The sequence below is a fragment of the Chrysemys picta genome, chromosome 15, assembly GCF_011386835.1.
Source record: "Chrysemys picta bellii isolate R12L10 chromosome 15, ASM1138683v2, whole genome shotgun sequence".
In the NCBI taxonomy this organism is placed as follows: Eukaryota; Metazoa; Chordata; order Testudines; family Emydidae; genus Chrysemys; species Chrysemys picta.
In genome coordinates, this window is record NC_088805.1 from 17,421,247 (window position 1) to 18,331,671 (window position 910,425).

The window sequence follows — 910,425 nt, forward strand, 5'->3', positions numbered from 1 at the left end:
AGCAATTAAGTGACTTGCTGGGGTCATACAGGAAATATGTGGCAGAGGAGGGATTTGAACCTGGGTCTCAAGTGCTAGATTAGCATCTAAACTGCAGGATTGACTGTCCTCTGATCTAATACAGTATCCTTTCTCTGCCAGTGGCCAGTTACATGCTTCAGAGGAAGGTGCAAGACACCCCATCATGACCACTGTGAAAATCTGCTGCTAGGGGAAGTTTTTTCTCACCTCCATTAGTGAGGGGTTAGGTAATGCCCTGTAGTACAAGGGCTTATGTCTATCCCTGATAATGCATTACCTCTTATCTAATGCAACTGTGAATGGCCACTAGCCATATAAGGGTCTTACCATTTTTTGAGTGCCAATGATCAAACAACAGTAATAAGTGGCAGAGGGGTAGCCGTATTAGTCTGAATCTGTAAAAAGCAACAGAGGGTCCTGTGGCACCTTTAAGACTAACAGTCTCTTTCATCAACAGCATTTGATCCAATACAAGATAGTACCTCCCCCACCTTGTCTCACTCATAAACATTGGGGTCATTTGTGAAATTCAGATTTGGGTCTGGAGTTCAAACACTCACATAGTTAGGGCTACCCAGATCTAAGGTAACTCACCAAAACACTGGTTGTGAGGAGCTGGAAGCAAACATACTAAAATTCAGCCTCCCGCAGGGGCCTAGAGAAACTTTTCTTTAGCATTTTCTCTCTCTGACTTTTCCTCCCTGGATGAATGAATGTGTAGGAGAGCCTCACCTTGGTGCTAGCTGACTTATCTGCAGAATGGGTGTGGCTAAGCATGAGTAAGCAATGGGGGGGGGGGACAGCAGAGCATTCTGGGATAGCTGGGTCAGCTATAAAAGGTCACAGCAGCAGCTGCTGCTGCTCTGTAAGTTAGTAGGAGCTAGAGCAGAGAGGCTGTGGTGTAATGAGTGTGTATGCTCCTGTTAGTGTATTTAGTAGGGAAACTTTTAAAAGTGTGCTTTGGATGTCCGCAAAGCCCTTATTTGAATACATACATTTAGATTAGGACTAGCTTTTCTTTAAAGTAGCTGTGATACATACAGCTGGGGGGACTGGACTCAATGACCTTTCAAGGTCCCTTCCAGTTCTATGAGATAGATATATCTCCATATTAGAAAACAGTTCAGCTGTGCAGTGTGTGTGTGTTGGTATCTCCTGACTGGTGAATTCTGCCCATTTGGCATTTCTGTAGGAAAAAAACAAAGGCAAAAGTATTTTCAGTATCTCAAAGGCTGGTGAAATGAACGGCAGTTTCTGTGAGACACGCGAATAGTCACAAGACTACCTGTAGCTAAGTGAAGCTTTATACAGCAGGCTTTTTCACAAGCATCCTCTGGTTTGGTTTCACCATGAGAATTTCACAGAGTGAAACCAGTATTACTTTGGGTGACACTTCCAGATGTTTAACCAATAATTTTGTTCTTGCCCTTTTATTCCTCTTCAAAACATGTTTGCCTCCTTTTCTAACTGCAGCCTGACAGGCACTTAAAAGAAAATGAAAAGTACACTTTCAGTACAAAAGAGTTTTTATTGTAGATTAAATGCAAGAACTAAAGTCTCCCAGGGAGATCAGTGGGTGTATCTCTTCTCATACAGGCTACCATGACCCAAGAAGATGGCTAATAAACTCTGCACATGCAAAAGTTCTTAAATATTTAAAGGTGTGGTACACAAAAGACATGACAGTTTCATAGCTACCGATACCACAAAAATGTTACAAGATACGAACAATTGTTGGCGGCTGTAGAAGGATCACAGCATGGATGCTTCTGTTTAAAAATGTTACCAAGTGTGTTTGTGGACAGAGGCAGAATAGCCATGCTCAGAAGAGCTGGCACAGTCTTCACACTGAGACGGCAGATTCTTATCCATTGGTCTGGACAATGGCGTTTTCAAGTGTTTGTGGGAATGTGATTCGAGTCAGGACCAAAGTCTTCTCTTTATGATTAGGATATCTGAAAATGTCTTGAATAGCGGAGGGGGCTTTCAGTTTTGCTCATGTTTTCATATGAATAACCCCATCCCTATGCTGAGACTGTAATGTGAGGGCAAGCAGTATTATTTCATAGGCAAAGAATATATATCTCATGTAGAAAGAGGGAAAGGGTGGTGCTCATTCTCATGTGCTGTCCTACAAGAGGTATATTAAATGATGGTAAGGTAGAATCTTTAGCTAGTCTCATTGTGCTCCAGGGCCTGATGACAATCAAATATGGGACTATATGGGAAAGCATGGCCCTGTATAGTGTCTTAAGCCTCTCTCTACGATGAGAGGCTTGCATCTGAAGAAATGAGGTTCTTACCCACGAAAGCTTATGCTCCCAATACTTCTGTTAGTCTCAAAGATGCCACAGGACCCTCTGTTGCTTTTTACAGATTCAGACTAACACGGCTACCCCTCTGATACTCTCTACGATGAGAGATCTAGTAATGTTGCATCATCACCTCTGACCAAACTGGACCCAACTTTAGGATGGCAAATGGTTCGTGAAGTAGCAGAAAGAGCAGCTATAGAAAGAGAAGAATAAATTATTCACTGTAAACCACGGGGGGAACTATAGTTACTTTAGGTTTGACTGTAACAACCAGAGTTGGCATTTCACCAGGCGGTCAGGTGCTTTAGTATCTTTAACGAGCAGAAATGGTCAGGACTCTCAGGGTCACAACTCATTTGAAAAACAGTGCCTTTAGCGACCCAGTGGCCCCAGCCCATGCTGGGGCATTAGCTCAGGAACGATTCAAAAGGAAGACTTTCAGATGGTGAGTCACCGCCATGGGTTTTCTGTGGTTATTTCCTATCTGAGTACAGATCAGAACTTGCTTATCTGACGAGATCACAGCCCAGTGTGGCATGACTGCAGGCAATGTGAAAAATAAACAGGGGATTCTAGCAGGATTATTTCACTCCGACTAGACAACATGCTATAGAATAGTTGCCAAGTTAGGTCACCTTAGGCAATTACTCTGAATGGGTTTAAGAGACAGCTGGACATTTTTATGAGGAGAGAGTTGATTTGCAGATGCAAAGACAAAGCAAGGAGTTGGGTTTGAGATAAACTTAAGGGGCTACACTCATTGGGCCAAGTGGCTGTTTCCTGTTCTGTAATTCTTTGTTTCCTTAGAGCTATTTACAAAATTGACCAGGCCGTGGACTGAGTGCGTATACACCGTGTGTCAATTGATCAGTGACATCCAATGCAGAGCACACAGGATCATAATCAGACCCGCACCTCTCCCTGACAAAGTGGGTGAAAATGAAGGAGTGAAATTCTAAATTAGATCAGTGTCCTTCCATGATGGTGAGGTTTGAACATTCCCCTCCCACACTGATCTCATCCCTGGCATCTGGGGCATGACGCACGGGCTACAGACACAAACAAGGCACCCCACCACTGTATAACAGCAAGAGCTGCTCTTTATGGATGGTACACTGCTGACACTATGGATGCAGCATTGCTAGGAAGGGTAACACAAGTTCTGATGTAATTAGACGCCGTCCTGCTGGGCCAGCATGAAATACACAGTACAGGATTGCTGTAAGCCAATCATAGCACCACTGTATGGACTGCAGGAGAAGGGCCTGAATAATGAAGTCACTTTTGCCAAGGCTGATGGCTGAGATTCCATTAGTTTTCCCCGTCAGGTTGGCCTCGGAAAGTGATAGAAAACGAGACCTTATAGTCAGTGACCCCAAGTTCACAGCAGGAAAGTCTTTTACCTCCCTTTCAGATGCTAGGAGAGGAATATTTCCCCCACCCTTTTCAGACTCCTAGCAGGAGAGGAACTAATCCAGATACAATGAGAACAGCCGAGACTTCACCCGGAACTGAAATTGTGGGGACCTCTGAGAGTGTGAGACCCCTCCCCACCCCGCTTTGTTTTCCCATTCCTTTGCCCTTCCTGGCTCCACCCCAGAAGCTCTAACCAGCACTGAGCCTGTGAACTCCCACACATGGGACGATTTTCTCATGGGATTCCTAGCCCAAATTTCTAGGCCCATGTCGTTCAGCTGCTCTCTGGAGAAACAGCTCGTGGGGGCTGTCCCAGACTTAATTCAGAACCTTTGCAGCTCTCCCAGCGATAAAAACAATTGTAACATGCTACACTTACAGCAGCTCTCCTCAAAAGTTCAACTCCCTTTGTAAGCATCAGTCACACCTCACACAACACTAGTGCCAGGATTGGTCACATGGTTACCCCAGGGTCATTTTTAAAGCTGCTGACAATAGAAACAAGGACTAATATAGGGCTGGCCCCATTTGTCTCTTCATACCACTCTCTCCTCGTATGTCTATAGCAGCCTTCCTGACCGTGCCCACGTGAAGCCTCACACTCCATCTGTTCAGAGGAGGAATCTGAAGAACTTACCACTCTCCATCAGCCGCCATCCGCAGCTCCTCTGTGCGGGGCCAGCTCCAACTCTTCTCCCGCAGTGGGGAGAAAACAACATCCCATGAGGCCGTACAACTTAACAAACAAATGACAGGCTCCTTATTTATTGTAACCCTCATCTGTGCCTTCCTCCACACCCACTTCATTGTGTATTGTCTTCCCTCACCGTGCTGTGTCTGTCAGTTTGGGGCAAGAAGCTGTCATCTTAGGTCTTAGCAAATCACTATGCACACCTAGGACACTGTTTAAAACAATCATTATTGTCTTCCAGTAAAATCAGAATATTTTCCTATCACTTGATCTACTGTATCCGCAAACAGGCACCAGTTACTATGGTTTACACTGCTTTGTAGTCTCCTCCCAGCAACAGCACTTCTAATCATTCCAGAACTTTGCTTTAGCAATACTGAACTGGATCAGCCCAATAACAATGGCTGAGCCAGTCTGTATAAGCCTTGCTCCCTTGCCCCGAACCGGAATGGCACCAGAACCAAATCTATTTTGGAGTCTGAAAAAATTCAGTTCGCTTCCCTTCTTCCTCTAGTTATTTTTCATTTTGGTGGAACTGGAAACAGGAGTTCCAAAGAGCTGTTCCCATGGTCATTCTGTCCTGAGCAGGCAGGAGTTCAAAAGTATTGGGGATCTCGGGATAGACTCTGTTCCCAAAGGAATTTCCAGCCCAGATTTGCAGACACAAAACGATTTGTCACAAAGCATCTAAAGTTGTAAGTAAGCAAACAGCTAAAGCTCTGGAGGCTTGCCTCATTGCTAGTTAGTTATGGGGGAATAATTCAAAGGCCCGGCTTTCCTTAGTCAGCTGAACCGGCTAGGTGGTCTGGGCATGTTGACATCATTACAGGTTCTGTTGTCCATTTTCAAGAAAAATTGTTTCTTTTTCCCTTTGAAAACAATGAAAAATCTAGTCTCAGGTCAAAGTGAAGGGCACATCTTGGAGCAGTTCATCCAGTTCCAACAGAAAAGGACACACACACGCACACTTCAGACCAAAACAATTAATTATTCGGTTTCCTTGAACTGCCAAACTTTAAGCTACTCTGTCTTCTGAGCGTGTGTATCCATGGCAACCCCCCAGTCACCACAAGTTTTAAAACGTGCTGCATTTTGCACCTTTTTTCAACTATTATTTTCTAAGTTTGGGTTTAGAACCTTGTCTAATCATCCTGTAACTTCTACATCGAAGTTCAGATACACTTCTTCAACCAAGTGACACATTTAGTTATGGGACAATACTAAGTTGTTACTCTTCTTTATCTTAACTGTCTATCATAGATGGGTGAGCAGCAAAAGGCTTGAAGTTCTTGGATAAGCACCATCCTATTCTACTATGTTCTTATGTACTATACCTCTTGGGACTTCAAAACTGGGCAGTGAATCTCACAAGTTCAGTGTTTTCCTGTAAGATTTCTGTTACCTCTTGCTTCTGGTTGGACCATAAATACCAGAAAACCTTCTTGCTTTGTTCAACACTTGTGCTTCTAGTGTCAGCCAGAAGCTAGAAACAGGCCTGGAAATTAAAAAAATAGAAGGAAATTTAGGTAAACTTATTTGAATCTCTGAAGGGGTTTGGTTCAAGTTGATTGGCGTGTGAGGGAAAGGTCTGGGTAGGTTTTGACTTTATAAAGCAAGTTCGGCCAGCTCTAGCATAGACACCTCCACAAACTGGAAAGTATAAATTTTCCCTATCAGGTAGCGGGTTCACCCAGTTCAGCTGTACCAGGTTTATCACCACCTGTGCCCATCCATTCTTCCTAAATAGTCTACGGGGCTGTAGATAAGCATCACATTACTTACCGTTTCAGCAACGGGTCACGCTGAACTCTTGATAAACAAAGTATGGAGGAAGAATTAGAGCGAGCTTGATATGCTGGAGGATTCTGAAAAGTTGAAAGAACTTCCTGAGTTGGTGGAGGACACAATGGGTGATTCCAAGCCAGAAGGCAAAGCTCAGACCAGAGTATTGTTTGCAGGGCTGGTGCTACCATTTAGGCAAGCGAGGCGGTTGCCTAAGGCGCCAAGATTTGGGGGTGCCCCCAATTTTTTTTTACAGCGTTCCTATGCTCCTTCCCCGAGCGCATGGTCGCCGCTCCACTTCTCCCGCCTCCCAGGCTTGCAGCGCCAATCAGCTGTTTGGTGCTGCAAGCCTGGGAGGGGAGGAGAATTAGAGCAGGGGCGGCGTGCTCGGGGAGGAGGAGGAGCAGAGGTGAGCTGGGGTGGGGAGCTGCCGCATGGCTCCCCGGGGGGGGGGAGGCACCTCAGGGCGGGGGGGGGGGGGGAAGCTGCCACGGGGGGGGGCGAGGGGGGGCGGGGAGCTGCCGCAAGGCTGGGGGGGGGGGCACAAGGTGGAAGTTTCGCCTAGGGCACGAAACTTCCTTGCACCGGCCCTGATTGTTTGTCAGCGTTGCTTCTGTTCAAAATACGTTGTCATAGTATATCCAGGTCTCATGTGTTCCAAAGCCAGCTGCACCTGAATTTCAGTGCTGTCTACAGCACTGGTGCTGCCAGCTGTAAATTGTGGCATCTTAATTTGAACGTTAAAAGATGAAGGTTTTGAAGATCATAAATATGAAAACGAATAGCATAATCAGAAGAGTAACCTCTTATGTTATCACCTTGGACATTCAATTATCTTAGTGTTCACATTTTCACTTCCCAATGTCTTGCCGTTTTTTATGTTAATGATGAATAATTACATAATGAGAGGAGAGGTTGGGAGGGGCAGTGGGGCCTTTTGACACCTGGGGAACATACAAGAGGCAGGTTGAGATCAAACAGTACTTCAGTTGTTCGATTCCAGAGCTTAACTCCCCTTAAAGAAGGGCAGTTCACACCTTTCCAGAGGCTGGTTTCAGGCTGTCTGGAACAGCAGGCTCACCCTGTTAAAAATAAAATGTGCAAAAATATTCATGGAATGATTTTCAAACAGTAAGTTAATTCAAGAAAATTGTGGATCTGCTCATGCATATTCCAGGAGCAAAAAATTGGAAACAAAATTTGCCAGACAAATAATTTGGCAGCAATTATTCCCTCAGCTCTACTAGTGGCTAATTTTTTTTAATTTATTGACAAGAATATATTTTTAAGCATCACAGAAATTAAATGGCAGAAAAGAACAGTCACAGGGCATTCAGAGCTGCAACTCTTGTGACTAGATCTTATGCAGCTAGTTATGTGAGTGCGTATTCTGTTGGAAAGAACTGGGTAAAGGACAAAGTTTCCTTTTTAACATGAAATCTCCTTGCTTTGGTGCAGCGAGGCCCCTGCCCTGAACTTACCAGAATGTGTAGTTCGTTTTTTGGTGTGTGGGGGGTTGAATTTAAACTTTATGTTCTGTAACTAAGTGTTTAACCTCTACAGCCCCCAACTACCAGGAGACTCATTTCACATTGTATGCATGAAATGAAGGACTTAGGCAACTGGTTTGCTGAGCTTCTCCATACAGACACATATATCCACAGAGAGCTCATAGACACACACATACCTTCACTAGACTCACCAAAGGCAGAAATGGCTTTTCAGAGGCAGAGAGGTACAAATCTCATAAACTTGCATGTTATAGGGAGCTGTCACTTTTGCAATTGTTGGATGGAACAATACAGAATCACCATTCGGTATTCAAAGTGCTTGGACTCTTGTTTTAGCCCAACCTCCCAAAGTGTACAAATGGATGAGTCCAAAGTAATTTCATGGTAGAGAAGTAAGAGCATAATTCTGAGGCATCACCCCTTCCCTTTCCCCTGTGTGTCTTTACCCCAACCCATCCTAGCTCCTCCAGTTCTCTTGAGTGTTTTGTTCTTTTGAGCCTATCATGGGTAGCAGCTGCTAGCGGAAATCCATAGCTGTTAATGATACAGGCAGTTTGTTGTCCCCTGAAAATCTGTGAAACGGAGTGAATTATCTGCAGCTCCTGTTGGTGTTTCAGTGGAGAGTGAAGGGGGAAAGCCCTGGAACGAAGCCCCCACCTTCACCTGGTCCTTCAGCCGATTTTGAGCTATTGACGGTGATTAGAGGAGATGGTGCATTGATATGCGCAAGAACGGGAGCAGTAACTGGCACCATTGGGAATGACCTGAAAGGGAACCTACTGCTCTTTACAAACTATGGGCCAAATTCAGGGTGTATGGGAAGGCTTCTGCCTCTCTGCACCCAGGTGCAGGAAGTCCACCAAGACAGCACAAAGCTACTGAAACCTTCACCTCTGCTAGGAGTTTCATAGGAGTCCAACACTGCCCACAAAGTGGGTGGTTCTCTCTGGGGAGAGACTGAGGTCAAAGAGGCCAAGGAATGTGCATCTCTTCAGCAGCCTCTGACAATTGCAACGTAGAGTCCTTTTCCCACAGCACAGCCTGAGGGAGGGCAATGGCGGGAACCTCCTGAGCCCGCCCCTAAGCAGAATCCCCCTGGGATGCAGGAGGTAAACTGCTCCAGGAACATGTAATCTACAGTCTCCCTGTGCCAAGTTCATCGCCTATATAAATAGGCACCATGTCACCCAATCACCTCCGTATCAGAGAGTGGCGTATAAGCTCTTACAAGCACGACACACATGTTTTGGGACAGGAAGTGAAGTAGAATATTGTATCCAATCAAACTCGCAGAGGGAATTCCCCCAAAGTGAAGTTTTGCTGAGACCCTGGATAGAGCCCCTCTACTCTTGGGGAAAATGCCATGGGATCTCAAATAGCCAGAAGAGGCATTGACTTCAGTTTTACAACTCCTCCAAACACCAGCACCTCCAGCAGCACATGCTTCATGCCAGGCATTGGTTTAGTATTGTCTCCGGATAGAGAGTGGCACCTGCTGTCAACACCCCCTCCCACAGCACTCTAAGGGGTTTTTTTTGGAGGTCTCTTGTGTAAACTTGAGATCTAGGTTGCTGCTCCCGCAGTCAGTGGTGGAAACTTATTCTAGGTGCAGATGACTCTCCATGTCTCAAGAACTAGAACAGCAAGGACATGGCAGGCTGGAACCGAGGGACAGTACGTGGAGTTTGTTTGGCCCCTGCCGGTGGCATCCTCATTCCCACTTTCATGAGCATTAAGTCTCACTAGTTGGGGAAGCAGGGGATGATATTCATGGTGTCGGGTGTGGACGTTGTGTTGTTTCTATAGCATAGTGCCTATTGTGCTACAGAAACTCAGCTCATCAGAATACAGGGAACCTTAATTCTCTCCAGATGCTAGCATTAGCAAGCACCTCTCTCATGGCGTGCATGCTTAATTAAGTAACAAAGCTGCTGGATATGTTCCTGACTGGAGAGCCCTGGTTGTCATCATCAGCTTTCACAGCAGCGAATGTGCCCCAGCACCGGGCACAAAAGAGCCACTCCGCAGACATTAGCCAGCTGAGTCTGAAGAACATTTAAACCAGATTCCTTTACAAATGGCAAAAGTCATAAAATCCAGTATGAAACCTTAGTCCCCGCTTCAGCTGTTAGTGACTCTAACTGGAACAGAGCACTGTCTTAATTATAGCAGAACTAAGGCCCCATTCCATTGTCTAACTCTCCCAAGGAATGAGAACAGACCGATCCCACAGTAGCGCTCAGACTAGTAGCGAAGCAATTAAAAAAAAAAACTAACCAACATGTGTGAAACAGCAGCAGCTCTGCTTCTGGCTTTCAACGCATGCAGGTGCTTTACGATTCCCTTTATGGGAGCCCAATAATGCTTCTCTGGGTCTCTCTGGGAAACTCAGCCAAAGGGAGACCTGCCTCTACCTGTACAGAGGAAACTGATTCCTACTTCTCAGTGCTAAGCCAAAATTCTGCAGCAACATGCAGCAGAAACTAAGGGCCTGGCCCTATTAACATCACTAGATCTGCAGCAGGGATGAGACGAGCTCAATAGCTAGAGTAAATTGACACCTTTTGGAGCTGTAGCCTGATGCCAAAGTTAAAAACCAAACCAGGTAACAATAAAATAAAATGAACTCAAATGGGTTTCAGATTGAAGGTCAAATTCTAGCTGGGAAATGGTCACATGAAGATCTCCAAAGTTTCATCAAGCTAAAATATTGTGTATCGTATATTCTGAGTTGAACAGTTGCGCTCTTTGGTCCAACAGCTACATCCTGAGAGAGAGGGAGGGAATCTGGGAGAAGAAATGAAAGAGGTTGGCAGACCGGAGTAGATAAAACTTGGTGTGTACAGCACAAAGACAGGCAGAGCTGGCCCAAGGCCCACTCAGAAGGAACTGCATGGAGCTGCAAGGCAGAAAGGGCCTTTCAGAGGTGCCAATACTCATCCTTCCATCTCTTATTGTAATCTAAGCTGCTTTGAGATGCTGGAAGCTCTAGGCCAGGGCTGTCAGCCATACGCCTGCAGGCCAGATCCATCCCATGTGGCGTATTTTAGTGGCCCATGTGGTAGGCTATGAGTCTGGTATGTAAATATGTAGTCGATTTCATGGCAGAGGGTAGGAAGAAAACAATAAGGAGGGGGGAGGTTGGAGAGCGAGCCCACCCTGCACTCAGCCCTCAGTGGCAACTCCTGGCCCACAGGGCTGGGCCTGGCTTCCTGCTCTGGGCACTGCAACCTGGCACACAGGGTCACAGCGCCACTCAGGTTTGGTCCGTTCAGTCCTCCATGGATGGGCAAACCTAACTGGCTCTGTGACCCTGTGTGCGAGGTCGCAACACTACTTAGTTGGGTGACCTAATCCAATGTGTTTTTAGCCACTTCCAAGATTCCACAGACTTCATTCAAATTCACAATTTCTGTGACCTCCGTGACCCAATCAGAGCCTTTCCCATGTGACATATTCAAATTCTCCAGAATCTCAGCTTTCATCTTAAAAAGTAGGTTTCTAACCATTGTGGTTGCAAAGAAAAGTTTCCCACTATGAGCCAAGTGTAAATCAAGGGGACTACCTGAGTCTGCATAGAGCCTGGTACAGTAGCTCTGAGAGGTGTGAACTGCCCGGCTCCCCATTTATTTCTGTAGAACATCTACTCTAAATTCCAGCGATGACATTTCTATGCCAACATTCTACAGCTGGTCTTCCTAGTATATGGAGTGAGAACAGGTGGGAGGGAAGCCCTCGGGGAAGTGGCAGTTGCTGCAGGGATGGCAATTCCAAGGGAAGGACGGAATAGACTCACAAAGTTAGGGGAACAGGGATGAGAGCCTCAGAGAAAGGAGAATGGGGACAGGGGAGAGAGGGCAGAAGTAGCAGTGACCTAAAGGGGAGCAGATTTGCTCACAGTGGGGCTGACTGTGACCATTAAAATTTCATTACTCCCGAAAGGCTGTATTTCCCCCTTGCCCTCTGCAAATCTCCAACCGATGCCAGTGGTGGCTCCACCGTGGGCTGCATGAGCCGTAAGCAAATACAGAATCTGACCCTCTCCACCACCCTGCCCCAGGGAGAGGCCTCTCAGGAACCACGTTTATCTCTGATTGCAGGAAAATAACCATTTCTTCAAATGTAGTTGCACTCAAGGAGATCAAGAAAGAGAGAGCGAGAGAGCGAGAGAGAGCACGTGCGAAGGACAGGCAGGCCTAGGGCATACGGGGAGATAGCGGATTCACTGCTACCTACCGATGATGAGGGTTGCCAAGGCTTACACCCTAGCATCAGTAACTCCCATCCTTTCCTGGTGTTCCCCGTGTCTCTTTGCTGTATGCACCTGCTGGCGCTCATCTTATTCTCAGACTGTGAGCTCTTCAAGGCAGGGCCCCACTCTCCGTTTGTACAGCGCCGAGCACCATGGGGCCGAGGGTCTCTAGGCTCCAGCATAATGTACACGACAGTCATTACAGCACCTCTGCCTGACTGTGGTGCTTCTGCCAGTGATGGGACAGCAGTGCCACTCAGCAGTGCTGACAGGCTGACGCTGGCACGTTCCGAACGGCTTGGCATGCCTGGGGGTATGATGGGCACAGCAGCCAGAAAACATACAAAGCTCAGCTATTAGCGGGGTGGGCCCCTGCACGTGCTTTCGCCAGCTCCCAGTCCCAGCAGAGCCGGCGTCACTGCAGCGCATGTGCCTAGTGTTACTCTCCTGTGTAGAGAAGGAGCCAGATAAGTATTTTGCCGGGAGCAGTTTTGCAGCGGAGCGGGTGTGAGAATGTGCAGCACAAGCGAAGGTGTCAGGGTGCTGAAGGCTGGGAGCGACTGACCGACCTGTTGACAGGGGCTTTGAGGAGACTGATGGGGCCTGCGGTCAGCAGCCTGCTGGGAACTGGCAGGCGGAGGAGGAGAGGGAAGTCTTGCAAGTTCTCGCTCTAGCAGGGTTTAGGTGAGAGGAGCTCCTAGCGCCGCAGCAGGCCCCACCTCGTGCGACAGGGCCTGTCTTTTATTAGCGAGAGAGAGGCTGATCCTAAATGCTGGTCTGCCCTTTCTGCTTGCTCCAGGTGTGCCCTTTCATTCCCTTGGGTAGCCCCACAGCATTGCACGGGCTGCAACCAAGGGCAGAATTTAGCCCTTTGTTGGCAGAAGTGTCCAGTACAACTTTAGGAGACGCCTCCCTCCCACATGGCTCAATGATTGAGGGCTGGATCCCGAGGCTTGCTAAGGTCACTTCGTGTCACTGGAGCGGTGCAAAGTGACCTCCAAGCTGTTTGAAAGAGGCAACCGAGGATTCCCCAGGGCAGGCCATTCTGGGGTGCGGACGGGGCATGATAGAGGCTGATGGGGGTAGGGCTGGAGTCCATTGCACTGTATCAACCCTCAGGTAGTGGAGCAGGGCCTAGGAAGCCCCTGACTTGCACCAGGGGCCGATTCAGCCCCTGTCTGCCTCTCCCAGGATCCAGGGAGGCTTAAAGGGGGCTTGGAGCTGAAATCTAGAGGTGACCCTCCTCCTCATCCTGACTGCTTGCGTTCCAGAGGCGACCCACACCTTAGCGTTTGCCTCCTGGAGGTGACACCCCCAACTCTGCTGCCCTTCCCCCTTGAATGACAATGTAACTCTAAGCAGTAGTGTGCAAAGCAGCTTGGGGTCATTGCTTTTCTTGGGCTGGGGGGCTGCCTCTGTGTGCTCTCCCAGCAGGTCCCACCCCACACGTGTTCTGAAGGAGAGGACAAGCTGCATGGCTCACTTGAGCCCAACCTTGGCAGGGAACTGCCCCCCCCCCTTTGCAAACACTCTTCTAAGTTTGCTGTCAATCAGCGCCTGCAGGTCGTAAATCGCTCCCTGCCCTGTGACTCCAATCGCACGCTCAGACCTCCGGGATCACGTTAACGGACTGGAGGGCTGGGTGGCTTGTTACTTTTTAAATCCAGGGCCAGGTGGAGTATTTTATTGTCCCACTTCCCCACCCTCCGTCCTTGCTGGATTCCTTGGCACGCATGCTCTCCCCTTTGCGCGGAGCCGAGAGGAGTGTGAGCCCTTCCCGGGCAGAGAAAATCCTTTCATGGCTCATGAAAAAGCAGAATTTTAATGAGAGAAAAGTGTTACATGATTTTTTTTTCTGCCTAAGCTCTATGAAAGTCCCATGGACGGGGGCCAGCAGCTCCTGAGGGATCGAGATGCCTCCTCTATTTCTCTGCTCGTCCATGGGCTTGCCTTTAAAATTTGTTCTCAACAAGCTCCAGAATCAACTGAATCAGCTTTCATGTGCAAAGCATTGCATTGTGGATTATAACTGAGACCTTAACAAGATTAATCTGCTGCCTGGGTAGGGGAAGAGGAATGGGCCCGTTCCAAAGGGAGGTATTTGCATAGCTCCAGCCTTACACAGTTCAAAATGAATGTAAACAGAGACAGGCCGAACAGGTTTGGGGAAACCTCTGATAGTGCGGGCCTGGGAGGATGTTTAATGATCACAGCAGCCTCTCTCCATTCCGGGCACCAGCCCCAAAAGGGTCACCCGGAGCTGTGCTCAGAAGACAAATGGCACGTCCTGGAATGGCACCGCCTTTCTGTACACGGGGTGTAAACTCATTGAAGTTAATGGAGCTCCACCTGTGTAAACACAGTTGAAGGGAGAGGAGGATTGGGACCTCATATGTTCCCGTGTCACTGTGCTGAGTTCAGGGGAGCCGCTCTGCATTTACCTCCCATAAGAAGGAGAGGAGACTCTTTGGGGCCAGCCTTCAGCTTCGTGTCAATTGGAGTCAATGGGGCTTGCGCCGGCGGGGGAGGAGCTGACTTTTTGGGTCTGGCTCTCGGGGCTGAAATGGTCATGAAGTTTGGTGGCATTTCAAGTTGCAGGGAAAATCTGACACCCCTCCACCCCGGTCTCTCTGCTTGGGAGGCACTGGAGCAACGTTAGCCATGGCCAGGGTGTAAATTACACAGAGGGTGTAAGTTAGTCAGGAAACAGGTGCCGAGAAGGAAAGTGGAATAACTCGGCGTTCGGTGGGTGTGCAAAGCCAGGCTGACACACGTGCCCCGGGAGCAGAAGCGGCGTGTTTCAGGGAGAACAATAAATAAGAGGTGTAATACACGGCAGCACCCTTCTGTCCCCACAGCCACCTTTAATTGCACCATCCGCAATGCTCCCACAGAATACCCAAGCAGGGTAAGTGACATGTGTTTTGCACATCCACTGAATGCCAGATCCAAGCATGTTGCCCTGCTTGGCCACTTACACCTGTTTCTGACCAGCTTACACCCAGTGTGTAATTCACACCGTGATTTACGTCACCTCTGAATTTGGCCTATGGTGTCAAATGTGCAGACCCTCGTAGCTTTCAATTTATCACACTCTGTCTCATAGAAGTGGGGTGGGGGGGAGGGAAATCCACAACCTGCAGGCCAGACAGGAAAGGGGCCTGCCAGTGACTGAGGAATCTGTCACCGAGAAGCTAGAAGGGCGAGACATATGGGCCTGCTTCTCCGCCTCCATACTCCACTGGAGTCAATGGAGTTACACTGGTGTAAGTGAGCGGCGCCTCAGAGCTCAGTCAGGCAAAGGAAGTGAGGGCTGGGTTGGCACAGATTGCCCCTGGGTTTTGAATGAGCCCTGAAAAATCCATTTCCCTTAGAAAATACTGAGTCATGATATGAGTGGGTTCAAAATTCTCCAGCATGCACATGGAAACGCAGCCCCTCCCACCAGCGATGGGCAACCCGCATCTCCATTCCCCTGCCAGAGTGTGTGGGGATGAGATATCACCTCTTGGGCTAGCTGCTGAAACTGGATTATGGCTTCCTTGGGCATACGTGGAACTGGGCTGCCAGCTGGCATAGCAAAAATGTCTGATTTAGTGACAGCCTCCTTCTTTATACATCACGATCCCATCTGTATTACATCCCATCTACGAATGCTGCCACAGAATTGTCCAGTTAACGTCTGACAAAGTGACCATGTCCGGTAGGAGCAAACTGGGGAGAGCGGGGGGTGGGGTGGAATGGTATTTTGGGGAACAGAAGTGCTGACTTTGCCTTGAAATGATCCATGGGGTTGCATTATTAATTCTTTGGGATAGTCAACCCAATTTATCCCAGAAAGTACGTGATTCGTTATTTGCCATTCGTCAGTTTCCCCATGTTTAAAATATGTCAGTTGTCTGGTCAGGGGGCACAAATATTACCATGTGACAGAGCTGACCAACCACACAAGAATTGCAATAGCAAACTGTTGATGTGAACAGCTTACAAAACCACCACGGTCTGAAAATTCTCCATCCAGGTCACTTGGAGCCAGATGCTCATATCCTTATCCAGGCAAGTCCTGGTGGGCTACTCCCATTGGCGTCAGTGGCCAAGCCGGGTGCTGTTTACTATGAATCAGGATGTTAGGGTCTGATGTTGGGTGAAGATTTAGGAATAATGAAGACCCTGCAGAAAATCAGGCTCAGTTTGCAAACAAATCACTCGTCAAAGAAAGGGGCTGCAGCTCCTCGCTGGGCAGCCCCTTGTGACCATGGAACCTTCTCTTGCTGTCCCTGGGGTTCTTTTGTAGCTGCCGGGAACTGTCCACACAGAGTCATCTGCAAGTCAGGGCCCTCAATGTGTAACCTTTATTCTTCTGGGTCGAGGACTGAGTCCGGCAGAAAAGAGAGCAGCAGATTGAACCCATGTCAAAAGAAGGACAAATGTTTAAGTGGCCATCAGCCGGGAAACACATTTTCAGCAGGGATAGTGGCCATGTTATAAACCACCTAACGCACTCACTTACTGGGCCCTTCCCTTCTTGCGTTGCCACTTCTACCTGTGCAAGGCAAGTGTGAGCTGTCAGCAGATCAGAGCAGCAGCGTTTCACGCTCCTTTTCACGCCCCAAGGTGCAGGAGACTGCAGAGTCAGGCCCCACAACCAGATCTATATGAATTCAGTGCTGGTGAAGGCACCCTGGAGGCCGGAATCCTTTATTTATTCATAGACTCCATAGAGCAGAGCCATCAGCCGTCACACTCCGCAGCATAACACTCTGCCAGGGTACCTCAGTCATACCTAGGAGGGGGCCCCTCTGGGATGATGGGGATGGGTCAGCTCGCTGGCCCATTTGATCCAAGGCTTCTTTGGTGAGGGAGGGTTTTGTTTTAAGTCTTGTGATGAAAACAGCAGCATTGCTTAAGAACAGCTAACTCGGTGGGGTGACATGATGACAGCCGGCAGACTCCATCCTCCTGCACTGCTGCGTGGGACCTTAATCTTCAATGCTTTGTGTGACTTCCTCCTCCTCCTCGCTTGTTTGCTTCCCTGGCGTGCCTTTACCTTCTGTCTGAACAAATAGCAGAGAGGAGTCTCTTGCAAACAGGGCGACCTTATGTTTTTACAAGCTGAGGTTTCAGAATACATGTTTAGCTGTTTGCTTTGGAGGCCATACAATGCTAGACAAACACTTATTTCAGGAACCTTTCCTCTACTGGGGGCCAAGTTCCTTCCATCCTGGAGCCTGTTGCTTGGGAAGATGTAGGGTCACTGGAGATGTGACGCTGGCGCAGACCCTTCTGCTTTCCAGTAGGCAAAGGATGGAGTAAATCACTCTGTGAACGCATCAGGTTTTGTTCTGGGAAGTCTCCATGGCCATGTCGTGTGTCAAATGCAGACAAACTAATCAGCACACGCACCTTTCACTCACCTCGACATTTTTCTGTCCAGACAAATTCCTTACTCCTGAGCTCTGGTTGAAAGTCAAATTGTGGAGCTGGATCGATGACACCATGCAGCGCTAAATGGGCACCTGTTTAAACTGGTTGGGGAGGGAAGCAATGTAGCAATGAAAAAATGCGACTGGCAGCCATTCCCTGTGCTATCACAGACTTGTAGTGGCTTTTGGAAAGTCACTTGACTTCTCTTTCCTTTAGTTTAGCCATTATGAAATGAGCAATACTTCTCTGGGAAGGGTTCATAATTACACTGGTAATGAGTGATCGTAAAGCACTTTGATATCTTTGGACACGCGGCTATATTTAAACACAGAGTAGCATTAAGTAAAATGAAAGCATTTTATCCCCACTCTTTGATCTTACAGTTTCCAAATCATCTCATGTTTGCAAATAGCAGAATATACTATTGACTAACTGAGATAGAAACCCTGCCACAAGGTCAGCACGAAAGCGGTCTACCATGAAAAAAGAAGAACAGGAGTACTTGTGGCACCTTAGAGACTAACAAATTTATTAGAGCATAAGCTACCATGAGTCATTCAAAACTCCCGCCATGCTGCGATCCGAAAGCCATGAATATTGCTTGCAGAAGGGGACACTTTCAAGGCTAATGTTACTCTGAAGATGAGTGTGCCTTGGAGGAACTGTAGCAAGCCAAAGGGCCTGTTTCACATCACCGTGTAGCAGGAGCTAGAAGAGGCAATGAAACCTCTGGAGCAGCTGCTGAGCACGTCTGAAACTGTGGTTTGACACGGATCTCACTGAGCAGCCCCCACCCCCACTTCCCGTCGGAGCACTTCAGTCACTTGGCCCGGGCCAAAGCTCAGCTTCGCAAACTCCTTGGGCACACTGCTCCCACGTAAGCTCCAAGGTGGGCACCTGAGGGGCTATTTCCACCTGCCCTGAGAAGGAGATTGGTCATGGCATCCCCTATCTTTACAATGGGGACAATAATCTTCCACCATTGTGGGGGGCTGTGGGGTACAACCCATTAATGGCTGTAAAGTCCTGGAAGAGCCTTTGAAACCTGGCGCTTTTATAGGGGAAAATCATTAGCATGCTTGAGGCGAGGACAGCATGGGCCAGGAACTGGAATACTGCTCAGGCAACGTGGGTTCTTGTCCTAGCTCTGCTGTGTGATTTGAGGACAGTCTGTCTTTGCCTGTTCAGGTTGTGTGGGGGCAGAGACTGTCTCTTACTATGTGTTGCATGGTACCTAGCACAACAGGACCCTGAACTTGGCTGGGGCTTCTAGAGGTTACCATCATCATCATCATCATCATACATTTTGATTGTTATTTATTGTCTATTACATAAAACAAGCAGGGCAGAGTTGGCCACTTCTACAATGTGTTCAGAATAAGTAAATACTCACAGCTGTGCTGCTGCCAGCCCAACCCCGGTCATGCACTAGTTACCTCAGTGAGTCCCTTCAGCAGGATTTGTCGGGGAACCCACTCCTTTGTCACCAGTGTCATAACTCAGCAGAGTTGATTTATTGCTTCCTGATTCCCTTTCTCCAGCTCCTCAGAGTTATCTGGAGCCAGTTCTACAGTGTGCTCCCCAGCGGGGGTGACTTAAACCAGGAATGGTTCCTGTCGTCTATGTCAAAAGGAGCGAGATCAGGTTTTATTAGAAACAGCATGTGGACAGTCTGAGCGCAGCCAGTGTTATCAGTGTGCCTAACGCAATGGAGACAATCCCCAGCGCCAGGCACTCACTCCGACGCGTTAGCTGGGTGGCACAGGCCAGGCCAGTGTAGGGAGTTTGTGGGCTCCTTGAGCCTCACGAATTGCAAAGGTGTAAGGGGGGGGAGACAGAGCGACTCCAAACTAGAGCAAGGCTCAGATTTTGTACTGAAAAGTAGGGTAGGGGTGTGTGTGTGGGGGGGGAGGGCGTTGGTTTTTTGTTTTAATGGAAAATGGCTTTTTCCCTCTGAGTGGAAATTTCCACCGGAAATGTCCATTTTAAATGACATTTGGGGGGAGTTGTCAACTCTCCCCCCCCCCCCCAAAAAAAAAACACAGCTGAAAAGCCTGTAAAATTGACAAAAGAAAATTTTGATAAACACATTTTTCATGGGGGAAAAAAATCATTTCCCAAGTAGTTCTCAACCAAATGGTTGTAACTCGCCAAATGTCCACCCTGAATCACTACTAATAAACATCTCTATTGTGGTAGTGGCCAAAGTCCCCAGTAAGAATCAGGGCCTCCTGGTGCTGGGATGCTGGTCATTGTACAAACCCAGACAGAGACCAGCCCTGCCCTGGAACGCTGGCAGCTTAGGCAATATTATTGACTGATCACTCCTAAGAGTTTGGCTTTGCCTCCCATCCCATTAGATCATAAGAACTCCCATACTGGGTCAGACCATGGTCCGTCTTGCACAGTATCCTGTCTCCAGCTGTGCCTGTACCAGAGCTTCAGGGGGAGTGCACATGACAGGGCAATTATGGGGTGATCCATCCCTGTATTCCACTCTTGGCTTCTGGTGCTTAGAGGTTTGGGATTGCCCCGAGTGTGGGGTTGCCTGGCTAATTAGTCACTGATGGACCTATCCTCCATGAACGTATCCAGTTCCTTTTTGAACCCAGTTATACTTTTGGCCATCACGACGTCCCCTGGCAATGTGTTCCACAAGATAGTCGTCCATAGTGTGAAAAAGTACTTCCTCTTGTTTGCATTAAACCTGCTGCCTATTCATTTCATCAGGTGAGCCCTGGTCTTCATGTTGTGTGAAAGGATAAACAACACGTCTCTATTCACTTGTTCCATGCCGTTCATGATTTTAGAGATCTCTATCATACCCCCGCTCCGTCAACTCTTGTCTAAGCTGAACAGCCCTCATCAACAGTCTCTCCTTGTATGGAAGCCGTTCCGTACCCTGGGTCATCTTTTTTGCCCTTCTTTGAACCTTTTTGAGATGAGGCGACCAGAACTGGGCACAGTATGCAAGATGTGGGCACACCAAGGATTTATATAGTGGCATTATGATATTGTCTTGTCTTGTCTGGTGATATTGTCTTATGGCTGTCTTATCTTTTATCCCTTTCCTACTAGTTGCTAACATACTGTTAGCTCTGACTGCTGCTGTGCATTGAGAGGAAGTTTTCAGACTATCCACAGTGATTCCAAGATCTTTCTTGAGTGGCAGCAGCGAATTTAGAACCCATTATTATATGTCTAGTTAGGATAATTTTTTCCAATGTGCATTACTTTGCACTGATCAACATTGAATTTCATCTGCCGTTTTGGTGCCCAAACACCCAGTTTTGTGAGATTCCCCCTGAACTCCTGGAAATCTGCTTTGGACTTGACTATCTTGAATAATTTTGTATCGTCTGCAAACTTTGTCACTTTTACTGTTCACCCCCTTTTCTGTTTTGTACAGGAGATGGAATGGTTTTGCTCTGGTTCCACTGGAACCTCTGCCCTTGTCAGGGAAAGAACCCAGGTTTGCCCCTTAGGCCTGGCCCACACAGAAAGTTGCAGTGGTTTCACATAAATTGGTTTTTAAACCAGTTTAGTCAAAGCAGTGTAGATCCTGTCATTTCCATTTAAGAGCAGCTTTATCTTAAACCTGTTCCCAAGCTAAATGGAAAGGCAATTTAACTCACCTTAGGTTAAACCAGTGCAACTTTCCCATCTAGACAAGCCCTAAGGAAATGATACCATTTCCCATTCAGATGTTCATAAATCGCTCCCATTCAAGCTAAGCAACTTAAGGGTGAGTGACTGTAGTGGACAGACCCATGTCATCCTGGTTTGACATCTCTAGCCTTGCTGGGCTTACTCTTTCTCTGGATGGTTATTTTTAGGGCAGATATTGCAAATTTCATAGTCTCGTCTCTCTGCTCCTTGTTATCTTCCTAAATCATACACTGCAGCAGCTGGTTGGCTCCCCCTGTGACTTCTCTTTGCAAAGGGAAAGAAAAACTGGTTTGAAAAGTGAACCCTTTCCCCCCGCTGTGTCTGGGAAAGGTCTGCAGTCCTGGCCTGCAGGGGGAATTCCATTGAATAACACAGAGTTCCTGTTAAATCGAGACCCCGTAGGATTGCAGACGAGTCAGGGGAACTGTTGCCCAAAGGTGGGCAACAGTTCACTCTCCCCTGTTCAGTGCCTGTTAGTGGACATCTCCAGTGCTCTCAGATGACTCCCATGCCAGGGCCTAAATCTGGATGTGAATGCCAGTAGCCAGTATAGTAGTTATCTGGCTAGCATGGAAAGGGTCTATTGTTCTGTTACTTGTTAAGATTCAGCGTGTATGTCAGAGCAAAGCCCTTCTGGTAAAGACACTACAGCTGGATCATTCAGCCACTCGGGATTAGTATCCAGGATGCTCAGGTGTTTGGAACACCTTGGCTAGTTACTTTCACTGTGATATTATTTATGATTAATATGTTGCCACGATATTATTTCCTGTTTGAAAGCTGCAATCGCAGCCCAGCTTGTCCTTGGCAAAAGCAATTGGCCAAGCGCCCAGCTGGCTTTCTCCCTTCCGCCAAAAAATTACCTACCTAACCTCTGAATCAGGTTCTCTACACAGACTTTACCCAGCCACCGATCTCTTCTGCACCACCCTCGCACAGCTGTCTGCTGGGGGCCACTGGAAGGCCTGACTCCATCGGGGAGAGGAGAAGAGACACAGATCCTGAGTATTTATGTGTGCTGTTTGGTAGGGTGCCCGTGCACATGTACATGCGTGCATATGCACTAGCTTTGTGCTTAGGGTGTGTGTGTGTGTGTGTGAGCGCATTGCTGCCGCTGCTGCGGCTGCTGTTTGTTCAGCTAACAAAGTTGCTCTCACTTCGAAGCAAAGTGGCAAATGAGTAATTTGCAAGTAGCAACTGTATGTTAAATACTAATTTGTATGTACATGTTTGGGTTGCCTTCCAAAGCCCATTTATCATTTTGCTTCCCCTGCATCTGCTTCTAGAGGGCGTTTTGCCAATGCAGCAGAACAGGAGCTCCCCCCACTAATCCTGTCCACACTTGTCTCGTTTGCAGCGCCTCTGGATGGGAAGCCATGATGGCTGAGACTGCCTTGTGGTTTCTCCTTCAGTGAGATGTGCCAAGGCTTGGAGCAGGTTAGCGTTTCAGTACGATAACAAATGCTAAACATTGAAAGTAATAAGCACTGGTGTCTTATGTTTCCACCCATCTCCAGTTGTAGCTATTTATACAACTTGGAAAAACACTCAAGAAAACTCCTAGAAATGTAAACTGCCCCAGGCCTCATCTCTACTTGGGATTCAGCCATCGATGATCAGCAACCAGTTTAGATGCATTGGCGCAAACCCCAAATGCGGACAAGGAAAGCAATGCTTTGCACCAGTGCAGTTTACTCCTGCTTGAAACGGGGCACATCATAGAGCTTGACCCAGTGCAGTGATGCTGGCCACCAACTGCTTCATCAAGTCTCAGCCCAGGTATATATAGACCCTCATCTGTGTCCATTTCCAGCTCTCAGTCCTCCCTGCCCAGTTAACTCGATGACAAGACAAGTTGTGGATCTGGAGTTTTGGTTCATTACCATTACTTAGTGGCTAGGAGTCTCAGTCACGGACCAGGCCCCATTGTGCTAGGTGCTGTACAAACACAGGCCCTGCCCCCAAGAGTTTACAATCTCAGCGAGATTTGGGCCTATCTTTAATTTGGACGGGCCACCTGAAACCTGACTGTGAGAAATCAAATCCCAACGAGAAAACAGAGGGAGGGGAGTTTACTACCCAGGGAATCAGAACAGAATCCCCACAGCCTAAGGTAGCGCGAGTGATGAAATCGCAACCACCGCAGCTTGTGCAAAGGAGATCAATGCCGTTCACTCTGGAGCCCAGCTTCTGGAGTGACTGGCATTGTATGTGAACTGGAATTTCCTGTAAACCAAGTGCCCTTGCCATAAAAAAGAAATGGCCAGGAAACAGCTGCGCACATGCAAAGCACTTTTACTACTTGCCTGGTGTTTTCCTCAGTGTCGCATTTTTAATTTCTTTTTTCCCAAAATGCTTAAATCCTGTGCAAACAACTTTATTTTCCCCAGCTTCCTGCATGACAGTAGCCAAAAGAAACAGCTCCATTTTGGGTGATCAGCTTAGCACACACCCCATATTGTCTGGGAGTAAGAGGATGGGGATTATTAACGGGAGGTTGAAAAATGTTAATATTTTATCAGCCACAGAGTAAACAGATAAAGCGGAAACCACTCTATATTTTTCTGAAACCTTAATAATGGGTTGATAATCTCATAAGCCTACATACTTCCTGTGATTCAAAAGGGACTGCGTTTACTGAACATTCACAGCGCAACCGTGGTACAAGTTACTCACTCTTCCGAAGTCTAGATACCACCAGTCTATATGGAGACGCAGCACCGGAGATGCAAGTCACTTTCCACAGTCTTCTCATTTGTAACAAAGAGCCAAATGGAGCAACAGAATTTGGTCCAGGACCTAGACAGGCAAATAACTGCTTTGGCCTCTGAAGATATGTCTACACCACAGCTAGACCCCCGCGGCTAGCCCATGCCAGCCGACTCAGGCTCATGGGCTTGGGCTGAGGGGTGGTTTCATTGCTATGTAGACTTCTAGGCTCGGGCTGGAGACTGGGTTCTAAGACCCTGTGGGATGGGAGGGTCCCAGAGCTCAGGCTCCAGCCCAAGCCCAGAAGACTACACAGCAATGAAACAGCCTGCAGCCCAACTCATGGGCCAACCATAGGTTTTTCTTTGCTGTGTAGACCTACCCCGAGAGTAGAGGTGCTTCAGGTCCTAAGCTAGTGTCTATACGAGATCAGGACGAGACCTATGTGAGGGCCCACAGCTGCTGACTGCAGGGTTCTTACACCTTCCTCTTAAGCATCTGGTACTAGCGACTGTCAGAGCCAGGATACTGGACTAGATGGACCTTAGGTCTGATCCAGTCTGGCTATTCCCATGTTCCTATTGGCCTGAACTAAACATGCTACCCTTAGTGATGGTGGAGCTTGCATCCAGAGCTGAGTCCAAACTTTGTGACCTGCCCCATTCACTATAAAGAGTCAAATCATATTCAAATCCTGTGATGATTGGGACCAGATAAGTACATAGACAGAAAGACAGAACCACACCCCAGGTCTAGACTGCCCTATACTTTGGAGAAGTTTGGATTCCTGTCTGAACTTTGTGGCTTCAATCCACTTCTGTTTGAGAGCAAAGAAAAGAGTTTTTCCAAAGGGCAGTACTTCTAGGGGAGTGCAATTTTCAAACATGGGCTCCTTAATAGGAGAGCCTATGCTCATGTTGGCATTTTATGTAGCTGACTGTCCATTTGAGCCTCAAAAGCAGGATTTGGCTCTATATATGGACAATGAATTTCATTATATTTCATTTTACTTTATATTGCTTCTGTGTGGGCTGATTCAGATCTTACATCAGGAGAGACTACCCCAAAATCAACAGTCACAATGGTATGTCTATACTACCCGCCGGATCAGCGGGCAGCAATCGATCCAGCAGGGGTCGATTTATTGTGTCTAGTCGAGACGTGATAAATCGACCCCTGAGCACTCTCCCATCGACTCCTGTACTCCACCAGTGCGAGAGGTGCAGGCGGAATCGACGGAGGAGTGTCAGCAGTCAATTCACCGCAGTGAAGACACCGTATTCACTTAGCTGAAGTTGCGTAACTTACATTGATTCCCCCCCGCCTCTCCCCAGTGTAGACCAGGAAACCAGAGTCGCATTTTTAGTCTAAACATACCATTGGGCTGGCTTAGTCTCTGGTAGCCCTGGTGCCTCTCTGGCAGAAATTCAAACTTTCTGCCCTCTGCAGCCCTGTGAAGAGATCGGAAGTTACAAAACTCCAAAGCTTCCTTGCTGCCAACATGGCATCTTTTTCGTTTTGCAATCAGGAAGCCAAGTGGTGCATAAACACCACTGCCAAAGCCTGGGCTAGGGCCACAGGCTCATCTTCCTTCAGACTTTCATCAGGAATCTGTCCTTCTGGCCGGGGGCTAATCTCCTACTAATAAATTAGAGCGCTACGTACTATGGGGCTAACCCTGCAATCCTTACTCACAATGTAAATTCTCCCATTTGCTTCAGTGGGCCGATTCAGAATTGGACTCTACAAGACCTAGGCAGGCACATCATTATTCAGTAAACATTGGCTCTTTCTGCTTGTTTAGTGCAACTGCTAATAATTAACCTTCACTGTGGTTATTAATGGACTTTCTCTAAATCAGAACCAGATACACCCCTCATCTGCTTAAAAATATGAACAAAGACAAAGTGGACTTTCCCTAGCTCACTGGTATAGAGGTAGTAATAGTCCTTGGAAGGAATACGCAGTGAATTTTGATTTTTGAACTGCATATAACTCATTAAATGAAAAATCCGAGAGGATTGTCTCATGTCCTTTTTTTTTTTTTAAGGCGTTTTCCTCCACATTACTCTGCTTCCAACGTACAGCAAATGGTTGGCAACACTTTTAATGAAGGTCCTGCTCATAAATTTTAGACATTCTTTTAATATGCATTTGATAGCTGTCAATGCAACATAGTTCATAGTTCGTTCTTTAACAATGTTTCATAAGACATGTTAGAAAACGTATTATGATGAATAAACCTTAAAATATTATTTACTGCATTTCCATGGCACGTTTTTTGTGAACGTGAAGAGTTGGATCCTCTAGGCCATCTTTGCTTATTCTCTGACCCAGGGCAAATCAGCCCCTACTTCAAGTTAGAGGAGCCACAGACTTGCTCTAACTTATGCTGGCTGAAATGGTCCCTTAGGATCCATTCTGACAGCCCAGGATCACTGGGGCACATTGCACTCTAGCTCCTCCCCCTCCTTGCTCCCTTCATTGGATGATGGGGGCGGAGGGACTCACTTATTAAGATGGAGTTAAGTCTTCTTGGCTTCTCTGTAGTGAGGGGAGAATCCAGGTCCTATGTGTTTCAAGCCTGGCCTAGTGCATAGTATTATACTACACGGGAGACTCCGGTCCTAGATGCTTACACTACCCCTCTCCAGACTGGCAAGAGCACTGGCTGGAGGAAAGGAGTCCTTTATCACCCCAATAATGACTCTTCCAGTTGATTAACATGCAACACTGAGGAGCTTCAAACGCTCATGCCGTTCTTTTCAACTAAGAAGAGGAGGACTCTCTGACCCAGGACCTTTGGGGCACGATGGTATAGGACAGCGGAGAATGGGGGAGTCTCACAGCTCCAACATGGAGTTGTTTGGCCACCTCAAAAACCCTGATAAGAAAGAATTGAAAAAACAGTAGCCCTGTAGACGTAGTGGGTCTGAGCAGCTCTTCTCAAGGGCTGCTGATGGGATTCCCAGAAGGTCTGGCTCCCATTCTTCTCCAGGATTTCATGGCAACATTTAGGTGCCACTTCCCTTTTTGAATTCCTGTTTTCCTTCCGTGCGAAAGAGCCCGGCACACATAAGCAAAATGGAAATGAAATAAATGAATGAGAGGCACCAGCCTTGAAATAGTGTTTTCTCCTATTCTTTCCCTCTTTCTTTTTTTGCTGTTCCCACAGTAATGACTAAATATTGACATGTGCTGTTCACCAAACCAGAAAAACGAGCACATGAATAAACAAGGCTTTCCGACTACAGTGCTGCGTGTGCTCTGTGGGCCAAATCATGGATGGACTTAGCCTGCTTCTATCTGCCATGGCACTGACTTCCATTCAGCGTCCACAGGACTGCACAAGCTGTAAACCAGCAAAGGGTCTGACCCTTTGCAGAAGCTCCGGAAAAGCCTGAGCCACACTAAAATTACTGGCTGGCGAGAGCATTGGGGCTTCACCACTGGAGATCCTGTTCTGGTCACCCTCAGGATAGATCAAACATGAGGGGAAAGAGACCCCCCCCACACCTTAGGGATCTGCATGGAGAGAGTGTGAATTTATAGGATACACAAATGTCTCCATCCACCACAAGCCTGGATTCCCCAGCAGGTGTTTCATCGAGTTGGGTTTGGGAAATGTATATTTACCCAGCAAAGCTCAGCTCAGATGTAACATCTGTTTTTCAGCAAGGTCCTTCTTTTTACACAGTTTTACAGCTGGGCTGAATGAGGCACAAGGGGGTCAAGTGACTTGCTCAGGTTCAAAATGTTAGGCAGTGGCTTAACTGGGATTAGAACCCAAGATGCTCCTGGTTTAGTCCTTTGCTTTCTTGCACCACTGCTAGTCCACATGGCCTCTTTAGGGGTTCAAGGAGAAACGATTCATGACATCAGTGCTGGGTGAGTAGTTCCTTCTCTCCAAAAACAACCAGTAATTTGCCTACAAAGAAAGGGAGTCAGTCACCAGTTACATTTCAGCTGCCTGCCACTCTGGGTTTAGGATTCATAGATTTTAAAGCCAGAAGAGACCAATATGTTTAGAGCTGTGTTGGAAAATGGAAGTTCCATTTCTCAGAGGCGTTTTGAGATTCCAAAAATCTGAAATTGAAATTTATTCTGAATAGGGATGAAAACTGAAATTTTTAATACGCTCCACCAAGGGGGAAAAAAATTCAGGTCATTTGAAACTTTGTTTTGATAAAATTTGTGTTTTGATTTTGACTTTTTTTTTATTTTGTACTTGTATTGTAATATAAAATGTAAAAGAAAATAAAAACATTTTGAAGTGAAAAGTCAGTTCAAAAAGAAAAAAATCAACGTTTCATTCCAAAAATGTCAAAATAGGGCGTTTTGACATTGCCAGAATTTTGTTTTGTTTTGTTTTCTCAAACAAAATTCTGGGGAAGCTGATCTGATTTTGTAACTCTTTTGCACGTTTGCAAACAGATCCTGTGTTCATTATTCATGAGTCTGGCCAAGTAGTTTATCCAAAGAAATTTCAACCTATGGATTGTTTACAAACTGTTTGCTTGGACTGTTTGTCATTTAGGGTGTGCCAATTGGTCACCTAAATCACATGACATTATTTTTGTTCCCTGATTGGTGATATTTCAAAGATGAATATGAATTACTGATACAAATTTACAGATGATAAACTAGTGGCTGTCCAAATACTAGCAAACAACAAACTACATGACCTTCCTTCTCCCCTCCCTCCCTCCCACCTCCCCCACAGCAATGAAAAAAACTCGTCACATTTAGTAACATAAATATTCACAAATTGTCTTTTGTATTATTCAACCTGCTGTTATCAGAATCCATTCCGGTGGATACAAGAATCCAGTTAATGACTTAGCTAGGACCTTACTAGCTCAGGTGAAACAAGTTTGCTCTCAGATCTACCAGACTGTCCAATAGGGTCAGAGTTTCCTCAAGCTTTTTTTGAGTAGGAGGTGTGAATGGAATAAGAAGCAGCAGGAAAACCTGAACTGGATTTGTTCACACACCTAAAGTAGCCCACGCCTCTGCTTGCAAGCTGGTGTGACCACCCAACACCATTGTTAGGCAATTCATCTCTGCCTCAAACGCCCAAAGTCCTCTGTGCAACTGTACATTCAAACAAAGCAAACTGTTTCTCCCCACGAAACAGATTGTCACAATAAAACCTTAGCAAGAATATTAATATCATTGGCTAATAGAAAAATTCTGTGTAAATGATTATTTTCCTTGAGCGTTTTAACAGCAGTTTTAGTTGAGTATAGAGGGCAGCTTTGCCTATTTCTACAGGAATTGGCACGGAGAGGCAGTGTTTTAGCTGATGTGTAATCTTTCATGACTCTATTGCTTTTTTATTGTTTGTCAGAAAGGGCCTAGGGGTAAACATTATTTCTTTGTCTGTTTGGGTGTTGGCCTGGTACCAAGAACAAATTTCTCACACCAAGCATGTTGCTGCATACTGATGGGATAGACTGGGGGAGGCCAAATTACAGATTCTCTTCATAGGCCTTTGAGGTGCCATTTACACTTCTGCAGAGAGGTCTTTGAGAAACATCAGGGCATCCCTACAGGATGTCAGCCACAGGATCCATACAGGTGGGCATGGGAAGCCAGTCAGTGCCTTAGCTGTGATGTGCTGGCGCAGGTGTCACCAGTCCAACAAAGAGAGAGTTGGCTTCCATTCTCAGGACAGATATTGAGCTTTGCAGGCTGGGAACTTGTTAGAGCTGCAGTTGTTCCTGGAAGCCCACCAAGCAGCAGCTGTCAAAAGCATTTTTTATCTTCAGCACTTGAAAAGAAGATTGCTACCTTCCCCCTCCAATATAGCTCTTGCTGCAGGCATCTGTGTTTCTGTCAGCTCCCCCTGGAATTACTGTGAAGCTATTTAATGCTCAAACCATTGAGCTATCTTGTGAAACGTGGATTCTGAGCTGAGTTTTCCTAATTTAGGTGTCTTCAGGGATTTGGACAGGGCAGTCACCCAGTTCAGATCTGAACACCAATCTCCTCAAAGTGCAGGAGGTTTCAGATCCGGGGTTTTGATTCCAGCTCAGCTCTGCTATTAAGATCCAGTCCAATTCTCTTCTCTCTTTACTCCTGGCAGAGAGAGAGAGAGAGTGTGTGTGTGTGTGTATTTGTATTCCTTGGTTTCATTCCACAAATGACATGGGCAGTTTCTTACTGGCACTCCAGTGGGGAATGATTATGCAGCATTGTAGATGTGCACCTTTCTCAAAGCTTTCATAGAATATCAGGGTTGGAAGGGACCTCAGGAAGTCATCTAGTCCAACCTCCTGCTCAAAGCAGGACCAACCACCAACTAAATCATTCTGGTGCTTCTAATGAGTCCCCGGGAGTCCCTTCCCAGACCTGCAGAAGATCTCTGTGTGGCTCAAAAGCTCATCTCTCTCACCAACAGAAGCTGGTCCGATAAAAGATAGTACCTCATCCACTTTTTCTCGCTAGTGCTTCTCATGTAAGGCTAGTATATGCCACATGCGGGAATGGGCAAACAAACCAGTTCTGAAACAATAAGAATAGACACAAGACTTTGCCCCAAATTCTAACTGAACCTTTTCTGAGGTTCACAAATCTGAGAACCGTCTCCATCAATATTTTTTTTCTACATCTGGCCAGGACATGTTCACCTGAAGACCTGAGGGTCAAATCTGGGCCTCACTGAAGTCAATGGTGGTTTTTCCGTAGACTTAATTGGATCAGAGATTATACCCCTGGCTTCTAGATTTCAAGGAAGTTAAACATTAGGGAAACCTGAAGAGAATGGGCCCAATGAAGGTGCAACTCCATTGATTTCAGCAGAGTCCCAGCCCCTTCCACCAGCTCAGAATTGGCCCCATGTCTCAGCAGCCTCTCTGAGTTTCATCTCCAGGCAATGAGCGTCTGTGTTCAATGAGCTCAACACAATTTGAAGTAGAGCCAGACTTGCTGTAGGAAAACCTGGCTGGCGACACACTCTTGTTTTAAAAATGAAAATAAGGGCTCTTGTTAAGACTTGTGAGACAAATATGAAGTGTCAGTGGGGAAGAAGAAACGGAAACACTTCCAGGTGCCAAAGCACTTGCCAAGCAGGGATCTGTCAGAATCTGAAGGGCTGTTTCAGTGGGGATGGCTGGTGTGGTTTGTTCACCTCACTCTATTCCCATCAACCAGTCAGCCCTGCTCCTTTCTGACACCATGGTAAGGACCAGAGCATTTGGAAGTGGCTCAGGACTTTCTCTCTGGGACTTGGTGTCTTTCCTCTCTCCAAATAAGCCATTTGGGTGGCTCCGATCCACTAGCCTCCTACCTGTCATGCTAGGTTTATCTGGCACCTTTTGAGAAGACAAAGGGTTTTAAAGTGCTGCTTTTAAAGTCTGGTCTTATAAGGCATTGTATTGGAATAGCAAGCAGGCCCTGTATTGGACCCTTGGATCAAACACAGGCTCTACTCCTCCTTTACCCGCTTTCTATCACGCTGGTTGTGTTGGATGGATTCACGCCAGCCAAATTAAAATTTGTGTCAAGGTGAGAGTGAGCTCGCAGCCACATGATACATTTTAAGATACATTGCATTGCCATGCTGTCTTTGCCAGTGTTTGTTTCCCTATGCACTTTCCACAAAAATACCCTGTGAATCTTCCTCTGAGCGTTAACTGCCCCACAATGCCAGGAGCTGCCCCCTTCCATATCAGCAGCACTACTGGCAGGCTTTCAAGGCACCACTTGGCTCCTATCCTGTCCGTTGTTTATATATAAGGGGGGAGGAGCTGGGGAGTGCAACAGTGTGCTAATTCTGAGAGGAAGGAGCGTGTAGGGATCCTGCAATTGAGAAGCAGCATTTATCACACTGCCTTCTAGTAGTAGTAAGCAAGCTCCAGTGGGGTAAGAAAGGAGGCCAAGACTGGGTCTAGGCTTTAGCACCAACCTGCCCAACTCTGCTCCATTTGGGATCATGAGTGTCTCAAGACACGTTGGCCCTTTCATGCAGGGAATGTAATCAGCAGCATTCTGGGTGTCCCCTGATGCAGGTGGACAAGAGGAGAAGGCCTGGTCCACACTAACCCCCCACTTCGGACTAAGGTACGCAAATTCAGCTACGTTAATAACGTAGCTGAATTCGAAGTACCTTAGTCCGAACTTACCGCAGGTCCAGACGCGGCAGGCAGGCTCCCCCGTCGATGCCGCGTACTCCTCTCGCTGAGCTGGAGTACCGGCGTTGACGGCAAGCACTTCCGGGATCGATTTATCGCGTCTAGACAAGACGCAATAAATCGATCCCAGAAGATCGATCGCTTACATCCGGACCAAGAAGTAAGTATAGACGTATTTCCCCTTTCCTCTGTCCTCCCTCCAACCCATACAAGAGCAGTCACAATGGCTGTGTGTGGAAATGACAGCTCGGCCACCATTTTATTCCCCAGTCTGAAGCGAATGGATATAAAGTGAGAGAACTTTCTTTTCCATTTTTTTTGCTGTTTTTCTTTCCCTTTAAATATTAGCTTCTCTATCTCCTATGGCTATATCGACACACACACCCTGAGATCAGCCTGATGGGCCATCGCCTGGGCTTTGCCATTCTTTTTATTAAAGGCTCTTTCACAAGTTGAATTTGCAGAATAAGGACATACAAGTCCCTTGGCTGCAGAAAATGAGCCCCGTTCACCAGCTTGGAGGGACTTGGTCACAGTGACTCTTATTTTAATGCCCAGGTCCATGAATTACATGGGGTTTTATATCCTCATGGGGCTTGGAGTTTGCACAAGATGTTGTTTCAGCAAAAATATTGAGAGGCTGAGTTGCCAAAGACTAAAGCAAAAATGTAAGACAACAGACCCCTTATGTGATAACATTTTATTGCAAGCTATTTCCCAGGTCTCAAAAGGTGTGTGGGGGAGGGGGAGGTAGAGGCAGAGCAGAGGAGAACGGGCCTTAAATTAAAGGGACCGTCTTTTCATTCTGGGCTAGGCGTTTCTCTTTAGACACATGCAGCCACATCTGCAAAAGGGGCGGCTGATTTTGGGTTGTTTCAGTTATTGGGTGCCCAGTTTCAGACATACCACCTCGAGGCAATGTGTATCTAGTAACACAATGGTGGCCTCTCACATTGGGCACCCAAAATCAGCAGCCACTTTTGAAACTGTTGGCTCTGGAGCCTGGCTGTCCACCATCTCTCTTGGCAGTGCTGTAAAAGGAGAGTGCGACTGGTCTTGTCAGAAAAATTGCTAATCAGGATTGTTGATCAGGAAATTCTGAGCTAGACAGTAAAGAGTTGGCTTGGGTTATTTTTCCTCAAGTTAAAATTCCACCTATATAATGTATATGTATAGTGCATCCGTAGATATTAATACAATGAAAAAAGGGCCATTCCATTTGAAAGATGAAGATTGGAAGCGGATCAGAGCTGGTAAGGGTCATTTTTTTTTTTTTTAGTTTAAACAAAATATCCTCCCTTGAAAACCCTACATAGCATTAATAACAACATGATCCCATTTAAATATCCATAAATTACTACCAGTATCCTTTCCTGTGAGTTTCCATCTATTTATTTAGCATCAAGCATCCAACACAGTTAATAAAGGAGTAAAGAAAGCTTTCTATTTCTCAGTTGTATTATAAACCTTTTGCCCTAGCAATGAACGTTCACTATTTCTGTTTGCTTAATATGTATCTTCTCATAAGATTATTACAGGTAAAGACTGATGGGGAAATCCAAGATAGAGTCCAACTTTCTAAACTTATGCCATCTAGGTCGGCAACAGAGATGGCAATTTCTGCCAATATCCTGGATAAACCTTATTGAATTAAGTTGAAGTATCTTAGGCATTCATGGTCTACACTAGGAGTTTATCTCGAATTTAGCAGCATTAAACCGAATTAACCCTGCACCCGTCCACACAACGAAGCCTTTTACTTCGATATAAAGGGCTCTTAATATCGATATCTGTACTCCTCCCTGATGAGGGGAGTAGCACTGAAATCGGTATTGCCGTTTCGGATTACGGTTAGTGTGGCCGCAATTTGACAGTATTGGCCTCCGGGAGCTGTCCCACAGTGCACCATTGTGACCTCTCTGGACAGCAATCTGAACTCGGATGCACTGGCCAGGTAGACAGGAAAAGCCCTGCGAACTTTTGAATTACATTTCCTGTTTGCCCAGCGTGCAGAGCACAGGTGACCATGCAGAGCTCATCAGCACAGGTAACCATGCAGTCCGAGAATCGAAAAAGAGCACCAGCATGGACCGTATGGGAGGTACTGGATCTGATCGCTATATGGGGAGAGGATTCAGTGCTAGCAGAACTACGTTCCAAAAGATGAAATGCCAAAGCATTTGAAAAAATCTCCAAGGGCATGATGGAGAGAGGCCACAATAGGGACTCACTACAGTGCTGCGTGAAATTTAAGGAGCTCAGACAAGCCTATCAAAAAACAAAAGAAGCAAACGGTTGCTCCGAGTCAGAGCCGCAGACATGCTGCTTCTACGCTGAGCTGCATGCAATTCTAGGGGGGGCCGCCACCACTACCTCACCTCTGACCGTGGATTCTGAGGTGGGGGTAATCTCAGCCATGCCTGAGGATTCTGAGGATGGGGAAGAGGAGGAGGAGGAGGATGACGACGAGGTTGCGGAGAGCACACAGCACTCCATTCTCCCCAACAGCCAGGATCTTTTTCTCAGCCTGATTGAAGCACCCTCCCAACCCTCAGACAATGAGGCCATGGAAGGGACCTCCGGTGAGTGTACCTTTGTAAATATAAAACATGGTTTAAAAGCAAGCGTTTTTTAATGATTAATTTGCCCTGAGGACTTGGGATGCATTCGCGGCCAGTACAGCTACTGGAAAAGTCTGTTAACATGTCTGGGGATGGAGCAGAAATCCTCCAGGGACATTTCCATGAAGCTCTCCTGGAGGTACTCCAAAAGCCTTTCCACAAGGTTTCTTGGCAGTTCAGCCTTATTCCGTCCACCATGGTAGGACACTTGACCATGCCATGCTAGTAGCAAGTAATCTGGTATTATTGCATGACAAAGTCTGGCAGCATATGGTCCCAGTGTTTGCTGGCATTCAAGCAACATCCGTTCTTTATCTCGCTGTGTTATCCTCAGGAGAGTGATATCGTTCATGGTAACCTGGTTGAAATATGGGAATTTAATTAAGGGGACGGAGGTGGCCGTTCCTACTGGGCTGTTTGCCTGTGGCTGAAAAGAAATCCTTCCCTGCAGTTAGCCAAGCGGGGGGAGGGAGGGATCTTCCCTGATACCAGCCACGCGGTGGAGGGAGGGATAAAGTGATCATCCCAGAGAATTGGATGGTGGGGAGGTTAGTTTGGTTTCTGCTGCTGCACATTAACAGGAAAACCGCAGCACTCAACGGGTTTTGCTTGGTATGTGGGAAAGGAGGGTGCTGCTTGTGGGAAAGCCGCAGAAGCTGAAAGACAATGGCTTACCATGGCTGCATGCAAGCTGAATTCTGTTGCCCAGACCTGCATCTGTGCTCTCTAACACCAAAGCCGCAGGCACTCAATATTAAGATGCAAAATGCAATCTTGTACCGAAACCACATGTGCTATGTAATATGAATAGTGTTGTTCACAGTGAAAGAGTATAAGCATTGTTCTGTAAAATGTATCTTTTTAAATACTTCTCTCCCTTTTTTCCCTCCCTCCTGCAGCTGCAAATTTTTCAAGCCTCCCTCCTCCATCCCGAAGGCTATCTCAGATAAGGCGTCGAAAAAAGAGGACGCGAGACTAAATGTTCTCGGAAATCATGGAATCCACCCGCAATGAAAGAGCTCATCTGAATGAGTGGAAGGACATGGTATCAAAGTACAGGAAAGATGCCAGTGAACATGAGGCCATGAGGGACGCTCGAGATGAGAGGTGGCAGGCTGCAACGCTGGGGCTGCTGCGTGATCAAACAGACATGCTCCGGCGTCTGGTGGAGCTTCAGGAATGGCAGCAGGATCACAGAGTGCCGCTGCAGCTGCTGTATAACCTCCCTCCCCCCTCACCATGTTCCATAGCCTCCTCACCCAGATGTGTAAGAACGCGGTGGGTGCGGGAGAGGGAGGCTCTGTGCACCCTCCCACTCCACCCCAGTGGACAGCCCAACCAAAAGGCTATCATTACTTTGAACTGTTTTAGTGGCCTTTTCCTTCCCTCCTATCCTCCTCCCAAACCCCACCCAGGCTACCTTGTCAGTTCTCTCCCTCTTTTTATAATCAATTAATAAAGAATGCATGATTTTTAAACGATAGTGACTTTATTTCCTTTGAAAGCAAGCTGGGATCGAAGGGGGAGGGTGGGTTGCTTACAGAGAATGAGTCAATCAAGGGGGTGGCTTTTCATCAAGGAGAAACAAACAGAACGTTCACACTGTAGCCTGGCCAGTCATGAAACTGGTTTTCAAAGCTTCTCTGAGGTGCAGCGCTTCCTGCTGTGCTCTTCTAATCGCCCTGGTGTCTGGCTACGCATAATCAGCGGCCAGGCGATTTGCCTCAGCCTCCCACCCTGCCATAAAGGTCTCCCCCTTACTTTCACATAGATTGTGGAGCACACAGCAAGCAGCAATAACAATGGGAATATTGGTTTGGCTGAGGTCTGAGCGAGTCAGTAAAGTGCGCCAGCGACCTTTTAAACATCCAAATGCACATTCTACCACCATTCTGCACTTGCTCAGCCTGTAGTTGAACAGGTCCTGACTACTGTCTAGGCTGCCTGTGTATGGTTTCATGAGCCATGGCATTAAGGGGTAGGCTGGGTCCCCAAGGATAACTATAGGCATTTCAACATCCCCAACTGTTATTTTCTGGTCTGGGAAGTAAGTCCCTTGCTGCAGCCATTTAAACAGAGTAGTGTTCCTGAAGACGCGAGCATCATGAACCCTTCCCGGCCAGCCCACGTTGATGTTGGTGAAACATCCCTTGTGATCCACCAGTGCTTGCAGCACCATTGAAAAGTACCCCTTGCGGTTTACGTACTGGCTGCCCTGGTGCTCCGGTGCCAAGATAGGGATATGGGTTCCATCTATCGCCCCACCACAGTTAGGGAATCCCATTGCAGCAAAGCCATCCACTATGACCTGCACGTTTCCCAGAGTCACTACCTTTGGTAGCAGCAGCTCAGTGATTGCTTTGGCTACTTGCATGACAGCAGCCCCCACAGTATATTTGCCCACTCCAAATTGATTCCTGACTGACCGATAGCTGTCTGGCATTGCAAGCTTCCACAGGGCTATCGCCACTCGCTTCTCAATTGTGAGGGCTGCTCTCATCTTGGTATTCTGGCGCTTCAGGGCAGGGGAAAGCAAGTCACAAAGTTCCATGAAAGTGCTCTTACGCATGCGAAAGTTTCGCAGCCACTGGGAATCGTCCCACACCTGCAACACTATGCGGTCCCACCAGTCTGTGCTTGTTTCCCGGGCCCAGAATTGGCGTTCCACGGCATGAACCTGCCCCATTAACAGCATGATCTCCAAAGCGCCAGGGCCCACGGTTTGATAGAATTCCATGTCCATGTCCTCATCACTTTCGTCGCCGCGCTGCCATAGCCTACTCCTCGTCGCCTGGTTTTGCAGGTTCTGGTTCAGTATAAACTGCACGATAATACGCGAGGTGTTTACAATGTTCATGACTGCTGTCTTGAGCTGAGCGGGCTCCATGCTTGCCGCGGTATGGCATCTGCACTGTTCACTCAGGAAAAAGGCGCAAAACGGTTGTCTGCCATTGCTTTCCCGGAGGGAGGGGGAGGATGTACCCAGAACCACCCGCGACAATGTTTTTGGCCCCATCAGGCATTGGGATCTCAACCCAGAATTCCAATGGGCAGAGGAGACTGCGGGAACTATGGGATAGCTACCCACAGTGCGACACTCCGGAAATCGACACTAGTCCCGGTACATGGACGCACACCGCCGAATTAATGTGCTTAGTGTGGCCGCATACATTCGACTTTATACAATCTGTTGCCAAAAACCGGTTTCTGTAAAATTGGAATAATCCCGTAGTGTAGACATACCCTTAAAATGCAACGTTCATGGATTACTGTGGGATTGTGTGTAACATCTCCAGGGGGGTGACATGACTAATATAAACTTGGGGAAGTGTTGTGAGCTTCAAAGGACTATTGGAAACAATGGGCAAAGACAAGAATGAACTTTTAAAGTTAAGGGGGTTTTCCAGGAAATCTCTAGGGGGTAGTGTAGGCAAATGTACCCCTCCAGTTATGCAAGAACTCAGCCTTTTGAAGCTTCGCCCTGAGGAACGGGCCTTTGTCTGCTGATCACCTGTTACATGAGGACAAGATCGGAGGCTCAAACTGTATGAAGGAGGGGCTGTCCAATTCCTGGGTGTTCTTGCTCTGAGCAAAAGATGTTATGAACATGTAAGCCCATAAAAACCCCTGTGTGGGGTTTGAAAGACTGACTCTACCCAGAGCCCTCGTTGGAGTTGCGGTGATCTCTGGTAAGCATGTGTGTAGTTTCTTTTGTTGTTTTCATATGTTTTATCTGTAATGCTTTTACCTTAAGAATAAATGTGCTTGCTTAGGAAAAGCTGTGTGAGACCTCAAAACTGTGGACAATGACGCTGTTTAGAGCCTCTGAGGAGAAAAGCAAAGCAGGCCTGTTCTGACTTGCTGGGGAACTCAGAGTAGGCAGGGAACTGTGCAGCCTGGAAAAAACCCAGACAGGAGGTGGGAGAGAGATGAATCTCTACCAAAGAGAGGTGACTGCTCAGGAGACAGGAGCTTAGAGTGGGTGCCCTGGCTGGACCCCCAAGGGGGAATACAGGTGCCGTTGCCCTGAGCTGTGACAAAGTCTATCAATGTTCACACAGTGACTAATCCTGCTTCCATTCAGATGTGGGTTTGGCTCCTGTCTCTGCCAGAGAGTTTCCCATGCCACCTTGGGTAGATCACTTAATCTCCCTGTGCCTCAGTAGGCAATCTTCTACTTGTACATTGCACGCCATTCTCTCACCCTTTCTGTCCTGTCTATTTAGGCTGTAAGCTCTGTGGGGCATGGGATGTCTTTCCATGTATATGTAGAGTGCTGAGCTCAACAGGTCCCTGATCGCAGTTGTTACTGCACTACAGTTAATAACAACAATTTTCTTTGAAGCTGTTTTATTTTAAAAGAGGTTCCTCTTTGTCATGCGATGTGTCACTTCCCCCCACAGAGATTTTAGTCTCTGTTCCAGTAGCAATCTACCAGAGGAGACATGGCCATTTAGTTGAAAGAACTGGAGGCATGAGGTGGGGAGAGTTCATAGGAAATGGACTTTGGATTTAATTTTATTAATATTTCTTTTAATTTATCAATAATGCAACCGTTTCCCCCCATATATGACACACAGGAGCTTGCTAGTCCTTAAAACCATATCAGAAGTAATTTTAAAAAATGAAATTGTTTTCAAAATTCCTCCCATGTGTAGTAGTAAAAGCAAGGGGGATCAAAGTTGTGCTGGTTCTAGAATATTTGTGCTTTCTGGGATGGGGTGGGAGTGCAGGACTGTTGTTTTGGTTGAAAGCTCTCAGGGGGAGGGAGGGGAAGAGGGTTTTGTCAATGTTTTACAAGTCTCTGGATGACGGTTTGAAACTGCAGCAAGAAATGTGATTCCTGGCTTAGCAGACAGGTTCTGCGAGTCAAGCATTCTGTTTATTTTAATATTTCAGGGATCCTTCAGAATATGTCACATGGACCCAAAAAAACCCCATGCTTGAATACAACCACAGAAGGTTCTTAAAGGAGCTGCGTTTTTGAGCGCCTTATGCTAATACACACAGTTTACTCCCTCATGTGACTTTTCCAGCAGGGCTTTCTAGTTGTTCTAACCCAGCTCCATTTATAAACCTGATCCTAAACTTAAACTTGTAGCCTTTATTTTAAATTGAACGGATTGATAGTTCTTTTATCTCACTGTGAGTTCGGCTCCTGTGTGGCCAGAGATTTTTAGATTAATAGGGTGAAAGGAGCACTCAAAGAATGAATACAGTGACCACAACTAGAGTGACCAGATGTCCCGATTTTATAGGGACAGTCCCAATTTTGGGGTCTTTTTATTATATAGGCTTCTATTGCCCTCTCCCCCCGTCCCAATTTTTCACATTTGCTGTCTGGTCACCCTACCACAAACACAGTTACAGGTAAACAGTCTTGCTTGTATTATAACTTATACGTTACACTCACATACAGATCTACACAGCCTGAGAGAGCGCAAGCAATAGCCAATGACATATTCATACTCCTATCCTCAAAGATATTCTAGAGTCTGGTGGTTTTCTCAACAGGCGGTCATCGATAGAGCAGTGGTTCCTGCTGGGGTCTTCCCACTTTTACCCAAGTAGGGAACCTCTTTAAATTGGTTTTCTGACCATGCATAACATCTTATCCATAAACACGAGGGTTCCAACCTTCCTTAGCTGTACTTCCATGCCCCATACATTTTGGGTTGCCTCATTTTCTATAGCTTGTTTCCTGGGTAACCTGAGGACAGAACTTTCTGTGATGTTATAATCAGGTGTCTTGCAGTTTATTGAGCTCTATTTTTTCTTAACATCACCTATTGGCACATCTTTTACAGTAACCTGATGGTCTTATTGGCACAAGATCAGTCTGAGGCCACCCACTCATGTCAAGACTCCTTAAGCCTGCGGCCTAGTGTGACTAAGATAAAATCTTACAGGCCTCAGCCTGTAGGCCTTGCATTACTGCCTTACCTTATTTATATCCTTAATACACACTTGTCACTCCTAAATACTTGTCAATCCTAAATCCTCTAATCCTATCCTACTTAGTTGTTCATCACACATTGATTACATATGAAATAACAGGTGAGTTGACTACAACACTAACACAATTAAATGATAAGATGAACTAATTGGCTACAAACTAGAGCAAGAAATATACTCCGGGTAAATAATAAACAAAACCTAAAGCTGCTAAGGTTGCAAGATTCACTTCCACAGAAAATGGGGGGGAAACCCTTGGCTTGAGACATTGAAAGCCAGATTGAGCAAAGCACTGCAAAATACATACTGGAATATAAGGAGCAATCCCACCCTGTCAGGGCAAATAGGTCTTTTCTATCTCCAACTTTTGTGGTCCTATGAGTCAACTTCAGCGCTATGGCTTCCAAAACCATCTACAGGAATTTTAAAATATCTTATACAATTTCTATCTTGAGGTGTTTCTATCTGTTTTTAACAGTTCTTATTTACAACTTCTGGGACGGGATCACACTGAGGACCCTCTATGGAAAACATCAAGCATTTTGTTTTCCCCTCACTATGGAGTTTATCTAAACCTGAGGGAACAGGCTTTGGTGATATTGATAGCTCCAGCTTGGCCTCGCCAGCACTGATACCCAGCACTGATACACATCGCTCCTGGAAATGTCCGTGGAAGCCCCAGTCACCTTGCCGCTCTTCCTGGACTTATTGACCCAGGATCATGGTCATCTCCAGCACCCAAACCTCGTGTCGCTACACCTCATGGCATGGAAGCTCCATGGCTGAACCCGATGGAACTTTCCTGTTCGGATCCGGTCAGACAAATCCTCCTTGGCAGTAGAAAGCCCTCCACCAGGCCTACCTACCTGGCCAAGTGGAAAAGATTCTCAGTCTCGTCAATGCAACATGGTTTGTCACGCACGCTCACCTCTATTCTGCGTATATTGGACTACCTTCTCCACTTCAAGCAGCAGGGGCTGTCCATGTTGTCAATAAGGGTTCACTTGGCCATTATCTTGGCCTTCCATCAAGGTGCTGAGAGCCGGTCGGTCTTTGCCAACCCTATGGTCAGCCATTTCCTCAAAGGTCCTGACAGGCTATACCCACACGTCTGACAGCCAGTCCCTCATCCATACTTTCACCACGCATTATGCCATTACTCAGCAGGCCAGAGACGATGGCGCCTTCAGTAGAGCAGTGCTCCAATCAGTGGACAGCTCTGACCCCACCTCCTGAACTTGGGCTTGTGAGTCACCTGATTGGAATTGACATGAACAAGCACTCAAAGAAGAAAAAACAGTTACCTTCTCATAACTGTTGTTCTTCGAGATGTGTTGTTTATGTCCATTCCAATACCCACCCACTCCGTCTGTCGGAGTAGCCGGCAAGAAGGAACTGAAGGTGTGGCGGGTCGGCAGGGTCTATACTGAGCGCCATGAAGATGTGACTCCAGGGGGCACCCAGACCGACCCAACAGATGCTGCTATGGGAAAAATCTTCCAGCTGCGCGCACACACCTGATTGGAACAGACATGAACAACACATCTTGAAGAACAACACTTATGAGAAAGTGAGTAACCGGTTTTTCCTTTTCCCCCCAGGCTTTGCATGTTGGACTGGAAATTGGGCCCTGAGTTAAGCAAACAATATGGCAGCAGCCTATATATTCTAACCCCTATTGACCAGAAGAGGGAAGCGTAGGAAAAGCCATACGTCATTCTCAGGGGAAACTAGGCAGCATCTCGGCACGGACCCCTCCATTAGGAAACACGAGTCTGTGAAATTATAATGCGGATCCCTTTGTCTTTCTCTTGGCAATCGTAGCTGTCAGCTCTGAGCATCTCATTGTGTCCTGAGGAGGAGGCGGCTTTGCTCTTGGACTTTGAGTAATGAAAGATGCTACACTGACTCTAAAGGAAAGGAAGGTAGGCTCTGACTCAAAGGAATCATGCTCTGTCTCTCTGTCCCTCAGCCAAGTCCATTCCTCCATGGCAGTGAGTGATTGAGTAACACCACGATAAGGACAAAGGGGAGTAGCTGTGTTTTGAATAGTGAGCGGAAATACCTTTAGCCTTGATTAATCAGGTTAAGTTCCCACTTCGGGAGGGAATTGGAGGGCAGATCTGGGAATTTCAGCCAAAGCTGGGAAACTGGAGTTCTTGTTCCCAATCCCGATGGGTAATTAATTTAACTTTACAGGAATGTTGATCCGTTACACCTATAAGTGCTCCTTAATTGCCCATAAAAACTTCCCTGATGCACATATGGTTTACTCTTAAAAAAAAAAAAAAAAAAAAAAGGGAAAATGTGGCCCGTTTGGCTAGAATAAGCCTCTTGATTGAAGGGAATTGTACGACAATAGAGTAGACATCTGTTAAACACATAATCCATAACCACAAAACATGTATTAAGTTAACAAAGCTCTTCCTCCAACAGCCCCTTTTCCCATTGTCTTTTACATCTCCATGCATGGATGTGTGTCTTATAGGAAGCTGCTGTCTTCATTGGGTGCTGAGTTTGCGGTTGGTCCAATGGTTCTGACATAAGGTTACCAGACATGAAGTGTTGGGATCTGTGCTTCTTAAATGCCCAGGAAACTTGAGTGGCCGGACCCAAGTAAAGCAAGTGGGACACTGTTCAGCCAAGGGTGGTTCTGGGTTCTTCGTAACCAAAGATACAGCATAAACGGTTCTGATTCAAAGCCCGAAAAGACTCCCATTGACTTCAATGGTTCTTGGATCAGACCCTAAATGAACTAACAAACCCGACTCTGACCTTCCGACAACATGGGGCGCTTCGTTTGCACTAGCGTGGAGATCCTAGATTTTAATGACATTGCTAGGGCTGGGAATTGACTTTGACACTCAGCCACTGAAATTGATCCTTGTTGTGAGAGAGCAGCCTTGGCTGGCAGCCCTGTTCGTTGGTTTAAGGAGTGGCAATAACACCGGTCCAGAAGACATGCTGCCCTCCAGGGCATAAATTACATGCCAAAATGGCAGTCAGCAAGGTGTGGGAAAGGATGTGTGCAGGGGGCATGGGGGGAGGTGAACAGCTGATCCTGACCTAGACCAGTGAAAACCACTAAAGGTCTGCACCTCACATAGGCACCATCCTGTCTTACGAGTCCACTTTGAACTACCTTCTTGGGCCCAGCGCCTCACAGGTATTTAGACATCATCTCCCGCTGATTCCAATGGGAATTAGGCACCTAAATGCCTTTGAGGATCTGGGCCTAGGTTTCCAGCATGATCTTGTCTGATCTTGAGTTAAAGAGCAGCTCTACTAGGTGACTGATTTGGGGGTTCTTGGGTGGTCACTTGAGAGAGGCTTCACTGGATACAGTACTTAGTGAAAAACATTCACAAGTTAAACCAGCCAGTGCCCTTTACTGTCCCCATTTTACAGATGAGGAAACTGAGGTACAGGCGGGCAGTGAGTCATTGTCAGATCCAGGGACGGGGTGGGATGGATTAAATGAATGTCTCTTTGACCCCAAAACAAACAAACAAACTCCCCAAATAACAATCCCTTAAGGAAGAAAAAGGATCTGATTCTCCTCAGACTCACCCCAGTTCTATGCTGGTGTGACTCCCTGGACATGGCTGGGGTGTCTCTCGTCTCCCTTTCATACATAAAACCAGAGTCACCCACCCAATGACCAAACTGGACTGCCCTCTCTCCTGCCTGTGACAACACACCTGTCCGGTAACCCACAATCAAGGTAGTCTGTGTGCCTGCTTGTTAAAAGGCCCATTCAAACTGAGGAACCAATCCTCTACAAGTCATTGATGTCAGCCTAGGCTGGCGAAGCCCAGCCAATAAGAACCAGAGCAGCTGCAGGTGGGTTCCAAATTAGGCAACATTTAAAATAGAAACATTACAGCAAGAGAAGAGAAATGTTGGGAGCTGGCTGAAAACAAAAGCTTATAGAGCAGGTTGGGAGCAAGGAGAGGGTGGGAATAAGTCTAAGGATGTATCTGAAGGAGCAGTACCATCCTCCCCTCTTCTCCAGACCTTTCCAGTTGCGTTATCTGGAAGGAAGAGACACCCTCCCTCTTTTAATCCACACGCTGAAAACATAAGGCAACTCCGAGTCAGTACACGTTGGATTGTGGGCCAAGACTCCAATCAAAGCCTCTTAAGGGTATGAGAATCCAGTTCTTTTCACTGATCAAGGGAAATGGGACATAATACAAGGAAATATTTTTTCCACAGTTGACCGGTGTAACGCTTTGCTGCAAAATGTTGTTGAGTCCAAAAGCTTGCCAGCATTCCCAAAAGAATCAGTCATTTATATCAATAATGTGAACCACAGTTGTCAGATGGGGTAAGCATATATATGGGTTAAAAGCCTCATGTTCAGAGATTGTAAGGCTACCACTAAATGTCAGGTGAAAGAAGAAACTTCCCTTTTTATTCCATAATTTCATTTCAATTCTGCTGTGGAGACTCTTGCACCTTCCTTCGATGTCTCTGATATTGTCCTGTGTGGGAGATAGGAGACTGGATTAGATGGACCATTGGTCCGATCCAGTTTAGCAGTTCCTATGTTCCACTGAATAAGAGAAGACTTCATGGTGAGAGTTTGAAATAATCACTTTAGCTAATGCTTTGAGCATCATTTACCCAAATAACAATTTTTCCAGGTTTATCAGCCTTTCAGTTAAGGGAACAGACATGAAAGCAGAACTAGGGTAACCAGATGTCCCGATTTTATAGGGACAGTCCTGATTTTTGGGTCTTTTTCTTATATAGGCTCCTATTACCCCCCACCTCCTGTCCTGATTTTTCACACTTGCTGTCTGGTCACCCTAAGCAGAACACACAGAAGAAAAGAGCTTAACCATGAATGAGCTTCTCCCAAAGGTTACATCTCTTCTCTCATTTTGCCTGGCTAAGCAGGTACAATTATAAGACAAATGCAAAAATAAAGGAGGGGATAACAGGAAGAAAAATCACGGCAAAAACTCTTCAAAAGAAGCAGACTCTGAAGTAACCGCAGACCTATTAGCAGGGGTGTCCGGAGCGTTGGTGTAAGAGGCAAATGGATGAGCCCAGAAATCCGTATTTGTCTGGAACAAGGTTTGAAAAATTCTGCCGGTTCCTTAAAATAAGGGGCAGGTTATTTCACATTTGTAGGCAGCTCCCCTTGCCCTTGGCCCGTGCAATTCCACATGGAATGCACTGAGATACAGAGAATTGTTTGCTGACTTCAAAGAAAGAATCTGTCATGCACCAGCTTGTGGAACAGGCTGCCAAGAATAACACTCTAGCTCCAGGATTTACATAAATATCAGTTTATTATACACACACACACCCCTATGTGGACTCACTATATGTGTGTGTCTAAATATATACCTAAAGATTAGATGGGGATTCAGTGTACATATAGGCTCAAATGCAGGGCCCAATCCATCCGTTTTGTGCCACTCTGATGGCACAAAGGGGATAGGAAGTTGGCTTGGACAGACAGCTGGTGATTCCCCTTGTTCTACGCCTCCTGGTCCTGGCAGGCAGGGGACATTCTGCATTGAGAGATGGCATATGCAGAGTACGCCATACTCCAGGGTCCTGGGTCAGTGAAACAGACCATAGTGAGCTTTCATAGCTAGAATAGGTTACAGCAGCACTGAGGCTGCTCTAAATTGTGTCAGGGGCTCAATGGGCTCCTGGCTTTCTCCAGCATCAGGGAAATGCAAAGATGATGTAGCCTCTTTTTCCCTCCTGCCCCTTTGGTTCTGACCCAAGTGCAACTCAGAGGAACTGGAGGTCCGAGAGCCATGCTGAATATACTGCAAGTGAGGGCTCAAAAGTTTGCATTGTCTTGAAAGTCAGGTGGAAGATTTTCAAAGAGCAATGTTTTTTCTTCATTGCCCAAGTAACAATGACTTGGTATCGGGCTGTCCCTCTGGGGCAGGAGAATTCCTGTTGCAAATGTAGCCTCGTAGCTTCACTGGAATTCTGGCAGCATATGGAAGCTCAGTTTGTTGCACCGCAACATTGTAACCACCGCATGTCATTCAGCACATTACCCCATGTGTAATTACAATGGTTTTCACCACCCTCGCCACTCGTTGTCATGTGTTTATAATCACCATCATTATTCTAGAGTTACAGTGCAAAGCGGCCTATGCAAATCTGGGATGGTGGGGTCAGCTAATGAATTGGTTACACCGATTCCTTCAAAAACGCCTCAGAGCTCTACGCTGAATGTGCCATGGAAAAGAAAATGCAGTGGAACCCTCTGGGAGTGGAGTCGTTTTTTCACAAAGCAACTGCACCCTAAACAGCTGAATTAGAGACGAACAGAATTACAGTTTGCACATTGCGTCGCATTAAGACAATTTGGGAAGCATTGAGCTGCGTTGTGGTTAAGACGCTTGACTGTTACTCATCAGACGTGGGTTCAATTCCTAGCTCTGTCATAAACGTCCAGCGGGCCAGTTACTTGGTGCCTCAGTTTCCCATTTATGGCCTGGGGCTACTAATGCGTCCTTTGCCTCTATTTACATAATTGGTTCTTGGGAGCTGGGACTGTCTGTAAGCACCTATCACAACATGGCCCCAAACTTTGTTGCAGCCTCTAAGTGCTACCATTCTACCAGTAATAATCTGGAAGGACATTTTTCCTTTCAGAGCTATGGGAAAGTAACTGTTTCAGGAAGACAATTAAGAGGGTCGTTTATTCTAATTTTTCTTGTATTTCCATTTTCTATTGCCTTAGGCTCATTATGATTCTGGAGTCCCACTAACTGAATAGCGACTCTGGTTGTACAGTGGGAGATGTACCTATACAGAGCACTGAGAGCGAGGCGCCTAGGGCTCTTCTATGGAAAATGTTGCCTTTATTTAATTTTTCACCCAGTACCCAGATGCAGTGGTGGTAGGTGCATGTAAAATAGATTAAAGAGCGAGCGTGCTTCCATGTGCAGGTAATTACTATGAGGTACCTAGTTCTCCTTCCAGCAGAGTACAGCACAAGATCCATGTACCTTTTGCCGTGCTGCTTCTGGGCTGACCTCTAGCTGGGGAGAACATGGAGCAACTGGATGGGCGGGGCCATGAGGCCGAGGCATGGCTGGGGATCTGCACCAATACAGACAGGGTGTTTCTGGATCTTTCCCTTTGGGTCCCTCCTCACCCACCCTCCTTCCCCCAAGCGGTGGGCTGCACTCTGTGGTCCTTTGTGACAGGGAGCAGGGGCCCCATTTGCTACCCTGCCTCTCCCCTTGCCCACAAGCTCAGGGGAAGGACTTCTGGATAGACACAAGGGTTGATCCTCATCCCGGGGACGTTTTTATCAGTTATCCGGTTCTGACTGGGGCATATAGAGATTCGCTCCCATTGAGCAGACCTCTCTGCAGGATGGGGTGCGCTATGTCTGGCCAGTCCCCCCCGTGCCTCTCAGCCAATTGGCAGACCTGCATGTGCAACCTCTTCTACTAACCCCAGAGAAAGTAGTCTTCCAGCACTTGTTACCCACTGGCCTGGCTATGTAGCAATAACTTGGCCATTCAGTGGCTGGCTAGAGCTAGCCAGCTCAGAAGATCTTTCCTGGAACACTGTCTTTAGTGATGTTCAGCACAGTGCTGTGAAGGCCAGCAGCCTGGAACAGACTGGAAATGCAAGCCACTCTGTGGAGCCTTCTGGTCTGTGCCAGTGAGTGGTTTCCACGTGTCTCGCCAAGGATGGACCAATCAGCGCTGCCCTTCCCTTCCCCTCATCCCTGTCCAGCAGTGCACAGAAGTCTCTGTGCTCTGGACCTGGGCACTAGATACCTAACCAAACATGACATTTCCTAATGAAAAGTCCGGGAGGGGCGAGAAATTCATCCCTCCGGTGACTCCATTGAGATCAAGGGTATCACTGATTTTTTTTCCTATGCAGATTTAGCAAATGGAATCACTTCTGTGAGGACTGTTGTGTTACACTGAAAGGTAAGGGAAGCTACTCAGGACACGTTCAACGCACGCTCTGGTTAATTTATGTGACCTGGCACTCTGAAAACGAATAAAACCAGCTTACGCTTCCACTTGCACATGATTAATGAGAGCGCACCGTGCCCGACCTAGGAAAAAAATATACAGATTAGGGGAGAAATTTGTAATTAACAAAACATCTGTTAACTGAGCTAGAAATACTTGACCACAGCCATGTACCATAAATCAGAAAATAGCCTTTTGACAGTTCTGCTTTCCTCTCCATACCTTGGACCAAGTCACAGAGCTATGGCTAGGTAAGAGAATTCACAGGCTAAAGGCTCCTTAAAGATGGATTGATCTATCGATCTATCTATCGATCTATCTATCGATCTATCTGTTTTGTGGTAGTGACAGCCAAAACTGGGGCGCCACTGTGCTAGGCACTGTATATGCATACACCTAGTGAGAGACCGTCCCCTTCCTGAAGAGTTCACAACCTCAATAGACAGAGCAAGTAAAGAGGCACAGAGAGACTGAGTGGCTGCCCTGAGGTCACACAGGGGCACAGCTGAAAATAGAACCCAGGCCGCCGGAGGCTGATTTAAACTGTCTGGGGTATCCCTCGGTTTGCAGCAGTACCCAAGATGGGCCAGGTATTTTCCAGACCTAAAGAAGAGAAGCTTCGAGGAGCTCACAGACTAAGGCCAGACAGACAGAGGTCAGGGAAGGCAAATGGCAAAAGGGATTTTCTATGCAAACCAGCAAGATTCAGTAGTGGTGGAGGGAGACTGTCCCCCTTCCCTCCCCTCTCCATGGCCTTCAGGTGTATGTGTGGCACCTTTTCAAGCCAATAAGTATAACTGAAGGTGGCGCCACCCATCCCTTCCCCCGCAGCTCTGCTAGGGCTCAAAATCTGGCTCTGCTACTGAGCAGAATGTGTTTTCAAGGAGGGTAGCAGTCATCTGGGATTGCTTTTGAATCAAACCTGCAAGCCACACGGGCCTGGGTATTCTGCTCATGCCTTGTCTTTGGCAACCATTCCTCTTGTTTGTCCAGGGTAAGACAGATTCGTGCCAGCCTTGTTGTTCCCATTCACTGTGGACAGCATGATAAAAACCTGCCTTCCTGCCCCTTTCCAAATAGGCCGATTTCCTGACAGAGGCAACCTCAATGGGGCTACTAGAAAAAACACTGGAGAGCCGGGACATCCTTCTAATGACTCTCAAAGGGAAAGAGGCAGACCTTGTCCAGCAGGATGTGGGGAAGCAGGGCGCTGTCTGATTGATCGCCAGCCACAAGCAAAACAAAGAAAGATGCGCCACAATAGTGCAAAATAAAATAAAGAGTAATGAGGGTACTTATGTCATTTCCTGACGGGCGATCATATAGCATGATAACAGGATGGGGTCCCATTGTCATTTCCTGGATAGTTCAGTCTATTTCCCATAACCCCTGTGACTAAATAATACAGCCATGTGATCCTGAAAACCTCTGATGCATCCTGCTTCCCGGTGCGGATTTCCCCAGATGCTGTGACTGACACCTGGCATTCATACAGGAAGTGAACATACATCGCAGATGTACCATGTATGCACAGTGAGCCTTTGGAAACTCAGGCTTCCAAAAGAAATCCTCTGAAACCACCTAGTGTATTTGCCCGAAGGACTCCTGTACACAGGGCCTGATTGGGTGATGTGCTGGGTGTCGTCAATTCCCAGAGACTTCCGTCACTTTCAAAGGGATCGGGCCCTTGTAAGGTGCACAAGGGCGAGGGAGGCAGCTGTGCTCTTTGTCAGGCTTGCAGTCGGGAGCCCTGCTGAGCTGCACCTAATGAAGCTGTGCGTCTAGCTTGGTTGACAGCAAAGTGTGCAGTACAGAGATGCTGACTAAGGCCCCGATCCAGAAAATATATTTTGGTAGGGAACAATCACATGTTCCGAGCAGCTCTGTTCCAGCTAGAGCTGGAATCACGCTACCTAATACAGATCACGACCCAGAACCAGGGCCGGCTCCAGGCACCAGCTGAGCAAGCTGGGGTGCTTGGGGCAGAAGATTGTTGGAGGTGGCATTCTGCCCAATCCTAGGGCGGCATGGACGCTTTTTTTTTTTCTTGTTCCACACCGGCCGCCCTGTCGGGGGCAGCGGCGCGGAGAACCAGAGCGCCCTGCAGGGCAGTCCTCTTCCTTCCCTCCCCGCAGACCGGAGCGGAGCCCTCGCGGTAGGAGGCGGCGCAGCGGGAGGGGCTGCGTGGCAGCGCCCCTGCTGTAGCCCTGGCCGCCCCCTTCTCTCTCTCTCCCACCTGCTCCCTCCCCCTCCGGTCCACCCCAGCCGGTCCCCCTGCACCCGCGCTCCGGCCGCACCGCAGGTTTTTTGTTTTTTGTTTTGCTTTATCGTTCTGGCCGCCCCGTTTTTTTCTTTTTTTTTTCGCTTGGGGCGGCCAAAAAGCCAGAGCCGGCCCTGCCCAGAACACCTCAGATTTCAGGACTATGTTTTGGCTTGAGTTCATCTCTACGTTTTGTTTCACAGGGACTTGTGATCTCTGATATACCCTCTGTATTAACCAGAGTTAGTTATTTTTCCAGTGGTAGATCCTTTGATTCAGTGATTACAGTGACTAGTGGATCAATTAGTCTGTAACATGTTCTCAGCTTTTATTTCGCCATCAAGAATAATAAAAAGAATTTTGTTTGTAGCGAGAGAGGGCACGAAACAGCTCACTGGGCTGGAGACTAGTCAGGAAAGCCATTGTGCTTGGCTGCTACTGTGTGTTGACAATACAGCAATATTGCCTGACCCCCACATGCACTGGTCTGAATTAGGAGAAACTCCATTAACAGCAGCATGAAACCAGCATAAGTAAGAACCAAGCCTTCTAAGGGCTTGATGCAATCAGGGTCGGTCCTAGAACAAATGGTGCCCCAGGCAAGGAGTGTCTTTGGAGCCCCTCCCCCCATTTGTTAAGCTTTTGAATATCTTATTTTTATGACATTTGTACCCCATTTCAAGACTTTGATTCATGATTTGTCATGTAAGAGGATAAATTTGCATGCTAGGACCTGTATTTGTTCATGCCATGTATAAGCAAATATGGAATACCTGCAACATGTTACTTCAAACATTCTATTTTCTCTAACAACAAAAGCAGCATCCCAAGCCCACCAGCCCCCAGGCTCGGCACCCCTGGTGGTCGCCTGGGTCACCTGCCACTAAATCCAGCCCTGAAGCCATGGGAGTCTTTCCATTGACATAAGAACAGCCATACTGGGTCAAACCAAAGGTCCATCTAGCCCAGTATCCTGTCTTCCAACAGTGGCCAATGCCAGGTGCTTCAGAGGGAATGAACAGGACAGATAAACATCAAGTGGCCTTTGGATGAGGCTCTTTATGTGTTTTCTCTGGCATGGTTTGATCATATGTTTAAATTCACGCTTTCTCTGCCCTCTTTCAGATATTGGGTCTGTTTTAAGTCACTGAGGGGAAGATTCTCAGCGGGTGTAAATCATCAGGCCCATCAAAGGCTCTGCCCTGGAATGTCTTAATTGTCTGCATTGGGGTAGCCTGCTTAAAAATATATATTGAGAAGTGATTCCGATTACCCGTCTACCTTGAAAATGGCACACAAAGGGCACAGCCATCGCTGCGGTGAGAACTACATGGATGTGGGCACTAAGGGAAGAAAACATAAGTGACCAGAAACGTGTCTTTTTCTCCCCAATGCGGATGTTTCCTTCCCTCTCTGCTTCCTCCAGTTTAATACACTGTGCAGCCTGGGAAGTAGTGTCGGTAGCCTGTATCTGTTGAAAAGGTGCAGATAATAGGCCTGATCCTACCGCCATCAAGAGAACAAGCCTGATCCGACTCCTGTTAAAGTCGATGACAAACTCCCACGACAGAGAAGCCTGCTGATGTCCCCTGGACCAGGAACCAGATTCAGTCCTGAGATGCAGACGGGCGCTCGTTGAGGTCCCTGGGAAGTGACAAGCCTGCAGGCAAGGACAGCGGTCCACAGTGCAAATGACAGTAGTGCAAACTCTGCACCCGGGGCTGGTCCCATTGACTTGAAGGCCCAAACTCGCACTGACGTCAATGGCGCAGGATCGGGCCCCACGAGAGTAATGACTTGACAGTGGTTTTACTTGTTCTAGAGAAAAGCTTTTGTTAAAAGTAAAGTGGCAGCTGCCAAACAAATCTTTGCGGTCAGTTCCCAGCAGAGCCGTTTGGAAAATTGTCACTACCGGCAAAGATGGCAAACCCAGATCAGGTTTTCACAGGGGGTTTCGTTATGTCCTTTTAATTATTTATTTACATTTTTTAATTAATTTTTACAAATAAACCAAAATACCAGATCCATCCTAATACACAAAGTCAATAAAGAGGGTTCGGATAAAGGGCGGGGAGGGGAAGCGACATATCTATCTTCAGGGTCTACGCTAATCATAGATCTCTAAAAAGGCAGCCCAAATTCCTTTGAATTTTTCAGGCGTGCCCCTTCTGTGGAATGCCAGTCGTCCGTTAGCCGTGATGTCAGCCATATCATGCAGCCAGGCATCCATATTTGGTGGGGATCAACTTTTCTATTTCTGAAGGATTCATTTTTTAGCGAACAAAGCCACACGGAACCATGCTGCCTTGTTACTAGGCAATCTCCAGGTTTCAGGAATAGATCCAAAAATGAAACTAAAGATGGAGGGTTCCAACTGAGCATCCAATATCAAATTGGTCCTTTGAACCACCTCAGACCAGAAATTCTTGATACAGGGGTAGCACAAAACATATGAGCTAATGTAGCACCAAAGTTATATTTCCAACAGTGGTCAGCATTTATGAGCCCCGTTACCTTTAGCCTATGGGGGGACCAGTATATTTGAAAAAGTGTCTTTTGGTGTCTAGTCTCAGGTCTATAGTTACTTTTTAAACATTAGATACAACTGTATTCCATTGGGTTAGAGATAGGTGTGTATCTTAATCTCTATTCCAAGCAGCTCTCAAATGATCAATCTTTGGCAGACGTTTTTGGGCCAGAAAATCATAAAAGGATACTGCTGGCCAAGAAAATCCAGGAAGTTGCCTCCAAAATAATAAAAGTTCTAGATGTTTGGGAGCTCTCAATACATCTGGTCCAAATCCATTTCTAAGTAAATGCTTTAACTGGAGATATTTCCATGCTCTAGAGCAGGGCAAGCCAAACTGTTGCTGAAGATCTACAAATGGTTTAAAATGATCATTGTCAATTAGTTAGAAGAGTCATAATTCCTCTGTCCATTCAATCCCTCCACATCAAGGTTTTGCTACTGATTTTAAGGATAGGATTGCTCCATCGGACTGCCTCTAGGGGAAGAATGATAGAAGCAGAACTTTCTAGCCATGTTTGACCAAGTTTGCCTCACAGCTGTTATTGTGGGAGCTCTGGATAATGTGATCCTACCATGCCTGAAAGGGGAAGGAGGGTGAACCAATTCTGGTTCACTCTGAACCAAAGGTCGTGTCGTGTGGTCATATCTAACAGCCACAAAGATGCCTGGCTTAACAAAAAGGAGATATGATAATTTTCCAAGTTGGGAAAATGAAATCCTCCCATAGATAGGGGGCTCAGACCCAAGCTAGGTTTCTTACCTGGGCCCCATCGGAACATTCTGAAAATATTTTTGCAATTCTTAAAATAAGTTTGAGGAATACAAATAGGGAGACCCCTCAGGACATACAAAATTCTGGGCAGGACATTCATTTTTTAGTATGTTAATTTTATCCCACTGAGGCTTAAAGAACTGCATCTCCCCAAATCATTAGCCACTTGGGCAATGTATTTATCTTAGGGATGTCCTGAATATTTTGGGGAATCAGTATTCCTAAATATTCATAGAAGAGAATTGCCAGTGAAAGTCCCAGTGCGAGACAAGGCCTTTGTGGGCATATTTGTAAAGGCCTAAAATTTCTGATTTACCCCAATGAATTGTATATCAGGAGAGGAATCCAAATGTATTAATAATGGTTAGAAGGTTAGGAATAGATACAAATACAAGCACATCAGCCACACAGACCATAACTTTGTGCTCTGTTAGGCCCATCCCAATACCATGAACATGCTGGTTTGCTCGGATGGCAACGGCTAAAGGTTCTAGCGCTAAATCAAACAGAAGAAGATAAAAGGGGCAGCCATGCCTTGTACCTCTCTGTAATGGAAATTGGGCAGAAATAATACCATTTGTAACTACCCTGGAAGTCGGGTAAGAGTCTAAAAGCGTAATCCAAGCAATAAATTGGTTATCAAATCCAAATTTTGCTAACCCATGGAAACAGACAGTCCCAGCTAGGGTTTTGTGATGTCTCGATTTCAGACTTGTCTTCAATTTTCACTTTTGGGACAAAGAAAAGGCAGGCTTATGCTAGCCTTAAAGATATGCTATGGGGGAGGGGGGAGTGAGGAGGGGTCTGACTTGGTCACTCATTAGCATTTCATTTCATTATTTTGTGTGACATCTCCATGTGGGGCTAATCTCATGATTTTAGCGGCAGTAGAATTTAGTTGCTATTAGGGCAAAAAAACCTGCCAGTCACTTGCAGAAATGGAGAAATTTCCCTTTAGCTCAAAGTCACATATTTCCTGATACACTCGAAAATTCACAACCCCTGTATAGTCCCTTACCAGTGATACAAGCTCTCCACCAGCAGTTTTGACACTTTAATAGCTGCCAAGGTACCAGTAAAAAAAAAGTTACTCAAATATTATTTTTAAAGTTGAATGAATTATTTTCTTAAAACACCATTTTAAGAGATCTGCAAATGCTTTATGACTAATGTGGTATAATAATTATGCAATTAATATTACTTAGAGTTACAGGAATGATCTTTTTCTTTATTAAGTACCACGTATATGTTGTAGACACACAAAAACAATAACTGCAGGCCAAATTCACAGGGGATGGGGAAGATGTGGTGGAAGTGCCTAAGGGCCTGGCTACATGGGAGAGAAATGTACTGGTGTAGCTACTGGTACAGAAAGCCCAATGCAAGATCCCCCGCCCCCTTGTGTAGATGTGCTTTACCAGCGTAATATGGAGCCTGCACCAGAGTGGCTTACTTTGATTTGAAACCTAATACTGCCAGTATAGACAGGCAGTAAGGGCGTCAAAGGGGCCAACAGAAGGTGTAAATTACAGCTGCTTAGGTTCCCTTACGCTCAGACTCACTTACCAACCTAGATCGTATACCTCTTTTTACACATCATTGCTGAATTTGGCCTCACATCACCTTCTGAGGGCAGCTCCCTCTAAATATGTTGAAAATGTGGACCCGTAGCATGGACAAGCGAGTGCTGAAGAAAGCAGTCAAAATCCTTGTCAGGGGACTTGTGGTTTTCTTGTGTCTCCAGGGTCATCAATCACGTTGCATTCATCTGACACACCAGTTAGGCCGGCACAGGCTATCCTTTAGCTATGACAAATAAGAGAGGTGAGAGGCCTCACTTTTAGTACCTGACCCTTCTTACGCCCCACTCCTTGCTTTTGTAGCATCATTGGAGTCAGATCGGGCTTCAGATTCTTGAAGTCACATATTGTCCAGCTAAGAATGCACCTGAATCCATGCAAGTAATTCATCAAAGAGCGTATTTCATAGCAACATGCACGCAATACTGTACCTGGTTTTGGTTTTGAACCAGAATGAATTTCATCATTAGCAGGTGACATCAGTCATCGTGCGTTACATTATTCTTCCATCAAACTTGCTCTTTGGGGCCCAAAGGAGTGGGGAGCAATCTGGGCTGGTGCTTGGGTGCAGATCTAAGTGGGCACTGATTCAGCGATGTCACCTACACCTGCCCCACAGATCATTCTTCAGCGGTTGCACAGAGCTCTGCTGTTCGACGTAATACCGGCTCAGGTGAAGGCTGCTTTTGCAGTAGGTAAGTGCATCTGTTTTCAAAGTATTTAAAAGCAGGTTGGTCAGGAAAGAACGGTGCCAGTCTGGGTCAGACCCATTGTCCACCTAGTCCAGTATCTTGTCACTGACACTGGCCAGCACCAGTTGCTTAAGCAGAAGTCTCAAGGAGCCCTGTAATGAGCAGATATGGAATAAGCTGCTTCCCTGGAAAATCCCCTCCCAACCCCCATTCAGTCGAGGCTGACTCACGCCGGGAAGCATGAGGGGTTGTATCCCTTCCAAAACTCTTGGGTATTTTTAAAATAATATTTACTATAATAAATCTTCCTAGACTATTGGTATCTGTGAATATTTCTGTTAACCATCCAAATGCCCAGTCCTCTTTTGGATTCCTGCTAAGGCCTTGGCCTCAATGGTAACTTGCGGCAATGACTTCCACAGACTAAATGGGCAATGTGTGTGTGTAAAGCACCTTACTGGGTTTTGCCAGCATCCTTTCACTCTTGTTCTGTCTCTTTTCTTAATTGGAAAACTTTAAAATCGAATCAAAGAAATGAGAAACCAGGATTATTTTCAGTGGCACAGGAAAAAGGATCCTGGATTACTACTGCATCAGTCACCATTTGATTGTCTACCAGAAAAACCCAGAATCAACCGTTTGTTTGTTTATATGCCCCATGCTGGCGTTAAGCCATTGCCCTGAGAAAACACTCTGCTAGATGAGTTTTGCCATGGCTGCTGAACCTGGATCAGTGGGTGTATGCATGACGCTGGCACTGCTTACGGGTCTCAAGTCCTTCGGGAGACAGATATTTTCGACTAGTATATGATGTAAAATCAGTTTCATAATACAGGGAAAATCCATCATAATCTCTTCGTGCTTGGTGGTTATTTAAGAGTCAGCTGCAGCTGTCACGATTTAATACTCGGTGCTCGGAATTCTTGTGTGCACAGCTGGTTGGGGTTGGTGCACCTGCATTCTCGAAAGGCCCTTGTCCCTCAGAAGTGCGCGGAGATCCCCTGTTCAGGCTGAACGCCAGGCCTTCCCCCGTGTTTTTATTTTGAAAGCATTTGCTAAAAATGCACCAAATGGAGTGCGCCCTATTCAGAAGCAGCCTGGCTGGATTATGGGGGCTTTGAGAGCAAAGTGTAAGGGCTGTGTTTAATGAATATAGCCATCAATCATCCTGGCTGCCCATGTAATAATTACCTTGAAGAACACCAGTCAGCAGGTAAAGTGCTTGGCTCAATAGACAGAGCAGACATTATTAGAACGCCTTCTGTCATACTCACTGTTATTATCATTTGCCTCCAATTACTTTCATGCCTGGTGCATTGTGAGAGGTCGTTTATTTACTCCCTCGCTGAGGCTGTTTTGACAGGTCTGTTAAATTCCTGCAGTGCTGCAAGCCATAGGGTGGAAATGCATGGAACAGGAGCAAAACCACAGCGATACCCCCAAGCAACAAATTAATCTCCCAAGGACACAAAGGGCCAAAATTCAGCAACGAGTCCAAATAAGTCTGGAGGGAATTGATGATGTAACGTACACCCTGTTTTGGCCACTTTGGAGTCAATGTTACGGCCACTTAATTCCCTCACATGCACATAAACATCAGTGAGGGGGTGTAACTACATCTACGGGAAATTGAAGGAGGGCAGGAGAGATGAGTCCAGCTAATTATATCAAGATAACAATAGGAGGGTTAAAAGGAATCGGGACAACCTGATCCATGGTGAAAGTGCATTGAAGTTAATGGAGTCACACCACAGAAGAATTTGGCCCACTCTGTCTTCTTCTAGGTGGCCAGTCATTTCTAAGGACATCATTAGGATGAACTGCACAAGCTGTGGGCTTTACAGGACTTTACAAGTTCAGTTTACAAGCACTATAAAATTACAAAATTCTACCCCCCACGGCCAAAAGGCCCTGTAAAACACGCTTTATTTTGCTTCGAGAGGGCTACAGGGCCCAGGCAGCAACAGTGAGGCAGTGTTTGAGAAGCAGCGAGAGACGGCCTGGAGTGAGCCTGCTGTGTGGAGCTCGGAATGAGAGCTGCTGAAGGGTTGGTATGAAAAAGAGTTCCAAGCTGGCCAGACAGGTTTACGTACCTACTAGCATTGTGGGGAATATAACGTCAAAATAAAGAACTTCGCCTTTTGGCTCAGGCCGTGAAGCTCACTTGGCAAGTTCATTCAACTGGGAAAGCTCCAGGTCTGGCTCCTCCTTTTCTTTCTCCCTGCCAGTTCCGATGTTGTTTGGCTGTTTGTTTAAGCAAGGGCGTGGCAAGTTCGGGAAGTATCGCTGAACTGGCTGAATGTCAGAATGATCCTTTATGTGAGAACGTGAGAACCAACTCTGGGCAAGCCCGTCCGCGGGCGTTAATGGATATACCTCCTTTGCTGATTTACATCCACTGAGGATCTGGCCCTCTACCTTTACATGGAGGGGAATGTAAAAGAGACACGTTCATAGGAATAGATGAGTCCCCGCTGCAGAGGTTTGGCCTAGCTTGGCTTGAAGAATATTCACTTTTAAAGACCACTAGCTCCTATTTCTCACTGTTAATTGCATGCTAGAGGTCTGCCGGGATATGATTTATCTTTCTGTGATTTGATCTGGACTGCCATGAACATCATAGGAGCGAATGAAAACAAACTGCACAGGCAGAAGAGGTGTATAAAATCCTTTAACATGTTTCACACATGTACCCCACGAGGAATTTGGCAGCAGGGTAAGCACAGTGAATCATAACTCACCTTCTCGTTGGAGATGGAAAAAGTATTCTGGGTTTGTTGCCAGTGTCAGCACCATCATTGGTATTTTGAATGCCAAGGGAAAGTGTTAGCCCAGGGCAAAAGAAAATAAGGTCCTTCCCGACATTGACTAAACAACCGCCGGCAAAGGATGGAAAGAAAAATGTTGGCCTCTGTTAATGCACTGTGCCAATCAATCAAGTCCTAAAAAACATTCTGTGACATGCAGAAATGGCAGGGCTCTGCCAACATGCTGTGCCAGTCAATCAGAGCGGGCGGGAAGAATCACCAAACGCATTCCACAATCTGTAACGAAAGAAAAAGTCAGATGGCTGGGTCAGTCCCTGGAGGAGAAAGTCAACTCATTGAGTGAGTTCATGCCTTTTGAAAAGCTGCCATTTATTCATGAGTCAAATTTTAAAAAGGGCTCCAGAAGTGACCTCGGCAATTACAGGACAGTAAGCCTGACTTCAGTACAGGGCAAACTGGTTGAAACTATAGTAAAGAACAAAATTGTCAGACACGTAGATGAACATAATTTGTTGGGGAAGAGTCAACATGGTTTTTGCAAAGGGAAATCGTGCCTCACCAATCTACTAGAATTCTTTGAGGGGGTCAACAAGGGACAAGGGGGATTCACTGGATATAGTGTATTTAGATATTCAGAAAGCCTTTGACAAGGCTTTGACAAAGCCTCACCAAAGGCTCTTAAGCAAAGTAAGCAGTCACAGGATAAGAGGGAAGGTCCTCTCATGGATCAGTAACTGGTTAAAAGATAAGAAAAAAAGGGTAGGAATAAATGGTCAGTTTTCAAAATGAAGAGCGGTAAATAGTGGTGTCCCCCAGGGGTCTGTACTGGGCCCAGTCCTATTCAACATATTCATAAATCATCTGGGAAAAGGGGTAAACAGTGAGGTGGCAAAATTTGCAGATGGTACAAAACTACTCAAAATAGTTAAGTCCCAGGCAAACTGTGAAGAGCTACAAAGGATCTCTCAAAACTCGGTGACTGGGCAACAAAATGGCAGATGAAATTCAAAGTTGATAAATGCAAAGTAATGAACATTGGAAAACATAATCCCAACTGTACATATAAAATGATGGGATCTGAATTAGCTGTTACCACTCAATGTGCAGCGGCAGTCAAAAAAGCGAGCAGAATGTTGTGAATCATTAAGAAAAGGATAGATAATAAGGCAGAAAATATCATATTGCCTCTATATAAATTCATGGCATGCTCACATCTTGAATACTGCGTGCAAATGTGGTCGCCCCATCTCAAAAAAGATATATTGGAAGTGGAAAAGGTACAGAAAAGGGCAACAAAAATTATTAGGGGTATGAAATGGTTGCCATATGAAGAGAGATTAATAAGACTGGGACTTTTCAGCTTGGAAAAAAGATGACTAAGGGGAGATATGATAGAGTTCTATAAAATCATGACTGGTGTGGAGAAAGTAAATAAGGAAGTGTTATTTACTCCTTCTCATAACACAAAAACTAGGGATCACCCAATGAAATTAATAGGCAGCAGGTTTAAAACAAACAAAGGGAAGTATTTTTTCACACAACACACAGTCAACCTGTGGAACTCCTTGCCAGAGTATGTTGTGAAGGCCAAGACTATAACTGAGTTCACTCCAGTGACAGTACCTCCTAGAAATGTAAAGGTACAGCACATAGCCAAGATGGGCAGGGATGGTGTCGCTAGCCTCTGTTTGCCAGAAACTGGGAATGGGTGACAGGGGATGGATCACTTGATGATTATCTGTTCTGTTCATTCTCTCTGTGGAACCTGGCATTGGCCACTGTTGGAAGACAGGATACTGGGCTAGATGGACCTTTGGTCTGACCCAGTATGGCTGTTCTTATGTTCTTTATACCAGACTACACAGAAGAAGGCCCATCTCTGGGCACACTTGGCAAACCCTTAGAAACATCTCTCATAAAATACACAAGCTTGCAGCAATTAGCCAGAGATAATGCAACCCCAACAGCACCATACATAGAATAAACCCCATCAGTAAAATCCCCAACAGAGTCCTCTCCTTACCCACTACTCCCTAACCTCAACCATCTCCCAATGCCCTAAGGGTCGTGGAGAAAAGATAGACCTCATGGCCACCAGGCTAAGAGCCTCAAGTCACTCCAGACTAAGGACCCTCCTTAGGGTCACACCCTGCCAGCAGCTCCCTCTCTTTTATGCCATGGGTCTCCCGCTCGGGTGCCTCTGCTGATCACAGCTGCATCAGTATAACCCAGGCAGAGAGGCGGACTCTAACAGGATGTCTACACTGCAGTTAAACACCCACAGCTGGCCTGTCAGCTGACTCGGACTCGTGGGGCTCGGGCTATGGGATGAGGGGCCCAGATCCTCAGTGGGTGAAAATCCAGCCTGAGCCCAAATGTCTACACTGCAGTTTTACAGCCCTGCAGCTCCTGCCCAAGTCAGCTGGCCCATGCCAACCCTGGGTGTTTAATTGCTGTGTAAACATACCCTAAAATAGGTGGCTTCCAGGCCATTCACATCTTAAAATCAACCTGAAAACTAATCAGCAGTAATGGCAGGTGGGTCTTAGTGAAATCAAAAATCCACTCTCTGTTTTCTTTTTTAATGCAGGAGCCGTTTGAGATAACAACTGCACTTTTTTTTTTAGCAAACCAACCTTCCAAGGAAGCCCCCAGTGGGTGGGAGGGGAAATACTTAGTCCCTTTTGTGAGGGATGAACTCTCTCGGAATTTTTCTTTTTCTAAATCAGTATCCACAGGGATTCTGCAAGGTTCAGATCTGAATCTGGACTTCCCCCAAGTTCAGGGATGTTTGAGTCCAGGGCTTTGGTTCAAGCCCATCTTTAATCTCAGTCAGTGCCCTCCAGATGAGCATTCTGCAGATGACTGGCAGATATTCAAAAGTGCTTAGCATACAGCGGTTCTCAGGATTGTTTCATCTTGCTCTGTGCGCCCCCTCCCCGCCTCCACAAACTAGTAATGACCACAACCCAAGGTAATGTTGCCTACCAGCACACTCTCGTCACAATGCCCCATTGCTAGCGAGAGAGAATTTCATTCAGTGGCTTTGAAGGAATGACGATTGTGGGTCAAATCAAAGCCAACAGAATGCTGGGAATCATCAGGAAAGGGATAGATAATAAGACAGAAAATATCATATTGCCTCTATATAAATCTATGGTAGGCCCGCATCTTGAATACTGCATGCAGATGTGGTCACTCCATCTCAAAAAAGATATATTGGAATTGGAAAAGATTCAGAAAAGGGAAACAAAAAATGATTAGGGGTATGGAATGGCTACCATATGAGGAGAGAATAATAAGACTGGGACTTTTCAGCTTGGAAAAGAGACAACTAAGCGGGGATATGATAGAGGTCTATAAAATCATGACTGGTGTGGAGAAAGTAAATAAGGATGTGTTATTTACTCCTTCTCATAACACAAGAACCAGGAGTCAACCAATGAAATTAATAGGCAGCAGGTTTAAAACAAATGAAAGGAAGTATTTCTTCACACAATGCACAGTCAACCTGTGGACCTCTTTGCCGGAAGGTGTTGTGAAGGCCAAGACTATAACAGGTTTTTAAAAAGAACTAGATAAATTCATGGAGGATAGGTGCATCAATGGCTATTAGCCAGGATGGGCAGGGAGGGTGTCCCTAGCCTCTGTTTGCCAGAAGCTGGGAATGGATCACTTGATGATTATCTGTCCTGTTCATTCCCTTGGAAGCACCTGGCATTGGAGACAGGATACTGGGCTAGATGGACCTTTGGTCTGACCCAGTATGGCTGTTCTTATGTTAGATCTGTCACTCAGTAGTGATGTTACTGGGTCACAAAATGTGACACTTGTCATCCAAAGAATTACTAATGTTTGAAATCCAGTGTGTGTGCCACAATGGATGTTGTCCAGCTTCCCCTCAGAATGGTCCTTGAGATTTCTGAGAATTGTCCATTACTCAATATTCAGTCGTCTGTTCACTCTGGTCTTCCTTCTCTGCAGAATGTAAGGAGAGTTAAGGCTTTTGGGCTAACGTTGAAGCACATAGCAGTGCCCAGTCATGCTCCCCAAACTAGCAATACCCCGTGACCAGAGCTGCCACGTATTTCTTCTTCCAACTGCAAGTGATGTGCTCTTAGATGTGATTTGCACTGGTGCTAGTTAAAGGGAATTATTATTACACTCTCCTTCGCCGCACAGTATTTAACGTGGCCAGTCGCTTTCCCATTCTAGCCCTCAGGGCTGATTAGACAACTCTATGGACAGCATGGTCAATTCTGGACTGGAGTCAAGGGATTCCAAATGTATGACCAAGTGTTCCAGTCCCACGACATCAATTACATCTCCTCGTGCTAGCAAAGCCCCTTGTCTCCCATGGGGGATTCAATCATAGAGCACGTGGGGATGGCTGATGCCACCTCCCCTCACAGCTCCCACTGGGGGATCAGCTTCAACTCCTGGCCAAGTTTCACAGAAGATCTACAGACCAGAGTGGCTGTTGGGAGGCAGTGAATTGGCACATACCCTGACAGTCCTCAGGCCCCACTCCTGGCCACTTTCAGCGTAGCACTGACTCCCTATAGCCACCAATTCCTCCTCTGATGCAAGGGAAGATGTAGCCTCTTTCCACTATTACATCCTCTTCCCCTGGGCAAAACTTTCCTCCACCAGTGTCTGGATTAATGGAAGCTGGCATAGGCTCTGGGGTGAATCTAACCTCTACATTTTACCTAAGGAAAAGCTCTTGGTGTACAGCCTACAGTCACCTCTGCTGGGTTGATAGGGAATAGTTTCAGACACTGTGTGGCCGTAAGATACAATAGCTCTGCACAAGGGCTTGTACTTTGTTATGCTTGCCCTACTGAGACGTGTGGCTTAAAGGCTGTTCTTAGGCATGCCCATGTGTCTTTTAACACTGGAGTCTGCCTGCCTGCTAGGGGGCTGCCTGATGGCTGTTGGCTTGGTCCGCTGGATTTTTAAATCCACAGCGAAAGTGCCAATGTATCTGCAACATTTTTAAGATGTGCAAGAGGGTCAAAGTTGATAATTGATTCTTCAGCTCACTCCCCTACTAATTTTAGTGGTGTTTACAAACAGCTGTTGTAACAGCCCTAAGGTCCAAAGAAAAATTCTCCTCTAGAGAAAGAGAGATCTTACCTGGAATATGTCCAGGAATTTAACAAAGAGCGCCAAGACCTTATTCAGATGGTTCCCTTCTAGGGACTGGGTCATAGGATCGGTGGAGATGAGAGTGTGTCAGTTGTAACAGCTGTGACCATCACTGAGGGGATAACTGTTACATCTCCACTATAAATAGCATCAGGTGGGCTTCCAGACCTAGACACCGGGGCTGGGATGGTAGCAACAGCCCTTTTTGTGCCAGCTGGGTACTATTTTGACATGACCCTAAGGGCCATGGGGGCAGCAGCTCTTCCTACAGCAGTTGAGGCAAAGTGCTATGCTTAGACTGCACACTATTTGTTAATAGATTCAGATCCAAACAGCTTCTGGCTTCTTGAAATGACTGCGAGCGCCAAGCAGGCGTCCTTGAATGTTCACGATCACGGCTGCTGCCTAGGGGTTTGCTTGCTTTTCTCTTCCAGGTATTTTGAGTTCTGCAGAGCAGGGGTGGTTGTGGATATGGCAGACCTGCTGGTCACTCGTGAATGCTGTGCACTCCCATCCTTCTCTGGTCACTTTCTCCTTCTTTGCTGTGTGTGTGAATTCTACTGGGTTGAAAGTTCAAGAAGCTGAAATTGGCTGAGTGGGCAGAGATGAAAGCTGCTTCGTTGCTCACCTGGTGCCACAACCCCTGGTCTGATGCTGCTTACTGGAGGGTTGGAGGAAAGCTGTTGCTCTTACCAAAGGGAAGATCACAATGCTAAAGAGAGATTAGTCAGGCAATGAAGCAAGTGTTGGACGTATTTTAAATCGGCACTAGCCTTTTGCCTCGCTGTCTCTACTGCTCTTGCCCTATGGGTAGCATTGGCAACAAAATGAACAGAGCAACGAAGCCGAAAGGTGGCTTTAGAAGGAAAGGAGCATTAAAGCCCGAAGGCTTGATGATCGCCACATGCCTATGCCCCCATTAGGGTGACCAGATGTCCCGATTTTATAGGGACAGTCCCGATTTTAGAGTCTTTTTCTTATATAGGTTCCTATTGCCCCTCCATCCCCTGTCCTGATTTTTCACACTTGCTGTCTGTCACCCTAGCCCCCATCAGTGTGTTCACTGTAACGGCTGTTCACTGTAACGGCTGTAGAGTGAAGGGAAGGTGTTAGAGCAAGACCACATGGCTGAACCACTGAAAACCAGCTCCCCAGCCACATACCAATTGTCACTCCGCTGCCCCGGTGTGATCTCAGCTCTCAATCAAATACACATTGCTGGGGATGAGACGTGCACCATCGGAGACGGCGATCTGGAGACGGCTGAACCCACTGATTTTTCTTCAATAGAATCTGATCCAGATGTGAGCTGTTCTATATTTGTAGCTATGTTCTGGTTCTACACATTGGCCAAAATCAGCGGGAAAAGACAAAGACTACAAAGGGAGGCAGCAGGGCCTAGCAGACAGTGTGATCTGCTGATCTGCTGGGTGACCCTGGGACCTCTCTGTGCCTTTGTCCATTGTGTCTTTTAAGGTTCATCCTCTTTAAGGCAGGGAATGTCCTGACTATGTGTTTGTACTGCACCCAGCACAATGGAGCCCTGATCTTGGTCAGGGCCTCTACACACTACTGAAGTACAAATAGTGATACATCAGTTTGCACTGGCTGGGCAGCGTGATCCAGTGGACTGACAGCCAGGCTCCTAGGTTCTAGTCCTTATTCATTTTGTGACTTTGGGCCAAAATTTCGAACAGTGCTCACGATTTCTGGATGGCCAGTTTGCTACACAGCCTGATTTCCAGAGGTTCAGAAATCCATGGCTCTCGTTGACTTCAGCTGGAGTTGTGGGTGCTCAGCACCTCTGGCAACCAGGTCCCAGGTGTCTCAAATCCTGTTCTCAAAAAATCAAAAGATCCAGAATTAGTGGACACTTTGAAGATTGTAAATTTTCAAAAGCAGCTAAGTTACTTAGGAGCTGAAGTCCAATTTTCAAAAGTGACCTAGGCACTTCGGCGTTTAAGACTCACTGCAAGTCAATGGAACTTAGCCCTGATCAACACTTAATATTTAGATCCACATCTCATGCAGGGATGTGACAAATTCACAGCCCTGTACGCCAGAGTTAAGCTGACCTAGCCCCCGGTGTAGATGTGGTTAGCTCAATGGAAGAATTCTGTGACCTAACGACCGCTGCTCAGGGACATGGATTGACTACATGGATGGAAAACCCCTTCTGTCAGTGGAGGAGCAGCTACGCTACAGCGGCCTAGCTAGCCACGTAGACATGCCTTTAGGCTCCTAAGTCCCAGAGGTGGTTAGGAAATTTTACCGGTAGGCCTTAAGGCCAAACTTTACAAACTTGAGTGCTTAAAGTTAGGCACCTAAATAAAAGAAGCTTGATTGCCATGGTGCTGAACACCTGTGAAAATCATGGCACTTTTATTCAGCTGCCCGAATACAGACTGGGACAAAACCAAGGTCACACAGCAAGTCAGCAATAAAATCAGAAATAAAACCCAGGAATCCTGACGCCCCGGCTCATACCACTAGGCCACACAGCTAAAGGACTCCCGGTAATGCATGCTACTATAGCCACCATATGTTACTAGCCACCATGTCTGTGGGGTTGTGCAAGCCTGCGTCACTTCAATATTTTAATTCCTCCTTTGTTTCGTTAACTAATCCTTTATCTCTTGCAATAATATTATTAATAATAAATAATCCCTTTCCCTTTATTCTGAGGCCCTTGCATGGATTTGCCTGTCTCCAGCTCCTTTCTCAATGCCCTGGCTCCATTGTGTTTGCTTTCAGTTGGCAGAAGCCAAGCGGCGTTGCTTTCTCACCATTGCGGTCAGCTACCCAGGCGGCTAAAAAAACCCCATGGCAAACAGAAGCAACTGAAACTGACAATTTAAAGCAAAGGTTTCCTTTAAAGAGAAGCCCTTTTCTTGAAACAGTTTATTGCTTTGCTAATTGGTATTTTTCTGGGGGGAAAATGAGCTCCCTGTTCCTAAGATATTAAGCCCTTTAAAGATGCTTTAGCTAACAAAGCAAAGATTAGAGAGCCCGTATCAGATGTTTTTCCTATCAAAGCCTTTTCTTTTCTATTTTTTTTTTAAACATGGATGTTTTGAGTCTCCAATGGGCCGGGCTTCATTAAGGCTGTTAACATCCTAGAGCTGATGTCTCTTTGCCCAGCTCACAGTTTGGGTGGCCTGAACTAAAATCTCCCAGAGGGCTCATTACAGGTGGTAGGCAGACAGGCCTGGAGCCTAGGCCATTCCACATATTCCTGAGAGAAATGTGTTTCCCTGGCCAAAAAAGCACAATATTATATTCTTAAAACATTCCAGTCCTGTCTGGGTGTTCTCTGCATGCATTCCTGTACGTGGGATTATTATTGTAGACAATTTATAAAGTCATTCATTTCTCTGGAAGTGTATGACATGGGTTTTGGTTGAATGGGCCTAGTGCAAACTCAGAGCCATGTGGTCCTATAAAAACACAACAGTAAATAAATCAGCAGGGAGAATTTACACTTCATCCTTCTGATTGTTTTTACTCGCGGCAGCTCAGCCCCAGAGCCAGAGTGTAAAATAAATACCTGCAGCACAGAAAATGCAGCATCACAATCTAGCCTGTTGGCAGTCGAAGAGAAAGAAACAAGAGATATGGACGGGTCAAGCAGGCTTGTAAGGAGCTTGGATTTTCCCCTCCCCCTTCAGTTTTCTGTAACACATCTGAGTTTTATTATGGCATTGTCATTTCTAATGTTCCAGACACTGAAGGTTGCTTCAGGACTTCATGTTTTTAAGTACTTGATTTTTTCCCCCCGGGGGATTATTTTTATCAGAGCTCTTGAAAAGAAAAATCTTCTCCAGGCTGAAACTTGCTAAATGAAGTGTCAAGAACGAGTTGTGCTTCTCATCTTTGAAAAACATGTGGGAAAGACAGGGTGGCCTAGTGCAGTGGCTCTCAACCTTTCCACACGACTGGACCCCTTTCAGGAGTCCGATTTGTCTTGCGTATCCCCAAGTTACACCTCACTTAAAAACTACTTGCTTACAAAATCAGACATAAAAATACAGAAGTGTCACCGCCCACTAGTACTGACAAATTGCTCACTGGCTCATTTTTGCCATATAATTATAAAATAAATCGATGGGAATATAAATATTGTACTTACATTTCAGTGTATAGTAGATAGAGCAGGCAGTATAGTATAAACCAGTCATTGTCTGTATGAAATTTTAGTTTGTACTGACTTCGCTAATGCTTTTTATGTAGCCTGTTGTAAAACTAGGCAACTATCTAGATGAGTTGATGGACCCCCTGGAACATCTCTGCGTACCCCTGCTTGAGAACCTCTAGCAGACCAGGCAGTGTGCTGGGAGCCCTTGGGTCTATACCCATCTCTGCCACTGAACTTGGAGAAGTTGCATCACTTACATATCCTTCATCTGTAAATTGGGGATAATGATACTGACCTGACTTTGTAAAGTGAGAGCGGGGGAAAAGAGCTAAGCATTGTTACTGAGTGCTTCAATAAGACCTCTGTTTAAAAACTGAAAACCAGGGAGAAATTCTTCCCTTCCATGCCAGCAGGGTGACCCTGTGACGTAGTTCACAGGAATTGCTCCGGTGTTTGTCACTGCAGTATCCGGGAATGTCACTTGACTGCAGTTTCACTCTTTAAGACTCAAAGGCGAAACTAACCGTTAGTGCCGTTGATTTGTTGACTTGAAGACTGTTTTCAGGTCCTCCCCCAACCCCCCGTTGTCTTTTCCCAAGACTAAACATACCTAGTTTTTTTAACACTTCCTCATTGCTCAGGTTATCGAAAACCTTTGCTCATTTTGGTTGCTCTCTTCTGGACTCTCTCCAGTTTACCCTCTTCTTTCCTAAAGTATGGCACCCAGAATTGGACACAGTACTTCACCTGAAGCTTCGTGAATGCTGAGTACAACAGTTACCTCCCGCATCTTACCTATGACACTCCTGTCAATACACCCCAGAATGATATTACCCGTTTTTGTAACTGCATCATGTTGTTGACTCATATGCAATTTGTGATCCAGTCTAACCCGCCTCCCATCCTTTTCAGCAGTTCGGACACCTAGTCAGTTCTTCCCCATTTTGCAGTTGTGCATTTCATTTTTCCTTCCTAAGTGAAGTACTTTGCCCTTGTCTTTACTGAATTTCATCTTGCTGATTTCAGACCAATTCTCTAGTTTGTCAAGTCCTCTTGAATTCCAATCCCATCCTCCAAAGTGCTTGCAACCCCTCCCAGACTGGCCAGTCACAAATTTTATAAGCATACTCTCCACTCCATTATCCAAATCAGTAATAAAAATATTGAATAGTACTGGATCCAGGACTGACCCCGTGGAATCCCATTAGATACACCCTCCCAGTTGGACAGTGAACCATTGATAACTACTCTTTGAGTACAGTCTTTCAACAATTTGTGCACCGACCTTATAGTAATTTCATCTTGACCATGTTTCCCTAGTTTGTTTATGAGAATGTCATGTGGGACTGTGTCAAAAGCCTACTAAAATCAAGATATAGCACATCTACTGCTTCCCCCCCACCAATCTACTAAGCCAGTAACCCTCTCAAAGAAGGGTCACAGAAGAACAGTTACATGTATAGGCTGTTCTGGGTGAATGCCTGCATCATTATGAGAGTCAAAACTGCATGCAAAGGGAGCAGTGGTAGCCACTCTGAAATTAAGATTGCCACTGATTTTCCATTATAAGCCCAATTTTGGACACCATTAATAACCCTCCAAAAAATCATAGCCTCAGAATTGGATTAGATCTCGGCCCAAGGTAGAATTTTCTTTGAAATATTTTAAGTGACTCAGAATTCGTTCTGATTTATGAGCCCCCTAAAAATAGAAGTGTTCAACTCAGTTCCAAAAACCTAACTTTTATGGCCACTTTGTGTAACAAAACCCTCAGAAAGAGATAAAGCCTCCTTTATCGGACTCCCACAGATGTGCGTCCAAGACACACATTGTACAGCAATAAAACGAGCCTGGGACTACCCTTGCACTTAAGGGGCTTTCACTGTATCTGAGGTTACTCCAAATGGGTTCCGTGGCACCAAACCAAACCTGTATTTTATTGTTTAAAAAAAAAGCATTTGGATTGTTTAGACCACAGGAGCTCAATGCACCTGCCAGACAAGTGTTCAGCCATACCTGCTCAGAAGGAGCTATTAGGATGTCACTGGCCAATGAATCCCTCCCTCGATGCAACTTAGTTTCTCTACTCCGTAAGTGCCTGGCACACTCTGTAGTCTGATAGCATAGCATAAGGGGAGTCTCTGCCAGGGACTGGAAATGGACTGAGTTAATAGGACTGCCCTTTTGATTATTTGTATTGTTTGTATTTTCTTAGCAAAACAAAATCAAGCCTAACCGAAAGATGACACTATTACACTAGGATGGCTCCTTGCCATTGATAAATGACCATCAGCCCCGCCCTCTGCCCGAGCGAATGCTAAGTTCCAAATAGTATCGTGTGTAGGGATCGATTTCCAGACAGACTGTGACCTGGCCTTTGTTTTTGCAGGGGAAATCAGGCAGAGGGGCCGGGGCTCACATCTATGCCAGTGATTTAATTGCCCGGCCACAAATTGCACCCACAAAAGAGAGTGTCCCCACCCCTCTTTTGATAACGTGGCTCTCGCTTTGTAGCTCTCTCCAGCTGTCCAAGCTATGGAGAGCTGAAGCCAAATATTTGGACCCAATCCTGAAGTCCTTACACTGGCCAAACTTCTGTGCTCTTCACTACGAGATCTTCCCTAGTAGGGAACGAGTGCAAAATGCAGGACTTGGCCCACGATCAATCGAATAACGGCACTTCTAAAGCTATAGCCAACCGCTCTGATGTCTTTTCAAGTGGTATATTCCATAGCTCTGGGAACCGCCCCCCCCTCCTGCCCTCCCCCAGCGCCATCCACCCCACCCCCAGTTCCTCCTTCACTGCACACACACTTTTTGTGGCAGCAACAGGATTTTGTGCGGGAAATAGGCCCTCCCTGCTCCCTTGATCTCTATTTGGATTGCCAAAGAGCTGTGTTGGGAAGCAGCACACAGTGACGGTCTCTCGGGAAAGGCATTTCTTGAATTTAAAAAAAAAAAAGGCATATTTTACAGACAGATGTCAATTGACAGTTTAGCTCAGGGGAGGGAAGAGAACGCCGGATCTCCTCCATCGTCACAGCGCTGGGTCCTTGGGTAACGGCTTGTTTATTTAACCTTGCATTTCCATTGGAAGCTAAACCCCTGAGCAGCCACGTGTATGGTTTGATCATGTTTAACGACAGAATTAGTTGAGAATGTTTGCACCTACCAAAGTTTGGGGTGAGGAGAGGAGATTGCCAAAAACTTTTGGGGTGTACAATGCATTGATTCAACCCATTATAAACTCCTGTTTTGTCTCATTTGCAAAATTGGACAGTCTGAGGTTGTAACATGGTTCAAGAACGCATTGGAGGTCCCATCTACTCCAGACAATGACACTATACCATCACCAGGTCCTCACCATGGTTCAGGTTATACTTTGCAGGGGGTCCCCAGATCCAGCCAGTTGAAACTTCCCCGTTAAATTTGGTTGGCTGGTCAGTAAGGGTTTAATCCTTAAGGAGCTGAGCGCTGGCCCCGGAGCAGCAAAATACTCCAGCATCTGCTTAACTGGATGCACTTAGTCCCATGAATCTCATTGATACTACTCAAGCATAAGAGCTTTACTGGACTGGGGCCAGAATGCTCAGCACCTTGCAGTATTGAACCCTAAATAAAAGTCAGAGCCCTACAAATGCAAATGAAGCTGCTCTTTGGTACCTATTGTCCCAATATGTTCACTCCCCAGCGAAAGTAAATAATCATTAATACTTACGTTATAATGCCTTTCCTCTCCAAGGATCCCAAGCACTTTACAAAACAGTTACAGGAATTCTTTCACCCACCACTGAAAGGCAGCTGCCTCTGAACTGGAACACGGCAGCTGTTTGGTAACCCACAGTTTCAGACAGGAAGAGAAAAGCAACTTTCCCAGCTTATCATGTAATATCAGGGTTGGAAGGGACCTCAGGAGGTCATCTAGTCCAACCCCCTGCTCAAAGCAGGACCAATCCAGACAGATTTCTACCCCAGTTCTCTAAATGGCCCCCTCAAGTGTTGAACTCACAACCCTGGGTTTAGCGGGCTAATGCTCAAACCATGAAACTGTCAGGACAATTTAAGCAAGTAAAATGTAATAACTCAGATTTGAATTTGGCCTAGAGACTGGGTCAAGCTCTCCTACTTTTGAAACAAATGCCATTGGATCATTAATAATAACAATAATCAATAATAAACTCGATCTAATTGGATCATAATGATAGTTACTTTATTCAGGGTTGCTGTGAAACTTCATTCATGAATGTAAAGTGCTTTGATACCTTTGGAAGGAATGTGCTATATCACCACTGCAAATGAATATTATTAATCCTAGTAATGTATTATTACTGATATTCATCATCATTTGCAGTGATATAGCACATTCCTTCCAAAGGTATCAAAGCACTTTCCACACATTCATGAATGAAGTTTCACACCACCCCTGATTTCGATAACTATTACCCCCCCTTTTTTTTGTAATGGACAAGGAAACTGAGGCACTGAGCAGACATGCCCAGGAAGTCCCTGGGAGGGAAAGGAATAGAATCCTGACACGGTCCTTGGCCATTGGTTCATTGCAATTGAATCCTGAACCCGTTTAGCTTTTGTGATATGCTGAGGTTTTAGCTCAGGGAAACCCGCCACTGAGTCAGCAGTTTCCTCCCTGCTTTGCAGCAGGCCTTTGAAGCAAAGCCTTTCCCTAACCTGAGAAATGTCGAGAACAAAGCCACTGGGTCATAGGTGTGTTTGCCAGGGCAGTTGAGCATGTGTGCGATTTTTTGCAAGCTACCACCCAGGTAGATGATGGGCTGGGTTGGAATGAGATAGTTTGTCTCCATCCCCTCGCTTTCATACTAGGATGAAAAACGCCGTGCGACTGGCCCATAACATGATATGACTTTAGAGTAGGGGGGTTGTTTTTATAAAGTCCTCCAGAGCGTGCTGTAAACAGAGCATTGATCTAACTTGAGCAGTTCCACCACTAGATAAAAGTCCATCTGTGTCTGTTAAAGACGGAGAGCTCTGGGGAGGGGAAGGGGAGGATTAGAGTGTTATAGAAAAGGATGGAAAATAAGAGACTATTTAATATAAATAGACCTGTGCATTCTTCAGGCAGTCAGAGCACTTAAGATTAAAGATCAATGACACAAATGCGCTGTGGGGACTGCACTGATCATTCAATACAAGGGAGGGACCCCAATAAATATTTGTTTATATGAGGACTTTCAGAAATGGAGTTACACTTCCGCCATATCACCTTTTTGCACCTTTTCTACCAAGACTAGAGAGGAAATCAAAGAGGAGTGAAGGTATGTAGGTGTTAGGGGGGAGGGACTGAGCTGTACTGAAGCATGCCCTGTTCAGGCCAGGGGGAGGTTGTCTTCTGCAGCCATATCTCCATTTTCAGGGGGGCTTGGGATTTAACGCCATAATTTCAGTTCACTAAAACATAATCCCCATGCAGCTCTTGAAGAAATGAGTGTTGACTCAAGGTTACTTCATGAACTCAGGCAATAGTCACTGAGGCTTGAGGCTGCCCCATTGATTTCATTATTTCAGTGGGAGTACCCAAGATCAATGCATGTAAAAGTACCAGAGCAGGAACTCCTTTTACCACTGGCCATGTAAACAAGAGGATATAGAATAGGGCCTTTTTGTTACGCATTGTAATGGTGTTTGAGTTTAGCTTCCCCCAGCTTTTCAGAAAAATATAGACAGATACTGTAAATAAAGGAATTCCTGTCAAAACTGCGAAGCCAAATTCTCCCCGGTACGGCCCCCACTTTCCTTTGCAGGAGGCGATTGTGTAATACAAATAAAAGGACATTAACTCTGCAGATCTAATTTACCAGAATGCCTGCTTAACTCCCATTGACTTTGATTGACTGGGAAACCCAATGGGAGTTGGGCCCCTAGCTACCGTCCGTGCCTTTGATAGATTCCCCCTAAATCGCTGAGCGTCGCTGTTGCTTCGGAGGCATTTTTCAGACTGATGATTCGAGCCCCAGTGCTTTCAAGGGCTGCATTCTATCTGTGGTGCTTTCATCAGCTTGTAAACCACCCTGCCCGCCCCGCCCCGCCCCTTGTGGCTGCCTTCATTGGCTTTTGTGTACCCTGGGGGTCAAATTTTGGCCCATTGAAGTCAATGGTAAAACGCGCACTGACTTCAATGGGGCCAGGATTTCACCCTAGGTCTTTAAATAATAATGCACAAACAGGCCTGGTGTTTCTATTCATGCTCCCAAATCCAAACAGTGCAAGGGAAGCTTTGCAGGCAAACGACTGCCAACTTTCAGATTGTACTGGGAGCATTTGCCAGGCTGGTCTGCACTGTCTGAACTCAGTGCTAGAGCTGAACTGCCAAAAACCACAGGGACTGTGATGTAATGTGTCGAGGCTGGATCAACCATTGGATGACATGCCAGAATAGCAGAGAATGGAGTAGCAGAAGCAGCTTCTTCGGCCAACTTGAGCTGGAAAAGGTTCTTGGGGTAGAATTCATTGCACAGATATCAGCGCTCTGTGCTGCCGCGCTGGAAAGCTCTGTTTGATTTATCTTCTCTGGAATCCCAGGGGCTGGGAGCACTCCAGAGGCAATTTGTTCAACCTCTGGTTGGAGTGCGGAGCTCCTGCACTGCTCTGCACCCAGAACTCTGGCCAAGGGAAGGAGCAGCATTGATGACCTAGTCCTCCCCAGCTCTCCCTGACCAATGGCTATAACTCCACTGCAGGGCTTTGAGGCAGGAAAGGGGGAATTAAAACAATGTTAGAGGAAAGATGCAGCCTCATCTGGGAATGAGGAGGAAAATGTATCATACGAAACTGGACAGGAGATATGAAGTTACTTGACCTTGCAAAGGGGTTTAATGGTTTTATCCCAACGGGGGGAGGGATAGCTCAGTGGTTTGAGCATTGGCCCGCTAAACCCAGGGTTATGAGTTCAATCCTTGATGGGGCCATTTAGGGATCTGAGGTAAAAATCTGTCTGGGGATTGGTTCTGCTTTAAGCAGACAGTTGGACTAGATGACTTCCTGAGGTCCCTTCCAACCCTGGTATTCTATGATAAGTGGCTAGAGCAAGGAGTTGAAAAATATGTTTGTACAGCACCTAGCACAGAGGTTCTCAAACTGAGGGTCAGGACCCCTCAAGGGGTTGCAAGGTTATTACATGGGGGGGGGGTCACAAGCTGTCAGCTCCACCCCAAGCCACACTTTGCCTCCAGCATTTATAATGGTGTTAAATATATAAAAAAGTGTTTTTAATTTATTGGGGGGGGGTCGCACTCAGAGGCGTCTATGTGAAAGGGGTCCCCAGGACAAAAGTTTGAGAGCCACTGGCCTAGCACAATAAGGTCTTGGTCCATGACTGGGGCTCCTAGGTGCTCTAGCATATGAATAAACAATAATATAATAATCCACATTTGTATGTATTCTACAGGGTAAATTTTGCCTTCCGTTACCCCAGTGAAGTCAGCGGGTAACCAAGGGCAGAATGCATCCCTGCATTAGAGCTGGCTGAAAAACTAGATATGATTGTTGAAGAAATGATCATGAAAATTCAAAATGTAGCCCCCAAAATTATTGAAAGTACTTGGCCAGTTATGGAGCTGCTCCAAAGTGAGATAAAATTTCCCCCAAAACTTTTGTCTAACATGCTCAGAATTGTGTTCGTAACATTTGCAATTTGGATTACAAAAATATTGAAGTTGTGAATTTCAATTTCTTTTAAAACATACGGTGACTTTTGTCACTGTGTCCGCCAGCTAACGCTTTTCCTCATTCCAGCCAACTGAAGAGCCGCAGGGATATTTGCTACTCAGCCAAGCAGAGAGGAACGGCTCATTCGCTTCTAGTGCAGCTACAAATGAAACTTTTTAGCAGGGTCCATCCCGTGCTCACCATAATAGAGCCAAACCAGACACTTGCGAAAGTCCCACAAATGCTGGGTGAGAAGAAATGGACGTCTGGAGTCCCCGGGATTACCCCGTCCTCCTAAAGCAGGTTTCCCCTCTGAGATCTCTGCAACCGCTGGCAAATCTAGACCCTAAAAAACACTGCAAAACCTTCCTCTTCCATCGTAAGAATGACACTCACAACACTGCCCTTCTGTCCTTAAACCCAACACTGACACCTCCGGCTACCTCATCACCCAACAAAAAGAGGAAATTAATCAAATAAACGAACAAACCCCCCACCCAAAGGAGAGTTTTTTGACCCCAAGAAGAGAGAAGTGACGGAAACTCCATGAGGTTCCACTAGGGAACTTTGCTACTATTGATTTTACGTGGCAGCTGCTCAGAAACAACAGTGATGGGTTGAAGGCTGGATGGATGGATGGGGACTGAGTAAGTGAATACAGGACCCTGCTCTGCAATAGCTACCTCTTCACGACCCACAAGTAAGGGCTGGTGAAAACTGCGCATTTTTTAAAAATTGACGGCAGCATCACAGATGAAGTATCCAATTTCATGGAATTCGCCTGGCTGCTGAGTCCCCCTCCCTGAACTGCTGTGATTTTTCCAACACCAGGCGATGGAAATGGCCATCCACGCGTGCTGGTCTCGTGCTCAGCATGGCTCACGGCACGTGGCATGTTATGCCACGGCAGCCGTGTGGGGGGAGCGGCTGGTTTTAGCCTGTGCTGCTGCTCCTTGGAATATACACGACGAGCTGCACCCGCACGTGTGGATGTCGGCGTCCGTCTCCCTGCCGAGGACGCAGGTGCTTGTGTTCCAAGAGACGGCAGTGCTGGCTACTGTGCCCCACATAGAACCTGCTGCTGAGTCCACCCCTCTCCAGCCCTCTGCTCTGACGTGACACTGCTGTGCTCCAGGCCGTACCGAGCACAAGAGTGACGTGCATGGAGACCTGCTTCCACCTCCCCACTATTGGGCTCAGTTCACAATTTCCATGCAGTCCGTGAAATCGCAGTTTTCACCGGGCCGGACCCACAAGTTCATCCAATACGGCATTCAGTCATTGTGCTCACCCAGCTCGCTGTCAGGGCACAAACTTGTGATACGTGCCAGCTAGACATCTATACGACGTACAGACTTATATGTCACATCTCTGGGTAGATTTTGGATACACCAATTTAAAGCAAGGGGTCTAGGAATACACTGCAATATTATTTAATCACATGCAAGAGAGAGAATCAGGCTACCTGTTCTGTTCATTCCCTCTGAAGCACCTGGCATTGGCCACTGTCGGAAGACAGGATACTGGATGGACCTTTGGTCTGACGCAGTGTGGCCGTTCTAATGCTTATGTACATATGACAAAGCACCAGAAGTGATGGCCAGCATTAGCTTATTCATGGTCTGGTCCATGTGGTTAACATGCTTAGGAGGTCAATGCAGGGTTTAGAGCATCTTGGCAGGAAAGGCCAGGGGAAACAGGGACTGGCTTCTCTGCTACTGAGCTCTTATAAGAACCCTCCAGACACCCTGTTCTTTCTATGGCTCATCTGTCATGTTCTATCAGAATAACCCTAGTATCTGAGCCTCTCTCCCTCCTGCCATCTACCACCACTCTCTTGAGAGGCAGACATGTTGGGCCAGGGAGTCTTGATTTTCTATTTTAATTCAATAAACTAAAAATTCCACGTGTAATAAATAAATGCTGGTTCTAGTGATCAGTCCAAAGCATGATGGGCTAAAATTTGCCCTCAGTGACCTCTGTGAGCGCTAAGGGCAGAACTTAGCTTTTGGTGGCATCATTAATCGCACCTAGAAAGGATACTTGAGCTTACGTACAGTGGTGACCCGGGTAGAACCTGGGCTGCATGCAAGACACTCAGCAAGGAAGTGGATTTCCCAGTGACAGGAACTGAAGCTGACTTGTAGGAGAGCAAGTTCACGCCGAAGCAAAAAATACATGTATTTGAAGTGCGGTGCCATCTAATGGAAAACGGGGCCGGTGTGTTCTTACAGAACTCTCTCTGGGCCTGTTGGCTTTCTCCTGGTGGATTCACTATTGCTGGGCTGAGAGTTAAACACATATTCATGCCCCAGAAAAGCTTGCCTGTTATGGGGCAATAAGCAGTGTTATACACTGCTACAGGAACCGCTACTCTGTGGCTTTTCAAACCATAGACCAACATGGACATCAATAATACTAACATTGGAGTGCAAGTCTGATCACTGCATAGTGAACCCAATAAAAATGTAGGAAATGCATATTTTCCTTGGAAGAAACTTCTTAATTGTTGAAAATACTGGTTGTTAAAGTTACTTTATATTTTAATCTGCCTCTGTTTAGCCAAGATATGTTTTATGCATGTTTTCAAGAAGACTAAAATGATCATAGTATCCAGCCACTTGGTTTAAAACTTGCTATTCCCAAGGCCCTGATGTAGTGTTGGATATTTTGGACTCCACTCCCAACATAAGTAACAAAAACAGGAATGTGGGACAGAAATGTGATTTTAACTTTAAGCCAACCTAAATTTTAGGCTCATAAACAGCATAATTGTTATTTATATTTGACTAATTCACATTTCAGTGACATTGAAAAGTTTACATTGTGTATTCTCAAAGCTTGTAATTTCAGGTTGGCCACAATATGCCGATGCTAAAGAAAGCAAACAGAAAATGGAAAATGCAGGCTCCAATAACACAGAGTCAGAATACTTCAGCCCCGGCTTCAAAGATTATGTTTGCTCCCTGAAGTCTCAAGTTAATCCTGTTCACTCTATTAGTTGTTACACTGGAAAAGTACCATTGGGTAACACTGTTTATTGGGATAAATTGTTCATCCATTGTTCTGGCTGGCTTGGATTTTCCATTATGCTGCATTAAATCTGTGTTTCTCTTTCATACACTCTCCTTACACGTCTTGTGCTACCTTTTGTCCTCCTTTAACTATTTTCAGTGTAGTCTTGACCTGTTAAATAGCAAATGCTTGAGGCTGCTTGATGGGTTATGCCCTTTGGAAGCTCTTCCCTCCTGTGACAAGGATTTGGGGAGTTGTTCAGAAGGAGGGGAGATTACAAGAGCCCTCTAATAGAACTCCACCCAAGTTGCCTTATGAGAAAGGTGCCTTTTCGTAGCGAGAAGGTAGAAATTTCAAAAGCGTCTGAGTCCCATTTTCAAAGTGACACTTAGGAGCTTAAATCTCATTGACTTAGCAAGAGACTTGGAGCAAAAGTGCCTAAGTGACTTAGTAGCCTAAGGGTACGTCTTCACTGCAGAATTAGCTGAGGTGACTGACTGGGCAGCCCGGTTGGCCTAGCCTGGGTATGAGCATCCCCACTGCAAAGGCCTACCAAGCGCTTGTGTCCTCACTGTTGCTCCACTCGCCTGTGTGTGTCTGGGGGCTGCTCTAAGATCCTGCGTGCTGAGATGGTCTAGGAGTCTTCCTCAGTTGATAGTGTCAGTTGTGGGAGAATGTGTCTGGCCTTTGGGAGTGGAAGGGAATTGTGGGAACACACCGGAGAGTTATCAGCACGCAAGTGATTTAGCTTGTGTCTCACTGCAAAATGGTTGGGTTCCAACCCAGGCTGAAGGGGAGCATGGGCTCTAAACTGTCTCCTAGCTGGGTAATCTAGCTTGGGCCAAACCCAGGTCAAATATTTTGGTGTGTGGATGACGAGAGGGGGTTGGACTAAAATCCCAGGTTCGCTTTGCAGTGAAGTGACTTGGGGTCAGAGTAACAAAGGTATCTGGTGCCTAATGGTGCAGTAGGTGCCTAGAGGAACTGACAAAAGTGCCTAAGCAGGTTAGGTGTCCAAATTCCATTGGCCAACCTACTAATCTGCTTAGGCCTTGTTTGTAAACCTCACTAGGTCCCATCTGTATCTCAAGACACCTACACCCCTTTGTAAATCGGACCCTTAGACATTTAGGAGTGTCACTGAAAGTCAATGGGACTTGGGCTCTAAGTGCCTAAATCCCTTTTGAAAATGGAGCTTAGTCTCCTAAAGGCACTTCTGCAAATGTTACCCAGAGTGTGGAATAGGCCAGGCCCTCAGATGGGGTAAATCAGTGGCTTCAATGGAGCTACATTGATTTACACCAGCTACGGATCTGGCTCAGCCTACAAAATATACCAAGAAGAGAGGTAATGGGCTTGTTATTGTTCGTGCGATAAAACAATCTGTGATTCACGGTCAGCTCAGCTCAAATATGTTCCTTTATCACATTTCCATCTATACACACTACAGGAGCCTGCCAATGTACCAGAGGCCTAGACATGCCCTAAAAACAAATTCTCCTCAAACCGCCTGCAACCAGCCCCCCCCCCCCTTCCCAGCCTGGATGAGGCTTTGAATAACCATCTGTGGCGGCTGAGCTGTTAATGGGGAAATCAGTCAGGCTCAGATTCACTGCAGCCTGACTCACATTTCCATCAACAGATGCGTTCTGCTGCTAAGTCCCTGAGCATCAGGCAGATTTTGTGTGTGCTGCTGCTCGGCTCACACATAGCAGAGCGGTGCCACACAGGGGTGCTAAAACTTCTCGTATAATGCAGCTTTTTGCAAACGCCATTGTTCAGTCGGCGCGTCCTTGTGCATTTCGAGGGCTGATCCAGCGCGAGTCAGAGCTGGCTACACGGGGCCAGTGGGAACTTTCACAGCAATGTCATTCCCACGTATTTCCCTTAAACATCGTTCTGCGCCATCTCCGCAGACTGGCCTCTCTGACGCTCCATAGCACACAAAACACCACGAGCTCATTTTTGCAGTTAAAAAAAAGAAATTCACACAGCTTCCAACTTGGCTTTTCACAAAACAGCCGAACCCTAGCGGGCCAAAGATCAGTACAGGGCAAGAGATGGGACAATAAAAGTCACCAAGGCTGCTTTCGGAATAAAGGTAGATCTTCCACAATCCCTTAAAGGGACTCAATCAAAGCCAAACAGGGCAAGTAAAGGTTTTGTCCAGCTTTAAAGGGTTAATAATCAAACAGAAAATGTCATCTAGATTGTAAATATCACTAAGTATAATATTAGACTACATAAAAAAATGCCATGACTAAGAAATGTTTTAAATTGATCCATTCTATTGCAGATGGATTAATCTATCTCAAGCAATAAGCTCGGGTCAACCTTAACTACAGTGGTGCTACCACTCCACTGTCTGTCTCTCTGTCTAGGAACTTCTATGGCCCTTATCACTATAGTATCTGAGCACCTCACAGTTATTAATGGATTTTATCCTCCCATCACTTTGTGCTCTTCCTGGCCCTTACTTTCTTCTCATTGCTAAGTGCTGTTCACCAAGATGAACCTGTTGCTGCTAATGGACCTTGACAACAGACTATAACTGTAAAAAGAAGCATAAGGCACAAACCCACAGGAACTAAACTCGCTGATTTGCAAAAGGAGACAAAATAGGGAGGGAGCAAATGGTTATTTTTAAGCTGCGTAGACAGCAATGCAAACAATGGAGATTTTTTTAAAATCCTAGACAAGTAGCAATAAATAAACCCCAAAGACAACTACTTGCCCAGGGATCTGAATGTCCCAGGAGATTTGTAGCGAGCTCTAGAGCCTTTCACCTCTTGGGCTCTAGTTCAAATATCAAATCCAGCCCAGCTCAGTAGTGACCAATGCTTGTTACCATGCGATCGATGGCTGTTCAGTAGCCTGAATGAAATGAGTAGATGGTCTCAATTTAGCGCCTGGAAGCACAGACTTTTAAAAAAAGATTCTTATGGTGCAAAAACAGCTGTCCAGCGATCTATCAATCTATTCGTGGTTTTGTATGGTGTCCATTGCCGAAGTGTCTGAATGTACCAATTCTGAGATCTGATATAATTCCATTAGGCCCCAGTTCAGCAAAGCATGTAAGCATATGTTTAAGTGTTCTGCTGAATCAGGGCTTTAGTTACTATTCGTTACTATTAGGACTGTTGATTAATTGCAGTTAACTCACGCGATTAACAAAAAAAATTGTGATTAATTACACTGTTAAACAATAGAATACCAATTGAAATGTATTAAATAATTTTCGGATGTTTTTCTGCTAGGGTTGTCAAGTGATTAAAAAAATTAATCGCGATTAATCGCATTGTTAAAGAATAATAGAATACCATTTATTTAAATATTTTGGGGTGTTTTCTACATTTTCAAATATATTGATTTCAATTACCACACAGAATATAAAGTGTACAGTGCTCATTTTATATTATTATTATTATAATACAAATATTTGCACTGTAAAAAACAAAAGAAATAGTATTTTTCAATTCACCTAATACAAATAATGTAGTGCGATTTCTTTATCATGAAAGTTGAACTTACAAATGTAGAATTATGTACAAAAAAATAACTGCACTCAAAAATAAAACAATGTAAAACTTTAGAGCCTACAGGTCCACTCAGCCCTACTTCTTGTTCAGCCAATTTCTCTGACAAACAAGTTTGTTTAGATTTGCAGGAAATAATGCTGCCCACGTCTCGTTTACAATGTCACCTGAAAGTGACAACAGGTGTTTGCATGGCATTGTTGTAGCCGGCGTTGCAAGACATTTACGTGCCAGATGCATTAAATATTCTTATGTCCCTTCATGCTTCAACCACCCTACCAGAGGACATGCATCCATGCTGATGACGGGTTCTGCTCAATAACGCTCCAAAGCAGTGCGGACCGATGCATGTTTATTTTCATCATCTGAGTCAGATGCCACCAGCAGAAGGTTGATTTTTTTATTTTATTTTTTGGTGGTTCAGTTCTGTCATTTTCGCATCGGAGTGTTGCTCTTTTAAGACTTTGAAAGCATGTTCCACACCTTGTCCCTCTCAGATTTTGGAAGACACTTCAGATTCTTAAACCTCTGGAATGGTGGTTGAAGATGAAGGGACACATGAATCTTTAGCACATCTGGCACGTAAATATCTTGTGACGCTGGCTACAACAGTGCCATGCAAACACCTGTTCTCACTTTCAGGTGACATTGTAAACAAGAAGTGGGCAGCATTATCTCCTGCAAATTATAACCAAGTTTGTTTGTCTGAGCCATTGGCTGAAGTAGGGCTGAGTGGACCTGTAGGCTCTAAAGTTTTACATTGTTTTATTTTTCAGTGCAGTTATTTTTTGTACATAATTCTACATTTGTAAGTTCAACTTTCATGATAAAGAGATTGCACTATGGTACTTGTATGAGGTGAATTGAAAAATACTATTTCTTTTGTTTTTTACAGTGCAAATACTTGTAATCAAAAATAAATATAAAGTGAGCACTGTACACTTTGTATTCTGTGTTGTAATTGAAATCAATGTATTTGAAAATGTAGAAAACATCCAAAAATATTTAAATAAATGGTATTCCATTATTGTTTAACAAAGCGATTAATCACGTGATTAATCACGATTAATTTTAGTCCACGAAAGCTTATGCTCTAATAAATTTGTTAGTCTCTAAGGTGCCACAAGTACTCTTGTTCTTTTTGCGATTAATTTTTTGAATCGCTTAACAGCCCTAGTTACTATATGTAGTGCTTGATCCTGCAAACAGTCACATGTTAACTTTACATTCCCTTTGGGACTATTCACAGTGTGTAAAGTTAAGCATGTGTGTAATTCTTTTCAGGATCAGGGCCCCAGTGTCTGGCAAGGTCTTTGCAGAGTCAGTGCTCTCTATAAGGGCAATGCATTCTTATCTATTATTTTCAAATGCTGGAAAACAAAGTATGCTGGGGCGAGGTCTGGTCCATTTCATTCCAGACCAAACGTTACAGCTGAATACCAGCAGTAGAACAGGATGTGGAGGTACAACGCATCATCTTTCTTACCACACAGATTGTTACATCTTAGGTAGCGATGGGCCTGTACTGGAACCTGGACGAAGTTTGGCTACGGATCGAAACTTCCTGGCTCAGGCTCATCAGTGACCGTTGGGTTTGCCTTTTCTGCCAAGGATTGTGTTGCTCAGCAACAGCTGCTGTGGTCTGAGCCACAAGTAGCTGAATTCAGCGTAGGGAGCGGGTTGCTTCTGGGGATGGATGATTCAGCCCCGGAATCTAGAGAGAGTTCAAGCTTCGGTGGGGCCTTTCAGGCGCGGGCTCTTGTGCAGGGTGCAGATCGGCAATGCCTGAGTGCGAGCTCCGGGCGGCGCTGTGCTTCGGATGCCAAGAAGGGGAATGCACCCACAGCTACGCCCCTTGGAAGAGCAGCAGCGAGCGTGCTCCCCCTCTGTACTGATGAGAGAGTGCCACTTCCCTCCTGCCCCTTTTCAGTCCTTGTGCTTAGGACAGGCCTTGCTCTCAAGGAAGCAACTGTGCCTGGCTGTGCTCTGTGCACCCTGCGTCCCCTTGTGGTGCGGCCAGGCTCAAGCCTTCAGACAGGATGCTTCCCTTCCCTATTCCTTGCCAAGCCCCATCCATCGTTGAGGCTTCCAGTCCGTTTACAGCACAGCCAGCTCAGCTGGATAGAGTATTCATCATCTCTTCCTGTCTTTGAACGATTGCCTAGGCCTGATGTACACACTGGGCACAGGTTTACACTTTTGCAAAGTGCTTTGGGTTCCCTTGGGGCAGAAGGTGCTGTATAAATATCAGATATTGTTACTGGAGGCTCTTACTATTAATAGCCACCTCAGGGAAACAATGGAAGCATGCAAACAGCTCTGTTCACCAAATGCCAACCCGCCTATCCTCCCTGTGATCGCGAGAGATTCCCAGAAAGAGATCTATTTGGGGAAACGTAACATTTGCAAATATGCCTGTTGAGAGAGATGAAGTCCTGTAGGAATATCGGGAGGCCAATTCTGCCCTTGGATACCTTTTGGCTCTGAACCAGTCTCCACTGTCTTGTGTAGTCCTCTATATCTGTGCAAAAGTGGCTGTAAAATCAGAACTCTCCACTCACTCATTCCAATGGTAACATTTGACGCCCACATGGCATCCGCTGTGCACTGCTGCAGATGGCCACACAAGGTGCCAGGCACAGGTCATGTGTTTTCCACTGTCATTGACATCAGAGGGTGTTACACATCTTGAAGGAAAGAGTGCCTACGGCACTGGCCTGGGTCTCAGGAGCTCTGGATTCGATTCTTGCCACAAACTTCCAGGAAGTTGCCAGCTCCTGCACTTGTGGTGTTTCTCTTAAAGCCCCAGCTCCTGGAGTCATGTGACTCTGTAAGACTCTTTTTTTTTTTTAAGTAATTTTTAACCCTCTGTGCTGGGGAGGAAAGGTTGAAACTGTGACCTCAGCGCAGCCTAAAAGCTCAAAAGTCAGAAAGCAAATATAAGGAACCACCACATTTACAATCTTTAACACCTTATTATTTTAAGCTAGTCTCATGATGTTTCAAGGCCCAACTCATGATTTTTGAATGCTTGGGACTGGCAGTGGGCTTGGCCAAGTCATTTAAGCTTCCTGATTGATACCAGGGACCCACAGTGCCAGGCGCTGTACATACATATAGTAACCACAGCCCCTACCCCAAAAAGCTCTTACATTTTAAATAGACAGGACAAAGGGCTGGAGACAGGAAATGTTATTATCCCATTATACAGATGGGGAACTGAGGCACACAGAGTGTAAAGGACTTGTCTGAGGTCCCACAGGAACACAGATCCCCTACGTTTCAATCCAGTGCCGTCACTACCGGTCCATTCTTCCAAGCAGTGATGAGATGACGAAACAGAAAATCATGATTAGGCTTGAAAGAGTCAATGAACTCGTTAACAGTGACTCTTGGGGGAGCTGTAGATGCTCCATGCCTTTGAGGGTCAGGCCACTTCACCTTAGGTGTCTTAGTGTTTATGTAGGAGCCTGTCTGTAGAGACTCATGCCTGAGAGATATATGCATCCGAAGAAGTGGGCTGTAGTCCACGAAAGCTTATGCTCTAATAAATTTGTTAGTCTCTAAGGTGCCACAAGTACTCCTGTTCTTCTTTATGCCTGAGAACGTTGGCCAATGCTTCTATGGCTGGTGACGTTCACCATCAAGGATCCCAGGCTGATACACAAACTACACCCAGGGACCATTTCCTCTGCCATTGAAATACTGGCACCTCTGGGGGGGGAATGCGGCAATTGGTCACCAGCGCATAGCAGCATTAAGCAATAGCTCAGGGGAGCCAGGGAAGAATACAGTATCCACTTGAAACAGGAGAAGGACTTTACATAGGCAGAATGTAATTACCCAAGTTGGAATTTGACCACGGCACTGGGGTTAACCCCACTCGGCATCCCAGAAGTGTCATGGGATCTTTAATGAGCACAAGTGGTCAGAAGTAGAGCTACCCAAGCAGGGCAAATAATGATTTGCTAGCTGGTCATTGTGGGGTTTTAAATTAATACAGGTTTCAGAGTAGCAGCCATGTTAGTCTGTATCCGCAAAAAGAACAGGAGTACTTGTGGCACCTTAGAGACTAACAAATTTATTTGAGCATAAGCTTTCGTGGGCTACAGCCCACTTCATTGGATGCATAGAATGGAACATATAGTGAGGAGATATATATACACACAGAGAACATGAAAAGGTGGGAGTTGCCCAACCAACTCTAAAAGGCTAATTAATTAAGATGAACTTTTATCAGCAGGAGAAAAAAAGCTTTTGTAGTGATAATCAAGATAGCTCATTTAAGACAGGTATCAGAGGGGTAGCCGTGTTAGTCTGAATCTGTAAAAAGCAACAGAGGGTCCTGTGGCGCCTTTAAGACTAACAGAAGTATTGGGAGCATAAGCTTTCGTGGGTAAGAATCTCACTTCTTCAGATGCAAGAAGTGACATTCTTACCCACAAAAGCTTATGTTCCCAATACTTCTGTTAGGCTTAAAGGTGCCACAGGACCCTCTGTTGCTCATTTAAGACAGTTTGACAAGAAGCTGTGAGGATACTTAACATGGGGAAATAGATTCAATGTGTGTAATGGCTCAATTAATACATTTTGTCCCTGTTCATGTTCCATTTTTGTTTGATTTCTGTGACTAGCCTAGTGAGCACGTTTTCAGGAGTGTTTGCTGGAGTAGTAAGCTGAAAACACGTGCAGCAGAATATTCATCGACAGCAGATTTCCAACGCAGAATCACCGCTCCGGCTCAGGACTGATTCAAGGGGAAATGTTCCACCTGCGGAACTAGTCACACATTTCTGCAGTGTGTAGGTGCTCCTGAGGGGTTCTCCAGCCACCTGTCACCTGGACCTCAGCATGTGACTGAGATCAGAGAGGATCAAAGAACAAGGTGGTGTGTCAGCCTAATACACTAGCAAATCACTCTACAGAGTTGCCATTTGCTGCTGTTTAATCATCAAGTAGAAACTAAATAGAAATATATTGGTACCAGGAAGTGTCAGTGGGACAAACCAGTTTGGCTAATCCTATATCTTGCCACTAGCAGTGGTCTATACCTCATGTTTCAGTGGATCCCAAAACAGCCCAGAGTGCACCTAATCAATCAGGCAGTGCTTTATCACAGACGTACAAATAATTCCCTCCTGGCCCTTGCAGGCAATCAACTCGTGAGGTTCGTTATCCCATGGAACTTGGAGTGAACATTTGTAATGTTCATACAGACACCTAGGGTCAGGTCCTTTATGGTTATTTTCATGGAGGCCAGAAAGGCCACGCCGGTGAGGGACTTCACCTGTGCAAAAGCTCCAGCTACCCTTTCTACTCCGGAAAGGAAAGCGTGAAAGACAAGATACAATTGCTGCAATGTGAAAGCTGGTTTCCCGATCGAGTCAGAGGTCTTAAGGCCAGAAGGAATCACTGTGATCATCTGCATGTCTGTTGTTCTGGCTTGAGACCTGAAAAGTGTTCGCGCGCCTCCCCTTTCATTTCCCTTTCTGGAGGAAAACCAAGCGGCCTCACTCCTTAGCAGAAAACTGCTAGCAAATAGCAGCAGCTAGGATCACTAAAATCGACCTGTTCATTCGCAATGAAAATGGGATTTCTAGGAGAAACGGCTTTGGTGACTCGGGCAGTACCAGAGAGCGAAGCGCCAGGATGTAAGAGTGCAGCAAAAGGAAGCTGGCAGTCATTTCCAAATGACAGTGATTCAAATCTGCAGGGCCAGATCCTGGAGCCCTTCCTGAGAGAGGTTTCACTTTGGCCTTCTGCAGGCGAAGCTGCCAGGGCCTTCCCATTGTCTGAGCATGGATTGGAGGCTGTGGTTCGTATGAAAGGGCAGCCCCCGCAGTGAAGAATGAGAGGGAGGATGTGAGGAATATTCCTCTGAGTAGCTGCAGTTGTGGGGCTCCTGAGAAGCAGGGGGAGTCTCTTTACAACCCAGCTCCTTTGTGAAGGGGGGGTGAGGGGAGGCTGTGTAGACCAGGGGTTCTCAAACTTCATTGCCCCGCAACCCCCGTTCTGACAACAAAAATTACTACACAACCCCAGGATCGAAGCCTGAGCCCGCCCAAGCCCAGCTGCCCGGAGTGGGGGAGGGCAATGCCCAAGCCCCACCGCTCGAGTGGGAGGGGGACCCAAAGCCGAAACCCAGGCCTGTAACTCTGGGCCCTGCCACCCAGAGCTGAAGCTCTTGGGCTTCACCTTTGGTCCCGGGCAGTGGGGATTGGGATTGGGCTTCAGGCCCAGGCCCCAGCAAGTCTAACACCAGCTCTGGAGACCCAATTAAAATGGGGTTGTAACCCACTTTGAGGTCCCGACCCACAGTTTGAGAACCACTGGTGTAGACAAATCCAATACTTAACTCTGGTCTGCACTGGGGGAGGGCAGGAGGTTCTGCTGATTACAAGCAGGGGATCAGCCCCCTTTCCCCCCCCATGCAAATCACAGCTGGTCAGGGTGACAGAAGGGGTTTGCACCGCTGCTGGGACCCCAAGGGCTGGAATCCCTGGTGCTGAAAAGGCCTTGGATGCCAATGGGAGCGATTCTCAGCGGTTCCTTTTGGGAAGCCGTCGCTAAGCAGGAGAAACACAGAACGACACATTAGTGCCGCCCAGAGATAAGTGCATTAAAGAAAAGAGACTGAAACTCCCCACGCAGGGCACGTCTGATTCCTGTTCCCTTTGGCGCATTACGAACCCTGCTTGGGATCTAGCCAGGTTCACCAGGGAAAATGAAATGGCGTTTTTTCACATTGTTCCCGATGGCTGGGCATTTCCTGAGCTTTCCCAGCATCGCGTGGAAGGGGAGAGAAAGGAAAACGGAATCTTTTTTCATTTTCCTTCCTTTTGCAATTTCTCTGTGATCACAAAAAGCCATATTGTGGCTAATTTTCCTGCCTCCATTCTCACGTACATTTCGCAAGGGGACAGGAATTCCTCTATGAGGGCCATTGGCTCTTCTGATCCTTCCCACTATTGGTCAGGAGCTTAGCAAATGAACAACTTATCAATTTCCTGCACTCAGGATCTCTCCGTGCAGCAGGCTGCCCGGCTTCGCAGAGGGGAGGAGAGAGAGAAAGGTAGATTAGAAGCAAATGCAGCTCCAGGAGCACTGGGCCCTTCCGAGGGGTGTGAAAGAGCTGCAGCAATGGACAGAGAGATAGACAATGGTGCACCTCCGCCATCAGGAAGGAACTGTTTGTCCGTGAACTTGGACATGTTTGAGCTGGGCTTCGGATTCAGGTGGGCTGTGCACGAGGCCGTCCAAATACCACACTCCTTGTTGCAGGAAAAGAAATATTCACTGAAAGCTCAAATAATAAACCGTGGGCCAGATCCGCAGCTGCTGTAAATCGGCATAACTCCAGAGCCTCAGCTTGACTTCATTGGCACTATGTAACGTTACTTGCAGTGAAGTTCTGGCCTACATCTATCAGACAAACAGCTCCCCCAGCCCTCGTAAACGTCTTCTAATTCATTAATGTTATATGAGAGCAAGCTGGTGTCGTGTTCATAGCAATCGCTGCGGGATCTTCCTCTTTTTGTGTGTAATTAAGGAAATAAAAACGTGAGGACTTGATCAAAAATGAAAAGCCCGGTTTTTAAAAACCCATTTGGAACGAGTCTAAATTTTGCAGGGAACAAGGTTAAGGAGCAGAACCCAGAGGACTGAAATTCCATTCACAGGGCGAAAAGCAACCTTCTACTTTCTGCCTGAGTGATTTGACTCATCATCTATTGGAGCAAATTCTCTGCTGGGGTAAATAGGTAAAACTCCATTGAAGGCAATGGAGCTGCCTCCCTTTGCACCAGCAGCGAGTCTGACCTATTACCTTTACATTTCCACCCTCGATTCCTGACCCAGTCACTATCGATTCATAGTCGCTCTCATTCACAAAACCTAGCGACACAGTAACCAGTCTAGTGGGAAGCACTGGAGAGTTCAGAGAAGACCCAACAGGGCAACAGAGAAAGGTTAAGATTTGAATAGAGAATTCTGAGCCAGCAAGAGAATTCACTACATCAGATTATTTTTCCAACTAGTTTAGTACAATTCCCATGAGCATGAATTCCAAGAATCCATATATTACTAGACTTCATGCCACTTGCATATTGTGTACAAAATGCTTCCATTGGGTTAAACACAAGGAGAGACTCCAAATGCTGCAGGATCTCAACACCAGCCCTCCATCACCAGCTTGCAGACAGACTGATTATTTAATTAATGCAGCTTCAGACTAGAATATGTGTGGTAACAATGACTAGTCTTTCAAGTGTTACCAAGCATTTCTACCCAATAGTAGCGCAAATTGGAATCCACCTTCACTCGTGTATACTGTGAAAGAATTCAACTTGTGGTTGCTGGCTTTAGTTGACATTCTATGAAAAGTCCATATTCAACCCTTTCTTTTAGCCAGTGGAATACGGACTGGGAAGTTTAGAGTCTGAGGCTCTAAGTGAAATGAGTTTGGAGATCTCAGAACAGGACCCCAGGAAAGAGGAATGCACATCATGAAAACACCACTCCCTATTTGCATCGGTTCAGTTTGGCTGCCTGTCTCTGTTCAGTGGAGGCCGAGGACTGGCTGATTATAGAGAGTGGCTGATCTCTCTTCTTTAAAGAGACGCAATCCTTGTAGGTCAGAACTGAGACCATTGGCTGGAGAAGGCATGGAGGAAGGTTGAAATGCAATAGCCTAACTCTATTTGGTCTTTGGTTTAAAAAATAATTGATTTTTATTCCCGCTGCTACCCTTTTCCTATAGCATTCCCACGTACAAACAAACACTTTTTAAAAAACAAAACTGCATTGGATTCCTGGTTTCTCCTCCTCTCTCTCCTGCTGATTAGCTCTGTGGGCAAGACATTTCCTCTCACCGGGCTCCAATGAGGAGTAATAATCTGCATCTAGCTCACACAGGGATGTTGTGTGGGTTTCAAAAGTGGGGATCTAACGTTAAGCTCCTCAGTCCATACCTAGGCACCGCAATAAGGGTTTGGTCACATGCTACGTTGCACCCATGTAACTTATGGTATGTTTTTAAATCAGTTTAATCAAACCAGTACAAAAGGCTGGGCAAACACCCTTCCATCAGTTTAAACCTGGCTTATATTGATTTAGCTTAAATCAATTAGGAACAGCTTTTAGCTAAACCAAAATGAGCCACAATTATTACTTATCACTCTGACGTGAAATCAGTGTGTCTACCCAGGGCTTGTGCTGTTTTAACTTAAATCAGTGTCAAAACTAGTTAAACTAGTGCAACTTCTGTGTGAAGTCAAGTCCAAAGATGCTTGGTTTTCAAACGTGCTGAGGACCCAGCAGGTCCCCTTGCATTCAATGGGAATTTCACCAGTGCCTTAACTGGGAGCGGGAGTGGACCCTAGGTCTCCAGAAATGTCATGAAATGACAAAATGCCCATTTCACATCATCCCAGGCATGATCCCAGTCACCGAGCAAAAAAGGGAATCCAAATAAATGAATCCACCACAGGCTAATTCCTCCAAGTTTCAGTTTTCACCTTCTTTCCCTTAGTAAGGACATTCTTTTTCTCTTTACCAACTGTAAAGCTGAGGAAACCTAATGCCAGTATTAAGAAAAATACTTTTCAAATTATCCTTTAGTTCCAAGAGCTTAATGTCCTTATACATGCTTAGGGTGAAGTTTCAGCCTCATCTGTTTGCAGCAGTCTAGGACTGCACGATTTGGAACAGCAGCCCCCCTTTCATGTTTACGTGACTGATTCTGCCATTAGATCTGTCCCTCCTTTGGCCAGCTGTTGAAAAGAAAGACCGCTTGCAACATTATTCCTTCCAGAAGGAAGCTATCTACAAGATTCAAACTTTCTCTTTCTTTTTTTCCCCCTTAAGGCAATGTCTGTTCGGCTTGTGCTGGGGTCAGAAAAGAGAGGGTCGTTTGAATGGTCCTTTTTCATGCCGAGCAGCCTTTTGGGTTTGCCCCGACACCTGCTTTCATTCTGCCTCATTGGGCTGGCGTGTTGGCGACGGGGGTTGGGTTTTTCCCAGACTGAAATCTAGAACGTGGAGGGAATCGCAGGAACCTGGGATTTCAGCAGATGCAGAACCCCAGAGAGGCAGAGACCAGCTTTTCGTTCTGGGGTTGCACAGTGTGAGCACAATGGGGTCGTGGTCCACGGCTGTGCACTACCGTGACACAAATAATTGTGATGGTAATAATAATGGGGGATCCCACCGAGACAAAGGCAATCGAAATCAATCTCCTCTGTATACACCGTGTAACTTCCTGTAGCGCTAGGGGCCGCAACTTTTACTAATTCCTCTCTCCTGTGGCTTCCATGTTAAAGGAACAGACACTAAACAAGAGTAGTTACTGAAGAAGATCAGCTTCTACATAGAGCCAGCCAGCCTGGTCTGGAACTGTCATGCAAGCAAGTTGTCTCCTTTAAGTAAAACTCATTAATGTCAATGGGTCTGGTGGTGAGTAAGTATTACTCATGTGAGTAAGCATTGGATCAATTGATACAGACACTGTGTTATGGTGATGGGCATCTTATAAATGCATGTCATAATAAGCCTCAATCCTGCTGACTCCAGGCAGACGGACCCCCTGTTCCCATATGGCGTCCCACAGAAGTCAATAGGGCTCTGCACAAGTGCAGGGCTCTGTCCATGTGCAGCAAGTAACAGGATCAGGGCCATAGGTGTCTGTAGAGAGAGTGAGAAGGTGGGTGAGGTAATAGCTTTTATGGGACCAGGTTCAGTTGGTGAAAGAGCCAAGCTTTCAAGGTGACCCGGAACTCTTCTTATACCGCCTTCTTCATTCAGAGACGCAGCTAGGTCAGATAACACTGCAATCGAGCTGATAAATGCCGGGACTCTTTAAAAGGTCTGGAGTGGCACAAGATACAGCTGACATACTTGGCGCTAATGCTTATATATTGTATTCTACCAGTGAGTTTAACTGGTATCAGGACGTGGCCAGTTGTGTGAGTTTAAATATATTTTATAGAATTACATACAGCATCATCTGACAAACCCTTCCTCCCCTGAGCAGTCCTCACTCCTGGGGATGGTGCCCTGGAACTCAGTAGCCCGATAGGCATGGAAGGGTTTGCAGGAGTGGGTCCTTTGATTTCATTGAACAATTCTTTGGCCTGTGTTCTACAGGTGAGACTAGATGATCATAATGGCCCTTCTGGCCTAGGAATCTACATAACAGATATCAGGGGTCGGCAACCTTTCAGAGTGGTGTGCCGAGACTTCAGTCAACCTTCTAATTGAAGGTTTTGCGTGCCAGTAATACTGTGGTATTTATTTACAATGGTGTGTGACACATGATTCAAACAAGCTTTCCATAAATGTGGCCTTTTCTCCCTTCCTAACTCCCTATGAAACCCCCCATTTGCAGCAGGAAGGCCATTATCACTAGGGCCATTCTGTAAAGCTGGAACTGGGTTCATCTGGGTGTGCTCTGTTCTCCTACCAGACGGGGATCTGAGTTTGAATCCAGCCCTAGTCTTTCACTTCCCAGGCTCCGGCAGAGCTGTATGAAATGGGGGGAAGGGTCACTTCGCAGGGGTGTCGGTGAACCTCCTTTCTGATTTTGGTTTGCATAGATCAACCCCCTTGCCTGTGTTTTTGGGTTCGGGGGTGAGAACGCACGGGGATGGGTCCAGCTCAGTGGGCTAGGGAAGGCGCATTTACACGGCCATGCAGGAAATCAGAGGCTCAATTGTGAGCACAGGGGGCTGGTTGTTCAGCCCTGGGGGCAGAGAGCACCTTGCATTGCTCTGGCTGGCTGGTATTGACAGCCCCTGGATGGAGTTACAGCCAGCTCCATCCCCTGCAGCTAGAGGGAGAGTGGCTGAGAACTAGAGATGGTTGGAATAAAGAGGTGGGGGATGGGGGGTTCACAGGACCACCCAGAAGGAAAACGCAGAGGCAGGAGCAGTGACGTGGAGGGCTCTGGATCTTCTTCCAGCAGCAGAGCAGGGCAAAGAATTTCTCGTGGGAAGCCAAAACATCAGCCACGTTTGCCTTGCCCTGCTTTTGAAACCCCCTTTTAGCTGGTGCCCTTTCATTCCCTTTCCCTATAAGCTCCACGCAGGTGGGGCCAGTGAAGCTGCCTTAGGAGAGCGAAACACCCAGCCCGTGTATCAGGGCAGAGACGAGAGGAAATTTCACACTGTGACCCTTCCCTGCTAAATCCCCTCACTCACACCACGGATACCTCAGGGCTGAGGCGGGAAGGGAGCTGACCCAGAGAAAGGCCCAGCAAAGGCAGGACCCTGTAATCATGGCAGAAGCACCCAGGGCAGTGACGTGGGCAGAGACGGATGCAATCAGAAGCAGCAGCGACAGGAGCCCTGAGCAAGGCCCGGGGCAGCAGCAACAGCTGCATCAAACCTTCGGCTCTGCTCACTCCCCAGAGCCCGCAGTAAGGGTTGCCACTAATCCTTCTGAACCGTGATCCGCTCTCCTTCCAGTTATCCCCTGGCCACCTGCTTCTCCTGCTAGTCTGCCGCCTGCCTGTGTTACCAGAAGCACAGCAATCACCTGCTGACCTCAATTAGCCAGCCAGACCCTTCCTTCTGCATAATGGGCAGCTTGCATGGTGAGGCCAAGACGCGCACAACCCCTCGGGCTCTGCATGGCTTCATGCTAAAGGAGAGCAGGGAAGGCGAGCCCCTGGGTGCCAGCGGCTCAGAACGTGGCCATGGGAATTCTGAAAGTGGTGAGCAAAGCTACTTACGGGCTGCTGTTTTCCTTCTGCTTTTCTGGTGAACCAGTGAAGAATCAAGGGGACTGGTCTTAGAGCCAAATTCAGCCCTGACTCAAGCAGATACAACTGCCATGAGAATCGCTAGGCCAATGATAGCAGTGAAGTCAATGGCCGTGTGAGTTACATGCTGGATAGAAGCTGGCCAGAAAACCAGGGTAGATGATAGAGGTGTGCAACTCCCCCCAATCTGGCATTCAGTGGCTGTGTAAACTGAGTGACATCTAATGCAGACTGGATGTGCAAAATGAGTGTGGGAAAATGGAGCACAGGGTGGGAACCCCTATATTTTTATCCCATCTTCACCACTGATTTATTTTGGGCAAATCACTTAACTGCTCCGCAGGCCCGATGCTGAGTTCACGTCTAGCTATTTACACCAGTGTCGTCCTGACTTCAGGGGAGTTACTCCCGATTTACATCAGGGCGAGATCATAGCTGGGCCCTGGGCCCCCATCAGTGAAATGAGGCTCACGATCATTTCCCTCCCTGCCCGCTGAGGGTTCATTGGTGGGTGTTCATAGATCACTTTGGAAATCCCCAGCACAACTGTCAACTCTGTGTCAGTGTCGGGAGAGAGGCCCAGGACTGAACAAATGGGGCCAGGAAGGCAGAGCACCCTCTAGCGCCCTAATGACAGTCCCTTCAGGTCAGGTTTGAAGTCCATTGTCAGGGCAGGACCCTGCAATGCCATTGCCTGTGTTGTGTGGGGAAAGAGAAGGTGGTTATGCAGTTAACAGATAGGCCCGAGAATCAGGACATCTAGGGTCTATTGCCGGCTCTGCCACAGCCTTGCTATATGATGCTGGGCAAGTGACTTCACTGTTCTCTGCCTCAGCTCAGCTCCCCATAGCCAGTGTAGCTAAGAAGCCTAACCTGTCTTTTGGGCTGTTGTGATGCTTAATTCTTTAAACATTTGCAAAATGCTCTGGGATTCTTGGGATGAAACACACCTTCTGGGGACTGATTCGCCGCAGCCTCACCTGGAGATGCTGGGGTGTAAAATGCCCTAGTCTGGGGCTAGAGGTGGCCATCAGTCCCCAGGGCTGTCAGCCAGGCTGGCACCCTTCACGAGCCCTACATACAAACACAAACTGACAGTAGCATGTTTAGGAATTAAAAAGTTGATGCCAAGAACCAGGTCTGCTCTATGTTTTGTACAGTACACGTCGTCATCATGTCATTTCTCTTACTTAATTAGACCCTCAGGCTTAGGCTGAGTTCCCAACGTGAGAGCACTTATCTGTCTGTCTGTCTCTCTGACTCTGCCCATCACTCTGTATACACAAAGGCGCATGAAAGTACTTTGCTCCAGCTCCACGTGTCTTCTCAGAGGGTTCAAGCTCCAGAAAATCTGCTTCTCTGGAAATGTTTGGCGAGGACAAAGCTTCACAGCTGTCCAGGGCTCCCCCCCAAATAACTTCTCGATTTACAGGATACCAAGGGTCACCATCTTTCAAGTCACCCACCCACCCCTGGGGTACTTCTGAAAGAGACGTCACAGCATCATTCCATCCCGTGCTTCATGCCATCGGCAGAAGGAGTGATGACCTTAGCCACAGCAGCAGCCAGCCGTTCACTGGACCATCCAAATTCTCCACCACCAAATAATGTACCATCCAGGGGAGCCTGAGGACTGTCAAATCAGGCAGTGCCATAGTAGGGGTATTGGCCTAGTGGCCTACAATGAAGGGGGAGAGGAGGACAGGGACCTGGTGGTGTAGAAGGAAAGGGAGGGTGAAAGGTCTCACGCGCACACACCTGGACCAGTTAACTCTTTGTTTAATTACTGACTCAGGCAGCGAAGCTCACCCTGGTGTCTGGCCTTGCTGCGGACAGAATACCCACACATTTCTCTGCACGGGCCATGTGCTGCCACCACCAGAAAGGGGAAGAAAATGAGCATTACAGTTAAATTCCAGACGGGCTAGAGTCACAGAAATCACCAGCAGTTCCCAGCTATCACACACCTTTGAAGCTGGGGGTTCTAGGATCTCCTGCTTGACTAGGGCCCAACCCCACTGAAACAGAATCAGAGCTAATTGCAGCATTATCCGGGGGGCTTTTCTTCTCAGTCTTGCCTGTTTGAACATGGGTGGCCTGCTGTTCTTAATAGATGCACGCAAAGGGCCTGCTTAGCCCCGGAGGTGAAGCCAAGTGGGGGGGACGGAACAGGTTGTGGGCTCTGCCTCCTAGAAGAACAATATTTTCCAATGGGTTAGGAAAATACCAAGTAAAGGAGGTTGGCTTCAGTAGGGGGAAAAGCCTTAATTAATTTGGGAGATGGTGAGGCCCCAAGACCATGTCATCGGTTCTTTGAGAGTGGAATGCAAGTTATTTGCGGATAAGCCAATCAGAAGAGGCGATGGCTAAGGTGATGATGTCTGTCCAGGCTCCATGTGGGTGAGAAGAGAGAATCCTTTTAGAAAGCAACAGGAAAGGAAGGAGTGAGGGATACAAGGGGCACCGTTGCATGCAGTCAGCAGCAGTCGTCTTTCACATTTCCTGGATTCAGCCATGACAGGAGATAAAAAGGCCTTAACATACAGGGGATAGTTAGCAAATCTTAAACAGAGCACATGCTTTTTCACTTTTTAAGCCTTCTCTAGTTTGTTTTGTGAGATTCGTTTTCCTGGGAGAAGCTGGACAGAGGACATATAATCTAATTCCTTTAGGCTGGTGCTGGTCTCTTTGGTGTGTGTAGCTCCTTTAAATTTTTTTTCATATAAGAACATAAGAACGGCCATATTAGATCAGACCAAAGGTCCATCTAGCCCAGTATCCTGTCTTCCGACAGTGGCCAATGCCAGAGGGAAGGAACAGAACAGGCAATCACCAAGTGATCCATCTCCTGCCGCCCACTCCCAGCTTCTGACAAATAGGCTAAGGACACCATCCCTGCCCATCTTGGCTATGTGCTGCACCTTTACATTTCTAGGAGGTACTGTCACCGGAGACAGCTGCCAGTTTGGGTCTAGCCTTTTACTAAGAAGGCTCACCTCTTTATGGAGACTTGACTTTTGTTCCTTCTTTTTCCGTTGTTTTCCCTTGATCTAAAACAAAAGCCATTCTTCTTTCCATACACTCTCTGTGCACGGAACACAAATCATCTCAATTCCTGCCCTGGGTTCCTTTCCTTTCTTTCATGGAGCTGGTCCTTCAGCTGTGGTAGCTGGCACAATCCCAGGGACTAAGCAAAGGTCCAAAACACACACCCCTTCCCCTTCCTCGCCCCTCTATTAATGTCAAAGTCAGAGCTGGCTCGTTAGAACTCTTGCTGTCCCAGAGCACATGAATGTGCCCTAATTTGGGGAGTGTGTCACCAGGGTCCCTGTTAGCACAATGATTTCAGTGTAAAGAAAAGCTGCCTATGAAATCATGTCCTCTAGCAAAAACAAAGGGGGAGTTTACATCAGATTAAAAACTAGCTTTTCCCATAATGGAAAAATAGGAACACTTTGGGCAAAAAAATAGTAACAGTTTGAGACTTCTGTGAATATGGCAAAATACAATTATTCCCCCCACACACACACACCGCCAATGATTTGACCAGGAGTCCGATCTTCAGCACGTGGCTTGAACAGTCTAAAGCCACCTTGTCCTCATCACTAGAAATGCATCATATAGACACTAGCAGCCCAGCTTGTGAGCTGAGAACAGACTATAGAAACCATTTTTACGTGCCGAGCAGAGAGATTTGTAGAGGTGACATTTTACCAAAATGTCAGGCTTTGTGGATTTTTTGTACTTTGCAGTCCTGAGGGTTTGTTTTGCGCCTTGTACTGCAAGAATAGGAATGGGAGTCACACCACCTGAACTTTGTTCCTAACTCTGATTCCCTAGCTCTTGGGCAAGTCACTTCAGTGCTCTGTGACTCAGTTTACCCATCTTGTGATGCTTAAATTATATTCATAAAGTGCTTTGAGATCCCGGGATGAAAGGTATTGTGCTAGTCTTATGCTTCCCAGGAACCAAATGAGGCTCATTTCAAGATGTGTTTCTAGTTGCTCGGGAAGGTCAAGGTTGAAAAGATAGCCTTTGATGCATGATCCTCAGTTTGATTTCACTGAAATTACATTGAATTAATGGGCCAAACCTAGCAGTCTTTACTCAAACCTTGCTCAGGTAAAACTCGCGTTAAAATCTGCAGATCTGACGCTGCACCCAGTGGCAGGCTCAGGCCATCTGGGAGTTTTGTCTAATTAAGTACTGCAAGATCTGACTCAGTAACATTCGTAAAAGACTTTGCTGTCCTTGTTCATATATTCTGAGGCTAGAAGGACCTGTTGTGATCAGCTAGTCTGACCGCCTGTATAACACAGGCCAGAGAACTTGCCCAAAATAATTCCTAGAGCAGAGCTTTTAGAAAACCATCCACTCGGGTTTTTAAATGGCCAGCAATGGAGAATTCACCACGACCCTGGGTAAATAGTAAGCAAGGGTGTGATTCTAGGATGGGCGGAGCACCTTCCCATTGACTTTCATGAGAGCCAGGAGACCGCTTAGGGTGGGGCTATTACTGTGCTAAAAGTTTGCTAGAGCCCGCTATTGACTTGAAGGGAGTTACTACAGCTTTGCACAGACATAACTGAGATGAGAATAAGGCCCCAGGAACGTTCCCTAGTTTACCCAGTATTTAATTCCTCTGAAACACTCAATGTTTCCTTACTTGTACACATCCCTCTGTGGTGGATAGAGGACCCGGCCCAGGACACTATAAAACCCACCATGCTCCACCAAATGCCCCAATCATGGCTCAGGGACACTTAATGACACTTGCGTTCTTTATAAGGCGCTTTGAGATGGATGGATGGATGGATGGATGAAAAGTGCCATGTAAGAGCTAAGGGTCATTGTTATCATTATTGTGCTAGGAGCTGTACAAATACATGATAAAAAGATCGCTCTCAAGCTACATACATTGGTTAAGTAAACAAATGAATATGAAACATTTGGTCAAATTAAATTTGATTGAGAAATCTCTGTACATTTACATAAAGGCTTCATGGAATGACATGTTTGTGGCAGCAAGTTTTCAATGAAGAGACTAAAAATCATTCTGGATCCAAAGCCCAAGCAGGGCCGGCGCAATCCATTAGGCGACCTAGGCGGTCGCCTAGGGCGCTACAATTTGGGGGGACGGTGACCGCGGCGGTATTTCGGCGGCGGGACCTTCCGCAGCCTAGGGCGGCAGAAAAGCTGGCGGCGCTCCTGAGCCCAAGGGAGTCAATGGCAAGACTCCAGGGTCTTTGGATCAGGCCTTAAAACAATGACTTTCCTTTGCTTTTCCTGCAAATCTGCATTTCTTATTTAGCACCATCTGTGGCAGCACCAGGCCCTTCCGATCAGGCTGAGGTGAGCATCCAGTGGAAGGCGGTTCTGCTTTCCTAGCAATTGGAGCTGCTAGACCCAGCTTTCCCAGACTTTTCCATCGGATGTGAGGCTCATTCTCTTTATCCCACGAAGTCCTCCTCTGCCTTCCTGGGGGGTTTTGTTGATGAGGAGATGAGTCACCCAAAACTGTGCTCCCTCCCACTGCTCCCCCCAGTTCCTGTTGAACAAATAAACAGTGGCGTGTTGACAGCTGCCAGGTTTGGTGAGAAGAAGCTTGACAGAAAATTGACGTTCCGGCTGTGAAGAAAGAGAGCCAGAGAGCCATGTGTTTGAACAGGCCAAATAGGAAAGGGGATGGGGGGTACAAAAGGGAAAGAAGTATATGCGCCCTCAAGAAATATACAAAGAAAACCCCCATCTCATTGAGTCAAGTAACAACGTGGTCTCAGAGACCTCCATTTCCAACAAGAGCATGAATTCTCCAGGTCCGATAAGGACATCAGGCATGCAGTGGCAGGGTGGGGTATAATGTTCCTTAATGGAGGTACTGGGTCTGATCTTCAGCTTGCGTAAATCAGTGTCACTCCACTGAAGTCACTGGAGCTATGCTGGGTTACATCAGCGGAGGATCTAGCCTACCCTTTACGCCATAGTCTGTGGTTTCATTATTCAAAAGGAGAGATTCTAAAGGCAATAACGCTCAGTCTTCGGACTCGGTGGGTTCTGGAATTCACGCCCTTCCAGACCATTTGGCAGCCTGCTTGGAGCCAGTGATGAGGCAGAGGGAACTTCCCCATGGAAAACAGCGCTTTAAAAAAAATAAAAAGTTCTGTACCTTCCTCACAATAAATAAATAAATAAATAAAACTTTGCAAAAACCCAACAACGTCTTGAAAACGTCTGGAAAAGCCACCACATCCCTGGGTTGTGCCCTGTCTAGTAACTGAAAATGCTGGGGGGATGATTACAAGTGTCTCGAGTGTCCCAAACTTCTGCATGGTAAAAGGCCTGGCCTGCTATTACCGTCATCTTTTTCTTCCTCAGCCTCTCCAAAGTTGTGTCCTCTAGGGATAATTGGCTAATAAGGAGAGTGACTGGGGGAGAGGACGCTATTCGTTCACCCAGCTCTAGAAGGAGCAACTTTTTGGTATGTTGAAATCACAGGTGGAGTCAAAATCTGTGTCTGAAGCTCACCTTAGCTGGCTAGAGCCTTCGAAGTCCTGGCCACTTTGTGATTAGCTGGTATTTAACATCTGGGATTAATCTTTTTGTTTCTCAACTGAAGAGCAGAAACCCTGGAGTGAGTCATGTCCATTTAAATATGGAAGCACGTCATCAGACCTAAGGGAGGGTCCAAAAGGTGAGCGTTAGTGGTTAAAGCTCATATAGGGGTCAAGATGGTTTGGTTTAAACATGGGGGGGGGGCATTTTGAGTACACAGGTGTCCTTCAAAACCATTAAAAGTGGTGTTAGCTCAGTTCAAGCCAGATCTATTGGAAGCTACCCCATAGGTTCACCAGGTACATTACCAAGCTTCTGTGACTATTACCCAGTGCAGCAATTCTCAGACATTACCATAATACGATGTCGTGCTGCAGCAGAAAAAGATTGAGAGGCCTCTGGTCTCCTCTAGCCCTACTGAAAGGGAAGGTGGTTGTGACCCCTTGAGGATCACACCACCAACAATCTCTAGTGGTTAGAACAGGGGACTGGGTTTCAGGAATCTCAGGGTTCTGTTTCTGACTCTGCCACTGATGTGGCCTTGGGCATGTCATGTTGTCGCTCTGTGCCTCAGTTTCCCCATTTGTAAAATTAATTAATAACGGGATAAGGATAGTGTGAAGCTTAATGAATTAATGCTTTTAAAACTCTCCAAGTTCAAAATAATGCCAACTCACTTTCCAGGAGCTCAAATCCTTGTTAAATTCCCTTTTGATGTTATAGTTAAAAATAACAATCAAATCATAATAATATAATTAATAACAAAAAAAATCCCCTTTTCAAACCTTCTGATTCAGCTTGATGTAAAGCTGCTGTTTGCACTCAGAAGCATTTTCCTTGATTTAGATTAGCCTGAGCCGCATCCCCAGATCTGAGGCCTCCTCTGGATCTGAATGTCAGGGCTAGACTGTGGCACAGATTCCGAGCCCACTTACTACACCAGTGATAATCGAAATAACTCAGCTGAAGTCAATGGATTTCCACTCTGTAGACCTGACATCAGAACCCTTCCTTACAGTGAGCCAGAGCCAAACTTTCCCCAGGCTTTAGGGTGGGTGCAATCTGGATCTGCATGTTATGGGTAAGGCCTGTTTCGCATTCACTTTGGGAACAACCTTTTCATATATAGGTAAATAGGTTCATCTTAGAGTTACCTAGGCCAGATTCTGATGATGGCTACTCTGGGCTAAATCCAGATTCACTGTGGTGTGACTCTGGATTAACCATGGTATAGCCACAATCGAACTCTAGCTCAGTTATCTTCCAGCTGAGGGGCAGTGTCCTCTAGGATGGGCTAACCACAGCTTCAGGGAGTAGAGTCAGCCCATCGTAACAATGCAGATACACTCGCTGTAAGCACAGTGGCCAAGCAAGATCTCCAGAGTGAAAAAGACATGAAATGAATGACGGTGCGGGGGCACAATCCCCAGAGGGTTTGAGGCATTAAGCCCATGAGGTCTGTTCTGAGTCTCATCCCTCCTTTCCCCTGGCAGCCTTGTTTCCATCACTATAACAACATCTCTGTTTGCTGATTCCTAGGTTTCGTTACTGCACCTCTAACGCTAGCATGCAGAACGTAGCCTAGGAATACAAAGCTCCTTCCTCAGCTGTCTTTTGAATTTTCCACTATTAAATCTCCAGTGGTTGAGTCTGTTCTGGAGCCAATGATTGTCGCCTCTTGTGCCCAACCGCCAGAGTAACGCAATAAGGGGGACCCAGGAAGCACCATCAACATTCAGCACCTTCTCCCCTTCTTGGCTGGGGCGACCTTCATGTTCAGTATCACAACTGAAATCAGCACAATAACCCTCTAGGGAGAGAACACTCATTGGAACCAAATCAAGCAAGTGCATCAAAAGCCTGAAGATGACACAGAATGAAAACAACAACCCACAAGGAACCCCATTATTGAGTGTCTCCAACCTGTGAGGACTGTTTTTGGCACACAGATCTGGTGGCACCATCCCTTGCTCTTCATAAGCCCATACTGAAAGAGTTTACAGTGGACTTCAGTGGAGATAGGAGCCAAAGTGACACAGGCTTTGAACGTCAGGGAGCCTTGGGAGTAGGAATACTGCACTCTGGGTAATCTTTGACTCCTCTAATTAGGAAGACATTTCCAGGATTGCTGAAGATGTAGTTATATTTAATGTTCTCCATGCTTGTGTTTATGCCTCCCTTTGCCTGAGCCTAGATTCTGCTTCTTCAGCTCTTCTACTGTCTCAGATCATATTCTGCCTAGAAACTGGGGGAGGCAAGGTGGGTGAGGTAGTATCTTTTATTGGACCAACTTCTGTTGGTGAAAGAGGGCAGTGGCCAGTTTGAGGGCAGTGCAGTGACCAGAATTTTAATCTCTTTTAAAACAGGAAAAACAGAAATGTTCGTTCTTCTTATGAGTTTTGTTTCGTTCACGTTTACAGGAGGTGGGTGGGTCTGACTGACCAGTGAAGAACTGGTTTAGAAGGAGCTGAGCACTAGGTGATGGGGCAGCATCAAACACAGCAACACGTGATGTGAGGAATTCCTGACTTTTATTATACAGGCATAATACTAGAGCAAGACACCACAAGATAATAGACAAAACAAGCTCCTTCTTTCCCTGTTGGCTCCCAATGCTGGTCAACTAATTCAGTTTAAAGCAACCAAGCATTTAAATGTAAAGTTGGAAGTTAATTGCCCCCCACCCCCAAAAAAAACATCATGTCACCTTCAGCAGTTAGATTTTTCCACTCTCTGCCAGACTTTCCTTGCCATAACTCATGCATTGTGATTTGGAGATCCATATGCTGCAGTTTTAATAGATGCTAAACCTGATTCTCCGCTCACTTGAATAGGTTTGACAGTGGTGCAACTGCATTCATGACTATCTAGGCTCGTGAAAAGGTCAGTAAATATGGATATAAAAGAGCGGGGCATTGCCTAGTGGTCTGAGCATAGGCCTGGGATTCAGGATTTTCCCCACACCAAATCGGCAAGCCACTAGCCCTGTCAGTCTCAGTTTCCCCATCTGGCAAACAGGCATGAGGATACAGACCTCAAGATCTCAACAAAGATGTTGCAAGGATCCGTTAGTTAATGCTGGTGATTTGCAGGGCTTTGGAGATGAAATTGCTGAGTAACATTCACGTAAATGGAACCTGAACAATTTTTTTAAAGAGGTTAGAAGTCTATAGGAAGCAACCTCTCCAGGCTCCTTCCTGGCTTGCCACTCCGCAGTTAAGAGAAAGGAATAATATTCAGCAAGGGTAGCCAATGCAAACCACGCTGCAGGATGCTTTAACTTTCCTCCTAGGATCAGAGTATTTGAAATCCAGCTAAACAGGAATATTATCAGAACGAGTTTCATTTTACACCTCCAGCCTTCACATCTTGAAACGGGCCAGCCAGGAGCTGGAATCCGGCATGTGCCGCAGAATGAAACACAGCAACAAGCACCAAGAAAAGAAGGAAGGGACTTTGGGAACTGGGCGCTCCCACCACAGCTCACTCTCCTTTGACAGGGAAGACTGAAAGAAATGTCACACCGTCCCCAAAACCCAGGGGCTAACGGCACTAGCAAAGGGGCTCCAAAGGCTGTTTTAGCTGTTCCCTAAATGCCTGCAGCAGGCACAACGTGGGATCCTAAAAGGAGAAAACCTACTGCCACAAACCCTTCCAATTTGCCCCTTTCATCCTGGAATCATTTGGTCGGATTGTACGGAAGAGGAGAGTTCCAAATGCTTCCCGTGCCTAATAATATCCATCAAAGCATTTCCAGGACTGAAATGAGGATACACGCTGCAGTGTGTGCAGCAGGAAATGGGCTTGGGCTTTTCCAAAGCTGCCGCCTCCAGCCAGAGCAAACCACCAGATCATGGGATAGGGCATCAGCTCAGAGCTCGTGGTTGTATTTGCTCCAGAAGGAATTTATTTGATGAGAAAGGAAATATTTTTTTAGCTTGTCCTTGTGCTACTTCTATAGAGGAAGAAGTGAGCTGAGCTATGCTGGCAAAGAAGAGAACCGCCACCAAATAGGCAGTTCTGAAATTAAAATACCCTTTTTGAAGGGGGGTGTCTGAGTCAGTGCCACTTGAAGCATGTTATTTATGGACTCAAGAATACATACTGGTGCCATTGGAACCAATGGGAGTTTTGCTATTGACTTCATTGGGACCAGAATTTGGCCATAGGACTTCAGGGTTCATGGGAATTGGGCAATTGTTTTCTTTCTGATTGTTAGTGAATTCAGTGAGTTTTAATGTGTTTCTTTAAATTATTTCTGAAATCTCTGTCTGTGGGGATTGTGATGCTAGAAGAAAGATGTTCCTTGCCCATCAGTCAGGTACATTAGAATTGGGGAACTGGAGCTGGTCAACATATTTCAGTAAAAACACATTTTTGACAAAAATGACTTTTTTTCATCAAAACCAACATTTCCATAGGAAACATCCACTTTCCATTAAATATGTGGGGTTTTCACTGATCCCCCACCCCACCCTTTTTTCAGTTTTCAGCAATGAAAAAAATGGGTTGGGCTGAAATCGATTGGTTTTCCCCAAAAAATCAGTTTTTGTCAAAACCTGAAAATGTTGGGTGCTGCCATTTTTGAGTGCCCAGCTTGAGACAAAGAATCGTAGCCATGTAGGGCTGGATGGGATCTTGAGAGGTCATCTAGTCCAGCCCCCCATGCACAGCATCACACGCTGAGTGACCAGCAGAGCAGGGCGTCAAACCCAGGTCTCCCAACGCACAGCTCAGTGCTCCAACCATTAGCCCATGTTGCACTGTTGGAAATTATAATGTTCATTATATTAAAATGATAGAGATGAATTAGTTATCGTTGTAAACCCTTGTTTAAAATACCTCAGATCATCTTTGCCCATCCTTATTAAAAAAATCACATGATCAAAAACAGCTTTCTGGCTAGCGATCTACCTCCTGAGTCACTGTGACACTGCATGTGTCTGCCCCCTAATTCCCTGACAGCTCGAGGGAAATAAATTACATTGACACCTTTGTCACACATTGGAGGGGTTACATTCAGCCCCTGTGCCAAGTGAGCAACTTAAAGAGACTCTGTCTGGTTTGTGATATTTCAAGAAGCCCCCTGTCTTGCTGACTGGGCAACTCCATGGGCAGAGACCATCAGAGCCAAGAGGGAAGCGTGCAAATGTTAAGCTTTTCTGTCACTCATTACCAAGCATCTGTTCTGTAATGTCTTTCCAGCGCTAAAGTGCTAAACCCCAGTGATTCCACTCCCAGCAACAAGCACTGGCAGAATGAGAGCTGGGGGGCCTATCATGTATCTCTCAGTCTTCATTAGATGTTTCTAATATGCCCATCACTAGTCCGTAGGCATCCAAGTAGGGAGCGTGGTGCCTGCTCCTATCTTATTTCACATACCTACACCTCCCCTTTGGAACGGGCCTCACCTTTTGGTGAAGTGCTGCCCCCTTGACAAAACTCCCATTATGTTCAATGGGACCAGGAGCTCACGCTGTGTATCTCCCAGTGGGCTACTGACACAGTTGGAGTAGGGCTATGGCGGGTGACTTTCATGATACGTTCTTGGCCCTGGTATGATTCTGATACTGCTTAGATGGGATGGGCTAGAGCACACATTAAACGCCAGCTGAATCAACCTGAAGAGGATGTAGTGGATGTAAGTACCCTGTCTTGTAGCTCCTCTGATGGCTAGAGATGCTGTGACAGAGCCATCACTTCTGCTGTTGTATTTGCCCCGATGGTATCGAATGCAAGAAGTCCTGGCATGTACCCTAACAACAAAACACAGCATTTCTGCTGCTGGGGGGGGAGGCTGGCTGTCCCCAGCTGGGACTCTTTCAGAACAGAAAGGAGAGATTTGGAAGCCTGGCTGGTGTGGCCAGTGAATCTGCCACTCCATGGATTTACAGGCCTACACCACCTCCACGGGGAGCAGGCAGAGGCCTCAGGCCCCTGGACTGTAGTAGTGGCAGCAAAGCAGCCAGGCAACTACACCATGCCAAGTGCCAAAGTGTGGGGGAGCTAGATCCCCGGCATGGCAGGATTTGAGCCTTAGATGGTCTATAGCAAAGTCTAGTGAATGTGTCGGGAAGCAAACTGCAGTAGCCTCATTTAGCAATGATTGAAGTGTATCAATGAGCAAACGTGACCTGTGCCCTCAGCCCCGTGGCTTTCTTTTCTCTGCCACCTTTCACCCTGGCAGCTGCAACCACACCCTTTACTTTTAAATACCATTCGAAAGTCCAAGGCTGAAATCTTGGGCCCACTGAAATCAATGGCAGAACTCCCATTGACTTCACTGGAGCCAGGATGTCACCCCAAATGTTTAACTGCTTAGCCACTCAGCTCTCCGCAAACAGCAGTGACTTTATTATAAACCCCAAGAAGGCCAAAGTCTTTAGTTATACTTTGATTAAACACTTGTGTCCACTAGATACAGGTTTGGGTTCTATAGTTCCAGCCATACAAATAGAGCCCAGAATAGTCCATGTGTTCACTAACATCCCCACTCATTGTATAGCAGTTATACAGCCTGCTTCAGCTAAACAGTCACACATCCACATCCTGCTTTGATCTAATCCCTAAACAGCCATTACGTTCATAAAAGGGGAAAAAAGAATTTGTTTTTAACCCTGAAAATTAGCCTAGTGCCTCTGAGCCCTGGATGTTCCAGTCGGAAGATAAACATTGCTTCCCTGTGGAGGAAATCATGTAATTATTCTGAGCAGTCCTGGTTTGTAGTTCACGAATTCTTCGGGTGTTGTATGCAATCTAGAACCTCTTTACACAGAGCAAAACCAGATCTATGCAATGCCAACAAATCAAAGTGCAAGTCTATTGTTCTTAGCACCCTTTGAAACACTGGCACTTTAACTGCTGCTCTGTGGCTATTGTAGCATGCTCCTACTTGCGCTCTCTCTGTCTCTGTCTCACTTCCCCTCCTCGTCCCCAGGGGGTGCAGCTCCGTGTGTGTTCCACCGCAAAGGAAGTGCCCAGACGGAATATTCAGAGCCTTCAAACCCATGGGGATGCCAGCTGGCTGACGAAAGTAAACAATCTCTGAGCTGTCATTTGCTGGGAGTTTCAAGGGTTTGTATTGTCCTTAGTACATTTTCTGCTTGCGTTTTTAAAAATGAAAAAGTGAATGTTGAAGTCTATTTAGCTGAACACTGTGCTCCTGGCCTTCACAGGCTCTTTGTTACAGGCACCCCAATGGCTTCCAACTTAGTCAATTTCCTTCATAAACTTAGAACAGTCACTTCACTGTATGTACTAATCCTTTACAGCCAAAAGCGAGAAATCAATATATTGTAAAGGACTCCATGGCCTGTTGTGGAGCTGGGTACCTTCCGTAACCTGTTGCATCAATAGATGTGCAACGGGTTATGGAATACACCTTTACACACGTGTATGTATATTGATTCTTTCCTGGCTACACCACATTTTTATTACTGAAGATTCACATATTACTGTGCACATATGTAGCACTGATCAGCCAATGATTTCAAAGTACTTTACAGGCATTAATTAATTACAATAGAATAGAATAGAATAGAATAGAATGTAAATCAATTAATTTCTGTCCTCCTAGTTTTCAAATTCTCCAAGGCCTCTCAGCATCCCTCTGAGCTCACCTCTGCCATCTCTCCTGGTCTTATTAAACCCTGTAAGCTCTTTGGGGTTTGTCTACACTGCAGCTCTGAGTGTGCCTCCCCCTGAGGAGACAGACTCACACTAGCTCTGCTCAAGCTCAGGTCCAAGTCTGGGTGCCTTCACCCCAGCGGCCACGCTGCTATCTGTAGTGTGGTAGGCTGAGCCAAGCTCATTTGAGTCTGTCTGCCAGGGCTGGGAGACATCTCCCCAGCTGCAGTGTAGACATTTGAGGCACGGATCATCTTTTTGTTCCCTGTTTGTACAGCACGTAGCACAACGAGGGCCTTATCCATGCTGGGGCTCTTAGGTGCTACAGCTAATAAATAGTATGCATTGAGTTAATAATATACCCATTTTACAAATGGGCAAAGTGAGGCAAGGTTCTTCGCACACACATAAACACACAACACACCCGCAAATCTCTCCCTCTCTCCCCCCACCACTCCATAAAACTATCACCTAATCATGCTTTGCCAGCCTGCAGGAGAAATAGACGAAAGAGGCTGTTACTTCTATTTTTAAATAAGTGGAAGGTGCTCAGACACTGTGAGAATGGGGGTCATATGAGAGAGAGAGAGAGAGTCAGGTAGATAGAAGAGGAGGTAAAGGTCACGCAGCCTTGGCAGAGCCAAAAATAGAATTCTCAGTGTCAATTTCCTGCCTGCTGCTGTAGCTACTAGACAACAATGACTCCCTCTGAGTAAAAAAGTCCTCTTTACTCCATGTTTCACTCTCCTTAACTCACTTACTTTGCCCCAAAGGCCAGAATTTTCCTTGGAATTTGATACCCTAGGGGCAAGTAGGACATCATCAGAACTTTCCAAACCGACTTTTTCCAGCCATATCTGCTGTTTCTTGCCACTTCTGGGTCATTACTGTAATTCACTCTTGCTGACACCCTGCTCCTTCTGAAATGTTCATTCATGCCTTCCTATTGCAATTTCTTCTTTGCCAGACTCCCCAGATCCCTACTCCCTAATCATCATGGGGTTCAAAGTGCTGTGACTAGACTGCTCCCACATCTCGGACAGTGGCACCAGGTTCTTATTTAGGCCAAATCCTCAGAGATTCTTAGCACCTACAACTCCCATTGATCACAGGTGATCTGCGCCTCTGAAAGGATTGGCTTGTATTTGTTTATTATTTATTCTATACAGATTTAGAGGGTCCATCACCATATTTTCTGGGCTCTCAACCCCCATGTTCCAATATCATCACTGGTTTCCCCCCAAAAAAACCCCAAGCCTACCAAAATGCAACACTCCACAGCACACACTTCTCTCCATGGGAAGAGGATAACAAAAAGAACCAACCACATGTGACAGAAGTTACTCACGTTGCTTAATGCACTATTGAAGCGTTCTTCAAACAGGGGGTCCCGACCCAAAAGGGGGTCACAAGGCTTTTGTAGAGGGTTCATGGTATTGCCACCCTTACTTCTGCACTGCCTTCAGAGCTGGATGGCTGGAGACCAACAGCGGCTGGCCAGGTGCCCAGCTCTAAAGGCAGTGCTGCCGTCAGCAGCAGTGCAGAAGTAAACGTGGCATGGTCTGGTGGGATTGTCACTTTTGGGGTGGGGGGTCATCACAGCCTGAAATATTTTCAAAACGTTTGAGAACCCCTGCACGACTGGAAGGTGCTCGGATACTACAGTGATGAAGGCATATAAGACCAGAACAGACTACATCTAATTCATGTCTATCCTCCTGGTTACAAATTCTTTTGAGGCCTTGCTCACCATTCCTCTGCCCTCACCTCTGCCGTCTCCCCCACCTGCTCACTCTGCTTTTATTGGCTTGACCTCCTCTCCACCCCATCCCCTTGACTTACAGGCTGGAGGATCCCTCGGAGCCGGTGAGCTACTTCATCTCTCCCAAGCTCACCTTGAATCCTCTCCATTTGCTGTAGGTGCAGATTAATCCTTCCTCAATTATTATATTCTTCAAGGAAACCTCCTTTCACTGTAAAAGCCAACTTCAGCCTCTCCACTTACCAGCTGCAGTTTTCTTTGTTCTCCTTTTCCTCCACTCCATCTTCATACATCGCTTCCCCTTTTCCTCCTGTACAACAATAATAATACTTAGCATTTACCGAACACCTCCCAACCGAAGCCCTTTATAACCGTTAAGCCTCACAACACCCGGGTAACGTACATCAGGGTCTTTGTCTCTCTGTAGAGTGTTTAATGGCACTCTGCACAAAGAGCTCTACATGGAAGAATAAATGGGATTATTTATCTCAGCCTCTTTCTATAGCATTGGATTTTACTCTAGGCTCTCCATGCCTTGGCTCTCATCTACATCCGACTGTATTGTGTCCATGAATCTGCTCCCTGCACAAACACATCCACACATGCAAGGACATGTGCAAAGCCAGCATTTCTATTTACTACCTTCAGATCTGCATGTCATCTGAGCCGAATGCCTGCTAGCGTTCTGTTGGTGTCAGTGGAAATGAGCCTTAAGTGCAGTATGGTGGTTAGCACAGGCATCCAGTATTAAAACAGTCTTCCAGAATAACATGATTTGCTTCACCAAATGCAGCAGCCATTAAACAACGTAGATTCCAATAGAGGACCATTTGCTAATAAGGCTTGCAGTTCAGCTCTGGTCTAAACTACCGATGTTTCGACTTTCCCCAGCGTTTTTAACATGCATGCCCTGCCTGTGGTGAGAGTGGAGAGTCTGATTGCCTTGCAGCTGATTAAGCTCCAGATAATCAGCTGCCTGATTCATGCAAGAAGAACATTCTCTGGGATATAGTTGGGTAGTTTTTATGCTGGATTTGGGGCAGAAGAAGCAGTTGATGTTCACTAAGCAATCAGCTCCTTCTGGTACTGGGGTCAAGTTTGGGGTGTTTCAAATGAAATGCCCATGAATCCGCTCGCGGACATTTTATATCAGTGGGATCCATATAAACTGTGCTGCTGCTGCTGTCATTTGTATTGACATGGACCCGCTGAGCTCTGCTGATCATTAATAGCCAGGTTTTGTATTAATTCCATAGATGATGCAATCAGCCGTGCAAAATTCTCCTGAAAATTTACCGGATCAATTGACCATGTCAATTGAGGATAATGGAGGGGGGGCTATGGATAATTTCATTCTCCCATTTAAAATGCATAGCTCACCCAAGTCCATAGAAGGAGTAGGATTTTGCAATGTTACTTACAATAAGAATCGCCAACAAGAAAATAGCTTATTAATGTTTATTTTATTGTATTGATTGTTGGTTGGTTGTAGAGTTACATGCACAGTTACTCTGACACAATGTTGGAACCCACAAACTAATCCTGAGTTTGTTCTTCGTCTGTCACACCAGCGTCAATGACAAGTTTAGTGAGAAAGCTCAGACCTCAGGTTATTTATGACTGATACGTTTCTTGCACAAAGCTTCTCATGCAAGTCTCACTAATGCCACTGTATGCTAGAGATTATCATTTCTTGCTCAATAAGGGCAAACTGAGGTGCAGAGAGAGAAACTGCCTTGCCCATGATCACCCAGGACATCAGTGGCACTGCTAGGAATATAACCCAGGAATCCTGGCTCCTAATTCAGTGCTCTAACAACTAGCCAGCACTTCCTATTCCGATCCCAATGGAAGTTTCCCAGAAGATTTGGAATGCTATGGACACCCAGCAGCTTAAAAAAACTCTTGTGTCCCCACTCTTACCCCTACACACCAGTCTGAATTAACACCTGGCATTACTGAATTTGTCTCTATTTTCTGTGTTTGTCTTTAATCCTCTTGGTCTTTGTGTTCTCAGTTTCACTTGGAGCACTTGACAGAACTTTGGGTGCTGTTTCTCTATCTTCAGTTTCCCCTGCTTAGGTAGATGTTTCACACAGCAACAGGGGAGAGAAAAACATTCTTAAATTAGTCATATGTCATTGCAAAGCCACATAAACTGGCTGGGGGATGGGGCTTCAGGAACAAAGGTAAAACCTGCAACTCCTTCTAACTTAGGACTTATGTAACTGGAAGTTGCATCAATTTAACTCAAATCGGATGTTAAACTAATTTAGTGAAACCAGTGCAAACCCATGTGGACACTTACTTCAGTGTAAGAGTGGCTTATTTTGGTTTAGCTTAAACCTGGTCCTAAGGTCTTCTCAACAATTATAAGATGTATCACTTTAACTATACCAGTTTACAGAGTGGTAGCCGTGTAAGGGTACGTCTATACTTACCTCTGGGTTCGGCGGTAAGCAATCGATCTTCTGGGATCGATTTATCGTGTCTTGTCTAGACGTGATAAATCGATCCCGGAAGTGCTCGCCGTCGACACCGGTACTCCTGCTCCGCGAGAGGAGTATACGGAGTCGACGGGGGAGCCTGCCTGCCGCGTGTGGACCCGCGGTAAGTACCTTGTACTTCGACTTCAGCTACATTATTCACGTAGCTGAAGTTGCATATCTTAGTTCGAACTGGGGGGTTAGTGTGGACCAGCCATTAGTCTGCATCAGCAAAAACAAGGAGGAGTACTTGTAGCCAGGGCCAGCGCAACCCATTAGGTGACCTCAGTGGTCGCCTAGGGCACTACAATTTGGGGGGCAGCGACTACGGTGGTATTTCAGTGGCGGGACCTTCCGCCGCCTCTGTGGGGGTGGCATTTTGGGGCGGGACCTTCCACCACCTAGGGCGACAGAAAAGCTGGCGGTGCTCCTGCTTGTATCATTTTAGAGACTAACACATTTATTTGGGCATAAGCTTTCGTGGGCTAAAACCCACTTCAATCAGATGCGTGGAGTGGAAAATACAGTAGGCAGATTTATATACACAGTACATGAAAAGATGGGAGTTGCCTTACCAAGTGGGGGGTTCTTAGTGGGTTTTAGCTCATGAATGCTTATTCCCAAATAAATTTGTTAGGGTACGTCTTCACTACCCACCGTATCGGCGGGTAGCAATCGATTTATCCGAGATCGATATATCGCATCTCGTTAAGACGCGATATATTGATCCCCGAATGTGCTCACCGTCGACTCCGGAACTCCACCAGAGCAAGCGGCGGTAGTGCAGTCGACGGGGGAGCCACGGCCGTCAATCCCACGCCGTGTGGACCGCAGGTAATTCAATCCAAGATACTTCGACTTCAGCTACGCTAATAAAGTTGCGTATCTTGGATCGACCCCCCCCCCAGTGTAGACCAGCCCTACATTCCTCGTTGTTATACCACTTTATACCAGTTTAGTTAAACTAGTACAAGCTACCTAGTGTGGATACAGTTATACCAGTATAAAGGCGCTTACACCAGGATAGTTTATTCCATTAGGGAGGAAGAAGAAGCTATACTACTGTAAGGTGCCTTTATACCAACATAGCTGTGTCCAAATTACAGGTTGGACCAGTATAACTGTTTTGATTAAAAAATCACACCCTTAACTGAAATGAACTAGTTATACCAATAGAGTAGAACCTCAGAGTTACAAACACCAGAGTTATGAATGCCAGTCAACCACGCGCTTCATCTGGAACAGGAAGTACACAATCAGCAGCAGCAGAGACAAATAAAAAAAGCAAATACGGTACAGTACTGTGTTAAAGGTAAACTACTAAAAAATAAAGGAAAAGTTTACAAAACGATTTGACGAGGTACGGAAATGGTTTCTGGGCTTGTTTCATTTAAATTAAGGTGGTTTCAATTTCATTCTGCATAGCAAAGTTTGAAAGCTGTATTAAGTCAATGTTCAGTTGTAAACTTTAGAAAGAACAACCAGAACGTTTTGTTCAGAGTTACGAACAACCTCCATTCCCGAGGTGTTGGTAACTCTGAGGTTCTCCTGTGTCAAGTGTGTGTAAACCAGGCCTAATCAACTGAAGCTAAATTGATCTAAGCCTGGTATAAACCAAGATAAGAGTGTCTACACTGGGATTTGCACTGTAACTGAATGTGTTTAAATTCACACCTTAGGTTAAAACACAATTTTTTTTTCTCATGTAAAAAAGACCGTTTTCCCCTATTGACTAGACTTCAATCTGCCAATGTCTCGCTGATGTCCTGAAAATGATCTGCCCTGATGACATGCTTTAGCTATAACCAACAGTTTTATTTTACTGTTGTTCTCAGTAACCTAACCTGACAGTGGGATTTATCAGGAACCCGACATCCCACACCCAGGCTGAACTTTGTGGTGTCTGGAGCCTGGTCCATTTCTGATACAGAAATAACTAGGTTTGAATTTGCCCCTTTTGTTGTTTCAGTGGGTAGACACTTATTTCGAAATCAAGGTGTCTCGTTTCATTTAGCTTAAGTCATTTTTTCCATGCAATTGTAAAGAGAATGGAAAGGATGGAAGCTGTGCAAGACAGTTTGGTCGTGGGCCAAATACAGAAACTAGAGGGCACAAAGCTACAGACGGGGTTAGGCCTGAAAGGGATTTGGGTGGAATTTCTTTGCCCTCAGAGCAGTTAATGTCTGACCTAGGCTATAAGGCAACAATAGGAGCAAGTGGTCTAAGTAGCTTTTTTTAAAGACTAGAATGCTCGGATCATAATAAATAATGTGGGGAGAGAAGGCAGCAGTGAGAGGAGACAACAGAAGTTGTGGGATGCCACTACTACCATAGCACGTGGTGGCCCACATCCAAGGTGTGTGTAGCTAGCCCTTTTTAACCCCGGGCAATATTCTCATTTAAAGACTAGAGCAACACGTTGGGACCCAAAATACTTATATTGTTTATTCACTTTTTTGTCAACACCAGACATATACATAGCCAGGTGCTTGGGAAGTCACTGGAGTGAGTGCCTGCTCCAAGGAGAGTCTTCAGAGGGATTTGGATCAGACTGGACATTAGTCAATTGACTCCCCTTCTTCTCCAAATCCTCGGCTGGTCTCTCTTGAGTAGCTCTACGGGAGCCAATGCCCACTGATGTCAGACTGGGATCTGGCCCACTCACTGATTTAGATTTCAGTCTTATCTCAGCTCCACTCTCCTCCAAAGCTATGGAGACCCTGCGCCCCCCTTTAAAAACATGAGAGCAGAGGAGAAACAAAGGACAACTGGCTCAAAGCAGCAGCAGCACTTGGGAAGGAACTTTATCCAAGTCACTTGGCCCCTAAAAACGTTGGCTTTGCCTCCCCCCACCCTAGTTCTCTGTGAGCCAGACAGTACTTCGGGGTGGGACACTCTCCCTGGGTGACAAAGGGGAAGACTCCGCGTGTGATGACCAACAGGTAGTCAGACCTGCCAGGAGATGCAGGCTGGGGGGACTTCCGGGCGGGTTGGACTTTCTCAATAGCCACCTCTTAGCATTAAATAGAAAACATCTAGGGCCCGATCCTGGTCACACTGAAATTAAAGAACGAGATCTGGAGTCTGGCTTCTAGCACTCAATTAGCGACTGGCTCTGGACAGTGTGAACAGACTCGGGGTGTTTGTTTGTTTGTTCTTCCCCAGCAGACTCCTAGATCAGCCCAATTTGCTCTCATCTGCGAGGGGGACTTAGCTCCTGGGGTCCAATAATTACTTCTGCCAATCGTCAGCCCTTGTCAAACCACCAAAGGGAAGTCCAGCGGCCCCGATTTAAACAAAATCGCTCACCCTGGGGGAGAGTTTTAGAGACACAAGATAGAGCCGGGGGGTCCAGGCATTTCTCGCTAGGAGACTCTAATGTCTGCGGTCTGGGTGGGAGGGGTTTCTGGGTGTACACTGCGCTAGGGAACGGGGTAAATGTGGAGTTGTTTAAAATACCTGCCACAGATCCCAGCGAACTGGCTGGACTGTGGCAAAGGGGCTTCGGTTCATTCTCCCGCTGTTGTTGCTTAATAAGGCGGCTCTGGTGCGAAAGCCGCTAGGCAGCACAGCGGGAGAAGAAACCCCAGGCCAGAGCGCTTGGTAACAGCAGGAACTACAAATGCTGCGCCCTGGGGCGCCCGGAGAACGCGCTGTCCCCGCTCCGTCCCTGCTCATTTCCCGCCGTGGGCACCGACAGTAACCTGCTGCCTGGATCCCCCAGGCCGATGGCAGCTTAGCTGCACGCAGGGGGGCTCTCTTCCCCCCACGCCGCCCGCGTTTATGTTATTGGAGCAGGGAGGGAAAACGCCCGGCTCCGGCTGCAGAAGCAGGATCGCACCGCTGTGCTGGGTGTTTAACCGCTGAGACGGCTCGTCTCGTCAGCCCGCTCCCGGGCCATGGTGATGAAGTACGAGCCACTAGCCACCCTGCAGGGCAGTAGCGAAAAGTCCGGCCTCCACCCTAAGTGAAACAGGCCAGGGGAGTGCTCGGCTACTGATTGATCTCAGGGGCAGCCCCCCCTCCGCATCAACCCCCCCTCACCCCGCATCTGACACCCATAGTCTGTAGGGCTGCAGCTTTGCCTCATCCATTGAGAGCTAGGAACCTAGCGCGTACCCGGAGCTGGGCAGACAGTGAATGCAGACCCGAGAGGGACCTCAAGAGAAATCTGCCCGCGCGAGTCTGTTTCTGTTTCAGCCTGGGCCACCATTAGGGACAGTTCCTGCTCCCAGGAGCTCCGTGGACCCGACCCTCCTCCAGCTGAAATCAAAGGGGTTTTATCATCGACGACCATGGAAACAAGGATCAGGGCCTTACTCAGCGGCAAGCTTTTGACAGACTGTCCTGCCTAGGCGCGTGTGCTGATCTTGGCCCGTTTATACCGAAACCCCGCGCTCTCCCGCCAGCTGTGTGTGCCGGGAACTAACCCGGCATCTCAGCCAATCGGCCTTCAGCCCTGGGCCCGATCCTGACCACGTGGAAGGTACTGCCGATTTGCCAATGGGACTGGGAGCGAGAGACGCTGAATTTCATGCTTCGCGGTGCACAGAAAAGCCCCCAGTGGATGTCAGCGGCCCACAGGGCTTGTCCAGACCGGCTTGTTTAAAATGCTTGTCCCCATCACTGGCACCCTTTCGGGTTGGGAACTCGCTGATCTGCTACCAAGCTCGCTGGGAAAAGGAGCCAGACCCTGCCAGGCTTCGGACCTGTGTGTCCGACAGGCAGGGAGACCTGCAGGACACACCTCTTCTTTCACGTTAAATCAACAGGTGTCAATACAGTGGCACAGAGACACCAGCTTCAGTCCAGCGCCAGGCAGCTTCAAGCTATTCGTTACGAGCCTGCGCCCTCCTGCCCCAGCTCCTGGCTGCATTTCAGGTGATGTTAATTAGCCAAGATACCACGAGCTCTTCTGTGTGTGATGCCCGATTCGTCCCAGTCGCCGGGGATTTGAACAGACGTGGACCCCTCAAGGCGCTGGAGAGGTCGAAATACTTGGGGCTGGTTTAAACACACGGGCTGAAAATGGGGGCAGAGTGTGACAGGATGTACGGGCCAGCCTGGACAGAGAACAGGCCCTTCTTCTAACAGCACGTGTGGCGGAGACATGGCGGTGACAGGGCTGCTTTTCCCGGTTGAGTCACACCAGTAGCAACCCTTGCTACTGACCAGGGGGCGGGCGGGTGTGAAGGGGCCACAAAGACGCAGGGGCAGTGGTGGGTGTTAGCAAACTTCGCAGCTTTTGGGGGCAGTTCAGGGGGTTTCTTTGGTAGAGATCAAGAAACTGAGATCTGAGCCAATCGACTCCCCTCCCCCGCAAATGGCCTCCCCTTCCCCCATAGCTAATGGCTGCGCTAGGAAAGTTTCAGACAAACTTTGCCAACGTAACATCTGCTCCGGCCTCAGTTTCACTTGCAAGTCGAGGCCTTGTCCGGACGCCATTCATCTTCCCCGGGGAGGAGGGTGACTTTCCACCTCCTCCGCCGACCAGCCCATTCCCACCCCCTTCTCCTCGGATCTCCTGCCAAGTGTCCCGGCCCCGGGCAGCTCTCACCATGTCACACACCTTGGCCTGCGCGGGTGATAATCTCGGACAAACCCCTGAGCAGCGTTTACACGAACAGGGGCCGTGTGGGCCAAACGGAAAACAACAACTGCGGGTCCACCGGGGCTGAGCTTAGGAGTCCGGGCTCCGCCCCATCAAGCCCGGGGGCGGTGGGGGGTAGCGGGGAGAATTTGGGAGCCTCCGCGCTCTGACAGCCCCACGCTGGAGCCCAGGGCTGGAGCAGGACAAGCGCGGAGCGCAGGCGGCTCGGGAACCATCCGAGGCTTCCGAGCCTTTCACACCAGGCGTCAGCAGTAACTCAAGCCCCGGCGCTGAGCCGCGGCGGGCGGCTGGTGTGAAGGCTGACAGCCCGGCCGCCTCGCACCTTGCAGCCGGGGGTTGGAAGGGGCAGGGGGCGCTTAGGGAATAGGCGTTTCCGACAGGGGCTGGGGTCGATCCCCTTTGGTGCTTTCCCAGGAGATTCTAGCACCGCCCATCACCGGGCTTCAGCGAGCCTGGGTCACCTCCCCTCCTTGCCCCACAGCGTCCCCAGTCACACAAGGGCGCCCGGTCCCAACTCTTCCATTTCCAGCCCAAGCCCAGAGCCGAGCCGGGTTAATAGCAAACGCCAGCCAAACCCCTCCAAAGCAGCCGCGCCAGCCCCTCCGCTGCCCTTCCCTGGCGGAGGTAGTGAAGAGCCACCCCGAGCTCTGTCCCCCAGGAGCAGGGCCCCATAGTCCACGGCCTGCGCCCATTGCAAGTCTCCGTGGCAGTAGGTTTGGGCCCAGATCCACTGAGGATACGGGAGGGGCTTATTCCGCCACCCCACCCCCGGCCTGTCCCGTTTGTCCTGCCGCTGCTCCGCCCTGCATGGAAAGGAGCCAGCTATGGAGATGGAACAGCTGTGGACTGCGGGCGGGGATCCTAGTTCCTCTCTGCCCTCGGTGTCTAGGACAGAAGTAATATCCAGAGAAGACGAAAATTAACCCACTACACACACACACCTCACGGCATTGTCCCAAGAACCCGGCATTGCCCGGCGGGGCGGGGGGGGTGGGGGTGGAAGCAAAGTTTGGACGCGCGCAGGAGATGCGCTCTGCAGGTCCTCGAGCCGCGCAGTCCGAGCTGCGGAGGTTTCATTTTGCATTCGAAGCGAAACCAAACACATTCAATCCAGATCTGCCCCCACCCCCCGTTTGGAAACCCAGGTAACAAGGGCGGCAGCAAAAGATGGCAGCCCTTTGAAAAGCCCCTTTTCGCTTAGAAGAGCAGTGGGAAGGGAGCTGGCCAAGCGGGCTATTTTGAATTAACCCGGCTCCAGAAACAAACTCCTCGACGATCTGTGGTTTTCTTGGGAGGATTGACGGATGGATCGCGGCTGGGGAGTGCGGGGCCAGGCGGCCACTGCCCCATGCTCTGCCACTGCCCCAGGTCACGTCCCCTCGCCCAGCGTCTCGGTTTCTTCTCCTGCCCACTGGCGCTATGAAAGTGCAAAGCCCCAAATTATCTGTCAGCGCAGACCATGTAGGGACGTTTAGATAATAAATACTTCGGCTGCTCTGGACGATTTGGTAAAATGGTCCTTTATGCACGATTTTGCCCACCATTTAGGGGGAGAATTCCTAGAAATCTTTAGGGGAGCAGCAACGTTGTGGCAAACTCCCCAGCGGCCGTTCAGTGGAGGGGAGAAAACGGAGTGTAATTGATAAGCCAGGAGAAGTGAGCTCAACTCCAGACCACAACCCGGATCGAGCAATTCCATATTGTATCGTTTCATTCATTAAATGTAGTATTCATTTGTACACAAAATGTGGAGGAAGCTCTGTTCTTTGAAAAGAAAGCTATCAGGGTGTTGCCCTATTTCTCTCACACACACGAAATTTACAAATAGATAGGTAGGCAGGTAAATATTTTACGGGTGTCGCCTATAGCAAGCCTAGTGACCGCGCCTGACGTACACACATCTTAATGTGTCTGGTTTAATGTGCAGAAAGATCGACTAGACAGATAAACTAGACAGTTTTACAAAGAGTCATTCCGGATCGTGCCGTTATGTCTTATGCCCGTATTGGAGAGCGGGGAAAAGACCGTTTATATCAAGATAGCGGGATTTTCGGGTTTGATTTGATTCAGGAATTTTAGTTGCTAATTAGTACTAATTAGGGAAGCAGCAGCAAACTCTTTAGTGAAAGTTGAGTCCAATCTCTCTGTCTCCGGATAGCGATGACTACAGAAGTGCCGCAGCTCCAGTAACTCGATTTCAAGCACTGGAAAGTTGTATGGCTCATTTTTTCGTTCTTCCGGATCTTGTTATTTCCTGGGCATTGGCTGATTTAGAAAAGCCACTAAAGATAAGGCTATCAGGTGTGCAAACAGCGCACGGAAAGCGCCAGAAAGGCATTCATTGTCTGCTCGATGAAAAATCAGGTTTGCACTTCAATTTCCAAACACCGTACAATATTGTCCTGAGCGGATTTTTCTTTTTCAGTTAATATTTTAATGGCTACAATCATCAAAGGAAATATATATTTCCGCTACATATTCAAAACAATGGGACGGATGAAACCACGACACGTTGTAAGAAATGATCGGACACTATTTTCATTTCTATGAATATAGCTCTGCGTTTGGAGCAGTTATCTTTGTTCCACGGCTCCTCGCTAGATAATCTGAAAATCGAATTAAATCTGTCTGCCATTCCTGACGTGGCTGGACTGATTGGGAATCAATCAATTCGATTTAATCCTCTTTCTTGGTCTGAGATTCCTTCTGATCCTGTTTCTAATATAGTTTCTAATGCAAATCCCAGTCCTTTCCAACGTGGATTGCTGCTGCTATCTTTCTACAGAGTTCTTGTTCTGTCGCGTTGGAAATTATTGCCTTCTCTCTACTCTTCTGTGTGTGTCTCATTTAAATTCGGAAAAAGGTGGCTCGCCAGTTTCTTCCCAACCTGATTTCCAGCCGTTTCTGATGCGGGACCGTGATAAAATAGGTCACTGCGGAAAGGAATAAAAAGGCACTGGTTTTAAACGGTCGGCGTTAAATACCACCCCAGGACCGAACCCAGCCAGTGAAAATAAACCGGAGGTTCATGCCTGACGGGATAGTTTCAGATGTTTTTTGAAGGGGTCGCTCGTGGCGCGTGGAAGGAGATGCGGGGTTTGGATTTTGCTCGCAGTAACTAGTGCGGTAGACTAGGACCGTGTTTAGTACTTAACACAAAACAGTTTGGGCTCCAATTAGCTGCCCAGGTGACACGTCTACTCTAAAGCTTCTTTTTTCGGTCCCGCTCTCACCTGTCACTTATCAAACTGGGTTTCCTGCCTCTCTAATTCTGGGCTAAAATACAAATATTTGCACAGTGTCGAGTTTAATCCTGGGATCACGCCCGGGCCCCGAATACAATACGAGCCGAGCGGCGGGAACTCCGAATGCCGTGAGCCTAGCAGACTGATGATTTATGATGTGCGAACTGATCTCAATTCCCGATTAATATCCGACCTGCTCTGGTTTAATAGCAACTAAATGCTACATTTGTTCGCACTTACGGGGGTGGGGGCTCCCAGCGCTCTCATCTGCCGCCACAAGCCAGACAGGACCCCATTTTGTTGTGATTATTTATAGAGCAAGTTGGCTTTTAACACGCCCTGCGGGTTTTGACACGTGTCCCAAGGCAGCAGAATTGTCGCTGAATCAAATGGTGGAATTCTTCCCTCATCCCGCTGATTTTAGGGAGGGAAAGGTCATATTTGCAGGCAAACTTCACCAAAAACAGAGGCGAAAGCAGAGGTGTTAATAAAGTCCTGTTCGTTTGAAACACCGTCCAGCCTTCTATACACTAGAAAATCAAGGACTATATCGAATTCGGCTTTCAATTAGTGGCAATATTGATGTCTGTCTGTCTGATTTTCACTCTCCGTGGAGGTAGCTGTGTGTGTTTGTATACACACAAACACACACAACGTTCTATCTATTTGTCAGAAGTCTGGCGATGGTTGAACGTTCTGATCGGAATTGTCCCTCGAATGCAGAACAAGAGAAGAGCTACTTGCTAGGGCGAGCAACAAGAAAGCTGAAGCGATGAGCTCTTGTTGCTTTCCATATCCTGGCGTGCTGCGAGGAAAGCAAACGATTTAGAACCAGTTTTTCCTCTCAAAAACCGACTTCGCTCCCAAACACAATTAATATGAATGTCTCTATATTGTCCTATATAATGTCCTATGTATATGGGACCCTGTAAATGTGGGTGTGTGGGGAATGTTTCTGCCGGGCTAAAGGATCCGTCTCCCAACTCCCTGCAGGATCAGTTTTCAATGTATTCTCGTTTCTCTTGGTTCCTTCTCTGTCTGGCCACTGAGACAGGCCTTGCGTGTTTCCCTATGAATTGCCTTGTGTTCCACTGGTAAAAAACAGGCAAATGTTACTCCGGCTTCCACAAACCAACCTTGGCTCGGACAAGCTGGTCTAGTCTCGCGCGGGGACAGGAAGGGTGCTGCCCAGTGATGTAAACGTACCTGCAGGAGCATTCTGGGAGTATACTGCTGATTCTCTGAATGGGCAGAAGACGCTGCCAATGACTGCAGGGGGACCGGGTAGCCTTAACACAAATATTGAATAACACAAGAGTGATACGACCTAACTTTAAAAAATGCCAACACCAGTGTTTTAAAAGGACAGTTTTGGGCACCTGCTTTTTTCCCTAGTGCAATTCGTATTTTTCACCTAGCCGCTTGGTAGGGGTTTCTTTCTGGTCCTATTCCTCATTTCTAAACCCAACTTTCCAGGGCTTTGCAGAAGAGATTTTGCTATCCACCTCCACATTTTTTGTTCGTTTTCCAAACAGCTTGTGCAAATCCAGCGCCGTTTACTTTATCAACTGCCTTGATTCTAAGTTGTAGGTTCGCCGCAGTTTTATAATGACTAGGTAAAAAAATAGACCCCAGCCCTTGCAAAAGCTTTGGCTGTCTCCCCACGTGCAATAATATATTGCTGTGGGTTCAAAAACTTTAGAGCCCAGAAGAGCTAACTCCTACCGGTTCAATCTAGCCACCGTCTTTCGGTATCTCAATGGGAGCTGAGCGTTTTGGAAAATCGGACCACGTACTTAACTGCGAGCTGCTGGGTGCTGTGCTGAGGTTTTGGTTGTTGGCTTTGATTTGGGGGTTGTTGTTTTTTTCCTTAAATCAGGGCTTAAAGGGTTAAAGCTTGCAGTCCTCACTCTCCGGCAAAACTCCCTGGAAAGCCATTTAGCCATAACAGTTACATTTCTTCGCTGCGTTCGGTTGGAGCGGTGTCTGTATCCCACCGTTCAAGTTTCTTGTTTAAAGGGCGGGGGAAGGGATTTGTTAAAAATAAAGTCGGATATGTACACACACACCTCCTCCGTTGTACAAAGCGATCGCGCAGGTGTCCTAAGAAATACATCCCTGGTTGGTGTGCGCCCCTATAATTTAAAAACAAAAATGTTTGGCTTTACAAACATCCGGGCTGCTTATAAAAACACGTCAATAAATACAACCTCCCTGGGGAATGGGATTGGGAAGGGAAAAAGCAATTTCCCTAAAAACACCCCTTCCCCCCACAAGACCGCCGAACAATGGTCATTTATTTTCCAAGGAAGATGATGAAAGACACACAGAATTGCCACAAAGAACCTTCAAGGAGGGGGGGGGGGTTCGTTCCCATACTGAAACCATTCTTAGTTTGCTTTTTAAAAGTAGCCATAAGGATTAAGAGCCTGGACTGCACGGGAGAGACAGAGATCCGGCCGCTGAAGGGGTGGGGGTGTAGAAAGATGGACTTGTCCCAAAGCCGTCTCGCTTGTTTCTTTTTCGGTTGGTCTGTGCTTTTGAAGGTGACTAAATGAGGTCGATACACTCCTGATTTCTTGGGGGGGAGGGAATCTGTATCCGTGAGAAGAGCCCAGCATTCTCTGCAAACCTGACACTAAAACCGGTCTTGTATATTTCAACGATCAACATTGAAATGACAGGCTTCTGGTGGAAAGACGAGCAATCGCCTTAAAACAGTGTGGGCGCAAAAGTCAAGCTTTTACTCCGCGTGTTTTTGCTTTTGTCTTTTCGTGTAACGAGAGAGAGAGAGAAGAAATCGATGTAATTATATGCGCTGGGGCATATGACAGGAGGGGGGGATCAAGGCTGATAGTTTTACGGCTCAGAATTCCTCGGTGTGTGACCTTTCTGGGTTTGTGTCTGTAGAAAATAAGCCTCGTAGCGCAATAAAATAAAACCAAAATCCCCATAGCAAATCAAACAGAGCCGAAATTGACCAAGCGAGTGTCCGTGCGAGGAATAAACACACTACACGGCTAGTGACAAACTGCCACCGAATATTGGAATAGGGAAAATGCACCGACCACGAAGCGAAAAGGCTCCTTATGACAACGCTTTTATTACATTCAGATCTTTGCTGTTGGGAGGCAGAACATCCCAGCCTAGAGAGAGCTGAGGCGTTATCACCTGGAAAGAAGGCTCCGGGGTTAATTCTAAGCCGCTAAACCGGCGAGGAAGGATGTGTAATGGGCTTTAAAGCACAGGGCTGGAAGCCACAGGACAGGGCTTCGATGGCTCGGTCTGCCATCAAACGTGTGAGGTGACGCTAGTACCTTCAGCTGTGTGCCTCGGTTTCTCCCCACGTGGGAATACGGGAGAACACTTCTCTGCCGCGGAGCAGCGTGCAGCTACTGTCATTAATGTGCTCCCAGCCAGGATAATGATTAGTTGTGGTTATTGGTCCCCCCCAGCCCCAGACTGAACGCCGGTTTGTACCTCCACCCAGACCTGGGCTTTCCAACCTCCCGCAGCGGCCGCCGGGTCTAGTTAGAGCCGGTGGAGATGATGAGCTCTGGGCAGGAATAACAGTCGCATGGCTTCTCCCACCAGCGGAGCTCAGATGGGTTTGTGCAGCCCGTGGCTCTTTCCAGGGTTTGTGCCGCACGCAGAGAGAGGGTGGGAGCAGGGCTGGGCCCCAGGGCGAGGCGCCGGGCCCGCAGCCCTGGCGAGGGAAGGACGGGATTGCAGGGCAGCGAGCTGCGAGCCCGCTCCGTTGCGGGGCGCGCTCGCTGGCCAAGCACTCAGGTGTGCCCAGGGAGCTCTCAGGTGAGCATGGCGGGCGGGGGGGTTCCTTCGCTAGGCTCTCACGCGCACGGATCTCTCTGATCCTGTCCGAACTCGGGAAGAAGGGGGGATAAAGGGCTCGCTTAGCTACTCCACGGAGCTGAACTTTCTGCTTCTCACGTTGGTTCCTTTGGAATGTAACCACTTGCTGGGAAGCCTGGCTGGTCCCACCTTCCATCTGCTCTGACAGGCTCAGCACCGATCGCTTCTGCTCATGGTGCCAGCCCCGCACGTCCCCCCCCCCCTTCCCCTCTATTCCTTGTTTGTCCTTTTCATGCTAAAGTTATTCTCAATGGCTCACTTTGTGCCAGGTACCCCGTTATCTGCTCAGACTATCAAGGCTCCGCAGGAAACCCAAGCATCAATGAATCATTCTTGAAGGTAGCCACGTGAAAGGCTGGCTGGGTAGTGTTGATTAACACTATTACAACAGCAGAAGGGATAAACAAACACTTACTAAAAAGGGCACATTAACTGTAGCAAATCGCGTGTGGCCCCACACCTGCTGGACTAGGGAACTCAGCTAAATGAGGCTTTTGATTTGCCCGGTGCCGTTAACAAAGCGGATAAAACTAATGAGGTACATTGCCTGTACAGCGAGACAGAATGTGCGGTGTACTGTCCCAACGGGTGTCATTTAGATTAAAATACCCCTCAGTGGAAACAAAACAAAAACACGCGGAATCTATACGGTGAAAGTCGGGGGACGTATTGGGGGCGATTTAAGAAAATAAACGAAGGCTGATTATTCCAGTTGCAAAGTCTCACCCCGAGAAACAACATTAAAGATCTCCCCGTGCTAATTCCTTGCACTCCCTCGGTTCTTTCAAAGGGATATGCAGCAGTTCAGGCTAGTGGGATTTCTCAGGGACTGTCCTACATTTCTGCAAATATAGCTAGAGCAGGAAAAACGGTCGTGAGACAGATAACGAGTGGAGGCAAATGATTGTTTTAAAAAAAAAATTAAATGATGAACAAGAAGTGCCCGGGATTTTCAATACCCGGGATGGTTAGAAAGGATTCTGTTGAAATCGTATGTTTCCAAACTCTCCCGAGCTCGAAAACCCGACTAATTAGAGAGTAGGCTTCCCGGTGCCTGCTCCAGGACAGCAAGATTGGGTTTAGCAATCCGGAGAAACGACACGAGCACGTTATAAACTACAGATTCTATGAATGTTCTGGACATTCTTGTGAGTGTTCATGAGAAAGATTCGGCTTCCCACGAATTGTTTCTGCTGTTGATTGTGCAGCGAGTCATGAAATCTCTAAAAAGTACTTCCAGTCCTCGGCAAAAACGACAACACGTAGGTAATAGTGATTGGGGGAAAGTCTTTAAAGGACCCCACATATTAAGTTCGATTTTAAAATAACATTCTTGAACAGGAGCGGCGCTTTACTGGAATCAGGCAATTTCAAATACAGCTCGGGCGTTAGAGGAAAATCTTTACAGTCTTTTGCTCCACGAGCTGTCTGTCGATGCCAAAGCTCTTCCTTCACTCACTTGTTGAAAATTCCCTCCAGATCTTTAGCAAAGTGACTCCTACCTGAGGGTCAATTGGAATCAAGTCTAGTTTGAAACCTCTCAGATCCAAACGGTGCTCTTCTAAAAAATACATTCCGCTTGCCACGAATGTCTAAATGCAAACAGTACCGTGTTTGAGCGCAGGCTGCAGAAAAACTGAGGTTTACACGAGCAGATTAGCCGGGAAGATGCAATTCTGCTTCCACGAAAATCAGTGGGAGAATTACGCGACCTACTTAATGAAATCAGGCTAAAGGAGGGTTTTTTTCCCCCATGTCTTCCTAACAACACAACACGAGTGGATGTTTGAGTGAGTGGGACTCAACTATACCGAAGAGGCTCTTTAATAGACGTGAGAAAAGTGTATTTTATCGTGAGGCGGAATATGTCAATATCCTAAGGACCTGTCACTCAGAAGGATTTTGTGATCAGAAGCCCTGACAGAGCTGCAGCTAGATGTTTATCTACCTTTGTAGGAGACGATTATTTAGTAGACAAAACCTCTTAATTTTAATGTGTCACAGGGATCCATTAGGCATAAAGATACAAAGAAAAATTAAACAGGTCGCTGATTAAATGACTCATGCGTGCATTTAAAACTGCTTTGAATTGTGTTTTCTGTTTTTCACCCTCGCGTCACAAAAGATCGCTGAGCATTCAGTAATCTAATAGCATCTCGAATCACAGGACATATATACATCTTCACATGACAGGAAATCCCCTCCTCGTCCCCTCTTAAAATGGTGGACAAATAATTCCAAGGCAACCCTCCCTGTTAGCAGAACGACCTCGCATCTTTTATTGATAGAGAAAACCAAGTCTTGAATAGCTGGGCTCACCATGTCTGGCTGATACTGTTTGTAATAATCCGGGACTAGGACTGCTTAGCATTTTACAGAACCAAAAATACTTGTAGATACGGGGAGCAAAATTATAGGTTTTAATCGTCTGTCTCATTTAATAAAGCATTCAAGAATTACTATTGATTTTAAACACCACTCACCTGTGTGTGAATTGTATTATTAAATATTATATACCCGTGTTCGGTATAAGAATGTTAAATATGATAAGTATATGTGTATGTGGTATATATAATATATACATGTTTCAGAGTAGCAGCCGTGTTAGTCTGTATCCGCAAAAAAGGTGCTACAAGTACTCCTGTTCTTTTTATAATATATACATATAACACACACACTCATATACATAGATCTGTACATGTGTATGGAGAAGGAGATCAATACGGATTGTCCCAGTTGAAGACAAGCTGCGGGAGGCAAGGCTGGCCCTTGCAATGGTCCTGGACGGAAGAGGACTAAGGGGAAGGCCAAAGGTACATGGACAGGATGTCAGCGGACCTTAGAGAGACCAGTTTGCACAACGGACAGCCGCCGGACAACCGTGAGTTTCGGAAGAAGGCTAGGAAAGTCATGGACCCTGAATAGGGAAGTGGCAGGAAAGAAGAAAAAGACACTTGTGTGCAGTGCGCCTGTATACACACATAAACAACTATCTATCTCTAAACCGATGTTAAAGCTGAGGGCACTAACATGCTCGTTTTATTTAGTGAATGTGATTTGACTCCTGCTGCTGGTATGGAGAATATGACTAAAACGAATCCATTTGCCCTGGACGTTTTCAAATCTAGCTAAGCCCCTTTTTCTCCTGCTCTCCCAGAGCCGGGGGGTTACAGAGTCTGGCTCTCCCCACCTCTCCCCCTCCCTTCCCAAGCAGCTAATACAACTCTAAACAGCGAGACAACCCCTGAGCTTGCAAAAGCCTCTCACATGGTCCTGTCTACATTTCCTGAAATGGGAAAGTGGCATTTCAGCGGGCAGGGGATTGAGTTCACGCAGCAACTGTATGTTGTACAAATAAAGTGAGGGCCCGGGGACTGATTGTTTAAAGACACAGAGGACACCTCCTGCTCTTCCGGCGGATGGATGTGATGGGACATTCTCGCCTGTTTTACCTTCTCCTGCTCTGTTTTTGTAAGAACGCATAAAACCTCTTGTTATTATTAATCGTTTCTCAAATCGTAGTTTTCTGTGCTTGCTGCAGACATCTGCCCCCGTGTATTTATTTATTATTCTTCAAAATCCAGCTGCCTCTGTAGAACGAGCTGGTTTCCTGTGCCAGTTCTGCACAGCAGCCAGAATATAATTACTGCTGCAGTTCTGTGTGTCTGAGTCCCCGTTACAAGCCAATAGCTCAGTAACTTGTCCTGCAATGTCCGATCGCAGTTTGTCTGGGCTGTCTCCCGTCCCCCAGCACCTCAGCTCAACTGGGACAGCTCCAAAATGGTTATAAATCTTCCTCATTCGCTGGTCGGGGGTGAATCTTTGCATGCCGCAGGGAGCAGAAGAACCTCGGTGATGTGTAGCTAAGAGCGGCGTGAACGGGACACAAGAAAGGGTTTTAAAGGGCCGAGCACCCAGGCGAGCCTAGTGTGGGTCAATGTTGTGTAGCCCTTTAAACTAAAGGGGTTTGCCTGACCATGGGGTCGGTAGAAGCACAGTAGCACGGGCGGGATTATGTATTTATGAGTGAGAAGCAGGAGAGGGAAGGAACAGGGGGTAAGTGGGATAGAGGCCGAAGGGGGCGGAAAGAGAAGATGGGTCAAAGGAGGGAAGGGAAAGACACAACTGGATCTCAACCATCGGGAGCTGGCTAAAGAAGTGGTAAACAACAGTGGCATTTGCAAGAACTAGGCACTTTTCTCGGATCGACCAGCACCACCTGATCCCCTCGGCAGAGAACAGATTCGCCTCGATCCTTTCCCCTGCACTGGCCAGGCGCACCCCTGAACTGGGGAGCATCCGCCCCTCTCAGCGCTACTTTGGGGATTGACTCCCCAGGAGTTTGCTCCTTCCTTTCCTCAGCCCCCGCTGGTCTGTCAGCCTGGTCCCCAGAGCGGAGTGATTCCTGTAGGCCTCGCTTCCCACCGCCGCTCCATCCACCCCTTTGCAGAAGTGTGTGTGCGGGAGGTGTCTCGTTCACCTTGGTCCCCAGCTCCCATCCAGAGGTGCGGGCGGCCGAGCGATCGCGGGTGCGGGCGACTGGGGGGAGTGCGCGGGGGCCGGGCTGGAGTGACACAGCTGCCGGGGCAGGCAGAGAGCACCTGGCTGCAGAGCGGAGAGACGCCAGAGGCGCAGCCAACAGGAAGTGCAGGGGCTGGGGGGGTGGGGGGTGGGGGAGGACCCCTCCAAGGTTACAGTGCTCAGGACAGCCGGCCGGGGAACTTCACTGACAGCACTCCGGGCAGGGAGCGCCGGCCCCGTGCCACTCACTACGGCTCCACTGTCCCTTCTGCGCCCGGGAGAGGCAGGCGGCCCATTCTCAAGTCCGAGCCCCTCGCAGGCGCAGGGGTATATAGCCCCCCTCCCTTGTGGGACTGCAGGGGCAGGCTTGTGGCAAGCCCCCAGCCTCTGCCGGCGGCGTTTAGCACCGGCTGCCCCTGCGGCGTAGGGCAATGGGGACGCAAAAGTCCCGCGACTCCCTAGCCCAGGGGGAAGCATCCCAATAAACAAGGCAGCCGCCCGGGTCCGGGGCTCAGACCCGAAGCAGCTGCAGCGAATGCTGACCCTCTGTGAGCGGTGTCGTAAGTATCCCTTTCTTTTTACAGCCGTCTCCCTCCTTAGGCGGCATTAACTCTTTCCAGGCTGGGGGAGGATCGCTGCCGCTCTTTGGAATGGCTGAGAGTTGGGGAAACATCAAAGGAGTGTGGGGGGATTGCAAATAAAAAAATCTGGTATTGCTTTTAACTGGTCTCCCGCCTGCCTTTGTGGGCATTTAAGCCGTGACCCCTCGAGAGGAAATATATGTTGCTGAGTTTTTAATATTGTATTTTAATAATATAATAATGTGTTTCCTGCATGGGAATCTTGAGGTTGTACGAAATAAACGTTTCTAGCGCTTTCTGTAAAGGCCGGAGTGGAGAATATGCTTCATTGTGACACTGTCAATTGTTAGCTGATGTCATCAGCAGGAGGAAGGAAATGGTTAACCGCGAGTGGACCTTTCATGTACAATTACCTGGTTCAAGAGCGGCAAACAACTGGGGGGGGGGGGGTTATCACATGTAAACCGGCTGATACGATACAAACCCCTTTGCTGCTCATTAGAAGCAGTGCAATCCTGGGCCAACTATCGATCGATATAGAAAGTAACCGGAGGTGTCTCTGCCTTATGCATGAAGGCCCATATCCCCAAGGGCTCTTTGGCAAAGGGGAAAGCCAGAGACTCGGGTTGTTGTTAGCTAGCTCGAATTGCTGACGAAAGGAGCTAAAGCAGAAGCCGAGCGCACCCCGCGATCCCCCGTTTGGACATGCCAGCCTGCACCACTTCCGGTCCGGGGGTCACCTTTTGAAATTAAATAAATGAAAATATCTTGTCCTGGCCAAGCCGGACTCGAACGGGGTGGTGTGGGGGTTGCACGGCTGTCTTCTCACGGCAATAGGGACAGGGAACTGCACCGACCCGTCAGCTATTATTACCTACGGATAAACTCCGCTGCCCGGCAGTCGCAGCAGAAACCAAACGAAAGTTACATAGGGAGAAAGGTGAGCGGGTAACTCTGAGCCCCGCATTTAGGAGCCACTAATGCTAAATACTAAACAGCTGCATTCAGAATGGTTTCCACGCCAGTACTGGGAGCTCTGGTTGGCCGAGTATTTGGCATTGAAGATTCTCCCTGCTTTAAACGCTCTCTCTAGCCGGGGACGGGCCAAGCTTTCCCCTCGCATGTTTACGACATGTCTCGTTGGTTCCAGATTCAGAACCCCCTCGCCCATTGTACGCATCTGCCGCAGCACGTATTTTTGCAGCGCGTAGTTGCCAATAGTTCGGAGCTGGAAAGCAATTTCGAGAGGAAACGGGAAACGATCCGTTCGGAGGGAAAGCGGAGCTAGGAAATCGCATGAGACGAGGCACGAGGGTGATTTTATTTTTCTGTCCTTCGCGCTCATCCTCTCTGCCCTCTTCTAATGGCGCAGTCCCATTTTCATAACGCTCTAAAGGCAGATCCGCAAAAATCAATAGCGCAGCGAGGAAAACCGCACTTAACTGGCAAACGGCGAAGAGCGGAAAGCTGCGCGCCTCTAAACAAGAATCCAGGGGACTAAGCCAAAGCCCACAGGGCCAGGAGGAAACCACCAAGCCGAGCTTTTAACACGGTCCTCTTGGGAAGAACCAGTGGCTTTTGCCTCACCCACCTGGCAGGGCCTGAAAGGAAAGTCTCTGCCGAGGAATTCACATTGTATCCTTCGGAATAAATCAGGCGGGGATCGTTTTATCCCGGAGTGACATTTCTAACACACACAAAAAAAGCCAACTCTGGCTCATCGATCTTTCCTTCCGTTTGACTCCTATTGGCAGGGTTTTTTCCCTGCCCCCCTCCTCCTCATCCCCTAGGCTTGACTCTTGTCTGTTATCACCTGGATAGTTCCCGGTTTAGGGGCTTTGTAGCAGCAGGTAGGTGACACACATGAAGCAGGAAGGCAGCCCCATGTCGTTGTTATCTCAGGTCTCCAAACCCTGGGCCTGCACCTCAGTCAGGGCGAGCTCACCCCAGCTAGTCCAAGGGCCTGCTCCCCGTAAGCCTTACCGAGGCTGAAGAGTACCAGGGGACTCTCCAGTACCCGTGGAAGAGGATTCCCTCCACCCGGCCGAGTTAAACGATGAGCAAGGAGTATTTCCCACTGAGAGCTCACACCCTAGTCCTGCTGCAGGTTATGCTGGGAGGAACGGAGTCCCTTTGTTTTAAGGCCTGATTCTCCTCTCTTGCGAATTTACGCCAGTTTCACAGTGTTCGGCCTACAGTCCCTTGTGTGTCACCAATCTCACCAGCCATCTCCGCAGACTCGCTGCTTTGGGCGGCTGCTCGGAGAAGGTCGCGTGAAAAGTTCGGGGGCGCGTGACGGTGCCACTGCCCCTTTGTGTCACTAATCTCTGCCCAACAGCGAGGAATGTGTCCCTGGAGCGCTGTCCTTGGATCTGGGCTTTCGGGTTTATTTAGGATTTGGGGACCCGGAGAGGGTCAACTCGGGTAAACCCTTGTAACAAGCCCCGCGCCCCGTGCGGCTGGCAAGTAGCCGGCCGAGTGAAAGTATTCCACTTGTAGATAGGTTTATGACTTACAACCTCCAGGGCATTGCTAAACACAGAGGCTTTCGCTTCCATTTCTTGATGGTGTTTTATGACTTCCTAGTGCAGCCCGGATTTCAGGGCAATCCAGTGCAAACGACTGGCAAGTAATGGAGGACGCTTGCGCCTGTCTCTGGGCGAGGGTACATGGCTGAGTAGCTGCTCATGTCACGCGTGGGTGAGATTTTTGGCTCATCCGTGTTGGGACGTTTTCAGTGGCGTGAAATAGAAAAATAGCTCTGGGGTGTGATGTCAAGAATATCCTAGACGTTGACGTGTTATCGGAAATCTCCTCTATTCCACACCCCCCCCCCCGCCACCCGCCACGGGCTGATTATTTGAAAGCATAGGTGCTCAGCGCTGCCCGAGGTTTTGAAGACGCGGCCGCTTTGTAGACTTAATCTACCGATCGTGATGGATTAGCGGGGCTGGGGGATCGATCCCCCCTTATAGGCAAAGTTTCCATTGAAAAAGTGTTCGACTACGCAGGGTTGGGCCCAGTCCCATTAAAACAGAGCGCTCCTCAATGCGATTTCTACTAACACAAAGTCCGAAAGGAGATCGCCAGAGAATAGGGTGGTGTCAAGACCCTTTCTTTAAAGTGTATAATGGAAAAGGGCGAAATCCTAAGAATCAGCCCTTCAGTGAAGTTAGCAAAAAAAAATTAGAGGGGAATCGGGGAAGGGTTTGATAAGACTGCTCGTGCAGACAAATGAAAGTGAAAAAGATAAAGATAAAGGGAAACACTAAGGCCCAGTGAAATGTTTCCTCTTTAAAAATAGCTTGGGTTTTTGGATTGGGCGGATTTTTTCCCCCTGCACCTGGGAGATATTTACTTTTCACCTAGCGATTTTTCGACTGGGTGATAAAATTGGATGCTTGTAAATTCGGTTCCATGAAAATGGACATTTAAGGGAAATCCGAAGTAGGTTCGGAGCTGAGACGGAATTGTTTTCTAGGTAATAGTCTCCCGCTCCGCGCCATATAGATGAGATTCTTTTAGAATAAATGGTCTAGTAAGAGATTTTAGATGTTTTTCGTTGTCACACCAACGATGTTACGGTTGCCGTTTTGAATCCACTTTTCGTGTACACAAAATCAGTGCGGCTCATCTCCAACAAATAGGAGGATTATCAAATAATCTGCCCCCCCTCCATGTCTCAGTTAATAGACCGGGGAACTGAAAAACTGCTGACTGAACTAACAATATACAATAATTTCTAACATAATATAAAGTAATGCCTTAATCTGAAAACCGCAGGTCAGAGATGTAACCGGATTCTGTAACTTCTCTCTGCACATATTTTACCACATCCAAAGATAATAAGATTTCAATATGAGAATCGACCCCTCAGGCTATGTACAGGGCAATTACATATAAACCTAGTGCACCACCTTTGCATTGATGGGGTTATGCAACCAGAACTGCGTTCCCTACTTGTTCACTGCCTCTTCCAGTGACACTGCTGGTTTGTTTTTGAGAAAGGGCTCAACATTCCCCGACGCTTTGTGACTTTCAGGGGCGCTCGCCTGGGTCTCACGTTGGACACACACCTGGAAGCAACTTGGCAGGACTTCGGTTGTGCTCGTCAATTTGCAGCCAGAGGTGCAGTTTTGACTCTTTCGGGTCCAATACCTCAGCCTTTCTGATGCAGAGGAGGAGAGACTCCTAAACAAGCTGTGTTTGCCTTGGGTTATCCTATGGGTTGATATAGTTGGAGTGAGTATCACATTGCACATATGCTAGGTCTGTTATAGCAATGAAAGGCGATACTGTTTCCCTGCTTGGCCTTACAACGTTGCATTTGATAAAGGTGAAACCCTTTCAAGGATAACTTTGCACGTGACTGCCAATTAAGCAGATTTATATATCTGGCTATCTAGATTAATAATATGAATATAATCTAAAAACAGGATATTATGGAACACCTGTCTGTAAAGTCCTGTTCTAACTACGTTTTTTTTTCCCTGAAAGGCGTTTATTTTATTTTTTAAAAATCAAACTGAATTATACCATGATACACGAAGCAGGTTCATACAGCCATTTTTGCAAACTTTCTAAATATGTCTCCGTCAAATCTTTAAATCAACAGATTGCATGTTAAAGAACAAACCGCAGTCACACTTTTTTTCTGACTCAGCAGGAAGGAAAATGGCTTTAAATGAAAAAAAAAATCACCAACAAAGGCGATGATTCTCTGCTACAATAATAATAATCTGTACCAGACATACAGCTGGATAGGGCACACAGGGTTGGTTGGTTGGTTTTTGCAGCCCGGCCCATGACAATGCTGCTGGTCATTATAAAATGATGATTATTATTTACGAATGCATTATGATATGAGCAAAATGCTGAACGTCCTTGCTGGAGTTTGCCCGAAGAAGCGCGGCGGGTAATAATAATCAATACCCCATGAGCCTTATTTTCCATCCTTGAAGCCCAGGCTGGAGTTTTGCCGAAGGAAGGACTTCAGAATGGTGATTGTCCTGCTTCTTCTGAGCCTGGTGGGAGCTGCGTCCAGCGAGCAGCAGAGTGTCAAAGCTCCCCCTGACTGGAGGAGGGGCGGGGGGGGGGGGCACCACTGAGTATTTAGCCGGACCGGACATCCGCAGTGACGTCCCGCTTTTCTTCTTTCCCCCTTCCCCGGCTCCCTCCAGCCTGGGCGCCAGTGATTGACAGGGGGCCATTTAAATACAACCTGCCCCTACCCCACCCCCGCAGCGTGCGCGCGGCGGTGTTTCCCTGCCTGTGCCCAGGAGGCGCGGAAACCGCCCGAGCCTTTTGACAGACTCTGGGCAGCAGCAGCCGCTTCCCCGCCGCCGCCGCTGCAGGCAGACGCACCAGGCTTCCAATGTGACATCACCCACCCCCGGAGCGGGGCCGCGCGCCTTTAAGGGAGCCACTTTCCCTGCTGCGAGCGGGAGGGGGAGGAAGAGAGGCGAGAAATCAATCAATAAATCACCGAGGGGGAAGCCGCTGCGGGACCAGCCGATTTCGCCCGGGAGCCGCGCCTGCTGGGGCCCGATCCGCCTGCTCTGCAGACGCCGAAGGGATCTTGAGCGCAGACCTCAAGGGAGCGCCCTGAAAACTTCCTCCCGTGGCCCCTTCGAGGCGGTGCAGCGATCTTGGCGGCGCATGGTGCCTGGCTGGATGGTGTGGTAGCGGGGGGAGCGTTTGGCGAGGCCAGGGGGTGGGGGAGGCTGCTGCATCGGTCTCCCCTATGGACGAGAACAGCCCTCTGTCTCCCAAGGCAAATGCTTTCAGTATCGCCTCTCTGATTTCAGTCGCCGCCGAGCACGCAGGGAAGGAAGCGCTGGAGGAGCCCAGCTGTGGCCTTAGCAAGCACTTCAGCCCCGGCTCCCAGCCGCAGAGGATGCATTTCAGCACCGTCACCAGAGACATGGAAGGTAAGTGCAGCCCGGACCTGAGCTTCGTTCACCTTGTGGCTGCTGGGGCAGTTGCAAATCCGAGCCCGGGAGCTAAGAAGTCAAAGCCCCACTAGAGCGCGAGGGGAAATGCATTCAAAACAAAAGGCGGGGTGGAGCAAATCTTGGGGATGCAGGATTTTAGGGGAATAACCTCTGAGCAGTTGTGCCGGGGGTTTGTTTTGAATGTAAGTGGGGAAATGTGTATTTTGCCGCTGATTTCCCTGCCATGGCTGCGTCAAAGCGTCAAAATATTAAAAAAAAAAAAATAATTGCAGCCGGTAAACGGAAATAAAAAACTGGTTATAGCAACTCCGGGCTACTTAAGAGACCAGCCCTGAGCTGTAGTGAGTAAATAATAGTAACAACGTGAGGAAAAAGACAGTATTTCCGAGACAAAAAGAGGTGGAAGTGGCAGAGGCCTAGGAAGGCTTATCAAAGATCGGTGTTGTTTTTAATGACGTTTTGACTGCGAAGAGATTTAATCAGACAGCACAGCTTGGAACCTAAAGAGCGGGTTGTTCACGTCCCAAATCCGCAATTAAAACAATCCTGTGCTTCTGTCAAAGCTCTTTAGAAAGATCTGGTCACCCTCGTCTTTTTAAAGGATTCTATTTCCTCCCCCACTTTATTGTAAACACAAAACTCTCCCTCAGTATCTTATCATTCTGTTATCCCGATCAGTGACAATTCTGTTGGTTTTACCCATATCCCTTGAGAGTAGTGGCTTTCGGCCTGTATTCCGCAGACCCCTGGGGGTCCGCAGACGATATCTAAGATGTAAAAAGGGATCTGCAGCTCCATTCTAAATTGTGTAGGGATCAGCAAATGAAAAAGGGCTAAAAATCACCGATTTGCAGGGTACTGACGCACCCTCTAGGAATTCTCTTGCTTTTTCAAGTGCAGATGCAGAGTTGATTGGGCTTTTAAAAAAAATCCTTCTCAAATATATGGGGGGGGGGGGGCTAGGGGAGGATAATAATCTAAGGGACAAACATCCAGAGAGACAAGAGTGTGTTGCCAGGAATATTTCAGTCCTGCAGCTTGTGCAAAGCGAATCAGATTGTATTCACAATTGTAGAACACAAATTCCAGCGGTTCCCGGGGACTAGGCGGTTGTTGTGCAGGCAGTCTGCTTTATTCCAATGCCTGTTTGCTGGGGGATAGAGCTCTCCCTGCACGGTGCGCGTGTAGATTGTTTATTAGTGGAGGGTCCTGTGGGCGATGCCTATTTTTTTTTTTTTGGCTCGGGAGTGAAAAATGGGTGTCAGGCGGGCTATTAAAAAGGCGCACTCCTCTGTCAATCAACTCGTCAGGGCTCCAGTCCCTAGGCGAGGAAAGGCCCATTACCTGCAGCGCCTTATCTAAATAGAAATAAGAACCGGTTCTGCGGCGAGGGGAGGCCCTCTGCACAGATAAGCCGGGCTCTGCAGCGCCTCGGCTCCTGGCAGCCTCGCCGCGCGAGCTCAGCCTGCCCGGGGGAGCCCAGCAGCTCCCAAAGGGGGGGAGGCGGGGCTGGGGCGAGGGAGGGCACCCCGGGGCGCGCAGTGAAGACGCGGGCGCGGCGGTGGCGGGCGCGCAGAGCAGGGGGAGCCGGGAGCCGGAGCCGAGCCCTGACCGCCTGTTTTTGGAATGATTTCAGCCATCTCCAGCCCCTGGCTCACCCAGCTGTCCCATTTTTGCGATGTTGCAGCTTTCACGGCCAACAGCCTGAGCAGCCTGAACGCCTCCGGCGGCTACCACCTCTCCCCTTCCCCGGGGGACCCCTACGGGCAGCCCGAGCCGCCGCACTACGAGCCCTGCTCGGCCCAGCAGCACCCGCACCAGCACGGCTACCCGTTCGGAGGCGGCCCGGGCTCGGGCCCCAACCCGCCGCCGCCCGGCCCGGAGCCACCCGAGAGCGGCGGCGGCGGCGCGGCTGCTTCGGGCTGCTCCGCCGCGCCGGCGGCCAAAGCGCCCGTCAAGAAGAACCCCAAGGTGGCCAATGTCAGCGTGCAGCTGGAGATGAAGGCGCTGTGGGACGAGTTCAACCAGCTGGGCACCGAGATGATCGTCACCAAGGCCGGCAGGTCAGTGGCGCCTCCCCGCTCGCAGCGGCTGGGGCAGGCCCGGGGAGGGAGTTTTCAACCAGGTTCGTGCTGGGGGTGGAAGCCGTTTCCACCCCCCCTCCGCACGCACACAGCACCCCAGAGCCCGCAATCCCAGAGGGTGGCCCCCAAGGGTCCCTCTCCCGGTGCCCCGCTCAGCCCTGCACCCAGAGTTGTCAGCCCAGCGAACCCTGCCTCCACCCAATTCGCCTACCCTAGGGCTTCCTCGGCTTTTTTTATGATCGGTTTTACGAGCGCAGGAAAATACATTTTTACTGCGCGCTTAAAGCATCGTAACGTTTATAGCCCCGCCAGCGGGAAGTGTCCCGGTGTGATAACGAAATAACCGATAGCGCCCCGTGGGCTGCTCGTCGCTGCGCGGGTGCCTTGCTCGGGCCCTTTCTGCCGAGGGCTGCGGGGTTAGATCCCGACCAAATGAGCCGCTGTAGTTTTTCGGTCTCTGACTCATGCCTCGTACACGGCAGTGCTGAGTTTAATGTGGGGCTCCCGTTAGAGCCACCACCTTATGGGTTCGTGTGAAATGTTAGCGAGCAAATACCTCTCTGGGGAAGAAAACAGACTGTTTTTAAAAATCCCCTCTGTCGGGGTAATCACCTTGCTAGCCCCCAATACAGTCATTTGACGCCCGTGCTTCTTTAAGAGCAGAATCGACCATTTTCTTGTGGAGCGAAGGGTTTGGATGTTCTGCGAAAGTCCCGTACAGATACCTGAGTTAACAGCAGTGCATTAAAATGTACACAACTCCCCAGAAGATTCGAATAGGAAAGTTGTGTTGGGGGGGGGGGGGGAGAGTTATGTAACACGTCGAAGACTGATTACTGTACTACGACAGTCAGTACCATTAACATCGTCTTTGACTCTCAAACGCGAGATTTAAAATCCGATGTATTTGCAGAGGACACTGTTCTTTACGAACAAGATTAGCAGGATCCGTTTAACACCCACCTCTGTTCAAACGCATTTCTGGGGCAGAAATGAATCCCCATTCGGATGTTTTAGAGCACGCGTGAAGAGATTACAGATAAGAAGCCACAGCAGCTCTATTTCACCTTCCAGTACTTTCCACGTTTCCTTCTCTGGAATCCACAAATTACCAGCACTGAGAATATTAATTATGGGGCCCCACACAGCATCCTTTTCTTCGGTAAATCTCCCAGCTATTTCAGTGGGTAGCTTACCAGTTTGAGGAGAGCCGGATCGAACCCATCAATGTAAACCCTAGAAGGCAGCACACCCAGTTAGCATAAAGCTTCGTCGTCGAAATGAACAAAGGACGCGAACGTTTTATCGTGTGTAAAAAGGAAATCTCTATGCTACAGCTAATTCAACAGCTACCTGGGGGATGGGGGAGGCAGGATTATGACCCTGTCTGTTAATTAGACACCATTTAACTGTGATCTCAAGTGAAATAGCTAAACTGACCCTGAGTTGCATTGGTATTGGGCTGCTGTGAGCTCCTCGTTTTCTTATAGCATTTGAGCGTGAATAAAGAGGGTTCACGGACCTGACGTTCACTGCGATGTGTTCTCTTGTAAGACTTCCTAAAACCTTTCCCCGCTGGGGCTGTCTCTGCAAACACCTTTTAGTGTCACTCTTTTTGTGAGGCCTTTTGACGCTCTCTCTGCTGTTCAAGCGGTAACAAACACCCGGGTGGCTCGACTTTCGCCATCGGAGTTTGTACTTGTGGCTTTGATTATGTTGACTGACTCCCCCGGTCGTTAATAATGTTGTAGATCCTATCACTTAGTAATACCTTGATGAGCAGGTTAGCAAATGGCACCCCCTGTAACTTCATCTTGAAAAGGCTGCGGAATCCAGCAAATCATCCCCAGTGTCCTTCGAACTGTTGTCTGTGGTGAACAATACACCAGGAAAAGATTTCAGCATCTCTAACGCGCACAAGCCAGGCTGTTGCTTTCTATCCCAGAGACAGGCCTCTATTGATTTTAAGGGTTATGGAGGAGAGGGACAACATCAGTGTTTTCCAAACCTCGGTGCAGGAGCTTTGTAGAGCTCAGGCTCGCGTCACTGCTTTGGTACGGTGACAGTGCGGGGGTTGGTGGGGAGAATCCAAAAAACCGAACCCCGGGTGCTTGTTCTCATCTAGACAAAGCATTTCTCAGCCCAGCCCTGGGCCTTAAGCGCCAGGCCTTATACGGAGTATAGTCTCCTTCCTAGTCTTCGCGACTGGGCTCTGGATTTGACTAGTCCTTGCGACTGGAGATTTCTTCGCTCCGTGTTGCAGCCTCTACTATGTTGTCCAGGATTGTTCCTTTTATTTCCCTAAATGCTTTAGTGTCACCATTACCCGCCGTCACTGAATACAAATCGCATCTGAGTCTCTCTCGTTATTTTATTTTATTTTTTTAACGGAAAAGGCCATTTTAGCTAACAGCTGAGCCTGTCGGGAAAACAGGATTTTTTTTGTTAGCTCTGAAGTGTCCTTTTGATTTTACAGACGAGCGTGGGGTGGGTGAGACAGAGGGAGAAATCTGAACGGCTGCGTTATAAATAACTCGGCAACGACTCTGCAGGAGACTTTGTGAAATAACTCTGTATAGGTGCAGAGATGATATTAAAACAAAGAGTAGGTTTAAATGACGAAAGGGTTAATTGAACGAGCAAGGGATGTAAAACTGGTGGTAAAATAAAACATGCAAACAGATCGGAAAGGCAGATTGCTGCTTCCAGGTAGCCCCACTGCGCTCTATTAATGGTCTCATTTATTTTCACGGTTGCCTGTGTTGGCCTTAAGTGTTTTTTTAGCTGGGGTTTATCACGCTAAATTGTTTGTTTAAAGCTTCATTTAAAAAAAAGAAACACTGGAGTTAAGGTTAATAAGGGTTTAAATCTTTTAAATAGAGGACAGTTTAAATGTCCGCGTTGATTTGCTAAAACAAATCAGTAACGTATGAAAATATTATGCTTTCCTCGGGAGCTGGTATAACTTTAACAACAAAAAGCATCACCAATGGCTTCTTAACTAGCTTGCCACCTCCCGTTGGTTCCTGGAGCGCCCTGTGTTTTCATGGAGGCTTGTGTCGTTTTAGGTTGAATAAGCAACAGTAATTGTTGTTACAAAAACTCCGGGAACTTATGGGTTTGGAGCCGGGCTAAAATTTACTGGAGATAAACAAATGTGTAATAGAAATAACTTGCCTTTCCACCGCGTTCCAATGAAGTCAAGGGAAGCGGGCTAGGTTCCTTAGACAACCTCCTTGCTAAATGTAGATTGTTTTACTTTTTCCCTGGAGCTTCAGTGTGGATAAATGTAAAGGCCGGTGGGTTAAAATGCCCTTGCACGCGCTTTCTGCAATACCCCACGCGCTGGTTGCTCGCCTTGCAAAACAAGCAAACCTAAAACAGAAGGAAAAGCAGACCAACGCTTTGGGGTAAACAGCCCCCCAGCCCTCAGCATTGGCTCTAAATGGAACAAAGGCAATTGGCGCATTTGTTACGTACTAGGGTGGGGGGGGGGGTTTGATATTCCATTTCACTAGCTCATCTGAGTTCACCTTTAACTCGCAGCCTTTGGAAAATGCTGGCCTCCAAACGCATTGCTGGGTGTGTGCGGGTCAAGGTGCCAAAGCAGAACGAGCCCCTTCCTGGTATAAGTCAAGAGAGGAAAATGCGGAAGAGAGACCCTCTCCACTTTTCTCGGTAGCCTGGCTGGGAGGGGAAATGTCCCATGCTCGCTTGCCTGGCTTGGGGACAGTGCCGCGGAGCGCACGCCTAGCTGGGGATATTTGTTTTCGAAAACGAGACCAAACTTGGTCAGTCGGCTGCAAAATGAACAGAGCGTTGGTGGCCTTGAGCCCCTTCGGCGCTGGAAAGGAGCCTCTGTCCCCCAATCCGTGCGCGCTGGGGGAGTCCGAGGGGAACCAAGTGACTATCGCGTCAGGAAATGTAGGGAGTTGGGGGAACGCTCTGAACCCCCCCCCCCCCAGGAGAGACAGACACACCCCCTGCCCCATTGGCCTGGTGCGTGTGTTTTCGGTACAGCGGGGATGGAATGTCAGAAATGACACTTGGTAACTCACCTACCCCACTAGCCTGGTTTAGAAAGTAAATGAGTTCAAAGGGCTCCCGGGCGTATTTCACGTGTCTTCCTTTGCCATTGTGAGGCGACAGTGCCAGTCAAGCTAGTCCCGGAGAGGAGACCGGGATACAGAGCCCGCAGCGCGCTCACACACATTTCACTCCTGCTTTAACTTCAGGGAGCCGAGCAAAGTGGGTGTGAACAGGGAGAAATTCCTGGAGGGTTCCAGAGAGAAGCAGCAAAACTGGAGCGTGTGCGCATCTCGGACGCGCGTTCAGACCCCACAAACGCAGCAGTTCTTTAGATCGGTGCTATTCGGCTGGGAGTGAATAGAAGAGTTGCGCTAGGATCCGTTGGACTGTGTGTGTGAGGCTGGGGGTCTCCTCTCTTGCTATTTACCCGCACAGATTTCGTCTGTTTTATTTGGGGGGCGGTGTTGGTTTTTGGTTTGCTTGTTTTTCTTTGTTTGTTTTGTTTTGATTTTTTTTTGGAAAGCGAGCATGAGCTGGGGAGCTACGTCTGAAAGACCCCGAAAGGGAATTTAAAATGATCGTCACTCTCTTTCTAGTGACCTTCTGATTTCTAAGGGATTGTTCACAGGGTTTATAGCTGTATGTATAATCACAGAAATCAAACTCGAATGTTCAGCCAACGTTTTATGTGCGAGTTCACGGACAGATTTCTCCTGGGAGCTCCCTTATAAAGCCCCCCACCCCCGGGGAACTATCAGGCATTTGTGCACAACCCTGCAAGAGACTCTTGCAACTAACGAGCTTTCAACCTTGTGCAAACAGCTTGCGGGGTGGGGGGACGTTGCCAAATGGCAGGGAAAGTAACCCCTCACTCACACACTATTGAAATGGGGGGGGGGGGGAGAGAGACACAGACAGCGATACCCTTTCTAGGGAGGCGCTCCGATTGTCCGCCAGCCTGGCGCATCTCTAAGCCTCCCCCGCCTCCCCGGAATAACAGCTCGTTATTAAAACACAGGAGCCTTGTGTGAGATTCATCTAGCCGCGCTAGAACTGAATCTAACTTCTCAGCGGGTCCCAGCTCTTTCATGTCCTTCGGTGACTTCTTATAAGATTTGAAATAGGAAAGTTTTACCGGTTCCTAGAAGGCAATTTGACATCAGTATAAAAATACTCGGCTAACTTAACTTCATGCATGCCCTAGGGGCTGATCTTGGTGGGTCTGTTTGGGGAAGGCGTTCAGGATTGGGCCCTATGTCTCTTCCATGGAACCCCCACTCCAATTATCTGTTGCATTTTCAGCGTCCCCACGGTCTGAGTCTAGTCCACAATATGGTAAATCTTTGATCTGTAAAGTCCCCCAGCTCTCCCGGGTCCAGGGAATGAATATATGGTTTCTAACTCACCCTCGTTCATCACCTATTTATGTGCTCGGTCCATCGATCTACAGCCAGAAAGGAGGAAAAGGTTTTATCTGCAAGAGGGAAACGATCCCCGTGCAGATAGAATGGAGTGAAATGGGACCAGATGCGAGTCCCCGATTACTGCAGGCGAGGAGCTGGTGGCTGTTCTGACCCACGCCTTGTGGTTTTTCTCTCCTGCCCCAGGCGCATGTTCCCCACCTTCCAGGTGAAGATATTTGGAATGGACCCCATGGCTGATTACATGTTGTTAATGGATTTTGTACCCGTGGACGACAAAAGATATCGGCAAGTAGAATAAGCTTTTCCTTGAGTCCTCTAGCCGGGACTGCGATGGGGAACCGAGGGAAAGAGACACATGGAAATATTTCCCCGAGTCAGTGCCCAAAGCAGCAAGTCGGAGCCTTTCCACTGACTTCAGTGGGCTTTGGACCAGGCTCACCCCTGCTTGTGAATGGCAAAGGGAGGGAGAACAGAACCGCGAACACGATTCCCCCTCCCCTCCCTGCCTTCTTAAACCCGGCAGCTCTCCAGTGTGAAACGCACCCAGGTGCCTGTCCACTCCGCGCAAGATGCTGAGTGAGAGAATTTTTTAATTGAAACGTATTTGAACCGGGGGTGTAAAATTACTCCTATGTCAGACAGCTCATAAATTAGGCTTGGTTACAGCTACACGGGTGCGTTGAGTTCATGCACAACAGCCTGAGTAATTCTCACAGAAAAAGGTTAAATATTTATTTTAAAAAATAGATTGGGTCTAGGTTGGCTTCTGCCATTAAATATAGATCTCCTGTTGCAGCAATGGATTCACACTACTCCCCTGCCCGCCAGCTCCCCTTTTGACCGGTCTTTCAAATTTCCAGGTTCTATGACATCACCTAACAAGCCCCAGGACTCGAACGATAGAAGCGTTCTTCTCTATCACGGGGACAATTATTTAGTTTGACTCTCGATGTGCTTTAAGTCTGGGCTGAAGTTAAAAATCTAGTGGACTAGATTTGGAATCTAAACGCTTGATTTATTGTTTTGAATCCGTTGTGGCTTCCTCACTGAAAGGAAAGATTTCTCCAAATACCACACATGGTGTGTGTGTGTGTGGGGGGGGGGGTGTCTGTTTTAAAATACAATATCTGGGCTGTAATAAAAAGGTGCCACCCCTTTTTGTAGTTAGCTCTTGGAGCAGCCAGCCAGATTCGGTGTGATTCGCTGTAAATTCCATATCATTCCATTGAGTTTAGGAGTGATTTCGAATTTACGTCGGTGTAACTGAGAGCAGAATTTGTCCTAACGTATTTTAAAGTAAAATATTCCCTCATCCTAACAGGATATTCTACAGGTACACACACAGTCAAAACATAGATATTAGTGTTTTTTTTTAAATCCCTTTATTCCATGACACTGAGACTCTTACTTATCTCTGGGGGAAAAAACAACTCACCCCAAATTCTCATATTAAAAAAAAATTAAAATTAAGTTCATAAACTGCATCTGCAGGGAGAAATGTCGATCTTCTAAATCAGGCTAAATGCTGCCTGTAAAATGGCTTTCTCAGCACAATAACTATAGACCAGCGATTTTAGGAGGAAAAGTGTTTGTAGAATTCGCTGTTTATCAAAGTTCTTGAAGATTCCACGTCGGAGAGACCTCTTTTTAAGAATCACATTTCATTTTTCACCTCATATAAAAGATCCCCATAGGCTTTTGCTTTGGGGCGTGATTGTGTACAGCAAGGGAATGGGTATTGCTCTGTGCGCGCTAACCTCCGAGACTAGTTTTCTTTATGTTTCACTGAAAAGAGCTTGTATTGTCCTAGCCTGAGGCCACTTTGGAAAATCACCAACAAAGCCAACCGCATATTTCTCCAAATTCTTTCTCTGTTTTCAGTGAGCGCATAGGAAGGAGACCTGGGAAATAGGCGGCTCACAAATCAATGATGCGGTTTGATTTGTAACACCTTTAATTTGAAGACAGTGAAAGGCTCATTATCCATTTCGCTTCAGATCAGGACGCCTAAAAGCCAGTGTGCATATGAATCTCAGCGTCGAATATATAAATATTTAGACAGATATCCAAATTCTCAAGGCGTTACAGAAACGTTTGCTTGTCAGGGGAAATGGGATATATAACATCCAATTGAAAATATCTTTTAAAAAAAGTAATGTTTCTGCTCAACTCCAATGGTGTATAATTCCCCCCTGTGCCTACACTGGCTTTTAAAGTAAACACGTGCATAGAAGATTGGTCTCTGTTTTTAATGTTACTGTTGAATATGGACTTTGAAAGACTGTAGCAAGACTGCTAAACTCTGGATCAGCTATTAAACTGCACATAAATGTCCACTTTTAACTTAAAGCCAGAACATTACTGTGTAAAGGGTTTCCTTTCACTCTTTACATTTTATTTATTCGGTAGCATTTCTGGCTTCCATCCCAAATATGTGCAGGTAGCTATACATTTTCCCTGTCGCGCAGATTTTCCTTTTTGCGAATTCCACCGGAGAATTTAGGAAAACGTTTTGTTTGTCAACAAGTCTGGCGTTTTCCCACTGGCTTTCTGGAAACCAGAGGCCATGTTCATTAGTGGGGAAGCGCTCTCCTGCTCCGCACACTAGCTTTACAGCTAGATTTTAATTGTGTAAAAACTACACTTTCCGTTCCCAGAGCAGCCCAGAGGTTTTTATAAGGAATCCACCGAGAAAAATAATACTTAACTCAAATCTTAGAGTCTAAATACTGATACAGCTACTCAGGCTGAGTAACCAGTGGTTCCGTTGACTCGAATGGGACTGCGCACTGGGTATTATCCAACTTGAGTAGGAGTGTTAGCATCTGGCCTTCGCTAATTAGACCTGATCCTGCACCATTGAAATCAGCGGAATTTTACCAGGACTTGGCTAAGAGCAGGATCAGCCCTCATGTGTTCTCCTCGCCATGGTGTAGATGGGGAAAGCCTTGAGAAAACCCTAGAGTTTTTGTAAGGACTTGGCTCACGTGGCTAGTCCAGAGCAGAACTCCGATTGTTACCAGGCACATGTTTAACCAACTGGAGCACGAGTGCCATTGACAGAGCTTTGCCTCTCCTTTGCAGATATGCCTTCCACAGCTCCTCCTGGCTGGTGGCCGGCAAAGCTGACCCTGCTACCCCAGGGAGAGTTCATTATCACCCCGACTCTCCTGCTAAAGGAGCCCAGTGGATGAAACAAATAGTATCCTTCGATAAACTGAAGCTGACCAACAATCTATTGGATGACAATGGGCACGTAAGTGTTAGGGAGGGGAACCAAGGATCAGGCAATGGTGGATCGGGTCCTTTCAGTAACTGCTCATTCTGATTGGAAACACCCCAAATGTCATATTTGCTGCCAGACCCAGTGCTGACTCCAGGAGTTGGATCGGGCCCATAAGAAGGAGGCACAGGACACTTTAAGTTTAGCTTTGAACTTTTCCCTAAGGGCCCGATTCCCCCATTCCTTGCATCCCCACCACTTCCACTGGCTTCAGAGATGGGCACTGACTGCATGGGGAATAATGAGTGTTTAAGGAAAACAGGCTGGCCCAGAGTTAACTACACGCTGTTCTCTTTTGATAGCCATTTGATCCTCCCATTTCTTTTCCATATATTGGGTATGTCCCAAGATTTCCCGCCTATTTACATTCAGTTCGATGTTCCCCAGTAGCTCAGGTACATGCCCCCCTTCCCTTTTTCTTTATATTTAATAGTGGAGCCTATGGGCTTGTAGCAGCTCTCCCCTCTGTTCCCTGCAGAACGGTCTGGCCCCCCATGAAGTCACCTCTTTAAAGGAGGCAGGCTCGCTGGGGAATCCCGCTCAGACGGGACCCCCCCCCTGCAGTGCTTGTGCCTAGGATTTCAAATAGGACCTCAGAGCAACGTGCGGAGCGTTTCACTGCATAGCCTCCTACAAGAATCAATCCTTCATTAACCCGAATTAATACTATGCACCGACGTAGCCTCAGAGGAGCTGCAACCCTGCTGTTTCTCTGACCCCTTTCCCCCCCAGGAGCCCATTTCCAGGCTGCCAGCCTGACATTGTGCAGGGAGGGGTGCAATACCCGTAGCGCGGTGCTCTCCTCTCAGCGCTCGGCCTGGTGTAGAATGAATCAATTATGATCTCCTTGCTCGTTTTATCATTCAGATCATTTTGAACTCCATGCACAGATACCAGCCTCGTTTTCATGTGGTCTACGTGGACCCCAGGAAAGACAGCGAGAAGTATGCAGAGGAGAACTTTAAAACGTTTGTGTTCGAGGAGACCCGCTTCACCGCCGTGACCGCCTATCAGAATCACAGGGTGAGGATCTGGAGTTCATTACTGAGACACAAACCCTCCGATACTTCATTTATCAAAACCTTCCCCTTGATGGATGGAGATCCGGGAAGGAGGGGGGATATTAATTCAGAGCAGTCAATGCTTAAAAGGTAATACCCAGCCAGTGGAAACTTTGTTAGTATACAAATAAATAGAACGGGTCTTTAGCTTCTTGGAACTGGGTAAATGCAATCACCTTTCAACACTCTCTTTAATTAAAAAAAAAAACCCGTATGATTTTCTAAAGAAGGTTTTCAAGCAACTCAATGCGCAAAAAAAAAAAAATAGTTAAACAAAAATGAATTATGCCAGATCTGAAAAACTCTGATTCTCATTTCTAATCAGAGAGTTGCCAGATGCTCTGGGTTTAAGCACTTTTTTTCAACGCATGGATTAAAACACGCACTTGAAGAGTCATATTGAGTTTGTTTGTCTCGATTAGAATAATTAGAGCTTGTTAAAAAGGAACACACACTCTCTCCCCCTTCCCCCCCCCCCCTCAGTATTTCAAATGTGCATTTCGGATTCTGTAAGAAAATATGTTAATTAAGTCTATAGCAACTGTGAAGCAAGAGCCCTTCGGGGTCACAGGCACTGACTGAAACAGGGATTGCTAGACGGATACCCCTTGTTATGTTCTCCAGAGAATTGTTGTATATCTCATATTACTGTGTATAATAAAGCATAAGGAGAGTTTGAGGGAAAATCTTCTTAGCAAATACACTACTATGGTATAGACTTTAGTTAAGGGGAAGAGGGGAAAATATGTATGTGTGATCCAGTAGAAATGACTAAGCATTCAGTGGGAAACCAAATAAAACATTAATAACAAAGATGTGATTATAACAAACGGAACACAAACATCATTTCATTGCTTTAGATTGATCATTGGATCCAAAACCAATTTAATATTTGAAATGTCAGACTACAACACAAGTTAGTCTGGAATGATAATATATAACCTTTTAAATATACAGTTTTATTATTTAAACAGTCATCTGAGTGATTTATAATTGTAGAGAAGCTAAATTGCTGTTTGTATTAGAAACACTCTTTCCATCTTAAGCATTAATTTTCTCATGTGTACAACAAGCTATGGTACTACATTATTTTATAGTCGCCCCAAAGCCTATGAACTAGAGATCTCCTCCTCCTTTCAGAGAAAATCCGAAATGACCTAAGAGAGAAAGGAGACCAAATAATAAAACAAGTCTTTGAACTGCAAACCATTTAGGGCTTGATCCAACGCCCGCTGAAGTCAATGTCACGGGACTTTGGAACAGGCCTATTAGCTTTTATGGGTAAGCAGAGCCACCGCCTATCAGTTTAACAGCGTTTACTGAGTTCTGACTGTTTTCTCTGAAACAATCTGCTGTCCTTTTTTCTGCCTCGCTGAAGATTCCTCTAGGTCTGGAGCATGAGACGGCTGAGCTGAACTGGGGTTTTTAAGTGTCAGTCTCTGAGTCTCCATTCGAGTTGTGGAAGGTGTCTAGGGAGATGTTCTCCTATCCATCTGCTAAAGCCATTCCTTGACTTTTCATGGAATCTGATAGCTCAGGGAGCCCTGCTCCAAAGCTACATTGTTGCACTCCGAGGAAGCTGCGTGAGCTCCAGATTTGCAATTTTAACTCCATAGAAAACTTCCTCAAACCCAGAGGGACATCATTACCTATGTAAACCCGAGACCCGGGCTAGTTGGGAAACTACAGCCTTCACGCTGCGAAATGTCACTCAAAATTTGTTTGGACAAATATGCTATTTTACTTATCTGCATTTGCCACCCTGGGTCTGTTCGTCAGGAACACACAAATAATAGAACATATTTTGGGTAGCATTAAATCCAGTCGCTTTTTAAAATAACATTCATTTAGTATAAACCGAGGAGCAAATCGTGTCTATAATTAGAGTTTCAAATTAAGGATCTTTCCCAATAGCGCAAGGTAAAATATGATTATCCAACTCTGAGAGCTGATTGAACGCCAGATTCCTTCTTCCCTTTGTAACTCTTGGGTCTCGTAGGAATATTAAAACGCTTATTTTATTATCTATTATTTGATTATTTTTATTAGCACAGTTAGTTGTGCCTATTCCCAGGAAGCCAAAGGTGTAGATCTCACCCTTTGTAATTGTTTCAAGCTTTTAAAATAAACAAATTTACACGGATAAAAAAATTCCACAATTATTATTTGGACAACATCCAAAACCCACAGAGTCAAAGACGTCTGGGCTGAGAGCTGGGTGCTGCGCCTTTAAGGGGCTCCCCCATCCCTCCCAAGTTGGCATTTGCCTGATGGCTCAGGACAGCTGCTCTTTCTCTCCTGCTTTCTATCAGTTTGACCTCTAAGGCTGGAACTGTCACTGAGGGGCTTAAAGTTTGTTTTTCAACCCATTCCGGAAACTCACAATCACATACTTTATCCGTGGATTTGCTTAAATATAGAAAATGTCCTGCCTTCTCCCTGGCGAATTAAATAAATACATAAGTATGATTTATCCAGTGATTTGTCTTAGCTGCTCTGGTGGTGACCCATATAATGTGGCATTTTCTTACAAGTGCATTTACACAGCTTCAGCAGCAGACTCGGGCTGCCTCTCCCTTTGCCTTGAACTCGTATTAGATAGCATACAATTCTGCATTTCCGAGCAGAGGGAAACCACATGTCTGTATTCCAAAGCAAAGAGAGCTCTCAAACCTGCTGGTGCCTATAATTTTCCAAGAGGAACCAGGACTGCACATACTATTTGGGCCCCCTCCATTATACTGGGTGAAACTCGGTTGATTTGTCCCAGAAGTCAGTTTAAAGGAGTAGGCACTCTCTAATCAGAAATATCTGCAAGTGCCACTCAAAGTCCTTTCCCCCCTTCCCTCCTCGTTTCAGATCACACAACTCAAGATTGCCAGCAACCCCTTCGCTAAAGGATTCAGAGACTGTGATCCAGAAGACTGGTAAGTCTGTTGTCCTTTACTAACCATATTAAGGCCCCCATTCTGCAAGGAATTTAAGCATTTGCTCAAGCACCTGAATAGCCCTATTGACTTCTTCAGTGGGGTGGGATCAGGTCCTAGTTGCATACTGGAGTTATTAATAGGGCCATCTTAGTCAGAGCAATATAATTCCCTAATGTGTAGGCAGTGCCCTTTAGACTGAAACAATTACAGTGTTATGCTGCTCTTTTCTTCTGTTCTAGGCCCAGGAATCACAGACCAGGGGCCCTTCCTCTGATGAGTGCTTTTGCCAGGTCCAGGAATCCAGTATCTTCCCCTGCACATCAGAATGGGACTGAGAAAGGTGAGCTTCCTGCATCTTCCTCCATCTTCACAGACTTACACACACTTTTAGTTTACATAAAGGACATATAAATATCCTGTATATCTTCTTACTGGTGTTATTAATAATTAATCAAAATCAAGAGGCTGAATATTTTCATTTACCTTTTACCCTTTATGGTGGGGGGAGGCGTTGGGGGTGTTTGTTGTTGTTTTTACTTCCACCAATAACGGCTGTAAAACTGCACAGGTTAATTTCATTTTTTTTTTTATTTACAGTCAGTTTCAACTTGGGTTTTCATACACTAACACAAGGCAGAAAAGGAATGCTTAAATCCAAATGATTTTGACATATAAAAAATTGAAACATTTCTATTAATAACTGGGATTATATTTTTCCCAAAAAAATCTTAACTTTTTTCTTTTTAAACAAAGCATACATTTTGGGCCTAATCTAATCTAATCTAATCTTTTAAAGTATTTTTAAAACACCCATCACTGTAGTATCTGAGTGTGCTAACTAAACTACTTGACACTGGCCTTTCCCTCCAATTTAAAATAAGATATTTCACCCTCCTTCCTAATATGCTTCTAATTCTGAGTTTCCTTCATTCAGGCATTTTGACAAAATGTTTCGTTTACAAATGGAGACATACCCGCAATCACATATATCCTAAAGATGCTTTGCATGCATTGCCCTTTTGAAAAAGCAAGTTGGTGGTTTTCAATGTAGATCCCATAATATTCAGGAGCTGTATTTAACCTAGTGCATGGTTTAAGCATACACACTGGGAACTTTTCATTGATTTTTTTTTTTCCATTACACAGAGTAAACAACTGCAAAGACAACCAGGGGCCTTTCTCCTAGCACACTCCAGGCCTATTAAAATAAAGAAAAGTCTGTATTTGTTTAGTGTTACACAATTGCAAAAATTTCAAGCGTGTACAAACTTGTCAGTCAATTCAGCTCTATTTATCACAGTCAAAATGTATTGTCCCAGGAGCACAGATTTCTGTTGAACACAATGTTTAAACACTTCATTTAAAAATCATTGCTTTTTTTCCCCTGGATTTTCCCCTCTCTCTCCCCCCCCCCCTTCAGTTTTTTTTTTTTAAACATAGTCTTTGCAGCGAAACGAATTGAAGGCTTTCCTTTTTTAAAGTGGTTGTGTTAAATGGAAAAGTTCACATGGGTAGAGAGGGAGAGAAGGTTTTTCTAAGCTTCCCTGTTTGTGATTGTTGGGGCTGGTGCAGACTAAAAGGTCCAGGACAAAAAATACTCATCCGACCAGATTGTGCTCCCCCACTGATTTCAGTGCAACTACTCACAGACAAATATACTTTAAAGATGAGTTAGGGTGACAGCATTTGACCCCTCTATGGGAAGAAAATGCTATGGAAGTCTTACAATGCTACAGCAATGTTCCTGTAACTGCTGAGGTTTGGACTGTTGCTGCAAAATACTGCAGCTATATATGTTTACTGACGACATGAAATAATATAATTCCCATTCTGTACCCCCATCTTCAGCATAATCTGCATCTACTGAACTCCCTAAAAGTTTGTGACACTCATGGATTCAGATCTGCTCTGCTTCCCACTCATTCCACAGGAGACTCTTTTCATTCTTTTCACTCATTTCATTTAAGGCAGTTTTAAAAGTTTCTCATGCTTACAACGAGTAGTTTTTTGCAATGGGTGTTTTCATGCGGCTTGTACATTCTCACTAGGATTTGTGTGAGAGAATTTAAGAGCAGCCCTCCATCCTCCTGTTTTAAGGGTAACTGAATCCCCAAATACCCATGGTTTTCTGTAAAAAGAACAGGAGTACTTGTGGCACCTTGGAGACTAACAAATTTATTTGAGCATAAGCTTTCGTGGGCTACAACCCACTTCTTTGGATGCTTTTCTGGTTTTCTACGTGCTTGAAATGTATTGGGTAAAGTTGGGTTCAGTGCATGAGAACACCTCTAGGAGAAGTAAGAGCTGATTGTCTAGGGGACTCTTCCCAAGGCTCAGAGAGGGCGACGGGGTCTGTGTTTTGGATGGGGGGGGGAGATTAGTGTCTAGGGGACTCCCTAAGGCTGAGAAGGCGCTGGGGTCTGTGGCTAGGTGTCGTGATACTGACGCCTGCCGGAGGCGCAGGGAGGGTGTTAGGATCTGTAGCTAGATAATGGGGTCAGTGTCTGTGGGATTCCCTTTCCTCCATCTTCCGGAGGCACTGGCAGGGTGATTGGAGGGGGTGTCAGTGGCTGTCAGGGAAGGCGGTGCGTGTGTCAGTAGCTGGGGGCGCATCGCAGGGAGGGCGCGGGGTGGGGGGCTGGCTCGGTGGTGAGGTGTCAGAGGCTGGGAGGGCGCTGGGGCGGGGGCTGGCGGCTCAGTGGCTCTCAGGGAGGGTGGTGGGACAGTGGCTGGGGCGACACATCTCAGGGAGGGCGCTGGGGGCCCTGGCTCGGTGCTGGGGTGTCAGTGGCTGGGGGGGGAGGCTGGAGGCCCTGGCTCGGTGCTGGGGTGTCAGTGGCTGGGGGGGGGGGGCTGGCTCGGTGCTGGGGTGTCAGTGGCCGGGGGAACACGGGGGGGGGGCTGGTTCGGTGCTGGGGTGTCAGTAGCTGGGAGGGGCGGGGGCTGGGAGGGGGGCTGGCTCGGTGCTGGGGTGTCAGTGGCTGGGAGGGCGCTGGGGCGGGGGCTGGGAGGGGGGCTGGCTCGGTGCTGGGGTGTCAGTGGCTGGGAGGGCGCTGGGGCGGGGGCTGGCTCGGTGCTGGGGTGTCAGTGGCTGGGAGGGCGCTGGGGCGGGGGCTGGCTCGGTGCTGGGGTGTCAGTGGCCGGAGGGGGGGCGCTGGGGGCCCTGGCCAGGTTCTAACCGGCTGCCCTGCCCGTTCCGTGTCCCGGGCTGTGTTGCAGACGCTGCGGAGAGCCGACGGGAGTACGAGCGGGAAGCGGCCGGCGGGACCCCTCTCCACGCCGACCCCGCGCACCAGCAGCTCATGTCGCGGGTGTTGAGCCCGGCCCTGCCCGTCCCCGGCGCGGGGGGCCTCGTCCAGCTCAGCAGCACGCCCGGGAGCCGGCCCAGCCCCCCGCACCACGAACTGCGGCTGGAGCCCCCCGCCTCGGAGCCCCTGCACCACCACCCCTACAAGTACCCGGCGGCGGCCTACGACCACTACCTGGGGGCGAAGAGCCGGCCCGCCCCCTACCCCTTACCCAGCATCCGGGGCCACGGCTACCACCACCACCACCACATGGGCCCGCCGCCGGCCAACGTGTACTCCTCGGCGGGCGCGCCGCCCAGCTACGACTACGGGCCGCGGTAACCCGCCCGCCTCCTGCCCTGCCCTGCCCTGCATGGTGTGCGCCCCCCGGCTGCCGAGAGGAGAACTCCCGCTTCCCGCCGCCCCGAGTGCCTCCCCCGGCCCGGCCCGGCGGGGCCGCTGCTCGGCTCTGCCCACCCGCCCCCTGGCCCGCCGGAGAGAGCGGGCGGGCCGGAGGCCGGAGCGAGGCAGGTAGGGGCCGGGCCGGGCCCGGGGCATCCGGCGACTGGCCGCGGCACTTCGCTTTGCTCCAGCGACAAAGCCAGAGGCGGCGCTTCCCGCTCCCGGGTGAGCCACGGGCACCACCCACCGCACTGATGATGTTTCGCGCGCCCGGCCGCGGTCCTCCCCAGGCCCCGGGAAGGAGGCCGGCCGGGGTGACTAGCCCCTGGGAAGGGGCAGTGATTCGCCTGCGGCAGAGCCAGCCGTAGACTCTCGGTTTCCCAGCGCCCAGGCCTGGCCCTCCCGCGCCAGCCCATGTGGGCTCTGGAAGGAAACTTGGCCTGGGGGCGGGGGAATCACGTTAACACCGAATGAGACGATGTCCTGTGCTCAGCAGCTGGCCCTGGGCACCTGCAGTCCCTTGGCCTGATCCTACTCCTCGTGAGATCCACCTGAGTGGCATTGTTGTGACTCACTGACGTGGGAGGACTGGGGGCTCCCTTGGCTTTAAACCTTCTCCCCCTCCCCACTGTATTTTCCAGGGGACTAGCGGTGGAAGTAGGGCTTAAATTAGGAAATGTTTTGATGTTGCCAGATGACCTCCAGCCAGGGCCCATCTCTTCATGACTGATGAGGTTGTAGGGGGCAACTTTATACACAAGCAACTGTTTGGGGCCCGGTGCTTCTCTAATGTAGCCCAAGGCCAAGAACAGTGCTACAGACTTTTATTTTTCCCAACAATCGGTATTAAGGTCATTACAAGCATACAGAAAAAAAGACAAAGTTTGGGCCATATTTTCATATTCTCAGAGGGTTCATGATTGCTGGTGATGAGAACACCACCAAAGCAGCACTACCTTGCCTGGTGATTTCCTGGTGTCTAAATACTCTCTACTGCAGCCTGGCCTTTTAGAGGATTTCCCCCCCCCCCCCCAGCATGCTTTTCAGGGGCTGGCCCTTTATATCTGGCAGAGCTGCAACTGGCTGCTTGCTGTATGCCCCTTCTTACATCTGGAAAATACATTTTATGTCTCCCCTCAGGTTGCTTTTCTTGTGGAGATGGTCCACATCCCAAAATTTAGCTTCTGACATATGTCTCGAGCTACACATTATGAATATCCAGACTACGTTTTTGCTTGGTGTTCCACCAATTGTCAGGCCAGTCCTGTATTTCAGAGAAGGATTTAACGGCTAATTGACCATGCGGGTTTATAAGTGCCTCCGTCCTCCTCCCTCTCCTCCACAGAATTCTGTGGAAAGAGAGAGGTTATATTTTATGTCCTCTAATTCATCCATATTTGTGCCTCTGCATTGCAAATTCCACAGTGTTCTCTTGGTATCTTTTTGAAAGGGGATTCCTTACCTTGTGAAAGTGGCAAATGTTAAGATCACGTAGTAATGTCTATCCAGTCTTCAGCAATAGGCTCTATCCAGAAGAGATACAGGCAGATGTGAATATTTTCTGTAACTTTTTCCATTACAAAAATTTGGATCCATTGTGAAGATTTGTGCAAGAACCATGTGTTTTTATTTGACATTTGCAGTGAATTGTGAAATTTTTAGTGTCCGACTACACAATAATAACTGTTCTCAAAAAGGCTGATGTGAAATAGACTTGTGCATATTATTAGACAGGTGGAAACTGCTCTCTGACATGCCCTGTTGCTTTGTCGCTGTTATTTCAGAGTTTTCACTATGATTTGTTACCTGGACATTGATTAGTGCCAAAGCTTTTGTTTAATGAAGTTGTTATATTTATTTTTTTCTTTCAGAGATTATACAAACGTTTTTGGTTTTGTTTTCATAATAGTTGCAGTGTAGGGAAAAGTCAAGACAACCAAAGAGTCATATCTGCAAACAGTGTAGATACTTGTAGATATTTATAGATATGTGTAGATAATCTTATTACAGTTACATTGAAAAGACATTGGACAGTGACATTTATAAATGGTTTTCCTTCTTTTTTGTGTGGGTGTGGGTGTGTTTGATCAGTTTGTGTGTTCTGAAGTCCCTCCCCATACAAAGTGAGGTCACTTTGGGGGAAAACAAAAAAAGGCAGTGTTGGCTCTGATCTTATAAGTTGTTCTATATAACCAGATAGATCCTTGTGCTGTGTGAGGCTTCATATGGTTGCAGAGATACACCTGTGTGGAACAATTTGCAGGGTTAGACTTTAATTTGCAAGTAACACTAGAACACAAATACATACATACTGGGACCAGTGCTGTTCAACATATTCAGACATGATCTGGAAAAGGGGGTAAATAGGGAGGTGGTAAAAGTTTATAGATAATACAAAATTACTCATGATAGTTAAGTCCAAAGCAGACTGCGAAGTTAGAAAAAGGATCTCACAAAACTAGCTCAAGGGGCAAGAAAATGGCAGACTAACTTCAATGTTGATAAATGTAACGTAATGCCCATTGGAAAACAATCCCAACTATACATCCAAAATGGTGTGGTCTAAATTAGCTCTTACCATTCAGGAGAGAGGTCTTAGAGTCATTGGGGATAGTGCAGCAGCAGTCAAAAAAGATAACAGAATATTAGGAACCATTAAGAAAGGGATAAATAATAAGAAAAGATCTTAATGCCACTATATAAATCCATGGTATGCCTATACTTTGACTACTGTGTGCAGTTCTAGTTGCCCCATCTAAAAAAAGATACATTAAAATTGGAAAAAGTACAGAGAAGGGCAATAAAAATTATATGGGGTATAGAGTAGCTTCCATCTGAGGAGAGATTAAAAAGACTGGGATTGTTTGGCTTGGAAAAGAGATGACTGAAGGTGGATATGATAGAGGTTTATAAAAATCTTGAATGGTGTGGAGAAAGTGAATAGGGAAGTGTTGTTTACCCCGTCACATAATACACAAGCTGGGGTCACCCAATGAAATTAATAGGCATCAGGTTTATAACAAACATAAAGAAGTACCGCTTCACACAACTTACAGTCAACCCGTGGAACTCATTGCCAGGGGATGTTGTGAAGGCCAAAAGTATAACTGGGATAAGTTCATGGAGATTTGGTCCATCTAAATAGCTATTAGCCAAGCTGGTGAGGGGCACAACCCTATGCTCCAGCTGTCCTTAAATCTCTGACTACTAGAAGCTGGGACTGGATGATCATTTGATAAATTGCCCTGTTCTGTTCACTCCCTCTGAAGCATCTGGCATTGGCCGCTGTCGGAAGACAGGATACTTGGCTAGATGGACCATTGGTGTGACACAGTATGGCCCTTCTTATGTTCTTACCGTAGCAGGGAAATCCAGCCAGTTCTGGGGTAGTGACTAGTAACAAACTTGTCCCTAATGCACTTAACAGTATGGGGGAGGGGAGTGAGAGGAAACTGAGTAAGGATACTAGGGTTGATCCCTGCTTTTACAAAATGTGCTTGGTTTCTATAATGGCCATGCAGAACAAACAGTCCATTGGTTTTACTGCATGGAATTCTATTTATCTCCTCTGGAAGGATGAAGCCCTTGTTAGGGTTTGAACTTTTGACTCTAGGAAGTGTATCTGAGCCTGAAATTTAGATCACCAAACTACTATCCCCTCAGCATTTTTAGAACAGGGACCACTAAGGTAATTCTGCATCTGAAAGGGTGGGAGAGACCATGCATATTTAGGAATGGCTAGAATTATAAACCTTAAAGGGTATTTACACAGCTCTCCCACCCCTGGATTTAGGCCTGGAGTCAGCAAGGTCTTTAAGGCCATGCTTTGCTTTAAGCATGGGAGTAATCCAGTTTGACTTCACATGTTTAAAAGTCAATTTAAAAAATCTTGCTGAATTGGGGCCTTTATGACTTGTAGTGCCTCATTAATGGCTAATCCCTCTGTCCATCCTATAATACAGGATTTTGTAGATCTGATAAAAGGAACAGATAAGTTAAGAGGGCAAGAGATTTTTAGGGTATTGCATCCCTAAATCAGCAGGTACTTATAAAGGCTAGTATATCAGTTGCTATCCTTCTACACACTCAGGGCTAGTGCTACCATTAAGGCAAACTAGGTGGTTGCCTAGGGTGCCAAGATTTGGGGGCGCCAAAAAGCAGTGCCCCCAATTTTTTTACAGTGTTCCTCCCAGAGCGTGCGGTCACCGCTCCACTTCTCCTGCCTCCCAGGCTTGCGGCGCCAATCAGCTGTTTGGTGCCACAAGCCTGGGAGGGAAGGAGAATTAGAGCAGGGGTGGCGTGCTCGGGGAGGAGGCGGAGCATAGGTGAGCTGGGATGGGGAGCTGCTGCATGGCTTCCCGGGGGGGGGAGCTGCCGCAGGGGGGCGCCTCAGGGTGGGGGGGGAGCTGCTGCAGGGCTGGGGGGGGGCCCAAGGTTGAAGTTTCGCCTAGGGCACGAAACTTCCTTGCACCGGCCCTGTACACACTGCATGTAGTGAGCACATTGGCTTATCTAGAGCTGTCATAGAGACCCTCTGTGCTACACACATAGAGCGTGGAAGCCTTTCTACATAGGCAATATGGTCTGATAAACTGATTATATGGCTGCACAACTGGTTGAAAAAAACATATGCAAAGAGATAGTTATCAATTTTGTCACTGTCAGACTGTGAAGCCCTATCTTACAGGTCGCCACAGGGGGTGTTTCCTGGGTCTGGTACTATTCAATATTTTTCACTAATGGTATGGGTAATGAGAGCGAGCGCGTGCGTATACAATTTGCAGCTAACCCCACGCTGGGAGGGGTTGCAAGCACTTTGAAGGACAGAATTAGAATTCAAAATCATCTTGTTTTCGGACCAATTCTCCAATTTGTCAAGATCAAGTTTAATAAAGATAAGTACAAAGTACTAGTGTGAGGAAGTAGAAATCAAATATATGAACACAAAAGTGAGAACAACTGTGTAGGTGGTTGTACTGCTAAAAAGGGTTTGGGAGTTATGGTGGACCACAAATTGAATAGGAGCTAACAATGTGGTGCAATTGCAAAAAAGGCTGATACCATTTAAGGGGGATGTTAACAGGAGTGTCATATAAGATGCTGGATATAACAGTCCTGCTCTCCTGGGCACTGGTAAGGCCTCAGCTGAAGCACTGTGTCTAGGTCTAGGTCTAGGCCCCACACTTCAGGAAAGATGTGAACAAATTAGAGAGAGTCCAGCGGAGAGCAACAAAAATGATAAAAAGTTTTAGAAAATCTGACCTATGAGGAAAAGTTAAAAAAACTGGGCATATTTAATCTTGTGAAAAGAGGACGGGGGAGGGGCTTATACCAGACTTCAAATATGTTAAGGACTGTTATAAAGATGTCCAAGATCAATTGTTCTCCATGTCCACTGAAGGTAAGACACTAAATAATCCGTTTAATCTGCACCAAGGGAGAAGGTATTAGGCAAAACTTTCTAACCATAGGGATGGTTAAGTACTGATCTAGTCTTCCATGGGAGGTTGTGGAATCGCTGGCATTGGAGGTTTTTAAGAACAGGTTTGGCAAACACGTGTCAGGGATGGTCTAGGTCTACTTGTTCCTCCAACAGCATTGGGGGAGAGGCTAGATTAGATGACTGCTCAAGGTCCTTTCCAGCCCTATGGTTTTCTATTATGCATTGCCCTAATAAGCCTTTTAAATGTTATAGCAACGCTTTGGTATGGAGAACCAGGGAATAATTTAAGGTCACGCTAGCCATGTGACCTGTCTAGCTGTTCACTATCTGGTTTAACCAGGATGTACACTACAAAGGCACATGCTGTTTTTTCCCATTATTAAATTGTAATATAGAGACACACCCAATTTATATCAAGCTGACCATCCCTCATGGAACTGTATGGTGCTGTCATCGGAGTCAATGGCAAAACTCTCACGGATTTCAAAAGACATAAGAGAACTTGGGGACAGTCCCAAAAGTGGATGCCTAAGGTACATCCGTATTTAAATGCTGATGAGGAAATATGTCTCTGCACGCAAGGCACAGCCACTTCAATGTGCCAGCTAGGGCATGGGAGTGGTGACATGGTCAGAGGTACTAATTGATTTTGGTGGGCGCTCAGCAGCTCTGACAACTAGGTTCCCTGTTTCACTGGCTAAACATGGCATTCGGCGCTTAGCTTTAGCCCCCCACTTCTGAAAAGTTTGGCCCAGGGCCTTTTACGGTGGGGGTGGGGTGGGGTGGGGATGCTGCTGTTTTCCGGCCGGCGAGCCCCGGAGGCTCCACCCTGGTGGCGGAGGGTTCCTGTGATCACTGACAGCCAAAGGTGGAGTGAGGCCTGAGCCGATCCCAAGCGGGGCTCGATTCCCCCCCCCCCCCCGCCGGCGGGGCCTGAGCTAGGTGTTCGCGGCTCCAGCCGGGGCTTCCCTCGCTCTGCCGCGCGCCCCAGCGGCTGGACGGGCTCGGGGAGCTGCGGGCCCGGCTACGGGGCGCAGGCCATGCCGCAGCCTCCCTCCCGGGCTTCCGCGCCACCCGCCTGGCCTGGGGGGCTGCTCCCAGCACTGCTGTGCGGAGCGGGCCTCCGGCAGGAGCCCGTCGGGGCCCCCGGTTGGGCGCTGCTCGCCGCCCTTCCAATCCCTCCCTGCGCCCACGGGAGACCCCCGGCTGGGCGGGGGAGAAGGGGTGTGAGGCAGACGGGGTGACCCGGGGGGTAGGAGAGAGAGAGACACTGAGTGGGTGTGGGAGCGAGCGAGCCAGACGGACACACCCGCGCCCTGACAGGTGTGAGGTTCTGCGAGAGAACCAGACAGGGGGGGGGGGGGGGGGAGAGACCGTCACAGACAGACACGTGACAGGTGTGGGGGGTATGAGAGCGCGACAGGCTGACGGGAGTGTGTGTGTGACAGACACTCTGCCTGACAGACGTGAGGGTCTGAGAGAGCGACTGACAAGTGTGGGTGTGTGTTTGAGGGAGAGAGAGAGAGACGGGGTGTGCATATGAGAGAGAGAGAAATGGTGTGTGTGTGTGTGAGAGAGAGAGAGAGACGGTGTGTATGTGTGTGTGGGGGCAGGCACAGCTTTCTCAGCGGGGCTGTGTGCGAGGGGCGAGGCGGTGACAATTGCCCGACCCCCGGTGCGTGGGGCGGCCAGGCCCTAGGCCCTGCTGCGCGTGTGTGTGCCAGTGTCTCGGGGCTGTGTAAGGGACACAAGGCTGAGGCGCGACGCGCGGGTTCCGGGGACTGAAACCAGCCCAGCTGCAGCGACTCGTCGGCCTCCCCCGTTTCCTCGAGGGAGCGAAGCGCCACCCTGCCCCGCTGCCGTGCGCAGGAGCCGGGGGGCGCCCGTCGGGCCGGGCTGCTGCTAGGCCCATCGAGTCATCCCCATGGCTAGACCAGCGCCCTGGCCCCAGGCCCAGTGCTCGGGCGGCAGGAGAAGCGGTGGCCAGCGAGCGCTGGGGGATGGCCCGACCCCCAGGCAGGCTGCTCCAGACCGGGCGTGTCCCTGCTGGTCCGGGAGCACAGCAAAGACAGAGGCTCCGCACCAGCCACGGAGCTTTACAAACACCGCAGGGGCAGTGGGAAAGATCCCTGTCGGCGTCAATAAAAGGAGGCTCAGTCACATCCTACCATGGGCAAAGCAACCGCTTTGTGGCCTCTGCTCCACTGGTGAAAGGGCGCTAATTGGGGGGTGGGGGGGGAGAATTAGGAAAGCTAATTAATTAATATGTGTAAAGCTTCTTCCACCCAAGGATCTCAAGTTATTTAGTTTTATTCTTCGTCTAGCTCGTCTTCAGCCAGAGAAAAGTCAACCTATGGGTCCCTCCGCATTCCTGCTACTTTTACTTCCTCCTGGTTCAGCTTTACAAGAAATTAAACTGAAAGTTGATTTGTTTGAGAAGCGGTTGAGTGGCTGCTGTGGCTGGCATCACTGTTAGATCTGTAACTGCCTCTGTAGCTAGATCAGTTTTGAACATCAGGTTATTTTCTACCTAGTCAAACTGCTGTGTTCAAGAAAGCGCCTTTTACACACCCACCCACTCACCCATTCTTCGTGCTGTTGGCTGGCTCTGAAATTAAGCCCAGCAAGTGAACTATTCTCGCAGAGCTGTGGCTGAAGAGCAAACGCCGTCTACAGAGCAAGTTGTGCATTGCATCTCGCATGAATTTGCAGACGTACACAACTGATTTGAAAAAACCGTACATTTTAACCAGGTATAATGTGACACACAAAAAGATCTGTGGTGTTTCAAAGATGCCTAAGTAAGGAAATATCTTTCTATTTGTGTAGGATTCCACAATAACTGGTCACACAGCAATATTCAGCGGTGTTTATACATTATTTCATGTTATTACAAAAATCAGAGGGCTGACTATATGATTCAAATAAGAACCCAGCCATTGATAAATTGCGCTATACAGAAGTAACTAACTTTTTTCCATTTTTAATTAACTCTGGTCCAGTTCATCTCTAAATTAGATACATAATTTACCAGAGGGGCTGAAATGATCTGGTAAAAGCAAACACACCTTTACCTTTCAAAAGTGACCATTACTATGAATTTAGTGTGTATTTAAATCCATCATTTGTCAGTAAAGTGACCTTTGAGGATCTGGGGGCTAGTGTGTATTTAAGCTCCTAACGTCCATTGATTTCAGTGGTTAAGAGCTTAAAAACCTTTTGTGTGCCAAAAAACAGAAATCACATTTACTAAAGATACTATAGGTTTGTAAATTGGCACACATATTTGTGTAATATACTTAATATTTCTAATTTCCTTGCTTTTCTGTTTTATGAAATTCAAATAGCCTTGTATAGGTCACCTATGTTTTGCATATATAAGGTGTGTAAAGTATGATAAATATGTTCTTTCCATATGGGAAATCAAATGTTTCCAGATAAAAAAAAAGAAAAGCTTATGAAGAGCAGGCTTAATAAAATAATTACAATAAACACGCTCTTGTACTCATGGTAAATCTATACATTTCACATAGTAAAGTGACAGAGCCCAAAAGCCAGGAAACTCACACTAATTCTGTATGCAGAATTTCCATTAAAGTCAATGAGACCTCTGCCTATGAAGCTTTTGCAGGACTGGATGCTATATTATCATAGCACTTGAACTTATTTAGCAACTGTCATTTGAAGATCTCAACATGATAATGAATTAAGCCGCACATCACCCCTGTGAGGCTGAGGAAACATGCCATTTGCCCATACCTCATTTTGGGGCTATCACTCATTTAAGTTCCATTGCTTCCTGTCTTCTACCTAAGTTTATGGTGTCCTTTCACTTTCATTGTTGAAAATGAAGAAGGGCTCAACTCTGTAAGGCTGAAGACCTCAGTCCCAATGCAGCAAACCACTGGCACATGCTCGAATATATTAAATGTGATGGGCCTTCCACTTGGCTTGAAATAAAGCATGCACATGAGTTCTCTGGTCCCAATTCAAAGTCCAGCACTTCACACCTTTCAGGAGTGAGAAATAAAGAATAATGAAACTGCGCTCAGGGAAAGTCCTTTCTATGAATGGCTCCCACCACATTTTAAGTTTCCTGCATATCTATCTCATTTGGGGTCTTTGTCCCACAGCGCATCCTACATTTGGGCCTTGAAAGGCAGAGAACTATATGCAAATGATTCACACTGAAGCTGGCCATAATAAATGAAGGTGGTTTCCCTAGAAGTTAGAATAGGTGATTTTAATGGTGGAGTCATGAAGTCCTCATGCAGCATGGTACCGCTCTGTAAAATGGGCATGAATATTTATCTGTCTTTGTAAAGTGCTCTGAGTGCCTTGGTCTACAACTGCATGCCTGTCAGTTACCAAACTAAGCTAAATCCCTACGAGCAAGGAGTTAAAACTGCTAGAAAAAAGAACAGGAGTACTTGTGGCACCTTAGAGACTAACACATTTATTTGAGCATAAGCTTTCATGGGCTAAAACCCACTTCATCAGATGCATCAGGAAGTGCATCTTCATCAGGACTTTGCAACATCAATTTGTAGATGGCTTTAGTTAAACTGGTGAACCCTTTATAGTATAGGCAAGACTTCTAAGTTATTTGCGTTTCACTCTGCTGCTCCCTGCCCAGTCACAGTGAATTTCGTTCTCTATTCTGCCCCAGTACCTCAGTGCCTCCCCAAGTTCTTCTTGCGTAGACTGCGAAGCTCAATGATAGTAGCTGTCAGGTCACGATGCTCAAACCAGGTTTTGATGGGATCAAAATGAGGCAGAACAAGCCCACTCCTCCCTAGTCCTCGCCCCCTTTAAAGGGGAGGGGCAGCACTGGGAAAATGGAGTAGGGAAGCTCTGTTTTTTCAGCATCACTTTGCACATTTCAGCAAACATGAAGGGAGTCTTTGAATCAATTCCCTTTCCTGCTTGCTGTTCACTACTTCAAACCAGATGGGCACACGTGCTAACCCTTTAAAGATTCATGCTCTCTGGTGAGTTTGGTGCCAAGTCTGCATGCCATCGAGAACCCAAGGCAAAAAGTAAAAGACAAAGGTTACAATAGGCATTAAGTTAAAAGCAGTGTAGGTGGGGATCCACTTAAGATTTAATACCAGCAATTATAGGCTTTTTAATTACAACCAAGAGGGATGCCATGCCTGCATTTTCTACCAAGTTCAAAATTATCATGTAAAACCAACCATTAATCTTGCCTCCGACACATATGCCTGGATGTCTCTCCAGCAGATATTGCTACACAACTGGGGATTGTATGCATCATGAGAAAAGCCATGGCTAGGGCTGGTAACAAGGGCAGAAGTCTTATTTCCTGATTTTTGTTGGCTGTGCATTTTGGCACAAACTGCATGTGCTCTGATCTGGCTTCAATCCCACATGTCCACAGGTTACTTCTGCTCCTGAGGGGAGCTGGGAGGGATAGGGCCATGGCTGTCCAGAATGCTGGCATGTGATTAATGCTGCTTTTTTGCAGTTCTAATGTACATACAGTCAGGCAGAAACTTAATGGAAGCAGAATGTGTCCCATATTCTCTAGCTTTCATATGTGTTATTAAATTAGAACTTCTAAATAAAACATTCTTAATCATAAATGTGCATGCAAAATTTGCCTCTCTCATCTATTCCATACTGGGCTTTGTAACATGATGTAACAAACTGGCTACCAAATGTGTACCACTCTCTTCTACTGGAAGGTGTCAGAACGGCTCAAGAGTGTGCCATAGGCTCTATACTCTTAAGAGGTAGTGGAGATTTTCTTGTAGTGAAAGTGGCTGGACGTGTGCTGGCTGGGTTAGGAAGTATGAATTCTATGACCGACATTATTGTAACATTTGGATTTGCCACTGTTTGCAGTATAGTGGCAACCACACAGTCCTTCAGGCTGGTAGTTTTGTCTCAACAATTTGTCAGATGTGTGCGCACGGTTTCTAAAAGACCCTTTTCAGGTTGCAATTTGCACCATTTCCTAATACGCTGCAAACATTATAATAAAGAGAGACAATGCGTATGAAGATGGAGTTAGTTTACTGGTACAAAAGGATAGCTAAATTCCAGGACAAATCTCGAGCTAGGCTTCTTCCCCCCTCCCCCCCCCCCCCAATGCTCCTCGTAAGGCTTGTGACCAGAATCTGGTACCTCTGGATACTGTAGAATTAGTTTGCTTTGGGAACCTTTAAGGTTTCCCAGGATCTTTATATCACCTAAGGGACACATTTGTAGCCACAGTATTGAGCTATGCATCAGATTCCTTGGGGCAAAGTCAGAATAAAGCAACACACATCATAACGCTGGTAAAACATGCACAGATATATTTCACACCATTAATCACATGGGCAAAACATTCACAATTCAGGGATTATGTTGCTACAATCCCAGCTATGTGGTTTAATAATACATTAAAGTGCCAAAGGCTGCATGATGGATGGGATTGAGAGGGAATAAACCACTAATAGCTAAAAGTTAGAATGAACCTCCTCAGGCATGTGCATTAAATATAGAGGGGTCATTTCTCTGCTCAGTCTAAGATTTTCCTTTCACTAGGCTGAGTAAATGCAGCTGAATCTAAGAAGCACACACACCAACAAAAGGAGGAAACAGCTGCTTCAACCCAAATAATCCTGGTATCCGATAACATTATGCAAACATTTTTAGGGACCAAATGAAAACAAGCACCATAGCGGTGATGCAGTTGACAACCCTAAAAGACAGACCTAAAGGTGGCAATTTTGCAACAGAAAAGCTTCAAAAACAGACTCCAACGAGAAACTGCTGAACTTGAATTAATATGCAAATTAGACACGATCAATTTAGGCTTGAATAGAGACTGGGAATGGCTGAGCCATTACACACATTGACTTTTTCTACCATGTTAAGTATTCTCACACCTCTTGTCAAACTGTCTGTAATGGGCTATCTTGATTATCACTACAAAAGTTTTTTCTCTTAATTAATTAGCCTCTTAGAGTTGGTAGGACAACTCCCACCTTTTCATGTTCTTTGTATGTGTATATACATCTCCTCACTATATGCTCCATTCTGTGCATCCCATGAAGTGGGCTGTAGCCCACAAAAGCTTATGCTCAAATAAATGTGTTAGTCTCTAAGGTGCCACAAGTACTCCTGTTCTTTTTGTGGATACAGACTTACACAGCTGCTACTCTGAACCCTAAAAGACAGGCTGCCAGGGCTATTCTGGGATGGGTTGCTCACAATCTCTTCTGTTGAATCTCTTCCACTTTGCATGAAATGCACAAACAGGCAGCAGCAGCCCAGAAAGTGAGATCAAGAATGACTTTATAGCCTGGTGGTGAGGGCACTCTGGGGGAGTCATATCCTTGCGCCAATGAATATTTAATTCCCCCCCACCATCTTTTGTGCAGGTGCGGTGTGCTCAGAGTATGCCTCCTAAATCGGGCTCCGCAGGTCAGGCAGGTAAGGAGCCACCTGGTCTGGGAATCCCACTGAGCCTTAGGTATGAGCTTGATGCCAAGCTGCCCAGCAGAGTCAGGACTTAGGCAGCTGTGCATACGCCCTCTGGCAGAAACGGGTGCCCACAGATTTGGTGCAGCTGAGCAGTGGTTTTGTGCATGCCAGTGGTGCCTCAATGTTGACTTAGGCACTTAACCGCTCCTTCAGGGGCCTTAGTCACACTTAATGTCTGTGCTGTAGTTTCTGAAATGCTTTCAGTACCTATAATGCTACAAAAGAGTGCTGGAGTGATAGGCCAACTACGTCACTGATGCAACTGCACTGGCTTCAGTGAAGGTACACCAGCAATGAAATTGGCCTAACAGGTGTGAATAATAGGAGTGAGCTGTTTGGGGAGTGTGTCATCCTCTGTGCCTGTATACAACTATTTAATTGCTCTCAAAGGCCAAATTGATGCTGCCATGTGGCAAAGGAAAGGTACACGCTCAGCTGGAAAAATGCCTCCAGCACTGGGACGCAGACTAGAATTTCCAAACAGTGTGTGAATAACAGAAAGTTCCTGCATTTCGTACCAGCTCATCTCCATAATTCACGTGGGAGCACACTGTAAAGTCATGCTTAATGACTTTGTATACATCACCGCTTGTCTGAAACACATATTGTTGTCTTAACACAGGGGTAGGCAACCTATGGCATGCGTGCCGAAGGTGGCACGCGAGCTGATTTTCAGTGGCACTCACGCTGCCCGGGTCCTGGCCACCAGTCTGGGGGGCTCTGCATTTTAATTTAATTTTAAATGAAGTTTCTTAAACATTTTAAAAACCTTATTTACTTTACATACAACACTAGTTTAGTTACATACTATAGACTTATAGAAAAAGATCTTCTAAAAATGTTAAAATGGCACGTGAAACCTTAAATTAGAGTGAATAAATGAAGACTCGGCACACCACTTCTGAAAGGTTGCCGACCCCTGTCTTAACATATCATGTCCTATTCATCCAGGCAGGACACAGTGATCCACATTTTCACACCACAGTGACAATGCTAGATAAGGAAATGCATTGATCTTCGGCTCAGTAATTCTTGCATTTTGCTCAGATAATTAACCTGGCTGCTGCGCTAATGAGTCACTTCACCTCTTTATCTCGACTGGGGACGCTGAAGAGAAGAAAAAGTTTATGAATCTGTAGTTTTGTCTGCTAGCACTAGACAAAATCAAGTCTTGTAAGATGCATTTTAAACATACTAAAAACCATCACACAGTATTGACTTTAAAGCTATCCATCTTTAAAAAAAAAAGTGCCAGCAGTCCCAGTAGGGCTCCACAGTGTGTAATTTATGCCACTATTACTAATAATTAATTTCAATTTCAGAGTGCAGGAGGGAAGGTTTTACAGTTTGCTCTTTTTACAGGCCCTCACACTGACTATGGCTAGCTATCTTCCTCTTCCCTAGCTCATCTCCACTTCGAAGTAGAACACCCTGCTCACCACATTCAGAACAGAGGAAGAGCTTGGAACTAACGGATTCATTTACAGGAAACATCTGAGGGTCAGAGGTCAGCATTCATCCCATTGGTGATAAATATTCCATGTAATTGCTGTACAAATGCTAGTGTTTGGGATTTATTTCAATTAGCTTATGAATGTTGGTTGCTTCCCACCCCCTCCCCCAGAGTGACAGATACACCACTTCTTGGGAGGAAGCTTTTTTGCAACAATTTAGCTGTCATCACCTTCACTCTTTTAAGCCAAGTACAGGCTAGTCCTATTCCTCTCTGACAGGTGAGATTCAGGGGCTAACTCCATCAGTTTGTGGTGGTTCTTTACTCAAAATCTTCCTGATAGCAAATGAATCAACTGAAATCTTCAGTGGGATAAACATGACCATATTTCATTTTAAAAAGCTATTTTAACTCTTCTGGGAATATTTTACACTGATTTCTTAGATGTGATCAGGTAGCTACATTTTATAGTCCTGTGTTAACAGACAGAGGCCCAAACGAACACTTTGATTTGAACACTTCTTTACTTTGGGAAGTTCAGGTCTGAGACTGAAATTCATGTCTTGATCCTGAAGTAAATAACTTCATAAATTTCAGGAAAGTTGTGATCCAGATCAAAACTGTGCAGTCAGTGTGTGTATCTAAGTCAGATAATGTATTCAAGCAAATCTCTAGCACCAGTAACTTAGATGGAAACTAAAAAATGCACTTAACCCCCCACAATTGATTAGGACGATGAAAGTAAAATATCATTGCTAATGTACTGTGCTGATTAACCCTTTCACCTATAAAGTACTTATTACTATGTGCAGGTTGAAAAGGCAAAATACAAATCCTATTTCTGCAAGCCGATCTGCACTCCCTCCTCTTAAAGTCAATAACACTCCATGCCCTGATGTGTATATCTGTTTGTGGGATTGAAGTTGTGTGTTCATCTCCTTATTTTTAATTTGTTCTTGTGCAGGATTGGGTTGTTTTTTTTAAACTACCTCGTCAAATAAATATAAACATCTATTGCAGCAAAGGGTGATAATTTGATCATGAAGGAACATATAAGAATATATGCAAAGAGCTAGTAAATATCAGGCTACTTTAAGAATCCCTTGAGCATCTCCACAACTCTGATAGACAGTGAACTCTGACTACAAAGGCTGCCTTCAAGGCCAGAGAAAAATAGACTGCTGGTAAGTTGGTCAGTGAACAGAGATTCAACTACAAGCCCAGATCAAACAATACTCTCAATTAGCAAGTGCTTTGCTTATTAATCCTTGCTTGGAGAAGGCTTGAAAGAGCTGTTAATGAATAATGAATGTTCAATAAGATTAAGGTGTCATGTCACCCTACAATTCCATTGGAGGTACTGGATCAGGTTTTGAGATACTCGAGCATGTTTCAGTGACAGCAGAGCAACTCCAATTCTTTAAAAAGCTGGAAGTATTTTTTTTTAAAGATTCCGTTGCAGATGGAATATCTTAGCACAGATGAACAAAGACTCACTTTCTATTCGAAGCAGTACTCACTGACATAGATTGAGTTCATCAACTCAAAAACAAAGTGACAGCAGTTATATAGGAAACATTAACTATAAAGAGGAGAAAAGTACATTGGGCCTGAAAGTTAGGGTATGTCTATACTGCCCACGTTACAGCGTGGCCGAAGCAGCCCTGTGACATGGGCAGTGTAGTCACGCTTTATCCCCAGGGGAGAGCTCTCCCGGTGATAAAAAATAATTACCCCGAATGAGGGGTGGTAGCTTTATCGCCGGGAGCCCGGCACTGTCTATACTGGCACTTTTCAGCGCTAAAACTTTTGTCACTCAGGGGTGTGTTTTTTCACACCCCCAAATTACTAAAGTTTTAGCGCTGAAAGTGGCAGCAGAGACACAGCCTTAGTGTTCACCTTAACACTCCCAACCCCTCTTTATCTGATTTGTAAATAAACAAATCAAGCAGTGACTATGAGTCTGGCCCTGAATCTTTAATCTGGTAAAACTCCAATCAAAACCAAGGACTTTCCTGGAGAAGGGTGATCTCTTAGGGTTTAATCATGTGTAACTGGGGTCAGTAGGAGTTTTGCCATTCATCTCAATAGGTGCAGGGCCTTACTACATGTGAATTCAGCAGGAGGTGTCCTGTTGTAGGATTAGGTGAGTCTCTGAGATCAGAGGGGTACCACTGCAATTTAATACAAAAGAATAAGAAACAGTGGCTTTCTTTCCATCATAAGTCCCCCATCTGTTTTGTGGGGAGAAAAACGGTGTGGGGTTCCTTGTATCATTCAAAGAGGACTCCTCGTTGGTTTTACGGATACAGACTAACACGGCGATCCCTCTGAAACTTGTATCATTCAGTCAGGCTCCTTGTGGATCTCAGGATGATGGTGCTGTGGAGATTGCTGACCTCAGACCCCTCTCTTCTGCATGGGAAGAGGAAGATATGTAGAGATCCTGGCATGATCATTTCACATACACATCTACTGTCTAGATGTAATGAGTGTCTGTAACTCCCAATGACCGGCTCAAAGACGCTCAGGATCAGGCCTCATCTGACTCACCCGTGCAGAATAAACCTCCACAGAGCTGACTATAAAGAGAAAAATAACCAAAGAAATGCAGGAACACATTTCAGTGTGTGACACCACTTTAAACGTTGGGAAGTGCAGAGTTTTATTAGTAAAAGCCTTGTTGCGGTATGGTTTATGTTCTGTCATTGAAAGAACACTGGGGCTTGGCACTTAAGGAAAATTTCTTGTACAGAGTTAGAAAGCACTTGTTCAACAAGATCATCCCTGCATGTACGGTACAGGTGCATAGCAGGCCCCGGTTTTATGTTTAGCTTTCGCATCAGCATTACATGAGTTTGGTTTCTGAAATGTAGTCCTGAAGTCTTTTGATGCTGCTGTCCAATTCATCTCTGACCAGTTCCCCTTTGATGTCTAGCCCCATAAATGGGTAGGGACAAACATTTTCAATAAAACATCAACAGAACAGCACTGGTATCCCCAAAATCCCCCTTTGCAGAACAGACACTTTTTTCCTGATGCTAAATATTTCTGATGCCAAGAACCACCTAGCATTTCGAAATTACTCTGTATTTAAAGTCACACTGGTAATTGCTTTTATGGTGTACATATAAGTGCATCTTACTGGCAAACCTTAATTCAGTGGTGAGATTTCCTGGCCTGCAAACAGACTTACTGCTCAAATATATTTGAAAAGGAGAATGCTAGTACTGTGCCTTGACTCAAGCAAAAACAATCAGCTTTTGGAGTGGATTTCAGCTTCCACGACCATGGAGATGATAAACTAAAGGGTACATTTTCAGGGTAGTGCAGAAGGATTTATCCATGCTATTCCCATTAATGTTAATGGGAGATGTGTAGCCAAATCCCTGGCTCACCATACTGAAAATTTACCCCAAATCTCCAAGGAGAAGGGCGCTAATTGGATTGCTCAGTTTAAATCCTTCTACTAGTCAGTCTATGGAAAGGCTTTAGCACGGGCTCTGGAAAAGGCTTTACATAGCTTTACAATGCAGCGCATGGAAAGATTCCTTTTTCTTTCTATGATTAATTGCGAGGCTTGAGGTGACATGGGACATAATGAAATTCATAAATGCCAAAAGCCATCCCTAGTCACATTCTTGACTGTTGGCTTAAGCTAGAAACTGACAGAAGTGTGAACAAATCAAGGTTGGTCTGATAGCTTTTCAGTTATGGAGAAGAAAAAGTAACTGACATGAGAAACTGCTATGGATGGTTTAATGGGTTCAAGTTCACATAAAACTGATTCTTTGCACTTACGTACATTAAAGGATCTCAATATGATTTGGAAACCAGTGTACTCTAGACCACACCATGCCTGAGTGACAGCACTTATCTCCATTTTACAGATGAGAAAACTGGTACAAAGAATCAAAACAATTTGCCAAAAGAAGCATGTGGCAGAGGATGCAACAGAATTCATCTCTGGTAGGCCTTTGCCTTAACTGCATGATCATCCATTCTTCTCTTCCTAGCATTGGCTTTCCCTTCTACAACAACACATTTTCTATAGTGAATAGGTTCTTCTGGGGACTTGCATTCAAACTGCAGATGGTTTAATACTTCCCCATCCCCAGATTTTAATCACACAACAATTTCTGGTTTATCAGTCCGGCTTTCTAGTTTCCAAAGGACAGTGCAAAGCACCTGAGGTTTGATTATAGATTGACCAGATACTAATGCGGTGATCTTTTGAGCCAGCTGCCAGCAGTCTTTCACTTGGCCTACTGTGATCTGAGAAGGATACACAGTGGACAGTTGCTGTGTGGTAGTCCAGTATTGCCAAGGGCTTCAGTTTCTTCCAGCCAAAGATCCTGATACGATGATCCCACCCTGCTGTTGCCAGGATCTTCTTGTCCTGGCGGATGGCAACATCAGCAATCCCAGCATTGACGAGTTTGTGTGTTTTCTGAACCTGAGCGATAAAGTTGAAGTTATTTAAAGTGAGTGCAAGAAAACAAAATCTTTGTGATTTTAGAGTTAGCAACAAACACACGGGTATCAATTTGCCTGTTAGTGGGTATCCCAACTTCTAAACCACAGATGGGGGGTGATGCAGTAGTTAGGATAACAGTAGATAGAGACAAAAGACCACAAGAGTCTGCCTTCAGCATGGTCTCTTTAAAAAAAAGTGTCCCTTGTACACTTATTGCAATTTAAATGGTTTCTACTCTGCCATCACTGAAAAATTGGTTTAAGCGAGAATAGTCAGACTATACAGCTTTGCTCTCTCACTCTTGTTATTCTTACAGATGGGCCTGAGCTGCAAAGTTTAGAGTCACCGCCTTGTTTCCAGACTTCAGGGGTATTCCTGAAGGGGTGTGAGAGTGCAGAGAAAACAGACTTAAGCTGAGTATCAAACTAATAACTATTGTGGTATCACTTAGTGCCGATACTATCATTATTGAGGCAGTGTCAATATATAAGAAAGCTAGTACATTTCAGCACATACACTGAAAAGAGAAAAGACTCTTACCACAGTGTGCTATAATTGTTATGTATATATATATATACACACACACACACACACACACAACTCCCATTTATACTAGAGGATAACATATAAATTCCTCCATAAACTGAAGTGAGAACACACTCTTTGGGAAGTAACTCTCTTGTAAAAAACAAAATAAAACAAACAGAGAACTCAACATCATTCAATTTAGAGTTCACATAAATTTGTGGGTGGTGGCTGTTTCCCTAAGGGGAAAATTGTACTGAAGTGCTCTTCAATGTGTACACTTTTCCTTTGCAAAATTGGTGCATTATATACAGCATGAGGTCAATTAAAAATCATATTAGTTCCCTAACAAGTCTACTAATGTAGTTAAAATCTAGATCAATCCCTTACTTAAATTATGAAAGACATACACAATCAAGCTGAGGACACCCCAGCACCTTGCAGGATCAGATCCAAAACAAGTTCCAGTATTTTTAAACCTCTAATTATCCAAGAACTAGTTTGTTGTTTATTTTTTTAAGCAGCACTCCAATACCTAAATGATATATATTAATGCAAATTCCTTAAGAGAATGGTTAATTCAAAACCTGACATGTGCTTTCTGCATCCACCATACAAAATAAGACAGGAGATGGAGATGTCCTGAAACAGAAAATGAAGAATAAGGGTAGTAGATCCAAATGGAAGGAATACTGGAGGCAAGAAAGCAAAATTGGAAGTGTTATTGAGGCTTGGTCTATGCTTAAGTTTTGGCAGCATATCTATGTTGAGTAGCAGTTTGAAAAAACCTCACCACTAATTAACATGGTTTTGCCATCAAAAGCCCTAGTGTAGATGCAGTTCTGCTGGCAAAAAGCCCTTTTGCTAGCATAGCTTTTTAGTTCAGGGAATTGATATAAGCTATGCCGCCAGAACTCTTTTGCTGATCCTTTGTCAGTATAGGTATACCGCTATAGCTACAGCTTCAAACCCTTTCTAGTACAGACAAGGCTTAAGGCCAGATCTAGACTAGAACCACTTTTATACTATACCAGCAAAGCACTTCTAGCGTGTCTGCACTTTATAGTCACAAAACTGCACTTCCGCTGGTATAGCTTATTTCAGCTCCCTGAGAGAAATAAATGCTTCCAGGAAAAGTACCATTTTGCTGGTATAACTGTGTCTACACAAGAGGCTTTTGCTGGCACTGCTATGTCAGTCAGGGATCACACCTCCTCACATGCCTACCAACATAGCTATATCAGCAGAAGTCTGTATTGGAGACATGGCTTAAGGAACGGAGGTTGTGAACCTGGGCATAACCAAAGCTTAGTTCTGAGAACTGTAGTAGGAATGTCAATAGAAATGGACAAGATCTGTCCAGAGAAGATAATTGGAATTACATGTCAACAGCAAGTTACGAGTTGACAATGAAGACTGTAATGGTAATGTTCTTTGGTTAAGGAATGGTAAGGAAGTAACAGTATCTGCTAGAGACCCACCAGAAGAAGAAGAGAGCCAGGATAAAACTCCTGGACAAACTCTCAGGGAATTAGTAACCTGATGCTGTGGTCAGGGGATTTGAGCGAGCCACCTTAAAAGCTCCTGGGCAATGAATGTAACCAAAAAACACATCAGCAAAGTTTCCAAAGTAGAAAACCATTTCATGATCCAGAAAGGAAAGAATCGAACCAAAGGAGATCTGGATTCTATGCTTTCAGCCAATCATGGCCAAGGTTAGTCACATATCCTAACAACTATGGCCTGATTCTTTGACCTGACACTCCCTTTTCACTCAGGAGAGACTTTTTTTTTTTTTTTTTTTTTTAAATAATCCACCTGTAAACACGTATTCCCTCAAGCCCTGCCCTTGTTCTGGGCCCTTGTTCTAGCCAAGAAGGCAGCAGCATCACTGAGCTTTTAAAGCCTAAAGAGGCAAGAAAAACAAATTTTCTGATGATTTACATTGTGGTTTGTTGAATCTTCCTTTTCATTATATAACCAGAACAAGGTGGAGTTTATGAGCAGTAAAGAGCTTTTGCAATTATTGAATGCCTCAGCTCTGCTGTGCTGATTAATCACCCGCAAAAGCTGTTTATTGCCTTCTGTATTCCTCTGCCACCAACATTATCCCTTAATTATACTATCTCATCCAAATCAGAAGCCTCATAACCAATCCAGCCATTCACTGATACTGATGACTTCAGCAACTTACTGGTACCAGACAATATGCCAGCTTCCCTCCTGGGGATAAGCCATGTAGTTAGCTTCATCGTCTTTTCACTGACACACTGGAACACTGCCACATAAAACAGCAGAGCAGTGCCATCGTTGCATCATTATTTCTCCAAAGGCAGATAGCTATCCACCAAGTTTAGTTATTAAAACTTTTAAGAGTAAAAATAGTGTGCCACTGAGTGGCTTTCCAAATACTACCATTACCTCAGGTACCTGGAATGTCAGGAAAAATCCCCATCTGGTTTGTGTTATTAATGCAACAGTGGAAAAAAACTTAATCTGTGTCCTTGACTATTTCTAGCAGTCGTGTGGGAGACACATTTTATTTATTTTATTAGTGGATTCACACTATGCATGAAGTGAAAAATGTTATTTATGGCTTAATACTTTGCACTTAAATAGCACTTCATCCAAGGAAAACGACTGTCAGTTAAAGCTGCAGTAACCAACTGTGCATCTACTGGGAATATAGGTTTGGAACTACAGCCCATTAAAAAAACCAAACCTGAAATACCCTCAGGTGAACAACTTCAGAGTTTATTCACCCCTCAAATCACACCTGTAGTCTCCCATTAAGATTAATTCATAACACATAACTGAGAAGATATTGTGAGGGAAACGTCCCTTTCTTTCCTACTTGATTTATCACAGACTAATGTCAATACAGAAAATCCAGTGTAAGATAGCTATATTGAATAAAAACAAATTACTCCTCCTCCTCCTCGGATGAAATTCACTTCTGCCTCTACAGTGTGTGCACACAAAGCTGCAGGAAACCCAGGAGCTTGAATAGCAGCTGCTCCTCCTCCAGAAGGCAGTATAAATGTAGATCCAGTAGCCGCTCCACCAAAGGATCCCTGCAGACTGCTTCACACAGGAGTTGCAAAGGCCCCTCTCTATGACCCTTCCACTCATATGTTGTGAAGAGAGACTCAGGCAATGTAGAATGCCTTGTGGGCCCATTTACACTTTCATAAATTTTATCCACAATCATCATTTGGCTACTTCTGTACTAGAATACCAGATCCTAGAATTTCTACCACTCACCCCTTGGCACTGAAACAAACTTTTACTAATGATGTCCAGATTAAGCCACGGTCAATGCCATTCATCATTAGGCTCAACTGGTTTCTTAGGCCATATCCTACGTAAGTGGAGTGTTCTAGTACCTAAACTGACATTAGTAACTTGTTTTCATATCTTAGGTTGAAATTTTCAAAAGTGCTTAAATCCCATTGATTTTCAGTATTAGTTGGGCAAGTAAATCACTTATTCTAACCTTAATCTTTTATTTGTAACTGTCTTAAAATGTTTCTTTCCTAAGATAAAGGGAAAACTCTAGGCACTCAAGCAAAATCCTTAGGAAAACAACCCTTTATTTTGATTTACAATAATTTCATTTATTAAGTGCTCTGAGTATTGAACAATAATGTAATGATAAAGAAATGTATAAAAATAGTGACTTGCAGAATGGTAGGCCTATGTGCTGGTTGCTTAAACCCAGCTTTGGTAAAACCAGAAACATGTGAAAGATTTAAAAAAAATCCCCACCTTTCTTCAACTATAGCCTAACTGCACGGACAGCCTTCTCCTGCATTCTAACCAGTCTGTGATTAATTAGTTAGAGATCTGCAACAACTCCTCTTCATGACTAAATATTTTTTTAGTCTATCCAACTGTTAGTGCAAAGCGGGATAAATGACACAGAGGGGCCGATGATCCTGACCTTTAAATTCTGCTGCTCATCGAGGCTCCAGACGGTAAGCACCTCCTCAGATGAGCCCGAGACCCCCTTCGTCTTTTCAGAGTCAAAGTCAAGGCTCATCACTGGCTCCTGGTGGCAAGCAAGTCGGCTTAATATTTTTCCCCCTGATAAATTCCACAGAATCACTGATCCGTCCTCGTAGCCAGCCAGAAGAAAAGGACATGAACCAAAGTCAGGCTGTTCAGAAACAACAAAAAGTTTTACAAGAACAGTTATTTTTCACATCCCCCAGATAGGCTTTAGCCAAAGCACCAAGAAAAGTAATGAAAAGAACTTAACATTGAAGTGAACAGTGTTAGAGCAGAGAGCTTCAGAAGGCTGCCACTAAAGGCAACCTCTGGCGCTCCATACATCTTAATTCAGAACAATTACTGTTAAATCATTTCTGAAGTGTCCATCATTGTAGCACATAATTACTTTCCTTCCTGAAAATCTAAACAATTTTCCTCTTTATCACTTGATTCAAACATCATGACCCTCAAAATGTCAGAATCTCATGGTGAGATAGTTCATGGCATAAGCTTGAGTGGGGCTTTTCAGTAAATATTTAGACATAGTAATCAAGTTATAACCAGGCTATCAGAACCAAATTCATTTTGTTCTCAGAAAGTTATTTCCGAATTTTTAAGATAGAATACCAAACTTATATTTTCAGCATTTTACCAAGATGCACGCTCCATTTTCTCACAGAAGTGGGTTTTTATACCACTTTCCAATCTCACATAATCTCTTGGATTACTTTTGTCCATTTATCCCACTAATTAGATTCCACTTTCATCTTGCCACGGTGAAAACACCCATGAGTCCTGCATGCAGATAATTTCTCCAAATGCATTGCACTGTTTAAGACCCAACAGCTAATCTTCTATTTGAAAACCTCTTTGTTAGTTACCAAAGAGTTAACAGAGGTCTGAATCCCACTGTAACCAATTGAGAGATATTTTGATTAATGATGTCACAGGCCAAAGGGCATGGCACCCTGGGCAGACACCTAATTTATTTAAGCCTCTGAAATAACTCAAAGAAGGGAACGTTACTGGATTACATGTCACACTTAAGGAAAATATTCATCATTGCACTAGCCAAAAGGCTAATGACCCTGTAATCAGTAACTGGTCATGTGAGCTAGGATGCAAATCCCTAATGAAAAGCAACTGAAAAACAAGCACGTGTAAATGCCAACTATGTCTTTAATAGGAGAAAAGCCACCAGAATAGGCCCAAGTTTAACACCAGCATGTATAGGGACGTCTTGTCCCAGTAATGCCTATGCTAGCTTATTTTATTATTTTCAAACACCTCTCTGTTGATCCTATGTGCCTACTGTGTTTGATTTTAAAATAAAATTCAAAGAAGTTTCCAGAGAATGAATTATCACCTACCATTCTGTGTCACTATATGGGCTCTCTCTCAAATCACCAGAGACTCACTAGCATGACACAAATCTGTACTGGCCAAATCTTCACCGTCTCTATTCATTTTCCAGACTACTCTCACACTAGTTATTAAAACATTCATTTAGGAGTAGCTAAACAAACAAATAATGGGTGGTCCTGCTAATAAGAGCTCTCCTTGATAAGTGAAGGGAAAGAAAGTGGCCTTTCATGAACGCTTGCAGTTAGAGCCCTGATCCTTTCTTCATAGCCCCAAGATATATGTTCTTTCAATCTAAGGAAGTGCTCAGTGTGGGAAGGAATCCTGAAGTAAATATCAGCGCTGGCAAAACTACAGAACTGGACTGAAAGTGGCCTGTAAAAACAACAAGAAAACAAAGCAAAATCTCCCGCACCTATCTTATGAAGGGGCAGCGCCCAGGCATTTGTGTGTGTGATCTCCTTAGCTGATCTTGGCTCCAAATGAAGGCTGGGAGTCTGTGGATGCCACAGCCTTTACATGACAGAATCCTCTTTCTCCTGCAAAGGCAAGGCTTAGCTTGTTCTCTGGTTGGAACTATGAGATGCTCATACAATGAATGAACATCAGCCCGTGACTCTTCAAGAGCAATGATCTCCAAGATGTGGATAACTTTCGCGAGTCAATACAGCAAGATATCTATGGGCCAGCTTGTCAGGTCCTTTGTCTTTTTCATAATTTAATGGGCAAACTTTTACAGGTTCTTATCACCCTGCAGTTCCCACTGAGAATACTAGGAACTGCTGGGTGCTGAGCATTTTAGAAAAATCTGGCCCCAAGTTTTTGGTTTTCTTAGTGAAAATAAACGACTATGAACTGACTATAGCCAAAACTGGTCTCATTTAAAAATAAACAGTTTTGCATGAAGAGGAGAATGTTTGTACAGGGTAATACAAATTACATGAAGTTTCGTATTTGAACAAGTACACATGCTTGTGTATGTGCAAAGTTATGATATAGTTATTGAAATCAGCTGGATTTCTAGGTTTGATCCCTTACTTACAAAGCATTACATCACAATAACCTATTTGCTTCAGTAATGGGCCCTATTAAAGAAAAATCTTCAGCTCTCATCTTCTGGTTTCAGGGGAAATTATTTTTTTTTTATAAATAAGTCATATTTTTCCTCTTAAGCAGAACATTTTGTTGTTTTGCATTTGGATAATTGTCAAGGAAGGAAGAAAAGGTGATCCGCTGTCAACTCGACAGGAATAATTGCTATAGTTTATATAAAGCAATAACTCTGCATTTCCAGTTTCTACATGTATTATTCTTGTTCAATTTTTTTTGTTTGTCCTATTACGCAAGATGGTGCCTTTCCCAGGGAGTGCAAAAAATAAATGTAAGGGAAGACATCCTCACTCTTGCAAATCCACCACACCCAGTTAATAATGTCTGGAAGGTGTGAAGCGCAACAGACAATCACTGTGTATCATTTGCATTTATGAATATGCTCCTTTGTGAGGGGAAAATACTGGTCTCAATCACGGATCAATATTTATAAATATAGATTTAGTAAAATGAGATCTTAATTTGTTACTCAGCCCTCAACATGACAAAATATGCTGATGCCTGCTCTTTAATTGCTTAGGAGAAGCCAATGTCTCTTATACAACAAGTCTAACCTAAGCCTCAATTTCCTCCCACTCTACAGCTCAGTTTCAAAAGCTGTTCCCAGTAGGGATATTATTTCACTGATTCACAGAGCATTTTTGAATTAGCATGCAGGAGGCTAGGATACATGGAACGTGTTCATTTAGTCTATGGTTTTACTGCAGAGGCTCACAATGAGAAAACCCATCAGGACATTTCTAATGAAAGCACGAAACCGAAGGAGAAGTATTTTCACTATAAAAAACAATAATGATAAGAATTAGAGTACCTTCCATCCCAGGACTTCCAATAGTTTCACAAACATGAATGAATTAAACCTACACTCTATCAAACGCTGAGCTGAGCATTTATTAGACCTTTTAAATCTTATTTGGCTTAATAAAAATGCAGTAGTACTGTTTTAATTTATTTCTGATTGTACATGAATCCTTAAACCGCCATGGGTTAGATCTATGGGCCCATATTCATTTGGCCAAGGTCCATAGCAAAACTCCTTTTTGATTTAAAGGGAAGTAGGATGAGACCTTGGCACACTAAAACCCCATTCCCACATCTGCTTCATAAGGCGTTTTCTTCCATGCAAGTCAATGGGAATTTTGAGTGTGGAGCAATGGTAGGATCCGATTGCAAGCATTTGATAATTTGTAAATAATTTCCAATGATGTAGCACTAACAAACACTGTGAGGGAATATGGTCTAAGAGGTTAGAGTAGGGAACTGTGAATCAGGATTTCTATTCCCACTGCAGCCACACTACACTGTGAGACTTAGGGCAAATCACTTAAACTTTCTTTTCCTCAGCTGGGCTACGATACCTACCTTATAATTAGAAAGACTTTTAAAAATAATTGTTTTATTTCTATTTTTCATCCAACGTAAATACAAGGTGTAAACACTTTGTCCATATGCCATGTCTAGAATAAAAAATGTTCAATAACCTATTTTCTTAGTGGATAAGTGCAACCTATCATTAAAATTGCTATCTATTTCTTAAACACCCCAATCACTTCTCATCACCCTTTTTTATGAGAGACCATATCAAAAGATTGGCTTCTGTACTTGGCTCATTTTCTTCTTGACTGATGCAAGAACATTGCTTCTATTCTAAGGTTGCAAAGCCTCTAGTAAGCATTTGCAAGTCATGTACCTTCCATTAAAGCTTGGATTACTCAGAAAATTACACTAAGGATGTTCACAAGTATCTGCCTCCCCCACCCCGCTCCCTTTATAGTATATTACTTGATTGTTTGACAATAAATCAAAACCTGAGTGAAGAACGATTTATGTGCTCCATATAAAATGAAGCACAGGGAAAACATTTCACAATTAGCAGGCCTGGTTACCTTACCTGCCATAGCTTCAGACACATGGGCATGCCCGGTTTGGCATCCGCCTCTGGCTTCAAGGTACAGACTGATGTCTTGGATGGCAGCTCCAAAACCTGAACCTGACATTAGGTAAGCAAGTTTATTTGGTCAGGCTCCAGGTCACAATTTTGCTGTACAAACATGACTCTTATAACGTGATTAAGGCTGGGTGTAAGCTCTTTGATTTTTTTAAATACACTCTCGAGGGGGGGGATTTGGGAAGGAGTCTTAAATCTAAGCAGGATTTAAGTTGTTTTTGGAACCCTGATAGCTGTAGTATCCTTATCTAGATAGACACATTGTTTTATAAGAGAATGAAACAAAGTTGTTGGGATATAACACAACTTCCTCTTCCACTTTCTGCTATTTCCTCCTTATTTTGCAATCGTCTCCAATACAACTGGATGTTAATGCAGGCGGATTTTATTTTTAAAAATCTTCCTTTTTCTCCCCGCGTTTCCTCTTCCTTTATTTTTGTTAAAAGAACAGGAGTACTTGTGGCACCTTAGAGACTAACAAATTTATTAGAGCATAAGCTTTTGTGGGCTACAGCCCACTTCTTTGGATGCATATAGAATGGCTAAACATGGCTGTTAATACAAGTACCCACTAATGAATGTATCTCATCCTCATCCCTTACATTATGGCTACATGATGGTCATGTATGGGGGTACAGCATCATACTGATTTCACATAGTTAGGCTGAGTCTACACTAGCAAAATTCAGATCCATAATTCTCCACTGGGGCAAGCTGTAGCACTGTCAGGACACAGGCATTTTTATTACCATATAGCCTGACCCTATTTTGAATAGGGTCAAACATCACTGTGTTAAATACTTGTCCCTTGTCTACACAACAGCATCCACCATTGCTCGCAGTGCAGTTCCACTGCAGTGCTGTGGAAAAGGCAGTGCTGTAAAATTTGGGGAGTCCAGCTGAGCAATATGTCTTGGGATGCATGTTGGGGCAATAGAAAAGACAGTTACCTTTTCCATAACTGGTGTTCTTCGAGATGTGTTGCTCATGTCCATTCTATACTAGGTGTGTGTGCTCATCTGCTCATCACATGCACCGATGCTGGAAGTTTTTCCCTTAGTGTATCCGTAGGCCACCGGCTTTGGCGCCCTGTGGAGTGGCGCCCGCATGGCGCGATATAAGGGGTGCTGCCAGCTCCCCAAACCCTCAGTTCCTTCTTGCTGGAAACTCCGACAGTGGGGAAGGAGGGCGGGTCATGGAATGGACAAGAGCAACACATCTCAAAAAACCCCAGTTATGGAAACGGTAACTGTCTTTTCTTCTTTGAGTGCTTGCTCATGTCACTTTCATATTAGGTGATTCCAAAGCAGTACCCCTGGAGGAGGGTAGGAGAAGCCCCAGGTTGGACGTGACCCTTTTCAAAAGTTCCTGGTGCGCTTTGGTGTCATCCTGAGGAACTGGGTGAGGGGGCTCCATAATAGCCTCATCTGGCAATTACGAGGATAATGCACGTGCCACAGGGACCTCTATTTCCCTTGGTGGTCCAGCAGCTTGCTCCCTTGTGTCCTCCTGGACCTGTGGGGTCTTACCCACCGAAGCCTTGAGCACTGGAGGGGGACGAGATACCAAGGCCACTGGCTTCTCTGAGGCTATTGACACCAACCGGGAGGGCTGGGAGGGTTGGGTGAACCCCCAAGGGTTCCCTGGGTACCATGTCGCCGGCCACAGCACCTGGAGCCATAGGACAGGTTTTGGTGCTCATGATGTAGGTGGCACCGCAGGTACCTGGGCTTGTCCCACAGTCAGGGAGCCTCGCTCCATGCCGGAGATATAAACGGAGCAGTCGGTACTGGGTGACCAGGATCAGGTGGAGTGGTGGCTCTTGTCCGACCGGTGCTGGTCACTGCGTCCCGAAGCCGACCTGTCCAAGCGAGACGGGCGTCTTGGTCGGGATCTTGGGGACCGATCTGCATCGGAGATCCAGCGATCCACGCCTCACACTACTCGACCAGTACCGGGACATAGAATGGGAGCGGGAGCTAATACGGCCCAGTTGCCAGGAGGATCTTCCCGAGTAGGGTGACCTACTCCTAGGAGACGGGCGATGACGGCCCAGTGATCTGCGATCTCTGATCCTCAATCAGTCCTCTGATTAGTACCGGGCCCTCGGAGAGAGTTGGGGCTGGCCTGGAAGTTCTTGCTGGGTGGTGCGTGCCTCAGAGGGTCTGCTTCAATCTACCTGCGAGGTACGTCTCGAGTCCCTCGACTGGTGCCCTCTGTGCGGCAAATGAAGAGGGCTCTGCTGAGCCTGCCTCTCTAGTCCTTCGAGCAGGCGAGCAATGGCGGGACGTCCCTCTCGATGGGGAATGGTGCTGCTGAGGCAGGGACACATGCATAGGTCCCAGCGCTGGTTTTCCCCAAGACTGGGGTACTGCTGGAGCCGGTGTGGGTGGCACCAGAAGCGTCAGGATCTCCTGAGCTGCTTGGAGGGCTTTGGGTGTCGACGGCACCTGAAGCTGGCTGTGGCCTGCACCGCTATCTGGAGTTGCAGGCGAAGTGTGGGATGGGCTGCACCGTTTGACCTGAGCTGGAGCCCAACTTCCTGAGGGGGTTGTTGAGCTGCCTGGCATGGGTCGTGGCTCACCCCTGGCCTCTCCTTTCCCTTACGGGAGGTGGGAGATCTTCCCCTGACAGTCTTTTTTGGCTTCTTGACCGGAGCCATGGAGGGGGACCGGTGCTGGCGGAGTACTATGCACGGAGGCCATGGTGCTCGGTGTGGAGTGGGACCGCTGCTCCAGTGCCAGAGTGAATGCCGACTCCATAAGGAGCGCTTTCCGATGGATACCACGCTCCTTCTTCGTCCTAGCTTTAAAGGACTTGCAGATACGGCGCTTGTCACTTATGTGCCCTTCGCCTAAGCACTTAGGCAGCTGGTATGTGGATCGCTGACGGGCATAGGCCGTTTGCAGAGATCGCAGGGCTCAAAGCCTCGGGCCCGGGGCTGTTACTGGCGGCAAGAAGGAACTGAGGGTGGGGGGAGCTGGCGGCGCCCCTTATACCACGCCATGTGGGCGCCACTCCAGAGGGCGACAGAGCCGTTCCCCTACGGATACTGCTGAGGGAAAAACTTCCGGCACCGGTGCACTTGGCAAGCGCACACACCTAATATGGAATGGACATGAGCAAGCACTCGAAGGAGAACTACCACTACATAGAATCACCAGTCATTCCCCTTGTGTAGAGGGGCACGAGTGCTGTGGAGGCGACTGGAGCCCGAAGGCTGGACGGGAAGACAATAGTGTAGAGGATGCTGCTGCTCTGAGTCTTGGGACAAGAGGAAGATTTCTTCCCTCAACACAGCTGCTCAGTCTGGAGACAAGATTCGGGGCTATTTGATTCTCACACACTATTGTTATTTGTATTGTTTGGGTAAATAACACAATGGATTTAACATTTGAATGCACCTTTCATTATTAAAAATAAAAAGGTATAAATCTGCATTAAAAGGGCTATTTCAAGAAAGCCTTATCCAAGCACTCTTTTCAATTTGTTTTACAATCAATATTTCTAAGTTTAAAACATACACAGCAAAGCCTTAAACAGCTGCGAATTTGAGCAGAAGAAAATGAACAATCCTATTTCAGTATATTTGATAATCTACAGAAGTACTGTTCTTCTTCTCAAAAGTTGAAAGCAGCCAAATCACTTATTTGGGTAAAACTAAATTAACAAAAATACAAACACCCAAGAAATGCATAGAACACTAAACAGCAAAACTCCAATTCTTGTTACCTTTGGAGACATTTATGTTAAATGCTCGTGCCATAATATTGATACTCCTGGGGGAATTCTGCGCCACTGCGAATGCACAGAATTCATACCCCCCACAGATTTCTTTGCTTCCACCCCAGGGAAAAATGACTTTCTGACCAGGAAGCTGCGAGAGCAGTCACAAACCACTCCCTAACAGCGCAGATACATCGTTTCAGGCACCCGGAGCAGCCGGCAGAGGTAAATCACCACGGGCTGAGAATACCCGAGCCAGTGGCTCCTACCCTGAGCTGGGATTAGCTGCTAGTTCCGGCTGGGCTGGAGGCAGGAGAGGACGGGACTTCCTCTTCCCCTGCAAGGAGTGGCTGGGGCTGTGTCAGACCAACCCCCTAAAACTTCCCCCAGCTGCAGGAAGCTCAGCATCCTCCCATGCTTCCTGCCCCCATCGCTCCTCAGATGTGGTGGGAGGGGTCACTGTACGGGGAGCTGCTCCCCATCCACCCCACCCCCGTGCATCTGGACCTCTCTTACCCAGACACCCCTGCCAAGCCTCACCCGGTACATCCAGAACCCTCAAGCCCTCCAGACCTGAATCCCACCCACTGAACCTCACCCCTGCATCTGGAGCCCTCCTGCAACCAGACCCCCTGCCTCCGAACCCCCACCCCTGCACCCAGACTGCCCCCCCACTGAGCCCCCGCACTAAAACCCCCACCCTGATGCCCCACCCCGTGCACTACCCTGAGCCCCCACATCCAGACCCCCATGCCACTGACCTTCAATTAGCTGCACCCCAACCCCCACCCCACCAAGCCCCACTCCCCCATCACCCACACTCAGCCCCACCACCTTCACCTGGAAGTCCCTGCAAAGTCCCATTTCCCCTGCACCTAGAACTGCCCCCAGTGAACCTCTGTGCATCCAGATCCTCCCACACCTAAACCCCTGCGCTGAGCTGCCTGCACCCAGATTGTCCCACACAGAATCCTCTCACCCCACACCCGGATCCCTCCACACTGAGCCCCTCTACACATGGATCCTGCTTCATTGAGCCTGCCTGCCCCACACCTGGTGCACCTGGCGCAGAGGGGCAGGGCCCCAGGGTGTTTCTGGGGCAAGCCCAGGCCTTGTGCTGTGCCAGGGTTGGGTGCCACCTCACCGCTGAGTCTGTGTCCTGGGGGGGAGCAGGGTGATCTCCCACCTTTGTGCAGCCAGTGGCCTGTGCTCCCCACTGCCATGCTGGAGCCTCCTCATTTATTTATTGGATTTTAATGGCATAGAATTAATCAACTCTTTATAAGAACTGTTCTAGACCTCAAACTATTTAAATCCTACTTCATAATTCCAATCAGCCCAAGAGGTTTAACACTTAGGGGTGTATCATCAGCAGATCTGAGGGGGCCATGCTCATAATTGGCACAGTGGAGAGGATGATGGTTTTAAAGTAATCTTTCTATCTCCCCTGATCCTGGGTCCAGGAGGTTCTGGAATAAACCCCAGTAACTCTACAGAATCCTTTAGGCTGCTCAAAATTATGCTGGCTGTGGCTGTCATAGGGACTGATGTACTGGCCAAGGGATATGAGCTCTGGCCCTCCTCATAGCTTGCCTCTGTCCACACCCCTCATACAGAGAAAATGAGGAAATGGATGGTGTAAAGCCAACATAGCCGGCTCTATATTGTCTGAGGATTCTCCTACAGCAGGGAGAATCCTTGACTGTCTGTTTAGTGCAGCTTTCCAGCCCCTTTGTGCTGCATGCAAAACAGCTGGATTAGGGGCTGAGGATCAAGCCCTTAGAATTTTCATTTCTGTGCATGTCCCATGGCATGATAAATGGGCAGAATTGTCCATGTCAATTTGTATTGAGGTAATTGAATTTTGACCTAACAAATATTTATTGTCAGAAACATTATTCATATTTCCCCCCTAGCACAAACACATGTTTAATTACTGAGGTTACATTTAATTTTATTTAAATAAACACTTGCCTGGAATCTCTACTTCTGAATGAAAAAGGAATGTAAATGTTTGGTATCTCCAAGGGTTACCAGCCTGGGTCATTCTGGTATATTTTAGGGCCAAATTTTGCTTTCAGATACAAGCATACAACTTCAACTCTAGTCAATGTGAGTTGTGCAAATCCATCTGAGATACTGGCCATATGAGAGTTTTTCTCTCCTTGGGGAGCCATCAATCAAGCCAGAGGCAGCTGTGGTCTCCTTTGATTTCCATATCTTTACTTCAAAGCCTGCCAGGACATCTTCCTCAATTCTACAGGCTGTCAGCTGGTTTGCCAAAAGCCAGCTGCTCTCCAGCATTGGGGAAGCCAGAATGTACTAAAAAAGAACATAGGAAAGCTTTCGAAGCCCAATCAACAATGGAAGAGGAGACTATTTCCAGACTGCAGTGATGAGGAGCCATCCCCAAGAACAAGACAACTGCAGAGAGCACATTCAATTTCGGCCAGCTGGGAGCTTTTGTTAACTAGAGTTGGACTATAACTAAAAATTCTCTTTTCTGGAGACTCCGTTGCCACCACTGGTAACCAATGAGTTAGATGTAGCAATAACTGGAAAAGCAATAGCAGAAAGAATTGCACTTATCTTTTGTCCCTGAATCTGAAAGTGCTTTAACTCATAGAACAAAGGAAGCAGGAGACTGAAATTGCAGTGTTCAGAGAAAGAGATGTCATTGAGTTAAGTGCATTGCTGCATCTTTTTAACATTTCCTTTATTCCCACCATAACATGCTTCAGACGAGAATTAAACTTCTTGCCAAGGACAAAGGGCAGCAAGAAGACTAAAAGAGCTGTCTGGAGAAGGCAATCAGGCACAATCTGCCCTTGCTGGGTTGACTGTTCCAGAGAAGGAGTCTGCATTAATGGCTATGGAGCTTCAGAAATAAATACCGTTTCATGTATTTTGACAACTGTAACTTAAAACTTGAAGTTCTGTGTTTATATTGGTTTTGCTTAATAGAAGAAAGATTTGCCTTTGCCTGAGGTTAATACTGTTCCTGGGTGGCTAAAGACGGCCACAAGGAAACACACCCTTTTTCTTTTTCACATTAATAAAGCTTTTAACATGTTTCTGGCAAATTGGCAAGAGAAGTGCATGTAACTCATGATTTGTGATTTAAATGCAATCATGAACAAATAAATGCCTGTTCAGATCTTATTATTTATGGACTGAACCTGTTTTAAGACAAAATTACTCTTTTTTGGGCCTCAGCCAACCATAAACACTTATTAAGTCTTATTTTAATCATAAGCCACAAAAGTTCTCACTCTGTCTCACACAGTCCTGCCTATCTGGAGGTACTATACATTATAGGAACTTCTGTGAATTTAACAGGTCTAATGTAAAGGCTCATACACAAAGAGTGGAACTTTTTTACATTGGAGGACAGCAAATCATTATCAGTTTGCAGGGCCCATGCACACAAATGCAAATAAGACAAAGATGAATTGTAAGAAAGGGGGTAAAAAACTTTCCTCTTGTGGATTAGTTGATTTTTTCATTCTTCATTGAGAGACAGAGAGAAAATATATGTATATAAGGACCAACGCCCCTCCTCCCCCAAACAGCAGAATATGTTCCTTTCAGATTTAAGATGAAGTTTTTGCTCTGTAGTACTTTGCTCTTATTGAACAAATATGGGACAACCTTACAAGAGCCTTGCTTACAGGCTTAGGGCTTGCTCCTGCAAGGTGCTGAACATTCTGGCCTTAATCCAGCAAAGCACTAAAATATGTGCATTACTTTAAAAGAATAATTAAAAAAAATCCATATTTTCTTGCTATCTGGGCACCATTTATTATTTTTACCTCATATATATGTGCCTTGAAACCCAGAAAATCAATTGTCCTTTGATGCCTATTCGTGATGTTTAGCAACACTTTTTGTTATTATCTATATATGAAATTATATGCCATTTTCTCTGTATTTCATTTTTTTTTGGTATTCTAATGTCATATGTCTGGATGAGGATGTATTTTAATATTTATTTGTTTACTACCCTCAAAAAGAGAGATATAGATATGACTTTTGCATGCCAAACAAAATAAAAACGAATAAAAGATTTCTACAATATAACATTAAAATAGACACTATACAACACAAAAGTTGTATCACCCAACTTAAGGTTACTTTTAAAAAAGGTTTTGACTAATTTAGTGCTCACTAGAGATCAGAGTACAAAAGTCCAGAACAAGTACACCGGGGCAGTGGCAGTGCAAACTACTGCACAATGTCCTCTCAACCCTGTTTTGAAGGGATCCCCTCTATAGAGGAGGGGTTCAACTTCCATGTCCATTCAGACCTTGGCCTCCCTACTGACACTACTAAGAAACCTGTCAAATAATGGCAGTTGTGGTAATTGGTTTGAGACATGGATGTGTGTCCAGTAGAAACTGGATTGAGACCGTCAAATCATGGCACACAGACTTCACTAAACATCCATCAGCTAGTGATAACTTTCAACTATTTCCAACTTGGTCTTAGTAAAACCATTAACATAGGGGTGGAAAGACTATTTATCGCATTACCAATCGCCTCAGCCATCCAAATCGCCCACAATAATACTACTTTAATTTCAGATGAAAGAACAGTATCTCAATATGATGAACTATTTGAACATTAAAGTTAGCCAGCAGATCACTAATTCCTCCTTACTCAGATAGCTGTATTAACAAAAAGTTTTCAAAACTCCTGCATATATAGGATCATCAACTGCAAATATTTAAATGTCAGATAAAACCAGGATAGAAGCTTTGTTATTAGAGCAAGATTTATGGTTCAATCATATCCCTGGCAGGTCCAATTAGTAGCCACAAAGGGCTCCTTGTGTCTCTTCTCTAACAGATTAGTCTGAAAAGGGGAAACCTCATCCATGTCAGATAATTTAAGGAACAAAGCAAAGGAACAAAGCATGCTAAATGTTTTCCCCCTCCAAGCAACAGAAGGGAACAGATTTCCTACCTCATCTAGGTCTTTTCCTGGCATGGCCATTAGCCAATGTCCCTGTGCCACCTTCAGCAGTGAACATTTGCAGAATCCCACGTTCTCAGTGAAAACAGAATCTGTCACTGTGTTCCTTCCTTCTGCCAAATCCCAGAGGCAGATCTTTTGGTTACGACCCTGGCTTTTACAATTAAAAAATATATACGTTGTATATGATCATTTACAAATGAGTGTTTTTGCAATAATAACAACATATAAGTTATAATAATTCAAACATAATTATGAAGGTCAGAATCACAAACATTAAAAAAAAGCTCATATAACACAGTTTCTCCCAGAAATGAAATAAAAACTTCTTACATGTGTCATCAAACGAACTAAGCAAATAGTAATGACTATACGGACCATGTAAAAGAAGGGCAAAACAAAACAAAACAAACCCCCACCATTTACTAGATAAGGCAACCTAGACAAAGATAATACATGCAAAGAAGTAAAAACTATGTCAAAAGATTCTAGGAATATTGTATATCCATGGAGAGTTAATGGGAGAGAAACAAACCAGTAAAATGATGAGTAACAAGGGTTAACAAATTGGAGCCATAAGGTTGAAATATTCCACGATGTGGTGGGCCAAAACCAAAATCATGGATCTGCTGATGGAAAGGATGCACAGAAGTCACACCTTCTGGGTACTACAGACAGGGGCTCTGTGCTGGTCTCACATACTCAGACACAGAAAGTCACAATGGAGGGGAAGGAATTAATAGTTCCATAGTTATGTGAAGCCAGTTGCCCTATTACACTACACTAGTGGTGCACAGAAGGTGTGGTTGTTATTCCAGTCCAAAAGCTAAAACAGCACAGTATCTTGGCCCGGGATAGAGGGGATACATTTCCCCTCCCCTACCTTCTGCACTCCAGAGGTATAAACCATGAATATTCAAAGCTTTATGCAGATAGAATGGATTTAACCCTAGGAAGTGGATCTAGACCATTCTCATCTAACACAGGTCACCAAACCACTGTCAGATGGAAATAACTATCACTCTCTATTGATGTGGAGTAGTTTGAAAATGAAGCTCCATATTCCATTATCAATATCCTGAACACCTCAGTTTCCCACAAATCAAATCTTCACATCGTTTTTAAAGATGGAACATACATAGTCAATAAGTAAGAGCAACCACTTAGTTTATTTCAGGGTCAAGTTACAAGCAATTGCAGGTGTTGACAACAAATATTGGGCATGCAAGCCTGAAACAATGAATTCATTAAATATACTCTATAAGTATCCAAGTAGTTACAGTATCTGCCCTCAAGTTATCTGAGATAAGAAGCTCCCCCACGTCTCTCTTCCATACATTAAATTATACAAATTCAACTATTTCTTACTAACAATAATTCTTACTAACAATTTTCTCACTTGACAGACGCATTAAGCAAAACAGTGTCATGTACAGTAACTCCCTGATTTTATGAACATCACTCATATGAACCATTTTTCTGCTGCTGATGTCATCTTCCTGCCACAAAACGTGACTTCAATCCTTCAGCCAATGTTTAAGTGACGGTACAGATTTGAAAAGACAGATTTGCAGCAAAGAAGAGATGCTATTTTCTCAATAAAAGAAAAATCAGACACACTATATAAATTTTTTAATGTACATTATCACTGAACAATTAATAAATTAAGTTATGCACTGTACCTACTATAATTATTAAATGTTCAATTTTATGAACTTTGATTTTATGAACTCCTCAATCCCAGTTAGTTCATAAAACAGGAATTGTATTGACTAGTACTGTAGATCATGGGACTTTACATTATAAGAATCTATCAGGAGATGGAGAAAATGGTTTGTTCTGGTTAAATTTTAGATGCAGAAAGATAAGGAAAAATACAGGTAACAATAGCCCTGGAATTATATTAGATACTTAAAGCATCATAATGTTATAAATACACAGCAGAGAATAGATGAGAGGGGAAACTGGATAATTAGATAAATAATTTTAGTTCAATACCAAATTTCTTCAGGGTGTTAACTGAATTTAAGCAGACAACAAATATAAATGCTAATGAGCTCTACAGTACTTTACAAGAGATGTCTTTTCCTGATAAACATGTCAGAACTCCTCAAAATCACACAGACGCTCTGGCATCTGCTGCAAAGAAGGTGGATCACCTGTGTATTCCAAGGAACACAGTAACCTCTCAAAAATCCCTCCTTGCAGGAGAACGGAACATATTTTGCAACGGAGTGTGAATATGTAACCCAGCATTCTTGTTCAATTTTGGTGGATATTAATCCGCCATTCCTGCTCTTCCCGCACATCCTTCAATCCTTTACTTTTCCTATCTCTTGAACTCACTTATCGCCTTTGTCTTTATAGTTTCCTAGCTTGTAACTTGGCTATCTCTACACTAGCTCTTTGTTGGTATAATTTACGTCACTGACGGGTGTGAAAAAAACACTCCTCTGAGTGACATAAGTTTCACTGACAGAAGCGCTGGGGTGGACAGAGCTATGTCGGCAGGAGATGCTCTCCCGCTGACATAGCTACCGCTGCTTGTTGGAGGTGATTTAATTATGTCAACAGGAGAGCTCTCTCCCATAAGCATAGAGTGGCTACATGAGCACTCTTACAGCGGCACAGCTCGCTCGTGTAGACATGGCCTTATTCTGTATTTTTCTTTTTTGAAAACTATTGTGGGACATTTGTCAGTTTACATCCAAATTTACCTTCTTCACACAAAGACTTCAGGTTACCTCACTTCCATTAATGTACTAAAGGATACCAGAAATACGGAATTGTGATGCTGTAGTCACAGGAAGTAATATTTACTCTGAAGCAACTGAAAACATTATTTTAGGCATTCTCAATTTTTATTTTGTGGCTTTTAAGTTTGGTCCTTTATTGTAAATTGTCTCTCACTTTGTTTTGTATGTTCAGAGACAAGACTTACAATGACTTCAGAAATAAGTGATGCCTTCTTATCAAGTATGTTACAGCAACAAGATTAATACAAGCACCACAACTTCTTGTCCCTTTTGACTACTCCACTCACCTGAGGAGCCTGTCTCTGCCATAGATTGCTTCCACCCAGTACACAGATTTTCCTCCATGGCCATCTAGAATTGTATCGACCCTGCGTGTCTTCAGGTTCCAGACATGGATCAGCCCATTGGAAGACCTGATAGAGGGAACGGATGGCATTTTCTGTGACAATCATGTAAAATTTGATAAGAAATGTTGCTATTCTTCCGCCTTCTCGGACTCTGAAGTATTATGTATGTACATAGGCTTCATTCAATGCACCAACCACTTACTGGGAATACATTTTGTTGTTTTTCCCAGCTATAATTTACTTAAAGTATATGTACTCTTAAAAAAAAAAAAAAAAAAAGGGTTTGAAGGATGCTCATCTCTGTAACAGTTTCTGGTGGGAAATTTACTGAAAGGCTTCTACTCACCCAGAGAAGAGAATGGGGTAATCGGGTTCTTGGCCTCCACAATAAAAATGTAGAGTATGGACTTCAGCACTAGTACCCCGTAGAACAAACTGTGGGTCTGGAGGTGGAAGAGCCATACCAGCAATAATCTAGAGACACCTTTTCAAGGAGAGAAATCAAAGAAAAGCACAAGATTTTCTGAATCACAGTGTTAAGAAGCACATATTATGAATAACAGAACTGCAACTGTGCTCTGCATCAAACATTTGCTTCGCTTAAGAGTCTATACTTTCCCCTTAGAGCTAGCATTATGTTGAGGTTATTCGCTATCTAATCCAAACTAAAATGTTCCCTCTTACACTAGGGAATCAAACATCTATCAAATCTGCTTCTCATTGCTATCCATCCATGCTAAACTATGAGAAGTGCTGAGTCTGCTACACGAATATGCACCCATCATATATTTGAATATACAAATGTGTTCAGCTATTCTCCATGCTGCAAACTGGACTGACAAGTGACAGCTACAAAATGCAAGGAATTGGACACACAAATTTAGTGGAGCAAGCACATTTATCATTCCAGTTAGGCCCTTGGCAAATTCTTTCCCCTTCCTTCCAAAATAATCCTTTCACTATGCTCTCTGGCAATGGAATATACATCCAATGAAAAAGATTTCAGGTAAGATTAAAGCAATAATCATTTTTACACCAGAGTTTCATTACTCCCAAGTGCTCCAACATTTGGTTCCAGGTATGGTTATATAAATAAAAACCAAAGCAGCATTTTTTTAACGTTATGACCACACTATGTTAAATATTGCATTCAGAGGGGGTTGTGTTCTTCCCAGGATCAGGAAATGGATATAGATCTTTTCGCCTGTAGGCTCTGGTTCAAATATGGCCCAGCATCAGTAGTAATCAAAAATTATCATTTGATGACTGGGCTGGGGGACTATATAAACCAAGTGGTTGATCACAGGCTGAGATTCAACAGCGCTCTTAAGCATGTGCATAAAACTTTAAGTACTTGAGTAATCCTGTTGAATTCAAAAGAGCTACTCATATGACCCCGTTAGGCACATTCTTAAGTGCTTGGATGGATCCAGGCCTTAGGAAAACATGTTCACAGCACAAAAATGCCCATCAAAATGAACACCTATGTAGACAATTTTTGCAAAGACGATAAAGACTGGATGGCAATGAAGACTGAATAATACTTCAACTTGCTAGAGAGGATCCTCCAGAACAATGCTGAGGCATAGCTATTAATTTAGCAGCCTTTATGAGCTCTAAATTCACTTTAAATTTATTTGGAAAATGACACAGTAGTGAGCATTATAAGCAGGTTTTTACCAATAGTCCTTTCTGGGTGAAATGAGTGGCCACGCCCCATATATCTGACATTTCTATCTCTTACTTTATTGCCTGTGTTCACATTAAGAAATGAGTAGATTGAAAAGTAAGGGGGGAGGGGCTGTCATGATGGATGTCAATCATCACAACTCTTTCAAAAAGCCGTTTACTAATGGGTTCCACCAGCCCAAAGAATCATTTTCTAAGTTAAATAAGTGAAGGTCAACTGGCTTCTTTCTCCCAGGTGGGTCACAGAAGAGGAGTCACAGAGAATCGTAACACAGAAGTAAAACTAAGCATTACATGGACAAGTAAAACATTTCCGTTTTTAAGTAGACACTCATGATGCATCCCTGTCAGACTTTGACTCTTCCTTTATTAAATGGATCCATTGAGTACTGCACCTCAGTTGAGATGAGAGAGATTTAATTTTATCTTTGTTATTTATATAACAGTGATCGCCACGGTATCTGTAATTCCTAATTAAACAAATATTTTAGGTCTAGTCATGAAACAGGCATTTACAATCTAACATCTCTCTCTTCCTCAACAGTACTGTACACTAAGCTACAAAAATAATGAGCTCAGCGTATAACTTCCATGTTTTAATGCACTGATTCATCCGTTTTATGATGCTGTCTGATGATCCAGACTCATGACAAGCCTGGAATAAATTTTCAGATGATTACATGCTTGTACAAGGTTGTTCCCCATGGTGAGATTCAACCCTTCAGTGCCTATCTGTAACGTACTTCATCCTTATTATGAGGCTGTCCGTTACAATAAGCACTTTGTCATTGAAGGTCACTTGATTGGAGCTCCATAACTGTATCCAAAACCATTCTAATCACCCTCAAAGTGACAATTTGTCTTTGGAATCCTCTGAACATTTAATGTAGCTAACACAGAGCATGTTATAGGGAGGTGTCCCTTTTTATGAAGGAATGATTCCAAAGTATAGTTCCAAGAGAGGGAGGGAGACAAAATGGAAATGAGTCAGCCCAGAGGCTATCAGGGATTACGAGGCAGGATTTAATAGCATTTTTCTAATTACCAACACAAAAGTTTTGCTGACAGACTGTGTGTGCCTGGATGTGAGGAGGGTTTTAGCTGGCATGAAACAGACGCTCCTAATGCATGTCTTTACAAGGACAATACTGTAAAAAAATCCTCAAACTTGAATATAGAAAAAAATAATAGTAAACATACTTTATTCACTTACGGATTCAAAGTAAATTGTCAATCTTAGGAAATGGGATTTTGCTATTATATACATCAATCTGGAAACCTGGATTTAATAGTATATGGCTTTTAGCAATAGCCCCATGTTGTGTTTTGCTACGGAATGAGGTATTTTCTATTATTAATTGCTACTGCTAAACCATCAGAGACTGCACAGCAAGAAAGACAGTAGTGCTTGATGAGAAGTGACAGCATAACCATTTTAAGTTTTCACTGCTCTCTGCACTAGTTGTGACATAGCAGTTTGAACAACAGTCCGGGAACAGGAACTCCTAAATTCTAATCCCACCTCTGTTGCTAATTCCCTCTGTGAACTTTGGCAAGTCACTTAAGGAGATTTTCAAAGGTATTTAGGTGCCTGAAGATGCAGATAGCTGCCTAGTGAGATTTTTCAAAAGCACCTAAGTGCCTATCTTCAAAATTTTCAAAAGTCCCTAAATGATTTAGGAGCCTAAGTCCCATTTTCAAAAGTGACTAACATTGATGTGAGACCACAATCAGGCCCCAGGGCTCTAAGCAGCAAAGTGAGACCCACGGAAGGAATTTATAATAAATACTTTCAAAAAAGTTCTCTGTCCTAGACTATGTGCTTGACCCAGATGTTGTGAGCACTGGCTTCCAAGACAGGACATTGGAGGACATGAATTAAGTTTTGCTTATGACATTATTTGCTTGTAAAAGGACACCAGCCTTGAGAGATGCAACACCTCCTTGCTGTACTTTGGTCTTGTTATTTTAAATAGACAGCAATCCTATTCTTTTTTCTAGCTTTTCCTGTGCCGGTAACACTCTCCTCCTTCAAGGACCAAACTTTGCTCCAGAAATTATTTTGACAGGGCACAATACAAACCCCAGATATATTATGTTGATTACTCTTGATCCACCACCAATTGCATGCTGATTGGAAAATCCAGGTGTCCAGATCGATATTCCAGTTAGCAAATGACTGTGTACATCACACATTGTAAAGGGCTTTGCCATGCAAAACATGTTTCTACTAAAATTAGGAATTGTTTAATCTTATTCAAAAATGCAAAGTTACATAATTTTAGAGAACAAATTACCAATAACACCACCTATAAAACTCCACTTTGTTTAGCATGTAATTAAGGGAACTTTCCTTAAGTTATTTGAGTTTCTATGCAGTGAAAAATGCACTACTTCAGCATTTGATACAAAAAAAAAAAAAAAAGAAAAGAAAAAAGTAGATCTTTCAATTAATAATAGTCATTTAAAAATGTAAATGTCAGAAAGATTACCTTGGAAAAATCTCACAGAGAATTAAAAACATTAACAGATTCCCACAGGAAAAATTTCAGCTGAATTCAACAACTCTCCTGTTCCCACTCCTGTCATTTGTATTTCCATCACACATCGAAGCAAAAACAAATTGCTAGTAAACTATCACCCAAGCACCCCCTTCCCCCACAACCCCACAATTAAATCTGAGATACAGACAGATTGAGCAAAGACTAAAAAAGGCTTCCTATTCTATAGTCGTTTACAAAGTAGCAAAACGTTGGTGCTAAAGAGAGATTTTTCAGGTATGCCAGAGATAAATCTCTCTCGGCACGTCTGGTAAACTGACTCGGGACTCTAACTAGCAGGTGTGCAGATATAATTATGACTGCAAATTATTTGACACATCCAGGTGTGCTCATCATCAAATATATGAAATCCCTTTTATTTCTGGAAATTCCAAGCCTACCAGGTGCCAGCCTCCCAAAGAAGAGTAAGATTAAAGAATTAGTCAGTAACAATATGAATAACCTTTTTTCTTCCCTGTTCTCATGTATGAAAGCTCCTCTCCAGATTGCACTTCTGTCTTTTCCACTTGGGTCAAAGGGTAACTTTGCTCCTTTCATGATGATTTTTAAGACATGTTTCCCACATCTTGTAGCTAACTAACTAGATATGACTATATAGCATCTGCAGTCAATAAGAATATACAGTATGTAATTGCAAAGAAAACTGGTGGAAAGGGCAATTTTATTAAGTTAATAGTAAAAGGCACATAATCAATTTATATTACCTCAAACTCCATTTTCAATTTTAAAATATGGTAGGTAGCCCTTACAGTATGAGCTTTCTAAAGGGCCCATAAGGCCAATCTTGTCCAGGCTTTCTGCCTATAAATCATAACAGACAGTTGAGCTCTCATGGTGGGGCAGTCTCCCCTTCTGCCCCCAGCAGTACCCATACTGCATGGCTGCATTTAAAGATTGTGGGCCTCCCCCAACTCAGCTGGCTACCACCTTACTGGTTGGCTGTATGATCCATTTGAGCAGCCAGGCTGGATCAACAGAGACCCAACAGTCACCTGGATTGGCCTTCCTTTAAATCTACTCTACTTGAAATGCCAAAACACAGTGGAACTTGCACATACCTCAGACAACAGTAGTTGGGGCAAATGCTATATGGACATGTGGCATTTCTAGCAGGCAAAGGATCAAAGTCCAGGATTACAAGTACCCATTTTATCCAAACGTAACTAAAATACGGATGGTCTGGCAGCTTCCAGATACATCTGCAGAAAGCAACTGAACTGCTTATTTCAGAGTATTTGAACTCAAAGATGGGTATTTGAAGTTTACTGCATACTAAGAAAATGTACTCTAAAAGCAGGTTAAGTATTTGTAACACACATATGCCCGCCAGCCTTTTGTGGTAAATTTTCAGCCCACTGCCTTTGAGTTTGACTCTGCAAATCCTACAAGCTTTACATAAAAAACATAGAAGTAGGGAAGAACATTTAAATGGGAGAAGTATCTGAGCAACAGGATGTTTAGTTTGTACTCCATCATAAGCTAAAAATGTAACAAGACTTTCTCCCCCCCCCCGCTTCCCCAACCAAATGAACCAACTTGGAATTCAATTAGCCTACAAGGAACAGGAGCTTACATTCTCGTCCTGGACCTCATCTGTACACATTACAACTTCACCACATAATTTGATATAATTGTCAATCTTTCCTCAAGTAAAACACAGGAGAGAAACTGCACAGTATGCTGAGGTCAGAACTGAGGCACACTGGTAGAACTGGGTGGAGGAGTGAAGCTTGCCTGCATGTGACACGTGACTTGCTTTTAGACATGTGAGCACTATGTTAACTTTTGAAAAATATGCCAAGAAAACATGAATGTGACAATTAAGCTTTTTCCTTTATAGGTCTGTTTGATATCTTTCTTGCTATACTACTAATACTATAATAATACTAATTCTATATATCGTGCTTTAGTGTTTATGTTTAAAAAGCTAATTAAGTAAATATAATGGGTTTCAAATAGAATGATTTGACACATAAAACATACAAATGAAAGAGTCATTCCTTTTAGCAATGTATATATCCAGTGCTTTACATTAGCATTATTAGCGAATTACTTTGTATATTTATTCTTTATCTACGTTCATCCTCAGACATTAGTGTCAAAGTAGGAATTAAGCAACGACGTTGTACCTTAAAAGATTTGTGTTACAAACAAAGCAAAAATAAAACCCTGGCAATGGACTGGAAGCATGCACTAGTGTGAACTGAAATATGAACAAAAAATAACATAACCAAGAGATTTCCATACTGACATAACATTGTTGCTTTTGAAAATTTAAATTTGGAGACATAACAGCATCAAACAGAACTTGCTGATTTATATGACCAAGCTATACAATACTGTATTAGCAGATACCACTAACCTGTTGCCACACATCCTATATTACAACTGACTAAAGGCCTGGATTTTTACAGGTTGGGAAGTCAGTGCTGCCAGAGCTTTCATTCTCCCTGGCCACAAAATAGTTGTTAATGACCAGTAACGACTGACTGCTCAGAAGAATACTTCAAAACAGTAAGTCTAATCCTGAGAGATGCAAAGTAGCTCCCTCTGCCACTGAAGTAAACAGGAGGTTAGGAGTGAAACCACCTTCAGGATCTGCCCCAAAGTTAACTTCTTTCCTGACCCCATGTAGGGAACAATGGAGGTTTCCACATTTCACTGTATAAACCAATAAATGGTTAGGGAGCAAACTGATTTGTTTATCAGCCACTGGTGCAAATATATGCCAAGAAATCCAATCAAAGCAGGAAAAAAAATGGCTACTAATAGCAATACGTGATTTTTTTCAATAATTTCCAGTCAGAGAATGACTAGTTACACAGTTTCAACACCTTTTCTCCTCTAACTAGTCATCATCTAACTGACAGAGAACAAAACACAATACACTTATGTCTTTAAATAATTAAGTTTGTAAGGAAAATGCATACAAATGTCAACATACGATGTTCAGAAATATTTGGGATTTGAGCTGGTATCTTGAGGATCACTTCCAAATACTTCCATCTGAAATTAAAAAAAAATCACTATAATTATTTTCTATCTGAAAACATAGATTCAGCATGGGAACAAAACTAAGAACACTGAGTTAGCATATGGATCTCATTGCCCCTATACATTTTAGTCACTGAAACAAAAAGCTATTAATCAATATGTAAAAGCCATAAATTAACATAAACATTAATCATTCTAATACTCCTGGCGTGTCAGAATGATAATTTTTTTTCAGTCTTTCATTTTGACATACTCGCCTTTAGCTATCAGCTGGCTGACCTTTCTTAACACAGTTAAACATTTTCGGCATTGAAAATCTCACTGAAATAAACATTTTTGAGAAAGCCAAATATCATGGCTACACTTATCCCATTGCACTTGTTTTTAATATGTCAGGCTAAAATACAGCATGAAAACACAGCTGAAATTGATGAAATTTTAGTGTTTCATAAACAGGTTCATTGCCCAGATTAAGGAAAAAGAACCCCATCTGTTTTGCTTTATGAAGCCATTAATTGCCCAGTAAAGTGCAATGATAAAACTACGGAAAGCCTTGTTTTAGGAGAAAGAAATCTGACACAAAGTACACAGTAGTTTAACTCCAAAACAGACTCCCCATATGGCTAATGCAAAAAGATATAGGACATCTAATGCCAAATCTCCTTGAAAAATTAAAGAATGTGAAAATGCACAAAATAAATGAAAAAAAGGCTTCACACAATTGTCTCTGTATAACACAACATTCAGGCTTAAAGTTGAATTCAAGTTTGCACACTTGATAAATCATTGCAATCTAGCAGAAAATTGATAAGCCAAGGGCCATCAAAAGGCTGTTTTGAGTAGCCTTTCAGTTCAGCCATGCATAGCAATCTGTCAGCAACAGAGATCTGTCTACCCAGCCTCCTAAATTAGGGGTGCTCCCAACTTCAGCATCGGGCATGAATCTCTTGCTTCCAACAGCAATAACTAGTTAATACTGTCCTCAGACTGCAAAGATTTAATTAAACACCTTCCAGACATTTTAGCAGACATTTCCTGAAATACTCTTGTTTAGTAGCAAACTATTAAAAAAACCAACAACTGACAGAAGAAATATATCAAGTTCTTACAGCAACTGAAATTAATCCGGCCAAACTTACATGTCTGCAATTAAGGATTCCGTAATTCTGAGCAATTAAAATATATACTTTATTAGAAAACTAATTAATTCTAGACACATATTTTTCCCATGACAAACTTTTATGATTACTTGATTTATTCCCTTATAATTACTATTTAATTAATCTAGCCTTGTATAATATTATACTATTTTTCTGGCACTCGACCAATAAAGACAGTAAATTGATTGCGGTTCCATTGTGCAACAGCAGACTCTGTAATGCCAGTTTCAACACCATGCTTATTTATTTGTCTGTTCTATTACTTTTCTTTTCCTCCCACAGGGCACATGAACATGAAACACAATACGCACCGGATAACTTTTTGTGTTCTATAGATTTTCTCCCTCTAAATGTGAAATATAACATATAACTTGTTTTAATTCAATATCAATGCATACGTAATATGATACTATATAATAAAAATACAACTCTTAAGAAATGACGTTACAGGTCTAACATATATAACACAAAATAGCCAGTCAATTGACTATTGACATACAGGGCCGGGCCCTCAGCTAGAGTAAATTGGGTTAATTCTATTGATCGCCAGTTCCAGCACAGGAGATTGTCCCATGATATCTGACAATAGGGGAGGACGGGTCAAATAAAATCTTTCATACTAATTTACAAAGTTCGTACATAATACTACATTTATTTTAGTGTCTCTGTCAGTTTTACCCGAATTAAACTTTTACTGTGTAAATTTAGCCTCCATTAAAAAAATTGAGTGACACAAGTTTCAACCAAAATAAAAAACCCTCTCACACCTCACTTTATAAATAATTATTTCTGGAGGAATGGTATCTGTTTGTACTAAACAATGTTACAACACAAACATACTTAAATATTTCCAATAGAAGTAACAGTGGCATTTTTGTTCTCGTCTTTACCACTTTAGAGGTAAAAACTATCCATTAAAAAACCCCACAAGCCACTGCTCACCCTTTACTGTTAGGAGGCCTTAAACTTCCTTCAGCATACCCTTTCCTGAAATCCTAGCACTGGCTGTCACCCCAAAGTTGGCACCCCATCTCTGTGTGTATTTTTTTCAGGAAGAGGAACTGAGAAGGGATTCATTTTAAACATATATGGAAGCAACATGATACTTCATATTCTTTTAAATCTTTTGAATCAGTTATTGGATTTTATGCTATTTTTTCTGCTACAAAAAATATACAACATTGACCACAGATACCACTTATCCAAAATGATCCTAATTCTAGAGCAGTGGTTCCCAAACTTTAACAACCTGTGAACCCCTTTCACTAAAATGTCACGTCTCACGAACCCCCTCCTAAAAATGAATATTTCCAGGGATTTTCTCCTTTACCTGAGTATAAATTATAAAAGCAGTGATCTTGGAAATATAAAATTTGTTTTTATGACATGCTTATTACACACTATTTACTATTAATTATTATTATTTATCATTACAGTATTTTTATTATATTATGAAAACAGCAACATTCTTCCAAGATCTCACTTTCATAGCTTGTATCACTTTGAATAAGCCTGTTATAAGACAAGGCTCCTATGTTTCATCAAGGAGTATCAGATGTGAAACAGCATGAAGGTATTTAAGAAGCCAATTCAAAGAGTTCCTCCTACACAAACATTCAGGTCTTGAGTAGTCCAGGCAAACAACTTGTTCTTCATAATAATTTAAAAAACAATACTAGCTGCCTATTTAATTTTAAAAACAGCAAAAAATATCCACCTCCCTTTCCATTTCTTATAAGGAGTCTTGAAGTTTAAATCTCCTCAGTGTGATAGATATGCTTGCTTTGATATGGTTAGCTCTTGGAAGTCCAAGGGCTCTGGGCTTCTGGCCCCGTGCTGCCCAGGATCCCTAGGGGCAGCTCTGTCCGCCATTAGGGAATTTTTTCCCCGAGAACCCCCTGTAACATTTCGTAAACCCCCAGGGGTTCACAAACCCCAATTTGGGAACCACTGTTCTAGAGGGAACAAGTTATTTCACTGTGCACTGTAAGAAACTGTACCCAAACTATCTCCTGGTTGAGCTCTCCGAAAAGGCTCCCAAAATATTTTCTTTTATCCTTGTTTCCCCATTTTCTAAAACAGCACTGACAAAATACAAAATCATTGGAAAAGGCAGAGAGGAAGGAAAGTATTTTTATGGTTAAATTGAGCAAGAAATCCTATAAGCATTGCCACATTTCAGGATACATTTACAACAGAATATTGTATTTACTTTTTTCACATGGTTTCTGTTTTTAAGATTTATTTTATAGATATGTTTCAGACAACAACTGTTTAAAAAAATCCCCCTATGTCACAAATAGTCAAAGTAAGCAAATAGTAAATCAGCTATTTTAGTTCCTGCTTGTTTTCATAGTCCATATTTTTGACCCAGTCCTGCAAATCCTTACTCACTTGAGCAATCCCTTTGAAGTTAGTGAGGTTTGCAGAATTAGGCCCTTAAATCAAAATATTAATTATTTATGGATATTACTGCACCCATAGAGATTAAATTCATTCCTTCTTTAGAATCTTTATGTTTGTTAACTAAGCCACCCTACTTCTGCGAGGCAAGTATTATTATACATCATTTTACAGACAGAGAAACTGAGGCAGAGAGGCTAAGTGATTTGCCCATGGTAACAGAGAGCCACTGAAAGTGCCAGGATCAGCATAGGATTTATGGTCTCCCAGATCTGTGCTCAAAACCCTCTGTAAGCACAATGAAAGTGAACTCACTAAAAGTTTGCTAAGAAAAGAGAAGTCTTCAAATTGTATAATAAGGTTGTGTGATGTTCTTTTACTCTATATTAATTCATTAGGTCAAAACTTGCAAGCTTTATTAGGCAGAAGTCCCACTGGTGTCAGTGGGAGTTTTGCCTGAATAAGGACTGTAGAATATGGTCCATAATCTTTACTATTTCAAGAATCAATTTTTTATTTTTTTTTTTAAAAAGGCCCAATGTCATGTATATCAACCATTTCAAATTTAGGATTCAGAGAAGCAGATTAAAATGCATTTTTCTGCTGTGTGTCTCACTAAAATTCAACATTAATTGGTATCAGCGCCTCCTTTTTGTCCACTGCGATTCCCATCAGATACAATATATGTAGATGTTATTTGGATAAGTCAAGTTATCAGATGGCAAAGTAGTCCAAGAAATGTGACAAGAATGCACCGTAATTCTGGTGCAAACAGGAATGACATTTACAGGGTAAATATTACCTGATCATCAAATACAACAAATGTTTATTTTAACTGATTAGCCTAATCTTAGATTTTAGATACAAAACCACAATTGTTCTTCCATGTGAATTTGATCACATAATTCTAGATCCATTTTCCATGACCACGTAGGATGCAGTTGTTAAATATACTTATTTTGAGAGAGACAAGTAGGGTGAGGTAATATCTTTAAATATTTAATATCTTTGGTAATATCTGAAGAAGAGCTCTGTGCAGCTCAAAAGCTTGTCTCTTCCACCAACAAAAAGTTGATCCATTAAAAGATATTACCTCACCTATCTGATCTCTCTCATATTCTGGTAGCAACATAGCTATAACAACGCTGCAATATTTATTTTCAACATTCCTGAGATAACAATATCAAACAGGCAAATAGTCAAAATGTGAAGGATATTAATAAAAAGTGAGTGAACAACTGCAACACCAGTTCAATAATTCTTCAATGACCTTCATACTAGAATTTCTACTATTGAACCTTACAGATGCCTGGAACATTCTGATCAGTTAGCTCTTCAATATTTTTAAGGGGTCATATCTTACATTAGCTGTTTATTTCTCTCTACTTGCTAAACCAAAAGTTCCTGAAGACAGTTAACATGTTTACTTATTTAAAGCTTCAGTCCCTTTGTCCAGTATGAACCACAATCGATCAAAAAAACCAAAACAAAAAACAAAACCCAACAGTGAAATCTAAAACTGTTTCACCATCTTAATTCTGAATCTTGAACCAGCCTGCAGTACCTGAACTTGAACTTCCAGCCTCTGAATGGGCTCTGAACAGCCCCCTTTTGTACTGCTCTTTTATGCTGTCAGGAACTGAAGTGTCAGTCTTTCATCAGATAATCAGATTATGTCAAATTCTGACCAAATTCATTAAGAAAACCTTTACGAGCATCATTATCTCAAACCAGAAAATCTAGATCAAAGTATAACAGATTTTACAGCACAATAAAACTGATTATAAATATTTAAACACTAATTAAAGTGCGTCCATTGTTAAAAAGCAAATAAATAATTGAAAGCTACCTCTCTTTATAAAACTATCCAAGTCCACCATATTTTCCACTGCTTCACAGAATATCAAGGTCAAGATTGGGTGGAGGGTGGGAAGAAGTGCATATAAAAGGGAGTCATTTGAGAACATGGAGGATAGCTAGAGTTTTAAATCATTTGTCTGAAGTAAGCCACTCCAAATGTTCATTCCAGTGAAAGATTGTTAACTCTTTAATGTCTTTACTAAACCCCTTCCTACCAGACAAAGATCTGACAGACAATGTCAGCTGCTTAGGCAAAAGACTCCAGGTCGAGGGGATGGAAGTCACATCAGAAAGAATAAGGGAGAGAAGAATGTTTTTTTAAAATATTCGATGGTAAAAAAAATAATTGCCCGACTAACAAAACTATACCAAAGTCTGCCAATTTTTGCTAAAATTTCCGTCGTCTCATCTGTGTGTATAAAGAGCTAGATAACCGAAATTTGGTGCCATTGTAAACACGTTTTGTTTTACTTTTCATACAGAGATATTGTGTCTATGTGCTATAAACTCTCATGTTTCATGTACTAAGAAGAAGAGAAAGTCCTAAGCAATTACCTTTTCCTCCCCATTCCAAGTGGATATCAACCATAGATATCATTCTTTAAGAAGGAAACAGAGCATTCAGGAGAGGAAGGAATTAGGTATTGACTAATCAATGAACAACAGCAAAAAAAAAAAGTCACCAATATTGGTTCAACTCACTTGGAAGTATAATCAGATTCTTCATCTGTAACTCAAATTTTAAAACTCGAATAATTGACGGAAAAGGGATGAATTTAACCATTTTGAGTCAAAGATTTATTTCATAGCGTCATCCCAAATCCTGTATATTGTTAGGATCCCTTTCCCCTTTGAAGACTTAGTGAATGATTGAAGCTTCTGCTTTCTGAGAAACAGATAACACAAGACCAGTAATCTGACTCTAAACCACTGGATAAAGGCAGTTTGTTTCCTCTTAGCCCATCTGTCAACACCTCTTCAGTAATTAGTCCTAATTATTACAAAGGACTAGCCTCCCATTCGCATTATTAAATCAGAAATAGTATCATAGCCAGGTATCTTTCAACACCTACCAGACTAGCGACCTTCGATTTCATTGAATCTTCTATCAGTATCCGCCTTTGCAAGAGCCTAGGCAGTAATTTTAGCATCAGCTTCAAAGATGCAGATCCCACAGTGGAATTCCAGGGATGCATTCATATACACATCCACATCATGTGACAGGAGAGCAAGCAACATAATTGACCTTTGCATTGTTCCCTAAACTACCATGATATCAAACACACATTCAGTTTTATACAACAGAACTTTTTTTGTGCTTATAAAAGTCTTCCTTTGAACTAAATACTAATAGGGAAGCTAATGGCATCCTGGTTGTAAATATAACAATTTAACATTTTTAAGGAATAATAATGAGGTATTGCTATAATTTGGAACAACCAGAGGTATTTTTTTTCTTGTAAGGAGGACTTGCACAAATAAAACAAAGCAGCCCCTTCTACCCCCAACATGGGCTTGTGCCTGTATAAAGAAGGTTTGATGGGTTCTTATTTATTTATATATATATTTCCCCTATATTTGAAATTCTCCTCTGGAAGGCTTTATACGTCTGGAAAACATATATGGCTGCAACATCACAGATACCAAGGAAGTTAAACTTAATTAGTTGAGAAAAGTCTTTGTTTTTGTTAACATATATTTAAGCAAAACTCTTGAAAGAAAAAGGTGTCTGTGTTAAGGATTCAGCACCCTTTCCCTTAAAGGCAAAGAGTGTAGTCACGATACACAGCTGAGACCACTAGTGAGGTCTTGTTTACACTGGGATTTTCAGACACCAGTGCAAACCCCTAGCTTAGACATGGTGCATTGCTATAAAGGCACTGGTGCATGCTATGACTTGCACCAATGCAACACTAAGGGTTTGTCCGGATATAGATACAGCAGTGCAGCTACATACAAAAACTTCAGTGTAAACAAAGCGAGTCCTCCAACAAAAACAGGGTAAACAAGACATGATGTCCCTAATGTTTTGTCTGCTCATATTTTACCTTAGAAACATTTTACGAAGGCACAAGCTCATTTCCTCATCCAGCATCCCCTCTGCAGGTCACTTTTAAAACCAACAAAAAGTTTTATAATGATCAGAAGTTATTATTTTACAGGAAATAGCCATTCAGTTTATTTAGGGTGAAATTCTACCTAACTAGCAAACAGCTTGAATGATTAGGATTTGTGGCAGGGCACTAAGTGAGAATGGAAATGGGTGGGAATCACACACACACGTCTGCAAGGACTTTATAGCCCCTCTATGGCGCTATTGAAGCCCACGGAGTGGTATAGGGGCTGCAACTCCTATGTGAGGGTTTGGGGCCACGGAAGCCATGGAAGTATTAAACCCATGGCCTCTTCTCCAATCCACCTGTTGCAGTTCCCTCTAAACTGGTCTATTTGGAATTTTCATGAAGACATCTCTGCAGCACACAGGGAGTGTGCAGGTACTCTGTGGAAATACTCCATTCCAATTTTCCATATACATCCCTCTATACTACAGGACTTACATGGTGCACAGGGCATCATGCAGCACATCCGCACCTGGATCAGTTTCCCCGTCATAAGTAACTCAACCTCATGCCAGCAACAACAAAAAGCTACTAAAGCTAACATCCCCAGTCTCATATTTTTCCTATCAAATGTCATTATAACCATAATTAGCAATAGATAGGTACTGAAAGACCAATGGATCCAACTTTGAAATGCGTATAAATATTTCAAATACCATATTAATAAGGCATCCATTAAAATCAATATTAACACGCTTAGTACAAAATACTCTTATTACATTTCCCTTTATAAAGCTCTAATGGTCGTACTAATAGCTCCAGCATAAGGTGGAGTTTTCCTCCTTACAATGTCACTTCTATCATTAACATTTTTTTTAATAAAAATCAAAATCAGATGTTCCTTTTAAAGAAAAAAGGTGTTTCTCTATTGAATAAATATTATTCCAGTTAGTCTACCCAGCATAAGACTCTCCTGAGCTCTAAGAATTTTAAGATATCTGTAGTAGGGCTAAGCAGGTGAGAAAAGGGTAAATACTGAAGGTGAGTACTTGGGCAAGCAGGTGGTGACTGTACTGTTCAAATGCTGGAGAAATGGCATAGTAGTTTAAATACATTTTTAAAAACACTTAGATTTCCTGGAACTACCAGTTAAAATCCCAGTGGAATGACTGTCCTTCATCCTTCTACATTAAACAGCCCACTTCCATCTACCACGTGTTTATCTTTCAGTGTAGACCTTTAAAGAGTCTATCTGTTCTACATCAACACTAAAGAACACTCAGCACTTTTTGTAAGAGTTTGCATTGGTGTCCCTGGCCAAAATCCCTGTCCTCCACACTACAGTGCAGCATACCAGTTGGCTACCACTCTCCACCCCAGAGTTGGCTGCCTTTCAATGGAGTATTTTACATATGGACAAATCCTGCCCTACTTTAAGGTCACTTGGTGTCATCTGAAAAGCTGGGGATGGAATGGGTATTTCTTATATGCACCTCTCATCATCTTAGTTTCCATAAAAATGTGCAACTAAATGTTTGATCAAAAAATGAAAAGTAATAATTATACGAACAGGCACATACAATGTAGCCTTGAAAAGAAAAATAGGCACAGCCAGGAAGGATCAAAGAGAAAATTGATCCGAACTCAGGGGACTAAGGAGCAGGTGTCCATATCTCCCAGACTCTGGGGCTATGGGGGCAGTTCAGCCCCCAGCGCAGGCTAGGGCAGCCCTAACTCACATTCCCAGCTCTCATAGCATGTATGGGTCTTGCAGCAACAGGAAACAGCCAGGGTGCAGTAAGGCCATCCATCTTCCTCCCTTTCTCCTATGGACTGCCTCAGAAACACCCCAACCCTGAAATGATTATGGGAGTGATCCTGCAGTCTTTATTCAGGTTAAACTCCCGCTGAATTTTTGCACTCAATTTAATAAAATCACTAGAAATTACATATTATAGGTGTTGTAATGATGCTGACTCTGTTATATGAACACCATGTAAAAAGAAAGATCTAATGACTATATTCTTGTATAATGGTTCTTTGAACAAAAGCTAACTGGTATAGATTTGTTTCTGATATTTACATGGCAAGGATTTATAAACTAGTTAAAAGTCCCTAAATAAAATAAACAAACAAATAGAAAAAAACCCTGGAGTTTAACCTGAATAAAAACTGCAGGATAAGGCCCCATATTTCCAACACAGTTTTTACAAGGAGAAACGAGGCCCTGCTTTGTTCAATTGCTGGCGACCCACCTCTGCACAAGTTGCTAAACTGTGTATTTATTTGCATATGAGAATATTCTAAGGCAACGCCCTTTTGCAGTTTCCTTAGTGGTAAAATGGCCCTATCCTCCAAATGCTGACAATACAAAAGTAACTTGACAGACTATTCACGTGAATAATGTTTGTGCAGGTTTGCTGCACAGCACCATGAAATGTTCACTTGGTTCCTATTTTTAAAGGACCTCAAAACGTAAAAGTTTTCAAAATCATATATTTTGTATAAAACAGTATTATAATTTACCTTGCAAGATCTTCAGTCTCTTGCTCTTGCAAAAACTGCAAGTACTGGGTTCACGGAAGAACTATGTGCCAAGAGTATTATATCCACTATTGCAATAAATTCTTCATGGTTGAGGCTAGGCCCTTTTTTTACATGAGTGACCTTTGTTTATGTTTGCAGAATGTTATTCTAAAGTTTTATTGGATGCTATGAAATGTGTGTGTTCATGAAGTTCTTGTGGATATAAGAGGAGATAGATTTCAAAACCACATGTAAAAGATAACAGAATAGAGGGTTGTATTCTAAACAAGCGCTCAAAATAGCTAAACCCTAGTCAGTATTGTGATAATGTGGACAAGTCATACATCATGTGAAGCATATACCCCACTATAAACATATATACAAATGTGAATTCAGTATAACCAGGATTAAATATGAATCACATGCTTAAGCAGAGAGTTTTTTTAAAATCTGAAAGTCAAAGCTTTTTTCTACACAGCACTGTAAATTTAGATTTCCTAAACTGTTATTCCTTGCTTTAGTTATTGGTACATTTATGGTTTGGCAAAATAACTCCTTTAAGTAAACTGAATACTTTATACATTTTAAGTGCACAGATTATATTTAATAAAAGCCACTACTATAATTTTTATAAAACTTGGCTGGATTTCACTGGCTGGACTTTGGGTATTTTTAAATCCCTGGAGAGCTTGGTATGGAACGTATCTGTTCACTATTATTACCAGTCTCTAATAAATAGTGTTGCTGACCCTCTGGAACCTAAATTGTAGGTATTCTTCATATACCCATTCAGCACTGGGCATTTTGGATTCAGTTTATATTCAGCACTTGGCTCTGAAAGAAAGTCCCAGGCATCCACCAGAGCTGTAATTTCAGGCAATCAACAGGAATGTTAATGGCCTTACACCATCAGGAGCCTGATTCTGAGAGCTGCTGTGCACCCACAACTCCCAATGAAGTCAGTGGTTTTAAAGTTTCAGCACTTCTCAGTAACGGGTCCGATGTCAGATTTTTTCTTCAAGGACCCATTCACAGTCCATTCTATTCCACAGCAGCTTTCCCACTGACTGCTAAAGGTGCACCCTCCACAGTTGCTGGAAGAACTAAGAAGGGAACAAAGCAGACAAAGCAGAAAAATCATCAACAAGATCAGATTAATGCAATGTAATGTTTCTTCTAAGTAGTTACCAGAAATTAGGACTTCTCTAAAATATTCGCAACAGGCTAGATTGCGCCTTGAGACTCAGCCCTGTGTCAGGGCAGCAGGTAGCTACACCACTGAAGGAGGAACACCAGGAAGAAACTGACTTGGAGAGCCACACAATTCCTTCCCTGCTCCCTTCTTGTTCGGGAGGAGAGTAAGTTTGGGTGAAGCTTACTCCTTATTCCTAGACAGCACCTCAGGCCAGCACATAGAGGGGAGCCCATTTCCTGCCCCCTTCCCCCTTCTCAGGGTGGTGGTGGTGGAAATATTAAGCATGCAGGTTTTATGGTCCCTCCTTTCCCTCCAAAGCATTCAAAAACAGCCATGGCATGGGGTCAAGAGGGGAGATGGTGGAATGGGACATAGGAGGGCACACTTACTTCCCACTACTCCCCTGGTAGGACTAGAGACAAACTTGTCCAATGCTGGCATTAGCATGGCACAGAAGAAGAATGCTATTTAAGAAGAAGATACACTTCAAGTACCTAAGTACAATAACTCACATTTCATGGGGGTATGATAGAGATTTTCCTTACCTTTTTTAAATATAGGGTACATTTTAAATATTTAATTACATTTTGGAGCCATCTGGTTACACAGCATTTATGGCGTAAAAGATACCACAATTAAGTGTGTTGGTTTGTTATATAAATAGGGAACAGTAAAATAGAGGTAGGTTTTACCCCCATTATATTGATGGAGAAACAGTCCAAGAGAGATTAAATGTCTTGTTAAGGGCTCAAAAGTAGCTATTTTAGAATAGGAACTCCTGAGTTCTAATCCTAACACCCACTCCTGTGATTAGACCACTAGACTGTGCCTGTCTCTCACAGAAATGTTTTTTTTTTTAAATCGTGGGAAGGCAGTGTTGTCTAGTGGTTAGAGGGGAAAATAGTAGTCTGGAGGATACGAGTTCCTTTCCTAACTTGGCCACAGAGTTACTGTGTCCCCTCGCCTATGACTAGTCACTCAGGGAAACTGAGGTCTAGTGAGGCATGAAAATATCAAAGATCTTGAAGACTGAAGAACGTATTTAATAGTTATGAAGCATTTCAGTTCACCTTTAAATGAAATTTCATCTAATAAATGGGCTCCACATGGACACAGGTGTCTGCCTGCATGCATCTTATTGGAAGGCCAGGGCTCAGTTCATTAATGTTGTAAATCACCTTGACGATTATATTAAAAATCTTGCATTTCTATATTGAAAAAATGAGTCATAATAACCTAACTCTTATTCATGAATACCATCCCAAATGTAGGAAATTATATACAACCCTTCCTTTGGCAAATGATTTAAATAACTGATCTGTCATAGAAAAAAGACAGATGATAAAACAGTTTAATTCTAGTGGCTCAATTGTGGTGCTAAATCACAGTTCAGGATAGAAGGTAGCAAGGATGCACAATGACGAGGAGCACACCATCGCCTACCTAAAGTAAGGGGGAAATCAGATATTGCACCATCCAGGGATAGGGTGCAGCGTGTGCCCTCCTAGAACAGGGTGGTTCTGCTAGTCAGTAAGGTGGAGCATGGCCCTGTCATCTCCCTCCCTATATGATGCAGCTAGCGTTGCTGCGGGAACTAGCTTAGAGCACAGCTTGCAATCTGTAAAACTCAAACGCTGCCACTGAACCAGGCTCCTGTGTGGGTGCACAAAGGTAGGTGGGTGAGGAGGTTCCCTATATCCTCTCACCCCAACTTGTGCACCCCAGCAGGGATGGGCTGAACTATAACTCATTCTGAAAAATTTCTTACATTTGACAATAAACTAAAATATTTTGTAACCCACACACCTCCTGGGTGTGCTGTTCTGTCCCCTCTAGTGGCACCGAGACCACTTAGACATTAATGAGTCTGCTCTACAGCTAAGGGCCAGTTGGCTTTTAGCTCATGCAGCAGAGGCTTATGCACTAAGCTACAGAGGTCCCAGGTTCGATCCCGCGTGCCGACAACGACTGGGGTCTGTCGGTGTTACAATTTCATGCAACAAAAAGAAAAAATAATCCATTTTAATCCACCCCCACTGCTTTGATAAACCATTTGGTCTCTCATTTCACCTAAACAAGCATGGGTGCGTGACGGTTTACGGAGCTGTTTGAGCACCCAGTAAAGTGTACATGGTTGATTAAGCTCTACTACCCACTTTGTTTCTCAACCACTGGGAACTAACAAGCAAAACAAAGTATGTTAAGCAGCACACTTCCAAGCTGGAATGGCGGCCACTTCTATGGTTAACACCAACAATCCCCAATAATAATAATAAAAAAAGGAATTTCATTAGCTTCACTTGTAGGGAGGGAGTGGGAGGAATGATGTGTCAAACTGCAGTCAAGGAAGTACATATGCCAACTGGAAAAACTGACTATAAACAGCTTTCTTACATAAACACAAAAGGAAGTAACCAACACCCTCAATTGTTCAGTAAGGAGTGGGGGGGTCTGTAAATGCAACTAGAAAAAACAAACAAAACTGAAACAATTCCTGAATATTCCTTCTGCGCATAATTATCCCCATATTTGTTGTTCTAATTCAACAAGGTGAAACTGCCAACAGGTGTTAGAATTTGAGGCACAAATGATAAAACTAAAAGACAAACGAAGTGCAAAGTCAAAATGGGCCAATCCTAAAAAAAGAAAAAATTTATGCTGGACTAAATTCTAGTAGGCAAGGCACATAAATGAGCATCAGGAAGACTGAGAAGGGAGCAGTGGGAAAGCATTATGGAAGCTGGCTGATCTGGGGAGACTGCTATGCGGGCCCATTGCAATTTCCCTTGTGGATTATCTAAACGGGGAAAAGCCATGGTTTACAGTGGTTATGTGCACACGCAGCCACCCAGACCAAATAACAGTCCCTGCTCACAGGTCTCTTAGCAGAAATAAAATCTCCAATGGAGCTACATCCAAAGGGGTGGTCAAAAAATAATTAGGTAAGTTCATGGAAGATAGGGCCATCAATGGCTATTAGACAAGATGTCAGGGATTATTCTCATACTCTGGGTGTCCGTAAACCTCTGACTGCCAGGGCATGGATCACTTGATAATTGTCCTGTTCTGTTTATTCCCTCTGAAGCATCTAACACCAGCCACTGTGGGAAGACAGGATACTGGGCTAGATGGACCATTGGTCTGACCCAGTATGGCCGTTCTTAAATTCTTATGGTCTCAAGCAGAGCTAATGGAAGGCAAATGTGATGCTACAAAACTACCTATGTCACTTAGCCTGCATCAGGCATATTTTGGCTCATTATGTTTTTAAAACGTCACAATCTTCTAGTTATGGGGCTGGAACTTATCAGTGTTAATCAAAGAACAGTAGGGCAATATATCAGTATAAGTATATTCTGCCAACCCCTGATAATTAATAGATCGTAAAACTGACAGATAGTCCTGTAGGAGTCAGGATTTCTAATGCATTGGTAGCAGCAAGGTTATGTTACTCTTACGGTTTCTTATCAGGGTTTTAATTTCATTTGCTTTCTGCATCTACCTTCTAAATCCCTGACCAATCAGAAACAGAGCAGATGTTAGTCAGCATAAAGAAAGAAACAGTAGACAAAAATGTGTCAAACTGGTTTTGAATTTTTTTAAATAATAATTAAAAGCACACAGAGCTAAGTGCTCATACCACATCAGGCTTCCTATTTGGGACAAAGCTGCATCACTCTTCATCCCATTTCCCAGTCATGCCAAAAAGTTACCTTTGCTTTCCCAAGGACAACAGTGACTTATTGTGACACAACTTGTCAGTTTGTGCACTCAGATGGCTGTGGTGGCAGTAAAGAGCAGAGACACAGGTATGTCCCTTGACACTATAAGTGTAATATTTGATAGAAAAACTTAGGAGTTTCTTAGGTATATATTCTAAAATATAGAAAATAAAATGTTTAAGAGCTATGTGCAGAGGCAACTTTGTGATAAATCAATCTCTCTTCCATTTTAAATTCAAGCTCATCTCTGTCTATACGGTGCTACACAGTTCTGTCCCAGCTTAAGTCTCACTTCTAGCTATCACCTATTCTCCCACTTATATCCATGCTCAGCCAATTCAGCTCACCTTGTTGCTCCCCTGCTCTCCTTTGGCCATAGGCATGCCCATGCCTTTTTTCATGCTGCAGACTATACCCGGCACACCCTCACTGACCCTGTAAAGTATACAACCACAGTCTCCCACTTCAAATCCCCCCCTCACAATGTAGTTCTTTTGGTCAACCTGGCCTTCACCTTGCTTTCACTCTGGACACTACTACCTCCTCCCCCATTTTAATAAGTTAAAATGCATATATAACAACAAGCATACCTCACAATCTTTCCCTGATCTAATTCATGCATTCCCTTACCCTCTCCCTTTCTTTGTCATCCATCCTTGCTGTGTTGTCTAGTCCAGCACTCTATTCTCCCACCTCTACTCACACTGTATAGTACTTTATTCCACAAATAGCCCCATTGATTTCAGATGGCAGAATCTGGCCCTGTAAAACATCATCCACATCTATGACGCAGAATAAAAAATAATGTTCACAGAACTGATGTGTTTGCATAATTCCTCTTTCCACACCCCTCAAATGATCAAATCTTCTGCTGTTCAAATTCCATTCTTGATGATGGAAACTTGCATTTGAAGGACAGGCAGGTAGAATTTTCTGACTAACTGGACCAGCTGAGCTATGTTTCTGTGCATGCGCTGCAGTATCTTTTCTGGAGCACACCTACGAACCAGAGAGGACACTGAGCAATTGATAGTTTTGACAGCCAGAAGTTAATCTGGTGACAAATTATCAGGTTTAAAGAAATAATAAAGCAGAATCCAGCTGTGAATTTGTTGGATGAGAATCCCGGCATCTCCCATATTATCTCATACACATTTCAATTTATGGGAAGAAAATAGAGTAAAGGGAGTGTCTCCACCCTTTCTCATGCAGACCATAAAATAGATTTATTACCTCTGTTATATTCTGTGTTTTCTCCTGAGGAAAAAGTATGGGAAGTGGTGGAACAAGTTTTTTTTTTTTTTAAACAACTGGGATTTTCTTTATGATGAACACAAAGGCAAATTTTGAACCCTGTTCATATCATAAGGCCCTCCTATTTAATACTGTAGTCCAGGGTTTCTCAACCTTTTTGACCGGTGCCTTCCTAAACTGTATCAAGGAGATCTCAGGGAGATCTCAGAGACCAGCGCTGGTTAGGGTGACCAGACAGCAAGCACATAATCAAAATGCATCGTAACAGCACTTCTCAACAAGGCTTTTTGTGAAGAAAAAAAAATTTTTTCAGGAGGAAAAAAAAAAGGGATTTTATTCATGTTTTGATCTGTTATGTCTGAAGTACTTACATGAGTATAACATATTTGGAAAGTTTTTTGATATTAGAAATATTAGGTTTTGAGATCATTTAGGATGTCCTCATTCATGGCTTTCACACGTGTAAATAATACAGCTATCAGAAACACAAATTAGTAAAACTTTTCTACCATACCATCATGTGCATGTTATTTCAAAGTGTGTGTGTGTGTGTGTATATATACACACACACACACACACAGAGTAAAATTATATATACACATACTCATTCACACCACCACCATTTGAAAATAGGTTTGTTTGTTTTTTTAGCTATTGTAATAATATGATTGATTCGGATTTCAGAAGTGGAACAAAGTATTACATGAGCTATATCACAATCTACAGCAGTTACATGGTACATGACAAAAGCCTCAAGGGTCTACTTTTTGTCACATTCCAGTATGCCAATACTAAACTCAAAGGAAGTTTTTCTTCAGCTCTTAGCTGTGGCAAAAATTGAACAGCTTTTTCATGGATTTATTTTATTCTGATTGTTTTGTGATCACTTTTACTGCTCCATAGAGACCAATAATTTTGAAATTGCTCAGCATTTAAAATGAGGAGTCCTTGTGGCACCTTAGAGACTAATACATTTATTTGGGCATAAGCTTTTGTGGGCTAAAACCCACTTCAGCAGATGCATGGAGTGGGTTTTAGCCCATGAAAGCTTATGCCCAAATAAATTTGTTAGTCTCTAAGGTGCCACAAGGACTCCTTCGTTTTTGCTGATACAGACTAACACGGCTGCCACTCTGAAACCTGTCAGCAATTACAGTGGTTTTCGAGCCATTGCAATTTTAAACTCTTCATTTGTAGTAGCAAATACATTTTAATGGGTCAAACTTTAATATTTAAAAAATGATCCATAAATCCACCTACATACATTTTCTGACCCAGAATGCTATTATTGCCATTTAAGTTAAACTACCTTTTCTCTTTTAATATACACACATTTTACTTAGGTTCAAAGTTGTGCAAATTGCAACATGATAGCATAATAACTCAAAAGCAAAAAGTTCAAGCTTTGATTTGTCAGCATTAAAGTTTCTTTTAACACTGGCAAAATACATGCATCTTGGAAAAAGGGAATTGTGAGTATTGTTTTCATTGGCTTTTGTGGAGAAACTAGTTACAACTGACTGGTTCACAGTTCTTACTATTCCAGGGGAAGCTGGGTTTATGGAGAATTAGTATTCAAGTTAAAATATAAAAGGCATGTGAACACAAGACATGTTATAGCCAGATAATACTGCATGGTACAAAGCAGGAAATTTGTTGACTAGGAATGTAAGAACACATAAAGGACATTGGTGAAGGGTTGGGCTGCAAAATGTAATCTGTAATACTTTAAAATGCAATTATGACCAGGGAAGTAATTATAAGGCAAAAATGACATCGTCTTCTTCAGTGTATTAGCTCCCAATGCATATTAAGACTTCAGTCTGGTGATTTTAATGTCAAAAACCAGTTTTTACTCCTATTAGAACTGCAGAGCCATGAGAGATTGGGAGCTAGCTTCTATTCTGTTGCATGCATTAACACCATTAACAGTTCTGACAGCAGAATCTTTATCACCGACATCCACAAACAAGCCAGAAGGAGCTGAACTTTTGTTTCCAGAATGATTTTGGTTATGAAAAAACATTTCCATGTAAACTGAGCTAATTTCATTAGGAGTCATTAATAGACAATACAAGTACTACGAGACATCATTTTCAATAATTACAATTAAAAATTCTTGCAAAGAGTGCCCTTTTTAGTCTAAATAATTTAGGCCCATATACTTCCCCTAGTGTGCAGTGCAGGAGAGAAAAAACCAGGGTAGACCCATTCAGAGAGGGCAAGCGACTAAGTAAGGTGTGGGATCCACGAAAGTATTCAGACATCTAAACCCCAGACTCAGGCACCCAAGCCCCTGTGTTAGGCACCTAAGTCCCAGTTGTAGCTCCACTGCAAGCCACAAAACTCTCACCAAACCCTCTAGGCACTTCCCAGGTCAGTGCCCTAACGACAGGTCTATAGCATCATTCTCTCTGGACCAATGACTGTTCCACTATGGACAAATACTTAAATAGAGCATCCACCTGGAAGGGAGGAAAACCCTCGTCTAGTCCCCCTGCTCCATCAACTATCATTATTCATCCACAGTGGACCAGCTTCAACAGGAAAGATTCTAGAAATTATGATATGCCCCTCCACCTCCGACTGTCTTGTGTGGATTAAGGTAGGTGCCTAATTCATTCTTGCAAGAAACACCTTAGGCACCTAAGCTGCCTGATTCCAGGCAGTGGGTGGCTGTTTGTGGATCACCAAGCTAGACACCTTCCTGCAACCTGAACTTAAGCTTCTATCTCCAAGAAAGGGGAGGGGCTTAGCACACACCCCTCTCCTTAGCATCTCTTATTGGCTATCTTAGGCGGCTCCCCACCTAGTGGACTTGCTTCTGAGGATCCCATTCTTAGATGCCTTTCTCTCCCCATTCACTGCATTGGGAGCCTAGGTGCCTAACTCGACCTTGGGGATCACAGTGTTGTTCCTGAATTTTCTAGCCGCCTAAAGGTTAGGTGCCATGATGCTCACCATTGCAACACCTAAGTCCCTTTGTGGATCCTTCTTAGTTACATTGCTCCCTCTGACTGGATTCATGGAAGAAGTTAGTAGGGTTGGGATTTGGGGGGGTGGGGCGGAATAGAGGTGAGATAGGAACAAGCTGAGGTAAAAAGCCTGTTCCTCCAACACTGCAAGCCGCTCTTCAAGAAATCTTGCAGAGAGGGAATTCTGACTGAGAATATAGGGCAACAGAGGCTGGGATCTCTTTTGGGCCATACATCCTGCCCATTTTGCACCCTGCTAATCCCATGAATGAGAGCATCGGAAGAAGAATATGTGGAATCACAGACTTTAAACTTTTGTATACAAGGGGATAATACAGGCTATTTTTTAATGAAATAAAAATATCACCTATTCTCATTGAGACAAATAGATACAAAGAAAAGCACCTAAATTTCAGATATGGGTACCTAAATATCAAATCTAAATTCTGCATCTGTGTGCTCAAATTGTAGGCAGGCCCATGAAATGACTTTACATTTCTATGTATCTAAATGCTCATGCATGGTGTAGTCGTTTGTAGACTGGGCCTTACCTACTTTATGCATGCTCTTGTAGTATATTGCTCGGTTTCTGTAGAATCAGGCAGCCAGCAGAGGGAGCAAAAGTAAATAAAGCATTGTCAAAATTGTGACAATATCAATGAGGCTCCTAATGAGGAAGTACAGCAAAGCCACTTGGTTTGCATTACATAAAAGCAGATGAGGGAAAACATTCTTTACCAAATGGAAGATGACAAATCTAGCAAGAAAAGAGTATTTTCCAGCTTCTGAGAGGGATTAGTAACACGTAGTAAAAGTCTCTGGGTTAAATTCAATCCTGGTGTAACTAGGGGCAATTCCACTGACTGGAGTTGTGCCTGGGCTAAATTTGATACTAAAAAGCTATAATGTACAAAATATAATAATACTTTTTATGTTTGTAAATGCTTTTCATTTGAAGATCTCTAAATACTTTATAAATTAGTACTGTATTACTATTGCAATTTTCCACATGGGGAAATTGAGGCTTACAGAAGGTAAATTACATGCCCAAGGTCACAAAGTAAATTAGTAGCAGAGCTGGGTACAGAACCCAAGAGATTACATTCCGTGTCCCACCTTGCTATAGCCAGTAGACCACACTCTTCCTCAAGCTGAAATGTCCCTTTATGGATAGGAAAATCCACCTACGTCATCAAACTTAGTCTTTAAAACCTGACAAAATACTCATTCTTGTTGGTCATAAAATAAATGCACAGAGATTACTATAGAACTGTAAAATTCAATACACTAAAATTATAAGATATTACATTTCTTTTTAGTATTTATGACTCACTGATATTAAAAAACTAATGTGATATATTCTAAACTCAAGGCACAAGGCATTAGCATCACAAATGCCATCTGCTAGAAAAAAAATCATTACACAGGGGCTCTCCAAAGATGCTCTTTCCTCCAAATACCCACAACAACAACTCTGGAATATTTAAAAGCAACAGTTTAACTGTAATTACAAAGACTTGGATGGTAATCAAAATATTATTTTACTCTAGTATTGTCCTAGGGTGACCAGATGTCCCGAATTTATAGGGACAGTCCTGATATTTGGGGCTTTTTCTTATATAGGCTCCTATTACCCCCCACCCCCATCCCAATTTTTCACACTTGCTGTCTGGTCACCCTATATTGTCCTTATATAGGACAAAGATACTAGGCCTCTCACAAACATTTGTCCTGTGAAGTATTTCCCCATCTCCAGTTACTTTTCCTCTAGTTCAAAATTCTGAGCATCTCTGTCAATATTATTAACTAAAAAAAGAATATGAAACAAATTAAATGTGACCATCTGTAGGGATACATTAAGGCAGGATCTAAACCATACAATCAGAGAGGGAACCTAGAGGGAACACAGTCAAAAATGGAGTAGCAGACAACAGCCCAATGTCCATCTCACTGCTGCCAGCTTGTTGTCTCTTATGGAAGGAAGCTCAGAGGCTCCAGATTAGGAAAAAAACTAGAATCCAACCACAGGGAGACAGGAGTGGGAGGGAAAATCCATGATATTATCTGAGGAGGTGGTGTGAGACATGGTTCTTAAATATTGAGTCCTGATTTCATTTAGCTTTTAATTAATCTCTGATGGTACAATTGTGTAACAAGTTACTGTTATTTAATATTTGTATTGCAATAGTGTCTAAAGGCCCCACTCTGCATCAGGGCCTTTGTGCAAAGCATTAGGTGCCGTGCAAAGATCCTGACCCTGCTCCAAAGGGCTTATATATTAAACATATGTACAGTCAATGTGTTGCCTTGAGGCAGGGCTGCTAGACAGGAAGTCCCACAGGTTTCATTCCTGGCTCTTCCACTGACCAGCTGTGTGACTTTCTGTCAGTTGCATCACCTCTCAGTGCCTCAGTCTCCCCATTTGTAAATCGGAGATAACCGTTTCACTGGGGTGGTGTGACAATTAAATAAGTCAAGCCTGAAAAGCAACCTCCATATATTGATTCCCCCAGTAACAGTGACACAGGGCCCTTCAACCCCTCTCCAGGCACAGAGGTCCCCCGAGTGGCAGCACTGCACAGTCCCTCTTCCCCTCAGAGGTGATAGCAACCCAGCACCCCCATATATTGCATAGGGGTCCCCCCACCAGCAACATGGATCCCCTCATCCCTACCACTGACAGCAACACGGACCCCTCACCTGCACTGGGTCCCCCCATAATGAAAGGGATCCCTCGCCCCTTTAGAGCCCCCCATAGCGACACGGACCCCTCGTTCCCACAGAGCCCCCCAAAGCCCCCCCATAGCCACACAGACCCCTTGCCCCCACAGGGCTCTCCCCATAGCGACACGGACCCCTCGGCCCCACAGGGTCCGCCCCCATAGTCACAAGGTAGTAACGTGGCTGCAGGATCCCTCTCGCCCCGTGGCAGCACTGACCCGGCTCCCCAGGTGCTCCCCGAGCCCAGAGATAGCGGACACACTGTGCAGGCTCCTCACCAGGCTGCCCGGCCGCGGGAGGGGGCAGCGGCATCCCTTCGCTGCCTGGGGTGATTAGAGAGGGGGAGGGGGAGGAGAACGAAATGGATCGGTCACTCGGCGCTCTACTAGCTACACCTAAAGATTCAAAGGGAGACCAGACAGAGGCAGCAGAGCGTCGAGCCCCATGATGCGACGGGCGGTCGATACCGGCCGGGATAGACAATCACGTGACGCGCTAGGCCCCTCGTCCCCAGGATTGAGATCGGCTCTCTCTTGGGGAGAGAGGTGGGCATGCGCTGTGTGACGGGCACGGTGGCGCGAGCGGGAGGGTGTGGCGGGGCGGTGGGCCCTGCTCTGAGGGAACCCGGATGATGACACCCAGCAGCCCCCCAGCGCGGGGGAGAGCGCGAGCGTCACCCGGGCCCCGCTCCTGGCCCAGGGCCCGGTGCTGTACAGACGGAACCCGCCCCTGGTTCCTGCCCCAAGGCGCTTCCTGGGGGTGGAGGGCAGGCTCCGCCCCCTGCAGCTGGGGGGTGTGGTATTCTCTGCAGCAGCCTTGGGGTATGGCACGTTAGGGCGCCGTCGTCCTTGTTTTTTGTCAGGGCCAAGTTTCTTGGGCTACATCTACACTACAGGGGGGGGTGTCGATTTAAGATATGCAAATTCAGCTACGTGAATAGCGTAACTGAATTCGACGTATTGCAGCCGACTTACCCCGCTGCGAGGACGGCGGTAAAATCGACCTCTGCGGCTTCCCGTCGACGGCGCTTACTCCCACCTCCGCTGGTGGAGTAAGAGCGTCGATTCGGGGATCGATTGTCGGTCCCGACGGGACGCGATAAATCGATCCCCAAGAGGTCGATTTCTACCCGCCGATTCAGGCGGGTAGTGAAGACCCAGCCTTGGTCAAGGTCCAGACTCCTGAGAAAATAGTAAAAAAAAAAAAAAAAAGTAAATGAAGATTTTGGGGTGTGTTCAAAAGCGTCTGGGTTTGGCCCAGGGTTTCCCTCTTGACTACCCCTGCGTTTGGGAATAGATAAGTTATGCCTGTGTCATTTACAACAAGCAGAAGGGAGTTTTGGGGGGAGGAAGAGATTCCTTGTCTCTCCAACAACCTGCCACCCTAAGTTTTACCTCTTACAGTTTATAGCCTAATGTGTGGATCATCACCTCATACCCCTGGCAATGCTATTTCTTCCACATGGCTGAGAGGGCTGAAGGTAAATAAAACTGCTTAAAATCCAGTGAGGATTATCCATTAGCACGTGGTAAGAGGAAAGCTTGATTTTCCCCACTTTCTGTAGAAATAAAGACATGAGCTCCCGCCAAAGATACCAAAGTAAAACAAACAGTTTTTCAGGCACTCATAGGGATGAATATTAGTAGTTGGCAGTATCATTAGCGGATAGTGTAGTTGGTGGGAAAAGCTTCGTTTTGTGGTCCTCTGCGTTGTTTCCTTTTACAAACCAAATTCACTCCAACATCTAAAGTAAATAAACTAACAGTTTGAGAACAATAAGGTTATCCTAGGCCAAGGTGAGGAAATAAGGGCTGTGTGCAGCTGCTTGTTGCTTCTGCACAAAGCAGCCTGCGCAGGGTTTTTCAAAAGTGTCTAGTGATTTTTGGATGCCCCGTTTGAAAGACTCAGAACAGACCCAATGTTTCAGAAAGAGCTGAGCACCTGCCTTCTGAAAATTAGGCTTCTTTAAGGGGTCTGAAGTTGGATACCCTAAATCACTTTTGAAAATCTTGGCTACAGTCTTTCCAGGTCTGATTTTTCAAACCAGCTTCCCAATTGGGAGTTTGCACATAATTTTGTGGGCAGTCAGCTTTCAAAATCTGTCACTCTGTGACATTACATTTTAATCAGTCACTGATGGATCAAAATACACAAGCAACCACTACACTCAGGGTAGTTTTCTAGAGCTATATAGCTTATGGTCAAGAATTATAAAATAAATAATACCTAGCCCTCATATAGTGCTTTGCTGACAATCATCTCTTACATCATCCCTATAAATAGTAGAATCACAATTTTACAAAGAGGAAAATTGAGGCAAAAGAAGTGAAGTGGCTTGACCTAAACAACTGAAGGAATCACTATCAAAGAGAGAATTAGCACTCTGGATTAGCTGACTCCTTTTCATGGACTCAGGATAATTAGACCACACAGAAGGTCGAGGTCTCAGAAAGCTTGACTGAGAGGTCATTTTAAAAATACTTATATCACAGTGATGGTCACAATAGAAAGCCCTGAAGTAGACGGAATTCAGAGTACTGTACACTCCATTAAAGGGACATTGCCAAAGTTATTAGACCAAGAATTAACCTACCAAGACAGACATCTTCATAAATGTTTTAATAAATCTGCAACTATTCTCTTCTAAAGGTCTGTCTAGTAGTGGGATTGTTAAAGATTCTTTGCTCTGTTAATTCTGCATTGTGCACATGCAGATATTTTATTCTTTAAGTCCTTGCTGATGCCTGGTCACAACACTGACTGGTTGGCCAGTTCACAGCATTTAGTTAATCCTTGATGTCCTTCATGGATGAGGATTAGGATTTCTCCTTTCATTTTGTTTGGAATTATGATGCAATTGCCTGTAATCATGAGTCCATTTGACTCAGTTGTCCACGCACTGCAGAGTAGTCTCTTGTCTCCTCCTTAGTGTCCTTTTGATACGTTGGCCAGCTGCCTTCCTGAAGTTTCATGTCTGTCAAGGTTGTTTTTGTTGCTGGTGTAGTCTCTCATATTTAGCAATTGGGTTAAATGACATTAAACGTAGCAATAGACTTTGGCATCTCGGTGCTTGATCCAGGTCTCTTCTGTTGATGAGGGTTACAAGCAATTTCTGATCTGTTAGTGTAAATGAAGCCAGTCCACACAAAGATCTGAAAAAGTTCTCACATGCCCATAAGCTTGCCTGGCACTCCTTTTCAATCTGTGAATATCATTTTTCTGCTTCTATGGATGTGCTAGAGCAAAATGCGACTGGCTTCCACTGAGAGCCATGTAGTTGCAATAATACCCAACCTAGGCCATAGCGGCTTTATCCTGTCCTGACCATTGTAGGTTTGTTCTTAATTTGGCCCCCAGAGCCAAGATGTGTTGGGCTTTAACAGTTCATTCAGTGTAGAAAGGTCTTGTAGGAGCCAACCAAGGTAATTTACCATCCCCAGTATATGTCTTGGTTCTGGTACATTAGTTGGTGCATTCAGTTCTCTAATTGCTTTTACTTTCTTGCAGTTAAAGATGGAATCAATCCTATTTGCTGTCTGTCCCAAAAATTCAATTTGGGGTAGACAGAAAATGCATTTTTCCTTGTTTACCTTCAGTCCAGACTGACTGACTAGGCTTAGGAATTTTGTCCATGAAAACTACAGCTTCATTTATGTTCATCAACAGTTCTGCCATCTTTCTTTGGAAAATTTCAGGTGCCCTGGTAATCCCAGAAAGTAATATTCAAAAGCAAAATCTCCCAAAGGATGTGATAAATGTAGTTAATTTAGCACTTTCTTTGGATAAAGGAATTTGCCAGAATTTGCTCAAGGCATCCAACTTGGAGAATAATATAGCTCCTTTCACTTTGGGGAGGAAGTCATCCAGTGTTGGGAGGATATATTTTTCTCTCACAACTGCTTCATTAAGTCTTTTAAGAGCCACACATTTTTATTTTTCCATTTTTCTTTATAGCTGGTATCATTGGCACATACCATGCTGTTGGCTCAGAGATTTTCTTGATTATGCCAATCCACTCCATCCTTTTTAACTTAGTTTCCACTATATAAAGTAACGGGCTAGGAACCCTGTGAGTTGTGTCTACAGTAAATGGTTCAGCATTGTCTCTTAAGGTTATTTGTACTGAATCTCCTTTCAAAAATTCAATATCACCTTCTGTTTGCAACTGTTGTTACTTTTTTCCTTCTGTTTCTGTTCTTAGTTTACTCCTGACACCATGTCATGTACTTCTGTACCAGATATGGACTGGTCACAGAGCTTGCTTATACACTCCAGCTGTGTTCATCATAAGATTCTTTAATTCTTTGCCAGGTATGGCGGAGATTCCTTTAAATAAGGAGTTTTACAGTGTCACCTAGTGGTCAAACAGTGTAGTACAGTTTAGCATTCAGTTCTCTTCAATGCTGCTCATATCTACCATACAGGGTTTTAATGAATAAAATTTTACCTTTTATAGCAATTTTCATCTCAAAACACTACAAAACTGCATACCTACAGCACACTGTAATGCAGCCACCTCTAGACTGAACAGCAGCAGCTAGGAGAATAACTTGCAGTGTGGGAAGGGAAATTTTGGCCATGTACACTGGGGCAAACTCGCCTGTTATAAGAAATGTAGTGGACTCTTTAATATCCAAGCATAGCAAAGAGGTCTTTGATTTAAAGTTTACTATAAAAGACCTACATGTAATGACCTGGATGGAACTCATTTGATCTCTCTTGGAAAGATGAAGGGCCAAGGTGATACTGTTGGAATTTAACTTTATCATTCCAAGGAATCTACGTATTTCAGACTGGTCCTCATGTAACAAACTGTGACCACATACACCAAGATACCACCATCCTAACCAAGGATAGAACATGGGACCTTTAGCACCAAAAGCAGGGATTTGGTGCTTGAGCAATAGAATTCCTTTACCTGTGAGTCAGTAGTAAGACTGTTATAGCCAGCAACTAGATGGAGACTTAACTGCATGCATTTAGCAAGTCTTTTACATACAAGTTATTCCTGAAAGTTTTTCTGATACTTTACCAAATTCAGTTAGTGTGGACTGTGAACTAACACTGCCTCTTCACTGTTCTTGCTGCTGTAAGTTACCAGGAACTCTGTTAGCTGATTGATTCACTCAGGGTTTCTTTGTAATTTTTGTTACTTCTAAATAAAAGAGGTAATTTGCCTCTTATGTGAGGCTGCCACCCATCATAATTTTTGTGAAATAATTTCAATTTTATGTAGGCCTTTAATGGCAGGACCATTAAGCTAACTGTCACAAAACAATCCAGTCCAGTACAACTGCTATTAGACATTCATTTACCAACATTGTCTTGCAGAACAAACTACTTAAAGTGACAAGTTGACTGCTGAGGCAGAGAGCAATTAGCATCAGTTTTGTTAAAACAGTAATTAATGAGCAGGTAGGATAGCTCAACATATTGGGCAATAATTAAATGACCAGACTAGTAAATTGAAATTCTGCTGTTATATCAGCAATACTGTATGTGGGACTGTCATTGAACTCAGGGTTTCTAGTGACATTCTGAGCTATATTCCCAAAACAGCTGTACTGGCAGTGAAGACAGTTCAGAACCCAAGCTAAGTCCATTGCTCGGTAGTAGACAGCTGTGGAGAAAGGCATACTGTCCCCCGCCCCCCGGAAAGTGGGAGTGTCTCATGTCACTCTCCAAATGCATTTAGGCTCACTTGAGGAGGGACACTTCCAGCCTTCTTGACCAGGGGGATGGTTGCTATGATGCAAGGCCCAGTGAAGGGCAAAATGGGACAGATCCTCAGGGCTGCAACAGAGAATAAAAAGGGAAGAAACCCTGATTCATTTGTTTATGACACCAGATCACAGAGGTGAAAACAACACCCTTGTTTTATGTAGCATTTAAGGGGTAGATTCTCAGCTAGTGTGACTTGCTATAGTTCCACTGAGGTTCAGATGAGGATCTACCCCATAATCTGTATTCTTATAATTATGCTTTGTATTTCAATGCAGTTTATCTAAGGATCTCAGCTTTGAAAGCTAGCAAGACTGTCCTGGCAGATAAGCACTACTCTATCCTGGTTATAGAGGGGCAAACAAAGGCCTACAGGGTGGGAGCCACAGAGATACTTTGTCATCTAACTCTCAGGTTTAGGCATCTAAGTCCCAGTGTTGACTTCACTGTAATCCACAAAATTCTCACTGAACCCTGTAGGCACCTACATTCACTTGGCCCCTAAGCTTCTGCTTCTGCCTATGCACACTGCTGCTTCACTCTAGCCATCTAGGTGCCTGCTTACCATCTAAACCCCAGAGCAATACATAAAGCAGGGAAAGACAGGTGTTCGGTCACCCAAGTCACATACAGGGCCCAATTTGATAGGCAGCATCTGAGCGTGCCTACTGGATAGGGTCCCATTCAAAATCTGCCAGAGGTCAAGGTGCCCACCTTATAACTTTTATCCCAGTGATTAGAGCACTAGCGTGGGATTTGGGAGACCCAGGTTCAATTGCCCCACCTTTGTGCCAGAGCAGGGGAGAAGGGAGAGCCCTGTTCAAATCCTATCTCTCAGGAACATGTCCTAACCACTGAGCTATGGATATTCTGATGTGGCCTCCCATAATCTCTCCTGTTGAAACTGCTGCACACTGGATAAATAATGGCAAAGTGGCTAGAGCAAGTGGACTGGACCCAAGGTGTCCCACACGAGTGCCCTAATCACTGGTCTACAGAGTCATTCTCTCTCTCCCGCAGCCCAATGGTTGTTCCACTGTGGATAAACACTTAAATAGTCATTGGGCAAGAGGAGGAGGCTGGTAATGTTTTCTATTCTAGTTGGGTGTGATAAGAGCCTATTACCGTGGTATTCTGATCCAGGAATCTTCAGTCCTCAGTCCAACTACTACAGCACCCTCTAAAACATATTTACATGATTAAGCAACCTCACGGACACTAGTGACCTTCTGTATTTCTCATTATGAACAATTTGCTAAATACAGACAATATCCTCAGCATTGTACAATGCACAAATAGGATTAATGTATTATTGTCTTAATTCATATCACTTTAGAAAAAAGTAAGAGACTTAAAACTGCAATTTGTTGCTATAAAATTTATGTATTATAAAACCAAATGGTAACTATATCCTGAAGTTTTTCATTCGTTAAAAAAATAGTGTATTAGAATATGATGCAGTTAATATTCCCTACAATCTCCTTGAAAATTAAGCGTTTCCTTTCACAGCACAAAGTTAATGAGTTGTGTGGCAAGATAGTGTGATTAGTGGGGCTCTTGAATGGAAGAATTCAATTAATTAAGCATGAAATAATGTAAGCAAGAAATGATTGCAGTTGGATAGTTGGATGCAATTTGTAAGTTAAAGTTCCATTATGTTACAAGTTTTTACATGATCATGAATAAGAGACCCCAAAACTAGCTTGATTCAAAATGTTGAAAAACCATACATACATCGTAGACAAAATTGCGCCTGTAATATTAATATTAAATGTTTACTGTGAGCAATGTTCAGAGTCTGAGGCATCAGTCCTGCATTGGGTCCCATTTTATGTATTCCTGATATCAGGCCTTAATTTGGATTTTCCATAAACAGAAACCTGGCTATGCTTTGCACAGAAATATCCCCTCTAGTTTTTTTAGTGATAAGACTTTAGTCAAATAAACCCTCCAATCTATTATCTTCCAAATAAACACTCTATTGTGGATAGTCCCCAGCTTCTTAGGTAAAGCGTTAGGTTTCAAATCCAAAAGACACACTGTGTCCTTTTAATAATTTAATAGTGGAAAACCTTTATTTGCCCATGCCTGTGGTGTTATGGAGGTTTTCAAGGATTCTAGGTTTAGGTTTCGGGATTAGGTGAAACTAGAGTTCCTTAAACCTCTTTAGAGGTTTGGGATTAGGCCTACATAAGGCCTAATACAGCCTTTCTGTGCAAAGCTAAATTAAACAGTAAGAATAGTTGTTGCACACTGAGTCACAGGTGTTTGGCAGAATACCAGAACACATAAAGGAACCACTGGAAGAATCATGAAGGCAAAGCCATAGAAACATGAGCATTAGATAAGTACTGGAGTATCGCTTGCAACTGTGGGGTCTTTCAGAATGTGCTTCAAAGTGATTTTAAGGCTGGATATCGTTTTTATGGGTGGCTCTAGCATGAATCGGAGTAAATTGAAGATCTATTGTGCAAATGGATCGAGGGTTTTTATTTGGGTATCACATTTGGGTAATTGCTGCCTGTTTTATAGCAAATGTATATTAAAGTTTGTCAAGCAGCTGATATCACATAAATTGTACTCTTTCTCTGAAGCATGCACAGCATTGACAGCATGTACTAGTTCATAAGCAGAGGGACACAACAGATTTCTGCTTATGAGAACATCAGCAGGTCTGATTCGGCAGTCAGAGACACTTGATTTATTAACAATTAATTGGAAGAAAAAGTTTAGTAGTATAAGCACTAGGGTTAATAAACCTAGACTCCCTGGCCTTGTCGATACTGGGAATTATCAGCAATTTGCCCACTAACCTTGTCTGCACTGGAAATATTTCTCACCATTGCCACCACCAGTTCAGCTCCACCACTGGCAATGTTAGTGCAGACAGGGCAGTCAGTCAGAGATTGAGACGAGTAGATATCACTGAGGTGACTAAGAGCAGCTCACTCATCTCATAGCTGTAGTTTCAGGCTGTCTCCAAACAGAAAGTACTACAGCAGTTTATACTCTATTCAGATTTCAAAGCAGAGGTTCAGTGAGATTCAGGAGCATGATTCTGTGGATGTCATATACCAGAACTCTAATGACCTTGACACTGGTTCATTATAGGCAGTGAACTGAGACTACAGTGTCATTTCTGTCCTTATATGGTAACCACTTTTAATCACTAACCAACTCAAACCAAAGGTGATAGATTGGTAAAAGGCTACAGAGCCTATGAGTCAGTCAGCTTCCCCCCCCCACACACAAAAAACCAACAACCCTTCATTTTGAATGTATTTCCTCCCCCCCTCAAACAAATTGGTGGTGAAAAATAGTGATTCTCTCTCAACACAATTAGAAGTATGATCTAAAGTAGTACTGCATTTCATAGCAATCAATTGTGAAAGAGAGAGGCAAGTGATATGCGACAGTTTTGTTTTGTCATTCTGTGATTGTACAGGTTCTCAGGAAAGGAGTTAAAGGGGTAAAAAAGAGTTCCAAGAGGATACATGTGCTGTCTTATTTTGACTACACTGGGCCCCAATTCAGCAAAGCATTTAAGCACATGGAATCAATGGTAAGTAAATAAGAGCAAAAAGATAAGCACTTGCTAAGTGCTGAATAGGGACAGGCTGTTGAATTGGGGGCTTAAATTGTTATACCTGTTTAAATAATGAATGTCAAGTTAAAAAAAAGAAAACATGGTGGGTAGGATGTACAAATTTATCTCATTTTTCATTGTAAAAATGTCTGTTATTCAGAAAAATCAACTATCCCTCAAAATTACCCGTAGTTGGCAATTTTTTATCAATGCTTGCACATCTCTTAACTATTATTTGCAAGTTTTTGACAAATAATTCACTCAGATGCATCCCGTATTTTAGGTTTGGCCTCCACACAAATAAATAAGGAGAAACAAAAAATCAAGACTATTTTCCAAATAATACATCCTCTCAAATTGAAAAGATTTAACATAACAATATAAAATATTATTTATGGCATGGGAGCTGCCCTGGGCTTGACTTTTAGATGTAAGTTCTTCAAATAAAAGAATTTCCCCCCCCCCCTTCATGGGTGTGTAAGGAAGGACAGAGGAAAATATTATCAACTATCCGGTCAAGGCCATAATCATAAAATAAAGAATACCAGAATAATGAAAATGAAAGTATTAGGAACCAAGGGAGGCTGAGTGGGAGTCCTGTTTCATACATGACTGCTCTACTCTTGAAAAGAAAAGAAACCCGTATATAAAATCACCTCAACCTTAAATTAGATGGTTATTTGAGCTTGAATAACAATCCTGTGTCAAATATGCAGCTGGTTCCACTGGAGTCTATGTTACAAAACCACAACATTCTGAGTCCTAATCTCAGTCAGATAAAACAATACTGGCGCGTTGCTCTGAGTCAGCACTTCGAAAGCAACCTTTGAAAATAGCAACACAGTTAGGTCTCAGAGCTGCTGTTTATACAGCTTTGGAAAACGGGGCCCCACCTTTCTTTGTTGGAAACATACTGTAACATTTAGAATTGGTTTTTCTGCATGGCGGAAGGTCTCCCTGTCTAGTATTAGCCAAGTCGATTGAAGTTGGTAGGGACTTGGGCTTTCCTCCCCCTCCCCAACCATGCTTCAAAACAACAACAAAAAGTCTAGTCGGAAATCTGAAGTGTCCCCAGCATAAAAATTACATTAGCCCCTGGAGCTTGGCGAGAATTCAAAATAAAGGGGTGGGCAAAAGGGGGGGGGGGGAGAGAGAAATCAGAAAATCCAAAGCAGAAATGAAGACTCCATCAGCTCAAATTTAAGTGATATGCAGGGGAGTCATTTGCGATGAGGTAAGGGGAACATTTGGTCCCCCCCAACTTTTCATACATTTATATACAGTACTCCATTTCTTCCATGCTCCCCGCCCCCCTCCACCCCGGATTTTGCATGATATAATCACATGTAACATTCTATATACTGACAAATCTAACCCCCTCCCCGCCCCGAATTTTTCAGAAATGACACCCCCAGTGATAAGTAACTTCCCTGTGTATGAATTCAAAAGTATTAAAGCCAGCACAGTGACACTGCCTTGCCTTGAGGGTCTGAATCAGCTCTCTCGGACATGGGTGTAAACAGTTTAAAAACCCCATTGAAATCAATAGCATCGCACCATTTTAATCGGTCCTTTGGTTTTGGAATGACCTTGTATTGGTGGTGATCATGTACCTGTTTGCTTTTTGTGGCAGTGGGGAAGATGGCAAGATAAAGATTACAATGTTATGGTAAAAATGTTTTTGTTTAAATGTACTTTTAGGGGCTCCTCCATATTATTGGCAGCTCCCTGACGATCCCCTCACAGCCTTAGCCAAGTACTGAAGTCATGGCTGCCATCTTTCAGATAGAGAAAGAAATGGATAAAATTCCCTTTGGAGGGATCTCTTCAAAATGTTAGGGCACTCACCATCATGGTCCTTCAAGAGCTCCCCATAGTACCTCTGCAGCATTCCCCATCACCGAAGCACAATCAAATCGGGTTCTCCCTCAGAGCAGCGCCTCTGGGCCAGCGACCACAGATGTGATGTTTATTCATAAACATCAGAGATGGATCCAGGCTACAACTCCAGATCCGAAACCCCTGTACTGGGTGAAGAAGACAATTGGAATCCAAACCCCTATCTGGATCCACATTTTGCAATTGGTACCTCTTTTTAGAAAAGGTGGAGCCAAAACACGATAAAAAAATCCTCAAAAACTTTTTAAGGGTCCAAGTGTGGTGGCTTTGTCCCATATTTAAAATATAGCTTTAGAACCTTTGATTCTGTCAGTTTTATTTATTTCTCCCCCCCCCCCCATCCCGGAGCAGGGGTATGTGGGTGGCAATGGATACTTTATTTCTGATTCAAACAGAACAGTCTGAAGGCTTAGTGGACACATACTCTGTACCCAGCAGCGTGTCTTGGGGTTTAGCATTAGGAGGAAATCAAGACCTCAGCCCCATCTCCTGAGTTTAATCTTTTAAAGACTGATCCTATGCTCACAGCTGGAGTTTATGTGAGTCCTGCCTTATTAATTAAGTGTAGCCATTTTTTCCCCTCCCTCCACCCCAAATTCCAACAGCAGCAATTAGAAAGCAGATACTTCACACAACACCTGTTTCATTTATACCCCACCAGCCAATTCATGTCTCCTTTTCCCATCTTTTCATTTGACAGAGACAAGTGGTAAAATCAAGGGAATGAGGTGGCAAAAACAGCTGCAACAAATAATAAAATTAACAACAATAATAAAATCATTTGATCCAACATTAAAAACGGTGGGGTCAATACGGTATGTCTGTAAACCAGGAATTGTAGGTTTCAACTAACATATGGGGAAAACAGCCCTCCTGGTCTACTGCGTCCTCATTAAAAGGGGATCTGTATCAAAATAGCAGCATATTTTCTCCACCACAGGCATTATAGCAAGGTCTCATTTTTATTTAATGTGAGAGTTAATAGTCGCATAAAGTCTGCCCAGGTGAGAGGAGCAGGAATCACGGACCCAACTGAACCAACTCCAGATTCTCTCCCGCCCGTACACACTATGGCCTCAGTCCTGTAACCCGACTGAAGCCAACATCCAGATCCAATTGTAGGAGCAGTGCTTATTGTTTTAAACACGTAGTCATGAGGTATAATGAAGGTTAAAAAAATTACATATAATTGAGGCAATGCTGAACAACAAAAGTAGACTTTCGTCCAAAATAAGGTTTCTAGAAGGGAGTCTTCAGTTGAAGGCAGGTAGGGATTTTGTGAGATTTTATCCCTTCCAGATAAAGGGAGAGTCTGAATGTATTAGTGTCAATTCTCAAATATTAACATTATCAGCATTCATTTATGTGAAACTTACATTCCAGACGCATGCACAACGGGGCCCTGATCCCAACTGAGCACTCTGAATGTTACAGTGACAGAAACAATAAATAATGATAAAGAGGAAAATCAAAGTGCCCTTTTGCTAGGCTAGTCCCCCGTAGCTACAAATCCTTTAGCCCTGTCCCACTACAGCTGGAAACATGCCGTTATTGCTAGCACAGTTTCAATTGTAGTGTGGGGAGGAGTTTTGATGCCTTTATAATCTCCACATTTGTGACTTGGATCATGTAACGTGAAAGCTCCTTTCTTCCCTCATAAAGGCTTTCAGACAGGGTGTAATAGGGGCCATCGACTCATAATGCTTTTCATTTTTATAGCACCTTTTATCCAAAGATCTGAAAGCTCTTTAACAAGTTTTGCAGTATCCCTGTGAGGCAGATATCTTAATACCCACCTTACAGAGGGGGAAACAGAGGCACAGAGATTAAGTTGTTTGCCCAAGATCTCACAAATAGTTAGTAGGAGAGGTGAGCATACAAGCCAGAACTCCTGACTTCCAGTCTTGTTAGTCTCTAAGGTGCCACAAGTACTCCTGTTCTTTTTACGGCTACAGACTAACACGGCTGCTACTCTGAAACCAGTCTTGTTTTGTAATAACTAGACATCTCTTTCCTGGTAAAATCAGTCTCCATAACACTGTCATCTAATAAAAACGGTAAAGAAGAAACTTTTAATCAAACAAAAAGATCAGCACTTGCTAGAATAGCATCAGAGATAGCTAGTTAGTCTGAGTCGTGTGTTATTGTTCCTGGCGTAGTCCAGAGGTTAAAAAAAATCAAAAGAGAAGGGCATGTAAATTGCAACCTGTTAAGGCTTCTACTAATGAATGGAGTCACCATACTATTGTATTTTGGGGATTTTTTCCATTGTTATTGAAATAAATAATATCAACAAATACTATGGGAAAATATTAGTGCTGTCTCAGAGCAAAATATAAACCTATACAGCTCCAATTTTTTTAGAATTACAAAATGATTAACAGCCCAATTAAACACATTTTTGTTTTGGACAGGATAAATTATGCTCGGTATGTCTACACCTATAATGGATTACCCTATCCAGGGCTGTGAGCTGTAATAAAAAAAGGATACTGTACATTTTTGGCCCTACTCTTGTAGAGAAAAGAACAAATGCTGTTGTTAATGACAGACAGCATCATTATGAAAAAATTCCATTTGCCACCAGGCAATACGATCTAGTTCCAGCAATTATTGTGTTAGTCAAGCTGTTGAGAAGTTTCATAAAGAGAGAGTTTTTAAGCCGTACACTTCGTTATTTTGGCAAGTTTTGTGATGTAACAATTAAAAACATGCTTCGGGCCTCAAAATGTGCATGAGATTGCCAAAATCAGATAAAACCCCTGAGGGTCCCAGACTCGCAAAGAAAGAAAAATCAAACTGTTTACATTTCGGATAAGACATTCATCAACATTTGGCTTTTGTTTCAGCCAATGTCAGCTAATAACAGCACCACATTCTGAATCAGTTTCTAGCAGAACAAAATCTAAGGAGTTTGATGCAGGCCTTCTGAGGGTTAACTATGGCATTTGCTTTGGGTGTTACCTGGAGCGAACACTAAAAGCCTCACCACGAGAAGCCGATCTTATGGATAGCGATGACGCTACCAGCTTCTGCGCTGCGAGGATAAAAATCAGACTCAGAGTATTCATGAATGCCCTTCAGGGTGAAATGGGGCCATTTTTTCACCAGAAAACATCAGGAAATCACTGTGGGGGGATTGGAGGGCTTGGTGCAAGTCATTCCTGTCTCGTGCTAGAGGGGCTGAGGCTGGTAATTCCGCAGACTCTCATGGTTCTAAGGAGAAAACAGAAGCCTCCAGTCCACGCGCACCCATTAAGCTGCCAAAAAGGCATTAACAAAGACATTGTCCTTCAAAATATGAGGGGAATATTGCTATTGAACCAATTTATGGGCAAATCTATCATCTATCCACTCCCACAATTGGATGGTATTAGGAAATAATGATTTATAACAGAAATGAAGATAGAATGCCATTATTACAGGCCTCCACAGGGGGGGAGGGAAGAGGTGTCGGATCTAAACATGCGGGCTGTTCTACCTAGCAGGAAGTATGAAGAACTACTTCAAGAACAAGCTTACTGGTAAAAGGGATCCCTGGGTCACCTCTCCCCACAAAACAGGTTGAAGACTACAGAGATTCTCAGTTTTACTTGGCCCATGACAGTAGTTATCAGTGCGGATTCTACCAAACAAGTGAGCTGTGGTCTGAGCACAGGACAGGGAATCAGGATGCCATGATTATTAGACCAGAGAGTTCCATATTAGCAACAATATTCTACCAGTTTCCATTTGGAACATGCAAGACCTACTATGGGCAAGTGAAAGGATGTATTACAGCTTAGTCTGCTATGATATTTCATCAGAATAGCACCTCATCTAATCTGGAGAAAGCATATTTGCTATTTTTAGGACTCGTGGGCCTAATTTTTAAAGCTGGCAAGCACGGACAACTTCCATTGACTTTCAAAGGAACTGTGGTGCACAGCAGCAAATCAGTCCTTTAGTCGATGATGATATCTCTAGAACATTTAATGACCACAGAAATCCAGCAGCTACCTTTTGGGAAAAGCAGATCTGCATTTTGGTTTACTTTCTCTTATTGGCTGACTAGTTCTCTTTTGCAGAGACCAGTGTTCTTGTAACTAGGTAACCTAGAGCTCCAGTTTCAAATGAAGCATTTACAGTCATCACAAGAGTGTAGGTTGGTGATCTCTCAGTCTTGCATCTAAATAATTTCAGATGTCACTGTTACATATTATCTGCATATGAGTTACTTCATTCAAGGTTAGACCATGTCAGACTACCAGATGAGGATTTATGAAGAGGTTTTTAATATGTATTCCTTATTAGTATTGAAATTTGATTGCAGAGAAATGAGATCACATATATGAATAAGACTAACTAAGCTAAAAAAAATTACCTTCCTCATGACCTACATTTTTAATATTCTCCATTAGGATCTTTGACTTACAGGATCTTGGAACAGTGGAGGGAAGAGATGGCAAAGATCCAGAAATCAGCAGTGTAGCATTTCCCTCTGATGGAGGAATAGGAGATGTTAATGTTTTGTAGCAATCCTATATATTACTGCGGACATGCAAGGACCACTTTAAAAAAAGTCTCACTATAAATGTTAACTGTAAGGGGCGGTAAGTCTGGGCCTGTGAAGAGGTACTGGTTTTATGACTCAGCCAATTTCTCAAGAGGCACCACTACAGCAATGTGCTGGGTAGTGGGATTTGGAATATAAACTCTGAGCAGATTCCACCCTGGCACACCCTGCTTGAAAGAATTCTAGTTTGTAGGCAACTGCGCCTCCCCAGGTGGCTAATGTGGCTATTTAAAACAGTGCCAAATGGCAAGTGTACTAGCCAGTCAAGATGCTGGGTGACTGATTTTCATAGATACAAGTTTAATTTAAAATATATAATCTAAAAAACCTCCCGAAACGAGAAACATACACAGTACATAGAACAGTGAACAACTCCTGCTCCACTGTACTATTATCTAGAGCAAAGAAATGACCACATCTGCTAAAGACATCAGTCACTTGGTAATACCAAAATGTATTGGCTAGTATTTATGTGTACCACTGCCCTCTACTGAAATGAGCAAGGACTGCTCAACTGTGTCACAGACCCTATACTGCTACCAGTTTATGAAGGTTCAACCTTTAAATCAAGCTGGGGTTTTGGAGCACAAGAATTCAACTTCTGCACCTGCCACCACTGTGAATTTCTGAATGGTCATGGAGTGCAGCATAGAGAGAACCATGAAGTCCAAGGTGACTACAGACTTGTTATAATATTCTGGGGCATTGTCACATGATCAGTATGCTGCATTCTGGAAGTAAATACGTTTGCACACATACACATGGTGGTCATGAAAGGAGCTGGACTAACAGTCCCTGGAGCCTGAAGACAAACTTGAATTTCCCTGCTTTGCCTTGACCTTTATTTACAGTAAATGCCTCAGTTCCAGCTCAGCATTTTATCTAGGAACAGTCGTCTATTTTCCTGTGACTGTGTTCCATCTCATTGGTGCACTGACATATTTACACCTGGGCCAAGGCCTGGGCAGCCATGAATAAGGGGCAATATATCAAGAGAGAAAAGGGATGCGAAGATGGATTTTATGAAATATTTTCAGTTTTCCTTTGACTCAGTCGTGCATTTCGTTACGGCTCATTGGATGCTCTCTCAGCACTTGGACACTCTGTGCAATGCAGTCTAGCATATACTTGAAATTGTGTCTATTTGCCAAACTCCATGCTTGGCAGCCCTACAGGGGATAGGGCACATTTTTTATTTCCTGCCCTTAGGTGGAGTGGGCCATAGGGAAGGGAGCAACATCTTAAGATTCAGAGGTTTTAAGGCTAAATCATTTAGTTTGGCCCCCCTGCATAACACAGGGCACAGAATTTTACCCAGTAATTCCTGCAGTGGAGAGAATTATTCTTCCCTGCTCCGCCAGGGAACACTAGCTAATTCAAGTTGCAGTTTAACCAAATCATATAATAGATTCCAAGGCCAGAAGAGGTCATTGTGATCATCCAGTCTGACCTCTTGTATAACACAAGTCAGAGAATGTCCCCATAATAATCCCTAGACCAGATCTTTTAGAAAAACATCCAATCATAATTTAAAGATTGCCACTGATGGAGAATCCAGCATGCCCCTTGATAAATTGGTCCAATGGTTAATTACCCTCACTGTTTAAAAGTTACACCTTACTTCCAGGCTGAATTTGTCTAGCTTTGAGTTCCAGCCACAGGATTGTGTTATACTTTTCTCTGCTAGATTGAAGAGCCTATTATAAAATAATTATTCCTCATATAGGTACTTATAGATTGTAACCAAGTTACCCCTTAGCTTAATGAAGAGAAGGTTAAATAGATTGAGCTCCTTGAGTCGATTGCTCTAAGGCAGTGGTTCCCAAACTTGGTTCGCGGCTTGTTCAGGGTAAGCGCCTGGCGGGCCAAAAGACGCTTTGTTTACCTGAGCGTCTGCAGGTACGGCCGCTCGCAGCTCCCAGTGGCCGTGATTCACCGCTCCCAGCCAATGGGAGCTGCGGGAAGCGGTGGCCCAGCCCGCGCTGCTTCCCGCAGCTCCCATTGGCGGGGAACGGTGAACCGCGGCCACTGGGAGCTGCGAACGGCCGTACCTGCGGACGCTCAGGTAAACAAAGCATCTTGCGGCCCGCCAGGGGCTTACCCTGAACAAGCCGCGAACCAAGTTTGGGAACCCCTGCTCTAAGGTATGTTTTCTAATCATTCTCATGGCTGTTCCCTCTCCAATCTATCAACATCCTTCTTGAATTGTGGACACCAGAACTGGACACATTATTCCAGCAGCGATGGCACCAGTGCCATATAAAGAGGGAAAATAACCCCTCTGCTCCGACTTGAGATTCCCCGGGTTATGCATCCAAGGATAGCATTAGGCCTTTTGGCCACAGTGTTGCACTAGGAGCTCATATTCAACTGATTCGCCACCCCATCCCCCAAGTCTTTTTCAGAGTCACTGCTCCCAGGAAAGAGTCCTCTATCTTGAAGTATGGCCTACATTCTTTGTTCTTAGATTATACATTTTCATTTAGCCATAATTATCAGCAGTGCTATGTTCTCTTCCACATCATTGATAAAAATGTTAAATAACAAAGGACCAAGAACCAATTCCTGAAGGACCCCACTAGAAACATGCCAATTAGATGATGATTCCCTGTTTACAATTACATTTTGACACTTATCCGTTAGCCAGCTTTTAATCAATTTAATGTGTGCTTTGTTAATATTATATCAATCCATTTTGTTAATCAAAATGTTGTGTAGTACCAAGTCAAAGCCTTACAGATGTCAAAGTGTATTACATCAACTCCATTACCTTTGTCAACCAAACTTGTAATCTCACCCTAGAAAGAGACAGAGGCGGCTCTATGTATTTTGCCGCCCCAAACACGGCAGTCAGGCAGCCTTTGGCAGCATGCCTGCGGGAGGTCTGCTGGTAACGCGGATTCGGTGGCATGGCTGCGGGAGGTCCGCCAGTCCCGCGCCTTCGGCATACCCGCCGCCGAATTGCCGCCGAAACCGCAGGACAAGCGGACCTCCCGCAGGCATGCCGCCGAAGGCAGCCTGACTGCCACTTTCACGGCGGCCGGCAGGCCGCTCCCCGCGGCTTGCCGCCCCAGGCACGCGCTTGGTGCGCTGGTGCCTGGAGCTGCCCCTGGAAAGAGATCAAGTTGAAAAATACATCCTGTGTATTAACTGGATATCTTTTGTGTGTGAGATTACAAGTTTGGTTGACAACGGTAATGGAGTTGATCTCATTTACCCTTTTAAAATATTGGTGTAACATTAGCTTTTTTCTAATCTTCTGGAATTTCATATTTAGTCTTTTCTGAGAGACAGAAGGGGTTAATCTATTATGGCATTGACTTTATCCCTTAATTCTTTCCTACGGTAGATTGAGCAAGGCACTGGGCACATTGAGCATATTTAAACTGAGAAGCTTTGGACATAATAATTACATGTGATAGAACATTAAAAAAAACAAACACAAAGGCACCTGGGGATTCTGAAGGCATCTTCTGGCCTCTCTAACCTGGCAGCACATAGTGGCCCTCCAACATTTCCACATGGAAAAACATTATCTAGCAAGGGAGAGTTTACTTTGAGTGACCCTATTGCCTTTCAAACAATGAGATGTCAGGGCCATTGTGAAGCTGAAGAGATGTTTAACTTGTCTCATAAGCACAGTTCATTGCTCAAACAGCTGAAGGGGGGGAAAAAATTAAAAAGGAACCCAGAGAAACAATTGGAAAGAAAAACTGGACATTTGAATGGAACAACTTCTGGTGTCTTTCCTCTGCTGCTGACATCCTAACAAAAGCTATGGGAGGTTTTTCCTTTGTTATTTTTCTGAGCGTGAAGAAGAGAGCTCTTGGTGTATTTTGTCTTAGAGCAAGTCTAGTACAAAAGGTCACTTCGTCCAGCTAACGAGGTGCTTAGTTTCACACACTGTGGGTGAAAGTCACCCCTCTTCACAGAGCCCGCCTAAGGTTTGTGAGCCAGAGTTTCACTTAAGCCTTCAAAGGGCCTTGTGTGGTATCTAGGCTTTGTGCAAGTCCTACACACAGGGTCAATTTCACTCTGTAAGAGGCCTGGCCTGCACTGTGCCATAAATGTGAGATGAAATAAACTGAAATAGATCAAGATGCCCTCCTTTTGCCCAACCACAGGGTGCAATGGCAACTTGCTGGGAGCCCAAAGCCCGCACAAATCTGTGTTTAAATAGAGGTGACTGTGGCCAAGCTCACCTTCAACACAGAGCACTGGCCCTCAGAGACGCAGGTCCAGCATGTTGTGCTCCACCTTGCTTCAAGTCGCTTGGCAGCACTGATTCCAGATGGTCACTGTGGAGCATCTTCTTTGGCTGGAATTTGGGGTCTTTCAGTGCAGGGACTTGGCAGAGAAAGGCAAGGAAATAAGTGAATGGAGATCCTCAGATGTGTCCCTCTGACAGGGTGGTGGATTCTGCCAGGGAAGCAAGAAATAGATAAATGTCATAAACAAGTAGTATTTACATACAGCTCTTATCACTGTAGTATCTGAGTGCTTCAGTCATTAATAGATTTCAGCTTGGCAACACCTCAAATGAAGGGGAGGATTATTAACAGACAGGGATCTGAGACAAAAATTAGACTAAGTCAGTGGCTTTCAACCTTTCCAGACTACTGTGCCCCTTTCAGGAGTCTGATTTGTCTTGTGTACCCCCCAAGGTTCACCTCACTTAAAAACTACTTGCTTACCAAATTAGACATAAAAATACAAGAGTGTCACAGCACACTGGTACTGAAAAATTGCTGACTCTCATTTTTACCATATATTTATAAAGTAAATCAATTGAAATATAAATATTGTGCTTACATTTCAGTGTATAGTATATAGAGCAGTATAAACAAGTCATTGTCTGTATGAAATGTTAATTTATACTGACTTCGCTAGTGCTTTTTATGTAGTCTGTTGTAAAACTAGGCAAATATCTAGATGAGTTACTGTACCCCCTGGAAGACCTGTGTGTACCTCAGGTTGAGAACCACTGGGTTAAGTGACTTGCCCAAGATCACACAGAAAGTCTGTGGCTAAGTCGGGAATTGAACCCAGGTCTCCTGAGGTCCAGCCCTGTGCCTTAACCACAAACTCATCCGTCCTAGTCTGAGGGACCCTGGTGGCTACACTGTGCCTGAAATTCCCTTTTCATTTATAAATTGAGCAGTTTTGACTCAGATTTGCCAGTAACCAAATGGTGAATCTGTTAAATCTCTATTCAAAGTGGGCTAACATTTCATGTGAGGCATTACATGCGTCAGGTGGTTGCAATCATCTGCTGCACAAATAATTTAAGCTTGTTTGGTACATTTTATTCTGATTTAAGTTTTTATTGGAAATATAAATACCTGTGTCGGTCACCAAACCAAATAAAACAAACATATTGAGTAGGGTCTATTATAGACAAATATGGAAACCAATCATCCAAAAGTCTGGTTTTATTTATAAGCTTATTTGAGGGTGTTTTTTTTTTTTAACTTTAGGTTCACATGAATTGGATTTGTGGTTTCCACATCTGGGCTGCTGATGCCCAGCTTAGAGGGCAGGCCAAGTTGGACCTGGGCATCCTCCAAGCGCAAAATGGAAAAATCCCACATATTTCAGCTCTAGCTACCTCAGTGCTAGCAGAGCTCTCTCACAACCAATCACACTCCAGTGCAGCACAACTCAGAGGGGATTTCCAGGTGCCGGTTGGAAGGCAATTTGCTTCTTCCTCCTCACTCTGTCTGCTTCCTCCATGACTCCTCTGCACAGCCCCTCTTTTCCTACATTGGAACAAAGGAACTGTGACACTGTATCAAACACGTGGTCCATATAGGCCAATATCCAGTCTCCAGCAGTGACTAGTATCATGTGGCACAGAGAAAGATACAGTTGGTCTCTGTGACCTTCAGAACCCATAGCACTGTATTAATCAGATCAGGAGTGTAGTAAGCCAAATCCAATTTAGAGATATGAATTTGGCTAATGAAGCTCCTTGAGCATCCAAAATGGATTTCCGAGAGCACTGTGGTGTATTTCAATGCACATGAACATGCGAGAGACTGTAAATGCAGCTGGGAGCCATTATGGGTCTTAGCTACACTAGTGCAAGAATCACTAATGTAGCTACACACCAGGGTAAGTTGCCCTGATACAAGCCCTGTTCTACAGTGGTGCAACAGGTCTACCTTAGCTTTTGCACTAGTGTAGCTACTTTGGTGCAAAAATCCCTAACACAGACACACACATAACCTGGGCAGGGTGTTGCTTCCTTTTACAGATCTGGCTCTGTTTTCCAAACCAGATCAACAACACCCTGGCCCTAGGCATCTCTTGCAGCAGACTGCCAATATGTGAAATTGTTCATCTCTATGTACAGAGGATGGTGGTGAGGAAAGGAAGCAGAATTAATGTTGTGAACAATTTCCCACTAGTAACTAGGCTTAGGTAATCACATTCATTTGCACTGTGTCCTAGTCTGGTCACCACAGCGGAAAGCCTAAATGTATTAACCTACTGTGCCATCGCCAACAGTAAACTCCTTCATAGCAATTTGATTTTGAGACATGAGTGACGCATAGTAGTGCCATAAAACATGTTTTTTCGAGTTATTGTAACATAATTGAGATGCATTATTCATTCATCAACACAGTGATTCATTTTCAAAAATCCCAGCATGGAAGAAGGAAAAAAAAAGTGGCAAGATTTAAAATAAAAAAAGGGTTTCACACATCCTCAGTGCCCCAGCTGTGTCGAAGGAAATAATTTCAGTGCCATCCATCATCCTCCTTTTCAAGAGACTACTTTGGCCAAGCATAACTGTTGCTGCTGTATTGGCTCCGATGCAGAGGCAATCGGTATGAAATTGAGATGGCAAAAGAAGCATGGCTGATAGCACAGGAACAGATCTTTCATCGGCATTGAAGGCAATAGTTCATTGTAGCTGGGGCTGGCTCAGGAGACAAGGAGATGAGATTAAAAAATTAGTTTTAGTAAGAGAAGGGGAAAGTCCTTGAAAACACAGTTCCTGCTGCAGAAGATCATTGCTGCAGATTTAGGAGGCCTTGGGTCCAAGTCTTGGGTCCTGCCTTGGTAGATGCAGTATGTATCATGAGATGAATACAAGAGCGCATTTCTCTCATCATCTGTTTTGGCTGGCTAAGGGAGTGGAAGTTAGCCATGGAAAAAGGCCAATCTCTCCCTGTTGCCAGCAAATGAATAAAGCTTTGTAGCAATAACGAGCAAATCCAGCACACCTTGAGTTTTTGCTTTTCATAGGCTCAGGGTACAGAGCTTTTACTTCAAGAAATTAAGTGGAATTTAGTTGGGGATTGTTCCTGCTTTGAGCAGGGGGTTGGACTAGATGACCTCCTGAGGTACCTTCCAACCCTGATATTCTATGATTCTATAGGCAAGAAACATCCTCACGTGCAGGGCTGCAGGGTCCTCCAGCGTATTCCCCTTGTGTTGAGCCCCTAGAGCCCGATACATACACCGCTCCCAGGTAACTTTAGGATACTTTGCTTTCATGTGCCTGAGGGTCAAATTTGACCATTGGGCAGCAGCCTCATTCACCCACTGAGCAGAACCACCACCTGATGAACAGTGCTGGGAAAGACGAAGCAACAGAAACACAAGCATTAGAAAGGATAACTGAGCAACATAGGCGTGCGCACAGGGTGTGCCGGGTGTGCCCAGGCATACCCTCATGCAGGGGTGGGCAAATGGCTCCACTCCCCGGCGTGGCAAGCCGCGGGGTCTGCGCTCCCAGGCCGGAGCGTCCAGCCCACACGCAGCAAGCCGCCAGCCCCTCCCCCGCCTTCCCTGGAGCCATGCCGCCGCTCTGGGGGCCGGAGCTCCACGGGGAGTCAGACACGCTCCCCATGAGACATGCCGCCGCGCGCACAGCACTCTGGGGGCCGGGACTGCGCACTCCTGCAGGGCAGCATTTGGCTCCGCAGGGAGGCTAGGAGCCTCATCTCATGGTAAGGGGTCTGGGGCCAGGGGGGTTGAATAAGGGGTGGGGGCAGTCAGGGGACAGGGTGGGTTGGATAAGGGGTGGGATCCCGGGGAGGTGGTTAGGGGCAGGGGGTCTCTGGAGGGGGCAGTCAGGGAGCAGGGGGGGTTGGATGGGGCATGGGAGTCCCAGGGTCTCTCAGGGGATGGGGGGTGGACAGGGGTCAGGGCAGTCCTGGGACAGGAAGCAAGGAGGGTCCGGGGGGGGGCAGTTAGTGGGGGGGGTCTCTGGAGGGAGTGGTCAGAGGACAAGTAGCTGAGGGGGGTTTGGATGAGTCAGGAGTTCTGCGGGGGCTGTCAGGAGGCAGGGGTGTGGAGAGGTGTTGGGGGAGGCAGGGAGTGGGGGGGTTGTATAGGTTGGGAGTTCTGGGGGTCCTGTCAGGGGGTGGGGAGTGGTTGGATGGGGCGTGGGAGTCCCGGGGGTCTGTCTGGGGGCGGGGCAGTCAGGGGACAGGTAGGAGATAGTGTCCTAGGGGGGCAGTCAGGGGACAAGGAGCAGGGAGGCTTAGGTAGGGGGTGGAGTCATGGGGGACAGTTAGGGGCAGGGGTCCCAGGAGGGGGTAGTCGGGGGACAAGGAGCGGGGGGGGGAGTTCTGAGGGGGGAAGTCAGGAGGCGGGAAGTAGGAGGGAGTGGATGGGGGCGGGACTAGGGCAGGGGCGGGGCTCCCTGGGTGCACACCCTAATGAAATGGGCTGGGCAGCACTGCTTCCTAGACACTGTCTGCTCCACAACCTTAGTCATATCAGGAAACCTAGTGAAACAACACTAGGACAACACAGTTGTCCCCTAAACCTGTTACAGTAGGGTTCCAATTTGTAGCACAGACTGGCCCTTAAGAATGGTTTATAACCAGGGCAATGACTTAGAAATGTCCCTTAGGAACCAATTCTGCTGTCAGTGACACTGGTGTAGATAGGGTATAAATCCACTTAGCCCTGGTCTACACTATGGGGTTAGGTCAATTTTATAATGAATGCGTCTACACAACCAACCCAGTTCCGTCGACCTAAAGGGCTCTTAAAATTGACTTCTGTACTCCTCCCCGGTGAGGGGAGTAGCGCTAAAAATCGACCTTGCTGGGTCGAATTTGGGGTAGTCCAGACGCAATTTGACGTTATTGGCCTCCGGGAGCTATCCCAGAGTGCTCCAAGGTGACCACTCTGGACAGCACTTTCAACTCCGATGCACTAGCCAGGTACACAGGAAAAGCCCCGGGAACTTTTGAATTTCATTTCCTGTTTGGTCAGCGTGGTGAGCTCAGCAGCACAGTGACCATGCAGTCCCCCCAGAATCGCAAACGAGCTCCAGCATGGAGCGAACGGGAGACACTGGATCTGATCGCTGTATGGGGAGAAGAATCTGTGCAGGCAGAACTCCGATCAAAAAGAAGAAATGCAAATATATTTGACAAAATCGGACAGGGCATGATGGACAGAGGCTACAACAGGGACACACAGCAGTGCCGCGTGAAAGTTAAGGAGCTCAGGCAAGCCTACCAAAAGACAAAGGAGGCAAACATTTGCTCCGGGTCAGAGCCCCAAACATGCTGCTTCTATAATTAGTTGCATGGCATTTTAGGGGTGGACCCTACCACTACCCCACCACTGTCTGTGGACACCTGCAAGGGGGGGAAGTCTCACGCAACAGGGAGGAGGATTTTGTGAATGAGGAAGAGGAGGAGGAGGCGGAGAATACGCAGCTGGCAAGCAGTGAATCCGTTCTCCCCGGCAGCCAGGACCTTTTCATCACCCTGGAGCCAATACCCTCCCAAGGTGGGATCCCCGACCCTGAAGGCGGAGAAAGCACCCCTGGTGAGTGCACATTTGTAACTACAGTACAGGGTTTAAAAGCAATAGTGTGTAATGTTTGATTTGCCCCGAAGACTTGGGATGCATTCGCAGCCAATACAGCTACTGGAAAAGTCTGTTAACGTGTCTGGGGATGGAGCGGGAATCCTCCAGGGACATCTCCATGAAGCTCTCCAGGAGGTACTCTGAAAGCCTTTGCAGAAGGTTTCTGGGGAGGGCTGCCTTATTTCGTCCTCCACGGTAGGACACTTTACCACGCCAAGCCAGTAGCAAGTAGTCTGGAATCATTGCAGCACAAAGCATGGCAGCGAATGGTCCTGGGTTTTGGTCGCATTCAAGCAACATTTGGTCTATATCTTTCTGTGTTAGCCTCAGGAGAGTGATATAATTCATGGTCACCTGGTTGAAATAGGGGAACTTTTGTAAGGGAACAGTAAAAGGACCCCGTTCATGCTGGGCTGTTTGCGCTTGGCTAAAAGGGATCATCCCTGAGAATAACCATGTGGCGGGGGGAGGGGTGAAGGGATCATCCCAGAGAATACCCACGTGGTGGGATGGGGGGAGGTGTGTGCTGCACATCCACCCGAAAACCACAACCTCTCCTTTTAAATGGCAAACCCAACCGGCATTGCTTGCTATGGGAAAGGGGGACGCTGCAGTTCGAAACCATTCTCACATGTAATGAAGGCTTTAGAAGCCAACCCCACGTACCCTTTGGCTTACCATGGCTGCTTGGAAACCAAATTCTGTTGCCCAACTATGTGTGATGTGTCACCATACCGGCAGGCGCTCAATATAAAAGGCAAAATGCGACCTTGTACTTAAAGCACATGTGCTGTCTGCTGTGAATTGCTTGATTCACTGTGAAAGAGTCTCCCTTTTGTTCTCAGAAATGTATCATCTTAAATTTTACTCTCCCTTTTTATTCCCCTGCAGGTGCAAATGTTTCTATACTCCCCCATCATCTCCATCCCTGAGGTTATCGCAGATTAGAAGGTGAAAAAAAACGCACTTGCGATTACATGTTTTCCGAGCTCATGCAGTCCTCCTGCACTGATAGGGCACAGCTGAATGCATGGAGGCCTTCAGTGGCAGAGTCCAGGAAAGCATTAAGTGAGTGCGATGAGAAGAGGCAGGATGCGATGCTGAGGCTAATGGGGGAGCAAACGGACATGCTCAGGCAACTGGTGGAGCTGCAGGAAAGCCAACAAGAGCACAGACGCCGCTGCATCCATTCTGTAACCGGCTGCCCTCCTCCCCAAGTTCCATATCCTCCTCACCCAGACGCCCAAGAACGCAGGGGTGGGGAGGGATGATCCGGGCACCCAGCCACTCCACTCCAGAGGATGGCCCAAGCAACAGAAGGCTGTCATTCAAACAGTTTTGATTTGTAGTGTGGCGACAATAAGCAATGTGGCCTTGTCCTTCCCTCCTACCCCACCTCACCCAACCCTGGCTACCTTGTCAGTTATTTCACTTTTTTTTTTAAATTAATAAAGAATGCATGGTTTCAAAACAATAGTGACTTTATTTCCTTTGCCAGCTGTGATCGAAGGGGGGAGAGTGGTTGGCTTACAGGGAATCTGGTGTCTGACTGCTCAAAATTGGCCACCAGATGATTTGCCTCAACCTCTCACCCCGCCATAAACGTCTCCCCCTTACTCTCACAGATATCACGGCGCACATAGCAAGCAGCAATAACAATGGAAATATTGGTTGCGCTGAGGTCTAACCTAGTCAGCAAACAGCACCAGCGAGCTTTCAATGTCCAAAGGCACATTCTACCACCATTCTGCACTTGCTCAGCCTATAGTTGAACTGCTCCTTACTACTGTCCAGGCTGCCTGTGCATGGCTTCATGAGCCATGGGAACAAGGAGTAGGCTGGGTCTCCAAAGATAACTATTGGCATTTTAACATCCCCCACAGTAATTTTCTGGTCTGGGAAGTCAGTCCCTTCTTCCAGCTGTTCAAACAGCCCAGAGTTCCTAAAGATGCGAGCGTCATGCACCTTTCCCGGCCATCCCATGCTGATGTTGGTGAAACATCCCTTGTGGTCCACTAGTGCGTGCAGGATCATTGAAAAGTACCCCTTGCGGTTTACGTACTGGTTGGAAGGTGCTCCGGTGCCAAGATAGGGATATGCGTTCCGTTTATCGCCCCACCCCAGTTAGGGAACCCCATTGCAGCAAAGCCATCCACTATGAGCTGCACATTTCCCAGAGTCACTACCCTTGATAGCAGAACGTCAGTGATTGCATTGGCTACTTGAATCACAGCAGTCCCCACAGTAGATTTGCCCACTCCAAATTGATTCCCGACTGACCGGTAGCAGTCAAGCTTCCACAGGGCTATCGCCACTCGCTTCTCAACTGTCAGGGCAGCTATCATCTTGGTATTCCTCCGCTTCAGGGTGGGGCAAAGCAACTCACAGAATTCCAGGAAAGTGGCCTTACGCATGTGAAAGTTTTGCAGCCACTGGGAATCATCCCATACCTGCAACATTATGCGGTCCCACCAGTCTGTGCTTGTTTGCCGGGCCCAGAATCGGCGTTCCACTGTATCAACCAGCCCCACTGCCGCCATGATGTCCCAATTGCCACATCCCGTGCTTTCAGGAACGTCTGCGTCTATGTCCTCCTCACAATCGTCCTCGTGCTGCTGTCTCTTAGCCAGGTTCTGCACATACTGCAGTATAACACGGAAGGTGTTTACAATGCTCACAACAGCAGCGGTGAGCTGAGCGGGCTCCATGCTTGTCGTGCTATGGCATCTGCATGGGTAACCCAGGAAAAAAGGAGTGAAATGATTGTCTGCAGTAGGGTTACCATACGTCCGGATTTTCCCGGACATGTCCAGCTTTTTGGTCCTCAAATCCCCGTCCGGGGGGAAATCCCAAAAAGCCAAACATGTCCAGGAAAATACTCCCAGCTTTGTTTTGCCGGCATCCCTGCCCCAGTCCCCTGCTTACCTTAGAGCGGCTCCGGCAGGCTGCGAGCTGCAGGCGGATTCCCCCGCGGCGGTGGCTGCTGCTCCCCCCAGACACCTCAGCTCTGTGCAGCTGAAGAGCCGAGCTGCCCGAGTGCTACCAGCTTCATGGTTTGCCGGGCAGCCCCCAGACCTCCAGACCCTGCGCCCCGCGCCGGGCACTTCTCCAGCGCAGCCGGAGCCCGGGAGGGGAAGCGCCCGGCTGGGGGCGCAGGGTCTGGAGGTCTGGGGGCTGCCCAGCAAACCGTGAAGCCGGTAGCGCTCGGGCAGCTTTTTCGCGTGGCTCGGAGGGAGGAGGGGGAATGCGGGGCGCTCAGGGGAGGAGGCGGAGTTGGGGCCGGACCAGGGTCCCATGGAGTGTCCTCTTTTTTTAATGTTTAAGTATGGTAACCCTAGTCTGCAGTTGTTTTCACGGAGGGAGGGAGAGAGGGGAGACTGACGACATGTACCGAAAACCACCCACGACAATGTTTTTGCCCCATCAGGCATTGGGAGCTTAACCCAGAATTCCAATGGGCGGCGGAGACTGCGGGAACTTTGGGATAGTTACCCACAGTGCACCGCTCCGTGAGTCGATGCTAGCCACGGTACTGAGGACACACTCTGCCGACTTAATGCGCTTAGTGGGGACACACACAATCGACTGTATAAAATTGATTTCTAAAGATCGACTTCTATAAAATCGACCTCATTTCGTAGTGTAGACATACCCTTAGACTGGTATAAAATGTCTGTAGTATAATCCAAATCAGGCCCCTCTTAGCAAAGGCCAATCAATGTTTGTATAGTCTGCACCATAACAAAGATGAATTATGTGACTGTTCTCAATGAATTCTATTAATTGCAGATTTTGCCAGAGTAAAATAAAGAAACGTCATATTCCCCCATAATCTCTCCCTTACAGTTGTCAGCATAACCACTGTTACTGTTGCTACACTAGCAGGTGGTAGCTGATCATAAAATGCTACAGAGAGTGTAGGATAGTGAGGCTAATGCCTCAGAAGGACACTGTTTCAGGTGGGAAGGCTTGATTTGCTTACAAAAATATCTCTAAGGGGTACCTAAAAATGAAGGGCCAGCTACTCAGCTCATGTAAATCAGTTGTAGCTCCAATGGATTTACACCATCGGGAGATGTGGTCCTACAGAACTAATATAAATTAGCTCTAAGACCTCTGCAAACATGTTATTTAAAAAAAAAAAAAAAAAAGTTAAAATTTTTGCATTGTAAGTGAAAGAATAATAGAAATATGCCCCTGTAAAGTTCCCTGGCACTAATGCAGACACCAAACATATTTCCAACCATCTGTAACATTAATAAATCCCAGCAAACTGCCTTCCATGTTCAGCTTAGCTGTAACACAGTGTGGAGCAATAAAGCAATGACCATAATGCCATACTCATGAAGAACGATCAGAGTCTAAGAGAAAGGGCCCAAGGTATTAGAATCCCTAACAGCCTATTTCTAGCAGGTCTGTAGCCGGAGTTTTGAAAGTAAAGCAACTGCAAACTCAAGCATCCACTCAGAAATCCACAGTGTTACAGGAAGAAGCCAAATAGCCTGCTCTCCCTAGTGCATCCTCCACAGGGACAAGTCAGATTCTCAGGCAAAATACAATCATTGCATAGTCCTAGGACGACTCTTCACAGTTTGCGGCTGTAGGAGACCAAAGCCAGCACAGGACACAGGGCTGTGGCCTGGAGCTGACTCCAGGGTTGTCATTAGCGCTCAGGAGGGTACTCGTATGTTGTCCATCACCCTCTCTCCCACACATTGGTCTCCCTTGTTGGCCCTGGATGCTTATTCTTCCTGTGCCCTCTTCCCCTCCTCTCCCCTCTTCAGCTGTGTTACATTTAACACAGGGTGGCTGAATCTATTTGTTCTTAGAATAATTTATTTCTTGAGTAAAACCTAATTTGACCCTAATAATGTCGGCTTCAAAGAGGCTAAAAGGGACAATTCCTTGTTGATCCAGACAACTTATCCTCCAGACACAATAAAAGGGAGGGCTTGTTATCAACAGGGAGATGCCCGTTAGTATTTTCACAGGCATACTAATGGAAGGAGCTCCCTTATCAAACAAGGAGACTTGGCATGCACTCCAGGCATGTGGGGGCCGGCAGACAGTGTTTTTGCTGCTTTCAGCCCGCAAGGCCACACAACGTGGGAAGTGGCCATTTGAAAGAGGAGTGGGGCGAATGACAGACGATTTGTGTCTGGGTGTTTTTTGGGAGGACACTGCGTTCCTGCCTTGGGAACAGGGTGGACAAGGAAGGCAGCGACCAGACGTGAAGAGTGACAAAGCAAGTCAGCCACGGACAGCCCGTGGGAGGTCAGAGGAAATGCACCATTAGTCAAAGTTCGAGGAAAAATAAAACATGATGACAAGTGGGCCATTCATGTGCTTCCCCCTTCAAGCAATGGCCAGGCCCTTTGCAGCTCAAAAGACTCAAGTATCAGCTTCTTTTCTCTTCAGCCAGGCTAATGCGGTAACAGCACAGACGGAGAAACTCCCTTGTCATTTATATAAACTCTTCTCACATTGTTCTTGGCAATGCTACGCTGAAGTACTGAGCTAGGAGAGAGCTTGGATCAGTAAAGCAAACTCAAGTGATCTCTTCTTTGCTATCTGGAGTTCAAGCCAATCGCTCGGGGTGAACGTTCAGCTGCTTTTGTAAAACCAGCGATATTAACAATGCTTCCAAAAACCACAAAGAAAGGTGACAAACTATGCCTCCCACACGCCATCTCACTGAAGTCCATGGGAGCTGCAGACTTGTATCTGAGAGTTTACTGCTTATTAGCATGAGACTCTGGGAGCTAAGATGTCATAACCACCAAGGGGGAAGGTGAAGACAAGGACTTGTGCTTCAATGGAACAGAGCAAGATGGGTTTAGCTGGTGTTCTGCTCTGCCACAGATCATTAAAATCTCAAGGCACTTTTGTTAGAACTGGTGAATCAAACACGTATTGGCTTTAGGGGATCCAGCAGTGCCATGCCCAAGGCCTGGCTTTCAGTGCTTGCTCTGGTCCCTTACACTTCAGGCAGGCAAGAGGCTGAGCATACTGTGAGGGAGTCCATGCAGCTCATGGTGGGGAGGAAATGCTCAGTATGGTTTTAAAGCTGCCCCCTCTGCAGTTGTGGCATTGCGGGGTTGTGATGGGTGTCCGATTCAGGGCATAGTTGGAAATATGCAGCCACAGGGGCAAGGGACTTAGAAGAAGGAACAATAAGGGAATCCTTCAGTGCTCAGGGAGGGATAAAGAGGATCTCCCAGGCACTTACTGAACAGGGACAAAGCTAACTGACATCAGACTGAGTGACTATATGTAAATAGGGCACTAGCCATGGACTGGAGAACTAATGTACAAAAGAAGAAAAATACAGAATAATGAAAGGCAGTTTTTCCATTACTTCTAAAGGCTGAGTTACACTAGGAGATGATTCTAAAGAACTAGAATACATGTAAAACTCTAAATAGAATAGGCCCAAAACTACTAAGCTGATACTCCTGATTAACCCAGGCACTCTTACGAATGGACAAGACTAAATCAAAGAGAGCACAGCCCAAAGCCTCAAGAAAATCTTGCTCATTTTCATCCACAGGAACAAGGTATGTGGCATGAACTAGATGGGGAGATTGCGGAGGCAAAAATCAAAAGGTCTTTCAAGATCTAGCTAGATCCAAGCCAAGTGCAAAATAAGGACTTAAAGAGATGGGCTTTGGCAATCTAAATCGCCATTTCTCAGGTCTCCAAAGTGTCTTGTGCTCTTTAAATTGCTTCCTGTTATATGCTTTGTAATTGCTGCTTTATACATTACTGAAACCATTCAGCTGGTCTAGCCAAAGCGAACAGACGAAGAATGGTAAGATTTCCAAACCACGGCATTTAAGAACAATGTCTTCCGGATTATTTAAGTCTCCTGCCAGAGCATTAGTTAGCTACATTTCTCTAAGGGAAAAAACCTGGATTTCCTGATGTTTTCAGCTGTGTTTGCACAACGTGCCTTCGTGTGAAGGTGAAAACTAATGTATTTCCTCTTCAGCCTTTGTAAGAAAGGGACAACGCAGTATGATCAAAGGTGATAAAAAGTGCCGAGTTGCAATTGTTTAGCCCCTATTAAACAAAAATATTTAAATAGATATTCCAGATTCCTGTGTGTTCTGAGTTTCTTTAAAGATTCCAAACCCACATAAGACTATTCAACCATCTGAATAAACCCAAAACAGCTATGGGAACCGGGCACAAGTTATATAAGCTTGAATGGAAGCTTGACTCACTTCATTTAAGTCTGTTTACACTTTAATAAGAAACCACAATAAAGTAACTTACTTTCAATAAACAGCCTGTGCTAGGACAAGGTAGCCACTAGGTTTGGACTTTGTCTCTTATAGGTGGCCTGCAAAGGGGACAAATGTTTGTTCCCTTGTTTTTCTTTGTTTGTTTTTGATGTATTTTAAAGAAGCCTGAAAGTCTGCCCACCCCCGCTTATTTTTCTTACATTAGAAGCCGGGGGTCTTTATTTCCGTGGTTTTGCTGGAGACCTAGTGGGGTTTTTAACACCACATGAGCTAAAGACGAGCAGTTGTGTGGGGCAGAGCTCTGTAGTCTTATTGTTTAAAATCTTGGGGTTTGGTTTGTGTTGCATTTTGTCAACACCTATTTAACTCAAACGCCTAACGAAGCATTGGGAGAAAACCGCTGCCTGCAAAAGATTTAAGAGCACTGCCATGACACCCGAGCATTGGGCAAGCTCCCACACTCCACACAGGGAAAGCCACACTGGATTCTGCTGTTGTTTCTAAGGTAGGAAAACAAGCAGAAAGTGAAACAAAATCTCTCAGGCCTTCATACACAATAAAGGGGGGGGGGGAAAAGAAGAAGAGGGGCACTGACATGTTTCAATCTGTTTTGTAGCTAGTGGATAGAATGTCAAACAGTTGCCTTGAATTGGAGTATTAATACATTGGGTGATCCGGACCCCCCCTCTCCCAACACACACACGGAATTGCAAAGAGACGTTTGCTTGTAACAAAGTTTTCCTTGGAGATGCTGGTTGTGACAGGCTGCAAACTTCCAATACCTCTATCTAGTTAATACAGAGAACCTTGTTCAAACAAGACTGGTCTCCATTTCCACTCTTGCCCCAGGGAATAGCCAGTTTTCTCATCATCCTGTAACTTTGACTGACGCAATCAGGTTCTGGAAACCTGCCTCGTTAGTTTACATCCCAGCCTTCCAGGGATGATGTTAATTTTCCACTTAGGACCAGCAGTTGAATGTGCTAGATCTTGCCTGTAGGAATTAAAATATGATGGCACTATAGTACTTAGATGCCGTGCTTAGAAATGCATGGTCGGAAACAGTGCTGGATTGGAACCGAGGTAGATTAGATAATCTGAAAAGGTCTTCCCAGGATTCCAAGGTAGGGTTACAGGATAATTCTCAAAAGGTGTATTTTTAAGAGGCTTTAACCAGTGCTTTGATCCTGGATCATTATTATTGTAAAAGTTGTGTATCTTTAAATTTATGCTCATCAGGAGCAATAACCTGTCATAGTGGTTGTACTAAGCACCCATAAGAGTGGGTACAGGAGCAGTGTCTAGAGGGGAGCCTTCTTGGCATCCTTTAAATGCTATTAAATCCTTACAGAAATCTAGGGTAGCAAGGAGTGACAAACTACGTCTAGAATATCTGTCCAACTCAGACAGTAACAATGGCATATTCCTATTTGAGTGCCATTTGGTTAAGGGTCTCATGTCACTTTACGGACATTAAGCCTTTACAATCATTATAGAGACAGTTAGAATGAAGCACAGACACATAAATGAGATGCCAACGTCATAAACTAGAGTTTTAACTAGAAATGCAGAGTCCTGACTTGCAGTCTAGTACTCGATCCACTTCACAAAACTGCCTCAGGCTACTCTCTGAGTTCCATGTGTATTGTCTAGAAGGGTCTGAAATTCCTTTAATAAAAAGCCCACTGTAAGACAGTGAAGTGTAATGGCTCTTGTCTTTATTATTACCTAGAATTTAGCATGTCAGGTACATGCTGGACATACATGAAGTGTCACAAAGATGGGGTGTTCACCTCATGCTAGCCTGGAGAGGGTGGATGAGGCTGAGAAGGGCCTAGTTAACCAGACAGGCCACACCTGAAGGGAATTAAATGGCCTAGGCTAACTCCTGATTGAGGATGGAGCCCAGCTGAGGAGGAACAGGCAGGGCTAGCGTAAAGCCAGGAAGCTGGCAGTAGAAAGGGGGCTATACCAAGGAAGCCTGCATTCTCCACCAAATTGTCCCAGGATTCACTTGCTGCAGAGGCACCTCCTCCTGGCTGCTCTGGAGATTAGCTCCTTCCGGCTCCAACGTCCCCTTCCATCGCTTGTGTGTGCGCCCCACAGCCACGCTCTCTCTGCAGTTCAGGCTGCTCCTCCTTTGTGACTTGGGCCTCCGGCCAGGTCACTATGTGTCTTCACCTTCCAGGGGTATCAAGGACCCTCTAATCAGCAACATCCTATCTTGCTATAGTTTCCCTGAGCCTTTTCTTACTCCGCCTTTCTCAAGCTTTCACGCCATCACCCTTCTGGGCAAACCCTTCCCTCGGGGCCTGGCACCCCAGGGTTTCTACTCACCCTCTGGGTTTCCTTCTTTCTCTCTCTAAGTCACTGCAGGCTTCTTCACCACAGCTCTCTTTGTTTTTACTGCCAGCTTCCTGGTTTTATACTAACCCCACCTGTTCCTTCTCAGATGGGCTCAATCGTCAATCAGGGGATACTTGGGCCACCTCATTCCCCTCAGGTGTGGTCTACCAGTTAATTGGCTCCTTCCTCAGCCTCATTAACCCTCTCCAGGCTGGTGTGAGGTGAACACCCCACCACAGTGACACAGTTCCTTCCTCAAAGATCTTAGAATGTAAATAAACAAGAAAAAGGGGGTGGAAATATATTATCCCCATTGTACAGATGGGGATTCTGAGCAAGAGAATGATTAGGTGACTTGCCCAAAGTCGTGGCACAGCCAGGAATTGAATCCAGGTCTGATGCCTCCCAGTCCAGGGCCTTAACTATACCACAGTCCTTCACCTTTATGGCTTAGGAAGAGCTCAAACTGCCTAGTTTTATGCAAAGAGATTTCTTTAAATGGGAAATTTTAGCATGCATATGATAGTTTCATAGATTCCAATGCCAGAAGGGACCATTATGCTCATCTAGTCTGACCTCCTGTAGAGCACAGGCCAGAGAACTTCCCCAAAATAATTCCTAGATTTACAACCGCATGCTGCACAAACAGCTAGGAAATCACATTATTTTACTTGACAGTGTGGGATACAGGGCTGAGCTTTAGCATCGATTTACTATCCTAACTCCTCCCTAGACTGGCAAGTTCACTATCCTGCCTGCATGCTGACATGTCTTAAGGGTTTCATTATACCCATTAACGATTCGATCATTTTCCTTTGTTCCCCCAACAAGTAGGATCCCATCCAGGGCTACAGAGCACCAGTAGACTGAACGATGTTGTCTTAAGGCGTACACAAGATTAAATACTGTTAAATCTGATGCATAATACCACAACATTGCCAGGGCCTTTTTAACGTGCATGTTTCTCAAGGCAAGATGACTGACAAGGGCTACAATAAGGTGCTGAAAGCAATATTTCACCTGGCCCATCAAACTTCAATGTAGAGGATTAGAACTAAGAAGAGCTGACAATATTGACTGAGTGCTGCGATGGAAATATAATTAGCCAGCTGACATTTAATGGACAGAAATGCTCAAAATTTTTAACCAATTAAAGTAATTACACCAGAACCTGTATGTGCTGCCTTCCAAAACCCGCTGGTTTTTAATCCACCCAATATAATTTAAATTTGGCGCTAGAACCACTGCATGTGTGTATGTTGTGGCTTTTTGGTGGAGCACCATTAGAAAATTCTTGTATGCAAAGCTAAAAACAAAAGTTATCTTAACACAGTGAGCACCGAGTCTGAAAGAGCAGGCAATGGGTGTGATACAAATAAAGCGACTACGTGTGACGTAAGCATGGAGAGAGGAGTTTTATTTCAAAAATCCCTGAATTAGGCCAATATGGGCACATTTTGTTGCCGGCCTTGAGTTGGATGCCTGGCTGTCCACTGTGCTTCTTATGTTTGTGAACATTAATTAAAGGCTGCTCTTAAGCTTAAGTCTATTCCTATTTAACACCACACTTAAGCATGTGTTTAAGTCAATGGTTAATGTTAACTTTAGGTCTATTGGTTGCATTGAGACTTAAGCATGTGCATAAGTGCGTTGCTGAATAGGGATGGACTGCTGAGTCCGAGATTAATACATTCCAAGGCCAGAGGGAACCATTGTGATCATCTAGTCTTGACCCCCCGTATAAGATAAGCCATGAACTTTCACCAAAAGAACTCCTAGAAAAGATACCCTCTGAACAGGGACTTGAACCCTGGACCCCTCAGATTAAAACTCTGACCCTTTGTCAATTGAGCCAACTGGGCTCATTTAAAAAAAAAAAAAAAGGCCAATTTAGATAGGATTTGAACCTGGGACCTCTCTTATTCTAAGCAAGATACACACACTCTAGAGCAACAGCCAGGCCTCCATTGCTGCTACCTGTGTAGCCTGGCTCCACTGCTCCACTCATGCTAGCTACCACAAGTGTGCATACCCAAGCAGGGGACTCACAGCAATTGCTTGTAGTGTAGAGGCAGCCTAAATAATGCAGTATACTGAATCCCCAGGTTTAAAGACTAGCCTAGGTGCATCAAGATGTGCCTGTTCTGTTATTCTTTTCTCTATTTTAATTTGAAATAGGATTAAAATTTGATGTTGAAACTAAGACCAATGGGTCCAGAATGCTGCTTGCCTTGTTGCTTTTGAACCACTTGAATTCAAGTGGTGACAAAGGGAGTTGTTCATTATTACAAAGCTAAAGGCTACAGTGAAACCCCAGGAGATCAACTTTGTGAGAGTGAAAAGGCCTTTAATACAGCTAAGTGACAATATTCCTTTTCAAGGCCACACCAAGGGCAGAATCCATACGAGAATTAATTTTAAACTAACCAGTTAGAGGTCTGATCGTCAGGTAATACCTAAGTGGGAACTTCTTACCAAAGAGAGCAGACTAAAGAGATAAAAGGAAGTTGAGATTGAAGCCGGACAATGTGGTTCTTTCTCCTCTGATGGACAGAAGTTCATCGCATGAGCTATAACAATGTTCTACTAAAGTTAATTCCTAATTTCCTTTGCAACATGTTTTCTCCTAGCACTACCCATATCAACTAGTTAGTTTTGCTGTAATGCAGTTTCATTATAATCCATTTTCTTTTGGCTTTGTAAACAAGGTAAATAAATGCTTTGTTTAATCCTTTGACTTCCTAGTGTTTCAAGGGAGTTTCCTCTTAGCATGCATCTTGAAGGCACATCATCATCAACACACAGCTGAGCCAATCTGGTAGCTCTCATTACCTGGGCAAGCCATGAGAACATTTGAAATCACAGCTACAGCGCGTAAGGAGTTCCTTTGTTTTAAATTTAAAATAAAACAAGGTCACCCTGCTGTGCTGGAAAGCTAGAAATCCATTAAAGTTTTCAGGGGCTAATAACTATAGAGATTAGGCAGCTGGGAGATATGTTTGTGACTCCATGTTCAAGGCATTTAAATTTGTTTGGTGACTGTTTTTAGTTTCCATACCAATCAGCATCCCACCATCAGAAACATTAGAATAAAAAGGCCCCACTTTTAACTGATGACCACTAGGATGAGGTTTTCAGTAAGCACAGACCGTGCACGTAAATTAAGTTAAGCAAAGACATTGCAACATATTCTTTAAGAAAATCATTTATTTGTCCATAATGTAACAATAAATATAAGGATTTTATATATATATAAATATATATATATTTAATAGGGGTCCAGCAATCCTCAGACTTGTCTACTCCACTGTGTGGTTTGACAAACAAGCCATCATTAGCTGGCACCCCGAGAAGACAGCCTGACTGTGTGTATTCATTTAAACATACATTTTCACTTACACACACAGTAAATAATTTGCAGCATCTATCAGACTTTTCACTTGACATTAGTCAGGCTGATTTTATTACGGACAGCTATCCCTGGAGAGCACACAAGGAATCCACCAAGAAAATAATACCAATCCAAGTAGTTTTCAGTTACTCTGCCTCACTCTTGGTTCTGACACATCAGTGTTTTGTAGCTATGAACGTACATCAAGATTTACTTCAGTGGACAACACGTCGTAGTCAATGAGGACCAGAGCCAGGATGCAATTTAAGATGCAAGATCAATTTTCATGGAGTCTATAAAAGCCCATATTGTGATTCTAAACTAGTGAAAATAAATTGTTGAAAACAAAAGGCGGCTCCATTAGATGGCTACTTTAGACAGTGATGATGTGGATTAATTTCACACCCTACATAAAATCTTGGACACTTTCCCACCAGATCTCTCTACTGGTTGCAGTACAGCAAGTTGTTTTTTTCCATTGGCAGTCTCATGATAGAAGTGAAATTAACTCATCTCACCTCCTGGGCCTCTCTTTAACCGCACATAATGCACATAAACTCCACAGGGAGGACTGAATACAACAGCAACATGGCCGAACCAGTGGGTGCCTGAGTAATGCATGCAAAGGAAATGAGCAATGCCACAATGCAACGCAGAGATCATTAGAAATGCTCACACACACCTTATAACCAACTGAGGGCTGTTTCTCCTAGCAAGAGCTCTGAAGACCGAAATGCTCTAGGTGAAGCAGGTCATATGCCCCAGCAGCTGAGAAAGATCAAATAGGTTTTGCTCTGAAATGCTCAATATTTAAATCAACTAAAATATTTTGAAAGAGTTTTAAAGTTTACTGTATGCTTTTTTTTTTGTTAATTGCTCAAAAATGTACAGAGGTGTTTTGGCTCCAATATTATATTTCCGCAGGATGTCCTCTCTTACCAAGGGAGATAGGGAGGTTTTGACTATGCGTGTGTGAACATGACACTTTCAAAACATTTTTTTATGAAGGGAGTAGCAACAAAAAGGCAGCACACCAAATACATTTCCGTTCCCAAAATGTTTCCTTTCACCTGCAAGTCCATAGACTTGGTCTTAGTGCTGAATCAAACAAATCAACAGAGGATGAGAAATGCAGAATGCTATAATCATTAGGCAACAGCGTTTGATTGAACCACTCCTCTCTTTTATGGACTATGCAATACAAATCCTGGTTTGAATGTGCTACTCTAAAATCTGTAATGTTAGGAGCCACAGATCTGGGAAGCAACTTATCCATAATTTGTGTGTGTATGTTTGTTTGGTTTTTTTAGGAAAAGCCGCAATACCTGTAAATTGTACCTTGAAATTCTAGCCTCGTGAAACCAACTTAGAAATACTGTAACCCATCATATACAGCTTTTACTTTTATGTTTCTTGAATAGCAGTAGGAAACCTATTTGCTCTTTCTGCACTGCTAAGGTATATTATCTGCTTCACCTACAGTATCAAGACTTAATACTTTTATAACACATTTAAGATTTACAGTGTCAAACTTTGGAAATGAGGCACTTAGAACCAGTATAGGGCTGTGGGGTTTTGTTTTGTTTTTAAAGTCAGATCCCTGAAAGGAATTTATTGTAATACCACCTTGATGGCGTGTTGATAAGTACTATTACATTTGTTTTGATAATGTCTGCTGAAGCTTCAGAATTTTTCAATAGCTTCTGGGGCATGTGCTGTACAATTCTAGTGGCAAGATATGTTTTAAACTTAAATTAAATCCACTACTTATCTATAGCGTAACTCTCAGTGAAATAGTAAGCAAACAATATCTTAAAATGGACAGTCTAAGAAAAAAGTGTCATAGATGTGCATAGTCAGCAAACGGATCTTAAGAACTTTGCAATTAACAGGGCTAGCTAGGATGGCTAGGAAACGGTCAAAACTCATTTGCAAAAATACTGTTTAAAATACAGCATGAAAGACTGATTTTTATTGTGTCTTTCTAAAGAATTGTAACTAACCCTTCCCCTTCCCACATGCACGGTTTTAACGGGTCGTGAGTAAATATGTTATTGCACTTCTCGAAATACAGTATTAGCCATAAATTGCTACTTCAAATGAAATTCTGAGGGCTTGGGATTTTTGTTTTGCCTTTGTCAGGCTACCTATTTAACAGTATTTGGCAATAGCGGCTGTGCTATTTGATTTCTATCTTGTTTTTATATTGCTACATGTTAGTCAGGATCTCCCCCTTCTGGCCAATACGAATAAGAAGCAGCTCACACTAGGTGAATGCTTTCTTCCTCCAGGAAGTTTGGGCAATACGCTGAAAGAACAGTTTGCAGACTGGTATCTTAAAGGTGAGCTCTGAACAGGTACATCTCCTTTCTGGTTTTATTTTTAATATAATGCAGTTCAGATCCCAACTACCAAAAGTTAATTGTGAGAGTTACAGGAGTTTTAGCTTATCAATGAAAATCTATTTTTAAAAAAGCACAGCTCATATACACCACACTCCAATTCATGTCAAATATTTGAGCTATATGAACAGCACACACAGGTTTCTATGTTCAATTCCAATTTTCAGTATTGCTTGCTATTTGGCACTGGAGCAGTAAGTTGTGTGATCTGCCAATTCCATCTGAGCTGAAATTAATTGGCAATTTGAAAAATGTGCAGGGAAGTTTTCACCAACCCCAAGTTCTTTCTGTAAGTGTTTAAATGGCAAAATTTCCTCATTGCTAAAGGAATTCTATGAGCTTCCACAACGACACACACTGCCTATGCCAACAGTGAACTCACCCACTAGTGTAACAACTCTAATGGTCACTTTATATTCTCCTCTATTACCAATTCCTGTACATGGTACATTTCCCTGAAACACTGAAGACTGCTTACCTACTGCTATATGCTCTGGGATCTGTTTCCTGTCAATGAGCCTTGACTTTGAACTCTTGTGATTACCACCAGCAGGGAGCCGTCTTGCCAGAGCGGAGAAGGAATTATTGCCCGTGTTCTCTACTCACTATCTGAGACCCTGGTTCAGTTCAGTGAGATTTGGACATCATTCCTCAGGGATGAATTCTTGGGGGAGGTCAGTAGCTAGGTGTTCTATTGGGAAAACCCTGGCTACGGAAGTCACGCACACACTGTCAGAGAGCTCCAAATATTTGGCATCTACTTCACCTCTGTTTGACAATGCATTTCTCTGAGAGATGATATCCAAGTGGGATTAATTTGCTAGTGGGTGGGAATGGTTAGTAGTGTGATGGCCACTGTTCCTGTAACAAAGTGATATCCATTTAAGTTTTACATAGCTTTAGATACCAAGTGATGGGCAAGAAACACATTTTGATGTACAGAAAATGATGATTTTCTCTAGCTCCCAGCAAAACAAAGGACACAGGCACTTCAGAAGTGATGCTTTTTGACATAAACCCTATTTCCCTGAAGGTTAAGTACTGTGTTGATTTTAAAGATGTGTGTGGGCAGTTCTTTAGGTAGGTACAGTATGGCTAGGACTGTAAATTTAACTTTTTGTTGTCTACTGAAGGAGTGATACCTAAGAAACCTTGAGCTGCAGGACTACGATTACCAAAACTGTGTCAGTTCAGAATGCTCTTTTTCCTTCTCAATTTTACTGTGTGCTTTTAACTTCTGTCCAGGGATTGGACTTAACCTCAGCAACCAGTGACCTTTGCATCCAAACCAGAGCGCTTTGTGATACGTAACTTGGTTACTTCCTCAGCACAGGTAGGGTGAATGCCAACTGTCTTCATCATCTGCGCATACGTAGCCCCACATCTACCAAAAAGGAAATGAAGAAAACAAAGTCATACTCTGTGCACATAACACATCTGTAATGGCACAAAGCATCAGACTGGGTTTACCTTAGTGGAGAAGTTGCATTTGAAGCTATTGTCCAAAAAGCAAAGCAGAGACAATTACCAACACAACCATAGTCTATGAAGGTACTTACATGGTAACCATTCAAAGATTTCCCTTCACAGCATTGTGAGGTAGGGAAGGATTATTATTCTCATTTTTATAGATGAAGAGTTGAGGTACAGAGAGATTAACTCATGTGCCCAAGGTTACATAGTGAGTGTGGTAAAGCAAGGAACTAAATCCAGATCTCATGAGTCACAGTCCAATTTCTTAACTACAAGACCATCCTTTCAGGTATTAAAACATTTGCACATGGACATCAGGTTTTCCTACTGGTAGACATGTAGGAAAAAAATCAGTTTGGATTGCAGGCAAAAATCAACTGGAAGAGAGATGAATACTAGACTGCCCTCTCAGGATATCAGAGGGTGTATAGTGCTTACACTTGCAATTTCCTATAAGGCAAACAAGAGAAAACTTCTCCAAAAGGTACATAGCGTGAATCCAGGATTTCCACTTCTGCACTTACCAATCCTACTTGCTTAATTCCTTCAGTCTTCTAATCACAAGAGGCTTAGACCTAGATGACCTTTAAGGGTTTGTCTACACTGCAGCTAGGAGTGGGCCGCCCAGCCTGGGTACCAAGACTCACGCTAGCTCTGTGCGAGCTAGCACACTAAAATAGCAGTGTGGATGCTGCGGAGCAGACAGCAGCTCAGGCTTGCCACCTGAGTTCAGACCAAGGGGGTTGGGTGGGCTTGAACTTGGACGGCTAGCCTGACCTGCCATGTCCACACTGCAATTTTTAGCACGATAGCATGAGCAAAACTAGTGCCAGTCTGTCTTTCCATGCTGAGAGGCACACTCCCAGCTGCAGTGTAGTCAGACCTAAAATGTGCCACTATTCCTATCAGGTCATTTTCTGAGAATGCTGCAACATAAAGGTCTAAATTTAAGAATCATTTCAGGCTGGAAAAATTAGATGCATGAGAAAAGAGGAAGAAATCTTTACTAGTATCTCGTATGCATCTGAGAATCCCTGTAGGATAAAAATCAGCACAGACCACACATTACCAGAGCACAGATTATTTTGGCAGGGGACAGCCTTTTAAATGGGGGCTAAAATAAGAGCTAATATTTGACACCGTGAAATGGCAGTTCAGACTTACTATGCCTGTATTGTACATTATAAACCCAAGACTTGTGAAATGCAACAGTTTTTCAGGAGGTCAAATCTTGGTGTTGGTAATCTGTTACTGTGGCTAGAGGCAAGGTAGAAAAGTGCTCCAGTTTCATATACTTCCTTTGCATTGGTTATTTTGGATAAAACTTCAAAGTGATGACCTCCTAAAAAATGCAATATGTAATTTCTACCACTGGCAACTAATGAACTACACACATGTTGGAAATATGCATACTTGGGGTATACGGCAGTCAACGATTTCCAAGATATTCCTCACACGATACTTGTGGTCCTGCTGCCTTGGTCCTTTCTGCTTTTCATTTATGCTAATCACGCAGAAGTAAAAGTCAACAATGCCATAATAACATGGTGATGACATTTAGGACAACTAGCTGACATTATCCTTAGGAAAAAGTTTCTCAGGGACCAGAGTTTGCCTTCTTCATAAAATAGTATGGCGTTCAGAACGATACATTTAATCATTATAATAAACACTTCTGAAGATGAAAGTCAATGACAAAAGGAGGAATGAAAAAAGAATTAGGGCACATCTGGGATCTAGCGGTGATGTTCTGCACTTATAGAGAGGACCCAGGATCGTTCCTCAAGCTAGGAGTGAAAGGAAGGCAGGGGACTCAACCCAAGAGGAGAAAGTGCCTCAGTATCAATGAAAACAAACTCTCATTCTACATCAGACCGATGGTTCGCCTAGTCCAGTGTCCTGTCTGTCTCAGTTACTGGTACCAAACATTTCAGAAGGTGTAAAACCTCCATATGATGGGAAATTATGAAATAACTCCCCCCACATAGGAGAAGCTTCTTCCTCACCTTCTCGCTTAGCAGTTGGCTTATGCCCTGAAGCATAACAGCTCATATAGGGCTCCAGGCAATGAAGGAGTTGTCTAGTCTCATTTAAGTCAGATGGTGGCTAGACTTGAATCAGGATCCGGAAGGTGGCACATTTAAAGGGTAGAGAAATGGGTAGAGATCCTTAGGAGACCCGACTGGCATATGGAGGCCTCTTATGGACAACACATCAAAGTGAACTTTTTTTAAAAAAAGAAAAGGCTTATGCAGGTTTATAAAACCATTTCCTGCCTTGTGGATGGAATGCTAGGAAAGGCATCTCTGTCAGTCTTCGAAGAAACCAAACTTAATAGGTGGACACTCAAGTTGACTTTTTGTTCTAACAATGTCTGGCAAATCATACACTTTGCCTCAGTTCTTCCTTAACTATACCCATTATTTCTTTAACTAAATCCAGTATGTCGTAACGAAGAACTACAGTGTTTTAGTGAAAATATGTGTGATACTACATAAAAGTAACATAAAACATCGATTCTTTATAGTGTTGCCAAAATTCAGCCGATATCTTTTATAATCTTACAATAACCTAAAAAGCAAGCTTTAAAAGTAGAGACATTCTTTTGTACTTACTTTATTCCAAGAGCAAATCCTTGAATCACTTCACCTGCATTTGGTCCAATGAAATGAAGGCCAAGGATCCGCTGCTCTTTTTTCCGCAGGCATACCATCTGAATGCAAAACATCACAGAGAGCTTTTCTTAGAAAGGGCATGAAGCTGGGCTACATGGAACTAGTCTTCCCCAAGGCACCAGATCAGCCGCCTATCCCTATGGAGCAAAGCATTTAAGCACTGCTTAAATCCCACTGACTTCACTGGGATTTATGCATGGGCTTAAATGATTTGCTGAATTGAGGTTTTAATCTACATTCCCAACACTTCAGGCTGCTCTGTGGCACATCCTGCAGACTTTAGTGAGCCATTAGTAAACAATGATTTAAAGTAAGTGACATGCTTTGTGGTTTATCATTTGGATGACATCCTACAAATGTCCTTGGTGCTCCAATACCCATCCTAACCTCATTTTGACCCAGACTGGTCAAGTTAGCACTTCTCTGATTGAGATATAGGCTGGTCACATGGGAATTCTTGGCAGCTGATTAGCTGAACTTCCAAAGATGGTCACCATTGACCACAGGTCATCCCGTGCCATTATAATTCAACCAAAAAACATTTATGGCAGCCTGTCTGGCTAGGTACATTTACTATATACGCAAAGTGACTTTTTTTAAGTTAGTCAAGCCCAGGAAGGAGCCAAGAGTGTTGAATCTGCTGTGGGCAATTAGAGTGTGGAGGCCTGACTCACTGAATGCTCACCTCTGTTCCAGAACAACACTGGAAAGTGGATTATACAGGACAGCATCTGAGCACTTTCACTCTAAGAACAGTGACAATCTCCCTATGTAGCTGAGCATCTGTATCAGGCACTGAATCGCCACTGGTCCAAAAGCCTCTGTACACACGTCAGCCTGGACTGTTAAAGGCTGCATAGGGACTGTGGATTCATTCATCACCACTGTATAACAGCAGTACTCCTGATAAGACATTGCTTAATATTGGAAAGATTGTAAACAACAAAAAACCCCTCACAGAGGCTCAACGTCAACTGCAAGTTTAATGTTTATTCACTTGCTCTGTGAGAGAGTTTAATAAGCATTATCTGCAGAGTGACTCTCAGCAGATATTATATCACTGCCATCTTGTCCTCAAATACTGCACTACCATTACCTCTATCTAAATGTAATGGCTGAGGAGAAGTAATGACACTTCAATTCTTATGCTGGATGGGACACGGATAAAAGCAACCTGTTTTTGCAAGTTGCATTTGACAAAATGTATAGAGGGAAATCCCTTCAACTATCAGTATCTGGCATATTCTAGGCATAGGATATTAGCAGCATAATACTTTGAGATGGACCTGTTAGGTCAATACATACATCCCACTGCAAAGGCAGAACTTAGTCCCCCCTGACATAAAACGTACCAGTTATTCCACTGATACTATGCTTCACGCTAGCCAAGCTTCTTTGCAACAGTCAAGTGGGCCTGCAAACCTTCTTACAATCAGAGGCCGTGGCTACACTTGGGGATTCACAGCGCTGCCATGGCAGCGCTGTGAAGCGCGAGTGTAGTCGTGCCGCCAGCGCTGTGAGAGCTCTCTCGCAGTGCTGCAAGTACTCCACCTCTCCGAGGGGAATAGCTTGCAGCGCTGCGAGCGAGCGTGCAGCACTGCAGGCGCTGATTACACTGGCGCTTTACAGCGCTGCACTCGGGGGGGAGGCGTTTTCACACCCCTGAGCGCAGCAAGTTGCAGCGCTGTACAGCGCCAGTGTAGCCAAGGCCAGAGTAAATGAACTGTTCCAAAAAATGAGATTTGCTTCAGGTCTGGAGCTCTGGTGTAAAACAGGGAGGCCTTTGTGGCTTGTTTTATAAGGACAAATGGGACGACAATTCAAAGATTACATTTAGCTGATGAAGAACTGCCTCCTTTGTCTTAAAGAAAAAAGAAGGCACAATAAAATCCTGATCGGAATAAATATTCAGAAATTCCCTAAGAACTGAACGTTTTGTCTCTGGACCGCTCTATCAGCGATGAGAACTGCTAACTCACTAACATTCGTCAAGTGCTTTGAAGATGTAAAGTGTTGTGTGAGGAATATCAGAAGTGTGAGACTATGGCTAGGGAAAAAAGGCTGTTGATTGGGAAAAGAACCAATCAATTTTGAGAAAGTTATTCTGCAATCTGACAAATGCTTCTTGTTCTTAAGGCAAAATATAGACCATATCACTTGTTTTAATAAAAGTTAAAAGTTCTGAACACTTACTTTTATGTAACACTGAGCTGCATCTCTTTCAGCCACTGTAAATTCCAAAGGTTTATAATATGCATGGTATACCTGATTGGGAAATATGAGTATTAAGATTCCTTGTTAGACTATCAGAGGGGTAGCTGTGTTAATCTGTATCCACAAAAACAATGAGGAGTCCGGTGGCACCTTAAAGACTAACAGATTTATTTCGGCATAAGCTTTCGTGGGCAAAAAACCCAACTACTTCAGATGCACGGAGTGAAAATACAGATACAGGCATAAATATAAATTGGCACATGAAGAGAAGGGAGTTACCTTACAAGTGGAGAACCAATGTTGAAGGCCAATTTAGGGGTGGATGTGGTCCACTCCCAAAATTTGATGAGGAGGTGTCAATACCAAGAGAGGGAAAATTGCTTTTGTAGTGAGCCAGCCACTCCCAGTCCCTATTCAAGCCCAAATTGATGGTGTTAAGTTTGCAAATGAATTGTAGCTCAGCTGTTTAATTCTATAACTACCAGACGTAGGACATGACAACAGCATGATTATTATTATTGTACACAATTGCTAGTATCCACTAGTGCTGTATTAACAGACAAAGAGACCAAGATGGGTTTTTAGAACAGTATTAATTAGTGGGCGAGATCTCCTTTTAAAGCTTACAAGATATGCAGTTACTGTGATAAAAAGTACACATGGAAAACAAGACCAAGAGCAGAAAACATCTTTTTCACAGAAAGCTCAGCTATTTATACAGGATTTAAAAAAAAAAGTCAGATTACTCATTTCTAGTATCCTGAATTCAAAGTAATCATCTGACCTTAGTTTGATTCACATCTCTTTTGACCAAAAGGTTAGGGAATTCCTACATTTTTGAGCATATGAAAAACTGTAAGCTCTTCATATCTGTAATCATGTACTGCAGGGGAAATTGAAAGGGTCATTTTTCCAGCATGTCTAATAAACAATTGTGTTATTTTTTAGCTGTTAATTTTGCCTGAGGTTCCAATTTAAGCCAACCAATCTCTTTCTTGCAGTATAATAAGGTTCACCTATACCCATAGCTAAGCCAAATGCTGTATGCAAAAATCAACTGCTTGGAAAGAACAATTGCTTTGTGGCCATTTATGGTCCTTCGGGTGGTGTTAAGACCCAGAAAGCAATGAATTACAGTAGAAGTGATAAAAGCACTAAAGCCTAATGCTCATTTCAAAGCATAAATTGAATATCAAGGTAACCAAGAATGTATCAGTAACTGACAGCACATGAACTAGGGAGCTGCCAATTATTGCAGTTTCCATTTCCACAATATAAAGCGTTACCCCAGATGACTTTTCTCTGAAGACTGAATAAAGAGATCCCAGCATTTCTTTTGCAAAGTGGCTAACTGGTATCTTGATTTGTTATAACAGTGCAGCAGCTGAATAGAAACAATGATTCTGAACTTCCTCACCAGCAATGGTGCTTTGCAACTCACACGCAACACACCCTGGCTTGCGTGGATGTGAATGTATTCCTGAAGCAATTTTATTCATCAGCGTGCAGTGCATAAGTATACCAGACCAGTGTATTTTCAATCAAACAAATGGAACTATAGTATAACCCTGTTTACCTGAAAGTTCTAGGGGACATCAGAAACCTTTAGGTGAATAAGGCAGCTGGGGAGCTAATTTTGAAGACTCCAACGGGATGTAGCAGTTTCATTTAATGACGGCTGTACCTTATAACTCATTAAAATAGTAATTCAGTCTCCCCAGTCACTTGTTACACCGCCTGCTTTTGAAATTGAGGTCCTTGGTGTCTCTTGAGCAATTACGTTCAATCTTCCTAACCATGTGGAGTAGTGGCTTGGGGATGTAGACCAATGGCTGTACAAAAATCACTTTTACATATTACCATAGTTTCCACAGGGAAAAGTTCCCATCTCTCCATGCTGAAACTAAGTCCTAGTTACACAACTGAAAATTTTCATACCTCTATGTTATCCAGTCCATAATGTTCCACTGCCTTTTCTTCTGACAGTCCTACACAACCGTATTCCAGAGGAGTGAAAACTGTAGTGGGTACCTGGCACATCATAAAACAACCCCAAATGTTACTGTCGAACCATACGATGAAAGACACTCGCTAGGCATTTAGCAGCTACAAAAATAGGTGATTTGATGGGGAGACTTTTGCAACAGCGAGAAGAGTTCTAGTTTCAGTGCACCCAATCTGAAAAGCTGGATCCCAAATTACAAAAAATGATTCTCGTCTATTTGGTAGCGTGTTGGGTTTTGTTTTTAACCATTATAAATAATACTGAAAAAAAAAAGTAACAACTCACATTGTCATAATCCATCAGTTCTGAAGACTGGCCAAACAGACGTTGAGCCAGCAACTTTCCTGCAGCTATCGCCGTAGGCGTCAGTTCAGGGCGCCCCTGAGAAGAGATTAAAAAAAAGTTTGCTTTGGCCAGAAGTCATGGTTTTCCTCAGTGATGGCAGCTAGAGAGGTGCAAGAGTTTGCGATCCCAACCCAGCAGTCTGAAGTCAAAACATAGCAGTGAATACCCAGGGATTTATCCCATCTAGGATGAGGTTGTGTTAGAACATGTGAGCTAACAAGTCCCAACAACACACCTTTAGGTTCTAGTCAAGACGAGCCCCAAGAGTCCATTCAAGGTCAAGGAATCCATGAAGGGAAAGGGACAGGGACAGGAAAAAGTCTGCCTGGGGTGGGAAAGAGATCAAGAAGCTAAGTGGAGAAATGATGTGAGGAAGTGAAGAGGTAGTAGCTGGAAAATTTTTTGTGAAGTAGCACTGATGTTTTATAAAGGACCATGGCTGATGGATTTAGGCCCCACCTAGATGTCATACTTCTCAGATTCACTCAAAGCCATTAGGTGGCTGCCCCAATACTTTTGCAATCTAACTCTGTTTCCTTCCTGGTATTCCCAACTAACCACTACCTTAGAAACGGGATTCAGCAAATATCAAAACCAAGATTTCCCACTCTACCCACCCAAGCTTTTCAAACTTTTATTGACTATTGTAAAACAGTTGGGGCATCTAATGACACTTTGATTAATTCCCACCTCCCAGCTTATCCATAAGATTTCTATGTATATATTAGTAACTGTGAATCACTTCTGCACACATGCGCATATCAGCTGAACTGCAAATTTTCTTGTAGTTTTCCTTGTCTCCTTCACCATCCATTGCACCACCTTTATACTTGGATTCTCCATGTTAATACTCACTGAGTAGTGAGGGAGTCACAGACTTCCATATCAAAAGTCAAATCCAAACAATTTAGTATTGTAAGCACTTATGTATACTGTACCTGATGCACATGCTTTATACGTTAATGAAAACTCGCTTATTTTTCTCCACAACCCATGACAAATCATGGAACTGCAAACTCATGCTTTTTTTGTTTTTTAAAAAAATCCATCAAATAATGTTTTTTCAAACATAGCATTTTCGCTTCCAAGATCTGTAAATGTCATTTACCAGATGAAGTTTGCCATTTGTTTTTTCTTACACACATATGCCTGAAAAATGTCTGCCAATCATTTCTGTAGCAGGAAATACAGATGTTGTTTTGGCATTCCAGAAATGAATAGAAGATTGGAACGAGAGATAAAATTGTGAAAGCACTGCCATGCATTCCACAAAACTCAACTAATTACTAAAACATCCATGCAGATAAAGCACAATTTCTCATAAAACAACAGCTTTAAGACGTTCCCTGGTAAATATTTGAAGTCAACACTCACTTTGCAGTCATGAGTACAACTACTCAGTTGATTATCATTGATTTGAATTGTTCATAAGAATCCTTTCAACATATTACACATTTAAGGCCTCCTAGGAGAATTTTAAAAGCTTTGAAGTGCTGTATATTTGTTCTGACATGACTCATTTTTTTGGTCTTATTTCTATTCAGAACACCCTATCAAAGCAACATACTGTACCTTCCACCAGGTTACAGTTGCTACAACACCCTTTGAAAAAGGTGGATTTACAGTGGCTCCCACGTATGTTAAACATCATTATAACAACACTACTCCGTAGCATGTAGTATGCTTCTTCGGTAAGAATGATATAGGAGAGAGGATTTTAAACAAGCATAAAATTTATACCAGACTTGCAAAACTGTCACATATATTTGCCAACTCAGACATAAAAATCTACCACCTCAACCCCTCTCATGATTACTGATAACGAAGAAACTAATGAGATTTCACTTGTCAGTTAAAAAAAAAACCCAAACAAAACCACTATTCACTGAAAGGGTTCTGAGACCTTTTCAAGAGCACTGGATGCACCCCTGGGAAGTTTATACAAGTGAATAGTTCAGATGAATTTAGGGTCTAATTTTCCAAACCAGAGCACAACCATGCACACACAATTCCACATTTGCACCAGCCAGGTAAGTCTCTTAAAAGTGACAATACTCATTCTGAATAGGTGAGTGGGGCTTAAATTGTGAATAAACCTCTCCATTGAACTCTTAATATTTAGCAGCAAGTTAGTGTCTATGCAACAAGAGTTTGGGAAATGGGGGCCGAGAATGACTTTTAAGAGATAACAGCTGTCAAATGCGCCCTGCATCTCAAAGGACCCTAATGCATGTCACAAACTGTATACTTGGAGTGCCACTGAAATGCTGCCAACTACGTTTCGGGGGAGCAGACTGGTGGAAAACCAGTGTGCAAGACCTTGTACAAAAGCAGAGAGAGGGGCAATGCTGGCCAAGGACCCTGTGGCAAACCCTACCTTTATGGGCAGGATGGTGGGCGGGGGGATCACCGATGTTCACATACAGCAAGAAGGACTTTGGCAGGGCTTTTTCCCTTCTTTTAAAAGGTCTTATCCAAAGGATACACACACACACACACACACTAAAATACATGGTTCTCAGTATATGCTGAAGGGCCGAGCTGACCCGGCTGTGATGTGAACCAATGGTTTTAGAGTGCATGGGGATTTCAAACCTGATATTTGATCTGCTAGAGAAATTCAATTAAGTTGGGAGTTTCACTTTACTGTCAGCTCACTGAGCCAACAGCATTGCCAGTTTTCAATGATCTAAATGAATCCTTTAACAAACACTTTGGTATTCACGTAAAATGATTATATCACTTAATTCGACCACAGAAACGCACTTCAACATTGGATGAAATTCTCTGGCCTGCATTATGCAGGAGATCAGACTAAATGATCATAATGGTCCCTTCTGGCTTTAAATTCTATGACTCTGTGAACAACATACCCTCTTATGTCTTGGGTTATAGGGAGCTACTTAAATCAGGGGTGGCCAACCTGAGCCTGAGAAGGAGCCAGAATTTACCCATGTACATTGCCAAAGAGCCACAGTAATACATCAGCAACCCCCCCATCAGCTCCTCCCGCCCCCGCTACCAGCGCCTCCCGCCCACTGGCAGCCCCACCAATCAGCACCTCCCCCTCTCTCCCCGCACTTCCCAATCAGTTGTTTCTTGGCGTACAGGAGGCTCGGAGGGAGAGGAGCGAGGGCATAGCAGGCCCTGGGGAGCGGGTGGGAGGGGGTGGAGTGGGGGCAGGGCCTGTGGCAGAATCAGAGGTTGAGCAGTGAGCAGCCCCTGGCACATTGGAAAGTTGACACCTGGAGCTCCAGCCCCGGAGTCGGTGCCTATACAAGGAGCCACATATTAACTTCTGAAGAGCCGCATGTGGCTCCGGAGCCACAGGTTGGCCATCCCTGTACTTAAATGAAAGCACTGAGATTGTATAGAGAGGTACATAAATTTGAGCTTAACTGAGCATATCTGGAGAGCACTGATTAAACTCCCAGAGTGCTCATCCCAAAGTGGGCTTGGCGCAGTGTAAAAATGAGAATATCAGTGTTAATTCAGAGTCCCTACACTGAGGAGCTTACAACCTAAATGAGAGACACAGCATCAGAACAGGAAAAGGAGAGACAAGAGAGAACATGAGTCACAGTAGAACATGAATGAAGCTTTTAAGTGCTGACATTTTTGAACAGTGAGACTAAGGTAGAGGAAAAGGGGGGAAGCACCCAGCCCAGCAGGGAAAGTCACATGGGAAAGAAACAATGTGTGGAAGGGGAGCGAAGCAGAGAGAGCTGAAGTGGTTGCCCAAGATCATACTGGAGATCAGCAGCAGCATCATGAACAGAACCCAGTCTCCTGAGACCCAGTCCAGTGCTCTACCCCACTGCCTCTAGCTTCTGAATTGGAGAGATTCAAGAGAAGAAAGGTTAAAACCACAGAGTTTAAGGCCAGAAGGGATCACCCGATCATTTAGTCTGACCTCCGGCATATCGCAGACAATCAATACCACCCGGCCACCCACCCACGAAACCCAACAACCAAAAGTAGACCAAAGTATTACACAGCCCTCAGGAGACTAAACTATTGTGTGCCACAGGCAGTGAATAGGAGGGAGCAATGGCAGGGAATTAATTAAGTGAGATATACCCAGATGATCCTGGCAAGCAAGTTGCTCATCATGCTGCAAAGGAAGGCGATCCCCCTCGCACCCTAGTCAATGCCAAGCTGACCTGGAAGAAAATTCCTTCCCAGCCCTATCCTGAGCATCTGAACAAGAACCAGCCAGCTAAGAGAGAGAACTCTCAGTACCACCTCAGAGCACAAGCACATCCCGTCCAGTGTCCCATCTCCAGCTGTGGCCATCTCTGATGGTTCAGAGGAAGGAGGCCAAAAAACCCCAACCCAGAATACATTTGGAATGTGTGTGGGGGGGAGGGAGGAGGGGAATCAGGAGGTCAGGAGAGACAACTATGGCATGAACCAGGGATTTGACAGAGGTACTGAGTGGAAGGGGCAAACTTCTAGAGATTTCACAGAGGGAGAACTGATAAGATATGGTGAGAGTCTGGGTGTGAGAAATCAAAGATAGACTCACACCTTTAGGGGGTTGAGTGGTGGGGAAGGATAGTGAAGTTGTCAACAATGATGGAGGGGGGAGGGTTTAGGAGGAAAGGAGTAGTTCAGTTTTGACAGTTTAAAGGAAGTAACAGGTCATCCCAGAGAAGACATCAGAGAGAGACAAACAGGAAGAGATGTGAGCCTAGATGGAGGGGAGGAGGTCAAAGGTGGAGAGGTAGATTTATGAGGTGTGTGTCTGGTTCCAGAGTCCTAGTTAGGAATGTGGACAACTATCCTCAGGACATTATGTAACCTACCATACCTCTTGGAAGAGTTGGGACAACTGTATTGTTTAAATGTGGCAGAATCACGAATCGTTTAAAGATCTTTCAATTTATACTGTATATACCCCTTGGATGTCATCACAGTATTTAAAGCTTTTTGAAAAAAAAAAAAAAAAAAGATGACTCAAGTATATAAGGACCAATCCCGAAAAGCACTGATGCACTCAACTGCCACTAATTTCAGTGGTAGCGGAGGGAACGCTGTACCTTGCAAGACCAGGCCCATATATTACACATATTGTCTATCTCAAATATTTATAAGATGTGCTTTGGGAATCAAAGCAATCTGATTTACTGGCAAGCGTACTTGCTATAACTGTAAGGCTTACAATGCTGACATACACAATGATACATTTTACAAAGACAACTCATTTCTAGATGCTCCGTTTATCCTGGACACTCTGAGTCTTTACGTGACTGAAAACATCTGGCCTTGTGCCTCAAAGTACACTCTGGCAGGTGCAAGAAACTGTTGTCAGAGCATATTTTGTAGATTATTATTAGAATTGAGTTAATGCTGCAAGAATCTGTGACTATTTGTTTTGCTCATTTTGTTTTACTAATTACTGAATGAGCTTCAAGAATACTTGTTCCCCTTTTATGTTCTCTTGTCATGAGCTTCTGAGCAATTGAGTTTTGCTTGGCATAAAGGTTCAGAGAAGCAGAATCACATGCAAATATTGGGGGCAATCAAATTTTAAAATTCGCAGATACGGATTCTTGTCCCAGAAGCATTCCCTATCAGAGAAGAGAAAGTGTCATGTGACCAATCACAATTAATAATAAAACTCAATAAAAAATCAAATATTCACTGAAATTTTCACTGTCATTCCATAGAGAGATTGAGAATTATTCATTCAGCTCTAGTAGTCATGTATATTTTAACTCAACATTCAGGGACTGCATGAAGACATTTATTTGAAGGGATAAAACAGTATTAAAGATATTCTTATGAACTTCTACCTGGTAATGCATTTCCTGATAATCATCAGCAATAATCTAATACAGAGATACTTCACAAGATTTTGGTCAAGGAAATTACTGGTCCAGGTGGCTGGCGTAACATTGTAAAAGTGAAAAAGACCAAAACACTGTATATATGCTAGAGCATGATGACATCTGGTCACTAGTTATAAGTCAGGAACAAAGTTAGGCTTCCTGTTATTGTAGAATAGTTTATGTAGACATTGTACCTCTGTTATGTCTCCAATTGCATAAATGTGAGGAACAGAAGTAGCTTCACTGGCATCAACAATGATCTTTCCAGTTTCAGAGTTAATTTTCACCCCAATTGTCTCCAAATTCAGAGTTTTAGTGTCAGGTGCTCGGCCTTAAGAAAAGAGAAACTTATGTTAAAAATATTTCTTTATCAGCTTTAATCTAAAAAAACCCTGTCATTCTCCATCAAAGGTATCCAAGAACTTGGTGCTGTTCAATAACCTAACAAGAAGGAAACCAAAAACTGTGTTGGACCGTAGTAAAGCTCTCAGTGGAAATTATTGACATGAATTTCTCTTTGTGAAAGGAAAATACCATTACAAGTACCTTAGTTTAGATCATTTTCAATAAAGTTATCCCATAACAAAATGATAAGACCATTGCATTATATGCAGAATCCAGAAGGTTTAATGTTACATATTAAATGTGGTTATCAACACATTGTTTATAATTGAAGTGTCATCTTCTCTGAAAATTAGCATTCAGGCAAAGTGAAAGAACCCTTCACAATCCTCAAAATAACAGGAGTACTTGTGGCACCTTAGAGACTAACAAATTTATTAGAGCATAAGCTTTCATGGGCTACTGCCCACTTCTTCAGATGATCCTATTCCTCCTCCATGCCCCCCCACCCCTTGACAATCCTTTACCCTTTAATTTCTTTCGGTTTGGATAACAAAGAAAATCAGTGAAGGTAATGTCACTTTCAAGTTCTTAGTGATATAATGTTTGGGTCTCATATATTATATGGGAATGTTTGTGTATTTTAAGACAACTGGTTTCCCTGCATTTTTTTTAAATTTGTGGCAATGTCTCTATTGGCCCTAAGTTTTATAACAGCTTCTTTTCACAAAGTTTTCATCTTGGAACAAATTTAAGTTGATGGTGTTCCTTTAAGTTATATAACCAATAAAATATGGATATGGCCTGGAATCTAAATGGCAAAATACTGCAGAAAGCACCCTACTTGTCAATCAAAAGCTTGCCAACATTCCACTGAGCAGTCTGTACAGTGCCTAGCACAACAGGCCCTGATCCTTGATGGGTGTTCCTAAGCTCTACTGTAATACAAATCATAAATGATTGTAAAGGTAATATGCAGAATCAAGTTATCCAGTATCAGCAGAGTTTGCAAAGACAAACATGATGACAGGATAAATTAGCAGAAGAAATCCAAATGAGGAAAGTTTCCTTCTCCTATTAAAGTTGTATCCATTTTTGGAGGCTATAAAGGAAGCGAACAGGAGCACGTGCTCTTTGTGTGGGACCCACGGTTTTGTGTTTGATGTTAACGCAAAGCAAAACAAAAAGGGAAATGTGTTTGCATTGTAAAAAACAAGATCTTTGATGTTAATGTAGGAAATTATTAAACAAAAGGAAAACCTGGCTTGTCAGTGCAGATCTAATTATATGTAAACATATGATTCACTGCTTTACACATCTGCCATATCACCAGGCCCCCCAAACAATGTCACATCTGAATGCCTCAGTAAGGACTTCTGTGTATTAATTTCATCTGGTGAAACCAACACTTCCTCTGGGAGTACTGACTGAAGCTGTCGGCACTTGGCTATCTGTCTGTCTTCCCTTCTGTTGTCCCCATGGGATGTTGATCTGCTGTTCCTTCTCTGCCCCTTGCTCCACAGTCCCGATGCTATCAGGCAACAAAAATAATAAACCTCCAGGACCTTATCTTGGCTCGGATGTGAAACAACTTCCTACCGTTGTATTTCTTTGTGTACGGAGAGTAAAGCCTGGATATTCTGCAAATGGACAGCTAATGGGGTTTTCTAGTTTCCCCTTTTTCCTGCCCAGGCTGAGCCAAGAGAAAGCTTAGCACGCAACAGCAGACATTTAAAAAAACCCCACCCAACTCCTAACCTCATCAATAGATTAGTTTGAGGCACTGTGACAAAAAACAACAGAGTTTATCAAATCTGCAGAAGAACACATAGCTTTTCAATTCCAATCTACCTTAACATGTGTATTTTGTATTAGCGGCTAAAGAACTGCATAAAGTATGCTTTGCTGGTCATTCTGAAACTCCCTTGCACGCCCAACTACATTGCCCAACTGCAGTTATGAAAGCAGTAATAAAATATTCAACTAAGTTGAATTTGTATTGGCTTCCAGCCCCAGTGGCTCACATTCACAAACTAGAATTACATTTAGTAATCTTACTTCAGATCAACTGTATTAGCCTTTGGCTCATGAATTCTCTCACATGCAGCCAAGTAGCTCGATTAATTCTAATCCCAAATTTAGGAAGCCCTAACATTTTCCCACATTCACCTATCTGCAGTATTAAAGCAGTCGCTAACATGTCTTCCTAATGTTAGGTAGTAGGGCTAATTGTTTTTGATAAATTACTTTTAAGTTCTCAAGGTAGTTTCAACTTTTTTTAAAGTACAGTTTTAGGAAAGTATCAGTTTACAGCTTCTTCCCAGGAAGAGGAAACCTAAGCACACTCCAAACCCCACCAATCAAAGCGGAGAAATGGCCTCTCTTACAAAGCCAGCACACATGCTTTTAATCACAGCTCCAAACACTGAGGATGACCACCGCCTTGAACTCTGAACAACAATGAGCCTATGAAAGCATATAGGGCACAGGGCTGGCTGTAGCTTTTTTTTTAAAATCAGAAATGCAACATATTGTGCCACCGTTCTAGAAAAAGAAAGATACAGATGCCTGTTCCACCTTTAAACAATGGCTAATTGATTCTTGCCCGCCATGATCCCACCCAACCCTTCAATAATTGTGAATGAACATGACAATAGCACTTTTAGTAAACAAACAGGGTAACCATGTCTCCCTGAAAACCAGATATATCCCTGGTCCTATTCCCCTGCTGTCTGTACAGAAAATAATGTTTTAGGTAAGCCTTGGCAGAGTGGCTTCTGAAGGAACTTGTCAGTCAACTGAGCTAATGAAATCAACAGATAAACCAGGTATTCCCCTCTGGGACAAACAGCAGGTCAGTCATACACTAAATGTTGCCACCAGAGCCTACATGATGTCTCCCAGTGAGCAGCTCTTAGAGTGAATTTTCCTCAGCCTCAATCAGATCCATGCGGCACTAGTCACTGCTGTGACCAATGAGCCTAGAGGCAGCCCAGTTGCACCATCCATAGTTGCCATCTTCCTCGGTTGCCGGGGGGTGTTCGACCTTCGCTCTGCCCCAGGCCTCGCCCCCGTTCCACCCCTTGCCCCAAGTCCTTACCCCCGCCCTGCCTCTCCCTGCCCCCGCTCCTTCTCCTCCCCCCAGCGCCTCCTGCATGCCGCTGTACAGCTGATCGTGGCAGGAGCTGCTGGGACGGAGGGGGAGGAGCTGATAGGCGGGGCCATCGGTGGACAGGAGGCGCTGATCCGTGGGTGCAGAGCATGCACTATTTTTTTTAGCATCCACGGAGTTGGCGCATATGGCACCATCATGTCGACAGTACCACCAACTACCGTCAGGAGAAGCCACAGTAATAGGCCCAGACAGGAAGAAAAAAAAAAAAAACACAACACAAGTCTGTGGGTATGCCTACAGTCTATTCATTGAAGATTTCCTAGTGGTGATAAAGGGGGTTGTTTATATCACCTCAGTAGGACTTTGTAATAGCTCCTTTACCGCTTCCTTGGAAATTGGAATTATTCTGCCCACTACCATTTCTTTGAGAGCTTCACACCAGCGACTGCCAAAGCATTTTGGCAGTAAAGGAATCTTGTGTACCACGATCACAAATCACTATGCATAGGACTGGCCAGAGGATTTTGAGGAGGGCTAGCAAGATGGTTTTCTGGCATATACACCAAGTTTAACTTCTCCTTCACAAGCATGTCCCTCACTGCTCACCTGCTATGGTCTCTTATTGCATTAACTCTCTACTCAACCAGTGATGCCTATCTTGATCCCTCATTCGTCTACTAGCCAATAATACCAAAGTAGAGCCAGCTGGCGATAACTGACATTTGAGAGGGGGAGAAAATAGTAAAAAATATTCATTGTGTGTCAGATATTCAAAAGCACCTAAATGATTTAGGAGCACGTCCCAACAAAAGCACTCAAGTTTCAAAGGCACTTTTGAAAATCTCACTCATGGAGACCTGCAAGTTCTTGTCAGCTCTGCTTGTGTGACTTGGCAAAGGCCACAGAGTCTGTGTCAGAGCTACAATTAGCCTCTTGCTTGGTTTGCTATGCCATATGGTTTCTTGTGGTATTGAACTGCCCCGGCTTCTGGGGAAGATGATATTAGCTGCTCAGCACAGAAATTAGCTCAGCAGCTGTTAACGAGCTTGCTTCTGTCCTCGTGCCAACAAAAGTAGACAGGGCAGCACCATCCACTATAGCAGTGATGTGATCTACTGTCTTGCCAAAACCAACAACAAAAATCAAAGCATTTATGGCTTTGGTTCTGCTGGACACTGGGGTGCTGGGTAACTGTATAACTGGGTGGATAATCTGTGATCTTTAGGAATAAAATCGCTAACAAGCAGACCTAGAGAGTAGTTTACAGAAGTTTGAAATTTAAGGTCCTTTGCACGTTACTAAGTCTCCCAATTTAAGGGGGCAATGACCAAAGACTTTGTGTGTCTATAAAGGCTGGCTCTGATATTCATGTAAAGCAATGCTCTGACTGATCACTATTAATGGTAGTCACCATTCTATCTTCACCAGTTATAATGGTGGCATGGAATTACTTTGGAGCATTTTCCATCAAACAGTGTTTTCATACTGACATCCAAGTCATGAATGCATGGATGACACTGATGACTTGGATAATGTAGTAGAGAGTATGCTTAGAAAATCTGCAGATGACACCCTGCTGGGAGGGGTTACAAGCACTTTGGAGGACAGGATCAGAATTCAAGACAACCTTGACAAATTGGAGAGTTGATCTGAAATCACCAAGGTGAAATTCAATAAAGACAAGTGCAAAGTACTTTGCACGTAGGAAGGAAAAAAATCAAATGCACAGCTACAAAATGGGGAACACCTGGAAAGGTGGTAGGATTGCTGAAAAGTATCAGGTGGTTATCGTGGATCACAAATTGAATAGTATGATGCAGTCATGAAAAGGCTAATATTCTGGGGTGTATTAATAAGAGTTTCATTTGTAAAGACACCAGAGGTAATTGTCCCACTCTAGCTAGCCCTGGAGGCTTCAGCTGAAATACTGGGTGCCACGCTTTAGGAAAGATGTAGACAAATTGGAGAGATTCCAGATCAGAGGAAAGCAACAACAACAAAAAAGATAAAAGGTTTAGAAAACCTGACCTCTTAGGAAAGATTAAAAGAACTGGGCATGTTTAGTCTTGAGAAAAGATGATGGGAGGGGAGGGGAGGGAACTTAACAAATATGTTAAGGGCTATTATAAAGAGGGCAGTGATAATTGTTCTCCATGTCCACTGAAGGTAGGGCAAGATGTAATGGGCTTAAATCGGTAGTAAGGGAGATTTAGGCTAGATGTTAGGAAAACCTTTCTAACTATAAGGGCAGTTAAACTCTGGAATAATCTTCCAAGGGAGGTTGTGGAATCCCCATGATTGATGATTTTTTAAAGAACAGTTTGGATAAACACCTGTCAGGGATGGTCTAGGTTTATCTGGGCCTGCCTTAGCGTAGGGGACTGTCCTAGATGACCTCTCGAGGTCCCCTCCAGTCCTTTATTTCTGTGATTCTACAAAGCTGGAAATTGCAAAGGGGAACTGCTCATCAACTCACATCTTAGCTGTTCAAAAATGCACTCTCACACACAGATCAAAGTGTAAATTACACGCAGTTTCCTAGCTTTGACAAAACACTAAGAAGCAATTGTGGTTGCCACATGATGATAAATGTAAGAAGCATGCAACAAAATACAGATCCCTCATATCTGTGCATTAAACCAAGGAAAGAAACAACGTGCAGCACATCTAGCATCAGCCAACTCCCTCTCACACCAGACAACAATAAATAAATGTCATTTTAAGAACAATTCTGTCTAAGAGAGTCTTGTTGCATGTCACTGCAATGGGGCCTTGGGAACACCCTAGAAAGATTCCATCTCTGGCTAACATTTAATGGAAGTGACACAACTTTCCAGCAGGAGACTGTTGAAATCACATCCTGCTGGGAGATTTAGGAATTAAAATAAGCAAGAAAGACAAACAAAATGTAATGGGAATTCAGAACAAAATATCCAGGCTCTCAGCAAACTACAGCACATTAGTGGTAACGGTTTTCTGAGATTAACAGAGATGCATTATTTCCCACTAAACAGTTCAAAGGTTAAGAATCCAATGGCCAGCCTAGTCCCTGAAGAGGATTCTCAAGATCATCCCTTTTGCACAGAGGCCTGGCAGGGTTATACCCAGAGGAGATCAGGGCATTACTTCCACATATGGGAAGTATCAAAAGAAAGCAAAATTTGTTTTCTTGGTTAATCCAAACTGATGTGGTTGTAAGGTTTGAAGAAAACTGGTATAAAAACAATTCAGGCACGCTTAACCCTTTCTTAATATGGAAAGCCAATGATCTTTCTTCAGTCATACACACTAGGAAAGAGATCACCTGGTGCCCAGAGTCATAAGGCCTAGTGCTTGAAGAACATATATAACAAGGACAACCTGATACCTGTTCACTTTTAAAGAGCTTAAGGCATAAATTATTTTGAAAGTAAAGGCGATTTTATTTCAAAGACATAGTGCTCATCTCCCAGTGCGGGATAAGTGCAAACATAACAGCAAGCAGAGACTCGAAAATGCTCGCTCCACTGCATACATCTGGGAGCCAATGCTCTCTTGTGTGCGGCTAACCTATAAATCTCCCACTGCTCTTGGTGCTGGTTCAGTCTATGCTTCTCATTTTGCGTCAGCAGTTTACCAGAACACCATCCGCTTGGCCTATGAAAATAATTTTGGGATATTCCATAAAGTCGGTTTGTCTTTATCGATGGATCGGAACTCAAAGCATACACTTTCATTTGTGTGTTGGCAGGAGCCACTCCATAGCACTTTCCAACAGATTCAAAGGAGGTAGATAAAACCTGCTCCCTAACATTTCACCAACGTTGCTAATGAACTAGGGGAATTCATGCAAGCCCCCTGGTGAGAAAGCAGGCCTCTGAGTGCATGAAAGAGAATCTCACCCAACCAGTGGGGGCACAGAGATTGCACAGCATAGCTCCTCCTCCCTCAATGGCTCCTCCTCCCTCAATGGCTCCTACAGTAAAGATCAAAAAGGAGGAGATGGGGCAAAAAGGTTGTTACAGTGAGTTAGAATCTTGCAGACACTGGCCCTTTCTTTGCCAGTGGCTCCATGATGGAGTTTGAAGAGCTAGTATTGGGAGAGAATATGGAGCCCTATTTCCTCTACCCTGCAACACTACTAGCTAAGGAAAGCCCATTCTGCAAGCCTGCCACCAGGCAGGAGTAACCTATCCGCCCACTAGAAGTTCCCCAAGTCCCTCAATTAAGAGAGGTCACAAACAGACTCTGCACCTCAGAAATCAAAGGGGATCCATTTCCCCTAACCAACCACCCAGCCCTCTACCAGAAAGGACCCAACTCCTGTCCTGACCAACTAGCTCGTAGCTAGAGGCTGCTGGAAAAATCACCCACCATCAGTGTGGGTGCAAGGAGCAGCCCCAAGACAATGGAGCCTCCTGGAGGAACCTCCATAAGATACTGCGAAAGGGGAAGGATTGATTTTGTGGTGGTTGTTAGTAGGGTTGGGGAGTAATGTACATACAATGCCACGTGTCATTGATTAATGCAGACATTTCAAGGGAGCTGTTTCTTAAGATGTTGGCATCACAACATTAATTTGACTGGCCAAGAGGACTCAATACAATCTCCCCCCACAACTTTAAAACTAAAGCTGTTTGGTTCTTTTTTCTCTGGTCTTCTCTCTTTCACTCTGAGAGTCTCTTGCCCATCGTAGGGTTTTATACTGGCATACATCACCCTATTATCTGAGTGCCTTCCACATAAACTCAAAGGACTACCCAAGTGCCAGAGACTCAATGATCTACATACACACATGCTAGGCTCTTCTGTTGACCTCACCTATTAGCAGGAGGTATCTAATGCTACAGCCATCTCTGGGGTGGAACAGGGAAGCTCTTTAGCAGCACACAGGAACAAAAAATATTTCAGAACAGGAAGTGAATATTAGTATCTCTCCAACAGAAGTTACAGGGGGAATTTAGGTAGGCAGAATTTGACATACAACTATTAATCCACAAAAACATATGTTCAAATATTGTTAAAGCTCTTACAGAGGAAAATAAATAATTGCCAGGGTCCTTAACTTACCCTGTTGCACCTAGGTGCTGTAGCATGCTAATACATCACTATCACAAGGCCAATACAATAGTGAGTTAAAGATGGACTAGCAGCTCTTTAGCTCAAGAGTTCCTTTCTTCTATTTAATGTTTAATTCACAATTTTGAATAGTATAAAGATGTCTACACTGGGAGTTTTTTTATATCAAGCTTTTAACAACATATGGTTGTTTATTTTTGAAAAGGGAGAGGGAGGCATACAAAAATATTATCTCTTTACCAGTCCGAACTGAGGCCCAACCACTATACAGTCCAGCTTCCTAAACAGGAACCATAAGCTTGGAAGAAAGTGTATTTATCTTTTATAAACACATCTGGCATAGCTGACCTACATGATTATTAGCTCCCACCAAGATTTGCAGTAATTAAATATCTCATAACACTTTTCACAGAAGTTGGGGTGTTATCCTTGATGACACAGGCAAATGTTCTGCCTTCTTAAATTCCCCTTGCAATTTCAAATAGATACATTATTCTTCACTTCCTGTTATAAATGATTATGAAGTGTTGCTGTATGCTGCTAAACAGCTGCTGCATTCATCCCATAGGTTACAGCATTTCAGTGGCTGGGGAAGTGATCTCAACATGTAGGATCTGATCTCCAGAGCTTTTCACCTTGGATCATCATTTACGCATGTATACAGTAGATGTAAATCATGTCCCTTTTGATTTGGCAGCATTTTACACTCAGGTGGTGCAAGTATAAATTACTATCTAAGGCACAAAGTAGTGATGAATCAGGCCCATATGGCGCAAGTGCTTTGAAGTCTTTCAAGAAGAAAAGGTGATATAGAACAACATTAAAAAGTTATTTGCATAATACCATAGCAGATTTCAAAAGACTGTCTTTTCAGTAGAATTCCATTGTCTTCTGAGCTCATGGGAATTCTTTTGAAACAACAGTCTTTTGATGGATGTTCAGCTACTATGATGATGAGCTCTATGTAATTGCCAACAGAGGTAGAAGATTAATCTTCCATATCACTGAAAGTCCTTACTGCATCTATTCAGCAATGTAATGTAGTCCCATTTGAGGCCTGCAAGCAAAGGTTTTGAGTTGAAGCCTTTAAATGACATTATGGAAGTGAGACAAGGGGGATGAGGTACTGTCTTTTATTGGACCAACTTCTGTCGGGTGAGAGAGACAAGCTGGAAGAAAGTTGTGTGGCTTGAAAGCTTGTCTCTCTCATGCAACAGAAGTTGGTTAACGAAACAAAAAGATATTACCTCACCTACCTTGGCTCTCTAATATCCTGGGACTGACATGGTTACAACCACACTGCATACAATTCTGGGAGTCCTACAAGACCTGCTGTCTATACTAAGGCAATTTTCCCAAATATTTTAACTGGTTTAAAAACCTGGTTCAGCTCAACCAGATTTAAAACTGTTTGGGGCATAATATAGACCACGTTTTGGTGACTTGAGCCATATAAGTGGAAAAGTTGAATACATTTCAAAAAACAGCTCTAGCAGGAGTGACGAATGAATATCTAGGACAGTGGAAATCCCGTTCTATAAATTTGCAAATTATATATTTTTAGCAAAGAGGATAAACTTCATGAACACTGCTATCAAATTTCCCTTACCAAATAGGTAGCCAGTTTATTTACCAATGTTAACACTATAAAATAATATATTTTCTAGGATTTAATAGAATTAAATTAATTAATAATTAATTAATAAAATTCTAGCATTGTTGTACCAGTCTGTGTATGTCAACATTAAACAATGAAATGTTTACTATGATTCGGACCACAACTAGTTAACTGTAGAGGCTAATTTCTAACTAACTCTACAAGCTGACTTTTTTCAATCAGCATTGTAATTGGCACATCTGCAGACAGGAAATCCTCAACACTACTAAGTTTCCCAGTCTATTATCTGAGACACCTGGTGTGGGTGTGTTGATACAGAGAAAATACAATGAATCATACCGGGACTGCCCATCAATTAACCAGCTTTAACTGTTAATGTGTTTAATTTTTAAAGGGTGGAGAGCAAAAGTGAACACTGAGGAAACTTCCATTGTTAGTTTCCAGAATATAAAACAAATTTAGTTATTCTAACGTTGCTTTCTAATACTTAGTTTTACTTTGAATCAAAGCAGTGAATTGGATTTCAACTGACCTGCAGTTGTATATTAGTCAGCTTTATAGGTTATGGTTAAGGTTAAAGCCAGGTTTCTTTTATCAGCTCAATTTTAAACAGCTCCCACTTCCAACTTTGCCAAAAGTAATTCAATCCACCAGAAATTCACAGGTGTGACTATACACCAGGGTAGAATTTTACTGGCAAGTCTGAGGCAAATCAGATAAGATGTTTGGGAAACATGCAGGTGTGAAAAATGAAATGATCTCAGTTCTTGAACATTTTTCTAAAGGTTTCAGGCTTGTCGCAACTCTAAAACAGCATGAGCTTTCTGGTCTTCGCAAATACTTGTGTTTTTGATCTGTTATGGGAGAAGGGAATTAGTTATTAACATAGTTTTTAACGGACCTTAAAAGAACCCCATTACTTTCAGATGGAGAGCCACAATAGTAGCACAACAAAGCAAAAGTTGATCAGGATTTATAACCTACATCCCTCTCTCTGCGTTATAGGGATACAAAAGAGTTAGTTTAACTCAGAAGAAAAGACAACTAGGATGGCAGCTGTGGTTTATTGACAGTCCACTGAGTGCAGTAAGTCAGGACATCCAGTTCCTATCAATGACTCCTGTCACTGACCCACTTAGTAAGCTTAGGCAAATCACAATCTCTTTGGTGCTGATGAAGTGGGTTTTAGCCCACGAAAGCTTATGCCCAAATAAATTTGTTAGTCTCTAAGGTGCCACAATGACTCCTCGTTGTTTGTGCTGATACAGACTAACATGGCTACCACTCTGAAACCAACCATTATAATGCAATATCAGGAGAGGAAAGAGTATCATAGAAGTATTATAATTAGAATAGTAATTAAATCATGGTAAAACTGATTTTTTTTAAGTGTCCGACAGATTTCTTGAGCAACAAATTTAAATCTTATCTGGTCTGTTAAATCCAATCTGTTAGCCAGATTTCTCCCCGCTTCAGCGGATATATCCTGCCATAGATATGCATGGATCTTTACAAAAATCGAAGACAATAGGTCCCGTACTCCAAAAAGAGTACAATCTAAACAAGGGACCACAGGAAGTGAAGGCAAATTGACAATGGTAGTGATGGCAGAGTTGTGGGACGTGAGGCAGAAAAATGTTTTCCATTCCATGTACTGGAAGCCTTATATTATACATTACTCAATACTTTGGACTCTACACGAATTATGCTTGGTATTTTCTATAACATTTGATGTACCTGAAGTGGAAAACCTGTTTCATTTCATTCTTGATTATAAAGTTTTTGGTGACTAGTTTAATGACTTGGAGGCTACCATGCATTTCTGTATATGGAACTGATTCAGGAGTCAGCTCACCTCAGGTGAGAGCAGTTTAGGTGAGTGGAGGACAAACAGTTGAGCTCTTCACTGGGAGTGTCTGAGATACACAAGTACCTCCAGCTACTACATTTCCTGTGAGATGTTGGGGTTCTTAGAGAAGGCTGCCTCTCTCTCTCTCCTAACTGGATGCAGAGCACTGCAGTGGAGGATGTGGAGTTTAGAGGCAGCTAGCAGAAACGGCAGCCCCCTTGAACATCAGGATAAAAGGGAACTTTTGGACTGTAACTGAACAAGTCAAGCATAAGAGAGTGAGAATCAATGGCCAGGTGTTAAGTCCTGTAGAGGGGGAGGCTGTTTGACACCACACAACACCAGGGGTGAGGGTTTTCATTTCAAGAGTGGAAAGCATTTTTAAGAAGCAGTTATTTTAAAATGATCTAATTTACCGACTGCCCACATCACTGTGTCAAAGTCATCCATTTCTTCTTTGCCTGAGTCAGCATATTTCCAGGTAACTTGCAGTTTGCCGCTCTTCAGCTTTTCAACTTTACTTGGGGTGCATTTCTTTAAAAATCTTGTACCACACGATTCCATGTAATCGGTTACTAAGAAGGACATTTGCTGTGAAGTAAAAAAAAAAAAAACCTAAACATTTTTTTATTTAAAAACAAGCAACTTTTAAGTCTTCTCAAAAATCCACAACTTATTTGTGCTCATTAAAACCTAGTGAATACATCAACCACGTCAAGCATACTTTGTTATTTCAAACCTATGCAACCTTGTAGCTTCCTAAAAAAAACCCTGATCATTTTGATTTAAACAGCTGTCCCCTGAGGACCTTTTTCTTTGTTTTGGCTGGCCTTGCCTTAGAATATACCACCTCTAGCCTCATTCAAATTGCATAGGAAATAGAGAATGTAAAATATCAGCATGTAAAAATACAATTACGATTTTTTTTCACCATTAACAGAAAACCTAATGTTCATGCCTTGGGATTTCTCATGCTGTGCCAGAGCAATCTAGTGAACCTGACAGAACTTGGGGATTTCTCACATGAGAGACAAACTGAGGTCCTGACAAACTACAGTGGTGGGATAGAGTGTCACTATAATTTTAAGAATCAGTATATTTGCATCCACTGCAAGTCATGTCTTACAGCACAGGTCACACTTTGGCCTTAATTTTTAATGGTCCTGTTTTGCCAGATCTCACTGGTTTCATAGACACATTCTGACCACAGTCCAAACACTGGGCTGATCATGAAGGTAAGTCTTTATATTTATCCATGGCAAGAGCTGTTTTTTTTTTGTTTTTTTTTACAGAGCATTGCATCAAATATTCCATAATCAATTAGCGATGTGGTACGCTGTGGTATAATTCCCTTGTATACAATCAGCTTGGGAGCCTTGCTACATACTTTAACTCCAATGTGCTACACGCTACATGGGGCCTTAATCATCACCAAGGGGACTGAAAGGGCTGGAATGCTGATCATTTTGCTATTAATCGAGGACCGACTCAAATAAGATGACAAAAATGCTAAAAAATTCCTTTTAATTTCAGTTTTGCCTTTTGGTGTTTACATACATGTGTTTTTTCATTACCCTCTACAGATCTTTTGATGCATCTTTGGCCCAGTATAGTACCAATTAGGTGGTAGACATGTCATCATCCGTACTGACATGAGTGTACACATACCAGTATGTGTCTTTTATACACAGGGTATGATTCCCAAACTCCAGTCTTGTTTACTATTTGTACCCTCTATTTTGTTTTGTAGGGCATCTATGACTACTATTTCTCTTTAATAAAGCTGCTCTTAGACAGCATTGCTTCTGCAGAAGGGGACTAACATTATCCTACATACACCACTCCCCTCTGGGCAAGCAGTGAGCAAAAACTAAATGTCTCAAACTGGAGAACCATAGATGTGTGAGTGGACTGAATTATGTTGCTGCTTACTTTCAGATAAAGAACAGTGTGTATGACAGCTCTGATGTACTATTTACAAGCAACTATTCAAAATAGTCAGACTGGGATTTTAAAACTGTTCAGTGTTGTGTAGACAGCCAACATCATCTACTGCACTAAGCATGGCCAGTAAATCCCAAGATGCAATCCTTATTCCATCAACAGACCTATTGCATAGCCTTGTGATAGCCACTTAGTCGCTGTGTGTCAGCTTCTCCATCTATAAAAAGGGAGCAAATTATACTTACCTGCCTCCTAGAATGTTAAGCGGATTCAAGTGTGTAGATCACTTTTAAAAATGTAAAGCAAGGAGTGCTAGGTTGGTTGTTTTCCACATCATTTGATATATATCAAAAGGTTATAAAGAATCAGCTAATTCAACTTAACATTGTCAGAATTTCAGTTTTTCTGGTAGTCTGAAAATGGGAAACCTTTACATAACCCAACTAGCACAGAGCTTCCTGCGGCCACTACACCTATCATACGCCTTTGCAATAAACGTGAATCATTAAGGTATCCTGAAAAGCTTTACTACAAAAGGAAATGGTGGTTTTTCAGGAGACACCTTTGATAAATGTGTTTGAATCAACGCCACACCGCTGTCAAGCCGTGAACTGCCCCATTGACAGGTTTATTCAAAGATGTCATTGCTCTTGATTGTAGTGAGTCAGGTTGTATTTTATCATATGAGTTGTTTATTACTTATAAACAAGGATATTATCACAAAACCACCCACACAGAAGAAATGCTCATTCTTGGCTTATACGTTAACATTTTATTTTCAAGCTAAAAGTTGTGGCTGGCAATACAGTAGCAAATGCCAATGTTATTTCTCTTCTGAAACCTGGTATATCAATATTACCTCATCAGTCTCTATCAGGCTCAACCTAGTTACAATCTGACTACACCTATCTCCAGACCTGTTTTGCCTCCACTCCTCCTCGTGTTTAAACTGTTATCACATGTATTGTTTCTATCCACATAAGACAAAGTTCCACGGGAAAAGAATATTCTCTAAGTGTTTTGTAAAGGACTCACACGTTCATGGCACTCTATAAATACCCTAAGATTTTTATGGATTTACAGGTGTAGACCTCATAGCAAGGTGAGAATAAATCCCAGAATATTAGCCAGTTTAGGCTATGTTTTGTGCCTTGTTTCAAATTCTTGAGATGTAGCCATATTTTAAAATCATGTGCCCTATCTCGTTTTCACAGAAATATGGAAAATATTCTTTTTTAAAAGTTTGTACTTATAAAACAAACCATAATAATCTTTAACATGCAACGATTATGCACATCTACAACTGTTTACAAAAATCCAACTAATTACAGTGGGAATGACCGCTATAGCTAGTGTTGCATAGTGGTTTCAATTCTAAGCCTCTGTTTTCAGATGATTAACTTTCCAAAGGCGTCACCCTTCTAACTGAAATTTTCTAGGCTTGTTATCTGAATGAGAGAGAATTACTTGGAAAGTTTAAGCAAGAATGGTTCAGCCAGTACAAGAGTGGACACTAAGGCTAGGTCTATACTACGCGCCTGAATCGGCGGGTAGAAATCGATCTTTCGGGGATCGAATTATCACGTCTCGTCGGGACGCGACAATTGATCCCCGAATCGATGCTCTTACTCCACCAGCGGAGGTGGGAGTAAGCGCCGTCGACGGGGAGCCGCGGAGGTCGATTTTGCCGCCGTCCTCACAGCGGGGTAAGTCGGCTCCGATAGGTCGAATTCGGCTACGCTATTCGCGTAGCTGAATTTGCGTATCTTAAATTGACTCCCCTCTGTAGTGAAGACCTGCCCTATACTAATTTTGGAGAAACAGCCTTTGACGCTTTGAACCATAGGACAACCAGAGCAAATCAAATTGGCCACTTCCCTCTTGCTTGAATTAAGTAGAAGAAAAAAAGAAGTATGGTCTAGTGGTCTGAATACAAGACTAGAACTTGGTTGTTCCTGACTCAATGTCAGTTCCGATCCAATTCCCTTTGTAGCCTTGGGCAAGTCACTAGACCTCCCCTCCACAGGTCCCCTTTTGTAAAATGGGGTTAATATTTATAACACACCTACAAGGTAATATTTTGTGAAGGAAAGTGCTGCTATTTCTATAGAAGACAAAAATACCCCACACATCTAAGAGATTTAAGCTATACCGATGGTTACCTGATCAAACCCTCGAAGTGGGATACTTCTGACCATGACCGTGGTATCCTGTCCAATGCCTGTGAGAAAACCAGCACACTCAAGGGACACATCTTTTGAATCATCAATTAAAGGAATATAGATTACATGATTTCAGATGAAAAACAACCAAAACAAGGATATTGCCACAAGACTTGGATTATTCTAATCAATGAAATATCCATGGCAATAACGTTGCTGTTGTATAAAGAAAGAACAAAACCAAGCTAGTGTTCATATTACAGGAAACTTCATAGATAAAGGTTTGCAAGACCCTCAGAATGCACCATCATCTGATCTGAATTCTTGTGACTGCTCAAATGCAATTAATGTAGTTTAATCACTGATGCAGGTAAACAGTTCAAGAGTGGGGGAATTTAGACAATTGAGCCTTCACAGAAAAGACAAAAATACGCCAATCGTAATCATAAATCAGTACAGCTTTTACAAAGGATACAGCTGGCTCCAACCACCAACCTGTTACGGAAAAAAATATAGCAGTGAAATGAGCTTGTGCATATTTTCACACAATTGATACAAAATTATTTTCTGGTGTGTAGTATGATTATAAGATTACAGGTTTGATCTGCACATTTGACATTGTTAGATGGAAACAGTAAGAGTGTGGTTTTCAAATTCCAACATAAAGACAAACATGCTAAAAAGTGTCAGATTTCATTCCAAACCTATTTTATAAATGAAAAAAATTGATAGGTTTATAAAAAATGGAGTTGTTTTTATCTTGTGAAATAAAAGATCTAAAACACATTCTGAAAAACAAAACAGATAAAAGCACACACACACACACACACACACGCACACACACACACACAAAGTGGGAATAACGAGGAGTTAAAATGAATCATGACTAAACTCATTTATTGGGTTGCAAATTACAGGTAAAAGCTGGCTGCTTGGAGCAAGACTGTTTTTTGCTTATGTTCCAACATAGATTTTGATGTTAAGTTAGATTGTAAGCTTTTGGGACAGGGACCATCACTTACTATGTCTTTGTACATAGTGCAGTGGGGTCCAGATCCATATTGGGGCTTCTAGGTGCTATCACAATACAATTAATAAACAGAGACACAAAATGGGATTGCAACAAAAGTAGAGGATCTGTGACTCTTCTAGGCACGGACTTTTGTAGACCTCTATCATATCCCCTTTTAGTAGTCTCTTTTCTAAGCTGAACAGCCCTGTCTTTTTAATCTTTCCTCATATGGTAGCTGTTCCATATCTATAATAATTTTTGTTGCTCTTCGCTGTACTTTTTCCAATTCTAGTATATCTTTTTTGAGATGGGATGATGAGAACTGTACGCAATATTCAAAGTATGGCCGATTTAGATAGTGGCATTATGATATTTGCTGTCTTATTAACTATCCTTTTCCTATTGGTTCCTACCATTCTGTTAGCTTTTTGACCGCCACTGCACACTGAGCAAATGTTTTCAGAGAACTATCCACAATGACTCCAAGAGCTCTTTCTTAAGTGGTAACAGTTTATTTAGACCCCAGCATTTTGTATGTTTTTCAATGTGCATTACATTGAACTTATCAACATTGAATTTCAGCTACCCTTTTGTTGCCTGGTCACCCAGTTTCGAGAGATCCCCTTGTAACTCTTTGCAGTTGACTTTGAACATAACTATCTTGAGTAATTTTATATTGTCTGCACTCTTTGCCACCTCATTGTTTACCTCTTTTCCCAGATCATTTATGAACATGCTGAACAGCACTGGTCCCAGGGGACCCTTCTATTTACCTCTTTTCACTATGAAAACTGACCATTTATTCCTATCCTTTGTTTACTCTCTCTTAACCAATTACTGGATCCATGAGAGAACCTTTCCTCGCCTACTTCGCTGAAGAACCTTTGGTGAGGGATCTTGTCAAAGGCTTTCTGAAAGCCACTGGATTACCATCGTCCACATTTGTGGACACCCTCAAAGAATTATAATAGACAGGTGAGGCAGAATTTTCCTTCACAAAATCCATGTTGACTCTTCCCCCAACAAATCGTGTTCATCTATGTGTTAGATAATTCTGTTCTTTACTATAGTTTCAACCCATTTGCCTGATACTGATGTTAGGCTTACTGGCCTGTTTGCCAGGATTGCCTCTGAAGTCTTTTATAAAAATCAATGTTACATTAGCCATCCTCCAGTCATTTGGTATAGAGGTTGATTTAGGTGGTTACATACCACAGTTAATGTTCTGCAATTTCATATTTGAGTTCCTTCAGAATTCTTGGGTGAATATGATCTGGTCCTGGAGACTTATTACTGTTCAATTTATCTATTTGTTCCAAAATCTCCTCTATTGACACCTCAATCTAGGGCCGTGGCTACACTTGAAACTTCAAAGCGCTGCCGTCGGAGTGCTTTGAAGTGCGAGTGTGGTCGCGCGCCAGCGCTGGGAGAGAGCTCTCCCAGCGCTGCAGGTACTCCACCTCCACGAGGGGATTAGCTTACAGCGCTGTAACTTGCTGCACTCAGGGGAGTGTTTTTTCACACCCCTGAGCGAGAAAGTTGCAGCGCTGTAAAGCACCAGTGTAGCCGTAGCTTAGGACAGTTTCTCAGATTTGTCACCTAAAAGAATGGCTCAGGTGTGGGACTGTCCCACACATCATCTACAGTAAAGACGTATGTAAAGAATTCATTTAGCTCTTCCGTAATGACCTTGTCTTACTTGAGTGCTCCATTAGCACCTCGATCGTCCAGTGGCCCGGCTGATTGTTTGGCAGGCTTCCTGCTTCTGATGTACTTAAAGTTTTTTTTGCCGTTAGTTTGTGTGTCTTTTGCTAGTTGCTCTTCAACTTCTTTCTTGGCCTGACTTACTAAACTTTTACACTTGACTTGAAAGAGTTTTTATTCCTTTCTTCTCCCTCAGCAAGATTTTACTTCCAATTTTTAAAAAAATATCTGTTTGCCTTTAACTGCCTCTTTTAATCTGTTGTTTAGCCATGGTGGCATTTTTTGGTCCTCTTACCCAAAATTAAAAAAAAAGTATACATATAGTTTGAGCCTCTATCAGGGCCGGCTCCAGGCACCAGCCCTCCAAGCATGTGCTTGGGGCAGCACCTGGAGGGGGGCGGCGCTCACCCGGGGAGAGCAGGGCCGCGGCCGGGCTCGCTGCCCTCCTCCCGGCGCTCCGGCCGGCCGGGAAGAACGGGGCCGCAGTCGGGCTCGCCGCCCTCCTCCTGGCGCTCCGGCCGGTCGGGGAGAGCGGGGCCCCGGCTGAGCTCGCCGCCCTCCCCACGGCGCTCCGGCCGGCTGGGGAGAGCAGGGCTGCGGCCGGGCTCGACGCCCTCCCCTGCCGCACTCCCCACTGAGGGGCGGCAGGAGGCTTTTTTGCCTGGGGCGGCAAAAAAGCCAGAGCCGGCCCTGGCCTCTATTATGTGGTTTTTAAAAAGTTTCCATGAAGTTTCAGGCATTTCACTCTTGTGACCATCCCTTTTAATTTCTGTTTAACTTGCCTCCTCATTTTTGTGTAGTTCCCCTTTTTGAAGTTAAATTCTACTGTGGTGCGTGTCTCTGGTATTTTCCCCCCTGCAAGGATGGTCTAACACATAGAGGTCTATACAATCATGAATGGTGTGGAGAACGTGAATAAGGAAGTATTGTTTACCCCTTCACATAACACAAGAACCAGGGTCACCCAATTAAATTAATAGGCAGCAGGTTTAATACAAACATAAGGAAGTACTTCTTCACATAATGCACAGTCAACCTTTGGAACTTGTTGCCAGGGGATGTTGTGAAGGCCAAAATTATAACCAGATTCAAAAAAGAACTAGATAAGTTCATGGAGGATAGATCCAGCAAAGGCTATTAGCCAAGATGGCCAGGGATAAATCCACACTCTAGGTATCCCTGTTTTTACAAATGCCTGTAACAGCACCTCATTCAGGGCAGCCCTAATCCTAACAGAGAGATACTAGCAACGGAGGGGCTGCTGTGTCAAGGACACAGATTCCTTGCTCCATTGACGATGTTCAATGGGGAACATTTGGTACTGTACTTCGAACCCAGAATTCACAAATGGGGCTGGAGGAGCATTAGGGTTTTCCATCTTCAGGGAAGATTCCCACCACCAATTTAGAGATTAATAGTCCCCAGCCTACAACAGCTATTTCATGCCTCACAGCAACCACAGACTGGAAAAAAAAAAATCTTGTCTGTTTGACAAGCATGCTAAATAAACCCTTTACTTAGAACACAGTATTTCATCCTCCTTTAATGATGAAGGTACTATTTAAGAATTGTTTGTAGAGCACATATATTTCTGAAAGAAGTCACTCTGCTACCTGTGATGTCCCTGGTCTTGAACCCTAGCCTGGGAGTCCCTGGCCTCCACCCAATGGCTACTGAAACTAGGTGGGCTAGGACTAGAACTATCGCCCCAGCCAGGCCCCCATCCACGGGAGCTCTGATTGGAGGATCGCCCAGCTCCACCAATTGGTCCAACTACACTATCTAAGCCAGGAGGAGGAGCAATAAGGTAGTTTCCTGTTATGGCTGCATTGGAGCTTGCACCCAGTCTCATTCCTGCTCCTGGCTCCTCCCTCACCTGCACCTTAGCTCCTGTTCCCACCTTGCTTCTGCTCCATTCTTGATCCTTGCCTACTCCCCCGCTCCACTCATCAGTGACCAGTCCCGGCTCTGACCCCAGCCTCCGCCTTCTGATCCTGACCCTTAGCTCTGGCATTTGGCATCTGACCTCAGCTCCGATCCTCAGCTTCAATTCCTGGTTCTGACTCTGGCTTAACCGCTGGCTGTAGTAACTGGCAGCTGACTCCGATGCTGACCTTTGCCTTCGTTCCCCAACCTGGACTGCTGCTCCGCCCACTAGACCTGACTCCTGCTCTGAGTACTAGGCGAGACTGCCTACATCTTGGTCCATAAGAGCATCTTGACAGTAGAAAACTGATCAATAGTGTAACTGTGTTTGGATTTAAGAAATAAAGTAACATAAATCCTCTCAAATAAAATTTAAAAAACCTTGCTCAACATCAGTCAAATACTGTACAGTAAATGACAAATCCTAGACAGGGAAAATTTAGTTGTGGCTGGCTTAGTGAAATTAGCTCTTTTTTGGAAGAAGAATGGATAATTCTATGACAGAGCTAATCCCTACAAGTACGAATAACATAATTCCATTTTTAAAAAATGGCTTCTCTCAGAATAACGTTCTGGGTGCCCTGCAGAAGCAACTCATGTTCACCAGCATCATGAGAGCTGGGTGACAGGAATGTGCCTGCAGTTATCATCTGAAGCAATGCTGATAAATCTTGTGAAGACAGTTGAAGCTTGCAACTGTCCAGTTAATGTAAAGTATTACTTAACTTCTACAATAGATGGGCTCAGGGGATCAGACCAAGCTTTGGTTAACTAAAAAAATCTGAAAAGGATCGACTATCCAGTCCAGGAGACTTAAAGAAGCCAATACTCTGCCAGTCTCCCATGTAGTACATTAACCAGCACTTCTGCACCCCTGTATCAAGAATCCTAGCAACAGGCTTAATAAACTGTCAATGAGAAAATGACTGACACTCTTAAATCTCCCTTGAAAACCTGCATTAGTTACAGAATCTGGAATTTAAAATTCAGGCCATTATTCTAACACAAACAAAAAATGTAGACTAGCAGAAGTCATACTGGGGGTGAGGGGTTTCCTTAATTTGAATGCTAAGAACCTATTTGCATTCAAAATGCAGACAGGACAAAATAGCAGCACTGGGTTGAGCTTATAAATATTATTCAAAAACTCTTTAAGCTCATGTTTACTGAATTAGTGATTTTTATTTTTAAAGGAAACAGTTAATATAATACAACTGTATTGTACCACTGATTCTATAGGAACTATTAGCTCTTCTTTATTGTTTAACTATTGTTAAAATTTTGGATTTATATATATTTTGGCTTTTACCACATTATTTTTAGGTAACACTCAAATATGTAGTCTGTCTGTCTCTGAATATTGTATACATCAGGATTTTCTTGCTTTAGCTTATTACAAAGAGTTTGGATAACCATGGATTTACGCACACTGCCAGCTATTAAACCACATCCCTTTTAGAACCTGGGAGTGAAATCTGGTACTACACTCTGTTGTTTTTATACTCTTAAATCCCATTGTTTGGCAATAAATTCAACCAACTCCTATAATTTAACAAAAACTATATTTAAAGAATAACAGTTCACTAATTAAGGAAATTCCCCATTAAGGATCAAAATACCTAGATAGGTAAACCTCTACCTCGATATAACGTGACCTGATATAACACGAATTCGGATAGAACACGGTAAAGCAGTGCTCCGGGGGGGGGGGGAGGGGGGGGAGGGGGGGAGGCTGCGCACTCCGGTGGATCAAAGCAAGTTCAATATAATGCGGTTTCACCTATAACACGGTAAGATTTTTTGGCTCCCGAGGACAGCGTTATATCGAGGTAGAGGTGTATTATGGGATTCAATAAGGAGGCATTAAGGTAGTCTCTATTTTTTACATTGATCTTTAGCTGTACATCCAGGCTTTTAAAAGAACTTTAATGGTATCTGAAGCAGGGGTCAGAGGTATTTTTAACATCTAGTTTGGCTTTTTTAACACCCACCCACGTTTTCTTCTTTCTGTTTCTAGAAAGGGAAGGATTTTAGAACATAAGGAGCAATGCCACCACAGAGAAGGCAGAAGGAGGCAACGGCTACCTGAAGATAATCCATTGAATAGAGGTCTTCTTCCACCAATGGTTTTCCTCAATTAACTAACTTAAATCTTCCAGTGCCAACAGAATGCTCCCTTGCTGCAAATTGTACAGACGCAACATTTAAAGAGACGGGATCATACGAGGGCCAATACATTTCCAAGATAAACCTGCAATATCAACATCTGTATTGTTTTTTTCTTTTATGTTTTGTAACTGTTGGTTTAAGCAGAATTTTCCAGGATGGTGCTTGATACAGCATATTTGACATGGAAATAAGCTATCATATTTTGCCTTAATATTAAAAATACGTGTAATATAAAATGCTGGATGTAGATATACGTTTTTGCATAAAAAGGTACAACTGGTTTTGAAATACTTTGAAAACTGGCAGAGCCATTAGCCCTCATGAAAACATACTGGTTTGAACGTTTCAAAACACTAACACAAGAAAGCCTTTAAAAAATTAAAAAATTGAATACATATTGCCATTAAAACCAATTAAACTTTAGTGAAACAGTGTAGTCCAGTGGAGAGGGCATCGAAGTGGGGGTCAAGGAATCAGGGGCTCTGCCACTGACTTGCTATGTGGCCCGGGGCAAGTCACATCCCCACTCTCTGAGGCCATGAGGGAAACTCAGGTTTGATAGGTGCAACTCCCTCCACTTCAGGGTTTTTATTATGGCAGGAGCAAGGGTGATGCAGAACTGGCAAGGGAAAGTACGTCTGATGACACCCAGGAGCCACATCTCAGGCTAATTAAAGGGCACTATCACCTGGCGAGTGGAGCTAGAGCGCAAGGTGTGTGAGAAAGATGGAAGCTCTGAAATGGTCTTGAAGAACATCTACACAATCCCCACTACAATTTAAACAGCAGTAAGAGGTCGGGGGAACAGGTGGCGCTAAAAGGGAAACTCAAAGTGGTACATGTCAAAGTTCAGTCAATAATTTATCACTCTTGGAGATAAATTTGCCCAATACTAGGGCACCTGGATTTATCTCTGAATGGAAGGTGCACCTTCCTCCTCTAGCACACAATGGGCCAACATCGCCTACAGCAATTGCAAATGCTGAAAAACACAACAGTCTCTATAAGGAAATATTCACAAGGAGTAGAACAAGGACTTGGGCATACGTTTCCCTCTTTTATTAGATGAGAAGTAGATGCAAGTCAGTGGCCATATATAACACCAGCAGTTAATCTGATTTACAGCCCCTCCTACAAACCAATAGGCTCCTTGACATCTTCAGTGTCAAAAAGGCAGGATTAAAAGCCAGAACACAGCCCCTTCACACCTGCCAAGTCTCTCTCATTTGGAGGAAGACTCCTTCAGTTTGGATTGATTTTATGGCAGTCTTTCAGTTCTCGCTATTGGTGTGAAGGATTTTATTGTGTGCATATATCAGGGGATTTTTAAGACTCTTAGGTTGGTTGGTTTTTGGTTTGGTTTGGTCTGGTCTGGTCTGGTCTGGTCGTTTTTAAGTCTCCCTTAGAAAAATAATTGAAGATTGACAGCCCTGTAATTTATATGTTGCTAAATACAAGAGATATGTAAAAACAGCAGAATAATTAGAACCCAGATCAGAATGCAAACAAAAGGCGTTAAACTGAACCTTGGGAATATTTATAAGGGAAATAAATTGGACAGAAAAAACCCTTCTGAATGTGAACAGCTCCCTCCTTCATCAGTTTCACCACAGGCTGATAAAGTACAGAAATGCTACTGTAGCCCCTCAGGGCTTATTTTGACTAAAGCTTAGGAATGCAACATATAAACACTAGACTCCCACATTACACTGTTACAACTTGCATTAACAGCGACTGGACAAAAGCCACATTTTCATAGAAACATCTTACAGGGATAAATCTTGTGTTTAGTTTTTTTTAAAAAAACAATTTCCTCACATAAATCATGCTCTCCCAATTCAAGAGGTGACTGATATACTGCAAACAACTGCAGATTTAATTTCCTTTTAAACTGTACTGAAGGGTTCTGTTTATCTGTTGATGTTTAACTGAAGAGACACTGCATTTCTGTATTCAAAGTAGCCAGAACTGTAAATGGCACCTACATTTTGTTTCAAAATAGCAATTTCAGCTTCCTCAGGTGACAGAGATATATTTAGTTCCTGAAATCAGCTCACTAGAGAAAGTTAAAAATATAAACATCTTCATTTGGCTACAGCACTGGCAATCACGTACTTCCCATCATTATTTGTATTGTGGAGTCCCAGGCACAAGTCAAGACCCCACTGTGCCAGATGCTATACAAACCAAGAATAAAAAGACAGTGCCTATCCAAAAGAACTTACAATTTAGTAGAGTAGAAACTTCTGCTACTAGTTATTTCACCTACACACAGAACTTCACCATAAAGCGTTTACCGTAACGGCCACATTGTTGTGCACTGAAATTTTGGGGTTTTCTTTATGAACACATTTTTACTATTTTCACTAATTAGTTTGCAGTGTATAGATGAGTTTTGTCTAACTTAATTTTGTATTAAGTTACATACATCAAACTAGTATTTCTAGTTTGTAGTAGCCAAAGAGTAGATTAATAGAATGATAAACATAACGACATCACGTTCTATGTTCTTTGATTTGCTGTCAAAGTAGTAGTACCAGTTAAGAGTAAACACTAGCAAAAATAAGCTGGACTGTGTTTTACCAATCTCAAACTTATTTCAAATATACACAAAAGTCACAGCAAAGAATAACAATACAGCATTAAATTCTAAGCAGTTGCTGCCCTCTTGTGGCTTCTCTTTATAACTGCTATAATTAAAAAAAAAAAAGCTATCTTCATCTAGGACAGGGGTAGGCAACCTATGGCACGGGTGCCGAAGGCGGTACGCGAGCTGATTTTCAGTGGCACTCAAACTGCCCGGGTCCCTGGCCACAAGTCCGGGGGGCTCTGCATTTTAATTTAATTTTAAATGAGCTTCTTAAACATTTTAAAACCCTATTTACCTTACATACAACAATAGTTTAGTTACATATTATAGACTTATAGAAAGAGACCTTCTAAAAATGTTAAAATGTATGACTGGCACGCGAAACCTTAAATTAGAGTGAATAAATGAAGACTCAGCACACCACTTCTGAAAGGTTGCCGATCCCTGATCTATGATGCTGAAAATTCAATTTGCTTTTCAAAGGTGTTTCTTGTGCAAAACATTCCTGTGGTAGGCACAGAAATAAAGCCACAAAATAGCTTTACAAAATTAGGTATAGCAGTATTCAGGAAAAAAAATTCAGAGGTGAAACAGAATGAGAGTGAAAGCTAGAATGCAAAAGCAGTATTTAGACCATTATTGTGCCTTACTGTATCAAGGTAAGAATTCAAGTAACAGCGTATATTAAAGTCTTACGTTTTTCCAGGAGATTCTTTCAACCAGAATATATCATCACTTGTAATTCCATATTCCAATGCACCTGCAATCTATGAATAAAATGTATAGATCATTTTGGAGCTGATAGAACACAAAGAAATAAATGAAAAATTGAACTTGAGCAGTACAAAACACTATACTGTTTCCATTAGCTCAATTTCTGATTTTCTGCAAAATAAAAACCACAAAGCTAAAGAACTACGTAGAGGTGCTAATACACATTTTAGAATTTTACTGCATTTGTACATGCCCAGTGGTTTGAAAAGAACCCAAGAGACCCATCATATATTGAACACCCCTGAAATTCCCATTGCTTCTGTGTGGAATCAACCCTATGTTCTCCATTGCGTGCGGTGACTTTTTAGAATGTGTAGGCTCTGATCTATAGTATTGGTCACCCACAGAAGTGCCAATGTTATCTATAGATAAGGTAGCTGCAGTTGGCTCTTGTACTTTTCTACATTTACTATTGGAACAGTGGTTAACATAGATTGAAACAGAAGGGGGAACTCTCATCACAGCAGCCAAGAAATAGAGTGAGTGCTGCTTACCCAAACCAAGCACAAGAGGGGCAGTTTTCTTCTTCTTTTGTCAAAGGAGTGGGAGCTGTGGTGTGCCTCTCCCCCCCTTTACTTTAACACACGTGCAGGAAAAACCCTGAATGCTTCAACGAGTAATATTAAGAATAATTTATCTAAGGCAATCAGAAAGTTTTCAGGTGTGATCCAGAAGCTGAAGTTCTATCCAAATCAGGACTGTAAAGCTGGGACTCTGAATTTTTCTATTCTAGACTATGTAGGTTTTTATACCATGCTCAACACCACAATATGAGTGCCTTCCTGTAGTGCATTAGGCCACATGACTATACGCTTGTCACCTGTTTGTTCTCTCATCCTCTCCCCAGAGGAAGAAGCATGCGCAATGGAGTTGATGGTTTTGGTAATGTGGTGCTTTTTTTGTTTTTAAATATAAATATATCGATTGCTCTGTGTTTATGTTAGAGAAGACAAAGTTGAAGAAATGTGCCCTGCACTTGGAGCAGAAGGTGGTGAGGTCTGTGATGGCCCTAATACCTGGGGGAGTTCATATCACAGTCTTGGACCACCCCTGGAGAGGGTTCTGTCTCCCACACAGACAAGCTTTACTGTTTTTGTGGAGAGTTCCATTGTGCCAGAGGAGCATAGTTGCTGATCACAGTCTTCGTCCTGAAGCTTTAGATGATCTTTTACATATCCTGGGCCCAAGCCATGGAATACTTTGAAGATAAGGACTGAGACGTTGAACTTAATTCCAAATTCTATGGAAGGCTAGCGTAGAGAGTGAAGGACAGATCTGATATGTTCATGGTAGGACACACCCTGGAGTGTACTGCACTAGTTGGAGTTTCTGAAGTGCTGAAGCTTTTCATACTCCGGTATATCACCTTGCGGTTATCCAGCTGAGAGGTGAAGAAGGCATGAATAACTCAGGCCAGGTCTTTGTCTGCCAGGATGGGATGGGAGTTTCCTAGCCAAGTGGAAATGGTAGAAAGCATTACTTGTAGATGCTGCTATGTGATAGCTCAGCATCAGCAAGGAATCCAAGAGTATTCCTAGACTACAAACTGAACTGCCCAATTAGGGGGTGTGCATCTTCAACCAACAGAGACTGCACCTGGTCTGCAAGCTCTTCAAAATACTTTTCTCTGTCCACAAGCATCACCTCTGTCTTGCTTCAGCCAACTGTTCTTCATCCAAGAGCTGAGCTCATTCAAGCACTGGGCCATCGTGTGATATGCTTGTTTGTGGTGATGGATAAATAGATCTGTAGATTATCTGCATATTGCTGGAACATGAATCCATGTCACCTGAACACTTCACCTAGAGGTTATAAGTAGGTGTTGAAAAGGAACAGACAGAGAATTGATTCTAGTGGTAGAGGTGCAGTTTCCCATCACTACTCATTGGGAGCATCCTTTCAGAAATAACTATTTTAGCACGTATTATCCTAGGAGCCTGCCACCTCTCTCAGGCAAGATAGCAGATTCTGCAGCATTCAACACTGTTGACCATGAGAGAGGTACACCAGGATGAAAATGGATGACTGTTCTCTATCCATTGACAGGAGGAGATCATCCATCTGTGCCACTGAAGCAGCTGCCACTAAAACTTTGCCAATGATGTTCATCATATCAGAGCACCAAAGTCCCAGTACCCATCCATGACAAGAGAAGGAAATGGGCAGACACCTCTGACATGGCTTACTGAACGAACATAGATCATAAGAACAGCAATGTCTACACAAAAGGATGTTCAATACCACCTCCACAACTCTTATGGAGAAACTCATTTTTCGTTTCTCCTTGCAAGAGCTATAACCCTTGACTATGTTATGCTTTCACCCTTATTTCACATAGGCATTACACAATAAGGGATGAGGGAATTACACCTGCAGAAAAACTTGCAGAAAGCCTATTTTTGGTTTTTATGCTGTGTCAAAGGAATTTACACTATGTGTGATATAGGTATTGCCAGCTAGTTCTGAGAGGCTTAAGGTTCAGTGAGATCAGCCTTTGGTAAACAACACAGATGGGCCTCAAGATAACTAACATGCTATGGACCCTTTACCACCAGGTCATTGGTTAGAACCCGTCCCTGGTTGATAGCAACTTAATTTGAGAAAAGACCAATGGCTTATATGAAATGAGTTCAGACATCTCAATTCAGTTTCCAGTGGACAGGTATTTTACCTCTCAAAGTCACCATCACAATTAAAACTAATGGGCATTTTCAGGAGAGTCCAAAGAAAGTAAGGTTTCAGAGTAGCAGCCGTGTTAGTCTGTATCCGCAAAAAGAAAGTAAATCACCCTGATCCCCAGAGGTGGTTCCTCCGAATCAAGGTAAATATACATTGTCAGGACAGCGTGGGAAAGGATGCATGGCGAGTGCCCATACCTAACTGTCTGTTGTACAAGATGATAACTTCAGTTTTAAGAACTGTTAGTCTGGCACCTTTCCCCAGCACTAAGAACACTTTTTAAAAGAAAGCTGGACCTGCCTATTGCTCTCCGACTTCAGATGCATGGCCCTGAGACATCTCATAAAACTGGACTACATGGCATGGAATCTCTTGTGCAGCCCCTTGGAAGATCACACAAGCCACATGGTACTTTTACCTGTTCTGCTGTCTTAGAAGGTTAAGGGTTTAAACTGTGCAAAGCTATACTCATAGCAAGAGGCTTTTAGACTCAAGGACATTCAGGATGGTGAAATAGGGCAACAGGTTATGGTCTGATTAAAAAAAGGGGTCATATTTTAATTTTTGCTGGAAAGCTCACGTATTATGTTAAAGGCAACAGTTCCAGCTCACACACTCACAGAAGTTAATCATGTGTATCTTTATCTGTGCATTTATGTCCTTTGGTAAGTCCTCCAAACATTTAGTGTGAGCTACAGCAGAAAAAGTAAAGCTATTGGAGATGTCACACGGCAGATGTGACTTACATGTGCAGGATATTTTGGCCTCCCTCCAGTGGCAATGACGATGTTTTCTGCAGTAATGATAGTCTGCAAATAAATACACAAAGTTAGGATCATCATGATCAACAACCTCTGCAAGAATCGCCGGCTTTATTCTGAGACAACCTTATTGTCTGTCGTTAGCTTTTAATTACATACATATGGGTAATAAGAACTGAGAAAAATTGGTATTAAGCACATGCTATTTGTGTAAACTCGTGCACCAACCAGCACTATGTTAACAAAGGTTGCATTCGTCTAAAAGTGACAAATGAGTTTGGGTACTGAAATCAAGACACCTTATAATGAGTGATTTTCAGAAAGCGCTGAGCGTCTGCTATTTGAAAGTCAGGCCTCTTTAAAGTACCTCAAGTAGTCACTTCTGAAAATTTTGGCACATTTACATAATTTTATTCAAGATCTTTTGCTAACAGGGCAGAAGTGATTACCAACCATGACTCCACTCAGGTGCTTGAAGTTAAATGGCAATATATTTGCATTTAAAAAAAAAATGAATGCAATGTTTTCCCAATTTTGCAAATGGAGGAAAAGCATCTCTTAGATGACCCAGGAGACAACATAAGGAGAAAGTTTTGTCTAGTAGTTACAGCATGACAGAGTGAGGAGATCTGGGTTCTATTTAAACCTCTGCCATTGATCTTGGCTCTGCCAATACTATGGGACTTTGGCCAAGACAATTAACCTTCTTGTGCCTCAGTTTTCTCATCTGTAAAGTGGAAATAATAATACAAGCTAACTCAATGTTGGGAGTGGGGTTTATTATGTTCAATTATCAATGTATTAATGTTTATTTAAGCACTTTGAGATCCTTGGATGGAGAGTACTTTACAATTGCAAAGCCCTATTAATTTCCATGTGCAGGAGGTTCTGGTTTGATAATTGAAAACTAAATTTGCAAAATAAAACCTAGATCCCAGTATATTTGACAGCTAACAACAGACTTGGGGCTAGAGTTTCTGAAGTTCAACCAGATGATGCTATAACAACCAGCCATGTAGCTCACCTCTTTACCTGCATTTGTCAAACCACGGACTGTGTGTGCATCCATCAATCTGCCTGTGAGGTTGAAATACTTCACTTTTCTGTTTAAAAAAATTACTGATTAGTGAACAAAAATCCAAACAATCAGCTAGCCCACTCTTTCAAGAGCATCAGACCTAAAGTGACAAAGAGGCAGTAAATAGCAGCAAAACAGGAAAGTAAATGCAAGGGGAGCATCAGCATTTCATAGATCTATTTGTGGCTTCACCACTGACTTATCATGTGACCTTAGGCAGGTCATTTAAGTAAACTATGGCACAAAAGTTATCTATACGACAGGAATAACACCTATTGTAAAAGATGCTGCAAGATTCAATGCTTAAAAAAACCCACTGACCTCCTAGATGACAGTTACCAAATAAGGGCACAGTATTACTATTTCTCTATAGTGCATACTTAGGAACATTAGCTTTGTGACTCCCTCTGAAGTTAGCTATGCACCTCCTAAGTTACCCATTAACTTCATCTTCACCACAAAGGAAACATTGCCAAATGATCTAGACAACCTTGAGAAGGCCTGAGGGCTGAAAAGTTGGGGATACTGTTTTTGTCTGTTCATTAAATGATGGTAACTATGCATTCATTTCTCTAGTTCAGCAATGTTATTTATAGGCTCACTGGTGTTGTGTGAAAATTCTCTCACAGGAACCTCAGACCTAGTCTATGTTATATTAATGTAAATCCTCCTGCACACCAGAGAGAAGTTTTTCTGGTCCTGAAGAACCATCCCATTCACCCACACTCATCCTTAAAGTTACTGCAGTGCCCCTTCCAGAAGAGGCTGGGCACAGTTCCTTCCAAAGCTTATCAATATTACTTTGAGTCATCCCAGCAGAAAGATTTCTATTCGCATCCCTAACTTAAACTCTGTGGCACTCCAAAACTAAATCTCTGGGATGACAAAACTTCACAGGACAGCTTTTGACTAACAGTCACTCCTAATCACTTTGCACATAAGTAGGGCCCTACCAAATTCATGGCCATGAAAAACGCATCACGGACCATGAAATCTGGTCTCCAACCGTGAAATCTGGTCTTTTGTGTGCTTTAAACCTATACTATACAGATTTCGGGGGGGGGAGAGACCAGCGTTTCTCAAATTGGGGGTCCTGACACAAAAGGGAGTCGCAGGGGGGCTGCAAGGTTATTTTAGGGGGGCAGCAGTATTGCCACCCTTACTTCTGCGCTGCCTTCAGAGCTGGGTGGCTGGAAAGCAGCGGCTGATGGCCAGGCACCCAGGTCTGAAGGCGGCACCTTCCCAGCCGAAGCGCAGAAGTAAGGGTGGGAGTACCATACCATGCCATCCTTACTTCTGCGTTGCTACTGGTGATGGCTCTGCCTTCAGAGCTGGGCTCCCAGCCAGCAGCCGCCGCTCTCCAGCTGCCCAGCTCTGAAGACAGCGCCACCACCAGCAGCAGTGCAGAAGTAAGGGGAGTAGTACCGCAACCCTCTGCAATAACCTTGTGACACCCCCTACCCCTCTACAACTCCTTTTTGGGTCAGGACCCCTACAATTACATGAAATTTAAGATTGAAATAGCTGAAATAACAAAATTTACAATTTTAAAAATCCTATGACTGTGAAATTGACCAAAATGGACCGTGAATTTGGTAATGCCCCACACATAAGAAGGAAAAAGTGGCAAAATTTTTCACTCATTTAGCTGACATTAACAAACAGATCAATAGTCTTTGCTGGAGAGTTTCAGCACTTGCAAAAATGCAGGAAATGCCAAAGCTGAAACAGCAGTTCTACAAAGAGGAGAAAAGCTGCTTGATTATATGAGGGAAGATAAAATGTAGAGTTTCATTTACTTGTCCTGTAGCTGCACTCTGTGTCCCCAGTTCAAGGATTTGACATAATTTTGAACGGCTTCAGCCATCACAGACCTATCAAGAAACAGGACACGAAGTGTTAAATCATCATATTACAGATTGTGAAAATGCAACTCAAAGACTGATGCACAGGTAATTGATGGAAGTTAAGAATATTTTTGTAATATAAATGACATTAGAACAAAGTGCTAAATCAAAACGCACACACAATATCTTCCTTGTAAAACTAGCAAGCCTGATTTTTTTCCAAAGAGTGGCCAAAGAATAGTCCAAGTGAAATTCAATTCTGTTGCTGTCTCAGAGTGAAGAGCAGTGGGGAAAATTTTGGTACTTTTATTACACATCTACAGGAAACACAAAATGCATAGGTACAATATTCTTTACCAGTCATGGTGAATAGGGTGGGATATATTCCAGCCATAATGTTGGGCATCTTTAAGAGCACTCCCTAAAAGAGCTGCTTGATGCATAAGCTTTTTAGGAATGCAGCCAACGTTCACACAAGTGCCACCAAGTCCCCATTTGGTTCCTAAAGAGAACGTACAAAAAATCCAAACAGATCATTTTAAACTAATGCAGTTAGTTCGGAAATCACAGACGCCACTTGCACAATCTGCTGCAGATGAATTTCTCACTCTGCTTACAGTATTTATGGAAGTAACTTTTTATTTTTAAGTTTAAAATTAGTTCTGAAAATACCTTAGCTCTTTTGTGCATTGAACAGTGTAAGACTTAAAGTACATCAACACCAACTATATACATTCAAATGTCTGCATTCCTACCTCCTAATTTACATAATAAACCATAGAAAAAATTCAAGAGCCACTTGATTTATAGATAAGATAATGAACACAAGCTGAATTGTAAGTTACATTTGCTAACAGTCATCTTTTAACAGAGACAATGATTTTAAACTTTATCCAAATTCCGCTCCCACTGAAGTCAAGGGGAGTTATGCTATTGACTTCTTGAGGGCAACGATTGACTCACAGTGTACTTCTACAATGCCAACCACCGACACCACACTGGCACTAATGTGTTTAGAAACAGATCTATTTAAAACTTCTTTGATATAAAAAGTGATCATGGCTTACTTTCATACCTTTAGGTGAAGGCTCCACATAATCAAGAACAGCCACCTTCTTTCCAAACTGAGCAGCTTCAAAACAAAAACAAGGAGAGCAAGTATATTTAGCAAAGGGGAAAACACATGAAGGAAAAACCTCATTATAGTGCTGAAGTTTTGGAGAAAAAAATAAGGTTATTAAACATGTTAAATACAGTTAGTAAAGAGAGCAATTTCCCTGACAATTCCAACAGCTGTTTTGTGTTTCTAATTTCAGCAACTGTTCTTACTGTGTGTAAACATGCAGAAGGTATAATAAAGAGTAAAGGAAAAAAGGATACCATCTACTGAAGCATTCAGTGTAACTGAAGCCCTTATTTCACTGCTGTAGTGTGTTAAAAATCCAGATGGCAATGAAGCCAGAGTTTAAAAGATAAGGGGGGGGAAAAACATACAAGACTGTCCTGTTCCTGTCTATGAATGACTCCTTAAATATAAGTGAATTAAGGATTTAAAAAAACATTCTTTGTAGGGACTGAATGCTTTAAGGAGACTAGCAGAGACAGCAATGAGATAACTAATATAGTCATTATTTAAACAAAAAATTGCACTTTTTATTATTATTTCTTTACAGCTCCAAACCTTCTTTTGCACAAGCAAGGCCTCCAGAACCTCCACCAATCACCAGAAGATCATACTCATTTTTCCCTATGAAAAGGGCATATAAAAAACAGAAGAAGAAATTAGAAAGATGGCAGAGGTACATTACGAGGTGTCAGGTTTGGGTTTTTTTTTATTAAAATATTGTCCTATCAGTGTCCCATAACACTCTACTGTACCCACTAAAACATTCTACCCTCCAAAACAACAATGTGCTAGTGCATGAAAACCAGCAGATAAAATTAACCAGTTTGTTTTCAGAAATTAAATAAAAAACAAAAAGTAAACAAATAGCAAAAGAGGGAAAAGTAAATTAGATACTGTACTGACAATGTCCACCAAAAAGTGGGTTGACACAATAAGTCATAATGCCTCTACTTACTAGATCATTATAATTGGAACTCTAATGCATATTTTATTGACGAGTATAACAGGTCCTATGGCTGAAGTTTCCATGCATGCAATCTCCAAAGCAACATGTTAAAGAGTCTAATGAAACTTTGGTTGAAAAAAAGTTGTTGCAGAAGTAGACATTTTTTCTACCCCAACTATTTAATTTTTGTTCTCAAGCAAGCAGAAGCGGCAATCTAAATTACAAACTAGTGGGCTGCAACAACCAAGAGTATTTTAACAAACTCACTTTTATACAAAGGTAAAAACCAAGTGATTTCTATCAAAAACAGCCAGACCACTTGGTTTGCTAACAGCCTGATTTTTCAAGCTACCGAGGGCCATCGATTTGTAGTTAAATAAATAAGAAGCGATAGTACTCAACAACTTGCAGGATATGAGAAAACCACATTCCCAAGCTGTATCACCAGTTTCAACTTAGGGAGTTTTCTTGGTAGATGTGTACATTTCAGAATAGAGAGAGGTTGAGCCCAGAACCACTGATCTCCCTCTATAATATAATGGCACCTTAGAGACTAACACATTTATTTGAACATAAGCTTTCGTGTAGCCCACGAAAGCTTATGCTCAAATAAAAGTGTTAGTCTCTAAGGTGCCACAAGTACTCCTGTTCTTTCTGCGGATACAGACTAACACGGCTGCTACTCTGAAACCTATAATATAATGGTTGTGCTTAAAAAGTTGTTAGGTGCCTTCAGATAAGGTGTCACCGCAGGTCGGGGTGTCTCAGAGCTGGAGGTGGGGGGCAGAGTCCTCCCCACCCCCGAACCCAACATTTCCAGGGCAGGGGGAGATGGCCACCTACCTGCCCCTCCCCCGCCCCCAGCAGCTTCCTAGGTAAGGGAGCCCCACCAAGAACCAGGAGCTCACTCCCCCTCCCCCAGGAGGGTCTCAATCACCTCCCCCAGCGGCCACTGCTGCTACCCCCCTGTCTGAGGTCGGGTGGGGAGACCACCCCTCGTCCCCGCAGCAGCTCCCCCGACAGGGAGACCCCCTCCCGTCACCCCTGCAGCAGCTCGCCAGGAGACAGAAGGGGGAAGCCATCCCTTGCCGCCGCTCTGGCAGAGGGTAACCGGCAAGGGGATGGGGGCCGCCGTACCTGACAGGACCCGAGCCGTACGGCAAAGCACAGGCTCCCATTGGAAGCGCTTCCGCCCCCGGCACAGCGCCGCCATGTTGTACGGCAAAAGTTACTGCTGCGCCCCCCCCCGTCCAGGCAGGACCCCAGATGCCCGGCCTGTCCGGCTCAGCGCCTGACTGAAAGGCACAGAGGAACCGCTACTCTCGTGCACTCCTCAGGGACAGCCTGGGGCGGAGAGGGTCGGCTCGGGGCTCTGCCACTTCCCGGAGGCGGCGGCTCCGCAGGGAGGCTGCACTAGGTTAGTTGGCGGGCTGAGTGAGTCAGGCGGAGGGCAGCGCCCGGTGGGGAAGTACAGCTTTGGGGGCGGGCTGAGCAAGAGGGTAGGTGACTGTTAGGCGGCCTCGCCGTGACCCTAGGTCAGGGGAGGGACTGGGGTTCGAGTCCCTGTTCCGTCTGAGGCGCTGTGCCCTTGGTCAAGTCATTTAGCCTCTCTGTGCCCTGGGCATCAGTGCCCTAAAGCCTGTGGGTGGGGCTCAGATCCTGCATGAGCCGTAACCCCACAAACTCCATCTACCCTGCCTTTCCCATGAACCAGAGCATTTCGGTGCTGAGCTCCTCCCCCGTGTTGTGCTCACATCTTTCCAGTCTCATGCCAACTTAGTTTTAAGACATGGTTGTTGGGGGTGGGTGGGGTTTAAACAGGCCTCTGGCGACATAGGAATTTACTTTGTTTCAAGTAGCAAGTTTTTTGGAATTGGCACACCTGCCTCAGCAACCCCTCTGAAAAAGAAATGGAGGGAAGGTCTCTGCAAAAGGGGGGTCAGGTTAAAAAAATAAGAGCTCGGTACTCAGTTTGAGCAAAGAAATAGTCTTAAATAAGAGCAAAACTCGTTTTGTCCAAAAGTTGACATTTGATATTCCGGGGGTGACTGACGGCGTGAAGATTTCCTTCCTCTTTCCAGAGGTGGTAGAACTAGCGTATTGACACTACTGCAGATGAATGACTGGAATATTTACTGTAGCATTAGCACACCACCTCTTCAAGATGAGGAGGATCTGCAACATGTGCACCCCACCTTTCCTCCCATATCATGCCCCTTGGCACAGCAGCTACACCAGTGTTACCAGGGGGCCCTCCACAGTCGCATAAGTGAAGGCTGGAGAGCCTCTAAGGAACTAATTTAGTGGTTGGTGTAAGAGCTAATCCTGATCCTACCACTGACTGACTATACAGCCTTGGGTAGCACTTCACTATGTGCCTGCTGTTACCCAGCTGTAAATTAACAATAATTATATTGACCTTTTCACAGGGGGATTACGTAATTTAATTATTGTTTGTAAAGTGTTCTGTGATCCTCTGATAAAAGGTGCTATAGAAATACAAACCAGACATTAATCAAGATTATGCCAGAGGGACCAGCAAACTTTTATTCATTCAAAAGTTCTCGCTATTGTCCAATTCTGTGGCATAACTGTAGACTAACATGTTACAACATGGGAATCTAGATACTTTGGTGATTCATTTGTTACAAATACCAAGGTAGATGGATCTATATTTGGGAATTTAAGTCCTTGGCACTGTGGTGGAGCAGCCCTTAAAAGAGACTATCTTTAGTCATTCTCTAGTGCCTCCTTAAATTAGCTCAGGAACAGCACTGATTGGCTCATGAGAAAATTGCATCCAGCCATCTTGTGCTTCAAATGTGATCAGTCCTATACAGGGCTGAGGGGTCACTGGGTGTGGGGAGAGGCAGGATGGAGGGGAATTAAGAATGGGAAAAAGAAAGATCTGAGGGACTAAAAACACCACCTAGGATGGATAGAAATGCTCTGCATACATGGTACCTTTCTTTGCTCATTGTTAATTGTTGTTTCACACACCATGAAATGAAAACTGCAACACTTTGATAAAAGGATTGAAAAGCTGTCTGATATCATGATAAACATCTCCTTGGTATATTGCTTGTTGAATGCTGGATAGGTGATGTGCACAAAACTGAAGATAAGAGTTCAATATGTCCAAAAGGTGGAGCAAGTTCTCCTTGCTGTGGATTTATCTTATTGGTTGTTTTCCATGGGAAAATGTTGCTAGACCATTACATTATTTCACTACTAGGAAAAAACTTTTAAGTACTGTAGCAAGGCCCTGCTGATAGCATGTCCCAGAGCTAGGAATCTTTAGTAAAAAATGCTCTGATCCTCAGTCCTGGAGAAATGTGCTCATAGGACCATCAATAGAATTTCTTTCAGTATCAGCTGCAGAGATGGGTCATGATGTGATTGAAGAAGTTGTCCCACTGCTCCTAGTAGGATAGTTATGGCTGCTGAACAGGTATTAGAAAAGCAAACCTGAAATCACGTTCAGAAATGTCTTTTGTGCTGATAGATGAATGCACACCCAAGCTGCTTTGGTATGGAGCTATGAAAGAACATACACTTAGAAATCTGGGATGCAAACAAATTTCTTAAATGACACGTTATTGGACTAGGCTTCATATTTTCTGAATGTTGTCAATTGTAGCAAGACATTTAAATGTTTTACAGTTTTATACTCTGGATGGAATTTAGTTGATTTTGGGGGGAGATCTGTTCAATACATTATGAAAATGGAAAAAGGAATGACAATGTATGATGTTTCACAAATACTTTAAAATAAATTCATGAAGAAACCAACCCATACATGTAACCTCCATATTTGTAAGACAATAATAGACCTGCCACGAAGTAGACTTTCATTTGGGGATTAATTTTCAGGACAATTTTAAAAGTCTGTGCCTCTTTGTCATGATGGATTGTATGTCTGTGTTTTTCAATGAAACTTTTAAAGTCTCCTTCATGGAGTGAACCAGTTTGAGATGCACACTGTGAAAAATGGTTTTGTAACTTTCTGATTGGTATGATGTTGTGTTGTTGTAGTGGTGTTGGTTCCAGGATATTAGGGAGAGGTGGTGGGTGAAGTAATCATCTTTTATTGGACCAACTTCTGACACACAGTCTTCTGAGCTCTATGTAAGCTTCTTCTCTCACCCACTGAAGATAATCCAGTTAAAGATATCACCATGCCCATGTTGTGTCTCTGATTGGTACAACACATTATCTTGACCTTCCTGTTTGTTTTGGCTTTATTCTCCTTATTACATGACTAGTGCTTTCCAATTGTACTCGGTAGAAAGAGAAGAGGAAGAGAACAGCCGTAGTGGGTAGCTACTGTTTTTTTTAAAGGTACTATGCTATTATTCTGTTTTGCAAGGGTGGTGGTGGTGAATTAAAGCAATTGTATGTTACTGCAGTCATATTGAATCTCCTATGAGTGTGTGGCTAGAACTGGGTTAATTGGTTGAATTAAACAGCCTTCTATAAATGACTTACAGTTGCTTTCCACGTACATTGCTTTCTGTGGTCAGTTGCCAGTGTGTGGCCTGATCTTGGCATAAAGGAGGGAGTGAGGGAGAACTAGAATCTGCTGGTGACCTTGAGAAAGAGACCAAGGTAGGACATGTGATATAAGTGAAATGAATGGGATTGTCTGTGGAAGTGACTTGAACAGTAAGGCAGGAGAAGAAAGCCAGAGCTGCAGTGGGACAGGAAGAACTAGTGACATCAGGACTGAGGTGACTGGTGGTCCCCCTGGCTGGTTCTTTTGAAATCAAAGCTTGGAATAGTTAAACCAGCTAAGTGTATGGGAAATACCTCAGTGTGGGGGCTAGCCTGGCAAACAGGGACATCTACTCACCTAACATAGACAAAAGCTATGGAAAACCAGTCAAAATGGTTTGTATCACTTTTGCATGAGACATTTCAGTGGAAAATTGGGTGGCAATAATTTTCAAGCACCAATTCTTTGCTTTGGGGGTTGTATAAATAGAAAATTATACTCTTTTTATAGTTGTTTTGCTTTGCGCTGGTAGAAATAGAACTTGTTATTTTGCAACTGAAAACTGTACAGTATCTTAAAATAAAAAAATGGCCTGGATGATAGAACTCTTGCAAAAAATGGCTTGTGTAGGTTTTTTAAAAGCAGAATATCTCTGAAAGATGTCTAAATCTAAATGAAAATGAATTCAAATTCTTAATCTTGGTTTCAGAGAGTGGTATAGTAATCAGATTTCACCATAAAGCTTCCGTAGATCCCAGGACACTGTTAAAATCTGGGAACTTTCCTGTATTGAAATTTTAGGATTTAATATGTAAGATATGAAGATGCATCTAAAGGAATGGAATTTCACTCCAGAAAAATTTCCAGAGGAGGGTGGGAGACTCATAGAATTACTCTCTATTCTAAACTGGGTCATAATTTAATTTCACCTGGTTTTTTTTTTAGGTTTAAAAGAAAGTCAGCCACTCTAATGTGTTTAAGAACTTCATCAAGGGATACTTTTGTAACCTGGGACACTTTCTTTGGCTAAAGATGTTTTCTACTGTTTTGAAATAGCTGCTTACAGCTTGTGGAAAAATAATTGTTTTATTTAGAAACCTTCCAGCAAAGTCTCTGTTTTTTTAGAACTTTTTTCCTTTTTTTTTTTTTTTTTTAATACCAGAAACTTTTGGCATGTTAGCAGGGTCTTTTTTGTTGTTCAGAATTTCATTTGTTTTTTCTCTTTATTCCTTCCTTATTTGTCATTTTATGTTTGTGGCATCTCCTCAAGAGCTAATTGATTTCAAGTGAGGAAGCAGGAGCAGGTGGAGTTGTAAGCAGCAAAGTTCTTAATTTTATGTAAATAAGTCAAGTTATATTAAAAAAGGGAGGGGGAGAGAAATATATAGAAGCCTGGGAACTTAACTGCTTCTGAATGTTTACTTTCTATGACAAGTCGGTATGTTTGAAATCACGCGTTGAAACCACTCTAAATAATAACCTTTTAAAATGGAGTCAATTGGTTTGTAAAGCAAACACTGAATGGTTCTTTACTCTCGCTAACTTATGTACTCCGCCTCTATTTCTCTATTAAACTTTAGAGTTTGATTTTGCCGGCCACTTTGCTTGTTTGTTAACTATTTTATGCATTAAGACATCTTCCAGGCACTTTTCTGGTACAAATGTGGCCCATTCTTACTTTCTCAAAGAACTTATATCATGTTTCTCAGCAAAGGAAATTAATAGAAAATAGACATACAAAATAAATAAATATAAATCCCCTTGTACTACTACAGAAGTAGAAAGCTTGAAAGAATTGACTGGAGGAAAAACATTTCATTTGATGTGTAGGTGTCTGTAGTAATGTTCCAGCTCTTTCCTCCATCTCTCTTTGTTTAGGCTTTAAAAATCAGGTTTTGGCCAGGGTTATTTGGAAAAGAGAATGTGTACTGCTATAATCTGCGTATGTGCCATCCATTTACTAACTCATCTTCTAGTGCCGTGATTCTCAAGATATTTACCATTGTGGTATGCAGCTCTCTATGTGTTGTGGGCCACATCCACACACACATATATTATTAGGGTGACCAGATCACCAAAGAAAAATATCGGGACGTGGGGGGGGGCGTCGCGGGGGGGGTGACGTGGGGGGGGCGTGGCAGGGGGCGGGGCCAAAAAAAAAAAAAAAAAAAAACTTCCTCCGCAAGTGCTGGAGGGAGGCCCGGGAGACTCAGGGGAAGCGCGGGGCCGGGGTGAGTAACAGTCCGGCCTGGCCCCGAGCAGGCAGGACTCAGTCGGGTGGTAAGGAGAGGAGGGGGGCGGCCCGCGGGGCCAGGCGGCGGTTGTTCTCCCCCCCGGGCAGCGGGACTCGGGAGCAGCCGCTGCTGCAGCTCCCACTGCCGCGGGGGAGGAAGCGGCCATGGCGCTCCGCGGCTGCGGCTCTGGCGCCCCCGAGCCTGGGCCTGCTGCGGGGACCCAGTAGCGCGCACGCTGCGCCCAGCCCCTGGCCAGCGTCTGGGCTGCTGCCCAGCTGGTGCTATCCCGCGGCGGCCCCGGAGTGGGGGCAGCAGGCCCCAGCCCCCCCGTCCCGCAGGGGAACGAACGGGGCTGGGCGGCCGATGCCTCCACCCCGGGGCCGCCGCGGGATAGCACCAGCTGGGCAGCCCAGACGTGCCTAGCCAGGGGCTGGGCCCAGCGTACGCGCTGCTGCAGGCCCTGGCTCGGGGGGTTCGGGGGCGCCAGAGCCGCCGAGCGCCATGGCCGCTTCCTCCCCCGTCGCCTGGCCCCGCGGGTCGCCCCCCTCCTCTCCCACCACCCAACTGAGTCCTGCCTGCACTGGGCCAGGCCGGACTGTTACTCACCCCGGCCCCGCGCTTCCCCTGCGTCTCCCGGGCCTCCCTCCAGCGCTTGCGGAGGGAGGGGGAATGGTGAGCCCGGGGAAGAGGCGGGGATTCGGGGAGGGAGCCAATCGGGGGAGGAGGGGGCGGAGTCGGGGCAGGGGGGGGGGCGCGAGCACTTCCGGGCTCGAGGCTCGGGGCATTTCCTTGTTTGTCCGGTTGTCCCGACCGCATGTCGGTCGGGACGCGGGACAAACAAGGAAATATCGGGACGGTCCCGATAAAATCGGGACGTCTGGTCACCCTATATATTATATATATAACCTATATGGCCCTGAGGATGTCATATGGGTCATAGCTGTGTGCTGACTAAGCCACAAGCAGCCCGCAGGCCGTGAGTTGAGAACCACTGTTCTAGTGCCTTGTCTACACAGCGAAGTTGTACATCCAACTAAACTGGTGTATTTAAAGCTATATGCAACCCCTAGGTTGGCCACAGTAGAAGTGGTATAAATGTGTTTATATTGTCATATCTGATATTGATATAGCTTAGTCCCCTTTTCTGTAATAAATCATCTTTTTACTGGTATAAGTGCGTCCATATTTAAGGGTATAATTTTTACCAGTATATTTGTACTGGTACAATCCCAAGTGACCGTTATAATGGCACAAAGTGTGGATAGAACAGGTCTCAGAGTGGAATCTCAACAAAAGGCATTGTAAAATTTTCCTAAAGCTAAAGAAATATTTTTGAGCTTATTAGGATGTTTTACTAATATAAGGATTAGATATGTATATGGACAATAAGAACATCCCATATGACATTATACTGATTAAACAATTTATAATAAATGTAAACCCTCAGGGCATAAGCCAATACCTCACAGTTTGGGGTCAGGCAGAAGACTTCTCTTATGGGCAAGTTATTCCATAATAGCTCAGTGTTTCTTGCACCTTCCTCTGAAGCAGATGGTATTGATCAATGTCAAAGATAGGGGGCTAAACTAGTTGAACCTCTGCTCTGATTCAGCGTTGCAGATTCTATGCTTTTACATATGCAATGGAACACGTCAAGAACAGAAGGGGTTACAAGTTGTCTTACCTCATACGACATCACAGATTATCTTGATGCTTACAGTAGGGGATGATCAGTAAGATCAATGTGTGGCATCAGTTCTTGTTTGACTGAGCTGTGCAGTCTGAAAGCCTGAACAGTTAGAAACTCTTCTCACCATAAGTAAGGGGAAATATATTCCCCTTTAAGATAATCAACAGTGCCAACTGTAGTTATTCCTGCAGGCACGGACCATCTTGCCTTTAGAGGAGACTGTAAACCAGATTTAGTGCTGGTGTCAATGTTAAGAAATCTTTAATAGTAGAATCATGTTTAATTTTGTAAATGGGTTTTTTTCAGATGCAAATAGAGAATTATTGCAGGTGAAATGAGTTCATCATTGCTTTTTACTGGTTCCCTTTGGCATCTGGAATATAGGAAAAGATTTATTAAGCTGAAGCTCTAACACATGGAGTGAGGCTTTTAAAGTTATTCTGTATCAAAATAACGTATTGTTGTTTGTTGTGCTACGTGCCAAAGTATTCATTTACTTTTTGCTTAAAGAGGTACAAAACCACCCCTGACCTCCCACCGTTCCTTATTCATTTCATCCACTTGCTCTTATCTTTTTTTTCTTCTCCTTAAGCTCTGTGAATTAGCCCCAGTCTAGTTCATAGACCTTCATTTGCTGCGTTGTCCTCTAACATAAACCCTTTCTTTGTCCCTCCACACCATTTGGCCACTGTTGGGGTGAGAGCGTTCTTCTCTGCAGCCCTTTTAGAGCAGTTTCCATGATAGCATTATAGAAATTTGCTCACTCCTACTTTTGCTAAGCTTCCCAGAGAGGATAAAGGGGAAGAAAAGATCCACAGTGAAGTCTATTTATAGCTATATGCTGAAATGGCTTTTGTTTCTTTTCTTCTGCTATTTGAGTGAGTTGCAGTTCAACTATCTTCAGTATCCCTGCTGTGAAAGGGACAGACATGCTTTGGATTTTATTTTAGAGCATGACCTCAGTCTCCTATTCAGCCCGAAAGAAGAAGTTTGTTAGAATGTGGCTCTTCTGATCTGTGTCTTGCAGAATTCTTTCTAAACGTAAGCTTTGAATGTTGTCATATTTGATTTTCTGTAATGCACTGATCACTTCGCCCTCATTTTCCTCATGGTGTTAACGCAATTTATTATATGAAAGTCCCCAGCAGCACTGCAGTATATGGATGTGCATGGGGCTTGAATCTCCCATTTATACATTGGTTATAATGTGATAAGTCTTAACTGGAAAAAAAATATGGGCCATATTCATCCCTGGTGTAACTCCACTGAGCACAGTGGACTAACCTACACTGTGGATGAATTTGGCTCATGCCTGACTACCAGCATTCACTGTGCAGTAACTAAGTAACAAGAACAGTGTCATTAGAAGGTAGAGCCAACATTGTGCAAGGAAGAATGGGGGAAAAGGACACGTCTCCTTTTAGAATCTCTGTATACCAGAACATGTAAGCTGTGCCGGTGATATGATCAAAGGAGACAGACTACTGCAGGCTCTTGGACTCGTATCCTGTAAAATCCATATCACTACAGCACAGGAAAAGATCAGAAGGAACAGCTTCTGTTCTGTGCATGAAGGTACATGTTTATATTTTCCTATTTTTTTAGACGTGATATCTGATATACTATGCTCTCTTAGAGGCTGCCGCTATTTCAGATGGTGCTGGGTAGGAGGAGGAAGTTTTTGTCAGGTTTCTGACTGCCAGGCACTTTAGTGATGCTAATTTGTGGGCAGAAACAAGTCTTCAAAGAAGAGTAGGACATATTATATGTAATGCTTTCATATTGTATTGTCCACCACAACAGTTGAAAGAGCAAGAAGAGATAATCCTGATTAGGTTGAAAATGTTAATGATGGATAACTCTGGCATTAGAATTACGTTTCAAGAAAAAGATGAACATGAGTCAAGCTCTTATGTTCAGTGATATTTGCAATGATGAATAGTGGCTCTGATAAATATGTCTCTGTAGCTATACCCTGGTTTGCATTTTGATCAGGGAGCTCTGCCATAAAATGCCTTTCTTCCCTCTGAAAAGGAACTGCAACTGGCCGTGTTGCTACGGTACTCATGAGGTATCTGCTTGTTGCCCCTGGTGGTTATCTTCCCTTAATAGGACATTGTAAAAAACCAAAACCCATCTTTCCTTACCAGGCTTACTAACAACACTTCTGATTATTAAAGCTATATCATGTTTAATATCAAATTTTCTTCAAAATTTCTGCATTTTAGGTTTGCTTTTTGCACTTGCTCAGTCAAAGACTACGATAACAGACTGCTTAACTTTGATTTCTAGTTTTCATGCACTAGCGCACTGCTGCAGTATTTATAGTATACCACAACAACCATCTGGTTGATGGCTTTTGTCTGCATCCCCAGAAGCGTGCTGGTCATATTGAGCACTAACACTGTCAGCAATATGAGTGTGGTCATTCAGGTTTATTCAGTATTTTCTGTTTCATCTTCAGCAACCTACGGCCAGAGATCTAGTTTTACCTTTTCATTGTTGGTCCGACACCCAGCTGCTGTTGTCTGTCAGACATTCTATCAGAGTCCATGTTAGGGTAAACATGGTTCATTCAACAGCCCAGCAGGTCATGTGTTTGACCTGCACTGTCTAGCCGTGCCTGCTGATAGCTCAAGCCACTAGCACAAAATTGTAAACAATTATGAAACAGAAATAAGGACACTTTAGAATTTCTAATTGTTTATAATTGTTTTAATTATTTCTAATTCTAAACAATTAGAAAAATGATATCCCAGTAAAGCTATTGCTATTCAGGGCATACTATAATAGATATTTCTTATATTTAAAAAGCATATTTTTAAACAACAAACTAAAGCCGTAAGACTACAATGTGATCCCTGTGTGCGGACCTTACACCTACCTGGATTGGATTGCTGGATGGGTGAGAATGATCAACCACAGACAATCAGAATCTGTTTTTATAGAGCACATGGCCACTACATAGCTTTTTTAGGACAGTGAGTGCAGAAGAATATAGTAAAGCCAATCGAAACTACAGGGAGTTTTAGGAGGGCAGAATATAATTATCTTAATTGAAATCTGTCCAGTGCAATGGAGATAAACACTCCTCTGCAGCCTAATTAATGGGGATTCTAATCCATAAAAGTCATTAATTATTTTTCTGTCCTCTTCCTGTCATCCAGAAAAATGAGAAGAAACCTATCTTTTTGTTTCTACTGAACCTGGAAAAAGGCAGAATAAAAGACAAAAGAAACAGATTCTTAAAACCCCTAAATCAGCAGAATTTTGCATTTATTGAAGATTGACATTTATGTAGTCATGGTAACCAAACTGAATTATAGTACTAGGAAAGTATGAGGAGCCAGAGATTTAGATTTTAAGTGAGGAAATCCTCAGTGGAAAAAGGTGAAAAGGTCCTAACTTGATAACAAGATGTTGATGGAAAAACTAATTACAGTTGTACTTTTTTGTACTTAACCAAAGCGAACAAAGCCAAGAAAGTGTAATCTGGACATCTGATTTCTTCATATTTAGCAATACGCTGGCTTTCTGACAATAAAAGATTAAAAAACATCTTGTTTGACTTTCAGCCTTATTGTTAAATCGGTCAGAAAACGAAAGAGTAAAAATATTCTTTCTATTTTAAAATACCAGATTGAGGGTTGTTTTTATTTGGTTGGGGTTTTTTTCCTTTACATTTTTTTTTTAATTTTGTGATTTGCTGTGGCAGTCTTTGGCAATCTTATCTTTGGCAGAGACTTACCTGGATGTTCTAGCCAAACTCCTTTGCTGGTCTCGCTCCATGAAAAAGACTAAAAATAAGCACCCACTGAATGCCATAGAAAGAGAGGTGATTTTAGTCAGCTTAGTGTAGGACAGGGAAGCAAGAATTTGAATTTTAATCCTGGCTTTGACACAGATTCTCTCTGTCCTTTGGAAAAGTAATTAACCCAGATTTTAAAAGTATGTGCAAAAGCATGCAAGTGCTTGTGCACGTGAACAAAATGCAGATGTAAAATGCTGGCCACATGAGCCAGACTTGCAAACACGTGCATATCCTCGACTTTCACTAGTGCAACAGGTGTTTCACTGCACAATTTGGGCATGAGCTTTTAAAAATTTCAAACATAATCTCTCTGAATCTGTTTCACCGCCTGAAAGACTGGAATACTACTACTTACCTACCTCACAGGGGTGAGAGGAGGGTTAATCAGTTAATGTGCAGGGCCTTTCGAAGAAAAACACTATGTAATTGCTTAGCATTATTACATTTTCCTCTGATGGATGCTGGCTATTAGCAGCAGTCTTTCTGCAATGAATTCAGGCTCCATTGTCCCTGGGCACTCTTCTATTGTAGTCTGTTCATCAATACCATCAGGCCAGTGGACCGATTCTTTTGTGAACGAAGGTTGAATGGTATAAATTTACCAAGCATTCTCCATTCACACCAGGTTATGTGAGCTAATAAAATCTCTAGATTGGATTATAACCCCCCCTGTATTGTAACACTACAGTACCAACTAGCCACTCAGAGACTCATAATAAACTCAGAACAACCAACCAAGCAATTGGCAGTTAGATTAAATGTATGAAAGATGATAGCAAAATTGGATGAAATATCATCTTCCCACAAAGGGATGATTTATCAGTGGGACAAAATCGATTAAGGGAAGCATTTGAAGCACTGTTTGTATCCACATTTTCACCAGTTATTCATAACATCAAGAATATTAATGTGTCACCTTGGTGTTTGCTATCAAGGTGTCCCAAAATGGATCTCTTTAGTAAATATAGATAAAAACACTTTGTCTTTCTTGGGTGCCATCTGTCCAAAACATATCAGTGTACCTTCCAGACCTGAGTTAATTTAGCTTCACAATTCCCTATTCTGTGAATTAGAAAGGTAGCATTTTACTCATAGCATAATGGAGGCCCCCAGCGGTTAAGTGACTTGCCCAAGGTCACACAGGTAATCTGCTGCTAAAATGAGAATTAAAATCTAGGTCCTCCTGAAGGACCACGAGGCCATCTCTCATGGAAGACAGCAGCCTAAGGACACATGATGCCTTTGCATTATAGGCAGTTTTGTGAGTATTTCCAGATAGGACTACAGCAAAGCTGTGTAGTTTTATCTTGGATAAATTGATGATAAACTAGGATTCATTTTGTATTTTTTTTAAATAAACATTAACAGAGAACAGACATTTATTTCCAAGTATTTTTTCATTATCAACTAATTTCTGCAACAGCAGGAGATGAGGACATAATTATTCAAAATGTTATCACTACAGAACTCAACCTTCCTAAGATTTAAATAATCCTATTTTAATCTAATTTAATCATTACATTTTTAATGTTTCATTATTAAGCATAATTAAATCCTGAGTTTCTTGTGCCAAAGCCACTAAGGCACACACTTGTATGAGCCTCAAAAAATATTTGTAAAACAAGTTGTTTACTTTTCTTCTTAGCAAATTTCAGTTTGCAGCAAATGGAGATCCTTTTTGCGGGTGAAACGGGAAACAGATGATTACAAGTATTCACCACTTTACATCAAATCCGCCCATACCTTTCCATGATACATTTATTATGAAGCATAGAAATTTGACAACTTTAAAAACGAATCTCATCATTTCTAGTTACCAATCAGTTTTGTATCTCAAAGAACTCTAGGTGCACAACATATGCTAACTGATGCAGTCTGATGGGAGAAACACCCCTAGAAAACTGGTAAATAATATTAATAAAAGGCACCTTGATTAAGGTAGTAAGAGTCCCCTGTACTTGAGTAAAATCACAGGTTAGGATGAATTGTTTTGACTGCACCTTATACATGCAGCTATTTCTGTGTTAAAATGTATGCAATCCCAGAGGCCTTTTTGCTTTTTTATGAAAACAATTGATCATATGGTTTATTCAGTTAATCCCAAACACAGCATTTACTCTTCTTTAAAACTATAATTGTGTTACTGGATTTGCATTGTAAAAGAGCACAATAAAGGTCTAGATGAAAAGTTGAGTTGCATTACCAAATCAGGGTGTGATCTCATCAGATCTTTCAAACTGAGCAGGGTCAGGTGCATAAGGAAAACCCAGGTGCTGCAGAAAGTATAGTAAATGATTTAGTGCCTAAACCAGCACTGACTAAATGTCACAGTGTGGTTGAAGGGTGCACTGTATGTGTGGAGGTGCCATTTTGAGGATAAGAGAAATTGATGACATTGTCATTAAATGTTCCATGGTACTTTTCCTATGAGTGTGTTACCCTGATGTCCCTGCCCAATATGAAACTTAACAACAAATTGCCTCTAGTCTACATACCGCCATCATTCTCAAATCAGGGAAGGTGTTCACTGCCTGTGTGGAGTGTGAATGAGTAATTCTAATCAATTTCCACCTTTCACCCTAGAAATGGCTGCACTTCAGTGTTTGGCGAAGTATTCTTTATACTTCGTAAATCCATTGGCAGGGTTTGGGAAGTGCTAATGAATGCTTCTGGTACAAGATCATTATAAAGCCAAACGGTGTCAGATCTTCACTATTACTTCTTTTGTTTTAATACTTTGTATTGTCTCAACACCTTCTTTATTTATTGTGGCGTTTCCAAATATCATAACTGAACAGGCTGGAAGCATTTACCTGTAATACCCTACCTGGCTAGCAGATGCTGATCCTTCTGTAACAAGGATAAGTGGGTGTGGACTGAGCAATCATGAGGGAGGAACTCTAGGCAGGGCCGGCTCCAGGCACCAGCCCACCAAGCTTGTGCTTGGGGCAGCACCTGGAGGGGGGCGGCGCGGCGCTCCAGCCCCCGGGGAGAGCGGGGCCATGGCCGGGCTCACTGCCCTCCCCCCAGCGCTCTGGCCGCCCTCCCCCCGGCCGCCGGGGGGAGAGCGGCGAGCCCTGGCTGGGGCTCGCCGCCCTGCCCCCTGCGCTCTGGCCGCTGGGGGGAGAGCGGAGCCCCAGCCGGGGCTCGCCGCCCTCCTCCCAGGGCTCCGGCCGCCCTCCCCCCGGCCGCCGGGAGGAGAGCGGAGCCCCCGCCAGGGCTCACCGCCCTCCCCCCGGGGCGGCAGGCGGCTTTTTTGCCTGGGGCGGCAAAAAAGCCAGAGCCGGCCCTAACTCTAGGAGTAGCTAAACCTAGGGAGAAAGGTTAATCTGACCTTTATTCTAGTGTAGTTTGAAAAGCCAAACTCAAAAAGAAAGGGCCACGTTTGCACTTTATATACTCTGTGAACTGTGTTTGTCGAGCAGATTGGGAAAAGCATCTGCTCTCACACACCAAAACTGTAAACATTAACCAGTGGGGCCAAACCTTTGCTTTATGAAGGTTTGGGCACAAAAATGAAATGGAACCTATGTGGTAAAATCTGATGAGAAACTAAAGTCATTTATGTATACTCTCAGATTACATGCAGAAGAGACAGACAATATATTGTAAATTTGGGGATACACAAGATAAATCATATGAATGAAAGGATATGATATACTCCATGTAAAAGGATGAGTTATTTATACAGTATAATCTAAACAAGCAAGATTCTGCATCTATACCATAACATATGAAGAAAGATTATCAGTTCTCTGACATGCTGGGACATTTAATATCTGGTATCCTTGAATAATCTGCTTTCCTGAATGTGGATTTGGTGACAAAACTGGTTCATCATTTTAGACTATGATATCCCTCCAGTGTTGTGGGGTTTGTTTGTTTAATTCCCTTGCTAACATTTTATATATTGTCTGTTATTGTTTGTCTTCTCTGTTTAGATTTTAAGTTCTTTAGTCAGGGACCATATCTTCCAAATATGTTTCTAACTCAGAGGCTGTCATGCAGGGATCTCAACCTCAGATCACCATGAGGGCCACATTGGCCCGAGGGCCGCACCACTGAAACCTTTTCATACAATGATACAAAAGTATAGTCCAAAATGAAAAAAAGACGAGTAATATAGTATGCTATTAAAAGTCAGTGTATTAACTTTTTAAAAACTAATGTGAAAAGTCAGTGCTAATTTTGACATCCTTTCATTTTTGGCCACTTAGCTGACAGCATTTTGCATCAACCAGAGCATCAATATTAGGTTTGATATCCTGAGACTAAACCAATCTGTGTTGCTTGCAAATTGCACCACATTCCTTACAAAAACTACCCTAAGAGAATGTTAAGACTGCACAGGTGCCAAAATTAGGGTTGCGCACACAACTTTTTCTCTGCCCCTTTGAGACTGTGTTATCATGTAATCTTTTAATTACAGGGTCACGTACTGTTTCTCATATAATATATACCTTTTTTCTACACCCTTAAATTGTATAGCATCTTAGTGATTTTTCTACTGACTTTTATTGCATTATCACAATAGCCCAATATATGCTTACTAGCAAAGGATTTCCCACTTAGCCACTCAAATTTATGGTAAGCAGGAGTGAAGGTGGTGATGAATGTGTGTTGTGATGGGAAGCTGTGTTGATTTGTGCCTGGGTTGTGTTGTGCTGGGAGATTTTGGTTGATTTGTGTTGGTGGCAAATAAGGGGTTTGTGCTGGGGTGAGGGGCTATCAGTATTTGGACTTGCTGGTTGTGTTGTTGTTGTTGTTGTGTAGGTGGTTGTGCTGATATTTGAGGTGGCAGCTAGGCACCATGGTGTGGCAGTCGGGCCAAGTAATCCACCTTCAAAATTGGTTGGTTACAGACTGCAAAACCCCCACTCCACCCCTTCAATAATGCCCTGCCCCTTCCCCGCCCCCAGTCCAACCCCTTCCCCAAATCCCCACCTCAGCCCTGAGTGCGCCGCGTCTCCACTCCTTCCCCCTCCGTCCTGGAAAGTCCTAAGCACCGCCAAACAGCTGTTTGGCGGCAGGAAGCACTGGGAGGTGGGCGGAGGAGCAGGGATGTGGCACGCTCGGGTGGGGGGTAAGGGGTGTGGGGGGGGAGTCGGCGCCTATGGCGGGCTGCAGGAAATAGCTCCACGGCTATGTGTTTGAGACCCCTGCTCTAATGTCAACTGGGGCCATTGGGCCCTACTGTAATACAAGAATTTAATAACAACAATAGCTATATTCTAATATTGTTATGTGAGATACACATCAGTGATTTATTTCAGTTTCTCTATACATTTTGTGTGTTCTATGAATCCATATTAAAGCTGCAATTTTAGCTGCATTTTCTAATAATGTCATAATGAACTCAGGAATAAGAATCTGTCCTCTTGTGCAGTGCTGGTTGTAAATTGGTTGAATTACATTTTTAACTTTGCACATCATATATTTGTTAGCTAATGAAAAAACAAACTGCCTATTATTTGGTATGGGATTGTACCATTTCAGTTTGGGGGCATACTCAACATTTATGCACCTGACTCTTGAAAATAAGTTGTTTTTATTGCTGAATTGATATTGCAAAGATTTTTCTTTCACACATCCCAGCAAAATGGAGTGGGTGTTTGGAGATTTCCCAAAGGGGAAAAAGAAATTAAGTTTTTTACAGAAAGCTGGTTTGCTTCTTTTAAAACCCACTTGCTCTGGAATGCAGATATCAGGATTATGTCTTGCAAGGGAACTCAGTTAATAACTTTATATTGCCATCTTGCCAAGGTCCCTTGAGTGGTGTACAACAATAAAAATACCCAATTGAAATTTAGAAACCCTCCTAAACAAAACAAATAAATCCCAAAGCAGCAAACAGCAAGTGTGCTAGATGGGCTAAGGCTAAGAAGTTTATATTCTATATAAGCTCTGGCCAGCAATCCCCCACATTTTAACTCCAGGGATCTAGAGGAAAGAAGTTCTAGTCTTTATCCACTTGTAACCCTCAGGTAAGGCATTTACGCTTGTAGGCATCAAACTAAAATACTATAAGAGACCAATTCTTCAAAACCCTTAATCATGTGAAGCAAGTAAAGACAAATAGTTACTCAGCAGATTGAGGTTGAGGGGTCAGGCTTTTAACACCATTCCCAAAATAATAGGCCCTTTGAATTACATTAGATTTTCCTGCCAAATCTCTGTTAGCTAAAACATAAAAAGAAACCATTGTTAAAAGCAGAGAAGAACAGTTTCCTACTCTAGGTCCATTATGGCAATGTGAGACAATAGAGTTATAATTTAGCTTCAAATCCAGAGTCATGGGTGAAATCTGCAGTGAAATAAGTTTACTCCTAGCCTTGACTCGGGAATTTGCTTCCCAACTTCAGGGCAAATGGAAAGGCCTGTCTGATCATTCAGTCTTCTGCTTAAGGGGTGGCTGGTGGGGATTTGAGGTTGGGTTATTTGTAGTTCAGAGAGTTTTCCTTAGCCTGACAAAAAGTCAGAACTACATATGTATTAACATACGAGGTTTAAAATTGATATTAGGCACTCTGTGGGACTAGAGTGGGGCTAACGGGTCAAAACAAAACACCTGCCTTTGGAAAGGAAAAGTTCTATGTCTCTTAGAAGTGGGGAGTGAGATAGTTTCACATCGTAGGGCCCACCAGCTATAAAGCTATGATCACCTGCCAAACTGAGCCCCAATAGCAGAATGTCTAAATAGAAACTGATGTCAGAATGCAAATATCCATCTGCAGGGGGCCCAAGGAGGAGGTGTTTGCATACACAGAAACTAGGTCTATATAATTAAATACATAAAAACCAGCAGAGATACTGTAAAATGAATTCACCACTTTGTAGGCAGAATGTGTAATATCATTTCACCCATTGATTGATTGTGCTTCCCCCAGCTTCAGCCAATGAAGCAGCACTGTTGGAAGACCTTCTTGAAGGGACGGCACATAATAATTTCATGACAACCTTGCCAATAAACAAGGATAACGGCATAAGAAAAGTGCACCACTGAAAACCACTTACCACCATGACCTTTCCCATTGAAAGCCCGTGTTGAATGTGGTATGAAAGGGATGCGAAGGTTCTTACCTTGGCTCGTTACCTCCAAATAGTCCTTTGTGAAGGCAGAAGAGAGGAAAAAGCAGCCTCCTCTCCTTTTTACTGAATATGTAAATGATATAAATCAGATGAATCCAGCTGGCGATATTGTGCAAGCATTCTTCCAGGGCAGAGATTCAAAGACTGAGTTAACAGGGTGCATGAGGCAATACGTGTACAGCAGCTGGGTCTCATCAGCATCCAGATGCTGTTTCAGCCTGTGTTTAGAAATGATCTCACCAAGAGGTCTCACACACATGTTGAGCACCCCAGGAGAATTCTTGCATTTCTGAAAGATGCAACCTAGTACTCTTCAGTTACTATCCATCCTGACTAAGTTCCAGGTGTGACTGGATCCTTCGACGGACCATACTGGCAAAATCCATTCGGTGCGAAAGCAACAGCCTGTGGTTAATTTTATTGGAAGGTGCTGAAAGGTCCAATGTAAACAAAATGACCATCTCTGGCAGTGATCGTGATAGTGACAAATACATTCTCTGATCCAAAAGAGGCCTTAATGCTGACTGGATGCTACCCAGAATGTCACTGGTATCCAGATGCACCTAGACCACCTTCTCCAATAAAAGGGACGGTTAGGCATTCAGTAGTAATAGTGAGCCGTCTGTCATCAATTAATAGTTTCTTGAGGAGGGGCCATATGCCCACACCCCTTTAGAACGTTTAGTACCTCTACAACCACTTGATAATACTAGTCCACCAATGACAGCCACACAGCTCACATTAAGCCACTAGAATAAGTAAGGTGGTCAAATCAAAAGGGGTCTTTGTAAACCAATGACATCCTCAGAGGCCAAGCCAAGCTCCATCAGTGGAAAACGAGAGCTGCTTCATTCAGGTTTGGAAAGACCAGCCCAAAGGTGTGCATTCTTTTCTATGAAAAATGTAGGAAACTGGCCAGAATGATCAACAGAACTACTTGTGCGTGGGGGAGGATGGGTCAGATTGGTGTGCATGCCTCTGGAAAACATGAGAGAAGCTTCTTGCTATCTGGGTTAAATGGCTAAGAAACATGATTTTCTCCTGCTAAATGATGCCCTCAGCCTCAGGCCTTAAAAAGCAGCAAGTTCTGGTCAGTTCTTTGCAATGGGCATGTTAGAATGTTACAAATGTGAGTGTTAACATTGCTAACTATTGGAAGCCAAAGGAAACAGACGGTAAGTGTTCCAAACAAATTATATGTGCTGTGCAACTGAGATAAGTGGATGAGTGAACAAACATCAACTATACCATGAGTTGAGCACATCTCCTTGGCAACCTAATCGTCTTCTGAACTCAAAATATGTCCTGCATGGTAATTTTTAAAGTTTTGAAGGTGGATTTTTCCACATGAACCATACTTATGAAGAGCAGACTAAAGAAAGGAAATGTAGGGACCCCTAAAATGTAGGAGTAATCTCAAAAGGTTCATTTTGGGAAAACAACCAAAAGTGGGAATGTGTGCGGGGGAGAGGGTTGTCAGGCTAACCCCACTCCCTCACATCTGTGCATTTAGACCAAGCCTTGGAGGATCCACTTGTAGTGTCCAGTAGGTGCAACAGCTGCTCTGCTGGGCCCCTGGCTGTGGCTGCCCTATTTAAAAGGCGCATCAGAGCATGTAGGACTTTGATACAGTGGCAGCCAGAGCAGTTGGGCGTGGCTGGGAAGATTGGACATGAAGGGGTCTGATGGAAGGAATCAGCACCCTCTCAGGTTGTGAGCCATTTCTCTTCTTCCCAACTTCCCCCTGGAGTTCTAGTCTGTGAGGTGCTCTGAGTTCAGTGGGAACTGAGGAAATTCAGCACTCTGCAGGATGGAGCTCTCTCAAGGGGTTGCTGGCTCCTTTTAGACCACCCAGGGTGAGCTAATTTAAGGAGAAGGAGCCTGTCCAGGCAGCTAATTGAATAATGAACAGCTGAGCCTGACAAAAAGCCAGCTAGGCTCAGTTGCAGGAAGGTGGTCACAGAGAGAGAAGCTCTCCTAAGGGAGAGGAGGTCCCAGAGACCACAGGCCCCAAGGAGGAGGGTTGTGTTATCCCTGAGCCAAGGGGAGACACTATTTCAAGTTTATTTTGGGATTTAATAAAGTAGAACCGCTGCAGGGGAATTTTGTCTGACACCCCTTTAGACTGGGTGGAGTTCTTAAAGGGCCCTGAGGGAAGGGTGACTGAGGCAGGGTGTACCTGCAGTACCAGAGTTGGTCAGGAGAGGGTGCAGGTAGGGCAGCCAGCCCTGCAACAGGCCCTTTGAATGGAGTTTATTGGATTGAGGGGAGGGAATAGAAAGGGTTAAACAACAGAGGCTGGTAAACAGTTCGTATTAAAAATGGCTTAGAGAACATTGTACTTTCCCGAGCAGAACTGTGGGGTGTGGTGGGCAGGGAAAGGAGCCTCTGAATCCCATAGATCTGTGTGCAAATCCCAAATTAAATTGCAAGGGAAAACTATTCTGGCAGTCACTCAGCCTTGTCCTGACTTGTGCACGTTCCAACTCCCCCATGCAACTGTCAGCCCCAGCTCAAGCAGAGGCGCAGGAGAGGAGGAACAGAGGTGTTACAGGCTGCATCAACAGGTGCCCTGGCAGTGTTGCATGGGAGACGCTTATACAGAGCCTTGTGCAGTCAGTGTTCTTAGTTCTGCACTTCCAGAAAGACTAAATTAATTCTTCATTTAAAGAAGCAGTCAATAGCGGCTCTTTGGGGCTATGGTCGATTCAAAATCAATGAGTCACTCCCTACCATAATAAAGAGACTTTTCTGTAGAGAGTTGTCTGTGCAGGTAAATGGCTTTGAAGGGATTTATCACTTGAGCTGTACAGGGTGACGTGCATCCCATCTGGTGAGTTTCAAGTCCTAATGCCCTACACTCGGAGAGACACATGTCTAGATAACATACACACAGGCACCTTCAGCAAAGAAACCAAGTTTCTTGGAAACAATAGGCACAGCGTCATGAGATGATTGCAGCTGGATGCAAAACCCAGCCGGTCAGTGAAATACAATGCACCCTTTTGTTACATCCCCGGAATTTCACGGGTCTGGATTCCTCTGCTCTGGCACAGGGATTTAACTTTGTATTTTGTAACTGGAGAGGGGGAAAAGAATCCATGCTTTCAAATACAAAGTGAAGTCAGTTTTGTGTTTGCAAAAGGTGCCAGATTGATGGCTTAGAGATCAAAGCACAGGCAAAGATCGTGCTGCCAGTGTCCTTGGACCACTCCAGGTAAGTGCCTCAATTGTGACCTTGAAGTGAGGGGGAAGTTCAGTCCTTCGTCTCTGCAGAGTGTACCAGGAAGGCAGGGGCTAGCTGCGATGGGTTTTGTGGTGTGTTTCCTGGAGACCGGTACTCCTTCATTAATGCTCATTTCACATCGGACTTTGCATAACCACCTCTGATCTCTACAGATCACAGTGCTCAGCACTAAAGGTGAAAAGCTCCATATTTCTTCACCAATCTCAACTCAACCACACTCCCGCCTAACCCAAACAAGCGGGGATGAAAATCACACATAGTACAATTATTTAGAATTTTAAAGATCACAGCCAGTCTGTGCAATGGTTTTTGGGATGGAGTCAGAACTGAGTGGCTACATGCAGGGCCGGCTCTGGCTTTTGGGCCGCCCCAAGCAAAAAAAAAAAAGGGGGGGGGGGCCGGCGGGGAGGGAAGGAAGAGGACTGCCCTGCAGGGCGCTCTGGTTCTCCGCATTGCCGCCCCCTACGGGGCGGCCGGAGCGGAACCAAAAAAAAAAAAGCGGCCGTGCCCTAGGATTGGGCAGAATGCTGCCTCAAACAATCTGCTGCCCCAAGCACCAGCTTGCTCAGCTGGTGCCGGCCCTGGCTACATGGGGGAGGGAAGTAGGGAATTAATAAAGCTACTTGTTGACTGCCTGTGAAATTTGCCTCTAAAGGGAACTCACAGACCAGTGTCTATCTCTGGATAAAACACAGCTGTTTCCAATCACATTGTACAGTAGAATTATATAGTAAGTTCTATATATTCCTATCCTGGGTGTTGCTTATGAGTTATTCTATCGTAACAGTTATGCGAAAGATGGTTCTCTCCTGTGCCACCTTAACTAAAAACCTGTTTTGTCTTTTATTCCAGATGCTGGAGAGCTATCCGATCCTTTTGTCCATAGTTACCAGCCTGCTCTTCATTGTGCTGCTGCTTGCAGTGCTCATCAGAAACAACGGCTGGGCAGCCATTCTGTGGAATGAAATCGTCCTGCAGAAAATAACCAATTTCATCATGGCTCAGAGCAAAGAAGAGAGGATTTTAAACTTTGTGCTGCAGAATGCAGTCAGAGGGGACCCCCAGAGTGTACTGGACACCATAGATAAGTACTGCTCCCAGAAGGAGTGGGCCATGAATGTGGGGGATGAAAAAGGTAATCACATCAGAGATAAGCTCCTCAAGGCTACTTTTGAGTTTGAGACTGGCATGATACAGGATACGTTATTTTGTTAGTCACTGCTAACACACAGCAACCTTGCACGCCGCAACAGCGGTTATGCAAACAATCGTGCAAGATGGTGTAAATCTCTTTGGAAGAATCCAGTAGTTGCACTGTAGGGTCTTTTTTTTTTTTTTTTTTTTGATGTGCTGTGCGCATTGCTTCATAAAGGGAGGGAGGGCAGACATCTGGGGAGTTGAGAAACAAAAACCCCTGACTTGGATTCCTGCCAGTTTCTTGCTATCTAGCCTTGGAAAAATCACTGCCTTGCTTTCTGTATCTCGGTTACAATGGATCTTATCCTATTTCCAGCACAAAGGTCCATGAGCCTTAATTCACTGGTGTTTATGAAGCATTTTGAGATCCTCGATTGAAATATGCGAACCATGAGTATTTAAAATAAGGGGAATTTTGCATGTATAAACAATAGTTATAGGCAATGTATTTTTGAGGGAAAGAGAGATCATACAGATGTAATATACACAAGAAGCTGTCCTATATACTAATAGGAGAATCTGACATTACTAGCACCTGGCACATCTTAGCTGATTTGGCCTTTAAGAGAAACTAAGTGAATAAAATTTGTCCCTTTTAGTTTTTGGAGACAGTGCAGGGAATTTGGAGGTTAAACTTAGTAATCTAGGGTTAACCCTCGTAAACTTGTACTTTTACACAGTTGTCAAAGAGACCCCGCTGTTTTAGGCCTAGTTTATGAAAACAGTTCCTGCGATTCCATGAATAGTATGTTTAGGGTGAAAGCCGTAGTTTCTAGTATCTATGCACACATTATTAAAGCTCTAGCCCTGGTAATATTTGGTCATGTTCTGAGGTTTTTGCTTGGACAAAATGCCCTTGGCGTTCAGTAGAAATTTGCTTGAGTGAAAACTGAGTGCGGATCTTAAGATTTAGCCCATGATGCATTGAATTATATAATGACACTATCTTGGATTTATTTAGCACCTCTCATCTTAAAGGTGCCAAAGCACCTGACAGGAGTGGCTTCAATGCTCAGTAAAGTGCAGTCTCCTCTGTGGTTTTAAATAGCACACAGATACCAACTCCCCAAACTAGGGGATTTTGCTAGGGTATCTGGTGGGATAACACCTTGGGATCTTTTAGCGACCCCAAACGGTCTAGACTTTGCCTTACAGCTCATTTGAAACAACACTTTCAACGGTACACTGCTAGGACATTGATTCAGTACTTGCTGAGAAGGACCAGTGCCACCCACTGAATCAAGAGCCCTGATCCCTGAAATGCCCGGGGTTTCTTTGGAAGCTTCCTATCCAAGTATTGACCAGAAATGACCATGCTGAGATCAGATCCCAAGAAGGTACATAGCACTACACCAATTTATAACAAGCCATCCCTAATCTACAATAAATTGGAACAACAGGCTATGCTACATATGATTGATCGCATTTAGTAAAACAAATAATCCTATAAATAAGCATTGAAGACAAACTTGCTTTAAGATAATATACAGAGTCTGTCACACAAATAATATGGGGTCAAGAGTTTCACCATTAGGGACAACAGTAAGTGCAAAAGCAGGGCATTTAGACAATACGGACAGAAAGGAGAGCACCAGTCACTCCCACTGAAGTCCCTGAATTAATACAAAAAATGTACAGTTGCAGCATTATACACTTATCCTGCAGAAATGCGCAAATAAAGGCTGGGTGGCAGGAGAAGGCTGAGTTATACTGTTAGTTAGGAGCCCTGGGCTAGATCAATGAGAGCACAGCCATACCAAGAGACTTTCCAGCAACATCAGTGAAAGTTTTGCATGAGAGCTGAGGATAGAGTATAGCATTTAGTTACTTAAGTCAGTCAGTTTAATATTTGCATTATTTTGCAGTCAAATGCATTTTTCACCAGTATGACCCCCTTTTCCCTTTCTCCCCAGTTCTCTCCCTCCCTCTTTCCTGTTTTTGTGCATCTCCTCCTTTTAATCTAGACTCTTTCCTGTTTTCTGTCCTAGTATGGCTCCCCATTTTCTCATTTCTGTCTGCTCTGTCACCCTTTCTTCCTTTTTCTTTGGCACTTTTCAACCCACCTTTCTATTTTCAGTCTCTGCAAAGCTGCTAAAGTGCTTTCCCTGTGGAAAAGCCGCAGAGGGAAACTGCTTAGCTTTCTACTCTGTTTTCCTCTGCAGGCTTGCCATATGTAAAGCAGCACTTCATGAAAAGAGGGAGAAACGGTCTGAAAGTTTCTTGAATTGGGAGCTGACTGCACAGTGAGCCTGAGTGGATTTCTGCAGCTCTAGTTGGTTTCTCTTACATCAGCAAGGGACTCGGTGCAGAAGCAAATTGACCATTCCTAGTCAGCTTACACATACAGTAATCTGAAATGAGAAACTGACTAGGATCAGACATTTCCAATCAGTTTGTCTTTGCAGTCAGCTCTGACCAATGCCTATAAGGGTTGTTCCACTCACTGCAATTGGCAGTGGACTTAAACTGCAGTATGATTTTTAAATTGAGGTGCACGTGGCCCATGGCTGGGAGTTTGAAGCCTACACAGAAAATAATTTTCACTTTAGCAGTTAGGTGGGTTTTAAGAACTGCAGGGGGTATCACTTCACAGTGCCCCGCAGTGACCCCTCCAGCCTTGTCCTTTCCTTGGCTGCAAAGATGGTGGTCATATTACAGGGCCTTGGATGAGGCAAGCGTAAATTTCACAGTGTTGTAATTGTAGGGTCCTAACCCAAAAAGGAGTTGTGTGTGGGGTGGGTTGCAAAGGTTACTGTAGGGTGGTTATCGCGGTACTGCTGCTGGTGGTGGCGCTGCCTTCAGAGCTGTGCAACTGGAGAGCGGCAGCTGCTGGCCGGGAGCCCAGCTCTGAAGGCAGAACCACCGCCAGCAGCAGCGCAGAAGTCAGGACGGCCTGGTACGGTATTGCCACCCTGACCTCTGCGCTGCTGCCTGCAGAGCTGGGCCCTCAGTCAGCAACCGCCAATTTCCAGCCACCCAGCTCTGAAGTCAGTGCAGAAGTAAGGGTGGCAATACTGCTACCCCCTAAAATAACCTTGCAACTCCCCTGCAACTCCCTTTTGGGTCAGGACCCCCAATTTGAGAGAGACTGTTCTCCCCTGTGAAATCCAGTCTTTTGTCTGCTTTTACCCAATACTATACAGATTTCACAATTCGTGATGCGTTTTTCATGGCTGTGAATTTGGTAGGGCCCTACTCATAATAGAAGCGCAGAACCCCCCCACCCCCAAAACTAAATAAATAAGGGAAGATAAAATCTTTCTGAGAACAAGGACTCCTACGACAAACCTGGCAATATGGTGGGCACCAAGGGGCACTGCTCCAGTAAGATAGGCAAAATCCCAACATTATTTATTTTTAATGCCTAAGATTCAAAGACTAAACAAGAGTGCTCAATTACAAATTGCAGCATCACAACAGTACAGTATGTACACAAGTGATGCAGGACAAGGTGAATGCTAATAGTGGATAACTAACCAGCTCGGTACTAAATACCTTCAAATATTCATTCAGATTCAGGTATCTAATGTATTGGCACTACTTAGGACCACAGAAGATTAAAGATGGAATAGACTTCTGTCACCGAGTCCATTTCTTTGCAAGGATTGCATATAGTTTCCAATTTTATTTATTTATTTATTGTAACAAATGGCTAATGGTTTCTGGCCTTTATAATACAAATAGATAGAGCCTTTGTCAGCTTGCTAGACTGTTCCTTTTGTAATGAGTGTTTCTTAACTTAAAAGTTTTACATTAAGGCGACTGCGTGTAATATTATTTACAAAATGTGAACTCTCTCAAAATTTAAGAGGTCTACATTTCATGAAGGGGGACAGATTTTGCAACAACTACATTTTTTTGCGAAGTGTTGCATTTTTCACTCAAAGTTGTGCTAAATTTTATTTAATACAGGCCCATCTTCACTCAAAAATGTGGATTTTTATTAAAAAAAATTAAACACCCCAACATGCTTATTTTTTTTGAAAATTTACAATTTGAAGCCTAGGTCAGATGATCAATTTTCACAATATGATACAAGACAACCTATTTCCTGAACTCGCCCTAGTGCAAAAAAAAAAAAAAAATTATGAAAACAGTCACAAGACTGTTTTCAGTTTCACTGGGGCCCCATTGATACAAATACCTCAAACAAAACAGCTGTTTATTGTAAGTGGTTTCTTTCCAAGATTCCACACACTTCAAAATGAATCTCATTTTAAGTAAGAGCCAGTCTGCAAAAGAAGCCCTGTATAATTTATCATAAACCATCACATTCTGAATCTCCTTATAGCAGCTTAGTAAAGGAACTTGTAAGATTCCATCCACTAACTTTATTATTTGATGCAGTTTGATTTAGTCCAGAGTTAACCCATTTCTCTCCCATTCAGGTTTGATTCTAGATAAGATACTGGAGGAGACAAAGCCATCAGTCTTGCTGGAGCTGGGAACCTACTGTGGCTACTCAGCTGTGAGGATTGCTCGGCTGTTAAATCCCAGCGCTCGCTTCCTGACCATCGAGTTCAACCCTGCCTTTGCTGCTATTGCCAGACAGATGATTGAGTTTGCTGGAGTGCAAGATAAGGTACATCTTGAGCTTCTGTGGCTGGTAAATGAAGGGACTAAGTAGATGTTCGGTCAGAAGAAATACTGGCATTTCGCCCTCTTATACTTAGGCTAACATAGCAATTGCAATATCCCAGGCTATTTTAGCAGTGAACTGAGCATGGCAATTGGGTTCAGCTGTGTGGTAGATGTGTGAAGTTGGGAAATGCCCATTAGGGACTGGGGCAGGGTCGTGAACACCTTTTCACACACACTGTGTTTAAGATACCCGAGTAGTTAGTAAAGATGGGGCAAAGCTAACAATGTTGGGAATCGTTAGAAAGAAGACAAAGATAGATAAGATGACAAAGTATCATGTTGCCTCTATATAAATCGATGGTACACCCACATCTTCAATACTGCGTGCAGATCTGATCGCCCCATCTCAGAAAAGATCTATTGGAATTGGAAAAGGTTCAGAAAAGGGCAACAAAAATGATTAGGGGTACGGAACAGCTGCCATATGAGGAGAGATTAATAAGACTGGAACTTTTCAGCATAGAAAAGAGACGACTAAGGGGGGATATGATAGAGATCTATAAAATCATGACTCGTGAAAAAAGTGAATAAGGAAGTGTTATTTACTCCTTCTCATAACACAAGAACTAGGGGTCACCAAATGAAAGTAATAGGCAGCAGGTTTAAAACAAAAGGAAGTATTTCTTCACACAACACAGTCAACCTGTGGAACTCTTTGCCAGAGGATGTTGTGATGGCCAAGACTATAGCAGGGTTCAAAAAAGAACTAGGTAAGTTTATTGAGGATAGGTCCATCAGTGGCTATTAGCCACCATGGGCATACATGGTGTCCCTAGCCTCTGTTTGCCAGAAGCTGGGAATGGGTAACAGGGTGGATCACTTCATGATTACCTCTTCTGTTCATTCCCTCTGAAGCACCTGGCATTGCCAACTGTTGTAAGACAGGATACTGGGCTAGATTGGACCATTGGTCTGATCCAGTATGGCCATTCTTATGTTCTTAGAGTGGTGTGATTCAGATCCAGATTGGGGTTTGGAAAGAGATTGGGGCCCAAGTGAGAGCAGGGATTGCAGTTTGAGTTTCCCCAAACTGCATGAGCTATTCTCACAAGTTTCCAGCTATCTGAGCCAGAAGAAGAACACACAGCGGCAGGCTCTGTTCCAAACTAAATAACCCGTCTTTTTAACCTCTCTTCTGTACATTCTATTTGCTTTGGACAAGGAGGTTTGATTGAGATGTGACTGCAATTCCAAGCCAAGCCACACACTGTTTTCAGCAAGGGATTCCCTTGTCACCAGCAGAGAGTCACTCTTCCCAGTAGAGCCAAGGTCACAGACTTCTTATAATTGCAGAGAGAAAAAATAATTGAGTCAATTTATCAAAAAAGCCCATGTGATCCAAAGCCAGCCAGCAGCTGAAGTTATCCACCAAGGCTATTAACATGGTCACGGAAGCCTGACTGCAACTTAAAGGGTGAGGGGCATTGTGCTTAAAACAAGGTGCACAGATCAACATGAGATGAATTTGCTTTTCAGGTGAAAATTCTAGAAGGCCCTTCGGAGACAATTATCCCACAGCTGAAGAAAAAGCATGAAGTGGACACACTGGATTTCGTCTTTCTCGACCATTGGAAAGATAGATACATGCCAGACACCATCCTGCTGCTTGTGAGTTGGAATGATTTCAGCCCTAAAACCCCCATAGTGAATATCCAGATGTCTGTAAGATCTTCCCACAACATTCGGGCAGTGTGTGTTTTCTATAGCTATAGCGGGGCACTCACCAGAGGAACGTTTAACAACCAATCGGCCATGTGGTGAAAAGGGATGGAGTGTTGGGGCTGGAGTCACAACAGTGCAAAGTGCCCTTGCCTCCCCTATTATTGTCAATGGGAACGGAGGGTGCTCAGCACTTCCCAGGGATTGTTCAGCCACTTGCAGGATCTTCCTCTCTGGAAAGGCCTGAAGCCGAATCCCAGTGAGAACCAGCCACAGACACTGGAGAAGTACAGGTTTGGGTCTGAACGTCATGACTTAAGTCTTTCCCTATCAGATTAAGCCAGGACACCTGATCCAAATGCCCTGAATTTTGGAGAAGTTCAGACTTCTCCCAGCCTTCACAACACTAATTTCCTGATGGCAAACACTGTTGTCGGGGTTTGTGTTCCTCGATGAAATTCAATCTTGATAGCACATGTTTGTACCTTCTTTCTGTGAATGTCTGGGGCATCCTTGCCATCTGATTGGCTATAAAGCAGCCCTTAGCAAAGGGAAGACTATTCCTAGGACCATGCTAGGCTCTCATTCCAGGAAATGCCATTCAGCCTCTTTCCACCCACAGCTAGATGTGGGGACAGATTCTGTCAGCAACAACGGTAACAGTTAATGACTCTTCATTACAAAATTAGGAGGCTATAATAGCAATAGCAAATTATGGGTTGGCTTTAAACAGCCAGGTAATGAGAAACGAGAGCAGTTGAGGACCCCAGGGTATTTCCAAACATCAGCAAATAACCCAGTGATAATCACAGCCTCAGTGTTTGTAAAAACAGCGCAAATGCACATAATATCACAGCTCAATAGCACCATTAGACCTGTGATTATCTCTAGAACTAAATGATTAATTGGATGGAAATGCCATTTTTCAGTTACATTCTCCACAAATATCTACCCACTCGCTCTTGTATGAGCCTCTCTGCTGACTGCTTCGCACTAGCCCCAGTCTCCCTCTCTTGCATAGCACCAGTTTCACCACCCCTGTTTGGAGAATACAAGCACTCTGTCTTAGGCTCCCACGCTCTCCTCCCTACAAGCAGCTTTTTAAAAAGTAGAGGGTTTCTTTGGGACTTAAACCCACCATTGAATTTATACATCAGGAGCTGGGAGACAGTATATTTTTGTTCTGAAATTCTTTTGCTTCCCGAGAATGTTCAGTTTTAAACTTGCTCTGTAACAGTTACCGAGCTCCCAGCTCTTTGGAGGGCTAGAGCACCACTTCCAGCTCTGAACCTTAAAAAAACAAAGCAAAAAAGCCAGCTAAAGCAAAGGATTGAGAATCATATGGCTCCAGCTTCTTAGTCAACAGTTTGATGTGATTACAAACCAGAGTGTTTTGCTTATTCTCTGGAGTCCTTGCAGTGTAACATCACCAAGGGACTTTAGATGGACCGGCTGAAGGAAACACTTTGAATGTTTCTCCAACCTGGCATTTTGAACATCGTTTTTGACAAGCATTTCAGATGGCCCAGGGTGTGGTTTGAGTCCCAGGCAGTTTCCCTTTCACCCAGTTCTAGAAAAGGTTCTTGATACAAAGAGCAGCTGGCAAACATCAGCGGAGTCACAATGACACAGCAGCTAGTGTTGGAAATTACAGCTGGAGAAATGCCCTTTTCACTCGAGTTTCTGATCTGATTATTAGAAAGTACAGGCCAGAGGATATCGACATACCTTCCAAACTGCCTCTTCTCTTCAGATTGGCACACAATCAAGAGGCGAGCATGGTGAGCTAACCGCTAGTGGCCTCTACAATACTGATGTGCGGGGTAAAAGCCATCCAGGGAGTCTTAAAGATGCAACCCTCCCCATAACTGCAGGGTGGGAACAAAGCTGATAAGCTGCAGGCTTTTATTTTGAAAATTGCTGGTGTATTCAGATAAGCAACGTCTCTTTGTGAAGGAAGATACAAGGAAGCAAATGATATGGTTGCAGCTTTATTTTTGTTAAACATTGGATGCCCGAGTATATGGCAAGTTAATTATACCCCTTGAATTCTTGGTAACTTGCCAGCCTGGCCCTCTTTGGGCACTAACCGTGCTCCACGCCCTGTCGCCAGGTTGGATGGGATTGAGGAAGACTGAGCACAGGAAATCTCAGTCCTAAAACTCTGTGTTTTTCTACTAGTGGGCCAGGGCCCCGTTGAGACTTTGCTGCCCAGAATGCCATGCAGCCCCCTCTCTGGTGGTTTCACCAGCTTCTGCAAAATTTCAATATTAATCTGAAATCAAAAGGAATGGTCAAGTCTCTCCCTGTGTGAAGAAATCCTTCCAAATGTGAATTACAGAGTTGTCTTCTTAACTCTGCAGAGACTGCCAGAAACAGTAACTTAGGCATGACCTGTCCCCATTCATTTGAATCTGAATCCTAATGCCATCAATTTCCTATCAGCATCATTAACTCTTTTACTGCTGATGACGTTAGCAGAAAGAGCCAACTTTTCAGCTGTTGTTTGCAGAACCTGTAGAGCGTGTCATGGCTATTTTTTCCTGATCAAACCCATGTTGGCCTGTTAGTACAGGAATTCACTTTAGCATGAAATGTCACTACTATGAAAGTGATTTGCACAAGCACTTATCAAACGTTAGCTTCTTCTAAAATGAACAGATTCACCAAGCACAAGTCTCTTCTTTCTAGGACCATGGCTTGCTGAGGAAGGGCTCTGTTATCCTGGCTGACAACGTCATTGTCCCTGGGGCTCCAGAGTTCATTAAGTACATCCGCAATAACAACCGTTTTGAATGTACCAACTATCCCGCGCACGTGGAGTACATGAAAGTGAAGGATGCCATGGAAAAGGCCGTGTTTGTGGGATAAAGGGAGTCACTGGTATCCAACTGTTGTTTCAAGTGTTGTAAATGCAACTGCACAGGTTAACTCTGTGCTTCATGTTTAGCTTTCTGTACTTTTGGGGCTGTAATTTAAGCAAGTTATAATGAAGAAGATGGGTTTAGAGAAGAGGGAAACCAAGGTCTAGCGAGCATGTGCATAAGTAGGGTAGCCAGCCAAAGATTAGATGGAGAGGCCTGTTTTTTTCTCTTTTCAGATGGCTATCTGCATCCAAGATGATATACATTCCCTTAAGGTAATCTGCTTCTTGCCAAACAGCAAAACCAATCGGTTTACTTTGAGTTCAAACCCTACTAGCCAAGAGTGAAACAGACTCTCAGCAGTCGCTGTGATTTTCTGTGTCCTTAAGCCAAAACAGACTAATCGCTTCTAAGAGAGAGAAAGACACAGTTTGCAGGGAAGGAATATGTCAGCAGCTCTGATTTGGCTAAATAACTGGCAATGCACTGCGGTGAAGAATCCTTCAGTTACATCACACACCTTCCTCCCTAGCTCCCAATAAAAATTCATGGTGATCTGTGCTGGAGAAAACAAAACAAAACACAACACAGTTTGATAGTGGGCAAGGCAGACAAGATAATTAATGTGATTGTGGGGGAGGGACCAGGAAGGCTACATGAAATAAATGGATAAAAATATACATTCGCGGGGTCCTTTGAACAGACAAGTAGCATTAAGGGAGCAGCTTCTTTATAATGAACTACCAAACGCACATAAACCGCCAAGACCTTGATTAAAATGCTGTTTTCCAACCCTTTGCATTGTACATAACCAACGTAAGCTCTTTGGGGACAGGATATGCTTCTTACTGTAGGCTAAGAGCTGCAAAAATGTAAGGTGCTGGCTGATTTATAATAGGACACAACAGGCTGTGCTTTTCTGGGCGATTATTGTACGCTCTGGGTTGTGTTCACATTACAGTAAATATTAAGGATTATTATTAAGGTACAAGGCCAAACCCAAAGTAACTTTAGTCACCCAAACGGTGCAATAGTCCACTGGCAGGCACTTCTCAGCATGTCCCATTGCTGTTGCACAACTGGATGAAATTCAAAATTTTATAAATAAAAGTGAAGGGGAAAAAATGACTTGTGCAGTTACTGAGTGTGTGACTCCATTTTATTCCACATGGACTCTGCCCAGCACTTCCGCTGTAGGTTTCAAGCCAGGGAGCAGCTCCAGAAATAGTCCCTGTCTTCTAAAAGCAGTAGATACGTACTCCCTCTCCCCTTCCCCTTTGGATTCTCACAGGCATGTTATTTAGCCAGCTGCGTTTGCACTTCGCCTCCCTGAAGTGTTATTTATTCTGGCTCAGGAGCTGGAGAGAATCACATCTCTAAGTCAGTGAAAATGAGCTTGGCAAAGACTTCAAACAATACAACTGGAAAGGAGAGCAAGTTAACCACAGTTGTAAGATCAGATTGAAAATGGACACAGTTAACTAGAGGAACCCTGTGAAAAGTGAGGAGTCTCTGCTGTGCTAGGCCCCAGCCAATCCACAAGCCAGAAACTGGTCTGGTGACTCTCAGGGCAGGTATATAAGCCTCACAGGAGGAACAGCAGCTCAGTCTGTTCAACATCACTCTAAGGCTTGGAACTCTCTCCTGCCTCACAGTGGCAACAGACTCCCCAAGCCTTAGCCTGCTCCAGCCTTGCTCTTGCTCCGACCCTGTTCCTACTCCTGCTCCAGCCTTGCTCCAACTCTGGCCTCACTCCAAACCGGCTCCTGATTCCAGCTCTGAGCCTTGACTCATCACTAGGCCCTACTGCCATGGCTCTGATCACTAGGACTGACCAGGCCCCATCATGGTTTAGGACACCCAGCCAGCTCGTGGATGCATTACTTTCCAAATAGACATAATGAGGCAAAGCCACCATAATTTACCTTGATAAGGAAAATTGCTAATAGTCTGTCTTTCTCAACCTTAAACTCTACTGGATCAGATCCCAGGTCCATCCACTCCAGGATTGACTCTCCAGCAGTGGCCAGTAACTGATGCCTTCGGAGGTAAAAATGTCATATGGTGCCCATAGCTAATAGTTCAGTGCTGTACTGTGCATGGGTGTGTGCGTCATTCCTTTCTGAGCCTCTAGGGGCAGCCATCTCTCACCCTGAAATATAAATGTAAACAACGTATAAGTGCCTAGCTGTAGAGATCATTAGTGATCATGTGCATAACTCACTGGCATGGTATCAAAGCCCTTCTGGTGATTTTAAAATGTTTGCAAAACACCTGGAGGACACGATTTACAAGCCCATCTACATCGTGGGGTGAATGTCCAGTGGCCACTGTTTTAAAGGCCATAACTTTGGCAGGCCTCTTCCAGTTTTAGCCTATATGCCTTTGATTGCAGTTAAGTCTCCCTCTCACCACAGCAGGTTGCTGTGACTTATTGATACTGATGAAGCCCAACACATGTCAGAGGCTGCATGCCTGGTCTACTCAGAAGCTCTGTATTGTGACGTTGTCGCATGTAAGAATTCTGAAGCAAACCAAGCACCGTGAGAGCATTTGCATGTCAACAAAGGTTTAGGTGCAACTTGTGATGCAGTCCTCTGCTGTACTTTGCAAGACAGAATCAGGGAAAAGTGTTCTCATTTTGTAGCCTACAGCCCTTTAAATGTGTTATTATGCAAGGAGAATATCCAGAAAGCAGGACATGGCAGGGAGAAGTACAGAGAAGCCATTAGGTTGGTGTAGATATTACACAGAGCGGATTCCCTCATGTGGCATGGCAGTTTTATTTGGGAAAGAGACAATGTGAGCTCTGTATGCAGTTAGAGCCACAGCCACTTCTTTTAAGGTCAAAATTAAGTGTTTTCCTCCTATTAGAACTACAGGGCCAGCATTGCTATGGAACGGCTCCGTTCTATTCCGGTTCATGCATCATCAGATTGTTAACCAAGTTCCAAATGCAAGGACAAATTTTACCCTCAGCCAGACCCATGTAACACTATTTATTACTGGTGACCAAGGGCGAAAAGGAAAGAACCTAGCTGAATTTGAATGACTGGCAAACAGAGCTGCTTTTCAGAGTAAAAGCAGACTTTGGATTGTGGAAGCAGTGAAGGCTGTAGGCTATCTGAATAGCCTCCTTTGTACAGGGGTAGATAGCATCCTAAAGATCCCAGCATCGACTGAGAGTCAATGCAATATCATCCTATTGCAATGAGTGTCAAAGACAACCCAACTATTCACAATCCTGTTCTCAGTGGAACAGTAAATCGAAGCTCGAGTGTTTGACCAAAGACCCTCCGCTTGTAAAGTGCCACTGATGGAAACTGCCAATTAAATAAATTCCTCCAGCCAGTTCTCCCAACTCACCTTGCAAATGATCAATTCTAAGCAATCCTAATTGAGATAAATTAGCCCAATGGAAAATATTGGGAGGGCCCAGTGGTAGTGAGCCGTGCTACGAGACAGACTGGGGTCAGTTCCTACAACAGTATCTCCTCACCCTCCCACCCCACCCCCAATTATGGCTGAGGGCCAACACACACAAAAACTGGCTTTTTAAACAGGTAAGATGACAGTTGAAAGATTGGGGGAGGCAAGGGGTCAACCAAATTTGCTAACATCCCTTTAACTTTTCATTTACTTATTGTCAGCTTGTACCACAGCCTGGTATTGCCAGTGCTGTGCATTACAGTGGAGTCGCATCATAGGCGTATTTAACTTACGCGATTTTAACTATACGCGCTCGGCAAAACAAAAAAGAGAAAAATAACCATTTAAATACTGTACCTGTAGCGCAGGCGATTCCGCCCGCCATTCCACTCAATGAGCGTTTGACTATACGCAATTTTCGCCTTATGCGCTGACTTCAGAACCTAACCCCCGCATCAGATGCGACTCGCCTGTAGTTACAAATAAAGCTGTTACAGTAGGAAGCAAAAAAATCCTGGTGAACACCCACTGTGGTGACAGGAAGCTCACTGGAGATTTTGTTGAAATCAGAAACAGACCAGGGCTGTGATATTTCATGTCAATTGTTCCCACGTTAACCTTTCACCTCAGGGACTCCATTCTCCAGTTTGGCCAGAAGATGATGAGCTGAAAATGAAACTACTCTGACAGCTGTAAAAGGTCAACTGTAGAAACCACATATTTGTTTTAGCTCAGTATCTTACCTACAGCATCTACCACTTTAGTGCAGCCATAACGAAAACAAAAGTCAGATTCTTTCCTGCAGCGGAACGTTGGCAATATCTACCAGGAGCCAGATTCTGAGAGTAAGAGCCACATCACTTGTAAAATGAGATGTTCTGTCTGTGAGTATAAGACCAGCACATGATTTTGCACAACAGCTTGAGATGCATTCTAGACATCTGAGATTTAAAGGAGGGGTAAGTTGAAGATAAACTCCCCAGTACTGCTAACAAGCATCCACAGCTAAAGGTCTTTGGAACCTCAAAAGTGATAACCTATTAATGGTATAATGAAGTTTGACCAGTAATATGATTTACTAATGTTTAATTTCCAGGGAAAACCTTGCCTCCTCATTGCAGGGCACTATTGCTGCTAGAGATTTTTGCTGGACCTTTCCCATGCAGGACCTTTCCCATGCTTGAGTGCAGGTCAGGAAGTGTGACATTATAAGAACGGCAGTACCGGGTCAGACCGAGGTACATCTAGCCCAGTATCCTGTCTACCGACAGTGGCCAATGCCAGGTGCCCTAGAGGGAGTGGACCTAACAGGCAACGATCAAGTGATCTCTCTCTTGCCATCCATCTCCATCCTCTGACAAACAGAGGCTAGGGACACCATTCCTTACCCATCCCGGCTAATAGCCATTAATGGACTTAACCACCATGAATTTATCCAGTTCTTGTTTGCCACATCAATCTCTCTGTTGATCTGATCAACATTGATGAACCTGCCAGGGAGAGTCAGTACCTCAGAGAAGATCTGTTGTGCAGAGGTTTGTTCTCTATGTTGTCCAAGGTCACAAATATCCAACTCAGCCTGTGACATACAGTTGTTATATAAGAGTTGACAGAAGTGAAAGACTGGATTAGGTCAAACAAAAAGATCTGCTGATACCACCCAAGGACTGTGTTAAGATCATGACTAATAAACAAAATGAATGAAATCAGAAATTAACTAACCTAATCGGTGGACCGAATACAGAGGACATGACCTGTGCCACTCACCACCTCCTTTAGGGGATCCTTAAAAAAGGAATCTTTGGGGGGAATCAAAATGGTGGAAATTGGTGGACTGGAAGGAGAGAACTTTATCATTATGGCTGCCCCACCATCTCTTGGGATGCCAGGATCCACAACAACACTGTTAGGCCTTCATTGTCCTGACCAATCCAGGCCAGAGAGAGGGAACCAATAACGTCATCACTTCTACCACTTGGGTTAAGTTCTGAATAGCACCTGAAATGGGAGACTTGGGTTCCTGCTGTTTCCCCTCCTTCACGTGTCCTTGACCTTTCTCCACCTTATTTCTTCTCTTTTCTAACTTTCTCAAATCCCCTTCTGTCTAGTAAGTGTCTGGCTTAGCCAGACAAGGATGCATCTTTTACAACACTGCTGTAGCTCATTACCAGATAGGCAGCTAAAAGCAACGCCCTACACCTCGCAATGCTCGTACTGGTTTGCTAGGTCTTGCCGGTGGCTGATAAAACCATGTGCGGTACTGAGTTGCTTCAGGAAGGAAGTTGCAAGTGAGTCAGCACCAGAGACAGAAACTGCATTTTCTACCCTGGTTGTTCTTTGCTGTCATTTTTTGTGTCCATTTGTCTTGTTTGATCTTGAAGAGAATGGGACTGGACTTTGTCAGCAGTCCAGACCAGCTCAACTAACTTCTCTTTTCCCCAAAAAGAACAGTTATCATGATCTAAAAGACTGTCAAATGGAGCACGTTTGGGGGTTCCCTATAAAAATTTTCTACTACTGAAGGAAAAGGGAATGAGAAATATTGTAAAATGAAAGCCTTACTACACTTTACATTTGAAATGCTTTGACTGGCTCTCTCTCTCTCTTTATAAAATGTTTAATGGTGATGAGACTAAGCAGGTTGAGGTCTCTATATTTAAAACCTTGAACCATGTTTAACTCTTTAGTGTTGTACAGTGATAGGATCACGTTAACACCTTTGATTGCCTGGGCCCAGCTATTCCATCAAAATTAACACAACAGATCTGTCAGCAATTGGCCAATGTCATGTACTGGGAAGTTGTCTCCTCAGCTTCTGGGTGGGTCTCCCTTCCACACAGCAGTAAAACTAAATGATCTAATATACCCTAAAAGCATGTAAAAAAGAAAAGCGCAAGAGAGAAGTCTCTCACATCTTACCCAAAGCTTGCATTTAGTGCCAGTCAATTCCTGGGATCTCTGATTTTTTTTTAAACCACACACACACACACACACACACACTTAACAGCCATGTGACGTGGTGTACTAAAATATTTTATTAGCAAGCGTGGTGAAAGGTCAGTGACCTCACACATGGTAAAGCCATCAGTAAGATATGCTTGTCAATCCAAATGTGCAGTCCTTTGAACAGACCCATGCAGATGTCTGTCCCCCCCGCCCCAGAAACACCCTTGTGTCTTAATAAAACCATGATCTACACTCCAAAGTCATTATATGGCTTTCTGCTACGCTGACATAAGCCACGGAATTACTGTTTCCAGCTGCAGTACATTAAAGCGTACGCCAGTCACTTTCATTACCAGAGGCTTTTTCGCAGCACACTGCTGGCCTGCGCTTGGGTCCCGCTACTCTGTACCCTGGCTGAATGATGTCATGTGGCAGAGAATACTGAGGACATCTGATGTAACAAATACAAATAACCAATGGCACACATGTTCTTTCCAGGCATGGTTTATTGAAAACACACCAAACTGTTATCCTACATACCTGGTTTCTAACAAGCATTCTATTTATCGGTGTTATGGAAAATTCCTATAATAATACATTCTGTTATGGTAACATTTGTTCTATGAAAGCATAATTCACCTTTTATTCCCCCCCCCCCATCTTACTCTTAAAATAAAACCATTCTAAGTGTTCCAGTTTATAGTACAGTGTAAATACAATGCAAAACCCCACCAGTCTAAACTACAGTGATAATGTCAAGTAGTATTACAGAAAACACATTGGTGATCTTTTTTTTTGTTTATTTTCCTACCATGAAAATTTTAAGGCACATGATAGTTACAAACACATTAGCTACTAATTACCAGTAAGCTTCTTAGTCTAGTTATGTTTTTGTTTTGCTGAACAATTATATCCTCAACTGGATTGGCAGGTTTTGCAGCATATGCTCTTTCCTCCTCCTCACTCATCGCGCAATCGTGTTTCTGAACATTCTACCCCAATGTAAATTTAAGACAGGAAAAAAAAAGTTTATAATACTGTCCCTTAATGCACTAGACTAGTTACTGTACCGATAATCAGAGGGAAACCTTTCTGTGAAAGGTAAGGAAACATGAGCGTTTTAGGAGCAGAACAGTGAAGAGACTTTGCCAGAAACTATCCCTCTATAAACACCTTCGAAAGTATGGGAGGGGGGGAGAGAGAGATACACCCAACCCCAACAGCACAAAAGCATGGGCTGAAGCTATTAGCACATTATGGTTTTCAAAGAAAGAGTGAGGCCATGAGGAGTGTCAGAGCAGGAAGTAATAAAATCAATCTCATTATTATGGCCTTTGGCCTCCGCTGTCTAGGGACTTATCATGCACCCATCTCCCTTGGTAATCAAGCCTAAACCGCACAATAAGCCACAGGTAAGTGACAAAATTGCAACACTCACCATCCTAATGTTCTGGGAGTTGCACCCAGGTGAAAAAGTGCTTTACATATCACAAGCACTGTATTTAGCAGGCCATGCGTCACCAATTCTCATCAGTATTGGCAAGAGCTTACTGGACTGGTGGAACCACACTTGCAAACCACTGCTTCCTCTCTCTCTCTCTCTATCCTGGGCCAGTTCCTGTCCCCAAACCCATTCATGATGTTTTGGAAACAGTACTGCTCTGAGAGCTGTAGGAGGAATCCCTAGGTGGTAAAGAAGGTTGCTGCTGGCTCTGTGCCATTCACTCTCTCCTCTGTAGGGGGCATTCCTGAGAACAAAGCTAGAGATGGCCAGAGCACACCAAACTCCAGGAATCTACAGCTGGCAAACCCAACTGTGGGCCACCAGTCCAGCCACTAGTCTTTGGGCCCCTCCAAGTTATGTAGAGGGGCGAACTGGCACTTGGCCAGCTCCAGAATCAGGAGAGCAGAAAGGTGGCTTAGCTTGGAGCCCCATATTTCCCCACCCCTCCCAGAATCGTGCACTGAGCACAGCCTGGCCCACCATAGGTATCTATAGGAACCTATTGACTGTTACAGCTATTACTCCAACACACAGCAGCCAAACCTACAGTCACAGGGGGCTCCTGAGTCATGCCAGCCCCAGCAAAGTCAGCGCTTGTTTTCTTCAGTGGTCACAACATAGTGCCAGGGGCTGCGCTACGGCTGCTTCCAGGGACAGAGCTCTGTGGGATAACTTGAGTCCCTGAGGGAATCAAACTATCCCCCATTTATCACAGCCCTCTAGCCGAGGCAACAGCGGTTCCCTCCTCCTCCCGGTCAACAGGAAGCCTGCACCCACTGTCCTGCTAGCTTCCTCCACAAGGACACACTAGAAACTCTGGTGTGTTTTTTCTAGCCCTTGCTTCTATGTGGGCCTGATCTCTGGCTGTCATGGTGCAGGTGTCTGGAGCAAACGGTAGGGAGGAGGTTGCATGCTTAATCCTGAGACCTGACTGAACTGAGACCTGGAGCTGCTTCACTTCAGGCTGATTTTCTCTCACACACTATTGCTTTCCCACCTCTGCATTCGAACCCTACTAAAATGCCTAGTGCTTCCTTCATTCACAGTCCCTATCTTCTCAAATGAAGCCCATACATAGTTGGGAAGCAACAGGTGGGTTGTAGGGGGGAGGGATTGGCAGGGGAGGTGAAAGGACCCAGTAGGTTATCAACTAGCTATAGAACATACGAATGGCCATACTGGGTGAGACCAAAGGTCCATCCAGCCCAGTATCCTGTCTACCGACAGTGGCCAATGCCAGGTGCCCCAGAGGGAGTGAACCTAACAGGCAATGATCAAGTGATCTCTCTCCTGCCATCCATCTCCACCTTCTGACAAACAGAGGCTTGGGACACCATTCCTTACCCATCCTGGCTAATAGCCATTAATGGACTTAACCTGCATGAATTTATCTATTTCTCTTTTAAACCCTGTTATACTCCTAGCCTTCACAACCTCCTCAGGCAAGGAGCTCCACAGGTTGACTGTGCACTGTGTGAAGAAGAACTTCCTTTTATTTGTTTTAAACCTGCTGCCCATTAATTTCATTTGGTGGCCCCTAGTTCTTTTATTACGGGAAAAAATAAATAACTTTTCCTTATTCACTTTCTCCACACCACTCATGATTTTATATACCTCTATCATATCCCCCCTTAGTCTCCTCTTGTCCAAGCTGAAAAGTCCTAGCCTCTTTAATCTCTCCTCATATGGGACCTCATACAGTATAGCTACCATACATCGGCCCTGCACCAATACATTTCTGTAAGAGTGTGCCTCTCACAGGTGAGCCCACCCTCTGCAACATGCTTTCCCTGTCGCTTGATTAAATGTGATGCTAGGATTGATCAGCCGTGTCATTTTAAAGTAGAGAGTTTCCTAATTTGGTCTATGGCTGGTGGGAGGTGCTGCCAACACTGGAGGCCATTCTCATGTCTAAGTCAGCCTTGGGATCCCTCTCTCTGCTCAACGTCCAGGGAAAGGCTTGCAGGAGAGGAGCAGAAGAAAAGCAATGAAATGTACAGGATTAAATTCTTGTTATTGCTACATACTCTGAGTACATCTTCATTGTGGTGAGTGTGGTCAGAGCCCAACTGCTCCTGTTAACAGTCCTGATATTTTGCCTCTTGGTATAAACACCGCATACTATTAACTGGGGGGAGGTGAGGTGTCTTCTACTCAGTAGCAAGAAGCCTTGCAAACAAAGCAGTCACAAAAAGACTAAGCAGGAAACAAGGTAAAAGAACAATCAGCCACAAATTATTCCAAGCATCCAGTTCCATTCCTTCTAATGGGGTAGGATGGTTTCTGCTTAGAATATAAAACACGATCTGCTTCTCAAACAGCCCTGTGTTTTTGGTTCGCACCATTATAGAGAGGCCATTTGCCCAATCTGGATTCTGATCCAGATTTTGAACATCCCTATACCATGGGTGTTTAGATCTAGGTTTTTGTTGGGGTCTCTCTCTAGATAGGAGATCATTTAAGTTTATTGCCCTGTCTCCTCTCCCCAGGGTGTTTCCTACAGCCTTCCCCTTTTGCCATTCTCCCTCCTAACCTCTCCTTGGCTTTGGAATATTTGTAGAATAACTACATCGCAAAGACTTAGCAGAAAAGCCTTGCAACATTTGGCTAGTTATTTGCAGTAATCTTTTGCTGAGACTCCTTTGGTAAATACAATACTTTGATAAAAATAACCAGGGACAGATTGATGCCAGAGTCTCTTGGGACCTTTCCTTATGTACTTCTAATAGGTTACAAAGAAGGTTCCATTGCTAATTGCTGAAGCAAGTTTTTTTTTTTTTAATCCTTTCATATACAAAAAGAACACACAAGGTACAGAAACCAAAGCAGTATAAAACTCTTCTGTGTAACAGCCTGGTTAAAAGGGTCTCCACTTATTGGTAGAACAAGTATGAAAAGAGCACCATTGTTAGAATATACAGTAAAACTATGTGTCTGGTTTCACTCTCTATGGTTTACATCTACATGAAGAAAGAACTCCCCGCCCATCAGAATCCAAATGGTCATAGATGGATCTGTCTTTGCCTCCCTCAACCAGCTAAGCGTCTTTGACCTCACAGGACTCTCTCACAAGGGTAAACATAACCAATGACTGTAATCTTACTTTGCTCCCAGCAACATCACCTTTCTTAGGACCCAGATGTAACCCCTCTGTGCGTGAGATGGGAAGGGGGAGCAAGTTAGTGTGTGTAGCTTGGGCATCAGTCTTTCCCTGAATCAATAGTCCTCCTGCATACTACTTCACACTGTTTTGGCAACCTATCCTCTGCACAACTATATGCGCATATATATATATATATATATATATTTATTTATATATATGTATTTGTCAAATTTTATTATACTCAAGAAGATACAAAGCTCTTGATGCTTGCTTTTTTTTAGTTTTTTAATTTTGTACAAAAAATTAGACGTTTACTATTACAGTAATATTTTGTTTTTTGTTGTGGGTTTTTTATTTTTAAATTACAAAGGAAACGGCAGGCACTGAAATCCCAAAATTAAGTTTGCTTGATTCAAAAATGTGCTTTCCAATCACACTGTATTTAAGAACTTGTAGGTGTAAACATGGCAACCAAATGACAATGGTAACTAAACAAAGTAAGTAAAAGGCATCCATCCAATGCTAGGAGAGAGATTTGAGTCTTGTTTTCATCCTTCTCCCTCATTGGATCAAAACCCGAAGGAAATCAGTGATTTCCATTTAATACATAGCATCATCAGATAGCGTATGTGTAAAATGTGACCGTGGGGGGCAAAAATTCACCCTTGTGCAGAGAGTCTGCCTATGGCCTACCAGGTGGCTTTGAGTAGACCCTCAGCAAGCGGCTGAATTTGACCCTTACTTAAGTGTGCAACCTCAAAACAAAAAACAAAAAGCAACACAACAAAACCAGGATGATGATTTCTTTAAAAAATATATCAGTTCCCTTTGTAGCACTTTTCATCAGGCTCGACAGCCCAAAACACACATGGATCCAATAGCAACTGAGTCTATCATCAAAAATACAAGGGGCTGACCCCTCTGAAGATTACAGTATGTTCTAATGGGAACTCCCTAATGAGGAAGCTTCCATTCTTCCCCTATGTGTTAACAGCTATGGGAAATAAAATTATGTTAAAGATTAAATAACCATTAACCCAACATCAACACTGGGGGTGGGGGAAAGCAACTCCTTCACAGCAATCATCATGAGCAACAAAAATAAAAAGACAGCCAACTCCATTTCTCAGCACAGATTTCTGAATTGGGACAGTGAAACCTTCAACAAACTGTTTACATATGTGGAAGTAAAAATAGAACCATTACAGAAGTCAAAAGGCAGAAGTATTTTACACCAGATTATAATGATAATATAGCACAGTGTGATGTCGCTTACTCTAATAGCAGATTATACAGCTCGCATCAACTTCGCGGTCTACGTTCCAGTTCGTTCAACCAGCGTAAATAGTTTCTCTCCTTTCATTAAAATCCAACAAACCCACTCAACATTCCTGCATTTCTTGTGGAAAAAAACAAACAAAAAACAAATAAAAGCTCAAAACCAAAAAAACCAAACTCCCTAATATAAAAATCTTTTAAAAATTAAATTCACAGTTCAAAACAAAACCCAAAAAAACCAAAAACAAATGAAAAGTGCTAGTTTCCTCACGACTATACCTAAGATATATTTCAAATATTCTGCAGTTCCTCTTTCACTTGCAAAGCTGTCCTCTTTCCCACCACGTAACCTTCTCTTCTCATCCTTGGCACCATCCTCATTTAAGAGTCATCTAAGAACCTAACCAGTTAGATGTAAGCTTGGATTCTTTCTTCTTTGAGCGGGGAGGGAGGTGGCTGTGTCTGGTGGGAATGTCATTGAGTTTTAAAAAGCAAACTGTCTTGCTGTAAGGCATGGTGCTCCGGGGGTTGGCTGATGGCAGTTGTCTGTTTTCTCCCCACACCCTCCTAGAATCTGCAGACTGTTCACTGATGCAGCGCCCTCCGAATCTGAATGGCAGTGGTGATTAATGAGATCCTCTGTGTTGGTTGAAATTTGTTTTTTCCCCCTCAGTAAAAAAAAAAAAAAAAAAAAAAAAAAAAGAAGTAGTTGGACTCTAGCCCTGGAAAATAAAGCCATAGCTGATTAATAGATGAAATAATCACCTGTGTTGATCTCCAGCACATACAGTATGAGCTCAGGTAGCAGGACCGCTGCAAGTGTCCACCCCCCTCCCCCACCCCCAATGTCATAGTTCCTTTAAGGACAGAAATTAGCAACAAACACCACCAAAAATTCACCCTACGTTTAAAAAGGCACCTTCCCCCTCTCTCAATGCCTTCTCCACTCCCAAGGATCACTGGACAAATGTGGGACTACTGTGTGCTGTCAAAGCTTTAAATCTCAATCTTCTGGGGCAGGGACCACGACTTCCTACTGCACCTAGCACCGTGGGGCTCTGCTCTTGGTTGGAGTACTACCACAATACAAATAATAAATAATCTATGGCAACAGCAGAGCCCCCAGGGTTTCACATGTGTAGTAGTTGGATGGGGTGAATTTTCAGGGCAGTGCCCAGGGGATTCAGATGTGCGAACCCCATGAATTGAGTCTGACCTTGCTCCCCGTACTATGGAGAGACTTCCAACTTGCTTTCAATGAGAATTTCTCTTAAGGAAGGACTTCAGGGTCAGGCCTCTGATTCCTAATGCGCCAGACTGAAAGCATTGTCCTAAGGGGGCACCAGGAAGTCTAGTGGCTTTTGTGCTCTGGCTTTTCACTTTTAGAGAGCTGGACTCAACTCTTCAATCAAGTGAGCAGGAATCTGCTGGTTATATCCCAGTCACCTGTGGGTCTGCATCATTAAATCACCCAGTTGGTGTTCTCTCATCCAGCACGACTCAGGACTGGAACAGTAAGAGCGCTGCAGATAAAGAGTGAGGTGCAGAGCTGCAGTGGCAAAGGGTCTGCTGGTGCTACCACTGCTCACGGCCATATGCATTTAATGCCCCAACACACATTTAAAGAGAAATAAGAGCTTTTCCTTCCCCATCATTTTAAGGTCTTAGAAAAGTAATAAAGTGAATCTAAATTTGAGACCTTGGAAGGTTTCAGGTTTAAAGTTACTTGCCAAGAGTCGCCAGGAGAATGCAAAGAGCCGAGAAGTGCAGCATCACCGGGGCTGTTTATGTTGCAAAGTTACTCTACCAGCTTCACGTGTGATTTTAAAAAACATTCTCCTGGAGGTCTCCAAAGCCCTGCAAATTCACCTCCTACACCTACCTTACCCCCCCCCCCCCCCCCACTCCCCGTCTCCAGTGCTTTATTTAGTCTGTTACCATCAGGAATTTGTGTGACGACAGGGCAAGTCTTCCAGGTTTTCTCAGGAGATGGAGGAATTGCTCTTTGAAACCAGCACCCAGAGGGGGTCAGCAAAGCAGCCAATCAGAAATTTTAATTCTTTAAAGAAGTACTTCTTCTAGAAGTCAGCATAAAGCCAGGGAAAGGTGCCAGACTGACAGACCCATTTGTCGCCAACACAGGCACAGGATAGACAGTGGCAGTGCTGGCTCTACAGCCTGTCAGCGGTTTAAGACCAGAAGAGGGACGGTTAGGAGCCAAAGACTGAGTAGGTACTGGGAGAACTAGGGAGACAACTTGGGTGAGGCAATATCTTTTATTGCACCAACTTCCGTTGGTGAGAGAGACAAGCTGTCGAGCTACACGGAGCTCTTCTTCAGGTCTGGGAGAATTGTCCACCTAGCTGGAGAAAGACCTTATACGGGTCTGTTATAGGCTGCAGTGATTAGACGGTTCCAGCCCTTCCCATCAAGGAAACAAGAATGAGTCATGAACTCTGATCCCTCCTATTGTGCTGCACTCGCCTCATGACTTGAGTTTCCGTCTCACTGATTAATGTGATTTCCATGTAGAGAAAAGGACCGATGTTCTGCAGTGCTGAGCAATGGGAGTCATGGGTGCTCACCATCTCTGGAAATAAGGCCTTCAGGGACTGGGTAAGGAGAAGCTGTGTAGTGCAATCCTCATGATTACTAAAGATATTATTTTAGTCCACAGCCAGCCACACAGTCTGTACTACACACAATGCGGCATCTGACGGGCTGCCAGGAGGTGTAACATGGATAACAGACTGGGCAGCAGGAGGCAGATTAGTGACAGCAGGAGTGGTAGAAGCTGGCACAGTTTTAAGGAGCTTGGCACATAGGGAAGGTAGAGAACAAGAAAGGGACCAAAAAAAGCCTTGAACTGCAGAGAAGAAGGAGCAGGAGGTGGGACTTGTGGCTCCATGTTTAAATGATTGCTGTTCTCCCCCCTTGAAATTTAATCCTGTGTGTGGTCACCAGCTTTCCCTTGGGGGACAGGACCATGGAATTCTTGGGAGCCTCAGGGGAGATCCATGAATTGTCAGGATGTACTTTTCCTGAGGGCTCAGGCTAAACCTGGTAATGAGTTGGAGGGGCGGGGGAGGGAGAGAAACGGCTGTAAACATTTGAGATCAGTCAGGAAAAACTAGATTCAGTTTAATTCCCATGGCCTAATAGCAGAGATCCTTCACATTTCAGCTGACAGACCATCGGTCAGGATATTAATGCGCTGTCTGGTTATTTGACAGGTTATTATTTAAATCAAACAGCAGTGGTTTATTGTTTTTCATTAAAGATACAGTGTGCAAAATAAACATCCCTTTTCCAATGCATTTTCATTTGCCTAAAAGGAACCAGTTAGCCATTAGCCTCGGAAAGATTCTGCAGCGATACAGATCATGCACAATGAGACAAGGTAATCACTAGCACCAATTACCATTAAAAGGACCTACCATGCATGCAAATTAGACCCAGGAGTCAACAGGCTGGGGTTTAATGTCACGGGCATCCACCAGATTCACCGAAGCCCTGTTACTCCTGTTAATGTTTTTCCTATTTGTGTCATTCTGCAGCAAACAGGGTGAGGAGTTAAAGGAAAACAGAGCGGATTAATCAAACACAAACATACAAATCAGTCAGCTCAAAGGATTGCAAGGGGGGAATTAGTGGAGAGAGAGAGAGAAACAAAATTGGCAAAGGCATGAGCTATTCCAGGCACTGACAGAAGCGTTCGCGGCAGCACTTCACTTCATTGCAATCATTATTCCTAGCCACTCATACAGCCTCTGAGCCACGGTTATTGGATTGTTCACCAGCTAGAAATCAGCACACACGTTTCTCTTGGATGGGGTAGTGCAAGGGGCATCTAGACTTTGCCCAACTAAGGGCTGCTTCAACAACATGACATGCCACTGAGGTGTTGCCCTCAGGTTCCTAAATCAGACTGTATTTGGGCTGCCCTCCATCTTCAGCAGGGAGGAAGCACAGACTGGGGAAGAGACAGGTCCCAGTGCTCCGTCTTAACGCAAGTAATTTCTGCTCCGACCAAGCCAAAGCATTGCACAAAGGAACCACCACTTGCTTCGGTGGATTGCACCTCAACCTTAGGAAAGATGAAGGTGGCCTTGGGCTGCATTGTACAGCTCTGTGGGCTGTATTTGGCTACCTGTATGTGTCACATGGTAAAAGTAATAAGCACTTGCTAATCCTCTCTCCTCCCACCCTATCCCCCCTTTTCCTCTGGAAGAAGCATTTTCTGTCATTCCTGCAGAACAGCATCCTAATCTTTGCAGCCATCTCCCCTAGTTCACCCTCCTCCTCAGAATCCTGCAGTGTACACGAAAACTGTGGCTGGGTGGATTGGAAAGCTTATACCATTAACCTCTGGTTCAGGCTGGGCCATCTGTTTCCATATGAGAATAACATCTGTGTCAATCAAATGGTATTTCGAAAGCGGGTAACTGGGATTTAGACACCCGATTCCCATCAGTGGCAATCTCAGAGCCTTGTGGCTCAATCTTTGTGTAGCACTTTGGCAATTTACCCTAAAACAGAACCATGAATAATACGAAGTGAATTGCTCCAAAGCAATTAAGATAGAAATTTCCCAGTTTGATCAGGGCTACTACACAGTAAAACAGGAAAGGACAGAGATGACAAACAAATGAAGGAAGCAGCGACCACTTCCAAAGGCAAAGGTGAAAGCAACCAAAGATTTTGTTTCCTTTCCATCTTTACTAGTGACTGTAAAGCATAAACGCAATTAGCATTCCACATGTTCACACTAAAAGGTGATTCCCATTATATATAGCACAATGGGTGCAAGTTTAGAAATGGATTGTACACAGACTAAATAGGGCAGCTAGTTTTAAATGACAGTGGCTGTTCCCTTGCAGTACAGCTTTAAGGGTCACTGAGGTCTCCTAATCCCCGCACAGCCATAATCTTCACCCATTTACAGTACTGGATAATGGAAGGTCATATTAAAGTAAGATCGGAGGCTGGGCTAACCCAGAGGTCAGTGTTTCAGTCACGCTGCAGCCACATGACGTGAGACTCCTACTCATTCAGGCCGGCTAATAACAGCAAGCTTGCAGGGTGGGTTTGGCACTGGAAGGATATCACAAGACAATGGCTTATATTAATGAGGTTGCTAGACGAGAAGCTTCTGACCAGGTGAAGGTTTTAAATAGCCTTTGAATGAAAAAGGAAAAAAACTATTTGTGTCTGAACAATTAAAGTGCGGACTGTGGCTGGCCTCTACCTTTAACAGAGAGGAGGGGTAGCTATGCTCAATCCTGATGGTGAGTGTTTGAGTCCACACGTTAATATAGACAGACCATCATCACCAGGCAGGCGTACTACTGGCTCAGTCTGTGGAAAGATTTTCTGCATGCCTTTGCTCAGTGCCTGGCACTAACTGGAAAGTCTTTCCTTTTCAACTGCTCGGCCATTTACCCTGGAGCATCTGGATCTTCTGGAGTTTCCACAAAACACTGAGGAGATTTCACCACAGATGCTCAGGGCTCCCTAGCACGGAGGTTCCCAACACTAGCAGCAATGTTTTCTGTCACAAACTCTTGTTTCATTGTCTGGTTTTTCCCAGTGCTGACACACAGGAGAGTATGCGGGGGTTTTTGCGAGGTAGGGAGGAATCCCATGTGCCACTGCGCTGCTGAAAGCATAAAGCAACTGCTTATAAAAACTTAGCTAAAATTGTGCATGAATGTAAGAAAAATTTAGAGTCAATTACTTGCATACAGCCTGTTCTGGTAAACTCAATAGCCCACAATGGAAGTGGGAGATTCAAGTCTGACTTTTCAGAAAGAAAGCTGCGTGGAAGAAGAGAGTTGGAAATTCATTGTAAAGAAGGCTCTGTGTAAGAGAGACTGACCCATATACAGAGTCCATGTGCAGGAGAGTCTGAGCGAGGGCTGGGAGCTATATACACCACACTGCTTTACAAAGACACACAGGCTTTCAGCTACACCCCTTTATGGTTTCCATGGTGGGAAGTAACTGTTCGATGTGACTATTCTCAGAACAAAGTCTCCTGCAGAGCTATACATTTTAGGGCTGGGGAATATATCTAGATGGAGGAGCTGAAAGTGATAAAGCAAACACGTTCTTTTGTAAAACCGTTATTTACCTACAGGGACGTGAGCACATCTCAGCTTATAAAACCCTCTCCTGCAGTTGCTCCCTTATTAGAAAGCAGCATTTGCTTCCATTTAAGGCTAACGAGTGCTCACTTACGAAATGGTGCCTTTATAGCGAACCATTTGCAAGCCCCTGCTGAGTACTCGCGACACACGTTCCTTGCTGCCTGACACTGGATGTCCCATTCTGTAATGACATTAAGCAGCCTTTGGAATAGCTGGAAGCTTACTTTTAAAGGTTCTTTTTCCGATGCATCCCCTATATTGTCATTGGTCTTGTATTTGCGCTCTTTGTCCCGGTGATCGATGGTGGAGTACCCATCTGCGAAGGAATGACATGACAATCAGGCAGCAGCAAAACCATGGTACATTTGGCTGTTTTGCATAGTCAAAGAACTAGAGACAGACAGAGACAGAGAGAGCATTAAACCAAAGACATAGGGATGTGCCTTCCTCCTGGGCTGACGCTCAGCCATTTTATTTTTTAACCACCTTTCTTTTAAAAAAAAACTCCTTTTATACCACCACCTCCGTGTCAAATGCTGGTATCTCATTAACAAGCAGCACAGTTTCCATTCGGGCCGGCTGCAGTGTAGTAGTAGTCTGTCCAAGGAAAGCAGCAAGCTGTTACTTCACACCCTGTGGCTAATGAGCTCCAAATCCAGCTGAAATCTTGTGTTCTGAGTTTAACAGCCTGATTAATTGGCTGGGTTCCTTCTCGGAGTGGCATGCAACAAATTCCCACTCCTTCTGAACTTGACTACAAGTAGGACACGACAATATTGGAGACGTCCCCTTTGGAATGATAAGAAAAGCAGCCTGTAGAGTTTTGTGAGCTCTCGATGCAAACCCTGCTGTGCTGGACCTGCCTCTCATTTTGAAATGGCACCAGTGGGGGATTTTTCTCCCTGACAGTTGAAAAGCACTGTGAATACAGGAGTAAACTGGAAAGAAGGGGGTGGAGGGGCTTTATGAAGAAATGCTGTAATTATTTCAGAAACTACGATTCATTGTCAGAGGTTACAAATATTAATTTATTTCTCTGGTGCATCAAGTTTCCCTCATTATCAGGGACAAATATATTCTCCTGCCTGCTTTGACAGCTTTGTAATCTGGGCTAAGTGACAGTCAAATTTATGGTTCTTAATAAGCTTTGTATCTCTCCATGTAATTAAAGGATCATTACAGGTTCTACTTCCTGTCAAACTGTACTCTCCAAAAAGATTTTACATAAAACGTCAGAATGCCTCATGTCTTGGTTTATTGCTTGCATTCAATAGGCCCTCTAAAATCAATCAGTCACTCCAGATGTCGTTTTTGTGGGCTACTGGTGAAATAAAAAGTGAGTCATTTTAAGCTGCAGCACGAAAAGCTTTGTAAATGGAGTGACTCCTGGCAAACAGTCTATGGGGCAGCAGTTCTCAAAATAGGGTACACAGGCTGCAATCCAGTTAATTTATAAAAAGATATTGGCTCAGTAAATCAACATATGCAGAAGCCTCGCAGAATGACCAGGTATTTGAGATGGTCCATATGTTTAATTAAGATCAATATTGTATAAAAAGATAATCCATAACTACACTAATTATAATGATTAAGGCAATGTATCGAGTACATTTGATTTATGTGGTGCATAACTTAAACCTTGAAAACCACTGCTATTCTTTCAGTTCTCTGCTGACAGTTACAATAACTAGCATCCCTGCTTGTGCCAGTTAGAACAAAAAATTCCAACCATCCACCTAGCCAACACTCCTGGGGGAGCGTACAATAAGTCATTCAGTTTCAAATTACACACACACACACACACACCCCCTAGTAACTCACATGCTGATCTAAAAACTTTACAATTCATAGTAAAAGTCATGGGTACATGCTATACATTTAAATGATAGCACAATGGCGGTTGAAAATCGACTCTCCCAAACTCGGTTGTCAACTCAGAAGCAGCCCTTTACATTTGAAAATGTATTTAATCATATTTACTTACAAATAACAGATCACTGACATTGTGTAGCGCCTTTCATCAAGAAGGATCCCAAAGCACTTTATAAACAGATAAACTATAAAGAGAACTGTTCACCCACCACTGAAATGCAATTGCCACGGAGATGATACATGTTTAGTGTTTAACATTTCACAACAGTTTAGGACAGGAGGTAAAGAATATCACCATATACAAATGGGAAAAAAAGTGGATATTTTAAGTAGGCAAAAAACTAGTGTTTAATCAATACACCAGCCCTCAGAATCCTAATCTTCATCAAAGTGATAAAAAATGATCAGGGTCTTTGGGTTTACATCTGAGCTAAAAGGCATTTTGTAGCGTGTATTGTCGGTCAGTTGAACACTGATCCCTTGTTAATGGTGTCACACGTCAGTTTTAATGGATTGTTTGGAGCTAAAAAACACATGCTGAGTTGGGAATATATCAAGATAGCAACTGAGAAAGGAAGTTTGTGCTTAGACTTATTAAAATGAGAACTATCCTGAAGGAGGCTGTACCAGTACAGTAATATCTCAGTGCCCTGAAGGCAATGGCTCTGTGGTGGAATTAACAAACTCAGTTCCTTCCATGTTTCAAGATTAATTCTAAAGATCAAATTTAATTTAGTCTATATGGAATTAACAAGCAATCTGGAGTGTGCCTTAGGAAGGTATAAGCCATTTGGACTTTGGCTGGAGGAGCCTGAGGAACGGAGAGTCAAATATTAACATTATCCATTTTCTTGGAGTTTAGTGGAGCAAACCAATTACCTAGAGTTAGTGCATTCCCTGTGAGTTGGCCTTTGAAGGTATTGGTGATGAGATACAGAGAAGTCCCAGTGACCAGTTATAGGTCATTTAAAAGTTTCCAAGAATAGGGATCTAGATAATTTGACAGAAACCTTGGAACCTTGTTTTCTAGAGGTGGTGAACAGATCGGAGTGGACTCTCCTAGGTGAAAAGAAGAACAGGAGTACTTGTGGCACCTTAGAGACTAACAAATTTATTAGAGCATAAGCTTTCGTGGACTACAGCCCACTTCTTCGGATGCATATAGAATGGAACATATATTGAGGAGATATATATACACACATACAGAGAGCATAAACAGGTGGGAGTTGTGTTTATGCTCTCTGTATGTGTGTATATATATCTCCTCAATATATGTTCCATTCTATATGCATCCGAAGAAGTGGGCTGTAGTCCACGAAAGCTTATGCTCTAATAAATTTGTTAGTCTCTAAGGTGCCACAAGTACTCCTGTTCTTCTTTTTGCGGATACAGACTAACACGGCTGCTACTCTGAAACCTCTCCTAGGTGAGAGATTCTGTCAAACTGCCTACCTAAGATCAATTTGTATTTGTAATACAATTTGTAATAAAGCCACATCAGTATTAATCTGCGGAACAAACGAAGCATTGATTAGATTAATATTTTTCTCTGAATACTGAACTACAGTCATCTGGGCACAGAACTTCTGATCTTATGCCCTTGACTGCTGAACTAGTTAGTACATAGCTATCCCATTGTGTGATCATCTTTAAGTTATTGTCTTCCACAATTATTTCAGTCTTCCCTTATGCAAACTACGTATGTACAGTTTATGCATGCCGGGGGGATGCTGTCAGCTGAGATCATGGAAGGTAACATCTTTCTGTTATCCTGACTTTTTGGAAATATTGTGTTTGATTTTCAGCAGTGGCTCAATCTGACTGCAGGTGCAGATGTGAATCGTGAGATATCAGACTATCCAACTTGCAGATACACAGACATTTAAATACAAATATTTGTAGCTGGAAAAACGGAGGCAAATCCACAGCAACACTGAGTGTGTTTATGCTGTTTTACTAAAAGGAAACAGTTGGTCTGTCCCAGATTGCGGTGCCTTTCAAATCTCAAAGTACTTTACAGAACTATGAACTCATCCCTATTTTATAGATAGGGAAACTGAGGCACAAACCAATCACAGCGAGTCAATGGCAGAGTCAGGAGCAGAACCGCTATCTCCTGACTCTCAGCTCTGTCCCTTTATACAACACTGCCTCCCATGCAGCATTGCAGCCTTCATCCTGAGAACCTCTTGCCTCTGAAGTGGCTATTAACAGGAAAACCCCTGACTTTTCCCATACCAGAGGAAGGTCAGTAGAAACAGGGCTTAATCCCTGCAATTTTTTCAATTGTTGCTGACAAAACAGCAGCTCAGGCTTTTAATTATCCTTCATCTCCATCAGGGCCCTAGCCTCTGAATAAGATGTTCTCACATCCATGCCACAGAGTCTAGCAGCATTTCGAAAGAGAATGTCTTGCATGGACACAGCTTTGCTTTTCTCTTCAGAAGTAGGAGTTCCTCCTGCTGCTGCTATTCTACATGTGAAGAACAGACTCCAGACCACCCAGCTCTTCAGAGTTTATCTATCCTTGGTCTTACTGCTTCATCTACTTATGCAGAATGGCTATGTATTTCATGGGGCTTCGTGGAAATCTTCTCTCACTGCAGATCCTGGTGGGCAGGTTGCATTTGCCGTATTAGGTGCACCCGCCCCAGGGTGGAGGTTTTTCCAAGTACTAGTGAAATCTCCTCCCTCTGTCCAGTACTGGTTGCCATGAGCAAGGCAGCTGATGCCCACTATCTCAATGGACTGTACACCACACAGTAATGCCAGTGTTATTGAGACACACTGCATGGATTGTATTATGGCCTGCAGCATCTTGTTTTTCACTGCCTTGCAGGCCTCAAACCCACAAGAGACTCTAGAGAAGTCTGGTGAAAGGGAGCCATTCCCATAACTTGTATTGGGAAAATGAAGCCATTCTGCCTGGCTTTTGAGAGATGCCCTTGATGGACAGCTGGAGCTGAGAAGTCGAGGAGAAGTCGTTACTTTCTCTCAGCCTGCGTTTTGTATATGGAAGGAGGAATGGAGGATTATTTCTTCGTCCCATGCAGAATTCCCATTGAGCCAATGAGGAACACTTTAAAGTTGTTGGATTGATCATGTCCACCTGCTGTTAAGCTCTACTTTGCATACAGAAAACCCTGGCGCCATTCCTATCACTCGTAGCAGATTTTTACAGTCATGTGTTCCTATTTTTAAAAAATGTTTCTCTTTCCTCTCTTGTGTGAAAGATCCACATATGCAGCAGGGCTGACTAATTCCCTGACTGAATTCAGGAAAACAGTGACAATAATTACAGACTGAACAATAAAGTACTTCTTTCCTCTAGCCTCTTTCAAGTAGGGTCATTTTTCGTGCTAACCTGTAAGAACAGCAGGAAAAACGTTTTCAGACAGAATATGATATACAAGTAGATTTAAAGCTCACAAAATTAGTGTCCCATTTTTAAAAAAAAACAATAGTTGAAATCTGATGGCTTTTGGATCTTTAACTCCAGGATGCAACCACTTCAAAGCAAAGAGATTAAAATGCAGGAAGCTCTCAGTATATTTTCATGATCTGGTTAAAAAGTAGTGGGGATACTGGTATATATGCAGTATACACATTTAAAAAAAAAACAAAAAACCACCAGACAACTGATCTTTTGGAAGGAAAAGTTCTGTTTTTAAATGTCAGCTTTATCCACATGAAAGAATACCTCCCAGAGAAAGCGCTGAACTTTCTTGTGAGTGACAGTGTGCTCTATTGAAATAGACAGGGGGTCGATCCGGGACTGCATTTACCTGGACCAAGTTCATCCAGAGGAATCATATCACGACTTCCAGCCTTCTCATTATCTACAAAACAGAAGCATTGAAACTAGTTGTATCATGCTTACTGACATGAAAACAGAACAGGCTGGGATTAATCACAGGGCTGGAGGAAGTAGAGGAGACAATGATTTATTGCACTCAAGAGACTATAATGAGGACACAAGAGGCTATAATGAAACAATATTAAGGTTCTGATAATTCACAAAGAAAGGTTCTGAGTTAGGCCCCCAAAGAGAATGCTAAACTGACCTCCCTCGTGCCATGGCTCTGAATCACATACATTCCTCTATCCGAAGGACGCCACATACTTGGTGGCAGCTCTGAACCACCTATATTTTCTAGAATTTATCTCTGGACCCATCCAAGATGGGATGAGGTTCCTTTCTTTGCCCAGAGAGAAGAGCAATCAGTAGGCAATCAAAGGCCTCAAGAGGGTAATTTTAATATTGATTTCTATTTCCATCATGATCAAAATTAAAGGACTAAGGAAATCAACATGGTCTGGTGCCCTGGCACCACTGGTGCAATTATTGTCAAATCTGACAAACTAAGCACAGTTGGGTCTGGGTCAGTACTCGGATAGAATATCTCTACTGCAAAGCTAAGTCACACAGGAAACTGGGCTGGTGATTCAATGGAGGGTACGTCAAATAAATCAGCACTGAACAAATGTCCAAGGGCATTGCTAGAGGTGATGCTCTTTGCATGAGATATAACACCAAGATCTGATGACTTGTGGTTAGTAAAAATACCATCCATTTACCACAATAGTTAGCCTGCTCCTTGGCTAACTTCCTGCTGGGTAGTTACTTCATGCCTATCTAAAATACTCCCTACAGGCTTCAACTGAACTTTTCATCCTGAACTGGGTATCATACATTTCATGCAAGGGAAGTGATCATTGTCTATATAGTCTGTAATGTCAATTGCTTCAGGATCTTTGGATAAAAGGCACTATAAAAAAAAAAGTAATAACTGATATTTATCCAATTAGAGAAATACACTTCACAGACATGGCAAACAGCACAAGGAAAATCATTATGGCCCACACCAACGAGCAGAACTGACCTTGACTTTTATCCACCAGTGGCAGAGTACTATCATCATAGCCAGATTTGCCCGAAGTACCTTTGGATCCCTTTGGTGCTGCAGAAACAGACTAGAAGACAAAATGGAAGAGTAAGGATACTTAAGGTAGTTAAGTCCAAAGCAGACTGTGAAGAGTTACAAAGGGATCTCTAGACAACAAAATGACAGATGAAATTCAATGTTGGCAAATGCAAAGTAATGCACAGTGGAAAACATAATCCCAACAATACGTACAAAAGGAAGGGGTCTACATTAGTTGTTACCACTCAAGAAAGATCTTGTAGTCATTGTGGATAGTTTTCTGAAACTATCCACTCAATGTACAGCAGCAGTCAAAAAAGTTAACAATGCTAGGAATCATAAGGAAAGGGATAGATAAGAAGACAAAAAATATAATGCTACTACATAAATAAATGGTATGCCCACACCTTGAATACTGTGCACAGTTCTGATCATCTCATCTCAAAAGAGATGCAATAGAAATAGAAAAGGTACAGAGAAGGGCAACAAAAATAATGAAGCGTATGAAACAGCTTCCATGTAAGGAGAGATTAAAAAGACTGGGACTATTCAGCTTTGAAAAGAAACAACTAAGGGGTGATATGATAGAGGTCTATAAAATCAAGAATGGTGTGGAGAAAGTGAATAAGTGTTATTTACCCCTTCACATAACACAAGAACCAGGGAGCAACCAATGAAATTAACAGACAGCAGATTTAAATAAAAAAAGGATATACTTCTTCACACAACGCACAATCAACCTGTGGAACTCATTGCCAGGAGATGTTGTGAAGACCAAAACTATAACTGGGTTCAAAAATAATTATATACATTCATGGAGGATAGGTCCATCAATGGCTACTAGCCAAGACAGTCAGGGATGCAACCCCGGGCTCTGGGTGTCCCTAGGGATCTGACTTCCAGATGCTGGGACTGAACAACAGGGGATGGATCACTTGATAATTGCCCTGTTCTGTTCATTCCCTTTGAAGCACCTGGCACTGGCTACTATCAGAAGACAGGATACTGGGCTAGATGGACCATTGATCTGACCCAGTGTGGCCATTCTTATGTTCTGAGAAGCTGCTGCAAACAGAGTAAGAAGTAAAACCAATTTTTTAAAAAAGTAATAACTTGAAAAAAAATGTATGGAAACCTGTTCACACTCCACCCCCTCTTGATAAATTGATCTTCAGCTGGAATCTAATTTGGGATTCTGCGTATTTTTCATTTCACTGAAGTTTTGCTGATGATTTCTCCTTCCCTCATCACCTGGTTGGGCAAACCAGTAGCTGCTTTACAGGCCACGGTGAAAGCCAGTTACTTTTCAGATAGAGAAAGGAGTAGCAGCTTCACATAAAGAACAGTCAGATGCCCAACATGCTACATGGACTGTGTCCCAAAGGAGCAGCAACAGATAAAAATGGGCCAAGTCTTTCCTTGATGTATATTTGTATGGATTAGACTTGGTACCTCTAAGGTGGAATAACCCCTAAAATGTGGAAGGCACATCCCACAGATCTTCTAGATATGTACCCAGTAACTGCATTTTATGATACCATAATTTTACTGTAATTGTTTTATCACTGGAAAACACCAACTTAGTGGTCTTGGTCTGCCTGCCATTGTCATTAGTGGGAGTAGGGCCTGAACATGGAGTGAAGGATAAAACACCTTCATGGGGCTTTCTGTGATCACTGACCTGGACTAGGACTCTGCATCTTTACCTGGAAATGGGATTTGTTCCATCCATCCTTCTGTAGGACATTTCGTAGCTCTTTGTAGCTCCAGACCATCTGAAGAACATGAGATGCTGCCTTTGTTTCCCTGGGGGACTGGCTAATTTGTGAGACAAAATTAGAGCTTCAAACATTAGGAATGCAAACTCATTCATATGTTGACCCCTTTACGCTAAACCCCATAACTTCCTAGCAGGTCTGTTATTTCCCAAGAAGCGATACAATATATGACAGCTCTAAAAATACATTATTTGGGCCAAATTCTGTAGTGGCTTCTATTAATGTGGGTCCATTTATCTGCATGTGTAAACACAAATTTGCTCAGACAAGAGACATCTGCAAAAGAGGTAGTTAAATATGCAGATGTCTGATTTTCATATGCATAGTGTGCAGGTACAGAGGCCAGTTGGATAACATTGTCCTTTTGCTTAGTAGATTTCAACAGGCATTTATATAGGTCAAAGCAGAAGTTTTGGGCACCCAAAACTCCAAAAGAAATCAATACTCAATCACTTCTGGAAAACAAGAACTTAATGTCTAAAGTTGGGGAGTCCAAACAAATCCAGAGGCTACTTTTCAAAATTTTGGTCCGAGTGTATATAAAAAACTGAATTTAGCTGAAATCACCCAGTGGTTTGAAATACACTCCGTAGGACAATAAGGATCAAAGAACGAACATAGCTAATTATCACCTGAAAAGCATTTTTCTTTCATTCCTTGCCAAGTCAGTACCAGTCTGCTATACAGAGCCTCATGTGGCTTGATTTCTGGCTGACTCTTACTTAGGGCTTGTCTACATGTTGCTTTCGTCTGCACCAGCGGGGTGCAAATTTTAGTCTGTGTTAGCAGGTCACACACTAACTGGGATGCGTGGACCGTGCTGGTGCACACCAAGTTCCCTACTGTGACTACAACAACACACAGTAGGGCACTTTTAGTGCATGCCAGCGGAATCCACATGGGCCAGTTAGTGAGTGACACGCTAGCACAAACTAAAATGTATACCCCTCTGGTGTGGACTAAAGCACTATGTAGACAAGGCCTTACTGATGAAAAGGCAAAGGTTAAAGAAATCTCCAGCCAGCCTCTCAACAGTTTATTAAAAAGGCACTTACGAATGAGCTAATTTCTACTTGGCTGAAGTACAAAAGGAAGCCCTTCTCCAATCAGGATACAGTTTTTCAACAGGGCTACATGGTACAAAAGCATCATTTAAATGATCACTGCTGTCCTTCAGACAGAATGATCACTGCAAATCATTAACCATTCCTCTGAACAGAAATAAAGTTGCATCATTGGCATTTCAGGAATGGAATGTCATAGGATAAAGGTCTCCTGCTTTGCAAACACAGGTCTCAGCTTCACTGCAAATGATGTCTGATAAATGCATGTATAATGCTAAGGCATATATCAAACAAAGAGATTATATCCTGAGATGACAGAACATATCTTATTGATTTGATCTCTTAAGTCAACTAAACCCATTAAAGGCACTGATGTAGGATTTGTTTTTATTGCATGTTTTAAGTGCTTCAGTTACACATCTGAAAGGTCAAGATGTCCGGGCACCATCACAAAGCACCACAGTGGGGTTCATGGACGACAGTATCCTCTTTACTTTGTTTTCTATTATAGTAAGAAACCTACCTTGACTTGCTGATAGCTACCAGCTTCTGAATGCCCTGTGTCTGGATCAGGGACCTTGCATTTTCTGAACTGTCAGTAATGATTTCATGGATGGTATTCAAGACTGCAACCACTGTATCCTCTTCCAGGTTTTTAGCAGATCTCTGCTGCCTGCTAGGCAAATTTCTTACCAGTTCACCCATGGCATAACTACCTAGATAAGGGGAAGAGCTACCATTAGTCAGACCTGATAATCATTTCAAGAAACAGCTTCCTGTCCTGAAAGCTAAAATATAAGGAAGTTCCCAAAGTCTGAAGATTTTCTAATGTAATTTCCTTGAATCTCAAGACTATTTCTTACTGCATTTATCATTAACTTTCTCAAGATGTTTGAGAACGGATATCTAAAGCAAACTCATTCTGCATAATCAATACTACAGGTATCAGAGGCAAAAAAGTTTGAAACATTTATTGAGAATTTCACAGCCAACACATCACACTTTGCTGTGCCTGAGGCAAACAAGCATTCATAAACTGAGGCTAACCTATTAATGCTAATGCATGCACACAACGCTTACTCAATGTAGCCTTGTAAGAGGTCTGCAGGGGCAAGGTATGCAACAATGCATCTATTAAACTTCCCCTAGAAGGTAAGAATGTCCATTTGGCCTTCACGCTAGGTAGCACTGAAGAAAAGCCTAGGAGTCCTGGGCCCATTACTCCCAGATGTGTGTTATTTGGTAGCTACAGCTCTACACTGGATGTGGTTTTTATGAAACGTAGGCGTATTAAAGTAGAATTGGAGATTTGTATTGATTAAGCATCAGCATCTGTGCTCTGTATGCGGCACATTTCCTTGCTTGGTGAGGTTACAGTTTAAACAGATCGGGCAAATCGCCCAGGAAATATACTGGGAGACCCACACAAAGGCTTTGACTTGGAGCTCAGCCTCTGCCACTTTCATTTAATGAGTAGCGGCTGCATTTTTGCTAATGTGGATTAGCTTTGGGGAGCACTGCAGAGAAGCTGAGTTTTAAGGGGGACTTGGGTACCAGGCTTCTCGATACAGGGGATAGCACAGGAGAAGGCAAACAGCTGAGAGTGGGAGAGGCGAGGCAGGGTTCATTGACAGAGCAAAGGGGGCCAAAGGGGAATTATATCAAATCAAAAGCCATTATACTTTTGCAAATTATTTTGAGATCTGCTGCAAAGTAAAGGTTCATTTCCATTCAATCACACCATGTGCATGTATAGAAACTGGATGGGCTGAAACTGAATTTTTAGATGGCAATTCTTCGCTTGGGATGTGCGCAAGACTCCTAGATAATGCTAATGGATTTGTATGCAGAATAAACCTCAGCTCCTATACTTGACAAAAGCCTAAACAATTTTACAGTGCCCATGTGTTTATGGGGTCACACTCCTGTAAGAGAAGCCCAGAAGGTACCTATGAGATCCTTATTGCGACGATCCATAGACAGATTCCTCAGTGCAATTGACACAGCTCTCACAACCTTGTCAGAGTCAGACTGAAGAAGCTCAACGAGGACTGGTAAGCCTCTCTCCTTTCGTACTGTTGCACGGATGTACGTGGACCACTGTGTGCACACAGGAAGAAAACACACAATATTGTGAATTTAGAGACCCGTTTTCCTGCATTTCTTTCAGTGATGGGGTCTGATTTTTTTCCAGCATGAAACTGAAGAATTTCCCCTTATGCAAACAGTTCTTCCTTACTCTCTGCATGGCAACATGTGTGTGACTTATCCCACCGTCCATCCAAGTCCATCGTGCACCAAGCGCGAAAAGGAGGTAGATAGTATTTCATCTTATAGCTGGTGGCAGGGGAGGTGGGGCGGGGGGAAGGAGAGGAGAAGACGGAGTGGGGAAGAAATATGATCTGTTCTATAAACATTTAAGAGCAGCAGAGGAAGAATATAGGCTACTATATAGACCTCAATGGAAAATGTATTCCTCTCCATCAGAAAAAAGGTCACTTAGCGGGAACAGCAAGACATGGACAGCTCCTGTTAGCTTTTAAAAAATTACTTGTTTCTATTCTTTGTATCATGCATGTCTGTAAATAATTATATTTTAAAAAGCGACTCCCCATTCAAACTACTACTTCACAGACCTGGGGTTGCTGTGGATGACCTCACTTTGTCACGTCCAGAAACATTCCAGTATTCTTTGCTAAGAGTGGACTGATTACTGTAGGGGGAGGAGGGTTTATGGGAAGGCTTTAGTGGCAATTTTGAGATGCAACTCCCAGTGTTATCTGATGAATCAGGACAATACCCAGCCCTGGGGTAAATACGGTTACCCAGCTCTAAAAACAAGCACTGCTGAAGAAACCCACAAATGAAAGCAGCAGCAGATAAGTGGTCTAAAAAGTAAAATTTGCTCATTTTAAGATTTGCATTCCCTATGTAACACTGAAACCTTTTCTAAAAGCTAATCCCTTTGTTCAAACCAAAAGCTAAAAATCTTCCCAAAGAGATTCACAAAAGAAAAGTAACAGAGTGCAATTTCCAGGCTATCAAGTGACATCAGTCCTAGAGGGCTTAAAGGGAATTTCCATTGTACCAATTTCTAACTAGGATTAAGCAAAGGAAAAGGCTAGACTCACTGTCCAGTTTCCAGCACTGAGATTCTGCAAAGCCCCTGCTGCAGCTTCCAAAGTGTTGAAGTTCTGGCTTTCAGTGAGGATTGAGAGGTAGAGCCGGACCACCTCTGGCTGGTAGAGCAATTCAAAGCCTGAAGGGGGAAAAACAGGCGAGGCAACATATGGATCAATATTTGACATGTCTTTATTTCACCATGTATGAGAAACATGTCAGAACACACTACACTGCCAGAGTAAGGATAAGGATTTCAGTTAAATCCAGCTTATTCTATTCCCACCTGCTTAAAGTGGCACTTGCTGGAACTCAACAGTAGGACATATTAATGCTGCAATTTGGAGAGCCCCTGCACACAAATTCACTCTGCTCATTTTCAGGAAGGAGAGCCCATCTCACAGCCGAATGTTTAGAAGCCTTTGTGTTACTTTGATTCCATATATTTAATCACACTGAGCATGTGTATGCATAGCCGGGTGACACGAGCTTGGGTCTGTTTGCACAAATTCATAGCTGCATTGCTAAGCTGGGTGTGAATTCAATTTGCACTGCTTTGTATACTCAATTTCAGTCACATTCTAGGCATGATTAATAATGCCCAAACTGGGAGCGTACAGCATAGTCATACCATATGCCCCACTCCCATGCCTGCCTGCTGAAAGGTGGCCATGGAAAGTTGGATTGATGAGAATCATCACCTGGAGGGAGGGGGAGAAATACAACTGAATAATTTTGGTTCAGTTATTACACGAAGAGCTATACAAGCATTGTATTAAATCTAGAGGCTGATGTAGATGGAACACACTTTAAAAGAATATTCCCAGAGTTAGTACATCAGTTTTACAGGTAAGGCACAGGACTGGAGTTAGAAGATTCTGAATCTATTTCCAGTTCTGCCACAGACTTCCCAAGTGATCTTGGGCAAGTTATTGACAGTAACCTCAGTGTCTTCATCTATATAGTTATTATTATGCATTGTGTGTACTACTGCAGCGCCTAGGAGCCCTAGGCATGGACCAGCACCCCAGTGTGCTAGGTGCTGTACAACGTGGAAGGTGTTTATTTACTTTGGAAAGGCTTTGTCATACTAATTACATGAACTGACGTTTGTATAAGCACCCATTGAAATCTGAGGATCGCAGGTGCTTTTAGTCTATGGTAGTATTGTTAAGAGCATGTTTCACAACAGCTTTTTGTATTTTCCCCTAGTATCTCTCTCAGTGTATTTATAGAACTCTTTCTTCTCTCCTTTGACTGCCCTAGACAGGAATATTTCTCTTTAGCCTCCCTTATTTTATTCTTGCATGCCTTATATCTATTTCCTCCAATCACTACAATTACCCACTTCCCACAGACGATCATCCTTTTTTGTATTTCAGGTCTTTTACTACCTTCTTTTCAACCACATTTTTTTTTTAAATCTTCCTTGTATTTTTAAATTCTATTGGTATTGTTGGCCTTTCATCTCTTATACTGCATAAATTCTTACCTCTTTTTTCTCTACACGTTATACTTAGTACCACAGCTGATTTTACACTGCTCACTAAATGTCACTTCAATCCTTTCGAAGAGGAATTGTCCTAATAGAATGCAGTATCACTGAATGGCTAGAGCAGGAGGCTGGGAAAGACAGGATTTGTCAAGAATAGAACCACTAACACTGAAAGACTAACCTTATGCAAGTCACTCAACCACTCGGTGCCTTTGTTTCCCCAATTGTAAAAGAGGATAACACTCCCGTGAGCTGAGTGTTATTAGCAGGGAAAAGAACTTCATTGCTATTGTGACTTTCTAGAATTCATTTGCACCACAAATTCGCTAAATTTGTAACCACTCCCCCTCTCAGTTCCCCTCTACCCGCATGCCAGACCTTGTATTGCTGCTTCCACATTTGAAATAGGGAACTATCCGACATCAAGTAAAAATATTCTTTGACAATATATGGATTGTATCCTTTTTTCCATTAACTAATCTCTGGAATTAAATTCTCTCACTGATCATTTATTGGAATTTTGACACTTTGTATAATCTTTATATTGAAATTTTAACTTTAAACATACATCAGACAAGCCAGAAGGATAAAGGTAGTGTTACAACACACAAAACATTATCATAAGAGGGATATCAGGTCTGTATATGAGCTCATAGCTGTCTGTGGTTAAGTAGTTGGCAATTCTTCAGTCAGTGTCCACTTAAAAGCACTGCTTTAAATGGTCCAGTCATATCTTTGACATTCTTGGAAACAATTCCAGGAGAGGTTCATCTTCCTCTGCTCCCTAGTTAAATAGCTTATAATTTATCCTCATCATCAATGCCAGGTTTTGTATCCTTTATCTGAACCCAGACACTTTCATCTTCCTCATCTCTTCATATTAGTGATTATTATTATATTATTGATACACATTATTATTGATACACAGTAACCACATCACCTCCATTTCCCCCCTCCACATCCCACCTACTGCCGACAGAACCTGCCTTTAGATATTTGAATTCCAGTCACGTGTCTCCCACCATGCCTCTGTCGTTACTTTTCCTCATGCATGACAGGCTCCTGTTTTTCCTGCTTGTTTCCCTGTATTTCCAGCATGAGTGTAGGAGCATCCCTTTTTTTTCTTGTCTAATTTACTATCAGCACTTCCTTTATTAATTACCAGTACATTTCTGCTCGGGGTGCAATCCCTTAAACAGACAATTTGGTGAATGACCCCGCTCCCAAAATAACCCCCCCATGTTTTCATCCTCCTGCCAATTACTGCTTATTCTAAAGCCCTCCCATACCAGCCTGGCTAGCCTTGTAGGATGAGGGGGATTGCTGAAACAGGACTACTATGAGTGCCCCTCATGAGTTGATGCACATTAGCAAAGATGAGAACCTTGTACTGATAATGCTACCACTCTGCCTGAGGGATTTTCCTCATTGGTTTCAACCTCACACTTTTCTTAAACATTATATTCACTTAAAAAAAACTTTTGTATTTTCTCCATCTGCCTTTCTGTCCTAATGAAGCCAGTTCTGCTATTAGAGGATAGACTTTGTCTGAATTATTGTAATTTCCTTCCAGTGCTGTGTGGAGGCCTCACACATTTTTTTCCTGAAGTACTTTTGCACAGTCCTGGGAAGCACAGCTGGCCTCACCTCCATTAAGCACCTGCTTCTCTTCTAAACCTATTTCCTGAATTTCAAGATCATCTTAATTATTTTTCCAGGTACTTGTGTAATATATGGATAATTGCCGATATCCATTTTTAAAATGGAATTAAAAAAAGGAAGAGGATCATTAAAGATAGGTAATGAGTCAACAAGAAAAAAGAAAGTCAATTGCTTTTCTTTTGCTTCTTTAAAAGGTTATTTGAATTATGGCCCCAATTCAGCAAGCGCTGAAGCATATATTTAAATCCCACTGAAGTAAACAAACTTATGCATGTGCTTAAGAGCTGTGTTGAATCAGAACTTAAACATTTTTTTCCTGGAAAATCATGGGTTAAATTTATCTATACCCTTTTCATTGCCAAAAACAAGGTACAGCAGTCAGTTAACTGGCTGGGGTCTTTTTGCTTTTCAAGGAGGTACGGGAAACATCAGGTGACATGGCCATTGTAGTACTCAACAGGGCCGGCTCCAGGCACAGTCCGAGCGGCATTTTTTTTTTTTGCTTGGGGCAGCAAAAATGGCAGAGCCGGCCCTGGTACTCAAGCATTCACATGGAGTATAGAGGCGTCCCAGGCAGTTACTGGGATTGTATGGGAACAGCTACTCAAGAATTATATTCCTTTCCCTCCTTAAAACATTTATATTCTCCAGATTTGTGTCCCCCTTTTCAGGGGAGTCTGAGGTTCTCTTGTGCCAGCCTGTCTTTATAATTGTTGCAGTCCCATCTTCCTAACTGAGGGGGACCAGATGAGCTTCTCTTCTGTCCGTTAATATTGTTCCTTAGTTGGCAGAGGAGTATATTTTGTGTGAATCTAGCACTCTCCAGAGGTGCCAGGCTGACAGGTCTCTCCTTATCCACAGAAGAGTAGCAGAACAGGCAGAAGTAATACAAGCTTCCCAACACTGCCTCACCAATGTGCCTCAACCCTGACTTGGAGGGGTCACCTTGCGGGACGAGAGAGCATTCAGTCTCCATGGCCCTCTCAATCCTCAATCTCTTTGCTAAGACTGCCACCAACAGTGGTGATTCCTGTGACATGGACAGAGGCTACAAAGTGCATTTCACCACTATGCATGGTCCCCGAACAGTCGTCAGTTCGGAATGAATGTTTGGTCACAATGCAAACTCCAAGGGGGAAGGTGCTATAATCCACCTACCAACTTCTGAACCATCCAGTTCCCTCTTTATAGGGTCACTGTTGACTACCTCAAAGCACCTTTCTCCACACATGGTAATGGAGGGTATAGATTCCAGCACTTCTATCTCATCATAATAGATGAACAGAGGAAGAGGGGGGGGAAAAAGAGAGAGAGAGAAAAAAAATCAAGATTAGGGATCACATCCTGGCCTTGTGCATAGCACTGTTGTGGAGTCCTCCATGAAATCTATGATTACATGACTACGTGCAGACTGCACCTGGTCAAACAACATTCTGGCAAGAGTGGAAATGACTTTAGTGAGTGTATTACCCTGGCATGTTAGTGTAATCCCAAACCAAGGTGATTCTTCTCAGAGCAAGGTTGCCATACTCTCCCTTGTCCATTCAGCAGTTTAGTTGTCCCTATAGGCATAGGAAATTATGCACATATGTGCTGTGCTGAGAGGACAGACTGCACCCCTAAGAATGGTTATTGGAGCAGAAAAAAAGCATTGCTGGTTTATTTTCTATCATTGCATAAACTCCAGCTCACAGTTTCAAAGAAGAGGAGCTCACTCTGTACAAAGATGGTGTATGGGACCGTGACAAAGCTATATAGTGAGCCCATCAATCTTTGAAGAACATCTAACTGTAGCTTGATGGTTATCCATTTCTGAGGTGTCTACGTCAGCCAATTTGAACAGTGCTTTTGCAATAGCTACCACCAGATGGTGCAAGAGGAATCCCAAACTGGAACTGCTGTTCCTCTGCAAGGTCACAGAAAAGTACATGTTGTAGAGAAAGCGAATGGTTCCCTAAGCTACTAGACAAATGAACCAAAAGGAAACAATCGTGTCAGTAATGAAAACCAACATTCTTACAGAATTAAAAAAAAAAAAAAAAAAAAAAGAGAAACTCAGCAAATCTTGGACTTCTGCCCTATTTCAGCAATGGGCTGGTAACTTCATTAGAAACTGTGTAGTCCACTGTTTTTGAATTAAACAGTTGTAAAACCAGAGTTCATGGTCATTTTCAATAGAAACTGGGGCACTTTCAAAAGACGTAAGCAGCAAACCTTCTAGTAGTTCAACAAGATACTTTGTTCTACACTACATCATTTAAGAAAAATTTCCTTGAAGAATATATATTTTTAAAAAGGACTGAAAACATGATTAGCGTTTTAATAAAATTAACATCAGTGCCGTTCCATTTGTATTCTGTGCTTCACTACATGGTGCACAAAGCAAGCTGAATATCAAGATAAATTTGCAAGCTTCTCTGAATTGAAGCGGTTTAAGATAGCACAGATGCAGTCAGATCTAACAGCTAAGTGCTTAGAATGATAGATGGAAAATGCAGCTCAGTGTAGATCAATGTAGAATACAGAATGTCAAACTGGAGAGGGATGGGAGAAGAGATACCTTTTGGATAGAAAAATGCTGCAGCATATGAAGGAGAAACGAGACAAGGAAAGTCTCGAATAATCCATACAGCCTTCACTTCAAGGTGCAATAGATATCAGGATAGGTATTATTCTTGCAATAGAAGGTACTGGTTAGATCTGATCAACTGCACTATATCCAGTACAGATTGTGATCCCTGAAGAAAAGAACAGAATAGCCTTTGAAGAATGCAGAAAGGAGCTACCAAAAATGTGATGCAGGAGACTCAAATCATAAGGGAAAAATCAAGGAGGGACTTTTCTACATAGAAAATGAAGACCAGAGTGTATGACTTTACTGAACATTTTAGTAAGTTACATAGAACATTTCTAACACTAAGCAAGCAAGCTCTCGTACAATTTACCCCCTATAGCCACATTGGAAAGAGATATTGGCATGAAAGCCATAGACATACAAGGATGCTATAGGAATGTATGGAATAAGATATCAGAGATACTCAAGAAAGTGAAAAGCACAAGGACAAGAGAGGTTTCAGAGTAACAGCCGTGTTAGTCTGTATCCGCAAAAAGAAGAACAGGAGTACTTGTGGCACCTTAGAGACTAACAAATTTATTAGAGCATAAGCTTTCGTGGACTACAGCTATATGCATCCGAAGAAGTGGGCTGTAGTCCACGAAAGCTTATGCTCTAATAAATTTGTTAGTCTCTAAGGTGCCACAAGTACTCCTGTTCTTCTTTTTAAGGACAAGAGAATGAGTCAGTCAGACTATAAAGCAGACAGCGAGGCATCCAGGAACTAGACAGGGATGGGTGGGTGGGTGAGGGAGAGACTTGTAGCAGAAAGAGACTGCACAGGACAAGGACACCCAGTTTTGGTTTTAGTCAGATAAGATATAGAGCATATACATTATTTAGATAAGAGATGTGGGAATGAAACTCAACACAACACACAACATTTTCCATGAGGCGAAGTCTTTGAGCTAATATTGCTCTCCCTTTCCAAGTAACCTGCCAAGTAACATTAGAAATGGGGCTTATTTCAACAATATTCTGACTGCCCACTAGTGCTCAGTGCATATTGTGAGGCCTCCTGGCTTCAAAGCGCTTTTAGCAACAACCCTCTCCCCACCCACTAATCAGGAGAGGGAGGCTGTAGGGGCTCGTAGTCCCATCAGCATACTCAGCAGGAAGAGAGCGGAACTTGAAATTGAGGGAAGAACTGAGGGTCCCCAACATAGTAGCTCAGTAAGGGAGGGTGACGTCCTCCTTCGCCTAGTTAGTGGGCATGGGGAGAGGGAAATTCCCACCAGTGAGGTTGGTGTGGGGAGGGGTGAGATGCTGAAGGTTCCCTTTACTCTGGTTAGGAGGAGTGTTGGTGAAATACATACATTCAGCATTTGTAGGTCACCTTTTAAAAATGTCCCACCATCGCTACAAAACAACTGAACCTGCTTCAGTGCCAAAGTTAGCACTGAGTCTTTTGGCTGAATGACTAAAATGCATAGTTCATGTAAATCGCTTTCTTTCCCGAATAGTCCCTGAAAACTCACATCTGACCTTGGATTCTTTAAGTACAATCTATCAAATGTTAATGCTTTCTTTCTTGCAAAAGTTGTGGATTTTTAATTCTCAGTGGTAGCAAAGTTTGTTTCATTTTAAGGGGAAGGGGGGAGAGAATGTGCTGCCTACAAAACAATTTTAAAGTGTGATTATTATTTGAAAAGGGACTCTTTAAAATAAAAGACATTCTGGGGTTTCTTTCTTAATTAACTGCATATCAAATATGATCTGTTTGCAAGTAAAGACTTTTTCCTCTCACTGAGAAGGCTGTAAACCCACCCTAGAGGTTGAAAGTCAAGCTGGGTTCTTTCTAATCCCTGCATCACCAGCAAAGAGAAAGAGATACTGTAAATGGAACTAACTTAAAAATTCTACTGATGATACCTCAGCCGGAGTAGAATCCATCTCCTTCTCCCATAGCTGTGTTGACCACACAATATTTCACTATGTGAAATTGTTAGTGTTGCAGAGTCCATATACCTATGGTAAGCAGCCTAGTGAATCTGAGTTAACTTCATGCACAAAGAGGCAATTATTCCCCTGCTGTGAAGAATTTCTATTTTTTTTTTTTTTTTTTTTTTAGGATAAAGCTGATCAGGATGGTGACCTCAATGACTAGAGATCAATGTATGGGAGTGGGGGCAAGGTGCAGGTGAGAATGTTACAAATGCAAAATCTTCTGCATTTCAGCCAGTCTGACTCCCAAATTCTTGGGAGCATCTTCCTGCAACTTTTGATTTAGACCCATGCGCGTCCTAACAGCTGATAAATTCTAGTGAGCAAACCGGATCCATTAGTGGTGTGAATTGTCAATGCCTCTTTTCAGAAGGGCAAGATGACCTAGGGAGTGGCAATTTGGCCCATGCTCAAGGTTTCTTGACACTGACAATTTTGCCAGTGATCACACCTTTCCCTCAGCCCTTTCCTGACCCTTTTCAATCAGACTCATGATCCTTTCCTAACCCTCAGAATTTCCTCAACCTTTTTCAACCTGGGGATTAGAATGGTCTCGTTAGCGGATGATCTCCTGTTGGTATACAAAGATCAAATGTCCATGCTGATTATAAAATATATGTTTTATCTATAAGCTGTCTTTGCTACTGTTGACCCTAGGGTGTTTTTGACATATTTGTGGACCCTGGCAGGAATAGGAAGAGTCACAGTTGAATGGCTCTGTTCTTTTCTCCCTGAAAGGACCCAGATGGTAGTGTTTGGTGATTGCTCATTTGCCCTGAAGGTTCTCGCCTCATGTGCAGTATGCCACACAGCTCTATTTTGTCACCCCTCCTGTTCAGTCAGGCCCAGCAATTGCAGCGACTGTGAAAAACAAACCAAGAGTAAGAACACTGCCCGGCCCATCTGCCTTGCTGGAGTTTGGGCCAGCTACACAAGCAGAAAACCTGGAAGCTCTGACAGACGTCTGCCCACCCCCCTTGAGCACAAACCAAGAACACCTGGGGAGTCCATGCTATTTGAAGTCATTAGTGCAGCCTTCAAAGAAAGCAATGTACCAGCTCCCCTGAAAAATGCAGTAATCAGATAATGCTTTAAAAAATCAACACTTCCAAGTGAACATGGAAACTATCTCCCTCCTTAGTGGAGGGTCCTCTAGTTTAGAATTCACTTCTTCCCCCGGGGTTTGACAGAACTTAGGTTCAATGACTTTTAGGACACATTGCAAGTCCTATCTATTTTTTATTGGCAGATGCATATCAGCTGTTTTGACTCCAAGAAGTTGAAGAGCTTTTCGCTTCCTCCCCATTTCAGTTCCGTAATCCCATTTGTGAAGAAATATTTATGGCAAGAGGAAACGTACATACTGTTTTGCTACAGGTGGCATGTAAGTTAACTCATTTTGATAAAAAGGTTTCAGTATTGCCTGACTGTTTACATCTTTAAGGGTTTTATAAACAAACTGTCAGAAAATCGTAGTGAGCAGACAAGGATATATGAGGAGGTGTAACACACAGTCCGTTGGTGGTCCACTACTCTGTTTCATCAACTCTTGTTTGGCCTAATATACTCACTACACCCAGCATGCTGTTGTCATGATATATACCCAAAAGGTGGCATGGAAAACTCATAACTCACCGATCATTAATATTCTTGCATAATGTATGTAAAGGATGCATGCAGAGAGCTATGGACACATGCTAGAATTACATTCTTAAAATGTTTGGCAAGCAATGCATCAACCCAGTCTGCCTAGGCAAAGGAACGTGTATTTGCTTGCCGTCAAACAGAGACAATGAAGACACATTCACATAAAAGGTAGACAAAGCCACCAACCTAGCGAATAGGGAAAGATATCATTTGAGGTTCAGACCCCCGCAAGAGGCTAAGTGATTGAATCAAATGATAGTATACTATATTTCTGTATTTAAAAAATGATCAGGTAAGGTCTTTTATAAAAGCTAATGACATACTAGTGACCAATATAACTGGAAAATGTCTATATTAAACACTGAGAAATTATGAATACTCATTGAGATTATGCTTTACGGTCTGTGACCAAATGAAAGGAGAAACAGGTTCTCTCCCGAACAGGTGGGACAGACGTGATCTACCATTAAGCAAGGTGTGACCAAAAACAATGGAAGCCCCTTCACGTGTGAATCAGCTGGGGAAAGGGAAGTCCACAGAAACGGATGAATAGCATGAGGTCATCCTGAGTCTGGGGACAAAACAGTGCGTTGGGGAAGATATAAAGAGAGAGGAGACGCCATCTTGGGATACATCACTGAACAGACAAGGGACCGGACTATTGCAAGCTGAGAAAAATGTCTCCTTCAACCAGAGAGGTTGAAGTCTCTGGGCACTGAATATAGGTGAGAAATCTGCTTAGGCAATGATCATTCACCTACGAAGACAAAGGAAAACCAGCCACCTTGTACTTCTGTGGAAGGTCTTGACTGACAGAAAGTCAGCCATGGTTGGGAAGAAGAAAGACTAGTTCAAGATAGATTTCTTACAAAAGCCGTAGTGAGTTAAGTCAACCCTTAGCCACTAAAAAGCGTATTTTACATTCATTTGCTTGTAACCATTTTTGTCTTTATCCGTCATACTTGAGCTCACTTAAAATCTCTCTTTTGTTAATAAACTTGTTTTACTTTTAATCTAAACCAACCCAGTACTGTGTTTGAATTGCAGTGATTGTTAACTCCAGCTGCTGTGCTTTCATCTCTTTAAAGGAGCAATGGACCTTATTATTCCTGTGAATGAGGGATGGACATTTCAGGGCAGATCGTTTGGGGGAAATTTGAGGTAGGGGGTGCGCTGGAGTCACGTGGCCAGGAGTAGCAAAGGCAGGTGGAGATCAGGTGTGGCTGCTGTGTTGTAGGCAGGCAGCTGAAGTCAGAGTGCTGTACCAGGGCTGCACAGCACACAGATACTTAGGGAACGGAATGCTTTTCTGCTGGCCTTTGGTGTCTGGGTTGTGAGCCAAAGTAGCAGAGCACTGAAGGCACCCTGGATTACAGGGCAGGCAATGACCACTTCTCACTGGTCTGAATTGCACCCCAGAACGGGACAGGAGGAAAGGAGAGAGAGAGGGGCACATGGAGGGCATAGGAAAATGAAGAGACATTATGCTGGTGCCTCAACTCAATAGATAATCAAACTCACATGCTCACTCAAGAAGCCCAAAACATGAAGGCTGAGTTTTGCCATCATCTACAAGAGTGAGCTAGGAGGAGCGTAGGGAGCCCTTCCTCACATTAGTGTGCCCATGTAGGGGGGAGGAGGCATAAACTGGCTTTCAGCCAGGAAAAGGAAAAGGGCAGCTAGCAATGTTGGCAGCGCAAGTGACCTGAGATGGGGAGATTACAGAGAAGGGCCACAGCCTCTCTGTGCCCCAGGGCGGTTGTGTTTTGGGGGGAAATTGCTGCCTACACCTGTTGAACGGATGCTGTAAATGGTGCCACTCCCTGCACTCTACTGGACCTTCAGAGGCATTCTGGCTTTCAAAAGGCCCGTGAGAGGTCAATGGGCTCTGGGAGTACACTGCACCTTGTGGTTCTGGGCCCTTGGCCTTTGTTCACAGATGATGCTAAAATTTGGCATTTGACCCCAATGTGAAGAAAATAAAACGTCACTTGGGAATTTGGAGAAATGGGATTGTGTGCTGTCTGGGACAGAACTATGGGGCCTCTGTTCATCACATTTCAAACACTCACCGGGTCATCAGGGACTTTCTAGTCCTGTTTAAAAAGCACGTATACCCATGACATGGTACTCAGATTCCACAGCAATGGGCTCTGTCTAAGAGCCTCAACAGATGCAGTTAGACAGATGATATTTCAGCTCGGGCTGGCACCTGTCAGGATCTCACCCTGACAGGCTGGTTGTTTGAATTTTATCTTCAGTGCCTGGGGAAAGGCAACTTAGAAAACAAAACAGATCTTTCAAAATCTACACATCATGCCACGCTTGGCAGCTAACTTTATGGTCTGAAAAGTTTTTTTCTAGGTTACTCATGCTTCAGGGAGTTCACTTGGACTCTCTCATTTCAAAACATAAATATTAATTCAGTTGCTCCTGATTTCTGGAAGTTGCATCATCAGGCAACAAGAGTGAACAGAACTCTGCATCCTTTGGCTTCCAGTGAATCGCATCACTACCTCACATGAGTGTTGCAATTACCTACTACGCAAATGGAAAATGAAGGATAGCCTGATATGCAAATGTGGAGAAGACATACAAACGATGGCACACCTAATCCTAATCTAAAATAATTCTCTAGAGGAAAAGTCTCACTTCTTTCCATGTCACTGAAAGCCACTTAGTGGATGACAAACTTGGATGTCGACCTTCAGTGTTGCTTTTCAGGTTGTCATACCAAAGAAGGAGAAGGGATCACATTCTGCCCTTCATTATCGCACACTGGAGTAAATTCAGAGTCACACTGGAGTCACTTCAGACTCACAATGGATACCAGTGAGGGAAGTGTTTGGATGCAAGCTGGAGGAAATGACTATGCTGAGGACCCTTCAAAAGAGAATATGGAATTTCTGCAGAAAAGGTAGTCCTGTTTTGTGTTGGGAAAACGTATGCAACCTGAATCTCAGTCTATAGTAACTCTAGGCCACTGTTGCTTCCTCATTTGGGATAGTATTTGGTCTGTTACAGGCAGAGTGCTGTGGACTTGCACTGGGAAGACGTTTATCATGAAAAATACACCATTAAGCATTTTGGTATTAATGGGTACAAGTACTATGAAAAGGCCCATCTACACAATGGTATTCAAAAGTGCTTAATAATCAGATGCATTTATGGGAAGCTCCTAACTTGCTCGATGTTTAGTAAGCTCCTGTATGCAGATCCAAATACATCCTCCAATCCTGTTCGCTGTTTGAAACTGCTAATTCGTTCCCGCTTCAACTTCCGAAGTCAAAAGTATGTTTCGGTACTTCTCTGCATTTCATGAAAGATGTCACACATCCCCAAAGGAAAGCCTGTGCGTCTAAACTCGCCTCTATTACATCCACTCTGCTGCTGTCAGACAATGGGAACATCTCCCAATAACTTGAACAAAACATCTTTTCAGAATCAAGTTGCTGCCAGGTCAGTGTGGAGGCAGCGAGAATACAAAACCGCCTTTAAGCTCTCTGTAGAGAATGGGCATTTCAGGTCCATCCTCAAAGTATCCTGATCAAAGAGCAGCATCTGCGAAAAACATATGGTTTATAGGAGAAAGGAAATGTAAGTGATTTAAGCAGTCATGAGTGCAGGTGACTATAAAAATAAAGTTACCTGTTTGATATCACAATTTTCCCTTTCCTGGTGAGTGGGAGGCAGAGTGGTCTAAAGGATAGAGCACCAGACTGGGACTCAGGAGACTTTGGTTCTATTTCAAGCTCTGCCAATGACCTGCTGTGTGATCTTGGGCAGGTCACTGCACGTCTGCCTCAGTTTCCCCCACTACCCATTTATTTAGACAAAGCTCTTTGGGGGAAGGGATTGCCTCAATCGGGCCCCAGTCACAACTGGAACCTCTAGACACTACTGTAATACAAATACAAACTCGTAAGGACACCTCTGAACCCCGTGCTCAAGTACCTTGATTACTGTAACTTTGTCCCCTCCAATATCCCTCCTTCTCACCTCTGCTCACACTCCACTCTACACACAACCAACACTGCTAAAATTATCATCAGCCCCTACACTGGCTCCAACTATATCCTCATTCAATCTTCTCACCAGCTTCTGTCTCTGGCTGTGTCAAATTCAAAATGCTTTATCAAGACCCACGTCACATTACCCTTGCCTACTTATCTCACTTTCCTCCTTCTCCCGCCCCACCTCCCAGTTCTCTCCCATAAGGAGACAGACCTCCTCTTGCTCCCTTCAGACCCAAGTTCCTTCCAAGTAGAGGGTAGATCCCAAAGCTACAAGTGTTGCCACAAATGTTACGAACAATTTATTTTTAAATGGCTAATGCTAAATGTGACAACAGAAACCGACATGCTTGCCGTTTGATAGACTTACTAAATGCCCAATAATCGTAGGCAAAATTGATATGAACAGCTTTGTCCATGAACTTATAGATCCCTTGGAAACAGTTTTAGCTCACTGTTAAATTTATTGTGGATAGCACTGTGGGAAGAGACAATATAATCAGAGAGGTAGCTAAGGCACCAGTCCTGCAAACACACATGTGCAAATGGTCTATTCATGGGAGTGAAGTTAAGCAGGATCGGGGCCCAAATTGGTAGCTACGGATGAGATTCTTTGGTCATATACATGGAGGAAGCACAGACATTCTTCCAGCTACAGAACATGGAAATGTTTCAGAGCACCCGAAATCACAATCTGTCCTCTCTAGACTTACAGTGGCCTCAATAATGTCATGATTCAGATTCACAAGCTGTCAAGAAAGTCATGCCAAGAGATTCCAGAACATAGAAGCAACAGAGACTATCTCACAGCAAAGAAAGCACACACTTGGGCATGTCTACACTGCAAAGAGTCTCAAAGCCCAGGTCAATTGACTCAGGCTTGTAGGGCTTGGACTGTGGGGCTAATAATAGCAGTGTAGACATTCCCACTCGGGCTGGAGCCCCATTCTCATCAGGTTTCAGGGTCCGAGCTCCAACATGAACATCTACACTGTTGTTTTTAGTCGATCAGCTTGAGTCAGTCGACTCAGAGCTGTGGCTTTTTCAGACATACCCACACAGAGCAGCATTTAGGGTTCTGAGAGATGCTTAAACTACTTCACTTCCCCACAACTAAAAAAAGATGGTAAGACCCCCTTCTTTGTGAAAGCTATATGCTTAGGGACAGGATTTTTATTTAATTTGTTTTTTTAAAAATCTGATAAAAGTATGCAATTATAAAGTGATGTTTTGGATTAAAAGAGGTTAATTTTTAAAGTGACATTTTATAGATTGTAGGTAAAAGCGGATAATTCTACATAGAAGCTATTCGTTTTTGTATGGAGCTTGAAAAACAAAGTGCAGTGAACTCTGCAACAAGCATCATCAGATGTATGTTCAAAGCATTTTCCATCACATTAGCACCTACATCAATTTTTAAACATTTACACACACACACATATATATATATATATATATATATATACATACACATACACACACACACACACACACACACACCTGGGAGGCCCTAACAGCTCTTCACTGGGCTGGCCTCTCTGGCTAGCTGGCTAACAGCTGGATTTAGAAATTGGAAGCATTGGCTTTCAGGCAGGTCAGGGGCACCATGTCGTCAGCACACAGTCTAGGGAGGGTCGTGTCTGGCCATGTGTGAAAATGCATTAAAATTTTTCACCACTAGATTCAGTTTGTGTTTTGTTTTCAGTGGGTGGGTGGGTGGGGAGAACTCAGAAGGGAAGCTGGTGGTTGCATTAAATCCTAAACAAACAGTCCCTACTCAGGAAAGCCTTACAAGGTTGCACGAATCTGGGAGTCATATATGCCCTCCTGAGCATATAAAATGTTATAACCTACCCAGAACTCAAAGGAAAATGTTCTCCTCCTGGAGCAGACCTCATTTAATTGAATAAGTGGGATTAGGTCTCATGCTCTTAGCATTCATATATTGTTCTTTCTTGAGAAGTCCCAGCACACACGATGCATCCAGCACCACAGTCATCTTTGTCGCTGATCTTGAGTCCTAAGCCCCTGTTGGCTGCCTTTTCATGCTTACAGCTAGTGCTGCCACATTTTATGACTCACCCTTATTCGGGATGCATCGATTACCACCAAGAAGGGGAACAGGAACCCCATATTTTCAGGGCAAGTAAAAAGCCTCAATTGCTAAGTGTTTAAAAGTCATTTGGGAAATTAGTTAAAGCACAACCCCTTCTCCAGCTCTTTTCATGTTCCTGTCCTTGCACATGTTACAAGAGTCTTAGGAGAAGCTTTTCCCTCATCATTTTTAAAGCTCTCAGCAGGACATGATGTAATTATGTGCTTGATCATGATCACAGCTTTGATGATTGCGATTTCAAAGGTCTCAAAGCAGAACTCATTAAATATTCTTTCTGGTACTGCATTTGAATGCAGTGTCAACATGAAAAAATGACAATGTCTTGAATGGGGAAGGTTATCTACATGTCTTATCAGCACGGTCTAGGGCGCTGGTCTGGGAATCAGGACACCCAGGGTCTAATCTCAGCTGTGCTACTGCCTTGCTGTATAACCTTGGGCAAGTCACCTCACCTTTCTATACCTCTGTTCTATACCTCCTGCCACCCTATGTCCACCTTGTCTATTTAAGTCTGCAAGCAGTTCAGGGCAAGGACTGTCATGAAATGTCAGACACTTCCACCCAATGTAGCCCAGGAGTAAAAGTTTGAGAATGTGAACTTGCCCTAACCTTTCCTTGCAAAGGCGATAAATTCTCCGAACTGCTTTTAGAATTTCTGACACCCATTTAAAACCATCAGCAATGCTTTTGTAAGACTCACGGTTATCCGGTGGGGTTTCTACTCAAGCTCCGCCCTCCCCCATGCCACTATTTGCCCATCAGGAAATACACTACTCTCCATGCTAGCCCTGACGGATTCTTTTCAAACAAACCAGAGGGGTGGGTGGGATTGAGGGAATGGGATGGATGTCAGAGAGCCATGGTTAAAGAATATTTCATGCAAGTAAAAGTATATTCTTTCACCTGTGTGTCCAGTGGGATCAATAATTCAAAGATATCATTTTAGAAACCCACACACTTTCTTAGTGCCTGACTGGGCTGCTATTATCCTTGGGATTGCTGCAGAGCTGCACTGCCCATGGAGGGGCCTTAGGAGGCACTGTGCCTCCTCGAGAGTTCCTTGGCATAGATGGAGAGTGTGTCTAACGTGCCCCCTTCTGCAGCTGGCCAGCTGCTTGATGTGGAGGGAGGGCAAAGCTAGGTCCTCACCTCCTGCCCACCATTTTTGGTGTGATTTGTGCCCACAGCGGGCATATTAGCAGGATGCAGCCCCTGTGCCCTGGAGACCATAAAGACAGCAATTGTGGCCAACTCTGGCAAAGAAGGAGGATGCTCATTGCATTTTCCTCATTCTGAGCAAGCACAAGACCTAGTTTAGCCCTAACTGAACATGTGGCATTTCAAATATTGCCAGCTTCTCCTGTGAGAGACACTCGGGACATTCAGCCATATACTAATGGCCCAGGAGCCTGAAGTAAAAATGGTTTGCTTCCCCCTGTGTAGCAATCACTGTTCATGCTGATCGTCTGAAACTAAGTTGGTTAGTGATCATCTTCTCTCTGGCTCCGAAGCAAACACTAATTGGACTGATACTAGATTCCAAACTATGCGGAGGTGAGGTTGGTTTTTAAGTTGATAGGCAGCTTTGAATGGCTGTTTTATTATATACAATTTCTGTCTCTCAAAAGTTCAAGGTCATTTAATACACAGTTAGACATAGGTATATGGTACCACAAGTCATATCATTCCCCTGCCAGGATGGAGCAGGGGAGGAGGGGGGAGGGAAGCTTTTAAGCCTGACTAGAGCATTCAAAAGTTTTACAACTAAATTTGGTTTTATATAGCACATTTCACACTTAAAGTATCTCACAGACCTTTACAAAGTAACGAGTCACATAATAGGACTGCAGTGGCTATTACTAATACAGAGAAAACAGAAGTTTTATATTTTGATCCTGTTACTTACCCTTCTGCAAACAAGTCCATGCATCTTAGTTTCAATACTTTCATTCCTGGTGCATCAGTGATTCTTGAGGTACAAAGGTTGTTTTAGACTCCAAGTTATCTTTTACTTCTTTGGTTAAAATTCACCTTTAACATTTGAAAAACTGTACTTGCTGAACTGATAAACTGCCAAGGCCTTGATGTATGCATTGCTTCTCTCTTTGTTGGGTTATAGCGAAGACCTCTTTGCTGGCCTCCTGTTTTCTATTCTCTCCTTTTGTAGTAAGCTCAGAACCACGAAACTATTTTATTTTGCATTGTTCTTGGTTTTCTCCAAGATTTCAATCACGTTCCTGAAAAGTGATTTAAAATGGTACTGCGAGGGTTCCATGTTTTACTGTATTATGATGGCTCCAGATGAAACATGCTCAGATCACAGCAAAAATAAGTTAACTCCCTTGAAAGTCAAGCTGAGATCTGATAGTCAGCAGAGAGCTTTGCACATTATGATTCAGTAATAATTCTGTGGCCTGAATTCTGCCTTAAATTATTCTGACAATTTGGCCATGCAGTTGGAATTTAGTTAAGGAATTCAGCTCCTTCCCCTGGCTCTGCAAGGCTAATTGAAGTGAAAGGCAATAAAAACATATTTTTGCTGCTGACATAAGCAGTTATAACCATCCATACCACACAGAGCAGATCTGGTCTCCTCCTTAGTCATTTGCCAATTCTAACTAAGGCCAGGTCTACACTACCCGCCGAATTGGTGGGTAGTAATCGATCTATCGGGGATCGATTTATCACGTCTCATCCCCCAATCGACGCCCACACTCCACTTCGGCAGGAGGAGTAAGCGGAGTCGACGGGGGAGCTGCGGCGGTCGACTTGCCGCCGTGAGGACGCAAGGTAAGTCGAACTAAGATACTTTGACTTCAGCTACGCGAATAGCATAGCTGAAGTTGGTATCTTAGATTGATCCCTGCCCTAGTGTAGACCAGCCCAACATCATCCCTTTCAGAAGAACTTTCTTCCTTGGGAAATCCACACTGTGGGTTTCATGGCACCAGTTTCAGACGTAGCTGGAAACATACTCCCAAGGTAAGGCTCCACTGCAGCTGGAGGGGGGCACCGTGAATGGCAGCTCATGCAGACATACCCAAGCTAGCTATGTACTCTTGCTAGCTCACTAAAAACAGAAGTGAGGACACCATAGCATCCTGACTTCTATTTTTAGTGAGCTAGCTAGATTACTAAAGCCAATACGTCTACATGAGCTGCCGGTGCCCCAGCTGCAGTGGCTCAGTACCTTCAGCGGCTGTGGTGAGAAGAGAACCGAAGTATCCTGACTCCTCACATCCATGTCCTAGCCACTAGACCACACTCCCTTTCTTTACAGAGCAGAATTTTGCTTAGTGTGCAGCCATACTTCATGCAAAACCATGGACTGCGGAACATGTCGATCAGGAGGATAGGGGTGTCCTATACTTTCCAGAGAAATGTCACGGGATACAATTTTTTTTTTAAAGGATTGAAGAGATTTGGGAGCCTCAGTCCCAATTTCAAAAGTGCCTGAGTAACTTAGACCTTTTGAAAACATTATCCAGGATGTTCTATTCCCATCTGGACAGCCAGAGGACTCAGTTTACCATCTTATCCAGAGTTCTAACAGTTTCTTTTGCTTGTATGCAAAGTATTTCTGATAATCTGGCAGGGCATCCAAGGCAGAACTGTCATTCTGCCTCAGCTGTTCTGAAGCTTTCTGCCGGTCTCGGAGTTTGACAAGTGCCTTTGTCAGCAGAATTTTGCTGCAGTATTGTTGATGGACAGTAGGAGACACCCCTAATTTTGTGCAACAAGGTTTTTGTAATGGACTTCGACAAGTCAATTTAATCTCCACACATTGGGAGCAGCAGCGTGGTGCATATTCCTTGCTCTGTGATAATGTTGGCTAGGCAACTTCTTGATATTCACCCTTCTTAGAAGCATCAACTCCATTGTTTTGCTTTGTTTTTTAAATACACTTATATTAAATGGAATAGTCTTCTGTACATCTTTTGTTGTTGCTGCTTAATTGAAACTGAAGAAGTAGCATGGCAGGAATCCTACTTAATCCAACAGTTTTGGATGGACAGGCAGAGTTTTTCACCACTGTGACTAAGTCCCAAAACTGAGACAGCTGCAGTGATGCGGAAAATGCACCTCTCCCTCCAAGTCCTCTGTTTTCATTCCTGGCAGACTTGCTTGGCACATTCTCATTTTATAAACAATTCTATAAGAGCATCTGCATAATGAGCTGGACTCTGTAATAACAGTCATTGTATTTTAGAGTAACTATTATAATTGCTTGTAGAATAGAAGTGGTAAATGAGACATGCAAAAACACACACACAAACCAAGGAACAGTAAAAAAATATTAACTCTTCTCAGCCAAGCAGGCAGCAATGCACAACACAGGGTAGTTTGGGAGGAGAGGAGAAAACAGAACAGCCAGCAGTGGCAACCTGACAGCTGTCACTTTCCAGTGGTATCTATTTTATCTTCAGAAATGGTAGCCACGTACCTCAATCTCAAGTGAAAAGGAAATGCAAATACACATTAGTGGTTCAAGTTTTAAAATACTGTCGCTTGTCTCAGAATTGTAAGGCAACATATGTTGCCATAACTAAATTAAACCTGGTCAATCTGCTAAAGATCTAATTTTATTTATAGATTTACACACACAGAGTAGAACATCATAAATGACACTATTTGTGATGGGCGCCTGCCCCACACTGTGCTCTAAGGGGTTAATAGAGCCCTCAGGAGGCTGCACAGGAGGCAGCCAATCAGAGAAGGGCTGAAGGGAGCAGCCAATCAGGGCCAAGCAGGCCCATATAAAAAGGGAGCTGCAGGGCTGAGGAAGGCAGTTCTCTGCTGGAGCCCAGAGAGGAAGACTGTCTCTGGAGGGCAGAGAAAACTGCCAGCACCCTGGACAGAGCAGTCCTGTTAGCAGGGCCTGGGGGAGCGAGACACTGCTCCTGGCTGGCTGCTGGGGTTTGCAGGCTGAGGCCCTGAGGCAAGGGCAAAGAGGATGCTGGGGCCACGAGGAAGTGGTCAGACAATTTGCTGCAGTAGCCACTAAGGGAAATGGCTGAACAGGGGACTGTATGTCCCCGGAAGGGGGGAGCACAGAGTGTAGCACGTCTGGAGGGCTGTGTGGCTGAAGAGGACACCACAGTCCTTGGATAGACGTGGGTCCTAGAGCAGGAGTGACGGTGGCTAGGCACCACCCAAAGAGGGCGCACTAACATGCAGAGCTAATCCCCAGGACAACCAGCAAGAGGCGCCAGAGTGGAGAGTGAGCACCGTTACACTATCCATAAAAAATAGAGGGGGGGAAACATTAAAAGCCCAAACAGTAAAAATACTAAGCACTTTATAACATTTTACATTTTCAAAACACTCCATGTACCATAAATTACTCAATCCAGCCTCAACACTTCTGCGTAGTAAATAAGCATCATCTAGGACTGACCAAGACTGGGTCTATACTGAGCTTTCTATTAAGATTTCCCACCATTACAGTACCAGCAGTGCCAGGAATGGTGGGAGTTCTACTATAGCTAAAGCACTGGCAGCTGCTTCTGTTTTTACTATCATGTCATCTATCTACTCTGACAAGGTTAGACAACACCAGCAGCCAGTCTAATGCAATGGCGTAAAATGTCGAAAATATGCTTAATATGGACATAGCCTCTGAGGTCAACAGACATGCCCAAGGCCATTCGGCAAGTCAGTAGCAGGGCTGGTATCAGATCTCAAGAGTTTCTTTGCTGAACACTTTATATCATACTTCCTCCCTTATGGCTCCCATAATTACTTTGTGCTGCAGTGGAGCACTGGCTGTTTTATTCCATGAGTTTATTTGTGCCAGGCTAGTTTAAGATGTTATAAGCACATGCATTATAAATTTAATTTTCCATGAATTTATAAGTTGGCCACAAATTCACATCAATGTTAGAAAAAGGAAATTTACCACTGGGGAGCCTTGCTTCTCTAAAGTACTGCTAGTTATCTATATTCTTGGGTGTCAGCCTGAGGCATGAGACTTTGTGGAACTGACTTGTGAAGGAAAATAAGTTCTTATATAGTCCCCAGAGAGCCACAGGTCATAGAATCTGAAGAGGCCGGGGAATATCTAGTCTCAGACTGCCAGGTTTTTCCCCCACTAAGGAAATGTTAACGTTTAAGAATACGGGAGAAGAAGATGAGTGTGGATGTACCTTCACTATCACTGGTTGTTCTACAGTCTTCGCTGTGAGTCTGGAGAGGAATCTCAGTTGGACATTACAGGCCCAACTGTGGAAAAACCTTCCTGCGGATGGAAGAGTGCTGCAATTGGCATCTTTTTCAACCCAGCCGCTTTATTTCATGTGTGCATCCGAAGTAGCTTTGCTTAGTATTTCTTTCACAAGGGGTTAAACTCTTATTCCTTAAGAGGCTACAATCTAGGCCAGATTCTAAGGGCATGTCAACATAAGCACTTACTGTACAGCAAGCTGGAGTGTAGATCTACAGCGCTCCAGAGCGCCACGCACTTAAGCATCCATGTGGACCCGGCTGAGGGTGCACTAACTGTTCCCTACAGTGCAATGACCTACTTCAATTTAAAACAGCAGTACGTCAAAGTGCACTAGGAACTTGTAGGACACATCAGCAGGGTCCTCACATACACTTGGGGAGTGGCACACTGGAGTGCTGTAGATCTACACCCCAGTTTGCTGTGCAATAAGTGCTTATGTAGACACGCCACGAGACGTTCCCAGAATCTCTGTCCCTGAATATATATATGCACATTAGGTAATTTTGAAAGATTAACATCATCTATCTGGTAAAATGAAGAACAGAATCTAAATACTCAGCAAGACATTGAGAAGAAGAAGAGGTGTTAGAGGACAATAGCAAGCAATCCTAGTATCCATTCTCAATGGCCTGCTGGGAGATTTCATTCGGAACTCTAAGCCCATCACCTTACACAAACACGACAGGCTTCAATAAGAATGAGAAGAAAGAATGCTCACACTTTCTGATCATAAAGGAAACAACAGATGCATTGTTAAAAACGTGGAGGCAGGCACTGTGAATGACTATTGGAGCTTGGTGAGCTATTCTGCAAGGGACAAAGCTACGAAAGCCTGAATAAACTGGAATAGACTCATCTGCTATTTCTCTGTTATTAAACATTTATTGAAGCTGCATTTCTAGAATGCAGCCACACTAGCCACCTGCCCCACCTCCCCCTGGGTTTCTCTGAAGCAGTGTTAATAGGAAGTGTCAGCTGGGTTTTATTTTTCTCCTAGTTTTCTTCTGGCATCCAACGGCTGAAACACATTTCTTAGAAATCGTAGGACTGGAAGGGACCTTGAGAGGTCATCTGGTCCAGTCCCCTGCATTCATTTCCTTGGATCTGTGTATTTCAGGTGCTCTGTACCAGGCCCTCAGCTCCCGCTGACTTCATTTGGAGTCACCTCCGCACCTTGCAGGATAGGACCCTGGTGATCATGCTCTCTGTTCAGTGGTTAATCCTTTAAAAATCCTTCAACCTCATGTGAAAAAAGCCAAACAAACCAAAAAAACCACTTTGCAGATTTGCAGTTTCTGGAGTGGTTAAAGTCTGCACTGTATTTTGAAATGAGACTGGGGTCAGACGCCACTCCGTGGTTAAGGAAGGAAAGGGCTTTATTTGCAGTCTGTGGAGGTTAAAGACAGAAAACGTTATTTTGAAAAGCACTTTGCAAGGGCAGGGATGGCCAAGAACAGCGACGCCCAGCAAGAGGCTGGCAACCCCCTGTGGTCTCCCAGCTCAGGAACAGACACAACCGAGCATTAGGTTATATAAACGGAGACGCCAGGGCAGTGCATTTTCTTGCTGAGTTCAGCAGAGCTGAAACCCCAAGGGAATCCTTTGCATGGGGATTCGGCAGCAGCAACACTATACATTGGGGCAGAAAGGAAGCAAGATTCTTACAGCACTGCTGCCATGGAAACTGCATCAGTCACCTTTCCGAAGTACTTGTGCTCTTGCCAGCCAGAAGCCTCTCCTTACTGCCTCTCCCAGTCCCCTCCCAGCCTATATTTTTTGTTGCTGAAAATGTATGAGAAAAACTTATTGTTACTCTTATGGTGAAACAAGCCACTTGGGGACAACCAGCTGTTTCCAGCTAGTTAAATATCTGTTTAAAACAGGTTGTTGGGTTTTTTTTTTTTTTAAAACCTCTTGCAACCAAGCTGATCTACGTGGAAAATGGAGGTCATCCCAGGGACGCCACGCTTCAAAGGCCAAGCTGTTCAGTGCTTACTACCTGCATAAAAGCAAACAAGCAAGGAGGATTTCTTTTAAGAGCTGTGCTAATGATTTATTTTAGGCAACATCTGTGTAGCAACGGGAGCTCCCTGCAAGACAAGACTGTGAATTAGTACCCAGGAAGATTGTTTTAATGAAGCTCAACAGCCCTGTATGATTAAGATGCAGTCAGAAATCTACCACAAAACCTACTAGCTAATATTGACACTGTATTGTAGGACAATAAAGCATTTAGAATAACAAATGTGACAAGGAATGTCATGACAAAATAATGGCATTTTCCATCTCAAATGAGGATATCTATGCAGTCGGGAAGATAATCCTAACGAACTAGCCTAATCAAAGCTAGTTGTACTAGTGATTTTAAAATCCATTTATGTCAGAATACACCCTGAATGGAATGGAAAAGAATAGTGCTGAGGACAGTCATTTGCAACATACAGTTACCCTATTACACGGTAATGGTGAATTTCGATTTCACGGCTATAAAAAGAATGCTTGTTTCAATAGATTCCTACTAAGCAGCTGATCCTTCCACACATACTTAGGCAACTTTTTCTGCTGCGATTTCTCTCTCTTTGTCCCTTTGCCATCACCCAAGCAAGGGTCACAAAACATTCAACTCAGAAAAAAATACAGCATTATTTTTGCAGGTAGGTGGCTTGGGAGACAAGTAGGAGTATTAGGTAAGGCAGAGAATAGAGAAGCATCTTCTCAGTATGCAAGTGGACACATCTCTGGTGACTACTAATAGAGCTGGACAAAATATTGGTTACAAAAGAAACTGATCATCAACATTTGCCTGGCTCTGAGTTCATGAAAAGTTTGCGCAAGTGGAACAATTCTATGCAACTGACTTATTTATGATATTTTGTTCATAACGTGAACAGAATGTGACATCAAGGTGACTGAACAATTTGTGACCAACTTACCCCTGCTAACAGTATGGCTGGTATCTGCCTCAGGTAAAAGGTAACTGAGTCACTTGCCACTAAGGGGGGTGTGTGTGTATGAAGGTGCCACATTATGTTAACGTGGGTTTCAACAAATTTTTGTGGCGCTTTTTTGAATTTTGAACTGGGCTGCTTGCAATAAGTCCAATAAGTCACATGGCATTAGTCCTGGCTCCTTGATTGGCTGAGGGTGAATAGAAGCTATTTAAGACTGACTCAGTTGGAGCAGCTGTATTTTGCATATTCTTCCCTGATGCTGTGTTGGGGAAAGAGTCCCATCATTTGAGGTGGAACTATAGCTCTGTCCAGTGGCCTCTCAAAGACACTGGGAAGGAGGGTGGTCCACCCACTAAACTCCAAGGGGGAGATGAGTCACATGCCAGCCCTGGAAGAGCTATGTAAGAATGTCTGGCCTGATAGGGTCTTCTGTCGATGGAAATATTATAGTTACATGTCCAAACTCAGCACCTTTTTGGTTAGTACATCATTAACCGTTATATGATTTGACATAATTTTTACATGTTGTTTGGCCATGGTGAGGAGGTGGAAATTCGAAGACAGAAAATCACGTGAAATCAACTGGCAAAAAGGGTTATTAAAAAAAATCAGTTTTGCCTAGCCTTTGTTGCTAATGAGAGCTTGGTGTGTCTGCTCCCATACATGAAAACAGAAGGTGAACACACAGGTGATAGTGTCAAACAAATAACTTAGATATTCTCTTCAAACTACTATACGGCCTGACGTAAAGCCCATTTAATTCAATGGGGCTTAGATCAGACCCATAATTTGTTTGGAATGCAGCTAATTGAGTTGGATACCCACATGGTAGTCTATGGTCCTCTGGACTCTTTATAGATTCATAGATTCTAGGGCTGGAAGGGACTTTGAGAGGTCATCGAGTCCAGTCCCCTGCCCTCATGGCAGGACCAAATACTGTCTAGACCATCTCCAGTTTCAGTCATATTTATGATTCATGACATGTGTAATTATTTTTAGAGACTCTTAAAGGTCTGCAAAATAATTAAAGTTTCCATCTGAATGGCACTCCATAACCCAAGCTCAGTGGGCCAAACAGCAATTCATTGCCACATTTCAAAGCAGTGGTGAAGAAACTGGGGGTCAATGGAAGCATTCCAAAAGGGAATGAAAAAAGTAAAAAAACAATCCAGAATAAATCAGCCAACTTTTAAATTACAATCAATGGGTTAACTGAATGAGTTTTGAGTAATGAAGCATAAACCAACTGGTTCCCACATTCTAAATTCCTGGCACATGAGGGGAGATGAGAATTTAAATGCATCAGATTGGAAAAAAAGTTTATCAAGGGAAGGCCACACAGGGGATTCTCTTACGCAAGGTAATAAAGTTTCTCTGATTCAAGATACTGGAAGACAGATGAGCCCGTCTTACGCTGCTTTGTAAATTATGACTACCACAGGGGACTAAAATGAACATTGTACTTAGAAAAGCAACAGAAATAGGAGATACTTAATAATTCTGATGGGAATTCTCAATTTCATGTGCCTAATACTTAGAAGATGTTAATGTAATAACACGTTACATGTTTTCATGCTGAGAGATTGAGAAGAACTTGCCTTACAACTTCCACTGGCAGGAGGAGGAGATGTGGGGATAGTACCATTATCAGTCAGTCAGTCATTTATTCACAACACTGCAGTCAAAACTAATGATTGAAAGGAGTCAGAAAAGGGCACACGAACACTTGAATCAACTTGTAAGGTTTTAAAGAAATCAAACTAAAGTGACAGTAAGTGCTAGAGCAGCGGCTAATCTTATTCACAAACCCATAATCAAGATAAAACTGTTAGTGAAGTTTCTCTCTCTTTCACTGCACACAAACACCTTTAGTCAAAGAGAAATTATTAGCATTTTTGTAATATACTAGCTTAGAATCATTACTCTGAAAGTACCAGGAAATCTAAATTCAGTTGCTTACGGGCAGCAACACAAAAGATTTATTAGCCAGTTTCAACACTCACCTTCTGGAATAGAAAATCCATTCATAGTATCAGACTAGATAGAAAGCAACTGATCATTGTGATAGATATGGAGAAGAAATTAATCTGCTAGCAAATTGATCCAAAATCTCATCCACCAATATCCATAAACTGTCAGGGTAAATGCACATGCACAAATTCAAACTAGTTTTCAAATACTCTCAGCATTTTCACAAACGGCTTCTTGCAGCAGCACAGACTTGGTTAACAGGACATTACAGATTCGTTCCATTCCTAAATAGCTTTAGTTTCAGGACCTAGGTTATATACTTTCATCCTACTCTATAGGAAACTGTTGCAATTAAATAGCAGTTAAGAACAAAATAATCATAGGGATGGACTGGACCACAGGAGGCAATCTAGGTCATGCCCCTGTGATGAGCAGGATTAAGTACCCCTAAAATGATTCCTGCCAAGTGTTTGTCTAACCTGTTCTTTAAAACTTCCAATGACAGAGACCACCCTGGAAGCCTATTCCAGAGGTTAACTCCCTTATCACTGGAAAGTTGTTTCGAATATCTAACCTAAATCTCCCTTGCTTCAGATTAAGCCCATTACTTCTTGTCCCACCTCCCGTGGACATGGAAAACAATTGATCACCGTCCTCTTTATAAGCAGCCCATAACATATTTGAAGACTTAACGGTTCCCCTTCAGTTGTCTTTTCTCAAGACTAAACATACCCAATTTTTTTTATTGTTTTTTACCTTGTCCTCACAAGTCAGGTTTCCGAAACCTTTTATTATTTTTATTTCTCTCCTCTGGACTCTCTCCACTTTGTTTAGATCTTTCTTAAAGTGTGGTACCCAGAACGGAATGCAGTACTCCAGCTCAGGCCTCAGACTAGTGCTGAGTAGAGCAGCACAATTACCTGCTGTGTCTTATATACGACACTCCTGTTAATACATCCACAATGATATTAGACTTTTTTGCAACTGCATCACGTTGTTGACTCGTATTCAATTTGTGATCCACTATAACCACCAAATCCTTTTCAGCAACAGTGCTGCCTAGCCATTTATTTCCCATTTTGTATTTGAGAATTTGATTTTTCCTTTCTTTGCATTTATCTTTATTGAATTTCATCCTGTTGATTTCAGACCACTTCTCCAATTTGTCATGGCCATTTTAAATTCTAATCCTTTCTGCCAAAATATTTGCTACCCCTCCCACCTTGGTGTAATCCACAAATTGTATAAGCACACTCTTCACGCCATTATCCAAGTGATTGATGAAAATTTTGACTAATACCAGACCCAAGACAGATCCCTGTGGGACCCCACTAGATACATCCTCCCATTGATAATTACTGTACTCTGAATACGGTCTTTCAACCAGTTATGTACCCATCTTATAACAATTTCATCTAGATCACATTTCCCTAGTTTGATTATGAGACTTATGTGGCAATGTGTCAAAATCAAGATATAACATGTCTACTGACTAGGCCAGTAACCTAGTCAAAGAGGGAAATTACTGTTCAAGAACAAGTCATGCCAAACAAACCTAGAGATAAGTGAATAACAATTTCATCCGTTAGTTCATGTATCAGGTAGAGATGGACCTGAACAAACCCTCTTTTGTCCAAACACTTCCAGTCTCCCTAATGGGATGAACCAAACCCCAGAGCTGGGCCCATCTCCAATACCCGAGAATCTAACCGCAACCTATATTATGCCATTATATGCATGTACTAAAAGCTGATGGTTTGTTTAATCCAAATAAATTGTAGTTTTCAATTTAATTAGTATTAACCAGGTTTGACTGCATCGAAAAGCAAATCAGAGACATTTAACTAATGAACAGGATTTCCCTGCCCCTTGCCCAAGAGATGGACAGTCTAAGGACTTAACCACTCCAGGACAACAAGTGTCACAAACTTTAAACCAACTCCAGAGGGCTTAAGCCCCTCAATAGATTTCTTTAAAAGACTTGGTTTTCTCACCAATCTGCTATTCCGACTACAGCTGCAGCCTTCACTGACAGAATGACACCATATTCCCCCCTCCCCCCACACACACTTCTTGTGTTCTCCCCTTTATTGTCTGCTCAGTTTATTTTCACCTTAACACCTGTAGAAGTAAGGGCTCTAAAAGCAAAGCAAAGGCACCATGCTGTGCTGTATTTACTATTTTTTTTTTTTTTTAGTTTTGCACAGGAGAAATCAATACTTGCATTGTCTGTGATCTTCACTGCCAAAGAGGACACTGCAGAGGAGACAATTAGCCGACAATTTTGTCAACCTACTTTATAATGATGAAGGATTTTAGCAACATGGTTTTTCTAACGATGGACTAGAAATGGGCATTTTGCTCATGACCTGCCCCAGTTTAACAATCATGTTTTCCCATTAGCACTCTATCCCATTCCCTTCTGACTCACACGGGCTCTCCTCAGTTCCAGCCATCAGAAGCTCATCTCCCCACTCCACCTGTCAGAAAGATGAGCCATGTCCTTCAAGGAGGAGGAAACAGGGAAAAGCTACTCTTTAGACTTCTTTTCCCACTATAGGCAGAGCATTCTGGACAATGCCACAAAAGACTTTTTCTAGTAGATGGGACCATTTCTGAAAACATTGTGCACCGTCCCACACCATGTTAACAGATTTATCCACAAATAAGCAGCCTGAAGCCGGAAGTGTTTTCCCGCCAGAGAGCGTGGCAGGGAAAAGTCACAGATGTTCAATGAGATCCAAGGCTAGGCAAACTCTGTCCTTACAGGCTAGTCTGAGATGCATTTAAAAATGAACAGCCATTGGCGAAAAGCAGCTCACATTTTTAAGACACTAGATCCTTGCTTGAAAAAATTGCATATCACCAGTTCCATTCCACATGGCAACCAAATGAGTCATCCCAGGGCAGAATACACTAACAAAGCCAGGCAGTCACCCCAAACCTGCTTCTCTCTTTTAAATACACCAACTGGTTTATAGGTTGTCTTGACCAGACACTGAAGAAAAGGTGCCAAAACCTATGGCTATTTCCATTTAAACACATTCAGCTGTTCATTGGGCAGAGATTTGTGATTAAGGTCCTGTGGACACCAATTTAACTTTCTAGAGATATCTGCAAGTAGAACTGCTCCTTTCCTAGTTCACAGTTTCTTAAAGCCAACATGAACACTGGATCAACTGAACCCAACGATTACATTTATGACACATTTCTGTAAGGCAGTGGTTCTCAACCAGGGGTCTGGGGCTCCCTGGGGGGCTGCGAGCAGGTTTCAGGGGGTCCGCCAAGCAGGACCAGCATTAGACTCGCTGGGGCCCAGGGCAGAAAGCCAAAGCCCCACTGTGTGGGGCTGAAGCCCAGGGCCCCAAGCCTCGCCATCTGGGGCTGAAGCAGAAGCCTGAGCAGCTTAGCCTCATGGTGCCGCAGGCAATTGCCCCGCTTGCTACCCCCTATGCTGGCCCTGGCTTTTATATGCATAAAACCAGTTGTTGGGGGGGCCTCAGAAAGAAAAAAGTTGAGAACCCCTGTTATAAGGGAATTGTGACCAGCAGTTTTTAAGGCTGCTCCTTAGCTTGCCCAATGAACCCTAGGGAAGTTGACTTTAAGATTCAGAAAACCTAACAGCACTGTCTCCCAATAGTCTGTTAACTACCGCAATGTTCATTTGCTGCTCTGCACAAACAGCTCTTATTAGCTACTGTAGTTTCGTTTGCTCACAAAGATTCCCACAGAAAACTCACTTTAATATGGCTTTAATAATACATGCAACAGATTAATCTAGAATTGTTGGTTTTTAAAAAAGCACTTCCTTGTGTCACTCAAACCAAATGCATTTGATCATTAAAACTTGCATGATTTTTCAATCTTCAAAATGAGATTCTGCCTCAGCTGAAAGCTGATTTCATCAGAGTCAATTATGCTCCATGGCCCAGATCTGACCTGAGCTGTTAAACTGTTTTGAAACTGCAATTTTATTTTGCTTATCTTTCTGAACAATTCAAAATAGCAGCAATCTTGTTAGAACTGTCAGGACCCAGGAACTATCGGGTAAACTGGCTGTTTTGCAGGAAACTTCTTGTAGGGAAAAAAAAAAAAGTCAAACATTAATTTGTTTTTCCTCCTCAAGTACACTTCAGTAAATGGTTTTTTCCTGTCCCTCGTTTCCCAAGAGGTATCATCCATCAAAATGCTGATGGGATTAATCTTTTGACCTAATCTAGTATGTGATATGTAGTCAGACTAGCATTATCCGTATAGATTAAATTTGGGTTCCTCAAAATTATCAAAGAAAACCTCTTGAACAACATGGAATTTTAGCAGCCACAATCTCAGCAGCCTAGCTGCGTAGGCAAGGAGATTAGGGAGACAAGGTGGGTGAGGTAATATCTTTTATTGGACAGAAGTTGGTCCAATAAAAGATATTACCTCACCCATCTTGTTTCTCTAATATCCTGGGACTAACACAGCTACAACTCTGCACAGGCAATGAGACACAGTCGTGACTCCCAGCAGGCACATCCACAAAACACTGTTGTCAGCAAAGTCCACCCCCAGCTTTTTTTTCCTCCTTCTTTAAAAAGAAAATAAAATGTTTGCACAAGATGCATTTCTCTGTAGAAATCTTGTGTGTGTCCATTCTTCTCTGCCTGGCACCCACATTGCAACCACATTTAGCAGTAAATTAAAGGGCTGAGGCCTGCCTTATGCAATACATGTAAAGTTGGTTCTACTTTCCTTTTTTACTTTGGATTTCTCAATCCTCTAACAAGTAGTTATCAAACCCATTTGTCCAAAAAGTAAAGTGCTCATTTAAGCACTTAAAAACCACCTAGAACATATTTCAGGCCCAGGCTAAATTTTTTATCCTTAAAAGGCCTCTCTGCTCTGCAACCTAACCATGGGCCCAGCCCTGAATCAGTACGTGTGTGAAGGCTCTTTGCATCTTCAAGGAGTGCTGAGTATCTTGCATGATTAGACCCAGAAAAAAAACTGGTACTGAAGCACAAGTCTAGCAAGATACAGCCACAGTTTCCTTAGCAAAGAGAGCCAACTTGTGTCTATAAATAAACCAGTATACAGACTGAGGCCAATATGTCAGTTCATAAATAACTCAGCCTCATTTCCCATAAAATACTTGATTCCTAGTTAAAAATTTAAGTGTTTAACTATATATAACACCATCACCCTAATCTTATATGGTGCTTCAGTAAAACTCAAGGTATTTCATAAAGGAGGTGAATAGCAGTATCCCCATTTTACAGGAAACTGGGGCACAGAGAGGAGATGTGACTTGCTCAAGGTGACGCAGTAGGTCAGTGGTGGAGCTGGCAATAGAATCCAGGTATCCTGAATCCCAATTCGGTGCTCGATCCACTAGGCCACATTGCTTCCCTATCCACAGTATAAACTGTGTGTGCAATGTGGGGGAGCTAACATTTTCTTTGATTCATTTTCCTTACCTTTTTTCTTTTCCTTTTTTAAATAAAGAAAATGAGAAAAATGCTTGTGTGTATTAATTTTTTTCATTTAGACCCACTTAGATCTTGACAGTCACCTCTCATTTAGGTGAATGGTGTTCACAGAAGAGAGTTTTCTGCAGGGCAGAGTTTACAGGGCAGCACTGCATCAGTTTGCATGGCAAAGGCTGTATCTTTGCAACGGAAACAAACATTTTTATTTTAAACGAAAGCCTGAGATTTGCAAAAAATGGCAGTATGCAGTAAAAATCACAGGAGATCCCCAAATTACCGCTGAAAAGAGTACTATGCACCAAATGTTTGTGAAGAGATTTCACTTCTCCCAACAGCTGAAATACACACAGAATGCCAAAGAAAACCAGAGCACAATCCATCAAAATCTCCCTCTGGACCTCCAGTCTCTGGATGCCCTGAAAAGCTACAGGGGCTGCTGACTACAGCAGGCAAAATTACCATTATCAGGGGAAGGTCAACCAGCAGTGGATGACATAAAACCTCCAAAAGACCTAAATTAATGTGAACTAGTGGTGAACTGTAAAGCTGACAGTGAAAAGCGGATTGCGAGGAAAGTGTAGAAGGGAAGAGGAGAGCTCTTGTAAATAACCTCCTATGACTCCTGCTCTACACAACACCCTATGCTTGTGTCTATTGTAGAGAAAGTGCAAAATTGTGTTTTGAGAGTGGATCCCATGTTTTGCCCCTGGATGGAGGCACTTTCACCCAACCCTAGGCTTAATCTGCCCCCATCATCTCCCGTGGCCATTTAATCACTAGAAACCTACATAAAAACAGCCATAGTGGGTCAGACCAAAGGTCCATCTAGCCCCGAATCCTGTCTTCCAGCAGTGACCAATGCCAGGTGCCCCAGTGGGAATGAACAGAACAGGTAATCATCAAGTGATCAATCCCATGTTGCCCATTCCCAGCCAGCTTCTGGCAAACATACCTAGTGGCTGGGAATGAGCAACAGGGAATGGATTACCTGCTCTGTTCATTCCATTTGGGACACCTGGCATTGGCCACTGTCGGAAAACAGGATACTGGGCTAGATAGACCTTTGGTCTGACCCAGTATGGCCGTTTCTTATGTAGGTTTCTATTGATTAAACTGGCCACAAGCGATAATGGGGGCAGATTAAGCCTAAGGTTGGGTGAAAGTGCCTCCATCCAGGGAAAAAACATGGGTTCCAGTCACAAAACGAGTAGTCGAGTATTGTACACGAGAAGAGAAGCAGCACACTGACATGCATCTATTATTTCAACTGAGTACAAAATAAAGGTATAAACACTGTATCTTGCTCATTTTGCAAGTCCCTTTAAAAATCCCCACCACCTGCTTTCCTTATTTTCAAGAGCACATACCCAGATTAACGCATTACCTTTTGCTGCTTCGGACCGCTTGGGCAAATCAAGTGTATCAAAGTTCCTGTCCAGATCTCCATTTTTCTTTCCTGTACATAAAATAGGACAATAAATGAGAAAGGGTTTCAGTGAATGGATAGAACAGTTACTGTACTGTGCATCTACAGTATGAAAGGTGGTAACAGGACCAGAATATAAAAATAAACAAACTCTCCTTTATTTGTATATATTCAGCCTTCAATCCGCACATGTAGCCATTGTGTCTGTATGAGCAATTTAGGTACAAAACTGCACACCTCCTGGCTTGATTTACAAAGGTTTTGATTATCTGCAGTTCCCTTCAATTCAGTGAGTCTTGTGGGTAGCTCAACTCCTCTGAAATTCTGGCCCTTTAGCTTCATTGTCAAGTTATTTTCCTCACTCATAAATCCAGTGTATTGTGCCCTTATAAACAATGTAGACAAAAATTCTTCCCTCATGTCTTCCAGCTGCATGAGGCTTTTTGTCTGTTTTTTTAGTAGAAGATACATCTGGATTACTAGATTCACTGTGAACAGCTATACATTGGAACAAGGATGAGGTGCAGAGAGAAACAGAATGGGCCCACCTTTTAGTGCTATTTGCTTAAATAGTTCTGCAGGAAGGCCTGGATTTAATATATCGCAAACAGGGTGGCAAATAACCTTAAACTGCCCTTCAATCAACACAATGTAATTTTGGCTGCTTATTAAAAACCAAGGGAGATGATTTTGTGCTTTAAATACTTGGCTAAGGGACATGGACAGATTCATACCATCACCTTAACTTTAATTTAAAGGAAGTTTAATTTAGCAGAAGGTAGCACGCTGGATGTTTTGACAAAACCCATGTAAAAATGGGCTTGCTGGTGCATGCATGAATTCAGGCTTTGAATTCACGGCTCTGAAAATAGAACATAAGAATGGTCATACTGGGTCAGACCAATGGTCCATGTAGCCCAGTATCCTGTCTTCCAACTGTGGCCAGTGACAAGTGCTTCAGAGGAAATAAACAGAACAGGGAAATTATCAATTATCCCCCATCATCCAGTCCCAGCATCTGGCAATCAGAAGCTCAGGACACCCAGAATATGGCTAATAGCCATTGATGGAAGTTACCAGATTCTTTTTTGAACCCAGCTACAGTTTTGGCCTTCACAACATCCCGTGGCAACAAGTTCCACAGGCTGATTGTGCACTGTGTGAAGAAGTACTTCCTTTTGTTTATTTTAAACCTGCTGTCTATTAATTTCATTGAGTGATCCCTCGTTCTCGTTATTTTTCCCTTCACATAAAACATTTCCTTATTCAATTTTCTCCACACCATTCATGATTTTATAGATCTCTATCACATTCCCCCATAGTCATCTCTTTCCAAGCTGAATAATCCCAGTCTTTTTAATCTCTCCTCATATGGAAGCTGTTTCATCCCCTAATCATTTTTGTTGCCCTTCTCTGTACTTTTTCCAATTCTAATGCATCTTTTTTGAGAGGGGATGATCAGAACTGCCCACAGTAGTCAAGGTGAGGATATGCCAAGGGATTTATATACAGTAGAACCTCAGAGTTACGAACTGACTGGTCAACCACACACCTCATTTGGAACCAGAAGTATGCAAGCAGGCAACAGACAGAGCAAGCAAATACAGTGCAGTACTGTGTAAAACAAACTCTCTTTATTTTATTTTTTAGCAAAGTTTAAAAAAAGATTTGACAAGGTAAGGAAACAGTTTCTGTGCTTGTGTCATTTAAATTAAGATAGTTAAAAGCAGCATTTTTCTTCTGCATAGTGAAGTTTCAAAGCTGTATTAAGTCAATGTTCAGTTGTAAACTTTTGAAAGAACAAACCATAACATTTTGGTCAGTTACAAACCACCTCCATTCCTGAGGTGTTCGTAACTCAGAGGTTCCACTGTAAGGTATTATAATATTTGTCTTATTATCTATCCCTTTCATAATGGTTCCTAACATTGCTAGCTTTTTTGACTGCCACTGCACATTGAGCGGATGTTTTCAGAGAACTATCCACAATGACTCCAAGATCTCTTTCTTGAGTGGTAACAGCTAATTTAGACCCTATCATTCTGTATGTATAGTTGCAATTATGTTTTCCACTGTGCATTGCTTTGCATTTATCAGCATTGAATTTCATCTGCCATTTTGTTGCCCAATCATCCAGTTTTGTTGGATCTCTCTATAACTCTTCACAGTTTACTTTGGGCTTAACTATCTTGAGTACTTCTGTATCATCTGCAGATTTTGCCACCTGACTGTTTACCCCTTTTTCCAGACGATTTATGAATATGTTGAACAGCACCGGTCCCAGTATAGATCCCTGGCAGACACAGCTATTTCCTCTCTCCATTCTGAAAACTGACCATCTATTCCTTTATCAGAGGGGTAATCATGTTAGTCTGAATCTGTAAAAAGCAACAGAGAGTCCTGTGGCACCTTTAAGACTAACAGAAGTATTGGGAGCATAAGCTTTCGTGGGTAAGAACCTCACTTCTTCAGATTCAAGTGAAGAAGTGAGGTTCTTACCCACGAAAGCTTATGCTCCCAATACTTCTGTTAGTCTTAAAGGTGCCACAGGACCCTCTGTTGCATCTATTCCTTTGTTTCCTGTCTTTTAACCAGTTACTGATCCATGAGAAGACCTTCCTTCTTATCCCATGACTGCTTACTTTGCTTAAGAGCCTTCAGTGAGGGACCTTGTCAAAGGCTTTCAGAAAGTCCAAGTACACTATATCTACTGGATCAGCCTTGTCCACGTTTGTTGACTCCTCAAAAGAATTTTAATAGATTGGAGAGGCATGATTTTCCTTTACAAAAGCCGTGTTGACTCTTCCCCAACACATTGCATTCTTCTGTGTGTCTGATAATTCTGTTCTTTACTATAGTTTCAACCATTTTACCTGGTACAGATGTTGGGGTTACTTCTGGCCTATAATAGCCAGGGTCACATCTGGAGCCTTTTTTTTAAATTGGCATCACATTAGCTATCCTCTAATCATGTGGTACAGAAACGGATATACGCAATTGGTTACGAACCACTGTTAAGTTCTGCAGTTTCATATTTGAGTTCCTTCAGAACTCTTGGCTGAATACCATCTGGTTCTGGTGATTTAGTACTGTTTAGTTTATCAATTTGTTCCAAAAATAGCAAGGTGAGGAAGGATGGTTTAATTTTCACCATTTTTCCCCTACTAAGAGGGAGGGAGGGAGGAAACAGTCTGCTCTGGGGCAACCACACCTTGATATTGTGTTGACTTCAGGGTTCCTTACTATCAGAAAAGCATTGACAGATTGGAGAGAGACTTTAAAGGAAGAGCAAAAGGCTGGAGGACTTATGAGGAAATATTACAATATTTACAGTTTAGCTCTGGTTAACAACTAAGTGTGGGGGCAATCACATAATTACTTTTCACAAGGCATAATAATCAAGACAGGAAAGGAATTATTTAGGATGGTACAAAGCAGTTTAACTAGGAGCAATGGGATGAAGTTCGGAACACCACAATTTAAGCAAGCTAGCAGTGCATCTACTGGACTGCAGAATCATCTCTCACATGAAGAGTTGGAAGCTGCATCACTTGAGACATTTAAAAATATACAGGACAAAGCACTTGAAAATATAATGTAGTGAGCAATCCGGCTGTGTTGTAGGACTTGGTCATGAGATGTGCAAGACCTAGGAATCTGAAATGCAAGAAGCATCACTAGCTTGTCAGTTTATTTTGGAGCCAAAAATATTAACAGCTCCCAAACCATTTAGGGCCTGTTTCACCTTCCACTGGAGTCAGTAGGAGCCCTTCAATTTACTTCAATGTAACTGGATCAGTCCCTTAAAAAACATTTACCAACATGACAATTGCCGACCAAATTCAACTCAACAGACTACGGTTTGCCCCTACACCACTGCATATGGCTACCCCTTTTGTTCTGTATCAGACACCGGAAACATGCATCTAAAGCTTTGTTGGTTTGAAAAGTATGTTTTCTTAGTTGTACCAGACCATAAAGTCCCATTTTCTTATCTGCCAAAAGTTCATACCACCACATTTTGTTCCACTCCTTTTGAAAAATATCTTTGCTAAAATGAGGGATGGGAATTAGTGATAGCCTTAAACCCTCACTCCAATTCTTGGGCCATGCAAAAACTCAGTCATATGTTGCTTGGGGAGCTAGCGACACACAGAGGAAGACAAAATGTCAGGCATTATGATAGGATGTTACTTTTTATGGTGACAGTTGAGCCTGGCTGTTCAGCTGAAAACCCTGTTCTGGTTGTCACTGTTCAGAGCTAAGAAAAATCCCACGACAAAGGGAAAGAGGGACAGTGAAGGGAGGGTGGCTTAAAATTAGTGTTGGGAAAAGAAAAGCTCTAAATGAAGACAGAGGAAATAGCCTCCATTTCATCTAAAGAATTTAGTTTGGGTAATAATTTTACTGCAGGCCATTAAGTTTGGTGTCCCTAGCACTGGCAAGTTTCAAACTCAGGGCAGTTTTACTCTGAAAATAAGCTTGTTAAAAGTGGCACCTTACTGAACAGATCTGATCTGTTCAAAGCCCTATTTACTTTAAAATACAGTTTGGTTTTGTTATTCCTGTTAGCCCTGCCGAGTTAGTGCGGTAAGAAAATGAGCTCGATTCCTCTCCTTGTGCATCATCAATTGAATTGTTAATTAAATTCAAACAAGATACTCTTGTGCATAATCTCTGAAGACCCAGTTTACACAGGTAACACAGAACCTATTTTAGGCTGCAGAGTGCAACTGCCTATTTATTAAGCAGTATTTCACACAGCAAAAAGCATTCTACCTGTCCTCTGTAATCCTCATTGACTGCCATTCAATTTCTGGGCAAGGTATAGGTGCTGGCTTTCACCTACGAAGCCCTCAGTGGTTTGCCTCATGGCCACATGAGAAACAGCTTCTCTTCTCATGTAATAGGACAGCAGTTGTAATCAGCTGGCAGTTTAAAGGGAAAGCATTATTTTCTCAGTGAGGAGAGTCCTCAGTGAGTACTTTTCCCTGCTGGTCCACCGAGTACCAGGGTTGGGAAACTGCAGATCATGTTGCAAGGCATCTAAAGTTTCCAGGGTTTTTCCTGTGGGGAGGAGCGGATTAGGAAGGAGAAGTCTGTGATGTAGGGGAGGAACCAAGAGAAGTTTGCATGAGGATGGGAAGCTTCATACAATTATGACCTTTTTGAACCATTGAGTTGTATTGGTTTAAATTGGTTTTGGCAGCACCCACATGAGAGGACGGGCACTTGTAAAAATGGATTAAATTTACCAATTTTAAAATCCATTCATAATTTTATCATAATTACAAAATTGGATGACATGAATCTCTTCCCCAACTGATGTCTCACACAACTTACAATGTAAGATCGGCCCTGTCCTACAAAAGTTCAGCCCTAAGCCCCTGACAAATTCAGCCAGACCGTCACGGAGTACAGTGATGCTTAATGATTCTACTGGCAGATGACACAAAAAAGTTTTAAAGTGCAAAGTTTGTGCTTATAGATTTGTTTCCCTTTCGACCCCTGACACGCAGAAGATATTGTCAGATCTGAAGCCCAGCTCAGAACCTCACCAAAAGACAGGCAGCTTTCAATACAGCTGCTGAGAGGCCTGTTTTCTGGGGCCAGGCTATAGTAGCTGGCACAGTGTTTTGGTGTGGGAAAGCAGCCTGGCAGGAACGTTGCTTGTGTAATACATGATTTACAATCATATAAACCGTGAAATTAAAGCATCTTCCTTCACATAAGGACTTATCAAAAACATTACTCTGGCTCATGTATTGTCATCCTTACTGGGTCAAATGCTTTCTAAAAAGTGGGTGAGGACTTCAGGATGCGACCCTGTGTTATTTACGACTAATATTTCAGTGTTCTTCCCACAACAGTTCTATGCTTCCCTGAAAAAGCCCAAAGGATAGCCCATGTCCCCCTTCCATTTTACACCACACTTCCCTCAAGGACAAAATCCCCAGCCAGCATCTTTCTGGGCGAGAAGAACTGAAAGGGAAAGAGCCCCATAAGGGCCAGTTAATAACATGCTGCTAATTCATCAGCTAGAAAAATGCCCAGTTAAGTGACATGAGGCATTTGCTCCTCCCAGGGGCTGAGTTCCAACTTAGCAACACTCCTGTTCCAGGGCCTGATTAGTGGGAAGCTAGAAAGCGGGGTCTCCCTAATGACTCTGCAGACCACCACTGGCTTTTCACCCTAGCCCTCTTCAGTCCATTACGCCAGCAGCAACTATCACTCATCATCACCCGAAACCTATCCCATTCCAGCAGCCACCATCAAATCAATGGCAACAAACAGAACAGCACTTTTCATCTTCAAGCCACTGTATGAACTAACGAATCCTCAAAACTACCAGGTGAGGGAGGTAAGCATTAGCCTCATTCTGCAGAGGGGGCTCAGGTAGGTTAAGTGATTTGCCTAGGATGACAAATGGAGTTAGTAAAGAGCTGGGATTAGAACAGGGATTTCTGGCGCCCACTCACACATTCAGACCACTAGACTATGTCTCTCACTAGCCTTGGTGAGAAAAATTTGGCCATATGCATTTACCTGATCCCTTAGCACATGAATATAGGGCCAAATTCCCAAGTGCAATTCCATGCACTTAGTGGGCTTACACTTTGGATGAATATGGCCCTGTATTCTTTACTGAGTGTGGCCCCTTCCAAATAGGACCAACAAGACTGGAAATAGCCCCTTCATCAGATGGGCAGTTTGCGTGCACCTAAGAGATCTCCAAGAGACAGCAGCAGAAATGAGCATCACGGAAACACAGAGCTAACCCCTGTATTGCAGGTATTGGGTCAGTGAGGTCACTGTGCCACCTCTAATCCTTGCATGTAAAAGGAGAAAGGAAGGAGATTATGGCAATGTTGGAAAGAGTGTAGTGGAAAGACTCACCTTGATTGAACCACTCCTCTAATTACCAGAAAAGCAGTAAAGGAAAAACAAAAGTTTATAGGAAGGAAGAAGATACAAAGGAACAATCACAAAGAGGCAGAATTTCACAGCACAGAATCAAACCTGAAATTTACTGGGCTGCACTAACTCTCACTAATAAAAACACTTTCCCCTTCCCTCTTGTTCCTGCTGAAAAAGTGTTTTTTCCCCCTGAAGATTCTTTTTCTTTTTAGTTATTTCCAAAAATGCTGAAGGTAGTGGAGGAGAGGAGGCAGACTAGCCCTTTGCAGAGGTGTTTGAAATGCTATGATCAATGACCATGAAATAAAGTAACAAAACATCACAAGATTAAAAAAAAAAAAAAAAGGACAAAAGAAATGATCTATTTTCAAGTGCTAGACTGAGAAGTGTAAGAAATTTTTAGTCTAGATTTTCATAGAAATTTACAAGTAAGAGAAGGGTTATTTTATTTATGTTTTTAAAAGCAGACTTACTAATAGATTTTTTTAAAATACTAAGCCTGCCTGTTCCTCTCAACCCTTCTGATCTGCACATCACCAGCTGGGAGCTCTGCATTGCTACTAGTCAATTCCATCCTAGAAAACAGCATGAATTTTTACAGCTGAGAGCTGCATGGGAAAAGGACTGAAACATGCTTGGGAAAAATAATTGGGATTTTCTGCTAAATATTGTGAGCCAAAATTGAGAGGCAATCAAGTATCTGCATCTCTCACTCAAGTCAACTGCAGTTTGTCTTCAATGTCCCTCACGATTTTGACGCCCATTTTCCCTAAAATACAATCCTAAAATTTTTGGCTGATAAATTCAGAAACCATATACAGACAGAGTACATATATAGCACTGGGTCCTATGGGAAGTGGACAGATATCTGACATACAAGAGCAGAGCAGTCATTTAGAAGTCCTCAGGCTCTTCACTCATCAAGATGAAAATCATTAGATCTCAGCAATCATGCTTTCTCTCTCTCTCTCTTCCCCTCCCCCCGCCCCCCCACAGGGAATATATTTCACACATCAGATGTATTTTTCACATGCTTCCACCCCAATGGCATTGCTTTCAAGTGGCAGGATAATATGGACCCACAAATGGAAAGAGCAGATGGCTCAAGTGAGCATAAGTTAATTGTTTGTAAAGAAAATCATATTACCTTTTCTCATATACACTGTATAAGTCCTGGCCAAGCAAGTGATGTTTTCTGCCTCCTCAAAGAGTTTTTCCAATTGCTAAAGACCTTTTTTTTTTTTATTTAAAATTATATTAGGTCAAGCTGAAGACAGACTGTGGTTACTGTGATACATACTACAATAACTACTGTGGTACACTGAACTAGAACAACTTGACACCAGATATTTAAGTTCAGTATATGTGGGGGGGACTAAATTTTTAAACCTAGGACTATAGGTTAGGGCCCTCAAATTTGTGCACTCAAATTAGAGCAATTCCATACCTGGCCAATTATCAGCATTAAAAAAAAACCCAAACAGTATTTGGCTACCTATAGTAATCTGAGTATACACAAACAAAGAACTGTGTGCCCAACTTGGAAACTTTAAGAAAGAATTGTCTGGAAGTTGAATTTCCTAAACTAATGAGGAACTATAGAAGTTGAGTGTCAGTATTTGAAAGGAAGATAAAAAGGAGGTTTACTGAGACTTTATTAATCCCCTCTTGAGATGCAACATATTTGTGACACTCGTGCCCAACAGGGAGAGAACAGATCTAAAGTGATTGACAATTAAAAGCTACTAGAATCATATTTGCAATTTAAATGAATGTAAGAGTGATGGTGTTGTGCTTTTTTAAAAAAATGTGATAGATTAAAAAATATGAAACAGGCAGAGACAGGACAACCATGCATGGAAATTAGCGTGTACTTGGCTTGTTTCCAGATAAATCAGCAAATGCTGTGGAGCAAGATGGATGGAACTAATGTGAAACTTTCAGGGGATTTGATGCATGAGGCGACACTGGCACATGATGAGACTCTGAACACATCAGCCTTCGCCAGCAGTGGACGTGAAGGGGCTGGTCATAGTTCAGTGCACATAACCACTATTGTTAAATGGATGTTACATATACGTATCAATGAGAGAATAGTTCCTAAAATAGTTAGTAATAATGAACAGGGAAGATCAACATGTGCCCCAATCCTGCAAACATAGAATCACAGAGTTAGAAAACATGCAACTGTATAACTCTACTCATGTGAGTAGTCCCACTGGTGCCAATGAATTTACTTATGTTAGTAAATTACACAAGCTTGCTTGCAGGAGCAGGGGTATACACAGCAATGTGACTCCAAGAATCACTCTTATTTAGGAGACCACTATGACACAAACCTTTAGCTTTCTTCCCTCCAAAGCAGCCAGCGTCATCTTTCTTCTTCTTCTGAGAGCCTCCTGTGCTGGTAGGCTGATTTGCATCCAGCTCTTGGTACTTGTCAGCTCCTGGGACCTCTTTGTGGACGTGATATGAAAGGTTTCGCATAATGCACACACAGTTCTCCACAGACTGTTAGAAGAGATTTAAATTGGGGGGGAAAAAAACGAACACACCCTCATATTTGCAAACTTTTACATGGGGGGGAAGAAAATAAAAATTCTTCCTCAGGGAAGAATGAAGTTTTCAAAGTGGATTTGATCAAATAAGCCTTAATTTAAGGTTCTATTAAACCAATGTTTTAAATTTAATTCCCTTCATAAATAGCACCTATGCAAGACGCAGGTTCTCTGATCAAAGACACCACCAGATCTTGTTTAAAGAATATAGATTTACTAGAAGTTCAAATTGACTATAAAAGATGTACTGGGCAGTTACTATATCATCAAACATTTTCCTTTTCCGATACACCCTTCCCCCTACATCAAGAGACCCATTTAACTGAACTTCCTCTGGCCCAAACTTCAGGCTTGCATTGAAATCAATAGGAGTACAGGCAGACCTTGTAGTAATAGTTAATCTTTAACAGTTCTCTGTAGGTTGCAAAGGAAAACATCAGGTGGTTGCAAAATCAACTTACAAAATGGTCTGTGATTAAGTGACAAAGCTTTCGAGTGCAGTTTGCTTCTGCAGGTCTCATACAGACAGACTCATTAGTTTGAAAAAAATATAAAGCTAAGACATTTTATATAGCCAACAAAGCATTAAGAATAATAAAGTTCTACCACATTCCCTGATTTCTCAAGTACATGAAGGTTTTTGGCCTTCTGCCTCATAAGTTGTTTACATGTCATGGGATGTGGTAAAACCATATGGGCCAAGTTGTACCCTTAGAGAGCAATCAACACTTGCTGACTTCAGTGGGAGCAACATGAGAACAGAATTTGGCCTCGGAACAATATGTACAATATCGTCTCAACAAGACTAAGTTCTCTTGGGCAGGGACTGTCTCCTTAGCTATATTTTATACAGAGCCCATCATAATGGGGCCCCAATTCTGACTTAGGGCATGAACATAAAATAACTGCAGAGTAATTCTAATAATAAAATGCCATTGCATTTACTGTAACATTATCTTTCCACTTGCTTCCCCCCCCCCCCAATATTCCTTACTCATATCAGATAAGCTAACAATGGTATCATTCTGATGACCCAATTTATGAAACTAGATTATCCTTCCAGAATGTCCTTAGACAAATGCAGGCCTATTTTGCACAAGCAAACAAAACTCAGCTTCTAGTGAAGTCAGAGCTCGACCCCTTAACTAATGCAAACACTTATCCAAATTGTAGTACATGAGATCACCTTGTTATCTGTATCCTTCTTGCCGACTGCAGACTGTAGAGCATGAAGGAGAGCGTCCACTAAGCCATCACACTCTCTTAGTCTTCTCCGAGCTTCTGCGCCATCTGAACTTACATTCCTGACAAAGAACAAATGCCAAAGAAACATTTAGCACCGTAACCTTTACAATAAAGGTCAAATCTACGCTGCTTTGTTCTACATTTTTGAAGAACCCAACACATGTGGATCAACCCTGGGAGATTTCTGGTAATGAAAAGGGGATCTGCTGGAGAAAGTCTTACAAACCACTTCTTTGCCTAGAGTCTGAAAAGCATGGACCACAAACCTGCAAATTATTAACTCTGAATGAAAACTGGATTAGATGGTTATAGGAAGTTTGATCAGCTCATTCTTCTGGGCTTCCATTGCAGCTCAAACCTCATGTGTCACAGCTACATTGACAATACTTATCCCAGTTATTACACAGAATAAGCCCAACCCTGTAATCCCTTCTCAACTAAATTCATCTGAAGTAAGAGCACTACCTTTCAGGGCCTACAAGCCGGAAGTGTGCGTGGGTGAATGCTTCTACTTCTCTAGAGCGACAAGGTGGGTGAGGTAAAGTTTTTTTACGGACCAAGTTCTGTTAGTGAAATAGACAAGCATTTGAGTTACACAGAGCTCTTCCTCAGGTCTGGGAAAGGTACCTAAACACAAGGTCGACCAGAGATTTTAGCATAAGTAGTTAGCACATATTCTAAGGGACCATTCAAGGTGAATTGGCCCATTAAAACCCCTTAGTCATAGAACAAAACGGGGTGTTAGTGGGTTACAGATTGTTGTAATAAGCCATAAATCCAGTGTCTTTATTAAGACCATGATTTTTAGTGTCCAGCAATAATGTGAATTTAAGCTCCCAGGCTCATCGTTTGAAAGTGTTGTGCAGATTTCCTTGGAGGATAAGGACTGATAGGTCAGATATAGAGTGATCACTTTTTTCCACAAAGTGTTCACTCACAGGTAATAGGGTGTTTTTGTCTCATCATTTTCCTGTGAGAGTTCATTCAAGAGTGCAGCATTTAGTGCACTGGCTAAGGTACAGCACATGTTGTGATAGGCATATGTAGGACCCATGAATCTTGAAAGGTGTATTGTGCGGGGTGTTGATCATTGTAGCAGTGGAGATATGTTTGCTGGTTTTGCATCTCTTGGTCTGGTACCACTTTGACTTGGTGTGTCCTGGTCTGTGGGGAACATGCTTCTGGTAATGAGCTTGGAGACGTTGGGGGGGGGGGGGTTGTTTGTCTACTTCTATATGTAGTTCTTTATGTTGGCTCAAATTTTACTCCATTCCTGTGGAATTATGCAGCAGAACGTCTCATACAGCAGGGTATCCAACTGGTCTTTGTGTCAAGTTTTTAGGCAGGGCGAACTTCGCACAACCTCGCTCGTATCTCACTCTTCACTATCAGTCACTAATTTGCACCAGTCACAAGATGGCGAAACAGCTTCGTGGCCAACATCAATGATTTTGCTTCAAAGCTGTCTCTTCCACTGACAAATCTCCAGCAATAAATATCTTCCAAATCCACCACAGCCTGAAAGTGTTAAGAACATAACTGGTACTGTTCTGCTGCCTCGGGCCTGCCCCGACCTCCACAAACCATTTTTAAGGTTTAGGTTTAAGAACAGATGCAAAGCACTTGCCATTGTTAAGATGGCCAGCAACCCTGGACTCTTCAGAGGGGAAAGTTGCATTATGGAAGGGAGCAGATGCCTCTGAGAAAAAAGTTGCAACTTTTGCCTAGCTGTGATGCAAAGTCAAGGGTAAGTAATGTTTCTGTCATGAGCAAAAGGAAAAAAAAGCAAAACGACATACTGTTTGTTTCCTTTATAGGCCCATCTGCCAGAATCTGAGAAGCAGAAAGAGGACAAGGGAGGACCTTCTGATGGAGATGCATAGGGACTTTGGCAAAAGATCAGACCTCCTCTCTGAGCTACAGAGGAAGGCGCTAGAGCAGGAATGGCAATTCCAGACTGCAGCTGAGAGGATGCTAGAGAGGGAAGAGGTGGCGGCTGAACACATTGCTCAGGAGAGAGCAGGACCACCAGTAGCAAAGTGAGGAGCACCAGCAGCAAATGGACATGTTCAAACACATGCTGGGTATTATGGCCAGCAGGTGCGTGAACAGCCAGGTCCTGGCCCCAGCCCAGGTTCAGGCCCAGCCTCAGTCTGCTGCCATCACCTCCCTGACATGCTCCCATGAGCTGCAACCATGCTACCAGATCATTCACTCAGTGCTTGTGATCATAGTCCAGAACCATAGGCCTGTACAGGGACATTGCACAGATGCGGTTGCCCCATCTCAAAAAAAAAAAAAAAAAAAAAAAAAACGGGAATTGGAAAAGGTTCAGAAAAGGGCAACAAAAATGCTGAGGGATATGGAACAGCTTCCATATGAGGAGAGGTTAATAAGACTGGAACTTTTCAGCTTGGAAAAGAGACGACTAAGGGGGGATATGATAGAGGTCTATGAAATCATGACTGGTGTGGAGAAAGTAAATAAGGAAGTGTTATTTCCTCCTTCCCAGAACACAAGAACTAGGGGTCACCAAATGAAATTAATAGGCAGCAGGCTTAAAACAAACAAAAGGAAGTATTTCTTCACACAACACAACACACAGTCAACCTGAGGAACTCCTTGCCAGAGGATGTTGTAAAGGTATGGACTATAACAGGGTGCAAAAAAGAAATAGGTAAGTTCATGGAGGATAGGTCCATCAATGGCTATTAGCCAGATTGGGCAGGGATGGTGTCCCTAGCCTCTGTTTGCCAGAAGCTGGGAATGGGTGACAGGGCATGGATCACTCGATGGTTACCTGTTCTGTTCATTCCTTCTGGGGCATCTGGCATTGCCCACTGTCAGAAGACAGGATACTGGGCTAGATGGACCTTTGGTCTGACCCACTATGGTCGTTCTTATGTTCTGAACATCTGCATTATGCGTGTCCACTCCCCCATCATGTCTGCAAGCAGCTTGCATGCTTGCCTCAGGAAAGCATGTCACCACCTTCTCAGGGTGACAAGCCACTGCTGAACGGCTGCTTCACTGCATCTCGTACCCAATATGGTGCTTGTGTGTCCAAAACGACTGTTGTAGGAAGATCAGCATTTTGCAAAGCTCACTGTTTAGAATCAGATTCATGGCTTCCCGCTGGAGTGCAGACAAACACCACCAATGGAAACGGTGCGCTGTAATAAATTGCTGGGCAAACACTATAATCTGTTTGCCCACAGCTGACAAACATTCTCCTGAACTACACTACAGGTTGGAAGGAGCAGCTTGGAATAGTGCAAAGAACCAAGGGATATGCCCCCAGAAAGCAAGTGTCTCCAATCGAGTCAATATTGTGACAAGTGTACAGGGAGTGTACAGCATAGCTCAAGTCACCTTTTGTAGTGTGGCCACTCTTATTTGAGCTAGGCTAGCTGAAATGCAGCTCCTCAAATATACTAGCTTGAACTAACAATGCAGTGAAGACAATTCCTTGGACTGTAAGCTCCTTGAGACAGGGACTCTCTCTTTTCTGGATCTCATACACTGAAAGAATTAATTGCTGGTGCCTGCCAATTTCATATTACAATTTTCCAAACATTGAAAGAGAATTTAGCTTCCCTACTTCCACTGAAATTAAAGGGAATGAAATGGCAAAATGCTTCTGCACCATGCGTGAGTACATTCTTTAGAAACCTCTCTCCATGTGATTGTCACCAAAGATGGACATTTACTAATATCAATAGAAACATAGCCAATGTGTCAGCTTCAGGGTCTTTGAATTTCACAATCCCATATTAAAAATGTTCTCTCTCTCAAAAGTCCAAGTTATGGAATCGCTGCCCTTTTCCATTTGGACTACGCAGCCAATTTTTCTTCAAGTATAAGTACTGCCAATATTGTTCAATATAATTAACAAATTAATCATTTTCCACATCTTTATGGGCACGTTGAGATGTTAATTAGACAAGTAGAAGGAAACATTTGCTCAGAGACCTTTCAAAATATGAATACACATTTAATTGTAAGTTGCATGTTATAGCATATTAACTCTCTATAATTAGAATGTAAGTAAAATGTAGTGATAAATAAATCCTATTCTTAAACCATAACATACATCTCATACTCATACTGCTGATAAGGAGTGGGAGAAGTGAATACCAAGGATGAGTTTCCATTGGATGCATGGATAATGGAATTCTGTATGATATTTTTTCTCCTCTTGTATCAATCCAATAGCATAAAGAGCCCAACTGTGAATTCTAACTTTGTGAAACTAAAATTAGGATTCAAGTTCTCTATGGTACCTTACAGCAGTTATAAGAAAGAGGATGATAGATGCTCCGCCTTCAAGTATATTAAAATGGAATACTATTTGTTAAGCTGAAGGGTGGCAGATATACAATGAGAATGGAGCACCTGGAGTTGCATGTCCTATTTCCTATTCCCCTATTATATATTTTAATTCTTTTTATTTCTAAACTTAAGGAAAAGAGACAATGTAATGAAGAAATGATCAGATTACTCCACACTGAATTTTTTCCCTCCCCCATCTTCTCGTCACCCATTCAGAAGAGAATTTTAAATGGCTCATTTATGATACTATAATGTTCATTTCATGTATTTTGTGGATTTAGCTCTCAGCAATGTTAGGGATTTTGTATTTCCCTTTTCTTTTTATTTATACATTTTAGGATTAACATGAATGTAGACATGCATAGACATATATTTTGCAAATACATCAATAAAGAAAAACTCAACTTGTCAATATTAGAAGTCCTTTGTGTATCTTGGATTAATGAATTAAAGTAATGAAATTTAAGCCACAATTGCATTAAAAGTGATATATGAGGATTTACAACAGTACATTAGCATATAACAAACTAAAATAAAAAGAAAGGGAAGGTGGGTAAGGTAAATGTCTTTTACTGGACCAACTTCTGTTGGTGAAAGAGAAACTTCTGAGCTATACAGAGCATTTCTTCAGAGTGAAACTGGAATGTTTGTCTCTCATCCCAACAGAAGTTGGTCCAATAAAAGATATTACCTAACCCCGCCTTGTCTCTCTAATATCCTGGGATAAACAGAAAATAAAAAGTATCAGAGCAGTAGCCGTGTTAGTCTTAATCTGTAAAAAGCAACAGAGGGTCCTGTGGCACCTTTAAGACTAACAGAAGTATTGGAGCATAAGCTTTCGTGGGTGAATGCCCACTTCATCAGACGCAAGTAATGGAAATTTCCAGAGGCAGGTATAAATCAGTATGGAGATAACGAGGTTAGTTCAATCAGGGAGGGTGAGGTGCTCTGCTAGCAGCTGAGGTGTGAACACCAAGAGAGGAGAAACTGCTTCTGTAGTTGGATAGCCATTCACAGTCTTTGTTTAATCCTGATCTGATGGTGTCAAATTTGCAAATGAACTGGAGCTCCGCAGTTTCTTTGGAGTCTGGTCCTGAAGTTTTTTTGCTGTAAGATGGCTACCTTTACATCTGCTATTGTGTGGCCAGGAAGGTTGAAGTGTTCTCCTACAGGTTTTTGTATATTGCCATTCCTGATATCTGACTTGTGTCCATTTATCCTCTTGCGTAGTGACTGTCCAGTTTGGCCAATGTACATAGCAGAGGGGCATTGCTGGCACATGATGGCATATATAAAACATTGGTGGACGTGCTCCAACCCCTCAGACAGAGACCAACACCTACAAGATCTTCACCAAGCATTCTCAAAACTACGATACCCACACAAGGAAATAAAGAAACAAAATCAACAGAGCCAGACGTGTACCCAGAAGCCTCCTGCTACAAGACAGGCCCAAAAAAGAAACCAACCGAACTCCACTGGCCATCACCTACAGTCCTCAGCTTAAACCTCTCCAATGCCTCATCAGTGATTTACAATCCATCCTGGACAATGATCCCTCACTTTCACAGACCTTGGGAGGCAGGTCAGTCCTCGCCCACAGACAACCTGCCAACCTTAAGCATATTCTCACCAGCAACCACGCACCACACCATAACAACTCTAACTCAGGAACCAACCCATGCAACAAAGCTCGATGCCAACTCTTCCCACATATCTACACCAGCAACACCATCACAGGACCTAACCAGGTCACTTACATCATCATCGGCTCATTCACCTCCCTGGCCACACAGTAGCAGATGTAAAGGTAGCCATCTTACAGCAAAAAAACTTCAGGACCAGACTCCAAAGAGAAACTGCTGAGCTCCAGTTCATTTGCAAATTTCACACCATCAGATCAGGATTAAACAAAGACTGTGAATGGCTATCCAACTACAGAAGCAGTTTCTCCTCTCTTGGTGTTCACACCTCAACTGCTAGCAGAGCACCTCACCCTCCCTGATTGAACTAACCTCGTTATCTCCATACTGATTTATACCTGCCTCTGGAAATTTCCATTACTTGCGTCTGATGAAGTAGGCATTCACCCACGAAAGCTTATGCTCCAATACTTCTGTTAGTCTTAAAGATGCCACAGGACCCTCTGTTGCTTTTTACAGAAAATAAAAAGAATCAGATTAGAAGATTATTAATGCTGTAAAGAAAATGGACTGAACGTCACCAGATGTCAAGGTTTTAATGTCACCACTAGCACACAGCAAGTTTACTACAACTGGTTACATTCCACTTTCCCTCCTGGAACACGATTGACAGGATGGATCCCCTTTTTATAACTAACTCATGGAGATACACCTGCAGTTGTAGATATCTTGTGTTTGGGACTGTGCCCAGCCGGGTCACCGGGTTGTGCACATTGTGGGGGTTAGACAGCCGGGGACAACACTGTTGTCGGCACGAAACAGGGTTTATTCAAGCTCACAGTAAACATCCCTGGCTCCCGAGGGGACAGTGCACCAACAGCCTCATAAACAGACTAAATCCACAGAGTCCAGATCCCTCCCTACACTAAGGGCCCTCTGTGCAGCTCAGGCAGTGCACATAAAAGGGGAATCCCCAGCTGCTTTTTATCGGGGAATGATTGGAGGACCGCACTATGTCACACACAGCTGGCCTCCCCAGCATGGGGGGTTTGGTGGGGAGGGAAGAGCCTTGGCTGAAATATGATGTGCTCTGGCAATCTCAGTATAACAGCTCATAGGGGTCCTTACAAACCAGATCAAGTTAGAGCAGCCCTGAGGAATTAATTTGCACTGGGGCTGAAATGCTCCTCAGCCAGCTCCAGGATTGGCATAGGGAGGCCCGAAATGTGAGGAAATGCCACCTTTATGGCCCCTATCCACAAGTGTGTAGAGCAAAGTCTCCTCCGAGTAGCATGGCCTTCAGCACTGATCCCTAGAGACAAAGTTCCTCTTGGCTTCTCTTCTGCTCTCACCAGTTCTACCTCTTGTTTATCTATCCTATCTCTGCACCCTTCATCAGAGGCAGCTCACCAACAAGTGTCCCTCAACCTTTTCATTCTCTGTTGGCTAATTTCTTGTTGCTGTCATGGGAGAAGCATATCTTCAGGAGAGATTTGAACGCGGAGAAGGAAATGACTGTGTAGACCAGACCATGGTAGAAGCTAAAGGAGCAATCTTTAAGCTCATAATAGTAATTCTCTATCCTCTCTATGGGCAGGCACTAGAGGACACTACCTCTCACACTTGAATACATTGCACCAGTCCATTCTCTGAAGGGTTTGCAACCTCAGTTATGCCTTTGATAGAATTATACTTCAAGGACTCTGCTTGTTATTATAGTTCAGGGATCGGCAACCTTTGGCACGCAGCCCGCCAGGGAAAACCCCTGGCAGGTCGGGCCAGTTTGTTTACAATGTGGGCTGTGGGAAGCGGCACAGGCCGAGGGATGTGCTGGCTGCCCTTCCCGCAGCCCCCATTGGCCTAGGATGGCGAACCGCAGCCAGTGAGAGCTGCAATCGGCCGAACCAGCGGATGCGGCAGGTAAACAAACCAGCCCAGCCCACCAGGGGCTTTCCCTGGCAGGCCACGTGCCAAAGGTTGCCATCCTTCTTATAGTTTAGGACTCCAAAAACTGTAACAAAATTATCATGTTATACCACACCCCATATCATCATATTGATGTATACCTCTCCCCCCCTTTCACTGTATCTCATCTTATAAAGGGGAAGAGGGTCACTTGAAACCGACGTGGAATTATTACTTCATATCTTGTCCTCTTTGCCATGCACATCACTCAAATGTACATTTTCAGCAAATCATACAGAGGTTTAGTCCCACAGCTCTTTGCTAAAGCAAGTTGTGCAGCTAACTTCTATACTGAAACTTCACGTTGACATATCTAATGATTTATACCATGTGGAGAAAATCAAAGGGTAGTCAATCTCTGCTCAGAAAGAAAGCCTCTAAACAGAGCTTCTAAAACTAACTCCTTTCAAGAGAGCGATTAAAAACTAATGAATACTCCACAGTGTCCAGTAGACATAAAAGAGGATTTGTAGATGGCTTGGACAGCACGACATTCCAGAGAAAGAGGAGGAAGCGTCACTAGGGCTTAGTGATTAAAGATCCAGAAATTTCTGAACTTTGTGCAACAGAGATGTATGCAACGCGGGGCAAACAGATATGTAACGGGTACAGAGTTATGTTTTTCGTTGATCATTGCCCACGCCTCTTAGACACAAACACACCTTTATACATCTAACCAAAGGAGAACTGAAGTCTGTGTTCATGGGGTATGAGAGAGGAAACAGGATAAAATATGGGGCCAAAACTTTGGCTGGGGCATATCAGTGTATGTCTGTTAAGTTTGATAGAGCTAGGATGATATACACAAGCTGAGAATCTAGCCCAGGGGTTCTCAAACTGGGGTCAGGACCCCTCAGGGGGTCACAAGGTTATTACATGAGGGGTCACGAACTGCCAGCCTCCACCCCAAACCCCGCTTTGCCTCCAGCATTTATAATGGTGTTAAATAATTTATAAGGGGGGGGGGTGTCACACTCAAGAGGCTTGCTATGTGAAAGGGGTCACCAGTACAAAAGTTTGAGAACCACTGATCTAGCCCATGGTATTTGGGCTCAGAGGTCTCAGCGAAGTCTGAGTTGGTTTTCTGTTGTTGAACTTGGAGGCATAGAGAGCTCTGAGCCCTGCGTGACTTTTCAAACATGCATGAAGGGGAAAATATTGTTATAGATGAAATAAATCTGACTGCCTGTCCAAATGGATGGGTACAGAAAAAAAAGATACTTCAGCTTCTTCTATATGCCAGCGTGACTAACTGGTGAAGAGAATCCAGCTGCTACATATCTGACTGGCTGCATCCTCGCTCCTAGCATCTCTGTGGGACTTCTGTCTCCAGTGCTGTTCATGCAGCAACTTTTCACCAGCATGAAAATTGATTTTAAAAAATAAGAACATATTTTGGGGGGAAAACTCCAGTTATTAAAATCTGGTGAGGAGACTCATTGGGCCCAGTACAAGTTGCAATTAAAAGAAATTCTATGGTCTGTGCTATACAGAGGCTCATATAGGGTTGCCAACCCTCCAGGATTGCCCTGGAGTTTCCAGGAATTAAAGATTAATCTTTAATTAAAAAGGATGTCATGTGATGAAAACTCCAGGAATACGTCCAACCAAAATTGGCAACCCTAAGCTCAGGCTACATGATCTATGGTCTTTTCTGGCCCTAAGCTATGAATCTCCTTAACCCTTTGATACCAGAGGAGTTCTCATCTTCAGAGTTCTGCACAGAGATACTGAAGAGTCACTTTGTCCTCAATACTTTGCTCTTCTCTTTCCCTGCACAAGGAACTCTGCCTTCTTGTTGATTCCTGCTCTTCAGTCCTCCCCAAAAGAGGGCTACAGTAGTATAAATAAGAGAGCTTCAAACATAGATTACACTTCAAAAATATTCATAGTATCCCTTTAAGCTACATTGGAATACACAAAGGACAATATTAATCTTAAATAAAGATGCTCTTAGGACAAATATAGCTAGGAATGCATCCTAATGAGTGATTCTGCTAGCGGCAAAATCTTGAATCACCTTACACATTAGTATAAGTGCATGACTGATTTCATGTAAAAGCAGCAAATCACAGAAACAGTACTGTACAGAATCTCACACCTGGATTTGACATCCCCCCCTCCCCACCTTTCCACTGAAGGAGAAAGTGACCTGGATTCTCTCTCACATCTCAAAAGTCTTGCACACTGATCTGCAGGCAGGACTAATGGAAGAGGATTTGTACGGCTGTTTAAATATCTGCTTTCCCTAGGAAAACAAAACGGAGGAACACTGAGTAAATGTTAAATAAAAGTAAATACCTACCAGCATAGGAACTCATCAGATTAGGAATCTGGTCTGCTGGTATGAAAGACTATAGAAAGAAGTGATGAGGATGTGAGGAATCCATCCTTGATTTAGATATGAATGTAATGACAATCACATAGGCCTCTAAATTATATACAAGTCTCAATGTAACATTTAAGTCTGCAGTAACAGGGCTGACTTTTTACCACCTCTGGGATAGGTGTGCAGCCTCTGCTATCAGAGCCACACACAAATCATCCTCAACAGCAAGATTTTTATAGTGATTAAATGCATGGCACTTAATTTGCATTCTTTCAATGCAAAAAAAAAAAAAACAAAAAAACAAAAAAAAATTTATTTATTTATTTTTTTTTTTGAAGAGAAGCAACCCCCTCCCCCCCGTTTCATTCTCCCCTGGCAATCTGAAAATTCACAGGGCAAGCAGCATGTTTCAGGATAGTTAAACAGGATTATGTGAAAAGGTAGGGACCAAAGGGTCGCAGAAAGACTTATGATTTACAGAGACAAGACAGGTGACATAATATCTTTTATCAGCTCAATGTCTGTTGGTGGAAGGGACAAGCATTTGAGCTTCACAGAGCTCTTCCTCGGGTCTGGAGAAAGTCACCAGAGTTATAATACACAATGTGCTTTAGTAAAACTTCTATTTCCAAAATGACTGCTGGTGTCAGCCATCTTGCTGAAAAGTAGTATCATTTGTTATCATGTAGAGCTGTCCAAGAAACAGGAGAGCAGAATGTTAGGGAATAACACAGTCACCATCCTACTTCAGTGCTGGTTCATCAGTCATGAAAAATACTTTGTTTAAAGTGCCCTCGTGCCTCTCTGAGCGGAGAGGATAGTTTTTGTAAAGAAAAAGTTAAATTGGTTTTTCTTTTTTGATGCACTCCAAGGAATACTTTGATTTTTGGCATAGGTATGGCATATGGGACACTCATTTGTTGCAAGTATCAGAGGGGTAGCCGTGTTAGTCTGAATCTGTAAAAAAGCAACAGAGGGTCCTGTGGCACCTTTGAGACTAACAGAAGTACTGGGAGCATAAGCTTTCGTGGGTAAGAACCTCACTTCTTCAGATGACTTGCATCTGAAGAAGTGAGGTTCTTACCCACGAAAGCTTATGCTCCCAGTACTTCTGTTAGTCTCAAAGGTGCCACAGGACCCTCTGTTGCTCATTTGTTGCAGTTTCTTTGGGAGAATTACCCAGACCTGAACAAGAGTTGAAGCTATTGGCTTCATTGTGCCTGGGGCAGTGCATGAGTTCTGCCAACCACCTAGGGTGACCAGACGTCCCGATTTTATCGGGACCGTCCCGATATTTCCTTGTTTGTCCCGCGTCCCGACCGACGTGCGGTCGGGACAACCGGACAAACAAGGAAATGCCCCGAGCCTCGAGCCCGGAAGTGCTCGCACCCCCCCCCCCTGCCCCGACTCCGCCCCCTCCTCCCCCAATTGGCTCCCTCCCCGAATCCCCGCCTCTTCCCCGGGCTCACCATTCCCCCTCCCTCCGCAAGTGCTGGAGGGAGGCCCCGGAGACTCAGAGGCAGCGCGGGGCCGGGGTGAGTAAGAGTCCGGCCTGGCCCAGTGCAGGCAGGACTCGGGTGGTTGGGAGAGGAGGGGGGCGACCCGCGGGGCCAGGCGACGGGGGAGGAAGCGGCCATGGCGCTTGGCGGCTCTGGCGCCCCCGAACCCCCCGAGCCGGGGCCTGCAGCAGCGCGTACGCTGGGCCCAGCCCCTGGCTAGGCACGTCTGGGCTGCCCAGCTGGTGCTATCGCGCGGCGGCCCCGGGGTGGAGGCATCGGCCGCCCAGCCCCGTTCGTTCCCCTGCGGGACGGGGGGGCTGGGGCCTGCTGCCCCCACTCCGGGGCCGCCGCGCGATAGCACCAGCTGGGCAGCCCAGACGCTGGCCAGGGGCTGGGCGCAGCGTACGCGCTGCTGGGTCCCTGCAGCAGGCCCCGGCTCGGGGGGTTCGCAGGCGCCAGAGCTGCAGCCGCGGAGCCCCATGGCCGCTTCCTCCCCCGCGGCAGTGGGAGCTGCAGCAGCGGCTGCTCCCGAGTCCCGCTGCCCGGGGGTGAGAACAGCCGCCGCCTGGCCCCGCGGGCCGCCCCCCTCCTCTCCCTACCACCCGACTGAGTCCTGCCTGCTCGGGACCAGGCCAGACTCTTACTCACCCCGGCCCCGCGCTTCCCCTGAGTCTCCCGGGCCTCCCTCCAGCACTTGCGGAGGAAGGTTTTTTTTTTTTTTTTTGGCCCCGCCCCCCGCCACGCCCCCCCCCCCCGCGACGCGCCCCCCCCCACGTCACCCCCCCCCCCCCCCGCGTCCCGATATTTTTCTTTGGTGATCTGGTCACCCTACAACCACCACACAGTTTAGGCTACTGTCTTTCTGCTTCTCTGAAAGCAGTTTAAATTAGTCTTGCAAAATTCTTCTTGTTTGACTGGTGAGGAAAGTATCATTAGCTCCATTACTTCTACCAGCACAACATAGGTGGCTAAATTCCAGGCCCGGACTGATAAGTTGCCACAACTGTTTTGCAAGGCTGGGTTTAATGTATTGCCTGTCCCACCCACCAGCTCTGAGACTCAATCCCAGTCTACAATCCTGTCAGATGTTTGCCAAAGAGGACCTGTAATTATTAAGAACACATATAGTAAATTGTGCTGAATTTCTTCGTGTACTCTTATTGCACAATGTCCCAAATGGCAAGTACTATCTTCAGCACATAACTCATTTCAAGCCAATCTTTTTTTCTATTTCAGACAGAGATGTGATGAATTCCACATTTCACTCCTCATTGAATCCCAAGCAATTTAACTTTGAGATTCAGAGAGTATGGACCCTAATAACCAAAAGAAAGTGAAAAGGAACCTATGATGCAAAAGAGGTCCTGGTATCAGATAGGGTGAGAGGACAAAGTCAGTCAGCAGGAGGTGGCATATGACACAAGGAAGCCGGTGGGAACTGGCTGGCTGTAGAGAGGTCACTGATATTAAAGAAGGCTACCCAATAGTAGCAGAGAGCAGTAAGGTCAGGATCTGAGCAGTCTGAAGTCAGGTGATGGTAAGAAACTTGAGAGAAAGCCAAAGCCCAAGGGTGAGAGCAGGAGGTCTATTTGAAGGGGGAGGCTTTGCAGGAGACAGCCATCCAGCGTGGAGAATGGATCTGGGCAGAATTTACTGCAGCACGTAAATACTGGGGTAGTCCCAACAGAATACAGCTTCAGCAGCAGTGGCTGCCCCATGTGGCAGGGGCCCTTTTATCTACTCAAAATCTATATTGTTTTTTAATTGGTCAAATACTGGCAAACGGCTGTACAACAGCCAAGTGCTGTAACAGGGAGTTTAATCTGTCCTCTGGAGAAACCTACATAGTGTAGACACAATCAAGAAAGCTCGCAGTTGCCGTCCTCACTCTCAAGTCGCAATTCTTTGATTTAAGGAGCTCCCTGTGATAACCAAGGACAGAATAGCCAGCAGCATGGTTTAACAATGTGGTCATCACACCTTAAGCGATGGGTCCAATGGCCAGCTGGATGGAAGAGAAGGATACTTGCCCCATCAATATAATTGATGGGGTCTCCTCCAGCAGGCTGGAAAGAAAGGGGTCATTGCTCTTTTAAGGCCACCCTCTCCAGCTCACAGCAGGGGAGCAAAAGGGGAAAGAGACTTTAGCAGTGCTGAGTGGGGAGGAGCAGGAAGCTGCACAGCTAGACTGGGGAGGGGGGCACTCCCCCAGCTGAGCAGAAGAGAGGGGGTATTTATGCCCTGTGTAGTTCCTGTAAAGCCCCTTTTCACCTTGAATGGCCTGGCGACACCCATCTTCCCACTCACGGAAGCAGTTAAAGAACTGGGTTTCATCGTGACCATGTCTGGTCATTATGCTAGCCGCCCCTTTTCTTGGGGCCTGGAAAGGAATTTTTCCCTCACCGCCAGATTGGCCAAGGCAAAGAGGGTTTGGGACCTGGTGGGATGGGGCAAGTGGATTAGGCTATAAATGTCACAATTTATGTAAAGCTTGTGGCAGATGTGCAGTGCAGATACTTATTATGGAATGGATAAGGTGAGCTGATAAAACTGATTGGTAAAGGAAGCATTCATTAAAATTGCTGAGGAAGGGGGTTCAAGGTGCCTATGTCTGGTATGGCAGGGAGTCAACCACCCTCCTTTCTAGGCCCCTTAACCCTCATACGAGGGGAGAGTGGCAGGGTTACAGCAGCAGGATGGCTGGGACCAGACTGGAAAATGTATATGGAAAGGATTCTGGAAATGACAACAACCTGCACTGTACAATTTATTTGCTGGGATCCCATATATTCCAGATAATAAAGTTTGCATCCTAATTTAAACCATATCCATTGCCTCCTGACCTTCCAGCATAGCTGGACAAATTTCAATTGCAGCGGAGAGATTTGCCCTTTGCTACTTGGGGCATTCAGCACATAAAAATACATGTACTACTTCTTTGGTAAAATATTTGCTGGTTACCTTTAATATGACCTAGTTGTGGGAGCCTTGTTTTGCTCTTCTGTAACACTGAGCTGCTCCGAAACATGCTGCAAGAGAACCCTGGAATGGCTGGCGGCTGCTTAGCTTCAAAATTATTATTCCATTTTTTGCACTGAGAGACGGGTAAAAGGCTCTGTTTGTCCTACCATGTGAAAAGAATCTCTGAATTACTTTGTGTAAAAATAGAAGGCTCCTGTCTCCATTCGGTGTACGGAATAATGTAAGCTATGTCCACTTTCTACCTCAACCCCATTCCAAAAGGTATTGGTGAGTTTTGTTGTGAACTCACTTTTCATCAAACCATAGTAACATACATTTTCTAGTTCCCTTCATTTAGAGCCAAGAGGTAAGGGACCTATATTCCTTCCTAAGGAAATGACAGAAGGCAATAAGCAAGTGTACAACTTTAATTTATACCTTAGACTTCGCTGTAAAGCATTAAGGTTGCATGTAACTAGGCTATGTCTCTGCTACTAAAATCTATGCATAATTTATCTATATTACAAGCTAAACATCAGGAACTGTCAGGCAGAACTTTAACAGCTCTTCAGTAGCAGGAATTAAACGCTCTACTCATCATATAAGCCCCAGGACAGCCATATGCTATGATCCTGTACAGTATCAGTAAGCTAATTAAACTGCTTTAGCTTTCTCCTCTTTATTATACTTCCTTAGGAGTCTAACTGTTGTTTTTTGAACCTGCACTCTCCAGATAAACCTCACCCTCTTTCCAGTTTGTTCAGTGTTTGCTGTCCCTAAAGAGAAAGTTGCCTGGAAAAGTTGTTTTAATGTCATCAATTCAATTTTCCTCACTTTTTGAAGTTATTTCCCTGAGGAAAGTGCAGCTCAAAATGTACCCGCTTCTCAGCAAAGTCTGATATATAATTTTTGAACTCCATTTTCTACTACACTGACTGAGACACAAGGTCAGGCAACTAACCCAATGCCTCACGCAATCAGTAGCATGTGTGAAGATGAGGAGATGACAACAGTGGCGGTGGGACACAATAATTCAGTGGCACTTTGTGTCACTCAGACACTACTCTTCTGTGTGACTGTAATGCAATGATATGTTTTGAAAGAGGCCCTGTTCAGTCTTCCTGGGCTAAAAGGATGCCAGTTGAAATATGCTGTCATAGTGGCATAGGGGAATGGGGTGATAAATGGAGAAAGATGATCCAAAGGGCTTTGTCAGAGGATCCCATTTCAGAGTGGGGGGACATCTTGGACCCTTTCCTAGCCCTCAGAGGGGAGTTATGGAATGATGTTTCTCTGTATAAAATGTAGACTACTTACTTAAGCTTAATTATTTATTCACTGTCATTTTAAGAAAGCTTGCATCTGAAAAGCTTCATCTAAATACCTTCTCTGTCCTGTCATGCTTCAACAGGCAAATTACTCAATGTTCCCCTGACGCAAGCCAACGGCACCTTGACAGTACTGAAGTGATCTCCCCAGTGTCTCACCTCCCATGCCCTTTCCTTCACCAGACAGAGCTATTTAGAAGAAGCTCATACAACCAGCTCTCCCCAATCCAAGATTTACACTTTGTTGCCTTTCCACTTCTGTCAGTCTGAGTTCAATGCTGCCTCATGTAGGTGGGAGGGCGGATAGGAGAAATATAAAGCTACTGTTATCATGTATTTATCATTATGCTTGCAGTATTGGAAGACAGATAAAGCTTGAAAGTAACTCATTTCGAAAACTAATTCCCAGTCACTTTTCTTTGGAGGAAAGATATACATTAATCATTATGAATAGGCATAGAGGGTATAACTAGTGCATTTTTACATAGCTTTTTCCCCCTCTTTCCTTGGAATTCAACAATCACAGACATCAGGCTCTGGAAAAGGTAACCGAATGGGGCTGACTGAGCATGGTCCCCCACTGCCAGGAATGGGAACACAGCACGCTCAGCCTCTGGCAAGACAATCCTCCTGTGACATTCTAGCACGGGGTGGCCAACCTGAGCCTGAGAAGGAGCCAGAATTTACCAATATACATTGCCAAAGAGCCACAATAATACTTCAGCAGCTCTCCCCCCCATCCCCCCAACTCCTCCCCCCCCGCTGCCAGTGCCTCCCACTCACGGGCAGCTCCACGGATCAGCACCTCCCCCTCCCTTCCCGCACCGCCCAATCAGCTGTTTCGTGGCATGCAGGGAGGGTGTGTGGGGGGGGGGAAGAAGCGAGGGCACTGCAGGCTCAGGGGAGTTCTGGCTTCTCGAGGAAGACTGTTAAACTGTCACATACTAAATATACACCTGGAACAAAATATAGCCACAATACAGAATTTATGACTCTCCGCTGAGCCCCTTTTTTCTCAGCACCATCTGAAACATTGTACAAGGATCAGAGTATTATTTACACACACACCCATATTCTCTTGTGTATTTTGATTCCAAAGGAGGGGGCTATTAACATTTACCTACTTTGGGTACTTATAAAGCCCCCATCACCATAGTATCCTAGTGCCTCAATCTTTCATGTGAGAGCGTATTTCCCTATTGATCTCCATTTTACAGATGTGGAACTAAGGCAGAAAGACACTACATGATTGGCCCAGGGTCATATAGGATGTTTGTCGTGGAGCAGGAACTGAACCTGGATCTTCTACAGCCCAGGCTAGTGCTTTAACCACTGTACCATCCTTCCTCCATAACTTCACAGTGAACAGCCAGCCATTCTGTGCAAGGTTGTTTTGTAGAGAATTCATTTTTTGGTGGAAGTCAAGTAGGCAGGGTCTCTCTTTATGCACTTGTACATCCATGGCCAGGCTTTGATTCCTGGGGCTGTTTGTGAGCATACGCTCTCATATGTAGTAGAAGGATTGACAGGAAAAGCTGCAGATGGTAACCTGGAAAAGTAGCACTTTTCATCTATTTACTATGCAAGTGAACTAATTTAAATATTTGTTGACATCAGGTCAGTTTAGCACAAGATCCATGCTATAAAATCAGCAATTTAGGAACTACATTTTACTCTTTTCCCCTTCAAAACTGAAAAAAATCTGCAAGGTGCAAGAGAGAACGAATGGTAATTTAATAGAGGGGAATGGTAATTAAGCACAGTATTAATTAATTTTTTTAAAGCCGTTAAAAGCCTTATTGCTTCTATAAGACTCAGAGTCATGATGTATAAGTGTACAGGAAATGAAAAGGAAGTCTGATTGTGACAGCACACTGACCAAAAGGTCTCACATTTCCACTCCTGACCAAGAGCAAACAGTGTATTATCTAAACAAGCCAAAGAGAAACAATTCAGCACAAACATGGAGAAACACTGAAGGTCTCTGGCACTGAGTTAACGAGTGCAGGTTAACCTAAATTTCATCTCTCTCACGGAATGATCCCATTAAGTGTACCCTTCCACTAATGAGCCTTAATGTCTTAGTCAAAGTTGAAGGAAGGATTGCTAAATGGCCCTTTTAAGAGATACATCAAGTCAGAACATTATTTAAACTGGATTATAGTATAGTTTAAAAGCAAATGTTTCTGGATTGGAAAACCAGGCAGGAATTAAATAATAAAGAGACAGACAGTAATTAAAAGAGACATCTGATTTATTCTTTTAGGAGTGTGGAAAAGGAGTTTGAGGACATCAAATTTGCATACCAAATGAAATAAGAGAACTACCTGTGTTTATTACCGATTCTATTGGCAAATTCCCTTCTTCCTTCCTAGTCCCACTTCTCCAGCCCCACATAGCAGAATAGATTCAGAACAACGTTTTTGGGGAGGAGAGCTGTACATTGTTTATTGCAGCTAGGAAAAGGACAGCAACAGATCCGTGGTTTGCTGGTTTATGAGCAAATCAGACTGAAGTTGCTCAAAGAGGGAGGCTTGCAATGGGCTGGTGATTATATTTCGGTGTTCTACAGCTCAGATCATCAAGCATGTTGTTTAAGAAAGCTGGAGATACTCATTCACAAACAGCACTTTAATATATAGATATACCCTATAATAGAACCTTCTCAATAAGGAGTGTTGCTCCGATCATTGGGACTTGGTTCAGACTACTTATGGGATCACCTTGGATTTTCCAAATATACACTGACAAAATGGAAATAACATCCCAAAGTCTAACCCTATGTAACACCTAAATTCCTTAAAATTGAGATACAGCCTCTGAAGGTCAAGAGTCCAGCAAAAACACTCCTGGAGAAAAGTTAAGCACATCATGCATTCCCAGATTTTCAACACTCCCTTATCCTGGTGGCCATGTTGAGAGAGAAAGGGAACTACCAAATTTTGTGCAACTTCCTGATTAGTATCAAAAGGCTTATGACTATTCTGATCTGTCAGATGATCATCCCTTTCTCAGGAATCAGATATTGAATCTGACGCAATAAGTGAAGCTTGACAAGGGAAGGGGCCATTATCGTTCCTTGGACCAGGAGGAAGATTAACAGACTTGAAAATCAGTATAATCTCCACAAATACATGAATATTTGACATAGTTTCCTGGTGAAATATAGATGGCATGCAGCAACCCCAGTTACTGGCCACAATATTGTAACTCTCAAGTTTTGCATTAACAGAATGAAATCTGAGGTTTTCCTTCTCGTCATTCAAAGACGTAACTGTTGGCAGGTTGCATACAGAGTGAAGATGGAGTGGCTAGGATTAGGGTGATGGATGGAACATGCTTTTCATATTTCAGTCTAATATTGGGATACAAACAATATGAGCTTGCCACATGAATATAAAAGCGGCCCCCAAAACCAACAAATATCTGTTTCTAAAGTCAACAAAAAGTGTTGATAGGAAGCCCTGTCTTCCTCTGCTCCCTACTTGGCATTTCAAGATCTTGAGTATTCCCTGGTAGCTCAGAGTAGTGTTTCATCTGGTTACAGGCTGTCCAGGAATTATGTGACTCATGGCAGAGAAGAGACAGGACTTCGGTGAAACAAATATCAAGTGGATTCTTTATTGAGAATTCTGGACAGAGAGGGACATTATAGTTCTTGCTGGTCTCAAGTTGCCAGTTATATCCTGTGTTTCTTAGCACCACCATTTGGGTTTTCTTAAACCCTGACTTAGATTTAGCAGTTACGGAATGGATTGCTGAATACAATTACGTACAGCCATCATGGCTAATGCTAACATCAAGCTTAATTTAAGTATTCCTACCAGCTTGGTGAATGGGAGGGGTCCTTATCTTGGTTTGTTTTGTTTTTAAACTTCACAAGGTTAGAAGAAGTAGGTAGCATGTGCTGCAAGGCCTAAATAAAAAGCAGCTCCAGCACTGGAATCACAGTGACAGTGTAGATATCTCAGCTGAGACACTAGCTCTAAACACTGGTATTCAACCATAGTATGCTTCCTTCCCTCACACAATGCACATATCACGCCCAATATCACTGCTAATATCACCAATCCCCCAGCCTCTCCATCTGTGGATCAGTGCAAGGTAAATAACATCAGCAAAAGCACGGACTAACATAGCAGCAATTCACATAGTGAAGCAAGGAGTTTGACACAAAGCCACCCACACTGGTTGGTAAATTTCATTAACATTCCTGAAAAATACTGAAATAAAAGCAGCTGTGCATGTGTAATACGCATGCTGTGCACTGGCACTGCCGAGTCCAAGTGATCTTAATTACTTTTAAAAGCTCTGTCAAAATAGTTGCTCGTTTCTCAGTTAGTTCATTCAGAGAGCAGTGCAGTGTTCCCTTCAGAATCACCTGCAGAGAAGACAAGGTGGGCTTGGCAAACAGTCAAGAGGAATAAACTCCAAAGTACAAATAAGATCATGTATTTTTGCAAATGGTAAATATGTGTTACAGTTTGTAATTAGCTCCATTCGCCAAAAATTGAATTCTATGACCAACTGCTGCATCAACAGAAGAGCGGGCAAAGGGGCTTTAACATGGATGTCAAACAGATGGCTGCAGTGTAAGCCAGCTAAAACACCACAATTCATTGATGGCATTAGCCATCTTATGTTGGTGATACATTTAATGATGAGCTGCAGAGAATTTTATTATAGATTCCAACAGATTTCCAACACCCATTATAACACTTTGTTCTTATATAGCCCTTTTTACCCATAGATCTCATAGTGCTTTACAGAAGATAGATGTCATTACCCACATAATACAGAAGGAGAACCCTAGAGCCCGGAAAGAGCCCATATGCTTACACCAATCCTTTGCTCTATGTATGGATCATCCTGCCTCTCCTTTAATGCCTCCTGATAGCAATGGGATAAAATGGTTATATTATCACAACAATCCTCCTCTCTCCACACAATGGCTATTCATTCCAATACCAAGTTTATAAAACAAAAGTTTGATAAATTGCTTTCTTTAACTGTTGCAGATTTTTCCCCATTTACCTGAACAAATTCTCTGGATCACATACTCAGCATTCCAAAGGACTAGCTTTCTTTGAATTTAAAAAAGGGATAGATAGATATTATCCCCCACCCCCACCCCCACACGCAATAGTGATAGAAGACAGACTGTAGACATGAGGATTGCAATACGTTTTCATGCGCAGCTCTAGCAGTAGGCACCACATATGTTTATTACTGAGTGCCATTACATTGCCAAGTAGTTTCTTAAAACAGGACCACTTTAGTTATCTAAAAAGGGAGGTGGAATTCTGCAGCTAGCAGATCTTAACACTACACTAGCTCTGTATGCCCATGTTCATTATGCTGAAGAAAGCTGGGTCCTGGAAATAAAATTCTTGTCCTTTTTCTTCCAAAAGAAGCACCTTAATTTAAAAAACAAAAAACAAAAAGCACACTTGGAATGCAGAACTTCAAGTAGATCAGAGCATTGCAGGTGCCAATAGAAAATTTATGACATGGATCAGGTTAATCTATTAACGATCAGTTTTTTGTCTGCAATCATTAGAGAATCTCAGACTCATTCAGATAATCCTTTTATTCTCACCATAACTAATTTCTTCTTGCAAAACCATTAGAAAGTGAGGCACTGCTAAGAAAAAATTATGATGTCTGGATCCTACTCAAAGGACTTCCATCTCCAGTGGGACTGCAAATAAGTTCAGTAACGGGCCCTTTCAGAACACTTTTCATTACTTTCTGCATTCATGAAGTTACTCATGGGAATAGTTAGTGCAATTTAGAGACCGCAAGCCCAAGGAACGGAAATGAAGCAACTTTCTGAAGATATATTAATCAGTAGAAATCTGACAGAAGTACACTTCAGTGCACCAGAAGGTGCAATATGGAATCTTGATTAGTTTTGTTTGAACTATTAGACCTCACCATAACATTGAAGAATTTAACAGTGTATATACACTGTTTAATCTCTTATAGACTATTTACAAAAACCTCAAGGAAAAACATCAAAATGGAAGTCAGTCACTCTATACAGAATGTCAGTACCTTAGGCTGTGCTGAAGGCTCTTTCAGACCCTGTGTTCCAACACGCACTGTCCAGTTGTGGATGATTTAAGAAATGCAAATAATACCTAATCAAAGGTCTTTTTTACTGGGAACTGGTTCTTTAATGCTCAGCAGGCAAATTGTATCTAAAGCTAACACCTATGAATTACACTAAATGTGCATCTCTGACAGGTTCATAATATATATCCTACTGCACCTCACTCACTGGAATCTGAAATCAAGTTAGTCAATATCTTCACCTGGGGCGTTTGCAGATAAATCTGAATCCGAAGTCTTCTAGATTTAGCTTAAATCAATAAAAAAAGAGCTAACACTGATATTATGCATTCCCTCACCAGCTGGGAATAAAAGTCCACTTGTGCAAGAAGAACGTCAAAGAACTGACTCATTTAGAAAACTTGTCATAAAAAACCCCCTCAAATGGGCAACTAAGGAAAGGACTCGACAAATGACCAGAACCAGCCTACTGATCCCAGCACACCTGATTAAAGCTGGATTTCTAGCACTTACGACTATGCCTGCAATAGCATATTTCCTTCTTGGGATATAACTCAGGAAATCACCATTCTTTAAGCACTGCCCCCACTAAGGGAAAGGTTAACATTTATAGCTATAATGTTCCATCTAACACAAATGACCAACCACTCACACAAATGCGACTGGAATGTCAGCACTTACAAGGCTCTGTGGCAAAACGAGAGCCTCCCATATTGCCACATTGAGCTCCTAAGTGCACCTCTGCAAAAGAGATGCAGGATATTTGATTTCAAAGTCAGGGTAAATAAACCACTTTTTTAAACATATGTTAAGATGCTACGAACCACAGAAGCACAATCCCTGCTCCCATCTTACCGCAAGCAGCCAGATGTGTTCTTGAAGACCGTGGTCCATTCAGCATCCCGAGGCTTAGAGTCCTCATTCGGCTCGCTCTCCCATCCGGAATGGGGGATAATCACCTCGTTTGTCAGTGTCTGAAGGCCATGGTTAATGATCACCATCTTCAGGGGCTCATAGGATGATAAGTTCCAAAGAGTGCCTTAGAGAGAAACAATGGTTATTAGCCAAGTTAGAGTAGTTTATGGGTGCTCCTCATGCAGACTAACATTTCCAAAAGATTAAATCATAAAATAATTCGAAGAGGAAATTACTCACCTGACAAGATTTCTGAGAATACAATGTAACCACATGGTTAGGACTCACTCAGCAGTTATCAAAACAGAAAGCTATACCACCTTTCTAAACGCAGATATATTTAAAACAGGTAGAGTGGTTGAAACTGCTGGGCCATATAATATACAGGAGACATACGATATGTGTTCATTAATCATCTACATAAACTATAAGTGTAAAGATTCAATATGATAGTATTCATTCTGAACAACGTGTTAATATCATTAAACTTGCAAATCTACTTCTGACAGAAAAACACCACCACCACCACCCCCCCAGTGCAGAGGGCAGTGCAAGGCCAATGCAGCACATAAAACCTCAAAATAGGGCTTAAACTGGATTTAAAGGGCACATAGCCCTGGTGTCGACTCGCTACACAGAGTTGAATTTCACCCCAGACTTTTTGCATTCCATATTTACTTTCATATTATTCACTATGTCACAGGCACATACGGTGCAGTGAGGGCATTATTCCTAGGGGAGACTGAGCACCCACAACCCTCTTTGTCTTATCACCTCGCCTTGATTTTGAATCACAGCTGTAGAAAGAAGGCGAATACCAAATCAGAGCAGCAGAAGTCACAAATGTAGGTTTTACATGGTCAACAATGCAAAATATCTTAGGGCTAGTTTACAGTTAAGAGTTTTAACAATGTAACTATGTCAATTAGGGGTGTGATTTTTTGCCAACAGTTATGCTGGTAAAAACCGCATTAGATGCTGTTACACTAATATATAGGTACCTATGCCAGTATAGCTTATTTCAGTTCCTGAACTAGAATAAGCTGCACCAGCATAAGCACTTTGACACCGGCAGAACAGCATCTACATTCCGGGGGATGCGGGTGTTTCTGCTTGAACTGTGCCCGCACAGATAAAGTGGCAGAACTTTGTAGAGTAGACCAGCCCTTAAAAATGGTTCATGGAAACATTCAGCACTGTACAAAGCAAAACATTACACACCAGTGATTTCAACTGAAAACAGAGTGATTCAAGAAACAAATGGATTCTAGATTTACTTTTATTTTTTTAAATGGATAATAATTTAGACTTTGAAATCAGAGGCCGAAGTACATTTTTGTAGATATCAGCCTGTTTCTGCTAATAAAGGGAAGTAATATAGCCTTCACAAAGCTGACTAATTCAAGAAAGGCAAAACAAAAAAACCTACTTCTGTTCGACTCATGCTTTCAGCTAATCACATCTCCAAACCAAAAGACAAAGTTGAAAGCCATATGCCAGACATTGCCATGAAAACTTATGCAGAAGTACAAATATCCTTCCAAATCTCAGTTTTACAAAGGCTATTCCTTACTGAGTTGGGATTAAAATGGAACATTCATTTAAAAGATACAGAATTTATTAATCCTACTTGGTAACATTTCAAAACTATAAATAAGCATATATGGGGAGAGAAATAGGTACGCAGCTTTCATCTCCACTGAAATGCATGAGAATGAAGGAGATTTTTGCAAGGACTGAATGGAAAAATGATAGAGACTTTCCTAAATATCCAGAGACACTTTCCTAATAATACGTACCATTAATATGCATCCAACGTGCATCATTAGGTCTTCACATTTTTACAAACTAACAACTTAAGTTGCAGATATTTGTCTTTAAACTCTTCATGTTTAAAAAAAATCACAAGGAACAATAAATGGTCATGTCTGGACTTTTGTTTCAGTCACACATCAATCTCTTAAAGTTCACAGTTACAATGCCTGCAATTTTCCTCTCCCAAAACTCCTTTTTAAACTATCTACCAGATATTGACTCACTGGACCCAATTATTCCCAGGTATACTGGTGTTAATCAGGAGTAATGCCACTGAAGTCAGTGAGTTCTATCAGTGCAAAACTAGTGTATGTGAAAGGAGGACCAAGCCCGGTACACCGGTCTGTAAACAAACAGAAAAATAAAGTTGTAATACTGAATCCTCCCTGATGTAGGTTGGAATGAAAGCTTAATACTCACGCTTTCATTGAAAAAAAGAGAGATGGCAAATGTCTTTTGTCCTATTTTAATAGTGTGATATCCATATAGGATCATGTTACATACTAGATTGGAAAGGGAATTTTATCTCCACTACCAGTAGTGAGTGGCAATTACAACCCAGGAGACTGACAACTAACAGAGTTTTAAGACTGACACTTTATGATGCCTCCAATTCAAAGTGGCATTTACAAAACCCAGGCATCTGTTTAGATGTAATTGAACACATTAATTATTAAACAAATCCAGTAGTAAACAAAAGATTTTACCTCAGATGTTATCACCCATCTTTCTTTACTGTAATCTCTTTCTGGGTACATACATTATTATTATTTACTTGGCACACTTTACTTACTCAACATACACAGCACAATATAAGTTGTGTGTGCTTTTTGGAAATTATTTTATTTAGCATTTAAATAAGATAAGATAATATAAATGACAAAGATAAATTAGCTTTCCATTGTTACCAATTTATATATTAATTAAACATATCCTCATTGTTACAGAATCTACTAAACACCCTGGGAGTTAAGAAAAAAAGGAAACAGGAAAAAAAAAAAAAAGCTCAATATCGTCACTCAATTCTGAAAAAACAAAACAAAAGCCAATACCAATTTTCTTCTACTTCAGCTTACACAGATACATTGTAAAGAAAGCAAAGCCAACTATGTAATCAATGTAAAATCTTTATAATCGGGCGATACAGAATTGTTCAATAAGTTGTCATTAGAATCATATCAAACCCTTTGATGTAACAAGTTATCCATTCTTTATTCACATGCTTTGCTGGACTGTGAGTAGTCCCACTGACTTCAATGGGACTACCAATGTGCTTATAGTATGACTGGGGGTTGAGGGGAAAAAAACACTATGTAAAGGTCTGGAGAATGGGTGGTCTTGCCACGCGGTCACAGCTGGGCTTAGGTCTGCCCACCGGGGATGAGAGTCACTGAGCAGGAGTTGGAGGAATCACAAGGCCAGGTCCTGTAAACAAGAGTCAGGCCAGGGTTGAAGACCAGAGATCAGAGGCAGTACAAGCCTAGAATCGGGAGGCAGGAGTTGGGGTCTAAGTCAGGCTGGAGTCAGAGGCCAGAAATCAGGAGACAAGGTAAAGTCCAGTGTTGCAGCAGGCCAAGGTCTGTGTGGTTGCCCAAACAACTTCCTGGGGTTAAGTAGGGGCACATGGCTAATCAGAGGGCTGCAGGGTACTGTCACTCTAGGCGTTGGAAGTACTGCCCACGAGACCCACTCTCCACAGTGCTCCCTGGCAGTGCCTCTATGTGACCTCCTGGTGGGACTACGGGAATATCAGCCACACCTGGCTCTGCCGACCTGGGTTCTAGTCCTCAGGTCCTTGCAAACTATTTCTGTGGGCACGTTTATTGCATAACTGTTTCTTATACTTTCCTCTGAAGCACCTGGTACTTGCAACTAGCAGAACCAGGACACCAGAGAGATGGATCACTGGTGTGATGCAGTAGGACCATTCCTATGGTTCCTATATTTCTACTCGCCTATAGTAGTTCTTCACCTGAGCTAGTAAAACATCAATTAAAAAGCATGTTGAGATTAAAAAAAAAAAAAAAATCTTTAATCAATCATTCTGAGTTTGGAAGGGGCCAATATACAAAAGCTTGGTAGGCCACAGACACATTCTGAATAAAGTATTAACAGCTTATACACTTCATGTTTGAGTGGTTTCATTGTTAGAGATTCACAAAACTTTCTTCCTCTGAAACAGGATGTTTCCTCTCTTCACCCGCCCCAGACAACTGACTATTCACTACATTACAAAGCTATTAGAGTAAATAATTTCATTTCTTTAGATTAGAGAAGAATCAACTAGGGAAATATTTTAAAAGTCTAAAAGAAATCTGAAATCTTCCTAATATTGGAATTAGGACAGGATGGTCCCAATTTAGCAATAAAATTCAACATAGAACAAAACTTATCAAAAAGTTTAACTCTCTTCTCAGACCTCAGACAAACCAGCAGTCCTAATATTAGAGGATTTTGCAAAATTCTCCAGTGCTTGGGTACCACCTTGAAGACATCTGTGTATAGATTTTAATATGCCCTAGGTCTGTAAAACAAGGATATTATCTCCAAATTTCTTCTATGTTGTCAGTTACTGGTAGCTAATTTCTGAACACACTAAATCCTACATGGATTCAAGAGAATCACATCTGAATTGCAGAGAATGGCCACAAAAAGAAAGTCCAGTCCAGCAAATATGTAATATGTGAACAACTTAACTCATACTAGTTGTCCCATTTAAACCAACAGTGGGACTACTCGCATGAGAAAAGGTACTCATGGACACCTTCACCCATAGTTTCTAAAGAAAATGTCGCCTATAAACGCTAACAAGACCTTAAAAACAAATGCCCTCTTGGGCAGCCAAACAGCTGCTCCTTGTAGGGGCTGCAAGAGAACAACTTGACATCAAAGAGAACCTATCCCTATCCCCCCATTTCCTCTGTCCCTTTTGGACTCAAGGATGCAACTACGGTTGTGAGGTTTTCAGTTTCTCCCCCCCACTGTACAGCCTTTTTTTATGCTCCAAAGGAGGCATCGCTGAACTATAAAGAGAGAGACAAAAGATACCCCATATTATACCAAAAATATGCAAGTAGGATCTTTACGATATTCAAAAGAAATAAATTACAAGACTCCAGTAGCTGACTATATGAGGGATACAGATCAAAATAATCCTTCTGTCAAACAGTACTCAGAGAGGGAAAACTTAGAAGATATGCAAAGAGTGGTCCAGGATAGGCAGAGCCTTGGTCAATCCCTATGCAACATTTGATGATGTGGGAAGGATTTAGATTCATGGCTGGCTATGTAGGGAAAATACCTCTTAAGAAGAGAGACAGATAATAAACAGAACAAAAAACTTTTTTCTTTTCAAAAATGTGCGAATCAAGAAGGGAATTACATCAGAACTTTACATCCCAGCAGCCCTCCAGTGTCTTGGGGAACCAAGCCCAGGAAGAGGAACTCATGGTGGCAGCCACAGCAACATGATTTTAATCCCCAACAACTAAATTCACTCTACTTTTTTTTTTTAAACTGTACGTTAACCCTGTGTGAGAACAAAGTGACAAAGATTACCACCACCGTAATTTGACCTCTGCCCTTAAAAATTATTCACTGTATTTATTAGCATAATTAACATGTTATCTAATAAAGTTTAAAAACTCCTGTCAATTTATCAATTCATTAAAATTACCCTAAAGATAAATCAAGTCATTAAAACAGTAACTGCAAGACAAATTCATCCATCAAGTTTCAGAGTAGCAGCCGTGTTAGTCTGTTAGTCTCTAAGGTGCCACAAGTACTCCTGTTCTTCTTCATCCATCAAGGTTTTCCATGTGCCTTTACTAAAAGAATTTGCCTTTTTGAGCACTGATCAGTGGCTGGCATATATTTTAGGATTTAAATAAGAAGATATACTATTGCCTTGCAGAAGATAATCAATTTTTTCTCTCATTCTTAAGAGCTAGCTTGAATATACATGTAGGTTTCAGGCTACCCAAGGCATCAAGCATAGGCAGAAGCAACAAGGTTGTCTTTTTAAAGTAAAGTAGTTTGGTTGATACAAATTGTAACAAAGAAAACAGAAGCTATAACTGTTTTTGTAAATCCTCACTTCACAGCATATAAAAGCAATTAAGCCCACAGTTCCAAATGCTGTGGGCCCCACCTTCCAGCAGCTGCCTATCATGGGCAGGTTTAAAGAAAGTGTGTCAAACACAGACATGCTAACGTCTTTTGAAATCCAAACAGAATCTTCTTTCCTTACGCTGCTTAGTTGCAGAATCCAATGTTACTATTAGATTAAAACAAACCAAGAACCTGTTTACTCTTTCATCTATGCAGCACACTGAATCATTTATCATCTAAAATAAATTGCATATATTCGCTGGGTGCTCTTGATGTAAGTTGATCTTGTAGTCATCTGTCTGACATGTATTATATTATATATGCAGTCTTCCCCCCCCCCCCTTTTAAATTGAGCTCTGGTGATGGGAGTTGTGCATCCCAAGCTGAAAGAGGCCAAGCACAAGTCCTGAAGATAAATTACTGCATCATGAAATATATATTCTTTTGACAGGTTTCTCAACAGAAAAAAGGAGTAAATTCACCTGTAATTAGAAAATATGCTGCTCATATTAGTGGACTTCCAAGAAGAGTTAGTGCCCGCTGAAATGAATTCTGGCTAACTGTTAGGCTTCTATCATACATTAATGAATGCCCACAAGAAATGGTTTCTGATTGGCTGCATCAAACAGCAAGTTTCTACATAGAACATTATTAGATCAAAAGATTTCTCCTTAGAACATTTAAGGTCAATCATTTTTCAATTAAACCCAATTTGCCAATACAGAGTGTCAGGAGAATAATGTTCTGCACCACTTAAAATATCATGCAGTGTCGTTAAACAACAAAATTACATTTCAATGAGCACACAAAGAATGAAAAATTCATTAAAGCTACTAACTTCTGACTGCTTGTCAAAAGAGTGTAATAGAATTTCTGTCTTGCATATCTGATGGGAACATTTGTTCCACACCAAACCTTATCGTTCAAGATAAAAACCTTTGCAGCTTTCCCAATCAGAGCAAATTTCTTGCTTTATCAGCTGAGCTCTCATTTCTGAAGTCAGAAAATGATCCATGGAAGGGGTAGCTTTGCACAGTCCCAAGAGGATAACTACGGACTGATTCAAGGAAGAGCTCCACAGAGTACCATTTCTGATTGCAGCTCAATTCATGGTGTAGCTGTGAAAGCCTTAATAAACTGAGATTTCTGCAGTACAATAGGTACAGGCTGTTTGTGCAACCCTATTTAAAAAAAAAAAGAGCTAGAAGATACAGCATGACTATATCTTTGGGGAGTGGTAGGTACTTTTTAAGTGCCTAACATGCCTGACATGCAGGGCCATCATGCTCTAACACCATTCTCAGATATACACAGAACTTCTGGTAAAAGAGCTATGATGTCAAGCAACAAGAGGCTTTCAGTTCTGAGGAGGGTGATACCACCAGACAGGAAAAGCTACACAGACTTACCTAGTCTAGCAGTAGTGTGATATCAGAATACTGAAACCCGACTGTAGATTGCTGAGTGACACTATGAGTAATGCCTACCCAGCAACCTGCTCTCACCCCAGCAGTGATTCTCACTGCCAGAGTCAACTGACTTAGGCTCGGACTGTGGGGCTAAAAAAATAGCAGTGTAGATGTTCGGACTCAGGCTGGAGTCTGGGCTCTCAGACCCTCCCCACTTGCCAGAACTCAGAGTACAGGCACCAGCCCGAAACCAAACAGCTACACTGCTATTTTTAGCCCCACAACACGAGCCCAACACAGTTGACCTGAGCAATGAGACTCACCGCCACAGGTTGGTTGTGGGTTTTTTGTGCCATGTAGATGCACCTAATGATTGTTTAACCTGTGTCCTCTCAGAGTTAGTATCCTAGGATACATATTGATGTATACATCTAGACCGGGTTTTGGTTTTGGTTTTAGAAGAGCTTAAGAAAGTCAGGTGCCCAAATTGCAATGGGATTTGGGGGCATAACTCACTTAGACCCTTTGGAAATCTCAGCCCTATTTTAGAATACAACCACACCTAGAATGGCCAATTAATGGCTGGCCACAATTCAGATCTGAATAGCAATCATTATTACAATCAGTCTAGGTAACGTGTAACAACTGGTTTGAAGATGCAGATTTTTAAAAGAAGCAATTAAGCTTATTCTTCTTTACTTCCATCTGAACCCGAACAAACTTCTGTATGGTGGCAAACATTCTCAAAGGTTTCATTCCAGACAGAATAAAATGCATTCATGGCAAACAGATACTCTGATCTACTGCAGTGGGAAGGTATCCTGATACAAAAGTCAACTTATCATCATGAGAGCTCCAGAACTGTAACCAGTGTATGTAACACTGCATAGCATGCCGTCTTTTTGCAGTAGCATTGGCTGAATGCGCCTCTTGTGTTGTTTTAAAAAGACTTGACTCCTCTTTCTCCCTGATCTCGTCCTTCGGAATTCTTTTTTTGATGGGCAGTTCATTCTCTCAGATGAGTCTGAATATCAGCTGTGATTCCACCAGCCGCAGCCCACACAAATGTTGTTGGAACCCTGTTCCCTTCGGCATTACTGCTTGAATGTTTAACACCCCGTTCTGACACTATTGCTTTAAGAGCAGAATTAAACTCACCCCCGCATAGATGGAGATTAAAGAATCATCATCTGTTGCTGGACATCTGTTTAGGTTAATACCTTTAACATTCCTAGGGTTCCTCAGTAGAGAAAAAACAGCTTAAAATAGCAAGTAGGAACTATACCTACATAAGGACGCAGAGCAAAATTACTAATTTTACTGCTGAGGTAGGATCAAATGGCACATACTTACATTGTGAAATTAATTCATTCAGTCGGGATTCAAAGCAAACACCATTCAGAGGGACAGGGGGCAAACTCCAGTTTGTTTTTGCCATCTCTGCGATGACTGATTACCACTTAACATTATAATGATGTTCCTCCAGAGTAAATTATAGACTAGCTTTTTCTTTTTTGAATCTGATGAAATAAATGTATTCCTTGGCAGAGCTCTGGAAATGAGTTTTGAACAAACCAGAACTGCAGAGAAATGCATTTTACTTATCCACAATTTAAAAAAAAAAAAAAAAACCCAAAAACCAGACAAAGTACAAAGTCAGCCATCCTGCTGAATCAAATACTTTAGCAAAAGGCTCCCCTTGCCTAGCTCTATGGAGAAGGGGGAGGGGAGGAGGGAAGCTAGTTAGTGGATTGTATGGCTAGGCGCAGTTTGCTGAATAAATAAAAATGCTCGAGGAAGGACAAACATCTCAGTACCAATATCCATCTCAACGGACGATGAGTGGTAAAAGCTGGCGAACTGCCACAAGTTCTGCAACGATTATAGCATCAAATGTATTATGCCACATTTACGACTGAATTTGCTTGGCCGTTCCCAGTACAGATGAGGGAGCTAAACATTTCAGTCACACAGATCTATTTTCACATGCTTAGAACTTTCTGAAAAACTCTATTTTTGGAGAAAATCCTCCATCTGGTCTCCATCTAATTGTCATTCCTCCTCCTCCCCCACCCGACTCTCCAAAGAGGGGAAAATCTATGTTCCTGCCTTTGAGTTATGGGAGGCTGAAGAAGACTACGTCTCCACAATGTAAAGAGTTGTGGACACACTTTCCCACCACCCTCCACATATGTAACTCAGTGGCTGAACTTTGAAACCTGGCATGTAATTCACTACTCACTTTGGAGTAGGTCCAAGGCGAAGTTCAAACAAAAGCTGGTTGAATAATGGAGTCACAAATAATTGGGGGGGGGGGGGGAGGAGGAAATCACTGCTAAGTATATACCAGCAGTTTAAAAAAAAACAAAAAACCAACCAATAGTGCCTCCTTTTCTGATATTCTAATGAACATTCCCCCTCCCAAAACTGTCTCAGCAGCAGCCTCTGTGCCTATCAATCTGAACATTTTCCAGCCTTCAGCATTAGCCACACAACCTCACCACATATTCACAGCACCTTGGTTTTTCCCCTGAATAGACAGGTGCATGCAGTTACACTATGACACACTTAATGCAGCAGCATCCAGTGGGGCTCATAACACCAGGTGCCTAAGGGCATGTCTTCACAGCATAAAACTTGAGTTTTGCCCATAACCTGACTCCCAGCTACACACACAAATCTCTAGTTTGAGTTAAGTGGTGCTCTTAGGCCTCTTGATGCTGTAACTAGTAATGTAGTGGGGATGCAACTCACTCTGTGCTGTTAATCCAATCACTCTGTGGGCTGGTCTACATTTGGGGGGGAGGGGGGAGGAAATCGATCCAAGATACGCAACTTCAGCTACGCGAATAGCATAGCTGAAGTCTAAGTATCTTGGATCGAATTACCTGGGGTCCAGACGGCGCGGGATCGACGGCCGCAGCTCCCCCGTCGACTGCGCTACCGCCGCTCGCTCTGGTGGAGTTCTGGAGTCGACGGTGAGCGCGTTCGGGAATCGATATATCGCGTCTTAAAGAGATGCGATATATCGATCCCAGATAAATCGATTGCTACCCGCCGATACGGCGGGTAGTGAAGATGTACCTTAGGTAACTCAAGTGTTGTTACTCTCACTCCAGCTAGGCTTGCTGGAGTGAACGGACTTGATTTGTTACATATATGTAGCCCTCTTAGGGCTCGTCTTCCCTGTAACATCCGGGAGGGCCCAACGCACCCACAAACCTAGACTTCTATGGTGTGGAGTTCCCTAGTGTACTTTGAACTTTTAGTGCACAGCAGCGGGGTCCACACAGACAGTGCACAGCCTGCTGCAGTGCTGTAGATTTACACCCCCACATGCCGCACACTAACCCGTCTTATAGATATGCCCTTAGACAAATGACTGCAGCCAGTGGTTCATAACTCTTAGACAATCTTGCCACCTTCAAAAATTCTTGTTCCCGAAACCAATAAAGTCTTCCCCTGAAAAAATACAGACACTGACCTGTAATGAGCTCTCTGACTTCCATGTCGTTTGTCTTCCGCAATAACCTGATTAATGCCGGGATCCCATCGCAGTTCTTTATAGCCACCTTGTTCTCATTATCCTTCCCGTAAGAGATGTTTCTGAGAGCCCCACAAGCTTTGCGATGGACCTCTGGCTTTGGGTGATCTAGCAGACCCACCAAGATGGGAATCCCTTTCAGATGCCTCACATCCTTTTTTATTTTATCGTTCTCATAGCACAGGTGCTGCAAGTATGCTGCCGCGTTGGACTTGACTGGATCGATGGGGTGACTGAGCATGGCAATCACTTCAGGGAGGTCAGGGTCCCGCCACCTGGGGTCTTTGCGGATGCTGTCAATGGAGGGAGAACGCTTGCCCAGGCGTTCGATGCTGGCCATGCTCCCCCTCTCTGGCTGTGCTAATGGTGCTGCGTAGCCACCGTGAAGGTAAGGGATCCTCTCGTCAACCATCTCTGACTCAACAGGGTCATCGTAGCCCCTGCACAGAGAGGAACATTCCAAAATAAAAAAAAAGTGTATTTAACATTCAGTGCTGCTAAGCCAGGATTAACATCTGGGTGATGATCAATCTTTTTAACCTCACACATGCATTAGTGATAGGATATTTGCATTTTTCAAATAGTTTTTCTGGCCATACAAAAATTAAGCAACATTAAACATCATTCGGCAATGATGAGACCATAGCATAGAATTTGTTTGGTGAGCAGTAAAATAATGACAGGAATTGTAAGTCAGCGACACTGCTTTCATTTAGGTCATTTACCAAAGCAATTATGATAGAACGGGGTTACATTTAGTGGGAAACACTAAACCTCATTAACGATGATCCTCTTATGATGAGCTAGAAATCTAATTAAAGGCATCCAGGGTATGGACAGAAAGCACCTCTAAACTACTTGTAGTCCCTCCCTAAACACTGCACCAACAAACACTTTTAGCAAGTATAACAAGGTCCATTACATTTCCAATTCAGATCACGTGTTACTGGGGCCAAGACAAGCTCCCTCAGTTCATCAATGATCATTTGCAAAAGGTGGTCGAACACCCAAGTTTTGGAATCGGAGCTCATACCAAACAGATCTTCTGCAGAGTGGTCCAGGATTGGGGCACTCAACTGATATTGAGGAGGTCAGGGTTTCCCAGCTTTGCCACTGAACTGCAATGTGACCTAGGACAAGTCACTTCACCCCTCTGTCACTTCCCTCCCAGACAGTGGCTAACCCTACATGCAAGCCCCCAGCTGCAGTCAGTCATCCTGTGCACTAGGAACAACTGTACTGATCTCTCTCTAACTAACAGTGCTGTAATTTATTGTATAACGTTTGTGAAATAAGGCCAGCCACAACCACTCAACATATTTTTGCCCTCCGTAGAAAAGCCCTGATTTTAAGAACAGTATATGATAGTAGCTGAAACTGACTTTTTAATGGCAATCGCTGTAATTCTATCCTACTTTGAAAAAGATCGTATCTTGAGCAGCCGGTTGTGAAGTTTCTTCAATATATTTGTAAGGAGATGCATTTTCAGCTTAAGAGCTTGTTATTGAAAGAGACAGATAGATATAGTTTATCCTTTTGTTCAAAATAACATTTGGGAGGGGGGGCCTTACCTCTCACATCCTGTAGGCTCAGCATTTCACAAACTATCTACAGCACAGGTAAAACACAGTAACCAGTGAGGCAATGGGTAAAACCCCACCAGTGCATAATGTACTGCACAGTAGTGGTGTGAAGGGGGGAACAAAAAAACAAACAAACAAAAAATCAGCCACAGATGCAGGGGCCACCAATCCTGAAAACACATGAATATTCTTAACTTTATTTACACGAGTGAACCCACTGCCTTACAGAATGACTCATGTATAAAGTTACAAATGTGTACAAACATTTTCAAAAAGAACAGGAGTACTTGTGGCACCTTAGGGCTAGTCTACACTACCCGCCCAGATCGGCGGGTAGAAATCGATCTCTCGGGGATTGATTTATCGCGTTTCATCTAGACGGAGAAATCGATCCCCGAATCAACGCGTGTACTCCCACCTCGCCAGGAGGAGTAAGTGGCGTCAACAGGAGAGCTGCAGCCGTCGATTTGCTGCTGTCCTCACAGCAGGGTAAGTCGAATAGGATACATCGAATTCAGCTACGCTATTCACGTAGCTGGATTTGCGTATCTTAAATCGATCCCCCCCCCCCCCCCAGTGTAGACCTAGCCTTAGAGACTAACTAATTTATTTGAGCATAAGCTTTCGTGGGCTACAGCCTATTTCATCGAATGGAACACACAGAAAGAAGATATTTATACATACAGAGAACATGAAAAGGTGGGAGTAGCCATACCAACTGTAAGAGGCCAATCAAATGAGATGAGCTATCATCAGCAGGAGAGAGAAAAAAAACTTTGAGGTGATAATCAAGATGACCCATAGAAGGTGTGAGGCTATTTTAACATATTTTAACATGAGGAAATAGATTCAATTAGTATAATGACCCAACCATTCCCAGTCTCTGTTCAAACCTAAAGTTAATTGTATCTAATTTGCATATTAATTCAAGTTCAGCAGTCTCTCTTTGGAGTCTGTTTTTGGAGTTTTTTTGTTGCAAAATTGCCACCTTCAGGTCTGTCACTGAGTGGTTAGAGAGACTGAAGTGTTCTCCCACCAGTTTTTGAATGTTATGATTCCTGATGTCAGATTTGTGTCCATTTATTCTTTTGCGTAGAGACTGTCCGGTTTGGCTAATGTATATGGCAGAGGGCCATTGCTGGCACATGGTGGCATATATCACGTTGGTAGATGTGCAGGTGAAAGAGTCCCTGATGGTATGGCTGATGTGATTAGGTCCTATGATGGGGTCACTTGAATAGATATATGGACAGAGTTGGCAACGGGGTTTGTTGTAAGGATAGGTTTCTGGGTTAGTGTTTATGTTGTATGGTGTGTGGTTGCTGGTGAGTATTTGCTTCAGGTTCGGGGGCTGTCTGTAAGCGAGGACTGGTCTGTCTCCCAAGATCTGAGAGAGTGAGGGATCATCTTTCAGCATAGGTTGTAGATCTTTGATGATGCGCTGGAGAGGATTTAGTTGGGGGCTAAAGGTGACGGCTAGTGGTGTTCTGTTATTTTCTTTGTTGGGCCTGTCCTGTAGTAGGTGATTTCTGGGTACTCTTCTGGCTCTGTCAATCTGTTTTTTCACTTCAGCAGGTGGGCATTGTAGTCTTAAGAATGCTTGATAGAGATCTTGTAGGTGTTGGTCTCTGTCTAAGGGATTGGAGCAAATGCGGTTGTATCTCAGAGTTTGGCTGTAGACAATGGATCATGTGGTGTGTCCTGGATGGAAGCTGGAGGCATGTAGGTAAGTATAGCGGACAGTAGGTTTCCGGTATAGGGTGGTGTTTATGTGACCATCACTTATTAGCACAGTAGCGTCTAGGAAATGAACCACTTGTGTGGATTGGTCTAGGCGAAGGTTGATGGTGGGATGGAAATGGTTAAAATCATGGTGGAATTCCTCGAGGGATTCTTTTCCATAGGTCCAGATGATGAAAATGTCAATGTAGCGCAAGTAGAGTAGGGGCATTAGAATAATGCTTCCTTAGCTCTCGTCCCCTAAGTCAGCCATAAAAATGTTGGCATACTGTGGGGCCATGCGGGTACCCATAGCCGTGCCGCTGACTTGGAGGTATATATTGTCCCCAAATGTGAAATAGTTGTGGGTGAGGACAAAGTCACAAAGTTCAGCCACCAGGTTAGCCGTGATATTATCGGGGATACTGTTCCTGATGGCTTGTAGTCCATCTTTGTGTGGAATGTTGGTGTAGAGGGCTTCTACATCCATAGTGGCCAGGATGGTGTTTTCTGGAAGATCACCGATGGATCGTAGTTTCCTCAGGAAGTCAGTGGTGTCTCGAAGATAGCTGGGAGTGCTGGTAGCGTAGGGCCTGAGGAGAGAGTCCACATAGTCAAACAATCCTGCTGTTAGAGTGCCAATGCTTGAGATGACGGGGAGCCCAGGATTTCCAGGTTTATGGATCTTGGGTAGCAAATAGAATACCCCTGGTCGGGGTTCTAGGCATGTGTCTGTAAAAATCTGTTCCTGTGCTTTTTCAGGGAGTTTCTTGAGCAGGTAGTGTAGTTTCTTTTGGTAATCATCAGTGGGATTAGAGGATAATGGCCTGTAGAATGTGGAGTTAGAGAGCTGCCTAGCAGCCTCTTGTTCATATTCCAACTTATTCATGATGACGACAGCACCTCCTTTGTCAGCCTTTTTGATTATGATGTCAGAGTTGTTCCTGAGGCTGTTGATGGCGTTGTGTTCAGCATCAGGGCCTTGTTTATTAAAGTTTCAACCAAAAGACCCACACATAGTAAACTCAGTTTATCTGCCTCTGAAGGATGAAGGGCCGAGTTAGTCCTACAAGGATCTGAACCTGTGTTCCAAGGAATCTAACTGTTTTAAACCAGATGCTTAAGATCACTAAACCATCCACACAGCTATGGTGTGCAATGGGGTTTATTCTACCCCTCTTCCAATTAAAGCGGTTTTTGTTTCTGCTACAATAAAGGAACTTCTTAGAAGTTAATTATATTACTTCTTTCATTGCTCAGTAAACCTGACAGATGGGATGACTATCAATAGAAATTAAGGTTATTATTTAGCAAAGCCACACAGAATCCAAGATAACACAGCCTTTCCCACACACTGTGTGTGTGTGTGTGTGTGTGTGTGTGTGTGTGTGTACACACACACACATGTACTGCAATTTTAATTTTAAAAGCAGTCATGAAATCGCAAGTATAGCTTCTTTACTTTATTTAAACAGTGGAAGCCTTTGCCAGCTGCCATTGTTCTGGGCAGATTGGTACTGTGGCTCTCTCAGTCAAGCAAGCAATTTTAATTGCAGGAAAGAGGTCCTTAAACTTTGATTTTAGGCACACATTGTGCAGTGCTGAAATATTCCTGATGTCATGCAGAAGGAAATATAGACTATTACTATTTTGCAAGAAGGAACACAGTATTATTCTAAGGGACTGCTAATTAAACTAGAACCCCGAGGAGAAGAGCAACTGGGGACAGGGTCTGAACTCAGAGTAATACAATTAATGTCTATATGTTAAAAGCATCTCTTCCAACTTTAAGTTCCTTTAATTGCTGATCTTAACCAGAAGTGAGGGGGCGGGGGGAAGAGGATATAAATCGGCAGGTGTTCAAAACACTAAGAAACTGAAGAAAATCCTTTTATTGATGCAGTTATTTGTGTATGCATAATTCATTACTTTCTTTAGGCTGTAATTTACAGTGTCTGAACAGCCATTACATTTCCCGTTATGTAACAAAGCTGTTTTCAGTCTTCATTATAAGGGGAAGTAATAACATTAAAATGATTTACTCCCATATAAAAGACAAAAAGGATAAAGAAAACACCAAAACTCTAATGCAATGAGCAAGATTTTGTTTTTACATACACAAACCGAGTACAACCTGCACTTGGGATACAATGAGAACGTGCTAGCTCCTTGCCTCAATCTTGCTCCTAATGCTGTATCTTTACTGTGCCCGGCAAAGCAGTAGAGGGAGACAGAGATGAGAGTAAACAGTCACTCTCTACATGGCTGCTGTTGTGACGAGGTAACTTGTCAATCACCAAGGGTCAGTCAGATCAACTGTCTACAAGGTAACAACCTATAACGTCAATTGAACTGTAAAATTAAATAAAGTATTATTCTCTTCCCACTAGCCATGGGGTTTCCATGTATGAAGATGAAGATAATTATTGTCTAGGAATGAGGCCTGTTTGACTCACCACAGTGAAACCTCTCTTCAGCTCAGAATTGGTCTTGCTGTTCAAACTGCATGGGCAGTCCGCTGTATGTCCAAACATAGTCCTCTTGATTTAATCAAGTCTGCCCACAGAAATCAAATTGAAGACTGTAATGGTGTTGAGTCAAGTGAAAGCACCATGCCCTCTTGTATGACACAATGCTAAATTATTATATTACCACCAATTATTATTAAAGTATAAAATATTTAAAATAAATTAAAATTCTCATAAAATATATTTACAACTCTAAGAAAGGATCAAATCCAGTTTTAGTACTTTGTAGAACCGGAATGGGGAGAAAAGATTTTTGTGCCTCGGATTACTCCAATTCGAAGCTATGGATGCAACACAACGACCTATTGATTTTGCTGAGGCTTGCTGTAAAAGTATCACTCCCTGATGAAATCCAATCATTTCAGTACAACCTTGTGTTCAATATGAGAAGGTATCAAATGCCTCATATTCCCTGAGAGGGGATGTGCTCCTGAGCCCCTAAGCCAACAAAAGACTGTGTGTAGATCAAAGTCAAGGAAAGCAGATGAAGAAAAAGAAAAAACACTCCTTTGTAGCCATCAGCAACAGCTCTTGACCAGTCAAGCAGCGCCACATAAGCTGCCAGCCCATAGTCAAACTAGAAGCACAAACTGACAATGAAAACACAAAAGCCCGAACTGCACGAAATGTTGGCAGGTGCCCAGTGTTATTAATTCTTGATCCTTTTATAAAGTCTGATTCCTGCACAGGCTTTTCAGGCTTCCCTCAAACTGTGTTCCTACCAACCAAAGCCTTCTTCAATGGGACAGTTATTGTAGTGAAACAAACAGGATTACAAATCTGTTGCCATCCCTATAGTACATAAAGACATTTGCCTTCAAACAAGATCAACAATTACTTTAAAGCATTTTCTGAAGAACTATTAATATGGTGTATGCAGTGTTAATAAGCGCGCACAAACTTTGGCTCAACACACCTCACCTGAATGAAAAAGGGAGTTTTTCTCATCCAGTGCTTGGCTAACCTATCAGAAACAGAAACAGTCTCCCCATCCAGCACAAATAACATCTCCAAGTTTGCCATGCAGGGCAATGAGTTAATATCTGGGAATCCAGACCTGCTGCAATGGAACTAAAGGCAATAGAAGAGGGCTCACATGTTTCTGTCTGAGCCTAGGTTCAAAACAGTGATAAAGTCATTAAGTCAGGAAAAGGAAAAGAAAAAAACAGCAATTTAAAAAAAATGGAAAAAAGTTTTTGGGGGATTTTAGGTGAGAAACTTGAAATGTCAATTCTGCCTTTCCTTAATAATGTCAAAAGGCAGGAAGACACAGCCAACTAGAACAAGTCATTTTCCATCTGCAAAGAGTGCAAAGGTGTTCACGGACATTCACAAACATGGAACAACCACAAAGCCCCCGGTGGCTAGTAAGAAAAACAAGCTTGTTTTGTTGAGGTGGAATCTTAAAATTAAAATAATAATAATGATAATAATAATAATAAAAAGACAATTCTGAACTAGAAGCACCAGAGTGTTCTTCATTCAGACTGACTCTGGCCAGACATCTCAGTACACTTCCATCCCTAGCAAGATGGTGTCAAGGTTAACTGCATTCTGCTGTAATTTTTATGCTTACCTGCCCCCCCCCATTTTTTTTTTTTAAATAAACGGACCTGCATTGAAAGTACTTGCCTGTGCATTGCTATGAAATCAAAATCTGATAAGGATGTAGCCCTGTTCAAAGCAAAAGATTAGCTACCTAGAAAATTTAATTTTCAAAACACAAGTCCTTTTATTCAGTTTAAAAAGCATCAAAACAAAGATACACATTACTCATCTCCCAATTTCAAATTCCCACAATCCCTAGGTTTAAAAGTAGAAGGGATACTGTCATGGTTATTAGAACTTAAAATTGGCTTGCTTGGGTATTTGGGATGTTCCAGACTCTCTTTTACTTTACAAGTGAGTTGTAAGGTTTTCTTCTTGTGTTTTAATTGGGTTTGTGCCCTTTTTTTATTTACTCTTTCAAAATATATAAAAAGAGGCCTGAAAACGCTTTGTTTTATAAACATTAGAAATTCAGGTTCTATCTAGCCTAGAATACTCTATGGCCATGAATACAACAGGGGATTTTAGGAAACAAACCAAAAATCAAAAACAGCCCATACCATTGATACTCCACCAGTGGAATGCTGACACTAGAAAAGACAAGAGTATGAAAATTGAGCAATTGAGAGGGAGAAGGGATTTAGAATTAGACTGTTTACAATTCTGGTTTTTGCTAGTTTTTGTTAATATCCATTTAACTTATATAATCAAACAACAATGTGAGGAACGGAGGCTTTTGTTAAAATGATTTAGCATTTCCTGCCCCTCAATTAAATTGTGTAAGGTCACAATATACATCCTGTTAGACCCCAACAAATGCTCCAGCAAAATTAAAAACAACATAGTTGCTACTCCTGATATTTCCAACATTAAAAAAAATGCAAAAACCCCTTGTGTAGATATAAAAAGTTATAAAGGAAGCACACAAGGCATGAATCCAATTTTAAATACTTTTACAAGTCACCTTTAAAAGCAAGCAGGGGACCTATTTTACCGAAGAATCTAAGTGCATTTCTCTCACCCCAACTTACTGTGGAGCCCACTGTAAACAAACTTGTGCACATTCCTCATGAACAGAACACAATATGTCAGTTTGCTCCTTTTAATAGCAATTCATCTGGCAGCAAAGATCAGGCAAAAAGAAATTCCATCATTGTTTTTATCTTCCCTAGTTATAATAGGGGACAAATGCTAACAAAGATTCATTTTTAGGCATAAAACTTTTACAGTGTCCCTTCATGAATGAAGCCTTCACTCAATGCACTAGTTTGTGGAATGCAGGCAGACGTTAATTAGTCTTGTATTTGACATACTTTGGTGGTTTAATTCTTTTTAGACATACAAGGGCACATTCAAAGGGGCTTCAGCATCGGTCTAAAATTCTGCCAGGTGTCGTTTGCCAGGAAAAATGATGTAGTGACAATCGTTCATGGGGATGCCAACTTTATACTCACACAAAACCGAACACCCTTGCTCAGCTCCCCGCCCCACCCCTCCTCCGAGACCCTACCCCCACTCACTCCATCCTCCCACCCTCTGTCACTTCCTCTCCGCAACCTTCACTCACTTGCTCATTTTCAGCTGGCTGGCTGAGGGGGTTGGGGTGCGGGAAGGGGTGAGAGCTCTGGCTGGCAGCTGGGGATGAGTAGGTTTGGGGTCCAGGAGGGGGCTCTGGGATGGGGATGAGGGGTTGGGGTGCAGGAGGGGGTTTGAGCTCTGGCTATGGGTGCAGACTCTGGGATGGGGCTGGGAATGAGGGGTTGGGGTGTAGGAGAGTGCACTAGGCTGGGACTGAAGGGTTCAGAGGGGGATCAGGGCTGGGGCGTGGTGTGTGTGCGCGCGCGGGCTCTGGGGATGAGGCGTTTGGGGTGCAGGAAGGGGCACCAGGTTGAGGTGAGGGCTCTGGCTGGGGATGAGGGGTATGGGGAGCAGGGGGCTCCAGGCTGGGGCAGGGGGTTGAGGTGAGGGCTCCAGTTGCAGGTGTGGGGCTGGGGATGAGGGGTTTGGAGTGTAGGAAGGGGCTCCGAGTTGGGACCGAGGAATTCGGAGGGGGATCAGGGCTGGGACAGGGAGTTAGGGATGAGGGCTTTGGCTGGGGGTTGAGGGCTCTGGGCTAGGGCTGGAGATGAGGGGTTCAGAGGGCAGGAAGGGAATCAGGGCTGAGGCAGGAGGTGGGGCAGGTGGCTCAGGGTGCAAGCTCCAGGTGGCGCTTACCTCAGGCAGCTCCCGGAAGCAGCGGCATGCCCCCCTCTGGCTTCTAAGCAGAGGCACGACCAGGCGGCTCTGCACACTGCACCAACCGCAGGCACTACCCCCGCAGCTCCACTGGCTGCAATTCCCGGCCAATGGGAGCTGCAGAGCTGGCGCTTGGGGCAGGGGTACGGCGCGGAGCCCCCTGGCAGCCCCTATGCACAGGAGCCAGAGGGGGGACATGCTGCTGCTTCCGGGAGCCGTGTGGAGCCAATGCAGGCAGGGAGCCTGCCTTAGCCCCACTGCACCAACAACCGGACTTTTAACAGCCCGGCCAGCGGTGCTGACAGGAACCGCCAGAGTCGCTTTTCGACCGGGCGTTCCAGTTGAAAACCAGACACCTGGCATCCTTAGTCGTTCACTAGTCCAAGTACATGGAGAATTGCACTCATTACTACGGCCAGGTTTTGAAAATTTTGCACCTGATGCTGTTTATGTTTGTGTTTTACCTCCTGCAAGAGAACACAAACTGTTTTGACATCTTCACTCCAGTGTTGGGGACATGGCGTTAATATCAACAACAAAGTTGCCTGAACCCTGAATTTTACGGACTGAGGGGCCCATTCTAAAAATGCGTATGATCCAAACACTCTCAATATAGAAAGCCAGAATGGCGGACTGACTTTACAAAACAAACACAGACACATGCACAGGAGTGCAAACAGATGGAAAAATTGCCTTTGTACACTCATCTGTATTTGAAGAAGATCTGAATGTTTTTTCCCCCCCAATTTATATTCAAATACAACTGGTTTAAATTAGGCCAGTGATGAGAGGAGAGTGAGAACACTGTCAGCAGCTGCCTTATCGGAGGGTGGATAAAAACTTCCACCAACTGGGAAAGGCAACGTGCAGATATAACCCACCTGACTAGGATCCTCTACTTATAGAGTTAGATCACTTCAACACAATGCAGTAGACCTAGATGACTAGCTTTTATCCAAGCTTTCTGGGATGGAATGGGAGTAACTCTGGCACCAGGGATAGATCACAATGTTTATTATTTTAAACTCTAGTAACATCTTAATGTAGCAATAGCCGAGAAGAAACTGCATTTAAAAAAAGTCTTACACTTGGATTTCTGCCATGATCTGGGTAAGCATCCAAAGCATCCAAGAGTCCAGCTTATTCCCAACTCCACACAACAAAGGAGCAGAAGATGCTGTAGCACACAGTGATCTGTTCTCAAACATTCTATTTCCACATGCTGGCATTATGTTTGTTGTGTGTAATTTATTCCTAGAATTGTCTACCTTTACTGAAAATGACACGGGACAAAATAAATCCGCTGGTCTTTTCCAAACTCCAGGGAATATTTGTTGACACCTGAAAAAATCGCCACACGCAATTCATCCCTTGCACAATTCATCCCTGCTTAGGAAATTGGATGTTGGAACTGGAGCAGCAAGAGGGTTGGCAAAGCTAGGGCAGATCTGAGGTATTTCTGCAGCATCTATCACAGGCATGTTTGAATTCAACTCACAGAGAATACCAAGGTCACTGTCAACTGCAAAAAGTCCTGTGCCTGGTCCGGTCTTAAAGAAGTCTTAAAGAAGCCAATTCAGAAGGGTTAGATTTGTTCCAATTTCCTCCTCTGTACACAAGTTTTTATAGTTTCTTTTGTGGAAGTGATTAATTCCAGGTCTACTTTGGTTTAGGATCAACCATTCCCCTATTTAATACCCCTTCTGGCATTCCTCTGTGAGCAGTACCTTCCCTGAAGGTATTGATGAGGATCATTGTATGTCTTGCGCTCATACAATTACTGTGCTGAGAGAAATCTGGTAGGGAGTGTGTTAAGAATAGGCACCACCAACCTCAACCTTCTTTATTCTATCTGCCTGTGAAGACGAATTGCTCACAATGTGCTTTTATCCTTTAATTTTTCCACTATTTGCAACATCGCGCCAGTAGCTACATACATTACCTTGGGATTTGCCTTCCTCTGAAGAACCAGGTATGGGTTATTGCCAAAAACTAGATATTAAAAGTGTTATGAGACACTTCCATCACTACTTATTTAGGCCTAAATGGAAAAAGGACTAGAACATCTCAGGGCCAATCAGTGGCCTGTATAAAAAGAAGCTTGATCTTGCTCCTATTTGTAGAGAATAAATATCCACAACACACAGATTGCCACCACGGTCTGCAACCTCGGGTAGTAGTTTCAACAGACAGTCTAAGACCGAATGGACATGAAAACTAACCGGACATCTTGTCTCAAATGTAAAAGGATCCCTCCAAGTCTTCTTTGAGGCACAATTGTTGAGCTATGTGAGGAAGCGTCTATTATCATCATCCTATTCTATGCACAGAGGGTTTCAGCTTCAAGTGCCATCAATTTATTACCTTTTATGGGCACTGTGATGCTGGTAAACCAGGTGCCAGCTCTTACCTAGTGGAGCACTGACAAATTCATAGCTGGAAACCAGACCAGCTCACCTATATGTTAATATTGTTCAAGATAGGTGTTAGACTTGTAAGAATGCATTTAGATTCTATACAATGCTTGTAAATCGCTGCATGCATTAATCTTACTTGTAATGTCTGTATTCTATGCTACAAGATAAAATATAAGTTTGTTGACCTGGGTTAAGCCCTAAAAAGACATTCAATGCTGACAGATTACTATATCTCTGACACTTTTTGAATCGCAGACAAACTCATTCATGTATATAGGATTGCTTGCTTTAATCTGTAAAATACCTCTCATTTCTTTCTCCTACTTAATAAACCTTTAGTTAAATTTATTACAGGACTGGCTACCAGTGTTGTCTTTGATGTGAAATCTAAGGTACAAATTGATCTGGGGCAAGTGACTGGTCTTTTGGGTCTGGAAGTAGCCTGAATATTTTGCAATTTTTGGTGTAAGTGACCATTTATCACTAAGTCCAGCTTGCCTGGATGTCAAGATTTACCATGGAGTCCAGACAGTCTGACTGTTTCAGTGATCTAGGAGTTCACATTTGTTACTGGGTTGGTGAAATCTAATAGAACATACCACTAGTTTGGGGTATCTTCCCTGAAGTTGGCACTCTTGGCTGTGAGCTACTCCAGACAGCCTGACAGGCAGTAACTTTACTTTTAAGATGAATAGACTAAAGAGAATTAAAAAGCTGTAATCACGCACTAATTACATTGGGGCTTCATCATTAAACATGAAGCACTATTTGTTGTCGTTAGCTTCTTATAGATCAAGGGCATACCTGAGACATAGGTTTAATTGTTTAAATATTTCTTTGAGTAGTTGTAAATGTTTAAGAGCAACCATTTTATGAAGTAGACCTCATTCACTCCTCTTATGTTTTCACGAGCTAAACTTTACTGCCACATTCAGATTAATTGCTTGTCAAAGCCCCTTGATCATATTAAATATGGAAAAACAACAAAAGAAATGCAAAACAAAAACTGTAAATTGGTTCTAACAAGACTGTTGTGGAACAATAAATCAAAGGGGATGTTTCAAACTTTTGAAACTGCAGAATTGATAGGTTCTAAGAGAGTATTTAGATATTCATCCTGCATGCAGTTTGCAAAATGGTAACAAAAATTAAAGTCCCCTGTTGCCTGACTGCTTTTAACAAGGGCTGTAAAAAGTTTTTTGCCTCTAGATAACAGCAAGGTTATTCAAGTTTGGTAAATCAATCAATATTTCAGTACCCACCAGCTGCCAGATTAGTGTTCATTTCAACTCCCAATGTATTTAAGTGTGAGAGAAAGAGGTAGGCTTGCATCATGTAGAATTTCCAGAGGCTACTGTACAGCTCTGGCTTCTTTTCTTTTTTGTTTGTTTGTTGGTGCCAGTTTGGTGGCATTTGCTTTTATGCGTCTTCAGAAGGAATCTCCAATGGAGGGGCTGATGGAATTAGACCCAGGTTACTGTACTCAAGATTTTAACTTATTTTAAATGAGAAATAATGGAAATTAAGCACACATCCTTCAGAGACGGACCAGGCTTGTATTCTAACTAAATCAACCCGGGGGGGAGGGAGAGGGACACAACAAATGAGAAGTCCGTATATGTCATCGCTAGAAATGACACACACTTTCAAGGTTTAGAAAGCCAATGTGTGATTTCAACTGAAAAGAAATCCCTTGCTCCCAAGCATGATTCTTCTCACAAGAACCAGTTTCTGCAAGCCCGATGTGGATGACAGGAGTTCCAGAATGCTTAGCAAAACGTGGGCTGTGAGAGAAAGCAGAACATCTCCCAGGAAAGTGGTTAGAGCAGAAGCAATTTGTGACTAGCCTCTCTAGTCGTGTAAAGGGTAATACATATGTTGTCTTCTTCCCTTCATGTAGTTTGACAGTACTAAATAATGGTCCAATTTACATGCACTTCCCATGAAGTGCTGAGCACCCTTATCTCCCAGCTGGGTTCAACTGGGAGCAGAACATGCTGCATATCTCACCGGAGTGTACTTATTTAAAGAGGTATTCCTTCAGCAACAGGGAATGACAGGCCCTAAGTCTCTTAGAACTGTAACCAGACAGTTGTTAATTTTAACATTCCTATTTGGGAGACAGATACATTCGGGCCCTGTCAAAATTCTCACAAAATGTACCAGTCCATTTCCCCCCTGGCACTGGATGGGGGAGACAACACAATATAGTCACAAACTGTCTCTTTACAAATAAAAATGCAACATAGCCATTTTATAAGAGCCAGCACTTTTTCTTTCTAAATATAATCTAAAACTAAGCTGCCCTGCAATTTGGGGAAAGGATCCTTGCACACAGAGCATATATCATTTTTCACATAGTGTTTGGTGACTTATGTATTGCAGGGTCTCTATCTGGTTTGTGGTAAGCAAGCTGGTCTTCCCTAGGAAAGCCCACTGCCTCATGGGAGTCAACTTTTCTCCAAAGGAGCCCACTCAATCTCCCTGTCCCTCGGGATTCCAGGGAAGGACTGTAAGAACGTTGACTGGGGGGAGACAGAATTCCTTTGGGAAAGTCCATCTCCACACCCAGAATCAGAACTGAGTTGGAAACCCAAGCTAGAGTTTTACACTCATTCCTTTTTTTTTTTTTTGGCGCTTATGTTAGGTCATTTTGATTTCTTGTGATTATAAAAGGTTAGCTGTTCATGGAAAGGCCACACTGACAGCAACTGTGGCTGTTTTTGCTGCTCGTCACTCCAGAAGCTTATGCAGACTATTTGAGGTTAACATTTTAAGCTTAAAATAAATCACTAAAATAGCTGCAGAGAGGATCGCAAATATTCGGCCGCAGGATTTTACCTTCCTTTGTGAGGTCTCCCCCTCTCAGGCACCCCTGCAGATGTCCTTCGGTTCACTGTGGAGTAATCTGGGTCCAGTTCATACCCTTCATCATCTACCCCGAGGCTCCGGTTATCGTCCTCCAACCCATAAGGCTCTGGCTGGAAACGTTCTGGCTGGGAGCGATTCAAGTCAACGTTGCTGCCTGTTGGCACTTGGGGCTGGGCCATGGGACCATAGTTATCCCTCCTGCTTGGCAAGGTGAAACTACCATCCTCTGGCCGGTAACTGTTTCCTGGCATGTAGGCATAGCGAGGACGGTAGTTGATGCCACGGGACAAGCTGCCATAATTGTCAGCTAGGTCTCCATAGCCATCGTGGCTGATAAAAGGGCGATACTGGCTGTCGTGGGCGTCGGGATAAGAATCGTAGCTATTGTAAGATCTGGTCAACGTGGACGAAGCTTGTGGTGTGATGTAACGCTCACCATTCTTCATGTATCTTCTGTCTATTGAATCTGTGTAGCTGCCCATGGGAGAGGAGCTATCCATTACCGGCAGACCATCGGGCCCCAGGGGGACCTGGCGAACTGTTCTAGTGGTGACTGTTTTGACCATTTTTGTGACCTGTGAAGCAGAAACCAATACAGATGTTAATGTTTTCCTTCTGTCTGGCTTTAAGTTTTAGGATGAGTTCAAGGGAAATTTCTAGTGAGGAGATCTAAAACTAGACTAGAAAAGACACTGGAAAACTTACTGCAAGTGAAATCCTGGCAGGCACTAGGTTATCTAACTGACTAATAAGATTCCATACCAGCCTTAGGATGCTGTTTTAGCAATTAGAAAATTGATCTTATATGAAGGTAGAGAGTCGAAGGGGACAGAAGTTAAGGTTGTTAATATTCTAGTTATAAGTAATACAACTTTTTCTCCCTTAAGCTCCACTCCTCTACCTCTCATACCAAACCCCTACAAAAAACCATTGACTGCTCTCAGTTACACTGAGGGCAATCTAAACTAACTCCATGTAGGACTTTCATTATTGCAGCCATCCCAAACCGTACCTATCTAGATGACCTTTTGCCGAGTTTCAGACATGTCTATTGAAGTTATGTTTATGCACAATACTACTTTGGTTTTCGTATGATTTTTCTCCTTATAAATCCTGTTTATTACAACCCCAAGTGGGTTTAAACTGTTTGGGTATTTCACACTGATCATCCAAAGACATGAAAAACTAAATAAAAGGAGACCAAAAGAGTCAAAGGTGTAAACATGACCCAGTCACAGTCCAACATTAAACAGTGTTAAACAAGGTTCAGGGTTTGGCATACACTAGGAACCTTCATTAAAGGTACAGAAAACACTTTACATTTCAAATGCCTTAAATATTAAATAAAGCTTTCATTTTAACAACATCCCTTCTTCTGTTTAGCTGGAGAGAGTATTTAGAACAGGGGTGGGCAAACCTTTTGGCCTGAGGGCCACATCTGGGAATACAAACTGTATGGCAGGCCATGAATGCTCACAAAATTGGGGTTGGAGTGCGGGAGGGGGTGAGGGCTCTGGCTGGCGGTGCGGGCTCTGGGGTGGGGCGGGGGATGAGGAGTTTGGGGTGTAGGAAGGTGCTCTGGGATGGGACCGAGGGATTAGGAAGGCAGGAGGGGCAGGCGCGTGGGGAGGGGTGCAGGTTCCGGATGGGGGTGCGGGTTCTGAGGTGGGGCTGGGGATGAGAGGTGTGGGATGCGGGAGAGGATACTGGGCTGGAATCGAGGGGTATGGAGAGAGAGAGAGAGGGGATCGGGGCGTGGGGAGAGGCTCAGGGGTGCAGGCTCTGAGAGGCGCTTACTTCAAGCGGCTCCCAGAAGCAGTGGCATGTCCCTTTCTCCAGCTCCTACGCAGAGGCGCGGCCAGGTGGCTCTGCATGCTTCCCCATCTGCAGGCACAGCCCTTGGAGCGTGGGAGGGGCCATTGGAGCGTGTAGGAGCCGGAGTGGGGCCATGCCGTAGCTTCTGGGAGCCGCATGGTGCGGCCCCCTAACTCAGCGCCCCAGCTGCAGCGCCAGAGTAGGGCCGAGTTGCATGGCGGGGCCCCCGACCCAGCGCGAGCGCCAGAGTGGGGCCGAGCTGCATGGTAGGCCCCCGACCCAGCGCCCCAGATGGAGCGCCAGAGCGGGGCAAGTCCCAGACCCCGGTCCCCAGCGGGAGTTCGCGGGCTGGCTTAAAATAGTTCGCGGGCCAGATCCGGCCCGCAGGCCATAGTTTGCCCCCCCCCCCGATTTAGAAGGAAAATACAGTTTGTCAGACAGTCTCTTCGATGGTATCAAAGATGATAATAACTGTCCTTTTGGGGAAAAAGAGAAAAAGTTAATTGAGATAGTCTAAAGCTGTCATTGCTGCTTTTGTTGAAGTCCAATCTTATTTCCTAGAAGACAAAACAAGACCAACACACATAAAGGGGTCAGGAATAGAACAGCAAAGATAGAAAACACAGTTTCTGTGTCTGGTGTTGACTAATTTACAACCTCATTGCTGAAAACAGCAGGCACGTCATATGGTCTTGTCTTAGCTACCCCGAGACCTGACAAACTTATACCAGCTTTCCAGCTGTTTAGGGCATTGCATCAGCTGCCTCTTTCTGGTCACAGGCTTACAGCTGCATTGCAAAATATAGTCTTGTCGGCTAAACCAGACTTTCATTAGATGGAAAAAAGAGAGGGATAGGAAAGAGAAGAAATATAGTGGGGATAGGAGGGTGGGGGTCAAAATAAAATCTCACATTCCAAATGGTGTTTGGGTTTCAGCGGGAGCCCATGGACGTGGCAGTGTTACCTGGGACTCTCTCTCTGGCCCAGTCTGCTCAGGACATTTTTCAGCATCAGAACGAAGAAGGGCCCGATTCCCAGGAGTCAGTGAGCATGGCAGCTATGATGGTGAAGCTTGTTCCAATAGCCAATTTGTCTCCCAAGGTCTTTCTTTCTAAGAACCCCAAAAGTGAGCTTTGGGCAGAGTAGTCCATCTTCCCTTATTTTGTTCCCCAATAGGCCTAATTTCTGACACGCTAGTTTTGGTTCATTGATTCCAGGCCCATACTTCCCTTGCTCATGGTCTTATCATAAACCCTGAATTATATCAGTTGGTCTTTCCATTTGGACTAATTCAGTCTGTCTCACTTTCGCACCTTTTCTCATCAAACATTTCTTATAGGTTATTGTGACATCTTACGAACTTTTACTCACTTTTTACAGCGGAGCTTACCACGAAGATGAACTGTGGTCCAATTATCACAATGGACCAGTAAAAGCTGCTTCAGAGGAGATGCAAGAAACCCTGCCATAGAAGTGCGGGCATAATCTGTCCCTATGGAAAGTTTCCTCCTAACCCCCAACAAACGTTGGCTTAAGCTCTGAAGCATGAAGATTTCTCTCTTCCAGAACACGGGTAACCCACAATAAGAAAAGGAGAAAGTGAAAGATTCCTGTTAGACCTGCAGTAGCAACTGGCTAATATACACTATTCTGAAAGCTATGCTAGCATCAAGGAAGGTATTGTTGCTCATATAAGGAGGTTAGAGAGTCATGTTAATTTCTGTCATCAGAAACACTGGGGTGAGAGGAAGAATTAATACACTACCTTGTATCACCCATTGGAAAAGAACAAAAATAAATGAGAGAGAGTTTTTAAACCAAGTATTAGAAACTATGGAGAAAGTTAAAAGGGTAAGTGTAAGTATGTTGCACTTTTCTTACTCTAAACTGCACAGTGCTGTGTGTACATGGAGTAAAATGGCAGATATTAAATCGGTTTCTGGTATGTTCAGTGGCTCAGAAGCCCAAATTGAGAGATTTTGATCTACAGCCTTTGATTAAAAAATATCGATCACTGACCAGATTAGCCAAGCCACTGTTAAAACAATACTAGAGCACATCTTTTGACGCAGCTCCAGACATATCCTCCAGCCAGATGTTTTGACACGGAAAGTGTGAACAGGAAAATTTCACCCAAACAGCGTTTTTCCCAGAGACATCTGCAATCAAATGATACTTCAGCCTAATGAAATAATGAAGTCCTGTAAGTCTGTAAAACGGCAAGAATGGCTCCCCACCAACAGCATAATTAAACAGCATCACGAGCCGAATGATGCATAGTCAGATATCAACATGATCTTTTCTGTCATTAGGACAAGAGCTGAAGGAGATTTCCTCAGCGTCCTGAGGGTTTGCCTTAGTAATTAGTATCCTCCCTGCAGCTTAGTCTATTTTTGTGTTCTGGTAAGCTAAAAGAAAGAGAACCTCACCTAAAAGAGAAATAATAGCTTCACTGAATTAATAGGATCTGGCAGTTCATTTTTTGTTTCACAGTATTTGCACAACACAATCAGAAGTCTTATGTATTAACATCAGTGTCATCCAATTAAAGGAACTTCTACAGAAAAAGAGTATGGGTTAAAATAAGTACCACAAATAACTTAGGTGGCTGCTAGTATCTGGACATGAAAGTAGGCACTACATTTCAGTACCATCCTCTCCAACTCCAAAACACAAAACTACATTAAAGTGCTAGAAAACAATCTCTCAGGGTTGGTGCATGCAGGGACTTTTCTACAGCAGCAACACACAACACACAAGGTTACAGTTTTTGGTAGTCTTGAACTTTCAGAGCAGAATCCAGGAACAAGATACAGTGAGAGAGAGGGTTAAAGTGGTTTTAAAAAGATTTCTGCATACTGAAAGACAGCAAGGGCAATCCTACTGGGTGCAAAAAGTGGGGTTCCCTCTTTTTAGCTCTCATAAGAACATAAATAGCAACTATATGCTCATGAAACTTTTACTCTCTGCACTATTAAACACAAAGTCAGGTAACACCCTAGAAAGCTGATTTCTTTTTTTAAGAATCCTGTTGCCACGTGTGCAATTTCTGTTTGTCACGTTTAATTCATTCCTAAAATTAGCAACGTCAGACACAATGTGAGACAGCCAATACACCCATGGGTGGGCCATGACTACAGCACAAAAAGTGGGAAACAGGTTTTAATCCACAGAACAGAAGATCCTTGGTACCAAAAGGGAAAAAAAAAAAGTGTGTGTAGGGAGATTATGCAGAGAAAAGAGGACACAACGAACATCCACATCTGCCAAAAAATTCCATTGTCAATTCTCTTGGAGCTTGTCTAATTTCCCCCTTTCACATTCATTTTTTTGCTGCAGAATAAAATAATTCTTATTTGGAAGATAAAAGAAAATGGCATTTGTGTTTCACTCACAAAGCTGCTTGCAAAGCTTTTGTAAAAAAAAAAATCAGGATCCAAAATTATTTTATATATTTAAGGTTACAACCAAAATGTTTTAAAATCAGTTCTTCGGCAACTTGTTATACATTATTTAGTATGTGTGTTAAGGTAGCATTTAGAGGTCCCAGCCAAGATTGGTAGGTATTCTGCTGGTACCCGACACTGGTGTCCACAGGGGTATTTTGATCTTTGAAATAAGCACATGTACAATGTTACATACTCTATGTCTTTCATCTGTTATATGCCCATAGCACCATTTAGAATAGCTATATGAAATAATTATAATGTATCTGCTAGTCATGCAAACCATCCTAAAACCCGGAAGGAAACAGCCACATGGAAGCAGATTAAACATAATGGTGCTAGCACAATTTCAACCATAATGTTTGCCAAAAGACACATGATTCCCTACCAACATCTGAAAGAATTGGGACAGCCAGAAAGACTCTGTAATGATCAACCAAAAGGAACATTCCATTTGTGCATTACGGTAAATCTTTATCTTAGGATAACCAGTGGTAAAATAATGAAAAAAAATCAAGGTGGTTCTCCCTGTACAGGATCCATTTCCAGAGAAGAGATAACAGGAGTTTCTACTAGTATCTCTGTCACAGGGAGGAAGTGCATCTAGTGATGGTTTTAACACACGTTCTCACCCACAGCACAATGAAAGGAAGCTTTTAGAAACAACTAGTCAGCACACAAAGCAAGTTCCATTTATTAGGCTGCTAATCAAGCAAAAACCCCAAGAACAAAAACCCCTCACTGAAAGAAATTTAACTCAATTGAATGTTTCATCCATATTCCCTTCAGGGACACAGCCAGATTTGACAGGCTGATAATGTAGCAAGATCCTCTTCTTATATATTTTTGTTCCCCTGATACCAATACACTAATAATAAAGACTACAGCCATCCCAACTGAGAACTACCACATTCCGCACCTTTTATTCTAAAGGATGCCAAAGCTCCTCACAGACCACAGGCCCAATCTAGAGCAATACTTACTGGCCCAAACAGTCCCATTAAATTCAATGGGACTCCTCATCTGAACCATTGACTTTTCAGTTCGATGGGTGAACAAAATAGATTTGGTTTGTTTCAAACAAACTGAATTTTGTTTTATTTTTCTTGATACTGAGGTAGTTTTGTTTGGGTCACATGAAACATTTCAAGATTCATTTCAAAATGACATTTCTAAAATGTTAAAATGAACAATTTCAATTTTGGGGGTTTTTTTTTGGCTGAAACTATTTGCTGAATTCGACCCAAAACTGCATTTTTCAGCAAATTTACTAATAAACTGAAGAACTTCGCCCAACTCTATTTCTAAGTTTCTGCAAGATCAGGCCCTATATACATACATATACACATTACCAACCACTGCAACACAGTTCCCTCTGTGGTAGAGATTGTTTAAGAAGGCATAGCAGCATTATGTAACACTTCAGAGAAGGAAGTGAAGGATCAGTTCCCTTAATCAACTAAATGTATATCCTCGGTCCTCTGAAAAGAAAAATAGATATTCCACACATTTGCGAGTAGCGAAAGAATGGAGAAAACAGGTGAGCGCATTGTTCATGACGAGCACAACTGCCACAGCACTGGGCTTGTTACTGGTCAGCCAACTGTTCAGCTCTTATCCTGGAAGGTCTACAATTCTTATTATGGGAATGCCTAAAGGCTCCACCCAGGAAGACACTCTCTGATACACTCAAATGTAGTTTTTGGATAGATTACCTAGTCTAGAAGTTTTTAGCCTTTTCCATACTGTGAATCCATGGTACATCAGAAAAAGACTTTGGGACAATTCTCCATAAAGAGAGGGTGGTTTCAGCTCCCTAGAGCTTGTTCGCAACCTCCAGGCTGAGAATCCCTGATCTAATCTAGGTTTGATTTAAATTAAAGCAAGGGTAGAATTTTCAAAAATGCCTAAACCCCATTTTCAAAAGGTATTTGGGTACTGCTCTGCTCAGCATTGACTTAGGAAGTCTAACGATCATTGCCAAAAAGGAGTTCCTGAATCACTTTCAAATATGAGCTTTAGGTTTCCTAAATTAGGGCATGTCTAAATTATGAGTTAGTGAGAAGCAAACTGTGATGGAAATCTACAACACTCCGGTGTGCCACATACTCAACTGTCCATGTGAACCCTGCTGTTGTGCACTTAAAGTTCCCTAGTGTGCTGTCCACATGGACAGCTAGTGCACAGCATGTTGGAGTGCTGTAGATTTACATCCGAGCTTGCCATACAATAAGCATTCATGCAAACATCCCTGTGGACATTTCTGAAAATTGTATTTCAAATCCAGCTAGATAATATTTTTAAAAAAATGAAAACATCAATTAAATTGTGTATGTGTCAGCCTGGACACTATTTACAAGGTGACAATTTTTGATATTTAATTTGAGGCCGATGTAGTGTAGCAATATTTCCTCCAGTTCTCTTTCTGGAAATGCATTTGCCAACAGAACCCAATAGAACCATTTACACTTCAAAAACCTGCATGTTTTCCTTTCCTTCTCGCTTTTCTTTCCTGCCTTGAAGTCACAGGAACAGCAAATGAGAAAAACTGGGAAAGAAAAAAAAAACCTACGCAATTATTGTAAATGACCCCAAATTAGAGGTGTTTGGATAGATAAGCTCACAGTGCATATTAGCTCCTCAAAGTGTGTGAAGTGCAAACATTAATACAGAAGAAGATCCTATCAGGATTTCGTTTAAACGGCTTGCCTTTGTACAAATGAACCCCATTTAATTAAGTAGGGCCTAGAATTCTTACATTCCATGTTGTGGGGTTTAAAAAAAACAAACAAAAAAAATCCCACACAACACACAACACAGCTCAGATGAATTAAATATCTTATAGAAACTGACAGGACAAGAGAGATTTTGCTGAAATTGTGTCATAAAATAGAAACAGGAAAGAAGGAAGCACTCAAGGATAAAAACACTTTGACATTTCCGAGTGCTTATTTTTGAACTATAGACTGTAAAATTATCAGGCCAAATGGGTTCAAGGCTTTACCTTTTTGTTAAATGCTGGGTAAGAACCGACCCTGCAGAGTTTCAAAAGGAAGGCTCAAACTTTCCCCCTCTTCCACTTAAACATGACATTTTCAAAGAGGCCTAAGCGAGTGAAGTACTCAATTCCCACTGAAACTCATTCCAGCTGCAGTGCTACCTCCTCCCCTTAAAGCCCTTTCAAAAAACTCTGCTTAAGTGTAAGGCTGCACTATGGGGCTAAGTGGCACCTCAGGAATCTAGGGCTTAAATCACAAGCACTTTCAATCCCCACAATGGGAGGAGCAGGTATTCAGCACTTTGCAAGATCAGGCCCCTGGTGAGCACTGAAAAGCATGAGGCAGAGTGTGCATGTTCTCAACGGACAGCTTTTATTTTTAAACACAAAAAACAAACAAAAAAGCCTATCTAAAAACGTAGGTACATTGTTTTATGCAAAAAGAGGATCAAAATCTCTCTTGGAAAGCATTTAGCATTCCAATGCAGATGAGAATAAATATCCAGAAATAGAGAAAAGAACATTTATATTATATATATAAACCCACGGAAATAATTTGGCTTACTTTATTAAGTGCTCTTCAACCACTTAAGAACAGGCTTCATTTAATCTGCCGCAGTGTTCCTATGCTAGAAACTAAATGTGGTAGCTTCCTCCCCAAGGTGACCTTCACTGTTTTAACATGCTAGATATTTGCCTTCCAGGAGAGACTGTAAAGTTGAGATGGAGTATATCAGATACATCCTTTGTGCCGTGAATGATATGCAAAGACCAAGCCAGAAAGGTACGTACACTAAACAACGAGAAATAGTTTGCAGAGCAATCACAAAGTACATTTCAAAATGCGGAATGAAAGGAGGTTTTCTCCATTTAAAAGATGGCAATTATTGAGTTCTATTAACCCTTCTTAACACAACTCACTGCAATAGGAAGTTTTAAAGAGAAAAAGAAGAAGAAGAAAGGGAAAGCACAGTGTCAAATTTCAGTGCCTCTGAGTTGAGGCTATTTACTTTAATTATACTTTGAAAAAGACAGTAGCATATTATGTCTCTGAAACAACAGGTATAAAAGAAAGCACCAGGGAACAGCATTGTGCAGGAGCATTCACATTTACATCAGCCACTACATTTCAATTCTAGCTCCGAAGTCTCAAATGCAAAATTAAAGTGAATAAAGCCTTCAACTACCGGAAGGGAGATTCCAAAAAGAGGATGGAGCTAGGTTGCTCTCAGTGGTGGTAGATGACAGAACAAGGAACAATGGTCTCAAGTTGCAGTGGGGGAGGTCTAGGTTGGATATTAGGAAACACTATTTCACTAGGAGGGTGGTGAAGCACTGGAATAGGTTACCTAGGGAGGTGGTGGAATCTCCATCCTTAGAGGTTTTTAAGGCCTGGCTTGACAAAGCCCTGGCTGGGATGATTTAGTTGGGGTCGTTCCTGCTTTGAGCAGGGGGTTGGACTAGATGACCTCCTGAGGTCTCGTCCAACCCCTAATCTTCTATGAGTCTATGAAAAGGAATCCAAAATCTAAAAGTTAAAATGCACTCTCGATCTGTGGAACCCAAAAGCATGTTCTAAATAGCGCATCAAATTAAATAATATCAGCGTGAGTTAGTCATGCCAGTCACAGAAACACAGCCGAAGCAGTCTTTGAAGAGGTATCCCATGGTAGGAAGTGGGACCCTGGAAAGCTCCTCGAATGCATTTGGCTGGTGGAGGAGCAGATCATTGGGTTCTCTGGTCTTTAAGACACTGCATTCAGCATAATAGTCAACCTAGCACTGCTGCTCCCTTGAAGGAAAGTCCAGTTGGGGGAAGTGGCTGGCCTGGCACTTCCCAGAAGAATGTTCCCTGCTGTGAGGGTGAAAGGAAGCCTTGCCCCAGGTATGAGGGCTCAGCCTAAGGCAAAGAACAAAGAGTTGTAGTTTGGAAAAGACACAACAACAACATGTTAACTACTGCAAGCTCACTGGCAAGCAATTAACTCCAGGTAAAAAGCCTAGTGTAGACATACTCCAAAGCTCCTGTCTGATGGAGGAAGGCATCAGAGCCTCGAGTTGGAGACCTACACTGGGGGAGCGGAAATGGGCCAGAACTGAGCTAGAAATCTGGAGGGAAATTGATTGGAACGTGGGAGGAAAGTAGGTATGTAATGCATGAGGTGGTAAGTGGAACACGATCTGTACCAGTGCATGGTAGGAGTAAAGTCTCAGATGAGGGAAGGGTTAAATTGGGCTAGAGCCCATTTTGCATAGCATTTGGGGGGAGTTGCAAGGAAAGATAATGAGCTGCTGGCTGACAGACAGAGGTGTAGGGAGTGTGATGTACAGCGTGTATATATAGACATAAAACAGGAACCATGTCAATTTTTAATACCACTTTTATTAAAGTAATGCATTAAACATTACATAAAATAGATTTAACATTTATGTGTCTGAAGACAGTCCTAATTCTAGTGTATGAAATACTGTTCTTTTAAAAGGGGTGCAAAAAAGTGAGTGCACACTTGAAGCAGGGCTAGAGTCACTATTTTAAGCCACTGGGGTGACAGCAACTCCTTAGGAATCTTGCTAGTGGTAGTTTTCTAGGGGGATGTACTAAATTAGCATATCCATACGCTGTCATATCCTCTCCCCATCCAACACCACCCTCACTTGGGGAGTTGCATTGGCCATCTGGGAGCTCCCAAACACAGGGGAACGGTAACGATTCCTTGCACTGCTGTAATCATTCCCTCCCTTTTCTGCTGCTAGGAGTCCTAGGCCAAGATGTGTAAAAGCCAGCTCTGGGTGAATCTATGTCAGCTTTTCATTATTATTTTATTACTGTAGTACTCAGCGTACGCGCAATGTGCCCAGCCATTTGAGGGGGTCATCATCAGCCAGGTGGAGAACCGGCAGCCTGCCGTCAAAACAAGTTGGCACTCATCAAGGATATGTGACATAGTCAGAATTGACTGCAGCTGCACCGTGGGTCATTAGAAAACCCCCATTTAAAGACACTGACCACACAGTTGCCCTGTCCTGTTCGAAACCAGTTCAGAGATGACCACAGGTGCCTGGGCAGATCAAACCCCAAGTGGACAGATGGTTGGGCCAGTGACAAGAGAGCGATTAACGGTCATCGCTGACCACTTGTTGCGCCAAACAGATTCCACTGTCACAAATGACCATAAAAGGCATCTCAAAGATGAGCTGGCGGGTGGTACTACCATAGTGCCCATTGCTATAGTATCTAAGCCCTTCACAGTCTTTAATGTATTTATCCTCACCATATGAGATAAGGAAGTCCCATTATTTCCAACTGAGGAACAGAGAGACAGGCTGACTTATCACAAGTCACACAGGAGGCCTGCGGTAGAGCAGGGAATCGAACCTGGGTCTCCGGAGTCCCAAACTAGTACCTAAACCTCTGGGACGAAAGACAGTCTTATGGTACAAGACTGGGAGCGAGTCAGGAGATCTGGAATCTGCCACACACTTCCTGTGTGACTGTGCCTCCACCTCCTCATCTATGCAATGGGGACAGTACTTCCATACCTCACAGGGGTAACCATGAAACAAATTTCTTTGAGAGATGCTCAGATACTGCAATGACGGGAGCTATAAAAACACCCAACTAGAATAATGCCAATCAACTTCCAGAGCAAAGCACTAGCAAATGAACTGCAATTCTGTCTCCATTTTTGCATTTGCTACCAAGCCAACTATAAGCTGAAGACCAGTTGGATTTCTAAGCGGCTGTTAAAATCTAAACCATATTAAAATATAGAATTAAAAAGTATATACTTTCAAAGATAGCGGTGATCCCCTTTAAAACCACATTGCCTTTTCTCACCAAATTACAAGTGGTTTGGCCAACCTGCATTTTGGACATTTCAACATCACTTCTTGAATCAAAACTGGACTTTAACAGAACTATTCCTTTAGTAAAATGGCTCTTCTATGTTCCAAAATTCCCCTGGGTTTAGTACATAGACTGAAGCGCATTTAACAGTGACATAAATGAAAAGACCAGGCAGAGGCAGATTAGAGTTTTGTGGGGCCCTGGGCCAGAGCAAATGGAGGTCCCTCCCCACTCCTTCCACCTGCAGTCCCCCCACTCCTCGGGCACTCCTGCCGGGGGGATGGGGGTGGTAAGGGTCAGAGTGTGGGGGCTTGACCCGCTCCAGCCACCCAGCACTCCTGAGGGGTGGAGCAGGGTTGGGGCACAGGGGTTTCCCCTGCCTGCCTGGTACTCCTGCTGGGGGGGAGTGGGGTCAGAGTGCGGGGGCTTGCCCCACACCACCTGCCTGGAGCTCCTCTGGAGGGGCAGGGGGGTGAAGGGACCAGAGAGCAGGGGCTTCTCCCGCTCCCTGGCAGGAGCGCTGGGTTGGCAGGTGGAGCGGGATAAGATCCCGCGCCCCGACCCTGCTCCCCGGCAGAAGTGCTGCGTGGGCGGAGAGGGTCAGAGCACGGGGGTGCCCATTTTTCCAGGTCCCCCCAATTGGCCGGGGCCCCTGTGCACAGGCCCTGTTGGCCCAGTGACTAATCCGCCACTGGACTATGTTCCCAACTCTTAAACCATGTCAATTTTCTACTAAATTTTATAAATGCTTGGGATGTACCTGAAATAGGTTTATTCTTTGATATCAACATCTTAATTTAAACATCTTTTTCTGTGTAGGATTTTCTTCAGTGCATGGGAAAAACGGTGTGTGAGAGTGTGAGTGAGAGAGAACAGGTACAGTATTTGTTTAAGGTATGTGGGGAAGATGGTGAAATAGCAGGTATACCATGTAAGATAAGATTACACTCTTCATGCTATGAGAACGAACATGTTGCTTATCAGCAGTATGACTATTTTGGACAAACTATATCATCCATGTGGTACCCTTATCTAACAGCCATTGTATGGAAAGGAGGCCTCTGCTATTTTTACAAACTCCATTACCCTTTAGGTCACATCAACCATTGTATCCCTTTGCAAGGCTTAGGTTAGAGAGTCTCAAAGATATGCATTATAATTAGTTTATTTAAAAAGTTGCTCCATTTCATCAGCATCTAAATTTATTACTTCCTCCCTGTATACTTTTTTGCTAGAAAAAGGTATAAATATACTTAGTCCATATAATTTAAAGATGTAACACACGGTTTTTAAATCTTAAAATACTGAACTATAAATCCCACAAATAAAATGGGAGGAGGCTGAGGTGGTTTTTAAGTCCTATATATGAACTTACTAGGAAAGGCCAGGTTTTTGGGACTATCTAAAGATGCATTTAGAACAGCCAAAAGAACATACACACAAAGATCCTCAAATAGTGTAAACATGTGCAGCTCTGTTGACTATAGTGGAATTGTGCCCCTTTAGCTTGAGATCTGACACTGAGACTAGGTCTACACTACCCGCCTGAATCGGCGGGTAGAAATCGACCTCTCAGGGATCGATTTATCGCGTCCCGTCAGGACGCGACAATCGATCCCCGAATCGACGCTCTTACTCCACCAGTGGAAGTGGAAGTAAGCACCGTCGACAGGAAGCCGCAGAGGTCGATTTTGCCGCCGTCCTCACAGCGGGGTAAGTCGGCTGCGATACGTCGAATTCAGCTACGCTATTCACATAGCTGAATTTGCGTATCTTAAATCGACTCCCCCCTGTAGTGTAGATGTAGCCTGAATTAATATCTTAAGGGATTGCAATTCTGGAACGCCAGTAAACACAAACACACAAACACCAACATGGTGACTTCTGTACAATGTTTTTTGGCTGACTATTTATGTCCAATCTAAGGGGGAAACAGCTGGACAATCTCATTTTAACAAATGCTGTTTAATAGTTTTAAAAATAGAAACATCTTTGACCCTTCACTGGACCAAACCCTGGTAAAGATGTCAGCGTAACTGCTGAGGTCCAGAACTGTAGGTACAATGCTATTCTAAGAGCTCTGCAAAGCTTGCCAGGGAGCTCCAAACACACAATACTTGTCCCATGGAAAATACAAACTAACCTAATACAAGACAAAGTGAGGGGCGTAAACAAGAGCAGAGTGAGTGAAGGAGAGGAAGGCCAGTAGTAACATCTATATTCATAATGAATCTGATAGTCTACCTACATGGTATTGACAGAAACTATACTGAATCACTCATATGTAAGGCCCCGTGTTTGTCACAGAGGTCATGGAAGTCACAGATTCCATGACTTTTCACGACCTCCGCTCCGTGACTTCTGCAGCAGCCCGGTGCAGCTGACCCGGGAACCACCTGAGCAGCTTGGGCAGCCCCTGGGCCAGTCGCAGTGGCTGCTGCTGGGGCAGTCTTGGGTCCCCCCGCCCCCGAGCAGCAGGAGTTTGGGTGGGGGGGGGCTCAGGGCTGGGGGTTGGGGTGCTGGGCAGTGCTTACCTGAGGGGAGGGGGGGCTCTCCAGAAGGGCGACAGGAACTCCTGTCCCTCAGCTCCTAGTGCCACATGCTGCCACTGCCCCCACTGGCCATGGTTCCCAACCATTGGGAGCTGCAGAAACAGGACTTCGGGTGGAGCAGGCAGCACATGGAGCTAAGGTCGCTGCTTCCCAGGAGCTGGGTAGGGCCTGCCCCAGCCACCCCCCCTCTCCATCACTCACTGTGCCTCTGGGCCATGCCCCACACCCAGCATCTACAGCGCCCCCACGGCCAACCCCCCAAACCACCCCCCTAAGTTTTAGTTAGGATATATAGTAAAAGTCATGGACAGGTCATGGGCTGTGAATTTTTGTTTACTGCTCATGACCTGCCCATGACTTTTACTAAAAATACCCGTGACTTAAAACATAGCCTTACTCATGTGCAATTGTGGTGATATTTAAAACAAAATCTGTGGAAACTGGAAAACTATTTTCTGAGGAACAAAGCAATAGGCAGACTCACACTGTTACTAAGGATTGTAAATAGTTTGAGACACACACAGAGGCATGATTATCGTACTGCTCTATTCTACATGCCACTAATTTTTTTTAAATTCCTGTGTGAGGCTGAAATTTTACCATTTCTCCCCAATAGACCTCTTATGAAAAAGGAGAGCAAACCTTACCTTTGAAATAACCCTTCTAATGCCCCCAAATCATACTCAGCATGGTCCAGAAATTCCTACCTTAGTCTCAGTTCTCCTTGTGGTTCCATCTTCTGAAGTCACAATAGACACATGGGAAGTAGGAGTACCCGGGTCTTCCTCAACAGTAACCGTCTCCTCTACCATCTCCTGAGGCTCTTGCATCATTGTTATTGAGGTCTGGTTGCTGGGGCTTTGCTCCTAAGAAATAAAAATGGAACATGTTTGTCATTTATACTGTCACTACGTAGAAGGGTGTGTTTGTTTGTTTTTAAACAATGTACAAGATGTCAGATGCCTGGAAATATAGATTCAGAAGGGAGGGCTTTACTGACCCAAGAATAACTAGCTGAGGGTAGGCTGGCCTGAATAACCTTAGTAAGTGGAGATCATTTGAAGTGAACATCAAAGACTCAGCATTTATTGCCCATTTACAGGAGACTATTTCTTCATATAGACACTTGATTTGCACTTTCCCTGCTATGCCCAATCTAGGATGAGTGGAGTATCTGTGCATAAAAAACACCAAACCACCACCATGTTCCACAGTAAACAGGACCATTTCTTTCAGAGCATTTAATCTTATTTAGTATTAAAAACTTATTTCCAACTGATAAAATACACTCTTCAGACCTCAGTAGCAGTGTATAACAAGGCTATAAATAATTTATCAAGGCCTTCTAGTTCCTCAGTATGCCAACACATATCTTACTTGGTCAAAAGTGATGATAATTAAAGGAAATATGGTTAGCCAAAGAATCGCACAACTGAACTGGTGGTAGCAGTAGTGGGAATTTTTCCCTGCTGAATATCCTACAGTATAGATAAGGCCTAACTGGTTACAATCTCAGTTAAAAGTTGTAGTATATACACAAGATTGACAACTAGGGTTGTCAGGCATCTGGTTTTTGACCGGAATACCCAGTCGAAAAGGGACCCTAGCCGCTCTGGTCAGCACCACTGATAAGGCAATTCAAAGCCTGGTCAGTGGTGCAGCAGGACTAAGGCAGACTCCCTGTCTGCCCTGGCTCCGCGCAGCTCTCAGAAGCAGCTGGCATTTCTCTACAGCTCTTAGGCGTAGGCGCAGCCGCGGGGGCTCCGTGTGCTGCCCCCACCCTGAGCGCTAGCTCCCATTGGCTGGGAACAACAGCCAACGGGGAGCGGCGGGGGGGGGGGGGCAGCAGCATGCGGACCCACCTCCGCCTAGGAGCCACAGGGACATACTGGCGGCTTCCAGGAGCCTCCTGAGGTAAGTGGGACCCAGAGCCCACATCCTGCACCCTCTCCCGCACCCCAACCCCTTACCCCAGCCTTGAGCCCCCTCCTGCACCCATACTCCCTCCCACAGCCCGCACCCGCTCCCAACATCCCAACCCCTTGCCCCAGCCCAGAGCCCCCTCCCACATTCCAAACCCCTCATTCCCAGCCCTACCCCAGAGCCCACACCCCCAGCCAGAGCCCTCATCCCCTTCAGCACTCCAATCCCTTGCCCCAGCCCAGTGAAAAGGAGTGAGCGAGCAAGGGTGGGGGAGAGAGAGCAACAGAGGGAAGGGAGATGGAGTGAGTGGGGGTGGGGCCTCAGAGAAGGGGCAGGGCAAGGGTGTTCAGTTTTCTGCAAATCAAAGTTGGCAACCTTATATAGTCCACTGTTGAACAGAATGAAAATTCTCTACAAAGGATGGTTCTCTTGAGGAAAGCTACCTGAAGAGGATTCTTCTGCCTCCCAAGCAGACATTTCTGTGTTTTTCCTTGTGCAATTTGTGTGCCTCACATAGCAACAGAAATCAGAAGAGATATTCCTGATGGATGAATGAATTTCAGAAGTGTCACAATATATGGACAATGAAACACTGGTTTACAGCTTGAGAAATAAGACTTTTCCAAAACACTTGCAATCCTTGGCAAGGTACAATAGTATAACAGTTCCTTTCATTGTACTCTCTAAAGCCAGTGGGCTGTGCACAGGCGTAAGAGTACAGAGCCTAAAGCAGAATCGGGGCCTATGCTTACAAAGATAAGTCCTACTAGATGTAAGAGGAATCTGTGATATTCCTTCTACACTTATTTCAATAATGAAATGTTTAAAAAATAGCAGTGAAGTATTATGTCCTGTGTAGAATCAATTGCAATGCTAACCGCTCCTGTTAAGAAATGATTGTGGGTAAGTCAAGATCTCTTTTCACTTCATATGGAAATAAAATGATGAGGATGAAACTGTTCCCATGCAGGTGTTGAGTTTTATTATGTTAAGACTTAAATATCCTGCACCTGTGAGCAGTGTAATCACTAGGAAAGTGCCACATATTGTTTTGTAGCATTTTATTTAGGAAATTACATTTCATCCCCATGGTATGCTGGCTAGCATCCTAGGTGGTGACATGCCTTCTGTTGAGTCTTGAAGGAGAGACTACTTTCAAGTGGACTTTGTGCAGATGAACAGAAGCAAAGCTTTTGAATTCTCTTGTTAGATTCTACAAGGGAAAAAAAAATATTTCATTTAATCTTCACATGATCTGTAACCTTCTTTGAAACAAGCTGGTTACGGTGCCCTTGTTCAGTTTACTTTATTTACAGCTACATTCTGGATAATACCGGTTATTGCAATTCGGGCTTATATTTTAACTAGTGAATAGTTTTCATGTCCAGATAGACATTAATATTAACCCTGTCACAGACTTCAGTACAGGCGTTAAGCTGGAGGTGGATATCTTGACCAAACAGGAAAGGGGGCAAATCATAAAAGGAATATGCATCCTGGACCAAATTTACTGGTGGCATAAGCAGGCCCAACTCCATTTCCCATTGAAATCACAGCATAATTAATGCTGCAAAATTTGTCAGCCTAAATATGCTTAAATCCCACAGGAAATCACTCATTTCAGCAGTTTGCAAGCTTTCATTTCTCTAATCACTAATGCCAATGACTTGTGATACATGCTGAATCTTGCAAGTATTCTGCAGTTTAAGAGTCATTTTCTGTTTTATCACCACAGGCTAAAGGGGAATTTAAGTCCTGTGGAAAATCTATTCAGTCTTGCATATTTTCCAGGAAAAAAACAAACCAAAACTAAACACCATATGCTTTAATTCCAGCCCCTTATAGTGAAGCCATTTTCTCCAACCGACAGAAAAGTTTCACCTCAAGTGGAGGTTCTCTATAATCAGAAGGCTGTTTACACATTGTAATGCACTGAAAATTCAGGACCATCCATTATTCTTCACTGTAAAACAGAATTACACAATATCCAAGTCCATTCAACATAATCCATTGTATTCCCTTCCCTGTAACTTTCCCTGCCAACTTTCAGATGGTATCAAATCCCCATACCTTTTAAAGTTGAGGATTTTGTTCTCTCTCTCACTCACACTCACTCTTCTGGCTGCATTTGGAGGCTACTGGATTACCTAGTTTCTCTCCTCCTTCCCTAAATTTTTGTGAGGCAAACCATGTTTTGTGATAACAAACTTAGGAAAATTGAAGGAGGCAAAAAGTGGTTTGTCCTTTTTGTGATATTTTTACTTAAAAATAATAATAATAATAAATAATAATAATAATAAAAATCTCCCTTTGTATCCGGGCTGCCTGTGGGCAAAGAAAATCTTTAAAGCCTGGCACTTAAATATGAGCGAACTGCAGACTAGAGCACACTGACTTTAAATGAACACTAGTGCTTGTTTTTATCCTGTGGCTTCTTCTAAAATGATGATCCTGAGAGATTTGATATGGATTTGCATTCCTAATGTAGCCTGCTATCAGCTGGAAAAGAGTGTCCTGAGCATCGAAAGATTAAAAGCCTGCTTAGTTCAAGGTAGATTTCCCAATGCAGACAGCTACCCAGGTTGCATTTGCATAGATCTACCATCTTACTGCATGAACTATCCAGGGACATGCGAGTGAAAAGGGTGGAATGTCATCCAACCTCCTGTTCCTCGAGTTGACTTCCAGGAGGCTGCTCTTTGAGCTCCAAAAACCTTTTAATGTTCCTGACTCTCAAATTTTTGGTAAAGTAACAACAATGCGAAAAAAAATAAATGTTTAGTTTCAATTATGGTTTTTGTGTCTTAATCACAGAAATCAGGACTCAATTCTACTTTCAAATTCTTTAAAAAGCATCAGAAATGAATCTCTCTGCATAGCTCCAAAAATATCCCACACACTTCCTTTGCTCAACAGGTTTCTGCATGAAGCCAATGTTTCAAACATTTAACCAGTTCAGCTCAATTATTTATGGACTTAATACAAACTTGACTTGATGGACATTTTGATATTTGCTAGTCTGTGCAGACTTGTAATGGTTCAAATATGGTTCCCTCAATGGCTAGTCTTAGTGGCAGTTTCCTATTCTTGTCATGCAGCAGGAGATTCCAGTTTGGACCCACATCCCATTCCTTTGCTCACTTTGCTAGGGTACTAACCAGGCAAACGTGAGCTGCATGCTTGGTGTCACTCAGTGTAGGGCTTCTCATTCTGGGGATCATGAATAGTTGTCCGGGGGCTGTGACAACCTTACTCTTTCCATATTATTGAATGGGGGATGGATCCCACTATGAGAAAGTTGAGATTGAGCCATTGCTTTACAGCGATTAAGCAACAGCACAGACGGTCTCTGAAGAGGGCTCCTATCCAATCCTCGTCAGTGGGAAAGATGTTCAGAATTCTGACAGCTCCAGCAGGACAGAGATGTTACTCTCTGCCTTGCCTTCCAGAGACCACAACATCTCATTTAACCTTTCAAGTGTGATGGTCAGACCACAAAAATGTAAGAGCGTTTACATAAAATCATGGCAAGAGTGCTCTTGTGATAAATGAGCATATTTGCAAGGTGTCACCAAGAGAAGTCACTGAGTGTAATGTATGAGGCATTATACAAGGCATCATATCTTTGGTTCTGTCACAAGAAAATCAGAAGTCAACACTACTTTTCTAATAAAGTAGATCCCAATCCAGTTAGTGAGAAAGCGTATCAATACTTTTCTCCTTGCTTTTTGTCAGTGGATGAATCGCATTCCTGTTTAGCTGTGCTTAAATTTCCAGCAGCCTCTAAAAAACAAGCTATTGTTAAAAAAAACCAATCAATTTATCCCCAGCCTGTAAAAGTTTAGTGCAGTAGAAATATCTTTAGACATTTCAGGCAAGAACCGTAAAATAGTAATTCTTGTTTTGTTAAAAGCAGAATGATTTGCCATACAGAAATATCTCCAAGGGCCTACTTTGCATTAGTATATTGCAGTCCCTAGAACCATCATCATTTTGATTCCTAGAGTTATCTTTCCATCAAAGTGACTATTTTATATCTGTTTAATAAGAGAATAAGCTCCCCCAGAAGGATCACACATCCTGCATTGAGACAGAAAAGTTGTTTTATTTTATTCTCTGCTTATGAAACCGTTTAAATTACAGATTACCTCTCCCCACCAAAACAGTCACCCTTCAAAAACATTCGAAGCATGTCCATCTAATAACCCTCCTTCTGTTTAGTGGATTGCAGTGGAGGCTATATTCCAGTTACTGCTTACTACAGGTTACTATTAGCTAGCAGGTCTGTAGGTTTTAGCAAGATAGCAAGGTTGTTTAGGGTTACCATTCATCCGGATTTACCCGGACATGTCCTCCTTTTTGTGCTAAAAATAGCGTCCGGGGGGAATTTGTAAAGCACTCACAATGTCCGGGATTTCCCCCCTCCCCCGGCAGAGCAGAGCGAGCGGCTGGGAGGGCTGCAGGAAAGTCCCGGGCTGGACTCCGGAGCAGCTGTAGAGGAGCCGGATCCGCCCTGCATTCTGAGCAAGTGTATCAGCACAAAGTGCAGCCCTCCCCTTTTGCAACTGGGAGCGGTTTCTGCCATGCAGCGTAGCAAAACGGGAGCGAGAGTACTTTGTGCTGATACAAGGGCAGCTCTCCCCTGCAGCCCGGTCCGGCAGCACTGTGCAGGGCCAGGGACCGGGTTTTGTTGTGCTGGGGAGCTTAGCCACGTGTCCGGCTCGCACAGAGCCCAACACCCTGTTCTGAGCAGCAGGGTAAGGGGGCCAGGGGGCAGGAGAAGGGGCAGGGAGGTTCTGGAGGGGGCAGTCAAGAAACGGGGGGGGGCTTTTTGGGGGGAGTGAAGAAAGTTTTGGTCAGTCAGGGTACAGGTAGGGGGTGGGGTTCTGGAGGGCAGTTAGGAGCAGGGGTCCTAGGAGGGGGCAGTCAGGGGACAAGGAGCGGGGGGGTGGGGGGCTGGGAGGGAGCTGTCAGGGGGCAGGAGTGGGGAGAGGGATCGGGGCAGTCAGGGGACAGGGAGCAGAGGGGTTTAGATGGGTTGGGAGTTCTGGGGGGGGCTGTCAGGGGGCAGGAGTGCGGAGAGGGATCGGAGCAGTCAGGGGACAGGGAGCAGAGGGGTTTAGATGGGTTGGGAGTTCTGGGGGGGCTGTCAGGGGGTGGGGAGTGGTTGGATGGGGCGTGGGAGTCCCAGGGGTCTGTCTGGGGGTGGGGGTGTGGATAAGGGTTGGGGCAGTCAGGGGACAAGAGGCAGGGAGGCTTAGATAGGGAGTGGAGTCCTGGGGGGCAGTTAGGGGCAGGGGTCCCAGGAGGGGGCAGTCAGGGGACAAGGAACAGGGGGGGGGGCTTCTGGGGGGGCGGGAAGTGGGAGGGGCTAGGGCGGGGCTCCTCCCGTCCTCTTTTTTGCTTGCTGAAATATGGTAACCCTAAGGTTGTTTATACCAGTGGGACATTTGTCCAAAAAAAGCCTAGTGCAGAGAAAGCCAAAATGTGTTGATTACTAGAAATATACTAGAAATCTGGGCATACTTAAATCAGATGATATTTCTAATTGAATAAAAATGAGAATAATTCCTGTCTCCTACCCTTTGTCTGACTTTTCTAATGAAACCCTAATCTTTGCAATGGCTTTATAGAATATGACTACTTACATGTGTAAAGTTAAGCGCACAAGTCAGTCTTTGCAGGATCAGACGTTCAGGATCAGGCTACTCTTGAACAGATACTTCAGATTAAGGTAGGGAGTGAATTTAAAGAATAACTCCATATGTAGACAAGCCCTTATAACAGTCCCTGCTCCAAAGAGCTTACAGTGTATCTGTATAGTTTCTAGCACAATAGGAATCTACACTTGGTTGGGGCCTGCAGGTCATACTGAATTACTGCTAATAATAAACGGAAACTTTATCTTTTAAGTGCTCATGTTCAGTGCGTTCTGCAGTTAATGCTACTGTCACTTGATGTGGAGCCCAATCCCAGTTGGGTCTTAGTTAAGGCACTTCTCTATTGTGTATTACAGGAGGTCAGGCGATGATCTAGTGGTCACTTCTGCCCTTCAACTCTATGACATGGGCACTCACAAAAGCCACATCCTCAAGTCAGTCAAGTCTTCAAAAAAGAAAAATGTTTCCCCTAATCAAAAAACAAGCGCACTTAGCACATGATACCATAATGAGCCAAGCTGTACACCACAATGCACTAGCTGTTCTCGGAGCAGTTTCACACTCTCCTTGCCCTTCAGATACAAACATGATAAACAGACGAATAAAGAATGATGCCAAAGGCCTTTAAAAGCTAGTGTTAAAAAACTGGACTTTTCAACCACTGGAAAGTCATTTTGGAAAGCATTTTCAGCCACAAACAAAGAAGAATTTTGTAATGGACCAGTGCAATTCATGATCTGAGCTCTCCACAAGACACCACACCTTTCAGGGAAAGAAAAAAAAAATCAAACAGAACAAGAAAAGAAGTAGTAATATTCATCCCTGAAGTGCAGCAAAGTACACTAGGGCTCTGTTCAGCCACGGGTAACTGCCCATCAACAGGGAAATCTACAATCTCTGCCCAGCAGTCTACAAAGAGGGCTTTTATGCTATTTTAACAATCTGAAGTGTCTCAGTTAATGGAAGACTGGTCAATTGGCCCTCAACTATTTCTAATTGACTGGAATGATGGATGAAGCTAAAGGGGAAGCTGACCCACTGAACTTCTCCACAAAGCTAGAAAACCGCAGGAGATTGTAAACAGTGTTTTAAGAATGGAAGGGGGGAAAAAAGAGGGATTCCAGAGGCACTGCCTCCTTCTTAATCTGCTGGATGACCCAGGTAAATTATAGGCCTGCTGCGAAGTTGTTTCTGGAGGAGAGAAAACAAAAAACCTGAACCCAAGGCAGTAACAAAAATGCTCTATTCATTGCGCTCCACCTCAGTATTTTCCTCTCCCGTTCTCCCCCCATTTTTCCATTAGCTGAAGGCTAATGTACTGCACAGCTCTACCACACAAGTTGGCCCTCTGGATCAGAAAGGGTAATTTGTCACTTTCACAAGAAAGATGTCTCGGTTCTTTATCGTCTTGTCTTGCCACAGCAAGGATTTTTTCAGATCATTTTGGTGCTAACTGAATATGCTGAGGCTTTAAATCCCAGCCATCTTCAAAGCAGGTAATGTTAATCACCCCACTGCATTACAAGTAATGCTCAATAACTATGATGAATGATGGGTGCCTGCCCGGTGACCTTCAGAACACTGTAATTACCGATAGCCTTTAAATAGGGAAAGAGCCGCATTGAGCATTTACTGGAGCAAATGACCTAAACCATCCCAAATCTGTTTTGATGAGCATTCAGTTTAGACTTTGAATGTTGCATTGGGAACAAAATGAAACATCTATAAAGTAGGTATGATTGTGGTTCAAATCCCACTAAGGCTCAAAGAGAAACTGAAGCTGGTGTATTTACATAGGAAGATCAGACACTGAATCGAAAGAAAAGAAACTAACAGAGGAGCCTTTCCCTTTGCGACTCTGATGCAGAGTCAACTTACTCTGCCAAAAGAACATGAATCTTCTGACCTCTACAGGTAGTAGTATTGGGAAAGGCACTAAACACGTTCTGAGTAGTGCAAAGAAAAAGGTGTTTATTTCTGTACGTCTACACAACACACAAATCAACCTGCAGCAGCAAGTTTCAGAGCCTGGGTCAACTGACTTGGGCTCATGTTGGGGGGCTCAAAATAGCAGTGTAGACTCATTCAGGGTTGGGCTGGAGCCCAAGCTCAGACTCTCCCCGCTCACCAGGTTTTCAAGCCTGGGCTCCAGACCAAGACAACACTTCTATTTTTAGCTCCAAGTCAGTTGACTCAGGCTGTGAGACTTGCTGCAGCAAGGGCTGGGTTTATTTTTTTGCTGTGTAGGCATACCCATAGACAAAACCTTTACAAGAATAAGTAATTACTGTTCAAAACAAAACTTGGCACTCCATAGCGCCTTCCACCCATGGAGCTCAAAGGGATTTTCAGACAATGAATTTAGTTCAACGTTCCTGAAAGGAAAGAAATGAGGCAGACGTTATCCTTACTGTACTGATGGGGAAACAAAGGCACATCACGCTTTAGTAACTTGCCCAAGGTCAGAAGTCTGTGACAGAGCCCAGAATTGAACCTAGGTGTCCTGACTCACACTCCAGTGCCTTAGTCACAAGACCATCCTTTCTCCTTAATGGTCCATCAGCTCAGCTTCAGGAACTAAACTCAATAAAGCGTTTTTTCCAAACACGATTTCTTAAAAAAAAAAAAAAAAAAAAAAAAAAAAAGAGGACATAAGGCAGATTGCACTCTGGGTAAATCCTACTTCTCTTGAAATGCCGCTTATATTGCTATAGCTTAGTATTTAATCAGGAAAATCTGTCCACTATGAGATCATATTAAATGAATGGGAAAACACTGTCTTACTGTGATTGCATAGCCATAGATAATGCTCTCTTTTTCCTTTGCACTACTGTAGACCTGTAATTTGCTAGCCAAGTGCTATGAGCAAGCCACATGCTAAATGAATACTACACAGAGATTTACTAAAAAATCAGTAGCTAAACACAATACATGCTAGCATATCTAATATTTGACTAAACAAACAGCAGCTGTGTACTGAGCTCAACACGACACAGATTCGTACTTGCTCTCTTCCTGGGGTCTTCAGATGAACTAGCAGAAGCTAAACTGAGGGAGAGTTTTCCTGGGATAAGGTTATATCACAGATTATAATCTTCCATCAGAATTTTCTTCTTCTCTACCTGCTGCTTATTTGATGTTGGCATACAGGCTTGTGGGAAGGATGAGTCCTTTGCACATTCCTTTTCTTGTCAGACATTTAAGAAACATTTCTCCTTCTCCCCCCATTCCCTCCCCAGGTTTTGATCAGGAATTAAGATGACACACACACATTAGTATATAAAACAAGTCCACAAACTTACATACACAGGGGAGTATCTGAGGTCTATTACTCAGCTTGACAGATTTTCCTCTTTATAAAGTAGCCACTCAGAGGGTACAATCACTAACACACGTGCACACACACAAAACACCAGCACATTGAGTCATACAGAGCCAAACAGTTACATTTGGATGTACTTCAGTTTCAGGGTTTTATATCCACACCTAGAGCACACCAGATAGCTTGTATGGTGAAGTAACTATGCCAACTGCACTGGTATAAAGGACCTGAGCAAAATGCTTAATTTATTTCAAGGCAGAGTTAATTTCGAGGATGTAGAAGTGGGTTATTTACGAAGACTTGACCACAGTCTCTCTACATGTCCCGGTGGCTATATCAAAATCGGAATTAAATTCAACGCAATTTCCCCCCACCCGCACTCCTGCCCATGGATGATGTTTGAACTACATAATTAACTAGATCAAGCAAAAACCCCAAACCCTTCCAAACGGAACAGTAAAAATAAGTGGATCACTGATGAAAGGCTGTTCTACAGCCTAAATTCGAAGAGTGGCATTTCTTAAATAAATCATTTCTTATTCTGGGGAGTACAAAGTGATTGGTGATAAATCTCATCATCACCCATCCCATAAGGAAGGAACTGGCCAACATTTCCCACTATTAAGCACCAAAGCAGGTTTGCTTGGAATTAAGAAGCCACGTCAGCATCAGTCCAAATAACTCCCCAGAAGATGATGCATATTAAATCATGTTATGGTTCTTTAAAAAAAAAATCTATTTTCTGAACTGAACATAGCAGGGAATGTGTGATCAGCTTCTTAACACAATATTCTGTATCCCCAGGGAGTAAAAATGTGACAGCAGGAAAGTAACTTCATGGGAGATCTTTGGATGACTACCAGTCCAGCTGAAAGCCAAGAGACACAAGCAAGCCAGCAAAGCCAGGGGCTGCTTCTTTTACTGTAAACCTTCTAAAAGAAAAAAAAAGAAAAAAAGATTCCAGCAGAAAGTCCATTTTACCAAGTGAAATGGGAGTTACTGCATTATTGAAACAACCCAACAGACTTCACTGACAATTGTTCATTTTCTTCCTTTGAAGCCAGTTTATCCTGCTTACTTTCATCCACCTTGAAATATATAGTAAAGGGCTGATCTTTCAACCCTTACTTATGCCAGCAGACAGTCTTTAGACACATAGGAGAGACTGCTTAAGAAAATAAAGATGGTTCATATAAGGGGAGGGTTGCAACACTGGACCCCAAACTAGTAACATGGACTGACAACAAAGAGGAGGCTGAAATGGGGGAACAAATGAACACTCATTTAGAGCCAAATGACAATGTGGAGGGGGAAAAAATGGTAACTGAGGCACCAACGGATGCAAAGAGAATAAATTATTTAATTACGTATATACCTATTCTAAGAGCCTGGGTAACAAACAAGAGGAATTATAACTGCCCATTTATGAACATAAATTCGACATACTACTGAAGCCTGGGGAAGCACACTCCTCCTCCATCCCCCAGCCTAGCCAGGACTAACAGCTGAGCCCAGCACCGGGTAGGAGCCACCAGTCAGGGCGTGTCCAGCCATGGGTGGAGCTGGGGAGGGCCAGGTGCAAGGGGTGAGGCATGGCGGCGGTGTCTGGGTGCAGGGGAGTTCTAGATGAAGGGGGTGAGGCTCAGTGGGGTGGGGGTGCAGGTGCAGAGGGCTCGGTGGCAGCTTCTGGCTGTGGAGGCGTGAGGCATGGGGGGGGGGTCTAGATGCATGGTGATTGGATAGATGGGGGAGGAGTCTGACCCAGCCCTAGACGGGTTTGACCCAGCACCAGCCAGGGCATCCCCAGTCCCGCCCTCCCCCAGTGATTTACCTCTCCTCTGGCTGCTCTGGGAGCCCAAAACAACGTGCCCATGTGCTGCTGGGGAAGAGCACATGACCACTCTTGCAGCTTCCCTTTGCTTCACCGTCAGAAAGTCATTTTTCTGCGGGGAAGCAAAGAAATCTGCAGCTGACATGAATTCTGCATGCACGCAGTAGCACAGAATCCCCCCCAGAGTAAGTTATGGAGTAAACTGCTTGGCTGCCATTACCATTAATCCATGGGTAATTCCATGGGTACGGCACAGATAATTTACCCAAGACTATACATCAAGCAGAGTTCACTTTATTCAGTTTTGAGCTGTCAGACTGCTGCTCTATTCTTAAAATAGAATGGCACTTTTTGATCCATTTCTGGAGTCTCTACAGAGTATATATAAATCATCACAGTTCAGGGCAACGGCACCCATTTTCCCCCTCCGTGGTCCACCAAGGGCACTCAAAGGTTTCCAGTTTACAGCCACTAATCTCTTGGCCAGAGACTTGCCTCTCACTCCCTCTTGATGAGAGATTTTAAGGCTGCACAGTTCCCTAGATTACACTGCGGTATCTCTAGCAAGACAGCCTAAAAAGGTCAGCACCTGTGCTTTGCTTTCTCCCCAAGTGCTATGGACAGCATATTGCCAGCACTTAGAAGTTACCACACAGCTCTTTCTAAGCAAGTACATTTATTCCTCGGATAAAAACACTGAGAGCAACCAACATTCCTATACCCAAGCTAACAGCTAACCAGAGGTCACCCATCAGTCCTATGTGGCCCCATAGGTCAAAGTCTTTCCAATCCTTCTGCCAGGCTTGGGGCCTCCCTTGCACTGGAGGGCCTGTCCACTTACTGGATTAAAAAGGAGGCCATGAGTCATTTTAAACTCAGGCTATTTATCCTTTCTTTGTCAGCTGACCTCTAGAGAATCGAGTCTGAAGCATACACGCAAGCCTCTCCAGGTGGTGGTTCTTCTCTGGAGGTGTTACAACCTTAAATAATTTGACTAATCTCGCCCCCCCACACACGTATATGTTTTAGTTCCTGGAGAAGCTACGGTTACCCTGCCCCATGCAATTACATACAGTCTCTTGCCCACAATGATACATAAACTTAATATAGGAACATCTCCCAAACATACTGTAAGAAATTGACATATCTAGCACATAACTTCTGCTAAAATGTTGCTGAACTATGATTCAACTCCATTGATCTCAAGCCAAGCTTTCATTCTCAATGAGATTCCTAACAACTGGAGACATCTTTAAAAATTGAATGGCGGAACACCAGTGGGGTGAAATGAGGAGAGAAATTCAAATCTAAATTACTATTTCCTTGCTATAGTGGAAGACAAGCAAATGCAACAAGAGATTACAGACTTTGCTAACAAGGCATGAGAACAAAATATTTTTCTCTTATGTTTATTTTTTTATGAAGTTCCTTTCCTTTATAAAAACGGGAGTCATTCCATCCATCATGCTGATCAGGAACCTAAACAACAACAGGAGTTGCACAAATATAGCAATCATGCTATTATCTTCTGTCAGTTCCTTGTTATTTTTTGGCAGCAGCTACAAAAGGCTTCCCAGTTCTTATTCACAGAAGGGATCTAGACACGTTCTGTTTGACCCACACATCAATGGCATTCAATGAAACAAGGCCAAGTGGCCATGGAGTCATTGGAAAGAACTGGCAGATCAATGCTCCCAACAAAACCTCACACTCTAGTCCTGTTAAATAAGGCGGCTGGCCTTAGGTTTGCCAGAACAGAAGAAAACAAAACAAGCTTGAGTGTCTGCCATGCGTTTTTGTTTTCACTAATTCACTAACCTTCTTACACTGAGCCCATGGCTGACATCCGTAATAACAGTACTGATTTATACCATCTACTAAAGCCACTGCTTTTTATTTGTTTTTTAATATGGGACAAGTAATCAAAGCAGAACAGCAATACAGTTCTGCAGTCCAGCTTGTTAAATCAGGCAGTGGGATAATCATCAACAGATTGGAATAGAGCAGGGAAGAAGAAGAAGAAGAAGAAGAAAAAAAAAAGCAATTATGGGAGTACGAGGGAGAGGCCAGAAGAGAACAGGGGTCAGATGAGAAGCATGAAAGAATGTGAGGAGTCAACATGGGGGTGGGGTGGAGGCAGCGCATGAGAGAATGAAGATGTGGAGATCGAATGCAAGAAGAAAGTGGTGGAAAAAGAGGGAGATAAAAAGGGGAAAAACTAATACATCCTTAAAACTTCAATTTTTTCCTTATTTGCTAATGTTCCTTTTGTTATTTTAATGTATGCAACATTGGCCAAACTGCACGATCAATAGCTTTTTTCCCCAAGGTCTTCAGACAATTCAGGTGTTATTCTTTGCCTATGTTATTTTTGTGTTTCCAATCATTCAGTAGGAGTGTATCATGTACTGGTGTTCCCAGAGAAGGAAGAAATTAAATCACAAGAACCTTGAACACAAGCCCTGCTTGAACAAACAGGAAAATAAATAAGAATAAATAGGCATCTATCCACAAATCAACATCTGCCTTTTTGTCAGTTAGCACCCAAGAAAAGGCAAACAGCCATTTCAGTAAGAAGTAACCACTGATATGTAAATGCTGAATTCAAGATTTCAAGTAGCTAAGTAGAGTGGCAAGCTAGGAAATTAAAAGGTAATGTAAAACAAAATCGTCTTACTCATTGTAAGAGGTTTTTTTCTTTTTCTTTTTCTTTTTTTTTTTTTAAGAGAGACTGAGGTTTGTATGATTTCCAGCCTTTGTTTGAAAATGCATTAAAATGGCACAACGCCCTGTTTATACTTTTATTTTAAGTTTGTGTACAGGAACGAAGCATGTATACATGAACTGTGAAACTTGTCTATCTTGGCATGTCAAAGAAGTATTACTGAATTGCACTGAAGAGTGTGTGCATGCGCAGATATGAAAATAGAAACAAGGAAAACCATTCTGCGCCTGCATTGGTAGCCAAGGATGTCTCAGAAGGGGTCGTGGGCATCTTCCCACTAGGCTCAGGAAGTCAGTACCTAGCCTCGTGCTACCACGATCTCTCCAAACCACATCACATCTTTTCATGACTGCTGGTTTTCCCCTCTCAAAATCCACTCTGTTCTCTTGATCTAGATTCATAAAAACAATTAACAGGATTCTTCTAGAGTGGGAGGTGACTGAATGCAGCTGTAATGCCCCATACAACTGTGCAAGTAACTCTCTAAGGAAAGGAAGGAAACTACCCTTTAATCCAGTGATTTTCAACCTTTTTCAGAGTAAGACCTCTGCTGTACCACCCCACTAGGCTTGCAGCACCTCAAGCTCCATAGTAGCGTACAGCACAAGCACACAAATCTTAACTGGGAAAAGAGACAGCAATGACCCTCAGCTCAGCACATGGGATCATCATCATCATCAATGGAGGGAGAGGCTGGCCTACCATATCAGGGTCCCACACTGTCTCCCAGCAGAATTGGGTCTCTGTATGCGCCCCATTCTTCTCCCCCACCTCATGCCAGGGTCCTCTGTGTTTCCTCCATACCATCGCTTCCCCCATTCTGTATCTCTGCTTGTACATTCACCTACTCAATAGCCCACATTCTGGGTTCCTGTTTCCCTCACCACCACCACCACCACCACTCCCCCCCTTTGAGGGTACCAGGTTTGCTCCTCCACTCCCAACCACCCACTCCCCTGTCATAACTATAAAGGGAAGGGTAACAGCTGTCCTGTGTACAGTACTATAAAATCCCTCCTGGCCAGAGACTCCAAAATCCTTTTCCCTGTAAAGGGTTAAGCAGCTCAGGTAACCTGGCTGGCATCTGACCCAAAGGACCAATAAGGGGACAAGATGCTTTCAAATCTTGGGGGGGGTGGGTTTGTTTGTGCTCTTTGTTTGGGAGTTCGTTCGCTCTTGGGACTGAGAGGGACCAGACATCAATCCAGGTTCTCCACATCTTTCTAAACAAGTCTCTCATATTTCAAACTTGTAAGTAAACAGCCAGGCAAGGCGTATTAGTTTTCCTTTGTTTTCTCAACTTGTAAATGTACCTTTTACTAGAGTGTTTCTCTCTGTTTGCTGTACTTTGAACCTGAGGCTAGAGGGGGGTCCTCTGAGCTCTTTAAGTTTGATTACCCTGTAAAGTTATTTTCCATACTGATTTTACAGAGATGATTTTTACCTTTTTTCTTTAATTAAAAGTCTTTTTAAGAACCTGATGGATCTAAAAACAAGGAAAAAAATCAAAGGGGGTTGGAACTGTATTCTCCAGGAGTTGGTGGAAGGAAGGAGGGGGGATGGTTCATTTCTCCCTGCTTTAATATCCAAGGGGTTTGGATCTGTATTCACCAGGGAATTGGTGAAGAGTTTCTCAAGGCTTCCCAGGGAAGGGAATCCACTTGGGAATGGTGGCAGCGGACCAGATCTAAGCTGGTAGTTAAGCTTAGAAGTTTTCATGCAGGCCCCCAAATTTGTACCCTAAAGTTCAGAGTGGGGAAGCAGCCTTGACACTCCTCCACTCCCAACCACCCACTCTCCCTGCCCCTTCCAGGTCTCTTCTTCCTCTATCCCTCTGGCCCGTGCAGCTCCCCCCTCACTCCATTTCTGGGTCTCCATTTCTTCCACCACTCTGTTGCTCCCGCTCCCCACAAGCCCTCCCTGTAAGGGTCTTATTTCTCTTACAGACAATATCCCTACAAAGAAAGTTGAGCGCCTGCCTCTAATGTCTAGGCAGGAGAAGCAAAAAGATTCCTCTGCCTGATGCACCAGGAATTCTGGGAGCACTGATTTTTTTTTTCCCCGGGGTGAGTCAGACTTTTCTATTATTCCAATTTACACCAAAAATCAGGGGGGAGGGATAGCTCAGTGGCTTGAGCATTGGCCTGCTAAACCCAGGGTTGTGAGTTCAATCCTTGAGGGGGCCACTTAGGGATCTGGGGCAAAATCAATAGTTGGTCCTGCTAGTGAAGGCAGGGGGCTGGACTCGATGACTTTCGGGGTCCCTTCCAGTTCTATGATTATATATATATATATATATATATATATATATACACACACACACACATACACACACATATATATCTATATATAGATATAGATATATAAAAAAATCAATAGGCTTATGCCCATCGATGCCTAGAACATCCCTGGAAATTTTGGAGTTGATACGATGCAGTGTTCTGCCATCAAGTTGCAAGTTAGACCTCACTATCCCCAGCCAAAAAACCTCCCTTCAAAATACTGTACTTTAAAAAAAAAAAGTATGTTTTTATTTAAAATAAATAAAATAAATAAAAATCACCAGATGATCCACAGAGTGGGAACACATGCAATAAAAATGTTCTCTCTCATTGCAGAGCTGCTTCTATAAGCAGCTCATAGAAGGAATTGCCAATGCAAATACAAGGCATTCAGTCACATCCTATACTTTGGAAAGCTACAGCAATTTCACCAGATTTGAGAGTCTCTTGATCTAAACAAGAAACAGAATTTCAGAGACCGCTCAGTCAGCTTGGATGAGAGAGATCAACTAGTGAAGAATCAATTTCCAAAGTCAAGATATCATCAAAAGTCAACATGCTGAAGGAAAACATCTATTAATACATTTTTGTATTAAGCTGAGACAAATAATGGAGCCTTCTTCATTTCAAACATAAAAGCCTGTTAAAAAGATTGATTTGCACAAAGAAGTTACAGCAACAATCGGTATCGTGTATAACTCCACCTATCTGACCAAGTGACTAACAAGTCACTCCAGCTAATGCCATTTTATGCAAAATATCTGGAGTTTGCTTCCACACACACGGAAAACCCAGCCTCTCATTTAATTCAATGTTCTCTGTGAACAATGATTCACATCCTTCAGTATTTACAGCGTACTAGTGTTTATCAATTGCTCACAAGCGTAAATCAAATTACTTTATTCAGAAAAAGTCTAGTTAAAGTTACCCATCAATAAATTAGTTTGTAGAAAACTGGTATTTATTTGCCAAGAGCAAGGAGCATTACAAAGCATAGAGCTCCATTTGGTAAATTAAAGGAAATCCTCTGGGTAATCAGATCATTCAATTCTGATTGTAAACCACAATATTGTAACAGATGCTCGGTATACTCTTATAGCAGTGTTTTGGAACGGAAGAATATCAGATAACCCGTTCTATGACCCTGGTGGTAGAAGAAGATGTTACAGCTGTTCTTAATCCTGGCTTTTTAAATCTTGTTGACATAATTCATTGTGCTTTTGGATCCATAATATCTTGCAAAGCTCTGCAGTTTCCTGGTTTATAAGCCTGCCCTGCCTATTCACTGGGTGAAAAGATTTTTGCTGACTTCATGTATCATCAGTTGCAAACATCAGGGACTAATAATTTTCACTGCTAAAGAGTTAGGCTGAAAATACAAAGTAGAAAAAAATATGCACGCGCCTGAAAGAGATAGGAGACATTTTGATACCATGAATATATTACATTGACTATTGAAGATACTTGTAAAGGTATATATTCTACTAATGAAAACTGGGGAACTTTAAAGAACAGAAATAGAGTATATACATCTACAGCACTAAAAAAAGTGATAGAATACTGCATGACAGTTTGTGAACATTCATTCAGGTTCTGAAATCACTGATTCAGCCATGTTCATGCCACCTCATTATTTACTATTCACAAACATCTATGGGCATAGGTTTTTGTTTGCACAACTATTTGGAAGAGCTGTTCTCTCATACAAATATTCATTCACACATAAACGTGTATATTTGTGCATGAATAAAAATATTCATTACTCACTATTCTAGTTTGAAAAGTCTCAGTCAAACAATCAAGGAGCAGAAACAATACCTTGTCACCCAGATGACCAATCACACTTTAGAAAATGAATAATCTAAATGAACAGTTGGTTAATATCCAATAAGCTCAAAATTGTTTGTCCAAACTATTACACAAATAGTTAGTACTAACAATATTTGCAGAAATCCATTTCAGTTTGCAAGCTATTCGCAAACAGAAAAAGGGCTGCGTTCACAATAAGATTGTTTTTTAAGGAAGAAGTCAATTAGCACATTTGCATTAATAATGGATCTTTATGCTGTCAGCTTCTCTCCAGGAATTTTCAGAAACCATATGAGCATATGTAATGGACCTACACTGAAGACGCATTTCATTATTTCCAACATACATATAATGAAGTCCAATTATATACATTTCAACTTTCATCTTTTGGAAGATTTGCCTTGTTTTCATTTCTTAAATTTCAAGATTCCATTCTAAGCACGTAATTGAAGAAAAATAGGTTTAGTCTCAAATACAAAGCTGCACGTTCTTCCCATAGCAAAACAAGTTGGTTTGTTTTAAAAAAAAATAAAAAATAAAAAAAAGATGGACCTGCACACCAGATGTACTTCCTGATGGGTATTGCAGGGGACATATACCTAAGTTCACGAACACCTCTCTCTTGTTCTCCATGCACACAACCAAGCTCTAACCACTAAAAACTGACACATATCTAAAGAATATTTTAAATCACAAGCAGAATTTAAGTAGCCATGGAGGGATAAACTAAACATTCCTGACCAGACCCTGTAAGTCAGGGAAACTTCCAATGTTCTTTAGGTGAGGCAAGGACAGAATCCATCTTGAATTATTAAAGACAACCAAAAGTCACTAGCTGTCTTTTGCTGATTTTGGAAGTTCCCTGGTTTTATTTAATTCATTGGGAGCTTTGCTCACATTAGGATTGCAGAGTCAGGTCTTCAGAATAAGTAATATACGGAAGTGTCCCTTTCGGACATAAGCAGGAATATTTTTTTTATTAATTATTATTACAGGTGATCCTGTAACACAGGCTATCTGCATTATAATATTTGGTTCATATCTTTAAACTAATCAAGAAATATAATCAAACATCAGTACAAGTTCATATACTTTAGTTTAGTTGGATTTTACAGTTAAATATCCAGAACAAAGCGCTGAAAGAATTACTCTGAGAACATTTGCTGTATCTCAACAGCCAAACTGTAACAAACTTTGTGATTATTTCTTTCCTTTCTTAAAGCATTAACCTGTAGTTTCGGATATTCAGCAAATTAATATGGTCAGGCACAAAATAGCTTTTGTAGCCATTTGCATCTGGTTATTACCGAGAAGATCTGCAAAAGAGCCAATTAGCTGTCAGAAACAGGTGGAGCAGATTTTAAGATCTTTACCGTCAACCATCGAACTAGATCTCAACTGTTACTTTAATATTCTCTCTTCATCAGCGGCATATACATTGATTTGCCATCATTGTTTCCATACTGTGAGATGATAGAAATTAAATTACATTTTTTAATCCATCCTTATAACTCCGTGGGGTCTACTTTTTATCCAGCCTGAAACACTTACATCATCAATGCACTATCAAATATATTGCAAGCACAGATGCTTGATACTCATAAGGAGGCTGACCTTGCTATCTTATCCTGAAACATGGCTTCCTTTTCTTTAAGTACACAAAACACATATTCAAAACTTGACAATCGCAATTTACTTTATACAGTAAATAAAAATCTGAGTCCTAGAGAAGCTCCTAAAACTAGCAAGAAGAAAACAGGTAGCAAAGTTAACAAAATGTTGTATTTAGTATACAGAGAAACATACACTACCTGGGAGCCACGCATGAGGTGGGCCTAAAAGGTTTTCCCTCAGAGCAAATGTATTTGTTAATTGATCTACTGCATGAATTGCCATGCTGCCAGAGGCTGTGGATATACAGAGAGTACTGAAATGTGTCAGGATCTGGCCCCTATTTAAGAGGCTCACGAAGGCACTAAATTCAATCCCAAAACCTATCAACTCCGTTTACCGTTTTTGCTAAGTACAAAGCATTCCTTCTATATTTAAGAGAAAATTAAAAATTCTTAAAAGAAATCGAGACAAACTACATAAAAATGACCTATGCTCTTCCTTCAGATACAAGTACAGCCTCTGTTAGGAAGGGAAGGCATTTTTAGGATGTAAGACAGAAGAGACTGATCTGGATCCATCCCCTTCTAGGAGTTAAGCATCTATCACGATAGAGAGCTTCTTTCCAAATACTTACACTCCTTTACACTCCTTATTAATATATATATATATATATATATATATATATATATATATATATATATATATATAGCAGCTATTCCTACCACTATCCAATTAAGCTTTAAATCCAATGTATCCTTTCACTCCCACTCCCTTTCATCAGCATGCAGTGTAGGAGGAATATTTTTGGATTCTTACAGTGCACCTGGCACTAGCATATATGGTGACATCATTTTCCAATGTTATTGGTTTCATTCAGAGAGACTTTTTTCCAATCACATATATAAATAATGTCAGCTGGCAGGTTCCGTGACTTTTCATTTACTGATGTAGGAGTTTTCCTTCATCGATCTGTCTATATCAGCCCAGACTGTGGGAGCACAGGGCACAGAAATCTGTCTTAGAACTGCCCTTGTGTAAACACTGCACTAGCTCAGGAAGTGGATATTCTCACCCATATGCACAAGTTCTTCTCTAGAATGAAGTTCAGCTCAGAGGCTTCTGTCTTAAACCATCTCTCAGCCTCCTGTATGTGACTATGTATTAGAGCAGCTAATGACACTTTGATAGTGAACACCATACTGTCACAAGATCTCTAGTGCAAGACTAGATGTTAATTTAGTCTAACTCTCTAATTTCAGCTTTCCCTCACCTGGGCAGCATCCATTTAGCTCACTTCAGAAACCGGACAAACAACAACTATAATTACCACACCCAGTGGTGGACTCAAGTTGCAGCGTCTAGAGCTCAGTAGTAGCCACACACCAGACAAAGCTGGCCTCCCTCTCTTCTTTTCAGATGTATTTTTAAAGTCAATATTTCTGGGATAGAAAATTACATCTTCGCTAAATAAGCATATCATATTTCAAGATTTGACTACCACATTGTCACTATAATAATACACTGTTGAAAGCAAACTGTCCAGGCCGAGACCAGATGTTCGACCACTGCTTAGACAGATAATTGTATCGACGTGTCCAGGAATCTCATAAGTGTAGCTATACAACACCGTATAGCCCAGTGGTTCTCCAACTTTTTTACTGGTGACCCCTTTCACAAAGCAAGCCTCTGAGTGCGACTTTTTAATTTAATACCATTATAAATGCTGGAGGCAAAGCGGGGTTTGGGATGGAGGTTGACAGCTCGTGACCACCCCCATGTAATAACCTCGTGACCCGCTGAGGGGTCCCGACCCCCAGTTTAAGAACCCCGGTATAGCCAGTTAATCTCAAGACACATATTGTAGGTAATGGTTAGAGATATTCCTTTAATCAGGTGGATTGGCCTAGGTCAGAATGACACAGATCTTATTTAAAAAAAAAAAACCTATATAACTTAACAGCACGGGTTCACTAAGTATTGGCCTCTGCTCACTGCTTGGTAACAAAGAGCAAGAACATGGACACACTGATGAAGGCAGATATCACATGAAACAAGTTGAGCGGTCTCACACACGGATTGCAAACCAAACTCGGGAAGTTGTGATAAAATGAGGCATTCCATGTTCTGAGTGGTGTACCTAGTCTGGGTGTCCACCAATACACACACACACACACCCCGCGCGCGCACACACACACACTCCCCATTTGCAACTACATAAAATTACGCATGGCTAAGACCTCATTTGTTCTAGAGCTTGCACACTGAGGTGCTTACGGAACCTCATGAGCCCTTGGTCATCTAAGAGTCCCGTATGGGCTCACTCAAGCCACCTGCTGATTACAGATGTCTACGGGGAAGCTGGATAGAGCTCCTGTATATGGCCCTTGCAAAAATCTAGGACTAGTCCTGACTGAAACCACTGCACATAGGTTCAAAGTCTTTACACTGCAAATCACTCCCCTCTGCTCTGAGCTCTCACCAAGCTACAGTATATCATGCAAGTTAAAATGGTGACTATCTGCTTAACAACATCCACATATGATTCCAGGGGAAGAAGAAGAAGGGGATGGGGGGCGAGGGGGGAACAACCCAGAACCACACACCACCAAGGAAGTAGTTCTGAGAACATCCTCATTTAAGACCTGGACAGAAAGAAATGTAAACATAAGGATCATAGGGATAGCACAGCAGATCTGTGATCTTCCATCAAGACTTTTTGCTGTAGCCAACGAGGTGAAAGTGCTCCAAAAATAAATCTATTTATTAATCTGGGAAGCTATGTAATGTGCCCGAAAATAGCCCTCCTGCTGAGGAAACTGCAGTAGGTCGTGCTCACAAGAAATGAAGGGGGAGGGGAGACACTTATTTCACATTTTTAATCAAAGTTCTTTGTTAATCATTGCGCTGTTCCCTCTCGCACAGCATTAATTTAAGTAAAATATTCAAGCTAGTTGTGGCAAAAGTAGTATTTGCTCCTCATGTGGGCTGCAAACTGGAGACAGAGTAGGCTTGGTGTGACCTGGCTGGCAAACATGTATTTTTTTATGCTGGGCACATGCAAAAGGCAACTTTTGAATTAATCAATATGAAGCATTAGTGTACAATGCAGTGGCTAGTAACACAGCCAATAACAAGGTGACAAGATTTCTCTTCACTGGGATGAACGTTTTTGAAAGGTTTGCAGCATGCCACATGGAACTGGTTATGGCACTTTATCTTTCTGAGAGCCGGCAAATCTCTTCCAAATCTGTGAACTGCTGCTCTTCAAATCAGACTTTCTGCCCCTTCCAATGATTAAATCCTCTGACATACCATTTAGGAGGGAATACTTCTTTCAGACACTAGCTAAAAAGCGAGATTCAGGAACAGACTGCTGAACGTCTGTTTTTTTGGTCTGTTGATCATAGACATAGACTCTGCAAAGTGTTTGATGAAGTGCTGTGCAGTAACCATGGTGCCCACAATGCCACATCAATATATGGCTTAGTAGCCACTTGTGTACCTAAGGGTCAGCCATTCATAAAGGTACCTGCTATTTTCTGCATAGGGACCTGTAGTCAACGGATATCTTTCTTCTGACTTCAGTAGGCTCTGGATTACCCTATATGTTGACAGAGGCATGTTTGGGTATATATTTGGTGTCAATCCAGAAGTCATGAATGGTTAATCTCCAAGAAAATCAAATATAAACAGCTGTTAGGTCTTCTCTCTCTCCCCCCTCCCCCTTTTTAATAAAATAAAAAGAACAGTGTAAAATCCAGCTGGAGACACTATGAGTGACAGGGACAAGCCTTGTGGTATTTTTCATTTTCAGCACATCTGGGAACGCAAAGGTTATAATGAAAAAATATTGTTTCTGAGGAGTATTTTTACGTGGACACAACAGATCACAAATGCAAGATTCTTTCTTGGCATGTGTGCCACACAGCACAAACATTATGCAGCAAGAGCAACTTGTTAAACAAGAGCAAGTGTTAAATAATCCCTTGCACCATCAATTTACCACTAGAGTATAACCATCCTGTGAGCAGTTCTGAAGTCTACACACAGAAGGAGACGACACCCCATATACACAAGTGATTCATCTGACAGAGCTTCCACGTACTATAGTATAATCCATTTTACATGTACTGCAATCCACGTTCAAAAGAAAACAGCCCTGGAGGGATGTCACACTTTGAATGATCAGAACCCACGAGTTATTTTCATGGATGCAACCCTGGTGAGCTACTAAAAATCACCCCATCAAAGCCAACTTTAATGACAGAATCCACTGCACGCTTACTTCAATGAAAGTCAATTCAGCATCTCTCACTCTAAAGCTATTTCAGATGGAGTGACTCAAGTGGTCCACCAGAATCCAAAGCAGAATTAGAGTATATGAAGGAGAGAGGAGGGAAAAAGGAATTAGGAACTGGGAAACAAGGGGAAATGACAATTACATTTACAATCATCTATATATCCACAAATTGTGTAGCCAGCAGAACCAAGCTGCTTGATTTAGATTTACTGCACCTACCAATTTCTAGGCGCTTATAAAAGTATATAGAAATAAAAAGTCTCCCTAGACCTAAAACTAAACAGTCACTGCATTACCGCAGCTGCTTCCTGCGGTATACAAAACACACCAAAAGAATCCCTCAGGAAATCTCCTCAATTGATCTTTTGCTTTTATAGTATGGAATTGTCAGATGCACCCCTTTTTTTTTCTTTACAGGCCCCTCATTTCCAGTTGCCTACATGGGAAAATAGCTATAGCTAAATTACATAAGAATAGCTATGCCACAATAACTTTCTCCCCGGCCTTCCCCGCATACACGGACATACTATTCTGAATAAGAGCAACTTTAATTCAGATTAACTAGTTTGCTTACCCTTCAGTGTATTCTGGAATATCTATGGCAGTCCATTTCCCCTATGCAGACAAGCACCCCTGAGCAGAGTACCAGTATAAAGCTTATGCACCAATGAAATGTAACTAAGTTTTGAGGGTGTAAGTGGGAGCTGAGTGATGCAAAGGAGTGTGTTTCATCCTCTGTAAACCAGGGTTTGATTTGTATTTTTAAAGTATTTCCAAACACAAGAATTAAGGGAAGAGGGATGGTATGAGGATTAAATAGCTGCATCTCGAGTGTGAGCAAAAGGTTCTCTCTCCTGTTTGAGATTTGCCTCCTGGTGGAATGTTCGGTAAAGACAAGTAACAACTATTCCTCATCATCCGATTAGCATTCTGGATTTCCTACATGTTCTGGGAGCAGCAAGACATAACAATCTTAGCAAAAATAATCAGAAGACTGGGGAATCCAGGATACCAAATGGCTGGAGCACAGATGATTCTTTTAATTTTGAAAGCCAGGTGACAGAGTACACATAGCATACAATACACAGCTTTATCAAGGCAACTTTCTTTCCCTCTGACTTAAACACAGACACCAATTTACGACTCTAGACACTATACAGGACCATACAGGACTAATCAGCTGCACCATTAACAGCAGGTCAGAGGGTGGCAGAACACAGATCTAAGCTGCACAGATGCTCCTAACACTATTTGCCTAATCATTTTATGGCACTGATAACTGCTGAAAACTTTCAGTGAAACATCCACATTTTACTATTTACCGCATTGTGGTATCAAAGATGCTGCAAGATTTCCAACACTTGAAGTACACAAAGGAAGAATATTTTCAAAAGTGCACCCAGGAGTTGGGCACCTAAGTCTTTGAAAATCTTCCTCCAAAATAAGGAGGCAGCTTTTTAATGGTGACCATGGTGCATTTTCTGTATTTGCCCTATAGTGGTCTCTTTTTTTAAAAAAATAGTGTGATGCATCATTAACTAAAGGAGGAGTGAGCTGCCCCCTTCATCTCAATGTCTGTTAACTTTAAAGCCTAGTGACCACAATTTTAAGTGCCAACTTGGTTAATTATTTTCCTGCTTATCAAATTCAGTAGTGTGAAGAGGTGCCCATCCCACACCTGAAGGGGCTAAGGTGGTTAGGTGGGCTAGTTAAATACCTTCAGATGCAGCCTAGGAGAGCCAGGGAGCAAGGAAGACTCATCAGAGATGAAGCTCAGCTGGATAGGAACAGGAGGGGCCTGTATAAAGCCCAGTAGCTGAGAGTAGAAGGGAGCTGCAGAGAGAGAGAGAGAGAGAGAGAGAGAGGCTACAGTCCCTCTCTGGGTGAGAGAGGCCAGGCAGGAAGTAGCCCAGGAACATAATCAGTAAGGTTTAGGACTGTGCAGACCAATGCTGTTTGTTGTAAGGTCCCTGGGCTGAACCAAATGTAGAGGATGGGTCTGGGTTCCCACTACCTGCCACTGGGGAAGTGGCACCGTTAAGGGACAGTGAAAGGGAAGACTGCCTGGGATACTGGGTCCCGAGAGAGCTCAATGCACACAAACCTTCTGGAAGGGGAGAACTACAGTGACTTGGCTGGAGGACCATGCCACGAAGCAGCAGCAGTTGAGTCCTGAGAGAGGGAGAGAGAAACCGCAGGAAGGGGGGGGGGAGGAGTCAGATTGGCAGAGCTAATCCCCAGATGTGGCCAGGAGGAAGTGCTCCAGCAGTGAGCCGAGTACCCTGGGACAAGCAGAAACAACCAGCTAATAAGCACATCCATTATCGGTTTAGATGAGAGAAGTTACAGACTGAAGAGACCCGCTTAGGTTACCTAATGTATCGTCCTGCCACAGCAGGGTTGTTCAGTGATTTATTCGGTCTACAAATGTCCCAAGCAATTGGGTTTCCACCACCTCCTTCAAGCAACCATTCCAGTGTCTAACAGAGCTCTCCATTAGAAAGGATTTCCTCATTCTCTTTTCCATCTCATTTCTCCTTTTTGATTTTGGCCCATTAATCCTAGTTTTCTGTGTAGGTGCTTATACTGCAGCCCTCACTGTGGTATCCAGTTTATATCCCAGGGCTACACCAGGAGGAAAGCGAGCAACAGTGACCAACCAAGTGCACATGAGAAGAGTTCCACCACTTTTTGATTCCATTTTGACCTCTGACTGCTCTAGATCCAAAGAAAACAGTTTCACCGACAGCTGCTGCCCTGAGAATTAGGGCTCCTATGGTAACTACGAAATATTGAAGGAGCTCCACTGGAGAATGAGCACAAAATAACTACTAAGAGAGCCCTGGGAACGGCACTTAGGCTTCCCCTCCTCCACAAAGACTACAGCACTCCTGATTTCTTAGCACAAAGATGAAGCTCATTTCACCTGTCTATGCTTCATTTCCGTTTTGCATTTATATAAACTGGGAAGATGGCTGCAGATTTGCTGGCAACTTTAACATATTATTTAATGCTCACTGAACTGTGCACTTCACCTTTCTTCTAGATGGTAACTGGAGTTAGCACATGTATTGGACTGTACTGGCAGCTCAAGAACGGTTGCTGCCTTCAACTATTGCACAGCAACCTAATCTCCAGTCACAGTACACCAGCCAGAGCCCTGGATTAGAATAAAAACAGAGCACTCTAACAGACTACTGCTACCGGGTGGACAATCCCAGTGGCAACTCTGGTGACGGTGCAAACTGATTTTGAGCTGGTAAAACAAATTTTTAAAAAATCTAAACAAAAAACAATTGACATGCAAGTTCCCATTAAGCGAGCCTGGCTCACTTCAAATCTGGTCTGTATTTTCAAGGAAAAAAGTCAACACCTTCAGTACAAGCTGTTTGTAAAGCAGCTGTATATCATCCTTCCCTGCTCAACACTTCTTAGGCATGGGATCATCCAAAATCTGATGAGCGCCCTGAAAAACAGAATAACCATCTACCCGTACAATACTCAATTAACACACACAGAGATTACCACCAATAACTCCACTGAAAGCTGTTTAGCGTTCTCTTCTTTATACTTAAGAAATAAATGTTTCCTAAGCTATTAATGAACAAAAACATTAAAAAGCAATGAAGTTCATTTAATCCTCCATGTTTACTACATGGAACTGCCAAACAATTTACTCAACACTTTATCGAACACCTGAGATGATGCGGATCGTTACCTCCAAAGAGCACCAGGGACATTAGCAGTAGGATTTATGGACAAGGTGGAAAAAAGTTACGATACAGGAGCTGCAGAAGCACAGCTGAGCAGTGTCCCTGGATTTTATACACAGCAATACATTTTTGGGAAGACATGACAGGAGTGGGACAGCAGGAAGGAGAGAGAAGATAAAACACAGCAAAATATTGTTAGGACTCTAAGGAGAATTTACACAATGCAGCACATGTCAATGAAAAAATACTGCCAATCCTCTTGGCCTGTAAATTTTGTATTCCAATTGCTGTTTTGACACACAGTTTCAGGCAGCTGTGTTATAAAAAGACCTCACACAGAATCCATAGATGATTCCAAGGCCAGAAGGGGCCATTGTGATAATCTAGTCTGACCTCCTGTATAGCACAAGCCAGAGAACTCCCCTCTCCCCCAGATAATTTGCAGAGCATAACCCTTTAGAAAAACATCCAAGCTTGATTTAAAAATTGTCTGATAGAAAATCCACCACGACCCTTGGTAAATTGTTCCAGTGGTTAATTACTTTCACTTTACAAATCTACACCTTATTTCCAGCCTTGGATCATATTATACCTCTCTCGGTTAGACTGAAGAGCCCATTATTAAACATTTGTTCCCTATGTAGATGTTTATACATTGGAATCAAATCACCCCTTAACCTTCTCTTTGTTAAACTACATAGATTGAGCTCTTTGAGTCTAACACCACAAGTCTTTTCTTCTCATCCTTTAATCATTCTTGTGGCTCTTCTCTGAACCCTCTCCAATTTACCAACATCCTTACTGAATTGTGGGCACCAGAACTGGACACAATATTCCAGCAGCAGTCACACCAGTGTCAAATACAGAGGTAAAACAACCTCTACTCCTACTTGAGATTCCCCTGTTTATGCATTCCAGGAGCACGTTCGCTCTTTTGGCCATATAATCACACTGGGAGTTCATGTTCAGCTGATTATCCACCATGACCCTTGAATCTTTTTGAGAGAGACTGCTTCCCAGGAGAGTCCATCCTGCAAGTATGGCCTGCACTCTTTGTTCCAAGATGTATACATTGATATGTATCCGTATTAAAATGCATAGCGTTTGCTTGCGCGCAGTTTACTAAACAATCCAGATCACTCTGTAACAGTGACCTGTCCTCTTCATTATTTACAACTCCCCCAATTTTTGTGTCATCTGCAAACTTACCAGTGATTGGTTTATGTTTTCTCCCAGGTCATTCATAAAAAAAGTGTTAAATACCATCAGGCCAAGAACCAATCCCTGTGGGACCCCACTGGAAACACACTCACTTGATAAAATGTAATTGTAAACGGAGAATGGTTGAGGTCTATCAGCCAGTTTTTAATCCATTTAATGTGTGCAGTGTTAATTTTATATTGGTCCAGTATTTTAAATCAAAATCCCACAGTCTGATTGAAGTTTCAGTGAAGGAATTATCTTGATTTTAGGACACTACACTTATTTGATCAAATAGCCCAGATTTAGCACTGGGGGGCAAAATTCATCTCTAGCACATCTGGATTGATTTCAATGAAGTTGCATTCACTTAAGGGCTGAATTTGTCTTCAAGTGTTTATTGCAAGATTAAGTGGCAAAAGAATGGGGGATGTGGAAGGGGGGCAGAAGACCCTAGATTGTAATATTAAATCTTGGATGACAACCCAAGCTGACAAGATCATCTTCTATATAGAGCTTTACAGCTATATATCTTAAAAGTATTTCACAAGTGTGGGTAAATATTGTCTCCCATTTTATAGTGGGGATATACAGAAAGAGCAAGGTAAAAACAGCTTGTCCAGAGTCTTGCAGAGCCAGTGGCAGAGATGGAACAGATCCCAGGTCCCGAGTCCTCAGTCCTGTGTTCCAGATACTGGACCATGCTTCCATCCCCCCAAAAAAATTCATATGTGGAACCTGAACTGATCTATGTTCAACTATGACATATGTTACTACATTCTTGTTTTAAAGATCTCTCAACTATGAGAAATTCTGATCTAGTTCCGAATTACCCGAGTCAGGCCCATCTTTACATCAGTTACGCAAAACGAAAAAAGCTGAACATTTTAACAGTCTAAGCAGCATGTACAGTAATGTAGAATAAGTTTCAGGATGAGGCCTTGCTTGGCTTTGCCTTATGCTGGTGTAAATCCGGGACATTGGATCGCTATATGGATCATTAACTCCACTGAAAGCAGTGACATTATACCAGTGCAAGTGAAAGAAGACCCAACCTCTTGTGCCTGCCAGGAAAAATGGAAAAACAAAGGCATCTTAAAAACATTAACAAATCTAAGTGGAAGCTTTTAGAGATCTTTCCTGAACTTTTAAATCTCTCTCTCAAAAAAAAAAAAAAATTAATAATTTCAGGATGTCCACAAGACACATGGTGTATGAACTCTCAAACACATTCAAATCCAAATATTTGAAAAGACCTAAGCATATAACACAGTTTATCCTGGAGGCATAAAACAAAATTGGGAACATTCTACTTGCTTGGGCCAACACAATCAGGGGAAAAATGAAGTTTTGATTGGATGACACCCGTGCTGGCTCCATGCTGCTATCTACTATACATGGACTGTAGCACTAAAATGCCCTGAGCAACACCACTGTCATACTGCACATTTCAGAGAAGTGCTTGGTTTCACCCCTAAGTGCACACACATTTTAGGAGAGAGAGAGGGGGGGAAAAAAGAAAAAAAAAAGATGCTGTGAACTTACATAGCATCATTTGATGCTCATCAATGTGAGGAAACAGCAATGGTGATTAATGCCAGTCTAAGTATGGGCAGATATGGTGTCCACTCCATGCTCCCAGAGCCACACTGACTAACTCCCTGCTCTGCCAAATCAGGTGGTAGATTTGGGATTGTTTTCATTTTTTTCCTCCTTACTTAACCAAGGCATTGACATTAACCAAGTAGTCTATGTGCTACAGCAGTGGGACACCGCTTGTGTAGGGAAAGCCCCTGGTGGGCCAGGCCGGTTTGTTTACTTGCCGCGTCCGCAAGTCCAGCCGATTGCGGCTCCCACTGGCCGCGGTTCACTGCTCCAGGTCAATGGGAGCTGCTGGAAGCGGCAGCCAGTACGTCCCTCAGCCCGCGCCGCTTCCAGCAGCTCCCATTGGCCTGGAGCGGCGAACCGCGGCCGGACCTGCGAACGCAGCAGGTAAACAAACCAGCCCGGCCCACCAGGGGCTTTCCCTACACAAGCGGCACCCCAAGTTTGGGAAACACTGTGCTAGAGGATTCACATTTCTCAAGTACTGCTACTGCTGTAAACCTTCTGAGTATCTCTTAACCTCCACCTACTATAATTTGCTTTGTGGTCCCTTTCCCTTAATTCTTCTCTCCTGGAAATGGAACATGGGTGCAATTTCTTCCCCAATTAAGCAACAGAGGGTCCTGTGGCACCTTTGAGACTAACAGAAGTACTGGGAGCATAAGCTTTCGTGGGTAAGAACCTCACTTCTTCAGATGCATCTGAAGAAGTGAGGTTCTTACCCACGAAAGCTTATGCTCCCAGTACTTCTGTTAGTCTCAAAGGTGCCACAGGACCCTCTGTTGCTTTTTACAGATTCAGACTAACACGGCTACCCCTCTGATACTCTTCCCCAATTAACTGTCATGTTACAGGAGAGCTGGGGAACAAATAATTTAAAAAGCAGCAGGAAGATAGGAAACGTGAAACAAGGAGGAGAAAACAGTAGGGTGGGACCTTGCTGGAAGCCAGCGCAAAAGCTATTAACACCACAAAGGGAAAACCACATTTAGACAGCCCCTCAGGATTCACATCTGGAGGATATTGACAGAATGACCCTGTGTGGAGAAGCAGGGAGAAGAACAGCTCTGATACACTGCAGGAGATGTCCCAGACCAAACAAGGGCCCTGTTTTCATTCATACTGTGCAACTGACAATATTTCTCAGTCCCTTTCAATAATAATATTTTACAGTTCTAGAGAAACTGCCTTCCTAGGACCTCAGGTCTCATAAAACATTGACAAGTATAGCCTCAACACTCCTGCTAAGTAGTATTATCTCCATTTCACAGATAAGTAAACTGAGGCACAGGTTGGTAAGTGACCTACCCAAGATCTCACAAAACTTATCTAGATTAAGAGAGAGGTCAAGTTTAGGCTGGGTGTAGCTAAAATGTTAACTAATCACAGTCTCTTACTACTTACACAGAAACACCAAAAGTCAGCCTCTGTCAGCGCCAGGAATAGAACCTAGGTTTTCTCCTGACTCACAATCCTGCACCTTAATCACACACACATCTTTCAGGCTTTTTGCAAAATTAATTATTCTTTTCGGGGAAAAAGTATTGTAAAGTGACCCAGAAAAGGGAGGTTAAAATGTAGAACTAGTCACCTCTGAAACTCATTTGTTAGGAATTTCAGAAATGCTCTACACAGATGTTGCACATCAGTTTATGCGCTTGTTAACATTTTGTTGGACTGTCGCACATCTGAGAGATTAGATTTGTGGGGAGTTAAATGCAAAACTCCCATTAATGCTGATCATAATTCTCTCTGCACACTGATGAGAATATGAAATCCCATGGTCCTTAATGGCCACAAGTTGATTCAACATGGCCAGTCAGGGTGGGGTCACTAAGCCCTGTACTATCTGGTCTTTTTCTCTTCGTACTCCTTCTATTGCTTTTCTACAGCCCAGGCTTTTGCCATTTGTAGTTTTCATAAGCATTCTTTTCCATGCAGGCATCCACTGTCCTTGATAGTCTGTTTATTTTCTTAAATTCTGAACACATAATAACCATTGTGCTGCTGAAATGGGAGCTTATCTCTTTAGACATTTTCAAAGCATTCTCTATTTCTTTATTGCCCATCCTACCTTGGCATTTGATGCGCAACATTCATCTCTTCAGTGCATGTCTGAAGAGTTCAACCTCCTATTTAGCAACTCTGAAAAGCCAGTTCTTTGACCAGTAGGACATCATGAGCGGTTCCTTCTTCCCCTTTCACAGCAATCTTTTAGAACCATCAAATACAATTCATAGGAGTTCTGCTGAAGTTTTTATTGCCATCCCCTTTCAATCTAAATGCAGGACCAAGATACATACTCACTCAGTAGGCTGGAGGGAGTAGAAACGATCCATCACAGCTGGTATTGCTGTATCTGCCTTCTTTTCACCATACCAAACTTGTCACTCATTCTGCATACTGGATAGAGTACTAGATAGGGACTCAGAAGACAGAGGGTTTATTCCTAGCTCACCCACTATTTTGCTGGATGACTGGGGATAAACCATTTAAACCTCCCTGTTTTTCCATCTCGCCATCTGTAAAATGGGACTAATGATACCTATACCCTTCGTAAAGTGTTTTGAGCTCTATGAACAAAAAATCATCATGTTAGACTCTTACTCTCCTACATAAATAACACCAGTTTTCCCCCCAGTTTCTGCAAAAGCTACATCACATACGGCATATAGTTTAACTCCTGCTAGGAAGATATCATCTGTGTACTGAAATTCACTAGAGCCAAATCTCTTCCCAATTATCTAATACTTGGTTTATTTTGTTACATCACAATAACGGGAGACTAGAGCATGAAGGCTAGTTTAATCCAATTTAGCAAAGTTCTGCTCATCTGCTTGATTGGGGAAGAGCAATGTTTCTGATGATCAACTAAAGCACCATTAGTTATTCACAAGGATAGATCTTAAATAATGAAGAAACATTTCCATCCCCAAAATTTCTTATTTCTATGTAGTGAGAAGACTCAGTTCCATGAGATTAAAAACCTGCAGTTCATATAATCACCACACTATGAATTAAAGTGTGTTTTTACAAATATTTTTCTAATAGTACATTCATATATGTTTTGAAAATCCTTTTTTTCCCCTCACAGAAACAAAAATCCCTCTTCAGGTCTCCAAATTGAAACCAGCTGTATATCCACTCCTCCAGGTCAAACCTCAACTCCTGACTATGTCTTGTTACTGGAATGAAAGAGAAATGTGGCTGGCATAACAAGTACAGCACATTAAAGAATGCTCTAAGTCAAGTGAACATACATCCTGCTTAGAAGTCCAGTTGCAAAATACAGCACACTTCCACTTCTGCCTCATTGCAAGTTCTGATCATCTACTTACATGCACATCTACGACTAAGTATCTACCACCCTTTTTAGCATCTGTAGCCCACCATTGGTCTACTTGACAAACCTACAGCTAGCTAGCCTTTTTGGTCAAAATACTACTTTTTGAATCCTAGCTGCTGAAATCTTTAATTTGAAATCAGTGGACTCTGATTTGGTTCACTTCAAGTATTCATTCTTTGCTGCTATACAGCCACCAGAGCAGTGGTCTTGCCATCTGGCACACTAGTGAAGGCAAGCTTGTGTAACAGGATCTGCTGGCAGTCCTTGAGGCACACAGCCAAATGGGTTTTGACTGTCTAATTTTGTTACTATTCTCCATCACAAGCACCATGGGCTGTTGGAGTATTTTTCCCCCATCATGCAGCAAGTTCTCTTTAATTAAGGCATTCAAACCACTCTCTCAGCTACATTAGCACGAACACATTTTCAGAAGTGTAGAAACTGGAATGACTTTGGAGGGGAAACGAGACACCCAGCTACCTGAAGATAATCCTATGGTATGGTGCTCGGCTCTAACTGATGATGCTGTGTCAATGTCAGACACAAAATAGCCTAACACCAGTCACTATGGCAGTTTAATTCCCTAGTACCAGTTGTTTACAGTAAAGAGCCATTTGGCTGCTCAGTAAGGGAAGCATTACAAATATTTAAGGTATTAATAAATGACGCTAATTTATGTAGTAATTGGGTACATACAAGCGGTTCTTTGGACTACATGTTTGACTGACTTCATTTTTTAGTTTAAAATTTCATCCAGAGCTTTATTGGATAAAAATACTCAAAAAAGTGCCTAAAATGCTTAGAAGCTTGAGACACATTGACGTCCATTGTCTCAAGTCAATCAGGTGCTTTGGAAAAGTTTACCCGTTGTCTTTACCAATTAAAATAACTTGTTTATCTAGCCAGGTACATCCAGAAAGAACGTCATTCTTTCCAGTGCAAATGGGATATTTTTGGTCAGGTTCATTTACTGACAGACAATCACTTATGACAATGGGATATTTCATCACGTATGCTGGGTGGTGCAGAAGTAAAAGCAAGGAACAGGAACTGGCCAATAATGGGAAAAGAGAGCCACTTGGGAAGCATTTTCCTCTCCCCTCTTGCCATAGAAGCCCATCTGCATGATCAGTGAATAGCTGGAACTTTAAGAGTCCTAGGAGCAAGGACGGATGAGGTGGAAACAGAGTCATGGAGCGGTTACTCTACATCACATCATCCCACAGAAAACTAGCCTCCCACATTCAGTTGGACTATCCCTGAGATAAAGATGAATGTCCTCCTCCCTTCCTCAGGTGATGGTGTAAACAGGTATAAATCAGGTTCCCTCCCTATGGCAGCAAATGATAACACATGGACGGCATGGGCCTGGATAGGGATGTCCTGAGTTCTAGGAGGTTGTCTAATGGATTTGGGGCCCATCTATTCTGGTAGGGGGTCCATGTCCCCATGCCACATTCCCCTTGGTGTAACACAAACTACTTCCTGATGGAGATGACATTTCAGGATTTCTATGAGATTTATTGGAGTTTCTCAGAACAGTTTTTCCCCCATCTGGAGAGTTTTTCCTTACAGAAGGGGATAGGATTTAGGGCAGGCTTACCTGGTTGGATATTTTGGAGAGATCTTTTTTTAAAATATTCTGTAAATTCAGACCAAAGCATACTGGTATTGTGGGAAAACCAAACAATTTCATTTCACCAGCTCATCCAAGCTTGTGTTAAGTGAGCCCTCCATAACCTCAGAAAATGTGTAAGGCAGACAAAAAAAAACCCAAAACTTATTTAACTCACGTGGCCTGGTCATAGATTTGAGAAGACATTTGCTAGTGGTATGGTAAGTGGGAAAATAAGATTAAGCTGCTCAGCAAAAAAAGGTACACTAATTTCTAATGGATCTTTTAAAAACTCCAACTTCTCTTAGGGAAATGCACTTTAAAGCATCTTCCCATTAACTACATTTTCACGAGTGCCTCCTAAGACAAGAAACAGTCTCAAAGCTTAGGCAGATGTACAGACCTGGCCTTGTCTCCATGAGTAGTGGTGTAGACCTTGTAACTGCACTGCACTCCATGCTAGGTAATTATGATGTGCAACAGCTTGAAAGTATCACTTCACAGAATCTGCATTTCTATCATCAACTGATGCAGTGCCGGAGAAAACGGGAACTCATAAGCAAAATTTCCCCGTATGACTAGGCAAAGAAGATCTCATCGTCCTTCCAGCCTAGGCAGTCTGACAGGTAAGTCCCATTTAGCATTACCACTGCTTGCAACTGTATCACGTCATGCAATATTTGGTGTTTTTCTTAAAGCGCCAGCCTCTGAAGAGAAGGGATTACACTGCTCTACAGCCAAAATGCTTCTGAAATAAATGGAGTCAAACTTTACTAATTCTGGGTCACTGAGAACGAAAATGATGCTTAAAATTGTTGATTGGCTCTAGTTTTCAAGATATGCTATTGGGTCAGTATATACGACCCTTGACTTGGGAATGGCGGAGGATAAGTGAGTTATAAAGGGAAGGGATCTCAATTTAAACCAGAAATGACTAAAATACATCTTTGACTGGATCTATGAATAAATCTATGACTGGGTTTGGACAGTACTTGCTTTTTAGGCAAAACAATGAATGATGCCATCTGAAGCTGGTATTGCGTCATACATGATATGAATTGCATCATGTTATTCCTAGAAGTCATGGATGATGCAATCATAACGAAGCTTACATCACTCTGCTGAACAAATTGCCCTCTTTCAGCTCTAGAAATCATACAGTGTCATGCTCTCTTATTTGTCAGTGTTTGATTTTGCAAAGGGACACATTTCTGTTTAGCCAAAGTGAGCAGAGATGCCTCGTACTTGTGTGAACAGTGCAGATAACTTCTGCTATGTTTGTGGTGAAGTGACTTTTGCATCACAAAAGCGCAGTATAACCACTATGGTTAAGAAAGCCTATCATCTTTATTTTGGCTGCAAAATTGGAGATCAGGACAAGAGGTGGGCCCCACACATATGCTGCGACACTTGTGCAACAAATCTTCGCCAGTGGTTGAACAGGAAAAGGAAATCTATGCCTTTTGCAGTGCCAATGATTTGGAGAGAGCCAACAGATCATACCAGCAATTGTTACTTCTGCATGGTGCCTCCAGTTGGGAAAGGTGTGTCAAAGAAGAAAAAGTGGACTGTGCATTATCCAAACATTCCATCAGCTATACGCCCAGTACCCCACGGAGAAGGACTGCCGGTTCATGATGCACCAGAATCATTCTCACTTGAGTCAGACGAGGAAGAGGATGAAACTTCTGGTCCTGAACCATCAATGTCACAGGACCCACATTTTCTCCCATCCTCCTCCTCTGAACCACACCTCATAACACAAGGTGAACTGAATGACCTTGTCAGGGATTTGGAACTACCCAGGAGTAAGGCAGAGCTGTTGGGCTCCAGACTACAGCAGTGGAATCTCCTGGCAGGTGATGTTAGGGTTTCCATGTTCCGTGACCGTCAAAAGGATCTTGTCCCATTCTTCTTCATGGAAGGTGATCTTGTAGCCTGCAACAACATCGATGGTGTGATGGCAGCCCTCAACATCATTCACGATCCAGATGAGTGGAGACTGTTCATTGATTCATGGAAGACGAGTCTTAAAGCTGTTTTACTGCATAATGGCAATGTTTTGCCATCAATTCCAGTTGGTCATGCAGTCCATATGAAGGAAACTTATGTCAACATGAAACAACTTTTGAGGTGCATAAACTATGACCAACATCAGTAGCAGCTTTGTGGCGATTTGAAGGTTGTTGCTCTCTTGCTTGGTCTGCACACTGGATTCACAAAGTACTGCTGTTTTCTCTGCGAATGGGATAGTCGTGCAAGAGCTTCCCACTACATCAAGGAAGATTGGCTACTCCGACAGTCATTGGAGCCTGGGAGGAAAAGTGTTCAGCATGCACCGCTTGTTGAATCAAGGAAGATTTTGTTGCCACCCTTACACATCAAGCTGGGTCTGATGAAGAACTTTGTCAAGGCCATTGACAAAACACAAGCAGCTTTCAAGTACCTCCGTGGAAAATTTCCAAGGTTAAGTGAAGCTAAGATAAAGGAAGGTGTCTGTTGGTCCTCAGATTTGTAAACTTCTTCGAGAGGATGCATTTGACCATGCATTGCGTGGTAAGGAAAAGACGTCATGGAAAGCCTTCCAGTTAGTGGCAATAAATTCTCGGAAACAACAAGGCAGACAACTACAGGTTGTTGGTGGAAAACCTCCTCAAGGCATACAAAAGCCTTGGTTGCAACATGTCACTGAAGATACATTTTTTGCACTCTCATCTAGATTTTTTTCCACCGAACTGCGGAGCAGTGAGCGACAAGCACGGCGAGCGATTTCACAAGGACATTGCAACAATGGAGAAACGCTATCAGGGCAAATGGAGCCCATCAATGCTTGCAGACTATTGCTGGACAGTGACAAGAGATGCTCCATTTAATAAATACAAGAGACAAGCCAAGAAGCACCGAGTAGACACTGAATAGGACTAAACTATGTACATAATAGTTTTTTGCCTTGTGTTTCATAATAAGTTTTATTTATATAACCCTTTTGCTGATTTTTAAAGTGTTACATAAACAGGACAGGTGAAATATTATAATGTAAAGCAACCATAAACACATGAAAAGACCTAGGTTTACAATTTATGATTAAAACTCTACTATCTACACAATATACATAGACATAAAATGTAAAAACTTAAATATCTTAGAAACAGTAGCCAATCAGTTGTTTTAATTGTCATATTTGAATTCAGCACATCAAAATACATAATAAATAGCACATTTTATCTCTGAAGCAGACGACTTCTCAAATATTGTAGACCAGTGTTACATGAAACTCAACTTTCATTTAAAAAAAATTGTTTGTAGTCCTTGTGATGAGGGAAAAGAAGTTTGAACACAAACTCTAAAGGCTCAACAACCCGAAGGCAAATCAGAAGATTCCAAATGTTTAAATGCTCATGATTTTTAAATCAAATTTTTATAGCATGTAAGTTTCTGCTAGAGTTTATGTTCAGGGAAGTGTATTCATACTGGAGAAAGCAATCAAGTCATTTACAAGAAATAAACAAGATAGATTACAAGAATTACTGAAAGCCCCTAAAAGTATGAAATGCAAAAGTTTTATTGCACTCTAACCCCTGACTAAGGGTTCGACTGAGTCAGGACTCTATTTAAAAATGCAAACACTGAAAAAAGAAGCCTCACTGTGCATTGCAAGAACAGCACAACAACATACACTATGCATGTTCTATGCTTCACCCTGAAAAGGTGCCAACTACTCACTGTCAATGGACGTGGCGAGTGCTCAGCACCTCATAAGAGAGAAGATATTTCTTCTGCGCTTTTGCAGAAGGACGTGGCAGGGAATTCCATATCATGGTCATTGTTTAACTCACACATATGGCCACAAAGGCATGTCTAGACAGCAAGATAAAAACAGAAGAATGCATAATCTGATACAAAATACCTAACTATAATTTTGCAGGTTAAAAACAGATTACCAGAGTAACAGATTAGCATTGTGTGAGAAAAACAAAACAAAACAAAAAATGCTGTTTTGGTTTCAAATTTCTTAGCAATCATAGGCAGGAGCAATTAATATTATAGCCAGGCTAGGGACTTTGTGTCTGAAAAACGCTTATCCATATGCAGTAGTTTCATTTATAACTGATTATATGGATAATACTCTATTTAGGATCAAATTATAGTCCCACTGAAGCATGAGGCCCTGTATAAGAAAACCAAATAAAATTTAGTACTAGTTACAGATACAATTTATTCTTTCTTCAGTTTCAGCACTATGCCCAACATATATTCTGGGTTTTTTTCTGAAATTCAGGTAATAAAAGGAGAACCGCATATGACACATGAGAAGGGACTGCAACATTTTGAGGCACGTAGCATTACTCTCAAACTGAACATCACACTGGTTTTTCGACTGAGCCATGCATGGCCAAGATGCCAGTTTATTATATGCCTCATGTCAGTGGGCAGGACGTCACAAGCCATGAAATGTTGCATCTCGGCTGCAAAATGATGCAGAGATCACTGAGCAAATCTATGGTAGTAGCAGGACTATTTTATGGATTGCAACACTCATAAGATATTGGGGGGAAAAAAAGCTGTTTATACAGCTTTATCACAGTGCGTGGCAATTTACCGACATGCTAGAAGATCCCTGTCCCATTGTTACAAATTAAAGAAAGACTATTATGGTTACAGATGAAAACACTACATATGGATGAGTACAATCTCGTCAAGACTTTATGGACTTAAAGCCCCGCTCCCCCTCCCCCAAGAGTCACATATCTGTACGATGTCCTGAAGTACAATATTTTGCATTCAGATCTTTGAGCTGAGAGATGTGTGAAATTCCATGCAGACAGGCATCTTCCTCTTGGCTATGTATCTGAAGTGGCTTGTATTCCAGCAAGCATATTACATATATTATGAGTCTGAAGCATGCTTCCAATACTCTAAATTCAGACCTAGTATGCAAATACTTTGCATGTTGCCTAAAGCCTCACATTTGTGGTTAAACCTCACTGTGTTTTCCTTATCTCTGAGCATGGGTGCATTAGACACACACGGACCCAATGTACATTTTTGGAAGACTGCAGCATCTCCGGGGAAGAGAAGTTTTGTGCTGAAGTTGTTATGAGCCCTTCACACTCTGGTTATTCCACTTTATGGTGTTATGAATCTCTGACTAAGAATCATGCCCTAAAAGTTCCAGGACTGGCCCGTAACTGCTTGACCAACAAAGGAAGTTTGAGGACTGCAGCACTCTAAGCGGGTGGGATGTTTCAGCAATTGAGATGGTCAAAAATAGAACAGACTCCTCAAGGTTATTTCCCAAGAGTCTCAGAATGCAACAATAAATACTACTATACTGTTCAAACAAAAAAACGACAAATCCCAGTCTGGGTTAATTCTTCAGCCCCATAGTAACAGAGTGTGGAGTCCTCCTTGCTCTAACATTGCCCTGTATCCCAAGAACACAACTGGCCATCAGTCTCAAAATCTTGCTTCATTATCCTCCCCAAGCATTTGAGGGAAGGAGGAAGCAGAGCTGGAGTTAGGTCCCCCGATCTACCAGTAACAAGACAGCACCTCAGTTAGGGTTGCCAATTCTCCAGGATTATCCTGGAGTCTCTAGGAATTAAAGATTAATCCTAAATTAAAGATTATGTCATGTAGTGAAACCTCCAGGAATGTGTCCAACAAAAACTGGCAATCCTAATCTCAGCACCACGTCACACTGCCAGGATCAGACGATTGGCAGCCTGTGTGCAATGGTCAATTGCCAAGTTGCAGTCAGGAGACCGGTAGCAAAGTCAGGATATCAGGGGGTCAGGGTCAGGCACTAGGTCACAGACAGCAGGCAAATAGCAAAAAGTCAGAGACAAATCAGGGTCAGAAATCGGAGTCTAGGGTCCACAGCAAAGCCAGGTCTGGAGCAGAGGCAAGCACAGTTTACGTCATTGCTCAGATAACTCCCCATGTGGGCTTCCTGGTTTATATACCGACATGAGACAACCAGTCAGTCAGCTCTGAGGGGTCACCACTCAGGGCCTGCTGAGTGGTACTTCCTGCAGAGTTTAGCTTCACAGGGTCCTCCAGGTGAAACCCAGCCTAAGCTTACAATGCAGTGTCAACAGCTCAGAACCCCCATGATTCCACGTTCTAATCCCACAGGTTCTTACCCACACACGCCGACTAAAAGGCAAAGTCCTAAACATTTCAAAAGTGACTAATGATTTTTGGTGCCCACCTTGCAATACCATCGAGGTGTCAGATTTTTAGAGGGCAAATGCTCAGCACTTCCTCAAAAAATCAGGCCTCAACATGTCATAAGTTGGGCAGCCAAAAACTGAACCAACCAAATTCACAAATCACTGTTCCTTCTCAAGATGAAGCAGGAGCTTTGGCTGCATTATTTCTGACAAATCAGGAAGGAGAAAGGTGTGGAGAACAAGCCAGGTCTGCTTCCAGCAGCAGTAGGAGGCGCCGTTAATACTTCAGGGGATTTAATTTGTTCGTTTCTCAAGTTGGGAAGGAATGGAGAAGTTAAGGAAGTGACAATGGCAGCTCCTGGAGAAGAGAGGACATCTCTTACTGCACCCATGTCCTTTACAGGGTGTTCAGAAATTAGGACTCTGTCTACACCTTTGGCATACAGCATGAACACTGTAAAGTGGGCCCGGAGGAAATTCATCCTGGAAATAACGACTAAAGCACTGCTAAGCAAGAACCACTGCATGGAATGAAGGAAGCATGGGCCCCTCTTCCCACCCTGCTTTGGCCAAATAGCCTGTTATTCCCCTAAATGAACTGCTTGGTTTGTGGACAAAGAACCTTCTGTCTAGAAGACAGAGGATAGGAAGCCAGCAGGTGGTTCTGTGAAGATGCCAGGAGAATAAGTCAAACCCAAATTAAAGAAGGAACAATAAATTGCAAAAATGAAATTCAGCTGGTTCATAGAGAGGGCAGAAGAATATTTTTCACAAACCAAAGAGCTTTTTGCGCTCGTTGATTTATTAAATGGGTTTTCCTCTTTCTGTTATTACTTCAGGCAACGGTTGAATTATTCACTGAGTTTTAGTTGGCTCTGTTGTTTCTAACACACTTGGACCACCTCAGGGGGAACGAACAAAAAGGAGCAAAAATCTGTTTAAGTTAACAAAACTAACAGGACTGGGACCTGTTCATTTAAGTTTCAAAAGCACAAGCACCAATTCAAATTTCCCTTTTTCATAAACCTTTGACAGATGCAGCTGTGTGAAATCAGGACATAGGCAAGGCCACAAGCAAAAAAACCCATGCATTTTACCAATTTTCTAAGTTCAAATGCAAACTAACCGGTTCTTTTATACATCATTACAATAGTAGCAATCCCGCCTCTTTCCCTAAGAATGAGGTTGAACTTGGTCTTGCATGGTTTCACCCTTGGGGATACGTGCACAGTTTCTCCCTCCTTAAGTTCCAACCCCAGCCATTCAGACTGCTCCTTTCAACAATTCATCATTATTGCACAAGACCACCAGGCAATAGGTATTTAATTTAGAGGTCACCATCCTCCTTTGCCAACCTAAACCTTCAGAGTTTAACTGTTCCTCCTCCACAGTGACCTTAATCTATTGGCAGAGAGACTGATGTCAGGTTTTGAACCCGAGTTTTTGGTACCCTTGTGTGCAGAGTTGACATAAATAAATCAGGCTAGTGAAAACAATGCTCCCTTAGAAGACTCAGGAGGTACCATCCCAGCACTACTACTGGTTCCTGCATTCAGCTGCATTTTAGCTTTACAGCAAGTTCAGTGTGGCATTTAAATTCATAATAAAACCTGCATGATGCTGCTGTAATTGGTAGCTAGTTTCCAGACTTCAGCTGTGGAGGTACTTGGTCGTGAAAAAGTAAACAAACAGGTCCATAAAAGCTCCCACTGGCCTAGCAAAGAAGGAATGTCCACACCAGAAAAAGCATTTTCAGGTTAGCTCACAGCAAGCGAGAAACCAACCAACTGGAGACTGAAAAATGTATAGAGTATTTGATGGAAAGAGAGTTCTTTATAGCCACATGAAAGCATGTGGAAATGTACAAGACAGAAAATAGAGCATTTTTGGTACAGCTGATCATCCTGCTAAAACCTGAAGTCTTTCGTCATTCTTTCAATTTCCCTTTAAAAGCCCTTCAATCTTTCTGGGAATCATGATCCTAGAACTTCATTTACTCAGGGTATTTAGCTTGAGCCAGAAGCCAAGTCCTACAAATATCTATAATCCATAGCAAAAAGAATGGAATGGGAAAGGGCCTAATGAAGGGAGCTAACATTCTGGCTACAGAAGAAAAACGAAATTTTAAGTGATGTGGCAAAATTATAAACAAAGCAAGAGACAATTAACAGATCCTCTTGCTTCCGGTTGAAAGTGATAGCCCTACCTACTAAAATCATTTCACTGGTACCTTAGGAAGACATGTCAGACACATTAGAGCTATGGTCAGATCATCATGCATTTGTCCAGTGCTTGAACATGCATTGGCTTAATTTACACAAGACTGATGTTTCCAAACTACCTTATTTACAGCCTAACAGATGTACTGGTAGCTGTATTATTGTGGAGCACAGCAATCCAGTGGTCTACTAGGCTTTAACTGTACTTTCCTCTGTGGATATCTCAAGGGATACAACTACGACTGCCTTTAAATAGAAGCTGTTAATAAGGAGAAATAGTCTGAACATCAATAGCTATGTACTGAAATAGAGGTTCTGTGGCACATAATAGAAAGCCTCTTCAAAAATCAATAATTCACTACATGAGACTAAAATGACCTTCCACCAAGATGATTACATCAGTATTTATTCAAGTAGTCATCAGTTGTCCGTGCTGAAGATGACTGACTTAGCAAGAGATTTTGTGGACTCAGATGGCTGAAAAGTTCGAGTCTTGATTTACAACCCTCCCCCTCAGGTCAGAAAGGGAAATACTAATGCTTGCTCACTGTTTAACTCCCATTCCCTCTCCTTATGAAGAGTCCCATTCTCTGGCTGTTGAGTTACATCCTGCAACAGAAACATTCCACAACAGCTATTATTTTGGCTTCCTAAATTGATTTGTTTGCTGATTGTTTCCCATACGTTACTAGCAATGGCACAACAGATAACATTCTTTTCCAGGCATATTTTTATTTCTAACACTGCCTGCCTCTTGATCTTTTGCCCATTAAAAGTTTACCATGTAAAAAAAAAATTAGGTAAGGGAGGGTGGTGATTTGCCAGAGCGGCAATGAAACTTCTGCATGGATGCGGCTTGTCCATTCCAGCAAATCTATTGCTTCAGTGCTGGTTGTGGAATCTCTCTGCAAGCATACAAATGCATTTTGGTTTGTGCATGCTGAATAAGTGTACAGGGTAAGAATAAAATTATCCACTATAGTGATCCCAAAAGTATGCCCTAATAGCTATTAGGTGACAAGTACTCCAAACCTCTGAATCACATATGTGTAAAACAAACAATCAAAGCTTTTTTTATTTTTGAGTCTAGAATTTTGTCTTTTTTGTTGTATTCTGGTAAAGCCTCTTCACTCTAATCCACACACTTCATAATGCCAACTTTCAGGCTCTTGTGTCATTGGGAAATTCTCAGTTGAGTAACTTCCATTCAACCCTAGCCAAGAGCATTAGAATATGTATTAAGCCGACATTCCATTATCCATGAGCAGCACCCTAGCTAATCAATTTAAAACAAACTAACAATCAATGAAGTTTATTATGTGGGTTCAAAAAAAACCCCATATTGAGACCAGATCTTGAAACAAATCAAGACAAACATCACTGGTATAAAAGTATTCATGGAAACTACATGGGAAAAAAAAAATGTAGCTTCCTTCCATATTAGAAGTTTAAAAAAATCTGCCATTCATTTGTAAGATATTAGAGATGGTTCTATGGACAGTAAAAGTAGTTCATATAATGTAAATAAGGCTCTCCGTTTGCAACAAGCAGAGCACATTTGACAGACATTTTTCAGTATCTTTATTGGATAAATTAATTTTTACCAGAATTTTTCAGGCAGGTAATCAATCTCCTTCTCAGTCGGGTATGTTTCATGCCAGAGCTGGGCATGAAATTGACAGGAAGTAGTACAAATTGGACAAGGAGAGGCACAGACATTGAAGATTGCCTAAACTTGTATGCACCTTTTTTTTTTACAGTCTATGTAGGAGAGAGGCAGTGAGTTTGAAATATATTTAGTAAATTTACTACAGAGTTAGCAGATTTACAGGTTAAAGATGTTTTCATTAAAACAGACTTTAGATGCATAGAATTATTTGAGAGACATAACTCATTCACGTGCCCTTGAGGCAGCCCCAAAAAGAAGTTGAATCACATTAAACAGTCTCACAATGTACAAGCAACTAATTATTGATATTACTGTATAACAGGAGATCTTCAGATATTTAGCATCTGTTCATTTTAATGAAGACTGCATGAGCAGAGGTCTGAGCTCAATGCTACTATGATTAATTGGCTAAGCAGGAAACTAACATTTAATTCCCTCCACACTGACCCATTACCCTGCAGGATGGACACAAAAGCACATCTCTTTTCCCTGGCCTGTAAGGGCAGGAGATAGAATCACTATGAAAGTAACCTTGCTCAGGGGGAAGTGGCAGCCTCATGAAAAGTTTGGAGCAGCAGGGAATCTGAACGCAGTGAAAACTGCTGGGGAACTGCAGGCAGTCTCCCCCTAGGTGAGCAAATAGGAACCACTCTTGTTTTACCTTAATTTGCAACATTTAAACCTCTACACCAAGATTATTTGTAACCTTCCCCTTTCTTCCAGTCCTAGTAAAATACCCTTTCATTTATCTTCATGCCCGAGTTCTTTTTAGGATCCACCATAGCTGGCTGGTGCCTATAGGACCTAGCATTTCGAGCGCCTTCAGGGTCTGCCTGTGAGTTGTGGTACACCTGGTACATTACCAGTAACTTAGAGGTTTGGTGTACCAAAGCACAGAGATGTTGTAACAACTACAATACCATTTGTGCTTTGAAGAAAAAGATTCCTATCTACCATGATATATTGAAATCCTGATTTGTGTTCTTAAGGTAGGTGTGAGTGTGAGAGAGAAATAGATATCTGTGATTCTGATCTTGTTGCTAAAGTCAACAACCCAAAAGAAATGCATAAAAAGCTCTATAATATCCTATTCTAATGCAGATGCGAGATTTCAAACCAAAACCTTATCAGCATCAGCTTATTGAAGATGTCATCAAAATGCTATTTTACAATAATGTTGCAAACAACAAGTAATTGTAATCTAAAATTATATTTGTATTAGAAAAACAACAAAATAGCAGCATACATGAGGCATACTGCTTGAACCAAGAGGCTCCCACACAGGTTTTATATATCATCTCAGAGCACACCCTCCGCAGTGTCTGAACAACCTTGTTTTCAGACCTGCCTAACCTTCAGCTTTCAAGTCTGGTCCCTGTCTCCCAAACTCCCTACAGAGACCCCTAGCTTTTGGATGGTTGCCATAGTGGGGTCAGTGACCAAGATATATTCTCCTTCCTTTACCCAATAAACAAGTTTGGAAGAATCAGATTTTTAAACAGTAAATGGGGATTTCACCATGCACAAACAGGCCAAAAATATTTCCATTGATAATAACAGAAATTTACAGATAGGCAAAGAAAGAAAAATGCTGCTTGAGAACAAGTTTGATTTAACAGATACTTACTTTGCGTACTTTGACATGTGACACTGACAATTTGTGTTTTAACCGTTGGAAAGCTTTAACTTTTTATGGAATTGGGGCACCCACTCTGCAAGTTTTATGCATATTTTGTGCCTACTGCATGCACATTTAATGTAGATAGAATGCCTGGGGAAAAACTGCAGACAGACTTACCAACGTAGGCAGGTCTGACTTTAATACATCGGATACTTCCAAAAAATCTTCAACTTCTGCCTTCTGTGGATGATGCTCACAAGCAGCATTTCATCTGACACATCTCGCTCATGTGTCCACTTGGTGAAGCATTGTTAGCATTGCTGGTGACATGGAAACAGCTGAAGGGCCAGCCTTCAGGCCCACAGACCAGTGGTTTTCAACCTGCAGTCAGCAGACCCCTGAGGGTCCGCAGACGATGTCTAATATTGCCAAAGGGGTCTGCACCTCCATTTGAAATTCTTTAGGGTCCACATATGACAAAAGGTTGAACACCACTGCCACAGACAATCTACCTGGCACTCTGCCTGCTCTAATCTAAGATTGCTTTCCAAACATCCCTGGGCATTTGATCTGCCCCTGAGGCTGAAACCTCATTCACTTGCTTCCCTCCACAGGGAGGAGAGAAATAGCCCTGGTTCTGCTGCCCCTTAGCTTTCGTTGTGTTAAATAGGGAGGGAAGGAAGAACCCATGCAGCCCCTTCTCAGGACCAGGGAGCAGAGTCTGCTGGTGATGGCTGGTCTTCTGAAGAGACAGTGCACAACTCCCAGATGCCTTGGAGGGAACAAAGGAGAGAACAATCCCTCACCACTCAGTGAACTGGGTTGATAGACGAGTGTTTACAAAGTCAAGTGTTGGGGTATAGATTTCAGTTTTATATTTCTACGCTCTTGCCATTTGGCTCAATAGAAAAAAAACAAACCTACAGATTTTGTACTTATGGATGCGGAGATTTTGCACATAAAGCTCTGAACAGAGAGGATAAAAGCTGGGACTGTTTTCCAGACTTTGGGGTGACACCAATTTCTGCTACACTACGATGCCTCATTTTTATTTCTCATAAAATTGGCCAGCAGATATGCATCATGCAGAGTTGGCATTGAGAACAAAACTGATGGGCAGATCAATAAATAACTGCAACAGATATCAACTGGAGTCAAATTCCCCCCTGTGCTGATAAGGAGCACATAAATCTGGTGCTGGCTAAGTCCCACTTCAACCCTTAAGTAAGGGGTGGGCAAAGTACAGCCCACTGGCCACATCCAGCCTGTGGGACCATCCTGCCCAGCCCCCGAGCTCCTGGCCTGGGAGGCTCACCCGCGGCCCCTCCCCTGCTGTCCCCTCTCCCCCGCAGCCAGCACAATGCTCTGGGCGGTGGGGCTGTAAGCTCCTGGGGCAGCGCAGCTGCAGAGCCCAGCCTGACCCGGTGCTCTGAGCTGTGTGGTGATGGTGGCGTGGCCCGGCTCCAGCACCGCCAGCCACCAGTGCTCCAGACAGTGCGGTAAGGGGGCACGGAGCGGGGCAGTTGAATAGAGGGCAGGGGAGTTCAGGGTGATGGTCAGGGGGCAGGTGTGTAGATAGGGGTCAGGGCGGGAATAGGGGGTTGAATGGGGGCAGGAATCCCAGGGGGGAAATCCGGAAGGAGGGGGGGTTGGATGGGGCAGCAGGGGTCAGTCAGGGCAGGAGTTCCGGGGGCAGTCAGGGGGACAGGGGAGAAGGGGTGGTTGGATGGGACAGGGGTCCCGGGGGGGCCATCAGAAATGAGAGGTGTTGGATGGGACGGCAGGAGTCCGGGGGTGATCAGGGGACAGGGAGCGGGGGAGTGTGGATGGGGCGGGGGTCCCCAGGGGGAGGGGGAGCAGATAGTAGGTGGGGGCCGGGCCACGACCCCCTCCCCTAACTAGCCCGCCATACAATTTCAGAAACCCGATGTGGCCCTCGGGCCAAAAATTTTGCCCGCCCCTTCCTTAAGTGGTGCACAGAACTTGTGCTGATCCTTTATACACAGAGGATTTTTTTTAAGTGTTTTAAATTGAAAAAAAAAAAAAAAAAAAAAAAAAAAAAACACCACACACACGGGGAGGCAGCTTAACAGAGAAAGAAACAAATCCATGATCCAAGATCCTGTCAGATTCCTCCTTTAAAAAATAAATAAATAAATAAAAGCTCCATGTTTCAGAAGGATCTCAGTGCACTTTGTAGCTATTCCAAGTATAGGAGAAAAAAGAAAAATGAAGACATTAATATGGGTGGCAATGATGCCAGTAACCACGTTCCAAGAACTTCAGTGCAGGTATCAAGTATCAGAGGGGTAGCGTGCTAGTCTGAATCTGTAAAAAGCAACAGAGGGTCCTGTGGCACCTTTAAGACTAACAGAAGTATTGGGAGCATAAGCTTTCGTGGGTAAGAACCTCACTTCTTCAGATGCAAGTGGGTTGCACACCCACGAAAGCTTATGCTCCCAATACTTCTGTTAGTCTTAAAGGTGCCACAGGACCCTCTGTTGCTTTTTGCTCAATGCAGGTAAGGTACCTTGTTATTATATCAGCTGGCGCACAACCTGTGTCTACGTGTCAAATAAGAAAAGTGAAGTTGGAAGTACTCAAACCCGCATGAATAGAAAGCTCATATCAGTTCCAGGAACAAGCGAGAACATTTCTGCACTTGAACAGTATCGGTCACATAAGAACACACACAGTTCTTTCTGTCCCTTTAAATGCTAGTTATTTCCCGGGAGCATTTCCCAACAATGATTCTCCTACACTTGGCTAAATAATTTGTTGCCATTCCAAATGCCTCTGGAAACATCAGCAGGATCCACATACCACAATTAAAAGCTGGCGAGTGCTCAACCCCGCTGCTCAACTACTAAACACTGTTTGTTCTGCAATTACCATACAACAACTGCTCCGTCTCCAAAAATGCCCCTCCAGCACTCCATTCACCAATTGAAAAAGCTAGAACTTTGGGACAGTTGCACTGTCATACATTCACAGTGTAATTTCGTTGCAGAAAGCCTATAAAAGTTGCTTCTGCGCACTGTAAATCTATTTAGCTCTCCTGTTCATGGAGAGAGTGAGGGCCTTCCTTAGACCATTTTGGATCTCCAAGCCCCCTTCCTCCCTGCTCAAACCACAAAGGCACCATATGTTGCTGTGTCCCCAACTCTAACACTCAAAGAAGGATGAATGAGAATGCGTTTGACTTAGAAAATATATCTAAGACCATGTCTACACTAGAAAGCTGTATCGGTACAGATATGCCGCTGTAAGATCACTCATGTAGCCGTGTTTTGCCGACGGGAGAGAGCTCTCCCGTCGACATAATAAAACCAGTTCAAAGAATTGCGGTAGCTATGTCCAGGTTGGAGCAGAGGGTTTGGGGGAGCGTGAGGGCTCCAGCTGGGGGTGCAGGCTCTGGGGTGGGGCTGGGGATGAGGGGCTTGGGATGCAGGAGGGTGCTTTGGGCTGGGATCGAGGGGTTCGGAGGGGAATCAGGGCTGGGGCAGGGGTGCAGGAGGGGGTCAGACGTGCATGCTCCGGGCGACGCTTACCTGAGGCAGCTCCCAGAAGCAGCGGCATGTCCCCCCACCGGCTCTTACGTGGAAGTGCAGCTAGGCGGCTCTGTGCGCTGCTCCAGCTCCAGGCGCCACCCCCGCAGCTCCCATTGGCCGTGGTTCCTGGCCAATGAACTGGGGAACCGTGGAGTCATCGCTCAGAGAGTGGGGACGGAGGCAGCATGCCTGCAGAGCTGCCTGGCCACGCCTATGCCAGCAACAGCAGGGACAGGAAGCCACTTGCAGGGAGCTGCCTGAGTTAAGAACCCCAACTGACCTCAACATTTTTACCACGGACACTTGTGTCCATGTACAGACATGTTCCCAACCCCTGCACTAGCCTAAAACAGGAACACTTGCATAAATAAAAATATGAATATTAGAAGCATAACAAACCAACCAAAATCTTGGTTCTGTGAGCCCATGATAATTCTGACCCAATTTCAGGCTTGGAGAATATAATTCAGACATTTTCAAATTGAATGAAAATTGAGCCATATCATTTCACGCAAATTAAGGGTCTGTAAAGGTGTTTAACCTGAACTCCTATTGACCCCCATATCAAATGCACCCCCGCTGACCTGACAGAACCGAATAGCTCAAAGGGGGCTCATTAATGTCTATTGGGTTGATGGTCCATGAAATAGAGTCTCTTAAGGGGCAAAATGGGCTCAGCATGACAGATGCCTAGAGCCATTAAGGACTTAAGTAAAATATCTGCATTTAAACTACTTTGTGCTGAAGAGATCCACCATTATTATCCCCTTCAAAAAATTGTGGCACCTTCTGCTATCTGGTGGATCTGAAATGTCTGACAGTAGGACAGAAGAAGCACATTTTCATTGTGTGGGGCTGGTTTTGAAACCGATAGTTGTAAGAACACAAAATGGAATTCAGCCCCCCCAAAAACATACCCCTGTGCTGCCATCATTTTTGAAGGTTTAAACCAGACTCCTAATGCCAAAAATTCTACTTTCAGGTTAAAAAAAACCCAAAGGATTAATCTCTCCTTATTTCACTGTCACTAAAAATAAAATTATGACTTCTTAGTCTGAATCTTCTGCCTTAGCTCTGAACATATTTCTGCTGTGATGTACCCAAGTTTTCTTTAACAGTGGTAAAAATCTCCCCATAGGTATGGGTAAAATATTCGATTTTAAAACCTTAAACTCTGAAATAAACACGTTACCTCCATTGTGGGAAAAGCATGTTCTCTTCTAAGTCAACAACAACAACTAAAACTATTACCCATAAGCCTGTGAGGCACTGATGGCACCCGAGTTTTCCACATTCACGAAAGGAAGAAAAAGTCACTCTCAATGATTAAACTAGCTGATAAGGAACAAAGCAGAAACCTTATCAAGCACGTGGTCTTATTTTATTTGCCAATTTCGATAAAAGTGGTAGGGTATGGGGAAAATATCCACATATTTCATTTGCACTTTTGCACCTGTTTCCAGGAAGTCCAAAATGCTGTTTTTCAGAGTGTCTCTTTCTTCCCTCTGTGAGACGTCACTAGAAGGTAATTTTACATGCCCATAAAATCATAACCGGATAACACACTACCTGCATTTTCCCAATTCAGCAATGGATTTCCCCATCCCTCCTCTCCCCCCCACACTTTAGAGAGAGAGAGAGACAGACACACACACACACACACACTTACTTACTTTCCTTTTACATAATCCAGGTAGATTTTTGTTTTGTTTGTAGATTTGACCCTGGTCTCTAATGGTGTAAGAAATTAAACACAAAGTGGAACCCTTTTTAGGATTCTTGAGGGAGATGAGCTGAAGCAAAATATTGTATCTCTGCTAGAGAAACTGTGAAGTTAATTTATAAGTGGATCAAGAGAGCCATAGAACAATGACCTAACCACCACCATTTCACAATCAATTAAGTCAAATTAGATTTCCCTGAGCAAAAAAACAAAAAAACATTCAAGTGGAAATTGTAAATAGTTGAAAAGACCACAAACAGTGAATGATGACAGCTACCAATACCTGAAAGTGGACATGTCTTATAATGTTTTTCCTCCAGGCTGCTCAACTGAGCTTTCTCCTCCCATAACCACAAGGGTAAGGCAAGTTTACCATTTCAAAGTTATCTGTGGTTCAGTATTCCAAGAGATTTTATAATGCCCCAGCCATGTTTGGTAGAATATACCCAGTAAGGGTATATAAAAAGGTTTGCCTTTATAAATCTACTGTAAAACAAAAACAGAGACAGTCACTGTAGGATGCGCAGCTTCTCTGAAAGATAAGGCCTTTTATTCAGGACACTGAAGATGGATTTAGCTGCTTGACTTAAGTTTGAACATTTTGGCCTGTAATTTAAAATTGCTGGCTGTCGGCTTTCAAAAGTTAAAATGTGCGCATCTAGGAAGGGAAAGTCAGTTCAATTGTTTCAAAATATTGATGGATAAAATGGGATGTCTGCCATGATGCTGTCTCTACAGTGCCTAGCACAATAGTGTCCTGGTCCAAGACAGCTCATGGGCACTATAGTAATAGAAATAAATATTGAATTAATAATAATAAATTAAGTCAGTTATGAAGAGGGCTCAAAGAAAGATGTCAAATAAGACAATTAGGTTTAAGCCTGTAAATCTGGTAGACGCTGGGCTGTAAGCATGTGAAGCACAGTGCCATAAGGAAAGTAAGATTGCCTTGGACAATTTTTCGGCATATTTTTCCATATTTTTTGGCATATTTTTTCTGCCACACTAATAAGGCAGCTTATTGAATCTAACTTCATTGTTATGTAATGTAAATAATGAATGTATCATCATCCCCTAGAAGAAGTCCCTTGAGTGTACTGAAAATTAATTCAGGCCCCAATCAATCAGTGAGGCTTAAGTGCTTTACTGACCGGGGATCTCAATGGATCTCTTTTGTAACCTCTTTTGATGTTCTTGAGTCAGTCTTCAGATAAAGCCACATGTTACCTAAATGTAAAAATGACCAATGTATAGTAGGGGATAAGCAGAGCCAGTGATGGAGCAAGATGTGGTGATGTCAGCTCCAGGTTAGGTCTGTGACACAGAACTGAACCAGGGGTAAGCTTTCATCTCGTGTGGAGGAGAAGAGAGGTTTTGGAAGACAAAAATACCTCAAACATAACTATCATTTTTTTGCTCCAAATCATGTCAAATAAACAAGTGTCATTCCATAGCAGCTCCTAAACTGTAACGTAACCTCGGCAGTTTTTCATAACCATCTAACTTTTAGGAAGTAACATAGGATTTTCTAGGCTACCCATAAGACTTGCTGATTTTTGTTGGCGTGTTCAAAGCAGGCCTGGGCCATCACCTAAAAATAGCATCAAAAATATGCTGAAAGCTGTTTTAGCCACTGAAATTATTAAGCACAAGCTTTGTTTTTTAGAAGTATAGATCTGAATTCCCCTTCCTCTCTAGAGTCTTCCCACTTGACAGACACCAAGAAAGAAAACACAAGCAAGGACTCTTAGAATAGCCTCCAACTGCATTCAGACCTGCAGTGACTATAAATGGAAGGGTAATACTAGTGATCTTTACTCAGGACTAAATAAAGGGACTTCACCCAGTATGACTGTCTCATTGTGACACAAGACAATCAGCAAAAACAAAGACGGGAGTTTTCTGTTTGCCTTCAAGATGCCAGCAAATGCAGATAAAAGTAACATTTCAGTACAGTCCGTCTACTGGACGCCTACTGATTTCACAATACAGCTGTCCAAAAAAACAAAAACAAAAAAATATCACAAGAAAGCATGATTTAAGGCAAGAAGGAAAGACTTGAAAAGATTTTACACCCACACAAAATACATTTCAGATAAATAGATCAGTGCTTAGAAGCAGACTTTGTGAACTAGGAGATTCTTAGCATCACTCAAAACACAGAAAACAATAACATTATCCAATGATTAATAAACTTGATATTCGCCTGGTCCAAGAACACCTGATTGCTCAGAGTTTAAAGATGTGAGGTTTGATGGTTAAAATAGGTCTCCCCTCCTTCCAACAAATTCTCTCTATCTGCTTTTTGGCAAGAATAAAAAAAAGCCCCCAGAATTAAAACTGTTGTCCTACAGTTAGATTCTTCTAATGCCCGTTAAATACAGAGGTTGTCCCCTATATAATCTCAAGGTCATATTCACCTCATTCCTTTTTGCACAGCACAGCATCTATTATATCTAGCATTCTGCTACTTATCTTGAGCACAATAAATTTGTCAGAGTTGCCAATAGATCACAGCTCTAAAGTGCATTTTCACTGTCTATTAAGTAAACAAAAATATCTTTTAACAATGTATTTTAAAAGCTAGTATAAGTACATGTGTGATCCGCGGTACATATAAACTACATCATCTCTTTCAAATATCCTCTAAAAAAAAAAAATTTAACTATTCACACAGGCCCTTCTTCTCTCCATCAATAATCATTACATACCTCCCCTCTCTTTGCAAATGTGCAACTTGTCTAATTAAGATTATATGCTCCTGAGGGCAGGAAATATGCATCATTGATGGCCCTAGTCCTGTAAAATCAGCTCCACGCAGGAAGACCTTGGTGCACAGGTCGTTCCAATTGTAGGATCAGGAACAGAGCTGGCGCTAGGCATAAGTAGACTAAGCAATTGCTTAGGGCCCCAAGCTGCTCAAGAAGGCCCCCTATTCACTTTTTATTAAGTGTTGGGCGGGGGCAAATATTGCTGTTTAGGGCCCACAATGGGCTAGCACTACCTCTGATCAGGACCTCTCTTTGTAAAATGCTGTGTAAACTTATGGCACTAAAGAAATATTGTATAACATGCAAAATATTTCTATGCCAGAATGATGGCAGCTATGTCAAATCTCTGTGTGTTGCTAACTTTGTCCACACTGTATTTCTACAATTAATGCCACCTCATTTCTAACACATTACCCTACCATGTAGAAATGACTTCTCAGATTACAACAGGTTGACGTCCAGTTTCTCATGAGTTGTTTGTTTCCTCATTTAGATTGAAGTTTTAGAGTTACATTATGTTCTAATATGCCTCACACTAATCCACCCCCTGGCCTTGTCATCATCATCATCAACTATGGAAATTTATCCAATACGTTGCATGCTTCAATAAGGACCGGATTAACCCATAAGCTAATAAGGCTATAGCCTTAGCCCCTCCATTCTATATTGAAGTAACAGCTGAGCAATGGTAGCGGGGCCATCGGAAATTTTGTCTCATTAGACATTGTTTTGTACAAATTAATCCATCAAGATTGTAAATTCAATTTATGGTGGTTGTGATTCTGTCTTTGTGGGCTAAGTGTCTGTAGGCCCAAGCAATATTGAACTTTATACACAGTAGATCTACTCTGGACAATAGAAGCCATGTCGAAGAAAGGAGGATGGCAGAAATTGAAGAAGGCCAAAGACAGACAGCAAAGACAAAAGGTAATGCTGAAAGGTAGTCCTTCTCTAAAGTTTTCTCCTCCTACTAAGTCTGGTGATGAGGAAGTTCAGGCGAATACCAGCCCAAGTGAACCTGCTGAGCCTGATGAAGAGGAGCAGCCTCCTATAACTCTTCTAGCTGCAGTCTCACTCCACTCCTCTGAAGACTTTACTACTGATATCCTTCTCCAATGATCCAGGTATGTGGGACATGACTTCTCAAGATCTCATTGCATATTGGACTGAGAAGGTCCCACAGAAATGCCAGAATCTAGATGCTGATTTTTCATTGACAAAGCAAGAGTACACCAATCAGAATCATTATCTGACAAAATCAATGTTTGAATATGTGAAGCCTAACAAAACAGATTGACAAGCGAGAATGGCTCATCTATTCGGCCTCTCAGAAGAAAGTGTACTGTTTTTATTACTGCCTGTTTTCTGACACCAAAAGGTGGGGAATGTTCTGTAAAGGCTTCAGTGATTGGAAGAATACTGTATACATTACCAATCATGCAATAAGTGAGCGGCATACATTGCCAGTTAGCAACTACCATGCCTGAAAGAAGGTTAGTGGCAGAATTGATACTCAAATGGAAAACTAGTTTTTGGAAGCTTGTGCTGATTGGAAGAACGTTCTCAGATGTGTAGTTCAAACCATAGTTTTTCTTGCTGAGCTTGGGCTGCCATTCCATGGCTCAGATGAGAATGTTGTATCGAAACACAATGCCAATAACCTTGGCATTCTAGAGCTAATTGCTAAGTTCAAACCTTTCTTAGCTCAGCACATCCATGAACATGCAAAACATGAAAAAAGGCCATACAAAATAGTCTTTCATAAATATGATGTGATGAATTTATTGCACTGCTGGCAAAGACAATGCTACCAGCCATTGTAGATGAGATCAAAGATGTGGGATATTTTTCAGTGTCCGTCAACTCAATACCAGATGTGTAACATGTAGCTCAGCTGACTGTCATCTTGCATTATGTGGTAGCCAGCGAACCAGTTGAGCATTTCATGACCTGCATAAACATCACCAGCCACACAGGGTAGAAACTTGCCTTGTACCTAACTTGATTTCCTCACCAAAAATGGGATTGACAGCAGCTTTTGTCATGGCTAGAGCTATAACAATGCAAGTAATATGAGTGGCAAATATTCAGGGATGCAGGCAAAGATAAAAGAGCGCAATGCTTTGATTGATTACATCCCATGTGCTGCACACTCACTCAACTTTGTTGGCCAGTCTACCGTGGATTGTTGCGTTGAAGCAGTTTGTTTTTGGATTTGTCCAAGAACTGTACAATTTTTTCCTCTATCTCAACCAGTCGTTGGATGATTCTTAGAGATTCACTACCAAAGGGATGCCCAGTGCCCAAATCACTCTCAGGAACACGGTGGTGTGCCAATGCTGAAGCTGTGAATATAGCTGTATTGGTATACCCCAACAACCTTGAAGCACTAGAGAACATCAAGGATGATGAATCTCAAGAATCAGCAAGAAGAAAAGATGTGAAGATCCTGAGTGATGCAACTGCCCACTCATTCAGTGACAAGGCGGTCTTCAGAGTTAATACCTTCATCACACTCATTGACAAACTGAAGAGTTCATTAGAACATTGGATGAAATATTGACAAAACCTTTAGTGTACTGACAAATTTTTCACCTAACATTTCAAGTTCCAAAGTCAGTGAAGGTATCAAATGTCTGTGTCAAAAGTACCCAGATGATCTCCCAATAGATTTTACTAAAGAATTTCTTCAATTTGTTGAATTCACATCACTCTGATATCGAGAGAAATGACGATGAAAGCAAATCTATTGGGATGTACTGAGTTATCATTAAATCCAATGTGATAGAACATTTCCCAAATGCTGAAACTGCCTTACTGCTGTATTTATCACTAATGATCACGAACTGTAGGGGAGAATGTTCCTTCTCTCTTCTAACACGGGTCGAAAATGTCCTCCAATCCAGCATAACTCAAGAGCATCTCAGTGCTTTGTCCCTCTTGAGCATCGAGAATGAAATCATCAAGTGTCTCAATTACGATGATATCATTCATGACTTTGCCACAGCTAAAGCTAGTGGGGGAAAATTGTTTGAAGAATTGAGTGTAGTGAGAGTAGAATAAATTTGTTAATTTTACATAAATAAATATGTAAATATGTATGTAGATAAATATTTGATGACATGATTTTTTTGCAATACGTAATTCATACTTGGGCCCTTCCCTCTCATTAGCCTTAGGCCCCTCATAACCTTAATCTGGCCCTAGCTGCAATCTTCATACTACATCAGAGGGCCCCAAACTGTGGAGTGCGTCCCCCTGGGGGGAAGGGGTGCAGAAGAACGTTCTGGGGGGAGATGCATCGGGGTGGGCCAATCCCCATGGGTGGTGGGGAGGGAGCGCCAGCCAGACTCGCCCGGGCCCCAGCTCTGCTCCAGCACCACCCCAAGCCACAGCCCTGTCTCCCGGCCCACATCTGACCCCATCCCCAGCTACAGTGTGGCCCCGCACCTCGCCATGGGCCTGGCTGCTGGCCCCCACCTTGGCCTGGCTGTGGCTTTGCTCCTGATCCCACCCCCACCTTGGCCACTGACTGCAGCCCTGTTCCCGGCCCAGACTAGGGGTGAGAGCAGCGCCATTCCCGGCTGCGGGCCCAGCTGTCAGCCTCCGCCACAGGCCAGGCTGCGGCTTTGCTCCTGCCCCCAGGCCGCGGCTCTGTCCCCGGCCCCAGACCTACGCCCAGCTGCAGCCCTAGCCTGTGCTCCCTTACCCCTGTCCACATCCCCCCTCCCTGGAGCCATGACCCCACTCCTGGCCCTCACTCCAGGAGGGCACAGCCAGGGGCGGGGGGGGCACAACCCTCAAAAGTTTGGGTACCACTGTTCTACACATTACAACTATTGTAGGTTGTTGGATATATTTTTTTTAAATGGACTGATTTTAAGACCTCATGAAAGAGGGAGCCTAATCTCACTAGCTAGAGGCAGATACAGCATAGCACATGTATGTACTGTAGAAGGTTTTCAATATAGCTCTTCCAAGGACCTTAATCCTGACCTGCCACCGCCCTGCTATTCCAGTCTCTTCTGGTTGGAGACAGTCAGCTGTGCGCTGTCTGCCAGCTGCAAAAGCAAGGAAGCCAAAAGAAAATATAGAATCTCAATCTACCATGTCAGTGCAGGACATTATCCCTAGGCCAGCTATTTAAGCAGCAGCAGTCTATGGGGTACACAGTACATCTTAAAGTACCTACAGGGAGATGAAACACCGAAGTACAGAGGTGGTTTACCACACCTGTACTGTCCAGTAATACCCAATTTCCATACTTGTTTCCAAGGTTCTCCACAGAGTGGCAGTGATAGTTCAAAACGTGCGGAATTCTAGCTATTGGTACCAGATGGCTCTCTGCATCAATGGCCAAAACATAAACAAGGGAGCAGCTCTCCAAAGGCTTCAGCACTCTCTGCCTTGCACGCCCTGGTCACCTTCCCTTTGCAGGCTTCTGCAGCAACCCATGCTTGCCGTTCATATAGCATCTCTGCCTGCTGCAGCAGCACAGAGTTCAAGAGAGGATGAGCCTCCAAGGAAGGAGGGGGCTGCATTCTTCTGTCTCAAGTGCTGGAGAGGATGCTTGCCACTATTTGAAAGTTATACATAAAGACAAGTTGACATTTTCAGGAGTACCTAAAGGGGTTAGGCACCCATTAATTTTCAGTCCCTTTAAGCACTTCTGAAAATCCCACCCACTCGTGGAAATGCAGTGGACTGGAAGAGTTTTACTGAGATAGAGCAGAAAAGTGCTAATTATACGTATTTTAGAAGAAAACAGTATTATCCAGCATATGGACAACCAGCCTGCGTGAATTTGCCCTCTATGTAGTACCTGAATGATTTCAATAGAGGAATACAATAAAATGTCACCGGTGATCATTTATCACATCTTTTAAGCAATAATTCCTCTCCCTTCCCCATCCCCAATTGATTCTCTTTTCTTTAGGTTAAATTACTTGTTCAGATCTTCCTCATGTATATTGTACAAGAAACTGTCTACATTTGCTGTAAATTTAACTGCCTTTTTAGAGATGCTTTTGCTCAGCAAAGCACGGAGATTGATTTGATTGCGCATGCCTGAAGGGGAGGGGTGAGGGGAAAAAAAGAAACAGTGTTGTGAAAGCAACAATTTGCATCTTAACATCTGGCATTTAACCCGGGGGGGGGGGAGGAAAGGGGGGGGGGAGAGAGCAGTACCAGTGTAGTGGCTCTAAGATCATTATGACCAATATTTCTTTAATCAGTCCAAACAAAAGTGAAAAACTCAGCACTGCAAATAAATCCTGTTCAGTGATGGCAAACTTCAGTCGCCACAGGCCAACACCCAAAAGTTTGTTTACTCATGCAGATTTCATGAATCTTCAAAACAAAGGCCTCATCCTACTCCAACCGCATTCAATGATAAAACTCCCATCCACGCCAGGGGTACAGGATTGGGCCCTTCGGCAGGAAAGCCCTGAGAGTAGGCTCTCTGCTGAGATGCCTGGTACTTCCTGCTTCAAGTCAGATCAGAATACCAAAAGAGCAGTGTCTCCTGTACCTCACTTCAGGGGTTCCTCCCAGAAGCAGGAAGTGCAGACTCATTCAAAAACAAAAACAAACAACCCACCACAAAAAGGTTACTCGGTGGGAGACAGGAAGTGAACTAACCTTTCCCCACCCAGCCTCAGGAGAGGGCTGCTTCAAGTGGGTCCTTATTTTTCTTGGAACTACTTTGTCCTTCCCTAAAAAAAGACCTTGTTTAGGGGCCTGATCCCAGGAAGTGCTGCACTCAAAACTTCCTGTAGCTGCCAGGTACTCCACACCTCTCAGAATCAATCTCTAGACTGAAGTAGCAGAAGCATCATCAAAATGTGTGCAATTGAAAGACACTCTCTCTCTCTGAAAAGCAGATGTAGGCGGATCCCAATGCAATTCCTTCTCTTTTCATGCATAGTAGTTTAGAGGAGGAGGAGTCCTACACTGCCTTCTAGCTATCTTCCCAATCTGTATAGGGGACAGAGACAGCTCAGACACTAGGCTGTTGTAGGGTGACCAGACAGCAAGTGTGAAAAAAATCGGGACAGGGGATTGGGGGGGGGGGGGGGGGGGGGGGTAATAGGAGCCTATATAAGAAAAAGACCCAAAAAATGGTGACTGTCCCTATAAAATCAGGACATCTGGTCACCCTAGGCTGTTGTCACATGAGAATGAAGTGTAGGAGGGGAGTGCTGGTGTGATTACAACTTAATACCTAGGTCTGATTTCTAGCTATTGTTTCAGATCTTTGTAAGGGCCCCAGAGGCTTTTGGGCATGTGGTTACAGAATTATACATTCTTACCTGTACACTGAACATTGCTCTGAGGGGGAATTTCACCTCAGAGGGCGCTGGGTTTAAATCCACTATCTTTATGCCCCAACTGGAGTTGAAGTTGAAGTGGTGAATTTCACCTTAAGGACATAACACACTTCATATTGGTTTCCTCCTAGATTCGCAAGTTCGTACAGCAGGACATCCCTTTACAGATGAAGTGTTATATCTGCATCGTGCAGCATAGGAGCCTGAACAGTCTCTAGTCATTCCAGGTTTTTGTCATTTGAGCAGCACAAAAAGTAGCTGTCCCAACAGAACATGTCCGAAACCTAAAATCCTCTAAAAACTGTACTAAAAATAAATGGTGAGCCTATTTAAATTAATCGGAGCATGTGGCAACGCAGAATCACACAAAACAAAGAATACAGCACAGTTAGCTTGCAAGCCACCACAGATCTAAAACCATGTTGACCGTGAACAATAGATACTGTTTGACTGTACAACAAGCTGCATGTAATAACAATGTTCTTCCAGGTTATTCGCTTATAAGAACCCTGGGAGCGGGAATGACCACCTTTCCCCTCAAAAAACATACATAGGGATACAGCCCCTGACTTTACTGTACATGCCTAAGGGGGGTGTGTGTGTGTGTGTCACACACACACACACACCCTCTATAATATTTACTGTATTTAATTTAAAAAACAGACCAACTTGAAATGTGTTACTATTTAGAAAATATATGCAGGTTCTGAAGCCATAAGGCTTCTGGAAGAACTATACCAGGAAGATGGAGCACATGAAGAATAGAAATTTAAAACAGAACTTGTGACACCTGCCTCAATCTAGAACCTAAGCAGCAGGGGTCCTACTTTGAAGCTGGGCAAAACAAGCATGCCTGAACTTTAATTGGTTATAAAGCACTGTGCTCCCTAGACATTCTGTGCAATGATAAACATTAAACTACAACAAAAACTGTTTTTAAACACACCACCTTAAAACTCAAAAAGATTAAGCCAATTATCTGATACAAAAGCAGGTTGAAAACTGGAAACGGAGAGCAAGGTAATAGACTTATTTAGATTTAACCCTTGTGGCTATCATAAACTGTAGGCACATTATATAACCTATAGAGAATCACAGCCAAGGACAAAGCTTTAGACCGGCAGTGTGACTTCCTTCATCTTCCAAAACCCAAAACAGCAACTATTAGATATGGGACCAACACTGATCATGGTTTTTAATCCACCCCCCAGAAGGGGAAAAGAGTGTTCAGGTGCTTCATTATTACAGACTGAATTCAGGGAACAGGGAGTTACACAGTATCCACCACAAAGGCATGAGTCACTTGCCTCCTTCATGGAGCCGGATATAGTGGGTAGTATTCTGAGTGAAGGTACCTGACAAGATGAGACTCAAGGAGGTCCTAGGCTCTGGCTAGGATTTAAAACAAGGACTGCCCGCTTATGGGACAGCCAACCATTTAATAGGCAGCCATTAGAAAGAATAGCCACGCTCACCATGGCACTGCCAATCAATCACTTGGAATACTGCAGTTAATGGCATTGGTTCTTTATGTTATGGCTGCTCCATCAGCCAAGATAATAGAAGGCAGAGTTTTGTCTTATGCCTCTCTTACTCATACATCCTTTAATCTGATACAGAAACTCCCCCATACCTCCAAGTTTCCTTTCCTCTTTTTGCTCCCCTTAAACTCTTAACAGTGGGGCTACTACTTCACGCTGTGCTACCTGTCTGAAAAACAGCTTCAATTTCTGTCATGAGAATTCTTTATGAGGGAATCTACATTAAGACTTCAGGGGCACATGCTCTATGAGATGGGTAGCCAGCAGAGAAGCATGCTACCTTGGGTTCTGTTTTCTTGATCCATCTTCCTCTACCATATCAAGATGAGCCATTTAAAATATATATATCACATTTTCCAGTTTTAAAAACACACAGATACAAATCCTATTTATGCCTGGGAGGGGGAAAAAAAAAATCACTTAATTCTAACTGGAGTTCACTATGTCATGACCTCTAGCTGTCATTTCCTATTTAGTCTACCCATGTCACCATTGAGCCATCTTTCCGGAAGCAGTGGGTGGCAGGGAACTTAACTGAAGAAGTTGCAACCTTGGGAAGACTCCAATTACTGTCCCTAATGCTACGTGTCTCCCTTAGCAAACCACTTGCACAGCAGTGTAATTGTCAAAACAAAAACACTAAAGATGTTATTACACTTTGTATAATGGATTTGTGTTATGTTGTGCAAAGCTTTGAGAGCCCTTTAAGAATCTATTCTCCAAAGCTCTGCATTCTACCACTTTGATATTAGTAAAATATTGTAATATGGGACTGCTAGTTCGAGCAATTTGGGGAATAATTTTAAACTTTATCACTATAGGACTGGAGACTGGCCTGAGTCAATAAAATTCAGTTCTGGACTTTCTCAAATTTCCAGGGTGTTCAGATCTGAAATTTTGGTTTAACCCCAAGGTGGACAACTAGAGTTCAGATTTCAGAGTAGCAGCCGTGTTAGTCTGTATCCGCAAAAAGAAGAACAGGAGTACTTGTGGCACCTTAGAGACTAACAAATTTATTAGAGCATAAGCTTTTGTGGACTACAGCCCACTTCTTCAGATGCTATATGCATCCGAAGAAGTGGGCTGTAGTCCACGAAAGCTTATGCTCTAATAAATTTGTTAGTCTCTAAGGTGCCACAAGTACTCCTGTTCTTCTTTTTTAGAGTTCAGATGTAGATCAAATTTTAATATTCAGAAGTATTCCGAATGTGTGTGTGTTCATCCATCTTTAAACAGTTTAAAAAAAATGAGCCAATAAATACAAAGTTGTTGTTGAAGCAAAAAGCTCCCATTGTGTGTGTGTCTCCCCACAGCAACTACAAAGAATACTGTATCAGAATTTATCACTCACAGGACATAGTGTGGGCAAAAGACTTTATGACAAGGCTTAAGGAAAGTGACTGGGATAATTCTGTTAAAGAACAGCAATAAAACTTAGTTTCTTTGGACTGGGGTAATAAACACTTTGTAAAACTCTACATGGAACTGCAAGTGCCTGCATCACCCCAAATTTCATGAGAAGGAGCTGCTACTATTCTGGTTTAGTTATAGTTTATAAACTTGAATCAAGTGCAGAAAAGGAATGAAACAGGTGTGTTATTGCCAGAACAAGCTGTTGAAAAGGTGCAACCCTGATGTCACTTTTACAGCCAAAAAAAATATTCTATTGTTTAAACCTCCCATATGATACACTTGTCATTAGAACTCATGGCTAACAATTCCATGAGTCCCTGCCACCAGCCGCAGCAGAAAAAAAGCTTTCATTTACTTTAGAGTTGAAGCAAGCTGAAATCCCAAGAGATAACCAGCTTACAATGAAATTCAAATGAATCTTTCCTTAAATAAGTCCACACACTTGTAAGGTTGTTAGAAAGGACTTTGAAGTAAAAAATGGAATCGCAGTTAAAATTGGCAGGTAAATATATATTCCTGAATCACACAAGCACCCACGTTTCAGAGCAGGAGTTCCAAAACTTCAAAACTAAACAAAAAACCCACTTGTCAACTTGTACTGTAAGTACAAGGGACCGCTGAGGTTTCATAAAGGAAGGTTGCATTCTGGGATATGTCAATTAAAATTAAGAATGAAATAACTCTGTGCAATGGTGCTGAATGGCTCTCTCTCTCAAGAGACCACAAACCCAAAACTGAGATTTCAGATCTGTAATCTTACGTTTATATTCTTAACTCTTCGTTTTCCAACAAATTGATTTATCAGCACAAGTCATAATTCCCTCTGCCACTTCAATCTCTCCACTACATTCCAAAACAGGTTATAATGATAATCACATCTGCCAGCCGGAAGGGCTAGATTCTAATTTCACTTCCACAAGCATACATCAGGAGTACACTAGCACAAAAGGTTGAAAGGTACACTAGGTATAAAAATCACTGCAAATGACATCAGAATTGGACCCAAAATCTTTCCGTCTAAAAACTAAATACATTTTGCAATTCACAATAGTTCAGTTCAGGGCTTTGGAGCTGTGCTCCGGCTCCGCTGCAGCTCCAGGCAAAAACCTGCAGCTCCACTGCTCCGGAGCTGCTCCGCGCTCCAGCTCCGGGCTCCACTCCAAAGCACTGGATAACTAAAGTTACATAAATAAGAGGAGTGTGCAGATAGGTTTTTGAACTAATACTCTAGGAATATTTGTTATTATTATTAGGAGACCAAAACCCCATTTTGCTAGGTATGTACAGACACAGAATAAAAAGATAGAATGGAAACTCTTGGGGGCAGGGACTAAGTATAAAACAAGAGTCAAAAAGATGGATACAGACAGATGTGAGAGAACAAGAGAACAGTGAGACAGTATTGGTCAGTATGACAGGTAGTGGTCTCTGCACATCAACAACCTGACCATTGTCGAGTTTTTTGCAAGCATCACAGCAAAGGAGAGTTTTAAGGAGGATAATGAGTTAGTTATGTGAATGTTTATGGGGAGCAAACCTCCTAAACACATGGGACAGCATGGGAGAAAATACGAAGGTGCCTGTTTGAATACTGAACAGGTGGGTAGTGGAGGCTGGTAGCATGAACCAATTGGAGGTGAGCATCAACAAAGATGATAGGTAGAGTGGGGATTGAATGAAGAGCTTTAAAAGTGAAAACAAGCAGCTTATGTTTGATGCTATGAAGAGGAGGGAGCCGGTGGAGGGATTCAGAGAGAACGGTGACTGTCAAAGTGATGAGCTAGGAAAATGATCTTTGCAGTAGCATTCAGAATGCATACAAGTGGTATTGACAAGCAAGATTGCATTTGTCAAGGCCAGAGAGAGGCATGTTTCAGAGTAGCAGCCGTGTTAGTCTGTATCCGCAAAAAGAACAGGAGTACTTGTGGCACCTGCTCTAATAAATTTGTTAGTCTCTAAGGTGCCACAAGTACTCCTGTTCTTTTTTTAGAGAGAGGCATGTTACAGTAACTGAGACACGAGATCATAAGATCTTTAGCTGTGTGGCTGGATAAGGCCATATCTTAGGGTAGCTGGGAGGTGTGATTATGAGCCTGGGTAGACATACATGTGCTAGTTCTGCTTAACCTAGCAACAAAAAATAGCAATGCATCCAAGGCAGCATGGAAGGTGGCTCAGACTAGCTGCCAGATTACATACCCAGGGTGGTGGTGTCAAGTGGTATTGTACTCAGCCAGATGGCCAAGGTGGCATGGATAGCAGCTTGGGCTATGATGCTATTTTTACATGCTAGTTCAAGCAGAGCTAGAGTGTTTATGTCTACCCAAGATCAGAATCACACCTCCCAGATGCTGTGTAGACATTCCCTTAGAGACCTTATGCAGAAAGAAGATTTGAACATAGCCTAGATGGTAGGACCTAAGGAGAGGTCCGAGTCAAAGGTTACAGGCCTGAGTGACAACCAGGATAATGGTTTTGTCCACAGTGAATCAAGAAAGGAAGTTGTGGGAAGATTAGGAGCTCTGTTGAGCTTGAGCTGGCAGCTAGAAATCCACAAGGAGATGTGAGAGAGAGAGACTGAAATTTTAGCTTGGACGGGAGACAGTTCTGAAGTAGAGAGGTAAATCTGTAGGTCATCAACATAACATGGTAGTTGTTTTGTGTTTGCAGTTGAGATTGCCCAGAGATAAGGTGTAGAGAGAAAAAAGAAGGGGTCCCAAGGACACAGCCCTGTGAAACCCACACAGAAAGTTGGTGGGCAAGGAGAATGAAGAGGATCCCAAAGAACACACTGAAGGAGCAATTAGAGAGGTAGGAGGAGACCCAGGGGAGGACAGAGTGATTGAAGCCAAGGGAGGACAAGATTTTAAGAAAGAGCACATGGTCAGCTATGTCACAGGCGGCTGACAGGTCAAGGAGGACGAGGATGGAGTACTGGTTCTGAGCTTTAGCTTGAAAGAGATCACTAGAGACTTTGGTGAGAGCAGTTTCAATGGAGTGCAAGGGGCAGAAGCCAAACTGGAAAGCATCTAGGAACTCAACTCTATACGGTGATTGTTGACACTGTGTTCAATGAGCTTAGAGATGGAAAGGAAAAGGAAGATGAAGCAGTAGGTGGAGAGGCAACTGGGATCAAGGATGGGGTTTTTTTGGAAGGTGTTTGTTTTAAGATGGGAGAGACTAGAGCATGTATGTATTTGAGAGGAAGAGCTAGAGGAGAGTGAGAGGTTAAGGAGAAGAGTAAGGGAGGGGATGACAGTGAAAGAAATAAGAAAAGAAATTAATGGAGATATCCCATCTCCTAGAACTGGAAGGGACCTTGAAAGGTCATCGAGTCCAGCCCCCTGCCCTCACTAGCAGGACCAAGTACTGATTTTGCCCCAGATCCCCAAGTGGCCCCCTCAAGGATTGAACTCACAACCCTGGGTTTAGCAGGCCAATGCTCAAACCACTGAGTTATCCCTCCCCCCTATGGGCATGGGGGGGGGAAATCAAGAGATGGGATGGGATCGGGTCACCGGGGTAAGCAAAGGTGTTAAGAGAAGGGGAGCAGATGAGAAATGTCTTTGTCTGTGATGTGAGAAAGAGGAGAGTTGTAGGAGGGAAAGGGGGGAAAAGAGCACAGCAACATGAAGATGTGGTCTTTCTTCCTAAGTATAAACACCACGTGAATAGAGAACATGTTCTGATGACATTTACGAACAGTAGCTTGGTACAAGAAACAGAAGTGCCAGGGTAAATATATTGCAACTGCATTCCTGTGCATGAGAAACTGCAATCTCAAGTGCCAGGATTGAAATCCCCCTGGTTAACAATTTGAATACTTAAACAGAAACATGAATACATTGTCGTTAATGAATTTTTATTGTCACCACAAGCATGTTGGGCACAAAACTATCATCTCTATTTTACATATGGGAAATTAGGCCCAGGGTAGGTTAAGTGATGTCCAAAAGTTTTTAAAAGTCTGTGGCTGAGCCAGGAATTGAATCTACATTACCCAAGTCCTAGGCTAGTACCTTCACCAGTTTGACTGCACGTCAGGAGCATAGCTGGGGGGGGGGGGGAGCAGCCGCTCCCGCACTGACCACATTCTTCAAAAGTGGTGCCTTAGGCGCCGACTCTCTGGGTGCTCCGGGCCTGGAGCACCCATGGGGGAAAAATGGTGGGTGCTGGGCACCCACCAGCAGCCCAGCTCCTCAGTCCCCACCCCCCTGCCCAGCTCACCTCCGCCTCCTGCTTCTCCCCCTGGCTCCCAGCTCTTGCGCCGCAAAACAGCTGATTCGCAGCAAGCCTGGGAAGGAGGGGCGAGGAGGGGGAACGCAGCGTGCTGGGGAAGAGGCGGGGCAAGGGTGGGGATTTGGGGAGGGGTTCAATAGGGGCAGGGAGGGACGGAGTCGGGGCAGGGCCGGTTGAAACAAAACAGCAATCCGGTAGGAAAGAACATTGAATATTAGAAACAAAGCCTTTTAAAAATCCATTTCACCTGTCACTATTTTTGTTGTTTGCTTTTTGCATTTCTCTCAATGCTGCCAAGGGAAATAAATAAAGTCAGTTCCACCTTTGTTTACAGTTAGGTTCGCAGGGCTGTGAAGTTTGGGTTGCAAACACTGCAGGGAACCCTTTATTTGTTTGAAAACCCAAACTGTTCTACTTAGAATCCTCAGAAAAATGCATCCCAAATCTCTTCTGGCCTTGTTTTTACAAATCTAATCTTGGGTCAAAATTTGAGTTGTGTGGTGGATCACTGTTCTCTCCCACAAACAACCTTTGTTGTGTGTCATAGCTTTCAGAAGCTGGCACGTATTCCATAGTAATAAAGTCTGCCCCTGCTACCAGAGGATCTGAACCTGCAAACACTTGCACACAAGCTTAATTTTACACAGGTGAGGAGTCCCATTGAGTTCAAAGTTATGTATGTGTGTATTTGCAGAAACTGGGTCAGAGTTCCCTCTATCACAATTTAGATAACGTCAGGGCAAGCTACAAGGCAATGACTTGCTACCAATACTTCAAAACAGGGGTTCCCCCAAAAAATCTCCTTAGCTTGTGAAAAAACTAGGCATGTGGGTGGTTGCTGAAAGGACATATTTGCTTCCTTCCTTATGGAAAGGTCTCACAATTTAATACGGATTAAACCAATACAGGGAAGACATTAAATAGGTTTCTATAGAAATTGCTATAAAAACTTATAGCTAAGAATAAAAAACTAGAATGTTTTTTGTAGATGGTTCAAACCATTGTAGCCCACAGAGCTAGCTTTACCATTTATTTTATTTAGGGATAATGCAAGTAACCTACAGGACTGTATCCTGTAAGACATTAGCTTAAGCAGTTAGGATGAGGCTTGAGGCCTATGAACTGCATCCGCCACACTTAAGTTTTGGGGAACTGTGAACAGAGTGTTTATGGGGGAAGTTTATACACAACACCACCAGGCAACCACAGGAATATGAACTAACACAAGCTTTTGGATATTTAAAAAGTTTTTTGTTTTGTTTTTTGGACTAAATGGTGCACTGGAGAGAGGTGATGGATTGATGGCTCTGTAGAGCAGGAGAGCAGCAGGGCCAGCCAGCCCCCCCCCCCCCCCCCCCCCCATGATTCCCCAAGATAAATCTCTGATAATTTTCATATGACTTTACATTGTGCCTCTTCCTATAACCTTGTAGTGGGTCTGCCCACGTGTGACCTCTGTTTTCATGAAACTTTGTATCAAAGCCTCATATAGAAACCTTGTACTGATGAACTTTGGTATATGAAAACTTTGTATCAAAGCCTCATGTAGAAACTTTGCATTGCCCTTGGTATAATGTTATAGCCCCTAAGGATAGAATAAGATAGAAGAAAAATGTCTCTTTGCTAAGAATAGACTAAGATTTCCCCCCACCCCTTAATCAATTGCCCTGTTGAATTAATGAGGAAGGCGTGAAAGGCAAGCACCTCCAGACAGCTACAACAGTTGGAAAGAGGATGGAAGCCAGACCCAAGGACAATAAAACTTGTCAAGTGGGCTCACGTACTTGTAAAATAATCTAATTCTTGTGTTTCTATTTTAAAGTACAAAATAAATATGTATAACAAATTTAAAAGTATGTAATTAGTAATTTGATACGTCGGGTGGTGCCTTTTTTTAAAATGTGTTCGCTTCCCCCTGATGTTAGAACCTGGCTACGCCACTGCTGCACGTCTTTCTAAAAGATATATTCTAGCTCAACCAGACATTCTGAGCTTGATGCAGGAACCAACTGATGAAATCCTATGGCCTGTGTTATTCAGGATTTCACATTAAGACCAGAAAGGATATTTTGATCATCTAATCTAAGAATCTGTAAACCACAAGATCATCCTTCCTCTGTAGATGAAAATTGCCCATTATGGACTCCTGCGTCCCAGAAATACACAGTATGGAACATTTTAGAAGAGTTATTTACCCATTAAGAAAAACTTAGAGAACTGTACTGACCAAATGGAACAATTGTTATCATCAACAGCATGTGCTTGGTCTGAAGCTTTTTTATTTCAATAGGAGTTGCACATGTCTCTCTGACAGCTAATTGTGGCCTGGAACAGTACACAATATCTTTAGGTTAACTCATTGAAACATCAGTAGCTGCCAATATAAATAAACCTGAGAACAAATGCTCTTAAAAGATAGACGCATTGATATGGTCAGAATAAAGAAAGGAGCCTTGTAGGAGGCTCCTCTTAGGGTATGTCTACACCCAGCCGCTAATTAGGCAGCTGGCAATCGAAGTTCTGGGTTCGACTTATCGCGTCTTGTCTGGACGCGATAAGTCGAACCAGGAAGTGCTCGCCGTCGACTGCGGTACTCCAGCTAGACGAGAGGAGTACCGCGGAGTCGACGGGGGAGCCTGCCTGCCGCGTGTGGACCGAGGTAAGTTCGAACTAAGGTACTTCGAACTTCAGCTACGTTATTCACGTAGCTGAAGTTGCGTACCTTAGTTCGATTTGGGGGTTTAGTGTAGACCAAGCCTCAAACAACTTAAAAGTGAATTTCTCACACTAACCCAACATTTTGTATGGTTGCTGCTAGAATTTAAACCATACAGAGAGAGTTGGTTTGATTGGGACTAGAAAATGTCAATGTTTTACATACTTTGCCCAGCATCAGTCAGCCTTCACCAGCTTGCACTGTACTGCACACAATGTATAGGTGTGTGTGTGTGTGTGTGCACGTGCGCCATATCAGCTTAGTGCAATGGTCAAGACCTCATTCAAAACAGGTATCTCCAGCAGCACAATGCTCTCCTAACACCAGCCTACGGCAATTGTTCATTACTTTCACTGATACTTTTCTGCCCATTTGATAATGACTACTCCACACTTGCCTACAATGGGAAATTGAAAAGTCTGAGATTTTCCTTTTGCTAAACCCTACACATTAATCCTTCCCTTCCTTCTCTTGGGCAGTGGGAAAATAATAGAATCAACCTGGAACCTGGAGAATATTTGGGCTCCAGAACTGTCCTCTTTGCAGCCTGCTTCCAAATCACTCCATTTTCCCCTCTAATTTTATTCAGTATAACTTTCATGGTTCTTGCAGCTGTGGCTTCTGACAGCCCTGAGATGTTGGAGGCATTCCAGAAGACCTCAGAAATCACCCAAAAGCCTGAAGTTAAACAGGAATGTCAGAGCCTTTTTTTTTTTTTTTAAATGGCAAAGAGCATGCTGTATGCATATATTTGAGGAATCAGACATACTTACGTGAAAACCCAGAATCAAGATCACTGCGTGGGGTTATTCCGGATACATAGTAATATAACAACAGGGATCAGAATCGGGCCTATCATATAAATGACCCTCCAAATGGGAAACAAGTTTGTAATTCATTAGGAGTCTGGTGGGAGACAGGACAGCTCAGTTTGTTTATGTATGGCAGAACCCGGAGATGCAAATGAAGTTCCCATGCATGCTCAGGATTATTCTGGTATTCAAAATGTAAACCTTTAAAGAAATTAAATTTTGCATCTTTAGCCATTTAAATTTTTTCTTGATGATGTGATTGCCAAGGGAATTTACAGTTGTCATTTTCAGGCACATCAATATGGGGGCCTTAGCTGGCTTGTTTTCTGATGCACTTAAAGAAGTAAACCGTAAGTACAGACAAAGATTAGAGCTTTACAGACTTGAATGAAATGGAGTTATGCAGTTAAAAACATTTAACATAGCCTTTACTAAGCTCTTTAAGTAGCTGTGGAGGAGAATTTGAAAGGAAGTTGGTATAAAGCTATAGTTCCCACTGTATTGAGTTACATCTACTCTATGTATTAAACAATAGATGGTTGAGGGTGAAACACATTCTATCTTTGATCTAGACAGAAGGAAACACAAACTTGTTTATAAATTGGTTATACAGGTGGCTGCATTTTTTTTATTATCCCCTTTATGATCCTTTATTCCCCATTAGCAGAGCACGTTCTAATTCCACAAATTGAAATGGTGGCCTTTTATTTTTTAGGGTGTTAGAACTTCATCCGTGTAAATTTAGTTCTGTATAGTCCTCTCCACCACCACCACACACACACACCCCATCCTGGGGTAGGGAAAAATTATTAGGATTTTGCAAAATCCTCTTGGGAAGTTGCCTCCATAACCACCATTATACTCAGTTCTGTTTTCCTTAATTAAACTGGGAGTTTAGGGTCCCCAAGGAATGTAGTTCCACTTCTACCTGTACATTACTTTCTTGCCCACATGAAAATGCTCCTATCATCACATTTTAAAAAAATGAATATTACTAACACGGATGTCAGCATAGACTTCTGTTAGGGCCTACCTTAGGCCCGGATTCAACAAGTTACTCAACGGCATGCTTAGTTAGGGCTCGTGAATAGTCCCATTGAAGTCAATGGAGCTACTTACAAACTCAGAGTTAACTGTGTGTTTAAAGTATTTTACTACTTGTCATAAGTGTGCGGTCTTAATCCTTCTCGCTAACAGAGCCATTCTCCCATTGCTCTATAAACTTTAAATTAGGGGAAGAACACTATCTTTATAACTTGGTTTAGAATATGCTCTATTGTTGACCTGAATTCAAGATGTGTTCAGTACCTGTGAAAAACTTGCCCTATTCTTTGGGACATCAGTGATGCCCATTTTGGTGATCTTTCCCCCATTTCTAAATCTCTTATGAACCACTGATGTGGTTTTCATCAGCCTGTCTTCCAAGCACAGCTTCTTTTATGGATTATATATTAATATGCAGCTTATGTAAATGATATTTTTAATAAGGGCAAGAGTAATACATACTATTTCTTCCTCCTTTTCTAGGACTTTAAATATTGCAGCACAGTACTAAATGCTGTATAAGCGGCTGTAAGTAGTATTTCTGGGGGGTTTGTTTGTAAATAACATATGGCAATATTGCTACTAATTATAGAATTTTATTCTGATGTCCATAAATTAATTCAGATCTTCAGCTGGTGTCAGTCGGCACCTAAAACTTCCCCACTAACCCCAGTATTTTACAGTTGATGTTTGTTAACTAACAACATTAGTGCATTGTATTTCACTGCTTCTCTGTAATAAAATAGAATTGTATTTTGTACATTATAATTTCAAAAACATTTCAGCTTTATCAGTTCACTTTAGTGTTGATTGGTTTGTGTGTTATCATAGCGTAGCTGTTTCTGTTGAGTAGATAATATTTGAAATTGCTGGAATACAGCCAAAGAAATTCTTTACCCAGTACTTCCTTATCACCTTTTTCTTTTATTGCTGCCAGTTCTTATAAAATGCAGTCATAAATCAGTATTTGAGAAGAAAGGGGCTTCATATCTCATGAGCCCTGAACACTCCTGAAAGAGAGATGATTGGACTTCATGGGGTGAGATATTCTGCTCTATTGGGTGCTTCAGTTTTCTCATTCACTGCTCTTCATATTTTTGTATTTGGGAAAAGAATATGAACTGTAGATGTAAGCACCTCCAGAAATTATAGTTATTAGACAATATACTCTACCTAATCAGCAGAAAAATGTATCTTCCCTACATTAATAAGTGGCATAATGGCAGTATTTAAAATGTTCCTTCCAAAACTTGTAAATGCAGTCAATATGACTGTAAGTCAAGACACTGTTCTCTTAAGCCTAAATTCCCTCCATGATAGCTTCACGTGCTGTATAGCTCTTTGCAGGAGGAGTTTGAAGTGGAGCCAATGATCAGAAATTCTAGTGAAAGTTTGGAGATGGGGAAGGAGAAAGATCATCTCTTCCCTTGGACCCCCCAAATTGTGAGAGCAAGTTGGCACTTATTTTTAATTAAACTGGTTTATGTGCTGTTGTCATCTATTAATAACAGCATATTGACTATGAAGCTAAGCACATTAAGAGCTTCTGGGATGCATTTCAGAAGAGATCACACATATAAAGCGGTCTTATGTTAGAAGCCTTTCCCTGCTGTCTAGCACTGACTAGGTAACTTAGTGTATATTTAATAAAGTAGATTGGGTCTTTCTTACAGCTGCCAATCTTGTTATTTAAGGCACTTCTGAAGACATTTGGGGATCATGATGATGCAACCATGTAAGAACCAGAATAGAATTACTACTTGATGATGGCTATTCAAATATCCACAAAAGTACAATCAAATATTTTCTGTGAACAATGGACTGAGAAGACGTTACAAGATTATTGTAAATAATAAAAGTTCAAATTAATATTGGTAAATGTATGCATTAAGAGAAACACAACTGCATTTTATATTTGTCCTTAGCAGCTTCATCTTATCTGGGTTGTTTGTTCCCTTCTCCACCCCAAATTCTGTTGTATTTCCAGGGGCTAAACTGCATCTTGGTCAAGGCTACACATTTATCTTGTATTTTATTATGTGATCGTATCGCATCCCATTTCTCTGCTCTTTGCTGTTCAACTTTTCATCAGTCAGTGACAGTCCTGACATCAGCTAGTGGCATAGCAATACCAGCGCTGTGTATTACTGCAAAAAGCTGCCAGCTTTTAAGGGTGGTACCCTGCTTCTGAGGTACAATATGCTTTTTAGCAGGTTATTTCTGGAGGGGAGAAACATTTGTAATTACATCAGAAACACCAGCCATCGATCACTTTTTGCAACAGGAAATAGCAAAAAGGCCTTCCTTGAATGACAGATAGGAAATGTGAAGAAAAGAGATGACCTCTTGTTTTACAGAAAGAGTAAAAGGAGCAAGAGAATTCTAATTCTGTTTATTAGGTATCAGGAACGACCTTCATATTGTACAGCATCCATGGTTTAGTGCCTTTATTTTCATGTTTTTTTTAAACACACTTAATGTTTTTTCATCAGCTTGGTAAAAACATTAGCGTGGTAGAGGGAATTCTATATTTACACAAGTTCCTGCCTGAAGACATTATGAAGGTTTTAATCTGCAGGAACTGAAGGGGCTTTTTTTGTTTGTTTGTTTTTGTTTTAAAAGAAGAGCTCTTCTGACACATATGCAACTAAATAAAGGCCAGATTTTCAGAAGAGGTCTATATGCTCCCAATGTGATACTTAATCAGATTTTTCAAAAGAGTGCTGAGCACTTTTGGAAATCCTGCTACTTATTTTGGTGCCAAAATAGGAAGTGAGCTCTTCTGAAAAATCTGGGTCCAAGTCGCTTTAAATCTGGCATAAAACTTGCTTTTGATCTCTAGTATGGTTTTCTTCCCCCCCCCTCCCCTCGCCACCCAACACACTTTTTTTTTTTTTTTTTTTTTTTTTAAACTGAGGCTCAGCAGCCAATTTTTCTTCTTGGGGGTGGATGGGAATGATATTGCATGAGATGAGATTATTTTAATTTTTTTCCAGTAGCAAATGTGACTTTTTTTAAAACTCTAGCTAAATAATGCCAACACAAAATTTAAGACCCACATAAAATATAATCTTTCTGCTTTACTGTCCATACCAGAGGCATAACAAATATTGTATAAAACTCCCAGAGTCTGGCTCCAGTCCAAAGACTTTCCAGAAAAAGAAACATTGATAAAATCATCATCTGCCATGTACAACAAAGATAGCTACAGAAAGACTTGTGTCCACAGTGGCTCGAATGTGTATATAATAAAAATTATATACTTAAATGTGTGGGTGTGTTTCTAAAATTACTGCTCTTTACGCTTTCTTGTGTCCAAAGACACTTGGCTTAAGAGCATTTTGTGGATACTGTTTTGGCAGCTGGAACCACAAAATTGTTTACAAAAGACTCGGGTTCTTCCACCTCCTTTCCCACCCCTTCCTGTTTTTAAAATAGAATGTTTGAGGGAATTTTATTCCTCCCTGAGATATTTGAAATCTAAGGGTTATTTATTTATTTTAAAGAAAATCGACTCGAACTGGGTTTCTTATGGGCATAAGCTATACATAACAGTAAGAATCTCAGAAGTTTTAAATTTTCAAGTAGGGTTAGGGACATAAAAGTGACATTAAAAAACACGCAATGTTTCTGGTTCCTCAATGGCTTCCCAAGCTTGTTTTCTTAGAATACCAAATAGAAACATGATATTTTTTCCCCTCCTTGTAACTTTGTACTTCATGCTCTGGTAACCAAAATCAGGTTGTTTTCTGATTCATGCTGTGCATCGTAAACAGCAGTAAAGTTTTGGGAATTAAGTTGGTGGGTGGTTTTGTGGGGTTTTTTTGTTTGTTTTGTTTTTAAAGTTATGGAATATAATGAAGCAGGCTCTCTCGTATTCTATGTGATGGTAGTGAAAATGTGGACTGTCATATACACCGCTACATCGATATAATGCGACCCGATATAACATGAATTTGGATATAATATGGTAAAGCAGTGCTCCGGGGAGCGGGAGGGGGGAGGCAGGGCTGCGCACTCCGGTGGATCAAAGCAAGTTCAATATAACGCAGTTTTACCTATAACGCGGTAAGAATTTTTGGCTCCAGAGGACAGCGTTATATCGAGGTAGAGGTGTAATTCCACTAACTGCAGTTGAGTTCCACCAAGGATTACAATGGTCATGTCTTGACCACTTGTAGACATGAAAGATTCCCAGGGATTCTTAAGAGTAGAGGGTTGCCTTCAAGTGCTGACCAATTACATTGTGATAACCATTTCAAGTGCCATTGGTGGCACTGGTCAGGACACAGACAAATGACAGATTGACACAGGGATGGATCTGAGTGGCAGGTCACAACTTTATTAACAAGTGGGAAGGGGTGAGCATGTGTGTCCCTTCCCAATCAGGCATTTAACTGGGCCCAGGATGAAATGACAGAACTCCCACCACATAACCAATACCTCAGGATAGATCCCCTTCAGTCTACCCCTGGGACTAAGATCAGCTTACTTCTGAACCCCCTCGCCTTCCCTCCCACCAGGGGAGAAGTGGATACCAAGGAGGATCTATGTCTGCATAAGCTTCAAGACTCCCCTTGTCATTACAGTGAAACCCCAGGTCTTCTTTACCCTTGGGACCTAGCCCTGTTAGCATTTATCTGTGCCTGACACCCGCCTAAAGTTACAACTAAATATTCCAATATGATCTCCTGATGTTAGACTTCCTATTCCAGTCCTTTGTCTAAATGTTCCCCCACAACCCACCAGACCTCTGCCAGTTTGGCACAATGAAAAAAAAATTCCTTCCTGATCCCAAAAGAGGTGATCAGTCAAACCCACAGCTCAAGATACTACCAGTGTGGGAGGAGGGGGAGGGACAGCTGTGGGGCAAGTCGAAAGGACCTCCGGGAAAACTTTAAATTGGGAAGGAGGAAGCATAAGGGCCAATGAGCACCACTATTCCCTGCCAGGCAGCCAGTGGAAGGTGAAGAAAACCCCCCTTTTACCTGTTTCAGAGGTAACCAGAAGGCACCCAGCATTTCTGGGCTCATGAGCTCTCCCTTTCCCCCAGCCTTATTAGGAATTTGGCTTCATTGCTGCTAGTCCCATCAAACATTCTCAAGGCCCTGTACTCAGTTAAATAGCTACCACATTCCATATCAGAGGTAGCAGCATTTCATTGGTGGGTAAAGGGATTCCTGTATACAGCTTTCCTACACACACAAAAATCTTTGTTAAGGAATTAAGGTTGAAAGTGTTTTTCAATGAACTCTTCTTGTCCCCTCAGAAAGTTTTCCAAAAATTTACAAGTTGAAAAGTCTGGGCATGAACAGTTAAAGGACACAACCAGTTCCCACAGCTATGTATTTCAATCACCGTCATCCCACTTGTGCAACTTTAACTTTGCCCCATAATACTTGCAAAAAAATGCAAAGGTCAAAACAAGTTATTATGGGGCAAAGTTAAGATTTCTTGGACTGAATAAGTCAGGTGGGAGATAGGCTTGAGAATGGCTATTCTTTCCTATAAAGAGCAATGTTTAAACTATCTTTTTTTAACTCCTTCAGTGCACTGTTCTTTGGAAGAGCTAACCTAACCAAACCAAAATACACAGTTTCTAGGCCACACCCTTTTGAAGATCTGATGCACCAGAAAGACTTAGGAACACTCCAGAGAAAGACAAGGAGGGGGAAATTTTAAAAATAGCAATTTGTGAAACTTATTTTCTTATTTATCATCAAAATTCTGAGAAAAACTTTACTATGAAATAAGTGGTCTCTGCCAAGTTTCAGGATGGTTTCTTTTAGGGGAAAAAAAGAAGAGATGGGGGTATTAAAAAGTAAGGCTATAATTGGAAGTTACCTTCTATCTTTACTGCAAAGTTGCTACCATCAACTTATTGCAGGACCTCCTCCTACTGTGCCATCCAGCCCAAGAGACTCTACTCCTACTTCAAGGATGTGTTCGATCACGAGGCCCAGACCAACTTGCGATGCCCAGAGTGCCTTCTTCCGCTATCCCGGATCGACCTCACGGAGGACCTGGAGCAAGCTTTTTCCTCGCCAACTTATTGCTGGCTGGCTGTGTGTCTGTGTGAATCCCACTTCGTATGTGTTAGGCATTATGGACTTTGCTATACCAAAAGTTATCAACTATCCAGGATAGAATAGTTCATAGAAAATTAAAAAAAAAAAAAAAAAAAAAAAATTATAAAGCACCTCTTCTTCAGAACCCATGCACATTTATTTGTATTACCATAGTGCCTAGGAGCTTTTTACAGGACCTTGTTGGCATATTCCTATCCCTTTCTCCAGCTATGTTAACACTATTTAATGCAACAATCATTGCTAACAGCAGATCCAGCATTCACTATGGTCCAAATCCTAAGGTTTTACCTGAATAAAAACTAACCTCAGTGAGTCTTGTGTAATTAAGGATCTCAGGTTTTGGCTTTAATAGATACTGAAATTGTTTTTTTAGGCACCACCTACTCTGGGATGTTAAACCCATTTAAGTGGGAGTGTTCAATGTAGAAAGAGCAAACCATGTTTCAATGTGCATGCTAGCCTAGATAAGGATCTACGCTAGAAATTCAACCCCCTTTCTAGCTTTGTCCATACTGGCCAAATCATGTGGGAAAACAATTTAGTCAGAAAGATGTTTACAATGAGTTTAAAAACAAAAAGCACCTAACTCAGGCTGTGTTTCCGGTAACATTTTCTTTCAAACTTCCCACTACTTGCCCAGATCCACAGCCAACAGCGTTATGCCAACAGGCCACCAGCATTGTAACCACTGCATCATCCGACCCTGCTCAGAGCAAGTCTAAGGCCGTGGCTACACTCAAAACTTCAAAGCACTGCTGCGGGAGAGCTCTCTCCCAGTGCTGCAGGTACTCTACCTCCACGAGGGGATTAGCTTACAGTGCTGGGGCCGGGCTCCCAGCGCTGGGGCACTGCTTACACTGGCGCTTTACAGCGCTGTACCTTGCTGTGCTCAGGGGGGTGTTTTTTCACACCCCGAGCGAGAAAGTTGCAGTGCTGTAAAGCGCCAGTGTAGCCATAGCCCCAGGTTACATGGTGATTGAAGTGCTGGTGAATGTCAATGGCCTAGCTACAGTAGCTCACACACCAATACCACCAACTGTGGAGCTCCATCAGTGTAAGAGCAGCGCTGGTAAGTCTGAAGGAAAAAGGCTAGTGAAAGCAAGGTCTAAAGGGACTCAATTTACTTCAGGTCATTACCCAACAAGGGGGCGTTAGGTTTACTCATCAGAAGAAAATAACACTCTGCCCTCTGATAGAATTCATGAGCGTCATTGGCTTCTGAAATTGGACAGTTTGATGTGATTGATGCCTGTGATAAGAGCATCAGCAGAATGTCTGTTTGCTGAGGCAGAAAGAAGAGGCAAGGTACAGGCCTGAATGAAATTGTGGCAGAAGCAGCTATGGGCTGGTCTACACTACCACTTAGAGTCGATATAACTTACAGAGCTCAGGGGTGTGGGAAAAAAAAAAAAAACATACCCCTGAATGAAGAAAGTTACATCATAGCGCATCTTCACCAGACGCGCTACAATGGTGCAGCTGTGCCAATGTAGTGCAGTAATGTAATCTTACCCTATTATTCTCTCTCCCTCTGCTGCCACCTCCTCCTCTACTGAGGATGAATACAGCAGACAATAGAGCAATTGCAGCCACAGGGAATTGTGGATTTTGATATTTGGCCTGAAGTTAAGGCTTGATCCAGTGTTTGGAGCCAGTGATAGGCCTGAAGCAACATCCCATACCTAGATTTCAAATCTGAGCCTGAATAACATATCACTGTAATGGCCAAAGCAACAGTCTTCATTTAAACACTCACAAAACCTTGGGGCTTTGAAAACTAGACCTAAACTTGATCAATTTCAGACTCCATATTACTTTAAGCACTTTACAGAGTTAATTCCAAGACACAAACTTTGATGAGGACTTAAACGGGGGACCCCGGCCAACTCAACAGGAAACAGTGAGGGGTGGGCGAGCCCATGGACAGCTAAGAGCTGAAAACCAATGCTGGCAATCATGCCATATTACTAGGAAGGCCTGTACTGTCTATTCTTGCCACTTGGCATATGCCTATTTTGACTCCCCTCCCCCCCCCATTCCAATTATTTTAGATTATTCTCTGGTCCATCTCAATTTTTTGCCTGTATTTGTTTTGTAGATTGGACTTTTATCTCTGAACCTAGTTTTAATTTAAGATTTGTTTTCCTTTAAGAATCTCAATTTCTATATTCTCTGCAATTGCACAATAAGTTACTTTGACAACAAGCAGTTCAGGAACCACCACCATTCTTAAAATAAAGAGCCCTCTAAAACCCAACTACAGTACCACCTGCAAGTTACATTGCAAAGTGACCTCAACCAACCCAGCATCCATGTTCTGTCCAAAAAGAAGGGCAGAGGAAATAAAACGTATCTATCCTAAACATGCACAGATTCGCCTAAAATTGAGGCCATAATACTATCTTATTCTGATACTGAAAACAGATTTACATGGAGAAATTAACTGAAATGTACTGCCGATTCACTTAAGAGTAATATTCCATTCCCTTCTATGTTCTGTCTCCCTCCCTACCCATCCAGAAACACACAAGTTTGTTAATCTCAGATGTATCTTTTTGGTAGTTAGCATTCAGCTAACCTCCAGCTTTTTCCTCCCAGTGGAAAAATATCCAAGGAGACAGGTTTCTGTTGCTAACTTTGTGTACATCAACAACCAATCGCATGTAATTCGACAGCCACAATAGTTTCAGGTCAAGCAGTATAAAAAGGTAAACCATCATGCTTTCCTCTCTGAAAAGTCCACAGGTGGTGTACAACACAAGAAATACAGACAAGCAAGTACCTAAACATGATAGGAATCCTACCATCTCTAGCAGAAAGGTCAATGGCTGCAAGAACCATCTGTATATCACTAATCACTCAAGGATTCCCACAAAGCCCAGGAAAGAGAGAGTGACTTTTTCATACCCTGGTTGCTTTGAGAAATCGAATTCAACTGTGTTACTAAGATGCGCATGGACAACTTCCAGCTGAGATAATCAAAGCAAGCTGAATCACCACCACTTTGGACATGTTAGCCCATATTAATGCACATGAGTGTCATCTGCAGGTTTTGCTCCCCTTATTCCAGGAAAGCAGAAGTCTACATGATATTTATATTTAACTTGCAAATGCTTTGCCCTGCAATGCCCAATGACACCCCAAGGTAAGGTAGAATGTTTGAGTTTTTCCACAATAGTTCCACAACATTTTCTAACATTATGGGCCAGGGGGGTTTGTTTAAACCAACTTCACTCTTTATTTTTGATACTGAATGTACCAGAAGGTTGTGTAAAACAAAAAAGAGAAAGCAAAGGAATGCTGAGTGGAGAACAAACCTTTAACAATGGGTTTTTGTTTTTTTGTTGTTTTTTTGGTAAATAAAGAACACTGTCACTGAATAGCTAGAAATAAAGAGTGCCCTGGATTTATTGAACCTTGCTGAAGGTCAAAGTAAACAAAGGCTTGCTTTTGGGGGAGGTTCAACAGTTAACACAAGAGACAAAAGCAAAATCTCTCTCCAATAGTCCATTAGAAAAGCAGCTTGGATTTCTCCTCTAACCCTCTGATTTAAAAAACAAACCCCAAACCGCCTCCCCTCTCAACCAGACATCAAACAAACATGCATACATAAATAAATACAGAAGATGTATAAAGGACCTGTGGGAGGAGGAGGGAAGCAATGCAAGTTTTGCACTAACCTGTTTGAGTTCTGCCGGCATTCATGAAAGGTGGCAGTTTTACAGTCCCTACTAGGCAAAGATCCGGATTATGGCAGGCTCTTTGTGGCTCCAGATCTTTGGTTTGACAACCCGGTTCGCTTGCCTTCCGAGCCTCTTTGCTGAATGACCCACACCCCCACACACCCTTTGTAATCTGATCGATTGCACTTTGAGAGCTTCTCGGTAGCCTATCTACACACAGAGCCGATCCAGAGAAGAGAACCCACAATCAAAGTTGCTCTGAAGAAAAACTGGTGATAGTAGGAGAGAACGGGCTTCTTCAGATGGTTGATTTCTCTCCCAATCCCCTGGAGAAAGCAAACCTGATCTCCGCGTCCTGCTGCTCCTACACTTCCTACCGCAGCTCCCAGTCTCTGAAAACTCAGTCCTCTTTGGGGGCGGAAACTGACAGACAGTCACAGCTGGAATCTCCAATAGAGCAGCACTAGCCACACCCAGCAAGCAGCAGCCTGAGAGAGGGAGCTACAGACTGGAGCCAGCGTAAAACACCATGGGGGGGGGAGCTTGCGTTTGTACTGCTGGGATCCTGCATGCTGTTCTTCCAAGCGCCAGAACCTTACAGAAAAAGCAGGCTTCCCTCTCTTACTATCAAGGGATCGTGGCAGTTTGAAATCTTTAATCTAATCAGTTTTTTATAAAACAGTTATAAATAGTTTCAGGTGCTGCGCCTGCCTCCAAGCGGCCCCCGCCAATGTTTTTATTTAACAGTCACATTTTCCCAATTTAAAATGTCTCCCCCCACCACCCCCCTTTGCTTTTGCTGCTGTGCGAAGGACCCACACAAACCCGGGAAACTGTGAAATGGTTAGACACTAACTGGAGTCAACAGCACGAAGTTACCCATTCAAAAATCCACCCACAGCGTATTTTTCCTTCTATTTTTTCTCAGTTATTTTAAGAGGTTACTTGCAAGAAGAATAAATACATGTTGTTTCCAGACAGAAGGGAGATTGTTAAAGTTAACGGGGTCTCCGCCTCAAAGTAACTTCTCCAAAAAACACCCCTGAACCTGAAGAGCAGCTAAGCGGGTTTCTTTATGAACTAGGAGGGGTCTCAACATCTGATAAACCTGAGTAGAAAAATCCTCCTGCTTGTTTGCAGTTCGCTCACTTTGGACCGGGAAAATAAATAGACTAGCCAGCACCCACGCAGTAGCACAAAAGGAAATTCATCCATTTTTAATCACAGTCTCCTCCCCTCTTAGATTCCCAGCACAGGAAAACTGGGATTTGCAATTAACTAAAGTCCTCGAATTATTTTTTACCATTTTTCGCAAACATGGGAGTTGCTACGAGGCACTCCCATAATACACCCGTATGCATGTAAAACATAATGTTGCACTTTTTGTGGTACATTATTTCAGCAAAGAGCATTAGCTGTGCTATAGTTGATATTTTTCTTGCTCAGCAGAAAAAAAAAAAGGACTTTCCATCCAGATATTGCATGATTTTGATATTCTTAATGTAAAGAAACTATCCTAACGTATACAACCTGCTGTTTAAACAAAACATCTCAGCTGCTTTGGTGAAAGCAGTTAACTGAAAAGGAAAAGTATCCTCCCATACCTCTCAGGACTAGGCTCTGGTCCCTCTTCCTACACCTTGCAAGGAACAGCGAGGCAAATATACATTAATACACCTCAAAAGCACATTAAGGCTCTTTCCTTGGAAACCTACCTTAGCTAGTGTAACCACTTTATCACCTGCTGACCCACAACAGGGGAAAGGGACGACACTTAACTGGCATTCTGACCCTGAAACCCTGCCCTTCAGATGTTAGCAATCAATGGGGTTTGAGTCGGCCAGTTAAGCCCTGCCTCCAGTGCTAAATAACCGGCATTGCTCTCAGTGACTAGCCAATGGGTTGAGGATATTTTCCCTCTACCAGCTTCCTGCAGCAAACCCGTGCAAGAAATAAATCCACCATTCTAACAGCCAGTGGCCTGAACAATGGTAATTAGGGATGAACTGCTAACTGCACTGCAGGGCACCAGGCCCCAAATTAGGGAGTGATCATGGAAAACAGGGACAGCCACCGACAGCCTCTGGAGCCAGCTACCAGAGAATGAGAAATTAGGGTCACACTTAAATATTTTGCATTTTCAGAGCATGCATTTTCACACAACAAGCTTGCTTACCCTCACAGTTCCTCACACATCTCAGCCTCAATTCTAGAAAATGTTCCAGTGTTACCAATAGGATTACCACCTTTGAAATGCAACCCCCCCACACACACAAGCAACCTATCCCCTGCAACCCTAACCCCCAACCACAAGTCAACGCTGCAACTACCCCCCTTCAACAGCCACTTAGATTACCTAGAGAGATAACATATATAGGTAAGATTGATAACATTGCACATCTCTTCACTCTCCTGTGACTCAAACCCTTTCTCATACACATACTGATGGTATTTTCGATAGTTTTGATCTGTTATTGCTTAAACTGAGGAAGTGGGAACACTGCAGCATCTTTAACTGACACAGAAACTTCTAACATTAGATATCCCAGTGCATTGTGATAATAATGCAAATCTTTAGACCCACATTAAAAAAAAAACTGGCAGGTTAAATTGTTTTTCTGGCAACTGGTACATCCATAAAAAAACTGGCCAAGCTGGTCAAATATTGGCCAAGTGGTAACCCTTGTTACCAACCTGTTAACTAACATCAATTGTAATCTAAAAATCAGAAAGAGGTGTCTCCCATAGTGATGTTGTAACTTCAGCTTTTCTCTTACTATCAAGAAATGTCAGTTTGAGCTGGACACTAGAGCTATGGGACAACTGCCTTTGGCTTTGCATTTTAGGGGCCAGAGAACTGAGCAGAACTATGTAGCTTAATTCTGATATTAGTAATTTTAAAATAAACATCACATAGGCTCCTCTGTTTGACAGCAATGATAGATGCTGCACAAAATTTCATCCCAATCTAAAACTCTTGTTATCTGCGTCACCCCAGTTTGCTCCAACAGGTGAGAAATGTTCAGAGTTCATCTAACATGGAGCAGTTTAGATTAGAGGCAGGTTGGCGATGGGCTTTGAAAACATTCTTAAAGGTCATGGCAAGGCAAAAGAAGGAATGCATCTTACTAGCACAGGAGGGACAGGAAGAGACTCTTTCTTTAGTTAACTAAATAAAAGAGTTCAACTTCTGCTGAGGCCACCCTGGTGTAGAAAAGTGCCATTCATGTCAGACACATGCAGGGATATGTGCCAGGGCCTGGGCCTTTATAATGTTTTCTTTTATTGAGTGTAAAGTCTATATTCATAGAGCATTGAAACAGGTACTCTTGCACAAAAGCCAACACAACTGAAAATTTCAGGCATGACCCTGGCAGCTCTGACTCAGTAAGCCGTCTCCCATGTTGTCAGAACTGAGATATTTTTGCAGGCCTTGTGATACTTGGTGTTTTTCTTAAAGCCCCAGCTCCTGGAGTCATGCTAGTATGCAAGAATCTCAGTGTTTATTAAAAAAAAAAAAGTTTGCCTCCTTTACAGTTCTGGAGAAAAGTTTGAAAATATGAATCCTAACGGCTCAAAAACCAGAAGGCAAATCAAAAACCCAAAATGTATTTCAGGTCTCATGATTTCTAAGCCAATCTCATGATGTTTTGAAGGCTCAGGTCATGATTTTTTGAACACCTAGGGTTGGCCAATACTGAGTCTGATCCTGAGAACAGTAGAACTACTCACTTGAAGAAATGCTTGCAGAATTGGGCCCTTAACGGACTCATTGTGAACTTTACATTTTTGGCAATAGGCTGCCTGTCCTTTGCCATCTCAGTGTTGATAGCTCACCTCTCTCATTCTAAGGGTTGCTTTTTGCCCCTATTCTTTCTTTCTACATTTCTCGGCACTTCATTTATTTTCTTTTTTAGGTACCACCTTTCTTCCATCTGCAACCTTTTTTTCTCTTTTAGAAATTAGAGGAAAAAATAGGAGATTTAAGCTCTATCCCAGTGCAGGATTTTCTTTAGTACTTTAAAGTCTGCCTAAGTTTTTTCCCAGGCTTGTCTTAAATGTCACAGAGAAAGAGGTTTCAATCACTTGATCAGAGACTATATAGCAATAAGATCTCACCATAATGTTTTTCTTGGCCTATCAAACACCAAATTGGGAAGAGATAGATGATGCCAGATTTGCCATTATGGAGGATAATGCTATGACAGGAACTGTTCATGGGAGAACAGTGGCAGAGGGAAATCGAATCACCAGAAACATACATAACTTAAAATTTCTGTGTGGCTTAGTGTTGTGGCATGACATACAATTTGAAATAAATGTTGTAAGCAAGAGACTCTAAGGTGTTGACCTTGATATATCTGGAGCAATGGAACAACTGGACAAAGCAAAGTCATACCTACAGTCTTATTGATCAGATGAGGGATTTCAAAACGTTCTGAAGAGTGCACAGAAGTTGGCAGAGGAACTTCACACTGAAGCTATTTTCAAGAATACAAGAGTCACCAACGAAGAAGACATTTTAACTACGAGGCACAGGATAATCCCATAAAAGACCCCAAACAACGATTCGAAGTTGAATTCTTTAATCAGGTGCTAGATTGTACAATACAGTCAGTTGAAGAACATTTCATGCAGCTCAAGGAACACAGCAGTAAATTTGGGATGTTGTAGGATAGTCCAAAACTCCTCGCTATACCTGAAGAAGACCTACACCAGCAATGCAGGGCACTAGAGACAGTGTTGACACATGATGACCCGCACAATATTGATGCGAGTGATTTAGGTGATTAACTGAAAGCCCTTTCAAGATACATTTCAGCAGGATCAACTCCAAAGGCTGTTCTGGAATATATGTGCACAAATAAGATGACCACCCTCTTTCCAAATGCTTTTGTTACTCTGTGCATACTTCTAACACTTCCTGTAACAGCTGAGAGTGGAGAACACAGCTTCTCCAAGCTGAAGTTAATAAAAACACATCTACGCTCCACAATGACACAGGAGAGGCTGGTCGGCCTTGCAACCATCTCAATAGAGCATGAGCTGGCCCAGACTGTGGACCTTCAGGAAGCAGTTCAAATCTTTGCAATCAAGAAGGCACGGAAAGCACCACTTTGATTATTCAAACAGATAAAAATGCCAGTGTTTACTATGCAGACAAGAAAAGTTACATTTGCTGTTCAGGCGTTTGAAAGTTAAGTGCCACTTAAAATTTTTGAACAAGGCATTTTAAGTTGTTAGTTCTCCTTTATTGGGGTAGATAGCAGAGCAGTACCATGAGAGGAGTAGAACAGGAAGAAGGCAGAATTGAGACCTTTCAAATTTTTGGCCCAAACGAGGGGGTATGGGGGGCATCATTTGAGCTCCCCGCCTCAGGTGCTAAAATGTTGTGGGCCGGCTCTGCTCGAGTCACAGCATATGACTTCAGTGACATGTAGATTCCATAAAGCCAGCAAAGCAGGAGCTCCCAAAGCAAGAACCCTGTTTCCCATACAGACAGAAACATCAGGGTTGCTTCATAGCCCTGAATACCAGTCAGCCTTTTTTCATTACTATAATGTCATGGATAAACTGCTTTCCTTTGTTCCATTTAATATATATAAAAAAGCAGCAAAGAGAGTCAGAATACTAAGTATTGGGGTATATTTGTGTGGGACATTGCTCAGGTGATGGGTTTTTGTGGGATATCTTTAATTTGTCAAAATTCAAAGTTTCATTGGGAGAAGGTGGTTGGTTTGGTTTATTCATTTTCAAAATGCTAAAAGCAATTAGGCATGTTACTCGCTCCTGATCTAGTCTAAATTTCTTTTTATTAAAAAACAAAACCTGTTTTTGAATCATAAAGGCAAAGAAAAAAAGAGCTATTTGAAACAATTCTACGTTTTCTTTTTAAAAGAATCTTTTGAAAGGAGGGTTAAGGTTTCCTTGTGTGCTAAGTTTTAGTCCTGGGCAAATTGCAAGCACTTCAGATATTCACACATGAAAATAGACTGGCAAAGGAGGAGAACAATTAATGGAAATTCAAAAGCCACCTTTAACTGTAATGGCCTAAAAACACCACTATGTCTTTGGCGAAAGATACATCTTCATTTTAAGTTCTGTTCCTAAAAAGCACTTAGGCAGCATTATGTAGCACTTTCCATCACCACAGCTATAGTTAAAAGAATATTTTGTTCAGCCCAGCAATTTGGCAGTTTAAAAAGGACAGAAGCTTTTTACCTGAATAAACTGTGCTATTTATTTTAAAATAAAGGCTGTAATTACACTTGGTACTCAGCCTCAGGCTGTGGATGGCCATCTTCAGGTCTGCTGATGGGGGGAGGGCAAAGAGGGAAATTTCCCCAGGGCCCAGGTGATTTAAAAGGGACCGGGAGCCCCGGACCCTTTTAAATCGCCCGGGTGGGCCTCAGGGCTCCTAGGCGCGCGGGGGGTGGGGGGGGTGCCGGCGGTGGCGAAGTCAGCCAGGTGGGAACGTGGAAGCCCTGGCCGTGCCGGAAGAGCGCACCCAGCAGAACAGCTGGCAGCTCACTGGGCACCAGCGGTGCAGCCGGCAGCAGCTCGCTGGTCACCAGCCAGTGCAGGCACAGCACTGCCCAAATGTCAAGTGGACCTTTCTAGGGTTCTGCCCTGGGGGCCGGAATTGCTGTCCCTGGGCCTGGCCATCTTTGGCCATTCTGTTCTGAGTTACACCAGTGTAAATCCACTGACTTCAGTGAATTATTCCAGACTTGCAACAGTGAAACTAAGGGCTTGTCTTCACAAAGACGCTATTACACTGACGGGAGAGCTTCTCCCATTGGCATAGTTAATCCACCTCTCTGAGACGCGGTAGCTCTCCTGTCGACGTAACTCGGCCTTCCCAGGGTGGAGTTAGGTCAGTATAACGATGTCGCTCAGGGGTGTCGATTTTTCACATCCCGAGTGACGTAGTTATACTGATATAGGCCTGTAGTGTAGACCTGGCCTAAGAGCAGAATCTAACCCATAAGCATGACATCACTTTTAGTAAGATGACCCAGGCTAGCAACAGATTCAATAATTCAACTATGTTAGTTGTAACCCTCAATTTCATTTACAAACTCCTTTCAGAATATAGGTACTTTTTGAGCTTTCAAGACAGCAGAACTAACCAAATCAGAGATGTGAAGATTTGAGAAAACTGGCTATACAAATTATTTATTCTGGCTGATAATATGAAGTTGTTACTATAAAAATTGTTGTATCACTGAATGCCTCTTTATAAATGTGGAATCCACCATTGGTTAACAGGGCTGTATTGTGTCTCTGCCAAACGTGGAACAACAGTGAGTTGCTAGAATTTAATGGCTGCCTATCTAGATGGAAACAATTGAATGACAATGGATTAGCTGAAGCCAGAAGATACTTTCTCCACTTCTCTCCTTCCAGCAGATATGTTGGTGGGAGTGGAAAGTCACTAGCAGCAGAACAAAGACATCAATGGGGTGATTTTAGTCTTTAAAAAGGACTCAGGGGGGAAGATTCAGAGCCATAAAGGAAATTTTGGGGCAGGAGAGAGGAAGGGAAAAGACCAGTCAAGGTCCGAGAAGACAAACGGGGGACGGGGTCTGAAGGTTCCATGTTTCACAAAACAAGCCATGCACTGCAGCAGAAGGACTCTGGATGGCCCAGACAACTCTAATCCCAAGACAAAGAATGCTGTGGAGTGGTGAGTACAGCAGGGAAAATGCACGCAGAGTTTATTATTTTTGTACAGATCTGTGTATTTCATGTGTGACTAAGTAAAGAGTAATGCTGTTAGACTCCTGTGCAAAGTGTCCATGTGTTTTATCCCTGCGAGCCTGAGGAGTTAACCTGTGAACCCAGAACACCACACTGCTGGAGTTCGAGGAGAGGAAGTGTTTAAGCTACAAGGAAAGTCTGAGGGTCAACCCTGGGTTTAAGGGCCTGGCAGGGGGCTGTATGGTTGCAACTCTCTGGAGGAGATGCCATAGAGAAAATCTGCAGCCAAGGAGAGGCCCTAAGATAGCAGCAGTGCCTGGATTTCCTTCAGATTCTGAGGGCTTAACACACCTGGGGATCCAGCAATCTAGTAAGTGGTTAAGAGTATGTGCTCAACTGGACAGGAGGGTTTGGTTTTGGGGAGGGAGGGCGCGTTTCTTGCTGTTTTAAAAGAAAGACTGATAGTTTGGATTCTAAATTCAAGGGTTTGTTTGTTTGTTTGTTTGAAGTCTCTACAAAACATGGTCTTGATCCTGCAGGTGGATCTGCAAGGGCAGATCCGTACAGAGCCCCACTGGCTTCAGTGAGACATTCTGTGGGCACCTCTGCCTGCATGATCAGGGCGCAAATTAATAACATGTTTTCATGAAATTAAGAGAGATCCAATGCAAACAAGTTATTGTCAGGATTTAAACCTTCCCCCTCAGCATCCCAGCCTGAACTTTGTAGAATTGTGCTTGAGAACCAGAAAGTGGAAATGACAAAAAAACCCCAAAAAACACAAACATCCCCATGCAAATTGGCTAGTTATTTTCATGGTCTACACTGAAAGAAATGCAAAAACTAAACAAGCAGCACAAATAGTGAAAAATAAATCACACTTTTAAAATGCAAGATGCTTTCTGTTTTAATTATCTGAGGTAAATGTCAGTAGCATGCTTTTTTCAAAAATAGATCCTGTTTAACACAATAGTAGTATTTAAGTATTTAGTCCTTAACTCTGATTGTTCCTGCTTTTGTCAGTTTGAGACATATTTAATAATTACTTGTAGTTTTATCAAAAGATCCTGCAACAATCAGAGATATGAAATGGCATCTGGCATCTTGCAAAGGAAGACAATCAGGTTTCTTGGTTTCATAAGGTTGGTATTGTGTGTAAAATTATGTTTGGAAGGGTCTCACCATAGACGCCCTAACAGGAAACATTGTATTTTTAGCAGAGCTATGTGAAATTTTGGCACTAGAAATGGAAACACTGGAAATTTGAGTGTTTAGATATTTTTTTTGCAAAATTTAAAGTGTTCTCCTAGTTCTGTGAAACTTCTAATTAAGCATTTGCAGCTAAAATGGTCCTCTTTCTAAGCCAAAAAAGTTAAATTTTTTAGCAAAATTAGGCTCATTTTTAAAGGTCTTTGCAACAACAACAAAATCCTCACTCTCCCCCTTGATTCCAAAATCCCAAACCACAAAGATTTACAAACACAAATATCAAAATTTTCCAACTGTGAAGTCCTACCAAATGAAACTGCAAAAATATTTTCAAAAAGTGTAGGGAGAATATGGCCATAGTTTTGAACAGCTATAACTGTTATCATAAGGACAGCTGCCGTCCTTCTGACAAACACTGGACAGCACTTTGGAATTTAACAGTTACCATATAAAGTTGCAGGATACATACTTAAGAGATGAAGAGTGAGATGAAGCCACACAAATGTGAAAGTGAGATAGGTCCTGGTGACTATGGAGAACAGCAAGGTATTTCATAATAGCAAGGGAGTCCGACAAAAGGTGCCTATTTTCAACCATTAATAGAACCTGTATGATTAAAATGTGATGAATCAAGATGAGAATCAGACATGCCAAACCTGCTTTAAAAAATGCAGAAATTGGGCTTGTTTTTGGCTTAATTGGCTTGTGAGTTGCTTGTTGGCTAGTTTTTGGTTTGCAGCTTGTTGCCTCCTTTTTTTATTTTTGATCGACTCCTGGCAAGCAAGGGGGGAAGAGAGTCAGGGGTGTGCAGCGGGCCCACCACAGTCCCAGACTGCACACCAGAGGGATCTAGTCACATAGAGTGTTGGAGTTCTTAGGGGCTGGCTTGTTTTGACCTTGTTTTGAAATGGGATTAGCTTGATTTTTGGCTTATTGTGAAAGTCGGGGTGCTTATTAACCGCATGAAAGTTGGCAACTGTGATGAGACTATGTCCTTGAAATACTAACCACATAGGAGCTATCCTTGCAAACTCAAATTGTCATAGGAAAATGAAAATCATCATTCCCCTTCCCCAAAAAGACAAGGACCAAGCTCTCAGCAATTTAGTTACTAACTTTTTTAGTTTAAAATACTTTCTCCAGAAGCAACCTACTATTAAAAATTCATACAGTGACTTGACTCAATACAGGCCATGCTCAAACTCTGATGCCCATAATTCTCAGTAGATAATGAACTTGATCCTAATGAGTTGCTCCTGCAAGGTGCTGAGTGCTCTCAACTCCAGCTGACTTCAGTAGAACTTAAAGTTTTCATACTGGTATCCTCCGTGCAGAAGGCTTTTTATATGTCATGCGCTCTGTCCAATAGGTCAGGGTCCCTCTGAAATCAATGATAACACTCCCATTGATTTTTTGGACATGCATTTTCACCATCTGACTTCTTGCATTAATTTAGAGCCCACTCCTGTGGGGCTAGATTCTGCCCTGTGCACTGTCAGGACTGCAAAAAGGATTATAAAAGAGCCATGCAATCTTTGGGGACCCCAGGAGGAATTCTAACAGACTTAGAGGGCCCCAGGGAGTACATACCAGCACACCTGTCGCACCACCTTTGGCCTTGTGATGACCTCATCCCATTTCAGACACTACCAGCAGTGGTGCCCTAGGAGGAAGCAGGCATTATAAACCCTGTTGGGATTCTGGCTAGTCCCAGTAGAGGGGCAGAGAGTGCGACTTTCCTGTGCATCCATGCAAGAGGTGATCAAAATCTGATCCAGATAATTTCCTGGAAAGTCAATGAGATGCCTCTCACGAGTAACATCTGAAGGATCAGCCCCTACATTTTTAGGGTGTCAGCTGAGTTTAGACTAGGACTAAACCCACACTGGAAAATTCTATCACATTTGACAGTCTGCTCAATACCAGCGATAATGCTGTCAGCATGAAATAAATATCCCTGGGCTCCTCCTAAAGTGGGAGTTATGGCACTGAAAGAGGGAAATAGCAGCACTCTGTAGAGCAGTTGGAAACCAACAGTGATCTTGTTTGCACCTCATCTTACCTGTGAGGAAAGAATGCATGTCACTTTCCACTACTGTCAATCCCTTAATATGAGCACAAATATTTTAGTCCCAGGGAAAGAAAAGCATAAACTTCCCTACAGCTAAGGGGCCCTGTGGACAGTAGCTAAATAGAATGAAACTTGACACACCAGGCAAAAAGGGGACTGCTTGCCCTCTGCATTGGGAGGGGAGGGTGGAAGGCGCAGAAGACTCCTCGGGTACTCAAGCAAAGTCTCAGTTTAGATCAGGCTACATTTTTTTCCCACTGCTGTACTACCTGTAATTATATGTGCATTTCTAATACATCTATCACCTATTATATCAAGACGACAAAGCTGGGCCCTAAATTTCAACTGTCAAACCTATCCTACTCTAGTTTAGGGCAGAGAATCTTAGGAGATATGCTTCATTGCCTTTATCAGAGGAATTGATTAATCTCTGCAATTGGGAAACAAAAAGCAAAAAAGTGATCCAATAGCTTACTGAATCTATCAAGAATCCTACATGCTATTTGGATCAGCAAAATCAATGGGCTCGATGTTACACAGGCGTAACACTACTGATTTAACCAGTGGCTTTTTTCTCAGAAAACATCTGCACTAATTTCTTCTTGTAGCTTTGCATTCCTGCTGTGTGCTCTGCTGTACTTTTCAGCTTATCATTTGCTTGAACCCCAGCCGCACTTCCTCAAAAGGAATGTCACTTTTGGCAAGAGCTTGTGTTCCACCTCTCCACCACAAAGGCACCGCAGTATTAATATGGAACAGAAAAATGCTGACACTCGCTTACCAACACAAAATACAGCAGACAGCAAACTTCCTTATCAAAAAATAATTTAAAAAATCCACACTTGCTTATTTTTAATTTCTCTGTTTCAGCTGGTTCCAGAAAAATAAGTGATCAGAATTTTAAACATGAAACATTCCGTAGCTTTGTTTTCACAGGTTGGTTTTTCTTGAACAGCCAGATGCACGTTTGCACAGTGGAAAAAGGTTGAAGTGGGGTTACTCTTAACTTGGTTGATTAATGGCATTTTGAGCTGGGTTTTCAAGTTGTCCTGATAAAGACAGCCAGTTTGGGATCTCTCAAGCTTCTCCTGTAATGGGGGGGTGGGTTCCAGGGTTCGGCGTGCGGGGAGGCAGGACCTCAGGCAGAAGGGGCGGGGCTGGTTGGCTAGCCTCCCCAAAGTGGGGGTTCTCCCACCGCCTATGGCTCCCACCCACCAGTGGGCCCCATGGATCAGCTCCTTCCCCTCCTCCACCCACCCCACCCCTAGCACCTCCTGCCCGCTGGTGATCGGCTGTTCAGGAGAGCAGGAGGCAATGTGGGAGGAGTGGGGGCAAGAAGAGGTGAGGGAGGGGGCAGAATGGGGTGGGAAGAGGTGGAGCAGGGGTGGGAAGAGGTGGGGTGGTGGCTTGAGGGAAGAGGTGGAATGTAGGCGGGGCATGGGGCACAGCAGAGGTCGAGCATCCCCCGGAAACTTAGAAAGTCAGTGCCTCTGCAGGCCACTGCACAGGTGGAGCAGCCACGGGTTGGAGATCCTCAGCAGAGACAAAGCTGCTCTGTTATGACTGGCAATGAGTCAACCCATTCATAGAGCCCTACGTGAAATAGTTAAATCTGTATGGAAACTGTACAGACCTGGCCTTAGTGACTCTCTAATAATCCTTCACAAACAGGATAATCACAAACTCTGCTGCAGAGAAATGCTTCATTCAGTTAGTGATGTCTAAAAGAGCAAATTACTCTGTGCTGTACAACAAAAGTTACAAACAAGAGGCTCAGTCCTACCCTCAAATGTATGGGTACTAATGCATTTGCAAACTGCTCAGTGGTGCTGATTTTACAAGACAGGCATGCAGATGCTCATCATTGGCCTAAGTGCAGGATCGGGCACTTAGATGAACAAAAGCAAGAATAAAATCAGATGTGAGAGTTAAGTAGTAACTTAAGTGCAATGTGATTGGATGCAATTTGCTCTGATACACTAATTAAATTGGAGGGATGCTTTCAAAATGGTGCACAAGGATTAGTTTCCTAACTCCCATCAATAGCAAGAGCCACACAGCAAATCCTAGAGCACTTCTTTGAAGATGTAACTCATTGCCCATCTTTGCACCTCTTCCCTGGGTGTTGGGTTTTTACATGGTGTGATCACAACCCCAAAAGTTTACAAGATGAAATAAATCTTTGAAGCTGTGGAGCTGCTGGACTAACACCGAGCCAGACAAGAGTTTAAGGTTATTTGATCAAAATGTGAAAAACCCAGTGTTTGTATTTTGTGTTACTCTGCCACTCCACTCAGGGGAAAAACAGCCATTGAAAACAAAATCAATGTACTAATTGTATTTATAGTTTCCAATCCTAGGTCTCCTAAGACAGCTCATCATGAACAAAACACATACTGGGAGGAATAGGTATAGAATCTAGGAGCACAAGCTCCTCTACACCCACTGTTCAGTCAATATTCACTCCTTGCCAATGTATGCCAACACTAAAACCAGTTTTCCTTCCCCAAGGGAGCTATTATTTCCCATGAAAGAGTATTCCATAAAGCACAGCAGAGATCTACAGAACTCACAGTAATAACACCATCAGTTTAAACAGCAAGAATGCAAATGGGTGACAGAGCATTAACATTCTAAGACACAATGCGCCTCACAGTAAATTCATGTCCGCATTTCTTTAATACCAGGGTTTGTAATTCTATATATTATATATGCACATTCCATGTTGGGTATAAGCTACCTGCCAGTGCCCTAGCCAACTGTTAAAGAAAATTCTAAGCTCTGTTTGTAGAGAATTCATGAAATAAAGATTTAAAGAATGGGAAATCAAGGTCAAAGCCATGAAATGCAGTGAATAGTTTAATTCAGTAGATTATTTTGTCAATTTTAAATCTTTTCAGACTCCATTTTAATGGTCTCAATCCGAAGTGCAGGAGGGACAGTCCTGTGGGTAAGGCACAGGACACAGAGTTAAAAAGATCTGTGATCTACTGCACATTATGCCACAGACTCTCTGTAAAACCTTGGGCAAGTCACTTAGTTTTCGTGTGTCATTTTTCCAATCTGTAAAACAGGGATACTTGCTTACCTTGCATGAGCAGGAAAACACTTTCAAATCCTCGTATAGCACTACAAGATCACTGGAAAGAAGACTGGAGAAATCAAAGTATTGTTGTGTTGTATTCATTGGGATAAACTAGCCTAACTGAGAAAATGGTGCTGTATTTTTGTTATGAAGCATTAACACAAATGGAAATTGTCAGTGTATTGATAGGGGCAGGAGCCTTTGAATGTGAACATTTTTGGTCAGATCTCCAGTTGATGTGAATTGCCATAGCTTCATTGAAGTTAATGCTAATTTACACCAGCTAAGGATCTGGCCTTTTATTGTAATAAGTTTCACGTGTGTGAGCTGTTTTTATTAAAAAGAATGTTCTTTAATATTAAAATATAATGTGCTCTGAATGGTTAGCCATGTTCCAATGACAATATTGCTGCTCTTTGCAGTTCAGGGTGCTATAGTAAAGACCCTAACACATGTGCACTTTCCTATCTTTTCTCTATCATACCACTCCTCACAGGAGGAACTAAGTTGAAGTTTGATTTGAAACAAAGTGAAATAAAAGCAGGCAGATTAAATAAAATCCCTCACACATGAAGGGTTTTAAGGTTTATCGAGTTTATAAAAAAATCACATCATCATTGGAGTCTTTAACATTTGTGAAAGAAACAAGATACACTCTATTCAAAAATGCCATACTTAAAAGGTTATTGTGCTATGTCTGCATTGGTAAAAGTATAAAATGGCCAAATCCATCTGTGCTGCCAGTACTCTGACAGCTTTGGACATCAAACGCCGGAGTCACCTTTTTATATTCTTGTCTTCTACAGCAACATGTAGGGAAGCAAACATGGATGCATGGACAGCTGGCTCTCCTCATTTGAGGGCAACTGGATTTCAGTGTCAGTAACATATAGCCAGGGCCAGCCATATAGCTTCTAGTCCCCAAAGCTACAGAAGAATACACTGACCTGAATGGAGCTAGAGGTGGTATGGGTTTTAGCAAGAATTTCTATTAACAGAATGAACACTGTAAGCTTAATATGCACTTAAACTGTACATTATTTGCGTGTTATAGGGCAGGAAAGGTTTCCTATGCCATTTTTAAGGAATGATGCTGGCAGACCAGGTGACAGCTCATGCCAAAGCCCCTAAAGACTGAACACAGACAAATGCATAGCTGGAAACCAGTCTGGGTTACCTGTGTGTTAGTATTGTTAAAACAGGTATTCGGTTTATAAAAATGGGTTTAGTGTTTAGACTCTATGAAATGCTTGTAAATTGCTGCATGCATTAATTTCACTTACAAAATCGGTATCCCAGATTAAGAGGTAATATTTAAGTGGTTGCTCTGTGACTGTGAAAGTTTTGCTCGGATACTATAAACCCCCCAGTCGGGGGGAAGCATTAACAAGTGTGAAATATTATAGAGATGGTCTAGATAGGGGTGGGCAAACTTTTTGGCCCAAGGGCCACATCTGGGTATAAAAATTGTATGGCAGGCCATGAATGCTCACAAAATTGAGGGTTGGGGTGTTGGAGGGGGTGAAGGCTCTGGCTGGGGGTGTGGGCTCTGGGGAGGGGCCAGAAATGAGGAGTTCATAGTGTGGGAGGGGGCTCCAGGCTGGGGCAGGGGGCTGGGGTGCAGGGGGTATATGAGGGCTCTGGTTGGGGGTGTGGGCTCTGGGGTAGGGCTGGGGATGAGAGGTTTGGGGTGCAGGAGGGTGCTCTGGGCAAGGACTGAGGGGTTCGGAGGACAGGAGGGGTATCAGGGCTGGGGCAGGGGGTTGGAGCACAGGGAGGGGCCTCAGGGGTGCAGGCTCTGGGTTGCGCTTACCTCAAGCAGTTCCCGGAAGCAGCAGCATATCCCTCCTCTGGCTCCTATGCGGAGGCGTGACCAGGTGGCTCTGCGCGCTGCCCTGTCTGCAGGTGTCTCACCTGCAGCTCCCTTTGGCTGAGGTTCCTGGACAATGGGAGCTGTGGGGGGTGGCGCTTGGGGCTGGGGCAGCGGGCAGAGAGCCCTCTGGCTGCCCCTATGCATAGAAGCTGGAGAGGGGACATGCCGCTGCTTCCGGGAGCCGCACGACAAGCCCCTGACCCTGATCCCCGGCTGGAGTGCTGGAACGGGGCAAGCCCCTGATACCGCTCCCCGGTGGGAGCTCGAGGGCTGTATTAAAAGTCCTGACGGGCCGGATGCGGCCCACGGGGCATAGTTTGCTCACCTTTGGTCTAGATAATACTTAGTCCTGCCATAAGTGCAGGGGACTGGACTAGATGACCTCTCGAGGTCCTTTCCAGTCCTATGATTCTAGTTTACCACAAAAGAAGGCCCATAGACACCAGACAAGCCATGTATAACATCAGTGGACAAAAGACTGTGTGTGCACAAACCATTGTCCCATCATCTTGAGCTCTAGGGGAATGGAATAAAAGTCCCTAAGAAACTGTTATCTCTATGATGCTTGAACTCTGAGGGGCAAAGATTTATAAGTAAAAGCAAGGGATCCCTGACTGTTTAGCTTGGGTTAGCCCTAAAGAACATATAGAGCTTGCATATTACAGCAGCTTCTCTCATCTTTTGAAACCTAACACTGCAACTCATTTGTGTGAGTATGTTAACCTGCTTTAACCATGTAAATAACTCTCTTATTTCTTTTCCATAGTTAATAAACCTTTCGTTAGTTTATTATAGGATTGGCTACAGGTCTTGTTTTTGTCTTGAGATCTGAGTTGCAACTGACCTGGGTAAGTGACCGGTCCTTTGGGAATGGGAGCAACCTGAACATTGTTGTGTTTTTTGGTGTAAGGGACCATCTATCACAGGGGCAAGCTTGCCTGGGTGGCAAGACAGACCAGAGTGCTCACGATCTGCCAGTGTGCTCTTGTTTTGACAGCTCTTGGCATCTAAAGTGGTCGACGTGGTCTACAGGGCCCTTTTTCCAACAGCATCTAGGGAGGCGATTACAGCTTCCTCTTATGACTGTTGCCCCTGCCACTGTGATCATGGCTTTCTGGATTTCTAGAATGGATTACTGCAATGCCCTCTACACGAAGCTTCCTTTGGAGACAACTTGGAAGAGACACATGGTATAAAATGCATTTACCCAGGTTTGTTTAGCAGCATTAACTACATGGAACTTGTTACTCCTCTCTCCAGGAATCACACTTGCCAGCAGAGCTAGCTGCCCACATGGAGTTAGTTAATCATCCCCCAACCAAGGATAGTAGCACACAGCCTCTGCACACCCAGGAACTTTGGCAGGCGTGCTGCCTCCAACAAAGGACTGTGCAAGCCAAGCACAACTGAGTCCCCTCAGTTTTTCCTCAGGCAAAACTCACTGAAGTCAATGGGAGTTACAACTGTTTATCAGATCTCAGGGGGGTCATAGCATGGTAACAATATTTAAGCAGATCTTCCCCTTCATGGTATATCATAGGATTCGGTTCTGTGGACAAAAAGACTTCAAGCATCATTCCAGACCTTTCCAATTAACATGTGAACAAACCTTTTCTGCAGCATTTACAGTGGAAGAGGTGGTGAAATGATTTCCCTGGACAGCAAAACAAATATTTTTAAAAGCTTTCAGCAAACTCCCCTCCCCATGTTTCCCCCCATTTAAATAGCTACACTTAAGTAAAAATCTTTTTGCAATTAGAGTGCATCTCTGACATCATTTGCCCATTTGACATTTCCTGGTGGCGGTTAAGAGATGATGTACACAGCTAAATAATGCCTGAAGCATATGCAGCAAACGTAGACAAATGGAGTACAATTTGCTTGTGCTGTTTGTGCGCTCCAAGCTCACGCTGAACAGACAGAATGACATAAGATTATTCTTCTTCCCATTTAGTGAAATGGCTAGCTGAGCTGCTTGCAGCCTAAAATAAGAAGACACTGTTGAGATAACGAAGGAGCTTAAGGTTGGTGTAAAAATTTAAAAAAAGGAGTGCAGCTGACAAGGTATCTAGAATGAATTAGAAACAACATTTGCATAAGTCCTTGATTTTGTTTTTAAAGGACTTCAGGAAACTGTTACAATTCTGGCACATTGCCTCTGTCCTCTTCCTTTTACTAAAAAAAAATTTGTTTTTTTTTTTTAAAAAAAGAAAGAAAATTAAGCTAAGAATGACATCTGGGAGAAGCTTGGGAGTGTGTTAAGGAAAAGCACAGAGTGATGTTGCTGCAGGCATACAGCAAATCTTTACCTACTAATACTTCACTGAGCAAGTCTCTTGGCCAGTGTCCGCCCCAACTGTCAGACAAGACAGAAGCCCTGGTCACAAGGGTCATTACAGATTATATGCCACTTTCCAAAAGAACAGGGTTGCTAATCCTCATTTCTTGCCCAAATTCCAGATGGGATACTTAGATTCTGTATATAATTCCCTTTGTAGTTTCAAATGGAAAAACTCTAATATTAGCTACAACGTTAAATTATATTATATGAACATAAGAACGGCCATATTGGGTCAGTCCAATGGTCCATCCAGCCCAGTATCCTGCCTTCCAACAGCAGCCAGTGCCAGATGCTTCAGAGGGAATGAACTGAACAAAGTAATTTATCAAGTGATCAATCCTCTGTCGTGCAGTCCCAGTTTCTGGCAGAGGTTTAAGGACATCCAAAGCATGTGGTGGTGTCCTGGATCATTTTGGCTAATAGTCATTGATGGACCTATTCTCCATTAATTTATCTAATTCTGTTTTGAACCCAGTTATACTTTTGGTTTTCACTACGTCCACTGGCATTGAGTTCCACACGTTGATTCTGCGTTGTGAGAAGTAGTACTTCCTTATGATTATTTTAAACCTGCTGCCTATTAGTTTCTTTGGGTGACCTCAGGTTCTTATGTTATGAGAAGGAATAAATAATACTTCCTTATTCACTTTCTCCACACCATTCATGATTTTATAGACTATCACATCCGCCCTCAGTTGTCTCTTTTTCAAGATGAATAATCCCAGTCTTTTTAATCTCTCCTCATATGGAAGCTGTTTCATACCCTTAATCATTTTTGTTGCCCTTCTCTGTACCTTTTCCAGTTCTAATATATCTTTTTTGAGATTGTTCAGTACAGAGATCTGCCACCCACCAATGAACTACAGCCATTCAGAAATGGTTGCCTTTCAGTGATGAGTGACAGATCCCTATTTACTGTAGCACATAGCCTGTAAAGTGCTGGATGTACCCTTCATGATGAAAGGCACAGTGAAAGTAAAGCTACTGCATTTGCAATCTTTAAATATTCTGTATGAGGCTGAAGGGGCAAATTTCACCCCTGGTTTAAACTCTATTAAGGTCAGTGCTGTTGCACCAGGGATTAATTTGGCCTTCACTGTTTTCATGTATTTTACATAAACATTAACCACGCATTATTATGAAGTCCTAATTGTGCACCTTTAGCTAATTAAAAAAATTATTTCAAAGACAGTAGCATTTTTTCTATATAAACTACCTCAAAAAGCTGAACACTAATGATTTACAAGTGAAGCATTTCATGTCTAACCCCCAGAGAGGCCAAGGATTGAACACACATGTAGACTGAACACTGGTTTCACTTATACAGGCGGTCCCTTCCAAAAGAAGGATAATTTAGGGCTTGGTTACATCAATCCTTCTATTGGTTTTAATAGGAGTTGATTGGGGTTTAAAACATGGCAGTGCAGGAAAGTCATACTGTACCTGATCTAGCACCTTTCACAAAGACACTCAGAAAAGCGGAGGTGCAGATGTACCATTCTTCTAAAATGTATGCAGCATCCCCCTCTAGTGGCTAATCATCAGGATAACAACTTACAACTGCTAACAGCTAATGGAGTTACTCCTTTAGCCCAAGCAGTAAAGGTCAGTTCTTTGCTGCTGAATGTCCTAACTGAAAACAGATGGCAAGGATAATTAAACAGTGACTAGAGGGAGTAACATGGCAGCCATTTTTTTACAGCTGCCTTTCACAAAATAAATTCCTCTACGTCTACCCACTGAATTTGTAAGCTACCGAACACCCAGCTAGAACTCTCTGATTTGGACAGCTTCCATGAAATACTGCCCACCAAAAATGTATTAGCATAAAGCTGTTTTGACATCACATGAACCCTACTCATGTACCAATCAATGCAAGCGTATGGGATGATGGAGGCAAGTTCTAAAGTCCCTAGCAGATCAGGGTTTCATTATGGATCAGAACCTTCCCAGGACTACTGTTGCTGCTGCATTATTTGCCACAGGCTTCCAAATAATTTGCTAGTTTAAAGAATCAGTTAGAAATACAACCAGTTTGTCATTTCACATTAAGGAGCAAGTAGGAGGCAAAACTATGGCTCGGATTTATAAACAGACACACATACAGGACAAGCTGCTGCCACGCGGTTGCCAGGGGCTGACCAAAGTCCTTCATTTGAATAAACACTGTGTGCCAAATCCTGAAGTCCTTACTCAAGGAGCATGCTTGCAGTCCTTAACAGAGGAAATCCACCATCTTCACCCAGTTCCTGTTCTATCAAACTCCAGTTGACTTCAAAAGAAAATTTTACCTGATAAGGGAAATCATGGTTTGGCCCCATACTTTTAAAGGTATAGTGATAGTTCCACACATGTAGCAAGCACATAGCTATAAGAGCTGGCGTGAAGGTCTTTATTGGGATTTAATTATCAGGGAGCTATCATTTTTAGGAAGCATCCTTAGGGGTAAAAAGAGATGAGATAACATTTTATCCTAGGTGCTATAATCCATGCTACCTCAATCAATCAAACAAATATGCTGAGTTCAGTGTTTTTCTGTTCTGTAATACACACTATGGAATGAAATGCTGATGACAAATAAGTTGGGAGAGGCTCTTTACTTTCTGGAATGGGATATTCTGGGATGTGTGAATTCTAGTGACAGGTAAGATAAGCAGGCTGTTACCTGCAGGACAAGTTGCTGCCACGCGGTTGCCAGGGGCTGACCATTGCCAATGTTGCACATGCTCATTCGTTCTGAGGGTTGATTAGCACGTTCAAGCTGCAAGGAGACATTGCGTCGCTCTTCTTCAAGTGCACGGGTGAGCCGCTCGAAACGAGCCTCTTGCTCTTTAACAGATGCCAAAATGCTAGCAGCAGACCTGATATCATAATCATCCATGATTGTTCTCAAATGTTCCTGCCTGTTAACTGACCAGGGCAAATGGAAAGGGTTAGGTAAAGGGGCGGGAGGGCACAGGTCAGAGGTTAAGAATAAAAAGCACATGTTAATTATTCTATTAAATAGCATTCACTCTAAGACGCAAACTCCAATTGCTCTTTGAAAAGACTTCATTTCCATCCATTGATTTGATTTTAAATTAAAAGTAATTACCCCAAAGCTTCCCGGTTTAAAAAAAAAATGCTCACCTTAGATACAACCGTTATTTAATTCCTTTGATCTTTCTTTTAAAACTTATGTCTCAAGAGATTTTCATGCCTCTTGCAAAACTAATTTCACTGTGCAAATAATGATGTACTTTTAAAAGGATATAAAGATAATATTACTTTCCTCTTTTTTGCTCGAAGAACTTATTCTTTATAACTATTCATCTGGCATCTTTGTCTTTCACAGCAAGGATGATAATAGTTAAGGCTTTCAGAGTGAAGCTTCATGCTTCTGGACAACAAATGCTACACCCTTATTGGTTTTATACTTCATTTGTCCTAGCAATGTCACTAATTGGGTACACATTTTGAAGGATCCTTGTAAATTTAGCAAGTTGGACGAAAATATGTTCATGCTATAATGAGAGAAAGGGGTGGCAAATTATAATACAGAACATGCTTTTTAAATGCAGACTGCACAATTACAGATGAAGCTTCTTTAAGCCATGATTTCAGCACCTTCTCTTAGATTGTATTACCAGGGTATTTGCATGCATGATAACCAATGAGAATTTTCACACACAGCAGTCAGTCATGCAGCTACTTGCTACTAATGTAAATGAGGTAAAACAAAAGGACACTTTCCATAGAAACTGTACAGGTTTGCTTGTCTCCACATGTTGGAAAAACACAGCAAATCAATCAAGTTTCTTTTGAGATGTCTCTGCACTGACTATGTCATTTTTAAGATGTTCTCCATATTAAGCCCTCTCAGCATGTGTGTGATGCATGAAGCTCAACTTCCCACTGACCTTGCAAATGTATAAAGTTAATGGGGAGTCAAAATATTTTGATATAAGAACTATGAATATTATGTAAAGATGCATGGTGGTTTCAATTCAATCTCTTTACTGAAACTAAACTATAATGAGTAAACAATTTACAATATCGGGAACTCAAGTGCTCCCAAGGCAATATTCTCTGCTTTCCCCACAATTCAAGCAAGTTTCCTGTCTTGTCAGAAGCTACAATACTTAAAAAAATTCTTAATGTGTCCTTTCAAAGGGCTTTATTCCATTTCTATGTGATTCAGAGGGTATAGTTACCTGCTCAACCTATAAGCCAGTAGTTCCTTTTGTTGTCTATCTACAAAAAACCCACCATGTACTCTTGCAGACCTGCAACTTATTGTTAACTCCTAAGGAGTAGCCCAAGATGCTTTTCTGTATGGAAAAGCGAAGGAATTAGGTGCTCTTCTTCAGTCTTGCCTGAAAAGCAGAAGACCTCTACTGTCACCATAACAAGTCTAATTTCCGTCAGTGGCTTGTTTCTTCTTTTTCGGCATTTCACAATAGAATTTTCATGGTATTTTGTAGACTTTGGGCTGGATTGTGCTTTCAAGGCATAACCCTGCAGTAGTGAGGTATGAAGGGGCTCAAGTTGCAGCTGGAACCATGGAAGGAATTCTGGCTAGCTCAGATCCACCAACCTTTAGCAGGTTGCAGACATGCACTCTCCCCTGCAACAAGCCTTCTTCACGGGCCGATGGAAGACTGCCACCACCAGCCATGCTAGTCTTATGGATTGATTGTGCTCCTCAGCTAGTCTGTAACGAGCTGCTGTGCAAGGGTGCCGTGGGAAGAGAAAGTTCTTTGTTCCCTCTCCCACATCCCTTCTGCACCCATGCAGAACCAAGGGGTATGTAAACGTTCAAAGTCTGCATTAATACTGCAGTGTATGAACTGAAGAACACTGAGGAACATCATATGCAGAAAGCAGCAAATCAGTCCTTTCTCCTAGCTCTATTAAATGCTGTCAAATTGCGATACAGTAGCAGAGGTTAGGTTGATATGCAGTGCACTTGCTGCATGGAGAACAAAGTTTCTGTAACTCTATTCTGTAGCTGTGCTGTTTATTTCCTCTTCCTACTTGTAGGATTTCTCATCTGTTAGGATTGAACTTCCCCTGGTTGTTGTCTGCAGCCCTCACTTTTCTAATCTCCCATTGTTGCAGTGCAGTTTGGTTCTATCCTTTATTTGGTAGCCCTCTAATTTTGGTGTCATCCACAAGTTTGATCATGGCTGAATTTATATCAAAGGAACACCTGGCAGAGACAAACCAGGGTGCAGACAAGCTTCTTATTAATTTATTGATCCAAAAAATCCTCTGGAAATCTTAAAGAGTTCTGAACTTGGTTAAAACATCCCTGTGGAGAAAAAAATCACTGTTTGAAAACTGGCAGATACCTCCCCCACTGTAAGCAGCTCTCCAGAGCACCTGGGAGTGATTCATGGACTGTACAGTGGTCCACAGACTATAAATAGAGATCTACTGCCATATGTGATTTTAACAGGAGGAAAATAGATGTGATGAGTTGCAGTCCTGGTGTCACCTCTCCAAATGTTCCCCTACATTCCTCAACTCAAGAGCAGGTTGAAGCTGAGTTCCTGTGGAAAACTCAATACTACAAAGCTTCCTCTAATAGCCTCCAAGAGGAAGCACAGTAAACTCAAGATCTTTCTGAAGCAGAGCCTCTAGGAGTTGACACTACCATGAATTAAAGATCATTCAAAAGTTAGGGATTCGGAAAAGTAATGGCTTTGAGTGATCAACAAGCATCTCTCTTGGTGTGAGCTAACAAAGCTTTTTCCAACACACAGAAGGCATCACTTATGTCCTGTTTCTATTATCTCTGTGGTACTCTGGAAATATTCCTATAAGAATCTTCCATAGTCTAACTACAAAAAGGTAATTAGTTGGGAGTGAGATGGAGAGGACACCAAAATAAACTACTTTAAACAAATTACAAATCTACTTTCCCCTAACAGTATAAAAATAAAATGCTAGAGAATTCACATTGTCTTTCTCATAAGGAACATCTAACAACTAAAGTTTGAAAGGTGAAGAGTCGTCCCCACCCCTCCCCCTTCTCTCCAACTGATGACTTAAAGCAGCGGTGTCATTAATACAAAGGAAAAAGACATGGCTGATCACTGAGCTGCTGTATACTTTTCAAGCCATGCTCTGAGAACGTGACAAAGATTCCCCTTTAGAAAACCCTTGAAAAAATGTAGATGGCTGCTAATGCCACGCAACCGAGAACCTCTTCCTATCTACAAAAATGAGATGATATAAATAATATCAATCTCTAGAGAATCCTATAGCTCTCCATGAGGGAAATAACACATGAGCCTCTTTGCAAGCATAAATATTGTGTTTCTTTTCTTTGTGCAAAGAGAAACACAGTCAGAAAATAAATGCACAATTAGTGACCATAAAAATCCTGATTGCTACGCAGAAACAGCAGCAGAACCACTAAATGCCTTTTAAGAACGGTTGGACAAAGACAGACTTACGCATTTCAAATGATTTATTAGTAGATAAATACTTGCTTGCTGTTGATTGCATTTCCAATTATTTACCTAGTGTTTGAACAATTTACACTATCAGCAGTCTAGACTAGAAAAAAAAAGTTCTGACTCATGAAGTTAGTTACGCAGCCTGCCACTTGCAATTTGCTACCATTTGTAAATAAATCAAAGTGTGCTGGAAAACCCTATAAATAAATGAAAAATATTTAAACTATAGCAGCCAGGTAAAGATTATTCCTTGTGCTGCAATTCTAGAGACTTACTCTACACGCAGCAAACAACTGCATAAAGAGTGTCAAAGGCTACGCTGACAAAAGCAAATCTATTTTGTCCTACCTAAGTGATTCTAAATGTACTATTATGTTGTATTATAGCTAGAATACAGACCAGCAGTATATTGATCTGTCTTTTCTGATTGCTCATATTTAGAATCAATGCACCAAGCTGCCTCATATGGGTCAACATAAGCAAAACTAGTTGTTTAAGTCAGCAGTTCTCAACAGGGGGTCCCTGGCCCCCAGGGGGTCTGCGAACCATTTCAGGGGGTCCATGAACCATTTCAGGGGGTCCGCGGCCAGAGCCCCAGCACCTCTCAGGGATGAAGCCAGGAACCGTAGGGTTAAAGCCCTGATGCTCGGCGCCCCCCATGGGGTTGAAGCTGGGAGCAGCAGGGCTGAATTCCGGAGCCCTGAGCCCCGGTGCTCACCACAGGGCAGAAGCCCTGAACCAATAGGCAGAGATGGGGGACATGGAGGTGTTGCCCTGCCCCAAACTACAGTGCAAGAGCAGGGCAGTCCCGGGGCACTCCACCCTCACTCTCTACCTCCTTCTCTCCCCATCCCGTGGCCAGGTCGGAGGCCAGAACCCAGAGCCGAGTAGTGCGGGACAGCTGACATGGAGCAGGCAGCCACGGTGTTCCCTCATCTTCCGCTGCTGCAGGGGGTTGAAGCTGCTCCCCAGCTCCCATCCTCCTTTGCTCACACAGCCGGTAAGAGCCGTCTGGGCTGGGGGACCCGGCTCTGTGGCTGGCAAAGCCCTCGGGGAACATTTACCACAAGGGGAGCCCTCCTGGCACACCCCCCTACCCCCCTCCCTGCACCCTGAGCTACCCCCGTCTCCACACACCCCCTAGCTACCTCCTGCCTGCACTCTGAGCTACCCCCTGCCTGCACTCTGAGGTACCCCCATGCCACAAACAGCCCCTAGCTATCCTTCTCCCTGCACCCTGAGCTACCCCCCTTCCCTCACTCAACCCCTAGCTACCCCTCTCCCTGCACCCTGAGCCGTTCTCAAACTTTGTGAGCTGAGCCCACCCACCTTTGAGTTATAATTTTTGGTTGCCCCCCGCGCCCGCCCAACCCAGACAGGCTGGATGGCCTGCTGAGGTGAGTCAGGGGGTGGAGGTGATGCTCCCTCCCTGGACCCTGCCGTGCGGAGCTGGCTCGACCCCTGCTGGCCCCTGCCCCCCCCAAAAAATAGACGTTAAAGTACACCTATGCCCGAGGTCCTCTCTCGCCCGCAGCCCAGAGCCCTGAGCTCCAACACTCCCCTGCTGGGCCCTGGAGTTTTTGTAGCATGTTGTGGGGGGCCTCAGAAAGAAAAAGGTTGAGAACCCCTGGTTTAAGTGATCACTAAGGGTGAAATTCCCCCAACACAAAGGACCAGCTATGCACTACTTATATCCAACTCATGCCCTGTTTTAAGGTATGTATCTTTGGAGATTTATGGAATGCACAGGCCTTTTGCTAGTCTTCTGCAAAGGGGAGATTTTTCCCTAAGAATTCGGTCCTACGAAGAGTCAAAGTGCTGGTGAATCTATGTTTGTTCAGGATTTGTGCAGAGAGACTTCCAGATTGTCTCTCTTTTGTGTACTTATCTCTGCACTGTGCTCAGCAATGTGAGTAAAGCCCTAATTGTTCACTGAACTGTGCACTCTGGACTAATGGGAGAGTGGGTTTGGTGGGGGTGGAGGAAGGGTATTGTCTGGGGTTTTCAAAAGAGCCTGAGGGAGCGAGGCACTGATCTCTAGGAGTATGTCTACACTGCAGCTGGAAGCCAGCCTCCCAGCCCTAGGTTGACTTGTGCTAGCAGATGACGAGCTAGCATGCTAAAAAATAGCAGTGTGGACATTTCAACTCCAGCAGAGACTTGGGCTAAGTATCCAAACTGAGACCCAGGGGGTCAGACGGGTGTGGTAGCCTGAGCTGCTGTCCAAATTGCCATGTCCACACTACTGGTTTTAGCACACTAGCTTGAGCCCTGCCAGCATGAGTCAGTCTACCCACATAAAAGACTTACTTCCAGCTACAATGGAGACATACTCTAATTGAAATTCAGTAGGACACCTAACTCCCTTACACTGCTTTGAAAATCCTAGCCTAAACACTCCAGTTGATGCAGGTATAGGATTCGCAGTTATTCCTCCTACAAATGAAGAACAGCGGGTACTTGAGCGAGCTGCAGTTAGAAACAGAGCAGGGTCTGTCAGTTGGTGGCAGAGATGTGCCAGAATCTTCTCAGGAAAAGGTGCTTCTCAGAGAGCTCCTCAGTATCCCATGGCATGTGACCATTTTCTTGTGTGCCCACATAGCCTGTTCACCTTATGAGTAACAACATACTATGCACCGCATAGGGTTACCATATTTTGAGCCTCCAAAAGGAGGACACTCCACGGGGCCCCGCCCACGCCCCCAGCCCCGCCCACGCCCCCTGCCCCAACTCCGCCCCTTCCCCAAAGTCCCCGCCCTAACTCCGCCCCCTCCCCTGCTTCCCGCGAACATTTGATTCGCGGGAAGTCTGAAGCAGGTAAGGGGGGTGTGGGGGGAGGAGGCGCGGCCCAGTCTGGCCCCCCCGGCGTCTCCAGCCTGGGTCGGCTCGGGCCCTGGGGTGCCGGCCCGGCCCCCGGCCGAGCACCCCCGGCTCGCCCAGCACTGCCGGTCCCTGGCCCGGCCCCCGGACTCCCGGCCGAGCACCCCCGGCCCGCCCAGCACTGCCGGTCCCCGGCCCCCGGCACCGCACCGCTGGCCTGGCCCCTGAGCCCCCGGCTCGGCACCGCCAGCCCCCGGCCCCCGGCTTGGCACTGCCGACCGCCGGCCTGGCCCCTGGCCCAGCACCGCCGGCCCCGCATGTCCCGATTTTCCCGGACATGTCCGGCTTTTTGGGATTTCCCCCAGGACGGGGATTTGGAGCCCAAAAAGCCGGACATGTCCGGGAAAATCGGGACGTATGGTAACCCTAGCACCGCAGCCCCTCTGATGTAGGGTGACCAGATGTCCTGATTTTATAGGAACAGTCCTGATTTTTGGGTCTTTTTCTTATATAGGCTGCTATTACTCCCCACCCCCATCCCGATTTTTCACACTTGCTGTCTGGTCACCCTACTCTAATGGTTTGCTGCTGCTCTCACAACCCAGTTTGCCTCCAAGCAGGAACGAGCCCTACTAACAGGGAATACTGCTGTGGGAAGTAATAAGAAGCATCCTGAATATGGGCAAACAAGAGAAAGCAAAACAGAACGTGAGATGTATGTGTATGTATGGGCATAGTAGCTATGTGCGTCTGAAGGGAAGAAAGAATAACATAACAGAAAACTGGGATTGAAAACGTCTATTGATCCACAGCCTATTCGCTAAAAGTTGCCAGAGTATACAAGCAGCCTTAGAGTGAATGCTATCTCCCATGCAACATTATAAATCATGCAATGAAAACCGAGCAATACACACCTAGTAGAGTATTAGGGTCTGAATGTTAAAGATGCTGTAACATCACCCACTAAGACTAGAAAAGTGCAGAGAAAGCAGGACAGCAGCCTCAAGCAGAATCAGCTACAATAGAAGGAAGAGGAAGAAAAGTTAGTTATTGAGGTGTTAGTACTCCAAGAGCCTCTTTTTAAACATGGTCATTCCATATGTCCTCCTTTCCACGTGGTATGCATGTCACCGTTTAAATATATATAGATAGCATTTTCTGCATAACTCAGAAGAAAAAGAGAAACCACATTTATAGAAGTCAATCCTGAGAGCCAGATTGGCCAACATGTTGTCAATGGAAATACTTACTTGTTACTGGAGAAATTTATTGCTAGTGTCTTACATGGGCTGAAAGTTCTGGATCTCAGAATTCAGAAACTTGTACCAGTTGGCATTATGTCCAAAGTGTTCAAAACATGGGGGTCTAATGTCAGGCGCTCAGAGTCATATTTAGGCACTTGAGTTACACCATTTTCAGAGGTGTGAATATCCCGCCTCCAAATTGAGTTCCAGGAGGATGGGGATGCTCAGCAACAATGGAAAACAAAAAACACCAGGCCACTTATTTAGGTGCTTCCCTTTAGGCACCCATGTTGGAAATTTAAACCCAACATAACATCCATTGATGTTGGTCAAGTTTTATGATACACACTGTACTACAGCCTACAATCACAAACTACCTTAATCTGTTAAAAGTAACCACCTGAAGTCCAGTCCTACAGGGAACCTGAATGAAGGCAGATCTTTGGAGCTAATGACCTACATGTAGCTCAAAGAATCTCTAATCTGCCCTTTATAAAATTCTGCCTGTAGGAAGACTCAGGGCTGAAACTCCTTTGGGTCAAGGGTTACAAGTTTACTACAGTATAATCCCAGTGAAGATAACAGAAAATCCATCACACTCAGATAAGTAGTTTTCCTTAAAATGATGGGAGTTCAACACTAATGATCAACAGCTCATCAGAAAGGGCACAAATGTCCTAAGATGCAGACAAAGATGAATGTAAGGAGATGGGGCAAAAGGTGAGCCCTCAACGTTAATGACCATGAGTAACAAACTAAGCAGAATTCAGCCTGTGCATATGAAAAGAGCATTTTGCAAAACCAATATATAATGTATGTGATGAACTCCAAGTAAACAGCTTTTCAGAACTTAGAGGGGGAATCTAGCTGGAGGCTGGCTCCACTCACTGTCGTCGCTCTGGTTGACTGAGTTCTAATTTGACCCTTAAGCGACAATCCCCACCCATGAATAGCAATGAGAAATTCACAAAGAAAGCTATTTCAATATAGCTCTCTCTTAGGCACAGGCTGACATACTGTGTTGGTGTCAAAAGAAACAAAAAGGCGGGTTAGGGTTTTTTTGTTACTGAGGATAGAAGCAGTCTGTGAAACAAGGCTTCAACCGGGGAAGGAACAAGGGCAGTGGAAGTGCTAACAGGAAGACTAAGCAGACACTTCCTTGGGAAGGAATTTAGGATTTTTTTTACAGTTTGTATTGCATGGATAAGTCAACAAAGCTTGCAGCTCACCAGTTTCATTATTGCCAGCAGGAAAAATAAAGTTTCAATACAAGACATTCAAGATTTCTACAATCAGAAGGTTCAAAGGTTCATTAATTCAGTCAGCGGCAATTTAATAGTCACGTGTGAGACATCACTGGTTTCCCAGTGAGTTTTAAAATTAATTTTTCCCTAATAAACCTCTCAAATTAAAGGCAGAGAAATCACATACTAACTCATGAAAAGCTGCAATGCCTAGATAAACATAATTAGTGTAACACATAAACATGCTTGGACTCACATTCTTACACAGAGGTGGCCTGCCTAGTGGATAAAACAGGGGACTGGGAACCAGGATTCTTGGGTTTTATTCCTACTTCACCTACATATAGGCTGTGAAATCTTGGGTAAATTACTCAACCTACTTATCGGTGCACCAGTTTGTCTGAGTACAATAGTAACACTTACCAACACCTTCTTCAGAAGACAGGAATTCACATTGACAAAAGCACTTTGAGGTCGCTGGATGAAAAAGGCACTGTGTAATCTTAGCTTTTTCATGAATTGTAATAAAGAAATTAAGAACAATTACTGTACGTCACTTAGTCCATCCCCTGCCAATACAGGATTGTCCTGTATATCAGCAGTTCTCAACCTTTTTCTTTCTGAGGCCCTCCCCAATATTCTATTAAAAATTCCAGGGCTCAAGAGGGTTGGGGGGGCGCCCTCGGGGCAGGGGCCTTGAGCTTAGGCATAGTGTGACGTCTATTTTTTGGGGGGGAGGGGCCAGTGGGGCTCGAGCCAGCTCTGCATGGTGGGGTCCAGGAAGGGAGCACCACCTCCACCCCATGGCTCACCTCAGCAGGCCACCCGCCTGTCTGGGTTGAGGGGGGAGCAACCAAAAATTATAACTCAATGGTGGGGGGCTTAGCTCAAAAAGTTTGAAAACAGCTTAGGGTGCAGGCAGGGGGGTAGCTAAGGGTTGTGTGCAGACAGGGGGGTAGCTCAGGGTGCAGGGAAGGGGGTAGCTAAGCAGTGGCACTGGAATGCATTTTATAGTGGGGGTGCTGAAAGCCAGCAAAACTATCCCCAAACTTTTTACCTCATGCCCCCACCCCAGCTGAAGCTAGGCACAGGGCCGTGTCTCCAGGAGGGGGGGGACAGACAGGGATAAGGGGGCTGAGGCAGGGGCAGGCGCAGGGCCAGTAGCGGCCCCCCGCACCTCTTCTTCCAGCGCCTATGTAGCTAGAGGCTGTGTGCGGGCATGGAGGTAGCTCAGGGTGCAGGGAGAGCATAGCTCAGGGTGCAGGGGCTGTGTGCTGAGAGGGCTTCCCTGTGGTCCCTGTTCCCCAAGGGCTCTGCCAGCCATGAAGCCAGGTCCCCCGCCCAGGCGGCTCTTACCAGCTGTGTAAGCAAAGCGGGGTGGGAGCTGAGGAGCAGCTTCAACCCGGGGCACCAGCAGGAGACGAGGGAATGCTGCGGCTGCCTGCTTCAAGGCACCAGCCAGAGCAGTAGCTGCCCCCTACTCACTGCCCGGCTCCAGCTTCCCGCCTCCAACCTGGCCAGGGGGCGGGGAGAGAAGGAGATGCGGGGGGTGTGGCGCTGACCCCGGGACTGCTGTGATCTTGTGCTGCAGTTTGCGGGAGGGGGTGACAATGCCCTCCATGTCCACAACTCTGCCCATGGGCTCAGGGCTTCTGCTCCATAGGGAGCACCAGGGCTCGGGGCTCTGGGATTAAGCTCCACTCCTCCCAGTTCCAGCCCCCAGAATAAGCTATACCAGCATAAGCACTTCTGTACTGGTAGAACTAGGGAGGTTGTATTGCTTTAACTCAGGGGTTCTCAAACTGGGGGTCGGGACCCCTCAGGGGGTCATGAGGTTATTATATGGGGGGTTGCGAGCTGTCAGCCTCCACCCTAAACCCCACTTTGCCTCCAGCATTTATAATGGTATTAAATATACAAATATACAAAAAAGTATTTTTAATTTATAAGGGGGGTCACATTCAGAGGCTTGCTATGTGAAAGGGGTCACCAGTACAAAAGTTTGAGATCCACTGCTTTAACTATACCAGTATGATTAAACATATAGCTCTATCCCGATATAACGCTGTCCTCGGGAGCCAAAAAATCTTAGCGCGTTATAGATAAAACCGCGTTACATTGAACGTGGTTTGATCAGCCGGAGCGTGCAGCCCCACCCCCCCGGAGCACTGCTTTACCGTGTTATACCCGAATTCATGTTATATCAAGTCGCATTATATTGGGGGTAGAGGTGTATATATATAGGTGTAGACAAGCCTTAAAATGCATTGGAATTAAATTGCATGAAAGAAAATTTAGTCTGAAAAACAGCGGGGGGGGAGGTGTGTGTGAAATCCTAACAATGAGCGCCATTGGATTGTGGAATAATTTCCCAAGGAAAGTAGTAGAATGTCTGTGGCTAGCAACTTTTAAAACTGCACTGGATAATATATTATATACAGCAGTGGTTCTCAACTGGGGGTCCACAAACCCTTTCAAGAGGGCCCCAGGTTCCCGCGGCTGAAATCCAGAGCCCAAGCTGCAGCTCCCCCGCAGGGCTGAAGTCAGGAGCTGAGGTTGAAGCCCCGATTCGTGGCGACCCCGTGGGGCTGAAGCTGAGAGGCGTGGGGCTGAAGCCCTGATCCCTGGAGCCCCCCGCAGGGCTGAAGCTGGGAGGCGCGAGTCTGAAGCCCTGATTTCCGGCGCCCCCCACGGGGCTGAAGCCGAGAGGCGTGGGACTCAACAAGCCCCAATCTCCGGCGCCCCTGTACAGGAATATACTAACTAAACTATACTAACATAAGGCACCATTCTACCATTATAACTACATCCATACTAAGAACCGTACCAGCATAACTATTTCAGTAAATAAATAAAATAAAAAATACAGCCCTAACCAAAACAGTGGGATTGATACCATTTTAAAGTGTAGACTATGTCTTATTTATACTCTTGGGAATACCATAACAATTTATATCTTTTCTTAATATTTACACGCTTTATGCAGGACTCTGACTCAGCTGGTATATCATATCAGCACTTCTCTGAAGTTGAGATCTTGTTCTCCAAAATCTCAACTTTCATGAAAACATACAAAAACAACATAAAGTAAAAGCTTTGTTATCCGGCATGTTGAGGGAATGCGGGGTGCCGCTAAGTCAAAAATTCCAGTTAACTAAGAGGGAGGGAATTTGGGCGCGGAAGGGGGCTCAGGGCTGGGTGTTGGGGCGCGGGAGAGGGTGCGGGGCACAGGCTCTGGGAGGGAGTTTGGGTATGGCAGAGGGCTTGGGCTAGGGGGTTGGGGCGCGGGAGGGGTTTCGGTGTGCCGGATCCAGGCGGCGCTCACCTCAGGTGGCTCCCCACAAGCAGTGACATGTCCCTGCAGGGCTGCTGCTCCTAGGCAGAGGTGCGGACAAATGGTTCTGTGCGCGGCCAGGTGGCTCTGTGCACTGCCTCTGCCTGCAGGCACTGCCCCTGCAGCTCCCATTGGCCGCAGTCCCCAGCCAATAGGAGCTGCGGAGCCAGCACTCGGGGCAGGGTAGGGGCAGCACACGGAGCCCCCATGGCCATTCCTCCACCTAGGAGCAGCAGGGACATGTCTCCACTTGGTTAGAGTACTGAACCTGCGTAGTGGGAAAAAGGCTTTGGCCTTCGCTGCATCTAGATAGGCTCCTATGAATTCCACATGTTGCACTGGAGTCAGAGTCGATTTTTGAGTGTTCAGTTGTAGTCTTTTGCGAGGCTGATAGGGTGTCATCAAAGGATCATGTCTTGAGTAGGCAATCATCTAGAAATGAATATATCATGATTCCTAATTTGCAAAGATGGGACCTAATTTACCATAGATAGGACCTTTGAGAACACACTGGGTGCTCTTGATAGGCCAAATGGAAGCACTCTGTACTGAAAATGGTCTTGACCCAGGGTGGACCTCAGGAACCTCCTGTGGGATGGTTGAATTGCGATATGAAAATAGGCATCTTGTAGGTTGAGGGCCGAGAACCAGTCTCCCTGGTCCAGCAATGGAATTATTGCTGCTAATGTAAACCTCTTGAATCTTTGTGCCTTTACATATTTGTTTAGTGATCTCAAATCCAAAATGGGTCTCCATCTTCTGTTTTTTTGTTTTGTCTTGTTTTTTTGGTATCAGGAAGTATTTGGAGTAGAAACCCTTCCCTCTGTGCTGAGTTGGAACTGGTTCTATTGCACCATGATTTAGAAGAGGATTTATTTCCTGACGTAACAGGCACTCGTGAGAAGGGTCCCTGAAGAGGGACAGGGAGGATGGAGGGAGGTAAAGTGGATTGAATAACCATTGGAGATGATTTCCAGTACCTACTTGTCTGATGTTATCGCATTCCCCTTTTGTCGAAAAAGAACAAGGCGGTGTCTAAAAGGATGTAGATAATTTGAGTTTTGCAGCAACTGATTGTGACAGTTGTAGCTCAGGACCTCGACCAATGTATCAGAATTGATGTTCTAACTTTGAGGGCTCTGCAGTTGAAGTTTGGGGTACTGTCGGCCTTCGTTTTTGCACCCGTTGTCTTTTCTGCTGGGGTTCGTAGTGTCTCTGGGGTGGCGGGAACTGGGCAGGTTGGGATCTTTGTGATGCCTGAGATTTGCTGTATTTTCTTTTCTGAGCAGACATGTAGACCCTCAAGAAATGCAACGTGACTGGAGTCTTTTAGTGTGTGAAGTGAACCATCTGTTTTCTCTGCACAGAGTTTGGACCCTTGAAATAGAAGGTCCTCCCCAGTTATTTGGACTTCTTTTGGGAGGCCTGAAAGGTGAAGCCACGAAGCTTTCCTCATTACTACCGTAGTTGATAGGGAGTGGGGGTATATCCTATGGGGGATTAGCTACCAGTCTTGGGGTGTATCTGCCCTATTTCTCAGCAGTTCATCCTGAATTTGGCATCCTCAGTTGTGACCCACTGAGGCACGCTTACAGTGGAAACTAGTATCTATAGGCTACCCAGGGTCGCAATACAGGATCACTGGGATGGTACTCAAGGGTGTCCATAAAAGTGGGTGGGTCTTGCCTGTCATGTCAATATTGTGGCTCTGCAAATGTTTCTAGGTGATTGGTCCCTTGACATTCCCCTGGGGAGCTTTGCACGGAGAGAAGATATGTTATCATCATTGCCCTCTTCTTCGTTTGATAGAGGTGGAGCAAATAAGGGGGCCAATGGTGAGTGTCTCGGTACCACGGGGAATTCAGGAGACCAAGATGTGGTCAGTACCACGATGCTGGTATCGAGTAGTGGGGATTCCATTGTTTCTAAGAGAAATGGAATTCCTGTGGTACCGTAGTGGCAATCCGTACCGACAGAGTCGGTCTAGAGGGGCCCATCAGTGTCAAGGGAGTCAGCAGTACCTGTAGTCTTCTGTGGTCCAATGATGGGCCAGAAGATGGCACTTTGGTCTTTTGCGTGGAAGTGCAAGGCTCCACATATGTTACCTTCTGTCATGCCTCAAAACGGTATATGCACCAAACAGAGACAAATTGAACAAACTACCGTTCTACTGTTTCACCAGAACATTCTCCTTAAAATAACTATATAAAACAAAAACAATGCAGGGAATATTAATTCTGGAAAATGTTATATTAAATTAAAATATGCCATCTGCACAGATGGTCCTCTCTGATAGAATGGGGCCTGGTTCTGAAACCTTTACTCATGCAAACAGTCCTATGTCCTATCAAAATCAAGTCCTATGTCCTATCAAAATCAAAATTACTCCTGGAGCAAGTGCTACTCACATGAGAACAGATAACAGGATCAGACTCTTAAGTAAGACAGCCTTTAGTTCACATTGCATTTCTTTCACTTGTATCCGTCAAGACTCATGCACTTTAAGGACTATTGATACCATGGAGTCATTAATATTGTGTGCTTGTGGTCAAACTGCTCTTTATAACTTGAGTAAGGTGTGGTTATATTTAGAGATAAATATTCTGATAAAAATCATAAGACTGTATAAACAATTAAAAACTTAAACTAGTGTCGCCCATTTGTCTTGGCTTCAAGACTTGGTTGCATTAGAGGAACCACAATTCCAAGGAGAAATGCTATACTAACATTTCTGTCATCACGGCCGGTTGACTATAAGCAGTGAATTGCTAGACTCCAAACATCTATAGTTAATCACCATTTTGAAAAATTCAAGATCCAGAGAGTAGGCATGTAGGGAGTGATCTCAACAGTCACAGGCAAAGGAGACACTTTCTGCAGCAAAGTACAGCAACGAAAACATTGCAGCAGGCTATGGAAAGCCTGCAGCCTTATCCTTTCATAGAAAATGTGATTGTAATGACAAAGAAAAAAAATATGTCAAGTGGAAGGGATAAGGGAAGCCATTCAGTTACCTAGGCCAGCTTCACAGAATACAAATAGAGCAATAATAATGTCAATAGGCAGGTGTTTAAGCTAATAGATACTAGTTAAAAAGTGGTTATTTTGAGGGGAGAGGAAGAAATCAAACTGTGACCCTACAGAGGAGTGTGTGTCTGAGCTCAGCAACAGATGTGTCAAACGACTTATCCCAACGATGAGGAGTTAATTGATTCTATAAATAGTATCATGTAGATAGAAACACAAAGCTACTTAATCTCAGATCCAAAGCACACAGTCTAGCTTTGTTTATCAGTAAAATTATTTGCATTCAAGGGAGGCAGAGTGGTCAGGTGTTTTACATGTAGATAAACACAGACCTAATTTGATTTGAGGCTATTGAGATATTTGCTTCTTTTTATGTTGTAGAAGTGCAGGGCTCTTTGAGATCTGTAGATTACAGTGGAAGAAAAGCTAGTTCCAATAAAACTGTGTACATACATTCTTGACTAACAACAAATGTTTTGTAGTTCTAGTGCTCAGTTCTCAGTGGATTTATAAGGGCGACTCCCACTAATGCTTATGAGAGTAGTGCAAATAAATGTATCAAAGCGGAAAAGTTGTTTTTTTTTTACAAGTCTGAATCAAATAAATATCTGCCACGGTGTTTCTCCCCCATGAACCAATTTGTATTGCCAGAAAAACTGTTGTCCTGCAGAGTCCAGAACATGTTTTTCTAATGGCTCTTTTTGCACAGAGGAAAAAATATATCCCTTTTTCTGTTTCTCTGAACGTGTATCTTGTTTTTTAAATCTCTCCCCCACCTTCCTATGGAATGTGTGGCTTCTTCACCGCCTCTTCAGGGGGTCTGAAAAAACAGGTACAAATAATACCTCTGACAGAACAAAAGTCAATATTCATGCTTAGAATTCCTGAAGCTACAAAATCAAGCTGACTTTAACTGCTTACCAACCACTCCTGCAGCGGTACTCTCCCTTACGGCAGCTTCTCTCTCATTGAGAAATAGGAACAAATTGAGACCTCATGTTATTTTAAACCAGGCAAATGCCACTGAAGTCAGTTACACCAGCATAAAGTTAGGGTGAAAACAGAATGAGACCCAATAGCTCTTATTCTCTCCGGGAACTGTCTGTCCCATTCTAAGGACTCATCTACACTGGAGCTGGAGGTGTAATTTCCAGCTTGGGTAGACACATACAGACCAGTGCTTTACTTGTCTTCCATAATTTTATGGGCCAAATTCAGAGTTAGGGAAAGCAGGGGGCAGCTCCCCTTCAGTCAATACAGAGGCATCTGTTTACCACACGTCTCAGTTTAGCCATGTAAATGTAAAATACAATCCAGTTCTCCCTGCACAACACTGCAGCTTTTTTGTTTCACAAGGCAAATGTATATTTGAGAACTAATGAATAATATGTGCAAGAAGCAAATGTACTCAGCTCACTGGACAACTCAAATAATCAGCCTGTTCATGCACAAGCATTCAAAAGCAGGAAAAATAGATACATTTTAATCACGGTCTCTGAGACCCATCATTTCATATGATGGATTCTGGCATATAGATGTCTTGTTAACACTGCCAACAGAGTAGTCTTTGTTACAGACAATGACAACATCCTGGTCCAGAGTCTAGCTGCCGGTCTGAGGAGCAGAAACAGTGTCATGAACCCTGCCAATTAACTTCTCTGCTCTGGGGAACAAGACATTGGTGGCTCCTGGAAGCAGAGACTTAGCACTTGATCTTCCAAGCACAGGGCCACGGTCTGCTCTACATACGGATGCACTGACATGAGTGTTGCAGCAACAGCAGAATTTAGCCTTCAGAGAATAACGTTATGCCTTGTTCGTACAATTCGGCAAGGCAAAGAGCCATAGTGATCCCACAGATCAGCGTAGGCTCAAATAAATGCCCTGAAAAAATGCCCTGAACTTCCACACATCCTTCACTAATGCAGGATGTGTCTGGTACTTGAGTGAAACATAGGTATGCTCCAATGCTTAGGCTGCAAAATATTACACTCAGACACTTAGCCAAAAACAATTTTTATTATAGGCAGTGCAGGTAATGATTCCAGTAGTTAAAACTGCCTGACACTTTCATTTTAAGACCCCTTTTTCAAGAGCTTCTAGCTTTGCCATGCTTTATGCATTTGGACTGAAGTTTTCCATGCCAAGTGTCTGCCTCAGGTAGGGTTGCCAGGTGTCCAGTTTTCAACCACAAAATCTAGTCAAAAAGGGGACCTGGCAGTGTCTGGTTACCAGAGTTACTGCAATCAGTCTCTCCACAAAGATGGTGGGAAGAGCAGCAGCTCTGGAGGAGCTGCTCAGCCACTGACGGAGAGAACTGACTGGCTCCCGGACCCGGTCCAGGCTCTCTGGTGGAGAGGTAGGAACTGGGCTGCCACCACCATCAGGGGTGGAGAGATCCTGTCCACCCTGCCCACCCCCACGCTGTGCCCTGATTTCCCAGCCCTGCCCTCACTCTGAGGACTGACACCCCCCCCCTCCATCCTGCTGTGCCCTAATTAGAAGAAGGTGCAAAATAAAAAAATCCCAGTGCACTTATGGGGTTCCCAAGTGGGGTCGACAGTTAGAGGTTTGCTCATGCCCCAAACCATGAAGGTTCATAGCCTTTAGATATCCCCTCCACTGGGCCCTCAGAGATGTACAGATTCTTGCCACTCCACCAGAATGAACAGGGTAAAATTGTCACTTATCTCCAACGTGGCTAGATCCCCACATGATGCAGGAGAGTGGAACATGCTTTGAAGATGCAATTAAGGATGTAAAAAATAAAAAAAAACCCACAATCCATTTCTCTCACTAATTGGATCAGGAATATTTAACGCAAGTTTGACTTTTCAGACAATGCCCAACTGCATTTTATTAATCCATCTGATTTTTAACTCAATTTAAAAACAGCTATCCTCATAGAGAACATTACTAGTAATATGTAGAATTGAATTTGTAGTACTGTGGGAAATAGCCTCACTCTTTTTATAAATAATGTTTTATAAATGTCTTAAGCCCCACTTGCCGTTGTATAGTACATAATAATGTAATTGCTGGTCATGCTGCCATGAAGAATATGCTCCTTCAGGTGATGATTTACTGTGTTGAACAAACTCCATGCATTTTGGTACTCCTGTTATGCCAGGTGAATACGGAGGTGGGGCAGGGGCGTCTCGTTTTCAGTTAGAAAGCTGGCAACCCTCACCTCAGGCTGAATTTATTTGTTTGAATAATTTCAGCTACCATAGTCCAGGAATTTCTCAGATAGAGATTAGAGGGAAATAAGTTGTTTTGCCCATGCTAAAACCCCTACAGCCATTTGTTGAGAAGCTCTGGTGCCTCCACACTTTGGAACAGGGACTTCAAATTTGGAGGAGGTTGCCCTGGTGTCAAGGATGTATCTTTTTTTCTGTCTGTGAACATCTGCTCAAATTTGGCCAAATTATGAGCCTCTGAAAATCTCAGTTCACACATGCTCAGTAGAGACTAGTTGAAGCTACATTCTTCCAGTATTTCACTTTCACTGGGCATGCTCCCATGCCAGGGCAGCAGGGGCTGAGTAGGACCTTTCCCTGCAATTGCTCCTCCTGGCTATCAGGCATCATTGTGGTGCTAAACAGAAAGTGAGAGACAGAAGATTGTATCTCCTGCATTCTCAGTGCTCCTGCTGCTGGCACCCAGGCAGCAAAGTCAAGAAGGGGAAGGGAGGGTAGGTAACTAAAGACTTTCACAGTCTCATATCCACAAGGTTGTATGTATGCCTGAACTCTGGCATTTTGTAATGTTTGGATCCATGACTTTGCAACCTAATTGTTCTTTTAACTTCATTTTTTGTATATAATATAGATATAAATGTGTATAAACATCCGTGTGTAAATACATACCCAAATTTGCCAGGTTTATTTCTGGCTACATGTTTGTACTCCAAGCATACAATCCTAATCCCTCCCATACTTACATACAATTAGTCAGTTAAAATTGGGATATATTTTAAAGAATCGCCACAACAACCTTCCCTAAAACCACAGGCCAGCCCTGTGCACAGTGGTGTGATCATGGTGGATGTGTTTGCCACATTCCTGTTTGGGATGTGCAATACATGCAATGTGGGGAAAGTGTTCCTGGAGAACTCCCATAGTCTTAGACCTACATTTTCTTTTAGCTTTGGATGGCTCAATATTTTCAAGTTGAAATATGTAGGTTCTCTTTCCTGTGGTGCTGAGCACACAACAGTTACAATTCACTTCTGTGATGAAGTGGCAATGTTCTTATGTTTTCTTTGAATACTGTGTGTGCGCCTCAGTTTCCCCTATTTTTCCCCTATTCCCCTAAATTACTCAAGTATTTAGGTGGTGGGATAGAGTATGTGATCACAGCAGTGACCCCTAGAGGACAGGTGTGACTGCTGACTGGCTGCCTGGGACAGAGAATGGCCAACACTCTGTGGCCTGGCATCTGATGGCAGGGCCCCCTTCTCTGCAAGAATTAGCTGGAGGTGTTGATGCAGACCAGGTGACCTGCTGGCCCGGGAAAGAGACAAAGAAACAAGGAGGGGCTATAGGGGGTCTGAGGCCAGGCAGCTGAATCTGGTCTCCTGTTTGGGACTTGGATGGGGGAGTCCAGGGCATCAGCCTCTGGATCCCCCCAAGATGGACTTTACTGAATGGTCCTGCTTTATGTTCTAACAAGCTCTGTTCTACACTATGTTCCTGTCGACTAATAAACCCTTCTGTTTTAAAACACTGGCTGAGAGTCACTGCAGACTGTGAAGTTGGGGTGCATGGCCCCTCTGGCTTCCCTAGGGGTCCCATCCAGGTGGACTCACTGCGGGAAGTGCACAGTGAGAACATGGGTGCTGAATGCTCTGAGGTCAGACCCAGGAAGGCCATAGTGGAAAAAGCTTCTTGCCCTGGCGACAGCTATCTGGTTTCATACAGAGCAGTTCCAGAGCACGGGGCCTGTGACTCTGTGACAACTTCCAATGGAGCAGTGTGTGATCAGCATCTCTGACAACCAGGCCATAGGCATTTCAAGTGCAACATTCAGCATCGGTGGTGTTCAAAATTAGAGAGCCCTCTCAAAATGTGGGTGTTGTGAAATCATGGCTCTGCCTTATCAGTTGAGCATACAGGCCAGGCTCTGATGTGACACAGCAAAACCAGCAGCCAGTAACAATCAAATCCATTTTCATACCGAATTTGGAAAAGCATGCAGAATGCAAAATGTGTCCCCAACTGTATGAGAAAGATGGCAGGGGTATAAATACTATAATGAAACTTCAGTTAACAAGAATTATGGGTGAGATGTTTTCTTTCCTCCACCCAATCAGAATAATAAAGCCCCAGTTTTAAAATGCTTCAGGGATGTCTCTCTACAAACCAAATAGTAAACATCCCTCTACAAACCAAATAGTAAATTGTTACAAAGGTAAACAGCAACATGCAAGTTACAAAGTAGCCAAAAATAAGGCTAGTCCTAGTCCTGTGCAACGTATCTGACTGGACAGGGAATCTGGCATTTCAGGGGACCACAGGCTGCAGGAGCGTGTGCTTAAGGTTCACTTTAGCCAGCTGTCTTGAAGACATGTACTTTTTCTGGGACTGCGATCCCTGGCAGCAGAAGGTTAAGGTTGGGGCTGGAAGCTTTGCCATTTGGCCAGTCTAGAAGACTGCTGACTCCTTGCAAGTGCAATGTTCATACACATATTGGACCCCAACTATTTATACCTTTGATTTATGGATTGGCTACCATCATGTTTCAGTTACAAGAGCTTCCCCTCTCTCACGGAGTACAAAGTGCTATCCTTCATGGATTCTTTGCTTCTATTGCAAAGGAGCAATCACCAACAGCCCTGCAAAAGCGAGAGAGACGTGATCTAGGGGCTGCCTGGTTTCCCTAGTAGGAGCAAGCAGAAGAGAGACTGAGCATAGAGAAGATTCCTCTTTCATCAAAGCTTCAACTGAAAGCCAAGGAATCCAGTAGCTGTGTCCGGAAGCTCCACTACAATCTCTGGTGAAAAAAGAACTGATAGCAGTAGGGGTTTCAATACTCACCTCAGTTAGGGCTTGTCGATACTACCTGCTGGATTGGCGGGCAACGATTGAGCCAGTGGGGTCGATTTATCGCGTCTACTGAGTGCTCTCCTGTCGACTCCAGTACTCCACCAGAGTGAGAGGTGCAGGCGGAGTCGACAGGAGAGCGTCAGTAGTCGACTCACCACAGTGAAGAGACTGCGGTGAGAAGATCTAAGTACGCCGACTTCAGCCACATTATTCGCATAGCTGAAGTTGTGTAACTTAGATCGACCCCCGCCCCCCCCACCCCCCAGTGTAGGCCAGGCCTTAGTTTAATGGTTGTAAGTGCTATGTTTATAGAAGTTCCTGTCACTAATACATTGGGAGCATGGACCAAAGTGGGGATCAATTATCATTAAACATTGGCTTGAGCCACAGAGTTCAGATCCCAGTCCAAACCACCCCAAATTTTCAGAGGCGGGTTGGATTAGAGCCCAGCTCCACTTAACCTTTTGGAAAGCCCAATTATTTCCTTCTAGGCTAATGTAGCCATACAGTGCCCTCTTTCCTTCCATAGCTACGTTATTTGTGTATCTTAATCTCGGGGTCCTTTGATCGCCCAATGCTTTTCACAGCTGAAGCTCCCCATCAGCGGGTTGTCTTCCTTCCAGCTGAATATTTCACTAATGCCTAACTGCAGCTGTTTAGAAGTAGAGATATTTAGCTTCTGGGTGACTACCTAAGATCTGCTTGAAGAAACTAGCTTTGGATTTAACCATCCCTTTTTAATAACTACTCTGTTGATGCTTATGCTGAGGAGTGGGGAAAGTTTTACATTTTGCTTTTACTGTCTAGCCACTTCAAATGTTTAATAATAAATTCTCTCCACTATTACACCAAAAACCTGGGCTGTTTAAACAGGTTTTTAGCTATAATAAACATATCTTTTAACTTATTTTTATTAAGTTTACATAAGTAATAGAGATAAGTGGCAAAGAAAATCCAAGCACTAAGTGCAAAATAAACTCCTCAGAATCCTTTCTACAAAGAATTTGAGAACTTTAATATGAATTACATACACCTCCAGCTTTGACACATAAACCAGAGACAATGTTTAACAAAAATAATAATCAAATGCGAGGGGGAAGAAGTAAAATCAGAAATGTGATATGAAACTCGGTAATTTAGAGAACTGGGAGAGCTATTTCAGAGTCAAGTTATTTTTAGAAGAATGCTTGGCTAAGGCTTTAATTCACCTAGTCAGAGACAAGGAAAACAGTGCATAGAATGGAATAATATTTCAGAAAAACAAACAGAAACTACTTTAATATTTGATGCACTGTTGTTGCTGAAAAATGGAATTTTTGAAGCACAAGCACCGAGATTAAAAAGATACAGGAAGCTGAAATCACAGTAGCTAAGAATGTTAGTGCTATTACTCTAATTAGTCTGCTGGACAAAGGGTGTGGCTTTTGGTTTCATTTCTACTTGTTTCAACTCTTGCACTAATCAGAGTAGGATCCTGATTTCAAAACTATCATTTTGGGATTGACTCAGCAACAGTTTGGAGCTCTGTTACCCCAGTTTTAGGTGACTTCACCAGGGCCACGTTTAGGCACAGGGTAGACATCTCTGTGAAGGGCACAAGAAAAGACCATCTTGCCTAAAAGATGCTGTACTTCACCCCCTGGAAGCATGGCTGCAGGAGGAGGTCACACAGGCAGAGGACATATTACCACCCTAGCAAGGGTGAATGGAAGATAAATGGAGAGTTTCAAAGGAGAGAGGTAGGAAACTGGGAATGAGAAAAGATGGACACTTCAGGAAACCAGCCAGGGTGGAATCAAGGAAGAACAAGCTGGTAAGGAATGTTCTTGCCTAGGGCTTGAATTTCATCATCACTCCGGCTCAGTTACTACAGAGCTTCTAAACCAAAAATTGAAATTATAGTCTATTTTGTTTGTCTCACAGATCTTGGATTCTCACCTTGGATTCTCCCCTTCCTCCTCTCATCCACTTTTACACGGCTGCCCTAGTAACAGATTTAGGGTCTTTAACAGTGTAAGAACTAATGAATTTTAAAAAGGAACAAAAAGAGAATTAAACTTAAAACTAAAAAAGGTCTTAATGAATTAAAACCCTTAAATGGTATACAAGCAGAAAATTATACAAGAGGAACAGACTGTAATCAAGTGCAGAAATACAGTACCTTTTGTGTTGTCCCCTTCTTGTAGTTGCTTTAAAAGAAAAGTTCTCCCTTAGTATTAAGCCCACAGAATATCTGATGATAACTGTATCTGTCAGAAAAAGAAAGATTTATTATTCTATGCCAGGAGAGGGAACAACTATGTTTACATAATGAATGAAATTTATGTAGTAAAAACCTTTCAATTTTCAGCCTCCTTGATTCCCCCTTGCTTTTGTGCACAGATTTGAATCCATGCTTCTGAATTATGGGGGAGGGCAGGAAGCACAGGGGAGGCACAGGAGGGAATGCTGTCTCAAAAAAGTCTATTTCCCCCAACCCTGGACTCCATGGAGTCTAAGCTCTGTAGAATCCCTCTGTAGAAGGGATATACTTGGGTAAGTAGGTAGTCAAGCTCTCTTCAATTCTCTTACAACACACGATAAATTGCTGCAGATTAAGTCTGTTGTGACATAGGCTGTTGTCCCCTACCCTGGGGTGGAAACATTTGAAGATTTCAGGAGCACCTGGCACGATGATTCCTGCAGGAACCATACTGTCAAGGGCCTAACGAAGCCAGGTGGCAGGATATTGGCTAGGAGCCTCCATGAAGATAGATATCCCTTTCTTCTGGAGGATCCCTGAGATCCATTTTCTTGGGAATGTGAAAATGTGGGTTTCATCCACAATGGTGGGAAACAAACACCAACCTCCCCAAAATGTGAGAGTTCTAACTTGGTTTTTTTACTCCATTAGATGAGTTGTTCCCACCTAGGAGAAAACAGCCCACTTAAAAACCATGTATCAATATCAGCAGCTTTGAAAATATCTTTTATAGACAGTACAAGCCTAACAGTGTTTTTCATGGTTGTGGTTAAACATTCCTGCTGTCCTGTAAAGGATGTGACTATAACTCCACTGCACTGTAATGAAAGGTTCTTTTCTTCCTACCTGAACTGAAAATATTAATATCTGGCTACATTGTTTGGAAATTCTAGTTTGTGCAAAACTCAGACATCTTCCACAGATCAAAAGGGCCATATATCATTTTAATTTCAGGAAAACAGTTACCTTGGTTCAGTATCCAATTCTGAGAAAGCTAATCTAGGACCAATATGGAGGCAAGCAGCTACTCCAATAGTGCATCAGTTCTTCAGTTACTCAATTTACACACAGGTAGAAGAAAGAACCCCCAAACGGGGAGAGAGGGGAGTCAGTGCTTTCCGATTAAACCTTGTACAGTAATTATTCATTTGTAGGGCAGTAACACCATGTGGCCCCCAACAGAAACTCATTCTCCTCAATGGGGAAAGGGGTGGGCTTTGAATGTTGATTTTAGACAAGTTTTAACCTCTCTCCTTTTGTTTGACGTTAAGTAGTATTTATTTTACAACTAGACAATGCCCAGGAATTTCAGACGTAAACAAGGAACTCACACCAAGCCTCCTTGAGAACTACATCTCCATTCTCCTTTCCTGCTTCTTCAGCCAAGTGCACTCAGTCCAGACAACTCCCCAGACCACCCTTCCTTGATTTCTCACATTCTACAACCTAGCCTCAATACCAGATACACACATATGCTCCTTACAGTTCCACTCTATAGCCACCTTCTTAGCTTTACACCCTGGCTGCAATCTGCAGGGAGGGAAGGTAGGTAAGTAGATTAAGGCCTGGTCTACACTACACAGTTAGGTCGATGCAAAGCAGCTATGCCGATTTAATAAAACCATCTTCTCCAGCAGCGTAGAGTCAGAGTGAATGTAGTTTGGTCGACGGTGCAAGTGTTGACACTGGTTACTTATGTCGACCATTATTGGCCTCCAGCAGCTGTCCCACAATGCCACACACCAACTGCTCTGGTCACCGTTGTGAACTCTGCTGCCCAGGGATCAGATAGACCCTACTTAAGGTCCCATGAACTTTTGAAAATCCTTTTCCTGATTGCCCAGCTTGGCGAGCACACCTAGCAGCTCTCCATTGTTGTTTATAGCCACCCAGCTGACCAGGCTGGTTACATGCTCCAGATGTGCTCCTGCCAGATACTGGATCTCCTGGGCCTGTGGAGAGAAGAGGCTGTGTAGGTACAGCTCTGAACCAGCTGTAGAAAGGTGGACATTTAAGAGCAGATTGCTTGGGGGGTTGAAGGAGAAGAGCTATGACAGGAACCAGCAGCAGAGTTGCATGAAAGCAAAGGAGCTGCAGCAGATATACTAGAAGGCCAGGAAAGCCAACAACTGATCTGGTGCCAAGCCACAGACCTGCTGCTTTTACAAATAGCTGCATACCATCCTCAGCGGAAACTACAGTACCACCTCCAACAGCACCACGGATACTTTCAAGGAGCCCGAGTCACTGTCCCCTACTGTGAACAGCAAGGAGGAGGAGGTGGACAAAGAAGAGGAGTATGGGGAACAGGCGACCATGAAATCCAGCTGTGCAGCAAGCCAGGACCTGTTTTTGACTCCCCCACAGTCCAGCCAGCCCCACCAGTCTAGCCCAGATGAGACAGCTGCAGAGGAAGGAACCTCCGGTAAGTATGCAGTTTATTTTGAAATTACAGGGATGGCACCTACAAAGCAGCAGGACAAGTCTTTTGATGTACTAATTTTTACTTGTGATAGAAGAGGTAGTGGAACAACCAAGAGAGGTAGAGTTGCTATCTGCTTTTCATTCCCCTCTACAGTTAGGCAGTGGGGGCCATACAGAGCAGTTTTTTTATGGGCACCAGGAGGTCCCAAGAATCCTCCGTAGAGATCTCAATGAAACATTCATGGAGGTACTCTGCCAAAGGTTTCCGAGGAGGGCTGCCTTTTTCCTTCTGCCGCAGTAGGACGCTTTTCCAAGCCACTCAGCGATTATGTCAGCAGGCACCACTGCAGTACACAGGCTAGCAGCATACAGGCCGGGCGGCGTTGGGATGCCAGCAGCAGCTATGCTCTGCCTCTTACCTCAATCCTGAGGGTATCTGCTAAAATCACCACCATCTGTGGAGAACAGTGCCAGTATTCAGTTCCATTGCCCTATACAACTAGAATCATGCAACTGAACTATTCCCTCCTCATTTTCCCAACCCCCGGAGGGCCACACTCACCATGGCTGGTGCTGTGACTGGTGCCGAGCTCAATCAATCCCAAGAAGTGAGCACATAGTGTTACAACTTTTGGGGAGCCAGGGGAATGAGTTCAGCATCTTAAGTTTTTATTTCTGTTGTCAATACACTGACAATGGTACCTCTGTGTGTTGTATCTGCAGCTGCAGCCATTACAGCTTTCACGGTTCCCTCCACACACACCCGCAACACCTGAGCCAGATGAGAAGAAAAAAAGAGGGCTCCGGGTGGCATGTTTCAGGAGATCCTGCAAGCCAGTGCTGCATCAGAGAACGAGCACAGGGCCTGGAGGATCACCCTTGTAGACAGCCTGGAGAAGGATAGGGTGGAGAGGAGAAAGAAGCAGGAAAAGAAGAGGGACATGCAGCAGAACAGAGAGCAGAGATGCTGCAGACTCTGGTGGTTAAACAATCCCATGCTCACCTCCATCTGCAGCCCACAGAGGACTCAATATCGGGACCTCCCTATACCCCCCCCCCAACATTCCACGTGACATCAGGGGTCAGTGCACTACCCCTACCACTGCATCTGGGGGGACATTAAAGACAATTACAGCTTCACATACACTGACCTGTGAAAGCCACGGTTGGTGTGGGTGTACCTGAAATCTATGTTCTTTCCCCTTCATAAGTTTTTTCATAGATTATAGGACTGGAAGGGACCTCGAGAGGTCATCGAGTCCAGTCCCCTGCCCGCATGGCAGGACCAAATACTGTCTAGACCATCCCTGATAGACATTTATCTAACCTACTCTTAAATATCTCCAGAGACGGAGATTCCACAACCTCCCTAGGCAATTTGTTCCAGTGTTTAAGTTCTGTTCCCTTAATTTATACATTTATACATTTTATTACATTTAAAATTATTTTTAATTGCCTGGTTTATGTCACAGAATAAAATTCTTTTATTTTTTTAAAAACAAAATTCATGTTTATTAGTTCACAGCATATGCTGGCTGGTGCTGAGCAAGTCTGACAGCACCTGATAACTGTTACTGCACTGTGTCACACAACACATATCCTTCACAAACAATATTTATAGGTGCATTGACAACGTTATATTCCTACATACACAGCAAGCCGAAGAAGATTCATACCGGGTCACAAAAGAGCAAGGCCAGGTACAGCACACTACTGCAACACACACAACTCTGGCTCACTATGGTCAGTGGTCTTTCAAAGTCTCCCTGAACTGCATAGCTCCTCACTGAGCTCTTCTAATAGCCCTTGTATCTTGCTGTTCAAATTCAGCAGACTGCTACTCCACCTCTGTAGAAACTTTTCCCCCTTTGCTTCACAGATATTATGCAGGATACAGCACACAGCTATAACCATTGGGATATTTTTCTCACTGACATCCAACCTTATAAGTAAACAATGCCAGTGACTCTTCAAACAACTCAAGGCACATTCAACTGTCATTCTGCACCTGCTGAGCCTGTAGTTGAAGTGCTCCTCAGTGCTGTCAAGGGTGGCTGGTGTATGGCTTCCTGAGCCATGGGAGCAAGGAAGTAGGCTGGGTTGCCCAGGATCACTATTGGCAGTTCAACATTCCCAGTGGTAATCCACTGGTCGGAAAAGAAAATCCTTACTTGCAGCTTTCTGAACAAGTCTGAGTTCTTAAAGATGCATGCGTCATGCACTTCTCTGACCAGTCACAGTGATGTCAGTAAAGCATCTCTGGTGTTCCACCAGCACTTGCATTACCACAGACAAGTAACCCTTTCTGTTGACGTACTTGTGGCAAGGTGATCTGGTGCCAAAATAGGGATATGTGTGACATCTATCACCCAACTGCAGTTTGGGAACCTCATTGCTGCAAAATCATCCAGTATGTCCTGCACACAACTGAGAGTCACAGTCCTGCATAGCAGGAGGTGACTAATGGCTTTGCACACTTAAATGGTAACGGATCCTGTGGTGGATTTTCTGACTTCAAATTGATTCCTGGCTAACCGGCAGCAATCTGGTGTCGCAAGTTTCCACAGTGCAATTGTCACTCTCTCTCAACTGTCAGTGAAGCTCTCATTTTGGTGGCCTTGCGCTGGAGGGCTGGGGCAAGTTCAGCACACGCATTCAGGAATGTGGCCTTGTGCATCCGAAAGTTCTGTAACTCCTGCTCATCATCCCAAACCTGCATTACGATGCGATCCCACCAGTCAGTGTTTTCTTGGGTCCAGAACCGGCACTCCACCACCTCCAGTTGCTCCGTGAATCTCACCAACAACCTTGAATTGTTGCCCACAGCAATCTAGCCTCCAAGGTATTGTCATGCTCCTGGGGCTCTTCTTGCAGCTCTGCAAATCCTGCAGGACCATGTGCCCTGTGCTAGCAATGCTCATGACAATCGTGCAGAGTTGTACAGCTCTATGCTTCTGTCAGAGATGGTGGACACTAAGGAGGACACGCGGGTTTCTGGGATTTTGAAAAGAAGGTGTAAAAATTATGGGATGCAGATGAAATTATGGGATGGAGAACACTGCATTATGGGAAGTTGGCCCCATGCTCCCAGTCACCCCTGCATGACTTGTTTCGGTCCCATCAGGCATTGCAAAAACTTCCCAAAAGACCCTGTGCTGGACGGTGGCCAGTTGCACAGTGAATACCTACCCATGGTGCACTGCACTCTGCATCGATACAAGTGCTCCTGGTGACTACATACACCGCCAACACAAGGAGCCAAGTATGTGCATGCACAACGATGTACTAACTGTGGCGGTTGTATGCTAAAGTAACTTAGGTCGACATAACTTTGTAGTGTAGACATGGCCTAAATTATCTTCATCTGAAAAATCTTGAATCCTATAAAATGATGCCTTCCATTGAATTAGCTGGTTTATTACAGTCTACTGTTAATTTTTTAAACAAGAAGCCAAGTCATGGTTTGTCTTCAGCGTAAATAACTGAGTTAACAGATTGGTTATTTCCCTTCCCTCACCTTTTTCTTAGTTGCTAGATGGGTCAACAGGAAGGAAGGTACAGTGGTTAGGGCATAAGGCTAGGCCTTGAGAGAACAGGGTTCCCATCCTTACTCCACCACAGACTTCCTGTGCAGCCTTGGGTCACTTAAGGAATTGAGGCACAGAGAGGCTATGTCTACACTGCAATAAGACAGAATTGGCTTATGTCAGCTGACTTGGGCTCAAGAGTCTGAGCCCAACTGTCTACACTGCAATTTTATAGCCCCGTGAGCCTGAGTCAGCTGACACAGGCCAGCCATTGGTGTTTTATTATGGCGTAGACACACCTAGCGATAATAGCACTTCCCTATTTCATCGGTACATACATTAAAGATTGTGAGGCATTCAGATACTATGGCAAGGGGGGGAGCATATCAGTATCTAAGAAAGAAAAACTTCTAGTGATCATCAAATTTACACAGTCTGCAATGTTTTGCATTTTTTTAAAAGAAGACAATTTATGTTGTTTTAAATACAAGTCTAGTTAATTGTTAAGGTTTCTTTAAGCATAAATGTAGGCCTATGAATCTGATCATTAGGTATGGTAAAGACAGGTTTTACAGGGAAAGCAAGTATCCAAATGTCCGTTACTGCTGAAATACTTACACACTACATCTCCTAATAGTGTTAGATCCAGAGTGACAATAATTATATTTTTAGTGTAGTAATAACTAATGTGGTACCAGTAGAGCAATAGTAATGATATCCAAAGTAGATATTGCTGTGCTATTGGCTGGCTCCCTGCTTCCCATCCCATCTTTGGGAGATTTACCAGACATAAGCAGAAAAGAGGAGGTTTCTCATAACTGAAAGGTAAAATCTAATGACATATATTGGCAACTAAAGAAATAAATTATCTCAGTTCCCTGGCTGTGTAAGATGTCCAGCAATCCAATTGTCTCCTTTGCGAGAATTCTCTTTCAAAAGTCTCTGTGTTATTTCCACTTCCAGAAAGATTGAGCTCTCTGATCCTGGAAGTTTTGAGAGAAGTCTGATTGGCTTTCAATCTCACTTACACTACTTTCTGTTCTGTTCTCCATCATTTAGTTACTTCTCCTCCCCTTACTCTACAGTCCATAGCCTCTGCTGAATAACAATTTAGCTGATAAAATATTCACTCCAACCTAACATAGCATTCACTTTAGTGGGAACTTGATCCAGCCCTTAAGGAGGAAGTGGAAAAAGCAAGAAATGTCTAAAGTAAGAGAAAAGCATGGATTCAAGATGAGAAGAGACACGGGTGCCCTGCATAACCCCCGAAGAGTTGAAGGATTTTTGTTTGGGCCCCATCTATCTCCCAGAATAACATTAATATAGGGAGTATACTCTATCATGGGTCAGAATTAGACATGTGGACAGATCAAGTGTAGGGAAGGCCAAATTGCCATTGCATGTGCTGCACCCATCCTGTGGATAAACAGAGGACATCAGTCGCCAGGACTCCCAGTCTGGCAGTTTAAAAATCAAACCATTCTCAGGCCTATTGTGGGATCCCTCACATTCTTTTATGCTGGCTGCAACAGCCATGGCTTCTTTGGGGAAAGGCATTTCCTCACTTGCCATCCACTAGCCTGAAAATGTAGCTAGTTGTGTCTACAGAACACCTGTAACACCAGTGACTTCAGAGGAGTTCCTTGTCATTTACACTGCTGTAATGTGAGGGGAGAAATCAAGCCCAGAGTCACTGCCAGCCTGGAGCTTGTTGATGCTCATTATAGCTTGGAGTCCTTTTTCAATTCTTGGCTGCTGTCCATTTTAATGCGTGCCTTCACACACACACACACACACACACACACACACAAGAGAGAGAGAGACACACACACCCCAGCTCGGAGCATATGACACTTAATAAAACAGAATCTGTACTTCATTATTAAAATGCTATACTTAAAATCTGCGATAACATCAAATATCTTACAGCACTCAGATGAGAAAGGTGGAGAAAAACCTGTAATGGCTTTTCTAATCGCTTGTTCTCTCTCACTCGTAACTAATTACCGCAGTCACACTGTTAAAAGATTCTTAGGCTTTTTACATTCTCTCAACCACAAACATCTACAGTATTAAAAAAAAAAAGAAAGAAAGAAATTAGAGACAATTAAACCATCCTTGTTACAACTAATGCAAATAAATATTTTCAGACAGAAGAAACTACCAGAACATCAAAATGCCTCGAATTGCAAAAAGGATGGGCAAATAAACATGTATGCATTAAGAACTTGTTGTCACCTTCAATGCTCTGTCCCAGCCTACACCCAGGAGCGCCATCAGCTTTTCTGCTGCCCTAGGCGGCGGAAGGTCCCGGCCCGAAATGTCACCCCCCACGGAGGTGGCGGAAGGTCCCGCTGCCGAAATACCGCCGCGGTCGCCACCCCCCAAATTGTAGCGCCCTAGGTGACCGCCTAGGTCGCCTAATGGGTTGCGCCGGCCCTGCCTAGACCTCTGCCTTCATCTCCTCCTACAATTCCTTACTCTGTCCATGCTTGTTCCCTATCTCCAGTACATGGTTGATTGTATATTAAAATATCAACAAAACAAGGAAGAACAACCATAAGGCCCATAATACAGCCAAACGTGTGGGTGCATGGCTCGGATGCAGGCTACAGCTGAAGAACATACAAAATAGTAGCATGGAGCTAGATCTCCCTATTTAAAGGTACAATATACCGAAAATAGATCAAAACAGACACAAACTATGTATACTACACCATACAGATTATAAATTGTAATACCTCACACATTTATATAATACCTTTCATCCAGAAGAGGCAGACTCCAAGCTGCCTGATTTGCTAATACTTGTTTAATTACTGTCAAGAATTTAAAAAACCATGTATTTTGTGCAACTCATGATTTTGAACTCCCTTGCAAAATCCTACTCACTGTTAATTATAATGTAAATTGGTGAATTAACATAGAGAAGGTCATCATAAATTAAATCAACTGATATAAACCTGGGCAAAGAATAGAAAGAAAGTAGTGGCAACACACCTAGAAAATTATAGGAAACCTTAATAATGCTTCATTCACCCGTTAAAAGTGCCTGCTGGATAGATATCCACACCTTCCAAAATAGATGTTAAGGGTGAGAGCTGTTATTACCCGTAAATTGTATATAAATATTAAATAAGAAGGGAACAAAAGCACATCAGCGCGCATATATGCCATAAACAAGAACCATGGCTTTTTAAAATGTCAGGACTTAAAATGTACAGCGGCCTATAAAATGTCACCCAAGTCGTTACAAGATGGCAGTGATGTAAATCATGTATTAAGGAAATGCCATCTAAATTAAGGTTGGAAAACTAAATGCACCTATTTTCTGTTGTGGATTCATACAGTAATTTGCTGAAACAGTATTTTTTAGTTTAGCATATGTCTACCTTCAAGGGAAATTAAAAAACCATCTATAACTACAAAAGCCAACACAAAGCAATGTTTCACTTTAACTTAATATGACACCAGAAAGTAAATTTAAACTAATCCTAGGCACTAAAGAAATTGCCAAAAAAAATGTGTGCATTTGTTAATTAAGAAGCCAAAACATTTTTGTGCTTTTTAATACTAGATCAGGACAACTTCTTCCCAACATGGAATGGAAAGCTATTCTACAACTGACAATTTCTGGATATTTTCATATCTAAAAGGCAACATTTCCAAGTTTTGTTTTCCAACATGCCACATAGATTAGCAACTGTACATAACTTGGAGATTTGCAAAATCCACTGAGTAGCCATAATTTATAAATTTCAAACTATTTAATGCTAATATACAATAATCTTTCTGTGAAGAAACTGCTGAAAGCTGAGATTATCATCTTTGTAAGGTTCTGATTACAAACAGAAGACATCTAGAAATTGAAAAGAAAATAGATGTTTCATGCATAATGTACATGGGACATAGTAATGTTTTAATAACCAAGTTCAAATAATTATATATAAAAACAAAACTGTGTAAACAAGATTTCTAAATAAACCTTGAGGCAGGCAATTAAACTATACTTTAATATCTTTTCTAAGAAAATGTAATCTAAATTTTACAACCTAATATGCACAAGTGTTCATCAGGCCAATTAAATTAAAATGTAACATCTGATCACCTTTTATGCAAATTTTAAAAGAAGTTTGATTATACTATATGTTAATATTAAGTTTCATTTAATTTAGTTGATGAATTACCCAATTTTGATGCACAGTAAATATACTCCAATCCAGAAATATAATTCTTCATGGTATAAACCAGATCCTTCTATAGAGAAGCACCAGAAATGTATTACTTTTTCTGGAAGGATCACTTTTCACTCCCATTTAAATTACAATCAAATTATAACCAAAGACCTGTTATTATTTCAGTGGGAGTTTTGCCTAAGTAAGAATTGCAGGATCAGGCCTCTAATGACTACTTAGCAAGTTCAGGCCAACAACACTGAACATCAGCAGCTTTCATATATGGAATTTTTTTTACCAAAAGACGTGTAAATAGGAGTTTCTCAGTCTGTATGAGCGACATTCTGAATTCCTGCCCAACTCACAAGTAGGCCAGCCTTGCACAGCATGGATGTCAGCCTGGAGTGTGTAGCCCATAAAGGGAACATACAATCCTTGAGGGGATTTTGGCTACTGGAACTGAGTAGTTAAGGACCCAAAGGTACCGGAGGGACTTCAAAAGTCATGGGCCCAAGCAACCAAAATGAGCCACATCTGAGTGGCACTGCAACCCTGTTTACCAGGAGGCAACATGATTCACGCACATCTGGACTGGCCACCCTTCCATCATGACAGCCACCCCTCTATTGTAACAAAGGTGTGGCCAAGCCAAATTTGAGTGAGTGGCATTGCAACCTGGTGCCTTTGGGTGATAGCACTGCTCAAATTTGGCCCACTCGCCCCTCCCTCATGCCAGCAGGTAAGGGATTCCATTGTTATGCCACCCAGTTTTATTCAGGTGCCCAGAGGGGAGCCCAGGCTCCCCTCTCCCACCCCATCTCATTGTGCCCATTATGGGTTTATGTTATCAAAAGTGTTATGGGAATGTCCCCATTTAAAAAGGAAAGTGGCAAATGGCTCTTTACCCTCAACCCCCCATACGTCTCCCTCTTGTCTCATGTGGGCTTCTGCCTCTGTTCCATCCCAAACCCAGCTCCCACCACAGCACAGAAATTCCCATGGAGACTGCTCCAAGGCAAGCAGGGCATGCACTGTAGTACCCTGAGCTAACTTCAAAAATTTGTATCTTGGTTTGGAAGAACATTAAGATCTATCAGACTCCCACTCCCTCTCTGTACTCCAGTGAACCCCTGCCCCGAGCTTCCCCTTCCTCCAGCAAGCCAAAATCCCCTCTTTACACAGCTATTATACTCCAGTAACCACAGGCCTCCCCTCCAAATGCTGATGCACCTACCCCAACCCTTCATACCTTTGAAGATCCCACTGCAGAACTTAGTAGTTCTAGCTGATTTTCTGCTAGGCCATGAGCCGTGAAGCAGAACCAATGTGTAATGGACAGATATGAAGGCATCAAGGCATTCTTGAGAGGTTGTAATGGGGAAACAGTGTAGGTTCACTCAGGGAACTATTAAGTCTGTGCTTGTGTAAGCACACCCATTCCTAATCACAGTGTTTTTTATCTGAAATGAACTACTCATATGCCAAAATGTTATTATAGAAACACCACCATGTGGAAATTTTAATAAGTAACAACTTCCAAACAAATTAAAAAATATACTTGCCAAGAACATACAGCACTGAAAATCATTTCTCTTGAATATGCTCACCACAGAATGTCACATTCAATAAGGTTTTGTAATGAATAGTTAGTCAATCAATAAGATGAATTTACCACTTGTGAGAGACCTGAGTATAAATGTTTAATTTTATCCTATTTTAACAGCTTACATATTTCTTTGCTCTTTTCAACAAAACTTCATAATTTAAAACAGCTTGCTCAGATCTCAACACAAATATAACACTAGGGCCATAAATTTAAATTTCAATATAAGAATTATTGTAACTTTGTATAATAGAAATAACAAGTCATGAAGTAGATATATGATTCGTGGTACTCTGCAATAAAGCCAATCATTTACTAAAAGAATAATAATTCTAGTAACTTTTCATCTTCAAGATATATACACAAAAACACTGTCTCATAAGTGAGAGAAACAGAGTTGCTTTACATGATCAAACTCAATTTGAAAGGTTTCTGCTGATGATCAAATACCACTTTAAAAACATTGTTTTAAATTCATTGTGGAAACTGCACAGCTTCTAAATTACCCCAGTTGTATCCACTCATCCCCCCAGGAGGAAAATCCTGCTTTTTTGCATGGCCAGTTGATTTCCTAGTGAGCAAAGGGCTTTTAACTCCCCCCACCCACTCAGCTCTTCAGCCAATCCAGAAGCACAATTGATATTTAGGGGCGGGAAGTGGCTTCAGAGCCTGTCTCCCTAAATCAGGGTTACTGCCTATGCACTCTGGCAGTACCAAGTGCAGGACAGATAGGGAATGAGAAGGAGAGAAAACTAGAGCGGAAAGAACCAAATAAAAATGTCAGAAGTGAACATAGGAGGGAGTGAAAAGGAAAGAAACAAGTTGTTTAGTTTTAGGGTGGATGACCAAGTTCACCACTGACTGCAGGAGGCAAAGCTCCACTGATTCCAGCAGTGAATTCTGCCCACCAGTGTATTTGAGTTTCTTGCAATTAACAAGCCAATTCACTGTAATTTAATTAAATTGGTAGCCAAATGGAATCCTGGTGGCCATTTCAAAAGGTTTTGATAAGGAATAGTAAGATTTCTCCTAGAGAAAAAGGGAAATGTAATATATTTGTGTCACCAACTACTCAAATAATTGCTTTGAAAGATTTACTGTATAAGTAAAGACAAAAAGTAGGAAGAGGCTTCAGATATCTCCTCCAGAAGACAGATTTCTCAAAGCAATCTGGATTTTTCAGTAGTAAACTCTAAAAAGGAAATCTTTGCAACAATTTTAATTTACAAAGAAAACTGTGATTTCCAATCCATTCCTTATTGTATTCTTACAACCCAGATTAGCTGCTATAAAACCATACAATGCTGTAACAATTTCATTATAATTACAATAACCAGAAGCACTCTACAGTCAACATTGTCAGATGTTTCTGTGTTTATCTGATATCCTTCTAGAATTTTAATTATGCTGTACTGGCTGCCAGTGGCTAACATCTACCAGCTTAGCAATTAAGCTGGCAAGGTCTCAGGTCTGAACAAAAGGCAGCTACCAGATATTTTATTTGGCTGGATTGCTTCTTGCTTAAAATATGTACTAAAAATATCAAGTTCTTTTTTTCCATAGACAAAAGGAAGAAAGGACTCCCCAAATTATCTCGGGGGGAGGGGGACATTTGACAATTAACAGCATTTTATGAGTTAAATTAAAAAAGTCTGCCTTACCTTAAGAACTGTATTCTGTTTCAAAGTTACATTAGGACTAAGTAATATTATTAATAATTATAGTCTACAATAGCATTAATTACTGTTACAATAGTACCTAACAGCCCCAATTAACTTAGCTTAGAACAGTTACAAAGCTGTTATCAAGGCAGTGGAATCCACCTCACTATTTCAAAGGCCAACTGGCCTATGTTTAGTGTCAAGAAAGAGTGACTGTGTGTATGTGGGGGGAGAATGGTCAAATCAACATGAGCATCTCCACGGAGGAGAACAAGGAGTGCTGTGTTTGTCACAAGGAACTTTATAGAAATGAGTCCCGGTTGGACCAATTGCAAACATGCCAGAAGTAACGAACACTTATAAAATCAAAAGACAGTATCGATAACTGTGAGTTGGATCATTTCACGTGCCCTTTCCAAACTCCCCATAAAGTGTTGCCTGATCTATCATCTTACTATCAGGGGAGGATATTCTGCCACTGAATTCTGGGCCAATAAACGTTACAAGCATGTGAATGTTGTCATCCAAGGAACTAAGAGAGATTATACTAGTTTAATTTATTTAACACTACATATTCATTGACACTGACCAGAAAGGTGATGTGACGTTCACATGAAGGAGGGCAAAAGAAGCAAATTCTACTTTGGACTTCTTCAGTCATACGCACAGAGCAGCATTACATTAGCACAGATTAAGATCACTAATATAAACGGTCCCACGGAGAAAGGTGAAAATTAAAGGTGAAATGCTGTAGCACTCTACGCTGAAAAACAATTGCCAGAAAAAGGAGTTATAAATAGCATCCAACCACTAAGCCCCAAGAATGTAAAAGAAATGGCTAGATGGATACATAAGGAAAGAAGAAATGAATCATTTATAGTTGCTATATATCAAAGTTTACTAACCCTTACTGACAAACCAAACCACATACACAACAAAAGAAAGCTTACTAAAAGAGAATACATGAAACATATTTGTGTTCCAAGTCCAGAACGTGTGTAAGCAATATGTTTCATTTCTAATATGATCAAACTGCTGGGCAGTTACTGTAGGCTACTTAACGGGAAGCTACCACATTAAGACATTTGGCATAGCTTTGTTCAACTACTTTTTATAAAAGAAAGAGTTACTAAAATGGATCAGGAGATATTAATTCCCAGACATGCAAATATCCAGATCTTAAAGAAATAAAATACGGAATCACTGAAAATATGATGTTGATTGGACTGTTAAAATATATTATCTACTGAAAAAATACATAAACATTTCTGGTTTTCTAACACAGGGGTTCTCAACCTTTTTCTTTCTGAGGCTTCCCCACTCCATGCTATAAAAACTCCACAGCCCAGCTGTGCCACAACAACTGTTTTTCTGCATATAAAAGCCAGGGCTGGTGTTAGGGAGTAGCAAGGAAGGCAATGGCCCGGGGCCTCACACCATAAGGGGCAACACAAAGCTAAGTTGCTCAGGCTTCAGTTTCAGACCCAGGTGGTGGGGCTTTGGGCCCCGGGCTGCAGTCCCACATGGCAGGGCTTTGGCTTTTTGCCGGAGCCCTAGCGAGTCTAACACCAGCCATGCTTGGTGGACCTCCTGAAACCTGCTTGTGGTCCCCCCAGGGGTCCCCAGACCCCTGGTTGAGAACCAGTGTTCTAACAGATTCTCGGGTTAGGGAGTTCAGTAGCTATAGAATTATGCACATCTGTTGGATTAAACAACAAAAGGAGTTCTAACCATTCATTTAAAAGGTCAAAGCAATATTACTATCTGTACCATATGTGTACGGAAGCAGGAATCTGAATACCTTGAAACAAACGTAAGCAGCGGCATTTGCTAAATTATCTCATCTACGCATTGTATTATTCATTCTGTAATAAAACTCAAAGGAAATTCACACTAAAATCAAATTACAGAAACACCACTACTCCACTTGGGCAGTGCCAGTAGATAAGCAAAGCACACATCGGCATACACTATATTCAACGGGTGAAAGACAGGTCATCCCTATCCTACCTGTAGAATCTTGTCAAATGTATAAGCTGAAGATTTTTTTTTTTAAGGGACACAGCCTGAAGTTTGGCTTATGTTAGTATTGTAAGTCAATGGCAAAGCTGGAATAAAACCCATTCCTCCTGATGCCCAGTACTATCTATTGGACCATATTTCTTCCTTTCCCTTGATGGTGGATGTTATCTGATATTCATTATCTCGTTTACCTTTACAGATGTAGGAAATTTATTACATTCTTGTTGCAGATATTTTTAAACTATTTTCATAGGATCTACAAGGTTTTGTGTTCATTTGCTGGGCCAGCTATAGGAGAATAAATTAACATATTCTTAGAGCTGTGCTAACAATAATTAACCTTGTTAATGTCAAGGGTTTGTTGATTTCTTAAAAAAAAATAGGAGGAAAATCTGTCTGCTAAATTGACAGAACTGATAAGGAAAGAATGTGTTCCAGGTTCTCGGAGGATACAAGATTAAAAAAATAGAGTTATTAGAATACTTGCCAGTTCTCTTTTAACTATCAAATCACAGATCACAGGAAAATTAGCAATTATAGCAAACTGACTGTAGCTACCTTCAATGACAGCCTGATCTCACTCTGTCCCTAACACTGTATTTTATTAACACTGGAGGCATGAACAAGAGATCAAAGACCTTTGAGAGACCAACCTAAAATCCAAGTAAATATCCAGATGCTAATACTGAAAAGTGCAGCACATGCCAGAAAACCTAGCATATGAAACTTACTGATACAAATTCATCTTCTGCGTGGGAAGAACACAACAAATCTGGCAAGGAATGAGCCTAAGGGATCCACGCTTTCATTCTGTCAACAGAAGCAGCAATGCCAAGTGAGAATTGGCAATATATGCCTATGCCAATGTGCATTTGGAACTAAAGGTAAAAATAGTGTCAGTAAGAGCCTGAATCGTTGTATTTATCCCTTTGAGTGCATTTCTGTCATGTGGCTGTTACAAGAACTTGCCTAGAAAGAGTATAACAAGGTTTGAAATAAGTAATTGAAACTAGAGATCTTCTGAGGATATCACTTTGGTACCTGATTCAGCTACTATGGAGACTACAGCTAGAAAAGAATACACAAGCAGGAAAAATAGCCAAGTGGACGGCTATGGCAAGATGCAGCTAATGCCATCCTACTCCACAACTCTAATAGGAAAGAAAAGAGGTGATTGCATGAGAAAGATCAATTGGAAAATAATCCTTAGAAAAATCCACACCCTTTGTGGCTATAAAATAACAGATGAGTTCTTCAAAGATGCCTAGGGTTCTAGAAAACCATTAATTTCAATACAACCCAAGCGTTCAAATCACACAGTTTTTAAAAAATCTCAGCCTACAATTACTAGGAACACTTCCTTCATACCAATGAGAGCTGGGCATGTGGATGAAGAATAGTGTCTGGCACTTGGGGAGGAGGAGTAAACAGAGACAGTGTTAATACTGCACATGCTCCCATGGTATAATGACCATATTTCTAATGATGAGCCAGTTTCTGCAATGCTTGATATTTTTTAAACTTCCTAGTTTAAAATAACATATAGACATAGAAGTTTGTTTTCAAGAAGCTGCATGGGTTTTAAGCCACATGATAATTATCACCTAGAATTCTGTACGATTCCTGTTAAGTGCTCATGTAACGACAAAAATCCTGTTTGTCTTAATTATACAAGCAGTAACAGAGACTGAAAAAGGAGTACTTGCTCAAGTGGGGTGAGCAGGATTCAGCCTATTGTCTAGGAAGGCTATAGGTTAGTCATTTCCGGTCTTCCCTAATCTGTGATATCCATGGGTACTTAAATATTAATGTGGATGGCTAGATATTTAGAACCATTTTTTCAAAGTAACCTCTTATTTGGGGTGCACAAATTTAAATAAAAATTGGGCCCAATTTTCAGAGGATTTGAGCCCTTGCAGTTGCCACTGATTTCAGTCAGCATTGTGGATGCTCAGCACTTCTGAAAAATCAGGTCACGTGGGTGTCTCCAGCAGGACACTCAAAATCAGAGGTCACTTTTGAAAACGTGTGTCAGCACATTACATGTGGGTTTCTTGCAACTGGAAAGACATCTCATGGCAGAGAGACATTGAATGCTGAAAGGGGAAAAGAGCCAAATAGTTTAGCACTACCAAAATTCAGAACCTATATGGAAACAAGCTTCTGATCAGTAAACATATATCACTAACTTGCCTATGTATGTGCTAGTAGTTTCATTCTGAGATTTAACATACCATGGTTTGGGCCCAGAAAGTAAGCAAGGTCTAATTTTCCTTTTTGGAGCACACTTTTTTAAACTAAATTTTAAATGATAAAACCATATTACAACATTTGCAAAAGTACACGCATCAAATATCAAAACAGACTAATTGGGTTAAATTCACTATTGGTGTAAATGTGAGACTCCAATGGAATTAATGCAAAGCAGAGTGAGTTTGAGGAGGATGATTCCATACCTAACCCTGATTCCTGCCAAAAATCATGGTCTGTCCACATTCCCCCCATGACAAGAGCCATGGAAGGGCATTCTAGGGTAGGACCTGGGGAAGCATAGTCCACATTTTAATGCACACACACTGAGCTGGCAATGACGCCTGCCAGCTGTCTATCGAGACTATTTCATCTAAGCATTTACACCACATTCATCACCATAGTTCCTGAGACTGGTCGTGATCCTGGCAGGATTAATATGTATGGAGCTAAAGATGGTCTGAACAGATACACGTTAGCACAGCTTGAAGATTGTATGTGTTCATCAGTTTTGAGGTCATTGACCTTACCTGCTGGCCTAGTATTTAGTACCATGAATACATGCTAGCTCTTTCCTTTTGTTCCCCTAATAAAATAAAAAGTTAAAACACGGGTCGAAACAACAAACAAAGACATGGGATTTGTTTGCAACTCTGGGCATATCATGCTGCACTGATGATCTGTCTGCTCTGATCTCTGAGGCAAGCAGAATATTGAGATTTACAAGAGCCTTGCTGTCCAAGCACACTGCTCATTACATTTCAAACCCACTCCTTGCTCACAAGAATGCAGCAGGTAGAACAGAGCCAGTGCGACATGAGTGCCCACAAACCAGAAACAGAAGTGGCAGATCTAATTTTAGTTCTGCCAGCCCTGACACCGTCCTTTTCTCAAGCATCAAGTGTGATAAAACTGATGAATAGGTCTAACTGTCAAAAGTATGGAAACAATAATTCTGCTGCACAGATCTGATTTGCATCTTAAGTATTTATAACCTTCAAATTTAAGATACAGAATGTGGCTGCACATCTGTTCTTCTAATCTGAATGAACACCTATTATTATAAACTTCAAGAAATAGTGTATAGTTTCATGACTGTGGTGGAACTTTGCAAGCAGGTTTAGAATATCTCTAGCAACTTCATCATTAGAAGACCCCATCGAGCTATTAATGTGAAGATGCAAGTTCTCTCTTACTCTTCCTACCTGTTATGTCCATTTTTTGTGTCATCACAGGTGACCTGCGTGAAGGAATTATGAGTCCAGAGACATTGGACTGGAACCTCAACCTGACAGGAAGATGCTGATTAAAAGGGGGAAAATATCTTCATGCAAATAGCTTGGAAGTCAGGGAGATAATGAATAATAATTTTTATTTACAGCCAAGATGATGTCACAGGCTCTAGGTGCTTTACAAAGTTTTAAATATAGAAAATAAAATGGATACTATGAGTACAATATATAATATAATGATAACATAACAGTCCTGCAAAATTGACATGAAACTTTACTACCCGAGGCACAAAATCTACCCGCCTGCACTTTACCGTGATGACTGATGGTAATGCAAAAACTAATGATATTTTACGTGCCTGTCAAAAAAAATTTAAATCACCTTAAGCGAGTGGGCACACAGAATTTTGCAAGGCTGCAGTATATTGGACTGCCCATACAATGCCACAGTGCTAATATTTACCCATCATAAGAATAAAGCAAGCTGCCATAATCTCTAATCCTCAACTCTCTCCCTTCTCCAAAGGACCAATGTGGAAAAAAAATAGATGGGCTTTGCACTGTGCCTAGAAAAAATGAGGAAAACAAAACACTGAATTTATATGATTTATATTTATATTTAATTTATTTAAAACATGTTTATACCAGCTAGCTCTGTAAGTAAAAGTATGTGACCATTCAACAGTTTTGATAATTCTGTATAAATTTTGGCAGTATCCTTTAAGCATGCATTAGGGTTTCCACTCTAAATATCTATTTTCTGTAATTGAGAGGTATGGCACAAATTCCCTTATAGCTGGTACATGCACCATACTTAAGGATACGATTTAATCACGGAGGTCACAGAAGTCACGGATTCCGTGACTTTATCAGACCTCTATGACTTTTTAGGCTTCAGTGTCTGTGGCTGCAGCTGGGGCCAGAGCTGTGTGCCTCCACCCCGTGGTTTTGGCTGGGGCTGTGCCCCCCCCCCTTCCTTCCACCTGTGGCTGCGGCCTGGGCTGGAGGTAGGGCTGTGTATCTCCACCCCACGGCTTCAGACAGGGACGGGGCTGTGTGCTCCTCCCCGCCTGTGGCCGTGGGACTCCAGCTGTCATTCCTCCTCCCCTCCCCCACCCCTGTTATTTTTAGTAAAAGTCTCAGACAGGTCACAGGCTCATGTGAATTTTTGTTTATTGCCCGTAACCTGTCTGAGACTTTCAATAAAAATAAATGTGACAAAATCTTAACCACAGTTATTACAATATCATTGACATTTGGAACCAAACACTGTTGTCTTCCTCCAATTCTTACCTAGACAGAAGTCCCACTGAAGCCAATGGGAAATTTGACTGGCCAAGGATGGCATGCTTTGGCTCTGAATGTGAATTCAAAGAAAATTCACCCAAAGCATTATGACTTAAACCAATAAAAGGATGGAAATTCCCAGATAGGGATCAAAATTCTAATACAAAGGCCACAATGGGCCCTATCTTAATACTACTCTGCTGTGTTCTACTGTGTTAAAGTATTAGAGATTTGATCCTTAACTGTGAATTTCAATCCTTTTGTTGGTCGGGATCAGAACCTTAACATTCCTTTAATGCAGGTATTTTTTTTAAATGTGAATTAATATTTCACAGTGAGCCTTTGAGATAAAAGGTTCAGTAGGAAGGCTTTTACTGGTTCATCTGCCAATCATGGGGGATCCAATGTTCAGCAAATGAAACCCATCCAACTGTCATGGAAATCCAGAGTCATTCCAAAGAGTCAAGAATTAAACTACAACTTGGCTTCCTGGGAACAAAGGTTTTATTGGTGCAATTTATTGAAACTGTCAAGTTTGCATAAATTAAGCTGAATGGAATCACAGTAATGGCCCTGTTGCTTGAAGCAGTGCTCTGCCAAGATTTTAAAAGGATTTAATACATGAATGTCTCTAAAGAGAATAAGCATTATTTTTATATTCTTAACCTCTTAGGTCCCAGGCTGTGCTTCAATTCCATAATAAACTCATGCTTTTGTCAATTTCTGTTCAAAGTACCAGGCCTTCCCTTAGACAAAAATAGTGCTGTAGCTTAAATGTAGTTTACAAAGCTGATTCAGACTTCACACATTGCATAATTACGCATCTGCATGGAGATTGTTTAAAAAGTAAGAAATGGATTATCCCTCAACATTTGCTAGGTAAACCAATCAGGAATTTTGTAGGGCAGATTGTAGCACAATGGTAAATAGCACCTACAATTCTACCTTTATTTAACTGCAAGTGTGAAATAGGATAAAAGTGTGAAGTAGGATAAAAATAATGTAGTTCACCACTTCTGAAGTCTGTCATCAATCATTTCACACCTGGGCCAAAAAGCAAACATAGCTTGTAAAGACAACTGGCATTTTGCTAGCATTCCAAACTGACAACTCAAGTGGACAAGCAACTTGTTGAATTCTTTGTCAAAGCCCTCCTTCCCTCCCGCCCCAGGTTGCTATCAGAAAGGCAGGTGCTAAAAGGCAAGTTTAAAATACTTAACTCAAAAATATCATGTGATATGGCACATGAGGCACACTGCACACTTGGGAGAGTGGAAGGACATTTATGATTCCATCCATGAGGGAGAACCTAACAAGTGAATATTATATATATATAATATATATATAATAAATTATATATAATATATAAATAAATAATATATATATAATAAAACATTTTGCATTCAAAGCTTTTTCCATCCAAATATCTCAACACACTTTACAAAGGTAAGAAAGTTATCATCCCCATTTTACGACAGGAAACGGATGCACAGAAAGGTTAAGTGACTCGCCTCAAAGTCACGTCTATAGAAAAGCTGGAACTAAAATAATTTTGTGATCTTCACTTCCAGGCTGCAACCCTGCATCACACTGCCTCCCAATGAATAGTATGATCCCTAACTTTTGTAATGAAAAAGCATACTTATATGCAAAGGATTCCTAAGGCAGGGACCATGAACATAAGGAAGGTCGTGTAGTGGATTGAGTGCTGGACTGTAGGTCAAAGGATCTGGGTTCTGTTCCTGGTTCTGACCTGCTATGTAACGTTGGGCAAATCACTGCACCTGTAAAATGGGGGTTATTTACTTTCCTTTAGGCACTTTGAGATCTATTGATAAAAAGCACTATTTTAGCACTAAGTGTTATTAAACATGGGGGAAATGTCAAAGGAACAGTGTAGTGGGGCAGCTGCCCCACTCCCTGAATTTGGGCTGCAGCAGGCCAGTGGGCCTGCGCAGATAGGGAGCCAATCAGGGCCCAGATTGGAGGGAGCCAATCAGGGCCAGGCTCAGTCCTATAAGAAGGCTGCTCTGGAAAGGAGCAGTCAGTCTGTCCCAGGCCTTCCACAGGGGAAGGTCTGTCTCCAGAGCAAGGAGACTAGCACCGCGGACAGCGCAGTGCTGGCCAGGCTCGGGGAGCAAAAGGGAGCTCTAGCCTGAGGCATGCCAGGCTGCAGGCCCTGAAGAGAAGGGCCTAGCGGGTACAAGGGGCCGTAGGGGAAGGGGCCCAGGGAAGTGGACAGACGAGGGGAGAGAAGGAGGACAGCGAGGCTGCCGCCAGAGGGTCCCTAGGCCGGGACCCAGAGTAGAGGGCAGGCCTGGGTCCCCCCCCCATGCCCCTCTTGCAGTACACCCAGCCATTGGCCGTAGGGAGCGGCCATTACAGACCACACCAGATCCCTGACAGGAAGGATTAGACTTTAAGGGGTGTGGTTGACCATGGTGGCTGGAACATAGAGACTGCTGATTGACACACCGCCCGTCTGACCCCCCCGGAAGGGGGTGTGGAAGGACTAAAGGGCACTGCCGGAGGGCAGTGGTCCTGAAGAGGACGCTGAGAGTTGGTGAGCGACGTGGGCTCAGAAGCCAACCGAGGGCAAGACAACAGGCGGGATACTACCGAGAGGGGACACTCCACTGGACTGAGCTATTTCCTGGAATAACCAGTAGGAGGTGCCGCAGTGGTGAGTCCCAACCTCGTTACAAACAGATGAAAAAAGATGCCTCCAAAATTTGCATTAAAATTCAAACTCCTGAATAATGGTACACATGGGCCCATGCAATTATGGTTTCTTACATACACAATTTACTATGTGCATGAATGTAGAGAGATTTAAGTGGTAGCCAATTTTGCAGTATGCATTTCCTGAACAATCAGAAAGTGAATCTGAATAAAATGGTTATAAATAGTATAATTTTGGAGTAACCATATCAGATAAACATATATGCATATATACACTAACTGGTATATTTCAATTTATAGTGATATTGCTATCATGTGCAATTTTAGGACTGGATAAGAATCAAGGTGCCCCATATCCTGAACATCTTGAAATTCAGTTATTTAATCTCTAATTCACATGTTATCTTGTACAATTCTCATCCCATAGAAGTGAATAAAATAATAATCTGATTCTGTTCTGAAATTAGATTATTTTCCTTGTCTATAAACAAATCAGGCTGCAGAAACCATACATACTAAATCTGGAGAGCTGGGGGAAGAATGCCAGGAACATCTTGTTTGTTGGAACAATAGAACACAAACAGCGTAACTCAATAAAACACTCTATCCAGTACAGTACCAGATAGTTTCTTGCTTTAAAATGTGACTACTGTATGTAAAAGGGTAACAGTGAGACCACATGATTTCAGTGATCTCTGGAAAGACCACTGAATCAGTAATGCAAGTTACCATGGAATTACCATGTAGTGAATGCATGGTTAGTGAAAAATAGCATGCAATTTTGAATTAGACAAGGAAGTCAGATATTGTATGTAACATGGATAGTGGCTGCAATTAAGAAGTCAATAGTTGTCATACAAATATTACAGTATTTCTCCCTACTTAGAACAGGAAATAATTGTGGTATTTGATGTGGTAACTCTGGGTAAAAGAAAGCCCTTGAGGAATTCCACCAGGATTTCAACAATTTCCACCCCACCATCAACCTCAGCCTGGACCAGTCCACACAAGAGATCCACTTCCTGGACACTACAGTGCAAATAAGCGATGGTCACAAACACCACCCTATACCGGAAACCTACTGATCGTTATTCTTACCTACATGCCGCCAGCTTTCATCCAGACCACATCACACGATCCATTGTCTACAGCCAAGCTCTAAGATTCAACCACATTTGCTCCAATCCCTCAGACAGAGACAAACACCTACAGGATCTCTATCAAGCATTCTTAAAACTACAATACCCACCTGCTGAAGTGAAGAAACAGATCGACAGAGACAGAAGGGTACCCAGAAGTCACCTACTACAGGACATGCCCAACAAAAAAAAGTAACAGAACGCCACTAGCCGTCACCTTCAGCCTCCAACTAAAACCTATCCAGCGCATCATCAAGGATCTACAACCTATCCTGGAAAACGAACCCTCACTCTCACAGATCTTGGGAAACAGGCCAGTCCTCGCTTACAGACAGCCCCCCAACCTGAAGCAAATACTCACCAGCAACTAGACACCACATAACAAGAACACTAACCCAGGAACGTTGCAACAAACCCCGTTGCCAACTCTGTCCACAAATCTATTCAAGGGACACCATCATAGGACCTAACCACATCAGCAACACCATCAGGGGCTCGTTCACCTGCACATCCTTCAATGTGATATATGCCATCATCTGCCAGCAATGCCCCTCTGCCATGTACATTGGCCAAACCAGACAGTCCTCCGCAAAAGAATAAATGGACACAAATCAGACATCAAGAATTATAACATTCAAAAACCAGTCGGAGAACACTTCAACCTCCCTGGACACTCAATAACAGACTTAAAAGTGGCAATCCTTCAACAAAAAAACTTCAAAAACAGACTCCAACAAGAAACTGCAGAACTGGAATTTAATTTGCAAACTGGACACCATCACATTAGGCCAGAATAAAGACTGGGAGTGGATGAGTCACTACAACAACTAAAAAAACAAACAAACAAAAAAAACTTTCTCCCTGCTAATTTGCCCCTACTGTTACTCACACCTCCTTGTTAACTGTTTGAACTGAGCCACCCTGATTATCACTACAAAAGTGATTTCTCATCCTGTTGATAATAGCCCACTTTAATTGATTTGTCTCGACCCCCACCCCCCACCCCACCCCACTGGGTAAGGCAACTCCCATCTTTTCATGTACTGCTATATCTATAGCTATCTTCCTACTGTATTTTTCACTCCATGCATCTGATGAAGTGGGTTTTAGCCCACGAAAGCTTATGCCCAAATAAATTTGTTAGGCTCTAAGGTGCCACAAGTACCCATCATTGTTTGTTTTTTCTGTGTAAAACTGAGTTTTTTAATGGTTTCCACCATACAGGTAAAAGATCTGATTGACACAATGGTAGCAGTAAACAATAACACAGTATTTTTGTTTCATATACTGTGTGTACCTAAAGGTGAATGGCGGCAGAAAAAAAGTCACTACTTCCCCCATTCAATTATAGCATCATAAGGAGAAGGGGAACAGTGGAGTGCACACATGAAACATGCTCTAGTCCACATAATGATTTTCTGATTTGCATTCCAAAATAGAACCTTAGAATACAGTTCTGTTTTGAAAAAGGGATTCTAGATATGGCATCAAGAGGTTCCATCTGTCAGGCTTTGTCTAGATTAAGAAAAAATGGCATGTGGTGTGTGGTTTTTTTTTTTTTTTTAATTTAAAGTACAGTTAGTTCAACTCAACTAACTTAACCCAATGGAAATCTCACTTAACATCAATGTCTAGGATATAACTTGACCTGCCAAAAATCAAGCTAAAGATGTTAAACTGTGTCTACAAAGATGTTAAGTAGAGTTTTCAATAGCGTGAAGATAGATCAATTGATCTAAGCTAATGAAATAGGTGCTTTTCCCCAATTATCTAAACAAGACCACAGTGATTCCAGATGAAATTTGCTCATTTTACAAATAAGAGGATGTTCTAATTTCAGTCCTACAAACTCATCCTGGGATTTTAAACTGTGGTCTCTGGTTTGTAATCACCACCAGTAATAAAAGTTAACCCGGCATAACTTTAGATTCCAGCTCCAGCTCCCACCATAGCTGTGTTGGTTCTGCAGGGTTAATAAGCATAAAGGCTCATCTGATTAAGAATGTGCCAGTTTTATAGTTTCTTCTGAGCATAATCACACTTTAAAGTCAGATGGAGAGAGAGGTCATTCTGTTAAACTTTTCTTCTTGTTCAAAAGCCATGTGAACAACAATATTAATATTAATCATTTTCCTCTATTTATTACATGAATTTATACAATCTCTTGCATCATATTTGGCCCTTGAACTTTTATATTCCTCCATTCTTCTTTCTATGAGCTCCTGCAAGAAAAACTTAATGGTGAATATGTTGCCCAGGACAATAGGTTCTAGCTGAGATTCTTATTCTCTAGACCGATGCACCACCCTTTATAATGGAAAGGTGATCAAAAAAAAGAAATTCTGTCAATACTGACTACAAAAATGAGCAACACAGGAACAAAGAGTCCTGTGGCACCTTCTAGACTAACAGATGTATTGGAGAATAAGCTTTCGTGGGTGAATACCCACTTCGTCACACGAAAGCTTATGCTCCAATACATCTGTTAGTCTAGAAGGTGCCACAGGACTCTTTGTTGATGAGTAAATAGTCATCAAATCATGAGAAAATGATGGATGTAATCCTGCAACCCTTACTCATCCAGCTAGTTCCATTAGAATCAGCAGAACTGTTCATGTGAGTAAGGGCTGCTACACTAAAACCAAAGTTTGTGGATGTGGCTAAATTCCCATTGAATATATTTTAAAACGGTATGTCCTGGAACAAATCCAATCCTGATGTAACTCCACTGAAGTGAATCATGGAATCAGAGAATCATATAAATGTAGGGCTGGAAAGGACCTCAGTAAGTCATCCAGTCCAGCTTCCTGCACTGAGGCAAGCCCAAGTCAACCTAGACCATCCCTGACATGCATTTATCCAATCTGTTCTTAAAAACCTCTAGTGATGGGGATTCCACAACCTCCCTTGGAAGACTGTGCCAGAGCTTAAATACCCTTAAGCTAGAAATGTTTTCCTAATATTTAACCTAAATCTCTCTTGCTGCAGCTTAAGCCCATTACTTCTTGTTCTACCATCAGTGTATATGGAGACCAGCTGATAACCATCCTTTTTATATCAGCCCTAAACATATTTGAAGACTGTATTGGTTCCTCCTCAGTCTTCTTTTCTCAAGGCTAAACATGTCCAGGTTTTTTAACCTTTCCTCATAGGTTAGGTTTTCTAAACCTTTTATCAATTTTATTGCTCTCCTCTGGACTCTCTCCAATTTGTCTAACACTTTCCTAAAGTGTGGCACCCAGAATTGGACACAGTATTCCAGCTGAGGCCTTGCTAGTGCTGAATAGAGCTAGACAATTGCCTCCTACAATTACCTGCACATGACAATCCTGTTACTATACCTCGGAATGATATTAGCCTTTTTCATAACTGCATCACAATGTGAGCTCATATTCAATTTGTGATCCACTATAACCAGATCCTTTTCAGCGGTACAGCTGCCTAGCCTGTTATTCCCCATTTTGTAGTTGTGCATTTGATTTTTCCTTCCTAAGTGTAGTACTTTGCACTCATGTTACACCAGGACAATCTAGCCCACTGAAGTGCAGAATATGAAGCATATGTGCTATCACTGTACATGGCACCATTTGTAGCCGGGGGGGGCAAGGAATACTGAAATGTGTAGTGAAAATTTTCTGAACACCTCACAGCATGGAGAGATGACTTTACTCTTTTCAGATTGACCCTTTAATGCTTAGACATTCAGTCAGGTGTTATATTTTGCATTCTAAGATGAGGAAATCTGTAAACAGCAAATTAATGCTGCTCAGTGCATTGTATGTTAGACATTTTTGTGGCACCACCTTGTAAAGTTTGTAGGATTACTGAATGCAGCATCACTTTGCTGTATATTTCCTGTAGTGATGTACACCAGATTTCCCATGAGAACATATGTAATCTTTTGGCATTACCCTGTCTTCATCCCACTACAGTAACTGAGTTTGTGGATCTTGTTTTGACCTTCTTTGTGGCACTGTGCTGTAAGTTCCTATGATGGCACACCAATAGGAAACTTCTGAAGCAGAATTTTGAGTAGCTAGTTACATTTTCAGCAAGCTAGATGTAGGAGCATATGGCCATACATTTGTAATTTTAAGTGGATGTCACTTGAAACTATGAGTGGGTCTAGCATTCAAACTTATATTAATTTGCTTAGGAAGTTCTCTAAGACAGGAAACAAGTTGGGATACTCGGCGCATAATGAGGCAATGGAAGCACACTTGTTCAGAGTTCTGAACACATCTTAATTCCTACAAACCTTGAAGGGGACTAACATAAACTAGAGAACTCTCTCATGAGTAAGGCTGCAAGTCTGTCATGGAGGTCACGGAAGTCACAGATTCTGTGATTTTTCTGGGACATCCATGACTTGTGCAGCCTGCGGGTGTGCCTGACCCTAGGGCTGCTGGAGCAGCTCAGGCAGCCCTGGGGCCAGCTGCACCGCCACCCCAGCAACAGCGGCAGTCCTGGGCTGGCCCAGCCAGCACCAGCAGTCCCAGGGCTGGCGGCGGCCAGCAGCAGTGGTCCTGGGACTGGTGGCAGCCAGCAGCAGCAATCCTGGACTGCCCCCCACCAGCAGTGGCGGCAGCAGTCCCAGGCTGCTCCCTGCCAGCTCTGGTGGTCCCAGGATGCCTCCCACCAGCAGCGGCGGTCCCGGCACCCCCCCTCCTCCCCCTCCGGCAGCAGCGGTGGTCCCTGATGGCTCCCCCCAGCCCCAAGCTCCAGTGGGTGCCCCAGAGCACCAACGGGCACCCCAAAACCCCCACAAGCACCAGTGGGCATCCCAGAGCCCACCAGCAGCACCCCCAGAGTCCCCAGAACACCCAAGTTTTAGTCAAGGGTATTTTTAGTAAAAGTCATGGACAGGTCACCTGCCCGTGAATCTTTTTTTATTGCCTGTGACCTGTCCATGACTTTTACTAAAAATACCCATGACTAAAACGTAGCCTTACTTATGAGGTATCATTTTTATGATGAGTTAAAGTATCAGGCCACATGAAGAGCCCAATTTCCCCCTCTCTGTTTCTATAAATATAGGAGAATTAGACTTGGAGGAGCTGGCCTGGGAGTACGAAGTCTGGGTCTGAAGCATAATTTACCTCTCAGCCCACTTCTTTGATTTCACTATGGAGGTTGGACGTGACAGTTCAGAGGGCAATGGAACATAGAAAGATGGCCATTAGGTGGCACTGTCTCTTTCTCTCGTCTCCCCCCCACCCCCAGATGACCTGCAGGGATGGTCTGACTATGGCAGACTGCTTATGTAGTCAGTGTTCTCATGCAAGTTTTCACTCTACTGCATTCCTCTCCTGTAATCCTCCCACCAATAGGGTAACACTAGGTGACTAATCTCCCTGTGTTCACCAACACTTTGCAGCCAGATTATGGTTGCCTCTTTCATAAGTACAGGGCAGAATGAACCCACATAAGGCCAGCCATAAAGTGACCCTTACTTGAGTTGTGAACTCCATTAATAAACCCAGTTTTATATTAAGATTTACAAGTCTTCCATAGACAGCAAAAATGGTCAACAATTAACTTCTCAATCATTTAAAATCCAACCCAAGTATAAAAATAGAGAAGCAAGGTATGTCTGCTGAGGCACGGAATATTCCTCACTATATGTCCTGTAATCTGTCCCTCACAGTGTAACATCATCTGAAGCTACATTTTGGGGAGGTGCTATCAGTATCTCTCTCCAAGAACATAAATGTGGTCTAACCCATGACTGGGATTCCAAGCCTCTACTGCAGTGCAAATAATAAATAAAATGTTTACCAGTGTTGCCTACTGAATGCAATCAAAATTTCAAGCCCCCTATCCATTTCTTTAAATAAAATTGGCCAAAATAAAATAAAACACCACTTCCTATGGTAAACAGTCACATTTTCTAAAAGAGGTTCATGAGAGGCGGTGTTATCTAGTGGTCTGTGCACAGGGCTGGGAGTCAGTCCTTCTAGCTCTAACACAGGCTTGCTGGGTGACAGTCTCTTTCCCTCTGTCTCTAAAACGGGGATAATTAGAGTATTTACTTATTTTGCAAGGGCTGTTGCATTAATGTTTCAGTGTTTTGAAGATAAAGTACCAAATATTATTTAATTATTAGAATTGTCTATTGATGAATAAACTACTGCTATAGAAGCAGCATAAAAAGCCTAAAGCTAAATTTCACTTGTACAATTCATTTACTAGAAAGATTTAATTGACATTAACTTGGTTGTTTTCCTGAATTTGCTGCTTGTATTCAGGTTCCTCTTCTAGGTAAATCGACTACATTCAAATCCTGTTGCCTTCCTATGTGGCTTCAAAACAGCTGATTGTGCAGATTATTATGTTATCCCTTATAATTTGGTAGGATAGCTGTTTTATGCACAATATTGTCATAGCAGAGAGCTATCTCCAACTTCAGCAGTTCAATATAACCTTGAATGAAGAATTACTTATTAATATCAGTGTATCTGTGAAGCTATTAACCTGATACAACACAAAAACTAGACCTGCAAAGAGCCCAGAAACATGGTATATGACAAGTAAAAGCTCTTTCAGTTAATCTTAAATTTCATTTTGTGGTGGTCACCACTAATCATTTAAGATGACTGATCAGGAAGCCTTTGGGAAAATCAGCACTTAGCAATAGCCCATTAAGCTGTTCTGGAGCCCCGATCTCAGAAACTTACTGGGAAATTCCAGGCCTTGCTGTGGGCTAATGACTGAGGTTTCATTAGTTATAGAGCCACACTAATATATGACATGGGGAAGGGCTGTGTGGGATGTGTCGCACACACTGGATTGAAGGTGCCCTCTGCTGACAGATCCCTGCAACATTTTAGGATGCCACCCTGAAGGATGGACCAACCCATGGAAGCTTTGAGGATGGGGGATAGATGTCTGGATAAAGGGGAGAGAAAAATGACAGCCCCCTTTTCTAGTAATAACTTGTACATTAATAAAAAATCACTAATGTGTATCACTAAACACTTTTCTTTGGAGAATTAACAGAAAGTGAGTGGAGGCTAAAGTCCTAACACAACTGTATAGAAATATCCTAAGTATTCTAGCATTTCAATGAAACTCCCACAAAGGTGTGACCTTAAGGAGCACACTGGGGAAAGGTGGAGGGTATATTAATCTCTCACAGGAGAATATGCAATAGTAATTACCAAGCAACATGTGAAAGCATAGGAAAGTATCAGGGGACAGGTATCCCTAGACCAAGAGCTATGACAACAGAAAGAGCCACCACTGATTGATTTTTTTTTTTCTAGCTTACAGGACTATCAAGATAGTCACTAGATGAGCCTGAAAGAGGAAGAGAAGGTAGGAACTAGAGGACAGTCTGTGTTTCTAATATTTTTAATTAAACACTGGAATTGTTCCATAGGGTTCATATATCTCACCCTGCTAGACAAGCCAAGCAATCTTTTCTATTATCTAATTCCGTACTCAGCCACAGGACTCCTGCCAATCTGAAGGGCTGGCTTGCTCTATAATTTTCACACTACTGTAGGAGCAGGCAGAACAGTAAAAGCAGGTTAGGACAGAAGAGTCACTGTAATATAAAACATTTTATAGATTTATTGACTAGTGCCTTGACGTAGTTCTACTGAGCAGCCCAATAAACCTGAGTGGAACTGCTTCAAGTTTACATGCAATGAGAATAATACAGAGGGTAAGAAAAACCTGTACTCTGCTTTTTAACATTACAGTTACAGAAGGGTGAATACCTCCAAATATTTTCTATGAATGTTTACTTAAACAGTTGAGTGTATCTGAATGGTGTTCACCTACCCTGTTTCTATATTCCTCAAATATTTACGCGAACAAGTTTTATGAACATTCCTGTCAGTAAACAGCTAACTTTAAGTAAATATTACAGATACTTATGGATAGCAAATTTTGAATTTGTCAACATATTTGCAACAGAAGCACACTTTTAATTATGTGACCTATGTGCCCAATCAAAACTAATGGTTGAATTTTGAATATCAAACACATTGTGACAGAGGGTCTGTAATCTGTCAGTTTACATTTCATAGTAGAAGCAAATTTAAAGAGTCAAATCCATGCTACCGCTGATCATCCAAGACACATCCACCATGAGGACATGATTCAAAACCTATAGCCAAGAAAAACTGATATACAAATCAAAATGTCAATCACCTTGACTGGTGAGGAGTATCAAAGGAGCGGTGATCAAAATGGCCTGTGAACTTAGAGATAGGAAGGTGGAGGAATCTCCTAAAGGTAAAAAGGGCACAATAGTCCTCATATGAGGGAGGGGAAAGGACTGTTTCTTCCAGATGGTATTCCTGGATCAAACACTCCTTTGTGGAAATGTTAATGTAAGCTTCACCAGGTGAACTCTAACCCCTGGACTTGATAAACAGGTCTGCTACAGAGAGGGACTTCTAGACACAGCAGCGGGAAGCAATGTGTGGATTGGTCAGGGGGATCCGACTTTGAGATATGTAAGATTCTTTCCCCTGGAACTAAGAATTTTTTTAAAGATTTCCAGAGGTGAAAGGCATCACAGAAACACAAAGTGCCAAGCAAACACTTATTCAGGCATAATAGGAACACAACTCTTTTTCTGTTGGTTGGACACCGCTCCAGCATTTGAAAGTTATGATCGTGCATCTGTTGTAGCAACTGCAAATCTGTATGAGTTCTACCTATTATAGCACCCCAGAGTTTGCTTTCTCTCCTCACAACTTCAATATAGTCTGGTTTTGTCTCTATTTTTACAAAATTATTTCAGGAGTTCCCTAGGGACATATTTGTATGTTTTCTCTAAATAGGATTATACATGCCGCTTCATTCCACCCACCAAACAGCACTAATGTGTACATCTGTGCAGACTGTGTAACATGTTGCTATGAGGTGAAAGGGGCATACATCCTGGCAAGACTATCATGATTTGCCATTTGCATATATCCCCATTTCTTCTCTCATTTGTTTGCAGTTTATGAGGAGCTCTGCAGCCAAAACTGTCACTAGGCCCAGCAGTTCAGACACATCTGAACTTTAAACAGGCTAAATATCAACTGTTTTGATCCATATCCCCAACGGGGCAACTCAATCACAGAGGCCTCAGGTTAAACTAATTTACCATCCTGATCTGTCTGTAAGACATGCCTAACCTGCAAAAAATGTAAGAAATAAGTATGAAGCAGATTGTATATTTGCTTCCATTGGGCAAAATGGCACAAAACTCCATCTTCATAATGATCACGTATTCAGTGTATCCCTTGGCCCATCCAGACTTTGAATCTAGGATCCTTTCACATAGGTGTCAAGCAGGGATGTCTCCACAGAGGAGTCTAGGGAACATTATAGCATCCTGAGTTGTGACAGATTTATGACAAATTTATCTGGCATCTGTTCAGGAGGTAGAGCATTAGGCAGGTTCACCAATTCAGGTCTTGCTTTTTAACCGAATCAGTAGAAGTATTTCATATCAATATAGCAAATAAAGAGTCTAAGCTATCTGAGATCTCAGGAGCTTTAAGTAATGCAGATACATGACTCCAGAACATTTATATTACAATCTAAAAGATGCAGTCTGGTGTATTTTAAATTACTCAGACGAGTTTGAGTTGTATCTGACACCACCCAAATGGTGGTTATTAGATAGGACTTCTCTGCCTGGCTTACACTTACATAAAGATGGAGACCAAATTCACTGTGCTATTTAGATCAGAAGAAAAACTGAATTTGATGGTCATTTATCTGTACCAGACACTGTAAAATGCAGCACAACTGACAGTCTGTCTATTACAAAGCTGATGGGGGTAGGTGTGAGGCAACCTTTCCCAAAGGTGCCTGGGTTTCAACCACTGCTGACAGTTCCTCACCTTCATGAGTGCCAAATTCACTTCCCAAAACCAAAGCGTCTGATAGTAAATTCTAGTTACTCGATATTGCTGTTATTTCAGTAGCCTGGACTGTCTCATCACTGAATGAAGTGGGCAGGAGGAAAGTTCTGTTACACAAAAATTTTTAGAATCAGATGTAAAGAAAAATGATTGAGAAACAAGTGATAGCTCAAAAACTAAATCACATGCTTGAGACTCTGTACTCTCTTAGTGTTGGGCAATTCTGAAGATCCTTCCTTAGCACTAATACCTCTTGCAAGAACAGCGCTTCCCAGTATGAACAACTCAACAGGGTTTGTATTAAAGAATCGGGGCTAGTCTGTACTAGCAACAGCATTGTTAAAGAAACTGTGGACCAATAGTGCCCGCGGAGTTATAAGTGCATGCCCAGAGTAACTGCAATAACTTCCCAATGTTGTCATCCAATAGTTGAAGGGAAGAGTCAAGGAAGGCCAGCTTCCCATCAATAACAGTCACACCTGTTGCCTGACAGGTTCTGGAGAGAGTCCTAGATAGTCTTTTCAGGCAATGCGTGCATTTAAGAGTCAGGGCTGAGCTAAGAAATTTCAATCCAGATCCAAGCTTCTCCGAAGTTAAAGGGGCTTCAGGCCCACTGTTCTGATTTGAGCCACTCTTCAGTTAAGAGTGATAAAATGTGGTGAGATGGGCCATCCATGCTGGAGGGATTCAAAGTCAGCAACCTATCTTAGTTCTTATCTCCTGGGCCATTAGGTTCTAGGGATCTTTGCCAAGTACCAAGTTCAATTTCTGGCTGGTAATGACCTTAGGTAGTTATAATTTGGGCTCCTTCTATAGGAAATCTGTCAACGTACGTGGTAGAACTCAGGAAGCTCAGTGACTCTAGTAAATTATGAGAATAACTGGGGTGACAGTCCAAGCAATCAATGGAATTCTGTTCCAAGAATGCTTCATGTTTAGTAGACAAAGCATCCAATCAGCAGAAGACATCTTCCACCTCTGTTTTGGAGAGTATACTAGTAACAATGGCTGAATCTCAAAATTGGAGAAAATACACATTGGTGCTAGAATGTTGAGAAAGTCACATTATTCTGCCACATACACCAAAACAATAGCCCTAGGACTTAGACATATGATGAATTCACATTTCACATGAAACATTACCACACCTGTGAGTTAGAAATTTCCTGCATATCCTCTGTCTGGTTACTTTTTTGCAGCACAGTGAGTGGAGTGGCACTCTGAAGTTTACAGTTGGATCTCGGATTCTGCAAGGAAAGAATCTCCATCTTTTCATTCACAGCAGAAAATGCCCTGAGGTCACAATCTTCCTCCTCCCAACCTTCTCCTTCCCTCTCCTCAACGTAACTATATGCTTCATATTTTTCTGCATACTACAGTAGATTCAAATGACTAGATACAAAAATTAATATGATTCTCTAAGAACCATTTACAGCTTAAACCATAAGGCAAAACAAATTAAATTAAATTTAAACAAAGCAAATTATTTATTTTTCCCACTGTCTCGTTATAAGAGATTTAATCTCATTCATTCAATTCTATGCTTATGCATGTCACCAACATTATAATAACAGCCACAATTCACAGAAGTTAGCCCCACCTATGCTCTGAGAGATTTATCGAAAGAAAATAAAACAAACCCCATGATCCAGGTCATTAGGGATAAGACATTAAATTCTTCATACTCTGATAAATTCTGACACATAGGCCCACTTCTTATGTGTGTGGGAGGAGGGGGACATAACAAGCATTAGTTCACATTCCTAGGTCACTGCATTTGTGAATAAATTCAGGGAACCATCCAGTTTGACCTCCTTTGTTTTTGATTTCGATATAATGTGCTACAAGAGCCAGCATTGTGCACAATAGGACAAATCTATTGTACAATGCAGGAAATCTCCTCTTTAACAGTGTGGAGGATGCTAACAGTAAGGGCAATAAGTCATTTGGCTGCTGTTATCATCAATCAGGCATGAAGGCTCTGGTATTCTGCAGTCTGAATTCTTTATCTAACTGATTAGTCATACAAGCCAACTGTATTACAGTATTGCTTCTCCACTCTCATTGCAGGTCTCCTCCATTTAGAGTATTAAAACCCTGCTGATGAGCTCAGCTTTGCATGGAACAACTGGCTTTATTACAAAGCCACAGACCTCTCTTTAGAGAGGAAGTCTGCAAAATCAATCCAAGCACAAATAAAGCAACAAGAAACCACCCAGACAAGCAGTGAAAGGATATTTTAAGGTGAAGAGTGAATGAAGTATGCAAAGAAATGAAGTGTAACAAGAAGGTAGAAATTTTTATTACCAAAAACTTAGTAATTTCCATAATGATCACTGAAGAGCTGAGAACAATGTGTTGGAGTAGCAAACATACCACTAGTAACTAGTTTTGAATTCCCAATATAAAATTGTGCAGGGAGGTTATACTTGCCACTGGGCCACAAAAGCAAGACCACTGTGCTCACTTTATATTATTTTTATTACAAATATTTGCGCTGTAAAAATGATAAAAGAAATAGTATTTTTCAATTCACCTCATACAAGTACTATAGTGCAATCTCTTTATTCTAAAAATGCAAGTTACAAATGTAGATTTTTTTGTTACATAACAGCACTCAAAAACAAAACAATGTAAAACTTTAGAGCCTACAAGTCCACTCAGTCCTACTTCTTGTGCAGCCAATCGCTAAGAGAAACAAGTTTGTTCACATTTACATGTGACAATGCTGCCCACTTCTTATTTACAATGTCACCTGAAAGTGAGAACAGACGTTCACATGGCACTGTTGTAGCTAGCATCGCAAGATATTTATGTGCCAGATGCACTAAAAATTCATATGCCTCTTCATGCTTCAGCCATTGTTCCAGAGGACATGCTTCCATGCTGATGACGCTCATTAAAAAAAGAATGCCTTAATTAAATTTGCGACTGACCCCCTTGAGGGAGAATTGTACATCTCCTGCTCTGTGTTTTACCCACATTCTGCCATATATTTCATGTTATGGCAGTCTCGGATTTTGACACAGCACATGTTGTTCATTTTAAGAACACTTTCACTGCAGATTTGACATAACACAAAGAAGGTACCAATGTGAGATTTCTAAAGATAGCTATAGCACTCGACCCAAGGTTTAAGAATCTGAAGTGCCTTCCGAAGTCTGAGAGATGTTGACCTGAATTTGATGGGTTAGTTGTTATGGCTCGCCACTGATCGCATCCGACAAGAAGATTTATAGGTACTTATCCAATTCAGACAACAGAGTTCAAGAACTCAGAGAGTTCTATATCGGGAGAGGACTCTCGGGGTGCTTGGCAAGAACATGTACACAGAGGACAATACCAAATTGATAAAATCTTTATTGATATTAACATAAAAATAAGAAATGCAATGAAACTTATAACTGCAAAACAGTAAAAGAATTCCAAAACTCCTGGTGGTAACATTTCTATTATAAGTACCTTAACCTAACATACTCACACCCTTCTTTGAGGATCTGGTAATAGGAGGTGAAGGACCAGCCTCACTCCTGGCATGCCCAATGGTGCTGGCTTCCCCAATGGTTAGGAATGTTGAGTAGTTATACTATACCTGCACAAACTGAGCTGATAGTGTGATAGAAGATAGAACAGAGTATAGGAGAACTGGAAAAAGCACTCCAAGAAACCGAAGCTTCAGGAGTTAGAAGAGCAAGAATTTAGAAGAGTTAAGACCCTAAAAACTTTAGAATATAGAACACAGCAGACCTTAAGAGCTCTCTCTTATAAGGTATTTTATAGGATCCTTACCTATGTAATTCAGGCCCAAATCTTATTTCCATATCCTAAGAAATTTATGGGTACCCTTCTCCTATAGGTTAGTAGATTATGACACTTACTTTCTAAATATATTAATAAGGATTATCTCACTCCAAAACTGCCAATCTAGGCTCTCTTGATGACCTTCATGTTGTGGTGTATCCTGCGGTTACCAACCGGTTGTAGATGCCGGATAAACCTGTGATGTGGATAGTTCCTCCGATTGGTTCCCCAAAGATCAGACACCATTCTTATCTGTTGCCAGCTTTTATGCTGACATATTCATAATAGATTATACTTTTTGCTATATAGCAGATTTTACCGGATCTTACAGGCCGGTAGGCTTCTTGCATTTCAGCAAAACTTATTATTAGGAAACACATGCCTCAACATATCCTAAATTCCAAGGAATTAATACTGATAAAATATAAGAATAAAATGGATTAATTTCAGAAAAAGAAACATATTAATTGATACTGCTGGCTGGATTAGTAGGATATAATAGTTAGCAAAATAATCCTATGGGCTACAGGCGGATGAGGTGTGGAGCATGCTTTCAGAAGTCTTAAAAGAGCAACACTCCGATGCGGAAACGAAGAACCCGAACCACCAAAAAAGAAAATCAACCTTCTGCTGGTGACATCTGGCTCAGCTGATGAAAATGAGCATGCATTGGTCTTCACTGCTTTGGATCATTATTGAGCAGAACCCATCATCAGCATGGACGCATGTCCTCTGGAATGGTGGTTGAAGCATGAAGTGTTGGAATTGAAATCAATATATTTGAAAATATGGAAAACATCCAAAAATATTTATATACATGGTATTCTATTATTGTTTAACAGCACGATTAATCGCGATTAATGTTTTTAATCTCTTGACAGCCCTAATGCATTTGCTACAGAGGCCTCAAGTCACAGGGGCCACCTCTTGGCTGAGAAATGGACAGGGCTACCTACAGAATTTGGCAATGCTGCTCTTCGATTCAGCAGGAAGGGAGCTCGGGGTTCAGTGATATGAGGCACTTCCCTCCAGCCCCTTTTCTCAACATTAAATACACTGGCACTACAGCACTTGCAACACTTTGCACCCAGAAATGGGATACTGAAGCAGTATTCTCTCTGCTTTCATATCCTGACATGCCTGCAGACCTACTTCCCAGAAAAATAATAGTACAAGGAGTCCCAGCAAAAAGCTATCCTTACTGCAGCTGTATCCCAGCGTCCATTTCCTCTTCTTTCCCACTCCCCCATCCACCCAAATCCAGTAGCTGTCCACAAAGTTCCTACTGCATAACTTCATCTGACTCACAATTTGTTCCAAAAAGCCTTGAACACAGTGTACCATCTAACCACACTGCAACCAACATATTAATATAAAGGATGAACACCTCTCATAGTAATCTACACATTTGTACAGCATCTCCTCACCTCATAAGTGTCCATAACTAAAAAAAGAAATCACTCATCTCACTTCTGTGCGAAAAAAAATATATTTTTTTTTAGGATTGGACCTATCAGTCTCAACAGCTGAACTACCAGTCCAGAAAAGAACCTTTTTTCTCTCCTTTTCAGAACTATGCAAGTTACCATTCACACCTACCACAGTCAGATACAGTACACTACACATTGTATGCCCTATGGGTCCTAGTTACCTCTTCATAAATAAAGATATCATAGTAAGTGACCTTCTGAAAAAAATTTTCCCATTGCACCATAGACAGTACTGGGTATTATAAACTGCACCAAGCTTCTCTTCTGCTTCTTTCCGGCTTGGTTTAAGATATTCAATTCCCAGCATACCTGATGGTTTCTATATTCAGGAGTCAAAGCACTGCTGAGCTGGCACCCAGTGGGATTTCAGCGCAGAATGTGGAGAGGAATTACTCACAGAAAAAACCTGCAACGATGATTAAGTCCTGCAGCCAGCAACCACTGCCATCCCCTCCATCCCTTGCACAATACTGAAGATATGAGAAATAAAGGAGGAGAGAAACATCTAGACCTGCCACCCACTCCCAGTCAGATATTCTACACAATGTGGGCACTAGGAATTGGTTAGGGAACGCAGTTTTGACTGTAGTCTGTTCTAGATTTAAAAAAAAAAAAAAACAATCATTTTCAAAGCTGAAGTCAAGTAAAATGAACATGCCCTCTATTTGAATATTTTGGACTAAGTTCTTCTGCTGTCTCCTGTTGATACTTACATCAAAGATAGCAGAACAGAAATATTCATATTTTGTATTGTGTATTCCATATGACAGGTGTTGATTTATCATTTTCGGTGTGCATACACACAGGACAAACAGCAACTGTCATCACATCTAATCTTTACTAGACTGAGTTCTGTGGGGAGAGAACGCGCTTCATTTTACTCATCTGTACGGTGTTTAGTGCAGTGGGGTCCTGATCTGTAACATAAATAATAATTAACGAACAAGTCAGGCAATGTGCTCACTGCAAAATTCTTCAATCTTAAGAAACTGGCGACAGTCTGTCATTGATCAACATGCTGACATGAAATTAAATTACTGAAATATTTGGAAACAGACTAATAGAAATATGAGGCTGAGTGGTCCACAAATTTTATAAGCATACTCTCCAATCCATTATCCAAGTCAGTAATGAAAATGTTGACTAGTACAGACCCAGAAAAGACCCCCGTGGGACACAATTAGATACATCTTCCAGGTCTGACAGTAAACCACTGAAAACTACTCTTTGAGTATGATCTTTCAACCAGTTATGCACCCACTGCATAGTAGTATCATCTAGACCACACTTCCTAGTTTGCTTATGAGAATGTCATGTGGGACAGTGTTGAAAGCCCTATTAAAATCAAGATACGTCACATCTACTGCTACCCCCTATCCCATAGGCCAGTGGTTCTCAACCAGGGGTATGTGTATGCAGAGGTCTTCCAGGGGGTACATCAACTCCTCTAGATATTTGCCTAGTTTTACAACATGCTACATAAAAAGCACTAACAAAGTCAGCACAAACTAAATTTCATTTAGACAATGACTTTTTTTATACTGCTGTCTATACTATACACTGAAATGTAAATACAATATTTATATTCCAGTCAATTTATTTTATAATTATATGTAAAAATGAGAACGTGAGCAATTTTTCAGTACTAGTGTGCTGTGGCACTTTTGTATTTTTGTCTGATTTTGTAAGTAAATAGTTTTTAAGTGAGGTGAAACTTGGTGTACGCAAGACCAGGGCCGGCTCTAGGCACCAGCAAAACAAGCTGGTGCTTGGGGCGGCACATTTTTAGGGGTGGTATGGCCGGCGCCAGAATGCCGCCCCTAAAAATGTGCCCCGGCCGCCCTAGCTCACCTCTACTGATTCACTCTCAAACCTGGGAGGGAGGGGGAGATCCCGAGCGGCTGCGGCACACAAAACAGCTGATTCGCGCTCCGCTGCTCACCCTCCCTCCCAGGTTTGAGAGCCTGGGAGGGAGGGGGAGACTCCAAGTGGCCGCGGCGCGCGCGCCATTTCTCCCCCTCCCTCCTAGGCTTGAGAGCCTGGGGGGAGGAGTCAGGGCTGGGGATTTGGGGAAGGGGCGGAGCTGAGGCGGGGCCGGGGGTAGGGTAAGAAAAAAACGGGGGCGGGGGCGGCCAAAATTGTTTCTGCTTGGGGCGGCAAAAATCCTAGAGCTGGCCCTGCGCAAGACAAATCAGACTCCTGGAAAGGTTGAGAGCCACCGCACTAGGCCTGTCAAAAAAGGAAGTTAGTTTGGTTTGCCATGATTTGTTCTTAACAAATCCGTGTTGGCTCTGGTTCAGTCATGGTTCAATCTTTATTTTTAAAATGAATTAAATTTTATTTTCACTGTCCGTACCCTCTCCAACTCTTCTGTTACTACCCTTAATTGAGTCATGCCTGATAGATTGTGAGCTCTTGGATCTTGAATTATGTATTTTTATCTCTTCTCTAAGGTCCCTCGCACACTTTCAGGTACAGCAAAACAACAACTATACACAGTGGAATGGCTGGATCAAATGACCCTTCCTTGGACATCACCACTGAAAGAAATGGCTGAAACATTTTTCTGACAGGAGTATAACACAAGTAACAGTACCAATGTTAGTCTTGAGATTTAACCCAAAGGCACTCCATAAAAGCTCCCCACGGTTTGCTTCCCTATTTAGGTTTATTCAAATTTACTTTCACCATCACAAAACTGGCCCTATTCTGCCTTTTATTGTTTACATTAGAAATGGTGAATCATAGAACTGAGGTTAGATGAACCTACACTTATGTTAAAGAAAAATCATCCCACATCTTTTCAAGTTCCCTTTCCTACTATTTCTGTGGTGTGCCTCCTGCTGAGTCTAGGAGATTGATTCCCTAGCAAGAGCTATATGCAAACTCCTGACTCCAACTATGTAGACCTTCGTATTCTCCTGCTGATTTAGAAGAAGTGGTTGCATTTTCTATCAGACAGAATCTAAATGATCAGGAACAGGAACACCCACATGAACTGCACCTGTAAGTGACCAGGTAATTCCTTCACACAACCAACTGAGAGTTCTATTAGTGTCTTCCCCCCAAAAAATATGTGTGCCTTGTTTAGGCTATCAGGACTGCTGGGGATGATGGCAGGAACATAAAAATGAAGTCACAGTTTGCAGAACATAATACCTGTGCCCACCTCCAAAAACAATTTCATTTTATAATTTATTTTACAACACCGGAAAAGAGCCTGAATCCTCCAGCAAAACTTAGAGCCTAGGGGAAAAAATACCCAAGACAGCTGTCCCCTGGAGAAACAAATGGCCTTGCTGTATCTGCTTTTTGAGCATCATTCATTGTCTAAAATGATGTAAATGAAATAAAAATACAAAGTATATGATGAGTATGTGATATTTTCTCCCTGTATCTACATAAAATCACAGAACTGTAGGGTTGGAAGGGACCTTGAGAGTTCATCTAATTCAGACCCCGGATCTGAGGCATGCATACTGCTATGTACAGTTTTGGGGAGGCTGTACTGGTCTGTGGTTCAATAAGACCAAGACCATTGTTGGTAACATATTCCAAGGGGATAATGCAGGGGTGGGCAAACTATGGCCTCTCAGGGATTTGGATCCGGCCCGCAGGATTGCCCCCCGTGGCACCGTGGGCCCCGCGCCACTCTCAGAAGCGTCCGGCACCACTTCCCTGCAGCCCCCGGGTGGGGGGGCAGAGGGCTCCATGTGTTGCCCTTGCCTCCAGGGGAGCCGCGGCCAATGGGAGCTTCGGGGGAGGTACCTGGAGGCACGGCAAGGGCAGAGCACCCGGAGCCCTCCGCCCACCCTCCCCCAGGGGCCGCAGCACTTCCTGGAGCGTTGCGGAGCCGGGGACAGGGCAGGCAGCCAGGGAGCCTGCCCTGGCCTCAGTGAGTGCTGCTGCCACCCCGGAGCCACTTTACATAAGCGGCGCTGGGTCAGAACCCGAACCCCTCCTGCACCCCACCCCCCAACTCCCTGCCTGCACCTCGCACACCTCCTGCACCCCAACCCCCTGCCCTAAGTCCCCTCATACACCCGCACCCCTCCTCTGCCCCAATCCCCTTCTTGCACACCCCAACCCCCTGCCCCGGCCCTGCATACAATTTCCCCACCCAGATGTGGCCCTTGGCCCCTTTGCCCACCCCTGGGATAATGTGATGTTCAGTTTAAATAAATTAAATTAATGGAGATATCCTATCTCCTAGAACTGGAAGAGACCTTGAAAGGTCATTGAGTCCAGCCCCCTGCCTTCACTAGCAGGACCAAGTACTGATTTTGCCCCAGATTCCCTCACAACCCTGGGTTTAGCAGAGCAATGCTCAAACCACTGAGCTATCCCCCCCCTTAGTTCTACTAAGTATCTTCTGTTTTTCCCATCCCTGCCCTTGCTGTGAAGCCGAGACCATTCCTTTTACTGCAAATTATGAGTTACTTCCTCTGACTTTGAGCGTTGGCTACTTGTTCTCCTCCTAGCTGCCTCCCTCTACTCCTGAATTAGCTGCATTGCAGTGGTGCGATATAAATGGTTGTAGAGTGCTTTGGGATCCTTTGGGGAGAAAGACACAAAGGCTTTTCACTTGAATTTGTTACTACACAGCAGTATTTGTGGTAATTAAATATCACAATCAAAGTTAAAAAGAGTGACTACCGTATGTAAAATGTAAATTATTCACAACTTTTTTAGTTAATAGGACAATTTTTGAGAGGGGAAAGATTTCCTTTTATAGGCAATGCAGTCACACAGAGCTGTGAGAGATTTATACACTTAGATTTACGCTTTTACAGTTTAGACAATAGGATTTTTAACTTGTACAAGTTCTTTATTCATTTTACACATGCTAAGCAAGTCTGATGGGATGAAAAACTGACAGGAAGCAAGTGATGCTGGTTTGGGCTCCAGGTCTGATCCAGAATCATTGCTCTAAGAAGTCAGACAACCAGAAAATGAAATCGGATCAGATACCCTGCTTGCTTTCCTCTCCAGACACTAGGAGTGGAGGCTTGGATCTAGAATGAACTCTGCTATACTTTTGACATGCTCCTATTGAAAAGGAACTTCTGCTACACCCTTGTTAGGCTAACTAGGGAGAGAAGGTGGCCCAGGAGATACAGTCTGATTATTATTCCTTCTATCAGAAATGTTATTACCATAGCCATTATATTGGTTAAATCCTTGGAGGCAAGAGCCATCCAAAGAAGGAGATTACCGTATTGCCGATTGCAATTCATGGTAACCACAATCTTGAGGACCGCTGTTTATTCGTCACTGGAGGCACATGTCTTAGAGATCTAGGGATGCTCAATCTCTAGGCTGACTGCTAAAACAGGTTCTCAATTGCAATAGGTTATACCTGGCCTCTGTGTCTTCCTACAAGAGGCCCCACAGTCCTACTACACACCACCTCAGGAAGCAGCAAAGTGACAGAAAAGGAGGAGCAAACGTGGATCCTCCAGGCCAGCCTAGAGATGCCTCATAGAAGTAGCCAATCAAAGCCCAGCCAGCTCAGATAAAAGGAGCTGCCTGACCTTAGCAGGTCAGTTTCTGGCTGGGACCAAAAGCGTGAAGAAGGGTGCTCTTCTCTGGCCAAAGGAGCCCGACAAGTAGCCAGAGTTTATGGTGGGCTGAACTTACACTGAGCTAGTGGGATCCAGCAGGGGTCTGTTTTGGGTTCAGTAATATTCAATATTTTTACTACTGACTTGGACAATGGAGTAGAGAGTATGCTTATAAAATTTGTGGATGACAACAAGTTGGGAGGGGCTGCAAGCATTTTGGAGGATAGGATTAGAATTCAGAACAACCTTGACAAACTGGAGAACTGGTCTGAAATCAAGAAGATGAAAGTTAATAAAGACAAGTGCAAAGTACTACACTTAGGAAGAAAAAAAACAAATACACAGCTACAAAATGAGGAATAACTAGCTAGGTGACAGTACTGCTGAAAAGGATGTGAGGTCATAGTGGATCACAAATGGCATATGTGGTGCAGCTGTGAAAAAGGTTAACGATGTGGTGCAATTGTGAAAAAGGGTAATATCATTCGGAGGCGTATTAACAGTAGTGTTGTATGTATCACATGGGAGATAACTGCCCCACTCTACTCTGCTCTGATGAGGCCACATCTGGAATATCATGTCCAGTTTTGGGTATCACACTTGAGGAAAGATGTAGACAAACTGGAGAGAGTCCAGAGGAGAGCAACAAATGACAGGGATTCAGAAAACCTGACCTATGAGGTAAGGTTAAAAAATCTGGGCACGTTTAGTTTTGAAAAAAGAAAATTGAGGGGGGACCTGATAGCAGTCTTCAAATATATGTTAAGGGCTGTTATAAAGATGACAATAATCAATTGTTCTCCATGTCTTCTACAGGTAGAGCAAGTAATGGGCATAATCTAAGCAAGGGAGACTAAGGCTGGGTCTACACTACCCGCCTGAATCGGCGGGTAGAAATCGACCTCTTGGGGATCGATTTATCACGTCCCGTCAGGACGCGACAATCGATCCCCGAATCGACGCTCTTACTCCACCAGCGGAGGTGGGAGTAAGCGCCGTCGACGGGAAGCCGCAGAGGTCGATTTTGTCGCCGTCCCTACAGTGGGGTAAGTCGGCTGCGATACGTCGAATTCAGCTACGCTATTCGCGTAGCTGAATTTGCGTATCTTAAATCGACCCCCCCCCCCCCCCCCCCCCCCGTAGTGAAGATGTAGCTTTGGGTTAGATATTAGGAAAAGCTTTCTATTGTAAGAGTAGTTAAGTTCTGGAACAGGGCTTCCAAGAGCGGCTGTGGAATCCCTGTCATTGGAGGATTTTAAGAAAAGGCTGGACAAACACCTGTCAGAGAAGGTCTAGGTTTACTTGGGCCTGCCTCATCAAAGGGTGCTGGACTTGATGACCTCTTGAAGTCCCTCTCGGCCCTACATTTCTGACTGTATGAACATTAGCCGTTTTCAACTTTTCCTTTGACCACAAAATGGCTCAGTTACCTGAGGTCCAAAACTGGACATTTCAGACATATTGCAGAATGCCAAATCAAACTGATCCTTGAAATATTCTCGGGCAGATAACACATACTCAAGTTCTTGTTTTCTACTTTCCCCACTGTGTCACTCACCTTGCAGTATACAAACTAAAATACAGAACTACTGCAGATGACAAATCTGTTCTTCACAATGTCAAACTTCAATGTCACTGAGCTATCCCAAGTGTTTGGCCAAGATCAGGTCCTGGGCACAAGCAATATGGAGGTTATATTGGTTGGCAGAGGAAAACACTTAGAGGAGTTTTTAGCCACATTGCAGTCTCCTCCTGTTGAAGATGCACACCTGCAACTGATTAAGGCAATCTGCAGATCAGCATCAGTGAGGAAACCAGGAACACAAAGCTCTCATAGCAGTGACCACAACTAACACATTCTAACATCTTCAGCTATCTAGGAGATCTAGCCTCAGTAATAAATGCCTTCACCATCCCAGCTGGAATATAACAATGCAATCTACCTAGGCAGAAAGCAGTCTTCCCGCCGCAAATGACAACGAGTATAACACGCATCAGCATACCTGTACAGACACACAAGTTACCATGAATAAATCAAACCAGACTGAAGTTCACTACAGTGGCTCCCCAAAGAGTATCACATCAAAATCATAGGATCTGGCCTTGTGTTTAACGGACACAATAATCTGAACCCAGGCTACCTGAAAGGCCATGTATAGCTCCAAGATGAGCATAAGTTGAAAACTCTTCCTCTGGCACAGCGGAATTGTTTACAAACACAGTAAATCTCATTTGTGCAGGACAGAGCTTTCTTGGAGACTTATCCAAGACTATGGAATGAACTCCCAGCAGGATATAAGAACCACCTCAAACCTAACTATTGTCCTTTCCAAATGCAAGACATACTCCTTTGATCATACCTTCACTAAAGCACAGCATAGCACACAAAAATGTAAATACGTTTTTAAAAAATAACACAATCTTATCCAAAGAGAAAGAATGACACATGACAGATGTGTAATAACATTATCTAACACACCTCCGAAAGATGATCAGGTACCATGAAGATGAAGAGGGCTTGAAGAGAACAGAATGTATATTTTCAGAGCATAGCCTATGAAAGACCTGTTATTTGGCAATATAAAAAAGAACTCCAGCATCTGCAAAGGCATTTGATTAAACCCCGCAGAAAAGAAAGATAAACCACTCAGCAATTCTTGTTATAATGTGTTCTACTACATGGAGGACTCAGTCTCAAAAAAATATTCCAGCAAGGACTCAAGCCCTCAAGCATGGTCCAAGATGCTCACTTGCATCACAAAGGTGATATATGAAGAAGAATACTTTTAAGCACCATATTTCAAACTGGAGATTATATGTCCTAACCTATTCACCGAAGTAATCCTACTGAAGTCAAAGACAATAAGGATTTGGTTCCTACACTTGTTTTGCTTTTGCCTGTTTACTGAATATCAGACCAGAAAACAGAATTTGGCCCCCTTATGTTCTATACATGTGTGTGTATGTACATTTTATAGCACCCAAAACTTGGATGGCCAGCAAATGAATTTCAATTCCTCTTATTCAGTAGAGCATTTGTGATTATTAAACATTAATATCTGTAATGCCTGATGGCCAACACAGACTAGGAGCAGTCCACCGCAGTGGTCAAGTGTGCGCAGGTGGTCGGGTAGCCAGGAGATCAATCAGTATCAGAGACTGCCTGGGGCAAGGGACAGAGTTCTCACAGGGATCCGTAGCCAGGAGATCCAATCCAAGAGGCCAGGTCAGCCGCTTAAAGAGGCAAGATCAGGCGGCAACAAGACAAGGTTAAGTGACACAGCAAGGCAGGGCCAAATGAAACATGGACAGCAAGGAAGCAGGGTGTAAAGGCAAGGTTATTGAAAGGTAGGAAGGCAAGGCAGACTAGGCAACAACCAGTGGGCAATGGCCTGTTGCTCAGACAGCTTCCTCCTCCTGTTGGGGGTCTTTACTTTGTATAGCCCAGGTATCCAAGGAGGTTGGCTCGACAGACAGCAATCAGGAGTCTGGGGCCTGGCTGCCATGAAGCAGCAGGCCTTGAGCACAAAGGCTGTTAGCAAGAGGCAATGATTGAAGATACTTTTGTGGTACAGAGGCTAGGGATGCCATCTAAAGACCCAACAGAATGGGGTTCAGTACCAGGGTCCTGAGAACTTCTTAATGATGTGATTAAATGTAAGGATAGCAACTGAATTTTTACAGCATCTACAAATGCAAATATAGGCAGATGTTCTGCAAAAAAACATGTTTATAACTATAGTAATCCTCCAAATCATAGACATTTTCTTCTCTAATCTATTTTTACATGAGGATTAAAGCAAGACCAGAACAATGGCTCGAGCAGAGGCCCATGCTTAAATTACTAAAGATAAATTAGAATTATTGCTCAGCTTCATATTTCATGCTTTTCTGTAATGTGAAAATTAAATGAATTTATTCCTAGAAATCATAGCTCAAATATATGGCATTAGGTACCTGTATTTCCTTCACACCAGAAAAGGTGTGCAAATTCAACTTTGCAACACATGCAGTGTGTGTCAGATCAGTAATTGATTAGGAATTTGTTCTCAGATCCTCTGCCTTATACTTAGGTATTGTCTTCAAGCATAATTTTTAGCACACATTTCCTCCCATTATTTTTATGGTAGTTCTCCACCATTTTTGATTCCCCCACGCCGAGAAAAAAAAATCAAGTTGTTTATATATCAGATAGAGGATAGAACATCAGCCTTTGCATATATTCTTTCAAACTGTCCTGAGATCTAGGATTTTAAGTTAAAGACAAATATCTATTCAAAAGTTACAATATTTGATTAACTAGTATTTTTGAATACTATATAATGGTCATTATTCTTTTAGAGTATCCATTTGCAGTGAGTTAACTTATTGCTTTTAAACAGCTTTTATGTAGATTTAAAACTCTTAACAGAATCTTAGACCTTGTGCACAGCCTGATTCTCTGTTGCCCTGCACAGTCATTTACATAGTGGCTAAAAAATAATGATGTCAAAATTGTACCATTTTATAGCCACTTTGCTTTGGTGAAAGCGACTACAAGGTGTACACCAACAGAATCAGGCCGGCAGTGTCTATGGTATTCAGGGCTGGTGCTAAAATTAAGGCAAACTAGGCGGTTGCCTAGGGCGCCAAGATTTGGGGGCGCCAAAAAGCGATGCCCCCAATTTTTTTTACAGCGTTCCTGGGCTGGGCTGCCGGCGGCACACTGACACGTGCGGCTCAGACTCCCTCTCCCAGCGCAGCGGCTGCTCCACTTCTCCCGCCTCCCAGGCTTGCTGCCGCAGGGCTCCCCACCCCAGCTCACCTCTGCTACGCCCCCTCCCCGAGCACACCGTCGCTGCTCCACTTCTCCCGCCTCCCAGGCTTGCGGCACCAATCAGCTGTTTGGCACCGCAAGCCTGGGAGGGGAGGAGAATTAGAGCAGGGGCAGCGTGCTCGGGGAGGAGGCGGAGCAGAGGTGAGCTGGGGTGGGGAGCTGCCGCACGGCTCCCCGGGGGTGGAGGAGCTGCTGCGGGGGGGGGGCGCCTCAGGGCGGGGGGGGGAGCTGTTGCAAGGGGGGGGGGGGAAGTGTGCAAGGTGGAAGTTTCGCCTAGGGCACGAAACTTCCTTGGACCGGCCCTGATGGTATTATACGTCACTGCTCTGTTTGAGGCCAAACACACTTAATTAAATCTGTTCACCATCCAGCAAGGACGTTGATGCTGCGTTCTGTTCTGCACCTCCCTTCCAGTTCCAAGGAACTCTGGTTGGTTCTCCTATGTGTGAACAGAACACTAGTCCATGTCTGTCCTATGTTATGCTATTTAGTCCAGTACTGTCTACACACAACATCAAACCATCCACAGATGCACAAACTTACCAGAATGATCTAGATGTTTCCAGAATACAAACACAAAGGTGCAGCTATAATGTGACCAGAGAAGAACACACTCCAGGGACAAAACGTGCAGATAATTCAAATAAATTAATGGAGACATTCTATCTCCTAGAACTGGAAGGGACCTTGAAAGGTCATCGAGTCCAGCCCCCTGCCTTCACTAGCAGGACCAAGTACTGATTTTGCCCTAAATCCCTAAGTGGCCCCCTCAAAAATTGAACTCACAACCCTGGGTTTAGCAGGCCAATGCTCAAACCACTGAGCTATCCCTCCCTCATAGTAGGGACCCAGTCTTGAAGCCCTTATTCGTGTATGAAGTTTGAGGCCAAATCCTGATGTATCAGCCTGATGATCAGCCATTGACTCAGAAGAACTCTGAAATCCTGACAGATACTTAGCAGCTACAATTCCTACTAAAATCAATGGATTTCAGTGCTCAGCCCTTCAGAGGATTTCACTCTGTCTTCAATGAGACTGCTCATGTGAGTGAAAAATGAAACATTGGGACTTAGAGCAAGGGAATGTCTCCATGGCTGACCATGCTGCCTCTATCACTCTGAGCTCCTGCCCATCTCAGAAAGAATTTATTTTTATAGGGAGTTTCAAAGCCATGTGCAAAACTGTATGCCCCATGTGAGAGAGCCCGCACACACCCTTGGCTATATAGCTACCAAAGCCCTATGTGCTCTTTTGCTAAGAGCTGGCACTAACACAGTAATCTCTCCACTCCTCCTGTGTTCAACCAGGCAGAGGAGGTGAGCAAGTGAACTCAAGAGACCTTTCATTTTAGATGGCATTTGTTATTTTGAAGCTTTATATAAAAAAAAAACATAAGAGGAAAAAATGAGATAAAACCTCTCAGCATTATTAATTCCAAGCCCAGGTTTGCGTAAAGTGATACCTTTTCATTCCAAAGCAACTTATCTCATTACAGCAGCAGTTTACGATACTTAAATAACACGGACATCAGGAGAAAGACATCTTCTCCAACAGCCTTTTAATTGATATATTGATTTTTTTAAAATTTAACTTGACATGAAGTCTGTTTACAAACCAGTATGCACTTGCGAAGTATTCCTGCAACACTGTAGAGACAACATGCTCCTTGCCAAACTGCTCCCATGAAAGGAGGTGCTTCACTGGGAACTGTACAAGGGGAACCTAGCGGATTTTTCTGGTTCCCCCCCATGACTTGTTTATTTAACACTTACAATAGAACAAACAACATGCTACCAGTGATTTTGTCCCTTAAGACAAGTTGGGAATTGTCAGCAGTTCCATGCTTCTTTCTTAGACATATTTGTTAAAATGCACTTGGTAAAGACTAACTTCCATTGCTCTTTATTTATGGTTCCATCTGTCTTGACATAAGAACAACAACTACTTTTATAAATAGATTGGAAGGTTTAATCATGACTGTTTTTCTGTATGTACTTTATCCTCTGGAGAAATGATGTTTTTTAACTACCTACAGCTAAATTCCTTTGAATCACAAAAGAGCATGGTGTGAAGTTTGACGTAATTAACTATCCCTTGATGGTTAGCTCCTATGTAGACTATAAAATGGAACTGTCGCTTAACCATGTTGGGGGATAGTATTGCATTACTGCATTTGTAGTGTAGACAGGGCCTTAGATAATAAGATGCAATCAGTGACTAATGAATTTAATAAATGATATGGAATACATTGTTTCCATGTTACCAGATAAGGAAGCACAAAATAGGAAGGCAAGGCAATAATTGGCAATGATCTAATTAGTCACCATTGGGTTAAGGTCATATAGATGAAGACTTGAACAATCTTATTTTAGGGACTACTAAATGGTAAAAGCATTTTAGCCTTTATGGATGGTAGGAAGAAACTACCATGTGGTACCTAAAGCTTACCCTGGAACAAGTTATCATGTCATAGTTTTTCAGTCAATAGAGATAATGCAAACAAAACACAGTAAAACAATACGATATGGATCTGGGGAAAATGTCAAGTGCTTTCATTATGTTTTTAGTGCATAATTAATGCTGTGCAGAACTTCCTCTGCAGCTGGGATATACTGTGACATCTCCGAAGAGGTAATCATGGGAATTGAGGCTCTTATTAAGTCTGTTTAAGAAGTACTGTAATGAAACAAGGAAATTTAGAGGCTGAAGGATTTGAACATGAATTAAACATCACCATTATCTCAGTCCTATGTAAAATAAAAACATTTGTTCTTTATGATGATTTCAGCTGATGCTCTATGGTAGCTGCAGGCTAAATATATATCCCTCGGCAGTGTTTTTATTTGGCAATAAGTATAGATGCAATAGATAGCTCAGTCTGCAGGCATAATTTATAGTTTATTAAACTTCACAGCCAATTTACATTATTTCTCCAGGCCAAATCTGTGGGCACAGTCCTTAGTAAAGGACAAAGGGAGATGCCCCATCCCAGAGGGAGCACCAGAAGACCTTCTGCCTCAGAGCAGAATGCCTCCCTCAACTCCTCATGTAGAGATATGGCCCCACTCCCCTCAAGTACTTTAGACACCATACTCAGCTTACCTTTTTTTCTGCTAAACTCTGTTCATCTTGTCACCCTCCCACCCACACATTCTGTCTGACATCTACATTGTAAGCACTGTGCCTATACAGCGCCTAGCATAATGCAGACCTGATCCTTAATTGTTACCATAATATAAAATAAATATTGCTGCTAACAATACTATCTAGCTGTGTTTCCATAGCATTTGTGCATGTGAATGGAGCTTTATATCCACAATATCTTTATTTGATTATTTTTATTCTATTTCTGCAATTTCCTAATAAAAATCAGATTTTATTTTCAATCTGACCCAGGTTATACTTTCTGCTAGTCCAGGACAATCACTGAAAGGCACCTCAGCTCCTCAACTGCCCCCCATAACAGGCACAATAAATAGTGGATATTAGCTTCAGTGCAAGGTCCCACACAAAGGGAGTTAAGATTCCCTCCCCAAACCGTGCCACAAGGAGATTGGTGAAGGCCAGCAGAGACACAGGGAGCTGAATGATCTGAAAGTGCAGTTGGAACCACCAATTCCAAAGCCAATTCAAAAAATGGGCTGTATTTATAAACTGAGCCATTCATAAAAGAGCATTTACAACTATGTGACTTCAAGACTATAGAATCACAGGATTCATCCCCAGGAGGAAAAGCAAGAGAAACATAGAGTCTAAATGACAATGGAAGATGCTGCCAATTATGCATATTGTTATTGTGATCTAAATTATAGCTAAGCCTCCCAAGCCTATAAAAGATGCTCTATCATAAGTCATTAATTATTTATGGGGGCAGGGAGACGATAGCTCGGTGAGATCCTCACAGGCAAGAGCCAGGGTATATTGAGATGAAAGGAGATATACAGTATAACAGCATCCAAAATCTCACTCGAACAGTTTATTTTTCTTTAACATGGGAAAGACTCACATTCACCCCTACTTCACACAACTGACATATACCGGGGTTGTTTCTCGCCCCTTTGGGAGTCCTGTGCCACATGCCTTCCCTAATACCACATCCCTCGACCAAATGGTATTCCCATGTGTGTCCATCTAACCCACTCCTGCAGGGAACTGCTTTTGAGGGATGGATGTCACTCCCCAGCCTCCCCTGGGACAAACAACTGGCTCTGCAGCAAGAATCTTTTGATTAAGTGAAAAATTCTTGTATTGAGCTGAATAGTTTTGATTTGTTTCTCTGGCAATGAGAGTTACTGCTGAAGACAGGCGGTTGTTTTGGAGAGGCATAGAAACAATTACATGTTTGCTGTATGAATCCTAGAACCTTGTCTTGTTACAGTTTTCTTTGCCACAGATCAGCTTTTACAGTAACAAGGCTTTGAACTGAAAGGAAAAAAATCAGTAAGGGTCATTTCAACTCTAACATGTCCAGGTAAAGCACTAGACTTCAGCAGCAGCAGGTTTCATACCAATTAATTTTAGCAATACCCACTACAATCAACATGATGGCGTTTTTCCCTTACATTCATTCCTAACTGATCCCTCGTTTACATGGGAGACCTTAAGAATACACGTTTGTATCTAAAACATTAGAACAATATTAACAGTGTTCATATACACTGATAAGGATTCTGCAATCAATAGTGGTGAATTATTGAGAACTTGGAGAGAAAGTGAGACTGTTAAAGCCAAAATTGCTGACATATTTGTAAAGATTATTTTCTTCTTGTGGGTTTTCTGCACTCTTCAAAACACAGAAGGATCCACCTGTATTCCTCTCTACCTTTTTATCTCCACCCCAGAAAGTTACCATATGTAACAGTACATACTTCCAATTCATGGTCCCTTCCTTCACTGAAGAAATCGGTGCAACAATCCTATTTCCACAGCACCTATTCCACCAGCCGCCGTGCAGGTGAAGAGTTGTTTTAACCCTTAAATTGTAATGTTGCAATGATAATACAATATGCAAGATTACTATTAGACTGTGTAACACTGGTCAACTGTATGTCTCCCTCAAGTGGCTGGCTCTAGTAAGGTTAAAAGCATACTGCTTGAAGAGCTAGTGTACGTATTATTCCTCCAGCTTAAGAGATAAGGCCTGGTGCTTTTGGTGCTGATAGTTGTAAGTTTGATCTTCACTGATTGCTGTGTATGGCCACGAGTGGATCACAACTGTAAAAGTTTTGTTATTATAAAAGCAAATTAGTATGAAATACTAATTAAAAGCCAAATCTGATCTACTTTATAAAGTATTTCCATTTAATGAAATCCTAAATCCACCTTTGCTGCCGATAAATTAATTTTAAAAAAGTCTCAAGGACACAGACAAAAACCAAAACACAATGTCCTTGTACTCTCTCTGCTGGCCCTATAACGGCAAACAAAAGCCTATATATCCAGACCTGTGATGCTAACATCATTGATTATAATTATGCACAAAAGAGGCAACAAATAAAATCCATATTAATATTAAGCTCCATGCTTGTTTGGATGGAACATACACTAATAATTTCAAGCTCCATTGTAAATACAGGAAAAACATAAAGCTACTGACAAACAAAACAAGACAGAGCCCCCTACCCTGCAAAGTGATCTGGGTGCATGCTAATTTTAGGGAACTCCACATAGGAATAAGGCTCTGCATATGGAGACCCGTTTGCAGGATCAAGGCCAAAGACAGTAAGGGGGAAAATTTCAAGAATTGCGAACACTGAAAAGTAAAATAAATCTAACGATGCTAATCTTATGTTTACACAGCTACTTTCATTCCAAAGAATCCAAATGTAAACAGATATGCTAGTATGTGAAAGAACGGTTATGCAGGCTCTGTCTTGTCAGATAGGGTGTCTCAAAAGGATCACACCACACTGGTCATTGTTTAGGATCTGCATTATCTGCTTACTGATTGTGGGATGAAGTTTAAGATGGGAACTTTCCTATCACTGGGTCCACATCTCTCCCCATGCAGTACTGCTACAGAAAAGATTAGGACCACAATTGAACTGGAGCCCCGTCACTGCAAAAGGGACAGAGCTACAGACAGGGATCTTGAATATACAACTCACACATCTCCCCTTCATCTCATGCTTTAAGAATCACCTATTTTCTTGTATGTCCTAGCCCGGGGGGTTTCAGAGTGATTCGTTTTTGGAGCGAGTGAGGTATTCTTGTTGAATTTCATTGGCTGGTTGTTTGTATTTTGTGGGTAGGCTATTTGCTGTTGATTTGTTACTTTAATTGTTTTTCTGAATTATTTTTATTTTGTGAACAGCTAGAGTTTAAGATAACCACCGTTTTATAAATAAAAATAAATACAAATATTTAATATAAACTACATCAGAATAAAATAGCTCTCATTTTGTAAGAATAAAAATGTTTACTATTGAGTGCCAGAAATTTGCTTAGTAGTACAGAAAAATTAACTTCTCTTTCTGAGTGGTTGCCTCTTGCCTCCACACTAGACAAAGGCAAGGCAGACATTAGCAGTTCATCTGTGAAGCTGGAGGACATGAAAAACCAAGGGCTTGTGGGCAGTGATCCTGTAGCATAAATCTAAGAAAAGAGGCATTAAGCCTGATGTCAGGAGCAAATTTCAACTCAGGTAGTCATATTCTCGCAAGTGTAATTACCAGCCCACATTAGCTGTCAGTGGGCACTGCACTTTTGATCTTTGGCATCTTAGTACAGACTCCACATCACATGAGCTAAAGGGGGAATTCTTTTAGCTGGAACCAGTAGTAGCTTTTTATCCACTATGCAGACCAGTCACCAGAGAAAGTACATAACAAACTTAGCCAGCATGTTAGACCAGCTAAATTCCTCTTGTAGTTTCAAATGGAGAAGGCATCTTCACTTTCTGCCCTAACCTATTGTGCAGTGGTGCTATTCAACTTCTTCCATATTTCGCCTCATGGTGGCTGTATTTCAATTGTAGAGGACTGATCATGATGTACTGGTTGCACATTAAAGTGATCAAGAACCACAGTGATTAACTCAATATTTTAGATACATTTTTGCCTACGCACTTCATTTATGTTCACCATGAAATGATTAGTTTTCTACAGTATTAGTAACCACCTAGCAGTACCCAATAACCACAGTCTGATACAGAGTCTTTACTACTGAAAGGAAATTAAAGTAGGTAAGGTAGTGGTGTGAGGCTGGCAGACCAGGTCATGCTAGAGTGTATTCAGGTCAGTCCACTTGTGTATTAGTATAGATCAGTGGTTCTCAAATTTATTTGATCTGCCCCCCCCCTTTGTATCTGTAGTCATTTACACTCCCTGCCCAAGTACATATATTGCCACCCAAGTCTGAAGGCAGAGTGGAGAGCAGCGGCTACTGGCCGGGAGCCCAGCTCTGAAGGCAGCGCCAGCAGCAGTGTAGAAGGGTGGCAATGTGAAAAAGTGATACTTGTCAATATCATTTTTCACAGCAGACTTAGGGCCCCATTGCCACCGTTAAACTCTGCGCTGCTGTTACCACCTCAGGGCTGACAGCCAGAGCCCCGCTGCCTCCAGGTGAGGGACTGGGAGGAAGGGAAGGAGAGCCTGAGCCCGAGGGATGGGGCTCCAGCTGCGAGCTCCGGGGAAGCAGTGCTCCAGCTGTCCCCTTTATCCCTGCCTCTTGGGTGTGCCTGGCCCTTCTGCATGAGCCCCAGCCACCCAGAGCTGACAGCCAGAGCTTTTTTATTTTTTTTAAAAACCATACAGCTCGCGCCTCGCTTAACACATTCCGCCCCATAGTTTGAGAACCACTGGTATAGATCAAAGTGTTTGTTGACTGTATAAGTGTGTATTTGACATTTAAACTTCACGAAAACTAATGGGACTTAAGTTGCATTGTTTTCACTTATCTGCATCCTGTTATAATTTACACTGTGTATACCCCTGTAACTAAATAACCCATCAAAAAAGCCTTGTGAAATGCTCATTTCAAAGCAAGTGTCCATTGTGTATGAGGAAAGGGGGTCAAGGTTCAAAGTGTATTCCTCGCTCACCGTCAAAGGAAAAGCCCACGTGGGTAGAGACACTTTCAGCTTGCTTTCTGTGTGAAGAAGCTCTAAATATGGATTCTAGGAAAGATCCTGCATCACTGAACTGTTTGGACTCTTACAGGAAGTGTACCAGACACAAAGCAGAGATCCCCAGAGATAATTTGGGTACCCTGAAAAGACTTTTGGGGAATTGGCAGTTTATTACATCACTGCCACCATTTGTAATTACAAGCTGTGACTCACCTGTTAATATATTTTACCTGCTTTAACCTCTCAATAACCCTCATTTCCTTTTCTTAACTAATAAACCTATAGTTAGTTTGCTATAGAATTGGCTGCCAGTTTTGTCTTTGGTGTAAGATCTGGAGTATCAGTTGATCTGGGGTAAGTGACCGGTCTCTTGGGACTGATGTGGTGTGATTTTTGTTTAAGTTCGATTTGTCTGGGAGGCAAGATCAGACTGGAGAGTCTAAGGGGACTGTCTGTGACTCCATGATAAAATAATCCAGGAGTTCACATTTGTTACTGGATTGGTGAAATCTAATTATAGAACACATCACCAGCTTGGGTGTCTGCCTTGATTCTGACTGTCTGCCCTGAGGTAGGCACTCACAGTTGTGAGCCACTCCAGACAGCGTGACAGGAGCTAACAAAGTATGAATTTAATATATTTAAGATATTTTTGTTTTAGATGCTGCTTAAACTCTGTAGTTAAAGCTATTCCGACAGCAATGTTTAAAGCTTGGAATTTTTTAAAGCCAAGAATTTCCAGGTCAAGGGTCATAGTCACTCTGAAAATTACTAGATAATCATCTTAAGTGATTACTCATAAATGACAATGTATTACTCATAAATGACAATGTTCAAATTATTTTTAAAGGTATTGGGAATATAATTTATCAAAGTGATCATAACAATCTCTCAATACTAATCTAAACTGAAACGTTTCAGATTTTAATTGAGATAGAAAGTTGCTTGTATAACTGAAGTTAACATGGGTGTAAACACTTATGTACAATGTAAGCGTAACCCCCAGGTAAATTGATTTATTTCCCATCTGCATAGGTTGCATAAATTATAATATTCATCAGTGAACAAACTGGTAATCTAGTATTTTGTGACACACAAAGATTAGGTTGCAAACCCTTTTATAATTTGCAGGATTACTGAATTCAAATCAAATACTACAGACAGAAGTCAGGAATGCTATTGTTCTACCAGAAAATCTGTTTACCAGAAAAGTATTTTGGGTACTGCAAGTTGAAAGCTGCCTATTGGGCCACTAGGATACAAAGTCACAGACAGTCCCCTGGTGTACATCATTATATCATCATTATTTCTCAGTTTTGTTCTAACACAATAGCGTTAAATCATATAAATAGTCAAAAACTATTAAGGCTGCAACAGAAAATGCAAGGAATTGCACACATGGTTCTTTGAGATATGTGTGCCTAAGGGTGCTCCACTTCAACTGCATGTGTGCCTCTCAGGCCATTGATTGGAGATTTTCCATTAGCAGCATCCATTCTGGCCCATGCATGCGCTCTATGCAACCTTATGCCGCACACTGAGGGTATATAAGGCTGCAAAGGCGAACTGCCCACAGTTCCTTCTCTATCTGAATGTACAACAAATAGTTCGAAGCAGAGGTGAAAGAGGAGCACCCACAGGGACACACATCTCAAAGAACAAAAGTTACTGCACAAGGTAAGTCACCTCTTTGTATTCTTCAAGTGGTGTCCCTATGGATGCTCCACTTCAGGTGACTCCCAAGTGTTGGGAGTGAAGGCATATTTAGGCCTGACAGAAGCCTGCTGTAGATTTTAAAGAGAGTCTGTTCTGATGTTTAACAGCAGAAGCATAAGTAGAACTGTGTACATGTAAGAAATTGCAGAATAATCATGTTTAGTAGTATTGCACGTGTGTAAGAATAGCAGAGTAATCATGTTTGTGAGAACAAGAAAAGATACAGTAACTAAATAACTAGAAAAGAATACTTTGAATTAACATTAAATCTGTAATGATGGGGGAGGAGCGTTAACATGGATACAGGAGGCTAATCCATAGGGTTACCATTCGTCCGGATTTACCCGGACATGTCCTCCTTTTGTGTGCTAAAAATAGCGTCCGGGGGGAATTTGTAAAGCACTCACAATGTCCGGGATTTCCCCCTCCCCCGGCAAAGCAGAGCGAGCGGCTGGGAGGGCTGCAGGAAAGTCCCGGGCTGGACTCTGGAGCAGCTTCCTCCTCCCCCCCCCCTGCATTCTGAGCCGGCCGGCAGCTCCTCCTCCTGCAGCCCGCTCCGGCAACCCTGTGCAGGGCCAGGGACCGGGTTTTGTGTTGTGCAGGGGAGCTCAGCCATGTGTCCGGCTGGCACAGAGCCCAACACCCTGTTCTGAGCAGCAGGGTAAGGGGGGGCAGGAGAAGGGACAGGGAGGTTCTGGAGGGGGCAGTCAAGAAACGGGGGGGGGGCTTTTGGAGGGGAGTGGAGAAAGTTTTGGGCAGTCAGGGTACAGGTAGGGGGTAGGGTCCTGGGGGGCAGTTGGGGGGGGTCTTAGGAGGGGGCAGTTAGGGGACAAGGAACAGGGAGTCTTAGGTAGGGGGTGGGGTTCTGGAGGGCAGTTAGGAGCAGGGGTCCCAGGAGGGGGCAGTCAGGGGACAAGGAGCGGGGGGTAGGGGGCTGGGAGTTCTGGGGGGGAGCTGTCAGGGGGCAGGAGTGGGGAGAGGGATCGGAGCAGTCAGGGGACAGGGAGCAGAGGGGTTTAGATGGGTTGGGAGTTCTGGGGGGGCTGTCAGGGGGCAGGAGTGTGGAGAGGGATCGGAGCAGTCAGGGGACAGGGAGCAGAGGGGTTTAGATGGGTTGGGAGTTCTGGGGGGGGCTGTCAGGGGGTGGGGAGTGGTTGGATGGGGCGTGGGAGTCCCAGGGGTCTGTCTGGGGGTGGGGGGGTGGATAAGGGTTGGGGCAGTCAGGGGACAAGAGGCAAGGAGGCTTAGATAGGGAGTGGAGTCCCGGGGGGCAGTTAGGGGCAGGGGTCCCAGGAGGGGGCAGTCAGGGGACAAGGAACGGGGGGAGGGTTGGGGGTTCTGGGGGGGCGGGAAGTGGGAGGGGCAGGGGCGGGGCTAGGGCGGGGCTCCTCCCGTCCTCTTTTTTGCTTGTTGAAATATGGTAACCCTACTAATCCATATATAAAAAGAACTAACAAAAAGTTATAAAAACAAGTTTGTGTGACAAAGGGAAGTTGAAGCTGTATTGTCAGGTGCTGGAGGCGACTGTGGTGAGATCATCTTAATGAGCTTCCTCCTTGTAAATAATTGATGACTACTTGCTGAGTGTTTTGCCTTAATAAATATTTGTTAGACCCATCTGTTGAATACGTGAACCTCAATCCAATAATGAGCAGTATTCCCACATGGAACAGCGAGCTTTGGAATCAAGTCCAAGATTGACCACAATACAACAGAACCAAGTCCTGCCTCAGATCAGACAGTGTGGACCAAAGTGTAGTGTTTAAACATATGGTAATCTGCTCCTTGCTTCATTTACTTTTCTAGCCTTTCTAGTAGCTATTATGTCACCCCGCAGGGCTGAGGAGGTTGGGGCCTTGATGTCAGACATACAGCCCCCATTGTTCAAGAACAAAGGCTCCTTATGGCTGCATCCAAAATTCTTACCCAAAGTGCTGTCAGATTTCCATCTTAACCAGTCTATTCATCTATTGGTACTTTTCCCTAAACCAAATAAATCTCAGCATGAGACTTCTTTTCATATATTAGATGCTAAATGGGCATTGACCTTTTATCTGGATAGGACCAAGCAATTTCGGAAATCACCTAGACTGTTTGTCTCCATTGCTGAAAGATCCAAGGGGTCCATGATTTCTTCACAGAGACTTTCAGGGTGGATCCCTGATAGAATTACTGCTTCTATGACACAGCTGGTGCTTTACCTCCCCAAAGGATAATAGCACACGCTACCAGATCACAGGCAATTTCCACAGCTCTACTCAGAAACATTCCAGTATCTGAGATATGCAGAGCTGCTACATGGGCCTGAAGAGGGATGGGGAAGGGCGGTGGGAGGGAGGGAGGGACATAAAGTGGATGGTGTAGCCCAATGTTATAACCTCCACACCAGGCCTCCTGGAAATGGGAAAGACAATCTCCAAAAGTGGAAAGGTGGGTGAAAGTTTTCAGCTTGCAAAGTAGAGGTGAGGGAGGAGTTGAACCCTCAACCAAAGTGGCAAAATTGCTGTTTTCAATGATGACTGGGTACTCACTGAAGGAGGGTGAGAAGCTCTTTTCCTTTGGAATGTCTGTCTCTGGAGGGTTCAACGGTTCTATAAAATCCAGGTAGCTTGGCTGGGTGCAATTTCTGCACAGTTTGAAACCTGCTAAATCTCCTCCTGTTCATAGAAGAGTATATATCCAGAGACCTCAACGTGGCCCTGGAGTGTTTTCGCATGTGCAGGACTACCTGTCCACAGTCCCCAAGAAGAGCTTCTGACTGTCAAACAGGAGGTCTTCAGGAGTGTTCTGTCCCTCTCTCAGGAACCCCGACAGTTGGAGCCACCACTGTAGAGATGGATTTAGCGGCCGTGTCCGTGGCATCTAGAGATGTTTGGAGAGAGGCTCTGACTAATAACTGATCCTCTTAACGATGGCCAGGAAGTGCTCTCTATACTCCTGTGGAAGATGTTCAATAAAGGTTGCATGCTTGTTGTTATTCATTAAGTCAGAGTTGGTCCTGATTGCCTGATAGTTTGCAATCCGAAATTGGAGGGTCGCAGATGAATACACCTTTCACCCAAATAGGTCTAACCTCTTCTAGCCCTTATCATAAGGTGTAGACCTGGAGTAATGCTGCTTACCTTGCTTGTTTATGGCATCCACCACCAGGAAATTAATTGGTGGGTGGGAAAACAAAAATTCTGAGTCCGGGGTGGGGGTGGAGGGGTCATAATATTTCTCATCCTTATGTTCAAAAGTTTGTGGGATGGTCGCAAGAGTTTGCCACACAGTCTTAGCTGGAACCAGGAGCACTTTATTAATGGGTAGTGCAATCTGGATGGGTGCTGCCGAATGCAGAATGTCCAGGAGCTTGTGTTGTGAAACTTCAACCTCCTTAGGAGGTATCTGCAGGTGTCAGCCACCTTCTTCATAAGTAGGGCCTTTCCAAATTCACAGTCCATTTTGGTCAATTCATGGCCAGAGGGTTTTTAAATTAGTCAATTTCATGTTTTCAGATGTTTACATCTGAAATTTCACAGCGCTGTAACTATGGGGGTCCCAACCCAAGAGAGGGTCATAGGGGGTTGCAAAACTGTTGTAGGGGGGTTGTAGGATTGCCACCCTCACTTCTGCAAAGCTTTCAGAGCTGGGCTCTGAAGCTAGCAGCCGCAAAGCTTCCTGCAGCCGGGGGAGGTACCCGGAGGTGGGTCTGATCTCCCGCTTAAAGCAGCTATGCAGGGGAAGAGGAAGTCCTGCCCCTCCCCAGGCCGGCTGGGACTAACAGCAGGAGCCTGGTGCACCATAGGAGCTCCCAGCTGAGGCACTCCCAGCCCCGCCCCTTTCCTTCCCCTCCAATAACTAGATTTCATGGGGGAGATCTGATTTCACACTCCTTGACATGTTTTTCACAGCTGTGAATTTGGTAGGGCCCTATTCATAAGGTTCTGGAATTGGCAAAAATCAACCATTGACAGTGGTGGAGGCATGACTGCCTTGTCTAGAGACAAGGACAAAATGGGAGTTTGAGGGGTGGCCTCTTTGTCCACCCTAGCCTACTGTTCTTCAAAGGTTTCCTTGTGTTGGGAGTCTGGTGGAGGTGACTGTGAAATCCTAGTCTCTCAGTGGAATAGAGCTGGAGGTCTGGCAAATTGCTGTCAATATGCTGTGCAAGGATCCCAGTATGGGCATTGGGGGGGGGGGGGCTATACGAGAGAGGCTGTGGTATCCAGAACTGATCCCACCATCCCTGACGTGGACGAGGAACCTTGTAAAAAAATGGTTCCTGAAATGATACAGAGGGGAAACCTACACTGATAAAGATGAGACTGATTGAATGTCTCCTTCGTTCTCCTCAATGCGGGGCCTTATAAGTCCCTGGAGTAGCAGAATTCCTGCTGTTCCAAGTGGGTCAGTGCCAATGCAGCAGTTGAGGTGGATGGTAACATTGAGCTGGAGCACTGGAACTAGCTCAACACTTTGCAGGCATGGAAGCCATGCTAGGAGGCCTCTCCCAAACCACTGTAGAGGGCACCCCTGGCTCACATAAGTGAACACCATCTAAGAGGGGTTTGCATGACTGGGCCCTTATAGTGGTATTTTCCTAGAGTAGGGATTGGTCTTCAACATTTGGCACAGCACTGAGCACATTGATGGTGCTAAATATCTAATGGTCAACTTGCATTTCTCACTTGTTCTCAGTCACAACCCTTAAGGCAGTGTCTGATGTCACCCCACATTTTCCCTCAGTATTTTTATTTGATTGTAACCACTTAAAACATTGCTCCTCAAACATCTCCCAAATATTATCCAACAGCATTACAATATTGATAGCCTACATATAATTTGTATCACAAAATTATGAACTCCCAAATAAATCAATCAGTAACACAACTCTTGCTGTCTAAATGGCATGTTAATCTGACCTGAATAAAACTTGTATAAAGAATAAATTTACACTTTCCCAAAGGGCACAATAGCAACATATTCTGTTATCCCAGCCACTTAGGTCCAGAAAATAACAGACAATCCCACTGCTGTGAGAGCCACTACAGGATTATTGTTAGAGACTTTAGCAGCATTTGAGAAGGGGCCAGATTTACAAAGGGATTTAGGTGCTTAAAGAGACAGACAGGTACCTTGTGAGATTTTTCAAAAGCACGTAAGCAGGTTGGGCACCTAACTCACTTAGGCACTTTTAAAAATCTCTCCAAGTGCCTGTCTATGTCTTTAGTCACCTAAATACCTTTCAATATAGGTTTACAACCACAAATCTTGTCTTTCCAGCTATAGCATCTCCCTTCACCCCAGATTACAGCTGCCTGAGAGACAGCTATTAACAGTTGGCATCTGCCACTCTGTTCTTGCCACAGAAGTTAGCTCCAAGGCTTCCATTTCCATTTCCAACTAGGAGTTCCACCATGACCTGTTAAACACACCGATGCCATGTTGTCTTACAAGACATAGTATATAAACCATGACAACCACGCTCACCTTGAGCACCTACGTGAATACTACTAATGAAATCTGTGAACAAAATTCTGTACAGCAACTCAAGTTCTATGCATTAATAAAGTAATTACTGCTAAATACAAATACCACATTTTTATGTACACATTTGAAGTGGTTATGAACACACATTTGGATGACAACTTTGTAGTCCAATGAGTATTTCCTAAATCAATGGGACTATTTGCATCAATAAGCCTCTTTCCTCAATGAACAAGGGTTTCATAACCACAACCCACATCAGCAAGGTCTTTTAGGAAGTAGGGATTTGCTAACACAGCTGGGATTCTACTGCAGAAGGCACATCATTGGGACCACTGCAGATGGAGACTCAAGAAAAAGTGTGGAAATTGCTGCAGGTAAGATTAAGGATGAGAAGAAGTCTTTCTAAATTAGGAGATGCTCAGTAGAGTAGGAAACTTGTTTTCAAAGTGCACAGGACCATTTTAAACATGTACATAAAAATATGCAATTCATATTTGGTAGTAAACCTTTTACTGGTGCATCTATTTTAGTTGTAGTACAGACATTTATACACGAGAGGCTATTTTCAATGGCACAGTTTCAACATATGCATATAGATGCCACCTTTTATAGTATCATTTATTGTAATTTATTATCCTGAAGCCCGGAATAGAGTTTTGTCCCCAAACTAAAACAGGTGGAAAATCAAGAGAGCTCTCTCAAATAAACACAGGTTAAGAAGGAATGTTTGCTGTGCATCTACTCTTTGCATTTGATGCCTGTATATATTCACACACAAGTGGCATATATGCATATTTTCCTATGTTAGCAGAAAGAAAAAATACATCTTCCATGCAGCCTCAGCACCAGACCATTACAGGCAATAATAGCCTTGTTTAACAATTACGTTTGGAAATTGGTTAAAAAAAATCCTACCAGAGCCACAAGCTCAGTAGCTATAGCAACGTGCTTAACTTCTCAGGAGAAGAAATTTCTCCCATTGGCTCAAATAAGATAACCTGCCCTAAAATGGATGCAAAATAGCTGTCACTGCAAATATACAGTTTAAGAGATACAGAATACAATCATGAAATAAAATTTTGGAATGCACAATGCTTTATTTTAAGGAAGCCAAAAAGCCGCCCCACAGGCAGTGGTTATGAATAGAGTTTAATTCTTTTACTCTCACTGTTTTAAAAGCTAAATCATTTATCTCAAAGCTTAATTGTGCCTTTTAACAAATTGGGCTTCACTGGAAATCATTATCTGTGTTTTTCCCCTTCTTTTTACAATTCAAAGGCAGCATCTGTTAAAAGAGCAGAAATGAACCATTTCCCCTTCATTACACAAAGAGTAAAAAGTCATCCCAAGTTCACATTACTTCAGAAGGTAATTTCTGTTCATCAGAACAATTTGGTATGTGTTCATTCCTTTACGTCCAGTCTTACAGGCTCATTCTCACAAATGTTCATATTCAATTTGGCTTGAAGGTATTTTCTATAGTCATGTTGCAAAAATTGCCCATTTAATGATTATTCCATGTCAGTACTAAAAATACTATATTACTGTGCAATATATCATAGATTGTACTATATTTAGGATATGCACATATTATACAAAATGAATGATTTCCAAAAGCCTTACAGATTCACGAGCACTGGGGCAGTTGAACCCAAGGAAGGATTCTCCCTCCCACAGGAGGAGCGCAGGAAGTACCATCTCTGTCCTCCACCACAGAGATGGCTGGAGCACCACAGGAGGACCACCAGCAGGCTGCCTGGGAATTCACTGGATTCCCTGGCCTTGTGCCCTACCCACCAGCTGGCCTGTTGGCAGAGTGATATCTGATTGACTTGAGTCACTGAACTAGGCTATGAGCTTACTTCCCACCACCAGGGACCACAGCCTAGAATCAAGCCCTGTATATAGAGGGCTCACAGCCACCGCAGACATGAAACCCGCTCTGAGGTGCAGCTATTCTTTACCAAAGGAAAGTGTCCCATCTTGCCTTCTAAATATCACTGTTACCCTACTCTTGGATATCAGCCTCACTTCATAGAATTTCAGGCTAGATGTGGACATTCACATAGTCCCACACTGTTTACAATAACCTTACGGATACAATGTTGTCTGTTTTTACCCTCTTGTATTACAACTAGGCTGCTAGCACGTGATGGCACAGTCACTGATTTTCCACTGCAAGGGACAGAGTCCAAAAAATTCCAAAGTAATACTGCAAGCCAATGGCGTATTTGGAGGTTGCCTTATTGGCATTAGAAAAATAAAGTTAAAACCAAGAAGTGTTAGGAAATTCAAAGTTAAAGCAAATCTGGCTCAGAATTTAGGTTTAACAAATATAGGATCTCTAAGAAGATCAATAGACTGTTTACATGAGTTTTTCAAAATTCTTATAGAAATACCTTTTTAAAATATACATTAATAGATTCCAAGGCCAGAAGGAACCATTGTGATCATCTAGTTCGACCTCCTGTACAATGCAGACCAAAATAACTCCTAGACCATTTCTTGATTTAAAAATTGCCAGTGATGGATAATCCACCATGACCTTTGGTAAATTGTTCAATGGTTAATTACCCTCACTAATAAATATTTACACTTTATTTCCAGTCTGAATTTGTTTAGCTTCAACTTCTAGCCATTGGACTGTATTATACCTTTCTCTGATAAACTGAAGAGCTCATTATCAAATATTTGTTCTTCATGTAGGTACTTACTGCCTGAGATCAAGTCACCCCTTAACCTTCTCTTTGTTAAAATAAAAGTTTTTAATTGCCAAGGATTCCTTTCCTGCTCTGCTTCCTTTTTTGTTGGTCGATGGGTAGAATACCAACTCTGTGGAACACTATTTTCATCTGCATTATAGGAATAATCAGATTTACCCACCTTTGAAAAGCTTTCAGATCCCTAAATTAAAGATGCTATTTAAGTGCAAACTCATTAATAAAGACCATAGAATTCATATTATGCTCTGTCTTCTCTGGTAAAGACATGGATTTTTTTTTGGCTGTTAAATAACACACATGTCATTTGCCCAGTGGATACAAGTGCTTATGAAGTGTGTCTAAATATAAAATTACCATATTTTTTAAAAAAATCTGTTATTTATCAAATTGATGGGAAAGATGCCAAGGAATCTATTTCAGTCCAGAGGGTTAATGTGTCTAGGCTCAAAATAATATTTGTAGTTTCTTTGGAAAACTGCTGGCATTAATGCCAGTCATTTTTCAACATTTACTGTGCCTTCAATTTTAAATTTTAAACAGTACCAAAACCAATCTTACATTATTATGGACAGGTTTCAGAGTAACAGCCGTGTTAGTCTGTATCCGCAAAAAGAAGAACAGGAGTACTTGTGGCACCTTAGAGACTAACAAATTTATTAGAGCATAAGCTTTCGTGGACTACTTTCGTGAAGAAGTGGGCTGTAGTCCACGAAAGCTTATGCTCTAATAAATTTGTTAGTCTCTAAGGTGCCACAAGTACTCCTGTTCTTCTTTTATTATTATGGACAGTTTGCTTGCCACATTTTAGTATTTAAGTCAATCTATTATATAGACATGACAGGAGTCCAGAACTAGTGACTCCTGTATAAGAGAAACCATAGAAATGTAGGACTTGAAAAGACCTTGACAGGTCATCAAGTCAAGTCCCCTGCACTGAAGCAGGACAAAATATTATCTGTACCATTCCTGACAGGTGCTTGTCTCACCTGTTCTTTAAAACCTCCAATGACGAGACTCTACAACCTCCCTAGGTAATGGTTCCAGTGCTTAACCACCCTGACAGTTAGGAAGTTTTTCCTGATGTCTCTCCTAAATTTCCCTTGCTGCAATTTAAGTCCATTACTTCTTGTCCTATGCTCAGCAGTTAAGGAGAACAATTTATCCTCCTCCTCTTTATAGCAATCTTTTACGTACTTGAAGATTGTCCCCCCTCAGTCTTCTCTTGTGCAGGCTAAACAAACCCATTTTTTAAATCTTGCCTCACAAGTCATGTCTTCTAGACCTTTAATCATTTTTGTGGCTCTCTTCTGGGCTTCCTCCAATTTGTCCACATCTGTCCTGAAGTGTTGTGCCCAGAACTGGACAGAGTACTCCAGTTGAGGCCTTATCAGTGCTGAGTAGAGTGGAAGAAGTACTTCTCACACTCCTGCTAATACATTCCAGAATGATGTTCACTTTTTTTTGGCAGCAGTATTACATTATCTTTTTTACAACAGTATTACATTGCTGACCCATATTTAGTTTGTGATCCACTAGACATCCTGCCCTCAGATCCTTTTCTGCAGTACTGCTTCCTAGGCACTCATTTCCCACTTTGTATTTGTGCAACTGATTAGTCCTTCCTCAGTGTAGTACTTTGCATTTGTCCTTATTGATTTTCATCTTATTTACTTCAGACCATTTCTCCAGTTTGTCAAGATCACTTTGAATTCTAATCCTGTCCTCCTAAGCACTTGCAACCCTTCCCAGCTCAGTATCATTTACAGACTTTATAAATGTACTTGCTGTGCCATTATCCAAATCATTTATGAAGATATTGAATAGAACCAGATCCAGGACAGAACCCCGTGGAGCACTTGATATGCTCTTCCAGCTCGATTGTGAACCATAGATAACTACTGTCTGACTACAGTTTTCCAGCCAGCTGTTTACCTAGCTTACAGTAGGTTTGTCCAGGCTATATTTCTCTAGTTTGTTTAGGAGAAGGTCACGTGAGACAGTAACAAAAGCCTTTCTAAAGTCAAGATATATGACATCTACTCTTTCCCCCTTATCCACAAGGTTTGTTAACCTGTCAAAGAAGGATATTAAGTTGGTTTGCATGATTTTTCTTGACAAATCCACATTGACTCTTACTTATCACCTTATTATCTTCTCAGTGCTTACAAACTGATTGTTTGATTATTTGCTACATTATTTTTCTGGGTCCTGAAGCTTAGTTGACTCGTCTGTAATTCCCTAGGTTGTCTTTATTCCCCTTTTTATAGATACGATACTATGCTTGCCCTTTTCCAGTCCTGTGGGATCTCTCCCACAAGTTCTCAATGGTATTCACTAATGGCTCAGAGATCTTTTCAGCCAGTTCCTTAAATATTCTAGGATGTATTTCATCAGACCCTGCCAACTTGAAGCCTCTAACTTGTCTAATTCTTTACTTGTTCTTCCCCTATTTTAGCCTCAGATCCTACCCCATTTACACTGATGTTAACTATATTAGTCATCCAATCACTGCTAACCTTTTCAGTAAAAACTTAAACAAAAGCAGCACATAACACTTTGGCGATTGCTGCATTTTCTGTTATTGTCTTTCCTTCCTCACTTAGTAATGGGCCTACCTTGCCCCTAGTCTTCTTGCTTCTCATGTATTTATAAAATGTTTTCTTGTTATCCTTTATATCCCTAACTTGTTTAACCTTGTTTTGTGCCTTGGCCTTTCTAATTTTGTCCCTACACACTTGTGTTGTTTTTTATATTCATCCTTAATAATCTGACTTAGTTTCCACTTCTCCTCTTTTTTGAGTTTCAGGTTGTTGAAGATCTCCTGGTTAAGCAAGGGTGGCCTCTTACCATAATACTAATCTTTCCTATGCTTTGGTATAGTTTGCTCTTGTGCCCTTAATAATGTTGCTTTTAAAAAATCCCCAACTCTCCTGAACTCTTTTGCCCCTTAGACTTGCTTCCCATGGGATCTTACCTACCAATCCTATGGGTTTGTTAAAGTTTGCCTTCTTGAAGTCCACTGTCTTTATTCTGCTGTTTTCCCTTCTACCATTCCTTAGAATCATGACCACTTTCACTCAAGCTGCCCTCCCCTCCACCTTCAGATTCTCTACTAGTTCCTCCCTGTTTGTCAGAACCAAATCCAGAATAGCCTCTCCTCTCATTGCTTTCTCCACATTATGTATGAAAATGACTTGTTGGAGACCTTTTCAGCATGGTGTACACAGATTCAACCTTCAAATTGTCACGCTATTAACAGGAGTGATGCAGATAAATGACTGTATACATCACTAAAAATGTACCCCTGGGCCCTATAACTAGCCAAGCTGAGTTTTTCAGAATTTTTACTTGTAGAAAAATGCTCCTAGACTGAGGTATTTTCCCTCCACATTTTAGCCATGTGCAATAGTTTACAGTCAGATTACAGTTCTTTAATATGGGGTTACGGATTACACGATAAAGCACCTAGAACTGTTTCAATCACTCAGATTGGCAAAACAGTCTTGATTTTTCCCAAAGACATGAAGCCTTGAGCACGGACTGGGCCACCTGTTCAATGGAACTGATGGAGGGAGGAGACAAGTTTTTGTTTGGGAAGGAATCCTTCTCTTCACTGCACTCAAGGTTGAAGGCCAGAGAACTGCTTTCTACTCTGTGCCACTCAGTAGGCCAACATACTTCACTCTGCTCTGGAATAGGGCCATAGAGGGCTCGTTTATGCTAGCTGGGAACGACAGGAGACATGCCTTCCTCATCACTGTACTTCAAGTCCCCTCCCTCTGGGCTGGTACTTTGTAACATATGTCAAATGGCTCCTATGCCTGCCTCTTCTGAGTAGTATAAAGAGCTTTATTCACTGTTTAGGCAATTCCAAGAACCACTCACATGAAAATTCACTGTAGTTGGAATCATTCAGACAGCACATGAGAACACTTTATAACATAAGACAGGAGCACTAGGAGAAGAACCCTTAAATATACATAACAAAAAGGATGAAACACCTTCAATTATAGATGCTATAACTTCCCGCTTCCCTGCCAAAAGTGGTTTAACAACCTGTTTGAGTTAGATTTGTCAGCTATTAAAAGTAATCTTCATATGCAATGTTACAAATCTGAACTAAGAAATAATGATGGTTAACGATAATTATAAATTAGACAGAGGTCTTTGTAAAGATAATTAATCTGGAATGAGGACATTAATCTGGAATAAGGTTCACACTGTGTATATCAAAGTTATGAAATCAGCAGAAACTTGTTAAATGCCTGATCTTGACACACAGAGGGCCTGATCCTTGCAGAATTCCCATTAAAGTCAACAGGTTTGGGCCACTTCTTACTAGGCAAAGGTAGAGAAACCTCACTACTCATGCCTGGGACGATGAATTTTTGGAGGTTCTCTCTTTAATCTGCCTTCCAATGCCAATCATGTTTCCTTGCTCTCACTTGTGACAGAAATTCAGTCATCTGAAAATAGGTTCAATCTGGCCCTGCTCTACCAACCCCTCAAGAGACAGGGATACAGCATCCCATATTTTCCCTCTACTCATTTATAATGTCCTCCAGCTACCATATCCTATTGTGTGGAGTGGCTCTCATTATCGTATAAGGATGTGGGTATGGCAGCAGAGTTTAAAAGTCAGGCTCCATCTTAAACAGCGGAACGCTGGACTGCTGGGTGCAGATTCAGAACAGATTGTGGCAGGCTGAAGTTTACAGCAGGCTCTCATTGACATGTTAAGTATATTTAAATGAAATTAGTTTAGTGTACAAGGTCTCTGTGCCTTAAGAACACCACCAAATCTCTACAGTTAGAAGCTATTCCTCATTAATAACTACAAATTTGCATTAATAATCATGAAATTTTTAAAGGGAAGACACTGATTTAGTAGCCACACCTTTGCCATTCAAACAATAGGAAGCAGTAATTGAAAGGAAATCACTACCCTTTAAAGCTGAAGGAAGGAAGGAAGGAAAAAGCTAATTATGAAATGTTGCATCATCTAAATGAAGACATACAGAGTCTATTTAAGAAAGAAATCTACTTAGATTTTTTTAAATTAGATACTATTTTTGGAATTCATATAATGCTGGCAACTGTAGTTTTGAAGATTTAAAAAGCAACAACAACAAAAATCTATTTTCAGAAATGTGCCAACATCATAGACTACACTAGTGCATGAGCAAGCCCTGTTAAATTCAACGTTTGTTTCCTGGTTTATGCAACAGTAATTTCAAATTCAAAAGGTAAAAGGAGGAATGACACAACAAAAATGCCACAATTATGTTAAGGAAATAAATGTTTTCAGATATTGTTTTCAGTTTAATCAAGACTTTACAAAAGTCGCCACCCCTGCAGAGTCATAGGCTTTTTCAGTGCTGAATGCCTATATTTAAAATTTCTTAGCTGCAAATCATTTACAACAGATTTAACAGCATCAGCAGCAGAGCGAATTCATGAAGCAACTTTATTTCCCAGTCGGAATCTAAACTACACCTTGGGCAATTTTGGAGGTTATTTCCTCTTCAGAAATACATTAGAATTCCTTGACCTGCTGTTGGGGAAAATTGCAATTTTGCCTCAAGTTAAAAATGGGAATCCTAGCAAGACATTTACAAGTTTGCTTTGTAGTTTAGATTTTACTTTTGTGGGAGAGGAGGAACAGGACAAGTTGCACCAGAATTTCTACAGTTCCACCACAAGTGGGTTAGCACCATACAAGTCCAGTGGGGGGTGGGGAAGAGAGGGAATACCCGAAGTGGGAGAAACTAGCTAACCTTGCTGTTGAATTTACTGTAAATGACAGTGAGATTCCAGCCTCAGATCGTATTAGCTAACTGGTCAAATACTTTAAAAAAAAAATCAAACCCTACTTTTACCACTGATAGGAGAGGGTGTCTCCTGCGAAGAGCTTAGATCTTTGAAAATGTTTCTATTTCAACATATATTTGAGAATGGTTACATTTCCCTGCACCTAAGTAGATGATTTTGACTGGAGCCACACTTTACCAATTTTTTAAAAAATCACAAAGATATGAATGGTCTAGGCAGTGAGATAGAGTATAAGACAAGCAACCTCCTGGCCCTACTTTGTATTTAAGACTTTTATCACAGGTTGATTGGCAGCTTTCATTCCTAAAGTAAACACTGACTCAAAGACAACTAGAGTTCTGTACATTTAATGAGAATATCCATTGGGAGTAGAATCAAACTGCTACAGTTCAGAAGAAGCAGATAATTCTGGATAAAGTTAAATTTTACCAAAAATGCATTAAAGTGGAGTTCATGCATTTTTTATTCTAAAAGGGACCTTCTCCAAATTTTTCAAAAATATTTAAAGCCTGACAAACTCTGAGACCTGGCCTTTTTCCAATTATCTTGTGCGACTAGCCACACTTCTGGATGGTTTATTTAGGCTGTAATAAAACAAATAGCATTGACCTCCATAGAGTACTGTCCAGAGTGGGACAAGTGCTCTTCTCAGTTACACACACACAATCCCAGTTGTTCTGTTAAATCTAAGGAACATGGCTAGTTACACTGAGTGACCCAGAGGTTTACTAATCTGGTGGTGGTGTTTGTTGTGCCTGTCATAAATTCCAGTTTGAATTTCCTAATACTAAGTCCTGTTTTGTCTTAGCACGCAGTAAGAGCAAAAATAAGAGCTGTGGCTATAGTTTTGTTAGTCACATTTACACTTCATGCCAATTTTCCATATTGCAGTTTCCCTGGTCTTGGGCAACAAACCAGTTGAAGGAAGGCACTAAAAATGGACATATTATTGCCATCATGCTCACTAAATTAGAGGTGTGTGTGAAGCTTTACAAATAGAGTACTAAATATTCTTGGGATCTCTTCATCCAAATATAGTTAGGGTTACCATATTTCGAGCCTCCAAAAGGAGGACACTCCACCGGACACCGGCCCCACCCCAGCCCCGCCCACGCCCACGCCCCAACTCCGCCCCTTCCTCAAAGTCCCCGTCCCAACTCCGCCCCCTCCCCTGCTTCCCGCGAACATTTGATTCGCGGGAAGCCTGAAGCAGGTAAGGGGGGGAGTGGGGGGAGGAGGAGCGGCCCAGGCTGCCCCCCCCCGGCGTTTCCAGCCTGGGCCAGCCCCCGGCCGAGCACCCCCTGGCCCCGCCGGCCCCCGGACCCCCGGCCGAGCATCCCCCGGCCCGCTCAGCGGCCCCCAGCCCTGCCGGCCCCCCGGCCCGCTCAGCACCCCCCGGCCCGGCCCCCGATCCCCGGCCGAGCACCCCCTGGCCCCGCCAGCCCCCGGACCCCCGGCCAAGCATCCCCCGGCCTGCTCAGCACCCCCCAGCCCCGCCGGCCCCCCGGCCCGCTCAGCACCCCCCGGCCCGGACCCCGGCTGAGCACCCCCTGGCCCCCCCGGCCCGCTCAGCACCCCCCAGCCCTGCCTCCGGACCCCACTTCTCCTACCTGGGCTCCAGCTGAGCTGCTCCTCCCCTCTCAGAATGTAAGAGCCAAGCTGCTGGCTTCGGGCAGCCCTCCCCTGCCTCAGGACCCAGAGCTGGCTGGGCACGTCCCTTCCCCGGCTCCAGCTGAGCTGCTCGGCTCCTCCCCCTCAGACTTACAGAGCGAGCTGCCCGAGCCAGCGTTACCGGCTTCGGGCAGCCCACCCCTCTGCCTCCGGACCTTGCACCGCGGGAGCAGCTCAGCTGGAGCCGGGTAGGAGAAGTGCCTGGCTGGGGGCTCGGGGTCCGGAGGCAGGGGGGGATTGCCCGAAGCCAGTAGCGCTGGCTCGGGCAGCTTGGCTCTGTAAATCTGAGAGGAGGAGTGGAGCAGAGCCGCAGGGGGAGAGGAAGTGCCGGCCATTTTCCCGGACATGTGTGGCTTTTCGGCAATTCCCCCCGGACGGGGGTTTGATTGCTGAAAAGCCGGACATGTCCGGGAAAAACCGGACGTATGGTAACCCTAAATATAGTAAAAGGGATTTTTAAAACGCAGCACTTTTACATTATAAATGATTTCAATGCCTTGTATTGTACTGTACTTAAAAAGAGTTGTTTTAATTGAATTAGAAAGTTATGCCTACAATGCCATAGCCTAATCTCTTTAAAGTCAATGGCAAAATTCCCATTGGCTTCAATGGCCCATGATTTGGCCCTTAAATGTTTCTGTAAGCAGCTTTTCAGAAAACAAAATGATTATCTAAGTATCTCAAGGGCACTGATGAAAGGTATTAATCTTGAAGCAATACACTTCCTTCCACACCCCACCCCATCCCAAAAACAATGAACATTTAGTGATATTCTAAGAAATCTAGTTTGGCATTATCCAACACAAGTATTATTCCTAGATTTTCCCCCCTCAACTAAGCTAACCTGGCAAGGAATAAAAGGGTTTCTCTGTACTTAAAAAAAAAAAAAAAAAAAAAGGAACTAGTGCTCATAATTTAAGTTTCTACAATATGCCTAGAACACATGTGGGTGCTGCAAAAATAAATATAATACAAACGCTATAGGATTCATTATTTCTGAATTTTTTACCAAATATTTATTCTTGCTTCCTAAGGGTGTTTGGCCTACATGACATCCATCTCCTGTTTGAGAGGGAGCAAATCCAACTACTGGAATCCAAAGAATGGTAATGGCTATTAAATCCTAGTATTTCATAAACCTCTAAGCTGTGTTCCTAGCACAGCAGATGATTTTATAACATTCCTTTTCGAAGAGCAGCTTGAACTTGCCAACAGGAGGAAATGGTTCTTTTACTGAAAACAACCAAAACAAAACATACTCAAAAGAAAACAAGCAAGCAGAGGTCAACAGCTCAGAAGAAAGTGGATCATCCTGCATAGTATTCATTGCACTGTGTCAGTGAAAGAGGACTCTAGATTCACAGTAGTTACCACTGATATCACAGCTACAGCTGAAACTGCAGTAAACACCCATTCCCAATGTTTTCCCTGTAATTTTAGCACCAACACCATGGTGGTTGGGTGCCACATTCCAGCTCTCACAGAAGCTGACAGCAGCAGCTGGAGTCAGGTATAATATGGAATAAATTTCTCAGAATTCAGCTTTGCCAACTATCCTCCAAAGCAGAGTGAAGTCCAAAAATTAAAAAACTGTCCCCCACCAAGTGTTTCTCTTTCATAAAGCCAACTCTTAAGACAATTTACACATACAAAGAATCATAGAAATGTAGGACTGAAAGGGACCTCAGTAAGTCATCTAGTCTAGTCCTCTACTCTGAGGCAAGACTCAGTATTACCTAGACCATCCCTGACCGGTGTTTGTCTAACCCAGGAGTAGGCAACCTATGGCACGCATGCCGAAGGCAGCACGCTAGCTGATTTTTGGTGGCACTCACACTGCCCGGGTCCTGGCCACCAGTCCAGGGGGCTTAGCATTTTAATTTAATTTTAAATAAAGCTTCTTAAACATTTTAAAAACCTTATTTACTTTACATACAACAATAGTTTATTTATATATTATAGACTTATAGAAAGACGCCTCCTAAAAATGTTAAAATGTATAACTGGCACGCGAACCTTAAATTAGAGTGAATAAATGAAGACTTGGCACACCACTTCTGAAAGGTTGCTGACCCCGGTCTAACCTATTCATAAAAACATCCAACAACAGAGATTCCATAACCTCCCTAGGTAATTTTTTCCAGTGCTTAACTACCCTGACAGGAAGTTTTTCCTAATGTGTCACCTAAATCTCCCTTGCTGCAATTTAAGCCCCTTACTGTCCTCAGTGGTTAAGGAAAACAATTTATTACCCTTCTTTTTATAACAACCTTTTACATACTTGAAGACTGTTATCATGCCTCCCCCACCCCCCATGTCTTCTCTTCTCCAGACTAAACAAACCACCTTTTAGACTTTTCATCATTTTTATTGCTCTCCTCTGGACTTCCTCCAGTTTTTCCACATCCCTCCCAAAGTGTTGTGCGCAGAACTGGATACATTACTCCAGTTGAGGCCTTATCAGGGTTTGTCTACACTACCGGCTGGATCGACCGGCAGTGATCAATCCGGGGGGGGGGGGGGTCAATTTATTGTGTCTAGTGTAGATGCGATAAATTGACCGCCGATCGCTCTAGTGTCGACGCCGGTACTCCACCTCAACAAGAAGCACAAGGGGAATTGACTGGAGAGCATCTCCCATCGACACACCGCAGTGAAGACACTGCGGTAAGTAGATCTAAGTACGTCGACTTCAGCTACATTATTGGTGTAGCTAAAGTTGCGTAACTTAGATCGATCCCCCACCCCCCAGTAGTGTAGACCAGCCCCCAGTGCTGAGTAGAGTGGAAGAATTACTTCTTGTGTCTCGTGTTCACTTTTTTTGCAACAGTATTACATTGTTGCCCATATTTATTGTGTGATCCACTAGAACCCCCCAGATCCTTTTCTGCAGTACTCCTTCCTAGGCAGTCATTTCCCACTTTGTATTTTGCGCAATTGATTATTCCTTCCTAAGTGTAGTACTTTGCATTTGTCCTTATTGAATTTCATCCTCTTTATTTCAGACCATTTCTCCAGTTTGTCTAGATCATTTTGAATTCTAATCTTGTCCTCCTAAGCACTTGCTACCCCTCCCATCGTGGTATTGTCCAAAACTTCGTAAGTGTACTCTCTATGCCATTATCCAAATCATTTATGAAGATATTGAACAGAACTGAACTGAGGACAGATCCCTGCAGCTCCCCACTCAGTATATCCTTCCATCTTGAGTGTGAACTATTGATAACTACCTCTCTGAGTCTGGCTTGCCAACCATTTGTGCACCCACCTTATAATAGGTTCATCTAGACTACATTTCTCAGTTTGTTTATGAGAAGGTGTTGTGAGACAGTAACCAAAGCATTACTAAAGTCAAGATATATCACATTTACTGCTTCCCTTCGATCCATAAGTTTTGTTACCCTGTGAGAGAAGGATATTAGGTTGGTTTGATATGATTTGCTCTTAACAAAGCCATGTTGACTATTACTTGTCACCTTATTATCTTCTAGGTGCTTACAAATTGATTGTTTGATTATTTGCTCCATTATCTTTCTATGTACTGAATTTAAGCTGACTGATCTATAATTCCCTGGTTTGTCCTTATTCCCCTTTTTATAGATAGGTACTATATTTGCCCTTTTCTAGTCCTCTGGGATCTTTCCCGTCCTTCACAAGTTCTCAGAGATAATCACTAATGGCTCAGACATCTCTTCAACTAGTTCCTTAAGTATTCTAGGACGTATTTCATCAGGGCCTGCCAATTTGAATACATCTAATCTGTCTAAGTAATTCTTTACCTGTTCTTTTCCTATTTTGCCTCAGCTCCTACTCCACTTACAATGATGGTCATTATATTTGTCGTCCGACCACTGCTAACCTTTTTGGTAAAAACTGAAACAAAAAAGGGATTTAACACTTCAGCCTTTACTGAGTTTTCTGTTATTGTCTTTCTCTCCTCATTGAGTAAATGGGCCTACCCTGTCCTTGGTCTTCATCTTGCTTCTAATGTATTTGTAAAACATTTTCTTGTCACTCTTTATGTCCCTAGCTAGTTTAATCTCGTTTTGTGCCTTGTCCTTTCTAATTTTGTCCCTATATGCTTGGGGCGGGGGGATTATATTCATCCTTCGTAATTTGACCTAGTGTCCACTTTTTGTATGACTCTTTTTTGGGTTTCAGTTGTTGAAGATCTCCCAGTTAAGACAGGGTGCTCTCTTATCTTCCTATCTTTCCTACGCATGGGGATAATTTGTTTCTGTGCCCCTAATAATGTCTCTTTATAAAATCCCCAACTCTTGTAAACTCTTTTTTCCCTTAGACTAGCTTCCCATGGGATCTCACCTGCCAATTCTCTGAGTCTGCCAATTGATATGGCATAGCAACACCAATGTATCCAGGTTTCTCTAACACAGTTTAAACAGATCCCAACATCTGTGAAAAAGAAGAGACTACCTTGGAATTCTTAAAAAACTGATTAGTATACTAAAGAATCTGGCCAAAACTAATTACAAATGAATAGGAGTTAAGGAAGAAATATGGATCTGTAAAATGAGACCAATGGGTCTCTATTTGAGAACTGCAGTGTTCTAACTAATGGATTAGTTTTCATGTGTGTGATGGGAGGGGAGAGGTGAACATATAGATACTGCTTGAATAGTTGGATAATATGAACAATATTATGAATAAGTTGTTTCCCTCCCAGTTTTATTGTTTTTCTGATAAAAATCTCAATTACATGAGCCAAAAACTAGTTTCTTTTGCAAGTCTGGCATTCTTGTCACATAGCATTTGACCAAATAGCATGGAAACTAATGCACAGCTGTCCAAGAATGATAGGCTGTCTATATTTAGGTATGTTTGACATGGCACATTTTACAAATTTGGGGAAAATATTAAGACAGTTTTCTCTAAACAAATGGTGCTGAACTCAATACCTCGACAATTTAATTTCTTCTGTATTTTTTATACACAGCATCTAGTATAGTTCAAATCTTCACAATTAAACAAGGAGACTATTTTGGACCCCATTGGGAACTGGGCATCTGGGTGTTGGAGACAGGAACACTTCTTAAGCTGTTTTCAGTTAAGCCTGCAGCTTTTGGGGGACGTAGTTCATACTTGGGTCAGTGTTTGTAGCAGGCTAGAGTGTCTGGCACAATCAGGCAGGGTTCTGAAGTCCCAAGATGCCAGGGAAAACGGGCTTGGGGTAGTCTCAGCACATCAGTTGGCAGTTCCCAAGGGGTTTTCTGTGATCCAACCCGTCACACACTCAATTTTACAGACTGGTAAAATGACACACAGAGGTTAAATAGCACATAGTAAATCAATGGCAGAGCCTTAAATACAACCCCCCATGTTTCCTGGCTCCCAGTTCTTTGTTTTACCAATCGGACCTTGCTGCCTCCCTGGTAACTGAATAAACAGGATAGAGTGATTTCTGCCTGTTAATAAAAATTTACAATATATTGTTTAAAAGCAGATGATCAAGTGGGTGTATTAAACTGCACATCTCTGCTGGCTATTTTCTGATTAAATATGTTATACTTACCTACTGTATTGTAAGTATTGATATGCAGTCTATGATTTCTAAATAAACAGATGTTAAAATATGTAATAAAAAGTCCATTTAAGTGAAACACCATTTTCCTAATCATTTATTGTATACTTGAAGTGTATCATCTACAGCAATGTTTACTATTTATCGACAGAAATCAAGGCAACTTATCTTTGGCTCAACAGACAACTTATTATGATAACCTTGCAAAACTACACATTTCCTTAACCATGCTATTAACAGACTATATTGTTAAAGATTTCAGCTACAAGTGGGTATATCAGAGGCTCATACACAGGTTTACATAGAATTATCAGAACTTTCTCCTCTATTTCAACGTCCTAGGGTAAATTATGAGTTAAGGAAGCTTTGAGGACTCATGAAACTAAAAATTCATCCATTTTAAATAACCTTAATCTGTCAGAGGTAGACATTGTCAAAATTCTTTTTCATCTAAAAATATCTCTTTCATATTCCCACAGTACTATACATACAGAAATTATGGTATCAGTTGTATGAAAACCTGATAATATTCATGGGATTCCTCACTTTTATGTTCCTATTGAAGACTGATGGAGTGAAACACATAGGTATCTTGAATAAAACCTTCTCTGGAGGCAGGATTAATTACTGTAACTTAATGTTTGGTGCTACAGTTGTCTGCCATACCCCACCAAGTGACTCGGTCGCTACGCTGAGGATTTTACAATCAATGGGCATGAACACTTAATTCTAGGCACTGTGCTTACTACTGTAAATGATCCCCATTGGAATTGGGGAATAGTTTAGATACATGATATGATGAAGTGAAATGGACAGAAGGAAGGAAGGAAGGCTTACACCAGTGGTGGGCAACCTGCGGCCCATCAGAGTAATCCGACTACGGGCAGCGAGATATTTTGCTGATGTTGATCAGCCGCAGGCACAGCCCCCTGCAGCTCCCAGTGGCCGCGGATCACAGTTCCCGGCCAATGGGAGCTGTGGGAAGTGGTGCGGGTTGCTAAAAGCCTCATAGTGTAGCTATAGCCTTAGCCATGTACTGCCTCTCAGGCACTGCTTTAGTGTAAGGCAGGAGAGAGGTGTCAAAGAATCTCCTTTGGTGCTATTCAAACAGAGGGGTTGGATGAGGATATTTTCTCTTTACTTGGAATAATCAAGGTATAAGAACCAGTGTTTCAACCCAGGAGTGATCCAGTGGTGAAAACTACACATATTACTAGCGCACAAAAGGACAAACAACTTACCAGTTTTGGTTAAAGGGTAGAACGATTTCTGATCTGCAATTTCCTTTAAGGTTTCATCACATCATACCTCCACTGAACACAAACCCTTGTAAGGTAATGCCCCAAGGCCAAACCAGTGAATCCAGACCTACGTGACTCATCATTCTCCTCACCCACCTCACTTGTGCAAGTGTCTTTTCATGGCTCAGCAGCTGCATTATAGCACATCCCTGTAATCAAGGGCACAAAGAGTCTCCATTCACTTATGTCCTTTGAACAACCCCAATGCCTTATTCTGCTTAAGAAGAGGGAGGCTTAAGGTCATTCAAATCAGGTATCCAATCTGAAAGGGCATCATGCTATTCTTTGCGATATTTGACTCCCCATACGTTATTCTGAATATTTATTCCGCAGCCTAGTGTCCAAATTGATGTCTTTTGTGATTGTTTCACAAAATATGCCGAGGTCAGTAGAACTCTGACTTAATGTTATAAAAAAAACAAGAGGAGACTAGCAAATTCGCTTTCTGGAGGAAACTGAATTTGCAATCTTCCCTTATGGCCAAGAAATCATTATCCGTTTGAAAGAGCTATATATGAAAGTTAACTTACCATACCAGAGCACTATTGAAGAGACAGGCAGCAACACATTAATGTGTGGCTGACCACTCACAAGTTCACACGACTTGTAGTGATACAGTATTGGATTTTACTCTTCCATTGTGCCATGTACTTTTAGCTTGGAGGTGCTTGATTTACTTTTCCAGGATCAGAAGATGATGTAGGTAAGTAAAAAAGTTATTATGCAGTAGTTTGGAACATCTTATCACACTTTTACAAGTAGACACTTGCTCCTTCAGTACAAATCAAAAACTATGTAGTGTCTCTACGGCATTGATATGAATTGTTCTTTCTGAGGATTGTTTAACAATTCCAATTTATGTTGGCTGTCAGCCATCAAGCTAAAATGGTAAACATACTAAACATTTTTGTTCTACCAGTACTATTTTGTTCTCTTCCTATTCATGGTGCACATCAAACATGTAATTATTTATAGCTAGAGTATGGTACAGCAAAGAATGATAGCTTACAGAGTTTTGATTTAGCGAGAATCTCTGAGTGCCTTTGGAAGAGGAGTGTGGTGCATGTTACAACTCTCAGTAACAATATTTGATATCAAATAATTTATCTACATTTGATTTTAAAAAGTAAAATTTATGTTTCACTAACTTTAAGAGAATTTTTTATTCAGTGAGTGTATTTCTGTTCCCAAGTTCAACATGGAGCTGCATGGATGCAACAGAAGAGATTTGACCCAATACGTTAATAATTTTTGCTTATTTATGTGCATTTATACTCTTCTTTATATTATAAAATAAAATATTTATTCAAAAATCTTGTAGCTCTTTTTAACCATAAAAAATATAAAATGTTTTAGCAAAAACATAGCTGTTTTGTTTCCATATTATCTACTCTCAAGTTTAATTTATAAAGAAATTAATGATGTTTCAGCCCCTAGCATTTATCCTAGCTAAACTGAACAGCAGCACCCAGTATTCTTGCTTTGGAACCAAAACAACTTGTTTCTTTTTCCATGTACCTTCAGAGTATCTTTTGCTGTAATTATATATGTGTGAGTAATGTCAAAGTGCTAAATTAACTTTTAGACTGAGATATGAAGTACTCTGGCCCTGATCCAGTAAAGCACTTAAGTGTGTGCTTAAATCCCATTCAAGTTGTGGGGACTAATGCTTGTGCTTGAAGTTAGACACACGCTTTGTTGAATCAAGGCCTCAAAAGTTGGGTAATACAATGAGAGACAAGGTGGGAGGGGTAATATCTTTTATTGGACCAACTTCTCCCTCAATGGTAAAACTGAAACCTCAACCCTAACTATGCTGTCTTGACGCTATTACTTATGATACAGTCCCTTCTTGCATCTGTATAAATTGCCTTTTATTACACTTTGTATTGACTGACAAATTAGAATTTCGTATACCACTTCATATGCTGTAGGTGAAAATACATGCAATTTTCAGTTTTAGCTTAGCTTTCAAGACTTGATGAGATCTACAAAACGAGTCAAATTTCAAGAAAATTCTCAGGATAGTGTATAGTCATAAATCATTCCCTCCTCTCCAACAAAACCACTTCCACCCCAATCACCTTACTCCCTAGTTAATATCCAGGCCTCTTAACTAATCATACACAATGCATACTACCAAGCTATCCTCCTCCCCACTTATCCAGTGCAAGCAGCCACCATTTTTTGCATGGTTTAAATGCTGGTTCCAGTGGGTAATAATCCTATGGCAGGGGTACTACTGGTGGAATAATAGCACACAACTGCCTCAACACTGAGTGCGCTTATGGTAGCTCCAGTCCTAGCAGTTAGTTGCTTCCTTTGTAAGGGAACAGAAGAGACTTGTCTAGCACATGACTAGAACCCTCCTGGAAATTCCATCAAACTCCTTTAGGACTCTTCATCTGGTTTCTGCTCATTACCACTAAGCTCTGCTGGTTTCCAATCAGACAATCAGTAGCCCAATAAATCCAATGCATGGCCCCAAAACCTAGTTGTCCACTGAAATCAGCTGAAAGATTGCAGTTGGAATTTCCAGTAGCATACTTATGCCTGGCTGCACATAATTAATAATTCTGCCCAGCTAAGCAAAAATACGGGTCACTTAGCCAAACCAAGATGCTTTCAGCCTCGAGCACACTGGCATTCTGCCCCAAAGAGCCTCAAAAATGCCAAATTGAATTTAATAATTTTCAATTAAATTCCACACAAAAATAGCAAAAACTGTCTCTCCCTTCAGACTTTATCAAAATTCTACTGCTTAGCAAATGGGAGCAGTTTCCTTCACGTGGGTGCAACCGTATTAGCCTTTTAGCTTCAGCCTTAGTAATGCTATTTAACACATCCCTCTCCTGAACAGGGCATAGGAAAAAAAAAAATCACACTTTTTGCCATTCCCTGGTTTGTGAAACTTTGAGAAACCTAAAACTCTAACAAGACAAAAGAACCCTAAGTTCTTTTTTGTAGCCTCACATCTTAAATATGATACATAAATTACACTGCTCTACAGCCAAAATGCTTCTGAAATAAATGTAGTCAAACTTTACTAATTCTGGGTCACTGAGAACGAAAATTATGCTTAAAAGTGTTGATTGGCTCTAGTTTTCAAGATATGCTATTGGGTCAGTATATACGACCCTTGACTTGGGAATGGCGGAGGATAAGTGAGTTATAAAGTGAAGGGATCTCAATTTAAACCAGAAATGACTAAAATACATCTTTGACTGGATCTATGAATAAATCTATGACTGGGTTTGGACAGTACTTGCTTTTTAGGCAAAACAATGAATGATGCAATCTGAAGCTGGTATTGCGTCATACATGATATGAATTGCATCATGTTATTCCTAGAAGTCATGGATGATGCAATCATAACGAAGCTTACATCACTCTGCTGAACAAATTGCCCTCTTTCAGCTCTAGAAATCAGTCAGTGTCGTGCTCTCTTATTTGTCAGTGTTTGATTTTGCAAAGGGACACATTTCTGTTTAGCCAAAGTGAGCAGAGATGCCTCGTACTTGTGTGAACAGTGCAGATAACTTCTGCTATGTTTGTGGTGAAGTGACTTTTGCATCACAAAAGCACAGTATAACCACTATGGTTAAGAAAGCCTATCACCTTTATTTTGGCTGCAAAATTGGAGATCAGAACAAGAGGTGGGCCCCACACATATGCTGCAACACTTGTGCAACAAATCTTCGCCAGTGGTTGAACAGGAAAAGGAAATCTATGCCTTTTGCAGTGCCAATGATTTGGAGAGAGCCAACAGATCATACCAGCAATTGTTACTTCTGCATGGTGCCTCCAGTTGGGAAAGGTGTGTCAAAGAAGAAAAAGTGGACTGTGCATTATCCTAACATTCCATCAGCTATACACCCAGTACCCCACGGAGAAGGACTGCCGGTTCCTGATGCACCAGAATCATTCTCACTTGAGTCAGACGAGGAAGAGGAAGAGGATGAAACTTCTGGTCCTGAACCATCAATGTCACAGGACCCACATTTTCTCCCATCCTCCTCCTCTGAACCACACCTCATAACACAAGGTGAACTGAATGACCTTGTCAGGGATTTGGAACTACCCAAGAGTAAGGCAGAGCTGTTGGGCTCCAGACTACAGCAGTGGAATCTCCTGGCTGGTGATGTTAGGGTTTCCATGTTCCGTGGCTGTCAAAAGGATCTTGTCCCATTCTTCTTCATGGAAGGTGATCTTGTAGCCTGCAACAACATCGATGGTGTGATGGCAGCCCTCAACATCGTTCACAATCCAGATGAGTGGAGACTGTTCATTGATTCATGGAAGACGAGTCTTAAAGCTGTTTTACTGCATAATGGCAATGTTTTGCCATCAATTCCAGTTGGTCATGCAGTCCATATGAAGGAAACCTATGACAACATGAAACAACTTTTGAGGTGCATAAACTATGACCAACATCAGTGGCAGCTTTGTGGCGATTTGAAGGTTGTTGCTCTCTTGCTTGGTCTGCAGCCTGGATACACAAAGTACTGCTGTTTTCTCTGCGAATGGGATAGTCGTGCAAGAGATTCCCACTACATCAAGAAAGATTGGCCACTCCAACAGTCATTGGAGCCTGGGAGGAAAAGTGTTCAGCATGCACCGCTTGTTGAATCAAGGAAGATTTTGTTGCTACCCTTACACATCAAGCTGGGTCTGATGAAGAACTTTGTCAAGGCCATTGACAAAACACAAGCAGCTTTCAAGTACCTCCATGGAAAATTTCCAAGGTTAAGTGAAGCTAAGATAAAGGAAGGTGTCTTTGTTGGTCCTCAGATTCATGAACTTCTTCGAGATGATGCATTTGACCATGCACTGCCTGGCAAGGAAAAGACGGCATGGAAAGCCTTCCAGTTAGTGGCAATAAATTTTCTCGGAAACAACAAGGCAGACAACTACAGGTTGTTGGTGGAAAACCTCCTCAAGGCATACAAAAGCCTTGGTTGCAACACGTCACTAAAGATATGTTTTTTGCACTCTCATCTAGATTTTTTTCCACCGAACTGCGGAGCAGTGAGTGACGAACACGGTGAGCGATTTCACCAGGACATTGCAACAATGGAGAAATGCTATCAGGGCAAATGGAGCCCATCAATGCTTGCAGACTATTGCTGGACAGTGACAAGAGATGCTCCATTTAATGAATACAGAGACAAGCCAAGAATCGCCGAGTAGACGCTGAATAGGACTAAACTATGTACATAATAGTTTTTTGCCTTTTGTTTCATCATAAATTTTATTTATATAACCCTTTTGCTGATTTTTAAAGTGTTACATAAACAGGACAGGTGAAATATTATCATGTAAAGCAACCATAAACACATGAAAAGACCTAGGTTTACAATTTATGATTAAAACTCTACTATCTACACAATATACATAGACATAAAATGTAAAAACTTAAATATCTTAGAAACAGTAGCCAATCAGTTGTTTTAATTGTCATATTTGAATTCAGCACATCAAAATACATAATAAATAGCACATTTTATCTCTGAAGCAGACGACTTCTCAAAAATTGTAGACCAGTGTTATGACTAGACTAAGAATTTAATTTGCACCCTGAGATAACAAGCAGTATCATTTAATTAGACAATCTAAACACATATGACACGTGGCAGCATAGCATATTAGATTACACAGGCATTCCTGGGCTGGACATGGTCCAGTAATAGTAGACCAAGGATTATATCTTAAATGGACACCAGATTTTTATTTGTAAGAAAAAGACAAACAGAATCTGCAATGGACTTCTGAACAACCTCCACTTTTTATTTCTTTCTGCAATTAAGGCATGATAAAATAATCCAGGCTAAATTGCTAATTACATTTAATCGTCTATTACAGTGGTGGGCAACCTGCGGCCCACATGCAGATCATCAGGGTAATCTGATTGCAGGCCACAAGGCATTTTGCTGACATTGACCATCTGCAGGCACAGCTCCCTGCAGCTCCCATTGGCTGCGGTTCGCCATTCCCGGTCAATGGGAGCTGCGGGAAGACGCGGGCCGCAAGGACGTGCTGGCCGCCACTTCCTGCAGCTCCCATTCGCCGGGAACAGTGAACCGTGGCCACTGGGAGCTGCATGGGGCCATGCCTGCGGATGGTCAATGTCAGGAAAATGCCTTATGGCCTGCAGTCATATTACCCTGATGGGCCACACGCGGCCGCAGCTTGCCCACCACTGTTCTATAACCTCATATATAAAAGTTTAAAAAATACCTTCTGTATTTGGTTGTTTGTGACCAGAAGTAGCTTTTTGACTATATAATCAAAAGATATGTACAAAATTAGTTATTCCAATATAATCCATTAACCAGTCAACTCAGTCCTTGCAATTTAATGACCTGACTTTTTTTTTTAATTCTGCCTGCACAGTATGTGCAGCTGTGTTATTCCTGAGGGCATTCTGCGCCAAAAAATTAAAAATTCTGCACGCAATATTTTAAAATTCTGCGAGTTTTATTTGTTAATAAATAAATGAGGAGGCTCCAGCATGACTGTGGGGAGCACAGGCCACTGGCTGCACAAAGGTGGAGATCACCCAGCAGCCTCCCCACCTCCGGAACACAGACTCAGCGGTGAGGCACCCGACCCTGACACAGCACAAGGCCTGGGCCTGCCCCAGAAACACCCTGGATCCCTGCCCCTTGAGGGACTCTGGGTGCTGAGGGAGTGGGGCTTGGTGGGGGTCTGGGTGCAGCTAGTTGAGGATCACTGGCATGGGTGTCTGGATGTGGGGGCTCAGGGTGATGCGGGGTGGTGGGGCTCATCAGGGTGGGAGGTTGAGTGCAGGGAGCTCAGTGGGTGTGGTCTGGGGTGCAGGAGTGGGGATTTGGAGGCAGGGGGTCTGGGTGCAGGGAGACTCCAGATTCAGGGGTTGAGGTTAGGTGGGGTGAGGTTCAGTTATGGAGGGCTGGGGGGTTCTGGGTGTACGGGGTGAAACTTGACAGGGGTGTCTGGGTATGGAAGGTCCAGATGCATGGGGATTGGGTGGATGGGGGAACAGCTCCCCGTACAGTGACCCCTCCCCCTGCAGCTGAGGAGCTATGGGGGCAGGAAGCAGGGGAGGATGCTGAGCTTCCCGTAGCTGGAGGAGGTTTCTGGGGGAGGGTCTGACACATCCCCAGCTATTCCTTGCAGGGGAAGAGGAAGTCCTGTCCTCTTCTGCCTCCAGCCCAGCCAGGACTAGCAGCTAATCCCATTTTAGGGTAGGAGCCACTGGCTGGGATGTCCCCAGCCCCACGGTGATTTACCTCTCTGCCGGCTGTTCTGGATGCCTGAAACAAGGTACCTGCACTGCTAGGGAGTGGTCTGTGATGGCTCTTGCAGCTTCACTTTGCTTCACTGTCAGAAAGTCATTTTTCTGCAAGGAAGCAAATAAATCTGCGGGGGTCATGAATTCTGTGCATGCGCAGTGGTGCAGAATTCCCCCAGGATTACTGTGTGTGCCTTATTTTCAATAATCATTATTATGCTCATGAGCACATCAGGTAAGTTCATAAATAAATGGCCAGTTATGTATGTATTTGCATAAACACTTATCTGAGTTGCAAATGCAATTGTAGTACTGTAGCTATATACAATATTTTTGAATGCACAACTGCATGCCTGACATTTGAAAATCCTACTTTATTGTTCACGATTCCTCTTTTATTCTGCTAGATTATACCCTTTTTAAAAACATACCTTTCTTTTAAACACATATTAACTTTTAAGAACAGTATCTCTCCTTACCTTTCCCTTTGCCATCTTCCCCCTCTGATGTCTCATTTAAACTAATCTGAATCTTTTGTCTGCAAAACATATACTATAGGATAACAATATATCTAATAGAAGACTCATTATTCAAAGTAAATTCATATTATAAAAATACTTTTGAATGACCTTAAACTCTCTAATCCAGGAAGGATTACTTTAGGAAAGAAATTGGCATAAATTATGATAGCGTAAAATTCCAAATTAAAGAAATGAAAACATATTGCTGTCTTGGTAATGAAAATAATTATTTGAGTATTAAACATCAGTGAACTTAATTTTTCTGTGTCTGATTGCAATCTGTACAGTTACCAAGCATGTGTTCATAAAAATCTTAAATTAATATGAGAGTTTTCTAAAATTATATATTTGATTACATACAAAAAATAGTTAAGATAAAGTTATTCGCATTGCAAAGTCAAGCACTGTAAAGTTAGGAAATGCCAAAACTACTGTAACTTATTTACTCCTAATTCTAATTTACCCATTGTGTGTCTACAATGAATGAAACAGGAGTCAAAGGAGAAAATATGTGACGACATTAGTCCCTTCTGGCCTTAGAATCTATTAAATACTGTAATGTAATTAAATATTATCATATGCATAAGGAGACAGAATTAAGGTTGCCAGACATTTACAGCTGCCTGTGCATTTCCTAACTTTCAAATTAATGACTTTGCAACCTAAATCTATATTAAACGAAAACAGTTATTGATGTGTAATTTCCTAGGCGTTTTAATTTTTAAAGGAAAAAAAGATTAAAACAATGTAGCCACACCCCTATCGTGAATCATCAGCGCAGTTTGAACCCTGTACCTTCAATATCACAACACAGCTTGAGCTACAAGACTAACTACGTTAGTGGACAGCAGGAGGAAACAGTTATTCTGGAGGTGTGGATGGGCTGCTGGGTCCTAAGGGTAGCTGAGGAAAGCTCAGTCCTACCCAGTTCTCTTTCCTCCCCCTCCTCCTGGCCCTGATCATGCTTTCAGATAGGCTGCTGAGGGTCCATGGACCATGGGTATGGTCCAGGCCAGATGTCCCAACAGTTCCCAGACATTCCCAATACGGTGTGTGCTGCTGTGTGACCTGGCTCTTTAGAATGTTTGTCTTCAGTTATTCTGGAGTACTGCTAAATTGCAACTGAGAGATAGGGTTGCCAACTGTCTAATCACACAAACCCAAACACCTTTGCCCCGCCCCCTTCCCCACCTCTGCCCCAAGGCCCCACCCTGCACACTCCATCCCCTCTCCCTCAGTCGCTCACTCTTCCCCATTCTCACTCACTTTCACTGGGCTGGAGCAGGGGGTTGAGGTGAGGGAGGGGGTGAGGGCTTTGGGCTGGGTCCGAGGGGTTTGGAGTGTGGGAGGGGGCTCTGGGCTGAGCCTGGGGCAGGGGATTGAGGTGTAGGAGGGGTCCAGAGTGCAAGCTATGGGAGGGAGTATGGGTGCTGGAGGGGGCTCACAGCTGGGGCAGGGGATTGGGATGTGGGAGGGGGGTTCCGGGCTGGGTAGGGGTACAGTAGGGAGTACGGGGTGCAGGCTCTGGGATGGAGTGTGGGTGTAGGAGGGGGCTCAAGGCTGGGGCAGGGCGTTGGGGTGCAGACTCTAGCCAGGAGGTGCTTACCTCGGGCAGCTCCCAGGCAGTGGCTCAGCAGGGCCAAGGCAGGCTCCCTGCCTGCGCTGGCCCTGCACCACTCCCAGAAGCGGGTCGGCACGTCCCTGCAGCCCTTGGGGGGGGGCAGGGGGCTCCACGTGCTGCCTGCATCCGCAAGCGCTGCCCCTGCAGCTCCCATTGGCCGCAATTCCCGGCCAATGGGAGCTGTGGAGTCGGTGCCAGGGCAGCGCGCAGAGACCCTCTGTCCCCCACCCCCGGGGCTGCAGGGATGTGCCGGCCACTTCCGGGAGTGGCATGGGGCCATGGCAGGCAGGGAGCCTGCATTAGCCCCACTTTGCCGCCAGACTTTTAGTGCCTAAAATCTCCCGGTTTGGCTTCAGTAGCCTCCGAGAGATAGGGCCTGATTCCCGGAGACTCTCAACAAAACCAGGAGGGTTGGCAACCCTACAGAGATGGAGGAAATTGTGATTAATAGTGTTCCTCTTTTGACATGAGTAATTAGTCAAAGTTCAGAGACCTGGGGATGTTCCAGTTGGAAGCAGAAATTGATGGAGTCCGGTATTTTCTTTGATGCAATGTTGTTTATTTACAAAGAATGTACAAAGTCCAGTGTCTGAACACAGAAAGAATCAAATAGCAGGAAACAGCATCTTTTGCTCACAGTACCAAAAGCACTCGTTTCATCCTAGATCCCTGATTCAAAAATCTCTCCCGAGGTTTCTTTTAGGGTCAGCCACCCTGCTTTTAGCTATTTCTTTCCTATCCCTCTCTGATCTGTTCTCAGTTTCTCTTTGTTCTGCCTTCCACACTGTGACTGAATGCATCCCTGTATTCACACCCTACACACCACTGTTCATATTCCTTTTGTCTTCGTGGGGGTTATGCTTACAGTTATGTTAACTAAAGGGTGAGTCCACACCTATCTATCTTGATCCCATAATAAGGTTTCACCCAGCTCATATCTATAGTTTATAACTAGCAAAACCTGACCAGAATGTCATGGGACAAGGCATATCTCTAGCCCCAGAGCTTGGTTCCTGCTGCATTTTAAAAGCCTACTGAAAACAACAGAGGTATTAGCATTTCTTTTTAAAATCCGCAAAAATCTTAAAGGAAAGCATTAGGCAATTTTAAATATGGGGGTTGCTACCAGCTCCCCTTATAATGACTTTAAAAATGAGTAGCTGTTCAGTACATATGCAACATTATGTCCTAAATTAGTAGCAAATGAAATTCAAAACATTAAGTTCACTTTTGATATTTAACTGCACATCTCTTAAAACCTTTAATGACTACCTCTACTTCACCCTCTCTGCCTGCCTTAATCAAGTAAGCTTTTGGCTTCAATCTAATTTTCTTCATATTAGTATGCCTCCACCTACCAAACTCCCGTCCTTCAATCATTGCCTATTGTATCAGTCATTAACTCAGGCCTCCTATTTACCACCACTGAGGCAAATTTGTCCTTGGTTTAAATCTATTAAATTCAAGACTTACAGCTGTGATGAATTCTACCTCCAGCTTACATCAGTGATGAATTTGGCCCACTTGACTGATCTGTTGTTATCTTCTACATCTATGTTTTTAAGTCTTCTTGTCATTGCCTCTACAACATTGTGTGTATATGACACTGCCTTGACTCCACGAGCTCAGCCCAAGATACAGGTGATATATATAGGTGTAAGGGGAAGTTGTTGTTTTGTTTTTTAATGATTAGAGTGTTGACTTTATTCCAATAGAAGACAGCGCATCCAATTTTCAAGGTGGTGTGCACCCTTAGGGTTCTTTGGTAGTCTTCACTCCATATCTAACTGAACTCTAGTTACTCAATTAGAGAGCTATTTGCAGTCCTCTGCCTAAAATTACCTTAAAGGCAGCACTCACTAGAGCTACTGCCCACCTCAGTCCTCTGTTACACAGGCACAATTCTCAAAAGGAACTGTACCTGTGTAACTGAGAGCAGAATTGAGCCAAGAGTCATTATGAAGCTTGTGGGAGTCACGTGCTTAAAGCTAAGTTACTCTCATCTTGATGCAATCAGTAAAAAGGAAACTTTAGTGTGATGGGTTGGACCCCCCCTTCTTGGATGCCACCTGATGTACTGGGATTTCACTGAGCCTCCCCTGCTCAATCAGCCTGGGTTCCCTCTCCCTGCTTTGCTGAATGAAGCGCTCCAGCCTCTTGCAGCGCACACACACACACACACACACACACACAGGTCCGCACCCCGCTGCAGACACAGACTGAAATCAGCTCTGTGTGAGAGGACTCCCTCAGCACTCACGTGTACAACCCTTTTTGGGAGATAAACCCAAAATAATACCTGTCTTGCGCTGTATAGAAAAATCTGCACCGCGCAAACTCATAAGAATCTGCCCTCTTCTTCAATGTGAAGAGAGATGTGTACAGTTCTTGCCCCCACCCAGTTAGAAATTGCATAAACTGGGTTTTATTATAAACAAGAAATAAGTTTATTAACTAATAAAGGTGGATTTTAAGTGAATATAAGAGATTACAGACAGAACAAAGCAAATTACTAAGCAAATTAAACCAAACACGCAAACTAAGCTAGTTTCACTAAAGAAATTGGTTACAAATAGTATTTCTCACCCTAAATATAGTTGCAGTCAGATTAGAGAAAGTCTTTAAAGGCAGCTGCACTGGTTTCCCTCTTGAGATTTAGGTATTATTACTCACAAGCTAGATGCCCTTCCAGCTTGGGTTCAACCCTTCTCCCCTCACTTCAGTTCTTGCTTCCAGGTCTTTCTTCAGTGTCTCTTAGGGTGGGGAGACAGGGGAGAACCATGATGATGTCACTCCCCTGCCTTATATGGCTCTAGAGTAAGACGGGAACCCTTTGTCTTCTAGTGGAAAACCACTGGCATTCCAAAAGGGGAGGAGGGATATCCAGTACCAGGTGACACGGACCCATGTCTCTGCAGGGCAGTGGCAGCCATTGTTCATAGGCTGTCTCCAGAGTCCACAGGAAGACTAAGCTCTTTCACAGTCCATTGTCTCTGCTAACGGCCCATTAGCTCTGCCTGGCTAATGGCCCATTAGCCCTGCTGGTTGGGGGTGACACCCAAAGTAACACATTTGAAATACAGATACATAGTTAATATTCCTAACTTCAGGTACAGAAATGATACAGGCTTACAAATTAGATAATCACATTCAGTAAATCATAACCTTTCCAATGATACCTCACATGAGCCATCTTGAATAAAGTATATCTCAGTTATGTCATATTCACATCATAAGCATATTTTCATAAAGAGTATGGAGTGAAATGTCACATTTAGGACACAATCTACCTCTGTGCATATGCAATTCCCAGATGGGCAGAACCTCACACATGTAATAAAAGGCAAAATTTAGCCCTTAATCTCTGACTATTGCTATTCTCGAGGAGTCCAGTCTTCCTGTCCCTTCAGTTCTCACTTTTCCTTTGACATGTACTCATACTTTAACTCCCATTAATGTTAATGGTGATTTCATTCAGATCAAGAGAAGACTTGATTAGGCTATAGAACGAATACAAAATAAAGCTAGACCACTCTACAGTAGCACCTCAGCAGTTCTCATTTAATATATAAAACCCAATAATTCTCACAAATAATCTGGCAGCCTCACCACACGTCTCAGCAAAAATGTAATAGTACAGCTGTAGAGAAGTCTTGTGTTACTAAGACTTCATTACATTTATGGAATATCCTAATATACCAGAAGAATTATAAATAATTAAAACTAAACCACGTTTGTCAAAATAAAGAGCTTGAAGTACATTTTGTGATGCAATGTCCTTGATTATTTTACAGTGTCAGTTCACTTACTAACTCTCAATATACCCTACTTATTAGTGTGAATTATCAAGGTTCTGCTGTGTTATCAAGATGTGGGGTAATTTGTGTCAGATATTCAGATTTCCTTTTAAATGCCCACCAGCAGTTTCATTCTGGGTATAGGACAGTTTCAATCCCTCAGTCTCATCTCATATTTCGATACCATGCTTATGAAAAATTGAACTTTGGTATCAATTTAAGGCCAAACAAAGACTCTCCATATAGATGTAATGACAATATTTTAAGATTAGAATAAATTGTTTTGGAAGTAAAATCATAGCACATAATGCACATAGCACATAACTCTGGTTTTGGTAACAGCACAGGCACCGTGCAACTGGGTCTCATGAATAACCCTGTAGCTTACTGGATGATGGTACAGTCATGCATCAAAGTCACGCAATATAATAAATACTTAGGCCATAACTTAAGTACCACAATAGACCTTCTGTGCCAACTGACAGTGTGACCTCCATAACAAGGTTAGGAAATCATCAGCCAGGCACACCAGCCAATTTTTTAAAGCAGGTCACTATAGGCAGAATTCTGTCAATCTAGATAATATGGCTAGAGCTCTCATGCACAGTTTAAAAAGCAGTTAGAAGTACATTCCCTCATTCTTTAAAGACAACTTCATTTCCACAAGTTTTTATTTAAAGGAAAACCATTCTTTTTGCATTGAAAAATAATACATCATGTGTTGAAGGAAATTAGGGGCATTCAAGGGAGAAAAATAACTTGATAGATTCCACCACTTGTATAAAATGACATAGGTTCCTTACATTAAATGTTGCCATGTTAACAAGACTAATTTAATGCTCAAACTGAAAACAGGTACCATGTATTTTACTCAACTTTATTTTTCTGAACTATAATCTTTGAACTGTATTTTTTTTAAAGCTACAGGTTTTATTTTAAATCTTTTACATTGGCAAATGTCACTCAACCTTCCAGACTAGCCATCAGGTCACAGGGACTCAAGAAGCTACTGAGCACCGTGCAGTCCCTGGGAATTGAGGGCAATGAACACCTTGCAGGAGTGTTCAGCCGCTTGTAGGATCTAGCCTGGGCAGTACTGTCTGATATCTCTCTGGATCCTATTCTTGCCCTTCCCGCCCCAGATACAAGTAATTCTCACTGAAGCCATGCAGGAATCAGACTGGCTAAATAAGGAGTGAAAATGCCTGCAGTTCAATGTAGTAACAGGAGTGAACCTATTAAGCTCTTATACAGGGCATAACTAGAGACAGATCTGAACCAAAATTCCAGATCCAAACTCATCTCTAACAGCGTTACAGTTTAAATGTGGATTTGATTCTATTCCCTGCTGAACTATAGACTAACGAAATTTCAGACAAGTATAAAATCCTGTCATTCAACTGTAGCAAATTAAAAAAATATATAAATTTTCACTGACATCACATTCCTATGTCACTAACTGAGATAATGAGTCATTCAGAAACAAGCAGGAAAGAGGAAGGGCTAGTGAAATTAATTAAGACAGAATATTATTGGTATTTATAGGTAGGGTTCTCAGAAAAGTACAGTTTAACTTCTATTTGTGGGATATTAAAATTGCAGGCTACAGAACCCCTCATCTGGGAACATGAGACTTCTAGCATGGTCCCCTCAAGGCCTCTGCAGTTTATTTTTATGCAAATATTGAAAGAGAACAACTACCAATGTACATAGGAAAATGTAGGCAAAGCCTGAGCCAAAATTGGGAAATTTGGAAAGAATGTATCCATTGGGAATGGAATGGAAATTTTAGTTGGGTGGAAATAAAATAAGCATAATAATAAAGCAATCCTGAGATGTTAATTTTAAGTTTACACTTTGGTCATAAACATTACATTTTTTCCAGATATTTCAGTGGCTGAATATAAGCAGTCTTTTCAAATGTACAGATTTTACGAGAGAGCGAGACAACTAATTGTCCTATTATCTATGAAGTTAACATTATTAGCCAGGCTACTTAAGGGAAAGTTTTTACACTTTGTGAAGCAACTTTTAGTACTGCCTCAGCGTCAATTTAACTTTCTATTTCACTCTAGACAATCTCTTTGCAGCATGGATGCATCCAGACATCTCCCCAACCATACTGCACTATCCCCACTTATCACTTGAAGACTATACTGGAGAAAGTAGGAAAAACTGTCTCACAAACAAAACCTAATGAGATTACAGTTGAAACCACATTTATGGTCAGAATCTTGATAGGGATAATCTTACATTTATATATTTTTATCATTAAGTTTTAAAGCAATTTACAAATTTAAACTGATGTACAAGCTACTGAATATACAAGGTCACTATGTCCTCCTTTGAAATACAGCCTTTTCCTCAGGGTCTAGGGTGTACACAATAGCAGCCAAACAACAGCAAAAAGTAAAGTCACAGATTAGGATAGGAGAATATATTTTGCTGTTAGGCTGGCAGAATACACTAGCTTCCGACTGAATTCGGTAACTTCAACAAGCTTAACACTTTATACTAATTAAACAAGTTACAATAAGGAATAATAAAACTATAGATTTATCATTTCTATAGAAGCCTACATCTGAGAATCTTAAGCAGTCTACAAACATTAATACATATTTCTTTTTATGAGATAGTTACAGAAAGAATTCATCACCATGCTCCCCCCCCCTTTTTTTTTTTTAATTTATGAGGAAAACCAGAGCCACAGAGAGATTAAATGAATTGTGCAAGGTCATACAGCAAGTCAGTGGCAGAGCCAGGAATAGAATCTGACCTCTTGGCACTTCATCCTGTACTTCAGTCACCAGACATTGCCTAAACAATTCATAAGCAGAAGTAGTTTTAAATCAAAGCTGTGACAGCTCACAGTATAAAATTTAACATGCTGAAAGCACAAGTAATCTGCTTCCTCTCAAGTGGATTCCAAAGCTAGTTCACAGCTCGCCAGCCAAGAATGTTGCAGAAAGGTATGGGAGTGTAAGGCCAAGCAAAGGTGCTCTCTTGGATCCTGTCCTGATGGCCAAAAGGGTGTGTTTCAATTGTGTCAGCTCAATTAAGTTAGCTTAACACAATTGAAAAGCTTCACTAAGATACACACTAACATATATGAAGCCATGTTAGTTGGCTACGTTTTAGCCTATTGGGGAGCCTAGGCTAAAACATGACCAACCCAAACCACTTAATAAGTCTTAATGGGGCTTTTCAAGTGTTTACTAATTCCATAGAGTTGACAACTGAAACACACCCTTTTTGCCCATAAAGCCTTGAAGACCGGGTAGCGGATTCAGTCGCGTCACCGCTATTCAGTGTTCACAGTCATCACTAGCTCAAAGAATGTGCATAAGTGCTCCCAAATCAGAGTTTCTACATCAGATCAATTTAGAGTGATCGCACTAATAATTTTGCTTTTACCACCTCTTCATTAAAAAATAGACACAAATCAAATTTTAGATAGTGCTGAAAGTTCATTTGCTAACTTTGATGGCTTGGAAGTGCCTGGGGTTTTATCTTTTAATTGGATAACCACTAGACATTAAAATAGCCCGGTTATTCAGAGCACTCAATTTAAGACGTTCTGAATATATAGCACTAAGTGGACATTACCAGGGAGTGGGATTAAGAGTTGTTCCTCCCTGTCCCCTGTCTATTAAGTAATGGAAGTAAGGAGGACTTCTGTCAGCATTACTGCACACTAGCACTATACATTTTATATGTCCACCCCAGCTAGGTCAATAAGTCCTTGTCTGCACTGGAATTTAGCTACTGAAGTAGTTGCATCAGTTCAAGTCTGAAGTGTAGACATGGTTTACACATGACAGCGTAACTTGCTCAAGTGCAGCTTATACCTGTTTGAAACTAGGCATTGTGACATGCGCAATGGGTCACAGTGCCACTCATTCAAATTTGGCCTGGCTGCCCCTTCGTCATCATGACAGTGTGAATCATTATGAAGGGGCGATCAGGCCAAACCTGAGTGGCGCTGTGACCACATTCGCCTGGTCGCAATGCCCAGAACAAGGAGCTGGGCCCAGCTCCGGAGGACAGTAGCTGCTGCTGTGAGGTGAGTTCAGAGTGGGCTCACTTTGCAAAATTCAGATCTATGGAAGTACATAGGGAAATACTTTATCGCAGTGACTTCTCCTGAAAATGTATGCCGGCACCGAATGAATATAGCTTTCTCAGAGTTCTGGGGAGGGAAGACAGAACTGACTGAAAGTTTTTGGCAGTCAAGTCATGTAAACATAACTTGATCTCACCAAAAAAGTCAGTTTGCATATGCAGTCTGGTCAATAAGGAACGGCTACACAAAACCGTTGCCCAAGTTCTAGGGCAAGAATGATTGTTTAGCGCCTGAAATTTGAGGATTATTTTCCCTGAGAAACTGTCAATTAGCATAACTTTAAAACCAGCTCAACTCTTTCTGACTACCAGGCTGTAACTATGACAACAAGATCCAGGAACCTACAATAAATATGATAAAGTGTCAATAACCCAGTCTTTTACATGTAAATAGATAAAGAATAAGAAAGACAGAGAAGACCCCTACCCGGGCTTTAGCTTCAGTTTTTAAATTTCTTCCATGCTGAGAATGCTATCATGTCCCCATTTCCCACTAGAATAACTTAAAAAAAGAGAGGGAGAGAGAGAAAAAACCCTTTTGGAAAAATCCTTTAGAACTGAATCTGCAACAGGGAAGATTTAGGTTAGATATTAGGAAAAACTTTCTAACTATAAGGACAATTAAGCTCTGGAGTAGGCTGCCAATGGAGGCTGGGGAATCCCTGTCATTGGAGGTTTTTGAGAACAGGTTAGGCAAACACCTGTCTGGGATGGTCTAGGTATGGTTGGTCCTGCCTCAGAGGGCTGAACTAGATGACCTCTCAAGGTCCCGTCCAGCCCTACATTTCTGTGATTCTATAAATAGAGAATAAGAGCCTTTCTATAGAATTTTTAAACAAAACTATGAAACTCTATAACAAGGATAAAATCTCTATTAAAATCTACAGGTTGGTTTAAAAATTCTACAGACAAGATCTAATTCTTTATTAAACTGTATAGATTTTCTGAAGTAATTTCAGAAGAATCTTAGAAATGAAGCTGAGAGGAAATAAACCTTAATCAAGGTTTTGGCTACTTTTTCCAGTTGTATCTGCATTTTCATATACACCGACAGTTATAGGTCAGAGCTGTGCATGGAAGACCACATGGTTATGGAACATTAACCAGAGACACTGTAAGACTTGCCTCAGCACTTAGAGTGGCGATTGGCAAAGATGCCAAAAAATTGCTTCTCTCTGCCCCATTCAGCAATCCTTGGAGAAATCTGGCGCCTCCCCTTTCCACATGATAATATACAGGAAGTGGCCCACAATGCTGATATCAGATAGTAGCAGCATGCAGATCAAGTTCATTATCACTGCGAGCAGGAGAGGAGCAGGCTCTTTACAGCTGACTGACAGCAATTCTGCAAGTAATAGGCTATAAGGAGCCTTAAAATCAGGTAAGACGTAGTATACTGGCCTTCTGCTATCTAAGAAAATAATCTAAAATTTACCAGAACACTTCCACTGAGCTATCCATCAGCTGGGGCTGGACAAACCTCAGACCTCATGTTTATAGGAGAAATGACACTATGTGGAAAATATTACTAGAGATTTAAACACCGGGAACAGAGGAGAGGAGAAAAAGACTGAAGCCATGGGAGTGAACTAGAAAAGGGAACAAGAAAAAAGGGAGGAAATGGAGAGGGAGAGAAAGAGATGAGGAAACTGGAGGTGAGAAAAAAGAGGAGAGGACTGCGAGAAAGAATCAAAAATAGAAAACAAAAACAAAACAAAAAAACAAAATCAGAACAATACATGGAGACAAAGGGGGGGGGCAGCAGACTGAAGACAGAGTGAGAGAGAATGGAAAAAACATAGGGGAGATACAGCAATGACACCGGGGAAATGAAGGCCTCTGAACATGCCCATCCCAAACAGGAGAGCTCTAAGCTAACAGTTACAAAGTTGCAGCTTATTCAGTGAATCATAATTCAAATACCATTTCTGCCTTCCATTATAGAAGCTCTCCAACTGTTTCTAGCTATGAATGGCAGACACCATCCTAGTCTAAATACCTTGAAGCCACAGTACTTAAGGGCAGCAAAAGCTAGCAGGGGCACACACTAGTCTAGGATGATTCAATAAGAGCAATAAAGATAATTCAATGCTCCAGATAGATGGGTCATCATGAGGAGACTGAAAAGTGGCTGTCTTCATATCTCTTGCTGAACTATTGCATCTATTGAACTGTTCACAAAAACTTGCTAACAGAATCCTTGCAGCCACTAATGCTGCAGAGGACTTAGAGTTGTGTATTATTACCGAATAGCTGTTGTACTATTCCCTCCTTGGCTTAAATATTCCTTTAGGGTTTAGATTGCTTGATGCAACTGGAAAGCATACAGAGACTGTCTTAAGATCAGCCATCCATTCATAATGAATATTTTCAGGAAGCAATAAAGGATAGGAGCTAAAAATTTAAAAACCCACAGCATTACATCAAAGTCAACCCCAGATTTGAGTTGGTAAGAGCCTTGTTTGTTAGAATATATACAGTAAAACATTTTAAAATTTCTTGCTGTTAAATAAGCTATTTTCTAATAGGGAAACAGAAAATCAATAAACTAAAAGCACATTTGTCTTGATGTTCTGCTAATGCACATACACCCTGCAGCCACTGCATCTTGGACCACGATCTCATCAGATTGCACAATCTAAATAGTTGTATGCAGTTTTGTAGCCATGTTGGTCCCAGGGTATTAGAGAGACAAAGTGAGTGAGGTAATATCTTTTAATTAGACCAACTTCTGCTGGTGAAACAGACAAGCTTTCAAGCTTACACAGAGCTCTTCTTCAGGTGTCAGCCTCCTTCAGTGTTTAGAAGGAAAAGCCTGTAGGAAATGGTATATAGGGTACTCAGTAGATGTCACTCTTCCCTTTCAGTCAATACATACCAGCATGGGACAGTACAATTTCAGAGGTGTCATACAGCACTCATGGTCAGAGATCCCACTGCACTCCTTGGAAGAATAAATGTCCTGCCTAACTTGTCTCTATTGTTTTACTATTTCATGTCCTAAATTGTCCTGTAGTAACATGTTGTGCTTTAAGCAGCATTCCACCCCAGAGGTGGCTGCATTCCACCAGTTGGTGAAGCGTGTAAACAGCTAGTATAATAAGAACAGTACATATTGGGATATTGCTTTTTCAGGTCCCACTGTAGTTTCCAGGAAGAGCTGAAAGGAAGAAAAATAGCTCAGACTGTAACTGCTAATCTGACAAAAGACTCAACTTTTAAAGAGGGGGGCGGGGGGAAGCTTGCTAAATCATCAATGCCAGAATAGCAGTCAAGAACCTGCTTCTGTCCAAGAAAGGTTCATCAAGATGATACAAGGCTGAGAGCTGCTAGCACAGCTGACAAATACCAACTCTATCTGGAAACGGGGAATTTGAAAGTTCCTATTTTTACATTTTTGAAAGTTTCCTGCTGTGTACTTCCTCTGGAGCTTCCCTCACAATTTTTTAAACCCATCTATGTCTTTTTAAAAATACCGAAATTGCTATACCCGTTCAATGAAAGGTTTATTTAATACATTGGAGTAGTTTCCGGAGAACCCAATGCAGGATTGGGGACTCCTCGTTCTAGACACTGTAAAAACACATATAAAGACATGGTCCCTACCCCAGAGAGCTTCTAATCTAGGATCTCAAGGCACTTTTACAGACATTAAAAATTTAATCTCCTAACACTTGTGAGGTAGGTATTATTCCCATTTTATTAATGGGGGCAATAAGGCACAGAGATAAGCGAATCACCCAAGATCACATAGGTAGTCTGTTGCAGAGTCAGAAATACAGGATATGTCTCAACTACCAATTATGTGTTTTAACTGGTAGATGTTCTTCCATATATAATACAAAGGGGTTTTGAAGAATTTGACTGATGTTTAGCACATTCTGATATGACAAACTATTTCCCAAACAATCCTTCAGTGATAAGCAATGAGAAAACTATAAACTGTTCTACACTCATATTAATTTTCTGTTAATGGGAGACATTTACCAAGATGTAGTAACAGAAGTAATGGAAATGGACAAGGAACACTGCATTTTTTGTTTTTAAAGTGCCACTGCTTTACATTTTAAACAAAAGACGAACAAAGCATTATATGGCTTATGAACAGTTGCCACTATTACTAATGCTCTTCTTTGAGCACTCGGTATATACAGGACCCTGTATTAATTATCCTCTGTCTTCCTAGCAGTATGTTCTATACACAACATTTACCTCATTATGATAAAAACAAAACCATCAGACTGAACAGAAGCAAATAAACATTTTAATCTACATGGTAACACTTTTCAGATTTGTGGAGTGCTGCTCATTTCTGTTTGAGCATCCAGGGACACTGGCATGTGAAGCTAAGTTAGGGCATTAGCTAGTGGTAAAAAAGTACTCATGAGAAGAGTGTGAAAACAAGGCATCCCTCATGACGCATTTTTAATCACCTATTTTGCTTTCTTTATAATCCCGCCTGTTCCCTTCTCTACCCTTCCCTTGCCTACACACAATCACACTGGAAGATAAGATCATTACAGTGCAGCATGGGAAAACTATCACCAGTCAGAAATGAATCAACTGATGCAAAGCTTTGTATCAGTGCCTGCCATTTGCATCACAAGGAGAGTGTGATGGTATCCCTTCTAGCTTGCAGTCTGTACTGAACATAAATACTGAACCAACATCTTGCTATACATAAACAACAGATCCAAGATGAGGTCTTCTTATGCTACCACAAAAAATGTTGCTTTTTTTCTTTCAGTTCATCTTGTCAGGATTCCCTGTTATATTATACTTTACTAATACCAAAGAATGAGGTTATTTACTCTGGTAAATAATGTCTTACCTTATCAGGTTTCTAACTTGATGCTAGTTCCATGTGACACGTTATTGAGAACTCTGTAATGATAGGTCAAAACATAATCAGTATTTACCGAGCCAGATTGGGAAACTGTTAACAAAAAAATTCAAATATATTTCACCACATTTTAAACTCAGGCATATTATAGTTCATTAGCATGAAGCCCCTCTTCATGGTATTGCTTAGTCACTATTGCTCCAGTAATTCATAAAAGGAAAAAAATGTATTATAATTTTGTCTGGTTCTAGCTTCAGCAGCTTAAAAAAACCAAGAACCCAAGAAGCAAAGATGACCAATTTAAACACTGCAGAAAAATTCTATCAATACCCAAAACAGTGCCCAAAAATCCTATCACTACTCTAAACAAAGAGTTTTTGTTACAACAATGCTGGTTTCATGCCATTTTAGGGAAAAAAAGACTTGCTGCCACATGCAGTGTAGACATGCCCTAAGGTTGTTACTGCATTTTAGTAGCCCACTTTCTGTATGTTAAAACACTGATTCTCCTACTTGTATGGTAGGTGTTGGCAATTTTATCCTGATTGATTTGTACATCTGGAATGATTTCCCTCTGGTTTTAGTTTGCATGGATTTTATATATGAGCAACATTGCTCTACTTGCTTTTATATTTAATTTTGTCCCATTTTGTCAGAGAACACCGACCTGATTTTGATCCCACTGAAATAAAATAGCAGAACTTTCATGAATTACAAAGCAAGCAGGACTGGGCCCCATTTTTGCAACATGGGATTTGTGTTGCCATGGTAAAAGGCTCAAGCTGTAATAAAATTGAACTGTTAAGCTTTGTACAGAACATCAATAACTAAGGCAAAATTTTCACACTCTACCATCCTACATGGGGGAAGGGAAAGAGAAAAAACTACATAAACATTTTAACATGTTTATATATTAAGCATTTTCATACAATTCATGGCTCCTTTTAAAAATATGGAGCCAATCCTGCTCCCTTTACTCATATGAGTAGGCTAGTAACCCTATTGACTTCAATGGGACTATTCATACCAATATAGAAAGCAAAATTTGGACCTCTGTTCTTTAACAAATTAAGCAAAGTGATCAAGCATTATGGCATGTACATTATGTACACCAAAGTTTGCTCATTTTAAATACTATGAGTGACATTGAGGATAAATTTAGGAATTGCTCTCGGTATAAAAACTGTACAAGAAATTATCTGAAAAATGATGTCTATGATGTACATTTATACCATCTCATCGACGGGTTCCAAAGCATTTTACAGATATATGTCTGGATTCACCTTTGCATACATTGGGGCATCATTTCAGAAAAAATTTCAGGGGGAGGGAGCAAAATTGTGTCAGCATACAGAACATTACAGGTGATTATATTATATCTTGCAAAGTCGGGAAGGGGACAAAAATGAAAGACATAATGGAGCATACAGACTTACGAAAAGTTGGGAGGGGGAGACAACTCTCCCCATTGCATATGATGTTCCTGTCATACATTCATACATCCTCATACACATGATTATTTTAAATGTATCACAGCAGAAATGTTAGTGCATTTTTTAAAAATGCTTTGGCATCTCAAGGGACATCTGTCAAAAGATCCAGTGTGTCAATCCTTATTTGTGTAAGTAGCCCTTATCTAAATAGTTTCCCTGAAGTCACTGGGTTTACTTGCATAAGTCAAGGTTGTAGGATCAGGCCCAAAACTGGTACAGTAGCCCCTGATTTAACCAAAACTAGCCCACAATTCACACATCTTAAGCACAACTATTAAGAAAGTTTAATTCATTGTTCCTCCTTCTCCCTTCACAAACTGACTTTTTTTTTTTCCTGTTAAAAAAAATGTAAGGCCAGTAGCCTCACCCCTGTGCATTACCCTAATTTGTCAGTATGTAAAAGTGAAGAAGGAAGATGCATTTTAGTAAGGAAACGGACCTTAATTTCTTCTTTCTAAAAGTTTATACAAAGGCCCAGAAAAATATTGTAAAGTAATTGCTTTAGTGTCCTTTGAGCCCAAGTCCAGAAAGTGTTTTTTTGACAAGGATGACCATTATGCTAAGGTCAAAGCATATTTTTCCACCATCTGGAATTAGCAAAAAGAAATTCCATCCAGGAGGAAAGGGATCATATTTGAAATTCCTTTCATTCCACTGGAGCAATCTCCCAGCTTTTAGAAATTGTTCAAGCTCTGGAAGATGGTTCAAACTAAGATTCCCAAAGGGATTAAGAGAAATGGGAGGGGAGTCGGCAGGCTGAAGACACAAGCTTTATGTACCAAACATTCTCTTCTATAATTCACGAGGCATGAAATTGCCTCATATATTATTTGGCTTTGGACCAAAACAAGTCTAGTTTGCCAGTTCAAGAGCAAAACAAATCTATGTGTACAAAAGTGACATGTGTAATAAGCTCATTTCAAGGATTTTAGGATTAAAATACTTTAAAAAAACAACAACCTTATATAACATTCTAGTGAATCTTACATTTTCAGATAACACCTAATTCATCCACTTCCCAGGCTCCTAAACAGGGCATTGTGCAGTGTACTTCCTATTTTATGCACTCAAGCCTGTATGCCCTCTGCGTAGAATTCCCATTAAGGCATGCAGAAGGAGGCCCTATATGAGCATAATGAATCTCCATGCCAGTGCATTGTTTTGCCTGCCTGTACTGCAGCATAGGCATTTCATTTCAGCTATTTTATAGATGGATCCTGCAGTCCTTATGGGGCTAGGCTCCTGAGTAAGGGCTGAAGGATCAGGTCTAAACTGAGTATGTGCTCAACTTTTTAATAATTCTGTATTTGGGAAATAAGATGCAAAGCTGTGGAGAATTGCTCCAGGTACATCTACACTACAGGTACATCTATACTTACCTCCGGGTCCGGCGGTAAGCAATCGATCTTCTGGGATCGATCCCGGAAGTGCTCGCCGTCGACGCCGGTACTCCTGCTCCGTGAGAGGAGTACGCGGAGTCAACGAGGGAGCCTGCCTGCTTCGAACTAAGATACTTCGTATCTAAGTAAGTTCGAACTAAGATACTTCGACTTCAGCTACGTTATTCATGTAGCTGAAGTTTCGTATCTTAGTTCAAAGTGGGGGGTTTGGCCTGGTCCACACTAACCCCCCACTTCGGACTAAGGTACGCAAATTCAGCTACGTTAATAACGTAGCTGAATTCGAAGTACCTTAGTCCGAACTTACTGCGGGTCCAGACGCTGCAGGCAGGCTCTCCCGTCGATGCCGCGTACTCCTCTCGCTGAGCTGGAGTACCGGCGTCAACGGCAAGCACTTCCGGGATCGATCCGGGATCGATTTATCGCGTCTAGACAAGACGCGATAAATCGATCCCAGAAGATCGATCGCTTACATCCGGACCAGGAAGTAAGTATAGACATACCCTTAGTGTGGACCAGCTGGGAGTGAGCTTCCTAGCTTCTGTAGACAGACCTGCACAGCAGTATGGATGCTCGAGACCTCAAGCCCACCTTATTCCCTAGGCTTGACAGCCTGTTGAAGTGAAATGTTAAACCAGTGCAACTCTGTGTGTGAACACTACACCCGTTTTAAACGTGGCTTATATTGCTTTAGCATGCGCCTGTTAATTAAATTATTATTTAAACAAACTAAACCTATGTGAGCCAGGTTTAAACTGGGGTAGTATCTACTCAGAAAGTTGCACTTGTTTAACAAACATAATGCAATATTACACTTTTAATTAAACCAGTGCAACTTGTGTTTTGACCAAGCCGAAGAGGGTGCCATTTTTGCTTAGTCACTTTTCTGAATAGAGCTGCCATTAAGTACAAAATAATTCCATTAAAACAAGCTTCCTAATGTGAATGCACTTTAAAAACTATCTTTAAAAAAGTGCATTAAGTCTAACAAGCTACATAGCACGTATGATGCTATTTGAAATGCTACAGCTATCAAAGCCTCAGCAACAGAGCTTCTGTCACAAAAAGCATACCCAGCCTTGTTTAACTGTACTATCATTACCGCTATAATTATTTAAATCTAGTGTACAGGCAGACAAACTATAGAACCACATAAAGTTCATACTCAAGTCTTCTTACTGTAATTTTTAAATCAGACGATTTAGCTTTTTTAAAAATTACACATTTTTTCTATGCAGATTATAATGCAGATGGTAAAAGAAAAAAGTTTTACCATCTCAGTGTATGATTCAACTGGTGTATCAAAATGACAGATGTAAGTCCCCAGTGAATTCAGGGGTTATCAATCAGAAAATAGGTTTTCCCACATGGAAAATTAACAAAAATGAAAAGATTCTATTTGAAAATGTCACCAGGATGCCTCAAGTTAGTCATAGTTCAGGTGCTTCATGCCCCATTCTCCTCTATAGGCCACGTTCACTGGCTGGATAACGCTTCCAATGATACACCATGGGCATCCCTCCTGCTGATCCACCACAGTGCATTGTGGGACAGTCTATACCAGTGGATCTCAAACTTCATTGCACCCTGACCCCCTTCTGACAACAAAAATTACTACATGACCCCGGGAGGGGGGACCAAAGCCTGAGCCTGAGCCCTGGCTTCAGCCCTGGGTAGCGGGGCTTGGACTCCAGCTTCAGCCCCAGGCTCCAGCAAGTCTAACGCCAGCCCTGGTGATCTCATTAAAATGGGGTCCTGACCCACAGTTTGAGAACTGCTGGTCTATACCCTTATATTCATTCTTTTTACAAGACTATGATAAATCTTATTCAGAGCATGTCTTGTGAGGTATCACTTGAAAACTCGTAATTTACTGATCATTATTGTCCTGATAAAATTACTCCTGCGGGAGTTCTGTGCCACTGTGCATGTGCAGAATTCATGTCCAGCGCAGAATTCCCCGCCCCCGAAAATATAAGCTGCCTGAGAAGTGCTGCAATTCCATCTTTCACCCATCAGAGGCCGCTGTGGTACCAAAACAACCAGCAGGCAGCTGCATTCATCACAGTACCCTGCCGCAAAGCCAGGTTAGGACAGACATACTGGGGCACACGGTGCTGCAGGGGGGGGGTCACAGACTGGGGTTCAGAAGGGCTAGTGGGGTGACAGCAGACTGGGGCACAGGCTCAGGAGCTAGTAGGGTGACAGCATTAAGCCAGGGGCTGAATGGGAGGGAGGCTGCAAGGAAACATGGGGATAGGGGATGCAGGGATGCACAGAGACAGGGGTAGATGTGTCTGACTGAATGGGAGAGGCTTGGGGTCTGCATGGGGGAGGCTCCCCAACTCCCTAATGATCCCTTCCCTTCCCCCCAAAAAACCTGTTCCATACTTCTCCCACCCTCACCCAACAACCCTCTAGGTTAATTCACAGACTCCTTCCCTCTCCCTCGGCTCCTCCATTACCCCTGACTCCCACAAGCCTTTGCACTGCTTCTGAGAGGTGTGGGAAATATGCTCCTATATTATCATTTAAATGAATTACCCAAAGTTCTATATTAATCTATTTGTCAAAAAAAATTACCTGAATCTTTTTTTTTTGGTCTGTATTGTTACAAATATACTTGTTGATGGGTATTTTGAAATAAATTACCAAAATAATTGAAACTGGCATGATTATATTGTGTCATTTTGACAAATAAAATATGCAGAATTTTAAAATGTGTGCAGAATTTTTAATTTTTTGCCACAGACTTTTCTCTTTTTTGGCACAGAATTCACCCCCACCCCACCCCCCAAATATAAAATATGTGTGGCAACATTGTATGTATGTATAAGATTCACCTGTATGACTTTACTGAGACATGCTTCAAGTTTAGAAAAACAGGCACAAACCAGTTCCTCAGAGACAAAAGGCACACTGATGCCTCAACCAGGTGTTAACAAAATGAAATGTACTATCACCGGGTTAAGTGGCCATTCTTTTGCAGGAAGAAGGGGGTGAGTGAGAAATTTACATCTTGGCAATAGAACAGCTGGATGTTCCTATGTAAACAGACTGGCTGTCGCCTGAACCCCAGCTGGAGATCACTCTTGAAGAGGAGGAAAAGATATAAAAATGAGAAACAGAGGCCCCAAATCATCTCTACTCATGTCATCAACCATGTTTGAAAGACAAAAGAAGCATCATTGAACTGGGGGAGGGGTCCTGGCTGAAAGATCCAGCCAGAAAACGTTTTTGCTTTAAATTCATTAAGCTTGTAAAGTTAGGTATTAGTTTGCATTTTACCTTTTATTTCTTTGTAACCAATTCTGACTTTCATGCCTCATTACTTGCAATCACTTAAATTCTATCTTTATGTGGTTAATAAACTCATATCATTGTTTTAACTAAACCAGTGTGTTTGGTTGAAGTGCTTGAAATCTTCATTTGAGATAACAAGATTTGTGCATATAGTTTTCTATTAATGAAATGACAGACTTTTTATGAACTTGTATTGTCCAGAGGTAAAGAACTGGGTAGCACAAGACGCACATTTCTGGGGACAAGTCTGGGACTGGGAGTTTGCTGGTGTCGCTCTGCAATATAATTCAGGACTGGCCAGTTAGAAGCACTCATATAATTCAGCTGAGAGTGATTTTGCATGCTAGAGGCTATGTGTGAACAGACCACGAGTAGTAGTTCTCACAGCGAAGCAGTGTAAAAGTTGAAAACTGAGGGGACACAGCTGTTCAACATTCCAGATTGTACCCTGGGCAATGTCATGGGGAGATCTAATCTGTCTGAGGAATCTGGCCTATAGAGGAGAATGGAGTAGGAGATACCCATACCACAAGTTCCGGAAGGTCCAATGGCAGCATTGCTTAACTGAACATTTTGAGTTTTCAACCCAAAACTTTTCAGTTTTCTGGTGTTCAATTTTTCCATTAAAAATCTAAATTCTCCAAGTAAAGCAGATGCTTAATGAAAATCTTGGTTTAGTCAAAAGACCAACTCTGTAGAAAAGTTATTTCAATGGAAAATTTCGGCCAGTCCTTGTTTCCATTATAAAAATTTTCCCCAACAAAAGTGAAGTCTCTTCTCCTTTTAAGCTGTTAATTTTACAACAGGAAGAGTAATAAATTCATTTGCTGCAAATCCAAGTAATTAAGGCTACGTGAAGGGAAAATGTAGAAGGAAAACTCCAGGACAATCCCCTTGCAATTTACTCACTGCACAGTCTGACTACATTTACAGCAGAAGAAACAGCAGGTTCAGACTCCAGATCCCATATTCGTAGGATGCACGGACCATACACCTGAAGGATCTGTGCACTGGCCTTGAGTCCTCCTGTTCCTGTAGCCCAATTCCCTCCTTGGAGCTCTGATGTCAGGAACTCTACATACAGGATACAGGTAAGCGATGAATTTACAATACTTAAGTAGGCAGATAATAGATTGAAAAGTATTTGCCTCTGAAGATCCCACTTTTTCATGCAGGAGGAGATTTTGTTTCCCCTGTTTCCTGCACTCCATCCAAAGGCTTTGGCTACACTTGGGGATTCACAGTGCTGCCGCCCGCAGCAGCGCTGTGAAGCGCAAGTGTAGTCGCGCTGCCAGCTGCAAGTACTCCACCTCTCCGAGGGGAATAGCTTGCAGCGCTGCGAGCGAGCGTGCAGCGCTGCAGGCGCTGATTATACTGGCGCTTTACAGCGCTGTACTCGCTGCGCTCGGGGGGGTGCGTTTTCACACCCCTGAGCGCAGCCAGTTGCAGCGCTGTACAGCGCCAGTGTAGCCAAGGCCATAGTCTGATCTCCCTGTATTCTACCTACAAAGCTCAATTACTCTGCCTTTATGACAAAGTTAATTTCATCCCACATGTAGAAAAGGGAACTTACAAGTCTAACATCTATGCTACATACTTCCAAAACACAAAGAACTTGAAGAAAATGCACAACACAGTCCTGGGTAAAGAGGCAATAAGTACTTAAAACCCTTTATAGTCCTCTTCCCTACATGCCCCATTTTAACATTATGTGGTTCGCCAACAACCAAATAGAATAGCTAAAAGGAGCTATTCTAACACTTAGGCCTGTCAAAAACCAATAGTCTCTCTACCCCATTAGGTACAAAACACATGCAAACTGCTACTGCTGCAGTGAAAGGAGAGCATATAGCTGGAAGCTCTGCTCCTCTTCTCCCTCCTCTGTAATCATAGGCACAAGCCTTGGGAGCTCATTAGCTGTATTTCCCAGACTGATGTCAGTGACAGAAATAACCCCTTGGCCAAACTACTGACTTTGACAGTAAGTCTGAGAATTAGAAGTGAATTTAAATATGTTCATTCACTCATTCTTTTTTGTCAAATTCCAGATTCCATAAGACTAAATAGGCTAATTTCAACAATAAGGGCCAAATGCTGCTCAGCAACTCACTACACGTTTCACCAATGAGCCTGTACACCATGCATAAACATTTACACATATGTAAAGTGGCTGTAAAATGCTACCAAACAAGGTTGGTGGCATTTGATATCCACTTTGTACTCATACACCTGACTGTGCAAGGTGAGAGGCAGTGGAGACTGAGGCACAACTTGCAAAAGTGAGTAAAGACTTTGTACCAGGTCCTGCTCTTGGATATACACCTCTACCCCGATATAACACTGTCCTCGGGAGCCAAAAAATCTTACTGTGTTATAGGTGAAATCGTGTTATATCGAACTTGCTTTGATCCGCCGGAGTGCGCAGCCCCGTCCCCTTGGAGCGCTGCTTTACCGCGTTATATCCGAATTCATGTTATATCGCGATGGTCACGTTATATCTGGGTAGAGGTGTACCACTGTGAATCTGAAATAACTGATTTCAATGGAGTTGCATGGCCTCAAAAGTATTGTGCTGCAGCTTCCCACCTTGGCTGGGATGTGAAAGTAGATTTTAATCTCTCCCCACTCCTCCAGCTATAATCACTTCATCCACATTAGCCTCAGTTACTCAGTCTTTATAAGAACTAAGTATGGTTGCCCTTCTGATGAGTGATAGCAGATATGAGGGCTTCCTAGTGAAGGAGAAATCAATGACATGGAGTGCGGATATATTCTGAGTTCTGGTTTTATTTATACCAGTTCTGGAACAGCAGTGGTCAAAAACTGGCAGAGAATCCCTCTTTTCGGGAATTGCTGCCCTTGCCAATTCCAGGGTCCCAGGAAGAAACTCTGCCTCAAGAATCAACTCCAATTAGAGACCAAGGCAGAAAGCCAATGCTTTTGCTTTGTGCACAGTTCCTGCTACTCAGACCTTGCAAAACAAAGCTCCCATCCCACATGGTATTTCTTCCCAAGATCACTAAGAAAAGCACTTTGAAGAGTATACGTAACTGCACTACCAGGTGATACCTGCTATAGTATTCTTGTTTGTTTAGTTGGGGGGGGGGGGTTATGCTGGGGAAGGGATTATGACCATATTGTACTTTTGGTGTTGGGACAGTCCACGCAAAAAACTGTGCCTAATATGTTCAGATTTTATTTCCAATTATGGCCAGCGAGAGCAAAGGTTTATGTTGAATAGGTTATCAGAAGATAATAATGAACTTAGCATAAGTCACTGATCCTGAGAGAATATACCTGCCTTTTACCACTCAGGGAAATCAGTGCATTTATTTCATTGTTCTTCCAAACAAAAGAACCCAAGGCCATTGCACCTTAGGAGCGTACAAATACATATGTGCTTGTTTGAATTAATTTATAAGGAATTAGTACATTTTTGTGGGTTTCCGTACTTAAGGTATTATTGCCAAGATAAATACACTTAAAAGAATAACCTTTGGGGTAAATCCAAATAATGCAGACCAGATTTTTTTCCCTCATAAATAGTGTACTTCCAAGGACCTCAGAGATTTGTAATCAGCAAGCACAGACATTCCAAACGTGTCTGTAGCCCTCTGGCTCACCAAAAAGCTAAAACTATCAAAGTAAGGCATATATATATATATATATATTATATACACACACACACACACACACACACACATAATATAATGCTATATTAAGGCTGAGAAGGGCATTCCACTCTAAGGGTCAAAATCTCATCATTTACATCAATACACATGCAAATTAACTCCACTGATACTACTCTGTTCGCCTCAGTATTTAGTCCCACACCTCTATTTTCAGGATCTCTCAACAAATATTTTGGGGGTTGAGATTGCATCTGTCTGATCCTCAGCCCAACGATTCATATTTTTTAGGTGACTGTAGAAGTCTGAGTATAAACCTCCTTGGCCATTTGAGTTAGATGACCACATTAAACCTAGAAAGGATTAGAATGACCTCTCCTTATATATATTTTTTACTCACCTTGTGCAGTAACTGAGGTTTTTTGAGATGAGTATCCCTGTTGGTGCTCCATTGCAGGTGTTGGTGCACCCCTGCGCCTTCGCTCACAGAGTTTTACAGCAGTGCCTGTACGGGTTGCGCACGCGCGGTGCCTACCTCACGTGCTCTTGTCTGTTGAAGTGTCGCGTGCACGACCTGGATCCCTCAGTTCCTTCTCCATCTCAGAGCCTGTATCCAGCTCCGAAGTAGAGAGGAGGGTGGGTAGTGGAGCACTCACAGGGACACTCATCTCAAAGAACCTCAGTTACTACACAAGGTGAGTAACCTTCTCGTCTTCAAGAGAGGTGTCCCTGTGGGTGCTCCACTCCAGGTGACTATAAAGCAGTGCCCTTTAGGATGGTTGGGGTTTCAGAGTAGGAAATAAAGCAGCGGAAAGTACCGCTTGGCTAAGTTGAGTATCTATTTTAGTGCCTTGTGTTGTTTGGCACAATGTTTGGCAAAAGCATGTTCGGATGCCCAGGTAGCAGCCTTGCAAATGTCTGTCAATGGGACATTGTTTAAAAATGCTCTGGAAGTGGAGATGGACCTCGTAGAATGTGCCCTGACGGTTGTTGGAGGCTGAACGTCCTTTAGCTGATAGTATAGTCAAATACAGCCAGATATCCATTTAGAGAGCCTCTGTGTCAATATGGGCACTCCCTTGGACCGTTCCGCTATGAATACAAAGAGTTTAGGAGAAGCCTGAAATGGTTTTGTTCTGTCCAGAAGGGCCAGAGCCCTTCTAATGTCCAGCGTGTGCACGGCCGCCTTGAACGAGTTTGCGTATGGCTTGGGGAAGAAAGTTGGGAGCTGCAGAGGTTCGTTAATGTGGAAGGACGAGTGCACCTTGGGTAAGAATTTGGGATGGGTGCGTAACGTAACTTTGTCCTTAAGAAAGATGGTAAACGGGGTTCAGCCATAAGCGCCCCTATCTCCCAAACATGTCTCGTGGATGACTTCTAGGGCCATTTGTGGGTGGTAATAGCTGCCCACATGGTGTAAAAGGGGCATAAACGGTCTGCAAAGAGCTGGATGATAGTACTGTGCGTTGGAACCAGCAAGAGGTGTCTTCTAGGCCCTCGACCAAAGCTTCAAATTTGTTTATTGGAAGAAGGGGGCTGAGACACCGTTGCTGGTGGTGGGCGACGGCGTTGTGGCCTTTGTCTTTGCCTCTGTTCTTGTTGCTGCTTGTATGGTCTCTGCTGAGTGTAGGAAAGGTATCTGGGGCGTTGGTATGGTTGATACCTGTACTCACGGCCGTCCCTAGGGGGTGTGGGACCTGGGGTAAATCAGCCTGTATGGGTCCCCCTTAACATTTTTTATACAGATGAAATCTGGTTACAGTGAACTTCAAGGGCAGCTGCTGGCTGCAGGTTAAATATTGATAGCGCCCAGCTGTATAATTATAATGTTGTTATATTATATTGTAGTTCTTTTTTATAATTATAATGAAGTTCATATAATTAAAAAAAAAAACCCTCATCAATCACGATCAGTGTCGCACCACTTACTTTCTGAAATCCACCTTCCTGGACTTCCTTGCAGCAAATTCACTTCCCAGGTGCATATGGTCTCGCTACCCTCAGTGGATTTTTTTAAAAATGTAATTATGCATTCACAACACTGAGAGCCCATGTCTCCGGAACTGGGTGGTTCTTGGAGGGCCTATATGTGCCCTGGTGGAGGGGGACTCCAGGAGCCTCCATGATGGAGGAGGGACTCTAATATCTGTTTTCTCTGGGGGCTGGGAGAGGGATGGGAGGCGGAAAAGCAGATGGATGGGGACCCCAGTGCTGGTGGGTGGCGGAGAGAGCACAGTTGTGGGGACCCAGGTCCTGGTACTACGGTAAGGGGGACCCCAAGGCTGGGGAGCTGAAAGGCAAGGAGGACCCTGAGGCAGGGGGTGATGAGGGCTGGCCATGGCCTGGAGTGGCCTTGGAGGACCCCATGCAGTGCTGGGAGAGGGGAGAAAGGGCAGTGCAAGGGGGAGGTGTGGGGCCCTGGGGGGACACCAGTGCTGGGCGAGGGACAATGGAGACTACTGGCTGGCACTCACCTGTGCTAGGGACGAGGGGGGCCCCCTGTGCTGGTGGAGGGTCCCGCCGGAAAAGGGAAGGGTCCTTCCAAGGTGGAAGGGCAGGGGCAGGGGCAGCCTGCCTTGGCACTAGTGCAGGTGGGCACTCGGACCCTGTGGTGGCAGGCGACGTCGGGAGCTGGCGGAGCGGAGCAGGCTGGGGCTGGGTCGCTCGCTGCTGCTGCCACAGAGACTGAGCCCAAGCCCGGGGGGCTGTGGGCAAGAAATAAACGCCCCAGCTGCTGAGTGCCAGCGCCAGGCCCTCAGCTAGCCTCCCGGGCCACCCTGCTTCCCTACCCTGGGCATCCCCCTGAAGCACAGGGTTGACCCAGTCCGTACTATGGATGGGATGGCTCTGTCTGTACTGTCTTCTCCTCGTGGCAGGTGTATGGATACCAAGAGATTGGAGTGTGGCGCACAAGTCCTTCATAGTGTGAAGAATCTCATTCATCTTAGCTGCGAACAGCTTCTCTCCATCGAATGGGAGGTCCTCCACTGTGTTCTGTATTTCACGGGGGAATGTGGGAAAATGTGAACCACAACGCCCTTTGCATGACTACAGCTGTGGCAGTGGATCTGGCTGCAGTGTCGGCAGCATCCTGAATTTGCAGCCCCGTGTGGGCGATGGTTTGGCCTTCGAAGACTAATAATTTGAACTGTTGTCTCTTTGCTTCCGGAATATCATCAGTAAAATTGTTAAACTTAGCATAGTTCTTGTGATCATACTTGTGGTCATTTGGCCAGTAGGGCCGAATAATTGGACACTCTGAATTGGAGTGCAGAGGAAGCATAGACTTTTCGTCCAAAGAGGTCTAGCCTTGTCCGAAGGGGTGGATCTGAAATGTTGTTGCTTGCCCCTTTGGTTGGCCATCTCTACCACAAGCAAATTAGGAGCCAGATGTGTAAATAAGAATTCAGATCTCTTAGATGGGACATAATATTTTCAATCAGCTTTTTCACAGGTAGGTGGAATTGTGGCTGGTGTTTGCCAAACTGTTTTTGCTGGGTCCATGATAGCATTGCCCATCAATGCTGCTATCTTAGAGGAGGAGGAAGTTTGTAAGATGTCGGTTAACTTATGCTGAGTTTCTGACACCTCCTCAAGGGTGATCTTAAGTTCATCGGCCACTCTTTTAAACAGGTCCTGAAACTGGGAAAAATCATCCGCTGTTGTTGGTGGTGGAGGCATTATAGCCTCATCAGGAGAAGAGGAGGAATTCGTGGGTGGCGAGGTGTCTGGGGCAGCATCTACTGCCTGTTCTGCCACGGGGTCTTCCTGATGTTCTCCTCCACCCTGCGTGAAGGTGGAGGTGGGGATTTTGATGCTTCCCTATGAGGACTAGTGTGTCTGCAGTGGCGTCGTCTATATGACCCCCATGGGAGGTCCCAGCCATGGGTGTCCATACCAGGGAGGGATGTCACGATCAGAGGATGATCGAGACCTGGGTAGTGCAGTGGCCATGGGTGTTCTGACAGGGGAAGAGTGGTGAGGGGAGAATACCCCTTCAGCCTCATCGTCCTCATCACTGGAGAATTGCGATGGAATTGGAGACAGATGCTGATGTGGAACCAATGGCTCGGGGAAACATCAGTACCCAAGAGAGGAGACTGCGGAGTGGATGAGACAAGCAAATCCCTATGGTGCAGGAAAGGATGCGGCATCGATGGTGTGGGTGCCGTGGGAAGTGGGGTTATCGTGGTTCCAGAGGTCTTTGGAAGAAGTGCCAAGGCAGGAGCAGTCACTGGTGCCGTCTCCACTGGAGGCGCCAGTGGTGCCATGGTGGACGCCAGCAACTTGGAGCCATTCACCTCGGTACCAGGGCAGTGGGTGCCGGTGGCGGCTGTCTTGTAGACGGTGCCGGAAGTGCTCGGGGTATTGTACGTGCTGAAGCACGGTGCCATTGACACTGATGAGAGCTATCTCATTTTTTACTAGTTGCGCTCTCTGAGACAACGTGGAAGGTCACTTTTTGCTGGTCCTGTTGATTTTGGGGCCTAGGTGGTGAAGGAGCCGGTGACCCAAGGGGCTGTTGTCCCAGGTCGGAGGCCGGTCTCAGGGACTTCACCATGAGAGTGAGTTTGAGTCTCAGTTCCCTGTCTCTTCATGCTCTCACTTTAAGTTTGCTGCAATGGGCACACTTCTGGGGAACATGGGATTCACCCAGACATCGGACACATTGTGAGTGTCCGTCTGACACTGGCATCACTTCTCTACATAAGGTGCACTGTTTGAAACCCGGTGAGCCTGGCATAACGGGGCAAATATCTAACTATGGGTTGAAAGAAAAAAATTATTTTTTTAAATAAAGAAAGAAACTAAAAAGAACTGTCTTTAATTGTCTAAACTGGCTAACACTAAATAACTATTAACTGATCAGACCAAAAAACTAGGTATGAATGGGACTACAGAGCTCAGTCTCAGGCTGGGGATGGCTGATAAGGAATTGGGGGGTCTGGGTCACGCACGCAGACTTCACACACTTCAACAGACAACAAGGCAGGCATCGCATGTGCGGGCCCCATACAGGCATTGCTGTAAAACTCTCTGAGCGAAGGCACAGGGGCACACCAACACCTGGAGTGGAGCACCCACAGGGACATCTCTCGAAGAAGAATAAATATTATCACACTAAAAGGGCCAAGTGCCTTCATCTCCCATTATAATAAAGGTTACTCTGTAATGCAGGAGTACTGATATAAGGCTGATTTTTTACCTTCCTGTCCCAGTCACCTGACCCAGCTCAGCGTTACTGTTACACCCATCGACATCAGAGCATGTTGTGAGAAGGAAGCTCCTTTCGGACTAAGTAATAACAATTTCCTCATTTCCGTTTTAAATTGGTTTAAAATGGTGATGGGAGAATAGTGTGTAGGAGCCCTTCAGTCTTAACTAGGGAACAATCTTGGGTCAGAAACACCTGGCCCCGCTTACTGTATCTTTGCATATCAAACCTCTCCATCATTCTTTTGAAACAGGTCAGAATGAAGAGAATTTATTATGCTGCTCCTGGAGATGTAGGAAGATGTGTAATGAATCCTTCTTGTCCTTGCCAATTTTTATGGGTCCTTGGGAGGGGAATTCCTAAAGAGCCCGTGAAAGGGGCATTCCTCCCTCTCCAATTTGCCTGGGTTTACATGAAAACAGCTTAAGTTCACTGGTAAGCTAGGCAGGTAAGGTGACCTCTTACTTTAACCAGCCATGCTAAGAGAAAGGTTGTGGGTTATTTTGTTTTTATTTTTTTGGTAATTCTGATTTTTGGGAGGGATAGACTAAGGCCCAGATCCACAAAGGTATTTAGGCTCGTAACTTCCACTGATATTCATTAAAGTAAGGAGCCTAAATATCTTTGTGGATCTGGGCCTCAGTGAATAGATGTGGGAGATTCCTGGAATTAGTTCTTTCATATTGTTCTTTAATATTAAAGTGTTTCAACTCTTTATAAGAAAGAGTTAAGGTTTATGCATAGGACTAAAACAGGAACTTCTGGATTCTAATCCCAGCTGTGGTTCCATTTTATGCAGCAAGTTATTCATCATTCTGTGCCTCAGTGTCCCCTTTTGTAAATTTGGGGTGAAAATATTTAATTCTCTTCTATTGTGATGCAAACATGAACTTCCAAAGTGATAAACGCAAAGTTTAGTTTTCTGACGTCGACCCTTGATTTCAATGAGAACTGCATCCCAGGGCAGAACTAGAATCCATAAGATCTGACCTGAATTATTGATCATTCCATATAAATACCAGAGTAAAAAGTGTGTTTGGATGCTTCTGGTGACTCACCTTCTAGTCACAAGAGACAAATATATAACCCTAGAAAGGGCATCTTCCATCACCTGTGAGGTGTGCTGCTTCAACTACACCAGAGGATAGGCTCTTTCAAAGATGACTATTTAATTTAATAATTTTTGTGAGCAATCTGTCCTGAGTGGACAGATTATAGTTAGGAGGACTGATTGTGCAAAGATGCCCATAACTTTATTCATGTGAGCAGTTTCATGGTTTCAACAGGATTACTCAAATATGTAAAATTATTCATGTGCATGTTTTCAGGGTTGGGCCCTAATATGTGTATTATTTCACATAAAAGAAGGGTGTGAAGAGTCTACTCCAACTCCTCCATAGTTCTGTGCCTAGTTCTACTACTGACCTTGCAACAAAAAATAATAGAGTGCTTCTGTTCATCCATCTGTAAGATAAGCCATTTTATTTGTGAAATGCCCCTTCCTTCATTTCCATTTCTCTTGTTTTCGAAAGCCTTAAAACATTTCTAAATAAACCTTAAAACAAATGCTCTCAGATACACCAAAAACCTTGGGAGTTGAACATGCACCTCTGACAGCAGAATTTGACCCTTATTTTTTAACTGTCTTGTACTTAAAGAAAATAGGAGATACCAAGAAGACAGATTAAATGAAGCCCTAAAGACATAGTAATCTGAGTTACCAAATAACTTCAAGTAGACTTACCCTATTCCCTGGAAAGTTTAGACACATTAAGGGCAAAATTCAGAGCTATTGTAACTCCATCCTCTACAACTCCATCCTCTACAATTTGGCTTTTATGCTCTTCGAAAACACAAACAATTATTTCATGACACTACCCATCTATCCTTGTTTGTGCCTTGTGAAATAATCAGACTTCCATCCCTTGCTTTGGGAAATAAAGAAGCTAGAAAATAATGGCTTGGAAGACGCATGCAACACAAGAAAAGTATTGAGTCTTCTACTGCTGCTAAATTTTCCTTTTTAAATACATCCTTTTGCTGAAAGGAAAGGAAAGGAAAGGAAAGGAAAGACAAAGAGTTAGAGCTTCCTAACATGATCCCTCTTTTCCCTCAGAGAAAGGAAGCAACAGTCAGCAGAGACCCAGAAAGCCAGGCTTCCAATTTAGCACTCCCCATCCTTTTAGAGAAAGGAAGTGGTGGCTGGTGGAGATACAGGAACAGAGCCTCCAACTCACTCCTCCACTTCCTCCCAGGGACAGAGGCAACAGCTGGAAGAGGTGTGGAAAAACTCTTTGGAAGTTTTTTCCATATTTTAAGCTTTGTCATGACTTGTGAAGCGCGTCATGGCAGAGACTGGAAGTGATCCTGCACTGAACCCCCTTATTCCACGATTTAGAAATGTCCTCCTAACTAAATGACTAAAATAGGAATTTGGCACCGAAGTCTAGAAAGTCCAGGAATGCAGAACAAACTCCAGCCTCATCACCCAAACCCAGAGGAATGGAAAACCAACAGGAATCTGTGGCTTAGCATTGCAGAACATAATCAAGTTTGAGGCTTTTAAGAAGCATATCTGAGGATATTTCTGAATAAAAAGCTAGGGAAATCCATGCCAATTGTGAAATAACCCAATAAAGGAGGGCCAAGGGACTCTATGCAGCAAATCCTAGTTCACAGTTCCTTCAACTACCTCCAGGCACTGACTTGGAAACAGAAAGGGTACACAGAATGCTAGACCAAAACTTATGCCCAGGAAACAACCAAAAACATTTAAAAGGCATATTTATAAGATTTATAGCTAAGGAGCGCCTACTAAAGAAACCAAAAGATAGCTGGAACAGGGCAACTTACCTCAAAAAATAAATATATTGCAGGACTTCAGCAAAGATATAAAGCAATTAACAATATTCCAAACAGTCACGGGCATGCTACAGAAGAAGGGTTTGCATGGGTACATCTGTTTTCCTGTTATCTTCCATGTGAGAAAAGGAGAAGCACTGCAATTTTCCAACAGCAGAAGAAAAGTCCTACATGCCAGGTATTCAAGAAATACGTCATGAAGATACTACATGAAGTCTAGAGGCCATCCTGGCAGAAAATCACCACTGACAGGATACATTTTCAAAACCTCTGCCAGGTAAGGGAATTTTTTTCAATGATTATCTTGAGTGTCCCTTTAATTTCCTCTTCATTGCTTTTGGCAGTAAGCCTTACAGATGTAAGACACATAGAATACATCAAAGACACAGGAGAAAGCCGACACTTCAAAGCCCAGCCACACAGTTTTAAACATTCCATCTGCCAGTTTTAAACTCAATGCAGAAAAACTTACTGCAAAATTAAAAAGGGAATAAAAAGTGATTGGGAAGCAAATTCCAGCCATTCTTTTACTGCAGTACTTCATAGTTTTAGAATGCACCTGCATGCTCAGTGAGTGTATCTTGTGACAGTATTACAAAGAATAATTACATTCAGTTGACCTTTACTTTATTTATCTGTTTGGAATTAAATTGTATTCAGCTGAGGAGTATTTACATAACCAGTAAAATTAAAATCATAGTTTGTAGGGACTTGTAGCCTTTTCCTTTAATAGACTACATATCAAGTGAAGAGTTTCATAAACTCCAAATACCATTACTGTGCTCTACTCACTCCCAACATGAGCTTATGATATTTAGACTCTGGGTTGTTAGATCTCTCTCCCCATTACAACCTTTCTGCCAGAAACTGTTTGTCCCATTGAATCCCTTCACTGGCTTTGTTTTGTATTTTGTGTTGCAACATGCTGTGTACATTTCTGGTGCTTTTACATTGCAAGCTTGTTGGGGAAGGCACTGCTTATATTTTTTTTTAAATGACACGGGACCATATTACAACCTTCAGTTCATTGCAGGTCCTTTCAAAACAGTTCATTTAAAGTGAAGGCACTCGTGCTCATGGCTAATGACACATTCAACAATTACTTGGCAGGCTTCACCTGCACTACAGAATCACAGGCACTGACAGTGCTAAGTAAAAATAATCGAGAGAAGGGTGGCTGTAGTGAAATAATCAGACTTATACACTGTAGGGAAGGGCTGGTGGCCTAGCACCCCATTAACAATTTTCTCTCAAGGACACATAAGAGTACTAGAGTAAATGGTTAGCACTGAGCAGATGCTATAAGTTGGCTGATATGACATCCTGACCCTGCATTTCAGTATTTGAAGCTTTTTATGGTTCAAAGGCTTTCCCCCTTATTCCCATGACATACAGCCAAGTGCCAAGGTTATTTAGAGCTTTAATAGCATGAAAAGCCATTTGCAATCTTCTCTTTGTTTTTCCTCTACAATCAGTCAAGGACCTAGTTCTTGAAGAAACAATGCTAAACTAGCTGCTAGTATCACTGAAATTGCTCAGGAGCGAGCTGCAGATGGAGACAATCCCCAGGGACCCAAATATTTCAAGACACCCAGTGAAGACACTGATCCAGGCAGAAAAAAATTAAAAAGCCATGACGTCCCTTATGCCCAGTAGTGTGCTCTGCTCCCCCGGCCTCCTCTAATGGCTAACTAGCGTGCAAAGAGCTGATAATGCTCCATAGATGCCTCAGGGCCCATCCTCTACTGCACTGCCTTTGATTTGCACATTGCTCTCTTCACTGAGTGTAGCCAATGTGTCATTGCAGAGCAGAGAGCACATGAATACATCGGCATCAAAGGATGATTCTCATCACTGCAGGTAACATCAGGCAACAGCAAGAGTGAAGGCTTCTGCGTGCCAGCTACACCTGAATATATTTTAATTTGTTCTTCAATGAAGAATAGGGAAAATGAGAGAAAGGTGTTAGAGATCTGTGGATGGAGAATGGGCTCAAGCATTATCAGAGTTCCTTAAGCCTAAAATTCTCACTAATGGCCCTGAATGGGCATCCTGCATCTTTCATTTTAAGAACTGTATCCAATTGTGATGTTTCATTTAAAATAGTCTTCCCTCTTAAACAAAATAGTCCACAGTGATAAATATCCATCCCCTGTCATATCCCAAGGGAACTAGACGATAGCATGGAGAATTCAAGGTTAAATCGCAGCCATGTTTTCCAACTAAGTTTTCTATCTCCCATCTGGGAATGGCTCCCTAAGCTAAAAGTCATTGGAGAAAGGCCTATAGTCCTAAGCTACAACTCAGGTAACTGATAGTGCTGGGTTCATTTCAGGGAGAAAACAGAGCTTGCCTAGATGTCAGGACAAGGAGCTCTGGAAATATAGAAGGTGCTCATTTTACAGCTTGAGCTTGAAGTGCTAGATACTTTACTAGGCTATTTTATTTTGCTTGCAGAAGTAAAGCCATAACATTAACCTGAAACCCCACAAAGGGATTTATTTGTTTGACTCAGGACTTTGAGATGTGTTTCTGTTCAGCTATGTAGATGTTGGCCCTTCTACAGCCACCTTCAAGAATCAAATCTATACAACTGGGCAAAGGGTACTATAAACTGACTGTGATACATTGTCCTGCCAAGGGGATACAAATATATTGTGTTCACAGCAATAAGGACATACAGGATAACATTTTCAAAAGTACCATAAGTGACCTAGGAGCCTAAATGCAAAAGTCAATTTTGAAAATGGGACTTAAGGCAGTATTGAAAATGTTATCCACAATGCATCATCCTGTCTGTAACATGTAACTCTTGACACTGAAATTACATGTGTACTGCTTATGTTAAGTTTTTAAGAGATGTCTTCCCAGGTGTTTTAAGTATGACTTTATGAAAGACAAAATGGTAGTTCGTGAATATGGAATAGATGCTTATTAGTACTTAGCACTTATAATGCAACCTTTGGAAGATCTCAATACACTTGACAAATATCAATTAAATAAAGCCTCTGACATAGCCATAAGTATTTTTCTCACTTTACAGATTGGAAAATGGCACAAAGAGACGATAATTTGGCAAAGGTCCCACATATGCAGTAAGATTAAATGTACCACAATGAGAAAAACTACAAATTGTGCCTGTTACCTTATCCAGAAACCTAGGTAGCTTTCAGTAAAAGATGGTTTTCCAAATTTGTCATATTTCTATTTAGTAATTCACAAATATTGTAAAGATCAGTCCTTTCCTAAGCATACAGTGTGGCATCAATGGATTGATTTCATCATCACTGATGATGCTGATTCTTTGTTTTGTGGCATTTAAAGGGGGGAAATCTAAGACAGCATGTTCCACTAGGCAGGAAAGCAATAGTTAAGATGAATTCTTTGCTTAAATCCCATTACCTGAATAAAATGCAAAGTGTGGCAATTATAGTCAAGTGGGATGAATACCATCATTATAACTTCAGAGGTAAGTGGAAATATTTTGAAAAGCAATAGTTCAACTAAAGCCACATTTAAAGCATGCAAAGTTACACTAGACCTTTATCTATCACAAAATATAGACTTGATAGATTAACAGGAGACAGTAAACTTTTATTTTTAAACTGCTTAGGTTGCAGTGCTATTAGTACAAATAGCTTCTAATACCAGCATGTCAAATACATCATACTAACATTCACTATTATGATGGTATATGACGCTCTTTCCTCCACAGGTGAACCAACACCCCAGTGGAGCACTTTGACTTCTTTTATTAGAGAGACAGAGCTGAGGTCTTCTTTAGCTGTGGCAACTATGGATTATTAACACAGATTTTCAGCACATATTAGTCCAAATAGTGAATCCTTTCCACATAATAAAAGTTACTTCCCATAGGTGTCATTGAAAGGAGAGATTTAAGCATTTATTTTCTGCTTTAGGTAAAAAACAAAACAAAACAAAAAACAGTTGCTATAGAACAAAAGTACATTTTTACATTCAAAGCTCTTCCTAAAAAGTAACATAGAAAATTATATAACATACACAGAGAAGCTAGCAGGGGGATAATACTTTAATCCTCACAACTGAGGGGAGGGAGAATAAGTCACAAGAGGCCAAAGTCATTTTCAGTCACTGCAATATTTACGCAGGGAAGAATAATAGATGTTTTCGTTTGTTTTTAACATTTCACTGTAAGGCAATGAGGAACTGCACATATTGTGAATGCTGCTCCTGACCACTAACAGAAACTTCCATAACTACGAAATCCTGCCACTTTGAGTAACAATGACAGTATGTTTTAATATTTAGCTCAATGTGCATTCATGGAGTTTTACAGGAGTAAAATGAGAAATCCTGCCCAAAACAGCTTATGAGCTAAGGGCCAGATTATGACTGGTTTATGTAAAGGTTGGAGGAGGTGTTGTTTTGCTTAATTCACAGCAAAGACTGCATAAAGCACAGGTAGGGTGTAGGAGGAGACAGGGCCATATCCTACTCCCTTAGGTTACCATACGTCTGGATTTTCCCGGACATGTCCGGCTTTTTGGGCCTCAAATCCCCGTCCGGGGGGAAATCCCAAAAAGCCGGACATGTCCGGGAAAATAGGGAGGGCCTGGCGGTGCTCGGCCGGGGGCCGGGGCCAGGAGTGCAGAGCTGGGGTGCTCGGCCAGAGCCGGCGGTGCGGGCCAGGGCTGGCGGTGCTCGGCCGGGGGTGTTGGGCTGGGGGTCGGCGCTGGCCTGGGGGTGCTCGGCCGGGGGCCGGGAGCCAGGGCCGGTGCTGCTCAGCCAGGGGCGGGGCCGGCGGTGCTTGGCCGAGGGTGTTGGGCTGGGGGCCGGTGCTGGCCCGGGCCCGGGGGTGCTCGGCCGGGGGCCGGGAGCCGGGGCCGGTGGTGGGGCGGCGGTGCTTGGCCGGGGGTGTTGGGCCGGGAGCTGGCGTCCCAGGAAGGGGCGGAGTTGGGCTGGGGCCCCGTGGAGTGTCCTCCTTTTTTAAAATGAAAATATGGTAACCCTATACTTCCTATTCCAAATGACCTGAGTTTGCAGGTTGTGGAGAAGAATGCCTGGCTACACCATTTTAATAGAAGAGCAGTTCTCATGTTCATCTGTGCACCAAATTCAGAATTAGACAGACAGAGAAAATTAAGAGAACCAAAATTAATGGAGGGATGAGGGTTACAACAACAAATAAAGATGTCAGATTATATTATAAATGCAGTTTGTAAGATCTGATTCTTTAGTTATCTATTTTAAGTGGAAGGCCATAGAAGAGAGGAAGAATAGAGGGAAAAAGTAGGAAGTGAGTTTTAAGGAGGGATTTGTAGCAAAAGAGTAATTGGTGCAGCACATGGAGATCTATGTGGTTCATGAAAAGAAACAAAAAGCATGTATATGACTATGAACAAGGCCATCAAAAGGGCAAACCAAATGGGGGAAGTAAGGAAAAAAGAAGGCTGAGATGTTAGGCACAGCAGTTATGCAACTCCTTGGAAGAGGTAAGAAAGAATAGGAGTTTGATTTTTATGCAGAGAAAGACAAGATAATAAGGGACTTGAAGAGGGAACTGGTTGGTGATGTAGTACAAGTGGCAATGTGACAGCCTGCACACTTATGATAAATTTTGTAGAAGTATGCCTTGTGAGGTATCATTTGAAAATTCATAATTTGCTGATCAGTATTGTCGTTATAAAATATGTGTGTCAACATTATATGTAAAGTTATAAGATTATACTGTATGATGTTACTAAGGCACATTCCATATGTGGGGAAGCAGCCCAAACCAGTTCCTCAGAGACAAAAAGGCAAACTTACGCCTCAGCCAGGTGTCAAGAAAAATTAGCTGGGCTATCACCTAGTTAAGTGGCTATTCTTTGGCAGAAAGAAGGGTATGAGCAAGAAATTTACATCTTGGCAAACAAACCTGCTGTCACCTGAACCCCAGCTGTAGGTGATTCTCAGAGGAGGAAAAGATATAAAAATGAGGAATAGAGGCCCCAAATCACCTCTCTCCCCCCCTCATCTCTACTCACCACATCAACAATGTTTGAAAGACAAAGGAAACATCAGCGAACAGGGGAGTGGTCCTGGCTGAAAGAATCCAGCCAGACTGCTATGAATATATGGTGAGAGAAATCCATTTGCTTTAAGTTCATTTAGCTTGTTAAGTTAAGTATTAGTTTGCATTTTACTTTTTATTTCTTTGTAACCAATTCTGATTTTTATGCCTCATTACTTGTAATCACTTAGTCTATTTTTCTGTAGTTAATAAACTTGTTTAATTGTTTTATCTAAGCCAATGTGTTTGGACTGAAGTGTTTGGGAGCTTTCATCTGAGGCCTTGGCTACACTCGCGGATTCACAGCGAGTGTAGTCGCGCCGCCAGGGGAATAGCTTGCAGTGCTGCGAGCGAGCGTGCAGCGCTGCAGGCGCTGATTACACTGGCACTTTACAGCGCTGCACTCGCTGCACTCAGGGGGGGTGTTTTTTCACATCCCTGAGCACAGCAAGTGCAGAGCTGTGAATTGCCAGTGTAGCCAAGGCCTCAGATAACAAGATTTGTGCATATCATTTTCTATTAATGAAATGAGGAACTTTCTGTGAGCTTGTATCATCTGAAAGGACAAAGCTGGGTAGTACAAGATGCACATTTCTGGGGACAAGTCTGGGACTGGGAGTTTGCTGATGTCACTCTGCAATATAATTCAGGAGTGGCTGGCTAGAAGCACTCATATATTCAGGTGGGAGTAATTTTGCACACTAGAGGCTATGTGTGACGGACCAGGAGTGATTGTTCTCATATCGATGCAATGTAAAAGGCACCTCAGATTGGAGAGTTGAGGGGACACAGCTGTCCATCAGTCCAGATTATACCCTGGGGAATGTCACAAGGAAATAAGGGAAAAAGAAGGCAAAGATGTAGACACAGCAATTGTGCAACTCCTTGAAAGAGGTAATAAAGAATAGGAATTTGAATTTTATGCAGAAAAATACAAGGGAATTGAAGAGGGAAATATTTGGTGATGTAGTACGAGTGGGAGGAGAGAAGAGCATTTAACATCATGTTGGATAGACTAAAGAGGGAAGAGTCAGGGAGGGGGTGAGGAACTTATAGGAATTCAGGTGAGAGCAAAGCATGGGATGAACTATGGTTTACGTATTTGAGAATAAAACTGCATTTTACAAATAAAGATGGAAAAGCATCAAAATGTGGTGAGGGCCTGGTTGTTAGGAGAAAAGGAAGGAGGAGATGTAAAAACCAACCACTAGGGGCATCAATTAGGGACAGCAGGGCTGACCAATAGCCCCACTTTCCTCTTCCCAGATCCAGCCAACAAGTAGCAGAGAATTCCAGTAGCTGGAATTGACAGTGACATTTTAAGTCAGAGAATCTATTTTACTCTTCCTCCCACAATGCAAACTAATAGTAGTGGTAATGAAATTCCAATGCTATAATAAACTGACACAATCCTGCATTTATTCCTTCCAGCAAAATCTACCTTTTAACAAACTCGAACTTTTCTCACCCAGCAATATCGTCAATTTATCCAGCTACAAACTCAACCCAGCAGAAGAGTCTGTCCTATCTCGGGGACTCTCTTTCTGCCCCAGCACCCCCACAAACATGATACAGTTCTGCGGTGATCTGGAAACCTACTTTCGCCGCCTCCGACTCAAAGAATACTTTCAAGATAACACTGAACAGCGCACTGATACACAGATACCCTCCCGCCAACAACACAGGAAGAAGAATTCCACATGGACTCCTCCTGAGGGTCGAAATGACAGTCTGGACCTATACATAGAATGCTTCCGCCGACGTGCACAGGCAGAAATTGTGGAAAAACAACATCGCTTGCCTCATAACCTAAGTCGTGCAGAATGCAATGCCATCCACAGCCTCAGAAACCACCCTGACATTATCATCAAAGAGGCTGATAAAGGAGGTGCTGTTGTCATCATGACAGGTCTGACTACCAGAAGGAGGCTGCCAGACAACTCTCCAATACCAAATTCTACAGGCCACTTTCCTCAGATCCCACTGAGGAATACACTAGGAAACTGCACCATCTACTCAGGACACTCCCTACACTAACACAGGAACAAATCAACATACCCTTAGAGCCCCGACCAGGATTATTCTATCTACTACCCAAGATCCACAAACCTGGAAATCCTGGACCCCCCATCATCTCGGGCATTGGCACTCTCAGTGAAGGACTGTCTGGATATGTGGACTCCCTACTCAGACCCTATGCCACCAGCACTCCCAGCTATCTCCGTGACACCACTGATTTCCTGAGAAAACTACAATGCATTGGTGACCTCCCAGAAAACACCATCCTAGACACCATGGATGTGGAGGCTCTCTACACAAACATCCCACACACAGATGGAATACAAGCTGTCAGGAACAGTATCCCTGATGATGACACAGCACAACTTGTTGCTGAGCTCTGTGACTTTATCCTCACGCACAATTATTTCAAATTTGGTGACAATATATACCTCCAGACCAGCGGCACCGCTATGGGCACCCGCATGGCCCCACAATATGCCAACATTTTTATGGCTGACCTGGAACAACGCTTCCTCAGCTCTCGTCCACTCATGCCCCTTCTCTACCTACGCTACATTGATGACATCTTCATCATCTGGACCCATGGGAAGGAGACCCTGGAAGAATTCCACCATGATTTCAACAGCTTCCACCCCACCATCAACCTCAGCCTGGACCAATCTACACGGGAGGTCCACTTCCTAGACACCACAGTACAAATAAGCGATGGCCACGTTAACACCACCCTATACCGAAAACCCACTGACCACTACACCTACCTTCATGCCTCCAGCTTCCACTCCAGACACACCACACGATCCATCGTCTACAGCCAAGCGATGAGGTACAACCGCATCTGCTCCAACCCCTCAGACAGAGACCAACACCTACAAGATCTTCACCAAGCATTCTCAAAACTACTAGACCCACACAAGGAAATAAAGAAACAAATCAACAGAGCCAGACGTGTACCCAGAAGCCTCCTGCTACAAGCCAGGCCCAAAAAAGAAACCAACAGAACTCCACTGGCCATCACCTACAGTCCTCAGCTTAAACCTCTCCAACACATCATCAGTGATCTACAACCCATCCTGGACAATGATCCCTCGCTTTCACAGACCTTGGGAGGCAGGTCAGTCCTCGCTAGGGTGACCAGACGTCCCGATAAAATCGGGACCGTCCCGATATTTAGGTATGTGTCCCGCGTCCCCATTGATCTTCGGTCGGGACGCTGCACTCCGCTTTTTTTTTTTTTTTTTTTTTTTTTTTCTCTCTGTCGGCAGCACTCAGCTGTTCTCGGCTTTTTTTTTTTTCTTCCCCTCTGACTGCCGGCAGCACTCAGCTGTTCTCTGTTGTTTTTTTTCCCCCGCTCCTAAAAACCAGAGGCTGAAGGTATGCATACCTAAGGAAGGGTAAGCATAATCTCCACTGATTGCCTGCAGCCCTGGGCTGTTCTCAGCTCCCGCCCCCGACTGCCGGCAGCACTGGGTCACAGTAGGGAATTGGGAGAGGGAGCTGTTTGTGTCCTTACACCGGCAGCACTCGGTGTTTTGGTTTTTTTTGCTCCGCCAGTGACCCCCCCCCCCTTGTGTCCCGATATTTTCTTCCTGTCATCTGGTCACCCTAGTCCTCGCCCACAGACAACCCGCCAACCTTAAGCATATTCTCACCAGCAACCACGCACCGCACCATAACAACTCTAACTCAGGAACCAACCCATGCAACAAACCTCGCTGCCAACTCTGCCCACATATCTACACCAGCAACACCATCAAAGGACCTAACCAGATCAGCTACATCATCACTGGCTCATTCACCTGCACGTCCACCAATGTTATATATGCCATCATGTGCCAGCAATGCCCCTCTGCTATGTACACTGGTCAGACTGGACCGTCACTACACAAGAGGATAAATGGACACAAGTCAGATATCAGGAATGGCAATATACAAAAACCTGTAGGAGAACACTTCAACCTCCCTGGCCACACAATGTAAAGGTAAAGGTAGCCATCTTACAGCAAAAAAACTTCAGGACCAGACTCCAAAGAGAAACTGCTGAGCTCCAGTTCATTTGCAAATTTGACACCATCAGATCAGGATTAAACAAAGACTGTGAATGGCTATCCAACTACAGAAGCAGTTTCTCCTCCCTTGGTGTTCACACCTCAGCTGCTAGCAGAGCACCTCACCCTCCCTGATTGAACTAACCTCGTTATCTCCATACTGATTTATACCTGCCTCTGGAAATTTCCATTACTTGCATCTGAAGAAGTGAGGTTCTTACCCACGAAAGCTTATGCTCCCAATACTTCTGTTAGTCTTAAAGGTACCACAGGACCCTCTGTTGCTTCATACTTTTCTGAAATTTCCAGCTGTTACCATATGACCAAACAAAATACCAGCATCTTGGGTTTTTGTTTTTTTCCCCTCTGTCCCAATTAGCTTTTGACTTTAGGGGACCAATAATTACTACTGTATTTTATGCTTCCCGATTAAAAGAGTCACATTAAAAACACTTACTATTTTATTCACAGGGTGTAAAAGCTTTAATCATGCTGCATTGTCACACTTCATCAGATGCTTCTCAGCATCTGGATAAATTTTAAATTTATTACATCGGATTAATTTAGTTCAAGAGATAATGAAAAACTGTGGCCACTGGTTTCAAGTGTTATTTTCTCCTAAGTGCCAAAGAGGCGCACTATATGCAGAAATTAGGAAAGTGTTGACATAACAAACATTTTGATTATCTTGAGATTTAAATACAAGGTTTAATCTGTACTCATTATTATTCAGAAATGAGGCAGGCTACAGTTAGTGCAGTCTCTTTAAATTACTTTCCTTTGAAAGGCTAGAGGGCCTTTTTTTCTCTTTTAAGCACAACACAATGGAAAAGAAGCCCTTCTGTGTTTATATTGATCAGAAATGCACATCAAAATAATTCCATTTCTTAAAAGACAAAAAAGTGGTTACAGTATTTACAAAGGAAAAATGTATGGCATTATGCTGTGAGCCTGTGACTGACAAGTTAAGCAAGGTCTGGCCGTGTTACTATGTGGATGGGACACCAAACACGATGGATAGTGTTCTCATCTCTGCGTCTGTTATGGAACCAGAGGGCAGTGGGCTGTTGGATCTTTCACCTTTCAGCTAAGATATATGGTAGAAGATATATGGCATTAATAGACCCACGGCACTTCTTAGAAGGGTGTTTGATAAATTCCATTGTATGTAACTGCACTGCATCTATTGTACTTTTCCACTGCAGTTTCCAGTAGGCATGTGCTCTTCACTTCCTTTCCTAAAATATTTTAAAACACTGCTGTGTGCTGTTAATTGCTACCTGCTACAGGGGCTGAGGTGATACCTATGGTAGCATATCACACTAAATTCTATAAAGCATACTGGAATCTGCTGGGATTGAAGAACTGGATAAATGCAATATAGCTCATCCTCAAAATCCAGTGTGTTTTCCATATTCTGTTTTCTGTGCTTCTTTTCCAACTTCTCCATATATGATGCAAAACACAGGTCTTTTTTATCACAGCAGGCTAAAATGATTTATCTTTGCCTTGTGTGAATGGGCTGAGTCCACACTTCATTCCATCCCCTGCCTCTACTCTCCTCCTGATACACAAACCATAGGATATTGTCCAAACACTCACTCCTTTTCTGGAGTTTGCTTTATTTTTAAAATCAGCTAGCAGATCCCTAAGAGAATGCACTCAGTAGCTTTAAATGGGCTTCTCACCCAGGTTTCTTGTCACCCCCGCAGAGAGCCACCCAGGCTTTAATACCCCTGAGTTGGAGCTAAAGAATTCCACCTACTATGCCCCCAAATTGAAAATGCAAGTAAGCTTTGCAGCTTCCTATGGGACCTGATAGTCTGACACTCAGTCATACCACAGTAAATAGAGATAGATCCAATCCAAAACCAAAGATCCAAACACTCTCAAATCTTACCTCTGTTCAGACTCAGATCTGAGCTTTCCAGCTGAGATCAATCTCTAATAAAACTTTGCTTCAGTACTCCAAGTTATTTTCAGTGTAAAAAACAAATTATAGGAATCAACGTTAATCCATGGTATTTAGTGGGCACTATGAATGTAGAGTGAAGAACATTTGCTAAACAAAAGTAATGAGCTCCCTTTGCAGTTGGGTTTTTATGCAGGTGCACACAACCTAGGTAGAGAAAGAAAAACATTCTTTAATTAATTACAGACTGAACTTTTCTTTTCTTTTTAATTCTTTGGCTTCACAATTAAAAAGATGGTGAACCTAGTTATTAACGGAACTGTTGTGGACCAAAATCAGCTCTTGCATGTGTGCAGAGCTCCCAAGGAAGTCAAGCAAACCAGTATTGAAATACTAATTGTTAAGTGACTAAGTGTAGTTCCATAACAGCTACCAGATTTAAAAAAAAAAAAAAAAAAAAAAAAGGTTCACAAACAGTCCCATGAAATTTAGCAAAGACACAGTGAATAACGATCCCTTAAGCATGGTCCATTACTTTGCAAGTTTAACTAATGTAGAAGTACATGTATTCGAGTGTTCTTTCCCATCCAGAGACTCAGGAGTCCCTACATTTCTATGAAAGAAAACTCTTATAACCACTATTACTAACCCATGTGCTGTCTGAAATATCAATAAAGTCAGTCCATAACAAACATGTCATCAAGATAGAACCAGAAGGGATCCCAGACTGACAACTGTTTACTACTAATAGTTAACTACTATTGGCCTGTATATAGTGAGTTAATTCTACAATAGTTAAGATTATATTGTTTTACCTATGGGGTCCTCTTAAAAGTTAATTTCCTCTAAATTACAGATAAGAGTTAAGTTTCAGTGAGGTGAATAAGGATTAATGACAAGCTGGTTTAATGCTGCTCTTGCTACCAATTAACCAAGTTTAAAAGGTTGCTGGAAAGACACTGACCCCTCTTAGGTGTTTCTGTAATCAACTAAAGGATGTTTTCCTTTCTTACCTAGATTGTGTGCATCTGCATAAAAACCCAACTGCAAAGAGAGCTCTTGCTACTTGTTTAGCAAATGTTCTCCATCCTACATTCATAGTGCCCACTGAACAAGAGACCCTGATCTTCATACAGGCATGGATCTGCCCAGGGGGATCTCACTGAAAACTTGGGGATTTAGATTTTACAGTCTCAAGTTCTTTGATGGCAGAGAACTTTTTTCACTCTTTAAAATGTGGTGTAAATTTACAGTGCTATGGGAGTCATTTGTTAATACTATTAAACTATTGGCTTGTTCTTCCCTGCAGTTGCTTTATTCATAATGTATACATGAAATGCATATTCCCAAAAGGAAGGCTGGGATCATGAATACTGATTTTACCATGACTATAACAATCAAATAATCTGTTCAAATACAGCTTTCATTAATGTTGCTGCAACTATTAAGAATTGCAGGATAGACATTTACGTGAGTGTTGCATGTGCACTTACATTCTTCCTGGCCTAACCCTTTTGTCTCCATTGCTTGCTCAACTCCATGCCTTATTCCACATGCCTAAAATAGTGCCCCTGTTTATATAAGCTCTCTCCAATAAGAAACTTCTGAAGATACATGAAGCATTCAACTATCATTGCCAAACCTTACTATTATGTTTTGTCGTGTATTTTATTTGTGCCTTTAAATTATAACAGATTACAGTCTCAAAGGATTTATGTTTGGCATTGTCCTCAGTATACATCATGTACATTTGTGGCCTCATATAAGTTTATTTCATTAATTAATCCAGGACTACCTACCTCAGTCTAAAGCATGACACTTCATTATACAGATAGGGAAACCGAGGCATAGATTTTAAGAGACTTAATCAAAGTTCATACAGGAAGTCAACAACAGAACTAAGAACATAACCCAGTTCTGATGACTCCCAGCCCTGCTTATTTCATGCTTCCTGTCAAGAACCATCATTACCTGCTTTTTGAGCCCCGAAATATTTGAGTGTCTTAAAGTGGGAGAGATGCCCTGCTGTTCAAACTGGAGAGACACAATATATTCTTTCCATTGGTTCACATCTAGTAAGTACTAATATTAATTTTGGTAACTGATCACTCACCAACCTGACAAGCCACCAATCCACATGGAAAGCTGCCGTGAACAACTAGACAATTTCTGCTGACAGTTCAAAGTGCCTAAATTGATTATTGCTTCCACAGTATGTGTCACATTCTGGGGTCCAATTCCAGACCAGTGAGGGGTTGTCACCACCAGCCCTGTAACCCTGGATGCCTCACAATGCTTTGCTGTTATAGCTCTCAACCTGAGCTGCTCACAACCAACATACTAGAATACAGGTTACACCTTGAGTGCCTATGCGCTAGACAGCCCTCGTTCAGCAGTTCTGACCCCAGCAGCCTGTCCAGAGCCCCACTCTGGCTTCAACCAGCATTGGTTACCACTTGCAGGATGACCCCAACACACTCCAGTCCCAGTTTTTCCCAAAACTGTGGGCTCTGCAATGTCCAGCTCCCTCCTGAACAGTTCAGAGAAATAATATGGTTCATTTGTTCTCTAAAGACACAAAAACACATCACAGCATATTAGCTTAACTGGGATGAATACACCATTCCCGTTAAACACTGCACTGAGTAGGTTTATAGTGTAATAAAACAAACTTATTAAGAATAGCACATAAGTTAAGTGATGCCAACTAAAAGTAATAAACTTAGAAAGGGTTACCAGCAAATCAGAGTGAAAACATGCATCAAAAGTCTAAAACTTTATCTAGCAAAATACAGGCTTTGTTCAAGACAGTTTCTCTCACCAGTCATTCTTCCTTACAGCCATGGCCGACTTTCTCTCAGACAGGAGGACCTTCCACAGAAGTACAAGGTGTTGACATCCCTTGTTGTCTTATGTGAAAGATCTTTGCCAAAACAGGTTTCTCACCTATATTCACTTTGTTTAGCTTAAGTAGTTAACACATATTTAAGGGACTATTCAATCTGTTCCACCTTGTATTTAGCTGTAATACTGAGTACATTTCCCATACCCAAAGAAGAGCTCTGTGTAAGGCTACGTCTACGCTATGCAGCTCTTAGCGACAGGGCCGTGTCACTAAAAGGCGCGCAGTGTAGCTGCTGTTTGTTGGCTCTCCTGCCGACAAGAAAATGTCCATCCCCAACGAGTGGCATTAGCATTGTCGGCACGAGAGAGCTCCTGCTGACAAAGAGCTGTTCACATCGGCGCTTGTTGTGGGCAAAAGTTTGGTCTTTTGGGGGTGGGGGGGTGTTTTTTAACACCTCTGAAAGACAAAAGTTTTGTGGTTCAATTGCCAGTGTAGACATAGAGACAAGCTTTTGATCTTAGGCTATCACCAACATAAGTAGGTCCAATAAAATATAGTACCTCACCCACCTTCTCTCTCAAACAGCTGGTTTACACACATTTCAGAGGTAATTCCAGTATATTTTTGTAACATTTAATACCCATTGCGTATGTACATCATGACAGAATATTAATGATCAGTGAGTTATTAGTTTTTAAATGATACCTCATAAGGCATATTTTGTACAAAGATTATTACAATAGGCAGGGTGTGAATCGAGGAGTGCTCAGTGTCACAGCAGGGGAGGGAACATAAAATAAAACATACTAGTAGGAATCTGGCATTGACTTCCTCAGAGCAGACTTCCAATCTGTTCTAAAAACAGAGTCCTCATACTTTGTGAAGGCCAAACTCACTAACAACATAAGGTAAGAAAGTACAGTTCAAGCCTTCTCCCCAAGCCTGTCTGCTCCTCCTGGGGTTCTATCTTACAGAATCACAGAGAAGAGCTGGTCAGGAATTGAAACACACCCAGCCCAGAATAACTAAAAGTCCAGTGGTTATGGCACACACTGGGGATGGATGGGTCTCAATCTCTCACAAAACTCAATAAGTCTTTGTTTTGCCACATGCAAAAATCAAAACAATTTGACAATTTTCATGAGAGAGGAAAACCATTTCCCACCCAACTCTACTGCTCAGCCAACACCTTAGATATTCTTTCCTCTTTTCATTCCCTCAAGGCTTGATATTGGGGACAGGTGGTGTACGAGAGGGCTATTTCAGCCACTTTCTCCTTGACAGAGCATTAATCCCTTCCTACCTTGTTCCATTGTGGATTTTATCCACCCCTGCTTTTATGAAAGACAGTGTTGCTTAAGTCCCTTTATTTATTGTATTAAAAAAAAACTTCCTTAGATAGACTTAGGTGTATTGCACAGCCTTTTATGTTGCCAGAAAAGAGTTTCAGGGCATGTCTACACTTACCGGTAGATCAGCACTGCTGCAATCAATGCAGCAAGTGTCGATTTAGCGGGTCTGGTGAAGACATGCTAAATCGATGGGAGAGCACTCTCCCATCGATTTGTGTACTCCACCTCTCTGAGAAGCATAAGGGAAGTCGACAGGAGACGCTCTCCCCCTGACACAGCGCAGTGTAGCCACCACGGTAAGTGGATCTAACTACATCAACTTCAGTTACATTATTCACGTAACTGAAGTTGCATAAGTTAGATCGACTTACCGTGGTAATGTAGACCAGCCCTCAGTGACATAGCATTGAGTGGAAGAGAAGGTACATCCAACAGGCCCCAGAGCAGCTAGCCACCTGTAAAAGGGCTACACTCATAGTTCTGGTGAAGCGAGTGCCAGCATGCTGCAAGTGTTATGCAGCAATTGCACAAATCTACAGATTCAGTAATTAGAGGGGAGAGAAATCAACCTGCCAAAAACAAAGACAAACCAGTGAAGCAGTTTTATATGAACAGAAAACTTCCAGGGCAACAACATGCTCTTATTTATTGGATTTACTCCAGAATTAAACCAGTATAAATCAGTGGAGTTACTCCAGATTTGAAATAGTGTAACAAAGAAGAATCTGTCCCTACTTTAACTGGCACACAGAGATTGTCAGAGAAAGCCTATTTATGAAAAGGTTGTGTACTTCTAGATCTGGATTCCCAGTGCTAGTCAAACTAATGAATAATGTATTTGTGCAAAATTAATAGCTGAGTGCTACCAATATACGCCACAGTTTCCAAAAACCATGTAAAATAAACTTGACGTCCTAACCAGAGACAAATCTTGAAGGCCTTAATCAGGTACAACTCTCACCCAAGTCAGTATTTCTTCTGTGGGTACCTGCTGAACTCAGTAGGTGTTGCACCTGATTAAGGACCTCCATATTTGCCAAACAGTGCATACCACTAAATCATCATAACATGAAACTGACTGTTCAAATTCATTTAAGACCTATTACATGAAAATCAGTGTTGCCAACTGTAAGAGGCGCTTTTCAAGACACCACAATTTTACCCAAAAATAAAATTCCTATAAATAGAGCAGCTGGATCCTGGACATTCTCTATCATATCAAGAACTGGAGCAGCCATGCTCCAGTCTTCACTGGGGATTTTCCTGGGTTCCTTCCATTGCTCTGTGTGTTCCAAGCTTTCATCTAATCCTGTTTTTTTCTGCTTTAGATTAATAAAATATTGCACCAAATATATTCCATGTATTTTTAACATTGAAGTTTCAAACAGCAAAATGAGCCACAGTCATTTCATAGATAACCATAAGAGAAACTGTACAATGCATCCCTAATGTAAGACTGTTCAATTAACATTAAAAAAGTCCTGGTAAGCACTTTCATGATAGATGCACTCAGTAAAAAGAACCTATGTGTTAATTCATTGCTTTTTCCTTCATCTTCCATGATGACAGCAGATGTGACCAAAGTGTTTTCAAGCTTCTGTTTGTTCACTTTGTTTTAGGGGCATGACTTTATAGATGGTGATTCATACAAATCAGTTATTTTTTTCCTTTCTCCTACCCCACTATGGATACTCCCAGATTTGAGGTCAATGTTTGATATCAAACACTTTACCATAATTCAGATTGTGGTTTTGAATCATCAAAGCAAAGACTAGCTTTGACTACAAGCAACTAAGCAACACATAAAGGATTCAGAAAAGAAAAAAGAAATTCTTTTTTACCCAATTCAGCTTAAATTTTTATATCATCTGACAGACCTATATATTTTGAGCTCTTGAGAAAGCAGCAATGTTTATTCTTTCAAAGATCATTCTAGGATGAACACTGGCAGGAGACGACTATGCAATTGTTACTTGTAATGGCACCTTTCCTTCTTAAATATTTAATGGAAGTTATTACTATATAGTCAATATATTTCTTGCCTGCCAAAAAGTGCACACTTTTGGAAAATAACTGTCTATGCAAGAATGAGGTTAGGACATATGAAATTGTTGTTTTCATAATATTGGATTGAAAGACTGCAGAACTGAAATAATATGCAGTTTTAGAAAACTCAAGACCTACGGTTAAAATTGAATTCCTCCTTTTAATTTTAGCACAGTACTGAAATGTGTAGAGTGGCTTTGAAACTCTCTCTTGAATCCCTGAGGATGTGACCAGTGATGTCTGGTGCTGAAGAATTTAGCCATTAATGTTCACTATATACCTGATCCCAACAAGTGCTCAGCACCTGCAAATCTCACTGAAGTCAATTTAAAGAGGGTGCTTAGCACATCTAAAGATCAGGCCCTATATGCAGTAGAGGAAATGGAAAAACAGCCTGAACACTTTAAAAAAAAATTCTCTAAGCTTGGTCTGCTAATGGTACAATATGTTTTGGAGTTAAATGGACAAGAGGACAATATGGATGGCATGGCAGAAGCACCTAAAAGTCCTTACCCATACCCAAATGTAGTGTATGAAAGCAAACTACTTTCTTCATACCAACTGTGTAGATGGTTACACAGCTTTTTGTGGGAGTCTAGCTGTAGCACATGATTATAATTGTGCTTGAAAGAAATGGCACAATTTTTACACTTATAGGACTGGTACTGCTCCTACTGAAAGCAATGGAAATTAAACCACTGAGTGTGATGGGAGTATGAGCAGGTCCAAAATGGTTCTGGCTTTTAAGATTTTCTATCAAGTTCTCTACGGCTTGTGGAAAATTCAATAAATTTTCAAGATCACTATCCTCCAATCAATGATCAATTAAAATAAGCTTAAAATTATTTTAAAAATAAGCTGTCTGAACAAGCAGGCTACACTTTGTAGAGAAACTAGCCAACGTACTCCCGGGTCTGATAAGCAATCAGCTGAAAGCACCATCATTCAGAAAATGAATGGTTGTCCTGATTAAAGGTGACACCTTCTTTAAAATGAGAGAAGAGCACACCTAACTCCTGAAATAAGCAAATCAGTTTTAGTCACAAACTCTATAAAAAAAATAACTTTTGTAATGATCCTACAATTTACTGCCTGTGATGAGGTACATAAACTTCACACTGAGATAGAAGGGGTTAAGCAGCCATTCTGGGCTCAACCAGCCCTGCCCCACTGCAGCTGCAGAGCCTGCTATATCTGGAGGAGGAGTTTAAAACAGAGCCAAATAGACCTTGTGAAGATAGCTCCTCAGTAGGGCATAGTGCAGTGGTTCTCAACCCGCAAGCCGCTTACGGCCCAACCAGCACACAGCTGCAACCCATGTGACATCCCCAGGGCCATACAGATAGCATATATATATATATATATATGTATTGTGTGGATGCAGCCCACATAACACATACAGAGCTGCATATGTGGTCCACAATGGTAAATGGGCTGAGAAACACTGGTATAGTGGGAGACTGTGGTGGAGGGGTGTGCAAGTAGCAGCAGCTATCCTAGGTGCTGAAGAAGGGACTAGCTTGTCCTTACGGATTAAGAAATGCTTTACACTATCTTGTCTTGGAATGTTTGTGAGACTGTGACCATGTCCTGAATTGGAAAAGGAAATAGTAGGAAGTGGTCCAGGGAGGCAGCCTCCAAACATTCCTAGATACTTGATCTTAATGCTATTTGCAAGGCTGTGGGTCGAAGCTTGGTAGAGAAGAAGGGCCAGGGTTCCCCTGCCAGCCAGCCATGAGGGCAGTATAAACACACACCTTCTAGAGATAAGGGGGATAAAGACATCATACGCCCAGAAGTAAGGGTGTGAGGTCTTTGGGGGGCCCGGGTTGGGGCAGAGACTCCTTTTTGAGGGAATGCTGGACTTCTATACTTCGTTGAAAACAACAAGGAGTCTGGTGGCACCTTAAAGACTAACAGATTTATTTGGGCATAAGCTTTCGTGGGTAAAAACCTCACTTCTTCGAATGCATAGAGTGAAAGTTACAGATGCAGGCATTATATACTGACACATGGAGAGCAGGGAGTTACTTCGCAAGTGGAGAACCAGTGTTGACAGGGCCAATTCAATCAGGGTGGATGTAGATGAGGAGGTGTGATGGCCAGTGGTGTTCTGTTATTGTCCTTGTTGGGCCTGTCCTGTAGTAGGTGATTTCTGGGTACCCGTCTTGCTCTGTCAATCTGTTTCCTCACTTCCCCAGACAGAGACAAACACCTACAAGATCTTTATCAAGCATTTGAAAAACTACAATACCCACCTGGGGAAGTGAGGAAACAGATTGACAGAGCAAGACGGGTACCCAGAAATCACCTACTACAGGACAGGCCCAACAAGGACAATAACAGAACACCACTGGCCATCACATACAGCCCCCAGCTAAAACCTCTCCAGTGCATTATCCACGATCTACAACCTATCCTGGAAAATGATCCCTCACTCTCACAGACCTTGGGAGGCAGGCCAGTCCTCGCTTACAGACAACCCCCCAACCTGAAGCAAATACTCACCAGCAACTACACACCACACCACAGAAACACCAACCCAGGAACCAATCCCTGTAGCAAACCTCGTTGCCTACTCTGTCCCCATATCCACTCTGGCGACACCATCAGAGGACCCAACCACATCAGCCACACCATCAAGGGCTCATTCACCCGCACATCCACTAATGTTATATATGCCATCATGTGCCAGCAATGCCCCTCTGCCATGTACATTGGCCAAACCAGACAGTCCCTCCGCAAAAGAATAAATGGACACAAATCGGACATCAGGAATGGTAACATACATAAGCCAGTAACTGAACCCTTCAATCTCCCTGGTCATTCTATTACAGATTTAAAAGTCACTATCACTGATCAAAAAAACTTCAGAAACAGACTTCAAAGAGAAACAGCAGAACTAAAATTCATTTGCAAATTCAACACCATTAATCTGGCCTTGAATAGGGACTGGGAGTGGCTGGCTCATTACAGAAGCAGCTTTTCCTCTCCTGGAATTGACACCTCCTCATCTATTATTGGGAGTGGACTACATCCACCCTGATTGAATTGGCCCTGTCAACACTGGTTCTCCACTTGCGAAGTAACTCCCTGCTCTCCATGTGTCAGTATATAATGCCTGCATCTGTACTTTCACTCTATGCATCCGAAGAAGTGAGGTTTTTACCCACGAAAGCTTATGCCCAAATAAATCTGTTAGTCTTTAAGGTGCCACCAGACTCCTTGTTGTTTTTGTAGATACAGACTAACACGGCTACCCCCTGATACTATACTTTGTTGGACTCTGTGGCCCCGAAAAGGGGCGGAATTCAATGATGACCTGGCTGGAGGGCTGAATTACTATCTACTAAAAGAGAGACTGTGACTTTGCTGGAGTGACCACTAGCAGGGGACACTAAAGATGGAGGAAAATTGTAGCCAGGGACCTAATCACTAGGCTTTAACACAGGTAAGCCCTTTCCAATGCAGATACAGCAGCAATGTTTTAAAAGTTGGAGATTTTCCCCCCTTTCTTCACAAATACTCACTAAAGGAATTATTGGTTGCTTATTCATGCCCACACCGATAGGATCTTTTGATGCCAATGGCTATACTGTCTGTTGTTTTGCTATAATTCTGAACAAATGAAGAGGTCTGATAGGGGAGATTTCTATCCAGTTCCTGCCACACTTCTATTTTCTAGTAGCTTTCTAATAGCTCTATGTATTAGCCAACTCATGTAGGACCAAAAACTACAGTACAAGATTTCCTCCGAACTCACCTGCCTCCTATATATTATTTATCATGTTAAAAAGTCATAACTCTTAGCCTTGCTTCCATCCTCCCATATTAATAGTATTTCCTCTTTATCCAATAATCTGATTATTCTAAGGATAATGTTACCAAGAGAACACTTCAGAAACATTGGAAAATTGAACAGTTTAAAAACTCTGGATTTGTGTGACTAACTTTTTCATTTTGTAAGCATAGCTGCCTTCTGCCTTTAGTCATACTTAAGACTAGTAAATTACACCTACAGCATGACATGTACCTACTTTATTCCAAAGGGCTGTTGTTTATTGCTTTACCCATTGTCAGAAAACTTCTGTCTGGTGGCAGGGTAGGTTAGCTACCCCAGGAATGGTTCCCTAAAATTAAGGTAATCAAAGTGAAATGTTTGGTCTTCAACTTTGCTGCCTGCACTGTTCTAGTGAGAACTATTCATTGAACACTAGATAAGCAGCCTGGGGGTCAAGTACTCCAAGAACCCATACATCGGGGTGGCCAACCTGAGCTTGAGAAGGAGCCAGAATTTACCAATGTACATTGCCAAAGAGCCACAGTAATACGTCAGCAGCCCCCCCATCAGCTCCCCACCCTGCAACAGCACCTCCCGCCCACTGGCAGCCCCGCCGATCAGCACCTCCCCCTCCCTCCCTGCACCAACTGATCAGCTGTTTTGTAGTGTGGAGGCTCTGGGGGGGAGAGGGAGGAGCGAGGGCATGGCAGGCTCAAGGGAGGGGGTGGGAAGGGGTGGAGTGGAGTGAGGGCAGGGCCTGTGGCAGAGCCAGGGGTTGAGCACTGAGCACCCCCTGGCACATTGGAAAGTTGGCGCCTGTAGCTCCAGCCCCAGAGTCAGTGCCTATACAAGGAGTTGCATATTAACTTCTGAAGAGCCGCATGTGGCCACAGATTGGCCACCCCTGCCATACATGCTTCCTCACAAGTAGATAACTGCCATCATGATACCTGTGTAACATCCCTGTGCTGTAGAAAAATACAAATACTAGGTAAATGACACCTACAGAGCAATTATTAAAGCGTGATCCTTTTACTTCACAAACATAGGTCTCTACCATTTGAACTAAAGAGCATAGTCACACACAGCCAGTACCATTACAACTGGACATAGAACTGTAATTTTTTTAGGTCAATTAGGATTATAGCCTAGATGAAGAGGCAGGAAACCAGTTCACCTCTTATTCAGAAGTGGGATGCCAGCAGAAACACTTTGAAAGGATCCATTTATAAAGTTTTGAAGACTATATTATTATTGTTACAATAGTCTGTTAATTAACTAACATTTTGATTAGCCTGGCATTTGTTTTTCCATAGTATTTTTGCTGTGTCAAGTAAATTGATTCAAACTCTTGCATATCTTAAATTTACAAATATACTCAATTCAATGGTCCTGTTGTTTGATGGAAAGGCCACTAAAGATTATTTCCAGAAAATGAATTTAGTCTTTCACTGCTTTTCTTGTGAGGCAAAGAATGACAATTTTCATACATACTGGAATACTCTGAATACTGGAACAGTAAGGAGTAGGAGAGAGAGGGAAGTAGCAGTTTGGGATTCTAGATTCCACTGCTGTGAAAATTTGTGTTAATAACAGAAAAACATCCTTGTATCTTTGAAAACTGTGACAGCTCTTACCGCTCTTTCAGCCAATTTGACAATCTTCTTCCGCCGTTCACAAAGCAGAACTTAATAAGCATGTGGATGTCCCTGAAAAACACAAGAAGCAGAGAGACCATTGTTCCAGAAACTGTGCCAATAGTGGAACTACTATTGTATGGAGCGGAGTTCCAACATACAGCTTCTCAACCTAAAATGGCTTTTAAAAATGCAGTGTTGTACCCAGGGAGTAAAGCTGCAATGATATGACTTTCAGTGATCTTCAGAGTCACTGCTTATGACAAGGCAAGGTCACAGAAGGCATTTCCCATTTGGTTCAGATGCTGCTAGGCAACTGAGCAGGCTTCTGCTGAAACCTCTTTACAACAAAATTCAAAAAAATCACATGCATGAAAAATATAATGGGAAGATACAGTATAACAGACTCCTCTCCTATTCTTTTTATTAAATATATATGGAGAATGGTAGGTACTTGAAATCAGTGACCTAACACATGGTGGCTTGTTCAATTATTATTATTGTTACCGGTACTCTAATCATGATGTCTTAAAATCAAAATCCAATGCCATGTAACACATGCTAAAATAGCCCTGTATTAGAAACAAATAACTAAGCTTGCCTACAAAAATACTCAACGTTGGCATTTCTCCTGTAAGAGCCAGTGATTGCATGTACATCTGTCAGAGATGGTGTAGAGAATACTTAGTCCTGCCTCAGTGCAGGGGTCTGCACTAGGTGACCTATCAAGGTCCCTTCCAGTCTTACATTTCTATGATTCTATGATTATTCAGTTTGGCTGGAATTAATATTCAGAAGAAATATCATGTTTAATTGTATTATTTAATCCAATCCATTAAGGATAATTTACAACAGGAGAGAGGATAAGTCAGTCTTTCTGAAGTGAGACTGGAAAATATACCAGAAGAAAAAATAACAGTGCCCAGTGGTAGATTACATTAACCACATAAAACTACCAGAACACAGCCATCAAGCCACTCTTCTTGAATCACATACATAAATAAAACTTCAGATATGCTAACGAAGGCTTTAGCTGCAGGAAGTAACAAAATTGTATGTCCTCGCATTACAGATACTTACAGAAGCTACAAGACAACTTCTCTAATCTACTTATCAAAATGTCTGAAATTCTTATTCCAAAACAGGTGGAACAATAATACAAACAATCCAGAAAACAAATAAAAAGCATCTTGGCAGACTGTGGCTTGTGCTAGATAGAAAAGGGGATGGATTTTACTCTGACCTTATAAGACATTGATCTAAAAAAGATCACTCTTCATCCCTGAATTCTATAGCATATATATATATGTATAAATAAAAGCAGGGGTCTTGGATGTCAGTGCCAGAGAACTCTTGACCAACACTAATACATCTGACAAGTTTTTGAAATTTGTCTTATAAAACTTTTAATCAATCTGACGGGATGAAAAAATAGAAAAGGAGTGGATAAACTCCCAAATATATCTCCGGTGATCTTTACATATGTTGTCATTGCACACATAGAAAAGATAGAAAAATTCTTTACTTAATTTTAAAGCAACATTATGCATTCAAATCACAGAATCGTAGGACTGGAAGGGACCTCGAGAGATCTAGTCCAGTTCCCTGTACTCACTGCAGGGCTAAGTATTACCTAGATTATCTAAATTGTACTTGATCTCGGCATACGCAGAAAAATTCAGTCTTGGTGCTCTAAGTTTTGCACCATTATAATGCATCTCTATAGTGCTAACAAAAAAATCCCTCCACTTTCTCTTCTGTCTTATACAAGATTTGATAGAACTTTAATTTCATAACACATGTATTTTGGAAAAAATCCAGCTATCAGTTACAAGCTTGTATAAAATATACACAAAGTATATGTACATAAGTAGATATATTTCCACATAGACAATGTGTCATTAATCTATGGCATGTTTACTATTGACCAGACTAAACTCTTACCTCAGTAACACTAGATTTACACCAATGTATCATTACAAAAATTAATTCTGTAACTGATATCAGAATTCAGACCAATGTGGCTATTTCTCATTGCTTAAATAACATGAGGCCTAATGCTTCAATAGAAAAAACATGGATGTGAATGACAAGGATCAGACTTATAGGTGTATATAACTTGAATAAATCAAAAAATCTGCACTTGTATATAACAATTGATAAACACCTTTTAAAAGGATTAGCAATAGCAAACAGGGCTATTTGCGCACTGTAATACAAGGTCCAAACCTGGGTTTGCTATGAACCGAATTATAATATAGTGAAGCCACATATGGTCTGGTTTTTCCATTCTCATAGGCCAGTCAGAATTTGGCTACCATACAGCACTTGAGTGTCTCAGGGTGCAACTACCTTCCCTTGTAAATTTTCTGTCTGGTTTGGTAATTTATAAGTACAGGGCAACATCATGTCTTAATATAGCAACTTCCAATAACTACAGGAAGTCATTTGATGCAGGTTTATTTGATGTAATTAGTAAACAGGATGCTTTGTTTATCTACATCAGCTCTGATAAGTAAGTGCCATTTAGTCCCACATCATGTTTAGCAAAAGGAGAACGGAGGAAAAATCTCATTAGAAATGGAAGAAACATACTGGCAAGTTAAGCACATACACAGAAAATATATTTGTCACAAAATGAAAGTGGTTTAATAGGGTTGCTGTATTCCAGAAGCAGCACTGAAGGGAGCTGGTAGTCAGAGAAACGTTTTGTATCTGTACAAAGCCAACCTTGGGCAAAAATCTTCTCCCAAAGTATCATTTCTATTAGCAATTCAGACTTCACCTGCTGAGCAATTCAATCTGGAGTTCAGGGGCCGAATTCTGGCATTACTTAGTTTAGAACATCTTGTTCCCCATTAACAAACCTTCCAGAAATAAAACATACATACACTCCCCTTCTTTTAGCCAAAGGAAAAAGTAAACAGTGAAAAAAATAAGAGATAGGACTAAAAACAAAGACTTCAGTGGAGCAATGTTACAGGTGGGAACCTGTTAAAGTTTAAAAATGTTTATTAATGTTAATTAAAATATTAAGTAATACAAAACGGGAGCCATATTGCGTGGTCCACTTTTAAGATCCTCTCACAGTTCTTATTTAAAAAAAACCAACAATGCCATGTGTAGCCTACACCAGTGGTTCTCAAACTAGGGCCGCCTCTTGTTCAGGGAAAGCCTCTGGTGGGCCGGGCCAGTTTGTTTACCTGCCGCATCCGCAGGTTCGGCCAATCACAGCTCCCAGAGGCTGCAGTTCGCCGCTCCAGGACAACGGGAGCTGCAGGAAGTGGCGCGGGCTGAGGGACATACTGGCCACCGCTTCCTGCAGCCCCCATTGGCCTGGAGCGGCGAACCACGGCCTCTGGTAGCTGCGATCGGCCAAACCTGCAGACGCGGCAGGTAAACAAACTGGCCCAGCCCGCCAGGGGCTGTCCCTGAACAAGTGGTGGCCTTAGTTTGAGAACCACTGGCCTACACAACATTCACCATTAAGAATCTGATCAAAAAAGAATAAATGTTGACTGAACCCATCTTAATTCATGTCTCCAATATTAAGATAAGAGAACTCAATCAAATTGGATGTCAAAATCTTAAATTCTAATATTTTTATTGTGGGCCCTGATACTACAAGCAAAAACTCCTACTGCAGACAATGAGACTCTTACCTGTGTATAGGGTGGCCAACTTTCTAATCGCACAAAACCAAACACCCCTGCCTCACCCCCGCCCCTTCTCTGAGGCCCGTCCCCACTCGCTCCATCCCCCCTCCCTCCATCGCTCGCTCTCCCCCACCCTCACCAGGCTGGGGCAGGAGGTTGGGGTTCAGGAGGGGACTGGGGTAGGGGGTTGGGGTGTTGGGGGGGGTGCGGGCTCTGGAGTTTGGGTGCGGGAGGGCACTCCATGCTGGGGCAGGGGGTTGGGGTGCAGGAGAGGGTTCGGGGTGCGGGGTCCTGTCGGCGCTTATCGCGGCTCCCGAGAAGTGGCTGCCAGGTCCCTTCAGCCCCTAGACACATGGGCAGCCAGGGAGGCTCCACACGCTGCCCTCGCACCCGCAGGTGCTGCCCTCGCAGTTCCCACTGGTCACAGTTTCTGGCCAATGGGAGCTATGGAGCCGGCACTAGGGGCGGGGACAGCGAATGGGGCATCCCTGGCCACCCATGCACCTAGTGGCTGCAAGGACCTGGCGGCCGCTTCTGGGAACCATGCGAAGCTAGGGCAGGCAGGGAGCCTGCCTTAGCCCCGGGCCCCTTCTGTGCCACCGACCAGACTTTTAAGAGCCTCGGCAGCAGTGCTGACCGGAGCTGCCAGGGTCCCTTTTCGACTGGGTGTTCCGGTCAAAAACTGGATGCCTGGCAACCCTACCTGTGTGGTGTGTTTACAAGGATTTAAGACTCTCAACTTTCCATGGAGCTTAAAAACTGCATGTGGAAAGACTCTGGCAATGCTGGCAAGCTTTCTCTCACCCTGGACTCCTCCAGGCTGCCTCCTTCAGGGGAGTGCTGGTAGGAGAAGTGTGCTGCTTGCACCAACCCTTCCACCTAGCAGTGGACCTACCATAATGTGACCCTATATGTAAAAACTGCCAGCCCCGAGTGTTCAGAAATCACGAGTCAGGACCCCAAAAAACATGACTAACTTAAAAACCATGAATTTAAAAACTACATTTTTGGTCTCTCTTTTCTGGTTTTGGAGCCTTTAGGAGTCCCATTTTCCAACTTTTCTCTGCAAATATTGGGGCTAGAAACTTTTTAAAATGAAAGTTCAACTTCTCATGTCTCCAGGAGCTGGAACTTAAAAAAAAAAAAAACACCCCACAAAAGCCAGCAACCACAGCAGGTCCTTCCTTGATATTCTACGTAAATCCCATCACAGAGGAGAGGAATTTATTTCAGTGAATTCAGTAAATATAATCATGGCTTTTCCAGACTATTTTCAAGGTGTCCCCATCATCCTCTTAGTACAAGAATATAGCTCCTAGAACAGTGTGCAGCTGGAAATCCCTTACTCTCTGCAGTGTAGCATGCTAGTGGCCAGAATACTGTCCATTTGCTCCCTACTGTACAGGCATCCCCAATGGTTGGGTTCAGAAGGGAGGTGTAGGGGGTCACTTGTAATTTCCCCAAACAGACACTTCTTTCATTGTGTTCCTAGAATCTGAATCCTTAAAGGTATCCTGTGTGCAGTAGGGAAGGAGCAGGCCAAACTACTCAGTGGCATCAGCAGCTGTTGCTGCTCTAGCCCTTGTTTACCTAGGATTGGGACAGCTTTGAAATGTCCATTTTGGAATAGAGTATGTTCACCTGCCTTGAAGTTCTGGCCTTACAAGTCTGTATTTAAGAGTTCTTGCAGTTCTTTTGGACAATAACTTGTGCCATTTTAGTGGGCTCACCCTTCCATCCATGAAAGGGGGCAGCGGGGGGCCCTTTATACCCAAGACCTTAGTCCATTCCACGCAGATTGGAGAGAGACACACATAAGGAAGCTTGTGCTGGTTAAATTCAATTATTTCACAAAATGCTAAGATAGCTTTAATGTTAGTAATATATGGGCTCTCGTTTCGTTAGTAGGGTAAGTCTTCACTACTTGTTTTGCTGATGCCACTCGTCACTGTGCGCTAGTTTGGGGGAAAACCTCTAATGCAAACAAGGACAAGCTTCTGGTAGTGCCAACTGTATCTTCAAATTACCAAATGTGCCTCCCTCCAATTAAACTTGTTTTGTCAGCACATATGGTATATGCTGTGTTTAGTCTATTCAAAGTTGAGTAAATGAATATTCTCATACCAATCTGGATAGCTCTCAGAAATGACCTTTTCCAACCAGAAGAAATTCAGTTTTCAATTTCAAATAACCGATTACAATACTTGTCTGAGAATCAATACAAACCAAGAAGAGGTTTGCCCGCATGCAGAGATAGAGTGACCCTGGGTCTCTGGCTATCGTTTGTTGAGTCCTGAAATTATGTCTAGAATTAAGCGGAGATTTGCAGAGTGCAAGTAAATAAAAAAGGGAGAAAATGTAACAGTCGGGGGGGGTGGGGACATCCAAGTGCTTGGTTTGGCCTAGAAACTTTCCACTTCACAGACAGTATTAGATGGCAGACCAGAAAGACTGATACCTTCCAGATATTTAATCTGTAGCATAAACCTTGGAACAGGGCTGGCATAAAATGCAAAGAATGTAAGGCCTCTCAATGTGATGGGTATTCCAGGTCTGCTTATGACTTCTAACAGTGCATTGAAAAACTCTCTATAACAGGGTGGCTCACTCTTAAAGGGCTAGAGCTAGTCAACCCTGATTACAGAATGAGCCACACTTGGGAGCGGTCAGGATGACTCTACCATATAGACAGCAGCAGGAGGCTGCAATGAAGAGGAGAAGCTCAGAAAATAGTACGGAGACTACAGATTGTGTGAAAGGCTCCTACAGGGAAGGACACAAGAGACTTCTGCTAAAAACTGATTGAGAGAAGGGTTTAGGCCTGGAAGCAGAACCAGAAGGCTGAGCTTCAGCCAAGTACGGTCTGGGAGTTAGGGTTGCCAGTTTTGGTTGGACATATTCCAGGAAGTTTCATCCTAATCTTTAATTCCTGGAGACTCCAGGACAATCCTGGAGGGATGGCAAACCTACTGGGAGTATTGGGACCAGCATCTACTAGAGAGCCTGACTGGGAGAAGGGCTTGGCGGCCTTGAAGCCAAAGGGCTGAGCACCAGTCAGGTGAAGCCTTGAGACGTTTTCATCTGGGACCTAGTTCTTGGAAGAAGGTCTAGGAACTCCCTACCTAAAGGGAGAAAGTGAATGAACTTGGGGTGAAGCCTGGGGGTGCAGTATGTAAGGACTCAGTAATGGAACCCCAGGAGGGGAATGTTTTAATTACCTATGGACTCTAAGTTAAAGGGCCCTGAAGAGGGGAGAAATTGGTAGCAGTGCACCACAGAGTGATGTCTGACTACAAGCTGGTGCACAGGGGCAGCTGGCTCTGATTCACTTTCATCTGAAGGGACTGCTAACTTTAGAAAGGAAAAGAATGAAGGAACATAAAGTGTATATAAAATAACAAATGGTATGTCTCCTAATACAAGAACAAAGGGACAGTCTGTGAAAGATGTCAAGTTCAAAACTGACAAAAGGAGGGGAAAAAACTTCCCACAATGTGTAAATAAACCATGGAACTCAATCATGGCCTATGACAATGAGGCCAAGAATTCAGCAAGATTCAAAGATGATCTGGACACTTATGTGTAACAAGACTATCCAGACATTTTGGAAGGGATACTAAACATCATGCTACAGGATTTAAGCCAGTCTCAAACTACTGGGTGTTAGGATGAGACCCTCAAAGTGGGGAGGGGAAGGGGCAGACCTTCCCACATCAGCCTACTGTCAGGCTTCTTGCATCCTCCTCAGAAGCATGTGATTTTGGCCACTGTCAGATAATATATGGAGATATACCTATCTCATAGAACTGAAAGGGACCCCGAAAGGTCATTGAGTCCAGCCCCCTGCTTTCACTAGCAGAACCAAGTACTGATTTTGCCCCAATCCCTAAGTGGCCCCCTCAAGGACTGACCTCACGACCTTGGGTTTAGCAGGCCAACGCTCAAACTACTGAACTATCCCTCTCCCCCCCCAGGGTAAGATACTGGACTAGATGAACCATGGGTCTGATCCAGAATGGTAATTCTTGTGTTCTTACCCTGACATGGGTTGGACTGTTCTCTCATTGTGTGTGAAATGCACATAACTCCCCCCCCCACCCCGAGGAAATAAGCATGTGGGTTCAATATAGCCATAAACTAGAAATAATCAACCAATCAGAACCAAAAAACCAGGAAAATTCAAAGTAGATTTTTGCACATTAATATTTAGTCACAATTTATATTAAGATCCCACTAACAGTTTAAAAAGAGTTAAATGATTTAATAAAGATCAATTATAAATTGTTATAAGTCCATCAGATCAATAGGTTGCTTATAAGAATGGTTAGATAACCACCTGTAACACTTATAAGGATGTGCTTATAGCTCTCTGTAACACATACTACTTATGCCTGTAAGAAGTTCATAACTTTTATTAACCCTTTATACTAGGTTCTGTTTATAAAGCATGACTGATTGTCCCTTACTTTCCTGACAAGTGGCCATCATTGGGTGACCCCACTCAGGATGCCCTCCTGCAGCATGGCTGCCTCCGTTTCCCATTTCAGTTACCTCAAACTCTATGCTAGGCTCTCTTGCTTAATCAATCTCCTTCCTGGGGACCACTTTATTATCAAACATACTGCAAACAGTCTCTAACAAGCCCTAAGATGTAGTCCATATCACCACCCAGGTATATAGTCCTTAAAACCCAGTCCTTCACAGCCAGAGCCCACACAGGCTCTCTGCTGGAAGATCATCTTTACCGGTAGAGCAGTCCTCATTCCCCTAGCCCTCTCTCTGTTTCTCTGGGTACTGCTGTCTGGCCCTGGACATATCAGTGGTAAGCTCCTCCACTGCTCCCTTGCCTTCAGCCCTCTCCACTTTAGAGCAAGAAGGCAACTTTCTTTGCTGTTCCTCCAGCCCAGGCTTGGGGCCATCAACTTCTTGCTGCTCTCCTGCCTTCAACCTTCTCCCAGGAACCACACAGTCTCCGGGTTCCGGCAGCTGTTGCCTCCTGGCTGACTCCGTCTAATCTGACTCACTGAGTCTCTCTTTCACTAAGCCTTTACCCCAACCCACTGCCCTTTTTTCTTAGGCTACATCTACACTACGGGGGGGGATCGATTTCAGATACGCAAATTCAGCTACAGGAATAGCGTAGCTGAATTCGATGTATCTGATCCGACTTACCCCGCTGTGAGGACGGTGGCAAATTGACCGCCGCGGCTCCCCCGTCGATGGCGCTTACTCCTACCTGGGCTGATGGAGTACGCGCGTCGATTCGGGGATCGATTATCATGTCCCAACGAGACGCGATAAATCGATCCCCGAGAGATCGATTTCTACCCGCCGATCCGGGCGGGTAGTGAAGATAAGCCCTTAGTTGGCCAAATGGGAGTACCTGTTCTGGCACAGAGGAGTTGGACCTACTTTACTACGAGGCCAGCCATCCTGTGAGGGAGCCAAATAGCAAAATCTTAGCTCTTACTGAAGCATTAGTAACTTTCATCTGAGTAAAGACTAAGCAGTCTAATCAGGACCTGGCCCACCCACTCAAAGCACTGTTACAAGTCTATTAGAACAGGCTAGTGTGATTCTGCTTTACAAAATAAACAGTATGTGAATTACAAAGCTACAATCACCTGCTGATAAAACTTGCATTTAGCCTTTTGTCTCACAAAGTCTCTGGTGTTAAAATTATATGGGGTATATGTCAGACGTGTTTTTGGACCTCCTTTGTCCTGCCCTGTTGTGTCACACTAAGCAAGTCAAGCAGCAATAGAGGCAAACAAGCCTTCCAGTCATCATTTATAACCTTGTTAGAAAAGTTTAGTCTGCCAAACTGCACTCCCAAAAGGTATGGATTTCTTAGGAATCAGGCCAAAACTAGAAGTACAGCAGCAATAAAAGTGGAAATGTAATTTTAACTTGCTGAATAAGTTACATTGCTTAACACCATTAATGAAAGAAAAAATGATGGAAACGAACACTTAGTCTAGCGGTATATCATAAGCTCTAACAATCTTCTAGCACAGCACTTATTGGGAAGTAATGAGTATAGTCACTGAACAACTGCACTGAAAACTAGCTTAATAAGTCTCTTATTAATATTCAGAAGCTCCTCCATATTAGCTGTTCTCAACACACTGAAGGGTGAATGTCTCTTATAGAACAGCTCTAGACATAATCCAGAAAACTTTGACTGAAACCTTAGTTTCATGATTATGGTCCCTTCCAATAGGATTGTGGAAGTTGGTACTTAATACCTCACAGAAGGCACTGATCCCGTTCACAGAATCAGTCACAGCATCACATCAGCTCCTGCGGCACTTGAAAAATGTGCATAAACAGGGGGAAAACATTTTCAGTTTGTTTTATCCACCCTAAAAGACAGGAACATTGTGAATTACTTTAAACAATGTTTTCCGGCTTATCCAAAACATTAACCTTCCATTGTTCTGATCCTCCCAGTTGTACACATGCCAACAGACAATATCTTTTACAATCAACTTGGGTTTACCATTCCCAACAGCCGTTTTAAATTTAGCGTGCAAAACAACCCTAAACAAGAAAGGGTGGGGGAAGGAAGGGAATCAAAATACCACACAAGCAGGCAGTTATTTCTTACTCTGAATGTAATAGAAGACCTCCAAGAAGCCAAGATGTTCCAACTGAGTTAACTAAGAGTTCCTGCAGCAGTCACTAAGAGTACTGTAGAAAAGCAATGCATAATATTCAAGATGTGGAGAAATATTTGATAGAAACAAAAAAGATTATGGAAGATATATTTAGTGGTGGACCAAAACACATTAAAAGATCATATTCACTATGCTTTATAACCAGCTCTATAAAAGGGCAGCAGGAACTTCTGCAACTTTAGAAGAACCTTTGTGAACCCTGCATTTTGCTAAATGCTAATTTCTAGTATGTGTTAAATAATTTAAAATGGTACATTTAAATGGTAAATAAGTCTACTCTAGAGGTCTTTCTCTCTGCACTCATCCAGATAATGTAATTCTCTCCAATATACCCTTAGTTGGGGACATGGACTCCAAACTTTTGAGCCATGGAAGGGTAGCTTTAAACAGTGGAGTTCCACACATCGAGGATGCTCATGGGATACACCAAATCAATGCCTACACCTTCCCTAGTCCATTCACCGGTCCAGCCAGCCCTCCTTGACTGGCTCTGGCTATTTTGGGAGTTGCATTAGTCAGTCATACATCACTCTTGGGAGATGAAAGTGGCTTGCACCACTGCGACCCCTATCCTGTGGACTTCACAACTTGGATTCTCCCAGCAGAAGATGGCATAACTCAAAGGTGAATAAACACCTTCCTACACAACTTTTGAGTTAAGACTTCTCCACTTTGTATCCACCAGCTGCTTCCCAGAATATTTGGCTAAGATGCCTACTGTAGTATCTTAAGTTATTGGGAACTTCTTATATCAAAGTATTCAGACATGAGAGTGAGGCACATAAACATGAACTGAGCATGTCTGTATCACATTAGTAGCCATAGCCCATGCCCTAAGGGTCCAATCCTGCATGGGAGTAGGCTGCCTTCATCTTTCAATGATTGCCCTAAACTCTCAACGGCGAATTCACAGATACACTGAGCAGGTCTCTTTGAAGGAATAACCCCAGAATATTAAACTGCGCTTGTACTTGTTGACCTTGGTCTTGACATTTCCCCCTACCATTTCATTTCTTTCAATTTAATAACCTCAAAAGTATTTTACATAGCTTTCCATAGAGAACTGACTCTCAAAAGTTCCTTGCACAAACAATACATGTTAACAATTATAATTATAAGGGAAGAAACTTCCAAAAACCTGATATTTTGACTTATCAGAAATCAGTCACTTGATTTTATCTGAAATGACAAGAGTGCTCAAATATGTTTTTTGTCCTTTATTAGAAAAGTCTCAAGTGACATTTGCTCCAAGAAAGACAATGCTAGCAGGCAATGAAATGTCAAATGCCTCCCCCAGGGAAGTAAACTTGGTGTACGATTCTCTTAAACATACCAGTAACTCCACTGCATCCAATGAAGTTAAACTGGTATAAATCAGGGGTAAGTTAGAGGAGAAACAGGCTGTGAATTATTAATATTTGTGTAATTATTTTATTCCTGCGTAATTTCCTTCATTATAACTTCTCTACAATCAGTAGAGGAAAATTCCTTGCCTGATGTATTTTCTCCCATTAGCACCCTCCAACTTGGTGCAAATATTTTATCTTCAGTGCAACTACTGCAGGCAGTAAGAACAATCAATCCTGAACTCTAAAAAGAATCTGCCTATTCCAGCCTTTTTGCTCATCTGATTATAGCTACTCTCATTCTGGACTCTTGTATAGGTAAATTCTACCGACACAAGTTTGTGCACCTAAATGAGCCAATAACCGTGTTGTGTCAGTGGGCTCTTGAGCATATTTGATTCCACTTTAGTTCTTCAGGCCAGCGATAGCTATTCTATACAGGTTCTTAGAACACACTCATCGCCATAGTATCTGAGACCCTTGCAGTAGTGCATTAAGTAGTATGACGAACAGCTGTCATGTGGTGTTTGTTTTCTAGTCCCCTACCCACGGGGGGAGAAGTGTATGCAGTGGAGTGTCTTGTTTGGGTTTCTTTTTTTTTTTTTAAATATAAATATAGAGAAAGCAAGGAAGACACCTTGCACTTGGAGCAGAAGGTGGTGAGGTTTGTAATGATCCTTAGTTCTGGGGAGGCAGGTTCATTTTACAATCTCAGACCAGCCACTGAGAAACGTCTATCTTCTACCCAGATGAGCTTTACCCTTATCGTAGAGTTCTGCTGTGCCAGAGGAGCAAAGTTGTCGACCATGGTCCTCATCCCAGAGCTTTAGACGGTCTTCTAAATATTCTGGGCCTAAACAATTGAGCACCTTAAAGATAAGGAAAAAGTCCTTGAACTTTATTCAATATTCTATGGGATGCCAGTATAAAGAGCAAATGAAAGTGTAGAGAGAGGGCTCTTAAGCACTATAATACAAATAATTACTAACAGCTCTCTATTTGTTTAAGTTGAGAGATATGTGTAACTGAATGTTTTTGAAAGCCATTTCAATCCTGAGGTATAACCTTGGCTCACTGCTTCCAAAAAAAATCATTCTCTCCTTTATGAGCTTTCCCATTTGGCTGCAAAGTACAGCTGATTTCCCCCAGACTTCAACTCTTTTGCATTGGGAATAGTTGTGTTATTCTGGATTTTTTATTGCTATTTGTCCCATTGTGATGGGCACCATATATAGCCTTAGAAAGACATTCACTGCCCCAAGATTTTATAATCTAAACAAATAAGATGGACAAAGGCTGAGAGGGGAAATAGACACAGAAATGAGGTGAGTTGCCCAAAGTCATGGAACAGGACAGTGGTAGAGTTGGGAATGGAACCCAATGTCTCCTCATTCTCAGCACGAGTAATTACTAGGCAACAAGGACTCTCCTTTCTTGAGGAAGGGAATCCATGTACCATGGGGAACATTCTGTATTTGCAAAAGATGAACGTATTATCTAATAGGTCACTTCCACCTGTAACTGCTACGATTGATCTTGCATTGACTCACTTGTCTGCAGTCACTCTGGTTCCAAAGCATTATCATACTTGTACCCCTTTTTGACTTGAGCGGTTACTCAAAATTCAAGATCCTTTGGGTTGTTTTGGTCAAGAGAAATTGGTGGTGGCGCCAGGCCTTTCTTTGGCATAATAATTTATTTACAAAGAATTTAGTCTGCAAAAACTACTAGTTTTTCTCCAAAAGCATTCCCCATCTTTCAAATTTAATACAATAGGTCATAATTCAATCCGCATGGTTGTGTCTATCTTCTAGGAATGGAGCAAGAGAAGTTTACTGAATAACATGGTTAGAGCTACAGCTGAAGATTCAGCCCTAGGTATCGATGTTGACTATTTCATTACTGTTCAAAGCACACAAGGAAGGAGATTAATCTCATGAAGACCTATTCCAAGTAGAGATTTGTTTTGGCACTTCATGGGTGGAGCTTGGGAAAAGTACCACTGTTTTTAAAAATCACATCTCAACACCAGTCCAGAACTAATAGTTTTGAGCTCTCCCACTAGCTACAGCTAAGAATAGCCACTCATCGCAGTATGGCAGATGTGATATAAAACATATAAAATTTTACAGTTGAGGTCAGTCATCACTTATATAGTGCAGGAAATTCTTGTAGATTTCAGTATGAATTTAACGGGATCTTGCAACCCTACCAGCTAGAGGATAAATTTCCAACACCTGCTTCGAGGATCCAGCAGTCAATAGTAATAGCAAAATCTAAAAAGAGCAGATGCATGACTCAACTGGAATACCTAGACAAGTTGTGAATTCCGTACTTTCTATACATAATACAGCAAGCTTCCCCACTAAAGTTAACAGAAGGTATGGTAGGCCCAGCTTTAATGGATTGACCCATGAATTGAGGTGAAATATTGGACATGGAAACCTCAGAATGTATATTCCTGGTTCCTAAAATGAGATTTTGTTGATTTTGCCCCATACCAAGGGCCAGCTCCAGGCACCAGCAAACCAAGCAGGTGCTTGGGGAGGCACATTTTCAGGTGCGGCATTCCAGCCAGCCTTTTTTGTGTGTGTGTGCGCGCGCTTTGGGCGGCAAACGGCTAGAGCTGGCCCTGGCAGTAGCAGCGCATCCTGCACTGGGGGCACCCTGGGGCCTCTGCGGTTCGTGTCAGGGAGCAGCGCCAGCACCTATGGCCGGGCAGGATCCGAGCGTGGGACACTCGGGTTGAGGGCTGCCCTGCAGGGTGCACAGAGCCGCCTACAGGTGCCGCACAGCGGCCGTCCCATAGCGCCGCAGCCGGGGCTGGGCGAAGCGGCCCGAGCCACCCAGCGTCTGCAGCAGGGCGGCCAGGAGCAGCAACAGCGGGGCCATAGTGGGGACCGGTGCCCGGGGCACTGCCGTGTGGGGCCCACGTCCCGCTCTCCGGGGCTCCGCTCCCTCTGGGGCTGCCCTGCTCCGGCTCCTCAGTCTCTTGCCGGGGCGGTCCCCTGGCTCTGCCCTCCCGGGTCCCATCTGATCCTGGAGGCGGGAGCTCTGGTTGGAGGGACCCTGAGCTGAGGCGTGGCCCAGGAGCCCCGCTGCTTACCCCGACCCTGCCAGCGCCAGACCGGCTGGAGGCAAGGAGGGAGCAGGCGGAGTCAGCACTGGTGGGGGGAAGCCGAGGGCTGAGGCAGCAGGGAGTGCGGGTGGGGTGGGGGAGAGCCCAGCTCTGGGGCAGCAGGAGATGCGGGGGGAGGGGGGGGAAGAGCCCAGGGCTGGGGCAGCAGGGAGTCCGGGGGGAGCCCAGGGCTGGGGTGGGGGGCAGCCAAAAATTTTTTTGCTTGGGGTGGCAAAAAAACTAGAGCCGGCCCTGCCCATACCTTGGTTGTGTCCTTCACAAACAATACAACATTTTAACCGTGAAACTTTCAACTTCTGCCCAGATAACGTTTAATTGCCCTTGTGACACCCAAAGCATGAAGAGCTGACTTTTTATTTTTAGGTTCAGTCAAGAAGATTTGAAGGAAAGCTGAGTTATAGAGTAAAACAGATATAAACCAGGAAAAAAAAGAGAAACCAAGCTCAGTGTACTAAGACGAGGAAAGGCTTCTGGCAGAACAGGACTTGACACACACAGTGCTACATTTATCAGAAACACTGCTCTCCTGCAGAGAAGGAAATAAAAACAGCTTGCTCAATCTGAAAAGGAACTGTTTGGAAGGATGCTTATCCTTGTTTCTAAGTTTATCTGTTTAACTGTGGGCAACCTAACCCACGAGGCAGCCCTAGACAGGTACAGATTTCAATACTCTTAAAATGCTACAGTCTTAACTGGAGCCTGGATTTAGACATGCAGCTTTCATTAGTATAAACTGAAGTGGTATTTAGAGTTTCTCCACAGTTATAAAAAAACTGCAAATGGATTTTTTAGAAAGCCTACAAATATTCTCAGCGAGTAAAAATAAGCTGGCTAAAAAAGGGGCTTCATATTTTTCAGTTTGCAAAACTGTGCACATAGTTAAAACTAACATGCAGGGGAAAAAACCCTATAACGTGTTGCCTTCAAGCTTCCTTGAGGTTCCATGGCTAATGTGACATCACCAACATAGTGTATGTTAGGGTGTCCGAGGACCTAAAGAAAAAATAAAGTAAATTTAGGCTACCAGTATGCTAAATGCTCCTCTTAGCCAGATTGTCTGGGGAATTTGGCACATATTTATAAAGTTAATCTGCCGATGGACTTTCTGAAAAATATCTTTAAGAATGTAATTATAATAAAATACCTCAGATCTCAGTAAGTTTTACCAAAACTACATTATTTTAAGGGTCATATCCTAATGCTGGAACTTTCAGAAAAGCCTATAAATCAAGTCGATGGGAGTTGGTGCCTAACTCCCTAAGAATCTTTTAAAGTCCCAGCCAAAGTATGGTCTTCTCTAGACCAATCACTAAGAGGCTCTCATATATTCCATTTATTCTGAATTCAGCTATTAGAACATTAGAACAACTGTACTTGGTCAGACCAATAGTCCATGTAGCCCAATATCCTGTCTTCCAACAGTGGCCAGTGCCAGATGCTTCAGAGAGAATAAACAGAACAATTGTCAAGTGATCCATCCCCTGTTGTTCATCCCCAGCTTCTGGCAGTCAGAGGTTTAGGGACACCCGGAGCATGGGATTGCATCCCTGACCATCTTGGGTAATAGCCATTGATGGATCTATCCTCCATTAACTCATCTAATTATTTTTTGAATCCAGTTACAGTTTTGGCATTTACAACATCTCCTGGCAACGAATTCCACAGGTTGACTGTGCATTATATGAAGTAGAACTTCTTTTTATTTGTTTTACACCTGCTGCCTATTAATTTCATTGGGTGATCTCTGATTCTTGTGTTGTGAAGGGGTAAATAACACTTCCTTATTCACTTTCTCCACACCATTCACAATATTATAGACCTCTATCATATCCCTCCTTAGTCATCTCTTTTCCAAGCTGAACATTCCCAGTCTTTTTAATCTCTCCTCATATGGTTGCTGTTCCATACCCTTAATCATTTTTGTTGCCCTTCTCTGTACCTTTTCCAATTCTAATACACCTCTACCTCAATATAACGTGACCCGATATAACACGAATTTGGATATAATGCGGTAAAGCAGTGCTCCGGGGGGGAGGGGGTGCACACTCCGGTGGATCAAAGCAAGTTTGATATAACGTGGTAAGATTTTTTGGCTCCCGAGGACAGCGTTATATCAAGGTAGGGGTGTATATCCTTTTTGAGATGGGGCGACCATCACTGCACACAGTATTTGAGATGTGGACGTATCATGGATTTAATAATGGCATTTTGATATTTTCTGTCTTATTATTGATCCCTTTCTTAATGGTTCCTAACATTCTGTTCGCTTTTTTGACTGCTACTGCACACTGAATAGATGTTTTCAGAGAACCATTTATAATGACTCCAAGATCTCTTTCTTGAGTGGTAACAGCTCACTTAGATCCCATCATTTTGTATGTATAGTTGGGATTATGTTTTCCAATATGCATTATTTTGCATTTATCAACACTGAATTTAATCTGCCATTTCATTGCCAACTCACCACTGATCTTCCTTCAACATAATATTGAATTATCTGATCAAAATGAATTACATCCTGCTTGTTCAAAGTTAAGTATAGGCTGCAAAACTTGGAACAATTCTCAGAATTGAACTTCTCATTAGCTGGAAGGTACAGCAGCTAAGGAAATGCCTCTATCAGTTTGCTGTCTCCTCAGTCAATTTCAGTAGAATTGGAGATAGATGTCAAGAGATGACAACAGGACTTCTCATTTTAGAAGGTAGTAAATCTTTTCAATGTAATCAGAAAACATCCCTTGGAAAAGAGAACCCCGTGCTACTTCCTGTTCAGCTGAATGCAGGTATTTGTTTAGCAATAAGTGAACTCACAGGTTATCCTTTCAATCCACAAGGACCAATAATACTTCGTGTTTATGTTGATTTCTAATTTTCAAAACCATTAACTTTTTAAAAAACAAGAATAATACTGTCTGGCATATTACTTTCATCCCTTGTATTAAAACCTCCTTGAGAAGTCTTATAATTCCTTCATTCTTAATGATGTAACAAACCACAATTCTGTGGTAAGACATCAGTGACCATGTAAACATCAATCTTTCTGAAATTCAGTAGTACCAGTGTAATGGCTCTCTGCTCTGAAGCCCTGATGAACACTTTCCTGTGTAAAGTTAAATGCCTTGGTTGTTTCTTTGACCAGGTAGTCTTGCATGGATAAGGAATGCAATAATCATCAATACAATGAGCGTTTGTAGAGGTTGAAAAGTACATTTATCACCTATTAAACATGTCAGAGTGAAGGATTAGCTGGAAAGGCTAACATGGCAAAGATTTTTCCAAGAACGTATCTTTCTTTTGCACAGGACAAGATATGAACAGAAAATATGTTCTCACATGCTGGTGGGTGAATGTGACATACCAGGGTACAATCTAGACTAATGAGCAGCTGTGGCACCCTTTCTCTGCAATCTTGGGTGCCTTATGATGCCTTGCTAAAGGAGTTCCCACTTGGGCTGCTCACAGTCTTCCAGCATGTAAGACACACCCCTGAGTGTCTATGTGCAACTGCAGCCTGCCAGCCACACTCTGAGTTACACTCTGGCTCTCGCCAGCCTTGGTTATATTTCAGGGTGACCCCAGCACACCCTCAGTCTTTAATAGAAATAATATGCATACAACTTGCCACCCCAAATGGAGTTTCCCAGACACTGGATTAGATAAAACAATAAAACAAGTTTATTAACTACAAAGAGAGAGATTTCAAGTGAGTACAAGTAATGAGGCATAAAAGTCAGAAATGTTTATAAGAAAAATAAAGATAAAACACAACTGGTACCTAACTTAACTAACTGTTAAATTCAAAGCAAAGTTTTCTCACCACATGCTTTCAGTAGTCTTATTGACCAAACTTCTTAGGTTAGGACCCCTCCCCCCAGTCCAACAGCTGCTTACTTTGTTCCTTCAGGTGCAATGACTCTATGGGTGTTCGTCCTTCCTTTTTAAAGTTTTAATCCCCCTCTTGAAAAATATTGCCACTGTTGAGCCCACTACAATTACAGCTTCCGGGGCTACTTCTGAATAGAAGATAGTCAACAAAAAGATCTGGAAGTTACTTGGTGATCACTTGAAGCAAATTGTGGATGCTTCTGGTGCAAAGGCCTTATTTACATTATAAGTACAGTACCAGGTTTACAATGGCACCAGGCCCAAACTCAGAAGGGGCCCTGCCCCCCACTCTGCCTGTGCTCTGCCCCCTCCCTGCCTCACCCTCCGCTCACTCTTCTCCACCCCCTCCCCCTGTGCAAGTGGCAGGCAGGGCCTTGGGAGGAAGAGGTAGAGCGGGGGTGGGGCATGGGCGGGGACGGGCACCACAAAAGGTTAATCCAGCCCTGTATAGGTAGTAAAGGTTTTACATCTACAGGAGCTAAACTAATGAATGGATTACTAGCAGAATGGAATATAGATCTGAGTTTTCAGTCTGAAGTTTCTTCAATCAGTTTTAAATGCAAAGTCTATAAAGTATACCTGAAACTATATGGACCATTGTATCTGCAGCTGAGGGAACACTTCACATGCTGAGATTATTCACAATAAAACTTTAAAACAAGTTTTCTTTTCAAATTCTGAAAGCCTCTAAGCTGATTTTATTCCATTTAATAAATCTGTATGGTAGCTTGCCAATGGGCTCACTTGCCTAATCAGCTAAACTGTAAAATTAACCAGGGATTGGAGGGTAAGGATGTGTTGCCAGTGGCCCTACATCTTGTTCTCAATTACGTTGCAGTTTCTGGCATCCTGGACATAGCTTGGACCTCTTGTTGAATTTCAACAGTTTTAGGCATAGAAGAGGTAGTTAGAGAGCAACAATCTTTTAAAATGGTTTCCTCTTATGAGAACTTCCTCAATTAGTGAGAAATAGAAGAAAAAGGTGAACAGTGAAGTTAGGGAGGAGGGAGGGTACACACGTGTGTTTAATTTTAATTTGAGGTGGGAGCTAGAATGTGATCAGGAAATCTTACCAAGGTCCCAAGCTTAGTTAGAACTGTTTGATCTCGAAAGGCCATTTAGTGGCTTCCATTGTCACAAACCCCATTTAAAGCACTGTCTAAATATGGCTTTTCATTTACATTATCTTGCAGGCTGGCGTAAAGAAGCATTTGGTCCTGAATCAGAACCCACAGGAATTTAGCAAGTGGTATTTCTGTTTATAGTGAAATCTTTATTGTGTAATTTACATCTGGATATGCCATCATTTCTTAGTATTTAACTCTGTAACAGCTTGTCTAAAGTAGAGATTTTGTTGTATAAATCAAGGAAGTAACAAAGTGGGGTAACTGAAGGAGGCATAGATTTCTGAATCAATACAAAATATGTTTCTGGTGGTAGTTGTTATTCTGAGCAGGTGGGTTATTGATTACAGTCATAATGGTGTCACTTTAGCTGCCATCAATAACTCACTACTTGTATTGTCATGCTGAATTAAAGAAGAGCTAGACTAAAAATTTGTGGAGTAGTTATAGTAGCATGGCACGACCCAGCCTGCAGCACATGGAAGCTGAACATTGCCAGTTTGTCAGGATTCATATTTGACACTACACTTGGCATTATATTGATAAAAGAAAGTTATATGATACTTATTCGAGGACAGAAAGAGATTACATCTTAAACTTACTGGAAAACTCTTACATCTATGGGTCTTGCCTACAGTAAAATTTTGCTTTTGAAACCTTAGGAGCATTTTGTGTTTATTATTTACATAGTTGCAAAACTGTCACCAAGCAAGTTTCATCATGGGCTTTAGCTTTTTTGCAAATTGGCATGAATAAAGCTTTCTTGCATCACACTTTTGCCTTAGAGCTTTGTCAAGAATGTTAGGCCGGTATTTAATAGGGGTTCCTTTTCTAACAGAGTTTACTTCTAAATCAAAATTTCCATACTATATATTGTAGCAGATTACTATTTGCTAATTCAAGTGACAGAGTAAGAACTACTGAAAAGTTTAATAGAGATAAAGTGATCTGATCATAAGTATAGTAAACACACACAAGCATTCTGCATCCAAGGATTTTACAGCTGACCTGAATCCATTACATGTAGCAAATAAGAACTATTGTGTAGTGGTGACACAATTCAATGTCACTCTGGTCCCAAAGTGGAGGCTGAGGCACAAGAGGGAAAAGGTTTTGTACTTCCAGCAATTTAACCTTTAAATTAAATAAAGTAAATTCTGATATACATAGTTAGAAAGACTTGCTAGATGCCTCAAAGTGAAGAGCAGGACATCACTAAAAATAATTACACTAATAATTACAAAGGGTTCTTCTGTACAAGTTCTAAAGGGATACTGTCAAGTTACATTTTTTAAACTTCAATTTTCTACAAAAGCACCATTTAAACAGCCCATCATTAATTTTTTAATTTCTTCTAATAAACATTTTTAGGGGGTTTTCTGTATATTGGCTGATATTCAAAAAGTTCTCTTGCAAGCCCCAGAACAGTAATACCAACAATGCTTGGGACTACTTTCTTCTCTGTTCATACTCCTGCCTAATGCCTCTCAACTTTCAGGTTCAGTTTTGCTGTTACTGGTAAATGCTCTCTTGCAGAAACATGTACATGAGTTCCCAGGTCAGTACATGAGTGATATTGTCATGCTAGTGCATATCACAAGAAGTTAAACTGTCAGTTAACGTGAAACTGACAAAGTGTTGTCCAATGCACAAAATAACCAAAAGGATTTTTTTTTAGAATCTTTTAGATTAATTAATCTTAGTGGTGGGCTTTACCTATAGCTGCTAACAACTCAAGTGAACGTTTTTCAAGTGCAAACAGAAATCCACTTAAGTGCCATCTTCAGACTGAGATTCTCAAATCCCAAATTATCCCACATTTTATTAACCATCTTTAGAACGAGGCTGCCAGGAGTTTGAGGTATTTTGGCATCTCCAACTCTTGCTACTAAAATGTGGTTTATAAAGGATTTCATTTTTGAATTTTAAAATACTAAAAAATAAGTTAATATGATCCTCTTATGTACATTCAGCTGTCTAACAAGTCAGCTAGTTACCTAGCAGCAGACCCAGCAATGGTGAACATTGTTGCTTAATTAAACCACACAGTAGTAACATCTGTTACTCATAGGTAGGGCCCTATCAAATTCACGGTCCATTTTGGTCAATGTCAAGGTCATAGGATTTTAAAAGTCATACATTTAATGATTTCAGATAATTAAATCTGAAATTTCAGTGTTGTAACTGTAAGGGTCCTGACCAAAAAAGGAATTGTGGAGAGGTCGCAAGGCTATTGTAAGGGGGGGTTGCAGTACTGTTACCCTTACTTCTGTGCTGCTGCTGGCGGCAGTGCTGCCTTCAGAGCTGGGCAGCTGGAAAGTGGTGTCTGCGGCCAGGAGCCCAGCTCTGAAGGCCAAGTCACCGTCAGCAGCAGCGCAGAAGTAAGGATGGCATGATATAGTACTGCCACTCTTACTTCTGCACTGCTGCTGGCACGGCGCTGCCTTCAAAGCTGGGTGCCCGGCTAACAGCCGCCGCTCTCTGGTTGCCCAGCTCTGAAGGCATCGCAGAAGTAAGGGTGGCAAAACTGTGACCCCCTGTGACGAACTGGGCCTGTTCTCACTGTGGTCTGTGAATGCTGACAGGGGAGTGTGGCTGGGATAGTCTGCATTGGAGGATGGGAGTCTGCCCGAGGGCGCATACCTGAGTGTGTAACATGAGAACCCAGGAAGGGGTTGAAGGCCAGGTGACTCCTTAGCCCGGGAAACTGGACAAAGGCGGTGGGAGGGGTCGCTGAAGGCAGAGTGCTGGAAGCGAGCTGGAGAGATGGCTGGGAGGCAGAGATGGCTCTGACCCCCCCAAAGGGGGGTGGGCTGGGATGCCCTGGGACCCCAAGCTGGACTTAACTGAGGGGGTCCTGCTGTCTGTGCCTGCAAGACCTGTCTTGGACTGTATTCCTGTCATCCAAATAAACCTTCTGCTTTACTGGCTGGCTGAGAGTCATGGTGAATCGCAGGAAGCCGGGGGTGCAGGGCCCTGAGTCCCCCAATACTCCGTGACAACTGGTGGCAGCGGCGGGATCTACTGCACCCCGTGGACGGCGCTTCCTGCAGTAAGTGACTGGGGAGCAGTAAAACGAAGGGGGATTGACGGGGACCAGGCGTGCTGAAGAGTGAGAGAGAGACGGTTATTACCCCTGGGAGTGTGTGACCAGCGAGAAGGACTTTTGCAGTAACAGGGTCCCCCGGGGGGATCGTAGCGAGTGGTCCCAGGGGCGGAGGAGTCTGCAGCTCGACCCTGGCAGAGAGGTGGTGACCTCGAGAAGGACTGGCACACTAGGGGGCCCCCTGGGAACTGTGGGGAGCTGTGAGCACACAGGCCGGTGAGTGGCCAGCAGGAAGATGTATGCCAAGCGGCTTAAGAGCGACCTGGTGGAGCTGTGCAAGCAGAGGGGGCTGTGCATTGGGAGGCTCACCAAAGCACAGCTCATTGCCCGGCTGGAGGCGGAAGATCGCGCGAATGAACTGATCCCTGTGTCTCAGGGAAGCAGCCTGGCAAATGCAGCGCAGGCACCAGTGTCTGTCCCAGCTGGGAGTGGTCAGCCGGCTGCTGAGGGCTTCCCGAGACCCCTCCTTCCTATGCCTAGGGGAAGGGTGGGGAGGAGCCCAGCAAATACCGAGGGCGCCGTGACCCCCCCGGCCAGCAGGGGACCCTCCCGGCGAAGCTCGCGGGCCAGCAGAGGATCCTCCCGGCGACGTTCGGCATCCGTGGAGCGGAATTGGCTGGAATGGGAGAAAGAGCTAAAACTGAGAGAGCTGGAGGATCGTGAACAACAGAGACAGCATGAAGAGAGACAGCGTCAGCATGAACGGGAGGAGAAAGAGAGACAGCATCAGCGTGAACGGGAGGAGAAAGAGAGACAGCATCAGCATGAACGGGAGGAGAATGAGAGACAGCGTCAGCATGAACTGGAACTGGCGAGATTGAAGGGCAGCGAACCCCCGGCTGCGGTGAGTGAGGGGGGACCCAGGACTGCACGGAGCTTTGATAAGTGCATCCTGGCCCCACGCAAGGAGGGGGAGGACATGGATGACTTCCTGGAGGCCTTTGAGACGGCCTGCGAGCTGCAGCGGGTTGATCCCGCGGACAGACTCCGGGTCCTTACCCCCTTACTGGACCCCAAAGCCGTGGCATTGTACCGCCAACTGGGAGAGGCAGAGAAAGGGGACTACGAACTATTCAAAAAGGCCCTGCTACGTGAGTTTGGGCTGACTCCTGAGATGTACCGGGAAAGGTTCCGGAGTCAAGATAAAACCCCTGAGATCTCATATCTGCAACTAGCCGTCCGCATGGAAAGATACGCCAGCAAGTGGGCTGGTGGGGCCCAGACGAAGGAGGACCTGATTAAACTACTGGTACTGGAGCAACTGTATGAGCGGTGCCCATCCGACCTGAGGCTGTGGTTGGTGGACAGAAAGCCAGAGAACCCGCGACACGCAGGGCAGCTGGCTGATGAGTTTGTAAAGAGCCGGTCAGGGGGTGGCAGGGAGGAGCCCCAAAGGAACAGGCCCGCCGCGATGCAGAGAGAGAGTCACCCTGGGACCTCCCAAAGGGGGAATATGGGGAATCCCCTCCCACGGGGAATGCCCAGCGTCAGGGACAACCGACCGGCTCGAGGGGACCCACGGGACATGAGCTGCTATTACTGCGGCCGAAGAGGCCACGTTCGGGCCCAGTGCCCCAAGCTCAAGGACAGACTGAGCAGACCGAACCCGCACCGGGTTAACTTGGTAGAGGCCCAGACGGACGAGGGGCAGGCTTCTCATGCAAGAGGGGCTGGCAGCTTATCAACGGCTCAAGAGAGAGAAGGGCCCCAGGCCAGCTTCTCTGGGGGGCCAGATGCTCCGGACTCAAAGTTCGCCGTTTACAGGGTTGGCGCGGGGCTGTCCCTGCGGAGCGAGTGCCTTGTTCCCCTGGAGGTGGATGGGAAGAAAGTTTATGGATACTGGGACACGGGCGCAGAGGTGACACTGGCCCGGCCCGAGGTGGTGGCCCCAGATCGGGTGGTGCCCAACACCCTCCTGACCCTGACCGGGGTGGGCGGGACCCCATTCAAGGTTCCCGTAGCGAGGGTACACCTGAAATGGGGGGCCAAGGAGGGCCCCAAGGACGTGGGAGTGCACCACCATTTGCCCACTGAGGTGTTGATGGGGGGGGACCTAGAGGACTGGCCAAGCAGCCCCCAGACCACCTTAGTTGTGACCCGCAGTCAGAGCCGGCGAGGGGCACTGCGCCCTGACCTTGGGGGGGGTGCCTTGCCTGAGGCGCAGGACCCTAACCTGGTGGGGAGGGAACGCCCAGGGACACGGCTCAGGGAGGCTGCAGCTTCGGACCCAGCGGGCGAGAAAGAGCAGGTGGCCATCCCTGTCCCAGCTGCTGAGTTCCAGGCCGAGTTACAGAGAGATCCCTCCTTGCGGAAGATAAGGGACCTGGCCGACCTCAATGCGGTACAGACCATGGGACGAGGTGGCCGGAAAAGGTTCCTGTGGGAGAAGGGGTTCCTGTACCGAGAATGGGCTCCCCCAGGGAAAATGGAGTCAGGGGGGATCAGGAGGCAGCTGGTGGTACCCCAGAAGTATCGCCGCCAGCTGCTGTGCCGGGCCCATGACATTCCCCTTTCAGGGCACCAGGGAACCTGGCGTACCCAGCAGAGGCTGCTACGGAGCTTTTACTGGCCTGGGGTCTTTGTTACTGTCCGACAGTACTGCCGATCCTGTGACCCCTGTCAGAGGGGGAGGAAGGCCTGGGACAAGGGGAAAACAGCTTTAGGACCCTTGCCCAGCATAAAGGATCCTTTCCAGAAGGTGGCCAAGGTTAAAAGGACGGCTCTAAGCCAAGAGAGCCCAAAGCACAGACCTCCAGACTGGAGCGCTGGGAGAAGACCACAGCCCAGTTGGAACCCCAGAGGTATGGGGGTGGGGAAAGGGCACAGGCCGCATAAACCTTCCCACATGCGAACGGCGAGTGCCATCAAGCACCCCCGACCTAAGGGGGGGCGTGAAACTGAAGGGGCCTGGTGTAATTCTCACCAAGGAATGGGAGGGATGCGGGGGCATCCATGGGAACGGGGGAGGGTTCGAACTTCCCCGGGTCACTGGCTAAAGTGACCCTGCTCAGTTCGGTCTCGAAGGGGGGAGATGTGACGAACTGGGCCTGTTCTCACTGTGGTCTGTGAATGCTGACAGGGGAGTGTGGCTGGGATAGTCTGCATTGGAGGATGGGAGTCTGCCCGAGGGCGCATACCTGAGTGTGTAACATGAGAACCCAGGAAGGGGTTGAAGGCCAGGTGACTCCTTAGCCCGGGAAACTGGACAAAGGCGGTGGGAGGGGTCGCTGAAGGCAGAGTGCTGGAAGCGAGCTGGAGAGATGGCTGGGAGGCAGAGATGGCTCTGACCCCCCCAAAGGGGGGTGGGCTGGGATGCCCTGGGACCCCAAGCTGGACTTAACTGAGGGGGTCCTGCTGTCTGTGCCTGCAAGACCTGTCTTGGACTGTATTCCTGTCATCCAAATAAACCTTCTGCTTTACTGGCTGGCTGAGAGTCATGGTGAATCGCAGGAAGCCGGGGGTGCAGGGCCCTGAGTCCCCCAATACTCCGTGACACCCCCCCCCCAAATAACCTTGTGTCCTCCCTTCAACACCTGTTTGGGTGAGGACCGCTAATTTGAGAAACACTGGTCTCCTCGTGAAATCTGTATAGTATAGAATAAAAGCACACAAACGACCAAATTTCACGGGGGGAGAGAGATATCACGGTGCGTGATGCGTTTTTCATTGCTGTGAATTTGGTAGGGCCCTACTCATAGGACTACTATACCTAGATGAGCCCTTCCATTCTTGTCCATAATCAGAATAATTCAATGCTCAAGGACTTAATTGCAAAAAATAAAGGTGACACTTTCTCATTGCATAACCCCCATTAAGCAGGAATTGTGTATTGTAATGGAAAAAGCCCCATGGAGGAATTACACTGATATGCTTCCAAGTCATGTGCAGAAATTGTGCTGCCATAACAATTGATTAACAGACTATTAAATCCCTGGCTAGAGTGGCTTTGGTTTCACTAACTTGTTTAACACTGCAAAAAAAAAAAAAAAAAAAAAGAATTAAGCAAAGACATCATTACAGTGATAAGTGATGTATTTCCCCGACAAAGAAATATCTTCATTGGAGCTGAAAGAAGAGTACTTGTTTATATTTGAATGCGTATATCAAATCAGATTAATTTCTAGAACCTAAGAAACATCTACACTGTATCTGTTACCCACAATTAACCTGGGGCTGTTTTTTGCAAGGATAATCATTTATCTAGTTTATATATTTAAAAAAAAATCCCAGTTCAACTAACTTTGCTCTGGACTGATTTAATATACCTTTCTGAACTTGCAGTATTCCCAGAGGGTAACACATTTCCAATTAGACAGTTCAAAATGGAGCCAATTGGGAAGTCTCCCTAAATACATTTTTTAAAGCATGGTCAAGATTTTAAACATTTCTAATACATTTTTCTATAGGTATTAATCTTGAATTTTTAGATTTTGTTTTAACAAATGTTCAGAGTTCTGAACACTGTCAAAACTACCAAGTGTGCACTTCTATTAGATCTCCAAAAGTGCACTTTGTAATGTAAACAAGCACACAAGACAACAATGTACAATGCTGTACCAAGTCTGTGGCCACCTAGGACCTTGTCATTATGCTGCATATCGCTGCCACTCAGAACTTTATGGCAACTACAGGGATTAACTTAGATCATCTTATTCCGAAAGCACAGGTCTAGTCACTTGGGCTAAAGGAGAATTTCCAACCCTATGCATGGAACAACTTTCCTGAGCTCATCCTTCAGATCTCTTCTCTCTCCACACTGAATTCCTTCACTGAATACTCTCCTCTGCTGAGGTAACTATAGGGGACTTGAAAAATATTCCTCAAACTTATTGCCAACAAACAGTTTACAAATCATATTTAAACTATATATTAACCTACATTAAAAATGTAATGTAATAACCTTCCTCCCATGCCACTTGTCTTTAGATTGTAAGTGACCTTGGGACATGGACTGTACTCCCTTTTCTGTTTGGAAAGTACCTAGTGCATTTTCTGTGCCACCAGAAATAAGTTGGGAAAAAATCCATTCCTGAGCAACATTAAGTGCAAGATATAGAGTGAGGCCTTGATCCTGCAAAGTGTTCTGCCCAGGAGGACCCACGCCTGGTTGGAGCCCAAATGAATTCAATGGGACTGTTTAGGTGTAAGGATCCACCAATTAAGTAACTTAAAATGTATCTAACTGAGAATGAAGGTCTTGGAAGTCCATAGATAAGAATGTCAATACATGAGGTTGTGGAATCTCCATCACTGGAGATTTTTAAGAGCAGGCTAGACAAACACTTGTCGGGGATGGTCTAGATACTACTTAGTCCTGCCATGAGTGCAGGGGACTGGACAATATGATCTCTTGAGGTCTCTTCCAGTCCTATGATTGCATGAGGAGGAAGAGACTTCTGCCCATACGCTCTTAAGACTAATAAATGCACAGTTCTAAAGGGGTGGAGGGGAGAGAGGAAATAAAATACTTGAGTTTTACCATAATTAAATAATGTCAAAGTTCCATGAGCCAAAATTGATCTAGTTGCTTTTCCCCCTTACACCAAGTTGCAATGTTCACTCTTGCAATGTAATTCTTCATCATTGTTTTTCCCAACACACTAAATGCTTCAGTATTCTTAAATAAACCATAAGAAGCCACACAGTAAACCATTGTTCTGGAGGACGAATTGGTTAGTAAGGCTTCAGATTTCAAGCTTCCAAGGTCACATGACAGCAATAAGTATACAAATAAAAAATAAAGAATTAAATTGTGAAAGATACCTCAACAGTGTCCTTTTAATCTTTAGCCAACTTGAAATGTCATGTAAGCACTGAACCAGCAAAGAGATGATACTGCTTAGATAGCAAAATCTCAATTTCTCACTGACCTACAAATCAGAAGCTAGTAGATCAGTGGTGCACTGGCATATTTCCACACTGTAGCACATGGAAACGTTGTAAAAGCTTCTGAAATAAAAAAGCATGTCCACAAGATGCAGGGAAACCATAATTAGAAAAAATGGTAGCAAAGGTACAGAAGATTTAAAACAGTATAGTCAAGTGCCTTATGGAATAAAGATCTTAAAATGTCTAAGGATGCTGTCATTTTGGTGAGACATAGCATAGTGCACATTTTCCAACTTCACAAAATGGTCTTCCAGTACAGTATAAAGTGGATAAATGAAAAAAGAGACGCACCATTTTCCCCATGTTTTCTTAATTAATCTTAATGCCTTGTAAAACTGCCACCAGGTAAATTGCACAGATAAAAGACAAAGGGATTAAGTAGTTTTCTGTTACAGACACCAAACACACAAATCAGTCACTTAAACCAAAAGACAGACTTCAGTGATGAGGTCTTTTTACCATTACACTTTTATCTTACCTGAGGATTACTGATTACAGTGAATGCTGTACAAGATAAAGTATTATCATCACTAGTTATTAGACATTTTCAGGGGGGGGGGAGAGGAGGACAACTTTTCAAGAACATTTCTTTTAGCCAACTGAAATATTGCCTCAATGCAATCAAATTATTCAGTGTTTTAAAATCATGGGGTTTTGTGCCAGAGTCTTCATGGGGCTGTAGCAATAGTCCCACTTTACATGTATCCAACGATTCTAGACTATTTTGTTACAACATAATTGTATCGTTTCCCTCTATTTTTAAGTGGACTAAGTGCCCATGGATAGTGCTATATTTACAATATTGGAAATTGAAATCTTCTAACCTCAAAACCAGTGCAGCAGCAGTGAAAGCTTCCCACTAGTTGCCCCAAATCTAAAATGGAGGAACCATCTCTTAGGCCAAAACTCATTTATCTCCAATTTCTCCATGCTAATGCAGTCTATGGATCTCTGAGACTGCTACAAAGGTGAGCACGTGTGCACCAGAAAATAGAGTAAGACCGACTTCTCATTTCACTAGGCCATCAGAGGTGTTGCATGGTAATTACTTTTTAGTTATAAGCAAATCAAATCTAGTCAGAATTGATCCTGTGACCTAGAACCCTAACTTTGCTTTGTAAAATTACAAAAACACAATCTGAGCCTCCAAATCCTTATTCAAGTTGTCTCACTGCAGGCCATAGCGACTGATTACTCAGGAACTACACTAGTTGGGTGAGTAATGCTTAGATGAGTGAGGGGTAGCTGCATTAGTAAAGGGATATTTAGAGAGATGCTGCACTACAAAGGTTTAGAATCACAACGGGTGTTGTTATGCTAAAGAAAGAAATTATGTATTTTCTAGCCTAAACAAAAATTCACACTTCTAAAAATGTAAACACTTAGGCAAACCTCTTCAAAAGTGTCCAGCAATTTTCACTGTGCAGTTTGGCACACAGGGGGTCCTAATTTTCATAGGTGCTTGTCATCTGGCAACACTATTGACTTGAACTAGAATTGTGGACACTCAGCCCCTCAAGCCTTAGACAACTCAAGATGGAAAAATTTGAGTTTCCATTAATTTGGGGGCACTTGACTCTTTTGGAGTTCACTCTAAGAGGAGGAGGAGGAGGTGATGAGGTCATAAGCCATACAATTCTGTATTCATCAAAGCAGATTACATATGTAAATAAGAATCTAAACTTGAGAAAATATGTTCAAAGAGAGCACCCTGAATCCTTTTGAACATAATTTAAGACTACAATAATGAGTTTAAATGGATAAGTTGATAGGCCAAAATACACAACGTTTAGTGGTATGATAGCACCTTCAGTAGTTAGATTTATTTTCACAGGCTGACCACTATAGTATCAACAGTGATACACTCCCAGTAATGGCAAGTCTTACCAGAAGCTGTACTCAGTTGGTTCTTAGTAGGAGTAGGAATTCAGTGACTAGATTAAGAAAACTAAAGTGTCCTTTATAACAAATGAAAATAATTTAGGGCCCTCATTCCTTTTCCCCATGGTTCCACATTCTCCTCTCCACCATTTCCAGGCATATTTGTGGGTCAAAGTAGAAAACTTCAGTGAAATAATGGCAGTTAATGAATGTAACCAAGACTATATGAAAGACACTTTGTCTCATGTCCTAACTAGGTCTATAAAGCAATGAAGGGTAATAGATGCTGTTCATTTAACATTAAATTATAAGCTATTTGTGCACACCAAAAGGCCACTTTGTGAAAATCTGATTGCCAAATGGCTGTCTGCCAGCCTTTCAAAAAATTGGAGCTTACTACATTTTGCTGCCTGCTCCTAAAACATTGCAGAGAAATAGATAACAAAAGGAATATGATTCATTTAAATAATATCCCAGTCTTATGAATATCACACAGATTCATCCCTGAGCTAGATCACAGAAGTTAGAACCCCAAAACCCTGAAGGGGTTTTGTGGCTTGTCTGGTTTTGGTTGTCGAGGAAGTGGAAAGGGCTAATAGAAAATGAAATGCATGTGCCACTGTTTTTCAGACTTATTTTGGCTTCTTTAAAATGGATAGGGAAAGACCTATTTTTAATAAGCAGGTCAAGTTCTACTGCTTTCCAAAGATAGCTGAGATACATGGTTGTGCTTATTGATAAGGCTATGAGTTGGTCACGGAGGTCACAGAGTCCGTGATTTTACATGACCTCCGCGACTTAAGTCCTGGGAGACGGGGCTCCAGCTGTCAGCCCCAAGCGGTGGGGCTCTGGCTTCCATGAGTTATTGTTTATTGCCCATGTCCTGTCCCTTACTTTGACTAAAATTACCCATGCCAAAATCTTAGCCTTACTTATCGATTACATGACATATGTAAACCATACCTAGTCTGGCATTTAATAGGAGAATACCTCAAGATATCTTTTTTCTTGTTTTTAATATTATAGCAATAGCATATTTCTATCTATTTTTGGGAGAAAATACAATATTTGTCTAGTTGCATGTGTCCTAAGAGTTTTGTGTTAGGAAGATAAAATTCTTTGATCACTGACTCTTCTGAACTGCATGGAGATGTCAATTTAGAATAAAGACTAGGAGCTAGATTCTACTTTAAATGAGACTGGTGTAAACCCAGAGTGATCACTGAATCCAATCTATACTAATATAACAGAATTTGGCCCTTGATCTCCTATGTAGATGAGAGAGGCAGGAGTGCAATATTTGATTGGAACTTCTGCTTTGGAGATTACACTGATAGTTATTACTAAAGCAATCCACTGTATAACATGCTGTCATACTTCCCTTAAATTGGAAAGGGATAAGCTAAATGTAGTCTCACTCTTAGCTATAAAGGCATTTGTTTACAGCATTTGCGTCAATGATTTATACCCACATAATAAAATATTAAGAGCAGCAAATTATAAATCTGGTACTACAACAGTTCTGACAGGTTTTCTGATAGTATACAGTTTAACATGCAAATTTAAATCTACCAGAAACAATGCAGAAATAGTGTTTATTGCATTACATAAAATAAGATGTAGATGCTTTCATTTATATAACTGTAATATGCATATATATGAACTTCTAGGATAAAACGCCAGTCTTCATTATAGCTTGTACAAAATATAAAGTACAACTAAAATGAAGCATTCTACTCTCTCCCAGTGCACTACTGACAAACTCTATATCCTGTCAATAATTCTGCATTTTGCTAACTTATTGGTCCTTTCAATAATAAAGAATTACTGAAACAAAATTCCACTGCAGCAATTTTGAATGAACAGATGAAAACCACAAGCAACGGGAAACAATTTTTCATCAGTTACCTCTAAATATCAGGTCAAATCTATGGTTAAATCCACTGCTTTAGTTATTTATGTTGAGAGGAACCATGTAATAATAATATCAAATCAGCAAAGGCAACTTTGTAGGGATAACAACCAATGTCAAATAAAACAAAGCCTAAGCATCATTAGACAAAACATGGGGATATAACTATACAGTCAAACTGTACTGATCCTCTCAACCTTGCCCACCAAATACATTCCCCTAGCCTGGCAGAGGAAAGAAACCCATTTGCCTAATGGGGCATATAATTTAAATATTTCAGACAACCATTTACAGAGATGTTGCTTAAAATAAATTTAACAACCATCCATCTAAATATCTTGCATTATTGGGATCATAACGTAGATCACAAGTTGTTTTCCTGTAGAAACTATGAATTATCCAGCCTTCCAATTTCTTCAGACATCATACATATGCAGTGCTAGTTTAATATAACAAATCCTAATTTGCTCCAAAGCAGACTCAATATGAAACTGCATTTTTTCCTTATTCCAGTTTCTTCTAACATTTTTTAGAGACAGTAAAATGTCAGGTTCCATTCCTCCACAATACAGAATGTCTACAGTTTTGTAAGTAAGATATCTCTTTAAATCAATAGAAGCTGAAATAGGTGCAGACTGCAGCACTGCATCCAGAGGAAGATACAACCAGCCAATGTCAATATTCTGTCACTTGGGATCAGGAATTTTACCATAAAAAATCCTCACTACATTAAGGAAAAAAATATGTATCCACCAATTTGTAGAGGTCATGCAGTCAATGTTTGAAAAAAATAAACATCATTGGAACATGAAGTGACATGACTTGTGCAAAATTCAGCTTAGTATTTTTTTTTAACATGTTAAGAACAAAAACTGGAGTTCACCATAATTAGGCACAAAAGTACATTATAAAAACTGAGAAATAAATGTTTTAGAAGAATCCAGCTAATACAATACAATATAGGAAAAGAGATGGTCTCTGCCTTTTATATGCTTGATCTGAACATTTTAAAGAGTTGCTCAAGTTTTGGAAACATTAGCTTATAACTATGCAAAGTAATACGGCAGAGAAAAATGCAAAGTAAAAATAATTCCTTTGGCTGGTAAGATTGTAAGAGGATTTAATCATTTCACAATTTAAAATAAAAAGGTTAGTTTTGCTTGCTCTTTGCTACAAAGCAAGAGGCTCATCTCCTATGCACGCCACAAATAACCTGAGCAATGACTTCCCTCTATGACAAGAGCTGCCTATCATATTGCAGAATTAACACAGTATTAGTTTATTTACCGTTTGCATGTGTGTGTGGTGGCTATTTGTAATTTTAGCAATTCACATAGATCAGCTCCTCGCTGTATATCACAGGACAAACAAATATGTATTATTTCAAGCCTGAACTGCAACCTTAAGCAAACAAAGCTAGTCTGCAACCCTGATGCAAAGTCATCCTAAATTCTCTTCACCCTACAAGATCTGTGATACAAGACTGTGATACAGTCCATTCACTCCCCCAAGCCCAATGATCTGCTCACCATCTCTTCTTCTATTTCTGTCCTCAGCTTATCTTCCTTGCCTCTTCTGGCTTCACAGGATCACAAGGAAGAGGGTGTACCAAAAAAACAAACAAACAAACCCTCTTAAATAAAATACTCAGCAACTGATCGGCAGTAGATCAACCAACCTCTTCCTCTCTCCCTTTTCATTTTCCAGAAACAGAAAATATCTCTAAGATCACCACTGCCTGCTACTCACTCATTCCCCGACCCCAGAGAAAACGCTGTAGGTGCATTCGATTTAAATTGCATTTCCTTCCATCCCCCAACTCATAAATTCCTCTCCAGAGATCACAATGGGTACGTCGGATTCAGATTCAATTCCCTTCTTACCCACCAAGCCAACGTACTAGATGCATCCGACTCGGGCTGAATTTCCTCCCTCCCACCTCTAAATTTCTCCCTCTTCATTTACAAAGGGTATTCAAGAAAACCTCTTTATCGAAAGAAAGGGAGGAAAGAGAAGGAGTGTTTAACCCTTTTTTGCATTTACCTTTTTTGCTGCTTTTCTTTTTAAAAAACACAGTTAAGATTCCTTCTTTTTAAAAGACAAATAAACTTGCTGCCATTATCTTTCTATAGGGTCTTCCACTCCCACATCCAGGGTCTGGCGCTCTTCATCTCTCACGGAGAAACAACCTTCCTTATAGTCCTCCCCAAAAGTCTACTTCCCCCCCCAAAAAAGAGGTTGAGGAATAATGTATTTTTAAAGGGTTTTGTGCACACACACACCCTTAGGGCTTACATTTAAACAGTCAACTGTAAAGTTTGTATAACGCCTAATTTCCCCACGCCCTTTTAAAAAGACCCTCGATAAGATGCCCACCAGAGACGCAGTTGGATCTTGTAACTTAGCGTGTACTGTTATTCATCCTTCCAACTCTATTACAGGGTGGGGGCGTTAATCCTTTCTTATCAGTAAAACTTTGGTGGGGGGTAAAAATACTGAGTGATGGAAACAGGAATTCAGGTTTCCCCTCCCTCCTTTAAGGACAGCAAGGCTGATTAGTGTGTCTGTGCTGGGAGCAGAGGAGATAGGGGTGGAAAATAGCTGAATTGTGCTCCAAATCCAGAAAATGGTCCTGCCACTGCTGCTTCTTGCCCCCTAGTTCGCAGCTGTCCGTCTGCAGTCAGCAAACAAAACGACGCAGTCCTCGCTAGCCATGATTTTTCCCATTGGGCATCTTTGTTTTGTTAAACCCAGCAACGACTATCTCATTGGTGAAGTTCCTCTAGTCTGGTCACTGGCTGCTAGCGCAGTTTGGCATTGGACAGCATGAGTGTCCGTCAAAGTGGAATTAACCTCCCCTAGGAGTGAGAGAGAAGTTCACTGGTCCCATTCCGTTTAGGAATACATTATGATTTAATGCTTTTAATTTGTTTAATCACTTGAAATACGATGGTGATTAACAAAAGATCAAAACAGAACATGGTATTAAAAATCCTTCTGAAACACCATAGATTTGCACTTTGCAGATTCTAAAGCACATGTAACAAACTGAAAAGGAAACATGACATCCGGACAGCAAGAACTTTTAGCCCCAAAGTCCAAGCAGCCAAACAAACAGGAGCCTGATCATGCATTCAGATATCCCAAATCTGCATTGATTTCAATGAAAGACTTGAGTGCCAAGATATAGGATTGGGTTGTGCAAGGATTTATGGCACCAGCATAATACATAAACTCAGCATCACTAAGTCCAAGCATTCAAATATTTAGAGGGGCCAAAAATCAGTCTTTTAAAAATTTATGATTTTTAAACAAATTTATGATTGTTTGCCCTTTTTTGTTAAGCCTTTAAATTTCACTTATCACATCTTCGGGTTTTTCCTCAATCTGACACCCCCTGAAAATCAGGCCCTTTTTTCCTGTTGTCAAACTGAGCAACCCAAAATGGAGGTACCCAAAATCACTAATCACCTCTGAAAATCTCAGTCTTCTTGACAAAACCCTTGTGAGATACAACAGTGTAATTATAACTTTGCCGATGGGTAAACTCTGTAGTAAATAATGGGCCTGATTCTGTAAGAGCCCTCTGCCTGGAATTTCCCTTGGCTTCAGTAGGACTTATGTACATAGTGCTTGTAGGATCTATCTAACCAAACCATCAGTGTCAAGTGACATATTCAGCAGAAGCCTCACAACAGCCTATAGGCCATGTCTTCTCTAAATCACAGTTGTGTGAAACATTTCCCCTCACATTCACAATTATGTAACCCTGTTGTGGCTATAATTTTCCATATAGGCAGTTACTGTAAAATTAGGAAAGTATAATGTATTCTTTTAGCTCTTTTAATGTAATGAAACATCTAGAAATAATCAGAAAGAGCCAGTACCATGTGACCATTCAGTTCTGTAGACAACCAGCAAGTGCTTCACAGACCACCAGTGGCCTATGAACCCCTTTCTCAGAATCTCTACCACTTCTTTCACTGAATGCACTCAAAACAAACACGTGATCAGTATCCACTTGAGAATGGACTATTGTAATTTGGTTAATAATAGAAGCTACATGCAGTTCCTCAAAAGATGGAGGTTAACAAAGGACATAATAGCAACTAGGGCTTTTGAGGGAGAAAAGAAAATACTATAGGCACAGGAAGTAGAAGCAGGGGATTAAATGGGCAATAGCCCCACTAAATCTAGTAGGGTGACCAGACGTCCTGATTTTATAGGGATATTTTGGGGTCTTTTTCTTATATATGCTCCCATTTCCCTCCACCCCCATCCTGATTTTTCACATTTGCTGTCTGGTCACCCTAAAATCTAGCTACCCCTTAATGGTCTGCTTTTGGGAAACCTCCTTAAACAAAGTCTTCAAATGCCACAGTAAAACTAATGAAAGGTTTCAGAGTAGCAGCCGTGTTAGTCTGTATCCGCAAAAAGAAGAACAGGAGGACTTGTGGCACCTTAGAGACTAACAAATTTATTAGAGCATCCGAAGAAGTGGGCTGTAGTCCACGAAAGCTTATGCTCTAATAAATTTGTTAGTCTCTAAGGTGCCACAAGTCCTCCTGTTCTTCTTTTTAGTAAAACTAATCAAATTTCTCAAACATATAGAAAACAGGCAAATATGTGGCTTATCAGTGAAAGCCAACACAGTTATCTACATTCTCAAACCATAGAGAATTTGCCACTTCCTCTTCTCCAGGGATGCAACTTCTACTGAAGACATGCAGAGCCTTAACATCAGAGGATGTTTAATAGGTATCAAGCAAAGAAGCATTTCTAATTTGGTTAAATACTTTCAGCAAGAAAGAACTGCTGCCCTAGATTCCTTAACTAAAAGACCTTATTAGCATCTTACAAAAACATAGTCTTATTATGGGAAGGGATACCACACCAAAATGCTAAAATAGAAAAACATGACCAAACTATCACAAAGACAACATATCAAGTTTCCATGGAACACAGTTCATTCAAATTACATTCAAACCTATTCAAACTACCATCCTTATTAAGAAACCTCCTGTCTTAAAAGACCACCTTAAAGTATCTCAGCATATTTTATTTGTCCTTTATTATAGATCCACCTCTGGTAAACAACCAATATGGTTGGTCTCTTGAGTGATAGCTTATGACATGTTTTACTGTACTCTAATCAACCATTCTAAAGCATTTTCTAAGACATTACTTCCCAATAGAGATTTCTTCTGCTTAATGTCAAAATGATCTTCTAGATCGCCTATAAATGTGTTAAATAAAACCTAGTGGAATGCAATAGATTTTTCTAAACAATCTTTGGCCTTAATGCTGCACATTACTGTGTAACTGCTGTCAGGCACTGTATGCTCTCACCTCTCCTTGACTTCAAAAACTGTACAATTAACTAATCAGCTGCAGAGTCATGCAGATCGATAGACTTGTGTAACTTGCCTTATGTTAAATTTGGAAAGCTGTGTTTAATAACATCTTGGAAACTCAAAACTGAAATTTATTTTTCTCTACATTTATGCATGTTGAAGTTTTATTGTGGATATCAGCCTAACATCCTGGTTTAGATCTAATAGCATGAATAGCTCTTGCTATTTTGGAAGTTCTTTTCCTTTCATAGTGCTTCATATTAAAGAACGGTTTTCATACCTTCTATATACCTTTCATACCGCAGGATGACTATGAGTCGACAGTGTGACGTGGCGGTGAAAAAAGCCAATGCTGTCTTGGGATGCATTAGGCGAGGTATATCTAGTAGGGATAAGGAGGTCCTGCTTCCGTTGTACAAGGCGCTGGTGAGACCTCATTTGGAGTACTGTGTGCAGTTCTGGTCTCCCATGTTTAAAAAAGATGAACTCAAACTGGAACGGGTGCAGAGAAGGGCCACTAGGATGATCAGAGGAATGGAAAACCTGTCGTATGAAAGGAGACTAGAGGAGCTTGGGTTGTTTAGTCTGACCAAGCGAAGGCTGAGGGGTGATATGATTGCTATCTTTAAATATATTAGAGGGATTAATACAAGGGAGGGAGATGAATTATTCCAGCTTAGTACTAACGTGGATACGAGAACGAATGGATATAAACTGGCCGTGGGGAAGTTCAGGCTTGAAATTAGACGAAGGTTTCTGACCGTTAGAGGGGTGAAATATTGGAACGGCCTTCCGAGGGAAACGGTGGGGGCGAGGGACTTGTCTGGCTTTAAGATTAAGTTAGATAAGTTTATGGAGGGAATGGTTTAATGGTAAAACATAGTTGTCAAGAAAAACCAAGCAATGGTAGGTAAATAGCATAATGGCTAAAAGGGGTCAGGATGGAGACTCTTGCCTATATGCTCGGGGTCTTACTGATCGCCATATTTGGGGTCGGGAAGGAATTTTCCTCCAGGGCAGATTGGCTGAGCCTCTGGAGGTTTTTCGCCTTCCTCCGCAGCATGGGGCAGGGATCTCTAGCAGGAGGGTCTCTGCCGATTGAAGTCACTAATAACAGGATTGGGGACTTCAGCAGCAGAGTCCAGGGAAGGGGCGGGGATGGTTTTATGGCCTGCAGCGTGCAGGGGGTCAGACCAGATGATCATAATGGTCCCTTCTGACCTTAAAGTCTATGAGTCTATATACTGGGCTTGATTTATCCTCACGGGATAGGTATTAGCCCTCAGAGAGAGCAGTCAGTGTTTCTACTACTACCTTCTCCTGGAGGCTCCGCCAGAAGGCCGTTTGAATTTACAACTGAGGTTCCGCTGAAGCCATGCTACTGCCATTATCTGCCCAGAAAAGCAGGCAGAACCTAAGTGTTTAAGATCTTGTTTGAAAGCCCCACATGGTAAATTCCTTGAGTCACTATTTCAGTGTGGGCAGGTGAACGGCTGAGTTGACCCCATCCTTGTTTAAACCTGCAGTTCCCCGTAGAATCATGAAGGGATTATCAGTTCTGGCCATGCTGCGTTTGACCAAGTAACTGAGGACAAAGCCCCCTCTTTATTTCCCCATTCTGGGATAAACCGGGGTCCTGCCCAGCACCCAGCTCAAAGTAAGTTCAGGGCTCCTCAAATGTGGCTGGGGGATGCAAAGAGCCTTTCTGGCAAGTGAGACTAGCTGGACCACAGCCACCCTGGCCACATGCCACTGAGGGGAGTATGGCAGGTGAGTAGAGCCCTGAAGGGCCATATCTGCATGCTGAGGGGCATAGAAGGGGCATCCTGCAATGGACAATTAGGCCTGGAGCACATCACACCTGAACAAACTTCCCCGCAGTCAAAGTTAGTCAGCACAGAGAGGTGAGGTGACTCCCACCAGCCATGCTCCATCTGCCTGTGCTTTGCAACCCCCACCCTCCCAAACAAGAGGGCACCTGAGCAGGGCTGTTGGGCTAGGGGCCGCCACCCCCAGGTAACCCCTGTCCTGGGTCCATCACCAAGGCCCACAAGGGCGGGAACTGCTACGGGGAGAGGGGAGAGCCGTTGGGGGAGGAGCTAGGGGGGGAGAGAGCTGAGGTAAGCGGAGCGGAGCGGAGTTCCGTGCGGGGAGGAGAGCGCTAAGAACGGAAGAGCCGCACCAGGTGCGGGGAGGGGCAGATCGAAGAGAGGAGCCGAGATTTGGAACGCCGCAGCAACCCTACTTGAGCGACACGGAAGCGAACCAATGAGAGGTCGGGAGAAAAGAGGCTTACGCTCCAATAGCATGCGAAGAAGGCGGGGCCTATGAAGCCAATGGGTGTGTCTGTTGTTACGGTGTCGCCTTTTCCCGGAAGCGTTTAACAGTCCGACGGAGCGCCGCCGTTTCGCTCTGCGTGCTGGGTGAGTGTGAGAATGGCAGTGTCTCGCTGCTCCAGGGCGCGTGGGGGAGACCCTGGAGCTATCAGGCTGTGAGACTAGAAGGGATCTAAAAACTCGCCGTCCGGGGCAGCCTGTAGAGTCAGAGTTGAGGGGTAGGAGCCTGGGTGCCGTCCGCAGCGCCCTGTAGGAGCGGTCCCCAGTCACCGCAGCTTCACCCGTGGGAGGAGTCCCTGGTGGCCTCCCACAAGGGTTTCAGGCCCAGAGGGCGTTGGGGGATGTCCTGCCAATAAGACAGTGATTCTCAAACTTTTGTACTGGTGACCCCTTTCACACACCAAGCCTCTGAGTGTGGCGCCCCTCCCCCTTATAAACTAAAAAACACTTTTTAAATATATATTTAACACCATTATAAATGCTGGATACAAAGTGAGGTTTGGGGTGTAGGCTGACAGCTTGTGACCGCCCCCCCCACATAATAACCTTGTAACTTCTTGAGGGGTCCTGACCCCCAGTTTGAGAACCCCTGCAATAAGGGAAGGATGATCTTGTGGTTAAGGTCTTGGGTGATCTGGATTCATTCTTGGCTCCACCAGTGTCTTCCTGTGGGACCTTGGGCAGGTCATGATATACATATACAGTATAAGTTTTAAATCATTTAAAACAATTTAATGCTGTACTCACCAATGATGATTGCACGACTTTAAACGATTATGTTCTCCAATAGATCAGCAACCTAATAACGAAACAGTGTTAACAGGAAATGAGGAGTTACTGTAATTATCTAGTTAGATGGTGTTTGAGCACAAGCCTAGCTGGTATTGCTCTGGGATTGTGTCTTTTATTTTCTCTTTGTGCCATGGATGTTATAAACAGGGATGTTTATATTTTCAAGCAAGTTGACTTGGATCACAGTGTGTCACAGGGTCTCTTTAATGCCATCTCATGACCCTTATATGGTGATTTAGTGACATTGACAGTTTCACACCCGGTAAAGTAGTTGATAGCAAATAATTAATGTTCAGGAGGCTTTACAGAAAGAAACACTTCCCTCCCTCCAGAAGAATAGCAATCAGTGTTGAATAGTCATTTTAGTTTCCCCCACCCACAGTTACTGGAATCTTTGTAAGTACCACTATTTATTGGTTGACTGTATTGTTTGGTCAACACTTCTATAGGCATTGATGTTATTGTTTTGACAGTCCATTCTATGGTTTAGAGTGAATGACAATATAATAATACCTGAGTAAATGATGGTATAATAATGTTCTGAGACATAATTATTTGCTAAGTGGTTCATTGTCCATTGATGAATCATGTTGTTTACCTTTAATAACATTTTAAACTGCTTAACAGGCATCAACATTACTTCAGTGGGGATCCACCAATATCTTTTAGCTTATTAGCTTGCATAAGTGTAGTTCTGAAGTGACCCTGAGGCTTATCAGTCAATAACATTTTGGATCAAATTATTACCTTAGTTCAGCAAAAGTATCCAATCATGCAGAGTCCAATTAAAATCAATTTTGTAACAGTAACCTCTGATTATTATAGATGAAAAGAATAAGGGATAAATATTTTCTTTTCAGTTTTTGATGCCCTTGAAACCACTTCCCATAGTAAGTTTCTACTTTGGTGCATGCCCTTTCCCAGGCACTCAAGAGGGATGTCTGTCGGTAACAGGAGCAGCATAGCCAAAACTGAAACTAATAGGCATGTTGTGCACAGAGAATCAGAATGGTGGTTCTGAGCATGTTTGGCATTGTTCTTGAGATGGCATGTACAAATGATGCTACTAAATGCCAACAGGGAGCAGAAAAACATTAATTCTAAATGTGCATGAGTAGTCAACAAATACTAATAAAATGTTGACATATGTAAGTACACAGTGAAAGAAGTAATGGATATAACAGCAAGCTTCCAAGTAAGTCTGGCTATGTAGTTGTACAGAAGTTAACAAGAGTAACTATGGAAATGGAGTAGCAATATTATCACTCCTACCTGGAAATCTAGCATAATTACAAGATTTGTTTGCTACACAAATAATCAGAAAAGAAAACTGTTGTCTTTGCATGAATTGTATTAGTTTATAGTTTTGATGATGACCTATTTTGATTGAATTGGACTCCAGAAAATCTATAAGATAGTATTTTCAAAATATTCAGGTTAAAAGGAAAATCTGGAGGAGAAAATGATTACAGTACACTAACTGTGATGGGCTTCGTGGGGTGACGGGGGAGGGAAGGAGAGAGAGCCTGCCATAACCAGAGCACTGCTTTTTTGAGACAAAACCTTTCATCGGTATCACAACTGTATGTAAAAAGTAGTATTTGGGGGGTTGGAGGCGAATCTTAAAATTAACTAAAGGTGAGCTGCAGGCATATTACTCCTTACAGGTCAGTCGTTATTTTGAATAGCCACTTCCAAGTTTATCTAACATTGCCAATTCCAAGTGTTCAAAAATCATGAGTCAGGCCCCCAAAAATCACCATGAGGTTTGCTTAAATTTGTGTTTTTTAAGTCCATAATAATGTTTGGGCGCTTTAATTTGCCTTTTGATTTTTGAGCCATTTGTTAACAGTTGGATTACATTTCCAAACTCTTCTCTGCAACCGTGAGGGCTAGACATTTTTTTCTAAATTGAAAACTGCAATTCTCACCTAATTATCTGAATCCAGGATCTGGGGCTTTAAGAAACAACAAATATTGAGACATGATAAAGTCATGGGTTGGCAACATATTGGTCATCTCATATCTTTAGGACAGATGGCAAAAATATATTAAAGCCAGCTGCTATTCTGGCAGTATACATAGAGATAATAAGAGGAAAGTCATTTGGGCTCTCACTGAAGAAGACACAACCAGTGTGAAAGTCAATCTATTGGAGTGCTTATTAGAATCTGTAATCTTGTCCTATTAGTGGTAGATAGGCAGAGGTTTGAGTTCCAGCCAAGGGCAGATTTCATGCTGTCGCTTCGTTATGCTGAGTTAAAACCAACTGAACACCTACTTTTGTAAAAGCAACAGTTGATTATTTTTTAAGTAATTTTTATTATATCAGTGAATTAATACAATAAAACAGGATATTCTTCCTTTAAAATAAAAAAGCAAAGAGAAAAAACTGTCTTCTAAGATGTTGGCAAACTCAGCAGTGTTGGCAACCTAGATAAATACAGGTTTATGGTGAGGGTCAAGTCTTACCAATTGACCCTTCCACCATTGACTGAGACAAAACAAACGTGGCCAAACTGCTGTATCAGAAAGCTGATAACTTTTAAAGCAGCTGTGATATAAAAGTTAAACAAAACTATTTCTGGACCTCTGCGTTTCTATAGTAATGAAACTGTAAGTTACTTTTAGTTGCATTAGTGGATTTTAGAAAACTTACAATGGCAAAACCCCAGTCTTCCTATGGATACTGTGTACCTGAGTCTACCAGTAAAACGATGAATGAGTGAGGATCTTAGTCACTCTCCTGCAGTAGTATGAAAGCATTTTCTAATACTTTTATTAGGCTTTCATAGACTATAAATGCTATTGTTATGGGTCTGCTGAGAGTTATGTTGGAGCATGTGGTATGAGGAACAAAGACAAATTGTCCCATTTGTATTGTCTGAAATACTAGATACTTATTGTTTCTGCTGTCAAATACTGCAGCATAATGTAGTTAAGCCTGATAACTTCTCATTACACTCCATGTTTTGGATATATATCCTCTGTTCTGGTGTAGAGCACCTAAGAAAAACCATGTGTGTGCGCATACAAAACTTCCAAGGTTTTATCTTGTTAGCATTAAACTCAACACATTTACTAATATAGAAAGTAGGCTGCTGAACTGCTTAAGGGGCCTATCCAGGTTAAAGGATCTTCTTTGGACAGTTCCTAGTCTATGGATGTGCTATTGCCTTGTACTCCATGAGCAGAGCATGCTACTGATTCTGAGGGGTTGGGGAGCATACCCTTGACACTGTCTGTGGAATACAACATAATTTAGACACTTAATCTGAGAATCTTGTGGGTTTTTTTTTTTTTTTTTTTTTTACAAAGATTGGGTATGTATTAGAAGTCCTCTTCAGTTTACAGGGAAAGAAACTGATGTGCAGAGCAGTTAAAATATGTCTAATTAACCTAATTTGGAAATATAATCTAGGCCTCTGCTCTAACCACTAGATAAATGGCCTCACTAAGCATCATGCAGCCCCCTATGATCATTCCCTTCCCTTTGCTAGATTAACTTTACTGGCAATCAGGATTATGAATCTGAGGTTGACTGGGATGTGTCAGTGAATTTACTAAGTAATTAGTGATCTATTTCTTTTTTTAATCCCAAAGCTGTACTATGGGGCTGTTTCTCTTTTGTCTGATATGTAACTGGAGGGAGAAATCTTTAAGGATCCATTTCCCAAAACAAGCACCTTCAGCTGATTTCTATTCTTCAAGGAGGAAGAAAACAAAGGAGTGGAATAAACTGAAAATTAAACAATCAGTCGTGCCAAAAGGAGGGGCAAAAAATCTGGTGAAGGAGATTGCAGCTCTCCAGAAACACAAGGTTGATCAGTGGAGGAGGATTAGCAGCATTCCTGAGAAATGGGAGCAAGCGAGCTTTCCCCCATCCTTGGCTGCCAATTTGTTAAATGCTTCTTGCCTACAGGTCAGGTTTGTTGCGCTTTGCCTTCTTGGAGTGGGAGAGAGGCAGTATGCTATGGATTTACCCCCCTGTAGGATAGGTGTCCCAGAGGGATCAATTGATAGTCTGAAGATGGAAAGTGTTAATGTTTATATCTTGTAAAGGAGCGCTACACGCTCAGTCTTGTCAGTGGCAGTCTCTTGTTTTGTGCAGCTAATTTGGTCTTCAGTGGAGGGCTGACTTTTTCCCCTGTTTTCATAAAAATGTGAAGGAGCCAACCGCTGTATTTTTCCAACTCTTGAGCAATCTGGAAGCCTGCTGATGTGACTTCTGATCTTGTATTTTTTTGTTTTTTTTCCACTTTCTGGCTGACTCCTGCAAGCAGGGAACTTGCAAAATAAAAACCAGTGGTCAACACATTCTCTCATGGAATAGACATTCTGTTTCCTTGGTAACAAGGCATCCAATAACTAAGCTCACTATTGGAAAATAGAAGAACAGGAGGACTTGTGGCACCTTAGAGACTAACAAATTTATTAGAGCATAAGCTTTCGTGGACTATAGCCCACTTCTTCGGATGCATATAGAATGGAACATATATTGAGGAGATATATATACACACATACAGAGAGCATAAACAGGTGGGAGTTGTCTTACCACCTCTGAGAGGCCAATTAATTAAGAGAAAAAAACTTTTGAAGTGATAATCAAGCTAGCCCAGCACAGACAGACAGTTAGATAACAAGTGTGAGAATACTTACAAGGGGAGATAGATTTCAATGTTTGTAATGGCCCAACCATTCCCAGTCCTTATTTAAACCGGAGTTGATTGTGTCTAGTTTGCATATCAATTCTAGCTCAGCAGTTTCTCGTTGGAGTCTGTTTTTGAAGTTTTTCTGTTGTAATATAGCCACCCGCAGGTCTGTCACTGAATGACCAGACAGGTTAAAGTGTTCTCCCACTGGTTTTTGAGTATTTTGATTCCTGATGTCAGATTTGTGTCCATTAATTCTTTTGCGTAGAGACTGTCCGGTTTGGCCAATGTACATGGCAGAGGGGCATTGCTGGCACATGATGGCATATATCACATTGGTAGATGTGCAGGTGAACGAGCCCCTGATGGTATGGCTGATGTGATTAGGTCCTATGATGATGTCACTGGAATAGATATGTGGACAGAGTTGACATCGGGGTTTGTTACAAGGATAGGTTCCTGGGTTAGTGGTTTTGTTCAGTGATGTGTGGTTGCTGGTGAGTATTTGCTTTAGGTTGGGGGGTTGTCTGTAAAATATATTGGAAAATATAATCCCAACTATACATATAAAATGATGGGGTCTAAATTAGCTGTTACCACTCAAGAAAGAGATCTTAGAGTCATTGTGGATAGTTCTCTGAAAACATCCACTCACTGTGAAGCGGCAGTCAAAAAAACTAACAGAATGTTGTGAATCATTAAGGGATATATAATAAGATAGAAAATATCATATTGCCTCTATATGAATCCATGGTACGCCCACATCTTGAATGCTGTGTGCAGATGTGCTCACCCCATCTCAAAAAAGATATATTGGAATTGGAAAAGGTTCAGAAAAGGACAACAAAAATGATTAGGGATATGGAACGCTTTGGATATGAGGAGAATAATAAGACTGGGACTTTTCAGCTTGGAAAAGAGACAACTAAAGGGGAGGATACGATAGAGGTCTATAAAATCATGACTGGTTTGGAGAAAGTAAATAAGAAAGTGTTTACTCCTTCTCATAATACAAGAACTGGGTGGGGGGGCAAAATTAATAGGCAGCAGGTTTAAAACAAACAAAAGGAAGTATTTTTTCACACAACGCACAGTCTGTGGACCTCCTTGGCAGGGGATGTTGTGAAGGCCAAGACTATAACAGGGTTCAAAAAAGAGCTAGATAAGTTCCTGGAGGATAGGTCCATCAGTGGCTATTAGCCGGGATGGGCAGGAATAGTGTCCCTAGCCTCTGTTTGCCAGAAGCTGGGAATGGGTGCCAGGTGGTGGATCACTTGATGATTACCTGTTCTGTTTCTTCCCTCTGGGACACCTGTCATTGGCCACTGTCAGAAGACAGGATACTGGGCTAGATGAACCTTTGGTCTGACCCAGTATGGCCGTTCTTATAGTTGCTCTTTATTAAATATCTTCAGTTACTTAAACGAATTGATTGAGAAATTATATTTAGTTTAATGATTTGAGATGTACCTAAATAAGACACCCGCTAAGATCTGAACACTTGCAAACTTGGTGGAATTTAGGCCTTCTTCACAGAAATCTGTACAATAAACTGGATTGTTTCCAGTATTCTCTCCATCGTGTAAATGAAGATGTTGAGATGGTCAAATGCTCTGAGATAGGAAATAAAATGAGGTTGTGAGATGCCTAATGCAGGTTGCTTCAATTGAAGACAAGCTGAGGGAGGCTAGGCTATTGTGCTCTGGGCACATCCAGTAGAGATCTGAAAGCTGTATCAGTAGGATGGCTCTTGAAATGATCATGGATGGAAGGAGACCAGAGACTCGGTATGTGGACTGGACGTGAGCCGACCTCAAAGAGATCAATCTGGCATATGAGCATATGTGTTTTAGAAGAAGGCTATAAAAGTTGCTGATCCAGAATAGGAAAGTGACAAGAAAGAAGAAGAAACTGGATTGTTTCCCATGATCTTAATTCAGTGGCTTTCCAACTTTCATTTTTCAGACTACTTTTTAGATGTTCATTTAGGGAACCACCTCCATTCACACCAAACCCAAATCCCTCACTGCTTGGTTGACAAACAGTTTAATGCTTGTGAACTGCTGTGTAGTTCTCCATAAATTACAGGTGATCATTGACAACCACTTCTCTTAATGTTTGGGGTATTTCTGGACAGAATGGTATCTTGTAATGGAACAATTTCTTCCAAAATACTGGACTGGAACACCTGGCTTTCCCTTATCTGTTACAAATGAACTTTGTTTCTTTGAAAACCTGACTATTCTAAATGGGAAACCTCATTCTATTCCTAATTTGATTCAGTGCTTTTTTGCATATTGCTGTAAATGACAGGTTTTGCCAAGTAATTGGTCTCTAAGTATTTTGACACATTACCTAAACAATACCTAGATGGATGTCACATTCTCCAGAGTTTAGAATAGAGGAATAAGATCAACTCTCGGATATCTACTTGTCTACAGTAGAATTCTCACTGTTGCTATCACCAATGTAGTTGCACTGGTGGGAAGTATAATGAAAAAAACAATATAGACACATACATCCTTTGTTTTACTTCACTCCTACTCCCCCAAGGCATGTAATTTGATCTGTGCATCCTTTATTCCAGCTGGAAAATAGGGTGAAAAGCAGGAACTGCAGGGAAATCTGGGTTGTGACTATGAACTGAGCTTTTCTTGGTAAATGCCTAAAATATCAAATGTGAATATCTTATCTTGCTTTGTCTTTATACATAGTATTAACATATTTAATTGTTACCCTTATATAAAGTAACCAATGTTGTGGTTTAATTTGAAAACCATATTTATGAAGAGTTGCTTTTTACCTGCATAATGCTAGTGCTAAAATCAATGTATATTGTTTAAACTAGTTTAATTTACTATTATCAGTGATTTAAAATGTTCTACCTCAGCGATAAGCTATCCTTTTCTTTTAACTCTTGACTTGAAGGAGAATTTGGGTGGATTTTTTTAATCAATATTTCTAGGCAAATGATTGACAAATTCCAGAAAAGGTAGTACAAGCAAATTGGTCTGTGTGCCCCAGTTTGTAAGTCTTAGATGGCTGAACTTTTCTCCTTTTCTTATTGGGAAAAGATTGGTTTAAAAAACACACACCCAAGTGGTGTATAGAATACGGCTGAAAACTGAGACTACTGTCAAAATAGGTCAGAGAGCTCACCTGCCAAGGTTGACACTTTTTTCTTTATATTTCCACTCTTTTAAAAAAAGTTACTGACGACATTAGGATTACCGAGGGGCAGTAAAGTAGAAGATCCTGTAAACCCTTCAAAAATGAGCTGCGTTTGAAAATGGTGCTCAAACGTGTTTGTTCTCTATACTGAATTTGAACATGTTAAGATGGTCTCTATAGACCCCAGCACATTCCGTTCAATAAACTGCCTCTTGAGATGGGAGAAATATTTTCAGACGCAACTTATTTGCTTTACCATGGTGCCATCATATTTCTGTGGCTTTAGTTTTTTGTTGTTGTTGGTTTTTATAAAAACAGCTCAGATCTATCTTGTCCAGTTCATCTCTGTACAAACCATTGGGCTCTAGCCAAATGCAATTGAAACTGCTGTCAGATAGCTGCACAAAAGGAATACATGCTACATGAGAAGACTGCAAAGGGGAATTATTGAAATGGCTCAAACATAAGGCAGCTGTGAGAAGGGCTTCCGTGGTTGAAAGTGAATAAATGTTTTTGAATCTTTGACTTGTCAAATAGAACATACTTTCATAGTGTCTGAATTACATTTCAATGTGCATTCTCACTCACTCCACCAAGAATGGCACTGAAAGAAAATGGAGACAAATAGATTCTTCCTTGGCCTAGTGATATAGTGGTCAGTTGAGGCAAATTCAGTGAGTAAAATAGAGTATGTATTTATTGTTGTGGCACATAAAACTATCAGAATCTAGTGACTAATGAGTTTTAGCTGTGCATTAGTATGTAGTGTAAAGAACAGTTTCAGATCAGTTGTGTAGTGGTTGACATTGCAGTGGTAACTGACAGATGTTATTTATGATGGTTTATTTACAAAAACAAAATGAATAACAAATGGCTTCATATTTCAGACATTTCTATTGACAGTTCTTCAGAGCAAGATGGGTATACATCAAATTTGTGAGCTAATTGTTCCTAATCAGCCAAATGGTGCTAAACCAAATGAAAAGAGAATACATATATTGTGCATTTACCTTTTAAGTGCGCCCCTCCTCCCGTACACAGATCCCTGTCTTTGCATACATCAGATCATGCATTTTAACAGACCCCTTATAATAGAACAGCACACTATGCTGTCAGAGTGTCATCAGTCATCATCACAGAGTAATAATTAGCATAAGAATGCCAGTTACCTGCATTGTCACTCTAGTGTCACTTTCAGAATCAGCAGAGCATTTTGAAGCAGAATACTTAATTGCAGAATACTTGCAACTCTTGTTTCAGACTAGCTGTTTTTGTCTGTTAGTAATAACTGAGTTCAGTGGTAGAATAAAATTCCATTGCAGTAGTAGAAGCCTTTTGCTATCACTTTGACCTTTGACCCTATCTTTCCTTTTGCTCACTAAAGATAGTGAGATTAGAGCTAAATAAACTCATTCACTCTTTATTTACACTGAAGACCTTGAAGGGCCATCTTCAACTTTTTAATATTCATTCATTCTCTAGCAATAATGGGCCTTGTCATATTAAACACATCAAACAGCGCAAATACTTAGGATTTTTGTTAGAAGAGAATATGTTAGCCTCATCTTTATATCTTTATTGTGGTTAACCTTTTCCCATTAAGTTCTCCCCACAAACTGGAGAATGATTTTGTGCTGCACAGTGAGGCATCAGTTTCATGTTTTCCTTTATTTTTGAGTGAAGCTGGGAAATATGCTTCTGGGTGGCCTTACAATTTGTAGTGTTTGCTGTGGGATCTGGTTGCAAGTATCTTCCTGTTCTGGTCCCACTGCTGGAGGAAAAGATCTATAGAAGATAATGTGGTAGCACACTAGACTGGGAGCTAAGAACCCCTGAGTTCTAATGCCAGCTTCATCAGACTTGTGACCATGCACAGTCAGTTTTTCATGTGTCTGCTGACTTTTGGGTAGCCACCTTGGGACACTTTGGGCTATCTAACTTCTCAATGGAATCTTACTCAGCATTTCTGTTCCCTGCATATATGTAGTCTCATTTTTTTTCACTAAGTACAGCAGATAAGATTTCCCTCCCTACCCGCACTGTCTTAAATTACGAACTAGCTTCCAGTCAAGGTAGCAGGTCTGTGATGGGATAACTAGTGGAATGGTGATACCACAAGAGACTAAATACTAAGAAATTGAGAGAGGAAGCAGCAGTAGTCTGGTTTAAAACTTTTTGTTTAACTTCAGTGACCAATATGTTGGCAAAATAAAAAAGCAGATGGCTATTGGTGAAGTTACAGAAATATACAGCAATGAAAGGTACTAAACACTAACCCAGTCAAATAGTACAAAATCTTTGTTACATAGAATTAAGCCTAGGATCTATTTTTAAGAGATCGTCAGTTCCCATATGGCAGAATGAAAGTTTGCTTTCCTGATCTAAAAAAGTGGCTGCTATAACTTAGACAAGCCCCTCCTCACTTACAGGGAACAATTTTCTTAATTCCGTTAAAATCATGTCTTTATTACTTTACTTCATATAACATCCAGAACTTACTAGTAGCTATAAAAATATAGACCAGAACTCAGCCCTAAAATGCTTACAGGTGAGGAGGCCCAACCTGTGTCGTCTGCTGAAACCAGTTTTATCATCTGTGCCTCATCCCCACTCCAAACAGGTATAGGCAATCTCCTGTCTTAGTACACACTTCCAGTATCTATTGTACATCACTGTAAAATCTCCCAATAAACATGATTAAAGTATATGTGGGGCAGGTGCCTGGTCAAGCTGAGTTGGAAGGTTGCAGAGCAGTAATATATCAAGATCATTCATACTACCTCTTAATATAATAATTCATGCATCTTGATATAGCTGTGTGTCAGACTGGAATTCATTGCTTACCAAAACTGTTATAATTCATCCTGAAAGCAATACCTCAACTTTTCTTTCCTACTATTTACAACTCCCTCCCCTTACACCATTTGCCTGATGAAAGTCACATTCCTTAAGTGACTTTATTCAGAAAAGCAATGTTCCTTGCTTTTCAAGGCTCTCAGCCACACATCTCAACTCTGTAGTTCTGTATTGAAACTTGAGTACTGATTCCTTATTTTCATACCCTATGCTTCCATAATTGTCTTGTAACTTTAGTTCAAAGCCCTTAAACATTTTATTGATAAGAAGCTTGTGGTCTGGATTGTGTTTAATTGATATCTGAAATTATTTTGAGCAAATAAACCTATATATCTATTTTTTTTCCCCACAGGCTCTTTGGGTGTGTCTACCCAGCAAAGAAAAACTCACGGTTAGCCCATGCCAGTCGACTCAGGTTCGTGGGGTTGTTTCACTGCTGTGTAGACTTCCGGGCTCAGGCTGGAGCCCAAGCCCATTTCTTCGCTGTATAGACCTACCCTTTGGGCCTGAAGGAGTAATTTAGAGAGCTAAAACACTTTGTAGGCTAGGTCTCTTGATTTGGCCTCTTAAATGGATCCCAGAGGAACATAAAAAGCCCATCTAAATTTGTAAAAATAAATGCAAGTAATATAAGTACTAAACTAATGGGTCACACCAATTCTGTGCCTCCAAGATCTGGAAAACACAGTGAATATTTCTGTTTCATTGCCCTGCTTCCAAGAACAGAACAAATAAGACTGGGGTGTCTCAGAGGGAATCAATATTGGGAAACGGTGATATCATCTTCAGATAGTGACTTAGCAAGTAGATTCAAGCCCATGCAGATCAGTGTGTCATTACCCATGCTGGGTTAGGAGGAGGTCTAGCTGAGCAGACCCAGAGCCTGTTGGAGTGCAAATGACGGCAGTAAGATGTCAGACATGGCTCTGCTGCAACCTGTGGAGGATTCTTTTCTGACTTCCCCACCTCTCCTCCTTGATTGCTGCAGAAACTCCTCCCACAAGTTAATTTGAATGTGACAAAAGAAAATGGATAAGGCCCTTACCTGAATATCTAGAACTGGAATAACTTCCCTGGAGTTCAGTTTGTGGAGAGACAAAGGGTATGTCTCTTGAGATTGGGAGGAAATGTACTCTAATTCACTGAATGGTAGAAGGTGGGTGGATTTGGGATTCCCTAAAAGGTGTTTTGACAAGTTGGATGACCAGTTGACATTGTATCTCCTTGTGGCTGCCTGAGAAAGTATGTTGAGCCTTTGGGAGCTTTCCTCAAGACATTTGGAGAAAAATGTTCTAGTATTAAGATTAATGAGCATATTTGTTTAATCGGAGTTCTTTGGATTTTCTTCTGTACGTTAAGAAAAATTAGTTCCTCTATCTCCAGAATTTCCTGTTCTGTTTACACCTATATATTCTCTGAAAGAACTTGAGTCTGCTAAAAGAATAGTATCTTGAGGAGTGAAGCAACCTAATGTAACAGTCCTCAAAACATGCTGCTACAATATAGAGAGCTGAGGGAAACTATCCTTCATCTTTCCTCTCTAGAAGCATCCTCTCCTTCCCCCCCATTCCCATATTACAGCTGGACTTTTAGCATTCACAAGATATCATACAAAAATGAATTGGAAAATACAATTCCTTAATACATGAGAATCCTCATAATTTATGAAAAATGTGTTTGCATAAAGCAACATGAATTCTTAAAGATTACAAGCAGTGAAATGTGTAGTGACATCAGGAAACAATGCAATTGCATCCCCTGTCTGTGATCACATTATGATGTAATTGCCAACATGGATAACTTTCTATCTAAATATGATTAGGTTCTATTTGTAATAGTAGACTTGTTTTTTGAAATAAAGATGTTCAGCTAGGGCAAAAAGAACGAGGAGTACTTGTGGCACTTTGGAGACTAACATTTATTTGGGCATAAGCTTTCGTGGGCTAAAACCCACTTCATCGGATGCATGCAGTGGAAAATACAGTAGGAAGATATATATATATAGATATATATATATATACACACACACTCACACACATTATCAGCAGGAGGAAAAAAAACTTTTGTAGTGATAATCAAGATGGCCCATTTCAAACAGTTGACAAGAAGGTGTGAGTAACAGTAGGGGAAAAATTAGCATGGGGAAATAGTTTTTACTTTGTGTAATGACCCATCCACTCCCAGTCTTTATTCAAGCCTAATTTAATGGTGTCCAGTTTGCAAATTAATTCCAGTTCTTCAGTTCTCATTGGAGTCTGTTTTTGAAGTATTTGTTGTTGAAGAATTGCGACTTTTAGGTCTTTAATTGAGTGACCAGGGAGGTTGAAGTGTTCTCCAACTGGTTTTTGAATGTTATAATTCATCTGATTTGTGTCCATTTATTCTTTTGCGTAGAGACTGTCCAGTTTGGCCAATGTACATGGCAGAGGGGCATTGTTGGCACACAATGGCATGTATCACATTGGTAGATGTGCAGGTGAATGAGCCTCTGAACGTGTGGCTGATGTGATTAGGTCCTATGATGGTGTCCCTTGAATAGATATGTGGACAGAGTTGGCAACGGGCTTGGTTGCAAGGATAGGTTCCTGGATTAGTGTTTTTGTTGTGTGCTGTGTGGTTGCTGGCAAGTATTTGCTTCAAGTTGGGGGGCTGTCTGTAAGCGAGGACTGGCCTGTCTCCCAAGATCTGTGAGAGTGAGGGTTCATTTTCTAGGATAGGTTGTAGATCCTTGATGATGCGCTGGAGAGGTTTTAGTTGGGGGCTGAAGGTGACAGCTAGTGGCGTTCTATTACTTTCTTTGTTGGGCCTGTCCTGGAGTAGGTGATTTCTGGGTGATAATCTGTTTCTTCACTTCAGCAGGTGAGTATTGTAATTTTAAGAAGGCTTGAGAGAGGTCGTGTAGGTGTTTGTCTGAGGGATTGGAGCAAATGCAGTTGTATCTTAGAGCTTGGCTGTAGACAATGGATCGTGTGATGTGTTCTGGATGAAAGCTGGAGGCATGTAGGCAAGTATAGCGGTCAGTAGGTTTCCGGTATAGGGTGGTGTTTATGGGACTATCGCTTATTAGCACTGTAGTGTCCAGGAAGTGGATCTCTTGTGTGGACTGGTCCAGGCTGAGGTTGATGGGGTGGAAATTGTTGAAATCATGGTGGAATTCCTCAAGGGCTTCTTTTCCATGGGTCCAGATGATGATGATGTCCACAATGTAGCACAAGTAGAGATGGGGCATTAGGGGACGAGAGCTGAGGAAATGTTCTTCTAAGTCAACCATAAAAATGTTGGCATAGTGTGGGGCCATGCGGGTACCCATAGCAGTGCCGCTGACTTGAAGGTATACATTGTCCCCAAATGTGACATAGTTGTGGGTGAGGACAAAGTCACAAAGTTCAGCCACCAGGTTTGCCGTGACATTATCGGGGTTACTGTTCCTGACGGCTTGTAGTCCATCTTTGTGTGGAATATTGGTGTAGAGGGCTTCTGCATCCATAGTGGCCAGGATTGTGTTTTCTGGAAGATCACCAATGGATTGTAGTTTCCTCAGGAAGTCAGTGGTGTCTCGAAGATAGCTAGGAGTGCTGGTAGCGTAGGGCCTTAGGGGAGAGTCTACATAGCCAGACAATCAGAACTGGAATTAATTTGCAAACTGGATACTATTTCCCCAGGCTAATTTTTCCCCTACTGTTACTCACACCTTCTTGTCAACTGTTTGATATGGGCCATCCTGATTTATCACTACAGTTTTTTTTCTCCTGCTGATAATAGCCCACCTTAATTGATTAGTCTTGTTAGAGTTGGTATGGCAACACCCATTTTTTCATGTTTTCTGTGTATATATATCTTCCTATTGTATTTTCCACTGTATGCATCCGATGAAGTGGGTTTTAGCTCATGAAAGCTTATGCTCAAATAAATTTGTTAGTCTCTAAGGTGCCACAAGTACTCCTCCTACCTTTTGCTGATACAGACTAACATGGCTACCACTCTGAAACCAGCTAGGGCAGTAACTGATCTATAGTGGTACTTCAGGATATGCATATTGCAAGATGTGCAATAAGCCAGCTGCATTGAAGACCATCGTAAGGTAGAATGTTATGTAGAAAAGTTCATTTTTCAAATGTAACTTAAATTTCTTATCTGTTTTAGTAAGTGGTATGTTTATATATTTTTTTAAAAAGCACTTCCAAAAAAGTGTGTAAATTTGTGGGTTTTGGTAAATTTGATATTTTAGGCATGTAAGTAGTCCTATCGATGTCATAGTTAGTGTTCACAGGGTTGTCCCTATTCATCTTAAAAACATTTGTAGAAAGCTGTAACTGTCACACATTTAGATGAGACCCCCACTGTGTTTATTTAAATGTACAAATTTGGATAATTAGATTCCCCGCCCATATTTTGTTTACAATATCAGACCAGCTATGTAAATATCTAGCTTTTTTAAATTTCTGCTTAGACCTTTTGCCCACATCCTCTTTTGTTCCTCAGTAAACAACCAGACTTTCTTCAGACAATAAAATATTTGATTCTTAGACACAAGACACCCAGTTCCTCTGTGCCGTAGCCTGACTGTCTCTGTGCTAGTTGCAACTTCCACTCTGCTTGGAGTCAAGCAGGTCACTTCTTGTCCAGCGTAATGACCTGAATCTGAATTGTGACCCGAGTCACAAGTCGTTAAGTAAGGCACCATTAGGCTTGGATGATATTATATTTTGATAGTTCTGTTTAGGGTGACCAGACAGCAAATGTGAAAAATCAGGATGGGGATGGGGGGTAATAGGAGCCTATATAAGAAAAAGACCCAAAAATCGGGACATCTGGTCACCCTAGTTCTGTTTGTGAAATTTTCCCTCATGAACTAGGTTAATCTTGAGTCAGTCAGCTGCCTTATCCAGTAACTGCCCTTCCCCCAACTATTTGTTCAGAAAAAGCTGTATGTTGTAATTTCTTGAGTGTCATAACAGTATGTGTATTAACTGCTGTTAAAGAGCAGTAAAATGCTTTAAAACTAAACTGATAACTATAAAACTGATACCATTTGCATCAGAGTTCAAACGTCCCTATTAAGCCTGTTCAGTCTAGTTCCTGTATGTATGAAAAGATTTCCAAATTCCTTCAGCATTGCCTCTCTACTTCAAAATCTGATCTCCCTGAACTGTTATGTCCATTTCAGTTACTTTAAAGTCACTTCTCATCAGAGTGGGTGGCCTGGATTAGTGGTGTCTCTGGAATTACAGGTGGCATCACTGCAGTCAAAGGGTCCATCATGAGTTCCTACCCTTCTCTAGATTGTATTACTGTAAAAGGTAAGGAGGTCGGTATTATAACATCCATATTAGCTTCCTTCAACATCATTTTTTGTAGTTTAATGCCATCAGCCATAATGGTTGCTATATTATATGGAGGGAGGTCACTCTCTCCCGAATCAAGGATTGACATGAGACTGACCAGAAGGGCAGGCCCAGCAAGGGACCTGAAGTACTTGCAAACTTGTCAAGGTCTTCCTATGGAAGATGGCTGGGTGACACCTGGCAAGTTACACTCACATGCAAGCTAGACTTGCATATTGTTCTTAAAATGTTTTCTCTGGTGCTTTTGTTGTGAATAAATAATACTTTGCTTTATGAATGCTGGCTGGTCACTGGTTAACCCTCTCACTGCCCCTGACAGAACAGAACTGGTGCTAAACTAAAGTCAGAGTAGCTAAGGTGATCACAGTGAATTGCAGGAGGAATTGCAGCTAATTCCTTTGTTTTGGGTGGGAGAGTCACCAGACTGTTAGAAGCCTGAGATTTAAATGGGGTGCCCTCCAGGAAGCCACAAAGAGGTTAAAGATGTAGTTTTCTTGGGCACTGCAACAATGAGTAACTTTTATTTTCTAAAGTCGTTACTTTTATTCTAGTTGTTTTTCTGCAGCATGCTACTACAGTGTTGAACTTCATTTTAATCCAGCAGTTTTTGCTTAAATTTTTAAAATAACATTTATACAAATTATTTTTTAAACCCACTCTTTCTACTTAAATTTTGGGTCTAAATTGTCCAGCATGATGTGTAACAAATGTATTATGAATTCTGACCAAAGAAAATACGAAAATTCTTCAGTTGCATTTTGCACTGTATTTATTTTTTAAAGGAATAAGTCTCCTCACTACACTGAGGAGGAAATGGACTTCAATTGTTGTGGTTTCAAAAGTGTTCTTGATTTTAAAACTTTATTTTTACATCCATAGCTGTCTAAGTAATGAAAGAAAAATAACTATGTAGGACCTACAGACAGGGCCGGCTGTAGGCACCAGCAAAGCAAGCACGTGCTTGGGGCAGCCCATTTGCAGGGGCGGCAGGGATCCAACATGGGAGCTGAGAACCAACAGGGGGCCCTGGGAGTTGTACTTCTTTGGTTAGCTCCCTGCCTATAGAGCCAGCCCTGGAGCAACACTACCAATAGGAAAGAGAGGGAGGGAGTGTGGTAGCTGAGACCTCATGCTGCAGCCTGCTGTGAATGGAGAGCTGCCCTGTGAGTAGGGATACCATATTTTAACATTCAAAAAATAGGACACTCCACAGGGAGGGAGGGTAGCCCCACCCTGCCACCATCCACTCCCTCTGACTGCCCCCCACAGAAACCCCAACCCATCCAACCCCCCCTGCTCCCTGTCCCCCTCCCAGGACCCCACCCCCTATCTAAGCACCGCTGCTCCTTGTCCCCTGATTGTCCCCTCATGGGACCCCTGCCCCTAACTGCCCCTTGGGACCCCATCTAAGCCTCTCTTCTCCTTGTCGCCAACTGCCCCCTCCTGAGACCCCCCCAACTTCCGCCCTAGGACCCCACCCCATACCTGTCCCCTGACAAACCCTCGGGACTCCTATGCCTATCCAACCGCTGCCTGTCCTCTGACTGCACCCCCCAAACTCCTGACCCATCTAACCCCCCCTTCTCCCTGCCCCTGACTGCCCCCCCCCGAACCTCTGCCCCATCCAACCCTCCAGTCCCTTTACCGTGCCACTCAGACCAGCGTGTCTGGCTCCACGCAGCGCCAGACACACTGCTGCATATATGCTGCTGTGCTCCCCCACAGAGCCACAGCCCCCTTCCTCCCCCCAGCACCTGCCTTCCAGATTTGAACACCTCAAAATTCAGGAGTGCTCAAACTCAGTTTGGGCAGCTGTTACTTCATTTCTCCCAAATCAAATATACTGATCCACTGTAACTTGCTGTAGAAAAAGTAGGATAAAATTGAGCAAGAAATGCTTCCCAGTGGTTATTAGGACTGGAATTGCTATTTTCAACAGCCATTGCCTTTTTATTTGTTTGTTTAAAAGGAAGACAGTGATATTGCATTGGCAAATTCCCCATAGAAAGAAAGAGTGGAACAAAAGAATAATAAAGGCACCTCAACTTTTCCTCATTTATGTAGGACAGTCTTATAATATGCATCCAGATATCCTCCAGTCACACAAGCTGAAAATTGTTCCACTTTACTGCAGTTCTGTAACCATATGGGAACCAATCCTGTCTGTGTTCTGTGCACATCTAAAATTCCTGCTGAATGACCTGCCATGGGAGCGAGTTACCAGTGACCCAGGGCTGCAGCGGAAGGAGGGTGCAGGTGCGGGGGGAAGGGTGGGGGCGGAGAGAGCCCAGGGCTGGGGTGGCAGGAGGTGTGTGTGGGGGTGGGGCAATGGTGGGGAGGAATGAGGGAGCCCAGAGCTGGGGTGGCAGAAAGGAGAAAACCTATTCTCTCGCTGCTATTTAAAGATCAAGATTTGTTTCATGCCATTCATTTTTATTTGAGTCTTGTGTTGGGCAGTGGCTTGGTACGAGCAGCTCGCTGTTCTTATATTGTAACAGAATTTACTGTTTTATTGATCAAAATCAACTTTGTAAATCAGTTAATGGAGAGACTGAAGAGTCTTTGTTCATAACTACTCTTTATTTTATAATCAGCTGTCAATAGGCTTGTTGATTGACTAATCCAAATAATTAGCTGGCAGGACACCGAATGAAAACTGACAATTATTGCTCTTGCTGCTGATGGAAATCTGACAAGTCTGTTTTAAAGTATACCACTTGCCTTCCCTGAGTGGGCTTCCCCATTCTTCCAAAACAAGTCCCTGGGATCTCTGCCAGTTTCCTCCTATATTCTAACTCACCTGCTACCACATATGGACTACTCTTCATCTGAGGACTGGAAGGGATTTCCTTCTGAGTCATCAATACTGCTCCTCAAATTAGCTGGCATATTTTGGTATAGAAGAATGCTAGTTTCATAGACTCACACCAGGTAAAGCGGAAAAAGGACTGATGCCATCAGTCTTCTAGCTTGGAGCAGGGATCAGAATCTGGCCTCAACTGTGAAACAGGTATTGGTTTGTCCCTGAGCCAGCCAGTGAATACATTTTTTTTTTTAAACTTGGTGTTTTATGGACAGTCTTCTATTGCACAAGAACTGGTGTGTCACTTTTGGTAATAAGGACACATCTTTAAGATCCTTTGCCTCTTGAAAGACTGCAAAATCTCTCAACTGGCCTGGCAAGTTTTAATAAGTGCACAAAGTGCAAATAAGTTCTCTCACTTGTACAGTGTAACACTTGTCCACAAAAACAGGGAGGACAATGCTCAGTCCTGCTCAGGGCAAGCTGAACTTTCCAGCTCTTCTCATTTTTAAAACTTTTGGGTGTGTTTTTGTTCATGTTCTTACCTTTATATTTTTATACTGTGTACAAACATCTTAAGATTGTGTTCACCCTTTTTGTCCATTTTGCTGAATATTTTTTCCAGTCTGTGAAAATAAAGCAGACAAGGCATTTGGGAGAATAGTGGAAGGAATACTTGTAATGAGGTAGTTGGACTGTATGAAGTTAGCATGACAGTTGGGAGAGCAAAGACATCATATTCCTTTCAATCCTATATTTCCTCTTCACTGACTTCCTATGTTGTGGCAAACATCTTTCTATTAAGGATGGATGGACTAGGCTCTTTTGGAGTCAGTAAATAATGTTCCTTAATTGACCGAGGGTAGCTTGCTGTTTAAATTATGGAAGGCTCAGTTGTGAACATCCTAAAATTTGGTATTTGTCTTGTTATTTTTGGTTAAAAACGCTCAGATCCAGAGTGTCTCGTGTACTAGTGCAGTACGCAGCTGAAGTACAACAAAGACCCTTTTAGATACGAGACAGGAATGGAAAGTTGTTGTTGAAACACTCTGGCATTGCATAGCACTCCTGTTTACTGTTGTCCATGAATACATGATTCCCATTACCAGAAATCTTGTCTTATACTCTTTTAATAAAAAGGAAGAAAAACTTCTGGCACTCTTTTAACAGAGCTTATGAGTTAACTGTGGGTCCTTGAAGAATCGATTTTTAAAAACAAAACAAAAAACCCCAGAGGATTGAACCAGCCAAATTCAATCCTATAAATATCTCTGCCCACAGACAGCCCACCCTCCCCCTTGGAATTTAAAAAAGGAAGAGAAGACTTTTTGCCCAGCATAAACATGGGGCTGGACAGTTGCCATTCATTGTCTTGTACTTTAAGTATCATATTCAATCAAGGTATTGTCAAGGACTGACTGACAGTTAAATTAAATTATGGCATTGTCTGTGAGCACAACAGTTGAAAGAAATGGTAGAAAGCTGTCAGCTATGGTAAATCTGTTCTTAGGCTGTTTTTCATTATAGTGTTACAGTAATAATATCTAGTGAGTTGAAAGGTGGTTTCTATCCTAAACTCAATCTTCAGTCAGTAATAACTTCAGCTAAAATATTCCTTTTGTGCTGAAAACTCCATGCTTGGTCTCAGTTTATGGACTAATTATGTGAGTCATAATGACTTGAGAGACCCAGGTGCTGGAGCAGGTCAAGAATGAGGAACAATTTGTATTACAAGAACATATCTGCCCAATCAGGATCAGGGCCCCACTGTTCTAGATACTGGGCACACAGACAGGTAGACTGAGTCCTTCCCTCAAAGAGCTTGCGATCTAATTAGTATCTCCTTTACTGGCTAAAACTTGAGGGCCTGATCCCCACTTCCATCAATGGGGTTATGTTTTTGTCCCTCTCTTCTTCTTCCCCTCCCCCTTCCAGTGAGTATTGGACTGGGCCATGAAAGAGAGTGTCATGGTGTAAATAAGTGGCCTCCTACCAGGCATCCCCTCAGGACAGCCTTGCAAGTGGCCCTTCACCTCAGTTGTCCTCTTGGGTAACCCAAAGGACTCCACTTCAGGCTCTTAATTAAACTGGCCCCCAGGAGAGGCATTGTTTATTATGAAAGCCTTGTGCAAATAGTTTGTAACAAAAATCCCAAAACGTAGTCCATATCTATCACCTCAGTACATTCAGTTCTTGTTCTCACCATACCTCATTGTCTTCTGTCACAGGCTCCTTATCGGTCTTCCTCCATCCCTCTTCCAGGACAGTCATCCCAGCCCTTCCTTCTTGGTTGACCCTCTGCTCTTCCTAGAGGGAACTCCCATAATCTCTCTGCTGGGAGCACCCTTGCCAGAGGAGCATCCTCATTCCTACAGTCCTCTCACTGTTCCTCAGCATCCAGCTCTGCAGCAGAGACATCATCTGGTAAGTTCCTCCACTACTCCCCTTTCCTTCAACTCTCTCTGGCGCTTGACTCTGGCTTAGAGCCAGCAGGCATCTCCCTCTGCTAATTCTCCAGCCCTAGATCACTGGCTTGGAGATGCCAGCCAGCAAACCTCTTTCTGCTCTCCTGCCTTCAGCCTTCTCCTAGGAACCACCTTCTGTCTCCGGCAGTTCTCCTCTCCTGCCCTTCTCCTGACTGAACATTTATAGCCTCCCAGCTGGCTCATTAAATGAAACTGGGCTCTGAGTGCCTGATCCAGTCCAGCTGCTCTGCCCTCTTAATTGACCCAGCTGGGAGCACCTGGACTGGATCAGGCACTCAGAGCCCAGTTTCATTTAATGAGCCAGCTACCCTGTTATACATGGCTAGAACTGACAGGTAATGAAGAATCTCTGTAAGCTTAATAGTTACCAATAAATTCCAAGGTTCAAACAATTCTTATTCCACCCAGCATAGGGCAGTAGTTAACGACATAGGTATCCCTTTCAACTGTAATGAACTGACTACTATGGGATATCATCAGTCTGCAGTCTTACGTGTCTTCTCTTGACATGTTTGTTTTCTTAAATTAAAAAATAAAATTGCTGTTCCTAGAAGTGCTGGAGTCCAATGATGTTTCAAATCTCTACCTTTTAAAAGAAGATCCTCTATACATGCATTCTGTTTAACACCTGAGTACTGGGTCAGTTGTCCTATTTTTACATCTTATTTTCCCTTACACTGAAGATTTTTTTCATCGTCACTATATGTGACCCATTTCTGCATTGATTTTTGAGGTGGAGAATCTACTGCATGACTTACTATTTTCTTCCACAGTGCCAACTGGACAGCAATTTAGGCCTGGTTTACACGGGGGGGATTGATCTAAGATACGCAACTTCAGCTATGAGAATAGCGTAGCTGAAGTCGACATATCTTAGATCGACTTACCTCCCGTCCTCATGGCGCAGGATCAACGGCCGCGGCTCCCCCGTCGACTTCGCTTCTGCCTCTTGCCCTGGTGGAGTTCCGGAGTAGATGGGGAGCACGTTCGGGGATCAATTTATCGTGTCTAGACGAGACACAATAAATCGATCCCCGATAGATAGATCGCTACCCGCCAATCTGGTGGGTAGTGTGGACGTACCCTTAGTCACTAGTTTATGGTATCCCATCTTAACAGAGAAAATATATTCCATATAGCTAAAATATCTCAGTCTTTATCTAATAGAGCCTTAAAAGTCAGCACTTTATCAAGTCACTGCTTGAAAGAGTAATTACTTTATGTATAGGAGCAGAGATTAAAATACTATTCCCCCCAGCCTTTCTTTCTGTCTGTCTTTCTTTCCCTCCCCTCACAGTTCTGTCCATTGTGTTGGTTCTATTTCAGATTAAATAATCTGCAGCAGCAGAGGAGTCCTTTGTAGAATATTGGTGACTGGAAGGCTGAATTTGTTGTGCCATTATAGTGACAGCAGGTCAGTTGTAATGCTGAACTATGACTTTGGAGAAGCCAGCAGCTGTGTCAGGTTGCTAATTTAAATCTATATCAATGGTGTGCTTGTAGCTCTGCTTTTGATGGTAAAAGTGAAATCGTGTGAATTGTTGTGGAAAAATCTTGCTTCTGTTGAAACTTAAAACATGGGAGAGCTTAGCAATGTGCTATAAAAGAAAAGACTGAATTAAAATCAGTATGTGTATCAGGAAATGAAAGAATAATTATTTCTTCAACCATATTCTTGAATTTATAAAATCTTTAAATTTAATTTTTAGTACACCTCACTTCAGTCACTGCACACCAGGGCAAAATAAATTAATCACTCAGAATGGTTACAGAGTTTAGGTTTTTATTTCATTCATCCCCATCTCTGTACTCTGAAAACTTTCACACAGGGGAAGCTGTCCATAGCAGTGGAACAGGCTAAAGCATGCTCAGTTAATAGGGTTCTAATAATTGTTTGTTTCAGCTGTGACAAAAAATAAGGTCATGGTGCAATTTTATTACCAGACAAGTTTCCATTGGGGCAATGTAGAAAATATTTGAAAGCCCTTGTGAGTATCTGATCTGTAAAGAACATTTGTCATGCCTCTAAACTTGGTCAGAATTTTAAAAGTTACTGGAAATGCTGGAAACAGTGTTCATCGAAATGTACTTCTGTTCCCACTCCATTAAATATATACTCTGTTGCCACTGATATTTCCCCCCTCTACTACATCGCCTCTTTTCCCCCCAGTTTTTAATAGGTAGCTCTACAGAAAAGATAGCGCTTTTAGTTTCTCGTCAAACACTTTTGATTACACTTTTCCCAGCTGCTTCTGCAGTATACATGAGTGTGCTTCTCTAAGTTTGCTTTTGAAAGAAAAAACCTTGACAAGAATGTCTTGCCAGATTTGTTGGTGCAGACCAAAGAGCATCACTGTTGCACTGTACTGGCAACGAGTAGAAAATTCTGAGATAAAACCTTGGTCTTCCCTGTTTTGGCAGGAAAGTTAGTGCTCTAGGTACTGCTCCTAGAATATATCAATATTCTCCTGTCACTTGTTTTTTTGCCAAAGTTCTGAATTTAATTCCTATTTAAGCAACACTTGAAGTGACAATAGTGAGGAATTTTGCAGACAAACCATCCATTAAGACAAACATGCCATTGAAATCCTGTTGATTTCAATATGCAGTGCTGTTAATGAGAACTGCAGGAACTTTAAACTCCAGAATGGATGTAAGGTTATGCTTCTGGAAATTGCAATGTAATTTCCTTTATTGCATTTATTTTGTTCACAGGTTGTTGCAATATGACCTTCTACTAACCCTTTCAGAAGAAGCAAGACTTCACCAGCCGTTACCCATGTGCATACTTTTCTTCAAGTTTGATCCTCGTCCAGTTTCAAAAAATGCATACAGGTAATCATAATTGTGGTTAAAGCAAAAATGCTTTTCTTTTCAACCTTAGTTTGATACTTTTACTTTAACACTGGGCAATAATGCCTAGTCTCAAATTAGAGTCAAGTGCTTCAAATTGTGCTGGTATAATGCCAACACTCCATGATGTTGTTTACATCTCTTTTAAGTGGAAAAAGTCAGTCTGCTCTGAGCTGCATTCAGCACAGTTTCCATAGCCAATAGTACGCAAGAGAGTGATGTAGCTATGCCACAGTTGACTCCCTAACCCAGTGGATCCAGGTACCCATTTGCAGCTGGGTGATGAAGCAAGGAGGTGATGAAGCAAGACTCCAACCAACAACTTCTAGGATTTTAGCTGAGCACCTGAACCATTCTGCCACCATGCCTACTAGCATTGTATTACTGTTATTTTATTTATGCGTAATGTATTGGTTCCACTTGACCCTAACTGTTGCATATCGTTCCTAGAAGCACAAGAACATATATGGATCTGTTTACTATCTGTGGAGTCAAATATTGGACAAATAATTTTAGACTTGTATTAATATGTCTCTGCCCTTTTTATGTTGAAAAGAAAATTATTATAGCTCTGTTGGTACAAAGGAATTGAGAACTAAAAACGTAATTATCCATACGGTGCTCTGTCTGCATCTTGTGCACATCTGAATTTTTAAAAGTAAATAGGATTGTCAGGAATCCCAGGACTTGTATTGAATTAATATGTCCAATCCATTTCGGCTGTTTTCTCTATCCATGTTGATAGCAAAAGGCAGGTGTGTCAATTTGATGATGCCTCCAGGGCAATCCCCCAGGCCTATGTTGTAATCATACTTATTTGGAATGTTATATGACAAGCGAACTTTATGCCACAATCTATATTTAAAGTAATATTTATTTGCTTGCGATGAGTTACGCGAAGTTTGGAACTATTGATTGCTGGCAGGAAAATAACTGGCTTTCAGTGTCAAAATAGGAAAGAACTTTTGATCCATTATGGCCCAAATTCTGCTGAGTTACCTAATTTTACTGAAATCTTTTTCTCTTGGATTGCTCAAACCAGTCAGCCGGAGTACTCAGTATAATGTAGGGATTTCCAATATGTTTAATTTTTATATAAATGTGCAGTAAATAATTTTAGGCTCAAAATATACAAGATCTTGGTGTGATGCTATACCTCATATTCTTCCTAGAAATATTATGATATGAATATGGCATAACTAAGATACCTTACATGACCCATCTTGCATAAAATATATCATTTGAAAGGTTATGATTTGCTGAATGTGATTATCCAATTTGTATAGATGCATCATTTCTGTATCTGAAGTTAGGAATATTGACTATGTAACAATTACAACTGTGTGAGTACTTGGGGGAACGCCCACCAGACAGTAGGCAATCAGCCTGGATGAGCCATTTAAGAAGGACAATAGAACTTTGAAGATACTAATCTCCCATCTTCCTGAGACGTTGCTTTGACACTGCAGGGTCATCTGATGATGTCACCAAAGTACCATTTTGGATACTGCTGATATTTTTCCACTGGAAAAAAGGTTTTTTGTCTTATGTAAATCCTACTTAAGGATGGGAAGTGAGTCAGTCAGGGCTCTTCTCCATTGCTTTGCGGCCCAAGGAGGAAGACTGCTGAAAGCACCTGAAGAGACAAAGAAACTAAACTGGGGAAAGGCAAGGGCTGAGTCCAGGCTGAGACAGGGGTCTAGTCTGTAAAGAGAAATAACTGGCACTCTAAGCTGCAGAAATTCTGTTACCTGCCAAAAACAACATTTAGGATGAAAAATTACATTTTGTACCTGTTTCTTTTGTGAATTAAGCTTAGGTTGTGTGTTTTTATTTGCTCAGTAATCTGCTTTGTTCTGTTTGCTATCACTTAAAATTTACCTTTTATAGTAAATAAATTTGTTTTAAAACCCAGTTTGTGCAATTCATATCTGGGGGGGTAGGGGGGGGAGCTGTGCATATCTCCCTCCACATTGAGGCAGGGGGGCAATTTTTATGAGCTTATGCTGTACAGATCTCTCTATACAGAACAAGACAGTATAATTTTGGGTTTACACCCCAAAGGAGGTATGCACGTGAGTGCTGGGTAAAGTCCTGAACTGAATCCTCCCACACAGAGCTGCTCGTAGTCTGTCTGCAGCTGGGTGTGGCCTTACCTGTATTTGTGCTAGAGAAGGCTTGAGGGCCTGGCATAGCAAGGACAGAGTGAGGAAGCCCAGGCTGGTGGAACGGCGGGCTCAGTGGAACCCCAGCACATCAGGTGGCATCCTGGACAGAGGGTCCAACCTGTCACGCTTGGCTCAGTCTTTTTATTTTATTTTTTTAACACAAAATGTACTTTTAATCCATTTAATTTTTTTTTCGTGAGAAAAGGATGGAAGAAATACGTCTTCTTTTTTTTTTTTTTGTCACCAATCTTCAATGTTCATTGGCACCTTTAAATAAAAACGCTAGGCAAAATTTTGATTTTAAATGTTGATCAACAATAATACTTAGCTCTCCTGGTATTTTTTATCCCTAAATCTCAGTTTTACAAAGAATAGCAAGTGTCATTATCCCTATTTTACAGGGACAAGTCACTTCATCTCATTCCTTGGTTTCCTCTAGGTCATACCCTGTAAGTGTCAAAACTGGGAATAATAGATCTCCTGATTCTCTGGACATTGCCCTAATCGCTAGGCCCAGGTTGCCTCCATAACACCCTTTTTGGAGGGGTCATATGTTTAAATTTCTTATGTTAAAGTGATAGTGTTGGATACATTAAAATGCTTAACTTGTTTGCATTTCCACACTCTAATACTTTTTAAAAAGCTTGAATCAAAATACTCCTTGCCAGTCTTGTTCTCTTCCCTGTGTTCTGAATAGAGAGAAAATGCACTTTTCATAATTCCTTTCAGTGCCCGAACACTTTTCTGTGCATTAACATAATAGCAGTAATTAATTGTACAGCCAGAAGGGGAGCACAAAATATTTTTTGTGGTTCACAACTTTTTTAGTTTCAAAGAGATAGGATTGGTAGCTACTAGGGCTGTCAATTAATCACAGTCAACTCATGTGATTAAAAAAATTAATCGCAATTTTAAAAAATCATGATTAATCGCACTGTTAAACAATAGAATACCAATTGAAATTTATTAAATATTTTTGGAACTTTTTCTACATTTTCAAATATATTAATTTCAGTTACAACACAGAATACGAAGTGTACATTGCTCACTTTATTACTTTTGATTACAAATATTTGCACTGTAAAAATGACAAGAGATAGTATTTCAGTTCACTTCATACAAGTACTGTAATGCAATCTTTGTTATGAAAGTGCAGTTTACAAATGTAATTTTTTGTTGTTATATAACTGCACTCAAAAACAAAACAATGTAAAACTTTAGCACCTAAAAGTCCACTCAGTGATTGGTCGAACAAGAAATAGGACTAAGAGAAACAAGTTTGTTTATGTTTATGGGAGATAATGCTGCCCGCTTCTTATTTACAATGTCATCTGAAAGTGAGAACAGTCATTCACATGGCACTGTTGTAGCTGGCATTGCAAGGTATTTACATGGCAGATATGCTAAATATTCATGTGCCTCTTTGTGCTTCGACCACCATTCCAGAGGACATGCTTCCGTGCTAATGATACTTATTTAAAAATAAATAAAGAAATTTGTGACTGAACTCCTTGGAGGAGAACCGTATGTCTCCTGGTTCATGGTTTTACCCGTATTCTGCCATATATTTTGTGTTATGGTGCTCTTGGATGACAACCCAGCACATGTTCATTTTAAGAACACTTTCACTGCAGATTTGGCAAAACACAAGAAGGTTCCAATATCAGATTTCTAAAGATAGCTACAACACTTGACCCAAGGTTTAAGAATCTGAAGTGCCTTCCAAAATCTGAGGGATGAGATGTGGCGCATGCTTTCAGAAGTCTTAAAAGAGCAACACTGATGCAGAAACTACAGAACGTGAACCACCAAAAAAGAAAATCAACCTTCTGTTTGTGGCATCTGACTCAGGTGATGAAAATGAACATGCGTCGGTCCACACTGCTTTGGATCATTATCGCGCAGAATCCATCATCAGCATGGATGAATGTCCTCTGGAAAGGTGGTAGAAGCATGAAAGGACATATGAATCTTTAGTACGTTTGGCACGTAAATGCCTTGCGACGCCAGCTACAACAATGCCATGCAAACGTCTGTTCTCACTTTCAGGTGACATTGTAAACAAGAAGCGGGCAGCATTCTCTCCTGTAAATGTAAACAAACTTGTTTGTCTGAGCGATTGGCTGAACAAGTAGGACTGAATGGACTTGTAGGCCTTTAAGTTTTACATTGTTTTATTTTTGAATGCAGTTATTTTTTTTGTATATAATTCTACATTTGTAGGTTTAACGTTCATGATAAAGAGATTGCACTTCAGTATTTGTATTAGGTGAATTGAAAAATACTATTTCTTTTTTTACAGTGCAAATATTTGTAATAAAATAAATATAAAGTGAGCACTGTACATTTTGTATTCTGTATTGTAATTGAAATCAATGTAATTGAAAATGCAGAAAACATCCAAAAATATTTAAATAAATGGTATTCTGTTATTGTTCAACAGCATGATTAATTGCGTGATTAATTTTTTTAATCGTTTGACAGCCCTAGTAGCTACTACACTGAAAATACACCTTCTCTTCCATTTATAATCTGGATGAAATTCTTAGCTAGCCAAAAGGCACTCTGGAATTTGTCCATTTTTGTTCAGGCAGTAGAAGCAATGTGGTGGGGCTTCATACAGATATTGTAATGGCACTGCCTATCTTTGTGTATTAATAGAGGACTTATTTCTCTAGGCCTGCTGATCTGGCATCTTTTCCAAGCACTAAATACATTCTAAAAGCAATTTAAAGGAGAGCACACTTTTTTTTTTTTTTAAACTCTAATCGCAAAATAAGACTACATAAGCAAGCCAGGTCAGATTTGAGTTCTGACCTTAACTTGCCCTATTGTGTCTACTGCGAACATTAAATGTTAAAGTACTTTTGGGTAACTTTGGGTAAATGCTTGGTCTAAAATCACTACTTCAGCTCTCCTCACCTTTCGACTGCTGTCTTTTTATTGCTTGGGTGTCCAAATGCTGAAAAAGATCCATGAGAACTTGTCAAGATTATTCCAGGAGGTCCATGTGATACTTTGTTTAGATGCTTTTCATTAAGACACCTTTGGAAACCACATTGTAGATACATTCAAAAAGTGTAGTGTGCATGAACGTTTTGGTTGTTCTTAACATCACTTCAAATACCAAATCTTAACCCATGAAAATTGGGATTTGTAATACAACACAGTCTCAAATTTTAGATTTGGCTCTAGAGTGCTGCAATAAGTAACAATAATCTTATCTGTTCTAGAACATGCGGACATTTTTCTGGAGCACTTACAAAAATACTTGCAGTGGAAATTGTAGCACTTTACCTTGTTTCAGCATGTCGAAGGACTGTCTGAAATGGATCTCTTCCATGGTTCATACCAGTGGATTACACCATATTGCAGGTCAAATGACTAAAACTTGCACTAATGTGTATTTGAGATAAGTGATTCTCATGTTTAAAAATGCTAGTTAAAAAGGATATTCTTTCTGTTCTCTGAAAAAGTGTACTGTCAAGATTTTCTTGTGATGTGCTAACATGTTGGGAATGTATCACTGTCACAGGCCCAGCTAAGCTCACCATGTTGTGTTTGGACCCATATGCTTGGGTCCATGTGCGTTTAGCTTCCCTGGATCTGAGTAGGCTCCACCCTGCCTCTTTCTTTGGCCTCTGGGCTCACTTCCTGGGCACAGATCTTGTCTGGCCCCACTTTCTGGAAGTAGGACCTTTGGGTCCAGCTGCCCCTAGTCCTCAAGATCAGTGCTGAACCTCCCCATGCTCCCCAGTAGCCTAACCACACCCTCCTCCGAGCTCCACCCTAGTGGGTGCTCGAATTCTGTTTAACCCTGTGGGATCGCTCAATAGTTGAAACCAATAAGAGAGACTTTACAGAGAGATTTCTAAATTAATCATTCTTTATTTTAGACTGCCCAACAGATATACATGCAGAGTAAGAAATACTCGTATGCCATTCTGTTTCCTCACCACTCTGTAGCAGGCTCTTTGAGCTCTGGTCAAGTGAAAAATTCCTTGAGAATTTGATCAATGTCCTTACAGGGTGCCAGGTCTCCTCTCCTGGGCTTCATTCCTCTCTTTTGTTCTGGTCAGTGAGAGAGTTACTCAGAGCAGACCTAGTTCTTTTATAACCTTCAGCCCCTTGTCAGGTGATCTGTTGCTTAGTTACCAGCCCACCTAGGAGAAAGGGTTTCCGTGGATGGTAGCCAGCTCTTTGTCCGTGGGTGCTTCCATTTCAATTGAAGGTCATCAAGGTTTAATGACTGTCTATTGTTAGGCCTCTACTAGGTGCCAGAATTACTCCTGACACCTGTTTCAGCTCCATGAGGAGTCTACAGAGCCAATGTGAAGGCACAAAACAGTTAGACTCAAAATGGCTTTTACAAAAATCAGATTGATATAGTTACATGCAAACGTATACTAATCTGTCATAACTGACCTTAAAATTCTTTTTTAATAGATGTACTGTATCTAGTTTAATAGAAATAAAAGGCTGAGGAGACTTGTTGGATTGGCCTGTTCATTTTCCCCCATAACCAGTGCAGGGCTATTATCTACAGTTCATATTCTCAAGCAATAAACACATTCACCTATAGGTGCCAACTCTGTAGGTGCTCCGGGGCTGGAGCACTCATGGAAGAAAAAAAATAGTGGGTGGTCAGCATCCACCAGCCAGAGCTGTTTGGTGTCACCTCCAATCAGCTGTTTGGTAGCTCAGGGAGCGGTTGCGGGAGGGTGCAGAACAGTGATGGTGGGTGGAAGGGGCCTCTGGGAGGGGACGGAGGGGGGGGAAGAGGTGGAGCCAGGGCAAGGCCTTGGGAGAGGGGTGGAGCACTCCTGGGAAAAATAAAAGTAAGCACCTATGCATTCACCACTACCGTTGGGAGGATTTTACATTCTAGTAACTTCATTTATGGAGCGGTTTGTCTGACAGCTTTTATTAGTACTGAATTAAATACAAAGCCTAATGTGGATTTTTGTGTCACGCTATTAGACCTCTGCCCTGTTGCACCTCAGAACTTGCTGATTTGCCCTTTATTTGTACCCTTTGTCTACAGTCTTTTTATATCCACGCTACTTTGTTCTTTTAGTGTAACTGAAGCACTGTATCATATGCTAGGGAATGCCTACCTGGACTATAATAAAAAGTGGCGTGCTGGCATCACATCTTACCTAACTACACTATGCATATCTTACGAATAAATATTACAGGTTTCAGGCTTCAAAGCTATAATCACATAATCTTTTTTATTATGGAATTGAATTATATCACAGGAAATTGCTTTAATGGACTGATTTGTCATGTTTTCATCTCCCTGCCGCCACATTAAAATGTTACATAATCTTAACCCAATTGAAATATTTAGTTATTTTTAGGATTGATATAATTTATTTGGTCATAAGGGTCATTTAAATTGCTCCTTTTTTGTATGATTAGTGTGTTACAGGAGACAAAATGAACATGTTTTAATTTTAGCAGCACTCTGTAGTGTTTGAATTAAACTTTTAGTTTCTATTATATGTATTGATTTATTGGTAAGTCTTAAGAGGTTTCATTTTAAATTGCATTTCAATTCAACAAACAAACTATGGTTTTATGTCTTGAATTTTTGAAACTAGCTGGAGCTTCAGGAAACCACTGCTTCCAATTTAGCTTTGAAAGCTAGATATGTTTGTTTATTTTTATATAAAATACATTTTTATGAATGTATATAAGAGAGTTCATTTACATCTAAGCAAGATGACAATTTCTAAGCTAAGATTCTAGAGTAGAAATATCCAGAAGAGAAGACACTATGCGACACTAAAGTCAAAGAATTATCATGGCAATTAAGTGGCATTCAAAGAGGAAAATACATATACTTTGTATTTTTCATCTGGGATTTGTGAGCTCTCTGTAAATAATTAAGCGTCGTGCTCTCATTAAGGACATCACTGTAGCATTAACTTACAATTTCTCTGCGCTTCCTAGCTTATCTCCATTTTAATCTTTCCATGTAGTATTTTAACACAGAAATTGACTAGCAACTCATGTTTGGGATTTAAAATGTTAGGAGGTCCAGAAACTTGTTACATATAATGTCAGTAAATTTTTACACAGAACAAACAAGTGAGATCTTATTGAGGTTTATTTTGAAACCAGTTCTGTTTCATATATTGTGAAGTGACTTTGAAAATGGAACTAGATGCATAGGGCCGCCAGTGTACAAAATTGATTAACCCAAAGTAGTAAGGTGACTGTGAAGAAGATATTGAAATAGGAATATTTGAAAAGGCTAAGGAAATCTACATTTACCAAGAAGCTAGCATTTCATTTTTCATGAAATGTCAAGTGACACAGTGGGAAAGAATGGGGCAAGTACAGTCTATACCAAATTCTCTTTTTAAAAAAAACAACAAAAAACCCCAGGCAAAATGGCTGATGGTGAGCAATAGTAGGAAGATGCTGTATGTAGGTCACAGTGCACAGCTGCAGCATGGAAAGTCAGCAGTGGTAATGTACATGTATGTATAAAGGGAACAAGTTTTGTGTGGGAAGGAGAATTCCAAAATCTTATACAGAACTTTAAGAATGTTTTCAGACACTTAACTTAAAAGGCAATCAGGTAAAGCAGCGTGATATAGTGAGGGGTAACTAGATTAATTCATGATGAAGGGTTCATACATAAACGTCTTATACTTGGTGGTTGAGGTTGCACAAGGGAAACTGTTACAGATAGGGATGTGATCTGTTCTGTGGAGTGAGAGAATATAGTGCAAGGTCATTAAATGAACCAGGGAGAATTATTAAGAGTGGTTCTAGACTCTGTCACATTCCAATAATTGTCATCCATTTGATATAGAGGTAGATAACTATTTTAAAGCAAAGGTCAGTGTGTAAAAAATATAGATGTGCAATTGCCTAAGAGCGTTGTATATGATGTAAAGGAAGGAATGGACTACGTGGGCCAATAACTTTCTCTATAGAGAGATCTGACTTTATATAAACTTTTACAAACAAAATGGGCTCCACTCTTTTAAATATGCAAGTACGTTTACTGTTTATGAAAGTGAAGCACCAATAAATAGCCCTACAGATACAGAATCAGTAGATGTATTGTAAACTCCCCTTTTCCACTAGCAAAAGTGCAAGGGCTATCCACCTATACAAGGCATGCAAGAATCAATAATTCAAGATTTAATGCAAGGATTGTGTGTAGATAAGAGCACTCTTGTGCATTCCATGTAAGACACTTTCACTTTTTCTGGGATGGGCTATACTGGGGGTGGGCAAACTTTTTGGCCCAAGGGCCACATCTGGGTACGGAAATTGTATGGCAGGCCATGAATGCTCACAAAAGTGGGGGTGGGGTGCGGGAGAGGGTGCAGGCTCTGGGTGGGGATGTGGGCTCTGTGGTGGGTCCAGAAATGAGGAGTTCAGTGTGTGGGAAGGGGCTCCAGGCTGGGGCAGGAGGTGGGGGAGGGGGCTCGGGCTGGGCATGTGGGCTCTTGGGTGGGGCTGGGGATGAGGGTTTGGGATGCAGGAGGGTGCTCCAGGCTGGGACCAAGGGGTTCGGAGAGCAGGAGGAGGATCAGGGCTATGGGAGGGGATCGGGTGTGCAGGCTCTAGGCGGTACTTACCTGAAGCAGCTCCCAGAAGGAGCAGCACGTCCCCCTCCGGCTTCTATGCGGAGGCACAGCCAGGCAGCTCTGCACGCTGACCCGTCCTCAGGCGCCGCTCCTGCAGCTCCCACTGGCCGTGGTTCCCAGCCAATGGGAGCTGCAGGGGTGTCACTTGGGGTGGGGGCAGAGTGCAGAACCCCTTGGTTGCCCCTATGTGTAGGAGCCGGAGGGGGGACATGCCGCTGCTTCCAGGAGCCAAGGTACGCACAGAGCGGGGAAGCCCCCAGTCCCCGCTCTCCAACTGGAGCTCCCGAGCGGGGCAAGTCCCGGACCCTGCTCCCCGGCGGGAGCTCAAGGGCTGGATTAAAATGTCTGAAGGGCCGGATGCGGCCCCTGGGCCATAGTTTGCCCACCTCTGGGCTATACTCTTCTCACCAAAGGCTTGAGTTTCAGCAGAATATGTTGTTAGTACCACCACAGTGGGAGTCTTATGTGAATCTAACAACTCATAATTCTATCTTCCCTATAGTGCCATTTACTTAGAATTACAGATTGCTAATTGCACACATCTTCTACTTGTAAAATGTTTCTGAATCTGTTCTAGATTTTCAGGAATGCTACTTTTTGGTAGTGCAAGTGCTCAATACATTTAAAAACTACAATGAAACTTTAAATTGCCTATTGACTTTTTTTTTAATGAAGGGAAACCAAGATAACTACTGCAGGACATGTGCCTGCCTCTCTCTCTCTCTCTCTCTCTCTCTCTCTCTCTGCCTCTGTGTGACCATTTCAAGATACCACAGATTCCTACAGTTCTGCTTATGGGACCAACACAATGCTAAAATAAGCGCAGTAAATAAGATTTTGAACCAAAAACAAATACACTGAACCTACACAGTGCCAATAAGCTGCCAAGAGACTATTTCTGTTTTGGTGGGTGAGGGAGAACCAGGAATAATTTTGGTTTTTCTAGGTCTGAAAGAAATTAGCTAATGTTATTGGCAAACCAAATGGTAATTGGTATTAAAGCTACAATACTGAACATAAAACTGGCTTAGATAAATGGTTTACAAACATTAGTAGTCATTGTACCTATATTCCAGTGAATTAATTGCTTTCAGAATAAAGGATTCTTGTGGATCACTGAAATTACTTTATAACGAACAAATACATTAAAAATAATTGTCTCCGAGATCACCCTTAAAATACTTAAGAATTTGCTCCTTCTTGACTACTTTTCACACTAAACGTATTGGGCCTTTGTTCCCCCCATTCTTTGCTTTGGCATGAAGAAGGCAGTTATTTGCGGTCATTTAGTGGTGTTAGCTTGTGTGGGCTTTTTTGGTAGGTGGGTAAAAACATTGTGAAGTTATGCTTAAACAGTTAGGGCTTTCTGTGAAGAAGGAACTATTCATTTTTAGTAAGCAGTGACACTTTATTTTTAAGAATCTCCTATCCCACATTATGTATGTACATGGGAAGTCCTTTTATATATTGATTTTTCTGCTTAACAAAACCAGTTCTACTGTCAAGATGATACTTGATTTTATCTGTAGCAGAAAAAAATCATATTGGATAGGTAGGTTCCTACCAAATTGTCCATTTTGGTCAATTTCACGGTCAGATGATTTAAAAAATAGTAAATTTTATTGTTTCAGCTATTTGAATTTGAAATTTCACAGTGTTATAATTGTAGGGGTACTGACCGAAAAACGTTTGGGGTGGCGTGTTTGCAAGGTTATTGTGTGGGGGGGAGTCATGGTACTGCTACCCTTACTTCTGCACAGCTGCTGGCGACGGCGCTGCCTTCAGAGCTGGGCTCCTAGCCAGCAGCCGCCGCTCTCCAGCTGCCCAGGTCTGAAGACAGCGCCGTCGCCAGCAGCAGCGCAGAAGTAAGGATTGCCTGGTATGGTATTGCCTCTCTTGCCTCTGCTCTGCTTCCTGCAGTCAGCAGCCACCGCTCTCTGGCCGCCCAGCTCTGAAGGCAGCAGCGTAGAAGTAAGAGTGGCATGATAAGGTATTGCCTCCCTTACTTCTGCGCTGGTGCTGGCAGGGCGCTGCCTTCAGAGCTGGGCACCCAGCCAACAGCTGCTATACTCCAGCCAGGGCCGGCTCCAGGCACCAGCCGAGCAACCTCGTGCTTGGGGCGGCAGATTCCAAGGGGCGGCATTCCGGCTGCCCTTTTTTTTTTTTCTTTTTCTTTTTGGTTTGCCGCTCCGACCGCCCTGTAGGGGGCAGCGGCGCAGAGGAGGGGAGCCCCCTGCAGCAAACTCGGCAGGGCAGCCCGCGTCCTTCCCTCCCAGCCGACCGGAGCGGCACAGAGCCCTCCCGGCAGGTGGTGCAGCGGGAGGGGCTGCGGGGCGAGCGCCCCACTGAAGCCCTGGACCCCCCTCTCTCTCTGCCCCCGACTCCCTTCCCCTACTCCTCCACTAAACCGGGCGCGCACTCCGCTGCACGTCTGCAGCACAGGGAGTCCCCCTGCACCCTGGCTCCAGCCGCCCTGCAGGTTGTTGTTTTTTTTTTTTTCTTCCTGCTTTGCTGCTCTGGCCAGCCCGCAGGTGTTTGTTGTTGTTGGGTTTTTTTTTGTTTTTGTTTTTTTTTTTTGCTTTGCCGCTCCAGCCCCCCTGCAGTGTTTTTTTTTTTTTTTTTTGCTTTGGGCGGCAAAAAAGCTAGAGCTGGCCCTGCACCCAGCTCTGAAGGCAGCACAGAAGTAAGGGTGGCAATACTGCGACCCCCCCCCCTAAAATAACCTTCTGACCCCCTGCAATTCCCTTTTGGGTCAGGACCCCCAGTTTGAGAAATGCTGGTCTCCTCTGTGAAATCTGTATAGTATAGGGTAAAAGCACACCAAAGACCAGATTTCATGGGGGGGACACACACAAGATTTCAGGTCTGTGATGCGTTTTTCATGGTCGTGATTTTGGTAGGGCCCTATGGATAGGGAAGAGCTCAACAATGCTAAAGTGAAGCTAATCTGCATACTTGCATTTCTATAGGAAGTTTGGATAATCTTAATAGCCTGATTCTCAATATAGACATGGAGTAATTATTGCCAACTCCAGTTTTTTATTCTTGAGGCTCGTTAGTTTGTGTATTTGTTAGTTTGTGTAGTTGTTGCATTAAGACAATAGGTTGAGCTTCCAATGCTGACTGCCAAAGATTATTAGCAATAGCAAATGTTATTGGCTTTTTGTCAGAAAAGATGTTGATGCACAGACACAGAAGCCCAAACTTTCATTTTGTTTCCAGCGCTTCACCGTTAGCACGGGGATGAAATGGCAGTGTGGGATGATCCAGTGGGTATTGGAATGCACTGTACATGAGCGTATTGGTTTAATAATTGTGTTGAGAGAAGTCATGTTTTAAAGGTTAAAAAAGCCAGAGTACTTGTTCTGGATTCCTCTGAGGCAATCTAACCATATTGACTTTTCATATCCTACCCTGCTTTGTGTTCACACCCTGTCTGACATGAAATTATGTAGTCTCTTAATTCGACTGGTTTGTCTTCCCACAAAGCCTAAAACATTTTTTAAATGCCCTTGCTGCATATGTTTCTTGCATATCTAGCCATATTTTAAATGTACCTGAGCTTGCCTGTTAAGTCTCCAAGCACCAATTATAACTACATAAATCCTAAAACAGAAGACAGTGCATATAGCTAGAAAAAAATTCTTATCTTTATATCTTCACTAAGCCCTAGTAAAATCCAGCATGGTTTATTGAAATATTTGTTTGACTTGCTAAACTTGTATAATTTAGATTTAGACAGTATGTCAAGAGCTACAGCACAGCAGTCTGAGAGCTCGCAGAGTGAGAAACGCTTATTACCAAATATAAACAGAGAATTTCACCTGACAATGTTTTTCAATTACATATTGTATTTCTTAACCTCCTACTAGCCTTTGATTATGGAGCCTCCATGGGCCTCCTGAATTTTGTTTGCTGCAGTGGCCAAATCTCAGTAAGGATTAAAATGTTTCTCTATACTGTTCCTAGGAAGCTCAAACTCTGCCTTCTTGTAACATTTCCTGGCTGGCATGAAACAAGGCTTTGCTCTTTCCCTTTCGCTTCACCTTATCTATGAAAGATTCGCACATACCAATAAAGTAAGACTCAGACAAATGATCTTGATGCTCAGTTTTCACTTTGGGGATGGGTCTAAGACAGAATGACCATCCCATCTATGCCCTGGATATTTAAAGGTGAATGGAAGACAAAGAGGCTATTTCCTTCTTCATTCTATATTTAAATAAATTTTATATGCAATAATATATTACAAACTACATTATAAGGATGTGATTAAGGTTGCTAAGTCAAGCTCTCTGAAGTTAAGAAATGCCAGAATTAAGGTTGCCTGTGTAACCTTAATTTGACCTGTGCATTATGTACAGTCTTTAGTTACATGACCATGTACTACTTTTTTGTCCACAGGACGACAAAAATTTACAAGTAGTGCACAGATCAAGTATGCAACATCTGAAATTCATAGTCTTCCTCTTGTCCTACAGGCTTATCCTAGCAGCTAATAGAGATGAATTTTACAACAGACCATCAAAATCAGCAGACTTTTGGGATAGCAGCAATGAGATCCTTAGTGGTATGTAACTTTTTAATGGAAGCTTGTCTTGAATCTCTCTTCCCATGTACTTTTGTTTGCAAATCTACAAAAACGTTGTTAGAAATAAAAGAACATTTAAAGGTGATGAGAACTTGTCCTCACGTGTGATGGTTGAAAACCAGTTTATGGGCTTGAAAGAGGCATAGGCCTTCGTTGTATTGCTATCTTGTATGTTTTCTTTAATCTGTACTGTAACTTCTTAAAAACTTGAATGCGTGGTTTGTAAACCTTAACTCTGTAATGAAGTGATTCAGAGCCTAAGTAAACCCATGCAATGGATACTTTGACAACAATTTGTAAATCAGCTGTAACACCTCATGGTCACATTTTATATAAAGTCCACTGAGTTTTGTTGCATTTAGTTGACTACAAAAAAAACTTACTTGAATGTTCTTCACTCTTCTTCATCATATGTTCTCCAAAAGCCACAGTTCAAGCAGTGTAGTGAAAATGCATTATACCATCTAACATAACTAGTTATTTAGTACCATGAATAACTCTCTGGAAAATGGAATTGCTGAATAATAGTCAATGACTTTAAAATTAATTGTTTAATTGTTTAAGGCTCAAGGAAATGAAATTTTAAAAATGTATGGCTCATTTCTTATCAATTTGAAATTTTTTGACTAATGACCAAAGTTGTTTTGGTTTATTAGCTTTCTGCCTGGCTGTTGTTGTTAGGCCAGGGGTGGGCAAACTATGGCATGCGGGCTAGATCCGGCCCCTCAGGGCTTTGATCCGGCCCGCGGGATTGCCCCCCATGGCGCCGCGGGCCCCGCACCGCTTTCAGAAGCGGCTGGCACCACTTCCCTGTGGCCCCCGGGCACGGGGGCAGAGGGCTCCATGTGTTGCCCTTGCCTCCAGGCACCGCCCCACGCAGCTCCCATTGACCGGGAACGGGGAACCGCGGCCAATAGGAGCTTCAGGGAAGGTATATGGAGATAGAGCTGGAAGGGACCCCAAAGGGTCATTGAGTCCAGCCCCCTGCCTTCACTAGCAGGACCAATTTTGCCCCAGATCCCTAAGTGGCCCCCTCAAGGATTGAACTCTCAATCCTGGGTTTAGCTGGCCAATGCACAAACCACTGAGCTATCCCCCCTCCCCAAGTACCCCCCAGGTACCTGGAGGCGTTGCAAGGGCAGAGCACGCAGAGCCCTCCACCCCCTCCGTCCCCCAGGGGCCGCAGCGCTTCCTGGAGCGGCGCAGCGTGGGGCAAGGGCAGGCATGCAGGGAGCCTGCTCTGGCCCGGGTGCGCGCCGCTTCATCCCAGAGCCACTTTAGGTAAGTGGTGCCAGGCCGGAGGCCGAACCCCATCTGCATCTCGCATCCCTCCTGCACCCCAAATTCCCTGCCCTGAGTCCCCTCATACACCCTGCGCCCCAACCCCCTGCCCTGAGCTCCCTGCCATACCCCGCGCTCCCTGCCACACCCTGCGCCCCAACCCCCTGCCCTGAGCTCCCTGCCATACCCCGCGCTCCCTGCCACACCCTGCACCCCAACCCCCTGCCCTGAGTCCCCTCCTGCAGTCCGCACCCCTCCTGCACCCCAACCCCCTGCCCTGAGCCTCCCATACACTCTGCACCCTTCCTCTGCCCCAATCCCTTGCCCTGAGCCCCTTCCTGTACACCGCACTCCCTCCTGCACCCCAACCCCCTGCCCCAGCCCTGCATACAATTTCCCCACCCAGATGTGGCTCCCGGCCCAAAAAGTTTGCCCACCCCTGTGCTAGGCTGTTGTCTAGCTGATGTTTTTTATAGAGAATCTATCTTTAAATACAGTTTCAATTTGACGACCTCTCCATACTCTCCGATATAAAAATGTGAGGCTCAAGTAGACAGAGCCTTGTTTAAATAGAACATTCTGACTCTGCAAAGAATTTTCATTGATGTTATGTGGTGGTGTTGTCGTTGGCAGAGAGGTCTGTGAGGATCAATTACTCCCACTGCACTGCAGCTTCCTCGCTTTCTGAAATTCTGGCTGACATTCCAAAATTCCTGCCAGACACTCTGGATGCTGCCTCCCTTGTTACACGGCGGCCAGGGGGGAGGAACAAAATACTTAGATGTTGAAATCCTAACATTAGCTGAATACTAGCCTGTAGCAAAGTGGAATAGATAATAAAATCCATTTTTGATGTCTTACTCTTTTCCTCCACCCCACCCCACCCCACCCCGGGTTTTATTTGAGGCAGTTCAGTGCAAGGGGCTTATCTGTGCAGGTCTGATTAGTATACTGTTTGAATTAATAATGCACTTCTTTCAAATGAAAGTAGCGAGGCAAAAAAGTAAATATATCCAATTCATTCTTGCCTGTTGTCACTTAATATTGATGATCATTCTTGACACTTAAAACATTGCTGCTTGTTCTGTACTACTGTACCGTAACTTACAGGCATTGTCCATCATAGCTACAATGGCTGATATTCATTCTTTATTTTTCTTATGATTTGAGTGGAATGGAGTGTAGGCTTGCCAACTTTCTAATCGCACAAAACCAAACACCCCTGCCGTGCCCCCCACTCTCTCCATCTCCCCCTCTCTCCGCTCTTCTCCACCCTCACTCACTTTCACTGGGCTGGGACAGGGGGTTGGGAGGGGGTATGGGCTCTGGGTTGGGGGTGCAGGCTCTGGGGTGGGGCTGGGGATGAGGGGTTTGGGGTACAGGATGGGGCTCGGGGTTGGGCCAGGAGGTTAGGGTGCAGGGGAGGAGGTGCGGGGTCCTGCAGGCGTTTACCGCTGCTCTGAGGAAGTGGCTGCCAGGTACCTGTGCCCACTAGGCACATGGGCAGCCAGGTGCCTTTGTGTCCACAGGCGCCGCCACCAACAGCTCCCATTGGTCAGAGTTCCCAGCCAGTGGGAGCTGTAGAGCCGGTACTCGGGCTGGGGGCAGCACATGGAGTTTCCCAGTCCCTGGCTGCCCCAGCGCCTAAGGGCTGTAGGGACCTGGTGGCCACTTCTGGGAGCAGCAGAGAGCCAGGGCAGGTAGGGAGCCTGCTTTAGCCCCGGGCCCCTGCTGTGCCACCGACCAGACTTTTAACGGTCGAAAACCGATGCCTGGCAACCCTAGTGAAGAGTGGGAGGAATGCCTTGTGTGCAGATCCGACATCAAGAAAACTATTACATGCCAAGGGTATAGCCCACAGGTGGGCCACAGCCCACCCAGTTAGCACCCAGGCCCACGCAAATCTGAGCTGGGGTGTAGCAGTCCAGTGTGTCACTCCAGCACCTGAAATTTAGGGCAGAGCTTTGCTACAATGCTTCAGAAAGCTATGCTCTAGCGGCTCTGCCTTGTCATTTTCTGAGTCACCCCATGTGCATGCCCATCTGGGCAGAAAAATTACTTTCTGATGGGGAAGGAAAGGGAAGCCACAAGAATGGTCTTGTGACTCTCCCCAGCAGTATGTTTCTGGTGCCCAGGGCAGCCAACAGAGAGGTCAATCACTGTGGGGCAGGAGGTGGGCCTGGGGAAGACCCAGCTGGTGGCTGCTACCCTGCACCCGAGCTGCTCCCCCATCCACCTGACCCCAAGCATCCAGACCCCCCTCATAACCAGCCCCTCCCACTGAGCCTCATCCCCCCCCCCCACACTCAGAACCCCCTTCCCCTTACTGAGCCCCAATGCCCCTGCACCTGGACCACCCCGACGGCTCCCCACCCCACCGAGCCCCAACCAGCTGCACCTGGATCCCCATCCCATTGAGCTCCACTCCCCCAGCATTTGAACCTCCCCATTGAGCCCACACACACACGCTGAGCCCCAACCACCTTCACCTGGACCCTCCCTGCAGGCATTACCATTGCATCCAGAACCCCCCAACAAGCCCCTATGCTTCCAACAGCAGCTAATCCTTCCCTGAGATTTGTATTTGAATTAACAAATATTCTAGCTCTACATAACCCAGTTATATTCCTTTTAACACAGTCGTAATTTTTTAAATCTTGGTTTAGGTTAATTTACTGACTTTTTTCCCTATCATCACTGTGATTTTATTAAATGGTGAATATTGCACAATTGCAAAATGCTGATTTAGTTTTAACTCATTTCATTTTTACTTTCCAAACAAACAAAAAAGCTTGGGACTCTAGGCATCTATCCAGCACTAGCTAAACTCAATTTTTATTAAGGAACTGTGATTTAAGGCTTTTGAAATGAGATGAAGCAGCAAAGTAGTGAATCTGTCTTATTTCTGCTTATGCCTCTATTTGCTGTAGGTTTGGATATGGAGGAAGGAAGAGAAGGCGGGACGTGGCTTGGAATCAGTAAGAAAGGCAAGATGGCTGCCTTGACAAACTACTTGCAGCCGAAGATTGATACAAATGCAAAGGGAAGAGGTATGGCGTCACAATGAGGAAATGAAAATATGAGTGACTATATAATGGAATGTTTGTTACAACCTTAACTAAGTACTGTTTTAACCCCCTTTTCTCATCCAATGAAGTGGTAATAATAGCTATTAACAAGGCTTGTAGAAACCTTTTTTTGTACACCCTGTCCTCCTCCTCTGAAGAATATGTAACAAGCCCTTACTTGAAACTTCTTGTGGTTGAGCTCTGTGTTTTAGATTGATGCATTCCTAGGACACTTTTGTGAGCAGAACATAATAGGAAATGAAAAAATGTGCATTTTTGTCTTTTAGGAGACTTTTTCTCATTATATTTTTATAGTAAAAGAAAAAAATCTGCTTGTAAACTCAGGGTCATGAGGTCCTTCCGTGGAAAAATATGACATTAAATAGATCAAATAAATGAGCCACATTAGTTGTATACCAAGCCAGGGCTACAAGGAACATGTAGAGGAAATGAAATAAAAGACTGAGGAGAGTGGTAATATGTGAGAACATCTAATACCGAAGGCTCCTCAAACATAAATCCGTTGCAGGTTTTTCCTCAGAGTAAAAATACGTGTCATAATTTCTATATTGGTTTAATGTGAGCACGATAGAAAACCCTAATTTCCATATTTTGCCCCTCATCAATAACAGGAATCCTAAGCCTTGTGTTCTGCTTGTTTGACTGAATTTGCCAGATTAGCTATCCTCACTTTCCATATGCAACTCATTCTAACTAACTCTAAATCCTTCCTCTTCTTCTTAGGTGCACTTGTAAGAAACTTCTTGACTACGGATTTGGACAGCTTCTCTTACTTGAAGAAAGTTTCATCGGAAGGACACCTTTACAATGGATTTAATTTAATAGCAGCCGACTTGAGGTAAGTCTATAAAACTTTACAGATCAAAAGGTGAAGAGGGAGAAACAAGAAAGCAATGAAGTGCATAGAATTATTAGCACTAAATTATCACAGTATAGTGGCTTGTCACAGGCAAAAGCTATAGCTCTTGTGCTTTTACTAACAGGCATGGGTATTCAAAGTTCTGAATGTTACTCCATTTCATATACTTTCTACAGTTCTCTTTTTATTTTTGTTTCTTCCAGAAACCAGAGGGCTGTCTTATTATCTAGTAATTTCTTGTAGTGCGTCTCTCAGCATCTCTTTCTTACAGAATAGAGATGTTTCAATGGAAAGATTTCCTAAGTTCTTCCACCCTTAATTTGTGATACATTTTTTGACTACCAGACTTCTGGACAACTACAAAAATTCTGATTCAGGATTTGGTTTGCCAATTTAATGTGAACAAATACTGTCGGTCTCCTGACTTAACAAAGCTAATAAAGACACAGGAATAAAAACCCAGTCAAATACAAAGCGTTGTCCTAACAGTACAGACACCATTATTGTAAACAATACACTGACAGCTACCGGAGCGTAACATCAAGATTTGATTAGTGAGCTGCAGTAATTTAGCTGAGAGATCAGGATTAAGATTTTTAGCACTGAAACCAAATAAGAACCCAGAAGGAAATCAATGTGACGGGGCAATGGAGTGATGGGGAACAGTGTTCAGAACCTGGAAACTTGATCAACGCAGCAAAATATATTTGATGGAGTCTGGCAGTATCAATTAAATGAGATGAGTAGTGAAAAACACAAACTGCAAAAGCCAATGGTTAGACACTAAGGTCTTGTCTACATTGCCCCGCAGTTCAGACTACGGTGGTGTGACTAGCAGTGCACACCAAAGTGGTATGCTACAACTCCCCCATGTGGATGCTGCAGGCATGAACTAAAAGGTTGCTAATTTGCATTAATGTAGTCCTGTTTGAAAAGGACTCTATTAATGCAAACTAGGAACCTTTTATTTCACATCTGCAGCATCCACACAGGGGAGTTACAGCACACCACTTTGGTGCACAATGCTAGTCACACCCCTGTAGTCTGAACTGTGGAGCAGTATACACAAGCCCTGAGTATCTGAAGATGTGACTGATGAAAGGCTGTAGAAGTGTTAGCCATTTAAAGGAAGTGCTTTTGGGAATTAAGGGCTAGATAATGGGAAATAAGATTTTAGAACTGTTGGAGATATTGAATAAAGTTCAAGAGTGAGATGAAAGGATGAAGATAAATGGGGGTGGGGGATGTAACTGGAATTACTTTACAACTGAAAGAAATAGTTGAAAGCTGTTCACATTGGTCACCAGATCAGGTGAACAGGGAGAATTCGAATAAGTGGGGAATGAGGATGGTAATGAGGACTTGAATATCATTTGAATAGTCAGCTACCTGAAGACGTGCATCAGAGGAATCAAACAAGAATTGTCAGTGATCAGAGGAGAATCCAAACTGAGACACAATTCATATGTCATCTCAGATGGTTGTTTAGCACTCACAAGAATATGAATTATTTCATAGCTATTATCGGTGTATATTGCTCAGAGAAAGTGGAGTTAATACCCAGACGGAGAACAAGTGTGACTGAGATTTCAGCAGTTCTTAATAGAATTAACAGTAAATCTAGACGATGACAAAGTAGACACAATGGGGAAACAATAGAATTAATACTTTATTGGGAGACCATTAAAATTCTCTGTGTTGGCATTTGGTTGTGGTTTTGCTTTTTGTTTTTTTTAATGCAATTAAACAGTCTTTCTCCTTATAGATATCTAGTAAGAAAAGTTGGATCAATTCTGCCCTTTGAGGATAATAAATAATAGTAAAATAGAAACATTTTGTACTGGTGATCAGTACTTTTCTTGTTGAGTGTCATAGAGCATATGTGTTGGTATTGGACCACACTGAAAGTTGAGGATAAAAAGAAGTACCAAATAACTTCCCGTCCACTGAATAAGCCAAGGGTCATACATGAGAATGTAATTAAAGACTGAATCATAATGTGTACCCACAAGGAGGCTGAATTAAGGTTGTACAAGAATTTTCTAAGGTCAGTGCTTGTCTTTGCAACCTTAATGTTTTATTACCATAGTGGTTTTGGGTGTAATTTCGTGTGTGTGTTTAAACCAAAATTTGAAAACAAAAATTACATCTAGTTGGAACCACATTGATCCCCAGCTTGGGTTATCTGGGTTTGGACCTTCAGATCCACAGCACAGACTTCTGCTACTTGAGCTAACAGAGTGGCATTGGTAGTCTGTTTATCCTCTGTGTGGACTGGTCACTTCGGGGGAAGGATGTTCTATCTTTGCCAGTGAGTTTCATGGCTATTTGAGGATGCAGAAAAATGTAGAGACTAAACTCCTGGGTTTAATTCCAGGTTCTCTGGGTAGTGTTCTATAGTGGTTATAGATCCTTATGGACCTGCATCCCCGCCCTATCTGCCCCACCCTGGCTTCTTGCCCCCAATTTCTCAAACCTCCTCTGCATTCTAGTGTGACTGCTTCCTCCTCCTCCATAGTGCCTAGATGCCAGCTGGGGGAACATTGAGAGCACAAGAGAGACTTGCTTCTCAATTCTGGTCCCCAGCACTGCCGTAGTTAATAGCAGGAGGAGTAATTGCAGGAGAAGCCTGCTCAGCCCCAGGATGCAGCGTGCTCATTTACTCCAGGGGATGGTACACGCACAGTTCAATGGAGCTGTGAAGAGATGGAACATGTCCAGTGCAGATAAATTCTCTAAAGATTCTATCTGCCAGAAGCTGCTTACCCTCTACTGAATATGTGCAAACTGAGATTTTTTTCAAATTCTTATGACTTGGCCAAATTTGGGTGGATTCTCATGGACTGCAGAAAGCACATTCCTGACACGAGGATGACCCCTTACCCACAAGTCCCTGTTCCAAATATTGAATCTTTAGAACTTAATGGAAATGATGGTGAGAATTATTTTTAACCTGGGCAAAACATATTTTTCCTGATCTCTTTCTGAGAAATGGATGAACCGTTATCACTGAAATTTCTCAAACCAGCCTGAGGCAGATACCTGGCATGGAACATTTCAGCCTAAATGGTCAGTTTGGCCAAGTTTTAAGCAACTGAAAACAGGGTCTTATAAGTATTGATCAAGCTTAACCATAAGTGGTGCTATATGTTACATACAGACAACCTTAACTGATATGTAATGGGTACATGTACTTAATATGCCTATCACAAGAGAGAGGATATAAAAGGTTAAGGTATCTAATAGTACATATCCTCTACTCCATTCAAGTGTGCTCCTTGCTTCTAGAATCATTAGACATCACAGACAATGCACCACAACTGTAATTTTTCCCCAGTAGGGAAGGCTAGCCCTCCAGCATTGTATTTCCCAAACTTCCTACCACCTACAGACCAGAATCCTCCTCCCCCAACTTCCTTTCTGCACAAGTTTGGAAAATCACTCTTATTTGGAGAAGAGGGTGCTGGAATTAAGTTCATTATACCTTTCTAGAAGCCTGTCAACAAATGTGACACTGTTACAATTATTGTTCCCTCTACTTCACTGACCTCCATTGGTCATAATCCCGTCACCATCACTCACTCCCCTCCCCCCCCATGACATTTTTAAATAAAGGATTAGGAATAAAACACTTTCAAGGTCTTTAGGTGCACAAAACCATAGCTTCCTTGCCAGTTTAGGATATTTATTTTCATTTTAGAAACTGCTGTGATAAGGTGGGGAGGGAAAATGGAACTTTTTTTAGCCAATTAAAGTTTAAAAGGAGAAATGTTTTATCAAGGCAGACTCACTCCAGCTGTGAAGATACCAGTAGTCTTTCAGTGCTTGCTGCTCCTGTTTAGGGATAAATGACCTGGTTCTAAGAACTGCAACAGTAGAAAGAGAAAGTGAGCACTTCAGAGATGTGTGAAAACCAAACCAATCCCCCACATCGCTGCTCCAGGGAATAGATGAAGGACCAAATAGCCCCTACACTCAGCTGGAGTGAGAGGAGATGGTGTTTTAAAGGTCTGCTGGTATCTTCAGCTGAACTCTCACAAACATCGTCAAGCAGTAATTTGAATGGTCTAATTAATAAAAAGAAAACCAAAAGCTGGAAGACTCAGTATCTTTATCAGGGAGTCAGTTTTTGACAAGTTTGATGCCCCCTACTCAAACCATTATTTGGACTCCGCTTTGTTGATTGGTTATAAAGAGGGATTTTGTTAACCTGCAAATCAGGGAAACTAAATCCACAGCAAAAGTAGATTGCTGTTTACTAAAGCTGAAACTAGTGAACTGATTTGTTGTGGCTGAGATAATGCATATATTGTTCTCTGAACACACGCACACTAACTGGCCCAACACAGAAACCAAGTTGGACACTTAGTGTGTGCTCCTTCTTCCACCATTGGTGTGCTCTACTCTGCAAAGTTCATTATTCCACACTGGGGCTTCCCCACCCTTTAGTTTTAATTGCTTTGTTTAGCTGTACTGTATTTAGAGTTGCTGACCTCTTTCTTCCTCCACCCTGCCTCACGCCCGGCTCACTGCCATCTGGCTAGCTTTCAACTAGAATAGCTGGCTTTATTAAATCTGTTGCTAGTTTACCCCAAGAATACTGATAGGTTATGAAAGACTCTCAAATTACAGACTGTAGTGACAGCCTCCTGAATTGTACTTCCAGACAGAGCTGAGTGAATAATAGACTTTTCATATTTCAAGGGGGCATTGAAGGTGACATGACCAGTTAACACCTTTCCAATCATTCAGGGGAAAGGGGGAAGAAAGGTGGTGGTGGGGTTAGTGGATTATAGATTGTTGTAATAAACCGTAAATCCAGTGTCTGTATTCAGTCCTTGATTTTTAGTGTCTAGCAAAGTTATGAATTTAACCTGCCAGGCTTGTTTTTTGAAGGTGTTGTGCAGGTTTCCTTTAAGGATGAGGACTGAGAGGTCAGATATAGAGTGATCACTTTGATATTTTTTTTCCAATGTGAGTTCATTTGAGAGCACAGTGATGGAAGATAGCAGCAGGCTATCACAGGCCAGGCAGGCGGGGAGAGGCGCCCCTCACCCAGCCCAGCCCTGTCGGAGGGGGGAGAGGCGTCCCTCCCCCAGCCCAGCTGGAACTGCCAGGGGGTAGGAGGGGTTACATGCAGTGGAGAGGAATTAAAACCTTGAGCCAAGCAGTGGCGTTGCCCCACCACCATCCGCCCATTGTGCTGCAGCCAACTCATCTGGTGAGTTTAATGAGCGACTGAGAGTTAGTGGGAGGTGCCCGAGCCGCCACCCCACTGCGTCCCCTGGGATGGAGTGCCACGCTGTCCCAGGCTCCCCGCAACCACTGCCCCCCATCCCACTGGGCACGCCCCCGAGCTTGCCCAGCCTTGGGAGCCAGCCGGTGGGCTTGGGGAGGTGATAGCTGATCCCCTGCATGGTCCATGGGACGTGTGTCCATGCACGGAGCTCGGCCGGGTGCGTAATTCCAGTGGCTGATGCAGCCGAGGGTGGTTTTACCCCTCCCATGGGAAGCTCAAACCCACCTGCGAGCGCCTCCCCTGTGGGCGCAGGGGGCAGAAGGCAGAGCCCCCCCATGCAAAATTGCCCATTTGGCTGGCAGCCCGTGAAGCTGGAGGTGCTTGCAGTGGTGTGTGTGGGGGGGGAGGGGGTCTGTGCCAGGGGGTACCCCACTGGCGGCCCCTTCCCCTGAACTTTGCTGGGCTAGAGGGCCTGCGGGGAGGGGAGCTGCGTGTGACAGCGGGCTGGGGTGGCAGTACTATTTCTCCAACCCAAAACAGAGAGGAACCTCTCCCCCCGCCCAGTCCCACCCTGCCGGAGCTGCCACAGCCTGGGAAAGCCCCCCCCCCCATCCTGAGCTGCTGCAGCCCCAGGGCAGCCTGCACCCCAGAGCCCGCACCTCAGCTGGAGCCCTCACTGCACCCCAACCATGAGCCCCCTCCCACACCTTGAACCCCTCATCCCTAGCTCCACCCCAGAGCCTTCATACCCAGCCATAGCCCTCACCCCTACATTCCAATCCACTCCCCCAGGCCTGAGCCCCCTCTTGCACTCCAATCCCCTCATCACTGGCCCCATCCCAGAGTCTGCACCCCCAGCCAGAGCCCGCACCCCAGCCCTCTGCCCCAGCCCTGAGCCCCCTCCCACATTCCGAACCCCTCGGCCCCACCCCCGCCACACATTACCTCCATATTGGTGCCCATAACAAAATTCATTCCGCACATGGACGTAAAAAATTAAAGGGAACACTGATAGTGATTGTCTTATTTCACCCACGTAGTTGTTCTTGTGTCATTTAGTGCACTGGATGAGGTACAGCCAGGGCCGGCGCAACCCATTAGGCGACCTAGGCGGTCACCTAGGGCGCTACAATTTGGGGGGCGGCAACCACGGTGGTATTTTGGCGGCGGTACCTTCTGCCGCCTAGGGCAGCCGAAAAGCTGGTGGCGCTCCTGGGTACAGCACATGTTGTGATAGGCATGTGTAGGACCTTTGGATCTTGGAAAGGAGTGTTGTGGGTGGTGGTATGTCTACAGATTTTGCATCTGTTGTTCTGGCAGGATCTGGGCCGCTTTGAGTTGGTGTGTCCTGGTCTGTGGGGAGTTTGCTTCTCATTATGAGGTTCGGGGGGTTCTTATTTGAAGGCTAGAAGAGGGGATTCAGGAAAGATTTCTGTCAGGATGTGGTCCCCATCGAGCATGCATTGTAGCTGTTTGATGAGACCCCACCTGGTTTCCAGCGTGGGATGGTAGGTGACAACTTTGGGGTGTGTGGTCAGATGGGGTTTTATTTCCATATTGAAGCACATTCTCTTGGGGTATTTGGGTGCCCATTCCTTGATGCAATCTACCTCTCTGGTAACCTGCTTCTCTGGTGTAAAAGAAATAACCCCAGGGGAGGCTCCATGTGCAGGATTTTCTTTGTTGATTTAATGAGTTGCAGGCTTGTGCTGGATCTGCAGCATCAAAAGATATAGAAGAAATGTTTGATGAAAAATCTGCTTTGTTAAATGGCTATACTTGGGAGCTCAGAATAGCGAGACTTTAAATGCGAAATGGGTATTGAAGCAGAGGCTATAAGCCATTGTCTGTATAGAGTGACAAGGTTTAATGTTCAGGATGGACTTCAGCTATTGTTGACAGGATCAAAGATCACCCATGTTGCAAAGGTGGTGTGCTTAGTTATTTAGGGTGGGTGCTGGAGGCAGGGATTCTGACTGCATTGTTCATTCTTTCAGCCAGTCCACTAGTGATATTTAATGATACCATTGGAGAATAACAACAAAATGCCATCATCTTCCAATAGGGTAAAGAGAGTGAAAAGCCATACCTTCCCCTCCCTCCCCCCACCCCCACCTCAGTATCGAAAGCTGTTGCACATACTTTGACTCCTGAGGAACCCTGCTAGCAAAAAAATGCAAATGCCAAAAAGAAACTTCAGATGAGTTAAGAAGCAGCTGCCATAGGCTTACTATAGCCTTGCACGACTCTCAAGATTGGCTCAAAAACTACTTCCCCACCTTTTACTATGATGATTGGAGGGGAAAAGCACGCTTTGCACCCACCAAATACAATAACTTGCTCTGGACAAGTGAAGTTGTAGAATTTTTGCAAGGCTGCCTTACTACATAACCGCCAGCTAAATAGCAATTTTAAACACTACAGTGCTTGAATCTTTTTATTATTTTTATTTTTTAACTTTTTTTGAAGTGCTGAGTAACCACAGATCTATCTGATGTTGAATGTTCAGTACCTCTGTAAATCAGGTTATACAACATCTGAACTGAAAAGAGATCAGAAAGGATACCATGGGTTCCTTCTTGTTTGTTAACAAATACCTAAAATGAGATTCAAATTGACCAAGCAAAGCCTTAAAATAACTCAGTCAGTTCTAATGTGTATATATATTACACTTATGGAAGCATTTATCTATTACAGGGATCGGCAACCTTGGCACGTGGCTGGCCAGGGTAAGCACCCTGGTGGGCCTGGCCAGTTTGTTTACCGGCAGGTTCGGTTGATCACGGCTCCCACTGGCCGCAGTTCACTGCTCCAGGTCAATGGGGGCTGCAGGAAGCGGCGCGGGCCGAGGGATGTGCGGCCGCGGTTTATCCTGGCAAGCCACGTGCCAAAGGTTGCCAACTCCTGATCTATTAGCATAATCACATTAAGATAGTTTGGAAGGCTATCTTCAACTAATGTTAACAATAGGAGTAAAAAATACAAAGAACTACACTAGGTCAGTAGGTAACTGTCAACTCCATAAAACAATTTGTTTTTGTGTTTCGGGTCAGACTTCCATGAACAAAGGGACAGGTATATCCCCCTGAAAGATGTACATGTTGACTAATTTTTTTTCAATGTTGATACTACTTCAACACTGAGTACCCTGCTGAAATAAGATTCTTAGTATGTTAATGGTGCAAAGCCATTCCTATCAAATATGTGAACTCATCATGTCATGAAATTAGAAGTAGTCATGAAAGAAATGTAGTATATAAATGTAAATTAGTTTTCCATATAAACAGCAAACATGATTATTATTACAGTTGCTGATATAAAATGGTGCAGCAAAATAACCATTAAAAGAGAGATTGAAAACTATTTTGACAATGCTTTCTGCTGTGTAACCAATAGATAGCATTATTTTGCAGTTCCTGTTTACTATCTTTACTATTCATTTCATTACACTCTAACAAAGGGAGGGAAATATCCAAGCATGTGATGCTACAAACAATGGGAAGTGCATTTATAGGCTGATCCACAAAATGCTGAAGGTTTGTTTGCATGCATATTTCAGTCTTCTCTACCCTGGCATAATGACATCCTGTTAGATTGACACAGGTACAACCATGTGAGGAAAGAATTGGATGAGAAACCGTGAGGATTTTTAAAGCCTGGATTGTTTGCTTCCACAGCTTTGTCTTCGCATCTTCATTTGAAAAACAAATTCTTTGACATTTCTAGTTTAACCCAATTCTCCATGTCATCACAGGTGTTTGTCACCTTTAACGTTATTGATTTTTAATGACAGAGCTGCATGCTGGGAAAAAAAATGTGGTTTTTAGTTTTCTAACCTCTTCATTAGTGTTGCTTCCTAAATATACCACTTGAAAACAGTATGGAGTTTGCTAACCTCTTCTCAGCCTATTTCCTGTTCTGAAGTGGTATATTTAGAAAGCAACACTCTTCTTGCTGACTTGGAGGAAACTCTGTGTGGATAAGCACATTTTAGTACAGTGGAGTTTGGCATACAGCAAACTCGGCCCTTTATTTTGTTCCCTTGGTGAGGAGTCAGGGTCTCAGAGCCCGAGCGCCTGCCCAAGTCCAAACATCTACACTACTTATTTTTAGCCCCCCAGTGAAAGCCCTGTAAGCCTGAGTCAGCTGACCCAGGCTCTGAGACTCACTGCCGTGGGTCGTCTTTTGCTGTGTAGATACAGCCATACATCCTACTAATTTGCCCGTAGTCTCTGTAATGAAGATAAAGGGATTTTAGGAAGAAGGGTTGGCAAGTAGTCATGAGAAGTGGGTATGTTCTTTTGGTGCTCCATTCAGACCTTTAATTTGGTAAATTTTGGGTAGGTTTGATTAATTGGGTTTGTCGTTGAAATGGTGATGGGTGGGACTGAATTCCATGAGATCTGCTGAAACAGCAAATGGCTGAAAAATCAGACTTTTTACATTGAAGTCTAGAAAGTTACTTGATCATGACATGACACCACTGCACAAAATGCAACAACAACAAAAAAAGCAAACTGAGTTAATCTGAGAAATTGGTATCCATAAGAGAAGTTATGGAATCCTCAAAATATCTTGGACACACTGTCCTGAATTTACAAAAACAACGAGGAGTCTGGTAGCACCTTAAAGACTTACAGATTTATTTGGGCATAAGCTTTCGTGGGTAAAAAACCCCACTTCTTCAGATGCATAGACTGAAAATTACAGATACAGGCATAGATATACTGGCACATGAAGAGAAGGGAGTTACCTTGCAAGTGGAGAACCAGTGTTGACAAGGCCAATTCAGTCAGGGTAGATGTGGTCCAGTCTTAATAACTGGTGAGGTGGTATCAATATCAAGAGAGGGAAAATTGCTTTTGTAGTAAGCCAGCCACTCCCAGTCCTTATTCAAGTCCAAATTAATGGTTTTAAGTTTGCAAATGAATTGTAGCTCTGCAGTTTCTCTTTGAAGTCTGTTTTTGAAGTTTTTTTTTGTTGAAGGATGGCTACTTTTAAATCTGTTATTGAATGTCCAGGGAGATTGAAGTGTTCTGCTGGCTTTTGTATGTTACCATTCCTTCTGTCTGATTTGTGTCCATTTATTCTTTTACGTAGAGACTGTCCGGTTTGGCCAATGTACATGGCAGAGGGGCATTGCTGGCACATGCTGGCATAGATCACATTAGTGGATGTGCAGGCGAATGAGCACCTGATGGTGTGGCTGATGTGGTTGGGTCCTCTGATGATGTCGCTAGAGTAGATATGGGGACAGAGTAGGCAACAGGGTTTGTTACAGGGATTGGTTCTTGGGTTAGTGTTTCTGTGGTGTGTAGTTGCTGGTGAGCATTTGCTTCAGGTTGGGGAGCTGTCTGTAAGCAAGGACTGGTCTGCCTCCCAAGGTCTGTGAAAGTGAGGGATCGTTTTCCAGGATAGGTTGTAGTTCGTTGATGATGTGCTGGAGAGGTTTTAGCTGGGGGCTGTATGTGATGGTTAGTCTGTTATTTTCCTTGTTGGGCCTGTCCTGTAGTAGGTGACTTTGGGGTACCTGTCTCGCTCTGTCAGTGTGTTTCCTCACTTCCCCAGGTGAGTACTTAGTTTTAAAAAGGCTTGATAAAGATCTTATAGGTGTTTGTCTCTGTCTGAGGGATTGGAGCAAATGCGGTTGTATCTTAGGGCTTGGCTGTAGGCAATGGATTGTGTGATATGACCTGGATAAAAGCTGGAGGCATATAGGTAAGTACAGCGGTCAGTAGGTTTCAGGTATAGAGTGGTGTTTATGTGACAATCACTTATTTGCACTGTAGTGTACAGGAAGTGGATCTCTTGTGTGGACTGGTCCAGGCTGAGGTTGATGGTGGAGTGGAAATGGTTGAAATCCAGGTGGAATTCTTCAAGGGCCTCCTTCCAGTGGGTCCATATGATGAAGATGTCATCAATGTAGCGCAAGTAGAGGAGGGGCGCTAGAGGACGAGAGCTGAGGAAGCGTTGTTCTAAGTCAGCCATAAAAATGTTGGCATACTGTGGGCCCATGCAGGTACCCATAGCAGTGCTGCTGACTTGAAGGTATAAGTTGTCCCCAAATCTGAAATGGTTGTGGGTGAGGACAAAGTCACAAAGCTCAGCCACCAGGTGTGCTGTGGCCTCATGAGGGATACTGTTCCTCACAACTTGTAGTCCCTCTTCATGTGGAATATTGGTGCAAAGAGCTTTTATATCCATGGTGGCCAGATGGTGTTTTCAGGAAGATCACCAATGCATTGTAGTTTCCTCAGGAAGTTGGTGGTGTCTCGAAGATAACTAGGAGTGCTGGTAGCGTAGGGTCTGAGGAGAGAGTCTAACTAGCCAGATAATCCTGTTGTAAGAGTGCAAATGCCTCAGATGATGGGGTGTCCAGGATTTCCAGGTTTATGGATCTTGGGTAGCAGGTGGAATACCCCTGGTCAGGGCTTTAGGGGTGTATCTGTGTAGATTTGTTCCTATGCTATAGCAGGGAGTTTCTTGAGCAGATGGTGTTAGTTTCTTTTGGTACTCGGTGGAATCGAAGGATAGTGGCCTATAGAATGTGGTGTTGGAGAGTTGCCTGGCAGCTTCCTGTTCATAATCCGACCTATTCATGAGGACTACAGCACCTCCTTTGTCAGCCCCTTTGATTATAATGTCAGAGTTGTTTCTGAGGCTGTGGATGGCGTTGTGTTCTGTACGGCTGAGGTTATGGGGCAAGTGATGGTTTGTGTTCACAATTTCAGCCTGTGCACATCTGTGGAAGCACTCTATGTAGAAGTCCACTCTGTCATTTCGACTGTCAGGAGGAGTCCATGCAGAATTCTTCTTCTTGTAGTGTTAGTAGGAGGGTTCCTGTGGGTTAGTGCACCATTCAGTGGTGTGTTGAAAATATTCCTTGAGTCAGAGGCTAGATCTACACTACGGGGGGGGGGGGGGGGTTGACCTACGATACGCCACTTCAGCTACGTGAATAGCGTAGCTGAAGTGGCGTATTTTAGGTCGACTTACCTGGCTGTGAGGACGGCGGCGAGTTGACCGCTGCCGCGCCACCGTCGACTCCACTTCCGCCTCTTGCCGCGGTGGATTTCCGGAGTCGACGGAAGAGCCATCGGGGATCGATTTTATCGCGTCTTCACTAGACGCGATAAGTCGATCCCCAATAGATCGATTGCTACCCGCCAATTCAGCGGGTAGTGAAGACGTGCCCAGAGACAGCGAAAGCAGGCTTCCAGATCACCGCAGAATTGTATCATGTGCGTGGAGATGGTGGGGCAGAAAGAGTCCCCGAGATAGGACAGACTCTTCTGCCAGGCTAAGTGTGCAGTTGGATAGATTAACAATATTGTTGGGTGAGTTAAGGGTACCACTGTTGTAGCCCCCGTGGCATGTAGAGATTTAGATAGTTTACTGTCCTTTTTCCTCTGTAGAGAAGTAAAGTGTGTGTTGTAAATGGCTTGTCTCGTTTTTGTAAAGTCCAGCCACGTGGAAGTTTGTGTGGAAGGTTGGTTTTGTATGAGAGAGTCTCCAGTTTTGAGAGCTCATTCTTGATCTTCTCCTGTTTGCTGTACAGGATGCTGATCAGGTTGTTCCTCAGTTTCTTTGAGAGCGTGTGGCACAATCTCTCACCATAGTCAGTGTAGTATGTCGATTGCAATGGATTTTTTACCTTCAGTCCATTTGGTATGATGTTCATCTGTTTGCACTTGGAGAGGAAGATGATGTCTGTCTGTATCTGTGTGAGTTTTTTCATAAAGTTGATGGATTTCCACTTCATACGGCTAAATTCAGTGCCTTGTGTGGTGCCAAGTATCAGAGGGTTAGCCGTGTGAGTTTAGAAATCCAGGATGCCTTTCTCAACCTGGTCATCAACAGAGAGATTACACGGGTGGGATTTAGTAACTAGCCCAGGCAGTAGTCCAGGAGGCTTTGGTGTGTAAATGGGGTCAGTGTGGGAATAATACAGAAGGCTTTGGGCAAGTGGAAGAAGAGTCAGATGTCGTGCTTGACTTTCTGTAAGCTTTCTTACATTCCTCATCCTATCCCCACCTCTGCACAGTAAAGCCTCCTTGCCCTGTGGTTTAGTGATGAACACAGGGACCCAGCTGTCTGTGGTCCTGCTGTGCCACCTTCATTGAATTGTTCACTCTGATGTTTAAGCGCTCAGTTATTTGAGAGTTTTATGAGATTTGGAGCATCCCATACACCAGCGTGGTAGGAAGAAAAAGGTTCTGAAATTGAGTATGAAAGAAATGATCTCTCTTCTCCCTGGCCTCAAGCTCTTCCCCCCACCAAAAACAGAACATCACCACACTAGTATTATTTGAAACTCTGCCAGGAAAATTGCTGAACAATGTTTTATGTGCTGTGAATATCTGACCATACTTTCTCAGTCATCTCATTTGTTGGTAGTGTATGTACAGTAGTGTATAAAAATGGCAAGTATTTTTCAAAAAAATATTCCGAACAGAAAGGGAGCATTCTGATTACCTCATGAACATTCTAAAGAAGTAGATTAATCTGTGTGAACCACACAGCTCAGCTGAAATTTCTGTTCAGTATTTTAAACTGCCAACTTCATCTCTTTTTCCTTGCACAGAAAATATGCATTCACACTGTTATATTAGCTGTAAAACAATCCAGGCTGCATTATTACATGTAAAATATTCATCCTGTTAGAAGATTAGAGCTCATGATGTCCCCGGGGTATGGTTATCTCATGATAACCATGCCCTGTGTTGTACTTTATTTCCTCATTACTTTTCACTTTGTTACATTACTGTTGATTGCAACAAGGAGCTGCCTTGAGTGTGGAGGCAGGGTAGATGTGCAAAAGGACACAGTTAATATTGTGTCAGTGTCAGGAAGTAATTCTAAACGATAAATTCTGAATAGCTTTCGGCTGCTATGCAGCCATATATCACTTTAAGATTTATGCTTTCTCCAATATTTGTTGTTGCTTATATTTAAGGAGAGAGGGAATCTAAACTAGCATATGTTTTGTAGGGGTTTGTTTTTTTCTTTTTTGTTTGTTTTGCTACTGTCAGATCTGAGATTTATAAGAAATGTGGCTGTCTTGCATTTTGAGGTTGCAATCATTTTAATTGCATCTTTATCGCTTCCCTAGCACAATTGTTACTGATATTTGTGGAGCCGGTGGGGAAAAGGGGAGGCAGTTTGAGGCTTCTTGGCCTGCGGAAGCCCTGTCCAGCATTTGTGCTATTTTCATGATCATGCTTGCAATGATGTTTCATCTTGGCTTCTGCCACTGGGCTCCAGTACAGAGTAGCTGTAAACAATAGGAAAAGAACTGTCAGAGCCAAATGAGAGTAGAAAGAGTAGCTGACTGGCACATTGAGCTAAACTTTGGAAGCATCTCCATTTAAGAACTCTCCTGGAAGACCTCAATCTTATTTTATTTGACAAAACAATTCCCCTTATAAGGCGGCGGCGGCAGCAGCAGCAGCTTTATGGTAGAGGTATGTGTAATAGAAAATGCATGGCTGGAAAAATGTGGAATGTAGAAACAATGAGATACAGATGTCTTGAATTAGTGACCTTGTGGTTTGTATGTACTCCCCATCTTTTTTTGTTAAACTCCAGGGAATCTTATTACTGCATTACTCAGTCACAAGAATCTCAAAGCAGATGGTAGATATTAATATTCTTTTCACACAAAAAGCCATCACTAAAGGAAGGCAGTAGTGACTTCTTATTCAGCAGGAGGTCTCATTTATGATAAGGCTTATCTTATAGCTGTGTTTAAGGGCTGTTTTCTGCATTTTCATCCCCTTCCATTAAAACTTAGTTCTCTTTTCCTGTTCAGACCCCTGGGGATATGAATCATTTTGACCTTTTTTCCTGAAAGCCCCTCTACTACAGTTTACAGGTTTGGTAATCTGAAAATATATTGTGTTTATACAATAATAAAACAGCCATTAAAATGGTTGGCGCCTTTTAAAAAAGACATACCTTCCTGTACTTTTGATCTATGTACTATGATACTACACATCATCATGTTGTGATCTGTACTAATGAATTTTGCCTTATTCTCTTAGCCCATGAAATATTTACAGTATAAAAAAGTGTAATAATCCAGTAGCCCATACAAAAAATCTCTAAGGAGTTGTAAAATAGTCCAAGGATTCTGCCTTTTTATTGAGCACCACATTTATTTATGTTGCCTTCAAGGGGAGAGCACTGTGCTCCTCTAGCTGATTTCAAGTTCTTTTATTAATAAGATCTTCTACTGTGTCCAGCAATTCTTTGTAAGGAATTGATATTTATACAAAAACATAGATATACTGAATAGCCAGAAGAAAACATATCACAATGAATAATGGGATATGCACACTCAAATTCATTTGTTTCATTGCTGCATCTGTCAAATGTGAGTTATTTTAGATCAAAAATAGAGAAATAAATAAAAAGGAAATATATTTGTTTCCCATATTTTCTTGGCTACATAGCAATTTCTGTAGATGGCAAATTCGTCAGTTCTAGTATTAATGTAGCCTATGGCACTCCTATTACTTATCTTTTAAAATTTCATCCAACAGTCTGCTATAGCAATTTGTGCTTCCACTGATGCACAGACCCTGTTAATGGGATGTGGGCGTCAAGTTCAGGAATAGTACTATATCGAAAAGGTGGTAATACAACGTGTTTGCACTGCTTTTAATAGTAATTTTGGTTAAAAATTCCTGGCTTGAGTTCATCATATTGGTTAATGCAGAATGTGTGTTTGCTGCCTAAAATTATGACCTCACTGAATGCTACTGATTGTTGGTCATGTGCTGACACATGCCCACCCATTTGCTGATGGTCGGACAACTCAGAAGCAGCAAATGCAGGTTGCAGAGGTGGATTCTTCTTGGTGATACAATGAGCCATTGCAGAAAGAACATTTTAGAAAAAATAATTGTGGTCAGAATACTACTGAGGCTCAGATAGTAATTGAGAGACGTCTTCAGACATAGAATAATCCTCTCCTTTGTCATGTGGGGATTCGCTCTCTTACCTGTATCCCAGGTGACTTTTTTCTGTACTTATTAATAGGCTGTGTTAGTCTGATTGGTTTTGGTTGTTTTATATGCATTTGATTTTTTGCCAAATGTTTTATTTAGTTTTGAAATACCAACACTCTAAGCAATAACAGCTTTTTCATAAAACATCACTTTAGTGACATGAGAGCTAAACTAAATGGTATGTTATAGTATTCCTTTTTCTAAACAATTGAAGAAGGAAGATCTAATGACTAGAGCCAGTGGATACTGTCGGAGGTGTAACATTTTGAAATCCTGGGCCATGCCATGTGACTCGAGTCAGGAAATGGAGACTAGTAACCTACCAGCACTTGTGTGTCAGACCCATATTACAATTGCCTGCCAAACTAAGGTCTGGTGGTAGGTAAAGTATCATTCAGTGTAAGACTCACAGGAAGGTCTCGGGTATGATGTAAACGTGCATAGTTAAGGGCTTTAAAAAAGTGTCAGTTTAGTCAATCCATTTCTTAAAGACAGCCAATATCAAGAGTGCAGGTTGGATGTAATATGATCAGTCACTCAAAGTTGTGCGCAAATGAGCTAATGTAAGCTGAACGGAAAGCACTGCTGGGAGTCTTTTTAGGAGGGACTTGCAATAATCTGGTCCTGTGATCATGAGGATAGGTATTACAGTTGAGAGAAATATGGCTTCAGCCTTTGCATATTCCTTACCTGAGTACAAAATGCTTTGTAGATGTCTGATTCAGGTGAGAGGTTTCCATGGAAAGAGTGTATTTGATAGTAACACCATAAAACTTGACTCGTCCATTCATTCTCCTCAGTAGCTGGGGACATGAAATTTCATAATAATTTCTAAGCAGGAATTCTGTTTTCCCAGGCTTGAGAACAGGCAATACTATCCAAGCATTCATCCAGGAGGCAGATAAACATGCAGTATATATCGGGCAAGAGTTATATATCAATATTAATAACCCTGTCACATGTTGAAAAGGATTTCACTTGCAAGGTTTGAGTATGTGTATTGAATCATCTTCTAAGGAGTTAGGAGAGATCCTTGGAACACCATAAATCAAATTCCTCTCTGATGGCAAATGCTTGTTTGTCATCATTGACTGACAGGAGCCAATCTTCTAGGTATGACTTGAGTGAATTCCAGACCCACCACAATGTTCATTAGATTTTGTTTTTTTTTAGTGAATGTGGTCAGTCATATCAAAAGCTGCTGAGGTCTAGTTTGGCCCAAATGGTGAGCTGGCCCTAATCTAAAATTAACAAATGATGACTTGTAGTCCCAGCAAGTACAAATGCTTCCCCAGAAGAAGCCCAGGCTGGAAATTACATAGGATGTTGCCAGGGTTCAAGTGCTTCTGGAAGTGAATGGTCAGCAGCTTCCCAATCACCTTCCCTCAAAAGGAAATATTTGAGGGTCCCTCTAAATGGGGACCACTGGATTTTTTTAAAGATGGCGGACACTTTCTCCCTCTTGCCTGATGGTTGTTGATAATGCTCATAAGTCTTCTCAGCTCAGATATGCCACTTGCTTTACACAATCAAATGTAATGTGGATCAAGGTTTCAGGGAAGCCATAAAACAGCCATCCTCAGAAAGCAGAGCGACTCCAACCAGTACAAAATCATCTGGGAGCCGATGGCTCTCATACTTGGGCTCCGTGACAGCCTCTCTGGCTCCATCTGGCTTATCTACAAAATATCCTAGCAAGTGATCAGAGGAGCTAGTAACAGGAGAAGAAAATAGAGGTTCATCACTGTGTAGCTCCTGAAAGAACACTTCAGCAGTTCCTGTATCTGCTTTTTAAACAACATGTGCTTTGACTATTTGTGGCCGTTGTTTTCTTCTTCTTTTTTTTTTTTTCAAGTATTCTTGCAAACGAGTGTGCTGACAGAAATGTTCTCTGAAACAGTAAAATAAGTGAATATTCGTGACTGCAGATATTTGCACAGGTAACTTGATTTTACTTAAGCTCATCTAATCAGAAAATTTTAAAAGATGTATATGTTGAGTCAGAACAGCGTGAATCTTGACTACTTGTTTGTTCAACTGTTCATGGACAAACTACAGATGAAAATTGCTTAATTTATAATTTGAGAATCTCATTGCCATCTAGGAAACAAGAGGAAATTCATCAAGTTACTCATCATAAACTATTCTTCCAGCTCTGGTTTTCAGCAAAACTTTCACTAACCCATGGCAAATACCATGTTGCTTCTTTTTTTAAAATAGTAATGATATTGCCAATGCACATACACCCATTGGTCATAAAATAGTTTACAGTTTTTTCTAAGGTCTATCCTTATTATTGTGTCTCTAATAGAAGGCGAAGAAAAATCTTTTGTGGCTTCCACCAAATTCCATAAATAGGATTTATATTTATTGGAGATATGTTGAAGGGGGAGCAAAAACCCTGGATGTTTATATTATAAATAGAAAGCTTTTTTTTCATCATGTCTCTTGTTTACCACTCTCATTACTTCAACCCCTTTACTGAATATTCCTAATACAGGCATTCCAAGTAGGTTACAATTTCCCTTTTCCTTTTCTTAACATCCCTCGGTGAAGAAATTACTTTTTTTTTTTTTTAACAACTGTACTGAATTTGCAACCATAATTTTGATGAATTAAGATAGTCAGGACAGGTCATGGATGCCTTCCTAATGCATGGGGGGAAAATCTGTTTTTTGGGCGAAATTAAACCAAATAATCTTGGGCTGTAGATCAAATTAAGTCATGATTATTCTGATTTCTTCTAAAATGGCAATCTGAAATCCTTCCAATATAGCCCAAACCAGGACTTTCCCATCCATAGGCGCCGACTTACTCTGTTCCTGAGGGGTCCTTGATCACTGCTCCACTCCAGGCCTCGCACCCACTCCAGCCCTTTCCCCGAGCCACCCCTCACCTCTTTCCATCCTGCCCCCCAACCTCTTCCTGCCCCCACTCCAAACTGCTGTTAGCTCGAGTCTCTCAGTTGATATCCCCTGCCAGTGTTCCTGGTCATCTGTGAGGTGCCCATGTTTTTGATCTTTTTAAGTTTTATTAGATATGTCTGGTTTAAACAGTAAACTGGGATTTGGGAGCTCTGAGTTCTAGTCTCAACTCTGCCATGGGCTTGGGAAAGTAACTTGAATTAGCTGTGCCCCAGTTTCCCCACCTGTAACATGGAAATAATGATGCATGACTTTGTAAAACACTGAGATTGGCGATTGAAAAGACAAAAAGTGAAAAGCACCTTTTTTTAGCTGAGATTCAATTTTAAAATTAGCATTGTAATTTAAGAAAACAATGTAGCAGCAATGAGCAACTTTTATGCTCAAGCATTTGACCCAAGATGCATGTTGTTACTTGGGTAGTACTATAGTTGGGAAAATATGATGAACAGTAGTCAAAGTTGTTAACAGAGTTATAACATAATACACCATAATGGTCTTTATAGCTGGAAAGTCATGGAATATTTGGATTTTTAGATTTCTCAAGGAGATAAGGGGAAGAAGACTTGGAGAAACATTAACTGGATGCTCAAGTATAAGTAGCAATGAGCAAAGGCACAGAGTTGGGAGTCAGCAAAGAAGACGAGACAGTAGTCAGAGAACGGGAAAGGATGTAAAAGAGGAACGGGGCAGAGTAGTTGTTAGGGGAAGGGTAATTGAAGGGCTTAACTGAGGGTATTAGTGTTGGTTTTTTTAAATAGTCTCGTAGTGGGAGCACATAGTGTAATTGAGATTTTTCCTCTGCAGAATCCCTCAAACACTTTAGTGCATGGTAATACTAAGTGCAACCTCTTACTACTTGTATAGTGTCTAACCTAGAAAGAGAAACATGGCGAATCATAGCCTATAATCCATCCTTTGCCTCACAAAAATAATGCCTAGTTTTCAACAAATGCCCCCAAAATATTAATAACTAGATGCAGCATATAGTGTAGATTGAAATGTGACACTGCTGACCTCCACTGTTGCATATCACTATGGGCTTGTCTACATTACCTGCTGGATGGGCAGTGATCGATTCATCGGGGGTCAATTTATCGCATCTAGTCTAGACGCGATAAATCGACTCCCGCTGGATCTATTGCTGCCCGTGATCCATTGGGTAATGTAGACAAGCCCTAAGTTACTTAATGTGTTTCTGTGAGTATAAAAGCCCTTTCTGGTATCTAATCTGTATTTCACCTTCGGCCTATTTCATCTCTCATAGTATGAACTGATTCCTACCCAGTTACTTATGGGGTCTACTTCCGTTGAGGTGTTTATAAACCTTCCTTGCAGGTTTTTTAGGTTAAACATGTTAAGTTCTTAAAGACTTTCCTTTTAAAGCAATCTCTATATACGTCAAGTTAATCTTGTAAGTCTGGACTCTTAACTCTTCAATGTCATGTGGTATAAAATGTTTCCAGATGAGACCTGACAATGGTCTCCATGGGATAGAGCTAGTTACTTCATATTGGGACCATCACCATAGTAGAGGAATTCTCATTTTTCATGTCTCGGTGTTAGTTGGATCAAACCTTATATGAATGCATAGAAACTTCTGTAATATCAACAGTTTCAAAGTTGCTGTCAGTATTGAAGTCATTTGTAACAGATAACAAAAGTAATTTATCTGATAATATGCTAGGACTTGAAGACTTAATAACTTACTATTAACATGTATTTAATATTTATATAACCGCAGCGCCCAGAAGCTCAGTGTGCTGGGTGCTGTCATGTCAATACAGTTGGACACAGTATTGAGCTCAATTTTAATTAACTTTCCTAGAGTTCAATTCTAGAGAAGCCTTATTAAGTTGGAAGTAGTTGCCCATAACTGTTTGCTGTCAGGAAAATAAATGCTATTTGTATTATCTGTCAATAATGTAAGTGGAGAGGGAGTTCTGACTCCATCTGGTTTTGTCAGCAGATTTTGAATGTCTTCTGTTAGAATTGTAATTTAAAAGCCTAGTATTTTGTTACTTAATGAAATCCATATATTAAAAGGAAAATCTCTAGAGTTAGAGACAATATTGAGGATGGCCATAACATTTAAAGTTGCTATAACCCGAGAAAGTTCTCTGTTCCTAATAGCCAGGAAGACCATTCTGTAGCCACTCTTCATGTAAAATAACAGAAGATTCAAACTTTAGATTTGGGGTTTTTTGGTCATGTCAATATTGCAAAATTAACCTGGTATAAGGTGGGCTGTGTCTACGTTAGGGTTCTTAAATTTCAATGGCATTTTTGCTACTGTTGTCTAGACCTGTTCTAAGCAGGGTTAGGTGACCGTGATAAAAACACAGGAGCCCTGTCTATACTAAGGATCGTTATTACTATTATTAATGGAGCTGCATCAGTGGTTGTGACCAGATTAAGACAATCTGAAAACCTAAGCACACCACAAATGTGGGGGGACACTGTCCTCATTGCTCCCTGGATGGCAAGAGTCATTCACGCAAACTACCATCTGGGCTGGTGGTGGCCCTATCTACCCCATTTTGGGCAGGCTAGGCCTCCCCACACCATAGATCATTTCTATTTAGGTGGGCCGGAATCTGTCCAAGAGAAAAGGACTCCGCCTTTACCCAATTTAGCAGAGGACTTGGAGTGGTAGTAGGGGCCCTACTGACACATGAAGAGTGGTGGTAGAGAGCCCTCTTTCCATAGGTTTCTGCTGAAGTGGTGTTGCTGGAAAGTGTAGGGAGGACAGAGCACAAATTTGAGTTTACCCGTTAAGATGAATGGCAGTAATTTATGCTTCTCTACAGACTTAGGGAGTCATCACTGCTTTGGTTTACTCTCCACATTTTTAAGGTTTTCCTTCACAGCCATGTGGGCTAGAAAGAGTTTTCTTTTTTAAATGAAAGCTAAGGTTCTGAAGTAATCATGTGACTCCAGGAACTGTGCTTTAATCCAACCAATGGTAGTGAAATGATGGGAGACTACCCAGAAATGTCTAGTACACTTGAGTCTATGGTTATGGCCAAGTCAAGTTATAACATCACTTATTCTTCCCTGTATGGACAGAAAAAACCCACACTGGAGTGATGATTTAACTCCTGGTAGATACACAAACTTAGGACTTATCTATACACAGAAATGTACCAAAATAGCTATTCCAGAATAAGAGTGTTCACATGAACTAATTATTTTGCAATAGCTATTTTAGTAAATTTCAAATTGTAAACAAGCCCTAATGCATGATTCCCTAAACTAAAGCATAGTTCCCTAATATGGTTTAAGCATGTTTTCTGTCCATAAAAGTAAGGTAAAAGAACTGCTGTGGGATGATCCGACTTCAGATATCCTCCCACTAAACAAATGGCTCTGTAAGCAGGGAATAAGTTGTGAAAAGAGCTATGTTAATTTATAAATGGAAAAGTGTGAAGTTTGAATTTAAATGGAAAAATACAGAAACTTCACTCTGGCACATTTTACAAGCAATGCATTCATTAATCTTTTCTAGCATTTTTCATGCAAAGTCCTTATGCACAGCACGGGTGCAGCTTAAGTGGCAACAGCGCTTCCACAGGGGTGAGGGAGTGATCAATCGACAGTGCTCTGTTGAGGCTCCCAGTTGTCATGTCTTCACGTTGCAGACATCTGTCTGTAGAGGACTGGAGTGATCCCCAAACAGCCATGAGATTATATCAACTCTTTTCCTATCAACCTGGGCTGGTTTTGAACTGGCATCTTAATGTTGAAAAGAAAAATGCTGATTCTTCTTCTTCGTATGACTGCTGTAAATGTAGAGCAACAACTATAATTTTACATTTAGATTTAGGTTAAGCCAGATAATTTTGTCTAGAATAGCCGAGTGTATTGCTGTGATGCCTCCTTAGTATTTGTGATTTGAGCATTGATTTGATATATGTTCCATGGTTCATTCTGGGATACCACAGTTGCACACTGGAGAGTATTTAATTTTCCATTTTTGCAGCAAGTATCTGCATCTGGCATGGTTTATGCAGATACAGTTTAGGGTTGCCCATGAACTTCTTGGGAGATCAAAGCCAAGGTTTGTCTGCATTGGGTCTTTCATAAGGTGTTTATTTGTGACTTCTTGTGCATTCCATTTGGCTTTTCAAGCTTCATCAGGGTTGTAGTTTCATTGTTGAAGGTTAAATACATGGTGTCCAAAAAGGGCGTATGTGACTTTAGGCGGTGGTGAGGGACATTGTTAAGCTACTGGTGCCTGTCTTTTTACCTGATGGAAAAACAAGGAACTAGAAATGGTTCATCGGCTGTACTATACTGCCTCCTACTCATACAATATTCAATTTTGCTGAAAGTTCTTAATCCAAAAAGAGAACCTGTCTCAGGGGATAACGTTTCTGAGATTTGTATATAATAAATTAAAGCCTCCAGTACAGTTGTAATTTATTTATTGGTGACTAGAGTAATGCCTGTTTTCATGGTAAATAAGAAGTAAATCACTGGAGTGAAATACAGCTTGATATGATCTCATAGCTGTGTCCAGGCCAATAAACTGATAGCAGTTTGAGGAATTGCCTTTACATGTCAGCAGAAGGAACGAAGGATGCTGAGAGTGAACAATCTAATGGCAGTTTATGATCTTTTTTCCTTCCCTTCCCCATAAGAGATACAAATCTTGAAAATTGATTACTTGCCTGATTTCCTTGTCACTTGACTTGAATTTGACATGCTGCCAACATCTGCTAGGCTATTTAAAAACTCAGATTTGTTCAGGCAGACCCGAATTCTATATAAATATGCTGATCTCAGCCCTGCCCAGCAAAAGAGTTCTCATTAGCTATGTTGTAGGACTGCCCTGAAAAGTTCTAGTCTGGACATTATTTCACAACATCTACAAAACTGTGCACCCAGCGATATTAAAAATAGAGAGTTCACACCGCCAGTAGCTGCACTTCATTGAAAGGAGCCTGCAGCTGCATTTCTCTTTTAAGAGACAAATATTATGTCCGATCATATTTCTAATGAGGGGGTATAAAAATGACTTGTCAAATGACCCACGGTGACCTGCTTTCTAGAACAAACTGGAGATTTAAATGAAATTATAGAAAAGTGCTGCTGTTTGCCTCAATGGATTGTTCTTTTGAAGTCAGGCAGCCAGAAAACAAACAAAACACTTATCAAGTAATGAAATCTTTACCTTCCGGAGTCTGACTTGTCTTGCGTACCCCAAGTTTCACCTCTCTTAAAAACTACTTGCTTACAAAATCAGACAAAAATACAAAAGTGTCACAGCCCACTATTACTGAAAAAGTGCTTACTTTCTAGGTTTTACCATATAATTATAAAAATAAATCAATTGGAATATAAATATTGTACTTGCCTTTCAGTGTATAGAATATAGAGCAGTATAAACAAGTCATTGTATGAAATTTTAGTTTGTACTGACTTTGTTAGTGCTCTTTATGTAATCTGTTGTAAAACTAGGCAAATATCTAGATGAGTTGATGTATCCAGTGGAAGACCTTTGAGTACCTCCAGGGGTTTGGAGGTTGAGAACCACTGATTTAGAACATGCACACTGCTCGCTAAGCCAAGTTACAAAGCATCCTGTGCAGTATTTTTGTAGTTTTTATTGGTTTTTTTACAATGACTTTTAAAAGTGAGATTGATGTGAGTATTTCACATCTGATTGTAAAGGGAAGGAGGGTGATTATAACTAATCAACTGATCTCTAAGCTGTATAGCCAGATAGCAGTAATAGGGAAAATGTCTTGCTGTGTTGAAGGTTGCAGAAAATATAACTTAATCAAAGATATGAGTTGTCACTTCGCAAGGAGAAAAATTTATTATTTATTTTTATTTTATTTTATTAGCACCACCAAGGGAGATGTAATTTGCTACTACGGAAACAAAGGAGAACCAGAACCTATCTTCCTAAATGCTGGTGGGTTTATTTTATAAAGTTGTGAATATTATTGTTGCCCTTTTTAAAAAAAGTGAAATGTGTGTTTATTTGCTCTAAGTCTTTAGTTATAAAGAGGAAAAATCAGAGAGGATAATACATATTTAAGTAATTGCATTTTTTAATTTTATGGCACATTCTGTGTTTTAAAATTTTTACTTTAAATCCTTTTTGTGAAAACTCATAATGCTTCATTTAGTTAATAAAAAGTTCATGCTATGGCCCAGTCCTACAATTTTTTCTAGTGGGGCTATTTCCCATGCTGATGGGAAATCACTGCAGAACTGAGGCCTATGTCTTTACGGGTGATATTTTCAAAAGCACTCAGCTTTGACTTCTCATAGAAATCAATGGTAATACTCCCACTGACAATTGGAAGCAGAGTTTCTCCTATTGACATCAGCTATCGTCTCTCACTTACTATCAAGATGTTGACCCATGCCTACAATTGGCCTACGATGTCAGCCTGCATCGCCCACTTGTTAAATTTCTAACAATCTGCTACTTGCATTTGGGAGGAATGAGTGCCCCATAAATATCTACAAAATCATTATCCCCCTAAATCTCTTCTGTGCCACAGTGCCTACAAAAAAACATGACAATGATTAGGCTGCTGGTGTGCTGAGACCACTGCATATCATGCTGAACAACAGTGTCTCATTGTTTCTTTGAAGTCCCCACTTGGCCTGCCAGTCTCCATCTCTTTGTTTTATAATTAGATTGTAAGCTCTTGGGGCAGGGACTGTCTTTTTGTTCTGTGTTTGTACAGCACCTAGCACAATGTGGCCCTAGGTCATGACTAGGACTTCAAGGCCCTACAAGTACTAAGAAACAGTATGTTAGGAAAATGCAGAGCACTTTTGAAAAATCCAACCTTTAGTATAGTACTTTCAAAATTAACTCTCTAATTGCTAATTCTCACATTTATCCCCCCCCCTTTTCTTTTCTTTTCTTTTTTTTTTTTTTTTTCAATTTGGCGTATGTTGTCATAACAATTATGTCATAAATAACATTTCTTTTTATTTGAATCCTTAGATTTGCTGACAGAAAGAACATGTACTCATCCTTGCATGAGTAAACATTACAAAACATGAATCCAAAATTCCAACACCAAAAGGCTGAATTTTTTTTTTAAATGGTCAAAAATAAATAAAACATTCTGAACAATGTAGCTTTTAAGAACAGTTTACTCTGTGTTTTGTTTAATCCTGATGGCATCTTTATTTTGCCTTTCTTAAGGTTAATGGGATACTCTCAGTAAGCAAATAGTTAAAATGGGAATTATAATTCCTTTAAAACACGTCCTCTTGAACAGCAACAAAAAGGGCTGATAATTTCTAAACTTTTTAAATAAAGATTTATACAAACAAATTTGCTGGCAACCTGCTTGCCCATATATCTTTCACGCTGCATGACCACCATCTAGTTTGACACAGTTCAGAATGTTTGGCATGCTCTGCACAAGAGGAACCCAGAACCAGATTAACAAAACTGTTGCAGGCCAGGATTTGGAAAAGCATCTGCCATGCCTGCCTTTGCTATACGTCAAGCCCCTGCCTTCAGGAGCACAAAATTTAATCATTAATCATAATAAAAACCGTCAGGCAGGGTGGCAGTCGTGCTGTTTGGGGAGAGAACTGGAGGTCTTAGTCCTGGAGCACATGGATATTATGTGTAGTGTGGAGGTGATATGGTCTCCGGTGACTGCTTTTGTTGCATTCTGTGTAATCCCTCTGTGCCAATCTCTGGCATGCTCTTCCAGATGAAAGCATAACTGTCATAGTGGCAGCTGTTGACAGGAAAAAGTTAGCGTGTAGAAAGAAAGCAACCCAGGATGATAGCATGGGTAAAATGTATATATAATCTCTTCCATTTCTTTGATAAACCGCTTCAGAATCTGGGGTAACCTGCCAGTAACAAAGTGGGGACTTGACATTTTAATAGACTGTCTTTTGTGTGTGTGTGTGTGTTAATACTGTTCTGAAAGACTAGCAACTTTTATTCATGTTGCGGTTTAAAAAATAATTGCATTACAAAAACCAGGTATCTGCAGAATGTAGCAGAGCTATTCCTGATCTCCACATATCAACAAAGAATTCATTCTCAGTAGATCTGGCCTCCTAAGGGAGAGCTGAGTTTGGGAGGATCTTTACATTGTTCAGCCAGTGCTTAGTCTCTTGGATTGTTGCCAGGAAATGTAGGGCACCATTGAGGAGAAACTTCCCTGCTGTCATCAGTGAGTGCAGTATTATTCAAGAGTCATATCAGAGAGAAAAGTGAATTAGGTGATTAAAAGGAATAAACTGGGATAGACTAGATTGCAAAATGTACTAAGTAATTCTAAAGATACCTTGCCATAAATTACCAAACCAGAGGTTTATAGTAATTGCTGCAGATGAGGATTAGAATAAAACTGAGAAACAAATAAACTCACTTCACTGTGGAATACATAACCATACCCTAATGTGTGCTAGGAGAGCTCCAATCTCCTGCCTAGTACCAGGACATACGTTTTATAGCATATCTAATTATAAAGATTAGCTAGGGAATCATTTGAATGAGATTAAAAGTGATGAAATCTGTACGAGATAACTGTAAATCACCAGAAAATCCTTTCTAAGGTTCTGTTCTCCTGAAAATGTACTAGCAGCTATAGAGAGAGAATGCTGCTGGAAGTGATCCATAGGGATTGTACTGTGAATGCATGAGACTTTTTAAATCTAAAACAGTTAACATATAGCCTCTTGTTAATGATTCTTTGTACCATTTATTTGATGGAGTTCAAAGCTGGAAGTATTGTTGGTTTTATTTTTGTGAAGTAACTGCAGTGTCACAGTTATAAGGGTTGTTTTTTGTTTTGTTTTTTTTTTCAAATTTAGGTTATATAGTATACTAGTACTTCCATTTCAATGTCTTCCTCCTGAAAAAAGCTTTTCTTGAAATTGCACCTGATTTCACATCTCAACCTACATTTCATTAATAGCTGTGGCAAAATCCTGTGATTCAGTTAATATTTAGTACCCTTAGTGTGATGATCCATAGCTTTTTTCAGTAAAACTGCCAGACTAAAATTTTATGTTCCAAAACAAAGAGAAATAGTTTTTTTTTATGAAGAGTTAAGCATCTGGAAATGAGACTTTACATTAACTGATTATTTTTTTATTAGAATACTACGTTTCTCTTTCCCACATGGGTTAAATGCCTTCTACGGTATTAGAGGCAGAAATGGTGGGAGGGGAGGTGGGAATGGAGTAAGTGCTAAAGATAAGCAAATTTTCCTGAGAAAAGATGACAAAAGCTCTATGATGAGTTTTGCTTGATTTATTTTCTCCTTCAAACCCTGAAGGTTGAGGCAATGTTATATTTTTGGCTGTATTGCATATATGTTAACTTTTTCACCCCAGAGAAATGCTTAACACAAACATTTTCTCACCTGCCCCCAAGTTTTTATTATTATTTATTAATTTCAATATTCAGGAATCTATGGATTGAGTAATTCTCTGTTGGATACACCATGGAAGAAACTTGAGTATGGAAAGCAGCTTTTCACAGAGGTGATCAAGCAAAGTCAGGACCTTGCCAAAGAAGACCTGGTGCAGGAGCTCATTAAAGTGCTGAATAATCAAGACCCGTAAGAACATAACCCACATTTTACTTAACATGAAGTACAAACATTTTAAAACTCACCTACAAAAGCTGTGTTAAAGTAATGCTAAAGCTTCAGCTTATATTTAACCAAAGCCAAGTAAAAGTAAAATAATATACTTCCCTTCCCCCTTGGAACAAATTTCAGCCCTACTGATTTGATTTTGTGTGTGTTGAAGGCAGATACAGACCTACATGACATTATCACTGCAAAAGCAGCATTAGTGTGGATCTGTATTCTGACTTATCAGTACCTTATTCCTTAAAGATTACTCCTGCCAAGGCAGGAGTAGAGCGTGCAATATATAGAAAGGATAAGTCATGATAAACTAAAACATGCTTACCATAACTCCTGATCCCAGACGTTACCCTAGCTCGAGCCACAGGTTTGGGATGGCTCAGGACAGGGGTCAGTAGTGACATTGTTTAGCTGCCTCTCTTGACACACATGTAGTAAATACAGCCTGATTTTGGCCCATAGGTACAATATGTGAGTTTGCATAAAACACTAGTCCAAGCCCTTCGATAGGACCATAGCAGTTACCGTACACAAACACCTACCTCCACTTGAATAACGTGCATTTTCTTGAATGCAGACTTGACGTTCTCTGTCTTTTGTCAGCTTAATGTGGTTTAAAACAAAACTTAAGTATGTTTGTGTGGTATTTTCAAAGCTTCAAAAGAAGTGAAAAATTTCTCATGACAAGATGAGGGCTTTAGAAAACTGAACTGAGTGTTAAGTTGTGCATCTGTTCTGCTATTTTTACTATGCATTCGATATTACAAACGAAAAACACTGATGTGCTTAAAAAAACTTGCTGTACTGTTAATTTAGAAAAAAAAGAGTCCTTGTGGCACCTTAGAGACTAACAAATTTATTGGGGCAATTTAGCAGTAAGACAGCCAACCTGTAGGGTACTGCACAACTCAAATGCACATGCACCCAAGATCTTGCAGTTGTGCTAATAGACATCAAGAGTATCACTTTGGTTCCAAAAGGGGAGTGTCTTAAAGGTAACTTTAAAGTTCAAAACTTTAAAATAAATGGCTGAGATTTTTTCAAAGCAGCCAATAGGAATTAAGAACTAAAGATATCTTTCATATGAAATATTTGGCACTTCATAAGCATTAATTCTGTGAGCTATCTAATAGGTTTATTGGATGAGATTTAATTCCCACAACAAGCCCACCTCAGGATCTCTTCCTCTGTTGGTATCATGCATGATATCCTTTTAGTGACTCCCTCTCTTCCCATTTGTGTAAACAGTCTGACTTTGTGCTATTTCCCCCAAAGAAAACTAGTGTGATCTGGGACACTGTGCTTCAATAGCAGTAACTAAAGTCATGTCAAACTGCATCATCTCTTTCTGGAGCAGGAAAAACTGGAGAAAAACAGCACTGAATCACAGTCTCCTTCCACTCTCTTCTTTGGCGCTCCGAGTGCCTAACTGGCTGCTGAACTTAGTCTCATTTTGATAGACACTGACACAAGCTGGCCTATGGTAGGAGGCAGAAACTTGAGCAGTGATGGGGATGGAAGAGGCAGAGAACCACACACAGCAATAGGGTGCAGCAAATTGCATTTTAAGTTTGTCTTTACAGATTTCAATTTGATTTGTCAGTCATTGACATCATGAGCTATATATGGAAGGCAGAAAATCTGGGTATTATTCCCAGCTCTGCTATGGACTCTGTGACCTTGGACTCTTTTTCTGTAGGGTGTTGAGGTTTCATTAATTACAATTTACAGATCTCAATACCACCTTACCATCGCAATACACTTGACCATGGCAAACTTGTTTACTTTGGGAATTTATTAAGCATTGTGCAATATAATTTTCCATTTCCTCCAAATGTTTCTTGAAGTTGCAGACAGGTTTCTGTCCAAAACAAAAGAAATCTCCATGAGTCCATCTTGAATAATACTTGTTTTTTACACTTTGTATTTTAAATTACTTGACAATAAAAGGGGTATTCTTTTATTTCAGGAGACACTACAAATACAGAAAGGAAGGAATAGGAAGGAAAGAAAAAAGACTGTCAACAATAATTAAAAATATTTAATAAATAGAAAGCTGATGAAATGAAAGGTTAAGTCCTTGAGAAATTTTCTCTTGGAAACAGCTGACAAACCTTTTTATCTTTGGTCCCTTCTTTTCATGTTTCTTTTTTAAAAAATCACATTTTATTTTGACATTTTGCCTTTATCATTATCATCAAGCTGTGTGTTGATTATAGTTAGTAAGTGTAGGAGGGTTTGTTTTGTATTAATACTGGGTAAGAGTGATAGCGCTATTTATTTTTCAGTCAGCTACCAGATCCCGCATTGGAAGATCAAGGAAAGGAGCATGTGCAACACGTACTGAACGAATATGCAGCTTTGTGTGTTCGTTGCCCGGGATATGGAACAAGGTAAAATAAATACTTCAAGGCAAAATAGACAACTGTTGTATCAAGACATATATCTAAAGTCAAATGCTGCCATAAAATTTAACATTCTAGACCATAAAGTGGGTTTGTTCAGTGAATTTAATATCTATGAATAAGTTTAATCACTTGTAATCCATAGATTATCTTCTTCTATTGTGATCTTCCTTAGCTTTGTGTCACAGACATTGCTTGAAATGCCTATCAGTACCTGCTTTACAATTTGTCACACTTACTAATGATGCTAGCTATAACTTCCTTAAAGTTAAGTAGCTTTACCCTTTCAAAAATGCCTTTTTTTTTTTACTATCACACCTCTTCCTGTTCAGAACACCAGCTTCAGAAAGTCTGGGGTTTTTTTTCAGTTTGGTGGCTGAACCAAAAAAAAATTGGGGGGGCTTGTTTCAGATGGACCCAAAACAGAATTTTTTTTTAATGTTTCTTACCTAAATGAATCATTTAACCAAAAAAAAAAATCATTTTTGGTTTTATTTTGATTTAGGTTATTTTTACCATTTTTTGTTTAAATCTAGCTAAATCTGGAAAAGAAACATCGTTTCAAAAACAAATCAAAATATTCATTTTGAAAATGTTGAAACAAAGCATTTCGACTCTTTTTGGGGGAAAAAATTATATACTTTCAGCTGAAAACAATTGCTGACTTCAACCTGAATTTGCGAGTAATTTCGGTCAACCCAGAACTCCGTCTTTTGGCAAGTAAACTACTGACCTGAAAGATTTTACCCTGCTCTACTTATCTCAGCGTTGCCTATTGCTGCTCTGCTCAGCTCCATGAGCCGGCATATCAGCAAAGTGACAGATCTGCTAGCAAGTGATGAGTTATATTGGACATCAGAAAGTATTAGTACATTATACTGATCCGCCTCAACTTCTGATTCCAAACATGAAGTAAACATAGCGCTGTATGGAAGAATATAACCCTTTTTATTTGTCTCTTCTACCGAAGTAAGTGGAGAAATAGACTTGATTCTAAAATAAAAATTTATATTGTATATATAAATTTACCTAACTATATTATGGATTTATTGTAGTCCAATCACTACAATAGCTAGGTGCCATATTCACAGATTAAGAATTATTATGATCAGCAGAATCCTGGTCTCCTCCATCTTCTCCTAATTTGTGCTTGCTTTCTTAAGTGAGGTATTTTCACTTTCTCTCTCCAGGAAGAAAGCAGTAAACATTGTGAATCAGTTATTGTTATGAGAAGGCTTGCACGATATGTATCTTGCACCCTAACCTGAAGATGGCAAGGTTATGGCTCAGCCGATTCCTGGAGGCAGAGAATTCCTCAGCTAAGGGTCTGCCAGGGAGAATAAACTGGCTTCCCCACAATCACTGGCTCAGTCAGTCATGGCATTTCCATTGCTCTAGCTTTCTTAGTGAATAAATGAGTGAGAGGTAGTCTCTGAAATGGCTGTTCCTCGTTTCCTAGGGGGGTTTAAAAAATAACATCAGAACCTTTAAACAGATTTGGAGAGATCTGACTGAGAAGCCATTGCAAAATGCAGAGCACTGCTTTGATGTGTAATAAAATACATGCAGAAACATGACCAGTTTGTTTATGTACTGGGCACTAAAGTCCTGAAGGAATAATGGAGGAAAATACTTGTTTTTGTGTTTCACTGGTTGTACTCTGCCAATTTTAGGGAAAGGAGAAATGGCATTGGATGTTCATGGACTAAATATTTAAACATAGTTTTGACCTATTCCCAATACATTAGTCACTTTAGTTCACCATGCCAGGTCTAGTATTTCCCAACTCTCAGCATAGGGCAACTTAAATCCTCAAACTTGCTGGCTTAGTTATCCCAGACACTCAGAGTTGTCTTGCGTGAAAATATCAGATGCATTTTCATCTTTGTTGGAATTACTATTCACATATGTTGAGAAGTTGCTGTTGACAAAGTGCATGACCATTGCAGTATCTCAACACATCACTAGCCTTAGGAGAGAACACATAGACTCATAGACTTTAAGGTCAGAAGGGACCATTATGATCATCTGGTCTGACCCCCTGCATGCTGCAGGCCACAAAACCGTCCCTACTCTTCCCTTGACTCTGCTGATGAAGTCCCCAAATCCTGTGTCTTGGTGACTTCAATTGGCAGAGAACCCTCCTGCTAGCGATCCCTGCCCCATGCTGCGGAGGAAGGCGAAAAACCTCCAGGGCCTCAGCCAATCTACCCTGGAGGAAAATTCCTTCCCGACCCCAAATATGTAAGACCCCGAGCATGTAGGCAAGAGTCTCCAGCCTGACCCTTGTTAGCCATTATACTATTTACCTGCTATTGCTCGGTATTCCTCAGCTAATATGTTTTACCATTAAACCATTCCCTCCATAAACTTATCTAATTTAATCTTAAAACCAGACAGGTCCCTCGCCCCCACCGTTTCCCTCCACATGGAGTCACACCGTTCACAATTAATGGTTCTGAATGTGGGAGTCAAAGTGGAATAAACCCCCAATATACGACAGAATAGGAAGAGTGTGGCAAACATATAATGATATGTAAGCAGAACTAGTCTAAACTATTTTTTACCATTGCTGTTTCTTTATTTAGGACTTCAGTTCTAATTAATACTACACAGGTCATCTCATCCAGCAATCTCCAAGCTCTTCATAAACATTAGGCCTCACAACATCCCATTCAGGCAGTTGTACCCATTTTGCAGATGGGTGAGCAGGGGTGATTTGACCCACGCCACAGAATTAGTGGTAGCATTAGGCATGGAACTCAGAAGTGTGGACTGCCAATCCTTTGAGTTAATTGGTAGACTAAATTGCCTGTGTGAAAATGCAATTAATGTAAAACAGAGGTCAACTTGGGTTTGAAATAAGGGACAGTTGACCAGTACATAGGTGTTCCTGAACATCTGTGATTTATGGCTGTACTAATTAATGCTGGTAATCAAGGCTAAAGTGGACTGCAAGTTCTCACGTCTTCACACACCAAGCCTGATTTTTTTGCTGTGTAAATCAGAAGTAGTTGCACTGAAGTCAGTGGAGTTACACATAGCAGTTTTACATCTGTATGTGAGCAGACTTGCATCTCAATGTTCAGAAATTGCTCTTTGGAGATATTGTGCTCCTCAGGAGAGAAATGGAGAGGTTCTTTGTATGACCTTGTGTCCTCAGATGGTGATTAGTGGTATTCTGGGCTGGTGAGTAATAAGGCTGAGGAGATTTGTATGAGCATTTGATACAAAAGGGAAGAATGCAGAAGTGAGTTAATATAAATCATCAGCAAGGATATATGTGTCTGATAATATTCATGCCAACTAAATGCTGCCAGATAAAATTTATTTTCAGGCTAGAACTGACTTGAACATATTCAGCAATTAAAAAGACTATCATTAGTCTTCTCTGCTCTTTATTCTTCTTATCCATCAGCCTAAAGCTTTGTGTGGTTGTTACCTTAATAAGTGCAGCAGTGAAGCAAGATAGGACAGAGTTTGATTCAGTGGAATGGGGTGGGGGGAACCCAAGTTAATCCTTCTTCAAATCTGAGTTTTTATTGGCGTTTTTCAGACCTATTTCTATGTGATGCTATTGTGGTCAAGCGAAATTAATAGAAAAATTTAGATTAAAGTATTGTGCAAATGGTTAGACAAAAACGAAGTTTAAAATTTTTTTCTTCCCTATTTTCTTTCAGGACTAACACAGTCATTCTCATTGATGCAGAAGGACATGTTACTTTCACAGAGCGCACCATGCTCAATGCAGATATCAACCAATGGAAAACAAGCACCTATCAATTCAAATTGGAAACTTAACTTTCCATTTGAATGGATCATGAGAAAAGAAACAAGAGAACAAGCCATTGAACTCCACTGAAGGCTTTGTACCAGCCTCCAGCACCCAGAGATGGAAAGGAAAAGCTTATTAAATCCATAGCATACCCTAGCAACTACCAAAACCTTTTGCACAAAACCAAGGAAAGAAAGCCTTTACAGTAAAATTTTGGCTGGAATAAAAATGTGTTGCTTCTTGTGCAAGTCTTTGTTTTAAGTTTAAAGGGACACAGTTTATTTTCTAGGCATGATTTTTAAACTATGTTGTTAATGTATAGGCGATTGGTCCTGCAAGGTATTGAGTGTTTCTTACGAGATGCTAAGTGCCCTGAGCTCCTTTTGATTTGATTTCAATCAGAGCTGAAGGTATGCAGCACTTTGGAAGATCAAGTCCTACTTTTATTAAAGTTCAAAGATTTTTCAGAATCTAACTTAAACCTTCAGAATAAATCGTGATAACTTTTCGCATTTCACTCAGCTTGGACAAAGACAAACTAGTCAGATACACATTTATTTATGGTTGATTTCTAGTCACTTTGTGAACTGGCACAACTATGTAATGTGACTTCTGGAAATGATCCCTGGGAATGGTGGTTATGTGAATTATAAAAAAAAATTCCATTGGAATTTTACAAAAAGAAACATTTCTACTGATCTTAGACCATAAAGTTTTTAGAAAATCTGTCCCTGCCTTTTCAACATATGCTTGTAGGGCAGGGGTGGGCAAACTTTTTGGCCCGAGGGCCACATCGGGGTTGCACAACTGTATGGAGGGCCGGGTAGGGAAGGCTGTGCCTCCCCATACAGCCTGGCCCCTGCCCCCTATCCTCCCCCTCCCACTTCCCGGCCCTGACTGCCCCCCTCAGAACTGCTAACTCATCCAACCCCCCTTGTCCCCTAACCGCCCCCTCCCAGGATCCCCGCCACCTATCCAACCCCCCGACCCCTGACTGCCCCAACCCCTATCCACACCCCCACCCCCTGACAGCCCCCCACGGGACTCCCAACCACCCTCTGCTCCTCGTCCCCTGACTACCCCCTCCCAGGACCCCCCGCCCCTAACTGCCCCCTGGGATCCCACCCCCTTATCCAACCCTCCCTGTCCCTTGACTGCCCTCCCGACCCCTATCCACATCCCCCGCCCCCTAACAGGCCCCCCGGGTCTCTCACTCCCAAGCCTCCCTGTTCCCCATCCCCTGATTGCCCCCCCAGAACCTCCGCCCCATCAAACCGCCCCTTCCTTCCTGATTGCCCCCCCAGGATCCCCCACTCCCTTACCCAACCTCCCTGCCCCCTTACCAGCCGCAGGAGCTCGCAGCCGTGACACCTGGCCAGAGCCAGCTGCGCTCCCCACACTGCCCAGTGGCAGTGGCAGGTCAGAGCACAGCCCACGTGGCTGAGGGGGAGGGGCCGGGCTGGAGGTGGCCCGCAGGCCGTAGTTTGCCCACATCTGTTGTAGGGTTTTTTTATCATGGATGTGGGCATCGGTGAATGTATGTTATATTTGCAGAATTGGTTGTTTTAGTGTAATATAACAATTTTTAAGACATATACAATGGTGTTCTGCATAGGGAAAAGGGTTGTTATTCTTCGCAAGTCTATTTTCCCTTAAGTAGTACAGTGTTGAGTAAAGTGATTTATCTTGTACTGTCTTTCTCATTTGTATCCAATACTTGTGTCTGATGAGGGAATGAAACTGAAGTTTGGGTCTGTGCTCTTTAATCTCTTGCTGAGAAGAGATTAAAGCATCATGGAGTGTGGTGGGCTCCATCTCTGAAGTGAAGGGATCAGCTGCTCTGTATTGTGGCACCTTGTTGCCTGCAGTCTAACCAGCAATGTAGGCCTTTTTTTCCCTTCTAGACTGATAACTAGTAGGATATGTTTGCAAACAAACAGTGAACTATATGAAGTTTATACTTATGCTTTTTTGTAAGCTTTGGTTTTAGCTATATTTCTTTACTGGTCTAATGTGTTAAAATCTGGGAGTGATTGCTGATATTTTATGGTAGAACACAATATTTGTTACATGGTGACAATATTATAGTGCTGGAAAAAATCAGGTGTTAAAATACACTTCCCATGTTCCTATAAGCTGTAAATTATGAAGCTGGTTATTTAAATGTATGTTTTCTTTCCATTAGTCAGTGCCAATGGTGGGTGATGGAGAGAATCTCTCTTGCTAATGTCAAAGTATTTTAAAATCCTAGATTATTTTGCTGCCGTTATGGTTGTACTGTAACTTACTCCAAATGCCAAACCTTAAATACTGATTTGACTCTTCTCCCCCCCCCCCTTCATTGAGTGTGTTCTTTACTGTGATGTTCTGAGAATTGTAGAAAGGATTGCAATATAGCAGTATTTTCCTATATTGCCCACACAGAGGTTCAGTTGTTTTCTCTACTCAGGGCCTATATTTTATATTGAAATGCTTAGAGGAAACTGAGGCCTCTTAGGGTGTAGTCTGTGGTGTGAGTGGAAACCAGATTTCTCACTGGGGTTATAATAGGGTTGCAAAAGGCCATTTCCAGGGTAATGACTGTCTGGAAAGCAGTATTCTTATTAGTTATTTCCCTCCCATGATCATTTTAGATAAGAGTTTTGCCTGTTTAAATATTTCTAGCGGTACCAGGCTACACTCACATGCTTAATTGAGCATATGTTTAAGTGCTTTGCTGGATCAGGGCCACACTGTGTAACAAATGCACAAACGCACCTTCTGACAAATTTTAAGTACCGGACTGTTACCGCAGCTATCACAATCACAGTTACACCTGTTTGTGACTCATGCATCTGGCTGGTTGGCATTGAACTTCATTTCAGGGTGGCGGACTCCCGGATTTCCTTCTCCTGAGCTGTGAGAGGAGTTTACATTTCTTTACATGGCTATTTATTCTATCAATTAAATTCATTGGGGTGTGTGTGTGTGGGTGTGGGTGTGTGTGTGTGTGTATATATATAATATATACTATATATATATATAGTAATTTGCTGTACTTACAAACATAATGAATCTAAACACAGAAGCAAAAATAATCCATAATCAGGAATATATGGAATTACTTTATAATTTAAAATTAATGGTAAAAAATATCTCATTCAAACAGATTCTATAACCCAGCCAGTTGGTATTCCATAGTGGCGAAGGACTCTGATTTAGTCCTGTCAGTGTTTGGTTGAGCCTTGAACCTCTAAGCTTTTGTCAATGTAGTACTAAAAAGCTGCTTTAAAATTTGAGATTGACAACTGGCAAGTATGTATTTAACTTTTGTTATTACTAAAAGTATTTTAACTGATCATTCACAATCTATTTCTATATGTCAGAAACACTGCCAAAGTATGAATGGCTAAAATTTGACCTACATTTAAACTTGTTACCTACATAGAAAGTAGAAATATTTGCAATTGCTTTTCATCCTCAAAATGTTTTCATAGAATCATAGACTTTAAGGTCAGAAGGGAAGATTATGATCATCTAGGCTGACCTCCTGCACAATGCAGGTCACAGAATCTCACCCACCCACTCCTGTATCAAACCTATGTCTGAGCCATTGAAGTCCTCAAATCATGGTTTAAAGACTTCAAGGTGCAGAGAATCTTCCAGCAAGTGACCCGTGCCCCATGCTGCAGAGGAAGGCAAAAAAAACCCAGGGCCTCTGCCAATCTGCCCTGGAGGAAAATTCCTTCCCGACTCGAAATATGGCGATCAGCTAAACCCTGAGCATGTGGACAAGACTCACCAGCCAGACACCCAGGAAAGAATTCTCTGTAGTAACTCTGATCCCACCCCATCGAACATCCCATCACAGGCCATTGGACATATTTACCACTAATAGCCAAACACCAATTAATTGCCAAAATTAGGCTATCCCATTATACCATCCCCTCCATAACTTATCAAGCTTAGTCTTGAAGCCAGATATATCTTTTGCCCCCACTGCTCCCCTTGGAAGGCTGTTCCAGAACTTCACTCCTCTGATGGTTAGAAAACCTTCATCTAATTTCAAGTCTAAACTTCCTGATGGCCAGTTTATATCCATGTGTTCTTGTGTCCACATTGGTACTGAACTTAAATAATTCCTCTCCCTCCCTGGTATTTATCCCGCTGATATATTTATAGAGAGCAATCATCTCTCACCTCAGCCTTCTTTTGGTTAGGCTAAACAAGCCAAGCATTTTGAGTCTCCTTTCATAAGACAGGTTTTCCATTCCTCAGATCATCCTAGTAGCCCTTCTCTGTACCTGTTCCAGTTTGAATTCATCCTTTTTAAACATGGGAGACCAGAACTGCACACAGTATTCCAGATGAGGTCTCACCAGTGCCTTGTATAACGGTACTAACACCTCCTTATCTCTACTGGAAATACCTGGCCTGATGCATCCCAAGACTGCATTAGCTTTTTTCACAGCCATATCACATTGGTGGCTCATAGTCATCCTATGATCAGCCAATACTCCAAGGTCCTTCTCCTCCTCTGTTACTTCCAACTGATGCGTCCCCAGTTTATAACAATAATTCTTGTTATTAATCCCTAAATGCAGGACCTTGCACTTTTCACTATTTAAATTTCATCCTATTACTATTATTCCAGTTTACAAGGTCATCCAGATCTTCCTGTATGATATCCCAGTCCTTCTCTGTATTGGCAATACCTCCCAGCTTTGTGTCATCCGCAAACTTTATTAGCACATTCCCACTTTTTGTGCCAAGGTCAGTAATAAAAAGATTAAATAAAATTGGTCCCAAAACTGATCCCTGAGGAACTTTACTAGTAACCTCCCTCCAGCCTGACAGTTCACCTTTCAGTACGACCCGTTGTAATCTCCCCTTTAACCAGTTCCTTATCCACCTTTCAATTTTAATATTGATCCCCATCTTTTCCAATGTAGCTAATGATTCCCCATGTGGAACTGTATCAAATGCCTTATCGAAATCAAGGTAAATTAGATCCATTACAAGATCAGTGGTGTCCTTTGTGATGCACTTCTGAGATCCTTCAGGATGAAAAACACTATAAAAATGCAGTAGGTTATTGCTGTTATAAATCAACCTACGTTTTTACATCACACGTATCACTATGGTATCTCAAATATAAAAATACCTGTTGTCCTGGCCAGCTTGTTAGTCCTGCCTATTGTTTGCTCTGAAAATAAACAAAAATTGGCTATTTGGGGCAGCAAAGGGTTTTACAAACATCAGTCTTCAGAACAGCCCTTTGAGTTAGGTAAGTATTAAAGTGAAGTATTAACCGATTTTATAGACGAGGAAATCGAGACAGAGATTTATCATCTTATCCAGAGGCAAACTGTCCGTGTCAGAGCTTGGGTTCGACCACAGGTGATCTTAACTCCCTTTCCTGCAATTTAAATCAATCTCTTGATGGCTGGGTTTTGTATTCATTCAATATATCCAGCTTCTAATTGCTGAGAGTTAAAATGAAAAAGACCATTGTTTTGGGGGGACTCTACAAAATATGTAAAGTTCCTCTGCTGGCTTTATCATAGCAGTTAATACAGTGGACCCCAGCTTACTCTTGTTGAAGTTTATGGGAGTTTTGCCCTTGACTTCAGTGGAAACAGGATCAGGCCCTCTATTCCCAGAGCTGCACTGATATCAGGAATGGTACCAGAGCATGGAAATGTTCTGGTATAATTAATTGTATAAGCTGGTGTTCATTGCTAAGTGCTAATTTTAGTTGCATTCAATCACTGGAAAAAGTCAACTGTAAGCAAGTGACAAGACAAAATTGACAGAGAAGGCATTTTATTTTTATAAGGTATTTCAAAAAGAGAGAATATCAAATGTAAAACTACAAATTAGATTATTGGGTGACATGTTCTTAGGTGTCTTGCTGTGGAATTAATTTGTGTGGGGTATCTTTTTCAAGTCATAAGGTTACAGCAGCTTTTTCTCCTACCAAACAGTTTTTTCCACTTCGATGATGATAAGGGTCTTTTAAATACTATTTATAATTCTTGATTCAATTTTTTGCCTTTTTTAAGCTATTTTAAATTTTGTCATTTGTATATCTGTATTCAAAGCCAGAATCAGAATAAATTGTTTGGTGACCAAATCTTTGCCACCCTAATAAATTGTGTATGTGTTTTGTATGTGTGTGCACATGGGATGGGATAAAGAGACACTCTGATTAACAGGGAGTAGAAATAAAAGATAGATGTAGAATGACATCTCTTTCCAACAAGTTGATTTTTTTTTTCTTTTAGGGTGCCTTTTTCAAAACAGCTCAGCATTGGCCTCGCAGTATGACCAAAAAGTTAACACATAACAGAATAGGGGGGAAGTTGTGGTCACGTACCAGTGTTCAGCTGCACAAGTTTGACATTTTTTCAGTAAATTTCTCTGGATTGTGGGAATAAATGCTCAAAATTAAATGCAAAATTCTCTGGGAAATGGGGCAGAAATTGCATATTGTGTTTGAGTAGATGAACGGATACAATAGAAGAGGAATGAACTGAGTGGCTTCCCCCACTTCAGCTCAGAGGCCGGCATATACACACATTGCTTTTCTGGTGGCACCAATACATCCCTGCAAGAGCCTGTTTGATATCTTTCCCTCACTCCTCCTTTCTCTGCAATAGAGCTGTAGTTTGAGGTAACTTTCCTTTTTTTTCCCCTCTCTCATCATGAGCATTTTTGTCATCTTCTGTCAGCTTGTGAAATCCCCTCTACATTGTGCCATATTCTTCAGCCTGTACCCCCTCACACAGCGTGGAGTGGGAGAGGTACTGGAGGCAGTCTTCCTCAGCAGAATCCACCTTGCATCTAGCTATTACCAGTGACTTCCTGTGGCCTTAGCCATCTGCTGGTACTTGCTGCACAGCCCTCCTTGCAGCTTCTCAGAATTCAGACTAGTCCTGTGCCACACCTTTTGCCAATGTTTTTCTTCTAAGCAGCTGCCCCTTTTCTCAGCAGGTTTAACAAATGCCACTCCATGCACAGTAGGACTGGATGGAAAACATGAAGGCCCTCTAAAACCCATGGCTATCTCCCTCCCGTCATAGCCTCTAGTTCCTCTTGGATCCTTCAAGGAAGCATTGGAAACATAATTACTAATCCTTACCTAGATATGTAGGGAAGTCATTAAGTGCTTGCTCATATATATTTCCCTGTTGGTGTACAGTCATCCCAAGCACTTGAGTTTGGATATTTTTGGCCAGTACTGTCTGTCAGGACCCACACCTGCACCCTCAATGTCTTTGTGACTCCAACCCAAGAGCATAAATGGTGGGACAACCCTACCCATCCTTCAGTTCCTTCTCACTGCCTGTGGCTATGGGTCAGAACTTCCACAGGATCCAAGCCTCTTGCTCACTCTGTAATCCCTTCCTGTTTTTTGTACATAGTTGTAGTGCCACAGATGATAGTTTAAGATTGCTTTGTACATAGTGTTTCATTTATTTTTTTTAAAATAAAACCCTGTTTTTTCTCTGAGACTTCACCGAGTATTGGTCCACCCTTCATGGCGGAACTGAAATCTTCAGGATTTGCAAACTGTACTTGTAAGGCAGTAATATCTGTAACTGAGGGGCATATGAGGTGTTTGTTTCCCCTGGAAAGATTCTAAGCCACAGCCGATCATCAGTTATATACAAGCCCATTCTCAGACATTAGTAAGAGCTTGCCTCAGACTTCTGGGACACATGGCCTCCTGCACATACATTACTCAGCATCCCAGATTTCATCTTCGCTGCATGCCAGAGAGGTTGAAATCTGTGTATCAGTCCAACAGACATAATCGAGACATGAAGGAGCATGGCCCCCAGAAGTCTTGCTGGCAGTGTCCTCTAAAAGTATGCATGCCCATCAAAGACTTTGGTGATAGATGCCTCCAGTCTCGAGTGGGGAGCCCACTAGACGGTCTTCACATTCAAGCCCTATGGATTCCTCAGGAAAACTTTCACAGCATCCCTCCCAATTCTGAGAGGTCTAATGATTTGAATCATGATGGACAACACCTCATCAGTGTTTTATATCAATAGGCAAGGCAGAGTAAGATCCACCCCCCTTGTGCATTTGCCATGAAACTACTTGAGAAGCACTTCACTTACCAGGCTTGCAGAATGTTCTGGAAGACAACCTCTTCAGGTAGTTTACAAATGCCCATGAATGTCAGTGAAGGACACCATCAGACAGGACATATTCATCAGATAAGGTCAACCCACTACAGACTTCTTCAAGGGAAGAAAACAAAAAATGTCACCTGAATCTCTGTCAGATGTGTTGCTGATGCCCTGGGCTGAGGGTCTAACCTATGTGTGTACCTCTGTTTCTACTAATTCCAAGAGTCATCAGAAAACTCAGGACTCTGCCAAGATCATTATATTGGCACTGGCTTGGCCAAGGCAGTTCTGGTTTTCGGACCTGATAAATCTCTCCGTTCGACATGCAGTCCAGTTACCTTTTCAGCCAGATGTGATATCCCCAAAGGAAGGGACAGATCCTCCATATGCACCTCACAGCATAGATGCTGGCTGGTTAACAGGAGAGAGGATCCGCTCTTTGGAGGTACAGAATGTTCTTATCCGCATTAGAAAAGATTCTACAAGGCTAGCTTACTCTGCCAAGTGAAAAAGATTCACTGTATGGAAGCAGCAACTTCAGTTTATCCTCATCTCTAAATCAGATACCTGATATACTAGAATACCTTTTGTCCTTAAAGAATTCAAGACTATCCATGAGCTCTGTAAGGGTCCCTCTAGCAGCCATTTCAGCTTTCCATCTTCGTATTCAAGGTCATTCAACGTTCTCCCACCCTACAGTAGCTAAGTTCCTGAAGGGTCTTCTGTGGGTACATACCCCATTCAAAGAGGCTTATCCTTCTTGTGATTTCAACATTGTGCTGACAGGATTACTGGGTCTTCCCTTTGAGCCCCTAGCTACCTATCCCTTTTTCCACCTATCCATTAAAATAGCCTTTGTAGTAGCAGTGGGTGGGAGAAATATAAGCTGTCATGGAGGGACCTCCATACCCTGTCTTTATGAAATACAGTGTAACCTTGAGGCCTTACCCAATGTTTTTGTCAAAAGTAGTCTGACTTCCATCTCAACCAAGTAATACGCCTGCCTGTCTTCTTTCCCAAGCCACATTCCAACAAAGGGTAAGCTAAACTTCACACCTGACATGTTAAGAATGGATGCTATCCTTTTATCTTAATAAGACTATTCCTTTTAGAGTGTCCCTGCAGGTATTTGAAGCTAATGCATATGGGATGAAAAGTGAGAGGCTATGTCAGCCGTGAGAGTACCTAATTGGATTTCTACATGTATTGAGTTAGGTTATGAAATAGCTAGCTTAGACCAAACATTGAGGGTTACAGCCCACTTCACTAGGGCTCAAGCAGCTTCTGCAGCATCTCTGAGAAATTTTCCACGAGTGGAAATATATAGGCCAGCAATTTGGGATTTGGTGCATACTTACTCACCAGTACTCCATAGTAAAAGCTTCAAGATTTGATGCTCATTTTGGCAGAGCAGTTTTACAATCACTGTTCGGGTAGGCTCCTAACACCTGCCTCCTGTGATCAGGTTACTGCTTGTGAGTCTCCACAGTGAAGAAGAAATGGCTACTTACCTTTTACAGCAATTGTGAAGTTAGCATTTATTTTCCTTTCCCCCCGCATCCTGAAAACAGGGTGTGGAAACCTTTCTAGGCCACCCCAAAGTTAAAGCTGATCATGGTTTTTCCCTTCCTCCTTTCTCTTATGCTGTCTGTGTAGTCCTCTCCCAAACAAGGGCCAAGAAAAAAGATTAGGATGGAGGCCAAAAAGTCCGAGAAAACCTGGCACTTGCCTTCCTCTGAGGATTTATTCCTCTCATGTTCATCGTCCTCACAGTCCAACTCAAGAAGGGCATATCTAGGACCCTGGACCTAGATAATATCAGAGAACAGGTTCAGTTGACGAAGGTAAAGACCTACATGAAATGAGTTTTCTGTAGTTTTTTTCCCCCCAATCCTAAATTCCCTGGGGAACAAGATTGGTGACCTGAGTGATTTAAGCTAGATCATAAGAGATCCATTAATTGCACTTGTCACAAAGTATGTAATATCAAAAGATACTTAAGCAGATTGACTTCTGTCCCTAAAACAGGTGCCTTGCACACAGGTTCCCCAGAAAGGCAATGATTCCATTTGTGGGTCCTGCCTTAAGAATGTAACTAACATATGTACAGCACAATCCTTTGCTAGGTTTTTTCTGCTTTTATAGAAGACGTGGCGTACATGATCACCTTCAGGCTTCACTTTCCTGATTCAGCCTTCATGAAGTCCTAAAAGGTCTTAGGGGTTTGCTCTCCTACCTGTCTCTTGTCTGTGACCACTCAAGCAAGATAACCTGCTGCTTCTTGATAGTGAGACAAAATTTATGGCTTTGAGCAACAGATGCAGATTTGAGACCTGATTCTATGATCTCTTACATCAGTTTAACTCCACTGACTTCAGTCAAGTAACTGAGAGGGGACTTGGACCCAATCAAAATGTGCCAAGCAAACTCATAAAGTGGTAGGAGCTGCTGCCAAAAAAGAATAAACTTGCTTATTCTTGCCTCTAAGATGAAGTGGGTAGAACTATCCAACACTGTTGTGAGACTAGCAGAGGTTGCTCTGAGAAGACCAACAGTTAAGACAAAATTGTCCTAATTTTGCTCAATGTGGTAGCATGTTAAAAGGAGACATTGAGTTCCCAGATATAAACCCATGACTAACATGCAATCAAGAAGCATTATTTGACCAACTATCAAGCCACTCGAGTAAATTTTAAAGGATGTTAGAGAAACACCTTATTAACTGATCTAAAATAGTCATCAACTCCCCCTCCACTCAATCCCTCTCCACTCAATCCCACAGAAGAATGATGGATCAGATCCACTGTCTCTGCAACTAGTACTTTGCACTACCATGCAAGAAACTTGGGGTAGTTCACGAATCTGGTCTCACTTGTGTACCAGTCCTTTATTTTGCACCTCAGGTTGCTTGGTTGCTTCAGGTAATGTAAGGCTAATATAGGAGTAGCATAGCTGGGTTTTGAAGAGTCCCATACAAAATGTTTTTGGTCATGAAGAGAGGCTGCCAAGATTTGGGGCCTTAAAGGGTTGGGGTAATAGAAACTTAGGTGAAAGGTGCTATGGGCTCTTCAGGTTTCTGATAAGCAGGTAGCCCATCATTCCTAAAGATGCAAAAGCAACAAATAGGAAAAAGCAATAACAGTAGTTCATGGATGTCCCCCAGGGCTGTTGGTTGCTAGGATGCCGTGTCCCTTTCCTCTTTCCACTAATGAAGAGCAAGAAACCAAGCTCAAGATGGAATAGCTCTAAATCTTAGACAGATAATAGTTATACCATCAAAGACACGTGCAATCTTGTCTTCAGAAGATTAGATAGTATTCAGGGCCGGCTCCAGGCACCAGCTTGCCAAGCAGGTGCTTGGAGCGGCCGCTCCGGAGAGGGGCGGCATGTCCAGCTATTTGGCAGCAATTCAGCGGACGGTCCCTCACTCCCGCTCACGGTGCCTTTTTTTTTTTTGTGCCGCTTGGGGCAGCAAAAACCCTGGAGCCGGCCCTGATAGTATTGTAGATGTCTGAGTATAATCCATTGTGTATGGCTTTTTAAATTATTCATCACTGCAAGTGAAATACATCAGTAACCAAATATTGAGACAATATCCTAAAGAGACTTAAGTTCTCATTTACAATGGCACAAAACGATATTTACCAAGGTCTCAAAACAAGAGAGTCCTTGAAATATCGAGGGAGTAAATAGGAAAGTTAATCATCTTAAATTTGAAATTTAGCCAAACAATTTAAACAATAAATATTGCGCCTTTGGTTTAACAAATATCCTTATTTATACAGAATATTAACTGCTAGAAATTCGTTCCATATCATTCAGATTCAAGTAACAAAGCACTGGAGAATTCTTCATCTGCTTCATTTTCCACAGAGACATCTTGTTGATGGATTTTGAGGGCTCATGAAAGGGTCTAGACTTGGTGGGAATAGAATCTGTATTGTAATCCACTGAAGAGGAAGCAGAAAAACAAATTATGAGAACTACACAACTCATCTGTGTGAATCATGCTGCAATATTTAAGCTTAAGGAGAGCAAAAGGCTAAAATTGAACGTAGTTACACAAGGAGATGCTATCCGTCTGGTACATCCTGCCTCCTGCCTGGAGAAGAGCTTTAGAAACTGAATGAAAAAGCAAGATCTGATTAGAGTGCTAAAATCTCTTTCTACCTTTAAAGCTCAAGATCAAAGGACTGACCATGGAGGTTATGGTATATGGATATTGGAAAAAAATAGTTTACAGCAAACATAGAAAAAGTGAAGGTTACAGTGGATAGACAAGAACTTGAACCTGTTAAGAAGAATGGGAGACCATACAAAATAGTAAAAAGCAATCTCCCTTGCTGGTTCACATAAAGGCTTTGACATGTTTGTAGTGGCATGATAAATGGAACAGAATGTGAGTGCTCTCCTAAAAAATAGCTCAAAAGCGTGAGGAATGAAGCAGGGGAAAATACAGTTGATTCTGCATAGACAGAACAAATATAATGAAGAAAAATCATTATGTTGAAAGATGTTCTAAAGATGCTGCAGAAGCTCAAATGGAAATGCACTGGTCATATGACAAGAAGACAGATGGAGAGTAACTCTAGAATATCTGGACTAGAACAGGGATACTTGGTAGCACTGTAGTGATATTTTCATACAAACAACTGCTAATCACAATGTAATTTAACTAGTGATGCCTACTTGTTTACAATATATGTACAAGAATATTGTCATCAACAGGAGATGATTTAAGATATAACTAACTAGTTTATATCTAGAATGGTACATACATGCCATTTTCATTTTCAGTAGAGGTTGGAGTTCTGCACCAGTTATGTCTAAAAGATCCCTAGAGCTAGGTAAGAATTATGTAATGCATGGAAAGAATGTGTCTGTTGTAAAGCATGGGTATGATGCTGAATAGTCATCAAGAAGTACAGCTACTAAGTCAAATAAATTGATTTTGGCTTTCATAGCTGGGAGTAAGTTTAATAGAGAAGATGGAAAACAAAATAAGTTCCTCTCTTTATCTCAGCTGGAATTTTCAGAGGGGCCTGAAAGTCAAAGGGAATTGGGTGTGCAACTCCCTTAGCCCCCTTTGGAAAATCTCAGCCCTTACCTCTTCACCCAACCCATATATTCAAAACATTACTGCTAAGGTGGTTGTTCTCCTTCCATTGTTTCCACCAGATCATGCCCCATCTAAAATATGTTCAGTAGCAAAATTACACTATTTTTCTGATAGCAATACATATTCTGATTTCTTTTTATTCTTGCTTCGTGGTTTGTGTATAATTTTGTTACGCTAGCTGTCTGTACCTAATGTTAACCTGAACTATCTTGGTATTCAATATTTATTTGTTTATAATATTTATATTACTGCAGTGTTCAGAGCCCTATTGTTAGAGCCCTACCAAATTCACAGTCCATTTTGGTCAATTTCATGGTCATAGGATTTTAAAAATCGTAAATTTCATTATTTCAGCTATTTAAATCTGAAATTTCACAGTGTTGTAATTGTAGGGGTCCTGACCCAAAAAGGAGGTGTAGGGGAGTCGCAAGGTTATTGTAGGGTGGGCGGGTTGTGGTACTGCTACCCTTACTTCTGCGCTACTACTGGTGGCAGCACCATGCCTTCAGAGCTGGCAGATGGAGAGCGGCGGCTGCTGGCCAGGAGCCCAGCTCTGAAGGCAGCGCTGCTGCCAGCAGCAGCACAGAAGTAAGGATGGCAGCTATGGGATTGCCACCCTTACTTCTAGGTTGCTGCATGCAGAGCTGGGTCCTCAGTCAGCAGCCACCACTCTCCGGACGCCCAGCTCAGAAGGCAGCAGTGCAGAAGGAAGAGTGGCAATACCATACCATGCCATCCTTCCTCCTGCGCTGCTGCTGGAGGCGGCTCTGCCTTCAGAGCTGGGCTCCCAGCCAATAGCCACTCTCTGGACACCCAGCTAGGAAGGCAGCGCAGAAGTAAGCGTGGCAATACCGTGACACTCCCCCCAAAAAATAACCTTGCAACCCCCCCTGGGTCGGGACCTCTAATTTGAGAAACGCTGGTCTCCCCCATGAAAACTGTATAGTAGAGGATAAAAGCACACAAAAGACCAGATTTCAAGGGGGAAGACCAGATTTCACGGTCCGTGACACATTTTTCATGGCCAGGATTTTGGTAGGGCCCTACTCTTGTGGTTTAAGCATTGTAAAAATGCATATGAAGATCTGGTCCCTACTTTGATGATTTGTCTTTCATAGTATATTCACCAATATATTATCTGAAGACCATATCCTCTATTGAAGCTAAAATAAATGTACAGATGAGTGGTTTGATGACTGTTTTAACATTTTTTAACAGAACAGAAATAGCCACACTGTGGAAGTTATTGTTCTATTTAATGCTCCTTAACTATTAGAATGTACAAAATATTGTATTGCAAAGAACCAGCCATGGTACCAAACTTTTACTCTGTATATTTCTGATTCAGGAAAGCACATAATCAGGCTACTATATTCAAGTGAGCTTTTAAGCACATGCTTAACTTTAAGCCTGTGCTCAGATCCGTTAACTGAAGTCAATGGAACTTAAGCATGTGCTTAAAGTTTAGCACATGCTTAAATGGCCTCCTGAATAGGAATGCTTTCCTGAATCTGAGGCTATTCCATAAAAGCTTATATGCTTGCTCTGTGTGTGACATCTGAAAAGGCAACATGTCTGTTAGCATAATAAAGCGTCTTACAAGCTTGTCTCCTGTGACAGAGGAAATGCTTTAAGTGATATCTCACCTGACATGCTAGCCTTTATAGGCAGTGAGCCAACTCTTGGCCAGTAACTTGATCAGATTATAAACATGCATTGATTGCTTCTGCTTGGGTTCATTAAGATAAATTAGATAACAGACTGGATCTGTGTTACTATCTACGCTTATAGTGACTTTTCTGGTGTTACAGTGCTATAATGTAGAATAATTGAGAGCATTCACCACTATGCAGTTGGGGGTCCTAGATTCAAAAATTTGTGCTTTTAAAAATCACTGTAAATTTGGGATTGGCACAAGAAAAGTTCACCCCTTCATCCTACATCTGGCATGTAGGAAAAAATTGCCATCCTTTCAATGACTATCAAACTTTTTACAGCATCCTAATAGCTCTTCCTTCCATACTGTCCTTCAGAAAAAAACATTATTATCCCCTAGATGACTTGTGCATGCTTTCCAGAAGCAGACCATCACTCTTTCAGAATACCAAACAAGCTTTAAGGAATGCTTTGGGAGGTTTTTAGTTTTATTACAGAAGTATTGCAGAAGTATTTTAGTTTTATTACAGAAGTATTGCAGAAATCTAGTCTTTTCTTTTAGGAAGAAAACAATCTTTGGAAATTTTATTTTGATCTTGAGATGACTTTCTAGTATCAGCTGACACTTAAGGGAGGTGGAAGTGATGTTTAGAAAATAGTTGCATCATTTTTTGTTGATGACAAATATTGTTGGCTCTCCTAAAAGTGCTGATGAACCACTTTTAACTTTTTTGTGGGGTATGAGAATTCTAGAGGTATATTGAATTTGTCAGTATCCTTTTGAAAGCCATGTCCTCCAGCTTTGTGTTTGTAAACTTAAGCCCAACGTACTATAAGGAGACATAATGAAAATATTTAGGAAGGGGACAGAGGGCTCACCCGTCACACAATATTACCACTACTTGACACTTTTCCAAGCTACCCAGATCTACACGATATGGCTAAGTAGTATGCAGTTTGAAAATCTGAGTCACTTGCCTTGCTCCTCTTTATATTTTTGAGAGCATTTACAGGCAGCTTCCAGCAGCACCAGAAATCCTGGAGTAACACTAGCGAGGCTTTTCTTGGGAGATTTCTGACCTATTTTACTGAATAAGTTGATTTACCTTCCTGCTCTGCTCAGTGGAACCACACCAATTCCAGTGCAGGTCAAGCCCTCTGTACTTATGGAGTAGTGGGCAGGACTTGCTTCCCTGCACTTATACTATATTTAATCACTCTAAAAATGTCATACTCTGATGAGGACAACTTCAGATATAGAATGGACAGCAGGTAAACTCTTAAGACAATTTGATTTTGTTACTATGCAAAAGAGATTAGTAACAAAGGACCCTGATCTGATTTGCTACTGAAGGCAATATAAAGACTCTAACTTCAATAGGCTTTGGATCTGGCCCAAAAAGACTGATTAGAAATACATGGGGAGGTGCTTTCAAAGCCTGCTGTCTACACAGTAATTTTTTGGAGCTTAAGTGTGTAAAGTTCTACACTGGCAAGAGCAAACAGCAGCTTAGTCTTATTCTTACCAGATGTTTGTGATCACACATGTGGGGCTTGCATACTCTGTTTCAACGGACACCTCTGAAATTTTGTTTCGATGCAGTCTGTTTTTTCAAATTTTTCCATAAGGTACAAATTTCATGGGCAGGTTCCATGACAGCATTATTTTTCTAGTTGGTAAGGTGAGAGAGTCTGGCCTTCTGGGAATACAGAGGAAAGCTTATTGAAGCATGACTTGGAGCCACCCAGAAGCAGTAAGATGACACTATGTTAACAAAAGCACACACACACAAAAAATGGGGAGGAGGGTGGCTTATGAAAGGTGCTGGATTCATAGGCCTGGAGACCAAGGTCCTCTGTCCATGAAAACAGGTACAGCACAGACCGCCACAGCGGTGGAAGCTTCTCTACTCTGGTGCACCCAAATCCCAGCCTTGCGCGACCAACTCTAACAATGAGAGGATCATTCAATGCCCATGGACCCATTTAATTCCTGGCCTCTCTGCAAGCCTCGGAGCAAGGAAGCTAGCCATGGTGAGTTCGTTTTTTATATGACCTCCTGTCTGTTGGAAATGGGACTGAGATCCAGAAGAGCTCACTTCAGACCACTGACTTCTGAAGATACACGTTTTTTTTTTGTTTTTTTTTTAAGGCACAGGAAGGAAAGGTGGGCACCATTGAAGACAAGGGCGGGCATAAGCTATTACAAATTCTCCAAGTTGTTATTCATCCCATGCACTTCCTTTAATGATTTCTTTAAAACTTCTTCAAAAGAAAGCTCTGCCTTAATAGACTCCCCCCCCATCCATCAGATGAAATTCTCTTCACTACTCTAAATCCCTTTAAGATTTAGTTATGATTTTGCACTTGCTCATGAATGTCTCCACTTCCCTCTTCCCTCATGGAATAGACACTTTACACGTACAAACATGAACCCTGGTTACTAAAATTACCTTAGCTACACACAACAAAAGTGACTTTTTAGGATCCCAAAAGGTTCACAGCCTGAGACCCAGCCTGATGTTCTTTGTTGCCCTTTCCAGTATCGGGACAGGGAGAGGAGGAGGAACCAGAAAGTGGGACCAGAAAGAGTGGTGACTCAGGATGCTGCAGATTATGAGGTTGGGCCTGATGGTGAATGGCCAAGTGCTTGAGGTTGTAGATATTCTTAGCACTGTATCTACACACACACAAATCCTGTTGGCTCTGTTGCTTGAGTCTCTTAGTATGTGAATAAAGTATTTCAGTACAAACTGGGTGGATACTCAGCCTCCAATAGCGATACAGAGAATCTCATCCATTAGATGAAGGAAAAGGGGAAGGGACTGAATTTGAATTACGTAAAGCAAGTGTGTTTACTGGCTCCTGTGTATAGGATTCTTTCCCAGGCATATTTTTAATGTGGCAACCAAACTGAGCATGTGCAGTCGTTGGATACCATGCTGTGTGCATCACTGGGACAACACATGGGTCAAGATTTGTCATCTCCTTTTTGATATGCATTTAAATCACGTAATTTCCCACCGTACTGATTCATTTTGGTTTTCATCATCTTGAAATAATGTAGAGCTTGAGATGCAGCAAAAACAAAATAAAACACAAACATCTGAACAGCTCATCAAGTGATTTTTGTTCCTAAAATATTCCACAGTTGCAGCCTACTTGGAGCCTGACTGATGCCATCATAAAACAAAGGCTTAAGGCAACAGTAGTAAAAGAATGGAGTTTTAAATGTGCCAAGCAACTTCTGGTGACCATTCAACAGTAAACAGGTCTACACTAGGTGCACTTTGCTACTATGGCTATACCAGTATACTATACTGCCAAAGCGCGCCTAGTTTCAATACATCTTGCATTTTTGCTGATATAGCTTATTCCACTCCCCACTAAGCAAAATAAACTATACCAGTACCAGTGCAATTTGTCCCATGTAACTGTCTACGCTAGGGGCTTTTGCTGGCACATCTATGTGGATCAGGAAATTACACCTCCTTACACACCTGACTAGCATAGCTTTGCTGGCAAAGTTTGTAGTGCAAACTTGGCCTTGGATTTACAGAGATAAGATACCAATATGTGGTTATTAATGGAATGTAACAGCTCCAGCTCTTGAGAAGCAATTAGCTTTAAATTAAGTCTTTCTTTTACATTTGAAAAACTGCTTATGTCAGAGATGTTAGGAAATGGAGCAGCCACTAACTGGTGAGGAGGATTGTTGTGTTTTGTGCTTGAATTTATCCATCTGTAAAAATGAAGATATTTATCCACTTTTGAAAAGTGCTTTGATCTATTGAGATGAAAGGACCTATATAAAGCAAAGTATTATTAAGACTGGTATTCTTTCCCTCATGGAAATAGTTTAACTACTTCTCTTTTATTCCCATAGGTGAATGTAGTGTATTTAAGGGTTGCTGGATTTGAAGCACTGGAAATTAGTCTATTTTTATCAAGTACAAGCAAGGGCAGCCTCAGTTGCTATACAACAGCACCACCATTTGCTTAGCCCTAACCTGCAGGGACCCCCACTCTGGCTGACACATCTCTAGTGCAGTGTGTTTGCTGACTTCAAAATTGGCAGCTTTAATGATCTGAGCAGTCTCCAATAATTGACAGAAGTTGTGTGTGATTTGGGCATCATTAGGAAATGAATCAAGACCACCAATTTAAAAGCCACTGAATAACTGTTATATATGATTCATAGATTTTTAAGGTCAGAAAGGGACTGATGACCATTTAATTTGACTTCCTACATAATACCAGGTAATAAGGCTTCCCTGAATTAATTCCTGCTTCAAGTGAAAACAAATCCAATCTTGATTTAAAGATTTCCAGTAAAGAAGAATCCACCACAACCCTTAATAAGTTGTTCTAATGGCTAATTACTCTCACTTAAAAAAAGTATGCCTTATTTCTAGTCTGAATTTGTCTGGCTTCAACTTCTAACCATTGGTTCCTGTTATACCTCTGTGTGCCAGACTAAAGAGCCCTCTATTATCAAATATTTGTTTCCCATGTAGGTACTTCTAAGGGGCTTTTGCTGGCACATCTATGTGGATCAGGGAATTACACCTCCTTCCACGCCTGACTATCATCACCCTGTTACCTTCTCTTTGATAAGCTAAATAGATTGAGCTCCTTGAGTCTCTCACTATATAGCATGTTCTCCAATCCTTTAATTGTTCTAGTGGCTCTTTTCTGAACCCTTCCCAATTTTTCAACATCCTTCTTGAATTGTGGTTACACCAGAACTGGTCATAGTGTTCCAGCACCAGTTGCACCCGTTGCAAATGCAGAGGTAATATAGCCACCCCTTCTACTTGATATTCCCTGTTTATACATCTAAGGATTGCAGTAGCCTTTTTGGCCACAGTGTCACACTGGGAGCTCATGTTCATCTGACTATCCGCCATGACCTCCAAGTCTTTTTCAGAGCCCCTCCTTTACAGGATAGGATCCCCCATCCTCTACATATGGCCAACATTCGTTGTTGCTAGACGTCTGACCTTATATTTTGCCATATTTAAATCATATTGTTTGTTTGTTTGCCATTTCCCAAGCAATCCAGATTGCTCTGAATCAGTGACCTGTCCTCATTATTTACCACTCCCCCACTCTTTGTGTCCTCTTCAAACTTTATCAGTAATTATTCTGTTTTATTCCAGATCATTGATAAAAAATATTACATAGTGTTGGGCCAAGAATTGATCTGTGTGGGACCCCATTAGAAACACACTTACATGATGATGATCTGCCATTTACATTTTGAGATCCTATCAGTTAGCCAGTTTTTAATCCATTTAATATGTGCAATGTTGATGTAGTTGTGCAGTATAGAGTCAAATGCTTTACACAAATCTATTGCATCAATAATATTTTTTATCAAAGAATTGAGTCAAGTTAGACAAGATCTATTTTCTATGACCCCTTTTTTTTTCTTTGTTCGCGACTTGCCCTAGGTCACCCAAGAAGTACATGGCAGAGCCAGGAAATCAGATCTCCAGTGCTGTAGCCACAGAACTATCTTTCTTCCTCCAAATAACTTTGAATGCCTATTAATTTGAGGTATGGGTTTTTAATTCCATGAACTGAAATCTCATAAGCATTAAAGTCAATCGTGTTATAGGTGGATGTTTTCCAATTAAAAATAGGGTCCACTTTTGCTAGACCTTCGGAGCTTCTGTAGACAGCATAGCTCCACAGCAACACAACCCAAGTCACCCTAAAATTGAAACCAGAGGGGGTGCCACATGCAACCTTAGTAATTCCCCTGTAGCACAGAGACAAAGGATGTGTCTACTTTGATTATCTTCTGTAGCAATCAGACAACTTTGTTTGACATTAGAGGACTGACCTGAGCATGACCATGGAGTCTCCTTGACATCTCTTTCCATGGGGCATGGACTTTCCACAGCTGACAGAGATGGTTACTTGTGGAGGCCAGATAAGGAGAGCAGTCATGTGTTTTACGTTATTTATTTTTACTGAAGGATATTGGCCTTCAAAGGTATTTGGGACTTGAATTGTAAAATACAATCTGATGGGGGCAGGGATACATTTGCCTTCCCCGTCTCCCTTCCAAACAGCTTTGATTTCTCGTGCCCCTCCCTCAGAACATACCAGCAGTTTCTAGCTATTGAACATTTACATCTTGCTCGCACATGTGACCTTGCACACCTAGTACACTGGGGATGAAGTCCTAACCCTATTGAAATCAGTGGGAGTTTTGTAATTGATTTCAATGGGGTTAGGATTTCATCCTGGGACATGGATTATATTTTGACGTTTTCCAGTTTAAAAAAAAAAAAAAAGTGCCAGACAGCGCCCCCACAGATGTGGTGTCTCATGTCCAGACAGCGCCCCCACAGATGTGGTGTCTCATGTCTGTATATGCAGCTTGCCTCCAATGCCAGTATTGGATGGCTGAAGGATAGAATTTATTTTTGCCAGGGTTCTTTGACATCCCTGCATGAAGATCTCTCACTTCCTACCATCAAAGCCTCAATTCTACCAGCAGAAAGACAGGACAGGACTCACTCTAGAGCCTTTCAGTTGATGTCAGACCCTATTTTCCCACTCTCCCAGTGCCTGTGAATGCTGCTTGCATGTGCCTGGTAGCTCTTGTTGGCCCAGGAAGCATAAAAACCACACAGGACAAGAATTTGGATTTCCCCACAAAGCTTTCTAGAACTGTATCAACATCATACTCATTCCCATTCTCTGGTCTTCGGAAGCCAGAACAGATTTAAAAATGTTATTAAGATGATGTTTAAAAAAAAAAAGTGAACAGAGTTTGAGCACAGAAGTTTCTGGTTATCAGGGAATAACATACAGATTATTGAGGGTGCAAAGTTTGGTTTAAAATCAGGTGGCATAAGGAATACATAATCTGCAATATCCCTGATTGGGGGTAAAAGGTTGATGGGTCAAAGTACAGACATTGAGATATTAGGGTATGAAGTTCATAGAGTGGCTATGTTCGGGTGTGGAGTATGAGTGGATATGATGATGAGGATGGATTGACCCTCATTTGGTGAGATTTAATGTTCAGGGAGTTTATGGTTCCAGTTCATATGATCCAATGGAGAAGGTCTCTTGGTCCCTTTCTCGTAGTGGGAGAACGATGTCACTCTGGCTCACGCCTCCTGGTACTGTTGGTGGCCGGTGATGTGCTCGATGTAGATGTCCCTGGACCATCGGATGGTGTCTGAGACCATGAGGCGCCGCATGAGCCGTGCGTAGCGTCGACTGATTCCGCAGGTCTGCAGCACACAGTCGTTGCAGGGGTCCCAGGCGCCCAGGGCTCCGACAATCGATGCGTCCATCTGCATCTCATAACCCTTCACTCTCAGGGTGTTGGCTGGGGGGCATACTTTTCCAGCTTACAAGCTCGGGCTTCGCGAAATGCTGGGGTCCTGTTCTTGAAGGAGATGGTGACGTCGACGAGGATGATCTTTTTCTGGGCCTCATTGGTGACGACGACATCAGGTCGTAGCTGGCTGTCGGTACCGGGGATGGCGCAGTTCAGAGATCTCCCCCAGGCGTGGTGCGATGGCTTTCACCAGGCGGTTCCGGATGGCATAGTGCATGCCAGTTGTATGCCACAATATTAAGATATGATCCAAAATACAGCCAGGCAATCTGTGTATTATGGTGGTACCAGTTAAGGTTGTCCTGAGATTTGTACTTGGAACCTGATCTGATGCCCATTGAAGTCAATGGACAGACTCTTGTTGATGTCAATGAAATTTGGATCAGAGCAGTCCTACCTGGCCACCTAGGGATTTAGGAGCACAGACCCTACGCCACAGATGCCGCATAGGATGAAATATTCCCCTGCTGCTATTGCAGTGTTGTGCCAGTGTTGAGCCAAGAACCAAAAAAAAAAAAAAGAATCTGACTAGAAAATATTCCAGAACTGACCGATCTTTCATTGTCCAAGCTAACTGATGTGTAAATGTTATTCATTACAAACTGCTCAAATGGTAAACATTAAACTAGACTTTAGAACATTATTTCTGATTCAATAACAACACAATCAAGACAGTTTGTTTTAAAATATCAGGCCGGATTTGCAGCTGGTGTAAGTTGATGTAGCTCAGTGGGCTTCAGTAGTACTACATCATTAACACCAGCTGATGATCTGGCCTATGTTCTTTTTAACCTCACAGAAAAATGATTTTGTAAAATGTACACAGATTACATGTGACAGATACTAAACCAACTTTAATGGCTTTATGTAGCTAGCATCAATTCGATATTTTAAATGTTTGAAAAGTTAAGGTAAGAAATCAAAGTAATTTATTTGTTGGAAGTGTTTATAGTTTAATAAAACAAAAATTCCTACACAAATAAGGAGAACAGCCTGGATTGAGCAAAATCAGTCTTGCAACATATGGTTTCACTGCCATTCAGATGGGATTGTGCTGTTGCACACTGATAGTACACTACTGTAGATATGAAAAAGGCACTAGCTCCACCTAATTCTCAATCTGATAAAATGCAGTCTTGCCAACTTTATTAGCAAGCCTGTAACGCCTGATTTTTTTAAGGCTAGTTTTCTTTGGATGTACTGTGGGTGGGAGAATTGGAGGACAGAGTAATCTGGAGTCATTATTGCCTTGACTTTATTTTTTTAATGCAATGTTATGCTGAATTGTGGGTTGATGTTATAAAGTGATTTGTTTCTACCCATCACTCCCATGCCTTGCATATGATGAGCTCTGTGGCATTAGGAACTGAGTTTTGCCAGTGCTAACTGTTAATTAAATTTCCTGATGTTACATCCTTAAGCCCTGATTTTTAAAGCAAGCTGCTCCATGTTGGTGGAGCCTTTTGTGTGCACTGAGCAGTTTGAAGGGTCAGGGATTTAATGGTAAAGGGTTTGGGTGTTTGAGAAATTTTGAATCTGGCTTTCAGAAGTCCTTAAACATAATTTTAATGTGAATTTACTGCTCATAAACTGTGACAAATTGGTAGTCCTGGAGAATGAAATGTTCTAGTTACTGTCCATTACAGGGACCGTGGTACAAGCTTCACTACAGGGCCTCCTGAACTGCAGCAGTCCCCTCAAGGGGATCTCCCTCTGCACAGCCCACTTAATCCTTGGCCCCTCTTCTGAGGCTTCCAGTTCTGGTGGTATTTTTTGTGATGGTAATAATACTTATGCAGGTGCCTTTTCATTGGGAACTGACCTGGACCCACCTAACACAATTCAAGTAGGTCATCTTAAAGTCATCAGGTGGCAACAACTTTCATTTTCTCCTAACCTGGTCTGCAGTTGAGCTGGTGACCTAGAACTGAAAACACTTGTCTATCTAAGGCATTTGTATAGCATAACCCCTCAGTTACTTATTCAGATTAATATCTGGCCTGTAGGCATGCAGCAGTTAGTCTTCATTCAGGTTAGTGGCCAGTTTCAGACAATCCTGAGCCTAGATTTATTTTCTCTCTTTTGGAAGTGTTAGGTAAGTGTCTATGCATCTGAAGAAGTGAGGTTTTTACCCATGAAAGCTTATGCCCAAATAAATCTGTTAGTCTTTAAGGTGCCACCAGACTCCTTGTTGTTTAGGTAAGTGTGATGTGTTTAGTTACACTTACAGAAGTCACTGTTGGAGCTAGTCCTCTGTATTTCATATTGATTAGTTTTACTATATATACACAGACATCGCACAATTGAGCTGGAAGGCTATATTGAGTGGGGTCCTGCAGGGATGTGTCCTGGATCTGGTTCTATTCAATATTTTCATAAATGATTTGGCTAATGTCATAGAGAATACACTTCCAAAGTTTGCGGGTGATACCAAGCTGGGGAGGGTTGCAAGTGTTTTGGAGGACAGGATTAAAATTCAAAATGATCTTGATAAACTGGAGAAATGGTCTGAATTAAACAGGATGAAATTCAGTGAGGACAAATGCAAAATACTACACTTAGAAAGGAATAATTAATTGCACAAATACAAAATGGGATATGACTGCCTAGATAGGAGTACTGCAGAAAAGGATCTGGGGGTTCCAGTGTATCACAAGCTAAATAGGGGTCAACAGTATAATACTGTTGCAAGAAAAGTGAACATCATTCTGGGATGTCTGAGCAGAAATGTTGTAAGCAAGACATGAGAAGTAATTCTTCCACTCTACTCAGCACTGATAAGGCCTCAACTGGAGTATTGTGTCCTATGCTGGGCACCAGGCTTCAGGAAAGATGTGGACAAATTGGAGTAAGTCCAGAGAAGAGCAACAAAAATGATTAAAGGTCTAGAAGACATGATATGTAAGGAAAAATTGAAAAAAACGGGCTTGTTTAATCTGGAGAAAAGACTGAGAGGGGGACATAAGTCTTCAAGTACATAAAAGATTGTTATAAAGAGGAGGGTGATACATTTTCTTCTGTCTTGCTGGAGTTGAAATTAAAACTTCGAACATTTTCTTGTTTTAAGGTCCAGTAACCGTTTTTTTTTCTTTCACCAGAGGACGACTTAAGAATTTTAGTGTAATGAAGGGAACAACTGTGAGAAGAAAATCTATAGAAGTAGTCAGAGGAAAATTGTATTAATCAAGAATACAGGAGGCTTCTCATTCCTTATGTAGGTGGGTGTTCACTGCTTGAGCCCCTTGGGGTGATGGTACAAGACTAATTGCCCCTGCCACACATCCTCCCACTCTTATGGGGACGACTCCTTTTACAATCAAATGCAGGGAGAAGGTTAAACAGGAACCTTTAACTAAAGAGAGTAAGAGGTTGCTGAAATTAGGTTAATTTATTCCTCCTTTGCAATAGCCATTTTGAGTACAGTATGAAAGTTATTTTTTAAAGATTGTTGTCTGTGTAATATGGTATACAAACCTAGTTTGCCTTGTAAACTTGGCCAGTGTTGAATGCTTGTTTATTACTGTACAACACTTAGCTCCATTACATGACATGATGGATGTTGTGCCTTTTGTATCTGGTATAGAAGACAATTAGTTTTCCCTCATCAATCTAGTCAGGCTGAATGCTTTAGAAACTCAGTAAATATAGACTTAGAAAACACGAGACAAAATAGCTACTGTAGAGTGAACAAGCCGCTTTTTAAACCCCAAATATAATAGAGATTCCTAGTTCATGTTCCCTACTCTCTCCTTCCCGCCCCCACCCCCAACATATGGGATGGGACCATATGTTAGGGCACAGAGATGATTAATCTGTTGATTAGAGAGGGGGATTGGAGTCAGAAATCCTTAGTTCTTTCCCAGGCTCTGACACTGATTTGCGGTGTGATCCTGGGCAAGCCACTTAATTGACGTAAACCTCCTTGTTTATTTCCTGTAAAATGGGAGATGCTTATGTCCTTCAAAGGCTTAGTGTTTATAAAAGACATTGTGATCCTTCTATAAAATGCTATATAGTGCAAAGTTCTTATAAATAAAGTATATTACACTAGACACCTGCCATATTTATTTTTACTAAGTTATTTTTTTAATTACTGGAGTGCAAACAAGCATGCAAAACTGTTCCTGGTTGTTTTTCTTCCCTATGGTTTATAATTTTTAAAGAAAAAACACTGTAAAATTGCACAATATTAGAAATATATTTTCCCTTATAGTCTCACTCTCCCCTATCTATCAGCCCATAGCAAATTTCTACACAAAACCATGGTGGTATAACCCTCTTTAAAGAGAGACTTAGTCAAGAAATGGAGTACTTGTGGCACCTTAGAGACTAACAAATTTATTTGTTATGCTCAAATAAATTTGTTAGTCTCTAAGGTGCCACAAGTACTCCTGTTCTTTTTGTGGCTACAGACTAACACGGCTGCTACTCTGAATCCAGTCAAGAAATGGTAGCATATATAAAATTGTACTTAGCACTTAAATAGTGATTTTCATTTTCAGAGCACTGTGCAAATATTAATCCTTACAACATCCTTGTGAGGTAATTACTGTGTTAATTTTTTATGAGTTAGAAGTTAAATTATTTGTCTAAGACAACAAAGAGAGCCCGAGCTTGGATTAGAATTCAGGAAGTTCTAGGGTCCCAAGTCCAGTGGTCAGACAACTTATTCTATACAATTCAATATTTATGATGTCAGAATTCACTATACCCATAAAAATTCAGTAACTTATTGTTGGATTTGAAAAGAAAAATAGTTACTAAGTAGCTCGAAAGTGCCATTTATCAAAAGATGCAAACATTTAAGCGTGATACTTTCTCTGCAACTTTTAACTTTTCCACATGGCTGCACGATATATATCATCTGGATGTCATGCAATCATTGTGATACCAATAAACATAGCATTTGTATTTTCTCATACACCCACCAAAAGACTGCCTCCTTCTCTTCTGTCAGTGAATAAATTGGCACTGTTATGTAGATTATTAACATGATGGGTATAGTTCATTACAAATTCTCATGTGAGTATAAATTCTACAATTAATAATGTAACTACCTGTTTTTTGACACTGTTGAGGCTGAAATAGTCAAAATATGACCTACTCTCTTAGAAAGCCATAGGTATTTCTTAAAATGCATGTGTTAAATATATACTTTCAGGTTGCTTGTTAAAATCAGTGATAAAAGCCATCACTTATGAGCCACCCTAAAATAACAAATTTGTGTGTGCAAACCTATGTGATGAATAAACAGACTGGAAATTTACTTCAGTTTTAAAGATGGCTTGCAAAGATAAGGAACGAAATTTCAGTAACTTCCCTATCCTATCTAATTGATCCCAATAGCCAGGCTAAGAGGGGAATTCAGCACATTAAAACCTTCTCCCCCCTCCCCTCCATTCTTTCAGGTCCTTTAACATCTAGCCTTGCTCCTGCTTAAAGGAACATCGATAACAAGATGTCATAGCTACGCTAAAACTCCACAGAAACCAGTGCATCGGGAATTAAATAAGTTCTTTATTTTGTGTTGTATGTTTCTGTTTGGTTATTTAATTTTTGTAGATTTGTTTTTGAAAAAGAAACTTTGAAAAATGGAAAAAAAAAAAAAAGTGTTCCATGCACCAACCTAATGCTGTTGAAGCTATGATATCACAAGTTAGGGTGTACAGGGCTGTTGCATTAGAGCAAGAGCCAATAATCATGGGATCAGAAAGAAGGCAAATGATAGCAATGCCTTCTTCCTACTATTTCCATAATTGTCTTTGTTTTTATCCTGACATTCATACCCTGGCAAATACAATACTACAAAGTGTCCTGAAATAACTTTTGAACTCCATACAATGCAATTGTAGTTTTGTGCATTGCTGGGTGATGATATTTTGACATGATGTGAAGATATTGCATCATGTTGCTACTCTACGTTGTAAGGTACTAATGTAACATTATGACATTGTCAACATAAATGCCACAACATTATTAGACATGTTTTAATCCAATCAGACAAACTCCTGTGGAAACCCCTACTAAAGGAAATGTTAATTAAGGGTTATCACTCATAACAGTATCTCTAGGACCCTCAGGACTATCCCACAATTAATTGCCTGATAGATACTCATGGATCTTAAAATCACTAGTCAGCCTTATGAAATGTCATTGCATCATAAGGTTGCATCATGATGCGATGACTTTCTGATGCACCATTGTAAAATTGTTGCCTCATGACATGCGTATGTAAAATTATTGCGAGCTGATAACAAATCACAGAACTGGCACTCCTACATTGCACATCAAGGAAAAGTTACTGATATTTGATATCTGAGTATGAGCAACTGTGAGGTATATATTTTAAAATCTAATTTTAAAGTAATAGAGGAAGAACCATAACAGTAAGTGTCCATTGACTATCTAATTGTATTATTGATCTAAACTGGGTGTGTATGGTATCTTACTATTATTTATTATTGGTTTTGTAATAGTACCTAGAGGCCCCAATCAAATTCAGGCCCCATTGTCCTACATTCTTTACAAACAGAGCATGAAACATAGTCCCTGCCATAGGGAATTTATAATGTAATTTATTAATTAAAGACAAGAA

General features: G+C 43.0%; 6 protein-coding genes across 87 annotated transcripts; 3 read left to right on the forward strand and 3 right to left on the reverse strand.

Annotated features, from left to right (window-relative positions):
• The first annotated feature begins 131,224 nt into the window (after positions 1-131,224).
• Positions 131,225-158,132, forward strand: TBX1 (T-box transcription factor 1). Of its 9 annotated transcripts, none has more exons than XM_024105707.3 (9): positions 131,225-131,598; positions 137,427-137,549; positions 139,210-139,636; positions 145,294-145,395; positions 148,195-148,366; positions 149,261-149,416; positions 152,314-152,381; positions 152,624-152,724; positions 155,604-158,132. In XM_024105707.3, the coding sequence occupies exons 1-9, from the start codon at positions 131,574-131,576 to the stop codon at positions 156,011-156,013; spliced, it is 1,584 nt and encodes a 527-aa protein (XP_023961475.2). In that variant the 5' UTR covers positions 131,225-131,573; the 3' UTR covers positions 156,014-158,132. The 9 variants fall into 9 exon arrangements, with proteins under 9 accessions (XP_023961475.2, XP_065424055.1, XP_023961477.2 ...); XM_065567983.1 differs by having other exon boundaries at positions 139,261-139,636; XM_024105710.3 differs by lacking the exon at positions 131,225-131,598 and adding an exon at positions 136,759-137,295.
• Positions 157,528-225,222, reverse strand: GNB1L (G protein subunit beta 1 like). Of its 16 annotated transcripts, none has more exons than XM_065567995.1 (9): positions 225,083-225,222; positions 202,879-202,940; positions 196,031-196,168; positions 195,625-195,750; positions 192,573-192,735; positions 183,825-183,923; positions 179,412-179,627; positions 176,056-176,110; positions 174,209-174,922 (listed from the first exon to the last, which is right to left on the reverse strand). In XM_065567995.1, the coding sequence occupies exons 3-9, from the start codon at positions 196,144-196,146 to the stop codon at positions 174,882-174,884; spliced, it is 816 nt and encodes a 271-aa protein (XP_065424067.1). In that variant the 5' UTR covers positions 196,147-196,168; positions 202,879-202,940; positions 225,083-225,222; the 3' UTR covers positions 174,209-174,881. The 16 variants fall into 16 exon arrangements, with proteins under 16 accessions (XP_065424064.1, XP_065424067.1, XP_065424068.1 ...); XM_065567996.1 differs by having other exon boundaries at positions 202,865-202,940; XM_065567993.1 differs by having other exon boundaries at positions 225,023-225,167.
• A 38,968-nt stretch (positions 225,223-264,190) lies between these two features.
• Positions 264,191-316,380, reverse strand: TXNRD2 (thioredoxin reductase 2). Of its 4 annotated transcripts, XM_005281123.5 has the most exons (18): positions 316,181-316,319; positions 314,653-314,718; positions 314,047-314,103; positions 313,329-313,473; positions 312,924-312,998; positions 311,071-311,149; positions 310,032-310,094; positions 306,529-306,599; positions 296,907-296,926; positions 296,432-296,523; positions 292,742-292,916; positions 280,538-280,674; positions 274,450-274,545; positions 274,098-274,190; positions 272,139-272,210; positions 269,886-269,983; positions 268,684-268,774; positions 266,973-267,181 (listed from the first exon to the last, which is right to left on the reverse strand). In XM_005281123.5, exons 1-18 carry the CDS (start codon positions 316,254-316,256, stop codon positions 267,122-267,124), a joined length of 1,566 nt encoding a protein of 521 aa, XP_005281180.1. In that variant the 5' UTR covers positions 316,257-316,319; the 3' UTR covers positions 266,973-267,121. The 4 variants fall into 4 exon arrangements, with proteins under 4 accessions (XP_005281181.1, XP_005281180.1, XP_023961484.1 ...); XM_005281124.4 differs by lacking the exon at positions 268,684-268,774 and having other exon boundaries at positions 264,191-267,181; positions 316,181-316,380; XM_024105716.3 differs by lacking the exons at positions 314,653-314,718; positions 316,181-316,319 and having other exon boundaries at positions 314,039-314,099.
• Positions 316,321-348,893, forward strand: COMT (catechol-O-methyltransferase). 12 transcript variants are annotated; one of them, XM_005281122.5, is made up of 5 exons: positions 316,321-316,460; positions 338,462-338,744; positions 343,195-343,388; positions 344,924-345,055; positions 347,798-348,893. In XM_005281122.5, exons 2-5 carry the CDS (start codon positions 338,462-338,464, stop codon positions 347,975-347,977), a joined length of 789 nt encoding a protein of 262 aa, XP_005281179.1. In that variant the 5' UTR covers positions 316,321-316,460; the 3' UTR covers positions 347,978-348,893. The 12 variants fall into 12 exon arrangements, with proteins under 12 accessions (XP_005281179.1, XP_065424094.1, XP_042697473.1 ...); XM_065568022.1 differs by lacking the exon at positions 316,321-316,460 and adding an exon at positions 317,883-318,003; XM_042841539.2 differs by lacking the exon at positions 316,321-316,460 and adding an exon at positions 319,201-319,384.
• A 10,326-nt stretch (positions 348,894-359,219) lies between these two features.
• On the reverse strand, positions 359,220-797,083 carry ARVCF (ARVCF delta catenin family member). 23 transcript variants are annotated; one of them, XM_065568000.1, is made up of 22 exons: positions 795,881-796,167; positions 761,734-761,805; positions 720,146-720,198; positions 616,027-616,114; positions 599,884-599,985; positions 592,369-592,613; positions 487,587-487,745; positions 472,192-472,796; positions 457,261-457,760; positions 446,383-446,566; positions 423,337-423,454; positions 421,932-422,103; positions 412,633-412,704; positions 379,150-379,277; positions 377,968-378,118; positions 376,542-376,734; positions 374,883-374,994; positions 373,135-373,225; positions 372,037-372,090; positions 366,604-366,695; positions 363,668-363,781; positions 359,220-360,898 (listed from the first exon to the last, which is right to left on the reverse strand). In XM_065568000.1, the coding sequence occupies exons 6-21, from the start codon at positions 592,582-592,584 to the stop codon at positions 363,680-363,682; spliced, it is 2,949 nt and encodes a 982-aa protein (XP_065424072.1). In that variant the 5' UTR covers positions 592,585-592,613; positions 599,884-599,985; positions 616,027-616,114; positions 720,146-720,198; positions 761,734-761,805; positions 795,881-796,167; the 3' UTR covers positions 359,220-360,898; positions 363,668-363,679. The 23 variants fall into 23 exon arrangements, with proteins under 23 accessions (XP_065424072.1, XP_065424071.1, XP_065424077.1 ...); XM_065567999.1 differs by having other exon boundaries at positions 359,220-360,952; XM_065568001.1 differs by lacking the exon at positions 359,220-360,898 and adding an exon at positions 796,395-797,007 and having other exon boundaries at positions 363,471-363,781; positions 795,881-795,926.
• Positions 797,084-801,989: 4,906 nt separating this feature from the next.
• TANGO2 (transport and golgi organization 2 homolog) lies at positions 801,990-881,806 on the forward strand. 23 transcript variants are annotated; one of them, XM_065568464.1, is made up of 13 exons: positions 802,073-802,128; positions 803,694-803,723; positions 813,865-813,927; positions 823,889-824,084; positions 825,473-825,560; positions 826,862-826,981; positions 841,265-841,353; positions 845,586-845,705; positions 846,468-846,582; positions 871,631-871,701; positions 875,197-875,350; positions 877,672-877,776; positions 881,469-881,806. In XM_065568464.1, exons 6-13 carry the CDS (start codon positions 826,926-826,928, stop codon positions 881,587-881,589), a joined length of 831 nt encoding a protein of 276 aa, XP_065424536.1. In that variant the 5' UTR covers positions 802,073-802,128; positions 803,694-803,723; positions 813,865-813,927; positions 823,889-824,084; positions 825,473-825,560; positions 826,862-826,925; the 3' UTR covers positions 881,590-881,806. The 23 variants fall into 23 exon arrangements, 18 of the variants coding, with proteins under 18 accessions (XP_005295055.1, XP_065424540.1, XP_065424538.1 ...); XM_024108328.3 differs by lacking the exons at positions 803,694-803,723; positions 813,865-813,927 and adding an exon at positions 806,545-806,755 and having other exon boundaries at positions 802,035-802,128; XM_005294997.5 differs by lacking the exon at positions 803,694-803,723 and having other exon boundaries at positions 802,053-802,128.
• Positions 881,807-910,425: the final 28,619 nt, after the last annotated feature.

Coding starts and splice junctions, on each gene's coding strand:
- TBX1 (XM_005281115.4), top strand. CDS start 137,363: ATGGACGAGAACAGCCCTCTGTCTCCCAAGGCAAATGCTTTCAGTATC. Junction 149,417..152,313: donor CCGCCTATCAGAATCACAGG/GTGAGGATCTGG, acceptor TCCTCGTTTCAG/ATCACACAACTCAAGATTGC. Junction 152,382..152,623: donor GACTGTGATCCAGAAGACTG/GTAAGTCTGTTG, acceptor CTTCTGTTCTAG/GCCCAGGAATCACAGACCAG.
- GNB1L (XM_024105712.3), bottom strand. CDS start 196,146: ATGGCTCTTCCACCTCCAGACCCACAGTTTGTTCTACGGGGTACTAGT. Junction 195,751..196,030: donor TACCCCATTCTCTTCTCTGG/GTGAGTAGAAGC, acceptor TCCCTCTATCAG/GTCTTCCAATGGGCTGATCC. Junction 179,628..183,824: donor TGTGTCTGAAGCTATGGCAG/GTAAGGTAACCA, acceptor GTTTCTGAACAG/CCTGACTTTGGTTCATGTCC.
- TXNRD2 (XM_005281123.5), bottom strand. CDS start 316,256: ATGGCGGCGCTGTGCCGGGGGCGGAAGCGCTTCCAATGGGAGCCTGTG. Junction 296,927..306,528: donor AAAGAATCTCCTGGAAAAAC/GTAAGACTTTAA, acceptor TTTCCGTAACAG/GTTGGTGGTTGGAGCCAGCT. Junction 272,211..274,097: donor ATGGACTGGATAACATAGAG/GTATGAAAATTT, acceptor TTTCCCAATCAG/GTATACCATGCATATTATAA.
- COMT (XM_042841538.2), top strand. CDS start 319,675: ATGAATGGGATTGTCTGTGGAAGTGACTTGAACAGTAAGGCAGGAGAA. Junction 338,745..343,194: donor GAATGTGGGGGATGAAAAAG/GTAATCACATCA, acceptor TCTCCCATTCAG/GTTTGATTCTAGATAAGATA. Junction 343,389..344,923: donor TTGCTGGAGTGCAAGATAAG/GTACATCTTGAG, acceptor TTTGCTTTTCAG/GTGAAAATTCTAGAAGGCCC.
- ARVCF (XM_065568000.1), bottom strand. CDS start 592,584: ATGGATGATTATGATATCAGGTCTGCTGCTAGCATTTTGGCATCTGTT. Junction 376,735..377,967: donor TCGCAATAAGGATCTCATAG/GTACCTTCTGGG, acceptor CCCCTTATCTAG/GTAGTTATGCCATGGGTGAA. Junction 372,091..373,134: donor ACTGGTGGATAAAAGTCAAG/GTCAGTTCTGCT, acceptor TCTGTTTTGTAG/ATAATGAGAAGGCTGGAAGT.
- TANGO2 (XM_065568463.1), top strand. Junction 841,354..845,585: donor CAGCAATGAGATCCTTAGTG/GTATGTAACTTT, acceptor TATTTGCTGTAG/GTTTGGATATGGAGGAAGGA. Junction 871,702..875,196: donor ACCTATCTTCCTAAATGCTG/GTGGGTTTATTT, acceptor TTCAATATTCAG/GAATCTATGGATTGAGTAAT.